The sequence below is a fragment of the Lagenorhynchus albirostris genome, chromosome 9 (genome assembly GCF_949774975.1).
Source record: "Lagenorhynchus albirostris chromosome 9, mLagAlb1.1, whole genome shotgun sequence".
NCBI classification, from domain to species: Eukaryota; Metazoa; Chordata; class Mammalia; order Artiodactyla; family Delphinidae; genus Lagenorhynchus; species Lagenorhynchus albirostris.
This window is the reverse complement of record NC_083103.1, coordinates 60,280,527-61,433,959: the sequence shown is the minus strand read 5'-3', so window position 1 is coordinate 61,433,959 and position 1,153,433 is coordinate 60,280,527. Positions and strand designations below refer to the sequence as shown.

General features: G+C 38.8%; 2 protein-coding genes, 1 non-coding gene and 2 pseudogenes across 5 annotated transcripts in view; all 5 read left to right on the top strand.

Moving 5' to 3' along the window:
- LOC132526515 (disks large homolog 1-like) overlaps nucleotides 1–118,979 on the top strand; it is a 1,013,093-nt gene extending 894,114 nt beyond the window's left edge. Inside the window, exons 5-6 of the mRNA XM_060160866.1 lie at nucleotides 102,567–102,728; nucleotides 118,920–118,979. Coding sequence (XP_060016849.1) covers nucleotides 102,567–102,728; nucleotides 118,920–118,979 — 222 coding nt within the window. The remainder of the gene's footprint in view (nucleotides 1–102,566; nucleotides 102,729–118,919) is intronic.
- A 194,359-nt stretch (nucleotides 118,980–313,338) lies between these two features.
- DLG2 (discs large MAGUK scaffold protein 2) lies at nucleotides 313,339–1,125,542 on the top strand. Of its 3 annotated transcripts, XM_060157866.1 has the most exons (22): nucleotides 313,339–313,647; nucleotides 368,683–368,736; nucleotides 447,478–447,528; nucleotides 501,034–501,158; nucleotides 537,859–538,028; nucleotides 590,627–590,763; nucleotides 605,357–605,501; nucleotides 608,233–608,371; nucleotides 640,113–640,268; nucleotides 706,306–706,374; nucleotides 757,025–757,181; nucleotides 815,683–815,785; nucleotides 979,309–979,423; nucleotides 1,052,473–1,052,649; nucleotides 1,063,721–1,063,796; nucleotides 1,098,765–1,098,864; nucleotides 1,110,337–1,110,387; nucleotides 1,111,487–1,111,588; nucleotides 1,115,608–1,115,780; nucleotides 1,117,846–1,117,955; nucleotides 1,122,951–1,123,042; nucleotides 1,124,752–1,125,542. In XM_060157866.1, the coding sequence occupies exons 1-22, from the start codon at nucleotides 313,339–313,341 to the stop codon at nucleotides 1,124,856–1,124,858; spliced, it is 2,718 nt and encodes a 905-aa protein (XP_060013849.1). In that variant the 3' UTR covers nucleotides 1,124,859–1,125,542. The 3 variants fall into 3 exon arrangements, with proteins under 3 accessions (XP_060013849.1, XP_060013851.1, XP_060013852.1); XM_060157868.1 differs by lacking the exons at nucleotides 313,339–313,647; nucleotides 368,683–368,736; nucleotides 447,478–447,528; ... (7 more) ...; nucleotides 757,025–757,181; nucleotides 815,683–815,785 and adding an exon at nucleotides 876,478–876,618; XM_060157869.1 differs by lacking the exons at nucleotides 313,339–313,647; nucleotides 368,683–368,736; nucleotides 447,478–447,528; ... (7 more) ...; nucleotides 757,025–757,181; nucleotides 815,683–815,785 and adding an exon at nucleotides 880,149–880,261.
- Nucleotides 532,659–533,352, top strand: LOC132525324 (charged multivesicular body protein 5-like; annotated as a pseudogene).
- Nucleotides 758,976–759,047, top strand: TRNAW-CCA (transfer RNA tryptophan (anticodon CCA)). Its single transcript has one exon. It is a non-coding gene; the product is annotated as a tRNA-Trp (tRNA).
- A 1,065-nt stretch (nucleotides 1,125,543–1,126,607) lies between the features above and the next one.
- On the top strand, nucleotides 1,126,608–1,129,565 carry LOC132525323 (uncharacterized; annotated as a pseudogene).
- The last annotated feature ends 23,868 nt before the right edge of the window (nucleotides 1,129,566–1,153,433 follow it).

Sequence of the window (1,153,433 nt, the reverse complement as noted above, 5' to 3'; positions counted from 1 at the left end):
GATCTATTTCCAAATACTTTAGGAGGATTGGACTGGTTGTACACATGGAAGAGATTCTTTGCTACTGACAGATGCATTGGAACTGAATGTATCATGATTCTAACCCATCTACGCGTGCCATATGGACCAACAATCGGCTCTTTGTATGGTGTTTCTCTCCACGCAGAGGTTGTATGCCAGAGTGAGATTTGTTAACTGTGTCTGTAGGTCTCCTTGCCTTTCTTGTGCCTGGTGAAAATTGACCTGAGGTAACAAGTTTTCTCTTTTTCTGTTATCAAGTCATGAATAAATTAGTCTTGCTTTCTACTCTGGGGCCCAGATCAATATTCTGCTGTTGACTGTTGAATGTTGATTGTTTTAGTGAATGGAAATGAACTGGCAAAATGCCATCCAGAAGATTTGAGCCCTGGCAAATGAAACATGTGCATGGGTGGATGAACAGGCCCCCTGAGAGAAATGAAGAGGAGCATTTGCATAGCTTCTTGCCATTTGTAAACATTTGCACATACATCTAATTCTTGCAACCACCTTATAAAGAAAACAAAGTAGATTTTTGTCATCATTTTACAGATGAGGACGAAGAGGATAGAGAGATTGTGACTTGCCCAAGGTCACAAAATAAAGTGACAGAAACACAACTCACACCCAGATCTCCTGGCTCTAAACTCTGCTACTCTGTCTTCTGGGAATCTCTTTCTCTCCAAACCTGGGCCTTTGCCTCTGAATACTTCTTTTCTCTGTGACTTGGTAGTTTTCGCTTAATCAGTAGCATTCAGTGACCCGTGAACTTTATTTTCTGCTCTGTCCCCTAGTAAAACATTCAAGATAACAGAACATTTCAATTCTTGGCTAAAAGGAAGTTGAGGATTATTTATGCCATTGGATTAATAGTCTTTTCCCCACTTAGAACCCCCAAGTAGGCTACTCAGCATTAAAATGTGTGGAGTCAAATATGCTTGCGTTGTCCTGAGGCTTTTGGCCCTCAGAAACTGAATAACTGTGGGTCAGTCAATGTTCTGCTTCTGTTTCCTTTTTTTTTATAAGATATGAGATGAAAGGCAGTGGGGTAGGAGGCAATAGAATGGGTAATGTCACCTTGCAAATCTCTCAGTAATGGGTACAGTGCATGGGGCAGATCAGAGCCTTTCTTATATCAGAGATAGATGGCTGGCCAGCATTTCAGTTTTTCAGGGGAGCAAGTCTTTTATGATGCATTCTTGTTTTTAATTTTATTGGAGTATAGTTGATTTACAATGTTGTGTTAGTTTCAGGTATACAGCAAAGTGATTCAGTTAATACATATATGCATTCTTTTTCAGATTCTTTTCTTATATAGGTTATCACAGAATATTGAGTAGAGTTCCCTGTGCTATACAGCAGGTCCTTGTTGGTTATCTATCTTATATATAATAGTGTGTATATGTTAACCCCAAGCTCCTGATTTATCCGCCCCCCCCCCACATTTCTCCTTTGGTAACCATAAGTTTGTTTTTGATATCTGTGAGTCTGTTTCTGTTTTGTAAATAAGTTCATTTAGTATCATTTTTTAAAAATTAGATTCCACATATGAGTGATATCATATGATATTTGTCTTTGTCTGACTTACTTCACTTAGTATGATAATCTCTAGGTCCATCCATGTTGCTGCAAATGGCATTATTTTGTTCTTTTTTATGGCCGAGTAATATTCCATTGTATTTATGTACCACAATGGCTTTATCCATTCCTCTATTGAGGGACATTTAGGTTGCATTCTCTATCTATCTTTATGTTACACATAGAACTTTAATTAAAAGGAACAGAAATTCAGAAAGTGTCTGAAACTTTAGATATGTTTCTCCTTCAAGAAGTATGCTTTTTTAAGGAACCAGGATAAGAAAAATATAGAGCTACTTCAAAGCTCTGTGTGGTAAAGAGACAGGTGATCTGCTGAGGACAGGAAATGGGGAAGAAGAGAGTGCTAGGAAGCCTGCTGGAACTACAGCTACCTGGGAGTCCCAAGAGAAGGGAGGCAGCAAACTTCTCCCTCTGAATTGCATGCCAGAAGACACTCCTGTAGTAAGGGAACAAATGTGATGAAGCAAAAGGTTGATGCGAGGTAGCTTTTGATCCAATAAACATTTCTTTTGTGCCAAGTACAGAAATAAGTAAGACTCAGCCTCTGACCTTGGACTCACCAGCCAGCAAGAAAAGGAAACAAACAAATATCACAAAACAAAACAGCAAGTCTTTTTGTAGAAGTAAGAATAACGGTAAGAATGATAGGATCTATTAAGTGGTGAATATGGGCCAGGTTTATTCTGTACATTTATTATTTGATTAGATTCTCCTAATAACTCTTTAAGGCATATACTGTTTTATTACCAATTACAGGTGAAGAACTAGGAGTCAGAGAGGTTAAATGACTTGGCAAAAATTGCACAGCTAGCAAGTGAAATATAGCCACGTATCACCCCCTGCCCCCGAGGAAAGTGATCTGTGGTAGGCTCTTCTTAATTCTTTAAGCAAACAAATATTTATGCATGTCCAGTTATGCTTTAGATGCTATATGGAATATAAAGATAAGTGATCCGTAGTCCCTGCCCTTGAAGAGTTCATAGTAAATGAGGAGGAATTAGACAGATATGGTAGTCCCCAAGATTTAGTGTGAGGTGAGATGAGGTGGGGTGTCACACAAAACTTAGAGGATTTTGGGGGTTAAAAGGAGGTTCCTTGGGGGAGCTGGTAGACAGTAGTAGAGTAGAAAGCTTTTGAATCTCTACAAGATATGGTCCACGGGCTCATGTTACAGCCTGCGGATGTAGTGTACTATGTTGCTAGACCTACAAGGTACCACTTCATATTCTACAAAGAAATCATTTACGCACACAGCCATCTGCAAACGGAACAGCTGAGTTACAATTAATGCTGTATGTGCATAAGGAAACTAAAGCTAGAGATCCATCTGTCTCAGAATCTTGCAGAGTGATCAGGTACAAAAATGCTTTCCCCCAAGAAATGCTTAGAGAGGCAGTAAGCTACTAATTGCCTCATCCTTTCCCTCAGTTGTGACCTAGCTCCTTATTGCACACAAGAGCCAAGAGAATACCTGACACAGAGAGTAGAAGACAATTTCTTGAGACTCAAGTAGAAACATGCACTATAATGGTCCATGAGTTAGGAGGACTTAAAAATATCCTGCTGGAATTATAACTAAGGGACAAGATAGTCTCTCTTGAAGGTATAATGAGTTTGCTTCTGGCACCATAGTGTAAGAGGAGAACCCACAAAAGGGAGCTGGCCCAAGTGAGGACAGTCCAGTTGGTCATGTAAGAGACAGTCTAAGGTGCTAAGCATGTTTACTTAAATGAGAGAAGATGATGAGGTAATAGGGAAGTCATTGGTGGTGAGAATAAGGAGACTGATTGCTGGCTTCAAATAACTGACCCTAATGAGACTGTGGCTTTGTTCTGTTGATTTCAGAGATTGCAAATGGGCTATGGAAGTTACCATGAGGCTCCTTTCAACATAATATGAGATGAAACTTTTTAAAAGGGCTTCAGTTAAGACTGAAACTTCTTTGTAATTCCTCCTACATGTGTCAGGTCTGGAATCATCTCAGCTTTGGTTATTGAAAGCTTAAGGTTGCCTTCTGTTATAGCTCACCATTATTCTGTACCATCTAGTTAATCACACTGACTCTCAATTCAGACTGCCTGGATTTATATCCAGGTTCTCCTGCTTGCTAACTCTGTGACATTGGATGAGTCACTAAATCTCTTAAACTTCAGTTTTCTCATCTATAAAATATAAAATAGTAATGATAAATATCTTATAGGGTACTTTAAAAGTTTAAATAAAAGAATGCCTATAAGAGTTGAGCCTGGTTCCTTCTGTGAAATGGACCTGGCTCACAAAGCGATTATTATTGTTATTTTTATTAGGATATCTGTTAAAAAAGTACTGCAGCAGTTAAACTGTACTCCATTTTGTCTTAGAAAACCTTTATTTTTCCTCTTGTTAAGTAGTATTTGTGTAATTTTGAATGTATTAGGAGAGGGCTCAAGTGACATTCTTGATGCCAAGTAATTCCGTAAAACCCAGATCCAGAAAACCTTTCTGTGTTCATAGGAAGATGTTATGTGTCATCAGACAAATAAAATTGGAAACCTCCAAAGCCATGCTGAGGGCAAAGGTCAATCCTCATCTGTCTCATGGTAAATCTGGCACTACTTGAGATGGTCACAGATGGTTGGAGTCTAGAGTCAGATGGAGCTGTTGGTTTTCTATAAGAGACTATGACATGTAGATTCTTGTATTGATATGATGAAAACTGTAACTGATAAGTCTTTGGGAGTTTTTTAGAGGGGAAAGCTTTATTTTTTAATTTGCATAACCTGTGGGAAAATATAATCTTGTCAGCTGGTTACAAGACATCTATAACCTTACCACCATGATCCTGAAAAGCACCATGAAAGCTAAAATCTCTGTAAGCTAGTCCAGACTCTCACTTTTTCATAGGTTTTAAGAGCCCAAAGAGTCAGGTGTAAGAATATTTAGGTTTTAATGCCACTAACAATGTAGTGGTCATAATTATTAGAAAGTGGAGGAAATACATTGGGAGATCAAGAATATATGGCAGAAGAATTTTAGAGGGAAGTCAAGAAAACATGGGTTAGCCTAGAAGAATAACGGCCAGACAAATGTGATAGAAGTGATAAAATATTAGTAAGAAGCATAAACTATTTGAATAAATGAGGAAATGCCTCATGTTTCTGGAAGACTAAATATTATAAACATGTCACTTCTTTCCAAAGCAAGTCACAGATTTAATGCAAACCCAAATAAGACATCTGTGTGTTTGCATACTTTTTTTGTTTTATTTCTTGATTTTTATAATAGTTTAATAAGAGATGACATAAGGATGGGAGCTATATGAGAGTTAATGAAGAAATAGATCCAACAACAACTGGTTATTGATTGGCCATGTTGGCTAAGGGAGGGAATGTAGAATAATGCACAAGCTTCTATCTCAGGAGACTAGCTGGGTCATCGTGGCTTTCCCTGGCACAGGCAAAATAGGGGAAGGAACAAGTTTGAAGAGGAAGGTAATGAAATCAGCTTTTGACATCTGAAATCAAATTGTCAATGGAATGTCTAAGAAAATATATTTTATTATTTTTATTTTTTTATTTTTAAAAATATCTTTATTGGGAGTATAATTGCTTTACAATGGTGTGTTAGTTTCTGCTGTATAACAAAGTGATCAGCTATATGTATACATATATCCCTCCCTCTTGTGTCTTCCTCCCACCCTCCCCATCCCACCCCTCTAGGTGGTCACGAAGCACCGAGCTGATCTCCCTGTGCTATGCGGCTGCTTCCCACTAGCTATCTATTTTACATTTGGTAGTATATATATGTCCATGCCACTCTCTCACTTCATCCCAGCTTACCCTTCCCACTCCCTCTGTCCTCAACTCCGTTCTCTACGTCTGTGTCTTTATTCCTGTCCTGCCCCTAGGTTCTTCAGAACCACCTTTTTTTTTGTTTTTTTCTTTAGATGCCATATATATGTGTTAGCATATGGTATTTGTTTTCCTCTTTCTGACTTACTTCACTTTGTATGATAGACTCTAGGTCCATCCACCTCACTACAAATAATTTTGTTTCTAGAAAAGATATTTTAGAACGCTATGGGATACAAAGATCTAGAGCCAAGAAGATGGGTCTGGACTAGATTTATTACACAGCATCAGTACATTAAAGTCATAGTTGAAACAATTGGCATGGATGCCATTACTTGGGGAAAAGTTGTCTATAGACCAAGAGAAACAGACTGAGCCCTTGGGAAAGCCCAGCACTAAAGGAGAGGATGGAGGAAGAGGATGCTCTAAAAGTATGGAGAAACAATAGCCAGAGAGGTAGAAAATCAACTAAAAGAAAATGGTGCCATGAAAATAAAGGCATTGAGAAGGAGAAAGAAGTCAATCAAGTCAAGTTGTTCAGAAATATGGAGTAAAATCATACTTTCATGCACATTGGTACAACCTTTATATTGATAGTATCCATCTCTTATCATAAAGCACAGACCCTTTAACTCAGTCATTTCATTTCTAGGAATTTATCATACAAATATACTTCCAGGAGAACACAAAACATATCTACAAGAAAGTTTAGTACAACTTTTTTTGTTGTTATAGCAAAAGCTGAAAACAACCTAAATACCCCTCGACAGATGACTGAGTAAATATAGTATACCTACACAAAAGAATGTAATGCAGCTATTAAACACTAAGATCAATACGTACTTATGGGGAAAGTCTGACGCACATTGTTAGAAAAAAATACAGGAGACTACAAATAGCAGTTTAGTAAGAGGTTAAAAGCAGAAGCCCTAGCTTCTTGGCTTCAAAGTTCAGATCTGCTACTTACCAGTTATAGAATACTGGGAAGTGTCTTAATTTCTCTGTGCCTCTCCTACTATCCTTTGCTTTAGATAAACTCTCCAGTTGGCCCTTGTTTTTCTGAACCTTTTTCTCAATTCAGTAATTAAAATATCCAGTCTCATGCCAGGACTCCCACATCACCAATAGCTACAACAAGAGGGAGAGAGAAAGTTTTTTGCATTTGGCAACTAGGAAGCTAGTGGAGACCTCTACCAGCTGGTTTCAGTGGAGGAGCGAGGCAGAGCCCAACTACAGTGGGAGAAGGAAGGGGTGAGAGGTGTGGAAGAGATGGAGCAAGTGTAGGCAGAATTTTGGAGCAGCTACAGAGGGAAACATTAAAATAGAGGAAAGAGGTGTATTTAAAGATGTGAGGTTGCTAAGGAGGTAGGAAAGGATGGAGAGGGTTCTCAGTTCAGGTGGTGCATTAGTTTTGGAATGAGCTACTAAAATACACACACCCAGAGCCTCCACATAGGAAAAACTGGAATCTAAGAGGGTTCCTGCTTAATAACTGCTATTTGCTTTCTACAGGAGAGAGGAGATGATGTTAGGGATTCAAAGAGTGTGGTGGTGGTTGGGATGGTCTCTGAAGAAAAATGGGAAAGGAGAGCTTCCTAGAGTCATTCCCTAGGATTTCTGAGTAGCACTAAGACCAGGTCTGATAATGGAAATCGTAGGTTTATGGGATCAGAGTGGCTCTGTGATTTTCCCTGGAAGCCGCAGAAGCAGGGCTGCAGGCATAGAGCATGGCTTTGGGGCCAGGCTGCGGGCTGTCTCAGAGGAACCCCAACACAAAAGGGCCAAAGACAAGATCTGCCCTTCCTAGTTTTGCTTCAGGCTAGCTCCAGGAGGAAACACAGTCTATCAAATAGAGAGGATATTTTGTATAAATTCCTTCTTGAAAAAGCAAGACGTTGATTTCCCTGTTTAAAAACATAACCCAAAACATTGACTAGCTCAACAAATCACAGCCACTGTGAATGGCTTTATGCATTAGCACCTAATTCATCAACACATCAAGTTCAAACACTTGGGTTGCTTTATTTAATACATGAAGTTCTCACCACCCTATTCATTACACTGCCTTTCTCCTTCACTCCTAATATCTACCTATTAGGGCTTTATTCTGTGGGATGTTGAATTGGTCTCATTATCAAAAATGACTATTTTCTGTTGAATATCACAATTCATTTTGATACTTTACTGTAACCTTTTTTGAAAGTAGGATGTACACTGTAACACTCAAAAGAAACATTACTAGGGAATCAGCAGAATATTTCTTTCATGAGAGAATTCTTTTTTTTTTTAACATCTTTATTGGAGTATAATTGCTTTACAATGGTGTATTAGTTTCTGCTTTATAACGAAAATCCTCAACAAAATACTAGCAAACAGAATCCAACAGCACATTAAAAGGATCGTACACCATGATCAAGTGGGGTTTATCCCAGGAATGCAAGGATTCTTCAATATATGCAAATCAATCAATGTGATACACCATATTAACAAATTGAAGGAGAAGAAACATGTGATCATCTGAATAGATGCAGAAAAAGCTTTTGACAAAATTCAACACCCATTTATGATAAAAACTCTCCAGAAAGTAGGCATAGAGGGAACTTACCTCAACATAATAAAGGCCATATATGACAAACCTACGGCCAACATCATTCTCAATGGTGAAAAACTGAAACCTCTAAGATCAGGATCCTCTAAGATCAGGAACAAGACAAGGTTGCCCACTCTCACCGCTATTATTCAACATAGTTTTGGAAGTTTTAGCCACAGCAATCAAAGAAGAAAAAGAAATAAAAGGAATCCAAATCGGAAAAGGAGTAAAGCTGTCACTGTTTGCAGATGACATGATGCTATACATAGAGAATCCTAAAGAAGCTACCAGAAAACTACTGGAGCTAATCAATGAATTTGGTAAAGTAGCAGGATACACAATTAATGCACAGAAATCTCTTGCATTCCTATACACTGATGATGAAGAATCTGAAAGAGAAATTAAGGAAACACCCCCATTTACCGTTGCAACAACAACAACAAAAAATACCTAGGAATAAACCTACCTAAGGAGACAAAAGACCTGTATGCAGAAAACTATAAGACACTGATGAAAGAAATTAAACATGATAAAACAGTTGGAGAGATATACCATGTTCTTGGATTGGAAGAATCAACATTGTGAAAATGACTATACTACCCAAAGCAATCTGCAGATTCAATGCAATCCCTATCAAACTACCAATGGCATTTTTCACAGAACTAGAAATAATATTTCACAATTTGTATGGAAACAAAAAAGACCCTGAATAGCCAAGGCAATCTTGAGAAAGAAAAACAGAGCTGGAGGAATCAGGCTCCCTGACTTCAGACTATACTACAAAGCTACAGTAATCAAGACAGTATGGTACTGGCACAAAAACAGAAACATAAGAGAATTCTTAACAGTCATATTCAAGGGCTCAAAGGTTTGTTGAACTTTGGAACACATGGCAGTACTCAAGATGCAGGGAAGAAAACAAAGAACAAACCCCCCCCCCCAAAAAAAATGGCCTTAGTTGAGTATTTTGAGGCTCTAACACTGAATCATTGGGGAAGAAGTCAAAGAAAACCCTAAGTGTCTTTGGTTAAAATTTTATATTTGATTAACTTTGGTTGCTTTAGAAAATATAATAATTTATTCATAGGAAATTATAATTACCCATAAGTGAGGCAATGTGGTATAACAGAGAAATGAAGTAAAATAAAATGGTAGTCAAATAGCTAGAGTCTTGTGTTTGGATTTCAGTTCCTCATATGCACTTCATCTCCTTGGGCCTCTGTTTTAGACTGGGAAGGACTGGTATTTATTCTGAATCTGTTCATCTATACATGTGCCTTTTGCACTGATAACAAAATAGATTCCTGGTAACCAAGATAACAGAACCAGCCTGTTTCTGCCTCTGTGAAGTAAAGAGTGTGAATAATCCCTCTTTAAGGTCCCTTTTAGTTCTAACATGCTTATCATTCTTTGTGGCCACTTTTCTCATGGTAGTTTTAATCAAAATAGCCAAATAAAATAAAGTAGAAGAGCACAGGTTTTGGCAGCAGTAAGATCTTATTCACAATCTAGTTCATGTTTTTTTAGCTGTGTTACCTTGGGTACATTACCTAAACTTTCTAAGCCTCATTTTCCTTCATCTGTAAAAGAAGTTAGTAACTCCCACTTTATAGAATTGTTATGAGGATGAAATGAAGTAATGTATAAGCATCATAATCATCACAAGGCAGAGGCCCAATAAATGACATGGAAATCACTTTACTGTATATTCACATCCGATTTGGGTAATAAAATGCTAGCAAGTCTAGTGGTTGGTGATTTTTGTTCCCCAGATACTGTTCACACCTCTGCAACAGGGGTTATCATACTGAACAGATGTTATTTATTTGTCTCTGTGACAAACTACCTGTGAGCTCTCCCCTACAAGTCAGCTCAGACAGTTTAATGAGAACATAATGGATCCTCAAGGACCGTATGATCTAATGACTGCTTGACATCCTATAGGTGTTTAATAAAGAACTTTTTGTAATGAAAGAATACAGAAGTAGATGAATAGATGAATGGAATTAGTCTTATCAATTTTCTCTTTACAAAGGACAGAATTCTGGCTATCATACTTAGTTTTCAAAACATTTCTACCCCGTTAGCTATTGCAAATACCTCAATGAGAATAATTGTGGTCTGACACACCTAGGATCTGATTAATGCTTGTCTATATTATTATATATTTTCTTGATTAAATTACAGCCAAATATGTCTTATCACCTATTTCATTGACAGATATTAACTTGGTGATGATAGTAGCTGTAGATCTATAGTAGGCATCATTGTCATCATTTATTTGGGTATAAGTGTAAGGATTGTTATGACCAAACCATTCCCTTTTGCTATTTCTTCAACTGGCAAAGTTGTACTTACCCTTCTAGGTACAGTTAAAATGTATCTCCTATGTGAAGCCTTCTTCAGTTCATTTAGGCAAAATTGTTTCTTTCCTTGGGCTTTTATACCTCTTTTTGTGCCATTCATACATATAACATTTATTATATATGTTTTATATAGTACATACAGATTATATATTAATAACATATTAGATATTATATAGATATCTCTAGAATTTATAAATTTGTATTACATTTGTTTAATATTATCTCATTCTCTCTCTCAGTACCTACATACACAGGTCACACCCAAAGACATACACTGTGAGCCCTTTAATGACAAAGACCGTGCCTTAGTTTTAACTTGCTCTGCTGACGTGTGAAGAGCAAGTTTTCTCATTAGACATCTGCCAGATAATATTTTGCATCTCAGGGCCTAGCATAGTGCTTATCGCATATACAGGCAGTAAAGGTTTGATGATTTTAATTAAACCAAGCCCTCAGTACATAGTATTAAGCAGGGACTGACTAATCCCTTTATTTTTGTTTTTTTTTCCCCCTTTTTTTGAATGTAAAATCATGTACTCTGAGGTTTATGGTTTTTGTTGTTTTTAAACTAAAATTGACCTTCCAGGCCATTGGTTTTCAGCGTAGGGGCTTATATATTATAAAGCATTGGATTCTGGTTGTTTCTGTCAGACTAATGGATCCAAGTGGTTCATGCTGTGCCTGTCTCTTGGGTGATGAGAAGTCTGCAGTAGTCATTCTGGATCCCTGCCTGGTCCTGACAAAGATATCAAGTAAACTTCAAAGAATTAAGGTCCAAAGAATTTGTCAAGAAGCTGCTTTCTGGACTTCCCTGGTGACACAGTGGTTAAGAATCTGTCTGCCGATGCAGGGAACACGGGTTCAATCCCTGGTCTGGGAAGATCCCACATGCCGCGGAGCAACTAAGCCCGTGGACCACAACTACTGAGCCTGCGCTCTAGAGCCCGTGCTCTACAAGAAGAGAAGCCACTGCAATGAGAAGCCCGCGCACAGCAACGAAGAGTAGCCCCTGCTCGCCGCAACTAGAGAAAGCCCGCATACAGCAACGAAGACCCAACGCAGCCAGAAATAAATAAAATAAATAAATTTAAAAAAAAGAAAAAGAAGCTGCTTTCTTTGCTTACCCACAGACACTATTTTAACTGCCAGATTCTATAAACAACTGGCATCCTTTGTTTTTGCCTGGTTCGCATGCTTTTGACAAGACCTTTTTGCATTTACAGCCATGGAGGTGGTCAAACCCTGTAACGCCAAATGATCTATACTGAGTTATTTGTATTTAAAGAACCTGTTTTTTAGGAGGAAGTGGCTATTTTTTTCCCATCTACTATGGGCAGAGATTATCTGAAGCCACATAAGTTCTTGCTAACTCCTGTAAGCCTGTGATGTTTGGAGAAGAGCATCCCCCTGCCCCATCCCGGGAATTTTTAAGGATCTCAGCTTTGTTTTCCACAGAAAGCTAGCAACAAAAATTAAAGCAAACATAAAACTGTAAAGATTTCAAAGCTGACACTCTCCTTGGAAATGTTTAGGAAGATGTCTTGCACCATTGTCTTTGTGGAAGAAATATGGCAAATTGTCATATCATGTATTTTTCAGTGAGTTGGTCTGAATGCTGGGGGCCAGATTTCTTCTGTCCATCCTAGTGGGAGAGATGCCCCCACTGGATACACACACTTCGCAGGAGCACAGGCAATTAATAAATAAAGCATGGGAAATACTCACCTGTGATGTTTACCCCCTTTGCAAAGACGTTACTAAATATAATTGTGGATATTCACTTTCTGACTTACCTTTGTGTAAGAAGGGAATCTTTCTCAAGCTCTCAGATGAAGGGAAGTACAATCTGTTCCCAAGGCTCTGGGTAAAAATGACTAGTTTTTGTTTAGGCCCTATTATGTACCAGGTGTTTTGAAAGTTACTTTACATGTATTATTTCATTTACCCTTAGAAAAACAGTGAGAGGTAGGTCTTATAACCCCCATTTTATTGATAGTCTTTTGAGGTTTAGTGAAGTTCCAAAGTTTTCCAAGAACACATGGCTGGTGGTGGAGGAGCTAGGATATGAACTGTCTGCCTGCAAAGCCAGTTCCCTCTTTCTTATTCCTGACTGCTTTCTCTTTATCCAGTTTTGAAAGTAGAAGGAGGGTAAGCTCATGGTTTTGAAGCTGGTGGGTAAATTTCCGTGCTAGGATATTAACTCTCTTACTGCAGCTCTCTAGGGGTACAGATAATCAAGAATTGGCTGCAATATGGTTTTCCTATAGATGAGAGCTGTGTGTTTCCTTGGCACTGCAGTTTCCACATTCAAGAGACGTTTTGTGTCTTGAAACAGTGGCAAAGTCTGAGGGAGGCCTTTGGTTTAGTGACTCAAATTTCCTGCTTTACCTACACCTTTCTCAGATACCTGCATTACTCTCACTGTTTCGTACGTAGAAGAATGATTCTTTTTCTACCCTCTCCGTTTTCTTTTCTTGGCCTACTTAGAAAATTACTTCATTCCAGTCAGACATCTTACACATATTTTTAGTACTTTTTTACCCTACATTTTCAAGGCACTCTTCTGAAAGAAAACGTTGCCAGACAGAAAAGTAAAGGTAATCTCTTGCTTTTGGAGGAGGTGAAGGAACCTCTTTCACCCATGGATATGCTCACACAGATATGAAGTTGTCTTTCTTCTGAATCAGGTTGAGTTAGGTAAAACAGTGAGATAGGCCTAGAGTGTGCAAATGGGCCTCCTATAAAACACCCTTGGCTCCCAGGTTTTAGAAATTGTCTTCAGAAACTCAGAAATCGTCTTCTGAGATTTAATATAACTGCATCTGTACTTGGAGTAGGCCAGTTGGGGAGGAAGCAAACACTCAGCCTTTAGAAACAGGCAGATTAGGTTAAAATTTCTGATTTATTGATACTATTTACTAGCTTGGTATCTCTGGGCAAGAAACTGACACTTTGAGCTTATTTGCTCATTTATAAAACAGGAATGCTTAGCAACACTTGTGTGAGTGGTTATAAGAATTTGAAGTAACATATATAAACTACGTGGCACAATGTCTGGATAGGGCTTTGAAGTAGGGCTTTAAAACCTGGTTGCTCTTATGGTCTTGGCATATTTAAGAAAAAGCTGACATTGCCTTATAAGAAGCAGCCTTCTATGCCCATTGGCTTTAAAGATAGTTTTTTGCTGTTTTACTGAGTAGTGAAAGATAAGTTGAGAGCTCTGTAAGCCTATTCATCTACAGAGAAGTTTTAACCTAAAAAACAAGCAAAAAACCCAAAGTGACCAGTGCTTTAAATTGGTTCTCAAGGTATAGGCGAGACTGCTACTTTACAAGAGATAAAATTTTTCCGATTCAGAGAACCATTCTTTCAGATTTGAGGGACTAACAACTATAGAAAAAATTTTACAGTGTACAATGTGATTTTACTAACCTACATTATGATTTTTTTTTTTTTTTTTTTTCTGCAAGCAAAATCTATTTTGTCCCTTAGCTTTGCAGGTGAGCAAATCAAGGTAACACACCTGGGAAGTGTAGAGCCAGTTCATCAGACTTTACAGCCTGTGCTTCAGCTGCTTTTATATAATGATTAAAACTGCTCTTTCTGTTTCTGAGGGAAGAAGTTACAGAAGCTGTATTAGTTGTTTTCAGAATTCAGAGGTTTCCTTTAGAAAGTTACAGCTTCAGTGAATTTACTAAAAGAGCCCAGTTCCTGAGCTGGCCTGCCCAGAAAGACTGCTTCTGCAACCCAGCCACCTCCCATCCTGGCCCTCAGGTAACTAACAGAGCCTCAGAAGTGCTAGCTGTGTACCCAGAGATACCCAGAGAATCTACCTTCAGATGTGTTTAATAGATGTATACGTGGTGATGGAAAAGGAATCAATTTAACTGTGGCCAGAGCTTGAAGAGAGTGGAATTAAGTTTAGAATGCAGGATATTTTACTCTCTTTAACTACTAGCTTAGACAGTCTTCCTGGAGAGAAACAATTGCTGTAGCATTATTTTAAATACTCTTCTTCTTCATGAAAGTCATTTCTTTGGATTCTTTTTAAATAGCTAAATCAATCTGCAAGTACTCTCTGGGTTTTTTGATAGAAAATGAAAAGACTGTGTCTTTACTTTTCTTCGTATCATTTCTCAGGTCTATTACAAAGTTGCACACATTTACCAGTAGTTCAGTGTACATTGTGTTTGAAAAAGAAAAGCACCAAGTCTCTCCCTCTCCCTCATTCCAGCAAGACTTCCTGTAGAGTGGGGGCCAGTGACTTTACAGTGAGGGCCAGTCATGGTTTGCAGGTGGCACAGCAAGCAGGTGTGTGGCCTCTCTCCTGCTTTATTGCTGGTGGACCCTATTATTGTTTAACCCTATTGGCCTACCCTTTTGATGGTAAGCAACAGAAAGGCAGGTATTCTCTATTGTTCTCCCATTGTTCACCCAGAACTTAACACACTGTTTGGTACATAGTAGGTACTCAGAATGAAATTTTTAAAATCTCTGAATGATTGCAGAAATTCACTTAAAGTGCATATCTTTCTATCATCTTATAAAAGTTCTCATTATATTGAAACATATTTATTTTGACGTGGTTTATACCCTATATATATATTGGTATAAATATATTCCTATGCAATTTAAGTAGGAAAAGTTTTATGTATACAAAGTTACAGGAGTTGGGTTTAATTTACTATAAGAATTATTTTTCAGGACTTTGCCACATTAATTGATTGAGTGAATATGACTACTGTTAATTTGAAATTCATTGAAGAAAGTTTAGTAGTAAATTAGGAGTAAATCTTTACAGTTCAAGTTCTTATAACAACCTGAAAAGAAATCAATCCTTCTTAACACCCCTACCCCACAATTTCATTCTTTGACAAAAAACGACATTTCTACTTCACCTAATTGGAGTTGGTATTTATTTAACCAACTCACTTAGAATTTGTTATTTGCAAGTAATGCTCTAAGAATTTTATGAATACTGAACAATTTAATCCTCATAATAACCCTATGAGTTTGGTACTTTCATTATGAATAGCAAGATTAATCCCTTGCCCGAGGTCATCCAGGTAAGAAGAAGTAGAATGGAGTTTCCAACCAGGCAATCTGACTCTAGAACCTTTTAAAATATGCTGCCTCACTGAAAAAGCACCCAGGAGGGATAAGTCAAGGTGAGGCTAATGTGCAGGGTACACCAACTCCGGAGCACTTGAGACTTGCTGGCTCCCTTGCAGTTTGGAGCACTTGCAGTTTGCTTCATCATTAGGCTTTGAACAGGTTTAAGGATGGATTCAGAAGATCAAAGTAAAGAGCAGCTGAGAAGAGCATCTCAGAGAGGAATCAATAGTAGCTAATACAAGCTAGCAGTTATTGAGTGCTCACTACGGGTTAGGCACCATTCTAAATGTGTGAATTAACTTATTTCATCTTCAATATAACTCTTTAAAAAAGGTATTATCATTATCTTCATTTTACATATGATGAAGTTGAGGCACAGAGAAGCTCAATAATTTGCTGAAGAATGGGCAGCTGAGAGGCAGAAACTGGTGTTCAAATTCAGGGAGCCCTTAAGACCTCATACAGCTCTGCCAGTTCAACCTGTTTGTTATATCTTGGTTCCCCTACCTGTTTTCCCACAGAGAAGAGTGATCACAAGTAAAAGTCTTGGAATTTTTTTTGAAATTTGTAAACTTTTTCAAATTTTATTTTTTATTGAATTATAATTGATTTACAATGTTGTGTGAGTTTTAGGTGTGCAGCAAAGTGATTCAGATATATATATATATATTCTTTTATTTATATATATATATATATATATTCTTTTTCATTTTTGGATTCTTTTTCTTTTTTAGATTATTTTCCCTTATAGGTTATTACAAGATATTGAGTATAGTTCCCTGTGCTATACAGTGAAACTCTTAGAATTAAAAGAGCTCATAGGCTTATCTTCAGGAAACTAATAGAATGAGAGGTGATGCGGGATGTCAGGCTGGAGGGAAGGGGAAACCCAAGGAGAATGTGTAGTGAGCTCCCTGGGAGAGAGAGTTACACTGATTCCAGGAAGGGAGTGAATGTATCCAGATGAAAGAGCTCAGAAAGCTCTGGTTCTGGGGAAGAACACTGGCATTGAGCAACCAAAGGCCCACCGGCAGCCTCGAGTAGCCGACAGACATTAGCCTACAAGTCCAGGAGCATGGGGTTTGAGTGTTAGTAGTGAGCCCCATGACTTCATTGTTACCTTGGAAGTAGTTTGTCAAATGCTTCCACATACAGTTTAAAACCTTGGGGTCAAGTGAACCTTTATAGTAAATATTAAAATTGTCAATATTGAAAGTTAACAACACCTGTTATTTGCTTATACTTTATTTATAGAAGGCTTAATGATTCCTTGGTTTTACAAAATAAACATAATCAAAAGGTCACTTTTTAGCCAGAAACAGATATTTGGAATATGCCACAATCGTATTGTCATTTTCAAAACATGAAAAAATATGTTCAGCCCAAAAAAATATCAATGAAGCAAAAAACTATGGCTAGTTGAACAATTTCCAAAACTGATATTCTTTCTTAGATTTACTCTAATATCAGAATAAAGTGTCAAAATGAGCAACTTTTTCCAAACACTAGGGTCTGGGATACAGTCATTACAATATTGGTTTATTAAAGGAGGAAGCTCAAAGGAATAAGAAAGGACTTATAACATGCTTGATAGAATAGCTAAATTAAAAGCTCAAAGAGAGCTAAAACCTAAAGCTGACTATATTCATGCAGATGCCATCTAAGATCACACTGGGTTGTTTCAGATTTTATCAGTGGTCCTCAGGTTGGATATGCCTGTGTAGTAATGGAGGTCCTTGAGTTATCATCAATATTTCAATATAAATATGCTGGTGATAACATCCAGCCAAGCTAATGAAGGCATCATGTTTTATCTTGGAATTCCCTTAGTAGAAAGCTGATGACACACTGATCAGAAACTCTTAAGTTGCTGAACACACACAGACACACGTGTACATGCACAAATATGAAAACAAATTATTTCTCAAATATGAAAACAAATTATTTCTCAAGATAATAGAAGTTCTATCTTGTGATAAATTATGAAGTCTCTAGAATTTTTGATTTCCTCTGTCCCTTCTAGTTCATACTATAGTTCTATGATTTAATTTAAGCTAAATTTTGTAATGGGTAAAGTATAGACATTGGAGCCAGATAGACAAAGGGGTATATGTGCCATCATTTTGTTGTTTTTTTACCTTAAGTGATCGCTCATCTTAACTTCTTTGAGTCTGAACTTCTTCCCTTGCAAAAATGAGAATGATGCTTATTTTGTCACGTTGCTGTGGGATAGTGCCTGGCACGTAGTAGATACACTCAAAATACTGATTTCATTTCTTCTTCCCATCCTTTCAGTGGTGCTATTAACCACTGAATTTTAGTGAAAGTAAAATTATCTATGTATATTTCTTTTTCACTTTTCAGCTGGGGCCAAGGACATACCTGGACTATGTAGGAGGTTAAACAAAGGTCACAACTGATGTTCTGTTCATTTTTATTACTCTTGTTGAAATTGCTTATTCGTAATCTGGCAGGATTTCAAGACGATGGATTGAACAAGCACATCTAATACTGAATCAAAATGAAAGTGGAGGTTAAAGCTATTACAGATGAAATCATCCAACCAGGCAAAGAGATTTCCATTCTAGTCCTCTAAGGCAAACATAAGATTGAGAAACTAGGTAGAACACAGTGTAGCTAAGAAAGGCATTGATGTCATTACCAGAGGCTAAAAGAGCTTCATATGGACATGTCTTAAATTTTTAACTTTTTCTAAACCTCACAAAAATTTGGAGTTTTTCTAGGAAATACGATAAGAATAAAATTCGTACCTCTTCCTGTCCATGCTCTGAAGAGCCTGCATTATAAACCAGAAGTTTCACACTAAAGTCATCTTGGGCCATGGACCTCAGATCTAAACCAGAGTAAAATCACTGGCCACAGAGAGAGGTGAGGTGTCTGGAGAGTAGTGTCTCGCACTTTTTCCTTCGGCATTTCTTTCCTTTGAACCCAAATTTCCTTCAACAAGAAGAGATGAAATCATCTTTTTCTGAGTGTTGTCTTCCTTAGATCCCAAGCAGCTGGCCTTACCCCTGCCCCTGCAGTGTCGGGTTTTAGTTTCTCATGCTGTTTAAGCACCTGCACTTTCAGAGATCCATGTGAATTAAGCTCAGTTCCTGTGGGCATTTATCAAGCCCCTTCTCTGTGTTAGACCCTATGGGAGACACTGAAAATTCATTAGTCAGTGTCATAGCCACTGCTCTTAAGTTGCTCACTGTCTAGCATCAGAGCCAGGTAATTAAACAGTCATTCAGTTCAATATGAACCATATTGGGATAGAGCTATAAACCACATACTGGGTTCCAAGGAAAGAATTATCACATAGCCTGGGGATTTGGGGAACTCTTTATAACCTCCTTTGTAATGCTTGTAGGGGAAACTCTTTGAAACCTTCTCCAGGTGGCCTTCTCTGACTCCCCTTGTGGCCTGTCCTTTGACCTTCAAAGCCCACTGGAGCTCTCTCTGTTTGAGCACTTACTATACTTCTGTTAATTTGTCCATTCAAGTGGGCACCCCTTGAGATTAGGAACCCATGCATGTGTCCATGCATGTCTTGGATATCATTTGGAGTACAATTTTGCTAATCCTTGTGGTTGTAATTATTTCTGGGCTACTTTCCCTAAAGGCTCAAAAGTTGTATCTGAATCTTTGATTTTCACACACATACATTGACACAGGCAACTCACTTAGTTGTTCAGCAAATGCCAGCATAGTTCTTCGCATGCCTTTAGTCCCATCTTAGGGGGAGTTACTTACCCCCTCTCAGCTTCAGTTTCCTCATCTGTAAAATGAGGGAGATGATGGAGTTCATAAAGGAATTAAGTGAAATAATGTGGGTGAAGAGTTACTATAATGCCTGGAATATAGTAAGTGCCTTTATCTTTGTTTTTAACTATCAAGTTAAGGTTCTATACAAAAGAATGAGAGAAGTGTATAGTTGGAGAGAAAGAAGAGAAATAGTCTGTCCTTGTATATTTATAATTCAAATCATCTGTGTAACTAACAAATATGTATTGGGTATTGATTGTGAGCAAGGTGCTCAAAGTTCTAAATGCTTCAGTTTTCCATGAATGCTTGTACATTCTTCACATTCCTCTTTAAGCGTTTGCTAGGCAAGAAATGAAGACCACAGTGGATGTGGGGTTTTCAGGTTAAAGGTCAGATGTGGCAAAGTGTATCGCTGTTGACCCCAGAGGAGGGTGGGTGTAGAACAGAGAAGGGCTCGCTGTGCAGCCCTCATGAGAGAGGTTAGCATTGGGCTTTCTGCAAGCAGCTGCCCAATAGTCCTTTTCATACAGGCTACATCCAGGCTGTGGGTTTTGAGACTGAATATGCTGATCTGTGTCTTCAATTTCTGCTTCCTGGGAAGAGCCAGAGAAAAGTTTTTTTGTATTTATTTTCTCTGAAGAACTTATTAAGAAAACTAAAGCTTTGTTTTCTTCAAAGGATCAGCTTCTCGCTCTGTGCAGAGGTCCCCATTCCCATCTTCCCCTCCAGTGGTTCCTTGAATTGTTATGACCCTCCTGTGAGCCTCTGGATGGCTCCTGTAATCTTCATCTATCACCTTTTCATGTCCTTGTTGGTTTTGAGGTTTTTCAGCATTTCTCCATTTTCTACTCTGATGCTGTTTCATTAAAGGGCCTGTGTAAGCGGATTGAGAAAAGAGTGGGTTCTGCTAAAACTCTTAATGCTGGTGAGGCATAACCTTAGCTTGTAGCTCACTCTGCAAAACTCAAAAAGCAGCCAGGGAAGGAGATCGCCATTCATTCATTCATTCATTTGACACATATTTTTAATACTTTCTGTGTGTCAGGTGCTCTCCCAGCAAACGGTATCAAAAGAGAGGAAATTTTTAAACCAAAAAGGATGTCAGAGATCATCCGAGAGGAAGAGAGAACCAGGGAGAGGAAGTGGCTCATCCAGGGCCACGCAGTTGACTAGAAGCAAAGCTAAGTCTCAAACCCAGGTTTCTGAATTCAGATCTCCTGACACACTCTTCATAGGTGTTTTAATGATTAAGCTGCAAAAAAATGCCTTAAGTGCAAATAGGGCAGTTGTGCAGAGCTTTTTTGTTTTATCTATCTATCTATCTTTCTATCTACGTTTCTTTAAGAGAATATGGCTAAACGTGCCAGTGAGCTGGGCCTCCCCACTACACTACTTCAGTTTCTGTGGTGAGGCAGCACACTGCTCTAAGGTGACTTGCTTTCCTTTTTAGAGTTGCTTTTGTTATCCCACTTGATCCAGATCCACTGGGACCACAACAGTTGAGACAAGGCCAGTGTGTGTATGATTTACTCAGCTCCTGTGTACTAAAGGTGGCCCTGAAGTTGTATGTTTCTAGTAAATAAGCCTGATCCAGAACCAAACATCCATCCATCCATCATTCAACAGTAACAATGAAAACGTAATGAGCATCTACTAAGTAACAGTTTCTATGTAAATATATAATGAAGAATAAGATACAGAACCTACCTTTAAGGAACTTATTTCTTAACAGATAATTACAATATAGGGTGAAAAAAATGCTATGATAAACTTTTACGCAATGTTGTAGGAGACTAGAGGACAGGCCCCCCTATTGGTATCTGGGGAGAGAGGAAGAAAAGGTGGACAGGAGTATTTTCTGAAGTAATGAATGAGCTGTATCTTAATAGATGAATAGGAGATACTTAGACTAAAAAAAGAAAAATGTGTAGCTGTGAGTTGGGATGGTGGGAAGAGGAAGAATATCCCGGAGACAGGGAGAAAGATGGAAAAAGGCACACAGCAGAGTCATGGTAATGGCCAGTAGTTAAGTGTGGCTAAAATAAGTGATCCAGGAAAAGAGGAAGCATTGCAGATGTTGTTGGGACCAGATCAAGAAGAGCTTTGTATAATATGCTGAGAACTCTGAATTTTATTCTAAAAACAAAGATGAGCTACTGAAGGATTTCAAACAGGGGAGTAATTCAGTCAATTATACATTTTAGAAAAATTATTCAAGCTGCAGTATGGAGAATTGATTGGAAGGAGTTCAGAATGATTACTGTTAAGTAGTCCCAGACTTTCTCTAAGTGGATGCACTGTTCATGTATGTGCATCATAAACATTATTTGAATTCTGCACAGCCAGACCGTCTTTCCACCTCAAGAGTAGAGTCCCATTTAAGGCTTAGGAGCTTGCCCAAGGGTGGAGCTGTGGAATTGCTAAAAAATATTTCATAGTTGCTGGTTTTTGAACAAAGTGTACATTTATTCTGCTGTTTTATTTGTAAATCAAGATAGATTTTTATTATCCAGATAGGAATCACCTGAAATAAAACTGAAAGAAGTGAAAATTTGGGAGTGTTGTCTTTTCTGAGCTAGAAGAAACTTTAAAATATGGCCAGATTTCTAGTGGCATCTAAAAAGGTTAAAGGAAAAGCCCAAGCCACAAAGCCTAAAGCTTGAGTTATTAAATAATTTCAACATTTACCTTCAGGGATGGCTTAACTGGGTTAGAAGAATGATCTGAAAATTTGCTTGGATGATCTGTCCTCACTGCTAGACATGATTCACTTAGTAGAAGTGGAGCACTTCATTAACATTTTAAAAAGTTTGTTTTATTCAAATAGAGTTGATTTACAATGTGTTAATTTCTACTGTACAGCAAAGTGATTCGGTTACATATATATATATATATATATGTATATACACACACACATATATATATATGCCTTCTTGTTCATATTCTTTTCTATGATGGTTTATCATAGGATATTGAATATAGTTCCCTGAGCTATACAGTAGGATCTTGCTGTTTATCCATTCTATATATAATGGTTTGTATCTGCTAATCCCAAACTCCTAATCCATCTTTCCACCTCCCAGCCCCTTGGCAGCCACAAGTCTGATCTCTATGTCTGTGAGTCTGTTTTGTAGATAAATTCATGTGTCATATTTTAGATTCCACAAATAAGTGATATCATACGGTATTTGTCTTTGTCTGACTTATTTCACTTAGTATGATAATCTCTAGGTCCATCCATGTTGCTGCAAATAGCATTATTTCATTCTTTTTTATGGCTGAGTAGTATTCCATTGTACATACGTACCACATCTTCTTTATCCACTCATCTGTCAATGGACATTTAAGTTGTTTCCATGTCTTGGCTATTGTGAACAGTGCTGCTATTAATTTAGGGGTGTGTGTATCGTTTTGAATGTTAGTAGTTTTGTCTGAACATATGCCCAGAAGTGGGATTGTTGGATCATATGGCAACTCTATTTTTAGTTTATTGAGTAACCTCCATGCTGTTTTCCATAGTGGCTGCACCAATTTACATTCCCACCGGAAGCTGGAGCACTTCAGATTGAAATCTGGCTTCAGGCCTTATTATTGTAAACGTTCCTCTTAGCAACATTTGTAAAACATATTCCAGGGTATGTCTTCCTTTTCAGAGAGCTTCACCTTACTCTGAAAGGGAGAACTCTTTTTTTCTAGGTCAGTTGACTTCAAAACCAGAAGAGTCCGTTGATGCTCGTATTTCTAATATTTTTTTCCTTCAAACATGATAAAATAACCTGTAATTTTAAAGATATTATTTGAGAGAGTTAGAGCTACCTCTGTGGAATGTCTTGAAAAAGACTTTGATATGGATGTTGGTAGGATTTCCTGAGTCTCTGCTGTTCTCGATGACAAGTGCTAAGCTTTTGATAGACTGAACTCCGAGTTCCTGTATTTGAAGTCTGGTATAAATATTTCAACAGCAAACTTCTGTTTGGCAAGTTGGCATCCAAGTCTGATAGTGGGCAAGGCTTTAGGCAAAATTGTTGAGTATGAATTATATACTCCTGTCACTGGTTCAGATAGGGACTGGGGTATGACATCAAGGAAGGGTAAGTGAAATAATATCTGTTGAACACCTAGTATGCCAGGGCAGTTACCTCTTCTTTTTTTTTTTAATATTTGAATTTTATTTTATTTTTTTTTATATAGCACGTTCTTATTAGTTATCAATTACCCCTTCTTTAATTTAATTGTCATAATAATACTAAGGAGCATAAGTTGTTAAAAAGAATTTTATCAAAGGAAAAAGTGTGTCAGAAAAGCAACTTGTCTAAAATTATACAGCAAAGAAGTGACAGAACCAAACCGTGTGCCCAGGTCAATCTCCCAATCCATCTTCTTTTTACTATTTCATGCTGCCTGAAATAGTACCAGCTGATACCTCATCTTCCTGGCACCCATTTAAAAACTTTCTTTTCAGTGAAGTTATTTTTTTAAATTATAATTGCTGTCTTTTTATGTGTACGTGTTGCGACTGGGAGCAGGGCGGTTGGTAATGAAGCACGTCCTATTGTAACATAAACTTCAAGCTTGCAATTGGTTATGGTCTCCTGAGGCCCTGGGATACCTTGAAGTTCTCGGTTTCTCTCATATACTAAGCTATCACCTCACTTGATCACTGTAACAAACCTATGAGGACACTTAGTTACTGTGACTCTTTCACAGACAAGAAAGGAGGATCAGTAAAGTTGTATTGCTATGGTACATATTAAAGTGGATCTCTGACTAAATCCTACATTGTTTTCTCTATAGTATATTTCATTCTTCCCAAAACTAACGTAACTAGGTCAGAAAATGTTATTATTTTATGTCCCGTCTCCTTAACTGCCTTTTTACGTTCATTCACTTCAGTTTCATTCATTCAACAGGCATTTATTGATGAATTGAATGTCTTTTATAGGCCAATTGCTGGTTTTGGCCTGAGACAAATAAGAATGAAAAAGATAGAGAGAAGATAGAGAGTCCCTACCCTACAATGAACACACACAACTTAGTGGATTATTTGCAGTATGCAACCTGCAGTTACTTTTGGTAGCCTTGATACTCCATGAAGATAACTCATAGGAGAAACAAAACATGTTTTTGTGAGAGGAAAGCACTTGAGAAACACCCAGACTGAGTTCACAGGATTGGCCCCATATTTCCTAAATCCAACAGACAAATCAAATGATAAGGTAGCACTTGTGACTGGCTGTCCCCCTATATCAAGAAAAGAAGGAACAGTGAGTGCAGGTGTTGAAGAGAACAGACAGTGAAGCCAACCGCTGGAGACCCAGAGCTTTCTTCACTCCCTTCCTCCTGACCCAGAAATTGCTAGAACATGGAGAGTTAAGCCAGCAGAGTTATATTGAGGTGCATCTTTAATGAAAGAAAATTTTCATAATATATCATTCAGTTAAAAATAGCAGGTTAGAAACTATGTACATCATCTTATTCTCAAGACAATCAATATATGTCTCAGGGTATATAAGAAAGACTAATATAGTATTAGTGACTATCTTTCAAAGATAAGATTTTGGATTTATTTTTTTTAATTCTCTTTTTTTGTGAAATTTCTATAATAAAGTCATTGCTTTTGTCATATAACAAATGCACTTTATTATAGTTTAAAAATTGTTATAAAAATAAAAGCCATGCAGTTAAAAGCACTGCAGATTCCAAAGTAAAATGTACCTGGATTGAAAATTAGACTGAAAATCATAGTAACAGCAAGAGCTATCCAAAACCTAATCTCTGGGCTTAGAAAGGCAGTGAAGAAACTCTTCCAAACAGTTTTTAAAGGAACCCGCTGCTACTTCGAATTATTTACTCAGACCCTGGTTCTTACAGTCCTTGCCCCTGCTCTGTGGACTGTAAGGATAGTCCTGGGTCTGCCGAGGCTGAATAGATGATGTGAGCATATACCATGGCTATATGGTCATGGTGTGGCACTAAGGATGTCTTGATGGGTCAGTAAGGGAAAGGGTTGAGGGTTATCACTCATTCCCTGAGGCTGATAGCCTTGTCAGATAGGACAAGACACCTTGAATGTGTCACTTTCTATATGACTCCAGTTGCCCCAGGAGACAGCAACGGTCTGAGAGGGAACTTTGTCCTCACAGTAACTGTAAGTGGTTTGAACTTGTTTTTTTTTTTATTTTTAAGACTCTGTGTCTTGTAAGGTTATGGGGAAAAGGTGTGAGGAACTTGATCTCCCTTTACTCCTCCTCTTTGTCTCCCTCCGTTTTTCTTCCGCCTCTCCCTGTCTCCCCCTCAGCAGCTCTCCCTGTAACTTTCTCTCTCTCTCTGTTTTTCCTCCTTTTCCTTTCTCTTTCTCAACCATGCCCTTCCCTCCTTCTTTCCACATGCCTTTTTTTCTTTCTTTTTTTTATTTTTGTGAGCACCTACTTTGTCAAGTTCTGTTAGGTACCAGGGACACCAGTGAATAATAAGACAGGCCCAGTATCTCTCCATAAAAAATAGAGAATGACTAAAGGGTTGTCAGAACACTTGCAAAATTTTAAAACCCGAGAAAGAATTTGAAATCTTCAAAATTTTTTGCATGAAGAACAGAAACTTTTCCCAGGCACTTCTGCCAGTGTGATCAAATGAAGTCAGCTGTTGAATCTCTCAGTTGGCTTCTAGGAGCTGTCGGCTTTAAGAGCTTGAAGATGCTTCTTCTCCCCAGTGACAGCTCCTAGCATTCTCACAGCTGCTCCCCAAAGCAGGCCGGTTTTTACCATCCCATGTGAATAAGGAACAAAGGGGAGTATTTTTTTACTCTGAAATAATTTTTTAATAATGTTATAGTACCTTTGAACTCTAGTCAGACTCCTCTGGTTTTTTAAATAGTTTTTACAAAAGGGTTGGGGCAGAGGGACTTGCTTTTAAAGGTCAGAATATCCTGTGTCTCAGGAATTAGGAGATTCAGGAAAAGACAGAGGAAAGGTGACACTATAATTAACAGGCAGTTGCAGGAAAGGAAGGATTCATGCTGTGCAGTATGTAATTTGGAAACCAAATGTTCTTGTCAGAGAAACCTGGCCTTGTGCAGAAAGCCAGGAGGGCTGTTCCAGACAAATGGACTGAGAAAACCTGCTTTGTGTGCTGGCGAACCCCAGTCACCGGTTCTCTTTTCTGGACCACAGCCAGGCCATTCGTTATTAAATTCAACTCTTCATTTAATAATTATCGATCACGATCTATTCACCAGACACACTGCTGAGTATAGAAACACAAAGATAAATCATAAAAAAATCCTTGCCATCAAGTAGGTCTTTATTTTATAGAAGGGACTGACAAGCAAACTGACGTCCTCCTCTCCCACCACCAATCAAGTGACTTCTGAGACAGAAACTTATACAGGTAACCACAAAAGCAGGGAGGTAGAGCTCTTCAAATTGCCCAAGAGTTTGGAGAAAGCTCCTGAGAAAGACTTGAAGTATATCCAGGAAGACTTCCCCAGGTGAACCTGGAGGGGAGAAACATTCTAAGCAAAAGATGTAGCATATGCAAAGTCAGGAAGATGAGCAAGTACTCATAAAATTCAAGGAAATCTACACAGTTTGTACAATAAGAGTGCATGATAGAGCCAAGAATGGTAGAAGATGGAGCAAGAGATATTTCAGGACAAACTGGAATACAGCCAAGTTAATTAACTTCTATATTGAAAGACTTTTAAATCAACAATTTGTTCACAGGTCAATTTTGTTAAGAAGGGTATAGTCGAAATCCCTCAAGGGCAGAGATTATATAATATTTTCTTTGCATAGCCAGCATGTAATGTAGTGCTTGACATATAGGCACTCAGTAAATGAAGACCTTGGGATAATCAGAGAGTAATCCTTGGCAATGTTGAATTATTGATTCTAAAGGAGAGAGGGAGAGAGAAAGAGGGATATTGAGTTCTTAGTGTAGGCCAGGCCCTGTGTTAGGAGATTTACATATATTATGCTAATTAATATTCACGATAGTCTCATGAGGTTTTTCTCATATATATATGCATATATATGTATATACATATATACACACATATATCTCGCCATTTTTCAGAATAGGCATTTGAAGCTTTGGGAAGTCAAGTAATTTACCATGGTGCCATAGCTAATGTATAACTAGAGGCACGATTCAAACTTAGGTCTGTCTTTCTCTACAGCCTACATTTCTACTTTGAGGTGCAAACCTTTACTGAAATTTCTACTACCATGCTTTGGGGAGAGTGCTGCAAAACGTGCTCATTTATAATAATGAATAATGCAAACTTACACAACCAGTTGATAATTTAATTTTTCTAGTAAATGTAAATTCTGTAAAAGTTCAGAGAAATGGAGTTGAAAATTAGCTTTTTTCCCCTGTATTTTGTAGGTTCGAGAAGCTTTATATTTAACGTACTACTGGTAAATGATACATGAAACAAAATAAATGAATAACAAATGAGACTGTTGAATAAATGATCGTGCATAGCCCTGTGTTTCAAGCAAACGCTTCCGAAGTTGCCAATGTTAGATTGCTTGATGTACTGTGTTCTGGATATGTTAACTGTGTAGTTGATGACTCATTTGGCCTCCAAAGAGAGTGAGAGCATAAATATAACAAATGTGGAGGAGAGAGTGCTTCTAGAACACTGCTTGGAAAACCTTGGGTAGTACTAGCTTGGGCTTGCTGCCCTGGTAGCTGCCCCCCTCCCATAGCTCCTTTCCTGCCAGTGTAGTGCTGGCCTCCTATTTCCACACCCTGCAGCTTGTTGCTGGTTTTCTAAGCAGCATCTTTTTCAATTTTTAGGGTTTATAAGGATGTGATCTTTTTTTCCTTCCTTTTGCTCTCAGTTCTGGCCAAACGATTTTTTTCAGCCTTACCTGTCACAAAGCTCTGCTGCCTTCAGACCTCTGACTCGTGGGCAGGGACTGACTCCACCAGCTTTCCGCCCCAGGTCCCACATGCTTCCAAAAGTGCACATTTGCTGGATGAATCAATGGTGTGGAGGAGGATTCCAGATAGAGTGGACCTTCCCACTGCTGCGCGGACTGCCCACGGCTTCTCTCCCACCCCAGTCTTCAAGGTCCTGAAGTGTGGTATTTCGAAGTGAAGGGAAATCCTGCCCAGGACTTTGTTGCCAGCAGTGCCAGAGAGAAGGGCTCCCCACAGAAAATAATCTGCCTGCTACTCCCCACCATGTAAATTTGGAAACCAGTGATGAATTATACATGTGTTCTTTTAAGACCTCCTGGTATAGTTGAAAGAGGGACAATATTTAATATGGGGGCAACACACCTGCTTTCTATATTCATAGTCCTAAAATTAATGCATCTAAATCACCCAAACTAGTCCCCAAATAATTCATCCCCAATAAGCAATAGCACTTACCATTGTAATTATTCTAAAACGGATGATGGTAATGAAGACAAAGTAGAGTATATTCTGTGTTTGACATCTAATTCTTTATCCCTGCCCTAAAGCTTTTACTAAATTTCACATTTAAAATGGAAGGGAAAAGAGAATATATTGATATGATTAGTAGATTTTGCGGTAACGCAGCTGTGATTATTCTCTTATAATCTAAATCAGTATGTAGCCTTTCCAAATTGCATGATTTTCTTCCACATGTTAAGCTATGGTCTGGCCCATCATGGGAAAAACACAAGGTGTAATGAATTAAGAAAAATAGTCAAAACTTTGGATCGTCTCAGACTTCAAATTGTCTATGTACTGATATTTTTAGGCAAATGTCTGCCATTTGAGCCTTAAGTGAAGGTAACCTAGGCCAAATGTGTTTCTGTCTGAAGTTTTAGTACTTTTATAATTTCCTTCCAAAAGAAATGGGGTCTGGCTTTCAGCTGGAAGATCTATTTTGTGGATTATAAGATTGTATTCTCACAGTACCTGGAAGTTATGAGCAGATGTTCTGAGAAGAAACCCCAGGCTTGATTTGACTTCTAGGTGACACTTACAGAGTAACCTTGAGTAGGGAAACTACATAATTAGCCCAGTCTTGATGGGAAGTAGGCATAAGTAATACAGAAACAGCTTGTACAGAAAAATTGGAGCAGACAGTTTTGTAATTCAGCCCAGTTGCTGCTTCCTGTTTCTAGTGCAGTTGCCAGGAATGAATAAAGTAGACTCTGGTAAAGAGTGAGTTGTGTGGAGTGGTGTCTTGGCGACATGTAGTGGCTTTGGGGGTGTGGGGGTGATATTAAACTTTAGATTTATAATTCTCAAAATTGTTAAGGGCTTTTGACTTGGATGAAACATGGATCCCTTCTGGGGGGTAACTACATTGCTTGAGGATTTTATTATGATATTCTTAAGATGGGGCAGTGGTGTGAGTCAGAGGGGAGTACATGTACTATTTGAACTATGACGGTCCTTGGAAATGCTTACGATGAATAAGAGGCAGGATGCCACAGGGAGGATCTTGATGAGCAAATCTTGAGTCCTTACTTTCTGTCTCTGTTAAATGGGAATGGCAATGAGAACCTTGTGGGATTATTGTGAGGAATAACAATAATGGATATGATAGATCTCATACAATGTCTGAGCAATACGTGTTCAATACACGGCAACTCATGGTAGGAGTGATAGCTACAGTGGTCACATTCTGATAGTTGTTCTAATAGTGATAATAAAAATAATAGAAATAAAAGAATAGCAATCGATTGTTCTGTGTTTGCTAAGTTGGAGGCAGTGTGTTAAAGCTTTATATCCATTATTTTAATTATGGAAATAGCCCTTTGAAGTACGATGCTGTTATCATCCCATTTTAGAACTACTTGTAGACATAGTGGTGGTAGGGATGGTGGTAGTAGTAATAATAAGAATGTCCTAATAGAATTTCTATCACCTCGGTGGTATAGACATAGGCACAGTATAAATAACAAGACTATATGCACACCAAACTTTCCCAAGCTCTTTCAAAAGCAGTACAGTTCTTAGAACCTCGATGTTGTCTCCTGATCTCTTTCCCAAATCTTTGACCCAAGTAGAAGAACTGCACATGTGAATATCTGGTCATAGTCACATTTTTCAAAGGTTATCTATCAGACTTCACCATTCTAGTAAGCATCTCAACTAATACTCCTTAAGTGTCTACTGTGTGCAAGCACTCAGTATACTGTGGTGGTTGGGAAAAAGCCAGAATTTATTTCAGATTAGTCTAATCATTTGAAATAGGTATATTAGCAGGACATTTGTTTATTAAATACTATGTGTGTGCATTGCGTTAAAAACAGATAATCAAGATAATAATCATCAGAACAATGTATGTAGGGAAAATTCCTAAGGATTTTCTGGATGAGAATTACGTATGGGGTTTAGAACGTGATATTTGGAGTCCAAAGTTCCATGATTAACACTAAGTCACTAAAACTCTGATTTTCTATTTCCTCATCTGTCAAAATGTAATAATATTCCTACTCTACCTTTGCCATACTCTCACAGATTTAAGTGCTACATAAATTATAAAATGCTATGTTAACTTGCAAGTACTATACAAACACTAGTTGTTTTTATTATATGTATCTGGAAAGATCAGGGAAGATTTCATGGAAAGATTTTTCCTTAAACTGAGCTTTAATGATAGGATTTGGATATGGAGAGGAAGAGCTTATGTTGGGGAGATAAGAAAGCATTCCAATTCCTTCTCTTGCAAAGGGATAGGGTCGTCACAGTGATTCTTCTCCACATGGTGAAGGGAACGGCATAAGTAAATACAGGTAAATAGGAAAGCTTAGGATTAAGTTAGTTGGGATATGTCTAGTCATCAGTAGGAAGCCATTCAACAGCAGGCAAAAGAGTAACATAACCAAAGAGCTGTGTTTTGGAGAATATTCTGTCTGTAGTTGATAGGATGCTCTGAAAATCAGAGAAACAAAAATACAGAGTGAGTTAGAAGGCTGGAGTTAATAAGAGCCTGAACTTGGTTAGAGGCTGTAGGAGTAGAAAGGAGGAAGTGGTTATAAGAGATAGTACAGTGATTGACCATCAGGGATTGTTTTATCGCTCAGACTCCTCTGATAGACCACCGTGGCCAACACTGATTTGAAAGAGCTTTTGAGGAAGTATCATAGTGGCTGATATCCTCCATTTCCTGCAAAATAGAGCTAGAGCATGACATTCAAATCTTTCCAAGTTCAGGCCTTGGTGTGCCATTTTGACCTTTTAATTAATTGTACGCTATTGCCGTAGTAAATTGTCCGTTCCTCATTCGATGACCCAGTCTGATATCTTTCTTATGCTATCTCCTCTGCCTGTAACACCAATTCCAACACACGTAGAATGCTCTCATCCTTCAGTTGAAAGCTAAATAGTCATCTTCCCTGGTATATGCTCCCCGCCTCCACCCCCAGCAGTTAGAATTCCTGTCTCCCTCCTTGAAGCAGCGAACATGTTGCTACCTTCACTGGCCAGAATCAATGTATGCAAAAGTTAGGTTTTACTCTGTAATCAGTACTGATGTTTAAAGTTTTCAGTCCATTGTGGGATCAGATTCTTATGAAGGAATCTGATAGCTTTTGGGTTCCATATTCAAGAACCCTTGTGATCAGACCGATCCCACTTATGATACCTAATATCAGTGAGCCAGTGCTGTTGTCGGAGCATGCTGTTCAATCACACAGTCCTGTCAAGAAAAACTATTTCTGGTGACAGACTGAAAATTATACCAAATTATCTATCAAAGTTGTTAGACAAGAAAAAAGTCATTCAGAATAAAGTTACCTTCAAAATACCAATGTTTTTCTCTGACACAAAGGAAGGCACTTCTCTGCCCTCAATCATGCTGGCTTTTCCAAAGGTTGCTTTTGTAGCAAAGTCCCTAAATACAAAGCAGCCCATTCTCTGGAGATAAACCAGTAAGTGGTAAATTATATCAAACAATGCCCTCTGATGTATAACAGGGGAAAGAGGGGTCCCTACCTTTTCACTTACTGTTGGACTTTTAAGAGTCTAATAACAGCTTTAAAAAATCGTTCTATTAATGCAAAATTTCAACAAGCAACTTCCTATGTTATAGGCTCCTCATGCTTCCTGGTAGGTAATTAGGATTGTTTTCTACCACTATATGTTGATAGCTTTTGGCTTGGCAGTTTTCTAAGCAGACACCCCCTTCCCCTCCCAATTATCCCACATGCACGCACTGTCACTCCTTCACTGTTCCTAGGATACAGTTACCACCCGTACTGGTGAGTGTAAGGTCTGCAGCTGCCCACTTAGACTGACTTTCACTTTTGTCCAGCTAATTGCAAATGCTTATTAGTAGGAACTGACCAACTGGGCAGTGAATCAGCCAGCAGCCCCTGCTTTTAGTGCTCTTCCAAATTTCTTGTGTACTTATTTCCCATTTAGCAGGTGTGAAATGTCATTGAGCATTTTGCTTTACTTACTTTGTGTTTTCTGGATGAAGAGTAGTATTGAGGATCTTTTAATATGTTTATTTAACATTCATGTTTCTGTTTCTGGGAAATGACCGTTCAATGCTGTTTGCCTATATTTTATTACATTGCCTTTTGTCTTATTGATTTATAGGAGTATTTGATACCTTGTACTGATTCACTATTGATATAAGTGTTGTGGATAGCTTCTCCCACCTTGTAGATTAAGCCCTTGATTTTAATGTAGTCCGATATATCAATTCTTTCTTTATAGTTGGCACTTTCTCTGTCTTGTTTTAAAAACATCTTCCTACCCCAAGATCATAAGGTTATCAAGCTATAACTTTTGTCTTTTATATACTTAAGTATTTCATCAATCTGGTTTTGATTCTTGTGTATTCTTTTTCACAGATAAATAAATAGTTGTCAAAGCGCTATTTATTAAATAGTCTTCCTTCCTTTTCCCTCTAGTTATCTGCACTACTCACTCTGACCTATATTATATTTCTATACTATGTGGGCCTCTTTCTGTGTTATCTATTCTGATTCATTGGTCAATTTGTGTATCCCTGTGCAAAATCCACATTATCTTAATTAAGATGCTTTATAATTAATCGTGACGTCTAATAGATCAAATTCTTCTACCTTGTTTTGCTTCAGGAGTGTCTTGGCTTTGTTTAGGTTTTACTCTTTCATGTGAATTTTAGAATGAACTTGGAAAGTCCCACAGAAATCTTTTTTGAGGTTACCACTGGAATTGCCTGAACCTCTAAGTCAATTTAGGAAGATTGATCTTTGTCTGATATTGAGTCTTCCTTCTATAAATTTGGACTATTTTGCATTTATTTGGATCTTTTGTGTCTTTCAATAAAGTGTTATAATTTTCTCCATAAATATCTTACATTAAAAAAATATCATTAACTTTGAAAAACTTTCGTAAGATTTTTCATCAGGTTCCTTTATTGTTACTGATAGTATCTCTCCCCCACCCCTTATCTATTGAAAGGAGCATATAATTTTTCTCCCTTACCCTGTTCAAGTGACTAATTACATTGACTGAGTTATAAGAGTTCAACCAACTTTGTATCCCTGGTGTAAGATGTTTTCCTTTTCTTTCTCCCTTCCTTCCTCCTTTCCTTTTTTCTTTCTTCCTCTTTTTCTATTTTTGCTTTAATTTCATAATTCTGCTCTTATTATTATCATTTTTCTTCTGCCTTATTTTAGGTTTACTCTGTTCTTATCTTTGTGAATGCCTAAGATGGATGATTAGCTCACTGAATCAGTCCTTTTCTTTCATATTAGCATTAAATACATTTTCCTCAAAATATTTTAGGTACATTGGCATCCCATCACATTTGATATGCAGTATTTTTATTAACATTCAAATAAAACTTCTTATAAAAATTTATTTTATGATTTCTTTGAGCCAAGAGTTATTTAGAAGTTTTTTTTTTTCCTTTAATTTTCAAAAATATGGGGATTTTTTTCCTTTCTGTTATTGATTTCTAATTTGATAAAATAATGTCCAGGAAAAATTGTATAAATAAATAAATATTCTTTTAAATTTATTTTAGCCTAAAATGTGGCCAACATTTTGCCAGTGTTCTCTCTTTACCTGGAAAAATGTGTTTTCTAATTGTTGGATGTAGGTTTCTAACTATATTCAGTAGGTCAAGTTTGCTAGTTATGTTTTTCAAATCTTCTATACCTTTGCTAAATGTTTCCGTATTTACCCTATCAATAAGTCAATGTGATCAGCTTATAATCTCCCTCTTGGATAGTGGATTTGTGAATGTTCTACAATATCTTCTTGTGTTTCTTTAAACTTTTCACATAGTCATTTTAAGTTATGTATCTGATAATCTTAATATCTGAAGTCCTTGTAAGTCTAAATCTGTTCTTGTTTCTCATGGTGGTCTGTTTCATTATGTCTCCTTAATTGTGACTTTATATTTTTGCTGAACTTAAATAATGGGAATTCTGAGGGTCAAAACTGGGGGGTATTTTCTTCCAGAAAGGATTAGACTTTGCTTTTCAGTAGAGCCAAAGAATTCTTTGGAATTGGGAGTACTTTGGTTTCTTTTGAGGGTTCTTTTAATTTTAGATTTCCATGTTCTGTGATCTCAGACCTGAAAACATTATTTTTCCTCAGGCATCCCTGGCTTTCATTTTCCTACAGCCCACGTTTCTGGTTTTGGTTGACAGGATTTTACTTGATGCTTTGTTATTTGTTTTGGTCTTGCTGATTATTCTCACATTCTTGTGTGTCTGTGATTCATTTAACGTGTGATGGTTAGAATTTATTAGACACAAATGCATTGCAGCAGGAGGCCCACTAGAGTGAGTGCCTTGTGTACAATACTGATGGAAGTGGGAACATTGTAATGCAGATTTTGATCGCATTGATTTCCTGCTTAAAATCCTCCAGTAACCTTCAGGTTTAAGTACAGTCTCTTTAGCAAAAGCATTAAGGCCCCAAGATCATCTCTCTCCCCACCTCTCCTATCTTCTTTCCTTTTACTTACCCATATGAACCTGTACTCTTCTATACCAACATCTTCATAATTTCCTGAATATGACACACTTTTTAAAGACTCTTTCTGCTGCTTCAGAGGCTTTTTACTATTTATCTATCAGGATACTTCAGCTTTTGAGTTTCAGTGCACAGATCACATCCTTTTTTAAGTGTTTTCTAAACCCAAAGACTAGTTGAAGTGTCCCTCTTCCAAATTCCCATAACCTTTATTTTAGCTTTTCACACTTTTTTTTTTTTTTTTTTTTTTTTTTTGCGGTACGCGGGCCTCTCACTGCTGTGGCCTCTCCCGTTGCGGAGCACAGGCTCCGGACGCGCAGGCTCAGCGTCCATGGCTCATGGGCTTAGCCGCTCCGCAGCGTGTGGGATCTTCCCGGACCGGGGCACGGACCCGCGTCCCCTGCATCGGCAGGCAGACTCTCAACCACTGTGCCACCAGGGAAGCCCCTATTTTAGCTTTTATAGCACTACATTACTTTCATTGCTTATTTTTTCTATTTTTTCCATTAAGCTCTGAGAGAAAAGGCTGTTTCTTGTTTATTCCTCTATTTCCAGTACGTAATATTTAGGGTGATCAAATACGCTAATCTCTTAGTTCTGACAGCTATTACAGATATCATAGACTGGGTGGCTTATAAACAAAAGAAATTTATTTCTCACAGTTCTGGAGTCTGGAAAGTCCAACGTCAAGGCACCAACAGATTCACTGCCTGGTGAGAGTCTGCTTCCTCTTTTATAGATAGCAGTCTTTTTATTGTGTCCTCACATGGCAGAAGGGGCAGGGGATCTCTTCGAGGGTTCTTTTATAAAGGCACTAAACCTATTCATAAGGGCTCCACCCTCATGACCTAATCACCTCCCCAAATCCTCACCTCCAAATACCATTACATTGGGGATTCAGTTTCAACATACGAATTTTGGAGGAATGTAAATATTCCATCTGTGGCAGCTAGGTTACCCAAAAAAGTCCTGGCTTTTATCTCTGGTTTTCCCAGGGTAATGATCAATAGTACTCACTTTGGTTTTTGAAAGTGCCCACTTTGGGTGTGGAATTATATTTTTATCCTAATAATATCATTGTAGTTGTTGAATGAATGAAAATATAAAAGAAAGGGAAGGAAGGAGGGATACTTAGAACTGGGCAATGAGATCTGACTCACGTTTCTAGCTACATTTCTTTGTAAAATTTCTTTAACTCCTTTGTGCTTTCATTTACTCATCTGCAAAAAAAGGGAAAATATTCCCCATCAACTTCAAAGTGAAGCTAACAATAATAAAAACTCTAATGTCTTAAACTTATGTAGTTATTTAAGATTTACTAAGTACCTTCACAAATGTAATTTCATTTTTCTTCTAATGATAGTGCTAGGTAGTGAACATTTCCATACTTTTTGAACTAACACTTAAGGTGACCAAGAGCAGTAGTTAGTGGGTGTTCGACGGTTCTGATGACTCCATTTGCTTTCAATCTGCATTTATTGAGAGTCTACTATGTGTAAGGTGCCTGTGTTAGGTACAGAGCTATTGAACTCATCTAAGGAAACTAAAGCTACACTTATTTTTCATTGGTCTCTCCACCCCAGAATTACAATCATGACGCCTAACACCTTCCATGTTATGTAACTCTCACTCAGAGCAATTAGAAGTGACAGAACAAATCAATGGGGAAATATTCCATTGAACTGTATCATCCTTATGAGTTGGGTGCTTGCTCGAGTGCTTGGTTGAGTAATTAAGTGTGGCTTTCACTTAAGAGTTCAATCAGTTATGTTTATTTTCTTCTTATTGGATTAACTCATGAAAAATTCAGAATCATGGCAGGGCCCATATGACTACTTTGAAAGTCCTGTAAAACAGCAAATGTAGATTATAGCACAATTGATTTAACCCCTGTAGCCGAACTGATTGTCCAGAAGGTGAAAATCACAAGACAGAATAACAGTGATCATTATACATCTTGCATTATGTGGTGTTCTTCATCTTATAAAACTTCCACTCACATACTCTCAAGATGATTAAACTTGTTAAGTAGACAGGAAGGTATTTTAGAGATAAGGAAAGAAAAAAATTATTAGTTAGCACTTGTCTGACTCCAAGCTAAATGGTCTCCCTGACGACAGTTTACTGACACGAGATTATTCTAAATGCAAATTTAACCTGCTTTCTCTATTATATAAAACCAATTTTTCTACATTGTTATGAGTTAAAATTCAAACACTGTAACATTTGTCTACAGGCATCTCATGATCTAGCTCCTCCTTGCCTCGCCAGCCTTAATTTTAATCTAATTTAATTTTTTCTTTCACCCTTTATTCCTTTTTACCCCCCACGAGTGTGTCTGTCAGGCTTCCACACCTTCCGTCTTTACTCACACTGTTTCTACTGCTTGCTTATGTTCAGTGTCAGCTCAAAACATTACCTGCTTTTTTAAAGCATCTGCTGACTTTCCTTGCTTTTCCCCAAAGAACATTTTTCCTGTGGTCTCCGCAGTCTCTATAGTTCTCTATCAAAAGATAGCACTTACCTTTTTATAAATCTGCTTCTCTTAGCTGGACTCAGTGCCCATTTGTTTCTGTTTTTCTAGCATCTGGCAGAGTTTCAGGCATATAATAGGCACTCAACACATATTTATTGAAAAAATTAATACATGAATGAATAATATATAACGCTATTTACCCTACCTCACTTTATCTGAAACCACTGTTACATAGTCATAGTTCTTCACAGTTGATCAAAAGTGTTCATGCCTCTCATTCCATCACAGAAATAACATGAGATGCATAGGCAGGCGAGGGCCTAATTTACAGCTGTGAATGGGGAGGCTCAGGAAAGATAAATGTCTGCCTCCCACTTGGTGACCATATGATGTCACTTCAACCTGAGAATGTATTCTTGCTGCGAGTGCTCTAAATCTGACCATTTTAGCTGTTCTTGGGCAAGGGATTTCCACCATTGATTTAAATGACCAGAGGTAGGAAAGCTTAGAATAGCAGGTTCTAAAAAATCTTGAAGAATTCCAGAGAAGGATTAAAAGCTTTTATTCTGTACTCTTCTCAGCTCATCATTTTATCTTGGCATTTAGGTATTGAGTCTATGGCATTGACGAAAAGCATCAAAAACAATTGCAGAAGCAATAAGAGCAGTGGTTATTCACTTACTTTCTGCAGGGCATCATGCCGACTGTTACATGCCTTTTCTCAACTCTCAAAACCAATTCTTTTCATAGGTACCCTTTTCCTCACTTTACAGTTGAAGAAGTCGAATCTCAGAGTGAATCCAATACCTTGCCCAAGCCAAATAGCTGGTGAATGGCAGAGCCAGAACTCTCCCCTCTGAAGGGAGCTGGCTAACATCATTAGCCTAGTATGAAATTTTAGAGGTTACTTGCCAAGAACTGAGCTTCTCTTTGATGACTTAGATCACAGAGAGTCTTTTCCTAGCCTGACTTTGATGAACTGCTATCCGGTGTTTGTAAGCTGCCTAATAGTATATATCAGATATAAAATACCAATATTTCCTTCCTGATTTGGTTACCCTGAACATTGTGTGAAGTCTTGGTACCTCCAGAGAGATCAGTTGTCCTGATAGTATTGCTTGGAGGAATTCAAATTAGATCAAGCCAGTCCCCAGCGTGTTGCACTGCTCCTATTCAGCCTGGCTGCCCCACAGAACACTGCAGTGCAAACGTGTTCAACAGAATCTTCATCACCTTGTACTTGCATTCAGGAATTCATAATGTTCCACCTGTGTCCTCCGTTTTATAAAGATATATGATCTGGTATACATGATTAAGGCTTTGAAAGGACAAGACTTTGTAGCCAGATAGTTTTGGGCTCAAATCACAGTCCTGCCACTTACCAGCTGTGGAGTATTAGGCAAATAACTTAATCTTTCTAAGGCTCAGTTGATTCATCTGTGAAACTGAGCCAATATAATTATCTCATGAAGTCACTGTAAAGACAAAGTAGTATAGATACAGATATAGATCTATCTCTCTCTATATATATATTCCCACATATAGTGGGTGTTTAACAAATATTATTACTCCTCCCCTTTATTTAAAAATATTTTAAATAATATGAAAATATTACAGAACTTTTACAAATGAGAAAAGAAAATATATTACCTATAGTCCCACCACACAAATTAAAAAGCCACTCTAAGTTTTAGTGTATTTTGTCATTACACTAAATTTTCTTGTCTTTTTTCATATGGCTATGTTTAAATCCTGCCTTTTCACTTAGTATTACATTATACGCACTTTCACAGACATCATCTACTAAGCAACTCAGTCATTCCACTCCTACGTATTTACTGAAGAGAAATGAAGCCATATGTTATATAAGTCCATAAAGACTTGTACTCTAATGTTTATAGCAGCTTTATTTTTAATAGCAAAATTGTGCAGATACCCAAATATCCATCAACAGGAAAATGGATAAAGACATTATGGCATATCCATACAATGTTATACTACGCAGCAACAGAAAGGAATAAACTATTGATACATGCAGTAATGTGTGTAAATCTCAAAATAAGTACTGTATGCTAAATGAAAGAAATCAGACAAATAAGAGTGCTTACTAGGCAATCCCATTGATAGGAAATTCTAGAAAACTCAAATCAGTCTTCGATGAAAGAAAGCAGAAAAGTGGTTGCTTAGGAATAAGAAGAGGTGGAAGGGAAAGATTACAAAGGTGCACCAGGAAACTTTTTGGAGTGATGGATATGTTCAATATCTTAACCGAGCTGATAGTTTCACAGGAATTTATATAGCTCAAAAGTTATAAAATTGTATACTTTAAATATGTGTAGTTTAGGGGCTTCCCTGGTGGCACAGTGGTTGAGAGTCCGCCTGCCAATGCAGGGGACACGGGTTCATGCCCCGGTCTGGGAAGATCCCACATGCCACGGAGCGGCTGGGCCCGTGAGCCATGGCCGTTGAGCCTGCATGTCCGGAGCCTGTGCTCCGCAATGGGAGAGGCCACAACAGTGAGAGGCCCGCATACCGCCAGAAAACAAATAAATAAATAAAAATAATAAATATGTGTAGTTTATTATAAGTCCGTTCATACTTTAAAAAAACTGTAAAAATAAAAATTATATATCTTGGGGGAAATCACACTATAATAGTGAGACTGTCCCCACTCATTTATGTTCAGATGGCTTGCAGGATTTTGCTGTTAAAAACAAAATTGCAATGAAAATCTTTGGCATAAAGCTATTATACATTATTTGCTTTCTCTTAGAATCAACTAATGGCAAAATCATCTTTCATTGGGTGAGAATGACACATAAAAATCTTTGTAGTTCACTCCTCATTAGTGTAGGTGTTCTCATGAGGGAGTTATGTGTACAGTAGATTCACTAGCTACTTTGTTTTTTAGTGATTGTTATCACTGGTTTCCAGGTACCACCATCTGGGCCACTGATAAAAAAAGAAGCATAAGGGCACACAGGTTACAATTAGAGTTGTAAAATGAGGAGTCTCAGTCAGGAGACCAGTTGTGATGGAATTTTGAGTTTCTCTAAGCATCTGAGCCCCTCAGGATTTCAGGGGCCTCATCAACTATCCCTATTGATCTGTATATACTACCAACCATTCTGTTCAATAGTCAACTACTCTGATCTCATCCAGTCACTTCTAGGTGCTTACTTTCCTTGTTAGTCAGTGGTGTTTTCTCTATAGGGAATGTATAAAGGTGCTGCAAGGACCTTTTACTTCAACATTGACCATTCATTTATTCATACAAAAAAAATTACTGAGCTTGAACTATTTACCAAACATTGGATTCATACTGAGGAAAAAGCTGAATAATACATAATTCCTGGCTTCAAAAGCTTATAGTAATTTTTGAGAAACCAGTAAGTAAATAATAAATTAGAATACGGGGTGATTGGCCCAACCCGGGGCATAAGCCATTGGGGAACATCTAGCAGATACGTGTATCCCAGCCTAAAGCATTAGCATAGACTTTCTAGAAGAAGTGACACCTTGGCTGGTAACTGGAAAAGGAAGAGTCAGGCAGAGAAACTTAGAGAGAGAGGGAGGAGGATGTTTTAGGCAGAATAAACAGCATGTAGAAGATACTAGAGGGAGAGGAGGTTTGACAGTACTCTGTGGGTATGTCTATGACTCTGATGCTGGTGTGGTAGTGAATGACCAGGACTACATACTCAAGCTGCTGCCCTTGACCTAGGCTGCCCTTTTCAGAAGAGATTGGCAGGCTGACACTATAAAGGCAAGATTGGCAAGATTAGGGAAGTTAGAGTAAGGATGGCAAGGGCATTGTCATCAGGCCTGGGGCCAGGCCAGAAAAGAGTTTGCCACTGACCCTGTGGCTCAGGCCGCCCACCACCAGCTGACCTCTTCCTCCCTTCCCTTCTTCATCAATAGTGGAGTGGATTTCATGTCTTTTAGTTCAGAGCCTAACAAGCCACCTGACTTTTCCCCCAGGTTAGTTCTGGTTTGGGTCACTATCTGGGACCTGTCATGAACTTATGATGATGACCATATTGGTAAAAGGTTTTGGTTTTTGCTTTTTGTTTTTTTAATGTGTGCTTCCTATGAAGGACTTGTAAGAAGTATCAGGGGTAAAAAAATACTACTAAAATATTCTGTAAAGCATTTGTTTTCTGATTACAAAGGTAATAGATGCTCATTATAGGATAATTATTATTATCAATTATGACTTTTAATATGTGTATTATAGAAAAGTTGGAAATCACAAAAGCATAAGGAAGAAAACAAACATTACTGAAATATTCAGAGGTGGCATAGTTTAAAATTTTTCCTTTTAGTACTATCTATCTGCACATCTCATTGTATCTAAACCCTTATGTATTTAAAATACGTAAATACTGATAAGTAATGGGGCTGATAAATAATGGGTAAATAATGGGTCACTACTGATAAATAATCGGTCACTCCAGCTTTTTCCCTTTACAATTACGACATGATAAATCATATATATTAGCATATAAGATTTAGTGACATAAAATAAATTTATAAAGGTGTAATTGTTGGGATATAAGGCAAATGTCATAATTTTAAAGGAGTGCATAAAATAACATATAGTTGATGCATTTAACTACCCTGCCTCCTATTACTGGACATTTTGATAGTCTCCAAATTTTATTCTCATAAATAAGTTAAAAAATATCCTTAAGCCCTTAGGTGTCTTTGGGCCTGTCAATTAAATGCTGCCAGTCATGACACGTTTCAGGTTGGTAAGAAGCTGGAGTCTGGTAAAATCACTCAGTGTCCTCCAGTAGTATAGCCCGTCATACATATAAAGGGAAGGCAGGGAATCTGGTAATTTTATTTGCGTATTGGCCAGGTTTCGGTTTCCATAGTTTTATACACATTATCTCACTTAATTTTCCCCTCAACTGTGTCAGGTGTGTGTTAACCCATTCTACAGATGAAGAAACTAAGGCTCAGGGTGATTAAGTGACTCTCCCAAGTTTTGGGGCTGAGTTGGAGGTGAGACTTTAACCAGAGTCTATCACATTACCAAAGATCATATTCTTCCATCTATACGTGTCTTCTCACAAAAATCAATGAGAATTATGGTGTTTCTTTTGTAACCCAGAAGCAAGAGAGTACCTCTTTTTTTTTTTTGATAAACGATAATAGTTAATCCTTGATCGTTACTATGTGCCAAATACTGTTCTGAGTGCTTTATAGGTATTAACTTATTTAATCCTCCAAACTGAATGACATAGGGTCTATTATTATACCCAATATACAGATGAGGAAACTGAGGCACAGAGAGATTAACTACGTTGCCCAGAATACTTGGTTTATGGGCATATAATTCAGGATTCAAGCCAAGCAGTCTTCTCTGGAGTCAGCATTCTGAACCTCCACTGCATTGCCTCTCAGAAACAATTGTCAGTTTCTGCCAGAAACCAAACAATAGCTGTCGTCTTACTATATGTAGTAACATTACATCACATTAAAAGGCAGTGTAAGGATCAAGAGCACAGATTTTTGGAACCAAACTACCTCTGTTTGCATCCAGGATCTGCCACTTACTAGCTTCATTGCCTTGTGGCAAGATACGTAAACTCTCTATTTCTGAGTTCTTCGTCCATAAAATGGAGACAATAATAGTCAGCATCTTATAAGGTTGTTATGGGAATAAACATTTGTACTATACTTTACATAGTGCTTGGCATATACTTACCACTATTTGAGTGTTGTTAAATAGGTTGTAGTTTATGAGTTCTTCCCTTCTGATTCCTCTCTCACAAACCACACTCTAGTAAACGGTGATCTCAATAGCAAGGTGAGGTGACCAGACACAACCACGACGTATGGCTTTTTCAAAGGCCTTTCCCACTATTGATGGCCCAGCAAAGATCTGGGCCCCGAGGCTGCATAGTATCTTATGTTTCTGTGAGATCTGTTTTAAAGGGAAGAATCAGCCTTGCCAACTTTCCAAATTTAGCCATAACTGGGTCACCTAAAAAAGTAGTGCACTGTTCCCTCGAGTAACCTTTTGCTTATGTTAATTTTATATGAAGCGTTTCTCACCAAATCTTAGCACGTTCTCAATTTCATGAGTCACTGCTTTGGCAGATAAGTGTGTGAAGAATGCCTTTTCAGGACTGTTAGCAGATGTGGTAAAGCTTGCTTCTGCCCTTGGTCATGTCTGTATCTCTAGGGACTGCTACTGTAGGTGAAAACAAGCAAACAAACAGACAGGATCAGGTATGATTATTTTATTTTGGTCTTTCATACTGTAAATTCTCCAAGAAGGAATTTTGCTTTGAATGCGTTAAACTGAATCCCTAATATTGCTCCCTGGCTGGTGCTGGGCTCTGTGCTAGGCTCTGAGTACAAACAAGAATTTGATCCTGGTCCTGCCTTTAAAGACAGCACAGTCTCCTGTTGATCAGTCTCTAGAGAAATGCTTCTGAGGAACTGTCTTCAGTTTGAGGTAAGAGGTTGATTTTCCCAAGCCTAACTTGACATAATCACACGAATCATTATCTGACAGAGGGCCCTCTCCTTATACCTGCTGACTGGGGAAAAAAAAAAAAAGGTGTTCAGAGAGCTCAGCGCTTTGAGTCACATGAAAAGTCTGCAGTGAAGAACTATTCTCTTCCCAGTGGACAAAGGATGTGTGAGAGGAAGTCCACTAACACTTTGAGACAGCTTATCATAGACCAGGACCCATGTTAGAGATACGGTTATCTTAAACCTTGAATCAACCCTGTGGGGCGATTGTGTCTTTCAGCAGATGTGGGAACTGATGCTTATTAATAAACTCAGGTTAGAATAACCTGATAGGTCCAGAGCTAGGAAGAAGTAGAGCCCAGAATTTGACCTCAGATCTGTCTGGCTCTAGAGTCCATGTATTTCCCACTCTAGGCATTATTTCCTTAGAGGGATCATTTTAAAGAAAAAACTTGAATTCAGTATCTTAGAAATCCTAACCAGATTCTTTCTTTAATAGAGACAGTGCCAGAGTGAGGGATTTTAAAAGTCCACTGGCATCACCTTCCTGAAGAAATGGCCTCTCTTCTTTTATCATCAAATAATCTTACTCACACCTTTCCTTCTGAGTGCATTGCTATAGCCTATTTAGTTCAGCGAGGTTATGCATCAAGAAGTTGAGACTTTTATTTGCCTCTCTCAATGGGACAGGGTGGAAGAAAGAAGCTTTGGAGCCTTACTGAGCTGAATTCTATCTGTATACCTGCTGCTGGCTCTCAAATGGAGAGCATGATTTGTTTGTGAGGTTTGTGAGGTTGGCATGACATATAAAATCATTATTGTTAATCAGCTAGACTACAGTCATGGCTTAATAAATTCTAGTCCCCTTCATAATGAGACATTTTGATTACTCACTGTCTGGGTGAAAGAAGCTCTTCTGAAGATATTTGCTATGCACCCACAGTGTCTTACTGTTTTAGGTGATTGGAGAACTAAAAGTCTAAATGTCCTACCCTTGATGCCCTTGGGTCCTGGATATAAAGAAAGGATAAAAAGTAGAAATAATTTAGAGACAAATTAAATGCTTTCTAATGTGACATTTGCAGTAAATAAAATAGAATCCAGAGAAAGTGGAGATTGGTACTAGTGAGGCTTTAGGGAAGGGCTTCTGGCAGGGAGGGGTTTGAATAGATCTTGGGGCAGAAGGTGGGGGTCAGGGATAGAAGCTACACAGGCAAAAGGGAGAACTTAAACCATCAATTTTTCCTATGACTTTCCCCTTTCCTTTTTATTTCCTTGTTTCCACGGCAAGAACGTAGAAGTCATTTTCCTTTTCATCCCCATTCCCCTTCCCTTGTACCTATGCAACTGTTTTACTTGATTATAGAAACATCATATTTTTAATTATTTCTTTAAAGTGGAGTCTTGGATGTGGAATAAATAGAATTAATTTTTTGGTGGAATTAATTATTTCTTTTAGAGGTATTTGAGCAGCTGCTGTCTTCCAGGTACTATGTGAAAGGTGGCTTTGGATAGCCAACAATCTAGTAGGAAAATTAAGACAAATAGAAAATAATCAATATTTTAAGGAGAGAACAGGAACAGCACTGAAGAATTTTAGAGAATTTATGATTGGAGTGATGAGAGAGTTCTCATGAAGAGAAGCAGAACTTGATGCTCAATATCACTAATAACGAAGGAATGAAGATTAAAGCAATGCAAGATCATTTTCACCTATCAGATTAACAAAGATTTTAAAAGATTAATAGTGGTTAGTACTAGCCACTAACAAGTAAAAAATAGGTACTGTCATCACAGATGTAAATTGTGCATAATTATGAGACTGGAAATTGGCATAAATTTGCTGGAAAACAATATGGTAGAATGCACCAATATTTAATACATGCATACTTTTATACTTGGCCGTCCTACTTTTACTAATATATCTATCCTAAGGTCACAACTGAGCAATACTTAATATATTGTACATGACATCAACAGTAGTATGTTATCTAACATTATAACATTAGTAGCAACTGAAATGTCCATTAATTGGGGTATCTTAAATAAATTATGGCATAAACTTTGGACAATATGCTTGTAATGGTGCTTTTCCAAAAGGATGAATTAGTTCTGTACTAACTTGGAATGATGTTCATCATATGCTAAAAAACAAACCAAACAGATATCAAATAGTAACTCTGATCTCATTTATGTGAAAGCAGAAACTTCATATGGAAATAATTATCAAGAAGGATGTATACCAAATAGCTAATAATGGTTATCACTTTAGAGTAGAAATAAAAAGTAATTTCACTTTCACTTTAAATCCATCTATGTTTCTTAAATGGATGTGTAATTTATAAATAAAAATTTAAAGTATTTTGATAAGTGGTTAAGAAGAGATTATTAAAAACCTTGTTTTAGCTACAGGTTTGAGTATAAACCAGAATGAATATCAGGGCAAAGATGAAAGTCCGTGTCCTCTGAGACACCTTTCCATATCATCCAGTGTTGACCTCGTCATTTCCTATCACATTATTCTGTTTTCAGTCCATTATATTGATAGTAGTTAGCAATGTATCTTACCTTCTGGTTTATTTTTAAAATTATTTTGCTGAGATTAAGGACCTTCTTATCTTGTTCCTTGCTGTATCTCCAGCACTTAGAACATCACCCGAATGAAAGTTGTTTCACGTAAATGAGTTGAATGAAATCAATGCCTGTTGAACAGCTATTGCAATAGTTGGCTTTTAAAATAAAATCTAAACACCTTAATTACAATTATAAGTCCCTACATAATTTGGCTCCTGACACCCTCTCTAACTTCATTATCTTATCCCCACCTCCATCCCCTCCAGGATCTGTACACATTGAACTTTCTTCAGTTATCTTAATATACCCTTCTCTTTCATCTCCAGACCTTTGTACATGTTATTCTTGCTTCTTGAAAAATTAACTGAGTTCTTCTCGTGCTTACCCCTGTTCATTCCTCTGGTATCAGAATAATTTAAGCAGTATTTTGGCTTAAGGTCACGGGCTCTGGATTTAAACGTCAGATTAGTTAAGAAAACCTTAGTCAAGGTTTGTTGTTGTTTAAATATCCTCATGTGTAAAGTAAAAATAATAGTACCTCTCTCATAAGGTTGTTGTGAGAATAAATGAGATAATACATGAAAAGCACTTAGGACAGCTGATGCACAGTAGCAATCTATTACATGTTAAGATGATGATGGTGATGATGATGACAGTGGCTTGTGGTGTGGTAGTTGTAGTGATACTGATGTCACCTTTTGGGGAAAACTTCCTACCCCAGGATGAGTTAGGTGCCATTATTCTTTAGTGAAAAACGAATTATTGTGTCCATTTATCCATTTATTTGTGTCCATGTAATTTGTGTCCATGTATTTGTGTCCATGTAATTATTGTGTCCATGTATCCATTTATTTGGATCTTGCTAGAGTATAAGCTCCATGGGATCGAAGACGGAGGTCATTGTGTTCACCAGAGTACCCACAACACCGTGTCTGGCCTATAGTAGGTGCTTAGAAAATGTTTGTAATAAAATGACTGAATTGGATAATCTTTGCATAAAGCAATACAGTTAAGCTAAGATATAGTGTAGGAACCTAGAAGACAGATCTTGGCAATGGAGTAGAGTGAGAAAGAGTGAGAGTCAAGGATGACTCAGGTTCAGGTACTGGAGACTAGAAAAATGGCAAAAGCATTAAGAGAGGGGAATAAAATGAATGACTAGTCTTGGCCCTTCCTGTTGACACCTAAGAATTATTTTTTGTCTTTATGCTTTCACAGCTAACCTAAAGGGCTCTTAGATTTATCATATTCTTTGACATCTAAAACTTTATGTTGTAGGCAAAACAGATGTATATCCCCTTCTACCAATAAGCAAATTGAAGTTCAGAGGTAAATGGTTTGCTTGAAGTCATGTTTGAATAGAAGGAAAGTCCTATTCCACATAGAAAAAATGTAATTTTATTTAAATTAGTCATTTGCGTATTTAGAAATATATATGGAAGGTCTACAATGCACAGAGCATCATGATCTGGGTATACAGAGATTTCAATGAATTGACCACTGCCCTTAACAGTTCAGTACTTATTGGTAAAGACAGTTAACAAGTTCAAGACAGACTGATAGGCCTTCTTAAGGATTCAGATAATATCCTTTGGGAGTACCATGAACAGAGCAATTAGTTTTCAGTAGCAGACTTAAAGAAGGTTCTTGGATGATGTTACATTTGACCTAGGTTTTTATGCTGTTCACTTTTCAGAATTTTACTCCAATATATTTCTTTCAAAGATAAGGTATACTTTGGTTCTAAACTAGAATTGTCTAATTTTCTCAATGTATTCATAAAAGAGCATTATCTAATGCATGTCCATCATTTAGCTTTGGATTTTAGGTTTCTGTAAATTGTTTTGCACTTTTTCTTTTAATTTAACTCAGCAACAGTAGCTCTCTGTTGTGAAGAAACACCGAATGCATTAATGTTTGAGGTGACAATTTTCAGCATACTTTTAAGATAGTCTGCAGAGCTGATAACATGTTGAGGAAGCGACTTCTTAAAGCAAAATAAAAGGTAGAATCCAAATGAGAATATCAAAGAGCCTCAGCTTGATCACTTTATTTCCCCACTGCATCCTCAAAGGTACATGAAACCAAAACTAAATTACACCTGAATCTTGGTGATAATAGGACAATAGACTTTTAATATATGAAGAAGAGATGTCACCGGTATATGATCTAAGGAACTAAATTTAGATTGAGAATAGAATCATAAGGTTTATGAACTGAAAAGGAACGGATGGTAATCTAGTACAACCTTTTATTTGTCTCTACCTTATTTAGAAACTGATAGAAAGATTGAATTGAATTCATTTCAGTTCAATTCACTGAGGCAATTGCTTGATATTACTAGGTTATCAAATTGCTTAGTATTGCAAGGTTTCCATTACTTAATATTTTTCCATTACTTAATACCTTTATGAAATTGGGCAAGTCATTCAAGATCACTGTCTTCTTTTTTAACCAATAAAATGGGGAAATGTAGAAAATAATAGGTATCTCATACAGATATTGAGAGAAATAAATGAGATAATGCATGTAAAATACTGATCTGGACACTCTATTGTGGCCCACCCTACTCCCCCACCTCTAGGAAGGTATTAAGATTGAATTCGTTGCGATACAAGCAGCTGGCCACATGTGTTTCTCCCACCACAGTAATTCCAGTGCCCTGTACCATGCCTGACATCTAGTAGGCACTCAATAATTCTTTCTTGAATGAATGTATGAAGTTGACCTTCTTCACGTCTTTATATTAACTGATGGACTCCTGAAGGTGTTTAAATTCTAGACCTGTTAAATCTAAGCCACTTTTTAAACAAAAGGGTAACTTGAGACCCTCAGTGTTAAAGAGTTGGCTTACAGTGACAAAGATGAATAACTACAGTGGCAGATCCACTTGGGACTCAGGCTTTCTAACCTCTAGTCTAGTCTATTCTACCACAGACTTTAAAAATATTAATAAACACTGTGTTTTCCCAACATTCTAACTGTAGTTAAGTGTACTCAAGACAGTTTGGAGAATACACTTGTGTAGAGAACAAAATATAGTTTTATTATTTACTTATATAAACAATGTCCCACGCACATATGGTCACCTTATCTTTGATAAAGGAGGGAAGAATACACAGTGGAGAAAAGACAGCCTCTTCAATAAGTGGTGCTGGGAAAACTGGACAGGTACATGTAAAAGTATGAAATTAGAACACTCCCTAACACCATACACAAAAATAAACTCAAAATGTATTAAAGTCCTAAATGTAAGGTCAGGCACTATCAAACTCTTGGAGGAAAACATAGGCAGGACACTCTATGACATACATCACAGCAAGATCCTTTTTGACCCACCTCCTAGAGAAATAGAAATAAAAACAAAAATAAACAAATGGGACCTAATGAAACTTCAAAGCTTTTGCACAGCAAAGGAAAGATAAGATAACCCTCAGAATGGGAGAAAAGATTTGCAAATGAAGCAACTGACAAAGGATTAATCTCCAAAATTTACAAGCAGCTCATGCAGCTCTATAACAAAAAAACAAACAACCCAATCCAAAAACAGGCAGAAGACCTAAATAGACATTTCTCCAAAGAAGATATACTGATTGCCAACAAACACATGAAAGAATGGTCAACATCATTAATCATTAGAGAAATGCAAATCAAAACTACAATGAGATATCATCTCACACCAGTCAGAATGGCCATCATCAAAAAATCTACAAACAATAAATGCTGGAGAGGGTGTGGAGAAAAGGGAACCCTCTTGCACTGCTGGTGGGAATGTAAATTGCTACAGTCACTATGGAGAACAGTACGGAGGTTCCTTAAAAAACTAAAAATAGAACTACCATACGACCCAGCAATCCCACTACTGGGCGTATACCTTGAGAAAACCATAATTAAAAAAGAGTCATGTACCAAAATGTTTATTGCAGCTCTATTTACAATAGCCCGGAGATGGAAACAACCTAAGTGTCCATCATTGGATGAATGGATAAAGAAGATGTGGCACATGTATACAATGGAATATTACTCAGCCATAAAAAGAAACGAAATTGAGTTATTTGTAGTGAGGTGGATGGACCTAGAGTCTGTCATACAGAGTGAAATAAGTCAGAAAGCGAAAAACAAATACCGTATGCTAACACATATATATGGAACCTAAGGAAAAAAAAAAAAGGTTATGAAGAACCTAGGGGCAAGACGGGAATAAAGACACAGACCTACTAGAGCATGGACTTGAGGATATGGGGAGGGGGAAGGATAAGCTGTGACAAAGTGAGAGAGTGGCATGGACATATATGCACTACCAAACATAAAATAGATAGCTAGTGGGAAGCAGCCTCATAGCACAGGGAGATCAGCTCGGTGCTTTGTGACCACCTAGAGGGGTGGGATAGGAAGGGTGGGAGGGAGGGAGATGCAAGAGGGAAGAGATATGGGAACATATGTATATGTATAGCTGTTCCACTTTGTTATAAAGTAGAAACTAACACACCATTGTAAAGCAATTATACTCCCATAAAGATGTTAAAAAATGTCAAAATTTAGGCATACTTCTTTGGCTCTCTTTCATTTAACATTAACCTGAGTAATTATTTTGTGACTAAATATTCTTTAAAAACATTTTAATGGTTTATTAGGGTTCAATTTGACAGAGATACCCAGTCTTGTCATTTCTTTTTGCTGTATATTTAATTTCCAGTTTTTCACTGTCATAAATAATTCTCTCAGACACCTTTTTGCAAAATCGTCTGTCTTGTTTTCTGATTATTTACTTAGAATAAATTATTGGATGTGAAATAATAGCTGGATCAAAAGTTAGGTCCATTTTTAAAGCACTTAAATAATGAATATTAGCACTATATTTCTTTCCAGAAGACTTTACCAATTTCTTTCTCAAAAGCAGTATCTGTGGGTATTTTTCTTGATGCCTCTATTACCAGAAAAATATGTTAATATTAAAGGATAATTTATTCCCTTTTTTCTTTTTTCCAAAATAATTCTTTCAGGGGCCTATGCATCACTACAGCTTCTAGAATAACATGTCAACACCAACCATCATTCCTCATTATCTTTTCTTGATAATACATGCTAATTACCAGTGTACAATCTCCATAAAAATAACGGAGCAGAGACAGCTTCAGCAAAGCTGAGTCACTACCTTTGTACACACATTCCAAGCATAATGAAGTGAGCAAAGGTCATATTTTAAATAGTCAAATATAAAGATTCTCTGTGATAAGAATAGTTTTCTTCTGTTAAGCCAATTATTATTTGGATATTTGAGCTTTGAGCATTTATAGCAACCATTTGAACATTTCTTGAACACCTATCACATACCAGATGTGGAGGATAAATGATAAAAGGCTATGCTTTCCAATTTTTTTTTTCTCTCATTCTTTAATGAATGATGGTAAGACCTGGTTTTATTTGACAGATTTCTGTGTTTCCTGTTGTTATTTGAGAAACACCCAAGAATACTAGACTAAGCTAGGAATAAAGATACTCAAAAGTTCTGACTAACTTTTATCAACTGTGAGATGCTGACATTGAACACCTCCTATGGTACTTGTACATGATAAATTCCCTTTTCACCTTCGTGAAGAACGGGTTTCACAAAATAACAAACAAGGTGCTTGTTCAAGTTATGGCCTATTCACCAACTTGTATTATAGAACAAGTTCCTTAACCTCAATAATCCTGAATAATCTATAGAAAATAACAATTCTGCTGACCCCACAGGATTATTGAGAGTATGGGTGGGGGAGTCTAGCAGGTAAATGATAAAGAAGACACTAGAAATGTACAAAGTAATAACAGATACTTAGGGTTTAGGTTGTAATTTTTTCCTAAGGATGGCATGATAGCCAGGGACCAAGAAATTCCCTATGCTTGCTCTGCACCTCAAACCCCTTTTCATGAGATTTCTGATTAAGGTACCTATACATTAGGCATAGAAGCTAACCTAGCTTCTGAGTACCACTTCATAACTGAAGATTAACTCTTCAGTGGATTTTTACCAATGCACAGATCTGGTAAAAAGTAAGAAACCATTGTGGCTTAAACCTGAAGGTATAAGATGGGTATCCTGCTCTTTCCTTTATGAAACTGAGATGTCTGAATGTGCCACTCAAATTCAGATATAGAGCATCTAAAATAGAAAGAGTGAGACCTAAATGGGTCTGCCCACAGGGCCACTGCTCAGTTTTGCACAGACAGGAAGCACAACAGCAAGAAAAAGGAGGATGGCCCAATATGCCTGGAGAAAGCTGACTCTACCTAGGTGAGCCTAGAGCATGGAAGCAGAAGTAGAAGATGGAGCTCCACTTACAGGTGTTATCCTGTGAGGCAGTTTTCCTAGGCCCTACCAAGCCATGGCTTAATCCATGTCCTAAGCTCTGACCTATCAGATTATTAAAAATACATACAGGTACAGTAGTGGAAATGTGGGTAGAACAGGTAGAAAATTCCTCCTGTACACTCGTGCTTTGGTTAGGTCTTGTACCTGGGAAAGATTCTCAAAATTCAGTGATGAATGAGATCAGATAAAATGGGAAAAAGTGGAATGGGATTAGATGAGTAACTATCACAACACCAGTGTCTCAACCTTGGCTGCAAAATGGAACCAGGTTGGGGGCCTTAGAAAATATTAATTTCTGGGCCACTCCCAGGGAGTCTGACTGAATTGATCTGTAATGCAGTTTGAAGTCTAGGATTCTTTCTAAAGCTCCCCAGGTGATTCTAATGTGAAGATAAGATTAAGAAACACTGATGTAGGAGATGCTTAAATATTCCTCACCTAAACAAGAATGAAACTTAGAAAATGGATAAATTTGGTCCCAGTTCCTTACATTTTAGGATCATCTTTTGCCTTCAAACTGATTTTTCCACAAAGTTCCCTTCAATTTCTATTTTCTTTAACGCATTTGGAGCAAAGTTACATTTATACCCAATTATTCAGAGATTTATCCATAAGCTTATTTACTTGAGTACATCTATTGCCACAATCCATTGATTGCACAGAGACTTTCAATCCATTGAATCCCATCACTTTCTAACTACCATCATACATTCTTGAATTCATTCTTCTTGTCCTGCCAAGATTCCATCATCCATTACTATCATCACTTCCTTTGCTCTCAGCCAAAGACTTTGCCCCCTACTTCACGAAGAACGACATCTCCTTTGAGCTCCCTCATCTTCTCCTACCAATCCCACCAATGCCTTTTCTTCTTTGCCTGCCCTTTGCTTTCCTCCTATCATTGAAAGAGGTTCACCTCCTCTACTCATGATCTTGTTCACTTATGCTTGGAGTACCAGCTCTTCTTCCCCTCTCAAAAATGTTGTTTTCTTATATGTATGTTTACAACTTTGACCATGACTGAAATAATTTTTAAAATCAAGGTAAAATGAATCAAAATATAAAATAGGTCTTGTACTGAGAGTCTTTTGAATTATCTGACACATTCAGACATCAGGCATTCCATATCACTGTTATTTTCATCTCTCAGAAGGTGCCTCTACACGCCATTATCAACACTCCATCAAAAACAAGTCTCTAAAACCTCACATTGGTTTTGGTTTTTATTTTCAATCACTTGTTGAAACTTGGTCTTGTGCTCCATGTTCCAACTTGTTTTTGAATCTCTCAGCTTTTTGGAATTATGAAGAGTCTTCATATTTACAGCTAAAGATTTTCTCTGGTGGTTTCCTATCACCAAGGGAAAGTGTTCTTTAAAAACTTTTATTATGGAAAATTTCAAACATACCCAAAAGTAGAGAGAATAGAATAATCAACCCCCATTTTCACATTCATGTTTCATCTACCTGCTCTTCCCACTTATGTGAATATGCTTGCTAGGATAATTTAAGTCATATAATTTTACCCATAAACAGCCCAGCATGTTTTTCTAAAAGATAAGTATTATTTTAATATAACCAAAATATAATTATCAAACTAAGCACAATTAACAATGGTTCAGTAATAATGTCTAATATTTAGTCCATGTTCAGTATTTCCCAATGTCTTAAAACTGTTTTCTTTTCCAGCTTTATTGAGATATAATTGACATATAACATTTGGTGTACAATGTGATGATTTGATAGACATGTGTTACAGAATGATTACCACAAAAAAAGCTGTGTTTTTAACAGTCAGTTTATTCTAATCAGGATTCAGTCAAGATCTGCAAATTGTATGTGATTAAAAAGCTCTTGATTAAATATCTCTTAATCTATCAGTTTCCCCTCTCTTTTCATCCCATGCATGTTAAAGAAGTCAGGATACATACCCTGGGTAATACTCTGGAGCTATCTAGCACTATTCTTGTGTTTTCTTTTAATTTATTCCTTTTCTCCTACCCCTTTTCCTGTAATTTGCTAATTTGGGTAGAGGCCTGACTAGATTGAAGATTTTTTGTGTTTTGGTTTTGTTTTCTGTTTTCAAATGGCAGGAATACTTTATGGGCAGTACTGGCCACTTCCTTTTGCCTCACATCAGGAGGTGCATCATGCCTTGTCCCTGTTTTATTGATGCCATAATTGATAAATGGGTTCAGATGGTGTCAGCCTAATTCATCCATTATAAAACATAAAATTCAAGGTTTTAGAGATAGGTTTTCTTTATTTACACCACAATAACTGACTGCTGCTCTAACGGTTCATGGTTGCCATGGTCGTATCATCTAGCCTTCCTCTTGAAAATCATCTGCACTTTACTAATAAATTAATACCAAAACTAGAGTGTACAAGAATGTGTATATCCATTCATCTCCTTTCTCACTGTAATCTCCATCACCACTGGCCTCATTGTTCTCATTAAGACAACATTTTGATATAATTTGTGGACTCCAGCATTTGTAAAGCTCAGTTGGAGAAAAATGGAGTGCTTCAAAAACAGTATCAATTTTTCAGGAAAAAAAAAATGTTCCTGTAGCAATAACGATAATAGTTATAAGGAAGAGAAATACATGTGCTTCCCCTGTCGTCAACCTTCCTTATAATTAATGTGTGTCTGTCTTCCGAGTTGGACTCCAAGCTCCACAAGCACAAGACATTCAGTCTGTTACTGTCACCGCCTTGCATGGAGCCTGATACATAGTAAGCCTTCCAGAAATCGTATTTTTACTTAATGATTAGGAAAGTGATGGATTTCTTGCAATAGGTTTGAGTTCAGTCCTCAGTTTGATTTTCTTTGAGAATATATCATCTCAAAATCAAAAAAGGTCATCTGGTTCATATATAATGCTTTCTGAGGCAGCACACACTGGCCCCTTCAGCAATGAAGGACCCCACACTCCCTCTCAGTTGCTGCATATTTCATCTAGCAATGCTAGAAGTGTCTTCCTGAAGTTGAGCTGATATTTGGCACCCAAATTTCATCCTTCCTTTAGGAATTTCAGCAGAGTAAGGCTGATCATTTTTCCATTTGATTAGAAACATTTGTAGTTCACTTAATAAATGTCTTCACCCTAAAATTAGCCAATGATAGGTGTTCATGTAGAAAATTTTTAAAAATTCTTTTTTTCCTTATAATATCTCATTTAAATTCCTCAGACATTGGCCATTTTTTTCTATATTAACATTTCTTGAACTCTTACCCTTAAGATGCCGTATATTTGTTTTTGTTGATTTCTCTATACTGTACTATCTGGTTATTTAAAAAAGTGATTGTTTTTTTTAAAGTAAGCTTAAAAAATCAGACCAGAGAATGGTTATACCTCCCTGCTTCAAAACCAGTCTTTCATATATTACCCAAAAAACAAGAAAGTATCAGGAACATTTGCATGATTTTGTGCCATTTCTTCTTTTGTTCTTTCATTTATGGTTAAAAAACACATTAAGCTTTCATCAACAATCTGAATAAAGCTTGAAATCACTTCAGGAAGAATTAAAACAGGAATAACCTGTGAAGTCATTACTACCTTGAGTGGAAAGCCAAACAATGTTTCCTCTTTGCAGAACTAGTCTGTGCAGATCTGGGAAACTCCTCGTGCCTGCATGGCTCTCCCAAGGGGCTGGGCATGGTAAGGTTCAGCTGCTTGTGTACTGGTTCCATTCAAATAAGCAGAGAACATGTTCCCTTTCTACAAAGGGGCTTTACCTCTTCATGAGGTAGCTCTGATAATTGCTAAACCTTTCATTAAGATGCAGTTTGTGGTGTCTCAAAATAAAACCCAGAAATAGAAATTTTTCCATCTTAGCTATACTTTCAAGTAAAGTATGAGACCCAAAGAATAAATCTAAAACGAGTATCATTTTAAATCTCCATTTTGCAAAGCGCTGTTGTGATTTTTTTTGAACGACCTACATTTTGTGATCTACTTTTTGCCTGAAGGGTGATCTCATGATTCCAAAGAACTTTCATAGCAGCAGTTAACTGAAATGCTGAGTTTATATTTTGGAAACATGCCCAAGAGTCCTGAGGTAGGAGGTTTGCTTTAAACCAGTAAAGATCACATGATGTTCCATACTCTGTTACTAATTCTCTATTCATAGTTGTATCCATGGAAACCTGCAATGGTCCCATAATTGCAATCGGCTCAGAACTGCCTGCTTTGCTGCAGGTCTCTCCACCTCCAGTCTATCACTCACACTGCTGTCAAAGTGTTTTTCTGTAAGACAAATATAGCACGGCATTCCCTATTTTATGTCTTATATATGCCAAACTTGGCCGTGCATGTCCTTTAAAGCACTATATATGGCCCAGTCTAATTTTCCAGCCCCATGTCCTGTCAGTGCACCCCATATTTTAGCCACAATCTCCTTTATGGTCCTACCTTGCTCTATCATGCTCTTTTCTCATGCTTTCTTATGTCTGCCATCTTCTCTCTTTTACTCCTGGTAACTTCTCTGCGAGCCTTTGAAAAACCAACTCAAATGAAACTTCTTGGTTGAGGTCTTTGCTGGACCCCAGATGGGGAGTTACCTCTTCTCTGTGTCTCCAGAGTATTGAGACAGTTTATTTATTTAGCAGTTGCTAAATAAATGTTATGGCATCTTCCATTTCTCCCTCTCCAGAGTCTCCTTCCTTTCATTTTGCAAATATGACTGGAGTCTTCCCTTTTTCAAAGATATAAAACCTTCTCTCAACTCTTCCTTCCTTTCTCCAAGCTATATCATTACTTGCACTTCCATTATCACCTAATTTCTTGAAAGAAAAAACAAGTATTGTCATCTCTCTGTAAAATTATAAGTGTTAGACAGGAAAACATAGTGTTTTGAAGTCACGTAAATTTAGAGAATATTGAATTAAACAACTGTAAACAGGGTTCTTTGTTGAATGATTGCTCAGTCTTTAATATGCTAATGCCACCAAAGGGATATGTTTCCTAACTTAATTGGCTATAGGGAGAATCTCAAGAGACTAGCCTTCTACTTGTGTATACTTGCTTCCTTGCACTTTCTCACACTTATACTTTAACTCAGTGAGCTCTAGTTTATGCCTACATCACATACCTTAAACCAGAAAGGTTACGGTAACTCACTGAACCCGAAAGTCAGTGGGTTTCAATCCTGACCACCCTTTGCAGCTTCTGGGGACCTTTAAAATTATTGTTGCCTGGGCCCCACCCCTCAGAGATTCTGATTTAATTGATTGTGGATGCAGCCTGGGCATGGGGATTTATAAACCCATCCCAGGTCATTCTAAATGCAGCCGAGGTTGAGAACGATTGCCCTTTGTCTCAAGATGTTAGTTCATTCTTTCATTCATCCTAAGTACTCAGCGCTGAGGATGAAGAAATAAAGAAGACATGGTCTTCTCCCTGATGAATCTTATGGAATACTAGAAAAGGACAAATATACATGTGATACAGGAACAAAGTGTAGCAGAGTTTACATTAAACATCTTAGAGGATAAGAGGAGCACAAACAAAATTGTAGTGAGTTCTATTTAGGGAATTGGGATGGATAAGAAAAGTTTTGTGGAGAAATGCCTATATGTGGTAGGCATTTGTCAGGAAGCTGGAGTGCCATTTGGGGAAGGTCATTTTAGGTTGAGGGAGGTGTCAGCATGACAAAGACATAGAGTATGACAGTGTGGTTTTCAGGGTAATTGCAGCAATGCATCAGAGCTGCTGACAAGATGGAGGGGGAATGAAAGAAAACAGTAGAAATATAGATCAGGCCTTCAACCTGGAGAGTTTTGTATGACACTAATAAATGGTGAACTTTATTGTGAGAGAAATGAGAAGGGTTTCGGTGTCTGAATCAGAGAGTGGCATGATCCAATTTGCATCTTTGATTTGTCATGTCAATTTCTTACTAATTTGTACTCCTCAGGAGGGGGCCCATGTCTTAATTATCGCTCTGCCCCCATCACCCATCATAGGCTTTAAGTCTCTGTGCTTATTTGGTTGATCGATGTATATCTTCCTCTCAAAAGATTTATTGTGTGCTCTATGAGAGAAGGACTCTGGCATTATTCACAGCTGTACAGTCCTTAGGAGATGCTGGGTAGAGATGCAGCATCTGTTGAATGAATGCAACAGCAATGTAAAGATAATGAATGCCTTCACCTTCTAAAGTACAAAATTTTGCCAGTGGCTTAAATCACAAAATTTGTAATTAGATCTTTATTTTCTATTTTTCCCCTCCATGCCGTCTCCTCCCATCCAGCAAATAGACAGCAAATATTTACAAGAGATTGTTTTAAATTTTGTTATTCTGGGCGCTGTCAGATTAATCAGTATGTGTTTACTGAGTGCCTACCTATTCTATTCCAAAGCATGACAGCCTGTGCTGTCAGGAATTTTTAAAAAGTTCAAGATATGTCTCCTAACCTCAGAGCTTATCTAACTGGGAGAAGAGAGGTACCAAGCATAAACGATAGCTTAAGAAGACAAAGAAAGAATTGTGCTAAGTATCGTAAGATTTTTGAGAACAATGGGCTCTCTTGGGACTTGCTGGGCAGCAATAATCACGGTAGATTTTCTGCCATCACCGCGTTTAGACGGTAATTCAGAAGCTGATCCCAACTGGACAGTGTTCATTACACACTAATTATTATTTGCCCTGCAGTGATTGTTATGTGTGACAGTGAGTATAAACTCAAACCTACATGCTTACCATTGCCCTTCCAACAGGGAGAAAAAGGGCTGATTATAAAAGTTGCCATACCTAAGTTTTTCCCCTTTTTCTCAGATAATATTTAGAGGTGAATGTTTCTAAAGTGCGCGTCCGTGCTTGGGAAACATTTGACTCTGTATACATATTACAGATGGTAGAAAATCATATGCTTCAGCAAGAAAACACTGCGATATTTGGCTTATATACGTGTGGAAGTATGGGGAAAGACCTCCAATGAAATGTATTCTAGGAGATGAGATTTTAAAATAAATTACATTTCTGCAGTTTATTTCCACGTACATTTGGTCATTTTAAGAGTCGTTTGATAAAGATTATTGAGCTCTTATGGTATGCAAAACCCTGTTCCATGACCTAAGGTGACGTAGATAATTAAGATGACCCTTGTCCTCAAAGAGTTCAGAATTCAGAGGGGCGAGGTAAATAGATAATTATAGAACAAATCGATATGTGTTATGATAGAAAAATGTGTAACTTGTAAGGATATTACCACACAAAATCCGGTGTGCATTAAATATCATATTTCTTTATTTTTATTTCTGACTCTTAGCCTTCAATAGTGTTGAGGAGAATTCTAGACTTCTAGCCCATCTGGGAGAATTGTTATTCTCCTCCCACCCTCAGTATTATGCAGAAGTTTTGAGGACCTTCACAAGACTGACTTTTCACAGGATGGAACCCTCTAGGGTGATTAGTAAACAGTGCACATTGGTTTCCCTGAAGACATGAGTACTTTGCGTGAACCTCCACCGTCTCTTTGGTTCTCCTGCCTTTCTGCTTCCCTGACACACATGGGGCATGGGCAGCATTGGTGAAGACTTGGCTTCAAGTCTTGGCTTCACTCTCCAAGACTTGGCTTGTCTACAAGCACCTCGCAGACCTGTTTCCATAGACCTCACAAACCAGAGCCACAGACTTCTATTTCCTTCTCAAACTCCTGCAATCTCCCCTACTCACTTCCCAGAATCTCAAAGACACTCCCTTTCTTCTTTACCTTCTACTCATAGCCCATAATCTTTCCACTCCCTCTCCAAAGCCAGGACACCTAGAATAGTTCTTTCAAGGAGCCTATAACTTCAGGGTGATTCTGCTGCCAGCATTGTCAGAATCTAGAGGCAAAGAATAAAACACCTGTTAAGAGTTAGGGAGAAAGTAAAAGCCTAATATTCTAATTATCCCGCCATCATCAAAGAGATACTAGGAGTACAGCAGAATGAGTGATTCATTCTGAAAGTAGGTGGTTAGAGAGAGCTACAAAAATGAAAGTGGTGTTTGAGTGGGTTTTGGAGGATTATTAGGAGTTGCTAGAGGGTTATTCTAGGCAAGGGGAAACAACATGGATTGGGGGATGGAATTCCATCTTCATATTGTCTGAGCCCCCAGTGTTTGGTACATAGTAGGTCCTCAATAAATGTAAGGAGAACTGGAATGGTGAGACGTGTTAAGGAAATGACAATAGGTTTGGTGAGCCTGGAACAGCATGTATGCAAGGAATGAGGGAAATGAAACTGGGATTAGGGGTTCCCTTAAGCAGCCTAGCTATGTAGGTCATCCTTAAATATTTGGACTTCATTTTGTACGCAGTGGGGAATGCATGGGCTTGTTAAATAGAGGAGGGCTGTTATCAGAATGGAAAGTGCACTGGAGAAGGAAGTACCTGAAAGCCAAGTCCAGTTATGAAATGGTTGCCATGGATTGGGTAAGCTGTGAAGAAGGTACGAGGTGCTGGGCTCCAGAGGAAAAGAATCCCAATTTCTTTACAGCAAGGTCATTGATTTTTCCACCAGTTAGAAGAGAGCTAAATAGCAAGGACTGGATAACATGATGGACTAGGTTTTCATGGAGTTCCTTAGACTCATGGGAGTGGGAGCCAAATCTTTAGAGTATTTTGCCAAACGCTGCAGGAGTGAATCTGACCTGGGAATGAACCTGCCCACTCAGTGAAGTTTGGAGCTCAGAGCAAGTCAGCTATCAGATGTGCTGGGGTCATTCAAATGCCAGAACTGCATTTTTAAAGACCAGGAAAAGACATCTGTTAAAACCCCCGTCTAGAATAAATACATTATTTTGTCTCTGAAACAATACTTTATGAGAAAAAATAAAAGTCATGAGAGAAAAGCATCTCTGTATTAGGCTACACATGCCATTAAGCTTAATTTACTGTTTTAATACAAAATTAAATTAATAGTAAATTTAATAAAATTTACCCACTTTTTTGTTATTTTTCAGACTTTATTATACATATGTTGTTAAACATCATATATAAAATGACTTCTACAGGACGTGTTCATATAAATGTTGGCTCAGGGAGCATGATAATGTGAAACAAAGGTATCAGGGTATAATGATGGAATGAGAGAAATATTGGGTACCTTCTTTTCATCAGAGGTTCTCCCATAAAATACCTACAAGGTAGAGAAATGAACATAATCAGTGACAGAAAGACTCAGCTCAGTTAAAGCCAGAACACATAAGCCAAAGAAAATAAACCCAGGATTTTCTTACCTTGCAACTCTACTGCCTTTTACTATATTCCAATCACAATAGCTGAAAGTGTTTTTCATTTCAAACTGAACAGAAAAAACCTATCACCTGGATATGTGCTTCCAGCAGTATAGCAGAACAGTGACTTGAACTAGAACAGGGAGCGTGAACCATAATATATTGGGAGGTCAAAGTTACCCTGAGGAAAATGACTCAAATTTCTTTACAAAAAGGTGATTTATTTTTCTGATTTTACTGATAAGACTTGGAGCCCCAAGGTGGAAAGTCAAATATGAGATTCCTATATAAACCTGAGAGTAATTGGATTTTGAGTCTTTGTATTGTGTGTGTGTGTGTGTCTGTGAGTGTGTGTATGGGGGGTGCAGCGTTGTTGGTTTAGATGCCAATAAACTTTACATTTTAAGTTATGAATGCATGGCCAATTTTAATAAGTAACTATCAGAAGATCACTAATAGTATATGAATGTCAAACTACTAGAGGGATAAAATGTAATAAAAGAAAAATAAATTTTAATCAATCAAAAAAGTCAATAAAGGTTGAAAAGCAAAAAATAAAATAAGAGAAACACAAAATAATATAGAAAACAGTTTCAAATATAACAATAATCACAAAGATAAATAGATTAAATTTGCCAATTAAAATAGGAAAATTAGCATTTGAATAATAAAAAAATCCACCTAACATGCCATTTGATAAGAGACACTCCTAAAATATAAGGACACAGAAAGTTTGAAAGTAAATGAAAAAAGTATGTACTATGCAGATGCTAAAAACAAGAAAACTGGAGTAGTTTACAAATAGACAAAATTGACTTTGAAATCAAATGGACTATTAGAGCTAAAGAAGATCATTATATGATGATAAAAATGCTTATTTCATGAAAAAATATTCTAAACTTATGTGTACTTAATAAAAATATTCTTAACATATGGCAAGCAAAACAAGGTATAGAGTAAATTAATAAATACATCATCATAATAAGAGATTATAAGATACCTCTGAATTATTATATCAAGAGGTTAACAATTACTATTTCTAGTAGTACGGTATACCACCTCCAGCAAAAATACAAATAAAACCATTAAAAAATTAGGTGCTTAAGAGCTAATTAAACAACATATATGCAAAACTTTTATAGAAAAAATTGTGTATTGACTTTTATTGAGATGTATTAAACGAGACTTAAATGCAGTGCACGCCATGGCATGGATCTAAAGATTCAGTAAAGATGCCATTTCTTCCAAATTGACCTGTATAGAGTCAATACAAGTCCTATAAAAATCCCAACAGGATTTTTTAACAAGCTTGACAACCTAATTTAAAATATCAATGAGAAGAATAAAGGATAAGGAATAGCCAAGGCACTCCTGAAAAGAAGAGCTAGGTGGGGTTCTTGGTCTACCAGAAAACAAATACTGTATACTAAACCAATTCCAACGAAGACAGTGTGGAATTGGATAAGCATAGTAACTAATTAAATAAACAGAGGGCCTTGAAACAGAAGTTAAGGGTACCAATTCTTGACCCAAGTTACTAACTCATCCATGCCTCAGTTTTCTTATTATTAAAAAAGGAATGAAAATAGTACCTACTTGATAAGGTTATTATGTAGATTTAATGATTTAATTGCATACTTAAAAGTTTTACTTTGTGTTAAAACTCTTAAAAGACTACCTGGGACATTGTATAAGTATTTGTTAACTACATGGAAATGGCACTGCGGAACATTGAAGAAATGAGGACCAATTAATAAATAGTGAAAAACAAGACTGGTTAAATACGTAAAAAAAAAAACAAGGTTTTCAACATTTTAGAAGAAATATAAGTGAATATCATTACGATCTTGTCATTAGGAAGTATTTCTTAAACAAAACACAAACCCATAAATGAAAAGATCGTTGGACTCATTTACATTAAAGTAATTCTGTTTATCAAAAGATACCACAAGGAAAAGGAAAAGCCAGATCCCCAAATGAGAGAGTATTTGCAACAGAAGTAGCCAACAAAGAATTTTATCGAGAATGTATAAAGACCTCTTACAAGTCAATAAAAATAAAAACAACCAGTATAGCGGAAAAAATGGTCAAGAGACATCATCAAACATTTGAAAAAGGAAAGTAAACAAAAATGAATAAACATGTAACAAGATACCAAATCGCCCAAGTAATGAATTAATATAAATTAAGCCCAGTTCCATATTATATACATTTATATGAGCATAAAATTAGGAAGCCTGACACCGCCAAATGCTGTTACGATTGTTTCTTTTACACTACTGGACAATTTTAGAAAACAAATTGACATTGTTTTATGAAACTGAACATTATGACTTAGCACTTCCACTCCTGGTTATATATGATAAACTCTTGTAAATATTCATTGACCATGGCAACTTTGTTCCTAAAAAGAAAAATAAATAAATAAAACTTGGAAAAACACAAATGTATATCAACAAGAGGATACAAATATAATTAATTTATGGTATATTAACACAGTGGAATAATATAGAGCAATACAAATGAATGAATGTAGATGAATCTTTGGAACAATACCAAGTGGAAAAACTAAGTTAAAGAAAACTGATATAATATTTGCATGAAGCTCAAAAACAAGCAAACCTGAACAATATCTTTTTGGGTAGATTCATATAAAATGATAAAAGAAGTGCTAAAAATATTTAGGACAGTTGTTAGAGCATAAGGGATATAAAAATATAGGATTCGTAACAGAGAGTATAGTACAAAGCTATCAAATTCTAGTTTCAAAGTTGGTCTTTATTTTATTACTATACTTCAAAACTTTCCTTTATATTACATATATTCTTTTGCATATAAAAGCACAGTATAGTCAAAAATTTTAAGTTACGTACCCTTAGGGTACATTAAGGTGGAAAGTTTTCCTTTTAGACTCAACCCTTAAAATAAAGATGGACCTGTAAGGATTTCTGTGTTCATTGCACTGGTGTTGCCTGAAAGTGGATTTGAATTTTACTTTGAAGAGATGACAGAAATGAAATGCAGCTCTTCCAAACAAAGCAGTTGTTCATAGTGACATATCTTCTGCATCTGTGATAGCAGATGCTTTTAAAAGCAACAGAAAGAGGGAGCAGTAGTGGGTGGAATTAGAAGCAAATGCTTATTCATATGCTGCATTTGAAGCAGATTGGCCATGCTTCTTTCAGATACACTTGAGAACAATCTAATCTTAGCTGAAATTGAAATGTCTGGGACTGTTGAATTGTCATTGATAGGAGTTGGCTATTTTCTGAGTTTTTCAATGATGAAATGAAGCATAAAACCACAGAATCATCAGGCTAGAATAGACCTTTCAAGGAAGCTTGCAGTTCTTTTTTTTTTCATTGGGTCAATGTAAGCAAAACCATGAAACTGGCATTCTTTATTCTTGACAACCACTGATATTGGGCAGCTCTTTTAGAAATAGAATCAGGAGGATACCTAGTCCTTAGCTGAGCTGCTTATAGCAAATGTACTTGCACACCTGTCCTAACCCACAAGGATTTCTAGAAAGGGATATACTATCATCACTCCAGGTCAAAATCATTCCCCTTTCTTATAAACCTTGTATCCAATCTAAATCCCTGTTTCTGCCATTCAAGACTCTTTTCTTTCATCTTGACCTTACAGAGGAGAACAGCTAGTTTCATAATTTAATAAACATTCTTTCACTATAGTTGGAAGATTATAAAATTACTCTTCAGATTTTTACTACCATGATTCACTGATAGATATGTAGATATAGTTATAGATCTAGATCTAGATACAAATATATACAATTCAGACTTGGTCCATCATTCACTGCCACTATATAATTATATAGTTCCTTAATTCTAATTATTAGTATTTGGGATAACACTGACTCCTCCAACTTTTTTTTTTAATGTCTTATCTTTGCCCCCTCCAAACTTAGTATAATTTTTATTCCTGCAATCCAAGTCCCTGATAATGAGTCCTCCTAAAATGTAATTTTCATTACACTGCCTTTTTTACTTAATGGAACTACGTTGATTTCCGAATGTTTGTCCAATCAAGTTCAGCTTCTCAGGCTAGAATTTAAAGCTGCATTTCATCCCACCTAACTTTATCTTGCCAGCCTTTTCTTTCTCATCAGACCTGAGTTTGAAGCTTGGTCCTACCACTTTCTAAATGAGTACCAGTTACTTCAACTCAGAGCTCCAGTTCCTTTACTTGTGAACATGAGCAATAAATAAATGTTGATTTTTAAAAAAAAACTGTCTCCACTTGAAAAAATAGATAAATCACTTTTTAAAAATGGTTAATAGAATTCCTTGTAACTATTATAGATTTGGCATGAGATACACGATAAAATTGGAATTGTAATGCCTATCATGTCTTAAAGATTAAATTAGATTTCAGCAAAGCTTAGCAGAGTTGTCCTGTAAGAGGTACTCAGTAAAGTTAAAAAAAAAAAAGCTCCCTCTTTCTCCCTTTAGGAAAAAAAATATTGGTTTAATGCTGGAGGAATGATCATGATAAGAGTGACTCATAGAGGAAATAAATATAGTACATGGTGATGAGATTTTTCCTTTACTAAGAAAGGCCTGGCTGGATGAGGAGAATGCGAGAGAGAAAAACCGACTGTCAGACTTCCGAAGATGGAAAGTCCTTTGCATTCATGTCACAACTTACATCATGGGTCTCAGATGTGAAGGTTTCTTATTGAAAAAAGACCCCAAACTTCTCATAATTGGTGTTTGCTGCAGTGCTCCTTCTGTTCATTAAATATTTGTAAAAGAAAATAAAATGATGAGTTCTACCATCAGGAAGGAACGAAGCAGCTGTTTTAACCACATATACTGCAGTCGTGTATAAAGACAGGATGACCTTCCCATGCTTCTCAAAAACAGAAGAGCTTCACTACCTGATTTTAGAACTTTTAAAGATAACTTTTCTTTTTTGTACTGAAACTTTATTAGTTTTGGATGAGTAAATGCTGCGTATTCTTTACATTGAGGCTACCTGCTAGTGAAAGGAATTTTTTTACACTTGGTATGATGTATTTTGGAAGGCAGCAGGTAACAACTAAATATGAAAGAAGCATCTGACCTCTTAGCAGGTAATGTGTAAAGTGAATTCAAGATCTGTGAATGAGTTGCCTTGCGTAGAGTATGAATAAAATTGCAACCCTAAAACTGCAACCCCAATACTATATTCACTCCAAAGGAACTATAAAGTCCAAATAGCTTGCCGTTTCTTTCCACGTGTCAGCGTTCAAGGATTCTTTCCGTCTTTTCAAAACACGAGGAGACGGAGCTGAGTGAGAGCACAGCAGCAGATTGCTGCCTTTAACTCGCAGCTAGAAGGTGTGTCGGGTTCTTCCAGGCTGACCTCTTGAATGGGCTGCTCACTGGGACCCGAATCACACAGGGCCTGTGAACTGCTTTAGTGCGGTCTTATTTAAGTTTCCACCAGAGGACCAGACAAGGGGGGGGGTGAACACACGGCTCAGGGGTCTATGGATGTAGTATGAGATTGTATGTGCAAGTCACAGAGCCAGCAATTCATTTGAAGACCCGGGTTTGATCCTAAAAAATCCTTGCAAATTTTACACTCCAGACCTTAATATATTCATATTTGTTTTAATATGCATTTTTCTTCATATCTATAAGTATATTTATAACCCAGGAAGATCTCTGTGGTTTCATGAAGGCCCTGGCGTATTACAGCAGATCCCGTGTACACTGCAGAAGGACATAAGCAATTAATGGGTTACTGAGGCTCTCAGGTGCCCATAGCACCTCTACATTTGCATCTCTAGCGCACTTCCTCTCCCTGAGTTCCAAAAGTCCGCCAATAAGACGTATTCACCTTACTACGACAGGACCTTGAACGTCACATGCATAAAACTTGCTTGGCATCTTCCCCTCCTCTTGTACTCATTCTTATGGTGAGTGGCACCTTCCAGGCACTCAGCTGCTTAAGCCAGAAACTTGGGAGTCATCCCAGACATCTCATTCTCCATCAGCCCCCACCAAGTCCTGTCAAGTACGCCTCCATCTGTTATTCTCTCTCTGGACTGACATTGCTTTAATTTAGCCCTTTCTCATCACTGGCCTGAATTACTATTATAGGGATCACTGACTGGTCTGTCTGCTTCCCTGCCTACTCACCTACTATATCCCTAGTTTATGGCTGCCATTACTTTAAGATCCAGTCCAAATTCCTCAGTCTATCCAGCTTTTTATGATTTTGACCTATTCTTGCATTCTTAGCATCATGTCCATATTCCACAGATTCACTTTGCCAACTTCCCCGTATTCCTGCCACACTAGCAACATATTCTTAGGATCTTCACACTGGCCATTCTGCCTATGCTTTTGGGCCTTTCCACATATATTCTATTCTTAGAGTGTCCTTCCTCCCTTCTCTTTTCCATGTGGTTAAGTATTACTCATCTTCAATTACAGTTTAATGATGGAACTGCTGAGAATTTTCCCCCCTTTAACAAAATCCCAGTACTATTTTTTCTGCCTTTTCTCATAGGAAACCACAAGCTTTTGGGCATTGTATATTATTGATTTTTGAATGAAAGAGGAGTTGGTTAAGGTCTTATCAGAAAACTATATTTCTCCTTTAATATGTGATTTAAGCAGGGTAGTTTCTTTTTAATGGTATCATAATTATCTCTATGAGAGTACATCTCTAAAAATATAATTTAAATCTACATAAAATGTCAGACATGTACATCATTTTCAGGACAAAAAAAAAAAAAAAAAGCCAAGAATAACATTGTCCAGAAAGTTTCCCCTGGTTCTTGCCTCCATTAGATTAACTGTACCTATTTGTGCTCATAAAGTACTCCAGGATTACCCACAGTATAGCACCTAATCCCTGAGCTGTGATTGTTTCTTTCTATCTGCCACTGGACTTGATAGCAGGTGTTGAATTTCATGTCTGTGTCTCTAGTCCTTAATACAGTGTCTGGCACATAGTAGGTATAGAAGTAAAATAAGCATATGTCTGAATGAATAAAAACATGAATGAATTTCTAGAAGAGCTATTATTTGCTAATAGTCTTTATGGACAATACTATGGGCATACTACTAGGGCATACTACTAGTATATATATGCCCTACACACTGCTAGGGCATACTACTACGATGAACACAAAAGAAAGATTATGAGGCCCTTTGTATTACTGGAGGTTAGCTATAGGAGGGTGGAAAATACACACACAGACACACAGTTGAATAATAATGGAAGACACATATGAAAACTAACAAGTATATCAATGACAGTAGCTCAAATAGATTTTAATATCATAAGCATATTATGATATTGTAATCATAATATCATACAATGATATAATATCATATGATGAGATATATATATATATATAAGGATGAGATGCTAAAAATATATGTTGATTCTCCATAACATTGCAGAAATGAGTTAATTTTCTAATAATAAACAAATTATTGAATTTAGTCAAAATTCATCAATCAGTCTTTTTACTTATGACTTGCCCACTACACCCATTCAAAATGGTCCATGTGCTTACTCTTCTTAGTGTTCGTGCCATTCCCTCTGCCTGAATTATCTTTCAGTGTTAATGAGACCTTATAGAGTGACTACAATGTGTTGGACTGTGAGCTTGGTCCTTACCAAGACACTATTTATTTTAATAACTTACTCTCGGGGCTTCCCTGGTGGTGCAGTGGTTGAGAGTCCGCCTGCCGATGCAGGGGACACGGGTCCGTGCCCCGGTCCGGGAAGATCCCACGTGCCGCGGAGCCGCTAGGCCCGTGAGCCATGGCCGCTGAGCCTGCGCGTCCGGAGCCTGTGGTCCGCAACGGGAGAGGCCACAGCAGTGAGAGGCCCGCGTACCGCAAACAAACAAACAAACAAAAAAAAAAACGTACTCTCTTTCTCTGCCTAGAAAGTCCTTGAAGGCTCAGCTTAATTATCTCCTCCTACATGAAGCATTTCTTGATTCCTAGGGGCAGAATTCATCAGTTCCACTTCTACAGGCTTTCATAACTTTTATAAACATCTCTTTCCATTAAACCAGAGATGGCAAATAGAATACACTCATTTATCTATTTAAAGATAGGTAGATAGATACTAAACATCTACTATGTGCCAGCCACTAATGCTACATTAGTGAAGAAAATAAGTGATTCTTGCACTTGGGGAAGCAGGCAATAAACAATAACCATAATTAAAAGTGAGCTATATATATGCACCACATCTTCTTTATCCATTCATCTGTCGATGGACACTTAGGTTGCTTCCATGTCCTGGCTATTGTAAATAGTGTGCAGTGACCACTGTGGTACAGGACATGGTGGGGGAGGGAGAAGCTGGGGCGAAGTGAGAGTAGCAGCAACATATATACACTACCGAATGTAAAATAGAGAGTGAGTGGGAAGCAGCCGTGCTTTGTGTCCGCATAGAGGGGTGGGATAGGGAGGGTGGGAGGGAGGCTCTAGAGGGAGGGAATATGGGGATATATGTATACATAAGACTGATTCCCTTTGTTGTACAACAGAAACTCACACAGTATTGTGAAGCAATTATACTCCAATCAAGATCTATTAAAAAAAAGTGAACTGTATAACATGGAAGAACGATATGTGCTATTTTAAAGGGAGAGTATGCGGGAAAGGTGTTACCAAGTTTAAATAGATCAGAGTAAGCCCCATTGAGAAAGTGATGTCTGAGAAAGACTTGCAGAAGGAGGGGGAGTGAGCATGTGAGAACGGCTTTCCAGGCGGAGGGAACAGCCAGTGTAAAGGTCCTGAGAAGTGTGTCTTGTCTGCCCCTGAGATTCTAATTGGTCTAGAGTGGGACCTGGCCATAGGTATTTTTAAAAGTTTTCCCAGGTGATCCTGCTTTTAGCCAAAGCTGAAAAACCCTATGCAGGATGTAGGATAACATAAATCATCTCAGGTCTCAAGAAACCTATAGTCTGTAGGAGATAGGCATGTGAACACGTATACTTGGCAGTTTAACGTGAAAATTGCTGAAAGGAACTTGTGCACAGAGTCTTGTGGGAGGACCTACTTCTCTTTATCCATCCTGGGAGTTTTAAAGCTTTCTGGAGGAGTCTGTCTGAACTGAGTCTTGATGTATAGGAGGTAACTAAGAAAGGAGTGGTTGGGGGAGAGGTAGAGTGTGTGACTGCCCCCTGGGGGGGGTATGCACATGAATTCCATGTGTCAGAAGGAGCGAACTGTAAGTAATTCAATAAATATTGACAAATGGAGATTTACAGGAGATGAAGCTAGAAACGTGGAGAGGACTAAGATCTCAGAGAAGATTGTGTACACTGCTAAGGCACTCTGATTTTATCCTGAGTGCAGTGACACACTAATGGTGTCTCAGAAGCCAGTGACAGGATTTGGTTAGCTCAAAATGGCAAATCGCTTCAGTGACATGACAAGAAATTTTTGGGAAAGGACCCAGCTTAAAATAGGGCAGCCAATCACAACGGTGTTAAAGTAGTCCAGAAGAGAGCTGATGGTGGTCCTACACAGGGAAGTTTTGTAGAGATGGGGAAAATCTCAGAGACATATTAACAAGGTGTAGTTGGGCAGAGTTATGATCGATTGGCTGGGTGGAGGCTTGTTGCGGGTGGAAAAGCAGCAATGGAAAGAGTAAGACAGTGCCCAAGTTTTTGACTTGGGCACGTGGGGGATGGTTATTCCAGTCACCAGGATAGGAAACCCAGGAGCAAGAGCATATTTCAGGGAAGGAAGGGGCTTCCTGGTTGGAACATGCCACAGTTGAGGTGCCAAGAGCAGCGGGCATGAGGTGATGACCAGCAGACCGAGAGTGTAGAGTGTCTTGGGATTCCACATCTTTTACTATGGTACCAGGCACAGGAAAGCCTGTGCTCACTTGAATTTTCTTCTAGGTGGATTCATGAGTGTTAACATGTTCCTAAGATCATTATAGACAATGTTCAAAGCTCAAGAAGATATTTAAAAGAGCTTTAGCTTGGTTCCAATTTTTTTTTTTTTTTCGGTACGCGGGCCTCTCACTGCTGCGGCCTCTCCCGTTGCGGAGCACAGGCTCCGGACGCGCAGGCTCAGCGGCCATGGCTCACGGGCCCAGCCGCTCCGCGTCATGTGGGTTCTTCCCGGACAGAGGCACGAACCCATGACTCCTGCATCGGCAGGCGGACTCTCAACCACTGCACCACCAGGGAAGCCCCTTGGCTCCAATTTTTTTAAATAAAATAACAAAAGTCTAATTGGTATCAGGCTCCCAAGTAGTAAAATTTAGAACATATTGAGATAAAGCCTGGTCCAAAAAAGAAGAGACCAAGCAGGCGGACATGACACCAATTTGTTAATTTGACATTTCTGTTTAAGAAGTTTAAGGTGTTTTGTTTTTGTTTTACTACTTAAGGGAAACATTAGCTTAGTGGAGTAATATGTGCCCCGTAACATTATCTGCAAGATAGGAACTCTGCAGCAGTAAGCATGTAGATACCTTTCTCTCCCCCTTGCTGAGGAAAATCAGTTTTTGGAATGATACCTGCACTTTCCTAAATCCCAGTCTCTGCATCACAGTCAGTTAGGCTCCTTCATTCAGTGAACAACACAGAGGGAACGGGAGCGCTGAGTCACAGAAGAGAGCTGAGACGAGAGACAAGAGACCTGGAGCCTCCATGCTGTCACTACTGACTTGCTGTGTGACTGAACAAGTGATGCCCCTCCCTGGTCCTCACTTCCTTTTCTGTGAAATAAAGGAGTCGGTTGAGTAGTTGATGAAGTCCCTTCCCCACTCTCACTGTCTGTGATTCTCTCATCACAGCTGCCTTTCAGAAATCTTCATATTCTTCTCAGTCGTTTATAAGGAGCTTTGAGAGTGACTCAGAGCTTGACAACTTGGCAGCATGAAGATGAACCATTATTGCAAGCCAACATCTTCACTCTGAGGAAATGCCTGGAGAGGGGCAGTGCCGTTATAACACCCGGGTTCATGGGCTGCTTTTCCTCCCTGCGGTCTCTGCTTTTCCTTGGATGTAATAGAAACTGAACGTTTGCTTTTATGTTAAAGATCCTTCTCCTGTTCCAACAGAATGTTTGTAGTTCCAACCTAGGTGCCTATGGCATTTGATTCTTTGCCTGGCTGCCTTTATTTGAGGGAAAGACTCCCTTAAGTATATATGATTCAAGGCAGAATAACTTTTCTTCTCAGTAGTATTTGAAGTGTAACATCATTCACAATCTACCAGCCCACCTTAGCGATATGGTGCATCCCTTTTTGGGATCCCATCTCTTTCAATAAGAAGCAATATGGATTTGTATAGTGGTTCCTAAAAGTAAGTCATTTAGGTTCTGTCATGATGGTTTTTTCATATCTAAATACCACCTTTATTTATTGTTAACGATTTTCTTTAGATCAGTTCACTTTTTAATTTAATTGTATACATGTACTAGAAATGGAAACTGGCAAAACTTGCTCATCAGTAGGTAGCTGTAAATATAGTTAAACATTTTTAAAATAGCTAAAATTAAAGGAAAAATTTTTATTTAACTCCTAAAATTATCTCAGTCCATTTGTGGATCATTTACCCCATAAGTGATACTGGCAACACTGGCTTTTTGTCCCAGAGGGAAACGTTACCTCATCCTTCAAGTTTGCTCACTGCAAATACAACCCTGAAAAATGGCCCAAGTGGAGAGTGGCCAGGGTATTTTATTCTTTGCATACCCAGCAAGAACACGCAGGAGCTTTCAAGGCTCACGGTGAATTTCTGCTTGCAATATTCTGAAGGCCAGCAATCTGGGCTGGGCTCAGCTGGATGGGTTCTGCTGATCTAGGCCAGGCTTGGCTGATCTCACTTGGGGACTGCTGGGCCTGAAGTGTTTCAGTTGCAATGGATCGTCTCCTCTCCGCATAGTCTCTTTTTCTCCAGGAGGCTAGCTCAGGCTTGTTCATGTGGCTCTGGTGGCAGGTGTCACAAGAAGGAGAGAAGTGAGGCCTCGTGAGGCCTCTTGAGGTCTGGGCCCAAACTGCCACACCATCGCTTTTGTTGCATTCCATTGGCCAAAGCAAGTCATGAGCCACCCCATTTTCAAAGGGTAGATAATAGACCCCACCTCCTACTACAAAGATTTGTGGCTAATTTTGCAATCTGCTATAACATCAAATCCAAAAAGGTGTAGATTTAAATCTAGACTCCGCTTAATCTCTCAGAGTCTCAGTTTCCTCTGTGTGAAATGAGGCTAGAACATGTTTACCTCATAGTGACGTAAATATAAACTGAGAAGAAGTAGAGGAAGAACCCAGAGGAGTGCCTGATACATAGTAAGTGTGCAATCCATAAAAGTAGTTGTTATTAAACCCCAAATGTCCACATGTTCATTTAACCAGCTGTGGTTTACTGTACCTTCCATGATTGTTTTCTGTTCCCTGAAATGATGAACGCATTTGGAAACCCAGGCATTCCCTCCCTCCACACCCCCACCGCTCATTCATTCATTCTAGATCTATACTATTAACTGTAACTGGAATTCTGAGGCTTCTTGCATCTACATGTCACCTCTCCCGAAGCTCTGTGGGAGAAGAATGTGCTGTTGGTCCATGAGTGGGGAAAAGGCATTGAGAAGAAGGATGTACACATGGGCACTTGACATTGGTGAACAGAGGGAGGGGAGGGGGCCATGCTGAGCCACCAAGAGGAAGATATGGTAGAGACCAAACTGGCCTCTGCATAAGCAGTTCATTGTAAGAGTTCTGTTGGTACACATCCCTCTGAAATGGGCATGATATAGGTTTCTTCTGATTGCAAGAGGAAGAAGAAAAAGAAAAAGAAAGAGGAGGAGAAGAAGGAGTAGACAGAGGCAGAGATGTTGAAGGAGAAAGAGAAGAAGAAGGAGAAAGGGAAGAAGAATAAAGGAGTAAGGGGAGGAGGGAGAGGAGAAAGGTATCCCAAGTAAGAAATAACTAACCCATCAGCCGAAAACTTGTATTCATGACAAAACAGGATTTCTCCTTTCTTTCCATGTACTCTCCTTTATAGTGTAGGCCTGTGTGGCCCGGAGGAACACAGAGTTGGGCTATTTTGAACGTTCATAAATGTGAGTGGCCTCATCTCACTATTAACTAGAAGTGCTAACTGTTCTCTAATTTTAGCACATATCTTTTAAATGTCAAAAGACAGATTTTCCTCCAACCCCCTTTCCTAGTCCTCAAGCTTCGAGTCACGAGGATAACTTCACTCTGTGAAGAAATTGGCAGAAAAGAATAAAATGCAGAGGAAATTTTGGGACAAATTGATTTTAAAACATATTTCTAGTCCAGTATCTGGCCAAGTAGACACCAAAAATATATTTTCTGAAAACTAAATTGATAAGGGGGAGGAGAAAGGAGAAAGAAAGATGTCCTCAGAGACAAGGGTAATGAAAATCAAGGAGCTGTCCATCACAGGATTCAGGGAAGATCCAGGCTCTAGGAATTGACCAGCAGTAGATTTTAGAGCTTTCATATTATTGAAAGCAAAGCTGATAATGGGATGGGGTACCTATGCAGTACTTATTATTTTCCAGGTGACACCTACTATGTGATAGACATTGAAAAACATACCTGTTTGAAATACAAAGCTATTCTGTCTTTCAAGAATCTTAGAGTTTATAGAGGAGAGATAGACAAAAGAGCAAATGATTACAGTTGTGCAAGATTAGTCAAAAATATGCCCTGGGGACTATAAGTGAGCACAGGTGAGGTACCTAACCCCAGGAAGGGAGTGAGGAGAGCCTTCTTGTAGGAGATAATACCTGAGCTGTGTCATATAAAGTCAGTCATATAAAGAAGTGAGCAGAGGGCAACATAATCAGTGACAAGATGGCATGAAACTGCAAGGTGACTGTTGTGGGTGATTATCAGTAATTGGGTGGACTTGGAAGCTGGGAAGTGAGGTAGTTCTAGAAGACCTATGGGCCATGACATAGAATCCATCTTTGTTTTACAAATATAGATTTAAAGTCCTTAATGAATTTTTCAGTCATTACTTATTTGAAGGTCCATCCTTCCATACATTCATACATCCCACCATCTAACCACCAACTCCCACCTCATCCATAACTGAGTTGAGAACCCAAATGTTAACAGAGGTGTTTAGTTGGGATTAGGCACTGCTTCCAGTTGACGGGAAACCAAACTAGCAGTAGCTTAACTGGAGCGGAAGTTTGTTTCTATCTCATAGCACAGCCCAGGTATTCAGTGCAGGGATAGGTCACTACTGTGTCAGTGACCCAGTCTTTTCCCCTGTTGCTGATCCACCCCAGATGGCCTCAATCTTAAGTCAAAATGGCAAGACAAAGAGGAATTGGGAAAGGGAGCATGAATACCCTATCTTTAGGAATATTTCCAGAAACTGCCACAAAATACTTCTGCTTACATTCTATTGGTCAACGTTTATCACATGACCACATGTAGCTGCAAGGGAGGCTGTGAAATATAACCTTACTTTGTAACAGTAATGAGTAACGAGCATTATTCTGTAGCAGTTATGAAAGATAGGTAGAAATTCATGAAAGAGTCATCACTCATATATAAGCAGCTTTTTAAAAACATAACACAACACACAAGACTTATTTTAAATCCAAATTGAGCAATATGGCCTCGTTTCTCAAGAAACCTCATTTCATACCATACTGGAATGCTGAACAGGGTTAGCAGTCCTTGGAAGCTTATTTTCCTACTTTCTAGGATTGTCTGAGCTCTCTTAGAAGAAATTTCCTCTTACCTATTTATATTCAACTAAAAAGTTGAAGTTTTGTTACTATAGTGGAAGAGGAAAATAGATATTGTGAGATAACTCTGGCCAAAGTCAGGCGATGTATCCATTTTATACAACAGGTCAGTTGTGTGGCCATTGGTGGCTATGGAAGCCTGGAACTCAGGGCTTCAGTCCTGAAGCAGTCCAGCATCAGTGTTTAATTCCAGATTTCCAGATTTAGCAGATACCCTTTCTTGTAACAGTATCAAGCACAGCACCTGACACACAGTAAGCACATGATGAAGGTGTGTTGAATTGTATTTATTTGCACACTCTAGCAATGAGGTTGAACACATAAAGACATCTATATTTTTATCAACCATATGTTTATTCAGATTGATTAGCTCATTCAATTAACATTTATTGAGCTCTTAAGGTCTTGCATGATGCTAATTGCTGGGATAGTTAGAAAAATGATCAAGTTATACCCTCTACTTTTAAGGAACTCCTAATATAGCAGAAAGGCAGATGTATACACAACTAATTTTGATAGTTTGGTAAGTGCTACACAACACCAAGGAAATGCAATGAAGGTGTGTTATTTCAGCCTGATTGTTGGAAAAAGACATTACACAGGAGGTAGTACTTGAACTCAGCCTTGAAAGATGAGTAGCAATCCACCAAGGAGTCATCAAATGTATGAATAGTTCCTTTAATGTCACGTTGAACCAAGTGTCTGTTCCAAATCCTGGTTAATCAATACAGCCTCTCTTCCCCAGGAAGCCTCATTCCATGCCATGCTCAACAACTGTCTAGTTATCTACCAGTATGCTTTGCAGCTTCTTTTCTCACTGCCTAGGGTAGTTTGAGTTTTCATATATACCAAAGAAATCCCTTGTCGCCCTCTAGGTATCAAAATCATAATCACCCATAAACCAGTTATTCAATACTCTCCCTCATCCCTTTTTTCCATTCTTCTTTTCTGTTCTTCAGTAACATGCATGTGTCTAAGTTAAACGCTACCATTTACACCCCACAGCAAATAAGACATTCACCTTGTCTTATTTTCTGAGGTGAAATCAGTTTTTCAGCTACAGTGAGTGTGCCTCTGGAAGTGTGTCACTGCTGCTCTCTCCTCACCAGCAAGTATTTTCTGTTTTTCATCACAGAGTAGTTATGTGTTTCAGGCTTTGAGCAACATCTGAGTTTCCACCAGCTGTGTTTTGCGTTGTCCTCATTTTGTATAATTAAGAAAAACAGGAAGCCAATCACTTAAGTAAAGCTGACCCTCTTCATTCTGCAGACCCGAGAAAGGACTGCATCAGGCCTTTTTATAGTACAGTTTTCACAAAATTTATCCTGCAATCTGCTTGAAAGTGGAATGAGGCTAGAGGAACTGTGGCAGTGTGGTGGCCTTGCTCTTGACAACAAACAGCTGTGCTTTTCTGAAACCACACGGTCTGGTTTAACACTCATATAGTTGTCGATTGTCAACTCAGTTTGTCACATCGTGACAGAGGATTTCCCCTGCCATTTTTTACACCAGTGAAATCTTGGGGGACGGGGGGCCTTTTCACTTAGCCCTTAAATTCTCTGTGCCTCCAACTTTAACCGTTTTTTGACCTTGATGTCTATAGATACTTGTGAGTGAGTTTCTAAGGAAGCCCTAGGCTGTTATTTGGTTTATACTAAAGATTAAAACTAATAATGTGTATATGAGAAAGCACTTCTGCTTTTATTTGATTAGAGTTTCATTTTCTTATATAGAAGAGAAATACAATTATATCATCATGTGAAATTTCATCTAGAAACAGTGGTTATGTTAGGGGCCAGCATTACTCAATTAGATTAAATATTTACTGAGTAGGTCATATTTGATGATCATTATGGTCAGTATGGAGGATGTTAAGATACTTAAAATGTAGACCCTGCCTTCAAGGAATTCATAGGCTCATAGGGGAAGCTGGCATCAGGACAACTAAACGTAATTTGTAGCAATATGTTACATGATCTTGGTCCTATTCTCATAGGAGAGAGATCACTGTTTTGTGATCAGTTTCATCTCCTACCTACATAAATCTGAACTAGCGCATCAATGCCTATCAAGTGACCCTTCCCAGCTAGTATTTGAATGTGAGTAACAATCATTCATTCATTGAACAGATGTGTTGAGCACATGCTGTGCTGTAGGCATTGTGCTGTATTTCTCAGGGTTGGAAATCTTCCTTCAGTGGCGTTCACAGTGCTTTGTGTGCCTTACAGAGCTGGCTAACATTTATTAGACACTGCTCTGTTCTAGTCAGTTTATTCATCAAATAAGCTTTATAAGGTGGGAACTTTTATCCCTTCATACAAGTGGAAACTGATCATGAAATTAATCTCCCCAGTGTTGTACAGCAAGTGATGAGTAGATTTACACCAAATTCCTACAACCGTGCTGATTTCCCCTTCTGCTACTTTTGACGGCCCATGCTTTCAGCTAATGGAGACATTTTATGGGTATTTTAAGTGCATGGTACTGGTTGAGAGAGGACTATTTTATATGTCAGGAACCTCTACTGGAAACAGTGTTAATACCTATGTATATGGACAGCTGGCTACTTAGATATTCTTTTAATTTTATCTAACAAAGATGGAAAAATTTTAGGTTTGCTTTGGAGTTTAGAAGAAGATGCTTTAAACATATACATCAGTAATACATCAGGAACCATTAATACCAGGAAGAACTTCAGACATGGTTAAACAGAAATGGTGACACAAGAGAAGTTGGAGAATCTATCTCTAGAGGTCTTTAAAATTAGAATGCAATTTTTTATGTCTCACAAAATCATGTAGACTAGATTATCTCGTGAGGCCATTTCAATTTAAAAATTCATCACATCACGTTGCACTGTGATGTTATCACTGAACAGGATTGAAACTGCAAGCACAACTAGAAAACAGGAATGACTTCCTGCTTTAATAAATATAGTTCAGGTAGCTGCCACAAGGTGGCAGTAGTCATACACTCACATCTCTGCTATTTAAGAAAATCACGGAATCAGAGGCAAGGGGGCCTTAGTCCAAACCATTTGAAAATTTGACACCTATAACCATGAGTCAACATAATTCTGTGAGGATTGCTTTTTATTAAAGAAAAATCTATATAAATATTAATTAAAGCACATTATATGCAGAATAAAAAAGAATTGGTGGAGCTATTTATGGTAATATTTAAAGTGGGATGTATTTTAAGCTTTTTTGAGTTCTTTATCTTACTATTCTTTTCCAACCAGCCCTCCTCCAGTCTCACCAAATTATGAAAGAGTACAGTACCCTCTTGGGTAAGGTTCTTTTAGGAGGCAGATGTCTTCCTTTAGGGACATTTGTGGTATCCCCAGTGACTCTGCAGAGCCAGTCCCCTGAGGTCCACTCTGTTCCAAATTGCTGCAGCTCAGGGCTAGCAAGGATTTAGCCAGCCTCTTGCCCACTGTTCTCAGCAGTTTTTCTTCTATGGCAGGCAACTCATTCCTATCAACATACCCAAGTTTTGATTAAATCCCTCAAAACATTGCAGAGAAAGAGAACACTGCAGCCATATCTTATTGTCAAAGCATCAGTTAGGGTCCCTTACAATAGTTCTAACCTAGATAAAATAGCTGTGCTTTCTTCTAGTTGAATTTACTGTAATCTGGCTCCCTTCTCTTCCTTGAAAGCAAAAACACCAGAAAGCAAGTGAGTGAGATCTGATGTTATAGCCTCTGAAATCTACTCTCCCTTTTCTCAGGTAAATGATTTACAATCACTCCATTAATAATATCAGAATACCTGCAGTGCTTCTCACATGTGACCACGACACATCAGTGTAACTCCCCAGCACAACAGAGAACCGCTGTTCTAACCTAGTTCCCTAAAAAATTTTGTATGAGGCATCTGTCTACCAGAGAAGGAAAGAGAAGACTTTGCTAAAGTCACATGTCTACTTAGAGGCAGAGCCAGGACCAAGGCTTCAGAGTCATTGTAGTCATGCTGTGTTCATTTAGCTGCTTTACAGAAACTTTCTGGAGCTAAGAGCTCTGGAGTTACAAGGAGTTGTAAGAACAAAATTGATTTTAGGGTCTGCCTTTTAACTGCCTCTACAGGGATAGCATCTGAACCCCATCTGTCAGCTATGTCACCTTGCCGTGTGCTAGGACACATTTTGACCCTTCCAGTGAGCCTCCAGAGCTGCTGCCCACAGCAGAAACGCCAGGTTCTGGACAAAAGCATAATTTCTTCCAGCTCTGGGGATTGTTGTCAAAAGGTCATCCAGTCTTTACTTCTCACTAATTATGTTAGGAAAAGGCCTCAAAAAATGTCAGGCTTTTAAAAAATGTATCAACATTTATATCAAATATAATTAAAAAAACAGATCACAATAGTATTATGTGTAGTGTTCCCTGAATGCATGGACATGTGAATGTGGATTCATTCACTCATTTACTCGTGGTAGTCTTTGGGGACAGCCCACTGTTAGATGTAGCTAGAAAGGCCACAGTTGTCAGTGGAGTCTTCCTTCATTCACTCACTCAACATATATTTATTCAGAGACTGTTATAGTCTAGTCACTATGCTAGGCACAAGGAATGCGGCCTGACAGTGAGTGGATTTTTATAGAAATGTTACCCAAGATCAACTTATTTATATGGAATTGAATTGTTAAAAAAAGTTGGATTTTTTCTTCTAAGAAATACATTTTAAAGTTTTTTGCATCCTTATTATAATAGTTCAAAGTGCAGAGATTATTCTAGTTGCTTGGAGGGATATCGAGAAATGTAAGACAAGAGTACTGCTAAAATTAATTTAGTTGTAAGGTGGAATGCATACATCTCTGAGATTCTTACCTAAATAAATGATGAAAACAATTCCAAAATACTGTAGTTTGATTTCAAGCTAACTATTATAAGTGTTGAGTGATAAAACATAGAGGGAGAGAGCACTTTCAGAGGAAGCAAACCTGGAAGGCTTCACATAGGCCTTGGGAATTTGAATTGAGTCGGACTCTCCCTCAGAAACAAGTGATTTGTCTCGATTCAGAGAAGGAAATAGGAAGTGACTTTTTTTTCTCTTTCTTTTTTTTTCTTTTACATTTAATAGTGCTTTAGAGGGCTTCCCTGGTGGCGCAGTGGTTGAGAGTCCACCTGCCGATGCAGGGGACACGGGTTCGTGCCCCGGTCCGGGAAGATCCCACATGCCGCGGAGCGGCTGGGCCAGGGAGCCATGGCCGCTGAGCCTGCGCGTCCGGAGCCTGTGCTCCGCAACGGGAGAGGCCACAACAGTGAGAGGCCTGCGTACCGCAAAAAAACAAAAACAAAACAAAAAATAGTGTTTTAGAGCCTAGTATTCAGCAGAGTATAGAAAGGAAGTCATAGGAAGAGCTCACATTGGGCTGGAGTCAGGAGACCTGGGTGTGGTAGTCATTGTTCAGCCTGTGAAAATCATCAGGCCTGAGCAGGTCAGTCCTCCCTTAGGCAGGACACTGAACCAAAGGATGTGTCAGAGTCCCTCCAGCTCCAGGGTCATTGATTCTAGTAGACCTTGCTTGATATTGTAAAAGTGTGCTTTTTCAAAGCACGTTTTGTCCCATTACAATTAGCACAAGTCAAGATTGCAAACCAAGTGCCAGGCTAAATTATCTAAGTGGATTCTCTTTGGTTGAAACCTAGTTACTATTTTATTTGACATTTATCATGTTCATCAACACAGGAAATAAAGAAATTGCCTGTTTTAAATCTTCAAATTAATATGTATTGTGTACCAGGTGCATGGTCTATTCTAGATACTAATATTCTAGATGTTAATGAACAATTTGCCCTTCAAATACTTTCTCAGTAATTCAAATGAAATGCTATCTGTATTTTCCAATTTGTGTTGCAGTCTTGCTATAGACTATAAAAACAAATTTTATTTCACTCAACAATGATTCAATAAATATTTATTGAGTATCTATAAATATCAAGCACTGAGCTTACAAGATGCAAGGGATATAAAAATAAATTAAAACAGTTAAAACTTAGTCTCCTTCCTCAAGAAGATTATAACCTATATAAATAGACTAATTACATATTGGAGTTTAAACCAAGAGTATTGAAAAGCACAAAAGAGAAAACATTGGCTTCCTGGATAGACTTCATAGACAAGAAAACATTTAAACTGAGTCTTAAAAGAGAGATGGCAAAATGACAGCCCTTGGGCTATTACCAGCCCCTTGTTGAGATAAGTTTGGTAGCGTCTGGCATCATGAAGTCCACAGGGCAGAGTCTCATCTGTGACAGGAGGTTATCTGATTCTTATTCACACAGTCGTTGTGAAAATAAGAAGTCATGCAAAGTATTTAGCATAGTGCCAAGAACAGAGTAGGTGATCAGTAAAGGGAAACTATCATTTGTATTATTATCCAGACCTGTATGCATTGCTGGTTACTGGTACATACTCCAAATGTCCAGTATGCTTTTTCTTCATGGCTTTATTATGGCTATAATGAAGCAGTCATCTGTACATTTAATACCCACCTTCCCTACTAGACTGTGAACTCCATGGGGACAGAGGATCAAATTGTTTTGTTGATTATTATATTCCTAATATCTAGGAATAGCTAACAGAGTGCCTGGCTCAATAGAGATGCCTAATAAATATGTGTTAAAATAATATGTAGTGATCGGAAGATACTAGTAAGGAATGGATTATTATTAAGAAGATGTAGGATCAAGTCATATAAAAAATGTGAGTACTCTAACTGCAGAATATCAATTTATTGATTTCTTTCACAGCAAGGAAAGGCACCCAGAACTCTTAGAGGAAATAGGTGCTCCATCTGGAACTCAAGTTCAGCATGGGCCTCATTTTCTTCTTTCAACCCTCCATTACTCTCATCCATAAATTGGCCTCAAAGTAAACAGTCCATGGACGGCCAGGGAAAATAATGCGATTTCTCTGGTACTTTTGGCACCAAGCTGTAGATTTAATTCATTTTAACCTCCCCACAGCCCTTAAAACTATAAGAAGACCCCTCTCCTCCTTCAGCCAATCTGCCGTGTGTCATGGAAAGTTTAGAGGAGCCCTTTCAGATCCCCTGAGGCTTCATTACTTTCCAAAGCCATGATGAAGCATTATTCTGAATAGAATTAAGTTCTACTTCTTGCAATTAACAGCAGATGATGAAACTGCCTGCCAGTTCTGTTGCCTTTCAGCTGGGTGTTTTTCTCTTGCTTGGTCATTTGTAAAATGTGAGCCCTCCTAATGGGAACCTAGTTATTCACTTGAATTAATGAGTTTCAGCTGAATTAATAGTGCCTAGCACACTGTGGGTATTCAGTAATAGTCAACAGCAATTTATATGCTGACTTAACTTGCTCCATTTGAGAATGTTGGCTAAAATCAATATAATGTGGTTTTCCTACTAGATTTGACTTAAGGAAAAAAGATCAAGTTTCCAGATTTGGGACCCAGAATATATATAATCTTTAGCAGCTATTTCCTTTAAAGAATCTGAAAATTTTAGGCAAAAACTTTTAGGATGAACTTCTTTCTGTGTATTCCCAACAAATAGACAAGCTCCTCAAGCATACTAATATAAATCTTTGATACTTAGATTCTTACTCCTAGAAGAATATCTGGCACAGAGTAGGCCTTTATCAAAATAATAGCTAAAAATAAATAGGAGTGTGTCAGTGTGTCACAAGCAATACGTTAGGACACAGCCTATTTCCTTCTATTCAGTCAGTGTTCCATCACTGTCGATATAATTAATTTTCATTTAAAATTGAATAAAAATTCTAGTATAAGTTAATACAGAGAGGAAATCTTCTAGGTCTAAACACAAGAAGATTAAATGCAAAATACCATTGATCAGGAAAGAGTTTATATTCACAGGACCAAAGAGATGAAGTTATTAGGTTTGGATTGCAGTGCAGCATATGGTACCTAGTGCCTTATGGTACATATTTCCATGTTGAAGCTTTTAATTAGAAGGAATTACAGTTCCGCTGAGATCCTTATAGCAGCTCTGGACTGAGACCCTTAAGAAAATCAATATTATGTGTTTGTTAAATTGTAACCTTTGTGGAAAATCAATAATATGTTTGCTGAGAAAAATATTTGACATGTCAACTGAATTAATGGAAACTTCTTATGCCAGTGGCTAAACCCAATAATTTAATCACATTTATTAAGTGAACTACTTTACTATATCAGTATTCAAAACTGATTCACATGTGTACTCATTGCCTGGGTCTCTGCTTTCTGAGCTATGCCATCTCCCCAAGTCCTCCTGGCATAGCTCCTCATGGGCAGAAGCAGCATCTTGTTCACACCAGCTCAGTGTTTGTTTACTTTTAAATCATTTTAGTTTAATAAAATAAAAATAATAATAGGTAGAAGTTCTAACAATGTAAACACTGTGTTAAGTACTAGACATACTGATGGAAAATATAAATCACTCAAAATTACAATATTCACCTTCATACAATGTTCATTCAGCAAGCTACTCAACATTCATTGAGACCTATCAGCTAGGTAGACATAGTGTAAGGCCCTAGAACAGAGTCAGAGAAAAATCTATCATTGTCTCCCTGTAGGTAAGTAACAAACATTTGGGGAGCGGTAGACAAAAAGGTAAAAATGTCAGAACACAGCAAGACAGCTTTAATGGTCATATAGAAAAACGTTTTAAGGGGCTTAGAGGAGTGATGGATCACTGCTGGAGGAGACCTTGACCCCTCCAGAAGGTGGTGTTGCAACTGAGACTCATATTTGAGTTTCAATTGAATAGGTGGAAAAGAAATAGGAAAGTAGTCAAAGTCAACAGCCCTCACCATGCCATGGAAGTGTGAACAGCATGGTACAGATCTAGGAGGAATCTGGTGTAGCTAGGTCATGCCCTGAGGCTGGAATGTGCAGAGACAGAGAAAATAGTGTGGAGTGCGTTTGGAGTAAGGGAAATGAGAAATGCAAGTTCCAGACAGGTTATAGAAGGTCTTACATGTCAGTCAAGGAGTCTACAATGCACGCTGTAATTAAAGGGAATCAAATACGGATGTTAGCAGAGCAGCAACAGGTTCAGAGTTAAATTAAAAAAAAAAAAATAGTAAAAGAAAAAAGACTTCTGATCACTCCTTTATAGAAGAAAGAAAGTGGTGAATACGAAAACATTACAATATGCAAGAATCATATGTAGTATATCCATACAGAATCTACTGAGGAAAGAATTCTTGCTTTATAAACTTTCTGAGTCAAGTTCACTCAGATCTCAGCATTGTGCTTTAAATTTGAAGATGCTTAGCTTGCCACCTTGTGGCTGAAGGAAGATCCTGCACATAGGGGACGTTTAATCTAAGACATAGACCAACCCCAAACCAGTTAGCGAACTAAACAAGTGTATGTTCAAGTTTATCACAAGCACTTGAGATAAAGAGGAAGGAAAAAAAAAAAAGAAAGAAACTCAGAGAAAATATTAATTATTACAAAAGCCAAAAATCTGAAAATGATCCTTGACTCCTTTTCTCTTTCACTCTCATATATAATGCCTCCTTAAACCCTGTTGATTCAGTTTCCGAATAGGTCTGATATCTGTCCTTGTTAGAAGTGTTTTTATTGATAATTTCAGGTTTTACTGAGAACACAGAATAATCGTAGCTGTTACATACTAATGGCAGGGTGCAAATTGGTATATTTCTGATGATAGATACAACCATTTTGGAACAATTTAGTTATCTAGGAAAGCTGAAGATGCATATACTCTATCCAGAAATTCTCCTCCTAGCCATATGCCCTAATGAGATTCTTACATATGTATACCAAAAAAGTGTACATGAATGTTATAGCCATGTTGTTATAATTGTGTTATTATTCCAGAAAGAAAAAAAAAATAGTCTGAATGCACTTTAGCAAGAAAATGGTGCATGTGGTGTCTCATACAATGACATACTGTACAAAATTTAAAGGAAATGAACTAGACCTATATACACCAACATGAATGAATTTCATAGTATTGCAGAAAAAGCTGCAATATGAAACTGCTTATTTAAAGTTTCAAAAAAGACAAAATCTACACATTTTTTAGGGATTCCATATTAGTCAAGGTCCTACCACAGAAACAAAACCAGTGTGTGTGTGTGTGTGTGTGTGTGTGTGTGTGTGGTGTGTGTCTGTGTGTGTATGTGTGTATTCAAGAATTTTTTTAGGGAATTGGCTCATGTGATTGTGGGGGATGACTAGTCTGAAATCCATAGGGCAGACTGACAGGATGGAAATTCTCAGGCAGGAGCTGCAGCAACAGTCCACAAATGAGATTTCTTCTTCTCAGAAATGTTTTGCTCGTAAATTCCTTCAACTGATTAGACCAGGCCCACCTAGGTTGAGGTTTATCTCTTTTCCTTAGAATCAATTTATTGTAAATGTTAACCATAGTTACAAAATTCCTTTAGAGCAACACCTAGATTAAATAATGGGGTACTATAGTTAGCCAAGTTGACACGTAAAATTAACTTTCACAGACGCATATCTATGTAGTGAAACCACTGAGAAAATCAGGGAATTGTGAACACAGAATTTAACCGTGACTTTTGAGGAGAGGGAGATAGATACAACTGGGGATGGGTACCCAGCAGCTTCCACTGTGTTGAAAATACTCCACTTCTTAAAGCTGAGTGATAGATACAAGGGAGTTTATATTCTTTATAGCTTGTATGGCTGATACAAATTATTGTGTATTCATGAAAGACTTCAGAATGAATTTTCAATATGATTTTTATCAAAATACAAAATAATTATTTTCTAAGAATGTAGCAATTCCCCCTGTATAAGCTGAGGGGTTGGGCTCTCCCCTCTGCCCTTGTGTGCTTTGGCCATTTAGGATTGCTGCTATGACCCAAATCAGAAAGATGAGTCAGGAAGAAGAATGTCTAACCTGGAGTTAGGCCAATGCTCAGGTTTGTTAAAAACAATGAGGTCATTTTTGGTGGGAGACTCTGACACAATATCTAATACCTCAGGCAGAATAGATAACAGTTACTTCAAGTCCATCTGCTACCTTCAAGTCACAAAGAATTCAGAATGGTGGAATGGTAGACTGTGGGGGATGGAGTGGGCAAAGATGGAGAGGTAGGGAAAGGAAGGGTAGGGAAGTGGTAAGAATGCACTTGGAAAGAGAAGTAGGAGGCAAGTGCAATATTCTAGGGAGAGGAAACAGGGCCTGATGGGGCAAAGGGCAACGGAAATGAAAAAAGAGAAAAGAACAAGACTCCCTGCTGAAGTAGAATGCATTTAACCTGTATTAGACTTGTTCACTTGGTAAAATGACTAAATCCCTCCTACACGCTAGAGGGGTCCTGAGATGGCTACAAATATAGCATCACTACCTTCATCAGATTCATTTTGGCCTTGACCTTCATATCAAGTGTCATGTTCTGCCAACTGAATTATATTGATATTACTCTGGAAGTCATGTGAAGAAAAGAAGCTGAAGGATTATCTTCATCTGTGGAGTTTTGTATTTGGGTGACCACAGAAATGGCAGTATCATCAACTAGGTTATTTCTATTTATACTTTCTCTCAATGGTATTCTATGTCTCTGCAAGGATAAAGGGAAACTTCCAGACCTTGACTTTTTTTTAATTAAAAAAAATGTTTTTTTTTGGCCGTGCTGCACTGTTTGTGGGCTATTACTTCCCCCACCAGGAATCGAACCCGGGCCCTCGGCAGTGAAAGTGTAGAGTCTTAACCACTAGACCGCCAGGGAATTCCCCAGACCTTGACTTTTAAAGCAAAGAACCAAAGTATCTACCATACACAGAAGAAATACTTGAGGGCTTCCCTGGTGGCGCAGCGGTTGAGTGTCTGCCTGCCGATACAGGGGACTGGGTTCGTGCCCTGGTCTGGGAGGATCCCACATGCCGCGGAGCGGCTAGGCCCGTGAGCCATGGCCGCTGAGCCTGCGCGTCCGGAGCCTGTGATCCGCAACGGGAGAGGCCACAACAGTGAGAGGCCCGCGTACCGCAAAAAAAAAAAAAAAAAAAGAAATACTTGAGTCAGAGTTCTCTGCTAGTTGTATGAACTAGTTACTTAATACCTAATTTCTCTCTGCCTCTAATTTCTCATCTGTAAAATGAGGGAAATAAAAGAGTAACTAATATAAGTTTGTTGTAAGGATTAAATAAATAAATACCTGTAAAGCATCAATATATACACATGCTATCTTGTAGCCAGTCATCTGAAAGGTGATACTGTCAGTTCCCAGAAGGGCATCAGGACAAGCAAATGAGAAAACTTTCTAGGTTTTCTTGATTTGGGGCTTACATCTTAAGGTTGTAATAAGCACAAAACAACATTCTACAATTGTGTATTCAATTGTATATTTAAATAACCTAGATTAAGTATAGAAATGACTTCCCAAGGGAAGCATATCTTATTTGGAGATTAAACCACCATAACCAAGCATGGATTATGAAACAACTTTATTTGAGGAAATATTAATATTTTTATGACAGTATCTGGTTGCCAAATAATCCTCTTTGACTGGAACCCACTGCCAAAGAGGCCAGAGTCAAGGCCACACCTTTTGTCTTTGATCTTTCACCTGTTCCATGTTCCAGTGTCACTAAGAGCAGCTTGTCATGAGGGGCTTGGGGACAAAGGCAGCTGGATAAGAACAGCTGGATGGATCAATCCCACTTGGGCCACCACCAGAGACAATTTGGACTGGTTGCCCACTTAGACCACCTGGCATCTTTCCATGGAGAACACACCTGTTCATGCTTGCTTTTGGGTAAAGGAAGCATGATGAGGGGCAAAAAGAAAAGAGAGAATTCAGGAAAAGCGCTATATTACTTAATGTAACTAAAATTTAACTCTAAGAGGTCATATATTTTTTTACTACTGTATTCCCAGCACTTAGAATTTAGTGATTAGTTTATAAGGTACTTGATAAATAGTTTGTTGAGTGAATGGGTGATGATGCGTCTTATTAGGAAGGGATTTTACTCTCTCTGGTGTCAAAGAGGAAGCACGTGCAGACAGGCTGTCCAGGAAAACCCAGGAGCAGGCACACGGCCGGCCTGAAAGAATCCAGAAGAAGTTCTAGTTTCAGGTGGGCAAGAGGTCTAGTCTCGGGAAGTCAGATATGGATGGAAGCATTGGGCAGGTGCCAATTCCACAGCAGGTTCTAAGGTCCAGAAGCTCAAATAGGTCAGAAGGGGAGTGAGAGTGGGCAGTGGTAACACGTTCAGCACCTGTGTCTGAGACCGTTTTCTCTCTGCCTGCTGGATGGAGATGATACTCATGGGCAGAGGAGGCCAGGAGCCTTGGCCCAGGTGGAAACATTGATTGAAAGGGTAAGATGTCCTCACATACAGAAGAGAAGCTGAATCTTGGAGCATTGGAGGCAAGGCCTTTGCAATTCAGTCGGCCTCCCTCGGGATTTGTGCTCATCTATAATGCTGCTGGGATGCTTGCGAAAGCATGGAGGAAACCAGTTCCCTATAAAGTAATAAGGTTGAATTGAATAGGTACATGCGTGTGTGTGCGTGTGTGTGTGTCTGTGTGTTGTTACCCTTCTGACGATACTTGAAATGATGAGCATGTGACACATACAGAAATAGGAAGAGGCTTAGATTTCCTGAGCATCAGTCAGGAGTCAGGCCCTATGCCAAGACATTTATGCATATTATCTCATCAATTTCGCATAGCAACACTGTTATGAGTATTATTAGCCCCATTTTACAAATGAGGAATCTGAGTTTCAGAGAGCTTCCTCATTTGCCTGAAGCCGCATTGCCGATTAGTGACAGGAACAGAATTTAAACGCAGGAAACTGAGGTGCAGAGTTGGCGTCACTTGACTAAGCATTCTGCTGAAATAAACATTTCATCTTTTCTGGGCACCAGGCACCCTCAGCGGAACACAGCAGTGAATGACTCTCACAGATGCTGCAGCTGTGGCACAGCTGGTGGATTGAGTCAGACAGTGACAGCCCACAGGATCTTACTGCCACGGCTTGAATCCAGGGGCAATTATCCCTGGAGCATTACTCAGACAGTATTTGAAGTTGTGATTCAAATGGACACACTAATTGTTGAGTTTGTTCCCAAATCATTGCTTTGGTTTCTTGGGAACAAAGCAATTTGACTTCAAGCTTTCTTCCTTCCCAGCTCCTCCTACTTCATTTGTCAGCTGCCAGTCATCCTGGCATCCTTCAGCCAAAGTTAGCTCAACCAAATCTGTATAGACCGTTTCCAGGGCTGGAGAATTTTCCCTCACCATAAAGCTGGAAGTCCACTGGACCTTCTCCATTACAACAAAGCAAATACTTGATCATCTCTTACATATTCTGTTTTGTTCATTGTTTTTATTCTCGAAGTAAGACGTGTAGCTCAAAAAATGAAATTAATGATTACCCAGAGACAACCACTGTCAGCGTAGCGTGCATGCTTCCAGAGTTCTTCCCTGCCTTGCATACACTTTAATATATTCTACTGTGCTTATCAAGGTTGGTACGCTCGTCTTTGTGCCAAGCTGCTGGCCTGGGGTTTAGAGAGTCTCAGGTAAAATTACTTGGGGTGGCCTCATTGATGTGTTGTGCTTCCTTAGTTGCTCTAACTCAGTGCTGGCAGACTAGGGGAGAAGAGAGAGGTCCCTCAGTTCCTGTCTTGCATATTATAATTTTTCCTCCTCTCATCTCCTTGCTCCAGAAAGCCACCAGCCAACACTCCTTCCCACATGTCTCACACCCAAAACTTGAACAATTCAGTTTAACTGAAACCTACCCCACTTCACTACCTGTGCGACACAGTGAACCAGTTTCTCATTTTATTACTCAAAATCTGACAGGGTGATGGTCCATAATCAGATCTCCTATAGCCTCCAGACAGGTTTCTTGAGTACATGCTATTTTTAGAATGTGCTAGGCGTGGTGGAATACACAAGAGTCCTAGGAATTTACATCTCCACAGGGTGGAGTTCAGTTCAGAAACATTTCTTAGGCACCTCAGGGTCCCAGGCAGAATATTTGCTGCCGATGTTACAATAATGAATGAAGAAGTCTTTATGCTCCCATGAGAAAAGCAGATGCATACATGCTTTTTTTCAAAAAAGAGGGATTCTCAGGGTATCAGTTATGTGAGCACAGGAAAAAGGCACAGCCAAACCTGGGTGTCCAGGGAAAGCATCTCTGAAGAAATCATACATGAGCTAAATTTTAAGATTGAGCAATAGCCAGGTGAGAGACAGTTGGGAAGGTTATTAGAGGAAGAGAGGACATCAAGAACAAAGCATAGGGAGGGGATTTGTCTTTCTTGTTCACTGTTGCATCCCTAGCACTTACAATATCTGGCACATAGTAGGTGCTCAAGAAATTCTTTTTTTTAAAAAAACAGTGTTATTGGGCTTCCCTAGTGGCGCAGTGGTTGGGAGTCCGCCTGCCGATGCAGGGGACGCGGGTTCGTGCCCCGGTCCGGGAAGATCCCACATGCCACGGAGCAGCTAGGCCCGTGAGCCATGGCCGCTGGGCCGCGCATGCGCATCCGGAGCCTGTGCTCCGCAACGGGAGGGGCCGCAGCAGTGAGAGACCCGCGTACCAAAAAAACAAAAACAAAAAAAACAGTGTTATTAGCTACAGTCACCATTGCTGTACACTACATCCCCATGGCTTATTTATTTTATAACTAGTAATAAATTCTTGTTAAGTGAGAGGAGAGAGCAGAAATAGGAGTTGGAATGGTCAGAGCAGACTGAGTTGAGTGGAGATGGTTTAGGAAAGCCTGGAAGGTTTTCAAGCTTTCAAGATGACATAAAAGAAGGTTGAAAAGTCCTTCGTGGGGTCAGGAGAGCTGCGAGATTGGAGCACAGGTTAGAGTAGTGTGAAAAGTTGTAATTGTATGCTTTGAAGAAATGGAAAGCAAAAAAATAAATTAAATAAAACTATATTTTTTTCTTTCAGTTAGTTATATTTTGTATTTCTAAAGTCTAACAGACAGCACTAACAGTCTGAAGAGTTCACTCTTAGGCACCAGTTTTTGTGATGCTAGACCCGCAAAGTGCAAAACTTGACAGTTCCAGAAAGGAGAGCATTAGGGTTGATCGAGCAGCTACTATGCGCTAGTGATACAGTGTCTCATCCAATGCTCATATTTCTACGAGGTTGATCCTGTAATTCCCAGTTTATAGCTTCAGTCACCTGAAGATCAGAGATACCAGCAACTTGACAAATGATGCAAGATTTGAGCCCGTATTTCTAATGCCAGAATTCATTCACATTCCACTGTATTGGGCTGCCTTTTGGGCTCAGCTGGCTATGTCGGTTTGAAACCCAGCTTTGCCATTTGTTTAACGCTTTGGAGACTCTCTGATCCTGTTTTCTCATTTGGAAATCAAAGTGATAATACCTTCTTTTTCCAATTCTTAAGAGAATTACTTGAGACAATGTTTCTGACAGTGCTTTGTAAATTGTAAATAGCAACCCGCATGTGTGACATCTTATACAAATTCATTTTACAATTCCACACCCATTATTTTCCCAGATCATAGGTCTGTGGTCCCATTCTGACTTTTCCAGAGACCTTCAGCTGTCTAATCCTACAGTGACCTCTCCTGGGTGAGCCTGGCCTTCCCTGGGTCTCGGGCCTCACTCTGAGTTTTAGGAGGGAAAGCTTGCCAAGCTCCATTTTCTGCAGCTTCAGTTAACAGATGGAGGGCAGCACTGAGCTAAAGTCCCCTCATGATTATTTAAATCATCAGTTCTTTAAAAAGGATCTTAAGATTCATTAAATATTCATGAAAGCATTCTTCCTGGCAGCTCCCTCATTGTAGGTACTTACAGAGGGTTTAAAATATCTGACATTGCTTGGAAGCACACACAGCTCTGTCAGTTGCAAGCAGAGAGCTGATTTGTAATTTAATTAACATCCTGGTTGTCCTGTTCTTTGTGGCAAACAGTGGGAAAGTATTTCCTTTCATTTGTGAGTTTTGTTTGAAAAAAATTCAAATGGAGCACCTGGGAGTGCTTTTCATCCCTCACATCTGTCCTGTTACTTACATCCTGCTGCCTCTTCGAAAAATTCCTATTTCAAATGTCCTTTGGGCCAGCTGTATTGCCGATTGTGGGTCTTTTTTTTTTTTTTTTTTTAAGGATAACTTCACTTGGGGAAGATCTGTGTGCAATCAGCCATCAGTGAGCTTTGACACACTTTTATTAACTGTTTTGAGTAGTGGATTTTGGAGAGAAGTTTGGCCACAGGCTACTGTTTGTTCAATGAATGTTGAGAACCTGCCATGTAGCAGGCACTAGAGGTCAGTAGTGAACCAAGCAGGCAGGGTCCCAGACCCCGGCAGAGGTTTCAATTTAGTGGGGGAGGCAGACATTAAGCAAATGATCACAGAAATAAATGTAAAATAAAAATGCGACGAGTTTTATGAAAAATGAACACACGGTACCCTGAAATCCTGAGAGGCAGGGAGCAGTGAGATACGGGGAGGAGAATCCCCTAATCTGAGAAGCCAGGAGGGTTCCTTGAGGAAGTAAAGGGGGAAATTAGGTATTTCTGTCTGGCCCTTCCTCCTCCCATTTTCCTCCTCTCTAAAGCCCTCTCCTCCAGATTTGCAACGTGCATGCTACTGTTCTGGAGGAATAGATTGGGATAGTGGACAAAAAGGATGGAAAGGGGAAAGAGAACCCTGCGCTAGCCAAAATAGCAGAGAATTTATTTCAAATCAAAGAAATGAATATAAATACTGATCTGATCACTGCATTAACCATTCTTTTATCTTCTCTTGTTTCCTTTATCCATGTTTTCCCTCCAGAAAGGGAGGCAGTGGGTTAGAGAGAGGATGCCGTAGGTGTGGCAGTGGAGGTGGGTCACAGGTCACAGATAGGCTAAGACATCATGCAAAAAGGAAGCAGCTGGAAAAGAGAGCTGGCTGGCTACATACTGCCCGAGTCTCTGGTAAATAAAATTCCGGTAAAGGAATAGCGAAGTATTTAAACAAAATATTTCCCTCAAAATAAGATGGTGGCTGGCAGGGCCTGGATGAGAATAGCCTGTTTTGAAAGTTAAACGTATACAGTCTTGAGAGGAAGTGAAAACCCTTCATTTCCATGTAATTCATTTTTCAAGACTGCTTTCCGGCCTCTTTGGGTTTTTCCTGTTTTCTGAGCTGCATTCACTTCTTTCTTAGGGATCATCACTCTTTGCAGTCTGTTATTTATTTTCAACTTTCTAAGTGACTTCATGCTTCTCCTAAAGTCTGTGCTTGTCTTCTGCCAAAGCACATTTTTAAAACTGAGAGACTTCCTTCCAGCGGCAGCATTGTCAGCCGGCTCCATTGGACACACTCTCTGTGGCCATTGTTCTGACCTGACACTCTGCGGGAGACAGACAGAGATAGCAGGGACTCCTGGCCTCAAAGAACTTAGATTCCAGAGGGGGAGATAAGACTTGACGCAGAAAATGCTATTTGTTGCTATAGTAACAGAAGCCAAGGAACTAAGAGGTTTTGAGCATTTCCTCAATGTCAGGCTTTGTGGAAGAAACTGTAATCCTTCCTTAATTTTGTACCTGCTGTATAGTGTTGCTGTAAGTCTTAAATGGGATACTTTCTATAACACTCTTAGAAAAGCGGACAACATCCACTAACTGTTAGGCATTATAATATTACTTACCTTTCAAGAGCACCAAACATATTCCGGTTCTCAGAGTTTGATTTGTTTCTCTGTCTCATCAGAACAGTGCCAACTCCTGCTGCAAGGGGGAAGCAGAGCACTTTTTATGCAGAAGCAGAGATAGATTCGGGTTTTTATTTATGAGGCCTTGAAAGATTTGTGACTTCTCCCTCAGCTGGTCTACACTGTGCCCATGGTGCAGCACCATCTTCCAGACTGTGCAGAACATCCAGTGGTGGATCAGATGCATGTAGGCGCCTGCGTTTGAATCCTGGGTAACTTAGGACGGTTCTGATTCATACAGGCATCAACAGAATGTGGTGAGCAGAGTCTGGTTGAATTTCCCAGCCTTTGGCCATCCACATGGAGGTCCTGTGGTAGAAAAGCAGTACCAGTATGATTACTTGCAGGTTCAGGTGGGAGGGCTTTTTGGTCAAATTTATTGCTCAAATGATTTAAGTTTAGTTCAGTTAAAGTCACATTCGTTGGTCTCTTACTGTGTATCTTACTATGGGGCACTGGAGATTGAGGTGACTATGACTCCATCTCTGCTCAGAGGCTCTCATGGGCTAGTAGGAGAGATGGGCACACAGATCATTGTGGTATAGAGTTGTTGCTATTCAATAACAGGAATCCATGCAGAACACTCTGGGAGCATAAAGAAAGGACATCCTTTTAACCTTAGCAGTCAGAGAATGCTTCCAAGAGGTGATGACACCAATCTGATTATCAAGGACCTGAAAATGTTTGCCTGATGAAGGAGCCCCAGGGGTAGAGGCTAAACTTCAGAAGGGGGAAAGGGATAGGATTCCAAAGTCAGGGACAAAATGATCTGTGACAGGGGACGTGAATAATAACCAGTCTTCCCTGTCCTGAGCACTTCTGCCTCACTCCTCTTAGAGCCGGGAGAGAAGATATAATCTGTTTACCAAAGTTCTGTTGCTCCAGAGTCCCCTCCAAAGGACCAGGCTGAGGAGAGGAAAAGAAGAAGACACAGGTTTCAAAACAGAGGCCTTCCTCAATGGCCCTCCTTTTACAGGCAATGCAGAAACCCTCAAAGATGCCCAGTATGGCATCAGTACCTAAGAGACAAGCCCTGGAAATGAGAGAGGACTCAGAATTGCCCAGAAAATTAGAGCTGATTCTTAAATCAGGGTATTTATAAACAACTCTGTGGAGTTGTTTAACCTCCCTTGTTAGATGACTCTTGAAGATTTCCTAAGAATTATGTTTCCTGAAGATAAAGTTAGTCTCTTAAGATCTTTGAGTCCTGATTAGTTTAAAAGAATATTTAAGTGCTCTAGCTCTAGAGTCAAACTTGTGTTTGAATCCTGGTTTGCCACTCACCAGGTATGTAAGCTTGGAGAAACCTGCCTAACTAACCAAGCCTCAGGAGAGGATGATGAGAACACCTATCTCACAGGTGTGATGATGTGTATAAAGCATTTAGCATAGTTCCTGGCGCATTAACTGCTATTATTATTGGTTTTAATATTACTATTAGTGTTAGGATTAGTATTTCTGTTAATAGTGTTAATATTAATAGTAGTCTTAGTATTACCAAAAAAATCATTTTTGGTCCAGCCGAAATTGAATCCAAGCAGAGAGATTTTACTAAACCACATCAGGGTGATTCCTCTGGAGGCTCATGTTTCAGTTAAATATGGTACTTCTCACTGGTTCTTGTCGTCTTTTGCTTAGTCATCTCTTGGAGAAAACTGCAAAAATAAAGGAGGAGGAATACCTGGCTGGTACCAGGAAGAGTACTCTTTAGGTCTCTTGGATGGGCCCTATTGCCTACAATAGATAGCAGTCTGCTTTTCAGCCTTGTCTCCTGCCATGCTCCACCTCGCATCCCATTCTTAAACATCAGTTCACCAGAAGCAGACCTAAAATGGGTAGTAGTGTATATATGATTTCTGGAAGGCAGTTCCCAAGAAAGGCCCTTAAAGGAGTAAGGAAAGCTCCAAGGAGTTCTGCAAGAATGTAGACCCAGGGGCGGTCTAGCTTCAGACTGATGCTATCAGGTGCTTTGGAGGGTAATTTGCAGGGCATTTTGTTTCAGTTTGAGGGGTGGGATTTGGGGTTTCTAGTATAACTCCCAGACACATCTAAGTGAGGAGGCTTTAATCACGCAAGGACAATCTTACTGTGAAGTATGCAGATGTGGGCCTTAAATGCATAGAAGGGATTTCCGTGGATTTGGGCGGGGGCAATAGCATCTGCTACAATCTACTTCAAGACCTCCCTATTCCCTCAGAACATGATTCCCCTCTTATTACTTATCTCCTCTGCATATATTGTTGTCTTTGCTTAGAATTTCCCTTACCTCCTTCTGTTATCTTTCTAGATCCTATTGCAAACTTGAAAGCCTCAGACAGAGTTGGTGATGACCCATTTCTGCTCCCACAAAACTCAGTTTATGCTTACAGTCATTACCACTATGCATTGTGACTTACCTGCCCATATGTATACTCACTTAATAATTTATGGTCTTCTTAAGGTCAAGAACTGGTTCATATTCAGTTGGTATTCTTAGCATATATTACTGAAAGGAAAGATGTGGTGAGAGATATATAATACTTAAGAATCTGATGTCCTTTAAGATTGTGTCAAGCCAATGATGCGGTTGTTTTCTTTTGCTTAAACCTGAGTTCATAATGTTTCACGCAATGAAAGAGATTGCATCCAGCAGCCAAGATAACTTTGTAGCTTGAGCAAGTTATATCCATTTCATCCATTTGTTCAACTGTCACTCATAACTTTATTCAATGAATAGTTATTGAGCATATGTGCCAGGCACTTGGCTAAGGACTGGAGGTACAAGGATAAACAAGACCAAATGGCCCCAGTTCTCACAAAACCTTATAGTTCACTGTAAAAACTCAAAATATACACAATCATATAGCATGATAAAAGTTGTGATTTGGGGAGTATATAGGGAGTATGGGAACACCCACAAAACCTCAGATTTGCAGTTCATGAAAGCTTCCCAGAAAAGGTAATGTCAGAGTTGAGGCCAGAGGACCAATGTATGTTAAAATGAACAATTTTTACTAATAAAGCATTAATTGAGCATCAAGGTTGATTTTAGAGTCTAATTGAAGCCTCTATCAGTCTTCAAAATGGGTTATAATTTTATGAAGATAAGTAATTTATGTAAGTTCTTTGAGATACCACGTAAGTTTATTATCTGTGTCCTGATAGTTATTTCTGCAAACAATTCAGTGAGATGTCTGTTTTTTTTTTATTTTATTTTATTTATTTATTTTAAATATTTATTTTGCGGTACGCAGGCCTCTCACTGCTGTGGCCTCTCCCATTGCGGAGCACAGGCTCCGGATGCACAGGCTCAGTGGCCATGGCTCACGGACCCAGCCGCTCTGCGGCATGTGGGATCTTCCCGGACCAGGGCATGAACCCGTGTCCCCTGCATCGGCAGGCGGACTCTCAACCACTGCGCCACCAGGGAAGCCCGAGATGTCTATTTTTAATGAATGAAATCTTTCTCTAAACCAGCTGAATCCTACTGCGGGAATCTTTGAGGAGCTTCCGTAATCATTTTAACTTTGCAAAATTTTACTTTTGGTGCTCTTGGGTCTTTATGTTTTAGAACACAAGCACTTCCTGACTGTTATGAGTGACATGAATATGGCTTTACATATGTTAAATTTTAAAAAGCTTAAAAGAATTCCTCAAAAAACTAAAAATGGAATTACCATATGATCGAGTAATTCCACTTCTGGGTATCGATCCTAAAGAGTTGAAAGCATAGTTCCAAAGACATTTTTGTACGTGCATGTTCATAGCAGCATTATGTACAATAGCCAAGAGGTAGAAGCCATCAACTGCCCATCTACAGATGAATGAATAAGCAAAATGTGGTATATACATAAAATGGGATATTATTCAGCCTTAAAAAGAAGGAAAGCCTGTCACATGCTACAATATGGAGGAACCTTGAAGGCATTATGAAACAAGCCTGTCGTGAGAAGCAAATACTGTATGATTCCAGTGACATAAGGTATCTAGAATAGTCAAATTCATAGAAATAGAAAGTAGAATGGTGGTTGCCAGGGGCTGGAGAAGGGAAAAATGGGCAGTTGTTTAATGGGTATATAGAGTTTCAGTTTTGCAAGATGAAAAGATTCTGACGATTGGTTACACATCAATGTGAATATACTTAATATTACTGAACTGTACACTTAAAAATGGTTCAGATGGTAAATTTTATGTTATGCATATTTAACATTTTAAAAAAACTTTATATTTATTCCATAACCCTGAGGTATATATTTATATTTATATAAATATATATACTTATATTTATATAAATAGGTTTATAGGTTTATATTTATTCCATAACCCTGAGGTAAGAGTGGTGAGATAAAAGAGTTTAGAAGTAGTGGGGACTCAGCTCATGTAGTGGTGTTGGGAGGTGGCTTATGGCAGGATAAGGAAGCTGAAGGTTTGTCACGTGGGCAGTGGGAGCCACTGAAGGGTTTTGAAGAGAAGGACTCTGTCAGTTTGAGATCCAGAACGCCAGCTCCCTGGCATATCGTACAGGATGGATGGGAAAGGGGCAATCTCAGCAGCAGTCTAACCAGTCCAGAGGCTGTTGCTGTGGTCCAGCTGAGAGCTGAAAACCTGAACGTGGGCAGTGGTTAGTGGAGGTGGTGGGGGATGAGGATGGGGTAGACTCAAGAACTATTTAAGATATAAATTAGGCAGACTCAGTGATTTAGTAAATTGACAGATGGTAGGGGGTGGTGAAAGAGAGGATGGAGTCTCACTGACTCCTACTTATCTGGCTCGGGTGATTGCATAGATGGTAGTGCCTCCCTGAGAGAAAATTGAAGAGGGGGAGGAGATGTGGAGGGCAGATGGGCTGAAAGCCAGAGACACTAAAATGGGCATATGTATGACATTAGTCCACTTCCAGTGAACAATACATAACGGATCAAGAATGAATGTTAAACTGGATCCCTGTTTCTGAGGCAGATTACCTTCCCAAATTATTCATAGAGTGAGGAAAATGAAAGTATGGTATTTTGTAATTCACGGAAATGTTCTGACCTCCATGAAGGTTGTTGTGTGTTCTCCATGAAGTGTTTTATACCAAGCTGCTGATTCTGTTATCAGGCTTGGGCTTCATCGCCTTATGTGAGTAGAGGAGGGGATGATGAGAGTAGAAAGAGGATTCAGATTCAAATTATCTGGACAGCATCCCAGCTCTAAGGACCACTAGTTAGGGGGACCCTAGACAAGTCTCTTAACCTCTCTAAATGTTAGTTTTCTCATAAGTAAAATGGAGCATCATAGATAAGAGGAATTGCAGTGAAAGAAATAGATGAGCATCTTTGCAAACTTCAGTCAAGATATTTTTAGCTGAAATTTTTGTTTTGAAACTAATATTAAGCTTGGAACATTGTAGAAAGCCTCCCTGGAAAATACAAGTAATGATAATCAACTTCTGAGTAAGAATGGACATCAGATTGAATTGCCAACCCTGGGTGGTTCTTCTTGTTACTGTCAGTTTATGAGTCAGACAGAGAACCGATGTCCAAGAAGTCATATTTTTCACCTAAAAATGAAAGAAACATAGGCATGATTTTGTTAAGAAGATGTGTTGTTAGTAACCTGATGTGATAAAAATAACTGTTGGTGATGATAATAAATGGGTAGTGGGATGAGGTTAGACATCACAGGTAAGCCCGAGGTAGTGTTATGACAGTGTTTGGACCATTGCCCCTAATATCCCTGTGCCATTCAAAGGGAACAAAGACAAAGCAAGGCAAACTAACATTTTATTAACTGGGTTGGGGGTAGGATATAGAGTATTCCCTTTTTTCTTTCCCAAGTAGACCAGTAGCCTTGAAATAATGAGACTCTAATGGGACAGGTCTGAAGGAAAAGGGGTGAGAAGCAAAGAGAGACAGAAAAGAGGGAAACCCAGGCCAACGCTGAAGATGGAGGTTGGCCCATGGCCATGTCTACTCTCCCACTGACCATGCCTTGTCCTGACCCTTTTCCTTCTCTGCCAGCTTCCTTAGGTCTGCTTGGAAGACTCAAAGCACGGCCTTTGCCAGAGGATGCTCTTACTATTATAGGCATATAGAAGGAAGATGACAAAGAGGAAAAGGGACCAAGAGAGAAGGAACTATTATCTCTTTCCCCTCAGGGAATCATATCAATATAATATAGGCAGACCCTTTGCCTTGATTTTTAAGTCCTTTAAAAGAAAACTCCATCTTTGGAAATTGTGATCTTTTGTCCTGGAGTCCAACTAACCCAAATCAACACTCCTCTTCCTTGGATATGAAAGTAAGAAAGGATTGTCTTCCTTTAAAGCCAATACAAAAAATTCAGGTGGCAAAAATTTTCCCTTATTTCCTAGAGAACTTAAGGCTTAGACATAATCTGAATCAAAATTAGGTTTCCTGAATGATTGTATCAGAATTCTGTCTTCTCGCTCAGTACTTTTTCTTTTCCATCCTTGACCTAGAATTTTTAGCACATATTTAGCTACTCTGGTCATTTGGAGGGTTACCTCCTCACCTACTTAGGTAAATAGTCTCAGTCTTATTTGTTATCACCCTTCTGTATTTTATAAACAGAGATAGTGCATTAGCAGGCAAAAACAAGCATTGGTTGGTATTGATGATTGGTTCAGGATTGCTTCCACTTGACTTGGTTAATGGTGACCACCAAAAGAGACTGCAGCAAAGCCTGTTTGGTGATGTCGGCAATAGGTACACACTGTGTCCCGTAAATGAAATGAGAATGTGACGTTCAGAACTGTACCCTTTGCAAACGCTAATGCTTTTCTCTTTCTTGTCTTTTTTTCCTAGAAGTATCGCTATCAAGATGAGGACACCCCACATGATCATTCCTTACCTCGACTGACCCACGAAGTGAGAGGCCCTGAACTTGTGCATGTATCGGAAAAGAACCTGTCTCAAATAGAAAATGTCCATGGATACGTCTTGCAGTCACACATCTCTCCTCTGAAGGTCAGTTCTTTTGCTCTTAGAGCTGGCAGCAGTGACTGGTTTGCATTGCTAAGGGAGATGTTTGCTGGCCTTAAGTGAGGCTCTTTTAAAACGCTACAGTGAGACATGGTTGCCAAAGGGTCTTTCTGTGGTTTGGAGGCTTACTGGGAATTCCTGACACAGGGAAGTTCTTACAGTTATTTGTTGAAGTATCTGGCAAATCCTTTTAGTTGTTGAGAATGGGCTAAGGAAAGAGCAAACAGTGAAAAACTAAAAGGGAAAATAAGCTGACCATGCATTTACAAAGTCCAGGAGGACATCAAGTTTTGTTCAGATCTCTCTCTCCATCTTATTCTTGGCTCCAGATAAAACAAAGGAAGTAAATATAACACGATGACACCTAGTAATTGCCTTACCATGTAGACTAAAAAGGAAAATGCGTGAGTTCGTTCATCAACAGCTCTATTTTATATTTCTTTCTATGTGGTGTCATACTTTTCCAACGTTTTCTACTTTTTTTCTTTAATTTAAAACAATTTCTTGATAAATGCTATTTTGACAAGAGGGACAATGAAATGAGAGTAAGGATTTTCTGTGTTCCTTGGGTGCAGTTTACTCTGTCTTTTGCTTTGCTGATGCTATGGATTTTGTGTCTTGGATAAAAGCTTATAAATGTTGATTAAAGGCAAAAAAGGAAAAATGGAACTAGAGTCAGTGATGTAATAGAAGACAATTGAAATGTAGAACAAAACAAAACAAAAAACTACCAAATAACCCCTTGATATTGCTAAAAAATTTTTTCTTTTATTTTGTTAGCTACAACATTCACTTCACTAGCACTTTCATATAGCTGTGTTGCAATAAAAAATGTAGCCATGAAGGGTGACCTGATGCCTTCTGGGACCTTATTATACCTTCCAGAACATCAAAGAAAGGCTAAATTATGTTTAATATAGCTCCAAAAGTTGGTATAGTTTAATACCCTGGCATCCTAAAACCGCATTATCAAGTAAACTAGTGCTAGTTACCACAAATTAGTTAGAATATTAGGCTAATTGTCAAATGCCAGTAAATATTTTGTAATATGTAAAAATATGTAAATATTTTGCCTCTGGAATCCATTGTTCAGTTCTTCCCAGAGTCTCTTTGGAAATCATTGACTGATGGATGGAAATAGGTATTTTTAGCCAGGAGAAGAGTAGATTAAAGGTTGGAGAACAGGAATTTACCTTCTTATACTTAGGGCTGTCATGTAGGAAACTCCATATTGGTGGGCAGAAGCAGAACCACTGTGCATAATTAACAGGAATGTATATTTCGGATCATTATAAGACCACAACTTCTGACAGTTAGAACTACCCCCAAAAAGTACTACTTTGCGAAGCAGGAATTCCCTGTCCCTAGAAATCAGGCTTGCATGATGACCTGGCAGTGGTATGGTGGAAAGGACTCCTTTTTCAGCAGGAGAGCACACAAAATTATCTCTTAAGTTCCAGTCTAACTCTAGGAATCAATGATTCTATCCTGTGGTCAGATGAATACCTTCCTGCTTTAAGGACCTTTCATCTTTGCAAACAATTGCTCATCCTTAATCTGTGCTGACCAGTGTACACTGAGAAAGGGCAGAGCTGGGAGACTGGACTGCACAGAGTATATTTACACTTCAGATGTTTTTCTTTCTAACCGGATGAAAGAATCCCTGTAAGAACCTCCACGAAGCCTCCCTTCCTTTTTGGCCTCCCAACTTGTCTTGCCCCGCTTCCTACCACTTCCTTTTTTAATCAGCTCTAGAGCATAGCTCCCAATGGCTTTAAGCTGAGAAGGACAATGGAGACTAGTCTAAAGCTAGCCTGGCAACAGTAAAAAACATGAACAAAATAATAAAAGCACTATCAGATCTTCATGTTGTATATTAAATTTTTAGCATATACTTGATAATATAATTATCTGAACATCTACAGTTTGGTGATTATACCATGTGTTATGCTACTCCGTGCCTCATTTGGAAAATGTCTATTAGAGTTGAAGGAAATTTTGCTTTTTCTGAAGATCGTATCTCAAATATAAAGGGACCTTTCCTATCTCTCCTTTATCCCTTGATTCTAGGAATCTGAGAGTTAAGTGTCTTCCGTTGATGGCTTTTCCTTAGCTTAGGTTTTCTGTTTCTGTTGCTCCCTTCTATCTTATTTCTTACTATGTTCTTTAAAAAAATTTTGGGTTTTTATGTTTTTACTATAGTGATGTCTTTTATCAAAGGTTTCCCACATCTGCTTTAAAAGTAGCCACCTGTGAATAGTAAATCTCTGATATGAAACATCAAGGTTAGAATAGGCTTTCCTTCCTTTTTGGAATCACCAGCTCAGTGGTGTGACCCCCCCCCCCCACACCAGTGTATTGTGAAGAGAATGGAAAGGTGACCTCATCCAGGACTTCTGCACCCAGGCTGTGAGGTAGCTATTTTGGAGCCGGGACTTTTCCCTCATGACCCTCTAGAGGTGTTGTTTGTGCTGAACAAGATACACTCTTAGATCGTCTTAATGGAGAGACTGTGTACCTTTCTTCTACCAGCAACAATAATAGAGATAAATGTGCACAATTTTTCCAGAAAAGAAAACACCCCAATGTGTTGAGTTTGCCAATTTCGTGGTGTAAACACACCCATCATTGCTGATTTCAGGCTACCAACCTGAAGTTACTGAATAGATTTGCAAAGATGGGCACATGAGGCTCTCATGAGATAGGACGAGTTGGCCCAGCACAGCACTGCACTATCAGGCTCAAGCACATGTATTTTTATAGCAACAGGACACATTTCCTAATCAAGTTGTTAAGAAGTTATTATATTATCACAGTTCAAGTGTTTGGCAAACCTGCCATGATTAAAATCTAATGTGTTATTTTCTCATAAAGGAAGCCTATTAAAGTTATAGAAATGCTAAGAGGGTACAAATTCTCCATTAGACCTGGCATATTTTCAACGTTGTTGCTTCTTTGATCTGTCTGGTGCTCTTGGGTCAAGCATTAAAAGGGGGAAGAGTGAGGAGGCAGAACACACAATCATATAGCGCTCCCTGAATCCTACTTAGAAGACAATGGGGTTCTCTAGTATTAATTAGGAACTTACATGTGGCATGCCTGAACAGAGTATGAGATTGCTGGAGAACAGTTTAAATGTCACATTCAGCGGGCTCTGAACCATTAGCTGAGTAATCTCATTGTTGCAGGTTTGACAGTCATTTCTTCCATCACCGCATAGCACCTGAAACCTCAGTTCTAAGATTCATCTGCCTTTGGAGGACAACGGCTGCCTGGCTGATAGATGGGCTTGCTTAGCCTGTTTTCATTAGAGTGGCTTGGCCAGTGTGAAGTATGGGGTTGGAAGGAGAAATGCAATTTAGCGGTTTATTTTCCTTGCCTCCAGATGGGGATGCTTTCTCTTCAGATGCTACCTTAGAATCTTCCACAAAAGAAATTGGCCTGTAATAAAGGCCAGTTTAGATCAATTCAGTAAGTATTAATTGACTCTCTACTAGGCGTATCATGATAGGTGGTGGGGAAACAAAGGGCAGTAAAACATTATTTTAAATATGCACATCATTTGCAAATATTTTCTCCCATTCTGAGGGTTGTCTTTTCCTCTTATTTATGGTTTCCTTTGCTGTGCAGAAGCCTTTAAGTTTCATTAGGTCCCATTTGTTTGTTTTTGTTTTTATTTCCATTGCTCTAGGAGGTGGGTCAAAAGCGATCTTGCTGTGATTTATGTCATAGAGTGTTCTGCCTATGTTTTCCTCTAAGAGTTTGATAGTGTCTGGCCTTACATTTAGGTCTTTAATCCATTTTGAGTTTATTTTTGTGTATGGTGTCAGGGAGTATTCTAATTTCATTCTTTTACATGTAGCTGTCCAGTTTCCCCAGCACCACTTATTGAAGAGGCTGTCTTTTCTCCACTGTATATTCTTGCCTCCTTTCTCAAAAATAAGGTGACCATATGTGTGTGGGTTTATCTCTGGGCTTTCTATCCCGTTCCATTGATCTATATTTCTGTGTTTGTGCCAGTACCATACTGTCTTGATTACTGTAGCTTTGTAGTATAGTCTGAAGTCCAGGAGCCTGATTCCTCCAGCTCTCTTTTTCTTTCTCAAGATTACTTTGGCTATTTGGGGTCTTCTGTGTTTCCATACAAATTGTGAAATTTTTTGTTCTAGTTCTGTGAAAAAATGCTATTGATAGTTTGATAGGGATTGCATTGAATCTGTAGATGGCTTTGGGTAGTATAGCCATTTTCACAATGTTGATTCTTCCAATCCAAGAACATGGTATATGTCTTCATCTGTTTGTATCATCTTTAATTTCTTTCATCAGTGTCTTATAGTTTTCTGCATACAGGTCTTTTGTCCCCTTAGGTAGGTTTATTCCTAGGTATTGTGCAAAGGAAGCAACTGACAAAGGATTTATCTCCAAAATTTACAAGCAGCTCATGCAGCTCAATATCAAAAAAAAAAAAAAAAAACAACCCAATCCAAAAATGGGCAGAAGACCTAAATAGACATTTCTCCAAAGAAGATATACAAATTGCTAACAAACACATAAAAGGATGCTCAACATCACTAATCTTTAGAGAAATACAAATCAAAACTACAATGAGCTATCACCTCACACCAGTCAGAATGGCCATCATCAAAAATCTACAAACAATAAATGCTGGAGAGGGTGTCGAGAAAAGGGAACCCTCTTGCAGTGTTGGTGGGAATGTAAATTGATACAGCCACTATGGAGAACAGTATGGAGGTTCCTCAAAAAGCTAAAAGTAGAACTACCATACGACCCAACCATCCCACTACTGGGCATAAACCCTGAGAAAACCATAATTCAAAAAGAGTCATGTACCAAAATGTTCATTGCAGCTCTATTTACAATAGCCAGGACATGGAAGCAACCTAAGTGTCCATCAACAGATGAATGGATAAAGAAGATGTGGCACATATATACAATGGACTATTACTCAGCCATAAAAAGAAACAAAATTGAGTTATTTGTAGTGAGGTGGATGGACCTAGAGACTGTCATACAGAGTGAAGTAAGTCATAAAGAGAAAAACAAATACTGTATGCTAACATTTATATAAGGAATCTAAAAAAAAAATAGCTCTGAAGAACCTAGGATCAGGACAGGAATAAAGATACAGGCATAGAGAATGGACTTATGGACATGGGGAGGGGGAACTGTAAGCTGGGATGAAGTGAAAGAGTGGCATGGACATATATACTGTACCAAAAGTAAAATAGATAGCTGGTGGGAAGCAGCCACATAGCACAGGGAGATCAGCTCAGTGCTTTGTGAACCCCTAGAGGGGTGGGATGCGGAGGGAGGGAGGGAGACACAAGAGGGAGGTGATGTGAGGATATATGTATATATAGCTGATTCACTTTGTTGTAAAGCAGAAACTAACACACCATTGTAAAAAAAAATATACTCCAATAAAGGTGTTATAAATAAATAAATATGCACATCACTGTCCTAGGGAACCTCAGTTCTAATTATGTATGACTTATCTTCACTCTGCAGTAGGATTTCAAATTTCTGAATCTTAGGTATTGTGAGACCCCAAGCATCTAGCAGAGTACTCTTTACAGAGTATCTGTTAACTCTCTATCTCAGGTTCTTCATCTGTAAAATGAAGGTACCAATAATATTTATCTCGTAGGATTTTATACTAATTGAATGAAATAATACATGTAAACTGTTTAGTAAGTGTCTGGCACATGGTAAGTACAAGCAAATGTCGCTTTTGATCTTGTTATTATCATCAACCTGCTACAATGACAAATACTTCAAAATCATTTATTTTATTTATGTCATTTGACCTCTATGAGATATTATACCTGATGTTAAAATTAAATAGTTCCCTTCAACCACAGAACTAGTGAATAGGAATGCCAATATTTGTGTCTCGGGTCTTTCTGGATACAAAATCTGTATTCATTATCACTCCTGTGTTATATTACCTTCCTCTAAATGGTTCTACTATTTTTAAAGAGATCTTAATGTCAAATTTTCCTTCCTTGGCTCCAGGTGTGTAAAATTTGAAGGTCATTTTTTTTCATATAACCTTATTCTTAAAAGTTAAGCAAATATAAAATGTAAGCAAATGTGTAAGACATTTAGTTTCCTAAATGAGAACCATGAAGTGTGGTGACAGATGGGAGCATGATGAGGAAATAGAAGGAAAATAGGTTCTATCTTTAAAATATTTCAATTCACCAGGTAGTAAACTCCCAAGGATTGTGTTGCTTTCCCATGACAAAAAGTAGTTATTTGGGAGCTAGCTCCCTTTTGAAGAATCCCTTGAGATTGTAAGAATTTGTTTCTCATCAAGGGAGACATACTTTGTTTTGAGCAATTGGAGCGTTTTCCGTATTGAGATACAGTCCTCACACTAGGTGAAGAGAACCCAGGTAAGTCCACACCACAACCCTCATGCTTCTCCTTCCCAGGACCTGGCAAGATCTATTTCTGTCATTTTTATTTGGTTATTCGTCTCTTAAAATGTTCATTCCAAGTGTGTTTAATTTTATAAACTATCTTATAATTTTCAGAAATGAGCAATGTAGAAGTTACACGTTCTAACATTGATCAATAAATGAATAAAGCTACTCTCTATGCTCTGTTTCACATTAACATGATATTTGTTAGACCACAAATCCAACCAGTTGTTTTGATTCTACTTTTATTCATAACCATTAGTTTTGTTTTAATAAATTTACTGTCAGTATATCATCATTATACGAACGCCCTCAAGGTCAGGGTGTATGTTGGTTTTACTCATTATTATATTCTCAGTCCTCCAACACATACTTTGCTAAATTAGTTATTTGTAAATGGCATATGAACAGTTATGAATAATTGCCTTCTGGGGGATTAGTGATATTGATATTAAAATAAGCAAGAAATTAAGGCACAGACTTCTTGTTTTTCTCTATCTGTTGTCCCCTACTCACTGATACAGAATTTCATCAATTTTAAACCTGATATTTCCTCATGTATTACATATCTGAAATCTGGATGTGTCCTAAAATCAATGACATCTTGCAATTAAAATTGGCAGCATCTCCTAGAGTGCATAAAAAATGGTATGTCTTACAGTCAAAGTCAGCAATGATTATTTACAAGGAAGATTAAAGGGTTTTTTTCATAGATTGGTGTGAATTGCTTTAATCAGATAAATATGATTTTCTATCTTCTAATTCTCATTGAGACCAGAATAAACAGTTCTGGGAAGATTTACCAAAAAGTGAGAATATAAGAAGTTAGGATAGACTCTTATTCCCTTGAACAACTGGGCATTTGTTGAATATATATGGAAAAACAATGGAGAATCTGGAGGCAGTGCAAGCTTGGGGAAATTATAGGGGGCGATTTCTCACAAATGAGGAAGCTAATATACAGAACTGCAGGCAGGAAAAATAACGTGTACTTTGTTGCACAACTATTTTCTTAACAGGGTTGCCAGAGCCTGCCTTATAGGAAAGTATGTTTTAGCCAACAGTACAATGAATCTTTCTTCGTGAAGTCTTTCCTATTAACTCTTGACCGACTCCACTTGGTTATAACGTCCTATGACACATGGAGTTTGCATAGTTAGCTTTTTTATATGCACCTTATTCTATCAACCTAAATAATTTTGTGGAACTAGGTATTGTCCTTTCCTTTAGATATTCCATTTATCTTGCTCCTAATAAATGCGTAAGCTCCTGTGAACTGGACCACATCTTATTTTTGTTTTGTTTTATTTTTTTCTTTCTCCCTCATTGACGTCTACAGTGAAACTAAACCAGGGTTTCCCAAAGTGCGTCTGGTGGGATTTTGTCAGCATTATAAAGAAAATAAAGAGATGAATGCTGAAAACATTTGAGAGGTTAAGTCCATTAACTAATTGAATGATTTCTCGGGCTCTAATATGATAATATGAAATATAAACCTCTAAGATGGGGATGTGGTTAACACACAGTATTTTCCAAACGTGTTTGGTCACGAGACCTTTTTTCCCAAATAAAATTGTTTTTTGTTTGGACACATAGACTTCTGAAAATACTATAACAGACACATATATGATGACGATTACAACCAATAGAAAAGTTTAACATAAAAATGTATTCTGGCCTTGGAAGCAGCCTCAGTCAGATTGAGTACCTGGTCCTCTACTTACTGGCTGTGTGAACTTGCTTATGTTTTTTTAACCTCCTTCAGCCTCAGTTTTTTTATTTGTAAAATAATGGCATTCACTCATATGTTTCTATAAAGTCTGAGCTCTGTAAAAAGAGCTCAGTGTTTGACACATAAGAAATACACAAAAATGGCAACTATCCTTATTGCTATTGATGTTTTGATATTAGTATGTATTAGTATTATTTTAATTTTCTAAACTAGAAACATTTATGGATTTTTAAATTTTAATCTCTCCTTTGTTTTCAAATGTCTTAGTGCTCTCATCTTCCTCTCTTTATCCACAGCTATTATCCCTGTTCAGGTTTTCATTACTTTCAGGCAAAAAGTAGTGTGGTTATTGTAAAACCTCATGGACTTTGGAGCCAAAAAAATAAATGTTTGAATCCTGACTCTGTACTTTCTGGCTGGGTAACCTCAGGAAAATCATCTAGCATTTCTGAGATGCAGTTAAGTTTAATATGAACAGAACCTCTTATGTGTATTGATTGATTCATTTATTTATCAGTTCATTCATTTGTACAGTAAAATCTCTTCGACCTTCTCCTGTATGCTGGGCTCTATGTTATTCCCTGAAGATACAAAGAGGAATATGCCTTCAAGTTGCTTACAAGCAATAGTTAGATTCACAAACTTGGAGATGTATACATTATAACATGTCATGTTATGTGCAATAAAGAAAGTAGCAAAGAAGAGGAAAATGCTCCCAAGACCTAGAGAAATGGTTTAATTTTCTCTGAGCTGGAGATCTAGGGACAGGCATGGTCAGAGTAAGCATTATAGAGGAGCTTATTTTGACTTGAAGGAAGTTGGAGATAAAGCAGAAAGGTAAAGTTTGTCCTAGACTCCAGCAGTTGTCTATCAGTATGGAAGAACTCTAGAAATGGCAGGTTATTTTTATTTATAATTGAGTAGGGCAGAGGGATGGAATATAAGGATTAAGAAGGGGTACAGAAGTGGGTCCAAAGCATGCCATCAAGCAAGGGAGATAGATGGGAACAGGTAATGAAGGGCCTTATGTAGAGATTGGACTTCACCTTGTAGGTAATGAGGAATGACTACGCAATTTAAAAAGAGGAGAGACCTAGTCAGATTTGCAAATTAGACCATTAGTCATGTCATGTAGCAGAGTGGAAGAAAAACAAGAAAAGGGTGTATCACAATCAAGGACGTCAGGCAAAATGCAACAGGTGGACAAGCTCTGAGATACAGCAGAGACATTGGGGATGGAGGATGGAATAAACTAGAAAGATTATTGAGGAAAAGATATCATCAGGAACTTGAGAACTATTAAGTATAGAAGATAGAGGAGAGAGAAATAGAGGTTAATCCACACATTTTTTATTTGACCAGTTGTGTAGAGGAGGTATCGTGAAATGTAGTCAAGACTGCTAAAGGAAGAATAGATTTAAGGATGGGGTGAAAAGATTCTGAGGTTAGATCTGGATAACTGAGTTTGAGATATTGATGTTGCACTCAGGTAGAAGGGTTTAACAGGCAGTTTGAAATAAAGATCTGGGAATTTAGAGAGATCTGATCCAGAAATGGAGACTTGGGCATCTTCTGTGTAGTTGAAGCAGTGTGGATGGGATTGCTCAGGAAAGGAAGAGGAGGCTGCTGGGGACTGAAACACAGGGAACAGTACCACCATGTTGGGGGTTTTATGGCCAGAGAGGACCACTGAGGAGACCATGAAGCAGTGAGTAATTTACTACAATGTTAGTAGTAGTAGTAGTAGTAATCCCCTTAGTAGTCTAATGTTTCTATTTTTTAAACTGTTATACATTTCTAGTAAAAGAGGATCATATCTTATACATTAAAAACATGTGGCACCTCTGTAGTGCCTAGAATTGAGTTGACCAAACACTAGATGACTTTTTTAAAAATTTAATTAATTAATTATTTTTTTTGGACTGTGTTGGGTCTTCGTTGCTGCACACAGGCTTTTCTCTCTAGTTGCAGTGACTGGGAGCTACTCTTCATTGCGGTGCATGGGCTTCTCATTGTGGTGGCTTCTCTTGTTGCAGAGCACGGGATCTCGGCACACAGCTTCAGCAGTTGCAGCACGGGGGTCAGTAATTGCGTCACATGGGCCCTAGAGCACACGGGCTTCAGTAGCTGTGGTGCACAGGCTCAGTAGTTGTGGCTCACGGGCCCTAGAGCACAGGCTCAGTAGTTGTGGCACACGGGCTTAGTTGCTCCATGGCGTGTGGGATCTTCCCGGACCAGAGGTCGAACCCACGTCCCCTGCATTGGCAGGCGGATTCTCAACCACTGAGTCACCAGGGAAGTCCCTACGTGCCTTGTTACTTGATCACAAATTTTAGGAAGGAGGGAAGGAGGGAGGGAGGGATGGAAGAAAGAAAGAAGGAAGGAAGGGAAGAAGGAAAGAAGGAAAGAAAGAAAGGAAGGAAAAAAGAGGCAGAGGGTGAGAGGGAGAGAGGGGAAAAGGAAGGAAGAAGGAAAGAAAAAACCTTATGAGATATATTTGACTCCAATAGTCATGGGATCTTGACCATCAACTGAAAAAATGTATTATTTTTTTCCTTTCTAGCCATAGTGCCTTTAGTAATATTACTAATGAGAAAACTAAGCTGATTTTGCTAGTTTAGAAAAAAAGTAATTTTCAAAAATGTAACCTTCATTCATTTCAGTCTCTCACCACTAGATGGTAGAAGCAGCTGACCTGATGGTTCAGGAAGCATCTGGTCTTGCGGGGGGGGGGGGGGGGGGAGGGACAGATTTGTGAGGCTAAATTGAGAAGCTCTTAGTTAATAAAAACCTAAGAAGGGTTTGGCAGAGATTTGCATATTTGTGAATAATGCATTTTGTTCCAGCCCCAGACCTTGGTGAGAGGAAAGTGGTTGAGTGAAATATGGCCTTGACAGACATACTGAATCCAGGCACAAAAGCTCCTGGTCAAAATTAAGCAAATGAAACAATTCTTGCTTCAATTATCATTAATTGGAAAGGGTACCAACAGCATACCTCAAATAATCCTGGATATTTAAGCCAGAAGTTGGAAAAAGGGAAGAAGAAAATGGTGGGCATAGGACCTACCACAGCACCTCACAATTCAAGAATGCTCTCTAGAACTAGCCCACCATGGGTTAATGGGTGCCCACCATGGCTCTGGAAAGATAAGTCAGCGGAATGATATCCAAATCTCCTATTTCTCTCAGCTGTGTAATAAATATAACAACAATAATAATGAATTTTCTCTAAGAAATATTAGATTGTTATGTATATTAAAGGCATAAGTTTTTTTAAAAAATGAAGAGTGTTTAGAACAATCCTAACTGTCATTAATGATTATTTGTAGATTTAAGATATTCCTAAAGAGTTAACCCAAGACTCAACACAGTTCTTCTCAAGACTAGGATTACTGCCAAGGCTTTCTATAAGAATTAGAAATAATATACATAAGGCTCATAAAGGCTGCCCATCAGTAGTTCCCCCATTACCAAAAATCGGAGTCGTAACCTTTTAGCAAGCATGTTTTCAATTCTTTTTTATTAGCAAAGGTATATAGAAATTATTTCAGATCTCACACATTCATTCATAAATAAGTGTTGACATTGATTGGGCTTTAGAATTCTTAACTCTTTCCCAGATAATCCAGAAAAGCAATAGCTTACAGGGGAAAGCAGATGGATTTTAGAATCGGACCTACTTATATTCAAATTCTGGCTTTTTTGCTTTCTAGCTGTGCTCTTCAGCAAATCTGTTGACTTTCCCCTATTATAAATAATAACTCACAGGGTTATTGGAAGAATTACTTAAGATAATACATGGGAAGTCTTTAGGATTAGGCACCTAGTAGGTGCTCAGTAAATAGTAATTATTTATAAAGTAGAAAATGTATGTGTATGCAACAGCAAATCCGAATTTAAAATTAATCAGCTCTGTGAACTCTCAGTAGACATGGGCTCTTGTTATATTTTCACACTTGCTGTCCTTAAGAGAATGGTTTTACACTATGGAATACCCCATCTCAGCTAAGCAAAGTTGGATTATCCAAAATTGTTGTCTTTCATATGAAAGTGAATGTCTCTTTGGCTAGTTCCAATAAAGTATAGCAAGTAAGTTGGGAACACAGCCAGGTTTTGAGTGATCCAAACAAGACTGTGCTGAAGCATAAGGAAATGTACTCTGCTTTGTGCCTGGTTTTGGAGGATGTTAGAACACGTGTACAATCTCTCAAGGTAGCTACTTGGAGGGAAGCATTGATTTAGATATGTAATTTTGTATTACTTTAAAATGTATTAGTTAAAAAATTTAAAAGCATTACTTCATAGTAACAAGTGGATATCCAGTAAATGTTGGGTAATAGAGATATTTAACACACTTATTAAATTCACACATTAACCATTTAAGTCTAGAGAATATTATTAACCCATAAAGATGGAAATAGTTTTTGTTCTACGTCTAGCAGTGTATTTATTATCATACTCCACTAATTCTAAATACAGATCAAATCCCACTGCTTTAAACTCAAAGGGATGACTCTAGCACGATTTTGTATGGTGTAATTTTTTCTTTTTTTTTTTTTTTTTTCTTTTTTTTTGCGGTACACGGGCCTCTCACTGTTGTGGCCTCTCCCGCTGCGGAGCACAGGCTCCGGACGCGCAGGCTCAGCGGCCACGGCTCACGGGCCCAGCCACTCCGCGGCATGTGGGATCTTCCCGGACCGGGGCACGAACCCGTGTCCCCTGCATCGGCAGGCGGACTCTCAACCACTGCACCACCAGGGAAGCCCTGTATGGTGTAATTTTGTTGTTGAAATCAAGTGTATGTTACCTGGGGTTTTCTTTAACAAGGAGATTTTGGTTATATCAGTAGTTTGTATTTGTTCATTTACGTTTGTTCAACAAAATTACTAGGTTCCTTTGGTGGGGGCTGGCAGGGGAGTACTATGAGGCAGCTGCTAAGGTCTAAACTTCAACCTCATGAATTTTTCTTTCTTTGTATTCATATTCACTCACCAAGTTTTCTGTCTAGAGTTTGTTTTAGGAGAAATAATAACAATATAAAATGTAGGGGTTTTTTTTGTTTTTTTGTGGTACGCGGGCCTCTCACTGTTGTGGCCTCTCCCCTTGCGGAGCACAGGCTCCAGACGCGCAGGCTCAGCGGCCATGGCTCACGGGCCCAGCCGCTCCACGGCATGTGGGATCTTCCCAGACCGGGGCACGAACCCGTGTCCCCTGCATCGGCAGGCGGACTCTCAACCACTGCGCCACCAGGGAAGCCCTAAAATGTAGTATTTATTGAATTCCTAATATATGCTGGCATTATTCCAAATGCTTTACATGCATTAGGTTATTCCATTTAACCACTCTGTAAGGTAGGTTTTCTTATGATTCCCACTTTATGGACAAGGAAAATGAGTGCTAAGAAGTTAGAAAAACTTTTCTACGGTTACACATTGAGTCCTTGATAGATGTGGGGTATGAGTTCAGCTAGTCTGACGTCAGACCCCTCACTCTTAGTCACACTGCTGAATTATTCACCAGCAAATGTGAACCATACAGTTTTAAAACTGAAGGGGATGGTAGAAATCATCAAGTTCAGGGTTTTCAAACTGCAACTGACCCATTAGCAGATGTGAAATCAATTTACTTGATAATTTTAGAATAGAATAAAAGAACAGAATAGAAAATATGAGAGTACATCACAAGTAGAAACGTTTGCTTCAGTTAAGTGCGGGTGTATACTGACTCACAATGTAAAGTATATTTCTTTCTGTAATCAAGGTCAAGAAAGTCAGGAAGCCACTGATCTGGTCCAACTTTCCCATAGTACAGAAGGAAGGTAGGTGGGGAAGAAAACCTTAGGCCCAGAGAACTGAAATACTTTCCTAAAAACATATTGTCAGAAATGGCGGAGCTTGAACTCCAACACTTTATCGTATTGACCACTGCTGTTTTCTCCGTCAGTGTCGGTTGTGGCTGCCATTACTACCAACTGAGACACTTAAACAAGTAGTTCTGAAACTAGGTGTGTTTCAGCCCAGCCCCATCCCACTTCACCAATCCTGGAATCTGTATTTTATTTCCTCTCCAGGTGACTTTGTTACTAACATTGGGAACTGCTGTCTTGAACTCCATGATGCCACAGTGTTTATTGAATGACTGCCATGTGTATTACCAGGGCTTTACTAAACACCATGGGAGACAATAAAAGAAATAAGAGATAGAGCCTTTCTCTATGAAAAACTTAAATATATTAAGGAAATCAAGATGTGCACAAATCGTTTAGTGAACAGAACTAACCTTACTAAGTTACGAATGGCGTTCCGGGAGGCAATTTTCAAATTCCTCTATAGGCATGGACAAAAGAAGCCTCATGAGGTTTATTTGAGAGAACGTTCTATGAGAAAATATGGTAGAGAACATTGAATTGATTTTCCCCAACTCTCAGAGGAATTGCCAGAGTCAAGTGAGTGAATTTAACCCCAAAGCAGCACTCCCAGGATGTCTTCCCCCAGGCCAACTGACTCAGCAAAATCACTCTGAAGGCAGATGATTTGTTCCTTATGTAATGGCAGAACACTGAGTGTGTTTGAGCTTGTGGCCGATTTGGAGTCACAGGTAAGTGCATTTAAAATGCACTCTAGAGGCTCTTGTTGGGGCCCCTCTGCCCATAGCACCAGGCAGGACAGCCTACCCCACCCCCACCCGATGGGCCATTAAACCACAGGGCACACGTGGAAGTCATTTCAGAGCTCAGTTTGAAATTCTAGTGATTGAACCTCAGATCGGGTGCTCTGGAGATGTTCCAGTTTTATCTTTTCATGTTATATGTGAGGAAATTTAATAAGTTGTTTTATTGGTGGTTTATTTTCTCAGGGAACAGTAAGACATTTATATAACCAGCTTTTACTTATAAACAAGCAATATAAAACTTAAATATAGAATTTCTTGGGGCTTCCCTGGTGGCGCAGTGGTTAAGAATCCGCCTGCCAATGCAGGGGACACGGGTTCGAGCCCTGGTCCGGGAAGATCCCACATGCCGCGGAGCAACTGAGTCCGTGAGCCACAACTACTGAAGCCCGCGCGCCTAGAGCCTGTGCTCCGCAACAAGAGAAGCCACCCCATTGAGAAGCCCGCGCACCACAACTAGAGAAAGCCCACACGTAGCAACGAAGACCCAACGCAGCCAAAAATAAATAAATAAATTCATTTTTAAAAAAACCAAAACTTAAATATAGAATTTCAAAAACAGGCTTCATTTCTCTATTATGAACAATTAAAGCAGAGCTGCCACTAGACATTCAACATATTTATATGAGTCAGAAAAGGGAGTTCCTACTTAGACGACATGATACCCTGATATAACTTAGAGAATGTGCTGCATGGACCTAGGCAATAAATTCCCTAAAGAGCCAGATGACCTGGTGTTCAATAGTAAGACCATAGAACTATGGAGCTTAGAACTGAGTGGGAACATGTGAAATAACAGTCTAACTCCATTATTTTACACATAAAGAAACTAAGAGTCAGATAGGTTATGAGATTTTCCCCAGGCAGACACACACTTAATGCTAAAGCCGAGACAGGAATCTGGGTCCCAGATTCCCAGATTCCCAGGCCAGAGTTTATTCCTCTATTTCTCAAGAAAAGCAGAGAATCAGGTGTGTCCTACTTAGCAGATCACAGAGGTTTACTTATTCCAATTTCCAGGAAATGTTGCTGGAAATTGTTATCACTAACTTTTTGTTTGTTGATGCCAATTTTCAGCTTTCTCAAAGGGCCAAACTGATGTTGTTGAAAATGGACAAAAACCTCTCTCATCCTCAATCTCTCCAGTGAAATTGCATGTATCAGTTTGATTCAATAAGAATAACATCTGCCTCATCATTAGTTACCTCTGATATGGCTTCGAATATTTGTGTAACCACTGATGAAATAGCTCTTTAAAAACAAATTTTAAAGAATCCATATATAAAAGACCAGTCTACACAGTGGTGATGTTATTGTTTTCTTTTAGCAGGTGCTTTACCAGAGTTGCTGGGTCATGTGGGCTTGGTGTCATTTGGGAAATCACTGAACCTCTCTGAACCCTAGTTTCTACATTTGTATACCGAAGATAATAATAAACACATTTGGGGCAGTTACTGAGATTAAGAATGCTGTCATTGGCCAGCTTGAATTTTATTACATGTGCTCAAAGCTCCGCACCCTAACTCCCTGCCAGATTCCTGTGGCTACCTCCACCTTCCCTTCCTGTTTCTCTAGTCTCTATTTTCCTTTCCCTTCTCTTCTCATTTCTACTTCTTTAGAATGATCAATGGAGAACAAATCAGCAACACATGATAAAGAAAAAGAAGCTTGAGTGGTTCAGCATAAGTCAGTTCAAAGAGTTGTCTATATATGGGGCTCTCAAAAAAGTCAGTGTGATTTTTGGCTACACTATTGCAATTGTTATATCAAGAACAAAGAGGCAATAATTCTGCACTGTTCCAGAGTGGAGCAATAGGGTCTGAGAAGCACATTTCAGGGAGAATGGCAGCAAATTGGAGTGCTTCCAGGGAGGGGCAAATAGGCTGGTGAGGGGATTAAAACCATGTCAAATGGAAACATCAAAGGCATGAATGATGTGGTCCCTGGAGAAGAAACTCAGCTTAGAGGACATGGTCATTCGTGGCTTCAAATTGTTTATAACAAGCAACTATTGTATATAATCTCTCTAGATACTGTGACCTCTAGCGTAAACAATGAGAAGACAGAGTCTATGTGAGCTATTTTTTTTCAGTAGAGCTGTCCAAAGATATAATGGGCTGCCTCATAAGATAGTGAGCTTCCTGTCACTGAAGGTATTCAAACAGAGGCTAGAAAATCCTCAATAAAATATTATGGAGATGATTCACGTATGAGATACGATGTTGAACAACAGTGTTTTTAACCGTTTTGAAGTCATGAGCCCCTTTGAGAAATTGATAAAAACTATGAGTCCCTTTCTCACTAAAAAAAACCCAATAATATATACCCACAAAATTTGGGGGTAAAATTTCAGGGATGATTACTTAGAGGGTGGATCACTTAAAGCCCATCTATGTAATCCCTAAGGACCACAGCCTCAAAGTTAAGAATTTCTGGGTGGAAGGGATTTCAAGCTCCCTTCCATCTCTGAGAATTTATGACTGTCATTTCTCTGCCTCGCAAGGAATGCTTGTTCTTCTCAAGAAGAAATCTTTTGTAAGTGTCAGAAAAAATAGGAGGAGGCGGCCTCTTTTTGATCTGGTCTGTCAGTGAGGCACCCCTGATTCCACAGCAGCTCTCAGCAACAGGGATCAACAGGTTCCCCCAGACAAGGAGGAGGACTGAGGGTCCATTTGATTGAGGAGAGTGCTCGAAATGCAGGACTTCTGCTTATGATCCCATTCCGATTAGTATTTTTGATGTACAGTCCGAAGGCAATTTTCTATGTTCGTTAGTTAGTATCACAAGCTTTTCCCAGTTATGCAAGCCTAGAGCTATAATATCTTGCCTCTCTGAATTTGAGTTTTAACTGTCATAAGATTGTTTTCTTTATGCTTAATGGAAGTTGCATCCTAGCAAAGAACTGATTTTAAATTACCCCATCACCTTGCTAAAAAGATAATGCCTTTTCTATACGATTCAGGCACAGAGGATTTCCGTTACGTGGCTAGACTCTTTATGGAAATGTCAGTCATGAAATGTGCACTGGATATTTATTTTTTCATCAGGGTCACAGAAGTGCACTTGAATTGGATTCTTCCTTTTCTCTATACCATTAAGATATTGATGGGTTCAGAGTTGCTGGGCTTGAAATTTTAAGAATAGCTAGCTCATAACATTTCACTTTCTGCTTTAGGGCAGGGTGAGTTGCTTATAAATCAGGCTGCAAATGTGATGAATTGGATGTCTCCAACTCAATTAGCTTAATGTAGGTAGGAGGATTTCCAGGTTTTGCAGCCTCTGTTTTACTAATCCTCTGAGCCGACTGTTACGTAAAATGTGGCTGTGTATTAATGCCTGAGCCTCAGAGAAACATGGTTGGTATTTTTCATTTCAACATCTAATGTCATCCTGTATTTCATGGTTTTGATTTGGATCTGAAGCCACTGAGTGATGGTTCTTAACATGATATATTGTTGCAAGCCTTACCTTGTTACCTTTCTGCCTTCTGACCGAGTTAAGAAAGTAGCGTAACAGAATTGCTGCTGTCACTGAGTGATTTAATTGGTGTGTGTGTGGGGGGGGAATCTCAGCAATTTAAGGAAAACTGTAGAAGCTGGACCTGTTCCTCTGTCAAATAAATGATCAGATGAGATGGGCCCCAGCAAAGCAGGTGCTGACAGTTTCAAGAGCTTTCAACATACTCATCACACTTTGGTAATGAAATTTGTTGAAGGAATTGATTACAGAGTTTGTTTGCTTTTTGTTTTCTTAAGGAAACTATATTGAGGCCATGAATGTTTGTTTTAAAGAAAATATGTTAGATTTAAATCCATTTTATGCCTAGGAATATTATTTGCTATCTTCTCTATATTGCCTAGACGTTAGCATCCATGAGCTGAGGTATTATCCTCTGTATTTAATTCTCTTTCTGCCTCTTCTTTTTTAGCTCCCCACCCCACCCTGGCAGTTCCAGCTCTGTTCTAGCTCATTAATTGTTAAGGACAGAGACTTTGAAATGATACCCACATGGTTAGTCCAGGCTCTTCCATAACTCTCTGTGTGTGACCTTGAGCAAGTCATTGGTCTCTCTAGGTTTTGCTTTTTCATGTATTACATGATAATATTGTAACCACCTTATGGGGCTGAAGTGAGAATTCAGTGAAATTGAGCACTGTGCTGCTGTGTTCATGGTAAATTAAGGTTCAGGTTAGTTGTCAAACACTGAGTACTTACTCTGGGCTAGGCACCGTGATAAATACTATGCACTGGGTAAGATGATGATGGGACATAATCCATCTGCCTTGTATCTGTATATGATGTTTTACGGTTTACAGGGTGTTCTCACGTGTCTCCGTTCAGTAGTACAACAACCCAGTGAAATAGATGGCCTGTTATTATTACCTACATCTTTCAGAGAAAGAAACTGAGACCAAATGAGATTAGTCTATTTGCTTAAAATCACATAAATTCGTTCACAAATTCATAGTACAAACATATTGTGCATTTATTATGTTCTGCCCTGTGCAAACCCCTAGAAATCCAATGACAAACAACCCCTGTTCTAAAGGAGCTCAAAGTCAAGTGCGGAAGATAAACACATAAATAAGTTAAATAAAGTGGAAGCTCACAGGACAGAGTAGTCCCTTTCCCCCTCATATTCTCTCATACCTGATGTTTTTAAGACACTGCATCCTGACAGTTGGATCTACTTTGCCTACAGTGTTCTCTATGCACCTAGATGTTCTTGGTAAATATTGACATTGTTTACTCAGAAATCTGAGGACAGACAGGAGTTCTCATGCAGAAAAGCTAAAGAAAGGTTAGTATAACACAAAAGGTACAGTGGTGCTCCTACTGGGAGGGTACAGGCAGAGCTGTCTCTATTGCTAAGAAAAGCCTATTACCTTTGGAAGTGCTGCCTGGCACGTTGCCCATATGTGAGAAGGAATAGCAATAATCCTAAAGCCCTTTGCTTGCCTTGGCTGTAAAAGGAGCTTGCCTTTGTACTCAGGGGCAAAGGCATAGACCCTCAAACAGCTGATTTTTTTTCTTGTCAGACTAGAGCAGAGTTTAAACCAAACGAGACCCACTCCATTTCTGACCACAGTTACTCTCTGCATTCTGGTCCCAGTTAAGTCGGTTGGAAACTGGCCTCACTTTATCCAAGGGCCTAGTTCGAGGGCATTCACTTCACACCTTCCTCAAGTTTGAGGAACAGCAATCATCTGAAAGCCTTTTGCTTGCCTTAGCTGAGAATGTCGGACAGTAGACTTGCAGGGTTTGGGGAATGGAGAACTAATTTCGAATCCTAGTTCTGTCATTTGCTAGATGTGTGACCTTGAGGGAGTCTCAATAAATTCACCTCATTTACCTCAAAGGGTTGCTGTGTGGATTAAAATACTGTTTTTGTGTGTGGGGGGGTGTTTTTCTTTTACCAAATATTACCTAATCATAAGAACCATCCTTTAAAAAAATCTACAAACCTGAGTCCGTTTAGACTTACAGAATCAGAATTTCCAGGCAAGGGCCTGAACTGCATTTTAAACATACACCTCAGATGATTTTTATCATTAGGCAGTTTTGGGAATCAAAGTATGTAGGAGCCATCACTGCTGCCTGGCCCTCAGCAGGTACCATACACACTCCTTAACGGTTACTTAACGTTGAAGATTGTTGTTGATGATAGTATTCATATAAGCACTGGGCTGTTTAGGTCCTGACATCCTTGGCTATTAGCATACTAGTTGGCACTTCAGTAGTTGTCAATCTAAGTTATCTAATTAACTCACTTACTAAACACTGGCATTATTCCAGATGCTGTAGGAGAGACAAATTGTATATAAACTCTGATATAATCTGAAGTAATTTTCAACAGTTCCCGGAGGAGGAATTTTTTCAGTCTGGAGTCTAAAGAAAACAGTATGGCAACCATGCCAAAGATTGTGTTCATTTTTATTATTCATACGCTTATTCATTTCACTTGATTATTCCTACATTAGATTGAAGGGACAATGACATTATAGCTTAAAAACTGTTTTAACAACAAATTTAGAAAAAAAAAAAAGTGTTTCCACACTGTACATCAGGAAATTATAAGCTGGGGGTTTTAATCTTCTTTTAATGCATTATCATTTTCCTGGCACACCCATCAAGCCCATGTGATAGATGTTATTACCTTTTTTTTTTTTTAATCCAGAGAACATTTCCTGAGAAACAGACATATTTTTCTCCTTCTGGAGTAGAGTACAGTAAGTGCCTAGCCATTGAATCTTAAACATGAGGGCAGATGTTGTTCCATGTAAAAAGTTTTCCTGAGAACTTAAATTTATTCTTTAAAGTTTTACAAATTACCACTTTTGATGGGAAATTTTCTAAATGGATTACTTGGCTGTTCCAATCTTAGAGAATACCAAAGTCTAACCTTCTTTTATTGTTCCATAGTCAATACTATGAACATAAATTATCATACTTTAATAATTCACTCAATGTTAATAAAATTCCTATTATGTAGGATTACAGAGAACAAAAAATGAATAAAACATGTTGTCTTCCTAGAATGAGTGACTGCCAAATGTCATAATTAACTTTTATCAGTTAGCTATAATGAATTAATTAGCTATAATTAATACAAATAGCTAGCATTTACAAAGTATCCAACATGTGCCAAATTGTATATTACCCACATATGATAACTATTCCTCACAACAATCCTATGAGGTTAGTACTATTTTTACTTCCATTTTACAGATGAGAAAACAGTCTCAAGCTATAGCTTCTCTAAAATTACACGACAAAATAATTAATTAATTAAAATAAAGTTACACAACCAGTTTAGTAGCACAGCTATGTGGTTTTGTTCTGTTCTGTCCTGAGTTCTTGTATCTGTTTAGTGTAATTTGGGGCCAAATCCTCAGGAATTCTGACGCTTTCATGTATCGATAGCATGATTGGGCAAGATACGTATGTCTGAACTCACTTTCACATTTTTTTTTTTTTTTTTTTTTTTTTTTTTTTTTGCGGTGCGCGGGCCTCTCACTGCTGTGGCCTCTCCCGCTGCGGAGCACAGGCTCTAGACGTGCAGGCTCAGCGGCCATGGCTCACGGGCCCAGCCGCTCCGCGGCATGTGGGATCTTCCCGGACCGGGGCACGAACCCGTGTCCCCTGCATCGGCAGGCGGACTGTCAACCACTGCGCCACCAGGGAAGCCCTCACTTTCACTTTTTAAATAAAATGTGGTTAATATGATCTTGAGGATTCTTGGGTATTAAATTAGATAACACGTTTCAAAAAAAAAACTAACTTAGTATCTGGCACATAATAGTTACTCATCAAAGTTAGCTTTTCCTTTCCAATTTTACCAGACTAACAACAACTAACACTTCTTTGGACTTCCAGAATGGCAACTTCACCTTATTTAATTTACTGTTTCTAATTATTGTGTGATAAGCCCAATAAGAGTAAATGGACCCGGATTAAGTTGTGATTGTCTTTAAGGTTTTCTTTTTATCGTTGGCAGTCTGCAGTTTAACTAAAAGCTGCTTAGAACTGAATTTATCTTTCTTTATGTTGCTTAGAATTTGGTATACTTTTTTAAACATGAAGATTCATGTCTTTCCTTGTGTTTTAAAATTTCCAACCATTGAATCTTCCAGTATTGCCTCTTCTTCACTCTACCACCTCCTTCTGAGTAGATGTAAATCGAGCTGCTCATTCTATTCTCCATATCCCAATCTTTTTCATATATTTCATCACGTTTTCTTCATAGTTTGTATTCTGCATAATTTTCAATTCACAAATTCCCTTTTCAGCTATGAAAAATCTGCTGTTCAATTCACCCACCATTTTGTCATTTTAAACACGTAAATTGTGTACTTCCTCCCAAATTATCCAGTTTTTTTTTTTTTCTTTCTTTCAGATTCTTCATATACTAATCCTTCCATTTGTCATGTGTGCTGCCTCTCCCTCCTGGTGGAGCATTTCCTCATGTAGTTTGTCATTTAATGTTGTGAGTTCAACTTTGGTAGAACTGTTTTGTTAGTGGTCATTACTCTTGCCATGAGCTGAAAGCTATCACTAGAGAAAGATTGTGTTGTTACTTCTGCTGAACACTTCACAGGTTTCACTTGTCCAGAACCACCAGAACCAGTTTTTTACATTAATTTCTCAACTCAAGAGCGTCTCATACTACATGGGAACTGTAGGTTTGGAATACACATCCACAGGACAACCTGGCTTGCAGATTCAAATTCTTTCAATAGACATTTTTTTTTTTTTTTAGTTTAAAGCAGAGACCATCTTTCTTGTTGCTTTCTTAAGACAAGATCAGATTAGTTCTCTTTATCTAAGGGGCAGCTTTGCAAGAATTCAGACCTCTGCAAGGGTCACGGTTTTAAATCCATGCCATAACTCCTATCCACAGGTGGGCATTAAAACACCAAACTATTATGGTTTATATAGTCTATATATATATTACTGTTGGATTATAAGCTGACTGTTCTGGTTTCAAGTTTCTGCTCCATTTCTGGTACCTAGGAATTTCCAGTTCTTGAGTTTGAGCTCAGCTCTGTATTTAAAATATTTATTTTACATTTTATCCAGAACTTTTTAAAATTAATTAATTAATTTATTTTTGGCTGTGTTGGGTCTTCGTTTCTGTGCGGGGGCTTTCTCTAGTTGTGGCGAGCAGAGGCCACTCTTCATCGTGGTGCGCGGGCCTCTTACTGTCGCGGCCTCTCTTGTTGCGGAGCACAAGCTCCAGACGCGCAGGCTCAGTAGTTGTGGCTCACGGGCCTAGTTGCTCTGCGGCATGTGGGATCTTCCCAGACCAGGGCTCGAACCCGTGTCCCCTGCATTGGCAGGCAGATTCTCAACCACTGCGCCACCAGGGAAGCCCTATCCAGAATTTTTATACATTTAGTAGGGTCAACCATTTTGTAGGGGTCCATGTAGTCTATATACCTACATTAAGTCAGCAATAAACACTTATTGAGTATCTACTTTATATCAGTCACCAATGAAGGCACTAAAGATAGCACTGGTAAATAAAACAGAAGTTCCTATCCTCACAAACTTAATTATAGTGGAGTAGACAGACAATAAACAAATAAGCATATAAGATAATACCAGATGGTGGTAAATGCTATGAAAAAAAAGCAGAGTAAAAAAATGGTGATATGGGGAAGTGATTATGGGAAGAATGACAATGAGAGACTATTTTAGATAGAAGGATGAGGGAAGAAATTTCTGTTAAGATGACATTTGAGCAAAAGCCTAAGAAAATAAAGTTAGGTATGCATATAATGGAGTAGCCCAGTGAAAGGTAACAGCTAGTGCAAAGGCCGTGAGGCTAGACCATATTTGCTATGTTCAAGGAACAACAAAAAGGCCAGAATGGTGCACTGAACAAGAAGAATGATGGTGGGAAGTGAGGTCAGAGAGGTATTGTGGAAGCTAAAATGAATGAGGCAGGCACCTCACATGTGTCTTATAAACCAAAGTAAGGACTTGTGGTTTCATTCAGAATGAGATAAGAGACCAGTGGAGGGTTTTGAGTAGGAGAATAAAATAATGCAATTTATATTTTGGAATGTATCTTTTTGGCTGCTCTATAGAGAATAGACTATCTATGTCTATATTACAGAAATCAAATATTGTCTCCTTGCTTGCTAAGCATGAGCTAGTATAGAAAAAGAATTACCTAATAAAGTTTAGCTTTCATAGATCTGGGATGATCTTTACAAACCAAACACATTTCTAGTCAAAAATTAAAATACCTTTACCTTCTCCCAACCACATCTTAGGATTTTTATTTGAAGCAGTGGTATGTAGAGATATAGCTGCTTCTAATAAAATGTAGAGCAAGTTTGAATTTGAGAATAGAATTAATGTAAATTCCAAATATAATCATTATACTAATTCATCCTATTTCTTATGATACATTTTTAAGGTTGAATGACTTCTTTTGAAGTCTTCTTTCCTGGCTAGGAAATTATCTGACTCCTAGAATAATACACAGTGTGAGATTCTGTTTGCCTTGAATTGAACTTGAAAGAACTACAGGAAAGCCAAGATCTGATTATCACTAAAAGGTTCTTACATTTTACAGTGTGTGTGTATATATATATATATATATATATATATATATATATATATAGTTACACGTAAAGGTATGTCCAAAATGTCAGAGAGGATGGATGTTCCAACAGAGCATTCTACACTCTATTATTATTTGTTAGCATTTAGTACATCAGCTTTGTAAAAACAGGAGCTCAGTTTTGTCAGTATATCCAGAAGTGATCAGGTTCAAAGTATTGATTCATGTCAACCAAATTAATAAGATTTTTAATCTCAATGTACACATCACTTCTCTGCAGAGCCTTCCCAGATCCCAGGAGTTTAGATTAGCTGTCCTCTTGGTGCTTCTATAATATCTTATATTTACCCCTGCCTTTACACTTACAACACTGCATTGTAATTATTAGTTTATAGATCTTCAGGCTCTTTCCCTTATCAGACTGTGAACTCTGTGAGGGTAGGAATTGTATTTGATTTATTTCTATATCTGGAACAGTATCGTGTCTGACAAATAAGGAGGCTTAATGAATATTTGTTGAATATATGAGTGAGTGAGTGAATAGAAATCTGATGCCCACTAATCGGTCTGCAGTGAGGGATAAACCTGCCAAGTGAGGAGAAAACTTTATCGGCAGTTCAGTCAGTCTTTCCAGTAGAAATGTCTACTTGGGAAGCCAAATTATAATAAAAAGTTCATAGAATGAACCCAGAATTAGAGCAAGGGAATAAAACGAATGACTTGGACCACTGGTACCTTTTTTTCCCTGATTTTATTATTTTCTTATAGTTTATATTAGTTTCATTTTGTAAAGATAATATATGCATTTTATAGAAAATTAGAAATTTAGAGAAACATAGACATAAACAAAAGTCACCCATAATTCCACCACCCAGAAGCAATTTGTGTTAACATACCAGTGTATTTCATTTAATCCTTCTGTAATGCATTTGTTCTCTCTGAGATGTCACTGGGGGTATAATTTTTCAGGCTGTTTTTTCCCCTTCTCATCATAGAATCAATATTTTCCATGCAACTAAAACCACTTCCTGAACATCCTTTTGCATGGTTGTGTAGGCTTCCACTGTATACTCACCTGACTCTCTTAACTGTAAAACAAAGATTTCTCTAGAACAACAAAAAAGCTTCCATTCTTTTCCTGGGGAGAGAAGAGGCTGGGAGTCACCTGCATTGCACGAGCTGTGTGTGCTGGCTACACGCTTCAGACAACGACAGTAGCACAGGTTTTAAGGCATAAAAGCATTGTTAAAATATAGCCCTAGATCTGCCCCCTTAAGGCAGCGGTCCCCAGCCTTTCTGGCACCAGGGACCGGTTTTGTGGAAGACAGTTTTCCACGGGCAGTGGGTGGGGGGATAGTTTAGACGGTAATGCGAGTGGTGGGGAGCCATGGGGAGCGATGGCGAGCAGCAGATGAAGCTTCGCTCTCTTGTCTGCAGCTCACCTCCTGCTGTGCGGCCTGGTCCCCAACAGTCTGGGGACCGATAGCAGTCCACAGGCTGGGGTTTGGGGACCCCTGCCTTAAGGAATGGACCACTGATACCCTTAATCCATGGTTAGTTACCCCATGTCGTCATCTCCACTAAGGATAGACTAGCTGAAGGAGAAGAATAATCGTCAGTAGTCTGCTGGTGTATCATTTCCTCTGGGAAGTTTTTGAGGTTGCAGTAGATTCTCATTATTTTTCTCTCCTTCTTCAGATTTCAGTTAGATCAACATCATTCATATTATACTACCCATAACTGCTGTAACTACTTACCACAAAATTTGTAGCTTAAAGCAACATAAATATGTTTTCTTACAGTTCTAGATATCAGGAGTCCAAAATGGGTCTCTCTGGGTAAAATTAAAGTGTCCACAGAGCTCTGTTCCTTCTGAAGACTGTAGGGGGAAATCAGTTTCCTTGCATTTTCCAGCTTCTAGAGGATACCTGTATTCCTTGGCCTGTTCTCCATCTTTAAAGCCACAAGCGTAGCATCCTTAAATTCCTTTCTGACTCTCTTTCTGTCCAAGCATTCTTTTCTGACTTTTTTAAGGGACACTGTGATTATACTGGACCCTCCTAGATAATCAAGGATAATCTTTCCATCTCAAGGTCCTTAATTTAATCATGTCTGCAAAGGTACTTTTGCCATGTAAGGCAACATATTTGTAAATTCCAGGGATTAGAATATGGGCATCTTTGGAAGAACATCATTCTGCCTACCACAACCCTGACAGTCTGTCTTTAGAAAGTTAAGCCAAGATGTAACAGGTTAAACTGTAAAGTATACTGTTCTCCATTTACATTCTATCCTGCAACGATACCCAGCATATGTTTTGTTCCCCAAATCTCTCCTCTTCTCATGATTGCTGGTTTTGATATCATGTTTGTGTGGGGATGATTTCCTACCTTTACTTTATGATTGCCTTTACCGGTGAGCTTCCCCATTTGTAATTTTCTTGATTCTATTTGTGGCCTTTTCTTTTCTACCTAGAGAAGTTCCTTTAGGATTTGTTGTAATGCTGGTTTGGTGGTGCTGATTTCTCTTAGCTGTTGTTCCCCAGATCTCGACAAACATTTACAAGGTGTCTGAAAATAATTCACAGTTTTTTCCACTGTACTCTAAATAATAATAATAATAGTAATAATAATAAACTACAATCTTTATTGCTGAACAAATGGGGAACTAGCCTAGAAATACTTTATCCCATTTAGTACCTACAGCAATTCTGCAAGTTTCCTTATTTTCTGAAGTTGAGGAAAATTTACATGCTTTCTCAAAGCCATTTAACCAATAAATGATGGAGCTGGAATTCAAACTGTCTCTTTCAAAACCTGCAATAATTTTTACAAAGTCTGGAGTCTTAGACATGTTTAGATTTTTATGAGGTTTGGAGTCTTAACCTTTCTAAGTCTCAGATTGCCTAGCTACCAATGGGAATAGTACCTATCCCACAGGAATGTTGTGAGGACAAATGAGATGCTACATGCAATGTATGCAAACGTTTAACACAATGACTGTTCTATAGTACATGCTCATGGAATGTTACTTTTTATTTAAAAACAAAATCTTAAATTTTATCCCCTACATCATGATATTTTTTTAACATCTTTATTGGAGTATAATTGCTTTACAATGTTGTGTTAGTTTCTGCTGTATAACAAAGTGAATCAACTATATGTATACATATATCCCCATATCTCCTCCCTCATCTCATACTAATTATTTTTTATTTTTGTTTTTTTGTTTAATGCCAGCTTTCAAGGAAGGAAGACTATGTCACTTTTACATACTCGTTCTGTTTAAAACCCATCCAGATGTCTCAATGGGCTCTGTCAGGAGTGGGAGGGTCCCAATGGCTGCTCCCCAAAGCCAGCAGATCATTTACCACTGTTCCATTGCTTCATGTTACTCATTATGTGAAATAAATAGGATATGTTTTTTTTGTTTTTGTTTGTTTTTGTTTTTGTTTTTGTTTTTTCCGGTACGCGGGCCTCTCACTGTTGTGGCCTCTCCCGCTGCGGAGCACAGGCTCCGGACGCGCAGGCTCAGCGGCCATGGCTCACAGGCCCAGCCGCTCCGCAGCATGTGGGATCTTCCCGGACCGGGGCACGAACCCGTGTCCCCTGCATCGGCAGGCGGACTCTCAACCACTGCGCCACCAGGGCAGCCCAGGATATGTTTTAATACAATCATTTCACCGTGGTCAAAATTGAGGTATAGAAAGATTGTCATATAGGAAGACACCAACAGGGCCAGTTCTCCTGAATCCAAGTGCAGCGCTTCAACCCACTGGCAATTTCAACTAATGTGACACAGAAGAATATGACACTGAATGGCAAACACACTCTCTATAATATTGCATAGCAATGAGAACTAATATTTCTATTATGTACATTTCTATACATGCATGTTTTGAAGGGAAGGTTACATTTGGAGTCACCTGTAAATAGATAATTCACCCAGTCTAAGAACAGCCAAATTTTAGAATTGACCCATAGATGTTGCTGCTGAAACATAGAATCAACATATTGAATGTTTTTTTGTTTTCAGGTAAAGCTCCTCAAACTGTCAGCCTCCATTATCTATATATGACGCTTTAGGTCATCAATTATATTTCTAACAAGAAGTAGTGCTCTGTGAAGATTTTGGTGTTAAAAATGTCTTTTTAAAAAGGTTGATTTAAATGCCTGGAAAAAGTTATTACACAATTTCTTACTTTACCATCTAATCAAGTTTGGGTTTTAGGGGAAAAAATAAAACCTGAAGATGAAAAAGATTTGTTGGAAATCAGGTCAACAGGATCTCAGAGTTTATCTTTGAAGTAAGGCTTAAGTTGTATCTTTGATAAATAAGTAATGAGGTTCACATACTGGACTAAAATATCTAGTCGTAGCAGTGTTTGTTAATAAAAGGGATGCCATTAATAATTGAGAATCGATAATACTCAGAATGGCTTCTGCTGAACCAAACATTTAGTAGGTAGGATTTGGCCCAGCAAATGCAATGGCTTCTGCTGAACCAAACATTTAGTAGGTAGGATTTGGCCCAGCAAATGCAAACAATTGCGTCTGTGATTTCCCTGATGTAAGTTAGTATCTAAATAGTTGAAACTTTCTAACCTTTCGTAAAGGATAGTGGAAAGACCAGGGGCTTCAGTGTCAAGCAAAGCTGAGTTGAAGCTTGGGCTCTTCCTTATATCTCTGAGCTTCAGTTTTCTTATCTGTAACATGGGTGTGCAATGCTACCACCTCATAGGATTACTAAATGAGATAACACAGGAAAAAGGCCTAGAATAGGGTCTGGTACTTAGTGAGTGCTCAGCAAATGGCAGAAGCTCTTTTTCTTGTGTTGGCCTGAAACAGATAGACTGACAGATATGTCTCCAGCAATGATGGTTTTACTTGGGATCAGCAGAGAATTGCGACTTGGGGTCTGCAACCATGACAAGCCACGTGCAAATCCCTACACAAAAAAAGGAAAGAGAACACTTTTATAGAGGGGAGGGCTAGAGTAAACACAGTTCTTGGCTTTTCATTGGATGAATCCTTGCCAGGAAGTAAGAGGAGTCTTTCTTCTTCCTGTTGGGCTCTGCTATCATCACAAGGTGTGAGGCCTTTCTGGTCTCCCAACTCAATTTAATTGAGGTTTTGTTTATTAATTTTTTAGTTATTATTTTCATCAATAATATTAATAATCATGTTGGGGGAAAATCTGCATCCATATTGCAGTTATGAAGAAATTTTCAAATTCACACTCAAATGCCATCAGAATGCATTATAGGGAAAAATACATAGTGATCTCCTTACAGAGTGCTTGTAAAGTTAAGAAGGAGTAAACATTGAGGAGTCCCAGAATTTAAAGGTACCTTACAAACCTGATATGATGTTAAGAATGATGCAGCTGTGCTTACGGGATAATATTTCAGTTGCTTCACTGAGATCTGTTTCTCGAGTATTTCTGGGTTTTTATTAAAGTCCTAAGATAAATGCCTATACTATTGAACCCGCTGAGTCAGACTTTTCTTAAGGACCATCTATCACTTTAACTTATCAGGCAGTCTAGCCCTGAATCTGGAACACGTGGCAAAGACAGATTGCTTAGTTGGAGATGAGGACGACTTGGCCACAAAGGTCTCTCATCTCATCTGTTCTCATGAAAATATCTGTGACATTCTCTGAGGAAAGCCAAGAGACTCTGTTCTAAGAAGCACACAGGCTGACTGCCCTTCCAACGGAGGACCTAGACATCCCAGAGAGCAGGCTGTGTTAGCGAAAGGTCCAAACTTTGACATTCTATTCCCCTGCTTCAAATAATCATCATCCATTTGTTCCACTCTTTACTCACTAACCTCTCCCCAAAATATAATTCAGAGACATTTATTATGTGTCTACTCTGCCATACTCACTGTTAGACCCTTTGCACATATTAACTCATTGCATTCTAAGACAACCCTGTAAAATTGTATGGGGTGTTCAGAGATGAATAAAGCTGTTTCCTTATCTTTGAGCAGTTCTCTGTCTACAAAAGGAGACCACTGCAAAAGGCCTCTTCCCTAGGCAATTGTGTTTCGTTTGGTCCTAGCTTTTTCAACCAATTACCCCTCTGCTCTATACCACTAACATTTACTCTTATCCTTCAAGTCGTTATTGGAACCACCACTTCCAGGAGGATTTTTAGAATGTATTGTGGGAGACTCTATTCAGTTCCACTTTGCATAGTTCAGTTCTGGTCAGTTCTCTGCCTTTTTCTTTCCTAACCATTCCAATGAGGCACTTATCCCTGACCTTCCTCCCCACAGAGGATTTCTCCTGAGATGTGAGTGATGATACACTACTTTTCTGTCTGGTTTTCTTCGAGTTAAGGTTTTTGTTCTCCTTTTCTCTCCTTTACATGTTTACCTACGTCTGTGTTTTCCATTTTTAAGAGTAAGATCCTTAGAGGACTGGATAGCTTATAGACCTCTATAATAAAGAAATAAACACCCGTAGAAAATGTTCAGAGAATTTTAAGAAAATCGTCTAAAATGGTGTAATTCAGTGCCTTCATTTTACAGATGAGGAAAATTCAAGGTAAGCAGATTGCTTGGGTTTATAACCTTGGTTGGGGGCAAAAGCAGGATCTGAAATAAAATCTCCTGGGAATCAGTATATTTAAACTTTGAAAAGAAGTCCTCCACTCTTATTCTAGTGGTCTTTCCACTGTATCATTTATTTCTTCTTAACAAATGACTCTTATAGTGACTTAATAAGGTAATTGTATCATTGAAGACAATTTTGGAAGTAGAATATAATTTAGAGGACATTAGTTCAATTTTTATCATTACAGAAAATAAAATCCCTAACATATACATTGTGCTAAGAGTTTACAAAAAATTACATACACTTGTTTCTCACAAAATCCACATGCTGTAAGCAAAGTATTTTTATCCCAGTTCCATAGATGAGGAATTAAAGGCAAAAGTACATGCAAAAAAGAGAAAAAATCATATATTGAACTCCTTTTCCCCCCATTACTCAGTTACAACTATTATTCAACTATTATTAGCTCTGTCCGATTTCCCCTACTTGCTCCCTAATCCCATGTGTTTTACCATTTCTTCTGTAAACATGTCAGAATGTTTCCAATTAATAAGTGATTATTTTGTATATATTTTGAAGGTTTCCTAATTTATCACTTTGAAACATAAATTTTACATCTGGGGATTTATGTTTTCCATGTTGGAGTAGTTAGATGGTTAAGAAGTCTGAGAGTTGGAAACATCATGTTTATATCCCAGTATTAGTAACTTCTGTATGAGAACCTACTATGGGGCAAACAAGGAAGGAAACTGGGTTGGGGGAAGGAGGGGAGGGTGCACTTGCCAAAAATCCCATTGTGTAGAGTCAGATGCACTGAATTCAATAGATATCAACAGCATAATTAAGTAAGATTTACTGTAGGGTCTTTTAGAAAGTATTTGTGAATTGCTATCTGTAATTCATCCGAATCATGGAATAAGGACCTTTAAACTACTGTACTTTAGGACAAGCTCCTCTCTGCCTGGAAAAGTTGCTTAGCATGAGAACTGTTCTCAACATTAGTACTATGTTGTGGTGTGGTTCATTGGCTTTTCAATTGTGGAAAACCAGATACATTTTCCAGTTCCAATGTACCCTGGACCTTGAATCTTATTAAAGTATGTGAGAATTGAGGCCTTCAAATGGCCTTTGCATAATATCCCAGGTTCAAATAGACAAGAGTACTTCCTTTGATGCTCTGGGGCTGCAAATGCAGGTGCCCTAACCTGCGTTAGGCAGTGTGCTTAGGTGACCCAAACTAGATCACACTTCCTGGCCAGACTGGAGTGAATGCAAAGATGGGAAATACTCTGAAAAGACATTAAGCAGTTCTTTGTATTCATACCCCCTACAGGCTTTGTTTTTTGTCCATGTGTTAACCTAGTTTTCCAATATTTCATTGATTCTTTAAGCTATCCAATTTTCTAGCAATAAATTCCTTTTTTCCTTAATTTAGCCAAAGCCATTTGTTTGTTTGCTTTTTGTTTTCCCTTGCAACCAAATAACTCTGGCTGAGACATCATCTGTGTGTGAATAGAGTTTATTGCACTCTTGGGTGAAAACTGTCAGTGCCCTCTTCAACCCCAGATTAGGGGGGAGCTGAGACTCGAGCAGAGTGATCTTCCTCTAGTACTCTGACTGGCTCCTTCTCATACTTCACATTTCTACTCAAAAAATCACCTCCACAAAGAGGGTTTATTACAACCACTCAACCTAGTAGTCCCTCTCCAAATCAGTCTATCACATAACCATGTTTGTTTTATTTTCTTTATCACAATTTTATTTTATTGTTTGTTTATTTTTATCTCTGTATTGTGTCTTTACTCCCAAAATGTAAACTCCTTGAGGACAGGGACCTCGTGTATCTTATTCATCTCTGTATCCCTAGAAATAGTGACAATGCTTGGCAAATAGGAGGTCATCAGCTAATTGTTTTAAATGAATGAATGGGTAAATGAATAATCTTGCCCATGATCACACAGCTTTTAAGAGGAAGAGATTGGATTTACACTGAAGTAACCTGATGTCTTCATTCAGCCTTTGTGGGAAGTTTAAAAGCAAGTAGTTGACGTGTACGTGCACACACATAGGTGCATGAAAAAAGGAGAGAGAGAGGTACACAGACACAGTGAGAGAGAAAGAAAGAAAGCATGTTTAAGAAAAGGGAAATATCTGCTTCTATCTGCTAACCTGGCAAATTGTTTGCATTTAGTGCCAACCCAAAGCTCTTAACTAAGGTGAAACTGTGAATCTTTGCTTTCTGTTTAAGCCAGTAAAGCATTTCCATCTAAGATATCCATTAAGGTGGCAAGTGTCTTTTAGTTTAGTACAGCAGTTTTGGTAGTAGCAGGGTTATGAGTCTGTAGATTGCACAGAGCCTCCCACTAGTAATATATAACACAGAGCTTGTGTTTTAGCATCTCTTTGGAATAAAGGTCATGGGATGGGGTTGTGAAAAGTATGGCGTTTCTGAGTCCCCGGATGAATTTGAGCCACTAAATTGTCACTGGCCCTACTGTTTAGTAAGTGGCTATTCCATGTAAAATCTGCCATTATCCAGGATTACATTAGGCACTTAATATACATTATTTCACTTCATCTGTACCACAATTAGCCTGTGAGGCAGACATCACTATCCCATTCTACAGTTGAGGAAACAATTCAGAGAATTTAAGTAAACTACCTAGGCAGTGTCAGTAAGCGTATTCGGCGTCAGGTTTGGGACTCCCTAGTCCAAATTCTTAACCACTCAACTATGTTTAGAAGAAGATATTAAAATCCTTGAAAAGAAGCGTCATTTATATTTAAACAAATTACTAAGGATAAAACAATAAGTAAGATTCACTATCTGCAGTGGAAGCAGCCTGGGATTAGGCATTACTAAATGTAGGTTCTGGGAGTAGTTTTGATACTTACTGTGTGTCTACATGATATTAAGCAGCTCATCCTGTGGAGTATTGGGAAAAAACCTTGTACCTGCCTCTCAGATGCCTGCATCCAACCCCAGCTTTACCATTGCCTGTCTCTGTTACCTTGTACAAATCACTTTATTTCTATCTGCTTCAGCTCCATAACTGTAGGATGAAAAAATAATACCTGACACATGGAGATTAAGAAAGATAAATGTCAGAAAGTGTTTAGAAAATTATAGTGCCAGGGATTAGGAATTTTAGATAATGACTGCCTCAGCATTTAATAGATACTATTTTTTAAAATATGGCTTTCTCTTAGCACAAGAGATTATCGCTTTGGTGTTTCAGCCAAAATTTCCATTTACACCTTTTTGCTTTGTTTTGTTTTATTTTTTTTTTGTTTTTGACCAGTAGCTTTAATAAATTATTTAGGTGATGAACTTTTTCTACTGACATACTCTGACTGTCTCCTTAACAGAGCTTTAGAAAGTTTTAGTTTTGTTTGTTGATGTCTCAGAAGATGGGTTTCATTAGGATGAAGACTGAGGTTTATTCATCTGCCTCCCCTGACCCACACATAATACCTGGCACCCAGTCAGCCCCTTGTCATTGACTGAATTAATGAAGACCTGTTACTTAGCCTCTTTGGATCTTAGTTTCTTAATCATTGCAGAGTAAAATAGAAAAACAGTGTAAGCATTTCAGAGAATTTAAGCCGAGCCTAGGAAATGTTGAATATCATGCCAGGACATTTCATAACTTACTTACTGTTGCCCATCACTAGTTATCACTTTCAGTTTTAGTATCAGAATACACACTAAGCTGATAGGCAGGGAGTGAGTACCCCAGTCTCCACACCACTGAGCACGTCTACCTTTGGAAACAATCTGTGGGAAGCTGTCATGTAGAAAATGATTGTCTTTTCATGTGGGTTTGTAGTCATTCTTTTCTTACCATGAATGCCTTGGTTCTGTCATCTGGTGTAGCGTGCATTTTGATTGCCAGTTGGTTACAAGCCACAGCTCAATCAGTGGATACCTTTTAATATCTCCTTCCTTGAAACCTATGTGGCTGCCTGCTGTCAGATCAAAGCAATATGGATCCATGACAGACCTGAACAGAACTGACATTCAGTGGAGGTGTGATGGCATTTGAACGTCATTGATAAGAGATGATTAGTTGCTTTAATTTCCATGGAGGTTGACATGTTTCATTATGCAAAATAATAAACATGTTTTGTATGAATTCCAAGGTTCTCCAATTCATGACATGAGAATTCTAATTAGTTTTATGTGAGCCATACAGAGGGCAAATGAGCTTATAATTTTGCTTAAATTAAAATTTCAGCGATTTCCTCAGGGGTCTCCTCTGAAGATAGCAATATGCTCCCAGGGGAATCTGAGGAAAACTGGATGTCTAACTCCTTGGTCCCAATCTCTCTTACAAAAATCACTGCCTTTCTGATTGGGTAGTGGGATAGATACTCAGATCTAGGATGTTTTAGGTAGAGCCCCAGCTCTGGGGCTTTAGAGACCAGGGGATATGGTTGTAATAGCAGTAATCTAGGATTTGGGAGAGTTCAGAGCCAGCCCCAGTTCTGCCTCTCATTAGCTGTGTGACTTCAGGCAAGTCATTTAATGTCTTAGGACCCTCAAGTTTCACATATTAAAAAAATGAATATCATAATTCCTCTGAAATCCCATAGCAATTTATTTGTTTCTCTCCTGTGAGAAGAGAAAGGAAGAGATCCTAATATTAATTGAACATCTTCTATCTGCAAACCTTGTGCTTAACACTTTCACATCTGTTATTTAATCTACGTAACAAGTAATAAATGCCATTATTTGTTAGAAGCAGTGGATATAATGACCTTCCTGATCCCTAGTCCCTCTCCTTACTTGAGCCCCACCTGTAGACTCAGCCCTGCTCTGCACCTTGGAAGCCACCATGACCTGGGGGAATATGAGGAACACCAATTCTGTGGCTCAGTGGAATCAGCATCAGGGCATCCTTGTTTCTTTGACATTGTGCCTATTCACTACCCTTCATTCATTCTTCAAACACTCATGGTTGCCTACTGTGCACCACATCTACTTGAGTGAGCAAACCTGAGTCCAGGACCTTACAGAGCTTGGAGAATAGAGGGGGAGACCATGTAAGTAAAGAGGTCATTCTGCCCAGTGTGAATGTGTTTGGTGCTAATATAGAGATAAGCACAGGGTATTGTGGAAGCACGGAGGAGAAACTCAACCAGTTTGAGGGTGGTCAGAGTGTCTCCTTAAAATAGGTGATAATTGATACATTTATTCAAAAAGATTTATTGAGTGTCCAGCAGTCACTATTCAATGAACTAATGACAGAGCAGTAAAGTGAGCACCATTAAGTCCCTTGTCTTATGGAAAGCAGAGATGCTAATTACCATCAGTTTGAAGGTAATGTTGAGAGCTGTGAAGGAAAATAAAGAAAGAGAAGGGGAATGATGGTTCAGGCTTGTGTGCTGAGTGGGGTGGTACATTTGTGTTAGTGCCGTCAGATCAGGCCTTTAGAATTCTGAGGTAACATATTGAGCAGAGCCCTGAAGAAGATGAGAAAGCAAGCCAACAAGATATCTAGACACAGAAAACCAAAAGGCACAAGGACCTTGAGACAGTAACTGCTGTGTCAGAGGAACAGCAAGAGTGACCAAGGGAGAGAATAGTAGGAAGTGAGGTCAGAGATGGCCTGGGGGAAGATTACATAAACCTTCTAGATCACAATGGGACTTAACTGGAAAACTGTTGGGGGATTTTTGACAAAGGGATGTCACAATTTGGTTGTTTTTAAAGGGGAGTGTACGTGTGTGTAAGCATGTGTGAGTATGTGTGTATGTGTGCTTCAGTGGTAGCAGGAACAGAGAAAAGTAATGGGAGAAAAACTTGTGGTGCTAAACAATTTTGGAATTATTCTCAGGGCAATGCAAAGCCACTGAAGGGTTTTAAAAGGAGTGGAAGTTGGAGGCCAGGACACTCCTTTGGAAGCTGTTGCAGGAGGTCAAGGTTGACCTCTCGATATGTTCTGGATAACCCAGCCAGCACTCAGATCCCAGGTCCCATGACTCTGCATGGCTCCTGCTTCTTCCGTCATAGCTGAGGTTTTGTACCCACCGTCCAGTGTGCCTGTAGCTAGTCCTCTGCTGGGATCACTGCTTTTCACCTGGCCCTTGTCCTCGAAACCAAATTTATCTGTCAGTCATCCCCCGGGACTTTGTTGTGGCAGGTCACCTGCCTAGGCTGCAGCCCAATGCCTTGCATAGTCCTAACTCTGAACTCTTCTCTGTTTGCCTGGGTCAATTTCTAAGCCCATGTCCCTCTCTCTGTGGGGTGGCCCAGTGTCTGAGGTCTCAGGCCTTCCTGATGTGGAAGTCCCTGAGCAGCCAGTTTTGGAGAAGAAAGGGTTAGATTTTAGTATTCTACTTGAAGTCAAAGTATGCTGTAGACAAAGGTAGTCTTTATTGTCACTGCCCCTTTCAGAGCGCTTTTTACCTTCTTCCTCTCTCTCCCCCATCACCAAGTGCACAGTGGTCCCAGACAAAGGGCGTGGGCTGCACGTTGTTTCCAGGCAAGTGTTAGAACTCCACGTGTTATCTTCTGTTTTTCCCCTTTCACACACAAGAAACATTTTGCGGAGGGACCCTGGAAAAAAATTGAGGGCAGAGTATATGCAAATGTTGTCAGTCTTCGAAGATGGGTGTTCAAGTATCTAAGAGGAAGATGATTCTGAGCACAGAAGTCTCTGCCTTTTACACACCATGACAGTGGTGCCTACTGCCCACACTATCTGCTTCTAAAGCACCTCACCTGTACCGACTGAATCCATTCATGGATCTAACTACACTAGACTGTGACAAAGCTCTTGAAAACTTCTCATTAATTCTGTTCCAGGCCAAGATGCTCACTCAGAAAAAATGATCCTTTCAGACATCATGCTCCTGATAAAGTCAATGAAGACATGTTAAGCATCAGTAGTCGTTTTATGAAACTTCTATTTTTTGAATGCCTATCGTGTGCTAACCATTGTTATAAGCACTTTGTATACATTATCAGGGACCTAGCAAAGTAGAGCATGTAATCCCCAATTTAGAGTCGAAAGCCCCACCATGTCCTGCATGGGCCTGTGTATTCTTTCCCCCGGACCAATTGTGACCAATTGTGAATGGTTAGAGCTGGGATCTGAACCCAGTTTGAGTGATTCTAATACTCACTCACTGTTTCTTTAGACACCTTTGGCAGGCCATACTTCTGCCTACCCCAGTATCCAAGGACCTGACCAATATGTAATATATAAAAACACATCAAAATAGGAGCCGTTATTTTGACTCAGGCAGGGGTTAGCTGGAGAGGATGGAGACTGGGTGGGCGGGGGAGGCAGTTGATGAGCGAGTAGGGGGAAAGTTGCCTAACATACCAATTCCGAAACCCACCACTACTTAGATTTAGAGAAGGAGGGACTGAGAATTGCCTTTGTTCTTCTTAGAAAAACTGATTTCTCTGCTTGGTGATGGCAAATTACTTTTATCTAGATAGTAAAATGCATCAAAAGTCTGAACTTCTGCCAAAGGTAGAGATTCCCAATGAGCCAGTAGTGATCAACTGGATGATATTTGAGTCTGACCTGATTAATTCACCATCATACCATGTCCCCAGGCTGATGGACATTTCAGGTAGGAAAGGGAATGTGACTAGAAATCATGTCTTATACTTCTTGAATCTAATGAAGATAAGGATGACATCATGATGATGATGATGATGATGATGGTGATGATAATAATGAGAATAGTGATGATGACAGAAACAGCAACTAACAGTTTTGAATTTGCAAGGCATTGCACTAAGCATTTTACATTCATTATCTTACTCTTCACAGTTTTGTGAGTTATGTACTGTTATTTTCCCCATCGTATAGCTGGGGAAACTGAAACTTAAAGGGGTTAATTAAGTATCTTGTACATACAGCATCTAACAGACATTAAATGATGGAACCACTATTCAAACTCAAATCTGTCTACTACAAAGCCTGAGTTCCTAACCAGGCTGCTTGCAATATTCCAGAAAGACTAATCCAGTAAAACATTGGCTCTACAAAAGTCTTGTGTATTCTAAATAAAGAAACTGCTTCCTTTGCTTTAGGCTGGAGTTATATCACCCACTCTGCTAACAATGATTTGTTCAGCCTGATTGGAAGCTTGTTATGATGGTTCCAGACATATTGACTGTAGTTTGTTTTTTTTTTAATAAGGATCAAATCATCACTTATTATATGCAGTTGGCTTGGTAGGAAAATTCTTCAGTGCATGGAATCTATGGGGTAAAAAAATAAATGGAAAAGTTTTATTGATACTGGAACAGTTGGTGCCTCTGTTCTGAAATGTAAGATATTCCAGCCTAAAAAGCCTTAAGTTTATATCTCTGGTGTGTGAAATTAAATTAACACCCTATGTTATAAATTCTGTTGTATCATAATTTTTTACTTCATGTTTACTTAAAATGTCTTTTGACAATCATCCAAAACACCATAAACCTTTTCTTTAGCAACCACCTCTACAATAGAAAAGGAGACTAGTAAACTTCTTGCCATAGCAGATGAAGTCAAAAGATTTAAATGTGGATGTGGTTCTTGGAAAAGGAGCTGAGTCAGGGAACAAGCCAGAGCACCAGGGCAACTGAATGAGGTGAAAACCCTGTTTGACCCTGGCAGTGTGAAAGTTTTAGAGACAGTTATGGCAAGAAAAACATTTCTGTAATTTTTTAAGAACCATGGAACTTCATGCAAGTGGGAGTTGAAAATATTTTTAGAACTTTGAGGTAGGCTCTGCAGGCCATGAGCAAAGCTACCACTTGCTTTGGCCGTCAGAAGTGGTCCAGAAAACACTTCTCAAAGATGGCTGCTTTATGGCAGCTGTGTTAGAGACAAAAGGAAGACTCGATTATGACAAGCAAGGTGTGGTCATACACCTGTCCTCCTTCTCTGTCCTGGACTAGGGCTCCATCTAGTTAGTATCTGCCACTAGCATCAGATTTCCCCTGATATTGGCAATGTGTCCTGACATTCTGTCTCTTCCCACGCTTTTGCTTTTACATTGAGGAGTAGCTCTGGCATCTTAGCCTTGCTGATTTCTCTCTGCTCACTCCTCCGGCAATTGGGAAATAATTACTTTTGTATGTCATTCAAAGTGCTTTAATCATTATTTATTCACTTATTCATCCAGTCAATTAGTCAGCAAACATCTCTGACTGTCTATTAAATTCCAGGCACTGTAATAGGGATGAAGACATAGATCTGTATCCCAAAGAATAAGAGAGAGAGCAAAATAGATTGATCTAATAAGGGAGACAAGGAAGGCATTATCAGTATCCATTATGTACAGATGAGAAAAGGAAGACTCAAAGATTTTAAATCACTTGTCCTATTGTGGTTTACCATTAGCCAACTCCACCTTTAAATCAAGAGTCACAAACCATCAGGTGCTGGGTGAATATTTACTGAATGAACCTAGAATGGAAACCAAGATAGAGTCTTAGTAATGGGTTGGTATAACTCAGAGGATGTCCTCTTCAGGATCTTCTGACTTAGATATGGCAGGGATAAGTCATGGGCAAATGCTTCTTCTCATTTCTTGTGTGTGCATGCCCTGACTGAGAAACATAAAAGATAGAAGTAGAAAAGAAATTATGTATCTCTACTACTGAGGTGAGGCAGGGTGCAAAAGATACCTCTTAATGGTTTAGAGCACAGGACTGGAGCAAGCCTGCTTGGCTTCACAGCATAGCTCTACCACTAACTTTTAGACCACTTGAATAAATATTTTAATCTCTTTGAGTCTCAGTTTCACAATATGCAAAATGAAGATAGTAACAGAACCCATCTTAGAGAGTGGATAAGAATTAAAAGAAGTGATACACACACACACACACACACACACACACACACACACACACACACACACACACACACACACACACACACACACACACACACACACACACACACACACACACACACACACACACACACACACACACACACACACACACACACACACACACACACCCCATTTAGACGATCTAGTGGAATAAGCTGTGTCAGCTGTTATTATCCCTACTCTCCAGACTCCAGAAGATAGAGGATGTCAAAAGAAGAGAACTAGGTTATACTGGGTTTTGAACTACATATAAGTACATATATTTCTTGTCCCTTTCAGGCAATTCTCATGACTTTTTCCAAAGCACCTTTAGATCTGGTCTTTAAATCTGACCTTCTTCTGCTCAGGCCTCTAGGCTTTTTGCCGACTCCTGTTGACCAAAAGGAAGTTGCTCTTCTGCTTGTTTTCTGTCAAGATATCAATAGCCTATTTCTAGGGACCAAAAATTAATATCCACTGAAAGTCATCTAGAGCTATGATTAAGCAGATGCCTGTAGGTTATTAAATCAGGACTCAGTTCTCCACACTTTTCACTTAATAATATTAATCAGCCCTGACTGCTGCCCAGCCCTCATTCAGTTTACAGTAATGGAATTTGGAATATACTCATTTCAGCTCTTCCCCTGATTCCCAGCCACCATCTTCCTACTTTAAAGAGAAATTGTAAAAATCATTTCTCATACTGTGTAATAGCAGTTTCAATTTATAGAACTCAAAATCATATGCCAGATTCTATCTTAAGCACATCACTAATATAATCTTACTTCTTCCTCACAACAATGTTGTGAGATAGCTACTACTGTTATTTCCATTTAACAGATAAGAAAACTGTGCTTGCCTAATATGACAGATCTAGCAAATCAGAGAGCTGGGGCTTGAACCCATTCTCTCTGACTTAAGAGCTCATGTTCTTATTAACCACTGAACATTCTACTTTTCCAAGATTTGCTGAAGGTTGCCTTTTTCATACTCCTTCCTAATAGAATTCCTTCAAACACTTCTGAAGACACCTTCCATCTTCCTCTGTCTTTTCTTTGATTCTTCCTCTTCCTCCTCTTTCTCTTTTGCCAACTTATGTTTTTTTCTCTCCTTCTCCTCCACCTCTTCATCCTCACTTTTCTCTTCTTTCTTCTCTACTTTATCATCCTCTTCCTCCTCAGGCAAAAATAATGCTTATACATGATAGAAAGTATTAAGAGTTATGAAGAAAAGATATTTTGAATGTCAATGGTTAGGAAGCATTTCGTGGAGGAGGTAGTTTTGAGGTGGTGATTAAAGGCTCAGTTGCATTTGGGTGCATGGACAAGTTCATGCAAACCGTTGCAGAAGGAAGGAATGGTATAAGTACAGGCATCCTACTAGCATTAATGTGGAAGGATAGAGTCAGCGTTTTGGTTTGGTTGAAATGAAGGGTGACTGAGGAAAGGTATTAGGAGCTAGATAATAAAGTGAGGCTAGGTTGAGGGGAGCTTGATATTTCAATGTGAGGGATTTGGACTCAACTCTGGGTTATGGGAAGCCACAGGACACTTTTAAGCATGGACATTATATTTTCAGAGAATTGTCCTTTAAGAAAAATGATCTTCTGGCAGCATATAGGATGAATTAGAGGAAAAGGAAATTGTAGGCAAAGTGGTAGCTTGACTATTGTTGTCAAACTTGGTTTCTGTCAAAAACCAAATGAAGGATGACATTGACATCCATACAGACCAAGGATGTAACCTGGGGAATGTACATTCAGCATTTCAATAGCTGGAACTCTACCCCTTTCTCTACTCTCAATAAGGTGTACAGATAGGGATGCAAGTGAGTTAGAATCCTATTATTATGAGGATGGACTTAGATTTTTTTCTAATCTATTTTTTAATAAAATTATGTCCAAATTTTGCTCTTATTAATAGTAACCAATTTCTTGAAATCCATCTCATTACTCTTTGCATCATCCAAGAATGTCAAAGCCTCATGTCAAAATGCCATGATTAAAAGCAACTGGTGTTCATTAGGGTCGTGGTAGTGGGAAAAAAAGAGGAGGTGGATATGAGAGAAATTATAGAAATATAATTGAAAAGAGCTGGAAGCTTATTATGTTTCGGACAAGAAAAGAGGTTTCAGCAGAGCTCTTAGGGATTCAAACTGGGGTAATTGGGCAGATAGTGGTGCTAATGAGGAGTTAGCAAAATAAAAAGAGAAAAATACTACTGTGCAGTTTGTTTTATAGTATCATAAATTTTAAAATATCTTTATCCTCTACGTGTCAAAGATAAAGCAGTGGAGGATGGGTCTGTGGTATTGTGGAAAGGGGCAGAACAACTGATTTGAGCCTTCTCAGCAACTTATCAGGTATATAATTTTGGATGAAGTTATTCAATATTTCTGAGTCTTATGAACTGCTATTATTACCAAACATTTGAGCAATTATGGTGGATCAGGCCTCATCTTTGCATATTCCAGTTAATATACCTTACATGGGTACTCTTGAAGAAGAGGAATCATATCTTTATCCCTTAGGTGATATTTAGTTTATTGGATCACAACTATAAATATTAAGTGTGCATTTAGATGTAAAATCTTAGACCTTTTTGCATCTCAGATAAACTACAGTATCTGTTACTTCCACCAACCTCGTCAGATATCTTGATTATTCTTCTTCACCTTTGTAATAGGTTTCACCATTGTCTAGTCCCTTTAAGATACCTGAAGTGAAAGCCCTCTTTCACACAGTCACCACTCTATTGTATTCCAGCCCACTTTCTGGCTCAGAGGCAGTGAAACAGTGAAGGAGAAGTGGAGTAAGCTGTCTTCCAAGTGTCCTTGACCATGGGAAAATGAGGGGTGCTGGTCACACACGGAAGAGCAGTTAAGACAGAAATCCATCCAAGTCCATGGGCCGAGGGAAGGGATCCTTCTGTGGACAAGTCACAGTCTGGAAAGCCTGTATCCTACAGCAAAGAGACTAAAGACTAACAAGGCTCAGTTGGCACAGCGTCCTGGCTGTGACCACAGCCATCAACAAAGGCTTCCCCCAACTCTGACCAGATCTGGAGGTCATCACCATTCCCACTCCACCTGTAATTACCTCTCAGATCCCAGGACTCTCCTCCAGTAAAGTCACTAGTGAGGCCTCTTTCTGTCTCTAATTCTCTTTCTAATTCCTTTGCCATTGCAGAACTTCCCTTTGTTCCCTGATTTTGACTTTCAATAGCTTGTTTTGTAATTCAGAAGACTAAACCCTGGCTCTATCTGCCTTATTTGTTTTTCCTTTTGGTTTCTGAGATGCAGTGGCAATGCTGGAAGTTCCTTTCATGACAATGAGGGAGAGAGACTACAAGTATAAAGATAGTATTTCTTGATACCTACAGATTTATTTAGCTTTTTATTCTGCGATTCAAATTTATTTCTAATTTGGTTTAATTGTGCCTCTCTAGCCATACCTTCCAACAATCCCTTTTCTCCAGTGAAGTGGGATTATCTTTCTGGAATATATTAGATGCTTTTTGCCTCCATGTTTGTTCATTTGGAATATACTCCCACTTCCCCCAGTTGGTTAAACCTCCTTTGTCTCAGCCTGTTGAAATCCTCCGATCTATTTTTCAATGCCATTTTAGTGGTACCTCCTCGCTGGAGCCTTTCCTCATTTTCCAAGATGTGCCCTTTATTGAATCTCCATGGTTTTCCTTAACTCTCCTCTGGCCCAATCTCATCATAGTTACCTGTGTATTTCTCTTAACATTCTTACTAGTTTGTAAACTCCCTAAGCACTGGAGCAGTATCTTACTGTATTTCACAGTATCTCACAGATTTTATATTATCTTTCACCATACTTCTATTTGGAAAAAGTTTGAATTGAAAAGCTTTCAAAAAATACCCACATTATTAAGCCAGGCTGAAGTGAGTAAGCTTTATATTATTTTAGAAATGTGATAACAAAAATATATGTAACATATTCCACCTGCTGATTGTAAGCTGTATATCCAAAGACATTCTCTGTCCCTCTGTTATTGTTGGGATTGTGATAACAATGCAAATTCTTGTGCAAATATAATCACAGTGGCTAACTTTTATTGAGTATTTTATTTATACCAGGCAATATACTAAGTATTTTAAAATAAACAATAATTTTATAAGCACTGAGTTTGTGGTTTATCTTGAATTACTTAGATGAGTTTTATTGCCATTGGAACCCATATATTATAGAACCAAGAAAACATAATAACTTTCAGACAAATTCAGAATCTGAAAAGGAAAACTATGTTGCTATCGATTAACCATTCAGTGCATTTTCCCAATGTTTCTCTTATGTCTTCTGGTTGCCTAAGCAACTAGATAGATGAAGTCAAGTATGACAGCTAGATATTTTTCCCCAAATCAAAAAGTTTCTGTATAATTTTCCCTAAGACGCTCACTCCCAGTTGGGTGGTGTAGATTTCTTATACTGAATTTTCTTGGCTTTTCCAGGTCAGATTAAAAAGAATCTACATTCTCTCTATGTAGGGACCTCTTAATTGTACTACAAGATGTACTACATCATCAACTTATCAGGAGGCACGTTTTTCATTGCTATGAGCCTACAGAGAGTAGTGTCTTACTTATCTTTGTATGTCCAGTGTTGAACTTAGTGGCTGCCACATAGCATGTACCAAATAACTGTTGAATGAGCTATCGAATAGATAGAAAGATGTTTCTGTACTTTATCTTGAAGCTTCTGATTTTTTTTTTAAGCCAATGGTAATGAGCTTCCTTAGTGGCAGATGTTGCTCTTTCACTCCAAGGATGTTCGTAAGATACTGTTCTGCCTTAGCTGAAAGGACTTTTTACCTTCTTTTCTGTTTCTGGGAATGAAAAATGTTATTTTAGGCAGATCTTCACACCTATTTTTCAATAGATGGAATTCATCTTCTCACTGGCATTGACATATAAATAATTAATCAGCGATTCACACCACCTTGCAATTTGGGGACTTTATTTTGCTGTACTCCTAGGAAGGACCTATCAAAAAGCAGATTCAGCAAGCTCATTTGGCAACCAGCTTGAACAGTCCTCTCTGATTTTGGACAATTTGTTCAGAGGAAACAAAAAGCATCATGTGTTGATTTTGGCCACTCTTAACTGAAACCCACTGACTTTGGGTTAAACCTGAGCTGAGGAAATGATCTAATGAAACAGAGTCTTCAAAATCTAAGTTGTCTGAGCCTTGCCAAAGATCTCTTAGAAGGCCTACTCACAGGTAATATTTGTATCACTAAATATCTTATTGAGATCTACTTCTTATATAGGAATAGAGAAGAAATGGCAAAGAGAGTGGTGTCACCTGACCTGCCACGCTTTATTGCTTACCCCTTTGTAATTAGAATGAGTCACATGAATAGTTCTGGCCAATAGATTGTGCGAAAAGTGATATGTGTCATACCCAGGCCTAAGCAATATCAGTGTATCTCCCCTCCAGTATGTTCTTCTTCTGACACAGAGATGGTGTAGCTACAAAATTTGGAGTCTCTTATTCTAGATCCCTGAGCGGTTATGTAGAGCAGAGTGCCCTGCTGACCTGCAATGATGTAGTGTGAGTGAGAACTAACCCTAGTTTTATTAAGCTACTGAGATTTACTGTATTCTTACAACAAACCTAACCTATACTGACTAACACAGAGGGAGAGAGAGTAAGAATTAACACTGATTGAGCACCCACTATGTGCCTACACTGTACTAGGACATTCATATGGTCTGCTGTTTCTGTTGTTGTTTTATTATTTTCCACAAAACCTCTGGAGGTAGTTATTATAATCTCCATTTTACTGATGAATACATTGAGGCTGTAAGATTTGATGACCTTGTGGATAGCCAAAGGTAGAGATGGTCTGTCAATAAATTTGTTTGAGTCTCAACCAATGGGGTTTCTCCCAACCCCATCCTGTTTCAGTGACACCATGTTGACTTGCATTAGCAGGTACTTGCTAACTTTTAAGGCCAATAGAAGTTTTGAGCAAGCACAATTGAGGCCTACAAAATCTCTTTATTCCTAAGGAGGGAGCCGGGACAGTAGGGTGTAATGTGAGTATAGGGTGTCACCTAAAATGGGGACCAAATGCCCTGCAGGCATGAGCAAGGGATAATTCTCTGGTCCAGACTAAGGTCCTTTGGGTATAGAAACTGCTGTCAAAAGAATCTAGCCCAATGATCCAAGTTAGAATTAAGGTACTAAGACCAGAGCCAAAGCAGTCAAGGTTGGGGGTAACAGAGGACACTGAAAAATACAGAGGCAAAGTGCTATGGACAACTATGTTCACAACTGTTTCTACTCTCCCTCTTCTGTCTTAAAGCAGAAATATTACAGACCTGCCTTCTGACAGCCATACGTATTGCCTACTTATTTAAGAAAAATTAATATTGATTAGGTGAGTGATCAGGGAGTCAGGGTAAGCCACTTTGGAATGAGTTAAGCATATTTGTGTCATAATGCATATTCAATTATCATCCTTTAGAGTTATTTGGGTGTTTCTTGTAAATTATTGCATATGACTCACTTTGGCTCCATAGGGATTATGTTATTTAGTCTCATTATTGGGTATTGTTCATTCTTGCTAACGAATAAAATGAAAAATAGAAGTATTATGTATTCAAAGTATATCAAATTAAGTGCCACAGAGAGAGGGTAAATAGGGACGTGTTCACCAGATCCTTGCATGTAGGAGATAGGAGGCTCTTTTAGCCGAATGATAAACATCCAATAAAATTCTTTACAGTGTATAATGACTTCTGGACTTAGAGCCAGAATAACTGGGTTGAAATTCTGGCTCCATATAAGCTGTACAATCAGATTACTTAACTAAGCCACTCCTCTCTAAAGTGAGTATAGGTCAATTTACCTTACATGGTTGTCATGTAAGAAAATTATAGAGCAGAATACGTATAAAAGCACATGTGATCTGGTGCATTATAGATGCATAATGGTGTTAGAGACTCAGTTTGCCCTTTAAATACATGGAATGTATTACCCCAGTAGGTTATTCAAGTTTAAAACATCAATGACTATTGTTAACGCTTCTAATAAGCAGGCACTGGCATAGCTTAGATGTGCCCAAAGAGCCATCTGGCTTCAAAAAATCTTCAAAAAATCTTCCAAAGGGGAGAATTACCTTGGTGAACTCATCAAGCTCCAGGGTCAGGCTGTTGTTTTGCAAGCCCCAAAACTCTAGCTCAGCAGAATGACAGTCAGTCAAACTCAGGGATACTGATCCATATTAGCAAATCTCATAAGATACTGATGGAGATGAACAGATACTTATTGGAGTTTATTCATTGTAATGAGAAAAAGTTTCTAAGCTGATAAGTGCCCACATACTCGAACCAGGTCATGAATCTGTTGCTACAGGAATTGTAAGGGGGAACCAAATGATAACGGTAACCTTACCTGGGTCTGAATAGGCTAGATTATGTGGGAGAGACAACCACAGAATCTGTGTCTTTAAACACCAAGGCTCACTGATCTCTCAAAGTTCATGTTTTGTGATGGGGGTGGTGGGATATTTGACTTTAACATCCTTACTCAGGAACCCAGGATGACAGATGCTCCACTTCATGAAGCTGCTACAGCAAAAGGGAAGGAATGCTAAGGACCTGGCAGTTGTTTTAAAAATGCAAGAAATGACACATAACCTCGACAAGAAATGACACATAACCTCGACAAGAAATGGCACATTTCATTGGCCAAAGTAAATCACTATGCTATGCTTAAGTTTAGGTCACTCTGGTCAGCTAAGCAGGCCAGAGTACCTTTCTGCACAATCATTCTGACACAGAAGGATGGGAGAGCACATGTTAAGTAGGAAGAGGACCTCATGCCCCCCCCAAATATCCATAACTAGTTTCCAGTAATCTGAAACAGATGTATCACTGTGAAGTTATTCAAAACCTTTTTGAATCTGTAGGAAGTACATTGTGGGAGGGAGAGGGGAGAAAGAGCAGTTAGGTACCCCTGAACTGTGAAATGAAGAAAATAAGATTAACCTCAGAGTTAACTATAAAATCAAACCTTATTAGATCTGGATATGTAGGTTATCTGAGAGAGACTGGAGGGCTCCCAGGTCAGCAAGACCTGAGTGTCATCTAAATGAGGGAATTCATGGGTATAAATAAAATACATCTATGAGAATGAGGTTGGTCAGCCAGCAAAGAGGAAATAGAGAGTCACTGAGGCAAAGCTTGGCAGTTCACATCCTAGTTCTATTCCAGGGAGAAGGTGCTCTGCCAATAGAACTTTATGAGGGTGTAGGCATCTGGCAACTACACCTTTATGTGGCTAGAGGGACAGCAGGCTTATGGGCATTATGGCATTAAGCATTCAAAACTTAGAATGAGGGCTTCCCTGATGGCGCAGTGGTTGAGAGTCCGCCTGCCGATGCAGGGGACGCGGGTTCGTGCCCCAGTCCGGGAAGATCCCACATGCCGCGGAGCGGCTGGGCCTGTGAGCCATGGCCGCTGAGCCTGCGTGTCTGGAGCCTGTGCTCCGCAACAGAAGAGGCCACAACAGTGAGAGGCCCGCGTACCGCAAAAAAAAAAAAAAAAAAAAAAAAATTAAAATGAAACCACCTTTGGTCTACCTACCTCCTTTACCAAGTGTACTCACCAATATCCAGTTCCCCCCTACTTTGGGGTACATGGGATGATTGTACTTTGAACAACAGTTCTACATTTGTCAACCATAGTCAACATTTTTCTTTTCTGCTAAAATCCTTTAACAGGTAGTGTCCTCAAGTCAGAAGAATAATTTATTTATTTAACTTTTTTGTTACTTATTGTTCATTTATTCCATTCTTCGTCATTCTTTCATACATTCAGCAGACTTTAGAATACCTACTATGTTGAAAGCCATATGCTTTGGGAAACAAGATGAGGAATGAGATAATATTGCCTTCAAATGACTTCATTTTGGAGAGACAGAAAAACATAGGCCCCAATTGTCAGAAGTATTAAATGAAAGCAAGAAGAGTACTTTGTGCTGAAATTCAGAACTAGCCAACTTGAGGGCTTTACAATATTTAACCATCCTATTAGATTTATTCTTCCAAGTTTACAAAAAACTTTCTAATAAATGATCTCATGTAATCCTCTCAACAGTTCTGTGGAAGGTAGTGTTACCCTCTTTTACAGATGAGTCAATACAAGTTTATTGAAGTTAAGCAACTTGCTCAAAGTTTCATTATTATTAACTGACATAATCCACATTTTCTAAAATGTTCTCATACTATAGGCTTATTTTAAATCCTGTGCCTACAGCACTTTTGATCCTGGATTCCCAGCCAGTCCTATTGCCTGGATCATTTGGCACTACAAGTTACAGGAATACCAAGATGTCCTGATTTGGTGAAAGTTAACTTTCATGAAGCTATATTATAGGAAATAAGGTCTGCAACAGAGATCAACACTTGTTTGGATGTAGCCACTTAAAAAATTTTTCATATGGGTTACATGCATGTTTATTCTTTTGTTTATTTACCATTTGAAGAACAAGGTTTTGTTCTGAATTCTTTCTAGAAACATAGGTAGCTTTTATTATCTGTATAAATGAATTTCTCCACATTTCATTGCTCATCTTATAGAGAAATTTGGAAGAATGCTAGAAATGAATTTCTTTTGTAAATAAAAGTGAAGAAAAATAAAAATATAATGTGATGGAAGAGAAAATTTTCTTAAGTAAAAAGACTGAAATAAAGATATCAGAGAAGAAGGCTGTTGAATATTCACTTAAAACTTCAGGGACAGAACCTTGATGAGTTTGTCACAGTCTCTGTCTTATCCTAAGTTATGTAGAAACAATTCAGTAAACTTGTTTTAGTGCTTATGTTACCCCACACTGAGTTAGGAAAGGAAGTTACAATAAGACACACTCCTGGCTCTCAAAGATCTTGAAGCTTCATTGGGGGGAAACAGAAAAGTGGAGAATTTCAATACAAGAGAGAAAATGTTTGAACTATAAAGTGTTTTGTGAGTAGAAAGCACAGAGTTGGAGATGGGTGTTGGAAGAATGGACTAAAATCCAAGAACAGTTTGGGGAACAGTGAGATAAGTCTCTCACAGGAAGCTACTTCTGAACTAATACCTGAAGACTGACCAGGAGCTAGCCAGAAAAAAGAACAAAGGACACTGGGTAAAAATAATGTTTACTACCATCAACTGAGTAACTCTATGCCTGGCATCATTGATGACCATTGTGTAAATTACATTTATTTACATTGATTTACCATTAGTGTAAATTACATCCTGAAATTCTCTTAGCTACTCTGAGAGATGGGCAATATTTGCAAAAACAGGACAAGAGAAAAACTTGTGCAATTTCCTTCAGATGACCAAAGAACTCTAGTAAGAAGCCTCTGGGTGAAAGAAGATGTGACAGAATACATATAATGAGGCAGAGTTTAAAAATAATTGGGAATAAGGGAAGAAAAACATGATATAGTGTTTGAAAATAATTGAAATTAAGGAAAGATATAGGAAAAGAAAAAAGGCAATTAGAAATCCAGATATAGTAAAAATCTAAATGACAGTCAAAAAATTAATAATAACTGGTACTGTTTATTGAGTGTTAGCCATATTCCAGGCCTTGTTTTACGTACTTCCATGTATTTTCTTTCTTTTAATCCTCAGAACAATCCTATGAGGGAATTCTTATTATCTTTATTTATGTATAAGGATACTGATGAGCCAAAGAGAATAGGTGAATATTTCTGTCAGTAAGAAGTGGAGCTGAGTTTTGAGCCCAGATATGCTGACTCCAGAGCCTAGGCACTTAATCACTATTTCTTTGACCTGCTGGATACCAATAATGGGATTAGCACAGTCTATAGCTTTCTTTTGTAACATTGTATTTTAGTTATATCTTCCTGAAACTAGACCCTGTTTCCTGTGAGGGAAATATTGCCAGGCCCTTGCACCTCTTATGTGATTTGGGAAGCATATTTTCCCCTCAGTAAAGATGGCTAATCTCATCCACTGACTTTTTCACTGGTGTAAGTCTCAGGAAGTAAACAGCCTTCTGACCAGAACATGGGAGTTTATCACAGTTCCATGTATACTGACAGCTTTCACCAGCTATAGAGCAAACATCACTCACTCTTTTGCTTTTGTAGATAAGACAAAGCATTATAAGGATAGCTAAAGAGTCATGGGTACAGGAAGCAATTTAAAGACTAGGGTGTTGGGCTTCCCTGGTGGCGCAGTGGTTGAGAGTCCGCCTGCCGATGCAGGGGACACGGGTTCGTGCCCTGGTCCGGGAAGATCCCACATGCCGCAGAGCGGCTGGGCCCGTGAGCCACGGCGGCAGAGCCTGCGCGTCAGGAGCCTGTGCTCCACAACGGGAGAGGCCACAGCAGTGAGAGGCCCGCGTACCACAAAAAAAAAAAAAAAAAAAAAAAGAGTAATATGGTCATGCTGCAAAAAGGAAAAATGACCATAAATACATATAAAGACTAGGGTGTTAATGATTTTTTAAAAAGATATTAAAATCATAGATTTCCATATTTCTATGAAGTTGGTAAGGAGTGTAATGAAGACTCATTTAAAATCATTTTCATTCCGTGCATTGTGTCCATGAAATAATATATAAGATGGGAAGAGTGTGAGCAAAACATCTCTTAAGAGTCTGAGCTCTTATTTGAAGTATACATATTTAAGAAAGAAGGGAAACAAGGGAAATGAAGTTCTGAGATTCTCGTAGAGAAATGAGAAAAGGAGGATACATTAAACAGCAAACTGCTATTTTTGTTCCTTAAGTGCCAATAGACTTTTCCCCCCCTTAAGATAAATAATTGCTTCTCTTTATGGCAATTATGATATAGAACTTTCATTTGATTATATTTTTAGTATGTTGAGTGGTCCTAATGTGGATGCACTTAAACTGTGCCTTCCATTCTATTATATGAAAGTCCCACAGTAATTTGTAAAATTTAAATTTGCCATGGCATCAATTAAAAATATTTTTCCTACCACCTCTTTTCGGTTACCATATGTTTTGTGTTTCCTTTGTGTGTGTTCCAGTTTTTCACCACAATATATAGCACCTCTTTAAGCCTAGCTTGAATTTGTAAGGCATTTTATATTTCAGAAAAAATTGAAGGACACATTATCCATCTGTTAGACTAGGAGTTTCTCATAGGAAGAAACTACATTGTCTTCAGGTTTTATTTCCAGGACATAGCAGACCCTCAAAACATTAAGGAATAAAATAATTAGTTGATTGGAAATAAATATGATTGTTTAATTGAACTAAATTGTATATAAACAAGAGTGGGATAGAATAAAGGGAAGAAAATGTTTACATTAGGAAAGATAGACCTGAGAGATCCTTAACGCCACCATCCAAGAACTCATTTTGGCATCTCTTGACTCAAACCTATGAGAAGTAGTCTGTCCTAATTAAGGGCATTTATCTAGTTTTGTTAGTGATGAAACAACTTACTGCAAAAATGAAAGAATTATTTTCCAAAACAAGTTTTGTTGTTTTCTTAAAATATTGATGAAGGGGTTGACCATGTGGTGGTAATGGGTATTTGAATGAGTGATATATGGGGTTTAGAAACATCAGTCTTTATTGAAAAAGATACATTTTCCTCTCTTAGAAGCAAACTTAAATAAGGTTTTCCATCAAGACTGTCCTTTTATGTAGCATGTTTTTTTTTTATTTCTTAGAAGTACAATAAATAAAAAAAGCAGTGCTTCACCGGGATGCAAAGAATTCAATACCTATGTCTATTGAATCTCTTCATCTGAATATGCCAAGGCACCTAAGCCAGTTTTCAGATTATATTATTAAGTAAAGAAGATGCCTTACACACATCACCTTTTATGGGTTAAAGAGTGAAGTTTGGGAATCAAACACATCTGGGTTCAAATTTAGCCTGGCCTTTTACTAGCTGAGGAGGCTTAGTTCCTTTTAAATCTTTGCATTGAGAAAAAGAATGTAATTATGTAACTGTGGTTTTGGAGGCTATTCTTTCTAATTAGGGAACTCACGTTGGTTCTGAAAGATTTTAAATAGGTCATTTAACTCCTCTATACGATTTCCTTCATTATTGTTAAAATTATGTGACTATTAAGTTAGAAGTTTCAGTCTTAGGGATTTAACCTAAGGTAAACTATGCAGAAATTTGTGCATATGGGTGTTCATATGCAATGTTGTTTACACTAGACAAGAAAATTTAAAAGACCTAGATGTCTAACAATAGGAAATTAGTTGAATTATAGTATAGTGATACATTAGAATTATATGCTGCCAATGAAAATGTTGATAGATGTACTTTAATTAAGATATGCTATCATATGGAGAAAAAGCAGGTGACAGAAAAATGTATAGCATGATTTTATTTTTTTAAACTAAGTATATTTGAGCAATATGGGTAAAAAATAATTGTCTATTGTGTGCTATATTCCAAACACTGTTGTAAGTCTTTTACATGTATCATCTCATTTCATTTATAAAATAACTCTTACAGGCCTTACTATTAATATCATTTTTATATTTAAAAAAAAAAAAGCTGAAGCCCTGAAATGTTAAACAACTTGCCCAAAGACACATAGTCAGTGGTTCCAGTACTTGAACCTGAGTCCGTGCTCTTTACCACTGTGATATTCTTAACACTGCTTCCTAAAAAATCCATAATAATGAACAACACAATATTAATAATGCCCATCTATTAACCTCTTTTACTGAGTACATGGAGGCTTACAGATGGCATATTACTCAAGAGCATGAACCTGGATCTTGCTTCTGTCACTTACTAGCGGTGTTGCTTTGAAGTTCCTTAGCTTCTCTGGGCCTCAGGGTCCTCAGGATAAAAACAGGATTAACAATGATTTATAGTTCCTATACGTATTAAACACGTTAATGCATATATATTACTTAAAATGGTGCCTGGGATAGGAAAAATATTTTTTAAGTGTTAACAGCCACTAAATCTGCCACAGGGCTAAGATGGAGTAGAATCAGAATTTGAAACTTGGTTTAACTCCAGTACAAATTCTTTCATCTATATACTGATTCTTCTAGACCGGTATCCCTGGCTGAGCACTGTAATACTCATATTCTCCCAAGAATACAAATGAATTAATTCACCTTTTTTTGGGGGGGAGGGGTATTTTCATATATTTCTTTGTGTGTGTGTGTGTTAGTTTCTTCTTTAGAACAAAGTGAATCAGCTATACATATACATATATCCCCATATCTCCTCCCTCTTGCATCTTCCTCCCACCTTCCCTATCCCACCCCTCTAGGTGGTCACATAATTCACCTTTAAGTTTTCCCCACTGAAGGGCTAGAGAATGTTGTTTGAATGGGATTTCATGTGAAATAAACAAAACAAAACAGCCGTATGTATTTGCACTCTAATCCCTAGAGATTTTACAAGTACTTTACTCTGAGTTATTTGCAGAGCTTTCTCATCCTAGGAATAGTGTTCTCAGTGGTTTTGTGGGGGAGTTTTTATCATTTACAAGAAAAGGACAAAAAATATATTGGTCATGAAAAGTTATGATCCTTACCAGACGATAATTAGAAGTCTATATTATTTTTCTGTTGGGCTTCTTTTCTTCATTCAGCACATATTTGTTGAGTCCCCACTATGTTCCAGGCATTGTTCTAGGTTCTGTCTGCTAGTATTTCCTGTTCTCTACCCAATGATGACTATACTCATTTTCTACTGTGCCTAAGAAATTACCTGCAACCTTAGTGACCTGAAACCTTAGTGACTCGCCACTCATGGTTTTTATCTCATAGTTTCTGTAACCAGAAATTCATATAAGACACAGCAAGGATGACATGTTTCTGGTTCATATGTCTGGGGTCTCAGCCAGGAGACTCACAGGGCCTGGAATCATCCAAAGTTTCAACACTCAAATGTTTGGTAGTAAATGCTGGCTGTCTGCTGCCTTCTTAACTGTGGTTGTAGCCTGGAACATCTACACGTGGCCTCTGCATGTGGCCTGGACTCGCTCACAACATAAAGGATGAGTTCCAAAGGCAAGTGTCCCAAGAGAGAGAGCCAGGCATTATCCTTTTTATGACCTAGCCTCAGAAATCACATAACACACTTTTACTTTGTTTTTCTTTAATATGGTAATGTCTGTAAACTAAAACTCTTTACATATGTTACTTGTTAATGGTGTTCAGTATGGTTGAATGCCAAGACTTTTCAGTGTTTATGGACAATTCTCAACTCTTTAACTTCTCTGATTTGGGGATTTTTTTCCTCCATAAAATGAGGGTGATGATAAGAATTACACCACAGATAATAACTACATTAAAATGATGATTAAAACTTTGTTTTAAAAAGTGAAATGCATTTTGTGTATTCATTTTACATCACAAGTTTTAAAACTTTCCTAGGAACCTGTATTCTAGAGAAATAATTTCCATATGTGCCATAGTTTGGTCAGCATACTATTCGTTTGGGGAGATCTTAGAGACAGATACATGGAGATTTGAACTCCTGTTCTTTTATTAGCTATGCAATTTTGGACAAATTTCTTAACCTCTCTGAAATACAGGATATTCATCTATAAAATAAGAAATGGCTATCCTCAGAGCACTGGTAACCTTAACCAATCAGTAATTTTAGTCCTTGTAATTTGAAATAAAGGGCACAGAAGGAATGACATGACTGACGTAATTTGCAGTTGTGACACTGGAGGTGACTTGCGGAGCATCAGCGTAGGAACGTATGCAATCTGATGTATACAGAGACACTGCTAGCTCATAAAGGAGCTTTTTGCAAAATGGAAACATACATCCTCCTCAGGAAGATCACTGCACCACGCCAAGGCACACAGCTCAGGGACCAGAATGTGGGCTGAATTTCAGTCCTTGCCCAGGTAGGTTCCTTGGGGGCACAGAACGGCTTGCACCATCATATACGGTGGCCCAGTGCCTTCCTATTTCATGATAATTTTAGTTGTTTGTGATAGAGGTCCTCATAACCAGAGTTAAATGCAATGATGTACTATAAGCAGGCTCTTTAAAAAAAGGCTCTGATTTGTAGCATTTGATGATATCCATGGTGTAAATACTCGCACCATGACTGATTTCAAGCTACCAACATTTTGACAACTAGCTCACAAGACAATTATCTCTCACTCGCCTATAGGAGCCAACTCCAGCACACCCATTAGCAAAGAGTGAAATTCAAGCAACTGCCAGAAAATAGCCCTGAGACCTCGTAACTTCCCTTAGATACGAAACATCCTATGAGCAGTTCCCATGGTAAAACAGAAGGGCTTCTAGGGCTAAAAGCAGTTTCATGGGGGGTATGCCTTTCCCTCCCCCACCAGATTATCTCCGTTTGACTGAGAAAAAATATTTCTTCACAAACTCTTATTGATTTCAATCTTATGGAAGACAAGTAGAAACATTTTAGAACATTATGTTTCAATGTACTGTGAAGAGAAAAAAAATGTGCTATAATCATTTTTTTTAAAATGAGATACACTTCCACAAGATGGTTTGGGAGGAGAGGAGACAGGAGATGATGTCACAAGTCTTGTATTGGAAAGAAGCCAAGCTATGCCAGCCAAGAAAAAAATAACCTATTGGTTACATCTTGTCACAGCTCATCGTGCCCTATCGGCTCATAATTCTGTTTTTTGGTCATATCTAGCAGACTTTCTGGTTATAGCAAATGTCATTTTTTTCATTTGTCATCAGAAATGAAGGTTAAACTATAATCAAAGACTTGGTGGTTGGATTGTCTTTAACTTTATTTCTGTTAAGTTGTGTTTAACTTTATTTTGGTTTTGTATCCTAGCACAAAGGAGGTAGAAAGATTTAGACAAAGGCATTCCTCATAGGAGAAAGGCTAGTGTGACCTCCCTTTGATTCCATTTTATTCACTTGAATTCAACAAATATAAATAAGACTTGCTCCCACCCCTCAAGAAGATTATTGTTTAGAAGTTGGACTCATCCAATTTGATCAAAGAAAAGAAAAATACTGGTGCTACTGGTGGTAGTAGTAGTCTTAATAGTAGTAGCAGTAGTAGAATAGTAGCAGCAGCAGCTAATATAAGACCCAGGTTTGTACTTAGAATCTGATACTTATTGGATATGTGAACTTGAACAAGTTACTTGATTCCTCTGAGCCTGTTGCCTCATCTATAGAATGAGAATTCTACCTCACAGGATAAAAGGAATATATGTCAAGTTTTCAGTACCTTATCTGACACAGAGTGGGAGTAAAATAAATAGTATCTACAATTGTTAATAGTATCATCATCAAAGCATTGTTGTGAGGATTAAATTAGGTAGCATCCCTTTAAGAGCATGCAATAATTATTTAATGAACACCTACTGTGTGCTGGGTGCATCTGTAAACTGAGCAGCATATTCACTGCAACAGTGAAGGAACACATAGAGGATCAGAAATAGGGTTTAAAGAAAGGTGATATTGAGAGGAGCACAGAAAAATGGAACAAGAGGTCTTGAGAGTCTTACCCCAGTTGGCAGCTACTAATTCCACAGAAGCATGCCCATTGCCCATCGCCACAGGATATCATAAATATGAGAATGAACTATTTCTACCACCTCATTCAAAGGTAGAGCTGAAAGTCTATAGCTCACCAATGGTGGATCAGCTAGATGAGTTTTACCTAGACATAAAGATCAACATTTTAATCAAACTTTGGAAAAATATTTGCTTTTAAGGTATAAATATCGAGAATGATTAGAGGAGCAATCAAGTTAGAAAACTTCTTTTACCCAGTCTTATGGTATTTGGTACCATTTCTTCAAAATGTAAAGGAGACAGGGAAACAACTTGCTTTTCAGAGAGTTTGTTTTGCAAAGTATCTTCAAAAGCATGCCTCACTGGATATGCTAATTTTTGGGGTTTTTCTTCAATTACCCCTGGAGAAAATGGCTTTAGACTACTTCCAGTAGAGCTAATCCTTACTTTTCTCTGCTCATTTGACATTACCTGGTAAAAATAATATGTCACTTCTCTGTATCTTGCGTATTTACTGTGCAGTTTCTGTGAATGACGTCAAGTAGGCTTTTCAGAGCATATGTTCAGTCTCCTTTAGGGTGATTTGCCTTCCCCAGGCACAGTGTTTTGTAAAAGACAACTGTACACTTTCCTCCAGGAAGCTTCATGCTCATTTCATGGAGCATTTTATATATTTCTTCGATATAAAGATATAGAAATGCTGTTACATTCACCTAGGCTATTTGTGGGTCAGGCGTTAGTGGCCTCAAAATGAGGACACTGTAATACTATCCTAATGGACAGAGCCATGTCCTTAAAGAATGACTTGAAGAGAGGCAGTCCAGTGTTGCAGAACAAGCACTGGACAGGGAATCAAAAGATAGAACTTAAAACTCTAGTTCTGTAAAACTAGTTGTATGAACTTCAGACAAGTCATATGACAACTCTGGATATCTATCTCCCTATTTGTGAAGTAGAGATTAGGCTACATTAACGCTTAGGTCCTTCCAGCCTTTTCACTACTGTCACCCTAGGTCTGGGACATCTCCTGGCTGGCTCGAGGCTCTTAATATTTTGCAAATTTAAGTCTTGAGTGGCAGGAATGAGGTTTTGTGATACTTGATTGAATATTCCTAATGATAAATATTTTAGTTTGTGACAAAATCCAGTGGTGATCTCTGAAGTTAACAGGAATTTGAAGATACATATTAATGGGAAAGTATGAAGAAAATATGTTTTTATTTTTTTTAGTTGCTAGTATAGTCATATTCCCACAACCTGACCTTGATTGAATGTCCCCGAAATACCTCGTCAACACCTATTTTTCTGAGTGCTATTGAGCTGAGTATCTGACCCTTAAACCCACCCAGAAGCACAAAAATGGCAGGTGCTTAGAATGTCCCATCCTTGTCCTAACACTGCATATATTAATGGCTTCTGAATTGTTTATCTGATTGTCCCTTCTTAGAACCTTCACTTACCTAATGATTACCTACGGAATAAAGTCCAGAATCATCAGTATACCATAAAAAGTCCTTTCCAATCTGCCTTCTGCCAAATTGCTCATACGCCTTTTCCATCATCCCTCTGCACATACTCGAACTTTACTACTTCATCTGCAGATATTGACTTGTGCATGTATTTGCTTCTGCCAGGGAGCATGGTCCTAACTATTTATACAAATAAATCCCTTATGTGTAAGCATTGCACATGCAGTCTCTTTTGTGAGAATGCTGTTCTTTGCTTTCTGTGCCCAGCAAACTTTTACTCAGCCTCAGATCTCAATTTCTTGAGTCTTTCCTAACTCCAGATTCCTCCCCCAAGCATTTACCTCACTGAATGGCAATTATCTTTTTTATGCCTTTCTTTTAGACTCTAAACTCCTAGACAATAGGAACAATGGCTTATTTATATCTGCATTTTTTGCACCCAGCATGGCTGACACAGAAAAGATTCTTGTAAACATTTTGGTGAATAAGAAGAGGGAAGTGAAGTCTACTTAAATGAATGTCCACTTTACGCTCACCTCTTCTTTGAAACCCTCCTTGATTTACCCTCACTAATCCCCAGGCACTTCACTTTCCAGTTTTTCTATTTCACTCTTATCTTTATGTATTTGGGTTCAACTATGTTTGCCAACACTTGTGCTTTCTATATTTCATTTCATTTATTTTCATTAGACCATATTTTCTATATACTTTGTCTTTTCATACAGCTCTCCCCATGTGACTGTTTCAATAAAGCTGTAAATATTTCAATCTGAATGTTATTTGCTTTGTGTTCGTGCCTTTTTATATTCATATTATCTATTTTGTCTATAATTAGACAGGAAGAGATGTTAAAAAATCATTTTGCTACAGCAACTTAGCAGAAGTACTGAATAAATATTTAATGATGGCAATGTGGACTCACTACGATATACAGAATGAAAATAAAGCAATTTTCACAATCATGCAATGTAACTCTCCGCTACAAAGATTTGTTGCCACTGAAATAGCCCCCATACAATATCTTACTTTTATGCTAAGGCTTTAAAGGTTTAAATGAGTTCCTGAATTTTAACTTTAATTCCAAGGCCACACAAGTAAGTCACTGGGCTTTGTTGTGCCATCAGCCTAATGTTCTAAGAATAGGAATGGATTGTCCTGATCTTAGGTTCAATCCTCTGCTCTAAAGGAATTTCTGTAGCTTTACATACAAATTATATACAGCTAGTCTTCCTTATTCCTTCAATGTGTTCTTCCTCAAATTTACCCCTCTCCCTGGAAACTCTTGCCAGATTAATTTTCCCAAGACTATCCTTCATCATCTCACTCAACCAAGATAAAAACATTCGATGTTAGATCCATTGAAGGGAGACTGATATGTTGAAATAGTTATACCATAGTATGGTAAACATTGTAGGGATGGATACATTATTCATTCAATAAATATTTAATGAGTCTTTACCAGTCCTTGTAATGTGCTAGTTCTTGGGGTATAGATTGGTTTAGTCCCTGTCTAGGTGTTTGGGAAGACTTGCAAGGGAAATATATCAGCTGGCACTTAAAGGTGAACTAGGAATTTACTACTTCATTCAAATGTCTTAATAATTCCTTACATCTGTGAATTAATCTATGAATTCAAAGTCTTTCTCTTTTTCTCTTTTCTCCAGAGCAAAATATAATAGTACTGGAAAGCAAAATGGCAAGGATTAAAATGTTAAAGGAAAACAAAATAACAAAGGAGAACCCAGAACTTGATCTAATATATGAAACTTTGAGTTATATATATTCTAAATAGTTTAGCACCTTTTGGTAAAAAAAAATTTTTAACATAAGTAAATTTGGGGAACGCAGTACTTTAAAGAAAGAGCTAAACTGCCAAAACATGTCTTGGTCTAATCCTAGGACAAGGACTCAGTGATGGGCAAGATTGAAAGGATTGACAAGGTACTCATCTGAAATACTAACAGCAGTTCTGCCTGCAGTGGAAGTAAGGGAGCTAAAGGCAAAGTTATACGAATATGGTAAATGGAGTCTTTAATCGGTGTGTTAAATTAGTGTATCACCGGTATGTACGTGGGAGGTTTGGTGTGTGGAGGGGATGTGCACAGGGAGGATTATTGTTATTCTTCACTTGGCTGAGTTTAAATGGAAGGACTCGAACAGAGAGTAGGAAAATCAACATTTCTATCTTCCTTTGGGAAATACAGAACTAGCCAACAAGATCCAATTAACACACATGGAAGTCAAGGGACCATTTTATAGTAATTCAGCCTTCTTCATCTCATGTTCACTAAACCCAAAATTGTCCACTCAATCCAATAAGGCATCCCCAATTTCCTTCCTATGTTAATTGCATTCTGTGTTATAAAATACAGGATAGTAGAGGAACAGGGTAAAATAACATTTATTCAGAAGCTGAATCTTAAGATGGCACGACCATGTACACAAATTGTATACTTTATTTATATGTAATGCTATTATAACCCCCCAATACTGTCTTTAATTTTAATTTTTTCAGCATTTTATTAGACACATTTTAAAAGTCAGTACAATGTTGAAAGAATAATATAATGAATACCCATACTTTCTGGATTCAACAGTTGTTAACCATATGCCAAATGTGTATTATCTATCTTTCTATTTATGAAATTATCTTATGTATTAATTTATCTTCCCTGATCTATGCAGATAGCTAGAATTCACAAAACCATTTGAAGGTAACTTGCAGACAGAATGACTTCAATATTTATCTCCTACATAACCATAACAGCATTACCACACAAAAGACAACTAATAATTACTTCTTAATGTTATTAATATCCAGTTCGTATGCAAGTTCCCCAACTATCCTCCTCAATTGTTTATAGTAATTTTTTTTTTTCCAAACCAGGATCCAATCATGATTCATGAATTATATTTGTATCATATCTTTAGTATGTTTTAATCTAATCATCTCCTCAGCTTTTTCCCATAACACTGAGCTTTCTTCCCCCCACTTTTATTTTGAATAATTAAAAACCTACAAAAAAGTTGAAAGAACAGGAAACAAACACCATTATACAACTTTACCTTATTCACCAATTGTTAGCATTTTGCCACATTTGCTCTCTGTAGCTCACTTGCTCTAATTCTATTATTTCTTCTACAGGCCATTTTTCTATAAAAATGTTTCCCTTCATTGTCTTAAGATGTTACTTATGTGAATGCAGGATGACTTAATACATTTCCCTTAGAATAAGGAGTTAGTATAAAAATCAACTCTAAGGATGGCAAATGTTCTCTTTCAATTTTTAAAAAAGTACCAACATTTTCTTTGATGTCCGCATTTGGTCAAGAGGAAACCCTTCAAATTGGCTCTCACGTTCTGGAACTTTTCCTGCCCCAAATATAAAATCAGTCATCTCTCCAAGGAACTCTGTCTCCTTTCAGTAGAAAATGATAACTAGAAAGCAAGATCTTGGTGCTAGTTATGTTCTTGACTACTGGGGTGTTGTTTCTTAGGCCCTTTTAGTGAACAGATAGGGAATATATGTATTTTTTCGAATGTCATGAGTAGATAATGATATTTCCGATTCAAATCTAACATTACATAGTATTTCCTTAAAATTCCTTGACTTTGTAACTCTTTTCTCTTATACTAAAAATGTTTGTTTTCTTAATAATATTTTTACTTATTTGCTTTATTCTACATTATACAGCAAATAGCTTCAAAATTATAACACTAATAATACAAATAAACAATGAAACTATTGAATAAAATGTAGGGTTTTTGCAGTTCAACTTTTTTCCTTAGAATGCAGTCAAAATAAGATAAACTGTATTCAAAAGTCACTTGAAATAATTATTTTCTCTTTGGGATTAAATTAGTAGTCTGATACACAGGCTGGGTTGTTTGAATTTGTTTGCGTTGTTAGAATTTATTGTTTTCTTTCCCTTAAATTTTATTTTGTACATTTACGTGATTCAGAAGTGAAAACTGTGGTAAAAGATATAGCAGAGAGGTATTGCCTCCATTTTTTCCATTTCTCCCATTCCCCTGTAGGTGTAGTAATATATAATTCATTGTCCAAGTGGGATACTTTTGAGAAGGAATTGGATTACTTAAAATAATTATAATTCATAATTTTTGAAATACTTAAGTATTGACTGAAGCCTAATTTTATCTTATCAGAGGACAAGTAAAATAGTCACACACTAAAGCAATTCTTTAAAAGCTTTTAAGAATATCTAAAAGTCTTTATATACTAAAAATAACATACATACATGTGTAATAAAGCAAGTTTAAAAATAAAAGATTCTATCCTGGACAAAATGATTTTCATTGGTGGGCTTACATTGTTACCAATTATTATTATTTTCTGTTTACCACTTGGCATCTCTTACCACAAAAGTAATGAAGTGTGTGTGTGTGTGTGTGTGTGTGTGTGTGTGTGTGTGTGTGTGTTTATTCTTTTCTTCCTTTCTAATGAGATAAAAACATCTTGCTTGCTATTTCACTTATTAAGTGTACTTAAAATTATTCCATAACAGTCTACAGAGATCTTCTTCATTCTTTTTTATAACCACATAGCACCTTATTGGGTAGATGACCATGGCTGATTCAACAAATTCCCTGTTGATTGGATATTTGAAATTCTTCAGTGTCTTGCTGTTGTATACAGTGTTGTCACAAATAACCTTGTGGATATGCTCTTTAGTATTTATAGAGGCATGATTGTAGTGTAGTTTCCTAGAAGTGAGATTTCTGGATTGGAGGGAAAACACATATGTAATTTTGTTAGGTACTGTCAAATGCACTGTCATAGGAGATCTAATGCTTTGTACTCCCACTAGCAATTATATGAGAATCCCTGCTTCTTTTGTCAACTAAGTTGTTATCAAACTTTGGAATTTTTGCCAATAAAATAATAGGAAAGAGTATCTTAGTAGAATTTTACTTCTCTTATAAGTGATGTTAAGCGTCTTTTCATATGTTTGAGGGTCTTTTGTCTTTCTTTTTGGGTGCAGTCTGTTCATGTCTTCTGTCCACTGTTCTCTTGGGCCTTTGGTATTTTTCTTCCAGATTTCTAGAGGTTCTTTCTATGTTAAAGTATTAGATCTTTGTGCCTGTGAACTAAGTTGCAAGTATATTTTTACAGTTTGTTATTCATATTTTGAAAAATGTAAATATATACATGTATATGGTTTTATTGCTCATATTATATATATACACATACATATGTATGTATATATGTTATTGCTTGTGGATTTTGAGTTATATTTACAGAAGCTTTCTCCTCTCTTATGTTTTAAGGAATTAATCATGTTTTCCTCTTTTTTTTTTCTTTTTTACATCCAGCTCTCAGATCCATTTGGAATTCATTCTAGTGTACAGTGTGAGGTACTGATCTAATTTTTTTCTTTTTCCATGTGACTATCCAGTTGTCTCAATACTATTTTAAAATTTATTTTTTTTCTCACTGATTTGAGATGTCACTTTATCATACACCAAATCAATGTATATATTTGGGTCTTTTTCTCAACCTTTTTTTTGTACTTTAAGTAAATGTGCAAATATCATACTGTTTTAATTATGGATAATAATAGTCTCCAAAGGTCAGAAGAGATTATGGTTTTCCCAAGGTCAATTTATTGAAAAAAAAATTAGAGCCAGGATTTGATCCATGGCAACCCTGTGTTTGTATGATTTAAATAAGCTTCTAAGCAGCATCGTTATCTCAGTTAAATAAGTTATCTGATATAGTTATCTTATCGATAATAAGTGGTGGTGTTTGGTAGTTGTAAACTACAAAAATTAGGAGTGCAGAGTAATTTTTGTAGCACAAAATGATTATCTTAAAAGTCTTCTGACCCCTTTCCTAATATATGGGTTATCCCATATATGGGTTATCCTATAGTCTATAGTCTAATTCCAAAAGCTCTTGAAGAACCCTTTACTTCCAGAAGTAGGATTTTATATGCATACATACTATTAGAGTATATATGGCAAACTTTGAGCTGATCTGAGTGGTAATGGACATGGGGGGTAGGGGGAGAGAGTCTCTATTATTTTCTCTTATGACCCACATTCTAATGTCCATGTAATGAGAATCCCTATGATGAATGCATTATTTTATAAATGTGAAGAAAAAACCCACTAGAAAATAGATATGAGGCAAATAAATGCTGTTTCCCTAGTGTTGCACAGTTTAAAACAAAAACAAAAGCCCACTGGCAGAAGCCATCTGGTCCTGGCAACCTTCCCGGTTAAACACTTTTAATTGCTTCTATGATCTTGGTGGGTTGATGTGCCATGGTTTACAGGGATTTGGGAGAACTGACCTTTATGAAGTAATCACAGTTCGTTGTACAAAAGAACTCTGAGTTACCAAAGCAGGCAGCATATCCTGCTGTGGGGCTGTGGTAATAAAAATGGATCGATGTGTGATGGTGTCCTATTTGGAATAACTTCACTGCAATATTCTAGATGTAAGGCCATGCCAACAGCCAAAAACATTCCACCTGGAATGTTCTGTGAGTTTTGGCAGTGATCGTAAATCTAGTAGGGTCTGTAAGTGAGATTTGTATATTGTTAGTCACTCTTATGACACCAAGTCCCTTTTCTGTACGTCATCTTGAATTTTTTATTGAAATACAGTTGATGTACAATATTATGTTAGTACAGGTGTACTACATAGTGATTTGACATTTGCATATGGTATGAAATGATCATCGTGCTAAGTCTAGTAATCATCTGTCCCCATGCAAAGTTATTAAAATATTATTGACCATATTCCTTATGCTGTATATTATATCCCCATGGTTTATTTATTTTATAACTGGAGAATTATACCTCTTAATCCCCTTCACCTATTTCCCCCAACTTTCTACCCGCTCCTCTATGGCAACAACTTGTTTGTTCTCTGTATCTATGAGTCTGTTTTCCTTTTTCCATTTTAATTTTGTTTATTTTTGTGTTTGTTCTGCTTTTTAGTTTCCACATATAAGTGAGATCTTATGGTATTTGTCTTTCTCTGACTTATTTCACTTAGCATAATATCCTCTAGATTCATCCATGTTGTTGCAAATGGCAAAATTCTTTTAATGGCTGAGTAATATTCCATTTTGTGTGTGTGTGTGTGTGTGTGTACGTGTGTGTGTGTATCTCACATCTTATCCATTCATCTATTTTGGGAGAAGACATTTTCTGATACAGCATTATTTTCCCTATCTATTTTTAATTTCATTCAGAATAAGTTTAGCTCAAGCTCTTGAATTATCACCTCTTTCTCTTATACCCTTCCTCCTCCTCTTCAAACTTCTCTGAAATTTCTGAAGAGAATGGGCCATACCCTGACCCCTTGTTCCTGAGCTGTCCTTATTCAGAGCAGCTGTGTTCTCAGAGGATGCATCCAATGAGGAATGCTGTAATAAAGTGATTCTGTCCGAGGAACAGACACTGTGTGGTAATAGAGAAAAGAAAATTACACTGGGAAGTAGAGAGCAAAGTCTGTGACCTGGCTTGGCTCCTGGGTGTGACCTTGGACAAGACCTGAACCTCTCTGAGACCTAGATCTTTCATCTCTAAGGCAAGTGGGCTGGCTCAGAGATCTCTGGTCTTTTTCCTCTTCTGACATTCTATCTCTTTGAAGGTTTGTAACCAATAAAAGTAAATTGGGACATTATATAACAAATACCTACCCCCATTTATGCATCTGACAGTTCCCAGAGTTAGCCCTTATGTTGCTGGGATTTGGTACAATATTCTTTCTTCGTAGCAAAAACGATCACGTGTGTGATTTTTATGGGTGGGGCTGCTGAACTCTGTAGATTCTGTGACTGTTCCTACAAAGATAGGGGCCAGTTGTTAAGCAGGACAGTACAGTAACAGTTCTGCTCAGCTGAAGTTAAAGTAAAGACACTTTATTGAAAATTTGCATTTCTAGTCCCTAGTGGGTGATGATGTAGTCATTTCCACTTTAGCATTAAAGAAAAGAAAAAGTATTACATAGTTAAGCCATTTGTAATTCTTATTTCTGTGGAACCAAACTGACATCCCTCTAAATACAAATAAATATTTTGCCCTAAGCGTAGAAAAATGATTAATCATGACTTTATAGCTTGTGCAAGAAGGATGACTGTATTCGCTTGTTAACATTGGGTCATTTCTCCGTTGTTGGACAAGTAGTACATTGGAGAGGCTGAATAATGTTTCTGCTTTCTAGAAAATTAGATTTATATGTATGTCTAAAAACACAGCTGTCATTATATCTGTCAGTTAATTCTGCATATATTTATTTGCACTATTAAATAATCATGGGAAAAATTTTTTTTAATATTATTTTATAGTTATTAAAGAGAGTATCTGAGGAAAACAGGGATATAGGACCTCTTGCAATCACTTCCAGGAAGGCTGTAAGTGGTTCAATTTGTGGTTAGAGTTCCTGACTGCTTGGGAGTCATTTTGATAAGTGGGAGCTTCACCTCTCTGATGGGTAAGAAGTCTGTAAGAAAATGCTGATATTATTAATTGGAGATCATAGAATTTTAGAGGTAATAAAGACCTGTGGGATCATTCAGCTCAGTCTGTTTACTTCACTGATGAAGAAACTGAGGCATAAAGAAGTTAAAACTCTGTTCAACATTGGTGACTATTTTGAGGGGAACTAATTTGAGAGCTATATGATACCTAAGTTGATTCTGTGTATTGTATAAATATTAAGTTTTCGTTCTTGGAATGCTTATCTAGTACATCCTCCAAGTATAATTTGTCATTTGTTAATTTATTTGTTCAGTTTATAAATGTAATATTATCTGGATGTCAAAACAGACAAGCATAAAAATAATATTATGACCTATTCTCATTAATAAGTAAGAATGATTAGATTTTAAATAAAATACACCCAGCAAAAATTAATATCAATTGAAGAATCGTCTATGAAGGATAAGTGGAAATGAATCCCTGGAAGGCAAAGGTGGTTTAATTAGAAATCTATTATCATAAATCATAACATCTAAAATTAAATAAACAAAAAAGTATCATTCTAATATATGTTAAAGGCATTTGATAAAATCCAACACTCATCCTGACAAAAACTCTTAGAAAACTAAAAGTAAAAGGCTACATATTTAACTTTGTAAATAACAGCTATCCCAGACTTACAATCTTTTTCATACTTAATGTTGAAAGACTAAAAGAATCCCCATTAAAGTTGGGGGAAAAGAAAGATAATCATGGTTAGTGTTATGCTTTAACATTATTTGAAATTTCTGAGCACTGAAACATAACATGAAACAGAATGAGACATATCCAATAGAAGATTAATTCCTTTTTTCCCCCAAAACTCGAGATGTGCCTAATATAAGACAGGTATTAAAAAAAATCAGTTGCTTCCCTAATTACTCCAATAAAGAAAAAATATAGTTTTAAATATTCCATTTACAATAGCAGCAAAAAGTACAACATACCTAGGAATAACTCTAGTACTATCTATGCAGGATATAGATGAAGAAAACCATACAATTTTATTGATTGATGTCAAAGGGTATTTGAATAAATGATAAGTTAACCCATATTCCTGCATATGAAATGTGAAATTGAAAAAAAATTAAAAATTTTCAATATTTAATACAATTCATCCTAGACCAAATAATAAAGTATTTAAACCTAACAGAAGGATTCTATGTTTGCTTAGACTAATAAATGGATGGTAAGAGTAATGTTAGTTGTCAAAGGGTAGAATAATGAATGCCCTATTTGTCCTACTGCACATATGCATGAATAGCATACATTAATAAGCATTACAAAGCTGTAACAATTTAAAAATGGTGCAGTGCTGACACAAGAACTGGCAGACAGGCCAATTCAATAGAATGGCTAACTGTGAAATAGAGCTTAGTGTAAACAATAATGTCATATAGGATGAAGGAATGAATACAAATCAAAGAAAGAACAGATAGAGTATTCAAAACTTGGTGTTCAGAAAGCTGATAATTTGCTAAGAAACAAAGTTAGAGCCATTCTATATTGGTATAAAGAGTAGTTAAGAGAACAGGCTCTAGGGGCTGACAGAGTTCAAACAAACACCAGCTACATCACTTACTTAGTCATGTAATCTTGGATAAGCAAATCGATCTCTCTGAACTTTAGTTTCCTCACATATAAAAAGGGACAGTAGGAGTTATTCCCAATAACTATTAATATAAGTAATAGTTATAAGGAGGTTATGGGAATTAACTAGGCGATAATTCATATAGTTAATTTAGTATACTGCTTGCAAATACTCTTCACTCAATAAACATGATCAGTTATTTCTATCAGACACCAAGGTGATTACATATGTATTAATAGGCTAATGTAAAAATAAAACCATGAAAAGTCCATATTTAACTGGTCTTAGTTTTGAGAAGGACTTTCTAATAATAAATACAATAGAAGAATTCACAAAGAAAAAAATAGATGTGACTACATAAGAATTTTAAAATACTACGTTTAAAATATAAAAAGCTGCAAAGCCACAAATAAAACAGTTATATATAAACTATAAAGAGCTCTTACAAATCAATATAAAAAATCAGCAACATCCTAGACAATTAACAAACATTAAGATAAATTCAAATAAGTTTTTTAACATTCTAAATCAATATTTGAAACAACGTAAATAAAAAATATGAATGTGCATCAAATTAGGAAAAGAATATGGCAGTGCTCCAGTTGCCAAGAGTGTGGGAAGATGATCACTCCATGATTCTGCTGGACAGGATTTATATCATATAACATTTTGGAAGACAATTTGGCAACACTTTATAGAGTCTCAAAATGCTTTCACCATTTTAGTCTTATTCTAGGAATTCATCCTAGGGAAATAATCAGAAAAGCAAATAAACATTTTTGTATACTTATTTTATCATAACATTGTTTATAATAGTGGTCACATCCATGAAATGGAATAGCATGCAGCCAAAAGAAATCATGTATGTGAAGCATATTGAATGGTGGTCCAATTTCTCACAATAATGGCTAAAACATTATGCAATTTATTATCAGTAATCACACCAGTAGCTACATTTATCACTACATCTGCATCTAAATGTGCACCTATACACAGAAGGAAATATACCAGTTTTCTAGGTAGATACCAGAATTACAGGTAAATTTTACTTTTATTTTATGTTGTGTATTTTTAGGTTTTCTACAATAATTAGCAGCACTTTTACCATCTGAAAAAATAAGACAAATAGTTGAAATATAGATGGCATTCTGTTTGTCTCTACTTTTTTGGAAGGTAATACTTCACATATGATGTGACAACTTGCGTTTATGAGATTTTGTTGTATTTCATCAATTTTGCATGAATTTAAATTTAACCTTTGGAAAATTAATATTAGACTTTCTTTTTAATTTGTTTGTAAAACTTGGGAGTGAAGAACAAAACTGAGGTTATGAAATTGCTCTCAGAAACAGCTGGAAACATCATTCAGTATTGTATTCTGTTTAATGTTCAGTGCCCTTTCACAGGGAGCTAAGAGAAATATGAGTCTTGGCATATGTTATTTTTGCATGAAAGCTTACCAAAATCCCTGGTGTATTTCAGTTGCAGGAGTGATAGGCAATAGCATTTTTTTGTCTCTGCCATACAGTTTGGCATTTGATTACAGTTTAGTGCTTCATAATATACTGTCTTTGGAATTTCTCCATCTTATGAACTCTCAAAGTATTTTATCTTTTTATTCAATTTTAGCACATTTTATTCCAGTTATCAAGTTTTTATTTATTGAGCAAGTTTTATCTTGTAGTAAATCCTACTTCTTCTACCAGATTGTGAACTCCTTGAAGTTGGGAACTTCTTATTCACTTCTTATTCACTTCTATACCTCCTGGACCTCACCCAAAATATCTTGCACATGAAGGTAGTAACTTGTTACATGAGTAAATAGAATCAATGAGAAATAACTATTTAATATATTGCCTTCTAATTGTTTCAGATTCTGTTTTTTCTCTGCCAAGATTGGAAGTTTCAGGAAAGCAAAGCCTAGGATGTCACATACTGTTTTTGCACCTAATACCTGCTAATAAACTCATAAGTATTGCCCACTTAAATTGTTTAACCTTTTGCTTTGCAAAGTAAGTTTAGATGAAATTATCTGAACATGGCTTATTACCACAACTAGTAGTTAACCTTAAACAATGAACAAGGATTTATTTAAAGATTTTGCTTTTGTTTTTAGCCTAGTTTATGATAACAAGTGGTTGTTACTTAAAGCCTCATCATTTCCACTTATCACTTCCAAATATTTGATAAGTACCTATAATGGACCAGGCATCATTCAAGCTAGTAAATAAAAAAAGGTAAAATTCCCTGCCTTCATAGAACTTGCATTCTAATGAGGATGGTGGGAGAGGAAATAAATAAGTGAAAATGATGTTAGGCGCTAATAAATTTAGTTTTGAAAAATAAAAAGGGAACAACTAAAAAAAAGCTTCATTGGAAAAGTGTCATTTTAGCAAAGACTTGAAGGAGGCGAGGGAGTGATCCTATGGCTATCTCAGAATGAGAATTCCAGGCAGAAGCTAGAGCGAGTCATAAGACCTGAGGAGGGTGTGCTCTTGGTATATTTAAAGCACAAGGACTAAAACAGTGACCCATTAGAAAATTTATACCGAAAGGTATAGAAGATCTATACCTGACTTTGCAAAGTTGTGATGAGGTATAAACTGCATGTAAAGCACTTAGCACAGTCTTGTACATATCAAATAATTGATAAGTATTATTTATCATCATTATGTGAATTACATGAGCTAGGCTCTTAGAACATTGCTAGAAAAAAGCACCATACACTGATGTCTTTTTAGGGTGAAAACATGTCTGTGTCAAGCCTACCTGATTCTAATACATTATTTCCTTGCATAACTAACTACTTGCTATGCATTCTTTATTTCTGGTGGATAACTACTTATTCATGTTTCTAAATAAAATTATTTAAAATGTGTCCATGGAGCTTCCGTGAATGAGCTGAGGGAGTTTGAATTTGTACTATCCAAATGCCCAGAGATCTCTGACATGGGATTGCTCAGCAGGCTTTTCATGCAAAGTTACAGAGCTGAGGTAAAGGCCCTGCTGCTCAGAACCCAGTGTTCCATACTCCCTTGGTGATGGTTATGGTCGCTCTCATAGACATTAGGTCTTACAGACATCCTCAACATGAGCCAAGTTCCCTTAATGGATGTGCTGGAAAGAGCTCAGTGTTACTGAGTCAAGAATGTAATTTGAGCTGTGCCAACTGGAAACAAATTGATCATTTTGGCCCACATACCTGAATCTGAAGAAGTCCTTCCCCATCAGGGAAGACTTTCCAACATGATGCAGTTAAATTCCCAAATGTTCCTGGATATGGAGTCCTAATTTAGATTTGCTATTAAGCCCTTGAATATATTTTCAAATATGCCCTTTTAAATGCTCAATGGAAAATGGGATGAGGTTCTAGTATGTATTGTTGCATGCATGATCCTTAGTGACATTTTCTTTTTATTCCTTCCAAATTGGGAAAACAATTGCAAATAATTTCCTTGCATTTGGACAAAGAAAGGGAGCACAAAGTATTCCCAAGATCTCTTGGAGTAGTTCGTCTGTCAAAGATTGCTGAGATTACTAGTTTATAGACTTTGAAAACTTTGTTTCCTAAGCAACAGCGAAAAATAGAGTCAAAATCAATTTCTGAAGTCAAAAGTAAGTACCATGGTTAAGCCTGTTTCTATACCAAAACCAAACTAGATAAAATGGAAAAGGAAAACAGAATTAATTGGGTTTTCTTAAGTTCTTTATTGATCCACTTGCAATGCAGGCCAGACAGAAACATACAGCCAAAATACTTCCACTGTTCCTAAAATGTTAAATGGTGTCAGAAATGGACAGGTGTGAAATTTCATTAAGAAAATTGCTGTAGGTGAGAGGGAAGAGAAGAACAGAAGTTAGGTAGAGATAGAATTAAAAAAAATAGAAGTTTTGGCTAAATTGTCCTAGTTTCTGCTTCTTTTCTTCATTATTTCATACTTCTTTTTTATGAAGTCATTTTGTCTGTTTTAAACCCTTCCCATTTTAAGAAAACCAGATATATTCAAGATTTAGATGACAAGCATCCTTTTATGTCTTGTTTTAACAACTTTACTGAGGTATAATGACATAGGATAAACCACATGTTTAAAGTATATAATTTGATAGATTTTGACATATGTCTCCCTCTGTAGATCATCACCATAATCAAGATAGTGAACACGCCTACCATCCCCTAAAGTTTGCTTGTGTTTTTTCATAAACCTTCCCTCCTCTCACCCTGTCCAGAACCAGTCAACAACTGATATGCTCTGTGTCACTAAAGATTTGTTTACATCTTCTAGCATTTTATATAAATGGAACCATAATGGAATCATATGGTATGTGCTCTTTTAGTCTGGCTTATTTCACTTAGCCTGATTATTCTGGGATTTGTCCACGCTTTTGCTCATACCAATAGCATTCCTTTTTATTGCTGAGTAGTATTTCATTGTATGAATATGATACAGTTTGTTTATCTGTTCATCTGTTGATGGACATTTGGGTTTTTTTCCCCAGTTTTTGGCTATTCCAAATAAAACTGTTGTGAACTCTGTACACTATCTTTAAATGAACATATGCTTTCATTTATGTTGGGTAAATGCCTAGGAGTAGAATGGCTGGGACATGTTGTAGATACACGTTTAACTTTTCAAGAAACTGCCAGACTTTTCCAGAGTGGTTATGCTATTTTCCATCCCCAAAGTGATTATTCCATTCTACATTTGCACACTTATCTCTCTCACTGGCTGGACATTTTCCTGAGTTCAGTTGGCTGTAAGAACATATCTATTTCCTCTATCTTCACCATGAGGATAGCTCCCAAATTTATGCCTCTAGTTATCATCTTCCTCTGGATCTTCAGCTCTGCAATTCCAACTGCTAATTTGCTAATCATCTACTTTACTAGTACTTTTATGAGACTATGAAGATGGGGCACTGGATCCATGCCCTAGCTCAGTTGCCCTGAATTCTCTTTCCTTTGGCAGGACCCAGGGTAGAACTGCTTCCTGGCATGATTTCACCCTATCATGAATAAAACCTCTCTTTAACTCTTTTCAACTCCTGTGAGACAGAATGGAACTTTCACGAAGACTTCATTGAATACTTCACCAAAGACATCAAGGGATATGAACACAGAGAATAAGAAGAGGGTTTTCTGATCCCTCACACAGCTAGCATGCTCATAGGAGCTAAAGTCCCTGCCCCAGGGAAAGAGGACTGGTACCAAAGGACAGGCACCCTGCCCCCATCTGTAGTCAGGAGAGGGGATTCTGAGGCAGACCTTGGCTGGATTCACACAGTGCCACTGTTAGTTGAGCGACTTCCAGAAAGTTCCTTAACTTCTCTGAGTCTACTTATGTGTAGACTGGAGCCACCTCATAGAATTCTTTTAAGATTGAATAAAATAAGTAATTGTTTGACTCATATTAAATACTTGATGTTAAATTTGATAAACATTTTAACCATATAAAATCCAATACAAGCCTTAGATATCTGTATGTACCTTGACTCCAATGATCTTTTGACCCCTACCTTATCTTATATTCATTGATCTTATCTTTTTTCTGGTTATCACCTCTCTCCTAGCTTTACTACTTTTCCTACCCAGTTTAAATCTGGTAGAAATTCATTCTAATCACTTCTATTGCATAAATTCTCAACTTTCTTGTATTACTTTCACTTTGTCCCTTGTTTTCACAGAATTCACCATTCAGTAAGGAAACTATATATTAAATAGACAACTGTAAATGTTGCAGTGCTCAAGGACTTGGTTTTGAGCTTTTTTCAGTAACTCAGCTAGTGATCATGGCTTTATATACCAGCTATATGCCAATATCTTCTTTGAAATGCTAGACCTGTATATCCAGCAGTTCCCTTGATGTCTCCGCTCAGATGTCTAAAAATATCTCAAAATTAACATGTCCAGAACCAAACTTCTTATTTTTCCCTAGAAACCTGCTCTATCCACAAAATTCATTTCAGCTGGTGGTAAATGTAGCCTTCTAGTTGCTCATGTCAATAGGTCTGGAGTCATCCTTGCTCCTCTCTTTCTCTCATACCCATATCCACTATCTTAAAAATATGTCCAGAACCCAACCATTGCTTTTTATTTCCATGTGCATTAGTTTTGTCCAAGCTACCATTACCTTTAAACTTGATCATTGCAATACTTTCTTAATTATTATCTCTGCTTCCAGCCTTGACCCCCTACAGTCAAAATTTTCAGGACAGCAGCAAGAATGACCTTATTAAAACATTATTCATATCGTGTTACTACTCTGAAATTGCTCCCAACCTCATTCACAGCAAAAGCCAATTTGCCCACAATAGCTTATGAGGCTTACAAGTTCTACTTTCCACATTCTCCCTTCACTCACCTCTCTACCTTTCTGATCTTATTTTATACTGTCTTTCTTCTCACTCTGCTTCAGCTACTCTGACCTCCATAATGTCATCAGACAAGCCAGCCATAGTCTTTCGCATAGAATATTCATTTCCCATATATCCTTCTAGCTTACTTTCATTTCCTTAAGATATCTACTCAAGTGACTTTTCCAATGAGGTTTACCTCAATCAGCCTATCAAAAAATTTAACCACTCTAACACTTTATATTCCATTTATCTGTTCTATTTTTTCTTTAGCTTGTATCAATATTTAATAGATGATATATGTTGCTATTTATCTTTCTTATTATTTCCTCCCTACACTAAAATGTAAACATGAGGTAGGGATTGTTGTCTGTTTAGTTCATTGTTACATTCCCATTGCTTAGAAATACGGTGGGTGCATAGTAACCCTCAAAAGTGTTGAATAAATGAATGAATGGAGGAAGGGTTTTTTTTTTCATTACTTTGCTTACTTGACATATATAATCCTATCTTTTCCAGAGCCATCACAACTTGAACAGATCTAAAAATTAACATACCATTACCCCTTTCACTTTTTATATGGATGTAGAAATCCCCAAGGCACAGGTTAAACCTCCTAGAATACAGAAATAGAAAATGTCAACAACACTTCCTTTAAAAAAAAATTGTCTGCTTTAGAGGAGCTTACAAAGAACCCTCACGTGGACACTATTGACCACGAGGAATAATCAACAAATTTTATTAAATCTCTAAGAAATTCATTAGTGAAAATTTCATAAGAGACTATAAAATAAGAATACTTAAAATTATAATGAGGGGCTTCCCTGGTGGTGCAGTGATTAGGAATCTGCCTGCCAATGCAGGGGACATGGGTTCCAGCCCTGGTCCAGGAAGATCCCACATGCCGTGGAGCAACTAAGCCCGTGCGCCACAGCTACTGAGCCTGCGCTCTAGAGCCCGCGACCCACAACTACTGAAGCCCATGTGCCTAGAGCCTGTGCTCCACAACAAGAAAAGCCATGGCAATGAGAAGCCTGCACACCACAAGGAAGAGTAGCCCCTGCTCACCGCAACTAGAGAAAGCCTGCGCACAGCAACAAAGACCCAATGCAGCCAAAAATAAATAAATAAAATAAATTTAAAAAAATTATAATGAGACAAGGGGAGAAATAGAAAGTAAAATGAAAGAAGGGGGTACTCTAAAGCAAATGCTTCCTTTGTCTTAGAGATATCTCCAAGTTCCCTGGGCTCGAATCTCCAGCTACTTTTGACTTCAAGTGCTTAGCCTATAAAGCACCTGTCACATTTTTACAGATTCTGTCTCCTTCGTTATTCCTTTTTTTATTCATGTATTTAGAAAATTTGTTTCAGAGCACTTATTATGCACCAGGCACTTTGTTAGACACAGGAGATACAATGGTGAAAACACAAGCAAGTTCCCTACTTTCCTGGAATGTTCCACAAGGAAAGCAAGGAAAATATATATACTAAATAGATCATCGTCAATGTGACAAATGTTGTGAAAAGTAATGTATTGTGTTAAGGGACTGAGTCAGGGATCCAAATCTCATCTAAGGTGTCAAGAAAGAATGTTTCTTACATTGCTTCTTGCCTTTTTCCTACCATCATCACCCTAACTAAGACCCTCATTATCTCTTCTGCCTCCATCATTCTGCCGACTCTCCAACTCTGACCATATTTGTCATGATTAAGTGTTTATTGGCATTCTCTAATTACAGCATGGCTACAGCCTTTTCTTCCTTCTTTCCCACTATTCCTCAAACACATCTCATGTTTTCCAACCTTTTTACTTTTACTCATGCTGTTTCAAGCAATACATATACTTTTTGTCTTGATCTGTTTTCTCAGCACCAACTCAAATTTCCTTTCTTATTGAAAGTCTGTCTTCTCTACTCCAGCACGTAGGCTAGTGAGTATTATCTGAACTCACAGCAGTTACCCCTTCTTTATTTATTTTTATTTCATCATAAGCTATTGCATGATATTTTTTGTACTGTTACACTCTGTCTTAAAGACAGGAACATTGAAGACCAGACAAGTTTTGAAAATCAAGAATTAAGGGAGGAGCAAACCAGGATTAAGTTACTTAATGTCTTAGAAATATCACTTTCTAATTTATAAAAGGTAGATAATGTTATCTGACTCAGAGATTTCTTGAGATGATCAAATGAGATGAGACTATTTCCTAAAGTGTGGTTTACTGAAGATGGCACATGGCAAACATTTAAAAAATACTTATACTTTAATTTTAATTTAAATTAGAAAAGAAAAATTGGAACTAGAATATAAACCATCAGTTCTCTTTTGAAAGAGAATTGTGGTTTACTTAAGATGGTACATGGCAAACACTTAAAAAATACTTATACTTTAATTTTAATTTAAATTAGAAAAGAAAAATTGGAACTAGAATATAAACCATCAATTCTCTTTTCAACTAGACTTTATAAATTATTTCTGGTTTTTAGTTTACTTTTTAATATTATTAATAAACATGTATTATTTATATGTTACTTATTACTTATGGAGATGTCTTACCTTTGTTTATTCTGGTGAAGACAAGTTTATTTAAAATAAATTTATTTAAATAAAAAGTGAGTCAAATTAAATTTTAAAATAACCTAAACAACAATAGAGGTATTATGTGAACATGCAAAAATGGATGAGGTTAGATAAATACTGAGGTAAGGCAAGTTAAATACTTTTGTGGGCAAAATACTTTGTATACCTTAAAGATGAAATACCTTAATTTCATGTAAAGATGCTTAACGTAAAGTAGCTGACATAGCGGAGGCACCTAGCAAGTTGGTCTCCTTTATATTCTTTAAGCCGGAGAGAGGTTACAATTAATATCAGGAATATTTTCGGTAACACTATCTGCAATTGACATTTGCACTGAGGATTTCAGCAGCTGCTGTTTCTGTTTTTATGTAGGAGGCAGGATGGAAAAGGAATAGATTATGTGTTTTCATTAGTGGGTCTCATTTTTAAGGAAATGAAAAAAGGAGTTATTTATTTATGACTATAGTTTTCTGTATTAAATTTTGCAAAAGATCACCTGTATCTATCTATGGAAAGGGTGGAATTACACAGTGAAAAAATGGCCAGCTGGTAGGCCACGAATCAACAAGTCTCATTGATTTATCTTTTGTAACGTTGGTTTTCAAAGCACTTTGAACCCTTCTAACAGTGACTTTGATTTATCTCTTAATGTATGAAGACGAGTATGAGGTAAAAATACAAATAGAGGGTAATAATAAATGCTTAATGTAGGTCTATATAGTGCCTTCCTTTCTTCTCCCAGGAGTATGAAGGAGTTTAATTCAAGTGATATGCTCATTCATTTGTTTATTCATTCAGCAAATAACTATTAAATTATTCAGATATATTTATTGAGTGGCTACCATGTGCAAAGGACCATGAGGATAGAAAAATAAATAAGGGATTTTCTTGAATTGTTCACAGTCATTTAGGGGGCAACACGTAAGTTCAAAGTAATCACAAATGAATGTCATAAGAGCCAAACCTGAGATGTGTACAAGTGCAATAGGAAATGTTAGTTTTAGTGCATTAGTACAAACTGGCCCTGTCTCAAGGGATCAGGAAAGGTTTCATAGAGAATTACTGAGCCAAGTCTCAAAAAATGTGTAAAGATTTCTCAAACCACAAAGATGAAATGGAGCAGGAAGTAAGGTGAAGAGTTAGGACTGCAGGCAGAGGAAACAGCATGTACAGTGATTCAATCACATAGAATGTGTGTGTCTGGGAAACAGAAAATACTTTGGTGAAGACCCAAAAGATGATATGGCAAGGGGATAACTTCATCAGAAATGGCCATTGGACTTAAAAGAACATTCTCTTATAGATCAATTCTTGGGTCTTATTGTTATGGACTAACAGATTATTTGTTTAAGGTGACTTTAGAAATTGATTATAGAGTCCAATACCCAGAGGTAAGACAACTGGTAAAAGTGAAATTAAAGCTAAAAGCAGTGACTCCAAAATTAGCACCCCACTTCCATGGATGGGAGAAATCCTGCTGTTGAGATAGCTAGAATACTGGACTGTATAACTGAATCATAATTGATAAGAAAGTTCCCATGCCGAAGGGCTCTAATTAGATGGGTGGTGTTTAAATGTCTCTATTTGTGGCAAGCTTTGGCAAAGCATGTAAATTTAAAGGGATTGAGTAGAATTCTCTGTTACAAAATTACTCAACTACCCATCTTTTAGCATTGTGTAGCTTTATCAGGAAAACTGTCTGTGGTCTTGTTTATTGCATTGATTTTTGTACTCACAAGTTAAAGTTCTTGCATGTTCCATGTGATATCCATTCTTTCTTGGCTGCTGGCTTGATATTCTTGAACTTTGCTCCTCACCTATATCCACTCAGTTCTACATTCCTTTGATAGTTATTGCCATATCAATCTATATCCCCAGTTGTAGCAAAATTTAATTGTAAGCATGTGGCAAATCATAACATGTGGATTCAGAACTACTATATAAATTCAGGATGCATTTGAGTTTTTCTTTTTATGAGAAATCTGTAAAATGAAAAGAGGCTCTGAGAAGACTCTCAAAAAAAAAAACTATTTAGAAAGCTTAAGAAAATATTCATTTGGCTCAGAAAAGAGACATTTGTGAAACTGAAAGTCTTTAAATTTATGAAAGATTTTTACAAGGGTTTGGAAACTGATTTGTTTTCTGCACTAATGGAATAAAAAAGAGGAAAGAACTTAAGAAGGTAGACTTCCTAACATTGAGGATGATTAAATACAATCATAAAAAGAGTTTTTAAAAAAATTCTCTGCTTCATAATACTAAGCACGTGTTCTCTGTCTAGACTATCGTTGTTTTTTTTTCTTTTTCTTTTTTTTTGGCCTTCCCTAAAGATTAGAGGATGAATAAAAAATAAACATTTTTATTGCACCCATACTGTGTGTCAGGTACTGCTCTAAACAGTTTACATGTATTATCTCATTTGATTTTTATTATCAACACAATGGCATCGTTTCCATTATTACCCACTTTATAGAATTGACATTACGTGTCCAAGGTCACGAATATGACGGTGGTAGTCTATCTCACATCTAACTTGAGGTAATTAATTATCATATGAGAGTGTCTTTTAAACAGCATTTTAATTAGATGACTTCCTGGCAATCTCTTGCATGAAACATTTCACGATAAATCTTATACATACTATTGTCAGACATGCTTATTAAACACTAAAACCTCACATGTAGGCCAGTTAAATTCTCTAGGTTTTATTTGGAGGGAGGTGGAGGGAGTGTTAAGTTAGAGGCAAGCCAGTTTGACTTATCTGAGTTTGCATAAAGTGATGGCTAGAGCAGTGATTTCTTGAGCTGACTATGGCATCCCAGGATATATGGGACTCAATAGGTGCCCTTGGAGTAAGAGTGTGGGGTTTTGATCAGGGCAAGAAAGTTGACCTTAGGATCACCAAAGGAATAAAAATGAAACTGAGAGCCCTGCGTAAAACTGAAAACTTAAAAGCGTTCTCATTTAATGAGAGGGCTTCTAAAAACTTCACGCGTTAGCCCAGGGAAGCAATAATGAAGAGTATTTCTATTATAAGTAGAAAAATGAAAAAAAAAAAGTAAATTTAACACTTCTGTGTGAACAGAATAACACTAAGCCAAATATACTAAACATGGGACTGCTCCTGAACTAGTGAAATCTCTGGGCAACTAGCAGAAGAATGTGCAAAATTATTCTGTAGCAACAATTACGCAATTAAAGGTCCCTGGGACTCCCACAGGAAGTACGATCTTACTAAAGAAGATCTTAGAATAAAAATGTATAGTGACATGCAGAAGCTACCCACCATGAGTAGAATCAGCATGATTAGTCTTCCAAGAATACTAGATGAAAAGAGTACCAGATAAGGACTACAAATTGAATATGTTTTAAATTAAAAACATGATAGAGGAAGGAATAAATATCATAATAAAAGAATAGAACATCATGATAAGAGGCTGGGAGGATTTTAATATATAGAATGCCTAGAAATTTAAATATATATATAATAATTCACTAAAAATAAACACTCTATAGATAAGTAAGACAATAGATTAAAACTTAAGATAAAAAAGTAAGAATGAGGTCTGAGAATATAACCCTGAAAGAAGCACAAACAAGGGAGGAGAAGAATAATAGGAGGTATAAAAGCAATAGGATGGGTCACATGAAAAGGTCCAGGAAAAATATAACAGGATATTAGGAGGAGAGAATAGAGAGAATGAAGGGGAAGACGTACTAGAAGAAATAATGACTGATACTTGTTTATAACTAATCAGGTTGAAGAAACATAATGAATTCCAAGCAGAATTTTAGAAAAATATTGCATTACAACTGTAGCTCAAAAAGACAAAAAGTCTTCAAACAAATCATGGAAAAGAGACATATTCTTAAAATAGAGCAATTGGATCGACAGCAGACATCTTATCATAAAAATAGATACCAGAAGAAGGTATGAGATAATATCTTCAAAGTGCTGAGGGAAAATCTTGTCAATCTAGAAATCTTTATTTACCTATGTTATCCTTCAAACTCTAAGGTGAATGTAGACAGTTCAGGAAAAATATAAAAAGATTGAACATATTTAACCGTCACAGACTTTTGCAGAAATAACTATTAAACTATATACATCAGTAAGAAGGAAAATTAGGAGGGTTAGGATGCTAAAAATAATGAGAAAATAAGTTAATACATGTGGGAGTTATTTTGACTATTAATTGTAAAGTAATAAATAATGGTGATAATAATGACAGATTTGGTCTGGAATAGAACTACTACAACAAGATGGAACTAAAATACTCTCAAACAATAACATGGAATATTGGGTGTAGTATTAAAATCATCAATTGTACAACTTTATAAAACTTAATTTGAAAAATTAGATCAAATGAAAAGGGTGATTAGCACTTCAAATGTCAATATTTATTATAAAGCATAGTAATCAAGATGATGTGGTATTAGCACAGGTAAATAAAAATAGAACAATCAAAAAAGAACCCAGAAATAATTAAATGCACACTCATGTGATCTAGGCATATGACTTAGGATAAAGATAGACAACTGGCCATAAATATGGGGGGGAATAGATTCCCATCTCACACCATAAAATGTTTTTTAAAAATTTAAGACTTAGAAGAAAATATAAGATGATTTATTTATGAACTTGAGATAGGGAAAATTTTTCTTAAGGTACAAAATGTACACACATAAAGGAAAACATTGATAAATTTCAGTACGTGAGAACTGTATGACAAAACATAAATGAAATTAAAAGACAAGTCAGAGATTGGGAGCAGACATTTTCAGTGCATGTAGTAAAGAATTATGTCCAGAATACATAAAATACTTTTATAAATCAGTAAGATATAACCTAATTTAAAAATGAACAAAGGCTATGAATAGAAGGAAGTTCAAATAGCCAATAAATATATGAAAAAATGCTAAGCCTCACCAGTGATTAAGAAAATGCACATCAAAACTACAAAGAGTTAACAGTATACATTATGTTTGAAAAAATTAATGTCTGATTATAACATGTCATCTAGAATGTAGGACTCACATAAACTACCAATGGACATATCCTATGATCCATCAATTACATTTTGAAGTATCTACTCTAGATAAAGTTGTATATCCTTAAAGAGAGAGGTACAAGAATGTTTCTTGAACATTATTTTGAGATGAATTCAAGGTGGAATGGAGTGAGGTGGGAGATTCTGATTATATTCTGAAGAGTTTATTTCTTTAAAATCAATCTGAATCAAATATGGCAAAATGTTCACATTTAATAAATCTAGGTGGTATGTACATTGGTGAGTGTTATATTACTTTTTTGTATCTCTGGGTGCCTAAATATAATTAAACATTTAAAAGAAAGAACATATGAGATATTGAAAGACTAAAGAATTGATTGTGATGATTTTGAGAGCAGATAAAAGAAGGCGGCCTAGCTCATTATAATTAGAGTCAATAGGCTTGTTATTTGTAGTGACTTAACCATTTTTTCACACTTATCCATGACTGGTTGGTTCTTTGGGGCAGAAAAATAACTATTTGCAACTGGGTCATTGGTTTTAATGTACATATACAACTAGAGTGACCATTTTTCCTATTGTCCATACAGATAAAACATGCAGAAAGTATGAGCTATTCCTTTGCCTTTTTATCTACATCGACACTAATTATTGTGCTTTTTCCAGTTGACATTCATTATTGGGCTTATAGAGAAAGCACAAAAACAGTAATTTTCTTTCTGAGCTCCCACATTATTTTTCACACATCTGTTATTATGCCATTCTGCATTGAAATTTATCATTTTATGCATCTATGTCCCCAACTATATACAACTTCTTGAGAGGAGGGACTGTATCTTATTCAGCTTGCGGTCCCCAGTGCTTGACAATAGTAATAATAATTAATACATTTTTGTGGAAAAGTATTGCTTACCTTTTTAATCATATAAGTAATAACATGAGTATATTCTCATTGTAGAAGACTCAAATATTGCACAACTATATAGACTAAAATGTAACTGTTTCTATCCTCTCTTTTCACTACTCTCTACAGAGGTAACGAACATCAACATTTTGGCATCCCTGTGAATTAAAGTTAAATATTATGTTTACCTTCATTTAGTCATAAATTCTATGTAGTGTCTATTTGACACCTGCTGTTTGATGACAGACTAATATCAGACTTTAAGGGCTATCAACTATGTATATTATATATGCAAACAAAGCAAACAAATATTTAAATGTTTATTGGTTTTGTACATTAACTTTTTATATTTCAAACATGTATTTTCTTTGGTATATACCATACACCTAACCTAGATAGCTTTTCAAGCTACCAGATATTAATTTCTAGGGCTTAATATTTACTCTGTTTTTATAATTATTTATGATATACTTAGATGATTTTTAAAAGAAAATCATGTGTGTGCTAGGCAGAAAATGTAGCTATGTAATTCTTAATGGCTTGATTTAAATATTGCATTTACCTTGAGAATTCAGAGGAGACTCACACTGTGTGTGTTGAGGCATGGACCAAAAGCTGCTTAAAAGGATTAATGTTGCATCTCAAACTCAGCTGCACTGGTAGGCTTCTGTCATATGAGAGGTATTAAAAATGAAATTATAAAGGAAAATGTCTGTCCAGGTACTGATGATGTACAGATGGAAAGCGTCTGAAAAACTTGTTTTCCATACACAGCAGAGCTGCAGAAGTTGTTTCAATCAGCAGAGCAATGGTTAGAGACTATTAGGATTTACTGTAGGCAGCTGCTGCCTACTTTGTAACAGGTACACCTGCCCGGAAAGAGCCCAGCAAAGATGGTTGTATAACTATGGCAATGACTTCATTCCATCGACATGATACCCATCTTTAAATAATCTTTTACAACTGAAAATTGTGGATATGCTTCTATTGCCTCTTCTAGACTTTCCAAGTGTGTGAATTCTCTTATTTTGCCATGGACATATTCAAAAAATATATTTTGAATACCTACATTGTGCTAAGCATTTGCCTTACACGTAGGCACTGACTACAAATGACCTATTCCACACTGCCCTTTCTATCTCCAAATGCCTATTTAAGGAATAATAGTTATTACTGTTATCTTTAAAGTTAAATCTCAGCTGGTAGGCCCAATTTATTTTCTTAAGAACTCCATCCTATAAAAGTTTATAAAGCCTCTAGGTCAGGTGTGTGAAGAAGGTCATTAAGGGTTCAATATAACAGCAAAACCAACCAACAAAATGATCAAGCGTCAAAGATCTTACCAAGCACCAGTTTTAGTGACTTAAGAAACATTAACTTATGAAGAAAGTGCAAAAATTGTTTTATGATCTGGCAGTCTCATCAGAGTAAATTAACATTCTTTGATTTCTTCTATGGTATCAGTGATATGAAAGCTCGGTATTGTTTTCTCACTTCTTTATTGTTGGATTCCATCTTAAAATATTAAAAATGGAAATTTCTACTCATTAATGTAGGGACGATTGCTCCCCCTCCCCTTTTCATCGACTTTATCCTGTTAACTGAACAGTCTTTTAACTAAATCACAGCTTAGACAAACGCATATGCAGGGATAGTGAATTCCTTTAACATCACAGCAATATTGGGATAAGCTGTGGTCCTACCGAGTAGCTCTTTGAAAGCCAAGCAGGTGTTGTCATTTATTTATTTGTTGGATTTCTGTGGCACTTTTTTTTCCCAGAGAGTACAAGGTGTGATGTGGTGAATTTTGCACAAGGGTTGTCTAAGAGTGTCAAAAGGAAATTAAAGGAAAGTAGAGTGCATAGGAAATGAGAACACAGAGCAAAAGTAACAGCTAATGGCAAAACCAAACCCCAGGTGGCAATTAGGCCTGTTGATGAAGGTAGAAGAATCTGGGCTGCCCCAAGGGTACCACTGTTGGCTTTTCAGAACACTGAGTCATTTTACCAGAGCCTGTGCCCCTGGTGAGCACTAGACATTTCTGTTCAGTACTCACATGGAGACCCCTAGACTAGGAATCAGAATCATAGACTCACAGGGCAGGAAGGGCCTACAAAATCTTCTGCCCAATTCTCTTATTTTACAGATGAGGCAAATCAAGCTCAGAGAAAACAAGGAAACAATTTAGAAACAAAGCCAGGGTTTGAACCCAGATTATTCATTTATTCAGCAAACATACATTGAATGCATTGTGTTCAACACTGTTCTAGGCACCAGGGTTACTTTAGTGAGTAACATGGACATGGGTCCTGATCCCACACTGCCTTGTTCTACCTCCGATTGCTTATGAGGATGTTCAGTGTACTTTATAAAATGGCATTCTGTTCAATGGAGACCCAGCACTCTTTGGGGGTAAACCTCAAGTGACGTAGAGAGAAGGGAATTCTTTTCCAATTTTCTGTAAGTGTGTTGACATTCTTTGGTCAACAGATGCTCCCTAGGGCAAGTCTTTCAGATCAGATGGAAAACATTTACTGGATTGAGTCTCATTTGTGAATCAGTGGATGGAAGGTTTTCCTTGCTGAGATGAGCAGTTTATTTTTTGTCCTCTAGTAGGATGGGCAAAGGCTTAGACATTATCTCTCGCTGGAGGAAACACCTGTCTCTTAAAATTGACTTTACCTTTAAAATGCCTCATAATAGTCTAAACCCTAGTAAGGTGATTGAAATTGGAAACACTTGGTGGTAGCATCAAATGTGAGAATTCTACAAAGGAGAATGGTTTAAGAGTTGCCATAAATCTACCTTCTCAAAAGTGATATTACAATCCTCCATTTAACACTGGCTATCACTACAAGAAAACTCCCTTGTTAAAAGAAAAGGGAGTAAATTGTTCTATTTTGATTTGAAGGTAGATTTAAGCCCGTCTCCATTACTCAGTCTTCAGGCAGTAAACCTGTGCTTATAAAAGCAGCCCAGGTTGCTTTAGGGGTGGAACCAATGAGTTTAAAAGCTGAGGACCTTCGCTCCGCCATTAGGCGATAGATTTCATCCTGTTCACTTCGCCCTTTGTCCCGGGCCAGCCTGCAAAGAAATAAAGTGTTATTCTTGCAAACTGTGGGTAAGACTGGCTGATGAGCACAGGTAGGATTTTCCCTGGACCAAATGGAGTTGAGGAGGGGGCAAAGGAAGGACACTTCTGTTTTCCAGCCACCCTGACAGTCCGATCTTCTCGGAGGATCAGAGCGTGCTCTAGGCTCCGGGGACACCTGTTTGTGCCCACAGGGCCAAGTCCGTGGTGACCCTACCTCTCCTCCGTGCCTGGTAGCTCCTGTATTGGCTGATATACCTGCGAGGCTGTGTGTGGATCTGTCTTTCCGCGGCCACTGCCGCCAGCACGTACTGTCAAGGCAGAAGGAAGCCAAGCGAGGAAGGCAACTGCCGGAGCCCAGAGCGGGAGGTGAGCCACCTCCCGGAGGAGTTGACTGCGGCTTCCCTTCCTCCTGACACGCATGGAGTTTGGTGGTGACGGAACCGAAGAACTGCAGGCAGATACTTAGCCGCCTGGATGTGTGTGCGCCGGCTGGGAAGGCAGCGCCCGCCCGCCTGACCCGGACCTCCTGTTGGCAGGATGTAAATATACCTGCGGACTGGCCAAACAGGACTGCCCTTCCCCCCAGCCCATTCCCTCCTCCCACCCTCTCCCTCGGCTAACCAGCATGAGAGGAACTGAGAAAGCAACAGCCTGCAAGTGACAGCTCCAGACCGATTCCGCTCGTCTCTGAGCCGAGGTGGGAAGTTGATTGTGCAGCAGCTTCATTGCGAATTCCTTCCATTGGCATCGCTATGTTTGCCTCTATCTGGTATGCCAAGAAGCTGGGTCGCAGGTTCGTGCACAACGCCAGGAAGGCGAAATCCGAAAAGGTAGGGAATGAGTGGGGATGATTACCTTTTCAATTTGCCAACTGCCTGCTCTGGACTGCCGGTCTGACTGAATACAGACGCAGGCTTTTTTAGCTTGGGATGCAAACTTGCCTCTCGCTGGCAATGTAGTCCATGCCACTTGCAGAAGGGGGAACTCTTGGAGCCTGGCTACTTGGGAGAGAGGCCTGGGGCGGTCAAGCAGAGTCATTAGCTGTTCAAACAAAATATTTGGTGAAATCATCAATTGATAGTGTCTCAACAGAGGCTTAATATTCCTTTAAATGGCACAGGGTGAAAGCAATTGAGCAGCTGAAATCTTTGCTTCTTCAGGGAGCTCTCTAGTAAACTTGTTGCTACACTGGATTATTTTTATTACTAAAATCTTTGGTTCTGAAGGGGGCATTATAAATCCCTGAGCCTTCCTCCAGTACTTATGTCCTAGTGTGTGTCCTAGGAGCACATATTTGGAACTCTCAGTAACATTGACCAGACTCCACAGGGGTGCTTGATATCTTCTCAAATGAACAAAGCCATCACTTCAAAAGTGTTTACAATGAGCAAGAATTCTATTTATAATCGTATAGTCCTGGCCATTTAGAGAATGGCTTTGTATTTCTTTTATTCAGCATGACTGGTTGTTTCCAGAGAGCCTCTATGTAGATTTACCTCATTAGTTTTCTTTCTCTAAGAAATGAAAAAGGCCTGTAAGTCCTAAGCTGCATAACAAGCTTGCGTCTCTAATTTGCCTTATGCTTTCAGAGGCACTGGCCAAACTGTCATATTTAGGATATCGGTATCCAACTTGTTAGGTGATGGGGAAACTTCCCAAGAAAACAACATTTTATGAAACTGAGATTTTCCATATTATTTTGAGGATGTGATCTTTGGTCAAGCATCCTGTCTTAGAGCTTAGACCTACTCTTGAGATCGAACCAGAGGAGGCTTTCCTGGCCTGTGGCACAGTCCTTGCTCTCAACTGCAAAGATTCCTTCACTTTAACTTGCTACTTATTCCTTCAGAGTGGGGATGTTGATAAAATGGACAAGAATCCAGTGATAAACCAAGATGATTGTAGTGTGAAAAGAGAAAAAAACATCACTGGAGTTCTGACATTAGGGTTGTAGCCTTTCAGAATGTCCAGATCTGAGGATTGTAGAATGTTGACAGACTTGTTATTTAATGGCACTTTTGCTGGAGGAGTAGTAGAGGGAGGCAAGGGTGGGGTAGAATGGATTTCTTTCCTTTTCCATATATCGCAGGTAAAACAATTACAAACCTAATTATCATATACCAACACCATATACCGTGAACAGCTGGGTTTTGAGGGTATTGCTTTGTGTTGTTTTGTTCTGCTTTAAGGAAAGAGACTTGAAAGTGGGTCTTTCATTGGAGCAAATATTTTGAAAAGGTGCCTTCTTCCTATGAAAATTATAGGTTGTGTGGATGAGGGGACTGTCGGGGACCACAAATGGTTCTGAAAACCATTGGGAGATAATGCCTTATGCCAAATTAGTATGCAAAGAAAAGTAGAATCTCCCAGTGACACTTAATTCAGGCTTGGGCCTGAATGTGGAGAACACCAGCTCTATGAAATTCAGTGTCCAGAACCTAAAAGGATGTTAATCCAAGGAACTAACACGGGCTTCTGCTTCTTGAGTGTGGGAAGAAGCTAGTAAGGGGCCTTCAGTATCTCCATTTCATTTCTGTAATGGCCATTGCTTGGAACAAGCAAGAAGAAACCAAATGTGGGGTTAAGGGTTTTTAATATTTTATCTTACTCAGAGATACTTTATGTGTGTTATTCAGAGAGTAAGGAAATCAACATTAGAGAACTGAAGTTTTGCTCCCTGAGTGATAAAGACTAAAGGAAAGATTATTAACTCTAATGCCCTTGCGTTAGCCAGTGGAACTAAGGAGTTAATTTTGAACACTAAATGATGATAACTAACATGAAAGTAGCGTCTCGGTTTTTTTTTTTCCATAGAATTTGTATTCACAGCGTTTCTGGAATAAATTAAAAGGTGTGCTGCCTTGAACAATGAACAACAAGGCCCTCGGTCGGTGCTTAGTGAAGGGAAATAGTTTATTTATTCTGAGTACCTCATTTTATCATATGGCTTATTTAAAACCAACTCTGTGAATTTTAATATTTGTCTAATGAGTACAGTAATATACTTCAACTGAGAAGGCAGTTAACAAATGATGCTGCAAGCTGGATAAATTCCTATAATGTATTACTGTAACAGCAGAGATCATATAAGTATAAACAGGAAGGGGGATGTAAGGTGCTGCTGACTATATGTTGTCATGCTTTATTATAAAAAGAAGGAAGATGTATGAAGCAAGATTGTTGTTGAGTTTTATTTAGAAAATGACCGGTATACTTAAGTGTGAAAGAACTATTGATAGCTTCAGAGCAGATTTTAGCATTTGGGGGTATAAATCTGTATCAGAGACAGTGACTGTGATTTTGTTTTAGTACCTTCTATAAATTTGGGCTTCTTTTTGCTATAGGTAACATAGTTTATTTTCTCCTTTTCTAATTAAAAAAACCTACACCCATCATAGCCAATCAGTCCTACTTTAGCATTCAGGTGTGGTTGGGGAAGTATATTCCTCAAGGCTGGGGTTAATTGAAAAGCTAATTGGGAATGTGCAAGCCTAAATGCCATCCCTAAACATGCAGTATACCTTATTCATGGTTGCCTGGCCTACTGTTTTACCTCATCTAATGCCAATAGAATTAAATAGCTGCATGGAATTGTAGTAATAATAATAATGATAAAACAATCGCAACAGTAACAATATTAACGATAGTCCCTGTTCATGCACACATAATGCTTTAGACCATAGGATTTCACTTAATCCTCTAAGGTAGAAATTGTTTTTCTTGAGTCCTAGAGAGAAGAGTAGCCCAAGGTCACAGAGTTAGTAGTAAGTATTAATGCTAGGATTGGAAACTGAGTTTATCCAAGCTATTCTAAAAATGACTCTGAGTCTCTAGCCCTCTCTTCCATCTACCTATCATTCACCTGTCTTAATAAGTCATGAGGCTTACCGAATCAAAGTTACTGATGGTGTAACTCAACCCCCTTATTTCGGATAAGACTGTACCTAAGCTATCTTAAATAGACAGTTGTCTGTCCCGTTATAAAGACTTTACACTCTTTGTTGCCTTTAAATAAGTGTCTCAAGCTATCATCTTGGCACCTGTTATTCCTTTTAACTAGCTAGTAATTGTTACATCATCATAACCTAAACAATGGCATTTGTATTCATTACTTATCCTATAAAAACCAAAGGTGTCTTTCACCAAAAAAAAAAAAAAACCTAAATGCTTGGCAATTGTAGTTGCACTCTCTTTTTAGAGTAAGTCAAAGATGTTAGCTGATTCATGTTGTCATTGTTCTAAAAAAAAGAAAAGGCTCTTAGCTATTCTTTCATTAAAAAGACAGTATGTGCATACTAACAAATTCTGTGAATGAAATTATTTTAAATGTGATGCTATGAAGTCAAGACTGCCTGGCTGCAATAGGATACCTTCATTCAAATAATTTTTTTGACCCTGTGTTCTTAATTCAGAAGTTAGTGTCTTACTTGTTTGCCACATTTCAACTTAAATTGCTCAATTTAATCAGTCTCTAGATTGTATTACTGTAAAAGGGCAGCTTTAAGATAAATTGAACTGCAATTTCTGGTGACATAATCATATGCAAGAGTATAAAACACTTGAAGTTGTGAACCTTCACTTCTGCATCAGCTTCTTTCATTTGTTTTTAATTTTTATATTTATTTATTTTGATTTTAAGCATATACCGTGAAAGTAGATGCATGATGCATTTAGCAAAGACTGGCATCAGTTTCCATCATCTAACAGACACAACTGTGGATGAGCTTGGCTGTGATATATATTCTATGAGTGATGTAACTGAGCACAAATATTCTGACATTAGGCAGTATTCACCTTGGAGAATTCTTTAAGAACCAACACACTGGTTCTACCCTCCTCTCCATATAAACCAAACACATTAATTCAATGTAAACCAACATAAGGGGAAATTTAGTAATGTATTTGCTGGCAGTATGGCCAACAAAAGAGAATACTGTCCTGGGTGATCCTGGTAGAGCATAAAGAGCCTTGGGCTTAAAGTGAGAACTTGGAGGGAATTATAGTCCTGTTCTTTGCTATTTAGCCTGAAGCCAGTCATATGCCTTCTCTAGGCCTCAGTTTTTCTCTTTGTCAAATAGAAGTAACACCTGTACTTCAGTAGAACCCCAGTGTCTCAGGATACACTCCAAACTCCTTACCACGTCTACATGGCCCATCATGATATGGCCTCTGCTTTTCTCTCTGCTCTAAATCAGCATTCTGAACTATTTTCAAATTCCTGAATGTCCCATGCTTTTTCTAGCTTCTAGGATTTCGCTTATCCTGTTTGGCTGACTACTAAACCACAGCCTAGCCGTACCCCTAACTCTAAACTTAGGTGACATTATCATCACTAGGAAAACTTCCCTGGCCCCTACAAGCCCAGGATGGGTCTTCCATCGGCTCCCACAGCAGCTTGTATGTCAGTTGTAATCATCTTTATTTCTCATTTCTCATTAGAATGTGGATTCTGTGAAATGAAGGACCATTCAGTCTTTTCCACCATATCTCTAGGGCCTAAAAGAATGCCTGGAATATGGTTGTCTCTCATATCCTATTTCATCAACTCTAGGTTGTCATCAGTTTCAAGATGCACCATTTTTTCATGTGTTACAAAGAAAAATAAAGATTGTCAACAGAACTATAACATATCATCACCTGTAAGATTGCATTGATTTCAGAGATGTTAAAATGTGAAAAAAAAAAGTTTATTTTTAGAATCAATGAAGTATGGCATAGCTGAAAGAATGAATAATGAATGGGTTTATTTTGAGGATTACATGAGTTAATATCAATAAAATGTTTAAAGGTTACACTTGCTTTCAAATCACTTTTATTTCTTTGCAAATCATAATAATAGTTTGCATAGGAAAATATAATAGGCAACCCTAAAATATATCATACATTTTGTCCTGTGCTGATCAGACTCAACCAGCATTACATATGCTATTCTGGATTTAGGAAGGTAAATAGATAGAGGGAAAATGAAAATGAAGGTTATAGAAGAAATTGCTTAAAAGCCATAATCAAACTGGAGCCATTTAGGTTGCAAAAGAGAAACCTTTAAGAAGGCTCCTGGCTTCTCAGTATATACTTATATGTCTAAATAACAACAACAATGATAGTTAACTTCTGTTGAATTCTTTCTATGAACTGAGAACTGTGCTTATGCAAGGATCTAGTGAGATCATTACTCTTATTATTAATTTTTAGAACAAGAACACATCACTGGTAGGTGACTGGGACTAGACTGGGTGGCTGACTATAGAGCTCAAGCTCTCAATAAGGAATACTCTGTATGTATACACACATGCATACAGAGTACCGCATATTACGTAATATACTGTATACATATGTTTACAGTGACCTAGATATCAAGTTCATTTTTCCCTATGAAAGATAAATGTAAAAAGTGAATTTAAATGTAAAATCTGTAATTGAGCACAGGCATAAGAAGAAATGTCCTGATGTTGAAGATTCTCCAATCCTCGGTGAATGATAGAATCTTCCTCTGTCCATTTTTGCCTCATGGTAGGTTGAAGAGTAGCCTGACCTGGAGAGAGGGATGGACAGATTGTCCTCTCAGGTCTCTTTCTCAGAGCGTCTGAGTCTTTGAGAGCTCATCAGTCGTGAGCAGCAGCATGACTCAGCACCAGTGTCTGTCTAGCTGTGGTGACAGAGAGGACAGGTGTTTGTCCACGCTAAATGCAGCCCTGCAGTTCTCCCCTGTCACCTGGCACATGAATCAAGCAGCAAAATGGACAGTAGCACCTGTTCTGAGGTCCCAACGCAGCTGCCCATCTTGGAAGAGCACAAGGACAGCTGTTAGCAGGACAGAGAGGGAGACAGAAGGAAAGGACAGGGTCAGAGAAATGGCTAAAATGAAGGAGGGGGAGAGCGGGCTGGAGAGAAAGATAGCAGGTCACAAAACCACTGTAAAATTGTTATTGATAATAGTAATGCCTATTTATTGAGCAGTTTACTCAGGCACTATTACATGCACTTTGCATGTATCATCTCATTTAATCTGCACTACAACCATCAAAGATAATCCTGTTATTAGCCCCCATTTTACAGATGAAGAAACTGAGGTGTAAGATGTTACAGATTTTGCCCAAGATCATAAGCAGTGGAACCAGCATTCAGGGCTAGGTCTGGTTGAATCCAGAGCCTGTCACCCTAAACACTCAGACCCTGTGCTTTTTAAACTGATCTTGGATCGGGTGAGATAGTGATGTGGAGAAAGGATCGACCAACACAACAGCCATCTTCTCATCTGCCTGTGCTTCATCTCTGTTGAGTAACTGTGTGGCTAGACAGAAGAGCTCATTTCTTATTGGGGTCCTCCAGGAACCAGATATCCAGATAGTCTACCTTCAGTCTAGTTTACAGAATTTTAGTTGCAAATTGTTTTTGTTTGTTTGTTTTGATTTGTTTTACCCTCAATATACCTTTAGAATGGTCTTCCTCTACCTGGTATTATTCAGTGGTATTTATTACATGAGGGATGGAGATGTAAGGAAAACTCTCCCATCCAGCAATAGTAGCTCAACCATGATGATCATTGTAGAGATAAATTTAATAATCAAATAATGTACACATCTTATTTGCATATGTATTATGTTTATGGAGTTAATGGAGAAACCGTCTCACTTTAAATCATGCCTTGTAGTATTCACTAATAATTTCATTTTAGGTAGTCTTCTTTCCCCAAATAAATTATTAAATTGCTAATTAAATTATTAAATCATTATAATTCTGTCCCACTCAGGATACCTAGTACACAGTAGGCTCTAAATAAACCCTGGTTAAATTATTGACTTGGATGGAGGACTCTGAGCTGCACAGGAACAAGACTGAATTAGGAGTCAGTAGACCTGTATGTTAACTGGCCCTGTCCCAACCATCTGTGCCACCTTGGCTAAAGTCTCTTAATCTCTCGGGGCTTGAGTTCTTCATCTGCAACCAGACTCCTTCCAACTCTAACTTTCTTTGAATTCTAATCCTGATTTGCTGTAAGACTGCAGAGTCCTTAATGGGAAGGATTTGATCTCATTCGTCTTTGTACTCCCAGGACCTAGCACAATGCCCAGCACTAAGCAAAACTAATAAAATTTATGTCAAATGAATGTATACAAGAGGCCTAGGCTGTCTTTAACCATTAGCAATAAGAATATAATGGAGAATCTACCTAATTTCAAGGTGGGAGCCAAGTAAGAGATACTCAGGACTTTTCTTTCTTTACTGCCTTGTAAAGAAAAGGGAATATGAGGCATTTTATAGCACTGGGGCTGAAGGCTCCCATCCCTTCCTTTCCCACTCTCCATGCCACAAACACTGGAGTGAAACCAGCAGAATACCAGAGTCCTCTTCAACCACCAACAATGGTATGTCAAACTGTAAGATTTTCCAGCTGCTTTGTTCCACATGCCAAAAGATTACAGATTTATGTTTGATAATGAAATATTTATTTCTTGTACTTTCTTAATCTGAAAATTCTAGTTATGTAGAGAATCCTGACCTCATTTGCTGTGGACTGAATTGTGCCTTCCCCATTCATATTTTAGAGCCCTAACCCCCAGTGTGATTGTGGAGATGTGGAGAAAAGGCTTTTAGGAGATAATTAAGGTTAAATGAGATTATAATAGTGAGGTCATAATCTAATAGGATTAGTGGCCTTAGAAGAGGAAAGAGATCTCTCTCTCTCTGCCCGCCTCCCTCTCTCTCTCTCTCTCTCTCTCTCTCTGCCATGTGAGGACATAGCAAAAAGTTGGCCATCCACAAGCCAGAAAGAGCTCTCTTACCAGAAATCAAACCCTGCCAGACCTTGATCTTGAATGTCCCATCCTCCAGAATTGTAAGGAGGAAGTGTACTTCTGTTGTTTAAGCCACCCAGTCTATGGTATTTTGTTGTGGCAGCCTGAGCAGACTAATATACCACGATGCCATGATGGCCTTACATGGTGATGTTCAATGATTTTCTAGTGCCCAGGGTCAAGGTCTCACTGCTAGGGAGAAATATGTAACCAATTGAGTGTCCTTTTTAATCCAAAGCATGTAAATTCTAATAAACGCACAGCCTCTGCAGTGTCAGTATCTTCTAGGAAGGGTTATTAAAATTAGTAATATAGTAGGAAAAAGGCGACGATGTAAAAGGTAAAGGGAATGAATGAGCTGCTTTTAGAGGATCACTGTGCTTGTCTTCATGTTCTGTGGTCTAACCAAGAAAGCAACATATTTTATCATATTTGCTAACTGTTCAACCAGCAAATTTGATAAAATATGAAAATAAAGTAAAACTCATCAAATACTATCCTTCCCTTCCACCCCTCCTTGTTGCTCTAGGTTACTCTGACTTATAAACAGAATTGGTTTGCTTTTCATACCATCAACTCCGCAATTCCTCAATATGGGAGAACGTTTCTGCTATGAGGAGGGCTTCTGACTTTTCACCAGAGTTTACAGCAAGGTATGATGAAAGGGACACTCTCCAGGTTAGGAAGTCAGTGTCCATGGTGTTCATGACCGTAGCACTATCGAACTATGTTATTTCACATGAGAAGGTTTGGTGAATCCCTAGCACAGGAAGGGTGGAAACTGATGTACCGTGGGAGAGGAAAAGTTGTGTTGGAGGTGGGAGATTTGGAGGGGGTTGTACTCGGGAAGGTATAAGAGAATGAGAAAAATATATTTCTTCTTCTCTGAACACCATCCTGACCTAGGACTTACTTTCATTGTTTTCTAAGCTCTTTGGATAGGGTCTTTGTCATCTTTATTGACCCCTTTCCTTCATACATTTTGTGAATCCTCTTGTTGGCACATCCACGAACAACGGGATGCAGTGAAAGACTACAGACTCAAGTTTGAGTTTGACTCAACACCTCACTGGTTGGGCGACCTTGAGCAAGTGAATGCATCTTTTTAATTATTAGTGTTCTCATGTATTGAAAATAGTGATAACCATCCTTGCATGGTTTTCTGATTCAATTAAAAACTGCATGTAAAGTATCTGGTCCATTGTGAAACACTTGATGTTTCCTTCCCTCCCTCCTCCCTCCCTTGCTTCCTTCCCTGCTTCCTTCCTTCCTTCCTTTGTTCCTCCTTCCCTTTTCTCCTCCCTCCTTCCCTCCCTCTCTGTCTCCTTTCCTTCCTTCCATTCATTTTAACACTCCGCATAGTTCCAGAAAGGATGCAAAGCAGCTTTTGATAACTTCTTCATTAATGATTCCTTTTACTTTACTACTCCCTTGGGTTTCAGAATGGACTTGCCCTCCCATCCTGGTTTTATAGAGTGAGGAGACTATATCTCTGCTGCTAATTAGAGGGGGAAAATTTACTGAGAACATTTTAAGTAAAAATTGTCAGTATGCTGACTATGAGGAAATTCTAGGTTTTCATTTGCTTTTTAGTACATGAATACTAGGTCAACCTTATAAAAAGCACATTCTCTGTTTGGTGAATGTCAATCAAGGCATATTACTTCTCATTTGAAGTGAAGTGATATGTATGGAATGACTCAAGGTGCTCATTTCCCAGCTGGTGACTGCATCACATCACCTTTATAGCTTGATTTCAGGTCTTGGGGGAAAAGGGGAGAGGAAGAGCTTCATGCAATGTTACACTGAATTTCATAACCTGAATGAACCTTCCTTTCATAAATGATAACTGTAACATTAATGACCACTTAATGAGTCCTTACTATGGGCAAGTTACTCTTCTAAAATTTTACATGTTCTAACTCACCTAACCCCCACAATGACCCTATGGGCTAAGTACTATTATATCCATATTTTTACAGATGAGGCACAGAGAGGTCAATTAATGTGCCCAGAGACACAAAATTAGCATGTTCTGGAACCAGGATATGAACCCAAGCACCCTGGATCTGAGTCTGCATTCTTAAGCATGGTGCTGCGTTATTTCCCATGTCTTTCTGATGAGCAAACTGAGTCTCTAGGCAACATGAGGTTTGGGAAGTTTCTTGCCCAGTGTAAATCGTTGTCAGCCAAACTTTTGAGATTTGAACTCAAATCTTCTGAATGCCAGTCTATCCCTTCTTCTGACAGGAGACCTAGTGACTCCACACACCATTGACATCAGTGCCCTTACGTTTATTTCCCATGATCAAATCTCAAGGAGTTTCAAGCATTACCCTCATAATCCGAGATAAACAGCCGCTGATAGGTTCCTTCCATTTCACCAAAAGTATTATCGGTTGTATTCATAATATTGGATGGTGGTATTAATAACCTATGGTGATATTTTCAGTAAATAACTGATCCAAATTCATCTTGACTTATGATCCCTGCTTCCATTAAAAACAAAAAAAAGTCATCCAACAGGGAGGCATTTGGAAAACAATTCCACACCAGTGGTTGCATTAATTGCTACTTTAGATGTTCCTGCTGTGAATTGAATGGAGACACTTTGGATCTAGTTCTTAGAAATAACCACCTTTATTACCTCAGCTCTAGGATGCACAGTTTTGAGATTTTTAGACGAAAATATCTTCACTAACCTGTTTGTTTTCCATTTTCATTCCATAAGTAATCCTTTTCATTGTTATCACCATTTTTAATGTTCTCCGATTTAATTTATGGAGGGTACAGGATGTTATAGGACATTTTTGCCTCTTGCTCTCTCAGCATACAACATTCTATTAACTCCCCAAGTGTAACATTTTGAATATCATGTTTAATTCAAATATGCTCCATTATTTTATTAAAGTTGTATTTTTCCCCTTGCATATCTCTAGAATTTGCAGGAGCTCTATGGAAATGGCGTATGTGATACACAAGTAGGAATTTCTTTTAGTATCCGTCATTTCTCCAGTATTTTGAGAAAAACAGGATGAAATGTAGCATAATGAAACGGTGCTTGTTGGCAGTTATGAACTACACTATGCCTTTTAGAAAACATTTAAATACATTTCAGATTAATTGATGCTTTTTCTCTCCTGGTTTCCTAAAATTCACCTATCTGGTTGTCCTCAACAGATGCAAAGTCATATTTTTTCATGTCTCCAGATTGACCCCAGGTTGGCCCCAGAAGAATAAAATTCAAGTAAATGAGTTATCTGTGGCCTTTTAAGGCAGTTAACAATTCACAATGCTTATTTGTCTCTTGGTATTGAACAAAGACTTACTTGCACCTTACTACTACTGATACTATGCTGGGATTTATGAAGGTTGCAGAAATGATCAAGCCATGGTCTCTATGCCGAGGAAGTTGAGGTATAGGTTAGGAAAAATGAAATATATACAATTAAAGCAAACTCTTTGGTCTGCTTTAGCGGTATAAATAACACATTTACTTCTTCTGCCTTGTCAAACCCTCGGTGTTTTTTGCTGAATCATAGCATTCTAGAGCTGTGGGATCTAGAATGTGCCTAGATTGTAAATCTATCTGTGCCTGATTGTAAACCACCTGGCATATATCTCATTCACAGAGCCCTGTTTTCCAAGATTAGAATAAAACACAGCTGGTCTGATTATGCTCTTAGGTAGCACATGTGGACATGCATAGTATCCTAGGGAAAAAAAAAATCTTAAAGAAACTCTCCTTATTTTTAATACTTATCTTAAGATATATTGGGACAGAAGAGTGGAGTATTTAAGAACACAATTTCTGGATCCAGACTTCCTGGGTTCAAGTCCCAGCATTGCTACTAGCTGTGGGACTTTGAGCAAGTTATTTAAACTTTCTGTGCTTCAGTTTTCTCATCTATAAAGTGAGAGTAATAGGACCTCTCTCATAGGGTTGTTATGGGGACTGAGGAAATATTTGTGATGTAAAGGCAATTAGGTGCTTTTAAATACATACTATGAGAGAGGTCTTTTTTTTTTTTTTTTTAAAAGAGATTTTGGGTTGAGTGCAGTTCTGTGGAACCTTTCAAATGAGTAGCCAATTCTTCCATCCCATGTTCAGAGTCTGATTTTGACTTGCAGTACAGCCACTTTGAACTGCTTCATAATCATGTGCTCCACAACATAAGCACAGTTGGGCAAGCGAAGCACTGCCCCAGTACAACAACCCTGAGCTTTACTGAGCTTTTGGAAGGTGACTCTTATCTGCAGCCCTAATGTAAGCAGTTGATCTCACCAGAGATGCTAGGATTACTGCCATTTGGTTGTTGAGTCATTAATTTGAAAAACATCTACCCAAGAGTGTCTGCCTTGATATCTACCCAAGAGAACATCCTCTGAGGATGTAGGGCAAAGGCCTCTAATTAGTATAATGAACTTCTGTCTTCCCAAAGCACCAGCTCTGCTTTTGGAAAGGAATCAACATCCGTCATCACTATTTGTTGCTCAGTGATATAGATACTTCAATGTGTTTCCGTGCTCTTAGGAGCTGCTCAATGGATATGAGAACATTCAAATACTGGAGACAGCTTACTTTTTATTTCTAATTAACATTTTATGTTCTAGAATATGTGTTGCCTCTTTCTCCGTATCCTACCTATTTCTAATTTATACAATTTTATCGCTGATTGAGCAATAGCATGTCTTTCTGAAATAGAACTATTTTCTTTAAAGAAACTGAACATTAACTTTGAGTATTTGGCAGAAAAAAATTTTAACAATCCATAAATTCATCTGTTATGTGCCTTACAATATGCCAGGAAGCTGGGGTGTGATGGTGAATACAGCCTATTCAGTACTCAAGGAATACATTGTGTAGTGGATGTGGAAGACAATACTCCAACTTGAGTGTAGTCTATTTTTGATAGTCTATTTGTCTATTGTGACAAAATATACATAACATGAAATTTACCATTTTAACCACTTTTAAGTTTACAATTTGTGCCATTAAGTACCTTTACAATGTTGTGCACCTACCACCACTATCCATTTCCAGAACTCCTATCATCCCAAACAGAAACTCTCTACCCATCCTGATAGTCTAAATGTAAAAACTTTCAGACTTTCCCTATTTGACCTTCCTAAAAATCTACTGATTAATTTACAATAGTTCCATTTACCTGTCAAGGCTATTCTAAGAATGTTTCAGAAATACTTACAAATGTCTGAACTTCCATTATTTCTTTGATAAGATTTTATAACATTTGAAGTAATGATACTAAGCATTTTGTTACAAGTAATGTAATTTAGCTGAGTACCTTTAGCTTTACTAAGATGAGCAATTAAATATTTAGCTGTGTGGTAAATTAGCTATGCCACGTGATCATTGGAAAATGGGTGCTCCATTTACTGCAGCATAAATGTTTTACAAGGTATTGTAATGTAACTAGTAAATTAATAATAACAATTTAGGTTTCAGCTAATTAAAATCTTCCTTAGCATTTATTAACTTGAGAGTCTGAAGTAAAACAACTATGACAGTGATAATAACTGTTGCGATGGTTTAGCTGCACCAACCGAGGATAAAATAGGGAAAATAGAATATGTGTGACTAGTTGTAAAGATAAAAAGTCAGTTTCCAACTGTCTTTATGAATTCTGATTGGCAAATCTAAACCAGGATTAAATATTCATTGGGGAGAGAGACTTTCTCGTCAACTTCATACCCTTATTCAGTCAAAACATTTTTAATGAGAATTGACACAATTGCAATAGCAAACAGTCAATTAAATAAATTTTAAAGAGCATCGTGAATGTGCCCAGAATTGAGCTAAGTTACTGAAACAGCATAATCAGACATGAAGAACCCAGTTCACAATCAGATTATTATGCCTACAAGTTATTATAATACTAATAGCTAATAATAATATTAGTAATATATAACAAGCCTTTTTGCAGATGAAGAAATTGAGGCCCATAAATATTTGGCTTTACATATCCAATATTTGTCTTCATGAATCAGCTCAGTCATAACCTAAGGCTTTATTTCATGTAATGGGAACTATATGTAAGGACAATGTGAAAACATGCCAAGGAAGATACGGCTGTGCATCGTCACTCCATCTTTAGTTTATTTGGGAAAACACTGTGGTTTGGTTGAGGAAGCGACAGCTTTAGAGTCGGAAAGACCTGCCCTTGACTCAGCTTTGCCTTTTACTACTAGCTGGCAAAGTTATTTAACGTCTCTGAGGCTCAGTTTTTCCATCTGTAAAGTAGAGTTAAAAGTGGCAACTCACTAGCATAGCAGTGCTGTCGATAGTAGATGTTCAAAAGTCAATTTATTCACTCAAATAGTAATTGGAATTCTTAATAAATGCCTAATATATTCTCAGTTAAGGATATAAAAATAAAATAGAAATAAACTACCAAAGTATCCTCCCCAAGTTCTCTGAAGGGTTCAGGCAAGTGAGGGAGAGAGTTATGTAAATAGACTACCATATAGCATGACAGCTGAAATTTATTCATCAAATTGTGCAATAAGAGAAATACTGTAGAATCAACTTGATTTGGAGGCATAAAGGGAGGAGCGGAGATGAATGAAGAGACCTCAGAGAGGGGAATGATGCTTAGGAAGAGTCTAACAGGATGAGAAGGATTTTGCCAAGCAGATGGGGTGAGGGAAGTCATTCTGAGCAGAGAAAACAGCTTGAGCAAAGCACAGATTCCTCAAAGAGCATAGCCTTTTCATGGAACAGCAGGAGGTTCATCGTGGCCTGAGCTCAGAGTACACATGGGTGAGTGGGAAGAAGAGACTTTGGAAAGGTCGAATGGGGCCAGATGGCTTGGCTTGCTAAGAAGTTTGTATTTTATTTGATGAGGGATGGATCACCAGTGTCACCGAAGGGTTTTAAGAAATGAGGATGGTAGGAGGGGGGCAGGGTGGGGAGGGGAGCTGTAGTGGGGAACGGAGAGAGAGGAGGGATGGAGAGAGGGAAGGAATCAGATTCAGACTTTAGGAAAACTGATCTAGTGGCAGTATGAAGAATATATTAGAGGTGAGCAAAAGTAGAGGCAAGGTGACACTTCAGGTGACTGTTGCAGTATTCTCAAACTTCAACAGGCATCAGAATCACCTGGAGGTCTTGTTAAACCACAGATTACTGAGCTCTATTCTCAGAGTTTTGGATTCAGTAGGTCTGGAATGAGGAACAAGAATTTGCATTCTTAACAAGACCCTATTCTGAGGATCACGTCCATAAAAATGATAAGGGGCTAACCAGGACCTGTACTGCAGCAGTGAAATAGAAGTTGTGAATGAAATTGTCAGAGGTTGTGAATGAAATTGTCAGGGCCTCATTGATTAGAAGTACCCTTATGATACATTTTTGCATGCTGAGATTTTGCCCGGCTAGTATTTCTTTGCCTGAGGCATTTGATAATGCTGGAGGGTATTAGGGGAAATAAAGTGCACCAGCTGTTGCCTACCAAGGTCAGAGGGTATCAAAGAAACCTGGGGCCCTCAGTGAATGTTAATGCAGGAAACTGACCTTGGGAATTTCTTAACTCAAATTCCTTTCTTGTGGTGGTTGTTAAATGAAGAAGTCAATTCAGATTGCAGAGAAGAAACGTGTCCCCGGTCACAGGGCTGGTTATCTAAGGAGATGGGTCTCTGATGCAAGGCGCTGCTGCAGAAGAGACTTGCATTCTGATCCGTCCACATTCCCTGTGCTTTCAGCTGTATTATGGTCAAAGGGAAACAAATCTGGCTGCTTTTATGTTGTGTGACTATTCCAATTTTTTAAGTAAGCATATACTTTAATAAGGTTTGTATGATCCTTGACTCTTGGTCAGATAAGATTTTTGTTTATTTGGTGCATGTGTTTGTTTTTAATCTGAACATGATCTCTGTAATGATCTTATATTGTAACCACGGTTTCTTTTTCTTATAGTCCCATTGTTGTTCTAGGGAAATGGGCTTCATCTGCTGACGGTAGGAAAAAGGTTTCAACTGACATCTTTAACTCTGGGTGGTTACCTCGGATTTCAAAGAGGCAGTTGATTCTTCCAGAATGTGAGGGTGTGGCCTGAAAGATCCAAGCACACTGTGTGTAATAAGGTGGCTGGGGAAAAATTTTATGCTCTTAATTAGGAATGAGATGAGATAGCCTTCTGTCAGCAGGAGGCTCAGGACACAGGCCTGTAATTGCAATGAGTATAATGGGATTACCTCACATTGAGACTTGTTCTCACTAACAGGAGCTCAGAGCCTTCTCTACAAACCTGCACTAGTGTGGAGTAGAGAGTGTTGTAGTGGGATGTTTTGAAGAGAGAATTGATTGTGTAATTTGGAGGAGTTTTTCCTTCCTCCTTCCTTCTGTGTGCATGTGTGCGTCCATAGTGGAGTAGAGCATACAACTATTTGTGTCTCTCAATTATTGGGCTTCTAATGGAAGGGTTTTTGAGGGTTGTCTTGTATATGAGACAGTATATTCAGGGTGCTCCAAATAATGTCCAGAATAAACATACTGTACTTCTGCAAGCACTTGACGTGATTGCCTAATATTACAGCTCATAAATATTTACTAAGATAAAGTATTATTACATTAGTTAGTGTAAGATTCTCCCAGGTATAGCGATAGATATTGACCAGATATTAAATGCAATGAGTGTTTTGAAAGCATATATAGAACTTTGAATGCATTTTAATTTCAAAATAAGAGCAGGTTTGAGTTAATTAAGCACTAGGGATCTTATATGAGCCACCAATTAAGTAATCTCTCCCTCTCTCTGCCTCTGACTCCCTGCCACTTTTCCTGCTCTCTCTCTTTTCCCTCTTCTCCCCTCCTCCCCCCCCCTTTTTTTTTTTTACTTTATCATCCATTCACAAAACTGTGAGTACGTGTTTACTAGGGAATGTGTAAGGCACCGTGTCTGTACCAAGACTGATAAGACAGAATTTTTGCCTTCAAGGAGTTTACATTTTAATGTCAGAGGTAGGCATGCCACTAATCAACCACAAAGCAGTTTGTATCTCCAGTTAAAAACCAAGAGTTTGGACACACCAAAGAAGAAACAAAGAATACCAGCCAGGCATAGACTATACTTTGCGGAGAATGTTGAAAACAAAGTGATCATAAAGAACAAGGGGGACTTTAATAGGCAGAGGAAGGTAGGACAGCATTCCGGGGTGAGAAAACAGAGCAGAGAGACAGGAGCATTTTAAGGAAACTGAGTATATTTATTCTGGCTGGAGAGCTCAGTATCAGAGAGGGTACTGAGAGTTGCATCTGGAAGGAAGGGTTGGGCCAGATTGGTGAAAGCCTTGCACATGTAATAAGTAGCTAGAATCTAATTCCATGAATAGAAGGAAAACATGGTATGATGAATTCAGAAACCACGTAGACAAAACAATACATAGTTTAATAATGGTTAAAAACACAGGCTGTACCAAAGTTTCAAACCTAGGCTTTTGTTTATTGCTTAAGTTTGAGAAATTTATTTAATGTCTCTGAGCCACAGTTCCCTCATCTTTAAAAATAATGATACCTCCTTCATGTGCTTATTATAGAGACTAAGTTAAATGATGTATATAGAGCCCTTAGTATAGCACCCAGCTATAATTCTTAACCAGTATTGCTGTTTTTTCTTTTTCTCCTCTTTTTCCTTTGTCACGTAAGCTAAAAGAATTGTAAGCCCCTGTGTCTTCATAGAAGTAGACTAGAAAGTAGCAGACATTTTATTCAGGGTCTTTTTGAGCCTTATGATCTGCTGGGGCTTATGGAATACACTGGTAACACAAAGATGAATAAGAGTCCAACAGGTAAATAAGGAATTGTACTACAATATGGTAGTGCTATAATGCAGACTGTTTATAAAGTGTTTAGAGCATGAACAAATTGATACATTCTAAGGGCTTATAGTCAAAAGAACACATTAGCATTATCTTACGATATAGTTATAAGAAACTTGGACATAACCCAACATATTAATGGACAATAAAGAATTTATATTTTGTGTAAACTAAAGGTCTAAATCAGGGTTGAGTGATACCCTAAAAGTACAAGTGGAGTGAGGGCTAGGAAAATAGGAAGTCCATTCCCAAATGATACAGGGTGCAAAAAGAAATTCAATTTTATGAGTTTAATCTAGGAAAACTTCCTGGAGGAGGTGGATTTCTAATGCTGCTTAAAACCTGGCAAATGATATATTGACAGATAAGGTAAGAAAAAAACACGTCATGACTTTATGAATTCTGGCACTGTTTTGAAGAAGGCAGAGGGTCCCAGTGAGAGGTGAAAAGGTGAGGAATATCTGTAAGACTATCTTAAAGAAGACCTGGAAAGACAAAGTTGGAGAGAAAATGGGCATGACTGGAACTGAGGCATGTGTATGGCACCCTAGTGAATGGCTTTATACTCAAAGAAAGTAATACAGAGTCTGGATTTTCAAAGTGTCTTGGAAGGCAAATAAATTATTGTCCTGGAGAAGGGGGGAAATGTTGATGATGGACCATCTATGGTAAGGAGAAGGCTGTGAGAGTTTGGGGAACTGATAGACTTCAGTTCATGGGAAAAAGGCAGGAACACTAGCATGTATTAAGCACTTGCCATGAACCAGGCATGATGCTAGATACTGTTTATATTTTATCTCATTTAATTCTCACATTAATTCTGTGGGGCAGATATATTTATCCCTGTTTTATAGGCAGGAAAACTGAGGATCAGAAGAAACAACTGTATCAAGATCACACAGTCAGTAAGTGAGAATTAAGAAATCCAACTAGAATATTTACAATCAGAAACTTTAAATTCAGTATTAAGACAAAACCACACCAGTATCCTTCATCCATTCATTCATTCAGTAACTAATCATCCAGCCCTTACTGTGGGCAGGACACTGTGTCACTGTGTTTACCTTCTTGGTCTGCTAACTATGTAATCTTGGAAGAGCCACTATTCTGTGACTATTTTCTAAACTGTTAAATAGACTTGTGTGAGGATTAAATTCTGTAATAATCTAATGCAAAGCTCTTTCACACAGTAGCCACTCAGTCTTGTTAGTTGAATCCAAATTTATATGTCAACAATTACCAGGTAATTACAAACCATCCTTATTTATTCCTCAAGGACACACAAAGATCAATATTTGGCATCATTTTATTAGTTTTTTTTTCAGTTATTTCTGTTTATGTGCAGTACTATAATGGTGATGAAGCTGATGATAACAGTAATGTTAATAACAGTCGCAGCAACCTTTTATTGAGCGTGTACTGTGTGCCAGGACCTGTGTTAAGATAATGCTTTATATTATTTTGTTTAATCCTAAGCAGAAGTACATAAGTTAGAACTATTCCCATACATATTTTATATGTGAAAACTCAGGCTTCAAAAGGTTAAGTAACTTTGCTGAGATTGCACAGCCAATAAATGGCAGACCAGGATTTCAAATCCCAGAATGGCTTACCACAAACCACATGCTCTTAATCATTAGGTGATACAACCTTATTTTTTAACAGAATATGTTAGTGAGGCAGACCATCCTTTCTCCTGGTTAATCAGACTTAGTGAACTTTCACTCTAATTCATGCTCTTTGCAGTTGGTTACTGGTGTTCTAAATGCTTTTACTTGCAGGAGACAGTTCCATCCTCTTCCTTAATTAGAAAAAAAAGAAAAAAAATGGTTTTGCTGCACATCCATAGATATGCCACAGCACACATCTACTGAAACACTGATTTTCTTGGACAGAAAATGTGAGATTCAGTTTCTTCTTGGTTGAGGAACACTTTTCTTAACAGCATTTAATGGTAGTCTTTCCTTTTCTCTTGCTAAACTATCCAGGAGTAATGATTGTGGGGTTGATTTTTGACATGTATCTTGGAGAGACTAAAATAGAACAAAGAACAATGAGATGAGATCAAGAAAGAAGGGATATCGGTGTCAAGACTGGGACATAAAGTGGAAAAGGGAGAGTTGTATGAACCTTTGATGTTTTAGGTTCTACACATTTCAAATTTGAGATTCAAAGTGAACAGGGAAAGAAATGGAAGGGGGTCATTTAATTTGCAGGAACCCAGAATGGTAATTAAAATCATTAGAGGAGGAGGAAAAAATAACAACAATAACAGCTAACATTTATTGATGGCTTATAATATGCTACACAAAGCATTCAACATGTTAATCATTCGGTCCTCTCAACACGTGTATGAAATAGGTGCCGTGATCACTGCTTTATAGATGAGAAACTGAGTTTTAGAGCAGTGAAATGACCTGAAAGAGGTCACACAACCGTTGAAGCCAGAATGAAGCCCATCGCTGTCTGGCCTTAGTGTTGTAGCCATTAACTACCATCTCAACCATCAGAGTGAGTCAAACCCGAAGGTCCAGAAACAGGCCCTGTGACTCATGGGCCCTGGTCTCATCTGCTCCAAAACCCCACCTTGAGTTCATGGATCCTGATTTTCCCTCGTGATAACATGATCAATGATAATGAGAGAACTTGGCCTTTGGAGTTTGGCGGTCATTTCGAGTCGCATGATTTTCAGCAAGATGCTTTATTGTCTTCATCTATAAAATGGGAAAACATAATATAAAGATTATCTAAAATGAACGCTGAACTTTTACACGGTGTCTTGTACTTGATTCATGTTCATAACAGTATATGAAATATAATAAAATGTTTTAACGCAATACCTGGCTTCCAGAAGGTACTCAGCAAATGCCATCTATGGATTTGACATCGTGAGCCTTAGCCTCTGACTCTGGAAATATTCACAGGCACGTGCAATGACATCCATACTTCTACCCAAAGAGACAAGCCATCTGTCCTTACTAACACTAATCAACCTTCCAAGACAGGTTTTTGTATGCGACAATGCTACAGTAAATCTTCTTGGCATAACGTCTTTATTAAATAAAAGCTGTATGCCCTTAAGGGGTTAGTAGTGCGCAGTGTATAATCCTCCGCTTTGCATATTGAAATTCAGCTACCAGACCTTGCAAAAGGAATTCAGAGGTATCTTAAAGTGGAGAATGACCTTCACATTTTTCATAAAATAAATGATTAATGTGGAGACCATTAATTCCACCCATACTCTATTCCCCAAACAGCTTTATCCATCCTGAAAAAGGCCTTTCATTTTCAAGGATAAATGATACATATTTTTAATACAATTTTGAAAAATCAGGTATGTCGTTTATGTTTGTTATGTATAATAAAATACATAATTAAACATTGCTCCATAATTAAGGCATTAAAACTTGGAAGTGGCAAGAAGCTACCCGCAAGCAGCATCCTGAGTTAGGGAGATTATATATAAATAGTTTCATAGTCTTAAGCGCTGTTTTTATTCCTGTTTCATTTTCTCCAAGTGTCATTGGAGAGGTCAGTCTTGATTATATACTGCATTTGGATACGTCCTTTAAGCAGAGGGATCAAAGGCCACTCACTTGAGCTTTTCAGATAAAATCTAAGGAGCCAACATTTTAACCCACATATAACGCTGATCCATTTCCCAATAATCAAATAAAATGGATTTTATCATAGATATCAATAAGTTAGTCCAAGTTTGTGCCTCAATTTGTGCATCAAAACCCTATAGTGGATAAAGTAAGGAATAAGCCATTTCCTTTTGTGGTTGTGCGGCAACGGTAAGAGTAGACATTTCCGATTTGCCTACCTGCCTTTTGGATTTTTGTCAGCTGTGATGAACAAGTAGTTAAAACGGACTGTACTGAATACTTTATTAATGACGATGATCCCAATAAAGTAATGAGTAAACTTTTGCCAGATCCTGTGTGAAGCACTTTAGATATACCCACCTATTTAATCCTCACCATAGTCCTGTAAGGTAAGTATTGTTATTCTGTGTTACAGATGAGGAAACAGAGGCACAGAGATAGGTAATCTATCAGAGCATGATCTCTCTTAGAAGTTAAAAAAAAAAAAAAAGGAAAAACAAAGCATAATAGCGATGGCATGTGATGGTTGTTTCCTGCATGTGTAAGACATAGGTGTTCTCTTAGAACTGGCTGGGGTTTGCTTTGAACTTAGTGTTGATACCATGATAAAGAACACTTGCACATAATAGACGTTTTATACCATTGAATGGAATTGAAGGTTCCCAGCAAACTCTCAGCTAGTTTCCTCCTGGAGGGGTCATAATATCTGAGTTGATGATTATTCTGAAGGATAAAAACCTTCTGCATTACCATATCTGTCAGGGAGAACGATGGATAAGTGCAGAGGAAAGGTTCACTGAGATGCCCTCATCAGGGATAATCATATTCCTTCCTGATTTTCAAGTAATGCCTCATTTGATAGCTGATGTCAGCAGGTATTATGTTATGAAAACCTGTGACTGACCCCTGCATGGAGTTTACCAAGTGTGGAGGCTCTGCAAAACACAACAGGCAATCTGAGAACAGTGGATTGCACTTGACCGTGTAATCACATAATCCTCTGAATGCTTCATGTGTCTTGGGGATGAGTGCAATAGTGAGGGTGCATTACATTTCTGGAACTCTTTGCTGTCTATCCTTCTACTACCACAAAACTGTTCTACCTCTTTGTTTTAGTCCCTTTGGGCTGGTGACATTCTTCAAATATACTGTCTATACTTAGAACTTCTGCCTTTGCTTACGTCTCTTTTTCTTCTAGAAGGCTCTTAACTATTCCTTAAGACCCAAGTCAAGTATCACTGTGGACCTAGTAGTTCCATTTACTCCACGCTCTCTGCCGTACTCCTTTCATATCTGCAGACCCAGGCAGTGGCGTGATGGTTACAGGTAAGCAGAGACAGAGGACTGAGCCAGGCCGAAAGGCCTTGCATGGAAGAGCGGACCCAGGGCTGAGGCACCAGACAACAGGAAGTAGATCCAGTTAATGAGGCAGCGACCTCTGAGCCTGATTAGGGCATTCATTCATCATGATTCAGTGTCAGGCACTGTCAGTTAGTGGAGATTAAAAGACTTGTTTCTAGTCTTCAAAGAGCCTAGACTAGGAAGAATCATAGAGTGTGAGTTCCAGAAGTTATTATCTTGGGGATCTTCTGTAGACCTCACATGCTGGGCTGTGCTTCTGGCATAGAACTCCAGTCCTTAGAACAGAGGCCACTAGAGTGAGTCCTGGGAACCAGGGCGTAGGAGAATGGTTGGAAGACTAAAGCTTAAAATCATGGGGCCTTTCCTGGGGCAGGTGCTTCAGCTGGCAGCAGAGCAAACTCAGAGCAGTCAGTTTGGAAGGATGGCTGGTGCCTAGCTCCATCACATGGGGCCGAAGAATGGTAATATCATCATTATCATCATCACTATTACCATCACCATCACAACCATACATATTATAACCATGTGTTATGGGACAGACTTTAGCTAAGTACAGCTATAGGGTGCTAGAGATTACAGATGCAGAAGCAGGAATTCACACACTTCCCCATTATGACACTTACATCTAAACTTTATGTCAGTGCTGTGGAAATTCTATTTGTCTGTCTTATTAGATTATAGGTTCAAGTGCACAGCATCTGACATTTTCAGGTTATGTTGCACAAAAGAATGACTCAGCCAGAAAAAGAAGTCCAGAAATGTCTCCAAAATCTGTAGCAAGAACTAAAACTGGTCTACGGTTTGTTCATTGTTATTTACTGGGGCTTTTAAACTTATATAAAGGAGGTATTAAGGAACAATTGTAGTATAATAATGATATTTGAAATATGATACTAAATGCTTTGTGATACTGTGGACACTTAGTTTAGAGCCATTGGATGTGATCTTATGCTCTCTGAACCCCTCGCCAACCCTAACTCCACCATCCATCCACCTTTTATTTATTTCTTCCACATTAATCTGAGAGAGAATAAGACAGAAATCACATCACTGATGTTTTCTAAATTGTCTTAAATGGTGAGAGAGTCATTGTCTATTTTCTCATTATAATTAATTGAATCAGTGTATGACTAAGATCTCTGTGGTCCATTGATTTCAGTTTCATTTGTCATAAATGTTGCTGTCCATTCTTGGTAGATTTCTAGCTCTAGCAGTCATAAGAAGGCATCTGCTTCCCTTGTTATTTTCTGAAAAGGTAATATATGTCCACAGAGCCAGCAAATTTGTATTCATAAACATCAGCATATAAGGAGCAGTTGTGTTAGGAACACTGAAAATGTGATAAATATTCATTTCTAAATGGGTATTCCGTCAAGGACTTTTAGAATCAGCGTTTCAGGTTTTTGTGTTTGCCCTTGGAGTTTTCTAAATGATAGAAATAAAAGTTGGCGGTTTTTAATAGGGTCTTGTTTCCACCTTCAGAGGTCTGCTGATATTTTATTTTTCTACATGGTATGATTCTACCCTTGATTATTAAAGAACTGTGTTTTCTGCCTTTTTTACTGCCTCACTCTAGTTTTCATAGGTGTATGGAGCAAGGGTGTGTGTTTGCTTGATTTTACTCTTAGAAGTCAGTACTCAGTATTTTTAAGTACAAAGATAAGAAAATGGCTTTCTATAAGTAAAATAAGTTCAATATTCTAAGAACTTTACTATGATATACATAAGGTCTTAAAAAATCCTTAAAGTTTAAGTGTTTAAAAGAAATGATGGTTCGTACAGTGGAGTCATTGTTTGGTGTTCTGTCTTGTTTAGAGTGAGCTGCCAAAGGAACCATCTGAATTGACTGAGCAACTTCAGTCACAGGGCTCTAGCCTCTGGCAAAAAGCCTTCCTTTTGGTCCATGGATATTTGACAATGGAACTTGAAATGTTCATGAGGAGTGGGGGGTTGAAGCCAGAAGCTCCCTGGTGTAGACCTGGGTTTGAATCCCTGATGCACCACCTGTAACCAGCTGTGTGACTTGGGTTGAGTCACTTAACCTCCATTTGTGAGATAGAGGTAACAATACCTACTCTCCAGGTATTTTGTAAGGATTAACAGAAGCAACACGGGAGAGTGCTCAGCCATCGGGGCTCAGGAAGTGAGCTAGTCTCGCCTGGGAGTTTCCAGTCCGGTCTCTGCTGCTCATGTACTGTATGATTTTTGTGGTCCCATTTTTCTGTTCTATAAAAAGATAGCATTTCATTAAATAGCCTCAAGTTACTTTAAGTTCTATAAAGTCACAATTCTAATTATCTTGTCCAGAAAGGAAAAACTGGGACCTGCTTGTATGGGCTGTGCTCTGTCATTGCCTCCGGACTTCCTGGTGGGGGGAGGGAGAAGGTGTAACACATCTGCAATAGGCACATTTTCAGAGAACCAGGGAAAAAAGTTGATTGCACTAAAACTAAGTTCAACATGTTTGCTTCGAATGGTTCAGAAAGCAATTTGGGGGCACGGTTACCATGCTGTGGCCCTGATAAGAAGGTAGAAAGATAAGAGATTAGTGTTGGAATCTTTACTAAGTGATCCTTACCCCTTCCTCACTAAGTGACATTGAAGAAGCGATCAGTTTGTATAAGCCTTATTTTCCTTATCTTTAAAGGAACAAAGATTGCCAATTTGTTATAAGGATTAAATGTGGTACACGTAGCAAATAGAATGTGTAATGCGTGAAGCACATTGTATGTACTTAAGAACTGGTATTTTCCTTTTAATCATCCTGTTCATTTCCCTGTAACTGGCCCTCATGATTTCCCTGCCAACAGTTTCACTCTTACTTGATGTAAAGGTTTCAACCAAAGAGCCACAAACAAGGTTGAGATTCTACACTTGATACTGATTAGGATGGAGTGATGTTGCCAGGAAAATTCTGTGGAGGAGACAGAACCACTGGCATAGAGGGCCCTTCTAAGTCCTGCAGTGAATGTGATTCCTCCCGATTGCCAAATGGCTCGTCTGTTAACCATGCACTTTGGAGGAGGACCCAGGGAAGAATCATGGAGATATAAAGAGCGAAATGCGTTTTTTAGGGGGAGTGTGGGGAATTCAATATTACTGGAACATAATGTGCAAGGAAAGGAATAGAAGGACCTGAGCAGAAAGGGGCCAGATGAGGGAAGGCCTTGCAGAGGGTGAGTCATCGGAGGATTTTAAACTCCAGAGTGATGTGATCAGATTAGCAGTGAGATCATTCTGTCAGCAGTGTGGAGGATGAATTGAAAGAAGGTGAGACTGTAGGCTTAAGATCAGCCAGGGCCTTACTTCAGACACCTACTGAGAAATGACAAGGCCCTGAACTAAGGTAGCGGCACAGGAAAAAAGCTGGTCTGCAAGGTAGTTTAGGTATTGAAATTGACAGACTTGATGACAACCTGGATATAGGAGTTAAAACAAAGGTGGCATCCAGGGTAGCTCTCAGGGCTTCAGTTTGGCCCATTAGGTCAGGCTACCTCTGAGATCCTAGAAGCCCTTGCTTCCATGGTATTCCTGCTAGTCCTTCTTGGTGGGAGAAGTCACTTCTTTTGCAACAGCTCCTTTGCGTTCTTGTTTATACCACACTCGTTGCATGCCTTGCTTTATTCCTGTTTGTGTGCACAGCCATCTCCCCCACTTGATTTTAAACTTGTGATAAAGCTCAGGTTTAATGAATCCAGTAAGGGCTAGTCAGTCGTCTTAATTATGTGCCGCATATCATTTGATTAGACAGATATATTTGGCATAGGTTCCATGTCTTCTTCTAGGCCACAGATTAAATCGTTTTTAAAGGCCTTGGTCTCAGGAATGTCTCCTGTGGAATGCTATAGGACCCACTCGATGATTCATTATTTACCATTTTCTGATTTCTTTCCTTTTCTTAATTGATTAATTGCTCTGGCTCCCTAGACCATCTTCTCTAAGCTTATTGACACCCAGAAGAGAAATTCAAAAATGTTATTCTATTTGGAATAAATGAAAGCTGCTGTCTCTTCCTGGTTCTTTATATACTCCTATGTCCTTGAAGGAGATTAGATTAATCAAATTCGATCTATTTAGTTTGAAAAGGTGCCGGCTGTGGGTTAGTATCAATACCTTCTTCCTAGTGCCTGCATGTGAGTCTGTGATCCTTGTTTCACAGAACTCTGATTTGTGAAAAGCAGGACTGCCAAGGTGAAAGGGTATAGTGAAAAGGACACTTCTTGACAGTGACACCGGGAACTTGGACTTTAGCAGTGGCTCGGCCACAGGCTATCTGTGCAGCCTGGGGAAAGTCACTTCCCCTTTTGGGCTTCAGGGTCCTCATCTGTAAAATGGAAGTGTTGGACTAGAGCTTTAAATATAGCTCTCCAATATTCCAATATTGTTAGATATCTTAAAGTGGGCTTGATACCCCCAAGAGCATCTTTCACTATTAAGTGTTCCTGGTCCTACAGAGCAGAGAAAGAAGCAAGGCAAACGTGGGTGGGTCCAGGATCTAGAAGCAGAAGGGAAAAAAGGAAAAGTAACCAGACCTAGGCCCAGAGGTTTTTGGGAAGCACTCCAGTTGAATAGGCAAGGTACAGAATCCGAAAGGTATAGTCTTAGAGAGCAGGTGGTCACCTAAATAGTCAGATGGCAAGAGGGATAGGGGGGATTGTGGTCACAGCAGGCAGATAGTGAGAGGAAAGGAGGGAACCCAGGAGCATGTAATGCTCAGGAGTCAGAGTCATGGAAGTCTGTCAGGGATTAGCAGGGTCCTGGCCACCTGCCTGGGTTCATGGGCAGGGCAGAGATTAAAAAGGGAGAAAGGCGAGGGAGATAAGAGCAAGACAGAGCTCCAGGCTTGGCCAGCCTGACATATTAGGCAGGTCTCCAAAAGGGAGATTGCAGAGAGAGGCAAGACAGAAGGCGAATTCTCAGAACTGGGCCACCAGGTGGGGACTGAGTTGTAGAAGCCCAGTTATAAGAACTGGGACAAAAGGGCAGGACTAGATTAATAGAAGGAAGGTTACTGCTGAAGCCTCAAGTTTTAGAATTTGGAATACTGTGAGGTCTCTTCTAATCCACAGCTTTTAGGAAGCAGTGATTTCTCCTACCTTTTAGCTGCCCGTCTTCTACGAGTGACTGACAGTCTCCTTTCCCTTCCCTACCCTCTCCTCTCCCCTCAGTATCTCTGCCCTCGTCAGTTTCATTGAGAATTTACTAAATGCAAAGTATGTAGGAGTAAGGAATGCTCTCGGGAAAGAGAGCTAGGAACAGGAAAATGTAAAATCAAAATACAATGTGATAAATGCAGCAGAGAGATATGTGCAAGGTACAGAGAGCACTGAGGAGTTAGAAGCCAATTCCATCCAGAGGAAGTGAGGACCATGTCCCAGAGGAAGCAGGTGGCAGTTTGCCAGGTAGAAAGGTGGGGAATGGGCAGAGGGAACTGGCTTTGTGTGTGGGCATGGAATGGACATGTTCAGAGGATATAAGGGGCTAAGTGTGGTGATAGCAGGCGGGTGGCGGGGTGTTCTTAGAGATCAATGAGGGAAGTAGTTGGGGAATTTTCCAAAAGCAAGTGTACTAGAGTTGATGACAAGGAAGATAACATTCTTAGCAGAAAAGAGAACAAGATGGAGTATGGAGAAGGTGGTAGCAATGAGACCAAGAAGGAGGCCATTACTTATGGTCCTGGCAAGAGACAACAGGGATGGAACCATGACTGTAGCAGTGAAAATGAACAAAAACATCAGATTTAAAGGAAAGAAGCAAGGAGCCCACAAAGCTGCAACTAAGCTATGCAATTGCTAGGAGCCGGGAGCAAACAGCTAGGAAACAGGATTGAGTCTTTCCCTAAAATGTCACTCTCCTAGTGAAACCTTCTCTGGCTACTTGTTCAATACATCCTCACCACATTCCCAGTCTCCCTTTCTGACTTTTTTTCTCCTTAGTACTTCGTAGTACCTATCATACCACATATTTTATTTATCTTGTTTGTTTTGTATCTCCTCCCATTAGAAGGTAGCTCTCTGAGGGCAAAGCTTTTGTCATTGAAGATCACTGTTTTACCCTATATCCCTAGCACTTAGAACACTCCCTGGCATATAGTAGACAGTAAACATTGAATGAAATCAAGGCACCAGCAGCCATGGACCAAAGCTTATAGCACGGAAAGACATACAGCCATAGGATGTTTGACATTAGAGGAACACTAGAGACCAGACTAGACACTTTATTTTAGAAGGCAGAAGTGACTGGCCCAAGGTGGCACACCGAGCGCGTCAAACAGAGAAAATAGGAAGTGAAGGGTCTGCGGGTGTGTGGCGCCTGGTCTCCCAGGGGCTGATTGACATGCAGGAGAGGAAATAAGGATGAAGGTGTCATGGCCTGGCTGGTGAAGAGACACTGCAGCTACAGGTCATTCCTGATGTCAATAAATGGAAACTTACCAACATAAAACAGATAAATCATTAGATTTCCTTTTGTAACTGAAACATACTGAAACAATTGTTTCCTTCTTCCAAGGGCTATTCTTATCCATTTTGTCCTTTGCTGTCCCTATTTGTGAATCCCCCCCACCACACACACACACACACACACACACACACACCAGGCATTGTTACAAGAATAAAGGATCCTCTGAATTTGGGCATCATATATCAATACTGCCTCTTTTCCATAGTATAATAGTGTTTCTGTTTCCTTTCTTTTTTCCTTTTTCCCTCAATAAACATCAGCTCTCAGTAAATACCAAGCCATTTGGCCTGTAAAATGTGAATGGCTTGGTTATTTTTCATATCTAGAAATGTTAAAAGATTCTAAAAGGTGTGAGAATTTGAAAATTTTGTGAAGAGTTAGGTTACTACTTTATTTTTCATCTGTCTGTTCATTTGTCCATTTTTTCCCTTCATTCACTTATTCTCTTGTTCAACATGTATTTCCTTTGCATTTACTAGCTATAAAGGGTTGGGTTGTTGGGAGTACAGAACTAAATCAAGGAGTTTACAGCCTGGTAAGAGAGAGAGGAAATCAGGCAAAACCACACTTTCAATAATTTAACAGATATATCTAATTTGTGTTCTACCTATTTATGTTTAAGTCAGGTAACAAATATTTGCCCAATATCTGTGTATCCAGGCACTGTGTTAGGCAATGCGGATCCAGTAGGAAGTAAGACAAACCCAAGTCCCTGACCTTATAGAAATTACATACTAGCTGAGGGCGCAAACACTAAATGTTTCTGGTATGTACTACAATGAAAAATTACATGTGGGGTGCTTGCTTTGCCTAGGTAGTAAGAGAAGCTTCTTCAGAGAGGTGATATTTGAGTTGAACTCTAAAGACTGAACAAAAATGAACTAGGTAAGGAGCGGTGGAGTTGGGGAGGAGAAGTCTAAGTAGAGGGAACAGCATGTTTGGAGGCCCCGAGACAGGAAGGGCATGTCTCATTAAAAGATTAAAAGAAGGCCAGCGTGGATGAGAGCAGCAAGCGGAAAGTTAGACTAGAACAGTATACAAAGACCACATTGTGTAGAATGCTATAAACCACATCAAGGATTTTGCTCTTCTGCCTCAGAGCGATGGAAAATCAATAAAGCTTATAAACCCAGGAAAGTATGATAAAATTTTGTATTTGGAGGATTGGAGTGAGGCAAAAGTCAGGGAGATGGAAAAAATAAAAAGGATGCATAAATAATACAAAAAAAATTCAGAAGAGTAAGATTACTTCCTCTGAGAACATTGAAGAAGTATTAATGGAAGAGGTGCCTTTGGACGTGAGCTTTGAAGAAGGAATAGGATTAAGGCATATAGGAATGGGAACTGTGAGTCATCAAGGACATTTTCGACAGAAGGCCAACATTGGGAAGGTTAGGGAGATATGAAAGCACAGGTGATGAAATATGGGGAATGGCAAGCCAATAATTCTGGCTGGAGTGTAAGACAAACACCTGAATTACATGAGTGAGAAATAGATCGAAAAGCAGAAATGAGGGTGGAAAGGTTTGAATATCCAGCTATTTAAATTTTATTATGTAAGTAAACAGGAGTCATTGAAGGATTCCAAGCTGACAAGTGCATGATCATATCTGTTTTCAGGGAGATTAATCACACAGCAAAGTGTAAGGGGGATTGGAAAGGATGGAGGTTGGTGGGAATGAGAACGGTTGGGAGTCTGGCACAAAAAAGACTAGGCTGGAGTCAATAAAGGCTTGAATGAGGGTGATGGTAGTGGGCATGGAAAGGATGCAAAAGATATTATGGTGGTAAAATGAACAGGACTAGGCAACTGATCGGCTGCTACAGAACGTGCAAGAGGTTTAAAGACTTCATAGCATTGCCAGCACCTCATTTTATTTGGTCTTCTGTACAAACCTTTGAGGTAGGTTATACATGTGGTGTCCTGGAATACAGACTGATAACCAAAAGATATCTTGCCCACATGCCACAAATAGCTGTGTTATTACTGTAGCAGTTTTTGGGTGACTCCCAAATGAACTGAGTTTTAAATGTTAACCTACTAACAATGATTTCCATGTCCTATTAGCAATCAATTGAACAATCTACTCCTACCAACAGAGGATATCTTCTGGAAAATGAATTTGAGAAATAGTAGATGTCTAAAAAAAACAGACTGAGAACATTGTTTTGCAGCATTGCATGCTCTGGAAAAAAATAGTTGCGGTGGGAAGGAATTTCTCCTTTTCTGTTATATAAAGCTTATGCTAAGACACATAAAATATATAACAAGTTCTGTGACTTATATCGCCAAGTTTTTTTTTTTTAAGTGAAAGACTAATCTTAAAATGATTCAAATGAGAAGGCAGTGCCACTAGTGGAAAAAGCCCTGGACTTGTGATAAAATGAGAAAATTTTGAATTTATCTCTATTATTTATTAGAGATGTAAGCTGTATTTTCACTTAAGGTCTCTAGGTCTTAGATTTCCCATCTATAAAATGAAGATACCATTACCTGCCTTGCCTAAGTCATAGAGTTGTTAGAAGGATCAAGTGAGTTGATGTATGTGAGTGATACAATCCTAATATCATCAGACCTAGCGAGGTACTTCACTGTAAAACTTCAAACTGTCGCGGACCACATCTTTGAATCTCTAAACACATATCTAAACACAGGGAAAGGTGTTAGATAATAAAGGTTGATAGACGAAAAAGCTTGATCACAAATTTGCCAGTTCTTCATTAGAATCCCAAAATAATTGGTCATATTTTGTGTTATTTCACAGAAAGGGTGTCGCATCTGCACTGTGTAAAGTGATGGTTTTTAAAAAGTGGTCCTTGGACTAGCAAAACTAGGGACTTTTTAAAAATGCAAATGATTGGGCTCATCCTAGTCATATACTGAGTCAGAAACTCTGAGGGTGATACTCAGAGTTTTGTGACTTAAAAGGCCCTTCGGGGAATTTTCATGACTGCTAAAACATGAGAACCATGGATACAGAGGAAAAAACCTGGACTCTGTGTTCAAACCCGGAGTCAAATTCAAGCTCTGACCTTTCATCATGCAATGACCTTGGACTTGTTCTTTATCAATAACTGCCCCAGAATTTCCCCACTGTGGCAGAAGATTAAGAGGGATAAGATAGTATAGACACATTTTATCCTTCTTAAAACACTAGCCTACTGGCTAGGCTGACATAATATTTATTAGTTCTTCAGCCTACAAAAAGCTTTTCTTTCTTCTTTGCCTCCTCCTCCTTTTTTTGTAAAATTTCTTTGGGTGGAAATAATGTTCAAAGAATTGAGTTTTTGGTTAAGCTGTTGGACCATAGAGAGAAATGGCTTCTCTGAAAACGCCAATAATCTAGGGAAAAGCAAGGACAATTTTTTTTATTTTTGACCTTTAAAACATAATTTTCAAAGTGTAGAAGCTACTCCTTAGAAAAGTGCAATTTATGCTGTTAAAAATTCATATTAGTGTCTGTACCTTATGAAAGTTCATCTGCTTCAGATATACCGAACATGCAATTGAAAGATAGCTGCTATGAAAATGACTAGTTCTCTTCAAAAGTGTGTCTATAGCTAAAGTATAGTAGTTAAGTTCTTTGGGGTCACCACCTAAAATTACCCTGTTGCTAAGCATAAAGATTAAGACATGAGGCCAGGTCAGGGTCCAGTACACTTTTTTCTTGTGCTAGAAATGAGCTCCATAGATGTTTACATTGAGTCCTAAAATATTAATTAAGAGTACCAAAGAAATCCTCAATGAAGCCACTTGGACACAGAGGCCAGAGGAGATTCATCTATTCAACAGCTATTTATAGAGTACCTACCATGCATGAGGCACTCTGCTAAGCAGAGCTGGGCAAACAGAAGTAAGCTTTTAGAACAGAAGCAGTTCTCCTCATTGAAGGGACAGCATAGCAGGAAGAAGGACATTAAACAAATGATCACAAAAATAAGTACATAATTATAAGCTGTGATAAGTCCTGTGAAAAAAACAGTGCAGGGTGTTTGGAAAGCATATAACAGGAGGATCTGTAAGTCTCTGCCCTTGAAGAGGTTACAGCTATCTTTAATGTGCTTTGCATCTTTTATGCTTGAAGTTGGTCTATGTTGCTTTTTATTGCTACTCATAGGACAGATTGACCAGAGTTTTACCTACCAAATAACTGTCCTGCTGCCTGACCTTAGGAAAATTACTTAATGTCACCAGGGTTCAGTTTTCTCAACCATAAAATGGAACAGAAATACCAACCTGGTACGATTGTTATAAGGATTAAATGAAGGGAAAAACAGAACTGCATGTGCTTGGCATGTAGTTAAGTGCTCAAAGAATATGAAGCATGTTAGACAAGAGGAGAAGGAGGAGGGTGATGGTATGGTGACAACGGTGATGATGATGTAGTAGTTGGGACAGTTAGTAATTTAAAATTCTGTACTCTTGATACTCAGGCTAATACTTGTTCCTTAGAAAAAGTTATATATAAAATAACCAAAATATTAGAGAAAATACTTAAATACACACACAAAAACAATATCTAAAATCCCCTGCCTAGTCTCTTTTTTGACTATATGTTGACAGAGTCCAGAGAGTTTTAGCATGAAAGAGTGAGAGGAAGACACTTAATTTCAAATGCTGGTCTGCTCTTTTGGTGATAAAGCAGTGGTGATCTTCAGGTTTCTAAGATAACTGTCACTGAAGGATTTGGAGAGGAGGGCTTTCTTGTGAGAGTGGACACAGGAGCATAAGAAGGCACATCAGACAAATTCACTACCACTGAGGTCCTGATGCATTCTCAGGATAGTGGCAAAGTGAAAAGAGGACTAAACTGAAGCCTGCAGTCCTTGCTTCCAGTCCTGTCTCTACCTTTCCAATGAGCTGTGCGGTCTAGATCATCTCTGTGAGCCTCAGTTTCTCCTTTTGTAAAATAGCAATGAAACGCAACATATTCAGCCAATGAATTTCATGCTTCCTTTATGAATTACACCTACTTTAGGTAGACCTAGTATCTTGTAAGGGATAGTGAGTATTGAATGAGATGATGTATATGAATGTTTTTTGAAATTTTAAGGTAGTAGTTAAACCTAAAATTATTTTTCATAATATTATTACCATCATTTGGACCTTATATTTTTACACGTAAATTTTCTGTCTTCCCAAAACCATTTATAAGCCCCTGGAGTATCAAGAGGATGCCATATTTGTTTTAGTGTCTCCCAAATAAGTGACCAAAGCAAGATTTCCAAGCACATATTGACTGAGCTGTCGAGGATCTACCACATTTGAAGAAATCAGAAAAGTCGCTTGGAGAGACACAGGAGCACAACATTTCTAGTGGGTGACATGGTAACAAACCAAAGTATGTAGCTTTCTTAGATAAGCATACAGCCAAAGGTAGTGGGTGGGCCAGACCTGTTGAGCAAAGTTTTCGGGTTTGTCAATGAAGCCAAACTTCAAGCAAAGACAAGCACCTTGGACATTTGTGGAATCACAAATCAAAGAATAGTCATTCTCCACTTACTTTTATTCACTAAATAAACTTCTATTGAGTGCAAGAAAGGACAAAAATACTAGCATGGCTCCTACCCTCAAGGAGCCCACCACCTAGTGGGGGAGAAGAGATACATGCATGTAGTACAATTTGAGAAGCTCTGAGATGGAATTATCTATAAGGGACTAGGAAATTAGAAAGGAGACCCCTGGGCAGGCCAGGGAAGGCTTCTCAGGAGGGGTAAGACTTGAGTGTAGGAGAAGGAACACTGTCAGGGCACCGAAGGAGAGAAGGGCATTCCAGGCATTTTCAGTCCCTATTTTCATGTGGTGAACAGCCTAAGGGAGACTCAAGTTCTTGTTTAAGCCAAGAGATGTATATCCCTTATGAGAGACATAATTAAGACCCCAATAAGTTAATTTGTTAGTGGTTCCTCCCTTTTCGTGCATACCAGCCCTAATTTATTCTTTACCTATAATATACATATTAAAAGGTGAAAATGTGAAACTAACTGAGGAAGTGTCATAGAGTTCTGAAAATGAATTCACTCTAGGAGTCTAAGTACAAAATAAATATCAGCTCTTTAAGCTGCTTCTTTACTGAGTGTTTTGAGTCAGCAGTCATTCTGGGTATAGAACACATAATGTGCTTCATAAATTGGGCTGCAGAATATTGCAGCTGATGTTACAGCATAAATCATACAGACTCTTATTTTGCACAGTAAGAATTGTGTAAACCCACTGCCCGCTCTGTCCCTCACTGGGGTGTGAGTAATGTTTGTGGCTTATTTTGTTTGATTTACCTTTGGTCTTACCTAAAACATCTAGGAATATCAGCTACATTGCACTGCTTAACATACCCTTAAAATGAAAATATGAAAAGAAGTTTTAATCAACAAGGATAAGGTTGGGGGCCTTAAATCCTCATTCCTACTGGTACCTGGTTTGAGGGGTGGAAGTAGATACGGAACAGCAGTCCTTCCTGGCTTGCAGGTCATAATTAATCCTCCAATCTAGCATGAGCTCCACTCTCTTTCTTTATAGTACCACTAGTATCTGTCTTCTCTTTCTCCTATTCCTTGACATTTTTGCCCTCTGCTTTCCTCCCTGTTCTCCCATACCTCTGGTCGTGTCCACACGCTCCCTTTTAAGAGCTTTCAAACATACCACCTGGCTGACACTCCCTCTACAGGTGATCTGATGAATCCACTACGATTACCGTGGCACCGTTATATTCCTTTCAATTCTTGTTATACGTCATCAAAGCTCTGTGTATCATCTGGTTAAAAGAACTGTAGCAAAAGTGAAAGGAAAGCTTTCAGATCTGAGACATTTTAAGTAGGAGAATCACTTGGATTCTTATAGTCTGTTTTTTTCTAGATAAAATTCATTGTTATAAAAATAAAGCATCGTGAAGAAAGAATTCATGTATAATTGATTTCTGCATCAAAGCAAATTATGGTTCATTTGTCCCAGATGAAAACAGAACCATTGTTAATTTTCATATACTGACAAAAGCATTTTCTCCTAAACTAGACTAGTAGTTATTACAACTTGCAAAACCTAGTAATAAGCCTGAGTCCTTAGAAGTAGAGAAGAAATTGAAAATGTCAGCATGACATTACTGGCTTTACTGAATATTTTTTCTCATGGTTAAAAGGTAGTATATGCAGCAATGACAGTGGTGACTTAATGCAATGCAATCCTATAGCTCTCACATCAGAGTCCTGTGCAGTTGGTGATAGACCTCTGGACCACAGAGCCCTACTCCTTCCACCTTTGTCACTGCCACTTTCATCACTTGACCTCCAAGATTGTCAAATAATAGAAAAAGAGGGCTTGGAGAATTGTATAAGAGGTTTCATGACAAGGCCTGCATTGGCCCATGTCATCTCTGCCCACATTCTACTGGACAGAACACAATCAATGACACCAATCTCCTATCAAGCAACGCTGGGAAAAGTCATCAGCTTGTGGGTCCAGGAAAAAAGATAGCAATTTGGTGAATACATAGGAGTGTCTATGAAATAATTTTATAATTTATAATGAAGTGATTATTTTATAATTTATCAATATAATTCCCACTCCTTTTTCCTCTTTCAAAAATAAATCTCCCTCAAGAAGCTCTAATAAAGAGAGGCAGTATATATATAAAAGTATATATAAAAGTACAGACTTTGGAGTCATGTCAACTTTGGAGTCATGTCAACTTTAGTACAAATTTTTCTTTTGTTGACCTGTTGCCTTCTCTGAGGTCTTTTTCTTTATTCTTGAATTTTCTCATTCAATCGTTGGGAATCAAGATACCTAACAAGAAGATGCTGTGATGATAAAATGAGATAATGTATGCAAAGTAGGAAGTAGTCAATAAATGATAGTTATTATTATTTGTATGATTAGTAAAAACAATGTGAAGAATATTAATACAGGTGACATTTACAATTAAACCTCTTTCACTCCTTTGCATTTAGGACATTTTCTTTCATTCAAACCACATTTTTGCTCCCAATCCCTTAAGCCACCCTCGGACAAAATGTACTGCAGTCACAAAATAAAGGAATTGGGTGAGGGAAGGAATGTCCCTAGTTGTGGTAGTTCACAGACTTTACAGATTTTTCATTTTGTTGGGGTAGGGGTTGTTAGCTGCCCAGTCCATGGGAATGTGATGACTGTCGTCCCAATGGCATTAGGACGACTCACTAGAGAGCTTGTTTTCACCAACTCTCTCATCTCATCTGTACTGGGGAGGAGTCCCCATTGTACTTCTTAGGCAGAATGGCTTACTGAGGTTTTTCTCTCCCTAATTTCTGTGAAGTGCACTTTCTCCTTGATGTATGCCCGTAAGTCACAGACATTTGCAAAATAAGTAAAATATTAAATCTAAAGCTCAAGTGACTTTATCACAAATAATTTAAGTAGGAGAGTTCTCAGTCAGTGCCCATGCAGGAAAGCAACTGTCATCTGGTACAGGATGTTTCTTGCCTATGGTTAAAAAAAAAAAAAAAAATCAGAGTACAATTCCACCATTTATTGGTCCTAAGCATCTTTTATGAGAACTTTCTCTGAAGAGATACGATTAAAGACTTTTGTTCCTAATGTTTTTTGTTTTGCAATGAAAACCAACTATGAAGATATTTAGCTCATGTAAACTTAGTACGTTGAATTATTCAGTCCCTCCTGGGAACTCTTCACTTAGCTGAGAGAATTTTTATGGGAAAAATGGAACTGTAAGTGAAATATATTTTCATTCTGGTTCACAAGTGGGATAATTAAAGCATTAAGTAAGTTAAATATGTTGCTGACATCACATGGTAGAATGTCAGTGGCCAAGAAAAACTCAGGTCTCTTAATTTCCAGGTGCATATGCTCATATTTAAACAATTTGTCTTTTATTAGCCCTCTTATTGTTTGATATGCCATAATGATTCTATAAACATCATAGGAGAAGAATATGTGAAAGATTATTTAGCCTAGCCCAGTACCCTTGAGCAGCTGAATGATTAAACAATTCAAAACAGGGATTTGTGTTTCTGGTAATATGTTGGATTACGTTATTTGGACCACCTTCCCCCTCTGACCACAACTAAAAATGTTGTGTATAATAAATTAAAAAAACAGGGCTTCCCTGGTGACGCAGTGGTTGAGAGTCTGCCTGCCGATGCAGGGGACACAGGTTCGTGCCCCGGTCCGGGAAGATCCCACATGCTGCGGAGCGGCTGGGCCCGTGAGCCATGGATGCTGAGCCTGTGTGTCCGGAGCCTGTTGCTCTGCAACGGGAGAGGCCACAACAGTGAGAGGCCTGCTTACCGCAAAAAAAAATAAAATAAAAAAACAAACAAACAAAACTTCTTAAAAGTACCAGGCAACTAACAAGATAGTAAAGAATTATCAGGCAGAAACCTAAGTGAAGACAGGAACCCAGAGAGTTGGTGTTGCACTAAAGCTACTTCTGCCCTGAAGGCATTTGCTGAACCAAGTGAACTTGAACTTTGAAACTAATCAACAAAGACTTCAGATTGGAGTTGTAAGATATAAATTTTAAAATACTTATCCTCACTGTTTAAATTAATTAAAGACAAGCTTGAGTGAATAGTACAGAAAACTATAAAAACTGTTCCAGCAGATTTGAAAAAAAAATTAGAGAACTTCAATAAAAGAGACAAAATTGAAATTAAAGACAAAATTGAGAAGTATAACAACAGATTAGTCAAAGCTGGAGAAACAATGAGTGAACTGGAAGATAGCTCAGAAGAAATGATCTAGAATGCAGAGAGACAAAGCATTGGAAAATATGAGAAGCTGAGAGACATTGAAGATAGTTGAGAATGACTGATCAGTATCTAATAAGAGTCGCAGGAGGAGAGGATATATAGAATGTGGCAGAGGCAATATTTGAAAAGAGAAATGGTCAAGAAGTTTCTGGAATTGATAAAATGCACAGATATACATATTTAAGGGGATTCATGAATCCCAAACAGATTTTTAAAGTCCATGCCAGATATTGCATGGTGAAAATGCAGAACACCAAAGATAAAAGCATATCTTAATAATCGCTGGGGAGGAGAGACAGCGTATATCCCAACATATGTTGAGAAAATAAATCTCATTCTGTAATTTTATCTTTAAAAAGCAAAGGCTAAATAAAGATATTTCAGAAAAACAGTACCTGAGTTTGTCACCAGCAGACACTCACTAAAGGATTTTCTAAAAAATCCTAGGAAGAAGAAAAGTGACCCTAGATGGAAAATCTGAGCTGCTAAAAGAAGGGCAAATACAGTACTATATATGTGAGTTAATCTAAATGAATATCCATTTTATAAAAATATATATATATATATGTAGTAGAGTAAAAGTATTGAATAAGTTTAGATTTTGATAAGTATACATGTTATAATTTCAAGGGTCGCCAACAAAAACCCAAAAATAAGTAGAGAGAAAAAATAAATCACATAATGTAAAAAATCAATGCAAAATGGCAAAAAAGTGAGAACTATAGAAATATAAAACAACTGGGACAAATCAAAAGCAAAAATAAGAATGTAGCTAGAAAGCCAAATATGTCACTCATTACGTTAAATATTAATGAAATGACTGCTATATGAACCAGATAGCTGAGTAAATGTCACAATAGAATGGTAAGAGGAATAGATAAGTCACCCAAGGAATACATTTTGTATGCTTCTATGTATTTCAAAATAGGTAAAACTGTATTATATTGTCAAATAATGGAGGGTGGTAAACTCTGTAAAATAAGGAAATAATTATTAGAAGAGCTAGGGTAGTGGTTACCCATAAGCATTCAGAACGGGGAGTATTTGGGGAGTGGCCTTTTTTTTTTTGCAGTACGCAGGCCTCTCACTGTTGTGGCCTCTCCTGTTGCGGAGCACAGGCTCCGGACGTGCAGGCTCAGCGGCCATGGCTCACGGGCCTAGCCGCTCCAGGGCATGTGGGATCTTCCCGGACTGGGGCACAAACCCCCATCCCCTGCATCAGCAGGTGGACTCTCAACCACTGCGCCACCAGGGAAGCCCTGGGGAGTGGTTTTTTATGCTTGTTCCTTAAACTGTATATATATATGTTTTATATACTTTTCTACAAATATATTTTATTTACATGTTTCTTCCAATAAGAATGTTTCTAAAAGGTAGGCAAATAAATACACAAATGACTTTGTATACATCTTTGCTATGTAAGCGTTTCCTTGTGTTTCTTTATTATTTCTTTTGAACAGACTACCAGAAATGGAGATCAGTGGGTCAAACCATTAGCAACAGTGATTCAAAGTCAACCCTGTCTGATTTTTGGCCATTTTCATCGAGTATACATTACATTCCACATACTGTTATTTTACCAAAAATTTTATGTCACCTTCTATTGCAACCAGGAATGCATGAGTACCAAAGCCTTTCTTTTGGCACCAAAACTGACCATTTAAAATATCCATTTCTAAGTTAACTTGGAATTACTTTGTATATTTTCAATGGTGCTTATGCTATGTTAAAAACAGTTTCTCATTATAAGAAGGTATAGTAGAGGAGCTAAGAATGTAGCCTCTGGACCCAAACTGCCTAAATCAATATCCTAGCTCTGCCAACAGAAGCTATGGAAACATGGGCAAGATATTTTACCTGTTTCTCAGTTTCCTCATCTGTAAAATGGGAACAATAACAGGATTGATCCCATGGGATTGTTGAGAGGATTAAATGTAAACTGTCTAAAACAATGTCTAGCACATATTAAGTATTCAATATATGTTTACAAATACTTTATTATTACAAGCATAGAACAAAATGGATTTGACTTTAGCACAAATCACCTTCCTTGTAACATTATACCTATAATTAGTAAAATATGGTATGGCCAACCTAAAAGACAAATATTAACCTGCTCCTTCAGGAATATTGACTAACTAATCTCCTAGACATTCTTCTTCCCTGAGGAGTTCTGGTGGTTAGTGCTGACCATGGGGAAAGAGTATGAATCAGAGGGAGGATCAAGAATTTCTTATGGTCACTCATTTAATTCAATAATGAATAATTGAGCTATATGCCTGTCTCTGCAGTAGACACTTGGCATACTGCATTGTGCAAGGCACTGCATGCTAGCAGGAGAGAGGAGAAACAAACATTGAATCATTGGAGGAAGAGGCACAGGTGCAATGGGAGCAGGTTGACATCAGGTCCTAGTCTTATTTAAGACATCAAAAAGAACTTCCCAGAAAAATAATTGATAATTAGCCCTTCCCAGTGTACAGATCTCTGATAGACTATCTCATCATTGATTCTTCACAAAGACCCTGTTATGAAGATAGCCAACCCCTATTTTACAAGTAGGGAAGCTGAGGTGCAGACAGGATGGCTGGCTAGATGGAGTTGTTTCCCTCATTTCCAGAAATGCGCTGGGATTCTTCTGAAATGAAAAACCTACTTAGATGGCACTTAAGGTTCTCTTAGTTCTCCCTTAGCAGGCAAAGTCTGGAATCCATGGTGAGCCAAATTCTAGCGCACCAAACCGTAAACAGCAAACAGCTGCTTTGACTTTTTTTAAAGCATTGACAGGAAATCCCAAGCTAAATTTAAATTGGGCTTTTAGAAAGACACAATTCAAGGAAAAATAATCAGCATCTAGTTTTGTTTGCCTTCCATTAAGAAGTCTCAGAATACAAACCAGCTATAGTTTCAGTATTAAATGCTCAGAAAGTATCCAAGCAAATCCACATCTCTGGTGGCATTCCACCATTGGTCTGTCTTGGAGTTTGTTACCTTGTAATTATGCTTGAATTCATTCGTTTTTAGGTCATACTGAGACATACATTGTTTGACATTTCTTGTTAAAATATACTGTAAACATGGTTTGTATAATAGAAAAGGTAAAATACCAAACTCATTTGTTTGAATTAGGTTATGGGTAAAAATAAAACCTAGGCTGTCTTTGAAGGGTGTTTTCACTCATTCAACCCCTTCTTTAAATAGGTAACCATTGTCATTGATTTCTTATGTATCCTTTCAGAGTTTGTTTATAATTCAATCAAGTATTTCAGATTTGCTCCTTTTCACTGAAAGGTAACATAGTATAAATGCTTGTCTGCACTTCATTTTTTTTTTCACTTGATGTATCTTCAAGACCTTCCCATATTAGTACTTGTTTTTAGCACTTTCCAATGTGTGCATGTAGCATAATTTATTAACTAGCTCCCGATTGATAAGTATTTGGGTTGTTGTAATCTTTTGCTCTTACAACTAAACCTGCTGACATTAGTGTTCCCTGAATATATAAGCGCTTCTAAATTTCTAGCCTTCTGTGTGGTTAGGATGGGGATATGTGCCTCGGTTATAGCCAATGAGATAAGGGTAAAATTAATATAAGTAATTTCTAGGCCTGAACCTTAAAACTATTCTGTGTAACCCTCCAATGCTCTCTTCTGACGTAAAGACCCCTTGGAAATCATGTGTTCCAGATGGTATAATTATAATATGAAGGAGTGCTGCCCCACTAGCATCTGACTGTGCTGTGACTGAGAGATAAACTGTCATCATGTTAGGTCCCTGAGATGTGGTTACTACAGCATCACCTATTGTTTTTTGTTTTTGTTTTTGTTTTTTTGTGGTACGCGGGCCTCTCACTGTTGTGGCCTCTCCCGTTGTGGAGCACAGGCTCCGGACACACAGGCTCAGCAGTCATGGCCCACGGACCCAGCTGCTCCGCTGCATGTGGGATCTTCCCGGACCAGGGCACGAACCCGCGTCCCCTGCATCGGCAGGCGGACTCTCAACCACTGCACCACCAGGGAAGCCCTCACCTGTTGTTTTTTAATACAAAACTATCTCTTCACATATGTACAAGTATAGTTATGAAATAAAGTCCCCAAAGTGGAATTTCAACTTCAACTTCTCATAATCTCTAAGACTAGGTTTTCATCAGACCCTCTAATTCATGCCAGTGTTTCTCATCTCCAGCCCTGGCCTCACATTCCATTGACACAGCCCTAGTTTAGACCCTTTCTGTTTACCACCTGGCAATCCCCTTGCTGCTAATCTTGAACTTTAACTGTCCATGCACATTGCTGCCAGATTAATCTTTCTCTCTGTTCTTAAAACACATGCATTTTTCCACGACCCTCTAAGAAAAAATCCTTTAAAGGTTATCAACTGCCTACAGGATCAGTTCTAGATTTTTTAGCCTGACATTCAAGCCCGCCCATACCAGCATACAGAAGATAGTTACCAGTACAACGTCTAGAGTAGGTATTCAATAAATGCTGGTAGATATTATATCCTATAGCCTCCAATGAAACATACCATGGATATAGCTGATATTCAATAAATAATTGTTGGCCCGTGGATTCTATTAGGAAGAATTCGTGTAAGTTACACACTATAGGATTCCTTGATATATTCTTTCTCTAACAGCTTGGTTTTAAGGTTCATCTGTGAGGGTGTTGCTTAATCAGAGAATTGGATGGCAAGGCTACAGAAAAGTAGCTCATATCATTTTCAGTTAAACATCCAGGGAATCATTTCTTTGTAACTGGGATGGATTGTGCAACAGTACATATGTCATCCAAGGATGATTGTACCATTTAAGGCAATATTAAAAACAATGTATCGCACTGAATATTCATATCGAACATCTAGACCTAAATGATGCCGCTAACTCATAATCAAGTTGGAATAGCTTTTTTTAGCATTTTTAACCATAACATTCCAAGGCATAATTATTTGCATGTTGTTACCTCATGAATTTGAAGTGAGCCCATACGTAATCTTGTGTTTAAAAATGTTCATGAGTTGAATGTGATATTCGTTCAGAGCTAGCTGCATTTTTATAAAATAGGGATTTTGAAATACAATTTTATTTCTGTTGATAAAGGCTAGATGTTTATTCAAAAGAGAAACAAGTATTCAAAAATGTTGGTTATTTTTCATATTGATTTAACTTGTTTAAGTGAAGAAAATGTGTGAAATTGTTCTGGAGGATAAATCTAGTTGCTTGGAAATTTTGAAGAGCTAAAAAATGAAAATAAGATATTGTCATGCTTAAACTGCAAGGGCTAAGAAAATCAACTCTAAATTTCTTTAAGTTTTGTTTCAGTGTGAACAAACTCATTATTAAGAAAGAAATAATATCAAGGACACAATGGATATAAAATAATACATATTATGTAATATATTTTTATTTATATTACATGTACAAAAAATCTGAATTCAGCGTTTTGTTATTGATTTGGGGCAGGTTTTTTTTGTGGTGGTTCAACTGAATGGGAATAAAACAAAAGTCAGTCTCTCTCTCTCTCTCTCTCTCTCTCTCTCGCTTGCTAGTAATTTTATATTTGTCTCTGCTTTACAAAACTGTGCAAAGTAGCCACGTCCTAAAATCTCATTTAACAACTCGTCAGGTTACAAACTTTAAGTGACACAAAGAAATAATATACAATGAAATACTACTTCTATTGGGCTTTGCGGAGGAAACCTCAAAAATATTAGCAGGTTCTTATCAAATTAATCTTCCAGCAACATTAGTTATAGAGATGACCATGGTGCTCTCTAATACTTTGCAAAAAATAAAGTACAAGTAAGGAGATGATATGTTCTTTCACAAAGGCTTTTAGAAGCAACAACGTAGTCTATGTGAAAGCTGTAGAAATTGTCACCTCGTTTCATGGATGCAAACGCTGTCTCTAAACTAAATATTTCAGAAAAAAAAGTGGAAGCTCCGAGAGTCTAAAAATGGCATCAGGAATTTTTATGTTAGCATAAATAAGGATGCACGTTTAAGCAGAAGCAAGAATGACTTTATTATGATTATTAATAACAATTTCTATAATGATGAAACAAATGGTTTCTACATATTTCTGTTCCCAATCCCTGACATCCTCTTTTATTTTCACCTGCTTGCTCCTTTCCTTTCTTTCTTATCTCACATCACACACTCCTCTATTGTGAGGTTTTCTTTCCTTTTCCGCTTTTTCTAGTAGCCACGAATGGGTTCCTCTAAACGGTGACATATCCGGAAACATAGCATATTGAAATAATTGCAATCTACAATGTATAGATTTTACATTTTAATAAATTAGGTAGCTATAAATTAAAAAGAAAAAGCTACCCTCTTTTCCATTACCTACCTCTTCTGAAAACAGCCCTCCTACTCACCCTTTCTACTTCACCAAAACACACACACACACACACACACACACACACACACACACACATAGCAAACCAAAGAACAGTGGAGGCATCCTGCTATTAGAACAGACTTTTAGATTTCCCCCTGAAGGCAACTTGGACTTTCTGACTGTGTTGAGGCTTCACCAGAGTATAGAAGAGCAGACTGAAGAACCATGACTGTAGCTTGAGCTGGTTTTAGGTAATACATATCCTTTGGCCTTATGAGTAAAATTAAACAGGGGAAAGATACTTGAATTGTAAGCAAGGCAAAAGGATACTGTAGAGACAGGACCTTCAAGATAGCGGAGGAGTAAGACGTGGAGATCACCTTCCTCCCCACAAGTACATCAAAAATACATTTACGTGTGGAACAGCTCCTACAGAACACCTACTGAACGCTGGCAGAAAACTTCAGACTTCCCAAAAGGCAAGGAACTCACCACATACCTGGGTAGGGCAAAAGAGAAAAGAAAAAACAGAGACAAAAGAATAAGGATGGGACCTGAACCTCTGAGTGGGAGCTGTGAAGGAGGAAAAGTTTCCACACGCTAGGAAGCCCCTTCACTGGTGGAGACAGGAGGTGGCAGGGGGGAAGATTCGGAGCCACGGAGGAGAGAGCGCAGCAAGAAGGGTGCAGAGGGCAAAGCAGAGAGATTCCCGCATAGAGGATCGGTGCCGACCAGCACTCACCAGCCTGAGAGGCTTCTCTGCTCACCCTCCGGGGCAGGTGGGGGATGGGAGCTGAGGCTTGGGCTTCGGAGGTCAGATCCCAGGGAGAGGACTGGGGTTGGCTGCATGAACACAGCCTGAAGGGGGCTAGTGTGCCATAGCTAACCGCGAGGGAGTCCAGGAAAATGTCTGGAACTACCTAAGAGGCAAGAGACCGTTGTTTCAGCGTGCACAAGGACACGGGATTCAGAGCACCGCCTAAACGAGCTCCAGAGACTGGTGTGAGCCGTGACTATCAGCACAGACCAGAGACGGGCATGAAATGCTAACACTGCTGCTGCAGCCAGCAAGAATCCTGTGTGCAAACACAGGTCACTATCCACACCTCCCCTCCTGGGGAGCCTGTGCAGCCCACCACTGCCAGGGTCCCGGGATCCAGGGACAGCTTCCCCAGGAGAACACACGGCATGCCTCAGGTTGTTGCAACATCATGCCAGCCTGTGCCGCCACAGGCTCGCCCTGCATTCCGTACCCCTCCCTCCCCCCAGCCTGAGTGAGCCAGAGCCCCCTAATCAGCCGCTCCTTTAATCCCCTCCTGTCTGGGTAAAGAACAGTCGCCACAGGGTGACCTAAATGCAGAGGCGGGGCCAGATCCAAAGCTGAACCCCAGGAGCTGTGAGAACAAAGGAAAGAAAGAAATCTCTCCATGCAGCCTCAGGAGCAGCGGATTAAATCTCCACAGTCAACTTGATGTACCCTGCATCTCTGGAATAGCTGAATAGACAACGAATCATCCCAAAATTGAGGCAGTAGACTTTGGGAGCAACTGTAGCCTTGGAGTTTGCTGTATGCGACTGACTAGTTTCTGATTTTTAAGTTTATGTTAGTATAGTTTTTAGCGCTTCTTATCATTGGTGGATTTCTTTATTGGTTTGGTTGCTCTCTTCATTTTTTTAATTACATTTTTAATTTTAATATTTTTTAAATTTTAATAACTATATATTTTATATTATTTTATTTTATTTTTTCTTTCCTTTCTTTCTCCCTTTTCTTCTGAGCTGTGTGGCAGACAGGGTCTTGGTGCTCTGGCCAGGTGTCAGGCCTGAGTCTCTGAGGGGGGAGAGCCGAGTTCAGGACATTGGACCATCAGAGACCTCCCAGCCCCACGTAATATCAACCAGTGAGAGCTCTCCCAGAGATCTCCGTCTCAACACTAAGACCCAGCTCCACTCAATGACAAGCAAGCTACAGTGCTGGACACCCCATGCCAAACAACTAGCAAGACAAGAACACAACCCCACCCATTAGCAGGGAGGCTGCCTAAAATCATACTAAGTTCACAGACACCCCAAAACACACCACTGGACGCAGTCCTGCCCACCAGAAAGACAATAACCAGCCTCATCCACCAGAACACAGGCACTAGTCCCCTCCACCAGGAAGCCTACACAACCCACTGCACCAACCGTACCCACTGGGGGCAGACACCAAACAAAACAGGAACTATGAACCTGCAGCCTGTGAAAAGGAGACCCCAAACATAGTAAGTTAAGGAAAATGAGAAGACAGAGAAATATGCAGCAAATGAAGGAGCAAAGTAAAGACCCACCACACCAAACAAATGAAGAGGAAATAGGCAGCCTACCTGAAAAAGAACTCAGAGTAATGATAGTAAAGATGACCCAAATTCTTGGATATAGAATGGAGAAAATATAAGAAGTGTTTAACAAAGACTAAATAGCAAACAAACAATGATGAACAACACAATAAATGAAATTAAAAATTCTCTAGAAGGAATCAATAGCAGAATAACTGAGGCAGAAGAACGGATAAGTGACCTGGAAGATAAAATAGTGGAAATAACTACTGCAGAGCAGAATAAAAAAAAAAAGAATGAAAAGAATTGAGGACAGTCTCAGAGACCTCTGGGACAACATTAAACACATCAACATTCAAATTATAGGGGTCCCAAAAGAAGAAGAGAAAAAAGCAAGGGACTGAGAAAATATTTGAAGAGATTATAGTTGAAAACTTCCCTAACATGGGAAAGGAAACAGTCAACTCCAAGAAGTGAAGAGAGTCCCATACAGGATAAATCCAAGGAGAAACACGCCAAGACACATATTAATCAAATTATCAAAAATTAAATACAAAGAAAAAATAATAAAAGCAGCAAGGGAAAAGCAAAAAATAAAATACAAGGGAATCCCCATAAGGTTAATAGCTAATCTTTCAGCAGAAGCTCTGCAAGTGAGAAAGAAGTGGCAGGACATATTTAAAGTGATGAAAGGGAAAAACCTACAATCAAGATTACTCTACCCAGCAAGGATCTCATTCAGGTTTGACAGAGAAATTAAAAACTTTACAGACAAGCAAAAGCTAAGAGAGTTCAGCACCACCAAACCAGCTTTACAACAAATGCTAAAGGAACTTCTCTAGGCAAGAAACACAAGAGAAGGAAAAGACCTACAAAAACAAACCCAAAACAATTAAGAAAATGGTAATAGGAGCATACATATCGATAATTACCTTAAATGTGAATGGATTAAATGCTCCCACCAAAAGACATAGACTGGCCGAATGGATACAAAAACAAGACCCATACATATGCTGTCTACAAGAGACCCAGTTCAGACCTGTGAACACATACAGACTGAAAGTGAGAGAATGGATAAAGATATTCCATACAAATGGAAATGAAAAGAAAGCTGGAGTAGCAATTCTCCTATCAGAAAAATCGACTTTAAAATAAAGACTATTACAAGAGACAAAGAAGGACACTACATAATGATCAAGGGATCAATCCAAGAAGAAGATATAACAGTTATAAATATTTATGCACCCAACATAGGAGCACCTCAATACATAAGGCAAATGCTAACAGCCATAAAAGGGGAAATCGACAGTAACACAATCATAGCCGGGGACTTTAACACCCCACTTTCATCAATGGACAGATCATCCAATATGAAAATAAATAAGGAAACTCAAGCTTTAAATGACACATTAAACAAGATGGACTTAATTGATATTTATAGGACATTCCATCCAAAAATAACAGAATACACTTTCTTCTCAAGTGCTCGTTGAACATTCTCTACAATAGATCATATCTTGGGCCACAAATCAAGCCTTGGTAAATTTAAGAAAATTGAGATGGTATCAAGTATCTTTTCTGACCACAGCACTATGAGACTAGATATCAATTACAGGAAAAAAACTGTAAAAATTAAAAACACATGGAGGCTAAATAATACACTACTAAATAACCATGAGATCACTGAAGAACTCAAAGAGAAAATCAAAAAATACTCAGAAACATATGACAATGAAAACACAATGACCCAAAACCTATAGAATGAAACAAAAGCAGTTCTAAGAAGGAAGTTTATAGCAATGCAATCCTACCTCAAGAAACAAGAAGCATCTCGAATAAACAACCTAACCTTACACCTACAGCAATTAGAGAAAGAAGAACAAAAAAACTCAAAAGTTAGCAAAAGGAAAGAAGTCATAAAATCAGATCAGAAATAAATGAAAAAGAAATGAAGGAAACAATAGCAAAGATAAATAAAACTAAAAGCTGGTTCTTTTAGAAGATAAACAAAATTGATAAATCATTAGACTCATCAAGAAAAAAGGGAAAAGACTCAAATCAACAGAATCAGAAAAGAAAAAGAAGTAACAACTAACACTACAGAAATACAAAGGATTGTGAGAGATTACTACAAGCAACTATATGCCAATAAAATGAACAACCTGGAAGAAATGGACAAAATTCTTAGAAAAGCACCATCTTCTGGGATTGAACCGGAAGAAATAGAAAATATAAACAGACCAATCACAAGCACTGAAATTGAGACTGTGATTAAAAATCTTCCAACAAACAAAAGCCCAGGACCAGATGGCTTCACAGGCGAATTCTATCAAATATTTAGAGAAGAGCAAGCACCTATCCTCAAACTCTTGCAAAATATAGCAGAGGGAGGAACACTCCCAAACTCATTCTACGAGGCCACCGTCACCCTGATACCAAAACCAGATAAAAATGTCACAAAGAAAGAAAACTACAGGCCAATATCACTGACAAACACAGATGCAAAAATCCTCAACAAAATACTAGAAACAGAATCCAACAGCTCTTTAAAAGTATCATACACTATTATCAAGGGGGGTTTATCCCAGGAATGCAAGGATTCTTCAAGATATGCAAATCAATCAATGTGATACACCATATTAACAAATTGAAGGAAAAAACCCATATGATCATCTCAATAGATGCAGAAAAAGCTTTCAACGAAATTCAACACCCATTTATGATAAAAACCCTCCAGAAAGTAGGCATAGAGGGAACTTACCTCAACATAATAAAGGCCATATATGACAAACCCACAGCCAACATCATTCTCAATGGTGAAAAACTGAAAGCATTTCCTCTAAGATCAGGAACAAGATAAAGTTGCCCACTCTCACCACTATTATTCAACATAGATTTGGGAGTTTTAGCCCCAGCAATCCGAGAAGAAAAAGAAGTAAAAGGAATCCAAATCAGAAAAGAAGTAAAGCTGTCACTGTTTGCAGATGACATGGTACTATACACAGAGACTCCTAAAGATGTTACCAGAAAACTACTAAAGCTAATCAATAAATGTGGTAAAGTAGCAGGATACAAAATTAATACACAGAAATCTCTTGCATTCCTATACATTAATGATGAAAAATCTGAAAGATAAGGAAACACTCCCATTTACTATTGCAACAAAAAGAATAAAATGCATAGGAATAAACCTACCTAAGGAGACAGAAGACCTGTTTGCAGAAACTATAAGACACTGATGAAAGAAATTAAGGATGATACGAACAGATGAAGAGATGTACCATGTTCTTGGATTGGAAGAATCAATCAAGAATCAATTCAATCAATTCAAGAATCAATCAATCCAATTCAAGTCATTGTGGAAATGACTATGCTACCCAAAGCAGTATCCAGATTCGATGCAATCCCTGTCAAATGGCCAATGGCGTTTTTCATGGAACTGGAACAAAAAATTTCACAATTTGTATGGAGAAACAGAGGACCCTGAATGACCAGGGCAGTCTTGGGAGGGAAGAACGGAGCTGGAGGAATCAGGCTCGCTAACTACAGACTGTACTACAAAGCTACAGTAAGCAAGACAGTATGGTACTGGCACAGAATCAGAAATATGGATCAATAGAACAGGATAGAGAGCCCAGAGGTAAACCCACGCACATGTGGTCACCTTATCTTTGATAAAGGAGGCAGAAGTTTACAGTGGAGAGTAGATGACCTCTTCAATAAGTGGTGCTGGTAAAACTGGACAGCTACATGTAAAAGAATGAAATTGGAACACTCCCTAGCACCATGCACAAAAATAAACTTAAAATGGATTAGAGACCTAAATGTAAGGCCAGACACTATAAAACTCTTAGAGGAAAACAGGCAGAACACTCTATGACATAAATCACAGCAAGATCCTTTTTGACCCACCTCCTAGAGAAATGGAAATAAAGACAAAATAAACAAATGGGACCTAGTGAAACTTGGGAGCTTTTGCACAGCAAAGAAAACCTTAAACAAGATGAAAAGACAACCCTCAGAACGGGAGAAAATATTTGCAAATGAAGCTACTGACAAAGGATTAATCTCCAAAATATACAAGCAGCTCATGCAACTCAATATCAAAAAAACAAATAATCCAATCCAAAAATGGAAGAAGACCTAAACAGACATTTCTCCAAAGAAGATATACAGATTGCCAAGAAACACATGAAAGGATGCTCAACATCACTAATCATTAGAGAAATGCAAATCGAAACTGCAATGAGGTATCACCTCACACCAGGCAGAATAGCTATCGTCAAAAAATCTACAAACAATAAATGCTGGAGAGGGTATAGAGAAAAGGAAACCCTCTTGCACTGTTGGTGGGAATGTAAATTGATATAGCCAATATGGAGAACAGTATGGAGGTTTCCTAAAAAACTAAAAATAGAACTACCATACGACCCAGCCATCCCACTACTGGGCATATACCCTGAGAAAAACCATAATTCAAAAAGAGTCATGTACCACATGTTCATTGCAACACTGTTTACAATAGCCAGGACAGGAAGCAACCAAAGTGTCCACTGACAGATGAATGGATAAAGAAGATGTGGCACATATATACAATGGAATATTACTCAGCCATAAAAAGAAATGAAATTGAGTTATTTGTAGTGAGGTGGATGGACCTAGAGTCTGTCATACAGAGTGAAGTAAGTCAGAAAGAGAAAATCCAATACCGTATGCTAACACATATATATGGAATCTAAAAAAAAAAAAAAAAGTTCTTAGGAACCTAGGGACAGGACAGGAATAAAGATGTAGACGTATAAAATGGGCTTGAGGACACAGGGAAGGGTAAGGGTAAGCTGGGACAAAGAGAGTGGCATTGATATATATACACTACCAAATTTAGAACAGATAGCTAGTGGTAAGCAGCCACATAGCACAGGGAGATCAGCTCGGTGCTTTGTGACCACCTAGAGGGGTGGGATAAGGAGGGTGGGAGGGAGACACAAGAGTAAGGGGATATGGGGATATATGTATACGTATAGCTGATTCACTTCGTTACACAGCAGAAATGAACACAACATTGTAAAGCAATTATACTCCAATAAAGATGTTTTTTTTAAAAAAAGGACATTGTAGACATAAATTCATAATATGGTATACAAATGTAATTCTGACACTTGATATTTATGGCACTTGTGGACTTTCTTGGGACAGGATGGGGGTCTTTTATTTATCTTTTGCATGTTCCACCACACCTAACCATGTCTTAGACATGGGCTTGCTATGTCTTAGTTGTGGTTCTTTGTCAAAGTAGCTTAAGGGGTTAGTCAACAAAGCAAATCATTGAACATAGCTGGTTATTTATTTTCTTATGGGGGAATTGGAGTATTTTTCTTTTTCTATATAACTAATTTTTTTGTTGCATTTTTGCACTTTTTGGTGTAAATGAGAAGTATCTCAAAAAGGGGGGTTCATGCACAACCTGGAATAATCACTCATACAATCTAAAAATGAGTCATAGCATCATACCACTTTAGCATCACTTGGACTCAAAACTTATAGCACATAGAAGCTTACAGGTAATACCTTGTATTTCCCATATTACACATACTTTTCAATATTCAGGTGTTTCCCATATTGAATGGATATAGGAAGTATATTCTTCTAAGAATACACTTAATTTTATGTTGACAATGAAATATTAGACTAAGAAGGATACTCAGCATTTCTTGACTGGATTGAGGAAAGTTGCTACTCAAGTATTGTCAGGATTAAGATGTTCTTAATGATATTTTAATTGTAGTTCTAGTAATTTTTCTTTTGCTACTTAAAACACAATTATTTGGAAATGTTCCCATTTTATGGTTATGCTAAGTGCTTTGCAAGGTACTGGAGGTTTGTAGGCAAAGATGTTCATTAGGTTCATAGTTAAATTAACAAAATGCCATTATTTTTAAGAAAGGAAGCTCAGCAAAGGTTAGAACTTGAGAAAGTAGGCACTGTACTCTCAAAAACTTACTGATTTTCATATTTAGCTTCCTTATCTGAAGAAATTAACCTAAATTCTAATGGTATTTAAAATGAAAGAGTCTAAAAAAAATGAAAGTCTAAGTCAAATGAAAGGAAATGCTTTGTATTAAGCCTATATATGATTTCAACCTTGGTTGAATTCTTAAAAAAAAAAATACATTCCAGACTCAAAACTGTGGGCATGTATTGTAGGGAAAAAAAAAAAAAAAGAGATGGGAAAATGCAAATGAAAAAACAGTTGAGAAAGAGATTAGCAATCTATAGCCAGGAATGAAATTGTTACAATAGCTTTTAACTTGAAGGAAATTCCAGGAGGTAATAGTGATGTGATAATTGATAACATTTTTTTTAAATATCTTTCCCCACACTTTTTATATTATGGTTATATTATTTAAATGATTAAAAATTTTCAACTCTATATTAGAGTTAGTATTTATAATGTTAAATTGAGATTATAGAATCTATTAATTTGTAACATTTATTTAATTCGCTTTCAGTTCTTAAAGTTAAAAAACAACATCAACAGTAGTAGACCTCATATTATGATCTTAAAACAAACTAAAACTGTTTTCACTGATATACCTGTGTTAAGTTCTTTTTTAAATTTTTTTAACTTTTTATTTTATATTGGGGTATTAAGTTCTTACCTTTACTAGTGAGTGCTTGTATTACGTTGCTTAAAGCCACCTAACTTCTCTGTATCTCAGTTGACTTGAATGTCCTGTGACTAGTTTGGTATTTTTCAGTCTTAGAAGTTGATTATTGTTTGGGCAGCTTGGTTCCACATAACCATGATGAATGAAATTATTATATGGATATATTTATTCTATTTAATCATGCTCTGATGAGTTCAGTTATCTGAATATAAAATAGATGGACTGTGTAATATAATCATTCTCATATAAGAAATCCAAAGAAATTACAGCTATACTTGTAACACAGAGGCAGCAATAATACCTGCTTTGTAAGATAGTTGAGGGGATTAAATGTGTCAGTACATGTACGCCATTAGTGCAGTGCCTGTCATAGAATAAGCTTTCAGTACATATTGTATTTTTCAAATTATTGAGTTTATTATTATTATTTTCCTTTTTTATCTAGGCAAGACTGGCAATTCTCAATTTTGATTGGAGATCATCATAGTATTTGAACTGATAAAGATGTTATGAGGAGAATTTTAATCATATATTCGAAGTGATTTGGCTTCCCTGGAAGAGAAAAGAGCTAGAAATTTAAGATTTCATTATAGAAGTATATTTCACAAACCTGTGGGTGTTGATATGGGATGGCATAAAGTTAAAGGCAGTGTGATAAGTGCATAAAACACGGAACCTACAGCAGGAAGGTGTGGAGGCCTAACTCTTATTCACTACCTGTGTGACTCTAGACACATAGATGTTTCAGAGTCAAGCCTTAGTTTCCATGTTTGTAAAATACAGATCATTTTGCAGTCCACACACTCCTTCTGAGGTTCTAATAAAGGCAGTATGTGAACATTTCAAGTACATTGTCTGGCATGCAGTAGTGGCTCACAAAGTAATTCATAATTTGTTTTTGTTAAATTAAACTTGTAATAGCTTAGTATTCTAATTGAAAGATAATGTAGTGCCAAGTTTTTAAAATAAAATATATAATGGTGATGGCCCTAAATACAACCATTTCCCTATAATTATATTTTCCCTGTTGAGCACATTAAAATTAATCATTGATGTTTTGTAAAATTTTTAGTTTTCATTGTAGATGATTTGTTGGCTTTATATTTTGTGTAGTTTATTTTCCTTCAAAGTTACTGCAGTTTAAAAAGCATGTGGGTCTCCAGTCCTCCATTCTCATTCCCTTCTCCCCTCAAATGAAAGCTCTATCTAGACCTTGTCTATACTTACATTAGAGAGAATAAATTGTTTTAAGGAACTTATTAAAAAGCTAATCAATTTGGGCAAAGTGATTGGTGTTCTTGTTGTTAACAACTTAAATTCACTTGTGAAAGGTCCACTCATGATTACCTAGCCCCCTTTTTACTTGCAGATGTGAAATAATAACCAGACAAATCTGCCCTGGTGGCATAGTCAGCTGAACTTAGATATAGTTACAGTGCCGTCCTCCATGCCCTACACCACTCAAATTGATTATGCTGATGTTCAAGTTTAATGTCTAGATTTTAAGAGACACGCGACCACCACAGGTTGATCAAATGTCAGAAATTAAAATTAACGTGTAAAAGAGCAAGAAAACTTCTGGGTTGTTAATTCACCTAATATTTAATGAGCTCCGCTATGTAGAGGATGATAGAGCAATGCTTTCACAATCTGAGGGAAACTTTTCTTAATCTAGAATTCCATGACTAGCCAAAGTACCATAACTAGCCCAAGTACCAATCGAGTATAAGAATAAAGATATTTGTAATGGTATGAGCACTTGGAAGGTCTGCATCACATACACTCTTGCACTGGAAGTTTCATGAGCTTGTACTCAGTAAGGGAGTACACCCAGAGAGAGGAAGCCACAGGTGTAACGAACAGTGGCGTAAACTCAGAAGAGCAAGGAAGAGATAGTGGTGGGAAGTCTCAAAATGACGGGGGTACAAATGACCTGGACAGCAGTTTAGATAAAGGTCAGAAGCTTCTAGAAGAAGCTCAGAGAAACAATTTCTTGATAGAATAAATGATATAATCAAGAGTCTGCAGATAACTGAAAGTATGATGGTAAAGGCAAATAATGTAAGAAAAAGACAAAGGCAGTTAGAAACTGTGGGGTGAGGGCTAAGGGAAGGATTATATTTTACAGGCCAACTACAAAGCAAACTATATAAGAAAGTAATAATTTTTTTAAAAAGTAATATTTTCTTTTTTTTTTTTGGCGGGGGTACGCGGGCCTCTCACTGCTGTGGCCTCTCCCGTCGCGGAGCACAGGCTCCGGAGGTGCAGGCTCAGTGGCCATGGCTCACGGGCCCAGCCGCTCCGCGGGAAGCCCTAAAAAAGCACCAGGGAAGCCCTAAAAAATGTAATACACTTTTAAATGCATGATTTGCGGAAGGCATTGTTATAGTCATATGACAAAAAAATAAATATCAACAATCTTGAAAATATAAACGTTCAGCTCTGACAGAAGAGAGAAAGAATAATAAAGTTGAAGGAAGAATAATGGGCAAATTGACACCTTAAAAATTGTGGAGTTGAGAAAGCCTACTAGAGTGATGAAATAAGATATCAATTTTTAAGAAATTATTTCCAGTTACAGAGATAACTGTTAAAATGACTAAAATAATATTACAAATACCAAACATCTGAAGAGAAATTAGGAGTAGGAGAGTAGTGTGACTTAAATCCTCATCTTTCGTAAGAGGAAGTCAATAGATGTTAAAATGGACAAATCAAAAATTAGAGGGCTTCCCTGGTGGCGCAGTGGTTGAGAGTCCGCCCGCCGATGCAGGGGACACGGGTTCGTGCCCCGGTCTGGGAAGATCCCACACGCCGCGGAGCGGCTGGGCCCGTGAGCCATGGCCAATGAGCTTGCGCGTCCAGAGCCTGTGCTCCACAACGGGAGAGGCCACAACGGTGAGAAGCCCGCGTACGGCAAAAAAAAAAAAAAAAAAAAAAAATTAAAGGTATATTCACATTGTATAGTAGTTCAGAGATAACCTAGGAAAGAATATAAAGTGGAAACAGTTTAAATTCCTAGAAGAATGTCAGGAGTTGAAGAATGTGTTGGTGTGGGAGATTCTAAGCTTTTCTAGACAGTTTGTATGAAAATATAAATAGGTGTATTTACATGTGTTACTTTAAAAGCAATAAGGATAAATGAAAAATAACACCTCAATTGTTTAAAGCAGAATGCTGCTCTTACTTAATTGCTTATTACCGCCTATGTTTCATCTCTGCCACAGTTAAATCCCCGGGGTTAGGCATTGAATTTCTTGTGAGTTACTCATAGAGTGACACACAAGGATTACTCAAGCAAAACATACATCTTGACTACTGGAGCTTTTATATCAATTTTTTAATAACGAACGCAAATTTCTGGGAGTATACAGGTCTGTTCCTTGTTAATTCAACTAACATTTATTAAGAAACTACTATTTGCATGGCTCTCCGTGGACTCAAGTTACGAAAGTACTTCAATTTGTTAAGTGTACATGTAAAGTTTATTATTTTGTCAGTATTCTTTGAGTGTTTATTATGTGTCAGGCACTATCTAGGCCTTGTAGATACAATGGCTACTATGAAAGAGTCCTCGTTCTCTTAAAGTCTACTAGTTCCCCCTGAAAGGCACCGTGTACCTACTGCGTACTATGTGGTTGACTTATTATGCTGTGACAGTACTCTAAGTATCTGTAGAATGAAGGAACTTGTAGAATATTCCGGTTCAAGTACTATCAAAGAGTTCATGAACCCTGGAATAGACTCTACCTTTCAGAAGAAAAGAAATGAGTTTTATGGAAGTGTGTCATGCAATAGAGGTCTCTAAGGCCTGATCTTGAAGAATGAGAAAAAGCTTCCCACCCTTGTTCATAGCACTGAAATAATATTCATTTGTGGTTGTGAGCTGTGGGAAGGTACAGGAATAAACATAAGGGTATTCATTTTTTATTACTAAAGCCCTATTAAGAGATCAAACAATTTTTGTTCCGTTAGATTTGGGGGATCTAAATGAGAGTTATGTATTTGTAAATTTGCACCAGTTTGTGTGGGAGGGTGAATGTTACAGGAATAACTGGAGAAGGCAGTGATCAGGATAGATAGTGGCAATTTTGGGGTCACATGCAAATTAGGAGTAGTATCCGTAAATAGTTTTTCTTTAAATATACATGATTTTATATCCTGCCGTCTCCGTTTTCTAGAGCCTCCAGATAGACATCTCAGTTCCTCCATCCAATCCCTGCATCTGGCACAATGGAAACAGATGGAAGAATCCAAAGTCTCAATTAAAGCTGCCTTTGAATGTATAAAGAATTGCTGTTATGAAGTCTTGTGAATTAGAAACACTGTGCCGGCACTCTGCCACCATGTGGCTTCTGGAGTCATTGCAGCACATACAGAACTCAAAATCAGCACCTGTTCCTTAAACTTTCATTGGGGCTATGTGTATTAGGTTAGGTTTTATGGGCAGACACTTTACTTAAAGGGATATAGTTATTCAAGATTCATGAGAATACATTAAGAATTAGCTTTCCAATATATATTTTGTGCAATGTAGATACCATATCATTGGCTGCAGTTCTCTAGCTACCACAAAATAATGATTTCCAAATTGCAATTTTAAGTATCATGGAATCTTAGAACTGGAATAGTCCTCAGAGATTATCCAATCCAACGTTAGAATGCCTCTTATTATCCTTCTAATAGGAGAGGCTGCTGTCTCAGCTTAACCATCTCTAGAAGAGCTTGTTTAATTTTGCAAAGTTGACTATCCTAATCACCTTTGACAATGTTTATCCAAAGAGTTACAAATCCAACTAACGCTGCTTGCATACAGCTCATATTTTTACATATAAACCACAAAAAGAATTATAAAAGGGTCTTATTTCAACTGCATTTTCCAAATCTATTAGGTCAGCACCAAGTATATAATAGGCACTTAGTAAATAATAGCCCTATTCAGTTTTCCCATATTCAGTTTTTTAAGATGCAGGCTCAGAGTTTACAACTGTAAAGAAACTATATGCCCAATGACAAAATGCTTTCAATAGTTTATTTAATATTCTTCCAGTTTTACACTTTTACTTTAGTCCTTTATTTTATTTGTTGCAACAAAGAGTCATGGAGTACATCCTGTGTTAGATGCTGGAGATGCAAAATTAAAAATATATAATAAGTGCTCTTACATTTTTATCTATTGGAAAACAATTTATTTGAATATAAAAATTTAAGTTGCTTGATGGAGATATGTGAAAAGTTCAGTCGGACCCCAATGAAAAGTATCTTGAGTTGCTAATGTATTCATTTTCTATGCTGTGTAATAAATTACAAGTTTAATAACTTAAAACACTACACCTTTATTACTTCACAGTTTCCATTGGTTGAGAGTCCAAACACAGCTTATCAGGATTCTCTGCTTCCAGGTCTCATTGGCTGCAGTCCAGGTGTCATTTAGGGCTGTAGCCTCATCAGAAGCTCAACTGGGAAAAGATCCACTTTCAAGATTACTCGGGTTGTTGGCAGAATTTATTTCCTTGTTGTATGAATGAGGGCCCTGCCTTTTCATTGCCTGTTAGTTGGAGGCCACTTCGGGTATTAGAAGCCACCCATAGTTCGCTGCCATGTAACCCTCTCCAGCGGCAGTTTATAAAATTGCTGTTTGCTTCTTCAAGGCCAGCGTGAGAATCTCTCTGCAGTCTTCTAAGACAGAGTCTTCTATAATGTAAGGTAATCATGAGCAAAATATTCCATCATCTTTGTTATTTAATGTAACCTAACAAAGAGAATGACATCCTATCATCTTCACTGTATTCTTTTAGTTAGATACCAGTCACCACTGCTTCTACCTGAACTCAAAGGGAGGAAGGTATTACACAAAGGCCTGAACACCAGGAGACAGGAATTATTGGAGGCCATCTTAGCACGAGTCTGTCAGAGCTGAAAAAATTTATCTGGAGAGTCAGGGAAGACTTCTCAGTTAAGGAAGACTTCATGTCAAAGTGGACATTGTGGTGAGATGTGTGATGTTTTCCATGTAGATTTAAAAAAACAGGAAAACAAACCACGCTGAGAGAATAGCTTTGCTGACATATGGAAGCGTGAAGGAAGATTGGACAGGTGGGCCAGGGTCAAATCACAAAGGGCCTCACTTTGTGAGTTAAGGAGTATACCAAAAGAAATGGGGAAAATGGGTGAGTACCAGACAGGAAGTACAGTGGTCAGAGGTCCATGGTATACATGATACATGCCATTCTGGCAGCAATATAGAGGACAGGTGGGAGGAGCATAAGAGGCAGGGAAATAAATTAGATGCTATATTCATTGTCACATGGCAGACAGCTGAAGCAGTAGAGTAGCATCTGGATACAGAAAATATTTAGGAAGTACAGTCACAGTATATGATATCAATAGTGTAGAGTTAGTGGTAAGAGAGAATTTAAGGGTATTTTTGTGTGTATTTAAAGCCAGTAGACTTCTTTCAGGTGAAATATGACTTTTAATGTTTAATGGTTTCATAACTGAAGGGCACTGATGTGTCTGTAAATGTGCTGAATCCATTATATAAAACCAGACTGGTGTTTTAAAGACAAGTGGCTATGATTAAACAAAATCTGTAGGATGAATTCTCTCACCTATAACCAGGTGCAGGGTCTACAATAGATAACCAGTCCCTACCTTGAGTGAGTAAAGGAAGACTGGAAGCTTCGTAATACTTCATCATAATGTCCTATTTGAGAGGAGCCGCTCGGTTACTTTCACTTGAGTCCGATTTTAAAATGAAGGTATAATCTTGGGTCATTTTATCATCAGCAATAAGCAAACATTATATTCTGGCGTAGGACTGGGGAGGCAGCTGGAAAAGTATTCCCATTAGCAGAGATTGGCTTGATACCTTTTTCACTGTCTCTAGAGGAGTTTGATGAGAGCTACCTGGTGGTTTTACCTATATCTCTAAGCACTGAGAAAGGATCAGTTTGAGGGAAGAGATCTGGCACCCTTGTAGACATCTATATAGTGAGAAGGAGCTAAATGAGAGAGGCTTAAACTCATTTCTAGCAGAAAAGCGGATTTGTGGAAGCTGTTTCTTCTGCTCCATGTCAGGCTGCTCCTAGCTGAACATGGGAGTGGATATTTTTTGTCTTTTTGTCTGGCCAACATTCATTTTTTCTCTTTCTAATTGCACTCCACTTTCTTCTGCGGAATCACCTCTCTACCGCTGAGGGCAATTTTGTTGTGCCTCTAAGTCAAGCTACATGTCCCCATACTCCAGAAGCGGAAGCTAACCCCATACCCAGAGGCTGTAATCTGCCCCTTCTGCCAGATGGTGCCCTCTCTCAGGAGGCAGATAGACAATCTAAAATTCTGTTGGAATTTAATCATTCCAGCAGCTGCCTTTTCCATATCTTGTTCTTTTATCCTTTAGCTTTCCCACATCCTTCCAATTTCCTTTCCGATTAAGTTTGTCAGAGTTAGTTGTTTATAACCAAAGAAACCGATACAGTAGCTCATTAGCATTTCAGAAAGGAGGAGAAAATAGTGTTTATGAGCTTCTGTCAGCTGTCAGACACTCTGTTAGATATTTTACATACCTTATTTTATCATCACCAAAGTGTCATGAAGTATAAACTTATCTTAATGGGTTGAATCACATTAATAAATTCTCTAATATTTAACTCAACTTGCATTTCTGGAAGAGTCAGTTTGGTCATGATGAATTTATATATTAAAATGTAGACATATATATATATATATATAGCTAGATTCAGTATGGCAAGATTTGGGTAAGGGTTTTTGTGTCTATGATTATAGTGAGATTGCCTAATTTTAGTATCTATTAGTCTCAAAATTGAGTCGGTGAGTGTATCTCTTTATTCTGTAAAAAGAGTTCCTATAAGTTTGAAATGTTCTCCCTCTTGATTGGTTGATAGAGCTTATCTGTCTAAGCCTAATGTTTTCCTCATAGAAATATTTAGATTTTTTATTTGCTATCTTTAATAGTTTTAAGATTATTCGGGCTTTCTGTTTCTCTTTGAGTCAAGTTTAGTAATGATTTTCCATTTCTTTCAGATTTTTAATTTTATCGGGGAAAAGTTTTTCTTATCCTTTTAAATGTTCTGCTGCATCTATAGTTGTCTCTTTTCATTCCTAAATTGTTTGTTTGTACGTTTTGTAATACCTTTTGCGTAACTTTAAGGGACATGATTAATATTGTATTATTCTATTTAAGTCACATTCCCCTGATCATAATCCCAGGATGCATCATTTATGTAGAGTATAACATACATGTGGCCCCTGGAGTTATGCAAAGTGTTGTTCTGGTCTTTTCTTTCTTTTTTTTGAGAGATCTTTGCAAAATTTTGTCAGTTTTATTGGCTTTGTTGATTCTCCTTATTGTATTTATTTTCTATTTTTAGTAATTCGTTCTTTTTTTAACTGTCTTCTTCCTAAATGTATGTTGGATTTATTATTTTTTCTAACTTCTTAATTTGGATACTTTGCTTATTGGTTTCCAGAGTTTCTTCTTTACTACTATGAACACCCAAGGCTCTAAATTTTTCTCTTTCAATCGTTTTAGCAGCATCCCACACATTTTGGTATGTAGTATTATTATTGCTGTTTAGTTGTCTTAACTCCTAAGTTATTTAGAAATGAACTTTTAAAATTTCCAAATATATGTGTTTTCAAAGCTATTTATTCTTGACTTCTAGTTATTTAATGGTCAACAACATTGTCTTTGTGGTACAGATTATTGGACATTTGTTGATACTTGATCTGTGGCCCAGTGAGGGATAAATATTTGTAAATGTTTCATGTTTTGAAGAATGTGTAGTCTCCTAACATATATTTACCTGGTAAATTTGAGTTAGTTTTTTCTGTGAACTCTGAAGATATAATTCTACTCTCTTACAACTTCCATTTTACTCCCTATCAAGTTGTGTTACTTTGTAGGTAATCCACCTCTTCTTTCTAGCTGATTTTAAGACCTATTCTATATCTTTGGTGTTCTTTACTATGGTGAGTCTAGGTTTTTTGTTTACTTTTGTTTTGTTGAAAATAAATACTGGTGGGGCTTATTATACTACCTAAATCTAGGGACTTGTATATTTCAATTCCAGAAAATTCACAGCCAACCTTTTTCGGAGCAATGCCTCTCTCTCCCTTCCTCACTATTGGAACTCTCATTAGAAGCATAATGGCAAGAGGCTTTGAATGCTCATACAAGTTCTGCTCTATACAAGGTGCCCAGGTGAGGGAAAAATTAAGGCCTGAATGTCATCCCATGCTCTCCTGGCCAATTTGTGTGCCTGAGGATCTGTGTTTGTCCAACTGTGCTGCCTCTTTTCTAATTTTCTCCAAGGTATTTTATGAGCTACCTGTGGTACTATATGCTGGGCCATTTTGTTCTATACTCCACTTTCTTAATTTTTCCGTCTCATTTCTCATCGTATAATCCTTAGTGATGTCTTCTAGGGAAACTTTCCCCAATCTATTTTCTAATTCTCTATTCAGTTGAGTCTAATCTGTTGTTTAGTCTTTAAAGATTTATTTTAAATGGCTGTTTTTTCATTTCTGGAAACTTTATTGGACTCTTTGGATCTGCTTGTTATTTTTAGTAGTCTTTAGTGATTAACTCATACCTTTGACTTTCTCTTTTATGTCTTTGAACATATTAACGCATAGTTATTGTTTATTATTTATCCTGTGGTTTAAAGTGTTTGTATTTTAATCTGTTGTTTTCTTATGCTGACTGTCAGTCATGATGATTTTCTTAAAATTTTTATTATTGTTTAATTTTGAGCTCACGTTTTCTGGAGATTTATCTGTGCTAATTCTCTGAGGCCTAGGTTGAGGGTGATTTTGTAAAGAAAAAGCATGTATGTTTTTCTTCCAGACATCTGGGGGACAATTTTTCAGTTACACACTTACGTTGGTGCTTTTTTGTACACAGGTAGTAGGAAATTGAGCCCCAAATCTGAAAAAAGGGCAAGGTTGTGATTACAGATTCTCAGGGGAGATTTTTCCCCCTTCCATTCACTGTCAATGCCAAGATTGATAAACATTCCTCACCATCTTTTTTTGTGGATATATTGGTATGCTTGTGTTGCTGTAACAAAATACGACAGAATGGAAATTTATTTTCTCATAGCTCTGGAGGCTGAGAAGTCCAAATCAAAGTGTCAGCAAATTTGGTTTCTGGTGAAAGCATTCCTCCTAGCTTGTAAATGGCTGACTTCTTGCTATGCTCTCACATGACCTTTCCTTGGTGATGTACATGGAGAGAGAGCTAGCCCTCTGGTGTCTCTTCTTATAAGGACACTAATTCTGTCAGATCAAGTTCCCACCCTTATGAGCTCATTTAACCTTAGTTACCTACTTAAAAGGGCTATTTCCAAATTTAGCCACACTGGGGGTTAGGGATTCAACACATAAATTTTGAGAGAACATAAACATTCGATCCGTAACAGCTGGATAGATACTTTCTTAGTAAACTCTTTCATTGAGGATATGAGCATCTGGGCTCCTAGTTTTATACAGGGATTTTTGCTCTGACCCCTCACCTGTGTGTGCCCTAGGGTAAGTCTTCTGTTCTATGAGTTCATTAGAAGTGACTATTTAGGCAATTGGGAATGACAAATGTCTCTAGGGAAGCTAGCTGGTGGTTTCAGTACTTAGTTCTACCTCTGGATTCATTTGTGGCTTCTGAGAATTTCCTGTGGTTTCTGTTCAGATTAGTTATACAATCAGTCAATCAATGTATGTGTGTGTTTATATTTCATCCTATATTTTAAAACATTTTATCATAGAAGTTTTTGGACTTATGTGATGCACAAAAGTAGATAAAATAGTAGAGAAGGTATAACAAGCTCTCGTATACCTATCCCCTAGTTACAGTAAGCATCAACATTTTATCAAACTTACTATAGTATTTTTAAGCTACAATATCACACTATTTGACTAGACAATACTAATGTAACTCGACAAATAAAGATAATTTCTACATAATTAACTAAAAAGTTACCAGTAAGTCTTTAATATTATCCAATACTTAGTCTATATTCAAATGACTCTTATTATTTAAAAATATTATTCTATAGTTGCTTTGTTTAAATCTGGATCCAAACAAGGTGTACATCTTATCTTTTTTTTTTGTTGTTTCTTTAACTTCCCTTTAATCTAGAATGGTTACCCCCACTCCCACTTTTTAAAAAAAATTCCAAAGACTCATTGAAAATTAAGTCAGTAAAATTGCTTCTTATGGTGTATATAATGTTTCTCTATTTATAATTCCTATAAACTAGAAAATAGATATGAAGACTGGATTACATTTGGATTCAATTTCTTTAGCATACTTCATAGGTAGTGCTGTGTACTTTATATTGCATTAAATCAGACGGTACTGTCTGGTAATCATAATTTTAGTGTTATTGAGATGTAATTGGTGGTGTAGTTTTTGTCACTCTGACCGTTTCATTGTGAAGATTCTCATTAACATTTCATCTAATACTTTTACCATCTGTTGATGATTGTTACCATCTTCAGTTTTTTCAAGAGGTTGCCAATTGGTGATTTTCTAATTCTATAATTTTCTCTATATTTATTAGATGGAAATTTTCCAAAAAGAATTTTTGCTCACAAACTAGAGTTGTTAGTGGACTCTAAACTTAAGTTTGTATAGAAAAGAGAGGATAAATGTTTAATCTGTCTTCTTTACTTACCAATGATCACAGTAAATGGTTGCTACCCTACTGCCTCCAGTGCTGACCAGTGATTTTGTAAATTTTGTTTAGTCTTATGTCTTCTATAATGAGGTACTTCAAGCTGCTTTTACAAGAGGGAATATAAATAGAAAATAAAAAAGCAAGAACACTTAACTACGAAATTACTACAATTTGGATTAGTGTTTCTTGGGTTCATGAAAAATTGTTGGACCTGCCATTTCTGAGATATAAGCAAAAAACTTTATATTGACAAAAAAATAGTTCTTACTTTGATAAGCATTCAATATTAAATTTCCCAGTCCTTTAAGTCTTTTTTTTCTAACACCTTTATTAGAGTATAATTGCTTTACAATGGTGTGTTAGTTTCTGCTTTATAACAAAGTGAATCAGCTATACATATGCATATATCCCCATATCTCCTCCCTCTTGCGTCTCCCTCCCAACCTCCCTATCCCACCCTTCTAGGTGGTCACAAAGCACCGAGCTGATCTCCCTGTGCTATGTGACTGCTTCCCACTAGCTATCTATTTTGCATTTGGTAGTGTATATATGTCCATAACACTCTCACTTCGTCCCAGCTTACCCTTCCCCCTCCCCATGTCCTCAAGTCCATTCTCTATGTCTGCATCTTTATTCCTGTCCTGCCCCTAGGTTCTTCAGAACCACTTTTTTTTTTTAGATTCCATATATATGTGTTAGCATATGGTATTTCACTCTGTCTGACAGACTCTAGGGCCATCCACCTCACTACAAATAACTCAATTTTCTTTTTATGGCTGAGTAATATTCCATTGTATATATGTGCCACATCTTTATCCATTCATCTGTTGATGGACACTTAGGTTGCTTCCATGTCCTGGCTATTGTAAATAGAGCTGCAATGAACATTGTGGTACATGTCTCTTTTTGAATTATGGTTTTCTCAGGGTATATGCCCAGTAGTGGGATTGCTGGGTCATATGGTAGTTCTATTTTTAGTTTTTTAAGGAACCTCCATACTGTTCTCCATAGTGGCTGTATCAATTTACATTCCCACCAACAGTGCAAGGCACTGTTCCCTAATGTCTGTTTAGGTCTTCTGCCCATTTTTGGATTGGGTTGTTTGTTTTTTTGATATTGAGCTGCATGAGCTGCTTGTAAATGTTGGAGATTAATCCTTTGTCAGTTGCTTCATTTGCAAGTATTTTCTCCCATTCTGAGGGTTGTCTTTTCGCGTTGTTTATGGTCTCCTTTGCTGTGCAAAAGCTTTTAAGTTTCATTAGGTCCCATTTGTTTATTTTTGTTTTTATTCTCATTTCTCTAGGAGGTGGGTCAACAAGGATTTTGCTGTCATTTACATCATTGAGTGCTCTGCCTATGTTTTTCTCTAAGAGTTTTACAGTATCTGGCTTTACATTTAGGTCTTTAATTCATTTTGAGTTTATTTTTGTGTATGGTGTTAGGGAGTGTTCTAATTTCATTCTTTTACATGTAGCTGTCCAGTTTTACCAGCACCACATATTGAAGAGGTTGTCTTTTCTCCATTGTATATTCTTGCCTCCTTTATCAAAAATAAGGTGACCATATGTGCGTGGGTTGATCTCTGGGCTTTCTATCCTGTTCCATGATCTATATTTCTATTTTTGTGCCAGTACCATACTGTCTTGATTACTGTAGCTTTGTAGTATAATCTGAAGTCCAGGAGCCTGATTCCTCCAGCTCTGTTTTTCTTTCTCAAGATTGCTTTGGCTATTCGGGGTCTTATGTGTTTCCATACAAACTGTGAAATTTTTTCTTCTAGTTTTGTAAAAAATGCCATTGGTAGTTTGATAGGGATTGCATTGAATCTGTAGATTGCTTTGGGTAGTATAGTCATTATCACAATGTTGATTCTTCCAACGCAAGAGCATGGTATATCTCTCCATCTGTTTGTATCTTTTTTTTTTTTTTTTGTGGTACGTGGGCCTCTCACTGCTGCAGCCTCTCCCACTGTGGAGCACAGGCTCCAGACGCGCAGGCCCAGCGGCCATGGCTCACAGACCCAGCCACTCCGCGGCATGTGGGATCCTCCCGGATCGGGGCACGAACCCGCGCCCCCCGCATCGGCAGGCAGACCCCCAACCACTGCGCCACCAGGGAAGCCCTGTATCATCTTTAATTTCTTTTATCAGTGTCTTATAGTTTTTTGCATATAGGTCTTTTGTCTCCTTAGGTAGGTTTATTCCTAGGTATTTTTTTTCTTTTTGTTGCAATGTAAATGGGAGTGTTTCCCTAATTTCTCTTTCAGATTTTTCATCATTAGTGTACAAGAATGCAAGAGATTTCTGTGCATTAATTTTGTATCCTGCTACTTTACAAAATTCATTGATTAGCTCTAGTAGTTTTCTGGTATCTTCTTTAGGTTTCTCCATGTATAGTATCATGTCATCTGCAAAAGTGACAGCCCTACTTCTTCTTTTCCGATTTGGATTCCTTTTATTTCTTTTTCTTCTCTGATTGCTGTAGCTAAAACTTCAAAAACTATGTTGAATAAGAGTGGTGAGAGTGGACAACCTTGTCTTGTTCCTGATCTTAGAGGAAATTGTTTCAGTTTTTCACCATTGAGTACGATGTTTGCTGTGGGTTGTTCACATATGCCCTTTATTACGTTGAGGTAAGTTCCCTCTATGCCTAATTTCTTGAGGGTTTTTATCATACATGGTGCTGAATTTTGTTAAAGCTTTTTCTGCATCTATTGAGATGATCATATGGATTTTCTCCTTCGTTTGCTAATATGGTGTATCACATTGATTTTTTTGCATATATTGAAGAAACCTTGCATTCCTGGGATAAACCCCACTTGATCATGGTGTATGATCCTTTTAACGTGCTGTTGGATTCTGTTTGCTAGTATTTTGTTGAGGATTTTTGCATCTATGTGCATCAGTGATATTGGCCTGTACTTTTCTTTCATTGTGACATCTTTGTCTGGTTTTGGTATCAGGGTGATGGTGGCCTCATAGAATGAGTTGGGGAGTGTTCCTCCCTCTATATTTTGGAAAAGTTTGAGAAGGATAGGTGTTAGCTCTTCTCTAAATGTTTGATAGAGTTCACCTGTGAAGTAATCTGATCCTGGGCTTTGGTTTGTTGGAAGACTTTTCATCACAGTCTCAATTTCAGTGCTTGTGATTGGTCTGTTTATATTTTCTGTTTCTTCCTGGTTCAGTCTTGGAAGGTGGTGCTTTTCTAAGAATTTGTCCATTTTCCTGGCATATAATCACTTGTAGTAATCTCTCATGATCCTTTGTATTTCTTCAGTGTCAGTTGTTACTTCTCCTTTTTCATTTCTAATTCTATTGATTTGAGTCTTCTCCCTTTTTTTCTTGATGAGTCTGGCTAATGGTTTGTCAATTTTGTTTATTTTCTCAAAGAACCAGTTTTTAGTTTTATTGATCTTTGCTATTGTTTCCATCATATATTTTTCATTTATTTCTGATCTGATCTTTATGATTTCTTTCCTTCTGCTAACTTTGGGTTTTTTCTGTTTTTCTTTCGCTAATTGCTTTAGGTGTAAGTTTAGGTTGTTTACTTGAGATGTTTCTTGTTTCTTGAAGTAGGATTGTATTGCTATAAACTTCCCTCTTGGAACTGCTTTTGCTGCATCCCACAGGTTTTGGGTCGTCGTGTTTTCATTTTCATTTGTTTCTAGGTATTTTTTGACTTCCTCTCTGATTTCTTCAGTGATCTCTTTGTTATTAAGTAGTGTATTGTTTAGTGTCCATGTGCTTGTATTTTTTACAGATTTTTTTTCCTATAGTTGATATCTAGTCTCATAGCGTTGTGGTTGGAAAAGATACTTGATATGATTTCAATTTTCATAAATTTACCAAGGCTTGATTTGTGACCCAAGATATGATCTATCCTGTGGAATATTCAATAGCACTTGAGAAGGAAGTGTATTTTGTTCTTTTTGGATGGAATGTCCTATAAATATCAATTAAGTCCATCTTGTTTAATGTATCATTTAAAGCTTGTGTTTCCTTATTTGTTTTCATTTTGGTTGATCTGTCCATTGGTGAAAGTGTGGTGTAAAGTCCCCTACTATGTTTGTGTAACTGTCGATTTCCCCTTTTATGGCTGTTAGCATTTGCCTTATGTATTGAGGTGCTCCTATGTTGGGTGCATAAATATTTACAATTGTTATATCTTCTTCTTGGATTGATCCCTTGATCATTATGTAGCGTCCTTCTTTATCTCTTGTAATAGTCTTTATTTTAAAATCGATTTTGTCTGATATGAGAATTGCTACTCCATCTTTCTTTTGATATTCCATGGAATATCTTTTTCCATCCCCTCACTTTCAGTCTGTATGTGTCCCTAGATCTGAAATGGGTCTCTTGTAGACAGCATATATGCGGGTCTTGTTTTTGTATCCATTCAGCCAGTCTGTGTCTTTTGGTGGGAGCATTTAATCCATTTACATTTAAGGTAATTATCAATATGTATGTTCCTGTTACCATTTTCTTAGTTGTTTTGGGTTTATTATTTTAGGTCTTTTCCTTCTCTTGTGTTTCCTGCCTAGAGAAGTTCCTTTAGCATTTGCTGTAAAGCTGGTTGGTGGTGCTTATCCTTAGTATTTTCATTGTTTTTGAACTTCTTGTTTATCCTTTAAGGTCAATGTGATCCTACATTTCAATGATTATTTTTCTAATATTTTTTCTAGTATTTCATTCCCCCCAACCCCCCTGCCCTCATCCATAGGATTTGGGTTGAGATAAATAACAAGCCTATTCCTAATCTCCTTTACTCAACAAAGAATTAATATGTGTAATAAAGCAGTCAAATAGTGATTTGTTTTTTAAGTTATGCTAATAAGAATTAAAAAGAGAGAGAGAATTAAAGCTTCTAGAAGTGAATTTCTTAGCCTCCAAAGAAAAGATTGATGGTACTTTAAGCAAACTTAGAAAGAATACTTTATGAAAAAATTCATTAACATGCCTATTTCTCTTCCTGACCTTCATTTTATCAATATCTTATTATGTGGACAAAATGAAGATATCATCATAGTACAAAAAGCTTATTTAAAAGGTAAATGGGTCAAGTTTGTATGAAATAGCAATTATGGAAATAATCACAAACAAGTCACTGAACAAGATTTTGCTAATTAGGTTATACCCAAAGAAAGGCTCTGCATTAATGTATTTAACAACCAAGAAGGACACATTCTGACTGGTCACAAACCATGTATGATAATCTATAATGAATATGGGTAGTCTAATGAAAAGGTAAATGTATTATGTAAATGACAAACTTGGGGCAGATATGTTGTTTTAGGTAGAAAGGATCTGACCTCAATAATTATTAGTATTAAAATATGGGTAGCTAAGTCTATAATTAAAAAAAAAATTCCATTAGTTCTTCCAAAGGTAACCTGTAGTTTAATATTAAACAAGATGAAGCTGTGTGACAAAGTTGTAATATTCAGTATATAGACAGAAAGACATGTACATAAAGTCTAATTTTAAATGCTTTATTAATAAAGTCTTGTATATCTACATAAAAGATGTAAAAATGCAATGTGTTTTTTGTAAAATGAGATTAACACAGCATATCATGTCATCAGACAAAACAGCATTGTCACTTGGTAAGTTTTATGTATGCTGTTTCAAAGAACCAATTGGTAAAGAAAAACTGCCTGATAATTATGTCAGTCATTCACTCATTCATTCACTCAGCAAACATATGTCAAATATTATGTGCCAGATATAGTTTCAAGCTCTAAGAAAATAAATATTAATAAGACAAGGACCCTTCGTTTATGAGCTCACAGTCTCTTTGGAGAATTATGCACAGAAACAGTAGTAGTTGACTATGAAAAATGTTACATTGGAAATATAGAGGATGTACTTTGGATGACTTGAAAAGAATGAGGGTTCTTCTGCTGGGTAAGCTAGAAAGAGCTTTTCCAAGGAGGTAACTTTAGATTTGGATGTTGAAGGTTGAATACTAGTCCACCAACTGGAGAAATGGGGAAAATCAATTCAAAAGTAGGGAATCAATTACATTTGTAGAAATAGGAAAGTATAGAACAGCATGTGGGGTTCACAAGGAATATATAGTTCTGTGTGATTGGAGTAGAGAGTGCATGAGAGAGAATGGCAGGAGATGATACTCCATAGTATTGGGTAAAGATGGGGAAGATCGGGTGCCATGAGAAGAAGCTTGGGCTTATAAACTCCAGTGTTTATAGACATCCAGCAAAGGTTTTGATGCAGTTTTATGTAGTCATCACTTCTGTGGTTTGTGAGGGATAGGATGAAGGTGGGGAAAGCCTGTAGGCAGAAAAATGAGTTTGGAGAGTATTGCCAGAGTTGAACCCAGGTAGTGGTAGTTAGAATACCCAAAAAGGTGACAATTTCAGGAGTGCTTTACAACATAGAATCATTTAGACTAGAAGAACAGTTGAGCATCATGGGTTACAGAGAGAAATAATGAGGAATTATTCTAAAGTAGCCAAATGGGGTAGATTACAATGATATTGAATCAAGAACAGTTGGAGGAACAGATTTTAGGGAAAAGCTACCTGAGCCTCGTTTGGGGCATGTTGAGGTTTAGGGAGCTGAAGAATACCCAGGAAGGGCTGTGATGGATGGGGACTTAGAGATATCCTTGTCCTCATTAAACAAATAATTTTAGAAGGGAAGCATCAAACCATCTATTTGGGATTTGATTCAGCTTGGTGAACTTGTGTTGAAACAAAGGATACTTTCTCTGCCTGTAAAAAAAAAAAAAAAAAAAAAAAAAAAAAGAAAACAGTAGTCAAACCTTATGAATATGGAACAAATGTGTTTTTCTAAAGCATCAAGAAGCTCAAAGGACCTTTTGATGTAAATTTTCACAATGTTGGTATGTAAAAATTATCATCCTTGGGTTTCCATTTTGAATCCATGTTGTGAGATTAGGCCCAGGGTTACCTTTGATCTTGATTCATAGAGATTTAATGGAAGGTACACATATTTTGTTCAAACTTTAGAGAAAGACAGAAAGTTGTAAGGAGTTTTTGGGGATTTGGAGATTTTAAAGGCTTTTTAAAAACAAAAACCTCTTGAAAACAAAAACCTCCCCAAAATAAGTTTTTTTTTTTTAAATTTAGTGACAATGTGACAATCAACTATCGTTTACTTCTTGACAGTATGACAAACAGTTTTCCTCCATTATTGTTTCAGAATTTTTCCTCACAAGCACTTTAATAGGTATTTTTAAAATTTCCCTCTTTCTTATTTGGGATAAACAAAATTCAGAGAAATTAAGTGACATTATTGAGAACATTCAGAGTCAGTGAGACAGAATTTAAGCATTGGTCTTGCATGAGTCTCCTCCACAACTGATAAAAGTTCAGTTTGAGGCCTCAGTTGCTTCAATCTCTCTCTCTCCCTGTCTCTGTCTGTCTGTCTGTCTCTCTCTCTCTCTCTCTCTGTGTGTGTCTTCCCTTCAGCTATTTTTCTGAAGTGTCCGCCAAAGTGGAATATGTAGTTATTAGCTCAGGTCATTGTTCAAATATGCTAGCAACTCTGTGGTTTCATCTTTTGCTACATTTTTGAGTACTCAGTAAGATTACTGATTATTTTGTAAAAGGCCAGAGTGTCTCTTCAATGAGCATTTGATAAGTGAATGTGAATGACTTAGTGCTATCAAAAGTATTCGATCAGAAACATAGTTGGAAACTAGGGAAATAAATTCTGCAGATAAATAACTGTAATAGCACAGGTCATTCAGCATAACTTTGCCTTTAGTAAAGCCTATGGAAGCTGAACACAGAAAAGGCTTTTTTATATGTGAATAAGGAATAGATTCCAAAGACGCACCACTAACAGAACTTGATTTGTACGTTTGTGACTTTTTAGAGAAACATGTATTTATAACACTATTAAACAGAATAGCCTTAAATCAAAAGCATAAAGTGTGGTTAGACTAGTAGCATCTGGAAAGAATCAATCCTTTTGCCTATAATGTTTCTAAGCAACCACAAATTGAAGCAATGCAAGGATAGTTCATGGGAAGTTAAAGCTATAATTTTCAGATTTCTACAATTTTGAATCTGCTGTAAGGCAAAGACAGTGAAAGCTAATGTACACATTCTGCTTTTATTAAATACAAATTTCATTTATTTAAATACAAAAATCACAGCTTTTTATAAGCAAAGGGACCTTTTCAGGAAGTCCTATTTAAGCCATTCTTTGTTATGAATAGTTAAAATCTGCATATGTAGTCCAGCATAATTACTTTGTGAAATATAAAGCAACACTGAAATTATGGTATTATTATTATAAAGCTATGAATTTGCTAAACATACTTCAGATACTTTCTGAACTTTTGAAATTCTAATTGGATTGAATCCAATCGTTATCAAACAATACTTCAATGCACCTTTTTATAATATGAATCTAAATGTAAGTCATTAATTTTCCCCTGTCCCCATTTGCATTTTATCAGATTAATTTAAATGTAAATATACTTTACACAAATTACCTCTTAAAATCCTTGAAGGTAAATCTCAAAGTTCTGCCACCTAAGAAGAGAGGAAAATACAGACTTTTCTATAGCATTCTCAAATAAAGCCATTTTAGAACACTGATTTCTCAAAAGGTCTTCCTTTTTTCTATGCAATAGGGTTTCTTTGTAACAGTGCAAAATGAGAGTCTAGCTGGTAGGAAATGAAATAAATCTTCCCCATATATCATGCGGGAAAGATGATTTTCTAATATGTAAATTTATGGTACATTTACAAAAAATTTCCATATAATAGTACAAAATTTTAATATAGGCTATCAGGACTTTTATATTAGATAACTAGGTGAGTTGACCATAAGAAGTATAGGAATATTATTTACTCTTTTTTTTTGGAGAGAGATACTGGCAAAACATGTTCAACCATAAATTAAAAAGTAGTAATTGATCTTAGTAGTATATTGACTTTCACCAATAAATTAAGCAAAGTTTCTATGCTAGTATAAAAGATTGTGTGTGTTGCATGCAAATACATAGATATAGGTATGAATATAGATAGAATAGTTTCTTGACTAGGAGAAACATATTTTCTGATTTTTTTTATCTATGAATAATAAAGTAGTGCCATATTATAAAAGTAATGTGATGTTTTTCTTTTTAATGATGTGAACCAAGGGCTGAAAGAGACCAGTAGAAATTAATTAGCCCCACATCATTAACCTCCTTAAAGCTAAAGCCATAGACTTTGGTTCTTTGGGCATAAGGGGGCAAATGGATTTGTGAAACAGCCAGGATGGAAAATGTGAAGATTGACTGAGGATGCAGTGGGCACATTTCTCCATCGGCTGGTCTTCCATAAAATAGACTCCCAGATATCCTCTTTCTACCACCTGCCTACACATATGATTACAGCAGCCTTCATTAGCACTTACTAGCTAGGTCAAAGTCCAATATTCTGTTTTGTGTCTTGGTTCCCTTATTCTGCTACAGGAGCCTACTTCCTATAATTTCAATTCACCAATAGTTTCTTGAACACTTATAGAGACCTAATAGTTGATTAAGGTTTAGTCACTGCATTCCAGAAACTGATACTCTTGTAGGGGAGAGTGGATATATATATATTATTCATGCTAATAGAAAAGAACCCTGTCACCAAAGCAATCTTGAGAAAGAAGACCCCCTGATTTCAAACTATATTACAAAGCTATAGTAATTAAAACATCATAGTTTTGGCATAAAAACAGACATATAGATCAATGGACCAGGGTAGAGAGCCCAGAAATAAACCCATGCATATATGGTCAATTAATTTACGACAAAGGAGCCAAGAATATACAATGGGGAAAGGACAGTCTCTTCAATAAATGGTGTCGGGAAAATCAGATAGCCACATGAAAAAGAATGAAACTGGACCATTATCTTAAACCATATACAAAACTTAATATGAATTAAAAACTTGACTGTAAGACCTGAAGTCATACAACTCCTCGAAGAAAACGTAAGCAGTAAGCTCCATAACTAGGTCTTGCTGATGATATTTTGGATCGGACTCCAAAAGCAAAAGCAAAACTGAACAAGACTACATCAAAATAAAAATGTACTGCACAGAAAAGGAAACCATCACTGGAATGAAAAGGCAACCTACTGAATAGGAGAAAATATTTGTAAAGCACTTATCTTATAAGGGGCTAGTATTCAAAACATATAAAGAACTCATACAACCAACTCAATAGCAAAAAAAAAAAAAAAGAAAAGAAAAGAAAAGAAACAATCCAATTAAAAAATAGGCAGACTATCTGAATAGGCATTTTTCCAAAGAAGGCATATAGGTGATCAGCAGACACATGAAAAGATGCTCTACATAATTAATTATCAGGGAAATGCAAATCAAAACCACAATGAAATATCAACTCACACCTCTTAGGATGGCTATTATCAAAAAGACTAGAAACAGCAAGTGTTGGCAAGGAGAAAAGAACCCTTGCACACTGTTGGTGGGATTGGAAATTGGTGCAGCCACTATGGAAAACAGTATGGAGGTTCCTCAAAAAATTAAAAATAGAGCTACCATATGATCCAGCAATTCAACCTCTAATATTTATTCAAAGAGCACAAAGACACTAATTCAAAAAGACATATGCACCCTCATGTTCATTGCAGCATTATTCACAATAGCCAAGATAATGAAAACAACCTAAGTGTCCATGAACAGATGAATGGATAAAAAAGTGATACACACACACACACACACACACACACACACACACACACACACACACACACACACACACACACACACACACACTAGAATATTTAGCCATAAGAAAGAAAGAAATCTTGCCATTTTTGACAATGTGGATAGACCTGGAAGACATTATGCTTAGTGAAATAAGTCAGACAGAAAAACAAATTAGCATACAATCTCTCTCATATGTAGAATCTAAAAATTAAAAAACAAAACAGAACTAAGCTTAATAAGTAACAGAGAGCAGACTGGTGGTTGCCAGAGGCAGGGGACTGGGGTTAAGAGAAATGGGTGAACTATTTTTGAAATTAATTAATTTAATTTAATGCACATGTTAAACTATTTTGACAAATTTACTCAAATTTTATTCAAATGTTATGCATATTTAATGCAAAGATACATGTGGTTCTCTTAACTATTTCCTATGCACCCCTTAGTAAAACACTAATGGCTCAAAAAAAAGTAGTACAGAGGAGAAGAGGTTGTCTTCCAGGACCCCACAGCGTACCACACAATGGAGTAGGTATTCTGCCTTCTTTGTCACATCCAGTTTTCCCAAAAATCTTATGTGGATAAGGGATTTCAGTAGTGTGCCAAAAGTTAGACCCAGGTATGCCTGTCTGTCAATCTGACTCCACAAACACTGTACTATTACCTTGCTACTTTATTTCCCATCAGGAGAAACTGGGAAGGTTTCTCAGAGAGGGTGGATTATAAAGATGTAATTACATAGGGTTTTTTTTTTTCTTCTTTTAAATGAATAACAATTCAAGTTTTCATTGGGATTCTAAGTACCTAATAAAGTTGAAAAAATACACCTCTCACCATGTGAGAGGCAACTCAGATCTATGAAATTGTTAAAAATTAAGTCTTTGAATGGATTGTGTATTTCAAGCAGCTTCAACATGCATAAGAGGAAGTGCATGCTCACCAGGAAAGAGGAGTTTCTTCTTCCCAGTAAGAGTTTAGGTTCTTTTCTTGAAGGGAATAGACAAAACTCTCCCTTCAGCATTATCATAGTTATTTATATTGTCCATTTGAAATTTTGTTTATAGTGTTTTAGCAAAAGAATGAAAAAAATTGGCCCTATCATTTACCAGTGAGAAACTTAGAGCAAGTTAGTTTCTCTGAATTTCAGTTCCCTTATAAGTAAGGTGAGGGGATAAAGTTTGCCTCACATGTTGTTGTGAAGCTCATATGTACCTGCATGTATCTGGCACGTGGTAAAGAATACATGTTCTGTTTCGTTTTATATGATTCTTAGCCTGGTAGATTGGCCCTGTGATGTCTTGGTACAGGGCTGTATACGGCTGTCCCATCCAGCGGTCTTTATGTGACATTATCAAATTTTGGAAAGGCGGGCTTCCCTGGTGGCGCAGTGGTTGAGAGTCCGCCTGCTGATGCAGGGGACACGGGTTCGTGCTCCGGTCCGCGAAGGTCCCACATGCCGCGGAGCGGCTGGGCCCGTGAGCCATGGCCGCTGAGCCTGCGCGTACGGAGCCTGTGCTCCGCGACGGGAGAGGCAACAACAGTGAGAGGCCCGCGTAACGGCAAAAAAAAAAAAAAAAAAATTGGGAAAGGCATGTTTCTAATGCTTCAACCATGTCTGTGGCATGAAGCCCTTTATTGACTTGGCTAAATGCCTAATGGAAGAGAGAGACACTTTCCATAAAACAGTTAAAGTAAATGAAGCTGTTCTTTGTATTTTCTTTTTTTAATTCCCTGAAGAAAAGCAATGTATTACCTTAGGCAAGTTCCTTTGCTTAGTTAAGCCTCAGTTTTCTCATCTGAAAAATAGAATTATCATATCTGCCTTGAAATGTCATGACTCCTTAATAAGTGAGATGTTTTAGATGCATGAGAAATAGGAACTTTTTCTTCCCCTTGTTGTTGAAAACATTAGCAATTTGTAGGAACTTGTACTTATGAGAGATACAACAGCACAGTGGTTTAAAAAATGAAGTCCCAAACGTGTCAAACCTAAGTTTCAACCTAATTTTCCTACATGGTGGCTGGGATAACTTTTCTGGAACTTATTTTTTCTCATTTCTAAGTTAGAAAAATAGTACCTAAGTTCAAGGGTTGAATAGTTAACTACACTTATATAAGTTATATGATATATATACAAAACATCTAACATATTACAGTATAAAAATATAAATTTAAGTGGAATCAAGTTGGAGATTTCAAATGACCCTCTTAGGTAATGGAAGTGATAAATTGTTTAACAAGTCAAAGCCATTATAATGTGAGAAAAAGTATCCCATATGCAGAGACTTCATTCATTTCAATTTCAACAAACAATATTTGAGTGCCTAGTAGTTATCAGACAGAATACTAGACTCTGGAGGTTATAGAAAAAAAATTGGTAAGGCATGAGTTCTAGGTTATGTACAAGTATATTTTTCTCACTTACTTGCTGAACACTTACCGTGTTTCAAGCACACAAAATAAAAATAATACTAAACATGAATTGAATGCTCATGAATAAGCTTCATTATGAAACTCTGTTCTAAGCTTTTCATGCATTACTTCATTAAATCTCCTATCACTCCTGATGAAGTATACCTTGTTTTTACCTTTAATAGATGAGAAAACAGAATCTTAAAGGCTAAATAATTTGTCTAGGCTTATACTGCAGCTAATAAAACACAGAATCAGAAATCTAAATCCTGAATTCCTAATCTGTACCTTAGACAGGCATGTTGACACCAAATGTATAATTTTCCTTTATGAATGGTACCATTTTTCCTAAATGAATAATTTGCCTTAAATAGAATTCATGTAATTTATTTGATACAGTGACAGTTTTGACAACGTGCTTATTTTATTGACCAAATGGTCATTAATGGAACATTAAGTCTTTATTTTGTAAGAATGTTTACATAGAACACCACGAAGAGTAGGCAAACATAAAATACCTCATTATTAGTAATTGTAAGATGATGAGAAAATTATCAAAAGGTAAGAAAGGAAGTTGTGACATGCTGAGCAAAAGGCCAATGCGAGGTATTTGGAAAAAACAAATTGAGCAGATTATTGCCATGTGTATTACATATCCTGAATACAATTGACCAAACCTTCAACCTCACTGAAAATACAAATTGACAGTGGTGACTTTGGACACTTTTAACAGTTTAGGATTATTTTCAAAGTTACTAGCTGTATAGGCTGTGACAATACAATGAAAGCACAAAACAGCTTTGAAGAGCTTGGTTATAGGAAGTAAATTACCTGTCAGTGTCTGAGATCTTGTCTTTTCTATTTGCATTAACCAAGAAAAGTAGATACAGGGTAAGTAGAAGGAGATATGTGCATGTCCTACTGGCACTGATCAAAGTTTTCTAGAGTAGTGATAAGTGCCTCATTCCAGGAATAGATAACCATAGCCACAGAGACTTTGAGCAATCATCCTGTGCTTAGAATGAGACTTAGCAATCTACAGTTCATAGGCCAGATCTGGCCTACGACTGGTTTTTGTAAATAAAGTTCTATCGGAACATGGCCACATCATTCGTTTAGGTAGTGTCTATGGCTGCTTTCTTTCTACAATGTCAGAGTTGAGTAGTTGCTACAGAGAATGTATGGTTCTCAAAGCCTGAAATATTTACCATCAGGCCCTTTACAGAAAAATTTTGCTGACACCTGACTTAGAAGGTTAACCAAATTCTAGAGTTTTCAGATGAAATAGATAAATTAACCATAAAACAATCAGAAATCATGCAATATCCTCTTAAAATAAGTGTGTTTTTTTTTTTAAGTAGTTGTCATAAAACCCGTTTTTAAGAATCTGTTAATATGGAGAAAGTGAATATTTCACCAAGGCTTTCTGGAATTATCCTTGCATGTCTTATGAAATAAGAAGTTTTAAATACAAGCACTCTTTGAACAAATATTGTTGAGTAGATTTTGAGTACTAGTACCGAACTGGGCACTAGAAACACAAATAGAGTTAGATATAACCCATGTCCTTAAAGAGTTCACAGTTAATGGGGAGTTAATATTGTATCTTTTATTTAATTTCAGTTTCTTATAGATATCATATAGTTGGATCTTGCTTTAGTCAGTCCATTAATCTCTGCCTTTTAATTGAAGAGTTTAAACTATTTACCTTTGATGTAATTATTTCTACAAGCTAGAGCTTCAATCTGCCATTTTGCTGTTTGCTTTCTATATTTACCCTCTGTTCTTTGCTCCTTTTTTCTCTTTCTCCTGCTGTTTTTTGGATTAGTTTTGATCATGAGGTTAATTGGTATTTTCTCTTATGTTCATTCTGCTTGGGGTTTGTTGAGCTTCTTAGATCTGAGGATTTATAGTTATCATTAAATTTGGAAAATTATTGGTCACTGTTTTTTCAAATAATTTTTCTTCCCTCTCCCACTTTCTAGACTCCATTTGCACATGTGTTAGAGCAAACTTGATATTATTCAGCATACCATTGATGCTCTGTTCATTTTTTTTTCAGTCCTTTTAAATCTCTGTGTTTCACTTTGAATAGTTTCCACACTATTTCTTCATGTTCACTGGTTTTCTTCTTCTGTAGCATCTTAATTTATGGTTACTCTAATCCAGTGCATTTTCACTTCAGGTATTTAATTTTTATTTTTATATATTCTGTTTCCTCCCTCATCCTCCTCATCCTGTTCATGTGTTTCTGTACATTTTTAAGTATATGGAGCATATTTTTGTGTTAGCTTTTCAAACATTCCTCTAACTTCATAACCTCTATAATTCTGGCTCTGTATCTATTAATTTTTTATCCTGATTATGGATCATCTTTTCCTGCTTCTTTGCATGCTTGGTAATTTTTTTTTTTTTTTGGATGCTAGACATTTTGTACTTAATGCTGTTGGTTTCTGAGGTTGCTGTATCCTTCAGCCTATTGGATTTTCTCTGACAACTCTTAAGTTACATGGAATCGGTTTAGGGCTTTTGAGGCTTGCTTTTAATCTTTTTTTTTTTTAAGGTAAGGCTTTCCTAAATCTATGGATAATTAGTGTTAATTTACCCTATAACTAGAGCAATATCCTTCTTTTTCCTTTACCTGCTGCCCTAATAATATAAGGTCTCTCTACTCTGGCTGCTGGAAATGTGAAATATGTGAGCTCTATGTGAGCCCTGGGAATTGTTCAGTCTATTACTTTTCAGTGATTCTTTCTCTGGTCTCATGGACCCTCAGCCTATGCATGCCTAGATTATTATACAATCAGAGAATTGGCCAGAACAAGGAGGGTGCTTTTCAGATCTCTGGGGTGTTCTTTCTGTCTCTCTCTCTGGTATCCTGCCGGCAGATTCTACCTGCCTAGGTCACCCTAAACTCCATTTTCTGTCTTCTCAATGCATGAAAGAAACTGAGCTCTGTTTGGGTTCCATATTTCTTCTCTCCTAGAAACTGCCTCCAAGCAATAAGCTGGGGACGTTGTTGAGCTCACCTCATTTATTTCCTTCCTTTTGGAGATCACAGGGATAGCTATTACCAAATGACTGAAAATTGGTAGTTTATATATTTTGTCTGATTTTCTAGTTATCTATGGTTGGAGGTAATTTCCCTAGTAACTAATTCTTCCTGGGTAGAGGTGGAAGTCACAATTATTGTAAATGAGTTGTGAGATATAATAGATAATTGTACAATATATTCTTTAGGTCTCCAGAGGCACAAACTACTAATTCCCTAGAGAAGGTAGGGAAGAATTTATAAGGAAGATGTGATATTTGAGTTGACATTTGAGCCTGAAAGTATAGTTAGGAATTTGGCCCTTGAGCCTAATTTTTTTCATTTATTTGTATTTAGCCAAATTAATTCTCCATTCCTTTCATTGATTGATTATTGCAAACCTTTACTTTCCAAGCCTTCTACCAAAATAGTAACACCTTACTCTTAAGAATTGGCCTTCCTTAAAATGAGATAATTTGTCTTAGAAGGCATTTTCTCCCTCATTTTCTTACCTTCCCTTAATAAGTTATCACCCTTCACAAGCATATTTACCCTCTTTCCTCCTGCTGAAAGTTCACCTGTTCACCAGTACTGTTGATTCCATCCCATTAATTGTTTTGGGTGTCAGGGAGTGGATTATATTCCTAGGTCACCAATTATATTTTCTTTGAATATGAGTTTAGAAACCCTGATTTTTTTTCTCAGTCTTAAGAATTAACTTATCAAATATAGCAGGAAATTTACTGTGAAATATAAATTAACCAGGGCTTCCCTGGTGGCGCAGTGGCTGAGAGTCCGCCTGCCGATGCAGGGGACACAGGTTCGTGCCCTGGTCCGGGAAGATCCCACATGCCGCGGAGCGGCTGGGCCCGTGAGCCATGGCTGCTGAGCCTGTGCGTCCGGAGCCTGTGCTCCACAACGGGAGAGGCCACAACAGTGAGAGGCCTGCGTACCGCAAAAAAAAAATAGTAATAGATAAATTAATTAACCAAATTTGATGGACCAAAATGCACAGATTTAAAATCAAATGTTTAATGTGGAAGAAGTGGAATAGGGTCTGTAATCTTGATGTATGGGGAGCCATGAAAAGCCCTAATAGCCCTAAGAAAAAAGGATGCCATTTTATTCCTCATTCAACCTTAGGGAAGGCTAGAGAAATTAGAGTAGGAGGCCAAAGTGTAATAAGCATTCCTTTTAACATCTTTTTAAAAAGAATCATTTGCAAGCGTCCTTGAGGATTTCATGTAAGATGAAATTTCTTTTTCCTTAGTTCCATATACTCTCCAGAAACCAGTGGACTTTCTCTAATTTAAAATATAAATTCCAGATGCCCTAGACAATCATTTTCAGGCAGCATAACCTTTATTAATAAAAATAAGTATGTCTAGAAATGTATTAACTCTTTCAGATCTCCAGGACAACCTTAATGAAGTTTAAGTCAATAAATTCCTCAATAATCACTAGTAGCCTAAAAGAGTTAACACATCTAACAGAGATAGGGTATTTAGACCTTGTTCTTGAGTCTGCATCGAGATTTACTAAGCAGGAGGTTAACAGATTAGAACAATGCATAGTCGTTCATTTCTGAGTTTTGCCACTGTTTTAGAATATATATGTACCTCAGATCAACTTGGGAAAAGTTTTTAATTCTCCAAAAGAGAGTATTTTTAAAGGTTTATTCACCCTAAGGAAACATGTCACTGATTGGAGAGGGGATCATTTTGTTGGCAGTGGAAGGAACCTACAATTTCGAGTAAGCTATACCTGAGCTTAAATTATAATTCTTCTACTTATTATCATATAAACTCAGATACCTATGTCTCCTAACAAAACCCCATATGTTCTATCTCTCCTTCATGAAACTGACAAAGCAAAAAGAACAATGTAAGAGAAATTACCTGGGTTCAAATCCCAGCTCTACTATCTTCCAGTTGTGTGGACTTGAATAAGTTACCTGATTTACCTGGTCTTCAGTCTTTTCTTTTTTTTAATGTACATAGAAGTGAGATTTAGGAGATAATAATATACATCTTATGGATTGTTCTTAGGATTAAATGAGTTATTACTGTATAGCAAAAGCAAAGGCATGTGTTTGGTGTATAGTAGTTGCCTAGTAAGTGACATTTTTAAAAAGTATTATTAAACATAAATCATCCAGTTGTAAAATTGAGTATGTCCTAGTTGTCAGAGCTGGAATGGCACATTTGCTGACACTGTGCCTCGTCTCTTCACCATGTCCTAGCAGCCACTGCTGTGCTGTAATGTGATAATAGCCAAGTCTTGTTGCTGGAGGGTTGGTAGAGTTATTTTTCCAAACAACCTAGAGAGAAGTTACAACTTCAGAGTTATCACTAGCTTCCCCCAGGCTTAATTTCAGAGGTGTTAGAGTTAAGAACAGCGAATCATTTTCATCTACTTAGTATCTGGCCCCCAAGAAAGAAAATGAAAGCATGGAAATTGGTATCACATACCAATGAAAAGAGAAGCTAGTTTCTAGTTCCATCTCCCAAAAAGAAAGACTGGAACATTGTTTGAAGATAGAAGGTATAAGAACAAGTGCCCTTACTGAACTCAGCATCATCTGATAGTGCTTCAAACAATGCCAAGTCTTAATGGGGGCTGAATTTAATAAAATGTCACAGTCAGCTTTTATCAAGGCCACTGTAAAGGAGATCTCTGCAGAAATGATCCAGAAAGTGTGTGTGTGTGTGTGTAAGTGGTGGATGAAACGTTGAGTACCTGCTGAATGAGCAATGAGATAATGTATGCAGCAGTTCTTTGGAGATTGGAAGGCACTATGCAAACATAGCAATTGCCTTTGCTAATATTATAGTAGTAATATTTTGAATTCTTTTCATTTCATTTATTGTCTGTTTCCAGCACTGTAGATATACCATGGTCTTAATTCTTTGGCATGGCCAACTTTTAGAAAGTCATTAAAATAATGCTCCTGTACTTTAAGAAGTTTGGGGAAAGATCTGTGTTTTGTTTAATGCCCTGATTTTTTAAAAAATGATTTAAAAATAATTTTCAGAGTTTATATATATTTGCCTTGATTAATAAATACTTTTTAAATTTACTACTAATCATTTGAAAACTAATGCCTAGATTTTAAAAAAATGGCAGATACTCAGGTATAGTGGGTCTTTGTTGTTACTGTGTTAAATTTAATTTCTCATTTATTCATGTTGTTACCATATTTATTCGCATGCTTCTCATTGTAGTACAATTTATTCATTCATTTAACAAATAATTCTTGAGCACCTGTTCTAGGTACTAAATAGACCCTGAGGACGAACTGGTATACACTGCCACTGCTCTTAGACATGAAACAAGTATAAAATCAGACTGTGATAGGTGCTAGAAAGGTGGGGAACATGCTGCCATGAGAAAATGTAGTGGACAATCTGACCGAGTCAGGGAGGCCCAGGAAGACTTTTCTGCAGAGTGAAAAACACACATGGGTTTAGAGTCAACATACCTGTGTGCCTTTTGATAAACTATTTCTGAACCTCATGTTGTTTACCATAAAATAGGAACATTGATGTTTATCTTGCATTCTTGATGTATGGATTAAATGTACAGCAGGAATTGCCTGCTACCACCCTCACCCCTCTGCAGTCCATTCTTTTTTTTTTTTTTTTTTTTTTTTTTTGCGGTACGCGGGCCTCTCACTGTTGTGGCCTCTCCCGTTGCGGAGCACAGGCTCCGGACGCGTAGGCTCAACGGCCATGGCTAACGGGCCCAGCCGCTCCACGGCATGTGGGATCTTCCCGGACTGGGGCATGAACCCGTGTCCCCTGCATCGGCAGGCGGACTCTCAACCACTGCGCCACCAGGGAAGCCCTGCAGTCCATTCTTTATACATAGTCAGTGAGATCTTTTTTAAAATGACATCCAGATATGTGGTGTCTCTGCTCACAGCAGAGTGGCTTTAAATCTCAGTAAAAATCTCAGATCTTTCCAGTGGCCCATAAGGCCCCAAATGAATTCGCCATTTCTCCCTTCTTCTGCCTCACCTCCTACCATATCACCTTTGTTCCCTGCCTTGCTCACCACCTATTTCTAGTCACAGCAGTTTTCTTGCTACTCCTTAATCCCATCAAGCCAAACTGGTTTCTGCCCAATAGCACTTGCTCATTCTGTAGTTGCCCTTCTCTCTTTGAAATGCTCCCTCCAAATATTCACATTTCTTTCAGGTCTCTTGCTGAAATGTTATCTCCTCAGAATTACTTTTCCTGATCTCTTTATTTCAATTATTTCCTCCTAGTCTCGTTCCTACCCTTGCATTATCTGGTTCTCTTTTCCTTTACCCTGCTTTGAGTTTTCTTCATAGAACTTATTGATAAGGCTAATTGTTATAAGAAAACCACAATAATAATCTTTTCTACTGACGATATTTACTATTTGCCAGGCTGTCTTCTAAATTCTTTATACCTGTTAACTCATTTACTACTCTGCATAATATAAAGACATACATAATTACTATTAACCTTATTTTACAGGTAAGGGAATAAGACAGAGCAGTTATGTAACTTACCTAAGGTCACACAGCCACAGCCAAAGTGGTCAAGCAAGAATTTAGGGCCAGAGAGTCTTAATTCCAAATATCATGCTCTTAACAATTATGCTCTGCCGTCTCTCAGCTTGGAAGTATGCTAAATAGTTATTGTTTCCCTTGTGTGTTCTCTGTCTTCTTGTTGGCACCTAAGCTCCGTGACGGGGACTGTATCTGTGGGGCCTCAACACTGCCATACGTACAATGAACGTTTGTGCCTGAAAGCACTTCGGGTGGTGCCTAGCTACAGCTAGTCTTTATTATGTACATTTATGGTCATTACATTTACCATAACTGTACATAATGAAAATTGACATGCGGAGTTGGGAGTTATTGCCCCTAGAAAACTTATTGAGTCTGAAACATCTCAGGTGCCCTCATCCTCCCATTTCAACATTCTTCACCCTCTGCTTTTGCCTCCGCTGTCAGGTCTTCAGTGCCTAACGCCGTCTCCTCCTTCCCCTGTTAACTTTCTCTTTATACATGACCTGAAATCTTTTACTTGTGGTATATAGACAGCTGAGTTATGACTTAGTGGTACCTCAGTGAAACAAGCTTTTAAATGATTTCATTCAGAAAAAACATTCAATAAATATTTATCAAACACTGACTTATATTTGGCTGTGCAAGATGCTGGGGGAATAGGGTGAAAGTCCTGTTCTTCCCTTCAGGGTATCCTAACTCTTCTAGTCCATCCTCCAGCATAATTTTCATAAAGTGTCCCATTTGCTTCAAAATTTTAGAGGCTTCAGGAAAAAGACGCTTTGTGATCTTTTTTTTCTGTTTCTTTATCCAACCCCTCCCATATTCTAAATATACTACTGAGCCTCTAAAGCTATCACCACAGTGGATGCATTTTGTGCCTTCACACCATCTCTTCTCTCCCTTTTGTGCTCCTGCATCACCTGACTCACTCACTTGCCCTTGAGGTCCTAGCTCAATCATTACCACCTCCAAGAAGACTTTGCAGGTCAAGCTTCTCTGCTGCCAGAACATCCTGCTCATGCTTGTATCATCCTTATCCTTTTTGCCAGGAGGCCCTATAGATTATGAACTAAAGCAGAGTCTATGTATTTATCACTCGTTGCCATGAAACATCACCTTGCACAGGGCAGAATTACCGCTTGCTCTATAATAGGTGCCCAAAACTTGTTTGTCAAAAGAAGGAAAAGAAAGTAAAGCCCCATTTAAATCAAATTGATGTAGTAAACCTAATGGTATAATCACCAGCTTCAGTGAAACTGGTGGGAGTAGAACTTTTAAGAGGAGTCCAGAATCTTCCCCACTGCTGGTAGGTACTGCTAGTTCCTGGGGCTGACCCTGGGTTGCAGAAGTGGGTGACAGGTCATGATGTGATAAACCTGGGGTGCTGACAGTTGGTTTTAAGGTCTGGAACTTAAATATCTGCTCCTGTTCTTCTAAAGACAACACTTCTAAGGTGTCAGTGAGAGTAATTTTCCACAGTTTATTCACTGTAATAAGAAATCTTTCTTTGCATTTCCAGCAGATAGCTTTTTTCTGATCTCTGAGAGCAAAGTTATTCTGCCAGAAAGAAACTGTTTTGAGAGAAAAAGAAAAACTGTATTTCCTTCTCAAAATTAGGGAAATAAAAATAAACGTAGGAGGAGAAAAGGAGACCAATATGCCAGCAAGTATGATTTGTTTGAGTTTAATGCAATTTCATTGCCTAAAAGATTATAAGTAAGCAGGCTAATACACCTTTATAATTCACATAGTTAACAAATATTTATTGAATATCTATAATGCATTGGGAACTTTATTTTAGTGCAAAGACTTGGCTGCTAAAATCTTCCACTTTGAAACATTTTTGTATGTTTAATTTTATTTGGTATTATACTATTTTACTTGGATATTAAAGAGGAAAGTGTTTATATTTAAATACTTTATGGAGGAATTAGAATAATGATTGAATCAGAAAGTTCATCAATTCAAAAACTTATTGAGAACTTATATTGTGCTAGTTGCTAATAATATAGTAGAGAATAAACTGTATACAGCCTCTAACATCCTGGAAGTTATATTTGAGCTATATTTGAGAGATATATATAGCCCAAATATATATGTATATATATTTGAGCTACATATATATATATATATATATTTGGTTACTGTATCTCCTTTGTGATGTGCAGTGAGTGTAAGGGATCTTCTATCAGAGAAGTCTGACCTATGAGGGAGGTTGCAGAAGACAGCAAAACTTAAATGTGAGAGCTAAAGGATTAGTGGGAAATGGTTTGTAAACTGAATAATAAAATTATGGAAGAAAGCTGTTACAAACAGGGGAATCAGCCTTTACAAGCATTCTGAGGTGGGAAAGAGCAAGGCTGTAGTGGCAGGAGAGCAGAGAGCCAAGCAGAGAGGAGAAAAATGAAGACAGAAACATATCGTATACATTTTGAGGTCCGCAATAAGGATTTGAGATTTACTCAAAGAGCAATGTTTGCCATTTGAAATTTATTTTAAAAATTGTGTTTAACGAAACTATGGCTGGAAAAGTAAGCCCCATGATCTGGAGAGGAAGTAATATGGCCCATAGATGAGGAGCCTTTTGATTTTGACTAGAAGCCATCGTAGAAGCTAAGAAATGGAAACAACCAATTTCTTTCTTCTGCCCTCCCTCAGATTTCTGGGTTTTGCAGCTGGGTGAATAGTAGTACTAGTCACCAACAGAAGAAACACTGGGGAAAGACCAAATTTTTAGGGGGAAGAATGTGAATTTGGTTTGGGATATTTGAAGAGTGAGATATCTCTAAGGCTTTCAAATTGTATTGCTAAATAGATCCTAAAACTGTCCATTGAATTTGGTGCCATGGAAATCTTCAATAGCCATAAGGCAAGTATTGATAGTAGAAACCAGTTTGGAGTTAGTTGAGAAGCAAGTGGGAGATGACAAAATGGACAGAGTAGAGATAACTATTTTTGAGAAGTTTGGTTGTAAATAGAAGGAGGGAGACAGTGATAGCTGGAGAAAGAATGTTTTTAGAAATGGGACAGAGCTTTGAATACATTTAAATGCCCATGAAAAATATCTGGTATAATGGGAGAACTTGAATGTTCTGAAGCTAGAAAGAGGAACGATGCATATTATAAGGAAGAGGATAGAATCCAGAGTACAGGAGAAAGGAGTAAAACTCTTCTGTTTTCTCTTTAGTCATTCCTGAAATTAAAAATATTTTTTGAGAACCTACTACCTACCAATCATTTTTATAAATACTTTGCTTTCCTCTTTCATAAAGTTCCATAAAATATGTTTTAAGGAACAGTTGCCAGGTGGAATATTACCCCTTCCCAGCATTTCAGGGAATATCTGAAATACTATTACCACAAAGTTATTTTGAGACATTAAAAATATCTTAATGCCTTGGTCTAGCTGATGCCTATACCAGCCAGTGAGGTGAGCCAGCAGATTTGTGTGTTACAAAATGGCTGCTGCTTCGCTTGCACACTAAGTCTCCCACAGACTCTCTCCTGTGGTTCAGTCAACTGGAAATGTAAAAGAAATGGAATTCCGGGAAGTCTATTCAGTCTTTCCACATTAATACATTACCAAATCACTAAAACAACTTTATTGTATAACTTGTTCTCACTATGTGATTTATTTTTCTATCATTTCCCCCTTTTACACATAGGCACTTGAGCACTGTATGCCAAACAATTTGCCACATGCTTGACGTACATTTCCTCATTTAATCTTCACAGCTACCCTGTGGGGTGTGTTTATCATTACCCCTATTTATAAACAAGGAAACATCCTGTCTTTCCCAAGGTCCATGGTCTAGACTATGGTAGAGCTGTAATAGAAATCAAGGTTTCAGGACTTCTAGTTTGGTGCTTTTTAACGTAGTGGAAGAAAAACACATGTACTTCATGCTATAGAGGAAAAAAAAAAAAAAGGTCTTCATTTGGTTTGGTGGAACCCTAACCTCCATATTTTCTCAGATTGCATTGCCTCATTTGTTTAAAAAGATTCTATGAGTCAATACACCTTTCCAAAGGTAAAGTTCAGAGAGAGATGTTGTGTGGTTTAAGCACAAAGATATGCACTATCTGCCTCAAGCAATTTGTTTGATAAAACTTCATCTGAATTCAACAATCCTAATATTTTGGCCCTAAAATCTTCTTGCCTAAGAGCTGTCATTATTGAGAACTATGACTACATTTTAATTACTATATGAATTTAGATATGAAGCACAGTGTGTCTGTTCTACTCCTCCCCCATCGTTACAGTCTGTTCTAATTAGCATTTCAACCTAAATCTGCTGAGGCAAGGTCCTTTTAAGTCTTCACCTCATGCCAAGAACCAGAATCACCACTTTCCTAGGATTACTGGCAAATTAATATTTCTGCTGACTACCAATTTGTCAAAATTGCAAGTTCTTTAGAAGGACAGTAAAAGAACAAATACTGATGGAGTGCCCACTCTGTTCCAGACTCCTAATTAAAATATATCAATAAATCAAATGTTATTATATATATTACAGTCCTATGAAGTATCTATCATTAATATTTTTAAATTTAAAAGCAATGAAATTTAGAGAGGTTAATTACTTTGCCACAGTAGATAAGTTCCATGCATTATTTATTTATTTGTATATTCTTTATGTATTTATATATGTGTACATGTATGTATATCCTCTCTTAAGGAGTTTAACTTGTATTATAAATATGAATATAAAACACTAAGTAAAGTACAAATAAAATTAGGGAAACAGAAATAGGATATAATAAGTGTTTAAAATAGATGATGTCATCAGTAGCATTATATGTAGCATGTATACCAAAGGGATCCTCTATATTTGTTAAAAGTAAATAAAAAACCTGACTCTGGGTCTTTTAGCAGCCAGTGAAAAGGAGAACAGATGATAAGAGTTATTATTTACAATGCCCTAAGATTTGAAATAAACTTTTTTTTTTTTCCTGGAGAAACATAATTTTTCCTGGAACTGAAAGCAAAGAGATATTTCCTGTTGTTCCTCACAAAAAGAGCTCTGTATAATAGAGTTTACAGTACCCTCAAAAATATCTTTATAACAAATACAATAATGAAATCTCTCGGGCTTAAAAAAATAAAATTCTTTAATAGATGTAGATGGGCTGATGCCAAAGCATGACTCTCTAAAAGCAATTCCTTGTCTTGAAAAGGGAGTGGGATGGGAATAGGAAAACATTGATTTCCAGATATGTTGCTCACTGATGGCCTAGAATTATCTCAAAGATAGATTTTAGAGTGTCTAGAAGACCAGATGAAGGACAAATTATTCAGTAAATATTCCACAAAAACTGTTTTGTTTAATCAAATTTTGATAAATACGAAATGTACTGAGTAAGAGATTATGCCTGCAGTATGAGTATTTTGCATGGTGGTAAAAGCAAAGCTATGTGGCATCAGCCAAACTAGGAATAATAATACTAGAGAACATTTATTCAATGATTACTGTATGCTAGACTCTGTATTAAGTGTTCTACATGCATCATCTCATTCAATACTCCCCAGTCTTTTTGGAAGGTTTAGGGACCCAGTATTGACAAGGGCCTCTACCTCTGCATGGAGGTTGGCTGAAGGTGCTTCTGTGGTCAGAGGCAGGTTCTCAAGAAGTCCTAGATTCACTCTCCCACATAGATATAGGTGAGTAAGGCCTCAAGGCTGTATACTATAGAGCCATGGTTTTTAACCCATTTTGTGACACATACCCCTTTGCATATCTGATGAAAGTTATGGAGTCATCCCTGGAAAAACACAAATGATTTATGAAGCCCCTGGAACACACCCATGAACTTTTTCAGGTTAAAAGCTATTGAAGAGCATAGCCCTAGTAATTTTAGCCTGGGGTTGTTTTTTTTTAAAGCCTGAATAATCAAAGATCTATCTTGGCTATATATATTTTTTAGTAAACCACCCATAGAATTTAATGTTACTTTAATAAAGCAACTACCTGGTATACTCATTGAGACAAACTGACTAGAAAAATCATACCTAGTTAAATAAATGAGAAGATATTGTGTATAGCTCCCAATAAATTACATGTTGGGGGAATCTCTGCCAAAGGTAACCACATTGGCTTATATTTTATCATTGTGAATCCCTTCTGCAGCAATTACATAATAGGGCTTTTTGTTAATTAAGTCTGATCAGAATTAATGAAGATAAAACCAAATCAACTACCTGTGGAGGATATCTATATTTGTGGTCACTATAGCATTTGTGGTCACTCTAACACTATGGCCATGTTAGAGCTGCCATGCATGCTTGTTCAGGTTGTACACTGCACAAGAGCTCCCCAGCTAAGGGAGTATTACTCACAATATAGAGATCATAAATTTTTATATTTTTTATGATAGCTTTTCAATAGCAACATTTCTTTTTCTAACAAAATATGAGTATTCAGATAATTTTTTAAAAGATAGAAATAAAATGTAAAAGAAAGGATACATTTTTCAAATTTCATAAAAAATACTTTATGGGAGGTAAATGCCCCTATACCTTAAATATCCAGAACTTTATCTGGTCATTCAAGTTTGAATCAAAAAGAGGGGACTTATAATACACCTGCTTTATACACCACCCCCTTGGAAACTATTTTTTGATCCATCAATATTCTGTCTTCAATATCCCTATTCTGGCTTTATTAATAAGGTAAAGACCCTGTTTATATATTAGTAACTTGAGGTTTATAGTGAGCTCATGCATTTAGCTCATACTGCATGAGAAATGGCTATAGGAACTTGGGTTGATCAACCCGAAGAAGAAAAATTCAGAGGTAATATAATCAAAAACCTTTTCCAAAAAGTTTTTTTTCCATGTATATTAATTTGCTAGTGCTGCCATAACAAAGCATCACAAACCAAGTAGCTTAAGCAACAGCAATTTATTGTCTCACAGTTCTGGAGGCTAGAAGTCCAAGATCAAGATGTCTGCAGGGCTAGTTCCTTCTGAGGCCTGTGAGAGAGAATCTGTTCCATGTTTCTTTCCAAGCTTCTAGTGATTTGCTGACAATCTGGCATTCCTTGGGTTGTAGATACATCACTTCAATCTCTGTCTTTATCTTTACATGGCATCATCACTGTGTGTGTGTCTGTCTCTGTGTCCAAATTTCCCCTTTTTATACGGATACTAGTCATATTTGATTACAGCCTTTATTAATGACCTCTACTTTTACAAAGACACTATTTCTAAATAAGTATGTTCTACAGTACTGGGTATTAGGATTTCAACACATCTTTTTAAAGGGGCAAGATTCAACTCATAACACCATGCATACCATAAAAATTGGAAACACTCATTATTATGACCCCCCTTGAAGATTCACCACATGTGTTAGTATATTAAAGGTTCTGAGAAATTCTACATTAAATCTGAGTTAATTTTACCCCAGAGTTCTGTAAATCTTACTCTCTTCAGCATACCTATGAACATCCTGTGGAATATCTTGGATGGAAGGAAAACACAGACATGGGAGAAAAATATAAGATTTAGAGTAAGGTATAGATAAAATTCCAATTCTGTCATTTCCTAGCTGTCTGATCTTTGGCAAATTACTTAACCTCTTTGAGATTCAGTTTTCTAACCCATTAAATGGATGCAATTACTCCTACATAATAGCCATTTACCACAGTTGTTTCTTTTACTAGTCTCTGTGATGATTTAGTAAAATGACTATCCTAGAACACATCAGATGCTAGAGAAGAGGTCTTGAAAGGTATAACATAACATCCTTATTTTAGAGATAAAGTCACTAGAATCCATATTCTCAATGGCAGAACCAAAATGAAAACTCCAGTCTCCTGATTAGATGCAGCTAAATAAATGGAAAAAATACTTGACTTACTTGCAGATCTGGGTTCAAATCCTAGCTTCATTACATGCTGGCTGTGTGACCTTAAGGAAGTTAATTTCTCAAGACTTCTGCTTACCTCTTTTTCTTCTTCAGCTAACTTCAACAAACATTCACTGAGCATCTACTATACAACAGGCAGTATGTAAGAGATGGATACAAAGCTTATTAAGACACTGTGCTTAATTGGGAGGAGCTTACAGGTTAGAAGGAAGGGTAGACTGTGAATAAATAAGTGAAATACTCTCTAATATTGGAATAAATGTGAGTACAGATAGAAAAGAGTAGTTAGATCCATTTGTGAGTATTGAAGAAGGCTTTGCAGAATTGGATATGACTGAGCTGAGAATCTTGAAGGACAACATGACAGAATTCATCTTGGTGATTAGTTTCAAAAACAATACTCCAGCTGAGAAATAATATATAAACTCATGCAAATTTTTATAAAAAGAGATCCTATAGACATCCAATGATTGCAGTGGTAAATCAATAACACCTTCAGAAATGTCATTTTCTTACCTACTTCTTAACCCACTGCTTTTTCATCTACAGCAAAGGTCAACGCATTTTTTCTATAAAGTTTCACGTGGTGCATATGTTTGGCTTTATAGACCAAACTGTCTCTGATACAAATACTCAACTCCGCTGTTGGAGCACAAAAGCAGTCATTGACAAACAAATAGCATGGCTATATTTCAGTAAATATTTACAACCCCCCCCCCGCAAAAAAAACAGGGGCTGAGCACGATTTGGCCCGTAAGTTGCAGTTTGCCATCTCTTATTCTGTACCATGAAGCCTCGTGGCTAATCCAGCTCTGCTAGCTCTACGGATGAATGTCTTATCACAAAGTATCAGAGAAGGACTATGAAACCTAAGGGGAAAAAGACAACAGAAATATAGATTGTGACACCATCTTTCAACATGTGATTCTCACTCTAAGAGGTAAAGTCTTCATGTGACTCTCCTGGGACATTACACAATCATGATCAAAAAATTTGATTTTTGTGTCCAAAAAAATTTTTTAAAGGTTTTTATTACAATTCTGTGGACTGTTGCAAAATCTAAAAGAATGGAAAATTATTAATAGTTTAGAAACAGGGTCAATGGCCTAAAAAGCTTAAACATCACAACTTGTATAAGAGTAAGATTTCAATGTGCTTTGTTGAGACTTAGTATTCACCTATGTATAGAACTGTTGTTTTATTCCAAAATGCTATTTTCACATTCTCCAACTATGCTTGTTTCAAAATTTCCAAATCCACGTTTCACATACAATTTCCTGCAGTAGTTTTCCAAAGTCAGCATAAAAATTGTTCCTGCTTGTCCACATTTGGAAAGATAATCTATGGGAAAACAAATGATCTGGCTGACATTTCTTTTCTTTTCCTCTCCCTTAATTGCCTAACGTTGCATTTACAGCACCTCCTTCAAGGCACTTGCTAATGCAACTGGATGCTTCAGCCAAAGTGCACTTTGGTTAGGGATCTCAAATATATACATAGCATTAGGATTGCTTTGCAAAGGATTGAAAAATAATATGATGAGGCTTGACTCTTTTTTTCCACTTTGACTTTTATTAAATTTGCAAGATTGGAATATCATATATTTCCAAATATACAAAATCTATGCATACTGTATAATCCAAATAAAAAGCTGTATGTCCCATCCTAACCTTCCAGGAAGTGAAAGAAATAATGAATAGAAATGAAAAATATGGCAAAATGTGATATTGTCTTTCAGCCATCAAGTCATCTTTGGCTCTGAAATTTTGCTAACCTGAGTACTAATCTGGGTACCTCTCTTCTTCAGACAGACCACCTCAGGTGGAATAGAATCATTGGGAACGACTGGGAAGCCCTTTGGACAGATAAGTTACTGTGGTTAAATTAGAAGATGGAGATTTTTTTTCAGGTAGAAAGGAGTTTGAAATTGAACGTGTTCCCTTCAATAGATGAAAAAGACAAGTTTGTCAATGTCTGATTGCACTTCACTCAGCACTATCAATTCTTCAAATCCCTAAATGAGTTACCTTCTCTGCAAAGCTTTCTCCTCTCCAGACAGTTTGTTCCTCTTTATCTCAGCTCCCACAATACTTTCCATTCACTTTTCTCACTGTTGTGTAGCACTCTATTGCCATTATTTCTAGGTATGTCTTTCTCATTAGATTAAAAGGTGCTACAGGGTAGAGCATTACATTTACCCAGGTGCCTGGCATGCTGCATGTATTATCAGGAAGGGATCTAAAGCATAACATTATTCTGAATGAGTACAAATTCTAATTCACAGGAAAGACCCAGGTTAAGCTTTTTGCGTGGCTCTGTTATTAACATGTGGCATTGTCAGTATTGGTGCCAAGTCCTATTATACTATTTTATACCAAATGAATATAGTGTTGGTGCCCCCAAATTCCTTCTTTTCCTTGAGTCTGTTATCTGTAGGTGAATTGTTTTAGCAGTAAGATCTTTGTATTTACTTAAAAAGTAATCATGAACTAATGATAATAGCTATGGTTTGGAGTCATGTATTGTGCTAAGTGTTTTATATACACCTTCCTGGTTACTCTTCATTATAAAGTAGTAAATATTATCTACCCCAAGGCAGCTATGAAAGTCTTCACCTTGGACTAAACGATTAATGTGCCATTGGCCATTTCAACAAACAGTTACTCAAAAGGCAATCCATTTAGTAGTTCTTCTACCCTCTACCCTGCCTCTGATTCACAAATTCTTAAAAATCTAACACAGAGACTCTGTAAAAGAGTGGAAATAAATAACAGTAGTTAAAAAATAAGCCCAGCTTCAAATCATAGCTTCTTTCAACAGGAGCCCTAGATCACACCTCTGCTGTATTATTACTTAATTTTAAAAGTGAAATGGACAATCCCATTCTGGCTGTGGTAAAACTGGAGCAACAAGTGAACAGAATCTGCATTCATCCCTGGTCGGGGTCTGGAGCTTGATCATTAGTGATACTCAGGGCACTGCCTTCAGAGTTAACAGTTTGCTTGGTGTGCCCCCAGTAACAGAACACACAGCCAGCCCCTTGTGATGCACCAGGATTCTGGGCTCCAGGTGCTGGTAAGAAAGTTCAGGCTGAGACATCTGTATATGTTAGAATTGGGTAGAATGGAGGTGAACTAAGTAACTGAATGAGTAAACATGAATCCAGGTCTTTGGACTCCAAATGTCACATTTCCTCCACTAAAATGTTGTTTCTTTCAAAATCATGGCATGTTACTTTAGAAACATTGCTAATCTGCTATGATTCTTTACGCTAGTGAATCTCAACATAGATTAATAAGACAATCACTAGCCATTTTTAAAAAGGGACACAGAGATTCTGTGGCTGTATGATTCCAGATTCTGCCTGATTGACACTCTACTATCACTCGCTGCCCAAAGGCAAAACACAAGGCCGTATGGAAATGGATTTTTTTCTTCAACCCTTACCTGTAGCAAGTGGGTTCACCGAGGGCTAAGATGCCTTGAGGTAGAGTCACCCTTGGACAGAGCTTTATTGTTCAACAGTGATTCTCAATCCTTTTCGCATATTGGACTTACTGAGGAGTTAAAAAAAAAAACAAAAAAACAACGGATGCCTGGGTACCTCCTGAGAATAATTAAATCAGAGTCACTGGAGAGGTGGGTGGAGAAGAAGCATTTTATATATATATTTTTTTTTTATACAAAAAAATATACTTTTTTTTTTAATACAAGTTTTCTGATTCTCATGTGCAGCCAGGGTTGAGTTCCACTTTACTTACAGGAACTGAATGCCAACAAAAAGAGGCATACTTACTTATTTCAGTTTATTACCTATTTCCTCTCGCCATTTTTCTCTTTTATTAGAGTAATAGCCGTTTATATTCCAAAACCACAACTAGCACCACCACAATCATCGTCATGCACCTGTGATGCAACCAGGTTTTAATATATATCTCAGGAACTAACAAGTCTTCAAGAATGGTATTATGGGGCTTCCCTGGTGGCGCAGTGGTTGGGAGTCCACCTGCCGATGCAGGGGACGCGGGTTCATGCCCCAGTCCAGAGTGGCTGGGCCCGTGAGCCATGGCCACTGAGCCTACGCGTCCGGAGCCTGTGCTCCGCAATGGGAGGGGCCACAGCAGTGAGAGGCCCGCGTAGCGCAAAAAAAAAAAAAAAGAATGGTATTATGATATCCAGCTTATAATGAGGAGATTGAAGCTCAGAGCAGTTTGGTAATAATCTCACAGCTACTGTGCAATGGATGGGGACCCCAAAGTCTGAGCTCCACTCTGTACTCTCCTTGCCAACTGTATGCTCCTTGAAGTTGGAGACCTGGCTTAGCAGTTGATGGATTTCCCTTTGCCTTCCTATCCTGCTGAAAAATGTTCCTAATCGAAGATACTCTTCTTTTACCCATTTATCTGGATTGGATGCACTGTTCCTCCAGCCAGCTCGCCTTCAATCACGTGGACCCCACTACTCCCATTCCCAAGCCTCCCCTACCTCCCATCTCCCTCAAGCAGCTGTGAAGCTTTCCACCCCATTCCAAGAGTGGTCCCTCTGATACCAGCCCCACACCTTTGATTTTCCATCTGCATCTTTTTGTCTTACACCTACCTCCTAATGTATGACTATTACCCAAAAGCTACCTCATAGCCAGGCTTCCCTGGAGGGAACAGGAAGAGTGACAGATATGAGAGTCAAGAGATGCTGTTCAGGTCCCTGTTCCACTATTTACCAGCTGAGTGTCCTTGTGATATTACTTAGTTTCTCTGAACCTGTGTCCTTGTTGGTAAAATGGATCATACTACCTGCTTTTCCAGAGATCTATGTGCAAGTTTCCTGGCACATGGTCTGATTCATAGTAGGCTCTAGGCAAGTAGTTATTTCCTTTTTTCTCTCCTTTCTACCTTTACATCCCTGTCTTAATAGTCATAATTAATGACCACAACAAATATTACTGAGGTGTTGCAGATCTACTAACATTTGTCTAGTGTTCCACTTATTTCCCTGGAGGATCTTTGAATTTAATGTAAATATACAGTGCATGCAGACCTAGGCTTTATGTATCTGTCCAGCAGAAGACTGTTCTTCTCCTGAGGCAGTGTCAACAATGGAATTCTCGGAGATTAAGGCAACTGGTGGGACTTTGTGTTAAAAGCAATTTTAGATTATTGGCTGAGAAAATACTGCTAGTGTGGCTGCATTTTCAGTATTGCCTTCTTTTGTTACTACTAATTAGCAAATAAACCATACCCTCCTGAGAGATACCTCATTGTTTTCTTTACTTTTTCTCTGTGACCATATATCTGGCTGTGCTTACTGGGGGGCTTTCTATAGTTGGGTTCAAGCAGCTCAGTGAGTATACTAGTCCCCATGCATGCACAGACCTAATCTCTAAGTGACCAGTGTAGCTCTTAGATGAATGTATGGCCAGGAGATTTACTGATACTGAAGAAATTAAATTCCCCATAATTATTTTTCTATACTTCATTCTCTGGAGAGCAAAAGCAAAGCTACTCACACGTTGATAAAATGTAGCTTATAATCTTCAGCTTCACGTATACCAACAATGCCATATTCATAAAAGTAAGGCCCTTCTCTAAAGGAGATTGTTTTAATGAGGGCTTCTTCCTTGAGAAGATGCTGGAACTCCAGGGTGCAGAGTTCAGCTCTGCTTTGTATAGGGTGATCTTGATGGAGAGACTGATCAAAGAACATCACACTGAAGTCCAGCATTGGAAAAACTGCATATCGTTGCATCACATGGAGGTGGGAGAGATGATGGCATAAGACATGTGCAGTCAGCTGAAAGCAGAAGGGATCATCTTTTAAAATTCTTTGCCACAGGATTTCCTTAAAAATAAAGAGACAAGCAAAGAGAGGAACAAATATCAACATGAATTTATTGGATGTCTGCTGTGTCCACTATAGAGGATAAAAAATGGCAGGTAGTTAACCTTTCTAGGTCTCAGCTTGGACTATAAAATGGAAATGATGAACAAGGTCCACTTCAAAAAGTTTCTTGAGGATTTAATGAAGTCATGGTTCTAATAGCAGTTGGCACATTAATACTTCATAAACACAGGTTCATTTCACGCTTTTATTTTTGCTTTTAACACAGTCCTAAGAAGTTTTATCATCTGGTTGATTATCCCATAACCCTCCTTCCTCTCAGATTGATTGAAGTAGAGATAGAGAGTTAGGGAATTCAATGCCAGCTGAAATGGTGCTGTGATATAGAGGGGGAAAGAAACACTAAAACCCTCTGTAATATGTGGACATGGATACTTAAGGTGTCATAGCAGCTTTTGGATATTAAACATAAGGGGAAATAAGCCACTATCGTCTGTGTAGATGACACTGTAATGTAATCCATTATAATAATAGATATTTGTAATTTATGATCCTAGTTAGCAAATCCATATTAATAACTAATAAAACAATACTTCTATACATGAAGGAATATGATAGCTGCCATATATATATATAAAATGTTATTTCTCACATGAACATTTCAAAGTATGTATTACTGACGCTTTATATGTAAGGAAACCAAGGCTCATAGTTGTTAAGGAACTTGTTCAAGACTACAGTACAAAGAAAGTCACTAGGAAAATTTTAAACTATCTGGAAAATCCACTTACTGTAAATGCCTCTTTTTTGATACTCCAGAAAAAAGTGCGTTACAAAATATTAAACCAAGTGTTTAAACCCAATTACATATAAAAGGTTTCAGAGAAGAGAATGATCAGGTTGCTTTCTCATATTGGAATTCATTAAGGAAATAAGGCTTGGACTGACAATCCGAGTAGATGATGAAGAGAAAGGGCACATCAGATAGAAAAACAGTCATAGACAGTTGCACCAAGGTGGGCGATTAAGATTCATGTGGGTGGAGCTTTGACCTGTACAAATTTGATACCTGGCTCAAACTTTGTTTTTGAAAAAATTACTCATGAATGAATGAATAAATGAATGAATGACCGTCCCTCTTATTTACATTTTGGTTCTCAGATGCATGCTGCATATTGTGGTACTTCAGTAGACGTATGCATCCAGTGAGTTGTCCTTTTGACTTTCTATTTTCATATTTCTAAGTATGCTGATAAAGTTTCTTCCCTTCCTGCTTGGTCTGTTGATATTTGTCTTCCATCCCTGAGGAGGTCCTATGTGGGTTTCGTACCAGATGCTGATTAAATTACCAGCTCTTAGTGAAACCCATGGTCACTGTGCTGTAATAATATTTTACGAAGTGCTTTTTCTTTCTTGATATTTATGTAATGGAGAGAAAATCCCTTCGTTTCTGAGGTCTTAATGTGTGCTGTGGCTTCCGTCAAGTAAGTTCTTTCATGGGTCAGTGAACTGGGGAACTTGCCCATAAGCCTCAGAGGCTATTTGTAAGGCTAAAACAATACAAGGAATATGGGTTTCAAGACCACTATCAGAGATGAGAGACGTAGTCAGAGATACCAGATCATCCAGTCACTTACACCAAATTTTTCTTAGTCTATAAAATCTACTGAAAAGATATTTACTGATGTGAAACAAATATCAACAATATATTAAACATAAAAGCAGATTAAAAACAGCAAGCATAGTATGATCCTACTTTTGGAGAAAAAAATTATATCGAAAAAAGAATGGGAGGATAGTACCAAAATATTAAAAACTGTTATCTCTAAGAAAGGGACTGTGGGTAATTTTTCTTTTTGCTCATCTGAATTTTCACATTTTTCCACAGTGAATGCAATAGTTACAATAACAGTAGTAAGGATAGCCAACTTTTATTGAGTTCTCATGATAGTGAGCTCACCATGGGCTCTGTCTGCTCTGAGGTCAGACCACATGGGTTTGGATCCTGGGTTCCCCTTTTATTAGGTGTGTTAAGGAATAGGCTAGGCTAGGTGTCTCACGTGTATTGTCTCACAATATCTTTCTGGGTTAGATACTGCTATAAAGCCCAATTTTATACGTAAGAAACTAAGGCTTATGGAGTTTAATACACTTGCCCGTGTTCACATAAAATGTGAACATATGAAAGCAATAGAAGAAAGGTGAAAGAAAATTATCCTAATAAATATTGTCAGACTCAATCATGTTAATTACAGTGAAATCTCACAAATGGATTTTTATCAAGATCACAAAAAGTTTAAAATGTCTGTGTGTGTGTGTGTGTGTGTGTGTGTGTGTGTGTGTGTGTGTGTGTGTGTTTGTGTGTAGAGAGGTAGTGAGAGGGCGGTGGGGGGGATATGCTTTTGGAAATGAGAGGTACAAGGATAAGGACAAGAATATTCAGTTGGTATATACTCAGTTACATCTCCACTCAGCAAATTTATCTAGTCTGTCTTCTCCTCCTCCCCTCTTGCTACAGTCATCCATGCTCTGCATCTCTCCAGCCCAGAAGAGCTGCACAGCCATAGGCTTGCTCCGGGGTGGGAAGACTGGCTATCTTCCCAGACTTGGCTCCTGGTGAGCCATGCTGGTCATTTAATACGGTTGCTGACTCAGGGCTTAGCACTAGAGATGATAACCCGCCAGAGGGAGGGGAGTGATGAGAGCCAAGAAAATGGTTCAAAAATCAGAAGCCAGGAGACCAAGTCGATCCATGTGACTATCCTGGGCCTCAATGGTCTTGATAAGATCAAACTGTCTGTGAACATAAGGGAGCAAACTTTATGAGTCGTTGGTCACTCCATCGGTAGGTAGTCTTTTCTGGCATGACAAGCATGGTGTTAGGTGAGGGTTGAAAATGGTTAGAAGGAACTGAATTGAATCAAGTACAAAAGACACTGGACTTGCAGTAGAAGATTGGGGAACAGGGAGAGATGGGGCTAAAGAAGTCAAATAGTTCTTCAGCAAGAGGCTGTAACAGCTATCCTCTGATTGCAGTAGCATTTAATCAGGGAAATCACCTTCTTTGATTCTCTTTTTTAATGTCTCCCAATCGTCGTGATGTGCAATGTTGAATGAACAGACAGGCAAACTCAGGATGTGCTTAGGGAACTAGCAAAGCATGGGCATTAAAAATTGAGAAAAGGCCCTATTGGTAAATGCACCCCAAATTTTTCAATCAGAAAAATCTGGAAAGAAGCTATTTTAATTGCAGCATAAATATGAGTAACATTAATTAAAAGAGTTAAAATTTATTTTTAATTATATTAATGAGTCTGGTAACCTTTCCAGGGCCCAGAGTTATTAAACGTCTGAATCGAGCCCTGTCATTGCAGTGGGCTTCTTCATCCTCATCTGTATCGTTATCATCATCACCACCATCACCACAAAGAATCCTAAAATTTAAGCTCTTGCAATGTATCAGATAGTCAGAGCGCTCAGCGCATTACAAGCTTTCCCTCATTTAATCCTCACAACAATTCTAAAAGGTAAACATCACCCTCATATCACAGAGGAGAGGACTGAGGCTGAGAGAGAGGTTAAGTGACTTGTCTGAGGTCCCACAGCTGATAGATGGTGGAGCTGAGATTCAAACCCATTTTTCTCTCCTCCAGGAGCTTTTAAGTATTCTGTGAGTCAAAGGTACATTATTAGCAACGTAAGGAATTAGAAATGACATACAAACTCCAGGTTTAAAGAGTGTGAAATGGTTGGAAAACCTAAATTTTCAGCATATCTATTTTGCTCTCAAAGGGGTGTCTCAGCTTGGATGTTTGGTACAGAATTCCTCAGATCTGTCAGTAGTGCCACCCTCTTAGCAGATATTTCAGTAATTCCCACCTGGGCATGCCCTTATTATCATAATAAGAGAAGTCTTAGTTTTGTGGCTTTTTTTGTTTTTTGGTTCTTTTTGAGTTTATCCAAGCAGTACAGTGTTGCTACCAATGCAGTGGCCAACAATGGTATCAACTTCTTTGTACTGTTTTTGAACTGTTTTGAAAATTGTTGTCCACCTTTTCCTCCCTCCCTTTCTTCCTCCTTCCCCTTCCTTCCTCTCTTCCTCCGTTCCTTCCTCCTTCCTTCCTTTCTTCTCTTTCTTGCTTGCTTTTTTTTTTTTGCAGTACGCAGGCCTCTCACTGTTGTGGCCTCTCCCGTTGCGGAGCACAGGCTCCGGACGCGCAGGCTCAGCGGCCATGGCTCACGGGCCCAGCCGCTCCACGGCATGTGGGATCTTCCTGGACCGGGGCACGAACCCATGTCCCCTGAATTGGCAGGCAGACTCTCAACCACTGCGCCACCAGGGAAGCCCTCTTGCTTGCTTTTTTGCTTTATTCTTTTTTTTTTTTGTAGTAGAGGACTTTACTTAAAATATAAGGTTATGACTTGGTTCTGGCTAGCATCAGTTTTAAGTAATAAGGAAACATTTTGGGGGCTGTGAATTTTAGCTATTTGCATTTTGGAATGAATTTTTTTTTTTCATGTGGAGCTGTGTTCATTTCAGATTGTAAATTAACTTAATGCATCCTGATTTGATTTGCCAAGCTGACCAAGAGCGGAACAGATTTTACTCTCATATACACCAGCTTTCTTGGTTGAGATGTTATTTCCTCAGGAAAGCTGCCCCTAAGGCCTCTCTTGCATACTCTCATAGTCTCTGAACTTCTCCTTTATCACCATTATCAAAGTTGTAGTTAAAGGATCTATCTAGTTATTTATTCAAAGTCTCCCCCCTTAGTATGAAATCAACATGAGGGCAGGGACAATATCTACCTTATCCCCTGCTGTAAACTAAATGTCAAGCACAGTGTTGGGTTATAGTAGGCATGCAATTAATATTTATTGAGTGAATGAACAAAATTCTCCATCCCTAATTATTTCCTTATTTGATTTTTAATCTTGTGGACAAATAGGTTTCAGCTATGTCAATAGTTTGCTGCCTTTGAGAATTGAAAAGGTCAACAGGCAACGGTGGCTTGAAAGTGAACAGAGCCTGAGAAAACTATGTCATGTGTCCCTTCTCTCTGGTAAATTAACACCACTGTATCTGCTAGTGGGTGAGCATAGCAATTAAGTCATGTGGAAGAAGTAGCAGAATGCACAGAAGCATCCCCTCAGACTTCTATAATGTGTATGGTCACTAATGCAGGTCAGACCTCAGCAGTCCTAGGGTTTATCTCTGGAAAAATATGAGCGTTGTTTACATAAAAGCCAAACATTTCAGGATTTCGACAGCTTTCCTCTATCCTGACTTTGTGTGAGATTCCAGGAGACTGAAACATAAGCTTAACATTATCTTAAGGAAGGAGATTTTGAGAATAATTTCCAATTCAAATATTGATTTTGTGAAGGTCCCAGAGTCTGTTGCTCTGGGAAACTGTGTTTAACAAATATTTCAGTATTGTGGGAGCTGCCAGCCTGCAAGGCATGTGGAAGTATCCCGTGCAAAAGTGTGATAGAAGATACCTCTGGGCATCACCTCTTTCTTCACCCCGGACCCCATCCTCACCCCCAACATACTCACACTCACACAACTCAGCTTATTTTCTCTGAACCCCACCATTCTTCTTAAAAGTGTCATTGTATTTGTGACAGTAACATCCTCAGGTACTTGTAAGCTTTAAATTATTTGTCTAAGACCTTATATGCTTAGACTAAGGTAATTCCCAGTATGTGTGATTATTAGGAGGATTAGAGATCTAAAGGCTCACAGAACTGACTTTCAGAGAATTGAAATGTAAAATTAAGTATTATGGATTTTAACGTTAAGATAACGGTGGTATCGTTACTATCATCCTCTTTTGTTTAGAGACAGATTTATTTTATCGTGAATGCTGTTCGCATGTGGCTTTCTTCATTCTCAAAGAGCTTGGCTTTAAGAGAAAAGTGTAAATAGCCTTTTACTTTCCTGTAACTGAATTGTACACATTAACTGCCAAAGTTACTAGGAAACAGAGGTGATTGCTTTAGATTACCTTTGAAAGGGGGCCAGCTCCTTTCTGGTCCGGTGGAAGGATATAGCAAAGATCAGCAATGTCACAAAGAAGAAACTGTCAACTGAATGCCAAGTCAGTCATGGACCAAACCCAAGTGTTGACACGGCCCTAGATCATAAAAGAACATATTTTAATCTGAGCCTAATTTAAAGCAAAAGCAGTTGCATTTTTCGCTAGTTGGGGAACCATTTGGAATGCAGATGCTTAACAGCACAGTTTAATTTTCAGAGACCCTTTGGGCAATTTTCAGAAGACATTTTCTTGGACCAGGGCAACAGAGGAATATCAGTCCTTCCCATTTATCCTTATAGAATTCTTTGTAAAGAAACAGGGGCTTTGATGTGAATAGCCAAAAGACAGTGGATAGGAAAAGTCATGGGGATATCTGAAAAGTGGGCAAGGATGCACATGGCATATGTAAATGATGTTCAAGTGTGCAAAACCCCTACTTAGCCACTCACGTGGATACTACTGGGTCTCATCAAGAGCCTGCACTGAAACTTTATAATCGAGACTTCCTGTTGGATCCTCCAACCTGGAACGATTTATTTTACTGCTTTTAATCCATTTTCTTTTCTACCTTAAATGAGATTGATTTCTATCCTGAATAGTCTTGTGCTTTCTGGAGCTAAAAGGGGGCCTTCCCACCATGGCACAGTAACCGTATCAGTGGAGAGGAGATGACCATTCATATGAAGGTCCTCCTTAGGTTGACTAGTAATTTGGTCCAGGTGGAATGAGGTGCTCTTTCTGATGTGCTGCCTGCCTAGTTGAAAAAGGCCACCTAGCAGATTGGATACAGGCAGTAAGTTCCCTGTTGCCCTCCAGACAGATTACACATTACCTACTTAAAGGAGGGCAAGCAATACTGTTGTCTTCAATGGGGAATTGTAAAAATATGGAAGGAGAAATATCAGATAATTGGTTTTATATTTTTCTTTAGAAACAGATGATTATTTAGGAAATTGCAAAGAAAGTGATATACAATCTTTGCTGCACAAATTACACCAAAAGAACATATTCCAAGAATGAAATCAGTGACCTTTCTGCAGAAAAGAAAATATTTTATCGTTAACTGCATGCTAATAAATTTGTACCAGATGAATCCTCCCACATGTATTTTCAGTGTTGGTGCCTGGGCTCCAAGTGGGGTGTCTTAAGCCCAACACCAATTCTGCAGAACCCAACCCACAAATACTTTGCATATCGTGTTTCCTTTGTTGGCTCATGAGTGAGATCTAGAATAAAGATTTGCTCAAAAGGTCTCACAGTGGGCACTTTGGCACCAAGTGTACAAAACTACATTTCATTTAGCCCAGCAGACCTAAATGAATACTCACTGGCAGGTGTCAAAGAACTCCACCCCAAAGAAGCTGATCACTCATTTCTGCTTGGACTTCTCACCAACATGGGTTTTATATAATCAGAGTTTGCATTGTTTTCCCAAAGCCCCCCACAGCTTAATTCAGAGTTTAACCTTTAAAGTACTTATATTAGCTAAAGTAAGGTAGAAGACTCCTATCACTTTTATTCACCTTTTTTGTATGCTTTTGTGGTTTTTGTTTGTTGTTTTCGGAGAAAAGCAACATGGTGGAACAGAAAGCATCAAGATTTACAATCACACTAACTTGGGTTTGAATCATGACTTTACTATTTAATAGCTGTATGACCTTGAGCAATTACTTATCTTCTCTGAACCTCAATTTTTTCATCTATTAAAGGGAATAATATTTGCCTCTCAGGGCTGTTGAAAGAATTAGCTCTAGTTCTGTATATTTCTTGGCACATTCAGAGCAGATGATCAATAAATGGTAGCTGCAGCTGCTATGATTAAAGCTGTTCTACAGCCAGAAAGACAGGGGGTTTACATCAACTCAAGCCTCTTTCTCATGGCTGCAAGAAACCGCAGACACTCCTGGACTTGTATGAGAAAATGTAATTAAGACAAAAACTTTATTTTCATTTCAGCCATTCTTCAGATCTCTCAAAATCCTGATGAATCCTCTCCTTAGGATTATAAATAGGAATCGAAAATGCAAACACACATTTTATGCTAACACCAAACTTAAAACCTTAAATTCTAGGTTCACGAAATGTTCCTTATCTTTTACCCAATTTTTGATGTCAAAGGGAGTGACAAGATGCTATGTGTACATCCTTAAAAAGGAAGTGTTGTGTGGGAAAAGAGGATGGAATAGTGGACAGATTTTGGACAGAACACTGAGTTTTGAATTGTGGTTCCAACAATATCACTTAACAGCTGTCTGACCCTTGACACACTGTTTCACAGCAATGAGCTTCTGTTTTTCTCCTGCCCTGCCTACCATATGGAGCTATTTTGAAAATTAAGAGAAATAAAGGATATAATGGTACTTCTGGAAACTGAAGTCCAACAGAAAAATGAGATGCTATTTTGCACAATTTTTTTATTCACAGGCTCCAGTGCTGTGTGAACCTTGATTTTACTCCTGGTTCCATTCCTTACTAATACTGTGACCATGGGAACATTATAGAATCTGTCTAAGCCGATTTCTGTATTTAAATTGACATCTCAGTGTTTACCATATAGGATTGTTAGGATCAAATGAAATACTTATGCTTGGGACACATTGTAAGTACTCAATAAATGGTAGATATGTTGCTGTTATCAATGGTGTTATTTAGCACCTGGCCCAAGGGCAGAATGCCCTGACCAAAAATAGGAGTTGGAAAGAAGTTTAGGACCAATATGGGATCCTGACATTCAGTTGAAATCAGTTGACCTTTTTTGAGTGTCTCTATGTAGGCACTGCAGAATTTTTAAATGTCAGTATCTGCTACTTCTTATAATTGGAGTAGGGAGGGGGACGATGATAATGATGATTAGGAGGAAGAGGATAGATAAAGCTTGCTGGATATTATTATGTGCCGGGCACTGTACTAAGTACTTTACAGAAATTAATCCATCTTATTCTCACATCAATCCTATGAGATAGGAACTATTGATATTATCAATCTTATTCTTCAGATGAGGAGACTGGGACACAGAGAGGTTAAGTAACTTAATCAAGTCCTAAGCTAATAATGATCAGAGTTGGGATGTTTACTCAGAAGTCTGATTCTGGAACTCATGCTTTGTCTACTATGAATGAGAGAAAAGAAGTACATAAATGTTGTACAAAACTTTATCACATTATGTAAAAATATAGAAAAAAATGTTCAAAATCCAGGGGAGAGTTCCAGCAGACTTCAGATATTTATGCAGCAATGAAAATGTGCTCAGCTGTGACTTCAAAGGCCATGCTTCTAGCCACTATAGCATGCCATCTCCCTATTTGGCAAAATCTTATTGAAAGGGTGTGAAATTGAGAAAATAAGCCAAAAAATTCACCATGCCATACCCTTTAATCATCTAGCTATGTGTTAAAAATAATAATAAACCTACATGTTTACAATAATAATATATTAAATCTGTATTTCTATAGTCAATTGGGAGGCATTATGATTAAACCTAGAGTTGTCGACAGGTCATCACTCACCAGCTCTGCTTGTCTTTCAGCAACCACTAAATATTGATGCATAGACACTTTAGTCCACCCCCTTAATTTCACAAATGGGGTCATTAAAACTTAACTCAATAAATTGTCCAAGATGAGATAGCTAGTTAGTGGCAGAGCTGGAACTAGAGCACATTTCCTAAACCCAAGTCCCATATTTTCCAAGTTTAATTCAACAAATATTTACTCAGCAATAATAATTATATTGTGAGGCAATGACAAGGAGGGTGTGAGTTTACAAATAAAAGATGGTCCTTGCTCTTCAGAAGCTTGTAATCTAGTAGGAAAGGCAAACATGCCCACATATAATTATAAAACTCACCATAATGGAATGACTTCAATAGCAGGGAAGATCCCACATGCTGTCACTGTATGTCTCCCTTTCATCACTCAGCACACTTGTTTATTCAAGGAGTTCTGCCCTGCTAAATTGTTAGCTATAGTTCGCTAATTTATCCCTAGCATAGTTCCCGGTACAGCATAGGAACTCAATAAATATTTATTGAACAAAGTGAAAAGACACAAGAGCAAAATAATGTGTAATCACAGAGGAGGGAATGATTAATTAAATGTGAATTTGAAATGTACAGGCCAGAGCAAAGCCAATTAGGTAAAACTTTACTGAAATGTCAAGTCTCTAAGGAGAGGAGATCATTGAGCTGGAAGAGGGCCTGTCATTTCTATTAATCCATACCCCTGCCTTTAGGCCAATCCACAGATAAATTACCTCTGACAAGTCAGAATCTGGTTTATTTTTAACTGAGAAGTTTTGTGTATTTTTTTAACCTTTTGATAAATTTAGAAAATATCTATTACAAATCATTCATCAGAAAAATAAGAGCATGTAAAACTTAGACCAAAGAAAGGCTGATTCCAGTTTATCATTCTTTCTCAGTGTCACAGCCCCCAAAATCTAGGTAGATTGCTTCAAGGGGATCTCAGTGGTATGTGTCAGACTGTCCCACAGTCAGAGGAAGGTCCATTTTATATTTGTTCCAGTTTGATTCTGTGCATAGCATCATTCAACCTGACTCTTGTGTCTTATCTTTTCTGAGATTTATTTCCTCAGTTTGTGACTGCTTCCTCCCTCCTTTGCTTTCTTCTTTTTGCCCTTCCTTCGTTCCTTCCTTCCTTCCTCCATCCCTTCCTTCTTCCTCCCCTTCCTCTCTCTCTCTCTTTTCCAGTCATGAATCAATACCATAATATTAGTTTTGCACATTTTATTTTTCATACATTTCCTCTCTCATGAAACTCAGCACAGGGGATGGCACATGCCTGTGCCCTGCCTAGGAACTCCACACTCTCCCACACTACTTTGCCTGCTCCTAGAAACCAGGAAAGAGTCAGTAGAGCATCTAGCATTGGAAGAATGAGACCAGCACTTGGAAATAACACAGTCAGAATGTTACACATGTTAGACTCCCAAGAGTCTGATCAAAAGCCAAGATTTCCCCCCACCCATTTAAATCAATATACTTTATTTAAATTGACTTTCAAGTTTATTAAGGCTTGGACAAGAGCACATTGTTGTCTTATATGCAATAAGCTCAGTGATAAGTGCTGTAGTTACTGTATTAAGAACTAAAGAAGGTAAAGACAAGAGTATAAAAAATAACTATGAGTACAAAAATATGTTAATGGATACACACTACAAAAAGATGTAATTTGTGACATTGATGACAAAGTGTGGGAGAGAAGTAAAAATGTAGAGTATTTATATACACTTGAAGTTAAATTGTTATCAGCTTATCAGGTTAAAATAGATTGTTATAACTGTAAGATATTTTATGTAAGCCACATGGTAACCACAGGGAAAATGCCTATAGAAGATACACAAAAGAAAATGAGAAAGGAATCAACTCATGTCACTACAAAAAGAAAAAAAAGTCAATGAAACACAAAGGAAGATAGCAAGAGTAGAAAAGAGGTACAAGAAAGCTACAAGACAGACAGAAAACAATGAACAAAATGACAATAGTTAGTCCTTCCCTATCAATAATTACTTTAAATGTAAATGGGTTAAACTTCACAGTCCAAAGACATAGAGTGGCTGGAAAAAAAAGATTAAACTATGCACTGTCTATAAGAGAGTCACTTTAGACTTAAGAACACATATGGGCTGAAAGTAAAAGGATGGAAAAAGATATTCCAGGCAAATGGTAACCAAAAGCAAGCAGGGGTAACCATACTTATATCAGACAAAATAGACTAAGTCAGAAACTGTCAAGAGAGATATATATATTATATATTCATAAAAGGGTCAATTCACCAAGAAGATATAACAATTATAAATATATATGCAACATCAGAGCATCCTAATACAAATCTTCCTTGACTTACAGTGGAATTAAGATATGTTGAAAATGTCATCAGCCAAAAATGCATTTAATATACCTGACCTACCAAACATCACGGCTTAGCCTAGCCTACCTTAAACATGCTGAGAACATTTACATTAGCCTACAGTTGGACAGAATCCTCTAACACAAAGCCTATTTTATAACAAAGTGTTGAATATTTCATGTGATTTATTGAATACTGTACTGAACGTGAAAAACAGAATGGTTGTATGGGTACAGAATGTTTGTAAGTGTATTAGTTATTTACCCTTGTGATCACACGACTGACTGGGAGGTGTGGATTGCTCCTGTTGCCAAGTATCATACTGCATATCACTAGCCTGTGAAAAGATCAAAAATCAAAATTTGGGGTACAGTTCCTACTAATGTGTATCACTTTCACATCATAGTAAAGTAGAAAAATTATAAATTGAACCATTGCAAGTCAGAGATAGTCTGTATATGAAACAAACATTGACAGAACTGAAGGGAGAAAGGAACAGCAACACAGTACTAGATGATTTCAACACCCCACTTTCAACAACAGATAGAACACCCAGACGGAAGATCAATAAGGAAACAGAGGAGTCAAACAATAGTACAGTTCAAAAGAACCTAACAAACATATACAGAGCATTCCACCCAACAGCAGCAGGATACACATTCTTCTCAAGTGTTAAAGGAACATTCTACAGGATAGATCACATGCTAGGTTACAAAATAAGGCTTAGCAGTTTTAAGAAGATGGAAATCATACCAAGTATATTTCCAAACACATGGAATGAAACTAAAAATCAGTGGCAGAAGGAAAACTAGAAAATTCACAAATATTTGGAAATTAAACAATACATTCTTGAACAATCAGTGGGTCAAAGAACAAAGCAAATGAGAAATTTAAAAATATCTTGAGAAACAAAAACAAAACACAACATACCAAAACTTGTGGAATGAGGCAAATGCAGTACTAAGAGGGTAGTTTATAGTGGTAAATGACTATATTTAAATAAGAGAAAAGGTCTGACATAAACAACCTAACTTTACACCTCAAGGAACTAGAAAAAGAAGAACAAACTAAATCCAAAGTTAGCAGAAGGAAGAAAATAGTTAAGATTAGGACAGAAGTAAATGAAGTAGAGAATAGAGAAACAATAGAAAAAACGAACAAAATTAAGACCTATTTTTAAAAAGATAAACAAAATTGACAAACTTTAGCTACATTAACTAAGGAAAAAAGAAAAGACTCAAATGAATAAAATAAAGAATGAAAGAGGAGAGTTACATTTGATGCCACAGAAATTAAAAGGATTGAGACTACTATGTACAATTATATACCAACAAATTGGATGACTTAGAAGAAATGGGTAAATTCTTAGAATTTACCTACAAAGACCTACAACCTACAAAGACTGAATCATGAAGAAATAAAAAATCGGAACAGACCTATAAATAGTAAGGAGATTAAATCAATAATCAAAAACCTTCCAAAATGAAAAAGCTCAGGACCAGATGGCTTCACTGGTGATATCTACCAAACATTTAACAGGAAAAAATGCCAATCCTTCTCAAACTCTTCCAAAAAATTGAGAATTCAGAAATACTTCTCATAAGCCCACATTAATATGATACCAAAGCCAGGAAAAGACACAACAAAAACACTTTGGGCCAATATTCCTAATGAATGAATGCAAAATCCTTCACAAAATAGCAAACTGAATTCAACAACACATTAAAAAGATCACACACCATGGCCAAGTGTGATTTATCCTTGGGATGCAAAGATGGTTCAACCTATGAAAAACAATCAATGTGATCACATCAGCAGAACAAAGGATAAACATCAGTGATCATCTCAACAGATGCAGAGACACACTGACAGATCTCAACATTCTTTCATGATAAAAATACTCAACAAACTAGGAGCAGAGGGAAATGACTTTAACCTAATAAAGGTCATAGATGAAAGGCCTATAGCTAACATCATACTCAATGGTGAAAAACTGAAAGCTTTTCTCTAGGATCAGGAACAAGATAAAGATGCCCACTGTCACCATTTCTATTCAATGTTGTATTGCAAGTTCTAACCAGAGCAATTAGTCAAGGAAAACAAATAAACCTCTTACAAATCAGAAAGGGAGAAGTAAAATTATCTCTGTTCACAGAAAACATTATTTCATGTTTAAAAAGCCCTAAAGATTCCACACATACATGCACACACACACACACGAAAATACTGTTAGAACTAATAAATGAATTCAGCAAAGTTGCAGTATGCAAAATCAATATACAAAAGTTAGTTGTCTTTCTACATACTAACAATGAACAATTTCAATAGAAAATTAAGAAAACAAACTCGTTTACAATAACAACAAAAAGAATAAAATAGGAATAAACTTAACCAAGGGAGTGAAAGACCTGTACACTGTAAGCTACAAAACATTGATGAAAGACATGAAAAAGAGACACCAGTGTTCACAGATTGGAAGACAGCATTTTAAAATAGACGACTCAAAGCAATCTACAGATTCAGTGTGATCCCTGCAAATGTCCCAATGGCATTCTTTACAGAAATAGAAAAAAAAAATCCTAAAATTGTTGTGGAAACACAAAACACTCCGGATAGATAAAACGATTTTGAGAAGGGAAGATGAAGCTCACATCTGTTAGTATGACCAATATCAAAAACAATGACAGCAACAACAACAAAACCTAGAAAATGTATTAGTGAGAATGTGGAGAAAATGGGAAACCTGTGCACTGTTGGTGGTAAGTGGGAATGTAAAATGGCTCAGCTGCTGAGGAAAACAGTATGGAGGTTCCTGAAAAAATTAAAAATAAAAGTACCATATGATCCAGCAAACCTACTTCTGGGTATTTATCCAGATGAATTGAAATTGGGATCTTAAGGAGATATTTGCACTCCTGTGTTCACTGAGGCATTATTCACGTTAGCCAAGAGGTGGAAGCAGCCTAATTCTCCACTGACGGATTAACAGATAAAGAAAATGTGGTATATACATACAGTGGAATATTATTCAGCCGTAGAAAGAGGAAATCCAGTCATGTGCTATAATATGGATGAACCTTGAGGACATTATATGAAATGAAATAAGCTAGTCACAGAAAGACAAATACTTCATGATTCCATTTATACTATATGAGGTATGCAGAAGTAGTGAAATTCATAAAAGCAGGAAGTAGAGTGGTGGTTGGCAGGAGCTGGGAGGAGGGAAATGAAGAGTCACTGTGCATGGGAATAGAATTCTAGAATAGAATTTTAGTCATGCAAGATGGAACAGTTCTGGAGATCTGCTATGCAACATTGTGCTTTATAGTCAACAATATTGTACTGTACACTCAAACCTTCGTTTAGAGGGTAGATCTAATATTATGTATTTTTTCACCACAGTTTTTTAAAAGGAACTAAAGGGGATGACTATTATGGATAATAATGCTGTTTAATATTTTAACTTTCTAACTTGGTGGAGAGGAAGAGGAGATGTCATCGTGCCTTTCTGCTCCCTAATACATGCTTGTAATATACTGTGAAATCAGTATACCTTTTGGACTATATCATTTTAAGAGGAACGTGACTTTGGTGGCTGAAGTTTGGGATTCTCTCCCTGCTTTACCACTGACTGGCCTCTGACTTGGGGAACCACTCCCCATTTTGTCCCATCTAGCCATAAAGGGAGAACAGTCTGAAAACACTTGAGAGAAAAACACAGCTGTCAGGAAGAGCAGCTTTTATGAATGAAGATCTGGCTAAAATAAACAACAGCCATTTCTATGTTTTAGTATTATAAGACCACTAGCAAATTTCTTCAAAAAGATAAATTCATACACTTACACCACTCAGCCACTGAAATGTTTCACATAATGACCTTAAGAACACATTGCTATTTTGTGTTTAAATTCAAAATGCTTATTTGTTCATTTTACACTAAGATGTAGAACATAGACCCAGACACCTATGTTGGAAAAACCACTGAAGAACAATTTTATCTTCTTTCTTGCTTATTTTATTTTAATAAACACTAAACGCCTTTTGTGCTTGGTTCAGAGGATGCAACTGCAAAAAAAGAGCCATCTCCCTTCCCTAATGGCTGTTACTTACATTCTGTTTGAGGAGAATGGCACAAAACAAGTAATAGTGCAATTCTTGTTTTAATTGCAGTTGTCGTAAATTATAATAGAGGAGCACAGGTGCTAAATGAGTGTTTAATGGGAGGATGACTTAATCTGTTCTGGAAGGGGGTGGGGCAGTGTCCAGGGAATGCTCTCTTAAAAGGTGACATTTGAGTTGAGCTCTGGAATGCAGGGAGAACTCCAGAATTTCTGAATAGAAGAGGCTTTGGGTTGGCAATCTGGTAGGAAGTAAGCTCTGGTAGACTTGTTTTGGAGCTGTGTTTCATAATGAGCCCACTCTTTTTAGATTGTATTCTGGGTTTCCTTGAGATGGCTTCTTGGAGGTTGTATCTTGATGCACCCTACAGAAGGGTGAGTAGAAATGAATTATGTGGAGGTGTGAAGAGGGAAAGAGAACACGATAGTTGGAGGATAGTGAGGGATGGGTGAGACTGGGGAAAGCAGTAGAGGCTGGGTCGCACAGGGCAGGATTAAGGACCATGCAAGCCACTTTAAAGATTGTATTCTCTGTAGGGATAAAGATTCCCAGAAAACGAGACTTTATTCACAGTTATCAAGCAGGGTAGAACCTAATCAGATCCTCACTTTAGAAGAAGTCACTCTGGCCACTACATGAGCATGAATTGGAGTAAAGGTGGTGCCAGAGGCCAGTTACGAAGCTGTTTCACAAGTTTTACAGAGAAGTGAACGGTAGCTTAGACTAGGATGGTCATCATGGTGATTGAGAGGAATAGACAAAAATAGAAGATACTTAACAGACAAATACTGTAGAGTATAACTGAATATGCCAGGTGGATCTGGAAAGAGTCACAGGAGACGTGACATTACTTTAATCTGGAAGGCTGAGAACAACTTCCTTGTAATACTGTGGTTCATCATTTAGGTTAAATTGTTAAAATATGTAAATTATAAATGATTATTACCTTTTATCAATATTCCTTTCAGATTCTCTAAGAAATGTCATATAACCTGTGTTCTTATTTCTCTAATAGTGTTACAAAGTTGGTTAGAATAGAATAAATATGCATTTCCTGAAAACCATTTGACAATGGCCTTTTCAATTCAGATTAATCCCCTCCCCACCAGCATCCACCCAAATCCAAGTATATTAGTGAGAATTTGGGACCTTTAAAAATTTTTTTCTACTCCCTATTAAATCCTCTGTCCAAGTTAAATCTCTATAGCAGTAGGGATGTGTCCTTGCACACTGTTAATTCATGCTTACTTTTGCCTCATAAGATTAATGATTAAACTGATATAAGTATTTTGGAAATAATTTTAGAACCTAAATTACCTTAACTATTCTGGGTTCTCTCTTATTTTAGAAGGTAATTGTGCTTAGTTCTGGAGATTGCCTAGGCTGAAGGTTTTAGATGTAGAAGAATATTAATTTGTTAGCATTTGTAACATCTCTAGTCTTTGCGGTCACAGGAATTCACTGTACATACTTTTCAAATCAAGAGAAATTGTGTCTAATACTTTATACCATTTTATGATTATTTAACACATTACTTGGGGCTGCTAAAGGGCTTTTCTGCTACCCAGCCATCCTTTAGCAAGCACTTAGCTCTTCTTTCGTAATTAATATTTTCATTTCTCATATGCATAGAGTGCCTGCAGGAAATTTTATCTGGAAAAGAATCTGCATAGTGTTTTAGTGCAGTACAATTTATTTAGCAATTCATCTTTGATATTTATTTTTTATTAAACAAATTAAGCCAGGATTTTAGTTTTAAGCCCTTGCTTCAAAATGGGATTATATGAAATCATGTGTGTGAAACTTTTGAAAATGGTAAAGCACTATAGAATTTAAAGAATCTTTCATTCAATAAAAACAAATTTTAAATAAAATAAAATAAACAAAAACCTTCTAGTGGTTGTTCTGTGGAGGCACTACCAGGTCAAAGAGAGGTCAATAAGATGTATCTCATCTAGGCATTGCTCTGTGCGCCATATGCCCATGTTAAATCACAATGATAAGTAAGATGTGGACTTGTGCACCACTAATTCTCGTTTTGCCAGACTTTCATGTCATCCTATGGTCATTACAGTTGACCAATTACAGTTGATCGAATTGAATTATCTTTAATTAGCAGGTCTGTTTCATAGTACAGTGGGCTAGCTGGACATATTTATCTGTTTTAAGTGGTCTGTCCACAGACTTGGAAAGCCAAACGTCATTTTTGAAAAGGAAAAAAATAACTGGGGGGGAGGGGGAGAGAGGAGGCTAGGATTATTTTATACGTGTTAAAGGGAAAGTACAATTTCAATAGTTTTGAAGCACGTTTAACGAAAGTTTGCTGTGGTCTTTAAGACCCTTGGAGGAAAGTCACATTAGTTAGGCAATATGTAATATTTATGTTTCTATATAGAAATGACATGCAAAGGTTATTAAAACAGCAATTCTCTTGTCTTTGTGATGGGAAGAAATAGCTGATTCCAAAGAACTCATTCATAACAGATTTAGGTCCCTATGAAGATTTATAATACCTTTGAGTAGTGCCCAGCCAGGAACTTTTCTGTCTTGCTGCAAGCTGCACACGCCATTACAAAATTATAACAAATTCACACTGACTCCTGCACAGATTGATTCTTATACTTGAGAGGCAAATGGATGAGAACAGGGCGTGTATTCCCTGAAGATTCAATGGGCCTCTGAGCAATGAAATCTGCCTGAAAAACTGGAGAAGCATCTCTGGTTAGATAAGATTGGAGAGAGCCAAACTTATTACTTCCTTACATTCTCATTTGGAGGGTGGTGGATTGCCATCTCACATCAAGTCCTACTGTACAGCCATGCATCATGGCGACACCAGATAAATATGAAGTTCTCTAGGGCTTTATTTGACCCAGAAGGTCATTCAGCCATTAGCCCTTGATTCAGCATAAAAAAATGAAGCGGGGCAAGGGAGGGAGGAAGAAGAAGAGAAAAAGAAAGGGAGGGAATTTTCTGCTCCTTTTCTCACTGCGTATCACATGATGATCTATTTGCCTCAATTTTATGTTTGTAAGTATTGATAGTGATTCCTTGTTCCTCTTTCAGAAAGAAATACCATTAATGCCATTGTTATACCTACCCAACAGTTCAAGTCTTCACGTTTTTGTGGCAAATTTCCTTAATATCTCAAAATCAACAGTAAAGCCAACCTTAGAAAAATAGTTTGTTTCTGGAGCACTGCTGAATCAAATATTATTTTCTAAAAATGTTAGTCAACTCCGTCATTCTTCTACTCTTTCCTTCTATTAGACATCCACCCAAATATCTATTCATCTGTCCAAAAATGTATTTATCATAAGCCTGCTATGATGTGCTGGGCAGGCAGTGGGCTAGGAGCTTGGGAAAAAATAGTCAATAACAGACCCAGGCCTGCCCTCTGAACTGACACATATGGGTCATTATTATTTAGCAAAGGTGTTTTGAATGCTTACCGTGCCAGGCAAGGTACTTATACCAACCCCTTGCACAGAATTTGGGAAACGTCTCTTTCATGCAGATACACGAAAAGAGAAATTCCTGCCCCTTCCTTTCAGGACTTTTATATATAACAATGATTTATCCAGGGAGTCCTAGTGTTGAATTGTAGGATATGTTGTAATCATGGCTTTTGAAACAAGAACCTTGTCGACTCAGATAGAAATGAGGTCTACACTGCCCCAGCACCTGGTTAGTCCACTGCGAAAGTGGGTCTGATAGCACCTGATGGTCTATAACTAGAATAACTATATCGTGGGATTATATCACACTTGTTTGGTGCTGCATAGGTGGCGCTGTGCTCCCCAATCAAACCAAAATTATTTCCTTAGGGATATGTGATAGGGATAGGCATTTTGGCAAGAGATATGGAAAGTTTCAAACAGAATAAAAATTCTAAGTGCTGTAGTAATTAGCCTTTCCCTTTCCTGAAAATACTATGCATGGCTTCTGCAAACATACTAAAATTTAAAACAATCATGTCCTCTTTGGAAGGCAATTGCTTTAAATTGGATAGATTTCACTCATTTTTTAGTGAAAGAATTTGAAAATTCTGTCTTTGGAAACCAAAATACTGGATGGCAGAATTAGATGTCTTTCACTTTAAAATGCAGACTCTCTCTGTGGTGAATGTATTTGTTGTGGTAAAGTATTTGAAAGGAAATCCTCAGAATAATTTGGGGTAAGGAAAAACACCGTGTCAAAATAAGCCAGCCCATCAGTTTGGAACTTTGGGAATTGCTTTACTTTTGAATCAGAAAGAATTAATAATTGTTCATAGCATAAATAATTTATGTTTCGACTATAATATATAATCATGTTCTAAAACACACTTCCAAATTTGAAAGCACTCTGGTATAATGCTGTGATCTAAGTGATTTTTCTGAATGAATCAATGTTCTTTAGAGTTAATACTGATCCTCTTATTTCGTTACCTCATGATTTGGTCTGTGTCTTGGCAAACCTCTCTCTAAATAAGTGATTCCTGTAAATGTTGGAAATTGTTTCACAGGTTAACCTCCCCATCGTTTTACATTGCTTACGCTATATGGTTTCAGCCTAGATATATTCTTTCTGGAAAGAAGGGTCCTGCTAGTCTGATAAGAAGCTCTCTTTCCTGAGGTCTGTATTTTGCGTGGGGATCAGCTAGAGAGGGAAAAGCCAGAATGCCAAATTGCGAAGAGTATGCTTTACTGTGGGGCTTCATCCAAAAAGGGTTTGTAACAGTGTACAGTCCTGTAGCCCAGCTGTGTGGAGCATTGATTGCTTCTGCCTAGAGCAGGGATACTGTCAAGTTGCTCTGTGAGTTGAGTCATCTATTGACAAAGAGCTACCAGCCCGCAGATAATGCTGTGCGGAGCTGCTCCCACGATGCGCTGCTATAGCAGCTGTCAAAGATACTGAGGGAACCACGGGAGAAAAAAAAAAAAAAAAAGACTTTTACAACTGCCTGGAAGAAAGGGGTGTGAGGGAGGAGACATTCCTGTGCAGAGCTGACCAAAGGCAAGAGTAGGCATCAGTGCAGTATGAATGCATACCTCACCAAGCAACACAGCTGCAGCCGGGGGTCCGATGGGATGGATGCCGGCAGGAGCGCACCCACACTGCTCAGGGATGCCCACTGCGCTTGTGGCTGGCAGAGGAGTCCTCAGGGGCTCGGGTACAGTTCTCAGACTATGCCCTCCTCGGGACCTGGGGGCCCAGCTTCAAACAGGACCAAGCTGGTCACTTTGTGGGACAGTGTGCGGAAAAGCTCCCACAAGACGAGCACCAAGGGCAAAGGGACTTGTGGGGAGCATTGTGCCTGCCCACATGGCTGGTTCAGCCCAGCACAGGTGAGCCTTTTCCTTGTGACTTTCCCGTGAGTATTGGAAGAAACTGAGAGCGCGCTGGGGAAGGCTAGCAGTTTGGAAACTTTTCTGGGTGCTCCTTGCTGACTGGGTACGCATGTTTGGTAAATGGTAGGCCAAGAAATCCTGTAATTTTCACAGGTGTTTGTGGGCTCACACCTCTGTGTGGCCTGTGAAAGTCAAGGGATGCTGTGCTCAGTTTCTTTCAGTGACTTTTCCCCAAATTCAACTTCTCTAGTCCTCAGATGATTTTACTATTCTGCATCATAGACTTTAGCAGCACTATTACTTCTAATCATTGTTAACTTTTTCTATTCTGCCTAGCCTAGGGTTTTGTCTTGTTTTAAGGAAGAAAGAGAAAATGAACTTTAATCAGATACTTTCCATCTCTTTAAAGATAAAAAAACATTCATTTCTTCAGCTATGGAAAGCAGCGATTTAAAGTATCCTATTCTAATTTTACTCTTATAATGCTGTATACCTTTTCAGTGATGGAGAAGAAAATGTGTTTGTACTAAATAATTCATTTTATAAACAAAAGGAATACAATTGGAAGCAAGCTAGACAATTACACTCAGAATAAAATAATGAAACATTTCATTTATTCATAGAAGCAATAAGGTTATTTATATTAAAAAGTATAACTCGTATTCCCCTGTAACATATTTCTGAAGCAGATGTGCAGAGTCCCTTAATTTGATTCCTAGCTTATTCTTGCCCCAAACTACTAGCATTGTACCAGAAACGAAATTGGCTCATTTTTTCCTGTCTCCATCCAGAAGAGGGAAAACAACTTCCTGTAAATGCTATAAAATATAAATAAAAGGCACCTGTAATCATTGTCATAAATATAGAACTCTGTTCATAAAAATTCACTGAAAAGAGAAAAATCTGTGTTTGCAGAAAAAAATCCTCTCTTGATTTTAATATGATTTTAGCATAATTAAGAAGTGGGTATTGATCATGAGTAAAACGTTATGATCTGAGAGGTGTAGAGAACACTCCAATTTTAATATTAGTTTTTTTTTAAGTACTTGTAAGTATATATCACTAGATCTTAATGCTACATATGTGGCCTTATATGTGGCTTCTGATGCATTAATATCATGCATTTCAGCATCTTGATTTAAATCAAGAATATATTGTCATTTTAGAATTAAACTAGTTCACCTTGAAATGGAGCCTGATGTTTGGAAACTCAGTTATTTTTTAAAGTTAACATGAATTCCAAACTGAATAAACAGTCAACAATTATGAAGTCCCTGTTCTTTAACAAACAGATGTGTTTAAATGTCTTTAGCCTATATCTCTTTATTGATTATGTTAAATTCTCAAGGCTTACATAGGCAGAGAAGGCAAACACATCTAGCTTATGGATTTTGCACAGAGTAGAATATGCAAACATGCTTTATTTTTACAATTCTTTTTATCTAAGATGTAATAAACTTTTCATCATTGCTCAAACCAAAATCTCTAATACTATATTATAATAACTATGCTCAAAAAATCTTGGTACATTTTTCATCAACCAAGGGAAACTTTTCCCTTCCTTGGTTTTTAACAAAGTCAGCCTCCTACTTGCTTAAATTTATAGCCATTTAATGCTTTAAAGATTGAAATAGACTCTGCACTGATAATTAAAGATCCATTGACATATGAGAAGGCAATAAAATGAGGCAGCCACCATCTCCCATTATTCTTTTGTATACAGATTTCTCTACATTTTTCTCTCTTATTCACATGTACTTTATTACTTGCTAAGAACAGTTACTCCCCAAATAATGGAGAACCGATACCATATCTTTTAGGATCTTCAGTGTTGTGACACTCTTCTATCAACTGACTCTTCTACCCTTTTACCATCTTAGTCCTAAAAATGTGCTATACTAGATTGATCAATCTCTCTTCATTCCACTCCCGTGCCCTTTCAAATATATTATGTCGAATAATTTTTAATATGTCTGTATATGCACATGTGCATATATATATTTAAATATCTCTATATTAATATAGAGATATATATTTAAATATCTCTATAATATCTACTTTCATGTATTAACACATTTTCATGTGTATATAATTATACATATATATACATGCATATACATATACACATATAAAAATTAAAGTTCTATATTATTCTTTTCTCTCCTAGAAATTTCTAGCTGTTCTTATAATGTTTTTTCTCTATATAAAGTATATTGCCTTTACTTCTGATAGGTACTCGAAAATGCTGCTCTATGTATATATATATATGTATTCATTTACATATACATCTATAAAATATGTCTAATGTTTGAAATATACAGATGTGTATGTATTATATGGCCATGTAAACTATCACAGAAACAAGAGTGTGTGTGTATCAATATGTGTCCATTAACACTAAGTCTGTTTTGAGAATTTTTGGATACCATTTTTATCCCTTAAATTAACTAAAGATATCCTGTGAATATTGTAAAATAAAAGATAGAGGCTAATGATAGTAAACATTAGACTCCTTGATAAAGCAGAAAGAAGGAAAGTGCATGTTTTAGAGTTGCCTAGGGACCCATATGTGGTACAGAACGTGCCTGAGGGCTATTAAGTGTCTGGGAGCTGGGATCTTGCCCTTGGAGATAGTTGCTGTGTTACGTGGAAATCAGCAGTGTGATTTCCGGCTGCTATAATACAGGGCCATGGTAATGACTTGAGTTCCTCCCAAGGCTCTTTGCCAAACTCCTGTTATTTGGGGGTGCTGTGTACTAACAGGACTTTGTCATTATGTTATTCCTCAGCAGGAATAAAAAACAGCTCCTGTCCCTTCTCAAATAAGTTTTCGTTCCATTTGGATCTGTAGAATTAATATAACCATAATAATAGGTAAGAAAATGGAAAATTATAGTGTCCAGAAGTGAGTTCTAGAATGCACATCCAAGATAATAGTATCGGCCTTGGGGAAAAAAAAAACAAAAAAAAACATGTCCATCGCTGCTTATGCGGCATTTCTGCCCAGTGCAGACTGGTCTGGGGAGGCAGCACAGACAGTGAAGACTCAGAGACCAGGGTTCTATGCATTTGTTCTTCATTCATTCATTCATTCTTCATTTCTTTATTCAACTATCATTTCCTGAGTACCTACTATGTGCCACTCTGTCAGGCCCTGTGGATATAATAGGAAACAAAGTAGATACCACCTCTACCATTATGGAGCTTACGACCTACAATAGTATACAATACTTAGAAAATATATCACTATATACACAGAATAATAGCGTCATAAATCAAAATTTGGAAGTGAAACAAAGTTCCACGGAGTGCTGCAAATTCCATAGTAAATGTGTATTCAGGATACAAAGGGACTACAAAGGAGAAAGACAAAAATACCCTTTTTTTTTTTTTTAAGAAAAGATACTGTATCTCTTTATGCCTACATTTCCTGTTTTGTAAAATTAGGATAAAAATAGTACTTAACTCATAGGATTATGGTGAGGAGTGATTAACATAATACATACAAAGCAGTTAGCACAGTGCTTACATATAGTAGAGACTCAATAAATATTTGTGGAATGAATGAATCATAAATCCACAATAAAAGTTGGCTTCTATTAACCTATTCCTTAATTCACTATAACTGTTTTTTCTGGGAAGAGAAGAGAGGTGAATTAGTGAAGACTTCGTAGAGGTCGTGATACTTGGATGGAACTGAATTGAATCTTGAAAAAATGTGTGTTTATCAAGTCGGCAGAGAGAGATAGACTTTGGGGGCAAAAATAACAAAAACAGAAACAGTTGTAACACCCTGGTGTCTGTGTAGAACTGCTCTTAGTTCCGTCTGCCCACGGAGAGATGGGAAGGGGATGGGTCACAGAAAGCCTGGTGGGCCTTGGTGAGGACTCTGCTGAGTCAGCAGCATTGAGCCATCGTAGGATTCAAGAGTTCTGCCACACCCTGTGTTAGGCTTCATGGTTAAGGAACCGTTCTAGGCCTCAGTTTCTCTGTTTCTAAGAAAACTGATTTTCCTAAATGAACCTCTGTATCCCTTCCAAAACTAATATTCTGTGGCTCTGTCACCTGACATCCATTAATGAATGAGACACACTTTGGAAAGGATTTATGCTTTAGAGCCAGATAATCCAAAGTTTGAACTTACTAGCTCTGTGTGATCTCACTTGCTTAACCTCTTTAAGACTCATCTGCCCCTCTGTAAAACTTAGAATGTTATAATCATGTTGCAGAAAAGTGTAATAAGAATTGAAAGTACTCCATCTAAAGAGCCAAGCGTGGCGCTTAGAACACAGGAATTGTCCAATTTAAAAAATGGTATTTATGATGACTAGTGATATCCAAATTATGTTTTTTAACCTGAAGAACATATCATCCATCGAATTAATTATCAGTATTGTGGTCCTTTATTAGAGTTTCTAATCTGTCCACTGAATTTTTTGATGCCTCGCTTATAGTGATGAAGGTTAGGCCAGGCAACTGTTCAGAAACACTTGACACAGTACCACGTTATGATGGGGTGTCATTTTGTCCTTCAGGGTTCTCAGAGGTTTACAATGGTGTACACTAAGAAAAAAAATCATGTAAAATAGACTTGTTTTGATAAACTAGCATTTTCATAAGCTTGCATTCAGAGGTGGGTGATGTTAGATTTTCTCAGTACCTACTGCTAGAAAAACTACATTTGAAGTATTTAGCCAAACTGTGTAAATCTTCCCTAACAGTCCCTCTACAGCTCCTCCAGAAATAGCAGTTTACAGGAACTTGAGTGCAGAGGATTTTTTAGTCCAAGAAGTAGGGTTGCCCTAGGCTGAAATCTCAGGCTCAGCTTTTGTCTGGTTAGAAAGATCTGACAGTTTGTTTTAACTCTGTGGCTGCTTCTACTGATTCCTTCCATAGAGTGTCCCTTACTAAGGAAGAATAAGACTTTTTAGTCTCTGGGAAAACACCAGCAGCCTCCAGGCAAGGGAAAAAACATAAGAGAATAAGAGGTATCACAGAAGGAATAAAAGCACTGAGCATGCCTTGGGCAGATCTGAAGCCAGTCAGCCAGCAGCACTCCTGGCACCCCTGCTACTGGATGCTGACATCAGCAGAGCCTTCTTCCTAGGGCAGGGCAGGAGAGACAAAGTACAGAGGGTGGAAAAGAAAAGACCAAAGGTGACGGTATTTATCGAATACTCTCAACACCCACAATGTGTAAAGCCCTGTGCTAGGGTCTTTACATTAATCATCACTTGGAATTCTTCCAACAACAGTAAAAGAGGGATTATATGATTCCCATTTTTCAGATATGGCAACTGAGGCTAAGAGTAACTTGCTCACGAGGGCAAAACTGATAAAGGCAGAACTAGTTTCAAATAAAGTTCTATCGGACTCAACCTTTCCACCTCATCTTACAGAAAGGCCTGTTTGAGGTACACTGGAAAGGAGAATACCCTCAGAGACCTCTTTAATTCTTTAATTTAACAGGAAATTTCCTTAAGGAATTGGAGTGTTTTACATGGTTGGGAGGACTGACACCTCCTAGCAGAATCCCAGATTTCCCCATTCTACTTTGTTTTCTGGTCTCAGGAACCCTGAGTTGGTTGAGCCCTTAAAGAGCCCTTTACTCTGTGATCGAGGTTAAGAACTACGCTGATCTGAAGCAGTGGAGTAGATTGCCACAGCACTGATACCAGAATAAGATACCTGCTCTTAGAAAGACCCCATCATCTGTAGTTATTTGCCAAATGGATTTAATCTTGGCAATATTTATGGTAAGGAATCAGGGACCATGTATTTTAAACTTAATATAAGTACAAAATAAAAGTACATGTAGAGTTTGTCTTTCATAAGTCCGACAACATCATCTCACATTGCTGAACGAATGTGAATCTCATATGCATTGTCTACCTACCTATGCATCTATTATGCCAAGAATCAAATACCTCCCTTTAATACCACCATCTCCATTGGCCATCTTCTTAGTTTTGGGGTTTTCTTTTTGATATTGTTTGATCTGTTACAAATGTAGCATCACCTGATTTTATTCTCCATTCTCTACTTTCATTCCTTTAATTTCCCAAAGGCATAGATAGGTAGATAGATAGATAGATATTTTATAATTATGTCAGAGGTGGATGGGAATTTAGAGGTCATTAGTGTATTTTTCCAAAGGAGAACGTGAAGCCTAGAAAAGTTAAAAAGACTTGCTCAAGGTCATTCAGTTTGTGGCAGAATTGGCCAGTGTCATTGAACTCAGAATTCTTTTTACTGTTTCAGGCAGCTTTCCCTCTCTTACCTTTATGTGCTCCGCTTCACGAAGCGTAATTACTGACAAGAAAATTATTAAGCATGCAATTTGTTGATAATGCAGTGTTGGGCATTATACAAAGAATTACATAAACCTAATTTCTACATTCTTATAATTCAGACCAGCAGTCCCCAAGAAGATAAGGAGAGAGACGAGCCATTAGAAATCATTTTACAAACGCATGGAGGGACTTATGTATTGATAATGCCTGGGAGGTGATACTGGCATTAGGAGAAGGGGGCCAGGGATGCTAAATGCACTATAATGTGCAGAGCAGTCCTGAAGAATAAAGAATGACTCCATTAATGCACAATTTTTAACATTTCACTTCATATTCATGAAGTGTTTTTTTTTTCTAAACCTAAAATCAAATTCAGTTTTATAAACAAAGTATTTTCTGCAAGGATTTAATAATCATTTAATATTCAGAAATGTAACTCCTGTGTAAATCAAGGGATCATTGTACTTTGTTCTGTTAGGAATTTTATCAGGAGTTGGTTCCCAGTTTGGAAAATCCCTATCTTGAGCAATATTGCTGATCCTGGTATTTACGTCATCGATACACCTCTCCTGTATCAGTTTACATTTGTAAATGTCACCTGCAAATACGTAATTGAAGAGACTTGAGGTCCTTTTAATAGACATAGAACCAAACATTTTAAATTGGTAACAGCACTTGAAATACAAATAGTTCACCAAATTTCAATAAGATTGTTTTAAAAAATATTTTCTTTGATTGCCATACCTTATATTTATTTTTAAAATGTTATCACACTATAAGAAATCTATTTTGTGAAAATTATGTGAAATTATTTATTTTAGAGTTTTCTGTTGTTTTCAGTATTACTCTGATATTTCTCCAAAGGTCATCTATACTCAGTTTCCCTGTAGGCTCTTAGGTGGCTGGGGTTCTCTAGTCCTCATTTTTTATCAAAGGACAGAGTCCCAAGATCTATTGAAGCACTAGAAGTCAAATCAAGTGTCTATCTTTACATGAGGGGTAATTCCAAATAGGGATAGAGAGGTGATGATGATGATGATAGATAGATAGATAGATAGATAGATAGATAGATAGATAGATAGATAGATAAAGTTCCTCACCGGTCTGCACCATATAAAGCAGAGAATTATTTTGACACTAAGTTATAAGTAATTATTTTGGCACTAAGTTATAAGTTTATTTGCAAAAATATGACACTTTTACTTTCTCCACTTTATCAGCAATCTTGTTAGATTATATTTCAACTAAAGTATTTCCTTTGCTCTCTTATTGTATACAAATGAACCATTATTACTTCTTCCAACACTAATTTTCATATGTGTCTACTCTTCATATGTCTACTCTTTCACTTCTCCTGTGTTTCTTGCAGATGTGATATCTGGTCTCTTTATTCCATTTAAATCTAAATTTATTCATTATAAGTACACGTAAACATGTGACTACTTTATTACATTTTCTAGTATAGTTGGGCTCACAGATTGCCGTATTGAAAACATACTATCTTAACATAAAGTACTTTCTTTTTATTTCTTCTTTTACTTCAGTTAAGGCATTATTTAAAAATGTGTAGGCAGTTGTATTATCCATGAATTTCATTTCAGATGGAGAAAAGAGGGTATTACAAAACATGTATTATAAAATGGAAAGGCTGGGTAAAATTGAGAACACTGGTTAGATGTTTGAAATTGTTATATGTATTGTTATGTGTGTGTATTTAGCTTGCCTTCTAACTAGACCAGGAGTCAGCGAAGTATATAGCCTACAGGTCAAATCCAACTTGCTACCTGTTTTGGTATAGCCTCAGAGCCAAGAATTTTTAAAAATATTTTTGATCGTTGAAGAAAATAAGAATAATAATATTTAATATAATTTTGTGAAAAATTATATGAAATCCCAATTATACTATTTATAAAGAAAGCTTTATTGGAGCACAGCCATGCTCATTTGTTTACACATTATCTATGGCTATTTTGGTACTGCAATTGCAAAGTTGAGCAGTTGTAATACAGACAGTAGGGCCAGAGAGTCCTAAAATATTTTCTATCTGGCTCTTTATAGAAAAAGTTTGCCAACCTCTGCACTAGACTCTCAGCTTTCTATTTCCTTCTGATGGAATGTCCCATTCTGCGTAACAAAGCCTATATGTTACTTAAAAGTCTGGTTTAAGCACCCTCCTCTCTAATCCTTTCCAGTCCGTTTTAGCTCCTAAAACCTCTACTTAATGTGGTATCCTGCACAATTAGCACATTACCTGGCATTGTGGTTAGTTGTTTCCTTCTCGGTCTCCTGATTAGAGAGTGAAAGATTCCTCATATGCCTAACTCATAGTCACCAGCTGTCCATTCATCTCTCTGTGACAATTTTGTAGTATCACTATTCTGTTTTTGGACCCTGACTTGTCAGCTGCATTGGTGGCTGTGGAGAAGAAAGACCATGTCTTGTCTACCTTTATGTCTAGCTGGGCACCATGCACAATTCACCTATCACATTGTATCACAGTTATGAGTAAGTATCTATCTGCTTCTCTAAGCCGAATTCAATTAGAGCACAATCTGTTTATTTACCTTTGTTCTCCCAGTAACCCAGCATGTAGCAATCAGTCAACTAGGCGTTGTTGATTTCTGAATGAATATTAGCACGGAATCTTGTACGTAAAGGTACTTAAGTTTCGAATTTGATTTATTATTATTATTACTCATTATACAAGTGCCATAAGATCAAGAGTGACATCTTCTGTCCTTAAAGTAGCTCTATTTAATAACAAAGAGATTGTAGTAAAAAGTTGTTAACACAGATTTATTGCTTTGCATATTTGTCTTGTTTTTAGTTTGACTCAGATTCTTCTTTTTGGTGGTGCTGTTAAAATATAGGAATCACTGTTCAGAAATTATATTCTGCATTCAAGTGGGTCATGCTGTTCAGTGATGGAAGGTACTGAACTGCACTTTGAGCGGACAATCAGAAAAAGAAAATCTGATTCTACACAGTTTCTTTGCCTAATTTAGGAGTCACTTGCTCTCTAGAAGGTTGAAATAATGTCGTGAACTATTACTTTATAATTAGTTTCTGTACAGTCTATTGTAGATTACATGACCTTTTTTCTCCATCATTTTCGTCATTAAATATAAGTGCTCAGAGTATAGTAGTTGGCAGCACCACATTAAAAATCCATAACTGAACACATTTGCACTTTATTCTGATAGGCTGTGCTATTTAGTTAGTGGTCAACATTGTTATAGTTCTTCAATAAGTAGTTTAAAAATGTACTAAGTTTAAAATTATATAAAAATTCCTAGATTTATATTACATTTTAGAGTGATTAGCAAATATATCTGCCTTTGCCAGACTGGGAAGGCAATCTTAGAAAATGCTTTTTGATTCTGTTTGTATACTGATCATTCATTTCTCTGATCTATGTTCTTTGTTCTCCATCACACATATTATTGCAATTCATTACAATGTTTTAGTTATTTTTTAAGACTTTATGTTTTTAGAGCACTTTCACAGCAAAATTAAGAGGAAGATACTTGCAGTGTATATATTTTTCTCTGTTTTCAACTTGAAGTTTTTTAAAATAAAAATAAAGTCTAAGTGGATAATCATAAACTCTCTTAGTTTAAAAGTGAGCGTTTATATTACTCTTTTAAAATAATTTTATTATTTGGTTTTGATGTAGAAATAATACAAGTTTATGGTAAAAAATATTATTATAAGCTAAAGATATGTTTGAAAAATATTAAAATAGCTATAATTCCACCTAGAAGTAACCACAGTTAGTATTTTGATACCTTTTTAGTTTCTTCAATTGACTCTGCATGTGTATCTTCAGAAAAAAAATGTAATATATTATAGTAACATGAGCTCACAGATGTACCTAAATATAAAGTATTGGTTATATGTGTCTGCTAGTGGGGAGTTAAGAATATAAAACTGTATTGCTTCTTTTACATTAACATTAATTATGAACATTTTTCTGTTAGTAAAATATTTTTCTTTTTGACATAATTTTAATGACTGCCAAATATTACTGTTTCTACAAAAACTCATCTTGTTGGACGTCTAGGTTATATTATTATTATTAATATAAACAGTACTGAAGTAAGTTTTGGCGTACATTAACCTCTAACCAGTTTTCTCATTAAGATATATTTTCAGGAAAGGAATCAGTGAGTGAAGGGTGTAAATTTTTTTAGGCTTATAACGTTGTTGTTCAGTCGATTTTTATTCAACAATTAATTATTGAACAGTTCCCAGATGCCAAAGCACTGTGTTAATCAATGGGGACATAATGGAAAACAAGAGAGATTGATTCCTGCCCCGTAGAGCTTAGAGTTAATTGCCAAATTGCTTCTAAAAGGACTTTACAAATTTATAGTCCTCCCATTCCAGGAGTGTGTGAACATGTCTTTCCTCCTGTACTCTTGATGGTTCTTTCTTTATAAAAAGCATTTATAAATTTGGTAAGCTAAAAATTGCATGCTGTTGCTTTTTTAATTTGCTTTTATTAGTTAATGAAGATGAATACTTTTCGTGTGATTGCAGCCAACTTTGGACACTATTATGGCATCTTCTATAACACGTAGCATAATGATAATACCCAGTTGGTAATTTAATACATGCTTAATTTGTTGACTGGATGGATGATAGGATGGATGGAAGGAAGGAAGGAAAGAAGGAAGGAAGGATATATATACAAATAGGCGAGTAGTTTCTGTTTAAAAGTTCTGATAAGGGACTTCCCTGGTGGCGCAGTGGTTAAGAATCCGCCTGCCAATGCAGGGGACACAGGTTCGATCCCTGGTCTGGGAAGATCCCACGTACTGCAGAGCAGCTAAGCCCGTGTGCCACAACTACTGACCCTGTGCTCTAGAGCCCGCAAGCCACAACTACTGAGCCCGTGTGCCACAACTACTGAAGTCTGCATGCCTAGAGCCCATGCTCCGCAACAAGACAAGCCACCGTCATGAGAAGCCCCTGCACCACAACGAAGAGTACCCTCGCTCACGGCAGCTAGAGAAAGCCTGTGCACAGCAACGAAGACCCAATGCAGCCAAAAATAAAATTAAATTAATAAAAGTCCTGGTAAGAGAAATTTCCACCTACCCTAAATATAGCAGGGTAGTTCTTAATCATCTTCATGAGTGATTTACGCCCCTTGTTCTCCTGTCACTGTAACTCTTCCTTGTGTCTGTTCTCTAGAAGGAAAAGAGCTGAATGCTCTCGTTTTCACGTTGCTGTAGGTGAGCAAGATTGAATTGAATGACAGATGAAAAGGTAATTAGTACAACAGATAGAAGTAGGCAGACCATCTGACTGTGTAAACAGAGAATTTGCTGAGGAGTGTAGTATGGTCATTAAATTGACAGGAAGAGATGTTGAAGAGGAAGAGTGATCTAACTGATCAGATGGGGAAGGGAAATATTCTGGAAATTTCCTCTCTATTTTATAGTATGTTTATATACGGTTAAGAATTTTATGAAATCTGTATGTAGACATATTCAAGGTTGAGTTGGATCCACATGTCTTAAAATGCAGGCAGTCTGTCCCTGAAAGTCAACCATAATATCTTAGAATGATTGTATGAAATTGTATCCTTTGAAACCACACCATTATTACATTGCTTATACCAATATTTAGAATTAAACTTCCATATGCAACAACTCTATGGACTCCCTTATCAAAACTAAGCACCTTCTGGCCATTCTTAAAAAAAAAAAAGATGTGAAGCTAACGTATCAGTAATGTGAGGGCAGCTGTTTTCTGGTATAAGAGAGCACATCATTTTCAAAGGACTGAATGGAAAGGTGACAGAAAAATTGGTTGAGGACTGTAGGTAGATTAAGGACAGACACTCTTGAGTTTATGAAAGAGCCTAGCGTAACTGGAAGTTCCTTGTAGGCTTATAGTTATTATTTTTCCAATAAATGAGTCAAAAACAGGTAACAGTTGACATGATGATCCTGGTCCCTTTTTGTGCAGAAGCTTCAGCCGATTTTTCATTACGCTTCTTCTTTCCTACCCCGCACTGCTCTCAAACCTGTTTTACAGTTCACTCAGTTTACCATGTTAGAATATCAGGAAGTCTTCGTTAGCTTCATCACCTTCTACACCCAGGGCGATCACTAATTAATTGATGACTAGTTGATACAGAATTCTATCTTAGAGTGTCTCAAATATTTTCCCATTTTACATTCACACTCTCAGTGCTTGAGTATAGATGTGCGTTATCATTCGCATAAGATATTTGCAAGCATCAGTGGCCTCCCAGATTCCTTCCATCCATTCTAAGTGCTTTTGTCGCCAAATTTATCTCTACACTCAGTTCCGTTCGTAACATTCATTAATTTAAATAATTGAACAACTCCAGATCACTTAAAGGTAGTGCTTCACTTTAAATGTACTCTAACTTCTGGAGAAGGCTAGTATGTCTGGAAATGTTAATGGGTCGTTTATATGGGATAACGTGTTAAGCAGTTGTTTATTTTTTATTATAGGATTTTTCAAAGCCTTTGGGGTTTTATATCTCCTAAAGGCAAGTAGAGTGTGCAGAGCATTTCTTAAGTGTGTGTGATGATGAAATCTCTTTTTCATGGATACATGTTTACCACTATCTCCCGAAACATAGTTAGCCAAACACTAGTTTATAAAATAAAACTTGTTTCCCTAGCAAAGCATTAGAAGTTGTCTTCAGTTTGGCCCCAACCTGCATTACCAACCCTATCTCCAGCCACTCCTATTGTATTCTGGTCACACCCCACCATTCACTGTTCCCTGATTCCCTGAAGCCACCATGCAGTCTCCTGCCAAATCTTTTCTATGTATCACTCTGTCTATAATGACTCTCCCTGTTTCTGTGTTTGGTAAAATTTCATTCATCATTCAAGGATCATCTCAAATGTTATCTTCTTTAAGCTTTTCTTTCTCTGTGGTCCTACTTTTCACTTAACAGTGTGCTTGCTTACATTTCTGCTTCATTTACCATATTGGAAGCTTTGGGAGAACACAAACCATGCCTTATTTATTTCTGCATCTTTACTGCTAGGATAGGGCCTGACATATTTTTTGAATGATTGAAAGAATGGTATCTTTAAAAATTGGTAAAGAGGAAATAGAGTGGTGTTAGACAAGGCATTCTAGAGGGGTACTTCTTTAGGTAATACTGTGATCAGGTCCCTCTATCCTATTTTTGTCTCTCTTAAATCCCAGATAGCCATTCTGATAAGTATCCAGAGGGAATTGGGACTAAGAAGCTGACTCAGATTGGCTAAAATATACATGACATCACATTATGACAAAATCATTTATTTCAGTGTTGTCAGATGAATTGAAACACCCATGTTCATAAAATTCATCTGGTTATTCATTCACAAAGATATATTGATCATCTGTTGATGTTCAGACCTATTCTAGAAAGTTGAAAATATAGCAGTAACTACAGTTGGCAAGATTTGGAGCTTCTATTGAGAAATACATAAAATTAACACACAAATAAGACTACTTCAGATGGTGACATACTATAAAAAAATAAACTAGAGCAATGCGATATGGCGGATAGGTTGGTGGAAGTGGGACTTCTTTGGGTAAGACAGTAAAGTAAGAGAAGGCCTTAGTAAGGAGGAGACACTTGAATTGATATTTAAAAGGTGAAGGTGGAAAGGGGACAATCTTATGACAATCTTCAGGTGATGTCACAAATAAAATACAACATGTCAAGGACCCTAGGGTAGGAACAACTTTGATATGTTCCTGCAACAGAAGAAGCCTAGTGTGGAAAAAGAATATGGGGAAGAAGGACAGGAATGGAGGGTGGAGAGTGAGGTAAGGCCAGGTCACGTAGACTTTGGAGACTGTGGAAGTGAGTCTGAATTTTATTCAAAGTTCAACAAGAAGCCATTGGGTTATTTTAAATAAGGACATGACATGATCTAATGTACATAGTGAGATGAGCTATGGAAGGAGGGGAAACTAGTTAGAATGTTATACAGCAGTACTTTCAAGGGAGAGATTATGATGACTTGACTGAGTAGCAGTGGTTGTGAAGATCCACTGTGTGAATTGAGGATATATTTTGGATATAGAGCAAGAAGATGGATCAACTAGCGTGGGTTTATTTGAGCCAGAATATAACAAAATGAGACAGATAAGAAGTCAAGGGTAACTTCCACGTATTGGACTTCTTTCTTTGGGGGTCAAACCATCTTCAAAATTTGTTAATTATTTTAACTCAGATGTCCAGATTCCTTCCCACCAGTAAGGTCCTAGATTGATGGACAAAAGCTTAACCATCTGACTTCCCTTTTACTTTGCTTCCCTTCTTGACCCCAAACCTCCTCCCAAACTTCTGGTTGATACAGTTTTTTCTTTAGAGAGGATAATGTAGTCATTAGTTCTGCTGGCCTGGGTGTTCTTTCATTCCTTTAAGGTGGCCTTGTGTGGCTGAGTTTTGATCTTATTAGGGAGATCATAATTTACCTCGTGTTTAAGTTGGAATTGGAAGGGTATCTTAATAAAGTCCCCAGATATTTACCACAAGGCAATAGATCATGGCTCACCAAATATCCGATGTTGTCCCTCCTCTTCCTCTTCAGCTCTGGCCTTGACCCCTCTGTCTAATGCTTTCATGAGAAAGATATTTGAAATTTAACACAATTTAATATGTTACATGATGAATATCATTTACCTAGGAAAGTCACCAGGTAAAGAGAGTCTGGATGGGATGTCGAGGAGGACATAAAGTAATCATTTGACCCTAAAGAAAACTATTTTAATTTCTTAGAGTATATGGTTGAAGCCTATGGTCTCCTTGCCCCCTTTTATTCCTTACTTTTCAGTTGAGCTATGAGATCATGAGTATATCCCTGGAATGCCATTTATTGGATTTATTAGAAATTGCCCCAAATATGAAGGAGAATTGATATAGGAAATTGAGACCATTTAAAATGGAATCCTCTCTCAGTTTCCTACCATTAAACTTCAAGTAACAAAATGATGCCATAGGTATGTGTCCATTGTTCATTCTGAATCTTTTATTTTAAGAGTTGATGCTGGTTATTTTGCTGCATAAATTTCAAGAGTGTTTTTGGAAAACAAACAAACATTTTTCTAAGAGTTACTCTTTCTTTAAGCTTCAGTTTTATTTCAAGACAGTAATGAATGAGTTGTATTTTGGGGAATAAACTTCAGCCAGTGGGAACAGATAGTCCCTTCATATATTCCAGACCAATTGACTAAATTGATGTAGAAATTGATAAATCATATTTTGTAGTATCTGAAAGTATCCTCCTATTATGAACTGCCTGTAGCTATCATGGCAGCAGCCTGTCATAATGTCCATTATCCCATCACTAAAATTACTGTATTGTCGACCCCATGATAGCACTGGCCTTGACAGAGTGAATGAAGAGTCTGCTAAACAGTTCCTTGTTTCATATCAGTCTGTAACTGTATATTGCAAGGGCCGAGGTTTAATTCATACCTCAGCAGAAATCACATAGTGACAGGCTATGCTAAGTGATCTGTCTCTTCCAATTTGGACTCATGCTTGAATTTCATAACTCAGAGGAGAGTGAGTGAGTGAGTGTGCTGCAGTGGAAAAATACAGAACTGGAGGTCAGGAAACTTGGGTACTTGTAGCTGGGCTACTCTGGACTCTTTGAATCACCCTAGTCAAGGTTCAGAATGTTAGGGTCTACCTCTCAACTGGAGGAAGTTAGAATAGTTAAAAAAAAAAAAAACGAACACAAAAACCATGATTTATACATTTGACTGTCAACTCAGATTGATTCATGATGGCGCTATGGACCATGGTGCTAAGAAGGATGGTGAGGCTACATCAGGCGCCTCAGGAAAGAAGACAGTAAAAATTAGCACCGTCAGCCATGAATTAGAAAGAAAACAGTGTGACCCTGGATCTCTAATTTCTTTGATAGCCCTGGCATTCAATGTTACCATGTGCTCCATGGGAATGACATAATTATAATAAATTATGATAGTAGCTACCATTTGTGAAGTTTTTCTTATATACCATTATCTTAATTTAATTTAACCTTTAAAATAATGCAGGAAGGTAGGTCATCTCATCCCCATTTTATAGATGAATAAATGAACTTTTAGAAGCAAAGTAACTTGCCTTAGTTCATACCTCTAACAAGGACCAGATTTATGGTTGGAACTCAGGTCTGACCCCAAAGGGCCACTCCTTTCATTGTTCTCTACAGGTTCATATGTAAGCCTGCATTTGTTGATGTTGACTTGACTTATGAGAGGCTGATAAGCATGAAGTTGTCAGAGAACTAAACTTATTTAGGTCACTACACAGTTGAAAATATAATCATTATGGATCTCTGCAAATTGAATAGGTTTGAGAATGAAGTAGGAACAATGTAGTTTTTAAAATAATTTACTTACAGATATTCTGGAAGCTCTGTTTAATTTTTTTGAACTTCTTAAGACTTCATAATTTCTTAATGGGAGTAAAGATGTCAAATTCTGGGATGAGTAAAACTTTTTAGCCTCCTTTGAAATTTGGAAGACAATTGAAGATGATTTAAGGATAACCCTCACTCCCAAGCTCAGGGTCCAGTGTGTCTGGTGTAGTTGTTCTCTCCAACAGAATGGAGGACGGACCTGTCACTTATCCCACACGATAGGTGACATTCAGTAAGTCCTTCATAAATAATTGCTGAATAAAGAAATAGGATATTGCATTCCTAAGTTTCATCTCTTATTTCTACGGTAGAGAACAAGAGATGTTCTTCAAAAACCTAGCTCAAGTTACCCACTTTTACTTATGCATAATGACTTTAAGATATAAACACATACGACTCAATAAATTAAAAACAGAGTGCTTGTTTAGCAAGATGAACCTGGACCAGAGTTAGGCAGGCAGCTGTGATTTTTCAGTGCTGCTTTCTATCCACTAGAACTTGCCTCCTATCTGGTTACAGGATTACATCACTAGATGAATCATGTCACTAGATGAATCATGTCATGTGGTATCTTTCTTGAACCCTTTATGTCCTAGTCTGTTATATAGGCGCTATTATGTGCGTATTCTTTTTCTGGTGGTGATGATGTCGGCACAGGGAAGGAGGGAGAAGCTGGTATTTTACAGGAGGTTTGTATCTTTTTTTTCTGCAGAACATCTAACTATTGCATGACTGGGAAAATTTGGCTTGTCTCTTAGACAATGCTTTTTAAATTAGGTGTGATTATTTCTGATGAGTTCTAGATTGGTCACATGGTCATCTCTTCATCTCAGCAACAGCTGAGCTTTAGCGTATCCCTCTTACTGGAACTCTCATTGTGCACCGCTTCCCCCCCAGCCTCCGGCCCTGGGCCTTTATGATGTTTTAAAGTTGTGATTTCAAAGTAAGGTATGTTGGCCTTCTGTCTTATATTTCTTAGATTATAAGGGAATTTAGAAATCAATAGTGAATCAAGGACTACATCTATTCACAAGGATCTTACCAGGAGTATTGGAACAGTCTTTAAACTGGCCTTTTGCCTCCAATGCACCACAAAACCCATCCGTTTCAAGCTGTCAGAATATTTCTAATACCCCCTCCTCCCACAAAATGTCTTGTCATTCCGCTTAAAATCCTTCAGTGGCGTCACACTGCACATGGGATACAGTCCAAATTCCTTAAAGTGACAGAGAAGCCCCATAACCCACTGACTGACCAACTTTAAACCTTAAAACCAGTTTCTCCTCCATTTTCCTTCCTAAGTACATTACTCTCCTGAAAAAATAGCGTCACATTTTGAATACACTATGTGCACTCTCTTGTTTCCAAATTTCGTTCTCTGTCAAGTTTGAGGAGGCTTAGTAATTAGCACCTTTTAAAAATTTTAAGATTAAAACCAGATAAGACAGAGGTGCCAGATTCTGATAGAGATTTTTTTAAAATCAAATGTATTATTGCTAAAAGCTAGGTTGGAGGAAGTGGCTATGGCAGGCTGTAAAATGGGTTTACCCAAATCCTCTGAACTCTTGATTTACCCCCATACCCCAAACTGCCAAATTCTGCAGAGCCACAGTCTGCCTTGCTAAGCTTACCTTATAGCAAGAGAGAATGCAAGGCTCATGCAGCTTGGCCGGCTCCCAAGAGGAATAAGTGAGCTGAGCATCCCCAGTTCCTGTTTACAAACTTAGCCAGCATAAAACTTCCTTCTCCTTGTGGGGATGGAGAAGGAGATCCAGAGCATTACACTGGGGAAGTCTTTCTACTTGAAACCAATACTCTGAGCCTGGGAAACCCTTTATTCCCCTGTCTTTCTGTGGCATTCTGGCTACCCCTGCCCATCCAGCCTCAACGATATTTCTTTTTGTCTGTAGCTTTTCCTGGTCTGCGTATTCTCCATCTCCCCTAGACTCCTAACCAACTTAACTATGTTATTTTCCATTACACTCCATGTTCACTCCATTATAGTATGTGATGTCAATTTAGTGAAATGATTAGCTGGTCTGTGAAATCCTGAAGGTCAGGGGCTGTGTTATGCTTCACCAATACCTAAGAGTTAGTTTAGAACCTTGTGGGCACTTAATAAATAGAGATGTTTTCTAAACTACGTAGAAGGAAACTAAGTGAAAATTACTTACTTCGATGACCGCTTACTAGGTGCTAGCTGGGATGGAAAGTTGTTCCTGTTAACTCACCTAATCTACACATCAACTCTGAGAAACTGAAGGTATTACTCTCATTTTTCAGATGAAGAGAGAGGTTCACAGAACTTTGCCTAACTATCAGTGGAGCCGATATTCAAACCCAAGTTGGCCTGTTGTTCTTAGACGAACCCTTATACCTCCCTGATCCCTTGGGTTATCTGTAAACTGAGATTGTTTTTCAGAATATAAATTAAACAGATATAAAAGTCATAACATAAGGGCAAAAATCTCACACTCGTGTTTTTTAGCCTTTTAATATAAGTTTTTAAATAGATAAGGGGGAGTATATATTTAGAAGTTAGCATTTCAATATTGACTTTTTAATGCTTTCACTGCGGAGACCTTATGTCTCATATCATTGAGAAGTTATTAATGTAAGTTATACAACATATGAATGGGTAACCCAGGTAGACTATAGGTTAGCTGTCAGTCAACATATTTAATTTTAAGATTTATGCATCGCCCATTTAGTCTTATTTGGCAGTATTCCTTCTTTTTTCCTGACCTCATTCATTCTGTATTATCTCTATCTTTTCCCCATATATCTTATTGGATTTATGTCTTTAATCTGATATATCTGAGCTCACCCAGCTGACCTCCAGTCATTTTAGTCAATGTTTAGTTGTATGTGATAAAATCTACCTCATCTTCAAAATACTCGGAGTAAATTATAAGGAACTATGAGATTTTCCTGGATCATTTACTGAGCTGGTTGCTAACAAATTTTTCTTAAATGATAGAACAATAATAACTGATGTGTATTGAATGCTAACCCTGCGACAAGTATCCTGCTAAGTGCTACGTATGCATTTTTTTCTAGAAATCTTCACAACAACTGTGTGGGTTAGTCACTAGTCTTCCCCATTTTCAGATGAGACAACAAAACTTCAGAGAGAATTTAAGCAACTTACCCATGGCAACACTGACTGAGTGGCAGCGTTAGAGTTCAAGCTTTTGCTGACTCACTCTCGATTCCTGCATTTTTACACTGTGTTACCAAAAGCATAATTCTCACTTTCTGGAAGCTGAGCATTGCCTTTAGAGAGAGACAGAATTGAACTGAATTCTGTCTTTACAAATAACAAGCTCTGCGACCCTAGCTCTGTTACTCAATCTCTCTACCTCCTTTATTTGCCTGTGGAATGGGCGCAATGCCTATATCATGGGATTACTTTATTAAAAGCCCTAGTACAGAAGGAGCTTAGTGTTGTACCTGGTATTTGGTGGATGTTCAGTAAATGCTAAATCCCTTTTTCTTTCCCTCACAGAGAAAAATAATACTCCCTATGTTTCCAAAGCTTTTCCATATTTTTTTATTTGAGCCCCTAAGATCCCTGGTTTAACAAGGATTATTATTTCTGTTTTACAGTAGAGAAAATAAGGGCTCAGAAAAGTCAAAAGGCTTAGTTTTGGTCATACACATCTTGTCAGAAACAGAGCAAGGGCTTTATGTTTCTCACTCCTTTTCAGTACACAGTATTTACCTCTCGAAAAACAAGTACACTGAAGGCAGAAGGAAGGACATCGATAAAATCTAAAAGGTTCCTATATGAAAAAATGTTCTGCAAAAAGATATTTGCTCAATCTTCTAACCCTCCTTTCCGAGACACAAAAATCTAGAAAGAACTCAGGAAGGAAGGGTAAGATCCATTAGGAAGATTGTTCCCTTTGCTCAGCGAAGGCCATAATTGAGTTGACATTTAATAGTATTTGCTTATTTCAGAGCTGCAGATACTCAGCTTTTAGTGAGGACTGTTTTGTAATAGGTTAGAGGCTACATTGCATATTATCAGAATGAGTAAACTTAGTTGCCAAGAGTGATCTTGCTGATCCTTGTTAATGAAAAGCAGGGAAGTCCCCTTATAAAACGCATTGCTAAATGATGGATCTGTTTACCATTGCCTGTTGACCATCCAGCAAATGGCACTTTGAAACAGACTTTCTTCCTTTGATCACCACGTAGCACCCTAAAATTCTTAAAACATATAAACTGGAAGTAGAAACGGTTAATGCAATCTGCTCAGAGTCCTGCAGTTTGCATTCAGGCTTTCCGAACCATTCCCATCCTCTTACTCATCATGCAAGTGAGACAGTCATGTGTGGATGGATCATCTCCCATAATTATCTAGGATTCTCTCCTTGCTTCTCCACTCGGCTCCGGAAAGTTGAAGGGTGATAGTAAAAGATTGCTTGTGAATCTGGACCTTAGAGTAAAGGCTCACTTATTTAGAATGATAATTTGCTCTTAGCTCTGGACCTCGAAAGATTACTTTTATTCATATTAAGATAGTGAGTCACATCCCATTCCCCATGAGCTGGGATGCAGAGCCCATTTTTCTCTCTCCATTGTATAGAAGACTTAAATCACAGTTTCTTTTTCAATCCCCCACTGATGGTACAATATGGGATTTTTCTGTATTAAGAAACATAGGTCAATAAAGGCCAAGGTTTGGTTGATTCTTGTAATTTTCCTAATTCCATCACAATAGCTTGGGCCAATATTCTTTAATTCCAGTTCTGTGACTTTACCGTAGAAGTAGTGTTACCTAATGGCTGTGCTTTTGTCTCCTGTCTTTGAAAGAGCAATTCTTTTGTTACATTTGAAAGGACTTAAAAATGAGAAACCTAAGGATTAACTTTTTAATTAGATATAATGATTAGAAACTCTTCATCACAGCAGTTTTCCTTTCGTTATGAAAGGAAAGTTGACAGTTTCTGTTCAATTAATGTTCATTGAAATGTTTTTTAAATGAAATTATTGCTGAGTAGAAGGACATCGAAAAGCATATGACATGATTAAGGGCCTTGCTTTTTGACTTTTTTATGGGGAAAGACTGCTGATTTAAAAAGAATCCTGAAGACAACAAAACATTATATTTCTGCACAGGAGTAATATTTAAGTCTCAGTGCTTGTAAAACTGAATATCACAAAAGCTTCACCCCACTCTGTTTGCAATCCCCATGCTAAGTGACCTTTGATCACATCAGCATAGTTCAGTGAAATCAAATTTGCAAGGCTTATTTTGGTGAAACCCATTATTTGTGATGATGGTGCTGGACTTTCGACTTTGGAATAGTTTACCTGTTACTGTCTTGACTTCATAGTATAATTTCAAATGATTTAGTTCATTTAATTGGGGGTTTTGCCATTGATGTATTAGCATTCCATATGCAGCTTCATTTTGGGATGAATAGGCCAGAACCTCATGAGCGCTGAGATTAAATGCTTTCCATGACTCTGAGACTTGGATTTATCTCTTGTTCTAGCAGAAAATCACCTGGTTCTTATAAATAAATCCTACCTGAACTCCCTGCATCTGCAGTACTTACCTCTCTAGTCTCTTAACAAATAGCTGTAAATATTCTTTCAATAAAAATTATTCTCTCCTTGTAGATTTTTATTGCCTAAAGTATCAAACAGATATTTATCATCCTTACCCTGGAAGCCTTCTGTACTTTCTCCTTCCTGATAGCATTCATGGTATTAATGATAACGATAATAATATTGATGACACCCAACATATTATTATTACTTGTTCTAAGAAGTGTTATGTATAAGTAATTCATTCAATCCTCACAATAATCCCAAGAGATTGATAACATTATTGTTCATTATTATGATTCCCAATTTACAAGAGGGGAAACTGAGGCTTGGCAAGGTTAACTAATTTTCCCAAATTTACTCAGTAAATAATTAATGCAGTAGACACAGACCCATTTATTGTCCCCCAGCAAGATTTTTTATTAATTGCTGTTGTTCCCTGCCTATAAGTTTTACTAGAATCAAGGACTGTCTCCTTCTTTATACTAGTTTTTCTTAATCCAAACTCTATTCCTTTGCTTTTTATTTTTTATTTTTTTTGCGGTACGCGGGCCTCTCACTGCTGTGGCCTCTCCCGTTGCGGAGCACAGGCTCCGGACGCGCAGGCCCAGCGGCCATGGCTCACGGGCCCAGCCGCTCCGCGGCATGTGGGATCTTCCCAGACCATGGCACGAACCCGTGTCGCCTGCATTGGCAGGCGGACTCTCAACCACTGCGCCACCGGAGAAGCCCTCCTTTGCTTTTTCATCTCATCCTTGCCCCTTGCCTGCCCTAGTAATCCAGGCTTACCTCTTATTGGCTCTCACCTGACCCCAGTTGTCTCACATAAGTTAGAAACCTCAAAGTCATTATTAATACTACCCTCTCCTTCCATGTGAAATAGACCAATAAGATATTTCTGAGTGTTTGTGCTTGTGCGCGTGTGTGTGGGAGAGGGAACGGGAGAGAAAGAGAGATGAGGGGGAGGAAAGGAGAGAGGTGGAGATAAGGGAGAAAGAAAAAAGAAAAAAGGGAGTGGGGGAGGTAGGGAAGGAGAGAGAGGCTGAGACAGAGAGACACGTATGCAAACAGACTAAAAGATGTTGCTACCCAGTGATGTATCGATTAGAGGAAGGAAATGAGAGGGCAAACTTCCAGGGAGCTTTACTTTAGGGCCATTTTGATATCTTAAAAGAGTTGAGACAAGAAGTGAATCTGTAAAAAAAATTCTTTGGTGTTAACAGAGCAAAAGAATATTCCTAAGAAGACCAATGCTTTAGTCCTGGCCCTGCCACTATCTAATTGCATAATCATAGGCACATCAGTCTGAGTCTCAGTTTTCTATCTGTAAAATGGGCACAACCATCCCAGCCTCATGGGATTGTTTTAAGAATCAAATGAAATACTTATATGATGAAGAAAAGGTAATGGAGATCAGATTCTTGAAGTGCTTATGAACTAGTGAAATGATAAATATCTGACATATGGACAGAGCTTAGCATTACACAGAAATAAAAATATGTTTAGGTAAAGAAGAAAGTTAATAGCTAATGATTATTTATTGGGTGCTTATTTTGTTAGTCACATAAGCCGACTCATTTAATCTTCACAACAACCACACGGCATAAATACCATTCTCAAACCCGTTTTACAGAAGAGAAAACTGAGGTCCAGCATGTAGAGTCAGACAGTTAGTTAAAAAGCAGTCTAGCTAGGATTCTAGCCCAGGAAATCTGACTCCAGATCTTATACTCTTAACTATCTATCCTCTCTGCCTCTTCCATGAGCTGGGAAAGAATAGGCATTGCTTGCAGAGGAGAAGCCCTTTGCTGCCAGTAAGGAGATTCTACCACCACAAAGCCCACCAACACAGTTCCTCTCCATGGCTGAAGGGCACCTCTGTGTCAGGTTTACCTCTCAACAGTGTACCCTCCCCTCCCTCAGCTACTTCCATATTGGCTATCAAAGCACTTAGGCCATTAAAAAACGTTTGGAAAAAAAAATTGAGTAACTGTGCTGTATAAATCCTGCTTTTCAAAACCTTGGGAAATAGAAGTGTATTAGGCATGTTGAAAGTGCAATTTAAAAGACTTTCTATTTCCAGCTGAGATTTTTCTGCTTGGGTATGCTTAAGCAACATGGAAATAAAAGATTTCAATCAGGTATCCTTAGAAGTTCTTTCACGTTCTAGTTAATTCGGCAATGCCTACGTTAAGATCAGAGTATCTTAACCTGTCATGTGATTATTTTTCTCTAGGCCGTTTACTAGAGTGGACCACAAGGCTAAGAGTACCATAAAAGCAAATTCATTCCCGAGAGTTATTGATTTTTTTTTTCCCCTCTTGCATTCCTATTACAACACGAGAAGCCCTAACCACCTCCCTCTTATATTTAATATGCCGTGATTTTTAAAAAGCATCATAGTGAGGCATCACCGTAAGCCACTGTGAGGCCCTGAGCATTTCAGCCTTTGAGACAGTGCTAGGTCTATATTACTACTGCACATACTGCAAGGACAAAATGCAGTGGAGAACTTGGAAGGGAGAGAGGTTAAGTAATCTGAGAAGGTTAAAAAATGGTAATGGTAGTAAACTGATCTATGCTGATAAGAACTGAGAGTGTTAAAACCTAAGTTCAAGTCCCGTATCAGCCATTTATTGATAGTGTGATTTGCATGCCTGTCATTTAACCATTCAGTGTATCTGTTATCTCAGTTTAAAGTGGCTGTGTTAATTCTGTCTATACGTACACCATAAGGTTTTTGCAATAACCAAATTCATTCATTTATTCAACATACATTCATTAAACACCTATCTCATCGCTAGACACTGTACGTACAGGTGTAAAATGATAAACAAAAGAACCCTTCTCTATTCATAATAGGGTAGTCCAACAATAATCTAGAAGTCACAGAAAAGATTTATAAACTAGCTTCTATGAAAATCTATGATGGAATATCCTGATCAAGGTCTAGGGCAGAGGTTATTAACTGGGTATGATTTTGTCCCCCCAGGGGACATTTGGCAATGTTTGGAGACCTATTCGGTTGTCACAACTCGGGGAGGGGAGTGCTACTGGCATCTAGTGGGTATAGGACAGGGATACTGCTAAGCCTCCTACAATGCACAGTAGAACTGAGATTTGAAGGATAAGTGGGAGATAATTCTGGAGAAGAGGTGGGAGAAGATTTGAGGCAGGGTAACTAGCACTGACATGAGAATGCACTTCATCATAGCCTAAGTGCTAGGAGCAGGCCTGTGGGGCTGGGGAAAGGAGTGGGGGGAGGTAGCACAAGATGACATTGGTGAAAGACCAAGGGGTGGGACCATGCAGGGCCGGGAGGGTCATGCTGAAGTAGATATTGTGGGTTCCTGTGCATCTGCCTTGAGCAACTGAGTGGAAGAAGCTGGGATTTACCGGATGAGGAAATGAAAGAGAAGCAGATTTGAGGGGGAGGAAGGAGGATAAGAGCTCAGAGTTTGAAGGCGTTTCCGTCTGAGATGTCTGTGAGATATTTGAGTGCAGATGACCAGCAGGCAGCAGGATATCCAATTCAGGAAAGAAATCTGGGCCAAGAATATAAATGAGGTATCCACTGGCATACTAATATTTAAATGAGTAAAAAGAGAGAGGGTAAAAAGTAAAAGGAAAGAGAATTCCTAGCTGTGAAAGTGCTTTGTCTTTCGAAATATGCTTTACACATATAAAGAATTCCTGTTATTATAAACATCAAGTACAATGCTTTTAACATCCATCCATTTATTTAACAAACCTTTGCTCTCCTTCGTTATATGCTAGGTAATGTGCTAGGGCCTGGGGTAAAAAGATGAATAAGATTGACCTTGCTCTCAGAAGGAGTCAAGAAAGCAAGTGGGTGGAGGGGAGACAGAAAATTCTTTTCTTTTTTTTAACCTTTTATTTTATATTAGAGTATAGGTGAAAAACAATGTTGTGTTAGTTTCAGGTGTACAGCAAAGTGACTCAGTTATACATACACATGTATCTATTCTTTTTCAAATTCTTTTCCTATTTATGTTGTTACATAATATTGAGCAGAGTTCCCTGTGCCTATACAGTAGGTCCTTGTTGGTTAGACAGTAAATTCTTAATACTGTCCTGTAAATGAGTTTGTGTAGCTTTCCTTCTGTCAGGAGAGTCCAGAGGAGAAGGGCTGAGGTCTCTTGAAGTGGGCAAAGATGAGGAAGACAGATTTGATCTGCCCCGTAGTTCTATCCCGGGTTGGCCCTAGCTTTAACTCTGGCCTGAGGTTTACATGCTGTGACCTGGCATTCGGTAGAACTACATTCAAAGAAGACCTGTTGCCCTGCCTGCTTCAGTCAGCTTCTCTGGGATCCTCTGCTTTCTCTCCCTTATAGAACTGAGCTTATGATTCCAGACTGCAGAGTATATGGAATAGCACTTTACCACAATGACTTGCATCTCTTAAGCACATATGAAATATACTGACTGATTGATCAAATATATAGCACACTTCTCTATTGTAAGAATTCTGGTATCCCACAGGTCATATCATGCCCTCTGGAAGACTATTGCATACAGTAAAAGTTCATGCTCTCTTTTATTTTGGTAAAGTCGCATGAGTCTTACCCCATCAAAAAAAACAAGTGTCACTCTTCTTAAATAGGAGAAAATGGGTCAGATATGAGCTTTTGATAAGAGCCATGGCCAAACTCACCAGAGATCTTTGGAAATACAGAAGATTTGGGTAAATATACTAACATATGTTTTTGAAGTTTTAATATGCTTTTATCTATTTTAGGCCCTATTAATAAAAATAATATCAAGTGAACACTGAAAGAGTCTATGATGTTCCAGGCTCTGTGCTGGCGCTGACTGTACACTGGCTTCGCTTTTCTGATCCTACAGTTTACTTGGAGAGACTAGAGATTAAAAGTAAATAAATAAATATATTCCAAATTAAGATAGGAACCGTGAAGGAAAGAAACAGGGTTCAGGGAGAAAGAACATTAGGAGGATACACACTTAGACTGGGGTGTGGTTGTCAGGAAAGGTGAATCTGCAAGTACCTAAGTATTTTCCGATCAGTGGTCAAATGTGTGTTGAACAAAGAGCCAAAAAATATGAATTTATCTTAGGTCTTCTTTCTTTATTACTTACTATTTAATTCTTATTAAATAAGTTAAAATAAAGTTAATTTCACAAAGAATAACAGTGATAACTGTATGCTAGGCCCTGCTCTACAGTTTTATAAATATTAACTCATTTAATCCTCAACAGTCCTATGAGATAAGTACTGTTATCATCTCTATTTTATACATGAGCAACAAGAGCAAAGGAGAAACTAAGGAACTTGTCCAAGGTCACATGGCTGGTACATGGTGAAGCAAGTTACATTAGCCTCTGTGGACCTATTTATCTGTAAATTGAGAATAATACTTTCATGGGAATAAGATGGGTGCTGCATGGGAAAGTAATTTTTTAAGAAGTACAATGGTAGATTTCTATCTTTATAATTTTAATACCAATTACAGTGTCACTATTACAATGATGTAGGCTCTGAATGTGAAATATTATGAGGAAACCAGAAATGTTAAGATGAAGGAGCCTACCCTCAAGAGTTTACTGTCTTACTAGAGAGATTATCAGCATACACGATAATGTACAATTCAAAATTGCATGGGATATTTTTGCTAAATTTAAGGCCATAGTTGTAAATGCTTAGTTGAGAGAAAAATGGGATTGTTGAGGATTAAAATCTATCCATAGATCACTGAATTATAGCTCTGAAAGACACTTGAGAGATGATTGAATCTAACTTCTGTATTTTGTAGATGAGTAATTGAAGCTTGTCAAAGCAAAATGACTGAACCAAGATCTTACTGCTAATTAGGGCAAGAATCATAACAAAGAGTAAGGCCCCTGGATATGAAATCTCAGCCCTTTCCTCTAGTTAAACTTTTTTGTATTCTTTGCTTCCCTTCCTGCGGGAAGGTCAGTGCTTTCTAACCCCCTCTCCACCTTGGGCAGATGGATCAAACTACAAGATTAAAACATTAAATGATAACAGAAATTGTCACTTTGGATCAAGTCCAGGAGATTGAGACTTTCTGATGGTTTTTCTAGGAACTTTTTAAGGAAATTTAAAAAATGGCTTCAGTGAAGTCTATTGATATTCCTTCCATGAACTGCACATATTTAAGATGTACAAATTGATGTTTTGACATATGAAACCATCCATTCACGATAATGAACATATCCTTCACCCTCAAAAGTTTCTTCATGCCTCTTTGTAATCACTTCATCCAACTCCCTCCCCCTGCCCATTGTACCTCCCCATTCCCAGTTTCTCCTTTCTATCCCTATAGGTTAGCCTGCACTTTCTATAATTTTATATAAATGGGACCATACAGTGTATATTATTTCTCTTCTTTCATTCAGCATAATTATTTTTAGATTCATCCATGTGTTATGTGTATCAATAAGTCATTCCTTTTTAGTGCTGAATAGTATTCCATTATTTGGATATATCACAATTCACTTATCCACTCACCTGTGGTTTCCAGTTTTTTGCTATTACAAATAAAACTGCTATAAATATTTGCATATAAGTCTTTGAATAAACATATGCTTTCATTTCTCTCGGATAAATATCTAGGAGTAGAATGGCTAAATCATGCTAGGTACATGTTTAAATTTTCAAGAACCACTGAACTGTTTCCAAAGGGAAAGTAGCATTTATATTCCCACGAGCAGTGTATGAGAAGTCCAGTCTTCCACATCTTTACCAATTCTTGGTATGGTCAGTCTTTTTTAATATCATTCATTCTAATAATTAGTGTATTTTAATTTTTATTTCTCTAATAAATCACAGTGTTGATACTCTTCCACATGCTTGTTTGATACATATATATCTTCATTGATGGTGTCTGTTAAAATGTTTTGCTCATTTTTAATTGGATTGTTTTATTATTGAGTTTTGAGAGTTCTTTATATACTTTAGAAACAAATCCTATGTTAAATATATAGTTTATAAGTTTTGCTTGCATTCTATGACTTGTCTTTTCATTCTCTTAACAGTATTTCAAGAAACAAAATTTCCCATTTGTTGATGTCCAATTTTTCAATTTTTTTCTCTTATGGTTGTGCTTTTGGTGTTGTATCTAACCCTTAGATCAGAAAGATTTTCTATGTTTTCTTTTAGAAGTTTTATTTAGGCTTTACATGTAGGTCTATAATCTATTTCGAGTTTATATGTAGTAAGAGGTATACATCAAAGTTTGTTATTTTGCATATGGATAGCTAATTGTTCCAACATCATTTGTTGAAAAGATTACCTTTTCTTTATTGAACTGCCCTTGCTCCTTTGTTGAATATCAGTTTGCTGTCCGATGTGTGGGTTGATTCCTGGAGTGTCTATTCTGTTCCATTTTTTCCGTGCTATTCCAAGTTGTTTTGGCTACTCTAAATTCTTTGAATTTCCATATGATTTTAGAATTGGCTTGTCAGTTTCTCTAAAACAAACAAATAAGCAAACAAACAAATAACTTTGTTGGGGTTTTGACTGGGTATGCATTGCACTGAACCTATAAATTAATTTTCAGTGTATGACATCTTACAAATAGTGAGTCTTATTACCCAAGAACTTCATATCTCTCCATTTATATGTCTTTAATTTCACTGAGGAAGGGTTTGTGGTTTTATAAATTTATCCCTAAGTATTTTATATTTTTTATAAATTTATTTTTTTTCACCTTCCATTTATTTATTGCTAGTAAAGAGAAATACAGTTGGTTCTTGTATACTGATCTTGTATTCTGCAGCCTTGCTGAACTCATTTATAAATTCTAAAGTTTACTTTAGATTCTATGAGATTTTCTACATAGACAGTTATGTCAAATATAAAGAAAGATACTTTTATTTTTTCCTTTCCAATATTTATGTCTTTTTCTTGACTTGTTAACTGTCTAGAACCTTCTAGACAATGCTGAACAGAAGTGGTGAAAAGGGACATCCTTATCTTGTCCTGAGATTTTTGTTTTTCTTATCCAGGAATTGATACTGGATATTGCAAAATGTTTTCTCTGTGCCTATTGACCATATGGTTGGTTAGTTGTTTGGTTATTTTCTTTAAATGTTTGTAATATGATGAATTATATTAAGTCATTTTCAGAGGTTAAACCTACTTGATTATGATGCGTTACCCCCTTTATATATTGGTGGATTCAATTTGCTAAAATTTGTTTAGAACTTTTTTCATATATACTAATGAGGGCATATGAATATTTCCTTTTCTTGTAATATCTTCATCTGGCTTGGTACCAGGGTAATGCTGTCCTCAAAAAACAAGTTGTGAAGTATTTTTTCCTCTTCAGTTCTCAGAAAGAATTCGTATAGAATTATTTTTTTTTTCCTTAAATAAAATTCATGAGAAGGCATCTAGGCCTGGAGTTTCCTGGTGGTTAGGTTTTTAATTAAAAATTCCATATCTTTAATAGATATATGGTATGGCTATTCAGGGTACTTATTTTTCTTGAGTGACCTTTGGTAGTTTACATTTCTCAAGGAATTTGTCTGTTCCATATACGGTGTCAAATTTATTGGCATAAAGTGGTTTCTGAGATTTCCTTACTAGTCCGTTAATGGCTGCAGAATCCGTAGTGACGCAACCTCTCTTATTTCTGATTTTGATAATTTATTTCTTCTCTCTTTCCTCACTAGTCTTGCTAGAGGGTTATAAATTTTATTGATATTCTCAAAAAAACTAGCTGTTAGTTTTATTTATTTTCTCTATTTTCCCTTCTAATCTTTTAACTTTTCTCCTTTGTGATTTTAATTTGCTATATTTTTTTATTTTAATAAGGTACAAGCTGAGATCATTAATTTGAGACCTTCTTTCTTTTCAAATATAGGTGTTTAGTGATATATATGTTCCCTTAACTACTGCTTTAAAGACATCTAACAAATGTTGATATGTTGTGGCTTTATTTCATTCAGTTCAAAATGCATTCTAACTTACTTTTGATTTCTTCTTTGACCAATGGGTTATTTAAAAGTGTGTCATTTAGTTGTAAAATATTTTGGGAATTTTCAGAAATTGTTCTATTGTTGATTTCTAACTTAATTTTACTATGATCAGAGAATATGTTTTCTTTGACTTGAATCCTTTTAAATGTATTAAAATTTGACTTATGGCTCAGAATATGTTCTACCTTGGTAAATGTTCCATGAGCACTTGAAAAGAATGCTGTTGTAGGGTGAAATGTTTTTTAAAGGTATATTAGCCTAATTTGATGGATGGTTTTGTAAAGGTTTGCTTTATCCTGATAGATTTTGCCTGCTTATTCTATTAATTATTCAGAGTAGGATAATAAAATCACCAACTATAATCATGAATATCTCTATTTCTCCTTGTTGCTTTGGTTTCTCCAGAAAACCAATTTCATATCCTCAATTCATCAAGTCCACTGGGTTCCAACTGGATCCACTCTCCTGCAATGTGGCCTAGACATTCAAGGTTGTAAAAGGGGCAATCATAAGACTTACCTTGTTTGTTTCCTGTCTCTTAGAGTTCACTACTTTTTGTTCTCTGATGTCCATTTTTGAAACTCATTGTTTCATATATTTTGTTCAGTTTTTTTTTTCCAGATAGGAATGTAAATCTAAGCCCTGTTACTCCATTTTTATTGTTGTGAAGTTATATTTAAACCAATCACTAGCAGAAAGCATTCAAATGCAGACCTTTTGAGCATGACAATAGTACCAACCATATAAAAGGTACTTTCAGACACTCTGAGGCCTGTAATCTAATTTAGAGCATGGCAGTATATTTAGATATGATGGACATATGGCCTAGTGACTAAGGGTTTAACAGAAAAATGGCAGCCATTACATATCAGACATTGTGCTGGCAGGAAAAAAAATACGTACAACATTCTACTTTGTGGGCAGAGGCAAATGCACACTGAGTGGTTCTTGAAAAGAAGCAGAGAATTGAAATTATATAATATTTATCTTTGTACTGTGTGTTTCTAGCACAGTGCTTAGCACATAGTAGAGCTCAATAAATGTTTGTTAAACTGAGCAAAATTGAATTATGTCAAATATTAGATCAGGTAAGACTCGTGGTGGACTCTATTTGAATACCAAAGGTAATAGACTTTAGAACTTATAGAAGTGATGGGACATGAGTGCAAAACACGCTATGTGCACCTAATAAAAACTAAATAGTTAAGCAATATGGCCTAAATGATTAAGCCACCTGAAGCCTCCAAAAGTATATCAATGTTCCTATTTTAAAGAGTGAGGAATAAATATATGAAATTTACTATCTCATGAGGTTTAGTTTCCCCGAATTTATGCACACTGATGCTCTAAGAATTAGTTAAAGCTAAGATTGATTAGCATTAGGAATAGGAAGCTACTGACTTTTTATTCAAGAGTAATAATTTTATTCAATAATTGTTACTTGGCTCCAGTAACAGTCTTGAGTATTAAGCTTTCTTGGTGTCATGTTCTTTCCAAAACACCAGTAATGATCTTTCCCACTCTGTGCCTTTGTTCTACCTTTTCTTACTCAGGAATGTCCCCTATCTATCTCTGCATGTCCAAATTTTACCCTAACTTCAAGCTCTAGCTAAGTGCTAAATCTTCTGGAAGCTGCCCTGATTTTCCCAGTTAATGTAACTTTTCTTTTTCATTGTTTTGTGAATAGTTTATACTACCTCTTTTATGGCACGTATCCTTTTTTAACTTGTCTTTTTGTTATTTGTGCCCATGTATCATCCCTTCAGTTAAACTCTAAGTTCCTTAAAGACAAAATCAACATCTGATATCCATTTGCCCGTAATACAATGAAAAAGTATAGCACATGGGAGATGCTTGATATGCTTGTTGGACCAATAAATAAATGAATGAATGCATGACTCCAGGGGCATTTTTTATGTAGAGGTCCTACATGCAGAGACTGTGGATTCTCTACCCTTTTGTGAAAGAGTAGGAAAGAAGGACCTTTTAAAAGATGCTGCTTAAATGAAAAGCACAAGGGATCTGTTGAACAAGAGATAGAAGTAGTCCAAGGCATGACAGAAGACCCAGAGGTTGGGGTCTGGAATAATGATGAACATTTGCTCAAGGAATTCAGAAAAAATAGATTAGAATTTTGGAGGATAACTTAGAAAACAACTTTTATTTTCCTGTTGTTTGATAAATATGGAACATCTACTAGCGAAGGAATATTTTCTGGGAGTTGTGGGCTGGCTGGTTGACAGTGCATGAGGGAGAAGCATGTGGCTGGGGCAGATGGAAGAGTATAAGGGCAGGAATGAAGGCAGAGGAGGGACTGTGGGTGTGAGTTGAACAGAACACCATGAATGAGAAAAAGAGAAGGTTGGTTGAATTGATATGGAAAAATAAACTGTCTAATGGCAATAACCTTATGGTGTGTACTCATGAAATATTAAGGAAAAACAATCTCCTTACAAATTAGCCCAGGTAGAAATTTTGAAAGATCAATTCTACTTGCAATTCCTTCAATTCCAAATTGAAAAGTAATTGAGACAAGGGGAAAACTTTGCCTTTGAGACTTTCACACCACCAAGTCATTAGTTTGAACTAATCCACCATCACCAGGGTACAAATGCAGAAAAACTAGGTAACCCAAATCATGAAGCTCTTCTAAAAATAATACAGCAAAAATCCTTCATTTATGTTATCACACTGTTTCCTACAGTTTGTACCTTGTTTTACACTCCTTGGATTTTCTAGGTCAATTAAAAGCACAATTTATTCATTATGCTGTGTGTTGCCCTCAGTTTACCCCTGACCTCTAGAAATACTTGAATAAATATCCCCATTGCTGGCTGTGTAACTAGCCCTGAGAGCATAGATTCCTTTGGAACTTCAAAGTGCTCAGCACCTTACAAGGTGCATTACCACCTGCCTCAAGGATGCCACAGAGTCTGTGGGGCGGGGGGAGGGAGGAGGTTAGTAGAGCCTTACCTTGTAGGCTTAAGTTAAGGAACACTCAGAATGTGTTGCTATATTCTGTTGTTCAGATTTTATTTAGTGCTTATACCTTTTTTGTTAAAGTGTGCAAGCAATTTCTCTGGGATTAACACGTTCCAGTTATGTGTAGCCCACTCTCAGGTCCCAAGAATATGTGAAGGTTCAATTCTCCTGGCATTATTTATGTAAATTCTACCTGGAAGAAGAAATAAATGTGACTCTTACCTAATATAGAAGACAAGAGAAAGACCTTCTAATTACTCTTAAATTTTAATATAAATATTTGACTGCATTTTATGCTCACGAACTTTCTGGCTACTCTTTAGAAATAATCTCAGGTAAATAACTGTAGTTAATGAAGGCAGTAATACTCTCTAGATGGAAAATATATCACGTCTAGATCATAACTAAACTGAGAGGAGAGTTGGATATATTAAATGACACTGTGAGAACGCATGTGTTTCACACAGAGCCGACAAGTGTACACACCTGCCTATGTACATATATGTGCATATGTAACCCACTCCTTCAATTTTACTACTTTTCACAAGCTGCTCAAATTCTACCTCCATGGCCTGCCACCCAGATCTTCTGGTGGAAATACTTTTTTACATCTCTCTCCCTCCTACTTCTTTCCCCCCACACACTTATGGTATGTGCAGTTTCGCCAGACCCATGTAAAGACAGGGGAACACTGATGGGATTGCTTTTCACAAGTGTGGGAACGAAAATCCTTCCCAATGAAAACATCTGTCTCTGTTCAAGTCATGCCCAGTTATCCCCCAAAAGAAATGTTCTGATTAACATTTTTTTTTAAGTCTTAAGATAGCAGTTTGTGTAGCAGATCTAATTAAGAAGTTTATGTAACAGATCTGCAGGGGTTTTTTTTCCTCCTTCAACTGGGTTCTTTGAGCTCAGTTTGAGTGTTACTAGCTTTCGCCATGCAGCGGCAAAGTGCTTCCCGGGCTGAAAATTATCAGCTTCTGTGGGATACTATTGCTTCCTTAAAACAATGTGAACAAGCTATGCAACATGCATTTATACCGGTAAGGAAAATTTCCTTTTATTTTCCTAGGGATTCTTTTCTTTTTCTCCTATTTTTTCTTTATAGCTATAGATAAATGGCATGTATTCTATGGATTTAAAGATGTGGTATCTTCTCTGTAGTTCTTGTTTGGGATAAACATGTCTCTTTTTGCTCTGTGTGAAATCTGAATTATTAATATGGTCAAATATTGATCAGTGAGAAAGAGTAAACAGTGGTCCAAGCAAACTTATCCCACTGAAGATAGTAGGTTCTAATAGTAACATGTACTAAAGAAAGGGCACAAGATTGATATTCTTCATATTAATATTTGAAACAGCTTACAGTGTATGTTTCCTGGTTGGTTCCCCCAAAGTACTTAGAATGGCTTGAATATCTTTTGCAGTGGGTTTGATACATAGATCAGGAAGCCAAAAGTTAGTTCTTATGTTTCGATTCTTTGCTTATCCAAGTAAAATCTACCATAAAACCTCTTCTGAAAAGCGATTGTTCCTTTAGTAGTAACATACCACTTAGAGATTTGTAAAAATGGCTTAGAAATTTGTTAAAAAAAAAAAAAAAAAGCATAGATATATAAAATCAATTAATTGAGTCAGTGTCATTGTGTTTTCCATTGCAGATATAATATTTGTGCTTACAATTATACAACTAGAAGAACCAGGCTGGCTACATTTGATAGGCTGAGGTGGGGTAAATGGGACTTGGAAGAAGAATATAAAAATATTTGCTTCTTTAAATAGATCTATTTTGAAGGATTGAGCTAATCTATTCGAAATAAGAGAACACTCTTAAAAATTAAGACCTGCAAAAAATTATTTGGAATTCCTTAAGAAAAACATTATTTCTGACATAGAAATAGTTGGATTCAATCTTCTTTGAAATTCAAGTTATTTTCAAGTGGCTCAAGTCAGATGCCATATTTTTCTCTGTAACTGGGGAATCACCTGTTTCAAAGACTGTACTATGTTTAAAGTTCTTCTCATTGAATACTATTCTCTAATTGGATCTCTGTAAGTTGATCTTAATTGTTAAAGACATCAAACATATAATTTTTGCAAGGATTTAAAACACTAATGGTGGGAAGCTTTCTAAATCAGATTAAGTTATAATTATTCTGCTCTGAACTGGAATCTGCTGTGTATAGTTTGCTTCTCCTATCTTTATTAAACTCTTCCTCCTTTGTTTTAACAAGAAGGTTATGATACCCCTTGTGAAGCTCTTGTGTCTCCTCCTTCGGAGAGCTTTCTCTGGCTAGGCAGAATTATTTTCTTCTATCTCGGTTCCTTGCATGCACCACTGATTTATCACCCAACATATTTTATTGTAAGTATTTTCTTTTCTGTCTCTCTAATTATATTGTAACTTCTTGGAGCTAAGGAGGAAAGGAAAGTAAGTTGGAGAAAGGAACTGATATTTGTTTCTTTTCTTATTTTCCTGTCTCGAACTCTTTGAATATAGGCAGCATCTATTCCTAGGGTCTAACACAGTGTTTGGCAAAACAAAGAGTGCTTGGTGAACATGTGAGGAATGAATGAAATCAACTAATGAGAGTCTCCAGTTCCAGCATTTCTAGTTACTACCTGGCAGTTTTCATAACCAGCTTTGTCTATACTGACCTCATAAAATTATTTCTATTCAGATACATCTGGAGATAACAATAAACCTTGACTAAAGCATTGCCATGGGGTGATGGTGGGAGTGGTAGTGTGTTAGTGCAGGAGATAGACCTTTATGGGAAAAAGTAGCCTTGGATTCAATTCCCATAGTCCATGGACTACTTTTCTTCTATTCTCGTGTCTGTTTCCCCATACTACAGGCATTCACATAGACGTATTCAAGTTTTATTCAGGTTTGCTTCATTTTGACTGCTCTAAATCTTTTTCCAGCAGGTATTAGGAACTTGCCAGTCTCTCAACTCTTCTCAAATTTCTTCCAAGTCTTGCATTAAATGTATCATTATGTCATCATAATTTTACAAGGACTGCTTTTAGAAAACATAGACATTATTAAAATATTACTATCAGTTGAGAATAATTCTGTTTAAATTGAGCCTCAGTTTATTTCATTGTTAGAATATATAATTTAGATCTCAGGAAAAGGACTTCATTTATTCCATATTTTATGTACTTTTTAAGCCCAGTGATATGTACTTCATACACACACACACATATACATACATGAATATGTGGCATTCTTGGCTAATGATGCCCTTCATTATTTAGGATATCCAAATAAATCCTTAAAACACACATCTTTACAATGATGCATTAAGCATGTTAAAGAAGTGAAAAACTATATTGACTCAATCAGTTGCCTCCTTTAGAATAGACCTGGTTATCTTTTAAAATAAAGTACTTGGAAATGAATAGTATGTAGGAAGTGTAGACATACATTGATGTAGCTGATCTTAGAAACACTGACCTGAAAACTTCACAAGCTGTCTGTGCATCTCCTGTGAGTGTGGATTACTAACACATCATTAGAATACAGAGCCACCTAGATGGTCTGGACCATCTCTCACGTGTGCAATAAGCCATAGATCACAAGTGGTTTTTCAGTCAGTGCAGATCTGTGTACTAATAATAAACCTGACATAAAATCTCAAGCTATAATACAGTCTTCCCCAGAGAACCTCCACATACAGCCTAAAATATACACTGGAGAGGGGAAACTTAAAGCAGCTGTTACCTGGATAGTGTACTGCCCAAAACACTCTGTAGAAAGAAGGAGGACAAATTATAGACTCTCGAAGTTTCAGTATTTGATTTCACATAACAGATCATCCCCTGTAATGATGAGGTGGAGATCAAATCTGGATTCTCAGGGAGGTTCATCTTCTTGACCCAAGAGCCTTGAGTATAAAACAGCAATGCAGAATTTCCCACATCTTTAGCATAAGTGCCAGCCAATGTAACCTAAATATTTATTGAATGAATGACTAAGAAAAAGCTCTCTCATGAAGTCCTAAAAATTAGTTCCATCAATGGAGCTGTAAGAGCATCCTTCTAGATAGTCAGTATCTTTGTATATCAGCAAATCAAAGGCTTTGCTGTTTTATCACTCAAATGAGCGGATATGCTTGTAAAAAACTGTCCCATATTTAGTAGTTATTTTCGTAGAGACTTGCCTGTGTTTCTATTCACTTATTAGTTCGTTCACTTCACTCAGATTTTATTGAGCCCCTACTATGTTTTAGGCATGGTCCTAGGCACAGGATAAGGACCTGAAGGTACACTTCAACTTCTTTGTGACACCATCACTTTGGAATAGAGACTGCATTACCCCTTGCCCAAATGGTACCTTACTGTCTTTTGTTGCCATGAACAAAGTTGATTTTCCCTGCGCTGGTAGTCATCATGTTTGGATTTGGTCTAATGTGAGGTTCATGCATCTTGCCAAGTGTTGGTTCAAATACTAAAATGAATAAATCAGGAGAATCCCTGAGGATACTTACGTGGAATTCTGCCCACCGGGAATTTTCAAATGGACACACAAATCACTCTAACACCAGATAAAAAGTGTTGAGTCCCTTAAGTACCCATGAATTACCGTAAGAGTTAAGAAAAGGGGTGCCGGCCTTCGTGGAAGGGTATCTCAGCTGAGTTGTGAAGATCAAATAGAATTTTGATATGTAGTCATGATGGTGGAAGAGGGCATTCCAAGTAGAAGGGAATAGTAAAGGTACTTACTAATGGTGTAATCGTGGTTCGTTTTCCATCTGATCATTCACTTAACCAATATTTATCAGATACTTTTTATGTATCAGAAACTGTGTAATATGCCTAGGCATATAGCAATAAATAGCACAGGTTCAAACCCTACCCTGAGGGCATTTACATTCAAATGGATGAGACAAACATTAAATGAATAGTTACATATACATCTGTACTGCACACTTGAATCCTATCCTGTGAAAGTTCTTCATAGCATTTCTCAAAATTGTAACTTAATATTGCACATATACATACACATATATATATCTATGATCAGAATAGTACAGCAACTGTAGATATTTTGCAAAGCCACTACAAACAAAACAAATAAATCATTCTTTCCCAAATATTTTGTAGTCTTAAAGCACATGTTAATTTCTTTAGCAAACAGTTAGTACATCCTGTCTGACACATGCTGGACTTGATACTTCAGTATAAAAGTGATAGTATTTATTGAGCACCTATTGTGTGTCACATACTGTTCTAAACCCTTCACATATTATTTCACTCAGTTCTGTCAACAGCTCTCTGATGTAGGCACTATCATTTCCATTTTACAAAGTTTACAGAGGTTAAGTAACTTCCTCATGATCACATAGCTAATAAATGGAAAGGCCAGGCCTTGAAACTAGTTATCTGGCTCCAGAGCCCATCTTCTTAATAGGTTCACTAGAATAAGGAGGAAACCACTGAAACCAAAACAACTGCAGCACAGCATGTTAAAAGCAGTAATCAAGGGATATACAAACCACAGTAAATGCAGCAAGGTGGGAGTGATCCATCTGCTTGGAATGGAGAGGAAAGATGACCAAGGAAGACTGAAAAGAGGAGAGAAGTCTTTGGATGGTTTTAAAATAGTGGTTTATCAGATGAAGGAGGAGAGTGAGGCTGCAACAGTAGGTGCAAAGGCACTTAGGCCTGAAAGAACAGTATGGAGTGAGGGATATTTATCAACTTTCCTCAAGTCCTGATCTTCCTCTTTGAGCATTCGGAAGGAATGTCGGGAACAACAAGGATGAGAGTGGGGTCATTTATTTAAGGTAAAGATCCTGTAGGTCAATCAGAAAGGAAGAACTGAATACTTATGGAGCCTTAGAAGAAAATCTCCGCCCACAGGTTAACACCTATCTATGCCTGGAACTGAGGAAATATACGTGGAGAAGCAGAAAAAGCTTGTGCACAAATATGAAAGAATGAAACAAATGTAGAAAGAGAAAAGCAAATAAGAAACCAAGTGGTCCCAAAGAAGGATAATGAGAGAGATGAGTCTGCCAGAAATGGTGAGAGGTTGGGAGAGGCTGGACTGTGGCTTCCTGGGTCCCTCAGAACTCCCAGTTCTTAGTTCCTGTCTATCAAGTGCCTAACTGCTGAGCTTCTTCCCCTTTTAACCAGATATGTTCACATTTTGCCTAAGCTAGTGCAAGTGGCTTTCTGTTCCCTGCAACCAGAGAACCTTCATTACAGCAGGGACTGGTTAGTGGCTAGTGGTCCAGGGACAGGATCCATCCCTACACGAAAGGGCAGAACAACAGCTGGAGAAAAGGTGAGCAAATCGACAGAGTACATTAAGCTTCAAGGTGAAGTTCCATCCTTCAAGACTTAACTCACGTCCCCTTCCGTGAGACTTACCTCATACTGTGTAACCAAATGATATGCCTTCTCCCTCATTATTTCAACCCTGATTAACACTCCTTGAAGAAAACTGAGAGTAGGAAACGTACTTCCACATGGCTTTAGTCTATACTTTCTCCTTTAATCATCGCAGTACCAATGTGAAATGGCCCCAATATTATTGTCTCCATTTTAGAGGATCAGTACCTTGTTGAAAATCATATAGATGCTAAGACCAGGAGAGAAACCAGACCTTCTGACCCTAATCCCACCTGCCTTTCTCCTTCACACCCACCGTGGTACTTTGCCCTATTTCTCTTGTGATGTTTCTCTGCTTTGTATTAGACGCATTCGGGGGATTTCTCTTGTTTCCACAGGACACTGTAAACTCTTTGCAGAGCAAAACCATGTGTTTCCTCTTCCTAGATTCTGCAGCCCCGAGTACAGTGCCTTAAATATGATGTTTCCTAAACCAATCTGTATGGGCTGATTAATACTTAAAATGTAAGAACTTAGGCAGCAGTGAGATGATAATGAGGAAATAATTCTTCTTGTCTCAAATACATCCTTGAAACCTGTCTCCTCAGCTCAACCATCCCTTCCACAGACCCTGCCTCCAGCCCCTGAATGTCAAATTTGAACCATCATAAGCTCAGGTCAGCTCTAAATAGGATTTGTTCAATGATGAGTTTCAGTCCTAGTTCATGGTGTTCCAAGTGTGTTTTGTCCTTTCTGGATTCTAAATATTACTTGACTCATCATCCTCAATCATGCCAGATGCCTTTTTCTATTTCATTCCTCTTAGCCTCACTTTGCACTTCTGTCTAGTAATACCCCAGTTTTTAGTCTATTTCCTTCCAAAGAATATGAACAAGGCTATTAATGGAATTTCTATTAGTAAAGGAATAAAGGTGACACATAATCTATAGAGATGTTCAACCTAAAGGGGAAGGAAAGAACCGTATCTGAAGTGACCTGGATAATTGCAACAGCCTGGATCTGAATGAACATTTGCAGATTTGTGGTAAAATGGAATGAAATTGTCACTTTTGTTTTTGAACAAAAGGCAAAACTTGCCATCTTCTTATCTTCCTCTCTTGTGCAGTTTGCATTTCTTTGACTGCTGGTCTTGTGGTTTCTGTGCATAGGTATCTGGAGTCCGTGAAAAATTAACGCCCAGTGCAGGATGGCTTCTTTTTGTATCAGTATCGCTCATTGTAAAATGTTTGTGTTGACTCATCAAAATGGGGTATTAGTGCAGATATATGTTATGGTACAACAGAGTAAGCCCATCCTCTGCTTCTCTCACTTTCCTCACCTACTCCAGAAATTACAAACATAAGGCCCCAAACATATTTGTTACAGGACAGAAAAATAGACAGTTGCTCGGGGTTAATAATAGCAGTCCTCCTACAAGTAACAAAACAAAATTAAAACACACACATATCAAACCCTCAAAACCTTTAATAAGCTAATACTAGAAAAATAGTACTCTTTTAAGCTTCGTTTAGATATTTTTGTTTAGCAGGAACATGCCTAAGAACAATGGAGTTTCTAATGTTTATCTTGTGTAGACACCAGAAAATATACTGTACTAACGTTTTTACTATTGCTGCTGCTGAGACCCCCCCACTACACTATTACTACTACCTTATATTTTCCTTATCTTTTTTTATCTTATTGCAATTTTCAAAGCAGTGTAAAGTAGATTCTCTCTCATTACAACTTTGTAAGGTAAGCAAGACAGGTTTTAATATCCCATATTGTTCGTAAGAAAATTGAAGTTGAAAAAATTGAAGTGGCTGGGATCAGAAGTGGTTAAGTAGTAAAACATAATGTACTAGGGCTAGAGTCTCAATCTACTGCACTTTTGCTCAGATTCAGAGTTTTAGCTTAAAAAAATCTAGGTCTGAATCCTGGCTCTACCACTTGCTATCTTGGGTAAATGCTTAACTTCTCTGTACCTCACTTTCATCCTCTGTAAAATTAGATATTATACAGATATTTTTAGGTTTGTTTGTGGTTTAAATGATATAATGTGAGTTAAACCCTTAGCAAAACAGCTAAGCGAAGAAAGTGGCCAGTAAGGATTGCCACTATTAATGTTGCTGATTTTTAATAATTAGCCCAAATGTATCCTTTTACAAATTGTACAGGGTGTTTTGTTTGTTTGTTTTGCATAGGGTTTTTATATATTATCCCATCTGCTTCTTGAAGAAGCACATTAGGTTGACCAAATAATAATTTATAATCTCCATTTGTACATGAACAGAAATTTCAGAAAGGCTACATTATTTGACTAAGACCATCATAAAAGTAAGAAGAAATGTCTTAAATCTTAGATGACCCAAATCCTAAACTCTTTTTATTACTGCTTTTATGATATTAAAAATTAGGTTAGTATTAAAATCAGGAATCATCCAATTCTTATTAGTAGTTGAATGTAGCCTTAGAAATAATTTAGGGAGTTAAGTGACCTGATCAAGTTCTGCAATGGTTCAGCCGTCCCTAGATGCCTCATCTGCTGACTCCAGGTATAGGGCTGGGAGGTGCTCTTCCTATAACATAAAAGCATAACATGCAAATGATGTTTGTCAAGTTAAAATGGGCAAGGAGGGGGTCATGAGATGTAAGGTTACAAGCATTATATTCATAAGGAAGTCATCATCTCCTTTCCATTTGTTTGGGGAAATCCTTTATAAAACAAATGAAGGTTCCTAAGTATCTGAGTTTATAATTCCAGTGGACAAAGTGGTCTGAGAGAACAGAGGAGAGTCAGCCTGGGAGCCATCATTTCACTCTCCAACTTGTGACAAGAGTCCCCATGTACCAGAGAACAACCTCCTCTCTGCCTTCTTTCTCTTCATTTCATTCTCTCTCACTGCTACCCTCTTTCCTCTAGCCCACTGCAACAGATAATATCCCTTCATCTTTCCTCTGATAGGCACAATTGTAGCATTATCCTAGGCTCAGGAGGAGGTAAACTGGCGAACAGAACCCTTGCTTGCAGAATAACAAAGGGTAAAAAAGCCACTGGAAAACTGAGAAACCCAAAGTAACATAGATATTGCCACTCTGGGAAGCTAAGGCAGCTGCAGAGCTAGGAACTGGGTGGCATTTTTGGACCTAGAGATTTGTAGGCTTTTGGCTGTGAAACAAAGAGTTCATTGCCTAGTCAATGACAGTATACAAACACATCTGCAAAATATATTCTTTGGCACCAGCAATTGCTGGCAGTATTTAGCCAACCTCTATTCTTCTAGTCCACATTCACTTCTCCTTTTTATCTATTCTCTCCCCCATGTTTTTCCTCATTGAAAATGATTTCAAATAAGACATTAATTTTGAAGAAAAAGTGGATAGGGGGGAGATTAATAGACGTATAGATGTTTTCAGCATTTAAAATAAGGGAAATTGATCTAAAATGTTGTCTACTCTGTTTTTTCCACAACCCAGTCCAAGTGCCATCGTTTAAAAGCAGGTATTGAAACATCTTCCAGGCCTAACATGAACATAAGAACATTATCTCTTACTAATGATGAAATAGTAAACCAAACTCACACCTCCTTTTCATCTCTCTCCCTTACATTTCCTCTCATACACACCCCAGAAAAACATTCTAGATATGAAATATTTTAAGACTTTCTCCATGGCTGTTATGTTTTAAACTTTAAGCATATTATCTAGTATCAAATTATGATTGGTAGGGGAAAAAAATCAAGCAGACCTTAGGTGTTAAGAAACTTTTCCTGCAGTTAAGGCTAATCGAACATGGAGAAAGGCAAGAATGGAAAAAAGAGCTTGGTGATAATTCTCTGTTTCACTTCAAATCTTTTTGTCTCTTTAATATGGAAGAGAATATTTTGCCACTAATTGCATGGTCTTATGGCCAGAAAAGTAACTTATTCACAAGAAAAACAGCATACAGGCTCTAAACATGATCATACAAAATACAGATTATAAAAATGATCATAAGTGGATTTTTGAGGTGCCTTGTCTAAGACAGCAGAACCTCATCCTTTATCCAGTTCATTAGAAGCCACTTTATATTATTGATCTTTTCCCAACTCGACTTTTGTCTTTTTTCTGCATGCCTGTCTTAATGTCATGTCTTCTGACTTTCTGTATCTGAATGATAAAAGCAGAGATCATCACCATCCAGAAAGAAGACTTGTATAGCATCCCTGCCTTCTTTCCAGTATTTCCCAGCAGGTCCAAATTTATGATGAGTGAAATCAGATCCTTGATGAGACATAGACTCTTAGAGGTCATCCATTTCACTCTTCATTTCTCAAATATAAAAATAAATTGGGAGGTTCAGTGAACTGCCTTTTCACTGTGAGTTACTGAACGTTATGGGTCTAAAACTAAGATCTCCTGATTCCCAGTCAGCCATCTTTATGCCAGATTGTGGTTATTGCCAGGGAGATAGAGTACCTGATATTTGATAGCCATGCAGCACCTACCTAAGACGTCAGGTTGACTCCATTATAAATTACTTGAAACATGTTTATATTAAAAAATAGATGGTATGGAGTAAAATCTTTTTAAAACTACACAATTTTTTTAAAGATAAAACATGAAATGTCAAGTAAATGTCCAGTTTGCGGTGGATCTTTTGGGATATATCTTCACGCTCGTCTGAGAAGTTTAAGAAATTCTGAGGATGTCATTTTACTTTTTTGACAATCTTTGAGTCCTTAGCTTTTTCACCAGATCCCAGGCTTCCTCTCACCTCTCCAACTTCTGAAATGTACAGCAGGGTAGTAAATTAGAGCAAGGAACATCTCCTCGCTCCATACAGGGTGGTGATACCACAGAAATATGGATTTGGAGTCAAAAAGAGTGAGCCTTGGCTCCTCTAACTTTTAGTCTAGTGCCCTTGGGCAAGTTTTGTTACAGGTTCATGCCTCACTCTCCTTATCTGTTTAATGAGCATAATTATAGCATGCAACTCATAGGCTTGTAATGAGAAGTAGAAAAGAATGAGTGTAAAGGAGCAGCATATGGTAGACACTGAAGAATCTTTCTGTTTATAACTTTCCCTAACTTACATGCCATGGTTCCGAGTAGCATGGTCTGTAGCGCATGGTAGCTCCAGATGCTATCAATAGCACCAGGCAGTGTGATACAACAGCTTGTCACCAAGGGGCAGCGTGCAATTGCCCCTTTCTACCCATTTCATCTAATCGGTTGCCTCACAGGTTTCTCGTGAATCTTCTCTCGTTGCTGTGGTTCTAGTTCCAAAGGTTTAAAAACTCATTAACAAACATCTTTTGAGTATACTGTATGCCAAGCACGATTAGGAGTGTTGGTGGAAGTGGCTGGTGAAGAAATGAAGTAGGATGAGGGCCCTGCCCTCACAATGACTACAGTTTCATCAAGGAGATGCAAATGTCACACATGAACCACTTAGCCATCAACATACGTGTAAGAACAGAAAGAAACGTTCATTAAGAATGGCAGAACTTGGTGCTTTCACGTAATTTCTTTTCCTTTATATTTATAATTTAATGTGAACTGAAGTAGTACAAATAATGAATGTTTTAAAATTTGAGAGGGGCAGGTTGGACAGATTGAGGCCTGCAGTGAGGATTGAGGAAGCATTCATGGAGAGTCTGGGACTTTAGATTGTCCTTGCAGGACGGAGGGAGCTTGGTTAGGAAGATAAGAGAGGGGACCATGATTGGTTCAGGATGTGGGAGAAGGAAGAAATGTAAACAGTGACCTTATAGTAGGCATAAGCAAGGCGTATGCTTGGAGTAGTGAGAGTCCTGGCCTGATGGAAGTAAAGGAGATGAGAGAAGGAAACTAAACAGCAATCACTGATCACCCACTGTGTGCAAGGCCCTGATCCAGGTACCACAGAAGAAACAGGCCCCACCTCAGCCTGATGAACTGGCTTTGAGCAAGATTTGACAGCTTGCTCAGAATTCTGGTACCCTAAATCTGGAAAATACAACGGGACTGCTAAGATTATAGCTCTTCAGTGGCTTTGCAAAATGGAGCAGATGGTATCCACATGGCTCTTTCCAGGAATAGCACCACGTGGAGTGAAACAGTGAATTAAGTAGGTATGGTTGTTGTGGCATGGGGCACATTGACTAAACCACATCTGAGATTTGAGCTAATGACTCCATTCTTCGTGCAAACTTCAGAGAGCATTTGCACAAATGAAGCAGTTAGATCTGTAAATGCTCAGTGTGAATCAGTGGGATTTGTGGCATCATGGACTAATAATGGGAAAAAGCAAGGGGCTCACAGTCAGAAGACCTAGGTTTGAATCTCAGCTTTGCTTTTCTCTAGATGTTTGGGAAATACACTGGATCACTCTGGGGTTCTGTTTACTTACCTATAGACAAGGGAAAGTTCCACCAGTCCCTCTGGGGTTCTGTGAAGAGCAGATAAGAAAGCAGAGGTGAAGAGCTTAGCATATTTCCTGACACACAGCGGGTATTGGTCAATGAATGTTAGTTCCCTTTCCTCTGCCTGTGGGAATGAAATGATCTAATGTGTGTGGACACACATCATAAATTATGAAGCATGATATAGGTGGCCAATCTAATATAATTATCTATTTGAGTTTGAGTGATGATCTACAGACCTAGTTTTGGTGAGTCTTTTATTTTAGCCTTTTACACTAACTGCAAAGAGGTATGTGGAGAGGGTGTAGGATGGAGGTCTGAAGAGTCTTCATAACAGCTCAAGCAATTTATATCTGTTTCTCCAAGTGGGATTGATTCTAGAGAAATATAGTAAGAAAAACTCTGTTTAGTTCTGGGTCTTTACTTTCTGTGCCTCATTCTCCAGGCTGCCCCATCTTTTCTGTGCTAGGGATAAAGAGGTGCCCAACTCAGCCTAACTGAGGCCCTTAGGATATCATTCATATTTTGCAAAATATTACAGTACCTTGTATTTTAAGGGAGGATCAAACAGACATGTTATCACTTTAATCCAAAGGGAAGAAATACTAATGGTGTATTTTCAAAGATCAGTGAAAGAATTTGTGTTGACTAAAACAGACTTCTGGATACGTATCAAATATTAATAGGGAGCAGAAGCAAATATTTTGTATGTAAGTGTTACCCACTTTGGAACTAGGCTGATAGGTTTGACTCTTGACCTTGCCGTTACCAGCTGGATGACCTTGAACAAATTGCTTAACATCTCTGTGCCTCAGTTTTCTGTAGAGTGAGGATATTATTATTTTTTTATTATTAAGAGAGTTCAGGCAAGCAGAGATGAATCGAGTTCAAGCCAAACATAAATCTGACATTCTTTCTTCCCATTTTCTGAGCCAGTCTGGTGGTAAGCTAGGTAGGTAATGATCCCTGCGTTTTATTAAGTGCTAGGGAGAGGAACCAGGGTATTAGCTTCCTCCAAAATTGCTCCCTTGAGATATCCTGCCATGACCATTAACCTGCAGTTATGCCTTGGCTAGCCAAGCCTTGGGCGCTCACATTGATCACTCACCCACTCACCTGGTATTGCCTCAGTGTCCTCACCTGTGAGGGGGGTTCCCCTATGTCACTGCAGGGTAAGGGCAAACCAGGTGACAGGCCAGAACCACTTGGCGCTGCTATTGGTGATGACTCAGATCAAATTGCACCCACCTGGCCGGTCTTGCGGAGAGGGAATATGAAAAGGGAGAGGAAATCCAGGAAAGCAAGAAATAACCACAGTAATAAATAATATAACCTTACATCTATAGAACACCTCGCTTTCTCACTTCACATGCATTATTTCCCTAGCTAACTTCTTGGGAAATAGGTTAACTGGAAAATAGCATTGTCCCATTTTTTAAGCAGGGTTTTGAAAGAGATTAAGGGACCTAGAAACCCTCTGAGAATTGGGAATTGAATCTGAGTCAGTACAGTGAGAAATTTCTCTTCAGACTGGCAAAGAGAAACTAGCAACTTTCGGGGCAGAAAATAACTGCATTTTTCGGCCTTAACTGGAAAAACTCAGGAGAGGGAAGCAGGAGATGGTGGTGGTTACCAGCATGGGTTCTGGGTCTGGAAAGGCCTGGGTTTGACACCTGGTTGTGATACCTCTTAGATTTGTGACCTTAGGCAAGTGATTTAGCCACTTTGAGCCTCCCCTTCTTTCTTTCTTTCTTTCTTTCTTCTTTTTTTAAATGAGAGTGATAATGTTTTCCTTAGAACATCTTGGGAAGTAAATGCATTGATGTATCTTAAGTATTTATCACAACCCTGGAACATAATATTCATTCAGTAAATGCTTAATATTTTATTATTGTTATTCTTGTTGCTATTATCCTGTCTTCTGTTTTGATACTAAATAATTGTGAGCTCTGAGGCATGCCTCTTCCTTTCTCTGTCTCCATTTCATACTTGTAAAATGAAAGGTAGAATTAAATGATTCTTAAGGCCTCAGCTTCAAGTTTTATGATTCTCGAGTAGATTTGTTCTTCCTGTTTTGTTTCCTCGTCTCTCATATAACCATCAATATGTCTTTAATCAGTAATTTACCAAAGAGTTTCTTTGGAGCTTACTCAAAGAAATCCTGATTGAGTCAGCCTGCGTGTGCCTGTGCTTCGCCTTCTCCTAAGTCGTGGCAACTTCAGGCTTGTTCATACAATGCACTAGGGCCAGAGGGAGGAGGGGCGGGTTTTGGAACCATCCTGGATCAAGGTAGATGTCTAATTTGGCTTTCAGCTGGCCTCTGAGTTGTTGGTGAACAGTCAAAATTAGAATCTAAAGAGTTCTGGTAAAGTGTGATTCCATTCTGAAAGGCAGTAGAGCATGATTGTCAAGAGCATGGACTCGGGGTTGGGAGGAGGATAAATTAGGAGTTTGGATTAACAGATACACACTACTATATATAAAATAGATAAACAACAAGGACCTACTGTATAGCACAGGGAACTATATTTATTATCTTGTAATAACCTATAATGGAAAAGAATCTGAAAAAAATACATAAAAATGAATACATATATGTATGTGTAACTAAATCACTTTGCTGTATACCTAAAACTAACACAACATTGTAAATGAACTATACTTCAATTTAAAATATGGTAAAAAAATAAATAACATAAAAGTATATAGCTTAAAAAAGAAAAGAGCATGGGCTCTGAGCCAGACTGTCAGATTGTTTGGGTTTGAAGACAATCTATTTACCAGATGTCTGACTTTGGGAAAGTTACCTAACCTCTATTTTCTCACCTGTAAATTGAGAATAACAGTGTCTCATTGGGTTATGTGAGGATTAACTAAGTTAATTGATATAAATAAGTGTCGCATAAGTATTTGCCTTTATTATTATCCATCCCAGTGTTAACATATCAGGAGATCTGTGTATGGTGGGTCATGGTACCGTGAGATTCCAGGTAGTCATGATGCTCGGCCAGTGATGATCAACCAGGCAACTACGGATCCTTCAAGTAGGTAGATCCTGGTATCTCCTTCAAGTAAGAGTAGGACCTTACCTGCGGACAACCAGGGGTGTGTGGCTCCACCCAACAGATTGTGGGAAAGAAGGAGAAGGAAGAAAGGGTTTCAGTCCAGAAGAGAACTACAGGCAGTCAATTGAGGCAGAAGTCCCCCCAACCACATCACAGTTTTTAATTTCCAGAATGGGCCAACATGATGGAGGATTAGGGAGAAAACCTAATAAAAATAACGTTGTCCTGAGTTCAGTCTTTAGCATACCAAATCAGTACTTAATGGGAGATATCTCATTTCAGAGCTGATTGGGTATGTGGGTAGTAACCCCCATGTTCTACTCCCCTGGTTAGGATCGGGACATGGTCTGATTGGGGCTCACCCTGATGACAGCCCTCTGTGGGAATTGTGAAGCTAAAAGACTGTTAATATGGTATCTTGTAGCATCCAATCTAAACCAGCTAATATTTATCTTGAGGTTCTGGGATCTCCACCTCTCTCAGTGAAATCATATTCCCACACAAATGGACTCATTTTAAAACTCAGTGAGTTCCATTTTGTTTTAAGTTGTCATGCCACACCGTAGATAGAGCCTGTGTTACTTCTTGCATATTCAGGAGCCTTGTCCTTTAAGAAGATAAGCCAAAGATTCTAGGCCCCCAGAACAGCTCACAAGTTATTCTTGCCATATTTACCTCCTGTTAATTTGGCCTCCTGTCAACTACCTGCCTTCTACTTGCATGTTCCAGGTCAGCTGAAATCCCTGCACAATTCCTAGCCGCATCAACGTTACTATTCAGTTCGTGCTGTATCTGGGTCACTTGGCTGTGTGGGTTTCTCTTCTTCTCTACTTCGCTTCTTAAAAGTTTAGGTATAGGCCTGGATTCGGTCTTTTGACCCTCCCGCTGGTTAGCCTGTACTTGTCGGACCTAAGCCTCGCAGAGTATGTTCTTTGACTGACTGGCTGCTCTACCACCCCTGCCAATACCTTGCTTGAAGGGTCTTCCTCTGGCTGGGTGACCACCTGCCCATTTATGTCAGAGGTATTTCACAGATCTGGCACTTAACAAATATCACATCAGTTGGAATTAATGAACTTCTTTGAAAATTTGCATTCACTATATAAGAGTCTTTATTAGTTACATTCTCTTAGTGGCAAGCAACAGAAATTTAGTTTCTCTTTTACTATCATAAGCAAAGTTATTGATGTAATATTTGGGTATCCCATGGAACCCAAGGACAGGAAGGTGGCAGGAATTTATGAATAACTTGATCTAATAATCTAAATTGTATCAGTATTTTCTCTGCTTGCATCTGGCTTCTCTATGATTATCTTTATTCTTCCCTCTTGCTATAAACTATTTTTTTTTCCCACATGGAAGAGAATGTAATATAAGAGTCAAACCATTTACATCTTATAGCTGGGTCGTGCAAGAGAGATGAATTTTCTTAAGCCTTTATATTTACATGAAGACAAGCCTTTAAGCTTCTGGTTTAAAGGAGAGTGTTTTTTGGGGGGGGGTTGTATTTGATACTGAAATCTCTTTCCAGTTAATGGAAATAAGCATATTGAAGGGGGATGCTGGAATCTGCTAAGTCATCCATTTGATTTAGGGGTTCATTTAAAGAGAATATCCAATATGGAGAGAGAAGGTGTGTATGGCGAGGCAGTGTGAAGTGTGGAGATGAAGCTTAGAGGGAATTATCAAAGTAACTGGGGAACTGGTTTTCAGACTCAGAAACCAAACTTGATCAAACTAGGCATGGACTCACATGATCTCAAAAGAGAGAAAAGAAACAGGAGTCAGGCTGAGCCGAGAGAAAAATCTGACATTAACAGCTGGAGAGAAAAGCACATTCATGGGCCATACCTAGAACTCTACTGCACTCTGTGCTACTACAACTTGGGGCTTTTATTCTCTGCTATTATGTGCCATTGAGTACCTAAAAGATTCCAGGAAGCTTCTGGGAAAATGGTCTGGGGAGGGCTGTGGGGGTCCTGGAGCAGAGCAATGGGGAATCTTCAGAAAGTCTGATGTAGTGGGATATTGTGTTATTCAGAATAGCCCACCCTGGCATCTCCTTGGCACTCACATCAGGGAGTTGCCAATGTCAGATGTATGTGATGTATGTTTGTTCACCCAATCCACACACGTTTGTTCATGCATTTTTAGCGACTTTTCTAGATGTAGGAATTAACTGTGCTTCTGGATCTTTTTAACACCAAGAAGGAGCAATGAACTTTCCACATTACATAGATTGTATTTCAATGCATAAATGCATAAATGCTTTTACATCCTGCATTTATGAAATAATTAATTATTATTTCAAAAAACTGGATAATTAAGTGTTGGTGCCTGGTTAAAGAAAGAAGGTGATAGTGGATATTGGAAAAGTCATCACAGTTTTGTTGGTAACATAAGATATTTTGAGGTTATCTCAGAAATGCTCTCCAAAGCTTTCAGTGAGATATTACTTTCCTTTGTACTATACTTTATAGCTACATTTAGTCAGTAATCCTACGTATTTCCTGAGCTCCTTCTGTGTACCCAGATGCTGTGAAAAAATCTAGGAAAGTATACAATCCTTGTCATTGAGAGAGTCTCATTGGAAAGACCAAATTTACATACATGAAATGGAAAATAGCAATAGAAACATACAAAAGTGATAAATGTCATTGTATAGGAACTGGGCCTATGCATAATATTTATTTCCAGACTACATTAATGCAATTTATAGAAGGAAAACAAGAGTAAGATGAGTTGAAAGTCCCAAATCAAATCAATGCATACTTATTGATCAAAGTGTAGTAGATAATAAGGGGAAATACAAGTATTGCATATGATACTCAGAAAGTTTGAAGTCTAGTCAAGAAGACAAGACACAAATCTTTTGAGAGTCCTGGGAACCAATTAGAAAGCACAGAAGAAACATCATCAAAACTAAAAAACAAACAACAAAAACCATTAAGGAATTACCAGTTTGCTTTCAACATCTAATATGCAAGATCCTGTGGCACCTCTTACCTTCAGGGTGGTCTTTGCTTTGCCTGGGTCTTACTTGCTGCTCTTGCTAGAGATCTCAAATCACTGCAGGCCTCTTGTGATGGAGACTCCTAGATAATGGAACCATAGAACAACTCAGTGTGGAAAACATGGATCAGAAAGGCTGGTGTGAAATCTCAGCTGTCATTTTCTCTGAGCCTCAGTTTTCTCATCTATAACATAGAGATAGTGACAATAATGCCTCATCAGTATGGTTTTGTGGAGATTAAATTAGGATATATGTACATATATATATTCTTATAAATGGACAAGTAATATGTGTTTAATAAATGGTAATTTTCATGATCTAATCAGTTCTTTTTAGTGCAACTGTGCCACTAACCTAGTATTGAGATCTCTGGGGCATAAACAATTCACAGACCATCCAATGGTATTTTATCCTTATGATAGTCCATCTTTAGGGGCATTAACTAATGATAGCATTTAACATTGATTCTGAAATTTATGTTTACAAAGCACATTTAAATATATCACCTCATTTATTCTTCAGACAACCTTTTTAGAAGGTGATTATTTCTATTTCCATTCTACAGAGAAGGAAAATGAGGCAAAGAGAGTTAGTGGGCTTGACCCCAGATCAAATTACCAAGAAGTTGCTGAGTCCCCAAATCATATAATCAGGAAGTTGCTAAACCAAACTTGAGCTCAGGTCTTCAGACTCCAAACCTCATGTTCTTCTCCCTATACTACAGGCCTCTTAACAAACACTGTTTTTTGGTGAGGTCCAGTGGAAACTGTCTTTCTCCAGAGCCCCTATTTATCCACAAGGTACTTGATATTAGGAGTTAACAAATAAACCATGAATATTTAGTTGACCCACTATGCAGATATGTAGAACAGGGTCGTGTTTTCACTGACCAGTGATTTTAGTTAAAACCTGGAATTTTGTTCTGTAAAATCTGCTGGATTGCCATTGGTTTTGCCATTAGATTAGGATTCCATAGGCACAGATTGACATTAAAAAGCTGTTAACTCTGTTAACTCCAGAGGGCATAGCTAATGAAATGTCCCAAAGTTGGGTACTTGCGCAAACTACCGTGTCGTATAGGACAGCTCTCGATTAATCATGATGAGACTATTTCCTCTATCTAAATGAAATCTGCAGTTTGGGAAGGAGATTAAAGATCCTTCAGGGCATGAAGGAAAAGTTGCTGTGAATATTCTAGAAACAGAAAATAAAGATAGATCTACTTAATATTCATGAAGTCAGATTGGTTGATGCAAATAGATTGCAATCTCTTATTTTCTAAGACTTGGCTTGTAACACTCCTGTATCAGTTTTACACAGATTCCTATTCAACTTTAAAAGGAATGGCTGTATTTTGGACAATTTTTTTAAAGAAACTTTAGCATATATAATATGATTTTCTGTCACCTTTGACTAATTTTTAATTTTCTGAGGATATCTAAAGTATATCCTCAAAGGTGCATAAACGACAAAGAAAAGGTATGACACAGCATGAAAAATAAGTAAATATATGTAAGATGTCAATAAGTGAACCCTTCTATTTTGTTTTGTATACAACATACTCTCAAAAGCCAGTTTAAAGAAAAGAGTTACATTGTTTTAGGTTTAATTTTGCTTCCATGAGAGAGAAATCAAAATTCTTTAGCACAGCCGTTTCATAAAGAAATTTTTAACTCCTCGCCAAGTTTATTGGAAGTCCTTGCCTCTTACACTGTACGAATCCTCACTTCCTCACCTTTGAGTTCTGTTGCTTACTTCATTTCATTATGTGGTCAATGTTGCAAACATATATTTGAAGGGAGGAGGGTGAAGGGGACTCTGAGCCACTTCATTTATCCCCCCCGCAACACCTGACATAGTGCCTATACAGGTTCTCAAGAAATACTGTTGAGCTCTTGGTTAAATAAGTTAACAGATCCTATCTCAGAATAGACAACTTGTTATTTAAAACTTTTTTCTATTTCTCTTTTTTAGGCCAGCCCTGCTCCTATAATTGTCAACACAGATACTTTGGACACGATTCCTTATGTAAGTAACATTTTTATTAAGACTATCTTTAAAAACCGATAGAACTCAATCAGCTGAATTTAAAATTTTGTACATATTCCGTTTTACCCAATCCAGATAATCTCGTGAAATGATGTGTAGCATGAGTTCTGTGAGTTTTCTTTTGATATTTGCTAACTCACAGCTTAGGCATGCTGACATTTTCCTCTTTGATTCATTGTTTTGTAAAGCACAAGGGCCTATCATGAGAAAAATAAACCGCAGCCAATTGTGATCAAATAATGTTAGTTTCTTAAGTGGTTCCCTGAAAAGAAATTGAACAAACTTCTCTGGGTTTCTTAATAAAGGAATACTCAAATCAATTTATATGATAGAGTCTAGAACATAATAAGTGATCATTAAATATTTAATGGATTTTGCTAGGCTTCTAACAAGAATTGGAACAAAATTTTGGGAGGATGAATTCTATCTATATATAATAAGATGTATGGTTTTATAGAAGCGTGGGGCATGAGATAAAAAGCACAGGCAGATCAGTAAAGCCCCAAATTCTGTATCTGAAATATAACCACTAGGATGGCCAAAATTCTTGACGACAGTCTGGCTGGGCAGGGGTGATGGGAAAGTGGTGCTGGGCCACAGTGGTATGAGTGGTTGACTTCATGGAGGTCCATAAAGTCGTAAAGCTTTGTGAGTCGCCCTAGCTGATGGATAGAGGAGAGTGATTTAGGAAGATGGGACACAGATGCATGCAGACAGAAGGTTTGAAGCAAAGAGAAGGGCTGCAGGCATAATGCACAAGAACAAACAGATCCCTGGTCTTTGATTAAATGAGTACAAAGTGCTTGGTAAGTACTGGCTATTCTCAGTCGTAGACCCCAACCTCAAATGCCTACAAGAACCAAGCAAGTCACAGAAACAGATGGAGCAGGAGGCATGGGGAGAGAGGGGAATAGAGAGCATGTGATCTTCCAAAGTGAGAGCACCTGCCACTTGGCTCCAGTGGGGGGGACCAAAGGGAAATGGGATCAAGAGTTGCCTGAACATTCCATTTCTCAAGAGAAATCAGAAATTTGAATTTTTATACAATTTTACAGGCAACTAATTCTCAAAAGTTCAAACACTCTTTGCCAAAGTGTGTCTAGTCTAAAGGCTGCCCTTTGGGAGATACCTGCCTCAGAGGAACTGGAGGTCCTGAGCAGGTTCTGCAAGCCGGGACTCGGCCACAGGGGAGCAGAATGCCAGAACTGGAGTGCAAGTTGGGACTTGATTACGGGGACAAGTGATTAAAACTGGGACGCAGGGTCAGGACAGGAATAACAGCGAGCTTGACTTTAATGCTGAATCACCTGAACTACTGAACTAGGGCTTCTTAAATCTTTCTGAGCAAGAGTCATTTGGGGTCAGACTGGAAATGGGGTTAAGCTTACCGGTAGGAATCAAGTGGCCCCACCTGTGGAAAGTAAACGACTCTGTTGGAAGGAAGCAAAGCAAATATTAAAAACACATAGTATTCCCTATTCTATCTCTCACTCTTCCTACCCTTCTTTGTTTTTCAAACGTTTATATTAGGATTATTGTATGCCTGAAGCTGCTTTAAGCACTTATCAAATATTAACTCATTTAATCCTCGTAACAACCCTATGAGATAGGTACTGTTAATTTCTCCATTTTACAGATGAGGAAACTGAGTCATAAAGAAGTTAAGTAACTTTCTCAAAATTGCACAGTAAGAGGCAGAGCCAAGAATGAATCTAGGTATCCTGGCTGTAGAGTTTGAGATCTTACTTGACTCTGATCTTTCTGCTGCTTGTGTTTCCTCCTTCCCTCCCTCCTTTTCTGCCTCTCAGCTTGAGAACAAAGTTTTGTTACTTACTCCCCAGCAATGTGTAGCTTTGGGTGGATGACAAGTTGTCACAGAAGCTTAAATACCCTTGAGGCAGGGATCCATATATATATTAAGGAATTCTGTGTCTTTAATATAATGAATCTCTTTACTATACCCATTGGCATCATCTAAAGCAGATGAGCAGTGCTTTGAAGTAGACATGGAGCAGAGAGACTTGACCGTGTTAAGTAGGACTGCTTTCTTGTGATAGACCTATATTTATTCAAAGCCTTCTATTAGGGTTTTCATGACTAACTTCCAGATGCCATCATGTACAAATAATTTATGAATAAGAATCTGAGGATTTTGAATAGACATGCTCAATTGGTAGCCCAACTGATTAGCTAGTAAAATCAGCCATGTATAACAAATTAATCAAATTGCTCTCATTCTCCTAAATATCAATTCTGTATCTGCTTTTGAGTTCTTCAAAGGAATTTTTTTTAATTATCTTCAACTTTGTTGTACTTAATGCAAACCCTCTTTGAGCTTCCTTAAGGGTAGGATCTTTAGACATGTTTGCTAGGTATGATGAAACTGTCCCAATTCTCATGGCAGTATGTTGTTGAGCTATTCATTTACTCCTTCTGGACGTAAATTGATGTATAAGATAGGAATTATAATATCTACCTCAGAGGTGTTAGTGAGGATCTCATAAGGTTATGTGTATGAAATCATGCTTCATTAACTTCCAGTTAATGGGGGTTTATTTATTTATTATTTTATTCAGTAAATACATATGCAGTAACATGTGCTAGACCCTGAGAATATTAAATATTAATATCTTCCCCCATGTTTGAGAAACATAACTATAATATATATTGAAAAATGGCAGATTTAGCACACAAGCATTAATGTAGATCAATGTGCTTTGTGTCTGGACATAGGCCTAACCCTCCCTTTTGTTCCTCCCTTTTGTTGACCTTGAACAAATCACTGTTCCTTTTGCAGTCTATTTTCTCATTCCTTGGTGTTCTATACTTTGTTTTCCTCTTTTCTGTCACATGTTCTAGTTCACATAATTTCAGTTCTATTTAATGAAAAAACAAATTCAGAGTTCCCCAGAGCATTTCAGTCATGTTGCATAAGAACATTTCCTTCCTTAAAATATTACCTAAATGACAAATTTTAACTTATGCATTAAAGTCCTCCCCCAAAATAATTTCATTACAAGTAAATGTATTAATTTTGCCAAATAGCAAATTTGGTTTTAGAAATATATAGTCCTCTGTGAAGCCATCTGTTCCTGGACTTCTGTTTGTTGGAAGATTATACTTTTTTTTTTTTTTTTTGCGGTACGCGGGCCTCTCACTGTTGGGGCCTCTCCCGTTGCGGAGCACAGGCTCCGGACACGCAGGCTCAGTGGCCATGGCTCACGGGCCCAGCTGCTCCGCGGCATGTGGGATCTTCCCAGACCGGGGCACGAACCCATGTCCCCTGCATTGGCAGGCGGACTCTCAACCACTGCGCCACCAGGGAAGCCCCCTGTTGGAAGATTTTAAATCACAGTTTCAATTTCAGTGCTTGTGATTGGTCTGTTCATATTTTCTATTTCTTCCTGATTTAGTCTCAGATGGTTGTACATTTCTAAGAATTTGTCCATTTCTTCCAGGTTGTCCATTTTATTGGCATATAGTTTCTTGTAGTAATTTCTCATGATCCTTTGTATTTTCGCAGTGTCAGTTGTTACTTCTCTTTTTTCATTTCTAATTCTATTGATTTGAGTCTTCTCCCTTTTTTTCTTGATAAGCCTGGCTAATGGTTTCTCAATTTTGTTTATCTTCTCAAAGAACCAGCTTTCAGTTTTATTGATCTTTGCTATCATTTCCTTAATTTCTTTTTCATTTATTTCTGATCTGATCTTTATGATTTCTTTCCTTCTGCTAACTTTGGGGTTCTTTTGTTCTTCTTTCTCTATTTTAGGTGTAAGATTAGGTTGTTTATTTGAGATATTTCTTGTTTCTTAAGGTAGGATTGTATTGCTATAAACTTCACTCTTAGAACTGCTTTTGCTGCATCCCATAGATTTTGGGTCGTCGTGTTTTCATTGACATTTGTTTCTAGGTATCTTTTGATTTCCTCTTTGATTTCTTCAGTGATCTCTTTGTTATTAAGTAGTGTGTTGTTTAGCCTCCATGTGTTTGTATTTTTTACAGATTTTTTCCTGTAATTGATATCTAGTCTCATAGTGTTGTGGTCAGAAAAGATACTTGATACAATTACAATTTTCTTAAATTTACCAAGGCTTGATTTGTGACCCAAGATATGATCTATCCTGGAGAATGTTCCATGAGCACTTGAGAAGAAAGTGTATTCTGTTTTTTTCGGATGGAATGTCCTATAAATATCAGTTAAGTCCATCTTGTTGAATGTATCATTTAAAGCTTTTGTTTCCTTATTTATTTTCATTTTGGATGATCTGTCCATTGGTGAAAGTGGGGTGTTAAAGTCCCCTGCTATGATTGTGTTACTGTCAATTTCCCCTTTTATGGCTGTTAGTATTTGCCTTATTTATTGAGGTGTTCCTATGTTGGGTGCATAAATATTTACAATTGTTATATCTTCTTCTTGGATTGATCCCTTGATCATTATGTAGTGTCCTTCTTTGTCTCTTGTCATAGTCTTTGTTTTAAAAACCTTTACAGACAAGTAAAAGCTAAGAGAATTCAGCACCACCAAGCCAGCTTTACAGCAAATGCTAAAGGAACTTCTCTAGGCCGGAAACACAAGAGAAGGAAAAGACCTACAATAAAAACCCCAAAACAATTAAGAAAATGGTAATAGAACATACATACTGATAACTACCTTGAATGTAAATGGATTAAATGCTCCAACCAAAAGACATAGATTGGCTGAATGGATACAAAAACAAGACCTGTATATATGCTGTCTACAAGAGACCCACTTCAAACCTAGGGACAATACAGACTGAAAGTGAGGGGATGGAAAAAGATATTCCATGCAAATGGAAATCAAAAGAATGCTGGAGTAGCAATTCTCATATCAGACAAAATAGACTTTAATATAAAGACTATTACAAGAGACAAAGAAGGACACTACATAATGATCAAGGGATCAATCCAAGAAGGTGTAACAGTTGTAAATATTTATGCACGCAACATAGGAGTACCTCAATACATAAGGAGAATTATAACAGCCATAAAATGGGAAATCGACAGTAACACAGTCATAGTAGGGGATGTTAACACCCCACTTTCACGAATGGACAGATCAACCAAAATGAAAATAAATAAGGAAACACAAGCTTTAAATGTTACATTAATCAAGATGGGCTTGATTGATATTTATAGGACATACCATCCAAAAACAACAGAAAACACTTTCTTCTCAAGTGCTCAGGGAACATAGATCATGTCTTGGGTCACAAATCAAGCCTTGGTAAATTTAAGAAAATTGATATTGTATCAGGTATCTTTTCTGACCATAATGCTATGAGACTAGATATCAATTACAGGAAAAAAATCTGTAAAAAATACAAACACATGGAGGCTAAACAATACTCTACTAAATAGCTAAGAGATCACTAACGAAATCAAAGAGGAAGTAAAAAAATACCTAGAAACAAATGACAGTGAAAACATGATGACCCAAAACCTATGGAATGCAGCAAAAACAGTTCTAAGAGGGAAGTTTATAACAATACAATCCTACCTCAAGAAACGAGAAACATCTCAAATAAACAACCTAATCTTACACCTAAAACAATTAGAGAAAGAAGAACAAAAGAACCCCAAAGTTAGCAGAAGGAAAGAAATCATAAAGATCAGACCAGAAATAAATGAAAAAGAAATGAAGGAAACAATAGAAAAGACCAGTAAAAGTAAAAGCTCGTTCTTTGAAAAGATAAACAAAATTGATAAACCGTTAACCAGATTCATGAAGAAAAAAAGGAAGAAGATTCAAATCAATAGAATTAGAAATGAAACAGGAGAAGTAACAACTGACACTGCAGAAATACAAAGGATTATGAGAGATTACTACAAGCAACTATATGTCAATAAAATGGACAACCTGGACGAAATGGACAAATTCTTAGAAAAGCACAACCTTCCAAGACTGAACCAGGAAGAAATAGAAAATATAAGCAGACCAATCACAAGCACTAGAATTGAAACTGTGCTTAAAAATCTTCCAACAAACAAACGCCAAGAACCAGATGGCTTCACAGGCGAAGTCTATCAAACATTTAGAGAAGAGATAACATCTATCCTCAAACTCTTCCAAAATATAGCAGAGAGAGGAATACTCCCTAACTCAGGAATACTCCTAATGAGGCCACCATCACCCTGATACCAAATCCAAAGATGTCACAAAAAAGAAAACTACAGGCCAGTATCAGTGATGAACATAGGTGCAGAAATCCTCAACAAAATACTAGCAAGCAGAATCCAACTGTATATTAAAGGGTCATACACCATGATCAAGTGGGGTTTATCCCAGGAATACAAGGATTCTTCAATATACGCAAATCAATCAATGTGATACACCATATTAACAAATTGAAGGAGAAAAACCATATGCTCATCTCAATAGATGGAGAAAAAGCTTTCAACAAAATTCAACACCCATTTTTGAAAACCTCCCCCCAGAAAGTAGGCATAGAGGGGACTTACCTCAACATAATAAAGGCCATATATGACAAACCCACAGCCAACATCATTCTCAATGGTGAAAAACTGAAAGCATTTCCTCTAAGATCAGGAACAAGACAAGGTTGTCCACTCTCACCACTGTTATTCAACATAGTTTTGGAAGTTTTAGCCACGGCAATCAGAGAAGAAAAAGAAATAAAAGGAATCCAAATCGGAAAAGAAGAAGTAAAGCTGTCACTGTTTGCAGGTGACATGATACTAAACATAGATAATCCTAAGGATGCTACCAGAAAACTACTAGAGCTAATCAATGAATTTGGTAAAGTAGCAGGGCACAAAATTAGTACACAGTAATCTCTTACATTCCTATACACTAATGATGAAAAATCTGAAAGAGAAATTAAAGAAACACTCCCATTCACCATTGCAAGAAAAAGAATAAAATACCTAGGCATAAACCTACCTAAGGAGACAAAAGACCTGTATGCAGAAAACTATAAGATACTGATGAAAGTAATTAAAGATGTTACAAACTGATGGAGAGATATACCATGTTCTTGGATCGGTAGAATCAACATTGTGAAAATCTACAGATTCAATGCAATCCCTATCAAACTACCAATGGCAATGTTCTAGTTCACAGAACTAGAACAAAAAATTTCAGAATGTGTATGGAAACACAAAAGACCCCGAATGGCCAAAGCAATCTTGAGAAAGAAAAATGGAGCTGGAGGAATCAAACTCCCAGACTTCAGACTATACTACAAACCTATAGTAATCAAGACACTATGGTACTGGAACAAAAACTGAAATACAGATCAATGGAACAGTATAGAAAGCCCAGACGTAAACCCACGCACATATGGTGACCTTATTTTCAATAAAGGAGGCAAGAATATACAAGCCCAAGACACAAGTTGAGTTACAGCCTCTGCTCATATCCCATCTACTAACACCCCAGTGGCCAAAGTAAGTCATATTGCCAAATTCAAGGTGGAGGATGGAGTGAATATTTTCTAAACAAGAAACTAATTTACCCCACCAAAGCCTTAAATAAAAGGGCTAAGAATCTGTATATGTCCCATTGTAAGAAAAAATAGGTACAAAAGAAGGAATCTTACACTTTAAAAATATTGGTAGAAATAAACAAAGTGCCAAGGGGAACTGATTCAACTGGTATGGAGAGTGATTGTCTACATTATCAAGGATGTCTAAGCGAAAATATTGAAAATAAAAGGAACATCTAGCTAGTATTAGCAGTATAATGATTTTGCTTTCCTGTGAGACATTTTGTTGTCTGCCACTTTATTTCCGGAGGTAGAAATAACAGTGGAGACAAGGAACTTTGTTCCAGAAATTCCAGGATTGTGTCTTTGAAAACCTCCCAAGAAAGTGAGAGAGAGAGAAAAGAGAGGAGAGTAGATGAGAGAAAAGAAGAAGGAAGAGCTAGGTTACAAAAATGTTGAGAGTCCTTAGTAGTAACACCCATTGTATTTGACTGCCAAGATCATTTATGTAAAAGCAATTTGAAAGCCACCATAATATTCTTACAATATTATCAGTGAGATTTTTATGGAGAGCTTTAAATGTGAAAGGTCACTGGATGAAAATAGAACTGTGATTCTGGGGCGGAGGACAAGAGAGTGATTTAAAGGGAATAAAACGACCCTAGGAAAGGCTGACAGTGTGAGTGAAAGATTGGTGAGAAGAGTTGGGGATGAGAGAAAATAAAAGATAATGTGGATTCAGGGACACAGAGAAACAATCAGATTAGCAGTGAGTTTCATTTGGGAGCCAAAGAATGAGCTTGAGACCAAGAGGTGTTGTTAAACAAGATTTAAAATGCATTTCTGATTGATCCCAGTGGCAAGAAGCTGAGAATAAGAACTCTCTGAGGAGGAAGTTGCCGTATTGCAGAAATGGGATGACCAAGCACTTGGTCATAGAGCTGGAGAGTTAGGCATTAATTTCTTTGAGTCACTTTGTACAAAAACAGAGCCTTGTGATTTAGGCTACTATTCACTTTTAATTGGATGGTTTTCCAGAATTATCCATGAAGGGAGAGAAAGCAGAATTGTTTGTTTCTTTGAACCGTTCTGGCAGTGATTAATAATGGAGATAGTTTCGAAGAATTTGCTGATTTTAGTACATTTATTTTTCAGCAAACAAGTTTGTTTCTTTTGGTGGTGTTTCCCGTGAACACTGTTAAAACTATGTTGTTGATATTTTTATCTGTTGGATTTGTAGTATTATCCAGAAATGAAATATACTTACACGCCAGAAAACAGCTTAATATTGGCTTAACTATGCCCATGAGGCAATAGGAATTTAGCAATAGAGGCAGTGCTATCAATATTTGTTCCACAGTCAGTCAAACCTAGCCAACCTAAATCCATTTCTCAACTGCCACAGTCAGCAGATCCCTTTCCATTTGTTACTTTGCTCTAAAAGGCAAAAAGTGGAACATCTTTTAGTATTTCTCAAATATTAATGTACATAAGAATCACCTGGAGATCGTAAATGAAGATTCTGATTTAGTAGGTATAGGAAGGCTCCTGACAGTATGCATTTCTAATAAGTTTCCAGGTGAAGCTGCGGCTCAGTTGTGCATCACACATTGTGTAACAGGAGTCTAATGAGAGAGACTAGCCTTTGAATTCAGGAGCAACTGGGTTCTGAGCCCACCTCTGCCAGTTAGTACTTGCCTGAGTTAAGTCAGGCAAGTCAGGTTAAGTCAAATTATCCATCTAAGCCTCTGTTTTATTATTTGTAAAACAAGAGTAATAATATTTGCCTTTCAGGGGTTATTATAAATATTCTTCCCAGTATGTAGAAGATGCTTAATAAATGTTCATCATAAGATTGGGGGGTACCTTTGATAAAACAGAGCATGCCTTTGACTTAATCGTCTTGAACTGTTGAGACAAGAATGCGGAAGTCATAGCTAGTTCAGTGGTAGGGCCGATAGCAGTTATGTAGGTTTGTGGGCTGCCCTACATCTAGATCTTTACTTCTTAAAATGTGGCCCATTGACTAGCAGCATCATTATTACCTGGAAGCTTGTGAGCATAGAATCTAAGTTCTCACTCAAGGCCTACTAAATCAGAATCTGTGTTCTTAAGAAGAACCCCAGTGATTAGTATGCATATTAAATTTTGAGAAGCTTGGTCAATATGGCAGAAGCTTCTTTTTTCGGTTTGGATCCTGCCGTCTTTGTCCTTTCACCACACCTTTTGGTCTGCCCCTGGGGCAGCTGTCCTTTTCACTCGTTCACCTTAAATATATGCATACCTGTAGGAAAAAGGATCAGTTCAGTTCAGCAAACAGACACATGTAGTGGCCAACTAGCATGTTGTATAAGCTTTTAGACCTGTGCTCTCCAAGGCAGTAGCTTCAAGCCTCATGTGGTTATTTAAATTTAATTAAAATAATATAAAATTTAAAATTCAGTTCCTCAGTTGTACTAGCCACATTTGAAGTGCCCAGTAGCCAGGATGGTTAGTGGGTGCCACATCCAACAATGCAGATATAGAATATGTTCATCATTCCAGGAAGTTCTATCGGACAGAGCTGTCCTAGGTAATCATAAGAGAGAAACAGAAGGGGAAGGGAGCTAATATTTATTGAAGGACCACTTTATTCTAGGTGTTTTATATATATTACCTAATTAATGATAAAATTACCCTCCCAACTTTTGTGAGTTGGTTTCATTTCCTTCTTAGAATTAAATATTTTCAATCTTCTAAATAGTCATCACTGTCCTAGGAAATTGTTGGGTATGTTCATGTGGAAGACATGGTCCCTGTCCTCATGGCCCTTAAGTGTTTGTCAAATTTAAAGGCTCTTATACATGACACACACGGAAGCAAATGCAAGCAATTACTAAAAGCTTTCTTAAAAGTTCACTGATTCTCCCATCAGTTTCTTTCCGTGAAATTATAAAACTCCTATTTAGACTGGAATAATTATTTTAATTATTCCAGTAGAAGACCTGATCTACTTATTCATTCACAAACCTACCTCAATCTTTTTTCCCTGTGGTTCCCTTATAGAGGGCACTTTGCTGCCTACTCTACTCATCACTCCTCATCTGCTGGGAAGCCTGTATGTAGGCTTGTCGTATTGGACCTAAGGTGGGAAGCAATGAGAAAATATAACAGTTGTCCAAGTGAAGAATGTGATTGATGGATGAGAGTCACACACGGGCCCTTCTTTCTGTAATGGCTCCTTTGAAGGCACGTGCCCCATATACCTAGGCAAAGAAGCCACTGTTGCTCTAAGGAGCTCAGCCTGGCAGAGCAGGTTAAGAACAAGGGTAAATAATCCTGGGAAGGATTTATATAGTTTCTCTACAGCATTGCTACTCAAGATGCAGTCTCTGAACTGGTAGCAGCAGATTTTACCAGGCAGATTACTAGAATTTCTGAATCTCCAGCTCCACCAGAGACGTGAAGAATCACAATCTCTGAGGGTAGGGCCAAGGAATCTGTTTTTACAAGCATCCCAGGTGATTCTTATGCACACTAAAATTTGAGAGATGCTAGTGGACACCCAAAGAAGCTTCTGGATGCTAGACTGAAGAAGGGGTGAAGGGTAGGGTAGGAAACACTGCATACAGGAAGAATGAAATAAAGCTATAGGGACTCACTAAAGTACAATGTAACACAGAATTAATCTGAGCCAGCATTTAATCCTGGTGGTGGTGTTGTTTAATCATGTGGGATGCTTTTAAAAAGCATTGACTCTCATAGTCTAGTGGAATCTAGCAGATAATGCAGAGTGATAGCCTGGCTCGCTCTTACTCATCCAAAAGGATTCAGCTTAGATAATGCTCCTTCTGGGAAGCTAAGGTTAGGCGTAGTACTCCCTGTTGCATGCTTCCACTTCAGACGCTGATTTCCCTTCATAGAATTTATCACACTACCTTATAACTGTTTCTTTAATGGTTGATACTTCTTCCTAGAGTATAAACATCATAAGCACAGAGAAAAATTGCTTCATCTTTCCCACCATTGTACCTTTATAACCTGGAACATTTTTGCTGGACTGGCTGGCTGAATAAATGAATGAATGGAGATGTGTAGAAACTGCTTTAAAGGAATATGCTGTAAGGAACCATCCCATTGGAGGAAGTCAGAGAAAGGCAGAATTTTAGCTGGCTCTTGAAGGATAAGTAAGACGTATCCAGGCAAAGTACGGAAAAACATTTCAGGGACAGGGAACTGTTTGGGCAATGATCAGACCCCTGGAAACTCATATGTCCTGAGTTCTGTGTGGCTGAAGCATAGAGCAGTAGTATAACATGAGGCTGGAAAGGTAGGGCTGAGTCTGATTATGAAGACCTTGTTTGCTTGCTATGAGTTTTGGACTTTATCTCGTCCATTAGTATCATCTAGCCATATATTTGGGAATTTGCAGACATCTTTTTTCACTACTCTACCTCTTGGACCCTGTCTGTGCCTGCTATGTGGTTGGTACTCTGAAATATATGTTGAATAAATAAAGCCAAAAAGCAATAGTGATCATTTAACAACAACGAGGGACAAGGTTTTCTTGAGCCTTTGCTATACTTCCTTATCTCCCTGCCGTTGTTCACTTTGTTGCATTAGCCCAGAAAGCCGTCTTCCTCCATACCCATATATTAAGATCCCATTAAATTGCCACCTCTATCAGCAAGCCCTCATCAGTCCCTCTAGGCACAAATAATGTCTCCTTCCTCCTTGATTTTATAGTATTTTACTCACAGAAGGTTGCCTGCTTTAGTGGAAAGAGGATGAACTCTGGGCTCTTTTGATCCTACCATATACTAGCTGGCTAACCTTGGAAAATTAACTTTTCTGATACTTTTCCCTCAAGTAGAGAGTAGTAACTGTCTTTCATGGTGTGTTATTTAATATATATTTTCATTTACATTTAACAGAGACCAAAATAACAGTGCTTTTGCAAGACAGAAATGTATTTCTCTCACATATAACAGTCCATGAGTGAGTTGTCCAGAACCGAAATGTCTATTCTGCTCTGCAGGGTCTTATGTAGACTAAAGCACATTATCTCCTTGCTCTACCACCCTTGCACATCACCTTTGTGCACATAGGCACCATGATGACCTACCAAGAAGCAGGTGAGAAGAATTACAGAGAGGTATGCACGGTTCCTCCCTTTCAAAGCACCTCTAGGAAGTTGTAAACACAATTTCCCATTGTATCCCAAGGGTTAGAACTTAGGCACAAAGGACACCTACCTGCAATGGAAGATGAAACATGTAATCTTTATTCTGAGCTGACTTGGGCCCAGGTAAAAACTGGGGATCCAATCACTATGGAAGGAAAAGATATTGAATATTTGGGGACTACCAGTGGTCTCTGCCACACAGCATAGTTAGCTGTATTCTCCAGTGTGAGAGCTTTCTCCCAGGAAATGCTAAAGATGATCTATGAAGTACTGGATGCTTTTTCTTTATATTTTCTCATCATTTCTAATCTCAACATTTGAATATATTTTATAATAAATATAACATAGTATCACAGTTGTACAAATATATAGTTACTCTACAGATTAGCACATATAGGGGATGCATGCTCACAAACATTTTACAGATAGAAACAATCAATAAAAAACTATAGCAATCACTGGTTGGAAGCATTAGAGACAACAGTTAGATATTGCCTGACTCATAATAAATGTTCAACAGTGATGACCATTGTTACTGTGCAGAATTAGTATTTATGACATTCTTCCTTGTTTAATGATCATCATCATTCAATATTCGCCAAAATATTTAGCTTATCTTTAAATTTCAGGGATTATCTAAACTCAAGTCCATGCATAGAGTAGGATTTCAATAAAACTTGAGTTTGTCACTGTTACATTCTGTTGTATTGTTCAAATTTAGTTGTTTTAATAAAGAATACATTTTTATTTCACAGTGTAATTTGTCAGGTAAAATTGTGTTTTAGTTTAAGCCACATGATCACATGGATTGAGATACAGGCTTCCATCCAAGAGTGGGGTGCCCAATTTATTGGCTTAATTTGCAAATGTTTAACATGTTCATTCGTAACAACTCCTTTCAAAGTAAAATGCTTTTAAAATGCTTTTTTTCTCACGTGCATTTTTGAAAGGAAATATAGGCAGTCATATATCATAAAGGAGAGCATGGTTAGTTAGGTGAGCTCAGATAGAAGAAAGAGAAAAGAATGATAGTTGAGTAAAAAGCAAAATCAGTAAAGGAAATGATAGCAGAGTAATAAAGAGAAATGGCTTAAAATCTTTACATTATCTTCCTTCAAATTTCAGAACATTATCATTGGAATGAAGTTAGAAACCCCTACTTCAAGCTTTTTAAAAAAAAATAAAGTAGAAATACTAAAAGATTATTTCCTAGCACCTCAGGAGTTTTATGTGATGCTTAGAGTAGTTTATAATCATGCCTCTCCCTTGTTAAATTTTGTTGGACTTTTAAATGGACTTTTCTGCACTGATATTGTTCAGGAATCAGTTCTTGGAGGGTGACTACAGTTACTTATTCTCTGGAAAATTAGGCAAACCCCATGTTTCTTTTGTGACTATTTTAATATAAATCATTCTTTTGGTGCCCACACATCACTATTTGAATTTATGAAAATCTTCTTTCCATTGACATTCATCTCCCTTTGGTTCATCCCCAGGACACAGGCCCTTTTTAAAAAAGAACTGTCTTTTTCTTAGTGGCTAGCTGTCTTTCTGAGAACTCTATAGTATTGGCCATGGAGTTACTTTGGTTTTCTTTTCTGGCAGGCATAAATTCATATCTTTTTGGTTTACCTACTAGACCTATAACACTGAGCAAGTTACCTAAAAGTTCTGCACCTCAGTTTCCTCACCTATAAAATGGGATAATATCACCTACCTCATAGATTCATTCATTAAATGAAGTAATGAATACGAACCACCTAATATTGAACCTGGCACAGAGCAGTCTATTACCTCAGATCTATGATTTTTTTGTAGAAAAAATCCATCTTTAAAATAAGTAACATTTTGACCAAAAATATTTTTTTGAAGATTTGGTTTTTAAAAGATGCAAGTGATTCAGTCTCCTATGTCTATAACAACAGGATCTAAGTCAAAGCGGCATTGTCACACATGGATATATGCTGGAAGTCTTCTACCACACAGCTTTCAACGGTTGACTTCCCCAACTGTCTTCTCTCTTCTCAGTGTATTATATCTCAGCCTAAATTATTTCTCCTCAATTGTCGCTTAGAAGTTCCAGGTTTGTTTGAATATTTGATTAGCAAGATGAACTTTCATGAGCTTTTCCTTTGGTGAAAAAGCATAGTTGCTGCTTCACAAGCAGCTTTAATAGCAATATGTTTTGATTATCCTGATTTCCACCAAGTGATCCAAATGATGTTTTGCCCAGAGGTGGTTGTTTTTGGAAACTCAGGAGCATAAAGCTCAAAGAATAGCATTCTAATCAGGTATTACGTGAAGGAAATGTAGTCAGGAAATAAAAAAGCCAGATCATTCAAGCAGCGTGCTGAGAGGAGCAGATAAACAATAGCCCATCATAATCAGTATCTCTTTAAAAACAATCTCAGGGAATTTTTGTTTGTTTGGTGCTCTTAAACAAATTGCTAATACGTTTTCTGATCCCCTGAAGCAGTGATTCTCAACTTTAGCTGCACATTTTATCTGTTTGTGTGCTTTAAATATACTGATGCCTGGATTCCAGTCACAGAGAGTCCTTATTGGGCCTGAGTGTAGCTGGGTATGAACACTGGGATATTGAAAACCTCTCCACGTGATTCCTTTGTGCAGCCAAGGTTGAGAACCACTGACTTAGAGTTGTTAAATGGAGAGTGTTGGAGGAGGGTGGAGACAAGATGGCGGAGTAGAAGGACTTGGGCTCAACTCCTCTCATGAAAACACTAAAATCACAACTAACTGCTGAACAACCATCAACAAAACAGACTGGAACCTACCAAACAAGATATTCTACATCCAACGATTCTACATCTAAAGGTATTCTACATCCAGTGATATGGTAGGAGGCATGCTTTCACGATACAATCAAATCCCATACCTGCCAGATAGGCAACCCACAAACTGGAAAATAATTATATCGCAGAGGTTCTCCCATAGGGGTGAGAGTTTTGAGCCCCACGTCAGGCTCCCCAGCCTGAGGGTCTGTCATCAGGAGGCGGAGCCCCCAGAACATTTGGCTTTGAAGGCCAGTGAGGCTTGAGTACAGGAGCTTCACAGAGACTTCACTCTTGGAAGGCACACACAAGATTTCACATGCACTGGGACCCAGGGCAAAGCAGTGACTCCATAGGAGCCTGGGGAAAACCCACCTGCAGTTCTTGGAAGGTCCCCTGGGGAGATGGGGGTCAGCTCTGGCTCACTGTGGGGACATGGGGACAAGGACACTGCTGGCAGAGGCCCCATGGAATATTCATCAGTGTGAGCTCTGCTGGAGGTCACCATTTTGGCACCAAGGCCTGGCCCCACCCTACAGCCTGCAGGCTCCAGTGCTGGGACACCTCAGGCCAAACAACCAACAGGGTGAGAGCACAGCCCCGTCCATCATCAGACAGGCTGCCTAAAGTCATCCTGAGTGTACAGCCTCCTCTAAACACACCCCTTGACACGACCCTGACCACCAGAGAGATAAGACCCAGCTCCACCCACAAGAGGGCAGGCACCAGTCCCTCCCACCAGGAAGCCTGCACAAGCCCCTGGACCTCACCCCCCAGGGGGTAAACACCAGAAGCAAGAGGAACTACAAACCTGGAGCCTGAGAAACAGAGACCACAACACAGAAATTTAGACAAAATGAGATGGCAGAAAAATATGTTTCAGACTAAGGAACAAGATAAAACCCAGAAGAACAACTAAGTGAGGTGGAGACAGGCAATCCGCTTGAAAAAGAATTCAGAATAATGAAAGTAAAGATGATCCAAGGTCTCAGAAAAAGGATGGAGGCCCAGACCAGGAAGATATAAGAAATGTTTAACAAAGAGCTAGAAGATTTAAAGAACAAACAAACAAAGATGAGCAATACAATAACTGACATAAAGAATACAGTAGAAGGAATCAGTAGCAGAATAAGTGAGGCAGAAGAACAAAAAACTGAGCTGGAGACAGATTGGTGGAAATCACTGCTGTGAAACAGAATAAAGAATGAAAAGAAATGAGGAGAGTCTAAGAGACCTCTGGGACAACATTAAATGCACCAATATTCACATTATAGGGGTCCCAGAAGGAGAAGAGAGAAAGAAAGGGCCTGAGAAAACACTTGAAGAGATAATAGCCCATAACTTCCATAACATGGGAAAGGAAACACTCACATCCAGGAAGTGCAGAGTCCCATCCAGGATAAACCCATAGAGGAACACACCAAGACATATTTTAACTAAATTGACAAAAATTAAAGACGAAGAGGGGACTTCCCTGGTGGCGCAGTGGTTAAGAATCTGCCTGCCAATGCAGGGGACACAGGTTCGATCCCTGTTCTGGGAAGATCCCGCATGCTGTGGAGTGGCTAGGCCCGTGCGCCGCAACCACTGTGCCCACACGCCACAACTACTGAAGCCCACACACCTAGAACCCATGCTCTGCAACAAGGGGGGCCACCACAATGAGAGGCCCGCACACTGCCTCTAAGAGTAGCCCTCACTCGCTGCAACTAGAGAGAGCCTGCACGCAGCAAGGAAGACCCAATGCAGCCAAAAAATTTAAAAAAAGAAAGATGAAGAGAAATATTAAAAGCAAAAAGGGAAAAGCAACAAATATCATACAAGGGAATCCCCATATGGTTATCGGCTGATTTTTCAGCAGAAACTCTGCAAGCTAGAAGGGAGTGGCAGGACGTATTTACAGTGATGAAAGGGAAGAAGCTACAACCAAGAATACTCTACCCAACAAGGGTCTCATGCAGATTCAACAGAGAAATCAAAAGTTTTACAGACAATAAAAGTTAAGAGAATTCAGCACCACCAAACCAGCATTACAATAAATGCTAAAGAAATTTCTCTAGGTGGAAAATAAAAGGCCACAACTAGAAACAAGAAAATTGCAAACGAAAAAGCTTACCAGTAAAGACAAACATACAGTAAAGGTAGGAAATCATCCCTACACAAATATGATATCAAAACCAACAATCATGAGAAAAAGGGAGTGCAAATGCAAGATATTGGAAATGCATTTGAAATTAAGAGACCAGCAAGTTAAAACAATCTTGTATATATAGAGACTGCTATATCAAAACCTCATGGTAACCACAAACCAAAAATCTACAATAGATACACACACACAAAAGAAAAAGTAATCCAAACTCAACTCTAAAGATAGTCATCAAATCACAAGAGAAGAGTACAAAAGGGGAAGGGAAGAAAAAAGACCTACAAAAGCAATTCAGAACAATTAACAGGATAGCAATAAGAATGTACATATAAATAATTACCTTAAATGTAAATGGATGAAATGCTCCAACCAAAAGACATAGACTAGCTGAATGGATACGAAAACAAGACCCGTATATATGCTGTCTACAAGAGACCCAATTCAGATCTAGGGATACATACAGACTGCAAGTGAGGGGATGGAAAAAGATATTCCATGGAAATGGAAATCAAAAGAAAGCTGGAGTAACAATACTCATATCAGATAAAATAGTCTCTAAAATAAAAACTGTTACAAGAGACAAATAAGGACACTACATTAGGATCAAGGGATCAATCCAAGAGGAAGATATAACAATCGTAAATATATATGCACCCAACATAGGAGCACCTCAATATATAAGGCAAATTCTAACAGCCAAAAAAAGAGAAATCAACAGTAACAGAATAGTGGGGGACTTTAACACCTTACTTACATCAAGGGACAGATCATCCATACAGAAAATCAATAAGGAAACACAGGCCTTAAATAACACATTAGACCAGATGAACTTAATTGATATTTATAGAACATTTGATCCAAAAGCAGCAGAATATACATTCTTTTCATGTGCACATGGAACATCTCCAGCATAGATCACATGCTGGGCCACAAAGTGAACTTCAGTAAATTGAAGAAAATTGAAAATATCAAGCATCTTTTCTGACCACAATGCTGTGAGATTAGAAATCAACTACAAGAAAAACTAAAAAATACAAACACATGGAAGCTAAAGTCAGAGCAGAAATAAATGAAATAGAGACACAGAAAAAAAAAATAGAAAAGATCAATGAAACTAAAAGCCGGGTCTTTGAAAAGATAAACAAATGATAAACCTTTAGCCAGACTCATCAAGAAAAAAGGGAAAGGGCTCAAATCAATAAAATTAGAAATGAAAAAGGAAAAGTTACAGTGGACACCACAGAAATACAAAGAATCATAAGAGACTACTACAAGCAACTATATGCCAATAAAATGGACAACCTAGAAGAAGTAGACAAATTCTTAGAAAGGTACAATCTTCTAAGGCTGAACCAGGAAGAAATAGAAAATATGAACAGACCAATCACAAGTACTGACATTGAAACCATGATTTAAAAACTTCCAAGAAACAAAAGTCCAAGACCAGATAGCTTACAAGGGAATGCTATCAAACATTTAAAGGAGAGTTCACACCTATCCTTATGAAACTATTCCAAAAAATTGCAGAGGTAGGAACACTACCAAACTCATCCTATGAAACCACCATCACCCTGATACCAAAACCAAAGATACCACAGAAAAAGAAAATTGCAGGCCAATATCACTGATGAAAATAGATGCAAAAATCCTCAGCAAAATACTAGCAGATCAAATCTGACAATACATTAAAAGGATCATACACCATGATCAAGTGGGATTTATCCCAGGTGTGGAAGGATTTTTCAATATCTGCAAATCAGTCTGTGATACACCATGTTAACAAATTGAAGAATAAAAACCATATGATCATCTCAGTAGATGCAGAAAAAGGTTTTGACAAAATTCAACACCGATTTGTGATAAAAACTCTCCAGAAAGTGGGCATAGATGGAATCTACCTCAACATAATAAAGGCCAGATTTGACAAACCCCTGCTAAACTCAACAGTGAACAGCTAAAAGCATTTCCTCTAAGATCAGGAACAAGACAAGGATGTCTACTCTCACCACTTTTATTCAACATGTTTTAGAAGTCCTAGCAATGGCAATCAGAGAAGAAAAAGAAATAAAAGGAATCCAAATTGGAAAAGAAGTAAAACTGTCACTGTTTGCAGATGACATGATACTATACATAGAAAATCCTAAAGAGGCCACCAGAAAACTACTAGAGCTAATCAATGAATTTGGTAAAGTTGCAGGATACAAAATTAATACACAGAGAGACTTCCCTGGTGGTTCAGTGGTTAAGACTCCATACTCCCAATGCAGGGGGCCCAGGTTCAATCCCTGGTCAAGGAACTAGATCCCACGTGCTGCAACTAAAGATCCTGCACATGGCAATGAAGATCCTGTGTGCCACAATTAACACCCAGCGCAGCCAAATAAATAAATATTTTTTCAAAAATTAATACACAGAAATCTCTTGCACTCCTATACACTAACAACGAAAGATCACAAAGAGAAATTAAGGAAACAATCCCATTCACCATCATATCAAAAAGAATAAAATAACTAGGAATAAACCTGCCTAAGGAGACAAAAGACCTGTACTCTGAAACCTGTAAGATGCTGATGAAATAAATCAAAGATGACACAAACAGATGGAAAGATATACCATGTTCTTGGATTGGAAGAATCAATATTGTCAAAATGACTATTACTACCCAAGGCAATCTACAGGTTCAGTGTGATCCTTATCAAATTACCAATGGCATTTTTCACAGAACTAGAACAAAAAAATTTTAAATTTGTATGGAAATACAAAAGACCCCGAATAGCCAAAGTAATCCTGAGAAAGAAAACGATACTGGAGGAATCAGGCTCCCTGACTTCAGACTATACTTCATAGCTACAGTAATCAAAACACAAACAGAAATATAGGTCAGTGGAACAGGATAGAAAGCTCAGAAATAAATCCATGCACCTATAGTCAATTAATCTATGATGAAGGAGGCAAGAGTGTACAATGGAGAGAAGACAGTCTCTTCAATAAATGGTGCTGGGAAAACTGGACAACTACATGTAAAAGAATGAAATTAGAACATTCTCTAACACCATACAGAAAAATAAACTCAAAATGGATTAAAGACCTAAATGTAAGACTGGATACTATAAAACTCTTAGCAGAAAACATAGGCAGAACACTCTTTGACATAAATTGCAGCAAGATCTTTTTTGATCCACCTCCTAGAGTAATGGAAATAAAAACAAAAATAAACAAATGGGACCTAATGAAACTTAAAAGCTTTTGCACAGCAAAGGAAATCATAAAGAAAACGAAAAGACAACCCTCAGAATGGGAGAAAATGTTTGCAAATGAAGCAACTGATAAGGCATTAATCTCCAAAATATACAAACAGCTCATGCAGCTCAATATCAAAAAAAAAAAAACCTAATCAAAAAATTGGCAGATCTAAATAGACATTTCTGCAAAGAAGACATACAAATGGCCAGAGATCACATGAAAAGATGTTCAACATCACTAATTATTAGAGAAATTCAAATTAAAACTACAATGAGGTATCGCCTCGCACCAGTCAGAATGGCCATCATCAAAAAGTCTACAAACAATAAATGCTGGAGAGGGTGTGGAGAAAAGAGAACCCTCTTGCACTGTTGGTGGGAATGTAAATTGGTACAACCACTGTGGAGAATAGTATGTGGGTTCCTTAAAAAAAACTAAAAATAGAACTACCATATGATCCAGTCATCCCACTCCTGGGCATAAATCTGGAGAAAAACCATGATTCGAAAAGATATATGCTCCCCAGTGTTCACTGCAGCACTATTTACAATAGCCAAGACATGGAATCAACCTAAATGTCAATCAACAGATGAATGGATAAAGAAGATGTGGGGGCGTCCCTGGTGGCGCAGTGGTTGAGAATCTGCCTGCCAATTCAGGGGACATGGGTTCGAGCCCTGGTCTGGGAAGATCCCACATGCCGTGGAGCAACTAGGCCTGTGAGCCACAAGTACTGAGCCTGCATGTCTGGAGCTTGTGCTCCACAACAAGAGAGGCCACGACAGTGAAAGGCCCGCGCACCACGATGAAGAGTGGCCCCCGCTCGCTGCAACTAGAGAAAGCCCACGCACGGAAACGAAGACCCAACACAGCCATAAATAAATAAATAAAAATTAAAAAAAATAAAAGAAGATGAGGTACATATATACAATGTAATAGTACTCAGCCATAAAGAAGAATGAAATAATGCCATCTACAGAAACATGGATGGACCTAGAGATTATCATACTAAGTGAAGTAAGCCAGAGAGAGAAAGACAAATGTCATATAATATCACTTATACGTGCAATCTAAAAAGATGATACAAGCGAACTTATTTACAAAACAGAAACAGACTCACAGAGTTTGAAAACAAACTTATGGTTACCAAAGGGAAAAGGTGGGGGGCAGGGATAAATCAAGAGTTTGGGATTAACATATACACAGTAATATATATAAAATAGATAATCAACAAGAACCTACTGTATAGCACAGGGAACTCTGCTCAGTATTCTGTAATAACCTATATGGGAAAAGAATCTGAAAAAGAAGATATAAGTAAATATATGTAAAACTAAACCACTTTGCTGTACACCTGAAACTAACACAACATTGTAAATCAACTGTACCCCAATATAAAATAAAAATTAAATTTAAAAAAAAGAAGATACCAAAAAAAAAAAAGGAAAGCGACCTATATCGAAATGATAAAATTTGATGCCAGCACTCAACACTACTTATTATTTTGAAGGGGAAAAAAACAGTAACCACAGTGTGGACTATGTCATAAATCATCAGCCATATTAAAGCATCTGGTCTGTCTAATCCATTGTGATTCTGGAAAGGCCTTCCAGTGGGAATCACTAGTTGAGTGGGCTCATTATCGGTAATAAACTCAGCTTGCCCCCTGTTAACTTGGTAACAGGCACAGCTACAGCTAACAAAGCTGTCCTTGCCAGACACATGCCTCTAGGTTCAGACATGATCACATTAAGGAAATGCCCCTCCAGGGGTTGTTCTGATGACACATGTCATCATTTTCAGTTAATTAAAAAGAGAGACATGGCCTGTGGTTATTAAGCATTTTGACCTAAGGGCCCCCAGCAAAACTGAGAAAAGAAATTTGCAGGCCAGGTTACTGATGAAAGCTGGTCTGGGGTTGACCTTTAGGTAGGTCATTGTAGTAACCTGGGGCTAATTAGAAAGAGTCAAATATCTAGACTCTTCTCAAGTCCTCCAGAAGCTTTCCCATCTCACTGACAACCCATCTCACTGAACCTTCCTCTTATCTTAATGGCTGTTGCTCTTAGTTGAAGAAGTATACTGGTCAAAAGTTTATTTAATTCAAGTTTATTTGATGGCAACTTGGGTTAATAAATGTCTGCTTTGATGGGGAAATGATCTGGTTCCTTTAAAGTGGAGCATTTTGTTGACACGGCCAAGAGCATAGACTTGGGGTTCAACAGAAGTGGCTTTTGAATTTGATTATCAACACTGTCACTTCACTACCTATGTGAACTTGAGGAAGTTACTTAAACACTCAGAGCCTTGGTATTGTATGTGGTAAAATGGGGAAAATTGGAAATAATTTCACGGTACTGGTGAGAGAATTGTCTGAGCAATTTCATACGTGGTTTAATAAATGGGAAGAATAATAAACACTAATAATTTTTGAACCATATGCTGGGCACTATTAAAATTTTTTTCATGTGTTAATTTATGCAGTCCCCACAATAACCCTGTGAAGTGTATTGTTATCTCCACTTTACAGGTGAGGAATCTTAGGCAAGAGATAGATTCTTAACTTGTCCAAGGTCACACAGCATGTACTGAGGGGCCTGCAATAAGAATTACGTTATGCTCCCTGCATCTCAGTAGTTGTAATAAAATTTAATTTGCTGAGTTACTCACTTAAGAGACTGAGAAAGACACAAAAGCAGCGAAGGTCAAACAGAGTATAGTTTTACACCTCATTGATAAAAGGTCAAAGAGCTACAAAGAGAGGAAAGTTGTTCTATCAATACAATGTGGTAAATAGGGAAAATTTGCACATATATAAAATATGTTGTGAAAGTTAAAACAAGCTGGGAAGAGATCATAGAAGAGGTATTAGTGATGTCATTATATGTAACAAATAATAAATAGGAATTGAGAATGAGAGATTGGGTGAAAATCCTGAACAACACACTTTCATGTATTTTTTTTCATGTATTATATTTTATTTAATTCTCAAAACATTCATGAAGGAAGCAATATTTTTTAAAGCTAAGGAAACAAAGATGCTTTGAGATCATGAAGTTCGTAAAGCTTGTGTCATTAGTAAATGGCAAATTGGACTTGAACTCAGGTCTTCTACCTTCTCCCACATAACTGGCTGTGTCATTTGGGGAAGGTCTTTATGGACACTGCTGGAGCTCACCTTCCTTGTCCTCCATCAGATGAGGGAGCTCGCCTATGTGATGGCTTTGGTCCCTTCAATTTTGTAATTTGTATTTATGATCTCAGGGGTCCACACTGCTGTTAGGTACTGTGATAAATTCATATAACAAAATTTTTTGAGTGCCTCCTGTATGTCAGGCACTCTTGAATTCAATCATTAGGAGCAAACAAATTTCTACTCTCATGGAGTTTATATTCTAATCGAAGTACGCAATAAACAAAAAGGAGGGCCTCCCTGATGGTGCAGTGGTTAAGAATCCACCTGCTAATGCAGGGGCACGGGTTCGAGCCCTGGTCTGGGAAGATCCCACGTGCCGTGCAGCAACTAAGCCCATGGGCCACAACTACTGAGCATGTGCTCTAGAGCCTGCGAGCCACAACTACTGAAGCCCACGTGCCACAACTACTGAGCCTACGTGCTGCAACTACTGAAGCCCACGTGCTGCCACTACTGAAGCCCCTGCGCCTAGAGCCTGTGCTCTGCAACAAGAGAAGCCACTGCAATGAGAAGCCCGCGCACTGCAATGAAGAGTAGCCCCCGCTCGCCACAACTAGAAAAGCCCGCGTGCAGCAACGAAGACCCAACACATCCAAAAATAAAATAAATAAAAATTTTTTTAAAAAAACAAGAAAACCATAACCACACATGGTGATTATGCCTAAAACAATTTTTAAAAAAAAGGATGTTGGGCTTCCCTGGTGGCGCAGTGGTTGAGAGTCCACCTGCCGATGCAGGGGACATGGGTTCATGCCCCAGTCTGGGAAGATCCCACATGCCGCTGAGTGGCTGGGCCCGTGAGCCATGGCCGCTGAGCCTGCACATCCGGAGCCTGTGCTCCGTAACAGGAGAGGCCACAACAGTGAGAGGCCCGCATACCGCAAAAAAAAAAAAAAAAAAAAAAAAAAAAAAGGATGTTATAAAGTAATAGTGCTCTGAAGAAAATAAAGTGATGTGATAGTGGGACTGGAGAGGGCAGTGGCTTCTTTAGAAAGAGGATTTGGAGACGGCTTCTTGGAGGAAGTGATGTTTAAGTTGTAACCTAACTACAAGAAAAAGCCAGAAATGCTTTCATTATTCCTGTTTTTCTTTTCTATTTTTCCCTCTACCTAGTCCCCAAAACCTGACTTTCATTTGCATTTTTTATTTCTCTTGCTTGCTCCTTCATTCCCTGTCTTAGTGAACATCACCTTTAACTCAACTAACCAAGCCATTTTACATTTCTAGGAGTCATCCTGACTTCCTTCTGCTTCATAGCACTTCCCTTATATGGTTACTAATTCTTACATAGTATGTTTGCTAAATATCTTGTCTCTGTCCCATATTCTTCATTGTCAAGGCCCTTAGTCCAGACCTCTTTACTGTCCAGGATTCCTGCAGTTGCCTCGGAACTTGTCTCTCGTTTCTTGCTTTTACTTCTTCTAGTCCACGTAGCTCTCTGCGTTATCATAAAAGCCAGTTATGGTCCCATCATTTAACTACCTGAAAACCTTTAATGGCACTTAATTGCTTCATAAAATCTAAACTTTTTAGTATGATATTTAAGGCTTTTTACTGGTACCTGTCATCCCTTCCCAGTTCTCCCCACCTTCTTTCCCACAATATAGTCTGTGTTTCCACCTCACAGAAGTTCTCTCAGTTTCCTGAACACACTGTGTTCTTGATGATTTCCATGCACATGTTGGTCCTTCTCTGACGCCCTGTTTCCTAGTAATCTCCTTCCTTTCCTTCAGTAACTACTTCACATCTTTATTGAAGCCCTTCCATATTCCTGTACGTGTGACACTGAGAATAAGAATAAGTGGCATAATAAGAGCAGCAAAATCAGTGGGGAAAAAAATCATTTTTCTCTCACATAAATGAAGTTGAAAGCTAGACAACCCATAGTTGATATGGGTTCAAGAGACCTAGAGTCATTCCATCTTAACTTTTCTAGCATTCGAACACAAGGATCCCTGTTTCTTGAGCACCTCTTGGCTCAAATGGCTACTCTAGTTCCAACCATTACATCACATTTCAGGCAGCAGGAAGGAACATTAAGAAGAGTGTGCTCCGGGCTTCCCTGGTGGTGCAGTGGTTGAGAGTCCGCCTGCCAATGCAGGGGACACGGGTTTGTGCCCCGGTCCGGGAAGATCCCACATGCCGCGGAGCGGCTGGGCCCATGAGCCATGGCCGCTGAACCTGCGCGTCCGGAGCCTGTGCTCCGCAACGGGAGAGGTCACAACAGTGAGAGGCCCGCGTACCGCAAAAAAAAAAAAAAAAAAAAGAGTATGCTCCCTATTTTTAAGGACACTTCCAGAAATTACACACAAGAGTCAACTCATTCACTGACCAAAGATGGTTACACAGCTACATCTAACTTAGAGAAGTTAACATTTAATTCTTTAGTGTGGTGACAGTTTCTAAGGAGAAGAGAATAGATATTCATAAGCAGCTAGCAGGCTCTGCTACAGTCACTCTGTATAGTAGTGTTGCTTATGAGGTTTATTGTTTTAGGGTTTATCTTTTAAGTTTTCATTCTCCTAACATAACCCATGCCTGCTATAGAATAGAAGACACCTGTTGTCATCTATTATCTGGACCTTGCCTTTGTCTCTACCATTAATTTCCAGGACTATTCATCCTCCTCAGTACCCATTCTAAGGTTTCTGTTTGTCTGCTTCACACTTTTGTAAAATTGCATGATTTTTCCTTTAATTGGAATGCTCTATCCCACTCCTACCTCTAGTCTATGAGCACTCTCTGTATCCATCCCCTATCCATCTTCAGTTGATCTTATTTTCAATTATTTGTTCACCTACCTGCCCCCAACTAGACCCTGAGCTCCTTGATAATACAGACTATGCCTTATTTATTTCTAAATCCTCAGCACCTAGAACGTGACCAGAAAAAAAAAAAAAGTCACACTCAATGCATTCTTGAATAAATGAATGAAATGTGCAATGGAGGTATATATTCAGCCACTTGTTTCATATTTTTTTGCAAACATTTGTTTATTAATGGTATGTCTAATTTCAATCAGCAAGCTGGATACTGAGATACAGCAGTATGTAAAACAATGACTGTCCCTCCCTTAAGGAGTTTAAATTCACGATGAGGGAGATAGGCCATAAACAAATAGCATAATTCTAGTTGTGAAAGAGATTAATACAAAGGAGAAGAAAACAAGTACCTATAATGCTGTGGGGCTACAAGCAGGATACATTTCAGTTATTCATAAACATGTTTAGTTCTTATTTTTGTTGCATTCTTCATGGAAAAAAGTAGATTAAGAAGTTTGTGTTCTGTCATGACAGATTCGTGCCTCTGAGTACGGTTATCACCAAGAGAATTGTTAATTAGCTTCTTTTTTGAGTTCAGTGACTTGAAAAATTATAACGTGCCAAGCTTTGGATATGGAGATTAATGTGACTGCTGACATTAATGGCTTAAAATAAATTATTGTGGTAAATTAAACTCAATTAAAATTTGTGGGATGTTCATTTCTGTTGACCGGCTAAATGTTTATAATGAGGAACCCTTACTTATTCATAAATTATATTTATTGAATGCTCAGTACTGGGTGCTGTTTTAAATGCTTTACATTCATTCATTCATTGAGTCCTTACATCAACCATTTTAGATAATGATCTAATTGTCATCTTACAGATTAAAAAAAAAAAACTGACACAAAGGTAGGTTTGTGGCCATACAAAGGTATGGCCAAGGTCATGTAGCTGGTAAGTGAAGGAGCCACAACCCAAGCCCAAGCAGAGTCTGTGCTTTACACCCTCACTGCTCAAAAGAAGAGCCCCCCAGACAGGCAGCATCAGCACCACTGGGCAGCTTGTTAAAATGCAGATTCTCAGGCCCAGTCCAGAACTACTGAATCTGAATCTGTATTTTTTAATAAGATCCTCAGATTATCCAAATTCATATCAAAATTGGAGAAGTGCTGGTCTAAACCACTATTCTATACTACCTTAGACCAGCTTAAGTTTGGGTATACTCTCAAATGCCAAGTGTTTATTTAGTTCCCTTTGTATCTTCTTGTAGCCCCCGGCCACATAAGTGCTTGCTCAGAGAATATGCACTTTCCATCTCTTTCATTCTATATCAGAATGCTACATCCTCTCTGGGAATCTGACTGCTTGTTGAGATTTAATTAAAATATTTGTCAAAAATACTGACACCATTGACCTCTGTTTTGCGAACCCCTTGGGTCATGTGGATTAAGAGAAATGCGGTATCATCTCATCATTAAAAGTGGTTATACTATTACATTGGAAAAATTTGGAAGCAGGAGGTAACATGTCAACGTGAAAAGAATATTTTAAATCCTCCATTGATTTTCTCTCTGTGTGTTTGCTCTTTTTTATTACAGGGATACCTGCCAGCATCATTTTCTTCTTTCTCTGGTTTGTAACTTTTCCATTAAAAAGTAATTTGAAAGACAGTATGACCAGAGAGTTTTATCTGTACCTTTCTTATAGTACTTTATCATTTTGTCTCAGAGTTATTTGAGTGCATACCGGAGTACAGTTACAATCTCCAGCTTCTGTAGAGTATACGTGAGAAACCATGAACTGTGCGAAGTGGTTTTCTTCCTTAGGTAATTCATTTGATCCTCACCACAATTTTCTCATGGAGATATGATTATGGTCCTCATTTAAGACGTGAGGAAACTGAGGCCCAGAGAGTTTAAAAGCATACCCAAGGCTCACGACTTGTAAACAATGGAACTGGAGTTGAACTCAGGCAGTCTGACTCCAGAGCCCCCCAGCTTTACCAGTGTACCAGCCAGCCAGGATTTCATCACAAGCAGCAAGTGTAGAAATGGGCATAACAGTAGTAGGATTTACACATTGTTTTTTGCTAGATCCTGAAAGGCAGTTGTTAACTTCCTTGTGTTTCTAAATTATAATTTTGGTCTCACAAAATTATACTTTTTAAATGATAAATGTTTCAAACATCTTATTGTTCAAACAACCCCCTTTTCTTTCATGCATCATATTGGATGAGAATGTGTAGCGTTGAATTAGAATAACATGGGTGTTCGTTTTGAAGAACACTTAGCCGAAACTCTGAGAACCACTTGGAATTTTTTTCCCCCAGAATTGGCTGGCATGGGCCACATATGAATTTGCAATACATAGTTAAGAGTAAAACTCTGATTGAAATCTGATTCCCTATTGGTAATAACTAACAATTGAGCAGTTGCCGAGAAGCATCAATTGAATAAGTGCCAATGAGATTCAAGATAAAGGTGTCAAGGGCTAGCGTGCCAAAAACAATTAGTCTCTAAATTCTTTTGAATCATAGTAAGTTTATGACCAGCGCAATTAAAAGAGGCATGATTGGATCTGACTAAAAAAGCAATAGAAGAATTCTGGAAACTGTCCCCAAATAGTCAAGTTCAATGGAAGCTGGAGGAGGAGTAAGAGACTGAGTCAAAAAAAAAAAAAAGGTATTAGAGGAATACGGAAGTCCATCCTATCAATGAGGCAACCAGAAGAAGATGTCAGATACTTAGAAAAAAGCATTCATGAAATAGTTTGTCATCTTAGTTTTAATTAAAATGAACATAAGATTTTACAGTGTTCCCATATAGCACCATAGAGTCAAGCCTTTGAGTCCGGATTTTGTGGTATGAGAAGGTGTAATTTACTCATTCAACATACTTTTTGTTGTTGTTGTTTTAATTTTTTATTGAAGTATAGTTAATTTGCAATGTTGTATTAGTTTCTTATACACAGCAAAGTGATTCAGTTATATATATATAACTTTTTCATATTCTTTTCCATTATAGCTTATTACGAGATATTGAATATAGTTCCCTGTGCAATACAGTAGGACCTTATTGTTTATCTCTTTTATGTGTAGTAGTCTGTACCTGCTAATCCCAAATTCTGAATTTATCCACCACCCCCCTTTTCCCTTTGGTAATCATAAGTTTGTTTTCCATGTCTATGAGTCTGTTTAGTAAATAAGTTCATTTGTATCATATTTTAGATTCCGCATATTAGTGATATAGTATGATATTTGTCTTTCTCTGTGTGACTTACTTAGTATGATAATCTCTAGGTCCATCCATGTTGCTGCAAATGGCATTATTGCATTCTTTTTTATGGCTGAGTAGTATTCCATTGTATACACATAGCACTTCTTCTTTATCCATTCATCAGTTGATAGACATTTAGGTTGCTTCCATGTCTTGCCTATTGTAAATAGTGCTGCTATGAACATTGGGGTGCAAGTATCTTTTCAAATTAGAGTTTTCTCCAAATAAATCCTCAGGAGTGGGATTACTGGATCATATGGAAACTCTATTTTTAGTTTTTTAAGGAACCTCCATAGTGTTCTCCATAGTGGCTGCACCAATTTACATTCCTGCCAACAGTGTAAGAGGGTTCTCTCTTCTCTACACCCTCTCCAACATTTATTATTTGTAGACTTTTTGATGATGACCATTCTGACTGGTGTGAGGTCATACCTCATTGTAGTTTTGATTTGTATTTGCTTAATAATTAGCAGTGTTGAACATCTTTTCATGTGCTTAGTGGCCAGCAGTATGTCTTGGCTTCTGCCCTCAAGATGTTTATAGTTTAATACGAGAAAATTAAACTGTGGTGGACAAATAACTGTAACTCGTTATAGGTGCCATGACAGAAGCAGATAAGTGGCTCACTGGGGACCCAAATATGGGGGTGCTCAGTTCTCTTTGCAGTTTTCCATGATCTTCATGACCTGAGCGAATCTCATCCAATGCCTGGCTTCCTTTATATCCATATCGACTGTATGTTTCTCTCCCTAGGCCTCAGTCCCTCTGGTCACACAGAATTTGTTTTCCGAGTCATTCCATGATCTTTCCTAACCTGCATGCTTTTGCATATGTTCTCCTCTATGCCTGGAGTATCTTTTTTTATCTCCATCTGACAAAATCTTGTTCCTCTTTAGGGCAGAGCCTCCTGAAATGCCACCTTCTCTGTGAAGCCTTCCCCCTTCTCCTGTTAATTGCACCCTCCTCTGTGTTCCAGTGAAGTTTAAACTTAGCTCTGTTGTAGCACATGTCACATTATATTTGGTTATGCATCTGTAACTCCCAGAGGCAAAGATTCTGTCTTTATATCTGCCCCAAGATTTATCAGAGTGCCTGACGTGTATTGGGCTTCCAGGAAGTGATTTTGGTTTGGTTTGGTTTGGTTTTTGACACACAGAGGGATGAAATAAGTTGATTTAAGTCTTTCTGTAACCTATTTCCTTTTTTGGCCCATGATACAGATAGTCAGTTGATACATATTATGGTACATGTGCTCTTGGCAGTAGTACTTCTAGTTGATTCTACACTGACCTATTTGAGGTTTAAAAGCGTGTTTGACTAAGGAGTCTGTGTTTGACCTATCTTCACATTGTTAGGGATTTATATGGCTTTTCCATTTCTGAATTAGAATGAAGGGTATCAGGCTGGTCCTGTATGAGTGAATTAACTTTCTTAAACATTATGCCTGATTTCAGGAGGTGCCTGTTTAAGCTAGGCAGCTCTGAAAAGCTAGAGAATTTGTAATCTGCTGTTCCAAATGAATCAAAACCCATAAGCATAAGTTAAATAAATACCATCCTTAATAAGTAATAACACAAAAATATTTCTGTTAAAATGTGCTTAAAACATGTTAGTATCCTAGTTGGAAGATTGCTTATAGGTCTAACAAAATTTTGAATAAAAATTGAGCAATAGGGCTTTCCTGGTGGCGCAGTGGTTAAGAATCCGCCTGCCAATGCAGGAGACATGGGTTCGAACCCTGGTCCGGGAAGATCCCACATGCCGCAGAGCAGCTAGGCCTGTGCACCACAACTACTGAGCCTGTGCTCTAGAGCCCACAAGCCACAACTACTGAGCCCACGTGCCACAGCTACTGAAGCCCATGTGCCTAGGGCCCATGCTCTGCAACAAGAGAAGCCACCGCAATGAGAAGCCCACGCACCACAGTGAAGAGTAGCCCCCACTCGCCACAACTAGAGAAAAGCCCATGCAATGAAGACCCAACACAGCCAAAAATAAATAAATAAATTTATTTTTTTTTAAAATTGAGCAATAAATTTACATAGACTTATCATGGTGATCACTTTGAAATGTATAGAAATACCAAATCACTATGTTGTCTAATAGGAACTAACATAATGTTGTAGGTCAGTTATACTTCAAAATCAAACAAACAAACTCATAGGAAAAGAGATCAGATTCGTGGTTATCAGAGGCAGGGATTGGTGGTAGGACACACTGGATAAAGGCAGTCAAACAGTACAAACTTCCAGTTATAGGGTAAAGAAGTACTAGGGATCTAGCGTACAACATGATACATATAATTAAGACTGCTGCGTGTTATGTGTGAAAGTTGTTAAGAGAGTAAATCCTGAGTTCTCATCACAAATATTTTTTCTATTTAATTTTCTATCTATATGAGCTGATGGATGCTCACTAAACTTAGTGTTATAATCATTTTATGACATATGTAAGTCAAATCCTTATACTATGCACCTTAAGCTTATACAGTGCTGTATGTCAATTGTATCTCAATAAAACTGGAAGAAGAAAGCAAACAAACATGTAGTTTGCAATATAAATATGAGCAATAAGCTGACTATGCAAAGGTAGTGTTTAAGTTTACATATTGATTTTATAAATATATTTTGGAGCAACTTCTCTAGGTAAAAGAGTGTGATTAATGCTATGGGAAACATAAAGGTGAGAAATATAGAAACTTCATCCTCCAAGGAATCTACATTGGGGGAAAGGACAAGGTTTGGAGGGAAGTGCACCTCCATGCCCCATTGCTGTGTGTGTCCCATCATGGTGGCACAGAGCTGGTGGCAAAAAATGCGCAATGAAAGACAAAACTGCCTTGAATCATATTCTAGTGGAATGATCATAGTAGAATATCCTTGGGAAAGGGGGGGAGGGATAACTTAGGAGTTTGGGGTTAACATATACACACTACTATATATAAAATAGATAACCAACAAGGACCTACTGTATAGCACAGGGAACTATGCTTAACATTTTGGAATAACCTATAGGGGAAAAGAATCTGAAAAAAATATATATGTATAACTGAATCACTTTGCTGTCCACCTGAAATTAACACAAGAATGTAAATCAGCTATACTTCAATTAAAATAAAATAATAGAATATCCTGCATAAAAACGAATAAGTCAATTTGGGATGATTAAAAACCCTGACACAAGACCTTCCTGGTGTTGGGGAAAGAATTGTCATCTCCAGATCCCCAGAGCAGGGTTTAAAATTGGAGGAACTGATGCTAATCTCTCTGAACATAGCTTTCTCAGTTGTCAGTGAGGCTAATGATCCCTGCCGTACAGTTTGCATGAGTGTTTGTCATATGTATGTGTGTGTCTATGTAGAAAAATAAGGGAATGCATAAAAATCATACCATAAGCTCTTAAATGCTATCCATATATTGTTGTTAATAAGTCATTCATTCATTCATTTATTACAGAAATATTTATTAAATACATTTACTATGTGCGAGACCTTATGTGATGTACCACTGCAGCAAAGAGGAATAAGATACAGAGCCCATGTCTTCGTGGAGGTCTCAGGCTTGTAGATGATAAAGATATGTAAAAAAACAAATGAAACGTGATATGATAACTATGAAGAGAGAGTAAGAAGTACTGTGGGACACAAGCAAGGGCGTAATTAATATTGAGTTCAGTAGAGGCAAATGTTTTAATAAATAAATCTTTCTTTTAAAAAAAGATTTTATAAAAATCTTACTTACGTAAGAAATTTTTCAAATCTTAATGTATAGAAAGGAGTCCTCAAGGGAGATAAGGTTTAGGGAAGGGCAATCCATTGGGAAAGGAAAATATAAAGAAAAACTCAGGGAGATTGGGATTTACATGTATACACTAATATGTATAAAATAGATAACTAATAAGAAACTGCTGTATAAAAAAATAAATTTAAAAAATAATAATAATAAAATAAAAAGAAAGACTCAGAGAAAGCTTAGCAAATGCAGTAAGCTGTTTCTAGTTTGGTATAGTAGGAATAAGGTCTGCAAGCTGAGGAGTGGGGAGAGATGACAGAACAGGTGGTTGTTACTATAGCGGTATAGCATGATACAGTGGTTAAGAGCATTGGCTCATCCAGACTGCTGGGGTTTGAATTCCTGCTCTGTGGCCCACATGACCTTGAGCAGTGACCTTAGCTTCCTCCTCCATGAGATGGGGGTAACAATAGTACCTATCATAAGGTTGTTTGAGGACTACATCAGGTAATATATGTAAGGTCCTGAGAAAAGTGCCTAGAACATCATATAGAGTATATGTCTTAGCTGTTACTATTATCATGATTTCCCCCAGCCTATTCCTAGGAAATAATGTATACTGCCATTGGTCCTTTATTCTGACTTTCCCATGTATTATTTTATTGAAGGATTCCCAACATAAAAGTGAGGCAGACAGTGAAAGAGCTTTGTCAGGCTTGGTCATTGAGATAGAGGCAACCCAGGATGGGGTTGCCTGACTCTTAACTGGCTGCTCCAACCTTCCTCCTGGCAACACCATTCTTCCTGGCTAAATTCCTGCACTCAGGAAATGACTACTCTTAACTTCCTCTAGCCTAGGTTAGAGCTCTCTGTTGCACCCTTCTCTGTCTTTATAACCTTTCTGTTGAAATAAAGTCAGTGATGTCTGGGCAGCAGTGGGGATGGACATGTGGGAGGAGATGGGGAGATGAGTATTGTGTGGATGGAGAAGCTCTCTGTCTTCCATTCTCTACTTCTTCCTGCCAAGGACCTGGACTCCTAGACCCTGACCCTTGACTAGAAAGGCAGGCCTCTATAAAGGTGGGAAGAGACCACTCTTCTCTCACCTGGCCTTCTTGGTGGGTTGATATTAGAGTGTGTGTCAAAAAGAGGGTAGAAGGGTAGAAAAGATGATGTGACCTTTATATCCATGTATGATGAAAATTGTTGTATTTTTTTTCCAATTAATGGCCTTAAGAGAGAGACCTATGTACCTCCAAAGCCTGGGGCAGGAGCAAGAGGCTCTGTGGTGGGCTGGCTATAACATGGCCCACTGAATGCTGCACACAGGATAATAAAATGTGTGGATATCGGTGTATAGAAAAATACAGGGAAGTATCTTAAGAGAAGTTAAATTTCTAGAAATCTGTTGTTTAGACTTATCCACCCAGAAAAGCACGTCTTCCACACTATTTTCTGTCTCAGGCAATTTCTTATCCAGAACAATAACATTTTGTTCAATTCTGTGGTGCTTCCTGGTCTGACCACCACTGAATCTCTCCTCATTGTTGGGTCATGTGTCCTATTTTTACAATACAACCTGATGTTTTCTATAGCCAACCCATCTTAGTATTGAATTAGTCCTTATAAGCTCTAATCATGCTCATCTTAATATTATTTGGGAGCTGAACAATAACAGATTCTAGAACATTTTGGCCTGTTCAGGAATCTGACCCTGCTGTACTCCTGCCACATTGGAGAAAGGTTTAATAGCAGAGAGATATGCTCAGGTTTCCCATTACACAGACCTGATGAGTTTCATAAAATATACCCAAGTATTAAACTCATTAACATCTTCATTATGCCATGCATTAGCCAAGGATTTTATTACCTTGTTTGTTCATTTGCAATCTCACCAAATTAGTCATCTGATCTTAGTATCTTTCCCATTAATAGGAATTAGAGAGGGTTTTTAGTAGTCATTTAATTAGTTTTAAACATATGTTTCTACATCCATCATTAAGCTCTAGACTGGATTTCTATAAATTGATGAGAGTGGAGTAGGTAGAAGCTACAGCGTGTGACTTTGTACATGCCTACTGATCTCTCTGGGTGAGTGTCGGGCTCTCAGGCTGTACGACCAGAATACTGATACCCATCTCCTAAAGTTGTGGTGAGATGAGATTAGATGATATATGTGAAAATATTTTATAAACTTTAATGGACATAAGGAAAATTGGATATTGTTATTAAATAACCAAGGAAGAGAAGCCTGCTTTACAGACCTTTCTTCTCATTTGTGTCTTTCTTGCAATATGAACTGTAATTGAATTCTGAATTATACTCGTAAGTGTATTAAAACTTAAAAAAGATGTTATAGTTTGACATCTCTGTGAAATGTCATCAGAAATTAATGTATTATAAACACCAGCACTTAAAAATATTGAAATACACTGATTGCTATATTAAGACTAACATTGTATCAATGTGCTAACAGTATGTACTACTAGTTCTTTAGCCATTTATTTAACATTAATAGAATAATAACTGTAAATGTTAAGAGAAATAGAAAAATGGATATGGTTTTTTTTATGTATTTAGAATTGAAATGTCATAGGAAGATCAAATTCATTCATTCATTCATTCACTCAGCAAACATTTGCTAAGTTTCTAACATGAGGCAAATGTCGCACTAGTTACTAGTGATAAGCAAATGAAAAGAGAGAGAGTTTCAGCTTCAAATGCCTAAGCTAACCCCAACTCCCAGTTCTCTTAAGAGAAAGCATTCTCTGATATTTCTTAGAAAAGTTGAAAGGAATCTTCTTGGCAAAAACAGGGCGTGTAAAAGGAGTTTTCTTTAAATGTAGCATGTGAGCATCAAACTGAACAGGTATACGTAAGAAAACTTTTGATAGAAAAATATCCTGGAGGAAACTTAAAAAATTCTTTGCTATTCAGCACTTTACATAAACAGCATTAATTGGGAAGATTTGCTTCCTAATATTAAATTTTAATGGTTGTACAAATACAGGCCTTTTTTTATTTCACATAATCAGGCTGCTTCAGAGACTGCATGTGATACTATTTCAGCTAATATAAATTCTTCGTAATATAAATAGTATGCTCAATCCCCTTAACTCATTTGGTTAAGGGAATTGAGCATACATTAAAAATAATGTAATTTTTATACAGTATTGGGCTTTTATTCCTCGTTCATTAGCAACACTTCTTAAGTGTGTAATTGTTATACATGTGTTAGAAGATTGATATTATTCCCTGAGTATACTAATTTATAGATCAGCATTGCCCAAGTTATAGTTTTGTTTTATGCAACTCTATCTTAATTTTCAGTTGAGTTTGTTAACACCACAGGTGAAACATAGGAACCAATGGAATTAAGTTTTTGTGTATGTTTTGTGAATTCTCTCCTTGGGGTCACTGGGATATTTGAAAAACATATGGTTAAAAAATAGTAATAATCTCTAGCTTTTGTGTGAAGCACTGAGTATTAGAGAGATATATTAAGCACTAACTATGTGCAGGTTTACATACTGTGTATAAATCAGTAATCTGTGGGCTACTCCCTTAAGGAGTCTAGTAGAAGAGATAAGAGAAGATATTACCAAAGTTCAGGGCCCAAGGTGATGAGTCTCTGCACAGGGCTTGGTACTTAATGAATATTTGCGGAATGAATAAATCAATGAAGTGAAAGAACACACAAAGAGAGATACTGACTAAGGAGATTATTTTTAACAGATGTCTCAGGGAAATTTTCAGGGTGAAAGTGAGACATTTGGTAGAGTGGTAGAATTTGGACATGAAGGAATTCCAGAAAGGAGGAGCAACATAAGGTTTTACCTAGATTTTTTTTGTTTATTTTTCTAATTGTTCTTCAGAATCTGAATTTATTATAAATAAACAGCTAAAAATGAGAACCCAGTTACAGTACATACAAAGGGGCAACTTTCAAACCAATACACTAAAAAGATTGAATGACTACCAAAAGAAACCCAGATGTGAGCTGACTGCAGGTCCTGAGTATTACAAAAACAAAACGTTAGCCATAAGTCTGAATATTCCATGCAGGCCCATGTATGTATCTCTGGGTGGAAGGAGAATACTTGAACAATCTTAGGGATTTCTCACCGCCCTGAAGAAACTCATTGAAGGGTAAGCAAACATTTGCCTCAAGAGAGAGGAATAGCAAATAGTTCAGGGATCCTGGTACAATGTTTCTTTTTCCCTAATGATTTTTTATGATTTAATAAATACCATGTTCCAAGTACTATATTCATTCTAAATAATAAACCCTAAACTTAAAGTTTTCTTTATTTCTATTTTACAAATGAGGTAAAACTCAAAGATATATACTTAGTGATTTTTCAAAAATTATAATTTTAGTATCAAAACTAGGATATAAATATGTCTTTTCAATCCTCAAGTCCAAGCTCTCTCTACATTAGGCTATCTCCTACTCCAGAGAAAAAGTACAAAGGATTTAGAGGCAAAACCTTGAGTTCAAGTTCGGTTTCAGCCACTACTTAATGTTGTGACAATATCTAAGCCAACTAGAGACAAAGAACCCATTTAAGAAACTGTTATAACAGATCAGGACAGAGAAGATGTGTATGTGTAAGATATTACCAGTGAAAATAGAGATTGGAATAGATTTCAGAAATTCTCTGAGGGTAGAGTCAGCGTGTTTTGGCAACCAGTGTAATGTATTATCTTGGTATTTACAGTATTCGTTATATGGTCTGTTTTTCCTGAAGTATGGTCTTTGGAACATTAGCTCTGGGAGAAACTACATAGGAGTTAAGGTAACAGTAGCTGCTGTACCAAACCCTGAGAGTTCAGGCTCTTAATACAACAGAAATACTTCTTTTTCACCTAACCGTCTAATGAAGGGTTTCTCAACCTTGGACTAGATAATTCTTTGTTGTTGGGGGCTGTTCTGTGCATCATGGAATAATAGCAGCATTCCCTGCCTATACCCAGTAATGTCATACCACCCCCTTCTCAAATGTGATAACCAAAAATATTTCCGGATATTGCCAAATGTCTCCTCAGAGACAAAAATCACTGGTCTAATATATATTCTGGCTACTGAGAACTTTCCTCCACACAGTGATACAAAAGCCCAAGTTTCTTTCATCTTGAGGACCTGCCATTGTCCTCAGTACCAGCTGACAGAGGAGTAAGAGATCATAGGGAAGGAATACCCATTTCTCAAAAGCCTTGTTTCAGGAAGTTACTCACATGATTTTCCCTTAAATTCCATTGGCATGAATCAGTCACATGGTCATACTTAGTAGCAAAAGGAGCCAGGAAATATACTCCTTAGCTGGAAGTTTTTTCCCATTCCGCTTTCTACTATGGAAAAGAAAGCACAACTTTGAATAGCTAGCCATCTCTGCCATAGTCTGAACTAAAAGAAATTTCCCTAGTCATAGATGTTCGGAAAATCTTCAAATTATATTCCTCCATTAAAGACTCACAAAACACATTAGCACTTTAAAGTCTCTGAACAGTTCAGCATGAAATATATTTGTTCAACTTTGTGTAACTTAATATGCCTTGAATATATGTGATTTATAGAATCTCTTCCTTGCTTTTTGAGGTTATTTTGAGGTAATATCAGTGTTCTGCTGAACGCTGAAAAATGGTCATCATGTCTCTTACTTTTCCTCTTTTTCCTGCCAGTTTATTTCTGGTTCCTTTCAGAGGTATTAGAACCTTGACTAGACAATGGGCAGGAGGAAACTCAAACGGGTAATGGACAGTTTGACTATATTCATTGATTTGTTAGTTTAGGAGACATTCTGCCTAGCCCCATCTATTGATTTGATATTGGCTAATAATGATCAGGCTTTTTTAGTAATTGAACTTCTTTCTACCGTTAACTCATTTTTTTAGGAGCTGAATATGAGCTAACCACTCATATACATACTGTCTCCTCCAGTTGTTACTTTATTTTGATGATTGCATAATGTCAGTTATTGAATGCAGAAATACAAAACCACTTTATTCATTATAATTCATTTATGTAGTGGGGAATCATAAAATTTTCACCATATTTAAGCTTCTTAATACCTGAACTACCACAGGCAATATAATGTTCTCTATGCTGTTAATAACCCACTATAAAATCTCTCCACTGATTCCCTGTATCAACCTTATTATATCCTTCATGCTTCCAGTTGCACATCCCCTGCTTCTTTTATTCTCCTTACTTATGTCTACACTTTGCAACATGTCATAGTTTGCTCTGTTCCCTCTTCTTTGTCTTCATTTTCCCCCATCACCAAATTAGACAAGTTTATTCTTTTACATCTTTCTCTTTCTTAACTCATCACTCATTTGAACCCAAATACATTGCAATTATGTCCGTTTTATGATAACCTATTAGACAAACTAAATGCTTACATATAAAACAGAAATATTAGAGATACAGATTTCTATTACAGTGTGGTAGGCAGAGTTTTGGTCCCCATGATCTCTGCCAATTGGTGTCATTCCATGGCAAAAGGAAATATGCAGATGCAGCTAAGATTCCTAATAAGCTGACCTTAAGACAGATTATCTTGGATTTTCTGGATGGGTCCAATAGAATTACAGGATCCCTTAAAATCAGGAGAGGAAGTCAGAGAGGTCTGAAGCAGGCAAAGTACTGGCCTGTCGTTGCTGCTTGAAGCGTTAAAAGACCACATGAAAAGTGTGAGAAAGAAATCAGTTCAACCAGTGAACCTGAACCCTAAGCTTCAGATGAAAACCACAACCCTGGATAATACCTTGATTTATCCCAGTGAGACTCTGAGTGTGGAATCTAGTCATGCCATGTCAGACTTCTGACCTAGAGAGATAGGAGGTAATAAATAACTATTGTTTTAAGCCACTAAATTTGTGGCAACTTGTTATGTAACAATAGAAAACTAAAACATAGGGAACAAGTCCGTTCTTCGCTTTCCAGAACAGCCATACTGGAATTTTTTAAGCAGTGAGCAATTGTAATACACTAAAATTATATGCTGGTTCAAAGAAATTGCCCAATACATTACTTTTCTAGATATTTCTACACTAAAAATGAGGTAATCCTGTTCATGACCAGTGATGGTGCGTCTTCTCTTTTCATGCCATACTATTCCTCTATTTATTCCCCTTCATCAGTGATTTTTTGTTTCTACTGATGCTAGACCCTCTGTTGATATCATCAAACTTATCATGCTCACTAGTAACATTATTAGTGCTCCCCAGTATCCGGTTCTCCTCTCCTTCGTGGGCACATAGAACACTACATTTCCTAGCCTCTCGGAGTTTAGGCAGGGTCTTGTGATGAATTCTAGCCAATGGGCTATGAACTGAGGTGGTGAAAAGCCCCCTCTTGACCTTCGGCTTTTAAGGAATGGCCTGGAGAACTGCTCAACTTTCAGATTTGTGTAAGAAACAAAATTTGTAGCATTAAGGTACTGAAGTTCAGGGGTTAATTTTGTTCAACAGTGTAACCTAACCTATCCTGACCAATACAGGTAGAGCAAGGATAAGTTCTACCCAGTGACAATATTTTGCTAGGTTTCTGGATTATTCTCGATTATATAGAAATCAAACCAAGACACTATGCCTAAAATCACGTGAAAGTTTTCTAATTTGTGTTGAATGAAAATTCAGAATGTGATTTTTGAAAAGCAAAACTAAGTTTTGACAAGTGTTGGACTTGTGTATTGATTAAAACAGGCACATGCTTAATTCCCCCAAGCAAAGTCTCTACTGTGATCCATACTCTTTTTCCTGTGATTTTCTTTGAAGCTGCTTCATTCATTTGAATCTCACCTTGAAGAACAGAGCATCTCCAAGACAGTCATTATTTCTTCACTGTGACGTGACTAATAGCTTCTGCCATAGGTGACAGTTCTTTGCAGTCTTTCTATTTCTTTTCTTTTTTAAGATTTGCATTGAAATGTATCTTCTTCAAATGGATATGTTTATACCTATCCAAAATTAATCACATTTATATTATGTGATAACTCTTTTCAATAGATTACCTAACTGCCTGAAAAGATAGCCACTCTTAAGATAGAACCAAGATGATTTTCTCTCACAGTCAAGTTGGAAAACATCCAGACAGTTGGTGATCTGTTCAACAAGGGGGATGAGGAGGAGAGCTGTAAATTGAATGTACTAGTTATGGTTCTCTTGTGAAATTAAAACTAGCTGAGCTTTAATTTCCAACCTGAGAATTCATAGGCACATACATTTTAAAAGCTGAGCTGAGAATGCACTCTGGCTAAATTTGATTTTATCTAACTTCCAGCATTAGTTCTCCATCTTGAGCTCCCAGAGCAGAGAAACAATGATCTACAAAGTTTGCAGTGATCAGGCTTGGGCTTTTGAAGGATTTATTTATTTAAAAAATAGGACAAGACACCAGGTTTGGATCTGAATTTATAGCTCAGCATTCATGTCAGTATTTGTAATATTCATCATCATCTCCTTTCCACCAATTCTACTATGTTTGTGCTTTTTCTCACTAAATATTAAATTTCTTTTATTTCTTGTTTGTTTTTTAAATTAGTATTTTATTTTGTTACTGACAAGAAAGTAGATAATAAGTAGATAATACTTAAAAGTAGATAATAAGTAGATATAGTAGATAATAAGTAGATAAGTAGATAATATAAGTAGATAATATAAATAAGATAATAAGTAGAAAGTAGATAATAAGTAGATAAGATAATAAGATAATAAGTAGAATAATAGTCCATTGGGTCATCTGACCTTTGTGTGACTAACGTAGCCAAACATATTAAGAACAAATGAAGAAATGATTGTAGTGAAATTTAAGGCTATATTATTTTTGGTATGGTCTCCTCCTTTAAAGCTAGTGGAATAAAAACCACAATATTTCTCAAATTTTAATGTGCCCAGGAATCACCCAAATATCTTGTTAAAATTCACATTTTGATTCAGTAGGTCTGGGATAGTTCTGGAAATTTTGCATTTTTAAGAAGCTCTCTGATGATGCTGATGCTACTGATCTATGCTTTGGTCCTTACTTTAAGTAGCTTACCTCTAAAGCATTCATTCAGTCAGTCAGTCAATGGATATTGATTAAGTCCCCAATATGAGCTAGGCCTTTTAGATTTAAAGATAGGACATTTCCTTGCTCTTAAGGAGCTTCCATTCTAGCAAAGTTAAGCTCAAACGCAAATAACTAATGAAAAATTTAAAAAGTAATGTAATTGAGATGACTACAAAGGCTGTAGGTCAGATGGGGAGTGACTAATTCTTCTTGCAGTGCAGCAAGAAGGTGGGAGCAGGCAATGGAAGACTTCCTCTGACCTAAGACTTAAGCTAGGAGTTCTTTCATTTTGAGGATTTATCTTTGCTGGAACAAGGCCTAAGGAATTCGTAAACTATGTGAGCAGCTACTCTTACAAGTGAAGAATACTAAGAATGTGGCTCACAACCTGGCAGCAATTTCAGATGGGAACTATCCTCATCTCCCCACCGACCCGAAAAACTAAAAATAAAAAAGTGAAAGCAAGTACAATAGTTGAATTCAGTTAAATGAGCAATTAGAAATGAGTCATTAACCGCTTATTTTCAATTCAGATTAAGAAAATTCAAATGCTTACTTGATGGTTTCTATATAGGTTTTAAGTAGACAAATCCTTTGACCTCTTGTCATCACCTCCGAAAAAAAATTATTTGCAAAGGTAGATTTATCTTTAAGTTAATATGCTTAAAGTTCATATGCTCCAGGTCATTTATTTTAACAGCCCTTTCTAAGACCCTAGGAAAAATTTTAGCAAACTTGTTCTTATAATTTTGTGTCTTTAAAAAAAAAAGCTCCACGAAACCTGGCTCCATCCCTGAAAGCATACCTTCTATTGTAAGAATGATTACAGTTTTCGTGTTTGCTTTGAGGAATGTGTTCTGGCATCATATAATTGGTAAATGATATTTAATCAGTTTTCATACAGTTGAGCTCTGCAGGTAATAAACAACCCAAAGAAAGGAACTCTCCAGGGATGATAAAAATTATCTCTTGCTCATGAATATTCCATTTACTCATTTTCTACAGATGGATGATTTCATTTGAAAGTAACAGAAAAACACAGAACAACCTGCATGAAGTGAACAGTGCTTACTGTAGATGGATCATAATGAAATCAGCATGTTGCCATAACTGTTGATGTGCAATGTAGTGAGCCCCTCTCCTTGAGGATCTATACAAATCCATCCTCTTTCCCTTATATTAGAATGGAAGTATAGCATATATTCTAAGTTTGGAAATATTGAAGCCATGTACTCTATTTAATTTTGAGGAATGTGTCTTATCTCCACAACAAACAAATGTCCGAATATAATTAGTCCTTTTCTTCCCTACACAGTTAAATTTGATTCTTATAGCCTAAGTTTCTTGTAGGTGATAAAACTGGATAACATCTTTTTTAAACATAGTCATAATATAATCCTAAGGAAGGTCTACTTGCTCTTGGTTAAAAATTTTGTTTTCTTTTTTTTAGTGTTATTTTTTGTCTAAAGCAATAGGGAAAATTTGGATAGTGGGCGTGCTCATGTAATATATACCTGTAGGCTTATGTTTTTTTCCTTTTTTAACCTTTTAAAATTAAATTATTCAAAATAATTTTTGAAAGCTTCTCTTGCACAAGATGTGCCCTCCCAGAAGCAGCCAGTACTCTGATTTCTTTCTCCATAAATGAGTTTTGCCTGTCCTTAAACTCATATAAGTGGAATTATGTGCATATGTGCTTTGTTCTGGTTTCTTTCACTCAACATGTTTTAAAGATTTATCCATATTGCAGTGTGTATCAGGAACTTGTCCCTTTTATTTCTAAGTAGTATTCCATTGTATGAATATATCACAACTTGTTTATCCATTTACCTATTAATAGGCATTTCAGTTTCCTATATTTTGCTATTGTAAATAAAGTTTCAGTGAAGATCCTTGTACAAGTCTTTCTGTGGACCTATGTTTTATTTTGGGTAAATATCTGAAAGTAGAGTTTCTAGATCATTAAGTAGACATGTGTTTGACTCTAACAAGAAACCGCAAGTGTTTAGTAAGGACCTGCCAGACAAATTTCTATATTGGTTGTTCCATTTTACACTCATACCAGCAATGTATGAGAGAGCAAGTAGCTCTGCATCCTCTCCAACATTTGGTATTGTTAGTCATTTTAATTTTAGCCATTCCAGTGAGTATAGAGTGGCATCTCTATAGTTTTGATTTGCATTTCCCATATGACTAACAATTTTGAGCATCCTTTTATACATTTATTGCTCATTCACATATCCTCTCCTGCAAAGTGTCAGTCTAAGTCTCTGCCCATTTTTTAAAATAGACTTCTTATTTTGGAATAATTATAGATTTACAAAATATTTGAAATGATTGCTCAGAGAGTTCCTTTATACCTCTCACCCAGCTTTTCCCATTGATAACACTTTATATTACCATGGTATATTTGTCAATATTAAGAACCCAACATTGGTACACTACTATTAGCTAATTCCAGACTTTATTTAGATTTCATCAGTGTTTCCATGACTGTACACTTTCTCCTCCAAGATTCAGTCCAAGGTTCCACAGTGCATTTCTTTGTCATGTGATTCCGTGTCCTCTAGTCTGTGACAATTTCTCAGTCTTTCTTTCCTTGTTTCTTGTGACCTTGATGATCTTGAGGAATATTGACCAGGTATCCTATAGAATGACCCCAATCTGGATTTGTCTGATTTTTTTCTCTTTCATGATTAAAGTTATGAATTGTTGAAAGAATACCACAGAAATCAAGTGTTCTCATCACATTATATGAGGGGATATATGATATCTACGTGTCATTCCTGGCAATGTTAACCTTTATCACTTGGTTAAAGTAATGTTTCTAGGTTCTTTCAAGGGAGAGTACTAGGTAGTATTTGTATGTATATTATCGCATGTAACCATTATAATCTGTAATTTGTATATCTTTTCGTTTGTGTGCTGAGTCTATATAAACAGTTCTTATTGATGTCTCTGACTCTAATCCAGTTTGATAGGATTTATTCTAGACTTCCTCTTTTTCTTATCTGTAACTTCCCACCCCCCTACCCTCTGACAGTGAGAAGCCTGCCTTCCACCATCTACCATCCTTTTGCTTACTTGTTTAATACCAGTGCACATGTACAGTAGTCTCAAACTTTTTTGCTTGAATTCTTGTGAGAAATAAATGTATTAGAGTACAGTGTTTATGTACAGTATATGGGCCCTTTTCTTTTTAACCATATAGTTTCTGGTCAAAACAACATTTTCCAAAGTTACTTAGGTCTCCTTTTTTCCCATTTAAAAAATAATTGTGTTGTTTACTTTTTTATTATCCATTTGTAAGGATTTTTTTATATATTCAGGATGCAGTTTGTTTGGGGATGTTTACTTTGCAAATATTCTTTCCCAGACTGTTACTTACATTTTTATTTTCTTTACAGTGACTTTTGACAAGAAGAAGTTGAAATTTTTGTGAAGTCCAGTTTATCAAATTTTCTTTTATGGTTAGTGCCTTTTGCATTCTAAAATACCTTTGCCTATCTCCAGGTCACAAAATTCTTCTTTTAAAATGATTTTTTACATGTTTTCTTCTATGAATTATATAGTTCTAGCTTTTACATATAGACCTTTAATCCATCACAAATTAGTTTTTGTGTATGATGTGAGATAGATGTTGAGGTTCAATTTTGCCTATACAGACATCTAGTTGATCTAGCATGATTTATCTACCCTTTTTCACATCCGAAAGCACATGCAGAATTTTCCTACCTGACTTTCCTCTACTCTGTTTATGTAAGTTCCAGTTTCCCTAATACTGATAAAGGGTTAGCACTCCTTTCATACTGTTCAATCTTACCCCTAATTCTGATGTACCATTTATTTGACTCTTTTTACATAGTTGTCTTGGTTTTATGTCTGTTTTTGAAGAAGCTGTGCAATTTATTTACAAAAACATTCACGTTTTTTCATATATTTCGATGTTACATTATCTATAAAATAATACTGTTGTGCCGGTTATTTGTTCCCTTGTGCTCTCTTAAAACTGGAGTAAACTGTCAGTTGTAGGCCCGTTCAGTACATTTCAGTTTCTTTAAAAATAAAATCAAGAAAAAAATCTGTTTACCTTTTCTCAAATACATTCTCTAAAACTCTTGCTTCTTCTGAGAATTCCTAATAGACAAAAAATTTCAGTAAGGGTAGGCTCTAACTTTACTTCCTGCATTTTGCATTGAAAGCATTATGATATCATAGAAAGAGCATCACAGGCTTTAGTTTCTGAAGAATGGGGATTAATATACACTTGCTACCATTTTGTCCTGCATGACCTTGGGCTAGACATGTCCTCATGTATAAAATGGGAGTAATAGTATTTACTTCATACAGTGGGTGTGAAGCTTAAATTAGTTATTAAGCCAGACTATCTATACCTTTGGGTAAACAGAAGTGGTCCAGGAAGGTACTCAAACCAAAGGAAAAATATGGCTCATTTTCTTAAATCATTATGCAGAGGTTTTAGGGAGAAGTATATTAGTATCATATATATATTGTTTTAATTTTAAAGATGAAGTATGAGATAATAATTAACTTTGGATAGGGGCTAGGGTAGCTGTATGTAAGCTATACCACCAAATATTTTGTCTCCCAATTCAATCGTTTTGTAGCCATTACACAATTTAGTGAAAATATTTGGAAACCTCTAGGTTGACCCATAAACAGTGTCCAGAATTGCTTGGCACACAGCAGGGGCTAACTAAACCTTGGCTGTTATTTTAGTTACTTGAGTATATATCTGGGACATAATTTAGCTTTAGAAATTTTTTTAGTCAATAATGTGCCACACTTTTATTGTTGACATTTAGGTTGTTTTATTTTACCTTTGATATAGGAAATGTTATTAAATTTTTTTTTAAATCTTTTTAAGTCCCATAGTGTTGAAATATTCCCCACTTAGTGTATACATTTTTTTAAAATGTTAATAGTTTCTTGACACTTTGGAGGCTTTTTAGTGATTTACATTTCACATGACATGGGTGACATGGGAATCATTGCCCTGGTCCTGAGTTGAGCAATAGGTTATCCTTAATTTTTTTGGAGAACAAATAAAAAATGATAATGTAAATTCATTGCAGTTTAACTATAATATCATAATTTTATGCATGGGAGATTTTTTGTTATGTTTTGATTATACATATAGACCAACTCACACATCTTGGATCCTTCCTTTTCAAAAATAACATGATATAAGTCATTAGGGACCTATTCAAAGGGAAATGAGTGTATTAGGCATGTGGACCTAGAGATAATTTGGAAATCAACTTTCATTTTTCCTGTATATTTAATATACCTTAGATCACACTTAGTATCAAATTATTCAACATATGGTCCAAATCCTTCTATTTAAAAATAGATATTCATTTGAACTTCATTTTGATTTCTAACCTAGAAAACACACCATATACAGAAATAAATTTAAGTGACAGGATCAACTCCTTCCCTTTAATTTATGATAAACTACACTGGCAAATTAACTGGAAGTCAGTCTTCCTGAAACATCACTTGACTATATTATTTTAAATTCTTCACTAGTTTCCTGTTAACATCAGGATAAAATTCTGTTTCCCCAAACGGACTTAATACTTTGCAACTTATCCCCACTGTTATACTTCATAATTCCTCAATAGAATCTTTTTTTTTACACCTCAAACTGGCCTCATAATTATCATTCGTAGTCTTTGAGAGTCATTCTGACATCTTAACACTTTTTCATGCAGCTTTCCTTGCCTAGAATTTCCTGTCTTCTCCTTTCAAATGGAGGCACAATGGAACAAAGGAGGATATTTCATAAGAAATATCTATAATATTGTAGTTCTTACCATAATTTCAACTAAGTCAGTCAGAGTCGTCTAATTTGACCTGTAAGATACGGTACACAATTCCCTATAGAGCATAGGACCCAGAGCAAACTATGATATGTGTCTTTCCAAGATGAAATTCAAATAAAATGAAATATATGGGTTTAATCCAAAAAGGAAAAATTTCCCAAAATATTCCATAGAAGACCGAGAGAATTAGTGGCCATTTTGCTCTGAGGATGGATGGTTCACTATATAAAAACATTTCACATTTATTCATTATTTATTATATGCCAGCCACTGTTCTAAGTGCTCTTTTCATATGTTGACTCATTTTACACTCACAGTCTGGTCCCGAGTTCCTCTTTTAATCACCAACATTCACTTCCTGTCCAGGTGTCTTTTCTCTGGGCTGCCTATATGTTAGTTTAGTATCTACGAATCCCAGGTCAGTCTACCGCTAGGAGATGGGGCTGGTTGTTTTTTCCTAAAATTAGTCTCCCTGAGTCACTGTTTAGATCCATGGTTGTATCAAGTGTTCCCCTCCTAAGTTCCTGCCAAATTTGGGGGCCTTGGATATTGTCTTAATTTATTATTCTCCAGGGGTGACTTTTTAACTAGATTGCATTAATTATGCTGTCATGTAGATGCCCCTCTATACCACCCATACCATAGGTGCTTAATAAATTCTTGTCAGTTAACCAATCAACTGCATTCATTGTCCACCACTTAAGAAATAGATACAAAAATCATTCTTCAGTGGATTAAAAATGATTATTTTAAAGCAAACATTCAATAAAGTAATTTATAACGTAGAATCAATTCTGATTTAATATGAGAATATTTGCTTCTTTCCCCCAAACATTTTCTGAAGAGTTGACATCACCTAAATAGCAATGTGTATTGCATTTGTCATGATTAGGAATGTTTACATTGGGGGCCTCTCAGATGTCAATACAGTTTCATTTATAAGGAATTTTTTATTAAAATTGTCTTTCTTTCCCAATTTCTTCTGATCAAAAGAGAATGTCTCTTTGGAGAAGGCCCATGTGTTCTTTATATGTGTGTCTTTTTTTAACTTATTAAACTGTTAACTTTATTCAGAAAGTATTTTAGATCTCTCTCACTTGGCAAGCCCCTAAATTATCTTACCATTACATGCAGGCCAGATTTTAAAACTTATGCAGAAGACAATGTCATATTTATAATACTCATCCACTCTTGCTGACTTAAAATATCTCCTATTGTTTTTAACATATTAAAAACAAACTTCCTTTTTTACCCAGAGCTGGGAGGTATATGTCTCCTCTTCCCTGTTTTCTGAATCATACAGTTTCTCTACTGGTAAAGTACTAGTAAAAAGGAGTCCAAACTCCTGAACTCAGGCTCCCATGGGCAGCAATAGTACCTTAATGGCACACTTTGAACTAACCTAACCTTTTTATGTCCTTTTAAATTTTCATTTATGTTCTAGCAAATCTTCATGGTGTTATTAGAATGCCCCGTTTCTATAACAGGAACGGGCTAGTTGATAATAGTAGCTCAGGGAAATTCCAAGATGCTACTCCATGCTTGGGTTTCTTTATCCTCAGCTTGTTGGGGTTTTCTAAACTTTCAGTGGCAGATTTAACAGAAGGTTCTATGTACAAATTACAATTTGTTCTTGAGTTGGCTGCCAGAATGGGAAGCTGAACTAAATGTCCACAGTCCTTATCCCCACTACCACCACTCTCCCTACCCACTTTGTAGATTCAAGTAAGACTATTCAGTTGTCAGTGATGATTTATTAACTGATAATAACCATCTGTTCCAGGATCCTTGCAAAAATTATTTAATATAAGCTACTTCTTCTAGCTAAGGATTTTCTTTAAGAAAATGCCATGAAAAGTGTGATCAAATATTTCAGAAGTTCTAACTTTGGATATTTGTAACAGCATTAACAACCAGCCTTTTTCAGTTCCCATTTATATGGCCCTTTAAAAAAAAATTTCAGCCAAAGTTTTCTTAAGAAATGGGATATGTGTTATGGGGTATACATTCTATGCAGTTTCTATTGTAATTTTTGAAAGGGGAGTAAGCCATCTTGTCCAAAGATTTGGTGGTCTTTCCTTTTATGGGGTAACCATATCCAAATTATTTTTTGCTCTTTGTTTTCCAGCTAAAATCACATACAATAAGACTAGGAATGAAAGACTAAGACAGTCCATTTGAATAATTCTGTCTGGAGTCCTGGAGCCCTATCTTGCAAAGCTCACAAGACCGATCATTTTCCTTTCGTCTTAAAATTGAAATTTCTGATAATCGTGAATGTTTTGGATATTAAAAAACAAAAACAAAATGAAACCTTAGAGATCATTACTCAACTACCTAACATTATAGATTCAGAAACAGGCCAAGTAGAAGATTCAGCTTTCTCCAGATCGTACATTTGGTTGGCAGTAGAGTCGGGGCTAGACTCCAGGTCTCCTGATTCCCAGACCACAAACCAGGCTGCAGTTTAAATGAACAAACTTTTAATGTTTTTACCCTCTTTTTTGCGTCTGATGTTCTTTGCCCTTCTCTTAAAATTGTTTCAAAGACTGCTCAGTAAATATTTAATTGAGCATTATCATTATTTTAATATACATAATACTAATTGACCAGTATTTATTTTTCTCTTTATCAATAAGCCAGCGTCTCCCAACTATTTTTTGTAGGAGAGCTATTTCCTAATTGCGTGAAGTCTTGAAAGGAATTTACCAATTGACAAAGAAGTGAGGGAAATCATTTTGGATGGCAAGAAATTTTTGAGTGTGAAGAAAGGCCACCTGACTGCCCTTTCCTTTTAGCCCTAGAATATTGCAGATCATCGCAAATCTCCCAGCAAGGAATCCCTGGTAGGCTTCCAAAAAGCCCAGGCCGTTGCTATTTCATAGAATATACTAGCCCATTTTCTTTTCTGAAAGAGGAACTTTCATGTTCTAAAAACTAATTTAAAGTGTCTGAAAATTAAAACCCTGAATTATTTTAACAAAATTATGTGCCTTACATGCATAGTTTGAGTCGGCTTCTGGTTCCAAATCCAACTGTGTAACAATACGGTATATTAAATCAGATCTATTTTTGAAACTACAAACTTAAACTTTGCTACATTTTCTAATCATGGTAAACTCCTTGTAGTCCAGAGAGTTCATAAGATACTTTCTCTTTATTTCCTCTTGGTGTTTAGGTGCCTGGAGCCATTTATCTGGGCCTCTAGAGAATACTTCCCATCTCCTCAATTCTCCATTGTATTGTCTATTCATCCTTCAAGACTGTTTAAGCATTGCTACCTCTGCAAAAACTTTTCCTAGATACCTCTTGTGCTCCAGTCAGGATATGTGTATCTTCTATAGACTCCCACAGCACCATCTCATCACCTTTATCATGACACTTACCTTACTGTGCTGCCTGTCCTTCACACTAGTCTCTAAGATTTTAATAAAGTTCCTTAAGTCATAATACTTTAGCATTGATGATTCATTGGTCCTAACGTTAGCACTGACCCTCTTTAAACCTACATTGTTCAACATTTCCAGAACATGGTAGGCACCTAAGACATATATGAATGAATGAATGAATGAGCAAATTTTATTAATGGGCTTCATTGCACACCCTACTACATCTTGGTTCAACTTTGAACCTAGTGAAACAGATAATTCAGTGACACAGAAAATCTTTTAAGTTGGGCACTAAGGATTTTTACTGCAAGCACACTCAAGGCCTTGTTACAGTCTGTCTTTTTTTGTTTTTTTCCCCTAATAATTCTGCTTTTTGGCTTAGTGGGCTGCTCCTTTAAGGGTGTTTTTTGGCAAAAAAATAAGCAACTCTTTGCCAACACCTCCCTAATGGAGAAGTAGGAGGAGCAGAAGGGAATATTTAGGGAGAGCTGTGGCTTTGGGGTTGCAATTTTGAAGCCAGTTTTTTTTTATAAGGAATGATTCTTGTTTTAAGTTTTTACTCCAATATTAGCTCAGTGGGAAAACATTTTCTTGCAAAGCTTACGAAAATTTGTTGAAGTTCCCAAGCTTTCAGTGGGAATCCTGAACCAAGAATCAAAAAATATAAATGCTCACCCCAACTTCATAACTTGTTCACTGAACTTGGTCAAGGTACTTAACCTCTCTAAGCTTCAGTTTATTCATATGTAAAGTAGGGATAAAATCATTGCTTAACTCATAGTAAGATAATGTATGTGAGAACACCTTGAGATATTATTATGAAACAAGGATTTATTACTTAAAATGTGTCTGTAATTGAGGGATTGAAAATTTTAAAAGAATATAACTGCTTTGTTTTTCAGTCTAAGTGGCTCCCTCAAGATTCCAAAAGCTTTTTCCTGCTCTAGTAACTGAATCGTTGGTCCAAAAATTTGTTCTCACAAGACCGTTTGAATATTTGGATACTGGCAAGTTTATAGGATGCTGCATTTAAAATGAATCTGAATGTTGACCATAAACCAGCAAAGTAATTGTATCCTATTTGATATTGGGAAAGCCAAATGCTGTGGGCATTCTGCTAAGATTTTAGGCAGTAGTGGTTACACTTTAGAGTCTGTCTAAAGATCTCTTCTAAAGAACACATGCCACGTTGCCAAGGCAATTTGCTTTATGTTGAGTACTTTCTGTTTTTTAACCCTATGTTTAAAGTGATCATATATATTACTAAAAGAATATTTCTGTTCTATCAGCTGATAGTTTTAAGTAGTCTGAAGGCCTTTACTGTGAACCCTCCATAAAGATATCCTACATCAACTCTAACAGATCAGAGGTATAAAGCAATCACTATTCTTTTTACCTAGAATAATGCTCATATGGGCAGATTCTGCTGATGACATACCAAGAATACTTAGCAAAAACAAGGGGAAAATTCACTTAAGGCTAGACATAGAAAAAATGGGTTCTTGGTTTAAAATGTATTTTCTCTTTTGGTTTTAAGATGCCCAAATTCCAAAACAGCAATTGTGTGAAATAATCCTTGGTCCAGTTTGATTCGTAGCTCAAACAAGACAGAGGCATCTTTTATTCCTTGTGATGACAAGGGATAAAATCCATACGAGTACACTTCCTCTGAATCTTTATAGGCCCGTTGATTTCAAAGGAAATTGACAGACCACCCTCAAGAGGCCTTTAAAACAAAACTCGTGCTCTGAAAATGGGAACTGCATTTTATCTGTCTTCTTTTGTAAGCCTAGATCTCTGGAAAAGTATTATAAAGATAATGAATATAGTAGAAATATACCAGCTCTGTTCTTATCAATTTTTACTAAGAAAGAATGCTATCGTTTTATCACATTTTTTCAGTTGAAACATCGACATCTTAAGTATGTATTCTGTGTGTGTGTGTGTGTGTGTGTGTATACACACATATATATAATTTTATATGGGTATATGCATGTATACGCATATATATGTATAAATCTCCAAGGATAGATTTTGCGTAAACATCAGTGTCAAGTGAGGTAAATGCCCATAGCACTCACCATATTTCACTCCAGTTACAAGGATAAAAGCAAGTTGAAATAAACAACTGAGTGGTACTTAATTCTTTTCAGAAAGATATTTCTTAATAATTACTATTCATAATTACGGCTTTGCTACTAGCAGGTAATTTTAGCTTCCATTCACTTACTTAAGTCTTAGTTATTTCTGCTTCAAAAATAATTTTCCAGCCTTAATGCAATTCAGCATAACACTGCTATTTTAATGAAGCTGATGATGTTGGCAAATTTATTATATAAATATACTTTTAAAAAATTCATTCTCTATCATTTTAAATTTTATTTGGAGCCTGTAACTGCAACTGTGTATCTAGGTAGAAACAGTGTCCTTAGGCAGCATATATTCACTTACCTAGTATATGTACAACTCTGTGAGCCCCTGAAGCAGATTTTAAGAACCCCTAGGTTTGGATCTGATGAAGTTCAATTTAAAATATATTTATTGAATATCTACTGTGCACCAGATACTCTGCTAGGTACAATGTATAGAAAGATGAATAAGAAATGATTCCTGCCCTTGGGGAGCTGGAAGTCTAATGGAATAGGGAAATAGACAATTGCAGTATAGTATAATTACAATAAGTGCTGCAAAGATGACAATGATGAAGATACAAATAATAGTGGAGGATTTTTACATCCATGTTCATGAGCAATATTGGTCTGTAGTTTTCTTTTTTATAATGTCTTTGTCTGGTTTCCTGGTTAGGAAATATGTATGTTCAGATTGTCTTTTTCTTCTTTTCTGAGTTTCGGCAGATTGCCTTTCAGGAAATGGTTCATTTCATTTAGCTTATCAAAGTTGGGGGCATAGAGTTTTTCATAATATTCCTCTATTATCCTTCTAATGTCCATGGGATCCGTACTGATGTCCCCTCTCTCCTTTCTGATATTAATAATTTGTATCACCTCACATTTTTTTCTTATTTAGCCTGGCTAGAGGTTCATTGATTTTATTGATCTTTTCAGGGAACTATCTTTTGCTTTTGTTGATTTTCTCTATTGATTTCCTTTCAATTCAATTTCATTGATTTCTGCTGGGTTTTTTTTTTCTCTTTCTTTCCTTTTTTTTTTTTTTTTTTTGCTTGCTTTGTGTTTAACTTACTCTTCTTTATCTAGTTTTCTGAGGTGGAAGCTTATATTATTGATTTTACATCATTTTTCTTTCTTTATATGCATTCAGTGCTATAGATTTCCCTCTAGTTACTGCCTTTAATGAATCCCACTAATTTTGTTAAGTTGTATTTTCATTTTCAATTAGTTCCAAATATTTTTAAATTTCTCTTGAGATTTCTTCTTTGCTCCCTGTGTTATTTAGAAGTGTGTTGTTTGATGTCCAAATATTTTAGAATTTTTCCAATTATCCTTCTGGTTTTGATTTCTAGTTTAATTCCACTGTGGTCTGAGAGCAGACATTGTATGATTTCTTTTTTTTTTTTTAATTTGTTAAGGTGTGATTTATGGCCCAGAAAGTGGTCTATCTTGGTAAATGTTCCACGTGAGCTTGAGAAGAATGTGTAATCTGCTATTGTTGTGTGAAGTAGTCTACAGACGTTAATTGTATCCAGTTGATTAATGGTGCTATTGAGTTCAACTATGTCCTTGGTGATTTTCTGCATGGTGCTGAATAGAGCATTTCTGATAGAGGGGTGTGAAAGTCTCCAACTGTAATAGTGGATTCATTTGTTTCTCCTTGAATTCTTATCATTTTTTGCCTCACTGTTGCTAGGAGCATACATAATAAAGATTGTTAGGACTTCTTGGTGTACTGACTTCTTTATAATTATATAATGCACCTCATTATCCCTAATAATTTTCCTTGCTCTGAAGTCTTTCTGAAATCAATATAGCTACTCTCAGTTTCCTGTGATTAGTGTTAGCATGGTATATTTTATCCATCTCTTTACTTTTAATCTCTCTATATATCTCTATATTTAAAGTAGGTTTCATGTAGAAAATATGTAGTTGGGCCTTGTTTTTTTGATCCACTCTGACAGTCTCTGTATTTTAATTGTTGTATTTAGATCATTGACATTTATAGTGACTATTTATATTGTTCAATTAATATCCACCACCTTTCCTAGTTTTTATTTGTTGCCCTTGTTATTTGTTTCTATTTTTTCCCAAACTTTTCATGCCTTTTTTGGTTTTAATGGAGCATTTTATATAATTACACTTTTTCTCATTTCTTAGCATATCAATTATTCTAATTCTTTTACTTTTTTTTTGTGGTTGTCCTAGAGTTTGCTCTATACATTTGCTAATTCAAGCTACTTTCAGATAATACTATGCTGATTCATAGGTAGTGCAAGCACCTAATAATAACAAAATATTCCTAATTACTCCATACCATCCCTTGTATTATTTCTGTCATTCATTCCATGCATACTTAAATATATACATACATATATGTGTATATATGTATATGTATGTACACACACACATAAAAACACATAATTGAATATACTGTTGATGTTACTATTTTGACAAATCTGTTAGGTCAGTTAAGAATAAGAAAAATAAAGTGGTGTTTTTTGTTTGTTTTACTTATTTATTCTCTGATACTCTTTCTTTATGTAGATCTATTTTTCTGACCTATATAATTTTCTTTCATTCTGAAGAAATTCTTTCAGCATTTCTTGCAAAGCAGGTCTGGCAATACATTTCATCAGTTTTTCTTTTTTGTCTTAGAAAGTCTTTATTTCTCTTTCACTTTTGAAGGATAATTTTTCAGAGTACAGAATTCTGGGGTTTTTTTGTTGTTGTTGTTTTCCTCTCAACGTTTAAAATATTTCATTCTATTCTCTTCTTGTTTGCATTGTTTCTGAGGATAAGTCGAATGTAATTCTTATTTTTGCTCTTCTATAGATAAGGTGCTTTTTTCCTCTGGCTTCTTTCAAAATTTTTTCTTTATCTTTGATTTTCTGAAGTTTGTATATAATATGCCTAGGTGTTTCTGTTACTCACAGAGCTACCTGGATCTGTGGTTTGATGTCTGACATTAATTTGGAAAAACTTCCCAGTCATTATTGCTTTTAATATTGTTTTCATTCCTTTCCCTGTTTCTTCTCCTTCTGGTATTACATGTATATTACATCTTTTGTAGGTGCTCCACAGTTTTTGGATATTCTGTTTGGTTGGGGTTATTTTTCAGTCCTTTTTTTTTCTTTGCTTTTTCAGTTTTGGAAGTTTCTATTATCATATTTTCAAAGTTAGAGATTCTTTCCCCAATCATGCCCTGTCTACTAATGAGCCCACCAAAAACATTCTTCATTTCTTTTACAGTGGGTTTTGGGTTTTTTTTTTAATCTCTAGCATTTCTTTTTGGACATTTCCAAGATTTTCCATCTCTCTACTTACACTATTTACCTGTTCTTGCATGTTGTCTACTCTGTCCATTAAACCTTTTAGAATATCAATTATTTTTTTTAAACTCCTGTTCTGATAATTCTGACATTCCTGCCATATCTGACTCTGGTTGATACTTGCCCAATCTCTTCAAACTGAGTGTTTTGCCTTTTATTATGCTTTGTAATTTTTTGTTGAAAGGACATCATGTGCTGGGTAAAAGGAACTGCAGTAAATAGCCCTTTAGTAATGTAGTGGTAAAGTAGCAGAGGAGGGGTTAGTGTTCTATACTCATATGACTTGGTTTCAGTCTTTTAGTGAGCTTGTGTTTCTGGACTGTGAATGTCACCAGTGCTTTTCAGTTTTTCCGCCTTTCAGGTGGTACTGAATGGCTAAAGGGTGCTGAAGTTGGTATTTCCCTTCCCCAGGTAGATTAGGCTCTGGTAAAACTGCAGCAGGTTAGGCTCTGATAAAATAGTTTCTCCTGAGGATAGACCTTGTTAAGAAGAACAGAATGCTTCTACATGTTTCAAAATAGTTCCTTTTTCCCTCACCTGCTGGAAGCATGAGGAATTTTTCTCCACTCTTCACTTTGAGAACCTGATAGATTTACTAGAGGTAAAACTCACTTAAATATGGCTGTGACCCCAAAAATTGAACCTCTCTGGATCGAACCCCTGTTTAATCCTCAGATTTGTCCACACTGAGCCTCCACAATTCATCAATTACAGTTTAAGTTTTTCCTACCCTGGCACTGGTTCCTGTGGTGATTTCTGCCCCAGTAATAGTGATTCTCTCTATCTGCCCACCTATCTTTCCAATTTGGGGGGGCAGCAGTTTACTCTGTGACCTCACTTCTCTGACAGAGTTGATTTTTCAGTTTGTTTAGCTTTCTATTTGTTGTTAGGACAAAGTGGTGACTTGTGATTCTTACATGCTAGACAAAAACTGGAACCTCTAGTGGATTTTTCATGTCAGTTGTCATGCTTTTCAACTCCAGAATTTTTACATAATTTTATTTTATAATTTATGCCTCTTTATTGATAGTCTCTATCTGATTATTCATTGTTGTCATACTTTCTTTTACTTTTTTAAAGAGGATTCCTTTAGTTCTTTGCACATATTTATAGCTGCTTTGATGTTTTTCCTGTCAATTCCAACATCTAAGATGTCTCAGAAACAGTTTATTTTTGCTAATTATTTTCTTATGTATGGGTCATATTTTGCTTTCTTTGAATGTCTCATAATTTCTTTTTGAAAACAGGCCATCGAGATAATGTTATAGTAACTCTTAATTCTTATTTGCCATTTGCTGTTTCTTTGTGTTTGCTTGTTTGCATGTTTAGTCACAGTTCCTGTTTCTTTGTGTTTGCTTGTTTGTATATTTAGTCACATATCTGGGCTAGATCTGTAGAGTCTATCTTTCTTGAAGTGTATAGCTACTGATATCTCTTTTGAGTTTTCTTTCTTTTTTTTTTTCTTTTTAAATTCTGGCATCCTAGTGTTGCCTCTAAATCAGCATAGCTTAGTGGTGAGCCAATGATTGGTCAGAGATGACACTTAGACACTTTGAGCCAGTAAGTCTTCCATCCTTTGCCAGTGGATTTGTGTACGGACAGGGAAATGTGTTTAAATTCAAATGGCTTACAAATATGCCTGAGATTTTATTTTATAATAGACCTATTATGTCTCCCCTGCATATATGCAAGGCCTCACATTCAGCTAGGGATGTGTAGATGGCCAGGACCTTCTCCAGTCTCTACTGAGTCTATGAATGACCTTGCACATGCACTCAGTCTTCCAGCCTGGCAGAGATCATTTGGAGCTATCAAGGCCTGCCATGATTCAACAGATTTTCCAGATATATTTCTAGCTAGTCTGGACAGCCTGTAGCTTTCGCCAACCAGTATTGCTAACTTAAGTTACTGCAGTGTTTACTTGTTCTAATATTTACCACCAAAATCACTATTGTTTCTAACAACATCCCTGATTATGAGGTTTGCCCACATGCTGCTCCAAGTGAAGCTGGTCCCCTGTGTCAGCAAAGCTTCTGTTTCATAGCCTTTCCTGCCCTCGTAGAATTATTGCATGCACAGAATTTGAGGGAGGGGATGTGTAAGAGCAGTCGCAGGCCTAGAACACCAGATTCCCACTGCTGTTAACTGAGGTTCTTGAATCAAAGTTTTTCAATTTTCTATATGCCCTTAGTCAGTTTTCAGAGTCCAGAAATGGCTATTTTTGGCATTTCTGTTTTAAAGTTGTTCTTTGGGGAGAGGATTTTCTGAGTACCTTACTCCACCATTCTGTAATAATAATGGACAGTGTAGTAACAGGTACACCTAGCACGTCCCAGGCTATTGTTCCAAGTATTTTACTTATTCTTTTCATTTATACTAATTCACCAATTCATCCAGTCTTCACAATCCTATGAGATTATGAACTCTCTTTTACAGATGAGAGAACTGAGGCAGATATCTCACAGCTAGTAACTGGCAGAGTCAAACTCAGGCAATCTGGCTCTAGTGTATAAGTAACCTTACAATCTCTATATTTTATCAACTGGAGTATCTAGTGTATGTACTCTTGAGCACTGTGCTATACTTCTTATTTAATTTAAAATTCCTAACAACTTTATTGGAGTAAATAAGATTTTACTGAGGAGGAACTGAAGCCATGTAACTTCTTTAAAGTCACAACTCTTGTAAGTGGCCAATTTAGGATTAGCATCCCTGTCTGATTGAACCTAAAGCCAGAAGCTGGTAGCCAACACATTATACAATCAGGACAAAAGATCTACACAAGTACTCTGTAAACACAGAGAAATGACATTGGCACAACCTGGCCTTTGTATAGGAGGGCTAGAGAAAGAAAGGCAGGGTTTATGGTAGCATTAGATAGCTGGAAAGGGAGAAGAATCGTGGAAGGTTTTTTGTGAAGCGTAAATAAGAATTACACAGAGAAAACGTGGCAAACAAGATCATCCTAAGGTCATTAAGAAAAATGATAGTGGGGTGAAAATAGGATTTTTAATTTCCCTTCATATCTTCTCCCTTCCTACAAACTGCCTTCAATCCTTGTGCTTCCCACCCAAGATTTACTGTCTGATTAATATTTGTTTACTATGCTTAAGCTATTTATGGAATTTATTTAATTTAATGTAACTGGGGATTTATGTTGGTACCCTTTTGAGTATTCCTGTTCCAAGAAGATATTAAAAAAAAAAAAGGAGCAATGACTTATGGTTAATCATGATGCACTGTTTAGAGCTTATACTATCATCTTACCAGTTAACACTGTGCCGGAACACTTAAAAGCCCTGGGGGGTGGGCAGACAAGAGTCCAGAGAGAGAAAGATCTGGTGCATCCAGTTTGCAGCCCAGAGGTCCCTGTTGTAACAAGCTGTTGTCAGCCACAACTTCAGTATGCATAACCACTTCTAAACGCCCGGATCCAGTTTAGGAAGCACTGATACAAATGTAGAAACTTGAGCTTTTAAATTTTTCTTTGAAAAATATATTATACTTTTTTTGTCACTATAGGTTTCTATTTGATCTAAGTTAATTGAATCTCACAGGGGAAAGAGGGGTAACTCGAGTCCTCTGTGGGAATATTGTGCACAACTTAACAAATATATGTTAAGTTTTCTAAAATTTCCTACAAACAATAGGTATTCATCTCTATACCTGCCATTCTCCCTCTGCCCCAACACTCACATGTGCCTACACTGGTTTCTGTTTAGAAGAGTGAATAGGCAGGACTTAAAATATGCCAATGGCAGACCTAGGAAAAACTTTAAAATAATTGCAGTTAATATTTTTGAGGGTTCACTAGGTGCTAAACACTAAAGCGTTACAAAATTGTATCATTCAGTCCTTATACAACCCAATAAGATAATTACCATCCATTTTGTAAATAAGGACACCAAGGCTCAGAGAGGTTAAGTAACTCACCCAAAGTTTTATAGCTAGAGAGTGAGAGAATCATGCTATGAACCCAGGCAATCTGACTCCAGAATTCTAGCTCCTAACCACCATGCTAAGTTGTTGAACCATGCAGAACTTACCATTTTGTAAGTCAGAAACAGTTAAACATCAGCAACTTCAAACGATTCAATCAGATTCTCTCTCACTTGTAGAGGATAAGCTATGTGTGTAGCATAAGGTAGTGGGATCAGCTCTAGATTCAGAGTCCAGAAAACCTAGATTTGTATCAAAACTCCAACATTACTAGGTGAGCAGTGTTGAGCAACTTATCATCTCTTAGCTATTTATTCATCTATAAAATAGAGATATCAACCCTCATAGGACTGTTATGAGGAGCAAATAATAATGTATGTGAAAATAGTATGTTAATGATTAATGCTGCTGTTAGCATAATCTGAAAAAGATTACATATAAACAACTTGAAACCTTACAATTTCCATATTTTATCAACAGGCTAGGCGGCTGGGGACAGAAACAGCATTAATACTAGCTCCCCGTCATGATCCTAAGGGGATTCAAGAAAGGTGAAATAACATAAAGCAGCAGAATGATCTCCCTTAGCATCTGATCCAGAAAGATTGATCTGACCTTTTTTTTTTATAACAAGCGTACCAACGCATTTTTCCAGAATCACAGAACTTAAAAAACTTCTTCATGTGATCTTGATGAAAGAGCAGATGAATTAGTGGAGTGATACGGCTCTCTAGCTCTTTTCCAAGGTTGTGAAGATACTGATGTACTTTTAAAATCCGGTGAAAAGAGATCATATGAGGTGGCAAAGAAGGTGGGGAAAGTCACTCAATAAATATTTGTTGATGGATGGATTGGTGTTGAAGGCTGCTGAAAGGGTGAGCTGTATCCAGATGAAAAGGGAGACAGCTTATTGTTAGCAAGTTGTGAAGTAAAATGATTAGAGAGAAATTAAGACAGTTTACTCCTTTGGAAACTGACAATGGTGAGTAGGACTTTCGAGTACAAAGGGATTTTAAAAGATTCATGACAAATAAGAATCCCTTCCCATAAGGTTCAATTGATTTATTTCTTCAATAACTATTTATGAAATGGCTGCTATGGGCAAGTCATTATGATAGGTGCCGCAAAAGACAGTGCCTCATCTGTACAGTAGGACAGTATATCAGGAAAGATAAAGCACGATGTAAGGAGCTGGACCGTGAGGAAGACCACAAGTACAGTGAGAGGGGGACTGTGCTATGTATGACCAGGGAGAAAGGTTAGTGTTTTAACATTAGACTTCCCTTGATTCAAACAATAGATGCTTCCATTCTTTCCTCACTCCTTATGCCACTCCTTCTTTAATTTTCTTCCACAAATCTGGATTGAGCATATACTTCCCATCACTAAGTGATGAAAAAGATGAACAAGATAGTCCTAGTTTCATGTTACTTACAACTAGATAAACTCGGAGAAGTTGCTTAACTTAGAAACCTGGCTTTCTCAGTAGTAAAATTAAAGTTAAAATGTCTAGCTCTGAGGATTATTTTAATGTTTAGATCAACTGATCATAGTGCCTGGCATATAGTAGATACTTAAAACAAAAGAAAAGCAACAGTAGTAATAGTCGCAGTAGTAGTACTATCATTATTGTTACTATCACGGAGGGGTAATTTAGAGAATAGAGTGATGATTTTCAGAGGATTGTTAAGAAAAATCTTTTTGACTTTATAGAAGAGGCAGCCTTTGGCTGACAGAAATGGAAGCTTCCCATATCCCCAAATAGAATCTAGCTCTATGAGGGTAGGGACTGTGTTTTGTTTACTACTGTATCCCTAGGACCTAACATAGTACCTGGGAAATTCTCAGCATTCAAATATAGTTTTCTAAATTAATTAGTATTTTAATAAGCATAAATTAAATATATTTAGGGTGGGGTATATGACATTAATAAAGATACCAAAGAGGATATGCTTTATTTAATTTCAGTTACTTGGCTAGAAAATGTCTTTGAAGATAAGAAGTAGGGTCTGTAGCTAGACAGGTAGACTGGGGACAGCTGGTGGATATTCTGGAATGTTCTTTAAGGATAAAGAATAGTTACTTAAAGCTACTTGTGCAGCAAAATTATACAATGAAAATGTTGCTTTTTAGAAAGATAAATCTCAAAGGATATGAAGAATAGATTGATATTGAAAAATTAGAGAGGCAGAGATATTTTTAGGAAATTATATTGATGGTCCTAAGAAAGTGATAGTTTAGGTCTTAAAATAGGATAGTGGGTATGGATAACAAATATAAAGGATATATATGAAAAAGAGGATTCCCTTAACAGGTATATAGAGTAGCCTGGAGGAAATGATAGTTATAATTAGGCAAGATGATTAGTTCTATTTTAGACTTACTGAGACTGGGGTGATACTAGGGCATTTACTTAGAAAACAAAAGTTAGGTGAGATGAAAACTCAGGTAAAGATTGTATAACAATAAGGGCTGACTTTGTGAATGCCCATATCTGGCAAGAGGAAAGGAAATGGATATAAATGCATTGGATAGATCAGTAGGGAGGAGACCAGCAAGAAATCAACCATGTGACAAAAGAAAAGGGGATTTTTAAGTTATGCTCCAGATTGTCAAATACTGCGTGAAAACTAGGGAGTATGAAGGCTGGGGAAAAAAATCATTATATGGATACACACGGATCTTTGTTGATCCTTAAGAGCTCAGCTTTTGTGTGGTGGTGAAACAAAAACAAGATTGCAGGGGGTTAAGGAAAGAAGTCAAAGATGAAGAAATGTATGACAGTGATGTTCTGCCTCACACTATAGTTGTATTATACCCAAGTGTAAGAGAAAATATTCTTGGCTCGCTGCTGACACCATCATAATATTTGTGAAATCTTATCTTGTGGTTCAACACACACTTTGTTTCTGTTTCTCTAAATCTTTTGGGTATGTGCTTTGAGCTCTTGATTCTCTTGGACACTTTACTTGCAACTGACCAGGTGGTTTGTATATGAGGGTGGTCAAGTGAGGGAGGGGCCTTGATGGGATAAAAACCTGTATCATGATGCTTTCTTAGTTATTCGATTGTACTCTTTAACACCATTTATTGCCCTCAGAGAGCATGTTCAAATTTTTGGAATATTTAACCCAAAGAATAAAACAGCCTGCAACAGGCTGGAGCCAAATGAAAGCATTCAAGCCAGCTGTTATTACACCATCCAGCAAATGGTGCAAGGTAAGGAAGCAAAGCTGGGAAGAAATGTGCCATTTCCAAACCAGAGGCAAATCCAGTTCTGAACTTAAGTGACTATATTTTTCCTTCTTTACAGAAGCCTTTAATCAAGACAACTTTGTATATATAAAATGACTTTCTTTTTATACATGTAAGAACCCTAAGCTATCTTCCTTGATTTCTCTTGACAGAAATACCAGGGAAAATTATCACAATTTTACAAGTAAGAAGCTACTTAATTTTTAAAAATCTGTGGTTTATAATTAAAATTAAAAAGATACATAGTAATATTAAGTCAATGATCACTTTTCTAGCCCCAAATTTCTATGTGTTATGAAGTCTTAATGAAAAAGGCAGAGGAAATAAAACCAAAAGAAAATTGTTTAAGAATGGAACAGATCATAGGATACTGATTTTTTTTTTCTATATTTGCTGGAAGCTATGATTTAGCAGTTCACTGAACTCAGAAGTTTGTCTAACTAAGATTATAAGTTTAACTGAAATCAGGGTTTACTGGTAAGAACACATTCAGGTGAACAATAAGAATAGTGCTCTTACCAAAATTAGAATCTTAACTAAGAATATCAACAGTTATTTCTGTAGTTTGTGTTTTTTAAAAACAAGAAATTCTAACTATGATTAGCTTCTTATAAAACTGTACATTTATAAACCAGTCTCATTATAATTGAATAGTATTCCTAAAATAACCAGATGCATACCTCAGATTAAAATAGGTGCTCACTAAAGCTTAAACAGAAAATCTTTTGCTTACTACAGTTTAAATAAACAATATTGACACACAAATGTGTATAATACTTAACAAAGATGAATTCTAACAGCTTGTAAGTGACAAAACTGCTATTGGAATTCAGGCCTTTTAGATTCCAGAGTCTGAGCTTTTAATTTCTCTGTGATAATTCCTCTTAACATGAAGAGAGGACACAATTTTAGCCAGTGGAGATAGTCTAGGAGAAGGGACATTATTAAAGAAAGTGATGGACAGCTTAGTTGTGTGCTACGAACCTCCACGCTTCGTCTAATGATGCTCTCATCCCGATTAGAGCCTCCATGCTTGTAGATTAACTTTCACTTTTTTCAGTACTTGATTGTTTTGCATCCATTCAGCAGAGACATGTAAAGTTAAATGTGATTTAAAAGATGGAGATAATGAACATCAGCCTTCAGTTCTTTCTTTTGGATTAGAGTAGAGCAAAACTCCCTTTTTGTCCCCTTTTTCAAAAAGAAAGAGCTACCTTTTATTTCTACCCAAAGATTTGAGATCTTTAAGAAGAAATAGGGAAGGTGCTGAAGGTGATGTCCTTGAGTGGAGCTAAGGAGAGCAGGTGATACTGCCCTCTAGTCTCTTCCCTGATCCTTTCAGATCAAGGAGAAGGGCCATGGCAGAGGTACATGGAGGTTAGGGAGATGCTAGCTGGTAGGATTATGGGTTGCTGATTGGGACCTTTGGAATAAAGAATAATAGAAAAGTCCTTAGTTAAGTTTGGTCGGGTGCACCTTGACCAAAGCGACAGGCAAAGTAAATATGATTTAAACAGTAGATGGGGAGAAAAACCCTGATGTGAGGAGGTCAGAGCATGGAGCGACCTCAGAGATCATCTGTCTGCATGAGAAAATTGAAGCACCATGACCTACCCAGGGTTACCCAGTCTGTTAAACCACAGAATTAAGACTACAATACAGGTCTTCTGACTCTAATGCCAGTGTTCTCTCTAGCAGAGCACTCTGAAGAAGTGGTTCGTGCTGTTCCCTCTGCCTTGATAAGCTCGTCCCTTTCCTACTCATTCTGATGAACACCTGCCCATGAACACATTCAGTTCATACCATCTCCTCTATGAAGCCTTTTTTGACAACCTCCACGTGCAATCACCTATCCCTTTCTTTGTGTCATCTCTGCAGCTGCTGTAATCCCAGGCATCTACCACAGCAGTCATATCACTTTGTTGCATGTTTTCATTAGTCTCCCTCCGCTAGAGTGAGTTCTTTGAGGGCAGAAGCCATATCACATTCATCCCTGTATCTCCAGGGCTTATCACCATACCTAGCACATGGTAGGTTCTAAATAAGTGTTAGATTATGTTTTAATTCATGTATTCAGTATTTAAATTAGAAATTACCAATGCATGTGCATAAAAATTTGCCGAGATGGAAAGATAAATTCAAGTCATATATCCTAGGAAAAGACCACAGTTATTAGGGGAGGCCTAATACTTACTTGAAGTTGGAGAAGAATTCAATGACAGTGCAAATTTTGGCGTTCTCACGTGACCTGGTTCTAAAGATTCTTCTGAAGACATACTATGAACAAGGCATGGCACCAGAAGTTACAGGCGTACAAAAAATGAGTAAAGTGTGTATCCTTATGAGCATGGGATATAAGGGATGCGATGAGAGCAACCTTAGGAAACTGAGTACCAGTAGCAGAGAAACATGATAGTCAAACTGGGAAAGAGAATATTAAAAAGAAAATACAAGAGCGAGTGGACAAAAGATTGGGAGAAAATCCAGTTGCAGTTATATTCTGAGTGAAAGCCACACTGACCTGATTTGGGAGAGACTGCGAAGACAATTGCTGCCCATAAGGGAGTACGTCTTAGATGGGTTCATGAAAGAAGTCTTTGTGTTAAAAAAGGTTTTTAGTGGATTTTGTAGAAGAAAGCAAGTTTGTTTGCTTCTTAAGTGATATTTTGTACTACTGGAGAAATTAGCAAGCATTCAACATTTGATCAAATAAATCTGTGACCCTTGCAGATTTCTAATCCAGAACTCAATAGAATAGCTGTCACTATTGGATACCTACTATGTGTAAGGCAGTGAAGGCGTGTAATCTCATTTATTCTTCCCAACAATTTCATGAAGAGAATTGTGTGCTATTATAGCTAAAATTTCTATTTTTATTTTTATTTATTTAACATCTTTATTGGAGTATAATTGCTTTACAATGTTGTGTTAGTTTCTGCTGTATAACAAAGTGAATCAGCTATATGTATACATATATCCCCATATCCCCTCCCTCTTGCTCCTACCCTCCCTATCCCACCCCTCTAAGTGGCCACAAAGCACTGAGCTGGTCTCCCTGTGCTATGCAGCTGCTTCCCACTAGCTATCTAACTTACATTGGGTACTGTATATATGTCAGTGCTACTCTCTCACTTCGTCCCAGCTTACCCTTACCCTTACCCTTGTCCTCAAGTCCATTCTCTACATCTGTGTCTTTATTCCTGTCCTGCCCCTAGGTTCATCAGAACCTTTTTTTTGTTTGTTTTAGATTCCATATAAATGTGTTAGCATATGGTATATGTTTTTCTCTTTCTGACCTACTTCACTCTGACAGACTCTAGGTCCATCCAACTCACTACAAAAAACTCAATTTCATTTCTTTTTATGGCTGAGTAATATTGCATTGTATATATGTGCCACATCTTCTTTATCCATTCATCTGTCAATGGACACCTAGGTTGCTTCCATGTCCTGTCTATTGTAAATAGAGCTGCAATGAACATTTTGGTACATGACTCTTTTTAATTTATGCCTTTCTCAGGGTATATGCCCAGTAGTGGGATTGCTCGGTCGTATGGTAGTTCTATTCTTAGTTTTTTAAGGAACCTCCATACTGTTGTCCACAGTGGCTGTATCAATTTACATTCCCACCAACAGTGCAAGAGGGTTCCCTTTTCTCCACACCCTCTCCAGCATTTATTGTTTCTAGATTTTTTGATGATGGCCATTCTGACTGGTGTGAGGTGATACCTCATTGTGGTTTTGGTTTGCATTTCTCTAATGATTAGTGATGTTGAGCATCCTTTCATGTGTTTGTTGGCAACCTGTATATCTTCTTTGAAGAAATGTCTATTTAGGTCTTCTGTGCATTTTTGCATTGGACTCTTTGATTCTTGACATTGAGCTGCATGAGCTGCTTATATATTTTGGATATTAATCCTTTGTCAGTTGCTTCATTGGCAAATATTTTCTCCCATTCTGAGGGCTGTCTTTCCATCTTGTTTCTGGTTTCCTTTGCTGTGCAAAAGCTTTTAAGTTTCATTAGGTCCCATTTGTTTATTTTTGTTTTTATTTCCATTTCTCTAGGAGGTGGGTCGAAAAGGATCTTGCTGTGATTTATGTCATAGAGTGTTCTGCCTATGTTTTCCTCTAAGAGTTTTATAGTGTCTGGCCTTACATTTAGGTCTTTAATCCATTTTGAGTTTATTTTTGTGTATGGTGTTAGGAATTGTTCTAATTTCATTCTTTTATATGCAGCTGTCCAGTTTTCCCAGCACCACTTATTGAAGAGGCTGTCTTTTCTCCATTGTATGTTCTTGCCTCCTTTATCAAAGATAAGGTGACCATATGTGCGTGGGTTTATCTCTGGGGTTTCCAACCTATTCCATTGATCTATATTTCTGTTTTTGTGCCAGTACCATACTGTCTTGATTACTGTAGCTTTGTAGTATAGTCTGCCATCAGGGAGCCTGATTCCTCCAACTCCGTTTTTCTTTCTCAAGATTGCTTTGGCCATTCGGGGTCTTTTGTGTTTCCATACAAATTGTGAAATGTTTTTTTCTAGTTCTGTGAAACATGCCATTGGTAGTTTGATAGGGATTGCATTGAATCTGTAGATTGCTTTGCGTAGTAGAGTCATTTTCACAATGTTGATTCTTCCAGTCCAAGAACATGGTATATCTCTCCGTCTGTTTGTATCATCTTTAATTTCTTTCATCAGTGTCCTATAGTTTTCTGCATACAGGTCTTTTGTCTCCTTAGGTAGGTTTATTCCTAGGTATTTTATTCTTTTTCTTGCAATGGTAAATGGGAGTGTTTCCTTAATTTCTCTTTCAGATTTTTCACCATTAGTTTATAGGAATGGAAGAGATTTCTGTGCATTAATTTTGTATCCTGCTACTTTACCAAATTCACTGATTGCCTCTAGTAGTTTTCTGATAGCATCTTTAGGATTCTCTATGTATAGTATCATGCCATCTGCAAACAATGACAGTTTTACTGCTTCTTTCCTGATTTGGATTCCTTTTATTTCTTTTTCTTCTCTGATTGCTGTGGCTAAAACTTCCAAAACTATGTTGAATAATAGTGGTGAAAGTGGGCAAGCTTGTCTTCTTCCTGATTTTAGAGGAAAAGACTTCAGTTTTTCACCATTGAGAATGATGTTGGCCGTGGGTTTGTCATATGTGGCCTTTATTATGTTGAGGTAAGTTCCCTCTGTGCCTACTTTCTGGAGGGTTTTTATCATAAATGGGTATTGAATTTTGTTGAAAGCTTTTTCTGCATCTATTGAGATGATCATATGATTTTTATCCTTCATTTTGTTAATATGGTGTATCACATTGATTGATTTGCATATACTGAAGAATCCTTGCGTTCCTGGGATAAACCCCACTTGATGGTGTATGATCCTTTTAATGTGCTGTTGGATTCTGTTTGCTAGTATTTTGTTGAGGATTTTTGCATCTATGTTCATCAGTGATATTGGCCTGTAGTTTTCTTTCTTTGTGACATCCTTGTCTGGTTTTGGTATCAGGGTGATGGTGGTCTTGTAGAATGAGTTTGAGAGTGTTCCTCCCTCTGCTATATTTTGGAAGAGTTTGAGAAGGATAGGTGTTAGCTCTTCTCTAAATGTTTGATAGAATTCGCCTGTGAAGCCATCTGGTCCTGGGCTTTTGTTTGTTGGAAGATTTTTAATCACAGTTTCAATTACAGTGTGTGTGATTGGTCTGTTTATATTTTCTATTTCTTCCTGGTTCAGTCTCAGAAGGTGATGGCTTTCTAAGAATTTGTCCATTTCTTCCAGGTTGTCCACTTTATTGGCATATAGTTGCTTGTAGTAATCTCTCATGATACTTTATATTTCTGAAGTGTCAGTTGTTTCTTCTCATTTTTCATTTCTAATTCTGTTTGTTTGAGTGTTCTCCCTTTTTTTCTTGATGAGTCTGGCTAGTGGTTTATCAATTTTGTTTATGTCTCAAAGAACCAGCTTTTAGTTTTATTGATGTTTGCTATGGTTTCCTTAATTTCTTTTTCATTTATTTCTGATCTGATCTTTATGATTTCTTTCCTTCTGCTAACTTTGGGGTTTTTTGTTCTTCTTTCTCTAATTGCTTTATGTGTAAAGTTAGGTTGTTTATTTGAGATGTTTCTTGTTTCTTAAGGTAGGATTGTATTGCTATAAACTTCCCTCTTAGAACTGCTTTTGCTGCATCCCATAGGTTTTGGGTCATCGTGTTTTCATTGTCATTTATTTCTAGGTATTTTTTGATTTCCTCTTTGATTTCTTTAGTGATCTCGGTTACTTAGCAGGGTACTGTTTAAGCTCCATGTGTTTGTGTTTTTTACAGTCTTTTTCCTCTAATTGATATCTAGTCTCATAGTGTTGTGGTGAGAAAAGATACTTGATACAATTACAATTTTCTTAAATTTACCAAGGCTTGATTTGTGACCCAAGATATGATCTATCCTGGAGAATGTTCCATGAGCACTTGAGAAGAAAGTGTATTCTGTTTTTTTCGGATGGAATGTCCTATAAACATCAGTTAAGTCCATCTTGTTGAATGTATCATTTAAAGCTTTTGTTTCCTTATTTATTTTCATTTTGGATGATCTGTCCATTGGTGAAAGTGGGGTGTTAAAGTCCCCTACTATTCTTGTGTTACTGTCAATTTCCCCTTTTATGTCTGTTAGCATTTGCCTTATGCATTGAGGTGCTCCTTTGTTGGGTGCATAAATATTTACCATTTTTATATCTTCTTCTTGGATTGATCCCTTGATCATTATGTAGTGTCCTTCTTTGTCTCTTGTAATAGTCTTTATTTTAAAGTCTATTTTATCTGATATGAGAATTGCTACTCCAGCTTTCTTTTGATTTCCATTTGCATCTAATATTTTCTTCCATCTCCTCACTTTCAGTATGTATGTGTTCCCGGGTCTGAGGAGGGTCTCTTGTAGACAGCATATATACGGGTCTTGTTCCTGTATCTATTCAGACAGTCTATGTCTTTGGTTGGAGCATTTAATCCATTTACATTTGAGGTAATTATTGATATGTATGTTCCTATTACCATTTTCTTAATTGTTTTGGATTTGTTTTTGTAGGTCTTTTCTTTCTCTTGTGTTTCTAGCCTAGAGAAGTTCCTTTAGCATTTGTTTTTAGGCTGATTTGGTGGTGCTGAATTCTTTTAACTTTTGCTTGTCTGTAAAGGTTTTAATTTCTCCATCAAATCTGAATGAGATCCTTGCTGGGTAGAGTAATCTTGGTTGTAGGCTTTCCCGTTTCGTCACTTTAAATATGTCCTGCCACTCCCTTCTGGCCTGCAGAGCTTCTCCTGAAAGATTGGCTGTTAACCTTATGGGGATTCCCTTGTATGTTATTTGTTGTTTCTCCCGTGCTGCTTTTAATATTTTTTCTTTGTATTTAATTTTTGATAATTTGATTAATATGTGTCTTGGCAAGTTTCTCCTTGGATTTATCCTGTACGGGACTCTCTGCACTTCCTGGACTTGATTGACTTTCCTTTCCCATGTTAGGGAAGTTTTCAACTATAATCTCTTCAAATATTGTCTCAGACCCTTTCTTTTTCTCTTCTTCTTCTGGGCCCCCTATAATTCTGAAGTTGGTGCATTTAATGTTGTCACAGAAGTCTCTGAGACTGTCCTCAATTCTTTTCATTCTTTTTTCTTTATTCTGCTCTGCAGTAGTTATTTCCACTATTTTTTCTTCCAGGTCACCTATCCATTCTTCTGCCTCAGTTATTCTGCTACTGATTCCTTCTAGAGAATTTTTAATTTCATTTATTGTGTTGTTCATTTTTTGTTTGCTCGTTAGTTCTTCTAGGTCCCTGTTCAACGTTTCTTGTATTTTCTCCGTTCTGTTTCCAAGATTTTACATCATCTTTACTATCATTATTCTGAATCCTTTTTCAGGTAGACTACCTATTTCCTCTTCATTTGTTTGGTTTGGTGGGTTTTTACCTTGCTTCTTCATCTGCTGCATATTTCTCTGTCTTCTCCTTTTGCTTAACTTACTGTGTTTGGGGTCTCCTTTTCACAGGCTGCAGGTTTGTAGTTCCTGTTGTTTTGGGTGTCTGCCTACAGTGGGTAAGGTTGGTTCAGTGGCTTTTGTAGGCTTCCTGATGGAGAGGACTGGTGCCTGTGTTCTGTGTTCTTGTCTTTCTGGTGGGCAGGGCTGAGTCTGGTGGTGTGTTTTGGGGTGTCTCGGAACTTATGATTTTAGGCAGCCTCTCTGCTAATGTGTGGGGTTGTGTTCCTGTCTTGCTAGTTGTTTGGCGTGATGTGTCCAGCACTGGAGCTTTCTGGCCATTGGGTGGAGCTGGGTCTTAGTGCTGAGACAGAGATCTCTGGGAGAGCTCTCCCTCATTGATATTATGTGGGGCTGGGAGGTCTCTGGTGTTCCAATGTCCTGAACTCAGCTTTCCCACCTCAGAGGCACAGGCCTGACACCCAGCCGGAGCACCAAGACCCTGTCAGCCCCACGGCTCAGAAGAAAATGGAGGAAAAAAGAAAAAAAACCTGATAAATAAATAAATAAATAATGAACATAAAAATTTTTTCTTAATTAGTAAAATAAAAATTATTTTAAAGTAATAATAAAAAGAAAAAAAAGAGAGCAACTAAACCAATAAAGAAATCCACCTATGATAACAAGTGCTAAAAACTATACGAAGATAAACATAAAAATCAGAAACAATCAGTCACAGACAGCAAACCGCAAATCTGCGGTTGCTCCCAAGGTCCACCGCCTCAATTTTGGGTTGATTTGTTGTCTGTTCAGGTATTCCACAGATGCAGGGTACATCAAGTTGATTGTGGGGATTTAGTCCTCTGTTCCTGAGACTGCTGGGAGAAATTTCCCTTTCTCTTCTTTGTTCACATAGCTCCTGGGGTTCAGCTTTGGTTTTGGCCCTGCCTCTTCGTGTAGGTCACCCTCAGGCATCTGTTCACGTGCAGACAGGGCAGTGTTAAAGCAGCAGCTGATTAGGGGGCTCTTGCTCATTCAGGCCGGGGGAAGGAGGAGTATGGTAGTTATAATTGGAATGCAGGGTGAGCCTGCGGCGGCAGAGGCTGGTGTGAGGTTGCAACAGGCTGAGGTGTCCGGTGTGTTCTCCCGGGGAAGTTGTCCCTTGATCACGGGACCCGGGCAATGGCGGGCTGCACAGGCCCCCTTTGGGATTTAGATAGTGACCTGTGCTCTCACACAGGGTTCTTGATGGCTGCAGCAGCAGCGTTAGCATTTCATGCCCGTCTCTGGGGTTCAAGCTGATAGACTCAGCTCATGCCTACTTCTGGAGCTCATTTAAGCAGTGCTCTTTCTTCTGTGGGCAGGCAGGGAAGGCATCCCCTCTCCTCGCGCACCCCGAAACAATGGTCTCTTGCCTCTTAGGCAGGTCCAGACTTTTTCCTGGACTCCCTACCGGCTAGCTGTGGTGCACTAGCGCCCTTCAGGCTGTGTTCACACAGCCAACCCCAGTCCTCTCCCTAGGGTCTCACCTCCAAACCTGGAGCCTCAGCTCCCAGCCCCCGCCTACCCCAGTGGGTGAGCAGACAAGCCTCTCAGGCTGTTGAGTGTTGATCGGCACTGATCCTCTGTGCAGGAATCTCACTGCTTTGCCCTCTGCACCCCTGTTGCTGAACTCTCCTCCGTGGCTCTGAAGCTTCCCCTGCACCAACACCCTGTCTCCGCCAGTGAAGGGGCTTCCTAGTCTGTGGACACTTTTCCTCCTTCACAGCTCCCTCCCAGAGGTGCAGGTCCCATCCCTATTCTTTTGTCTCTGTTTTTTCTTTTTTCTTTTGCCCTACCCATGTACATGGGGATTTTTCTAGCCTTTTGGGAAGTCTGAAGTCTTCTGCAAGCGTTCAGTAGGTGTTCTGTAGGAGTTGTTCCACACGTAGTTGTATTTTTGATGTATTTGTGGGGAGGAAGGTGATCTCCACGTTTTACTCCTCTGCCATCTTGAAGGTCCTCCCCCATTTTTTATTTTAAGACACTTGTCGCAGATACCTTTAAATATTGTTCACGTTCATCACTCTGCTTTATATGCTAAAACCATAAGATTCAGAGATAAGTCTTATTTACTATATCATAATCACTTATAATAAAGGGCAGAATTAGTACATTATCTGTCATATTCTATACTACTAAGGAATCAAATACATATAGTAAAATAGTAAATAGTAAATAGTAAATAGATCTGTACAGATCTTGCATGTGGCAACAGTGGGGCTGTGGCTCGAGTCCACTTCTATATTTTGTGTATTGGATATCACACTTCTGTGAGGTTTTAATATGTCTGTGTTTGGTACCTCTTTAAGGACTGTATGTTTCTTGAGAATAGGGATAATGTCGTAAAATCTTTATTTTCTCACTACCTGTCACATCACTTGGTACACTATGCATGCTCAATACTTGTTCATTGGGTGGAATTGTGTTTAGTCCTAAGAAGCCAACACTTTGATATTCATGTTTTAGCATTTGTTTTCATCTGTGATATGGGAATGTATAAAAATCATCTTACATTTTAGTATGCTGTTAATTTTAATGAAATTACAAATGTGGAAAAGAACAAAAGAAATCATTACTTAAGATTCCAATTAAAGAGCATTAAAACATGGACTAGTTCACATGTGTTATTCATGAAAAACCTCTTTTCAGGACGTAAAAGTAGGTCTCAAATCAAATTATATTATCACCCAGGCAGGTGGTACTATAGCACTGAAGGGAAAAAAAAGAAAATCAGGGAAATTAACCTAAACACTGTCAGAGAGAGAAAAATATATGAAAAATATTCAAAGTTTATGAAATTAGAACCTTAAATACCAAGTTTGAATTTGAGTAAGTTATGCTCTTGTTTTAACTTCCATATGAGGCCAGGAAGGCTACATGCCCAGAACTATGCAGGACAATGTGTGGCATCAATTTGATTTTCTAGCCACCATGGAAACCTACCAGCTGTCACTACATAACCATTAGGTTCAGAAAAATCAAGTATCTGAAGAAAAACATATTTCAAAATGGGGAAATTCCATCTACTTTAGTGACCCTCCATGTCTAAAATACTGCCAATCGTCTCACTTTTCCAGGTGGAGGGGAGACTGTCAGTGATGGTCAGAGCCAGATCTGAAATAATGAGAGCCCTCACCATGCCGCTGTACAGGCTCCAAACTATCAGGACCATAAAACATTACCAGGGTGCTTAAATATCACAGGAAGTATTACTGCTCAAGAAAAAAAAAAATATATATATATATATATAATTGGCAGTATTTTTCAGGAAGAGACTCCTTTGTGAATTAAAAGGCATATATTGTCAAACTAATTGGGAGTAGAGTGAGGCCACTGAGACAAGTTCAAACAATAGACTGTAAACCACGCCCCCCCAGCAGATGATGGGAGCCATTCACAACAGTTTTTCTTGGTTTTTCTGAATAATAATACACGAAATTATGGCTAGGAGGGAATTACTGTTCATGCCTTTTGTCTCCTTACCACTCAGTAAGCAACCATTCTTCTAAGCAAATGTGAACAAAAAATATTTAAAGACTGGTGAATTGGTGTACTCCTCTGAAAAGTTAACTAAATTTTCACAAATGTCACAGCGTACTCTTATATACCTCTGTTTAGAATGGAGGTATTCTTAGTTCTTTCTATTTCATTCTTTTCCCCCAAGGTCTTTGCCAAGGGACCTTGTAGGATTTCTTATCTTAGAGGTCCTTAGGCAGAACACAGATCATGCTCTCCTAGTGACGAAACAATAAACACTGGAACCTCTTAAATGTCTTTCCTAAATTCCCACTCTGGCTCTTATTATTCCATGTTTTAAATGCTCCTCAATTAAAGGTTGAAATATTACTTCACCTATGCTAAAATCCTTTCACTTCTTTATAATTTCACTAAATCCTGTTGTAGTCATGGAATATTTTCTTTTAAAGGTAAGGTTACATCCTAACCTGGATGTCATCTTCCCCTCTTACAAAGAGATCCTGGATACTACTGAATTAGGCAAACGACATAATTTTCTTGGGTTGAAAACTAAAGACCCATGGAGTAAATGTAAGCCATCAATGGTTCACCTAGCTGACTGGGGAACTTCTGAATACAGATTAGGTTGCGTATAAATAATGCTTCTAGGATCTAAAAGTCAACATATATGATCATACAAATGTTCAGCAAAGATTTTGGTAGTCCCCAGCTATGCAATGTGTGTCACTAAAATATTCTTGTCTTTTAAGCACTTCCTAACAGAATTTTCACCACTGATATTTATTATCAGAGGCTTGTTTTCTTCTCTTTGAAGTTGTCTTTTTCTCTGCAGTTTGCAACACTTTAATAACGTGAAGGGCTCCACTCTAGAGAAGCACTGAAGCAAAGAAGAGCTTCATGGAGCCATACAGCGAGAATTAAAACACATCACATTGACTCAGCCTTCCCCCTCTGCCTTCTCTCTGTCAACTAAAAAAAGTTATGAATAAAAAGGATTAATATGGAAACACACATATACAGGGAGTTTTGAGTTTCCTTTTGTACTTTTACGTGTGAAGAACAAAAATATGTCTATAAAGTTGCTAAAGCTTAGTTCTAACATCATCAAGTTCTCTTCTCTGAGTCATTAAGTTGCTGAAGCCCAGAAAATCAAATTTGGTTTAGGGCTGCTTGATAATATAGTAACACAGTAAAATGTGATTCCCCAATTAGCTCATGTAATTAGAAAATCAAAAACATGCTCTAAGTGGCTGGTGGACACACATAAGTAAAGTCTATTGTCATTCTTTATTATTTGCTGATGATAGTGTCATGCCTTCAATTAATGATACCATATACAAATTCCTTATGGAAGAGAACCCACAAGCGTCTGTGTTTATAAATCAGATAAATAATTTAATTACTTAGTTCAGTCATTCATTCATTCACTTTTTTTCCCCTCCATCATTTTTTTTTTGCCAGCCTCTATTAGGTAATGGGGCTATCTGATCCTTGCCTTCTATAGAGCTCTCAGTATGCAAGAACTATACTTAAATTCTTCTAAGGAAGGGACAGTAAACTGAAGGTAGAACATTACAAAAATTATGGCTTTTTGGTTGAAAATTAGATTTTTCTGGCTGATTTCTAAATGTGAATGATTTTGCCAAGACATATATAAGAAAAAAGAAACCGCCTATTCAAGAATTTTCTTGCTCAGAGGTTTTGTCTGGCTGAGAAGGGCTCTGTGATAGATAAAAGTGGGAATTGAATATTTGTTAGATTATTTTAAAGTAGCTCTTCATATATTCTGTATTCATGTCTGTTGAAATCTAAGGCATATGTTATATGTTGCCTGGCTATATTTAAAATGTTTCTCTCTGTAAGTTTAAATAAATTTAAGGGTTGGTTGGATGGTGAAAATGCTTTCTCACTAGGAATTTCAAAATGTCCTGGTTTGTTCTTTTCTCATTGCTGCTGAAGGCATGGTTACATGGTCCAGGGCTTCCCAACAAATATAACAAGAGGATACTGGGGATAAATTACCTGAGCTTGAACCAATAAAGAAAAGGCATTTCTTATCTGACATGGTCATTCTTAATGCTGTTTAACAGCCAGAAATGTCATATGGTTGTGCTGCCCTTGCCACTGATTTCTTAAGGTCATATTTTAGTGTCTATTGATGGAAAATTTTAAAGATATTAGGAAATTTCTTCCCCTTGTAACTGTAACATTGCCCCTAGTTGGTTTATTCTTTGTAAACTCAGAGTGCACATTTTGTATTGTTTCCTCTTCCCCAAACATCACAAAATTCTAAGGGATGCAGTAAGCATTTTTTTTCTAGAGTCTCACTCACATTTTAGAATAGCTTGGATTATATTTCATTTGGATGAAAACATACAATCACAAACGTCAATAAAGTGCAGTTTATTCATAGCCAGGATGAAATTTAACCCCCTAATGTTATTTAAAATGCAGCTCTCTCCTCCTCAAAATGTATTTAATATGTCTCTCTATTTTTTTTTCCTATTTACAGGTCAATGGAACAGAAATTGAATATGAGTTTGAAGAAATTACACTGGAGAGGGTAAGTAAAAAACCCAATAATCCAAAACCCTAATCTTGCATTCCACATTCTGCATCCTAATGGGTTGTCTTGTGAAAATGTGCGATTGTGTCTTATACCCTGGAAATTTCTAACAGCACTCACAATGAGAATATTAATGAAATGCTTGCAGTGGAGGGCATGGAGACAAGCAGACCGAATCACCAGAATGTTCAGTATGTAAACTACATTGCCAGGATTTGGAGAAATGAATAGGAAAGACAAATATTCAGTGAGCTTGTATGATACTCTTTTCCTGTTGTTTTCACTATACATGTTTTTCTGTACATTTTAAGATATATTATAAAATATTTTCATTTATGTGATATTAATACTATCTTCATAACTACCATTACCATGCATTTTTTAGCTTAAAAAAACAAGTGATGGATTTTAAAACCTCCCCCATAGAGAAAAACAGCAACCCTGCAGAGCTCTGCCAGTGTGTTGTTAAGACCTTGGCATGGGTTTGACAAATTAGGGAAATTCTGTGTACCATAACCCTAATATATAAAGATATTTTACAGAAGAACAAAAGAAAGGCCAAAGACCGCCTAGAAAAAAAAAAATGACTGAAAGGTATTAACAGGACATTCATCAAAAAAGAAAAGGCTCGTAACATCCAAAAACCTGCTCAACCTTATTATTAAACAAAGAAAACAATGGTACTAAACAGTTTTTGTCAACCCCATTGACAAAACATTTAAAAGAAATGTTAATGTTCACTGCCATTGAGTGGGCCTGGAATTGGAGTAGCCATGAAAGAGCAGTTTAGAAACATGGATCAAAAGCTTTAAAATGGACACTTTTTGACCCAAGAGTTATAGAAATACACAAGTCTACAAAGAATGTTCACATTGGTATTGTTTATAATAGTGAAGACTGAAAAAGCCAAGTATTTAATAATACATTATTATATGTCCACATAACAGAAAATTGAGTTATATTAATAGTATTTTAGAAAAATATTTAATTACAAGGATAGGCGGTCCAACCAGACACTATTATTAAATTAAAAATCAAGTTTAAAAATGACATTTAAATATAATCCAATAAACACAAATAAAGCTATATATGAATAATACACATTCACAACTATTTACATAAAGCCTGGAAGAATATACACCAAAATGTTAGAAGTGTTTAACTCTTCTTAAGGATTTTTGGGTAGTTTTTAGTTACTTCTTTTTGTTTATATTTATTTCCTACACTTTCCATAATAAACATGTAATACACATATATTAAAAAATAAAAATGTAAGTATTTTTCCTAAGCTATCATTCAAGCATGAAGTCAGACTCTAGATCTACATTTACATGTATTTTTCCTTTTCAATTTACTGATAATTCACTTTCCTGAGTCAGGGAATTTCTCACTTCCAGCGTAAATTTTATTGAGTGGCTTTAAAAGGAAATTTACATTAAAAGTTAAGAGTTTGACAGATGGGTTCTTTAAAACTTCCATTATGAACTTTGATAAAATTTTAAAGGCAGGTTAAATGGAGAAAAGTGAGGTTTGTGGAAAATTAGCTTCACTGAGAAAAGAGAAGACATGTCTCCTTCTAAATTACTAATCTTCTCTCTGGAATTAGCTACATAACTTGTGGGATGCAGTGCAAAATGAAAACGTGAGGCCCTTGTTTAAAAACTAGTAAGAAATAAAAGATGGCAACAGCAGGAGCCTTCCAAATGTAAGACCTTGTTCAACTACACAGATCTCATTCTTATGGGGCCAACCTCTCTGTCTCTGAACTAAAACGCCATTTAGTTACCCTGGCTTTACAGGTCAGAAATAGTTAGAAGCTAACATAGGTGTGAGGTAGAACATTCTCTAGGAGTCAGACAATTGTGGGTTCTAGTATGTGTTCTGATGCTTCCTTGCTTCATGAGACAGCTTGCCATCTCACTGCCTTTACTTCCTGCCCTAGGGTTCCTGATCACACTCTGAACCTTGTGGTGCCCATTAGCTGTACCCCCTCCAGGACCTCTGTGTCAAGCATCATCTTCTCAGAACACCACCTCCTCTCTGCCCTTAACATTTATTCTACTGCCCCCACTCCAAAAATTCTTCACCCCCATTGGGACCTCGAATTATTGATTTCACCATTTACCTCCTGTTTTCACCCTTCTTTATGCCCTCCCCTTCCTCCTCCCCTATAGCATATGTTTCCTGGTCCCATCACTCTAATTCTCCTCGCACGCTCAACATTTTTTTTTTCCTCTCTCTTTTTTCGTGTTCATCCAGCAAACTCTCAGCCCTTGTTAATCTACCCTGGTTAGACCTACACCTTCCTACTTACTCCATGCCAGCACCTGTGTAACTGAACATAGCTAGAGAAGCACCTAGTCATCTCACTTTAAATTTATAGCCATTGGTTTCAAATGAACGCTCAAAACACCCAAGCAATTCTTATACATTTCTTTAGAAGAATCACTTTCTCTTTCTCTGGGACAAAAGTTTCATATCTCATTTGCTTCCCTCAAATCTCAAACACTCCCTCCCTCATCCTCACTCTTAATTATTGATCTCTCTTCATATGGCCTTGAGAAAATCCAAGCGATCAAATGAACACCACACTAGTTTCCTACCACCAGGTCCACTAGTATGCTCTCCCCGTTACGATGAAAGAATTTTCCCTGCTGCTTTCCAAGGCCAGCTCTTCACCTGTGACCTGGTCTCCATAACCTCTTATCCATTTAAGGACTTTACTTCTGGAGTTTTCTCCTCTCTCTCCTGCAATATCAGTTTCTCTCTTCCTTTTTCCCAGATAAATTTAATTTAGACATGATGTAATATCTCTTATCTTAAAGAAAAAGTATGTCCCTGGACCCAATGTTCCCCACCCCCATTATTGCCTCATTACTCTATTTTGCTTAACCAAAAATCTAGGGAAATTGTCTATTTGCCTCAACTCCACTTTAGTACCTCCTTTTCTTATTTTAACCTATTTCATGTTTTCATCCTCACAGTAGTCCTAAAACAGTCCCTATCAAAGTCACAGCAGGTTCCGTCTTGCTAAATACAAGCATCAGTTCTCAGTCCTAACTGACTTCTCAGTAGCATTTGATGCAGCTGTCATTGCCTCCGTCCTCAAAGATGTTAATTTCTTAGCTTTCAGAACAAAACACTCTCCTGTTTATTTACCATGTCTTCAGTGCCCTTTCTCAGTCTCCTCACCAGCTCTTCCTCTAATCGTTGGAACACTCCAGAAACCCAGTGCACAGACCTCTTCGTAATCTCTCCTCATTCCCTTGGTGATTTCGTCCAGACCCATGGCTTTAAATACCAACTATCAACTTCAGATTCCCAAATCTGAAGTCATGACCTCTTTCTCACATTCCAAATGTGTACAGCTAGCTGTCCAGCTGGCATCCCTCCTGAACATTAAGAAGATCTTCTAAACTTGATATATTCCTAACAGAATTCATGATTTCCCTGCACTCACTATCCTTAGGGCCAAAACTGCTTCTACCCTAATATTCATCATCTTAACTAATTGACTCTATTATTTTCCTTGTAATTCAGGCCCCCCAAAACAATAATAATATCTAAGAGTCTTGTATAATTACTCTTTTCCCTCCGTATCCAGAACAAGTCCTACTGGTGCTACCGTAAAAATATATTTCAAAATCAGTTGCATCTTACCACCTGCTCTGCTGAATCCTGGTCCAAGTCAATATCATCCCATGCCTGAACCACTGCAATAACCTCTACTTTTGCCCATTCTTCTCCACAAAGTAGCCAGAGTAACCTTTTTCAAAATATAAACCAGATCCTACCACTTTTCATTCCTAAAACCCTCCAAGAGGTGATAATTACACTCGTTATCATCACCTGCAAGGCTTTATACAATCTGACCTCTGCTTCTGTCTCCAATATTATGCCCTAACCATCGACATCTAGAACATTTCACTTCAGCCATACTGACTTTCTCATCAGTCCTCAAATGCCAAGCTTTTCTCAACTCGAGGCCTTTATATATGGTATTCTATATGCCTGGGAAAGTCTCCTGTCAGCTCTTTATAAGGTTTGCTCATTTCATCGTTTAAATGTCAACTCAAATGTCTCCTTCTCAGAAAAAATGTTTCCTCTGTACCCCATTTAAAGTAGTGCCAGCTTCCCTATCACACTTTTTTCCTTTTCATAGCTTTATTCTTTTATAATTATACTTACTAATATCTGAAATTTATAGTACTTATTATTGTCTACTTTGTTAACATCTATGCCCCCCCCTAAATGTATACTATATATAAATATATAGTCAACTCTGTATCCAATTTGCCTAGAACAGTATCTGGAACGTAGTATGCATTCGGTGACTATTTGGTGGATGATTGGATTATGCCTGTGCTCTGCCTCTAAGTACAGTGAAGTAGAGACACATGGCCTATGTTTGACTCCTGTCTCTATCACTTGCTGGTCAAGTTACTGTGAGATGAATCCTTAACCTTTCTGTGCCTCAGTTTCTACATCTGAAAATGAGGCTAAGGTATTTGTAATCACCTCCCAGGACTCTTGTGAGTATTCCATGCGTTACGATAAAGGTTTAGAATAGCATGCATCATAATTATTCTTAACATTTCCGTTATGCTAATGTGGTAGTTCTCACAAGTGTTATTTATCAGGATCAATGTGGAGTTTAAAACCTAGCTTCCCAGTGTCAGTGAACAATTTACATTAATCTAACAAGAACTCCTTTCATACCAGCTTTCCCTTTTTTTTTCCTTTTTTCTTCCCCAGTTACTTGGTTAGATGTCAGACATCCAATGATGAAGTTATGGTCTTTGCTATATGTGTTTGCAGCTTACACGTTTTCTACATTCCATCTCCATAACATTTAATTTAGTAATAAACTAACCCCCTTTAGTAACATCCCTGTGAGGTGGATATTGCTAACTTCATTTAACACATTAGGACACTCATAATTTAAATGAGTTTAAATTAAACTCAGAAATTAACTCACTTGTCAAAAGTCCCAATCTTAGTAAAAATGGAAGTAGGATTCAGCCCCATACCCAACAGACATGAAAACCTAAGCTCATTGCCACTAAGTTAAACTGCACCAAATTAAGCTCAAGTGTTTTTTCTCCAAGAAACTTTTCTTGACTTCCCCTCTTAGGAAAGGTGCCCCTTCATAAATTAACACAAGGAGAGAATTTCTCACACTAAGTGATGAATAAAATGTCTTTCCACTGATCTGTGAGTTCTCTGATGGAAGGAATTTTATTCTAGTGTTCTTTATATTACTATGATGATATAAAAAGAAAAGGGAAAGCCACTGGACAATTTGAGGACAAGCTGATGACTCCTCTCCTAGAGCATCACTGGTCAATGCATTGACCACTTGCCACACATGGTGAATCCCACACATGTCCTCTGTACGTTTAGGTGTTGAACACTTTCTGAACAAGGGCATTGGGCACAGTCCTTGTTTCATAAAATTTCACCACCTGGGGGAGGACACAGAGAAGTAACTAGGCAGAAACCATAAAGAAGAACAGAATGCTGTGGCTACCTGGCCCAGAATGGAGTACGCCCCTGAGGCATTATACCTGAGCTTGGGTTAAGAAAGGTGAGAGGAAGCTAGCCATGGAGAAGGGAGTAGAAGAAGAGGGCCTCTCAGGAAACGGCAAGTGCAAATGTTCAAGGGTCCATGGAAGAGTAACATGCTGAAGGAACTGCAAGTAGTTCAAGATGACTGACTGCATTTCAAGGTATGAAGTAGGACTCGGAGAGAGACCAGGCTGGAGAGATGGAGAGGACTTAGAATATAGATGCCTTGGATAACATTTAAACTTAAATTTTAAATTTTATCTTGAAGGCAGTAGAGAGCCTTTGGAGAATTTTAAGCAGAAAAAGTGACATAATCATACTTGTGGTTTCAAAAGTGTTAGCTGCAATATTGGGTGTACATTTCATGGGATTCAGGAGATGATGCAGGTATGCCATTTAAGACATATAATTAATGGCTAAATTCTGTCAATGGTGGTGAAAGAGGAGATGATTCAAAATATGTTAAGAATGTTAGAAGAACAGATTCTGATGTTTTGTAGGATGGGAAAATGCTAGAGAGAGCAAGGAACTCAAAGATGCCTAGACAGTAATCCAAGAAATTCATTAACACAATCTGGGCCTCTCAGCGATGGACACCTGTGATATTTCAAGCCTTTCTGACACCCTCAGCTCTTGTGACATTAATAAAGGTAGCTGAGTATAAAGTTCATGCCTCTGAGTGACTTATCCATTATCCATATATGAAGTTAATAGGTTACGTACCCCTAACATGATTTGTATCAAGAGAAGCTAGTTGACCCAGCATGGATAATAGATTCATCATGCCTTCATAACCCTGACCAGCATGCATGTCTACAATTTAGCAGAGATGTTGAAGTGACTATCTGACCATCTGCCAACCCCTACCCCCAGCCTCTAAAAAAAAAAGAACATTTGCAGTGCTTTCCTGACAGCTGCACAATTTATGACCATGTGACACTATACGAATGTTCTGTCTGACAAGTCAGGGATATTCTTTTGCAATTTAAAAAAAAATCAAAGAGCTGAGCCATCTTCCCAAATATAAATCATTGACTTTTGTTACTTATTATTTGACCCGTGATAAAATAAACAGATTTATAGGGTAGAGAAAAGTGACTGATTTATTGCACCCTGCAAATTCCTACAGGTGAACCGAGTTTGGGGTATAAGGTGGGTAATATGGGAATTTTTTAAACAGTATTTGTGAACCGCAGGTAAGAAGTGACCCATTAAAGTTGTCTACTGATGGACTTTCCAGACTCATCCAGGTATCAAATTGGTTAGAAATTCATTGGATGTCTGAATCACTTAGGGCAAATTTATTTATCTCACACTATTGAGTTTTCATGAAGATGAAAATTCCTAAATTCAAATGGAATTAAGGGTCTGTTGCTTCAAGCAATGTAGAGGCTTTAGGGTTTCTAAATGTCTGGTTTTTTTCTGGGTCTCTTTAGCGATTTCAAATTAGTAGTAACAGGAACAACAAGCCAGAGTCCTGAAGATATTTGAGGGGGTTTCATATAGTCAGCTAGAGCACAGTCTTGTTCTATTTTAGTTAAATAATTTTTAATGCTAGATAATTTTCTTAAATTTTATGTATTTCCAATTATCAGTGTATATTTTAGTGTGTTTGAAATATATGCACACATATGTCTATTTAAGGACATAGATACCATCCAAACCTAAGTGTGTATTTAGATATAAAAACATTTAATATGTATGAATTTTGATCAAAGTTCTATTGGCTTTGTGGAAGGTATTGCAAGATTTGTAGAACAAAAGTAGATTCACATAAGCAGTAAAAAGAAGCACAGTGTTTGAACTCAGACCTTATTTTGAATCCAGAATCAGACACTTTCTATGTGATCTTGAACAAGTGACAGCCTGTGAAGCCTCAGTTTTCTTCATGATGAATGCAACACTGATATCTATTTTATTACAGCATTGCTGTGAAAAATAGAAACAACATATGTAAAATGCCTAAAATAGTTCATAGAACGGCATAGATTCTCAGTATTATTAGTTTTTATAAAGTGAATACTCACACCTTTATCTAAGCCTCATTATTTTTAAAGATGTCACTGTTGGTATAACTTCAGGCTATGATTCTAGGGCTAAGTCAAGTGGCAAATGTATGCTTTTCTTTCGTGTGGACGTGTGTGTGTGTGTGTGTGTGTGTGTGTGTGTGTGTGTGTGTGTGTGTGTGAGAGAGAGAGAGAGAGAGAGACTGTATTTATGGTAAATGATAAGCTTCTTAAGTAATCTCCAAAATGTATGTGTGCCCAATTATCAATGTGTTTTTTAAGCATGTTAAGTATATAAAAGGAGTCTGCCCTGAGTTTGCAGCCATAGCTTCCTCTAGAATAACTCCACACTATTCGTAGCTCTAGCTTCCCTTCTTTGTTAGCTCACAAAAATTTAGTTCCCAGCTAGACAAGCAGTCACAGTGTTTTCTTTTGTTTTCAATAGCTTCAGGCTATGATATTTGCTTCAGATGCTCTAATACCTCCTTAAAATATTTTGTAGAGATATAGTGAGCCACTCTTCTTTTTGTTTGCACAGTACAACTTGCAAGAAGAACATCCTCCTTTGGGGGAACTGCTCCTTGCCCCGTTCCAACCACATCATTCCGGGACCACCTGCCAGTTACAGTACCCATGGTCATACAGTTGATTGGTCTAGTGCTACTTATTGGAATTACCAGGCAAGCTAGTAAAAACTTAATAGAGATACCTGAGCCGTGCCCTAGACTACATAAATCAGAGCCTCAGGAGTGTGGAACATGAGAAATCTTGACTTTTAAAACTTTTCTTAGGGATTTGATGTACAGTTTACAGACTGATACCTGAGCCAAACTGAGCCAATAAGAGTGCTCCTCAGGATTTTTCACCCTGGAGTTTGGGGGATGAGAGGTGCTGCATTCCACCTGGGCAGTATAGCTGTGAGATGTGAGGTGTAAGAGTGGCTGCCGTATGAATTTCCTGCCTCGTGGAGTAAGCTCATCTGAGAAAATGAGGCTTCCTGCTGAGAGAGCCAGAGACAGAAGATAACAAAGAGGGAGAGAAAGAGAGAGAAAGAACTGGCAGCATCCAGTTTCTACGTTATATCTGTCCTAAAGACCCAACCAGACAGCCACTCTGTTTCCAGTGGCAAGATGAGCCCTTCTCTTAAATTCTTCTTAGCCAGACTAGTTCAAATCCATCAACCATAACTTGCCAACAAGTGGACTTATACAAATGTATCTTGGTGTTGTATTTTAGTTATCACTGTGTGGAAGTTGTTGAATAGGTCCTGCCCTAGGCTCATGCTGCCATAGCCTGTCCTCAAAATAAATGTCACCTTGCTTAGATGTATCTTCTCTAAATTCTAATTGGGCCTCTTACCACTGAGGTAAGTTCATAAAGCAAAGCTCTCCGGTAGAGAATGTTTTTGGCAGGTTGCAATAAACCTTAATACCCCAAAGCTTACACATACCATCCCCTTTAATGTAACCCATTACTGTGTTTCAACTCCCAGAATTAAAGAACAATTTTTAAAAAGTGGCAAGTAAAGAGAATGCCTAGTGACAGGTCTATGAACTTAGGTCTCTACTGTCTAGAAACTTTTCTGGTTTGGAAACTAGCAAGTTTGCAGTGTTAACCATTGGCCTCAGATTTCAGAAAAAAAATTGACTGTTAGAAATATGATTTACAGACATTTGGGTGGGTCATTAATCTAACTTTTCTTTAGATGTAAGCATCAAAGTCTCAGGATTGAAGATCACCTGGTAAACATACTTCAAAGGTCTGATATAGATGAATTGGCACAAAATGCATTTAGCTGAAATTCAGCTGCTGTCTCCAGCCTTCTCCATTTTCTTTATACCTCCCAACTGATTTATCTCCCTTCTTTCACCCCACACACTGTCACCAGAGTATTAACAAGTGCTCTCTCCAGTTCCTTAGTCTGAGCCGTAGTGCCCTCACATCATCTAAACTGACCAGTATATTTTCTTCTGCAAGCCACTTGTTGTACTATCACCCCTATCTTTTTTCAACATGGCTCTTGATTATTACAAGCACATCTGATGCTAGTATAATGGTACTTCTAAAACTAACAGCTTTAAGATGAAATCTACAATGGAAAGACTTGCACGGAAATGGCAAAGCTCCATTGTTCCCAATTGAGTTTTCTAATCAGAGTAGATCTATTTTCCTGACTTGTATCAACGAGGTGTGGATAGTTAAGGAGGTTTGGCAAGGAAAGCTCTAACTCAGGGATGCCCTGAGACTTCAGAATCCTGATGGAGGTACTAGATCCTGAGACTACTGGAAAGCAAAGACCCAAGAGGCAGTACAGGACGGGGGCCCAGCAATCACACCTGAGTCACTAAACACTAGATCTTGAGAGCCGAAAAGCTGGGGATTTTATTACTTGCAACTGAACAAACTCTGAGTGATCTAGCTCTATTTTTCTGTAGGTCAACTATCAGGCTAGTAGCAAATATAAACTGAGTCACTCTTAGTGCTTTTTTTCTCAAACACTTCAACCCCTTCCGGAATTATCCCATAGTTCTATGGCCTTATACAGTGACAAGACAAGCTACACATTGTTTGGCCATGTTTCCTCAGAGGTGACTGCTGCAACACCCATAGTTCCTGTCTGAGTTGTCCCTTTCAGTCTGTCAGTTTCTGCTACACCTTTCCAGTATAGTAGACATTTGTCAGTTATCTACCCATTTCATTCTTTTCACCCCTTCCCTTTTGCTAACTGTGCCCGGATTTTAGTTCAGATGTCTGCCTTCTCCCACACAACCCATGCACTGTGATGGAAGCTAAAGTGACTCTGAACTCAAGGGGTAGGTCCTTATTGATTTAAGCCAGTGAGCACTGATAGAGGCCCTTAGCCTCCATCAGTGGTGACTGTGCAACCTAATCCAGTACAATCACAGTGAATTCTGTGACTCTTGCTTAGAATTCTGAGACAGAAACCCACTCTTCTCCACGGTCATGAAGTGATGGAGCCTATAGCTCAGGTAGTAGCTTGGAGCCATTTTATGACCAGAAGAGGATTCCAGCTTTAGAATGAAGTACCATTTTAGATGGCAGAGTAGGTAAACGGGGTAGAAAACAGTCTTGGTGACATCTTGAGACCATGAAGCAAACCATCTCTGAAGCACTCCTTCTGAATTTTTGTTAATCTCCTTTATTGTGTTAGCCAGTTTAAATTGTGAGTCTTGTTACTCGCAACTAAACAAATCCTGAATTATATAAATGGGTCATGAGACTCTTTAGCAAACTGTTTAGGGCCCCATCTTCTTAGACATGCCTCAAAATCATTTATCTTTGAAAATGATTCTTTCTCCCTTCTTATTCCAGTTCAGTGAATCTGTCCCCACCCTGCCCCCCTCCCCATTGGGGAAGCCTCACGCTAATTCCCTCTGCAGAGGACTCCTCTCCCCCCTTTTACTTCCTCCAAAAACCCTTTAATTTCTTCAAAGGGCTTAGGTTTTTGGAAACAAAAGCAGGGAGATCTTTGCAGGCTGCTTCTGATGTCAACTCCCTCTTACCTCCCCCTACAATGAATAACTGCTGTAATGGGGAGAAAGGAAAAGGAAAAATACAGGGAGAAGAAAAAAACACTAGTATCTCAAAATAGAGATACATAGTAGGAAAACTGAAAGTTATTTCAAGCATTTGAGAAATGATTAGAACTAGTTGATTTAAAAGCTTATATTTTATCTACTTAGCTTGATGCATTTTTATACTTTCAAATCATCTATCCTTTGGAGAAACAAGATGTACATAATATGAAAATTTTCATAGACACCAGAACCTCCAAGATGTATTACCTAGTTTTATAGTTTAAAAATGTTTGGTGTGTATAGACTCAGCATAAATTAAACACAGCACATTTAGTCATTGAGAAGAATGTCACCTTGCATTTAATTCAGGATCACCAACTAGGTTCTATTCCTATTATTGCTCTTCACACCCTTACTACTTTTGCCTGAGAAGCTCTTACTCAAAACCCAGCTTATGTGTTACCTCCTCTGAAAAGTGTTGTCAAGTTCCCCAGTCAGAGTTAGCTTATCCATCCTTTTCATCACCTCAGGGCTTTCTCATCGTCCCCTGTGTTCATATCCTGTCTACCTTTTATATAAATTTTGAGGCCCTTAGAAGCTAAAATCCTTTTAATTTGGCATTTTACATCTGGCTGTTTTTAATCACTGGAATAACAAAGTATATCACTAACAGAATCACTAGAAGAATATTTAAGTCTTTTGACAAGATGTAGAGATTTGATTCTCATCCTGATTGTGTGTGTGTACACACATACCTATATATATATATACACACAGGCACATACATGTATAAATTTTATGTACATTTTGTGATATATACATTTCTTTCACGTATTTGTATTTACATGTGTTTGTAGATGGATGAATGGATAGACAGATAGACAGATAGACAGATAGGATCTTCTTTTAAGCCAGAGCCGATGTTCATGCTCTTACTAATGCTGGCGCCACACTAAGTGTATCAACATCTTGTATTGAAATTTTAGCTTTGTATGTTACTTACTCTTCTTTGGTTATCTCAAATCTTAGCAATTAGTCTATTACGTAAGTTGTAGGGCCTCTCTTTTACAGAGAAGCAAACTGTAGGTCAACGAAGTTAAGGCATGTGTCCATGGTCACAAAGCTAGTATACGGCAGAGCTGGTTGATTGGTCTTCAGTCACTATGAGGTGCCATTAGTAAGCATGAAAAATATGGAAGACTTTTTGGAGTAAAATATTCTCAGACCAGCCATGATATATTCAGATTACCTTTAAGGTTTATACATTTATCAAAAGGAAACACTAAGCCGAATGGCAAAATGGCTTAGGCTAGCATCGGAAGGCTGAAAGCAGCTTCTAGCAAAAGACAAAGACAGTACTAGGTGGATGGAGATGCCTTTATTTCTCTGTAGGATTATTTCTTAATGTTGGAGAAATAAGCCACACCTATCTCCCCCGATTTACTTAAACTTGTACTCAAAGCTCAGTAATGCTACCCTAACTTGGGAAAAACAGCAACAAAAATAATACCACCTCTTGCAAATTTAGCACTCTTCTGCTTCAAGAAATCCAATTCAAGCAGCGTTCCAATTGTGCTTTTAAAACTTTCCTCTTGAAAATATATCCTGGTTTTACGAAGCTAAAATTGGTGAGGTTGGTAGTTCTACTATGCATACAGTATTATTATTTCATGCAATTGATATACACATTCTGATACATCTCATACTTTAAGATTACTTCATTATTTCCAATGTTTTTTTCAGATATGTCTTTTCATCCTTCAAACTACCCTGTGAATTAGGAAAAGAAAACTTGCCGCTCCTCATTTTGCAAATGAGGATGCGAAGGCTCAGAAAATGTTGGCATAGGTTTCCCAAGGTCACTCAATACAGAGCAAAGGCTGGTCTAAATCACATCTTTAACTTCCAGCCTTGCTCTTTTGTCTCCATCTCTTGCTGTTTGGGTTTTGTTTTAACAGCAAACAAATCCAAATAATTGGCATATTCAGGTAGAACAGACTAAAAATATCAAATTGTGGTCATTAATTTCTGAAACTAAGAGATCAGAAGAAAAGTTTCTCTCGTGTCAAATTGGATTTTAAATCACCCCAAATCACTTAAACTTGCTTTTCTTAAAGCAACTATCATAAATGTTTAGACTGATGAGAAGCACTTCCGAATACCAAGTTTTTATCTTCCACTGCCAGTAAGTAGGAAAAACCCTTTAACCCTCTAAAGTTTGAACATCACTGTTTAATATTTCTTATATTGATTTGAATTCTCTTTTAGTAATTTCTTCCAAACTATTTTAACAACATAACAAAGTATTTCAAATGTGGGCTTTACGGCCGTTTAGCCTAAGATCAAACTGTGGCTTTACCACTTACCAACTTTGTGAATGGGACCAAGTCACTGAGCCTGTCTGTACCTCAGTATACTCATCTGTAAAATAGGGATGATAATGATACCTCTCTCATAGGGTTGTTGTGAAGACTAAATGTGTTCATAAATATAAAATGAGGTACTTAAAACAGTGCCTGGCCCTAATACATACTATATAAGAGCTAGTTATTATTATTATTACTGGTCTAGTTCTCTTCGTGTGAGAGGCCTTGAATTTTAACAAAAAAGAAATCAACATCTACTTCGTCCCTGGACTCTTTCTTCTGCAGAATCACCACTACTCCCCTATTTCTTTAATTATTTCCTCCACAGTCTTCTTCCTCTGCCAATGCTCCTGATTATTACCTTCCTTCCTAAAATTTTCTTTCTTTCTACAGATATGCATCGATTGTGATGCCTGGAATTCATGCTTTGTTCACTCAACAAGCATTAATTGAGCATCTCTTCTGTGACAGGTGTATTAGAGGCTGTGAATAAGTGAGAGGTGAGATAGTCTCTGCCCTCAGAGAGCTTAAGAGGCAGTAATGGAGACAGACAGGTGAATGAGAGTCATTACTTCAGGGAGATCTATTTACTACTGTGGAGTGTTGACCAGGCTTGTCATCTTCTTGTTTTATACAACTATCTATGACGTAAGCCTGAAAAAAAGAAAAGTGCTTTTCATACTTTCCTGTGGTAAAATGAAAACCCAGGCCTTTGCACTGACTGCTTATTACAGTGAGTGTTTCTTAGTTCGTGGTATGTTTCTCTGTGTCTGCGTTCAACGATAAAATATACAAGTGACAAAGTATTTTGTGAGGGCTGTTTATTACTGCTTCAAAATTTAACTCATGTCAGTGTTATTTAACCACCTTCTCTGCAAACATGTTACTTTAGGGACACGCTGTTTTCAGCCTGGGCTGTTCCAACTGAAATTGCAACACATGCTTTTCAGAGCAGTCTATCATTTTGGCAGTGCCTACAAGGCTGCCCTTAGGTGAATGGACCGACTCCTGTGCCAACACTTGAGGATATAATTGAAACTCAGTACACTGCTTTGCGTGGACCACCTGTGCATCACTCAGATGTGGCTATTCTTCTGAATAAGCAGGGGATTTCCTTTTCAAATATATAGGAAAATATTCTGGAAATCTGAGCTATGTGATTCAATTTATTTGTGTTACTTTATGTAATCTTACTTGCAGCAACTCTATGAAGTAATTATCATCATACTATCTTGCAAACTGAGGCACTGAGTGATAGATTGATGTGTCCAAGGTTGCACAGCTCAAAAGGGGATACAGCAGAAATCTGAACTGAGATGGGTTCAATGCTAAAGTTTCCCAAAGAACCTCTTGCTCTATAATTTCAGTGTCTCTCCACCCATGATCCAGGCTGCCTGTGCTGTTGTTTCACATGGCATGGTGATTGTCCCTTTGGAAAGCTTGGCATTTGAACAGCTGATGTGAGGATTCTTGCCTCTGGTTTCCAAAGTGATGTTTCTCAACTTGAACATAGTGTCTGCATTTGTGCTCAGTGGGGAAGGAAGAGTAATGACATTAAGTGAAGGCAGCACTGACTGTGAAATCAGTTACCTTTTAAATCTCAGGGTTCTTGAATTAATGAATTAGTCTTAGAAGGCTGTGTATCATTCTTGGAATTCTGAGAAGAGAAATTGAGTATTAACCCAGTTCAAATCCATAATGCACAATTTATAGTCACATGGAGACTCAGCCATATGGTGGAAACATTCTTTCAGATTATTTTATGTTGGTTGCCCCACATACGGCAGGTCTTCTAACTGACTTGTCTTCTGTGATCAAAATAATTAAACATCTGTTGATAATAACCTTGAGAACAAATTGGTGTTTCCCAATCTTGCTTGAGCTATAAAATGTCTACTGTAATAATGAATACAGGATGTGGAGACAACGTTTTAAATGCACGCGTGCATGCGCACACACACACCCACACACACACACAAGTTGATCATGTCACCTCAGAAAAAGGTTGCCCACCAGCATTGCTGAAACCTCATTCACAGAAACAGCTTCACTGTGAATACGTGGGGCTGTTTTTTTAATGGTAGAAATATGGTTGTGAGTTCTTAAAAAGTCTACGAAAGGAGATTAAATAACCATACTTAGGCAGTTTCCTATGAAGCATGTCAAAACTGCATAGTTTAAAAACCTCAAGAGAAAGTTGAGCCTTCTGAACATTTATAGGCCACCAAAGAATTACCAGGGCCCCAAACCATCACAGAATTTCCTGGCTGTCTGGTAAGTTGCCACAGCCGACGTAGTTGCAGCCAAAAACATACTCTGTGCTGGAAAATCTGCGATTCTCATCACAAGCTCCCCCTTGCACGCACTGGGCCCACAGTCTGGTTAGAATGAGAACGTGGAACATTTTGTAGTGTTTTTATTTCTATTGTGTCCCTCTCCGTTCGGTTCTGTCCTTGGGATGAAGTTTCTTTGGGCAGACCAGAATCCTTCGTAGAAATTCCAAAAGAAAAATTCAGTGAAACATTTCCACCTTCTGCTTTGGATGAGGGTAGTCAGTACAATAGACCTTTCAGCTCCCAGCAACTTTGAATCTCCTGTTTTATTGGGCCTGAGTGGAAGTGCACTAAGTTTTAACAAGTGCTGTTACCCACTTGCCTTGCCACATAGAGCCCTCCAGAGACTTCGCCTTGACCGTAAACACAAATGAACTGTTAGCCAACTGCAGAGTTCCTGACCCAGTGTTTCCTGCCATGCGTTAGCTGAAAAATCTCGGTTCGAACCAATTGTTTCCTGTTCATTATTCTGCCTCTTGAGTTCACTGTTAAAATTTTGCTCATTGCCCTTTCCCAAGTATACCAAGCCATATCCTTCACTTCTTTAGAAACTGGCCCACTAAATGAACAGAATAGTTTCTAATATGCCATTTACTTTTAACATACATGTGATGATTATACTAATAATAGCTCCTAAGTATTTGAGATATACTATTGAGGCCTCCATTATTTTATTTGAGCTCTACAACAAATAACCATTTAGCTTTTTTATCCTCATTGGGAAGATAGGACAACTGAAGATGATAGTAGTTAAGTAACTTGGATTTAAAATCATTGCTATTCTGGGGCCAGAATTTAGTCCCAGCTCATTTGATTATATCTGTGCAAGTCCTGCTTCTTGCTATAAACCTATGTGGTAGCTGTTATTAAAAACCTTATACAGATGAAGAAACTGAGTTAAGGGATTTACCCAATGTTCAGGGTTTATTTGAAAAAGTCAGGGATAGAGAAAAATCATGCACTGTGTATCTCTAGAGCATTCTAGTATTATCCTTCTCTAGTATTCTCATCTTGGGATTACCATCTGTTTAGCCAGAAAGCAGCTCTTACTGTTCACACCTAAGCAGCCACTGAGTCAATGCCACCTCTTTAATCCCTTTCAAATCCACCTATTTTTCCCCAGACACACTACCTACTTCAGGCCACTATCGTCTCTCACCAGGATTACAGCAGCCTCCAAACTGGTGGTTATGTCCCAGTCTTTAGCCCCCTTCAGTACATTATCCACACTGTAGCCAGTGTGATCTTTCTTACCCTAAAGCATGACTGTGGTACTCAGTACTCCACATTGACTTTTAGGTAAAATCCAACCTTCTTGGCTCGGCCTCCAAGGCCTTACATCTTCTTTCTACCTCTCACTTAAGCTCCAGTTTATCCCTTATCATTCTTTCCTTGCGTCTGTATTCCACCCACACGGTATGACTTCAAATTTCCCAAACACATAGGATTCTCTTTTTCTCACCTCCGCTTTCCTACGAATGCTCTTCTCCACGCCCCACCCCATTTGCCTCACTAATGCCTGCTCAAACTTCCTGTGGGAGTTTAGGTATTATCTCCTTCTAGGAGCCTTCGCCAGCACATCCCTTAATTCTCAAGTACCTTCTTCTATTGGTTGTTTGAATGTCCTCTAACAAGAAGACTTACAGCCCCTTTTCCAGAACTTATGAGTTGATGTCCCTTGGTAGCTGCTGAAATTAATATTAACAGCCCCAATTTTTTTATCCTTCAAAAGAGAGTACATTTAATTAAAGAGAAAAAAATAGAGTGACCTAGTTGCCTTCTCTGCCACAATTGTGCAGCCATTCATTGGTACAAATTTTCCATCCTACCAGAATCCACCTAGAGATGGAATCAGATGTTGAGTCTCTGCTGGTTTAGTGACATTCATTCAGTCAGTCAGCCTATAAATGTTTGTTGATCAACTGTCATATATTATGTACTATTTAAGTCTCAGGCCATATAACAGTAGGCAAAACAAATAAAAATTCTTACGCTTAGAGAGCTTATATTCTAGTGGTGGAGACATTAAATACATTAAATAAATAAGTAAAATGAATATTATGTTAGATGTCAATGAGTGCTCTGGAGAAAAAACAGTGCAAATTTATATTGACCTCAGTTGCCATAAGAGATAAAAGCCATTTAATGTTTCCCCCTGAAATGGGAATTGTCATTTAAAATGGTCATTGTTCTTCATCCCTTGACTAGTACGGATGAGTGATGTGATAATTACTCCCTACTGTATGGACCCCAGGCACCTCCAGAAAGGTGGAAGTATGAAATTAGCAAGTGTTGCTCTTGCATACGCATCAGGGTCATTGTACAAATATATCAGTAATACAGACTTAAAAACAGTCCCAGTCTCAGATTATGTTACTTCACACAGACACACACACACAGACACACATGTACACACCCTAACAAAGGAGGTTCTTTGAGACAGGATTACATGTGATAGAACTCTACTTTTATCTCAGAAGATGGCAACTTCAAATATTTGGTACTGGAAACCAGACCTATTTCACTGGTAACTGGGTGACTGGGAATTGACTAGGTCAAAAGGCACTGTGTGTGCCCTGATGGATGTTCAGAAGATAAGAAGTTAAGCTTTGAATATGAATGGGCTTCTGAGCATTGTCAAGGCCTGAAATAAGATGTAGACCACTGGTACTTGTCCTCAGAGTCCCCATGTTTCATAAACTTTGAGAAGTAGCACTTCTCAACCCATATTAAAATTACCTCTTTTCGGTGGAACCAAGAAAATAATTCAAGAGAGCAAAGTTTAGTTGCTGTAAAGCTATATTTGCTAAATAATTGTTTGTTCCTTCCTCCTCAGGAAAACTCTACTTCCTTAGTTGGAGCAGGCATTCCTCCTAGATGACACCGTAACACCCAGGCACATATCACACTATATCACGATTGCCTGTTTCCTGGTCAGTCACCCCATTCTATCCCTCTGCCAAACTGGGCTTCCTTGAGGGCAGTATCATTTTTGCTGAATTCCAAGCATCTACCTAGTAAGAAATACTTGAAGGAAGGAAAATGGGTTTCTTCTAAAGTAGGGAATTAATATTATGGAATCAGAAAATATTGGAGCTGGAGAAGGTTAACAGCTAATTCAAACCTATAATTTGATTTTGATAGATAAGGAAAATAGAGTGTCACAGAGGCTGCAAGGGCTTACCCAGAGTCAACACAGGAACCTAATATTAGGACCAAAAATATACACCGCATATCATTTCTTCCTCTGGTAGGAAATTTCTGATAATTATATATACGAATAAAACATATCCTCTTTCAAGCAATCAAAAATAAAATGATTTCTTTTATTGTAAGGTATTTTTTAAATGAGAATGAACTACTTCAGTTTAGCTATATACATTTTGCAACACAGTATTTTTCATATGTGGTTTGGCTGCAACTCCAACCTAAAACAGAATGCTTAAAATAAAAAAATCCTATAAATATTTAGCAGGTACAACCTCCTCTGGCCAAAAGTGTTCATTCTGAGATGATATTTCTACCAGTTTCTTTTTTTCTACCTGAAGAAATCATGTGACATCAGTTATGCCTCCAGAACTGAAAACATCCAAAATAGGAATAGAATATATTTCCTCCTTTATTTGCCTTGAAATGTTCATTCTGTTCCCTTGAGGATACTAGACTTTTGAATTTTTGAATTTCTTTTTTAGTGTATGTATATATATATTCTGATTCTTATGACTTCATCTTATCACTATTTCAGAGGAGAAAGATTTGAGGGAAAAATATTCCTTCAAACTTCCTGCCTGGTTGTCTGTGTCACAGAATGCCAGCCTCAGCTTAACTGTTTAAACTTCTAATTTTTTTTTTTTTTTTTTTACAGCTTTTCAATATATTTGCAGTGACCTTTGGTCAAGGGCAATAATCTTCTGACCTAACTTCTGTAAACATAGCTTTCCTTTAAAGATATTCTAGTTGTTTGCTCCTGATAATTTTGTTTTATTTTTCCTGTTTCCTATTTAAGGCTTAGACACTTTCATGCCATGAAAAGCCAAGATTTAAAAAATGCTAATTCTTCAGCCAAAATGCTGTTTCATCTCCCTTTTCCTAGCAACTTTCAGCCATCCTTCAGGTCTTAGTTTAACTGTTATTTCCTCAAGGAAGCTGTCTCTGACCTTTGAATCTAAATTAGCCATCCCCTGTTATTATTCACTCCCATAGTACTTGTGATTTTGTGTTTGCTTATTTCTCTTTTTAACATCTGCCTCTACCATTAGATATTAAAACTCTACAAAAGAAGATACCATCCTTGTTTTTTTCACCAGTGACTATGTAGCATCCAGCATAGTGCCTTGCACACAGTAGGCTCTCAATAAATTAAGGGGTACATTAAAAGCAATTTTTTCCAAGTATCGGGTGGTAAAAATTCTGGGTTCTGATTTTTTTTTTTTTTTAATGTACCATTGTCCTGGTGCTCACTTTTATAAGCAATGTGTGTGTTTAGGAATTATTGCCAACTGGGAGAGTGAGAAGAGTACAGTAGTGTGTCAAATAATTTTATCATGCTTCCTGTGTTCTTTTCTAAGCACCTCTCCATCACCACCCCATCACATGGCAGAATTCTGCAAGCACAAACCCAAAGCCACTACGTAGCAGGTATCCTGATAACACCGTGGTGAATCTGCTCTGCTTACATCAGTATTTCAGTGCAAAACTTTTTAAAACAAACACTTAGACTAGGCTGTGCATATGCTAAGTTCTTTTATAACCACCTCCATTCAGCTGAAAGCCTTGACCTAAGCTCAAGCCAGGAAAGACTCAGTTCATATCCTGCTTTCAATATACATAAGCATCTGGGAAGCAGAAAGGATTAGAAAGCTCCATGTGAGACATCATAATTAAAGAAGTAATCCTGATATACGTCAGAAGAATTTTCTTCTGTCTTTTTGTTTCTTCATTCTTTACACCTCAGTCCTAATTCTTCATAGCCCAGTGTGGTCATGCCTGAGTCACCTTTCCATGTGCACGCATGACCATATTTTACCTTCCAAGGATACCTCACCCCTGCTGTACTACGTGTGGATACCGTTCATCATTATAATCCTAGTGCCCTAGTACTTAACTGAGAGTAGACTCTTGACAAATAATAGGCGAATGAATGAAATTTTATGTAGTCCAAGAGAAGAAGGTACCAAAACCTCAGTGCTTAGAGTAAGCAGGTGAACAAATAGACCCCATTTATGTATGTATGTGTGTGTGCATGTGTATGTATCTGCATATATGCAGACACACACACATACACAAATCTGCAAGGGATCAGATCTACTTTAGAGGATACGAGGGCATATTTATCCTTAAAACACTGGAATTTTATCATAGGCTGTGATCATCTAAGCTGGCTCATCTCCCTCTTCACTCAACTCTCTCTTCCCTGCTTCCCTGCTTTGGACAACTGGTCCTCAATTCCTCACTATACCTATGTTTCCTAAGTTGCCTCCTTCTCTCTGTAGAGGAACCTCATCCCTTTCTACTTTCAAAACCAGCTTTACCTCTTATCTTCTCCACAATGCCTTTCCAGCCTGTGTCACGGAGGACATGCCCAGGCTCTGGCTGTCATAATCAGGGACACAGGTTGTGCCATGCATACACTTGCCCACCTACAAAGTACATGTAAATGCTGGGTTTTCTGATTTCAACATCTGGATTACACTGTCTTCATCCCAGTGTTTTCTGATATGTTTGTCTTCTGAATGATGACCCCCCCCCCTTAGTTTTTCTGTTCTCTGTGTGATTTTGTTTCTCAGAGCAGGTAGTTCCACTTGAAATCTGAGATACTTCCCTAAAAGCATTTTGAAGAGGAGAGTCAATCCGGCCCATTTACTTCTAAGTTTACAAATATAAATTTCATGCATTTTATCCTCTACTTGGATTTTTATCCATTTTGAGAAAAGTGGTTTACTTCTGCTCTTGTGACCATTTGGACACAAATGGGATACTGAAGAAGCAGTGCTATATGATTATTTTACCCTAGTAGTTGCTTAGGAATGATGATTCTTGTAGATATATACTGCTACTTTTCTACTTGTGCATATTTGATAAGTTCTTATAGAGATTGCCCTATATAACGTCTATGCCCTGTATTTCTTTGTATCCTTGACAGTGCCCAAAATAAATTTTTGCCTGTTGTAGGTGTTAGTGAAGGTGTGATTTTTCTCTTGATTCCAGGGGAATTAGCAAATATTTAACTTGTCTTCCTATGTAGAACAAAAATGTTATAATGGTATTTTTAACACTATCATAGGTTGATTCATTTTGAAATAGTTTATTAAAAAATTTTTAACTTATGTGTAGAAGATAGTTTCAGATTCATACTCCCCCTTTTCGAGGTTGTGATAGGTCAGTCTAGGCCTTCTATTTTATGTGTCATGGGATATATTCATTATGTGCTATTGCAAGAATACATATACATGTATATATATATATAACTTATAATTGGTAAAGCTAAGGAATAGCTTTATAAGCTAGAACTTATGTGAAATTACTAAGTACTTAGTATAGTACTAAATACTTCAGTACTTGTATTATTATCTGTGAAAGTATTAAGTATTTAATATAGTACTAAATACTATGTTACTCTATGTTAATAATATTATGAAAGTTCTAAGCTTGAGAATAAAGAAACAGTAAGTTTCTGGAATTATAGTCACTTGTAGTTTTGTTTTGTTTTTTGAGATTTAAAGCACAGATAACTCACTTTTTTTTGAATTTTTGAATTTTATTTTATTTATTTTTTATACAGCAGGTTCTTATTAGTCATCCATTTTATATACATCAGTGTATACATGTCAATCCCGATCTCCCAATTCATCACACCACCACCACCATCCCCCGCCACTTTCCCCCCTTGACGTCCATACGTTTGTTCTCTACAACTGTGTCTCTATTTCTGCCCTGCAAACCAGTTCATCTGTGCCACTTTTCTAGGTCCCATATATATGCGTTAATGTATGATATTTGTTTTTCTCTTTCTGACTTACTTCACTCTGTATGACAGTCTCTAGATCCATCCACGTCTCTACAAATGACCCAGTTTCATTCCTTTTTATGGATGAGTAATATACTCCACTGTATATATGTCCCACATCTTCTTTATCCATTCATCTGTCGACGGGCATTTAGGTTACTTCCATGACCTGGCTATTGTAAATAGTGCTGCAGTGAACATTGGGGTGCATATGTCTTTTTGAATTATGGCTTTCTCTGGGTATATGCCCAGTAGTGGGATTGCTGGGTCATATGGTAATTCTATTTTTAGTTTTTTAAGGAACCTCCATACTGTTCTCCATAGTGGCTGTATCAATTTACATTTCCATCTAACGGGTGTGAGGTGATAGCGCATTGTCGTTTTGATTTGCATTTCTCTAATCATGAGTGATGTTGAGCAGCTTTTCATGTGCTTCTTGGCCACAGATAACTCACTTTTAAGAAATTTCTTTGAGGGCGCTAAGGGGAGGTGCAGGGTGAATGCCTAAAATGCATATTGAAGACTTCATGATCACAGAATATAGATCTTGTTCACTGTAAGCTTTATGATTAAGGTTCAGATTATCCCCTCAGTTTTTCCTCTAGCAGAATATTTGCAGAGTAAATGAACTTAGGGATGCATATTTTACCTTCTAAGGAAAAACAGTTATAAACTCCTTGCCCTTCCACGTGCTATGGCTGTTCTGAATCAAGATGGCAGGTGTCCCCATCAATAACTCATTCTTAGTAATATATCATTTGACGGTAAAATTGTGCGCAGCATTCCAATTTGAAAATTATTGGCACATGTAGCCTAGGTATTAAAATTGGGGGGATAATTGGACAGTTTACTGCATAATTAAAATTGGGATCATCATGGAAAATTCAGATTACAGGCTAAGGTTTTCACAAGTGCTCTCCCAGGCACCAGACCTTCCTGCTGCCATCCTCTTAAAGCCAAAGGTCGTTAGAGAAATCACTTTACTCTTTGGGCCTATACCTTCTGCTCTGTAACTATATAGAGGTTCAGTTAGATAACCTCTGGGTCCTTCCCAAATTTAAAAGTTTCCTTCTAGGCCTGAAGGACTGAGCATGTTATATTACATCTAAGTATTTTCTCTTCAGTCATTCTGGAAAAAAAGAAACCTGTAAAAGAAAACCTGTGCAGGTCCCTGAAACACTTTTTCCTCGACCCAGCTGGTGTACTGTTTCACTTCATTTTCATCTGCCAGAGATTGAATGACTTTGCTTGCGTTCAGGGTCATTAAGCTAAAATAAAGAGACTGCTTTTAAGAATGCTAATTGACAGCTTAGAAGTCCCTAGCAGAAAATGCCCAAAAAAGGGGAATTATTTTATAAATTGTAGGGTGAACTCTGAAGTGAGAAGAAGTATTTTTAAAACTCACACATTTGTTCAACGTAAACTGCTGCTGCATGTGTTGTTTCCCCTTATTTTTCCTGGTTTACCAGGTGCACAGCCTCAGTTGATTATATCAATCAAGTGGGTATGGCCCCCTAAATGCCTTATTGATCCAATTAACCAAAGATTAAAATTTCTTACTCATGGTGCAACAGAGGGGTGGGAGGGTTTTGAATATTTATATATATATATATATTATATATATATATATATATATCCAATGCAGGCTGACAAAATTGAGAAAGAATCTGATAGAGGGGAAAAAAAGAACAGTAAGATGTATCTGGTCATATATGTATTATCCACATCTCTATCAGGAAGAATTATTCTTGTTATAACTAAGGCCCTAAATGATGAAGGGCTGTTTTGAAATTTGTAAGTGATAGTAAATGTATAGACTATTGGTAAAATATAGAACTGCATGAGAAATCAATAATGTAAAAGTGTTTAATCACTAAAATGCAATTTAATTATTAAGCAAAATAATCCCTTAAAGTATATATTGATAGCATTTAGCACAGCAAAGCAGGCCAATTTTTTATAAGCAGACATGGGATATAACTAACTACACAGATTCGTAAGTGTATCAAGAACACAAGGCCATCTTGATCTGGGTCTCAACTACTGGTCTAACGTCATCTTACATCCTCCTCCTACCTTTCCAGCTCCCTGCTCCACCAAATGGCTACAGTTCATTCATTCCACACATATTTATTAAAGCACCTACTGTATGCTGGTCCAGTTTTATGCCCTGGACATATAACAGTGAACTAGCAAACTAATATGCCAAGAAATAAACATTCTTAAGGGAGAATACTTTCAATAAACAAGCAAACAGAAGTTTTACAGTATGTTAGAAGGTGTCAGGGTTATGATGCCTTGAATTGTTCCCACCAAAAGGACGATGAAGTCCTAACCCTCAGTGCCTGTAAATGTGACCTCATTTGAAAACAGTGTCTTTGTAGATGTTCATATTAAGATGAGGTCATTAGAGTGGGCCCTAATCCAATATGACTGGCATCCTTGGCAAAATGGAAATTTAGAAACATACACACACACACACACACACACACACACACACACACACATACACAGGAAGGACACCATGTGAAGATGAAGACAGGATGGACGTTCCTACAAGCCAAGGAACGTCAAAGGTTTCCGGCAAACCACCAGAAGCTAGAAGAAAAGCATGGAACAGATTTTTCCTCACAGTCCTCAGAAGGAATCAACCTTGCCAACACCTTGATCTCAAACTTCATATCAATCAAGTAGGTATTGCCCCCTAAATGCCTTATTGATCCAATTAGCCGAAGACCTCATGGTACAACAAAGGGGGAAATTTTGAATATATTAGAGGCAATTCCAATGCAGGCTGACAAAATTAAGAAGGAATCTGATAGAAGGGGGAAGCAATGAACAATTAGATGTATCTAGGCATATGTTATATTATCCACATCTCTAGCAGGAAGAATTGTTTTCGTTATAAGTAAGCCCTTAAATGGTAATGAGCTGTTTTGAAATCTAGCCTCCAGAACTGTGAGATAATCAGTTTCTCTTAAGCCACCCAATTTGTGGTGCTTTGTTATGGCAGCCCTAGCAAACTAATACAAGGGTTAAGGAAAAAAAATAAGTAGGGAAAGGCAGTAGGGAGTGTCAGGAGTTGAAATTTTAAGTGATGTGGTCAGATTGCACTGAAAAGATGGCATTTGAACTTGGACTTGACGGTGAAGGAGCAAGTCCTGCAAATAATAAGAGGCAACAGCAAGTACAAAATGAGAGACAAATGAGGCTGTCATGTTCTAATAACAGAGAGACTGAGCAAGGTGGGAAATGGTAAGAAATGAGATGAGAGAGGAATTAGGAGGTCAGCTTTTCTCAGGCAAGTCATGCTTCTCAAATGTTTGGGTCACAGGACTACTTTATACTCTTAAAATTATTGAGGACACTACAGAGCTTTTGCTTATGTGACTTATATCTACTGACACTTACTATGAAACTAACAAATTTTAAAACTGTTCATTAATTCATTTAAAATTGATGATAAAAACCTATTGTTAACATGATGGCACTTTTATGAAAAAACAAGCTATATTTTCTGAAACAAAATAGTGAGAAGAGTAAGCACTCTAAGATGCTTGGGCAAGTTAATTATCCTTTCTGGGTCTTAGTTTCCTCATCTGTTACTAGCTCATAGGATGGTTGGGAAGAGTGAATGAGATAAAGCACATAAAATGCTAAGTGTGGTACATAGTACATATGAATGCCCTGTGGGCAATGCCTACTACTTTGTGGCTTTTATGACTGTTATTTATAATTACATCAGTGTCAACAGTGAGGACACTGGACACATACTACGTGCAGGCGACTCTCCTGAGTTGTTGGGAGGAGAGGACAAAGGTAATTGAGCCCCTGCTTTCCAGGTGCCCAGGATCTAATTCAAAAGGAGGGAATATGTAAAATCGTATTTTATATTAATTCTCTGTACTATTTGTAGTGTTTCTCTAAATTTTATCATATATATGTATGTATTTTATATTTTCTTCAAGATCATACAAGATGATGTATGTCAATTGCAAAATAAGTAGCAGGTAGAGAATTCTAGGTGTTCAGAAAAGGGAATTGTTCCACAGGATTAGGGAATTATAAGAAGGCTTTGCAGTGGTTATGGGATTTTGCTCTCTTGTATAAATAGGATAAGTAGTCAGAGAGAACAAAGGAAGGCATTCCAGGCCCTGAAATGAGGAATAATATCATCAAGACTGGTCAGTTCTGGTATACTCAAGTAGTAGTAAATAAAACAATTATTTAGAGGACCAAAAGATCACATAGAGCTTTAGCAGAAGCAGAATTGGAAAGGCTGATGGTTCAGAGCTAAGTGTGAGTGGGAACCTTACGATCACTAAGGAATATTGGAATCTGTATCAGAATTGGGTACCTGCTGAGTTTAACCCTCGACTTAAACAACTGGCTTCATCACTTGGGTTCTTCAGCAAGCTATCTGTGTAGTGATTTGAGATACTCCTGGGAATCGGGCAGTCTAGGTTCAAATTCTGGTGCAGCCATCCACTCATTCTCTGCCTCAGTTTCACCATCTCTAGAATAGGGAGAATCATACTGCTTCATAGAGTTATTCTGAAAAGCAAATGAAATCACGCGTGTAAAATTCTTAACACTGAACTATTCTAACATGGGCCTGGTGTAGCCCTGTTGAGACCCAGGGAAAATTATGAGAATCTTCAGGAACTTCCACCCCATCCTTTTTCCATTACATACTGTAATTTCCCACTCCCCAAGACACATTTACTGCTATCCACCTACTTTTTTTTTTTTTTTTTTTTTTGCGGTACGCGGGCCTCTCACTGTCATGGCCTCTCCCGTCGCGGAGCACAGGCTCCGGACGCGCAGGCTCAGCGGCCATGGCTCCCGGGCCCAGCCGCTCCGCGGCATGTGGGATCTTCCCGGACCAGGCACAAACCTGTGTCCCCTGCATCGGCAGGCGGACTCTCAACCACTGCGCCACCAGGGAAGCCCCCACCTACTTTTAATCATCCATGAGCTAAACAAATATTTACTGTTTCCTCTATTTGTGCCATATAACGCGAGGTGTTCAGACTAGATAGTTCCAGTACCTTCAATGATTAAACTGCAGGCTATGTGCCCTATTATTGTCCGATCCACAATATGCACGTTTTTACTTTGTTCCATAGCCTTCCAGAGCTTATTTCTCATCTTATCACCACAGTCAGATCTAGGCCAAGAATGAGATGATGACTTGAACTAATCCCACTGCTCTCATGAATCAGACAAAGTGAGAAGAGTTGTGAGCTTTATGGAGGAAACAATGTCAGAATTAAAGGAGCCGTAGACAAATGCAACCTGTCATACATTTATTGGGGAAGTGACATTTTCTAAACAAAATATCCTAGCCCTGCCTACGAATGCTATTGCCCCTGAAAGCAGCACTATCAATGCCGAGCTAGAAATATGCATCAGAAACACCTGTGCATATAAATTAGGGCATTTGTTCTAGAAAAGAACAGGAAACAGAAATAAAAGTGGTTTATCTTCTGAACAGGGAAACTTTGTAAAGAAAGAGGCTTTATTCTAATGCAAATAGCACAAATGAGTTACTAAAAAACCAGAATTACTCTATTAGCTAATAAAGGCCACAGGAGTCAGAAAATATACACAATTCTATTTAGAGATTGCAGTTAAATTCTATAATTAATGAGGTCATTAAATTTTCACATCTGCCTTAAATCCTTCGGATGAAGATTCTAATCTAAGTTTGGCTTAAATATGTTGTTAGACTTAAGTATTTAAGATGATTCTAAAAACAGAATTTTTTTAAAGGACAGATAAAAAAATATAGTGCTCTAAAAATAAGAAAACTCTGTGCGTGCAAATGTTTTTAAAGGTTGGAGTTAAAATTAGAGTAATTAGGAATGATTTGAAATTTATAAAAATAGGTCATCAGTTTTCTCTCTTCCAAACGTTGGAAGACATTTAGATTTTTCTAAGTTCTAAAGAGTCCTGGAAGAAATTCTTAAGCTATGTTTAAAATACTTTTCATGTCCTATGTAGAAATTTTGGAAGACAGAAAAAAAGCTCAAAGAAAATAAATTCTGTGTATTTTTTGTGTTTATACATCCCAAGTTGTTTTTTAGACAAAACTGAGGTTGTATCATACGTATTGCTTTAAAATGTAAGTTTCTCATTTAACAATATAATTGAGCATTTTTCTGTGCCATAAAAATAATTCTAAAATCTTAATTCTAATGGTTGTTTAGTTAGTATATAATTAAACTTATGTACCATAATTTATTTAATTGGATATTTATTAATGGACATTTAAATTATTTATAAATTATAATCAGAGTATAGATAACCTTTGATGAACATCCTTATCCTACATTATACAAATACTATTTATTTTGAATAAATTCCTAAAAATGTATTTGCTAGCTTGAAAAATATAACACTGACCTTTGATAGATATTTTCAAGCTTCTCTCCAAGTGGGTTGTACCACTTCATGCTCCTTCAACATAATATGCAAGGGCCTCGCTCCCTCACCAACGTTCATTCATGCATTTATTCATTCAGTACGTGTCTATTGAGGACCTATCATGGGCCAGACATTGCACAAGGAATTGAAAATACAAAAGTTATCTCGACAGGCATTTTATTACCTTCTCAAAATGTCCAGTTTAGTGGGCAAGTAAGAGATTAAAGTAAATGAGCAGACCAGTATATAAAATAGTTACTAAAATATTTCAAGTATTACAAAGGAAATAGACAGATGGTCTAATTTTTATCTATACCAGTTGGATAGACAAGATTGTTTCTTACTGTTTTAATTTGCATTTTATTACTAGTGAGGTTGGACGTAGTTTTATAAGCCTACTGATTGAATTGCACTTTTTTCTTTTCTGAATTATCAGTATATGCCCCTTGTCCATTTTCTAATTCATATGCTTACACATTACCTTATTGGGTCTTTAAATCTTATTATATATTAAAGCCATCTATATTTTGTCTTTTAAATTTTTATCAGATGATTTCTGATGCATGCAAATGGTCAACTCTGTTAGTATTTCTTGTAGAATTTTCTTTCTTTGGTATTTTGTTTAAAAAGATCATCCTCTCCTTCAGGTTTGACATGCCCCTGTATTTTTTTCCTACTGTACTTCTACATTCTCCATCACCTTTCTTCTTTTTCTTGAATTTTCAATCTCTCTCTTTTGATCTCTCCCATTAACATTTAAATTTCTTCAATTATTTATCAACATAAATGGAATCCTTTCTTCCATACCCCAGGTAACCATCCTAACTGTACCAGCTCTTCACAGGCACATTTCTCTTGCTCCTCTATTTCCTCATCATCTTCTCATTCCTCAGATTACCCTACTACTGTTTCTATGACCACCGAGTCCCACTACAACTCTTGCTAATGTCTCTAGTGACCTCCACATCAGTTCGTCAAATGGATTTGCAGATACTCAGAGATGGAAAAGTTAAACCATTCTTTATTTCAACAGATGATTCCATCCTCTTTATTTAAAAAAGAAAATCTTGATCTGTCCATTAAAGGTATCTCAGTTCTGTTTTGTTTTTTAATTTAAAGCAGTTTTTTATAGGTAAACTTGGTATAGAAGAAATCTCTTGCTCTCATGGTGATAGGAACTTGTAGCTGGTTTGCATGAGGTTCCTCAGGCTGTCCTCTGAGTCCTTGCTGAATGATGTGCCTCTTTCCATCATTCCTGGCCATTGGGCATCTTGCTGGCATCTGCCTGCAGCCTACAGCCGGAGAACTTGTGGTCTATGCTTTAGACATTGTGAGAGCCCAGTTATCCCCTTGGTGTATTTGCCCCCATCTCAGATCTTGCTGGCTCTAGAGATCCTCAGCATCATAACCACATCTTCTAAATGATCTTCACGTAGGTTGTTTATCTAGAGATGCCTGCTTAGGGGTCACCTTATTCTTCAGCATGACAGTACTATGGGAAGGTCCACTGGTTGCTTTCCTTTGAAATTCTACAAGAAGCACGTGGGAACTTCTGGTTATCCTCCATATCATATAAAAGCCATGGAGAACTAGGAAACTGTGAGTGGGAGGTTGGATATATAGTATGACAAATACTGTCTCAGCTTTATTCTCCCTCTGCCTCTAAACAACCACTTCCACTTTTACTGTATTACAGACTCCAAGGAGCACTTTTCCTCAGAGTACCAAAAGGCTAGTGAGACACAATCCCCACTTTCCTGGAAGTTTGCCCCCAAATCTACACAGTCGTTTCCAACATGCCTCCACTCACTCCTACCTCCAGCATGTGGGATTTTGACCTAGAGGAAGGATCAGGGTAGTACACTTTTGATCCTTTGCCCTTGCCTTCTCCCTTTTGGAGGACTCTTTGTACTTCCTTTTCCTGCTTGGTAGGATCTTCCCTTCTATTGAATCCTAAGTTCTTCCTTCCTTTAAGGACTTCTTGTTCAAGGCCTTTCCTTCCCCTGGACTATTGTTTCAATGGACAACAAGCCCCAGGGCAGCATTCTTTAAGAAAAATTAAAAACACATCTGTTGGGCTTCCCTGGTGGCGCAGTGGTTGAGAGTCCGCCTGCCGATGCAGGGAACACGGGTTCGTGCCCTGGTCTGGGAAGATCCCACATGCCGCGGAGCGGCTGGGCCCGTGAGCCATGGCCGCTGAGCCTGCGTGTCCCGAGCCTGTGCTCTGCAACGGGAGAGGCCACAACAGTGAGAGGCCTGTGTACAGCAAAAAAAAAATTACATCTGCTGATATATAGCACAGGGAACTATTTTCAATATCCTGTGATAAACCATAATGGAAAATAATATGAAAAAGAATTATATATAGGTATAACTGAATCAATTTGCTATACAGCAGAAATTAATACAACATTGTAAGTCAACTATACTTGAATAAAGTAAATTTTTAAAAATATATCAGTTTAATATTTTAAAAATATTATGCCTCACTTAGGCATTTTTTGTCTCTTTCTGACCTCTCAGCGGTGTTTAACACTGTTGATCACTCCCTTATCTTGAGATAATGTCTTTTGTCTTTCTTGATAGTAGCAGCTCTTGATTTACATGTCTCTCTCTGGTCAGTCTTTCTTAGTCAGCCTTATCAGTTTCTCTTCCACCCAACTTCTAATGACTGGGAGGCTCCAGCCTCAGTCCTGAGTCTTTTTATTCTCCACTCTCTCCTTGGATGACCTCACACATTCTGATGGTGTCAAGCCCACCTATCTGTAATTAATTTGCAAATATATACGTTCAAACCAAACATTTCCTTTGTGCTCCAGACCTGGATACCTAATTGACTACTCTGCACTTCCAATACCATGTCATATAGGCACTCAAATTCAACATGTCAAAATTAATCTAGTAATCTGATTCTCCAAACTCACCTCTCTCAGAATTCTCTATCTTAATGCACAGGGCATCTAGTCTTATAAGCCAGAGACTTAACAATTGGAATTTCTCTTTGCTTCATTGCCATTTCCAAACAGTAACCTAATCCTATCTTTTTACCTTCTAGCATCTCTCTAATATATTCACTTCGTTTGTCTTCACTGTCAGCAAACAAGTTTAAGCTACTTAAGCTCATTTTCCATTAGGCATTGGCATAGTAGACTCTCAATCAATCTTGCTACTTTCTTTTTCTGTCCTATCTACCTCTCCTCCACATTGTAGCCAGGGTCACTGCAATCCCTTGAGTTACTTAATCTTTCTGTGTTTCACTTTTCTCATATGTAAGATAGAGATATTAATAGTTCCTATCTCATAGAGTGATATAAGAATTAACTGGTTTAACACATGCAAAATAGAATATTGCCTGGCATGTAGAATAGAGTTCAGAATTCTTAACATGGCTTATAAGGCCCAGCATGATCTGGCATCTATGTACTTCTCCAGTCTTAGCCAGTGCCAAAGTGTACTCCTCTCCCTGTGCTTAAGACACTAGGCTATTCTTTTGTTTCATCCATTATGCTATGCTTCGTTCTACCTCAAAGACCTCACACACACTGTTTTCTCTCCTCAGAATGCTCTCCCTTGCACTCAATTAATTTAGTTGATTTCTGCTAATTCAAATACTCAATACTCTGCTAATTCATTTACTCAAAGAAACCTTCCTTAACTACCCAGAGCTGGGCAGGTCTTCTTGCTATATTTTCCCATATGCTCTCTTCTCCTTTGTAGCACCTAGAGCCATCATAAATCAAATAATTTACAATATAATTAGTTGCCTAATATCTGCCCCTGATTTCTACCACTGAAAGATATGCGTGGAGGGACCAGCTCTATTTTATCATTATATTCCCAGAATTTAGTATAATGCCTTGCGCATGACAGGTAGTCAATAAATATTTATTGAATGATCATATGTACTAGTGTCTTAGTAAATTTTATAGCTTTTTATTTTCATGTAAATTCTGCATATCTTTAGGCTCATGTTGTGGATGGTGCTTTATAAGTGGTTACAATTAGTATACAGGAAAGCTTTTAAAATATATTTTGTAACTGGTGAATTTACTCAGCTCTGTCATCGGTTCCTTTTTTTTTTTTAGTTCAGTTGCTTCTGTTTCCAGACTCAAAGATATATTATCCACAGATTATATTGTTTCCTCAATGATAACTATACCGCTTATTTGTTTTGCCTTATTGTGTTTGCTAGAATATTTTGAATAATTGTAAATAATTGTAATGATGGAGTTACGGTCTGTGTTAGTTCTAGACTCAGAAAGGTATTATGTACAATGTTTATGAAATGTGGGGTTTTTTAGATTAGGAATGGCTGCTGAATTTTATTAAATGTGTTTATATGATCTTCTGAGATGGTCATGTAGTTGATATGATGAAATATATTAATATTGACATAACTTTATATTCTTTGAATAAATTCTACTTGCTTATGGTATATTATTCTTTTAGGATACTATCCTCAAGCATACATAATAATATATATATATACACACATATACACTGCAAGTACATGTATATGTGTATGTATGCCTATGTATGTGTGTATATATATGTGTGTGTGTAGGTGTGTATTTAGAAATATACGTATTTCTAAAAGCCTAACAGAAATTGAAATTGTACTGGAGATAAGACCACACACAACAACTAACTGAAACATCAATTGCCTTTGCTTTTGCCTCTAGTTCTGCCAACCCATTGTCGTCACACTGGTTATCTTAGGCTAACCAGGAGCTGCGACTGGCAATTATATACATATTTCATTAATTAAAGTGAAAAAAATTATTTCTCAATAAATAAGATTTCCTAGGAGGAACAACAAAAACATGTTGGCAGTATTCCTGTACCATCTCTAGACACAATCAATTAAGTTTGTTTGGCACATTAAATCTTTCAAAATAGGATGTCCGTGGTAGGCTAGATAATCAGAGTTCCTTGGTCATGAAAGACTTAAATGACTTCAGTACATATTGCTTGGGGCTGCTACTATCAGGTTTATGGTAAAGCTAGGGATAAGATGACAGCAGAGAGATCTGTCACTAAATATTTGTTAAGCACCTACCATGAGCAGAAACCTTTGTTCCACAATAAAAATCTATAGATGAATATAAATTATTTCCCACCCTACTAGAGAGCATAATGAGGTAAACACATTCAACAAATAATTTCTTCCCTTAATTTATATGATAGAACTTGAAGAATGAGGTTCTGTAGACTCACAGTGGAGGTGATCTTATAACCTGGGAGTTAAGGGGAACCTTCTTGGAGATAACACCATTGAGGACTTTCCCTAGGCTGCTCTTTTCCATTGTCAGGTAGAAATAACAACTCACAGGCAGATTCGTTTTATCAGAGAACATGGAGATTATATTTTATGTCATCTCTCTAGACCAGTCTTAGATGATATAGCTTTTAAAAAGTGCCTACACTTTAGAACCATAATTCTTTCTCTCTCCTTAGGTAAAATAAATAGTTTTCCCCTTCTTACTAATTAACATGTGAGTGTGCACATGGTGCTGGGTGTTTGGTCTCTGTCTCTCCCACAAGATTATGAGATATGCTTAATTAAATTTAGGGCTAATGCCGCCTCATTTTAAGCAGTACATCTAAGAACTGCTTTGGTGAAAAGAACAGTAGTTTATTTATGTTCATAGATGCTTTTTAAGCCCTTAATACATGTTTAAAATGAGTTAACATCTCCCAAAATACGGCACTGACACCTTTTCTTATTTGCCCTAGTATGATGAAAGTTCAAAGTTAAGCCTCTCGTATGCAGTGGATTTAGAGTTGTGAGCTCATAGGCCACGTGACCCCAGGGACAAAATTAAGAACAAAAAAATGCAGTGAGGAGAGGCATCCCTGGTCATCACTTGATTTATGAGTCTCCAGCTTTATGGGATATTGCAATATCCTTTCCTGAGATGTTCTGCGTGCCCTGAATTCCCAGTGAGAAAATCTGGATTCTCTGGATTCAGTTCAATCCAATTCTTTGGATTCAACAATTATATTTACCACTGATTGGCTGTTTTATTTTGGATAAGTCAATCTCTCTGAGTGTCTACATCTTCAGTGGGAAAATGGGGCTAACAAGCCCTGAGCTGACTATGTCACAACATTATTTAAAGATATAACATGGAAATTTGTACAAATTATCTTTAAAATTAAGCAAGGGGCAAAAAGTGAGCAGCTAGACAAATATAAATTGTCACAGTTACTGCTGTTATCTTCTACAACAGTGGCTACAAAGAGGAAGGAGAAACAATATTATTCATAAATATTAGCTACAATTTAATGTACACCCGCTGTTTAACTGATCTATATATTCACTGTTTAATGCATTCCTTGACTCTGTCATGAACGTATAGTTCCCACTATATGCCAAGTAATCAGGGATACGCAGCTGTGAACAACACAGGAACACAAAAGCCCAGCAAGGAAGATATTATTAACCCCATTTTACAGAGGAGGAAACTGAGACTCAGAGAGATTAAGTAACTTGCATACAATTATAGCTGTGAATCCTGTTCATTCATAAAACTTCTTCGGTTAATGAGGGATCCATGAAGTTAGGACTGTGCCTTTTTAGTTCACCCTGTACATCCAGCATGTCACTCATTACCAAGCAAAGAGTAGATGTTCAATAAATAAATAAATGAGTGAATAAATGGATAAACGAATGAATTAATTAACAAGAGTTTGTATGGAGTAGAAGAAAGATATAAGAAACTAGAGGAATGTTTGTGACTTGGAATTCATTGTTTTGCTGTGTGCATTTATAGATACACATTTCCCAGCCAACCACCTGCACCAACACACAGTGACCAAATGTGGGAGTGTAGTTATTTGGAAGACTAGGCACTACATACTAATATAAGGTTATATATTTACTATGCTTTTAAACACAGCTCAGAAATTTTACATTGGCACCTCCATAAATGACTATCTTAGCTTCCTTCTTATGCTTTTAGTTCTATTTTGATGACTGGGCACAATAAAAATTTGCTGAGTGGGTACAAACTGCTGAGCTACTGCAAGCCACTCAGTCTAAATTCTTAGATTAATTTTTAATGAAAGAAGCATATTTTATCTTTGCAGCCCAAGCAGTTTAAGGCTCAGTGTCTACCATACAGCATCCTTACCCTCTTCTATTGAAGACCTGTCATGTGAATCTGTCTAGACCACCACTTAATTTAACTGGGCCTTTTTTTTCCTTATCTTTGATGTAGAGATACTGATACAAACCTTTCTCAGAGCCACAATGAGGAACAGTTTTAAAAGAATAGATGTTAAATTATTATCTGTATATCACCAGTCACATAATCAAATAATTTCTGTCTTTTCCTTAGGGTTAAGAGAAATGAATGGGGTATCCAAAATTAGCAGCTTTCTTGAGTGATTGAAGTGCTCACTCTATTTCATCATCTGGGGATACTGTTTACCCATACTGACGTGTGAAATCTTTAACATAGCGAAATTCCTGGCCAGTGGGTAAGGTTTCATAGTTTACAAACAGAAGACAGAATATTAAATAAGCCTGTAGACGTTAGGCACATTTGAGAATTAGTTACTTTTTCAAGGAGTAAAAACGAATGCACCTTACCCAAAGCCTGGACAATTCTTGCTTTTGTCTTTAGATGAATTGAAATTATCTAAGGACAAAAGCAAGTTCAGGCATCAAGCCAGTTGCCTTCCTACTCCTCTCCTCCCAGCCAAAAAAAAAAAAAAAAACATAGCAGTTAGTAGAAATTTTGCTGCCTCTATACTACTCACAAAAGGAAACAAATGTTCCAGTACAAAGTCAGTAGGATGCATTTGATACCAGATTCATTCTCTTTTCTTTCATTGCACTTGGATTTATTCATAAACACACCCACACTTTTCAAGAAATGGTCCTTTAGGTTCTAAGTAAGGCCTTGTCAATAGGTAACCTAATAAGATGTTTTAAGCAAAATACAGAAAGATTCGTGTACTGTTCCTGAGCACCTTAAGAAGTAAAATGCTTAGAGGTTTGCTCTGTTTTATAAACTTGATATATGTGCTTTTAAGAGCTAGGTAAAAATGGGGCACATTTGTTTTAAAAAAAGACTTTTTTCTGCTTAACTTTTTTAATATCTCCTGATTTAATCTAGATATGGCTATCAGCTAAGCAAATACAATCCTGATTTATAGTACAAGTTCAGTATTTTTAAATGAATAAGTGATTGAACAAATGGAAGAATGAATGACTGTTCTAGCCTGCGATTAGGAATCTCTTCTTCATCCAAATGCTGTCCTGTACAATCTGGCTTAAAAAATGGGAACTGTTCACTCTTCAGGCCTGCCATGAGAAGTGGTTATGGGAATTCTTTCACCTGTGCAAGAAATTCTGCTAGTGCTTTTAGGGGAAGACTTCTAAGATGTCTCGAAGTGGCCTTTCAATGGGATATGTATAAATATAAATTCATGAAATTGTATTTCATTGTGGTTTGTGTCTATGTGTTTGCGTGTGTAGGTATATAATACATATTTATGCATATATGAGCATATTTATGTGTTTATATGATGTATAAGTGAAATTTATGTACACGTATATGAATTCATATATACTTATGTGAATTTGGTGGTAGCATCCTAAAACCCTCATCTGCATAGTCTTATCGGCCCCTACTTTGCCATGTAGTTAAAATCTTTGGCCTTATCCTAGGATGAGAGAGCAATAGACCCTTACACAGACATACTACCCACCCAACATTAAGTGCTGTGAAATGGCCATATTTGGTTAATAAGGTTTTGTCTCTAAAATGCTGTGCCATGCTTTGCTACCAGAGATTTGTTCCCTGACCTTCTAAAGAAGCTTCTGTTTTCAAACCAGCTTTCATTTTTTCTGAGATTGTCACTTTTGCCATCTGGTGGATGTATCTTCTGGGAGAGAAGGAGCTGCATGCACAAAAACTTTCAAGGAAGCATTATTGCATAATTTGCTTGAGGTCCGAGCCAATATTCTGGAAGCTGGTTCATCATTTATTGTGATGTGGCAGATATTAGAGGACTTTATAAACACATTGTGCTTTTGAAGTGTATTCCCAAAAGATTGAAAGTGGCAGAATGTGGCAATTCATGTTTATGCCTCAAGGAGAATTATTAACTTGCCTAAAGTACAATGATAGACCAACGCTTTTTTGTCAGCTCTACTTACCCTTGGACTTCAGTGTCTGAAAGATATTTTAGGGAATCACAGAAGTAAACAGAAAATATCTTTTTGTTACCTGAATCATAAAAATAAAATTTATTTCCATTGAAAAATAGAAGAAAGTAAATACCCCATATTTCTGCTTCTACTTCTAAAAGGCTAAGTACAGAACCAAAGAGATTTTTTATATTCTACTTAAGTACCTTCTAAAAGAAATATATACCTCTCTGTTGCACTCCAATTTAGTTTATTTACTTTACCTTCAGATGTAGAAATAGTCTAGAGTTGATGCTGAGAATTAAATGCTTTATATTGTATTCTTAAATCCTTTGTCAAATATGTTCTCTTTAAAGAAAAATGATATAGGCAGAATTTCACTCCAGTAGATGAGCGAAGACTCTAAGAGGAATATAAAGTAGATTTCAAGCCTCATTTTCTTTTAAAGTCTGATTGGATTCTGCCTGTGATTAGGGAATTAAGGGGAAACCATAGAGGTGAATTAGTTCCTTCAGGCTTCTATTGGGCAAACTATTATTCTATTGTACCTCTTGATACAGCAGGAGACTGAACGAGTTTCTTTTTTTTTTCCTCTTCAAAAGGTAAACTGCTTAGTTTTTGGTAACTGGTAGAAGCAAAAATAAATAGAAAGAAACAGATATTTAAATATACTATTTTAAGGAATAACTAAGATAAAGCCCATAAAGTGCTTAACATAGTAATAATCAAGAAAAGTAAAGTTCTCATTCATTCATTTATTCAACAGATACTTATTACAGATTTTTGATGTGCCCAAAAGTAAAATTAACATGGTTTCTTCCCTATGAATACAACTTTTATAATGTAATCTGATAACTGTTGGCAGCAGAAGCAAGATCAGTGTACACTGGGAGCACAAAAGAAAGCCTATTTAAGCCCAACTAGTGAGTCACATAAGATTCGCAGGACAGATGTTGCTTGAGCTGAGTTTAGATAAATGGGAGCGGGGGGAGTTGGCATGGAAATGGAAATGTCATGATTGTATTCAAGAGACTATAAGTAGGAGTGGAGAGGAGGAATGGAGGGAGATGGGATGGGACAGAATATGAAGGGCTTTTGTGGGCTGAGCAAAGGTTAAACAGTATCCAAAAGCTAAGAAGAGACGTGTTTAGCACACTGTGAGACAGGATCATGAAAGAAGAGTTAATTAAACATGGTCTTGATTCTCAAAAAGCTCTGATAGATTCCGTATATATGTGTTAGCATATGGTATTTGTTTTTCTCTTTCTGACTTACTTCACTCTGTATGACAGAGTCTAGGTGCATCCACCTCACTACAAATAACTCAATTTCGTTTCTTTTTATGGCTGAGTAATATTCCATTGTATATATGTGCCACATCTTCTTTATCCATTCATCTGTCAATGGATACTTGGGTTGATTCCATGTCCTGGTTATTGTAAATAGTGCTGCAATGAACATTGTGGTACATGACACTTTTTGAATTATGGTTTTCTTAGGGTATATGCCTGGTAGTGGGATTGCTGGGTCGTATGGTAGTTCTATTTGTAGTTTTTTAAGGAACCTCCATACTGTTCTCCATAGTGGCTGTATCAATTTACATTCCCACCAGCAGTGCAAGAGGGTTCCCTTTTCTCCACACCCTCTCCAGCATTTAATGTTTGTAGATTTTTTGATGATGGCCATTCTGACTGGTGTGAGGTGATACCTCATTGCAGTTTTTATCTGCATTTGTGTAATGATTAGTGATGTTGAGCATCCTTTCATGTGTTTGTTGGCAATCTGTATATCTTCTTTGGAGAAATGTCTATCTAGGTCTTCTGCCCATTTTTGGATTACTCCACGTTAAGTGCTTTGTAAGAATTATCTCATAGACTATTTATGACTGCATTTCTTAAACATTTTGGCCTCAGGACCCCTTTTCACTCAAAATTATTGAGAACTCCTATATTGTTTATATGTGTTTTATCTGTCAGTATATATTGTATTAAAGATTAAAACTGAGCACTTAAAAGTATTTATTCATTAATTTATAAGTAACAATAATAAATTCATTACATGCTAACATAAGTAACTTTTTATTAAAAATAACAATATTTTTCAAAGCAAAAAAAGATTAGCAAGAAGACTGGCATTATTTTATATTTTTCAAATCTCTTAACTCTGGCTTAATATAATAAATCTGAATTCTCTTATCTTCATCTATATTTAATCTGTTGTGCAAGTTGTTTTAGTCAAAGTTAATGAGGAAAATGTGATTACTTCACCGATATGAATGCAGAAAGGTGAAATGTTTCTATAACCTTTTCAGGTAACTGTGGGTGTTCTTCTTTGATACTACATCAAAACTTGACAAATCGTAGTTTTTTAAAGATTAGTTTCAAGGTAGAATCTGAAACCATATCAATGAACTTTTTGTACTATGTTATAAAAAAATTATCTATCTTAAGCTTTAAATGGACCTTTTACTCATGTGTGTGTGGGCTTGTAAAATCATGTATTAGTTAAATGGAAAATAATGGTTCACTGAATTATAGAGATCACTCAAATGTTGACTTATTTCATTATACAATACCAAAAAGTCCTATTTGTCAGTATTATGACCCATCCCATCAGAAAAGTCTTCTGTGTCTTGGGAAGCTGTCATGCTCATGGTGGTGGATACTTGAAAACTCAAACTTTACAATTGACAAATACTATCAGCTGTTTCCTTGAAAAAACAAACTCACTTCATCAATTTTCCGGAAAGTTTTTGCCAAATACCCAAGACTGAATAATTGAAGTTTGTATTTCAGTCATTTTTTCTCAAGTAAAAATGACAATCAATGAAAATGTGGTTAGTTTAGCTTGCAACTCAAATGATTGCACTTTTTTTTCCTTGGGAAAACCATATGCAATATACAAAAGTACTTTAGGCATACCTCTCATTTCATCAAACAGAATACTATAATGTTATGGACTCGAAAGTAATGATTTTATAAAATTAATAATCTTCACTGCTTCATCAAAGATAATTCTTAAGTAAAACTGACATTTCTTTGTTTTTGTTGTGAATATATGTTTAGTAAAGAATCCAATGATAACCAGTCCACTTTGGTACCACTGCCTTGTTTTATTCTAAGGCATCATCAGTGCAAAGGTAAACATGGTAAGAAAGACAAATAATATCTTGTTATTATGAAAACACTTTTGATCTTGAAGACATTTTGAGTACTGCTAGTTTATAACCAACACAAAAGCTGTTATTATTCCTTTTTTTCAGATGAGGAAGCTATACTTCAGAGAACTTAAAAGAACTGTTGAGAATCACAAGCCAAGAAGTGGTAGAGCTAGGATCTGAACACAGCAGGAATGACTCTGGAGCTTGGTTTCTTAATCCGTTCCAAGAGAGTGGTGCCTAATAGGTTATAGCAAGTGCCCATCTCCATCCCTCTTGGCCTAGTCAAGATTGATAGAGATAGGGGTATGGGTTGAAGGCTTGTTAAATCAGAGCCACAGTTAGTTATTCCCAAGTTACCACTTCAAAGGAAAGTTACTTTTAAGGGACATAAGTTTTTAGTTGTAGGTTGTAACAAATAAGCACCTAGGGTACTGCCAAGGAGTAGTAAAAAGAAAGAACAAGTGTACACTGCCAGAAAAAGAGAAAAAAAACAAAAACTCTAGGAATCAGCCTTTTTAAAAAATCCTCATGGTTCAGCAGAGAGTGAAAAGATTGTTTTGTTCAAAGGTTGGTGGTTTTCAAAGATTTGGGATAGAATACAGAAGAAGATCTAAATTGTTGATATGAGAGAAATTGGGAAAAATTATACTTTTGAAATACAGTAAATCAAAAGAAATGGTGTATAAAGTGACCATTCCCAGACACTGGGATTTTGCAGTATCCTGGGCAATAGGAAATGAGGAAATTAGCTAGGCTAGAGGAAGTGGGAATAGAAATAAGAGGATGAAAACAAGAGGTACTCAATAGATAGAATGAACAAAACTTAGCAAATGATGGAGGAGAAGGCCTAGGGAGAGGAAGAGCCAAAGATAAATTTGAACTGTCGTGCCACCCCCCACCCTGTTGCCATGTATATGGCACATCTCCCCAACTAGATTTAAGCTCCTTCAGAAATAGAACGACGTCTTTTATTTTCTTTTGTTCACAGAATTTGATACAATGTTGAGCACATAGTAGGTACTCAAATACATAAATAGAGAATTAATTAGGTGATTTAACCTTTAGCCCTCTTATACTAAAATCAAGTAACTCCCCTTTAACTCCTTCACCTGACCTTTCCTTATTAGCTCATTCATACAAATTATTTAGAGTATTCTTCAGGGTTTTTAAAAAATTTTTATTGAAATACAGTTGATTTACAATGTTGTTTCAGGTGTACAGCAAAGTGATTCAGTTTTATATATATATATATATATATATATATATATATTCTTTTTTCACATTCTCTTCCATTATAGGTTATTACAAGATATTTAGTATAGTTCCCTGTGCTATACAGTAGGTCCTTGTTGGTTATCTATTTTATATATAGTACCTTCAGTTTATTTTAACTCAGCAAACATTTACTGAACATTTGCTCTTACCAGGAATTGGATGGCAAATATAGTGTATCCCCTGTCCTCCAGATGCTAAGAATCTAGAGGAAGAGGGACACATATACAAATAACTTTGTGGTCTTAATCACATTATGAATGAAATTGTGTGGAATCACAGAAGAAAGGGCAATCATGTATGCCTGAGCAGTTGGAGAAAACATCGCAGATAGCATTTGAGGTAAATTTTGGTGTCTGAACAGGAATTCAACAAGAGAAGAAGTATTTCAGGCAGAAGAAGCCCTTCAATTTAGTTCATGCAAGAATGCATTCAGTTCTTTTCATGCATAGGTACTACATGATTCGGGCACAGAAAATGTATAACTCAGGTTTGATGCTTTGGATTGATGCTCACAATAGAATAGGGAAGATAAGCAAGTAAACAATACAATACAATGTGCTGCGTGTAATAGTAAAGTTGTGAACCAAGCACAAAATAATATAGAGAAGAAAATGAAGGAGAAAGTGAGGATCTCCTCTGGGTCAGGCATTTTTTCTTTACGTGCTACCAAGGGGCATATAAAGCTACACAGAAGAAAATACAACTTAGTCAAATAGTGAGCAAGTTACAAAATACTGATGCTTAGATCATATCTCTGGCTTGGGGACATATTTTCTTTGGTCTTCACAATGTTGCACAATGTTGCAGTCATGGAATGTGCCTCTCATACTGCCAGTTTCAGGGAGCATAGTTGACTAAGAACATATATATATTTCAATTTAATAATTTTCTAACATTTAAAATTGGTATTTTACTTAAGAAAATTTGATTCCTAGCTTCCCTCAGCAGAGAAAAACAATCTCCCAACACTAGGCCCACATTCTAGAGTGCCCACCATCCATAAGAGCTGAATAGTACCTCTTCCCTTTAGATGCGATATATGCTCGATCCCCCCTCTTCCCTATTTTATTCCCAACACGAAGACCAGTTGCCATTTAACCACACTCTTGCTGTGTTGTTTTACCTCTCCTGGGTCCATTTTGCCATCCTATATGTCTTGTCTGCCTTCATTGTCATTTGAGTTTGATATCCGTTATTTTGATCACATTCTGCCATGAGAAGGATAGAGTGAAGTGACACAGGCCCGGAAGCCACAGGATCAATGAGGAGAACTAATGAAGTTCTAAGCCGGGCAGTGATAATTGAAATTGAGAGGAGCTGGTTGGATTTGAGGGATCTTTCAAAGAGAGAATTGACAAGTCATGATGTTTAATAAAATGCGGGGACTGGTAGGCAGGTAGGAGTCAAGGATGGCTATCAGATTCCTTGATGTGGTAACTGAGTATTTCATATGCTTCCCCATTTCTTTCTTATTTTCTATCTATAAACTGTCCTAAACAGATATATGCTTTAATCCTTCATATGCCAGGAAGTTTTCAGAAAACACAAGAAGAGATGTCATTGGAAATAGAAGGCTTAATGGGCATGCAAGAGAGGGACTCCACTGTTAACAGCTTACATTGAAAAAATGATCAAGACGTTAAGAGACTATGGAGGTAGCTGTTGAGAAGTATATATTAGCTTCTAGTGGCATTCAGTTAAATACTATGGCAGGGTACAAGATAGATGTTCCTTAAACGTTTTGCAGTTGGAGTGTCATTGACAATGTCCTAAATCAGATCTTAAGAACTCACAGCTCAAACACTATATTGGATCCCAAATTACTCTCCTTGCTTTCTGACTCAATCCATCAAGCCTATTCTTAATTCTTCCTGTACAAAGTCTTTGAATTAATTGTAGTAAAATGCCACATTTATCATGTCATGCCTTATGAAGAAAATCTAGTTTCTCCAGGAACCTATACTCCTAGGTCTGGTATTAGAAAACTTTCACGTACACCCTCAAGGAGATGTTATGGGGGCTTGGCACATCTTGTTCCTCTGCTTGGAACCCTTTCAACTGCCACACTGCCTCACATCCTAGTCCTTTTCTCATCTTTACCCTGGGTCTTTCCTCACTCTCACCAAACAATTTTGGCCCTTTTTTTTTCTTTTGTCTATTTTGTCTCTTTCTTTCTTCCAAGGAAACTTCAGTGTCGGCTACAACTGTGACTTGCCCATCACTTTAACACATTCACATGATTTGACATTTATGCACTCCCATGACTATCAATGAGTGTTGCTCCGTCTCTGAAATCTTGAACCCTAAAATCCCATCGTGTCCACAGCTTGCCACCCTCTCTTCTGTTCCCAGTTCCCCATAAATCCATCATTTGACCTTGCTATGACCTCAGTCTATCTATCCAGTCTCTGAGCATCCTCCTTGCTTCTCTTCCTTTCCTATCCTTTGTGATTTATATACTCATTCCTTTGAGAGTCAACCACATTTGCTTTTCAAACCTCAGCCCTAAGGCAATCAAACCTTCCCTTTTTGCTGTTCAAGATTACTAAACTCTGTGGGAGAAAATCTCATAATCACGCTGACGATGTCCCACCTCAGTGCTGCTCACCAGACCCCTACCGATCCCAACATGTCTCTCTTGCCTCACAGCTGCAATTCCAACCCTTTACTGCTTTACTTAAGTCTCCACATTCATTCTAGACTTTTCCCTCTAATGTCCTGACATCTAAATATATAGAGCAAAGACATGTCATCAGTCAAGAACTCCTTCAGTTTCCTTCTCCTCTATCTTAAAAGGACCCTATCACTTCTTCCCCCTTAAAATAACACTATAATTTTATCTAAAGGGTGAGACAAAATGGACTTGGTAAAGAAGAAAAGGTATCCCTCTCCCAAGCCAACGCTGAGTTATGCTATCTTAAAGCAAAGTTTCCTTTGTTCTTTTGCTAGACAAGTTTTACAAATATAATGTGTGTGTGTTTATAATTTATAAGGAAAAATTAATGATGGACTTGTTCAAAATGACAAAAGAAAAAAAGGTCTATAATTCTGATATCTATGAGCAATATTAACATGTCGGTGAACATACTTCCAAATTTTTTCTATGCATATATATTACAAAGCGAGAGCAAAGTTTAAATCCTATACTGTTTTCTGTTTTCTTTATCTGAAGATGTACTGTAAAGATCTTTTCATCTCATGATACCATTGTATTCCTTGGTATGGCTATAGCACATGTATTTAACCAGTGCCTATGGTAGGACTCAGAGAATCTGTACTCTAGACCCTCTTCTCACTCCTCCTTTGTCAGGATTTGTTTCCCACGCGCTCTCCTTGTCGCCTGTACCTTCAGTCTCCCTTTCCATGGGCTTCTTCCCCCTACGCCACAGACATGCTGAGTCCCCTCCCTGCCATCCTCTAAAATCTTTCTACTACCCTGCCCCCTTCTCATCAGATACTACCATGTATCCCCCCTAAGAACAGAACTCTTTCACAGAAGCAGGAATCTGCCTTCACTATGTCACCCATTTCCTTCTCATAAATTTTTTGGTCTACTGTAATCTGGCATTCTCTGTCCACCTGTTTTTGAAACTGCTTCCTCTCCGCCATCCCCTTAAAACACTTTCCCCTAAGCAGTTACCAGTCCCCGAATGCAGATCTCCTGATGGCTCCTCTACTCAGCAGCTTCCAGAAAAACACAGTTTAATAAAGCAAACTTTGGGACATCCTAAATGCAACTCCTAGAAGTTGTAACTGAGTGAAAACAGGCATCTCTTATTCCTGGGCTAAGACCTTTAGTCAAAGATACATGGATTGTTAGCATGTTAAGAAGAAAAAAAAAAAAGGAAAATTTGAGGGGGAAATTTTTTTGTTGTTGTTAATCGTAAGCAATAGTAGTGAGGAACGTCTGTGTTACATTCATATGTTTATACCCTAATAGGGGGCCTGGGGCCATTCATCTTTTAATATTGCAGTATGTTGTAGAAAATGGATGAGAGAAAGACTTTGAATGATTTTCAACAGGTAATAACTATGAAAAAGATATCTTTTTATTCTCTGTGACATTCTAGATTTACTGTCTAAAATAAAATTACTTTCAGGAAAATTTAGAAGATTATTTGCCAGCTAATAGACCTTCCTATCAAGTGATGTTTTTATCCTGGCCTGTAGCCTACAGAATTCTTTAATATGCTATTATCTGTTTTAACTTTTTAAAAAATATCTTTGTTCTACCTACTTATATTGGTCACCTTTCTATAGTATTTGTTGATCAGTTGTCAAGTTGTGCACTAATAATTTTCAATCTCAGTGCATGTCAGAAATTTACAGATGGGAGGCTAAGGTATAATTATATACTTGAAAATAACATATATATTATTTTGTAGTATAAATTATAGTAAATAAAAATAAATGTCTTGCTGGAGCAGATATGCAGACAAGAGGCTTGTTTGACAGTCTTGGCAGGGAGTGAAAAGAAAATATAGATCCTGCTGAAATGAGGGGAATGCACCAGAATCTTGGGGTTGGTAACAGGATATACAAAAATTCAGTGTATCAAAACAGGCCATAGGTGTTGAAAGTTTAAAAAATAGTGTTTGAGTCTTCCCTTATCTAGCTTTTATTTACCTAACAATTCTCAATACTACCTACCTAACCATCCCTTCTCCCATATTTAGAATGTGTAATTAAATTATCTTTACCAAGTGAAATAACATATAGTAAAATTGTAGGTTAAAATTCATCAACAAATACTTGTTGAAGGTATGAATGAAAGAATACATTGTCTAACTTCTATTTGCCTTTATTGTCCTCCTATTTGTAAGGACCCTTTTAACAGTGCTGTGTCAAACCAAAGGAAGTGAACTAACATTGACTGATCATCACCCATGTGCCAGGATCTATGCTCTGCTAGCACATATGTCATTTACTTTAATCTTTCTAACAATTCTGTGAAGTAGTTACTATTACGTACATTTTACAGACAAGGAAACTAGACTCAAAGTTAAGAAAGGTACCTAGGGCTTCCCTGGTGGCGCAGTGGTTGAGAGTCCGCCTGCCGATGCAGGGGACACAGGTTCGTGCCCCGGTCCGGGAAGATCCCACATGCCGCGGAGCGGCTGAGCCCGTGAGCCATGGCCGCTGAGCCTGCGTGTCCGAAGCCTGTGCTCCGCAACAGGAGAGGCCACAACAGTGAGACGCCCGTGTACCGCAAAAAAAAAAAAAGAGAAAGAAAGAAAGGTACCTAATGTCAAACATCCAGCAAGGGCAAAGCTGGCACTCAAACCCAGGTCTGAATGGTCCCAGTACCTGCTTTTCCATTACAAATTTTTTGAATATTTTTATGATACTGATAGCGGTTTAGACTCTTTTCAAAAACAAAGTTTAATGGTTTATTATTGCTATTGTTTTTATTATTTCCTTACCATCAAATTATTTGTTTAACCCAGAAGAGGCAGTATGATGTAACAGGGAAAAAATTAGTATTTGGAGCCTAAAAAATCCTGTTTGAATCTGAATTCCACTATTTACTTACTTTCTGTCTTTATGTAAGTTACTTCACTCTTCTCAGCCTCAGGGTTTTTCTTTTCTTTTTATTTGTTTTTGTGTTTTGTTTTTTAATATATAAAAAGGGGAAAATACTGTCTACCAGACAGAGGATTGTAAGAAGCCTAGCTCAGTGTTTAGCATAAAAAGAAAAATGCAGTAAACGTTAGTTCCCTTGAGGACATTTTTAGTATTTTACTAAGAACTTTATAACTTAAAAAAAGTCTCCCTTTTAGGTAGTTTGAATTATTTCTTAATATTATAATAATAGTAATTATTATAGTTTTACTATTACTAATTAGTAAGTAATAATGTTCTTACTAAAAACAAGTCATTTTTAATATTTTAGTGGTGATCATACTTTAATTAAAATTTCATACACTTTTTATTCCTCTCACATTTGTATAATGAACATTTTCTATTGTCATTAAATACCACTACAGTTTTAATGGCTCCAAAATGTTCCCACATTCAAATAGACATACCACAGTATTTTTAACCATTTCTCCATTGTTTGGATATTTCCGTTTATGAGTTGTTTTCTGTTTTGTTTTGTTTTTAGAAGAAGCATGATACTGCCATAAAGCTTTGAACATAAATCATTGTACACATCTTTGGTTATTTCTTTAGGATAAATTCCTAGAATTGAATTACCAGATTAAATAGTATTTTAAAGTAGGAATTTCTGACAGTTAAAGAAATTCTTTGTCAGTAGGACATTCTATAAATATATATGATTATGATATCACTTTATTTTCCTCTTCTTTTCTGCAACCCCATTTTGGGGGTAATTTTCTGTTAGAGAATAATTTTTTAATGAAAGAGGAGTTTCTGAGGATATTGTATATATATTTGCAACCATCAGTTAAATGGTAAATTGTCTTTTCTTTTTGCTAATTATTTTTTTCTTTCTGAGAGGAGATAGAGTGTAGTACATGAAGGAGAAAGTACAACTTGGCTAGACAATAGGCTTGTGCTCCTGGGGGAGAGTCAGCCAATGTGGAGGACTGGGAACCAGGAGAAAGAATGGTCCCTGCCAGCCACATTCTCAGGCATGGAATCTGCCCAACAACGAAACAGCATCCTACCTGGAACTCTATACAGAGGCTGCCCTCACCAGCATGGCACCTTGCAGTTTCCATTGACTGTGTCAGGTACCAACACTCAGTTAATTAGTCACAATTTTCAGGATCTAAGGGTGTCAGCCAGGGGTCTGCCTGTTCACATGGAAAGATGGGTGCTCAGAGAGAGAGGTTCTGGGGTCTGCCCTTGCGGCTGGCTGGCTCTGGGATAGTTGTCAGGGGACTGGAGAGATTCAGCCATGGAGAAGAGCAGGCAGTAATTTCACTGCTGCTTTTTATCTCTCCCTCTCCACTGAATGCTGCTGCTGGTAGCAAAGGCCTGAAAGGGACGGCTGGGAGAGAATAATAAGGGGAAGAAGGGAAAGCACTTTAAATAATTTCCTTAGCTGAATTCAGATGAGCCTCTTCTAAGGAACCATGGCGACTGGATAGGCCCAACTTGCAGACTGGTTTTAACTGAAATATAAAAGCTTTTGGGAATCTATGGGACTGGAAACACAGGTCCAGTTATACTCTGTCTCTACCTACCTCTTTTTTCTTTTTTTTTTTTTTTGGCCGTGCTGCCTGGCTTGCAGGATCTTAGTTCCGCAACCAGGGTTTGAACCTTGGCCCCTGGCAGTGAAAGCACCAAGTCCTAACCACTGGGCTGCCAGAGAATTCTACCTACCTCTTTTTATTGTGGATTCTCTGATTTATCCATTCCTTTTTCATTCATTCCTTTCCTCAGAGTGGATTTGAGGGCAGGGGCATGTATGTTAGTAAATACCAGAGCCACCATATTCTCCATATGAGAGTCAATTCTAAAAACGATGGTTACATACTGCTAGGTTGTCATCAAAGCTGTTCAGAGGTCTGTGAATTCATACAATAAGTTTTAAAAAATACAGCAGTGACTTACATCCCCCTCTAAAGTTTCCTCTAGCATTCCCTTTTTTTCCTGCTGGCAAGAACCGTTTTCCTGCAAATCTAGCCAGAGATCCAGAAGAATCCTTTGAAGTCATCCAGTATAACCTCTCAGTAGATGTTTGGATCCCTCATGTTCAGTGTCTAGCCAGCTGCCCACTGAGTAAAGGATCCTCCCTCCCTTGCAAAGCAGCCTATTCCCAATTTGAACAGCTCTTGTCTCATCATTCATCCTTCAGCTAAGGCACAATTTGAATTTCTGGGCTTTCCATTTTTATTCTTGGAGCCACAAAGAACAAAATGGCTTCTACTTCTGTATTATATTCCTTAACACATTGTGGACTTTTGTTGTGTCCTTTCTGAGTCTTCCCTTTATAACTTGAATATTCTTAATAAATTGGTCTGTTCATTCATTCATCAAATATTTAATGAACAATACTATGTGCCACACAGGGCACCAAGAAACAAAGATGAATATTGTATAGTTCCTGCCTACTGTAAGGTCAGTTTGAAGGAAAGATAGACTCATAAATATATAATGTCAAAATACCACAGTATATGACATAGCTAGGCAGAGAAATTTACAAAAACTCAAAAGAGGAGTGACTTATCCAATGAAGAGGAATTGTGGTGGTCATTTAATATTTCCTGGAGCAGATGCTATCTAAACCATCAAGGGGGAGGTGGGAGATTTCTTGTAGAGAATGCAGAATGGGTAAAGGCCAAGAGATGAGCTATCATGTGTACTGTGCAGGAAAGAGACAGCAGTTCAGTTCAGTGTTCCTGGGGGCTAAAGTATGAAGGTAGAAATAAAGGAGACAGGGTTAAGAGCTAGATCATGAATATTTTTCTCAAATGACAAAGTATTCAGTGCCCTCTCCAAAAATTTTGATATTATCAGGAGAAATCATTGGGATATCTCCCAATCTCTGCTTGCCTCTTTCCCTACCCCTATGAATGAAGAAATTGTTATCCCTGAGGTGTCAGCTCTGGTAAGACCAATATACTCTAGTTGATGTTTTTGGAGCTAACCCAAATTACATTGAAAATACTCACCTTCCCCTCATTTCCTTCTAAAACCCAAGATCTTATTCTATAATTTTCTACTGCCTCATAAGTCACCTGAATACTGCCTTGCTGGCTATAGACCTGACACTGTGGTTGAGGTTATACAGTGAAAATGTACTGATCACCAAACACCTAACTATCACTGTCTTTTCTGCTCTGCCTTGAATTCCATGAAGGCAGAAATCACCCGGTCTTAATCACCTGGCCTTAGCTTCAAGGCAGTCATGTAGAAGATATTCATATAACACCAATGCAGTCATCTGGTGTCAATAGGTAATTAAAACCAAAAATGGATTCACATACATTCTGCTCTGAAGAACCTAATGATCAAGGCACATCTCATCCAATTTGCCTTCTTGCTTTCTTCATTCTAGCCTCATCGTCTGTTTCTTGGACCTGGCATACCCGTTCTTACTTCAAGGGATTTTACATATGTTCTTCCCTCTGCCTGGAACATTCTGTCCTCCTCTCCAACTCCCACCTTGACCCACTTAAAAGTAACTAAGTGCTCGTCACCTTCAGGAAGAGTCCCTATGTGTGGCTTTCCTGTTAGCCACTCTTACACTCTGCACTTGCCTTTCATATGACTCATAAACTGAAAGGTTCACCGCTGTAGCTCCAGGGCTTAGTCCAGTGCCAGGCACAAAGCTGGTGTTTAATAAATATTAAATAAATTCATTATTTGACTACTGCTAAGTAATATCTCTGTTCAAAGAACACTGGAATTTTTCAAAGAAAACAATTGGAGAGAAGTCAGAAGTACAAAGACGAGATTTTAGTGGCTGTGGTTGAATTATTAACTTCAGTCTTTCAACGTATAATTGTGAAACCAACCCTCTGAAATTCAGTTTTATTAATTCAGTCAATAAAAATTGCTAAGCATTACCTTGACATTTGCAGTGGTGGTATAACTGTCAAGTTATACTTGATCTTATCTTAACATTGAACTTTTCTCACTGAGTGCCCTAATTAATTTTTCTGGATTAACTACTAAATTCTTATTCCTCATCTCTTTTTACCCAAGAGCAAAATTTAATCAAATGATCATAAATTTAGTAAGCTATATTTGTTGTAAGAGTATATAGAGAAATTAAATATCCAGTGACAAGGGACTGGTTAAACAAATGACCTGAGTGAAATATTATTTAGTCATTTAAATGGATAATTATAAAGACTATCTAGCTGTATGGAAATGGCTTAAAATATACTGTGAATTAGAAAAAAAATAGAATATAGTATGGAAACATAATGTAGCCATGGAGATGGAGATTTTAAAAGCATATGAAAATAAAAAATAAGACGGTTTGTGAATTTGGGAGAGATGTTTAATTATGTATTACATACAAATTTTAGAGGGCTATATGTACATTGGATGTCAATTACTATAGTCTACAGGAGTAAGTATGAAAGCTATATTAGAGTATAAACTATTCAAATTTACATGCTGCAACAATAATGCATTCCTTGTCTGTATCTACAGCAAATTAAAACCTGTTTATTACTGAAAAGTGTCTCACATTTGCTATGACTCTAGAAGAGGTCCCTGCCTTCTGAAGTCAAAGTTCCTTATTAATAGGAAAACACGTTTCTTTGCTGGATAAATAGTATTAGAGCAACAATACCAGAAATAGCAGAATGAAAACACCTAAATTTCACTACTCTATCAAATCAAATGTTTTTCACGTGACTCATTTCCTTCCATTCTTTTTCGTATGTGTGTATAATTTTTACAATGAACACTAATGATTTTTTACATTTTCTCATATTACACAGTTTGTAAGCATTTATTTCCTCCTTCATAATGATCATTTTAATTGCTAATAAAGGAAGCATTTCTTAGAAGCAAAAATATAAGGCCCTTGAATTGTTGCAATGCAGGGACAAACCTGAGTATTGTTCCTGACCTTCCTTTGTCTGCTGACAGTGCACTTTATAGCTTTGCATACAAGGCTGTTATCACCTGATTTCCATTTGAGTAGTAAGATGATAACGCAGAGTACAAGGGGAACTAGGTTTAGGTGACAGCCACATCATTTAATGTCTGCTTATTGTTTCTACAGGGGAATTCTGGCCTGGGATTCAGTATTGCTGGAGGGACAGATAATCCCCACATTGGAGATGACCCTGGCATATTTATTACGAAGATTATACCTGGAGGTGCTGCAGCAGAGGATGGCAGACTCAGGTAAAGATCTGAAATGTTAGAATTATTTGGAAAGTAAATCTGCCACATCAATAAGACGTACTTGTGCCTTTGGAGAGTAATAATTCTCCAAAAGTTCTGTACTTGAAAGAGAAGACTGTCAAAGCAAGCTTTCTGTCATGACTTTCCCGATCTCTTATTACTTATTGAATTTCAGCTAGTATTTAATTTGTGTTTGTTGATGGCTACCACATTCAACATTGAGCCAGGCAGTGTGAGGAAGGGATACAGATGTATCTTCTGTTCCGTGAGGCCTTCAGTCTGATTGGAAAGAAGAATGCTATGAGCTGATGAGCAAATAATAAAATGTGTAGAGAACAATATATTGTAACTATTGTAGTCTTAGCAGAGAAATTCCATGTCATGCACCTTGTGTGTGTTCATGGATTTGGCAACCATTTCTAAGGGCTTTCTGTAGGAGTTTGGATGGAAAGAGTCTGAAAAGCTATTCTGTAAGAAGATTCCAGTCTGAGTCTTAAAAAAATAATTTATTAACCCCACAAACCTGAATGAGAACACAGAGGGAGAAGAAGCAAGTGGTCTCAGGAAAGAAGGAAATCACGTGTCTTGGATGAAAAACACCAGGTGAGGTTCTGTAGCTGGAGTGGAGCCAGATCTTGCTCAGGATAGAATAGTGGTGGCTTGAGCCAGGGACCCTCTCTTTAAAGAACTAAAGATTATTTGACAAAATAAAAGAGTCACCCACATGGGGCTCTTGGTAAATAATATAAAATTCTATCAGAGATCAAAACAGTAGCTAGGGGCTTCCCTGGTGGCACAGTGGTTGAGAATCTGCCTGCCAACGCAGGGGACACAGAGTTGGGCCCTCGACCGGGAAGATCCCACATGCCGAGGAGCAACTAAGCCCATGCGCCACAACTACTGAGCCTGTGCTCTAGAGCCTGCAAGCCACAACTACTGAGCCCACGTGCCACAACTAGTGAAGCCCGTGCACCTAGAGTCTGTGCTCCACAACAAGAGAAGCCACCGCAGTAAGTCCATGCACCACAGTGGAGAGTAGCCCCCACTCGCCGCAACTAGAGAAAGCCCGCGCGCAGCAACAAAGACCCAACACAGCCAAAAATAAATAAATAAAACACTAGCTAAAGGAACTGTAGATTGAACAATTAGGAGAGATTTCCTTGGGGAGAAAAGCATGTCCCAATGTTATTTTAACACCTGTACTAGATTGTAAATCTCCTCAGGCCAAGCAGTTATATTATAGATGTGAATCCATAAATTCTTGCTGAATGAATGAGAGAGTTTTTGAATGAATGAATGAGTGAATAAAATGAGAAGAGAAAGGAAGGTAAATTAATGAGTGGGGAGAGAGGGTAGCACAGGCCAAGGCCTGTAGGTAAGAATGGTTTTAGCTTGCATGGAGCCGCACTGAAAACTGTGACCTAAGTGGCAGAAATGTAAGCTTTGTAGCCCTTCCTCAGTCTGCTTTTTTAAGCATAAAGAAGCTAGCTTACTGGTTTTTTATAAAGCAGCCAAGGACACTTCTTCCCTATCCAACTGTTCTGATGCAGTGATTACTTTGGACAGCTGCATCATTGCAGCTTGTGGAGGAAAATCACGCTTTTTTTTCAGGTACATCGGCATCCCCTATCAACAAGAAAAGAAATAAGTGATGTTCCCGCAGGAAACACATGCTTTTTGAATAGAATTTTCAGGCTGAATTGACTAAATTAATTTCTGGGTGAGGGAATGTCCATGCTGCAGAGTGAGAGATTAGAACTAGATGCTGTGTAATTCTAGGACTCATGGTGGGGATAGTGATTGCTAATACTGGACCCTGGAGAAGCTCCATTTTAAAAGTTTAGAAATAAAGTTGTTAAAGGAAACTTCAGAAAAGTGGGCCACAATCATTATTTCATCCCACTCTTTACCTAGAAGTAGGGGAACTTTCGCCTCAGCCAAACTTTGGCCCTAAGCTTCAGATAAAATAAACTTCATGTTATGTGCTTATTCTACAATTAAGAATGAAAAATGGCATCTCTTAGAGTACCACCACTCTTTGCTCATGCCTACGGAGATAAAAGGAAGTTCTGCTGTGTTGGGAGTGTCATTCAATAGTTGTAAAGAGAATAATCATAATGACAGCTAACATTTTTTGAGCTTTCATCATGTGTGGAGCATTGGGCTAAGATAGATAGGTAGGTAGGTAGGTTGGTAGGTGGGTGGATGGTTGGATGGATGGATACATAGATTGATTGACAGATAGGTTGATAATATAAATAGAGATGTAGGTACACACAGACACACAATCTTCTATACACTTACCACAGCCATATGAGGCAGGTACAGTTATTATGGCCATAATAATACGGACTCAGGAAATTAAGAATTAAACATTTTAAGAAGATCACCCATCTAACTTTGAATACATTCCAAAATCGAGTCCTGTATATCGCTTAAGTACTCTCAAAACTCTAATTCAATGGGAGAATCCCCTACCTCATGTGGTCCTGGCCTGAAAAGTCCCAAAGATAAAGTTTTTCACAATGGTAATGCACAACTCTGAACAATTACAAAGTTTGCTATTTTTCTACTGAGCCATTATGACTCTACTGAGTTATTATGAACTCTACCCTCTGGTCTTCGTTCTGGCTTCCTGGAGCTAGGGCCGTGGCCTATGACTGTATATGTGAATTTTGCCTGGTGAGGTTGTGCAGTGAATGACCTGAAAAGCTCTGAACAGTGGTCCTAACAGGAGCAACCCTATACCAACTCCCCAATCCGCATCACAGCCTTGTGCCTCTGTGAAGACAGCTCTGGTGTGGGTCTCCAGTTCTTTGTGATAGATCCTTGCTACTACCACTGAGACTGTTTCCCACCCTACTCCTTCCTGCCATGAACTTGAATGGTTTGGGGACATCTAAGAGTTCAGGAATAACACTCAGTTGAAAATCTGGCAGCGTGACATTAAGACAGATTTCAGAATTTAGCAATTTATCTGGTTCAAAGCCTACTTTTTACAGATGGGAAAGCTGAGGCTCAGACGAGTGATTTATCCTGAGGCATAAGTCATTTGGGAGGTCTGTTTTAACTAGACTCCAAATGTCTTTTTTTTTAACTTTTTATTTTATATTGGAGTATAGTTGACTAGCAATGCTGTGATAGTTTCAGGTGGACCTCAAAGTGATTCAGTTATAGATGTACATGTATTTATTCTTTTTCAAATTCTTTCCCATTTAGGTTGTTACAAAATATTGAGCAGAGTTCCCTGTGCCATACAGTAGGTCCTTGTTGGTTATCCACTTTAAACATAGCAGTGTATACCTGTCAATCCCAAACTCCCTAAATATCCGTTCTCCTGACCCTTCCCACCTGGTAACCATAAGTTCGTTCTCTAAGTCTGTGAGTCTGTTTCTGTTTTGTAAATAAGTTCATTTGTATCATTTCTTTTTCGATTCCACATATAAGCGATACCATACAATACCATACGATATTTCTCTTTCTCTGTCTGACTTGCATCACTCAGTATGACAATCTCTAGGTCCGTCCATGTTGCTGCAAGCATTATTTCATTCCTTTTAGTGTCTGAGTAATATTGCACTGTATATATGTGCCACATCTTCTTTATCCATTCCTCTGTCGATGGACATTTAGGTTGCTTCCATGTCTTGGCTATTGTAAACAGTGCTGCAGTGAACATTGGGGTGCATGTATCCTTTCGGACCCTTAGACTCCAAATGTCTTGACTCAAGTAATTAATGATCTAAGGTAGTGTTAAGTGGCAGTAACACCTAAGCCCACCTAAGTCTTTTCTCAGTGTAACGGGAACACTCTTTGAAGCTGGACTAACAATGTGTGAGGAGTGCTTTCTATTTCACCATTAGTCCTTGTGAACATGGAATCAGCAAATAACAATGAACTCTGGAAAGATGGAGGTTCTGATGCCTGTATACTAACATAGTTGATTTTGGAAAGATTAAACTCTTTTGGTTGCTGTTTTCTTATCTATAAAGTGATGACAATTATACCTTTTCTGAGGATTCAGTGAGATAACATAAGTCCCTAGCTATGCCAAGAATATAGTACATGCTCAGTAAATTTTAGTAATGTTTCCCCCTTTTCTTTACCAGCCCTCTCTACCTCTCAGTGGTCTTTCCTCTTCTATTGCTTCCATTCCTTCTTCTTTTTCTCTCCTCTCATCCCTTCCACCTTTCTTTCAGTTCCCGTTCATCCTCTAGGGCCTTCCCTAAGCTTCCTGTTCCTATCTTTTCACATGCCCTATTCTCTTGATCATAACATGAAATTAAAACCCATTTAGAAACAGGTATGGTACTAAAAAAGGTTCTGTGTTTCTATTCTCAAGTTTATAATACAGTCAACTGAATCTGCTGTGTTTCTCTTACTTAAAAACTAAGCCCACAAACTAAACATAGTTTTGTTTTTTTTTAACTTGACAAATTCTTTGGTGCTGTGAGTTAGGAACTTGTAAAAATTTTTCTGATGTATCCGTCACATTATAAATTATACCTTTGACAGTTAAATAATACTAAAATTGAAAAGTGAGGTGTTGGGTCTGCTCCAAGGAGAGTAGTAATCTGGACTTTTCAGTGGATATATAATAATCAGGTCAATAATAATAATAGCAAGGACAACATAGTACTTCAGTGTGCCAAGTACTTTTCTGACACATTAACTCATTTAAAGTGTATAACAACTTGACGAGACCTATACTTTTATTACTCCCTCTTTTCAGGTAAGAAAATCAAGGAACTGAGATAAGAGGTTAAGTAACTTAGCAAGATTGTACGGCTAGTAAATGTTAGAGCAGACTTTGAACATAGGCAGTCTGCGTCTAATGTCCATGTATTTATGTTCTAAGTTACACTGCAGGGGGAAAAAGAATGACATTTCAAAGACACATTGTGGTAAGCAGTATTCTAAAAATGCCACACCTCATGATTCCACACCCTAACCCATAGAACCTGTGACTTTAATGAGCTATCACTCCTGTGATTTTGTTCCAGTGCATGGCATAGTTGACCTAAGATAGGGAGAATATTCAGGTGAGCCTGATCTAATCACATGAGCCCTAAAAGTAGAGCGCTTTCTCTGGCTGGTGGCAGAAGAGGAAGTCAAAGAGATTCAAAATCTGTGAAGTACTCGGCACTGTTCCTGGTTTGAAGATGGAGGAGGCCATGTGAGAAAGTACAAGGTTGGACTCTAGGAGCACACAGAGGCCTCTGGCTGATAGCTAACAAGGAAGCAGGGACCTCCATCTCACAACTGCAAGGACCTGTGTCTTACCACAACCTTATAAGCTGGGAAGAAGACCGACAGCTCCAGATGAGAATGTAGTTGGTTGACACTTGGATTTCAGCCTTGTGAGAACCTGAGCAGAGATTCCAGCCACACTGTGTCAGACTTCTGACTTATACAGATAGTGAGCTAATAAATAGGTCTTGTTTTTGGTTTTGGGGTTTTTTTTAAATTTATTTATTTTATTTATTTTTGGCTGTTTTTTAATTTATTTATTTTATTTATTATTTATTTTTGGCTGTGTTGGGTCTTCATTGCTGCGCGCGAGCTCTCTCTAGTTGCGGTGAGCAGGGGCCACTCTTCGTTGCGGTGCGTGGGCTTCAGTAGTTGTGGCTCGCAGGCTCCAGAGCACAGGCTCGGTAGTTGTGGTGCACGGGCTTAGTTGCTCCACGGCATGTGGGATCCTCCCGGACCAGGACTCGAACCTGTGTCCCCTGCATTGGCAGGCGGACTCTCAACTACTGCACCACCAGGGGAGTCCCTAGGTCTTGTTTTAAGCTGCTAAATTTGTGGTAATTTTGTAAGGAGCAACAAAACATTAATATCTACATTATTCGAGGAGTTCTGAGTTCATTATGAAAAGTCTTCCTGTATGTGCTCCATCACACCCAATATAAAGCAAGTGTGTAGGTTTAAGGCACAGATAAGGTGAGAGGTGACTTTCTCCTTAATTAGATCAGACTCCAAACTGAACTCAAGTCCCAGTGTTTGCCCCAGAAGAGAGATATAGGAGAAAGAACATACTATTTGGAGTAGAGGACCTGGGTTTCAAGTTCTCCTTTCTAGCTAAGTGACCTTGGACCTCTTTTTTTTTTTTTTTCCTTGGACCTCCTTTTAAGCTCTCTGTGCTCCAGTTCCCTTACTGGTAAATTGTAAGTAGGAGCATATATATCAGGAAGCTGTAATGCGTTGCTTTAAACTGCAACTGCTGTGGTAACTTGTCAGGGAGCAATAAAAAGCTAATATGGACTCTATGGCATTTTGGACCCTAATATTCACTTAGGCTGAGGTGCAGACTGGCTTGTCTCTGCCAGCACTACCACACTCTGATCTTCAGAAACACTGATCAGGCCTCATGGCTGGGCTCAGGCCCTTCACACACCTGGAGGCAAGATGTGAAAAGCAATCAGAAACAAGGGGTGGATCAAGGTCAGAAATAGGGAAGAAACCAGTCCCTCAAGGTGAGGGACAGCAGATACAGAGATTAGCTGAAATACACTGTTACATCTGACGGCTGGGGATGTTAGTCTGGGCTGGAGGGAGGGTGAGAGCCCGAAGCTATAAGGAAAATGTGAGATGAAGGCTAAGTTAAAAGGCAAGGCAAGGGCTTCCCTGGTGGCGCAGCGGTTGAGGGTCCGCCTGCCGATGCAGGGGACACGGGTTCGTGCCCTAGTCCGGGAAGATCCCACATGCCGTGGAGCGGCTGGGCCCGTCAGCCATGACCGCTGAGCCTGTGCGTCTGGAGCCTGTGCTCCGCAACGGGAGAGGCCACAACAGTGAGAAGCCCGCGTACCGCGCAAAAAAAAAAAAAAAAAAAAAAAAGGCAAGAGAGCATATGAGGGTTTAAATGAATTCCTTTGGATAGTGATCCTTTTCCTGTGCAACTTCTTTTTCTTGTGCATATATTTTTATAGATACGATCATTGTCCTTTGCGGAATGTATATAAAATTCAGAAAAGTAGATAAAAATTAAACAAAACGCAACACATTCATGTTTACACTAAATAGAGTCAATAAGTATTAACATTTTTGTACACTTATTTCTGGAAATTTTTTTGCTATTTTACTTATTTTTATTTAGTTTAGATCACACTGTATATAATATTTAGCATTTGTTTAATTTCACATAACTTTATTTCATAAACCTTTCCCCATATCATTTTTTTAAAAGCCTTATACATATTTTAATTGCTGTTTAATAATACATTTACTGTTTACATTGTTAGGAGTTTACGTTGTTTTCAGTTTTTCCACATTTTAAATAACTGGCAGTCTATTGGAAGACATTGCTGACTCTCTCATAAATTCCTTAGGATATATTTGTAGCAGTAGAACTTCTGCACCAAAAGGTATGAACATTCTAAACAATTCTGATACATATTGCTAAATTTCCTTCCAGAAGGACTGCACCAAATTTCACTTCTACCACTGATGTTAGGGAGGGACTATTTTACAATATGTCATCAGCATTTCATGTGCCTGAATGCATATGATTTTAGGCTGTTTACCAAGGCGAACAATGGTATATTTCCTTGCTTTGCTTTGCATTTATTTGATTAACAGAAAGATTGAACTTTTAAAAAAATGTAACAAGTCATTTGTATTATTTCTTCTAGAAGCTGTCATTAAAATTTGATAACATTACCTATCTTTAAAGTTAGAACATTTTTAAAAGAACATTAGGTTTTCTTCCAGAACAAAATAGGTATATGTCCATGCTTTGAAGAATGGTTTCTATTTCGACTTTTGTATCTGAACCATAAAAATGCCCTCTGTGTGGCTTCAAGTCTCAGGATTGCTGAGGACCAATATTGATCTGTCATCCTGGGGAAGAGCTATCCCATGACAGCCTCCGTTTGGCAAAGTAGCAATGACATTTTACACAACAGTGCGTTTATTAAACCCATCCACAGCACAAAAGCAGCATGTAGTGGCAGGCAGAAGAGATGGCTACTTGCCAATTTCCTGACAAGTGACACAATTTAATCTCTTAGCCCTCAGCACAATCATTTCTACTCCCAGACAAGATGGAAAAAAATCCCAAAAAACAAGTTTTCTTTAAGTTCATTACTTCATTTGTTCCTTCTGTGTCTGTTTACAAGTAAGGTTGGCTTCGTCCTTATAAAAGCCATATATGTTGATTTCAAATAAGAATGCTATTGTTCATACTGAGGCTTGACTATACTGACTGAAGTCGAGAGGTAAAGGACCAATGTTTCAAGAACACAACCTCTGTGTATAAATTACAACATCATCCTTTGGCTGTCATATGGCAATTCATCCTTTTGATTTTTCATTAATTCATACCCATTAACTCACTAGTAATTTTTAAATAATAACATGAGGAAAAGAGAGGCAAAGGGGAAGAACAGAGGGAGAAAAAGGAAAAGGAAGAAGAAGAAGAAGAAGAAACACTGGTGATCATCAGAAGGTGAAGACATCATATAACTTAGAAATGGAGAAGGCAAACCTAAATTAAATTTTTTTCTGTGCCGATGAGAAGCACTGAGCAGTGGAAGGGGAGCAACTTTCAAGCATCACAGTCTGAAACTTACTCCCAAGACTCACTTTCAGACTGTTTAAGGAAATAAAAGATTTCCAGTAAGTGAAACAGCATAAGAGATTGCTAATTCCATAGAATACCTCTCCACATTGAACTTGCATTAGTTTGGATGGTGGGAAACAAAAACCTTGAGTTACCAAGTCCAACATGTCAACTTCCACCAAATGTGTGACTCTTGCACCAAATGACTACAATAATGCTAAATTTTTCATTCAAAGGCAAAGACTCTCAATGTCTTCAAAGCCCTGTGAACTTTTCTCTCATTATCATTTTGAGGCAAAAGCAGCACAAAAGCCCAACCGTTGCCCTGAACAAGAACATTTTCATGAGAAGGGAGATTTCATTATGCAGTGCAAATTATACCAGCACTCTCCTTAGAAAAAAAGTATGATTGGGATCTCAGTGGACTCATAGATTACTTCCTTCCATCTCTGCCCACAGAATGAAAAGGGGTACGATGGAACAGTCCTCTGTCCTTTGATTTCCTCTATCAATATTATCAGCCCAAAAGAAAAAAAAGAAAAAAAATTATCAGCCCTAAATATGCTGACAACCTGTTTAGACAAGAAAAAAAATCAATTAGCAAGTAGTTCCATAGTGACTGGTAATAACAAGTCCTCGACAATTTAGAACTACACAGGAAAATTTCTAAACAAGAATAATAATTTCAGCTACATATCTGGTAGTATGCCAAGTATACAGGTGCAGTCTTTCACAGCTAGAAAGGCATATCCAACAGTTTTCTGATTTTCGTCAACTGTTACATAATCTAATAAAATAAATCTCTCTATGGGTTAAATGAAATAGCTTTTTAGCAAACATGCCCCCTCTTTTTTAACAAATTGTGCCAAGACTCCTGAATATCCACACTCAAAAGAATTAAGTTGGGCTTTACCTCATACCATACACAAAAATTAACTAAATATGAATCATAGACCTAAATGTAAGAGCTAAACTTATAAACTCTTAGAAGAAAATATAGGAGTAATTCTTCATGACCTTGGATTAAGCAGTGCTTTCTTATCATAACATTAAAAGCAACAACAGGGGGCTTTCCTGGTGGCGCAGTGGTTGAGAGTCCGCCTGCCAATGCAGGGGACACGGGTTCGTGCCCCGGTCCGGGAAGGTACCACATGCCGTGGAGCGGCTGGGCCCGTGAGCCATGGCCGCTGAGCCTGCGCGTCCGGAGCCCATGCTCCGCAACGGGAGAGGCCACAACAGTGAGAGGCCCGCGTACTGCAAAAAAAAAAACAACAGATAAATTAGACCTCATCAAAATTAAAAGCTTTTCTGCTTCAAAGGCCACCATTAAGGAAGTTAGAAAACAACCCACAGAATGGGAGAAAATATTTGCAATAATATATCTGATAAGGGACTTGTATTCAGAATATGTAAAGAACTTCTACAGCTCAACAATAAAAAGACAACCTAATTAAAAAATTGACAAAGGACTTGCAGTCATTTCCTGTTGATACTATAACACATTGTAAAAAGCTTGGTGGCTTAAAATAACACAAATTTATTATCTTGTAGTTCTGGACGTCAGGAATCCAAAATCAGACTCATTGAAATAAACTCAAGATGTTCATAGGGCAGCTCCAGAGAATCTATGGGACAATCTATTTCCTTGCCTTTTCCCAGCTTCTTGAGGCCACCTGAATTCCTTGACTCATAACCTTCTTTTCCATCTTCAAAGAGCATCAGTTCAACCTTTGCTTCTGTCAAATCTCTCCTCTGACTATAACTCGACTGCCTCCTTCTTTAAACTCCTGTGATTATATTTAACTCATCCACATAATTTAGGATAATCTCCCTATCGCAAAATTCTTAATTTAACCACATCTGTGAAGTCTCTTTGGCTTATAACATATTCACAGGTCAGAAATGAGGACTTGGACTTTTTAAAAGGACATTATTCAGCCTACCACATATTTGAATAAATATTTCTTTAAAGAAGATATAGAAATGGCCAGTAGCGCATAAAAAGATGTTCAATATTATTTATTAGGGAACTGTAAATCGAAACTACAAAATGATACTACTTCACACCCAGTAGGATGGCTATAATCAAAAAGATAGATAATAAATGTTAGCCAGGATGTGGAGAAATCATCACCTGCCGTGCACTGCTGGTGAGAAGGTAAAATGGTGCAGCCACTTTGGAAAACAGTCTGGCAGTTTCTCAAAAGTTAAAAGAGTTATTGCATGAACAATACTGCTCCTAAGTATATACCCAAAGAGAATTGAAAACATGTATTCGTATAAAAAACTTGTACATGAACTTCATAGTAACATTATTTATAATAGCCATAAAGTAGAACCAATCCAAATGTCCATCAACAGATGAATGGTTAAATTGTGATGTATTCATACAATGGAATATTATTCTGCCATGAAAAGGAATGAACTTCTTATGCGTGCTACATCATCAGTAAACCTTGAAACAATATTCTAAATGAAAGAAGACAGATACAAAAGGCTACATATTGTACAATTTTTTTTCTATGAGATTCCAGAATAGGGAAAACCATAGAGATAAAAAAGTAAATTTATGGTTGAAAGGGGCTGGTAATGAGTATGGAATTTCTTTTGGACACAGTGAAAGTGTTCTAAAATTAGATAGAGCTAATAATTGCACAAGCCTGTGAATACACTAAAAATCACTAAATTGTACACTTTGAAAGGGCACATTTTAAAGTACATGAATTATATCTCAATACATCCGCTATAAAAAATATCCAGTCATTCTTGCGTAAAATATTCACTCTTATTTACAAATCTTTCTAGTTTCAGAAAGCTCATGACTTCTTCATATTGCTGTCAAGTTATAGATTTAATTCATCTGAAGTTCCGTTATTTAGGAAAGTTCTTGAATCTGTTCACCAAGTAGAGAATACCTTTGGTTTGGGCTCCATGCCTATATGGTCTAAGTAATCTTTAAAGTAGGCAAATATCATACAGTGCTCCTATTTCCTAGATAAACTAGCAGAGATTTGACCTTGTGTGCTAGCTGCTAAAGTATCAATAATTTGCAAAAATGATCTGATAAGTAAAGTTTATATTTTCAAAAGCCAAAAACAAATCAGTGAAGTGCATTAAAATTTAGGAGAATTAATTCAGAGTTTTTGAAGGTCCAGTTATCCAAATATACTTAAGGAAGAAAAGAACATATCGATTTTTCACAAAGGAACCATAGGATTATTGAAACATAGATGTGGTGATTCATAGCCCTTAAGATTTATTCCATGAGGCTCTAAATATTCTGATGTAATTCTAGTCCCTGCTTTGTGTATAGGGAGCAATTTCTGACATTGTTTGTAGGTCTAGACCCAAACTTCTAGTTCACACTGAAAGTTAACAAGATGCACTGCTCTAGTGAAGGTAAGAGAGATACCTGAGCACCTCTGCCGCTAACTAGCTCTGAGACCTTGAGAAGGTTCCACAGCCTTCTTAACCTTAGCATCTTTCTCCATAAAATGAGTATAATAGATGAGCTTTGGGAATTTTCAGTTTCAAAATCAAATTTTGATCATTTATTTGACTTTCGTTGACAGTCTGAGACATTCAGAATACTATTATCATGGCCAGGAGATCAGTCCTTTGTTTTGATTAAACCTGTAACTCTGAGAAGATGTAATCTTTATCACATTCCTATAGCAAAGAGCTGATCACAACTTGAAGTGCTGAGAAGACATTTGTTATTATTTATTTCTAATAGTTTCCCAGAAGGAATGTTGTTATTCTAATATTCTAAAACTGTATTTGATATTGATTTTAGGAAATAGCTCCTTGGGATCTTTACCAAAAACGAAATGGTTTGGGGGAAGGAGGGAAAGGCACGCAAATTATCTCCTGGTTTCTAGTTCAATGGTAATCCCAGTTATTTTCAAGAATGGTTTTTCTGAACGGTTATAAATTATGTCATTATTTAGAAAGGCCCAATAATGTGGTAAGCTTTGTGCAAGCATCGTGTCATTGCAAATTGGCTTAACAGATGCCAGAATCATAAATGTATTATATATATATTAGAGCTACTTTCTATTCATTCAGTTTCTACACAGCGGGTGTTTACAGCAAAATGGAGACTTACATACCATCTTCCACCTCCCAAGTGAGGTTTCTCTTCACACTGCCCAGTCCAAGCCAGGCAACCTTTGCTCACAAGATATCCCTCCACCCTCCCACATCCCCTTCCCACCCACCTCTGTACATTGCACTTTAGTTTCCTAGAGGAAGCTGAGACTGGAAAACCTGGTTAGAACTTAGAATTGTGAGAGCCATGCACTGGAAATTTCAGCACAGGGAGAGCAGGCCTCAGTCCCCAGCTCGCAGTCCCTCCCTCCACTTCCCTTCCTAGTTCCAGCTCCTCCCAGCACTGTGAGGGCCCTGGGGGCATGCCTGTGACTCTCAAGGTTGCACACCCAAGCTTCATCCACATCCTCCATGAATAGCTGTTCTTTGACCTCTTTGAGCCTCTGGCTGTGCCTAAAGCCTGCACCATCAACCCTTAGGAACTTGAACTTGGGAAAGAGGTCCATACAGCCACTAAAGTGGGCTGCAGTCAGGGAATTCCACAATATGTCTGTAGTGGGAGAGGGGAGGTAGACCCCGTATATTTGCCTCCCCTGGGCTTTGTAGATTCCTATGAAGTGATCATTAGTGAACATTAATCCCTTAAAGGCTAATTGGCAGGTACAATCAGGGATATTACATCAACTAGTTTTAGGGCCTAGTAAAAATAAAATGAGCAGGATATGTATGTTATTGGTAGAGTTCTTGGCTTTTAGGATTTCTCATATTAAGTTTTGTTGCCTTCATCCCAATTTATAGAGAATAAGTCTTCCTTTGCCTTCGTGATAACTTATTTATTTGCTTTAGATGACTTATTTTCTTGACTACTATATCTGAAGAGAGGGAACATGGGAATCTCTAAGCCCTCTTAATATGCCACCATTCTGTGGGTCTGAAATCTCATGTTATTTATTCTTTATTCTATTTCCTATGACATCCCTGTCCCTTACTAGCACTGTCCCTTACAATACACACTTGGAAAACACGAGCTGCCACCTATTAAGCTTACTTCCATAAGCTTATGGAGGCTCAAAGAGGTTAAGCTATAAGCAGCTGAGCCAAAATTCTAATCGAGTCTGTTTGATTCCAAAATCCATGTTCTTCCCACCACAGCACATGGCTGCAATTAACTGCAGATGAATAACTGAACATATATTTAAGAATCTATAAACACAGATCCCTGCCAACCTCCCATGTCATAGTGTTAAAAATTGAAAACACAGACACACCTAAGTGACACCCAAATTTTTGGTTCTTCAGGAAATGACTGATTGGCATGATCTGGAGGTCTAGGCAACTTTATATGAAAGGAAGATAATAAAGATCAAATAATATTGGTTTTGAAGATGATGTAGTTCTCTGATGAGAAAGTAATGAATGTTCATTATATAAAATATGGGAAATATAGATATTTATAAAGTAAATTAGAATTGCTCACAATCCCATCACCAAAATGATCTGTTTATTATGTTCCTTCATATTCAGTGCATGGTTTTATATAGTTGAACTCTTCATTCTATCTTTTTCTTTTAATATCACAACATAGGCATTTTCTTACCTTAAAAAAGTACGGGGCTTCCCTGGTGGCACAGTGGTTTAGAGTCCACCTGCCGATGCAGGTGACACAGGTTCGTGCCGCGGTCCGGGAAGATCCCACATGCCGCGGAGCGGCTAGGCCCGTGAGCCATGGCCGCTGAGCCTGTGCATCCGGAGCCTGTGCTCCGCAACGGGAGAGGCCACAACAGTGAGAGGCCCGCATACCGCCAAAAAAAAAAGTACGTTTTTCTTACATTAAACTGTAAACAGTTTAAATAGCTGCATAATTTCATGTTATATGAGTATAACGTTATTTAACTTTTACCCTACTTTGTTTATTACATTACAATGAATATCTTTGTGGAAGGGATTTAAAAGTTTGATAGCTATTAGAGAAAACCAGGTTAACTTATCCCTAGATCAGTTGTTACACATTTCTTGGTTTAAAATGCTTGAAAATGGGCTCCAGTGCTCCTTATTACAAACTTTTTTCTTTTTTTTAAATTATAGATCAGAAGTTTTCTTTTACATTCCAGTGGACTGAATTAAGAACCACAGTTTTTACCAAGCACCTGGAGAGGTGTTAACATTCAGTATCATTGTTACTCCACACCCTGAGTTAAGATAATTTACAAGTCAGCCTCAGGCAAGTGACCTAGAATTTGTCTATAAAGACCCAGGTGTTATCTGAATTCAGCCCAAATCATTTTTAGTTATGCAGGTTAGTCCTGTATTTCAGGACCACAATTTAAATTACCATCCCCTGCTACTAATTAAAATGTTGGTCTAATTTCCCTTCTACTCCTACCCTCCATTAACTCCTTTGAATATTACAGTCTAATTTTCTAGTAAATTACTAAAGAGAAAAGCAGAAGATTAAGGGGAAAGAAAGCAATGCTTCCTTTCAGAAAACAATGAATTAAAGAATGAATTAGTAGCTGCTTTCTTTGTTCATGTCTGTATTAAAGCATGAATGAACTCTTTAATATTCATTATCCCAGATATATATTATTGTAAAAATACTTTTATTTTAGAGCTTCATTTAAAGGCATTCTACTGCCTAACAATTGTGCTGGGTGTGAGAGCGCCAGAGCTGCCTTATGTACCATGAACTCATCTCCCCTGTATTTCCCCTTCTCTGACATTCAGACTGGGGCATCAAACATGCAAATCTGAGTTAGAAAAAGGAATGGGCAGAGCCACTTTTGTATGAGTGTGGGGAGTGAGAGGAGGAGTTTCAGAGTTTTCAATGTAGTGGGGTAAAAAATCTCGAGTGGGCTGAGGTCACTGTCATATCTGCTCCTGTGGCAAGTCACTGAAGTTGAGAAATCTAGTGAAGTGACAAGCAAGAAGTAATGCAAGTATTTATTAAACTGACACTGAGTCTTCCATTTTACTCCCAGACTTTTGTTACCCATTAGTCCTATAAATATTTACTGAGTGTTCCGCTATTGATCAGACAGTTGGAGCTGGGAATAGAGCAGGAAACAAACAAACAAAAAAAAACAGAATCTGTGCTCTGGCGGAGCAGTTCAGTCCAGTGTAGTAATAAACAAATTTAGAGTTGAAATGAAAGGAAAGTACATAAGCTGTGAAAAGCTGTAATAGCATGACCTGATCTCATCTGGGGATCCAAGGCAAGCCTTGTAGGGAGGAGGTATTTAAGCTGAAACGTAAAGGGTAAGCATTAGCCAGGTGTCAAGGGCTGGAGGAATCTTCAGACAGAGAAAACATGTCCAAAGGCCAGAGGAGAAATAAGGAAGAGGTCCCCGGGACTAGAATTAGTGAGAAAGGGATAACAGGGACAAGATGAGGATGCAGAGGTGGACGTGAGAAATCAGGCAGAGTCTTAGATGTCATAGTGAGTAATTTGTTCTTTATCCTTCTAAAAGCAACATGAAACTTTGGATTTTCAATGAAAAAATGGCTGAACCAAATTGTTATCTATAAAGATCACTCTGATGGCTGTGGGAGTCTGGCTTGGCTGACAAGAATACATGCGGGGAGAGCAGCTTAAGAAGCTATTGCGATAATTCAGGTGATAAATGATGGAAGCTGGGACTAAGATGCTAATGCAAAGACTGAGAGAAGTGGATACATTTTGAAATATACTTAAGGGGTAAACTTGAGGAGGCTTAATGACTAATTGGAGTGGGGTGTGAGAAGTAGTATTCCTTCAAATAAAGCATCAGTGCCTTCTCTGCCCTGGGCCCCATAACAGGTGCTAAGTATACAATATCCTTGACTTCATAGAGTTTGCCATCTAGTAGAATTATCAGAGGATGACTTTGAGCTATGGATCAGAACAATTGACAAAGATTGGTGGAGAGGCAGTTGGAAGATAAGTTCCAATTTGGACAATGTTAAGTTTAAGGTCCTGATGAGGAATTCAAGTGGAGATATCAAATAGGCAATTGAACATACAGATTCGGAACTCTGAGAGATCTGTCTAGGGACAAAATTGTGAATGTTTAAAGCCAAGAAAGTTAAGAGATTGCTTTGAAAATGTATACAATAAAAAGAGAAAAGGACCTAGGACTGTCTTGAATTATTCTAAACTTTTTGATGTAAATTAGACCAGAGGTTTTTAATCTGAAAAATGCATACCCCTAGGAGTATCTTTATGTGACTCAATTTCCGGATCTTTAATTTGATCTGCCCACGAAGTAGGCTGCAGCTTCATACTGGTTCTTTTTTCTCCCTTTTCCATTTATCATTGCTCTTCTCGCATTTTACAAATGAAAGCTATATGACCTACCCATCCCAAATCCTGCTGAGGCTCTGTTTACCACTTACTATTATTTACTATTTAGGACTATTTTACTACTTATTTAACAGTACAATTTTACCACTAGGTGAAAATAACAATCTGAAACATTGTTGCCCAGGATGAGCTAGTCAGTGTCTCTAGTGATTGAGTAGTTAATCCTTTTCTAAAGTCATGTGGTTTCCCATTCTTTGCTTTAGCAAAATTAGAAAGCAATTGTCATCTGATAGATAATTAAAATAATTTTTTATGATAGGTCACAGGATTTGGGGCATTTAACTTGGAAGGAATTCAAAGTTCTCTTCCCATTCCCATCTCCTTGTTTATGTGAACAAAGTTATCTTAGCACTTAAACATTTGTAGAAATGAAAAATAGGAATTCTGGATCTTGTCTTACTATACCCTTAATTCATATTCATCCATGGAAACGTGAGCTAATTTTAAAAAGCTCTACTTTCCCCACTGAGAAACAAATCCCCAATACAATTACATTTTCATTGTTTTAGATTTATACATTGAAATTCATAGTTTATTTAGGTTATTTTGATCAATGTATAATATTAATAATCATCATGATAACTCAGTCCAGAATAACTTTTTTTTTTAACATTGGAGTCTTATATTGCAGGAATTTTTCTTTTAATTCATAGGATTTATATTTGTACATACATTTCTGATTCAAATAAGTATATTACAGTGATCCATGTAAGATGTTCTAACATAAAATATATTAGGATAAAACTCTGGAAGTAAAATGAAAACATAAATTCAAGGAGAAAAAAAAATGTAAAATGTCCAACTGCTCAAAAATATCTTAATTTATATCTTAAACTGGTGATCATGGATTTCAAATTGGTATACACTTGCATTGCGCTATATACGTTTGAAATAATGATGTGACAGTTAAAAAATAAAAGTTTAGAATTCACAACAGGCCAGAAATTATATCCTTTGTTACTATTTAAACCTATGAGGAAAACATTAGATGTCAACTTAAAGCATACAAAACAAAGGGTAGTTTTGTTTTGCTTTGTTTTTTCTTGTTTCTGTTTTGTAAGCATGAAGATCAATAAATTGGAGAACAACTAAAATGAGAATTTCAAAAGGAGTGACCAGAGTGGTAGGAAGAAAAGCAGAAGGGTCACAGAAGCCAAGAGAAGAGTGCTTCACGGAGGAAGTGAGCAATTGGCCTTAACATTATTGTGAGATCAACTAAGATGAGGACTAAATAGATGGCATTAGATTTGGCCAAACCTAGATTTGTGGTGAATTTATTTATTTATTATTTTTTTTAAGTCTTTATTGAATTTGTTACAATATCGCTCCTGTTTTATGTTTTGGTTTTTTGGCCACAAGGCATGTGGGATCATAGCTCCCTGACCAGGGATGGAACCTGCACTCCCTGCATTGGAAGGCGAAGTCTTAACCACTGGACTGCCAGGGAAGTCCCTAGTGGTGAATTTAGAAGGAACATTTTCTGTGTTTTTCTTGGTAGGGGCATTGTGAGGGGGACTCTGATTACAATGGGATAAAGAGAGATTAGGGAGGAAGAAATGAAAGTTATGTGTAAACAGCTCTTTATAACTTGGTCTGTAAAAAGGAAAAAGATAGGACAAGGGGAGATACCAGGTCAATGGAAGGCTTTTCAAGTGATGGGAGATACCAGAGTATGTTTGAACGTTCAGAGAATGAGTTAACTAGAGAGACTGAGTTTGAAGATGCAGGATGTTAAGAGATTAAATGATTAAGTGAGGTCTTTAAGAAAATGTGAATGGATGGACCTTGGTGTCAGAAGAGACACTTCCTCCACTGTAATAGGAAGAGAGAGAACAACGTGGCTTTGCACGTAGTCAGGTAGGTATGTGCTGGAAGTGATGTAGGAAAGGGGTTTGGAGACTGTCATTGCAGAAGAAAGGATAGCAAACTGACCAGGGTGTTTGGAGATCATGAATTTACAGGGACACCCACTATTCGTGGGTCTTCTCCAGCCCTTCAGTGTTCAGCTGCTCTGGAAGAAGCAATGAGGAAGATGGAGAGCTGGGTTCAATCAGGATTGAAGTTTTGCAGACAATTGTAACAGAAGGACTAAGTGACAACAGCATAAACAGGAGTGATAAATGGCAAGGAGACAGGACCAGGAGCTGTTAAGACTAATGTATAATTTTTATTTCTCTCTCTTCCCTGCTGTGTGAATTTGAGTAAGTTATTTAACTTGTCTAATCCTCAGTTTTTCCATTTAAAAAGGTAGAGTATCTGCCCAGCATATTTTTAGGCTTTAAGAACGAAACAAAATATTGTTGGGGTGTTATATAAACACTTACTGTTCCCAAAGGTTACTACCTTTGCTGTGACAGGAGTCCTAGGAAATGTGTGGTCTTACTTTGGGGTCTCTTTCTGATCTCCTTTATCTTCTGAAAGCTTCTTTCCTCTCTCCCCTGGTGCCTATGGCTTCTTCTAATAAGTTCTTCAATGAAATTGCCCCTCGAAGAGTCCCCTGATCTACCCATGCTGTAAAATGAAGTCCCATAGCCCATATGGACAATTATGTATAACATGTGGGTGGTTGACACCAATGGATTTCTCTGTATTTTGAAAGAGAAATTTATTAATTCAAATAAAAGCGATTTATTGAAAGCAAGAAGGTATTTTTGAGCAAAGGTGCCCTTCATGGTGCCTAATCCTCCTGGCTACCATCCCCAGGCCTCTGAAATTTATCTCCACAGCTGAGAACAACTGTAAGGGACTGAGCCTACCACTGCAAACACCAGTTCAACCACTAAATCAGGGAGCTCCAGTTCTGGTTTTATGAAATCACAAAATATCCCCAGTAATTTCAAAATATGTCATGAGTTTTCAACACAAAATTTATTTGAATTTATTTTATGAAATGTGATTTAACTTAGGAAAAAATAAGGAGTGTAGATATTATGAAATCACATAAACAATAACAGCTGATTATGGTAGCTCAGAAAAAGGTCAGGAAACAGCATCACTAATCATCTACCCTCGAAAATTAGTATCTCCAGGCAATTTAGCATTTTCTGCTATATAGAGAATTGTTCACAGTTTTTGTCAATGCTAAGTAATTCCAATAATTATGGGTTTGGATTTAAGAAGGTCTTCAAGCTAGAGCTATCAGAATTCAAATTTGGGCAGCAAGACTGTATATACTTTGTAGTTGACAAACCCACTTCAAATTAGGTAGAACTACAATTCATTCATCCCTTCATTCATTCATTAATTTGATATTCAACTATTTATTGAGCTTCTGCTATGGACTTGGCACTGTCCGAGGCACTAAGCATAAAATGGTCAACAGGACAGGCAGGTTTCCTGCTCTAAGGAAATTACATTTTTGTCTACTGGGCAGAAGATAAACAAACATACAAAATATCATCAGTAATAAAAGCTATGGAGAAAATGAAGCAGAGAGATGTAGATGAGTGGCTGGTTCTACTCTTATACTGAGTGATCAAGGAAGGCTTCTCTAATGAAGTGGCATTTAAGGCAAGATCTCAATGACTAAAAGAAGCTGGCCAAACAAAGGAAAGGGAAAAGACTTACAAAGCTGAGGGAACAGTAAGTACAAGTGCCCTAAAGCAGGAGTGAGCTAGGCACATACTAGAATTAAAAGTAGGGCCAATGCAGCTGGCATGAAGGGGACAAAGGGAAGAGTGGTAGAAGATGACAGCATGGGAAGAAGTGGGAGCCAGAGCTTTGTGAGGTGGGGGGAGGGGCTTGGGTTTTATTTTACATAATGTAGGAAGAGCTTGGACGGCTTAAGCAAGGGGTAAGTGACGGCATCTGATTTAAATTTTAAAATTATGTACTCTGGCTTAGAGTAGAGAATATAGAGAATGTATTGTAGAGAACAGGAGAAGAACCAGTGAGCCAATGTGTCCAGGTAGAAGTGGTGGTGACTTGGACTGCATGGTGGTACCAGAAATGGAATGAAATTGATGGATTGGGATTCATTATGGAGTTAGAAGTAATTGATGTGGCTAATGGAATGGATATGGAGGGTGAGGAAAGTAAAGGAATATGGAAAATTGGGTGGATGGTGGTACTTTATTGCGTGAAGAGCTATGCTAACCACTGGTGATAAAACAGAGAAAATTAGAGGTAAGATTTCTTCATTCGCAGAGCTCCATTCTTGTGGGGAGAGATGTAATAAATAAGAAAACAAATAAATCAAGTTATACTGGTATCTTATTTGTTATTGAACTGTACAAATGTTGAAAATTGTTTCCCTGTAACAACCAATGAATTTACTCACCATGAGATTAAACATTTATAATTTTAAGAATTTTAAAGGTGTTGAAAATTTTCTCTTAAATATTTTATACATCTCATAAACTGTTGAAATCACTTACCATCAAATAATCTGTATTTGCTCTGCATAAGTAAAAGCACACAGAATATCAGTTGGCTCATAAGATAGTGCACACTTCCCATGGTGGGGGGCACTGAGGCAAACCTCTTATATCAATACATGATAAGTGAAGAGCAATTCAAAATAAGGGAAAGGATTACAAGCATCTTGCCACATGGTATACTTGAATTCTTGCTTATGGTTCAGTTCTCTCTTTCTATGAAAATTGAGCTCCAAGAATTAAAATAATCATACGACTAATAAAAACTTGAAATTAATACCTAAACTCTTAAGGTTAAAAGGTGTGCTTAAACTAGAATTAGTCTTGTATGTAAGTAATAAAGGCTGCTGTCCTTGTGATGTGATTTGGGATCTTCTTGTAAATCTCTTCCTCCCCACGTCTCGCATCTGGGGCCATCAGTATCTTTCTCATTCACCACTGTGGCCTCAGTGCCTACACAATACCTGGCACTATATAGTACATGCTCAATAAATATTGGTTGATTATGTGTGTGTGTAATTATATCTTTCAACTAATATTTGATATCTTATCATTGGTGATCAATTTTGTTTAGACCTTGCCTTCTTACTGGTGTTCTGTTTTTTTTTTTTTTAATACAAATATGCCTGTGAATGACAGGCTGTTTCTTAGGTTGATTAAATTTGAATTGATTATATTTATTGCAGGAGAAATGAGAGGACATGGGAAGACACAGAATTCTCATGGGACAAGATCACTGGAAAGGATGAGGGAAAAGTATGGATACTGACAGCAGAGGTGTCATTATCAACTTCCCCACTTCTAAAATTCATTGGTTTATTTATCAAACATATATTAAGTGCCAACTCTTCCTGGCACCATAGTAGGCAGTAAAGATACAAAAATGAGTAAGATAGGATTTCTCCCCTCAAGTGATTCATGATTTGTAGATAGAAATAAACATGTAAACAAAATATTTCCTCCTTTTCCTCACTTTCCACAACCAATCCATCAGTATATCTAGTAGATTCTAATTAGCCCTTTCATCTGTCCCTTCCTCTTATCCTGATTGCCACTGCCACTAGTCTAATCCAGGCCACCATGCCTTTTATCAAGATTATGTAATAGCCTCTAACAATAATCCTTGCTTGCTTTTTTCCAGACTCCCCTGCACCCCAAATCTATCCATGTCTGCACATCTCTACACTGTACCTTGAGAACTCTTTCTAAAACATTATTCTAGTTTTGAATACTACAATGGCTTTCCATTGTCTTTAGGTTCAAGTCCAATTCCTTAACATGCCTTGCAAGGGCCTTCAATCAAGGCTTGATCTCCACTCCTCGCCTCACCAGCAGTTAAACTGTTCCTGGAACACTTCTCCCTCTCTTTATTCATCTGGCTAACTTCTATTTGACCTTCAGATCTCAGCTACCTCAGTTGCTCCAAGTTTTCCTCAGCCTCCCTAGCCCCAACATGATTCTCCCATTATATGCTGCTGCAACACCCTATATTTCACTTGCCATAGGACTTATTATACTGACTTTTACTAGTTTGTTTTACTATCTCCCCCCGTTAAACTGTAAAGCTACCTCAGAATGGACATTAGTCTTAAAAAATGGGTAAGGCACTCAGACAAATGTGACATCTGGAGGTGGCTATTGCAGTCAGGGAGAGAGGCCTGAGTCATGAACTTGCATGGGGTTTGAAGAAACTATAATGTTATAGCAAGAGACACGGCTGGAGAGGTGAATAACAACCAGTTGTGGAAAGACTTATATGTTATGTGAAAGTCTTTGAGCTTTATCATAAAAGGCAAGTGGACTCAATCTGTGTTCCATAGAACCCTGTGAATAGTGCTACCACTAGACCACAGAAGCCTTTATGTGATTTTAATGTGATTTAGAAAAAGATACTTCAGCAGACACTGGTCAATGCCAGGGCACTTGGCCTGGAGAAAGGGCATGCCCTGGATTTCTTTCAGTAATCACTGGCCCCTGCTCAGTCATATACGATGCCCTGACTCTGGATTCCTCAGAGCCCTCTGTGGAGTCACAAACAAGGGCCTTCCAACAGGCTCTGCTGTGATTCCCTTCCCTCCCCACTGCAGAAATCACAGAAAGTCTGCCTTTGTTATATACAGACAATTATAAATGTACATTATGTAGCTTCTGAGTAAGATTTCCCTCCCCACCACAGAAATTACAGAAAGTCTGCCTTTGTTATATACAGACAATTATAAATGTACATTATGTAGCTTCTGAGTAAGATTTCATTTGAAGAAAGGGTTTCTTCGCTTATACTTTTTTTTTATTTTTTAACATCTTTATTAGAGTATAACTGCTTTACAATGGTGTGTCAGTTTCTGCTTCATAACAAAGTGAATCAGTTGTACATATACATATGTCCCCATATCTCTTCCCTCTTGCATCTCCCTCCCACCTTCCCTATCCCATCCCTCTAGGTGGTCACAAAGCACCAAGCTGATCTCCCTGTGCTATGTGGCTGCTTCCCACTAGCTATCAATTTTACGTTTAGTAGTGTATATATGTCCATGCCACTTTCTCACTTTGTCCCAGCTTACCCTTCCCCCTCCCCGTATCCTCAAGTCCATTTTCTACATCTGCATCTTTATTCCTGTCCTGCCCCTAGGTTCTCCAGAACCTTTTTTTTTTTAGATTCCATATATATGTGTTAGCATATGGTATTTGTTTTCCTCTTTCTGACTTACTTCACTCTGTATGACAGTCTCCAGGTCCATCCACTGCACTGCAAATAACTCAGTTTCATTCCTTTCTATGGCTGAGTAATATTCCATTGTATATATATGCCACATCTTCTTTATCCAATCATCTGTTGATGGACACTTAGATTGCTTCCATGTCCTGGCTATTGTAAGTAGAACTGCAATGAACATTTTGGTGCATGACTCTTTGAATTATGGTTTTCTCAGGGTATATGCCCAGTAGTGGGATTGCTGGGTCATGTGGTAGCTCTATTTGTAGTTTTTTAAGGAACCTCCATACTGTTCTCCATAGTGGCTGTATCAATTTACATTCCCACCAACAGTGCAAGAGGGTTCCCTTTTCTCCACACCCTCTCCAGCATTTATTGTTTCTAGATTTTTGGATGATGGCCATTCTGACTGGTGTGAGGTGATACCTCATTGTGGTTTTGATTTGCATTTCTCTAATAATTAGTGATGTTGAGCATCCTTTCATGTGTTTGTTGGCAATCTGTATATCTTCTTTGGAGAAATGTCTATTTAGGACTTCTGCCCATTTTTGGATTGGGTTGTTTGGTTTTCTTGATATTGAGCTGTGTGAGTTGCTTGTATGTTTTGGAGATTATTCCTTTGTCAGTTGCTTCTTTGGCAAATATTTTCTCCCATTCTGAGGGTTGTCTTTTCATCTTGTTTATGGTTTCCTTTGCTGTGCAAAACCTTTTAAGTTTCATTAGGTCCCATTTGTTTATTTTTGGTTTTATTTCCATTTCTCTAGGAGGTGGGTCAAAAAGGATCTTGCTATGATTTATGTCATAGAGTGTTCTGCCTATGTTTTCCTCTAAGAGTTTGATGGTGTCTGGCCTTACATTTAGGTCTTTAGTCCATTTTGAGTTTATTTTTGTGTATGGTGGTAGGGAGTGTTCTAATTTCATTATTTTACATGTAGCTGTCCAGTTTTCCCAGCACCACTTATTGAAGAGGCTGTCTTTTCTCCACTGTACATTCCTGCCTCCTTTATCAAAGATAAGGTGACCATATGTGCGTAGGTTTATCTCTGGGCTTTCTGTCCTGTTCCATTGATCTATGTTTGTTTTTGTGCCAGTACCATACTGTCTTGATTACTGTAGCTTTGTAGTATAGTCTGAAGTCAGGGAGCCTGATTCCTCCATCTCCATTTTTCGTTCTCAAGATTGCTTTGGCTATTCGGGGTCTTTTGCTTTTCCATACAAATTGTGAGATTTTTTGTTCTACTTCTGTGAAAAATGCCAGTGGTAGTTTGATAGGGATTGCATTGAATCTGTCGATTGCTTTGGGTAGTACAGTCATTTTCACAATGTTGATTATTCCAATCCAAGAACATGGTATATCTCTCCATCTATTTGTATCATCTTTAATTTCTTTCATCAGTGTCTTATAATTTTCTACATACAGGTCTTTTTTCTCCTTAGGTAGCTTTATTCCTAGATATTTTATTCTTTTTGTTACAATGGTAAATGGGAGTGTTTTCTTAATTTCACTTTCAGATTTTTCATCAGTAGTGTATAGGAATGCAGGAGATTTCTGTGCATTAATTTTGTATCCTGCTACTTTACCAAATTCATTGATTAGCTCTAGTAGTTTTCTGGTAGCATCTTTAGGATTCTCTATGTAGAGTATCATGTCATCTGGAAGCAGTGACTGCTTTACTTCTTCTTTTCCAGTTTGGGTTCCTTTTATTTCTTTTTCTTCTCTGATTGCTGTGGCTAAAACTTCCAAAACTATATTGAATAAGAGTGGTGAGAGTGGGCAACCTTGTCTTGTTCCTGATCTTAGTGGAAATGGTTTCAGTTTTTCACTGTTGAGGATGATGTTGGCTGTGGGTTTGTCATATATGGACTTTATTATGTTGAGGTAGTTTCCCTCTATGCCCACTTTCTGGAGAAATTTTATCATAAATGTGTGTTGAATTTCGTCGAAAGCTTTCTCTGCATCTATTGAGATGACCATATGGTTTTTCTCCCTCAGTTTGTTAATATGGTTTATCACATTGATTGATTTGCAAATATTGAAGGATCCTGGCATTCCTGGGATAAACCCCACTTGATCATACTGTATGATCCTTTTAATGTACTGTTGGATTGGCTAGTATTTTGTTGAGGATTTTTGCATCTATGTTCATCAGTGATATTGGCCTGTAGTTTTCTTTCTTTGTGACATATTTGTCTGGCTTTGGTATCAGAGTGATGGCTTATGTTTTTTAAATGTTTGAAAATCTGCTGTAGGCAGTGAAAAGCAGTCAAAGACTATTAAATAGGGGAATAAAGCAATCAGGTGGGTTTTCAATAACCCCATTCTGGCAATAAATTGGAAGATGGATTGTAAAAGACAAAACTAGAAACAAGGAGACTGGTTACAAATTTTTTTTCCAGAATCTGGGTGATTGACAATAAGAGCCACAGTAGGGTAAATGAGTATAAAGAAAAGTTTAAATCTAAAAAACTGTGTGACAGATTGGACGTGTGTCTGAGAGAGAAGGAGAACTCCCCATTTTTGGAGATGGAATGATTTACTTTGATAGAGAATAAAAAGTAAAGTACATAGTTGTCCATGGAGAGAAAATAAGCATAATTTGGCATTCTGCTGCATTTGAAGTACATTCCAGACTTCCAAGTGGAGCTAGGTGGCAGGCTGAGTTAGCCTTGAATTTAGATTTATAGAACACCAGAGTTAGAAAAGAATTGTAAAATCATCGAACTCAATTTAAACAGAGACAAGAAAAAAAATGCCTTACTTAAGTGGAAAGTGTGAGGATTAGAATTCCAGTCTGGTTTATAACTCACTATTCTTCCCACCATACCATGCTCCTTGTGCTTCTCAACTTTTCACTAAAATGTTCACGGATATCACATTGTCAAATCAAATTAGAATCAGAAAATGTAAAATTATCGATTTCACATATGCTGATCCATATCAATTTCTGGGATTGGAGTAACTCTTAGTAGAGGAAAATAGAAAATCAAATCCAACATTTGAAAATGCATTTCTTAATGTATAGTACTTAATTATAGGTTCTGCAGGGGTACCAGATCAATCTGTAGCTTTTTCATGAGAATCTACCATGCATTTGCATTTCAGGCATCATAGGCAATGAGGACTTGTGTGATTAGGAAACATTTCATGAGGCTGGAGAGTGTGAGCTTGCCTTTAAATGAGGCTGGTTTGAACTAGGCATTTGGGAGGCAGAAAGCACCATGAAATAAAATGTAGAGACAGGAATGAGCTTGTTATATTTTCAGGACAATGAGGATGTGGATTGACTGAAGCAGGAGTTTGAGAGGTATAAGAAGAGGCTAGATTTAGAGACCCTTCAATGACATTCATTCTTAAGTGACAGCTGTATAGCAGACACTAGGAATACAAGGATAAATTAACCACAGCTTTGATTTTATATAGGTTAAGTGACTCGACGAATTTTGAGGGAGAGGAAATAATGATAGGGTTGCTTTAGGAAATTGTAGCTGAGTTGGGCTTGCCTGTGGGATGACGTAAAGAGGGACTAGGTAACCTGGCATCAGGAAAACTAGCTAGAAAGCTACTTCCTTAATCCAGATGGGAGGTACCGGGACCTCGTTTCTTGAAAGTTGGTATGTAGTCCTGTCTGTGGACAGAGTATTGGACTGAGTGGACTAAGTAATCTCCAGTCCTATGATCCTTTCCCTTTGAAGTCCCTAGTTAGTGCCTCTTTTCCATGTTGCATTCACCGAGTTACCTGGCCTGAGATTTGTTACTGGACTCTCTCCTTTTCCGGGAAAGTGCCGAAAGACCAATCACTGACTCTAAAATAGCGATTTCTTCCCCCATCGTGGGAAAGCTGTGATTTTTCCCAGATGACAGCTGCAGAGAATCCTGGAAGGGTTTTATATATGGGAAATGAAGTGGCAAATGGAGAGAGAAAAACAATATATTCACTGTAGGAGACGGCTTCTATGGATCATAAACTCCAGTTACTCTCACCCAGAGTCAGAGACGAGAGCAGGAGCCCTATTTTTAAAATGTAGAATGGAGTGGCTATCTGTTGGCCTTTGCTGTGGGAAAACAGTAGGGAAAAGAGTCTCATATAAAATGAGTGCTGGAAAATGGCTCTCACACACGATTTCACGTGGTATGGCAGCTGTGGTCTCCTGGTCCATATTCCCTTAGAGACTTCATTCCAAAGAATGAAGAGCTGCAACATTGAAGGGATTGGGTTCAGAGTCAGAGCTCAGAAATTCCAGCACAGTCACCTGGGTCTACATAAGACTGAGTAGTCCTGTTCATTTTAGAATGAACCACACACTAGCCAAGTAGAGTGACCCTTCAGAACCTTGAGCAGTGGTTTTCAGAGTATGTCCCAGACCAACAACACCAGCATTATCTAGAAACTTGTTAGAGAAGTGAATCCTCTTTCCTGCTCCAGACGTACTGAATCAGAAACTCTATGGCAGTGGAGCCCAGCAATCTATGACTTAAATCCTTCAAGTAACTCTAATGCACGCTGAAGTTTGAGAACCCTTTCTAAACCTAGTTTTAAAGTATAGAAATCTGATTCCAAAGTTGAGAACTAGATTTTCTTTAAGAAAAAAATTTAGGTTTTGCTATTTGGCTCGGCTTTACCACTTTCTAGTATGATCCTTAATCCTACTGATGGTTAGCAGTTGAGATTGGTCCTTAATTATGTCCCCAAATTATTTTTAACAAACTAGAGATATGGATGGTGCAGTGCGTAAGCTTTGAGATTACCTAGACAACACTTACTGTCATTATAGACTTCTTTTAGCTTCAGTTTTTGTTGTAAAATGAAAGAAGCAATATCTACCTTTCAAGGTTTCTGTTTAGGTTAAACAGATTAAAGAATATATACATAGTACATAGTGTAAATATCTCCCATTATGTACCAAGGATTATACCGTTTGAATAAACCAGAGACCACAGTTCAGTATAATAAGCACAGTTTAGTGCTTTTATAAATACTGTACTTTTATAAACACAGTATGTACGCCTAATTAAATTTGAATAGCAGATAAACACAAGTAATTTTTGAGTATGTCCCAAACATGGTACAGAACATACTTACACTAAAAAGTGTTTATCTGAATAATAATTAGTATTGTTTTTATCTGAAATCCAAATTTAACTGAATGTCCTATACTTTGATTTGCTAGGTCTGGTAACTTCATTAATATTTTGTACTGACTACCTAGTAGAGGGACACTGGACCAGCCAGTTGAGCCAAGGATGACTTCCCAGAAGACAAGATAAACTTGAATTAAGTATTAAAAGGAAAATAGGAATGAGGTAAGGGATATAGTGCATGCAAAGTGCTGGTCACAAAGTCTGACTGTATTAGTTAGAAATTTTTGTTGATGAGTAACAAAGATCCACCTGAGCTTACTTAATCAAAAAGGGGAATGAATTAGAAGGACACTTGGAATATCTTCTGAAATTCAAGGCTGGATTGGACAACCATGGACTGAAGCCCTTACTTCTTTCCAAAAATTTGCTTTATTCCCATCTTCTTGCAAATAAGCTTTTGCTACTTTTCAGTCAGTGTGGAAGAAAAAGGCCCCGATATGAAGCTTTCAAACTTCTATTTCTTCTGTTTAGATAGAACCTCTGAATCTCATCGTTTCGATTCCAGATTCCCCAAAACAGGGACTGTCAAACTTGACAAGTGATCCATGATAAGCTGTATGAACTGTCACTCTTCCTGCAACCCTGTGAATGTTTGGTAGAGAAAAAGTCCTAGTAGATATTACTACATCAACTCATATCTGATGCTTCCAAAACATCAGTCCTTTACCTTTCCTAGAAAACTGTTAAATTGTGCTGATTTTTATTATTTTATTCTCAATTTTAATGGACTAATAGCACCTAGTGAGGTCAGTGAAATAAATGGTTTTTTAAGGTGAGAAGTTTCGATAAGGAGGAACCTTAGCTGATGGAACTTTAAATATACCCAGTGAACCCACATGTGCTTCATGAGAGGATACTGGAAGACAGCAGACAGACACAATTAAGTAGATTTAGAGAAGGTCATAATGATTTGAAGCCATTTGGGTCAATCTGTGTGTGTGTGTGTGTGTGTGTGTGTGTGTGTGTGTGTGTGTGTGTGTGTGTTTTTTCCTTTTCTCTGGTAACGTAAAGCATCTGTCTTTTCTTAAATAAACTTTTGAGTGTCTATTATTTGTTCTTAACCTACCTTTAGTGACTCTAAGAATAAAAGAAAAGTAAGGCATTTTTGCAACCTTAACCTTGAGAGCCTTTCTGGTATCCTTATAGTTCACATAAAATCTATGCAATTATTCTTTTTAAACAGATTCTGATTGCTATAAATCATTGATCTCTTTAAGCACAGACAGTGTAAATCCCAGCCAGTGTTTTCCATTTGATAATGTAGTATTGCATTTCATCCAGCACATTAAACATTGATCAGCTTTCTCCGTGATGTGGCCCTTTGGTCTGTAATTAATTCATCTATTTGACCAAAGAGAGTAGGACTGAGTGGAGACAATAAAGAACAAGCCAATCAAGACACCAACCCACCCCATCTTAATAACCATTAAGTTTCAAAATTAAGCTTCAGACCTGTGACCTAAAGCCTCCTTTTGGATCAAGACTTGAGCAGTCTGAGTGGCTGGATGTGTTTACAGGTGTGGAGTGGGGCAAGGACAGAGTAGTCACGAGCTGGTGGGAATTCTGCCAAGTGTGCTGATCTTTAGAAGCTTTCTTTACGGCTACCATAAAGCTATAGTTTATATTAGAACTGACTATTTTCTTGATGGTAGTGGAGAGGGAAGATGAAAGGGGAATAAAGCTATACTCCACAAAACAAGACTTACTTAAAAGCCTTATTTTTACATTTTTCTTCCCCCAAGTCCCATTCATTGCATCTCTTTCTCTCTTCTCCATATAAAATTTCAAAAATACTTTCAGTACCTGATGGTAGCCCTCTCTTCCTTTCTGTCCCTTTAGAATTTTTTTCCCTTCCACTATAGTCTTTTCACATCCTTTCTCATGCAAAATTGTTCTTGTTTTTTTCATGACTATAATAGCTTACCATTTTTCAGGCACTGTGCTAAATATTTCACATATATTATTTAATCCGTACAGCAATCTTATTATCCCTATTTTCACATGCAAAAGCTGAAGCTTTGAGATGTCAAAGGACTTGCCCAAAGTCACACAGCTCCTGAGTTCTAGAGCTGGGACAAGATCCCAGTCGTGTCTAGGTGTGGCCAAGGCTCCCAGGCCCATGTTCTTAGGTTCTCTGTGATGATGTATGTCCATTATAGAACTTTTGGAAGAAACAAATATAGAAATATGCTTTTTAAAACATCCGAATAGGCACATTGCGCTTGTGCATGGAGGGCCGGAAGTCAAGTCGGAGGCGGAGGTGACTCTGCTTCCGTTTCTGGTTTTGCTCAAACGTTTTGGTTTTCTTCGTGGCCACCCAAGATGAACCGATTCTTCGGGAAAGCGAAACCCAAGGCTCCGCCGCCCAGCTTGACTGACTGACTGCATTGGCACGGAGGACAGCAGGGCAGAATCCATTGACAAGAAGATTTCTCGGCTGGATGCTGAACTAGTGAAGTATAAGGATCAGATCAAGACGATGAGAGAGGGTCCTGGAAAGGTATGAGCAGCAGCGGGACAGTCTTGCCCAACAGTCATTTAACATGGAACAAGCCAATTACATCATCCAGTCACTGAAGGACACCAAGACCACGGTTGATGCTATGACACTGGGTGTAAAGGAAATGAAGAAAGCATACAAGCAAGTAAAAATTGACCAGACTGAGGATGTACAAGACCAGCTAGAGGATATGATGGAAGATGCAAATGAAATCCAAGAAGCACTGAGTCGTAGTTACGGCACCCCAGAATTAGATGAAGATGACCTAGAAGCAGAGTTGGATGCACTGGGCGATGAGCTTCTGGCTGATAAAAGACAGTTCTTATTTGGATGAAGCAGCAGCTGCCCTGCAATTCCAGAAGGTGTTCCCACTGACACAAAGAATAAGGATGGAGTCCTGGTGGGTGAATTTGGATTGCCACAGATCCCTGCTTCATAGACTTGCATCATTCAAGTACATCATGTAAAATAAACACATATTCTGGGACTAGGAAATATTTATCTTTCCAAGTTTGCCATAACAGATTTAGGTTTCTTTCCTTTCTGTGGAGGAAAAGTTAATTACATTGCTTTCATTTTTTTTCCGTTAAGAGATTCATTGCTTGAAGGAAGCTTTCTTCATACTAAATTTTTATTCCTTTTCTTTTATCAAAGACTAACTTACTTAAAATTATCATTGGGTTTGTATAACTTCATTCCTTAATAGTAATTTTGAAATAAAACCAAGGAAATGGGAATCTTTAAGTTCTATGACAGCATATCTCCACAATCTCAAATTGACCTGATAAATTGATGACAAAGACGAGATTAGTGGGACTGTCCATATTATGATTCAAAACCGTTTTCTCTTGTGGTATTATAGGTTGGTTAAAGTGATGGCCTTTTTTGGTGAGTTTTCTTGTGTCTTGTGAGTAAATCATTACTGTGTCCAATACTGGAATGGAATTATCACTACTGTATCATGGGTGGCTATTTTGATTCTGTGGTTCCTTCAGTGTTACAGCGGACTTGTAATCAATAATGAATATTTCTTGATATTTAATGTATAGGACATTTCTTTATACTCAGTAAATATTTTTCAAAAGGAAAAAAAGGAAATCCATAATCTCCACATCCACAAAGAACCAGAGCTGAAACTTTATCTTTCCCCCCACTATTTTTTAATACATAATAAACAGGTTTTTTTAAAAAAATTAATACAAGCATTTAGTGATTATTTTTAATGAATTAACATCCTTACAAATGTATAAAATCACAAACCTTGTTTTACAATAGAACATACTTTAATACCTATGAATGAGAGTAGACATTACATGTTCTTTTAGATATCTTCAGAGTAGAACAAATAATTTTTAAGTATTAGTTGACTTTTCAGTGATACTATATCATATTCCAGAATATTTGTTTAGTGCAAATTTTTTCTTTTGGCCGCATCACACGGCTTGCAGAATCTTAATTCCCTGACCAGGTGTTGAACCCGTGCCTTCAGCAGTGAACATGCTGAGTCCTAACCACTGGACAGCCAGGGAATTCCCTGCTTAGTGCAAATTTTAGATGTGATTCTGTGGACATGTTAGTGATGAAATGTACTTTTTGTTTCAAAGATATTTTCTGCAAGGAAATGTACCAAAATGTCCAAAGGAACTGAGACTAGGAAGATTAAAATTAACCTTTTAATTTCATGGGCAATACTGGTCCACAAAAAGGATATTGTAGACTTATATCCAAAACAGCAAGCCCTGAAAGAGTGAAACCATCAACTTAATTATGTGGGTACAGTAGGGAGAAAGTTTGTATGTAAATGGCTTTCTAATACAATGTCTCAGAAATACGATAAAGACTTCACTTTTCACTGAAACAGTGTTATTTGAGTTTGAAGCTAGTGGTATATTTATATGTTTCAGAATGAATTCCAGTGCTGCCTTTACTCATGGAGATTATCTACTGGTAGAGAAAGCAAATTAATTCTAAATAGCCATGACCCTCTCGCCAAATGCTATTTCAAGTGATTGGGAGGAAGGAAAGTTGAGTTCCCTAGTTTGGCTTGATATCCTTTCTTTTCTGTTTTAAGAATTTGAATATAAACTTCTCCCCTCACATTCCTTTTTTTTTTTTTTTTTAAACAATCGACTCTGAGTAACTTTGTATCGGCATAGGCTCCACAAAAGGACAAAACTAGATTGGAATCCTGTTGCTGCCCTCACCAACACGGTGACCTTGTCAGTAAAATTTCATTGTCTGTAAAATAAGAATCTGTGTTTTATAAATGGTTTGATTTAAACACGAGCAAATAAATGAAGTCACCAAAATGATATCTGGCACATAGTAGACCCTTTAGAAATTTCAATTTCCATCCTATTTACCTTTCAACAAATTCTGAGCACAGCATCTTTGATTCACCTATCAATAGCTGCAACTCTCTCATATACGGTACGTTACAGTTTACGCATACCTTCATATATTTATCTGTCTGGTTACTCCTGTCATTAACTCTAGGCATGCTTACTCTCTTTTCATGGGAAACTGAAGTTCAAAAAGATGAAGTGACTCGACCATGGTCGCACAGCTGATACACAGCTGGGACTCAAATCCAAACCTCCTGACTGCTAGTCCGGTGGGGTTTTTTTAGTGCACTAAAGCTGCCTACTTTGTCCACATGTTCAGAAAAAAACATCTGATTTAGGCTGTGATTTCCTCACCCCAGCATTTGACAATTAAGGATTCCAGTGTATACAAAAGGAAAAAATTTAGTAGAGTTTGAATAGATAGAGCATCCAGAATTTTCTCTTTAATGTCAGCCACTCCCTTCTATGGAAAGCAGTGTTTTAATATACGATTAGTATGCTGAGCATAGGGTGATGGTAAACATTATGTTTTTGCATTATCATGAGATGACAAAATTACCCACTCTCAAAGGACCAGCTGCTGCAGGGTGGCTGGCACCCGTGATGCCTACATTCTCAAAACTATTTTAATTGGTAGTTTTCCATGATTTTTTTTAGTCAGTCAGAGAGGAAATGTCTGTATAAACCTATTAAAGCCATAGCATCTGTTATGATGAAATGACACCACTGAATCTTTGTAAGTGAAATTGTTCTAGCTCAAGAATTTGAAGCTAATCAGGGTTCTCATTGAGCCAAGAGTTCCTATCACGCAGTTCCGCAAATACATATAGAAAAGTTATGAACAAAAAAGATAGGAAAATTCTTCCCATACTTTTTATATATTTCCACTACCGTGTTACAATTTTAAATTGATGCGCACAACATACATGAAACTATTCATCACATTAGACGTATGTGTCCTAAGAGGAAAGAACAAATTTTGAAATAAGACCTAGGATCATATCCAATCTCTAATCAAATTGCTGACAGCTTTAGACAAAGAACTTAACCACTTGGAACAACTCTTATCTGTGTAATATGGGTAATAGATCCTATTCCACAAGACTATGGAAGGAATCCAATAGTTAAGAATATTGCAAATCAACAAATTGTGCACTGCTACCAATAACAACCATTTATTAGGTGCTTATTACATACTGAGGTCTGTGCTAAGGACTTATATGGACATTACCACATTTAATCTTCCCCAAAGTCTTTATCGTAGGCATTACTATTATATCTATTTTATAGATGAGACTGTGGAGGCTTAGAGAAGTTAAAAAAAATTATCAATGTTTACAAACTTAGGAAATAGAGGGCCCAATAATTGAACTTAGACTTGCTCTTTCATTCATTTAACAAAAATTTGCTGAAGAATAGATCACCTGAACAAAATCAGGCACTGTTTGGAAGAAGGAAGTGGGGAATGGAATGGAAGGGGGTTAAGCAACCAACCATGTCCACTTTATCCTGGGCACTGTGGAGAATGAGTTGGAAGGTGACAAGAGAGGATCGGAGAGACTAGGTAGGAGGCTGTGGAAGTAGTTCAGGTGAGAGATGATGTTGACTTCAGCCAACAGGGTAGCACTGGAGATGAGGAACCTGGATGGACTGTAGATGTACTTTGCAGGTGGAGCCGAATGGGTGGTGGGAGGAGGGGTGAAGCAGGGGTAGCCCCTTATTTCTTACTCCGAGCAACACAGCGAACTGGGATGGGGAACACGAGAATGGATCTGTGGAGTGAGGGGAAGAACTCCTTCTAATCTCAAGTCTGACACCCTTAACCATTATTAATATTCTCACTAATTATTATTGTGAATATAAAAGAGATTTACAGTTCATGGCCACTATGAACTATAAAGTATCTAGAAAGCTTAATGGAAAATTCAGCTTGTTCCTTCCCATGAAAAAAATGGCAAAAAGGAAAAGTCTAATGTAGGCCGTGTCATAATTCTTAGTTTTTAAAGAAAGTACCTAGGGCAAGGATTGAGATTTTATTTGAATTTTGTGAGATCTGGACTTTAATCCCTATAATATCGTGAAATGAATTTGAGGGGGAAAAAAAAACACTGGAAGATAATTTGCCAGAAAGCTAACATTATTTCAGATGATTGAATCCTGTATATATTTTTTTCTTTCTGCATGTTATATTTTTCAGATTTTCTAAAATGATTATATATTACTTTTATAGCTAGTAAATTAAAAATTCAAGAAAAACTAATTTATAAAGTTACATTTGCTATGTCTATATAGTCTGTGGGAGTAAGTTCTGAGAACCACTCAAATTGTAACCCTCAGTCAAGGCAATTAAAACCAATCAAAATGCTGATGTGACTGACAGAGACCTTAAAATATGTGTCCTTCTAACTGCCCCCTATGTGATGCAGTCCCAGTCAGAGTGGACTGGAGTTCAGTATGGGACCTGACCAGTAGGGTGGTCAATGTTGGGAAAACTGTGAAGGCTGAGGAGTTCAAGGTTTTCTCGATTTCCTTCATTTGAAGTATTTCTTCCAAGTATAAATATTTTTAAATTGCCTATACCTTTTGCCTCCCCACATCTTAAGGTTAGATACTCATAAGATTCTTTCAGAAATTCTCTTAGCCACTCCTGACCTTTGCCTCTTTTCCTTTCTTTCAGGGTCAATGATTGTATCTTACGGGTGAACGAGGTGGATGTGTCAGAGGTTTCCCACAGTAAAGCAGTGGAAGCGCTCAAAGAAGCAGGGTCTATTGTTCGGCTGTACGTGCGTAGAAGACGACCCATTTTGGAGACTGTTGTGGAAATCAAGCTGTTCAAAGGGCCTAAAGGTAATAGACACATAAATAACTCACAATAGAACACCAGTGACAACCTATTTGGCTAAAGATTATGCCATAACACATCTATGTAGTCCATTCTTTTATTGTCTGATAGTCAGCACTTACCATGAGTTTTGAAATCCTATGATAATGGTAGGTTTTTACGTAGAGTAAGAAACCACTACTGTAAATATGAACTTAGAGAAGGAAAGGATAGATTTCTGAGGAAATTTTCTTATAAACAATAACAACAACAACCATCTACATTTTTCTATAAATTTTTAATCTTACCGGATCATCATGACTTAGCCGGCATGTTAATACTTTTCTAACTTTTCAAATGTAAATGGTAACCTCCCTCCTTTAGTAAAATAGTAATGTGAAAAATAATAATTGAAATAGCCTATCCTGAAATAACAATTATTATATTTTTATGACACTTGTGATTCGTTTTGATTTTATAATACTCTTATCTGTTGTATTCAAGTACTACATAGCATTTTATACTTGCAAGAGTCAAAATAAGTTAAAATTTATTTTTCTGAAATGTTCACAAATCTCTTGAGGTAATTGCAGTTACCCTGGGGAATCACATAAACAGTAAGATGAATCATTATATTAATTTTTAAGAATAGTCCTTTGAGCTCTGCTCTTCAGAATGATGACAGTTAATATTAACAGTATTTCAAATGTTTTAGAAAAATCAAATAATTGGCTTGAGTATTTTAAATATTTTAAAAGATTTTGAATACAGAGTCACTATACTCTTTTAGTAAATTATTTCTCTTTCCCTTAAAATCTATGTAATCTCTAATACTATATGTGATTTACAAATAAGCACACCACCTTCTCTGCAAGGTAGTGGTGGGTGGTATTTAAGATCTCAGACCCAAGACTCAGGCGGGACTGAGTTTAAAAGCCTGGTTCAGCCACTTACAAGCAGAGTGACGTTGGTTAGACCAACCCCCTTATTAAATGGGGATCATAATGGTAGCATCCCATTGGGCTTATGAGAATTAAACATTTAACTAATAGCTGGCAAGTGGTGAGCAGAAAAGCTTTCTGGTTGAGTGCAGACTCCAGAGCCAAAGTGCCTAAGTTGGAATCCTAGCTCTGCAGCTCACTAGCTGTTTGACCTTGGGCAAATTGCTTAACCTCTCTGAGCCTTAATTTTCTTATCTACAAAATGCAGGTAATAATAGCACTTGCCCCTAGAAATCTTGTGAGGATCAGACGAGTCAATATACATAAGGTGATTAGAATAATGGCTGGCACAAATTGACAACAAGTATTAACTATATAGTATATACATGTTATTTGTAGTTTGCTCCATATACTTTGAGCCTCTGCTACAGTTGTTTGGTAATCTAATAAAGTTATCAAGGATCCCTCGTGAGTTAAATTCAAATGCATTAAAATCACATAATTAATTCTGGGGGAGGTAGGTGGAAAGAAAAGAAGGTAAAGCATTTCCATACCACAATGTCTGGTGATATGAAAGAAAAGACCTTCTATCCTACACATGTACTAAAATCATATTTGCCATGTGCTTTAAAGTTAAACCAAATGAGCATCCCACTACTTTGATTAAAAAGATATACTATATATAAATAACGTAGATATTTCTACAATTCAATTAACAGCAATTATTCAGCACAGCCTTAAGGCACGTACTAGTTGAAAGCACTCAGCAAAGCATTACCATCCATTAGGAGGTCATCGAGTGCTGAGTCACTCGATGACCTCCAGCTGCTCAGCAGAGCACTTAAAGGTTCTAGGGAATCGAGAGCCAAAACTCCTTAATTTTATCAGGAACACATTTTTTGGGGATCTCTATCTTTGGTATTAGGGCCCTAGCTGGTTTACTTCTGTCTGAACTATATTCTCCTTGGAGCCAGGAGTGGGGCAGGAATTTCCCTGGGACAAAGAGAGTGAGACGTGGGGACCGGTGAGCATTAATCGACCAGGAATACCCAGACAATAACCCAATGAAAGTATGCAGCATATGGGTGACGGGCTTTTCTTTTGGTTTATTTATTTATTTATTTATTAACATCTTTATTGGAGTATAATTGCTTTACAATGGTGTGTTAGTTTCTGCTTTATAACAAAGTGAGTCAGTTATACGTACACATATGTTCCCATATCTCTTCCCTCTTGCGTCTCCCTCCCTCCCACCCTCCCTATACCACCCTTCTAGGTGGTCACAAAGCACCGAGCTGATGGGTGATGGGCTTTTTCTACTGGGGAAAGGAGAACCAGGAAACTGGTAGAGCTAATTTTACATCCCTGAAAGCAGGCTCCTGCCAAATTCCTGTAGAGGGCTGTGGGCCTGTTGGTCCTGTTGGGTTTATGTTGAATCAGTCATACTTTTTTGTACTGTCACCATACAAAGATCACTGATGGGGATTTGTTTCTCTATATAGAGCTTATTGATTTACAGAGAAAGAAACTGTTTTAGTCATTGTTTAAATCCTTGATGCCTTTCCCTGTGCCTTGAACGCAGGATGTGATGAATCAGAGTAAATTGGATTCTACACTAAATCTGTTGATACCTTGCAGTCTTAACCTCCCTTGGCACCTTTATTCTTTATTTTTGAATGATGATATATATATTTTTTAATTTCTGTCAATGTTTAACTCATGCCATGGAAACTGTTATGCAGTGGAGACAATGAAGATGAATCAGATGTGCTTCTAATGGGAGAATCAGAAAGTTCTAATGGGAGAGAGAGACATAAAGCCAACTCACTTTAATGCTAGACAGAATGAAATCAGCTCTGTGGTTGAACTTGAGCCATGATTCCAATTGAACAAAGAGGAAGATGTGATTCATCTTGATCAGGAGATCCAAAATGCTCCAGAGAATTTAAAATTTAATATGTGCTTTCAGACCCTTATCTTCCCTTCACTGAGCATGTGGGCATTCTCAATAGTAAATATCAACACTCTTGCCAACTGGGCTAACTAGCCTCAATTATGAGTATATAATACAGAGCTAACTGAATGTGGTCATTAATTTAGTTCTTCAGTGATTCAGCAAATATTTATGAAGTATTTATTGTGGACTTGACACAGACCCAGACAATGAGGATTCACAAAGAAAACAGAGAGAATTCTCGCTCAAGAAGATTATGGTCTGATGTAGAAAACACCTATAATCTAAATTGGGAAACATGATATCAATGAGCATAAATGATTAAGGAGGCACGAATTAAATAGTGGGTCAAAGAAGACTTCCCTGAGGAAGTGCCACTTAAGCTAAACTTTGAAATACAAATAAAATTAGAAGTTAGCTGGACAAAGGGTGGAGGAGAGTATCCAGACAGAAGTAAAAAGCATGTGAATATGAAGGCCCCAGTGTAGGAAAGATCTTCGTACCTTCCAGGAACTGAAAGAAGTCAGTTGTGATTGAAGTTTAATGACAAGATAGTGAATGACACGAAATGATATTGTCAAGGTGAGCAGGGGCCAGATCATGTACAGCTTCGTTGACCGTATTTACAGATTTGTTATTTTATTTCAAATGCAATGGGAAGTTCTTGAAACATGTTCAGCATGTGATATGGTCAAATTTGTTGTTTTTAGAAGATCACTCAGCTGCTGTAAAGAAAATGCATTGAAGGGGGGCAAGAGTGGGAACAGAGATCAGTTAGGGGACACTTGGAGAAGGTAGAGAAAAATGGATGGTGAAGATGTAAGTGATGCCACTTATTGGTAATCTAGATGTGGGGTATGTCCAAGGTTGAGGCCCTTGGACATACTCTAATTGGTCCTTCTAATAGAGCAATCTAATGGATTGGGGTGCCATTTGTGAGATGGGGAAGGCTGTGGAGGAACCCGTATGGGGACTCTACTGGACATGTTGAGAAGACTGTGCAGATTCTGAAAAGGAGGCAGAACTGGAAAACATCTGTCTGAAAACCCTGTTAATACTCTGAATTTTTCCCATTTTTTATCAAATATCTGGAGTTGGGGAAATACCTGAATGATTGACTTTCTCACTTTTACCAATAGTCTTTAATATAAAAATCATGAATATGGCTACTTTAGCTATTTTGAACAGTTATAAACATTTAGTAGATCTATTTGATAGACATTCTTAATGCCCCAGGCCATTTTTGTTTGGGGATTATTTTTGGTTTTGTTTATTTGTTTTTACATGGGACAGAAGGTAAACAGTGTTATTCCTTTTTGTTATACAGATGCAATGTTAAGGGATTCCTTGAAAAAATCATTTGTGGTAGAATTAAATTTACAGTTTTCCAATTTACACCCTTATGTTTATTCCACCTATTGTACAAATCACGAATTCTGAGATGATCTTTGATGTATGTGATTCGTCTGTATAGCAGTACTAGCCTTCCCAATATTCAATTAGAATCATCTGGCTAATGGTTTATAGCCATGTATTTCAGTAAGGGATATTTGGGTAATATGCACTACTGATTTAAAATGTCTCTTCTTAACAATATATAAAAATTTCCCTAACCTCACAGTTACAGATTTGGTCATTGCAAGCAGCTGGGGTGTCTGTGTGCAGGCAGTCAGTTGAGAAAAAAATGGCTAATCATGTATAGGAAGTTGTGATTAGGCAAATCCATTTAGACTTGCCAAACAACCAAAAATATGCGAGGAAGAGAATCTGAAGTGTGCATGTGGTTTCCCAGGAAATAGGTTTATAATAAAAGTCTTTCTAGTGACTTTCCCAAGGACACTCTAAGTCATAATTTCTCAGGAACTAGATAAGTAAACACTTGTAGACTGTTGGTTTCTGTGGCCTAAGCCAAAGAAGCCTAAACCTATATAAGAAATGAGATGCCTTCTAAGATGTTCTTGCTGCTTACAGATAATATAGCTAGTTGAAGGCCAGGTTCTAGAATGGAAATATTAAGGCCATAACATTGTTAAATCCAAAGGTAGACTTTATTTAACCACCTTATTTTTTATTTTATTTTATTTATTTATTTATTTATTTATTTATGTTTGCGGTACGCGGGCCTCTCCCGTTGTGGAGCACAGGCTCCGGACACGCAGGCTCAGCGGCCATGGCTCACGGGCCCAGCCGCTCCGCGGCATGTGGGATCTTCCCGGACCGGGGCACGAACCCGTGTCCCCTGCGTCAGCAGGTGGACCCTCAACCACTGCACCCTAACCACCTTATTTTTTAATAAAAACTCAAAGAGTGATAAATTTTGTCTAGCAAAACATTTCACCAATTCTACATTATTTTTGAAAATGTTTTTAAACATCTTCAGTTTTAATTTCTTCATAGTTATATACATTTTTTCAGTTATAAAAGTCTGTAACAGTGCGAACTGCAAATGCAGTGAAGAATGCTCTCAGCTTTGCACAAGAAGTAAAAATAAGTATAAAACACACTGACTGTAAAAGTCACTATACTAATGGCCATTTATAATGTGTATAATTCAACCACTAGAGAAGCCACATATGTAGTGATGAAGTTCCTGGACGTCTCTCTAAGTAGGTATGAAAACTAGAGTAAGTGTCTTAACCTCTTTGTGCCTCACCTTCCTTGTCTGCAAAATAGATGTAATTTGAGTATCTAATTCATAAGGTTATTTTCAGGATAATAATTGTAAATTCTCAATACGTATTTAATTATTTTTACTCTTTTTATTATCATAATTGACTAAAAGTTGAATAAAGAAAAGCAGCAAAGCACATACTCATTCTGGTGCTTTAAAGTGCTTCCCATAGTATTTTACACAATCTAGTCCTTTAGTAAGTATTCATATTTCTTGGATTAAAGACTCGAAAGTTAATTAAAAGTTTTTACTATTAAGCAATTTCAGATGAAGCCAATATATATTTTCATGCATTGACTCAGATTTCGGCATGTATATACACACACACATATATTTTTAATATATTGGTGCTGGCATCTGTATGTGCACATATATAGTATGTTCAGCTGTGTTGTTCTCTCTAGCTCTATATAAATTTGTTTCTAACAGGTCTGAGTTATGATGTGGTATATGAATCTATGTTTTATGAAAATGTGCATATATGTCTGTTTGTATTTTTCCTTAGTTTTCCTAGTTTGGGCATAGATTTCAGTAGCCTCCATGTGCAGAAGTATCTCCAAGCATGTTGAAAACTGACCTCATGATGTCTCCTCAGGGTCAGCGTCCACCGCCTGTCCTCCACCAGTACAATCTGCTCTTCCTTCTGTCCTCTCCATTTATGTTAAAGATTGTCCCACTCATCCAAATTAAAAAGTTCAAAGTCCTTTTCTTTTGATTCTTCTTTCTTCTTTGCCACCTTTATTAAATCAGGCATCATGTCCTTTGGAAACTACCTCCAACATAACTAGTCTTCTCTTTAAAATCTCCACCGCCATTACTATGGTGTTCATATCTTCATTATGTCTTGTCTGATCTACTGTAATAGAATCCATTGCCAATCCCTCCCTTCCATTCCCACACACTTCTAGATCAATCTTCCAAAAATCGCAGCTCTGTTAATTGTTCTGCCCTGCTCAAAAGTCTCTAGTGGTTCTTCCCTGGCGCTAGGTAAAAATCTAAATTTCTTGTTACTGTATTTCACACCCTCTATGATCTCCCTCTGCAGCAACAAAATTTGATTTCAGCCTTTTCTTCTCTCTTCTCTCATTCATCTGTCTTCTTATCCAGGTAAGCTGGACTATGCACAATTTCTTAAACACATGCCATACTTTCCTGCCTCTAAGCCTTTGTTTGTCCTGTTCCCACCTTTGGAATGCGTTTCCTTACCACTGTGATCACTACCTTTTGGCATCATATCCATCCCCAAGAGCCAAGCCAGTTCAATTCTATCTCCTCCACAAAGCTATTACTAATCAATCCAATCAGAAGCAGCCTTTCACTTCTAAGAGCTTCTAAAACACTTCATTTCTTCCTCTTCTGTTCATTTTCTTGTTACCGGACCATCCAAGTAACCTTAGCACATAGAAAAGATAGATATCAACAGCCCAAATTAAGGAGATAAACAAGCTGCAAAGTCTAACACTTAAGACACTGAGTTTATGATCTCTACCCTGGCCTGTGCTAAATTTGAAGCATTTAATGAACACTTAAAAGGGAAGTACAAGCCCTAGGTTTAGTCTGCAACCAAACTCTGTGTCGCAAGTGGGAGGAATTGGGGTGGAGAGATGGAGTAGAGTCCAAGACAGATCATGCTCATCACTCATCAGCTCATACTCATCAGTATGGCAGGAGGAAAAAACAAGGGCCAAGATGGAAGCTGAATGATTTTACTGCCAAGAGGAGTTCCTTATGAGGCAAACCCTTGCATGGACCCCTTACAGAAACTATCCATTCAAAAGATTGGGATAAACAGTATTTGAAGCATCTAGCACTTTGCTTAACAGGCCAAGTAATCAAAAACCAACTTCTAGATTATTGAGGATTTTTATTTTATTTTTTCTTAATAGCCTACATAACAGATTTATTGTCCAGCCTGGTTAAATATCAACTTAGCATGCCTCTGATATTACAGACAATTTCTCAAATATCTAACTGGAATGAAGTTTACGACTTGTCTCGATATCTGCATACTCAACTCTTTTCTCTCATCTGTCCTTCTTCTTCCATCTGTTCTGGTCTTTTTTCTCTCTGACACTAACGTGGCCAGAGTAAACTTTCTCAGAGTTGATATGAGAAACTCAACTGGCAGTTTTCAGAGATGGTCATTTGGTAAATTAACCATTTCACAACTTGATTTTTGGTATATAGACCTAGAGCTACAGGTATTGAGTATATAACAAGTGCTCGATCAACATTTGAATGAGCTAAGATTTTAATTGAAAATTGAGTGTACCATCCTTACAGCATAGTACAGAGACTGCCTGCACTGAAATTCTTCTTTTTATCCCATCTGTCCATGGATAATTTTGCTGACGGCATTCTATAACAGGTTGTACAACTACCACCTGACCATGATAACTTGGGAATGTTTAGGTTAGCAAAGTTTTCAGTTGTCCAGAATTCAGCTCTTCATACCCAAATGGATCACCAGACCACTGGGTAAAAACTGAACACAGCAGTTATGCAGTGATTTTGATTGCTGGCATCCAACCATTTACTGCATCAAGGGACGCCATACGTTTCCCCTTTCTTGCCATGGGGTAAATTATAATGTATATTCATTTTTCAATGCACATATAAATGTGTCTCTGAATGCAAGGCACTGTTTACTCTTTATTCAGTCCCCTGTCCCAGGCTCTGAGTTCTACGTGGTAGGTAGACCTCTTTGTGGTGAAGGGCCTTTCTGAATAATGGTTTGACACTTTTTCTTTTCTTTTTTAAACCAGAGGGAGTTTTATTTTTTTTTATTTATTTATTTTTGGCTGCATTGGGTCGTCACTGCTGTGCGCGGGGCTTTCTCTAGTTGCCGCAAGTGGGGACTACTCTTCCTTGCAGTGCATGGCCGTCTCATTGCGGTGGCTTCTCTCATTGCGGAGCACAGGCTCTAGGCGCGCGGGCTTCAGTGGTTGTGGCTCACGGGCTCAGTTGTTGTGGCGCACGGGCCCAGTTGCTCTGCAGCATGTGGGATCCTCCTGGACCAGGGATTGAACCCGTGTGCCCTGCATCAGCAGGCGGATTCTTAACCACTGTGCCACCAGGGAAGTCCCAATGATTCTTAATAAGCACAAATAGCAATTCAGCTGTTTGGCATGAGATCTCAAAATACTACATTTTCCTTTTAGTGATAAATTTTTTTCAGTCCTTTTGAATTACCCAAATTGTTCTCTTGGAGGAAACAGGGATATGCTTGAGTGCATGTGTAGTGCAACGTTTTACTGAAATATAATATTCAGAGTCTAAAAGAAAATGCCTAACTACATGTTAAGCCAGGGAAATAGTCTTCTTGGAAATAAATTGTAATTAAATCACCACTCTCTGATCTCCCAAAGAACAAATACTTTTTTTTTAAATAATTGGACAAAGGACAACATATTTGATGAGCTCACCTTGTTCCCAGGCACTTTCTGTAGAATTTCTTTAATATGTACATGGTTAGTTTCTGATCATTTCTGGATAAATGATATGTACTTGTGGGTTGGGAGGCTCTTTCTCTAAGCTGATATTTAGTCCGTCTTTGTAATGACATCCGTAAAAAAAAAAACCTCTCTCCTGAGCCTTGTAGCAAGTGCTTTATTCATGAAGAAACAAACTACAAATATTTCTACTATCCTCCCCACTGTTCTGTACATTATAACATCATAGGAGTGTAAAAACAACTAATTATATTTACTAAATCATTTTGGAAATTAAGGAACGATGCCCCACCTCTCATTTGCCCTTTGAGGTTAACACTTGGCCATTGTTTCTTTTCTTACTTCTTTTTTGTTTAAAGCTAGTTCAGGAATTTTAACAGAATTTATGATCAATGGCTTTTTGAAAGTCAAAATTATTTTTTACCATGAAAACTTCAGATATAAAAAAATGCCTTGTACTAGATGTAGTTTGGTTTATTGACATTCAAAAGTTTTATAATTCACATAGAAAACACTGTTTACCTAGCTGTGAATATTTGCTCAGGTAAATACTTGTATAGCATTTTTTTCAATTTTTTTTATTAAACTTATAATATTTTGTTAGATTCAGGTATACAGCAAAGTGATTCAGTTACTTTTTTCTGATTATATTCCATTATAAGTTATTACACAATATTGAATATAATTCCCAGGGCTATACAGTAAATCTTTGTTGCTTGTCTATTTTATGATATCTGTTTATCCCATACTCCTAATTTATCCCCCTTCCGCCTCCCCTTTGGAAACCATAAATTTGTTTTCTATGTCTGTGAGACTGTTTCTGTTTTGTATGTAGATGCATTTGTATGTATACTATTTTTAAAAGTTTTAAAAGTAAATGTGTTGCTGTGGTAAATACTATGAATATAAATCTTTCCAATTTAGGATCAGCAACAAAGCAATTCCATGAAAAGATCTTAGGATATGGACAGCATCTAAGTGTTTCAACCCTTGTTTTACCTAACTGTTAAATGGGCATATTAAGTAGCCTTGGTTATTGTGAGCATTTAATGAGATACCTGGTACATCTCAGTGCCCAATAATTTTAAAGTGTTCTCCTTCCTTGTTTATATTTTTAAGAAGCAAATATGTGCAGAAAATAATCCTCCATTCACTCAAGAAATATTTTATTTCAAAAACATTTATTAAACCAGGCATTCTAAGTGCTAAATCAAAGGAGTGACAATAAATAAAGATTTTTGGCTTTTCTCTCAAGTACCTTCCTAGAAAACTGTCATTCACCTAGACTGAAATAATGCAGTCCTTTTCTGCTAGCTGGCCCTGACTTCATGCTAAATTCATCACGGTCCCCTAACTAAATCCATTTTGGTTCCCAAGCTCATCAACCAGTGTACATTAAATTCTTCTTCTTCTCTGGAACATTGAGATCCAATAAAATTAAAGATTGCAGTATTTTTTATTCATGGACCATGACTCTGAATGCCATTACCTGTCAGTCAGAAGTCTTGTACTACTACATGGACTTTGTCCCTGAGCGTAATTCAATTGCAGCGAGATAGACACATCATCCCTTACAGAAAAGTTAATAGGAAAGATTAAAAAAAAAATCTCTGCTTTTAATACCCATAGAGAAAGCCAACTTAGGAATTTTTAAACATGGAATATGCTATGGGCTAGCCAATTATGAGATCCCACCAAAAATCCACTGTAAGTAGGAAATTTTCATAATAAAGATGATATTAGGAAAGGTTGAGAATTTTCAGTCAAGGCTAAACAGAGAGCAGATGAAAAGACAATGCTCAGAATGGGAGAAAATATTTGCAAATGAAGCAACTGACAAAGGAATAATCTCCAAAATTTACAAGCAGCTCAATATCAAAAAACCAAACAACCCAATCCAAAAATGCGCAGAAGACCTAAATAGACATTTCTCCAAAGAATATATACAGATTGCCAACAAACACATGAAAGGATGATCAACGTCACTAATTATTAGAGAAATGCAAATCAAAATTACAATGAGGTATCACCTCATACCAGTCAGAATGGCCATCATCAAAAAAATCTTTAAACAATAAATGCTGGAGAGGGTGTGGAGAAACGGGAACCCTCTTGCACTGTTGGTGGGAATGTAAATTGATACAGCCACTATGGAGAACAGTATGGAAGTTCCTTAAAAAACTAAAAATAGAACTACCATATGACCCAGCAATCCCACTACTGGCCATATACCCTGAGAAAACCATAATTCAAAAAGAGTCATGTACCACAATGTTCATTGCAGCTCTATTTGCAATAGCCAGGACATGGAAGCAGCCTAAGTGTCCATCAACAGATGAATGGATAAAGAAGATGTGACACATATATACAATGGAATATTACTCAGCCACAAAAAGAAACAGAATTGAGTTATTTGTAGTGAGGTGGATGGACCTGGAGACTGTCATACAGAGTGAAGTAAGTCAGAAAGAGGAAAACAAATACCGTATGCTAACACATATATATGGAATCTAAAAAAAAAATAAAAGGTTCTGATGAACCTAGGGGCAGGACAGGAATAAAGATGCAGACGTAGAGAATGGACTTGAGGACATTGGGGGAGGGGGAAGGGTAAGCTGGGATGAAGTGAGAGAGTGGCATGGACATATATACACTACCAAATGTAAAATAGATAGCTAGTGGGAAGCAGCCACATAGCACAGGGAGATCAGTTCGGTGCTTTGTGACCACCTAGAGGGGTGGGATAGGGAAGGTGGGAGGGAGACGCAAGAGGGAGGAGATATGGGGATGTATGTATATGTATAGCTGATTCACTTTGTTATACAGCAGAAACTGACACACCATTGTAAAGCAATTATACTCCAATAAAGATGTTAAATAATAATAATAAATAAATAAAAAGAGCAGTTACGAAGAGGGAAGAGTAAAAATAACAAAGGAAACAAACGAGGCACATTTTTCTAGGCGAGTCAGTGCCTTACAGTCCTGAATGAAGACATACATAGTTTGTTCAGTCTAGCACATTAGTCTTAGGAAGAAAGAGTTCAACAGTTGCTTCCCAGGAACCTAAAATATTCATTGAATATTCATGAGTAGTTGAATCATATGGGAAAATTTAGCCTTCACAGATCAATTCATTTGAATAAACTGTGGTACCAGTTTTTAAAAATCATGATAATTTTGATGTCCAAGCATTCCTATTTATCAAATATTCTAATCTCTCAAAATACACACATTCACTCATGTGTTTAGTAAAATATTAATTGACTACCTCCTGACTGTGGGACTAAAAGTTGGAGATAGAGACCCAGTGTGCCCTTGAGGGAGAGAGTGGTCCCAGCCTAGTGTGTGAAATGTACATATACATAGATAATAACAAATACCATCTGATACTTATATATATAGGCTTTTGTGAGGAAGTCTTGACCAAGACTTCAACTTCTACTTTAATGCTCTGGGAAGAAATAGCTTTTTAGCACTGGTGATAGCTGTTCACTTGGGAGACTGCCCCAATCATTGGATTTTTTTCCCTATAATTGAGCTGAAAGTTGGAGTTTTTTGAAAGTGTCCATCAGTTTTATTTCTGCCCTTTCCAGCTATGATGACAACTCTTCATAGAAGAGCCCTTCATACATTTGTAGGCTACTGTCAATTCTCCTTTTAGGCCTCTCTCCTTTAGACTAAGGAATCCCAGTTTATTAACCATTCTGGATACAGTGTGATTTTCAGACCCTTTATTTTACTGTTTCCATACTATTATTTTTTTCAAGTTTGGCAATATCCTACCCAAATAACAATACACAGAGTTACGTAGAGAGATCCATTGATATGCTTGTAAGTGCAGACCATGGTGAATAGAGTTCTTTATGTGAACTCCATACTCTGATTATTTAATGTAATATAAAATTGTGTTAACGTTGCTTTTAAGACTCTTTTTGTCGGTTCATATCAAGATTATAGACAGTTAAATACTTCCTATGAATCACTGGCTATCAGATATATTACACTCTATTTTAGAATAACTGACTTTTAATGTAAATTTATAAATTGATATTTATCTCTGTTAAATATAATATTGTTAAACTGAGCTTAACATCCAGAGCTATTGATATCATTCTTTTTTTTTTATTAAGAACATTCACATTGTGTTTTTTTTTATTTTTCTTTTTTTAATTTATTTTTGGCTGTGTTGGGTCTTTGTTGCTGCACGCAGGCTTTCTCTAGTTGCGGCAAGGGGGGTTACTCTTCATTGCGGTGCACGGGCTTCTCATTGTGGTGGCTTCTCTTCTTGTGGAGCATGGGCTTCTAGGCACACAGGCTTCAGTAGTTGTGGCACATGGGCTCCGTAGTTGTGGCTCGCAGGCTGTAGAGCGCAGTCTCAGTAGTTGTGGCGCACGGGCCTAGTTGCTCCATGGCATGTGGGATCTTCCCGGACCAGGACTCGAACCCGTGTACCCTGCATTGGCAGACAGATTCCTAACCACTGTGCCACCAGGGAAGTCCCAATATCATTCTTAATAGTAATTCAACCGTTCCTCATATTAGCCACCCTTTCCTCATTTGTGTCGATTACAGATGACCTGAAGGTAAACAGATGGAATTCTTAGAAACAGGATTTGACAGGGATGCATGTTGCCCAGCACACATAGATATGAAATGAATCCCACAGTTATAAGGAAAGACTAAATACTGAACCAATAGAAAGATGAAGATAAAAATAATGCTTATAGGCAAAGTTTTCCACCAAGCAGACTATATGCTACTAAAGAACTGGTTTCCAGGTTATGAGAGCAGATTAATCTTATCTGCTTATAGGAATTCTCTCCTTCGATAACTCACAAAATAAACATAAGGAAAATCAGGAACAACAACAAAAGTATGCTAACAGTGATGAAAGAAGGCATGAAGCACAACTCAATGCAATATACTCAAAAACTGTGATGAAGGAAAGAAACAGTAGCAGAGAGGTTTAGAAAGGCTCAGGTGCTACCCCACTCCCATTCCCCTCCTGAAACTGTGTTGGTAATTGGCAAAATCCTGAGACTTCTTTCTCACTGATACCGCTAAATCTTGGAAAAGAGGACACTGAGCTGGTAGTCTTATCTTTTTCAGAGTAGTTGAACTCGCTGTTGGGAGAATCCAACAGGGAGAAAGTAAGCAGCAGTGTTGATCTTCTCTAATGGAAATTAAGGCTCTGTAGCTGCATCTTGAATTAGAGAAATTACCCAACTAGATGCATCTTGATTTAGGACATTAAACAAGATTCTCAAAAGACAGCAGAATTGGGGTGTTCTAAGAAAAATGGCACACTTGACTACAGCCTCTACTGACCTCTCCCCCAACTCATTCGTCAGCTATTGCCTCAGGTGCAGAAAGTCATTAGAATACAAAATACCCAGACCCCCATACTATAACTTAAAGGAAAAGCAAAATGAGTATATGTACAAAGGAAAAGAGTAAACTAGTCATGGGTACTATATCAGAGCAAAGTGTCTGATTGAGCTGCCCAAGATGAGCAGGATGAAAAAACTTCAGTAACCTCTAAACATACCACAATCAAATAGTTTTAAATCATATAGTTTTAAGCCAAAGGAAGTCATCCAAAAATTATTTCAAGCAATAAAAGAATTGAGAAAGGTAGCTAGGTATAAAATTAATATATAGAAATCAATAGCATAATGAATATATATGCACGTATATGAACACAGTAACCAATTAAAATATATAATAAAAGAAGGTATATCATTTATAGTAGCAATAAAAATTATAAACACTTAAGAATAAATGAGTGAGATTTATATAAAAGTAACTAAAAGACCATTAAAGGGCATACAAGAAGGGAACTCTATAATATGTCATTGGAAGGAAAGATGTGGCATCAAAAATTGTCAATTTTCACTTTTTCACTAAAGATTTAAAACAAAACTACCACTGAAAAAAAATTTAAGCAAGAAAAGTTTATTCTAAAGTTTATATGGAAAAAATTAATAAGCGAGAATAGCCAAGAAAATTCAGAAAAATAATGTAAATGAGATAGGTCTTAGCCTATCAGACATTAAAATATTAGGAAGCTATAATGAAAACGTGAAAAGATATATCAAAGTAAAGGACTAAAAAAATCATAAATAGACAAGAAACATAGAGAAATTTAGTATATGATAAAGATGGCATTTTGAATAAATGGGAAAAGATAAATGGTTTAATAAGTCATATGTGGAAATTTGTGCATCTATCTATCTTAAAAAAGACTCTACATAACCTAAACCCAAATAAGTTAACAATCAAATTTGTATTTTATTTTGTTTAAGAAATAAAAATACACAGCTATAAAGATAGAGATGGGTAAATTGAACTATATTAAAATTCAGAACTTTTGTTCATTAAAAGAGAATAGAAAAGGAAGCCATAGAGTGGAGATGTTCCCAATAAATCTATCAGACAGTTGTATAATGCTTTACCTTACTCATAATGAAAGACTGCAAATTGAAAGTACAAGATACATTTTTCACCTATCAGATTGTCCACATTCAAAAAATGTGACAATGCACTGTGTTGGCAAGTGTGGTTAAAAAGGCTTCCTCATATATTGCTCCTTTATATTGGAGAGCAGTGTTAAAATACCTCTAACTTTTTAAATGCTCAAACTATATAGATTCTAGTTCAAGTGCCACTATCGTGATTCTACTTCTAGGAATTCAACCTGTAAATGAACTTGCATAGGTGTGAAATAAAGTTAATTGCATAAATGTGTCTAGAATTTTTAAAAAATGACAAAGGAAGAATGGCTTCAAAAATTTCAGTATATCCATGTAATACTATTCCACTGTTAAAAAAAATAATAATAAGGAGTTCTATATGTACTAATAGGGAACAAAATCTCATATATGTTGTAAAACCATATACATGATGCAGACAATGTACATAATGTTTTATCATTTGTTTAAAGGAGAGATGAATATAAATAATATGCTTGTATACACAAAAATCATTTCTAGAAAAATAACTGGTAACAGTGGTTGCTCCAGAGAGAAAAACTGTGTGAGAGGAAAACTTATCTTTTTACTGTGTATTCTTTGTACCTTTCGGATTTCCTGTCATATACATATAGCATATTTTTAAATAACCAAAAAAAAAGTTTTTTAAGAAAACACAGAAAGTTGAGAAATGGAAGGATGAGCAAAAATACAAAAAGGAAAATAGGTTTGGCAATATTAATACCAGCAAAACAGAATTCACACTTTAGAAAGTGCACATTTTTCTGGTTATAAAAAGTAAATAATACTCTGTACAATGAAATGATAACCAGTCATAAAAATAACTTAATATTAACATTTATAAATCCAGAAGTGTTAAAATGCATCAAGAAATGGAAAGAAACACCACTTGATATATACCGTGAAAGATGCTTGACTAGGAAGAGAAATGCTGAGTAGATTTAGCTCAATTCATTCAACGAACATCTAATTTAATATCTCTCACCATGGACCATGGAATGTAGAAAGGTGTAAGACTTTCCTCTCTTCTTCAATTTCCATGATATATTTATTAGAGCCTTTAAAAGTACAATCCTTCAGTCAGAACTGTCTTGAACTGAGTTTTTCCACATTTAAATCAGTATGCCAAATAAACAATCTGAACATCTCACTTGAACCAGGGTGGATCAAAACTATTGTTTTCCCTGTCTGTCAAACCTACTCTTTTCTCATAAAAAGAAAGTAGGCTTTTTTTTTTTATGGAACTTGTCTTCAGAAGCTTCAACTTTTTTTTCTTTGATATTCTATTTTTTCCCAGGTGTTTGCACTTTGATTTTCTAATGAATTGAAGCAGCGTGCGGCTCTTTGTTTAAGGAGAGAGATGTTAGAACAAAAGGTGCATCATTTTCAGAAGTTTCTTTCCCCTATGCCTAAATTTAAAATCAAATTGGTATTTTTCTTTTTTGCTGAAGAGGAAGCTAACCCTTTGAGACTCTGCACTGACATTAACTAATAAAAGAATCTTTTAGGTCTACTATCACATGGATTTCCTCACTGCTCTAAATAGCACAGCAGTGTATTCATTTGCTTGATTATCTGTCACATACATTTCCATCCTAGATTGTCACTGGCAGCAAGCATTTTAGATGGCCCCAGCAAGAGTGGTAGTGATCATTTCCTCATGGTTCCATTAGATCTGGCTTCAGAAGGGTTATACTTTGGATGAGTGCTTGCAAAACAATATATGACAGTTGAGTGTTTGGCAACTCACCAACTGGTTGATGAAATTGAATTGCTCCCTTCTACATTTTTCCTTCGGCACTTGGAAATTTGTCTCTATTCATTCACAGGAGGAGCTGTGACCTTCACAATGAGGAATCATGCCTGGTTGCTTTGCTCATTGACTTAGTTGATACAGTTCCTCATTGTTGTAATTCACAACTTTTAAAAATTAGCTGGGACTTTCTTTTGGAACTTTTCTCAAGAAAACTCTTGCAATTTAAGAAAACTTAAGAAAAAACAAAAAATATTCTAGACATTAATTATAAATTCAATATAATTTCTCAGGAATAAAACCCAACTGTTAAGAAGAGTACCAGGGAAGATGGAATAGTAAATTGTGAAAGCTCCAACTTTACTCCTGCCATTTGTATTCATAATGGCTTTGAGTTAATATCAGTAACAGGATTAGATGGGACGTCTGTTAGAGTGGAACATTTGAGCCATTAGACAATGTTTTAAAAAATAATTTGAGGTTTCTGGCTTATTTTTTCTACCTTGGTTCTCAAATCCTAGCAATAATATTTCATTTTCATGAGGGATATCAGATATTCTCCCAGGAAAAAGCTACTTTGGTTTTCCAATAATATCTTCTCAAAATGTATCTGTGAAGATATATAAGTTTAGGGAAAGAAATTATAGAGGTTTTCAAACCTTTTCTTTCTTTAACCTCTAAAGCCTAAAATTCCCTATGACTCAGTGCTGACACCTCCTTGGTGGTCCAGCAACCTGTCCTCCTAGGTTTTCTCATCTGGTCTTATGACTTTAAGTTTCATCCCTATACTATATATGTAATATAGTTATCCTCATGCTATACATCTAATAGGTATTTCAAGATTGACATATATAAAACACAACTCTTTATTTTCAAAGCTAGCTCTTCCTAGAGTCTTCCCTAGCTTATTAAATGGCACTCAGTTGCTTACAAAAATGTAGGAGTTATCCTTGATTTCTCTTTCTTCCTCATACCCTACACCTCATTCATTAGCAAATCCTGTACTCTCAAAATAAATCTTAAATTAAGTCACTTTTCACCAACTCTGCTCTTGCTGCTATCATCTGAACCACCATCACCTCTTGCCCAGATTACTCTAATAGTATTGAAACTAGTCTCCGTTTCTACTTTGCCTCTTCTACAATCTATTCTCCATACAACAGATAGAGTGATTTTTTTTAATTAACCAGATTATATCCATTCATCCTTCTGCTTCAAACTATCCACTAGCTTCTTCTTCCACTTAATCAAAATTAAGGGCCTTACCATGGTCTACAAGTCCCTGGCTACCTCTTAGACTTCATCGCCTGTGAATCTCCCTTTGCCCATGAGGCTTCAGTCAGTCTGGCTTTCTTGCTATTGCTCCAAAGTTCTAAGCATGTTTCTGCCCAGGGCTTTGTACCTGCTATTCTTTCTGCCTAAAACACTCTTCCCCTTGATGTTCACATGGCTTTTCCCCTCACTTTACTGAGAGCTTTATTTTTCCTCATAGCATGATCACCAGAAGGTATTATATTAAAAATTTATTCACTTGTTTATGCTAGGATATAAGCCCAGGAGGGCAAAGAACTCTGTTTTGTTCATTGCTGTATCCCTAAGTAACCTATAACAGGAGCTCTCGCAGGGCAAGTGCTCAATATATGTTTGTCGAATAAATGAGACAAATATTAAAGAGTTGTAATACAAAAGAATTTTGTCCATCTAGAGGGCAGAACTAGGAAAAGTAGGTGTTATTGGGTAGCAGACCTTGGCTTTGGGAGAAGAAAAGCATGAGAACTATCTGACGCTAGAGCACAGAGCCTTGCAACACACATGGTGAGCTCTTTGTTGCCACAAGGGTTCAGGCAGAAGCTGTAAGCGTCCTTTTACGGGGGAGATCCAACTGTGTCATCTCTTAAGCCCTGTTCATCTATGAAAATCTATGTCCAAGGGTGGTAAGCAGAGAAGGAAAAGCTTGCATTTGATTACTTGGAGAATATGAGCGTGAGGCAGTTATTCACAGATGCAACCACTTTAGGTCACTGCAGAAAGTTCCCCAGAAAAGACATAAGGTGGTCTCCCACCTCATCCACACTCTGTTCCAGGATGCCAGATAGGCTGTCACTGCATCTGTGAGGAGCCTTTCTGATTTGTGGAGGGCAACAAGCCTCTAACGCTCTTGCTGCTCTCTGGCTACTTGCTTTCTCCTGTTGGATTGTGGATATAGCCCACCAAGTACAAATTCACAGGCTCTTGCATTTTAACTTTTAGATGAAGAAGCTTCCCAGAACCTCATTGCTCTTTCATCCTAAATCATATTGAGGAAAGACTGACCCGCCTTTCAGTAACTTTCACTAAGTCCTTTACAGAATAGAAAAACCCAGACCGGGGGTTGGGGGGTGGTCTGAGTTTTTATTCTGTAAAGGACTTAGTGAAAGTTATTATGGTGTGAAATAGTGAAATATTCAAGGAACAGCTTCCAACGTATTCAAAAGTTTATGCTCTATTTTGGGGAGAATTTGTCATTGGAAAGAGGGAACAGAGAAATAATATATATCAAGCACCTACTGTGTACCAAATGTTTAGATCCTCGCCATTCATTGAACTTCAATGCTGTGTGAAGTATTTTGTATACAGTCATGCCTAGTTTGTTGAATGAACTAGATTTAGTAAGGTAAAAGCAGAAACCAACTTTATTTTTTCTCTCTGACCTGCCACAAAACCCTCTGAGGATAAATGTACCCCTGCTTTGATACAATCTCAGGTCATTTACAATAATAATTAAAAGTTCCTTTGGTCTGATGATCCCATAAGTTTAACACAGTTAAATGTAAAAACCTCTGAGCTCTTATCTGATTTTAAATGTCTTTACCTCCCCAGCTCCATCTTGCTTCAGACCAAAAAAATCTGCAATGATGAGCCTTTTTGCTCAACATGGGAAGCAGGAGATCATGGGAAAAGGACATAGTTTTACAGGGTGAGATCATTGTAATCTGGTTTCAGTACCCTTAGAATGGCACATGTATAATCTTTGATGCTTTCTCCTTCCTGGGGCTTCTGTGGATTCCTCTGAGTTTCTCCTGATGGCAGACTCAAAACTGTGGTTCTCTGAATGGAAGTAAAACTTCCTTTGATGGCTGTATTTAACTCTTTCTCAGCCCTGGGTGTACAGTGGTCCACCCCTCTATTGAGCCGCAGGCAGTCCCCTTAATGAGGAAACCTGACCAGCTTCCCACCTCTGGACCCACATCTAGTCCGTGGGAAATAGGCACTTTTTCCTTTTGTCTGAGGAATTTCAGCTCTCTCCCACTGTAGCACCCAAGCTTCACTCTGCTCCCAGTTGAAGTAACTCTAGCTACAGTCTCTCACTTTACATTCTTCTGGTGGAGGCAACATCCAGATTTTTGACTCTTACAATCTCGGAGACATATGTCAAGAGCTCTAAGTCAATCCAGAGAGAGTCTGTCTTTCTAAACTTAAGTTAAAGGGAAAGCATCGCTAAGACTGACAAAACCAGTTTAGGATCACCTCCTTTTCAAGTCACGAGTGGTACTCTAGCACCTTAATTCTGAATGTGAGGTTATTTTAGAGTTCTTCCAAAATAATAGGAAGAGTTGTACTTAAGATTCTATTTCATGTTAATTTTTTCCAAATAATCCTGTAAGTTAGATACTATTATTCCCTATTTTATAATTTAAGAAACTAAATCTTCAGAAAGTTTAAATTAGTTACCCAAGAACACACAGCCAGCATTGGTGAGTATAAAGGACATTGTCTCTGTTCTCAAAGCACTTATTTCTTTGAGGGAGACAGAATATAAGCTAATATACAGGGAAATAAATGCATGCCTGTTCATATATACATGCATACAAATTACGAAGTGCTGTGAAGGATAAGAACAGTGTGCAATGATGGAAATTGACAGGGAGGTCAGAGAAGACCTTTTCAAGAGGTGAATCATTAAGTATAAGGTTTCCTTAAAAATATAGTTTCCTTATGAAGCATAAGAAAAGAACACTCCAGGCAGAAAGACTAGCAGATGCAAAAGGTAGAAAAGAGCTTAGCAGGTAAAGAACAGAACACTGGCTGGAACACAGCGAGTGTGGGAGAAGTTGCATAGGGCATGGTTGGACAGGTAGGTGTGGCTCAGAAGACTTAGGTGAGAGTCCTGGGAGGTAAAAGCCTTTGCTCCCTTCCCCTTTATTGTACTATAATAGAAGTTGTAAGATCAGTGTCAGCAGGGCTCAATTCTTATACTTTGTGACACCCTTGCTTTTTGTCCCTACCATTTCCCTCCCTCTGAATTGTGTCTTCTCTTTTTAGTTCTCTCCATGCCAGCATATCTTCATATATTCATGTAGCTCACCCCTCAAACCAGCTCCCATTTCAATTTCCTCTGGAAATCCTTTGGTTAAATTTAAGAAATAGAAAAAACAAAAAAAATCTGGTCTTGACTACATTGTTTCGTTTTGTTTATGTCTCCTCCCCTATTCAACCCTCTCCTCCCCTCTCTTCCCTTTGAAACATGCTGTCAAAATGAGACGGCTCACCCAGAGAAGCTTAATTTGCAACCACCAACCAATCCACCAACGAAGCTACAACTGAATGTTCATGTGAATGACAGACCAGTTGAATACTCTTTACCTACTTGCTTCTGATGCTGCTAGGTTGGAAGCAGCTTCTGATGCCGCTAGGCTCTACCTTTTCTGTTGCCCCTCAGTCTGAGCTAAAGTTGAATAAGGGCCTTTAGTTAGATGTGCATTTCTACAAATTTCTACAGTTCAGAGATTTTGCTTCATTTTTAGCATTTGTGTTGGAAATACAAATCTTTCTCACGACTTAAGATCTCTAGAATTTTTCCCTCTGTCGTAAAGGATACGCTATCACATAGAAGTTGAAAACCTTGGTTTTCTTTTATAAACAGAGAAAATAGAATCTACCTTATTTAGTGGTTTATTATGAGGACTCAATGAAGCAATTGTTGCTCAATATTTGTCTTTCTTACTATTATTGCCAAATAATACCATAATGATTTAGGAAGACCTTTCCATATGATGGCTAAGAAAGGGTTAACAGTTAATCTCCTTTAGAAAAATGTTCAGGCAGTAACTGATTGACCATAAATTTAGAAAGCCATCCTCTTTCTTGGTGGTCCAGTATCTTGAAGCATTTTACTTAGTTTTCAGCAGACTCTTGACAATTTTACTAGTCATAAAGTATCCCATTGAACCTTCTAGTTTTTACCCCCTAAAGACCATAGATACCTGCAGATTGCATTTGTAGTAGTGTAAAGAAAGAGAAAGAGAAACAACATTTTTATTGTGTTCACGCTGCTTATATACATTCACTCCTTTAATTCTCAAAACAACTTTAAAGATGAAGATTCCTCTTCAAGTAACAGCTGTTGCTTCCACATCATTTCCCTTAATTGCATCTTGGATTGCACCAACAAAAAGCAAAAAGAGAGTTATTTACTATTGCCCCATGGAGACTTGCATTAACATTTTGTTCACCACCTTTGAAAGCTGTTTGTCCAATAAACTATCTTTAACTCCCAGATGTGTTTTTTAAAAGCACGTTGGGCAACCTACTTCCCATCACGCACCAGCCCCCCCCAAAAAAAACATGTTTCTGATGTTTCCTCTTCAACTTGTTATTCTCCTTTTTCATTTTCTAAAATATTATTTCAACAAGGACCATCATTTCAGTATTAAAAAGATACTTCTGCTTTTGCTCAGAAGTCAGACTATAAGGCAAAATGATTTCTGCTTCACTTAGCTTTCTTTGTTTCCTTTGGAGAAAAGGAGGATGAAGAAGAGGTTTTAAAAAAAAATCCTCTCCTGCTAAGCAGCTGAGTCCTTTTATTTGCCTGGCCCAGCGAGACTTTTGTTTCTCTCGTAAAGAGCCCTGTTATTTTTTCAAAGGCTTCTGTGTACAACAATCCGTCCTGTGGTTCTGTTCACCCAGCACATTTTACAGGAGTTAATGTCAAAAAGACTAAGTGCTGTTGAGTTTGGGTGTGTTTTAAGATGTTATTGTTCTCCCTCCGAATCTTTCGTGAACGGGGACTTTATTCTGTTGCTAAAGAGTGGATGTGTTGGCCATTTTGGTTGCCTGTTTGATTTGGTGGTTTGGGGTGAGGGAAAAGGATGCCCTGAATATTTTTAACAAGCTTCACCTGTGAGTATTGCTGTTTCTTCAGATACTATCTGTAATCTGACAGAAGAGCATCCCTGGGTATGATAGTGGTGAATCTTGAAAGTATATCTCACCTGAAATTTTGCCTATATTCAAGGTTACCTCTACACTGATGTGTTTGGTAAGAAGTAGATGTGAACATAGTTAAGAGCAAACAATAATGAAAAGAAAGTGAAATTACATATTAATAGTTAGAAAGCTTTTCTCTAAGTATTTAACTTATGCCAACAAATTGATGTTACCAGATATCTGGATGGCAGAGATTTCTCTACCTGGAATTCCACCCACAGGTACTGTCAGGAACTCATGCTTCCTAAGCCGTTGCTGCTGACAGACTTAGGGAAGACTATCCTCCCATTAGCAGTGGCTTAAGGATCAGACGGGTGGAAGTTCCAAACCTGTCAGCTCTTTCTTTTGAGACCTACTGCAGCAGAACAACCAGGGTCAGCTCTTATGTCAAGAATAAGTAGAAACATGAGCTCTTGGACAGAAAAGATTCTATCTCATAGCAGACTGTAGTCCCTTTTTGCTTTGTCAGCATGGCAACTTGGAAAGAGCACAGGCTTGGATGTCAGACTAAGTTCAGTTCCTGTATATGATTCTTGTTAGTAGATGTCCATAAACACAGTGATTTTCTGAGTCTCAGCCACCTTTGCTGTAAGTTGAGAATAATAATACCAACGTCAGAGGGTGGTTTTCCACTTTAAGTCAGGGAATAGCAGATGTAAAGGGGCTAGCACACAGTAGACGTTCCACAAATGGCAGCTCTTATAATTTGTGTTCTAGAATTAAATAAATACTCATCTCTTTTAGTCCCTCTCTCTGTTGGTCAAGTGATTCTCAGTACCCATTTGCTGATTCATAACAACAAGCTACCCAGAGCCTACTGATTTCCAAAGAAAGCGCGGAGGTTCCATTCTTGACGTTAGGGACCCTGGAAGTGGTACCCATTGTGAGAAGTCACCCTCTAATTGCCCTTGTAATTGGCTCTAGTACATTAAAGCTTTGAAAATGTAACCAGCAGAGCTGCCCACACAGTCACTTAATGACAACAGTTATAATTTATTGTCTTTATATGCAGAGAAGCTGTCCAGAGGGGGTTGAAATGGGAGACGTTTGGGGGGGGAGGGGTGGTGCTATGCAGATAGCGATACAAACGTCCTTGCCCACAAGGCATGAAAGACAAACACTAGAAATGAAAAAAAGGAAAATAGCCAAGAAGTACAGTGGCAGAAATAACTCTCGTGACTTCAAAACATTAAAAATAAAACCGCTTTCCTTGTGTGCCTGTCCTTGACAGTGATTTCATCTTTTTAGTTGCCTTTCAGCTTGTTTTATTTCCGGCTGTGAGGGATAGAAGCCTCTGAATGAAGAGGACTTTTTCTCTTTCTCACACTGAGACATGTACATCTTCATGTGCTCTCTGTATACATGTTAATATACAAAGAGATAAGCAAATAAAAAATAGGTTTATTATAGGTTTAATATATGTAGATATATACTTCTTCGGTAACACACACACATACCTTATCTGTATAAACGCAGTTGTTCCTCATGTATATATTAATAAATATACATAGCACCTAAGCACGTGCTAACCTCAATATATGTCTAGATTTATAACCTTTATGTCACAAACTTCTCTGCCCGCTGGAAGCACCCTTTCCTTTGGTATCTCAGTCAGCCTTCAAGCCCTCAGCCTGTGTGTTGTAGGCTGCAAATTGTTTCCTGGCCACCTCTAGTCTCAAAGTTCTTCAACAATCTCACCACAGGGAATTTCTCCATGGTACCTTTCCCTTAAGTCCAGAATTTGCCCTCATTTTGCCCTAGCCTGTTCTTTCCCTGTATTTGTTTACCAGGGCTGCTGTAACAAAGTACCGCAAACTGGGAGACTTAACCGAAGTTTATTGTTTCTCAGTCCTGGAGGCTAGTTTAAGACCAAGGTGTCACTCAGCGGGGTTGATTACTTCTGAGGGCTGTGAGGGAGAATCTGGTCCATGCCTCTCTCTTAGATTCTAGTAGTTTGCTGGCAATCTTTGGCATTCCTTGGCTTAGAGATATATCACCCCACCCCACCTTCATCTTCACACGCTGTTTTCCCTGTGTATGTGACTGTTTCCATGTTCAAATTTCCCCTTTTTATAATTACACAGTTATATTGGATTCGGGTCCACTCTAATGGCCCCATATTAACCCAGTCACATACAAAGTCCCTATTTCCAAACAAGGTCACAGATACTGGGGTTAGAGCTTAAACATCTTCTTGGGGACACAATTCAACCCACGACACACCCTCTCTCAAGAAAAAAAATCCTCCTTACATCTTTCTCTCTACACCTGCAAGGGAAACATTCTAAAATTCCTGATCTTTTATTTTGTAGAAAATGTAGCTCTCTTTTGGTTTCATCCTCTCCCAACCAGTTCATTCTTGAGACCAATTTTGACAAAATTAAAAGTCCACCCAGGAATTTTCTCTAACCAGAAAGCTATTATTGGCCGAACAGGAAATTTTATATTCTCCTAAAACAACCAGTTCAAACTAAAGTCAGCTTTTAAAGCACTTCTTTTTTCTTCCTCCTTCCTAACCTGTATATAATCTCTACAAATACATACACACATAGAGGATAGTGAACAATGTTTTGTGTGTGTCTGTTTTACCATATTTTTGTGAAACAAAACACAGATACAGAAAAACCCCACACAAAATAAATGTGTAGCTTACTGAATTATTTCTATATAATTATTATAAGGCAGACATCCTGTAACCACCACCTGGAACAAGGCAGGAACTTTGCCAGACAACAGAAACCTTTCTATGGGCCCCATTGTAATCACGACTCCCTTCCTCCTTGCTAACGTAACCACTAATCTGACTTTTATAGTAATCACTTCCTTCCCTTTCTTTATATCATCCATTTCTTTGTTTTTATGTACCCCTGGATACTCTATTTTAGTCTTGTCCAATTTTTTTTTTTTTTAGCTTTATGTGTCTTTTAAGTCTGGGGTTTACAGAATCCCACTCCACCACTTTATTTTCCTTATAGTTTATCTGCTGAAGAACCCAAGCCGTTTGACCTGTAGAGTTTCCCAGTCTACATATCTTGAATAACTCATGATATAGTTCAACATGTCTCTCTCTCCTCTATATTTCCCACAAATCGGCAGCTGGATCCAGAGGTATAATCAGACTCATGTGTGATCCTTTTGACAAGACTGTAAGTGGTGGTATGCTCTTTTATAAAGAAACAAGTAGTACTAATTTTCACTCTTTTTTAATGTTAGCCAATACTGGTGTTTAATTCTTAATTGTATTATTTCATTAAGAGGTGAAAATGGCACTATTGTAGTTCTACCAGTATGTTTTCATTTATTATCTGGAATTTTTTATTAAGGATTACTTCCCCTCATCTATTATAGTTATAGAGTTAATATAGGAAAGTCAAGATAAGTGATTAATTCTTTCCTATTATTTCCCAAGTTCATAAGGTTATGAATTAGTTCCCTGTCACCCTCAAAAGGTGACCAATTAGTTGTATTATTATCATTTTTATTATTATCGATACTAGTAGTATTGTGAACTTACGGATTTAAACATGGCTGAAACAAAGAGAAAAAAGACTGAAAAAAAAAGGAAAAGAGGCTCAGTGGCCTGTAGATCACTTGAGTATTAAGCAGTTTAACATATGTGCAACTGGAGTTCCATAAAACAAGAGGGGAAATGAGTAAGAAAAGAAAAATATTGGCTAGAATTTTTGCAAATTTAATAAAAGACATCAACACAGAAATCCAAGAAGTTCAGTAAACTCCAAACAGGAAATACAAACAAATAAAATAGACTACTGTAATAACAGATCACAGACACTGCAGAAAACCAAAGATAAGGCAATAAAATCAGCCAGAGAAATCAAATACTTGACATATAGGAGAATCATGACAAGAATTATTAATGACTTCTCATCAGAAACAATAGAAGTCAGAGGCCAATGAATGACATGTTTAAAGTGCTGAAATATAGTATGTAAAGTGCTTAGACCAGTGCTTGACACATAGTAAGCACTAAATAAATTGTTGCTATTGTTATTACCTTAATTGTCCATTTTCTCCTTTAAGGTGGTGGTGACCACTGAATGAACGTGGAATTCTTTTTTCAGTACCTAAAGGGACAATTTAAAGGCTTACTTTCTGGTACAAAAGGTAACCTTCCTGTGAACTACTAGGCCACCTGGGGCTATGGTAGTCATTCCATTGATATTATTCAAAAGTAGCTAGTTGGATAAATGAAATAAAAAGATCTGCATGAGAATTGCTGCTCTTTTTATTTACAGCTTGGATTTAGAACCTCCACTTTGGTTAGGTACATAATATAGAAGACATTCTTCAAATATTTGACCTTAGAGTGATAATTAGAAAAGGGGAAAAATAAATGGACTTTCACTTTAAAATGTAGTAGAGAACCTCTTTCTAATTGTGACTGGTTTCATTTATATGTAATGTGGCTTTAAAATTCCCTGTGAATTTATCCTTGCTCATTTCCTTTATTTGTTTATAATCTTCTGTGAACTTATAGGAGAGACTATGCTTTATTAAATGAATGCATTATTCAAATAGACTAATATTTGAGAAAGCTATGCTTATTTACAAATTTTTTTAAATGCCTCTCTTTAAAATCTGTTGGTTCGGGGCTTCCCTGGTGGCGCAGTGGTTGAGGGTCCACCTGCCGATGCAGGGGACGCGGGTTCGTGCCCCGGTCCGGGAGGATCCCACGTGCCGCGGAGCGGCTGGGCCCGTGGGCCATGGCCAGGGCCACGTGCGGCGCCTGTGCTCCGCGGCGGAAGAGGCCACAGCAGTGAGAGGCCCGCGTACCGCAAAAAAAAAAAATCTGTTGGTTCGATGTTCTCACTGCTTCTCCCAGTTTGAAATTATAATTCTCTACAATGATGAATTGACATACTTGTTTCCCCAAAGTGCCATTCTCTCTCTTTTTTCTCTCCTTGGGACGGTACCCTTACCTGGTTAACTTCTAATCTTCCTTCAAAATCCAGTAGAAAAAGTTACTTCCATTGGGGAATATCCTCCTAGATGTTTTCTGAGCACAGAATACTTCTATGAATCTCTCTGCTTATATAGGCAGTAGAGTGTATTGATTAAGACTCCAAGCACTGGATTCAGATTATATGAGTATGAATCTGGCTCCACTACATTCTAGCTACATGACCTTGGGAAGGTTTCACTTGATCTCTTGTGCCTCTGTTTCCTCATCAACAAAATGAGGATAATAATCGCATCTATCTCAGAGAGTAATGTGACAATTTTAAAAAGATTAATACATACAAAGTTCTTAGAACAGTGCCTGACACATGGTAAATGCTAAATTAATAAGCACTAATAGAGCTGTCACATTTAATAATCATTCTACTTGGCCCATGCCTCACGTACTAGGTGATCGTGAATAATTGTAATATGAATGAATGGAACCATAGTAGCCTCTGCTTCTGAATTTTTGTCTTGTAAAATCAATCTATTTAGTATTTATTGAGTACCTAGAGCATGGCTTGACACTTCGATATTTATTGAATGGATGAATAGGTAGGTGAATGATTGAATAGATAAGATTCCATGTTGGATGCTATTCTATAAAAGTTAAAAGTAGAAGGAAATCAATGTGAATTGGTTTCCTTTGTAACAACTTCTCGCAAAAATTAATGAGGAGCTAGATCTGAGAGTATATGTATTCAAATAGGTAAAGAGAGGAAGGGGGTCCTTCCAGAATGGGAAATAAAAACTGTGAAGGTGGAAATAGATGGTGCAGAAAATGTCAGCCTTTCTCCCCTCAAAATTAAATGAAGAGAAAGAAGCCTGTGTCAGGATTAGGGTGCACATATGCCAAAAAATATGGTTGCTTTACATCGGATGGCGAAAGAAAAAGTGTATTTTGTAATTGCGTATTTTGCAAGACCTGATTAGAAAGCCATCTTTCCCATTTATCAGCTGTGAGATTGTGAGCACTTTATCAAACATCTCTAAGACTCCCAATCTGTTAAATTAGAGTAATAGTTGGTCTAAGGATTAAGTAAAATAATGCATGCAAAGCTTTCAGAACTGTGCCTAGCACATGGTACACAGTCAACAAGAACCCACATATCTAATAGGAACAAGATCATTGGCTGGTCAGTTATTGAAAAAACTCTTTAGACATTTTATTTTCATTTAAAATATGAATATATATTAAACGGCCAATTTTTCTTTTAAGTGGTCCCCATTTTTAGAGGTCCCCATCATTTTGTGTGTGTGTGGTGGTCAATTTCTATGCCACTGCTGCCAATCACATCTGATAAAAGGACAATAAATATGATGCAAACTACGCAACAGAAGTATTATGTTTTAAGAAATTATTAAAGAAAATAATTCTCTGAAATACAGGCTCTTCTGTCATCAGTTCAATTATTCACATAGCAGAGGACTTAGAATAGTCAAAACAATTTTGTAGAAGGGAAACAACCCACCTTTCTTCATGTATAAAATATACCAATAATCAAAGACATTGGGATATAATCTAAGTGTCAAAATACTTCTAGACTTTGTGGGGGGTTTTCTCAATCTTTTACAGTTGCCTTGCCCACATTAATTTGATAGCATTTGTAAAAACAACCTGCTTTTAAGTTTTCCAAAACAATCACCTTACATTTTATAGAAACAACTCTTGCAGACTGGTATTTCATCAATTCACAGAATAGTTAATCAAATTACATAATTACAGCAACAAGTGACGTGATTAACAAGTAAAAGGGAGGTAAATGAGCTTGGTAACAAACTCAGATGAATCTCGGTAAGTAAGTCCCCTACATACGAACCTTCAAGTTGCGAACTTTCAAAGATGCCAACGGGCGTTCGCATGTCCGATCACGTAAGTTAGTTTGCGTGTCTGACATACATTGTCACGTGTGTGCATCCTCTGCAAGTGGTTGTGTTTTTGTGTACTTTACAGTACTGTATAGAGTACAGTAGTACAGTGTTTTTATTTCAAGCCCAGGATGTTTGGGAGCAAGTGTAAAAGCAGCAGTGATGTAGCTGGTTCTACCGTACTTTTCAAGGTACTGTACTGTAAGATTAAAAATGTGTTTTTTATTTTTTGTGTTTGTTTGTTCTTTATGTATTATTTGTGTGAAAAGTATTATAAACCTATTACAGTACAGTGCTATATAGCCGATTGCATTAGTTGGGTACCTAGGCTAACTTTGTTGGCCTTATGAACAAATTGGACTTATGAACGAGCTCTCAGAACAGAACTCATTTGTATGTAGGGGACTTACTGTAGACAACTCTACTAGGTCGGTATACAACTCTACTTGGTAAGCGTACAGCTCTACTTTGTGAGGAACACTGTGAAGGTACGTTCAAGAGTAGCTTCCTAACCATAAACATCTAGCATGCCCTGGTCCAGTCAATAGAATGATGGGTTTTGGTTAATTCGTCAAGTCCTTAACTAAAGTAAGGAGACCTCTACTATACTATTGCTGCTGTTGAAGAGATTACATTAGCTCTTTTCGCTGAAATAGCACTTCAGTAACAGTCTGCAATCATTCTGACATCCATGTTCCCAATAGAAATTTAGATGTGCTACTTAGACATATTACTTCATACCTTGTGTCACAGTTAATTTTTTTATTATCTTCCACTCTAGAATCATTTGATTATCTATCAGTTCCTCAATATTAGGTACTTGTCCTCATTGTGAAGCGCAGTCTCTAGCCCATAGTAGGAACTGGAAGATATCCAGAATACTCTGTAGTCTAGAAGCCATGTCTCAAGATAAAAAGTAGAAGAAACTGGTTTGCTTAGCTCAGAACAAAGAAGACAAGGGTGGCTGTGACAGCTGGCTTCAAAACTCCTGCTTTTGGAGTAACCCAGCCTGGCTTCTATTTCAGGTTTTATAATTAAACAGTTTTGTGACTCTGAAAATCACTTCATTTTTAGAAGTCTTGGTTTACCTAATTGTAAAATTAAGGAGAAAGAACAGATGACTTGGAGAATCCCTTCTAAGTTAGTTCCACTCTTTGAAGGGCCATTATCCATATTCATGGGTGATCCAACTTTTACTCTCTTTTCCTTCAGAAGACAGAACTGGAATGAGTAGGTAGAAGCTGTAGTATTACAGCTATTTGATTCACATAGCAAAAAGTTTTAATGGTTCCATCTTGGTTACAGAGTATTCAAGGAAAGGCTTAGACCATGGGTCCCCAACCCCTGGGCCACAGACTGGCAGCAGTCCACAGCTTGTTAGGAACCAGGTCGCACAGCAGGAGGTGAGTGGCAGGCGAGCAAGCAAAGCTTCATCTGCCGCTCCCCATTGCTCCCCATCACTCACATTATCGCCTGAGCCGTCTCCCTCCCGACCCCCCGTCCATGGAAAAATTGTCTTCCATGAAACCAGTCCCTGGTGCCAAAAGGGTTGGGGACCACTGGCTTACACAACCACATGCGTAAACCCAAAGCGGAGGTTGGATTAATTTAACTCCAAGGTCCCTTTCAATGATAAGATTCTTTGATTATATAGGTCAATGGGCCAAATGAAGCAAGACACTCAACGTCTTTTCTGTCTAACTTTTCTGGCTGATGCTGCTTTCCTACCCTTTGTTCCTATGTAGTGTTTTACTGAGAGTAATTTTAAATTTACTATTCTCCCCTTCAACCTAACCACAGGCCCTGTTTTGAGACACTTACTATTTTGACAGAAACTGAGACAAACCACAGCTACATAATCTCCTTGATAGGCCGGGGGTGAATCTCAAGTGCGTTGGCCAACTGTATTCCAAAGCTTCCAGTAGTCATGCCTCCATGCAGTATATAAATGCCACAAAGTGCAGCCATTGAATGAATCAGTGGCAGTCAAGGTTAGTGATATTGGAAGTCTCACAAAGTTTTCCAGAGAAAACAGGAACCTAAGATTAGTTTGACTCCCTGTTTTTCTCCTACTCTGTACATTTCTTGGGAAAAAATGAGTCTATATTTCTGCTCTTTTACAACTATTGCGCAATGGCCTGGACTACATGAGGATATTTGCGAATGGCTGAGAACAGAGCAACAATAACTAAGTTGTTTGATGGCAGCTACTATATTGGGGAAATTATTTATTCTTAGATGCAAGTTAATCACCTTCAAAAAATACCCTTAGCAGATTTTGTTAGCCCTGAAAAGCAAGTGAACTGTCCATTTAAAAGCTAAACAATATGTTTTATTGTTTTTTTATAAGTCTTACAGAAAATATCTTATCGTTAGACTTTAATCAGCATAAGGAATAAGTTCCATCCAGCAAATTACTGCTTCAAAATCCAATTAATTGAAACATTTGGTGAAAATACAATCCATGTTATATTTTACTTGTTTTCAATTAAACCATATGTGCTATGGACATGCACTTTATTTGACAAACAGAAAACATTAATGCTAATGGTTGGCAGTATTTTTTAGTGTCAAGGTTTTAATAACTATTTCTTGCATTCATAGAGCACATCCAAATGTATTTGACCACATTCATCGCCTCATTTGGTAATGCGCTCTGCTGTCACTGAAGGACTGAGGTTTTTTTCTGACTCTCTCAACAGTTTAGAATCAAATTGTTTTTATTCCTAGATACAAAGCCTTGTCCTAGCCCTGGAAAATATCCTGAGATATCACTGATACAAATGACTGAAAATGCTAAATGACAGTAAAGAATCTTCTCAAAGAGGGAGAAGAGAAAAATTGTTTTCATTGGCTTACTGTATTCTCTAAATGCATATTTAAATGAATATTACCAAAATCAAACAACATTTTTTAGGTTCACTCACCTTGTTTTATTTTTTGTTACAGTGGCCATAAATATTCTTCATGCTTTTCAAAGTAAATAAAATAGTGAAAGAATATAAGACAGGAACAAGAAAAAGATTACACAGTTTTATGATTAGCAATAATTTGAAAGTAATTACTTGGAATTTAAAGTCAATTTTTAATGTGATCAAGTACACGACTTGATAATGTAAGAACTGTATACCCAGTTACACATTAAAATTAATTGATTGAATCAAGACTTCCGTAACCACTAAGTACAAAGACACAGTATATAATTAACAATAACATTCAAGTGTTTATACTGAGTCAATAGGTATTTTGATTTCTCTCATTTTAGTATTCATGCCAAATGAAAAATACATTATTTTGAAATTTATGTCGGCATATTTCACTTGGTGCAGTATTTAAGAAAGGAGTTAGGACTTTTCCTAGCACATCAACTTTCAGTTCTATTGAAATGCATGTCACAGATTGCTTCACACGAAATAAATGTCAGTGGTCGTAATCATTGATGTCATTGCCTGAAATCTTTAAATAAGTTAAAAATTTAACAACGAACGTTACAGTTAAAACTGAGCTTCAGCTAATGTCCAGTGTGAGAAAGATGGGTATTTTCATACCTTTCTCTTTAGATTTATCGCTACACTTGCTAAGAGTGGTGAGTATATGTAGAACGTTTTAGAGTTTGCCAAAGTGGAACACGATGCACAGGCTGGGAGGCAGACTAGAACAGTAGTTAAGAGCAAAGGCTTTGCTGCCACAGTCTTGGGTTCATGTCCTGGTCCCCTGGTTATTAAATTTCTGACCTCGAGAAAATTACTTGACCTCTTTAATCTTTATTTTCTCATTTGAAAAAATGGTATAATACCTTCCTCATTCTTTTTTTCTTTTTTTAATGAGGTTAAATGATATATTCATAGCATATGAAATATGCTTACCATAGTGCCTGGCATAAAGTAAATAATAAATACAAATATCATTATCGTTCCTCACAAATTTATCTTATTTAATATTCATTTTCTGAAAGGAGTAGTCTTTTAAGATGCTGCTCTGTTTAGTGTCCAACTGGAGAGCACAGTTGACTTGGTCACCCACCCAAGGACCTTCCACTTTAGCTGCTAACTGCTGACCCCTGTAGGAATCAAATGAAAATGCATTCTTGGTGAAACTAGTAGGCAGCTTAGATTTCATTGCTAAATTAGTCCTTCAAGTTATACAGCCCCAAAACAGAATAGATCAGAAAGAAAAATACACTATATAAATGACAGAATAAGAAGTACCCAGTATGCTCCTTTTAGGATGAGAGACTTGGGAACTTTAGTTAATATTTTTATGGATATACTTTTATGCTGTCACCTCTAGAATCATCGCTTTTGTCTTTTTTTGCCTCTGTAATACCAAAATATCGTGACAAATGTAGAAGGAGATATTGAAATAAAATGGAAAGATCACCATGATGCAGATGGACATACTTCTCACAATCTTAATAAGCAGTGCTTATATCTTAACATTTCTGATCTTCTAGGCATATTTTACCACAAAATTCCCAAATCAGGGCCAATAGGATACAGCATGTGTCCTAGTAACATGAATTAAGATATAAAAAACTATAGTTAAGGGGTAAAAGAATCAGACATCTTTTAAGACAACTTGTTTAATTAGAAATTGACAGTTATGAATGTTTATTCATTTAGTCAAATATATATTAAATATCCAGTATTTTCTGGGCACAGAATATCAAAAAGAGAAGTCATTTGGGTACTGCCTGATTGATTCCCACTTTAGGCAGAAAAACTGTCTATTAGGACAGGACCACTAGATATGGCTGCACAAAAATTAAAAAGGGAGAGAAATATACCCTAATAGTAACCTGTCCATCCTAGGACCTCTTATTTGAATGGATCTCCATTCATCTTAAATCTATATTACTCCTTGCTTGTTTGTTTGTTTTTGTTTTTTTGCGGTACGCGGGCCTCTCACTGTTGTGGCCTCTCTCGTTGCGGGGCACAGGCTCCGGACGCGCAGGCTCAGCGGCCATGGCTCACGGGCCCAGCCTCTCAGCGGCATGTGGGATCTTCCCGGACCGGGTCACAAACCCGTGTCCCCTGCATCGGCAGGCGGACTCTCAACCACTGCGCCATCAGGGAAGCCCTATATTCCCCCTCGTTTTGTCCTACCCAGAGTGTAAACTTCATGCTGGAAGACGGAACCATCATTCAAATTTAATTTTGGTAGTATAGTACGAATTCACCTGACTTCCTTTGTCAAGCTTTTTAAAAAATATTTTTCTTTCTTCTATTTCTCTTAAAACACTTAAAGCTTTTACTGCATTACCTGTTGTGTCGTAGGTATTATTGTGAAGCTGTTTCTTTAATCTTCTCCAATATACTTATAAAAAGTCTTTGGTGATCTTTTGGAGAGTGAGGAATGTTCTAGAGCAGTGATTAAACCAAATCCTCATTAAATCTCCATCTACCCACAGCTGTCTGAAATAGACTCATATCCCAAAATTGCTGAACACATATCTCTGAAAGATATGTGCTAGTTGTGGCAATTATTGATATATATTCATAGTTTCTGAACATTTGGAATCGTGTTGCCAATGCCAGCACAATTGCAAATGTATAGACATCATTAATTAAATTTTATATCATGTACATGTAGAACAAGTTAAGGAACTCACAACTTAAGCAAAGTGTAGAGTAACTGGAGATGATTCACTAAGAAGATGATATGAGGAAGGGATTGAACCCAGATCTGTATTTAATCTCACTGTCTTACACGGGATAAACCAATTGTCATTATGAATAACAGCATTTTAAGAGAGTTTGGGAAATAAATGATCTCACAGTTGTGTGTCTGATAACTCACTTTATATTCTAGTATTTTATCATACTTTATACATTAATAATACCTAAAGTTTATATAAATATAAGCGATTTACAGTTTATAAAGAGTTATTATCACATTTGACTCTCATTACAATCTGGAGAAGGAAGACAAAGGAATGGATATTCTTTGAATACCACTACTTAACACTGTGCGGTTCCTTCTCATACATTATCATAATCAATTCTTGCTGTGATATTATGAGGTAACTATTATCCTCCTGATAAAACTGATGCTGAGAGAAGCTAAACAACTTTTTACAAAGTCACACAGATTCTAAATGACAGAACCAAGGTTAATGCCAGTAGGCACACAGTGGTCATGGCATATATTATTATATCCATCTTATATATTAGGGAATAGACCTATTGAGAGTAAGTGACTTGTTCCAAAGGTCCATTTATTATTTTGTCATGTAAATTATGGCATATCTTTTTTTCCAGTTTTATTGAGATATAATTGATATATACAAGTTTAAGGTATACAGCATAACAGTTTGATTTATATATACTGTGAAATGATTACCTCAATAAGTTTAGTTAGCATCCATCATTTCTTATAGGCACAATAAAAAGAAAAAGAAAAAAATGTTTTCCTTGTGATGAAAACTTTTAGGGTTTACTCTCTTAATAACTTTCCTGGGTATCATAGAGCAATGTTACCTGTAGTTATCATGCTGTACATGATAACTGCTGTACATGATATCATGCTGTACATGATACATGATGTACATGATTACATCCCCAGCACTTACTTATCTAACTGGAAGTTTGTACCTTTTGACCACCTTCTTCCAATTCCTCCTCCCCCTAAGCCCCACCTCTGGTAACCACAAATCTGCTCTGATTTTCTGTGAGTTTGTTGTTGTTTTTGTTGTTCTTAGTTTCCACATTTAAGTAAGATCATACAGTATCTGTCTTTCTCTCTCTGATTTACTTCACTCGGCATAATTCCCTCAAGGTCCATCCATGTTGTCACAAATGGCAGAATTTCCTCATTTTTTTATGGCTGAAAAATATTCCATTGTGTATATATATATCACAACTTCTTTATCTATTCATCTGTCACAGACACTTAGGTTGTTTCTTGGCTCTTGTAAATAATGCTGCTACAAACATGGGGGTGCATGTATCTTTTCCAGTTAGTGTTTTTGTTTTCTTCAGGTATATCCCCAGAAGTGGAATTGCTGGATCATATGATAGTTCTACTTTTAATTTTTTGAGAATCCTTTATGCTGTTTTCCACAGTGGCTATACCAGTTTACAATTCCATCAAGCATGTGCAAAGTTTCCCTTTTCTTCACATCCTCGCCAGCATTTATCTCTTATCTTTTTGTTGGTGGCTTTTCTAAGAGGTACGAGGTGATATCTCATATATCTCATTGTGGTTTTGATTTGCATTTCCCTAATGACTAGTAATATGAGCATCTTTTTTTTTTTTTTTTTTTTTTTGTGGTACGCAGGCCTCTCACTGTTGTGGCCTCTCCCGTTGCGGAGCACGGGCTCCGGACTCACAGGCTCAATGGCCATGGCTCACAGGCCTAGCCGCTCCACGGCATGTGGGATCTTCCCGGACCAGGGCACGAACCCATGTCCCCTGCATCGGCAGGCGGCCTCTCAACCACTGTGCCACCAGGGAAGCCCTGCCTGTTTTTTAATTGGATTAATTTTTGTAGGTTTGTTGTTTGGGGGGGTCTTTTTTTGTTTGTTTTGTCTTTTTGTTTTATTTTATTTTGTTTTTGCTATTGAGTTGTATGAGTTCTTTATATATTTTAGATATTAGCTCCTTATCAGATATATGGTTTGCAAATTTTTTTCTATTCTGTAGGTTATCTTTTCACTTTGCGGATTGTTTCTTTTGCCATGCAGAAGATTTTTAGTTTGATGTAATCCCACTTGTTCATTTTTTATTTTGTTGCATATGCTTTAGGTGTCATATCCAAAATTTAATTGCCAAGACCCATATCAAGGAGGGTTTTTTTCCTAAATTTTTTCTAGGAGTTTCATGGTTTGGGGTCTTACATTTAAATATTTAATCAATTTCAAGTTAATTTTTATGAGTGGTGTAAAATAGCAATCTACTTTTACTCTTTTGCATGTGGATATCCAATTTTCCCAGCACCTTTTATTGAAGAGACTGATTTTTCTCCATCGAGTAGTCTTGGATTCCTTGTCAAATTAGTTAACTATATATGCTTGTGTTTATTTCTGGGCTCTCAGTTCTGTTCCATTGATCTGTTTGTCTCTCTTTATGCCAGTGCCATACTGTTTTAATTACTATACCTTTATAGCTTGCAGTCAGGACATGTGATGCTTCCTGCTTTGTTCTTTCTCAGATTTGTTAAGCAATCCTTAAGGAGATTCAAATCTATACCAGGATTTCTTTGTGAAAAATTAAACCTATTTAGGTGAAAGTATAAAATTAAAGCCAAAGGCGCATGCTGTTTGCTTTGTGCAACTAGATATGCAACATAGAATAATTCGTTGTAAAAATTAACAACCGATAGAAAAGATTTTTAGTCCCAATGAAACAGTTTTTATGGCAAAGCAAAAGTGCTTTAGTTCAATTGTTGTATAATTGAAGATACTAGCACTTGTCATACATAATGTAATAAAGGAGCCTCTGTTACTCAATAGTTTCAAACATCTTCTTTGGCGTATCTGAAATCATACAACAAATACTGGAAATATTGGTTAGCCACTTCATACATCTGAGCCATCGTGTGTAAGTCCTTCATTGTTTCATAGTGAGCAAAATGTCCTTGCAAAATAGGTACTTGTGTAATTATTTCAATTACATAACTCTCACTCTTTCCTAGGACCTAAGATGAATCCAGATTTTCCAATTATCTCTTTTACAAAGAGCCCCCATAAGGATGATTAAGTGAAGTAGTGAAGTCAGACATCTGCTGAAAATGCCCATTTGAAATCTTTGGTGGATTAAAACAAGCTTATAAATGAATTTATGAATTTGGGGTTAGCTGTTTAGATTCTCAGCAGATTACAAATGCCTGTTGATGTTATATTGTATCTTTTGAAGTTTGGTTTTTATGGGTAAGCTATGACAAACAGAACGGGGGAGGGGGAGAAGCCAGGAAAAGCTAATATTTCAAACTAAATCATGAACATGGGATTGAGAGATAAAAAGTTTCCCCAAGTGAGTTTTGTGGGGTTTTTGGGGTTTTTTTGTTTTTTTTTTTTTTTGCGGTATGTGGGCCTCTCACTGTGTGGCCTCTCCCGTTGCAGAGCACAGGCTCCAGACGCGCAGGCCCAGCGGCCATGGCTCACGGGCCCAGCCACTCTGCGGCATGTGGGATCTTCCCGGACCGGGGCACGAACCCGTGTCCCCTGCATCAGCAGGCAGACTCTCAACCACTATGCCACCAGGGAAGCCCCCCAAGTGAGTTTTAATGAGTGATAACTGGATATAGTGAAGAAAAGACAAAAATGTGGGAAGGAAAAAATTATGCTTTATCACAAAATATAGAACATCATCCCTCACAGAATATAATTTCATGTATTTTTAAAACAGCAGCAAACACTAATGAGGAAAACTGGTGTGGACCAAATCTTATCATGTCATGCCCCTGCTTAAAACTCTTCAAAGGCTACCCATTGCCACTAATACAAGATCCAAACTCCTTAACAGAGCACCTCGGGACCTTCACGAGCCTCTGTTTCTCCAGCTTCCATTCTCAGTATTTCCTCCTAACCCCATTCACTCCTTTGACTATAATGATCAAGGCCATATCACCTATCTACAAGCTACTCCCTCACTCTGCTTAGAGTTCCTAACTGTCTTTCTTCTAGCCATTCAACGGGGCTCAGCTCAGTTGTCACTATCTCCAAGAAGTTTTCTCTGACTCTGCTATCTGCCTTTTCTTGAAAGCATTTGCTTGTGTTCTGTTTACTTCTCGTTTCCTTCACTGTGGTCTGTGAGCTCCTCAAGGACAAGAACTGTGTCCTCTTCATAGTAATCTTTCCCAGCGCCAGTGTCATGAGTTGAATTGTGTCCCCCCAAAAGATGTTGAGGTCTTAACTCCCAGTACCTGTGAATGTGATCTTAATTGAAAGTAGGAAATTTGCTGATGATCCAGGTTAAGATGAGATCATTTTGGTGGGCCTTAATCCAATATAACTGGTATCCTTATAAAACGAAGAAAGTTGGATACAGAGACAGACACATACACAGGGAGAATGTCACGTGAAGATGAAAGCAGAGATGGGGGTGTTGCCTCTATAAGCCAAGGAATGCCGAAGATTGTCAGCCAAACACCAGAATCTAGGAGAGAGGCATGGAACAGATTTTCCTCCAGCCCTCAGGCAGAACCAGATGCCTTGGTCTGGACTTCTAGCCTCCAGAATTGTCAGACAATAATTTTCTGTTGTTTAAGTCACCCAGTTTTGTGTAACTTTGTTCCAACAGCCGTAGAAAACTAATATAGCCTGGAACTTAAATGTTTTTTAAAGAATGAATGAAGTAACTCACCACATTATTTTACCAGCCTGAGCCCTTTCCTTCACAGTTCATTAAAGTATACTTATGGAAAAAGGATTCAGTGATTTTTATTTGATTCATTCATTTTAAAAATCAGTTTTGGAGTATCGACTTTGTTCATAATGCTCCTGAGGAACGTAAATAAAAGAGTTATCGGGCTTCCCTGGTGGCGCAGTGGTTAAGAATCCGCCTGCCAATGCAGGGGACACGGGTTCAAGCCTGGTCCGGGAAGATCCCACATGCCACAGAGCAGCTAAGCCCGTGTGCCACAACTACTGAGCCTGCGCTCTGGAGCCCATGAGCCACAACTACTGAGCCCACATGCCGCAACTACTGAAGCCCAGGCGCCTAGAGCCTGTGCTCTGCAAGAAGAGAAGCTAGCGTAATGAGAAGCCTGCGCACGGCAACGAACAGTAGCCCCCGCTCACCGCAACTAGAGAAAGCCCACGCGCAGCAATGAAGACCCAACGCAGGCAAACAGGAAATGAATACATTTTTAAAAAAGAGTTATTATTCCCTCTACATTCAAAGTGCTAACTGCCCAACATGGGGGACATTAAACTTTTCCAGAACAGAGCTGACAGTTAGGTGCTGCATACCACAGTAGTGGTTTATGGCAGGCACCTGTTCTGATTGGTTGGTGTCCATGCTATACAAGTTATTAAATGTTTTCAATATCAACCCTTCCTATAAGTAACTCATTTAATATAGAAAATGATGTCTCATTAAAAGTGAGAGAGAGAAATAGCATTAAATGTGGTCACGGACACATTACTTTTAATTTAAAAGATGGGTGTTAGGGAGGACTTTGCCGAAGAGGTGTTACTGGATAACAGCCTTTGTGGATGGAAATTTATCAAGACCCATCCAATTACCCTTCAGACTTTCTGCTCTGATTTCCCCAGCAGCAACCCTGCCAATTGGAACATTCCTATCAAGACTTCAAACTATGAGTTGATTTTTATCTCTCTCAAATAATCTGTTACTTTTGATAACTTTATGTGTTGGGATCTAGATGCCTCCAAACAGCCTGGACTGCATTCAGAGTCGATATTAATGACTTTGGTTTACATTGGCAACTAGAGTCAACTTAGGAAAAAACATTCAGGCAGACGTGGTTGATAGGTAAAGGCAGCGCCTATCACTTTTAAATGCTGGAAGCTTGGAGGATATTCCATTTCAAGTACAATAAAATAGACGGTAAACCAGTAAGAGAACATCTGATCACACTTTGTCATACTGTCCCGTGAGCAGTCAGCTGTTGTCAGAGCAGGTTACTTCCTTTGTAAGGATACAGGCAAGGAAGTGCTGATCATTCTTAGATTTAATAAAGAGTAAATACATTTCTCATTGGTAATCTCTATTGTTTCTTTAGATACAATAGACACTTCATTAATTCCCAAGCACACGAGGCAGTAGTTGGCACATTAAAATGCTCAGTATGAGTTATTCTGGTCACTTTTTTTCTTGAGCTAAAGCAGTCTGCTAAAGTATACACATCTGTTAATGTGAGATGCTTGACACTTAAAAGTATACCTATGCCATGTGATCATTTGGTCTTTGAACAATTCAGTCATTAATTCATCCTGTAAATATTTATTGAACAATTACCATATGCCAGCAGTGTGCACAAGATGATCTATTTTATGCAACCCCTACTTTCTAGGATCTTATGATTTAGTTGAAGAGAGAAGATCAATGCACACAAAAGGTTAATTTCAAAAGTGATTTAATCTAACTTCTTACACTTTCTGTGCTTATACCTAGACTGCTGAGAATTGCTGAAGGAAAAAAAGTTACTAGAATAGTGCTATCATTAATTCATAGTCACTAAACCCTAACGAGACAATCAACAGTTCCTTGCAATTTTTCTGCGTTTCTCTAATCAATTATTTCTTCCATCTTCCCTAAGAGCTATTTCAAAACTTCTGTACTTTCTCAAATCTCTGACCTCACTACTTCCCTCATCTTGGCCAGTACCACACTTTCTTGTTATCAGAGTAAATTGAAGATGAGAACGACTTTCGTGTACTGCCATTAAGCCAATAATCTTAACCTTTATCTACACCATCCTTCTCTCCTTCCCTCCTAATTCAGTGGAGAAAGAGTCCTCCTGTCTCCATTTATTCCAAACTATTTATTATGCATAGTATCAGGGGCTAAGTGTACATTGGTGAGTATAAGGGGTATGGTTCCTCTCCTCCTGCAGCCTGTATTCTAACTAAGACTACTTGTTGCTTTCACATGAAATATTTCTCAAATAAGTTTCTCAAATAAGCCATGTTATCTCCCAACTCTGGGTCTTCAAGTGCATGTTTCCTTCTACAGGGATGTTCTCTACCCATTCCCTTTCTCCTGGCTCACTTTCATCTTCTAGGTCTCAGATTGGATATCAGGACTTACAGTTAGCACCTGTTCCTCTCCTGTCAACACTTACCACACCGGGTTTTCATTGCCTCTTTACTTGCCTTACTCTCCATTAGAAAAGAACCATAAACACTGATTCACTGATATAACCACAATATATATAGGGCAGTCCTTGGCCCATGAGTAGTTATCAATTAGTGTTTGTTGAATGAGTTAACTCATTCTATTTAAATAGATGTAAAAAAGCTGATACATATAATTGGTTCTACTGGGGTTCAACTTAGAAATGAACTACTTTGAGTTGGCAAAGACTTGAGGGGTCTTGAAAATTAAAGTGGTGAAGGCATTTCAGATGGGAACCAGGAGTAACAGTAGAAAAACAGCACAGCAAGATCATCTTGCTTGGGGGGAAGCTTAGTAGCAGAGAAGTAAGGAATAGTGAGAAGAGGGGATATAGCATTCCTGTAGAAAATGAACAGTGACGAACAATTTCAGGAAACAGAGCAACACAATGGATGTAGAATTTTAGGGAAAGAATAACCTGGAAAATCTTTGCTGAACAGATTGGAGAATCAGGCAGGGAAAGACTGGAATCAGGGAATGTGGTCATGAGCCTTTTACACTAAAGCAAGGATGATTGGATAAGCACTTGATTTAGTGAAGTAGCAATAGAGAAAACATATGTACATATATATAATACATTTACACATTTTGTGCCGTCCTCTCCTATTATGGGAATGAGTGAGGCAACTATAAACTAGCAGTTCCACCAGGCAAGGAGCCCAGCCAGTCATTCAGAATCTTCCTCCAAAAGGACTGGAAATTTCAGTCCTTTGATGGGTTTTTGTTCTTTCTGCATTACATAGAACTCTACTGATTTCTTTTACATTCCTACCCTCATCACGTTATACGGCCCCATTTCTTCTCATATTTCTTTTACTACTTCTCACTTCATTTCATCTTTTTCTACTGCTCTGAAACAGTGGTTCTCAGAATGTGGTCCTCACACCAGTAGCATTAGCATCACGTGGGAGCTTGTTAGAAATGCAAATTTGGGGGCACATGCCAGATATTCTGAATCAGAAACTCTGGGCATACAGGCTAAATTCACTTCTCTCAAATAATAGTTATTCCCCAAGGCACGTACTATAGAATCCTATTTTCTCTGTAATCTCTTTCTTGTTGGAGAATCCATTTTCATAGTTTCAATGACCACTGCTATGTTGATAAGTGCCCAAACTTGTGTGTGTGTGTGTGTGTGTGTATGATTTCATTATAAAGAGATAGATATACATACCACCACTTAGACCATTAGAATTAGATGATGTATTAATCTCCTGCAGCTACCTTAACAAATGACCACAACTTGGGTGGTTTAAAACAATAGAAATGTATTCTCTTGCAGTTCTGGAGCCTGGAGGTCTGAGATCAAGAGGCCAGCATGATTGGTTCCTTCTGGAGAGCTCTGACGGAGTTTGTTCCATGGCATTTCTTGGCTTATACATGTACCATCCTGCTCTCTGCCTCTGTCATCACATGCATTCTTCTCTCTGTGTTTCTGTGTTTCTGGGTCCAAATTTCCTCTTCTTACAAGGACACCAATCATTGGATTGGGGCTCACACGAATCCACTTTAACTTCATCTTAAATTGATTGCATCTGCAAAAACCCTGTTTCCAAATAAGGTCACATTCACAGGTAACAGGGCTTAGGACTTCAGTCTGTCTTTTGAAAGGCGTAATTCAACCTATAACCACTGCCATTTGAGTAGATTGTGGTATACGGAGTCAGATGGAGGAGACTGAGGAAAGTATGTGTGATACGGAAATGCAGTTAGTAACTAGAGATCACTGTTTATAAACTCCAGCTCTTACAGTAAATGAGGCAGCAAGTTCAAGAGAAGATTTTTTTTTATTAATTTATTTTTTTTAATTAATTTATTTACTGGCTGCACTGGGTCTTCGTTGCTGTGTGCGGGCGTTCTCTAGTTGCAGTGAGCGGGGGCTACTCTTCGTTGTGGTGCACGGGCTTCTCATTGTGGTGGCTTCTCTTGTGGAACACGGGTTCTAGGCAGGCGGGCTTCAGTAGTTGTGGCTCACAGGCTCTAGAGCGCAGGCTCAGTAGTTGTGGCACACAGGCTTTATTGCTTTGCAGTATGTGGGATCTTCCCGGACCACGGCTCGAACCTGTGCCCCCTGCATAGGCAGGCGGATTCTTAACCACTGCGCCATCAGGGAAGTCCCGAGAGAAGATCTTTCTAGGATAGGACAGAAGCATGGTCAAAGCCAGAATAGAAGAAAAGCATTGATGGCAAGGGACTGAATATTCTAGAGGGGGAAAAAAAGGAATAATGAGTAAAATTCAATGGTGAAGGGGAAGATTTACGTTTAGAAAAGAGGAATGATACTCATTCCTTTGAGAAAGGGTAGGTATAGACATGGAGACTTTTCACAATAAAATAGGCATTGAGTGATGCCTCTTTTTAGGCAAAAAGTATAAGTGGGTTTTCTGTTGTTGTTGTTGTTGTTGTTTTTGTGGTACGCGGGCCTCTCATTGTGTGGCCTCTCCTGTTGTGGGGCACAGGCTCCGGATGCGCAGGCTCAGCAGCCATGGCTCACGGGCCCAGCCGCTCCGCAGCATGTGGGATCTTCCCGGACCGTGGTACGAACCCGTGTCCCCTGCATCGGCAGGCGGACTCTCAACCACTATGCCACCAGGGAAGCCCCCTAAGTGGGTATTTTGAGGTACATAGTCAGGAGAAAATCTTGGAACATTGACTGTGGTAAGTGAATTAGGTGATCTGTGAGAGATCCTTAAGCAGGATTGAGCCTGCCTGGCCAGCGCCGAAGGCATTTTGAACAGAACCACTTCTTTCAACTCCAACTTTGTCGTTTGAACCCAGGGAGAATCCAGAGAGTAAGAAAATACAGATTTGGTCTTTACTCTCATCGGGCACTGTAGATATGATTAATTAATCATTCTCTCAAATTAAAATGAATGACACATTTTTGGTATTTTTTTAAGCAATGATTTTTTTCTAAAGAAGAGATGTAAAGTAGTCTGTTACCTGTGTAGACCAGACCCACAGGTGAAGTTTTTGTTTTGTTTGTCAAATGAAATGTATGCACATTCAGCAGTTAGGTTGCCTGTATTTCCTAAAACAAAGCCTGCCAGGCTTCAGGATGGATTCCGTGTTTCCTTTAATAAAATAGGATCGTATAGTCAGAACGTACAGAATGCCACTATAGTATTTTTTTTTTGTAAAGCACTAAACACCCTACCTTGGAGATCCTAGATGAACTGTGACAGAAGCAGTCTGCTTAATAATATTAAAATTTTGGAGGCGCCCCAGAGTGCCCTCCTAGTAAAGTCACATAAAATGAAGTTGAACCATGTTGGTGAATGATTGATTGTAAGACATCATGGGGATTAGTTCTTTACACCCATAAAGACTATATGGGTACATTGTAGTCACATGACTCTTTCAGGTACTGGGGGTTTTATTCTAAGCTTCCCACACACAGAAATCAGCCCATTTTCCCAAGACTTCCTCCTTCAGGCCTCCACCTTCCACTGACACCTGCTCCTCAGGCACCCAGGGAAAAGGGTGACCTGGGATCGTTCCTCGTGTTCTTTTTTCACAGGAGAAGGAAAAGATTTTGCATGGGAAAAGGTTAAGTTAAAGGCTTTAAACAACGTTCAGACATTCCTTTCCCTACGCCTGCACCTCCTGTGTTAACATGAGGATATACAATCTGGGGATATGCAGGAAATATGGAAAGAAGAACCCAGCTTTATGCACTAGATGTAATCCTGAAATTGTTTGCACATCAGGTTTGTCAAACAGATCAGTTTTTAATTGTTTGGGAATTAGGTGTTTAAATTTCACTTGCTTTTTTTCCTTTGCCAGAGTCCTGAAATATCCACTGATGTTACTTCCTTTTGTGATTTTAATACTTATATTGTTCTGTGTCAGCTTTGTTTATTACTGACACATGTATAGGCAGGTTTAGTATTATTCTCAATAGCCAAACTTTCCACAGTCGATAGTGTTAGGGTCACGATTTTAGGATGAGACCTACCAACTCTTGTCACTGAGTTTATTTTATAATTGATTAGTCAATTTCTTTATCATGGACACATCTTTTCAATATTGTAACCAATTCTCTAAACTGGTCACTTACCAAAAATCAGTGTTCCTTACTCAAATCGTTATAATACTCATTGTATTTGTCTTGTTAGGGGCCGCTCTAGCTTATCTTACTGTAAATACAGGTTTTGAGTGTTCGCTAGGCATTTTTGTCTCAATTTCCAGCACAGGGGAGCTGGGATTTTATGAGCACTGTATGATCTAAGTCAGGGCAGCTGACTCTTTAGTTACTTAGTCTGATGTATTGGTTTTAAAGATACGTTCTCGGGCTTCCCTGGTGGCGCAGTGGTTGAGAGTCAGGGGACACGGATTCGTGCCCCGGTCCGGGAAGATCCCACATGCGACGGAGCGGCTGGGCCCGTGAGCCATGGCCGCTGAGCCTGCACGCCCGGAGCCTGTGCTCTGCAACGGGAGAGGCCACAACAGTGAGAGGCCCGCCTACCGCAAAATAAAATAAAATAAAGATGCGTTCTCTTTTATCAATTCTGACTTAATACTTTATTCAAGATCCGGCCCAAATGCTAAACCTTTTGTTGATTCTCCTCCTGCTCTTCTAAGAAGTCATGATCCCCTCCATACTCACATATCATAGTACCATTACAGAACTTATCCTAGCCTGTTCAGTTATGTCAAGATCTTTAGGTATCTGTTTTCCAAACAACTTGAGAGCTTATTGAAAGCAGAGAATTTTTATTTATCAAGAATCTATTTTTGTAATAACTGTAAATGGAAAGTAACCTTTCAAAATTATATAAAATTTTTTAAAGAAATTTGAAAAATGAATCTATTATGTGCCAATTACTAAAGAACATAGATACGGTTTTTTGTTTGTTTGTTTTGTGGTGCGCGGGCCTCTCACTGTTGTGGCCTCTCCCGTTGCGGAGCACAGGCTCTGGACGCGCAGGCTCAGCGGCCATGGCTCACGGGCCCAGCCGCTCCAGGGCATGTGGAATCTTACCAGACCGGGGCACGAACCCGTGTCCCCTGCATCGGCAGGCGGACTCTCAACTGCTGCGCCACCAGGGAAGCCCCATAGATACGTTTATTCCCTTATTACACATGAGGAGATTGGGACTCCAGTTTACACAGCTAGTAGATGGAAGAATCAGGATACGAAGCTGGCTCTGCTGTTGTACCACTGCCTGCACAGTGGTTGCCATAAACTCTGTATAGACTAAGATGGAGAGGTAACCAGAGTTCAATGAGGAAATGTAACATATACATTTATCAACTCCAACTAACGGCGCTCACTTTTTCAGCTGTTCCTCTCTCTCTAAAGCCACCAGCTTCATATTAAAGGGGAGTCTTTCTCAGAGACAAGTGATTTTCCTTGTCCTCTTCTATTCATATGTTTATCCATTCTTTCATTTAATGCATATTTATGAGGTAACTATGTATCTGCCCTGGTTCTACTGCATAGCATGAAATAGTTAAAAATCCCTGTCGGGCTTCCCTGGTGGCGCAGTGGTTGAGAGTCCGCCTGCCGATGCAGGGGACGCGGGTTCGTGCCCCCAACCGGGAGGATCCCGCATGCCGCGGAGCGGCTGGGCCCGTGAGCCATGGCCGCTGAGCCTGTGCATCCAGAGCCTGTGCTCCGCAACGGGAGAGGCCACTACAGTGAGAGGCCCACATACCGCAAAAAAATAAAAATAAATTCCCTGTCATCTGGAGTTTATATTTTCACCAAGGAGATAGGCAATAAAAAATTAAATAAAATACATAGATAATTTATATCGTATATCACAAGGTAATAAGTGCTAAGGGACACTGAAAATAGAGTAGGATAAGGAAGTGGGATGGATTGTTAGGGGACAGTATTAAATAGGGAGGTCAGGGTCAGGCTCCCAGAGAAATTGAAATTTTAACAACAGGCTGAAGGCAGGGTGTTCCAGGCAGCAGAAACAGCTAGAGCAAATGCCCTAAGGTGGGAGTGTGTCTGGCATGTTCTAGAAATATCAAGGCAGTAAGTGTGTCTAGAGTGGATTGAAGGAAGGAAGTATGAGCAAATGAGGGTAGAGAATGATCCTATAATGTAGACAGACTACCCCTGCTTTCACGGAGTGTGTGCAAGGAAGCCAGTACCTCCAAACTGATCATTTGGATTTGGTCTTATGGCTTGGTGAACCTAGACCACATTTGTCTTCATAGAGCAGTCCTCCAAAAAGCCAAGACATCATCTGGATTTAGACTATTGCTTCAGCCAGGTTCAGCCACAGTCACTCATATGAACTCATGGATCATTATTTCTGTACTGTTTCTGGTCAATCCATTTCTTTACATTTATGTTGGCTACAGTTGATAGCAGCTGTTATGCAATGCATGGTATGTACTCAGGAGATTCTTGTTGAATGAGTGGATATATGAGTGAGTGAATGAATGAATAAATGAATGAATGGATGGATGGATGGATGGATGGATAGATAGGACCAGATTCGATTTTATAACACAGATGGATACTTCCACCTGTAAATAACCTTGTATTCTGGATGTAGAGATAAGCTATATGTTTACCTATCATGTTGAATTGAATATCTGGAATATGGTTGAATGTTGACCAAATATTGATTATTTTTAAATGTATCCATGTTCCACCAAAGTAAGAGAAATTAAGGGAAATGTTTAGTTCTGTACCTTTAGAGCCATTCTCTGGCTCTTACTAAAAATACTTTAGCTTAAGCAGAGTCACCAGTTAAGAAGTGCTTAAGCCTAATCTTAGTGGAAAAAACGTTGTTTCCTTTTTAGCTGATATATTTATGTCTATGGTATCCACAGTGATTTCATTGTCTTGGTAAAATCTTCAACTTCAAATCTCAACTACATAGTTACTCCCTTTGTTGGACTTAACCTTGTTTATAGTGGTAATTTGTTTCCTTAGCTCTTCTGTAACTCAGACCGGCTGTGGCATGTACTGTTGGCATAGTAGATGTAAATCAGAGTCCCTGAATTTTCTTTAACCTTTTGTCCACAGTTCAGAATGATTTCTGTACTATGTAAATGCAGTAGATTGATCCTAGCATGTGGCTATGAAACTTTTGTAAATATGTTTTTTAGGCTTTCCTATAATCATATATAAATATGAAGTAACAGTTTGAGAAAACATGAGCTGATATGTATTTTTAATTTCATAGGAAAAGCCAGTTGGGGACATTTTACCTACCCTTGGTCATCTTTCACTTGGTAAACAAATTCTTTAAATATGAGGGAAACAAATATGTTTATAGATCTATGCAATGTCAAAGCATCAATAAAGAATAATTACCCACTCTAGTAGGAAATTAAATAACACTTATTTTAATTGCCCTATCAATTTAAATCCATTTTCCATTTATTGTTAACAACTAATTTAACAAAAAAATCATTTCCTTTCAGGTATCATTCCAGAAGTGTTACTTTATAATTTACCATGCCATTATTTTTCCATTAACTAATCACTTATGCTATCTTAAGAGCAGCACATAGCCCTACTCAATATTTATTCAATACAAGGATAGTGAAATGGAGTATTTTTAAAGTGTTTTTCATTGTATAAAGTGCCAAATATTTTTATGATTGTCTTATCATAAAAGAAGTGTGTGGTTTTTTAAAACTAGGCAACTAGGGGTGTGAGTGTGAGGGGGAGTTTAATTTCTTAAGCAAGTTACAGAAATGTTCTGTCTTTAGTTACAGATGTCTTTGACTTATATCTATCTTTCTGAGTAATTTGCATGTTAATTATTATCATTTCAAAATACAATGAAAATATATGCTATAAGTATTGTACCGAATGTGTATTCAATTATATTCTGAGAAAGATTTTTTTTGTTCTTACACTTTTAAAGAGTCTATCAGTCATTCTTTTAAAATGGCCTCATAATGATTTTTAATAACTATTCTTGTTATCATTCCATAGTTTAATATAAATAAAAGTTTATGACAATATGTATAGACCCTGAGGATGTTATGCTAAGTGAAATAAGTCAGACCGAGAAAGGCAAATACTGTATAATTTCACTTATATGTGGAAATCTAAAAAACAAAACAAAAGAACAAACATAAAATGGAAACAGAGTGATAAATACAGAGAACAAGTAAGTGGTTGCCAGAGGAGAGACGGGTGGAGAGGAGAGAAGATATAGGTGAGGAAGATTAAGAAATACAAACTTCCAGTTACAAAATAAATGAGTCAGTGGTTGTGAAATGTGCAATGCGGGGAATATAGTCAATAACCATGTAATATTTTTGTACGGTGACATATTGAAACTAGACTTATCATGGTGATTATTTCGAAATGTGTAGAAATATCTAATCACTGTGTTGTGTAATAGGAACTAACATAGTATTATAGGGCAATTATACTTCAAAAACAAGCTCAGTCACAGAAAAAGAGATCAAATCTGTGATTACCAAGAGGTGGAGGAAGAGGAGAGGGGGAGTTAGATGAAGGCAGTCAAAAGGTACAGACTTCCACTTAGAAGGTAAATAATACGAGGGATATAATATACAACATGAGAAATGTAATTAACACTGCTGTATGTTATACATGAAAGTTAAGAGAGTAAATCCTAAGAGTTCTCATCACAAGGAAAAATTTTTTCTGTTTCTTTAATTTTGTATCTATATGACATGATGGATGTTCACTAAACTTACTGTGATAATCATTTCATGATGTATATAAGTCAAATCATCATGCTGTACACCTTAAACTTATACAGTACTGTGTGCCAATTATATCTCAATAAAACTGAAAGAAAAAAATTATAAGCCATAGCATAGTAAAATTCTTCTCTCAAGATGGAGTATTTCCAAAAGACAAAAATTTTTTTTTAAAAAAGGAAATTTTCCATGTTTAAAATTATTTCATATTTCATGGTTTGTTACAAACATAATACAAAGTATATAATCTATTTGTTTATTCTTTAGACCATGTGCAGGGATGATTCGTTTGTGTTCATTCTTTATTAACTATAAGTTAATAACAGGAAGTGCCAGGAAGTGTGAAAATATGACAAGGTACCCAGAGAAGGAAACATGAAGGGCAAGCATTGAGCTTCTTTTCCTTATCTTCTCTCTGAAATTATTACACCGATATCCAATGTATCTTCCTCATGGCTCTTATCTCAGAATTTGTGGAATGTTCGAATTGCTGTTCTTTTCATTCTAAAATGTCAGAAATATCTAGGTCTCTACCCAAATGACTGGCAGGACTTCTGTTCTCTATGCTAGAGTAACAACAGCAGCAACGAAGTTAAGCCCATAGACTAAACGTGGGCAGGATTGCACTTGTGTTTTGCCTAATTAGCATTAATCAACAAGCTTTCAAATGTTTAAAGGACACAGTTGATTGAAGTAGAATTTATTGTTATTTATACTGTTGTAATAAATTGAGGATTAATTTTTTTTCGACTGTTGAAATGTGACTAATAGCACTTTCTTAAACAAATACAATGCTTTTCTTTTTGTTTCTTTTCCATAGGTTTAGGCTTCAGTATTGCAGGAGGTGTGGGGAACCAACACATTCCTGGAGACAACAGCATTTATGTAACTAAAATTATAGATGGAGGAGCTGCACAGAAAGATGGAAGGTTGCAAGTAGGAGACAGACTACTAATGGTGAGTGTGACTGAAGCAGAACTATGTGTATATTTATAAAGCTCTTGTTTCCCAGTGTATGACTGTCTTAGTCATTTCAGGCTGCCATAACAAAATACCATAGGTTAGGTGACTTAAACAACAGAAATTTTATTTTCTCACAATTCTGGAAGCAGGGAAATTTAAGAGCAAAGTTCTGACCCATTCAGTTTCTAGTGAGGTCTCTCTTCTTGGCTTGCAGACAACTGTCTTGCTGCTGCATCCTCACATGGCCTTTCCTCTGGGCTTGTGCTGAGGGAAAGCTCTCTCTCTCTTTCTCTTTTTATAAAGCCATTAGTCCTATCAGATTAGGACTTAAGTCATGTAATTAATAACCTTAATTGCCTCCTAAAGACCCTATCTCCAAATACAGCCATATTTGGAGTTAGAACTTCAACATAAGAATTTGGGGGGAGGAAGCAGTGACCTTGGGTGGAAATAGAAAAGGGAGAGCAGATTTTGTGGTAAAAGATATCAGAAGTACAGGTATAATTGGAGATGATTTGTTGATATTTTAAAAACAGAAATCTAAATTTTCACCAGTTTTCATAGGCACAGAGATTATGTGTTGCTCTTCCGGTATCTTCCATCTCCTATCAGCCAGAGAGACTGCTAAATCCAGACTGGTAGAGAGATGGGCTTTGCATAGCAAAGTGAAAAACACTATCTGGTTTATTGATCTGTACATTTCTATGCCTGTGTTCTTTGGTTCAACCAGTGTAGACACAGTTCCTGACTTCCAAGAGTTCTGTCACGTGTGCAAATGGATCCCTTCCCCCTCTCCTTTCAGACAGGGTTTCTACTGTTTTATTTGCCAGTTGCTCACATGCTTCAGGAGTCTTGGGCAACGACTGACACCAACATGCAGCCAACCTTTCTGAGCCATGGAGTTATACGATAAACGAAAGCAAAATGTAGGCAATTATAAGCAGTAAAAAATTGGTGATTGCACCTAAAAACTGTTTCATCTCCATTTACTGTTTTATATTAAATCTACAGGATAATAATCAAATACTGAAAATTAATAGAAGATAGTTGTCAAGTAAGAGAAGTATATCTAGTCGTATCGAGTCATATGTCTCCCTTTGTAAAACAGGATCTTGAATCTTTGTCACAAGGAGCCATTATCTCCAATACTTTCATGAGAAGTGTTTGGGAAGGATCAACCTATACAATTTCAACAGAATAGTAATTTCTAGGACATGTGCAAGTTTTGGGGGTTGAACCTCAAAGTTCATTGTACCCATGTCCCTGGACTCTAGAGGCTGTTTGTAGTTGCACTGGCCTAATTTCATAGTTGTAAATGATTTTTGTATTGAATTATCTGGATAAGAGCTTTATAATAATCTTGATAACTAACATTTATTTGGCATTTACTGTGCTCCATGTATTTTTTTAAATGTTTTTCTGTAATGTAGTATGTATTTCTCACAACAGCCTCTTTTATATAAGCAAAGGGAAACTGAGGTATAGAGAGAGGTTTACTAACTTGGCCATGGTCATATAGTTAACAATGGACAGAATTGGATTTCAAATGCTTGTAACCACCAAACATGGTCTTTGCATTTGTTTCCTAAAATCTGTCAGTCAGTTCTTTCCTTCCTTCCTTTAGTTATCATTCAGTCATCATTTAGTTATCATTCAGTTATCATTCATTAATTTCTTTATTTAACAAGTAGTATATTGAGCACCTACCATGTCCCAGGCAATAGGCACTTCTCAGGAAGGAACTCTGTCAGCAGAAAAAGTATGGTCAAACTGAATGGGCAAAAAATGTGGCATTAATGACTTCAGTCAAAGTTGCAACTAAGAGTTTTTGGCTTCTTTACTACTTGAAGTCACTACAATTTTATTTTTATTTTTTTAAAACCATTTTATTGAGGTATGATTGACCTGTAAAAAGCTGTACATATTTAATATATACAACTGCATGACTTTGGGGATAAGTACATACCCATGAAACCATCACCACCATCGAGGCTATAAAGTTATCCATCACTTCCCAAAGTTTCCTCTCACTATCATTATCATCATTATTATTTTGTGTGTGTATGGGGTAAGAACACTTAACATAAGATCTACCTTCTTAGCAAATTTTAAGTATACAGTACAGTGTTGTTAGCTATAGGCACTAGGCTGTATAGTAGAACTACCATTTTCATTCTCAGGACATTCTGAATTTTGTTTGCTTGTTGTTTTTGCCTTTGACGTGAATGTTGGTTCTTTTTTTAAAAAAAACTTAAAGCTCTTTTGTGTGTTTTTTTAATTTTATTTATTTATTTTTGGCTGCATTGGGTGTTCGTTGCTGTGCACAGGCTTTCTCTAGTTGTGGCGAGTGGGGGGCTACTCTTCATTGCACTGAACTGGCTTCTCTTTTTGTGGAGCACAGGCTCTAGGTGCGCGGGCTTCAGTAGTTGTGGCACATGGGCTCAGTAGTTGTGGCTCGCGAGCTCTAGAGAGGTGGCTCAGTAGTTGTGGCGCACGGGCTTAGTTGCTCCGTGGCATGTGGGATCTTCCCAGACCAGGGCTCGAACCCATGTCCCCTGCATTGGCAGGCAGACACTTGATCACTGCGCCACCAGGGAAGTCCTAAAAGTTGGTTCTTATGATGTTGTGTCTTCTGAAACAGAAAAGTGTTATTGGGATATGAGACAACTTCTGTCTAACAACTTCTCTCAAGAAGACAAACTTTATAGTTTGTGGACTTAGGGATAAAATAAACTGTGATATCCATTTTCTACATAGTGCTAAATTGAAAAATGAAGAGGACAGTTTCATTCTAAAGTAGTGCGTCATAGCGACTGATTTGACCTTTGGCTCATTGTTCTGTAAGAGTTTGGATGTAGACAGCTCTTCTGGACTGCTTCTGTTATTTCTTCAACTGCTGCTATTATCATATCATGCTAGATGTCATGTGCTGATTTCTTGAAGTTCTGTTTAAATTTTTAGCGTTATATTCAAATTCTTAAAAAAAAAACCTCAAAGTCTAAATAATTCTGTCAAAGGATTTTCCAGGCTATTTACCGTGCTATTTTTCCATTATCATTTTCTTGATATTCATTGTAGACAAAATGATTTCAGAAATAGCTGTGACATAATCCTTAACATAATCCTTAATCCTCCTTTGAGTTTTAAAGCATAGTTTAAAAAAAAATGAAGCTTCAACAACCATAGGTCTCTCTCCTCTTACGTAAGGAAAACATAATTAGTACTTTCAAGGCAACTGCCAAGCTGAATCTGGAAATGAAAGAAAATGATTCATTTTATAAAATTCTGAAAGAAAAATGAGCCTGAGGGAAAGCATAAATTAAAAATCCCAGAAGCCACCCCAAAAGGTCAGTTATCTTGCTTCAACCAAAAATATTTATTAATGCTCTCCTTCTGTCATTCCTTTCCACCTCCTCTTCCCTTTACTACCCTACATTCATGTCTTCTTCATCTTTCTCCTCTTCTACTCTCCTCCCCCAAAGGAAGTATGAATAATTTAGATTCTGTGATTTACCAGCTGTACCACACTCTATTTTTCTATAAATAGCTTTTTTCTAAAACAATTTGTACCACTCCCTTCGCTCACTTCTTAGGAAAAATTCCTCCATATGTTATTCATTCATAGTTCTGTAAGTAAGTTGATCGAGAATAAAATTCCATTAATTTCTTTAGACTTTTGTGTATAGATCACCATAATTCAGGAAGTCTCCCAGCATCTACCCTGCAGTGAGAGCACAATCTTTTTTTTTTTTTTTTGGGTGGGGGTGGGAGTGGGGGTGGGGAATCTTTAGTAATAAACCTTTCAGTTTCTCAACTGAAATAACTTTACTGTTGGACACCATCTGAATCATACCATATATACTGGGTACTTTTTTTTCCCTAAATACTTCTTATATATCAGAATTGAAAAGTATCTATCTTAGATATTATCTTATTCCAACTCTCATTTAGTACATCAGAATCCCACAGAAAAGCAACCAAGTGAAATAGTCCCTCACCTCTGCTAGGACTCTCTAAGGATGGAGAACGGAATGCCTCGTCGAAGCTATCCATTAGATACTAACCATCAGTAAAAATGTTTTCCTTAAAATTATATGAAAATATACTTCCCTATACAGCTCTCCCTTTAGTAAAGCTCTCTCCGTTGGAAACACAATGATGAATATGAATTCCTCTTCCACATTTGTTTAAAAAGCTATGTCTTGCCAGTTCTCCAGTTCTCAGTCTTTTAAGATGTTTCACATTTTTCCTCTCACTCTTGCACCAAATTTTATCATACATCCATTTATCCTCTGAAAATAGATTACCCTTTTAACAAAACTTCTTTTGATTTTTTAACATGTTATTCCCCAACTTAAAAGAAAAAAAAAAAACAGGCTATATTATTGCATCTGACCTTTACATTTATTCTACTGTAAGAAAACATTATCCTGCCTAAAACCTTTGCGATAACCCCCTTAGTGTTTCAAATAAGATGACTTCAATGTCAGACCTCTCTGATGTTTCATGAGTCACCCAGATGCATGGTATATGTTCTCTTTATCAAAATAACAATTTTTTAAATTTCCCCTGCTACTGGCACTTCTTATCATTCACTAGAATTTTGTTTGTTTTGTTTTGTTTTTTATTTTTTCAAATGACAGTGACATCTGATTTTAATGGATTGTACCAGTAGCTTAGTGTTGCAATCTCAGACTGAATAGATTCTCTCTTGGCCTTGAACTTCATGGAACAGATGGTCAGAGGCTAACAGTATTGATAATTTTCTAATTCTTTCATATATTTTTACACACTCATTTTTATTAAGCCCTACCATGGTGATACATAGAGCCACATATATTACAGAAATGTGATCTTCTTCATCTTTTTTCTACACGATACCAGAAACTTTGAATCTAGGGTCATTAATTGTCTTCTCTAAAGGGACAACATGAACTGTTAATTGGCAAAGGCCCTGTCGCATTGTGATTTAAAGTTTATAATCTTAGTCTCTTTTTTCCATAACCTTTGCTTGACGTTTGAAGAAAAAATTGTCAGTGAGAGACCTTTTACAGAAAATAAGTCTGTGTGTTTTCTTTGCTTAAAGGGAAGCTGAAGACAAGAGGAAAGGTAAATGAGGCATTGAAATAATATGGAAAGACAGTGGACTCAGAGATAGGATATCTGGATTCAAGTCCCAGGCAGCCAGCATTAACTCTACTTAACTGACCTTGGGCAAGTCATGTTCATCTTTGGTCTTTTGCTATGTCCTCAATACCATGACAGCATTGCCTTAGATCAGTGTTTCCCAAGTGTGTTTTAAAATATTAGTCTCATGTCTGTGTCACGTGAAAAGACTCTACAGTCAAATTGAAATTCTACAACCTGTATCTCACCTCTTTTGTAGATTCTCAACAAACTTTAGGATATATAAGGGTCTATGAAGTCCTCCAGTCAAGGAACTAATTTAACTTTGGTACCCTAACTTTCAAATATATTTTACTGTGGAACTTTTTTGCTTAAGTAATGTTTTTGAAATACCTAGAACTAATGTTCACTGGAGTCACTCTGGGATATGCTATGTGTGAGCATCTCCTATTTTTCTTCCAAAATGTGCATCCTATAGTAAGGACATTAGATAGATTTGGGGAAGATGAGTAGAAACAAGATAATTTTCTGAATGAGTATTAGTTGTGAGGACCCACTATCACCTTGTTTCATCCAAATATCAATAAGAAAATCACCTTGAAGACCATGCAAATATGTAGGAATTATCTGAATAATGAAGAGGATTTTAAAACACTTTCATTGTTTAGGCCAACCTTAAATAAGAACCAAAAGCTATAACTGTCCCTGCACATGGCTCTTTCCTACCACCAACACACTGCTTCCTCCTTAAGAAGATCTTTCACCCACAGCACCTCCTCACTCCAACACTTGAGAGATGGATAGGGCAGTCATTACTGCTATTCTTATTTTCCAGAAGAGAAAGTTAGAATTCAAAGATGCAAACACTTTTCCAATATTACATAACTAATAAATTGTGAGATTGGATTCAGACCTAGACATCAATTTTCTAAAGCCACATTCCTTTCAACTGTTTACTCAACCCCCCTGGTTCTCGATCTTGGTTACACATTTGAATCTCATGGTAAGTTCTTGAACGCTATAGATGCCCAGGCCTCAATCAACCCTGAATAATCAATTCAGAATCTCTGGAGTAGGAGCCATGCCTCATTTTCATTTTTTTTTTTAAGTTTTCAAACAATGCTAATGTGCAGCCAGGTTAAGAACTATAATTCTACCTTGACCTAATCACATCCTACCCCACTGTGCTGCCGCTCCACTGCTTCTCCTGAGGGTGACTTCTGAGGTAATGCTCATTCCATCAAGCTGGTATAGCATCATTTAGCAATTTCCAATCATGGGCTAAAAGGCATTAGAAATAGTTCACCCTTCAGACTCTGTCTCCAGTAGTTAGATTACCTTCTGAAACACCAGGGGGAAAATATTTTGGATAATTATTTCTTGAACTCCCTTTTAATTTGTCTCAAATACAATAAAATTACAATATAATGCAAATGCAAAGATATATTTTATTTAAGGGTTTAAGGGCTTTATTTATAAAGGGATTTTATATAAAGGGTTAAAGCCTTCCATTATATTGTTTATTTCTTTTGCTTGTATTCAGTTTAATACCCCTGTTTATAGAACTTACTCTGTAGTCATCATATATCGGTACCTAGTATAAAGCGGTGGTTTTAAAATTCTTTAACAGCACACTCCACCAGTAAAACACAAAAAGTTGTCTTTTTTTTTTTTAACATCTTTATTGGGGTATAATTGCTTTACAATGGTGTGTTAGTTTCTGCTTTATAACAAAGTGAATCAGTTATACATATACATATGTTCCCATATGTCTTCCCTCTTGCGTCTCCCACCCTCCCTATCCCACCCTTCCAGGCTGTCACAAAGCACCGAGCCAATATCCCTGTGCCATGTGGCTGCTTCCCACTACCTATCTACCTTACTACGTTTGTTAGTGTGTATATGTCCATGACTGTCTTTAATATATGTATATTTCTCTACTTTAGATTGCATTCATATATTGTTATGGTAATATATACATTTTATTTTAAACCATACACAAGAAATAGAAAGATGAAGATCGATGTGATAAATATTAATAGAAGTTCAAATATTTCTTCCTGTACCCAGCTGATTGCCCTGGGGTTCCTATCATACGGTCCATTTGGTGACCACTGCTATAGAGGAAGCTAGAGTCAATCAAGACGTCAGTGGCACTTGCACGCGCGCACTCTCTCTCTCTCTCTCTCTCTCTCTATGCAATGAAAGGTGAAGAAATGCATTAATGGGACTTCCCTGATGGCGCAGTGGTTGGGAGTCCGCCTGCCGATGCAGGGGACATGGGTTCGTGCCCTGTTCTGGGAGGATCCCGCGTGCCGCGGAGCGGCTGGGCCCGTGGGCCATGGCCACTGGGCCTGCGCGTCCGGAGCCTGTGCTCCGCGACGGGAGGGGCCGCAGCGGTGATAGGCCGGCGTACCGCAAAAAAAAAAAAGAATCCATCTGCCAATGCAGGGGACATGGGTTCCATCCCTGGTCCTTGAAGGTCCCACATGCCGCGGAGCAACTAAACCCGTGCACCACAACTACTGAGCCTGCCCTCTAGAGCCCACGAGCCACAACTACTGAGCTTGTGTGCCACAACTACTGAAGCCCGCTCACTTAGAGCCCATGCTCTGCAACCAAGAGAAGCCACCACAATGAGGAGCCCATGTACCGCAATGAAGAGTAGCCCCTGCTCGCCGCAACTAGAGAAAGCCCACACGTAGCAACGAAGACCCAACGCAGCCAAAGATAAATTAATTAATTTTAAAAAATAAATGCTACATAAATAGTTTTTTAAAAAAGAAATGCATTAATGATTAATGGAGGAGGAAGAAATTTGCCCTGTTGGAGCTTTGATTATGTCCCTTATAAGCTGATGTGAGCCGGTGTTCACATTTTGTACCAGCCTTTCATTCTTCTATCCCATGCCTGACACAGAGTGAGTGTCCAGTAAATGTGTATTGTTGGTTGAATGACCTTCATTCCTTATCCTTTCCTCTCTGACTCAACACAACTGTAAAATAGAAGCTCAACACAAATGTCTCATTCTTCGTATAACATAGGGAATTTTGGTTGCTTTTCCTTTGATATACCACATTGTTTTTTGTTTGTTTGTTTGTTTTTTTGCGGTACGCGGGCCTCTCACTCTTGCGGCCTCTCCCGTTGCGGAGCACAGGCTCCAGACACGCAGGCCCAGCGGCCATGGCTCACGGGCCCAGCTGCTCTGTGGCACGTGGGATCCTCGCGGACGGGGCACGAACCTGTGTCCCCTGCACCGGCAGGCGGACTCCCAACCACTGCGCCACCAGGGAAGTCCCCACATTGTTTTTTTAACTTATTTAGTGGATTGTTTCAACATTTGTTAAGTGCCTACTGTTTACCCTGTGTCAGCTGGGGGAATACAAAGATGAAAACATCTAATCGTTGCCCTTGAGAAGGTCAGCCTTTGAGATGGAAAGAGGCACTGCAGGAGTAAGTGTTGTACGAGATCAGTTTCACAGGAAGAACCCTGAACAGGAAGAAACTATTTCCAGCATTAGGATCAGCAAAAGCACTATGTCTGATTTTGATGTTTGATCGTTATTCGTACGCTGCTGTATGTTATACAGTGTCTTTTCAGGTTCATGGTATCATTTCTTTCTCATAAACACAAGTAAATCAACAAATAAATCAATATTATCCCCATTTTACATATAAGAAAATTAAAACTCAGTAAATATGTTAACTGGCCAAAATTCATAAAACTAGAAATTGATAGCAGATCTGAGTCTACTTTCAAAATTACTCTCATTGTAAAAATTACTCTCAGGTGGCCTTCATTTCTAAAAAACACCTAGGTTTAAAATATGGCTATTGGGCTTCCCTGGTGGCGCAGTGGTTGAGAGTCCGCCTGCCGATGCAGGGGACACGGGTTTGTGCTCCGGTCCGGGAAGATCCCACATGCCGCGGAGCAGCTGGGCCCGTGAGCCATGGCCGCTGAGCCTGCGCGTCCGGAGCCTGGGCTCCGCAACGGGAGAGGCCACAACAGTGAGAGGCCCGCGTACCACAAAAAATATATATATATATAAAATATGGCTATTATTTCTCATAAATTTAAGTAAAGTCACTGGGCATGAGAAATCAACTTCCTTCTTTCCTATTCCAATTTTCCATTACTCGTGAGGTCTTGCTATGTGTGTCTCATAAAGAGGTCACCACACTTAGTTTCTGTTCTCCCTTACTTAAGGTTTTTGTTCCTATTCATTTGAAAAATAGAGTTAATTTTGTTCTAACCATAACTAATTATGTTCTAACCATAATTAACCATAGTTAATTTTGTTCTAATCATCTCATTGCTGAAAAGATGAAAAATAAAATATTTATTATTCAGAGATAACCATTATTAACATTTCTCATGTATTCATAGTTATTTGTAAAACAACTTTTATTATAGCAGTTCATTGCAGTGGACTGCAGAGATTTCAGTCTTTGGTTTATGCATATTTCTTTTCATACCATTGACGTTACTACATTAGATTGGCCCCCTTTTTAAGTTATTTTACAATATGGTGATCATCTACTTTGTCTTCTCTTTTAAAGTTAACTTTGGAGTTCGTGATTTTTTTTCCAGTGTTTCTAGAGTCTCACATTTCCTTGTACTATGTCTTAGTACAATTTTTATGTCCCTGATACCTCCCAGTTTGTCTCACTACATTGCTATTCCTGAATGAATATGGAAAGGTCAGTATGTTGCCATCTGTACATTGCTCATTTCTCCTTATCACACCCTCTCATGCCCACACACCTCCCACCTTTGTACCATCACATATGTATTTGCTAACACTTATTTGAATTCCCACAACACTTGCCATGTTCCCTTCTTGCAAGTCTCCTGGCACCTCTTTCTTCAACTGGTTTGCCCTCTTCTGTCGGCATCATGCTCCAATTCAGTGCTCCCTCTTCCATTCGAGAGAATGAGTCATCTCACCTCCAACCTCTCTCTCTTGGCCTCGGTCCTCTGTCCTATTGAAATACATGGCCAGGCTGCACACATGTCCTCCGCTCTGTGTAGCACACCCCACAGAAACACTTCATTCAAATGCACATGATTTTTTTTTCTGAAACCAGGCCAGTTGCTCAGTGTTCACCATTATAGGCAGATACTTGATGCAAAAGAAAAAAGGAAAAGGAAAAGACAATGGAAAACAATGACAAGAGCAACCAGCCAATCAGTATAATGTCCCTTCTCTCTGTGTACAATCAGCTCCAGCTGTAGGCCCTTTATCTTGAGAGTTCAGAGGATAATGCACACATATAATTACCCCAAATAAACCCACTTTCGTGAAAAACATTTTGAAGACTTCAGCACAAAAGAGCACTTTTGGGTCCAGATCCTATACTATTCTGAATTTTTAAAAAGACCACACAGAAGCCTCATCAACAGTTCTCTAATTAAACTCATCAGTTCACAGATGTTTACAGGAAAATGCTCAGCGAAAATTTTCACCAAGAATTCCTGTTTCCTGAGAAGAGAGATGGATGATGACAATAGTAATCGTAACAAGAGCTCACGTTAATAAGTAATGAGCCTGCCACTTTACATAGGTCAATACATTTAAATCAATAACCCTTTTGAGGCAGTGATTATTCTCATACCTATTTTACAGAAGCCAAAACTGAGGCTAAGTAGGTTAAATAAGTTTCCCAAAGTCACACAGCTAGGTAGTGCCAGGAACAGGATGAGTCCTGGTTTGCATGACTCAAAAGCATGTGCTCTTAATCACTACATATTGCTGCCACCACGTCTTCCATGACGAAAATCAGTGTAAATTTTCCAACATTTCATAGTCACCAAACAAAAACTGACTGAACTACCACTATTTTAAATTACCAATATTTTCCCCAATATCCTCTCTTTCCTCACTCCTCACCTCCAACTTTTCCTCAACTTCTGTTTTCTGCTCTAAAGATTTTCCTGGTGGTCTGAGAGTCTGTTAAGGCAGTCATTCTCAGAAAACACACTTAAAGATAACATCTTCGGGCTTCCCTGGTGGCGCAGTGGTTGAGAGTCCGCCTGCCGATGCAGGGACGCGGGTTCGTGCCCCGGTCCGGGAAGATCCCACATGCCGCGGAGCGGCTGGGCCCGTGAGCCATGGCCACTGAGCCTGCGCGTCCGGAGCCTGTGCTCCGCAACAGGAGAGGCCACAACAGTAAGAGGCCCGCGCACCGCAAAAAAAAAAAAAAAAAGTTAACATCTTCTAGACTGTTTCAAGGCCCAACTTAAAAATGGAAAAAGTGCAGTTGAATATACACTGGCCACATCTCTTTTTCACTGATAATCTAATGAGCTGTGTGCTTTCTGTACCCTGGAGAGAGAGACAATGAGCCCTGTCAGAAACAGAGCTTTTGTGCCACGTGTAGTCTAATCCAATTGTTTTCTAGCCTTTAGGGTCTTTATATGTTGGCTTCTGATCCTCACTGTTTATGCCAACAAATACCTCCTCTCTTCTCTTTTTTCAATATAGATGTTTCTGGGGTGCATGGTCACAATATTCAGAGCCACCTTAGGCAACCATTGTTTAAGAGAAAACACCGACTTCCATACACATTTTAAACCATTGTATATGAGCATTATTTGTAAATATTCATTATCAAGGTACACGTGGTACCGCCCTTAAAAAAGTGATTAATCGGGCTTCCCTGGTGGCGCAGTGGTTGAGAGTCCGCCTGCCGATGCAGGGGACGCGGGTTGGTGCCCCGGTCCGGGAAGATCCCACATGCCGCGGAGCAGCTGGGCCCGTGAGCCATGGCCGCTGGGCCTGCGCGTCCGGAGCCTGTGCTCCGCAACGGGAGGGGCCGCAACAGTGAGGGGCCTGCGTACCACAAAAAAAAAAAAAAAAAAAAAAAGTGATTAATCAAATATACAAGAAGGTTTTGAAGAAACATATATATATCAAACTACTTTCCATTTTACTTATTTATTTTTTGACTTTGTCAGTGTATTTGGCTGATGCAATATATTGTCACCACTGGATTAAGCGAGAAGGGTAATGATTACTCAGGCTTTTATAACACTTAGGAATTCACATTACTTCTATATGTAAACTTGGAAAGAGACTCTTCTCCTAAAGGGAGAAAGAATAGGTGATGTAAGCCCTAGGTTTCAATGAACCAACACTCAAGGGCCGTCTCATTTTCATCTTTTCAGGAGGACGGTGATCCAACTGATGGCTTTGCCACTTGGGGTCTGTGTGACCTATTTGTTGCAAGTTAACTGCTTCAAATGTCAGTTTTTCTCACCGGTAAAATGGGCCTAATTATTCATGTCTACCTCATGGAGCTATAACCAGGACCAATTATATGACTTATGTCAAAATATATACATAGTACTTCCAAGATATATGACATATAAGTGTTAAATAAATGTTAACTCTTATTATTATTACTGTCATTTTTGTCATTTTTCTGTCTATAACTAAAGGCTGCCATCATCAACTGTGTTCCCCATGCCTGTAGTCCCTCTACATTCCCACTCTATATGGGTCTATTTTTCTATCCATTCATTCTGTAAACAGCTATGTTCTATTAGAATGTGAGTCTCATGGGAGCAGGCACTGTGTCCATCTGGAGGAAGCAGTATAGATGAGTGGTCAAGAGCATGGTCCCTGGAGCCAAACTGCTTGGCTTTGAATTCTGCCTCTACTACAAATTTGATCAATGGCTTTGGGCAAGTTTCTTAACCTCTTGGAGGCATGCTTTTCTCATCTGTAAAATGAAAGTGATTATAATAGCCAGCACATAGGTTATTGTGGGGCTTTATCGTGTTAATATACGTAAAATAATTTAGAGTAGTGCCTGACATGTAATAAGGCTGTATGTGTCTGCTATGATTATGAGTATCATTCTTATTTTTTATCACTATATCTCTAACATGTAGAACAGTGGCTGACACATAATAGGTATGCAATAAATATTTGATCAATGAATAAACAAGTGCTAGACATTGGAAATACAAAAGATTTACAAGAATGTCACTTGTCTAGAAGAGAACGGTAGGAACCAGTAGAGAGGCTTACAGCTTACTGGAGAGCTCATGGTCAGAAGTCAGGTTCAGTTCCCTCCTGATCCAGGGTCCCTAACCTGGGCTACACCACCAAAGGATTAACTGACACATGGAATTTATATAGCAACCTGAAGCAAGAATAAAAAGCAATGCTACGAGGTATTAAATGACTAAAGTGCTGATTAGATAGTACAGAGAATATGTAGGAATCCAATCTATTTTATTTATTTACATTTATATTACATTTATTTGAATTCCACATCATTTCAGCAGGAACTAACTAAAGAATTGCTTCATAAAAAAATAGGAGCCAAATAAGGATAACCTAGGTGTGCAAAATATTTCCTAAATATTTGAAAACCATTTAAGAGAAGTGTTGCAAAGACCCACTGTAAGCCACTGCCATGAAGTAGTAATTGCTCAGGTATCACAGGCTTTTCTGTCCAATAACAAAAGAGGAGTTGCTGTTAAAGCCGATAACATTAAGGTACTCTTGAACTTGTTCACCTGAAAAGTTCTGTGTTCCAACATTAGCACTCTTTCCTTAGAAAATAGACTCATGTTAAATGACATTTTGATGCGAACAGTTTTTAAAGTGAGAAAAGCCAAGTTTGGTGAAGCTGTGGGAAATGGGGGCTCTCGTATAATTGTGGTCTAAAAGTAAACTGGTTCATGTTTCCAAAGGGCACTTTGGACATAGGTATCAGAGCCCTTATAATAGTCATATACTTTGTGCAGTGTTCGTTTGTATGAGTTATCCTGAAGAAGTCATCAAAGTGGTGTACAAATATAGAAAAAAGTTTATTGCAACGTCATTTATAATAGAATAAAATTAGAACCAACATAAACATGCTTTAGTAAGAGATTAGTTAAATCATTATGTTATAGCCATGCAGCACAGTGCTTTGTAGGAAACAAAACTCATGTTGTTGAAGTACATTCATGTTAGAGGCAAACGTTCACTCGAAGTTAAAAAGCAGGTTCTAAAACAGTGTGTGTAATATGGTCACAGTCGTTTAAAGAAATATATCCATATAGGGAGATTAGGAATAATATTTATTTTCTTCTGTTGTTTTTGTTTGTTTTCTTCAATGGATGTGTATTACTTCTGTAATCACAATCACTATAGCATAAGAAGGACATTTGACCCCTTTGTTCCTTTTTCCACAAAGAGTATTCTGATTTCTATTATAAAATATCGTTTCCTCTTAGAAAAAGGCAGAAGCAACCTTGTTTTTTAGCATCAACAACTGTACCTTATCTGCTTTGGCTAATGCCTTTAATCTATCTGTTCTGTCAAAGTGTGATATAGATACTGGACTGGAATGATTGCAATTTAATCTTTACATAAGTCATAATTTTGTATATCTTCTTGCCTGAATAGTTCTCTTCACCTGCATAGATTTGGCTCTAATAATGAATGTTTTCCCCTTTCAGGTAAACAATTACAGTTTAGAAGAAGTAACACATGAAGAGGCAGTAGCAATATTGAAGAACACATCAGATGTAGTTTATCTAAAAGTTGGCAAAGCCACCACCATTTATATGACTGATCCTTACGGCCCACCTGATATTACTCACTGTAAGTACCACGCTCAGTGTCATCTTTGAACAGCATGCCAGGTTTGCAAAATCGGAGTTCTACAAAGCTTGGCAAAGTCCTCCACTTGCACCTTCACTCTTTGTAGCCTGCGGAAATACTTCACGGGGGTCCTGCACTTGACTCCCCAGCTGCCTTGGAGGCCTTACCTGATGAGTTGTCAGATTCACCCTTATGGAAAGGCTTGATGATGTATGTTATGGACAGTGTGATTACAATAGCATAGGGGCAACACATTTTTTAAATTTATTTTATTGAGGTATAGTTGATTTACAATGTTGTGTTAATTGCTGCTGTACAGCAAAGTGATTCAGTTATACATATATATATATATATATACACATTATTTTCATATTCTTTTTTACATGGTTTATCACAGGATATTGAATATAGTTCTCTGTGCTATACAGTAGGACCTCATTGCTTGTGCATTCTATATATAATAGTTTGCATCTGCTAATCCCAAACTCCCAACCCATCCTTCCCCCAACCCCTCCCCCCTTGGCAATCACACGTCTGTTTGCTATGTCTGTGAGTCTGTTTCTGTTTCATAGATAGGTTCATTTGTGTCATATTTTAGATTCCACATATAAGTGATATCATATGGTATTTGTCTTTCTCTTTCTGACTTACTTCACTTAGTATGATGATCTCTAGGTCCATCCATGTTGCTGCAAATGGCATTACTTCATTCTTTTACATGGCTGAGTAGTATTCCAAGGGGCAATGCATTTTTAAAGTCTGTTTCTCAAGCCCCTGAAGGATGATAGCTCTCATGTCCTAATAGTCTCTCTTCCTAGTTCAAATCTATATAGCCGCAGAGTGGAAAAGAGGGACAGGCAAAATAAACCAGAGATAGCACTGTGCTTCTTCCTGGGGGAAAGGATCTTGCCGTCAATTGGTGAAATCATAATCCTTAATAACTATCATTATAGTTACCTTTACCAGAATTTGATATATTGGCAGGGAAGCCAGAGAAAATTGTTGATCACTATGGCAGTGGAGATGGGGTGGAGGTGCGTGCTTCTAGGGCAACAAATAACAATAAGATGCTCTACTGCGTCCTCACAAAGTCCACTCCTGCATAAGCGCCGTGTTTTCCCCTCTTCTTAATAGGTCAGCAAGAAGATTCTGTCCTTGGGGACTAGATTTAGAAGCAATTCATTGCTTTGATGTGAGTTTAAGGGATAGTTTTGTCAGCATGAGTAAATGTGCTCATTCTGAAATTTTGAGAAACCAATTGTGAGGCTGGGAACTCAGAATGTCTTCAGGACCTGTCATTAATTAGTACTACGGTCTTAAGCAAGTTGTTTGACCTCTCTTAGATTTGGACGTTTCTCTTGAAATTTAAATGTTGAATGATTTTGTTATCTGCCCATTACATTAGCTATTGCTTTTCTTAATGGTGATTCTAAAATGACTTGCCCCAAAATATGTCTTTTTGTCAAGCAAGCAGTAAGATGAGATCAGCCTTACCTCAGGATATGAAAGAGTGTTAACTTTCAGAGTTTTTCAAACTGGATAAATTTAGAAAAATCTGTCTTGAGCCTCTGTGAGCCTCTTCTTGAAGGGCATATAAGATCAACGTCAAAGAGAAAAAGGAGAAAACAAAACTTGCTATTCAGTTCAAGAAATGTGTATTGAGTAATTTCAGTACATGCAAGACACCTTGTAAGGTAATATGTGTGATACAAAGGAGATAAAATCATGGCCTTCATTGAAAGGAAGGCTAATGCAGATATATAAATAGTAGCAATATTTGGCAAACTGAGAGGGATGTACATGCTATGAGACAGGTAAAAATATATGTCCTTTGGGCACTCAAAGGAAAGGGATATCACCTGTCTTCGGAAGATCAGAAAAATCTTTATGCAGAGGGTGGCGTTTGAATTTTATCTTGAAAAATTGGATGAGATTTCGGTATCAGAGATGAGATAGGAGAGAGAAGTTGCAGGTAGCTGGTAGAGTGGAGCAAAGGTACAGATACTGGGGAGAACAGGCCTTATTTAAGGACCATAGGAGATTCATAAGGGGGGATATTGAAATGAGTCAATCTTGTAAGCATGGTGAAAGGGAGAATTTATATTCAATACAGTAGCGGCAATGGAGAGTGTGTAAGCAAGAGAACAGCATGATCAGACCTGGATTTCTCAATGTATAAAATGGATTTTGGGAGAGAACAGCAGCAGGAGACCCAGTTAGGAGGCTTTTCAGTCACCCAAAAGGGGGATGAATTAGGGTGCAGGAACAGAAGAGAAAGGCCAGAGTTAGCCTGTCTGGCATGGGAGTAGAGCATATTTAGGGATTAAAGTCTTATACAAGAACTTGCTCCTAAGAGCCTTCTGCTTTTGATGGTTTGATATTAATTACATGAAAAGAATGCGAGCTCTGCAATTAAAAAGCTAACATTTTTATTTCAATAGAAAATTAATCATTGTTCTGAAAATATAAGTGCTGGGTCTCTCCTCCAGTTTTTCTCTTCACCTAATTATATGAACTGGGCTTACAGATATAACTGTTATTACATCTTTCCAATCCTAAAGGTCACCATGTGCTTGTACATATTAAATGCAAACAAACAGCAACTCCCTCCTCTTGAAGGATCAGAAAATTCTTAGCGGGTAGCAAAGCCTTTCTATTTTTAACAGAACTGTAGCATGACACATTGAATCAGCCACATAACAGATTTCTTTTCTTTTCTTTCACCCCTTAGCTTATTCTCCACCAATGGGAAACCATCTTCTCTCTGGCAACAATGGCACTTTAGAATACAAAACCTCCCTGCCGCCCATCTCTCCAGGAAGGTACTCACCAATTCCAAAGCACATGCTTGTTGAAGACGATTATACCAGGTCAGATATGCTTTTGGTTAATTGGGTTTGCGATCATTACAAGGAAGAAATTGCATTTGCCTAACATGGCAGCTGTTGCTTCTCAGCCCCATTCAAACTTATGATAGTCTCACCTCAAGTGGAGATCTGCCAAGACTTATAAACATGTGTCATTGTCATCTGTTGGAAGCAAAAACCACAAATTCTTTGTGGAGAGGTAGTAATAGACACACAACCATCACTTTGCAATCTGTTAGAACTTTCGATATCTAACAACATTTGAGCTTTACAGCTATACTGTAAGATAGGTATCATTACTCAAAGACAGAAGATGGTGCTGAGGTTCAGAAAGAAGGAAGTAGCGTAGCAGTATGTACGAGTCCCCTTGTAACCACATATCTGGTTCGTAGAAGAGTCAGAACTGAAAAACTCTGGGGGTTTTTTTAACTCTAAATTCCATGTTCTTGCCACCAACAGCTACACACAATTCACTGGAACTGAGGCTTCAGTCAGTCCTCCCTCGAGTGCAGTAAATACAGGTGGAAAGGAAAGGAGTGAAATTAACTCCAAATGGTTTGAATTGAATATATCTCAGTCTCAAAGGGGAACAGCACAGGATTTTAGGACACAGCACAGAACCACATGGCTAACCCCACAAAATAAAACTACGTTTAGGGCTTCCCTGGTGGCGCAGTGGTTAAGAATCCGCCTGTCAATGCCGGGGACACGGGTTCGAGCCCTGGTCGGGGGAGATCCCGCATACCGCGAGCAAGTAAGCCTGTGCGCCACAACTACAGAGCCTGTGCTCTAGAGCCCGTGCTCCACAACAAGAGAAGCCACCACGATGAATAGCCCACACACCCCAACGAAGAGTAGCCCCCGCTCACCGCAACTAGAGAAAGCCCGCACGCAGCAACAATGGCCCAATGCAGCCAAAAATAAATAAATAAATAAATTTTTTTAAAAAACTAAATTTAGCTGGCATGCCTCTGAAAAAGTCAGGTCTGACAGTTCAGAGAAGACCAACTTAGTTTACATCATGGTCACTGGTCAGGATTAAGTAACTTTTGGATGATGAACAAATGAATGAATGAAGGGGTGGATGAATAATAGGAAAGGTACATTTTTTTCTTTTTTATCTTTAAATGTTTTTGTTCCAAAGTAATGCGTGCTCACTGCATTTGGTGAGGTAATGCAAAGATTTTCAAGAAACAAATATCTCCCTCAAGCCCGGCAAGGTTCCCAGTGTGGCATTCTGGCTTGAACCGTGCATACCTTTTCTGTGTTCATACAGACGTGTACAAAGCATACTCAGATGTAGGTGGGGCTTGACATTGTTTTTACAAAATAAGTTTGTATTTTACACATTGCTTTGCAACTTGCTTTTCTCATTGAGAAAAACTTTTACCCAAAGTGAGATTGCATACAGATATGTACACTTTTTTTCTGAAAATGTTTGTGTGGAAAAGCGATACAGATGGATCCTTTAGTTTTATATCCTGCCTGTCTACTAAAGTCATTTGTCAGCCTTTAAAAAAATTGAGGAGACTTCCTGCTGCTTAACTTTCCTTGCTGGTGCCCGTGTGTGCTTTGGTCTTTTCATTCCTTTCCTATTTCTTTTTAAATGATTAAGCATTTTCCATTTATTTTGCAATTTCAGGTTTGCTGAAGTGGCTTGTTACATCTTTAGCCAAGGAATGGAATGTTTAGATGCTGCAAATGTGCATCTGTGGTTTAAATCAAATATAAACCTCTTCCTACGCTGATATGTCTAATCTCTCTGCTCTTAATTAAAATGAAGGCTGCAGCAAAGATAATCCTCATGTTTCTCTAAAGATTGTATAAATATAACCACCTTTATTCACCAGAGCAATAATCTATTTGCTCTCATCCTATCACCACTATTTGATAGGATTTTAATTTGAAGATGTCATTTTATCTTACTAGGCCCCATAGTGAATTAAAATTTATTAAACCCCATTCATAATCCAGGCCCTTTGCTAGCTGTTTCACTTACACTATCCTTTTAATCCTCCCCAAAACACAGAAAGAAGGGCTGTCATCCCCATTTTAGAGATGCAGAAATTGAAGCTCAAGGAGGTTAGGGAATTTGCTTGTGGGCACACAGCTTTTAAGTAGGAAAACTGGGTGCCCTGCCAGCTTTAAAATTCTGGCTAGGAAGAAACATGTTAATTTTCTCCTTATTTTTAAAATGAAAACCAAGTCATGTAAAACTGTTCTCATCGTAAAAAAAAAATATGTGGCTAGAAAGGGACCCAAGAGTTTTGATGAGCCCTGAAGACAATTAGATGCAGTCTGAGACATACTTTTACCACTGGCTGACTGTGTGAGCTTGGGCAAATCTTTTTTTTTTTTTTTTTTTTTTTTTTTGCGGTACGCGGGCTTCTCACTGTTGTGGCCTCTCCCACTGCGGAGCACAGTCTCCGGACGCGCAGGCTCAGCGGCCATGGCTCACGGGCCCAGCCTCTCAGCGGCATGTGGGATCTTCCCGGACTGGGTCAGAAACCCGTGTCCCCTGCATCGGCAGGTGGACTCTCAACCACTGCGCCACCAGGGAAGCCCTTGGGCAAATCTTTTAACCACTGCAAGCCTCAGTTTCTTCATCTCTACAAAGGGGAGAGTAATCAAATCTTTCTCAATAGGTTGTTGTAATGATTAAATGAGATAATACCTGCAAAGAACTTATAACAGTGCCTGATACATAATGAATATTAAATGAATGTTATCTGTTTGCTGTAGGTATACTCATTATAATTCTCAATCTACCTATTCACATGGAATATTTCAGATGGTGTCTGGGGAAGAGATTTCATTTCTTCCTACAGTGATATGCCTCAGTGTCTTACTTCTTGCCTGCTTCCTTCCTTGCTCTCTGACAGGACAGTCTCATAACTTTGCATAAAATCTTCTGAATGTCTGGTGCCTGGGAAAGTTGTGAAATAAATTATATCAGTTTACACACACAAACACACAGACACCTCCCTCACATCCTCACCACCGCTGTATCCTCTCACAGGTGCTCTGTGCTATAAGTCATTACCACAGGTCTCAGAGATAAATATTTTCTGAGGCATATTCATCGCATTATTCATGAATATTCACTGAATACATCCTACTAGACAGTGGGTACTGCAGTAGAGATGCAAAATGGAGTAAGAAACAACATCTCTAAGAACTATCAAATTGGGACAAAAATATACGTGGAACCAGTGGACCCCCCAGTACCTATTCCTTGATGATGCAGACCCCGTCCATGAAGTTTCCCATAAAGCCTATATGTATATTTTTAGTCCTGAGATTTTATACTTTGGTGTCAAAATGGCCTTTCTTTTATGGTAGTCAATGGCAGTTACTTATTATATCCTAACCTAGAAGATGAAAAGTTGGCAACTTTATATTAGTCCTCATTTTTTAAATGTAAAAGTACTGTAAAATCCCAAAGTGTGGGAACTACTAACAGAAACAAACAAAATTAGATCAGTTTAGCGAAGTGCTCTCGTGTTGCCCTAGCAGAGTTCCCCAGCACCAGAGAGGCACGTAGTAAATATTTATAAATAATTTTTTTGAGTCTTCCTTGAATGCCACAGGAAAAGCCTATGACATCAAATAAAGTTTTAAAGAGGAGATAACTCTTGTGTTTGAGCTTGAAAAAATGTGTAGGCATTCATCAGGGAGTCAAGAGATCAAGAAGGGGACTCGTGGTAGGGGATAGCACATGCGTACTCAAGGAAGAATGTGAAATAGAATAAAATGAACACAACTGTTATAGTTTGAATACAAGGCTCATAAAGAAAAATGGTACCTACCTTTAAGTTGTCTATTTCTATCCTTTCTCTCATCTGCAACCTCGTCATAAGATTGGAAATACATAGAGTAGTAAAAACAAAAAGATCACTGCTATGCGCTATTACGCTAAGTGCTTTCATATACATTATTGCTCCGATATTATTTATATAATATTCTTAGTGTTGATTTTTACAGGTAACAAAAATGAGTTTAAGTAATTTTCTCATATCATACAGCAAGCAAATAGAAGAATCAAAATTTGAATTCGGGTCTGTCTTCAAAGTCCTCACCCCCATCCCTCCAACCCACCATCTCATACAGTCTCTTTCTATGTAGAGATGTTGGGTAAAGGGGATTGGGCTTGTATCAGGAGGCTGGTACTACCGCTTACCACCCAGATAACCCTGAACAAGTCATTCAATCTCCTGAGTCTTGATTTTCTCATCTGTAAATTTGGGTCCTCAAATTTCCTCATGGAATTGTGAGGTTTTAATGTGATAATATGTGTGAACGTTGTCATCTTTAGAGAGCTATATAAAATTATTATTATCCTAAGGTGCTATAGTAGCTTACCTTTGGGGCCTACTTTATATTTTCCTAAAATAATAAATCAAGGGAATGAATCTTTAATGATGGGACTGGGGCTGACAGGGAAACATTTCTGTGAAATGGGTACCTTCCAACAACCTATAAAATTATATCAAATTGGCAGTCTTTTGTTCCAAATGTTCATAATATTTTCCTATCTTCCTGATTTATATTCATTTTTGTTGGGAAATACAGTAAGAATTTTAAAAAGAGTCTTGATTAGAAGAATGCTACAACGGCTTACCTAGAATTGTTTTAAATCTCTTTTACTATTTAAGGAAATGTGTACCGAGTAAGCTGGGAAATTTTGTTTTTCCTCAATTTAGAGAAAGGAAGCCTAAACAAAAAAGCCTTGGATGAAATTCTCTTAGTAGAAACTCTACTGAGGCCCTTATAAATCAAAATTATTATTATGTAAATACTCTGGTCGTCAATTTTGGGGAAGCAAAGCTGTTACAATGATGCTGAGATGGTTTTTTGGCTCATAGAATTATAGACTATCAAATTTGGAAGGGCCATAAATGACTGTAGAGTCTAATCTTCCTCCATTTGATGGGTAAGAAACACGAGGCCTAACATGATTTGTTGGCTATCCCTAGGTCTCACAACTTGTGAGTAGTAAAATCAGATTTAGAACCCGTGTCTTCAAACACCCAGTCCAGTGCTCTTTCTATTTCTCTAAGCTGATGTTCATTGTTTTATGATGGAGTAAGAAGCTATAATCAGTCAGTGATCACCTGTGAGCAGTGCCCACTTTGTACATTAGCTGCAACTGTGGATCCCCTCTCTACTGAGCCAAGTCTTCCCTGGTCACCTAGAAGAGATGCAAACCACACACCCTCACTATCTGGTTAAGTATTCTCAGGATACACAAACAAATCATTGATACTAAAATGAAACCAAAAACAATTGAGGATGCAAAGTACAATTTCTCTTTCAAGATGTGGGGACTTAATTTCCCAAATTATGAATGCGATAAATGCTGTTATGAAAGCCAAGGGTCTTAACTATCACCGTGAGCAATATATTTCCCAGTTTTAGAAACCAAGTTCACCTGGCCCTGAACTTATCGTACCCAGATGTCTTTCTAACTGGCTCTATATAATGTTCCCTCACATAATTTGGTTGAGCAAAAAGCAAAAGCCGAATAAAGTCTCAAGAAAGATTTCTCGTCTCCAGAAACTTTCAAGGACCACTCTAAACTGTGACTCTGATATTCAGTTTGACTCCCTTATTACTAAATAGATATGAACCCATCAGACTAGAGTCTGCCTCCCCTCTTCTCTCCCCAAATTATAGAACATTAGTTTACTGGACATAGTATCTAAAATATATTCTAGTTCTTTTCTCTTTCTCCCATTCATTCATTCATTTACCCATTCAGTGAATATTCAAGCTTCTACCATGTGTCAAGCACAGTTATTAGCCACAAAATTACAGTGGTGGGCAAACCAGACAAGGCTCTGGCCCTTAGGGACTTTACATTCTAGTGTATTGAATAGAAGATATATAGATAAATGAGTTATAGATAAAAAGTGCTATAAGGAAAATAAAATTGTATGATATGCCAGAGACAGAGTTTGGGGAAGAGAACAGTGTAAAGGAGGACAACCAGGGAATGTCCCTCTGAGGAGATAGAATATGAGCTGAGACCTGAATAAAAAGAATAAAATTGGTGATATAAAGATCAGAGAAAGAACATTCCAGGAAGAGGAAATAGCAAAGCCAAAGTCCCAGAGGCAGAAATAAGTTTTGTGGGTTCCAGGAATATAAGGAAGTCAGGCTTGGCTGGAAGAGATGAGCTAATGGGAGCATGGCAACAAATTAGGTTGGAAGAGTCAGCAGCCAGATGATGTGGGACTTTGTAGGTAATGATGAAGAAGTGTAGGTTGAATTTTAAGTGCATTGAGAATCTATTAAAGGGAAGCAACCAGGAGAATGAAATTATCTGATTTATGTTTTATGAAAACAAAAACCCTCCTGACTGGTATATGGAGCAGGTCAGGGACCATTTGAAGAAACAAAGGAAGAGATCATGACAGCTGGGGCCGGGGGAACAGGTGGCAGTGGAGGAGAAGAGGGGCACAGGAATCTGAGCTAGATTTTAGAGCTAGATTCAACAGCCGTCTTCCACAGGAGGGACAGGCCTGCTTCAGTCAGGCTGATCTACCACTGGCCATTTCTACGCTTTTTATTCGCTGTCGAGTAAGCTTTCAGAAACACCGTAAGTGTTTGCCACTGTTGTTGTTGTTTTCCTTGGTGTTTAACTTTGTGGATCAGAACTGGTTAGAAGCTAAATCACTGTTTCGCAAATATTGCTACCCACATGCCCTTAGGCTTTGAAAAAGGAATTTGTTCTCCTCAGGATCTGGGGTAGAACATGAAGCTTTCTGTGTAAGCATGAAACATACAAAGTCTTATGTTTTGTCATAAAATTTTGGGAGATATCCTTGTTTGCTTTAATGTGGAAATATTTTGATTAGAAATTTAATTGTTTTTATTCGAAGTCTTAATGTAAAGTTAACATACCAGATGGGTTTTCTGGGGATACTAAGTCCCTGGCAAATACCATAAGCCCCAAGTTGCGGGTGAATACCCAACTCTGAGAAGCACTGAGCTAAATGACACAAACATGCCAGTTATTAAATCTGTGCTATAGAAACCACCTCTTAATTGTATCTCAAGTTTTGTGGTCTCTGTTAGGGACAGGTTCTCAAAGGATCAGTCAGCACTTTCCATCAGTGAAGTCTGGTCCTGTTCTAGGCTCTCTTCTTTTTAACTTATATTTAATGACTTAAAACCGTTTCTGGATGAACTGGAAGGTCCTTCTTTTGACACAGGGAAGAAGTCTTTTCTTACCTGCCATTAACCAAGTATAGGAAGAAAGAACTGGGTGTGCCCCAGGCAGACAACTGTGCCTGCTTTAGAATCGGGATCTGGACAGCAGAGTGTTCAGGTGGGTGTGCCCTGGAGCCACCCTGCTCAGGGTCCTGCCTCGACCGCTTCCTGGCTGTGTGACCTTGGGCAAGTTATGTAACTGTGCTTTGCCTCCGTTTTCTCACGTTTAAAAGGAGCAGAGTAATACTTCCCACCTCATAGGCTTATTGTGACAAGAAACTGAGTTAACGCATGTAAAGTTCTTAGAAAAAAAGTAAGCACTTGATAAATGTTACCTCTTGTTAATACCATTTAAAACAAGGATTTAAGATGAACTACTCCACAAATAAAATCATTTTTTGGTGGAATGGAACTGTAGCCAACAAGGGTATGCAGATGCTCAGACAAAATCTACATATAAGTTTTTTTCAACTAATTTATCTCCCAGCACACCTCAGAATATTGTATTACAGGAAGTCTTATAGTCTTAATGCTTTATTAAGGATCTTTATTTTTATTAACACAATGAGTATCTATCACCCTCTTCATTGAAAATACAATATAGGATTCAGTGGAACCAAATATGATAAAAACTAGTCTATCAGTCTGGCTTCTGTGGCCAGATACAATTATCCTCTGGATAATTTCTTGATTTTGCCATATATTATTCATAGTAGCACTCAACAACCAACACCATGTAGCTTTTCCCTCAAAGAAATTCTGCCAAGTATGGCATCAGACTCCTCACAGCGTTTGTAAAGGGCATTATTGAACTTAACCAAGTCAAAGATTCATCAACAGTGTCTCTCAGTTATCTGTTTTGCTCTGTGCTGCATGCCTGATTTCTGCAGTGGGGATCCCGCCTGGCATTATAATACCTGGCTTGAAGCAAAGGATAGTAATGAGAAGGGGTGACTGGGACAAAAGGGGTGAGACAGATGGAGGATAACCCACTTAGTGGAAGCCTCCAGGGGAGTTTTGTCTTTATTGATGGCGGCTCCCCATAACCATTTAGGTTTACTTACATAAACTGTGAGGCTTGATTGATAGAGCTATCCTGCTAGAAACAGAGAGAGTGGGTATGCTAATGGGGATGAATCTTAATCAAAGGAGGATATCCAAATATGTATTGGAAAACATGTTAAGCTGCTGTTTGTTGTCAGGGAAATTAATTTAATGATAGGAAAAATGAAACCGTAATGGGAATTTTAAGACAGCCTTTTATAGGTGTATATCATTTTGTATGTACCTAATAAATTAACCAGACATAAACATACAACACTAGGCCTTATAGTTTTATGGAAGATGGTTATTGCATATCTATGACTATTGTTATTATAGATGTAAAATTCAAATAGATAGTTGTTTAATCAATGCTGTATTACATTTTAATAGAATGAATTTATCCTTGGCCTCCAGGGCTGGTTGAGACCAAAAAAAGGGTTAATGGTGGGCAATGGAAAATTTTGGAGGCATCACGTGTAGAAGCAATCGACTATTAATTGACTCCAGGCCCCTTAAACTGCAAGTTAACTACTACCACAGCACAATGTGTAACTTATTTCTGGCCCTTATCTTGTGACATTGAAACAGGGTGTATATTATGATCCAAAACAAGTAGACAAAGCCTCTTCCTCTAGGAGTTTGTTTTCACATCCAGGTGTCAATAAAGTAATAGTAGACAGAAGACAGCTGGTTCTTAATTGTCCACATGTGGCGTGTGCTTTGAAAATTATCCAGGACAGCACTGCCATCCCTGAGGGACTCCTTCCACCTCCTGTGGCGTTTGCTACTGTGGGGAAGGCTACCATGTTAATGGGAATGTTTGCTTTAAGAAAATGTAAGAAAATCGTGGCACACAATTATTGCATTTCAAAGACATATTCTTATATAATATAGACATAAATTTCATAAGTTTGGGGTTGCATCATTCACTTTTTCTTCTAGTAATTTCTTTAATCTAGATAATGAAGCAAGCTATATCTGAGTAAACACATCTTAAAAATACTGCCTTCATACATTTTCTCCAGACATCCTTTTCAATCTTTAATCTATTTCTTGCCCCTTTTATTGCTTTATACCCCTCTTCAACTGTTTCTCTCCAAAAAGTGTTAATATTTTCCCTAATTGTAAAAGTAATATGTATTTGTAGAAAAGTTACAAAGTAACAAAAATATAAAGAAAAACTCACACCACAGAGGGATAATCATTATTATTATATGATACATTTCCACTAAGTTGTTTTTCTACATATAGTAGGTAGCAAAGTTGAGATCTGAATACAGTTCAGTCTGGCTGCAAAATCCATATCCTTGACCCCTCTAGCAAGGGTCACGCAGTTGGTGTAGAACAGGATCAGGATTCAAACTGACTCCAACGTCTGGCTCTTTTTGCTGTACTGCATGGGTAGCAGTATTAGTTTTAAGATTTCTAGAATCTTCTCTGTGCTTCAAATTAGTCTCTCTCTGGTTTTTCTTTTGTCCATAAAGGTAAAACTAAAGTTTTATGTCATTGCTTCCTCCCAGCAACACTTACAACCTGTTCAGGGGAGGCAATCTGTTTTGCTCAGAAAGAAGGGAGGCCTTCTGCATGGTGCACTACCAGGTGGGGGGTCAGTGAGTCCTTAATGCCTTTCATTCCGGCTGTAACACCAGACCCCCTATGGTTGCTTTAATGAACATTTTAAGTCCTTCCTGAAAGAACTTAGCTGTCCCCGTGAGTATATGTGTCTCTGAGTATAAACATCTAAATATCAACCCTCATCCTAGATCTCGTTTTAAATTAGATTGACCTTGAAGTAGAACCATGTGAGTCCTTTATTATGCAGACTGTGTCCTACATGGAAACTCTGTCCGCTGAGCCAGTATTGCTCGATATTTTGTTTTATGTTTTTTTCCCCCTAATCTTTTTCTAAAGTCTCATTTACCAGGTTCAGACAGGGGAAGAAGGCAGAATGAAAGAGCTGAAATAAACGTGATAGCCAGAGATTTCAAAGCCAATTATGTGAGGCCTTGCTCTGCATGTAGAGCAGAACTGGTAAACCCTGATAGCTGTCCAGTACTGCCCAGATACTTTCCTGTTTCTCATTTAGTTCCTATAACACCATACAAAATGAGCAGAGAGATGTTACTATACTTCTTTAACAGATTGAGAATCTGAGATGATAGAGATGCCAAATTTCCCCTGTAACAATAGAGAGTAAGTGGCAAATCCAAAACCCAGAGTCCAGAAGCAGGGTGGCATCTTGGTTAAGAGCTGAGATTTGGGATTCATAATAACTTTGGGTTCACCACTTACTAGCTGTTTGACATTGGATGAGTTATGTAACTTCTCTGTGCTTGTTTCCCCACCTATGCCTATACCATGGGTTATTATTAGGATTCAATGAAGTAATCTATGTAAAACAATTGGAACAGAGCTTGGCACAAAATAAGCTGCATTCAGGTTAACCGTTATTACTATTATTATTATTATTAGTCTTGACTTCTAGTCCAGGACACCATGGTGATTATAGGACCAGTTGCAGTTATTGATAGCAGTGCTGGTTGGAGATGGGGCAATGAGATTAGGAAGTGAACAAAAGGGAAATATGCTTCCAGCTAGCCTAATAATACTTAGACTTATACTATATTTACACTTGCCTTAAAAGGGCAGATTTTGAGACTTTATGTTGATTTAGTGATGTTTCCTTTATATTTCAATTTCTTTTAAAATATATAGATATAGAGAGAGAGAGATCCTAATTAAGAAGACTTTATTCAAAACCAAGCCTAGGGCTTCCCTGGTGGCGCAGTGGTTGAGAGTTTGCCTGCCGATGCAGGGGACACGGGTTCGTGCCACCGTCTGGGAAGATCCCACATGCCACGGAGCGGCTGGGCCCGTGAGCCATGGCCGCTGAGCCTGCGCGTCCAGAGCCTGGGCTCCGCAACGGGAGAGGCCACAACAGTGAGAGACCCGCGTAAAAAAAAAAAAAAAAAAAAAACAAGCCTAACTATTAAAGTTATATAAAAAGAAAAGTCTGTGTTAAAGAAACTGATTTTTTTTTTTAGGTATTTTTTTTGGCCGTGCCACACGGCTTGTGGGATCTTAGTTCCCCAACCAGGGATTGAACCCGTGCCCCCTGCAGTGGAAGCTCAGTCTTAACCAGTGGACCACCAGGGAAGTCCCTGATTTTTAATTTGAAAACTCTAAAATTAAAAATTCTAGAATGTTAAGTAAACACAAATATATACTTTTCCAAATACTCAGATTTACTATGCAGGCATCCTAAAACTTCTTAAGTAAATGGAGTGATTGCTTTTGCATAGCTTCATGATTTGAGCACAGAAATCAAGTATATGCAGAGCAACACCTATGATGAGACTTCCCACTTCCCAAGGGTAGTGTTAATTCCACGGCTTTACTGTACAACACCAGTCCCCAACTTTTCTGGCACCAGGGACCAGTTTCATGGAAGACCATTTTTCCACACACATGGGGTGGGGGGATGGTTTCGGGATGATTTGAGTGCATTACATTTATTGTGCACTTTATTATTATTACATTGTAATATATAATGAAATAATTATACAACTCACCATAATGCAGAATCAGTGGGAGCCCTGAGCTTGTTTTCCTGAAACTAGATGGTCCCATCTGGGGGTGATGGGAGACAGTGACACCCGAAGTGTGTGGCTTATGTCCAGTCTACTCCGTAAGATGCAGCTTCATTGTCACTTGCCACTCACTGATAGCGTTTTGATATGAGTCTGCAAGCAGTTAATTTATTATGGTCTCTATGTAGTCAAACCTCTCTGCTAATGATAATCTGTATTTGCAGCCACTCCCCAGCACTAGCATCACTGCCTCAGCTCCACCTCAGGTCATCAGGTATTAGATTCTCATAAGTAGCGCACAGCCTAGATCCCTCGCATGTGCAGTTCACAGTAGGGTTCGCGTTCCTGTGAGAGTCTCATGCCACCGCTGATCTGACAGGAGGCGGGGCTCAGGCAGTAGTGCGAGCGATGGGGAGCGGCTGTAAATACAGATGAAGCTTTGCTCGCTCGCCGGCTGCTCACCTCCTGCCGTGCGGCCGGTTCCTACCCCGGGGGTTGGGGACCCCTGCTGTATAACATTAAATTGGACCATAGATGGTTGGATTAAGTTTCACATACAGTATGTATGCAAATCCATGTAATGCTGAGTGTAGCTCTGATGACGTTATGCTGAGTTTAAAATCATGAGGACTAAAGGGAGATAGGAGGAGTTACAAGTGAGGAGGAGCTCATAGGGAGAAGGTGGTCTCCCCAGTTAAATCAAAGTAGGATCTTCCCAAGAACCACTGTGTTCTGTAGCTGAGAGAGAAATATTTGGTTAAATTCTGCTTACAAAAATTAAATTTTATGTATCTCACTGGTGAAATAAAGAAGAGTAGAACTCCTTACCGTCCCTTGGAAAAAGAACTTAATACTTACACTCTACAGATCTAATATTTATCAGCTGAATATTACCAAGTCAAAAAAATTTAAAGCAATACCTGTATTGTATAGTACTGAAAGAGACGATGCAATTCAAAATGTGACTACTTCATAACTCTCTCAGAAAGAAAAGGTCTACCGTCTAAAACTAGTTCCAAACTCCCACAACAAATCAGTCACCTGCGAAACCTTTGTAAACACAGAGTCCTGAGTCCTACTCCGGATTTACCGAATCTGTGTGTCCAGGGATAGAACTGGGATATTAATATTAAAAAAAAAAGAAAAGAGGCCAGAAAGCTAGCTGACTGTTTTTCTGCGTTATGAGGACACAGCAAAAAGACAGCTCTCTGTAAACCGGGAAGAGGTCACTTGCTAAGAATATGACCATGCTGACACCCTGATCTCAAACTTCCAACCTGCAGAACTGTGAGGAAAAAAAAATGTCGGTTGAGGCATCCAGTCTATAGTAGTTTGTTCTAGCAACCCAAAATGACTCAGACATTCACAATGAAATATAGACAAGCATTCTATCTGCAAATTGGAGGCAAAATATCCTTATAGGATCTATATTTTGAAATTCTGTCAGTAACTGGATTTTTTTAAATGCATGTAGCATTGCAAAAATTAAATGTTTCCATAATTTAAAAAATAAAAAGTAAAATAAAAATAGAACAAAAGCTCTCACAGATGATTCTGATGCAGGCAAGTTTGAGAACCACTGACTTGAATTCATTATGTCTTTGACTTCAGAAAAATCATATTACCAAAAATAAAAGCAAAATGGAGCACATTAGAAGAAAACATGGTCAGGCGTTTCTCCCATAGGATGAGTTTTTATAAAAACATTGGGTGACACTAAATCACTGACAATACTAGTGATAATATGCCCAAGAAAGGGCATTGCCCCTGAGCAAGAGTTAACCAATCACAGAATTTGTTCAATGATGCTTAGATTTTACAATTAAAATTTTAGAATTTTTATTTAAATACACCTATAGCAGATATGCATTTTACTTTACAAACACATGTGTTTTAAATGGCACATGACTTTATTTTCTTTAAATCAAATTACACCTGATAGTAGGGCCCTATCTTGCCTACTTCTCCTCTTAAAGTTCTTCCTTGGACATCAATCCTTTAGGACCTCAGACTTTTGAAGAACAAAAACTTGGAAGAGCATTTCTTTGGGAAAATTCTGCTTTCCCTCCTGTATCACAAGTCTCCAGTGAGCCAAGGGAATATAGTCAAATATAAGTTCATTGCACTGACAGAATAGCTGCTTCAAACTTGGGGAAGAAAAAACATAGTAAGTTCCAAACACAAATTAATATTTCAATAAGTTATCCTACCCCTCTCCTTTATTATTTACATTGCTTTAGAAAAAACAGGTTATGTTAGTCAAATTCAGATATGCCACTACCCCCTTTTATTATGAAACAAATGTTATATGTCATAAATGTTAAATGTTATAAAGGAATCTTTGGTACTTCTAGGTCCCTTAAGTACACAGCTACCATCTTACAGCAGACCAGACAATGTCCTTATGGCTAAATGCATATCTGAGTCAGGAGTAGCTGTTGATCATCTCATGGACCTATCACAGATGCCAATGGCAAGAAATTAGAGGCTGTGGGGAGGTGAATTGAGATTTCTAATCCAATTTCCGTACCCCCATTAGGCTGCCACTTAAATACCTTGAGTCTCTTGTGTGTAACTACAAGCTTCTTATAGGAACCCATTGATTTAGATGCTTCAGTAAACACAAGAGATTCAACAATGCAGACAACCACCACATACACTGTTGGCAATTCTTATTTTGCTTTACGTTTTCCCACTTAGTATCCTTCAATGAAATATTGCATAGTGAACACTGGAGTCAGAGAGACCTGCCTTCAAATCACGTTTTGACCACTCCCTCATTGGTACCACCTTATCCTCTCTGAGCCTCAGTTTCCTTATCCAAAAACTATAGGTAATATCCACCGTGAAAGTCTGTTGCTATGAGGATTAAAGGTGGTGATGTATGTGACCAAACAGTGACTGAGAAATAGGGATTCTCTGCTATTCATAATAAACTTATATTCAACCATTTTCCTTCCCTACCCCGCTATCCCCAAAATTCAATTCCAAAGCTCAAAATTCAATTCCAAAGCTCAGGAAAGTCATGTAGATTTATCAAAATATTTCATATGAAGACAAAAGAGAAGATTATGGAATGACTTTTAAGCTCTATATTCTGCATTCCACCTTGCTGGCACTGAGGTGTCCTGAGCTAAACTGAAAACCTATGAAGTCCACTGGCTCTTTGATGCTCTGACCATTACTTTTCACTGTCTCTTTCTTTATTATGACCCTCGTGTAGTTTTGCTGCATGATATCCATCTTAGTTGTGATCGGAATGTATCATTCTAAATTTTCTCCCTTCTGCTGAATCTCTTCCAGATTGGTTAGATATGGTAGATGGAAGCCTTCACTCTATTGATAATCTTAGAAAGAAAAAGAAAAATCTCCTCCATCCGGTTTCACTGCTGTATCTTCATTTCAGTAGTTCATTTAAAAGCAGCTTTTGCTTCCATTGGATGTACTGGTCTAGTTGGGATTTCCCAAAAGAAGCAGTCTTGTCTAGATCCTCCTTATTGACCAGGAGTCCTCTTTGCAGATGGACTTCAGTGCCAATTATCTCATCCCTCTGGGTGTTTTGTGCTCTTACTCAGCCTGCTGGAAATACCTTGGACAACAGCATACAAGGAGAGATCTCTTATTTAAAATTCCTCAGAGCATGAACAAGAGGTCCGTCGGTGTGATTATCCCACAAATGTGTTTGGCAGGGAGGGTGGGGAGGTTTGGGAAATGATGAGAATAGTCTGGTGACTGTGGAGAATACAATTAATATTGGCTGAGTTCTGCCAATGTCAAGCATTCTGATAAGTCATTTGGATACTTTTTTTTCTGTTTATTTTCACAATAGTCCTGTCATGTACTATCTATCACAATTGTGCAGAACTGAAAATCAGAAAGATGAGGTAACTTGACTAAATCTGCACAGCTGATAGGTAGGAGAGTTGGGACTCAAACTTGGTTTGTTTCACTAAAATGTGTTACCACCTAGAATATTAAATATTCATAAAATTCTTCAAATATACCTAATCCCAAGATTTGAGGGAGTTTATTTTGTCTATTAAAATAGAAACTCTGCTATAAATGGGTTCATATGCTGTGCGTTGCCATATTTTCAGACATATCTTCCACTTTTCCCCTTCGTGCCCCCGTGCTCCAACCAGCTTAACCAGATAACTAGCTTTACCAGCCTCCCTGACTACTCTTGCAACCCTCGACCGAACATATGCTTCCCTTAGCCATCGCCATCCTTATTTTCACATGTCCAAATACTATCCATTTTTCTCGTCCCAGCTCCAATGATGCCTCCTCATAAGATTGTTCCTACTTCTTTCTGCAGGATACCATTTCCTCTTCATTTGAATTCCCAATACAGTCTATCCTTCCCCACCATCACACGTAGCTGGTTTTAGCCTTATTTGATTAAACACACACACACACGCACACGCATACGCATACGCACATCATCTCTCTAAGACAAAGTGATGCTTGAGAGAAGAATCTATGTTGGATCGGATTTTTATCTTCCACATCATCTAGATTCATACATAAAAATAGAACACAAATATAGTTATTTATTGAGCCCCTACCATATGGCAGTGATTATTTAAGGCTTTGTATATTGCATCTCATTTAATCTCCTAGCAATCCTATAAGGTAGGGCTTAAGGTAAAGCATTTTCTGGATAAGGCAGCCAAGATTCAATTTAAGTAATTTCCCCAGAGTCACACAGCTAAGTAAGTGGAAGAACAGAATTCAAACCCAGATTTTGTAGTCTGAAAGCTCATGTTCTTTCCACCATGTCCATAGCCTCCCTGTATGGTTTCTAAGTGTGTAAGTAGATGTTAAATGAATGAGTAGGTGCATTAGTAAAAAGACTACAGTTGCTGTAAATGTGTTTTAATTGTCATCATTTCTATAAAAGGATCCTAGTTAACACATAATTTCCCTGAAGTAGACTAAACCTTAACTGTAATCTTTTTTTTTAAGTGTTTTTATTTTTTGTTTTTTCAAATGACCAGAAATTGAGTTTATTCAGGAATAGTGGAGGAACTGCAATTAAGAAACACATGCTGTGAACCAGCTCCAGTGAGTCCCTTGAGGATTAGGGATGGGCTGTATTTATGGACAAGGAGTGCAAAGCAGGGGGAGGTCCAGCCAGAGTCCCAGCAGCAAGTTCATTGGCTTGAGGATGGGGATGGATTCTCGGTGTAATCGTCTTAATATTGAATATATTTGTATAACTCAAGACATATGAGATTCTGACAAATTTAAATAACAAATATGGTGATATCCATTAAGCCATGCTGTTAGTCATAACCAGTTTTCATAATGCTACATTACCACTCTTATAATAACTTGTTAGTACCTATACATCATACAGAAATAAAAGTTACTCATTATTAAATAAAAATTAGCCCTATAATGGGAAAATGTATATTTTCCATTTCTGTTGTTTGAGAATATGTAGATCTTTGGGGCTGAATTGAACAAGACCCAATACAAATCTCTAATAGTCCTCTGGAATAAAAGAAAATTTTTTTAATAATTTTAAAATATGGGAAAATAAGAAAATCAACATTGCCTATAATTCCACCACTCAGAGAAAGCACTGTTAACATTTCAGTGACTTTTCCAAACTTACATATAGGCATAGAGATATACCTCTCACAGAATTGGCCTCATACTACATATGCAGATTTATGGCTTTTTATCTCTCAGCTTATACGATAAACACTTTTTAATATCATTTAAAAGTTATTTAGAAAACATGCCATATTGAGAGAAAATAAAAATTTTATGTAGATGTATTTCCCAGACATGATATTCAGTAAATTCCCTGACATATGCTTCCAGACTCTTCTTTTCTCAGTATCTATTATATAAAATTGAGATCATACTTTGTTTTTTATTATTTACAAAAATTGGATTAAACTGCATATACACTATTTTAACCTGCATTCTTCATTTAATAACATGTTGTGAATATCTTTTCATGTCACCAAATCTGTTTCCATGGCAATGTTTTTAATACTTACATGTCCGTTCAATACTGATGACCATACATGTTTTTTCCAGTGTTTTGCTTTTACGACTTTGCAACCATGACATTCTGTGTATACCTATTGTACTCAATTTTGTAGGACACATTCCTGGAAGTGGGATTTCTGGGTCATAAGTTCAGCAGTTTATACCACTGCCACTGATGTATAAAGAAGGTCTTTGCAGCTATTAGAGAAAAGGTAGATGGTGCTATGTGTACTGACTTGGAAGGATGTCTAATATACAATTTAAAATTTTTAAATAAAAACAGCTGCATAATAATATATATATTATGATCTAGATCAAATTTTTATTTAAATATTATCTGTCTCCAGCTTATGTGTAGATTTGAGTATAGATATGAATTCGGGCATAGGTATAGAGATATAGCATTGAATACTGGGAATACAAAAATGAATTAAGAACATTTGCTGACTTAAAAGAATGCACCAAACCAAAATGGGACTCAGAGTAAACAATTAAATTATGCCACAGTGTGAATGTATATGCTGGAAGGCGGAATACTGGCGACACAGTGGAGAGCTTGCAAGGCAAAGGGCCATCTGGCTGCCAGATAAAATAATGATGCCCATTTAAATTTGAATTTAAACACTGGATTTCAACTATGATAAACAATGAGCAGTTTTCAGTATAAATAGGTCCTATGCAATATTAGCACATTTATATTAAAAATGATTCATTGTTTACCTGAGATTCACATTTAACTGCGCATCCTGTATTTTTATGCGCTAAATCTGGCAATCTTAAGCATGGCCAGAAACATGGTTTTGTCATCATAAGAGGAAATCAACTCTTAAGAATGAATTCACATCCACAAAAGGGACTAAAGATGGATGTATAAAGTGGGTGCCCGACTGCCAGATTTCTTGTTTAAATGTCTGTGGCAGGGCTTCCCTGGTGGCGCAGTGGTTGAGAGTCCGCCTGCCAATGCAGGGGACACGGGTTAGTGCCCCGGTCCGGGAAGATCCCACATGCCGCGGAGCGGCTGGGCCCGTGAGCCATGGCCGCTGAGCCTGTGCATCCAGAGCCTGTGCTCCGCAACGGGAGAGGCCACAACAGTGAGAGGCCCGAGTACCGCTAAAAAAAACAAAAAAAAAAAGTCTGTGGCAGTCATGACATTTACTAAGTGCCAGTTAGGCGCTGTGCTAAGTGCTATTCAAGCATCATTCCGTCTAATACTCATCAGGCCTTAAGAGGTAGGCACTATTCCTGATCACAAGAGAAGAAACTGAGGCACAGAGCTAAACAAATTGCCCAAGATCACATGGTTTCTAAGTAATGAGGCTGGAACTTGAATCTAGACAGTCAGACTCACAGCTTGCTCTCTTTGTTCTATTCTCTACTGCCTTTAAAATAGGAGCTATAATTGCCAGGATGACCGAGAAATATAATTAGACCCTTGAGGGAAAGTATATGCTAGACAGAATTTTTTAAAATAAAACATAATGGTTACATACCCAGGCTTTGCAGCTAGGCGACCTGGATTCAAAGCGCATCCCTACCACTAACAGGTCAGCTCTGTGAGGAGAGGCAAGGTACTGCTAAGTCATGCAGATAATAGTATTATATATGCCTTAGAATTAAAGGGTAAATTACATAATATATGATATATAAAGCATATGTAGCACAATGCCTGCCTCACAGTAAGTTCCCGAGGTATTTGTAAGTAGATGTTGATGATGTTGTTGTTGTTATTATTATTTAAAATACTCAGAGTACAAAACCAAGTGGCAATCATAAAGAATACACTATATAGGAGTTTTGAAGAGAGAAAAATCTGCAATCCGCCTCCATAAACTTCAGAGACTTTATGGAGAAAGTAGAATTGAGACCCTGCTAGAAACCAGGAACAAGTTATACATACATTCACAGGAACTTCCTAAAAGATATGGCTGGAAGAAAGGACCAATCAATGTAAATTTTAGTTGCATGTGAACCATCAACTCAAGATAACTTATGACCTCAGGCTATCTCTTTATCCGATTTTAGAAGTGCAGTCCTCTGGAAAGAGGGCAAGACAGTGTGACAGCAATCTTTTGTTCTTATGGATGTCTTATCCTTCCTTCCTGGCTACCAGACAGTCTTCATAACCTGCCGGCAATAACAGACCCAAAAGAGTAAATGACAACAGCTGCATGAAATAGAGGAAAATGTACCATTTCCTAAAGGACGGAAAAGAAACCCATTTAAGGGATTTGGTTAAAGCCAGTTCATCCTTCCTGTTGATTAGTAGAGCATATATTTGAACATTATCTTTCCTGCAAGGGAGCTGCTCTTATACTCCACTTGAGCTTTCATTCAGTTAAAGGCATAAGGGGTTTTCTCCCCTAGAGTCAGTATTAATAATGTAAACTCGACATACAGAAGTATATAGTTGAATTAACATATTGCATTCTGTTTTAGAAGATATGATTTAGCTAAACATATTCAGAAATTCGTACGTAGGTGTGAATTTTAAAATTCAAGACCTAATCTGATTTAGAAACCTTTAGTTGCAGCGTTACAGATAGAAATCATCTTGGAGCCTCTGAGGAAAGAAAATTATTGTTGTAGAGGTAGAGTTTTCATTTTGCAATATTATGTTTTAATACCATGATAAACATAGAGAAACCCTAGTGAGATATTAAGCTTTGGACCTTATTGGAGGCGGGGGGGATTGTGATTGTTCCCCATATTTTTCTATTGTTCAAACTCTTTTGTTGTTTCCAAATTTTTCTCCCAAAGGAATGGTTTTGCTTTCTTTATACCATCTTTGAACAGACCTGGCTGAGAATATGAAGATGTGGGTAGTTACTCCACAGGCCAAACCTTAGAATACCTGTGGGATGCCCAGCTTACCTCAAATGGTTGTGCCCCGCCTACAGCTCTGCCAAAAGGGCAAACCCAAAAGGATCGGGTGGCTCACCCCCCAGCCAGACCCGAAAGGACTGAGTGTGTACTTGACCCAAAGGAGGCCAATTTAGAAGCTAGCCAGTGACCAATAATGTGCTTTACTCAAAAAAGTGAACTAGGTCTGTCAAATTCTCTCTTAAGAATTTTTCATTAAAAAGTAGGCCAAGTGAGCAACTATAAGTGAAAGGAGAAGCTAATAGTTAATGATGTAAAGGAGGCCAGAGGGTCCATCATGAGTCATGTGCAAGTTGATGTTATTAGGAGGCATAAGCTAAGAGCAAGCAGAAACTGTGAGGTAGAGAGTATCTGATTTCTAAACTGTCAGTTAACAAAAGTGGTGAGTAGAGAGAGAAGAAAGAAATAGCACAGAGAGGAAAGGTGTCCTCTTGAAGGGAAAGCTCTGGAATAAAGATCCAGCTCATCGGATCTCACCCTTCCTCATCTCCGCCAGTTCAGCTTTTTCTGAGTTCCCATGTGCATATGTCCTACTACTTGAAGTAGCTCAAATAAGTCACTGTTCCTTGCAATCAAATTTCCTTGCCAAAAAAAAGTTTGCTCAATGACAGAGGGAACATTTTATCTTATTCACTAATCTATATATATCTAGTACCTCTCTCTGGGCCTGGTACAGAGGAGGCCTTTGGTAAATATTTATGAAATGAATGAATGAATATGCAAATGAACAGTCAAAATGATTAAACTCATTTAATTGCATTCAGTGCCCACTAATCTCCATGGCTTCCCATCGCCTTTGAATATTATAGTTGTACGCAAGACCTGCCCATCTTCTCAAGTCTGTCTCCTACTCAAGCCTTTAAAAAACTCCCTAAATGGGGCTTGTTTTCAGATTCCCCTTTAACTTTGCACGTGCTGTGTATTACCACTTCCTAGAAAGCCCTCTTTCATCCTATCCTCGCCCTGCACCTGAATCCTACTTTCCCCTGTGGTTTCTTTCACATCTTAGTTCAAATCTCTTTCCCAAGTGGTAAGAGAATTAGGTGTTCTCACTTCCCACTCCCCGAAAACCCCATATATAATTTTGTACTCCAATAAAATATTTTCCTGTATCGTTAAAATTTTTCATGAATATTAACTTTAATAACTAAACATGGGGATATATCTTATATTCTGTACCTTTATCTCTTTGTTGGACATTTTGATTGTTTCCTTTTGTTCTGTTTTGCTCTTATAACAGACCACAAAGACTTTCTGTGGAAGCCTTTATTCACTTTTTTTTTTCTCTTCTTAAGATTGCACACAGGAGGTAGAATTGCTGAAACAAAGGGCAGGATTATTTCTAAAACTCCTGAAATATATTGCCAAATTGCTTTCTTGAGATGTGTTAAGGGGGTTTTACACTTCATAGCACCAGCAATATGAGTGTCTGTCTTACCATACCACAACTAAATAATGACTTATCGATTTGAAAATCCTTTGTTATTTTTAAACAGGCAAAGGGCGAGTATCATTTAATTTGTATTATTTTTATTCCTGCTGAGGTTAAACATTTATATGTGTGTGTCTATTTGTCATTTTTATTTCCTCTTTTGTGATGGGGCACTAGCAGCCTCTATTTTCTATTGAAAGTTTGTGTTTTTTCTTATTGAGTTATAGGAACATCTTTAAAATATTGATAAATATATTTGAGTAGATGTTTCCCCAGCTTGTTTCTTGTTCATAAGGTTTTTTTACTTCCGTAGTTTTACATTTTATGTAGTCAGATCTCTCATCTTCTATGTGATTTCTTCTGTTTATCCTATGCTTAATATTTTCTTTTCCATCAAGATGCTGTGTAACTATTAACCTGATTTTTTTCTGTAGATTTATATTTTATCCCATGAGGTCAGTTTAAAAATTTTTTTAATCTTTAAAAGTAGGTTTACAAAGAATAAAAGAGTTTAAACACTACAACAGGACATATTCAACGTTCCTCCAACAATTCAAATCCATGTCTCAAAGGCCTTGGTCTGGCCGTACTGATCTGGTGTCTTAGATTATATTTGTTTCAACATCTTTCAGAATGCCACAAAAATACTATTGGAGCTGGACACATTCACCCAATACCAGTGTAGGAATACTGTGATTCCTACACTCTTTGGAAATATGCCTGTTAATAGTCATCATTGTCAAGGTCATCGACTTTCAACATCTTATTCCAATAAAACACTCATGAACCATTTATAACCCACTGTCATAAAAGGGGCCAATTTTGTTGAAACCCAAACATTCTTTTGAGGAAATAAAACACTTAATAATGCAAAACTTTTAAAATGACTTTAAATGGTCTGCCATTTCTCTCCTCAATAAGCAAACATAGTAAAATATAACTGAGAGTGATGTTTATAGAGAGAAAATGGGGAATCCATCCTAATTTCTGTTTTTAAAAAGTAAATATTTATAGATTATGGTACATGACTATTATTAATAACAAATTACTTATGGCCCAACAGTTTGCTGTGACACCACAGCTGTGAGCCACACAGGAAAGCAAATCATTATGAAGGTGCAGGCATAAATTTGGGGTTAGGGTTGGGGATGATGTCTTGTTAGAGGCAAAGAAAATAATTGAGGAGCTCAGAGAAAGTGAGCATCACCCTCACGTGGCTCTGATACAGGATCAATTGCCTTTAGAATCAGGAGCAAAAGTGAGCCTTTAGAAGGCACCATTAGCCAGTGCCTTTTGTGATACTGAAAAGCACTGATTGTTACTTCCCTCCACATTATAATAAAGTGAGAGCAGCATTCTCAGAGGCTTTGCTTCTCTGCAGTGTGAGTGCCTGAGGGTAATAATCAAGATAACACGGCTGCTGTTTGATGAGGTCGCAGTGAGTGCCATGCACTGAGCTCGGTGCTTTAGGTGCATTCTTCCTCTGTTTCTCACAGCTACCCTCAGGCTGGTATTGCTGTGCCCACTTTACAGATGAGGATGCTGAGGCTGAGAGAAGTGAAGAAACAGCAGTTCACACAGGGTAGAATTTGGAGAACCAGAATCCAAACCTAGCTCTGTTTCTTTGCACTCACCACACTGCTTCATGATAATTTACTTCTGTGTAGAATTTTACAGTTCACAGCTTTGCTGGTCTACAAAGGTTTTTTAGTATCATTAAAATGAGGAAGCTAAGTTTTGTAAAAGTTACGTGAGTGTGGTACCAATAGGCGTCTACTCCAAGGGCCCCAGTGGTAAAAGTCTTTGGGGGCCCAATCTGATGATGCTAGAATTAAGGGGATGAATGGGCTCATCTAGACCAATCTGTTCTCCAGATCTCTCTATATCAGACTTTAAGTTCCTGATAGTACCTTCGCCAAATGGCTAACACTTTTCTGCTTCAAGTGTAAGAGAAATCAGCCTCTTCCTTAATCCTTATCATTATAATGTCAAATTCATGTGTTGAGCTACATAGTTCACTCCTTGATCCGATATTCTCTTTTATCCCCTAATTACTTTTAGGCTTCCCAAAATTCTGTGCTTAAGACCTATTAGCCCAGGCCTGAAATTCAATCCTCTTATGCTTCCTTCTCCAAATCCTTTGCTCAAAAAGCAATGTATTATTTATAAAGAAGAGTCTGAGGCACGCTCTTAAGGTTTAAACATCTTTTTCTCCAAATTACATCAGGCAGTATTCTAGATGCTTAGGCATCCAAGCCCTCGGCCAACCAACTGCCACCATTAAGGCAGTTTGGGTCTATGTCCTGCTGAGGTAGTGCATGGGGCTGGATGCTCCCTGCCCATTTAGGGCAGCCAAGGAAGGTCACAGCAGGATGAGGGTTGGAGAAACTGAATGGAATACAGATTTATCCATCTCAGTCTATATGACAGAGAGATTTATGGTCAAAGGCATACAAATACATAACCCAAATCCTTCCTACTGCAATTTTAGGCTCTTCCTTTTAGTTCTAGGTCAGGAAGAGAGAATTAAAAGTACTGATCATGTTTTTTTTTTATTACAGCTCTAGTCCTTTTCTATGACAGTGCTTCATTCATACCTTCTTATGCTCATGGAAGCTATGGGGAAACAAAGATAAATGAGATTTGGTCCTGATCCTCTATGAGCTAATAGTCTAGAGAAGGAAAGAGCCCAGTGCACCAAATATGACAGTAGAATGAGGTGAGAACCCTGCCTGAGATGGCCTGAGGACTTTGAGAGCAGTACCTTTAATGGAGACATGGAAGACTCAGTAAAGTGAGTCACTCTTCCTGTACCTCTAAGAGAAACGAGTCATATTCCTTTGACCTCCTATCTTCAGGTGCCATACAGATGAGTATTTACAATCACCATCACTGTCATCATCATCACTGTATTTAACTCGTCTCTGGTACAGGGCTGGGAGTTAGGGTGTGGCAAGTGAAACACACAGGTCAAGTGCAACATTTAAGGGGGGTACCAGAAAACTCAGTAATTTAGATAATAATATTTTAATACAGTATTTTAGAAAATAAAAGTAATGCAAAGTGAACAAAATTTTAAAGACAGGATCAGCATGGTATTGGTCTCAGGTTCAAGCATTTGGCTTTTATTTTTGAGTGGCATAGTCTAATTGAGGTGATCTGAAAAGGACAATGAAAACAAAGTACCTGTTTCATTTTCACTCTTTTGATTGCAAACAAAAGATCTGACCTAAGCTCCAGTAAGGAAACACGGTAGGATGTGATAGTTGATTTTCATTATACAACTGATGTCATATGGGAACCAGCAGAGAAGTTCAGTAGCATGAGCCTTAATAGCCCCCTTAAAAAATGAACCCAGACGGTTATTTTGGATTCAAGAAACTGCTAGATACTTTTCACAGCAAAACTTGGTGCTCTATAATTAATGGACACAGCTACAGCTACCCTATACCTGTCTGCATCTTTCCCTTCTGCTACCAGTTTACAATTATTCCCTGCTCCTTTATTCACTTTCCATAATTGGCGTTGACTTTTTTGAGCACTACCGTACAAGCCATGGTTGCAGAGTCAGGGGTCCAGTCCTGGTCCAAGCAGCTTTGGCTAGGGAGGGGACTGAGTTGGGTTGGAGTCAAGTGGAGCAAATGGGAAGGAGCAGTTGCAGGCAAGGTAATTTTCCTTAGAATAGGGTTAGGTGAAGCACCTGCCTCTAATACACCAGCATTGTGGACTAGCAATTGAAACTGCCACCAGAAAGCAGAACAAATAGCAAATGCTAATGGTGTTCCGAGAAAAGAAAGATCACCAAGGGCCAGGGTGTGCTAATTATATGCTATAAGAGCCTGCAATTATAAACCCATAGATATGCAAATAAATGCTGATGGCTCAGCACGGGAGACTACAAAGCCATTTATCCATGGCCCCTGATAAGTGGACAGCAAGATAAATGATTTGTTTATAAATTCACTTAGAGATTACACTAATATCTCTAACTACCTTTCCCCCCTTCTGGGGGCATCCACAAAATGAAGAGAGCCAATAGGTACCTTGGATTGGATTTCCATATTCATTACCTTCTGACCTAGGCTACTCTGGAGGTTTGCAGTGGGATAAACAGGCCCTTTCAATTGTGTCTGGCTTTCCCTGTGACACTTCTTTACTGCATACATTGGAAGTGATGGTGACATCTGTTCTTGCCACCCAGATCCCCGTGACAGCTCATAAGTTGGCGTTTCTTGTCTGTCTGGCAGAGAGGTCACAGAGAATATAACTGCAGGGAAATACTAAGGATGCTGTCTGCTGGCATTAGGCTTTATGGAACTCAAGGCTGAGAAGCCTTTGAGGGGCCCCGAGCTTGTGGGGTGACTCTCACAGGAAGTGAGAGCAGGCATTGCTGTGGCCAGACTTGCACATACATGAAGCCCATCCCTCTGAGAGTTGATAAACTGTGCACACCAAGTATTTAAAGCTGTCAGTTCCTAGTATTGAAATAAAGAAGTAATTTGAGATCATTAAAAAATTTTTTAAAAAGAAAAATACCTGTCAGTTCCTGACAATTTTGGAGTTTCTGTCCTCCTGCCATCTAACCTGTAGTTAATGATGGTCTAAAAATTTTAAACCTAGTTAGGTGATTCAGAATAACTTAGGGCTTCTTGAAAATGCCAGAAGTCTTTCTTCATTTCTCTCAGTGGAGAATGTTTATTAAAAAATCTATATCTATACCTATAGATATACATCTCCATCCATTCATTCCAAGAGACATTTCTAAAGTACCTACTATGTGCCATTTCCTATGTTCAGACAGTAGTAGTAGTTACTGGATATTTTACTGTGGCTGGTATAGTACGTAACACATAATAGAATTCTAGGACTGTAATAAAGCTAGCAGACAGAAACCTTCAAATGTGAACCCCATTTTTATGTCACGTAAAAGGAGATTCTCGCTGATATTTTTAATTTAGTTGTTTGGTTGCATGAGGACTTTGTCAGTGTTTCAAGAAGTCTTTGTCAAGCCTGTCAAGTGTTTTGTCATGTTTTGGTGTTTTTTCATCTACCCATCTTCTGAGATATCAAGTGTTCTCACAATCAAGAAAAGAAACTGGATTTGATATGTCTACTCTTTAGCCAGTGACTGTACAAAATAACATGCAAAAAAACAGAAAAGGAATTGAAGCTGAGTGATAGGTAAAAATAAGCCTGCAATATGAGTAGCTGTATCTCTTTTGATTGACTTTGATAAAACTTTGAATCAAGAGTAATTAAGCTTAGGCAAAGAATCAATCCACTATGAAACAATCTGGAAGTGACTTTCTAAAATCCAAGATATTTAAGCCTGCCCCAAACACCAAATCTTCTAAATATGTGAGTTGTAAAATAATATTATGGTCATAAAATGGTTCCAAAAAATATAGGTAAAAGGCTCACAAGTTCAGCACTGAATAGTGTGCTGGACCTCATTTTTTTTTTTTTTGTCTTGAATTTATTGTAGCGTTCAGAGACTAAAATGTTTTCCCTAATTTAGATGAGTACAATACAGGTAGGATTTTTTTTTTCTTAAGGTATGTATGTATTAGCCAGCTTTGATTCTGATAATTTGTCTCAAACTATAGTGCTACCAAAGTAAGAAGACTAGAAGAAAATTGGTAACATCATTTTCTTGGTCTGTGGAGACAACATCAGACTGAGAAAATTGAATAAGCTCTTTAGGCAGAAAGTGCAACGTTACTGAAATGACATCACCATGACAATGTTCTATGGCCTCAAGGAAGTCATTGATTGCTTTATTCTTAGGCCCTGGGCTGGCAGTTTAGATCAGCTACCATTTTTTTTTTTAACATCTTTATTGGAGTATAATTGCTTTACAGTGGTGTGTTAATTTCTGCTTTATAACAAAGCACATCAGCTATACATATACATATATCCCCATATCTCCTCCCTCTTGTGTCTCCCTCCCACCCTCCCTATCCCACCCCTCTAGGGGGTCACAAAGCACTGAGCTGATCTCCCTGTGCTATGCGGCTGCTTCCCACTAGCTATCTATTTTACATTTGGTAGTGTATATATGTCCACGCCACTCCCTCACTTCGTCCCAGCTTACCCTTCCCCCTCCCCGTGTCCTCAAGTCCATTCTCTATATCTGCATCTTTATTCCTGTCCTGCCCCTAGGTTCTTCAGAACCTTTTTTTTTTTTAGATTCCATATATATGTGTTAGCATACAATATTTGTTTTTCTTTCTGACTTACTTCACTCTGTATGACAGACTCTAGGTCCATCCACCTCACTACAAATAACTCAATTTCATTTCTTTTTATGGCTGAGTAATATTCCACTGATGTAACATATGTGCCACATCTTCTTTATCCATTCATCTGTCGATGGACACTTCAGCTACCATTTATATATGTATTTTTTTAATAAAGATTCAGTGGGGTCTCTAAACAGCCAGGGGTTCTAAATTATATAGTCAGAAAATAACATTCTTTAATTTTTTCTCTGTACAAAGAAAGTGTTGTTTGGACTTCTGATAGAGTTAAATGTATTAGTACCTTATGGTAGGCCCTATCTGTAGTTATTTCTTTGTATTAGATGATCAGTCTTACATTTTGTAGGAGTATATCTGTTAATATTAAGTCCTATTTATATAACAAAAAATTACACTCGCTTAAACAAGATCGTTTATTTTTGTACAAAGAAGATATCCAGAGTAGGTAGTCCAGAGTTGGTATAGTATCACTCCATGTCATCAGTGACACAAGCTGTACCATTATGCTCTACAATCTGTATCGTTTGCCTTCATTCTCAAGGTTGCTTCATGGTCCAGTGTGACTGTTGAAGCTCCAGCCATCATATCTGGGTTCCAGGTCAGCAGAGGGAGGACGTGGGAGAGAATACAATTGCAGGGTCTCAGCTAAAGTAGCTTCCCTTTAAGCAGCCATCTCAGGAATCCCACAACCACATCCATCTACAAGGCTGAGAAATAAAGTCTTTATTACAGGAAAAGTGCCCAATGAAAAAGTTGATATCTATTAATAAGAAAAAAGGATAAGAAATAAGAAATAGGAAAAATTAATGTTTGGGAAGCAATCCAGCCATCTCTGCCACAGTGGCTCTATTTCAGCGTGGAAAAATTGGAGAATAATAGCGGGTCCTCTTGTGATAACCTACCCAGAATCATTCCCATAGAGCTCATGCATGCCTTTTCATTTCTTATTTAATTCATATTTATGCAGCCTATTAATACAGAGCTTTTTCCAAGCTGAATTTTTGTGTAGACAACACATTTTAGGTACAAATAAGATTGTGATCTCCCAAGGCAACTTTAACCGGAATCATGAGTCTTTCTGTCTCTAAAACTATGGGAAATGTACATTAATCTTCATAAAGCTGATTATATCAACAAAGCAAAAACAGACCCCCTCCCCCCAAATCGAACAATAGTCAGTCTGACTATTTTAAAAGATGTGTTTCAGTGGCTGACTAAAAGTATCTTTCTTTTTACATTACTTCCCACAGTGTGAATTACTTATAAAAACTGATTTAAAAACAAAAAACTTTTTAAGAATGATTTTGCAGCTGCCTTTTTTAAGGGCTGGTGTTTACCATTATAAATTATGTGTGTGTATCATTGATAAACAGAAATTTACAAGCTTACTAGATTTTTTAAAAAATGGAGCACTTGTCTTCCCTAAGAATAGATTCCCTAATGTAAGAAAAAAGTCTGGCTCTTTTATTTTAAAAACCTTTAATTCTTCTTGTAAATGTTACAGGGTTAGCCACTGGGATAGAACAAGCCAAAGTACTTCATTTTACCACTGAGATAGTTATTCTGGGGGACAAAATAGGCCTCCAGATTCCTCCTGCCTACTCCTCAGCCCTTCTACTGTGTTATACAAAATAAACAGATCAAGGAATCTCTTTCCATGTGGTAGAAAGCTTTGTGTTAGAGAAGAATCCAAGTCTCTAGACAGTATGTCTAAGCCATGATTGGCCACAGTAATATTATAAACTAGGTAGTTTGTTTTTAATGCTTTGTTTATCCTCCTTTCTTCCCTGTTCTCCATCCTCAGTCAGTTCAGGAAGCATTGACTGAGCACCTGTTATATATTAGAGGCCATGTTGGGGGCTAGGGCTACAGAAACACAGACTGTGCCCTCACTGAGTTCACCGCCTATGCTTCCTGTGCCTTTGTTCAGGCACGTGGCCACCAACATAGCCTCTGGTGTCTTGTGGCCCTTAGGGGCGCTATCTGCCTCCCCTGGGTATGACCTCATGGGTATCGCCCGGTTTCCTGACACGCTCCTTACCTTCCCGGCTAAGCCTACCCTTCCTGGGTCCATGGCCCAGACTGCCAGTAGTACTTCCATTTAAGTTCCGATCTTTCCATTCTTACCTTATTGGAAAGGTATTGGTAGTAATTTCAGACCATGTGTTTAAAAAGGTGGCGAATAGAGTTGTGAAAAAACTGTTTTAATAACCAAGGACTTTGTTTTTACATGGATCTGTGACCAAAAATTGTAGAAAAGTTTACCCAGTCATACTATGCATGTTTGTAAATAGCAGCTATAACAATGTTGCTATTTTAGATAATGTTACAGTATCCCTAGATGAATTCACTTAATAGAAATTTTACTAAAATGATTATCCTCTTTGTAGAAAACTTTCTGAAGTCAATTATTGGGGGACAAACTCTGAATAAATATATGGAGGAACCACTCAGGTCATATAACCTATTAGATTCCTGGGTAAGACCAACCCCCGCAAGGCACCAAAAAAAAAAAAAAAACGCAATATAAATGTGGGAAGTTGTATTCATTTATTTGTTCATACATGCAGTCAACAAATAGTTAATAGAATATGTACTGTGTACCAGACTGTATTTTAAGTGGTTAACAAAATAAACGTAGTCTCTCTCCTCATAGAATTTATGGTGTAGTGAGAGTGACAATAAAAATTTAAAATAAACAAAAAAATTATTTCATGCCGAGAAAAAATATTATGAAGTATGAATAGGTGCTGTGAAAAGTAACAGGGTGTCCCGGCCAAAGTGGTCGGGGAAGGTCTCTGAAGTTCACATTTAAGATGAGATTCAACAAGGGGGAAAAGTGGGGGGGGTGTGTGTGTGTGTGTGTGTGATGAATTGGGAGATTGGGATTGACATGTATACACTCATATGTATAAAACGGATAACTAATAAGAACCTGCTGTATAAAAAATAAATAAAATTAAGAAAAGAAAAAAAAAAAAGATGAGATTCAAGTTTAAGAAGGAGCCGTGCCAGAGAATCCCAAAGTCTGGCATTTCAGACTGGCTTATCCAAAAGGATATAGCATTTAAAGGATGATTATGACTCTACTGAGGTATCTGACACATGGATTTTAGTCCTGCCACATGTCAGCCAAAGTTCTAATTCCTAAGCCGAGAACCTGTTTCCTGAAGAGACTCTTAACTCAGGCCTGATGAAGCCCATGGCATTGTTTGGGTTGTTCACTTTGGAGTATGGTGAAATGCTGCTAGTTGCACAGTTGTTTAGTGTGTGTGCTAACCATGCATCTCTTTGTCTGCCTCTTGTATCACCAGGCCTCCGGAACCTGTTTACAGCACTGTGAACAAACTGTGCGATAAGCCTGCTTCTCCCAGGCACTATTCCCCTGTGGAGTGTGACAAAAGCTTCCTTCTCTCAGCTCCCTACCCCCACTACCACCTAGGCCTGCTCCCTGACTCTGAGATGACCAGGTACTGCATGCACTTCCTCGCTTCATCTTCTCAAATTGCATGTGCTTCCAAAAGGATGAATGGGTAGAATCCACCTCTGCTTACTTCTCTTGCACTCTACATCTTCCTCAGGGCGGAAAGATGTTCTGCTTCCTTGGGGCAATGGGAGAAATTAAGAACATTGACTTTTTTTTTCTAGTGTGATCACAGAGCACTTACACATGATCACATGATGCTCTAAATGTTCTTGATTCCCATGCATTTTTAATAAGGTATTATATTTTTCCAGAAGAATTAATTCTGAAATTTAATTAGCACTATTTTCCTCATACAGAAGGATGAAAGAGAACATTTACTGAATACATTTTTGATTAATACATTTTGAATAATAATACTGTGCTCCATGCATAACAGCCTAAGAAGTAGATACTATTACTGCCGTTTAATATTTTAACTAAATTATTAAATTAATACCACCATTTAACTGACTCCTTGAGGTATTAAACAACTCATCCAAAACTACAGAACTAGTTGGTTCTAACTAACCACAAAGAACATAATCTTCACCTTTACAGTATGTTAACATCTGTTATCTTATTTAGTTACTCCCATTTTATATAAGAAAACTGAAGTTCAGAGAAGTTAAGGCAGTTCCCTCAGTATGATATTGCCAATAGCTGTGGAGTTCAGATTTGATCTTAGAATGTTTTGAGTTTTTCCACAATTTGTAAACAAATTGTTCTAAGTCTGAAGGTTGGACATAATTCTGCATTATAATTCTAAAGCATATGTATGACAGATAATAAAACCCTATCTTCCTGTAGCAGCCAGAGAGAGAGAAAGAAAAAGAGAATACAATGTTCCATAAGGTAGTTCCAATTTAGTTTAAAGTGGGGAGATCTCAACTGTGATGTTTCTACATGTAATGGGGTGCTTATATTGTTATGTTTTCAGACAGAATATCTTCATATGTCTTCATAATATTATTAGGACTGAGAAAATACAGATTTTAGAGTGATTCATAGTGAAGAGGGTCTCCTTAGAACATCATCTCTGTCTTTGGAGATTTTCAAAGAATAAGTTTAGAAGTCAATTATTTGCCTCTCTAGGGGAGTTCAATAACAAATTTTAAGTTATATCTAACATTTCTAGAAATAGATAAGAAACATAGTTTTGGCTATGTAATCAGCTGGGGCATTTTCACTAATTTGCAACAGGTAAAGCCTAATAGCTTTGCTTGTTTTAAAATTCTTTATAAATATTAATTAAATCCTCCTATACTTTTAACAAATTATAAAACCTTTTTCTTGGTACAGTGAACAATACAATTTTGAAGCTAAGAGGGCAAAGTCACCATAGCCATAGGGAAGGGAGAAGGAACACACACACCTACAATAACGACTTTCTAGTAATTATGCATCTATAAATAGTCAGCTACATAAAGGCAGCTAACATTTATTGAGCTCTTCCTGTGTGCCAGGCGTGTTGTTGAGCACTTCTTACAAATTATTTCTCCTAACCCTGACAATCACCTTATGAGGTAGATGTTATCATTATCTTTGCTTTACAAATACAAAAGTCGGGGCTTGAGAAGTTACCTGACATGCCCACGATCAGCCACCACTAAGTGGCAGGGCTGGGATTCAAACCCAGGTGACCACTAGCACCTGCATAGGCATAGGCATGACGGCCCAGACGTCTTGGCTTGCTGGAAAAATTCTCCACCCATTTCTCTTTGTCTTTCCTTTCTCTATTTTTATCCTGCCTGCTCATCTCCCTTCATCTGGCTCAGTGTCCATGAATCTTTTTTTTTTAACCCGTGTTCTTTTCTGATGAACACAAGAATTACATTCCTTGCCTCCCACTGGGGATTGTGATGTATCCCTTCCTAAAAACTCACCAATAAGTGGATGACAGAATCTACCTTTTGTATGGACCCACCAGATATGATTCTTCTCCATTTGCTTTCTGTAATCTGTATTATGAAAACCACAGGGTTTTTTCCCCCAATTTTTTTTTAAAAATTGCAGTATAATGTTGAATATGTGTTTTTCGTATTACACACCCTCAGCAGTCCTGATATGCACTAGTCCCCACCCTCACCCTTCATCTTCCCTTTGGGAATTCTATTTTCTATTTATTCTCATTCTGTCCCTATCCTTTTCCCTATTCTTTCCTTTCCTTTTCCATACTTTTTCATATTCATTTCTAGAAAAATGTCACACACACACAGACACACCCATTTTAGTGGCATTGCCGCCAATACACTGATACTGAAATTCTTGATTTCTCCCCCACTTTGTTCCCCTTCCACACTTGTCCAACTCAGTAAATGGCACATATATTTACTCCACTGCCCAAGCCAAAACTTGAAAATCACACTTCGCACTTTGTTTTCCCTCACACCCATCATTCAGTCTATCTTCAAGTCCTGTTGATTCTACCTCTGAAATATACCTCAAATCTATTAATTCTCCTCTACTTGTTTTTCCACCGCTTTAATCCAAGCCTCCATCATCTTCCACCTATAACAGTCTCCTAATTGGTCTCACCCCTTCCACTTTTGTCCTCCTCTTTTAGTCTCAGTGCAGCCAAAGTGATCTGTTAAAAATACAGATCAGATCGCTCTCTCTCCTTTGCATTAGGATAAAATGCAAAGTCATTAACATGGCATCCAGGCTGTGCATGATCGAGCCGCTGCCTGCCTCTTAAACATCTCATGTCACTCTTCCCTTTGCTGAACACACTGTTCACACCAGCCTTCCTTTTCTTCACAAAATGCACTGAATCTCTTCCTGTCTCAAGCGCTTCACACATGCTCATTCCTCAAACTGAAAAGCCCTCCCTACACTTTGCCTGATTAACTTCTGGTCATCTTAGGTCTAAGTTTAACTTGTACTTCCACAGAGAAGCTCCTTGAAAAAGGAAATCAGGTCCTCTACTCTATTCTCTCTCTCTCTTTTTTCCCATATGACTCAAGCAATTTATAATTGTACATTTATGTGATTTTTAAACCAAATGCCTATATCTCACACTCTGTGCTGCAAGGTCAATGAGTGAAACGCTGTCTATTTTGTTCACTGCTAACACTGAGCCCAGTGCCGGCACAGCAGGAGCTGAGAATTACTGCGTGCCTAATTAACGTGAAATGAGGTCTGAAGACGAGCAAACAGATACCTGTTTCAGGAACAGGTCATGGCTCAAGCTGTGCTTTACCCATTTTTTTTACCTCCATGAATGAATGAATCCATGCATGGAAACAAATAACAGACTAGAACTAATTTTGTGTATTTCACTTTCACCTTCAATTTTCTTGACGGTCAGTGTCTACATTACAGATTGATTAGGTAGCTCTCAGCTCTTCATGAAGACTGGGCAGTTCCTTTCAGAGATTATTTACTTCCTCTCCAATGGGAAATACCTCTCTGAGCAGATGTTTCTTGAAATACAGCCCGTAATTCAGGGGACAAGTTCAAAGATTCTAGTTCCATTTATGACACCATCACTTGCTTTTTCCACTGTGACCTTGAATAACTTAAAGAATATCAGAGGTAGGTGAGAACTGAGAGTTAGATAGACAAGCCCTTATCCAACTCTGTTAATGATGAGGAACCCAATCCATTGTCTTCATGGGTCCACGTCTTACTTCTGCTCATGGTAAAATAAAAGTATTTAGGGATCTTCTGCCCTACAAAGAATATTATAAGAAAATATCAATTCATTCAATCAGGATTTATCAAGCACTGACAAAGTGCAAAATATTATACTAAGGACAACCTTTTACAAATATGGAAATTGAAGAGGACAACCAAAAATTTTGAAGAAATGCCTAATCTTTACGTTGCAATATGTGCTAATATATATTTTTCAGGGCATTTGAGAAATTCCCACAGTCTATTTCAGAAGTATGCCCATATTGATATAGTAATTACAGTCTCAGATGATGATGTAAGCTAGTTCTGTGAAAGTTAGCCCGTGAACCACGCTTCCCTGTGTACCAGTTAATCTCTAATTAGCATTCATAAAAATGGAGGCAAGTCAGCAAAAGCAGGGAGTCAGTCGTCTGTATTCTCTGCCTTTTGAATACCCAAGTTCTCAGCTCTTTGAACTGATAGCAAATATTCAGGGATGAATTAATTGTATACACAATTTACTTCTATAACATCATCTAAAAGAACACAGAGAAGTTATAAGTTTTCCTTAGCAAAGCATTTTAAATTACTTGGCAAAGTGTCAGCTCCTAAGGCTGCAGATTATGTTTAGAGTAATTGACTTTTCAGATCTTGCAAAAGCAAGAAATGGGCAGAGCCTGGAATAAAACTAAAATTTGGAGCTCTATGAAAAACAAATGGGATTGCTGTGAGGCTCCTGCTTATCCAGTATATCTTTTTCTTTAAGAAAAAAAAAAAAAAGATGTAGTTTTTGATGTTGTAATTGGTTTTTCTACTTTGGGAAAATGGTAAGTTATTCAGCTTTTAATATTCCTGGGGCAAGGAAAATCATATTCTTGCCTGTTTTCTCGACATACGGCATATTTTCATTTGTCCTTTTACATAATTGGTCCTAATTATTGTTTTGTCGTTGATAAACAGAGACTGAGATAAACCAGATGAAGGCTAATTAAAATATGTGGGCAGATTTGGGATAGGAAATGGACTCTGAAGTATTAGGTGATCATAAAACATCTTTACTCCTTGAAGAGATGTATTCATGGGACTTCTACTAGGTCACCAGAGATTAACCTGGATGCTAGGGATTTAAAGGTGAATAAGACACGGTCCTTCCCCTTAAGCAGTTCAACATGTAAGTGAAGAATTCATTACTGTGCATTGTGATGTATATCTGCTAAAGGCCCTTGGTTTCTCCAGTGTACTTAGTCTCTAGGTAACTAAAAGAAGACTATTATAAGAGGTACTGATGGGAGCAAACATGCACTCAGACTGTCCCTTCTGCGAAGGTGTGAACTTACACATATATACAGGAATCTTCCCCACTCACACCTTATGTTATTAATTCCTAGTCATTTAGAAGAACCATTCTTCCTGGGAAACTTAACCTTATCTTTTCATAGGTCCATCTGCTAGATTAGTTTCTAACAATTTTCTACAGGGCTCAGAATCCATGTCTGTAATTCACTCCTTGTGTAGAAATCAAAGTTGGCAGCCTCAAGCCATTCCTAGTTTGGGAACACAGAGCAAGATCTTTCTCTTACAAGATTTCAGCCATATGGCAAAGTCATGGTGGCCTGTCTTTGGCAAGCGTTCTCTTCTTATAAAATATTAGAAAATGTATCTATTAATGTTTTAACTGTCTCAAAGTCTATAAACCCAAAATCAAATATAACTTCTAGACATAATAATGCTATCATAAAAGTACACGTGAGTCTCTAAAGGAAACAGAGGAGGAATCCTCTAACTCAGCCTCTGCTTTTCTTAAAGTTTTCTCAAAGACACTGAGCTCATCAGTCAGATGAGGGAAGAAGTATGTTGCAGGTAAAAGGAATAGCGCAGAGTTAAGCCTCATGATGTGTACAAGCACAGGGCACTCTGGAACAACCCGTAGTTCTGTGTGGCTAAGGGTTATTGGGTGGGTGATAAAGTTGGAGCTGCAGGCAGCTACAGTTCATAGAGGGTGTTACTTGCCAAGCTGAAGATTTTGAACTTCATCCTGTAAGCAGCGAGGAGTTTGAATGCTGAGCAAAGACATAATTCAATTTGTGTTTTTAGAAAGATCACTCAGCTGTGTGAGAAGAGTTTGAAGACAGGGAGACTAGTTAGCATATCAAGTAGGGTTGAAATCATGAAGAACTAAACTGAAGCTATGGCGATGGAGAGATATAAATAGATACAGAATTAATTATCAAATAGATTGGGTGGCACTTAGTGATTGACTGATTCAAGGGGAAGACTTTTCTGGCTTGGAGTCTTCATGAGATGGTGATAGCATCATCTCCCCTTGGAGACAGGGGGCACTGTTGTCCACAATAAATATATTTAAACATAAAACTCTGTAGAGGGAAACTCAGTGGAAGGAAAGGGAGGCAAAGTATATGAGGAGGTCTCTTGTTTGAAATGAAGGCAACCTGATGTTGTAGAGGAGCCAGGGATTGTGTCCAGACTGTCTAGGTTTGAGGCCTTCTTCTGGGCATTAACTCACCAGAAAAGGGGGAAATTAATCATAGCTGTGCTATTCTCCTCTTAGGGTTGTTGTGAGGATCCAGGGACATGGAGCAAGTGAATTTTCGTCTAGGCACTACCTACATTAGTCATTATTAATTGTTTTCATATGCTTATTCTGTTTTAAAGCCTTGAGCTCCTGCATATTTATTTTTGGTGTTATCACAAATCAGGTGAAGAATATTTACCAACACAGGTATATCCCCAGGGGCCAAAAGGAAGCTGTGGATGCTAATTTCTTCTGTCATTCTTAGTGGCAGCATCCTTGTCACCACAGGCAAAGTCATATATTTTCCCTTTTATTATTGCATTTATAGTCTCCCCGTAAAAGGTGGCATATCTCTAAAGCCACGTGCCACTTCACGCATGTATAATTTTCTTTTTTTAACCTACTCACATAGCAGTATTTCTAAACCGCACGTACCTTTTTAGGAACGTAGACAAAATGACAGCTAGAGCACAGATTAGTAGCCAGGCACTTTGTTTCTAGCAATCCCAACAACTCTGTAGAGGGTGAGTTTTGATGTAGCAAACGGAAGAGCCAGGACTCCAGCCAGGGCTTTCCCACGGCCAGGCGCCTGCTCTCAGGGAGCCTTAATCCCTCTCGCACTCACCGCAGCTTCTCACTCAGGCCCCCACGTCTTATGTCCACAGTGCCACAAATCTGTGGATCCTGAAAGCAATTCAAGCCTTGTTCACACGATGTAATCTGGGAAATGCACCATTAAAAGAAGAAAGAAGATGCTTAACAAATCATTGACCTTCTTATGCCCTTAAAAGGCTGAGATAATTTGAAAGAGTTCTTAATTTCATTTTTAATTAAAACCAGGAGAGGAAACCCTCCGGACATGGCTCCTAAAGCCCGACTCCTTCCGGAGTTTATGCAGCAGCTTCTTCTTCAAAGGCCTTCGCTGCCTTTTTGAAGTAGGTGATCACTAAACCCAACTGGAATTAAGCAAACTAAGGAGAGATTAATGACTCCCACAGAGGCGGCTCTTGCCACATTCCGTTTTACAGCCTCTTCTCTGTGCAGTGTGATATATGCAAGGATTCACACCGAAAGAAACACCCCTTGCTTTAAAAGTAATGCATTTTCTATGTAGATCCTTTTTAAAAAACATGCCATTTACTGTTTCCCTTCACTTTTGTTCTTATATTAGGGAGGAGGTGTTCTTTCATTAAGATTTCAAGAATTTATTTTAAAGCACATTTCAAATTACATCATATAGTGTAAAGGAGGAAGGAAGGCCAGGGTACTTACCCTCTTCCTAAAACTCTCAATTACTCTTCACAACAACCCTAGTAGGTCCAGAGAGGGAGTCTCAGGAGAGCTGGGAAATGCACCCAGATTGATCTTATTCCAAAATTCCTGTTCTGAGACATTCAAATAACTCTCTGTGATGCAACAATCTAAACTGATTCGACTTGCTGTTTCTAAAAAGCCAGATTACTTATCTACCTGAGACGTTATGAATATTTTCCCTCAGTTTTAGTATATTCTTTTTGTTTTGGGAGCAATCTTTGTATCTACTTTAGTAAATCATTGTATTATTGGGCAGCAATAAGAAACTGAAGAATAAGCATAATTTCAAAAGCATTTCTTTATGGAGGCAAAGTAGCTGTGAGAAAATGCTATGCAAAATCACTATAGCAACAAATTATAGGAACTCAGAAAGAATCAAGACAGTAACATTAAACCATAACACCCACAGCATAGATACAAATTAAAACTGCTAAGTGTACTGAGTGCTTTTATATGCCAGGCACTTTTCCAAACTTTTATATGTACTAACTAATTTTATCCTCATGACAGTCTCTGGGGTAGGTATGATTATTCCAATTTTATAGAAAACTATGGTTACGTATTTAACTAACAAATGGAAACAATGCGGTGAGATTGTTGAAACAATATATCAGGACATACTTAGACTATTAATTTCATTAGAGCGAGGGTTTTGTTGTTTTATTTACTGTTGGATTCCCTGTGCCAAAAATGATTTCTGGCATGTAGTCCTAACAGTAATAGTGGTGATGATGGTGATGAAGCGGAAGGAGGAGAAGAAAACAATCACTGTCACTTATATAATCTTATTACCTGCCAGGCTGCACTTTCTACAAATTAGCTCATTAATCCACACAGCAATCCAAGAAGGCATGTGTTATCATTATCCCCATTTTGCAAGTGAAGAAACTGAGGTCTGGAGAGGTTAAGTGACCTAAGGTCACTTAGGATTAGGATAGGATTTGAATCTAGCAGGCTGGCACCAGAATCTGTTCTTTTCACATGTGCTCAGTAAATATTTATTGAATGTTATTCTCATCACACATAATACTCCTCAAGCATTAAATTCTGAGAAAAAAAAAGGATACATCATTTAACAATAGTCAAATTTTAATAGATAGGTGGATGGATAGATAATGAATATATGGTTAAGAATCTAGACTCTAGAATCAAAGTGTTAGGGTTTGAATCTTGCCTCCACAAATCCCTAATTATGTAAACTTGAGCAGTTGACAGCCACTCTGAGCTTCTGTATCCTCAATCTGTACGATAGCAGTAATCGTGGTATCCATTTCATGGGTTGCTGTAAGGATTTAATGAAGTGATACGTAAAGTGTGAAGAGCAGTGCCTGATAAATATGAACTTCCCTGTTAATGTTAGCTATTTATATGTGTGTGTGTGTGTGTGTGCCTGTGTGTGTGTGTGTGTAAAATGACATATTATGACCCCCTAAGTAGATACCTCAGGCTGAGGTGGGAATGAATTTTTATTAAAGGACAATTACGAGAGGCTGTTTTCATTCCTAGCCTGATGGTGAGTCCAGTGAATTGTAAAGGGAGATGAATGCTAGGGTTGGCAGTATAGGAGGAAGGGCTGTGCAAGACCGCTTATATTTATACAGAGATCTAAATATTTCAGAATGCAGAATTTTGTTTTCATTGAAGGATCAAAATTTACCTCTCAATGCAGAGAAGGTAAGTCTTCCATTTCCACTCTTTAATTCAGTTCTGTAGACCTTAAGCTCATATGAAGTTTAAAGGATCCCTTGAACAAGGTTTTTAAAGTCAGCAGGGATGTGTGTTCCACACTGAATACTAAAACCTAAGATCACTATATTCCAGAGAAAGTGAGTACATTAGAAAGTAAAGAGGAATTTTATGGTTCGCTTTAAGTGGGGGGAGGGTCTACTGGGCTTAGCTAACCCAGCTAGAGCTTTTGTCTAAATTTAAGAAATGCTCCCCTTCTGCGTTGGGTCTTCGTTGCTGCGTGCGGGCTTTCCCTAGTTGTGGTGCGTGGGGGCTACTCTTCGTTGCAGTGTGCGGGCTTCTCATTGTGGTGGCTTCTCTTGTGGAGCATGGACTCTAGGCGCGTGGGCTTCAGTAGTTGTGGCGCACGGGCTTAGTTGCTCCACAGCATGTGGGATCTTCCCGGACCAGAGATCAAACCCGTGTCCCCTGCACTGGCAGGTGGACTCTTAACCACTGTACCACCAGGGAAATCCCGAAATGCTCCCCTTCTGGATGAAGGACAAAATATACCGGGCCCCAGTGTGACATGTAAAAGGAGTTCAGATCAGGTTTCAGCCCTAGCTCATTCCCTTGGTCAAGCGTTCTTGTGAACAACCTGCCTAACAGAATGGATTGGCCCAGACTGAAGACGGGGATGAGGATCTATTTCTCTTTGTTATTTCCATCTCTCTCAAATTTATTCTAATGTTCTGCTTCCTTTCTTATGCCTCTGGCATCATTATGAGGATATCACTCTGTCAACCCTATAGGTTTAAAAATAACTAGAGGCTAATACAAGTTCAGAGATGGAAGACACCCTAGAAACAATTTAGTCAAACTTGATATGCTCCAGATGAGGAAACTGCCACTCAGCCCACAAATATGTATTAAATGCCTATTATACGGCTAGTACTTCTGGGGATACACAGTCCAGGCATGGTCAAACACTAGTCTCAGGAGGTTTAGGGACCACTGGGCCCAGAGGGTTTATTTTGTGCATACAATTGACAGCCATTGGTAATGTAAAAAATAATTATTACAGATTGTATTTTTCAAATATATGTGAATTTTACTTAGCTTCCAGCCTTATTTATTCTGGATCCATTCTGATTTCTCCTAGATACTATATTTATAGGTTTGTGTTCATCGGTTTCTAGGCATTCAGACCTTTTTCATGTGAAATCTGAAGGTCAAGTGACAGACCAGATATCCTTCCAGCTCTCCCCACTCTCATATGATAAGCTACTGGATAAATTCTTACTCTCTTGCTAGCACTGGAATCTATGTTCCTTGTAGGGGGGCCTTAGGCTACACTGGGCATGAGGAAAGGGGCTGTGAGTAAAAACAAAAGTCTCTGACCAGATGTCCACCAGTATAATTGCTGGAATTCTGAGACTCTCCCTTCCTTCTGTGCAGGGCCCTTGGTGACTCATGCGTTGTCCTGAACAACCATTTCCACACTCTTACAAGGCAACCTTTCCCATTGTTTCCCCATAGGATGCCCCTCACTTATGACAAATCACTTAGTCTTCTCACCTTTGTCACTGTCCCAACCCCTTAGAATGATGTCATTTCAGATGTACATCTACTTTTCCACTGCTGTCCGCACTGGCGCTCCACACCGAGGCCAGGCTTCTAGGAGCTGGGCAGTGTCTGGCAGGGGCGAGATGAGAAGCCTTTCATTTCTACCCTGTATCGGTGCTCCACAACTGGGCGACTTCTGTTACGACACTGAGATCCACGCTTCTGCCTCTTGACAGGTAGGACGTGGGACCTCTTGTCACCTGGGGCTTTTGCCCTCAGGCAGGGACTGTTGCCTTCCCTGTTTTTCTTGCCACCTTCCATAGCAGCTCTGTTTCTGTCCCAGCCAGATTCCTTGTCCTGATTTTCACGTTGGAGCCTTTTCCTCTGGGATCCTTGTGACCCATAAAAACAGCTTCTAATCCACACTCTTTCCCAGCAGAGAAACAAAAAAGACAGACAGACTTTTCTTTGTTGAGCAACTTTAATATTCATTTTCCAGAGCATCAACCCTTTCTCAGAAGATGATCTACTTTTTAAAACCCTGAAGTTAAAAGAAATTACAACAGGAGGGATGGGGATAGTGACTGTGGGAAATCAGGTTGGGGTGGGTGGATGTCTTGTCCAATGATGCTTCAGGCAGCCACTGGCATCCAATTGGTCAAGAGTTTCTAGTAATCTTTGGTCAAAGACTTCCTATAAATCACAGCTCGACAATGCAAGTTGCCTTTCCTGAATCCTCATCTGGGCATGTAGTGTTGGTTTCTGCTCTTCCTTCTCTCTAAAAGGCCTCCTAATGTATCCCATGTTCTTGCTGTACCCCTCAATGAGACCTCTCTCACGGAATGTCACGAGACCCCCCTCTGTTTCCTTAGGTCAGCAAGTGGAAATTGACACTTTCTGAATTCACTCAAGATTCAGGCTCTTTCTAACCCCACGTCTGCCATCTTAAGTTGTCACAATATTTAGACCCTTCCTTTTTTCTTTTTAGGTCCAAAGTTAGCTACTGAGGGAGCAGGCAAACAATCTTTAGTTCTTCGTGCACTTCCATCCCATAATACCCAGGGGAATAGTGAACATCAAGAACAAACCAAGTATATTTGCAAATTTTCCACTAGTAATAATTCTGTATAAATGAAAACAGGGTGACTCTCTGTCACCTCTTTATGGGTAGGAACAATGCTGTGTGTTGTCCATGTGACACATGAGCACACAGTGACACTCAGTGGAATGACAAATGGTAGGTGTCCACCTGAAACAGTGACTCACAGCCCAAAGGGTGGGTTTACATTTAGTGGAAGCTCTTCTCCTGGCTGAAGGCAGTGCATGGAAGAGTAGGTATTTGAGAGGAATCCTTCTCTCTGGGCCATAGTTCACCCTTATTATCTTGGGAGAAGGTGATACGTACTGTTTTCCCTGAGATTTCTGAGTTAGGCCACAGAAACAGATTTTCTTCATCCTATCTACTGGGCATTGTAACAGGTGATGTCTACTTTTTGTTAAAGTCTGTTTTATTTGTATTCTACATGTGTCAATGCCAGATGCTCTGGAGAAGTCATGTCATACGTGGATTCCTCCAACATGTCTTAGAGGGTTAGGTCATTGTAATGTGCACTGCTAGGCTTTCAAAGGTGGGATCAAGGTCCAGAGCAAGCAAACCTCTCAGCAACTCTGATTGACACTGTGAAGGGTAATAAAACAAAAATCAATTCAACAAACTTAGAAGATTGAAAAGGAACAGATTAAGACATGCAAAAGGACTTGATTTGCAGCACCAGTCACTCTGTAAGTTTGCTCAGCATGCTAAGTAAATGTCAGTGCTTGGCAAGGTGAGGGTAATTGCCATTCCCTTCCTCTAATGTTCATTCTACAAAGAAAAAGTTCCAACTATAAAGGAAAAGGAACAGAAAGAAATACGTGTTGCAAATAAGCCTAAAGCTAATCGTATATCCAGAGGGCCCTAGTATCATTTAATCAGAAAGGGTTAGAGAAGATTGCATCCCAACACTTTTTTTAAAAATTGAGAAAATAAGTCCAGCAAAATTAAGAAACTTAACCAAGATCACACAGTCATAGGACTGTGGCAGATATAAGACTGGGGTCAGAGATGTCAGGTGCCAGAGCATTTCCTCCCATGCCAGTTAGTAATTTAAACTAAACACAATCTTTTAGAATGTTTCATGCTAAGAAAGGTTACATATCATAGACTAAGCCTGGAAGGAAACAGAAATGTTACTTCAGCATAGCAGTGTTTACCTCAGATGAGTATGATTTGATGAGGGAAAGAAATTATCTTTTATTTTATACAATTTTTAATTATTTTAATTGTTCATAATAAGTATGTTTAAGTTTTGTTAGTAAAAACTAAATTTAAGAATCCCCCATTTAGGGGCTTCCCTGGTGGCGCAGTGGTTGAGAGTCCGCCTGCCAATGCAGGGGACACAGGTTCGTGCCCAGGTCCGGGAAGATCCCACATGCCGCGGAGTGGCTGGGCCTATGAGCCATGGCCGCTGAGCCTGCGCGTCCGGAGCCTGTGCTCCGTAATGGGAGAGGCCACAACAGTGAGAGGCCCACGTACCGCAAAAAAAAAAAAAAAAAAAATCCCCCATTTAGACTCAGCAATTCCTCTGGTAGACCTAAACCCAAGAAAAATGAAAACATATCTCCATACAAGACGTATACAAATGTTCATAGTAGCATTATTCATAATAGCCAAAAGGTGGAAATAATCCAAGTATCCATCAACTGATAAATGGATAAATAGCATGTGGTATATCCATACTATGTAATATTACTCAGCCAGGAAAAGGAATGAAGTACTAATATATGCTACAGCATGTAAGAACCTTGAAAAACATGCTGAGTGAAAAAAGCCAGTCACCAAGGACCACATATTATATGATTCCATTTATATGAAGTGTCCACAATAGGCAAATCTATAGAGCCAGAAAGTAAATTAGTGAATGCCTAGGGCTAAATAGGGAGGTGGCGGGAATTCAGAGTGATTGATGATGGGTATGGGATTCCTTCGGGGGTTTTTGAAAATCTTTTAAAATGAGATTTTAATGATGATTGCACAACTCTGTTAATATACTAAAAGCCACTGAATGATATACTTTAAATGAGTGAATTTATGGTATATGAATTATAACTCAGTAATGCTGTAAAAATTTTCCATTTAAAAGTTAAATAATTCATATAGCAACAAAGCTAAGATTATATCCTTATGACATAAAATATTCAGATAAAAATAATTTTAAAAACTGATTTAAAAACCTAGATGATTTTTCTACTCTGACAGATTATTCAAATAGTTAATTATTCAGAGGATTTAGAGGTCTTCAGATTTTCCTATTTTTAATAAGACTATAGCTCTCATTCACTAAGTACCAACTTTTTGTTAGGTGTTCTACAAACATAATCACTACTCCTCATAATACATCTATAAAGTAGATATATTTATCCTTACTTTACTGAGAAAACTAATAGCTGGCAGAGCTGAGCTTTATATCCAGTTCCATTTGCTTTTATTATACAACAATCGCCATCCCATTATATAAAAATAATCCTTAAAACTCTCCTTCCCAACTAGAAAAATTGTCTACACTCTCTCCCTTCCTTTTCTCCTGTTCACTCTTCAGAGCCACCCCGAGCTCTCCACTGAAATTGTTTTCACCAAAGTCATCAAGAGTCTTTGCTCCTAAATTCAGTGGAAACTTCTTAGTCTTTATCAAATTTTACCTTTCTGTACACTTGCCTCTGTTGCTTGCACCTTCCTGAAACCTTTTTTTTTTTAACTTCCATAATCCCTCTTCTAGGCTCATGATTCTCCTTGCAACTTCGACTTTCTCTTCCCCGTCTCCTTAGACATCTCCTCTTCTCCTCATCCCTTTTGTCCATTTCACTCAGTGATGCCTTCTCTTTCTCCTCTGCACACCCTCCCTAGTAGAAGGCATCCATGTCCACGGATTTGGTTCCCAGCTATGTGCTTATGTCTCCCATCTCTATATCTGCAACCAGATCTTTCCTTGACTCCGGACTCATACATGTAGATTCCTACTGGACATCTTTCCTCAAATGCCCGAAGACACATCAGAAAGCACACTCATCATCTTACCTTTCAGACTGTTGTCTCCGGTTATATCCACTGTCTTAATGACCAATAATAGTATGGTTTAGTATTTGTGCTTGGGTTCAAATTCCAGCTCTACTTCTTAAGCACCTGTGTGATCTCTCTGTGCCTTCATTTCCTTATCCATAATATGGAAATAATAAAAGTATCCCTCTCACAGAGTCTTTATGAGGATTGAATTTATATGTGAAAAATGCCTGCCACACAGTAAGCTTAGCATTTCCATGTACTGGTTATGTACAGGTTATGACACTAAGACGTTTTCCCGGATTCCTTCTACTGGTTCACCTTAAGTTGATATCTAAGTGTCCTACCAATCCATATGTCTTTAACATCTCTGGAATAATTCCTCTGCAGTCTTTCCACATTATATCCACCCTAGATTCGGCTAGAATCATTGCCCATCTGAAACACCAACTGCTCTCTACCAAAAGCTCTACGTACCTTCAATTCATTCTTCACATTATAGCACACATAGAGCCTTCTAAAATACGCATCAGATTTTGTCTCTGCCCTAACTAATCCTCTGCCCTCCCGCCGTCACCTGCCTTTCATTCAAAGCAGTTCTTGTAGTTCCCAGGGAAAAACACTGTGTCCCTTACTTACAAGTTTTTGCTCCTGCGTCTCCCTTTTTTTTTTTTTTTTTTTTTTTTTTTTTGCGGTACGCGGGCCTGTCACTGCCATGGACTCCCCCGTCGCGGAGCACAGGCTCCAGACGCGCAGGCCCAGCGGCCATGGCCCACGGGCCCAGCCGCTCTGCGGCACGCGGGATCCTCCCGGACCGGGGCACGAACCCGCATCCCCTGCACCGGTAGGCGGACGCCCAACCACTGCGCCACCAGGGAAGCCCCCATTCTTAAATGCCTCCTGTCTAAACAAGTAGACATAGAATCTACTCGTCCGTCTCAGTGCCAGCCCCCACTCGCAGATCTCTTCACCTAGGTAACTGCTAGTAAGCCCAGGTAGTGCGACTTCTGGGGTACCAATAGAAACCCCTCCCTGATGCTTTCAGCCTGGGAGGGGGGCCCTCATCCATCCTTCTAAAGTTATAGAACTTAGCCTACTGTATTATTATTGTTATTTGATTGCCGTATCTATCTCATCAACTACACTGAACCTCTTGAGCTTGGGAACTGTGTTGTAATCATTTCCTCTATCCCTGGTGCCCAGCAATGTACCTGACAAATATTAATGATTTTTTTAAAGACAATAAGAATTATTTAAATTATTATAAATTTATTTATTCCAATAAATATGTAGTGACCTCTATACTTAGTGAGCCTGTGACAGACACTGTGCTCTGCATTGGGAATACAAAGACAAATTAGATGTAGCCCTTTCCCAAAGGGACTCATTCTAATAGAAGAGACCACAGCAGAAGGAAAACAATTAGAATCCCATAGAATAGGTGCTGTAATAGAGGGCATATGCTCAGAGGATATCAAGAAGGAATTTATTAGCATGATTAAAATGGGAGAGAAGGGCTTCCCTGGTGGCGCAGTGGTTGAGAGTCCGCCTGCCGATGCAGGGGATACGAGTTCGTGCCCCGGTCTGGGAAGATCCCACATGCCGCGGAGCCGCTGGGCCCATGAGCCATGGCCGCTGAGCCTGCGCGTCCGGAGCCTGTGCTCCGCAGCGGGAGAAGCCACAACAGAGAGAGGCCCGCGTACCGCAAAAAGGAAAAAAAAAAAAAAAAGGGAGAGAAGTTACGGAATGTACACACACACACACACACACACACACATATACACATAGTGATGCTCAGAAGTCCGCAAGATATTAACTAATGGGGGGTCAGTGATTACACTTAATTTGAAATGAAATAGAGAGGTCTTTCTTGAATATAACCATAGCCCTCCCTATCTTATTCTTTCCACTATTTAAATTGCCTTGTTAAGCTATACCCCAACCATTGACAAAGCCACAGACATACTATAAAACATTCTGTTCTACATAATTCCAGCACTTCTGGGTGTGCTTTAAGTCAGTGTTTTCCCAAATTCAAGTTCATAGACTGGTGATGGTTCATGGCCTAACTTCTACTGGTCTGGGGCAAAATGAAGGAAAAGAAGGACTTTGCAAGATACATATACATACATCAATGTTACATTGCCCTCTGTCCTTCCTTAGGAAGAATCCTTCCTGAGATTATGATCTCCTTCTAACTTCGGTGTCAAATATATTTTATTTTATGAAATTATGGTGATAATAGATAGTAGCTATTGTATTCATAGCCTTAATTTGAAAAATTAAGAGGTGGGTTTGTCTCCAGAATTGTGTATTTATTTAAATTGCTCTTGTCACTGTGTGCTGTTGACACAGCTCCCAAACACCCACCGTCTTAAATCAGGGAGCACTCTCTTTGTTGTGCCTTTGTTCGGTACTCCCGTCCACAGCCTCTGGTAAGCACTGTGTTTGGATATCTGGTTGGTTCTGGCCTACAGTTTTGACTGTGGATTCTCCCATTCCAAAAGCCCTTAGAGCTAGGCTTTGTAGTCCATAAGCCAGACACATTGAATGCCTAAATAAGATAGATCTTAAATACAACGACTCAGTCATAAATCTGGTAATTGCCGTACATGTAAGTCATCATCAATAAGGTTACTTTAATATACCTTTTTGGGTTTTGTGATGTGTCATTGACAACTTTTCACATCTCTCAGTTTAACAAAGTAAAATTCACATAGTTAGGGACTTCCTTGGTGGTCCAGTGGTTAAGACTCTACGCTTCCACTGCAGGGAGTGCAGGTTCGATCCCTGGTCAGGGAGCTATGATCCCACATGCCATGTGGCATGGCCGAAAAGAAAAAAGAAAAACAAATTCACATAGTTAAATGACGGTTTTCATTTTTCCAATTTTTTTTTTTTTAGTATAGCTGTGATACATAATTGCCTTGATCTGTGGTCAGCCCCCCAGCAAGTGACATTATATGAATGCAAAATATGATTGTCATTTTTGCTTTTGTGCTTTATTTGTTGCTATTTTTATAATTCTTTCCAGTGCTCTAAACTGCTCATATTATAACCTTTGGGGTAGAAATTAACAAGTTCTCTATAAAACTTTTAAAGCCCAAAATAAGGAAACACATATTATAATTGTACAGCCCAAAGAAACCTTTTGCTTTTCCCTTTTATTCTCTAAGATGTTTTGCTCTAAGTTCATCCTTTGGTATTTTAGTTGATTCATTACACAATGCTGGCCTTATGAGAGAACATTTTTTTTGTGGCTTTATCCTTCTAGATAGAAAAGTAAAGTGATTTAATAGCTCTATATTATTAAACATTATGAGGTTCACATGTTGGAAAGTAGACTTGAGAATTACAGTGGCAACAGAGGCCAGCAGTAACACATGGAGTGGATAATTGTGCTGTAAAACCAGCATTCTTAAATGTCACCCATTAATACTGTGTATACAGAGGAGCTGGTCTGAAATACAAAGGAAAAATCCCACATATTAAAAAAAAATGAAAGAGAAAAACCTTAGTTCACAAAAACATTCAATCTAAGACAAGGTGCTGAGGGTAGAAAATTATAGGTTTAGCCTCTGAATTCTGCTAGTAGGAAGCTGTATCCTGGAGAAAAAGTAACCATGGTAAAATCAATATAGAATTATAAGAGAATTCTTTTTTTTTTAACACTAAGCCTGCATATTTGTTTTGAATTATCATTAATCAACTCTCAATTCAGGCAGGTTTCTCTGGTGTCACTTTCATTCCCCTGCTCCTTTTTTCTGTACCTCTGCCCATCCTAAACTGGGCCTTCTCCACCCTTCTCTGATTTTCCAGATTCTACTCTTATACCAAAATCTAGCTCAGATATTTACCACTTCCATGAATCCTTCCCTGAAAACTCCCACCTATATGCCTTCTCTCAAGTTATATCATGTTTTCCCCACTGTAGGTCAAATTACCATCACTTGATTAAAGATTGTCTTGTGTTATTCACAAATCATTCATTCTGTAGTCTTGTCTCACTAACTATATTGTATACTTCTTGAATATAGAGGCCCTTGATATTAATATTTTAATATTTCCCAAACCCTAGAATAGTGGTAAGCACATAGTAGGGACTCAAATATTCAATGTTTTGTCAGTAATCACTGCTGCAGTGATAGCCAGCCAGCAGATCAACAGCAACTGAAGTGTATTATCTAAGTATCTGTATGAAAACCAGATTTTGCTTTAAGTTAAAATCATTGTACTTTTCTCCTGAACGATTTTTTGGTAGCACAAATTGAAACAACAAAGAAAACAAGTTCCCCATGATGTTTCCAGGACCTGTTGACTTGATGTTAATATCTCATAGGACTTTAACCCCTTCAGTAGTAGAAAAGTTAAACCTTAGTGAAAACACTGGCTAACTATTAACCAAACATTTTCTTAGTTCCAGAGTTGTCAGCTTTGAGGTGGTGGTGTGTCACTTTGACAACTCTAAAATTCTTCTGCCTTAGAACCAGACTCCTCTTCTTGTGTGACAGCATAGCGTGTGTGCCCTTTTGCAATGCACATTAAGTTCTCAAACGTCCATTGCAATGCTCAACAGCTGCAATTCTGTAGGTTCGACACCTTTTCAATCCAACTTCTCAATGTAGCCTGCATTCCACTTCACTCAGTTGACTTACTCTGTTGGGTTTATTACTAAACTGTTCATTTAATTTAATGACTAACAAAGGACTCAGAAAAATTTCTTTGTCCTGCTTTTAGAGCCTAGCATAATTAGTCATATCTCCCTCATCTTCAGATAGCAAATTTAATTAGAATCTCCAGTGGATCACTTTCTAGGGCACAAACAGTACATGGAGACATTGAGTGAGGTTGCTTCCCTGGAACAGAGGAAGAGTCTTCCCAGGTTTTCATGGTATTGACCTGTATCACATGTTTCAGAGGAAGGTTAGACTAAAAGATAAACCTGTGATATATTAAAAAGCTTGGGCAATATTATCCCCAGGGATCAAAGTCCTTTTCGCTTAACTAGGAATCTTTTGATGAAACATAACAATTAACGATCCTTGTAATTTCTGAGTTGGCCCAGCCTAAGTCTCTCCTTGCTGAAATATTTATTTCCTTGTTTCTGTTCATCTTAAATTTGAAACTGACATTAGTAAATTTGACAAGCTAGTTAAACTTTTCTTTGTTTTACAGCCAACAATTTAGGGAAATTCTCTTCTCACTTTTTACTTCCCCATAATGTGATCTCGTAGCTTTCCCCAAAAGGACTGTGCTTTCTTCCTCTTCACCATAATGAATGTAAGCAAGGCCTTGGGTAGTTGCTCACACTGTCAATCTCAGTACTGCAGTCTGGGTTGGGATGGTACTCAGCTGACTGCCAGGAGTTATTATCCTCATTCCTCTGATTAATTACTATTCTTGAGCACCTTGCAGCTGAATAGAATCATAGAGGTTTAGCACTGAAAGGAGTCCCAGAAATTGGGTTTCAGGACTCCTCACTGTATAAATGGGAAAACAGTCCCAGAAAAGGGAAAATGGCTTGCCCAAGGTTGTGTAACAACGCAGTAATAGATGTCCTGCTGGAAAAAAGATCTTATTTTTACTCCAATTGTCATTCTAGTAGTCTACTCTGGAATCTCTTGAATATTGTATGACATAAAACCCTATATTTCCGTTAGTTCCTTTATGTTGATAACTCAGGTGAGGCAAGAAAGCAAAGTCTGCAAAGGCTGAGAAGCTGCATGTTGGGTTCCTTCCTCCGGCTAATGGCCAACTCCCAACGGTCAGTCATGTGCAGTAATCTTCAACGAATGTTTGTTGAGCAAATCTGTATTTAGAATGCTAGGAATGGCTCAGTTGGATGATTATGGAACCTTGAAGAAGGACACTATCTTTGACCTCCAGGACAAATTCTGAGTATGAAGTGGTGTGTGTGTTCATATGAGCATGTGTGGAGAGAGAGAGAGAGAGAGAGAGAAGGGACAGAAATATAATCAAGAGACAGTGCTATGGGAGGCTCTGAGGAGAGAGAGAGCTCACAAGTGGTTAGGAGATCGGAGAAGTTCGCGTGGAAGGGTTAACTTAGTAGGAAGACAAAGGTGTGGTGTCCAAGGCTGATGGAAAAAATCAAAAGGGTGAAATGACTTCAATAAAAGGAGTGGAGATAAGAAAGCATGTTTGAACTCATTCACTTAGTCATACATTCACTAAATGATAATTTAGGAAATGCTACTCTGCCAGATGTTAATAGAATTTCAGATATATAGATGAAAACATATGTTTCCTGACCTCAGAGAATTCATGCTCTAGACCAAACTTCTCAAGCTTTAATGCTTCTCAAACTTTAACAGGCGTAAGAATCACCATTTCCAACAAGCTCCAGGAAGATGCTGGTGCAGCTGCTACTTGAGCCATGCTTTAAGTATCAGTAAACTTGCTTCTAAAGAGATCATTATAATCTAATATGACAGTTGCCATCATGCAGGCAAGTCCAGGTGCCCTGGGAACATAAGATTGGAGATGCTAGCAGCAGTTGTGTAGGTGGGCTTAGAGATTAGGGTATGTGAACGGAAGTAGCAGACAAGTCTGAAGCCACAGGCTGGAACTGTGTATATATGGAGGACCTTAAAAGTCAGGAAAGGGCTTCCCTGGTGGCGCAGTGGTTGAGAGTCTGCCTGCCGATGCAGGGAACACGGGTTCGTGCCCTGGTCCGGGAAGATCCCACATGCCGCGGAGCGGCTGGGCCCGTGAGCCATGGCCGCTGAGCCTGCGCGTCCGGAGCCTGTGCTCCGCAACGGGAGAGGCCACAGCAGTGAGAGGCCCGCGTACCGCAAAAAAAAAAAAAAGTCAGGAAGGAATTCAAAACTTGCTTGTGATTTTCTTATCACTGCTCTGGAGCATGACTTTCTTCCTTTTATCAGTAGTTGCGGGCAATGAAGTTAATATTAAAAACTGATCATTATCAAGCACTTGTAATGGGCCAGCACTATACTAAGTATGTTTTATGTGTTTGCCCATTTGATCCTCACAAGCATCCTATGAAATAGGTGCTTTTATTTATTTATTTTTTCATTTTGAGAATTAAAAAACAAGAATACTGAAGCTTAGAGAGGGTATCTGAGTATTTAGAAGTCATTCTTATCCACTTCAGGGCTGCTATCATCTTAATTCAGTGTGAACCAAAGAGAGACCCCATGATCACACGTTCTCTGTTCTATCCCCCATTACTTCTGCATCTTGTATACACTTCCGTTATCTCACTAAATTATAATATGCTTGCTCCCCTTTATCCCTCAGTACGTTATGTTTTATTCATATTTTATTCCCAAGTGTCTAGGATGTAGTAGGTGTTTGGTGAATGACTATATTTTCTACTTCTCTTCTAGAATAATCCTCCCACTATCTTTCATGCCTTGTTTCTCCCACACTAAATGTTCTCTCACAATCTCTGCATCTAAAATCTCAGTCCAAGATCTTTAAATGCCATCTCCTCTATGTAGCTTTTTCTGCTTCTTCCTCTGCAGACCTTGAGGGGAACAAGCTCTTCGTTCCTGGCAATTTCATAGCTTTTTTTTTCTGTACCTCTGCTATCTCACTTTTAATTCTCTACCTCATATATGCAGTTATTTGCTCACCTTATGTCTCCACTGGACTCTAAAACCCCTGGTAGGAGTGATGAGCCCCTATTGTGTGGTTAAATTTCGCAGCCAGATTGAACGGGGATTTTTTTTGTGGGTGTGGAGGTGGCTAGTTTGAGTTTGGTTTAGTTGGTTTGGGTTTGTTTGTTACAGCATCTCTGCTCATTGACCCAATGATGTTGGACTTAACCTCCATGGGTTTCGTGGGCAAAATGGGGAAAGCAACATCTAAAACTCTAAACACCTCTAAAACTATCTGGAGGATTAAGTGGCTACATGTAAAGGTTTCGTTTTGCCTACACGGTAAGCATCTACTACCAGGCCGCCATTGTTGTTATCATCTGTGTTCTACCCACACCACACTACCCTCTCCAAAAGTAAATGCCAATAGTATTTTTGAATGAATGAAAAAATGTTCAACTTTTTTTTTTTTACAAACTCACCCCCTCTACAATACAGTAAGCAGTTCTATTGTATTTTTCCTCTACTCCTCTCTCTCCCAAATTGTGCACATGAGACGCGACTTGATCAAATATTGTCATCTTATATGGCACCCTTCCCATTAGCAACCTGGAAACTTTAACTGACTTCTAACAAAATACAGCTATTCCTGAAACTATTTCCAATTCCTATTTTGTGTGCTCTCAAAGTGCAAAACAATATAATTTTATTAAAATTGCTTCATGGAGAGGGAAATTTGCATATCGGAATTTATTGGGCCCACTCTATCTATCATACAGATGAATAACAATGTTGATAAGGTACAAATGGCTTCTGGCAAAGATGAATTAAACCATTAAAATGTAAAAAGCAACAACACTTCAAAAGATGATAATGAAAGCTCAATAGGGCATTTGGGACATTTAGTGAGTATTAACAATCAATTAGGATAAAATATTTCAAATGATGCAGTTCTGAATAAGTGGTCCATAAAAAAATGTATGTGATCAGGAACGTCCATGATCAACATGTCTCCCTGCCTACTACATTCTTTTTTTTTTAATATCTTTATTGGAGTATAATTGCTTTACAATGGTGTGTTAGATTCTGCTTTATAACAGAGTGAATCAGTTATACATATACATATGTTCCCATATCTCTTCCCTCTTGTGTCTTCCTCCCTATCCCACCCCTCTAGGTGGTCACAAACCACCTATCTCATCTCCCTGTGCTATGCGGCGACTTCCCACTAGCTATCTATTTTATGTTTGGTAGTGTATATATATGTCCATGCCACTCTCTCACTTTGTCACAGCTTACCCTTCCCCCCTCCCCATATCCTCAAGTCCATGCTGTAGTAGGTCTGTGTCTTTGTTCCTGTCTTACCCCTAGGTTCTTCATGACATTTTTTTTCTTAAATACCATATATATGTCTTAGCATATGGTATTTGTCTTTCTCTTTCTGACTTACTTCACTCTGTGTGACAGACTCTAGGTCCATCCACCTCACTGCAAATAACTCAATTTCGTTTCGTTTTATGGCTGAGTAATATCCCATTGTATATATGTACCACATCTTCTTTATCCATTCATCTGTCGATGGACACTTAGGTTGCTTCCATGTCCTGGCTATTCTAAATAGAACTGCAATGAACATTGTGGTACATGACTCTTTTTGAATTATGGTTTTCTCAGGTATATGCCCAGTAGTGGGATTGCTGGGTTGTATGGTAGTTCTATTTTTAGTGTTTTAAGGAACCTCCATACTGTTCTCCATAGTGGCTGTGTCAATTTACATTCCCACCAACAGTGCAAGAGGGTTCCCTTTTCTCGACACCCTCTCCAGCATTTATTGTTTCTAGATTTTTTGATGATGGCCATTCTGACTGGTGTGAGATGATATCTCATTGTAGTTTTGATTTGCATTTCTCTAATGATTAATGATGTTGAGCATCCTTTCATGTGTTTGTTGGCAATCTGTATATCTTCTTTGGAGAAATGTCTATTTAGGTCTTCTGCCCATTTTTGGATTGGGTTGTGTGTTTTTTTGTTATTGAGCTGCATGAGCTGCTTGTAAATTTTGGAGATTAATCCTTTGTCAGTTGCTTCATTTGCAAATATTTTCCCCCATTCTGAGGGTTGTCTTTTGGTCTTGTTTATGCTTTCCTTTGCTGTGCAAAAGCTTTTAAGTTTCATTAGGTCCCATTTGTTTAGTTTTGTTTTTATTTCCATTTCTGTAGGAGGTGGGTCTAAAAGGATCTTGCTGTGATTTATGTCATAGAGTGTTCTGCCTATGTTTTCCTCTAAGAGTTTGATAGTGTCTGCCCTTACATTTAGGTCTTTAATCTGAGTTTATTTTTGTGTATGGTGTTAGGGAGTGTTCTAATTTCATCCTTTTACATGTACCTGTCCAGTTTTCCCAGCACCACTTATTGAAGAGGCTGTCTTTTCTCCACTGTATATTCTTGCCTCCTTTATCAAAGATAAGGTGACCATATGTGCATGGGTTTATCTCTGGGCTTTCTATCCTGTTCCATTGATCTATATTTCTGTTTTTGTGCCAGTACCATACTGTCTTGATTACTGTAGCTTTGTAGTATAGTCTGAAGTCAGGGAGCCCGATTCCTCCAGCTCCATTTTTTGTTCTCAAGATTGCTTTGGCTATTCGGGGTCTTTTGTGTTTCCATACAAATTGTGAAATTTTTTGTTCTACTTCTGTGAAAAATGCCAGTGGTAGTTTGATAGGGATTGCATTGAATCTGTAGATTGCTTTGGGGAGTAGAGTCATTTTCACAATGTTGATTCTTCCAATCCAAGAACTTGGTATATCTCTCCATCTATTTGTATCATCTATAATTTCTTTCATCAGTGTCTTATAATTTTCAGCATACAGGTCTTTTGTCTACTTAGGTAGGTTTATTCCTACATATTTTATTATTTTTGTTGCAATGGTAAATGGGAGTGTTTTCTTAATTTCACTTTCAGATTTTTCATCATTAGTGTATAAGAATGCCAGAGATTTCTGTGCATTAATTTTGTTTCCTGCTACTTTACCAAATTCATTGATTAGCTCTAGTAGTATTCTGGTAGCATCTTTAGGATTCTCTATGTAGAGTATCATGTCATCTGCAAACAGTGACAGCTTTACTTCTTCTTTTCCAATTTGTATTCCTTTCATTTCTTTTTCTTCTCTGATTGCCACGGCTAGGACTTCCAAAACTATGTTGAATAAGAGTGGTGAGAGTGGCAACCTCGTCTTGTTCCTGATCTTAGTGGGAATGGTTTCAGTTTTTCACCATTGAGGACGATGTTGGCTGTGCGTTTGTCATATATGGCCTTTATTATGTTGAGGAAAGTTCCCTCTATGCCTCCTTTCTGCAGGGTTTTTATCATAAACGGGTGTTGGATTTTGTAGAAAGCTTTCTCTGCATCTATTGAGATGATCATATGGTTTTTCTCCTTCAATTTGTTAATATGGTATATCATGTTGATTGATTTGTGTATATTGAAGAATTCTTGTATTCCTGTAACAAACCCCACTTGATCATGGTGTATGATCCTTTTAATGTGCTGTTGCATTCTGTTTGCTAGTATTTTGTTGAGGATTTTTGCATCTATGTTCATCAGTGATATTGGCCTGTAGTTTTCTTTCTTTGTGACATCTTTGTCTCATTTTGTTATCAGGGTGATGGTGGCCTCATAGAATTGAGGTTGGGAGTGTTCCTCCCTCTGCTATATTTTGGAAAAGTTTGAGAAGGATAGATGTTAGCTCTTCTCTAAGTGATAGAATTCGGCTGGGAAGCCATCTGGTCCTGGGGGTTTTTTTGTTGGAAGATTTTTAATCACAGTTTCAATTTCGGTGCTTGTGATTGGTCTGTTCATATTTTCTATTTCTTCCTGGTTCAGTCTCAGCAGGTTGTGCATTTCTAAGAATTTGTCCATTTCTTCCAGGTTGTCCATTTTATTGGCATAGAGTTGCTTGCAGTAATCTCTCATGATCCTTTGTATTTCTGCAGTGTCAGTTATTACTTCTCCTTTTTCATTTCTAACTATTGATTTGAGTCTTCTCCCTATTTTTCTTGATGAGTCTGGCTAATGATTTATCAATTTTATCTTCTCAAAGAACCAGCTTTTAGTTTTATTGCTCTTTGCTATCGTTTTCTTCATTTCTTTTTCATTTATTTCTGATCTGATCTTTATGATTTCTTTCCTTCTGCTAACTTTGGGGTTTTTTTGTTCTTCTTTCTCTAATTGCTTTAGGTACAAGGTTAGGTTGTTTATTTGAGATGTTTCCTGTTTCTAAGATAGGATTGTATTGCTGTAAACTTCCCTCTTAGAACTGCTTTTGCTGCATCCATAGGTTTTGGGTCGTCATGTCTCCATTGTCATTTGTTTCAAGGTATTTTTTGATGTCCTCTTTGATTTCTTCAGTGATCACTTCGTTATTAAGTAGTGTATTGTTTAGCCTCCATGTGTTTGTATTTTTTACAGATCTTTTCCTGTAATTGATATCTAGTCTCATAGCATTGTGGTTGGAAAGATACTTGATACGATTTCAATTTTCTTAAATTTACCAAGGCTAGATTTGTGACCCAAGATATGATCTCTCCTGGACAATGTTCCATGAGCATTTGAGAAAAATTTGTATTCCGTTGTTTCTGGATGGAATGTCCTATAAATATCAATTAAGTCCATCTTGTTTAATGTATCATTTAAAGCTTGTGTTTCCTTATTTATTTTCATTTTGGATGATCTGTCCATTGATGAAAGTGGGGTGTTATAGTCCCCTACTATGATTGTGTTACTGTCGATTTCCCCTTTTATGGCTGTTAATATTTGCCTTATGTATTGAGGTGCTCCTATGTTGGGTGCATAAATATTTACAATTGTTATATCTTCTTCTTGGATTGATCCCTTGATCATTATGTAGTGTCCTTCTTTGTCTCTTGTAATAGTCTTTCTTTTAAAGTCTATTTTGTCTGATATGAGAATTGCTATTCCAGCTTTCTTCTGATTTCCACTTGCATGGAATATCTTTTTCCATCCCCTCACTTTCAGTCTGTATGTGTCCCTAGGTATGAAGTGGGTCTCTTGTAGACAGCATATATACAGGTCTTGTTTTTGTATCCATTCAGCCAGTCTATGTCTTTTGGTGGGAGCATTTAATCCATTTACACTTAAGGTAATTATCGATATGTATGTTCCTATTCCCATTTTCTTAATTGTTTTGGGTTTGTTATTGTAGGTCTTTTCCTTCTCTTGTGTTTCTTGCCTAGAGAAGTTCCTTTAGCATTTGTTGTAAAGCTGGTTTGGTGGTGCTGAACTCTCTCAGCTTTTGCTTGTCTGTAAAGGTTTTAATTTCTCCATCAAATCTGAATGAGATCCTTGCTGGGTAGAGTAATCTTGGTTGTAGGTTCTTCTCCTTCATCACTTCAAGTATGTCCTGCCACTCCCTTCTGGCTTGCAGAGTGGCTGCTGAAAGATCAGCTGTTAACCTTATGGGGATTCCCTTGTGTGTTATTTGTTGTTTGTCCCTTGCTGCTATTTTTTTTTTCTTGCTATACGCGGGCCTCTCACTGTTGTGGCCTCTCCCGTTGCAGAGCACAGGCTCCGGACATGCAGGCCCAGTGACCATGGCTCACGGGCCCAGCCGCTCCGCAGCATGTGGGATCCTCCCGGACCGGGGCACGAACCCTTGTCCCCTGCATCGGCAGGCGGACTCCCAACCACTGCGCCACCAGGGAAGCCCCCCTTGCTGCTTTTAATATGTGTTCTTTGTATTTAATTTTTGATAGTTTGATTAATATGTGTCTTGGCGTGTTTCTCCTTGGATTTATCCTGTATGGGACTCTCTGTGCTTCCTGGACTTGATTAACTATTTCCTTTCCCATATTAGGGAAGTTTTCAACTATAATCTCTTCAAATATTTTCTCAGTCCCTTTCTTTTTCTCTTCTTCTTCTGTGACCACTATAATTTGAATTTTGGTGCGTTTAATGTTGCCCCTGAGGTCTCTGAGACTGTCCTCAGTTCTTTTCATTCTTTATTCTGCTCTGCAGTAGTTATTTCCACTATTTTATGTTCCAGGTCACTTATCCGTTCTTCTGCCTCAGTTATTCTACTATTGATCCCTTCTAGAGTATTTTTAATTTCATTTATTGTGTTGTTCATCATTGCTTGTTTCCTCTTTAGTTTTTCTAGGTCCTTGTTAAATGTTTCTTGCATTTTCTCTATTCTATTTCCAAGATTTTGGATCATCTTTACCATCATTATTCTGAATTCTTTTTCAGGTAGACTGCCTATTTCCTCTTCATTTGTTAGGTCTGGTGGGTTTTTACCTTGCTCCTTCATCTGCTGTGTGTTTTTCTGTCTTTTCATTTTGCTTATCTTACTGTGTTTGGGGTCTCCTTTTCGCAGGCTGCAGGTTCGTAGTTCCCGTTGTCTTTGGTGTCTGTCCCCAGTGGCTAAGGTTGGTTCAGTGGGTTGTGTAGGTTTCCTGGTGGAGGGGACTAGTGCCTGTGTTCTGGTGGATGAGGCTGGATCTTGTCTTTCTGGTGGGCAGGTCCACGTCTGGTGGTGTGTTTTGGGGTGCCTGTGGCCTTATTATGATTTTAGGCAGCCTCTGTGCTAATGCTTGGGGCTGTGTTCCTGTCTTGCTAGTTGTTTGGCATAGGGTGTCCAGCACTGTAGCGTGCTGGTCGTTGAGTGAAGCTGGGTATTGGTGTTGAGATGGAGATCTCTGGGAGATTTTCCCCGTTTGATATTACGTGGAGCTGGGAGGTCTCTTGTGGACCAGTGTCCTGAAGTTGGCTCTCCCACCTCAAAGGCACAGCCCTGATGCCTGGCTGAAGCACCAAGAGACTGTCCTCCACACGGCTCATAATAAAAGCGAGAAAAAATAGAAAGAAAGAGAGAGAATAAAATAAAATAAAGTTATTAAAATAAAAAATTATTAAGAAAAAAAATTTTTTAAGTAAAAACAAAAAAATGGATGTACAGAACCCTAGGACAAATGGTGAAAGCAAAGCTATACAGACAAAATCTCACACAGAAGCATACACATACACACTCACAAAAAGAGGAAAAGGGAAAAAAATAATCTATCTTGCTCCCAAAGTCCACCTCCTCAATTTGGGATGATTCATTGTCTATTCAGGTATTCCACAGATGCAGGTACATCAAGTTGATTGTGGAGATTTAATCCACTGCTCCTGAGGCTGCTGGGAGAGATTTCCCTTTCTCTTCTTTGTTCTCACAGCTCCCAGGGGCTCAGCTTTGGATTTGGCCCCACCTCTGTGTGTAGGTCGCCGGAGGGCGTCTGTTCTTCGCTCAGACAAGACGGGGTTAAAGGAGCCGCTGATTCGCGGGCTCTGGCTCACTCAGGCCGGGGGGGAGGGAGGGGTATGGGGCGAGCCTGTGGAGGCAGAGGCCAGCAGGACGTTGCACTAGCCTGAGGCGCGCCGTGCGTTCTCCCGGGGGAGTTGTCTCTGGATCCCGGGACCCTGGCAGTGGCGGGCTGCACAGGCTCCCCAGAAGGGGGTGTGGAGAGTGACCTGTGCTCGCACACAGGCTTCTTGGTGGCGGCAGCAGCAGCCTTAGCGTCTCATGCCCGTCTCTGGGGTCCGCGCTTTTAGCCGCGGCTCGCGCCCGTCTCTGGAGCTCCTTTAAGCAGCGCTCTTAATCCCCTCTTCTCGCGCACCAGGAAACAAAGAGGGAAGAAAAAGTCTCTTGCCTCTTCGGTAGCTCCAAACTTTTCCCGGACTCCCTCCCGGCTAGCCGTGGCGCACTAGCCCCCTCAGGCTGTGTTCACGCCACCAGTCCTCTCCCTGGGATCTGACCCCGGAAGCCCGAGCCTCAGCTCCCAGCCCCCGCCCGCCCCGGCAGGTGAGCAGACAAGCCTCTCGGGCTGGTGAGTGCTGGTCGGCACCGATCCTCTGTGCGGGAATCTCTCTGCTTTGCCCTCCACACCCCTGTGGCTGTGCTCTCCTCCCTGGCTCCGAAGCTTCTCCCCTCCGCCACCCCCCTCTCCGCCAGCAAAGGGGCTTCCTAGTGTGTGGAAACCTTTCCTCCTTCACAGCTCCCTCCCACTGGTGCAGGTCCCATCCCTATCTTGTGTCTCTGTATTTTCTTTTTTCTTTTGCCCTACCCAGGTACGTGGGGAGTTTCTTGCCTTTTGGGAGGGCTGAGGTCTTCTGCCAGCGTTCAGTGGGTGTTCTATAGGAGCAGTTCCACGTGTAGATGTATTTCTGATGCATCTGTGGGGAGGAAGGTGATCTCCGTGTCCTACTCTTCCACCATCTTCTCCTGTCTCCCCTACTACATTCTTTATTCCCCACTCCACATTTCTGTTTTCTGCAATTCTACCTGCAGTCCACAGACTCTGAAAATGCCTCTGAAATTTCTCACGAGGACAAGGCCTTTGGGTTTTATTTATTTGAATAATATAAATATACTGTTTTCACATTAATGGCAAAATAGCTATTTTGCAGACTATGGAAATAATAAAATTTGTGCCATACAAGTAGAATTTGAGGTTATCTGCAGGCCCTTATCATTTACAACTCACTGATCCATTTATTCATTCAGCATATACGTTGAGCACTTGTCATGCTCAAAACTTTGGAAGACAAGGTAAACTCATCCCTACACCCAGGGGTCTGTGTAGGGTGGAAGACAGAGGGTATATAAGCAATATATATAAGCAATTACAGGGTCCCCCAATTAATCAATAAACTGTAGAAAGTGCTACAAAGGAAAAGAGCAGAATTCCATGAGATAAGACTAAAGTGTAGACCAAGGGAAGGCTTTTCTAAGGAAGTTCTGGTTAAGCGGAGACCCAAAGGATGGGTAAGAATGAGATCCAGAATGAGGGAAATTGCTTAACAGACGGACTAGGCTGTGTGGTGACCCGGGGTTCTTGTGAAAAACTGAGCCTCTGCCTCAGCTTCCTTACCTCTTAAGTGGTGATACCAATTGTATTTCCCCCTTAGGGTGGTTGTGAGGATTATATAACAAGTAACACGCTTAGCACAATGTTTAGTACTCATTCCACGTTAGCCATTATTGTTTCTGATGTTGTTCTTAGCAATTTTACCCTAAATGCACGTGGGATGTCACTGAAAGCAGGTGAGGCAGGTTTAAGCAAGGGAACCAATGTTGAGAACTGTGAAGCATCTGAGATTTTGTTTCTTACCTGCAAGCTAGCAAGTTATCCTGCTGTGCTGTCAGGGATACTGGCAGAGGATCTGAGATTCCTGGATAAGAAACTTCATAGCCTCATACTAATAGTTGTAGCCAGAGAATCAGCATTTTCACTGGTTCCCTGAGTCTCAGTTTCCACAGAGCAAAACAAGGGAGGCCATGTGATGCCTACACACACGGTGGGTTCCATTACAGGAGAGAAATCCCAAGCCAGGGGAAACTGACTCTTTTACAGTGAGCCTAAGCCTGCCTGGGCTGGGCCTCAGAGAAGAACATTATTATGCTGGGCAGTAAACAAACTTACTGATTGCTCCCGAGAGAGACACTGTATCTTTCAAGGCTGTTCACTATACGAATATCCCTGAAAATACAGTCCAGAACAAAGGAAATCAGTATTTCTGTTTGCAAGATTTATAGAAATGCAGGGGACTCAGAGAATTGTCTCCCAAGAATTTTATGATCACATCTGATTTTTTATAAAACCATTCTGGCAGCTGCTGAACTCATAAGTATTCATACAATTTTATATCCCGTACTTCGTTTTTTACATCAATAAGCATTTTTTTCAAACTGCCACATCATGTATGTAACACTAATTTTTAATGATTGCATAATATATCAATAATGCAATCCATAGTAATGTGCTTAGCTGTTCTCTTAATACAGGAGATTTAGCTTGCTTCTAATTTTTGGCCATTATCAAGGAACGTTTCTTTTAAGACGTGGATTGGTTGCAAATGTAAAGCTCAACACTCTGAAGTAACAATATAGATGACTTAGGAAGTATTATAAGAAGGCTAGATGCCGATGTTGCCAGTTTGCCCAAGCCGGCACTTTCTAATAAGGAGTGGCGCTAGTAACAGAACCTCTTCAGCCTAATTGCACGGGTTTACAATCTATTTCAATGAAATGGTCAATATATGCATAAAATGGACTTTACTTCCACCAGAAACATTTTCTGAGACTGAGAATCAATGAATACTATTGATAAAACCATAAGAACTTTCTTCTATGAAATTCTTACCCAGAGAGGGAGTGAGGAACAACAGAGTATTTAACATCGGGTGAAGCCGTATGCATCTCCACCTCCAAATATTCTCCATGTAAAAAGGATCCAATGGGCTCTTTCCAACTCATTTCAAGAGTCAATTTTTAGACTGGTTTTCATATTTTTTAATTATTAGAAAGTACTCATATTTTTTAATTATTAGAAAGTTTACTATAGAGATCATCAAATTTAAAACTCTTGTTTCCTGCTAGATCATCAAATTTAAAACTTTTGTTTACTACTAAGGAAACTCATTAAAAGGATGAATGAGTTGCCCATGGGCATAAAATTAAATCAGTCCCCCTTACTGAGTATCTTCTGTGTGAAAGGAGCAGTGGTTGGTACTATGAGAAACAAGAAGCATATGACACATTTCCCATCCAGAAATAGCTTGCATTCTAGTGGGTGAAGCAGAGATGCAATTTGTTATGCGGAAAGTGCTCTGATAATGGTCACAAGTGCAAAGGAACATAAGAAATGTACATGAATCACCCTGACTGACAAGGCAAGAAAAAGTCTCATGGAAGATGAGGCTCTTGAGTCATAGCAGCTAAGAGCACAGTTCATCTCATGAAACTAGCTATTTGGAGCTGTAAGACCTTCTTCAATGTCTCTTCTAGTCCCCCAGACCCTGCTTTCTTATCATCGGAGGCCAGAAACTCAATCTCTTCACACAGTCCAGTCTGCCTTCCAAACTCCTGATGATTAAAAAGGGCTTCTTTGGGATGAGTTCCTGTTTGACTCTACAACTTTACCTGTTGGTTTCAGCGCTACCCACTGAGGCCACACAGTGGAAGTACGCTGCCCATTCCATATGAGGGGACTGCACATGTTTATAATTTGTTTAGAGCCTTCTCTGCTCCAAGTTAAATGTTGCCAGTGCCTTCCATAGCCCCTCCTGTTGCATGATTTAAAACCAGTCATCGTCCTTGGATCGAGCACTTCACTCTGTCTCTGTCTTTTTTAAATGTGGTTTCCAAATTCAAAATGGTACTCCTAGTGTGGCCTGATTGATAGTGGAGTAAAAAACTAGAGTGACTGTTCCCTTCCCTGCTCTTGATGCTGCTATTATCAATGTAGCCCAAGACTAGTTTTTATATCCGCATGACATTCTTGATTTATTTCAAGCTTATTATGAAATGAACCCTCCAAACATTTATTTTCCAGTGAAGGCTGGTAATTCATGGTGGGTACTGCAGAATGAAGATTATACCTATGACAAGAAATAGGAGATGGGAGGAAGGCATTCTAGGATGAAGAGAACCATATGTAAATGCCTAGTGAAATAACATAACATGACATGATTGAGAAAGGCTGAGTAACCCAGAATGAATATATCATGGAGTATGTATGCAGAGGCAGAGGGGGCTAAAAAAGTGGGTCATGTAAGACTTTTGAATCGTATCATTGAGTTAGTGTTTTGCAAGATTACCTTGATAGAAGTCTAAGGAATGAATTGGAGAAAAAAAGACCTCGAGGAGTAAGAAGTTACTTAATAATCTTGAAATAATAGTAGTATTTAGAAATTAATTGAGTACCTACTATACCTTACATAAAATATTCTATATACATCATCTCTGATATCACAAAAATCCTGAGAAGTACTATTATTCCCATTTTATGAATGAGGAAATTGAGGCTTAGTTAAATGGACTTACCAAGGCACCCAGTTATATGGTGATGGGGCCTGAATTTAATCCAGGTCTTCTGACATTGTCCTTTGCTACATTGTGGTGATAGCAGGGGTACTGTGAGATAGAGACCAATGTGAAAATATTCTAGAAGTAGAACCAATATGACTTTACAACAAGGGAAATGAAGGGGAGAGAGTAATCCAGCACAACTGAGTTTTCCAGCCTAGGAGGCCAAGAGGGTAGGACAGTGGTCGGAGACAAGCTCAAAGTACACTACTCAGCACCAGAAAAATCCTTTTTAGGAACTGAGACTGGCGACTCCAGCCAGGAGTACAAAGTTATTGAGAAAGTCTAAGGCATGATGAATATGCCCTTGCTGACAATTTTCCCTGGCCCTAAGTTGGCAATAAGAGTCAGCCAAGTATTCTAAGACTGTTACCTTTGGCACTACTTTATCAAATGTTCAACCTGAAAATACCCTCATTTATTGTATATTAAAAATACTCCACTCAGTGTAGAAATTCAACTATCCGACAATTGGCAATGGAAGCTGTGCTTTTTAATCCTCACCTATCAGAACAGAAATGTTCTCTCATGTATTTATGAGACTTGGTAAGGTTGTTAAAATAAAAAGTTAGACCATATTATCCATAATATACTATGTTCATATTTCTTCTGACTTACACAGGGATATGAAAAGAAGTACGTAAGTACAGCTTGATGAAATAGCAAAATTGATAGGCACTCGTCATTAGTCTATAAAGATTTAAAAGGTGTTAGCATCAGGGAAGACAAGATTTCTTCAACCAAGATAGAAGTGGATAAGTCATGTTACAAGAATGTAGAAGTAATTGGAGAAAATCAGGTCAGACAAAATTGAAGTTGATTTTTGGAAAAAATACTCCTGCCTATGAGATTTATTTTTTTAAATAATATCTTATGGAAAGTGGTGATTTAAAAAAATGAAAAGAGAAAAGAAGAAACATGTTCTTCAATTCATTTGATCAATATTAGCACAAGCTCCTGAAAGGTTTTTAAAGGAAAATCCTCCATCATCTATAGGCATAAAACAAATAACACAAATTATTATGACCTTTTTATCTTATGAGTGTGTATAAAACAAAATCACAACTTACCATCTTAGACACAAAATATTAACTGAAACCTCTGTAGCCTGAGGAAATCACTCATTTTTAGCTTTCTTAAGTATTTATATTAATCTAAATGTAAGAGATACATTTTATATTTATACATACAGTATATATTTATACATATATATCCATATATAGATGTATATGTGTATATATATCAATACATACAAATATATTTATAAATATATATTTATGTATAATGTACAATTTGTGATTATGATTCAATCAAAAATTCTCAAATGTAAGCACAGATCTCCATTATTTCTTATAATATCTAAAGAGTACTTTCATCTGCAAATTCTGAAGGCAGTCATTATTCAACTACTGATAGTTTGCAAGGCCCTTTGTATAAGGCAGTATTTGTATCCAAAAATACAAAGGCACAGACTTTGAACTTTGAGAGACTGGAGGAGGATCCTATCTCTTACTTGTTTTTGTGTCTGGAGACAAAGAATTTTACCTCTCTGAGCCTCAGTGTCTTCATCTGCAAAATGGAGATAATACAGCCTTCAAGAGGAAGAAATGAGATAATACACACAAAGCAGTTAGCAAAGTGCCTTGGACACAGTAAATTCTAAATAAGTAGTAGCTGTTTTCAGTACAGTTTTGGTTTTGACTCCCTACCCACTCCTACCATGAGAGTGTTAAGCTGAATGAGGGAGGGGATTTTTTTTTCACTTTATTCAGTGCTTTTGCTCTAGGTCCTAGAGTATACTTGGCACATGTTAGGCACAGAGTCAAAGCTTGTGGAAGAAATCAATAAGTGAATAATTATTTTTTTATAAATTTATTTATTTATTTTTCGCTTCATTGGGTCATCGTTGTTGCTTGCAGGCTTTCTCTAGGTGCGGTGAGCAGGGGCCACTCTTCGTTGCGGCGCGTGGGCTTCTCATTGCGGTGGCTTTTCTTGTTGCGGAGCACGGGCTCTAGGCACGTGGGCTTCAGTAGTTGTGGGACGCAGGTTCAGTAGTTTTGGTTCACAGGCTTAGTTGCTCTGCGGCATGTGGCATCTTCCTGGACCAGGGCTTGAACCTGTGTACCCTGCATTGGCAGGTGGATTCTTAACCACTGCACCACCAGAGAAGTCCAATAAATGAATAATTTAATGAATAATTCAGCCTCTCCTTCATCCTGGATGGCCTGGAGAAACAGGTTACTCCTTTTGCTCTCTATAATGACAAATAGTATTTTAATATTCAAGTAAATTTTAAAGACTGATTTGAAGAGTAGAGACTCAAAGAAATAGAAGTTCAAAAAGAAATCAGCATTTTAGATATGAGCATTTTTATTGAAGACACAACTTGGGGCCTGGTAGTTTTACTTAAATATCAGTTTATATTCAAAGAGGTAGTTAAAGGAGTTAAATATCTCCTTAGGGACAGTTTATGACCTTCGCTTTGAATCTATGCTTTTCAATTTTGTTTTCTCCTTTGCTTGTTTGTTAATAGTTTCCCATGCCACAAAGCTTCAAATACATCTGTGGCCCAAATATAAGGAATTTACCAAAGGCCAGTCAGCAGCTAAAATCACTACATGTTGGTAGATGCCCCATTGTAGTGAACTCGGTCCTATTAACCTGCAGTTTGTGAATCCTCTGAACAATCACTCCTCTGATTTTAAGGCCAGAGAGGAAAGTGTGACTAAACATGAATGTCATTGTCAGGTGGCCAGCCGTCTGTAAAAGGTAATGCTTTCTGCTTATGTGGGATCAGATGAAAAGTTTGGTAAAGAGCCTAGAAATTTACAATTTAAAATAACAAGTGCTTAATGACACATCATTTTTTAAAATCTTCTGCTATATTTTTCAAGCTTTATAGTTTGCCCTAAACTTTTTTTTAACAATTTCATGAGGCATATTTTACATATCATAAACTTCACCTCTTTCAAGTATATAATTCAGCGATTTTTGGTGACTTTGTCCAGTGGTGTAACCACCCCCATAACTCAGTTTTAGAACGTTTTCATGTCCCTAATGAGATCCCTTGTGCCTGTTTACAATTAATTTCTCTTTTGACCTTAGCCCCAACAACCACTAATCTATTTTCTGCCTATAAATTTGCCTTTTCTGGAACAACTTTTGTATTTTTAAATGTTCATTAATCCATTTTAAAAATACCAGTAGTTAGAGGTTGTTGTTTATGGGGTCACATTATTTTCTTTATGTTTCTTCTTTGTTTAACCAAAGCACATATGGCCATTCCATCTTTTGCAAAGCTAACTTCAAAATGACATTTAACTGGAATCACAGTGAGCATCTCCACGTGGGCAGATGAGGATTCTGTAATTTCATGCCCAGCTGCATTGATGACTTTCAGCCCGTTTAAGCAGCACTGACCACAGACAGCAGTAAACCCGGCAACGCCCTGCCACGGCTGATTACTTCGGTCTTATATCTCTGTAATTTTTATAGCTGACATTTCAACTCGATGTTTCCAATAAGACACAAGTTTATTGGAGCAGAGCAGAATTCATTTACTGTCATTTTCATATATTAAACTTCATCACATATTTTATTCCAAAATTAAGATTCACCACTGTGTTCTTTAAGTGGCAGTAGACAGATTCCTCCCTTATTTGCATCATCCTTTTTCATGAATTTGAGATGAAATATACGAGAAAGTATATTTTCATTTTCCACTAAATTAGTCAAGGGTGTTCTATACATCGAAGGTTCCTGGTATATTTATTTGGTTTCATTAAATGCAAGCATAAATATTTTTGCTTGACAAAATTGAATATTTTTGCCTTGGAATCCCAGTGGAAATGGCATAAAAAGCATCCCACTGCTCAGTTCAACACGTGGGAACTGTGTTGGCGTGGAGTGAGGGGGTACAGTGGTTAATTCGCCATGGTTGCTGCCTTCAAGGAGCCTATGGTCTAGCTGGGGAAACAGCCATTTTTAAAACAGTGCTTTACAACAGTGTGGGAAATGCCTTGATAAATGTATGCCCTGGTGCAGGGAGAACAAAGCTGAGAGGTTAGAGAGTCATGGACATATACACACTAACAAACGTAAGGTAGATAGCTAGTGGGAAGCAGCCGCATGGCACAGGGATATTGGCTCGGTGCTTTGTGACAGCCTGGAGGGGTGGGATAGGGAGGGTGGGAGGGAGGGAGACGCAAGAGGGAAGACATATGGGAACATATGTATATGTATAACTGATTCACTTTGTTATAAAGCAGAAACTAACACACCATTGTAAAGCAATTATACCCCAATAAAGATGTTTAAAAAAATAAAAATTAAAAAAAAAAAGCTGAGAGGTTAGAAAAGGTATCCAATCTGGGTATGCATGAGATGAGCCCTGAGAATAAATAGCAGCGGACTAGGCAAAGAACTTTTCTCAAAATAAAAGACATTTGGTTTATCACATTGACTGATTTGCGTATACTGAAGAATCCTTGCGTTCCTGGGATAAACCCCACTTGATCATGGTGTATACTCCTTTTAATGTGCTGTTGGATTCTGTTTGCTAGTATTTTGTTGAGGATTTTTGCATCTATGTTCATCAGTGATATTGGCCTGTAGTTTTCTTTCTCTGTGACATCTTTGTCTGGTTTTGGAATCAGGGTGATGGTGGCCTCATAGAATGAGTTAGGGAGTGTTCCTCCCTCTGCTATATTTTGGAAGAGTTTGAGAAGGATAGGTGTTAACTTTTCTCTAAGTGTTTGATAGAATTCGCCTATGAAGCCATCTGGTCCTGGGCTTTTGTTTGTTGGAAGATTTTTAATCACAGTCTCAATTTCAGTGCTTGTGATTGGTCTGTTCATATTTTCTATTTCTTCCTGGTTCAGTCTCGAAAGGTTGTGCTTTTCTAAGAATTTGTCCATTTCTTCCAGGTTGTCCATTTTATTGGCATAGAGTTGCTTGCAGTAATCTCTCATGATCCTTTGTATTTCTGCAGTGTCAGTTGTAACTTCTCCTTTTTCATTTCTAACTATTGATTTGAGTCTTCTCCCTTTATTTCTTGACGAGTCTGGCTAATCGTTTATTAATTTTGTTTATCTTCTCAAAGAACCAGCTTTTAGTTTTATTGATCTTTGCTATTGTTTCCTTCATTTATTTCTGATCTGATCTTTATGATTTCTTTCCTTCTGCTAACTTTGGGGTTCTTTTGTTCATCTTTCTCTAATTGCTTTAGGTGTAAGGTTAGCCTGTTTATTTGAGTTGTTTCTTGTTTCTTGAGGTACGCTTGTATTGCTATAAACTTTCCTCTTAGAACTGCTTTTGCTGCATCCCGTAGGTTTTGGGTCGTCGTGTTTTCATTGTCCTTTGTTTCTAGGTATTTTTTGATTTCCTCTTTGATTTCTTCAGTGATCTCTTGGTTATTTAGTAGTGTATTGTTTAGCCTCCATGTGTTTGTATTTTTTACAAATTGTTTCCTGTAATTGATATCTAGTCTCATAGTGTTGTGGTCAGAAAAGATACTTGTATGATTTCAATTTTCTTAAATTTACCAAGGCTTGAACAAATGGGACTTAATGAAACTTAAAAGCTTTTGCACAGCAAAGGAAACCATAAACAAGACGAAAAGACAACCCTCAGAATGGCAGAAAATATTTGCAAATGAAGCAACTGACAAAGGATTAATCTCCATAATTTACAAGCAGCTCATGCAGCTCAATATCTAAAAAACAAACAAGCCAATCCAAAAATGGGCAGAAGACCTAAATAGACATTTCTCCAAAGAAGATATTACAGATTGCCAACAAACACATGAAAGGATGCTCAACATCACTAATCATTAGAGAAATGCAAATCAAAACTACAATGAGGTATCACCTCATACCAGTCAGAATAGCTGTCATCAAAAAATCTAGAAACAATAAATGCTGGAGAGGGTGTGGAGAAAAGGGAACCCTCTTGCACTGTTGGTGGGAATGTAAATTGATACAGCCACTATGGAGAACAGTATGGAGGTTCCTTTAAAAAACTAAAAATAGAACTACCATATGACCCAACAATCCCACTGGGTATATACCCTGAGTAAACCATAATTCAGAAAAAGTCATGTACCACAATGTTCATTGCATCACTATTAACAATAGCCAACACATGGAAGCAACCTAAGTGTCTGTCTATCGACAGATGAATGGATAAAGAAGATGTGGCACATATGTAAGATGGAATATTACTCAGCCATAAAAAGAAACGAAATTGAGTTATTTGTAGTGAGGTGGACAGACCTAGAGTCTGTCATACAGAGTGAAGTAAGTCAGAAAGAGAAAAACAAATACCGTATGCTAACACATGTATATGGAATCTAAAAAAAAAAAAAATGGTTCTGAAGAACCTAGGGGCAGGACAGGAATAAAGACGCAGATGTAGAGAATGGACTTGAGGACACAGGGAAGGGAAGGGTAAGCTGGGACAAAGTGAGAGAGTGGCATGGACATATATACACTACCAAATGTAAAATAGATAGCTAGTGGGAAGCAGCTGCATAGCACAGGGAGATCAGCTCGGTGCTTTGTGACCACCTAGAGGGGTGGGATAGGGAGGGTGAGAGGGAGACGTAAGAGGGAGGAGATATGGGGATATATGTATATGTATAGCTGATGTGCTTTGTTATAAAGCAGAAACTAATACACCATTGTAAAGCAATTATACTCCAATGAAGATGTTTAAAAAAATTTAAAAATAAGAAGACATTTGGAAAAGACTCCTGGTTCTAAAGTTCCATTTACTTAATGAATATTTCCACTACTGTGATAGACAGTAACTCTTAGTAGCGTGATGTTTCATAATACAGGTGTGTATGCATTATTTATAATTTATTTTATTCCTAAAATAACCCTATTGGGATATTTGGAAATTTACAACCCCAGAAGAAAAATACCAAAAATTCAAAGGAAATGCTTTCTCAAAATGTTAAGGTAAACAAACAAAAATCCTTTTAAAAAAGTGTCATTTACTATTTTTCTTCCTGGACCTCTATAAACTTCTAGGCTAGCATGAGATCTCCTCTGTTATGGTAATCAGTTTATTTTTGCATCTCCCCCCACCCCTTTTTTTTTTTTGGTTAGTTGATCCCTTACTTATCTCTCTATATAGACTATGAGATCCTTTATAGAAGGAATTGAGCTTGTTTCCTATTTGTATCTCTCATCTCATAGTGCCTAGCACAGTACTGACTTTTAGTAGACACGGAAATGTTTGATGACTGAATGTGGGATGTTACCAGAAAGCAATAAAGGGAAAATTTTGTAAATATAAGGTGGTGGGTTAAGTAAATTGCGGGACAGGTTGTTGCCAGGCACATACACAATACTCCATAAATGTTGGCTGAATGCGTGTGCGGATGATTGAGGATATGCCTTGATAAAATTGGGAGGTGGATTTGGAGCATTTACAAGCCAATGGCATGTTCAGTACAAGATGTGATATGAATTTGGGGAACACAGTAATCCCCAAAAGGGTTTGGCTGGGTGCTCCCTCTAAAATTAAGTCAAAAAATTGTTCTTAGGTATTTCAAAACGCCAAGGTAGGGAAAAAATGGAGTCTAAGAAAGCATTACTTCAGCAAAATCTACAGTGTACATTAGGTGATGTTAAAATAATGACCTTTGATTTAAATTGTGGCATTAAAGACCCTGAATGAATTTACCCTGTCCCAATAGAGCTGGGCTAAGTGTGATTTCACAGGCCTTTCTTGCTCTTTCATTCAGTATTATAGAGATGGGGGGTGGTGACAGGAGAGAGAGAGAGATTTTATATGTATTTCTTGTTCCTGCTCATGGAAGCAATACTCTGGAAGGGAAGGGAAGTCCGTGAACACAAAAACAAATCAATAAACAGGTAATTTAAGTGAATAATAAGTGCAAGTGCTATGGAAGAAATAAAACAGTGTTAAGAGACGGTGTAATACCTGGGATGGGAGTGGAGTGCCTTTAGCTGGAAAAGCAGGGAAGGCCTCTCTAGAGAGGTAGCGTTTTAGTTCAGACCTGACTGAGAGGGAGGTGTCCAGGAGAAGACCTAGACACAAAGCAAGCAGTTAATGAAGGTGCCCTTAGAGAGGAGCTAGTGAGAATATCTGAGAGTCAGGAAGAAGGCCAGGGTGGCTGAGTCTTGGGGAGTGATTGACAGAGTGGTGAGCCATGGACACCAAAAGGCAGACAGCGACCACAGGATATTACAGCCCTGGAAGTGACTGTGAATTTTATTCTAACTGTGATGGGAAGTCTTTGCAAAGTTTTCTTTAAGCAGAGGACAAGATGATCTGATTTCATGCTTTAAAACAAGCTGTTCTCGGGCCATTGTGAGAAGTGACTAGAAAGACAGGAAGAAAACTAGTTGCGAAGCTGCTGTGAAAGTGTACCAGGAAAGGTGTTTCTCCATTAGGGTGGTAGCACTGGAGAAGCAAAAGAGCTTGTTAATAAATTGTTTGTGGAATAAGATGGGAAGTGAAGAATCAGTGAAAATGCCTAGATTTTTGGATTTAACAACCGGCAATGCTGTTGTTTACCAAAAGGAAGAATGAAAGGGAATGAACTGGAATGATCAAGTGAGTGCATAGAGGTCCTTTCTCCCGAATTACATTGTAAATGCCTGAAGATCATAGCCCTTGTTTTAGCCTTTATTGTTTTCTTCATTACATCAGCCACAGTACGTTGCATATTGTGGGTGTTAATGACTGGGTACCGGCAGATAAGGCGACTGGGAAATCAAAGTATGGAGAGTCGATGTCTGAGCCTTCTAATATGTTAATGAACTATACTAAAATTTTTGGCATCTTAAAAAGAGATGATTTTTAAAATTCGTTGTAAACCTTAAGAAATGTGAAGAAGAAAGCTATCAGAGATTCACAATTTTTACCCTTATGCCCTTTCAAATCCTTTCACTTGCATCTTCATGGAGTTGTAACTTACATCTGATTTAGTGGCTAAGGGGTAATCATTTTTCATTAATGAGGAAATTCAGTCTTCTTTATTTGCAAGCTTGTCGTTAGGATACAAAGACAAAGCATTTTAGTGTTTTGATACTTTCCTAACATTGATATTTTACATTTGACATTTTTCTTACATTGATTGTCAAATGGCTATGAATACTAAATATTATCAAGCTGTTCATAGCCCCAAAAACTTTTTTAAAAGAGGTGCTTTGTGTTGGAAAATTAATCCCCAAGGAAACCAAGAATTTATTTAAAAAGAAAGGGTTTGCTGCTGGGGTCTAGTTTCACTTCACTGGACTGAATTAAAAATCTACATTAAGGGATTTAGAAAGCATTGTATTTCATCATGTTGGGTTTTATGTCCCAATTTTCATCTCTTCAATACTAGAATTCTGGTAATATGTAGAAGTTTAGGTGAACAAATAACCTCATGGCTACCTTGAACATAGTCAACCAAGGGAAAATACCAGAGGAGGAAACAATTCCTACTTTGGGGGTGTGAATAGTGAAGAGCGGAGGGAAATGAACTGGCCTTTTCCACATGTCACTTGTTACTGCAGTGATGGTGATGACTCCTCTATGGTAACCATTGTGTGGAAGACTCGACTCAGACTACAGATGTCAAGTGAAACAATTTCCCTTTCACTAAACATGTGGAGCTTTTCCACAACACTACTACATACAAACTAATATCTTCTACCAACCAAGTGGCCCACATTTATTTGGATGTTCCAGCTGTCTGCATGAAAATCAATATAGAAAATAAATGATAAAATAAGAACAATTCTTCATTGAAAATAGAACCCAACAGTATGATAGGAGGCAAGAGTTTCCATTCGTTGCCTTGGTGCCTACACTGGTTTGCCAGGGGAAAGGTGATTATTCCATTTGCGCTACAGAAAGAGTTTCTGAGGACTGGCCCCTGGTAATGCTATGACAGAAAGCTTTGGTATTCATACCTAGTCTTCTTAAGACAAGCTTCCTCTTACAGCTACTTGGCTTTCTCTATCTCTTCTCTAGCTGTTTTATTTAGCTGGGGATCACAGAAGGCTCTCTCTAAACTGCAGAAGTGGCTGTGTTTTAAAATTGCTTAAAATTGTTCATGACCTCCTCTTTGCCTACAGAATACAATTCAAACTCCAATGATCAGTTTTCCCTCTGCTGTAAACTCTCTAAAGTCTTTGGAAATTGTTGACCAAACTCTCTTTCTTGAAACTATCTCTCTGCTCCCATTGTTAGCTGACATTACCTCATATTCTCTTGGTTTTCCTCCTATTTCTCCACTCATTTTTTTCTTAGTCTTTTTTCTAGGTTTGTCTTCTTCTACACATCTTATAATGTTGGTTATCTCCAGGTCTCCATCTCAGCTTTCAGTTCTTTTCATCACAATCGCTTTAGGAATACTCATGCTTTCCAATGTACTTATATATACTATGTTGACTCCAAAATGGATTTTTTCATAATAGTCTACTGAGATCAGGCTACAAAATCTATCTTATAAGATATCTATACCTTAATGTCATAAGGGTTCCCCAAACTCACCATGTATATCAAGATAATTATATTCTCCCCAAATCTATTATTATTCTCACACTCTTTTCTCAGTATGAAGTACCAGCATTGACCCAATCACTTCAACCAGAAACATGGAAGTTGTCCTAGACTCCTCACTCACCCACCACATGAAATCACCAAATCCTGTAATTCTATTTCCTGATGCTTCTTAGCTCAAGCCCTATTTTCCTTCCTTGTGCCCATTGGTTAGCTCGGGTCTCTATGTTCAGACATCTTGTGACCAAATTGCACTACCTCCCTAGAAAGTAATTTCCACTTACTATTTCCCATACTTCACACTTTACAAAATTTCTTTCTCATACATAGCTTTATTTTCCCCCTCAGAGCAGTCTGTGAGAAGGCACTATTATCTACATTATACTGATGACAGGATTGGAGATGAGAGTGTTCCGTCTGAGGTTGACGAGTACCTAATTAAGAAGAGTAAGAAATCCCTAATTCAAGGCCATTGACTCCCAAGCCCATGCTCCTTTCCCTTCACAGTACTGTTTCCCATCTATACCCACTAGATGGGGAGGGTGGGAACAATTGTTTCCTATTCAAACTGAAGAAAAAATCAAAACAAGGCAAGTGAAGTGACCTATCTAAGGCTATTGAGCTCGTAAGAGAACCCACATTCCTCACTTCTAGAATTCTGCCATTTTTTTCACACAACTTTCCTTCCCAGATATTGTCAAAGACTAAAATCCAGACAGTGTTATCCTGAAAAATTTGCTTCCTGTGTGAAATAAAGGGATATCCAGGGTCGTATTAATTAAATGCCTAAAATCCCAACTGGTATACAAAAACCTTCCCATTTCTAATTCTCTGATTGTTGGTGCATTCTGTAGTAGTCGTCAATATTTTATGTAAAATTCCTAACTAAACTCGGTTTTCCTTTTTGAAGTAGCTGCATTCATGGAGCTATCTGACACTTGATTTAAGCTATTGTAAATTCAATGTTTCACTTTCCTTGTGAAAAATAACCTGCACGGAAAGGAGCTTTTTGATACATGTTCATACATTACCTCCTGAGATGCAGCTTGTATACTACAAAAGCAAAGAAAAATGATGTATGGTCAGTCAGCCATCTAAAAAAAAAAAATGAATAAAGGCAGGAATATGCCTGCTGTATTGAAACACTACATTTTGCTCCTGACGTTTTACGTTTTGAGACCAGTCATACACCATTTGGTTCAGTCCAGAGGGCAAAATACTGGGATTTCTCATTCTTGCTTTAAGCAAAGAATTTGTCATGGAGATTGAATCAGCATTTGAAGTGCACCTTCAGAGTCTTCCAGCTACTTAACAGTGATGAGCAGGATTTGTTTAAATGGCCAATATTTTGGCCACCATGTTCATCACTGAACTGTTGCCACAGAGAAGAATATGAAGAAATCCCAGTGGCACAGGACAGAGAAAACCATGGGCTAGGAGTTGACTCTGTGTTCTAATTTCACCTTAACCACATTCTGACCATGGAATGTAGTCTATGTCTCCTCTTTAAGAAGACTCTAAGGTCTCCCGTGGTACTCTTTAAGGATAAGGAGAGAACAAATATCTGGGTGATAATCTGCTAGACATTCATACAGTAGAACTTCTTGTAACCCACAAAACCAGAACCAGGTTTTATTTGTTAGTCAAAATATTGAATACAATAGTCATCATTTAGTGGAAAAAAATACTTGCATGCACTAATTATTTCAACTTAACTTTTAAAAATATAACTGTATGGTGGCAAAATAAAACTAGTGGTTTGACGGTATTTAAAAAAAGAAATGGAATATCTCCAGTAAGGCCCCTCCAATTTTTCTGAGTCACCATGTTATTACTGACTGTTGATTGAATCTGTTCAGCATAAAGTAAAACCACATTTCTAGCTTCTCTGGCTATGGCATGAGAAATTTAGGGCCCTGAACTTAATCCAGTATTTTTCTTCATATTTAGATCCATCCGTTTGTCCTGGAATGCATGATTTCTTTTTGCCCACAATTTCAATTTTCAACAAATCATCGTCATTAATCCAATGTCATACATTGTTTTGCTATAAATTATCAGAACTTTTGATTTGTCTGAGATGAGTTAACAAATTTTGTTCTTCATCATTTTTTTATATGTGAGGGTCAAGATTTTCTTTAGCATTGTCAGTCCCTGGCCAGAGTTTTTATGATGTTACTTCCCAACATCTGAATTGTCTGTTAATTGCTTTAAAATGTTTGGCACACCAAATTGATTCAAAAGACCTGAAACCTGAGGCCCATTTTTTTATGAAGTCCTACTTTATTTTTCTTGCATACCTTAATCCATCATCCGTGCCTTCCAGTTTGGATTTCTTTAAATTAGCATGAGAATCAAAAGTAAACTATGTGAAAAATTCTCAATTTATAATTATTTTCTGACCTTTACCGTTTTTTCTCTCACACCTAATTTGGCAGCAAAGTTTTTAACTACATGTGAGTATTAAGTCTTTCTAGATCAATACAACTTACTCTTGATAGAAACAATTCTTTTTCACCTACTCGTATTTTATTTTTGTAACATTTAATTAAACTGCATGAATATAAAAATGAGTACGAATAAACAGATTTGAGAACAATTACAACTGATCCTTAGTAAGAATACAAGTACATGGAAGGCATGGAAATATAAGGGTCATGAGCATTCCACCTGCTATGGACATTGGTCAGCTTGAGGACTGGTTAATTTCCAGAAAGATGCTCATTAAAAGAGCTCAAACATGAAACTTGTGGACTAACTATTAAGCTGGAGGAAGATCTGTGATGACTTGCCACAATGCACAGTCCTTGTCTCTATTTGTAATTAATAGTTTGCACGAAAATATAAAAGTCATGTTCAAAGATGATATGAAACTAGATGAAAGAGTGAAGTCCTATAATGGCTGGCACATCTTAGATGCTTAATAAATATTAACTGAGTTAAATTGATCATCTAATGCTAGCTTAACAAACCATAAAAATATATCATGATCAATACCATTCAATTTGACAAGGGTGGGATGGATATTAATAACTATATTGAGTTTCCCAAAACCCAATATACAAGTACATGATAGATTTGATTTTGAATCAAATCTATCGTGTTACAAATATATGAGAAGTTAACCCTAAATTTATCAATACAATTTAGCAAATTTTTTTCATGTTTATTTACATGTTTACTTATAAAATTTTATCAGCAAGTTAATTTTTGAGAATCAAAAATTTAATCAAAATCAAATTTTGAGAATCAAAAAGTTAATTTTTGAGAATCAGTCTATCTACAATTAACACCACTGTTTGTAGAATGTGATTTTATCCTCTTCATGCCTTTTATTTAATTTTTTTTTAATTTTTATGTACTGTTACTGTCAGTCCCAGAATACACGTGAACTCCTAGAAGATAGATAGGAACTAAGCCTTATATTCCTTTTTCCATTCAGTTTAGCACATTTTTAAAGTCCATGGTATCTTAGCCAGCTCTGGCAGGCGTATGGAATCCAGGTGGAGGAAAGTCAGCATCTAGTGGCACTTAGCCCTGGCCTAAACACATCTGGAACTCTGAATTCATTTCTAGGTTCTGCAGTTTAAGTAGAAATCAAAAGGAAAAATTAAGAGTATTACAGGCAAAGATGGCTAGGAATCTTGAAACTATCTCATAAAAAACCAAAAATGTTTATTTGAAGGAGCAGAAGACGCAAAGAATATCTCAGTAATTCAGTGCCAATTATGGGTAAGTAGGTGTTACACCAAGAGAAGGAAGAACTTTCCAGTAATTTTGGTTGTTCCATTGCAAATCTTATCTCCCACACGTGTAAATAGGCACATCAAGCTAATCTTGTACAAAACCAAACTCAATTATATTTTCCCATCCACAAATGTACTTTCTCATACACACAATACTATTTGATTCTGTTAACTGTGTGCTCATCCTCTCAACCAATGGCAGAACTCAATTCATTCTCACCGCCACCCTCCTTCTAACACCAAAGTCAATCTACTTTTGAAGGTTCATTTGGAAGTTCATGAAGAGGGCACAACTACTCCTATACCCTGGGAAGGGCAAGCCCCTTCTCTCTAGGAGATGTTAACTTTCAGGAGAAATGCCCGCCCATCCAGATCACTAGGATCAATTCTAGAGATCAATGTGCCCTCTCTATAACCTCCTCTTATTCATTCCTGGATATTTTACTTCCACATGTGTTCAGTGTATCCCCGTTTCTTTATTCCAATTGCCATCATCAAAGTTTAGGCATTTATTAGTTTTCTCTACTGTGATGATTTCCCTTTAGTCGCCCTACCTGTAGATTTCCTCCTCTTTCTTCCACTTTTCAGAGTATTTTCAACCTTACCCTTCTGAGTCATAGATTATTCTGACCCCTTCATACCCCTGCTTAATAACCTTGGAGAGCTCACCACTACCATCAGAATAAAGTCCAGACCTCACTGCCCCTCATGATCCACCCCCAGCCAGGTTCCAGGCCTCATCCATGGCCACTCTGCTCTGGTTAAGCCAAACCACTCCAGGTTCCCAGAGCACAACACATACTTTTGGCCCTCCATGACCTTGAACATGCTCTCCTAGCTTCTCAGAAAGTCTTTCCCTTCTCCAACATTTAAAATACTTATACACCTGTTCAGTTCCAGCTTATATGGTTTGTCTATCAACTATACCTGGAGATGTATTGTAAAATGTTACCCGTATGAAAAGAAGCCAAGTGGTTTATTTGATTTCACCATCTTCTTTATTATCAGTATTTATTGAGGACTACAGTATTAAGGAATCCAAAAATCATCCCAAGCACCTAACACAATCCTTGGTGTGGAGTAAGTGCCCAATTAATATTTGTTAGATGTAAACAGAACATATAAATAATGATAAAACTACCTCATGTTAAGTATCAATGAAGCAACAGGAGGAATAATAGAGCTTTATGGAGGAAGGTGCTGGTGCTTTGCTTATGTTGCTTTTGAGACAGCGGTAGGATAACCAAGAAGATATATTCTTATTTTTAAGAATAGTGGCAACTTAATGCAAGTAAATGAAGGGAGGGAAAGTAGACTAAAAACAAGAGAAGAAAATAATATTAAGAAAGCAGAAAATGATAGATACAGGTATATAAGAGAAAGGTGGAGAGTTAAATATGACAAGGAGAGATGTGAGTTCTTCAGAAAAGTGAGTGAAGAATGAAATAGAATATTGAAAATACATCAGGAGGTATTTCAGTTGATGGATGGGACCTTACAAGTCACATTAAATAAGTTTACCGGTTTGTTAATTAAAGACACAAAAAACTTTGTACTCTCCATTAAAATAACATAGTTTTAATATTACAACATTTTGGAAAGACCACTTATCTTGCCTCTCATTGCTTCAGAGAAGGAGAAAATTAAAAAGCCATTTATCACCACCAGCTAGGTCCTTGGTGTTCCATGTGTTACAAAACAATTTCAATTCAGATGCTCAAATTGTTTTTAATTTTACGCAGCAATAGGAATGCATTTTTCAGCTCCATTCAAATGCCATTTTCTTAGGGAACAGCTAAGGAGTCTTTCACTGGAAAATCATACAGTTCTCAGAAAAGAGACCCTACTATTTTCTGGCTCAATTTTATTCAATGACAGCATGATTTAGAAAGGCAATAGAACTATTATCGTTTTCTAAGTCTTAAAAACTTTTGGTAAGAGTTACCTCCACAGTCTCCTTATTTGGCACCTCAGGCAAGCCACCTAAGTACAGTGCCACAGGTTTCCTACCAGGTGACAGGGACTTCTTCCCCCAGCATCAGTGCTGTGACATGATATTAAGCCTTCCTCATTCTCACCCTACTCACCCACCATGTGTTATCACTTAAATGCTCATAAATGTCCTGGGCTCACTAATGAGGTGGTGTGGATAGGGCAGAGAAGTCCCTCTGTTAAATGATCGTCATCTTTAAAATGATCTTCAAAAGCCACTGGCATGCAAGTTGGGTATACATGGTGAAAATAATGGGTAGTATTTTATGCAAAAAAATGCTATCAGTGATCTTTAGTATGAGTTTAGTATAATGGTTCCTATCACAATGTGTTGGGTCATCTGCACATGGACTAATCACAGAGCTTTGATTTCACTTTTCTGAAAGGTAACATGGTTTGTCTTAGAGGAGACTATGGAGCTGACAAACCTGTCTTCTACTTTTGCTACCTACTACCTGTGAGACCTTGAGACTTGATTTACTTTCTCTCAAAAATGGGCATAATATCTAGTTCTCAATGTTGTTAGATAGTTCAAATGAGATAAAGCATCAGCCTTACAGATAGATGGAACTCAATCCTTGGTATTCCTCATTCAAAAAGATATTTATGAAGCATCTTCTATGGGCCAGCCCTGGGCTGAGAATGTACAGATGAATAAGCCCTACTCCTTCCTCTGAAAGCACACGCAATATAATAGGAAAAACAGGCATGTATAATAAGTGGTGGTGATTCTCAGCCATGGGTGCTATTCTGGATGTGTGGGAAGCTTGGGTGGGGCACAGAGAGCATGGCAGCTGCACTGGGGAGGTAGGCAGGCATATCATAGAAAGCTTCACAGAAGAGGTGTTTGACACTGTATAGAAAAATGATAGATACAATGAGGAGAATGGCCATTGTGGGTAGGTCTGTGTTTTTTTTCAGACAAAGAACATTCCAAGCACTTATCCCTCCAATGCTGAAAGCTTTAAGGGTTTTTTTGTTGTTGTTTTTTGTTTTAATTTAAAAATATATATATTATATACTATTTTTAATTGAAGTATAGTTGATTTACAATGTTGTGTTAGTTTGGGGTCTACAACAGAGTAATTTAGTTACATATGTGTGTGTGTGTGTGTGTGTGTGTGTGTGTGTGTGTGTATGTATATATATAAATACACTTTTTCACACTCTTTTCCATTATAGTTTATTACACAATATTGAATATACTTCCCTGTGCAATACAGTAGGACCTTGTTGTTTATCTATTTTATGTATAGTAGTTTATATCTGCCTATCCCAAACTTCCAATTTATCCCTCTCCACCCTGTTTTCCCTTTGGTAACCATAAGTTTGTTTTCTATGTCTGTGAATCTGTTTCTGTTTTGTAAATAAGTTCATTTGTATCATTTTTTAGATTCCACATCTAAGTGATATCATATGATATTTGTCTTTCTCTGTCCAACTTACTTCGCTTAGTATGAAAATCTCTAGGTCCATCCTTGTTGCTGCAAATGACATATTTCATCCTTTTCTATGGATGAGTAATATTCCATTATGTATACATACCACATCTTCTTTATCCATTCATCTGTTGATGGACATTTAGGTTGCTTCCATGTCTTGGCTATTGTAAATAGTGCTGCTGTGAACACTGGGGTGTGTGTATCTTTTCAAATTAGAGTTTTGGCTTTTCCAGATATAGGACCAGGAGTGGGATTGATGGGTCATATGGCAACTCTATTTTTAGTTTTTAAGGAACCTCCATACTGTTTTCCATAGTGGCTGCACCAGTTTATATTCTCACCAACAGTGTAAGAGTGTTCCCTTCTCTCCACACCCTCTCCAGCATTTATCGTTTATAGACTTTTTCATGACCAACGTGACGTTGGTACCTCATTGTAGTTTTGATTTGCATTTCTGTAATAATTAGCCATGTTGAGCATCTTTTCATGTGCCTGTTGGACGTCTACGTGTCTTCTTTGGAGAAATGTCTATTTAGATCTTCTGCCCATTTTTTTAAATTTTTTTTTATATATTCAGCTGTATGAGCTATTCGTATATTTTGGAGATTAATCCCTTGTCAGTCTCAGTGTTTGCAAATATTTTCTCCCATTCTGTAGGTTGTCTTTTCATTTTGCTGATGGTTTCCTTTGCTATGGAAAAGCTTTTCAGTTTAATTAGGTCCCATTTGTTTATTTTTGCTTTTGTTTCCATTACTCTAGGAGACAAATCCAAAAAACAATGTCACTGCAATTTAAGTCAAAGAGTGTTCTGCCTATATTTTCCTCTAGAAGTTTTATAGTATCTGGTCTTTCATTTAGATCTTTAATCCATTTTGAGTTTATTTTTGTATATGGAATTAGAAAATGTTCTCATATCATTATTTTTTACACGTAGCTGTCCAGTTTTCCCAGCACCACCTATTAAAGAAGACTGTCTTTTCTCCACTGTATATTCTTGCCTCCTTTGTTGTAGAGTAATTGACCATTAAGTGTGTGGGTTTATTTCTGGGCTTTTGATCCTATTCCATTGATCTTTGTGTCTGCATTTGTGCCAGTACCATGTGGTTTTGGTTGCTGTAGCTTTGTAGAATAGTCTGAAGTGAGGCAGCATGAATCTTCAAGCTCTGTTCTTCTTTCTCAAGATTATTTTGGCTATTAGAGGTCTTTTATATTTCCATACATATTTTAAAATTTTTTGGTTTTTGGTGAAAAATGCCATTGGTAATTTGATAGGGATGGCACTGAATCTGTAGATTGCCTTGGGTAGTGTGGTCATTTTCACAATACATATTCTTCCAATCCAAGAACACAGTATATCTTTCTGTTTGTGTTGTCTTCAATTTCTTTCATCAGTGTCATAGTTTTCTGAGTACAGGTCTGTTGCCTCCTTAGGTAGGTTTATTGCTAGGTATTTTATTCTTTTTGCTGCAATGCTAAATGAGATTGCTTCCTTAATTTCTCTCTCTTATCTTTCGTTCTTAGTGTATAGAATTGCAACAGATTTCTATATATTAATTTTGTATCCTGCAACTTTGCTGAATTCATTGATGCCCTCTAGTAGTTTTCTGTTGGCATCTTTAGGATTTTCTCTGTATAGTTTCATGTCATCTACAAACAATCACAGTTTTACTTCTTCCTTTCCAATTTGGATTCCTCTTATTTCTTTTTCCTCCCTGATTGCTATGGCTAGCACTTCCAAAACTGTGTTGAATAAAATGGTGAGAGTAGGCATCCTTGTCTTGTTCCGGATCATAGAGAGTATTCTTTCACCTTTTCACCATTGAGTATGATGTTAGCTGTGCGTCTGTCATATATAGCCTTTATTATGTTGAGATATGGTCCATCTATGCCCACTTTCGGAAGAGTTTTTATCATAAATGGGTGTTGAATTTTGTCCAAAGCTTTTTCTGCATCTACTGAGATGACCATATTGTTTCTATTCTTTAATTTGTTAATGTGGTGTATCACACTGATTGATTTGAGGATACTGAATTATCCTTGCATCCCTAGGATAAATCCCACTTGGTCATGGTGTATGCTCCTATTAGTGTATTGTTGGATTCAGTTTGCTAGTACTTTGTCGACAATTTCTGCATCTATTTTCATCAGTGATATTGGCCTATAACTTTCTTTTTTGTGGTGTCTTTTCTGGTTTTGATATCAGGGTGACAGTGACCTCGTAGAATGAGTTTGGGAGTGTTCATTCCTCTGCAATTTTTTGGAAGAGTTTCGGAAGGATAAGTGTTAACTCTTCTCTAAATGTTTGATAGAACTGACCTGTGAAGCCATCTGGTTCTGGACTTTTGTGTGTTGGGAACTTTTTAATTATTGATTCAGTATCATTTTTGGTAATTGGTCTGTTCATATTTTCTATTTCTTCCTGGTTCAGTCTTGGAAGATTGTACCTTTCTAAGAATTTCTTCATTTCTTCTAGGTTGTCCATATTATTGGTGTATAGTTGCTTGTAGTAGTCTCTTATGATCCTTTTTATTCTGTGGTGTCAGTTGTAATTTCTCCTTTTTCACTTCTGAATTTATTGACTTGGACCCTCTCCCCTTTTTCCTTGATGAGTCTGGCTAAAGGTTTATCAATTTCGTTTATGTTTTCAAAGAACCAGCTTTTAGTCTCATTGATCTTTTCTAATTTTCTTTTTAGTCTCTACTTTTTTAATTTTAGAATTTTATTTTTTTATACAGCACGTTCTTATTAGTTATCCATTTTGTACATATTAGTGTATATATGTCAATCCCAACCTCCCAATTCATCCCATCACCACCCCCCGCCACTATCCCCCCTTGGTGTCCATATGTTTGTTCTCTATATCTGTGTCTCTATTTCTGCCCTGCAAACTGGTACATCTGTACCATTTTCTTAGGTTCCACGTATATGCATTAATATACGATATTTGTTTTTCTCTTTCTGACTTACTTCACTCTGTATGACAGTCTCTAGATCCGTCCACGTCTCTACAAATGACCCAATTTCATTCCCTTTTATGGCTGAGTAATATTCCAATGTGTATATGTACCACATCTTCTTTATCCATTCATCTGTTGATGGGCATTTAGGTTGCTTCCATGACCTGGCTATTGTAAATAGTGCTGCAATGAGTATTGGGGTGCATGTGTCTTTTTGATTTATGGTTTCCTCTAGGTATATGCCCAGTAGTGGGATTGCTGGATCATATGGTAATTCTATTTTTAGTTTTTTAAGGAACCTCCATGCTGTTCTCCAAGTGGCTGTATCAATTTACATTCCCACCAACAGTGCAAGAGGGATCCTTTACTCCACACCCTTTCCAGCATTTGTTGTTTGTAGATTTTCTGATGATGCCCATTCTACCTGGTGTGAGGTGATACCTCACTGTAGTTTTGATTTGCATTTCTCTTATCATTAGTGATGTTGAGCAGCTTTTCATATGCTTCTTGGCCATCTGTATGTCTTTGGAGAAATGTCTATTTAGGTCTTCTGCCCATTTTTTGATTGGGTTGTTTGTTTCTTTCAGGTGGAGCTGCATGAGCTGTTTATATATTTTGGAGATTAATCCTTTGTCCATTGGTTCATTTGCAAATATTTTCTCCCATTCTCTGCGTTGTCTTTTCATCTTGTTTATGGTTTCCTTTGCTGTGAAAAAGCTTTGAAGTTTCATTAGGTCCCATTAGTTGATTTTTGTTTTTATTTCCATTATTCTAGGAGGTGGATCAAAAAAGATCTTGCTGTGATTTATGGCAAAGAGTGTTCTTCCTATGTTTTCCTCTAAGAGTTTTATAGTGTCCAGTCTTACATTTAGGGCTCTAATCCATTTTGAGTTTATTTTTGTGTGTGGTGTTAGGGAGTTTTCTAAATTCATTCTTTTACATGTAACTGTCCAGTTTTCCCAGCAACACCTATTGAAGAGGCTGTCTTTTCCCCATTATATATCCTTGCCTCCTTTGTCATAGATTAGTTGACCATAGGTGCATGGGTTTATCTCTGTGCTTTCTATCCTGTTCCATTGATCTATATTTCTGTTTTTGTGCCATTACCATATTGTCTTGATTACTGTAGCTTTGTAGTATAGTCTGAAGTCAGGGAGTCTGATCCCTCCAGCTCCATTTTTTTCCCTCAAGACTGCTTTGGCTATTCGGGCTCTTTTGTGTCTCCATACAAATTTTAAGATTTTTTGTTCTAGTTCTGTAAAAAATGCCATTAGTAATTTGATAGGGATTGCAATGAATCTTTAGATTGCTTTGGGTAGTATAGTCATTTTCACAATATTGATTCTTCCAATCCAAGAACATGGTACCTCTCTCCGTCTGTATCATCTTTAATTTCTTTCATCAGTGTCTTATAGTTTTCTGCATACAGGTCTTTTGTCTCCCAGGTAGGTTTATTCCTAGGTATTTTATTCTTTTTGTTGCAGTGATAAATGGGAGTGTTTCCTTAATTTCTCTTTCAGATTTTTCATCATTAGTGTATAGGAATGCAAGAGATTTCTGTGCATTAATTAAATACACTGCAGCTTTACCAAATTCATTGATTAGCTCTAGTAGTTTTCTGGTGGCATATTTAGGATTCTCTATGTATAGTATCATGTCATCTGCAGTGACAATTTTACTTCTTCTTTTCCAATTTGTATTCCTTTCATTTCTTTTTCTTCTCTGATTGCCACGGCTAGGACTTCCAAAACTATGTTGAATAATAGTGGCAAGAGTGGACATCCTTGTTTTGTTCCTAATCTTAGAGGAAATATTTTCAGCTTTTCACCATTGAGAATGATGTTTGCTGTGGGTTTGTTGTATATGGCCTTTATTATGTTGAGGTAGGTTCCCTCTATGCCCACTTTCTGGAGAGTTTTTATCATAAATGGGCGTTGAATTTTGTCAAAAGTTTTTTCTGCATCTATTGAGATGATCATATGGTTTTTCTTCTTCAGTTTGTTAATCTGGTATATCACATTGATTTATTTGCGTATATTAAAGAATCCTTGCACCCCTGGGATAAATCCCACTTGAACATGGTGCATGATCCTTTTAATGTATTGTTGGATTCTGTTTGCTAGTATTTTGTTGAGGATTTTTGCATCTATATTCATCAGTGATATTGGTATGTAATTTTCTTTTTTTGTAGTATCTTTGTCTGGTTTTGGTATCAGGGTGATGGTGGCCTTGTAGAATGAGTTTGGGAGTGTTCCTTCCTCTGCAGTTGTTTGGAAGAGTTTGAGAAGGATGGGTGGTAACTCTCTTCTAAATGTTTGATAGAATTCACCTGTGAAGCCATCTGGTCCTGGACTTTTGTTTGTTGGAAGATTTTTAATCACAGTTTCAATTTCATTACTTGTGATTGGTCTGTTCATATTTTCTATTTCTTCCTGGTTCAATCTTGGAAGGTTACTCCTTTCTAAGAATTTGTCTATATCTTCCAGGTTGTCCATTTTATTGGCATAGAGTTGCTGGTAGTAGTCTCTTAGGATGCTTCGTACTTCTGCAGCATCTGTTGTAACTTCTCCTTTTTCATTTCTAATTTTATTGATTTGAGTCCTCTCCCTCTTTTTCTTGATGAGTCTGGCTAATGGTTTATCAATTTTGTTCATCTTCTCAAAGAACCAGCTTTTAGTTTTATTGATCTTTGCTCATTTTGTTTCTATTTCATTTCTTTCTGCGCTGATCTCTATGATTTCTTTCCTTCTACTAACTTGGGACTTTGTTTCTTCTTCTTTCTGCAGTTGCTTTAGGTGTAAAGTTAAGCTATTTGAGATTTTTCTTGTTTCCTGAGGTAAGCTTGTATTGCTCTAAACATCCCTCTTAGAACTGGTTTTGCTATGTCCATAGGTTTTGGATCACAGTGCTTTTGTTGTCATTTGTCTCTAGGTATTTTTTGATTTCCTCTTTGATTTCTTCAGTGATCCATTGGTTGTTTAGTAACATATTGTTTAGCCTCCATGTGTTTGTGTTTTTTGCAGTTATTTTCTTGTAGTTGATTTCTCGTCTCATAGCATGTGGTTGGAAAAGATGCTTGACATGACTTCAGTGTTCTTAAATTTATTGAGCCTTGTTTGTGGTCTAGCATGTGATCTATCCTGGAGAATATTCCATGTGCACTTGAAAAGAATGTGTATTCAGCTGCTTTCAGGTTGAATGCTCTATAAATATCAATTAAGTCCTCATAGTCTAGTGTTAGTTAAGGCCTATGTTTTCTTATTGATTTTCTATCTGAATGATCCATCCATTGATGTAAGTGGGGTGTTAAAGTCCCCCACTATTATTGTGTTACTGTCAATTTTCTCTTTTATAGCTGTTAGCATTCGCCTTATGTATTGAGGTGCTCCTATGTTGGGTGCACATATATTTTCAATTGTTATATCTTCTTGGATTGATGCCTTGATCATTATGTAGTGTCCTTGTCTCTTGTAACAGTCTTTAAAGTCTATTTTGTCTGATATAAAAGTATTACTACTCCAGCCTTCTTTTATTTCCATTTGCATGGAATATCTTTTCCCATCCCCTCACTTTCAGTCTGTATGTCTCTCTAGATCTAAGGTGAATCTCTAAATAAATAAATAAAGTGAATCTCTTGTAGTTGGCATATATACGGGTCTTGTTTTTGTAGCCATTCAGCCAGTCTGTGTCTTTTGGTTGGAACATTTAGTCCATTTACATTTAAGGTAATCAGTAATATGTGTGTTCTTATTGCCATTTTATTAATTGTTTTGTATTTCTTTTTGTACACCTTTTTTTTTTCTTTTGTTCTCTTATGGTTTGATGACTATCTTTAGTGTTATCCTTGGATTCCTTTTTCTTTTTTGTTTGTATCTATTATAGATTTCTGGTTTGCCGTTACCATGAGTTTTTTTTTTTACAGTGGTCTGTATATATATGCAGCTGTTTTCAATTGCTGATCTCTTCATTTCAAATGCATTTTAAACACCCTTGATTTGTACTCTCCTCCCCTCATGATGTTTTTGATACCATACTTTACATCTAGTTGTTTTGTATATCCTTTAACCACTTATTGTAGATACAGATGACTGTACTACTTTTCTCTTTTAACCTCCCTACTAGCTTTGTGTGTGGATGATTTCCTATGTTTACTGTATGTTTGCCTTGACAAGTGAGCTCTTTCCTTCTGTACTTTTCTTGTTTCTAGTTGTGGCCTTTTCTTTCTTGCCCAGAGAATTTCCTTTAACATTTGCTGTAAAGCTGGTTTGCTTTACAACAATTCTTTTAGCTTTTGAAAGCTTTAAGTTTTAGCTGTGCTTTCTTTCCTTGGTTCTTTCCACTACACTTCTCAGAATTCCATCTGGCTGGCCTCTCTGCCTCAAGAAGTGAAAGAGCCAGGCAGTTGTCACCTATAATTTCTTAGTCATGGTAGAACTAGCAGCATGCTATGTATGTAGCCAATGATACAGAAAGGATGAAACCTACTTGGTCCCAAGGGGAAGATATTTGATTTTTTTTTTTAAATACCACTTAGAAGCTATCAGGTAGCTTCTAATACCGACTGCAATTACTGCTTAAATGTTAGTATCAGGGTATAACAAAAATTCCCGTGCATCTGTAGGTCTTGACTGTCTGGCAGGTAATTCACCATATATGTCTTAGTAGAGTAAAAGGGTAATTAAATGTTGTAAAAAGCTCTGTTTGTTCCAGATTTACATGCTAGGAGAAATTGGCTGACTTTGTGTAACACAAAAGGAGTCAATTTCTGTGAGCACTTCATTGGTACCTTTTGCACTTAATCTAAGTGTCACTAAAACTTTTAAAGGGACATTTTTGGAATAATTTGGGGCAGAATATTAAAGTAATTAGTTTAAGGTAGTGATAAGTGAGATTACTGAATATTTCTTTGTTTTCATTATATGGGCCAGGTTATTGGTGAGGAAGCCATCAGTGATTCCAGTTACTCATTAATCTTGCTTAGTAAGCATCACTGATCTTTACCCAAGAAATGTTGGTACTCTCTAAACCAGTGGAAGATAAATGGTAAAGGAAAAGCCTGAACAGTTTAAACAAAAAAATACAATTCGCAAATAAGCACATAGAAAACAAAAGGTCATTCTCATAAATAAATACTCATAAATCTGAGGCATCATTTTGTACCTAGTATCATTTTTTTTTAATTATAATAGCTGGGCTTATAAGATTGTGGTGAAACTGGCACATATACGTATGTTTTTAGAAGCAATAAAATGGTAGAAACTTTTGAAAAGTAATTAATAACATAAGTCATAAAACATAACCAAATAAATATTTCCATTTGGGGGAATACATTCAAAGGAAATTGTCAAGTAAAAAAAAGTAATTAATATCACTATGTTCATTGCAGCATTGTTTATAATATTAAAACAACAGAAATAACCCAAATATCCATTTGTAAAAGGATGATTAAATAAATTACATCTTCAGAGTAAGTAACATTATATAACACCAAAATAATAATTATGGAAACCTTGCCAGGAGTGATTAAATTATAATGTAAGGGGGGGAGGAGGAATGCAGATATGAAGTTATATATGGTCTGTGTATATTTAAAATGATATGAAACACATGTGGAAATACAGAGAATCAGTAGCATAGAGTTTAAAGTACATACACTTGGCAACAAGAGGGGCTTTAGTTTGAATTCTGGCTCCATGTTTGCAAGCTGTTGTTTTCTGACATGTTAAGTTCTTTGTGTTTTCTTAAATATAAAATGGGGATTCTCATACCTTCCTTATAGGACAGCTCTGAGAATTAAATTAGATGATTCTGTAAAGTCTGAGACAAGGCAGTGGAATTATATGTGAATTTTTTTTACTCTCTTATTTTGATTTCCATTAATTTAATTTTTTTAATTGAAGTATAGTTGATTTACAATGTTGTGTTAGTTTTGGGTCTACAACAAAGTGATTCAGTTACGTATATGTATATGTGAATATATATATATATTCTTTTTCATATTCTTTTCCATTATAGTTTATTACACAATATTGAATATACTTCCCTGTGCAATATAGGGACATTGTTGTCTACCTATTTTATGTATAGTAGTTTATATCTGCTAATCCCAAAGTCCTAATTTATCCCTCTCTGCCCCCTTTTCCCTTTGGTAGCCATAAGTTTGTTTTCTATGTCTGTGAATCTGTTTCTGTTTTGTAAATAAGTTCATTTGTATTTTTTAGATTCCACAGCTAAGTGATATCATATGATATTTGTCTTTCCCTGTCTGACTTACTTCACTTAGTATGATAATCTCTAGGTCCATGTGGCAAATGGCATTATTTCATCCTTTTTTATGGATGAGTAATATTCCATTATGTATACATACCACACGTTCTTTATCCATTCATCTGTTGATGGACATTTAGGTTGCTTCCGTGTCTTGGCTATTGTAAATAGTGCTGCTGTGAACACTGGGGTGTGTGTATCTTTTCGAATTAGAGTTTTCTCCAGATATACGCCTGGGAGTGGGATTGCTGGATCATATGGTAACTCTATTTTCAGGTTCTTAAGGAACTCCATACTGTTTACCATAGGGGCTGCACCAGTTTACATTCTCACCAACAGTGTAGGGGGGTTCCTTTTTCCCCACACCCTTTCCAGCATTTATTATTTGTAGACTTTTTGATGATGGTCATTCTGACTGGTGTGAGGTGATACCTCATTGTAGTTTTGATTTGCATTTCTGTAATAATTAGTAATGTTGAGCATCTTTTCATGTGCCTGTTAGCCAACCCAATGTGTGTCTTCTTCGGAGACATCTATTTAGGTCTTCTGCTCACTTTTTGATGGATTGTTTTGTTTTTTTGTTATTGAATTTTATGAGCTGTTTGTATATTTTGGGAATTAACCCTTGTCGGTCACATCATTTGCAATATTTTCTCCTGTTCCCTAGGTTGTCTTTTTGTTTCCTTTGCTATGCAAAAGCTTGTAAATTTGATTAGGTCCCATTTGTTTGTTTTTGCTTTTATTTCTATTGCCTGTGGGGAGTGACCTAAGAAAACATTGCTACGATTTATGTCAGAGAATTTTTTTTATTGAAGTATAGTTGATTTACAATGTTGTGTTAATTTCTGCAGTACAGCAAAGTGATTCAGTTATACATATATACATTTTTTATATTCTTTTCCATATGGTTTATCACAGGATATTGAATATAGCTCCATGTGCTATACAGTAGGACCTTGTTGTTTATCCATTCTATATATAATAGTTTGCATCTGCTAACCCCAAACTCCCACTCCATCCCTCCCCCACCCCCCTCCCCCTCGGCAACCACCAGTCTGTTCTTTGTTAATCTATTTCTGTTTTGTAAATAAGTAAGTCCATTTGTATCATTTTAGATTCCACATCTAAGTGATATCATATTACTTGTCTGTCTCTGTCTGATTTACTTCACTTAGTATGATAATCTCTGTCCATCCATGTTGCTGGAAATGGAATTATTTCATTCTTTTTATGATTGATTAATATTCCAGTGTTGTGTATATATATATATATGTGTGTGTGTATATATACACCACATCTTTATCCATTCATCTGCCTTTGGACATTGGTTGCTTCCATGTCTTGGCTATTGTGAATAGTGCTGCTATAAACACTGGGGTACATGTATCTTTTCAAGTTACAGTTTTCGTCTTTTCCAGGTATATGACCAGGAGTGGGATTGCTGTATCATATTGCCAACTCTATTTTTAGATTTTAGTTTTTGAGGAACCTCCATACTGTTTTCCATAATGGCTGTACCCATTTACATTCTCACCAACAGTATAGGAGTGTTCCCTTTTCTCCACACCCTCTCCAACATTTGTTATTTCTAGACTTTTTAATGATAGCCATTCTAACCAGCATGAGATGATACCTCACTGTAGTTTTAATTTGCATTTCTCTAGTAATTAGCCATGTAGAGCAACTTTTTATGTGCCTGTTGGCCGTCTATGTGTCTTCTTTGGAGATATGTCTATTTAGGTCTCCTGCTCATTTTCTGATTGGGTCTTTTTTTTTTTTATATTGAGCTACGTAATTGTATATTTTGGAGATTAATCCCTTGTCGGTTGCATCATATGCAAATATATTCTCCCATTCCATAGGTTGTCTTTTCATTTTGTTTCCTTTGCTATGCAAAAGCTTGTAAGTTTGACTGGGTCCCATTTGTTTATTTTTGCTTTTATTTATATTGCTTTGGGAGACTGACCTAAGAAAACATTGCTACAATTTATGTCAGAGAATGTTTTGCGTGTGTTCTCTTCCAGGAGTTTTACAGATCCAGTCTTAAATATTTAGGTCTTTGATCCGTTTGGGGTTTATTTTTGTGTATGGTGTTTGTTAGAGAGAGAGTGTTCTAATTTCATTTTTTTTACATGTAGCTGTCCAGTTTACCCAGCACCACTTATTGAAGAGACTGTCTTTTCTCCATTGTATATTCTTGCCTTCTTGTTGTAGATTAATTTTGACCATAAGTGCATGGGTTAATTTCTGGGTTTTCTGTCCTGTTCCATTGATCCATATGTCTGTTTTTGTGCCAGCACCATACTGTTTTTATTACTGTAACTTTGTAGTATTTTCTGAGAGGGTTATACCTCCAGCTTTTTTCTTTTTCCTCAGGATTGCTTTGGCAATTCTGGGTCTTCTGTGGTTCCATATAAATTTTAGAGTTATTTGTTCAAGTTCTGTGGAAAATGTCATGGGCAATTTGATAGGGATCACATTAAATCTGTAGATTGCTTTGGATAGTATGGTCATTTAAACAATATGAATTCTTCCAATCCAAGAGCATGGGTTATCTTTCCATTTCTTTGCCTCATCTTCAGTTTCCTTTATCAGTGTTTTATAGTTCTCAGCATATGTCTCATCTCCTTGGTCAGGCTTATTCCTAAGTATTTTTTTATGCAATTTTAAAGGGGATTTTTTTTTTTTACTTTCCCTTTTTGATATTTCATTGCTAGTGTAAAGAAATGCAACAGATTTCTGTATATTAATTTTGTATCCTGCAACACTACCAATTGATGAGCTCTAGTAGTTTTCTGGTGGTGCCTTTAGGATTTTCTCTGTATAGTATCATGTCATCTGCATATAATGACAATTTTTCCTCTTCCCTTCCAATCTGGATACATTTTATTTCTTCTTTCTTGATTGCTATGGCTGATTTCTATTAATTTTATAATGTTGTTTTTACAACAGAAAACATTTTAATAATTTGATATTGACCACCAAAGTTATAATATACTCACAAATCTACACCTTGTGGCATTGACTATATGGCTAATTGAAGTGATCTAAATAATTATGCTTATTTACAAAAGAAAGATCTCAAAGTGCACACTCTGCTAAATCATATGTTTATTTAACACTTATGTAGCTTTTACGATGTAAGACAGACAGACACTGTTCTAAACACTGTATTCATTGAATACCCTATGAGGAAGGTACTGTTACAGAGAACTTTAGGAAACTCAATCAAGGTCACATTGGTCTATGTGGCAGAGCTGAAATTTGAACTCAGGCAGCCTGGCTACATGGTCCAGCTCCTCAATGCTATGCTGCCTTTCAGCTGGCCAATCAAAACACGCTTAGTGGACATAAGTGATGATCGGCACTATGAGGGATGCCAGGAAACAAAGGATACAATCCTTAATTTGAAGAAGATGACCATTCTCTAGGCCTTAGCCACAGTCCCCAAATTCTGCTCTCTCAACCTCAGATAAATGTCATCCATGTCACAGCTAAATGCTAGTCACAGAGAAACACCTCCTCTCACCCATAAAAACAAAAGTTCTGAATGAAAATCTGCAGCCTATTTGCTTGGCTCTCTATGGCAGTGTCAGTGTTTTCAAAGTATGTGCTGAGAAGTCTTAGAATTGTGTGAAGTTGCCTCATGTTCTGCAAATATTTTACTCAAGTTTCTCTCTATACATATATTTGTATATACACACCTTTACACACTACATGTATATGTAACTAATGTTACAAATAAGTTTTTAAACTAATACTGCAAACTAAAATTACACACTGAAATACCATTTATTGTATACTTTAATACATAGGAAACTCACAATTCATTACAATATGCTTTTGGATTGTCATTGTGCATATCTCAGATGAAAGAGTCTCCCTCTATCTCTAATTGAAGAGTATTCTGAGATTGCAAGACAAATTCTTTCAAAGCCAAAAAAACTGTTACCATTTGGAAGGTGATATGATGGTTAAGAAGAATGGCACGTCTAGATACCATTTCGAGCACAGGTATTTACCACATGAATTTGGGCAAGTTTTAAACCATCCTTACCTTAATTTCCTCATCTGTCAAATGGGACAGTACATACCTCATAGAGTTGTAAGAAATAATATACCTAGAAAAGTAACTCAGGCAATAAGTACTCAATAAGTATTAGATACTACTATACATACAATTTCTAGTGCAAAGATACAATATAATTTCTAGTGCAAATACTTATCTATAAAATCAGTCTTGCCTTGTTATCATGCAACCAAATATGGAATAAGCTTAAGTTCTAACTAATGTTGATATACAACTGGAAATCCCATTTTTCAAGTTTTTGTGTTCATTCAACAGTTGAATTATTGTTATTTTTACAAGTATGCAAATATAAACTAATAAAGTTATACTAATTACATACTACTACAATTTTCAAATTTGCTGTTTAAAATTTTGTTAGAAAAAAATGTTCTGCCTTAAAAAAATAATATATTGCATCATAGTGAAATTTGGTTTTATGTTACCTTATTCCAAGGGGAAAATAATTACCTCTTCCAAATATATGTATTTCTTTTCATGGCTACCCTTCATTTAAAGCTTGCTTTTGAGTAATACATGTTGAAATCAAATTATAACGAAATATTAGCCCCTTATCTGGTAGAGTGTTACACTATGGTGGACGATTCTGCTTATCACCAAAGAACAGTCAGTTAATGTCTCCTGTATTTCTTCCAAGATTGATTCTTTTCATGACAATAAGACTATTAGAATGTGCAAAGATATTTTAAATAAATGATTGTGTTTGTTTTTTCTTTCTTTTCTTGCAGTCATTCCCAACACAGCACTACAACCCGCCAGCCTTCAGTGACTCTCCAACGGGCCATCTCCCTGGAAGGGTAAGATGATAAGAATAATATGGAGCCTTCTCTTAAACCAGACCGAGCACCCTTGTCACTTTGAGCATAAATTCTTTCCTTCCTTCCTTCCTCCCTCCCTCCCCACATTACCCCTTTTTTTTCTTTCTGTTAGCAAATCTCTATGAAGCTTATGTTATATATATGCCAAGCACCGTGCGAGGTACTACACTGAACAAGTCAAATCAGATCTCTTCCTTCAGAGGACTCATTATCTATTCAGAGTGACACACACTCTCAATAATATAAACACACACCTGCACATAACAGTGTAAGCGTCACAGAGGAAATACGTCTGAGGGATTAATGAAGGATCCAGAAAGGATATCTGACCGAGAATGGGTAACAAAGAGGGAGGGGGGAACAGGTCAGGATGGTTTCAGAGAAGATATAACTCTCAAGCTGAGAACTGAAGCATCTGTGAATATTTCCCTGACTGACAGATATTGGAAGGAAGGGTACTCCCTGCAGGAGAAAGAGCACATGCAAAAACATGGACATCTAAGCAGATTTCAGATGTCAAAAGGCCACTGAGTGATTTGGCGCAAGGTGTGCAAGGCAGGAAACGAGAATGGTGATGTTGGCTGGCCAGGCTTACGTGTAGAGGACTTAGTATTTTGTATTTCTAAATTCCCCAATCAGATAGAAGCTGAAGTGGCTGAGAAGAAGGAGTTAATATTTCCATCCACTTGCTTTATAATCGCAACTGATTTAATTGACAACACTTAATTGGTTACTGTATAAAAATTAAATCACTATTTTTCCAATATCTGTTACCAACTATGCTTTGTTCAACCCTGTTTCTCAATGACAAGTAGACTTCCTTAATGGCATTTCAGTTAAAATCTCTATTATTTAGTCTATTTTAAAATCTTGTGTTTTCAGTCAAACCTCTGTCTCTCTTTCCAACATAATTAAGACTCGGGGTCCACCAAAGTGCTCTGGAGATGATAGAGGACTGATCTGCTCTCTCTCTCATACCACCCTCTAGATCTTCCTTTCTCTTAGATTTCTTCTCTAGTAGAAATGAAGTTGTTAAAAAAAAAAAATGGGAAATGGCATTCCTCACATTCTCCTGTGGCAGTCCTCCTTTCTGTTGGCTATCACGGGTGATGTAGCCTGGATGGGTAGAGAACCAAACACGCACCAATGCTAAGAAACTCAACTCCCCCAGCACGTGGTCCCCTGGGAGCATCAGCGATCTTTTCTACAAAACCCCCTGGCAGTAGCACACTGTAGTCCTCTGATGCACTCACCCACTTTGCCCCAGCTGCGTCAGTCCCTCCTCACAAGCACGAAGTCACCCTTTCTCATGTGTCCTCAGCAGCTTCAAATGTGAGGCTTGCAGACATGAGCAGCATGCATCTTTCCTACCCCTCAGGTGGAACTTACTAGGGCTAGTCCTTGCCTCCTTTCTTTCTCCCTGCCTGACATTCTCATCTTCTCTCCCCAGGGCAAGTCAGCAAACTCCATGACCTAGTGGACATCCACTTGGGAGGGAGATGTTAGCCTTTCCTTCCTGGAACAGCATAAATCTTATAAACACTTCATGGGGTGCCCTTTCTTGCCTTTAGCGAAGGAAATCCACTGCATGTCCGCAAACCCATGGGAATGTGAGTGAAAGGAATGTGACCTCTGCATGAACACTGCCCTCCCCTCAAAAGGATACCTCCTTCTCTTCCTAGTCCTACTCTCCTGTTTTTGGCAGTAAAGAACATCAAACAATTTTAGCTCCTCTATTAAAAAAGAAAACAAAAACTGAGATAGGAGTGGGGGAGGAGTCAAGATGGCAGAATAGGAGGACATGGAGGTCACCTCTCCCCCTAAGTACATCAAGAACGGAACAATTCTGACAGAGCACCTGCTGAACACTAGCAGAGGACCTCGGACACCTAAAAGGACGAGAACAATCCCCATGCAACTGGGTAGGACAAAAGAAATTTTAAAAAGACCAGAGGAAACAGGACACGACCTGCACCCCTGGGGGGGAACTGAAAGAGGAGAGGTTCCCACACCCAGGGAAGCCCCCTCGCTAGTAGGGAGACCAGCTGTGGAGCTTCAGGGGCTCAGAGGATAGCACAGCGACCAGCCTGTGGCAGGCAGGACAGAGTAAGACCTACATGAATGTTTGGTGCCACAGCCTGGCACGTCCCAGCCTGAGACATGCGTCTGCTGGTGCGGACAGAGGCTGGGTGCTAGAACCTGGGGTTTGGAGAGCAGACTCAGGGAGGGGACTGCTGTTAGCTGCAAAGAAAGAGCCTGAAGGTATGGGAGTACAGAGCTCTGCAAGCGGGAATGTTTGTGGAAGAAGCCCTGGCCGCCATTGCAGCCCCCTTCCCCACGTGCCAGCCCCTGCCTCCCTGGGCACTAGAAGGGGCTCCTGCCTGAGCAGGCTTGCAGGCCTCACCCTCCTTGGCCACGGCCTGCAAGAGCAGGCTCACTCACCCCCGCCCCCTCCTCCACCCCCACAGCCCAAGCAGGCTCACGTGCCCCACCCACTGCGGCTGCCTCCTTCACCCCTGCCCACCCCAGCAGGCTGGCATTTGCCCCACCTGTTGCTGCCTCTGACCCCACCCACCTAGGCAGCCTCTGAGGCAGCCTCGGGAACAGACACTGGTGGAAGGCCCACATGCAGAGGTGGGGCTGAAACCACAGCTGAGCCTCATGGGCCATGCAACTAAGGAAGAAGAGCTAAAATCTCTCCTCACAGCTGTGGGAACTGCGGATTTACACCCCAGCTGCCAGCTTTGTAAACTCAGCACCTGCAGAATATCCAAATGAATGAGTGCTCCCCCAGCTGAGATGGGTCTAGCTTCAGCACTGTGGGTTTGTGGGCATATACACATGGGGACTAGACCGGGCCAGAATCTGAGCTGCCTCCATAGCTCCCACAGCAGGTCCTGGTGCACAATTACTGCAGTCCTGGGACCTGACTGCAGTGGATCTGTGCTGGTAGTCTGGTGAAAACAACGCCTGAAAGACACCAGGGCGAATTGCCGGCACACCCGTTGTTAAGGTGGGTCTGAGAGCAGTTCCAGCAATAGTATAATTTATGAGCCAGCCCAACAGGTGAAAAGTGATGCAACAGAGCACACTCACAGTTGAACAGCTCTGGAGGAGGAAAACCCAGTGGTTTCTCTCCCAGAGAGAGTGCTCCAATCCTGCCTATGTCACACTGCAGGTCAGAAACACAGCTCAGAAACAGATCTCGGGGCCTCTACTCCAACTGGAGAGCAGACCCTGCCCCTGACAGGGCAGTGACAACCTCAGAGCAAGGGGAAGCCCCCATTCAATATCCAGTGCAGGCTCAGGTCACCACAACATCAGTCACTCCTCTTACCAAGGGGATAATGGCCAGCATACACTGAGGAAAGAGGTGGCAGACAAGCATATTAAAAACAGCTCTAGCACCAAAAAATACTAAACCCACTTAGGCTATACAGGGCCGTTCCCACATAAAAATAGCCCTACAAGACAGTCTGAGGGTCAGGCATCGGGAGAAAGAACCGCCCCCCCAGAGCATTTGGCTTTGAAAGCCAGTGGGTCCTGAGTGCAGGAGCTCCACAGGACTGGGAGAAACAGAGACTCCACTCTTGGAGGGCGCACACAAGGTCTCACATGCACTGGGACCCAGCACAAAGCAATACCTCCATAGGAACCATGGCTAGACCTAACTAGGGGTCTTGGAGGGTCTCCTGAGGAGGCAGAGGTCAGCGGTAGCTCACTCTGGGGGCAAGGAAACTGGTGGCAGAGGCCCCAGGGAACACTGATCAGCATGATCTCTCCCAGAGGTCCCATTTTTGGCACCAAGACCTGGCCCCACCCAAAAGCCTACAAGTTCCAGAGCTGGAATGCCTCAGACCAGACAACCAGCAAAACAGGAATACAGCTCCACCCATCAGCAGACAGGCTGCCTAAAGTCATACTGAGCTCACAGCTACCTCAAAACGCACCCCTTGGCACAGCCCTGCCCACCAGAGAGACAAGACCCAGCTCCACCCACCAGCAGGCAGGCACCAGTCCCTTCCACCAGGAAGCCTGCACAAACCCCAGGACCAACCTCACCCACAGGGGGCAGACAACAGAACTAAGAGAAACTATGATCCTGCAGCCTGTGGAAAGGAGACCACAAACACAGAAAGGTAGACAAAAGGAGATGACAGAGAAATATGCTGCAAATGAAGGAACAAGATAAAAACTCACAAGAACAACTAAATCAAGAGGAGATAGGCCATCTACCTGAAGAATAATTCAGAGTAATGATAGTAAAGATGATCCAAAAGTTCAGAAAAAGAATGGAGGCACAGACTGAGAAGATACAAAAAAAATGTTTAACAAGGAGCTAGAAGATTTAAAGAACAAACAGAGATGAACAACACATTAACTAGAAGGAATCAATAGCAGAATAACTGAGGCAGAAGTGAGCTAGAAGACAGAGTGGTGGAAATCACTGCCACAGAACAAAATAAAGAACAAAAAATGAAAAGAAATGAGGACAGTCTCAGAGACATCTGGGACAACATTAAACGCACCAACATTCACATTACAGGTGTCAACAAAGGAGAAGAGAAAGAGAAAGGGCCTGAGAAAATATTTGAAGATATTATAGCCAAAAACTTCCCTAATATGAGAAAGGAAACACTCACTCAAGTCCAGGGAGTGCAGAGAGTCCCATACAGGATGAACCCAAGGAGGAACACAGACATATATTAATCAAACTGGAAAAGATTAAAGAGAAAAAATATTAAAGACAACAAGGGAAAAGCAACAAATAACATACAAGGGAATCTCCATAAAGTTTTCAGCAGAAACTCTGCAGGCCAGAAGGGAGCGGTAAAATATATTTAAAGTGATGAAATGGAAAAAGCTACAACCAAGAATACTCTACCCAGCAAGGCTTTAATTCAGATTTGACAGAGAAATCAAAAGCTTTACAGACAAGCAAAGGCTAAGAGAATTCACCACCAAACCACGTTTACAACAAATGCTAAAGGAACTTCTTTAGGTGGAAAGAGACCAGCAACTTAATACAACCTTGTGTATATATAGACTGCTATATCAAAACCTCATGGGGGGACTTCCCTGGTGGCACAGTGGTTAAGAATCCACCTGCCGGGCTTCCCTGGTGGCACAATGGTTGGGAGTCCACCTGCTGACGCAGGGGATGCGGGTTCGTGCCCCGGTTCGGGAAGATCCCCACATGCTGCGGAGTGGCTGGGCCCATGAGCCACGGCCACTGGGCCTGCACGTCTGGAGCCTGTGCTCCACAACAGGAGAGGCCACAGCAGTGAGAGGCCCGCATACCACCAAAAAAAAAAAAAAAAAAAAAAAAAAAGTATCCACCTGCCAATGCAGGGGACATGGGTTCGAGCCCTGGTCTGGGAAGATCCCACCTGTGGCAGAGCAACTAAGCCTGTGTGCCACAACTACTGAGCCTGCGAGCCACAAGTACTGAGTCCACGTGCTGCAACTACTGAAGCCTGCGTGCCTAGAGCCCATGCTCCACAACAAGAAGCCACCGCAATGAGAAGCCCGCACACTGCAACAAAGAGTAGCCCCCACTTGCCGCAACTAGAGAAAGCCCATGCGCAGCAATGAAGACCCAGCACAGCCATAAACAAACAAACAAGCAAACAAACAAATAATTTTTTAAAAAAAGAATAAAATTTTAAAAACCTCATGGGAACTGCAAACCAAAAAACTACAATAGATACACACACATACACACACACACACAAGCAACCCAAACACACACTAAAGATAGTTATCAAATCACAAGAGAACAAAAGAGGAAGGGAAGGAAAAAAAGCTACAAAAACAAATTCAAAACAATTTTTTTAAATGTCAATAGGAACATACATATTGATAATTACCTTAAATGTAATAGGAACATACATATTGACAATTACCTTAAATGTAGTTGGATTAAACGCTCCAACAAAAAGACATAGACTGGCTGAGTGGATACAAAAACAAGACCCGTATATATACTGTCTACAAGAGACCCACTAGGGACACATACAGATTGAAAGTAAGAGGATGGAAAAAGGTATTCCATGCAAAAGGAAACCAAAAGAACGATGGAGTAGCAATACTCATATCAGATGAAACAGACTTTGAAATAAAGACTGTTACAAGAGACAAGGAAGAACACTACATGATCAATCCAAGAAGAAGATATAACAATTGTAAATATGTATGCACCCAACATAGTAGCACCTCAATATATAAGCCAAATGCTAACAGCCATAAAAGGGGAAATCGAGAGTAACACAATAATAGTGGGGGACTTTAACACCCCACTTACACCAATGGACAGATCATCCAGACAGAAAATCAGTAAGTAAACACAGGCCTTAAATGACACATTAGACCAGATGGACTTAATTTTTCCATCCAAAAGCAGAAGAATATACTTTCTTCTCAAATGCACATGGAACATTCTCCAGGATAGATCATATATTGGGCCATAAATCAAGCCTCAGTAAATTTAAGAAAAATGAAATCATATCAAGCATCTTTTCATACCACAAGGCTATGAAATTAGAAATCAATTATAGGAAAAAAAAACTGTTAAAAAACACAAACACGTAGAGATTAAACAATATGTTACTAAACAACCAGTGGATCACCAAAGAAATCAAAGAGGAAATCAAAAAATACCTAGAGACAAATGACAACAAAAACACTATGATCCAAAACCTATGGGACACAGCAAAAGCAGTTCTAAGAGGTAAGTTTTTAGCAATACAATCTTACCTCAGGAAACAAAATCTCAAATAAACAACCTAACATTACAACTAAAGCAACTAGAGAAAGAAGAAGAAACAAAACCCAAAGTTAGTAGAAGGAAAGAAATCATAAAGGTCAGGGCAGAAATAAATGAAATAGAGACTAAAAAATAAAAAAGGTCAGTGAAACTGAAAGCTGGTTCTTTTTCCTTTTTCTCTGAAAAGATAAACAAAATTGATAAGCCATTAGCCAGACTCATCAAGAAAAAAAGGGAGAGGGCCCAAGTCAATAAAATCAGAAATGAAAAAGGAGAAATTACAACTGACACCACAGAAATAAAAAGGATCATAAGAGACTACTACAAGCAACTATACACCAATAATATGGACAACCTAGGAGAAAAGGACAAATTCTTAGAAAGGTACAATGTTCCAAGACTGAACCAGGAAGAAATAGAAAATATGAACAGACCAATCACAAGTACTGAAATTGAAACTCTGTTTAAAAAACTTCCAACAAACAGAAGTCCAAGACCAGATGGCTTCACAGGTGAATTCTATCAAACATTTAGAGAAGAGTTAACACCTATCCTTATGAAACTATTCCCAAAAAACTGAGACGAATTAACACTCCCAAACTCATTCTATGAGGCCGCCATCACCCTGATACCAACCAGGCAAAGATACCACAAAAAAAAAAATTACAGGCCAATATCACTGAAGAACATAGTTGCAAGCATCCTCAACAAAATACCAGCAAACTGAATCCAACAACACATTGAAAGAGTCATACACCATGATCAAGTGGGATTTATCCCAGGGATGCAAGGATTTTTCAATATCCACAAATCAATCACTGTGATACACCACATCAACAAATTGAAGAATAAAAACCATGTGATCATCTCAATAGATGGAGAAAAAGCTTTGGACAAAATTCAACAGCCATTTATGATAAAAAGAAAGTGGGCATAGAGGGAACCTACGTCAATATAATAAAGGCCATATATGACAAACCCACAGCTAACATCATTTTTTTTTTTTTTTTTTTTTGCTGTATGCAGGCCTCTCACTGTTGTGGCCTCTCCCGTTGCAGAGCACAGGCTCTGGACACACAGGCTCAGCGGCCATGGCTCACGGGCCCAGCCGCTCTGCGGCATGTGGGCTCTTCCCGGACCAGGGCACGAACCCATGTCCCCTGCATTGGCAGGCAGACTCTCAACCACTGCGCCACAAGGGAAGCCCTAACATCATTCTTAATGGTGAAAAACTGAAAGCATTTCATCCAAGATCAGGAAAAAGACTTTCATTCAACATAGTATTGGAAGTCCTAGCCATGGCAATCAGAGAAGAAATAAAAGGAATCCAGATTTGAAAAGAAGAAGTAAAACTGTCACTATTTGCAGATGTCATGATACTATACATAGAAAATCCTAAAGACAACACTAGAAAACTACTAGAGCTCATCAATGAATTTGGTATAGTTGCAGGATGCAAAATTAATGCACAGAAATCTCTGGCATACTTATACACTAACAACAAAAGATCAGAAAGAGAAATTAAGGAAACAATCCCATTTACCATCATATCAGAAAGAATAAAACACCTGGGAATAAACCTACATAAGGAGGCAAAAGACCTGTATGCAGAAAACTATAGGATGCTGATAAAAGAAATCAAAGATGGGGCTTCCCTGGTGGCGCAGTGGTTGAGAGTCCGCCTGCCGACGCAGGGGACACAGGTTCGTGTCCCCGTTCGGGAAGATCCCACATGCCGTGGAGCGGCTGGGCCCGTGAGCCATGGCTGCTGAGCCTGCGCGTCCGGAGCCTGTGCTCCGCAACGGGAGAGGCCACAACAGTGAGAGGCCCATGTACCGCAAAAAAAAAAAAAAGAAAGAAAAAAGAAATCAAAGATGACACAAAGAGATGGAGAGATACACCATGTTCTTGGATTGGAAGAATCAACATTGTCAAAATGACTATACTGCGCAAAGCAATCTACAGATTCAACGCAATCCCTATCAAATTACCAATGGCATTTTTCACAGAAGTAGAACAAAAAATTTCACAATTTGTTTGGAAACACCAAAGACCCCGAATAGCCAAAGCAATGTTGAGAGAAAAAAACAGAGCTGGAGGAATCAGGCTCCCTGAGTTCAGACTATACTACAAAGCTACAGTCATCAAAACAGTATGGTACTGGCACAAAAACAGAAATATAGATCAATGGAACAAAATAGAAAGTCCAGAGATAAACCCACGCACTTATGGTCAACTAATCTATGACAAAGGAGGCAAGAATATACAGTGGAGGACAGTCTTTTCAATAACTGGTGCTGGGAAAACTGCACAACTACATGTAAAAGAATGAAATTAGAACACTCCCTTACACCATACACAAAAATACTCAAAATGGATTAAAGACCTAAATGTAAAACTGGATACTATAAAACTTTTAGGGGAAAACATAGGCAGAACACTCTCTGACATAAATATCTTTTTTGATCTTCTCCTAGAGTAATGAAAATTAAAAAAAAAATAAATAAACAGATTAAATTAAACGTAAAAGCTTTTTCACAGCAAAGGAAACCATAAACAAGATGAAAAGACAACCCACAGGATAGGAGAAAATATTTGCAAATGATGCGACCAACAAGGGATTAATCTCCAAACTATACCAACAGCTCATGCAGCTCAATGTCAAAAAAAAAAAAAAAAAAATCCCAAAATGGGCAGAAGACCTAAATAGACATTTCTCCAAAGAAGACATACAGATGGCCAAAAAGCACATGAAAAGATGCTCAACGTCACTAATTATTAGAGAAATGCAAAATCAAAACTATGAGGTACCACCTCACACCAGTCAGAACGACCATGATCAAAAAGAAAAAAACACTACAAACAATAAATGCTGGAGAGGGTGTGGAGAAAAGGGAACCCTCCTACACTGTGGGTGGTCATGTAAATTGGTACAACCATTAAGGAGAATAGTATGGAGGTTCCTTAAAAAACTAACTATAGAACTACCATATGATTCTGCAATCCCACAGCTGTGCATATATTTGGAGAAAACCATGATTCAAAAAGATACATGCACCCCTGTGTTCACTGCAGCACTATTTACAATAGCCAAGACATGGAAGCAACCTAAATGTCCATCGACAGATGAATGGATAAAGAAGATGTGGTACATATATACAGTGGAATATTACTCAGCCATTAAAAGGAATGAAATTGAGTCATTTGTAGACACATGGATAAATGAGATGTGGTACATATATACAATGGAATACTACTCAGCCATAAAAAAGAACGAAATAATGCCATTTGCAGCAACATGGGAGGACCTAGAGATTATCATACTAAGTGAAGTAAGCCAGGCAGAGAAAGACAAATGTCGTATGATATCACTTACATGCGGAATCTAGTAAAAAAGAAATGATACAAATAAACTTATTTACAAAACAGAAACTCACAGATCTTGAAATCAAACTTATGGTTACCAAAGGGGAAATATGGGGGGAAGTGATAAATTAGGAGATTGGGATTAGCATATACACACAGCTATATATAAAATAGATAACTAATAAGGACCTACTGTATAGCATAGGCAACTCTACTCAACATTCTGTAATAACCTATATGGGAGGTGAATCTGAAAAAGGATGGAGACACATATATATATAACTGATTCACTTTGCTGTACACCTGAAACTAACACAACACTGTAAATCAACTATACTCCAATAAAAGAAAACAGAGATAGGAGTGGATGACTAAACAGAAACTTTGCTCTGGAAGAATTAAGTAACTCTTTTCTCAACAGTAAGTAACTCATTTCTCAACAGTAAACTACTATCTCCATCGCGACATTTGTTATTTTCCATTAAAAAAAAAAAAAAAGACACAGAAGTTCTCAGTCAATACTTCAGACCATTTGGTTCTGTAATAATGTACAAGATGGTCTAGATCATGGATCCTCACCAGACTCCCAGAATTTAAACCAGGGCTAAGGAAGTTGTTAGCTATGTGATAGCAAGTTACTTGATTTCGTTGTGCCTCAGTTTCCTAATTAATGTAAAATGGAAATACTGATGATGATTCCTTGTAGAGTTCTTTCAAGAATTAAAATTATATATACATATAATTTAATTTTTTATAATAGTACTGGCATTATATGTGTGTGACAGTAGTTGCTGTTGTTGTTATACATAATATATACTTAATAAGGCATGAGAGTTTCTAATATATATTAAATAAGGATTTGTTAAAAGTCAGGGACGGGTATCTTTGCTATATTCTGGAGAGGCATTTTCCTATATATATGGGTAATAATCGTTTGTGGAAGCAATTCAAATCATTGTTTGAGTTTGCCTCATTGCTGAGTTCATATTTATATTAAAAATACTTTAATTACCAAGATTATATTTAAGTGCTTATTAAACAAGGAAAGAATAACCTAAGCTGTTTTCTACACATCAGCTTATCCTCAGTGCCAAAAGAAGAATTTAGGACTAGAGTAAGAAATGTTCTTACATTTCTAGTATATATATCTTAAAAAGTTAAAGTAAAGAGACCACTTCAAAACATGAGAGGAAATAATCTTTGCCACCTGTGAGCATTCTCCAGTTGGACTTGAGAACATCCACCAGTCATCACCTGCAGTGCAAGTTCGTGCCGGCTTGTGACTGTACCCTCCATACTACCCTCCTTGGTTTTCTCCTTCTAGAAAGTGCCATAGTTTAGACAAAACTCTTCCACAAAACACAGTTGCTTGTCATATCCTCCAAAGGATGTGACTGGTTTTGAATTCTGCATGTAAAATTGGATATGTGGAAAGGACCAAGGAACAGACATCCAGAGTTAACAAAGGGGTGAGACAGCATTTTATCAAGAAAACACTAACAGGATTAGGATGCTTTGATTTCAAGAAGAGAGCTTCATTAGACGCTTAATGAGATCATATTCAAAATGTGCAATTTACTGGGAACAAAAATAGTACAAATTCATGGCTATTTCTTCGAGGGAAGAGAAAAGAAACTAACATTTATCGGGTGCTTATTAGATGCCAGGCCATCTATCTATCCATCCATTCATCCATCCATCCATCTATGTATCTTATCTGATTTTATTTCCAAAATAGTCTTGTAAAATAGGCATCTTTTTTTTCTAAAAATGGAGTCTCAGACACATTAAGTAATTTTCCCAAAGACCTTTACATAGAAAATAGCAAGCCTAGATTGGAAATCAAATTTGACTTCACTGTCCAACTCCATCCCCTATACTGTGGCATGAAAAATCTTTATTGAGGGCTTCCCTGGTGGCGCAGTGGTTGAGAGTCCACCTGCCAAAGCAGGGGACACGGGTTCGTGCCCCGGTCCGGGAAGATCCCACATGCCGCGGAGCGGCTGGGCCCGTGAGCCATGGCCGCTGAGCCTGTGCGTCCGGAGCCTGTGCTCCGCAACGGGAGAGGCCACAACAGTGAGAGGCCCACGTACCGCAAAAAAAAAAAGTCTTTATTGAGTGGGAAAGCACTGGTCCCACCATTTATAAGCCACATTCAGGCTAAGTTAGACATAGTGAAGAAGTTCCTAGGATAAGAAATGATAAAGAAGTAGAACTGACTCTCAGCCTAGAAATCACTAAGTAGAATGACTAGCCCAGCATCTGGCGAGGCACTGGAGGCCCACACGCACACTAAGTGCCTAAGGTGTTAGTTGTGGTAGAGACGAGGGTGTGGAGGCTGAGCTTACCACTGGTCTCCAGCTCACCTTCCTAGTTCTTTATAAAGACCTCCTTTGGCAGCGTGCAGGGTGGCTATCATCCCACAGTTCAGTCATTACACAAAGAAGCCTTCCTTCAGCTATGCTAAATAATGGCATTTCCTTCTAGAGCTATTTCCAAACCTTTTCCTTCTTTCTTCTTATTCACAAAAGCTTATTAGCAGTTTGCCAATAGGCAGTCTTTCAGCATTTTGCACTGTTTTCCACTTGAGTGACATGACCTCTGTGATACATGCAGTCACTAACTCTAATTCTCTGTTAAGATGAAAACAAAAATGTGAAGGCCTTACCCTGATGTCATAACACAGAGTGATCCCATTTCTAAAAAACAGGAAACGGTATTCTCAGCTATGGCCCATCGTTCCAACTGGTATAAAGCAGTTTGCCTCATATCTAGTTAATAATGAACTATGAAAAATATTCTGTTCCCTGCAATCATGGAAGAAAACTGACTCTGGAATCAAAGAATTCGTTTTGGATCCTGACCTCTCTGCTGTCTGTTGTTAATCTTAAACAGGACCCGTCCCCTCCCTAAGCATGAGCTGCCTCCCCAAAAGGGAGAAAAGCATAGCACTCACCAACTTCCTGTAAAAGCAGCGGGTACCTGTAGGGCCCTCAATAAGTACTAGCTGAATATATGCTTCGTCCAAGTATTGTGAGAAAACAAACAAAACTTTCATTTTTAAAGCTTAGGTTAGTTTGAAGACCCACGTTGAAACTTGTTATTAAATACATATATATGTACCTATGTATGTAAACCATTTCTTGATATAAAATAAAATATTTGAGGTAGAATTAATCTTGCATTGCTGGAATATTTAGAAGGAGAAACCTCAGTAATCCTCTACAAAGCCCAGAGCACTAAAGTTTATGCTATATATCCCAGCTGGCCATCAAATACATAGATAACGTGGCATACAGTCACTGTCACTGAATGCATAGTGGGAGAGGTATTCTTCATTTTGCATAGGCCAATGGGTCTTTAGCAGGCTTCCCATTAAGGTGTTATACTGCTGAACGTGGGCAATCAGCTGAAATTGGAAATTTCATTATTTCAAAATTCTCCTTGCTAATGCTTTCGTGAAAAGCAGCTACTTAGGATATTTATTAAAATGAAGGTGCTTTAAAAGGCCATAGGTTTATATATTTTTCACTGAAGTTGCTATTTACTTGACATAAAATAAGTGGAAATATTTCAGATTTCCAGTTAATTCGATCCATAGAGACAATAAAACTGTCTGAACCTCTACCTAGTTACTGCTGTTTTTTAAATTGATATCTGAATCGTCTATAACTATGCCAGACATAACGAGGCAGAATAACATTCCCATTAACAGTATGAGCTCCTTGCTTCAGGTTCAAGTTGACAGATGCAGCCCATATCTTAATCTCCTCTTCCTCCTGAGACCCCATTAAAAAGAAGCTAATGGAATAAAAAAAAAAAAGGGACAGTCCCATAACAGTAAAGGAGAAGGGAGCGTCAAAGGCCAAAAGATTTCAGCATACTTCTGCATGACAGAAAGCAGATGGAAGGGTAATAATTGAAGAAACAGAACAAAGCAGTCCCTGCCTTAGATCACCTACAGAGGAAAGGCATGTGCTGTACCTTACACAGCTCCGGGGGCACCTTACACATGGTATTCTATGTGACTGCCATCTCCTGGAGATGTGTTTCCAGGGATGCCACCCACAAAACAGCCCACCACAGTGAAGCTGCAAAGTATAGAGGAGCCCACAGCTCAGGAGGAAGCAGATCCGCCTAACAGAACCCAGGAAACTCGGAGACTTCAGAATAGTGACAACAGATGGAATTGAGAGCAGAGCCTGAGAATAGAAGATGCCCCCACTCAGCGTGCACACCCCTACACGCAGAACAGCTGCCAGGCGAGCACTCAGCACCAGTCAGAAAATGAACTTTCCGCTCTGAAGAAATAGGATGACTTCTGAGGAACCCAGATAAGCTCATTTGAATAGTGCCCCACACCAAAACCTTGCACTATGTGCTAGTTAGGGGGACAGTTTCGGGTTTGCTCCCCTAACCTGAAGCCTTTCAGTGGAAAAGTTTTGCCCTTATATGCAATACTTCCTGAGACCTTTCTACTACCTCATTCTTAAATAGGAACAGACAACCACGGGTTACCGAATATCTTAACAAACCTACCAAGTGACAGAAACAAGATTAAAACACACGTAACAAAAACTATCCTCAGGAAGCCAGAGGGATTTCGTTTGTTCTGGGAACAAAATAGAATTTAATGAAATGAAGTTGACCTTTGAACCACGTGATTTGAACTGTGCAAGTCCACTTATATGCTGATATTTTTCAATAATAAATACTGTAGTACTGCACTACCTGCAGCTGGTTGAATTCACGGATGTGGAGGAAACTCAGATTCGGAGGGCTGACGATAAATTATACTCAGGTTAACCCCCGCCCTTTGTTCAAGCGTCAAGGGCTCTAGTATAAGCATATGTTTAGCAATAGGGAAGTAGCCACTAGAATTAAAACCGAAGTGGTTAAAAGTGATTGCCTCTGGGAAGGTAGGTAGGATTCTCAGGAGAGGTGACGCAAATTACATTTTGCAGAATGTATTTGGAACTAGGCAGGGGTTTAAAAAAAAAGAAGAAGAAGAAGAAAATCATGTGCAAAAAAATCTAGAAGTACTTTGCTAATACTGCATAGACTAAGAAGTACCTTCAGCTACTCAAATATCTTCCTTTTGTCCAGTAGAGGACATATACTGTTTTATCTTACCTTAGAAGATCATTTTGGCAACAATACAGAGGCAGAATTTTCTAGAAACTAGCATTTTCCCGTCCATAAAATACCTGCCCTGAAAGATGTTAACCACCCTCTATGAATAGAAGGAATTCATATGGAGTGGATATTCTGTCTAATTGACCCCAAGCAAAAATTTCTCCCAAATCCAGATGTCGGTAAATATCCCAAGGAGAACCAATAAGTGGTCTTGCCTATAAACAAATGCATCTAAGGGAACCCACCCTCTCAGGTTGACTGGTCTGTGGTGGTATCACTGTCATCCTTGCTCAGTGGAACAGTCCTGTTGCTGTAGCGATAGCCATGTACTACCTCTGTTTGGCACAAGAGACTCCCTCTCCACGCTCTAAGACCACGACAGGCCCTTGAGACCATGCATTGGTGGAGCCAGGGAGCCTCTGGTGTTCCCATATTGGGCCTGAACAGCTGTCCTTTCCAATGACAGTCTGGGAACAGGACCTCAACTGGAATCATTTGCTCTTTTGCTCTCTATCCAACTCCTTTTGCCTTAATAGAGAAGCTTTTTTACAGCTAACATACTTCCAATTCCCCAGAACGATGCTGATTTAAAGTACTCAGTCAGGGCTTCCCTGGTGGTGCAGTGGTTGGGAGTCTGCCTGCCGATGCAGGGGACACGGGTTCGTACCCCGGTCCAATTCCGCGTGCCGCGGAGCGGCTGGGCCTGTGGGCCATGGCCACTGGGCCTGCACGTCCGGAGCCTGTGCTCTGCAACGGGAGAGGCCACAACAGTGAGAGGCCCGCGTACCACAAAAAAAAAAACAAAAATAAAGTACTCAGTCAGTCTTCTTAGTCTAAGTGCCTACATATTTAGTTCCAAAATATACGGTCACTGTAGAAAGTGGAAGTATTATTGACCTGAGAATCAGAAGACCTGGATTCTGCGTTCAAGTCAGCCACCTCTTACTCTGTGATTTTGAGTGCATCTCAGTTACCTCATATACAAAGTGATGAGGTTGAGTTAAACAGTGTGTTAGATTCCTTCCCACTCTTAACATTTCATAATTTCATGAGTTTTGAAGGATATAAAAGTTTGGCTTCCAGACTTATAGAACTATTTCCAGAAATGAAACCTTAGGGACCACTGGACTCTAAACAGCTGGCCCTCAGGGGTAGTTGGCTTGAGTTATCTCTACCCACCCACTCGCAGACCCAGCCACCTTTCCCGAATCTAATCGGCGTGAATGCTCAACTTCCTCCAACACGTTTCTGCACCCTGACCCTCAAAAGCAGTGCTAAGCAGTTGTTTCCCAAAGTAACTAAGGAGGCCGGATGTGCTGAGAAATACACTGAATTACTTGCAGATCTAAAGGAGAAACTTCATTCAGGTTGTATAGTTGCTGGGGTCAGTGGTCAAAAATCGTTATTTGCCACAGAAGTATAACTGACCTCACCAAAACAGAGGGGTAAGTTAGGTTACTGAAGAGGATTTTTGTGTGTGTACGTGTGTGTGTATATATATATATATATATATTTTTTTTTTTTTTTTGCAGTACGCAGGCCTCTCACTGTTATGGCCTCTCCCATTACGGAGCACAGGCTCCGGACGCGCAGGCTCAGCGGCCATGGCTCACGGGCCCAGCCGCTCCGCGGCATGTGGGATCCTCCCGGACCAGGGCACGAACCCGTGGTCCCCTGCATCGGCAGGCGGACTCTCAACCACTGCACCACCAGGGAAGCCCTGTATATTTTTAGAATATACAAAAATATATATAGTTGTTACCTCCTTTATTTTGCCCTCCGGCCCGCTGAAGAGTTTATTTAGGGAGAATATAGGAAAATTAAAGAGACAAACAGCTAGTTGATTTTTATAAGTGCCTGAAAGAAATCAAACTCCCTCCACCAAAAAAAAAATTTTTTTTTTTTCTTCTGATTTATAGTCCAATAAAGACAGACCATCTTCTTGGGTGAGATTCCCACCTTTACTTTTGCCTCCAGGTCACCTGCAGAAGGACCTTAGCTGCATGAAAAGACTAAGAAAGTTTATGGCCCCCTCCTTCCATCCCAGAAGGGGAGAGTGAACTTCGGAGCTTAAACCTCAGGGGATTTATTAGGAATTAATCAGAGGAGCGGATAACCCCTGATCATCTGTTTCCCCCAATTCACAATCACATGTTTTCTTTTCATTTCTCCTCGTGTCCCTGCAGTTTCCACCTCTGCTCCTATTTGAGTTGTCAGCTCATTTTTCTTAGCCCCGTTTCTACTGGCCTACTGCTTCTTTTTTCCATTTTTTACTCCAAAAGACATCCTTTCCTAGGCCTTATAATCTTTCTTCCTTACATGTGTAGAGCTGAAATATAAAAGGTGTCATCACAGCAAACTTTAAGGATTGCCAAAAATTTATCAGTGTTGAAAAAATGCTGAGGCTGCAGAGAACTGGGAAATATTTAAGGGCTACCAGTACATGGGATTCTAATTCTCTCACAAGGCTTGGATTTCTATCGCCAACTGCTGTTGAAATAACAACTGTGTTTCAAAAAAAAAAAAAAAATTGTCCAATTCTTTATATAGGACAGACAGAAGGTTCCAAATTTGGAATTTTGAGTAAAATATCAAAAAAGGTTTTTGAAGATGACATTGAGAATCTAGATTTATATTTTCCCAGGTAAAGACTTTTATAAACAGTAACCATTGTCATCATTATTCCACTGAGGAAAGCCTTCCTTAAAACCATGAAAACAGGAAAGATGTAAAATAAGGAATGTAGAACACTCCATCATAAAAGCAGGCAGTTCAGAAACATAGACAGGAAAGTTCAAAAAGGATATTTTCTATATTCAAATGCTAAAAATATAACATTAAATACTACATATTTAATACTAGCTGATATGTTGTAAGTGCTTTATGTGGATCTCATTTGGTTCCAATGACCATTATTATCATTATGTATGAGAATACTAACCCACTTTATGGATGGGGACACTGAGGCTTAGAGAAGTTAAGGGCGGTGCCCAAGGTCACAGCCAGTAAGAGGCAGAATTGAGACTGAAACCCACGTTTCTAAGTCACCACCCTCTCTTGCCTCTTCAGAATTACATGTGTTTTGTTATTCCAAGTTGGCCAATTTGGAGGCCTAAGTAAGACACTGAAATACGATGTGGAGCTCAATATGATTTCCGGGGTTTTGGAAGTTTTTAGTCATTGTCAAAAATCCAGTTTCATATAAGAACATTAACAAAAGTAGAATGGCCACCTAACGTGATTTCGCTAGCTTGAAACGTGCTGAATTAGAAGAAATGGAGGAATAATATTTCCCCACTGTTGGCATATGTTTTACCCTGCAGAACTAGGAAGAAACCTGGAAGTGACAGATTAGGAGTCTGGTTATGCAGAGCTGCTGGGCTATCCTGTTCAGTGGCCTTGCACACGGAGGGTGCTCAATGCCAAGCAGCTGGAATTTATCTTAGAGGGATGCCACAGAGTCCACTGGGGAGTTTGGTTTAGGGGTTTTCTATAAATAGTCCTTATTTTCTGTGCATAGTTCAATGCCAACATGATTACTTAACCCTGCATATATTCCTTGGAAAGCTTTTTATTTTTAATAAATTGGTTTTATAAAGGACTCAAAGTAAATTGTAAATAAACTTCCTCCTCGTTATTATATAATTAAACATTTGAAAGAGTGTGCTGCAGAACATTCAACTAGAAAATTGCTGCTCTTAATCAGTACTCATAATAATTAATGCTAATAATAATATGATCACCCATGACACTGACTGATATGGCATTGGAAAGCTAGTTAATACACTGAAGGAACCAAGGAGGAATCAAGAAAACACCCAGTTGTATGTTTGTTAGACCAGTAAAAATGAATACAGGAAACATTATTCCATGACAGGATTTAGCTGCCCAAACTGTCAGAAAGTTATATCAATCACAAGACTCCTAACTGTTGTTCTGGCTCCAACCTGCTCTTTATATTTGCACTATTATCCCTCTTTGAATACTGTCCTTTTCTTAGCATCTTTCCAGTATTAAGGCTGTCCTTGCTGACTTGAGTCTGTTATAACCAATCAATAAATTCAATTGGGATTATAATGATGAGCCATGCAGACACTAACTCTGGCCCTCAGTCTGGTGGGAAGAAGCAGACATTAATCAAATAATTGCACAAACAAATGCAAACCTATACGTGGGCCAAGTGCTATGAAAAAGTGACCTGTGCTGCTCTGAGTGTCTGGAATAGGGGATCTGACCTCCTCAGGAAGGTCAGGGAGGTCTTGGAAGCCTCTGAACAACGAGTAGGCATTAACTAGGCAAAGAGAAAGAAAGGGCTATCATCAACGGCTGCACAAGCAATGATTAAGAATGTGTCTGAGTGTATTTCTGAGCTGAGCACAGACTAGAACATGAATTCAGTAGAGCTTGCTATTTAGAAGTTTATAATGAGGAGGCTGACTCATGGTTGACTGTCTCCTCCAGAGAGGCCATTTGATGGAGATTTCCAGTGCCTATCAGAAATGTGTGATCTGTGCAAAGATGTAAGTCTCTAAATTCCGTCTCTGAGCCGTTCTGCTGCTCCACTGTTTGTTTGATGTATTTGTTTGCTCGTTTATCTGTGTGCCAGAAGGTAGAGATCCTTCCTCGCTGCTGCTGCGCGCTACTCTCCTACTCTCCCGACGCTTTTTCCTGGCCCCTATTTTCTGTCTTTTCTCCCTCGCCCCTCCCTTTTCCCTAGAAACTTTCTCCTCCTCCTCTTCTTTCACTTTTTATTCTCCATTCATTTCTTTCTTTTTCCTTTTATTCTTCTCTTTTGCTGTTCACCCTGAAGGTACTAGGCTTATGTTTGTATAGTGCAATGCAATTTACAAAGGCATCTCAAGGACATCACTCCATTTGGCCCCAGTAACAAATTTATTTAAAGGGAGGCTGAGTAAGAATCACTCATCCTGTTTACAGATGTGTCAGAAGGTAAGTGGCTTTTTCAAGATCGTGTATCTGTGAAGGGGAAAAGCCTTGACTGTAACCCATATGCCTATCTCCCAGCCCCAGACTCTCACCACTAGACCATCTTGTCTTAACAGAAATGTCAAAGACATACAACCACATCTTTTAGTCTGATGGACAGAGTAGGTCCTTCTCTGTCCCGTTATTCACAAACATGTGTCTAATCAGAAGTCATGGTCAGAGGGTTTATGGTTGTTCATCACGTGAGTAGAAACATCCTCATTCTCATCTGATGAATATTTACTGGACATCACATGTGACCTTGACCTGAACCACTTATAAAGAATGATTTTCGTTATATTTTTACCTTGCCCGCCTATGACCCAGGAGGTGGCATGGCTGTGGAGAGCAGGAAATGAAGAGGATTGCTTTGAGTATCATTTGTCAGCCTTCATTAGATTACTCCTCTTGAAACATCCATCTTTATATATCCAAACTGAATCTGGTGTTTTTCTCTGCATGTATTGCTAATCCCTCAGACACCCTCAAATTTCATTAGGATTTCTGTTTACTTCCTTCTCCTGGCCAGTTACAAAAGAGTTTAAAGAAAGAGCACATCCATATCCTATGCCATAAGCCAGATGTCCCTCTATTACAGGAAAACAGTCAGTAGTCTTTATCCTTTATTTAATCTCTCTGCTTTACTTAATCTCTCTGATTTCCAGTCCTGGTAAATGTTTACTCCACTGAAGTATGCTTTTACGATGTGGGTCAGCAATCTTTGACTGATGGATCACAGTCAGTTAAAGGTTCCTGCTTGTTACATGGAAAAATTAGACTGCTCAAGAAGACTTGTATAGGAGACAAGCACTATCCATCCATTCATGCGATCAGTGATCTGACTGATGAATCTCTCATTCATTCTTTCATTCAACTAGTGTTTTCTGGGTGCCCAGTATATGCCAGACACTCTAGTGAGGCATTTGAGAAAATCAAGAAGAAAAAGGCCCAATTCCTGCCTTTGAGGGGCACACAGTCTAGTGAGAGTGACAGAATGTTGAAAACTGCAAAAATTCACTGAGCTTACATCTATGTAATTTCAGGATAAAAGAAAACACAGCTCATTTGGAGGAAACTAGTAGCACTATTCAGATGTGGGTTCAGTGATTTTTATTAAGTGACAACCAAACCCAAAGGGAAGAGAGCACCCTCTTCAGACTGAGGAATTTTCATGCTCACATGGGCTGGTATCAAGAGTTGGGAATTTTCCCTTCTCCAGGTCTATAAAAGCTACATGGAAGTGTAGAATAAAGCCATGCTTTTCACAGCCTATTCAATTTTTGCAAATAGAGAATTCTCCTGTGGTGGAGCATTAATTATGCACATTAATGGGAAAAGTGCATTTCAGTATCAACGTTGCATATTAAAATATGTAAACAACTCTCCCCTTACAGTGCTCTTCCTGCACCTCTGAAATTCTTGCTTGTCCTCAAGTCCCTCTCCTCAGTAGAGCAGCCTGGTATAATTTAAAGAACACAGCCTTTTGATTTATCTCTACCTTCATTTAAAAACTGGCTCTTACTAGCTGCATCACCTTGAGCTGTTACTGAAACTTCTCTGTTTCTTTCATCTATAGAGAAGGGATTAATATCTACTTCATAAGATTGTTTTGAGAATTTAGTTTTTAAAAATATGTAAATATCCTAGCACAGTAGGTTCACAGTAGGAATTAGCTCTCTCTCTCCTCTCTCCCTATATTTCATCTGCTCCTTTCCTTTCTGATGTGCTAGAACCTCATCCCTCTTCCTCCATACCAGGAATCCATTAACAAGCAAATGAAACCTCCATTCATTGTTCATTTAACAGACATTTCCTGTGCACCTCTCATGTGCCCTTGGGGAGATATACTCAAGAGTGTGGAAGACAGAACACAGCACACAGTAGAGAAGCAAAGGAAGAAGAGAGAGTATGCCCATTTAGAAAGTGACACCAAGGGTTCAAACGCCCTTCTAGACCCAAAGAAATGCAATGGCAGACTTTCAGAGAGAGTCGCAGATGTGAAAAGGATATTTTTGGGTAAAGTGTCACCTCAGATCACCTCCTTATTTTACACATGACAGAATAAGTCCAGAGCCCGTGCAGCTGTGCGCTAGCTCACATACATGCACACACAGATGCTCTTTCCACACCCCTGGGTCTCCACTGATTACCATTATATTAAAAGGGTTTATAAGAAACTTGTACATATGTATCCCTAGGAGCCTTTCTGATTGCCGAAATAACAGATTAAATTTCTGCCACACAACTTAATGCTTGTAGTTTCTATCTTGTTTCGTGTACAGGAGTTTCTCCCCGCTTCAGGTGCAGAACTCCTAAGGGTGGCTCCTAGGTTTTATCCTATCATGTAGTTATGAAGCGATCTCCCAAGCATGGACTATGTTTAACAAATTACGATTTGTTAAAGTTCCTTCCCCTATTAAGACCTAAGGAATCAGGGATTCACTTTCCCTGAGTGACTGATTTTCTCCACTTCCAGTCATTTTTTTTTTTTTTTTTTTTTTTTACTAGAGGAGATAAGCCAATTGATCATACAAGGTATAAGGTAGTGGAGGCAGCAAAGGCTTCTATAGGCAATTAGGAGCATGAATGCTGCTGCTACCACTTTTAACTGGTCAACCTTGAACAAGAACCCTAAACTTTCTTTTCTCATCTTTAAATGAGAAAAATAATACCTAACCTATAAGGACAATATAAGGATTAAATATTCATAGCTCTTAATAAACACTGGTGATTATAATTAAAACTAAAGCTCGGGCTTCCCTGGTGGCACAGTGGTTGAGAGTCCGCCTGCTGATGCAGGGGACGCGGGTTCGTGCCCCGGTCCGGGAAGATCCCACATGCCGCGGAGCGGCTGGGCCCGTGAGCCATGGCCACTGAGCCTGCGCGTCCGGAGCCTGTGCTCCGCAACGGGAGAGGCCACAACAGTGAGGGGCCCGCGTACCGCAAAAAAAAAAAAAAAAAAAAAAAAAAAAAAAAACTAAAGCTCTTCTCACTAACCAAAAAATAAATTTGTATTATGTTCAGTAATGAAAAAGACTAGGGTTGATGGTAGTAGTTTTATTCCCTTACCAGTCCTGTTGTACAATTCCTGGAATAGTTAAGTGGGTTGAGAGTGCTACAGTTTACAAAAGCATAGGAGTGCCAGATCACTATACGTATATATCTATCTCTCTATGTATCTCTACGTATAGATACGTACATATGCTAACAAATGATGATTGGGCCACAAGGAAATACTAAAAGCTACATCAACACCTTTCATCTTTGGCATGGAATAGAGCCACAGCTATCAAAGGTCAAGCCTTGTATTTAGTAATACATGTGATTTTTGCAGAAGGAGATATCATTATGATTACCTGGGCTTGCCTGTCAAGAAAGCACACATCTCTGTGAGGAGCTGCCTTGTAATATTCTCCTAATTTTAACTTATTTAGTTTCCATCCATAATTTGCAAAAAGGGGGTTAATATGAGAATTAGATATCTAAAATATTGTCATGTCCAATCATCTACTTTCTATATGGAGAAACTATTCTGAGGCCAGAGACAGGCAGAAGATTTTTTTCAAGGCCACACCGAAGTTAAGACCAAAATTCAGCTCCTAATATCCTAGCCAAGGACTCATCTCTTTCCAGAGAAGGATGAGGATGAACAAGAGTCTTCATTCCTGTGGTTATTCTTTTTTCCCTTTCTCATGTCTTATCTGCTTTTATCCTCCACCTAAGACTTAGATGAGGTACATTGGCTCTTCTAGAAATATATGACTTTAGCACTAAGCGGTAAGGATTATGGCTTAAGTGACACATCCAAGCACCAGGAAACCCAGATCAAATTGAGCTACAGTGTGGCACCATAGTGAGTCATACACAGGGTTTGTGAGTTAAGCTCCTGTAATACCCTACTGTAGATGTAGATGTACCAAGATGAAAGAGACAAATTCTTAGAGCTTTTACGTGGCTGTTGTTTTCTGTTTGTTTGAGTAGGACTTCTTTCGCCTGTAGAAGGAACGATAATGGGGAAACAGGGCTTATTTTAGGGGAAAGATGGTGGGAAGAGATGTAAAATACCAGAAAGCATCTTGCCCTCTATTGGGCTTACCCTGTGACACACCCATGAAGCCATTTCTTGTCTGACAACTAGAATTTCTTACACATAATCTCCAGTAGCAATTCAGGCTTGGGAAGACTCCTAGGTTAGCCTTCATAGAACAGAAATCAAATTCAGCAAATGGACATGTGGCGTGTTTTGGGTGCCTCATCTCCACTCCTCCTAGACCAAATCCTCTCATCCCTTAGCCACCTTCCCTTTGTTTTTTGTTCCCAGTGTTGCAATCTGCCTTTCATCGCTACCAGCTCTCAGGATCAGCTTATTCACGTGGAGACATGGGTGTCTGCTAGATTTTTACTCCATCGTCATTCATTGAGCATGTTCTTTGTGCCAGGTATTTTACCAGATATTGGGGACACAAGAGCAGAGAAAAGAGAGCCTGCACTTTTTAGATGTCAGACACTGAATCACAAAGTGACTATGACACTCAAGAATCTCAGAGTCAGGTGGAAAACACAAACATACAAGGAAATTATCATCATTGTAGAAGATTACAATCTTAGCTTACTGATTTATAACTGCCAGTTTACCCTTCTGATCTACCACTATATTGTAAACTCCTGGGAGGTAGAGTCTGTCTGCTTTATGGTTGTAGCCCTAGCCCCAGAAGAGCCTTCCTGAAGTATAGTGGACTCTCAGCAGATACTCGTTAAATGGATAAAGAGAGAAAGTAGGAAGATTATGATAGTCCGTATGAGTCTGGTGCAATGGAATCCTACGAGAGCTAGTGTCAGACAGAGCTAAGGAGAGCAAATATTCAAACAGTCATGAAGAAAGGGGGGGATCTTCCCGATCTTCAGATTGGGTGGCTTAAAACAACAGAAATGTATTGTCTCACAATCCTGGAGGCTAGAAGCCTGAAATTAAGGTGGTGGCAGAGCCATGTTCCCTCTGAAACCTGTATGGGAATTCTTCCTAGTTCCTGGTGGTTAACTGACAAGCTGGGGCATTCCTTGGCTTGCAGTTCACACACAACTCTCCTCTCTTCCTTCACCTTTAAATGACATTCTTCCTGTGTGTCTCTGTGTCTTCACATGGCTATTTACTTCTCAGAAGACCAGTCAGGCTGGAGAAGTGGCCCACCCTACTCCAGTATTAACCTAATCTTAATCTAACCAATACATCCACAATGACCCTCTTTCCGAATAATGTCACATTCTGAGGTACTGACAGTTAGGACTTCAGCATATCTTTTGGGGGGGACATATTCAACCCATAACACAGAGTGTAAACCTCTCAGAGACAGAGACTGTGTCTTGCATAGCTTTGTACGTCCAAGGCCCAGTGGCTGCTGGGTAAGTTTTTGTTACATGAATGAAAGTATATGCAAATACTCTGCCCTGCTCTCCTGAGAACTGAGAATTGAGTCTCTTTACCTAACAAAGAACATCTTCCAGGTCTGTCCTCTGCTTCCAGGTCTCCACTGCAGCCCTACTAGGACCCTATATTCCTGTCAAGCAAGAATACTTGCTTTTCTCCAAAAACCACGTATTCTCTCACTTCCCTCATTCATGCTTTTCCTTATGCACTAAACATCCTCCTAATCCCCACATCTCTGTATCAGATCAGTGCTCTCCTACCGGTTATAAAACTTATCCCAAGTGTTTGTGGATGTATGAATATTATTATAATTAATTATTTCTACATACTTCCTGTCCCACTAAGATGAGAGCTCCATGAAGTCAGGAACTAAGTTGTGTTCATAATTATATTCCCAGCACCAAGCATGACACCAGAAGTGAATTTGCCTTGAAACTCTAGGGCCCCTCAATTACATGGGCCACTTCAAGGTCCTACACCTTGTGCCATGCACTTTGCTGGGTATTGGGCACACAGAAGCCAGGAGAAAGGGAGCTCTTCTTTATTAAGCACTTTTTAGATGTCAGGTACTAGCACTCTGGGTGAATAAGAAACTCAAGGTGTATAACGTTATACACGTGATTTTATATTCTTTTTTTAAAAAAGGGCCCAAATTGTAAAACCATCAGACCCCCACAAAACCTGCGTCTGCCCCTGCCCAGCCCCTATCATGCTGAGTGATGTGATTCTAGCCATATCTTTATGTATAATTTAAATGGAATGTCCTTCATCAAACCTTCCCTAGACCACATCCAGAAATTATTTTTCTCCATTCTAGAACTTCATAGCACTTTTTATGTATCTGTTATTACCTACTGTATTTTGTATCAAAGTATAGGTTTATGTATTTGTCATATTTCCTCCACTAGATATAAATTCTCTGAGGACCAGGTCTATATGATAATAGTTTTCAACTATACCACAGTACTCTGAAAATAGTGTGTGCTCAATAAATATTTGTTGAGTGAAAAGTAAGAGCTACCAGCAACTTATTTATTAGTATGGTCTGGGCATTTACATTCATTATTCCATTTGATCTCATTTAATACTTAAAAAAGCTACATGGTTTAAGTACCACACTATTCCCATTTTAAGGATAAGAAAACCGAGGCTCAGCAAGATGAAGTGAATTGACAGATCTCATAGTTAATAAGTGGAAATCCGGGTTTCAAATGTAGGTGTGTGTCTGAAGCCAAAGCCAGGCTTTTAACCACTGCAGAGAAATAAATCATTCTTCAAGAAGTTGAACAAGAAATACTTCTTGTGCTTAAAGAATTTCTACTTGGTGGAAGAGTCAGACAAATCATATATATTTTAAGTGATGAATGCTGTAATGCCCCCAAAACAAAATGCTTTGGGAAAACTACCCAGAAGATGGATAAGTTTGTCTGGGAGAATTGTTGAAGGATAAGCCATTCAGCTGGAGATGGGTATTCCAAACAGAGGAAGAACATTTGAAAAAGGCCTGAAGAAGGACCTGGCTATCAGGCACACAGGAAGTTCTGTGTGATAGGAAGGTATGGGCCATAATTAATGTGCCAAGGGTTGAGGGTGAAAGAATCCACAGAACCCTCACGTGCAAAAAAAGCTAAGGAGGATCTTATCCCTTAGGTAGTGAAGAAGTAATGGGAGCTTTCAAAAGAAGGGGGATGGAATGATTATATTTGTTTTTTAAGAAAATTTCTCTGAAAGCCGTATGAAGGAGAAAGTGCAGGGGTGAGTGACCGTCAGGAAGAGCCTAGTTAGGAATTCCTGGCAGGTTCAAGTGTGCAACTCTGCAGGCCTAAACCAAAGCAACATGCTAGGATGATTTGAGAGACATTTCTGAAGTAAAACTGACTGCATCTGTTACATGATTAGAAGTGCTACATGAGCAGTAGAGAGGCAATGCAGAAGTTTCTGATTGCAAAATTGGGCAGATAGCATTAACCATGATAAGGAATTAAAAAAAAAAGTCTAGGGAAGATAATGAGTTCATTCTTAGGCAGTGAAATAAAAATTTGGAGTAGAGACTGCAATCTGGTCTGGAGATATGGATTAGTGAATCATCAATAAGGGAAAGGATAAGACCACCCATTTACTAATTTATTCAACAAATATCCAGTCCTTAATATGTGTCAGGCACTATGCTAGGTGCTAGGGGCACAAGATTACATTCTAGTGGAAGACAAGCAACAACAAAACAAAAAATATATATAATTTCATTGTAAGATAAGTATAATGAAGAAGAGATACAAGGGTTGTGATAGAAAATAATGGGGGGGGACTTAGTTTGGACGGAGTGATCAGACAGTAACATTTAAACTGAAACCTAAATGTAGAAAAGTTGCCCCGTAGGGAAGAGCTAGAGGGAAATAGTGAGAATCAAAGGCAGCCAGGGATACGATTTTTAGAAACACCATTTATGAACATCAAGCAGATATGGGGAGCCCTTCAAGAAGACTAAGAAGGAACAGAGAGAGAGGTAAGAGAAAAAAAAGAATTATCTTTAATGAGAGAAAGAGATTCCAGAACCATGCTGTCCACTACAGTAGCCACTAGACTCATGTGACTATTTAAATATGAATTACTTAGAATTAAATAAAATGAAAAATTAGGTTTCTCAGTCTCACTATCCACATTGCAAGTGCTTAATAACACATATGGCTAAGGGCTGCCATACTGGACAACACAAACAAGGAGCACTTCCTTCTCACTGAAAGTTCTGTTGGCAGTGCTAATCTAGAGAAAAGTGTATAAAGCTGAAGAGAGGTCAACTTGGAGAGGAACTAAAAATAAAGCTATTCCTGTCCTCTCTACTCTCCTCAAGGTGACTACTAAATATGTATTAAATAATCAAATGGCATTGTGCTTTTAGAAATGTGAAACTCCATTTCTGATTTTCATTAACCAAATATATGTAGTGCTAGAGTTGGAAGGGGTCACTGCAGTTCTGGTTTGCTGTCCTCACCGCTCACTCTATCACACAAGATGGAAAATGGAAAGAGGCTATTTTCAAAGACAATGGGGGTTAATGTTGGAGTCAGGACTTAGGAAACAGGTTTCAAATTCTTCTACAGTAAAATGGATGCATCCAAATTAGAGTCAACATAAGACCTATAAAACTTGAATCCAAATATTTTTGTTTAATTAACCCAAACCACTCACCCCATATCATTCTAACTGCTGAGGGTTTGAGCATTTGGTAATTAATTGGAATTTCATAATACCATAGAGTACTAGCTCAAAAGACAATTGTAAAAATCTTTCCTGAGGGGCTTCCCTGGTGGCGCAGTGGTTGAGAGTCCGCCTGACGATGCAGGGGACATGGGGTCATGCCCCAGTCTGGGAAGATCCCACATGCCGCGGAGCAGCTGGGCCCGTGAGCCATGGCCGCTGAGCCTGCGCATCCGGAGCCTGTGCTCCGCAACAGTGAGAGGCCCGCGTACCACAAAAAAAAAAAATCTTTCATGAGAAACACGCCAAGACACATATTAATCAAACTATCAAAAATTAAATACAAATTAAATACAAAAATATATATACTAAAAGCAGCAAGGGAAAAGCAAAAAATAATATACAAGGGAATCCCTATAAGGTTAACAGCTGATATTTCAGCAGAAACTCTGCAAGCCAGAAGGGAGTGGCAGGATATATTTAAAGCAATGAAAGGGAAAAACCTACAACCAAGATTACTCTAACCAGCAAGGATCTCATTCAGACTTGATGGACAAATTAAAACTTTACAGACAAGCAAAAGCTAAAAGAAGTCAGCACAACCAAATAGCTTTACAACAAATGCTAAAGGAACTTCTCTAAGCCGGAAACACAAGAGAAGGAAAAGACCTACAATAACAAACCCAAAACAATTAAGAAAATGGGAATAGGAACATACATATCAATAATTCCCTTAAATGTAAATGGATTAAATGTTCCAACCAAAACACAGACTAGTTGAATGGATACAAAAACAAGACCCAGGCTTCCCAGGTGATGCAGTGGTTGAGAGTCCGCCTGCTGATGCAGGGGACGCGGGTTCGTGCCCCGGTCTGGGAAGATCCCACATGCCGTGGAGCAGCTAGGCCCGTGAGCCATGGCCGCTGAGCCTGCGTGTCCAGAGCCTGTGCTCCGCAATGGGAGAGGCCACAACAGTGAGAGGCCCGCGTACCACCAAAAAAACAAACAAACAAACAAGACCTGTATATATGCTGTCTACAAGTGACCCACTTCATATCTAAGGACACATACAAACTGAAAGTTAGGAGATAGAAAAAGATATTCAATGCAAGTGGAAATCAAAAGAAAGCTGGAGTAGCAACTCTCATATCAGACAAAATGGACTTTAAAATAAAGACTATTACAAGAGACAAAAAAGGACACTATATAATGATCAAGGGATCAATCCAAGAAGAAGATAATAACAATTGTAAATATTTATGCACCCAACACAGGAGCACCTCAATACATAAGGCAGATGCTAACAGCCATAAGAGGGGAAATCAACAGTTACAAAATGATGATAGGGGACTTTAACACCCTGCTTTCACCAATGGACACATCATCCAAAATGAAAATAAATAAGAAAACACAAGCTTTAAATGACACATTAGACAAGATGGACTTAATGGATTTTTATATGACATTCCATCCAAAAACAACAGAATACACTTTCTTCTCAAGTGCTCATGGAACATTCTCCAGGACAGACCATAACTTGGGTCAGAAATCAAGCCTTGGTAAATTCAAGAAAACTAAAAACATATCAACTATCTTTTCCAACCACAGCACAATGAGACTAGATATCAATTACAGGAAAAAAAACTGTAAAAAATACAAACACATGGAGGCTAAACAATACACTACAAAATAATCAAGAGATCACTGAAGAAATCAAAGAGGAAATCAAAAAATAAAGTACAAACAAATGACAATGAAAACATGACGACCCAAAAGCTATGGGATGCAGCAAAAGCAGTTCTAAGAGGGATGTTTCTAGCAATACAGTCCTACCTTAAGAAACAAGAAACATCTCAAATAAACAACCTAACCTTACACCTAAAGCAATTAGAGAAAGAGAACAACAACAAAAAAAAAAACCCCAAAGTTAGCAGAAGAAAAGAAATCATAAAGATCAGATCAGAAATCAATGAAAAAGAAATGAAGGAAACAATAGCAAAGACCAATAAAAATAAAAGCTGGTTCTCTGAGAAGATAAACAAAATTGATAAACCACTAGCCAGACTCATCAAGAAAAAAATGGAGAACACTCAAGTGAACAGAATTAGAAATGAAAAAGGAGAAGTAACAACTGACACTGCAGAAATACAAAGGACCATGAGAGATTACTACAAGCAACTATATGCCAATAAAATGGATAACCTGGAAGAAATGGACAAATTCTTAGAAAAGCACAACCTTCCGAGACTGAACCAGGAAGAATAGAAAATATAAACAGACTAATCACAAACACTGAAATTGAAACAGTGATTTAAAATCTTCCAACAAATAAAAGCCCAGGACCAGATGGCTTCACAGGTGAATTCTGTCAAACATTTGGAGAAGAGCTAACACCTATCCTTGTCAAACTCTTCCAAAATATAGCAGAGGGAGGAATACTCCCAAATTCATTCTACAAGGACACCATCACCCTGATACCAAAACGAGACAAAGATGTCACAAAGAAAGAAAACTACAGGCCAATATCACTGATGTACATAGACGCAAAAATCCTCAACGAAATACTAGCAAACAGAATCCAATAGCACATTAAAAGGATAATACACCATGATCAAGTGGGGTTTATCCCAGGAATGCAAGGATTCTTCAATATATGCAAATCAATCAATGTGATACACCATATTAACAAACTGAAGGAGAAAAACCATATGATCATCTCAATAGATGCAGAAAAAACTTTCGACAAAATTCAACACTGATTTATGATCAAAACTCTCCAGAAAGTAGGCATAGAGGGAACCTACCTCAACATAATATAGGCCATATATGACAGACCCACAGCCAACATCGTTCTCAGTGGTGAAAAACTAAAAGCATTTCCTCTACGATCAGGAAGAAGACAAGGTTACCCACTCTCACCACTATTATTCAACATAATTTTAGAAGTTTTAGCCATGGCAATCAGAGAAGAAAAAGAAATAAAAGGAATCCAAATTGGAAAAGAAGAAGTCAAACTGTCACTATTTGCAAATGACATGATACTATACATAGAGAATCCTAAAGATGCCACCAAAAAACTACTAGAGCTAATCAATGAATCTGGTAAAGTTGCAGGATACAAAATTAAGGCACAGAAATCTCTTCCATTCCTGTACACTAACAACAAAAAGTCTGAAAGAGAAATTAAGGAAGCACTCCCATTTACCAATGCAACGCAAAGAATAAAAAACCTAGGAATAAACCTACCTAAGGAGACAAAAAACCTGTATGCAGAAAACTATAAGACACTGATGAAAGAAATTAAAGATGATACAAACAGATGGAGAGATATACCATATTCTTGGACTGGAAGAATCAACATTATGAAAATGACTATACTACCCAAAGCAATCTACAGATTCAATGTAATCCCTGTCAAACTACCAATGGCAGGGCTTCCCTGGTGGCACAGTGGTTAAGAATCTGTCTGCCAATGCAGGGGACACAGGTTCGAGCCCTAGTCTAGGAAGATCCCACGTGCCGTGGAACAAGTAAACCCGTGCGCCACAATTACTGAGCCTGCACTCTAGAGTCCAAGTGCCACAACTACTGAAGCCCGCACGCCTAGAGCCCGTGCTCCACAACAAGCGAAGCCACTGCAATGAGAAGCCTGTGCACCACAACAAAGAGTAGCCCCTGCTCTCTGCAACTAGAGAAAGCCAGAGCGCAGCAAAGAAGACCCAACACAGTCAAGAAAAAAAAAAAAAAAACTACCAATGGCATTTTTCACAGAGCTAGAGCAAAAAATTTCCCAATTTGTATGGAAATAAAGAAGATCCCGAATACCCAAAGCAGTCTGGAGGGAAAAAAACAGAGCTGGAGGAATCAGACTCCCTGACTTCAGACTACACTACAAAGCTACAGTAATCAAGACAGTATGATACTGGCACAAAAACAGAAATATAGATCAATGGAAGAGGACAGAAAGTCCAGAGGTAAACCCACACACCTATGGTCAACTAATCTTTGATAAAGGAGGCAAGAATATACGGTGGAGAAAAGACAGCCTCTTCAATAAGTGGTGCTGGGAAAACTGGACAGCTACATGTAAAAGAATGAAATTAGAACACTCCCTAACACCATACACAAAAATAAACTCAAAATGGATTAAAGACCTAAATGTAAGGCCAGACACTATAAAACTCTTAGAGGAAAATGTAGACAGAACACTCTGTGACATAAATCACAGAAAGATCTTTTATGACCCACCTCGCAGAGAAATGGAAATAAAAACAAAAATCAACTAATGGGACCTAATGAAACTTCAAAGCTTTTGCACAGCAAAGAAAACCATAAGCAAGACGAAAAGACAACCCACAGAATGGGAGAAAATATTTGCAAATGAATCAGCAGACAAAGGATTAATCTCCAAAATATATAAACAGCTCATGCAGCTCAATATTAAAAAAATAAACACCCAATCCAAAAATGGGCAGAAGACCTAAATAGACATTTCTCCAAAGAAGACATACAGATAGCCAAGAAGCATATGAAAAGCTGCTCAAAATCACTAATTATTAGAGAAATGCAAATCAAAACTACAGCGAGGGGCTTCCCTGGTGGCGCAGTGGTTGAGAGTCCACCTGCCGATGCAGGGGATATGGGTTTGTGCCCCAGTCCAGGAGGATCCCACATGCTGCGGAGCGGCTGGGCCCGTGAGCCATGGCCGCTGATCCTGTGCTCCGCAACGGGAGAGGCCCGCATACAGCAAAAAAAAAAAAAAAAAGACAGTGAAAAAAAAAAAAGACACCTCACACCTGTCAGAATGGGCATCATCAGAAAATTTACAAGCAACAAATGCTGGAGAGGGTGTGGAGAAAAGGGAACCCTCTTGCACTGTTGATGGGAATGTAAATTGATACAGCCACTATGGAGAAGAGTATGGAGGTTCCTTAAAAAACTAAAAATAGAATTACCATATGCCCCAGCAATCCCACTACTGAGCATATACCCAGAGAAAACCATAATTCAAAAAGACACATGCACCCCAATGTTCATTGCAGCACTATTTACAATAGCCAGGTCATGGAAGCAACCTAAATGCCCATTGACAGACAAATGGATAAGGAAGATGTGGTACATATATACAATGGAATATTACTCAGCCATAAAAAGGAATGAAATTGGGTCATTTGTAGAGACTGTCATACAGAGTGAAGTAAGTCAGAAAGAGAAAAACAAATATTGTATATTATCACATAGATGTGGAATCCAGAAAAATGGTACAGATGAACTGGTTTGCAGGGCAGAAATTGAGACACAGAAGTAGAGAACAAACGTATGGACACCAAGGGGGGAAAGCAGGGGTGGGGGGTGGGGTGGGATGAACTGGGAGACTGAGATTGACATGTATACACTGATGTGTATAAAATGGATAACAAGAACCTGTTGTATAAAAAAATACATTAAATTTTTTTAAAAAGATGTTAAAAAAAATAAAAATCTTTCCTAAAATGTGCTTTGCCTTTAAGGAAAATATGCAGAATGATTTTTCTAATCTGTTTATAAAATATTACTTTTGCTTATACCCCAGCTTTCAAAATGTTTTTAAACAATATTTCACCAGTCATGAAAGCTTATGGGCAAATGGTGCAACTATAAAAATTAACTCTGTACAATGGTTATGGTTTTCTTTTATTGAACAGAATTGCTAAAAGTATTCCTTTTGTAAGTAACTGCTCTTTAAAAATCAAAGTGCAACAGGAAGCAGAAGCAAATACCTGTCATCATGGATGGTATATACAACTTAACAGGAAAGTTTTCTGCAAAAATATTATGAAATAAAGGAAAACAAGAGGAGTAATTTATTTTCTTTTACTTTGGAGATGAGATGATGATTAGAAGGTATGAATATGAAAAGTGAGAGCATATGTGAGAGCAAAATTTGCTTCCTTGTTTGTCTTTTTGAGAAATTCAGACAAAAGCAAATTGAGTAACATGGTTATTACATTATTATATTTGATATATGAATAAGGAGCAACTCCAAATATTTCAAACTAACCAAGATTAGAGGCCTTCCCTGGTGGCGCAGTGGTTGAGAATCTGCCTGCCAATGCAGGGGACACAGGTTCGAGCCCTGGTCTGGGAAGATCCCATATGCCGCGGAGCAACTAGGCCCGTGAGCCACAACTACTGAGCCTGTGCTCTGCAACAAGAGAGGCCACGATAGTGAGAGGCCCGCACACCGCGATGAAGAGTGGCCGCTGCTTGCCGCAACTGGAGAGAGCCCTTGCGCAGAAACGAAGACCCAACACAGCCAAAAATAAATAAATAAATAGAAATTCATAAAAATACATTAATATTTTTAAAAAAAAAGATTAGATTGAAACTAACCTATAGCTGATTTATGTCTGTGGGAAGAAAATTATTTCATTGGTCTGTTTGATTCCTTTTATCAAGGATATTAATATTATATAGGGATCTCAGATGTGTAACTAATTCCACGATTTTTTCTCCAGAGAAGAGAGCTAAGAGAGAGTTTTACAAAGAATACACACTAGATGCTGGCAATTAAATCCAAGGCCGTATGTTACAGCCTCAAACAAAGTCCCTCACTTTGCAAGCCAGATTATTTTTAGAGACCTTTAGAATGTTCAGTTAAGCTCCTTGCAGGCAATCTTGGGAGGTTGTAGACACAGCGTAACATAACATAAACATTTGAGGCTTACCAAGAGCAGTTACTGCGTCCACAGAGTCTCTGCTGAGTAAAGAAATATTCAATGCCTTCGCTTATCCTGTATAAAATCTGAATTCCTTAGCCTGGCATCCATGTTCCTTCACAATCTGCCTCAGTCTTCTAGTCTTCCTTGACACAGATCCTACACTCCATTCAAGCTGTGTCCTCCCTGTTCTCCAAGCACGTCTTGCATATGCTCCCCTCTGGCCCCGGGCTCATGCCATGTACTGAAATACCATCTACTTTCCTTTCCACTTAATTAGTTTCTACCCATCCATCAAGGTCTAGTGCAGAGTCTATCTTCTCCATGACTTAATCATTTTTTCTTTAATGAGGAGATTTCTCATTATCCACAATACTCAGTTGATACTTAACATATGTGGCCTTGCATTGTTGATTTATTATTTTATGTATATCTGCTTCCAGAAATGGTAACTCCCTGGGAAAAGAAGTGAGTTAGCATTTACTGAGCACTTGCTGTGTGATCCTAATATATATTTAAATTCATCCTTAAACTGCCATAAAATAGATATTACTGTTCAAAATTTACAGCTGAGAAAATAAGACAACAAAAAATTCCACCAAGGTGATCAGCTGTTAATTGATAGGACTGCCTTCAACCCTCCATCTATCTAACCCCAAGCCCATATAGTTTTTTCCAGTATCACAGCATACCATACTATCCCCATCCAATAAAATTCTTTTTATCTCACACAGTACCAACCACAGTATATTTATTTAGTATATACTCAATATCCGTGTGGTAACTATTTTGCTGAAGTCAGCCTACCCTCTGCTGCAGAAAGTCTAGAGCATAGATCCTTCTCTTTAATGCCAGAATTCTTGTGTGTTATCTTAATATCATGTCCTCATAATAGCAGTTCAACAAAACCCCTTTATCTTTGTGTATCTATATGATGTCCAGTAATCTGCTTAACTGATTGACTAGTTAACCAAATTAACTAATTACTTGAATGAGGCATACACTGCACTACAGTCTTCTGAGGAGCTAGATCATTTATATATAAGACATCAGTCCTAATCAGCCAGCAGCTTTGAAGCCTTGTGTGGTTGACCTCCAAGCCGTCACCTTCACTATGCCCCCCTCTTCACACTTAGGCTAATACACTTCTTCCCATGCTGCTGAAAAGTCTCTTTCATCCTCATCACTATTTTTTCCTTAACAACATTGCTCACATGAATACAGTTGCATTTATAGAGAAATAAAGAAGAGAGGGCTTGGGGAGACTAGCTGGCTCTTTACGCATGACCTCAGAGGGTAACAGTCCCTTACTGGATTATCACGATAGTAAATCTGAGACTTAACGTCTACGTGCTCGGAAACTCAATTTTTGTCAGTGTATCCAGGGGTGATCAAGCTTATACGCCATAATGCCAAGTTATGAATGTACAATAAGAAATGGATCTGCTCAAGATACCAGAACGTGCTGTTTAGCACATTCACTCCTATTAGGAAAAACACTATGGAAAGACATATTTTAATGAGCATGTGGCTTGGTGAGCCTGAACTCTTAGAGAAGGAAATCAGCCAGCCAGATGACCTTAACGGCTGCTGATGAGCTAGATGGCCAGATGAGCCCATCTTGTGGGTTACCCCCACCAGCCAGGGGGTAACCTGGCTGCACCATCCCAGCACATTTACATCAGCAACCTGGAGCCAGAGCTGGAGGGTGCCTCTGCCCCATAACGCTGGGGCTACATTGCCGAGTCCTTCTCCTAGCACACAGGAAGACTCTCCCTCACCTCTTCTCCCAATTTATTCAGTTTTGTGAATTCTATTCCTAAAGTACAACTTCTTCCACATTCAAACATGCCTTGATTAACATGCCTTGAAAAAACAGGCCCTTTGAGCCAAGGTGAGGTCAGATATGTATCCCTGACATCGTTGAGGAGCTAATATTTTGTGCCTCATCCTTTTGTTTAGGGTATAGCCTTTCAGGGTTCTGATTCTATGCAAGGGTCTCTGATCTAACACCCACCTCAGGGCCCACACAGTCCTACCCTCCAGGCAGCAATCAACTCTGGACACTGGAAACCTGCAAAAGCTGTTCAGTCCACTGCTCGTCTCAGTACTTGCCTTCTTCTCTGAACTTGTACCCCTTTGTTTTTGGCCTTTAAGGATTTCTCTTACTTGCAAGCTTTGTCAGTCATTTAAAACTATTTTATAAGCATTCTATTCAGAATTTTTAGCTGCTTTGTAATGAGAGGCATTTTTAGGACATCCAATCTGCCAAATGGCTGGAAATAGGATCTCAATGTATACTTTTCTTTAATACTTTTCTCCTTTCTAGATGTTTCTAGTGCATTGCCTACTCTGAATTTTATCACTCCTCCTTGACACAAACATTATTTCCTGCCAGGTTATTACTCAAGCAAGGAACCTGCCCCACAGAAGGCATGCCCAAGTTCTCCCACATCCCTAGAGAGGTGAAACTGGAATTCAATGTCATTTCATCCTACCCCTCCCTTGTTTTTTCTTTGTTCATGCAATATATTTTGTGTGTGTGTGTGTGTGTGTGTGTGTGTGTGTGTGTGTGTGTGTGTGTGTCTATCTTACAGGCTCAGTCCATACTAGTTCCCAACATTACAAAAACAAATAAACCATGGTCTTTATCCTTTAGGACTATACACATTCACAGAATAGATAAGAAAGCAAAGTAGTTTCATGACAGTAAAGGTAACAATAGTGGTACGATCAATGAAAAATAATGTGGTTTCAGAAAAGGAGAAGTGGTCAGTTTTTCTAGAGGCAAGGGGGGATAAGGAAACAGAGAGGAGACAGCACTAGGCCTCAGTCTTGAAGGCCAAGTGGAAGTAGAAGTTCATTATACAGATGAGGATGCAGGAGAAGGCATCTCTCTAGCCAAAGAGAACAGCCCAGTGCTGGAGAACAGTCTGGACACAGACAATAAGACATGGAACAACCTGAGGTGAGGAACAACTCTCACCTGGAGAGTTGGAACTGGGGTGCAAGGCTTGAGCACGGGGTGCAAGGAAGCATGGTGGAGTTAAGCATTAGAGAGGGAGTTGAAGGTCAAATGATGGGGAACTTTGGATATCATGCTTAGAAGTTTAGGCTTTATCCTGAAGGCATACGGATCCCGGGAAGGCTTTTGAGCAAAGGAGTAATATGGTCAGATACGTATTTTATTAGAAAGATGACTGGAAACATTTTCACAGCTTACTTCCCACCGCACCACACAGCCTCTCACTATGGTGGATATTTTGGGAGTTGACTGGAGTGACTTCACACACCTCAGATGTTCAAAGCTCAAGGAACATCCTACTAGTGGCCATGAGAAAGCCTTCAGGTTTAAGGAGTCACCTCTTTTTTTTTTTTTTAATCCTGTACCCTCTTAAGCCATCTGGTTTAAGGAGAAGAAATTAGCCCATAGCACCCTGCTTCCCTCTGCATGAAAACATCCCAGCTGGCTGAGAGCATCCTCTGAGACTCGAGCTACACAAGACGATGCCGCTACTGCTCAGCCACAGCTGGGAGCAAGTCAGGCGGGCATCTCCCCAGCTGTTCCGCATCCAAAGGTGTTTATAATTAAAAGGCTTTTTATATCACATTACAAGAAAAATAAAACTGCACAAGTGAATGTAGCACATCTCATCCAGGTGATGATAAAAAGACAAAACCTTTTTAGAAGAAGACTGGTCCCTCTTTGCTCTTGGCTACTTTAGCTTACTGTGCACATGTTTCTGACCAAGCACTTGTCCCGTTCCTGGGCTCTTATAACTGTTTGTTTACATGTGGCTCCTCCCACCCCAGGCTCTTTCATGTTTGTATTCACAGTACCTGACACAATGTCGGTACTCCACAGATGTTTGTTTATTGAAAGTTTAGATACATAAATAAAATAAATACTTTTAAGTGGATAGGTAAGTTTTTTTTTAATATGGATATAGCTATTATGAGTAACCAGGTTCCATCTTTACTATAGATTCCAATTTAAAATCTAATATGGGGCTTCCCTGGTGGCGCAGTGGTTGAGAGTCCGCCTGCCGATGCAGGGGACGTGGGTTCGTGTCCTGGTCCGGGAAGATCCCACATGCCGCGGAGCGGCTGGGCCCGTGAGCCATGGCCACTGAGCCTGTGCTCCGCAACGGGAGAGGCCACAGCAGTGAGAGGCCCGCGTACCGTATAAAAAAAAAAAAAAGTAAAATCTAATATGAAAGCTGAAATTAGTAGACAGCACCTAGTATGTACCAGGTATTGGGGACAAAAATCAAATGACATGTTCCCTGCTCTCAAGCTGATCATTCTAGCTGGACAGGGAGACAGTCTGCCAACTCAGTGTCATAAGCATTATGATAGATACATGGAGGAAATGCTAGGGGAGGCGCCCATCACAGCCTTGAATGCGGAGGCTGAAGAGAGTGTCAGGGACAGCTCCTAGAAGATCATGATTCTTGAGCTCAATCCCGAATGAGGAACAAGAGTCAGAATTGTGTTCCACTGTTCACATTTAATAATGTAGAATAATGACTACTAATGGGTTCCTAGGCCATCCGAACTCTAGATGATGAATGACAAGAAAATTAGAGCTCCAATCACTTTAGTATGAAAAGTATTCACTTCTTTATAAATTGGCGGTGTGTGCTCATTTATTCAATCATCAGGTGTTTATTGAGCATTCTTCTAGGTATACCGGGGATACCTAGAAATATAAACCACGACACCACACCTTCAATAGATTATAATGTCTCTGGAGGCCACAATGCCCTCATGCACAGAGAAGCTCATGGAAATACAAGGCGTTATGTTCATCAGACCCGAAGTCATTGGCCTAGGCAATAAATATGCAGAAATGAGAGCTGTGGCTCCACATCTGGGGGAATGGGCCATCATGACGAAGGGAGACCGTGAGCAAGTCTAATATAAAAGGAAAAGTTAAGACAAAAGGGAAATATAAGATACACATACATAGGATATTTCAGCATGAGACAACTTGGAAGGACAGAGATGGGACTGAGTGTGGAATATTAAATCAGCTTAAAGTTACAGAGAATTACTATGAGCCAAGTGCCACGCTGAGCATCGTGGAGAAGACAAACATGGAGCAGACACTGAATGTGCCACCAAACTGCGAACGGTACAGAGTCTCGCTGGCAGCCCGTAGCTGATCCGCAACAGAGACATGTGGGTGTGACCTGCACCGTACTTTTATTTATGTTTTATCACTGGCAGCTTAAAATTCTGGAAATTCACATAAAATCTAGATTCTTGTCTTTAGAAACTGGAGAATCTGGCCATGCCAGTCGGTGTTCCTGCTTGGAACACCTGTCCAGAGCTGAGCAGAAGCTACCCTTAGAGGGAACATACCCTCAGTCTGTTACAGTCCCTGCTCAGCCTGCTTCACTCATTTATGTATAGATTTTTCCATCCCAATTAAAATCTAGCACAAAAGAAAGATATTTGCAAAAAAATTATAACTTGAAGTAGAAGGTAAAGTGAGGTCTAAATCACTGTGGGAGTTGAGTCATTCATTCAGTAACTATTTCCTGAGTTCCTGCTACTGCTGGAGAATTGCTGGTGCCTGAACTCCTGGAGTTCACAGTCTATTGAGGAAGAAGGATATATGAGCAAACAATCACTGCACAATGTAATAAATGCTACAATGTTATGTGTACAAGACACAGTGTGGACCCACGGAGCAAGTGATCGCCTGTGTCTGGAGGGTCAGAGAGTTTGAACTGGGTTTTGAGATGGCCTGAGCCAAGAAATGGAGATATGAAGCAACATGTCAAACTCAAGGAAGCACAGGAGTTTGTTATGACTGGAGCATAGGATGGCTGGAGCCAATTAAGCAGGGAACTAAGAGAATCAGGTGTCATTCTAGTGGAAAGAATGTGTTTGGAACATTGAAACTAGAATCAAAGAATCTTCAAATTAGGAGACTATCCTAAAAGTCCAAGCCTGAACTAGAGAGAATGGAGAGGTTGCATGGAAACCATGACATTCAGAGAGAGCAGAGTGCAAGGCAATGTATAATGAAGGACTGAAGTTTGTGGTTCAAATGATAGAAGCCAAGGGCAGTTAAAGTGAATCTTTGAGTGTCAATAATTCTGGAAACTATATTCTGTAAATATACTGTGATACCTTTTTAAAATTCAGGTCCTCCTCTGGCTTATACAAAGTATATTTTAGTTTAGTGTTTTAAATTTCCATTGTGTACGTTCTCTCTCCATTTAATGGACAAAACACTTAACTTGTAGTAAACTGACTGGCTCTATCAAAACAATGAGATACCAATACATACCCATTATTTAGCAAAAATCTACAACACCATCAACACCAAATGCTGGTGAAGAATTCTCATTCATTGCTGCCGAGAATGCAAAATAGTGCAGCCACTTTGGAAGACAGTTTAGCAGTTTCTCACAAAATTAAACATACTCTTACTGTATGATCCAGCCATCATGCTTCTAGTATTTACCCAAATGAACTGAAAATGTATGTCCACGCAAAAACTTGCACATGGATGTTTATAGCAGCTGTATTTATAATTGCCAAAACTTGGAAGAAACCAAGATGCCCTTCAGTAGGTGAGTGAATCAATAAACTGTGGTATAGCCTGACCATGGACTATTATTCAGCACTCAAAAGAAATGAGCTATCAAGCCGTGAAAAGACATGGAGGAATCTTAAATGCCTATTACCAAGTGAAAGAAGCCAATCTGAAAAGGCTACATACTGTAGGATTCCAACCATGTGACATTCTAGAAAAGGCAAAACTATGGAGACAGTACAGAGATCAATATTGCCAGAGGTTGTGTGGAGAGTGGGATGACTGGGTGGAACACAGGGGATTTTAAGGTCAGTGAAACTACTTTGTATGATACTATAATGATGGATACATGTCATTATACATTTGTGCAAAGCCACAGAACAGACACCACCAAGAGTGAAGCCTAATGTAAACCATGGACTTTGAGTGATAAGGATGTGTCAGTGTAGGTTCATCAACTGTAACAAACGTAGCCCTCTGGTGGGGGATATTGAGAGTGAGGAAGGCTATGAATGTGTGGCGGCAGGATGCTTATGGGAAATCTCTGTACCTTCCTCCTAATTTCGTTTGAACCTAAACTGCGCTTAAAAAACTGTCTCAGGAAAAGAGAACTACAATACGACCCAGCAGTCCCACTACTGGGCATATACCCTGAGAAAACCATAATTCAAAAAGAGTCATGTACCACAATGTTCATTGCAGCTGTATTTACAATAGCCAGGACATGAAAGCAACCTAAGTGTCCATCAACAGATGAATGGATAAAGAAGAGGTGGTACATATATACAATGGAATATTACTCAGCCATAAAAAGAAACGAAATTGAGTTATTTGTAGTGAGGTGGATGGACCTAGAGTCTGTCATACAGCGTGAAGTAAGTCAGAAAGAGAAAAACAAATACCGTATGCTAACACATACATATGGAATCTAAAAAAAGAAAAAAAAAGATTCTGAAGAACCTTAGGGCAGGACAGGAATAAAGACTCAGACGTAGAGAATGGACTTGAGGACACGGGGAAAGGGAAGGGGAAGCAGGGATGAAGTGAGAGAGTGGCATTGATATATATACACTACCAAACGTAAAACAGATAGCTAGTGGGAAGCAGCCGCATAGCACAGGGAGATCAGCTCGGTGCTTTGTGACCACCTAGAGGGGTGGGATAGGGAGGGTGGGAGGGAGACGCAAGAGGGAGGAGATATGGGGATGTATGTATACGTATAGCTGATTCACTTTGTTATGAAGCACAGACTAACACACCATTGTAAAGCAATTATACTCCAATAAAGATGTTTAAAAAAAAAGTCTCAGTCATAGAAAAAGAGATCAGATTTGTGGTTATCAGAGGTGAAGGGTGGGAAGGAGGGGGAACTGGATGAAAACAGTCAAAAGGTACAAACTTCCAGTTATAAGATAAATAAGTACTAGGGATCTAATGTTCAACATGATAATTAACACTGCTGTATGTTATATATGAAAGTTGTTAAGAGACTGAATCCTAAGAGTTCTTATTGCAAGGAAAAAATATTTTTTATTTCTTTAATTTGGTATCTATATAAGATGATGGATGTTTACTAAACTTATTGTGATAATCACTTCATGAGGTATGCGAGTCAAATCATTGTGGTGCACACCTTAAACTTATACAGTATTGTATGCCAATTATACCACAATTACAATGGAAGAAAAAAATTTGTCTTGAAAAAGAAGACTAGCTCTGATGTTTACTAGCTGTGTGAACAATAAGCTAGCTTAACAACTACCTTAAACAAGTTGACTTACCTAAGCATCAGAAAAACAGAACTTCTCACGCTACTATACATAAAACAGATAATCAGCAAGGACCTACTGTATAGCACAGGGAACTCTACTCAATATTCTGTAATAATCTATATGGGAAAAGAATCTGAAAAAGAATGGATTATATGTATAACTGAATCCTTTAGCTGTACACCTATAACTAACAAAACAATGTAAATCAACTATACTCCAATATAAAATAAAAATTAAAATAAAAGAAGTAGAACTTCTAATTTTCCACAGGGTTTTGATCCTCTGACAAGAAAAATATACACTAAAACAGTTTTTTTTATTTTTTTATTGAAGTATAGTTGATTTACAGTATTATATTAGTTTCAGGTATACAACATAGTTATCCAATGTTTTTATAGATTATACTCTCCATTTAAGTTTTTATAAAATATTGGCTGTATTCCCTGTGCTGTACAATATATCCTCGTAGCTTGTTTATTTTATACATAGTAGTTTGTATCTCTTAATCCCATATTCCTATTTTCCACCACCCCCACCCCCCGCTTCCCTCTCCCCACTGGTAACCACTAGTTTGCTCTCTATATCTGTGAGTCTGTTTCTGTTTTGTTATCTTCATTTGTTTGTTTCATCTTTACATGAAAACTCTTTAAAATCTTCCATATAATGTAATGGGTTATTAGTATAAGAAGTTTAAATTAGAAAAAGTACATCATTTGGAGTGTGCTTCGGACATTTTATTTGCATACCATCTTACAGATTTATTTCTTTGCATTTCTCCCTTTTATTAAACATCCTAATTTACTTTGATATAAAATTCTATTTTTAAAAAGACATTTAAATCTCAAGAGTTGAGAAGTTTCCAAGTAATTTGGTTTAAAAGACTTGTCCAAGGAAAATAAATAAAAACTACCATCACTTAAGAATGATGTGCTTTATGCAAAGGGTCACTAACAAAATGCCCCTGCATGGGTTACATAGATATGTAATGGGGTCTGATGTTTCATAATAATCTTTAAAGCTGTATTCTTTCTGCAGAGAGCATTCTGCATATTAAACATGTAAGGATAATCCTTACTTCCAAAGAAATTTTGTTCTCTCCCATTTTTCTATTAAAATATCAGGCTCCCTCCGTAAAGTTTTCATTTTCTCATTTTTGATAGAACCTTGAGTACAATACTTTCCTCTTAACTTTGCAAGAAGTGCAAACATGATGCAACTTATAGATTTTTGTCTGAGAAACGTGAGGGAAAGGTGAGACTAGAGAATGCAAGGCAAGCTAGAGAATGAATGCCCCATCTAAAGAGGGCCATGTTCTAGACAACTGTTGCTATGCAATGAGATTAAGAGCCAGTATTCACAGAATGTCTGGGTTTTTTTCATGTAAAGCCATAAATCCACATTTTATGCAAATTTTCCTAATTTTAAATATGAGCAACTAATTCAAACATTTGTAAACACTGTGGGTCAAATTAAGCCTCCAACTTATCAATTGACAATCTCTGGAATATATCGTACTTTGGACTCTGAGATTTTGAAACAGAAAATGTGTCTTAATTCTGCCTTTGCTACTTACTAAACTCAGTAGAAACTTGGGCAGGCAGTCTTATTTCACTAATCTAAAAAGTTGTCAAAATAATTTCTTCATCAGGTTGTTTACTTTTCCCAATATTTTGTTATAAAATTTTTCACATATAAAGAAATTTAAAGAATGTTATAATGGACATCCATATACTTGCCATCTAGATTCTGCTTTTAACATTTTACTATACTTGGTCTATTCAATCTATCCAGTCATCAATCCACCTTCCCTTTAGGATCGGTTTCAAAGTAGTTGCAGACATCAGTATACATCCTTCATTAGACTGTTTTGAGGAATAGATGGAATGATGCACACAAAGCATCAAGCACAATATTTAACGTATAGATAAAGAGTCATAATAGCCCCCTTCCTTCCCTCTGTTTATTATCTGTAGCTTGAATGTCATTGGTCCCACTAAGAGTGTGTGTTTTATATTGGGGGAAGAAGGATATTTTTATAATAACTTTTTTTGTCAAAAATCCTCTTGGCCCCTACCTTCACAAATGTATCTAGAACCTGGACTTCCAGTATCAGCCAAAATAGAGTATCCCCATTCCTCTCTAATCCTCCCTCTTGTTATAAAAGCAAAACCAACTTTAGACATGATAAACATAGCAACACTCTAACAAGTTGGAAAGAAGTCAGACTGGCTTGGAGAGGAATGACGCTGATGTGAGTTATCTGGATTTCCTTTCTGCTTCCCATATATCCTGGATGGGGCAGTAGAGAAGCCTATACCCTGAAACCACCAACAGGCACAGATAAAGGAGCCTCAAGAAAAGCCTGCTCCCTGTAACCAAAGGACTGGGTAAAGGGTAGACGAATAGAACTGGGAACATTTTAGTAATACTGGCCCTACTTCTAGCCAAATACCAAAGAAAAAACTGTCCACTCACCATCGTGGTACCAGTAGACCATGCAGATAGCTCGATTTCTGACCCCACCAGAGACAGTTAGGAGAAGCAATTATGAGATGGCCCTTCATTTCCTCCACTGGGCTGGTGTCAGTGGTCCAAACAAGAGCTGAACTTCCCTCCCCACTCTGCAGCAAAAAGGCAGAAAAAGATGGTATGAGGTGTAGCTGGTTGAGACTCCACTTTCAGTGGAAAGCTGAAGTTACATCTTTACCCAGCAGCAACAAGCTGGAATGAGGTTAGCATTCTATTCCCCTACTCCTGGTATTGGCAGGGACCAGCTGGAAGCTGGACTTCCACCCCCTGGCAGTGGCAACAGATAGAAGGAGGGAGAAGGAAGCAGCACTCAGTGGCAAACCACTTTACCTACCAGGGTAGTGTCAGTGGGACTCAGTGGGGGGCTGAACTTCTAGCCCCACCCAGAGGCAAAGAGGCAAAACAAAGTGGTTCAAGGTGGTGCTAGTCAACATGCTACTTTCTCTCCACCACTGGTGTCAGTGGGTCCAATGGGACCTGAGCCTCTACCCCCACCAAGTGACAGGCAGGTAGAATAAGGCAAATGTTAGCTGGTACCCCACTTTCTCTCCTCCCTGGTGTCACCAGGGCCAAATAGGGAGCTGAATATCCATCTCACTTGGATCTACATGCTGCACCTAAACCAATCCACTATGCAGAAAAGACTAAAATTAGATAGGATCCAGTGCCTCACAACATAACACCCAAAATGTCCAGTATACAATAAAAAAAATTGCTTCTCATACCAAAAACTAGGAAAATCTCAACTTGGATGAGAAAAGACAATCAACAGATACAAACACTGCGATAACACAGATGTTGGAATTATCTGTCAAGGATTTTAAAGTAGCCAGCATGCTTCAGTGAGCAATTGCAAACACACTTGAAATAAATTTTTTTAAAAAAAGAAAGCCTCAGCAAAGGGATAAAAGATATAAAGAAAAACCAAATAGAATGTTAAAGCTTTAAAATAAACAAAATTTTAAAACTCACTGAATGGGCTCAATAGCAGAATAAATATGACAGAAGAAAGAATCAGTGAATCTGAAGATAGAAAAATGGGAATTACTCAGTCTGAACAGAAAAAGAAAACAGATGGAAATGTATCCACTGTTCTCCACTTCCTCTAATACCACCCTGGTCCAAGGGACTATTATATTTTGCCTAAATATAGCAATAGCCACCTAACTGGTCTCACTTCTTTAAACTTTGCCCCTCAAATCTATTTTATACCAAAGTAATCATTTAAAAATGTAAATCAAAAAAAAAAGGTAAATCAGATCAAGTAATTCTTCTCAGTGGATCCCCATTTCTCTCAGAGTAAAAGTTAAAGTTTTAAAATGGTCTACAAGGCCCTTCAGGATTTATCCCCTGTTGCCTCTCTGCCTGTTGTAGGCAAAATTATGAAATGGCCCCATGATCTCCACCTCCTGGTGTTACTCCTACAGTTAAGTTACCTTACATGGAAAAGGGATTTTGCAAATGTAATTAATATTACTAATCAGTTGATCTTAAGGTAAAGAATTATCTGGGTGGGCCTAACCTAATCACATGACCCTTTGAAAAGCAGAGAGTTAAATCCAGCTAATTGCAGAAGAACAAGACAGAGAGATTCCAGATATGAAAAGGATTAAATGTACCATTTCTGGCTTGAAGATAGAGAGGGCCACATGGGAAGGAAAATGCGTGGCCTCTAGAAGATGAGAGAGACTTCCAACTGGCAGCCAGCAAGAAAACAGGGACCTCAGTCTTTGTTAAGACTAATGGTTAATTTTATATGTCAACTTGACTGGGCCACAGGGTGCCCAGATATTTAGTTAAACATTATTCTAGGTATGTCTGTGAGGAACTTTCTGGATGAGACTAACATTTGAATTAGTGTACTGAGTAAAGCTGATTGTCCTCTCTCGTATGGGTAGCCCCATCCAACCCATCCAAGGCCTGAATAAAACCAAAGGTTGGGTAAGAGAGAATCTGCTCTTTCTTTCTTTCTTTGAGCTGGGTCATTGGTCTTCTGCTAACTTTGGACTCAAACTTTAGCTAGAAGTTATACCATTGGCCCTCCTGCGTCTCCAGTTTGCCAGCTATAGATCCTGGAACTTCTCAGCATTCATGACTGCATGAGCCAATTCCTTATGATAAAATATATGTAATACAGTCCTACAAACACAAGAAACTGAATTCTGCCAACAACCTAACTAAATATGGACCTGGATTTTTCCCCAGAGCTTCCCAATAAAGTTTGGCCTGGCTGACACCTTGATATCAACCTTAAGAAATCCTAGGCAGACAACCTAGACAAGCCCACCCAGACTTCTGACCTACAGAACTGTGACATAATAGTGGGTGTTGTAGTTTAAACTACTAAGTTTGTGGCAATTTGCTACTCATTAATAGAAAACGAGTACACTGAGTTCATCTTTTACCATTCTCATTCCCTTGTTCACTCATTCAGCCACACTGGCCTCTTAGCTCTTCCTTGACGACACCAGGCACCCTCCCACCTTAGGGCCTCTATTCTTTCTGGCTGGAATGTTTCCGTCAGATATCATATGACTAGTTTTCTCACCCCTTCAGTCTTTCCTCAACTGTCGCCTTCTCAATAAATCCTGCCCAGGCCCATCCCTGAAAGCACCAATCCTTTTTACACTGCTCTGCTTTTTCTTTTTCTTAAAATATTTATTGCTTTCTAACACGCTATATAACAAACTTATTTATTGCATCTATTTCTTTTTAGTGGTCTACCCCCATCAGAATGTATGCTTATAATAGTAGGGATTTTTGTTTTGCTTACAAACTTTCCGAGTAGCTGGAACAGTTCCTGACATAGTAGGTGCTTACAAAGTATTTGCAGAAGAAAATGAATTAACTCTTAATACATAGCATTATTACATATTACTTATAGTCCAAGCTCTGATGTGCATTGTAAATCCTTCCTCATAATAAGGTTAAATATAGATACAATGCATCTCTTTGTGCAAGGAAATGTGATAGCAAATAACAAAATCTGTGTAATCATTAGTATAAAAATATATTGGATGGCTCTTTGCCATTCTTACATCATTAAGAGCAGGAAAATAGAAGAGGAAGCTTTAATGATTGGAACTGAGATATCTGGGAGAGGAGGGTAGGTGATACAAAAAGCACCTTGGTCAAACCTAAGGCTGGCAGAATACATTTTTTGAAACTACAGCTAGAGAAAATTCAACTAGATGACTTCTAAGATCCTTTACAATTCTACATTCCATATTTCTCCAGCTTCTACACAAACTCAATGAACTGTTGCCTTAAGATTTCATCTCTCAGCCTTTTATTGATGACCGTCAAATCTGAATTTGCAGTCCTGAGAACCTAAATTCCTATCCTTTGTCTCTAACTGCTTCTGCACATCTCCACAAGGATGTCCCACTAGTACCTGGAACTGAGCATTTCAAAATCATACTCATCCTCATGACCCACCTACCCCTCTTTTGCCAATTACTTAGATGTTCTTCCTTCCTCCTCCAATACCTGAATCAATCTCTGGACCCTCTGTTCCTCCCTTCATATTACCTCTCTCATGTTACCCTTTCTTTTCATTATCACTGCCATCACTTTTGGGCAGGCTGTCACTTCCTCAAACGTGGATTACTTGGACAACATCCTCACTGGTTTTCCTGTCTCCCATCATATCTGCGCTTCCAACTCCATCAGTCCTATTATGGTCATTTGTTAATCTTCCTAAAATGGATTTAAATATTCTTCGTGCCTCAAAATCTTCCAGTGAGTCCCCACTGCCTACAGAGTAAATTTTAATTAACAATCAAACAGACAACAAAACCCACAGGCTGGCATGTAAGATCTTTCATGGTCTGACCTATTCAGTCTAGTCTCTTGTCCCCCAAATTCTCTCCCTCTTTTTGGATACATCCATCCTACTGAATACTACTCTAGTGCTCATTACAAGAACAGATGTTTTAAACAAAGGAAACTTGTAAGTCTAGTTTAAGTAAATGTTTTGGAATTAAGGAATAAATTTGCATGGTATTTTGGCATTTGTTACAGTAAGGAGTTCAGACATCTGCCCTGATATTAGCATCTTTTTGATATGCAAATTTATCATAATTGGGGAAGCCATTTTCACAGGTAATGAATTGCTGGTGTCATATATCCTGGTGAAAGTAAAAGCAATGTAAATCTTGAGTGGGCCACCCTATGAACTGTGCTCTCCACTTGTTTCTACAGGGAGCCGCGCAAGGTGGTCCTGCACAAAGGCTCCACTGGCCTGGGCTTCAACATCGTGGGTGGAGAAGATGGAGAAGGTATTTTTGTATCCTTCATTCTGGCTGGTGGACCAGCAGACCTCAGTGGGGAGCTCCAGAGAGGAGACCAGATCCTATCTGTGAGTATTTCTTCTTAATCTTTATTCCCTCCATGTCTGACACCATTTGAGAGAAAGTCACTCCCAGTTATAACTCCAAAAGCACCTTAATTACAAAGGAAAAGTGGAGGAGAGCATTATGGCTTCAGGTGCATGTTGTAATTTAAATGGTGTTCAGGTGTTTGAAGCATGTTACTTCCCTCAGATACAGGTAAAGGTGTTAGTGTTTTCATTTAGATTTTCTGAGACATATTTGCATCCAATAGAACACTGAGAAGCATGCATTCTTTAGGTATATTACTTATTTTTCAAAATGCCAAATTTCTTTCAAAATCCATCACTATACTCTAAAAACCGTATCTTTAGGATGTATATAGTTTGTTGCACATAACTATGTAAGAATAATGTATAAAATAGTGCTATATACAATTTGGTGACACTGATAAGTGGTCGCAGCATGACCATTTACCTAAATACAAAAACTACTAGAAATGAGTTAATAAGCACTTATTTACCAGGCATTTTATAAAAGTAATTTTTAATTCCCACAATCACCCTGAAACGTACTGCCCCATGTCCAGATGAAAAGAATAAGGTTCAGAGAGGTTAAATAACTTGTCAGAGTTAACCTAACTAAAGAGTCAGAGCTGGGATTTAAATATTCAGTTTTAATGCCCCCCACCTACCTCCCCTCATCCCTCCCTCCTTCCTTCCTGCCATCCATCCTTCCTTCCATCTTGCTTTCCCTCCTCCTTTCTTCTCCAAGTCCTTTCTTCTATTTGAATATCTACTGAGTGCTTCTTTCTACTACATCAAGCTACCTCCCTGGGATAAACTCTGTGATAAGTAGTTAAATCCATTGTGAGTGTTCATGCCCATACTGCAATTTTGGCAATCATGCAAATAATAATAGAGAATTACATAAGGAGCCCAGTTCTATGGCTGAGGTTATCGTTCACAACTCAATGAAGCATTTAGTTTGTGGTTTTCATTGTATACTTAGAAAAATTTGCTTTTGCTTTATAGCTATGGTTTGTAGCTAGAATTTTCCAAGTGACCTTATGTTTGTTAACCATCACTCCAACTCCTACCCATGCACACATGATTTACCTGTATAATGTAGTCAGTGGACCTAAGCAAAGTGTCCAGTGGTCTGCATGCATGGCCCTGCCTTATGTGTTTCTGTGGTTCTCCCACACATGCAGGTTCCTTCTCACTCATCAACTAGCAGATGTCTGGAAAGACTGAGTATAGGATAAATAGGGTAAGGTCCCATGCCAGGCCTTTGTTCTGTCACCCAATGTCATGTCTTCAACTACTTCGCCCCACCTACTTCTTCTATACTTAAATCATATATATAAGATATAACTTTAGGGCTTCCCTGGTGGCGCAGTGGTTGAGAGTCCGCCTGCCGATGCAGGGGACACGGGTTTGTGCCCCGGTCCGGGAAGATCCCACATGCTGCGGAGCGGCTGGGCCCGTGAGCCATGGCCGCTGAGCCTGCGCGTCCAGAGCCTGTGCTCCACAATGGGAGAGGTCACAACAGTGAGAGGCCCGCATACCGCAAAAAAAAAAAGATATAACTTAAAAGGTTTAATAAGCTATTAAACCTCATCACCCATATTTATTTACACACCTGTGTTCCCCTACAAAGTTACAAAAAACTCCCTGAAAGCAAATTCTGTATCGTTTTAATGATTTTGTATCCTCAACATTTAGCACAGTGCCTGACACATAGCAGTCTCTCAAAAATGTTTACTGATGAAAAAGTACTGAATTAAAAATAGTGATGCCTTAAAAAGTCACTATAGGGACTTCCTGGTGGTCCAGTGGTTAAGACTTCGGCTTCCAACGCAGGGGGTGCAGGTTCAATCCCTGCTCAGGAAGCTAAGATCCCACATGCCTCGAGGCCAAAAACCAAAACATAAAGCAGAAGCAATATTGTAACAAATTCAATAAAAAACTTTAAAAATGGTCCACATCAAAAGAAAAAAAAAACTTTAAAAAAAAAGAAAGTCACTATAACCTGGGAAACTGACTCTAAAATACTTTCTAGAACATACTTCCTCCTCCTGGCTCAAAATCTGTAGACTGGGGACATCCCTGGCCGTCCAGCGGTTAAGACTCCACACTTCCACAGCAGGGGGTGCAGATTCGATACCTGGTCCAGGAACGAAGATCCCGCACACCGCACCGTGCAGCCAAAAAAAAAAATGTAGACTGGGGGACCACTCTGTCATTTCATCACAATCAGCATTCACATTGTCATAGCACTTTCCCAGACACAAAGCACTTTCACATGCATTGATTCTGGGAATCTTCAAAGAAATCTTAAGTGTCAGGATATGTTATTATTACTCCCACTTTTCCTATCAGTGGAAGGGGATTCAGAATGGCTAAATGATTTGTCCAAAGCTCCACATCTACTGACTATGACTTTGGGCTCAAAAGCAGGTCTCTTGGGGCTTCCCTGGTGGCGCAGTGGTTGAGAGTCCACCTGCCGATGCAGGGGACACAGGTTCGTGCCCCGGTCTGGGAAGATCCCACATGCCGCAGAGCGGCTGGGCCCGTGAGCCATGGCCGCTGAGCCTGCGCGTTCGGAGCCTGTGCTCCACAACGGGAGAGGCCACAACAGTGAGAGGCCCGCGTACCACCAAAAAAAAAAAAGCAGGTCTCTTGACCCAAAATAAGTGTTCTTTCTCCTCACAGCACAATCTCTCTTCCAAACCTTGACAACGGTCTCATTCAGCACCGTCTTTGTACACATTGCTCTGTGCGCACACCACACTCTGGAACACACAGAACTGTAACAAGCTAATATTTACATGGTGCTTTGAGTCAGACACAATTATAGCTAATTTAATCTTATAACAACCCTGTGCCTTATTATGCTCATTTGAAGGATGCATAAACTGAGGCACAGAGAGGATATTAGACTTGTTAACTCTGTTTAAATGAGAAATCCACTAAGTCATGGGTTTTATTTGTTTTAACCTCTCTGTGTGTGGTAGAAAAAGAGATGAGCCGATAACCTTCTTATGGCTCAACAAAGAAAACTCCCAAGTATTTCTGCTTTTAGAAGTAGATGTATCCATTTAAATATTATTGCCAGGACCACAGAGTAAGCAAGGCAAACAATCAGAATTACAGTCTTCTTAGAGATTACAATTCATAGAACATAAAAATCTCTGAAGTTCAAATATCATATCCGTCTTTTATGTAAAACATTTGCAAAAACTGTTCAACAATGAAAATATCATCTGCTTTTTGCAACTCAAAAGAAAAAGGGAACATTTCTCCTCTTTAGCTTGTAAAAATTTATAAAAACTGAGGCTAGAAAGTGTCTAGCTTAAAGGCTCAGTATTGGAATTTCATTGGTTTAACACTGCAGGGAAATAATAAACAGGCTTGAGAAGCTCAAACATTATTACAATATGGAAAGAAAAATGACAGAATAGAATTATTAACAATGGAATATGGAGGATAATATTTTGCACCTACAGCCTGCACTGGACATGTAAGGACAAGTTATAACTTCCTGGAAAACACAAGAAAACTCTAAACAAAAATTGAATACAGGGACTTCCCTGGCAGCACAGTGGTTAAGAATCTGCCTGCCAATGCAGGGGACACGGGTTCAAGTCCTGGTCTGGGAAGATCCCACATGCCGCGGAGCAACTAAGCCCATGCACCACAACTACTGAGCCTGCGCTTTAGAGCCCGCAAGCCACAACAACTGAGCCCACGTGCCAAAACTACTGAAGCCCACATGCCTAGAGCCCGTGCTCCACAGCAAGAGAAGCCACCACAATAAGAAGCCCGTACACCGCAACAAAGAGTAGCCCTCACTCGCCACAACTAGAGAACGCCCATGTGCAGCAACGAAGACCCAATGCAACCAAAATAAATTTTAAAATACCTTTAAAAAAAAAATTCAATACATAGGGCTTCCCTGGTGGCACAGTGGTTAGGAATCTGCCTGCCAATGCAGGGGACACGGGTTCGAGCCCTGGTCCAGGAAGATCCCACATGCCACAGAGCAACTAAGCCCGTGCGCCACAACTACTGATGCTCATACACTGTAGGGGCCGCACGCCGCAACTGCTGAGCCCACGTGCTGCAACTACTGAAGCCCATGCACCTAGAGCCCGTGCTCCGCAACAAGAGAAGCCACCACAATGAGAAGCCCACGCACCACAACGCAGAGTAGCCCCCTCTCGCAGCAACTAAAAAAAAAAACGAAAGCCCGTGCACAGCAACGAAGACCCAACATAACCATAAATAAGTAAATTAATTTAAATAAATAAATAAGTTCAATACATAGATTTCTAAGTCATGTAAGATTAATTTGCAAATAAGTTATGCTATGCTAACAATAACATAGTAAGTTTAGAGAAGAGAAATAGAATCCCCAGGAAAGAGAGCTGGAGGGTAGATCGCTGCTCTCAATTGGTCTCCATAAAGAAGGAAATTGTATAATAGACAGTTACCTTTCTAATTAGGGATATAATGTTCATCCCTATTTCCCAGAATTTTTCTCCCAAATAGATTATAGAACCTTTTTAGATATTTTATTAATGGCTTACTATGTGCCAGGTTCTGTACTAGGAATTGAAATCTCAAAGATGAATGAGATAAATAGACTAATCTCAAAATGCTTACTGCCTAAAAGCAGATCCACTTGTCCTTCGGTATCCACGAGGGATTGGTTCCAGGACACCCCACTGATAACAAAATCCACTCTGCTCAAGTCCCTTATATAAAATGGCATAGCACAATGTATACAGTCGGCCCTCCGTATCAACAGGTTTTGCATCCGTGCATTCAACCAACCGCAAATCCACGCCAACTGTATATCAATGCATCTAACATAGGTAGAGATAGAGATGGCAAACTGAGGGAAGAGAAGAAAGCACTTAGAACAGAGCATGTCACACTCTAAGTACTCAATCAATACTACTACTACTAACTACTCTGCCTTAAGAATGTGTGTGATGTTTTTTAAAGTGTGTCAGATAACCATGTCTAAGGAAAGCCTCTTTTAGATAGTTTGAGCCATTCCTTCTTTGGGGCAGGGCTTGGACTAGATGAGCATTTCCCAAAGTGAGTTCACAGGATATTGGAACAGCAGGATTGCATTAGGTTGCTACTGAGAGAAAGGGTTCCCTAGTGAGCAGGTTTCTTCCCTGAAGAGCTTTTCAAAAACATCTGTTTACCAGTGTACACTGGGAATCTCCTTAGAGGCAGATAAAGTATATGGTTTTTCCCAAACGTATTTGACCACGAAACCATTACATAAGGAGCACCTCATAGGACCCCAGTAGTGGGAAATGCTTGAGTAGATATGTTTATAGTTCCCATAATTGACTGTTTTCCGACAAGATAGTCACACTCGCCTATACAGAAAAGGCAACTAGCCTTTTACTATGTTTTAAGATTATGGGCGCCATCTAGTGTTCATATATTGCCTAAACACTTTGCATGGCAACCTGAAGACGGAGGATTCCCAGGCGCCATTGCAAGGATTTATCCTGCACTTCCCCCTCCCCACCAGAGCTACAGAACTAAAGTAGTTAAGATGCTGAAAAAAATCGTCACCTGAGGCCACATTCCATACACGTATTGTGAGTGATCTTTTCTCTCCAGTTTCTCCTTTATGTATTCTCTCTCTCAGGGATTTATTATAGAAAGTCTTATCCAATCATTGAACCATCTCCTTGAGGTATTTGTGGAGAAGAATTTAGGGCATTCAGCATGCAATCACGTTAACTAGTACAGTAGCCTCCTCAGGCATTCTTTCTGCAGAGGGAAAGATAGAAATGCTTCTGTTATTATTTGTTTCAGTGCTTTGTTCTGAAAAAATGTATATATATGGAGCAGAGCATGCAGAAGCAATACCACTATAAAGAGATCCTTTTCTGTCTCACCAAGCAATTTTAGTCTGTTCAATCCTCAGGAGTCTAAATAAAAAAGATCACCCTAGCTGACCCTGCAAACTCCAAAACTCACTCTTGATGGACTTTAAGTATTTAACTCACTCTGTTCCAAGATACGTAGTTGGGAATATGTGTGGCCAGAAGTGAAATGTTGCAGCCGTTGCAATGAAGGTAGAATAGGTAACTGGGAATTTTCAAACTGAAATTGAAATTGCATTGTGATTTTGAAGGAGTGAAAATGAGTCACAGTTCATCTGGGTGTTTCACTAATTCGCAGGTTTCCTTCCTATCTTCATGTTTAGAGCCATGCAGAAGGGAAGGGCTTTCTTTGTTAGATCCTTACTGTCAAGTTACTCAACTGGAATTCGAGCATTATATACACTCTTCACCATCTTGGGGTACTGGTGAAGTCACCCTTATATTGTTACCTCAAATGACAACTCTTAATCCCTTCCAGTGAAATCCAGCCCTCCTCCTGCCCACCCCGCCCCACAAAGTCCCAAATTCTTTCTTTTTTTTTTTTAATTTATTTTTATTTTTGGCTGTGTTGGGTCTTTGTTTCTGTGCGAGGGGTTTCTCTAGTTGCGGCGAGAGGGGGCCACTCTTCACTGCGGTGTGCGGGCCACTGTCGCGGCCTCTCTTGGTGCAGAGCACAGGCTCCAGACGTGCAGGCTCAGTAGTTGTGGCTCACGGGCCCAGTTGCTCCGCGGCATGTGGGATCCTCCCAGACCAGGGCTCGAACCCGTGTCCCCTGCATTAGCAGGCAGATTCTCAACCACTGAGCCACCGGGGAAGCCCCCAAAATTATTTCTTTAATTCCCTGAAGTGGTCCTCTTAAAAGCTTACCAACCCCATCCCTTCCAGTGACCATGCCATATGAGCCATGTCCTTCCTCTCCAGCTCTGTCCCCAGCCCCATGGAGGATTCTTGTTTTCATTGTTTTCAGTGCTCAAGGGTTTCTGTTTAAGGGATTGTTTCTCAGTGTTCCTGAAACCTGCCTTCCAGAGAGGCTCTGAGGACTGTGCAGAGGTGAGGACAAGAGCCATCTCCCCACTCTGTGTTGCTTTGTCACCTTGTTTCCAAAAGCACAACAGCTTAAACTAGAAATCTTACAAAGTCTCTTAGCTAATCAGCACATTTAGTTTCTCTCCTCTCATCCTCAACACTTGGAGTCACTCAAACCCCAGCAAAACCTCCACCCTTCCCCCAGGGACAAGCGTCAGTCCCAGCTCTGGTTATCCTGGCCGGAGAGTGGTTTTTTTGTTCTTTTGTTGTTGTTGTTTTTCTGGTTGAGCTCCACCTACTCCACCTCTCCCAACAAAAGAAGGGCAACAAGACTCACAGACCAACACAAGTTTAAACACAACACTACATATTTCCAAACTGAGATGACTTAACATCTGCATGTGGGTCAACGGGGATTCTACAGCTTCCCCCAAGAAAATGGGTAGACCTGTCCTTTGTAACCAAGGGCCTGTCTTATAATTTTGCTCAAAGAAACAGTATTTGCTGAAGGGAATACTGAACACCTTTAGCTTAAAAGACATTAGACAGGTCAGGGGTGGGGGGGGTAATAAATTGGGAATTTGGAATTAACAGATACACACTACTCAATATAAAATAGATAAACAAAGACCTATTGTAGAGCACAGGGAACTATATTCAATATCTTGTAATAACCTATAACAGAAAAGAATCTGAAAAATATATATATGTATACATAAAATTGAATCACTGCTGTACACCTGAAACATTGTAAATCAACTATAGTTCAATTAAAAAAAAAGACATTAGACAATATACAGTTTTTGTGTGTCCCCACATTGCCCCCTGCTTCTCATCAAGGTTTCGGAAAATTCAGAGTCCTGTATCAGCCAGGGCACCCTATTAAACAACTTGTAAGTGAAATCTAACCAAGTGGAATTGATGATGTTTTTGAAAAGACGAAGACTTCTTGCCTTAACCCTGACCAGTTAAATTCAGGTTGCTGGCCCAGAAACCACGCGGAGGCTGCCTCCCCAAACCTCTGCGCCTGGTCCAGGCATTGCTCTCTCCGCTGACGCCCATTCTGTCTAGATTCGCTGACTCTCTGACTCTGGCACTCGCCTCTCAATTTTGAAGCCCACTCAGACGTCTCCCCACCTTACTGGATTTGTCTTCCCGCCAAACTCAGAGCCCACACCTCAGATAAACTCAGGGAAGTATGGCCAGTGAAGAGACTTTTCCTCAGCCTCAGCTTCAGAGCCCCACCATCGAGGCTGACCCCTGGCCCGCTCACCAGAGGGCAGGGATTCAGCAGGGCCTACTGCAGCCCTATAAATCCTTTCTTCATATAGACTGTCCAGGATACACACACACATCCCCCATCACATACAAACTTCCAGACTTTGGGAAGAGTGAGCCTTTCAGAAAGCATATGTGATCATGTTGTTTCTCCCCTTAAACTTTCAGTGGCTTTCTGTTGTTGTGAAGATAAAATCCAAAATTCTTGATATGGCCTACAAAATTTCACAGGGTCTGGCCCTTGCTTACCTCGCTGGCCTCTTCCCTACTCTCACTTTCACCCCGACCACCCTGGCTTTTTCCTTCCCTCCTGTCATGTTCAAAATATTTAGCCACTTGGCACATACAACTTCACAGCAGCCCATACGATGAAGGACCACAGTGCCCCAGCTGCCGGATTGCGGGGAGATGGGGTCCTCCAGGCATCACAGTTGTGGGTCACCCAAGAGGACTCAGGATAGCACTTCTCTACAGACAATCCACACAGAAGTGTTTCCTTGTTTTAACAAAAGGAATGGACAGGTTGATACATGTGGGACTTCTTCCACGGGCCTGTGCATGTACTGAATTTTCTCTGCAGAGGAACTTAGAGGGAACCCAAGGCCTTCTAGTACCTAAAAGGGACCAGAGAACTCATGGAGTGCCCCAGGCTACACTTAAGAAGCATCCCTATTTTCTGACATAGAATCTGGCTGGTAATACCTGTCAAATGAATAAATTCAATAAACTTTATGGAAATAGAAGGGAAGCAAATGTAACATGCTATTTTCTGGTACATTCCTTAAGTACTGCTTATTCAATGTCATTAGCACTATATATTTATTTATTTATTTATTTATTTCACAACTTGTAGACATGCTGCAAAAATAGTACATCGGGAAACGTAAAGTCAGACCTCTAATAGATAACCCACAGGACAACTACTCAAGGACTCAGCTTTAAGCAGCCTTCAAAAGTCTGAAATTCAGTTCAGTGATACCAATTCCAGCTTTTCTCAAAGTGATATTTCTATATAATACCAGATCTGTGAAATGCTCTATGAAAAAAGAAAGGTTCATGATCAAATAAAGGATCTGAGAATCTCTACAGCAATAAAGAAATGCTGTCAAAGCATTTTCTAACCTTACTTAACAATCTTTTTCCCCCTGGAATATGAGTTACTACCTAACTGGACATACTTTTAGAAATTCTGCCTTAAACTAAACTCCGGAAAAACGCACGCGGGTGTTTTATTTGGGAGAAGTAACATTTTCACATTAAAATATCACTGGCAGAGCTCAGGGGATGGGGTAGGAAGAGCACGAACCAAAAACCTAAGACAGAGGAACTATCCTCCTCAATCTAGAAGGATCTTCCTCAAACAGTAGTGCAAATCAGAGGGGGCACGTGGAACATTAGATAAGGAGTATTCTGTACATACAATTTATTAACCTATTTGCATAAAACCAATCCACAGACATTTCCTAAGCATCCACTAAGCAGCAAAAACTACTAGGCAAAAAAAAATAATTGTGTCCTTAGCGAACATATAGCCTCACAAGGGGAGACAGGCACATAAATAGGTTATTTCCACAATAATATGGAAAGTGTTAATGGTAAATTCAGGGGATCACATGGGCACCAAGGAAAGGCTGTCATTAGCCCAGCCTGGGAAATGTGGGAAGGCTTCTGGAGGAAAAGCTTCCCAAAAAAGACTCCAAGGAAGCAGGAACAGTGGAGAATTAGGAAAAAATGCTTCATGTTTTTGAGTATCTGCTTAGCACCAAGTATTATGATTTCACTGAATCCTAACAATAACCTTGTTGGGTTGAAGGCTCAGAGAAATTCAGTAATTTGCCCAAAATCACACAGATAATCAGCAATGACAGTGGCATCTGAACGACCATTGCTTCTGATTTCAAAGCTATGCTCTTTCTGCAATGCCAGCCTTCAGAAAGAAAATTTAACTTGGCAGTTTGCTTATGTCTAAGGCTGTCCGCACTCTGTAAGTCCAGTTAGTGAGAAAAATATAAATGCCTGAAATAATAAACTGTTTACAAGGAGAAATGTGAGCCACCATAGGAAGCCATCATACACAGAGATTCTAAAATTGAGGAGACTTAAAAGCAACATCTAGATCCTCCAAAGCTTCCCCTGAGGGCAGGGACCGTGTTTTAGCATCTCTGCATCCCATTGATTAATACGGAACCCAGCTACCGGGCAAATGTTAATGAATGAATGAAAGAAGACATTCATTCATTAACTTCTCTGAAGGCAGCTAGGAATCCTAGGGCTCCTCCCAGTTGTATTCATCTGAACTCTTGGCCTAAAGAACCGCTCTCTCCTGAAGACTCAGAATATCTTAGTGCTTTTAGCTTTCCGGCCAACAGAACGTATTTTCCAAATCAGACAGATTCTTTCCTAATTGACTAGTAGGAACTCCCACAGGTCAGACAAATATTAAATATTCTATTACATACTAAATGCTAAATACATGATGTTTGCTTAAAACTCTGTTTATAATATATACTCTTCTTCCCAAAAGATGTTTAGGTGATAAAGAGTCCCTACACAAGTCTCAAAGGATGAACTAAAACGCGATCCTGAGTCTTTTCCACATAAACATTGAAAATGCTCTATCACAGGTGACCCCTGACAAAGGGGAATCCTTGCAGAGACATCTCAGGTTGTGAGGAAGGAGTGATCCTCGTCTGCAAGTAGACTGATTTTTTAACTCCTATTTGGTTTTGCCTCTAACCTATTTTGCTAGCTAAGCCCTGATAACCCTTGCATTTGCATCACCATTTCTATGTATCAAGTCCCTTCCTATGAACGTTATCTCATTTGATTCTCATAGCATCCAGGATAGGTAGGAAGATGACCACCTTGCCATTTTATACAGGAGGAAACTGAAGAGATCAGTGATTTTCTAACTTAAAGCCTGTTAGCCACCAGGCATAGGTCTCCTTCTGTCACTATCAGCTTCCTTGCTTGTCATGCTGACTGTTCTAGCGATGTGCCTGATGGGAGCTCCGATGCTGGATTTACCTGCCAGAGCTCTGAACTCCAGACGACAGATATCTGGGTGACTTAAATGAAAAGGAATTTATTAGAGAAATAACAGATAGCTCACTGAATCCCAGGAAGGCTGGGGGTCCCAGCTCAGAAGCCAGGAAGGAAATTCTGCTGACGTCAGTCTTTTAAGGATGCTGCTCTCGAGGTCATTACCACAGGCCACTTACAACCAGGCCACACTGCTGGAGGTGCTGTGAAAAAACCTCTCTCTCCATGTATCTTACACTTTAATGTGGTGATTCTAAGTTCCCAGCAGGAATATCTGCTTGGCCTGCCGTCACTCTCGCTGTGCCCTTCCACCTTGCTGATGGGGGATAAGGCTGTGCCTCCCGCCTGTCTTGGATTGCCCCCCAAAAAAGAAGGCTATTTGGGCACTGAGCAGCTAAATGATAAACGTCCATTAGAGAACGTTTGGCTCACTGAATTCTATACGAGGAATTGTTTAGATCTAAGATCTTGAGACTCATAATAGTTGCTTAAACAGTAGAAATGACTTCCGGAGAGAGGCCTCCTTTGGGAAGGGCCTCAGCCTGCATTTGTGCAGCTGGCAGTGCCTTCCCTAACTGTGCTCATCTAAGCACGCCAACAAGAGATTCAGGCAAGGACAGGATATCATGAAGACTTCTTTCTAATGGTGACTTTCTGTTTCCAGCACATTGTGTCCCAAAGTAATTAAAAATGTCTTCCTGAGATTAAGGGATTTACAGACCAATGTACTTTGTCTTAAAAAGTCCCTATTGCTCTATTAAAGAGCTACAGACACCTTCCAATAAATGAAGAAATAAATCATCAGTTCTTTTGTAGTGAATCCACATTTTGGTCTTTGAGAAAAATGAGGATCAAATCAAATGGAGCATGGTGCCCAGTTCGATGATTCTTACTTTGGTTGGGAAAGAAAAAACAGAGAAAATTATAGAGAAAATATATAAGGAAAATATATGTAGTCCTACCCTGGACAAGACACAGCGCCATGGGTTAGAGGTACAGTGGTGAATATGATAGGCCCCATTCTTACCCTCGTGGAGTTTGCAAATTTGAGTTCTAAATGTGCTACCGAAGGGGAGCCACAGGTGCTGGGGAGCACACACGGGGGACCTCACCTAGACCAGGGGACCAGAAAGATGTCTCTGAAGACGTGATATCTTACCTCAGCCTTGAAAGATGTAGAAAGGATAGCCAGGCCAGGCGGGCTGGGCGAGGAAGGAAAAGTGAAGCCGGAGATCAGCCTGTCCACTGGCCCAGAAGCCAGGGAAAGCGCACTGTGTGTAAGGTGGGTCGGATATAGAGAGTGAGAGGGAATTTAAAGAGAGGTGAGATTAGAGAGGAAGGAGGCCCCTCATACACCTTCTAAAGACTTAAAAGGGAATGAAGATTAAAGGGCAGCAGAAAACTGTGGAAAGGTTTTAAGCAGGGTCAAGGTTCTGGTCACCGATTTCCACCTGCAGATATGTGTATGGGTGGGAGCGGGCGTTCCCCACCCCACAAGCAATTTTTTTACACCAACCCCACTCTATTACTTCAGAAGCAAGTTGCAAGTCCAGGTCGTCACCTGTGTTTCTGACCATCTGATGGCTCACCTGTAGATTGAAGATTCCAACGACCCCTTCCTTGGGTTCAATTAATTTGCTAGAACAGCTCACAGAACTCAGAGAAACATTGTACTGACTAGATCGCCAGTTTATTATAAAAGGCTATAGCGCAGGGAAAGCCAGATGGAAGAGATGCACAGGGCAAGGCTTGGGGAAACATGCAGAGCTTCCATGACCTCTCCAGGCACAGCACTCCCCACATGTTCAACCACCCTGAACTCTCCAAACCCTCTCTTTTTAACTTTTCACGGAGGCCCCATTACGTAGGCATAATTGACTGTATCTCCAGCCGTGGGTGATTAACTCATCCTCTAGTTCCTCTCCTCTCCCAGGAGGACTTGGGGGGTAGGACTGAAAGTTCCAACAGGGTTGGTTCTCCTGGCAACCAGCCCCCACCCTTAGGTGGACTCCTAAAGTCACCTCATTAACATAACAAAAGACACCGTTGTCTCTCTGCCCTCACTTTGGGAAATTCCAAGGGTTTTAGGAGCTCTGTGCCAGAAACAGGAACAAAGACCAAATGTATATTTCTTATAATAAATCACAGTATCACACAGGGAAATAGCACGATTAGAGTTGACAGAATTTGTAAGGCTGGTGTGGAAGATGAAAAAAAATAACTAACTTGGAAGTCAGGCAGACCTAGGGTCCAGCCCTAGTGTCACCTTTTACTGTGGCCTTGATCAAGTTATTTTAATTGTCTGAGTCTCAGAATTTTACCCTGTAGGATAATAGAAATCAGAACGGGTGAAGTACTTCCCACCTAGGAAGTGCACAATACATCTCTCTTACCCCTTCTCCCTTCTCACACTAAATTCAAAGTCATTTCTCCAGGACTGACCACAAGAGGCCTGCTGAATTAGTCTCTTGGGAAAATCCAGGAAAGATTTCCAGGAAAATTAATAGTGGGTTGTATTTTGAAGACAAAGAGGAATTAGTCATTTGAAGAGAAAACCATCTATTCCCAATTACAAGCAAACCTAGCTGTAGTTAAGCTGAGGGTTTCCACTGCAATGCCCAGACCACATTCTTCCTACCCCGACTTGCTCTACTTAATATCATCTCATCATAATTTTCTATGTTGAAAAGCTCTAAAGGCACAAGGGAGAGAATTCTATTTACTTTTCTGCCAATTAAGATGCACTTATGAAAAAAAAAAAAAGATGCACTTATGCATGGCCTTCTGTGGGCCTAGGGTTGTACAGAACATACATGAGCATGAGTACACACATGCATGCACACACACATACACATGCGTCCCTACTTCACAGCTTTAGAAAGTGGTTATGTAACGATTCGTGTGATCCACTCTAAAAGAAGTGCAGAATCAGCTCTACAAAGAGGACGCTCATGGAGGACTATGGCAGAGGGGCCTGCAGTTAGGCAGATGGGAAGGGATTCAAGGACAGGATTTCCTGGGCGAGCTCCTCCTTTCAGAGCTTTCCCTCTCTCTCCTTCCTCTACCATAAACAGGCATAGGTCCTAAAGGTGTTGGTGCCCCACTGTACTGTGGTTCTTCCGCTAATGAAGTCCCTGGCACAGAGTAGGTAAATTATTTATTCTCATGTCGATTTCTTCCAATCAAATCCCAAGAACTTCTTCAGGGCAGGGACTATGGCCCCAGTGCCCCAAACCCCAGGCTGCTCAAGAACGTTTGTTACCATGAATTAAGGAAGCAGGCATTTCCGTTGGAAGGAACAGTATAGGCAAAGGCACAGAGGCTGGGTGTGAGCTCTTCCAGTGGGTGTTTGGAAGGGGGCTGGGCATGGAAAAACAGGAAAAGCCTTTCCTTCTCATTGTTTTGGGGTGTGAGCAGCTATGCATGGTTCTTAAACAGGTAACCACGGCTTGGAAGTGGCAGGCTGTAGATGGGAGAACAGGGTACAATTAAGACCAAAGTAAACACATAAAAATGAGAACAGGCACATATTTACTGACGTACAGCCGTTTGCACAAGATGGAGTTGAGAAAGGATGACCTTGAAAATCAGGCAGGCTTGAATTCAAATCTCAAATCCACTACTTCCCAGCTTTGGGAGTTTGATAAGGTTAATCTCTTAGGACACTAATTTCCTTATCTGTTAACTGGGGATGATGACACCTATCAGCCTTATTGTGAGCATTAAATAAAATAGTATATATAAGCCACTGGCACAGTGCCTAATGAGGACTAACCATTCATTTATTCATTCATGCAACAACAGTTTTTACAGCAGCCATGACACGCAAGGCACTAGGAATATAAGAGCGAAAAAGGAAAGAAAAAGAACTGCTGCTTCATGGTGCTTACATTCTAGTGGGAAAAACAAACAATATATATTTTTTTAAGTAATGGATAATGAAATTATATAATTTATTAGGAGGTGACAGTGTGATGAAAAACCAATAGAGTAATGCAATGTAAATTTGAGGTGCTAGGAGAGGAGTTGAATATTTAAATAAGGTGGTCAGTGTAGATCTCACTGAGAAGGTGACATTTTAGCAAAGAGTAAAGGAAAGGAAAGTGGGCCATGCAGAGCTCTGAGGTAGTTCCAGAGGGAAGAGCTCTGAGTCAGGTGCGTGCCTTGTGTATTTGAGGGAGAGGAGGGAAGTGGGAGGTGAGGACAGAGCAGTGATGGGTGGGTCACAGACAGCACAGCCTCGAGGGCCTCTGTCAGAGCTTTGCTTTCCTCTGAGAGAAGGAAGAGCCAAGGGAGGATTATAAGCAGAGTGATAGGACATGATTTCACTTACATTGTAAGAGGATCACTCTGGCCGCAGTGTTGACAAGACACTATCAAGGGACAAAGCTGAAAGCAGGAGGCAAGCTAGGAATCTACCTGGATAATCTGCATTAGAGAATATGAAGGATGGGACAGCTGTGGTGGAAATGGAGGGAGCGAGGGATGGTTCTGGATATGTTTAGAAGGGGCAGATTTCCTAAAAGATTGGATGTGGGGTAAAAGAGAAAGGAAGAGGTGAAGGATGACTCCAAGGTTTTCTACCTGAAAATCAGATAAGCAGAGACAGTATTAGTTGAGACAGGGATGTTCCTACAGGTGAAGCAGGCAACAAAGGCAGACAGACTGAGTCCTGGAGTACGTTAAGGTCCTCCTCAGGGAGAAGAGGAAGAACCAACAAAGGGAACTAAGAGAAGCAACCAGTAAGGTAAGAGGAAAGCAAGTAGGACCCCGGGAGCTAGAAAGAGAAAGTATTTCCAGAGAGTGGCATCAAGTGCTTTAAATGTTGGTAAGTCCTGTAAGATGGGAACTGAAAATTAACTGCTGAATTTAATAACATGGAACTTACTGATCAAATGAAAAAGCAGTTCCTGTAGTGTAATGGGGTGAGATCTGTATAAAGTGGATTTCTAAGATAATGAAAGGAGAGAAATTAACGACAATGAGTACAGATATCTCCTTTGAGTTTTGCTAAAAAGGGGAATGAGATAGGATGGCCACTAGAGGGTAGAGTTTGGTTTTATCAATAGAACAATGTTTATATGTTGGTGGAAATGATCTACTAGAGGGGGAAAACTAGTGTTTTATTTATCAATTTTTATTTATTTATTTAGAGAAAGACGGAGGGAGGGGAAGAGGTGGAAAATACTTCACGTACATGACTGCAATTCTTATTTTTTAATTCTTTGATTTATTAAATATCTCCTATGATCCATTTTATTTATTGCTACGTTCCCAGAGCATGAACAGGGCCTGGCACGTCGTAGGTGCTCAATAATGACAGCATGACTATCAAGTAGTATGCTAGGTGCTCTAGGGAAGAGAGAGACGAATAAGACATTGATCCCACCCTCACGGGGTTATAACCTAGTGGAGAAATAGGACATGAACATGGTTATAATGCATGACCAATGTGATAGAAAAGATCACATTATTTTAGTCTTCTCACCCTGCTATTTTGTTATTTTATATCAATAATAATAAGTTCTGGGGCTTCCCTGGTGGCACAGTGGTTGAGAGTCCGCCTGCCGATGCAGGGGACGCGGGTTCGTGCCCCGGTCCGGGAAGATCCCACATGCCGCGGAGCGGCTGGGCCCGTGAGCCATGGCCGCTGAGCCTGCGCGTCCAGAGCCTGTGCTCCGCAACGAGAGAGGCCACAACAGTGAGAGGCCCGCGTACCGCAAATAATAATAATAAGTTCCTTGATATCAGGTATCACCTTGTCTTATTTCCAATCATCATGAGCACCACTCCCACGACCACCACAATTCACTTCACCACATACAATGACCATCCTCAATGACTGACAAATGAAAAGAGTCAGTGAGCACCCCATCAGCCGCATTCTGCCCGGGTATAAGCTACTTCTCTCTTTCTACCACCCCAAATTCCCAAGGGAGGCTTTGGCCCTTGTTCTTCCTCCTAACTTCTGCCCAGGTTCAGAGCAACTACACTACTTGAAGCAGAAGAAATCATAGGTCAAATCACTAACCCCCAAGCTACTGTGTAGATCAGGGGACCCACCTGACTCATGCAGGGTGCTGGAAGGGAGAGGAGAGGCACATGCAGCACAGGGATAGGACCCCTCTGAGACCCATATAAAGATCATGACATGCCCAGCTTTAGGAATAAAGAGTTAAATAGCAGGATCTTCGCCCTCCAGGGAGATCAGAGCAAGGAAGATGAAGACAGATCCTTAAATAAGACCATATTAAGGGGCATAAGGAACTTGGATAAGTATACAGGGGAAATGAAGAGACTCTTGGGCTGGAGAAAGGAATAAAACCAGACAGATGCGACAACAGCTCCACATGATAAAAACTGTTTACCTGCAGAAAATCCTATCTCACATTATCCCCATGAAAATTCCCATTTTGGAAGCGGGGGAACCCCTTCAGAGTATTCATCCTCTGAAATTATGTCTAAAGACTGAATGCTGGGCTTCCCTGGTGGCGCAGTGGTTGAGAGTCCGCCTGCTGATGCAGGGGACACGGGTTCGTGGCCCGGTCTGGGAAGATCCCACAGGCCGCGGGGCGGGTAGGCCCGTGAGCCATGGCCGCTGAGCCTGCGCGTCCGGAGCCTGTGCTCCGCAACGGGAGAGGCCAGAACAGTGAGAGGCCCGTGTACCACAAAAAAATTTTAAAAATTAAAAAATTAAAAAACTGAATGCTGAGAATTGCTAAAACCAAAATTTCTAACATATATAGTAGATGCTTAGAGCATGCTTTTAATTATATATATAAATATTATATATTCTGATATATATATACATCAGAAAGGAAAGAATGAGGATTATATTTGAAGCCATAGCCTGATTATCCTTTCTAAATGACATTTTAATTATTAAGATCAAATTGCAAGCAGAGAAGTGGGATAGAGACTGGTCTGGTAAAACTAACCGGGCAAGGTGCCTGAGATGATCACCAGGTGAACTAGTTATTCCAATTAAGAGCTTCAAGAGTTCAGAGGAGGGAGAAATTTATTGAATATGGAGGAAGCTGAATGAAAGGGCCTACAGAAGGCCCTTAGGTAGGACTCAGATACAGGGAGAGCAGGCCTCCCACCTCCTCCCAACCCTTGTATCTCCACAGCTCTTCAATGACATCCTGTGTTCTCCTTTTGATCTTGGATTGTTTTCATGAATATTTTCCCCAACAGATTGTGAGTTCCTTGAGGACAGAGCTGTGGCTGGATTATAACTGCCTCCCAGGGCCTAACCCAGTGCTAGGCACTCGGAGGTGTTTGTAAGTGGTGAATAAATTAGCAAATGAAAGAACTTGAAGAAGTCTTCCCTAAGCGGAAGGGAAAGTCTTTAAAGGTTTATTCCAAAATTTTCCCTGAAAGGCTCAGATGATTTTGTTTAAGTTGCCTATGCTATCCATGATCCAACATATTACCTCAGTTTTCCAGTTGAAGTGTTTTTTGAGAACGAGAAAGCCAAGATGCAAAGCTTACAAGAGAATGACTGAAGTGTGGATCGGCGGATGGTATCCCAGGAGTAGTATTTTTTTTTTTTTTCTGGAAGAAGCTCTTCCTATACTGTATATTTGCTGTGCTTTTGGAATGTCAGGACCCACCTGCACATCAGCAAGCCAATAAAAAAAGAAAATACCCCCTTCTTCAGTCCCCAGGTTTACATAAGTATCTGCTCCTGGAGAAATGACCTCCAGGGATTCCTCTCATTGGGAACATCCACTCTCTTGTCCTGAGAGCCTCAAAAGACAAGACAAATCACTCTGAAAGCCAGAGAAGTTAAATACTGCCTTCAAAGTGATAAAGTTAAATGGAAAATTGGGTATTTAGCTGCTCTTTTCTTATACATTCTCCCAGTTATTTTCATATACTGTGCCATACGAACTTAGTACTCCAAGACAGAGTAAACAGAACATTGCAACTGGCGTTATTCCCTGAGAATCCACAAGATGGCAGTAATAGATTTTGCACAGAACTAACTGTATACAGTGGTGTCTGGCCTGTTTGCCGACTTTTCGTACTGTGGATTGTATTTGGATTAAAACTGGTTGTCATCCTAATGCTAGGCTTTTAAAATATAATTCAGAAAATAAACAGTAAATTAAGATCTGAAAGAAAAATTTTTTGCTTCGTTGCCTTTTTTTTTCTATTTTTTTATATTATGAGAGTCCCATTTTTTTTTAAGTTACAGAGCTAAGAATCAGCCAGGAGCCCTAAGAGCTAAGACTGCTTGAGAAAAGCTCAAAATGAAAAATGTTGCTCCTTCCTGAACACAGACTGATCGATGATTCTCTTGCTTGAAGGAAAGAAAAAGAGGGGTCAGTGAAGGGCCTAGTTAATCTTCCATATAATTTAATTGCTTGTTATTTCTCTGTTCAAAATCTACCCTGGAGGGAACAGTGCCTGATGGACCATGCAGAAAATGATGTTGTGATCCAAACTACAAAACCATTTATTGCCTATATCTCTTGTGTTTTGTGTGCAACAGAAACTGCACTAAACTATGACCTTTTTTTTCATGTATTTTTATTATTCTACTCACAGATTTGTGATAGAATTCAGGAGAGTGGAAACTACATTTTTCTTTCATTTCTTTAATCTGCCTCCATGTTTAGCATATATGGACATGAGGTAGTTGTCCCAGAATTGCAAACCTCACAGGAAAGCACACCTTCTGTATCAAGCATAAATGACATGCTGTAGCGTAAACAACATCTCCTTTGTGTAGTAGACAGTACCACTAAGTTCAAAAAGATGGCAGTGAGTTCACATCAAACATGAAGCATTTTTAAATGGGCATCAGATATCTCTGGTTTAAAGTCCTTTGGGCATTCTCCCATGCTGCCCAGATTTCTCTTTTTCCCCCCTTCCTGACCTCTCTTCTCTAATCTCTTATTACCTTCTGATTCATGGTCACTTCTCATTAAAAATACACCTACTATTTTTCCTTGCTTGTAAGAGACTCTCATTTCACCTCAGGTAGCTCATCATTGCATTTTCTAAACTTCTTTTTTTCCCTGAGAAAAAAATCTGCTAACGAGCTATTAAGGTAATATATTTTTCATTCCCTTACCAACATTTACTTAAATCTTCTGTTAGGAAATAGGATATCCCACTCTGTTCATTTATATACCCATCCCTGTCTACAACAAACTTGATAGAGGTTTTCAGGGCCTGCATTCTCTTGCTATGCAGGATGTAATGATGACTAAGCCATGTGTCATGTCCTCAAGATGCATGTAGTCTAGAAGAAGTGAGTAGGTCCACACAGAGTTATGCCATAAGAAAAGTACAGAGAGACAATGGAGTTCAAGAGAAGAGGCTAAACCTGACCCAGTGATCTGAGGAGGATTCGTGCTCTCCTCAGAAATGAGAAGACCGCCCAGGTCCTCCCCACAAGTCAAAGATAAACCATCTTTTCATTAGGCCACAAACGAAGAGCATGAAGTCTGATGCAGAAGTGAAAAGCTAGGGGTGCTCAGGAATTCTGAACAATCCGAGTCAACAAGACAGGAGATAACAGGAGACTCGTCAGGTCTCTGATCCGGGCTAAGGAATTTGAACACTGGACTATGGTGGGAAAAGCAAACAGTTCCCAGGGGTAGCCACACGATGCAACCTGACCAATTCCTGACCTGACCACCCACTCCCTGAAAGCTCTGTGAAGTGAAAGGAGGGAAATTCGTGATGTCTGAAGTCCCTTCCAGCTCCAACATTTTAGGAACATATGTGTTTGAGAAACTTTGGATGATAAAAAGAGGCACTGAAAGTTTCAAACAATTTATGACTAATAACTAAAGATTTCCCTTTAAATAATAAAGTGTTTCTTAAAACTAAAATAAAAATTGAAGGCATGGATCAGGAAACTTGCACAAGCCTCTTAAATAGCCTCATCCACCAGAGGTCAGACAGCAGAAGCAAGAAGAACTGCAACCCTGCAGCCTGTGGAACAAAAACCACATTCACAGAAAGATAGACAAGATGAAAAGGCAGAGGGCTATGTACCAGATGAAGGAACAAGATAAAACCCCAGAAAAACAACTAAGTGAAGTGGCGATAGGCAACCTTCCAGAAAAAGAATTTAGAAAAATGAGAGTGAAGATGATCCAGGACCTCGGAAAAACAATGAAGGTAAAGATCAAGAAGATGCAAGAAATGTTTAACAAAGACCTAGAAGAATTAAAGAACAAACAAACAGAGATGAACAATACAATAACTGAATTGAAAAATACACTAGAAGGAATCAATAGCAGAATAACTAAGGCAGAAGAACGGATAAGTGACCCGGAAGACAGAATGGTGGAATGCACTGCTGCGGAACAGAATAAAGAAAAAAGAATGAAAAGAAATGAAGACAGCCTAAGAGACCTCTGAGACAACATTAAACACAACAACATTCGGACTGTAGGAGTCCCAGAAGGAGGAGAAAGAGAGAAAGGACCCAAGAAAATATGTGAAGAGATTATAGTCAAAAACTTCCCTAACATGGGAAAAGAAATAGCCACCCAAGTCCAGGAAGCACAGAGAGTCCCATACAGGATAAACCCAAGGAGAAACACACCGAGACACATAGGAATCAAATTGGCAAAAATTAAAGACAAAGAAAAATTATTGAAAGCAGCAAGGGAAAAACGACAAATAACATACAAGGGAACTCCCATAAGGTTAACAGCTGATTTCTCAGGAGAAACTCTACAAGCCAGAAGGGAGTGGCATGATATACTTAAAGTGATGAAAGGGAAGAAACGACAACCAAGATTACTCTACCCTGCAAGGATCTCATTCAGATTTGACGGAGAAATCAAACACTTTACAGACAAGCAAAAGCTAAGAGAATTCAGCACCATCAAACCAGCTCTAAAACAAATGTTAAAGGAACTTCTCTAAGTGGGAAACACAAGAGAAGAAAAGGACCTACAAAAGCAAATCCAAAACAATTAAGAAAATGGTAATAAGAACATATGTATCAGTAATTACCTTAAACGTGAATGGATTAAATGCTCCAACCAAAAGACACAGGCTTGCTGAATGGACACAAAAACAAGACCCATATATATGTTGTCTACAAGAGACCCACTTCAGACCTAGGGACACATACAGTCTGAAAGTGAGGGAATGGAAAAAGATATTCCATGCAAGTGGAAATCAAAAGAAAGCTGGAGTAGCAATACTCATATCAGATAAAACAGACTTTAAAATAAGGAATGTTACAAGAGACAAGGAAGGACACGACATAATGATCAAGGGATCAATCCAAGAAGAAGATATAACAATTATAAATATATATGCACCCAACACAGGAGCACCTCAATACATAAGGCAACTGCTAACAGCTATAAAAGAGGAAATCTACAGTAACACAATAATAGTGGGGGACTTTAACACCTCATATACACCAATGGACAGATCATCCAAACAGAAAATTAATAAGGAAACACAAGCTTTAAATGGCACAACAGACCAGATAGATTTAATTGATATTTATAGGACATTCCATCCAAAAACAGATTACACTTGCTTCTCAAGTGCGCACAGAACATTCTCCAGGATAGATCACAATTTGGGCCACAAATCAAGCCTCAGTAAATTTAAGAAAACTGAAATCTTATCAGGCATCATTTCTGACCACAACACTATGAGATCAGAAATGAATTACAGGGAAAAACACGTAAAAAACACAAACACATGGAGGCTAAACAATATGTTACTGAACAACCAAGAGATCACTGAAGAAATCAAAGAGGAAATCAAAAAATACCTAGAGACAAATGACAATGGAAACATGACGATCCAAAACCTATGAGATGCAGCAAAAGCAGTTCTAAGAGGGAACCTTATAGCTACACAAGCCTACCTCCAGAAACAAGAAAAATCTCAAATAAACAATCTAACGTTACACCTAAAGGAACTAGAGAAAGAAGAACAAACAAAACCCAAAGTTAGTAGAAGGAAAGAAACCATAAAGATCAGAGCAGAAAGAAATGAAATAGAAACAAAGAAAACAATAGCAAAAATCAATAAAACTAAAACTAGTTCTTTTTGAAGATAAACAAAATTGATAAACCATTAGCCAGACTCATCAAGAAAAAGAGGAAGAGGACTCAAATCAATAAAATTAGAAATGAAAAAGGAGAAGTTACAACAGACACCGCAGAAATACAAAGCATCCTAAGAGAATAATACAAGCAACTCTATGCCAATAAAATGGACAACCTGGGAGAAATGGACAAATTCTTAGAAAGGTATACCTTCCAAGACTGAACTAGGAAGAAATAGAATATATGAACAGACCAATCACAAACACTGAAATTGAAACTGTGATTTAAAATCTTCCAACAAACAAAAGTCCAGGACCAGATGGCTTCACAGGTGAATTCTATCAAACATTTAGAGAAGAGCTACCACCCATCCTTCTCAAACAGTTCCAAACAATTGCAAAGGAAGGAGCACTCCCAAACTCATTGTATGAGGCCACCATCACCCTGATACCAAAACCAGACAAAGATGTCACAAAAAAAGAAAATTACAGACCAATATCACTAATGAATAATAGATGCAAAAATCCTCAACAAAACACTAGCAAGCAGAATCCAACAACATATTAAAAGAATCATACACCATGATCAAGTGGGATTTATCCCAGGGATGCAAGGATTCTTCAATATATGCAAATCAATCGATGTGATACACCATATTAACAAATTGAAGAATAAAAACCATATGATCATCTCAATAGATGCAGAAAAAGCTTTTGACAAAATTCAACACCCATTTATGATAAAAACTCTCCAGAAAGTGGGCATAGAGGGAACCTACCTCAACATAATAAAGGCCATATACAACAAACCCACAGCAAACATCATTCTTAATGGTGAAAAATTGAAAGCATTCCCTCTAAGATCAGGAACAAGACAAGAATGTCCACTCTCACCACTATTATTCAACATAGTTTTGGAAGTCCTAGTCAGGGCAATCAGAGAAGAAAAAGAAATAAAAGGAATACAAATTGGAAAAGAAGAAGTAAAACTGTCACTGTTTGCAGATGACAGGATACTATATATAGAGAATCCTAAAGATGCCACCAGAAAACTACTAGAGCTAATTAATGAATTTGGTAAAGTTACAGGATACAAAATTAATGCACAGAAATCTCTTGCATTCCTATACACTAATGATGAAAAATCCGAAAGAGAAATTAAGGAAACATTCCCATTTACCATTGCAACAAAAAGAATAAAATACCTAGGAATAAACCTACCTAGGGAGACAAAAGACCTGTATGCAGAAAACTATAAGACACTGATGAAAGAAATTAAAGATACAACAGATGGAGAGATATACTATGTTCTTGGATTGGAAGAATCAATATTGTGAAAATGACTATACTACCCAAAGCAATCTACAGATTCAATGCAATCCCTATCAAATTACGAATGGCATTTTTTACAGAACTAGAACAAAAAATGTTAAAATTTGTATGGAGACACAAAAGACCCCAAATAGCCAAAGCAGTCTTGAGGGAAAAAAGTGGAGCTGGAGGGATCAGACTCCCTGACTTCAGACTATACTACAAAGCTACAGTAATCAAGACAGTATGATACTGGCACAAAAACAGAAATATAGAACAGGATAGAAAGCCCAGAGATAAACCCACACACCTATGGTCAACTAATCTATGACAAAGGAGGCAACAATATACAATGGAGAAAAGACAGTCTCTTCAATAAGTGGTGCTGGGAAAACTGGACAGCTACATGTAAAAGAATGAAATTAGAACACTCCCTAACATCATACACAAAAATAAACTCAAAATGGATTAGAGACCTAAATGTAAGGCCAGACACTATAAAACTCTTAGAGGAAAACAGGAAGAACACTCTTTGACATAAATCACAGCAAGATCTTTTTTGATCCACCTCCTAGAGTAATGGAAATAAAAACAAAAATCAACTAATGGGACCTAATAAAACTTAAAAGCTTTTGCACAGCAAAGGAAACCATAAACAAGATGAAAAGACAACGCAGAGAATGGGAGAAAATATTTGCAAATGAATCAACGGACAAAGGATTAATCCCCAAAATATACAAGCAGCTTATGCAGCTCAATATTAAAAAAAATAAACAACCCAATCCAAAAATGGGCCGAAGACCTAAATAGACATTTCTCCAAAGAAGACATACAGATGGTCAAGAAGCACATGAAAAGCTGCTCAACATCACTAATTATTAGAGAAATGCAAATCAAAACTACAATGAGGTATCACCTCACACCTGTTAGAATGGGCATCATCAGAAAATCTACAAACAACAAATGCTGGAGAGGGTGTGGAGAAAAGGGAACCCTCTTGCACTGTTGATGAGAATGTAAATTGATACAGCCACTATGGATAACAGTATGGAGGTTCCTTAAAAAACTAAAAATAGAATTACCATATGATCGAGCAATCCCACTACTGAGCATATACCCAGAGAAAACCATAATTCAAAAAGACACATGCACCCCAATGTTCATTGCAGCACTATGTACAATAGCCAGGTCATGGAAGCAACCTATATGCCCATCGACAGACGAATGGATAAAGAAGATGTGGTACACCGCGCACCGTGATGAAGAGTGGCCCCTTCTCTCCGCAACTAGAGAAAACCCATGCACAGGAACGAACACCCAACACAGCCAAAAATAAATAAATAAATAAGAATATGTGGTACATATATACAATGGAATATTACTCAGCCATAAAAAGGAATGAAATTGGGTCATTTGTAGAGACATGGACGGATCTACAGACTGTCATGCAGAGTGAAGTAAGTCAGAAAGAGAAAAACAAATGTCGTATATTTATGCATACATGTGGAACCTAGAAAAATGGTACAGATGAACCAGTTTGCAGGACAGAAATTGAGACACAGATGTAGAGAACAAACATACGGACACCAAGGGGGGAAGTGGCAGCGGGGTGAGGGTGGTGGAGTGATGAATCGGGCGATTGGGATTGACATGTATACCCTGCTGTGCATAAAATGGATAACTAATAAGAACCTGCTGTATAAAAAATAAATAAAATTCAAAACAAAATCAAAAAATAGCAGGTTAAAAAAAAAGAAATCGAAGGCATGCACTCATGCTTTTTCAGTCTGTTGGTTATAATTTAATCACCAGAAAAAAGTTAAAATTCCTTAATACAGCTTTTTTTACCTTGTCCGGCCTCATCTCTAAAGCTCCCTTCTTCCCATTATCTACCTACATTTAATCCGTCAAACACTCTCCCCTCCCCAGCCCCTTCTCCTGAATAAGTCTCTTCTATTCATCCTTTAGATCTCAGGCCACTTGTTACACTCTCTAAACATCCTCTTTCATGAATCCCACCCCACCCTCTCAACACACACAGAGATGCCCCCAGGTTAGGTACCCCTTTTAATAGACTCATATACCCAGTACTTTCCCTATCACATCATTTACCACACTAATTTGTACCGACATATTTAATACTCCATTTTCTCACTAGATTGTAAGCCAGGACAACGTCTATCTTGTTTGCCTGACACATAATAGATATCCTACAAATATTTAATGAATGAATAAATAAAGTTAATTATTTTAAGTCAGTAGATCCTAAGTGAAGACCTAGTAAAATAATACATGATACTGTATACCTATATTGTGCTGGGCAAGATGTTAGAAACTGTGCCTATAGGTTGACTCTTTAAGGATTACAACTGACAGGAATGTATGTAACCTAAAAGTATTTGAAGCATGTTTTACGACTGCCTGACATCTTAAAAAATAAAAATGTAAAAATGAGTTATGTCTTCCATATAACAACCACTAGAGGGCAATGAAAGCCAACTTGGAACATCTTTAAATGGGGAAAAAAAGAATAGTAAAAATGTTTTCCTTGTTAAAATCTGGATAGATGATCTTATGTTTGGGATAGTTAAAGGACCTGTGGGCTACAGTTTCTGTGATTATGGGTTTAGCGGTTACAATTACCTTTCTGGTGTGGTATTAAAACCTAGATTATCTGTGATAATAACATCACCTTACATTTTGTGCATTATCTCATTTGAACCTCCCACGACATTAGCAGGGAATATATTCTTTTCCCATTTTCCAATTAAAAAAAAAAAACAACTGAGGTTCAAGAGGTATTAATCTAATAAGTAGCCATAAGAAACCAAACTACTGGCACAGACCCTATAAATACCTGTTGGCTGCTTAGGTTTACCACACATACAAAATCCCTTACTAAGGAAGACAGTCTGGGAGAATACAGTTCCCAAGATTAATTGCACCAATTTAGAATGGAGACATATGGCAGCATCTCCTTAGCAAAAGATCTTGTGGTTTTAGGTGACCCCAAGGTAGCCATCTGATGATGATGTCAAAATATTTACCTGGAACCTATTTACAGAAATACGGTACTGGTGCCTAGAAAGGGGACAAGCTTCTGGCCTTCACACTGGTTAGACCCTTCCTAGGGTTATATGTTCCATTCTAGTTGCTGCATTTTTATAAAGGAATCAAGAAGCAACAGACTAGGATTAGTGTACAAGATATATTAGAGGGTGAAAGAGTAATTAGGATGTCCTGAAGAGGGTGAGATCAAGGGAGATGGGATTAGCTATAGTGATGCTTAAGCTTGTTAGCTCTGGAGTCAGAAAGTGTGGGTTTGACTTGGTATCCACACTAAAAAATAGAAAATAAATAATTCCAGGGACCTGGGTTAGGTTTATTATGCATGTCAAATATGGAAGCCAATACGAGTTTGTAAAAGGGTCACTCCAGGATCCACATGCTAGAGAAGAAGCTCCTTGACTGCCTTAGTCTGAGCACATGGGGGAAGTCCTTTCTGGAGGCCTGGGCAAAGCCCTGGGGAGGCCCCTGCGTGATGGTTGTGACCTTGCTCAGTAACAAGATGAGGGGGATGGTAAACCTTCAGAGGCTTCCTCCAATCTCTTCCTCCACCTCGTGCATGAGCAGACATGAACTGGGCCCAGGGAGCCCCAAGGGTCAGCTGGAGAGCAGGCAGTGAGGGAGTTTTTCTTCACCTGGGGGTGGCTTAGTGTCCCCTGCAGGCGACAGGCATTCTGCTGGCCCTTCACCCCTGTCGCCCGTGAATTTATGATGAATTTCACTTCCAAGAAGGTCATTCTTCACAATGAGGTCTCCACTACAGGAAGTGGATCAGTTGGCATGGCCCGTGCTATCACCATTTTTTAGAAGGCTTGAATGATGAACTTGCCTTTGTGGATGCTGATGAAGGCAAATTGAAGGGTAAGACACTAGATCTTGAACTTGGCAGTCCTTTTATGAAAATGCCAAATATTGTTTCCAGCAAAGATTATCTTGTCACTGCAATCTCCAATTTAGTGATTATCACAGCAGATGCATACCAGGAAAAAGGAGAAATACACCTTAATTTAATCCACTGGAATGTGACTATCTTTAATGATTTCCCATATTATCCCATCCAGTCCCTGTGGCAAAATGATTATTGTTTCTAATCCAGTGGCTATCTTATGTGGCTTGGAAGTTGAATGAATTTCCCAAACTGTGTTATTGGAAGTGGCTATAATCTGGACACTCCCCATTTCCCTCCCTTGATGGGCAGAAGCTTGATATCCACCCTGAAAGCTGTCATGGGTGGATCCTTGGAAGCTTGGAGACTCAAGTGTTTCTGTGTGGAGTTAACATTGCTGATTGCTTTGGAGAATCTGAACCCAGATTTAGGAGCTGATAAAGATCATGTGCAGTGGAAAAATATCTGCAAAGAGGTGATAGCTAATGCCTGTGAGGCTACTGAAACGAAAGGCAATACAGGTGACGCTTGAACAACACAGGTTTAAACTTTTTTTTTTTAATTTTCTATGTCCTCTCTTCACCTACCATTCTTGACTCAAGCTATTGCAATGCATCTTCTATATTCACAACTCCAGTTAAACTGTTCTCATTAAGATCATTCGTGACTTTCTTAATGAATAAATCTAATGAATGTTTTTAGCCTCCAATTTTTTGTCTTCTCCCCTTAGAAGTAACTGACATCGTTGACTACACTCTCTTTAAAACAGTCACTTTTTTTTTTTTTTTGGCTGCTTTGGGTCTTCATTGCTGCGCGCCCGCTTTCTCTAGTTGTGGCGAGCGGGAGCGACTCTTCGTTGTGGTGAGCAGGCTTCTCATTGCGGTGGCTTCTCTTGTTGCAGAGCACGAATTCTAAGCACATGGGCTTCAGTAGTTGTGGCACGTGGACTCAGTAGTTGTGGCCCACGGGCTCAGTAGTTGCAGCTCGCAGGCTCTAGAGCACAGGCTCAGTAGTTGTGGCGCATGGGCTTAGTTGCTCCATGGCATGTGGGATCTTCCCGGGCCAGGGCTCAAACCCCTGTCCCCTGCGTTGGCAGGCAGATTCTTAACCACTGTGCCACCAGGGAAGCCCCCAGGTTTGAACTTTGCCAGTCTACTTATATGTGGATTTTTTTCTACAGTAAATACTACGGTACTACGCTATCTACACAGGATTGGTTGAATTCCTGGATACAAAACCATGGACGCGGTGGAACCACATATATGGAGGGCCCGACTGTTGGTTGTAGGTGGATTTTAAACGTCACAGAGTGTTAGGGCCCCTAACTCCTCCCTCACCCCATGTTGTTCAAGGGTTAACTGCTTCTTGGGCCACTGGCCTATCTGTAGCTGATTTAGCACAAGGTATTTTAACGCAGAGTATTTTGAGACCCATCCAGTTTCTACCAATTGTGGACCTCTATGGAATAAATGAAGAAGTATTCCTTAGTGTTCCTTGTACCATGGGAGAGAATAGTATTATAGAACTTATAAAAGTAAAGATGAACCCTGACAAGGAGGCCCATTTGAAAAAAAAGTGCAGAAACACTTGGGAAATTCAGAAGGAGATCAAGCTTTCAAGTTTTTTTAACGCTACCATCCAGAAGTTCTTGAAGAAGAAATAGTAGGTATGGGACTGTATATGTTAAACCTACAAATAAACTTGCAACCCTAAAAGCTGGAAACAGGAAAGTGGGTAGAGTGACTCCCCCATTTATTTAGCCCTCCAGCTCTTTTATTGAACATCCAGATGTTGGATGATACTTATTTTTTTACAATCCTAAGTGATTTCATCAAAGGAGGTGTTTTCGGTACCTCTAATGCATCGGTATTTGTCTTCTATATATATATGTAGTTGCCATTTGGTTCGAAAGAATCTATGATGTAGGTGATTATTGTGTTATAGAAATTCTTATTCTAAGCTGGAAAAGAAGAAAAAAATCTAATTCCTTTAAATACATACTAATTATTTTGTTCTGGCTGGCTTATACCTATGTTCATTTATATACTACTTAAAAAGTTATAACTACCTCTACAAGATAAAAAATAAAAGTACTGATATATACACAAAGGAAAAAAAGTGGATCTGAATTCTGACTCTGGACTTATAATTGTGAACTTGGGCAATTTACTTCTCCTTCTCAGTTTCCTCATCGACAAAATGGTGACTGTGCCTACTTATAGAGCTGTTAGGGAAAAGAACCAAAATAATGCATGTATGTTTAGTGTCACATTTGGCACATGGAAGGATTTGATAAATGCTGGCTCCTTGTTGTTGTTGTGTTGTTAAAGCATTTGCAAGGCCTTTCTGTAGAAATGAATGTAGACTTATTTGTGTTGCCCCAGAAAATGTATCAGAACTCAAAGAGGCACTAGCTAAAAGCAAGAGTTTGTGAACTTAACAGGTTTGTTTTTCAAATCCTGTTTCTACCACATAACACCTAAGTAATCTTGAACAAATCACTCAGTCTCATCGAGTCTCCATTTTCTCATGTTACGAAACATTTACTGCAGGTCTTCACTGTGCTAAGTAGGTGGGCAGAGTGATAGGGTGTCATTTCACTCCATTGTAGTTAGTCATAGTTAGTCAGCAGGAGGTCAGCTGACCACCCACAGGGCTTGGGAGAGAGTATCCCTGCAGAGGATATCCGATTGAGAGTATTTGTTTCTACTCTTGAAAATGTTGGAAATAAAATTGGTTCTCACATTCAAGTTGTCTTCATCTGGTGTGTCATAAGCTGGTCCTCAAGTGGTCATTCGTTCAAAACTATTTCCCTTGGAATAGCATTTGGCCTTTAAAGTTGACTAGATGCCTTTATTTCCCAAAGAGCAAACTGAAGGAAAAATGTTGGCTTTGGAACCTGAGAGATAGTTGAACCTTGCTTTACTGCTAACTGGGTCTGAGACCTTTGGACAATTACTTAGCCTCCCTGAACTAAATCTTCTCATCTACAAAACAGGGCAGATTCGTACATCAAAGAATTGTTATGGGGCTTAAATTGTGCCAGGGATAGAACACCCACCATGCTGCCTGACACAGAGGCGGGTAGTAGGTGGTCCTGCCTTCTTTGACAGTGCCATCAGCAGTCCTAGTGTTCACAGCTCTGTGAGCCAGCCTTGAACACTGGCTTTCTGGTGATCATCCCATCTCAGCCCAGTGACATTGCTCCGGCCAGGCGGAAGCTAACCTCTGGTCCATTTCCCAGACTTCTGGTCCATGAACTCTCCCTGCTCACACTCTGTGTGTACCTAGGATTCTAGTGTCCTCATGCTCTTTCTGTCACCCCCTCAGTGAAAACCTACTTCTATTTCTTGAAAGAAATCAGATGCAGCAGTTCACATTGAAGTTGAATGTCAGGAATAACGGTGAAGTGTTATTGCAACTATATTGAGATTTTAATAGTATAACAAGCTTAAAGCTAGAGCAATGACTCTTACATGGTAGAATTAAAGGATTCCCAATACTCCCTATGAGGAAGGAATTTCAGAAACATGGTAGAGTCCTTCATAGCATGAGTACATTTTTACATTTCAAAGGTGTAGATCACAGCATAAGGCTGTGATCTCTCTGGTAGCAAATCCAAATCTTATTTTTATTGATTCCAGTAGAGGGCACAGCCTCTGGCAAGTTATAGACATTCTATAAATGTAGACTAGATGGTCTTAAGGCCATGTCAGATGTATAAATATATTTCCTAGCCCACACATTGCTACTAGACACAAGCATAAACCATTTACAGAACACTTGGGAAGAGAGAGTTAGAAGAAATAGAAGTACTTTTCTTTGCTTTAGTTTTGATGATAGAGGATGTAAATTCCCTTTACTTGCTAGGGAGAATTTCTTAGAAGAAGAAGGATTTGAATTGGGCTTCCCAAGGCCAGGGTGACAGGATCACCTGTGACTGTCGAGCAGACAGAGTACTCCCAGCCCAGCAGACAGCACAGATGGAAGTTCAAAAGCTACTAGTGCTGATGAAAGTACTGGAAGCACTTGTCTGAGTAGCTGCTCTTGGAAACCCGTACCCCAGCGTACATTTTCCTATCTTCATTTTAGTTCCCTATGAACATTTTAAACAATTCTTCTCCCACATATCCTCTCAACACTTCTCCTACACACTCCCAATCCTCCGTCTCTCCCACATATATAGCAAAAGAAAAAAAAAAGGATCTCTCTTTCTCTGTTATACTAATTTCCTCTAATTTTGCTTAGTAATGTATCACAGTCAGAACAAGTTTCAGCTCATTAGCTGACAATCTTAATGTTGTTCTCTTAAAATAGTCAAAGATTTGCTCTTTTCCTTAACATCCAACAATACATATGGATTTTCATGTCCCTTCCCCCAATGCCTGAGGCTGAAATTTTCACAAACTCAAAATTTGAACCTTCTAAAACTTCTCTGGAAAAGAGAACCAAGCAGACTTATTCTACCATTTCTTCCTTAATCTAAAAAGCAAATGACATGAATTTTACTCATTAAATATTTTTAACCAGGAAATAACCCAATTTAACAATTTTATATGACATTCACATTAAAAAGTACAAAACTGAAATGTGCTTTTAATGGTATCAGTAGTGGTATTAGGTTGAACCATACGAAATTGCCATTTTTGTAGGTCATGTCAATATTGGCAGTTTTGTATGGTTCAGCCTATGTGGATTCGTATTTCTCTAGTACCCATAGAATCCTCACAGATGTCTTGGTCCTACAACTCTTGAGTAGAGGTTACAGCCATAGATAATATTATGTAAAGAGTCTTCAGAAGGTTCAGACCAAAAAAGCTACCTCTGTTGGTTTATTCTTTAAAAGGATGTTAAACAAAGCAGGTATACTTTCCAGGTTTCCATATTATTATTCCATATTATATTATATTATTCCATAACATATTATTCCATATTTCACCATCCACTGAGTAGGTTTTTATATGTATCATCTTATTCAACCAATATGATTCTACAACTCTTTTGAAGTAGATATTCCTATCATCACTTTGTAGATGTGAAAATGGAGTCTCAGAGCAGGTCACTTGCCCAGGATGACACAGTGGTAAGGCACAGTGCCAAAATTCCAAACCTAAATCTGCTGGACAAAACCCATACTCTTTCCCCTCTATTACACTGCCCCCATTGATATGGGAAGGAAGGAAGGAAAGGAGGGAGGGAGGGGGGAGAAAGGAAAACAATTCCTCAAAATGAAATACCAGGACTTCCCTGGTGGTCCAGTGGTAAAGAATCGCCTTACAACGCAGGGGATGCGGGTTCAATCCCTGGTCAGGGAGCTAAGATCCCACATGCCGCGGGGCAACTAAGTCTGCGTGCCACAACTACTGAGCTCGTGCACCTCAGCTAGAGCCTGTGTGCCGCAAACTACAGAGCCCACACACTCTGGAGCCCACGCACCACTACTACAGAGCCCACAGGCCCTGGAGCCCACACGCCACAACTAGAGAGAAGCCTGTGCAGCAAAACGAAGAGCCTGGGCGCCGCAACTAAGACCCGACGCAGCCAAAAATAAAAATAAAATAAATAAACGATAAAGACAATTTAAGAAAAACACTCATGGTTTAAAAACAAATGAAATACCAGTTATTATCAGCACTTAATAGTATAGATACATGTTGAGTTCTTTGCATGAAAACTTTAACTTTCTACAATTAGGCCTTTGAGATGAAATCCTATAAAGCAGGAAATCTTCTTATAGACCCTGAGCTCCTCAAGAACAGAGGTTGTATCTAAATAATCTTGGTATCTGTGGGACATGGGATGGGACCTGAAACGTACTAAGTCCCAAACAAGTGCTTCTAGAATGAATGTTTGAGTGAGTAAATAAATGAATGACTTTTACAATGGAGGGAGGCAGAATAGGTACACAGTTCTTTGCAGAATCAAACATCTTACTATATATATATATATATATATTTTTTTAACCACATGATTGAGTCAGAGTCATAACTCTGAATGGGACTTCATGGACTCCCTTGAACAATGTTTGTTCATTTGTTTGTTTAATAAATGAAGGAAGATGTTCCCTTTGAACATTTGAACAATTGTAAATAAATGAAGCTACAGCCACATCCACTGAGTATTCTTGAAAATATACTATCCCTGGATTTTGCCACCTATCAGAACGTAAAAGCACTAATCTGAAATAGTGAATTATCCTAACCTATCTATATTTTGATACATAGTATATATATGTGAATATACATACATTATGTGAATATATACATATACACACATATAAATAAGTGCAGAACAATTTAAGGAAATATGAAAGTTAACTGGATTTGTTTTTGTGTTTTTTGTTTTTTTGCACACAGCAATGAATAAAAATCAAGATTAGGCAGGAATTTCTAGGTGGCAGAAAGCCAAATACAAGCTTTTTGCTTTGCGAACCCCACCCATTCACTAATCCTAAAGTGGATTAGTGCTGCAGAAAGGAAGTTTACATGGCCAGACACCCACAAGCCAGCAGAAAACAAAAAGGTCACTTTTCATACATACAGCAGATACTTTTACATGCATTATCCTGAAAGCACATTGTACAATTCCACATACTTTTTCTTAGTGATATATGCTTTTATGCACATTTATTTTGTCTCCTATTCATCAAAAAAGGAAAAAACCACACCTTTTTCCTAGTTTACCTGACTTTCTCATTATACCTGACTTTGAGGACAAGCAATATTTAGAACAGATACATTCCCTGCAAATGGGTGGCGTGCAAGCATAATCTAATCTAATTTTCATAGTTTTCGATCCGTCATTTCACGTCTCCAGTGTGACTTTTCCCCAAGTGCTTTTCAACCCTGTATTTTGTATCTGAGGTTCATACTAAAATTATATCGACGCAGTGATGTTTTCATGCTTGTTGACAAAGGATGGGTAAGAAATGAAGGTTACCATGGAGGTGATGTAAACCTTGAGCTATGCACATGCTCAAAAGCTCAAAGTTGGGCTTCCCTGGTGGCACAGTGGTTGAGAGTCCGCCTGCCGATGCAGGGGACACGGGTTCGTGCCCCGGTCCGGGAGGATCCCGCGTGCCGCGGAGCGGCTGGGCCCGTGAGCCATGGCCGCTGAGCCTGCGTGTCCAGAGCCTGTGCTCCGCAACGGGAGAGGCCGCAACGGTGAGAGGCCCGCGTACCGCAAAAAAAGAAAAAAAAAAAAAGCTCAAAGTTAAGCTGTTGACTGGCTGGTACCACGTAAGGAACAAGGGGCAAATGAGGAGGCAAACTTGGAATCTAGAACATTCAGCTTATAACAACAATTTTAAAAAGGAGTGTGAGCATTCAATCAGTTCCTTGATATATAGCAGGGCTCTACACTAAACAAGAACAAATAGGTTTAAAAAATATATATTTTACAGCAGTTCCATGGCCCTATAAATCCTAGGGAGCTTCCCCAGAAGCCCAATGTAGAAAAACCCTAACTTAAGCTTTGTCTTTGACTTAGAGTCACAGAGCATTAAACATAAACAAGACAGCCTGAGATGGCATTTCAAAATGGGAGCAAAGAATTTTATTTCAGTTGAAGAGCAAGTTCCTCTGGCTCGCCTGCATTTGACAGCTAACTCAATGTTTCAGTTTATTAATGTTGGAATGAGAAAAATTTTTTTAATAGCGTAATTATAGGCTCTTGAAGCAAGTTAGTTTGGACTTCAAAGGGGCAACCAATTCCGGCAACTCTGCATTAGGTGGTAGACACAATAAGTTGTAGGCTGTCCTCCCAAAGGAGCAGGAGAAATCAACCAGAGAAGCAAGCGAAAGAAGGATGTAGTAACAAAGCAGATCAGTCAGGGGGAGGGGGTAGGAGAAAGGCGAGAGGGATCATCAGCAGGAGGGACTAGAGACAGCCACCGAGGAAAGGTAAGGAGGCGGGAAGCAAAGGGAATGTAGTCACAGATGCAGCTGCAGAGCGATCAGGAGAGGATCACGGAGGTGAGACCCTGATGGGGGAGGAAGGAAAAGGAAGAGGGGGGAGAGCGAGAAACGGAGAATCAAGGGATTCCACCTCTGCAGGGCAGTGGATGTGGTAACGTTTCCAGGTGGCTAGGTATTTGGCCAAAGAGAAAACTGCAGTAGAAAACTGCATGCAATACTAAATGGTGAAGGAAAAAGATAGAGGAAGGAGACTTTAAAGAATCTGGAATTACATGTCTGGGTTCTACGGAACTCCCAGTGCCAAGAACAGCAAAGGCTAGTTTTGTACATGTTACTCGGATGCTGGCAACTTCTAGGGCAGGGGATGGAGTTTGAGAGTTCGGGTCTCAGACAGCTCCATTGCCGCTTCCCCTTCCCCCACCCTCCCACACCCCTTACGGAGTTAATGCTGGTCGTCCTCTCAAGCTGTGGCTGAGCCTGAAGCGGGCAGCCTGCAGCCAGCCTTTCATGGAACCAGCCCAAATGTAGAGTTCAGTTCAAGGAGTGAACTGGGTGGGGAGGTGCTCAACTTGGCCGCAGGAACATAAAAGGCTCTGACATTGATTGAGATGCTGGGGGGGGGGGGCAGTGGGAGGAGTCGAGCGCTCCTTAATGCCCAAAGTGGGGGAGCTTCTAAGGGGGGCTGGCCCCTGCACTGACCCATGGGAGATGAAGGAGCGACCCCTAGAAAGCAGGCCTGTGACAACATGCCTAGAGGGGGCAGTTTAAGGAGATGGAAAGGCAAAGTGGCCCACAGGTATTTGCCGGAGCTGGGGCGGCTGTTAGAAGGCATCCTTTTGTGGTACGTGGTGTAGGGGAGGGCGGGGGAGGCATCCACTGAGCAGTGCTCTGGCATGGGTGCCTTGTCAGAGAGTGTCGCCTGCAGCCTGAGGCTAGAGTCAGCCAGTATGTATTATAGGAGGAGAAGGCAGCTCAAGTGTAGGGGAGAAAGCATGCAGTTAGTATATCACAGACTGGAGCTCTTATCCCAGCTCTGCTGGCTTGGAAGCTTTTAACCTCTCTGTGCCTCAGTTTCCTCCTGTAAAAGTTAAGCTCAGCAAAGTTCTTGGGAGAATTTGCAATAACAATCCCAGCACAGTACCCAGTACCCTCCTGCTCAATATTCCAGTACTACTATTATCTTTATTAGTAAGCTCCTTCCACATTTAAATTTCTGGTCACAGTTTAAGGAAAGCCGATTTCACTGGATTTCTTCCCTCTTTAGTCCCTCCCTCTTTTCTGTCTCATCTCCTGATTCTTTCTCCCTCCTTCCCATTATTTACTGAGCATTTACATTGTGCTAGGAGCTGCACCATGGCAGTGAAAACTGATTTCTTGGTGATTTTTCTCTAACTATGGGAGTGTGGCTTTTCGGCTCTGTTCACATCCAGAGCTCTGGCAACTAACCATGGAAACTTAGACTTTGCTGGGGAGTTGTTTTCTGTAGGGAGCTGGGTTCTGTGCGCTAAATTGGGAGGGCTGGAAGGAGGGAATTGGTTAGTAATTAGAAAAGATTTAAATGACTGAAAATACCTCCCTGACTGTGTAAATGGAAAATTTTCTGATGCTTACAATATTCACTTGGGATTGATGGTAAAAGACTGCACACAGCCTTGGCTAATTTATGAAGCCCTGATATATGCTTAAAGGAACAAAGGAAGTGAGGAAGGAGAGGTAATTACAGAAGAAGCCATTCTTCCTCACTCCTTTGATTTTATGCAGTTTGTCTTTTCAGAAGAGTTTGGAACTGATTCTGTTGCTTCTTCCAGTTCTCCAAATGACCAGAAAGAAACTTTTTAAGAAAATCACTGACTCAGAGTTAAGGCTATATTTTGTGTGGTCCAGCTACCACTTCCCAAAAGAGGGCACATTCAAGATGGCAGCTCCAGCATAGAAAAACCCCACCCTACAAGGAAAGCTGATTGCCTCCTTGTCAGGGTCCTGTGTATCTCCTCCACTCATTCTCATCACTTTCTTTTCTAGTTTGTCTTCTTTTCATTATTAGCCACTGGAATTGGCCACCAATTTTTTGGTAAGCTGGTTAATAATGCTTTTTTTAGAGGAATAGGACTCTCAAGTCCTCTTCAGAGAAAAGGAAGAAATTCATCAGGCACATGTAATTGCAATCACCCTCCATAATAGTTTGTGAGGAAGGGAATTTGTGCCACATCCTAGGAATACATGTGGACTAAAACAATGGCTGGAACTGCCCTCATGAGGCTTAGAGTCTAGTTGGTGACATTTATTCATAAAAAGGTAATTTAAATGGAAAAAGAAAGCAAATTATACAATACAGTATCAGTTGATTTATTTTTAAAAATAATAACTATATTTGGAGATAAATATATGTGCTTGTGTACCTATATACAGTCGACCCTTGAACAACATGGATTTGGACTACACAGGTCCACTTATACACAGATTTTTTTCCAATAAATACAGTATATTCCATCATTTGGATGTGCCAGCTACTATTCTAGACATCAGGAATATAGCTGGGGATATTATTTATATATGTATGGAAAAAAATGTGTAGAAGTCATATATTTAATTTATTATCAGTGGTTACCTAAAAGTTAGAGTAGAAAGGAGATACTTATTTGTTTTTCTTCTGTGTTGTTTTAATTATTTGAAATGAGCCTGAGTTATTTCTATGCCTTAAAAAATAATAATAAAACATTAAAGGACGATGAAAATTAAAACAACACACAAGAGTAAGTAAATTGAATTATCTCCTTCTTTTTATTTAGATAATCTTTCTACTGGTAATCATTAGATTACCAGCTAATGATTCTAGAAAAAACAGAGAATTAGAAAATTACCATTTTCCAACCCTCAATAAAATAATTGTTTCAGGCAAGCATAGTCAGTAGATGCTAAAAAAAAAATTGAGATGAAAGTTTATTGGAAAAAGGATATTCACATGGTTTCAAAAATCACCCCACAGATTTGTGTTTACAAAGGTGCCTTTAGAATGGAGAGATCTGGTGGTCCTTAACCAAGGGGCCAAATTTTGTATCACCAATAGTGAGACAATCTCACATTTTGTCCTCGGAATGTGATACAGTGAGAAGTAGACAATATTACTCACAAGATTTTGTGACAAAATATTTGACCTGATTCTGATCAGGAAGAAACAATTAGATAAATCTAGAATGTGAAACAGTCTATAAGCATCTGGCCTGAACTTAAAAAAAAAAAAGAAAAGGAAGGAAAGAAGGAAGCGAGGGAGGAAGGGAGGAAGGGAAGGAAGGGAGAAAGAAAAGAAGAAAAAAGGAAGAAAGAGAGGGAGGGAAGAAGAGAGAAAGAAAAAGAGAGAGAAGAAAAGGAGAGACAGAGAAAGGAAGGAAGGAAGGAAGGAAGAAAACCTTGCTTTGATCTTCAGTTGAAGAGAAAAAAACTATAGAAGACATTTTGAGGACAGTTAAGGAAATTTGAATAGGTACAGTATATTGGATCATATAGAATTATCATTAGCTTTCTTAGGTGTAACAATGGTAATGTGGTTATATAGCAAATATCTTTACATTGAGGAGTTGTTTTGCTGTATGTTAGGTTGGAAGTGGCCTGATGTCTGCCACATGTTTCAAATGGCTCAGGAAAAAAGGTGTGTGTGTTTATGTGTGTGTCTCCTTCTCTCTTCTGAGCCAGATAGATAGATAGATAGATAGATATCAATCGAGAGAGACAGAGAGGTAGGCAGAGAAAGAGAGAGAGAAGGAGGGAGAGAGAGTAAACATACCAAAATATTAGCAACTGTTAAATCTTGATGAAAATACGGAGTTTCATTGTTCTGTTCTTTCAATTTTTCTGTAGTTTGAATTTTTCAAAACAAATAGTTGGGAGGGAGTTTGCTGCAATAGTCTAGATCAAGACTTAGGGCTAAGGTAGTAAATTAGAAAAGAAAGAACAAAAGTAAAAGATATTTTGAAGGGAAAATAGATTAATAAATATCATTTCTCAGTGAAAGTGGTAAATACAGTTCAATTTTCAATATTTTTGTCTGTGCAGATCTCCTCCTTTTGATTTGGCTGGTGAAACAATTGGAAAGAGAAGATTTAAGAGCCCTTGACACAGTTTGCTTGAACTCAGAAAATCTGTTTTTGGGAGGTTTTAGACAGTGACATGATGAGCTTATTTTTAGGTGAGGAATAAGTAAGATAAACGCTAAGATGTAATTATGGACAACAGTCAGATGCCAAGATACACATAAGCCAAAACACAAAAGAATATCATTATCCTGAGGAGCTACAGTGAAACACACATTAGAGGAGTCCTGCCTGCAGCAGCCAGAATTTGAGTTCTGTGTTAATGGATTTTGACCAAGATAATTCCATTAGCACCTTATTCCCACTCAAGCCTTTCAGATGCTTTAGAAATGTACCATTTGACAGGGGTGTCTCTGGAGACAGTTTTTTCCTTCCTTTAAAACTGATTTTAGTGCTTATTAATGAGGTCGACAGAGCGGGGGCGGGGGGGGGGGAGACCAAGAACCCCTTTCACATACCCTATAATCTCATTAAGGTTCATTTGGAATTAGCATATCTATGTGAAAAATGGTGTTGATCCAGTATTTCTTATTGCAGGTGCTATTGCATGTTTGGAAGGAGTTTTTCACTGTGTATGACGGTGCCAGAGTTTGCAGGACTTAGCACGCCTGAGCCTTGCATGATTAACACCAAAGCTGATCCCAAACTCTGACATTTTAAGAACAAAAAATACCTCACTCTTCCCCACATTTCCATACCCAGTTGAGAATTTCTGGTAGATTCTAGGTCACTGAGGGCAGAAGCATTGCTTTTTCCCCCAATGCATCCCCAAAACTTAGTACAATGAAGACACTCAGTAAATACCGAATGGATTTATATAATGTTTGAAAATTTGATTATTCAAATTTATTCGGTTTTCCTATAAACATTACTATATTTTTACTCTTCCTTAGTAGCTCTTTTTGTTTTTTATTGTCGAAGTAACACACACCTCAAATTCCATAGTTAAAACTTCTTCAATAACTTTAAAATTGTTCTTACAATACGTGTTCACTTAAAAATTATTCAGATTCTACCTTAAAAAATGAAAAATAGAACTACCACATGACCCAGCAATCCCACTACTGGGGATATACCCTGAGAAAACCATAATTCAAAAAGATACATGTGGGGCTTCCCTGGTGGCGCAGTGGTTGAGAGTCCACCTGCCGATGCAGGGGACACAGGTTCATGCCCCGGTCCAGGAAGATCCCACATGCCACGGAGCAGCTAGGCCCATGAGCCATGGCCACTGAGCCTGCGCGTCCGGAGCCGGAGCCTGTGCTCCGCAACGGGAGAGGCCACAACAGTGAGAGGTCTGCATACCACAAAAAAAAAAAAAAAAGATACATGCACCCCAATGTTCACTGCAGCACTGTTTACAATAGCCAGGACATGGAAGCAACCTTAATGTCCATCGGCAGATGAATGGAGAAAGATGTCATATATATATACAATGGAATATTACTCAGCCATAAAAAGGAATGAAATTGGGTCATTTGTAGAGATGTGGATGGACCTCGAGTCTGTCAGACAGAGTGAAGTCAGAAAGAGAAAAACAAATATCGTATATTAATGCATACGTGTGGAATCTAGAAAATGGTACAGATAAACCTATTTGCAGGGCAGGAATACAGACGCAGACATAAAGAACGGATGTGTGGACTCGGAGTGGGGGAAGGGAGGGTGGGATGAACTGGGAGACTGGGACTGACATATATACACTACCATGTGTAAAACAGATAGCTAGTGGGAACTTTCTGTATAGCACAAGGAGCTCAGCTTGGTGCTCTTTGGTGACCTAGATGGGTGGGATGGGTTGGGGGAGGTCCAAGAGGGAGGGGACATGTGTATACATACAGCTGATTCACTTCACTCTACAGCAGAAACTAACACAGCATTGTAAAGCAACTATATCCCAATAAAGAAAAAAAAGAGACCCAGAAAACTAAGTTTTTTTAAAATAATTGAATACTTGCAATCAGTGCACTGATTTCAAAGGGGAGGATATGCTGAGCAAACTATTACCACCATTCATCAGAGAAAGACCTCAGCTTCAAATCTGACCCCAGCCTGAGGGAATCTGTCAGTCTGGAATCACACACACATCTATCTCAGAACAGAGAGCTTAGAGCGTGAGGTGAGAAGCAGATCTTGAGGGCAAGAATTTAGCCTCGTGCCCCAGAGTTTGACCCTTTGCCTGAGCACTTTTGGCACTTGTGGGATGTGGAGGTGAGTGATTCTTCAGCAACAATGTTTTCAAGGGCATTGAGACAGGGGGTGCGGGCTTCAAAGACACCTCCAGCGTGATACCTACAGCCCAACACGGTTCTGAGACACTAGTATCGACAGAGACCTGTGCATAAAGTGCAGTATGGTGGACAGAGCCCTGGACTGAAGAGAATGGGTCAGTAGGAAGTAGGCTTCCAGCCTATCTTTAACATCCTGTTTTAATTTCTTATAGAACGTAGGCCCACCTGATATTTTCCTCGTTTATCATCTCACCCACTCTAAGAAAAGCTTCCTGTGAGTAGGGACTTTGTCTCTTTTACATCCATACCTCTAATACCTGGAGCACTACATAGATACCTAATGATGCTTCTTGAATTACTAAATGATTATAACTATTAGAACACATCGATTTTTATTTAAATCATTAAAATTTATTTGACAACCATTTATAACATAATTATTATAAGCCAGGTTATCATCAGAGTCCTTTTCAGAAGGAATTTGTCATCTAGGGTGAGAATGGATGATTAAACTGGACTCACTGAATCAGAATCTTCGAGAGTGAGACCCAAGAATTTTTATTTTAAAAAAAGCTGTGTATACCTAGAGGGGTGGGATAGGGAGGGTGGGAGGGAGACACAAGAGGGAGGAGATATGGGGATATATATATATATATATATATATGTATAGCTGATTCACTTTGTTATAAAGCAGAAACTAACACACCATTGTAAAGCAATTATACTCCAATAAAGATATTAAAAAAAAAAAGCTGTCTAATGACAGATGATCAGTCAGATGTGGGCACCTCTCATGGAAATGTAGCTCTTAGTAGTCAGCAAAGAGCTCTCTGAGGAATTGCGCTTTAAGCTGAGAATTGTGAAAATGAGGGATCAAATATGAGAAGAGCTAGGGAAAAGCACCACAGTCAGAAAGACAGCACCACAGTCAGAAAGACAAGGGCCGGAAGGCTGGAGGGAACTGGCTTTAACTGAAGTAGAATGAAGGTCCTTGTGCCTGTAGGGCAGAGAAGAAGGCAAAGAGTGGAATGAGATGGAATCAGAAGGATGGGTGGAAGCCATGGCTAGGCATTTGGATTTTACTCAAAGTACAGCAAGAAGCCAATGGAAAAAAATTAGCAGGAGAGAGCCATGATCTAAAATACCTTTTGAAAAGATCATTTTGTTTGTTGGGTTGAAAATGGATAGAGAAGAATGGGGGAGCCAGAGTGAGAGCAGGGAGTCCAATCAAGAGACTACTGTAGTATCCCCAGGAGAAATGGTGGCTTGGCCAGGGGGATAGGGGTGGAGTTAGAGAAAAGTGAGTGAAATTGAAATACTGCTTGGAGCTAGAAACAGACATGCTGATGGACTATATGCAGGAGGTGGGAGGGAAAGAGAATTAAGGTTGGTTGGCACATAGGTTCTTGGTTGAGTGGTTTGATTGCTGGATGGTGGTATTACTATTTACTGAAAGTGGAAAAACTCCCCAGAAACAGGTTTTGAGGAAAAAATTAAGAGTTTGATTTTGAGCCTGATGAGTTAGAAAAATCTTGGACATTCAACTGGAGATATCAGGTAAGCAAATAGATTTATAAGTGTAGGCTTAAGGGAAAAGCCAGAGCTGGAGATACTAATATCATATATAATATAAGGTTTCAACCATTTTTGCTTACATATTCATATAAAGATAGTTACTTTGTTACTCAAAACACATGAATCCTAAGTTATTTATTGTGTTTTGGCCTGTAGTAAGTTGGGTTTGGATGGCCAAATTACACCTTATCATTCTCAGTTAAAGACTCCAAGATGATCCGTCCTCTACAAATGTCCTGGTAAACCAAAACATATTTAAAGGTTTCTTTTTTTTTTTTAATAGATGCCTACTTTTGCATCAGCAAGCCAAATTTAAAAGGGATGTTAATTTTAACTGCTAAGACATGTAAATATCCAATATCAGTTTTTCATTTTGCCTCTGCTCCAGGAGGATTCCGGTCTTGAGCTTTTATGCAACAACTGTCAGAAATGTTTTCCCTCGAAACCAAGTACAACAGCCTCCAGGAGGAGAAGGGGACTTAACTAGAAATTTCCACTTCAAATACAATGTATAAGTTCATTCACTCTGGGACGTGCTGGAGGGTGTTTGAAAAGTTTAATGCTGAATGAATGTTTTTCTCAAGCTGTCAACAAAATACATATTAAGCATAGAATATATTTATTAATCACTAGAAGGGACCTCAGGTTCTTAGCGTGAGGCTCTCTTTCTAGATGAAGAAACTGAGTCCCAGTGAGGAAAAGGGACTTCCCAAAGTGAAATAAGCTAACAGCAGGATGGGACAAACACTCGGGTCTTTAACTCCTAGGACTGTGCTTTCCAGAGTACCATGCTTCCGCTTTCAATGTCTATAATCTTAGCACTTCTCCTTGGCCTGCTAAGTCTTTATTGATATAATTTTACACTAGTCCAGGTCAGCCTCTTACTTTGTGAGTGTCAGGGGAAGGGGTCAGTAATAGTTGATAATTATACGTCCTTACTACATACCAGACACTGCCGTAAGTATTTTATATGTATTAACTAATCTATCCTATACCAACTCTGTGAAGTGGGTACTCTTTTTTTGCGGTACGCGGGCCTCTCACTGTTGCGGCCTCTCCCGCTGCGGAGCACAGGCTCCGGACGCGCAGGCTCAGCGGCCATGGCTCACGGGCCCAGCCGCTCCGCGGCATGTGGGATCTTCCCGGACCGGGGCACGAACCCGTATCCCTTGCATTGTCAGGCGGACTCTCAACCACTGCGCCACCAGGGAAGCCCAAAGCGGGTACTCTTATTAGCCATATTTTGTACAGCAAGCCTCTTCTATATCTGGGTCTAGTCAGATCAGGGTACTGACCTTAGAAATACCAAGAATAAAATGATTATTAAAATTAACTATTTCTCGGGACTTCCCTGGTGGTCCAGTGGTTAAGACTCCGCACTTCCAATGCAGGGCGCACGGTTCGGTCCCGCGTCAGGGAAAAAGGATCCCACATGCTGCACCACGTGGCCAAAAAAAAAAAAGAGCAAAATTAACTATTTCTCTAAGTTTCAGATAGATATTTCCCAACGGCCTGTAAAATTGTAGACGCCCAATAGACACAGCAAACTCTACATGTCCAAAACAAAATGCACTATCCTCGCGTCCAGACCCATTTTCCACCCTGTGTTCCCATTTTGATTAACAGTATCATCACCCCTCTAACCACCTTCTCATCTCCCATTTCTCATCCACTCAACACTATAAATACTATTTAAATTCTATTTGGTTCCCAGAAGTATTTGAGAAGAATAGCTGTATAGAACCTCCCTCTGTGTCCTCTCTCAAGTCTACACTTATTTCCCACCCTCAATTCCATTCTTATTTTTCTAATTCAGGCCTTTATCATCTACTATGTTTAATATTGCAACAGTCTCCCATCTTGTTATCCTATTTTTGATTACTTAGTTCTCCAACCCCAACTTTTCACTGTTGCCATAGTTATCCTTCCCCAAACACAAATCAAACTGTGTTAAATTCCTTTGTAAAACCCTCCCCCGGCCACTTATTGACAAAACTTCTTAAACTCAAAGAGGCACTCTGCGGGCACCATTTTCCCCTTCTCTCTCTCATGCTCCATGCCAGCCACGCCAGCCTGCTCACGGGATAGTTATAGTTTCCTTGCTTCCTTCACAAGTATGTGATAAAGATCACTTAATACATGTAAATGCTTTTATTGCATTTGTTTGTTTATATCTCACCTTGTTCAGTTAAAAAAAAAGCGAGGTGAGAAAACAGTTTACTAACTGTAAGATACTTTGAGATGTTATTTTTAAGCCATGGAAATCATTGAATTTTGAACTACCAGGGACCCTAGAAATGGTGGGGTCCAGCACCTTCTATTTTCTTCAGCGGCTCATTAGCTGGCCTGAGTTAAGTTAGTGACAGAGTTAGCAACAGAACCCAAATTTCCATCTCACTATATCGCATCACTTCAGGAAATTAAAAAATAGATTTTTTTTTCCCTCTTGAGAAAAGATGGAGCCTTCTACATTGATTTAATTCACTGGTAATGTATCTGGTCACTTTACTATCCCTGTTCTCTCTAAATAAAGTGGAAATTGTTTGGATTCTGCACCAGTTTCTTCCCAGCTGCCCCCTGCTACATACCAGCAAGACCCCCAACTGTGAAGTAATTTGCTTGAAACAGTCCCCAGGGTTCTGCACCTGACTCATTTTAATTGAAATCCGGTGCCAATTATCTAGCCCTTTCCCACTGGGTCAGCCCTTTGTATATTTCTCACAATTAACAATTCAGTTAAACGTGTAGTACTTAGCTACTCTTATTCCAAGACAATCTTATACCAAATCTATCCTTTGGTTTTATTATTGCTGATAAAAGCCATTTGGAAGTCCTCATTTAATAGATAATGGATATGTACCTACCCAACGTGCCAGGTGTGTTGAGTACTTTATTTGCATTACCTTAATCATCCTTACAGCAACCCAGCAAAATAAGGGTTACTATCTTAGTTGCATAATGAGGAGACTGAAGCTCAAAGGGGTCAAGTAATTTACCCAAGGTCACAGAGTTGATAAATCATGGCACCAAGATTTGAATTGTGGCCTTCTCAAGTCTAAACCCAGTGTTCGTCCCATGACAGTTTTCAGAGCAGGTGGATGACATGAGCTGGGATGGAAAACTTCAGCAACCATGAGCAGTGTGCTGCCTTCTGAGAAGCATCTCCAAAGGGATCGATTCAACTTGGGAGGCTGTTAGTGAGGCTGGCGATAGCACATGCGTCTTGCATATTATCTGTATTCTCTCTAGCTGTACGCACTCCCGGGGTACAGGAGTGATGGTGAAACAATATTCCTCAATTCAGAGCTGAGGAATGGCTCCCCATTTCAGTGAAGATAAACCGTAAATTCACTTAATATGTCATGGTTAGGAATGCTGACCCTTAAACCAGATTGTCTGGGTTTAATTCCTGGCTTTGCCATATATTAGCAGTGGAACCTTGGACAAGTATTGAATCTGCCTTTGCCCCAGTGTTCTCTATAAAATGGGCATGTATGTGTTCTTACCTCATAGAGCTGTTGTGAGGGTTAAGGAAATTGATATGTAGGAAATGCTTAGAACAGTGCCTGCCACAGAGTAAATATGTACATGTGAGTTATCACCACTACCATCATCTTCATCATTATCACCATCATCACCTTCATTTCTCCTGCCTCACCTCTCATCTCTTTCCCACTCTCTTCTCCCCTTTCTGCCCTTTAGTAACAACTACTTTCTTTTCTTCACGTGTGCCAGACCCCCTCTCACCTCCAGACCTTCATATCTGCCTCCCTCTCTGCCTGGAATACTCTTGCTACTCCTCTTGCCCACAGCCCTGCATGGACACCCCGCACCCATCCTCACCTGGATGACTCATTCAGATGTCATTTCTGATGTCACTTCCTCCAGAAAACCTTCTGATACCTCCTCATACCTAGTATGGGCCCTGCCTTTGGGTCTCAGAGCACTCTGACCTTATCCTGTCATAGCACTTAACCACTAGGTGCTTAATTGTGTGTTTACCTGTCACTGTCCTCCACGGAATGGTAAACTGCTTGACAATGGCTATGTGTCACTCTAGTTCACTCCTTCCCTTAAGTTGGAAAAGGAAATGACGAAAATGGATATTTTAAAGAAATGGATTTTTTTTGTCAGCACTGCATTTAGCTCTAGATACTACACCAGGTGCGCATTAAAGAATAATTGCGTAAGAGAGCTTCCAATTTGCCGTAACTGACCTCACATGCACTCAGCTGAGTCTCTGATGAGGCATTAAATAATAACAAGATGCTAGAAATAACGCTCATAAGAGCCATCCCAAAATGAAACAGACTAGAAAAAGAGAGAGTTCCCTGTCACTGGAGGTATGCAAGTAGAAACAAATGGTCACTTGGTGGGAATGATAGGGAGGGAAAGGGAAGGGAATGAGGTCGTTTAACCTAGAAAAGGGAAAACCATCTTCAAATGTTAGATAGAGGACCATAGAAAAGAAGCAGTCCTAGAAAAGAAAAAATATTCTGTCAGCCCTAAGAGGGCAGAACTAGAACCAGGAAGTGGAAAGCACCAGGAAGATTATTTAGATTCTACACAAAGAACTTTTTTTTGGATCACTAGAGCTGACCCCAAGTGGATTTTCCTGAAAGACAGTGAGTTCTTCATCAGGTGAAGCCAGTGTCAAATCAGCTTGGATGACCATTTGCCTGGGATAATGTAGTGAGATTATTCACTCACTCACTCACTTATTCGGTCACTCGCCTCTTCAGTTATTACACACCTACAATCTACCAGGCACTATGCTAGAGACTCAAGCTCCAATAAAACAAGCTCCTATCTTTAGGAGCTCACAAGTAAGCACATTCCACAAGTCCATTCAGCCGCAACCTCTAGAGGAGAGCGGCCAAGGGGATGGAGTAGAAAAGCCCCCAAGCTCACCTCCTTTCATGAGCACACCAAAGTCACAGCTATCTGCAGAACAACCATCAGTGAAAAAGACTGAAACCTACCAGAAAAGACCTTCTACAGCTACAGATATGAAGAAACCACAACGAGACGGGTAGGAGCGCGGGGTGGGGGTGGGGGTGGGGGTGGCGGAAATTGGTGATATAATCAAATCCCCTACCCCCCGGGGTAGGCAACCCAAAAGCTGGAGAATAATTATATTGCAGTTGTCCTTTCACAGGAGTGATAGTTCTGAGCCCCCCGTCAGGCTCCCCAGCCCAAGGGTCTGGCACCAGGAGGGTGAGCTCCCAGAGCATTTGGCTTTGAAGACCAGCGGGGCTTAATTTCAGGAGCCCCACAAGACTGGGGGAAACAGAGACTTCACTCTCAAAGGACGCACACAAAATCTCCCACGCGCCACGAACAAGGGCAAAAGCAGTCATCTGATAGGAACTTGGGTCAGACCTACCTGCTGGTCTTGGAGAGTCTCCCGGAGAATCAGAAGGGCGACTGCCGGGGCCCCCGGGCAGCCATATTTGAGAGCGCATTCTCCCGCAGCGTCAGCCGGCGCCAGGTGGGACCCTCCCACTACCTCGTTAGCCCAAGATCTGGCCCCGCCCAACAGCCTGCAGGTGTCGGTGCTGGGACGCCTCAGGCCAAACAACTTATCAGATAGGGGACACAGCCCCACCCATCAGCAGACAGGCTGCTAAAGACTCAAAGAGTCCACAGTTGCCTCTGGACGTGCCTCTAGACACAGCCCAGCCCACCAGAGAGTCAAGACCCAGTTCCAGCCAGCAGTGGACAGGCACCGGCCCCTCCTGCCAGGAAGCCTGCACAAGCCTCTAGACCCACCAGGGGGCAGACATCAGAAGCAGGAAAACCTCCACCTCACAACGCAGGCCAGATCCTACCTTGGGTCCAGCTGGGCCCTGGCCCTGCCCACTAGCAGGCCTACACAACCTTCCAGACACCTGGACCCCATACCCAACTGTGTCAGGAACCAGCCCCCCTCAACCAATGATCTGAAACGAGTTTGGGGATCCCTGGGCCCTGCAGCCGGACTCCAGGAACCAGCTCTGCCTGCCAGCAGTCCAGCACTAACCCCAGGATCTGGCGTCACTTGTGGGTGGGCAACAGCCCCAGAGTCTTTAGGACCCTGACTCCACCGCCAGTGAGGCAGCACTAGCCCCAAGGCCCCCTGAGTTTCTGCAACCAGCCACCTTGTGACCAGGCCCCACTAAACGGCAGCCAGCAGCGTACATACAAGGCAGTTCCTGGCAGCCAACCAGGCCTACCAGACCACCCACATAGCCTGCTGCAACAGAAGGACCCATGAGCCTTCTTAGGGCTAGAGCATATAGCTCGGGTGACAAGAGGGGAGTGCACTGCTAGGATGCATAGGGTGCCTCCTACAGAGGGCCACTTCTCCAACCTACCACAGACATAAAAATACCAACAGCAACTTAGACAAAATGAGGCAAGAGAGGACTATTCCAGACGAAAGGACAAGATAAAACCCCAGAAGAACTAAGTGAAGTGGAGATGGGCAATCAAGATGATCAAAGAACTCGGTAGGAAAGTGGATGCACAGAGCAAGAAGTTAGTTTTTAACAGAGTTAGAAAATACAGAGAACAACCAAAGAGAGATGAAGAATACAATAACTGAAATGAAAAATATACTAGAAGGAATCAATAGTAGACTAAATGATTCAGAAGAATGGATCAGTGAGCTGGAAGACAGAGTAGTCGAAATCATGGCCACTGAACAGAAAAAAGAAAGAAAGAAAGAAAAAGGAATGAAAAGAAGTGAAGACAGTTGAAGAGACCTCTGGGACAACATTAAGTACACTAATATTCACATTATAGGGGTTCCGAAAGGAGAAGAAACAGAGAAAGTGCCTGAGAAAATATCTGAAGAGATAACAGCTGAAAACCTCCCTAACCTGGGAAAGGAAACAGTCACCCAAGTCCAGGAAGCACAGAATGTCCCATACAGGATTAATCCAAAGACGAACACACCAAGACACACTGTAATCAAAATGACAAATATTAAAGATAAAAGAGAGAATACTAAAAGCAACAAGGGAAAAGCAACAAATAACATACAAGGGAATCCCCATAAGGTTATCAGCAGATTTTTCAGCAAACTCTGCAGGTCAGAAGGGAGTGGCATGATATATTTAAAGTGATGAAAGGGAAAAACCTACAACCAAGAATACCCAGCAAGGCTCTATTCAGATTTGATGGAGAAATCAAAAGCTCTACAGACTGAATCTTTGAGGACTAGAAGTTTTCCAGGTGAGGAAGAGATGAAAAATTATGTTCTAAGTAGGGAAAATAGCATGTGCAGAGATGCAGAAATGCCTGAATCAGAGAAATGAAGAAGGTCAATGTGGTGGGAGAACAATGTGGTTGAATCAGCTTAAAGGTACACATCATACATACAAAAGTATACATCTTACATCGGGAGTTGAAGAGGGTCACAAAGGCTCTCTCCATTTCCAAAATTCTGATTCTGATATCATCCTTTCTATAATACTAAGAAATAGTCAAATATTTATGGAGAACATTGAATCATTTATTCAGGGACTCCCTGGAGCCCCAGGCCAGGGGCCTTAGTGGCTGAAGTAGCAAATAGTTCTCATCTTTTAAAAACAAAAAGAAAATGTGTTGACTCTGGACATGGTCCTCCATTCACATTAGCATCTGAAAAAACCCTACAACTGATTGAATCAACTAGAAGTGCTAAATTTCTATCTATCAGCAACATGGTTGTGAAAAGGATGTTATAACAAATAGAATTTAATTTTTTCTATGATCTAATGACAGTTGTATATATAAGGAGATAGCAATAGATGGAATTTTCTAGCCTACTCAAAGCCTTTCACTTCAGCCCTATACCATCTGATCACCATAGGCTGGGCCATAATGTCTAAACCAGGTTGTTTGGGCTGTGGTAGAGTGGACCAGCCGCACCCAATTGTGTGCTGCAGTCTCAGGGAGCTTGAAAGTCAAGTTTCTCCTCAGAACTGGGTAGGTTATTAAAGGGAGAACAGTGGGAATTGGTAGTTAAGAGCTCAAGCGTTTTAGTTAGACTGTTTCAAATCCTTAACCTCTTCCAACTACTTAACTTTGAACAAGTTAGTAATTCTCTCTGAGCTCTGTTTTCTTTTTTTTTTTATAATGATACCTTTCTTTTTTATTATTTATTATTATTTTTGGCTGCGTTGGGTCTTCGTTGCTGCACGCGGGCTCTCTCTAGTTGCGGCGAGCGGGGGCTACTCTTCATTGCAGTGCATGGGCTTCTCATTGCGGTGGCTTCTCTTGTTGCGGAGCACAGGCTCTAGGCGGGCGGGCTTCAGTAGTTGTGGCTCATGGGCTCAGTAGTTGTGGCTCGTGGGCTCTAGAGCGCAGGCTCACTAGTTGTGGCACACAGGCTTAATTGCTCCGTGGCATGTGGGATCTTCCCAGCCCAGGGATAGAACCCGTGTCCCCTGCATTGGCAGGCGGATTCCCTGCACCACCAGGGAAGTCCTGAGCTCTGTTTTCTTATTTGTAAAGTCAGAAAAATAATCCCAGCCTCCTGAGAATTAAACAAGATAATGTATAAAAATCCCCTATATATATGAGCATGCCTCATGCTGTTATCAATGATTATCATTGTTAATCTCAACAGTAACGAATGGCGTCCAATCTCCCAGTCCATGCTTTAAGAAGAGAAAATTAAAGCTGAAGTAGAAAAATAGAAATAATAAATATGTGAGGCTGTGTCATACTTGGTATTTTAAAATATCATATTAATAATGTAAACTGTTTTTGAATGCCTCTGAAATGTTATTTGAGCAAAGATTACTGATAAAAACTCAAACCTCAGATAGAAATAAGAATCAAAGTGACCTTGAAAAGTTTGAAAGACTGGAGAAAAGTATGTTTGCTAAAACCTGGAGGAAAATCAACAGGGCCACAGACAATGTAGTATTGTTCAGGATAACAGCAGCATCAAATGTGGAGACCCATGTAGAATTGGGTCCAAGATGAGCAAGATTTGATTAATACTGGCCCAGTGGAAAACAAACACACATAATAGGGCACATCTGCTACAGTGGAAAGAAGCCTGGGCTGGGCAAAAGAAACTCTGGGCTGGTGCTAACCCTGATATTACTTTGGGCAGGTCCATTCCCCTATGGAAACCATCTCTAATGTGTAAGCACTGGATGAACAGCTCTTCCAGTGCTGAAATTGTTCCTAAAAAGGAAAAAAAAAAAAAAGAAGGAAGAAAAGAAAACCATGAAGTAACGCATACATTATATTCGGTATTCGTTAATTTCCATTAGATTTTATTTCATCAGTTATAATCACAGCTCTTTGAAGAAATACTCACAGCATAATAGATATGATTTCCTGAATGCCTATTTGCACCAGGCTCCGTGTTAAGGGCTTTACAGTTATTGCAACAGCCCTGATAGGCAGGTAGATACTATACCCATTTTACAGGTAAGGAAGCTGAGGTTTGAAGAAGTTAAATGACTTTCCCAAGTTACTTAGGTATAACTGGTGGACTCAGGGTTCAAACCTAGTTCTCTCTGACTCCAAATCTTTTGTTCCTTCCCACTTTTTCATGGCCCCTTAGTGCACTGAGAAAAATTCAGAGGATGGTTAAAATATTGAAAGACTTAGAAGTCTGACACTATAAAGGAAAGGTCCACGAAAGGGTGTGTTTACCTGGTTCTCACATCAAACACCAAAATATATTCCAGTACAACAAAGATTAAATGGCTAAAAATTAAACCAGGGTTGTACTAGAAGAAAGCATGGGTAATTTCTTTAGTATGTATCAGAGAAGGGAATATATAATACAAAACTCAAAAGCTAAAAAGAAAAAAGAAATGTGACTATATAAAATATTTTAAACTTCTGTATGGCAAGAAATAACATACAAAGGAAAAGTTTAAATACTTTAAATACAATAATAAAAAATACAAATACCAAACTAGTAAGAATATTTGCAATAGTTATCTGAGATGAAGAACCAATATTCTTAATATGCAGATAAATTTTTAAAAGAGCAAACTACCCAAACCAAAAAAAAAAAAAAAAAAGGCAAAATAAGTGAACAGGCATTTTATATAAAAACAAATTTAAATATCCAACAAACATATAAAAAGCTGTTTAACCTCATAATTGAAGAAATGCAAAATTTAAAAATATAATTGTCTACCTATCAGAACGGCCAAGGTCAAATATTAGGATATGAGCAATTTTTACAAGAGTGTGAGGAAGTAGCCTATCATATTATTTGTGGGAGTATAAATTAATGCTACATTTTTGGAAGCAACTTGGCAATAGCTACCAAAATTTAACACTCATACCCTTTATCCAACAACTTACTGTTAGATGATATTTATTATAAAATTGTTTGTAATAGCAAAATACCAACATAAGCTAAGCGCCCATCAACTGTGCCCTGGTAAAATAGCTTTACATTGACTAATAGAACCTTCCATGGCTATTAAAAAGAATAAGATAATGTATAAGAATATGTGAATGAAGAATGCTCTCGGGATTAAGAGAAAGAAACTACTATGTATAAAATAGATAAGCAGCAAGGATATATTGTGCAGCACAGGCAAATATAGTCATTATTTTATGATAACTTTAAATGGAGTATGATCTATGAAAATATTGAATCTCTGTGCAGTACACTGAAACTAATATAATATTGTAAGTCAACTATACTTCAATAAAAAAAGAAGGCGCTCTAAGATGTGTTAGTAAATGAAAGAAAATCAAAGTATAAAGCAATATTTAAAATATCTTTCTGTGTAAAATTTTTAAATTATTTATAATTTTATAAACCTGCTTATATTCATAACAGAAATAATTGGTAGTATATACAAGAAGCCATTAACACGGTTACCTTTGGAGAGAATAATTAGAGGTAGGGGAAGCCTTTTCTTTTTATACCTTTTTGTATGGCTTTAATTTTCACATATGTGCATTATGTACATTCAGTTGTCCCTCAGTTGTCCCCAGGGACACACACACACACACACACACACACACACACACACACACACACACACACACACACAGATATCAAAATCCACAGATACTCATGTCCCTTATATAAAATGGTGTAGTATTTGCAAATAATCTATTCATATGCTTCCATATACTTTAAATCATCTCTAGATTACTTATAATACTTAATACATTGTAAATGCTATGTAAATAGTTGCCAGGTATGTAGCAAATTCAAGTTGTGCTTTTTGGAACTTCCTGGAAATTTTTTTGAATATTTTCAATCCGAGGTTGGCTGAATTTGCCAATACAGAACCTGCAGATATAAAGGGCTGACTGTATATTAATTATATTTTTTATATCAATACATTATCTGGGCAATGAGATTATGGCCTGTTTTTGTTCTCTTCATTATTAGTTTCTGTTTGTTCAGGAAATAAATATTTTTTAAATGTACAATAGCAAACTAAAAGAAACATAATGCAGGGGCTTCCCTGGTGGCGCAGTGGTTGAGAGTCCGCCTGCCAATGCACGGGACACGGGTTCATGCCCCTGTCCGGGAAAATCCCACATGCCGCGGAGCGGCTAGGCCCGTGAGCCATGGCCGCTGAGCCTACACGTCCGGAGCCTGTGCTCCACAACGGGAGAGGTCACAACAGTGAGAGGCCCGCGTACCACAAAAAAAAAAAAAAGAAAAAAGAAACATAATGCATATACTTTTTAACTTAAGAAGTGTATGTCCAGGGAACTTATCCTTCAGAAACACCTTCATAAGAATTTTTTTTTTAATAAATTTATTTATTTATTTATTTTTGGCTGCATTAGGTCTTTGCTGCTGTGCACGGGCTTTCTCTACTTGCGGTGAGCGGGGGTTACTCTTTGTTGGGGTGCGCAGGCTTCTCATCGTGGTGACTTCTCTTGTTGCGGAACACGGCGGGCTCTAGGCACGCGGGCTTCAGTAGTTGCAGCATGCAGCCTCAGTAGTTGTGGCACACAGGCTTAGTTGCTCCGTGGTATGTGGTATCTTCCTGGACCAGGGCTCGAACCTGTGTCCCCTGCATTGGCAGGTGGATTCTTAACCACTGCGCCACCAGGGAAGTCCCCATAAGTATTTTTAATAGTAAGAAGCTAGACACAGCCTCGACCTCATCAGAAGGGATCCTACAGAAAAAGTACTGGTACATCCATACCATGGGATACTAGGCTCCTGTTAAATGTTTGAATGATATGAGCTGAATTGGATGATGACCACAATAGACTGTTAAATGAAAAGCTAAACAAAAACAAGTTATACAACTATATATATGATATGATCTTATCTGTTTAAAGAAAAAGTCAATAATATATTAAAATATAAAATAGAAAGAAACCAATCGCAATAAAGCGACCTGCTTGCACCTGCATATAGCAGATTTCTAAAAAGCATACACTAGAAACTGCTAATGGTGGTTACTTCTGGGAGTGAAGATGGTGAGGGGACTTTTTACTTTTCTTTTTACACCTTTCTGAAACATAAGAATTAATTACCATGATCACATATTTTTTTTTCACATATTGTTTTTTAATAAAAAGTTAAGTCTAATTGTTTGACAAAAGAAGAGGTCTTTCGGCCCATGACGTTTGTGCATTCAGCTTCCTGTAGGCAGAAACATAGATCAAATTACTTTTCCTGTGTCTTCTGGCTCTCTGAGTCATACTTCTGACTCATCGACACCTAGACAGTCTCTGAAATGACTGTCATTTAATAAGGATTAAATCTGGGATTTTATAGTTCAAAGAGGTTTTAGACTCAAAGAGCCTAACAGTCCCTTCTAACTGAGGCAGGAGAGAACTGAGGCTCAGAGAGGTGATATGACCATCACACAGCTAGTAAGGAGTGGCCCAGCCAGACCCAGGTTCACTCAGTGAACTTCCCAGTGTTACCGTGTAATCAAAGCTCTCAGTAAACATAGAAAGCCAATCAATGCTTTCACCAGAATAGAAAGCCATGAAATTAGTAAAAGTGAATAAGGAGACTTTAACAAAGTTATTATAAGAGGACCAGCTTGTGGGATTAAAGATTACAGATGTTCCAGGCCTGACAGGGAAAACTCAGTAGCAACCCCCATCCACCACTCAATATCGTTGTCAAAGAAGACTGATGAGAAGTGAAATAAGATTCTATATATTGTGTGTAGATAAGCTGATCAGTTCTTTTATTCTTTTTCATGTTCCATAGCCATCTTCCCTGGAAGTGAAAGGAAACAGAATTCAGATATCAGCTGTGTCGTTTGGAAAACTGGACTCTGTGTTCAGTTGAAACTGAAACAAAGCTTCTTAGAGGCTTGTCTTGTTCACCTTTGTTCCCCATCCACCATCCCTCTCCTGGGCACGCACAGAGCCCTGTCATTGGAAAGCACTTAGTAATTACATTGTGTTGGTTTAGACTGAATTGATTTGAGAAAGATTTTAGCTTTTGTGTCTCATTAAATTTGACTTCAGGGTGATTTTTCCCTCTCGGCAGAGTTTTGTGCTTATTTTTTAGATGCTCTGTTTCTCTTTTGGCAAGGGCCCCAAAATGGGTGTTAGCAAGAGCAACATAAACTCCTGGCATTCTCTATTTCATTTTGTCACAATTCATTCTGGAATTGTACGTAAGAAATGAGGCAGTCAAATTAATTTTGGTAACAAGGCTCAGGGCTGTCTAACCAAGCTCAGGATGACAGGACCAGGCATATGACCAAAGAGAGGGATTTGGCGGGCAGCCAGCCCCATTCCATACAGTCTCCCCAGAATCTCATATGAATATATTATTCTGTCAGCACATACTTGTCTACATACATTACATGTGTCTTTCTTTATTATCCTGTTTTCCTTCTAATTTTGAAGGCTCCTATCTAACCCAGAAATCTAGGAAACTCATAGAAGCATATTAAATGCACACACACTAAAATCTTACTGGACATGGGTAGACAAAACTTTCAACCCATTCAGACCATGGCACAAACGTCCGAGGTGAAATTTCATCTTTCTGCTAACTAAAGTTATCAAGAGCATGAAATCTGATAGGTTAACACTCAAATGCCTGGGTAGGACATGAAGGGTTTTGAGGCAGGTAACATAATCTTAGCCTTTCAGTTTGGGGAAACTTTTCCCCTCTGTCTATCAGAATAATATGCCTTATGAAATACCAAAATTCTCCGGCTTCCTCTCTTTCAGGTGAATGGCATTGACCTTCGAGGAGCATCCCATGAACAGGCTGCTGCAGCGCTAAAGGGGGCTGGACAGACCGTGACGATTATAGCACAATACCAACCTGAAGGTCAGTGAGAACTGAAACTTACAATGTTCTGATGTGTTTCTGTGTGAATGGGTGCCTGTATTTCTGATCACCGGGATTAACCAGTCACCACCAACAAGATTTTTTAAAACAATCTATGGTGAAAAATTTGTGGTTTATGTCCAAAGAACATGAGACTTTGTTACCCTTAATTCCAAGGAAAACATCCAATAGTTAGAAAGGCCTGTTTGAAAATATGAATTTAAACAAATAACAAGTTGCATCAGCTTTATTTCATTTATATTCTTGTCTGGTATACACTTTTGGTCAGCAATGGATACTATAAAAGCAATTAAGATTTAGGAAGCAAGGGGGAGAGATCTCATCTACAGAAATAGACCATGATCAGTAGACCATAGTCTCTCCTTATGGCATTGACTTACTCTTATTAACACTAAAGTGGTTTTTGGATGTCCTTGACGTGGAATTTTTATTTTATTTTATTTTACTTTATTTTATTTTATTTTTGCCTCTTCTGCCACACTATCCCTTGTTTGGAATACATCACTGTAAACCCTGAGACTTGGTGAGATGTCATAAGTTGAATTAGCCAATTGAGATTTGATGAGATATTCTAAATTAGATTAGCCAAACCTGCATTTTGATTGGTTTCAACATCTGTTTCTGTGATCAGAATGAGGATCAGTGAGACAACTGGGCTGTTACCTACTGTGGAATTGAGTTCTTAGCAAATTTATATATATAAATTGCTCTTTTGTTAAAGAAATGTAGTTATGTATATCACTGTGGACTAGGCTTTACAAAAAAATAAAGAGGAATATGGTTCTGTCTTCAAGAAATGTAGTTAATTGTTTTTGGTCTACATGGCTAGCAGAGGGGAGAATTTAACAGATGAATATGAAAGTACAAGGGACCTTCAAGGAAGAGCCTTTGTGCATCCACATGCATAAAGAGCTGCTTTGGCCTTTTCAAATGATTCTTTCTTAGCAACATTTGGTCTATTGATGTTTGGAAAATTGAGGTTTGTGTCTTTCCTGTGACATCTTAGGTTTTACCATTAACGGTGGCCAACCACATGTTTTATGAGAGAATAAAGAAAACATTCTGCCATTATGTGTTTTGGTATGTCACTTTCACTTTGCCTGACTTTAGAATTAGAATTTGCAATTAAGTTATACCAAAAAAAAAGTATTAATTGCTTTCTTCTATTGACCTAGCCCAGATATGGCCAGAGAGCCATCTGGGAAGAGGGGATTTGTGTTTGTCAAAGATGGACGATGACAGCACCAAGGAACCATGCTCTTCCCAGACAGTTTTGACAAGTCTTTCTACTTCTTAAAAATTAGTAGATATGTCTTCTAATAGGAATAAACAGCTCCAAAGTACCCATTGTAAAACAGAAAATGAAAAAGATCTGGGTTAACACCATTTGATGAACAAATTCTACTTCATATAGAGTAAGAACTTGTTCATGGGATTCTTCCATTTTATTGATAGCTGTTATCTTTGGATCTCAAACTCTATGCCCTACACCATAATCTGATGCAAGGCATAAATATCGCTGACTGTTTTCCCATTTCTGAAAACTTTCATCTCAAACAATTCTGGAGACTGATAAGATGGTCAGAACCATAGTTACACCAGCTAGAAGCTCTTGATAGTGAAGACAGTCATTCAAATAACCTTGAACAGAATGATTACAAGCTTTAAAAGTTACAATAAAGGACAAGCATGTCCTAGTTCTATCAGCATAAATCTTCATCTTAAGCTTCCTTACAGCTTCGTTTCCTTTAAGCAATGTACTCACTTTGGATACTATGCTGTAATTTATCAAGATGCCTGTTCAAAGCATGTCTTATAAATCAAATAAATTGATGTTTAAAGTGCTTCTAAAGATACCTGCAAATAACAACAAGCAGCTTAGTATTTCAAAATGCCAAAGTACAAATCAGACTCACGGAATGACTTCCCCATTTTAATAGCCTAACTGCATTCTAATTTGTCATGGCTTTAAATCAGTTGGAAATGTGGTAATGCAACATCAAGCAATCATTCTTCTCCCTTTGCAAAGGGAGAAGAATTTAACTCTTCTTAATTTAACTTAATTTAGCTTAATATAGCTTAATTTAACTATTGTTTGAAATGGAAAACTGATTGGATTGTTGTTTAGGTCATTTAGGGACATGTAAATTATATGACATATTTAAGAAATAATGATCAATTTGCCTTTAAAATAACAAGTTAAAAGAAGAGTATACCATAAGATTCCATTAGGAAATTCTCACCAAGTCCCCTTAATTTGCACCAGTATTGTGAGGTATCCATGGTAAGACAAATTTTATTGACATCTCTTGTAACATGGTCAAGAACCAGGCTTTCTGCAAAAATGTTTTTCACTTACATTCAAATACTTTTATCAGGAATATTCTAGATGCCTTGCTCAATATTACTAGATATTAAGAAAATTCCACTTTTACCCTATCCCGGGTCTTTGTCTTTAAGGAATTTTTTATCTCCTTCAGGAAAAGAGACTTAGATACATTTAATAGAGATCAGTTCCTGATGACATATAACCAAAATTGTATGATAATGGCACCATCTCTAAGAATTATGGAATGTCAGAGAAGGAATAAACCTGCAGGAGGCAGAACAGTACAAGAGTACTTCATGGAAATGGGAAAATGCAACCAGACTTTGAAAAATGGGTGAGAATTCTATTCCAGGGAGCAGGGAGAAAGAATATCTTGATAAGCTACGTAAGATCGTGAGTTCCAAGCGTGCAGACACCAAAACCTATGTTTTGTTCACTGATAAATTTATCTTCAGTGTTGTACATATAACTGGTATTTCTTAAAAAGTTGTTGAACTAATGAGGAAAAGTTTACCATTCTTCAGTACTTGATTTTCCACTTGACAGTAATTGAAGGCTGAAGGGATTCATTTTTACTACTTGCACTTTTTCATTTTTGCTTCAAAGCAGAAAATAAGTGGTAAATAAGTGTATATTGCAAAATACAAAACTGTTTCCAACTGTATTTTTCATAGTACTTAGCACATTTTTTGAAATAATGATAAATAATTTATAATTATCATAATATAACAATAAGTGTCTTCCTTGGCAAGTTTCACTGCACAGGGTAAGGCCAAAGTTGTTATACTCACTTCTGCCTAAAATGAACTTGGCCCCAGTTGTCTGAATTACTCTATCCATCATCAGTCTTATTCAATGCCTAGTTCTAGGTGGCAGAATTGAAGCCAAATTTAGAGTCACACACAAACAAATGTTTCTTTCTCCTGGTGTGATTGTGATTCATTTTTACCATCATTTTTTATCCAATGTGCGTCACATGCTTACTTTGAAGTTAACATGTATTACATTAATAATAGAAAGAAAATAATAATGTTATTTTCTTTCTTTTTTTAAAAAAGGATCATGTACCTGATACTACAGAATAAATTCTACTTAAGCAATATGAGAAATTAATTCTTGTAAAAATTTCAATTACCTATATTCAATTAGTGAAATTACTCCAACATTACTTGGAAAAAAGGAAACATAATGCCCACCCACCTCTGCTACACACACACACATATATATACCCATTTCCTTACCCCTCCCAGTCATCTTCCTCATTGCTTTCAGAATTACCATTCTAGAAGATATCACCCCAAGATGCCTGTACACAAACTCCTTGCTTTTCACAGTATGGTCCCAGCCAAACTTCATGCCCCCTCCTGCAGCCACCACCCACCAGCATCATCCTTTTTCACTGTGGCTCTGCTTCACAGGACTGCTCCCTGCCCCTGCCCTTCGTCCTGAACTGCCATGTTTCTGGGGCCTTCGCTTATGTGGGTTCCTCTGCCTGGAATTCCCTTCTCTCCCTTTCCACCAGTAGTATTCCTGCTCATCTTGAAGGCCCTCAGATGCCAATTCCACTACAAAGTCATCTTTAATCTGCTGAATCAATGTTGATTGATTCTTTCTCTGAGCTCCCTAGACCTATATTCAGACACTTGGTGTGTCCCTTGTCGTGATTTGCACATTCCTCCACTTAAGTAAGCTTCTAGAGGGCAAGGACCCTTCTACCACTCATTTTATCTCCCATGTTAATGTGCTCAATATGAATTTGACTATGCTTTATTAAAGAGTTATCAAATGTGTCTCACCTTGTATTAGAAGTGCAATATAATATATTTAGTGTGTTGGCAAATATTAATAGTAGATGTTTAAGAAATATTTGCTGAGTGAATATTAAATGAGTGCCCTGATGTTTTGATATTAGATGCAGAAATGGTAAATGAATCCTTATATTGGACATTTGGTGTTGATGCTCTTTTTAGGTGGTGCCTTTTTTGCTGTTGTTGTTACAAAACCTTTAGCAACCCTAATAGGTAAACTCCCTTTCTCCTGCATTGCAGAAAATCTACAGCTCTTGCTCTGTAATATAGAACAAAGAAAAGACTATTAAAGGTCTCACATTTCATTTTTTAAATCTCTGTAACTCAACTTTAACATCATTGATGAATAAAAAAGGCATTGATTACAACCTAATTATACATTTGTCAAAAAGAGTCTAACACAGCATTCCCCTGGGTCAGATTGGGGCAAATCTTTACAGCATTTGTTGCCTTCTCACTAATACAATAGCACCTATATTTAGTGTGAGGTTACTGCCTGAGGTTGAAATAACAAACCGTCAGATATTCACTAGGAGAATCAAGTGAACAGTATAAGTTTTTGGATAGAGCACAAAATGGAGACAATCAATTGCCAAGTTGTCCCCATGAAAGCCACCAATATCCCCTGGCTTTTAATCTGGCTACTCAGGGCACTGCTGGGGACATTGCAAGGGCTTCAGAAGGGCCTGCAAGTAGGAAGGAGAAAGTCGCTGTTGGTCCCCATCAGCAAGCAGGGACTTGAGTAGACCGTGGAGGGGCCTGATTTCCTTCACCTTTTATTCTTTCAAAGAATGCTTGAGTTCCTAAAGGAAAATCCCAAAGGACAGAGTTGATTACTGCCTGGAGACTCATAAGTGTGGTCTGTTTATGGAATGGAATTGTGGCAGAGTGGCCATGTTCATTCAATTAATAGTTTTTTTGCTGAACATTTACTATGCCTCAGTCAACATTCTAGGAAAATGATAAAGCAGCAAACTAACGAGCTGTCAACACCATTGTCAAATGGTGATAAGTAGTATAATTAAATAGGAAGAAGAATAAAGATGATAGTGACAGAGAAATATATGGTGTGTAGGGAAGGTCTTGCTAATAAGGTGGTATTTCAGCAGCGACTTAAAAGAAGTGATGGAATGAGCCATGTAGGAAACTGGGGGAAGAGATGACTTATTCTACAGTCTTGGTCTGCCAAGGGTGGTCGGTGAACCAGCAGCATAGATAGCAACTGAGAACTTGTTAGAAAGGCACAATCTTGAACCCCAACCCAGGCTAACTAAATCAGAATCTGCATTTTATCAAGATCCACAGGTTATTTGTACGTACATTAAAGTTTGAGAAGCACTGCTCTAGAATCCTTAGGGACCCTGCAAAAATTGCCATTTGACACTATTGGGTGGGACTTCCTCTACCTGGAGTACTGGGCAAAGTCACATGAGGCTATATCACAAGGTTTGATTTCTGACATGTGTCACTCAGTGGTTAGTCATAGCTCAGTGGTTTTACTAGGAACAGATCAAGCTGCAGGGGATCTAAGAAGTTCACGTGTCATTCACCTCTACTTTGCCTATGCCTCCCCTCTAAATACAGATTATCAAGCTAATTCATAAATCTTGCTAGAACTCCTCAGCTAGTGACACAGTGAACCTATTCAGGCTTCATTCTCTTTCATTATGGCCTCTCCTGCAAGTGAGTTAAAGAAACTAGAGTCTGTCATACAGAGTGAAGTAAGTCAGAAAGAGAAAGACAAATACCGTATGCTAACACATATATATGGAATTTAAGGAAAAAAAATGTCATGAAGAACCTAGGGGTAAGACAGGAATAAAGACACAGACCTACTAGAGAATGGACTTGAGGATATGGGGAGGGAGAAGGGTAAGCTGTGACAAAGTGAGAGAGTGGCATGGACATATATACACTACCAAACGTAAAATAGATAGCTAGTGGGAAGCAGCCGCATAGCACAGGGAAATCAGCTCGGTGCTTTGTGACCACCTAGAGGGGTGGGATAGGTAGGGTGCGAGGGAGGGAGATGCGAGAGGGAAGAGATATGGGAACATATGTATATGTATAACTGATTCACTGTTATAAAGCAGAAAATAACACACCATTGTAAAGCAATTATACTCCAATAAAGATGTAAAAAAAAGAAGCAGTGAGTTGGGATGAAGTAAGATTGAACCCCATCCTAATGGATGGCTCTGTGAATCAAAAAAAAGTCATTCAGCCATCACTATAAATTTTATTTGAGTAACTTACTATATTTTAAAGCAGAAATTAATTTAAATAATCTTTTTTACTTCTTTTAAATTGTGTAGCTAATTCAGGGGGGAAAGAGTATATATTCTTTTTAGCGTGAAGTGAAACTCTGATCTTCAGAGTAACCACTCTGAATTAAGTTATCGAGCTTAAACCAGAGCTGGAGACCAAGGTGCATTTCTCTATAGAGTAAAAGATACAATAAAAGCTTGAAATTAATATGAAACTTAACCTTGGAAGAATATTGACACCTTCTGAAAGTTCTCGGAAAGGAGAGTATTTACAACATCCAAGAAACCTACTTGCAATGCAAGCTATATTTCTTTATTTAAATCAATGTCTACATAGATTTATGCATACGAATGAGCAGCTGTGGCACGTTGAAATATTTTCTCAGTACAAATAACTGCATCTCAAATGCCCAGGCAAGATTCATAAAGTCCAGCTGTGGGTCTTGATCGGAAATTGCATCAGCATCATCAGGAAACATTTAAGATGAGCACTGGAGTGGAAAGTACTGGGCAGGACTCTGGACTTCCACGAGACCAGTATTTTAATGCCAACTCTAGCTGTGTGACCTTGTGGTAGTTATTCATCTTTATGAGTCTCAGTTTTCTTACCTACAAAAAGGAAAGGTTAGAATGGGTAAGGTATTATCAGAATAACCCTTCAGTTATTAAATTCTAGATAAAAAACATGACCCCTGACCTCAGGTGGTATAGAAGCATAAATTCCATTACTTGAAAGTTTTGTCACTAACATAACATCCTTTTTCTTTGCATTTTTTTGCATGATTTAAGAAGAAGTGAATGAACAATCTAGTTAACTTGATGCATTCTGTGTGGTTTAACCAGAATCATTGAGAAATAGAAATTAAGAGTTGGAGGAATCCTTTTAATACCATCTTGTCCAGCTTCTTCATTTCACAGGTGGGGGAGCTGAAGCTCAGTCAGCCTCTAGATAGGAAAGCAGTTCAATATCTTAAAAGTTGTCATAGCTACTAAAGTTGAGCAGCTAATAAATTTCTTAATCCTTTTAATTCGCTATAATAGCTCATGAGAGCAGATGGCTTAAATAGCCCAAGGAATCATCCAATAATATTGTTCTGATCAAAAGGACATTAAGGAGTTAAAAAGAAATTCTCATGGCATCTCAGGGCTTTCTCATGTACAAAACTTCACTTTCCTTTCTAGCTTACTGTTGTTAATTGCTGTTGTTCATGTATCAGAGTTAAATGATATATATGAGAGCTCTAAAAGTATAAACAATTATTGTTAATTTAAAAAACCTACCAATCTGGATATATTGATAGTTCAATAAACAGTTCAAATATATTATGATTTTCCTCTTCCTAATCCTAAATTCTTTCTATAGAACCCTTTATTCATCCATCCATCCACTCATCCATCCATCATCAATCAGTTCATCCTCAGTGATAGTCTATATTGCCACGTATCAGATTTCTCCAAATATGTTGCATTAAATCTGTTTTAATTAATCTAGTTGGTATATTCTAATTTTTACCAAAATATTAGGAAGGAAACAAATAAAACTTCATATGACTCTAGAATTTGTACTGCTTAGCCATGTCTTTCTCTACACCTCTCTCTCTCACATACATACACCTCCACCAGCAGATACTGCTGCCTCCTGCAACTAGAAATCTCCCAGGATGTCTCCTCAGTGCTTCCTTTTCCTAGCCTTCTCCCAGTTGCTTTTGTTTTCTCCTCAGCCTCCATCTAACACATAGCACTATAAAATATGACCAAAAGGATGATTCCTGCAAATAGAGTGTACAGATTCATTGGGAGGTTCCTTCCAGATACTTTAATGATGAATGATGCTGCATCCCTCTCTCCATGCCCACACCCCATTTTGGACCTAGAAAAATGTAATGACTACAAAGGGAGGTACCATTTCCTGACTCTTAGAAAACTCTCTTGACCTCATTATCTATCCTGGGAATACAACAGCCCAAGCTCATATCAAAGGGATTAAAAATATTTACAAAGGTAATTATAAGTCATACCTCCTCCCACTGTATCATCCCTCTTCCCATCTCCATAGCAACTCTCATTCCATAATTAAATATATTGATCTTTGTGTATTTCATCTATATATTAAGTTTATATTATTTGGGAGATCTCTTGGTATCCGGTAACATAAAGCATTCACTCCTTAGTACTGAAAGAGGCTAAGTAAATCCTCGTGCTAGAGATATTTTGGTAACCAAGAACATTTCTTGGATCCTTACTTGTCTTTAGCAACATCCAGATCAACTACATGGAAATAAAGAGTCTTAATTCTATTCTTGAGTATACAAGGATCGCAAAGTGAACACAAATCCTTGTTAGATAACCCTCCCATTTGATACGAAATTTCAGGATGTTAGATAACTGCCTCTACAGAGACAAAAAGAAGAATATAAACCAAGACAGATTTAAATACCTACTAACTTAACACCATATTCTGGGTTCCCATCTAGTTTATCCCTGCATCTGTTTGCTTATCCCCCTATTTAAGCCAATCCTCAAATGTAAAAATACATCTTCTCCTTTCCCTGACTCTGCAGCCAATGCTTTATTGACCGTGTTTTAAGCCACATCACTTTTCTGAACATTGATTCCCTTGTTTGTTAATTAAGATAGTTAGATTTATTTATTTGTTTGTTTGTTTGTTTATTTTTGGCTGCGTTGGGTCTTCGTTGCTGCGTGAGGGCTTTCTCTAGTTGTGGCCAGCGGGGGCTACTCTTCGTTGTGGTGCGCAGGCTTCTCAGTGCGGTGGCTTCTCTTTGCAGAGCACAGGCTCTAGGTGCGCAGGCTCAGTAGTTGTGGCGCACGGGCTCAGTTGCTACACGGGTTCAGTTGCTCTGCGGCATGTGGGATCTTCCCGGACCAGGGATCGAATCTGTATCCCCTGCACTGGCAAGTGGATTCTTAACCACTGAGCCACCAGGGAAGTCCCTAGAGAGATTATTTTTAAGGCTCTTTCCAGCTGACATTCTGTGAAATTTAGTTTACTGTGTCTTCTAATTAAAGCTTGTCATCAAACTATAATAATCACAAGCAGGTAATTTCTAAATGTTCTCTTTTTATTCCATACATTTTAAAACATGGAAATTCTGCTTTCACCCACTTGTGGGAAGGGGAAAGCTCTATATCTGTGGAAATTTTCTCTTTCTGTGTTTAATAGGATTTGAACCCTGCAATAATAGTTTTAAATGTAATTCAAGTGGAAGCACTTATTGCTTGTGAGGGCTTTCAAGATTAACAACTTACTGTACATGGTCTCTTTGTTTGTAGACCCACTGTAACCTAAATCTTATCCATTTAATAAATTAAATTGTAATTACCATGCTTACAACTAGATTTATTGAGGTTGAAAGAAAGCAATATGAAAAAATCAATTTCAAGAAATCAAGTGCACAGAAAACTGAAATAGGACAATATCTTAAATTCTCAGAATCACAAGTAGTAGCAATTTCAGGATGGAAAAACCGAGCCTAGGAAATATAAAGTATACATCTTTAATGTGCTTTATAATACGGTTCCTGGTAGACTCTTTGACTAAGTCTATAAAAAGCAAAAGTATCCAAATTGTACTTTGGTTCAAGATAGTCTACTCTTATTCCCTCTTTCCATTTCCTCATATTCATGTTCCCACTGCCAAGGATAATTTGCTTTCTTAGTAAAGAGCCACTGATGCATTACAAAAATTAAGGAGTAACAGAACAGATAAGAGGAAGGAAATTTGGACGGAGAGACACAGACACACACAGAGAGAACACTATGTGACTAAGGCAGAGACTGAAGTGATGTATCTACAAGCCAAAGAATGCCAAGGACCGCTGGCAACCACCAGAATCTAGGAGAGGGGCATGGAACAAATTTTCCCTCTGAAACTTCAGAAGGAACCAACCTTTCTAACACCTTGATTTTGGATTTCTGGACTCCAGAACTACGACTGAGTCAAAGACCAACACCAGAAGAGCTAGAACAATGAAACATACTACAACCTAAAAATGAAGCTGATCATCAAACAGAAAAACGAGAGATTAAACGTCAGCTCACGAGAAAGCTCAGTCAAAGGCCAACTGTGGCTGAACTACTTGCCAGGAATATTCCGAGGTTTAATGAATACGTGGGGGTAACAGAGGCTCATGATTATGACCAGCAAGCTGACAAACCTTGGGCCAAACTGACCCCTGCTGACAAGGCCGCCGTAAGAAAAGAGTTAAATGAATTGAAAAGCTCAGAGATGGAAGTTCATGAGGGGAGCAAACATTTTACACACTACCGCCGTCCATGATGCTGAAGTTTGAGAGAGGATCTAAACAACCCCCTAAGACAGGGCTGCTTCGCTGCTTCAGTCTCCAGAGCGACATGGAGGGAACTTCAGCGCTTCTCAGCGCAGCCAGAATTGAGTCCTCTGGGATACAGTTCTGGGGTGAACAGCACTTCTAGGAATGTAGCATTTCACTGGAATGGATTCTCATGTGCTGCCTTGGGCAAAACTGAATACTTTTTGTCAGTGCTTTTGAACCTTTTAATGTTGCAGCATACCTGAGGGCTCTTCCCTCACCAGCCACCAATGTTCTGAGTGACTTGCAGGTTCCAAGTTTTATGGGTTGCACCTCACCCTCACCCAAGATGACTGCCTGTGCTGAGGCACGGTTTGCACCGTTAGCCTTACCTGCCCTGTCCTGTTGTGAGACCCACCTGTGTAGGCGTTAAATTCTAACCATCACATCCAGTTGGTGATGGGGGAAACCTTCTGGAGGCCCCCAACCTTCTGGAAAAAAGGGGCCCCCACCTCCAGGGGAAGCCTTCATACCACATCGGCATGTCAGCTGAAAGCATTGAACTATACCTCTGGTAACACAGCAGGACAGTCCTCTTCCGGCAGTCCAGCCCAAGAGAAGCTCAGAATCTGACATGTTCTTCCTTTTGGCACAAGGCATTCTGACGTTTATTTATATAAAAAAAGAAAGAAATCTTGAAGAAATGTTGGGAACATATGTTTTTCCTATCTGTTCAACAATCTGAGCTGCAACCAGATTCCAAGTTGGGAAAATGAGAAAGCATATATATTTTCTATATATAAAAACAAAACCAAAAAAAGGCCTTTACATTGAGGCCAACTTGGCAGAAAACTGACTCATGGCTTAACTTGTATAGGCTATTGTACTTTTGTTGTACCAAATGTACTCTAAGTCATTCTAACCAAGAGATGTATTCTCCCCCATAAAGCAGAGTTGCAGCAACTCTGTGGGAGCACTTGTATGCTGTCAGCCCCCCCACTTCCAGCCAGAGTCACAGCAACGTCCTGTGGATGTGGAGTGCTAGATAGAAAAAGGTCTTTGGAGAAGCAGTTATGACCCACTGCTCCTCTCTTTTCCTCAGTACCGTTTGCCTTCTCCTGCCGCGCTCTTTGCCTTAACTACCAACACTGATCTTCCTGCTGACCCTCTCTGGGAGCTTCCACCTCACTCACCCCTCCTCTTTCAAGATGTAGCCAGTGCAGCTGGTGCCTGGGCATTGACTCAGGCCCCACTCCTTTTTGTATGTGTAATATATATTAATATGATTTCCTAAAACAGAAGATTCAGTCGCTTTCTTTGAATTTTTATTGAAAACCATACAGCCTTACTATTTCCCTCTAATTCCTATACATTCTAAATGGAAGGGAAAAAATAGTTTCTACTTAACTGATGAATGTGGCTTTTTCCCTTTAATGTTCAGAAAATTGTGGCTATTTTATATATTTCTTCTGATTTCCTCTGCAGTCCCTGTTGTTCTGTATGTGATCTTTGAGAAGATTTTTCTCTTTTCCTCCTTTCATGCCCATGTAAGGTTTGCTGAACAATCAGGTTAAAGCAAAGCTAAAGTGACTTTAAAAGGTAGTGTCTTCCCTCCATATGGGGAATAGGGAGGTATTTGGATTTCTCAGTAATTGTCAAGTGCTTTATGACTGTGGAGATACACTGGGCCCACATCTCCTTCAAGATCATTAACATTTAATATGACCGAGGGAATATAAGTGACAATTCTACAAATTTGTTAGAAGTTTGTATATAAGGTGGCCACACATTAAGGGTTAACTTCTTCGAACTTTTCTATCTTGTTGGTTTGGAAATTATTTGGCTTATGCCAGCATCCTCTGTGGCTTCAGATGACATTTTTCAAGCCCCTTTAACCCTTTCCCTTAATGTGCCAAGCTTGAAACAGGATTTGATTTCCCGAGCTACTTGTCTGCTTTCTATGTGCCACCAAGGAATCTAGTTCATCTTTCATCTCATTCATGTTCTTCTGAAACAAGATACTTTGGGAGTCAAGTCTTTTCAGGTGTTTATATAAATGTATATATAAAGTGGATTTTGTGTTCTCTTTCCATGTAAGTAACAATTCACAATCATAATGTAAAGAAGAAGTAAAAGCCCGTTGTATTGTACTTCAAGATGCTTCCCTGATGTACAGAATCTCCTTGTAAAATAAATAATTGCATAGTCTATCAGTCTTCCTATCAATATTAATTATTAATGTATTTTAGAATTTAAAAAAACAAATTATACTAAACAACAACAAAAAAGGAATATGGGCTTCCCTGGTGGCACGGTGGTTGAGAGTCTGCCTGCCGATGCAGGGATGCGGGTTCGTGCCTTGGTCCAGGAAGATCCCACATGCCGTGGAGCGGCTGGGCCCGTGAGCCATGGCTGCTGAGCCTGCGCGTCCGGAGCCTGTGCTCTGCAACGGGAGAGGCCACAACAGTAAGAGGCCCGTGTACCGCAAAAAAAAAAAAAAAAAAGGAATAACAACAAAAATTCATTCATTCAATTTTTATTCAGCTAATGTTTATTAAATGCTTCTGATGAGTGACGCAGTGCCCTGGACATTAGAGCTAGAAAGATGAGCAAAAGAGATATGGACATTTCCCTAATGTACCTACAGTCAGCCAAGTAAAATCACACTATACAAGCTAAGGTGAGTACTCTAGAAAAAGAAACTTGGATCTAGACTCTTAGAGTCTAGAAACTCAAGTATACCCTTAGAGTACACTAAACCAGATCAAACCCAAGCAAACAAAAAACTCGACAGAGGGTTAAGAAGACATCCCCCCAAATAATATTTTCTTTACTCTGAAGGGTGAGTAGGCATTAATTTGTCAAGACAGAGCAGAGAAAGGAGTTGTAAGGAAGAGGAGGGAAAGGTGTGCAAAGTCACCTCTGGAGGAGAGAGGATGGTACTATGGAAGGACTGAAAGCAAACAGGAAAAGGTGGGAGAAACACTGCACCTAGGATGTTGGAATCGGGAAGCAGAGGCAGATCGCCCAGGACTGTGTTAAGTATTTGGTTCTTTCTCCTGAAAGCAACAGTTTTGAAAGGTTTCAAGCTGTAGGCTGGCAGAATCAGATTTGCTTTTCAAAAAGGTGGGTCTGGGGCTTCCCTGATGGCGCAGTGGTTGAGAGTCTGCCTAACGATGCAGGGGACACGGGTTCGTGCCCCGGTCCGGGAAGATCCCACATGCCGCGGAGCGGCTGGGCCCGTGAGCCATGGCCGCTGAGCCTGCGCGTCCGGAGCCTGTGCTCCGCAACGGGAGAGGCCACAGCAGTGAGAAGCCCGCGTACCGCAAAAAAAAAAAAAAAAAAAAAAAAAAAAAAAGACGGATCTGGCTGCTGAATAGAAACAGGCTAGAGAGCTCCGAAGGGGCTAGGGAAGGACTGGCTGAAAAGCATTCATCAAGGGGGTGGGATCAGTGTAGTGGCAGAATAGGAGTAGACAGACTCAGGGGGGAAAGTAGGTGACAAAACCAATTGACATACATGTGGGCTTATTAAAATGCATAAATTCATCCATTTCATTAAAGTATGGCAAAGAATTTTGACTAGTTACAAAACAAATATACGCCTCAAGGAAAAGCATATTTTATTCACTGTTGTATCGCTGGTCTCTAGCACAGTGCCTAGCTCATAGTAGGCATTTAATAAATGTAGACCAAATGAAAAAATAAATGAATGATGCCAATGAATTACTGTATCTATTTTACAGAAACTCTCTGTTCACTTTTTAATTTTAACTAAAACATAAGGAACTATTGATGAGAAAAAATGGAAGAGAGAGAGAAAGGGAGATGATTGCAAGAAAGAATAATTAAGACTAGCCTATATGGAGCACTCACTATGTGCATGATGACATTCTGAAAGCTTCTAAATACTTTAACAATTCTAACTATGTTAACTTATTTACACTTCTCAAGAACCTATGATATAGTTTCTATTGCTTTGCCCATTTGCTCATTTACAACTGAGGAAACTGAGTCTCAGAAAGCATAAGTGGTTCTCCCAAGGTCAGACAACTAACGAGTAGAGTAAAACCAGAACTCAGTCTTAGAAAGACTCCAGCACAACCAGCACAACCACTGCACTAGACTGCTTCTCATAGAAGAGAGGAAAAGGAACCAGATTCACATGGTGATAAGAGGGTTGGAGAGAAAAATGGGAAGGGATGTAAAGGATATGGAGAATACGAAGAAGGAAAGATGCCAAATTCCCAGAGAGAGAAAGGAGAGAGGAAGAGAGGGGACAAAAATGAGCCGGATGGGGAAACAGAGATGGCAATGTTCTGGTTAGGGAGGGCCAGAGGCAGGTGGGATCGTGGAGTCTAGAACTAGACGTGACTGAGAACAGAGACAGGCAGGACTGGCTTGGAGTAGACCCTGGGCCAGAGAACAGATCCAGGCTGAAAAAAAAAGGGTTCTCTTTTTTAATTTATTTTTGTTGTTTTCAGGATATTGGAGTTTGGGGCCTGTGGTTCAGCTCTGAGAATAGCTGTGGCCCCAAACTGGCATAAAGGCAGGCAGAGGGCTCATCACGTACTACCTGTGAGGCCTTACGTGATTGACAACCTCTCTGAACCTGAAATTCTTCACCTATTACAAAGGGGTGATCATATTCACCTTCCAAATTTGCTGGAAGAAATGGAGGAAGTGGATATAGAATGTCTGGAATGTAGAAGGCCATCATAAATGATAGCTAAGATCATAGCCCTCAACAACAGGCTTGTTATAGTAGACACTGTACCCCTCTGCTTTAATCAGAGCTTGGCACGATTCTTAGAATTATCCCTGAGAGGGCCAGAGGCTCCCAGAATATGGGAAGCATTAGTGGTTAAGAGTTTCTACTGTGAAATAGATATGGTTCAAATTCCAACTCTACCATTAGCTGCTGCGTGATCTGGAACAAATTACTTCACCTCTCAGAATATCATTCTTTATCTGTAAAATGGGGATTCACATCCATGACATAAGATGATTTAGAGAATAAAGAGAACCAATGCATGTAAAATGCTAAGCACAGTTCCTGACAAATAGCACATCTCCATTAAGTAATAACTCTCATTATTATGGCAGTTATCAGAAAGACTAGAAAGCCTATAATGTGATTATTATGTGGAAAGAGAGAGAGATGTAGACCCAGAGAGGGAGAGGAACTTGGAAGACTGTGGAGACAGGCTTTTGAGGGATTTCTTCAGGTAATAGAATTGATGTGGAAATAACCCTGTGTGGGAGTGTCAAACTGCTCTCTGAAGACTCCTAGAGTCCACTGAAGGAATTGCAGGAGCAAAGGTCAGGGAGTATGGGTGGACACAGCCTGGGTCCTGGCCTCACTCCCACTCCAACCAGAGCTGACTTTATTTGTTGTTCATGTTTGGTCTTGGACACATGAAGGATTATGCCACCAAAAAACAGTTTTAAGCTGTTTTAGCAGAAGGCAAGAAAAACCGTTCAAATTAAGGTGTGTGTGTGTGGTTAGGATAAAAAAAAAAAAGCTAAAGGCTCAGTTATTTTTCCACCAGAATGTAAACTCCATGAAAGCATCAAGTTTTGAATATTTTAATCACTGCTGTGTCCTCAAGGCCTAGAACAGTGCCTGGCACACAATGGGAGGTCAATAAATATTTGTAGAATGAATGAATCAGCTAAACAAATGTTCATGCCTTGCAGTTTCTGTTGAACCATAAGTGTCAGAGCAAATTCATCCTGTTGAAAAGCCAGTTAAGAGTCATTTTAGTTAACAAGAGCTCAAAACACTGATTTTCCTTGCTGAAAAAAAACAGTCGATCTATGAGAGTAGGTTATGTGTGGTCCCCAGATTGATTGTGGCATCGCTGCTGACCAGGCTGCCAAAAACAAAGACACTCTTAGTTTTACTTTCATTGTTTGGTGTGTGAAAACAAAAAATTAAGCAAACCAAACAGACTTTTATCCCAGTGAACCAAATAGTGGCTTTGTACATTTCTGTAAGTCTTAGACACATTAAATGAAATATAAAATGTTAACTATCACAAGTATAAGACTTTGCAATTTTTCACATGATGTACAAAACAACTCCAAGAGGTAAATAGACAGGTGATATCATCATCAATCTAATTCATAGATAAGGAAAGTGAAGCTTAGTGAAGTTATGTGACTTGCCCAAGGTCATGCTAGTAAGTGCTGTGAACTGAACTTGCCCCCAGATCCTCTGATTCTATTTCTTTGCTTCATACTGTTCTTCAAATGTTCTTTAGCATTATATTGTTTTATAATTCTTTTATTGACATAAGGATAGCTGAATCAGTCTAGAATGATCAGGCTTTCCATAAATTTGCTAAATAAATATATTCTGAGAAAACGTATTTATGTATTTTTAGTGGGTGAATGTTTGATGATGAATGGTATATCATTTTAACCTTATTTTTTAATGATAGTATAATTACATGCTTTCAAAAATCAAAATAATATTAAAACTTGTATACTGAGAAGTCTCATTTCTACTTCATCTCCATCAACCTCATTTCCTTTTGCCCTTATAGGCAGCCATGTAATAAATGAGTAACTTATTTAAGTGAAAACTGAAACTAAGACCATAGAGGAATATCAGTGAGTTTTATGTGCAGTGTTTTAGAGGGGAAAAAAAATGTTTAATAGGAGAATGCTTAATAGCCTGGAGAATTAAGGAATAAAAAATTGTTGTTTCTTAGTTGGGTTACCATTTACATATGCTCCTCATATATTAAGATATTTTTCTCAAATCAGAAATAATTAGTATTATATTTTCTTTCAATGTGACTGTCATAATATCCAATATACTGTGTAAATTGCCAAGGGATCACAATTTCTAAAAGAATCCTTCATGCAATTGTTCTTCATTAAGTAGTATGGTTTTTTTTCTAGACAAATTTGGAATACTTAATATCCCCTAAAGAGGTCACTGGAGACTAAAGGGATCTTAAATCAGGGTTAAAGCCAATCCATTCCCTTGGAAATATGTGCAAGAGTTACCTAGTTTCATATAATAGATATCTTCATATAAAGATATTTAATAATCTTTATTATGGGATAGTGAATATATAAATTCCTCTTTGTTTAAGGTCACGCAAAAGAGTCTTGATAGGTGATTAACTTCTTTGTAATATAATCACACCCTATCTTATCCAAATTTTTAATATTTTCATTTTCTTTTAAATATTTAAATTTCCTAAAAATAGGTATCATTCACTGTGGGAGACTTTTCCAGGAAGCAAAAGGAGGAATGTTAGAGTTTTAGTGATAACTCTTAGCTATGGTGGTTTAGCAATGAGCAGCAAAAACACAAAGCCTATTTTTGTAAAGAAACACAATGACCCATAAAATTGCAGATGAATAGTTGCTTTGGGTCACTATTAGCGAGAAATAATGAAAGTAGAGTGTCTACACAATCATCAAAACACAGCTGACACAGTCCAAAGAAATGAAGATGTGAAGATTGTTGGGGTTGGGAAGAGGGTAGCAGGGAGGACATGCTGAGAAAACTGCTGAGGAGAGGCTTCCCTGATGGCACAGTGGTTAAGAATCCGCCTGCCAATGCAGGGGACACGGGTTCGAGCGCTGGTCCGGGAAGATCCCACATGCCACGGAGCAACTAAGCCCGTGCACCACAACTACTGAGCCTGCGCTCTAGAGCCTGCAAGCCATAACTACTGAGCCCACGTGCCACAACTACTGAAGCCCATTCGCCTAGAGCCCGTGCTTCACAACAAGAGAAGCCACTGCAATGAGAAGCCCGCGCATTGCAACGAAGAGTAGCCCCACTCGCCGCAACTAGAGAAAGCCCGCACGCAGCAACGAAGACCCAACGCAGCCTAAATAAATAAATAAATATTGTTTTTTAAAAAAAGAAAGAAAACTGCTGAGGAAATTCACAGTTAGGAACACATTTTCCCCTCATTCTAGGAGATTTATGCATATTTAATTGTCTTATTGGAAGCAAAGAAAGCGGATTTTCTTGTTGATCTTTTATTTGATCATTGTGTGGTTGTTGATGATATTGAAATATTATTTATGCATTATCATAAGGTTTTACCCCTGAGCTGTTAAATTTCTCTCACAATTTGTGTTTCCTCATTGCAATTCTATCTTTGCCTTTCCTAATTATAAACCCCTCAAAAAAATTTACAGAGAGTTTGAGACTGTAGAACAAGCTATAAAGAAGATGCAAATATAATATCTGAATATAAAATATAATCTATTTATTTTATAAAATGAGAGTTGGTCTTTCGAATAAAATTTAAATGCACTTATTGAGCCTTATATGCTTTCATCTTCTGTGACTTAGCAGTTATTAGTCTCTCTGCCCAGAATTCCCTTCTTCCTTTGTCCACTTGACAAATTCTTTTTCTTTTGAAAAACAAGCTAGAAATCATCTCCTCCAGGAAGTCTTCCTGGCTTTCACTCTACCGCCAGTAGAGTAACTCTGCTTCCTACATGCTACCTCACTTTCTTGTATTGCTGCATTTCTCTCTCAGTCTTGCAATTCATACAAAGAACTGTCCAGTCTCTCTACAGACTATGAGCTTCATGGGGAAAGAGAGATACCACAGTAGGTAGTCAGTAAATGTTTAATGAATGACTCAATCAATCAACCAATGAAGATTTGAGTGCTGGTGATTTTTTTAAGCCTAAGCATCTTGAAAATGGGTTGGACCATGTGGAGAAACTGATACTGGCTCTAAAGATAATAATAAAAATAAATGGTTGTGAGTTTCTGCTTTATACGACCATGAATTGTCCACATATTAAGAAGTGAACCAGGTTCAAGAACTCAAAAAAATCACAAATGAACGAGGAGAGATTAGGTAACAACTAATAATGTTAATTGTTATCATTATGGCTAGTGCGTCTCAATATTTACATGTTATGCCATTTAATCTTCACAAACACTGTTACATTATTATCTCTGTTTTTCATATGAGGGAATAAAATCCCAGAGAATTTACATAATTAAGTGGCAGAAGCAAAATTCCAACAGTGGTCTCCCTGATTCAGGAGTCCATTTGGAACACCATGTTTCCAAGAGGGGCCAACAGTCAGATTTCAACTACCACACTTTGTGTCCTCACCTATTCCTCACTTCTTTAGAAAGGAGAAAAGGTCCATGGTCACATAACTAGTATAGGACAGGTTCATAGATTTGGTAGCACTTCTCTTCAAAGCCTCATTAAACATGTTGTATGCATGGTCTTAAAATCTGCAAAGCTACGTTGTACTGCTGAGCCCTGGGGCTTTAGAACTCCCTTTTGCTCTAAGAGAGCACTTTTCTTAAATCTGGCAAGACGTTGCTTAATAAAATACACACCAAGCATCTGAGCAATTGAAGGAAGAGAGTAGTGATTATGGTTTAGAACTGGATATAAAAAGACAGCAGATTACCACTGAAGTGAGGATTTCTGCATATCATTTGGTTTAAATGGCACTGTGATTAGGAAAAGAAAAAAGACATCTGAAAGGTCATGAAAAGAAAAATAGTAGCAATATTGAATTTCAACTAAGTGGATAAAATCTGGGGCATTACAAATGGAAATACTTTCTAAAGCTCTCTACACTAAAGCATTTAATCTAAAAAGTACAAATGCCATAGGAAACTATATCTAACCTCTAAGGGACAACATATTTTGTTGATAATTAATGAATTCTATTTGAATAAAATGACATCAAATGTATATAAATATATTGCTATGATAATAAACAGCTGAACTTTAGGCAGCAGCAAAACAAAGACGTATAAAAGGGAGAAAAAATCAGAGTCAGAAAAGAAAAAACCTGAGAAGGATGACAAGCAGGATGAATTTTATGGTCAGAAAATATGTATTATCTTTCTAGCCACAAACATGAGATTAGAGATATAATGGGTTTAATTACTGAGCTGCTAGAAAGTAAATATTTGGAAAAAAACCCAAAACTTCTATAAAGAGAGACAGAAAGATGTTTGAGGACAGAACAGAAGTCAAAGACAGTACTTCTGCTACTTTCTAGCTGCGTGAACTTGGGAAAATTATTGAGCCTCTCTAACTCTCTCATCTGTGAAAAAGTGTTGATAACACCTTCGGTACGTGGGCCTCTCACTGTTGTGGCCTCTCCCGTTGCAGAGCACAGGCTCCAGACGCGCAGGCTCAGCGGCCATGGCTCGCGGGCCCAGCCGCTCCACGGCATGTGGGATCTTCCCGGACCAGGGCACGAACCCGTGTCCCCTGCATCGGCAGGTGGACTCTTAACCACTGAGCCACCAGGGAAGTTCCATAAGGTTATTTTGATGAGCAAGTCATAATTAGAACTCCTGGCTCGAAGAAAGTGCTCAGTAACTGCTAAGATAATGAAAGCCAATACTGCGAAGGGCCTATAATGCCAGAGACTGTTCTGAGTGCTTTCCATATATAACCATGTAACCCTTAAAGCAAGTCCCTGAGATAGAGGCTATGGTTGTCCCCATTTTAGAGATGAAGAAACTAAGGCACAGAAAACCTAAATAACTTGTCCAAGATCACACAGCAGGGTAGTGGTGGGGCTCCAGTGTCCTTGACCATCATAGCATGCTACCTATTCATACTAAGATGATAGCCTGTTTCAATTTCTCCATAGCAGTTATCACTACATATAATTATCTTCTTTATTTGCTTACGGTCTTCCTTCTATTTGAAAGTAAGCTCTGTGAGAGCAAGAATTTAGACTACTTTATTTATTAGTTTATCTTCAGCAACTAAAATACTGTTAAGCGCAAAGTAGGTATTCGATAAAATTATTTATGATATGTTGAACTATAATTGTATTTACTAAGAAGAATGTTGAAAAATCATAAAAGATGAGAGAATTGCGTAAAAAATTTAAATAGATATGTATATTTTATATATAGATATATAAATTAAAATCCTAAGAGATAATAATATGCAAAATCATTGTTAGTAATGAATCAGAAACACTCCCCAGAATTAACAATGACAGTTTATTTACAAAAGATAGCCTTGGCAAAATACAAGGCACATATGTTTTCCCTCAACTGTTGGTAACAGAATTAAAGACAGGCACACAGTCTCATTTTTCCTCATTTTCCAAACTGATAAGAAGAAGGAACACAGTAGAATCCAGCATTGCCAGGGAGCACAAAGAAGAAATACCAGTCTCAAATAGTCTGACCTCTTAACATTGTGAAAGAAAGCATTCAGTGAAATACCCCCAAATTAATTCTACCCACATTGTTTACAAGAAGAAAATATGATAATAGCATTTACCAACATCCAAGTTGCCCAGCAAAGCACAATGTCAAGGAAGTAAAGTGGACATTATACGTTGCCAGTACTCTCAGGATTACACATGGGCCTGCTTTTCTTGTATTATCCACGTCTACAGCCCAGGCGAGCGTACCCAGTCGCTTCATCGTATGTATTTGAGTCGTGAGTCTGATGCCTTTGCTTTCCATGTTAGGATCAGGCAACACTTTCCTACAGTAATACATGTATTATGCCTCCTTCATCCCAGCCCTTTGCTAGACACTGGGAACAAAGACTTCCCACTCTCAAAGGCTGAAAAAGCGAGTTCTATTTGACTACCATATTTGCCTGAGGTATCTGTCTACATAATGGATCCTAATCCTATATTTGGGAAACTTCTTCTAACCTCTCTGTTAGAACTGAAAGCATGTTGGTAGTGGCAGATACCAGGGCCCAGATTCAGGCTCCTGTGCACAGACAGTTTTGTGATTTCTGTTCAAAGCCAAGCCCAAATTCAAGGACTTTTTCCTCTCTGGATATAAAATAACAATGCAGGACCCAGCACTTTAAATCAATGTAATGTAGTAATAGTATGGAATTTAAAAAGAGAAATCACCTTTTCAAGACAGAAACTAAGCTATCAGGAGAATTAACAAAGCAAATCTGCTACCTCTAAGTGTTTCAATTAATTCCTCTGACAGTAATTTAAAAGAAAAAGAATTTGCTGTTGATTCTGTGTCCTGTTAAGATGTTTAATTTCAATCCCAGAAGTTTGAGGGAAGATGGAGACAGTTTAAAAATTGTCTTAAACACTGATAAAAGAAATAGGTTGACACGTAACTATGAAAATTTCCCTAGAGCTTTCTTTTTTTCTTTTTTTTTTTTTTGCGGTACGCGGGCCTCTCACTGCTGTGGCCTCTCCCGTTGCGGAGCACAGGCTCCAGACGCTCAGGCTCAGAGGCCATGGCTCACAGGCTCAGCCGCTCCACGGCATGTGGGATCTTCCCGGACCGGGGCACGAACCCGTGTCCCCTGCATCGGCAAGCAGACTCTCAACCGCTGAGCCACCAGGGAAGCCCCCTAGGGCTTTCTTTAGGCTACATTTTTACAACACCAGAGACCAAAAAAAGAGGAAAAAAGGAACAAAGAAAGTCAACTCATTTTCCCCAATATTAGCCTAGAAAAGGGACAACAGGAGAGGGAAATGTCATTTTAATACTATAATGGAGCATGCAGTTTGAGGTAAAGTTTTGAATGGTCTTCCCAGAAACCTGGATCATCTCCAGGTCAAATCCAGGATGTGTGCTTTCCTATCTGCCAACACCTACAGGGCAGGCTTACTGGCCTAACTTCTGCAGCCTGAGAGCTGACTTTTCCTCTTCCTGAGACTGGGACAGACTGCAGACATCTGGCCTCAAAGGAGCTATGATTATAGTGGCTAAAATATTTCGAGAACACCTGCTGGGTGAATGAAGAGGCATTGTAGTGAAGGGATCAAAGCAGAGATTCTGGGGCCAGACCTCCTGTGTTCCAATCCTAAATCTGTCACTTTTTAGCTATAAGAGGACCTTGGGCAAAAGGTCCCTAACCTCTTGGTGCGTCAGTATCCTCATTAGTAAAATAGGGTTAATAATAGTAGATATTTTATAATATTATTACGAAGATGAAATGAGTTCGTATTTGGAAAGCTCTTAGAATGGTGCCTTGCAGATCGTAAGTCCTAAGTATTGATAGAGAGATAGAGTGACCCCCATCTAACATCCAGATCAAAGCAAGGTCCATGACGTTAGGCTTCTACCTGCCCCACACACTCTTCTAGGGCCACTGGCATTTGTGATTTCCGCTTCTCTTAGCACCACTCATTCAAATTGCTCTAATCTGATTTTGTCTGCCCAGATGTGGTCATTGATGCCACAACCATATATTGAACATCTGTTACACATCAGCACTCTCTAGGTCCAGGAGCTGGGGGTGGTAGGGCCGCAAAGGGCTCCCCCAGCCATCACCCCCACCACCATGACCCCCACTCTGATTTTCCCAGCTCTGTCTGGTAGCCAGTGCCTCTATATGCTTCTGGCCATGTGATAGTGTTACTAGGATTTTGGATAAACTCGTGTGAGGCACTCTCCTATTCATTTAGAAATGGCCTCTCATTCCTAAACAACTCCTCTACAGTTAGGAATCCACCAAAACAGACCCTTGGCCAAGTTGGCTTTTACCTCCTGTTCTGAATCCCCAGACTAGATGCAATGCCTGTTTCATAAATGGAAATACTTTACAAGAATTTGAGATCTGGCACAAAATAGACACTCAATATTTTTTAAATGAGTTGTTAATATGAAAGAACTAGAGAGAGAGGGAGAGTATAACTCTGAGGGCGGTACTGGAGGGACCAATGAGCCTGTCTAGAGAGAAATTTCAAAGTAAGGAGTGGGATGTGGGTCCTGGAGTAATGAACCTTGAATCCAAAATGCAACTAATGTAAGATGTCTTGTTATTTTTTGCTCCATTAAAAAAGAAAAGAAATAACCCCACTATTACAACAAGACACCATTGACTCTAAGATGCCTTCCTTATTCAGAGACGTTAAAATGTGAAAAAATTTGCATTTTTCGGTTGATAAAATATGGTGATCATTCACATTTTCCCTGCAACTCACACAGTGAACAGTCACTTGACAGACCCTGGACTTTGGCATAAGTGAGATGGATTGTGATTCTGTGGGCCTCTCTAAATACTCATGATAACTTTACTCTGTGCATTCCTAATCAAGGAAGCAATTTGAATGCAAGTAATTGAAAGAATGAAGTTACTACAAAAACAATCTTAATTCACACTAATTTAAAAATCAGACCCAAATTTCAGTTGTTTAAGTAAATTACTAAAATGTTACTTTTGATACATCTCACTACCAATGGTGACATATCAGTATGTAACCATACCATGAAGGAGAGCTGATGTCCCAAACTAGTAAGAGGGTATTATTGGAAGCCCTTTATAGGGGGCTTTGCCTTCAGGATTAGACAGGAAGTTTGCTTCTCAAAAGCCTTGATGTATGGGAAGAGAAAAAATAAAACCTACTTGTTCTAAACCACATCACAACCCTGACCCAGATTTTCAAAGTCTCTAAGAAGCTGCCCCATGACAATACTTAATCTCTGTACTTAAGTTCACCATCATCATTATCATGAAAAGTACTACTGAACTCCTGAACTTATGGCACAGTCTAGCATGTATAGTCAATGAAATCTTCTGAACAAAATGTTAGGTAATGTAACTGGGGTGCCACATCCTCCATAATTTTGCTGGAAAGCTATTGAAATTTGAGTAGTATGACCCAACTGCAGCATGGTCTTCCCTGTTCTGCTGGGTATTGTCAGACAACTACCCTCAAGGACCAGAGGCTTATTAAGAACGTCTTAAAATTGCTTTTTGAGTCAGCAATAGCTAACAGATTTTTGGTAATGGGCAGGAATAAAGGATCAGACATTTGATTCGCCAGGGAAATCTTAAGATAAAGGAGTCCATCTTCCTCAAAATAATAACTCATATTTGGATCTGTCTCTGATCTTACTCGAGCCCTTAAATAGTCTGTGAGTTAGACTGTGGACTGTGAACTTCTCAAAGATTAAAGTACTATCCTTTTCACAGGTTTTTGATACTTGCTCAGTGCCCAGCACCTGTAGTTACAATAACTCCCTGGTGGATTCCAAGAAAAGTTTCAAGCCAAAGGAAAAAGCTCCACATGCAAATAAAAATAATTTTATTGAAACAGGATTGTTGAGCAGCTGCCATGTCCTAAGCTCTGTGCTAGGTGGTAAGTTTACAAGGATGAATGAAACATAGCTCCTGGACTTCAAAGGCCATGTCCAGTAGGGATCATACATCAATGCATTGTTAGGGATGGTTCAATAGGAGTCAGCACAGGGGGCTAAGAGACCTTTAGCACAGTCGTTTGCATTCAACTGGAAGGAGTCTGGGAGCAGTCAGTAATTGAAGTTGAAACCTGAAGGTTGACGCTGGGAGCAACAGGAACGTGGGGAGAAGGAATGCAATTTAGACAGATAGCACAACATGTATAAAGCCTCAGAAAAGAGTGAGCAGGGCACATCTGTTCCAGAGACTACCACTATTCAATATAATTATAATCTCAGGTGTAAGCTGAGGATTGGCCAAATATCACTTGAGGTCCTGGCAGGAAATATCTGGTAGACTCAAAGTGAATCATTTGAAGAGAGTTTAACACAGGGATGACTTACAAAGGAGTAGACAAGATATATTAAAACCTAAGAGAGACTCCAGGACTATTAACTGCAGGGAACTGTTACCCTTACTAGTCTAGAAGGGACAAGAGTTACCTGAACTCTTGGGGAAGCAGTTACCTGAACCCACAGAGAAAGGTTCACCTGATAGAACTGGAACCCGGAAGTGAGAAACCCAGCAGAATAAATGCCCACTCTCGCTGTCTTCCCTCCCTCTGATTTCCTGTTAGTGTTTTCCACTTGCCAAAGCTAAGCAGAAGCCATGTGTGGTCCATGTTTATCAGCTTCCAGGCACAACGCAGAGTGAAGAAGGGTGAAGATTTGAGAGAGCAACAAACAAAATGTATACAGCCTAAGTCTGAATTGGAAAAAATTGGCTAAACCTTGAAGGGTCTTATACCCATGTTAAGAAGTTTATCCTTTATTCTTATAAGACAATGAGGAATATTCCAAAGGTGTTAAAAGACTACAGTGCATTTTACATGAACAGAGATTTGGGGGGACACTAGAGATAGGTAGAGCAGTTAGTAAGCTGCTACAGTTGTCTAACAAAGAGATTGTGGCCGTGGAAATGGAGAGAAGGACTGGATTTGTAACTGATTTATTTGGATAGGATAGATAGATGGAGAGAGTGAATTAGAGAAGAGAGTAAGCAGGCATTGAACTGGAAGTCTAGATAAAAGAAAGAGCATGGGTTTGGAATTTGGGTCTCAGCTTTTGCACTTATGCACCTAAAAGACCCAGGCCACTCAACCTCTTTGAGCCTCAGTTTTGTCATCTGTTGCTAATGAGAATTATAGCTGGGCTTCTCAAATTTGGCATTCTGTTCTTCTTCATTCACCTTAAACCTGGAGACAGTTTCTGCCCGCCAGGTACAGAGATTTTAGTGAACTGAGCGTGTCCACAAGCTCACATCAACATGTGAACTTCAGGAACTGGCAAGAAAGTCCCAATGATATTGGCCAGGCAAGAGGTTTGGGGGTATTGACTTTGTTTATTAAGCAATTCAAAACAAACAAACAAAAAAGCAATTCCACTGTCAATGTGTTAGTGTTTATGGCAGTGAATAGAAACGTCCTAAGCAGGGAGAGTGAGTAGGTCCTCTCTGCCCTCAAAAATCACAGACCAAGCTTGATATCATCCATGCTGGGATGATTTAATAGAACATCTTCAGGAACTTCAAGACCCTCTTTCTGATGCCCTACTTGTGAGTTCTGGGATCTGGGAGCTGGACTGAGTTGGTAATTATTATCAGTGTTGTAATTACTAATTTGGGTTCCTGGGTGTTCTTTACAGAACCTTCCCTAGTGAAGAACAACAGGTTGGCTGGTCCACTTCAACTGCTGGTATAAATCTTATTGCTGAGATACGCATTTTAAACAACTATAAACACAAAACCCTCCAAAGTCCTCTCTAATATTCTATAATATGGGAGCAAGAGGACCCTCTCTAAGAGAGGGGAGTCACTTCTCAAAGAAACATGTGGTGTGGCAGTACAGCAGCATGAGTGTAACTAGTTGAACAATGAATTCAGGGAGGACCCACTGAAAATTGAAGTCCTATGACCAAAAATCAATAAAACAGCTGGAAAGCAAAGGCATTTACTCAAGTCTCCAAGGTCACAGTTGTGTTAATTAAAAGAAAGCCTAGGGGGTCGACTGAATTTTGAAAAGAGCTTTTAGATGCCCCCATCTGATTGATGTTCCCTTGCTGTTCACCATGGGTGTTGGCACTCTCCAATCCCAAGCCTGTGCTGATGCATGTACCTCGATTGGAATGTGCCCTCTGCCACTCAGCCACCCCCTTCTCACCAATTAGTTTCTAATCACCTCCTACAACCTGTCCTCCAAAAGCAGCTCTTCCTCAGTAAAACTTCCCAGTTGCCATCTTTCTATCCAAATATATTTGGAACCATCACTGTGCTTTATCCATACAGATAGACACTTGTGACTTTTTACTTTGCGTCATAGTAATATATGCAACTTCTTTTTCTCTCCTTTAAGGCAGAATCTTTCTGATTCATCTCTATGAATCAATCATTAAATACTCAAAGCATGTCTATTGAATAAATGAATGAAGCAATCAATTAACCACTTAATCAATCAATGGAAATAATGGACACATCTTTTGAAGTGTACTTTCTCTGTGGCCATTGAAAGCATCTATTTTATGGTTTCTTCTCCACCAAAAGGTCAGCGCCCATATCCATAAAGATATCATGTTGCAAAATGATAAACAGCGTAAGACATTATATAAATGGAATGGTACAATTGCAGGCAGTATTACGAGTAAAGAAGAGGGAGATATAATCAAACCCAGAGTGATCAGCATGGGAAGTAGGATTGAAACTGTGATACTTAATTTTTTTAAGTTACTTTTATTAAGCCTTTACTATATGCCAAGCACTGGACTAGGCAGATTCAGGGAATTGTTTTATATAATCTTCAAAGCAAGCCTATGAGGTACATACTTGTATTCTCTCCATTCTATGGATTAGGAAACTGAGACTTGAAGAGACCAAGTAATCTGCCCCAGATCACCAGCTATTAAGTGGCAGAGGTGGGCTTCATGTGTGACTCATGTATGACTTCATCTGTGCTGTCCTGGAGTCCAATAGGATTAGGTTAAATATGACTAGAGACAGTAGGAGAGAGCAGCCTAAGCCCAAATCTGCAAAGCTGTGAAATGGGAACATATCTGGTAAACTTAAGGATCAAGGACTCCAGGCCACCAGTGGACTGGCCGGGGTGGGGAACATATATCTGTGGGGGTAGTAAAATATGATGTATGTGATATTGCGGTTTATAATAAGAAATATAAATTTTGTCTTCGTCCCCGTTTCTGGTGTAGGGCTCCTAAAACCCTTGGAATTCCCTCTTTCGTTAGTTAATGAAGTGGCTTTTGGACTGGATGGAAGAACGGGGCGGGGGAAGTATAAGTAACAACCCGGACTTACGATTGGCATTTGAAGTGGAGGGCAACCTTGTGGGACTGAGCTCTTTAACCTGTGGAATCTGATCCTATCTCCAGGTATAGTTGAATTGTAGGACACCCACTTGGTATTTGAGAATTGTTTGGTGGTGTGGGAAAAAAGCCCACACATTGGAATTGGTGACCAGAATCTTCACGTAGAAAGGAGTATGGGCCTTGAAAGTGAACAGCATTAAATGATAAACTAAGAAGCCTGGACTAGATGCTGATGAAAATGAGTGGGAAACTAACAAACAGAAGGGGCAGGTTTGGAAGATTAGTCTGGCAGCTGTAGGCAGAGTTGATGAGAAGCAAAGAGATCAACATGAGGCATAGAAGCCCTGGTTCTGATACCCACAAATTACGTAAAGGGTCTGCACCCTCGTCCCCAGTGTCTGAAAGGCTCCACCTACTCATCTCAGCCTCTATTTAAGGACACTTTGCTTTCAAACACAGTAGGTCGTCCCTACCATTATGCTTTCAGTGGCTATCTTGGATCCCACTGAGTCCCTAGCTCACCTCTGTAACAATTCTAGGGCCACTCTGAGCCATAAAGTAGTCATTTGTTCAGTGATGACGTTCTAGCTTTAAAAAGTTTCAGAATGTGAAAACATTTATATTCAATCCAAATTGTTTGAAATATGTAAATTCATTGGAATTCAGTCAGGAAGAACCAAGAAAATATCAGGAAGTTTAAGAGCCCCCAGCTTTGGAATCAGACTGGCCTGGGTTTGAATTTCAGCTCCACCACCTACTGTACAGACCTTGGGAAAATTGCTTAACCTTTCTGAGTCTCAGATTCCTCAAGATGAAAATGGGGATCATATAAGTACCACAAAAGTAAGCTATGTAAGTGAAACAATGCAGACAGAACCTCCTGATAGATAACCAAGCACAAAATAAGCACTCGGTGAATGGGAGAGATGATAACTATTATCATTTGGCACACGTGCACTTTATATAGAGATAGTTAATACAAAAGCTATGACATATTTCCATATTAATTCTTTATATATCTGTAGTGCCTAAAACATAGTCTGACACATAGTATATGCTCAATAAATATTTGCTGAACAAGACTGAAAGGCTAAATATAATGGTTACTTTGTCATACAAATGTTATATTTTATGGTTAAGAATAAAGTCTAAGACTCCCTAAGGATGCTCTTTATGATGGTCCCCAGTATTAGATTATAAAGATAGAAACTTTTTGTGTTTGTTTATATATTTCTTCAAAGCTATTTTGGATTACATTTAGTGAGAGTCATACACTTCTATGGTGTCAGACACTGTTCTAATGCTTTGCATGTATTAGCTCATTTAATCCTCACAAGAACCTGGAGAGGTTATTATCTCCTTTCGCAAATGAGGAATCTAAGACATCAAGATTTAAAGCAATACGCTCAGGCTTACAACTTTAAAGAGGGAGATCCAGGACTCAAACCAGGAAGTCTAGCTTCAGGTCCTGGACTTGAAACTACTGTAGTATCTCTCCATATGGTTTATTGTTGTTTTGATTGTTCATTTTTTTTTAACATAAAAACTCTCAAAGTTGGCAACATATCTTAGTCTTCCAAAGTATGGTAAAAATAAATGCATTGGCAGTATTATGTACTTAGCTACTATATAATTACTCTGGGTGAATAGCTATTTGCCCACTTCAGCTCAGGAAACATTGTAAGTTCACACTTGAGAAAGAAACTTGTGGCCCACAAGGCAGTGACAGCCCCCAGTGAGTCATGGTTCTGAAGCAAGTCGTGCTTTCTGGATTTCACTCTGGGCACTTGAAGTGAGGGTTGTCTCAGCTAACTGTAGGTGGATGGTGCCCCTCCATAATGACACTTGGAGATATTCCTTCGGCTCTAGGGTTTATATAGTTAACCAAAGAATTTGTTGAAAAGAACTAAACATGCTGAGGAATGAATAACACATAGTTTAATCTTTTACTGAAGCAAAACTATATACAGTAGAACTTTGATATTTTCAAAATTCATTTTCAGCTCTTTAAGTGTGACTCTGAAGGTCCATGGCTTGTAGTAATTTGTAATTTTGTTATAAGGATATGGAGGTACTCTTAATTAAGGGTAAGTCTACTTACTTCTTACTAAGAGTAAGTCTACAGTAAGAGAGTCTACTGACCACCCAAATCCACTTTAAAAAAAAATGTTCATTGCAGTAGAGTTGACTTATAATGTGTTAGTTTCAGGTGTACAGCAAAATGAATGAGTTATACATGTACATATATCCACTCTTTTTTAGATTCTTTCCCCATATAGGCCATTACAGAGTATTGAATAGAGTTCCCTGTGCTATACAGTAGGTCCTTATTAGCTATCTACTTTACATATAGTAGTGTGTATATGTCAGTCCCAATCTTCCAATTTATCCCTCCCCCACCCTTACCCACTGTTAACCATAGGTTTGTTTTCTACATCTGTAACTCTATTTCTGTTTTGTAGATAAGTTCATTTGTATCATTTTTTTAGATTCCAGATATAAGTGATATCATATGATATTTGTCTTTTCTGTCTAATTTACTTCACTTAGTATGATAATTTCTAGGTCCATCTATGTTGCTGCAAAAGGCATTATTTCATTCCTTTTTGTGGCTAACATTTCATTGTATATTTGTACCACATCTCCTTTATTCATTCATCTGTCTATGGACATTTAGGTTGCTTCCACGTCCTGGCTATTGTAAATAGTGCTGCAATGAACATTGGGGTGCATCCACTTTTTAGAATCATCTTGTTCTCTTCTCATCCTAATTACTTGGTGACTCCCATACTTCTTTGTGAAACAACACCACCACCAAAAAAAAATAATAATAAAGGCTTAGGAAAGAAATTCAGGGAAGAGAACAGAAAGAGACAGAAAATTCTTTTCCTTTGTCAGAAAGTAGAACTCCTATGGTGAGAAGAGTGGGCAGGACAACTGTTATGGGCTAAAAATGTTATCTGCTCATTTGGAGATCGTGGATGATCTGGGGATGGCTGGCTGAGGAATGCCAAAGGTCCACTCTAGCAAAATGCAAAATCTGTGCCTCCTCTAGAACTGTAACCGCAGTGCAGTTCTGGTGTTCACTACTATACCCTCTTCTGCTGATGGCTGACACGACTTGCCATTATGATCTAGGAGTCAGTCATCTTTGTCTTGGTCCTGGTCCGGGGCTGCGTCTCCATTATCTGCCTACTTCTCTTCTGTCTCTGCACTGGTCTGTTTCCCAGACACACGCACTATGGAGAATTCTCAGCCTTCATGTATAAGATCAGAGGATACGCTGACTGAGTTGGCTTTCACTGCCATGTTTGCACAGTACTGACCGTTTGTGTTTCTATTTGCTATCCCACAAACGGTGCAATCTAGAGAACTGAGTAGTTGTGGCCTTCTCTGCTCTAGTTCGGCTGATATTTCTGTTGTAGCTGTTCACAGCAAAACACTTTTTTTTTTCTCTGCTGAGACTATGGGAGCAAATGCTGTGTAGATAATCCCAACTTCAACTAGGAAGACAGTCATTTCCCATCCGTCACCAGAAAAGTCTCTCCTCTACAGCTCTTCCTCACCTGGAAGACTTTTCTCTATAGTCATTTCCCGTGCCTCACTGCTCTCTCTTTTCCCTTCCTCTCAGAAGCAGAGTTGTATTTTAAATGGTCTAATAACTGACCCCTGGGGTTGTGTGGTTAACCAGTCATGTCACTTACACATTTATTGCAATAGCTCAGGTTCCTGGCCAGTAAAAATGTGTGCCCTTTAATCTGTTTAATCAGTGACCATTGAATTTGGGGACTTAGAAATCAAAGCAATATTTGTTGAGTCTGGAGAAGTAATAGAATATCCTTACATTTACCCTTTGTTAATAAGTCTAACTATATTTTCTAGATGTTTAGAGTCTATTATATTTAAAATGCTGTATATATATCTGTGTATGCACATTTATATTTATATAATGAGAATATTCAGTTGAAAGCACAGTTGTCATCAAAATCATGCCTACTGTTCACCGTTTGCTTATAGACATCATCTACAATCATATCGCATATTCTCAGCATCAGATTGGACTTGATTTTGAGTAGTTTAAAACAGTTTTACAGTCACTCATCCAATGCATAATTTATGTTGTATATGTAAAAAATAATTAATTGGTAAAAAATATTAGCTTGTATTCTTTTTTAGTTTTTTATTGTATTTATTTTAGCAATCTATATTAAATAAAATATTGCTTTATTTACATAATCTTCTTTGAAATAAGGTAAAAGTAGATAATACCTTGCAACACACAATTTACCTTTTGAATATTAACCATAGGCAATATTCATTTAAATTTTCTCATAAGCAAATGGATCTGACATTTAAACTCTCCTGGTATTTAGCAGCTAGAAATATGTTCCAAAGCTCACCTAAAGTAATATTCATTTTTCCGGAAGCAAGTTAACTTTTTTCCCTTTTTTAATTGAAAACCATTACAGCAATTAGAAGAGAATATAATTATAGATTAAATTATCATTGATGTTAATTATATCTTTTCCATCCTGGATCTTATGTTTGTAAACATTGTTCCTATAACTACCTTTCATCATTCTCTATGGTTTCTCATTAGTACTTCTTTTTCACATGGCAAATTATTTTCCTGTATCTTGTGTTTCAGTGAAATGCTCCTGTCTCTTGCTTGACATATTTTAGCAGTCACAGATAAGGACCTTAATCATTGGTTCCCCCCCAGGATTCTCTAATCATCAGGTCAGAGGCCAGGAAAGCAGGCACTGAAGTGAGGAATATGAAGTGATCATGAGCAATAGATCCTTAGTTCATTTAACATCAGTGAGGACAAGAGCCCACTACCTTCTCAATGCAAATGATAAATGTTCTTGCAATTAACCCACTTTAATTAGTAGGTGCACTGCTTCTCCATAAGGCATGTCCTGAACATGGGCAATTTCAACACAATAAATTGAACACAACTAGGCAAGACAGAAATCAAATTCATTATTTGTAATCCCAATCCTCTTATTGAATATATTTGACACTTAATGTAAAGTAGGAACTCCAATGAGTATTTGTAAATGAGTATTTATAACATAGTAGATACTCTGAACCGATTTACAAAACAGAAATAGAGTCACAGACATAGAAAACAAACTTATGGTTACCACGGGGGAAAGTGGGGAGGGAGGGATAAACTGGGAGATTGGAACTGACATATACACACTACTATATATAAAATAGATAACTGTAGGATAGATAGATAATAAGGACCTACTGTATAGCACAGGGAACTCTACTCAATACTCTGTAATGACCTATATGGGAATAGAATCTAAAAATGAGTGAATATATGTATATGTATAACTGATACACTTTGCTGTACAGCAGAAACTAATAGAACATTGTAAATCAATTAAACTCCAATAAAAATTAATTTTAAAAAGAGTTAATGTTAGAAACTCTACCCCCCTCCATGCAAAGTAAGTCAGCATTGATTTTAATAAATATTTTTTCTACCAGAAGATAATCTACTAGTAGAGAATTAATATAGTTATTTGAATAATTCAGGATAAATTTCCCCTAATTATAAACCCAACATTTTTTTTAACATCTTTATTGGAGTATAATTTCTTTACAATGGTGTGTCAGTTTCTGCTGTATAACAAAGTGAATCAGGTATACATATACATATAGCCCCATATCTCCTCCCTCTTGCGTCTCCCTCCCACCCTCCCTGTCCCACCCCTCTAGGTGGTCACAAAGCACGGAGCTGATCTCCCTGTGCTATGCGGCTGCTTGTATTTTACATTTGGTAGTGTATATATGTCCATGCCACTCTCTCACTTCGTCCCAGCTTACCCTTCCCCTCCCCGTGTCCTCAAGTGCATTCTCTACATCTGCATCTTTATTCCTGTCCTGCCCCTAGGTTCTTCAGAACCACTTTTTTTTTTTTTTTAGATTCCATATATCTGTGTTAGCATAAGGTATTTGTTTTTCTCTCTGACTTACTTCACTCTGTATGACAGGCTCTAGGTCCACCCATATCACTACAAATAACTCAATTTCATTTCTTTTTATGACTGAGTAATATTCCATTGTATATATGTGCCACATCTTCTTTATCCATTCATCTGTCGATGGACATTTAGGTTGCTTCCATGTCCTGGCTGTTGTAAATAGAGCTGCAATGAATAAACCCAACATTTTTAACTAAGCCACTTCCATGTTTAGGACAAAGACGTCTTCAGTAAGGAGAGGGGAGAAAGGGGAAGAAAGGGGTAGAGGCAGGATTCAGTTGAATTTTCTGTTATTGTCTTCTTTCTCTATTTCACTTTGCACATAGCTCCATAACTTAAAGCTGAGAAACAGGCTCTAGATTTATAAAAAACATTGATGACTGTCCCCTAGATGACTCTTTTATCTTTCTCCACTTACTTCAAACCTTTAAGAACTCCTTTCTCACTCTCACTCTCAGCTGTTGAGCTTGTTTTCTGTTTTCTTGAAAAAAAAAACTTGGTTTAATCAAAAGAGAATTTCCACAAGCTGCCACCACCTTATCTGCCTACTTACCCGCATCTGTGACTTCTCTCCTGGAACTGTGGATGGACTCCCTATGTTTCTGGCCAAGGCTTTTTCCTTTCTCTTAATCAATGAGGCATTGATTCAGTAATTCTGTCTCTCTTTTGCATTATCAAAATTTCCCTCTTCATTGGATCAATCCCTCCAGAGAAAAATCACACTGTTTCTCCCATCTTAAAACAACCAAACGAACTTGCTTTACAGCAGGGCTTGTTGGAAAAGTTCTCTTTGTGTGTCCCATTTCTCTTCTTCCACTCTTTTGAATCCATTCCATCAGGTTTTCACCCCCACCACTCCCCAAAGCTGCTTTGTCTTCTCAATGTCACAAATGACCTCTACTGTCACTTCTGTGTGTCACCTTCTCTATCAGCAGCATTTGATATAGTTATCCACTCTTTTCTCCTAGAGATACTTGTATCACTTGGCTTATATGACCCACACTTGTATGATTTTTCTTTCTGATTTTCAATTCCCCATCTTGTTTGTGGATTTGCCCTCATTTCCAAGACCTATGATTTGGAGTGCTCCCACGCTTTGTTCTCTCTTTAATATCTATACCTCGTCCCACATTGATCTCATCCTGTCTCATGATTTTAAACTCCATGTCTATGCTAAGTCTCACTGCTGGCTGAAGTCTGGACACTGGAACTCCCCTAAGAGCTCCAGATCCATGTTCAACTTCCCATTTAACTTCTCTACTTTGTTGCTAATAGGATCTCAAATGTAACATGTCCAAAATGAGGCTCTTAATCTTTCATATCCTACTACCAGCAACTCCTACAATCTTTCCCACTGCCATGGAAAAACTTCATTTTTTTTGGTTGCTCAGGTCAAAAAACTTGGTGTCATCCTTGACTTCTCTCCATCTCTCATACTTCACATCTGGTCCATAAGCAAATTCTCTCAGCCACAGGTTAAATCTATATCCAGACCGTGACCACTTCTTAGCGTCCTCTTCTTTTCCTCCTAGTCCCTAGGATGATCATTGCCTGAATTATTGCAATTGACTCCTAAGGGTCTCCTTAACTATGTCCTTCCCCCCTTCAATCTATTTTCAGCACAAATGTAAGTTAGATCATGCCACTGATCTGCTCTAAACCCCTCTTATTCCACTCAGAGTAAAAGCCAAATTCTTACTCTTGACCTCTGAGATGCTGCATGTTAACGCTCTTTGTTTCTAGCTACTCTCCCTCTGATCTCTCTGGTCTTGTCTGACTGGCCTCCTTGCTGTTCCTCTAACACACCAGGCACATGTCCATATCAGATCCTTGCTGGTCCCAGCAAAGAGGGTTAGCTAGGAAGATTCTTTCCCAAAGTATCTGCATGGCCCCCTTTCCTCAACTCTTTATTAAAAAGTTAGCTTCTCGACATACAGATGGCCAAGAAAAGCACAAGAAAAGCTGCTCAACATCACTAATTATTAGAGAAATACAAATCAAAACTACAGTGAGGTATCACCTCACACCAGTCAGAAGGGGCGTCATCAGAAAATCTATAAACAACTAATGTTGGAGAGGGTGTGGAGAAAAGGGAACCCTCTTGCACTGTTGGTGGGAATGTAAATTGATACAGCCACTATGGAGAACAGTATGGAGGTTCCTTAAAAAACTAAAAATAGAATTACCATATGACCCAGCAATCCCACTACTGGGGACATACCCAGAGAAAACCATAATTCAAAAAGACACATGCACCCCAATGTTCATTGCAGCACTATTTACAATAGCCAGGTCATGGAGGCAACCTAAATGCCCATCGACAGATGAATGGATAAAGAAGATGTGGTACATATGTACAATGGAATATTAGCCATAAAAAGGAACGAAATTGGGTCATTTGTAGAGACATGGATGGAACTAGAGACTGTCATACAGAGTGAAGTAAGTCAGAAAGAGAAAAACAAATATCGTATATTAACGCATATATGTGGAACCTATAAAAATGGTACAGATGAACCGGTTTGCAGGGCAGAAATTGAGACACAGATGTAGAGAATAAACGTATGGACACCAAGGGGGAAAGTGGCGGAGGGGTGGGGTGGGATGAATTGGGAGATTGGGATTGACATGTATCCATTAATATGTATAAAATAGATAACTAATAAGAACCTACTGTATAAAAAAATAAATTAAATTCAAAATAAATAAAAAGTTATCATCTCACTGAGAATTTTCCTCCCTCCACAGTATACAGACACTTTATATTCCACTTTTTGTTATTTTCCTTTACATTTATTATCCTTTTTTTTGTTATTATCCTTTACATTTATCACTATCAAACATATATTTTATTTATCTAAATGTTTTTCTGCCTCCTCATTAGAATATAAGTTCATTGGGGGCAGAGAGTTTATCTGTTTTCCTCATTGTTAAATCTCTAGTAAAGTACCTGGTATATGAGGAAGGGAGTAATCAATTAAGCTTATTAAATGCATAAAGAAATACATGAACTCTTTCCACTTCATACCTGGACTATAAGCTAGAAGTTATATGACGCCAGGATACAATAAGTCCCAAAGTACCTTTTGAATCATTATTGAAAAAATAAAGCATATTTAGTATATTCTCTAGTTTTAATGTTATTTTTTAAGGTCAATGTTGGAAATCTCACTTTTATGGGACCCTCAGTTTTCTCCTGAGGAGACAGCACAGTGTATATATAGATGTCATAAAATTATTTGTTCAAATGAAAATTTTTTGACAACCATATGATGTAAAACAGATGAAAATAGAGATGATTGTAGGGTACAGGAGGGAATGGAGCCTCTCTCAATTGCTTCTATGACACCTCAGACCAGATTTTACAAGTAAGGGAGTCTATGATCATTTATTCAGAAAGACCTATTATTCTACAGATAACAATTCTTATTGGTCTGAATAATTGATTAACCAGATGAAGCCATTCTTTAACTGTCCTAGATGTCACTGTTACTAGGAATGTTAAGGAAAGACTGCTCATAACTGTTAATAAAATTATAAGTGGTCAGTGGTACCAGCTGCAGAATACCTACTAGATTTCCAGAGGGACTTCCCATAGGGAACAGTAGGCAAAGTCACATTCTTTATTCCTAAATGAGTTTTAGCCTTAAATCCTAGGGATAGTGAGCTGGGTAATATGAAAATCTTAGAGGTCTGTCTTGATGCTTTGACTTAAAAACCAGAGCAAACACAAGCCTGAGCATTTCTTCTGGTGACCTCTTTTGGACTTTGCCCATGATTTTTCCTTAGCACAAATCAGACTTCTCCCTTCCTGAGAGTGAAAGGGAACATGGGTCTAATTAGTTTGTGACAATCTGATCCCAGAGAATCGTGTTTATTCTGTAACACACGTGGTTATAAGTAGGGCGGTCTTTGTGATTGATAGCAACATAAATCTTACTAGGAAGCAAAGAAATCCTTCACTTATTTCATCTCATGAGGTCAGGCTTTATGGCCATTCTCTCTCTGGAATAAAACTGCAATATTTACAAGACATGCCTGTATTAGACAATTTAAAAGTGTCTGCCAGTTTCCTCCATATATGTCCCTACATACACATTGATAAGAAATAATCCTGTTTCACTATGCACAGCTAGATATGAACCAAAATTAAAGTATCAGCATCCTTCCTGGGATTTGAAATTGGGTCTTAGAGGTATTCATCTCTCTCTGTTATGCTCGTGCTTAAACTCAAAGATGACATAAAGCTGAGACAGGGACCAGAGCTGGAGCTGTTGTGTCGGGCCATGTGTGTGGAGAATGTGGGTCCTCAGAGGGAAAGAAGAATGGAACTGACACAGGAGAGAAACAAGAGGAGACCATACAGCAGGAGAGAGAGACAAATGGTGGAGACGATAACTGAAAACTCCATTTCTAGACTCTTTCAAGGTCAGATTCCACATCTTTCCCTTGGGTTCTTAGAGCTGACACCTATATCCTGACAGTAAAATTCCCACTTTAGCTTAAGTAGTTTGAATGAGTATCTGTTTTCGGATACTTAGGAGCAATAAAATTGTTCCTAAAACAGATACTATCATGACTACACCTTCAAGAAGAAAGGCAAAATTTTTACCTTTCTGGCAGCTATGACTTGATCCTATGCCTTCCAGCCTAATCATCACTGCTACCTCTCATCATAGTTGTGCTACTAGAATTTCAATGTGGTAGCCACACATGTCTGAAAGGATCTCTCTCCTGTGATGGCCAGCCCCACAAAAGCCATATATGGAGCCATGACCAGTGATGAACTGGTCTACAGCTGCTGCAGAGTCAGGCAAAACTTCACGATTGACCAAAATCTATGTTATATCTTTTCCATAAAACGTTAGAGTTAGAAAATATTGTAGGACTTCTCTGGTGGCGCAGTGGTTAAGAATCCACCTGCCAATGCAGGGGACACGGGTTCGAGCCCTGGTCCGGGAAGGTCCCACCTGCCGTGGAGCAACTAAGCCCGCGTGCCACAACTACTGAAGCCTGCGCATCTAGAGTCCGTGCTCTGCAGCAAAGAGAAGCCACCGCAGTGAGAAGCTCTCACACGGCAACGAAGAGTAGCCCCCGCCTGCCGCAACTAGAAAAAGCCCGCGTGCAGCAACGAAGACCCAACCCAGCCCATAAATAAATAAGTAAATAAATTTATATATTAAAAAAGACAAAATTTTAAAGAAAAAAGAAAATGCTTTAAAGATAAATACATCTGATGTTTTCAAAGCATAAAGTTAACATTTTCTTTCATTTCAAATGAAAAACAAAATCCAAAAACTCTGCACAATTGCTAGTTCTTATTTGGGTTGGGGGTGGGGGGCAATGAAGAGGGAACAAAGTTGTAGAAATTATATTTTGGAAGTAAAATGAAGAATTAACATATATTGTCTAACGCCAATATAAATAGTACACCTAAAAGTTACCCTTAAACTATATGCAAAAAGAAGGAGAAATATGCAAGCAGTCATTCTGCGAGATTTAAACATCACCTTCTTGTTATAAACTTTTAAGAAAGAAAATACTTGAACACATTTAATTGTTGAAAACTAAATTAATCTAGGAGAGAGGGAGAGGTTAAAGATAAAGTGAGTGAATAATAGGGAGAGTAAGATCTTGGAAGAGACAGGAGGTTTTGGAATCAAAAGCAGAAGCGGAAGGATTGGGGTAGAACAGGAAAGCTAAATCCAATGCAAGTTTGTAAATTTGGTTTAGAGATAGTGTTACACACCTTTCTCCCCCATCCCCCAAATCTGAACACTTCTTGCTATGTAAAGAATGCAACCAATAGAATCTATTTTGACAGCATCTAGCCAGGCTTTTGTTCTACAGTATGCCTCACGAGCACTGAGAATATATGTAGCATTAAATCCTGTAAAAAGAGCCTGAGGATTAGTAGATGAGTTGATCAAGATACATGGGAAGCAGATTCGAATGTTGATATCCAGAGAGTTTGGGAACTGATTAGTATTTTCTGTTGTTTTTGCTAATTGCTAATGACAGGTGTGTATATTATAGCACCCTAAGAAGACTAGCTGGCATGGAGCCAGCCTGGATTAAAATTCTCAGCAAGGAAAGTGAGTTATTCTTTCCCTCAACATAAAAGATTCTGGAAATTAATCATTTTACTTCAGAATGAAATCTGATGGCTACAGGGCAGGCCTGGGCAGCTAACTTAACATAGTTCTAGCTGCTGTGTAGGTGGAATAAAAAACTTCCTGAAACCCTTGTTTATAACCAAAGCCTGGTGCCAAACAGTTGTCCCAGACTCCCAGAGGTGCTGAATCATAAACATTCATGAGGCATTTTCTGTGTCAGTATTTTCAGCTATCAAATTATAGTGGTAATGGATCCAGAGACGGAAAGGCTGCTTAGGATTTTCAGAATTCTAAAAGCAGATGATCTCTGGGTCAGGCTTAAACCATCTGGGTCTAGAACACGCTGTAACATCACTCTCTGCTATGTGAGAATGACTGTGCCTAGGGGAAATGTATACATGTGAGTCGGTCATTTCTTGATACAGAGGGTGGTGAGGTTGACTTCCACATTCAACATCAGAAATGAGTTCACATATTTGCCAAAAAGTGATCCCTTACAAGTCGAATTCCTTATAAAGCACAGTGCTTGAATTGTATGCCAGCCCTGTACTCATGTGTAGAACCGCAGGTCGCCATGCGATTCAGTCAGAGTTCATACGGAAAATAAAAACCATCCTGTGACGTTTAAAAGGGAAGAAATGTAATGCAGGGAATTAAATGTAGTATCACTGAAGAATTGGAAGAGTAGGAATTAGGAGGCTGTAGATGGATTGAAGTCAAGAACATACCACTATACTTGTGACCTAGAGACAAGGGAAAAAGGATTAGGAAGCAGTTGCTGTATTCTCCACCACCACAAAACTGCCTCTTAACACTCAATTCTGGATGACCTTGCTGACAGCAGAAAGACAACAGAAAGGCCTCTTTCTTACTTCAGCCTTCTAAAAAAATACAAGAGAAGAGCATCTAACAGTGGGAACTCAATTTGCATCATGAACCCTAGCTGGAAGGGAGTCTAGAAAACGTTGTATTTAGCTTTCCAGCCTCTGTAGTAACAAAAATCCATAGAAAGAAGTAAGAATAGATGCTAAGGGCCGACTGATCCTACCCACTACCTCATAATAAAAATAGCCAACCTTTACTGAACATCCACTATTTCCTGAATACTCTACCTATTTTCTCTCATGTAATCCCCATAGCAACATTATGAGGTACATGCTGTTTTTATCTCCAATTTACAGATAAGGAAACAAGCATTGAGAACATAAGCTAGCTTGTCCAGGGTCATATACCTTGTAAGTGGAAGTTCCAGGATTCAAGCCAGGCAATCTAGCTCCATTAACACCTAACCCTCCATGGAATTGCCATTTATATAATAGCTGACATTTTGCCTTTCATGTAACATCTAACACTTTTCTACTCTTTTATAGACTTAAAAGCACAAAACAATGTAAGTCCCCTACATACGAACGGGTTCCATTCCAAGGTCGTGTTCATAAGTCCAATTTGTTTGCAAGTCCAACAAAGTTAGCCTAGGTACCCAATACAATTGGCTATATAGTACTGTACTGTAATAGGTTTATAATACTTTTCACACAAATAATACATAAAAAGCAAACACAAAAAATAAAGAAAACATTTTTAATCTTACAGTACAGTACCTTGAAAACTACAGTAGTGCAGTACAACAGCTGGCATACAGGGGCTGGCATCGAGTGAACAGGCAAGAAGAGTTACTGACTGGAGGAGGGAGAGGAGATGGGAGATGGTAGAGCTGAAGGATCGTCAGCAACAGGAGACGGAGGGCAAGCTGCAATTTCACTCACGCCTGATGTGGATGGCACAGGTTCTGGTTCCTTTCTGGATTCAATTCTGTCTAGCCTCTTGGAAAAACGATCCAGTGATGTCTGGGTAGTGGCTCTTCTTTCCTCGTCATAGATGACACGGTAGCACTGGATTGCATCCTGAACGGCTGCTGCAACCTTCGTGTACTGTTCTACGTTCGGGTCCTGTGCTTCAAAAAACTAACAGTGCCTCCTCAAATAAAGAAAATCCCCTTGCCATTTCCTGCATCGTGAATTTCTTTGGTTCTTCAGTTACTTCTTCCTCTTGTCACTCCACTCTCTCAATTATTTTCACTTTTGTTTCCATCATTATCGCTTGGTGCTTCTTAGCAGTAGCAGCTTACATCACTGCTGCTTTTATGCTTGCTTGCAGACATCCTGGGCTTGAAATAAAGATACCATACTACTCTACTCTATACAGTACTGTACAGTAAAGTACACAAAAGCACAACCACTTGTAGAGGATGCATGCGCCTGACAATGTACGCCAGACATGTAAACTAGCTTATGTGATCTGACATGCGAACACACGTTCTCATCTTTGAAAGTTCGCAACTTGAAAGTTTGTATGTAGGGAATTTACTGTACAAAAAAATCTTATCTCCCAAGTAGATGGGAAATCTTCATAGGAAACTAAGATATTGTCAGAAAAATTTAGGGTGAGCATGGAGTTAATATAGTAGGGTTTATAGGGACCTAATGAAACCTAAAAACTTTTGCACAGCAAAGGAAACTATAAACAAGATGAAAAGACAACCGTCAGAATGGGAGAAAATATTTGCAAATGAATCAATGGACAAAAGATTAATCTCCAAAATATATAAACAGCTCATGCAGCTCAATATTAAAAAAACAAGCAACCCGGGCTTCCCTGGTGGTGCAGTGGTTGGGAGTCCACCTGCCGATGAAAGGGACGTGGGTTCATGCCCCGGTCTGGGAAGATCCCACATGCCGCGGAGCAGCTGGGCCCGTGAGCCATGGCCGCTGAGCCTGCGCATCCAGAGCCTGTGCTCTGCAATGGGAGAGGCAACAACAGTGAGAGGCCCACGTACCGCAAAAAAAAAAAAAAAGCAACCCAATCCAAAAATGAACGGGCAGAAGACCTAAATAGACATTTCTCCAAAGAAGACATACAGATGGCCAAGAGGCACATGAAAAGCTGCTCAACATAACTAATTATTAGAGAAATGCAAATCAAAACTACAGTGAGGTATCACCTCACACCTGTTAGAATGGGCATCATCAGAAAATCTACAAACAACAAATGCTATAGAGGGTGTGGAGAAAAGGGAACCCTCTTGCACTGTTGGTGGGAATGTAAATTGATACAGCCACTATGGAGAACAGTATGGAGGTTCCTTAAAAAACTAAAAATAGAATTACCATATGACCCAGCAATCCCACTACTGGGGACATACCCAGAGAAAACCATAATTCAAAAAGACACATGCACCCCAATGTTCATTGCAGCACTATTTACAATGGCCAGGTCATGGAAGCGACAAAAAATGCCCATCGACAGATGAATGGATAAAGAACTTGTGGTACATATATGTGATGGAATATTACGCAGCCATGAAAAGGAATGAAATTGGGTCATTTGTAGAGACATGAATGGATCTGGAGACTGTCATACAGAGTGAAGTAAGTCAGAAAGAGAAAAACAAATATCGTATATTATCGCATAGATGTGGAGTCTAGAAAAATAGTACAGATGAACTGGTTTGCAGGGCAAAAATAGAGACACAGATGTAGAGGAAAAACGTACAGACACCAAGGGGGGAAAGCAGGGGGTGGGGGAGGTGGGGGTGTGGTGGTGAGATGAATGGGGAGATTGGGATTGACATATATTCACTAATTTGTATAAAATAGATAACTAATAAGAACCTACTGTATTTTAAAAAAAGAGGAAAGCTTTAGGGTGAGCATGGAGTTAATATAGGAGGATTTAATCAGATTATCTTATGAGCTTGCATCATTCATTTGTAATAACTTGATAGATAACCTCATCTTTACTAGAGAGCTGGACGTACCATGAGGTCATAAATGGGTGTGGGTTGGCCAGGCAGGGAATGTAGAACTATTAACAGTAACAAATTTTTATTATCCAGGGTTACTTCTTATGTACAACTTGTGAATCATAGTTCTTTTACTAGGGCTTCAGACTGTCAGGTTGTAATGCAATCAACTGGGTTACAGTTTGGAATAGAGATCTGGGGTTTCTTGATTGAAATTGCATGTAAAAGGGATGGATCTCCCTTGATTATAAAAGAGCAGAACCCCATGATCTTGGCAAGGAAATACTCTTAAGATCAGCTCCTGCATCAAGAGAAAGCAACAAATTAAAACAAAACAAAAATTTCAAGGGCTCTTTAACTGAGAATCTAACACCAGTCCTAGGGTGTATATATTTTCAAAGCATTCTACCAATTTCTCCACCACTACCAAATACCACTCTAACCTTCTTGGTCTCCTTAACACACATACACTCACTCTCTTACTTGCTGCATCCCCCTCCCTCACCTCATTCATTCTCTCTCACTCTCTCTCTCTCTCTCTCTCACACACACACACACACACACACACACACACACACGAAGGTGCATTCACTACTGGGACAATAATTGGGAAGTAAAAACTGATGTGAGTAAAAGGGTAGAAGTTTGGTGGAGAAGCTTGGGGGTGGGGGCATCCCAGGCAGAAGAAAGGGCATGATAAAACATGCCAGAGTCCTAAAGGAGCATGACATCTTCAAGGCATGGCATAGGACTCCAGGTGACTATAGGATTAAGGACAAGAGAGGCAAGCAAGGGGAAATGAGGAGGAAGACGGTGGTCAATTTAACGAAGAACACTACCACATAAAGGGGTCTCAACTTAATCACGAAGGCAACTAGAAGCCAGTGAATAGCTTTATGCAGGGGACAAACCTGTCCTGATATGAGTTAGAAAAAATAAAACTGGATGCTCTTTCTATAGCTCAGGAGAGAGAGAGATTGAGACCTGATATAAAATAGGATACTTAAGGTAGAGAAAAGGCAATGGATTGGAGAGAGATTTCTGAAATGGAACTGAAAGAATTTGAGGACCTATTGAATGCAGCAGTTATGAAAAGAGAAAAGAGTATTAGAGACTTCTAAGTTAGAAGATTGTGGATGGCAGTTCCATCAGCAGAGACAGATAAAACCACATCATCTTTTGATACAGTAAAAAGGAGAGACAGTGTGTGTGTGTGAGAGACAGTTTATAGAATTGATATTTAATTTCTTGTTTGCAAATAGGTTATAAAACAAAATTAGTTTGAGACATCCATATTGAACCTAATCATCTTGATTATTAAAAATACCCATATCTACTTAAATGTTTTTTCATTATTTGCTTTGTTTTTATTTTATAGCTTTAAACACATCAATATAAAATTAAGAAAAAGACAGTTTTGAATAAAATCACAATCTGCTTTACTCAACTAGATATAAAATTTTAGCATTTTATAAATTGTTTTGGCATTTAAGAGCAAGCGTTCTTCACAAAATGCTATTCATTTAAAGAATAATAGCCAATGGGAAAAATCTGTAAAGCCTGCTTCTTCTCATTTTTTACATATGGGGCTGCATTTTATTTATGTCGTTTATTTTGTTTTCTGTTTCATGCTTTTGTTTCTTTCTGGTTTTCATTTCTCTGTTTACTTTCTCCTGCCTTCCTGTGGTTACCTGAACATGTTTTAGAATTCCATTTTGATTTATCTGTAGTGTTTTGGAGTGTATCACTTTGTATAGCTTTTCATTGTTTGCCCTAGGTATTATACTTGATATATAACCCATATGTATACATATATATCATCAAAGTCTACTAGTGTTGACACATTTCTAGTTTGAGAAGTGGAGGAACTTTACCTCCCTTTATAACCCTTCCAATTTATAGTATAGTTGTCTTAGCTTTATTCCACGTACATTGAGAGCTACATTAAGAATTGTTATAATTTTTCTTCAAATGTCAAACTGAAGTTGGGAAACTCAGGAGAAGGAAAGTGTATCATATTTATCCATAATTTGTTCTTATCATGTTCAGGATTACTTCTTTTATCATTACCTCCTATTTGTAGAACTTTGTCATTCTTTTAGGGTAGATCTACGGGACTTTTTTCATCTCCACTCTCTTTCTCTTCTTCTGGCACTCAGATGCCATGAATGTTAGGTCTTTTGTTATAGGCCACATATCTCCAAGGCTCTGTTTTTCGTTTTTTATTTTGTTTTGTTTTTCTGGTCTATTTATCTCTGTTGTTCAGATTGGATAGTTTCTATTGTTTTTTTTAAAACACTTTATTGGGTTATGATTGACATACAAAAAGCTGTAGATAGTTAATATATACAACGTGATGTGAATTTCTATTGTATTCTCTTCCAGTTTACCTTGAGTCTCTCCATTCTGTGGTTGAGCTCATCTATTGAGTTTTTTAATTTCAGTCACTGTGTTTTTTAGTTCTAAAATTTTCACTTAGTTTTTCTATCTTCTGTTTCTTTGCTGAGACTTCCTATTTTTTCATTTGTTTCAAGCATGTTTATAATTGCTTAATGAAACAATGCAGCTCAGTGAAGTTCAGTGGCTACTTTAAATCCTGGCCAGAAACTTCCAACACCTGTATCATCTCAACCTCAGTGTGTGTTAATGATCTTTTCTCATTCATTTCAAGATCTTCCTGGTTCTTGGTAAGAGGAGTGATTTTGTCTTCATGTGATTGAAACTTGGTTATCTGGGGATATTATAAGACTCTGGATCTTATTTAAATCTTGTGTTTCAGTAAGCCTCCTCTGACACTGCTCTGGTAGGTGAAGGGGGACCTTTGAACTTCCAGAAGAGGATGGAGTCTAGCTGTACGTGGGCCTCCCAGAGGGTGGGCATGTGGAAGGGCTTCTTGTTACTCCTGGGTGGGAATGGGATCTCAGGACTCTCCAGTAGGCCTCTTCTGTTACCCCCCCCTCCACAGTCAGGGGTAGGGGTACCTCATTACTGCCTGGTGAGGGTGAAAGTCCAGTCGACCCACATGGTCCCCACGGACACCATGGTTTCCACTTAAACACCAGTGGGGATGAAAAGCCTGGCTTCCCATTCAGCCTTTGTTGCTGATGGTGGAGATGGGGCTGCAGGTTTTTCTGCAGTGTTTGGCTGGAGTAGAGCTGTTATTGCTAGACTGCTCCTTTCCTGGTCCTCTGATGAGGGAGGGCAAGCTTTTGAGGGGGGCTTTGGTTTGTTTGTTTGTTTGCTTTTGTTGGCATTCCTGGGTTGCTGGCTTTTCCAGCACCCAGTTCTGGAATATACAAGGCAGTAACAGAACCCAGGGAATTCAGCTCTGTGCTGAGTCCCGAGGTCCCTAGCCAGTCTGCTGCTTTCTCTCTACCTTTCAGAGTCTTCTTATATTTTCTTTATATATAACATCCAGAGTTATTAGTTATAATTAGAGGGAAGAATAAGAAAAAAATGTCTACTCCACCTTCCTGGAGAAACCTCATTTTTGTTTAAAATGCAATTTCCCTAATGAGTTATGAGGTTGAGGCTGAACCTTTTTCACATGTTTATCAGCTATTGAATATCCTTGATTGTTTCTATTGAGTTCTCTCTCTTTTTCCTTATTGATTTGTAAGTGTAGGTTATAAATTCTGGATCAGCTCTTTGTTGGTTATATGTTGCTATGGCTTTCCCTTTAACTCTCCTGGTGATGTATTTTGAGAAACAGAAATTCCTAATTTTAATATAATCAAATTTACCAATCTTTTTATTTATGGTTAGTGGTTTTATATCTCATTTTATAAGTATCTACATTAACATTATGAAGCTATTATATTATCTTCTACAAGCTAACCCTAAACCCGAGTGTTTTTATACTAAGTTTGATGAAAAGTGGAAGTTGGGGAATGGATAAGACAAAGGGTATGAGCTAACTGTAGTAAATTAGGGGAAACTTGACAATGCTTGTTCATTCACATTCCTCTTGGCATCCGTCTGTCTTCAGAGATAAGGGTGCTCCAGGTACAGGGAAGGCACCTCTCACATGAGGGTCTCTAGACCTGCCTCAAGGAAAGGTCAGAGTCCTTCCTGCCCCTGCCATTTCCTAAACCCCATCATTTGGTATGTGGCATATTTCTGATAACAACTTATCATACACAGAAAATAAAAGCAAAATTTGGATGCTAATTAAAGAATTAAAATGTATAATTTATTAGGTTTAACACCTCATAAGTACTTTGAGCAATATAACCAGTGAATCTCTGTCTAGTACACAAGATTCTTATGCCTACTTTCTAGCTTTTTGCAAAATACTATAAAGATTCTCTAATTCAGATCCTTTTGACTCGGCATACAATAACCAATGCGGCACACTCTGGCCCTTCTACTTTGTGAAACTCCCTCTCTTTCTTCAAGTTTCCTTCAGTCCTTAAACATAAGAGAGATGCACTGACAGAAGGACTGAGTGAAAGCACCAGCAGCAATCCATATATTGAATATAACACAGCTGGATTTCTGATTTTTAAGAGAAAACATTAATATGAATAGAAGCGCTGCTACTTCTTCCCTGACAAGTACATTATCTTATGTACTCCCTGAGCTGTGCTCACCTCCAACACTTTGGAACTTACACTTCAAACAGTAGGCAACTTTTAAAGGATTTTGAGCAAGACTTTTATATTAAGAGTCTACCCCGAGCTTCCCTGGTGGCGCAGTGGTTGAGAGTCCGCCTGCCGATGCAGGGGACACGGGTTCGTGCCCCGGTCCGGGAAGATCCCACATGCTGCAGAGCGGCTGGGCCCGTGATCCATGGCCGCTGAGCCTGCGCGTCCGGAGCCTGTGCTCTGCAATGGGAGAGTCCACAACAGTGAGAGGCCCGCGTACTGCAAAAAATAAATAAATAAATAAAAGTCTACCCCAAGAGCGATAAGGAGAATGGATAGAGTAAAGCAAGGAAGTTACTATCATGGTCCAGTTGAGAGACAATGAAGACACATTATAGTGCAGCTAGACACATTCCCAGGAAGTAGGCTTGACAGGACTTGGTAAATAAGATGGAATGTTCAGGCATTTGGGTGGATGAAGAACCTCTGAGCAGAGCAGATTTCATAGGGATGAGAAAAGTGATGACAACTTTAGTGATAGCTGATGACTTAGAATTCTGTCCTTCTTTGTACAAAGCATAGCTTCCCAGTCTGACTGTATCTCTTTCTGCTTTGAGACAGGGGGAAATTTCAAAGCTTTTCTGCCTAATGCATTTAAGAAAACACAGCCAACCCTGCTGGACTGTCCTACACAGGTACACTTTGTGTGGACAATAATGCCAGTGGCCCACATGTGACTAATGTGTGCCTTTAGGGAACAACCCCCAAAGATAAGCCTGCCCTCCTTTAAAATGTAACAACTAGGAAAAAGAAGTCTTAGCTTTATACTGCCTACCACATCATTCCCAGGCAGCCTAAATCGCTAAATTATAGCATTAATGTTGGCATTAAATAGTTTGCTAATGTAGGTTTTGGTAAACATTGTAATGGGAGCTGGCTGGGGTTATAGCTCAGTAGTATATAATTTGTGATGGTGTATGTTTAAACCCCCCAGAAAACACAGACTCTCCGGAATCTGAACTTGATATGAACCTCCTTTTCTCACAGAAAAATCAGAAGGAAGAGAATTGGTATTATCACTAACTTCTTCATAAGTTATTCAATGCCATCCACTCACTCCCTTTACTATCAACTCCTGGGGGCCCTTAATATGGAGCCGGGAACGGAGGGAATAGAGCAAATGGGGACAGACATGGAAGTGAAGAAGAAAAAAGGAAGGTTTTGTAGGACAGCATCACTGGAAGAATAAGAGAAGATGGGAAAATTGTAAGTCAACAAGAATACCTCAAGAAGTAGTTCAGTTCACTTAGACCTTTTAAGAGATTTACTATGTGTCCAACAGCGTAATACAGAAGATAAATTTAGGACCAGTGTGTAGGCATTATGGAAGTAGATGTCAACTCAAAATAAAGAAGAATTTTCTGTCTATGGAATTGTTCAAAAACAGAAAGAACTGTCCTGTATCATAGTGAGGCTCCCATAACTTAAGTATGAAAACAGAACTGGGACTTCCCCGGTGGTCCAGTGGTTAAGACTCCGCGCTTCCATTGCAGCGGGCAGGGGTTCCATCCCTGGTCAGGGATGTTCCACATGACACGTGCTGCAATCAAAAAAAAGAAAAGAAAACAGTTTCAGAGGAGACCGTTGTATTGGCTGCAGGTTGACTATTTGACCTCTAGGTAGGAAACCATTTCAAATAGAAGACGCTGAGCATAGTTTTTGTTTAAAATAGAGCTTCTATCAATAACCGTGGCCTTCGGTGGTTAAGGAGCTGAGGTTAGAGACACTAGCCTCACCATTTCTCCTACTCTCCTCTGCTCAAACCATCAACACAGAAAGTGGAACAAAGACGGAAGAGGTGCAGAATGTTCCAGAGACGGGAGAAGCTTTCATAGATGAGCCAGCTGGAGTCCTGAAAAGACAACTGTGAAAAGTTAAGGGACAAAAAAGAAGGAAAGACCTCTCCAAGGTCCCTTGACTTATTGCTTAATCAGTTGTGTGGATGTATTTGAGAATGCCCTTATATAGAATACCCAGAGCTTAAAGATCACTGAGTTTGGTCTCTAGATATCTTCTATAAACAGTATTATTAAACAATCTGCTTTGTAAATTAAATGGCTGCCCTCTTTATTCACTTGGCTCCAGAAATAACAACAGCAAACATTTATTGAGAATTCACCAAGTGAATCTGTTTGAAGTGCTTCAAACAGATTAATATACATAATTCTCATAATAACCCTATGACGTCAAGCCAAGGAGTGAACTGTGTCCTCCCGAAATCCATATATTGTAGCCCTAACCCCTAATGTGACAGTGGTTGGAGACGGGGCCTTTGGGAGGTGATTAAGTTTAGATGAGGTCATGAGGATAGAGGCCTCATCATGGGATTAGTGCCTTTATAAAATGAGACACCAGAGAGTTTTCTCTCTCTCTGTACACACACACTGAGGAAAAGGCTGGTGAGCACAGAGTAAGAAGGCGGCTGACTGTCTACAAGCCAGGAAGAGAACTCTCAGCAGAAACCAACCATGCCGGCACCCTGATCTCAAACCTCTAGCCTCCAGAACCGTGAGAAAATACATATCTGTTGTTTAAGCACCCAGTTTACGGCATTTTGTATGGCAGCCTGAGCTGACAAATACAGGTCAGTGCTATTACTATTCCCTTTTCGCAGGAGGAAACTGAGGGATGGAGAGGTATCTTGCCCAAGACAGCATGCTAGTGACAGGAAGAACTAAGATCCAAATCCAAGCAGGCTGCACGCAGAGCCTTTGCGCTTTACCGCAGGGATCTACTACCAACCTGTAATACACGTATACTTACTACCTTTAGTTTCCCTAGTGTTTCCCAAGTTATTTCATGAACTAGTTTGTTTTTTGTTTTTTGTTTTTTTTGCGGTACGCGGGCCTCTTACTGTTGTGGCCTCTCCTGTTGCGGAGCACAGGCTCCAGACACGCAGGCTCAGCGGCCATGGGTCACGGGCCCAGCCTCTCAGCGGCATGTGGGATCTTCCCGGACCGGGCCACAAACCTGTGTCCCCTGCATCGGCAGGCGGAATCTCAACCACTGCGCCACCAGGGAAGCCCTCATGAACTAGTTAAATCGTTCTTCACAACACTGTCCTAATTTTGTAGATGAGAAAATTGACAGATTAAGTGAAATGGCCAAGGAGAAAACTCCAGGGATCAAGAAAACGAAGAGTAGATTAAAGGCAGCTAGTAGTTTTCTGAACTGAGATTGCATGAATGTCATGAGATCATGTATATCCACCACCTAGAATGATGCCTGATATAAAGAAGGTACTAAATCCATTATTGAATGTCAAATAAATGGATCAAAATGTGATTTGAAACCCCAAAGTCATAGCAGGGCTAAGTAAAAGAAACTCTTTTCCTAATCATGAGTTTATTAATTTATTCATTGTTTTATAAATCATTTATTTAACAATTATGTAGAGGGGTTGACTATGGACCAAGCATACAGTTCTATTTGTTTTCCTTTTACAATCAGTGTTCTCTGAGACAGTGCACTTTGAAATACCTTGCCACTGAATATGTTGGTACTTGAAATGCATCTTAAGTAGGTAATACATCTTTTAGATTCAAGAGAATGGGAGAGAAAAGCATAGATCCAAGAGAGGAGAAAGACTTATACCATTAATAAAAGCATGGTTTAAAATAACAGAATCAATCAATATGAACGTTCATTTCTCAACAAACCCTCTCATCTTTTTTTGTCTGATTATTTTCTTCTGCTCCATCCACTTTTTCTTCATGAGAATTAGTATTTTCGTAGGAAATTGTAGGAGTACAGTGAAAGTAGTTCCATATATAATTCTTCTCATAAAAGTGTTGTATTAACGTTATTCCATCCCCAGACCTAAATCTGGGAAGTAATGAATCATTCCCAGCATCACTGTAGCATCTCTCTTCTAAATCTTGTTCTAAATCCCATTCTGAAGAGGCATTGCTTCCACGGCCTGATCTGTTTACTTATACTTTTATCCAAGCAGGACTGGTTTCGGGGACCCTACAACGTGGTCTACCACTTAACTGCAAAATGAGATTTTGCACTTGTATTTTATTTCACTTAATAAAATGATGCTTGTAGATGGACTATTTTGCTTTTTGAGTTATGTAGATATCATGGACTCGTACCACCCACAGTGTCCCAAATTCCGACATGCACAGATGCTTAGTAAATTGAACACCACCATCTACAGAGAAGTAATTAGTCAGCATCAGGTCTCATTGGAATCACTTTACTGCACTCTGATCTACCCTTAAATTGTTGTCTTTTCTCTACATCATGAGCTAACCAAAGCCGTTTTTCAAATTTGGATACTTCTTTTTTCTTCTTCTTCTTTAGAGCAATACTTCAGCTTAACTGCCTGGAGAAGAAATGGGCACTTAAAAGAGCAACCATATTTTCAAAAATAGATGAAGTAAAAACAGAGCAACAAATCATACACACAGTTGATTTCTGTTGCTAGGATGTTTCAGCCTCTCTGTTTTACTTATTAACCAATGCTGTCTGCAGAGAGAAATAGGACCTTTGAGAGAAACGTTGGAAACTATAATGCCAAATGCCAGTCAAACAAATAAATAGCCAACCTTGCCAAGTAAAGAGGGTCCAAAACCTCTGTCTCTAGAAAAGATTTCGTGTCTGAAAACACCTTTCAGAACAGGTGCATAAAGCTGCCCAAACTTGGTCAGACCATTTGGCTAACTAGCGAGTATGTTGAGTTTTAGGAATAATAATAAAAACAACAATATAATAATAATAGCATCATATAGTATTCTGTTCCTCTTTGAGGACACTGAGAGGCAGAAAATCTGTCATCTGGCTCAGGGCACGTGGCCAGGCAGTGGAAGATCTGAGTCTTGAACTAGGGCAGTTTGGCTCAAGTCTTTGATCTTAACAAATGCACTATGCTGCTGCTTCTGTGAAAATCAAGATATCAGAGTGGCAGAGGCTGGAGTTATTAAAATAACACTGTTTAGCTTGAACCATATGAAAGTGCCAATATCTGACAGTTTTTGACCTAACAAATCTGTAATTTTATATTGTTCAACCTCACAGTAAGTAAAACAAGTGACTAAGCACATACTTTGTAAAACTTTTGCTCTGGATCAGGCTCTGTGTTCTGGGTTGTACCTGGAGTCTGAGTGATTTGAAGGCAGAGGGAGAGAATCTGGAGAGCTGAGTTGTTGTCCAAGTATCTTTGCTAACATTGATTAGTCAATTCATATGCCTAGACCTCAGTCTTTTCATCTGTAAAATGGGTGAAACTCACATTTTTAGACTTCAGGCCACTTAGTCCAAAAACAGTGTATGTCTCATTTATCCCCATCACTCTCAATTTCCAGTGGCAAACAAACCTGCTGGCAATGAAGAATGTGACTGTGAAAACAAATCGTGGGTGTGGGGAGGATTATGTTTACATAGGCTTTAGTAATAGGGATATGTTTATCCCTATGTAGAGATGATTTATCTTTGAGTATATATATATATCCTGCAGCCTAATTATTAGAAAATGTTAAGACAAAATATATTTAATGTAAATTATGTATTTGCATTAAATATGTTTTGTATATGCAAAGGGTTGACAACATTATTAATAGCAAATAGAAGAGTTAATGATAAAACTAAATTTATAATTAAAAGCAAGAATAGACAGTGATGACAAACTCAAGAAAAACATGGAAGATGCAGTGGATTTTTAAAAAACAACTTGCCCTCAAATTTCAGAATTTCCACCTCTCTGCCTGTACAGTAGAAGATGTGTAACATAGCCAAGCACCATATGGCAGCTAGCTCCCCTGGAGGAATGCCAAATTAAAGTGCTTAATAAATTCTCGTAATGCACTAATTTGAGTACCAAATTAATGATCCTTCATAATTCACTCAGCAGTTACTGGTCAGCAGCTCTTGGTTGAATGTGAAAATGAGTACGTATGAAATTGCAAAAGAGCCTGTGCTTATGTGGCATGATTGTGATACCCTCACCTTCCGTTCCTAATTCTCTCCGGTCGGCCAATGTCAATATTCAACTTTTGTTGTTGTTGTAAGCCCCAGCTTACAACAAGAAATACATTTACTCTAAAACTCAAGGACGCACGTACACAAAGTTGCCTCTTATACTGGTGCAGTTCAAGCCCTACACAAAGGTACTAGGACAAACAGGGGAAAAGGGGCTAATACCTAGTCCAAATTCTGTGTACCTTGTAGGATGCCCTAGTGTGTATGTATGACAAATATGCATAGATATATTAATATATATACATAACTGCACACAGGCACCCACAATTAGAAAACTGAAATTTAGATTTTCTAACACTCTTACTATGTGCAATACCCTCTGATACTTTCTACTCTATTTTTTTATAAAGAAAATATGGATCATGATATACTAAGTTGATTTCACAACTCTCTTATGGGTTGTGATTTGTAATTTGAAAACCACTGCCCTTAAAGAATGCTGTCCAGATATGAGTTCACCATGACCTCCACAGAGAGCGTAGGAGCTTCTTCTTTTCTGTCTTAGAGACCCAGAAGTGAGATCTTCCCTCTTTAAAAACTAACAAACAAAAGCACATTTGGAATTTCCTTGGATGACTGGGTTTGAAATTGTGGACTGTAAGAAGAGATGGTGGGTACTGGGATAGCCTGGAGGAAAGAAGTGATGGCAGTGGACGAGGAGGAAGGAGCTGAGAGAGTAAGTGGCAGTCCTCCAATGTCTGAGTAGCTACCAGGGTAACCAGATGTTGGAGGGACTAGACATTTATCTATGACCCTTAGGGACAGATAGTCATTCAATCAGCCTGAGTATTTATTGAATAGCAGCTACTTGCCAGCTTCTGTGCTAAAGACTGCAAAGTAGAAAAATAATAGCAACTGCAGTCAGGTAATCTTCATGCAAAGAAACTCTGCTTTTCTAATAACGTGACAGTTAAGCATGCCTGATGGCTAAAACAGATCTGTAGAGATACGGTCCACAGTATCGAGAGATGATGAATTTTGTTAAGTTCTGTTGAGTGGCTTTTGTGACTCATATAGCCCCTTGTTTACCAAGGTTGTCATTTGATATCCATTTCTAAATACTTCTAAGCATTCACTTCTGTGTAGAAAGTGGTTCAGTTATGGAGAAGCAGATGCCATCAGAAGGTGAGTGGCAAGCTTACCAACCCAGCCAAAACTTGTCCCAAGGCTGACCTTCCCCCATTCTGCTCCCCAGATGAAACATGAAACTTATACAGGAGCTTCCATATGAACTTTTTTTTCATATGAACTTTTAAAAAGCCTTTTTAGAATTCTAGCTTTAGAAATTTCTTTCCCAAGAAAAATCATTAAGCTTTCCTTTTATTTTAGATTATTCAATTTGCAGGAAAGCACACATGATAATGAACACATAAATCTTCTGTTTTTCACTAAGTCTGAGTAATGCAGTCTTGGTTTTACTACATTTGGGCTCTCACCAATCTCTTTCAAACACCAAAATAAATCCATTAGAAGTTGTGATCCCCATCAATTCACTATATTGAAAATTCAATGTTAAAGCTTGTTGGAGGTGATCTGTGGGTTTATTATTAATATGTTGAAGCTACAGAGAAACATATTTTGGCTCAATATAAAATGAATTTTCTAAGTGTAAGAGCTACCTTGGTAGGTAAGAAGTTCTCCAGTGTATGAGATGTTCAAGAATAGTTGAAGGTCACCTGGTTTAGTTGGAGTGAGGGGAGAGATGTGACACCAAATTATCTTTGAACTCTTTACCAATCTTGAGATAGAATGTTTCAATTAAACAATGACTTCACCAAGCCTTAACTGGGTTCTTTTCCAGAAAAGAGCTTTCTGTACCTGCCTTCTGAAATCACATCCCAAAATGCAAAATGACTTTCTCCTTAAACGGTGTATTTTAAAAGAATTGTTTAGATCTAAATCTAATCTAATTTAGATCTAATCTAAGTTAATCAGTAAGTGCCATTTGGTCTCTTCTGACAACATTCCTGCAGCCCAGCAAAATCGAATGATTAGCAATAAGTTACTAATCATAGAAATAATTACTGCTAATAATATCAAATAATGTACTAATAACATCAATAATTGTTCTTAAATAGTTAACATCCATTGACTATTGTGTGGCAAACACTGCACTAAGTGCTTTAATGACACTAATTTAGTGATAACCTATCAGGTGGTACAACTCTTATTCTCATTTAGGGGATAAGAAAACTTCGTATGTTAGGAAGATTACATAACTCAGAGGGTCACTCGGTTGAGGCAGAACCAGAATGTGAAGCCAGTGAGTATGCTAACTCCAGAGAATAAACTCATAACCACTAGTCGACATATAATGACTATTATTTAGGTGTTTCTGACCCTTGCTAATATGTTTAGTCCTCTAAATTACTTGGGAATATCATATACATTGTTAAATATCCAATCTTAAAATCTGAAATATTGTATCACACATTTTCTACAATGTGGCAATGTTAAGGAATTTACAATACATCTACTAATTTTTTTTCTTTTTCTTTTTTCTTGGCCACCCCACATGGCTTGTGGGATCTTAGTTCCCTGACCAGAGATCGAACCCACATCCCCTGCATTGGAAACACAGAGACCTAACCACTGGATCACCAGGGAATTCACTCAGTAAGATTTTAAAGAATCATTAAGGAATTTCCCTGGCAGTCCAGTGGTTAAGACTCCAAGGTTCCACTGCAGGGGGCGCAGGTTCAATCCCTGGTGTTGGGAACTAAGATTCCACATGCTCTGCAGCATGCCCCCCCCCGCCAAAAAAAGAACCATTAAAATGTTCTGGACAAGGAGCTGTTAAAACACAGGAAAATGTGTACAGTATACAGCATATGAAATAGTAAAGTGCAAATTTTTTTGTGCAGTGTGATCTCAACTTTGTTAAAAAAAAAATTCACAGAAGGAACTAAACAAAGCGCTCTCAATGATTGACCTGGGTGTTAATATCTATTTTGTCCTAATATTTTTTCTTTAAATAAAACTCATGTTTTTTTCCATCATGAATTTGTATTGTTTCTGCAATTAAAAAAAGTTTTGTTTTTTTTATAGTTTATTTATTTTTGGCTGCGTTTGGGTCTTCGTTATTGCGCATGAGCTTTCTCTAGTTGCGGTAGCAGGGGCTGCTCTTCGTTGCAGTGCGTGGGCTTCTCACTACAGTGGCTTCTCTTGTTGCGGAGCACGAGCTCTAGGCACACGGGCTCCAGTAGTTGTGGCATGTGGGCTCAGTAGTTGTGGCTCGCAGGCTAGTCCAGGCTTAGTAGTTGTGGCACATGGGCTTTGTTTCTCCACAGCAAATGGGATCCTCCCAGACCAGGGATCGAACCCGTGTCCCCTTCATTGGCAGGCGGATTCTTAACCACTGCGCCACAAGGGAAGCCCTGTTTTGTTTTACTTTTGGTTTTAAAAAGCAATTTAATTCTCAGATACAAGTTGCATGGTTTCTGATCTGACATTATGGTATATAAAGTATCATGCTCTCTCTTCTTAAATGAAGACATATTTAAATGGTCATATGTTCATTTAGCAGTAAGTGAATAGGTATAGAAATGGACAACTCAGCTTCACTGTAAAACATCCAATTATTAAGGTACATAAATATTTTTTTAAATTAATTAATTTATTTATTTTTGGCTGTGTTGAGTCTTCGTTTCTGTGCGAGGGCTTTCTCCAGTTGCAGCAAGCGGGGGCCCCTCTTCATCGTGGTGCGCGGGCCTCTCACTGTCGCGGCCTCTCTTGTTGTGGAGCACAGGCTCAAGACGCACAGGCTCAGTAGTTGTGGCTCACGGGCCTAGTTGCTCCGTGGCATGTGGGATCTTCCCAGACCAGGGCTCGAACCTGTGTCCCCTGCATTGGCAGGCAGATCCTCAACCACTGCGCCACCAGGGAAGCCCAAGGTGCGTAAAATTTGCTGATTCTCCTTTGCCCAGAATGTAGTCCAAAGGCTCCGAAGCTGCACTGAATTGACTATTGCTGAGTTCCTTATCAGTAGCACTGAAAAGGATGATCCTGTGTTTTTCAGCTCAAGACTGGTCAGGCTGGTTTGGAGGACTTAATGCAAAGTTACGTACTGTGTAGTCAATTTTGGCAAGTCCTTCTAAGTGTAAACTGTCCCCAGGCCCCAGGGTGTCATGCCCAGCTTCAGGGGCTAAGGAAATGTAATTCCTGTATGAGTAAGCATAATTAACCTGGGGAGGATTGGGGTGTTTCTTTTTCAGGAAGGCTTGGGCTGTCCCACACAGACGTTATCGTTTGACGTATGATTTTGGAAAACTCTACCTTCCTTGGAGTTTTCATTAATTGTCACTTAAGTGCCTCCCGAAACTTATGCCTAGTAAGTCACCTTTCCTTTTCTGGCTTTGGATTTGAATGGAAGTTACCCAGCATTAGACTTTGTATTTAGAGACATTTTCAGAATAACTGTTAATACTACCCTTTATAGCAATGAGTGAATAAGACTAGGGCAAAACATCAGGAGAATTCAAGCCTTCTACCTTTGCCTGCTAAACAGCTGATGCACAGGAAAGATATGCTTGTACACCCCTCTCCTGGGTGGAACTGTTTCTAACCTAGCATTGTCTAGAATAATTTATTAAGAGATCTTCACAGTACAGTAACCTGGAAGCTACCTAACTAGAAGTTACGATTATCCTTACATTGTAGAAGGAAAGAACCAAAACCAGGGCAACAGTGTTCTACTGACCTTAACTTACGTCTGGGCAAAGTAACTATGTGGTACTACTTTGCCACCACTGATATACACACTCTGAAGTTCCTGTTCAGTTCAGTTTTAAAGTGGAGGAACCAGACGTGTTCCCCGAAACTAAATCTGTTTCGTGGAGGAGGAGTCTGTGATTCAGGCTTAAGCCAAGGGTGTTGCCATTATGACATAGGCCATTACCGAAAGTAAGGTAGGGATGGTTCCTTGCCCCAGAGCTGTCAGATGCGTCCAGGGATCTGTGCTGAGTTTTTCATGATTCAGTAAAACCAGGCCATCGGAAATGCTACACTGGGTATTACCAGTTGTACCTTCAGCAAAGCAACGATCCAAAACATTTCAGGATCATGTGAGAAATACTGGAATACGAGGTATGTAGAAGGTGCTGTGGGAATAGCAGGGTGGTCATTAACCCAGTCTGAGAAGGTCAGGAGGATTCCCAGTGGCAGCAGTGTCTGAACGTGTGTTAGAAGAATGAACAGAGTCAATGGACAAAAAGGAAGAAAGAGCTATCTGTGCAAAGCCACCAGTTCTCCAGGAAGAAGACAGTGAGAAGAGAGGTTATCAATCAGGCGAGCAAGTTTGTGGAAGGAGTAATGTGCTTCACTGAGAACGTAGGCTTTATGCTGTAGTTGATGAGGTGTCAGCAAAAGATTTTAATGGAGGAGAGACAACATCAGTTGACCATTTTAGAAAGAGATTTCTGACTGCTGCTGTGGCTAATGCATTGAGAGAAGGTAAGATTAGAGGGAGGGAACCAATTTTGAGAGAGCCTCATTCATGGCAATGACAGTGGTAACAAAGAGGGACTACATACAGACTAGAGAGACGGTTTGGAGGTAGAATTGATGGGATTGATTAATACCTCGCTAGATGTGGAATCAAGGCTTGAGGCTGCAGTTTCTAACTTAGATCACTAGGAGGATTGTGATGGCATGAAGTAAAGGCTATATGCCTTCTGAAATCCATGATTTTGTCTGAAATCTTCTCGAAACTATAGTATGAGTTCTACTGTATAATAGTTCTGTTGCATCTGACATTTGTACCAAATTTTTAACTTTCCAGAGCACTTCCTCTTGTTTGATCTCATTAAATATGCATTTTGACAGATGAGAAAACTAAGTGTAAGTGATTTGACTGAAAGCATCCAGTTGGATTTGGCTGAGGTGGGACTAGAATCAAGTCTCCAGACCCCGTAGCCTTAAGCTTTATATCAAATCCCAAATCTGTTAGTCTTACATTCTGTGCCCCTCACCCTTTTTTCTATTTTGCACAGAAGATACTAGAATTGGAAAGACTTTTGAATAGAAGAGGAAGCTGGAAGCTTTTGGAAAAGCCACAAAGAAACCTTGGGAGCTTTTGGGGAGGATGAGACAGCCAGCAGATGGGCAAAGGGAAGCAAATGACAATGAGCATTCCAGGCCTTCCTGATGTCAGAGCTTGGCATCACTCACAGTACAAAGGCGTCCTGTTGTACTAGTTTCCCTATAAACCTCATTCCTGCAAACCATATGAGCCCTGGGAGGTGGGGAATGGAAGGTGGGTGGGACCAGCTGGTCATGGCTGTGAATGACAATTACAGTGGTCTCTACTCGGGATGGTCCCTGGGTCCCTGAAGTCTGTTCAGAGGGTCCAGTGCGGCTTACTAATCAGCATTACACTCAAAATTTGTCCCCAGGCAGTCTCAACCAGGGAATAAGTAGATTTGTTGATCACGTTGGGTGAGATTTTCTATGCAGAGGCTCTAAAATAAACCCGTTCAGTTTGAAAGTGAAATCGCAACCTCAGTGAGCAGAGGAAATGGAGAGCCATGGTCCCTGCAAACCAGAATTTCTCTGTTAGAAATAATAATTTGGTGATGGTGGGAGAGTCGTTTTGCAATGATCTCCCGTCCATGTTGGTGATTGGGAAGGTGCAAAACACCTGTCTTAGACAAGGTAGACATTTGTGGGCAGGAAGAGAGTTTTCATCTGTAGGGGTCTTACTGTCTGTTTCTAGGAGCCAAAAGGGGCAACGTTTCAGGATGCCTGGAGAGAGAAAGAAAGAGAAAGAGAGGATTCTTGATGAAAACTCCTCAATGCACTGTGTTTTTAGGCGGATGTGTTCTCCCACAGGATGTGCAACAACTGACTTGCCTCAGTGATAGACTCCCACTTGTGGGTGACTGCCTTGGAAATGGTGGTCAAATAGTGGTGCTTAATAGAGACACGCTCTGTGGTTGAACAGCCCCCATCCTTCTGGGGGTTTCATTGATTATCTGTCTCCCTGCCCAGACTCCTAGCTCCAGCCTCAGGGACTCATCTGATTTCAGCCTGCTCCCTTGCATCTAGAACTATGATCGACAGTCAATATTAATTGTTTACAAATGAGCAAAGTACTGCTTTTAAGGAAAAATTTTTTTACTTTTTCTCTAATGTTTTTGTGTGGGGAGGGAGAGAAATTTATACAGAAAAATACACTTTTACACCCATAGGTGTGGTTTAAACAGACCTTGTTTCATTTTATGACCCAACCTACAACCTCTGAGACTCCCACAGCTTTCAAGCCCATCAAGGCAGCCTTTCCATCAAGACCAGTTAGAAGTGTCAGTGATAATCCCACTTTATCCCTGAAAACCACTTTGAACATTTAAAAAAATCTCCAAGCAATTGAGACAATTCAACCCCTCAGTTCTGTTTTCCTAGTGATGATTTGTTTCTGATGAACATGTTTTCAACTGACTTTTTAAATAAAACATTTACACTGAAATGACTCCCTGTCTCAGGTGAGCTTGATTGATTCCTATTAGAGTTTTTTTTTTTTTAAATCATAATATTTTCTAGCCTGTGCACTTTAAGTTTAATGAATGAAATAACAGGGAGAAAGAGTAGGTGGTTACCATGGTGACCATAACATCTGATTTGAGTAGCAACAGAGAGGGCAGGGAAACAGTGCCCTATTCAACTGAATTGTAATGATGATCAACAGTTGAGAGAGGAAATTTAAATGTCTGGGCTCCACTTAGCAACTGATCGATCAATCAACACATGAATAGCAGTATCTGCACCTTAGCTTCACATGCATATATCGTACAGATCAAAACAGAAAGAAAATTGCAGTCTACATGAAAATTAAGAATCCTTAAGCATATTTGGAAAATGCTTTTAGGTAAGAATAAAAATCATCCTAATTTCCAAATTTTAGCTATTCATCCTCGGATTATCAAGATGAGTTTAAACTACAAGGTCTTGATGTTGACGGTAGGGGATTTCCAAGTTTAATAGAAATGAAACCAGGGGTTGATTTCTCAGACTTAGGGAACATAGTTTCTCGACACTTGGTGTTGCCACCCAAAAGGTGAAATTAAAAGTTCTACATCCCTAAACTATCCTTTTTTGAATACTCTTCCTGCCTGAAGGCTGATGTAAGCAGGCATTTCCTGGCCTGGGGGAACCGGCAGATTCCAGCCAGCCAGCTGAAGAATTAACTCTACAGTGTGAATAACTTTGTTTACTCTTTTCTACATTTTAAAAGAAGATACAGGACTAACACTTCAGTGTTGGAATTTCAAACACCCGGGGCTAAGCTGGAGGGTGGGATGGGACTTGGGGGGAAGAAGTCTTCCTGGATCCTTTCAGCAGACTCCCCAGGCAGGCGTCCAGGTCCACCACCTTTCCAGTGCTAAGGCGTTTTTAGCTGAGAAGAGAAAGAGAGAGAGGTGAGTGAAACAGTCATCTGGAAAGTGATTTGTTCCTGCTTTTAAAAGGGTGGAATGGAGAAAGTAATCCCGTCTCTTAAATTGGCCCTTTTGTGTGGCAAAGCATCTCAAACTAGCTCTGCCACTAGCCTGAGAAGGTGGCCCCACCTGCTTCACTCCTCGGAGACTTTGGCCCCAACTCAAGAGCACTGGGACTGTGTGCTGGCAGGCGGAGTTGATACACTGTAAACTCAACCAGGAAGAGGGGAGCAGAGCTGAATTTGGGAAGCAGCTGCCTGCTATGCTGAAAACCTCTGTAAACTGGCTAAGGAGCTGTGGTGAGAATCATGCTGCTTTTCTCAGACCCATTTCTCTTGACAGACCAGTGGGGAATTGTGGCCAAGAAAATGGAAAGAGGACGGCAGAGTCCCCTCCCCTTCCCTCCCTAGAACTGCAATGCCGGCCTTTTCTTAGCGCCCACAGCTTGCAGGCATCTTCTTAAGGCGGCTCTGTTTTCTTGTCTCTTGCTGTCTATGCTCTGGGGGAATAAGAATCGGTGAATTTTTCTCTTCCGCCGCCTCAGTTCCGCCCTCAAACCACACTCCAAGAGTTCGATTCACCATTAGCCTCTTCATAATAAACCTGCCTCATGTGAGCTGCTGGACTGTTGCTGCTGTATATCACAGAGAGAAATTTAAGAATGTGAAATTCTTGCCGCTGACTTAAATGGGTTCTGGAAATGCCTGGATCCATATTGATTTCAGATCAGATATTTGATGTATGCAGGTTCTGTTCAAATAGCCAGAGCCTGCTGAGGGACAGGATAGTTCTATGCAGGGAGGCAGGTTTATGGGTCTGAAAGAACCGATAGACTGTCCCACTCTCACCAATTATAAGCTATGTAACTTTGGGAAGCCACTGAACTTTGTGCCTTTAGTTTCCTCATTTGCAAAATGGAAATTATTTCACTTACCTAGTAAGATTGTTTACAAATTAGTAGTTGTATATGGAAAGCTGGACTCTAAAGTCCTCTAGGGGATGGGGACCATGATTACCTTATTTGGGGGCATATGATTAATTATCCAGAAAAGGTCATTTATTAACAGTCTTAGCTTAGTGGTTAAGAATGTCAGCTCAGATCATTCTACCTGATTTCAGATCGCAGCTCCCTTATGGTTAGCTTAAGTTAGCTGAATAACATAAGCCTGTTTCCACATTATAAAATGGTAATACTAACAGCAACTATTTCACGGATCTGTGAGGATTTAAAGAGGCAACGCTTCCTCTATAAGGCTCTCAGCACTGTGCCTAGTACACAGTACTCAGTAAATGTTGGCTGTTGTTATTGTGAGGCAGAAATCTGACTGTGGAGCTAGACAGCTGGCCTCTCTAGACTAAATTCACTCCATTTAAAAAAATTTAACTGCAGAGGTTGGACGAGATGAATCCCAAGGAGCCGTCCACCTCTTATCAGCTGTGTTCCTGGGAGCATCCACGTGCCTATCACATAGCTGTAATCTTCCTCGGCAGCAGCAATAAATTGAAAGTTCAAACATTTTATGATGGACAAAACAACCCAACATAATATACATTGTGGACTTAAAAATCACAGCCACTGCCTAAAACCAGATGTGTCATTTCATACACTCCCGTGACTTGATTTCCTGAAGAGCATATTTTCGCAGCCCCAGATGCTACTTTGCATGTCCATAGCTTTGGAGATCTGCATCCAAACACTTTGTACTAGTTTTAAGAAACTTTATTCACACAAGTTGGCTGAGAGTGGCATTTGGTAGCATTTTCAGTTTCTGGATTATTTTGAGAAGGAACCTTAACCTGTATCTCTGTATTCTGATGTCAGTTAACATGTGTCTGACATTACCAGTTGAACTGTTGGCAGCCAGTTTAAAAACCAGCTCAGAGTCACTCCTCACTGGGCCTGTGGGACAGGAAGTAGACTTGCTGGGCTGGGGGATTTGCATTCTCCTCAGACTGGGAGCACCCCCTCCCAACATTTCCTTTGCTATTTTATTCTCTCCATAGCCAACCCCCTACTAATTACCTTCCCACAATTCCTCTCTAAATCCCTTATGGATAGTCTGAGCTAAGCTAACACTCCCATTAAACAGAACAATTGATCACAGATTTATAGAATTAATCTGTTTGATGTAAGACCAGCAAAGGGCAGGGACTGTGTTTTTTTGTTTGTGTTTTTCTTTTTATTCTTGTCTATTATTATTTTTTTAACATCTTTATTAGAGTATAATTGCTTTACAATGGTGTGTTAGTTTCTGCTTTATAACAAAGTGAATCAGTTATACATATATATATATCCCGATGTCTCTTCCCTCTTGCATCTCCCTCCCTCACACCCTCCCTATCCCACCCCTCTAGGTGGTCACAAAGCACTGAGCTGATCTCCCTGTGCTATGCGGCTGCTTCGCACTAGCTATCTATTTTAATGTTTGGTACTGTATATATGTTCATGCCACTCTCTCACTTTGTCACAGCTTAGCCTTCCCCCTCCCTGTATCCTCAAGTCCATTCTCTAGTAGGTCTTTGTCTTTATTCCCCTCTTGCCCCTAGGTTCTTCAAGACCATTTTTTTTTTTTTTTTAGATTCCATATATATGTGTTAGCATACGGTATTTGTTTTTCTCTTTCTGACTTACATCACTCTGTATGACAGACTCTAGGTCCATCCACCTCACTACAAATAACTCAATTTAGTTTCTTTTTATGGCTGAGTGATATTCCATTGTATATATGTGCCACATCTTCTTTATCCATTCATCTGTCAATGGACACATAGGTTGCTTCCATGTCCTGGTTATTGTAAATAGAGCTGCAATGAACATGGTGGTACTACGTGACGCTTTGTGAATTATGGTTTTCTCAGGGTGTATGCCCAGTAGTGGGATTGCTGGGTTGATGGTAGCTCTATGTTTAGTTTTTTAAGGAACCTCCATACTGTTCTCCGTAGTGGCTGTATCAATTTACACCCCCACCAACAGTGCAAGAGTGTTCCCTTTTCTCCACACCCTCTCCAGCATTTATTGTTTGTAGATTTTTTCATGATGGCCATTCTGACCGGTGTGAGATGATATCTCATTGTAGTATTGATTTGCATTTCTCTAATGATTAATGATGTTGAGCGTTATTTCATGTGTTTCTTGGCAATCGGTATATCTTCTTTGGAGAAACGTCTATCTAGGTGTTCTGCCCATTTTTGGATTGGGTTTTTTGTTTTTTTGATATTGAGCTACATGAGCTGCTTATAAATTTTGGAGATTAATCCTCTGACAGTTTCTTCATTTGCAAATATTTTCTCCCAGTCTGAGGGCTGTCTTTTCATCTTGTTTATGGTTTCCTTTGCTGTGCAAAAGCTTTGAAGTTTCATTAGGTCCCATTTGTTTATTTTTGTTTTTATTTCCATTTCTCTAAGAGGTAGGTCAAAATGGATCTTGCTGTGATTTATGTCATAGAGTGTTCTGCCTATGTTTTCCTCTAAGAGTTTGATAGTGTCTGGCCTTACATTTAGGTCTTTAATCGATTTTGAGTTTATTTTTCTGTACGGTGTTAGGGAGTGTTCTAATTTCATTATTTTACATGTAGCTGTCCCGTTTCCCCAGCACCACTTATTGAAGAGGCTGTCTTTTCTCCACTGTATATTCTGGCCTCCTTTATCAAAGATAAGGTGCACATATATGCGTGGGTTTATCTCTGGGCTTTCTATCCTGTTCCATTGAGCTATATTTCTGTTTTTGTGCCAGTACCATACTGTCTTGATTACTGTAGCTTTGTAGTATAGTCTGAAGTCAGGGAGCCTGATTCCTCCAGCTCCGGTTTTCTTTCTCAAGATTGCTTTGGCTATTTGGGGTCTTTTGTGTTTTCATACAAATTGTGAAATTTTTTGTTCTAGTTCTGTGAAAAATGCCAGTGGTAGTTTGATAGGGATTGCATTGAATCTGTAGATTGCTTTGGGGAGTAGAGTCATTTTCACAATGTTGATTCTTCCAATCCAAGAACATAGTATATAGTTCCACCTATTTGTATCATCTTTAATTTCTTTCATCAGTGTCTTATAATTTTCTGCATACATGTCTTTTATCTCCTTAGGTAGGGTTATTCCTACATATTTTATTCTTTTTGTTGCAATGGTAAATGGGAGTGTTTTCTTAATTTTACTTTCAGATTTTCCATCATTAGTGTATAGGCATGCCAGAGATTTCTGTGCATTAATTTTGTATCCTGCTACTTTACCAGATTCATTGATTAGCTCTAGTAGTTTTCTAGTAGCATCTTTAGGATTCTCTATTTAGAGTATCATGTCATCTGCAAACAGTGACAGCTTTACTTTTTCTTTTCCGATTTGGATTCCTTTTATTTCTTTTTCTTCTCTGATTGCCATGGCTAGGACTTCCAAAACTATGTTGAATAATAGTGGTGAGAGTGGGCAACCTTGTCTTGCTCCTGATCTTAGTGGAAATGTTTTCAGTTTTTCACCACTGAGGATGATGTTGGCTGTGGGTTTGCCATATATGGCCTTTATTATGTTGAGGAAAATTCCCTCTGTGCCTACTTTCTGGAGGGTTTTTATCATAAATGGGTGTTGAATTTTGTTGAAAGCTTTCTCTGCATCTATTGAGACGATCACGTGGTTTTTCTCCTTCAATTTGTTAATATGGTGTATCACATTGATTGCTTTGCGTGTACTGAAGTATCCTTGCCTTCCTGGGATAAACCCCACTTGATCATGGTGTATGATCCTTTTAATGTGCCGTTGGATTCTGTTTGCTAGTATTTTGTTGAGGATTTTTGCATCTATGTTCATCAGTGATATTGGTCTGCAGTTTCTTTTCTTCTGACATGTTTGTCTCATTTTGGTACCAGGGTGATGGTGGCCTCGTAGAGTGAGTTTGGGAGTGTTCCTCCCTCTGGTATATTTTGAAAGAGTTTGAGAAGGATAGGTGTTAGCTCTTCTCTAAATGTTTGATAGAATTCACCTGTGAAGCCATCTGGTCCTGGGCTTTTGTTTGTTGGAAGATTTTTAAAAATTATTTATTTATTTATGGCTGCATTGGGTCTTTGTTGTTGCTTGCAGTCTTTCTCTAGTTGCAGAGAGGGGAGGCTACTCTTCATTGTGGTACGCAGGCTTCTCATTGTGGTAGCTTCTCTTGTTGCAGAGCATGGGCTCTAGTAGTTGTGGCCCACGGGCTTAGTTGCTCTGCAGCATGTGGAATCTTCCTGGACCAGGGATCGAACCTGTGTCCCCTGCATTGGCAGGCGGATTCTTAACCACTGCACCACCAGGGAAGCCCTGCTGGAATATCTTTAATCACAGTTTCAATTTCAGTTCTTGTGATTGGTCTGTTCATATTTTCTATTTCTTCCTGGTTCATTCTCAGAAGGTTGTGCATTTCTAAGAATTTGTCCATTTCTTCCAGGTTGTCCATTTTATTGGCGTATAGTTGCTTGTAGTAATCTCTTATGATCCTTTGTATTTCTGCAGTGTCAGTTGTTACTTCTTTTTCATTTCTAATGCTATTGATTTGAGTCTTCTCCCTTTTTTTCTTTTGAGTCTGGCTAATGGTTTATCAATTTTGTTTATCTTCTCAAAGAACCAGCTTTTAGTTTTATTGATCTTTGCTATTGTTTCCTTCATTTCTTTTTCATTGATTTCTGATCTGATCTTTATGATTCCTTTCCTTCTGCTAATTTTGGGGTATTTTTGTTCTTCTTTCTCTAATTGCTTTAGTTGTAAGGTTAGGTTGTTTATTTGAAATGTTTCTTGTTTCTTAAGGTAGGATTGTATTGCTATAAACTTCCCTCTTAGAACTGCTTTTGCTGAATCCCATAGGTTTGGGGTCATCTTGTTTTCACTGTCATTTGTTTCTAGGTATTTTTTGATTTCCTCTTTGATTTCTTCAGTGATCTCTTGCTTATAAAGTAGTGTATTGTTTAGCCTCCATGTGTTTGTATTTTTTACAGATCTTTTCCTGTAATTGATATCTAGTCTCATAGAGTTTTGGCTGGAAAAGATACTTGATACAATTTCAATTTTCTTAAATTTACCAAGGCTTGATTTGTGACCCAAGGTATGATCTATTCTGGAGAATGTTCCATGAGCACTTGAGAAGAGTGTGTATTCTGTTGTATTTGGATGGAATGTCCTATAAATATCAATTAAGTCCATCTTGTTTAATGTGTCATTTAAAGCTTGTGTTTCCTTATTTATTTTCATTTTGGATGATTTGTCCATTGGTGAAAGTGGGGTGTTAAAGTCCCCTACTATGATTGTGTTACTGTCGATTTCCCCTTTTATGGCTGTTAGTATTTGCCTTCTGTATTGACGTGCTCCTATGTTGGGTGCATAAATATTTACAATTGTTATATCTTCTTCTTGGATTGATCCCTTGATCATTATGTAGTGTCCTTCTTTGTCTCTTGTAATAGTCTTTCTTTTAAAGTCTATTTTGTCTGATATGAGAATTGCTACTCCAGCTTTCTTTTGATATCCATTTGCATGGAATATCTTTTTCCATCCCTTCACATTCAGTCTGTATGTGTCCCTAGATCTGAAGTGGGTCTCCTGTAGACGGCATATATATGGGTCTTGTTTTTGTATCCATTCAGCCCATCTATGTCTTTTGGTTGGAGCATTTTATCCATTTACATTCAAGGTAATTATATGTATGTTCCTATTACCATTTTCTTAATTGTTTTGGGTTTGTTATTGTAGGTCTTTTCCTTATCTTGTGTTTCCTGCCTAAAGAAGTTCCTTTCCCATTTGTTGTAAAGCTGGTTTGGTGGTGCTGAATTCTCTTAGCTTTTGCTTCTCTGTAAAGGTTTTAATTTCTCTGTCAAATCTTAATGAGATCCTTGCTGGTAGAGTAATCTTGGTTGTAGGTTTTTCCCTTTCATCACTTTAAATATGTCCTGCCACTACCTTCTAACTTGCAGAGTTTCTGCTGAAAGATCAGCTGTTAACCTTATAAGGATTCCCTTGTATGTTATTTGTTGTTTTTCCCTTGCTGTTTTTGTATTTTTCTTTGCATTTAATTTTTGATAGTTAGATTAATATGTGTCTTGGTGTGTTTCTCCTTGGTTTATCCTGTATGGGACTCTGTGCTTCCTGGACTTGATTAACTATTTCCTTTCCCATATTAGGGAAGTTTTCAACTATAATCTCTTCAAATATTTTCTCAGTCCCTTTCTTTTTCTCTTCTTCTCTGGGACCCCAATAATTTGAATGTTGTTGTGTTTAATGTTGTCCCAGAGGTCTCTGAGACTGTCCTCAATTCTTTCCATTCTTTTTTCTTTATTCTGCTCTGCAGTAGCTATTTCCACTATATTATCTTCCAGGTCACTTATCCGTTCTTCTGCTCAGTTATTCTGCTATTTATCCCTTCTAGAGAATTTTTAATTTCATTTATTGTGTTGTTCATTACTGTTTGTTTGCTCTTTACTTCTTCTAGGTCCTTGTTAAACGTTTCTTGTATTTTCTCCATTCTATTTCCAAGATTTTGGATCATCTTTACTATCATTTCTCTGAATTCTTTTTCAGGTAGACTGCCTATTTCGTCTTCATTTGTGAGGTCTGGTGGGATTTTGCTTTGCTCCTTCATCTGCTGTGTGTTTCTCTGTCTTCTCATTTTGCTTAACTTACTGTGTTTGGGGTCTCCTTTTCACAGGCTGCAGGTTCGTAGTTCCCATTGTTTTTCGTGTCTGTCCCCAGTGGTTATGGTTGGTTCAGTGGGTTGTGTAGGCCTCCTGGTGGAGGGGTCTAGTGCCTGTGTTCTGGTGGATTAGGCTGGATCTTGTCTTTTTTGTGGGCAGGTCCACGTCTGGTGGTGTGTTTTGGGGTGTCTGTGGCCTTATTATGATTTTAGGCAGCCTCTCTGCTAATGGGTGGGGTTGTGTTCCTGTTTTGCTAGTTTGCCATAGGGTGTCCAGCACTGTAGCTTGCTGGTCGTTGAGTGGAGCTGGGTCTTGGCGTTGAGATGGAGATCTCTGGGAGATTTTCGCCATTTGATATTACGTGGAGCTGGGAGGTCTCTTGTGGACCAGTGTCCTGAACTTGGCTTTCCCACCTCAGAGGCACAGCCCTGATGCCTGGCTGGAGCACCAAGAGCCTGTCATCCACACGGCTCAGCATAAAAGGGAGAAAAGAAAGAGAGAAAGAGAGAGAGAGAGAGGAAGAAAGAAAGAAAGAAAGAAAGGAAGGAAGGAAGGAGATAAAATAAAGTAAAATAAAGTTATTAAAATAAAAAAGAATTTTAGAAAAATAATAAAAAAAAAGAAAGAGGAGACTAACCAAACCTAAAATCAAATCCATCAATGATAACAAGTGCTAAAAACTATACTAAAAAAAGAAAAGAAGAAAAATAAAATGGACAGACAGAACCCTAGGACAAATGGTAAAAGCAAAGTTATACAGACAAAATCACACACAGAAGCATACACATACACACTCACATAAGGAGAAAAAGGGGAAAAAATAATATATCTTTGCTCCCTAAGTCCACCTCCTCAATTTGGGATGATTCGTTGTCTATTCAGGTACTCCAGAGATGCAGGGTACATCAAGTTGTTTTGTAGATTTAATGTGCTGCTCCTGAGCTGCTGGGAGAAATTTCCCTTTCTCTTTTCTGTTCGCACAGCTCCTGGGGCTCAGCTTTGGATTTGGCCCCGCCTCTGCGTGTAGGTTGCCTGAGGGCATCTGTTGTTCACTCAGACAGGATGGGATTAAAGGAGCCACTGATTCGGGGGCTCTGGCTCGCTCAGACCGGGGGGAGGGAGGGGTACAGATGCGGGGCGAGCCTGCGGCGGCAGAGACCGGCATGACGTTGCAGCAGCCTGAGGCGCGCCGTGCGTTCTCCCGGGGAAGTTGTCCCTGAATCACGGGACCCTGGTAGTGGCGGCCTGCACAGGCTCCCGGGAGGGGAGGTGTGGATAGTGACCTGTGCTCGCACACAGGCTTCTTGGTGGCGGCAGCAGCAGCCTTAGCGTCTCATGCCCGCCTCTGGGGTCCGCACTGATAGCCGCGGCTCGCGCCCGTCTCTGGAGCTCATCTAGGTGGTGCTCTGAATCCCCTCTCCTCGCGCACCTGAAACAATGGTCTCTTGCCTCTTCGCCAGCTCCAGACTTGTTCCCGGACTCCCTCCTGGCTAGCTGTGGCGCACTAGCCCCCTTCAGGCTGTGTTCACGCCGCCAACCCCAGTCCTCTCCCTGCATCTGACCGAAGCTCGAGCCTCAGCTGCCAACCTCCGCCCGCCTGGGCGCGTGAGCAGACAAGCCTCTCGGGCTGGTGAGTGCTGGTCAGCACCGATCCTCTGTGCGGGAACCTCTCCACATTGCCCTCCACACCCCTGTTGCTGTGCTCTCCTCCGTGGCTCTGAAGCTCCCCGCATCCACTACCCGCCGTCTCCGCCCGCGAAGGGGCTTCATAGTTTGTGGAAGCCTTTCCTCCTTCACAGCTCCCTCCCACTGGTGCAGGTCCCGTCCCTATTCTTTTGTCTCTGTTTTTCCTTTTTTTCTTTTGCCCTACCACGTGGGGATAGTCTTGCCTTTTGGGAAGTCTGAGGTCTTCTGCCAGCGTTCAGTAAGTGTTCTGTAGGGATTGTTCCACATGTAGATGTATTTTTGATGTATTTGTGGGGAGGAAGGTGATCTGCATGTCTTACTCTTCCACCATCTTGAAGCTCCTCAGGGACTGTGTTTTCTGATGCCTGGCACTTAATACAAGCAGTCCTTGCTTTTGCATCATAGGGAGAGGTCGTAAAGATGACATCTGAATAATCAGTGGGGAAAAAATACCATTGTCTAAGATATTGAACTTTCCTATGCCTTAGTGAATTGTCACTCCTTTCTAGGTTTGGATCAGCTTCCAACCTTTTATCCATTTCAGTGTTATGAAATATGTCAGAGTTCTTTTAATGTGCACTTTTTTGCCAGTGTGATTTCCTCTGGGACATCTTCATCCTTTTCATCCCAACCTCTTTCTTCATTTATGTTCCTACTTTTGCCTTTAGTAAGTTCCCCTGGCTGCATATCTGGTCTTTCTCAAAGGGTGACAGTGTCAACATTCCCCCGATCAGCTATGTCTTCTAAAATTCCACTGTTCCATTTGAATTTCACTTACAGCATTGTCACTTTTTGTTTCTGTGCTGCACTTTCATCGTTGTTGGCAAATTCCTTCTTTGGATTATCCGTTTCTGTAAAATGGCATGTGGGCTTACCACTAGGAGGTGAGGCGGCAAAAGAACTACATGCTTTGCTGTCTGTGTGTGAACTGAACAACAGGTCTGCAGTGACCCGTTCCCAGCAGACTTTGAAAGAAGTGACCGTGATGAGCTGCTGATCAAGATGTGCATCTGTTACTATGTAGTGATTTGTGGAACAAAGAGCTAAGAGCAAGTTTATGATGTACTCACTCACTCACAGTTAATATATTGTGGTCGCCAAAATTTGAATCGTATTGTCAGGGAGCTGGTGTTCCTTAATTAAACCATAGCAGTGGAAATTCATGCATGTTGGAACCACACAAATAAAAAACTGCCCACAGTTAGTTGCTCAGTCATAAATATCTGTTGAATGAATGAACTCATGCGTTGACACGGATCTCAGTTTTGCAGTCTCAGTGTCTTTATAGCCTTGCCCATAACTATTCCCTTTCTCTTCCTTCCTGGACATAATAAAATATCCAAAATAGTAGGTAAAAACATGTCTACTAAAAGCTGGCTTTGAACAAGTCATTGAAGTCTGAGTCTCATGTGCTAAAGGCCCGGCTACTCCTTTCTTATCAAAATTCTCCCTGAGTGTCCAGCTTCACTTCTAAAAGTAACTAATATGCTCAATAGATTTATACACTAAATGCAGAAAGGACTCTCAGGCTCCCAGTGTAGTTTGTTTTCTCCCCTGAGAGAACAGGATCTGCACTTGGCAGAGGTAGCCTCTTGAATGCTGCCTCCACTGAGGATGCTCAGACCCAGTGGGCAGCAGGAGGGAGGGGGCCTGATATTGACAGAATTTCCCTGACCTTATTCTCTCAAAAAATCCAGTAATTCAAAAAACAAAAGTAGAGGAGGTCTAAGGGGGAGACTCAAAGATAATCCTAAATTTTACTTAGCCTTTGGTCTCAAGGAGGTTACATTCCAAAATGGGCTACGAATCCTGGAGACATGTAAGCAGTAAGAGTGGTGTTTACCATACGGGTTTGATCTGATCTGGGTTCAGGGTTGGATCTGTCACTTCCTAGCTCGGTAAGCTTTCCCAAGTTACTTGGGCTTTCAGAATCTCATTTCTCCATCTGTAGAATCTAAGAATTCTCTCCTAGGGTTGTTTTTTTTTTTTTGCAGTACGCGGGCCTCTCACTGTTGTGGCCTCTCCCGCTGCGGAGCACAGGCTCCGGACACGCAGGCTCAGCGGCCATGGCTCACGGGCCCAGCCGCTCCACAGCATGTGGGATCTTCCCGGACCGGGGCACGAACCCGTGTCCCCTGCATCGGCAGGCGGACTCTCAACCACTGCGCCACCAGGGAAGCCCTAGGGTTTTGAATCTGAGAATTCTCTCCTAGGGTTTTGGAGAGTCTTGAACAGGATAAGGAATGCAATGTACTTAGCGTAGTATCTTCTGTAGATTAAGAGCTTGGGAAACTGAAACGATTTTATTTACTGAGACATAATTCAGATGGATGTCATTCTTTTCACTATGATTGTCTTGTCTCCAGTGTGCAGAGTTCTGGTTGCAGAGTCAGAGTGTACCATACAGGTGAAACTTATGGAAGTTACCCAGTCCGATCATGGGGGACCAAGGCTAAGATCTTTGTTTTCTCCTGCATCATTATTGATGGTCACTGGGTAACTGAGAATCTATATTCTATTCTGCCTTTGTGGAGTCAGCCCCCTAAATTCTTTTGGAACCCCTCATTTGGGTGTGTTCACAGGCATTTTCAAAGCTTTCAAGAGCGAGACACTCAAGTCACATAGTGGTAGGGCCTCGCTTCCTTCCTAGAATGATCAGCTGGATGGCATACCCATCCAGTTACCATGTGTCCCCACAGCCAGGCACACACAAGTGGAGACTTTTTGAGAAAGGCACTGAATAAGAGTCACTGTTGTGCCTGACTGCTGAGCCGTGGTTCTCAGTTCTGGCTGTGTGGGGCACTTAATAAGTGGAGATCTGCCCAGGGATTGATTCAGTAGGTCTGGAGTGGAGCTGAGGCACCTACATTATAAAAGTGGTTCCCAGGTGAGGTGCAGGCAGAGCTGAGAACTGCTGCTCTAGCATCTATAGGTGCCAGAGACTAAGAACTAAACCAGCCCTGGTTGCAGGTGTCTGGACATGAATGTGACGGAGACTGGCCTGGCCCGGGAGGCGCAAGCTGGCCTTGCAATGTGTTAGAACCTGGTTGCTGCTGATTCTTCTTACCCCAGGGCAACGTTTCCTCATACTGTCCCCTCAGAGGGTAGTCCCATTCATCCTGACTGAACTTTTTGTAGCAGCTGCCTAATTGGTCTCCTGACTCCATCTCCCTCTCTTAACCTATCAATCCACTCTCCACTCTGCCAACAAAGTCATCTCGCTAAACCGAGAATTCCATTGTCACTCCCCTCCTCTTCTAGCCACAAAGAACTGTTCCTTGTTTCCAGCATGGGATGTTTCTTTTTTTTTTTTAATTAAAAAAAAGTATTTATTTTATTTATTTATTTTTATTTATTGTTTTTTGGCTGCGTTGGGTCTTCATTGCTGTGTGCGGGCTTTTCTCTAGTTGAGGCAAGCGGGAGCTACTCTTCATTGCAGTGCATGGGCTTCTCATCGTGGTGGCTTCTCTCGTTGCAGAGCATGGGCCCTAGGTGCGCAGGCTTCAGTAGGTGTGGCACGTGGGCTCAGTAGTTGTGGCGCACGGGCTTAGTTGCTCCGCGGCATGTGGGATCTTCCCGGACCAGGGCTTGAACCCGTGTCCCCTGCATTGGCAGGTGGATTCTTAACCACTGCACCACCAGGGAAGTCCGTATCCAGCATGGGATGTTTCTTATTGCCTTCATGCGTGTTGTTTCCCTGCCAAAACACTCTCTCTCCCAATTAATAGTAATACTTTCATAAATAACAAAATATTTCTTTATTTGAAAATTTAATCTTTGTTAGATCCAGTGCTATGTGTTTTACATATGTCTGAAAAACTCTTAACTGACTTTAGAAGCCCAGTTCTAGACCTGCTCTGAGAAGTGTTCTCTACCCCCAATTGCCCAACAGCAAAAGTGTGTGCCTCCTTTGGGCCCCAAGAGCACCATCAAAGAATTCAGCGCACTGCGTTGTAATTTGCTGTAATTGTAATTTATGATCTATCTTTCCTCCCAAGGGCATGTGCTACATTTGTCTTTGTAATTGCTTGAGCAGAATGGGCCAGTAGCAGTCATGGGCCATCAGGGGGAGTGGAGAGCAGGCTTGAGGGCAAATTATCTTCAATCCTAAGGAAACACCTAGATGCAGATGGTTTGCCTGACAGTGGATCTTTAGCCCTAATAGTGTCATCGCTTTTAAGTCACTTCGGCACAGAAAAGAAGTATCCCAGAGGTCTGCCTTTATACACAGAAGTGTGACTGATGTAGCACTTAGCTCCCAAGACAATCCAAGCCGCAGTCGGCAAGGCTGCTCAGCTGACAAGACCTCCCACCATGAAACATCATTGGGTTCACTTTATTACCCAAGAAGGGCTGGTTTGCACTGCATCATCTGTTTGGAGGGAATTTTACCATTGAACCAATGAAAGGCAGCCAAATGGAGCTGTGCATTTTTGTGTGTGCATTTTTTTTTTTTTTGGCCCTGTGTTTTTACAGGCAGACACTGTAATCAGCTGTCATGATAGCTATAATCAATTAGCTTATGGGCTGTTTTTCTCCATCTGGACTAATTGAATGGTTGCTTTTGTTTTTATTTTTGTTTTTCTTCTCTACTCATTCCCTTCTGTTACTATTGAACCATGTGACTAAGCCCCTACAAAACCTTCAGCTGCTCCTCTCTCTCTGGCAGCCTCCTTTAAGATGTGGCAGGAACCCATTAATCTCCAGAGAGATTTGCATCTATCTGCATTAATATCTAGGAGTTACGTATTTGAAAAATATATTTAAGTAGGTCCTCTATTGTTAAAGTGAAAATCAAAAAATCAGGAAATACTTGTTTCTTTTGAAACTAAGGTTTTTCTTTGATAAAGACAGAGTTGCTTACCTGACAGCCTAAGAACACAGTTAGCAGAGAACTTTTAAGAGTTGGGGAAACATTTCAGCAAACATTGTTTGCATGTCTGCACAAGTCTGGAACCTAAGCTAGGGACAAAAAGAAAAGTAGGGACAAAAAGAAAAGTAACACCTAGCGTCTGCCTGCAAGGAGCTTAAAGTTTAGAAGAAGAAAGATTTATAAAACAAACAAAAACAAACAAAAATCCAAACACAATAAAGCATTAAAGATGGTATGAGAGGGACTTCCCTGGTGGCACAGTGGTTAAGAATCCACCTGCCAATGCAGGGGACACGGGTTTGATTCCTGGTCCGGGAAGATCCCACATGCCACAGAACAACTAAGCCCGTGCACCACAACTACTGAGCCTGCGCTCTAGAGCCTGTGAGCAACAACTACTGAGCCTCAACTACGTGCCTCAATGACTGAAGCCGGCGCGCCTAGAGCCCGTGCTCCGCAACTAGAGAAGCCACCACAGTGAGAAGCCTGCCCACCACAATGAAGAGTAGCCCCTGCTCGCCGCAACTAGAGAAAGCCCGTGCGCAGTAACAAAGGCCCAACGCAGCCGAAGAAATAAATAAATTAATTAAATAAAATTTTTAAAAAATTATAAAAAAAACATGGTATGAGAGAAGTCTGTATGATGGCAAAAGGGAAGAAGTGGGATTAGAGAAAGAAAATATCCCTTTTTCAAAACCTTCTTTTATGTGTTCAAAAGAAAACTATCCCTGACCTCTCTGTCTTCTGGTTTCCACCTGCAAAATGGCTATAATCCATGCCATAACCTAATTCTTTTTGGAATGCATTTTGAAGAGACGTTGAAAGGGTTTTGAAAGTTTGTATACCCTTAGGGATAGGTATTATACAGATTCCACGTTAAAATCATAGTACATTTAAAGCAATGCCCATTGAACTATTAATTAATTTTTGTCACCTGCTCCATACAAAGCTTACTGAGGGACCTTGAAGTTCTTACAGGAATGAAAAATTGAGCAACTAGAATTAATTCCACTGGTTAGGTAGGGAAAGCCCGGAGGTGAGGGTAAGAGACCTGGCCAAGGACCCTGGAACTTGCCGGGGCTATTGACTCTTTGAGGTCACTTTTAATGACCCTACTCTCTTCACTTCCTTGTCTGTGGCTTGGGGCTCTGACTATAGATTTGTTGATGTGTGGTTTTCTTCAACAGGGAATTAAAATTTAACAAAAGCAAAAAATCAGAACAAATAACAACAACCAAAAACTGTGCTTTGAGCACAGAAAAATAGGATATTTTTCATGGAGTTTTAAAATGTATTCAGCGGATGTTTATTCAGTGCTTGCTATGTGCCGTGTATGGTAGTAAGCACTGGAGGACAAATCAAAAATGTTCTCCATCCTCGTGGAGCTTAGAATCTAATTATGGGGCAATTGTGATACAATGTAAGCAATGCTATGGGGGTCTTATAGGCTGCCCAGGGAGGAACCTTTAATGCACCTTCATAAGAGATTCAGAGATGCCTCCACGCAGAAAAAAATATCAAAGCCAGGATGTGAAATTCTGAGAAATTAGCCCTGAAGAGTGGAAAGGAGGAAGAACAGGAAGTAGAAAAGTAGGAAAGCAAGAAGGAGCTCTTGTCCTTGGAAGTGAAAGCAGTTCAATAGGTTGGAGTTTAGACCCGTGTCTGGTGGAGCCTGGATGGCTAAGGAGGGCCCAGATCATACAAGGATCTTTATGCCCAACTGGAGTTTGATCTTTGGTCTGAAGGCAATGGGGCCAGTTAAATGGTTTTAAGTAGGAAAGTGACAGGATCAATATTGCCATTAGGAAAAAATCTCTTATCTCTGCTGTGAAAAGAATGGATAGGAGGGAGGATAATCATTAAGGAGACGGAGGTGAGGATCCTTAGTCTAAGGGGTAGAAAGGTCACATGTAGGTCTCACTGGCTGCTCTCACTCCCTTCCTCTGTGTGGAATACTGTAAGGATTACACTCCTGGTCCTTCCCAGGCTTTTTGAATACAAAGACTCCCTTTGTGGTTTTTAGGATTTGTTGATAGAGATAATACTTACTGATACAATGATACATGAAATTAAACTTGATGTATATTTAATTAGTCACAGTGTAACCTATGTACATTTAACATTTAGTAGGACGTATATGTAGGAGACATTGTTGATTCAGTCTAGGGAATATTTGGTGCCTGGTAGATTTGAGGATTCTTTGCCAAAACATCTAGGATTCCCGAGAGAGAGTTTTTTTTTGTTTTCTGTTTTTGTTTTTTTGCGGTACGTGGGCCTCTCACTGTTGTGGCCTCCTCCGCTGTGGAGCACAGGCTTCGGAGGCCATGGCTCACAGCCCAGCCGCTCCGCGGCATGTGGGATCCTGCTGGACCGGGGCACGAACCTGCGTCCCCTGCATCGGCAGGCGGACTCTCAACCACTGTGCCACCAGGGAAGCCCGAGAGTTTTTGATTCTCAAACTTGGACCCGGAGGCAAGGAGGCTTTAGAACTGTAGTTATCAGTAGTCTGTTAACTAATCCTTTTCAAACGGTTGATAGCTATTATTTGTTGAGCTTACTGTATCCAGTAGCTTTACAGGTACTAGCTCATTTTACAGATGAGGAAACAGATGTTAGAGAAGTCAGTAACATGGTTTGGCTTCAGTGCCTCCTAGGGGTTAAGTGGATTCAATGTTTGAATTTCAGTTCTACCACTTACCATCAATGTAATTTTGGGCAAATTACTCAATCTCTAGTAGTATCAGTTTCTTTTTCTGTGAAATGGGTATAATATCTACCACATGGAGTTAGAATATTATTATAGTAGATAGTGGATATTAAAAACCTAAATAACTTTCAATAAATCATCTTCCCATTGTACCATCTCCTCCTCTTATTCCTTCTTTATCTTTTCTCCCCATTTCCTTGGCATCTATTTACATTTTAGTCCCTTCTCTTCTTTCTCAATTTTCCTTCTTAATCTTCACATTTTATTAAACTACTTTTTTTTTAGTGTATATACAGTTAACTTATGTGTTTCCTGTTCTTAATTTAAACAGCAACCATCTATGTTTTGTTAAATTGCTCAAGAACCAACTTGCTCTGTATATGTGACCCTTCATAGAAAAACATTCTCACTTGCACATCATCGACCTAATAGTATATTTTCAGGTCCACTCTGACAACATTACTTACTCCACATTCTTTTGATATGCTAGAGATGAATCATCCACGCAGTGCCCTACTTAAAAGACATCTGTGTTCCTAGCCAATGCTCTCTTCATCCTCACACATTCTCAAGTGCTCTGGCAAATCCTCTGTGCCCCTGTCAGAAAACAGTGATGTCAGGTCTCTTGGGATATAGCCAACAGTTGATGAAGCAGGTGCAGAATTACAGAAGGTGCAATTGTCATGTGCAGTAGTGTAGAGTTTTCCAATGTGTTTCTTGGAATGTATCCATCTCATTTTTAAAGTATATTTACCATTGCATACTAAAATCTACAAGAAAAGCCTAATGGATAAAACTGGAATAACTTATCTTCTGAAATTTCATTCCTTATGTTGAGTTACCAAATAGCCACACCCTTTGGCCTAGCTTTTAAGGCCCTCCATGGTCTGGTTTCTCTCATTTCATTCTTTCTTCCTCTTTCTCTTGTGGGGACATGACCCCTACATTTAAATATTTTCTACAGCCTTCTCCTTTCACATGCCAGTCTCCAAGTGCTCATGTGCTTGCTGTTTCTCTGCTCTGGAAATCCTTCTTTTCTGCAAACCTCACCCATTCTTCAAGTATCAGTTCAAGTCCTACTTTTTCTGACCATTCTGAGTGATCTTCTGAATTCATTGACTGAGGTAGTGTGATTTACAGGGAAAGTTTGGGGATCTAGAGCCAGAGTGCCAGGTTCAAATCCTGCCCTAGAGATGTGGATCTTTTTACCTTCTTTGGACCATACCTCTATCAGTAAGAAGATAGGGGAGATAAAGGTTGTTAAAGGGATTAAAGTAGAAAAACCATGTGAAAGCATTGTGAAACTAGTATGATAATCTTGCCTAGTATATTCAATTATCGTTTCCTTTTTATGCAGTAATTTAGTTTGCAATTAAACATTTAGTAAACACTAAATTCTTAAAAGTAAGAATGTGCATGTTTTTAACATCAGAGCTTCTGAAATATTAATGTGCATATGAATCACCAGGGGATCATTTCAAAATGCAGATTCCTATTCTGTAGCTCTGGGAGGGGGCTTGAGTTTTCTGTTGCTAACAAGCTCCCAGGTGATTTGCTGCTGCTGCTTGCCCATGGAGCATACTTTCATTAGCAAGGCTCCCTGTAAACCCAAATACAAAGGCGGCAATGGAAACACCCGAAGCTCATAGTTTGCCTTCTCTGCCTGAAGTTGAGACATGGTATTTGTACAGTGACCTTCTTTTCATTGTCCAGTTGTGTTTTTCTGCCTTCACAACTGCAAAAGCTGGCTAGCTCGGTACTTAACTTGGTCACACACTGATATTAGTCAGCCTGGGGTGTTAAACACAATTACTTCAGAAGAAATAGAAAATTCATCAGGAAACTTTCAGGGCTCCCACAGGGTGAACTTGATCTATACTGAGGTGCCTGCTACATGATGACAGTAAAGTGACTCATTTGATGTCAGGTCACAGACAGACATCATCTCGTTACCTGGGAAGACCTCCTTCTGAAGCAAATGTTGCAACAGGGGTATCTAAATGAGAAGAAGGAACACTGGGAGGCTGGTTATCTGACTAACCCTCAGCAGTGCAGAGCCTCTACCAACCAGAGTGGTCACAGCATCTATATCCCTGTCCTTTAAACAGTTTATCAGTGACTTCATGTTGACCTTTGGCGAGTTGTCATCTTTATCTAGTTCTCCATGTGTGCATGAGACAAGAAGGAATGTGTATCTGATTTTGAATTGCATACTTCGATTGCACAGTTCAGTACAGGAGAGTTGGTGTGGGAAGTGACTGTTGAGGCCATGGTTTTACAGTCAGGCCAGCTCACACTCTAGCTGTGTGGGACCTTAGGCATGTTACCTAATCTAAACTTTGGATTTGTCAAAAAGAGCTGTTAGAATAAGTGAGATAGTCCACGTTAAATGTTTAACACAGCTCCTGGCATGCAGTTAGGGCTCTATACATATCAGTTATATTTATTATATTATCGATGACAGTTATTGGCGTACTTATGTTATTATAACACTTTATTAATGTTATAATTAGTGTTATAATTATTAGTATAATATTACATTTTAGGGGTTTTTTTTGTTTTGGTTTGGTTTTTTTTGTTTTTTTTTGCGGTACGCGGGCCTCTCACTGTTGTGACCTCTCCCGTTGCGGAGCACAGGCTCTGGACGCGCAGGCCCAGCGGTCATGGCCCACGGGCCCAGCCGCTCCGCGGCATGTGGGATCTTCCCGGACCGGGGCACGAACCCGTGTCCCCTGCATTGGCAGGCGGACTCTCAACCACTGCGCCACCAGGGAAGCCCTTAGGGGTTTTTTATTGTGGTGAAAACACATAACATTAATTTAGCACCTTAGCTATTTTTTAAATGTACAGTTCAGTAATGTTAAGTATACTTACATTGTTGTGCAACAGATTTCTAGAACTTTTTCATCTTGTAACATAGAAATTCATATACTCACTAAAAACAAATTCCCCCATCCTCCTCCTGCCAGCCCTTTACATTTTAGTTCCATTTCTGTAGCATATTGATATGAAACCACTCTGCATGCCCTTGGCTTCCTGTCACTACTGGGAAAACACACAGGATTTGAAGTCAGAAAATTTAGATACAAGACTAAGCCCTGAATTATACTAACTATATGAACATCCTTGTACCAGCTTCAGGCTTTGATTATATCATCCGTATCTGCAAATAGGCCCATATTATATGAACTGTATATTATTGTTAATTAGTCTCTGATTACCCCCTTCTTCCAATATTCCTCCTCTATGTTCCTAAAAATTGTTCATCTTAGCACTTTGCATGTCACAATGAAATGTGCTGTCCCCTTGAGTAGATGGAAAGCACCTTGTGGGCTGGGGTTAGGTGTTAATTCAAACCTGATTTCGCATGTGTTAAACAGAACAGTGTATTCACTTTGTATTCCTCTCTCATTTGCTTCCATGTGCTCCCAGGGGCCCCATTTTCATCATGTTACATTTCTCTTTGGTTAACACCCTTCTCTAAAACCCTTGGCAAAATGCCTACCCACAACAGTGACTGGTAACAGGGAGCAGATCAGTCCAGTGGGGTGTGGACAGCATCACGGTAAAGTTAGAAAGAGTTTGAAAAAAGAAAGCCTAGCCTGATTTCTAGGCTGTACCTCTCCTTTTAATGACTACCTAGTTATGCTTAGAATGTTCTTTCTCCTGCTTCTTCTGCCAAGCATCTAAAGAGGTCAAGAGCCATCTTGTTACCTTCCAAGTGATTTGGGGGGAAACTGCTTCCAGGTACAACAAGCTCTGCTCCTGAGGATCTGTATCGACAGTTAATTTAGAGAGTCAAGTTTCACCTTCTGAAGCAGAAGCCAAGACAGTTATGTAACCTGAAGTTCTCTGTTGAAAACAAAACCTGCAGATGCTCAGAAAGCTAAATTAAACTCTTGACTTGCAGCTTAGCCACCAAGCATCATGGGCAGTCCAAAGAATATTACCAGCACCAGGGTGGTATTTGTAATGATGCCGAATGAAACACTATATTCATCTTCCAGCCAACATGACTTAAAAGTCTGCCCAGATTAGCTAGCCAGAAAGCACGGTGAGGTTGAGCTGAACTTTACACTGTGGTTTGTTGCCTAATGAGCTGTCTTGTTAAAAAAATTTTTTTTTGTAAAATTTGGTCATACGCACTTCTGATTTGAGAAAAAGGTTTCCTCCTCTCAGGAAGACTCTTTCTTGATGAAGGATTGCATACCCTAGATTGAGAGGGGAGCCTAAGAGAATGAATATTATTGGCAGCTACCACAGGTGTCATGCTCATCTCTTACCTTTAAAAGAGGATGGGAACTGGCAGTGATTGAATACGTGCAACACGCCAGGAACTCTGCATATGTCCTTCCAATAAATTATCAGGTGAAGTCAGGGAAATGGGCAACAGCCCCCTCATATTAGAAATTGCAAAAAACAGACCCAGAGATAGGAAATAATTTGTCCAAGGTCACTCAAGTAATATGTGGAAAAGCCAGGATGCGAACTGGGTCTTTCTGTCATGACCTGGAGAGAGTGTCTACTATCACCATACCACCTTGGGCATTGACCTTCGATCATCTAATTTCTCCCGCAGAATCTGAGGTCCAAATCCCATCAAATAACGTCTCTAAAATAGATCCCAAAGTCTTCAGAATCTAAACTCAAATTATAATTAACTAAGCAGTACTTTAAAAAAAATATATAGTTCTGTAATAAAAACATGACAGGAAATATTGCAAAGTTAGCAATTTTTGACCATAAAATACAAGTGATATTTAATTTGGAGGGATATACAAGGCCAAATATTAAAAGAAATTTGTGATCATATTGTCTTGAGAATAAGTCCCCAGTTTTTGGCCTTGTTTTATGGCTTCATACCTTCTGTAGGTTATATAGCTGTTCCTCCTCTATGTTTATAGTCAGAACTTGGAACACTTGACATTTTCTCCCTGTTGGATGTTAGTTAGTTAGCAACCTTTAATGCTTTTACTCATTTTCAGTGTGTGGGCTGATGATTATCGCCAAAAGCATATGTGGCTCACTCTTTTATTTAATATTCAACAAATATTTCTTGAACACCACCTATGTGCCAGATATTGTCCATCTACTAGGTTCTTTGTGTTCTAGAACTTTTCCCATATATGCCATAATGGATATTCCAAAGGTCCTTAAATCTAATAGTTTAGGAACTCCAAATGTAGTGTAAACACTAACAGTATAGAATTTATAGTAATGATGATAATAGTTAATGTTTATTGCATGTTGGCCGTTTGCCAGGCTCTACTGATGAATGTTTTTGTATGCATCTCATGTAATCATCACAATAACCCTGTGATGAGAATGCAATTTAGTATCATGCCTTTTTACAGATGAGAGCACTGTCCTAGAGAGATTATTACATAGTTTGTTCAAGATCGTAAGCTATTAAGTATCAAAGGTGGGGCTCTAATCCAGGCCCATCTGACAGAAAGTCTACATATTCTTAACCACAATGTGTTCTGCCTTTCAGTTAATTCCTTTCTGTTAGAGTCAACAAACATGCGCTGGGTGCCGGGAAATAAAGATGAATAAGACAATGGTTTCTGCTCTCAAGAAGCACCAGTCCACTGTAGGGAACAGACACTCAACTAGGCTCAACAAGCATTGGGACTTGTTATATTTCATGCACTGCTGGGTACTGGAGATAAGCATAAGTCAGGCACAATCTCTGCCCTCAAGGAACTCGCAGTGGTCAGAGACAGATATAGAAACAGGAACTGTGAAGGGCAACTGATTCCTACTTCCGCTTTCCAGTCTTGGAGCCGTTTGGATGCTCACAGGCACGGAGAGGCAGTATTATACTGGGGCTCTGCAGCAGGTGCTTCGGCCTCATCTTCAGTCCACCATTTATTGGATGACTTCAGGCAGACTGCTTAGCTTCTTCTCGAAACCTGTTTCCTCCGTGTTTAAAAAACAGGTGAGGTTCTTCTGTTTTAAATCGCTGGTGGTTGCTAGGGGTGCTCGGAACGGAAGGCCTGTGGTGAGAGTTAGCTCTTTAGAGAAGATGTGAACCCGTCCCAAGATTGGCAGCTGCGGAACTTGAACGGAGAGTTGGGCTGTCTGAACCCTGATTTGCTAGGTACCTCGCCAGCTCCACTACGCGCGCCTGAGCATTTTCGATGGTCGCGGTCTCTCCTCGCGCTCCCCGCGCCCAGCTTCTCGCGGGATTCCGCGCTCTTCCGGCTCCGGCGCGGACTTCCTCCGGGGGTTCGGTGCGCGGGCTTCCAGACTCGACCTGGAAGGTGCCGGAGATGGGTGCTTCTGATTCGTCGCCGCGGGCAAGTCCGTTCGCTTCAGCCCACGCCTCCCATGGCTCGTTTGTTGAGAAAAGTTGGTGGGTTTTAGTCGGTAGAAAAGTCTTCAAGTTTCTGCGCTGTCAAGGTAATTTTACTAGCATTTACTTCCACTCCTCTTCCACCCCCCCACCCCCCCCACCCCCCGTCTCCGCTACAAGTTTTCGACCTGGTGACCTACAGCTCTGGATCCGGGATTCAGATTGTTCGGTGCTCTTTCTGTTATTCATGAAAAATTAAATGACGGTGCCGTTTTGTGGGTGTGCTTCTTGCTTCCCTTCCCCGAGTCATGGTAGGAGAGCAGCTTCACAGTTTCATAGCAAGACTATAAATGAATTGTGTGTTCGAGAAAGATGGCCGGTTAAGAAGTCATTTGGTGGAAAGGGAAATGCCAGGGTTCCCTTTCCGGTTAATGATAAACTGCTGGCCAAGGCCTTAACCTCTCCAGGCCTGTCTCTCTCAAATCAGGTTCGTAACTTGGCCCCAGATTAGGTTTGTAAATGACCAAGGCATGCCAGTGGTAGAGGAAATGTATAAATAAAGAACCCTTTTGCATATTGATATTTGTTTTTCCCATCGTTTATTTCTTGCCTTCACGAATTCAACAGGAACTTCGTTTTGTGGTCCCTAGCCAGTAAGAAGTTTAACACATAAAAGTGAGAAATTTCAAGTGGCAGCCCTCAGGGATCTGTTAGATTTCTGAGTGAAGAATGGTATCCTTTAGGTTTCTGGTCAGCTAATGTGGCCTTTCTATTGAAAAATGTTAAATTCACTATGCTAGATGTTTTGAAGATATTTTGGAATTAATATATAGTAACTGCCTATATATCTACATAGGTAGAATATTACCTGTGTGCCTATATAGGTACTGAAGCATAATATTTCCTGAACACCTAGGGATGCAAGGTTCTCTGCAGCCCCTACTAATATCAGATATGGTGGTAAAATTACTTGAATGTAGAATCCTCTGGGTAAATGTGTTTGTGTCCTATATATCATAAATGAAAGAGTGCGCAGGTACCTCTGATTCTGGATAAGAAGGGAAGGCTTGTTTTCTCCCAAGATAGTGGGCCATTATGGCATAAATATCCAGCACCTGCTACTGTTGCTTGCCCGTAATCAATTCAGTTCAGTAAATAATTGTTTCATTAAAAGTTGAACCAGATGTCCCTCTGAAAAAAATAATAAGTGAGCCATAGAAGACAGAAAGGAAAGGAGTGTAGTAAAACATGAGAGAATGAACCAGATTCAGAAGCTGAAAAAGATGTATATAAACATCTTGGAGAACTAGGCACATGGGTCCAGGAACAAAATTAAGTGCGGTGGAATAGTCAGGGTGGACTGGAGACACTTCCCAAAGAAACCGGTAAGAACTGATCCCCAACCTGAATTCTTTATGTACCTGTAATTGTCTGACTTATCACTGACTGCACATGGCAGGAGTACTAATGCATCTTCATTGCCGCAGTGTTTGGGACTCCTCTGATGGGCAGCTTTGGCTGAAGGATTACCATCAGCCTAACTTGAACTTTTCAAACTGTGCTGCAGGCTGAAATGCTGTCTACTTAGTCTTCTCCCTCTCCTTCATAGGTGTCGGGTCCTGTGTCACCGTTTTCAGACTAACTATCCCACCTTCCCTTGCTCCCTTTTATCTTTCACAGATATTTCCCCTAGTAAATCTCTTGCATGTTGTTATGGGCTGAATTGTGTCCTCCCCAAAATTTGTATGTTGAAGCCCTAAAGTCCCAGTACCTCAGAATGTGACTGTATTTGGGGATGAGTCCTTTAAAGATGTGGCTGAGGTAAAATGAAGCTGTGTGAACCCTAATCCAGTCTGACTCGTGTGCTAATAAGAAGATGAAATTCTGACACACAAAGAGACCCCAGGGGTGTGTGTGCAGAGGAAGGTCCTTGTGAGGACACTGAGCAGGTGGCCATCTGCAAGGCAAAGACAGAGGCCACAGAAGAAGCCAAACCTGTTGACACCTTGATCTTGGACCTCTAGTCCCCAGAACTGTGAGAAATAAATTTCTATTGTTTAAGCCAAAAAAAAAAAAAAGAGATGAAAGTAGAATTTACTTTTTGGAGGAGTTTATTTGGAGGATTAAGTGATAACATATAGGCAAAATGTCTATATGTTCAGTGTATGTTAGTCACTATTATTATTATCATGCCCTCGTATGGCTTATAGGAACATTACAGGTGGTGCCTTCTGTATGCTCAGCCTCATGTCTGTTTGGCTGCAGCCACCACCTTCACACACGTGTAACCTGACACCACCTTGCCTCAGCTGCCGCACCTATCTGCTTTCTGCCCAGGAGTTCACTCACCACTCTAGCATGCACAAAACTGGAAGTGCAAGGGAGTTGACACCCCATGTGGCAACTCTTGGCAGTTGGAGGTATGCGGGTGGGAGGAACTGGTGGATAGAGGCTCCCCTCCTCACCCCTTGGAGAGAGAGTTCTGCATGGCATGATGGATGCTCCTCAAAAGGTCCCAGAGGATTGAATCCCAGTTACCCACAACAGTGAATAGCCCGATGCCACATCCTGGTATTGCCTTTCCCTCCTTCTCTCTTCACTCTCCCTGATTCCTCCTCTTCCCTGAGATCACTGCTCAAAATGAACTATTACATGCCAACCTTTGAATCGGGCTCTGCTTTCTAAGGGATTATAGAAATGGGCAGAGGGAGGGAGGGAGAATGGGTAGTGGGAATGAGAGGTTTCCAGACTAAAAAATGGGTCATCTAGATCATTGCCACCTCACACAATTGGATCCCCTGTATGACATGACATGTTTGCCAACTGGTCATCTGGCCATTGCTTTAATATGTCCTGTGAAAGGAATGCATCGTCTCTAATCTCATTTGTAGACATTCTTATATCCCTGGCACCTAGAACAATACCTAACATGGAATAAGAGCTTAATAAAAATTACTGAAGGAATTTTTAAGGGAAGAAAATTTTGTTGGTTTGTATAATGACTGCAAATCTACTTTCCTTTGCCTTTAAAGCATTAGATATAGTTTTCCATATAAAATAAGCTTTTATATGCTTTTGAGTCTGTTTTTGTTATTGTTTTTTTTTTCGCAAAGAGAATTAATTACCAGGGGATTTGTAGGTCTTTTAATGACGCACTTTTTTTTTTTTTTTGCGGTACGCGGGCCTCTCACTGCTGCGGCTTCTCCCGTTGCGGAGCACAGGCTCCGGACGTGCAGGCTGCGGACGTGCAGGCTCCGGACGTGCAGGCTCAGCGGCCATGGCTCACGGGCCCAGCCGCTCCGCGGCACGTGGGATCCTCCCGGACCGGGTCAGGAACCCGTGTCCCCTGCATGGGCAGGCGGACTCTCAACCACTGCGCCACCAGGGAAGCCCTAATGACGCACTTTAAAAAATAACAATGGAGTTAAGTAGAGACTGAATGTTTCTACCTTATTTAATTGATGTAGGCATTGTTTTTCTTAGATTTACATAGTTTTTTTTTTATATGTTAGCAGTATGGAAAGTAAAATAGATTTGGAGTCAGGGTCAGAAGTTTATTCTATATAACTTAATATTTTAGTGACTTTAAGGTTAGGTTAATTTTTTTTCCTGCTAAGTTATAACTTTTTTTAAAAAGTAACTTTTCTGATTATAATGGCATTACATGTTCATGGTTAAAAATTTGGAAGAGACAGAAAGAAGCATGTTAAAAAAAGAAAGAAAGGACAAAAGAAATTATAATTTTTACTCCTCAGAGACACCACTGTTTGACATTTTGGCTCATTTTATTTCAGTCCTGTTTCTGTCCATGAAATGTGTAGGGTGGGTTGTATTATATGTAAACCTTCCTATCCTGGTTCATTTTAGTTACATTATAGATAAGTACTTAACAATGTTATTTGACATGTGTTACAAACATTTTTAATGTCAGCAAAATTTTTCATGTTTTCAGATGCATTCTTTTCCAGACCTCCACCTCCCACCAAAGTTTTACTTAGAAGATTAAATATGTTAAAAGAATTTTAATTGGGCTTTTCTAATTATAACAATAAATAATAAAAAAACAGAAAATAATACCTATTGACTTTGTTGTGGTCTTTACAATTTTTTTCTATATTCTATGAAATTGGATTCATACGTATATAGTAAGATGATAACCTCTTTTCTTTTTTTTTAATAAATTCATTGTAGGCTGTGTTGGGTCTTCCTTGCTGCACGAGGGCTTTCTCTAGTTGTGGCGGGCGAGCGGGGGCTACTCTTGGTTGTGGTGCACGTGCTTCTTATTGCGGTGGTTTCTCTTGTTGCAGAGCACTGGCTGTAGGCACGCTGGCTCGTGGGCTTTAGCGCAGGCTCAGTAGTTGTGGCGCACGGGCTTAGTTGCTCTGCGGCATGTGGGATGTTCCCGGCCGAGGGCTCAAACCCTTGTTCCCTGCCTTGGCAGGCGGATTCCTAACCACTGTGCCACTAGGGTAGTCCCCCTCTTTTTTCTTTTAACAGTGTTTTGTGATCATTTCTTCATGTCCTTACTTTTTAATTTTTTTGGTAAAAGTGAATTTTAAAGAAATCTAGGATTCCATTGTGTGGAATTGACACTATTGGTTTAGCCAATTTGCCATTATTAAACTTTCCGGTTGTTTCTGATTTTTTTTTTCACTATAATATTGTCAGGATGAGTATTAGATGTTATGGGTCATTTATGTGGGATGATAACATTTGTCACTCCTCTAAAAATCAAGTCTTTTCAAGATAGTTGGCATGGAAATGATAGATTATTTGGAATCTAATTTTTTTCTGAGATTTTCATGTGTATTATTTCATTAAATATTGCAGTTCAAGTACCTAGGTTAAAAAAGTACCATTTTGTTTTTTGGTTACTATTTGTTTTCATCAGTGGGTTTACAGGATCCAGATTATGGGATTTCTATGATGTGTTGTTTTTGTTTTTTGTTTTTAGGAAGCTCCCTGTTAGCTAAGTCACTTTTTAAAGTCTTTTTTGAATTTGTTACAGTATTGCTTCTGTTTTACGTTTTGATTTTTTTGGCCACGAGGCATGTGGGATCTTAGCTCCCAGACCAGGGATTGAACCCACACCCCTGCATCGGAAGGCGAAGTCTTAACCGCTCGACTGCCAGGGAAGTCACTGTGATGTGTTGTTAGGGGAGATTCCCTTTATAGTCCATCATAAGTGACCTTCATTAAAAACACATTTATAGGCTACAGAGGTAATAAGTTTTACCAGTTAAAGATACTGGATTAAAGGTTAGAGCATGTGATTTTCCTAGGGCTTGATGAGAGTTCAGTCATGTCTGTGAAACGCTTGAACAGCACAAATGTACTATAGAAGATAATGTATTTTCCCCACTGGGGTCTGGATTGGTGCATCATTATGTTATCATTTATAGTGCATTTGGGAAGAACTGCAATTTCTTACCAACAGAGTGCATTTGCTCTCTTTCCATCACATACTCTCCTAAGTACATTTGTATGGACTACAGAAAAATTGCTTGTATTTAACAAGCCTCATCTGTTAACTCTTCCTACTGCTTCAGCTCTGGAGACCTGAAGTAACTTGAAAACTTCTGAAAGAAAATACTTTGGTTAACCTTTATTGGTCCGTGAAGCTTCATTGTACGGAGAGAGAGAGAGAGATCAGAGTGTGTCCAACCTGTGTTCAACACACAGGAAGTAGAGCTTTCACTGGGTCCTGCCCAGCCAGAGCATGGTACAGTTTAGAGGTGCAAGTTGACCTGGCTTCTCCACCTCCACCCACATCTTCTGCCTTAACAGACTCAGATTTCTGTCTTGCAAGGCTGCTGTCCAAATCACCTACTTTACTTTTATAGGCAGTAATGATAGCCACCAGCTGCAGAGCTGTGTCAGGCTTGGTAGTAGATACTTGGCATTAATTATTCCACTTCATGAGATGGGTTGAATTCTACCTCTTTATAGATAAAGAAATTGAGATTCCCAAAGGTTAAAAAAATTCCCAACTTTACATCATTGTTAAGTAGCGGAAGATATTTGAAATTTTCTGTGTCTCCATCCCTTCCATTTCACAACATCCCCTTTCAAAAAAAATATATTTTTAACCAATACTGACACTTAAATTCTTTTATACTGAAGTAAACTACCTATTTAAGAGAAGATTTGTAAGCAAAATAAAAGTGGGTGGAGGGGCGATTTGCTGACAAGTTCTTATCTCAAGCCAACACTGAGTTTGCAAAGAAGGATAAGTTCCTGGCAAGATCAGGCAAGCTGCTCTTTCAGCAGATAAATTCTAAGGTTGGCAAAGGTAGTACAAAATTATCGTCTCACCATAATAATATGGAGCACTCCTGAGATACTCCCCTGACAGGACAGTGCTGACTACCTCTCGACTTCTAATTAAAGAAGAGTTGTCAAACACACCAAATTACAGAAACTTTTTTATATACTCAGCCCTGTGTGATGGTGATGAACCTTCTGGCCCTCTCTGACCTTACCTCAGCCTGGCTTATTCATTCCCTGGGACCTGTTCACACCTTTCTTCTTGCCCCTCCCTACCAGTGTCTGTGCCTTTCTGTTGCCTTTGTCCCAAAGGGCTTGTATGTATACATGCTTGAAGCCCTATATCAAGCATCAACTCCTCCTTGAAGCCCCTTCCTCATCCTTGTAGTGCTTACTCTTTATGCCTCAGTTGCCTAGTGCTGACTTCTATCATAAAATTCCCTAGGCCTTAGTGCCTTCTTTTGTTCCTCTCCCCATGCTGCGCTGAGAACTTCCTGTGTTCAGGGACTTTGTCTTATTCTTCATGGATTTCCTTTGCCTAACCCAAAGCTTGACCTGAAATGGCAGTTTAGTGGATGGATGAATGAATGAAAAGATAATGATAAGGGCTAACATTTACTGATCATCTGCTGTCTAGTAAATGCCAGGCACTGTGCTAAGCGTCTTAAATACTTTATCTCTTTTGATCCCCAGAACATCCCTGTAAGGTAGAAGTTGTATTTATCTCTATATTACTGATGGGAAAATTGAACTTCAGCAAGGTTAAGTAACTTGCCTGAAGTTATTCAACTAATGATTGATAGAATTAGGATTTGTGCTCAAATCTGTCTACTTTCTGAGCTGGAATTCTTAACTACCATAGCTAACAATATGGCAGCTTCACAAGGGGTGCCTCATCACCATCTCCTGGACCCCTGCCTTCTTGCTCCTTTTATAGAACCTACTTAAAGGAAGCATCTAACAAAATCAAGACATCCTGTTGTGTGCTATTTCCCCAACAAGTGCTTAAAATGGTACTTTTTTATGTTCCAAATACTATGTGTTTTAATCCTAAAGGAAGTAAGATTTAGAGTCTTTATTTTGTCAGCCACTTAGCATAACCCTAGGTAAAACAGGCAACACTAGAACAATTGTTTAGGTTACGATACCTGAGTACTTGTGATTCATGGTAATTTCTTATGTTTTGTATCTGATGATTAAATCTTTTTTCAGTGCAGATGGGAATAAAAGAAATGTAGATTATTAATTTTGTGACTGTATAAAGGACCTATTCAGAGTCAGTTTTTTACTTTTATTCTCTTTCCATTGTGGCATTTCCAATTAATCCACTGAGATTTATGACTTAAGGACATAGAAACCTTTTTTAGCAGCACAGTGGAAGAAAGTGACATTTCATTGACATCTGTTCATCTTTTCTCATGTTTTGTTCTGAGGCATGCCTGTTTTTAAATAATTTCTAACCCTTGGAGTCATGCACAGATCTGGTCTGTGTTGGAATTGTAGTTCTTTCTTTCCATACTTTAGTCTACTGTGTTATAGTTCCTGGGTAAGAGCTCCATCTTTATTTCTGGGTGAGCCTTTTCCCCTGAACCCCAGGGAACAGGGCTGGATGACCAGGGAGGAAGCCAGGTCATTGGAGCCTTTCTGCTCCTTAAGCCCCAGTGAGAGCCCCAGTAACCAGGCTCCTGCAACTTGTCTCCAACTCTTTTGACCTTTGAGCTGAAAGCAGAGGCCAAGGAAGAGCTCCCTCCTCCTTTCTCAAAAAGAGATGATAATCCCCACTAATGTGTATTTAATGCTTCCTATGTGTTAGGCGTCACGCTGAGCTCTTTAAATACATGAGTTCATCTACTTTTTAAAACAGTGTTATGATATATATACTAATTGCTATCTTCAATTTATTATTTAAAATAATTTAAATTTTTGATTTTTCTAAAGTACTTGTTGAAAAGTTTTTTCCTCCCCTTTTCTCATCCACATACTTAACCACTATTTTTAGTTTTTTGTGTATTTTTTTTGAGCTTCCTTTACAAATACAGCAAATTATATACACACACACACTTTTTTTTTAAAGAATCTCAGGATTTTCCCTCCTGTGTGTTTTTTTTAAAATTTTAATTAATTAATTTTATTTTTATTTATTTTTGGCTGTGTTGGGTCTTCATTGCTGTGCACGGGCTTTCTCTAGTTGCGGCGAGCGGGGGGTACTCTTCACTGCAGTGCACGTGCTTCATTGTGGTGGCTTCTTTTGTTGCGGAGCGCGGGCTCTAGGCATGTGGCTTCAGTAATTGTGGCACGCAGGCTCAGTAGTTGCGGGCTCAGTAGTTGTTGCTCACAGGCTCTAGAGCGCAGGCTCAGTAGTTATGGCACACGGGCTTAGTTGCTCCGCGGCATGTGGGATCTTCCCAGACCAGGGCTCGAACCAGTGTCCCCTGCATTGGCAGGCAGATTCTTAACCACTGTGCCACCAGGGAAGCCCACATATTTTTTTTTCTTTTACCTCCTTTCTTTCACACCAAAGGAAGCATCCTATACACTCTCTTCTGCACTATTTTTTTTTTTTTTTTTTACTTATTGATGTGTCTTGGAGAGCTTTTTATGTCAGTACATAGAAAGCTTCTATATTTTTTACAAGTACATAATAACCCAATGTAAATTGTACCATAATTTTATTATACCAATTTTCAAGATGAAACCAGAGCCCAGAAGGTTAAATAACTTTCTTAAAGTGAAGAGAAAGATAGAATTCCCCTGTGCCACCTGCCTCTGACCGCAAGGGTCACAGAAATCTGAAGATCATTTGACAAAGAAATAAAGGCCACAGTGCTTCCCCAGTTCATCAGCCCCCTACTTCTGCTCCCTTTCATACTTCCTCCCTAATGCCCTGCTCTGAGTCTTGTGAGTACTGTTTAGAGTGGAGCAAGTTGATGTGCTTTGTTTTTTTCTCTTCAGCCTTTTCATCCTGTTTGACATATTTGGGGTCGTATCCCTCTGCTCATGTCTGCCTTTATTGGGACCCCTTTAGATGTCTGCTCTAGACATCTTTGGGAGTAGTTATTTGTGATAAGCCTTGGAAACTTGAGGTTTGACTGCAGATCCCAAAGTGTCTGATGTTTGTGTACATTCAGAACTATTTTCCCTGCCCAACTTGACCTCTGTCTGCAGCCCACTACCTACCTGTCAAAGACCTGGCTATCCTCTAAAGCAGCGAGAGCTACTGATATTTTTGGTCATCATTTACCTGCCTCTCTGCCTGTCAACTGAACTGATCCCATCTGGCTGGTTCTGAACTCTTGGCTGCAGACCCTGACTTTACAATCACACTTCTGGAAGGCAACATGAGTGAGGGTGAGATAATTTAGTAAAGGCTGCCAGAACTTGGCGCATAGCAAAAACTCAGTAAAGATGATCAGATGATGATGATGATGGTGGCGGTGATGATGGTGGTTTGGTGATGATGATCTCATGTAATTCTTTAAAAGGCGTGCAAACTATGATTATCTTTATTTTATAGATGTGGTAACTTAGAAAGGTTTTTGTTTGGCTAGAGCTCACATAGTCATTGAGTGACAGAGGTGAGATTCAAATCAAGGTCCTTCTAGGCTGTTCTTTGTATTATATCATTAAATAGCATTCAGAGGAGACCCGTGTTACCAAATGGCACATTTAAGTACATAGTTAATAAGACACTGTGCATACATCCAGGTTCATGCATGAAGTAATGTTACTATGATAAAGGGTTTGTGATTGGCACAAGATTCTGCTGTGTTCTTCAGTACATTACAATTACATTAAAATGAAATGCCTACTCTCATTTCTGCAAATTCATCACCCATATATTTTATTTCAGTCTCAGAAATGTTTGAAACACATTTTTTAGCCAATTTTGGAAAGAAAATTTCCCTTTCAGTAATTCTAATACTAATAGTTAACTATAATATAAAATTATAATGCTAATAGAAGTTACCATTCTTGTTATATACCAGCCACTGTACTAAGCTGTTTACATCTGTTATCTCATGTACTCTCCATAACAGCCCTATGTGATAGGCATTATTGTTTTCATTTACAGATGGGGATTGAGGCTTAAGTGAAGTTAAGTGACTTGTCCAAGGTCTTTATTTATTTATTTTTATTATTTGCTTGTGCCGGGTCTTAGTTGTAGCAGGTGGGTTCCTTAGTTGCGGCTCGCCAGCTCCTTAGTTGTGGCCAGCAGGCTCCTTAGTTGTAGCTCGCAGGCTCCTTAGTTTTGGTATGTGAACTCTTAGTTGCAGCATGCATGTGGGGTCTAGTTCCCTCACCAGGGATCGAATCCGGGCCCCCTGCATTGGGAGTGCGGAGTCTTAACCACTGCGCCACCAGGGAAGTCCCTTGTCCAAGGTCTTAACAGCTTAGTAAGTGGCAGAAGCCAGATGTCAACCCAAGCGAAAAGTGACCAAAAGCCCTTAGGTGAAATCACTGTACTTCACCATAGCTTTCTCTCCCCAATGGTAAGCAACAGGGTGGCCACCTCTGCACCTATAGGAGAGTGCAGAGTCCATGAGCCAAGCCTATTGTGAGTCCTTTAGAATCATTTCTTACTGGTCAGAGATTTTAAATTACATGTCGTAATTTTCTCCAGATGGATCTCAGTGTTCTGCGTCTCTCTGTTTAGGAAAAAATATCACAGTGTGGTGCATGTTCTTTTTTAATCCCACCTGCACTGTTAGCACCTTTACTTTTTTTCAAAGCTCTTTACATATGTTATCTCATTTGTCAAGTCACCAACTATTCTTAGCCAGGCTACTGGTGGAATTCTCCTTCCATACCCCTAATACACACCATTTCTTTCTAAACAAGACCATTCCCAAGTATGGTCTTTCCAGATTAGATATTTAGAAACCACTTATTTTATTTAAGGGCTTAGGAGTTAATTTCTCTCTTAATTTTTTGAGAGCTTCAGAAACTGAACTCATCCTGGCTGAAAGCACCAAGTGTGGTCAAAGGCTCTTAAAACAAATTAGATGCCATCTGCTTCCCAACACTTTGAGAATGTAGACCTGTTTGAATTAGTATTACAACAAGCCAGTTGCGTGTGGTTTGATAATTACTCGTGAGTTCTTACATAAAAGTAATTTTTCCTAAGTGAATTCTTTAGATAATTAAATGTCAAGTATGTGTTATTTTAGAGTCAACTTCATTTTCTTTCTTTAAGTAGCAAATTTGATATTGTTCACTTTAGTTGAACCTTTACTGAGCACCTACTGTATGCTAGGTGCTATTCAAGGCATTTTGGATTACTTGAAAGAGTAGAATCCAACCTTCTGCTTCCTCCTCCTACAATACAAAATGTTACGTACACTGATCTGTAATTTCTTTGAGGGCAAAGAGCGTGTCTTATTGCTCTCATATGGAACACCTCACATAGGACCTCACCTGTGGAAAGATCTTCTTTATTTAAAGCGAATGACTTTTTGTTTCATCTGCTTTCATGAAGGGAGCTATTAGCAGTCTTGGATCATAGAAAGGGGCATTCGTACTTCTGTTTTCTGTGACAAAGATCAAAGATGGACTTAGTACAGATTCTCTTCTCTGGGCTCCCACAGTGCTTTGCAACTGTCTAATAGCAATAGCACTTCTTCCACTTGTGACTGTGAGTTCCATGTCAGGTACTGTGTCTTATTCCTCTATATATAGGCATAATCCTCTGCACATAGGCATTCAGTCAGTATTTGTTGAATTGAATTAATCACAGGCTGCTTCATTTCCCTCCCAAAGAGCAGAGACCATGTCTTCATCATTTCCATTTACATCTTATCTATAGCACATGGTGATGCACATTTTGCACGTAATTCGCGATCAGCAAGTGCTTACGGATTTCAAGTCTCATCTTTCCCTTGTTTGAGTTCATTGTGCTACCACTTTTCTTTTTCATAGCAAGACCCCAAATTTGAATCAAGGAATGAGTATCTTCCCTGACTGACTTTACCCAATGAATAAGTTATAACCAAACACACGAATAAGGTGACTTCTCCTACAGCCACAAAAATGTCTCCCTCTCACCTGACAGGTTGGTAAACAGGATCCTGAAAAGGAAGGACTTGTGTAAGGTCCCTAGAGAGATTGTAGTGACACTGCAACTAGAATCCAGATTTCATTATTTCCAGCCCAGATTTCTACCTTCTTGGCATCTGCCCTCTTTCCCTTTCTTTACATCCCCACTGCTGCTGCCTGAGATCAGGCCCTATCCCTCCCACCTGGACTGCTGCTCTAGGCTCCTGACTGTTCTCTCCACTGCCATCCTCTACATCTCCAGCCTGTCTTTCACGTGGTTGCCACGGTGATCTTCTAAAGTGCAAATCGGATCATGCTTACTCTGTTGTTTAAGTCTAGAGTCTACACTCCTTCACATGACCCACAGGGCAGCAAAGGCTCTGCCCCCAACCCCCAGGCCTGCCTCTCATTTCTCTCCCTCAAAGCCCATTTCCCAGCCAGGTTCAAGTGTCTCCAGTGACCCCTAATCTTTAATTGTTTCATGACACTGTGCACGGCTGCCCTTATTTTTCCTGCTTTCTCTACCACTGTTTCACCTTGTCTCCTTCGTAGACAGCAGCTTCTAGGGTCTTCTTGGTGGACAGATGGGTCTCTCTTTTATCGAATCATAATCCCTGTCCTCTGCACCTCCCCACACATACTTCTTCCCTCATTAGAGCTGATGACTAAACACTTCATACACTTTTTTCTACCTTAATACCTGTAACACTTCTTTCGCTTACTTTTTGAACACTTCTGTCTCTGAGGAGGCCATGAACTTTTTAAGGGCAGAGACTGGATCCTATTCATATTTGTGTTCCAGAACCTGGCAGTAGGTTAGGCATATATTAGACACCCTGTTACACAGCTGCTGACTCTCTGAAATAAATATAACTTCCATAACCCTTCACAGTGAATTAACTCAACGTATGGTTTCCTTTAAATTAAGCCTCACATGGGATGATAGTTGGATTATGTAAGACTTGAAGGAGAGTGTATTTAAAGAAAAGCAGCACTTGAAAATGTCTTGCTTTTATAGGCGGTGAATGAATATTTCACAGCAACCGTGGGATACTGTGTCAGCATGTTGGTAACGCAGAGTGGCCAGAGGCTCACTGGATGTTTTTGTGGAGCCCTCTGTAACTGCCTCCCCACTGCTGCGTGCTCTCTAGCCCCTGATTCACTGAAAGAAGGCAGTGTAGTTACCTGTTGAGTGGAGAGGACTTGGGGCACATTCAGATCTTTCATCAAGGAGTAGATTTTCAGCTACTTTTCCAGTTCCAGTTGTTAAACTCATTCCTGCCTGACCTACCAATTGCTGAATTGTTCATTTGTTTATTTATTTATGATGCGTGTCCCCTGGGCTTCAGAACTAGCTTCAAAATGCTACTGCTCCATCTGGTTTAAATAGAGCATGCTAAGAAGAAATGAGAGAAACAATGGGACCTTGCAGTTGAAGGGAAAAAGAAACCTCCTGGCAAACAGGAAGCAGAGAGGAATTCAGATTCTTTTCTCTTTCTTTATGAGTTTGTCCTGGGGGAGGGAAGCGATTTTTAGCAAGAAGACATGCTTTATAACTGGAAGTTCACATTTCTACCTGCAGTGATCTGATATTCAACATCTGTGAGGTCTGAGTTCATGGAAAACTTTTTGACTTATGTTTAGGCAGGCTAGTCTCTGGGGCCCAGGACAATGGCTTTTGTTCTTCCTTTTCCCATCTGTTTCATTATTCTCTTAGGCACTTCATACGCCTGAATGCAAGCAGCCTTATGAACATTTTGCCTATGCAATAAGCAGGGGTCGGCCTCTTGGCTTTGGGCATCCTGGATTCTCCAGTAAAAGAGCCATTCACCTTGATAATCCATTTGTTCAGAGTCAGGAAAGGTATGGTGATTAGAGATGTGGGCTCTCGGTGTCTATCAGGTCCCTGTTAGAGTCCGGGCTCTGCTGCTCACCACATGGGTGATCATGGGAATGCTATGTTAACCTCTCTGAGCCTCAGTTTCCTTATCTCATAAGTGGAGCTTATTACTCATGTAACAAGCTTGTTGAGAAGATTAAACAAGCTATGTAAAAGGACTTCACGGTAAATACTTGGGAATCATCACCTGGTTTTATAAGATCTGAATGCGCTTTCACTTTCATTGCCACTGGTCCTCACTGTGTGCCTGGAAAGGCATTGTTGGCCCCATCTGACAGAGGGAAGGGGCTCGTAAACCTGAGAGCCCCTTGCCCCAGTGAGTGTCCTCTCTTCACCCTGCCACCTTTGGTTGTGGATGCATATCCTCTGTTCACCTTTTCTAAGGCATGACTCAGAGCTCTTCCTTCTGACAGCGAATCTTCTGAATGAGAGACAATAACAATCAAATATTTTGGCGTTATTCACCAGGAGAGCCAAAAGCTCTCTGCCTTCCACATTTAAAGCATGAAGAATACTGCTTTAAAAAGCACTGTGGGGCTTCCCTGGTGGCCCAGTGGTTGAGAGTCTGCCTGACGATGCAGGGGACACGGGTTCGTGCCCTGGTCTAGGAAGATCCCACATGCCGCGGAGCGGCTGGGCCCGTGAGCCATGGCCGCTGGGCCTGCGCGTCCGGAGCCTGTGCTCCACAACGGGAGAGGCCACAACAGTGAGAGGCCTGCGTACCGCAAAAAAAAAAAAAAAAAAAAAAAAAGCAGTGTGCAAGGGTGGTACATGATCTGCTTTGGGTCACATCTTTGATTTGTATTGTTTTTCCCTTCTATTAAAGTAGAAGAGGGTGGGATACATGTCCTCCATGAAGGAGAGCAGGAGAGCAGTGCAGAGTGCAGAGTGGCAGGCTCACCTGCCCTCCTGCCGCTCCTGCCCTCCTGCCGCTCATGGTCTGATCGCATGTTGCCTGCTGTTCACGAAGGGACTGGAGGGCAGAGCAAGGACTCAGCTTCCCCAAGTTGGAAAAGCTAATTAGAAGCTATGTACCCTTCTCCAGACTGTCCAGTGATTGTTTGACAGTATTAAAGGCATGGATGTTTTTGCCAGACAGCCTTTCCTGTGTGCCCTCAGGACCCCAGACCCAACACGGTCAGCCAATCCATAGTCAATTTATTTCAGACAATTTGGAAGAATACATGTAACAATAATGCACTGGTTACAATAATACAAGCTCTTGTTACAGTCAACTCTTAAAATGAATAATGGTTTAAACACAATAGAAGTTTATTTTCTTTCTCATGAAGTTCAAAACTTGTCTTAAGTCTCCTCTAGGCAGTGATTCAGGGACTTTTTCCGTGCTGTGGCCCCTCCATTTTCAACGTGTGGCTTCCAGGGTCAAAGGATTCATTTGCATCAAGCTGGTGGGAGGGAAAGAGAAGTTGAAGGCTTGCTGGGGAAATGTTGTTATAGGCCAGGCCCATTCCATTTCATTGGCCAGAACTCACATTCCCTTGGCCAGAGCTCAGACAGATGGCCGCACCTAATTTCTAGGGTGGAGTCTAGTTTTGTGCTCCAGAAGAGGAAATGAGTTGGGTGAACCAACCAGTTTCTGCCTCGGAACAATTATGACCAACTAACATTTATAAAGCATTTACTTTGTGTCAGGCCTTGTGCTAATAAGCTCTTTATCTACATTATTTTTAAATTCATATACTATGTTTTTCACCCATTTAAAGTATACAATTCATTGGTTTTCGGTATATTCACAGAATCGTGACACCATCACCACCATCAATTTTAGAACATTTTCATTATCGCCTCCCAAACCCCATACCCATTAACAATCACTCCCCATTTCCTCGCATCTCCCTGCCCCCACTGCAACCCTACGCAACCACCAATCTCTTTTCTGTATGGATGGATTTGCCTATTCTGAACATTTCATGTATAATAGAATGCTTATATTCTTTTATATAATCCTCACAACAACCGTACAAGGTAGACAGGTTGTTATTCCCATTTTACAGATTTACAGAGGATCCGGTTGCTTAAATGACTTGCCAGTAAATTTAAACCGTGCCTCTCACTGAACTCTATCATACTGTTCTGTGTCCCAATTATAAAGAATAATCACACCATGATTTGGGAAAGAGATTTGGGGAAAGAGGTGGAAGGGGTATTTGTTTGCTTGCTTTTAAATGAATATCATGGCAAAAAACCTAACTTTTTCATGGAGGGCTCCTTTACTAAAGTGACATGCACTTAGAAGTCAGAGATATCAAGGTTTAAAGCCCAAACCTACCACTTACCAGGTGCATACAAAGTATGCACTGCTTAATCCCTCTTGAGTCTTAGTGTCTTTATCTATAAAATGGGAATAATGAATCTGTTTGCTGGGATGATTGAATGAGATTAGCCTATGTGAAAGCTGTTCCCACAGCTTTACATAGTTGATGCCTTGCCAGTGTTAGTTGTTCTTGCTTGAAAGTGAAATTCTGGCTGTAATTGGGCAGCCACAGAAATTATGTTAATGTATCTGGCTCTCCGGGATACTGTCCGGGAAGAAATTATTGTGACTTGGTGTTTTACAGTATCCAGATTATAACCCAGGAGTGGCTGAGATCCTAGGAGGATTTCCAACAATGAGGGTTAGGAAAAAGGGACATAGGCTCCAGGATAGAAAAGTATATGCAGATTCTGGTCTGTTGACTTCTGATCTCATCTGGGCAGAACAGTTTGTTAAAGGCACCTGAAAAGAACCAGCTGAGCCAGTGTAAGTTTGAAGTTCCTTGGGAAAGAAGATAAGCTGGCTGAGTTTCTGTAGGCAAAGAGCCAGTAATGAGGTTTCCAGCATTCCATCACATGTCCTTTTCATCACTTTCAGCTCAGCCAGAGACGGCAAAGTCTCAAGACTCAGAGGCCAAGAGTGCCTTTGAGAGACTCATGAAGGTAGCTATGAAGGAGTGAATTGTGCTTTTGTTCCATTGACCCATTCCCCACTCTACCCTGTCGTTAGCCATAAAGATATTGAAATCTGGGCATGAGAGCACAGAGAAGACCGAGGAGACAGTGGGGAAGTTGTATTGGCAGTGGCTCATAATCATATAGCCAGAAGAGACCATCAGAAAAAAAGGGTCTGAACTCTATGTAGAATCAGGGGCTCATTTCAGCCTTAAAAATCTGCCCTAAAAGCCTCTGGTTCTGCCATTTCCTAATAGCGTGGACAAATGACTTAATCTCTCTGAGCCTCCATTTCCATATAGGATTGTTACCTGGACCGTGACTTACAATCCTGCACTCCCAACCTGCATAATTCCAGGGGGCTCCATTCACATACACTGGGGGTCAGCATACTGTAAACCTGTAATGGGTCAGACACTAAATATATTAGGTTTTATGGGCCATTTGTTCTCTACTGCAACTAATCGAGTCTGCTATTGTCGTGCAAAAGCAGCTATAGATAATACATAAATGAATGGGTATAGCTGTGTTCCAATAAAACTTCATTTATGGGCACTGAAATTTGAATATTATATAATTTTCATGTGCTACAAAGCATTTTTCTTCCTTTGATTTTTTTTCTACCAATTATAAATGTAAAAATCATTGTTGGCTTACAGACTCTACAGAATCAGACAGTGGGCCAGATGTGATCTGCAGGCCATGATTTATAGGCCCCTAACGTACACTAAAATATGTTCAGTGTCCTCTAGAGAGATGCAGTGCAGTGCCATGATTACTGCAAGGACCAAATAAGAAAAAACATGTAAAGTGATTAGCATAGTGTCTGCCTGTTATTAAGTACTCGGCAAATGGTTGTTATTACTATTTGCTCAGTAAAAAAGAAATATATTATCAACTATACTTCAGTAAAAAAATATTAAAACTAAAAAAAATATATTAGCTACTTGCCACAAACATCTGGAAAGGGAGACAGTTACATTTTGGTTACTTAACATTTCTACTATATTAAGCTTTTATTATTATTAAAATATATATTAAAATTAAAACTATAAAACCTGGTTTGGACAGGTAGTGACATTTTGAGGCCACCAGTTTTGTAATTTTTTTCCTAATATCCCAGTATTGTCTCTTCAATTTGTAGACATTTTTTAGTATAGTTGTTGGTTGGTTGGGGGATTGGGTTCAGGAATCCTGTGGATACCAAAATTCGAGTATGCTCAAGTCACTTATATAAAGTGACATCTTATAAAAACTATATAAAATAACATCTTACGGAAGAACCTGAACGAACCTTTTGGCCAACCCAATACTTGCATATAACCTATGCACATTCTCCCATATACTTTAAACCATCTCTAGATTACTTATAATACCTAATACAATGTAAATGCTATGTAAATAGTTGTAAATACAAGGTAAATGCTATGTAAATAGTTGCTGGTGTGGTAATTTCTAGTCTTGCTTTTTGGAACTTTTCTGGAACTTTTTTTTTCAAATATTTTCGATCCACTGTTGGTTGAATCATGGATGTGGAACCCACAGATACAAAGGGCTGACTGTACTTGGTCTGTGCTGCTAGGTGCTACATGTATAAATGAGTTTAGGTCTTTTCTGTCTAGGAGCTCATGTTCTTCTCCAAAGTGGGTATATGCATCCTAAGGGTATGCAAGATGATAGTCTTTCTCTCTATAGTAACGTTTCATCTCAGCCTTTAAATTTCTGTTTTGGTATAGGATTTATAAGGTACATACTGTGCCATAGTAATATGGTTGTACATCCTACAATTTATAAATATATAAATATTCAGATAATGGAAGGTATGCTTACATTTTCTTTAAATGATGTTGACAAAGTTTTGAGAAAACTGGTTGAGAAGGATTTGGTATGAGTGATGTAGGTTCTTATTCAGAACGAGGCAACTGTTTTTAGAACATGAATTAACAGTTACTCTGGTGTCTATTTTGTGGCAGGTGGGAAGCAAGATATTTCACATTTTAAATTTCAGAATAACACTTATAACAGCTGTATGTTAAGTACAATTATCTCCATTTTATAGATGAGGAACCAAGTTCAATTCAGAGGAGATAAACAACTTGTAAAGGTCAGCTTGAATGAATCAGGACTGTCTAACTATAAAGCATGACATTTACCACTTCAACCTTCATTGAATTGAAGAAGTCCATGAGAAAGGAATGATTATTCTCTGGTATTCCTAAACTCTGAAATTAGTCTTTTTTCCATCACGTGTACTTAGTTTATTGAGTGGTAAATGGATAAAATTCCACTCCCCCAGAGATCCATGATCAACCCCTTACCCGCTGACCTCTGCACATCACATGCTTCTCACTCTGATTAGAAATCTTCTTAATTAGATATCTCCTAGTCAGTCATCCATCAAGACTCAGCTTAGACCTCACCTCCTCCAGGAAGCCTTCTTGACTTCACCTCCCAGACTAGGTGAGATGCCCTTCCTCTAGGTATCTATAGCACCCTAATGAGTCCTTATAAAATATGCTAGCTGTGTAGTTAGTTGTTATCTGCTTGTTACTCCCTGGACTGAAAGCCCCTTAGGGGACAGAAAATCTGACCTTGATTGTATTGACCTCCTGCCATCCAACATGGTAATAAGGTGCCTGAGACATAACAGACCCTCCATGAATATTTATGGAATGAAGAAATTCCTCCATCATTGATTTGCAGTCTGAGATAACTTCGGCAAAGAGATGGGTTGAAGTTTGTCTTTATTAAGGTTTCCCAGGATAGGGCAAATTGGTGGACATGAATTAGATTATAGGGGACCAGATAATGGTAAAACAAAGGAAGTAAACTTTTATATGTATGAAGGCTTTTTCTTCCTGGGTTTCTCCTTCTGAAGAGGGTACCTACTCTCACACCAATCAAATTTATATTAGTGATGTATATGATTTATCAGTATATTCCAGTTTCTCTCTATGTTTATATGAGCATATATATAAGCCCACACCTAGTCATGAACATGAGTTCATAAAAATAGATGGCCACAATTTCTGTAAACTATCTCATGATCACTGAAAGCTCAACAAAAGGATAGAGTTCATTAACACTCTTCATGTTGGCCCATCTTGCCAAGTCATTCAGTTGCTCTAAATCTCCTTTGGTCCTAAAGCTATTTCCCTCCTGGATGCATAAAGCTTTACCTCTTTCTTTAAAGGGAACTAGCATTTACTGAAAGCTTTTGCAATATTCCAGATATTTAACCGAGGTGATCTCATTTAATCCTCAGACATTTGCACAAATCCACAGGTCCTGAACCCAAAAGAAAATGGATCAAGTCAAAAGCAAGTCAAGAATTTAGTGAAATAGAAAATCTTCACTAAGAAGGAAGAAGGAGAGGGCAAGACTAAGAAAAAGTCTGAATTTTGTTGAATTCAGTTATGAATGAATATTGTTAAATTCTTACACAAATTTGTTGCATAGCATTATACCAAATTAATATGTTGGTAATAGATGAGAGTTTATGACCATTAGCACAGACAGTTTATATATGAGCAGGGAGGGACCTTTTCAGCTGATTGGGAGAAAAGCTTTCTTCTTCCTATCACCAAATATGGCTACATATGAAGGGTTTTCTTGCTTGCTGAAAAAGGACAGCATTTGAACAGTTGTTCCCAGATTTTTACATTTCATAGACCAGAAACGCTTCAGAACAAACTTTTATAGGCCAACAGAGTTGCCAGATTTTTATCTTGCCAATAAAATGAAGGACATTAAAAAAAAGACAAAAAACCCACGATCTATTTTCATCATCATTTCAGAAATAAAAAGACAACTTTTAACAGCAAAAACAATAAGAAAAAACAAGAGTAGAAAAGACATAATCTCATAATAAAGAAAGGTCATTTTATCTTGATGAAGAATCACTGCATTCTATTTACTTTTCTCATTCTTTCTAGACCAACAAGGGCTGGGGACCAGCCTCTAAGAACCAGTGCTACTGCTATGAGCAAGCTTTAAAGTCACACGGCTCTCAATTTAAATCCAGGCCCTACTTGATTACTAGCTGTGAAACTTGGGGCAAGTTATTCAACTTTTCTGAGCTGCAATTTCTTCATGTGTCAGATGAGGATAATATCTGACCGTATTAATCTCCTAGGGTTGCCATAACAAAGTACCACAAACTAGGTTGCTTAGAACACCAGAAATTTTTTGTCTCACAGTTATGGAGCCCAGAAGTCTGAAATCCAAGTGTCTGCAGGGCCATGCTACACCTGATGGTGCTAGGGAATGATCTGTTTCAGACCTCTGTCCTAGCTTCTGGTAGTTCCTTGGCTTTTGGCAGCATATCTCCAGTCTTTTCATGCCTTTCTCCCTGTTGCATGTCTGTGTCCCAATGACCCCCTTTTATAAGGACACCAGTCAGTCACATTGGATTAGGGACCCACCATACTCCAGTATGACTTCTTAACTAATGACACCTGAGACAATTCTGTTTCCAAATAAGGTCACATTCTGAGGTATTGGGGGGTTAAGACTTCAACATATGAGTTTGTGGGGGGGGAAATACAGGTTAACCCATAACACTAACCAAACTCATGGAATTCTTGTATCAGAGTCATTCAGGAGAGGTTGAATACATTAAAAATACAGTAAAGGGCTTCCCTGGTGGCCCTTTGAGGAATTTATGACTTAGGGACAGTAAGTAATTTATGCAAGGATATATAACTAAGAAGTAGTGAAGGACTTCCCTGGTGGCGCAGTGGTTAAGAATCCGCCTGCCAGTGCAGGGGACCACGGGTTCAAGCCCTGGTCCGGGAAGATCCCACATGTCGTGGAGCAACTAAGCCTGTGCACCACAACTACTGAGCCTGTGCTCTAGAACCCGTGAGCCGCAACTACTGAAGCCCGTGTGCTACAACTACTGAAGCCCGCGCACCTAGAGCCCATGCTCTGCAACAAGAGAAGCCACCGCGATGTGAAGCCCACACACTGCAACGAAGAGTAGCCCCCGCTCGCTGCAACTAGAGAAAGCCCGTGTGCAGCAATAAAGACCCAACGCAGCAATAATAAAATATAAAATGAATAAATCTTAAAAAAAAAGTAGTGAAGATGTGACTTTGAACACATTTACTTAATAAATATTTAAAATATGTGTTATGTGGCTGACTCTGTTCTAGTGCTGGAGACTCAGCCATGAATGAACTAGACAAGGCCCCTGGTTTTACATTCCAGTGGAGGGAAGCAAAAGTTAATAAAATAAACAAATAAATATATAATATAAATTTAAGTAGAGATAAGTATTATAAATAAAAACAAAGTCCATTAAGAGAGTAGAGAATAATGGAGGGATAGAAGATGATGTTCTACACAGGATGTCAGGGGGTTATATCTTGCATGAGGAGACATGTGAGCAGAATCCTGACTGTAGTGAAGGAGTAAATCCTAAGTGAAAGGGGAGCCACAGAATGGAACTGAGTAGGGAGTGATGGGGTCTGATTTTTGTTTTAAGAGAACCTGCTTGCTATGTAGTCAGTGATTTGTAGCAAGGCAATAGTCAAAGGAAGGAAACGAATTAGGTGAGGGCAGAAATCCATGTGAGAAATTATTGTGATATAGAGTGGGGAGCGGAGGTGGAGATGGAGAAAAGATTGGGGATATATTTTGAAGACAGAATTAACAGCAGTTGCTGATGAATAAGATGTGGGATATAAGATTTTTTTTAAAAGAGCCAAGAACGACTCCCAGGTTTTTGACCAGAGCAACTTGGTGAACAATTATGCCATTTTTTGAAATGGTATATATTAGGAGTACAGTAAATATGGGAAGGGTGTGGGGACCACAGGTTTAGTTTTGATGGTCAAATGGAGATGCTCAGATGTGGGATGCAGCTGGATATGAAAGTCTGGCATTCAGGGCACAGGCTAGGACTAGAGATCTACATGTGGTAGTCTTTAATCCATAGATGGCATGTAAGCCTTGATACTGGTTGTTGTGGCCTAGGGAGTGAGTATAATGAGAAAGGTCTAATGATGAGCCCTGGGACACAAGAAACTTGAAAGATCAGGAAGTGGAGAAGGACTCAGCAAAGGAGACTGAGAAGGATGAATTAGTGAGGTAGGAGGGAAACCAGGGGGGGTCTCAGGAACCAAGTTTAAAAAGTGGTTGACTTGGGCTTCCCTGGTGGCGCAGTGGTTAAAAGTCTGCCTGCCGATGCAGGGGACACGGGTTCGTGCCCCGGTCCGGGAAGATCCCACATGCCGTGAAGCGGCTAGGCCCATGAGCCATGGGCGCTGAGCCTGTGCTCCCGGAGCCTGTGCTCCGCAACGGGAGAGGCCACAACAGTGAGAGGCCCAGTTACCGCAAAAAAAAAAAAAAAAAAAAAAAAAAAAAAGGTGGTTGACTCAAGGAAGATATAAGTCATTGTGTCAAAGAGCTGTGGAGAGATTGAGTAAACTGAGGACTCCACTCTGGCCATTGCTTTTGTTGGTGAACATGTCATTATTTACCTTAATAAAAGCAACTCTAGTGGAATGGTGAAGGTGAAACCTGACTGAAGTCAGTTAAGGCGAGAATGGGATGTGAAGAGGTAAAAACACCGAGAGTGGACACTTACATTTTTTGTTCTCTGTTATCTCAATTTCTTAGAAGCAGTGAATATAATAGTTAAGAGAGTGGGCTCTGCAGTCTTAGAACTTCAGTCATTTTTCTGATTGTGCCAGTCAGCTAACCTCTCTAGTCACCGAGTCCTCATCTACAAAGTAGAGATATAGTACAGCTCACTTCAAAATGTCATGAGGGTTGAGGGCTTCCCTGGTGGCACAGTGGTTAAGAACCTGCCTGCCAGTGCAGGGGACACGGTGCAGAGTTTGAGCCTTGGTCCGGGAAGATCCCACATGCCGCAGAGCAGCCAAGCCCGTGCGCCACAACTACTGAGCCTGTGCTCTACAGCCCGCGAGCCACAACTACTGAAGCGCATGCGCCTAGAGCCCATGCTCCGCAACAAGAGAAGCCACCGCAATGAGAAGCCTGCACACCGCAACGAAGAGTAGCCCTGCTTGCCGCAACTAGAGACAGTCCACAAATAAATAAATAAATAAATCTATTTAAAAAAATGTGAGGGTTGAATGAGAGATGCAAGTAAAGTTTTAACACATTGCCAGCCCATAATAAGTGTCAGTAAATACCAGCACTGTCACTAATATAAGCAAAGTACTGGTGCAGCTTCCAGGCTCCACATAGTTCATTACGTCTGGGAGCAATTGGTGGCGTGAGGTGGTAATTATGACAGAATATGTGTTATGATGATCCTTGATGGGGACAGAACAGTGTGTTATAATACAAAAACTATATGAAGACTCATCCACAATAATTTTTCATGGGGTGTTTCATAATGGTGGAATAGCCAGGCAGCAGGGGGAGAATGGCTCTGAAGGGGATTTTGGGGGATCATGGTAGATCAAGAAGCTGGAAGTCATGGAAGGACTTAGAGTAGACCAAGCCACATCAAGCCATACGTGGATAACCCACATACTGATATTGGAAGTAACCCTTTATCTTGTAATCAGTTATTTATTATTTACTCTTTGCTACACAGTGTTTACACCTGGCTTTTCTTACCAGTTTAGAAACCCAAGTCCCTCTTCCCCTGACCCTCTAATTATGTTGCATACCTCTGCTTCTACAGTGTCTAGTGTTACGGTCATGAAAGAGGGGGCACCTCATCTACATATATTCCATATCCCCTAGTAAGATGCTTAGAGGAAAAAATAAACAAGGAGAAAGTAGTCCATATGTGAGCAAATTAAGTTGCCCACTCGGTCATTCTCTAGAAACACAGAGCTAAGAAAGTCTCTCATACTTAATCCTGCATAGCCTGGAAAATTATAGCATCACCTTGTCCCACAGAGGGCTACTGCTGATGTCTCTCAAGGAACATTGATTGCATACCTTGGAGATAGCAGTCTCGTATATGGATGAACTCACCTGGTTGGAACCTGTCAGGTGGCCAAATCCTGGTTTATATTGAGTTAGGACAGGAGTTTGCGGTGGAACTTTTGAGACAGAGTACCTGTTTCCTTGCTTGGCACACCTTGACTTAGTGGCAGTAGGCAGCTGTGTGCAAAATTTCATTGTTGTTATGTGGCGGGCGCTTGTTTGAAACAGGTGAAGGAAGCCAAGTTAGTCTCACTGTAGATAGCCAACAAGCTGTTAAGTATGCTTTCCTGGGCTGGTGAGTTCATTTGACTAACAGCAGAAGTGGAGAGCTGGGGACCTGAACAGGCAGCCTCGAGCAGAGCCCCCGGGCCTGCCATTCTCTGGCAGAAAGTCCCCATATTCCTGGTGATGTTCTTCAGTCTGGGTGATAGACCTCTCTGGGGTTGTTTCCCTTTTTCCACCGGCTGGCAGATTCACAGTCTTAGCAGAATCCTTGGCAAATAGTAGTTGACATGGAAAAAGACGCTTTAAGGAGAAGGTGAGGCAGAAATCCATTTTCCAGAAAGAAGCGTGGTAAGAATAATAGCCAATAGTTTTGGGAGTATGCATTATAAACCAGGCACTACATTTTCTTGATGTACTTAATCTTGCAAGGTAAAAATTATCATGCCCATTTTATAGATAAAGCAACCCATGTTACTGTAAATCAGTGACAAGGCTAGGGTTTAAACACAAGGCTGTTTGGTTCCTAAACCTGTGCTCTTCCTGTAATTTCTACTAAAGGCCATAGTAAATAAATCTGTGTGCATCGCTCATCTGCCCCTACAGTTGAATGTAAACACTGCTTGGGATAGGATGATACGTTTAAGAGTGTGGGCTCTGAAACCAGGTTGCCTGGAGTTGATTCCAGCCCTGCCACTTAGCTGGGATCCTATTTGGATGTGTTAACCTCTATGAATCTCAGTTTTTTCATCTGCAATATGTTGTTTATGCTAATACCTACCTCGTAGGAATGTTTTGAAGATTAAATAAAGACTAAATGAGGCTGAGCACCTAAAACACTGCCTGGCATATGAGAAGTGCCCAATAATAGCTATTATCATCAAAAACATGATTTCTAGTGTTGATATTCAGTGAACCTAAAGAGGTTATATTGACCTTGTCAGAGAGGAAACAAAAAGCTCAGGCACTGCTCCTCCATGCTACCTGCCTGTTAATGATTTCTGGCCAATCAATGGTACTGTTCCTGATATCTGCATGTCTCTTGATTTTCAGGGCTTCCTTGCTCTAGAGGTAGCACAGTAGGATAGGATAGAAAGACACTGTTTTGACATCAGAAGACCTGGGGTTTGGGGTCAAGCTCAAATCGTATTTGGAAACTGTGACCTGTGCAGGTCATTTTGTCTCTCTTGCTACGGGTTCCTCATCTGCACAGCTAGCGGGTTGAACTCCCGAACCTCTAGGGCTCCTTGCATCCTCCATTTCTGTGAACATTGGACAAAGTCACTTAACTTCTCGGGTGGCTCATTTATACTGTAGCACTGCTGAACCTTTCCTGGTTGCTGAGGGGCTCAGGGAGGGTGAAGTGTTTGGTACACTGTGACAGGCTATGCAAATATGAGGGCTGATCTTTACAGAATTATTAATGAGAATTAAACCTGAGTAGTATGCCTCGCTATGTGTGCGTTGGAGACTCAGGGGCTTTCATCCACGTTTTGCCATCTTTGCCTACCCCCCACTGGGTTGGGTGGATCCACCTTAACAAGGTGTGGGGGAACACAAGTGGAGGATGGGGTGCGGTACTGATGGTGGGAAAGCGTCTTATTGGTTAATGCTGGTACATCCCAAACACCGATTACTGTCACTGCTTCTCAGGCTGATATATTTATCAGGATGAGTTACAAGGAAATATATGTACCCAGGGAGAGAAGACGCTGCATGGTCACCCCCTGTGATGTAAAGTATGAGAGCCTAGGAGGGGCTGTTTTATAATTCATCAGGTTTTGCTAGTGAGTTCTGCCGGAGTCTTAGTTATAAAGGCAAGTGTGAACTGGACGGCAGACAGGAGAACCTGGCACCAAGGAGACGGAGAAGCTGCCTTTGGTGCCTCCTGCCTCCTCCCTGCTTTGTTCCAATAATTTTGTGCTCGGTAAGTTCCCTGGCTTTGCAGCTAATCGTTGTTGAATAAGCTTGGCAAATGAATCTGTAGTTTGGAATATGCACTTGCTGTCAGAAGTGTGTGTCAGTGTTTGGGCTTCTGACAAATTCCACAATTCTATTAAATGAGCAAAATAGCTTAAAAGATGAAACAAAAGCCGACAAATCAATTATTCACCTTGATCCTTGGAAGGCTGCTTTCTTTGGTTGCTAAAGTTTCTCTGGTTTCATTCTGTCAGTTTCATCTGTTGGGTGAGCTTTGAAAAGAACAAGTCTCTTTGTCACGAAATTGTTTTTCCTAGCTGCCAAAAGGAGGTATGTACAGGGCGGTTTGTCCATCCCCACCCCCCAGCTTACCCTCCCCAGCAATCGGTAAATTCTAAAACAGACTGTTTGCCTGGTAACCAGCTCCGACAGAGCTGAACCTATGCAAGGCAAGATTCAAATTGTAATCTTTTGTGTGAACAGAACTGAGGGACTCTGAATAATTGTCATTGTGGAGATTATTGTGAGACTCGGTATGGTGGTAGTCCCTGCGTTTTGCCGGAATGGGATCAGAATGTGAGCAGATTTGCATTTGGCATGCCTGTTGGTGGTGTGGGAGAAGGAGGAAAAGAAAAGACTGGATCGTTATGGAAAGAGCTGTACATCCCACCCGCAGGACAGACAAATGCAGAAAGCATGGCAGTTGTATTTGCGTAACTTGGGGCTGTTTTCTCTAGTTTCCTATTCCTGTTAATAATTACCTGAAGCTGTGTTTTGGTCCACATCTGGGTATGCTCCAGGTCCTGGCTCCAAGCAGAGTGAGCGCTAACTCCTGATCAGCTAGCTGTAGGAAGTCATTTCCTCCTCAGAAGGAAAGAAGCGAAAGCTGTACCTTCCTGGACTCCTTTCTGCCGTGTTGTTTGCCTCTGTCCAAATCTCATGGAAACCAACAGATTGACGTACTTTTTTTTTTTTTTTTTTTGCAGTAGCAGATTTAACTGTGGTGTCATATGGCATATTATGTATGGAAAGGAATAGCAAGACATTTTTCTGAATGTTTCAAGTGTGTCTGGCTTGTTGACATTTGCTTTATTTCACTGGCAAGGAGCTGCTGTCTTCTGAACCCATAACTGTCTGTCCAAAGCGTTTACTTTATGCATAATTGCACTTTTTCTTTAGATGTGCAGTCTGTAGATCTGACAAGAACATCCTCTTTATCCTCAAGGAAAGCAACTCGTTTTAACATCTCCTTGAAAAAAATATGCATTTTTTCCCCCCACCAGCTTGCTCTTTGCTTTTTCTTGATAAATATTTTGGTCATCAGTACCACTATACTTCCAATAAAGTTGTTTTTTCTTTCCTAGTACACTTTCTGATTGCACCAAAACTTGGCAAATTTGGAATATGGAATGTATCTTTTTTTTCAGGAACACATTTTCCAGGCATTCTTCTTTTGTCCATAAATAGCTTTTCCATATTTTCCATTTCTCTGAATAAGTTCTGCTTAAAGAGCAGAGGAGTGATGTATTATGGTTGGCACTTAGGGGTGTGTAACCTGAGACTTGGTTTCTGATCTACAAACTGGCTGCCCCACAAGGGGTCTGTAAAATGTCTTTTTGTCTTGCCGTTCAGCTCAAAGCCTCCGGGCTACAGCAGTAATTATTAAGATAGGAAATTCAGCAAACCATTGCAGGTATAAACCAACATCTGCGTTTGATGGTCTGGTCAGCACGTGATGCTTGTAAAGCTCAGGACACACAGCTGAAGGTTCCTAAAAGTGTTAATATATCTTAATGCCAAGAACAATACAGTTGTAAAGTACCTTTGCGATGTATTGCACGTTGAATTTTACTGTACTACATTTAAAAAAATCTCCTGCTAGAGCCCCTGGTTTATTTTGCAGCAGTACCTGGGTCTTGATTCAGTGTGGTTTTATGGAGAAATAAGCCTAATTTCCATAAACTGAGTTTCTTCTCATTTGGTGGTGGTTTTTCCATCTTCCATCTTCTCCACCCACCAAGAATAAGCTCTTTCAATAGCAACAAAAGAAAATTTAGCATGAGTTATTCTCAGTTAAATTTACAGCAAGACAAATACGAACTGTGACAAGAGAACACGTACACACCAAAAAGCATGTCTCTTAAAAAAGGGTTATAAGCCAAAGAGGCATGAACATTTTACCTACATGACACATATGATTTTCTTTGAGAGAGGTTGGCGGGGGTAGAAGGGGGCGAGGTTTACAGGAGCTGTTCTAAGACCTGGCTTCAGCAGTCAGCAGATGGAAAGGGCAGGGCCTTTGTGTCTCCATGGTCCCCACCTCACTCTCCTTATCTGTAAAATTGGGGAGGGGAAGTTAGGAAGATTACACCAGATAGATGATGTATGTATGTATAACCAATGGTGCACTGATTGGCACAAAGGGGACCCAGTAAAAGGTAGTCATTATGGTTAGAAGTTGAATTTTGTAAAATATATTAGCTCATTTTGATGTTGGTTTTGAAAGAAATACGCACATTAAATAGGAAGATTATAAAAAATTTTCTTGTTAGCAAGATACACTTCTGTCAGATGATTTTGTTTTTGTTTTTATTTTGGAAACCTAGTAAACACAGAATGATTACCTTTCAGTTCACATTTCACTAATTCTTAGAATGGTATCTGATGTCTACATAATTATTTAAAGAATAAACTTGATGTCAAATGGGGAGCATGGAGATAAACTGATACCAAATAATATTTCATAGCCTTCTGAGTTATTTGCTAAACAATGAATAGGCCATAATTCCAGCCCTGACATTGCATTAAAGTACCTAATTATAAATATCATTTATTACGCCCCAGGCACTGTACTGTCTGTTTTACCCACATTTTCTCATTTACTCCTCATTACAACCCTACCCGGTAGGTGCTATTTTGCTTCTCATTATCAAATTAGGAAACGAGATTAGAGAGAAGTTTATTTAAATACTACTAATTTAAATTGGCATATGGCAGTGCTAGAATCTGAACTCAAACCTGTTTGATTCTAGAATCTATACTGTAACCACCATGGTGGAATGATTCAATAGGATTTGCCCAGCTCTACATGGCTCCATTTTGGAATCTTGGCCCTATAGTTGCCTTGATTCTTCTCCCCACATATTTAACCTCTATCAGAGTTTAGGGAGTATAAAAAAATGAAGTAGGAGACTTTCATTGCTCTCATTTTTGGTCTGTGCCAATCAAGATCACTTTTTCCTGAGTTATCTTTACAATTCTCACCGAAGTATAAAATTTAGTATTAAAAAGCATGAAATTTTAAAAGGTCATAAATCTACCAAATTCAAGATAAGATCTAAACGTTACCCTGAATTAGCATTGTCCTTTCACCTGGGCAGCATTCCTCTGGCTTTAGAGGAGTCTCTGGGCCAAGAGGATGGGCCCATTTGGAGCTTGCTTTCTAGACCACATTCAGGGTAAACAGGATCCCAGAATTTCTTCCCCAGACAATCCTGAGCCCACCTGTACAAGCCCACAGGGTTGTACTCTGTGCCCACCCCGGGGCATGAGGAAATCCAAGGGGTTGCTATTTGCATGGGGTTAGGGGTGAGGCCAGGGAATGGGACTTTGTTGATCATAGCTTGGACTTGTGAGTTGGAATATCCACACATCTGCATGAAAGGCCTTTTGCGGTGCAGGAAGGAACTATGGAGGAGAAGAGGGGCTGGCCCAGGTCTGGGGGCCTCTATTTGTGTTCTTACCTTGGGCCCCCAAAATGTTAGGCACAGCCCTACTCTGCACTGAAGAATGTTTACCTGTACTTCAGAGTAATGAAGCTAAAATTCCAGTGGGTTGGTTTTGTGGGGCTTTTGTTTGTTTTTGCTTTTGACCTTTTCCCCATTAAACCAAAGGAAATCACTTGAACAAGAAGGTGGTCAAAGCTATGAAGATCTCGGACTAAAAGCTTTTTAAGTTCCATTTTGGAATTGACAGCAACCTGATCCATCAGGGCTAGATACTGGTCTTGTTTCTAGTTCAGAGGCATAGACTGACTTTGGAAGGTGACTTTAGGGTCAATTGGATTAAAACGCTGTCATTTGTCCTTTATGCCATTTGAAAATGTAGTTGCTCAGAGAGTCCAATGGTAATTTAAGGTGCCCTTTTCTTATCTCTAGTTTTAAATTGCTGTTGTAACCCTTGGTGCTGGGGCTGATGAAGGCTGCCTGAAGGAACTCTGCGGAACCCTGCCCTACAGGCTGGTATGAAAAGCAGAGGTGATGATCAATGGCTTTGTGTGGGCTTCTATCACTATTACAGCCCTTTCTTCTGCCCAGCGTCTTATTCTCCCAGAAGGTGGCTTCTTTCCATCTTCTGTTGTATTGGAGACAAAGACCCACGTGAGGAGAACTAGCAGTCCAGGAGTTCCAGGCAGCAAAATCCCTGTAATTATTAAGAATCTTGAGGGCTTTTTTTTTTTTTTTTTGGCGGTACGCGGGCCTCTCACCGCTGTGGCCTCTCCCACTGCGGAGCACAGGCTCCGGACGCGCAGGCTCAGCGGCCATGGCTCACGGGCCCAGCCGCTCCGCGGCATGTGGGATCTTCCCAGACCGGGGCACGAACCCGTGTCCCCTGCATCAGCAGGCAGACTCTCAACCACTGCGCCACCAGGGAAGCCCTGTTTCGTTTTGTTCTTAATGCAATGAAAGCTATTATGCAGTTACCAGAGTGATTTTTTTGTCTGTTTGTTTTGTTTTTGTTTCTTTTACTCTCGCCTTCATAAAGTAGTTTTCTAGATGAAAAGGTAGAATGCATCTTGGGACATATTTTCTACTACCAAATCTTGCAACCTTGCTTTCCTTAGCTATAAAGCAAGTAAAGTAATTCCTGTCTCAAGGCTGTTGGGAAAACATAAATGCGGTAACTCATGTCCCAGTAAATAGCTATTCCCTCATCCACATGAAAGCATCTGGCACAGTTAAAACTTAGCACATAGTGTGCCTATATCAAACGTTCCCCCAGTCTGAAAATACAGCAGTTAAACTGATGACTCTGTGATGACTAAGGTGTGTGCCACACTTGGCAAGCAGAAACAGGACAAAACAAAATTTATCATTTAACCTCTGAATTGAAAACTTTTCATAGTGTATGCCTTGGCTGGTGGTAGTCCCATCGACTTTTACTTTCTTTTTTATGTTTTATGTATCATTTGAACTTTTATAATGTGCATGCATTATTTATGTAATTAAGAGGAAAAAGGAGAAGAAACATTTTTAGAGAATTGAATTAGAATAGGAAATGGTTATGGATATGTTATGGATATCTAACTCGATAGGAGGACTCCTGTCAAAATTTTTTTAAATATAAAATACTTGGGAAAGATATTTTCTGGCTGGAATAATTCCGATTAGCTTATTACTTCATATGCTTGTTTGCTTGTTTATTTGTCTATTATGAATCATTTATTAAGCATAGACTAGTGCCAGATGTTCTGCTAGGTGCTGAGATTTAAAAAATGAACACTCATAATCCTTGAATCAACGCATTTGATTCAACGCATTTGAAATCCAAGAGAAATGGACACGTGAGCCCACAGTTCTAACACAGAGTGATCCCCACTGTGCCCTAACAGGGGCAGGTGAGATTGCTTTCTATTGCAAGGAACTGGCTTGATCAATAAAGAAAATGTATTGGTGATTGTAACTTAAAAGTACGGCAGTGAAGCCAGCTTCAGAGGTCTGATCCTGTGGCACACCGATTTCTTTTGTCAAGAAATCTGTTTCTTTTAGTTTTGGCATGCTGCCTGTTTTGGTATTAGCTGTATCCTAACACTAACTGCCCTCATGGTCCCAGAATGATTGTCAGTCGCTCATGGACAACTTATTTTCTTAGTCATATCCAGCCAGAAAGCAATGGCTTTGAGAATGGTCCTTAAAATTCACTTTTAAACGTACTGGCTTACCCTTGAACATAAAGCCAAATCACCAGCCCATTCTGAAGCTTAGACAGGATAAAGACAGCCTCCCCATAACCTTATGAGCCCGTAAACAAAGTCTGGCAGCTGTTACTGTTAGGAAGAGATAGTGGGGAATTCTATGGCGGTCCACTGGTTAGGACTCTGCGCTTTCACTGCGGGAGCCCGGGGTTCAATCACTGGTTGGAGAACTAAGATCCTGAAAGCCTCGCAGAGTGGCCAAAAAAAAAAAAGGAAAGGGTGGTGGTGGTGATGGAATGGATGCTGTGGTCTTCAACTTGCTATATGTACAACGCACAGTGTACAAATGTCCACTAGAATTAGTACATAACAGAATGGAAAGAAGGCCAAGCATACTATGGTGCATGCCTTTAAATACTGACTCACCCTCCAATGAGTAGGAGTTTGCCAAAAGATAAGAAAGAGGGAAAGGCTTTGAGGCAGAGAAAAAAAGCTTTTTGCAGTCACAAAAACTAACCAGGTAATTGTTTAACTCTCTGTTTATCTTCACATTGGCACTATTGCAGAAGTTACCAGCCAGAAGCCACCTGACTAGTGGTTTAATTAACAGAAAACCTAATGTATGTTTCACCAAAACCTGCTATTGGATGATAGCATTTGGGTTTTAAGCTAAACCAGTCATGTCTTTATCTTTTTATTTTACAGTGTGAGTACAGATATGGAGTCAATTCAATATGAACCTTAAAATTTCTGTCCCCTGGTTCAAAATTATAGAATTTTAGTGCTAGACAATACCATTGTCATCCTTTTTTGCTTCTGTGAAACCTATTCAAGAAGTTTAATGATTCACTCAATGCCTCAAATGTATTTAGATTGTGATGTCATGAAATTTCTGATGCTAAAAAATAGTAAAAGAAAAACAAAAACAAAACCAAAAAAGGTATAAGACAAATGAGGCTACCTTGAATAGATGTGCTTACTTGCTAATTGTGTAGTATATATCACATTGAGAATGAGATAGACTAGAATAAAATATTTGTTAGCCAAATATCAATGCTCTATAGCAAAATTAGATTAAACTTTGGTGTCTGTGTGATTCACAGTTTATATAATTTATCTGTTCTTTAGTTCTTCAGCCTTAGGCAGTACTCACTTTTTCTTTCCATTGAAAAAGTAAAATACTTCCTGGATAAAATTGTACTGGGTGGGCTTGGTAACAGTTTCTATTAAAACTCTTGACTCCAAATTTAATTAGCTGTGTTTTGGATTGTTTTTCCAGTTTTGCAGCATAGAAGAAGTGACAAGACTATTATTTACTTTCCGTAGGAAGTCTGCTCATACTGTTCACAATTTTGTGGCATCTAAATGCAATCATAGCATATTATTTTTTTATTCATGAAGGTCATTAAATGCTGTCAACCTACCTGCCTAATGAGTGTGGTGCTAGATACGCATTCATCTACCTTCTTCCCAAAGAACACTCAATAATGTCAACAAATGGAAGCAAAGTATATTTTCTCTTGCCATTTGCTTCTGGTGCAACAAATCCGTTCAGAAAACATGAAGCCAAGCATGGCACTGGTCACAGCCCAGCTGTGTCAGTGAGGAACCAAAGACTTACTCAGAAAACATGCTTGAGTGAGAGAAGGCAGCAGTGATCATGTAGGAAATGCTCCCCAGGGCACTGGTTTCTTCTTCAAATTAGACAGCTCTTCAGTGCAGAGATAGAAGCAACTAAAAATAGTGGAAGGGTGATGGATAATGTTGATTTAAAAGCACATATGTCATCCCAGAATTAAAAGGTGCCATTATCCCGTGACACAACTTTACTTCCTATAGCACAAACCAGATAAACTCTTCTTTGTTTAGTTTTGAGGTTTCCTTTCACAGGTTTCCTTTGCCCTCCCCCTTCCCAACTGCTTTATATCACCCCCAACTCCAGTTGCTTTCCCAGGCCTTTCACAGAGCTAATTGGTTAACTAAAGATTAACTAAAGAGTTAACGCCTGGCACAGCCAGTTGTTAAATATTGTGACATCGCTTCTGTATAAGACCCATCTTATTTTTAAAAAACTTGTGGCTACAATGGAGGAGAATAATATTCAGATGCAGAAACAATGTATAATTAAGACCTAAAATGTTTAGAAACAGCCCTGTGTAATTTTTTTAAAGAGTGATAAAGGAGATATTATTTGAGATTGTCTGGAAAGATTGGCCAGGAATTTGGATAGGACAGGAATGAAGGACAGGGCAGAATATGCACTTTTTTTTCTTTCATTTATTTAACAAATAATAACTAAATCTCCCATGTGTTTATTGCCACTTTGTACACATTACCTCTTTACCTTTACCTCTCATAACAGCACTGTGAGAAGAGAGGAGAATATAAGTCTTGATCACACAGCTAGAAAGCGGCAGGAAAGCCCATGTGTTATCCAGTCTTGACCATTATATGCAAGGCTCTGTATTAGGTTCTGGCATGGTGAATATGAAGATGCATTTTTTTTTTTTTACTTGTAAAGGCCAAAATTTGCAAACCCAAGGAAATATTGATAGCCTTTACGTGAATGAAAAAGTGTTCTTGGGCCTTCCATCATCAAGAGCATCATTTAAAAATATGATTGGGTAATACATTTTTATATTGCTTGTTGCTTCAGTTGCTTCAACAGCAATATAAAAAGTGGAAATGTGAGCCATAGGGAACAAGCTAAACTCATTATAATTTGATTATCTAATCTTCCAGTATTAGTCTTCTTACAACCTTTCCATAACATAGGAACATTAGAAAAAAGCAAGAAAGCACACATTCTAAGCATTTAGCCTGTTGACAAAGTCAAACTTTCTATCTTTAAATGGAAACTGAAAGAGCAAGACTATTTATTAATAATTTTATAGCAAATCTAACTTTTTCTGACTGCTTTCCAGATTATGCCTTACACAACGAGTGTATACTTGCTATGACTAAATTATATGGGGAAATGTACATTTATGGGCCAGAGTATCGCATCACCTCTGTTCTTGCCAAAAATACCCCCCAGTGAGTTTCTTGAGGGCAGGGGTTTGATTTCATTTATCCTTGCATGCCTGGCATCTAACATGGTTAATTGATAGACACCAGATAATACATCCTTTTAGGCAGGGTGGAGACAATGTAAGATTGAGAAGTTGGGGAATTATTTCTGGAGTTAACCCTGAAGGTGATGTAGGAATTTACTAGCTACACGGAGAAGGGCATTGTAAGGAGATAGCTTATACTGGGCAATGTTTTTGAAATAAAAATGATCACAGAATTTGTATTTTTAAGGAAAGCAAGGAAGACCTCAATGCCTTTGCAGTATTTTTTGTTCCTGGCAACCCATTTTTCTAAACTTCTTTCCCTACTCCCTTCTCCTTTATCTTATCCCCCACTCATTCTTTAAAATTCAGACTTCTTCAACAAATAAGTAACAAGGAGAAAAGAAACATAGGGGAAGCACTTAAAAGGCAAATCAACTAATTGTAATCAGTGAACCTATTGGGTCCAGGTAAACTTCAAAAAAAAATTAATCACATTTATGAGACAATTGGAAATTTGAATACCAACTGGATATTTATTTGGTGATGTTGTTGGTAATATTTTAGATGTGATAATGGTATTGTGGTAATGTTAAAAATAGGTCCTTATCTTTTAGAGATACACATTGATGTATTCACAGATGAAATGATTTACATCAAAATAATACAAGAGAGGGAAAATGAGTAGGGATATAGATAAACAATAAATAAAATAATAATTAAACAAATAAGCATGAGTTTGTTTGTCTGTATCTTCCCAGAAGATGTCCCTCCCACCCCACCCGCCCACCAGTGGGTTCCATCTCCTCGTTATATCCCAAATGTTCTGGGCATGTTTCATAATTATCTGTTTACGTGGGTCGCCATCACCAGAGGGAGCTCATTAGGAAGGACAGATTTTTCTTTGTCCTCCCATTGACTGGCTCATAGGAGGCACTCAATAATGTCAGATAGAAGGATGAAAAGGTAAATGAGTGGGTACAGACCTCTAAGTTCTGCATCAGGGTGTGTGATTCAAGCAGTGGGCTCCCTTTCATTTCCCTTAGTTTTATCTAATTCCTAAAAAACAAATCTCAATTCATGTTCTATATACAAAACAGTGTTTGCTCATAACTGAAAGCCAGGAATGCAGCCGCCTAATTGAAACTAGATAATTCACACATTTGCATTTAATATTCATAGAAGGCCAAGTTGTGAGGCCATGTTCTTAATTAGTGTAAGATAGCATTTTTCCAAACCTATTTGGTTGTCATAGAGATAAAATATGAAGAAAAATAGTTCCTTCTATTTAAAAAAAATTAAATTATGGTTATCGGAACCTAATTTTTGCATGTAAATCTACAAAACTTTCACATTTCAGCCCTATGAACACTCTTTTGGTCCTTTGCAGGGGCTTATTTTATATCAATAGAAATTACACCTCTAAAAAGTATGGAACAGAAAGACTGAAGGGGGCTTTGGCAGGTGATCTAGTCAACACTCTTGCCTTTGATCCACATTATACTGAAGCAGCCAAGACAAACGGAAATCTGCTTCCTTTTTATTGTATTAAGGAGAAGATTTTAATCAAATCACTCCTTGGTAGTATACTATTATTGGAAATATTAATTTGCTTATAGTGCTGATTTTTTTCTCATAAATTTTTGGGAATATATGTGTTAACAATAGAAAGGAATCCATCTGTCCCTCAGAATTCTTAGATAATTAGTTATCCACCCAGGAGCAAACCAATGAGTTGAATTTGTAAAAAACATGCATGATATCCCCTAGAGAACCTGTTTCACAGACCAGGTGGAATTTGCTGGGTTTTTTAATGAAATTTCTTCATCAGCACGAACTTAGGATTTCATGAATATGTGCATGTAAGAGAGCCCAAAGGGATTTGTTTCCTTCTGTGGTGTAGATACACTTTCTGATACTAAATTACAAATAAGGAATATGTATTCCCAAACCATTATGGTTCCAATAGTAAGTATTGAGTATTCAGTTACAGAACCTTCAGTGGAGTGTTTTACTTTTCTTTCTGTGTGTTCAGAACCTAGCACAGGATCTGAAAAAAGTAAAAGCACAGTACAAATTAATAATTGGGTGTTTCTGTGCGTGAGTCAGAAGGCCCTCCATCCACTCTTTCTGTGAAAATTCTACCCTGCTTCAATGCCCACCACGTCTGTGATGCCAGAGCTGACCAGTGCTGTCCATTTAAATCTCTTCTTCAATGGACTTCAGCTTGAGCTTCATCATTCTGTTTTTTTACTTCATTTCCTTAGGAGATTGTAAAGTGAGTAGGAGGCAGGGACCATGCTTCCTCCTCTTTTTTTAATTTCTGCACATGCTTAGCAGACCCTGAAGCAAGTAGAAGGAAGTTAGCTACTTCTGGAGAAAGTAGCACTAATTTCTCCAGCATAGACCCTACAAATTTTGGACAAGTTGGTTGCAGTTTTGGACCAACTGCCATGTGGTCAACTTCATATTCGGGATAAGTATTTGTAAAGATCACTTAGATATGCCCCTTTGTGTCCTGGGGACTAGGAAACAAATTCAGTCCAAATCTCAGGACTGACAGAAATGAAAACAGAATCCTGTTTACAAGTGAATTAGAGAATGTATTAACATTATACCAGCTCCATGTCCACCGTCCTCCAGCAATGTACGTCTGACTGATTGTCATATACTTAGATAGCTGTAATAAGAGGAGGGATGACAGAGTTTGCATATCACCTTTAAATGGCAATAATTCCATTTCAAAGGGCAAATAAGTGAAAAATGCACTTGAAAATTCATTGGATGCACTGAGAAGAGGTTATCTCATCTTTAATGTAGAAAAAAGACAAAAGCTTATTTTAAGAAATCTTTTCTTAAAATAAGTCTCCTTTATTTGTTTTGTTTATATTTTATTCTCTTGATTTATTCCTATAAATACATGCAGCTTTAATTATTAAAAGGCAACTGTGCCTAAGGAATTATAGAAGGGTGACCATACAACCCAGGTTGCCCTGGTCAGTTCCAGTGTATGTCTGGATTTGGAAGAAGATTATTGAAAGTGAGGCAAATGGGGCTGGAATGAGATTATTGTGTTAAGATCCAGTTGGAGAGGGAATGAAAGGGACTTTATTCTTCATTGATACTTATAGATTGGAAAGACTGAAGCCCTGGCTTTGAATTGTGCCCATTCCACTTAACTGGCAGTGTGACTTTGGGAAAGTCATGATCCTCTCTTGGGTATCGGTTCTTCTCAGCCCATGGGAGAGTTTTGTGCTGTGTACAGGGGTCACTTTTTAGATAGTTATAATTAAGTTGTTCCTAGAGGTAACCACTTGGAGAACAGAAGTCTGGAAACCTTACCTGATAAAGATTACTTAAAGAAACCAGGGATGCTTAGGTTCACAAATTAAAACAGCAAATACACTGATAACATTATTCAAACAAGAGAGCCTTTTGAAGAGATGAGAGACTATAAACTTATATAATTGCAGAGGGCAGAAGTAGGTCTCATGGGGTGGGGGAGAATTAAAAGCAAGAGATTTCGGTTCTCTATAAAGAACTTTTTGATAATGACATAGGTCTAGCAATGATCTAAAAGGCAGTGCTAGTGAAAGCATGAAGCAGAGAATATGACACATAAATGTTTATAAAAATCATGGGGGAAGTGGTGGGTCAAGCTGGCAGAAGCCTGAGAAAAATCGCAGTGGAATGCAGTTGTACTTGACTTGTCTCCCAACACATGCACCCCTGTGTATGCCCCATCCTTGTCTTTTTCACTCCGAAGATCTACACAGCTGTAAGAGAACTCCAACCCATGTTTCTATGGCAATGCACTCTTCATTCTCTAAAAAATATCCAGAGAACTGCCAAAAGGGCAATAGAGAGTACTCATTTTCTTTTAGGCAAGTTACCTAATGGTTGAACAAAGGCACTCCAGGTCTGGGTTTCTTTTGTCTAGGACACAAGGTGGTTTGAATTTTTATTATTGTAGTTTAACCAACACATGCATTAAAAAAGATAAAAGAAAATGGTAAACTCTTTAGTCTTGAAATTCTCTCTTATCTCTCTTTCTTCAAGCTTATTTAACCCCCAAATCATGATGTCTGTCACATCTCTCAGGTCATCCTTGGCAGAGACAGAGCACCCAAGAGCTATTCTGATCTTTAACAAGTGTACCCCTTTTGGTACCCTCCTTTGCTCCAAGCTGTGTGTTATGTTGTAGCTGTATCCTTGTTTTATTCCTGCACCATAAAGTCCGGAAGACCTGATACTGTGCTTTATTTATTGTTGTATCTGGACTGCCGAGCACAGTACTTGACATAAGAAGGTAACCCAGGAACAGTTGAGGAATGAAGAGGAGCCCATCTCTTCTCTTTTAGAACTAACTCTGCCGGCCTCTTCCATGCAAGATTCTCCCTCGCACGCCAGTTCTACTTTTACCGGTAGCTCAGTGCCCTCTTTCTGGTTCCTTAGGTCTTTTATTCTCCAAGCTGAACATCATTTATGTGCACACATTTTATTTTTCAACAGTTCTAAGGTTCCAAAGAAATCCATTTATTTCTTCCTTCTCTGACAGTACTTTAAAAACTAGTTGATTGATCAAGCACTAAGTCCCTATTTATTGAGAGCTTGGTGGCCAAACACCCTGCTGGACACAGAGGAATTTCAAGTTATGTTAAATAAAAGAAATGTTTTCTGTCCTCAGTCTAGTTGGAGCTTAGACTATGTAAGTAGGATGGGAAAACTCATGGTGCCTGCCAGGTCTCGGTAAAGTAAGAAATACGTATCAGTGCTGATTGATGGGCTTTCAGACGACATTTTCAAACTGAGAGACTCGGAATATTCAGGAAGTACACATTCTCAGTTAGCTTTTCAAAGATAAGTTGAATCTAGATCATACAAGAAGTGAGGGACACAGGCATTTTAAGGAAGATTGATATACTTTCCAATCTGATAGTTATTTACTAATTCAACAGATATTCACTGAGAATCTGCTGTGTGCCAAGCACCAGGCTAGAGACTGCTACTGTGAGTTTTCTGAGATCAAGTGTGGTTTGGTCTTCCCTCATTTAATCCCAAACTATCCATGACCTCATTCATTCCTACAGTTTTAACTACTACCTCGAGGCATGCAAAAGGCACCCAATTCTACCTGTCCACCCCCAGAATCTTCTAGCAAGTCTAATCTTGGGTCTCACTTTAAGGGAAAGTGAGGTGTGACGATTCTGCTCCACCCACTCTGTGCCAGCCGTTCCCACTCTCCCCCACCCAAAGTCACCAGACACCATGATACCTACAAAAGTTATAATATACAGACACTCAATTCTTCGCAATTATATAACCTTTCTAGGTAGTACAGTTGTAAATGTGAAAAACATGTTTTTAAGTGTTCCTTCACATCACTGCTGCCAGTTTGGAACTGGAGAGCCTTGTGGACTAATATGGACCAGCCTGCCTATGTATCAACAGACCCTTCCTCAGTATTGATGATGGCAATACTATATTCACTCCCTGAATCATTATCATGGGCCAGATGCTGTGCTAGGTGCTTTCTGTCTGTAATAGATCTTCCTTCCAGTAGCTCTAGAGATAGCACGACTGCTATTATGTAAATGAGAATATTGAGGTCACAGAAACATCTTGCCCAAGATTTCAGGTCTAGTAAGTGACAGGGGTCAATATGAGAACCCAGATCTGTTTGGTTCTAAATGCAATGCAGTTTTCTATTACATTACAACAGAAGTAGGTTAATAGTTTGCAGTGCCTCAGTCTTTCATTTGGATGTTTTATTTGGAAAGTAGATATAGATTCTGATCTCCATCTGCCTCAGAATTACAATGCTCTTGACAACTGAGGTTTCTCAAGGAAAACCAACAGCCTAGGAGGTATTGTTCCCTGTTCTGAACAGTGGGAGGGATCCAGGCATTAAGGTTAATGGAATTACCAGCCCTCAAGTGGTTTATGACCCAAGCGACACCAGAGCATACAATCTGCAAAGGAACTTCTGGCTAAGCAAAACCAGTGAACCTTCATTCATTTATTCACTCAATTAATACTTTACAGGCTTCTTCTGTGTGCCACACACACACATGGTATCTGCACTGATAAGGCAGATACAATGTACACTTTTAACAGGGTATCCTACTGGGTCTCATATATATTTAATAGACAGCTTGCCTTGGGAATTAATGTACCCTTCCAATTTATAGTGAGCTTTCTAGCCACAGTAGTGCACTAGCCGTAGGAGCAGTGAAAACAGCAGCTCTTAACCTCTGAAATAAGATTTTGGTGGCAACATGGTACGTTATACGTATTGAGGGCAGCGTCTGAATGGAAAAAGCAAAAGCACTTTGGCATCAGACAGTCTAGGGCTCAGCTCTCAGCTCTGACATTTAATAGTTGCTGTGTAATCTTAAGTTATTTCATCTCTAGTAGCTTCAATTCTACAACTGCACGTAGGGATACTACCCATTGAGTTGGTGGTTTTTTCACTCAGTTGTTTAATTTTTATGGAACATTAAGTTGGTCAGGAAAACAGACAGCACCTTATGTATTTTAAGCAAAAAAGAGTTGTAATTTAGGGTATTAATGTGATTAGAAATTGTTGGAAGGGCTGGAGGAGTGATAGTCAGGGGTAAGGGCAGATACACCCAAACTGGGATATTTCAGGAAGCCATTGCCTGAGCCATAGATTTTTTGCAGCCCTGAAGCTGGAGACCAACAGTGCACTGTGGAATCTGAGGAAACTGTAAGAAGCCATAGCACCACAGACTTCTGTGCCATCCTGCCACCACCTTTCCACGTCCCCAAACTCATGAAAGTTACTCTGATTGAAACAATATTGACTGTAATCCTGCTAACAAGAGATTCTGGGAATAGGGTTCTCAGGCTTCTAGCCCCTGTGATATAGTGGAGAGCATTGGGGTAGGGGTTTAAGGATTGGTGCTGAGGACCAATATATGATAGCCAAAACAAGCATGTCCTATGTGCAGGAATTGTTCTGCAGGTACAGGGGTGAGTGAATAAAGAGACAAAATATGCCCCTCATGTGGCTCACATTTAATGGTGGGAGATTAAATTAGTAAATGTGTTGATACATTTAATAGAGCCAGGCACAGAATAGGTATCTTAGAAATAATCATTCCCTTCTTTTAATTCCCACACTGGCCCAGTCTGTCTCCTTTCCATGAAATTCCTGACAAGGTAGATAATTCAAAGATTAGAAAGGGAAGAGCTGAGGGTGTGCCTTTAGTGAGCTTTTAATTGACAGTGCTTGCCTTTTTTTAAAAATAAATTTATTTATTTGTTTGTTTTTATTTTTGGCTGTGTTGAGTCTTCGTTGCTGCGTGTGGGCTTTCTCTAGTTGCGGTGAGTGGGGACTACTCTTTGTTGTGGTGTGTGGGCTTCTCATTGCTGTGGCATCTCTTGTAGCGGAGCATGGGCTCTAGGCACAAAGGCTTTAGGAGCTGTGGTGCGTGGACTCAGTAGTTGTGGCTTGCGGGCTCTTGAGCGCAGGCTCAGTAGTTGTGGCGCACGGGCTTGGTTGTTCCATGGCATGTGGGATCTTCCCGGACCAGGGCTCGAACCCGTGTCCCCTGTATTGGCAGGCGGATTCTTAACCACTGCACCACCAGGGAAGCCCCAACAGTGCTTGCCTTTTGCATATAGAGCCTCATTTTTAGTTTGTATTGACTTTGAAGGCCACTTAGACATGCTTCACAGCAAATATTCTCTCCATAGACAATATAGGCCATCTTCAAAGACATTTATCAGTGCGGTTTAAATTAACTCAGTCCAGATATATTGAAATACAGATGTCCCGTAGGCATGTAAACATTGCCTCCTCACAGTAGGCTTGAGAATGAGAGATGAACATGTCAGGGCATGCACTGATGTGTTCATTTACATGAAAGATTCATTTACTCTGTCTTGAGGATTTGCCAGTCTCCTTCATATCTGCCCCCTGCTGGAGGTCACTATGCTTTGTACCCTGTCTTGATGCAGGAAAGTAAGGTAGAGTTGATTCACTTAACCCCCCATTGAGGCAGCCCTGCAGTGCCCTGCGCAGTCTGGGGTGGGAGCTGTCTCAAGTACTTGCAGTTGCCTTTGTTCTTAATCCAAGGTGTGAACCACAGGGGGAAGGACATGCTCTCTGGAGAAGTCCTGAGGAGTGTATGCATAGGGAGAGATGGAGGGAGGGAGGTCAAATAGTATAATTTTATCACCATTCTCTCTGTCTTCCCATCATTGCTCTCCATCTGCACCCCCCCACACACAATTAACGTACCCCAGTCCTTTCTCTTCCTGTCAATACTGCCTTGATAATTTTTATGTATGCCGCCTTAAATGTCAGTGGGTGACTTTATCTAGGGTCACATGAGCAGTGTTACCAAGGTGAAATATTACAGCAAATGTGCTCCTGGTAGAAAATGTCTATAGGTAACTCTCCTGTAAATTGTTAAAGAAACATGAGTCCTTATATACAAATAATATGTGCACACCACCCTTAGAGGTAGCAGCTACTGGGCTCAAGTTGATGGTGCACAAACAGGAATCAGAACTCAGTGTCATTAGACTTTTCACTTTTTGGGTAGCCACAGATGTGAAATTTCTCAATTTTTAACTGTTAACCCTTGATTCGTATTTCTGAAAACATCACAGAGTCAAAGAAGACATGATTGTGGGTCACACATGGTTTGCGTGGTGCTGATTTGTGACCTGCTTCATAACATCTTCTGTCATAGAACCTGAACAATGTTCTTACACATTATTATTTTTGTGTGTTCTCTCCACTGGGCTAAGAGCTCCTTAAGGGCTAGGTTGTGTCTTATTTCTCCAAGACTGTTGACTACCATGGTTCCCAGAACATAGCAAGTGTTCAAAAGACAAAACAAAACTCTATGCGTTTGCAGGGATTTTGGGAGTTTTTTGTTGTTGTTTTTTACAAGTGTTAGCCTCTATTCACTTCTAGATATAATAATCTTTTTGTGTCTTAGTTTTCTCAGATATACAGTATCTATTTTGTAAAGTCCCAATATGAGTCATCTTAAGTTATAATAGTAATAACTAATACTTGCGTAAGTAGTTTAGTTTGGAAACTTGATAGTTAACACTTTTAAGGAACTTATAGTCTACCTGATGTAAGAAAAATAAAACTCATTATCATATTTTTTTGGTCCTGCTTTCAGATTTGGTTTATTTGGAGACAGTATGGTGTAAAAAGAGTGCTTTTAGGCTCTGGGGGCAAATGTAGGTTTAAATACTGTCATTGTCATTTGTCAGACACATGAACTTGAGCAACTCATTTCATTTGTCTGGGCCTCGCTTTGGTAATAATAATACCCACCTCATAGGATAGTTGTAAGGATTACATTAAGTAATACACATGTGACCTTATACACAGTAGAAATTAAATAAATGTTTATTCTTTGGGGGGAAAAGGGCATCTCACTTTCTCACGTCTTTGACTCATTAAAGCCTATATGCACATAGGAAGGAGGGCTGTATATTATTTTTGTTTGTTTTTGTTTTCATAATATTGTGTAAGTTTTTTTTAAAATTAATTTATTTGTTTTTAATTTTGGCTGTGTTGGGTATTCGTTGCTGTGCGGGCTTTCTCTAGTTGCAGTGAGCTGGGGCTATTCTTCGTTGCAGTGCGCGGGTTTCTCATTGTCGTGGCTTCTCGTTGCAGAGCATGGGCTCTAGGCACGCAGGCTTTAGTAGTTGGTGGCACGCGGGCTCGGTAGTTGTGGCGCACAGACTTAGTTGCTCCGCGGCATGTGGGATCTTCCTGGACCAGGGATCAAACCCATGTCCCCTGTATTGGCAGGTGGATTCTTTTTTTTTTTTTCCTCGGTACACAGGCCTCTCACTGTTGTGGCCTCTCCTGTTGCGGAGCGTAGGCTCAGCGGCCATGGCTCACGGGCCCAGCCGCTCTGCAGCATGTGGGATCTTCCCTGACCGGGGCATTTTAAAAAAAAAAAAAAGAAAGAAAAAGAAAAATTAATCCCTGTGAACCTCAGTTTCATCATCTGTAAAATGAGCCTCAGAGACTTGTTAAGATTAAACGCGTTTACACATTGTAAAGCTCTTAGAATGTGGTGTAGCACAAGTAAATACTACATGTTGACTGTCATTGTAACTATTATCCCATAATTTATTGTGTTCCTAATATGTACCATGAACTGTGACAGGCACTGAGATGAGGCAGTGAAGAAAGTTATGGGCAGCCAAGGCAATGTAGGGTGGCAGTTGAGATTGTAGCTTCTGGACACATGGACCTGGTTTCAAATCCGAGATCCATCATTTAGTTTCCACTGTGTCACCTGGAGCAAGTGTCTACTTCTGTAAACTATGGGTGATGCTAACACCTACCACAGGGCTGTTGGGGTAAGAAATTAGATTGATCTGTGTAGAAAGCATTCATTATAGTTCCTGGCATGTAGTAAATTCTCAGTCCTGGAAGGATTGATGAAAACATCAGAGAGAAGTTGAGCGGAACTCAAACGTGCACAAAATGTGGAGAGCTGGAGAAGGTAGGCAATACCAGGGCTTGCCAAGGGAGAAGATATTTTTCAACGTCCTTTGTTACATTTGTTAATGTTCTCAAGCCTTAGGGCAAATTGTAAATGAGAAGGTGGCTCACAATGGGCAAAGGTGAATTTCACTAGCTAAAGGATCTATTGTTTCAAACAAGAATATATATTGCAAGTCATTTAGCTTACCAGAAATGAAAGTCAGATGGTTTCAGTTACAGTGGCAATATATACTTTGGCTACTAAGAATAGGTATGTTTATTATCATTATCATCCTGTGAAGCCGAGAACAGACTTAACCTTTGATCTCCTTGCTGTCAGTTGGATAGAATTAACATAATTATGGTTGGTTGGACCGATCATTTTTAGCAAGAACTTTCTGCTTATCTCATGTGTCTATAGGAAATTTAGATTATCATAGTACAGCTGCATTTTTCAGAAATAATAAGATATCTCTATGTGTTTGTCCCCACCCTTCTCAAGAAAACAGGAACCATAAAAATAATCTTTGAAAAAAGCCCTTTAGACACGGAAAGTGTCCAGTTTAAAATCTGTTGGGGATTCACTATCAACAAACAAGAATAAGGAAACACGATGCAGCTGGATTATAATCATACAGAATTACTAGAAATAGGTAACATTTGGAGGCTACTTCCTGCTACATGTTTTCCAGACCTTAGCTCTGGTAGCCTGTGATCATGCAATCCTGGCAGGTATGGCTGTTAGGCTTATTTCACAAGCTTTAGGAACTTGCCCGAGGTTATACGGCATAGCCACATCTTCTTTCCTCTGCAGCCATGACTTCACAGGTATGTGTGTTCATGAAAGAAATCTGAGTTTATTTTCTGTAGGCAGCTGGGGGTGTTCTCTTGGCTTAATGTCTTTGGTAGTGAGAAAAAAATTGTAAGGGTAGACTATTTATGAAAACATGGATACTATTGGTAAACAACAGTATAACAAAGGCAAAGTTTACTGATAAGATTTACCAAGTAAATGATGAACCAAAGGTTAAACATGGTGTGAGCTTGGGGAAAAGTGTTAATGGCAGAGTGAAATTAGAACCCAGATCTCTTAGATCCCAGGCTAAAATCCAACTAATGGATTTCAGCCTTTCATCTGTACAGGGTCAGGTGTCTCGCTCATGTGATATCTCACTTCACCTGTGATAATGGGTTAGTGAATTAAGGAAATCAGTTCAAGAGTTCTGTTCTTTTGTTAAGCCATCTAATTCACTTACCATGCCAAGCACTAACTATAATGTTTAATTCCTTTTCATTGGAGTTGTAGCAGCAAGAAATCACAGACAGAATGCGACAAATCCCAATCTAAATGTTGTAACAAAGAGCCATGGGAACACAGGTGAAAGAGCAACTCTTGCTGACTTCATGAAATGTTGAGGCTTCATAAAATGTTGACGAGAAGAGCTGACATTTTTACTGGGTCTTGGAGCATGAGTAGGAAGAACTTCAGGAGGTGCTTATGGGAGAGTGGAAGAGGCCTTGTAGAAAGGAGACTTGGAGGTATGAAAATCCGTGAATATTGGGGGTTCTGCATCTTGGGGCAGGGACAAGTGCTGAAGGGAACATTCTGGCTTCTATGTCAGTGAGTGCACAACAGTCTGGAATTGGCCACCTAAGAATCATTATCCAGGGTTGAGGTTGTGTTCATCTGACCTTAGTTTCATGTGTCAATATTTTAATTCACTGATGGCATCTGAAGTACAAGTAGATGTAGTTTTACAGCCTGCATTGGGGTCATTGTATTCCACTGGAAAGGAGGAGAGGGAGGAAGGGAATGATTTTCCTTGAGAAACAAATTAGGAGTATACTTGAAAAAATTTCCTCTGGGGAACAAATTCTGACCTGCAGAATAACAAGTTCCTCCATGCATTCTTCTCTACCTTCTCCTCCCAACCCTTTCTGCTGGGGAGGGAAAGTAAGGCAGGGTGATGAGTGTCAGGGTAGGGAGGGAAATTCCGAGTGCTAAGTGGCTTCCGGTCCCATCTACAGAGGCAAAGAAGGCTAGAGGGAAGATGTGATCAGGACCTATCCCGGAGGAAATGGTGGATGGAAAATCCCTGAAGCTTGGAGAGAGTCTTCGTTGTCTGCAGAGCTTCATTCAGGCCAGGCATTATAGTACCCTGTAGTCACTGTTGTTCAAGCAGATTGATGGTTTTGGGAAAGTGGTATTTCATTGTAATGGGATTTTACTGGAAGTGGACTCAGTGGTGACTCTTAATGAGTGTCACCCTGCTGACTGTTCAGGGTTGTGTTTTTCATGCCATCTGTTAACATTTCTGAGTTCTCTGCACAGCCAGCAAGTGCTGCAAGTTGTTCCCTGATGTGTACAGTCTCTAGAAGGTTCTAACCAGATGAGCTGGGTGCTGACCAGGATGCCTTTGTGGCAGAACCTCTCCTAGAAGACTCAGATCTCATCTGCAGAATTCCTATGGCACTATTTAGGCATCTGTGAGGAGATGCCAGGACTTGGATGAGCACAGCTTCCCCAGAGCACTACGATGCCAGAAGCTCACTGCTGGGACAGTAAAATCGTATGTGGTGGCCATTTAGGAAAAATATATATATTGAAGCAATGGACTAGATCCTTTTGGATCTGAATTTAGGCAATGAAACTTGGACCATCTATGTTGGGGACGAGTGGTAGGCAAGAGTATAGAGATGTGGGGAGCTGCTGCGTGGTCTTAATTAACCTAGGCCTTCTCAGTTTTCTCTTTTAACGGATTGAATGTGAATTACAGAATCAAATCTCTCAAGACTGTTTTTGAGAATTTATATTTTTGCTTCTTTTAAATCTGCACACACGTGCATGCTCTCTAGGCAGACTGTGGGGTTCATCATCTGCTCCCAAAGCATGTCCCAGTTGACCCAATAGGAGCACTCTGGCAAAGCCCCTCAGGGGCAGTTTAGCATTTTCTGAACAGGAAATGCTGGGCGCGTTGTGGTGAAGCCAGGAACACTGTCCCACCAAGTTCATGATTTCTACCACTTTTCCTGAAAAACTGAATTGAAAACGTCCATGTGCATGTCTATTGTCTTTCCCTCTTTTCTTCTTACATTTTTTCCTTCATTTATTCAACAGACTTTTATCTATTTATCTAGGACTCGTTATGGGCTAAGCCCTGAACTAGGTGCTGAGGCCTGTTTGTAGATGGTCATGTCCTACCTAGGTCCCTAGTGGTGAAGAACAGAGTAGCCACCCATTACAATGCAGTTTGGTGGCGAGTTCCGAGATGAAGAAGCACTGGGTGGCTGTGTGGGAGCACAGAGGGCACCTTATTTATTAAGCAGCTACTCTATGCCAGGCCACCTAGGCATGATGACACCGTCCACGGTCACGTGGACTGGGATCTCCCAACAGCTTGCTACAAAATGCAGGTGCACTTGTCTGGGTTAATTCTTCCCCTTGTTCTGAGCCTAGATCTCACCCATGCCTCCTGTCTCTCGGTGCTCCCAAGCTGACCACACAAACCAGATTCTGGTACTGGGTTCTTATCCCCTTATGTATGTATTAAGTAGCCACCAGCAATATCCTGAGGAAATGCTGCCATACATTAAAATAAAATGACTTCTCTCATTTCAGTTTCTGCAGATATTTTAAGGTATCCATTAGATACAAAGCTCTGCTGGGTAGGGGCATTAATTGTTAGAGGGGTAGCTGGGGCACCTCTCCTATTCTTGTGAAGTGTGTCCTCCAGGAGGGAAGAGAACAGACATATAACTGTTGCAGGAAGGGGGACCCCTTCCAGGGCCCGAGAGTGGGCTCTTGTCTAACACTCAGAAATGAATTGTCCGAGGAGACACACATGCTGACAAAGCAAGAGACTTTATTGGGAAGGGGCACCTGGGTGAAGAGCAGGAGGGTAAGGGAGCCCAGGTGGACTGCTCTGCCACGTGGCTCGCAGTCTCGGGTTTTATGGGAATCGGGTTAGTTTCTGGGTTGTCTCTGGCCAATCGTTCTGACACAGGGCCCTTCCTGGGGGCACACGCATCACTCAGCCAAGATGTATTCCAGAGGGAAGGATTCTAGGAGGTTGGTAGGACATATGGACCGGCAGCTCCTCTCTCCTTTTGACCCTTCCCGAATTCTTCCTGTTGGTGGTAGTTTGTTAGCTCCTTGTTCCTTACCAGGACCCCCTGTTGTAAGATAACTCATGCAAGTGGCTACTGTCTTGCCTAGCCAGGGCGGGCGGCTTCAGTCAGTGTTTCCCCTAACATAATCAGCAGAATACAAAGCCAGGGCATGGATATCATGATGGTGTGTTCTGTGAGTAAAGCAGTTTCATTTTGACCAGGAGAGTTATGAAATATTTAGATGAGGAAGTGGTAATTTTTCTGGATCACGAAGATTGGTAAGAATGTCAGCAAAGAGAGAAGCAGCATCATTTTAAAGAATTAAAAGAAATAAGAATGAGAAAGTACAAAGTATGTTCTGAAAACACTGGGGCACTTGGAATCTTGTAACAGAGGGTTGTCATTAAGAAAAAAGGGAGGCCGAGGGCAGATCACAAGAGCCTTGAGTGCCAGGCTAAAGCATTTGAGGTCCATTCTCTGCTAGTCTAATTCTCATCTACAGACAGAGCCCCAAACTCAGTTGGTAAAAATTGCGTCACATAAGGGTGAGAGGTGGCAGTAAGGATGGAAAACCCTCAATCGCTGCTTTAGGGACTCCCAGTCTGATGGACACCCAGCCTTATCCACAGAACAGTATAAATTCAGCCTTCTAAAATTTAATATTCACCAATTAAAAAAAGTTTCTCAGCCTCCCCCCTCAGTGTGGTTTATTTTCCTACTCCTTGAATGTGCATGGTCACTTTCACTAACAGGTAAAATATATTTATTTCTTTGTGAAAATGGCCCCCCAGAGAAATTCCTCCTGTGATGGAGGAATGAAAAGAAGTGACTAATATTTTACTGGGTTTCATGAGTGGATAGGACACGTATAGTGATAGTCACAAATCTGGGAATTTTCAGGTGGCCCAAGGTGTAGCCTTCCTGGATTTATGGGCAAAATATATTTAATTCAGGACAAGGAAAAAGTAGTGGTAACATGCATAGGAAAGATTTATGCTTATTAAGGGAATTGTGCATGGACACTTGGGAGACGGGAGGAGAGGCTGCCACTGGCACTGAAAGATGGTTCATTTGTGAGTTGTGTCTTCTTTCTCTGGAGAAGATGAGAGCAAGGGAGATTGACTGCAAACCCACTGATGTTATCGGCCCCGTTTCAGGTTTGTTCAGTTTGTGGTTACTGCTTTGGAATATGATGTAGCCCACAACGAATGTTAAATCATTATAACTGGGCTTGTGATAGAAAAGTTATTGTCTTCTCTTTGTTCAGCTGTTTCCTCATATTGACAATTATTCCGTGTCCACAACTAAAGCAACATACGCAGCTGGGAAGTTACTTGATTGGGGTTCCACTTCTGCCACTACTGCTTTCAAGTTGTGTGACTTTGGGCACATTCCAGGACTTCTCTGAGCCTCAGTTTTCACATATGTACATTGCTATAAGAATATCTTTCACACAGAGCTTCTGGAAGGATTAAAAGAAAGCAAATATAAAAGCTCACAGGTGTTGGGCTAGTCATGCACAACTTTGGTGGGCTATGAAACTCAAAAAGAAGGGTCTGAAGAAGGAAAACTAAAATATAGTTTATTAATTCTTATCAAAGAGAGGTCACCCTGGAAGAAAGTGACAACTCACCCATGATAGGATACGACACACACAAGGGCTGCGGTCGGGTGGCATTAATCTTTACTCAGACCACGATAATATTAAGACAACACACTTAAAAAGCACACAGCCAAATTTCAAGTGTGCACTTGAGCACTCTTCATCTTAATAATCATGTTTCAAAATGAATAATTAGCTTTTAAATCTTGGTCCTCTCCCTCTTTTCCATAGCAGGTGGAGAAATGAAACAAGTGCAGGCTGTTGCCAGATAGATACCCTCCTACATCATCTGCAATCACTGCTTTGTGGCTCTAAGCCTAGGGAGCAATAGCACTGCAAAGATTTGAAAAAGAACATAACACCATCTCTCTGATGAGTCTGCATTTCATTTGAGGAGAAACTATGCTCTTCTACCATGAAGAATTCAGTTCTGTAAAAGGGCCAGATTTGATTGGGCCAACACAGGCTGGCTTTACTAATACGTGTAGATTTCAGGTGGTTGGTTTCCTGCTTTCTGCAAAGGTGCCATACCCCCATGATAGTTCACTACAGCTTTCTCCAGCCAGAAGCCATGTCTTTAGACTGTCAGTGTGACCTTGGTAACTCTGAGCCAGGTGGGGAGCGAGGTTTGGTCATTAGACCAAACATGACCTAATCCTTGAAGTGTGTTTTGGAAACAGGATTTACATGTCTCCCTGTTAGGTGCTCTTTATTTAGAACCAAACAGCATTATAAATTAGACTTCCTGGGGCATTCTCCTTCTGGTTAGTAATTTAATTAGAATAAATTGAGTACACTGGGTGCTTTCCTTTTTCTCCTCCTCCTCCAGCTCCTTATCTTTCTTTTTCTTCATCATCACCTCCATTAACAGATATTAGTAACAAAGAAACTCTACAAAAGGGTTACTCCAGATACTATGTTGTCCCGAATTAGCTTAGAAGGCTGTGTTAAGCCCTTGAGTACATAAAAAGCATGAACAATTTGGTCACAAATGAATTGTCAGTTTAATATGAGGAGAATGGGCATTTCCTGGGCCCCACTTTGTGCAGCTCTTTCACATGTGTCATCTTTTTTATCCTCACCATAGTCTTGTAATTGTAGTTGGCATTATTTCCAACTCAGAGAGGTTAAGTAATTTGTTCCTGGTCATCCTGGCAATAAGTATGTATATCTGGGGTTCCTTCTGAGACTTTTTTTTTTTTTTTGCAGTACGCGGACCTCTCACTGTTGTGGCCTCTCCCGTTGCGGAGCACAGGCTCTGGACGCGCAGGCTCAGCGGCCATGGCTCAAGGGCCCAGCCGCTCCGCGGCATGTGGGATCTTCCCGGACCGGGGCATGAACCCGTGTCCCCTGCATCGGCAGGCTGGCTCTCAACCACTGCGCCACCAGGGAAGCCCCTTCTGAGACTTTTTTTGACCTCAAACTCTGTTCTTAGTTCAGTGGGCACTTGTTGGGCCCCTATTATATGTTAAGTACTCTAGTAAGAGCTGAGTGCACAGAGTTAAAGTAAGACATAATGCCTTCCTCCATGGAGGGCTACCCTAGCAGGGGAGGCCACTACAACAATCATACAAGCAATTACAAAGGTGTCATAAATACAGTAATGAATATATGTGTGAGATATATAGAGCAAGTTGAGAAGGGGCATGATTAATTCCATTTAAGGGAGCAAGATTAGAGAAGACTTGCTATTAAAAGGAGCACAGAATTTGAATTTTAAAGAAAGAGGAGTTGGCCATGCAGATAAGGATAAAAGATGTATGTTGCAGGCAGGCCATTTACCTATTAAAAGAAATAGAAGGGGCTTCCCTGGTGGCACAGTGGTTGAGAGTCCGCCTGCCGATGCAGGGGACACGGGTTCGTGCCCCGGTCCGGGAAGATTCCACATGCCATGGAGCGGCTGGGCCCGTGAGCCATGGCCGCTGGGCCTGTGCTCCGCAACGGGAGAGGCCACAACCGTGAGAGGCCCACGTACCGCAAAAAAAAAAAAGAAATAGAAATGTGAAGAACTGAGTGTTTCTAGAGAACTTTAAGCAATAAATACATATTATGACAAATAATTTTATGCTGTTTTGGGGAGGTTCAACTGTTTCTTAGTCAACTCTCCTTCAGGTTTCAGTTCAGTGTGGAAATTTTGATTCATTCATAAGTAACTACAATACTGGGGATCTGATGTGATAACCCTCAGAGAAGTAATAGAGATACTAAATACTATAGACATTTGGAGGCAGGAGACACGGTTTCTGTTTGGGGCGATCAAAGAAGGCTCAAAGGAGACAGCGTTTCAGCTGGACCTGGAAGGAAAGGTGGAACAGGAAGAAAGCATTCCAGGTGGAGGGCAAAAGCACTGAGGTGGGAAAGCTCCTCACAGAATCCAGAAAAGAGAAAGCCCAGGAGAGTGTTAGCATGCCTGAGGGAGAAGATCAAGTGCTGCCCGAGTTCCTGGGAATTGGAGGGTTGGTTCCTCCTGTGTGTTCAGCAGCAGCATATCCTCACCTGCACAGACCTCCCCCAGGGATCTTCTTCAGCAGGTAATAGAGAAACACTCCTTATACTATCTCCCTTACCTCTGTCAGAACAATTCTTACTCCTGATAGCAGGGAAAGACATGGTCACTGTATTCAAACAATGCTGCACTCAATTCTGGGCTCAACTCTTCTCCAGCTGTATTAGTTAACCTCTTTGAGCCCCAGATTCCCCACTTGTAAAACTGAGGTAACATCTGTCTCAGAGGGCCATAGTGAGAACGAAACATTAGCACATCCCTCATCCTTATATAACTCCTTAATAAGTGTCAGTGCTTGACATGCCAGTCTTCATCCCTTTCCTGCTGCTTTCTTCCATCCTCACTCCCTAACACACTGCACCTAAGGCCTCAGCTGAGGGAGATTTGTAAATGGTCATATTCTTTTGTGAGAGTCTTGCATTCTTTTAAGTTATTTTTTTTAGTTTGATGTATTATAGGAGAGTGGGTTGATAATTATCATCAAATATAAAGAGAAATTAACTAAGTAGGTAGTGCTTTTGACTAAATATAGATAAATCAATTTTCCTGGTTGGGTCCCTGGGAGAGCTCCACTCAGGTGGAAATTGGCAGATGGCAAATTTATTGGGAGTGCTTCAGAATCAAAATGCAGAGGAAGGGAGTAGGATTGGGCAGAAGGAAAAGTTGGATGTTGATGTAATTTCAACAGAGACTCGTGAAGGTATGGCCCTGTAGAGTTGTCCTGAGTTGGGATAAAGGGGCTGGGCCTTGTCACCCCTTCATTGACCAGGAACTCCATGTAGGCTGCCCCAGAAAGGAGGAGTTACTGAGGGTGATGCCGCTTTCTTCATCTAGGGACAGCTGGGGGAGTAAGTGCTTCAATCTTGAAGGGACATCTGAGTGGCACATCATGACATCTACTGCGATATCTGAAGCAAAGAAGTTTTATATACCTCTCAAGGATTTTTATAGCAGGCTAGAATTCATGTATGGTTGGAATTATTTTGCTGATAGCCAAGATGTGGCATTTTTAAAGCAATATATAAATCTGTATATATTCAGAGCATTGTATTAGTTTCCCATTGGCGCTATAACAAATTGCCACAAATTTAGTGGCTTAAAACAACACAAATATATTGTCTTACAGTTCTGGAGGCCAGAAATCGGGAATGTTTCACTAAGCTGAAGTCAAGGTGTTGGCAGGGCCGGTTCCCTCTGTAGGCTCTACAGGGAATCCTTGCCTTTTCCAGCTTCTGAAAGCCACCTGCACTCTTTGACTTGTGATCCCTTCCTCACATCACTCCAGCCTCTTGCTTCTGTTGTCTCATCTACTTCCTCCTTTGATGTTCTTGCCTACCTCTTAATCACCCTTGTGATTGCATTTAGGGCTCCCCAGATAATCCAGGATAATCTCCCCATCTCAAGTTCCTTAACACAATCACACACCTTCAAAGTCCTTTTTGCCATAGACAGTAACATTCACAGGTTCTGCAGATTAGTATATGGATATTTGGAGAGGGGGCCATTATTCAGCCTACTACAAGCATTATAATTAAAATTTGGTGCACTGGTGCTACCAACTGAGTGTGTTTTCTAGTGGGTTTTTTTTTTTTTTTTTTTTTTGCAGTATGCGGGCCTCTCACTGTTGTGGCCTCTCCCGTTGCTGAGCAACAGGCTCCAGACTTGCAGGCTCAGCGGCCATGGCTCACGGGCCCAGCCACTCCGCGGCATGTGGGATCTTCCTGGACCGGGGCATGAACCCGTGTCCCCTGTATCGGCAGGCGGACACTCTCAACCACTGCGCCACCAGGGAAGCCCTCTAGTGGTTTTAGGATGGCAGTGTTAACAGTCTTGTCTGGGTCTGCTTCCTTAACAGACAATCAAGATCACTGGAGCCAAATAATATATTCTCTAGCAAACCACTAACATGTTTAAATGAAGTCAGAAAACTCTTCTCTGTTCTGATGAAAGATAGCCAGAGCAAGATCACACTGAGAAACCTTCAAGTCTGTGCTAACAGAGCCCTGAAATAACATCTGTAGAAATCATGGAGGAAAAATAGACATTCTTGAAATGCCCCCTGAAACGGAGAGAAGAGAGAGACACCCTGGCTTCTCCCTTCCTCCAGCCCTCCAGTCTTCCGTCAGTGTCTCCCATTGGCCTAGGAAGGGAGCCTAGGCAATGTAACTTGCATGGAGTCAACCCTTTTGATATATAAAACAGAGCAGGAAAAGTGTGGGAATCAAATACAAGAGAAAATGACCAGCATACAAATTGAATCTCTGAAAAATGAGGACTGAAGTTCTTGCCAAATAAGTTTGTACTGGTTATTCCTGCCTCCTCACTTTAGTTTTGTCCAAATATCCAGATAATCTTTTGCATAAAAACAGTTTCTCACTCCACAGGTTCTTTATGCCCTGAGTCATTAATGATGGCATTATTCATTGTGTATGATTTCAAGACTGCGTTCCCAACCATGCCTTAGGATTTTTTTACCATCTACCTTCCAGCACCAAGGACGCATAGGAGCTGGGAGAAGCTGGGGGCTGGTGGAACATGTTTACCTGCTAGTGATTGAGCCAGGTAGCAGAACTAGAAATAGAATGTCCAGCAGGGAAGACACCTTGCCTCACAGTGGATTTTGATTAAATGCTAACTATCCAAAGTACATTTAAAAATTGTTACTGTGGTTTCTATGCTTAGAGGCTGATGCTTTACATTCCCCAATCAGCCTCCTGCCACTGAGCCCCAGGGTTGTGCCAGTGCTCTAATCTACCCTTTTGCCAGGCCCATGGCACTGTCCTAATTGGATTCTAAGTTTCTAGTAATCTGCAGCAGTACAGTGAGTTCAGTTTATTGCAGCCCTGAATAGAGATGCAGAGAAAATGCTCTCCATCTTTGGTCTTAAAAAGCTGCTGTTCTCCTTCTTCCTCTTTTCCTCTCCTTCTTCTCCTCCTTCTTTCTCTTTCTTTAACTTTTAAAAGTTGCAGGGCTTCCCTGGTGGCGCAGTGGTTGGGAGTCCGCCTGCCAATGCAGGGGACACAGATTCGTGCCCCGGTCCGGGAAGATCCCACATGCCGCGGAGCGGCTGCGCCCATGAGCCATGGCCGCTGAGTCTGCGTTCCGCGACGGGAGGGGCCACAGCAGTGAGAGGCCCGCGTACCGCAAAAAAAAAAAAAAAAAAAAAAAAAAAAAAAAAGTTGCAAATGAAGCTGCAAAGAAATGTACAGGGAAGTCCTGTTCAGCCATCACCCTGCTGACATCTTACATGACTGTAGTGTAATCTCGAAAACAGGAGGTTGCCATTGCTCCAAACCACAGAGAAGATGCTTCACTTTATAAGTTGTAGAGGACGCCTCAAGCCTGGCGATGGTGGTGGTTGGCAATGTGGTAGTAATAAGAATAATGTCGTGTATTCACACGGTGCTTTTATACTTATCAAAGCTCTTTTAATCCCTTCCCACTAATGCAGGGGTTCTGTTAGCAAGCTTCTTACTCAGCCAAGAGTTGCTGATACCTCAGTTTTACTTGGTAATTCAAGAGCCAAAGAGCTCATTATAAATGGGCTGCTTTTCATTTTCTCCTGGAAGGACACGGACATCAAGTTAGCTCATCAAAAGGTGACTCAGTCCCCTTTGTCCTGCACTTTCTGTTGATTGAGAGAAATTTCTCCTCTTTAGCGGCAAAAGAGGCATGAGCCTTTGCCTTTACACAGCTGCTCCCTTTGCTTTCATCTGCCTTCTGCCACCCCTACATCTAGTCTTCTCTGCCTACCCAGTGCTTCCTCATCCTCTAAGATTAAGTCTTGATGTTACCATCTCTCAAACACCATCCTCTTTGTACTTCCTCTCAAGCTGGGTTAGGAACCTCTCCTCTGTACTGATACAGTTCCTTGTTTATGCCTTAACAAGCTTATTAGTATTATCTATTTTCTTGCCTATATCCCATAATAAATAGTGAGTTCTTTGAAGTCAGGGATTAGATTGTTTAATCCTTTATTTCTATCCCCAGCACATTTTTTAAATGGGTGGATAGGTGGATTCATGCAATAATTCTATGTCAATCTGGAAAGATAGAAAAACTTTAATAACAGCTGAATGAAAGATATGAAAATAAATGAATCCTAGCTTATCTCCTCTTGAGGTCTTCTGTACTTTTTGCAGATGTCGCAAGGTTCAGAAATACAGAACATGTAATAATGACAGAGCTGGGGTCTGTGTGATCTTGGGACGATAGACTGATGGCAAGAAAACACTAAGATTATATTTAATAGAGTTGGGCTTCCCTGGTGCCACAGTGGTTAAGCATCTGCCTGCCAGTGCAGGGGACACAGATTTGAGCCCTGGTCCGGGAAGATCCCACATGCCGCGGAGCAACTAAGCCCGCCACAACTACTGAGCCTGCGCTCTAGAGCCTGCGAGCCACAACTACTGAGCCTGCATGCCACAACTACTGAAGCCTGCGTGCCTAGAGCCCGTGCTCCTCAACAAGAGAAGCCACCGCAGTGAGAAGCCTGTGCACCACAATGAAGAGTAGCCCCTGCTCGCTGCAAGTAGAGAATGCCTGCCGCATGCAGCAACAAAGACCCAACACAGCCAAAAATAAATAAATAAATAAATTTATTAAAAATATTTAATAGAGTTGAACATAAATTTTGAGCTTCCTTTTAAACCTGGCAGTTTGAATACCTGCGTATATTTCTGTTCCTTTCCAAAATTCCATCAAAGTAACAAGTAATTTAAACAGGTATAAATCTATGAGATAAAAAAAGAAGTAAGTCTTGACAACACATGTAAGAAATATGAACAAGATTTTGGAAGCTGGAAAGATGGGTTAGTGAAAAATGACTTAGCAGAGCTAGAAAAGCATGAATTCAAGTCCCTACAGGAGTGTGAGATAACAGAAAAAAACGTGTACTGGTCTCTGCTCCCAGTTCCTGGCACAGAGCTCCTAAACCCTTATAATTTCCTAAGTGCTAAGAATACTGGGAGCATCTCTTGTTCTAATATTGGTCTTTGACCTCTGTTCCTGACCTAGAGCTCCTTGAAACCCTTATAATTTCCTGGGTAAAAGGAGTCTCTTTTGTTCTAATGAGGTGACTCTGGGTGGGCTCCTAGATGGCTCCTGGATGAAGGCTGGTTACCAGGAAGAACCAGCCATGAGTAGAAGCTTGGAATTTTCAGCCCCACCCACCTTTCTTTTGAGAAAAGGTAAGGGCTGAAAATGGAGTTAATGATCCATCATGCTTTTGTGATGAAGCTTCCATAAAATCCCAAAAGAACGGGGTTTGGAGAGCTTCCGGGTTGGTGAACACATAGAGGTGCTAGGAGAGTGGTTCGTCTAGAGAAAGTATGGAAGCCCCACACCCCTTCCCACGTAGCTTTCTGTACTCATCTCTTCCATCTAGATGTTCAGCTATATCTTTTATCATATCCTTTTATAATAAATGGTAAAAATTGGGAAAATGTTTCTCTGAGTTCTCTGAGTCACTCTAGCAAATTAATTGAACCCGAGGAAGGAGTCGTTGGACCCTCCAATCATAGCCAATCGGTCAAAACCAGCTTCTGTGTAAAAGGTGTTCTATTCACACCTTCTTGTGTCCTGGTGGATCCGGAAGGGGCCAGCTAGGACCTGCTGGCCTGTTGCAGTTCTCTGTGGGCCAGAGTGGGCTTGCGAGTTTCCGTAGATCTGTTAATTCATTCTAAAGTAGCGCGAGCATAACTAGATTGTATTAAAAAGGGCAGTTTCTTGGATTGATCCATAGAGACCAGCTCTGTTTGAGTTTACATAGAAAGGAAAGTTGTTGGAGTGCATTGATTTCTGTTTCTTGAATTGGAAGCATAAAAATTCCACCCCAAAGCAAGTCCCACAGATATTTTCCGGGCCCAGACTAAAGGAGATAGAGAATAAATTTGCCACTAAATACTAATTGAAAGAAATTTGCCAGTAAATACTTATCATGTGACTGCGCTGAAGTCCAGAATTGGACTTCAGTCATCCTACATCTTCCAAATTTTTAGCCTTTCACTGTGCAAGCTGCAAATAATTGACACCGGGCTGAGTCAGCTTTCTGATCCTCACCCTCACGGTTCAGATGAGAGTCTAATTATAAGCGTTACTCCTACATCTCCAGAGGCAGCAGCCTTGGGATTTCTTTTTAAATTATTAATCAAGAGGAAGATAAATTTGCCTGATTCAGTTCTACAGGGATCAGTTTTCCCATAGCGTATTTTTATTTATTTGTGCATAAAAGTCACTTTTAATGGTTACTTACTTTTATTATTTTCTCATTTTTCCATAGGTCTAGAGGATAGAATGATCAGCTTAGTATGTGTTTCACACAACTGTCTCACTGTAGTTGCAGCACAGTCTTCATCTATAACAGTTCCATAGACCCAGGAAAGTTATCTAATTTATATAAAATTACTTCACTTGTTAAAGATGTTACCTCCCTGTACTCCCAGTCAGTGGCATTAAGAAAGTCTGGCACGAGAACACTGAGCTGTAATGATGCCCCCTCAAAATTAGTGTGCCAATATGAACTCTGTGTCATTTTCTTTGCCTCTCTCAAGGGCATCTCCTCTTCTGTTCTCAGTCAGTTGCTCCAGCTAAAACCCTGGACACTTCCACTTTCTTTCTTTCTTTCTTTTTTTTTTTTTGCGGTACACGGGCCTCTCACCACCGCGGCCTCTCCCGCTGCAGAGCACAGGCTCTGGACGCACAGGCCCAGCGGCCATGGCTCACGGGCCCCAGCCGCTCTGCAGCATGCGGGATCCTCCCGGTTTGGGGCACGAACCCACGTCCCCTGCATCGGCAGGCGGACTCTCAACCACTGTGCCACCAGGGAAGCCCTCTTTCTTATATGCCACACTGAGTTAAGCAGCCAAGCCTCTTCTTTACACCTCCCAAATGTCTGTCCCCTCTTCTCCACTCCCACTATCCTCACCATCTCTCACCTGGACCATTGAAATAGGCCCCTAAATGACCGCCAGGATTCTGATCTCTCTACTGTCACTGTCCCATCTCTTCATCAGAATGCTGCTGGCTAAGTGACAAATATAATATATCCCTTAAGCCACCCAGTGGTTCCATATTGTCTTTGTTTTAGAGTTCCCATTTCTTAGCAAACAATATTGTGCAAAGGGCAGTTTAGGGTAACACTTTGTCCTTTCTTAAGTGACAATTTCAATTTCCTATACACCCAGGGAGACCTTCACTTTCTCATAGATATTTTGCCAAAAATCAGGGGAACAATTTTATAGGAAAAAAATAGTGAAATAAGCAAAATAATTTTTTTCTGCACCGTAAAAATAACTAAACTGAGGATGAAATTGTTACCATAAATTGGTAACAATTAAAGTTCTGGTCAGCTCCTGTTTGTGTGTTTGGGGGCTGTGGGTAATTTCCCATTATGTGATTTTTCTGGTTGCATGCCATAAAATACTTATAATAAATAGAAACACACATAGCATCTCAAGAAGTTAAAGGTAATCAGGATTGGAGATGAATCTAGCTAGGTGGTTTTAGGATTCAGAAATAGATAATTATGATGAGAAAGGAGTGGAGGATAAATAGTTCTCTCAATCCATATCTTTGGCGATTCTTCCTTTTACCTCAGTTGGAAAATGAAAATTCTTTTAGTGGGAGAGTCATGGAGGGATAGAACATATTTATCAAAGTTTCAACATTTTCAAAATGGCTAGATCACTTTTTTTGCCAGGATGAAGGAGGAATAGTCACACCAGCAGCTCCACTCTGTCAGTTATCAAACATTTCTCAGGCATCTACCGTGTGCCTCACAAATAATAAGCAAGTCTTTACAGATAATTAGTTTCATGTATGTGAAGTACTGCAAAGGAGTAATATCAGTTGCATGTGAAGGACCTATCATAGGTCAGCGAGCTGTCTGAGGACATGATGTTGAAGACAGGTGAGAAAGACAAGAAGCCAGATGGAGACCGATAGGAAAGGTGTTCCAGGCAGAAGGAACAGCATGGAAGAGAATGGAACTGAGGAAATCTCGAAAGCTAGAATCTGAAGAAACCAAAAGAGAGGGGACGTTAAGAAAAAGATGAGCTGGGGAGTTAAGCAGGGACCTTCTTGCCTTTATTAAGAATTGTAGACAGTATTCAAACTAGAAGCTAGAGCTAGTTGTGGAATTGCCGTCACTGTGGAAATCAATGTAGACATTAGATAGCAGTAATGAAAAGTCTTTGTGTGCAGAGACCACATTTTAATCATCTTATCACTGGTGTCTAGCACAGAGCCTCGCCATGGTTGATGATAAGGAAATGTTTGCTGACCGAACAGTAGCATTTGAGCAGCCTAGCACTTTCATGCCTATTACCTCAGTGAAGTTTCAAATTGCTGCTAGGTCTAGGTGTACTATACCTGTTGTACTATGAGCAAACCAGGGCTCAGAGCGACACATGCAGGGGTGCCCAGGGGCAGGAGCCGGAGGAACCAGGCCCTATCATTCCCTGTCCACTATACTAGTGAGGAGGACTGATGTGATGTTGCCAGCTTTTTAACTTTATTCAATTAGGATGTTTAATCTTTTTACATAATCAATTTAAATGTTTCTGTTATGAACAGTTTTAAGCATATGCAAAATTAGAATTTTACAAAGAATGCTCATGTACTTGTCACCCATATTCAATAATGGTCAAGTTTGCCAATTTGCATCATATAGCACCTAAAGTATTTTCTTTGCTGATGTATTTTAAAACAAATCCAACATTTATCTCTTTTCATCCCTACAGTATTCAGAAACTATAAAGAAAAAAGAGAGAACATGTTCTTATATTACCACAATGCTATTATCACACCCAACAGAATTTACAATAATTCTTGGTATGATCTAATACGCAGTTTATAATGACTTAAATTTTTCTTTTTCCTAATCAGGAGCCAAACAAGCACTATACATTACATTTGGTGGTTATGCCTCTTAAGTATAAAAAGGACATTTTAACAACAAAAAAGTAAGAAAGAAATACTTTTAAAGACAAAAAACCCCACAGTCTATTATGTAAGTTTAGATTTATGAAGTGCTCCTACTCTCAGCCTTATTTTTCATGCAGTGACATGGCCCTGCTCTCTGCAGCCGCTCCTGGGAATCCATGCCCGAAATCGCTGCAGATTCTGCAGTATCGGAGGCAGGGCTGATTGCTGTCTCTCCTGAGCATCTCCTGCCTCCCCACAACCCTGTAAGTGCTCCTTAGACAGAGGGCAGCAAGTGAATCTGGCAGTCAGCCCCAAGTCTGGTGAACCTGCACCAACAGGAGCCATGGTTTGCAGTTGACTTCGAATCTTAAACCCAGAATCACAGTAATGACATATTGAGAAACTTTCATTTGGGAAGTGTATCGGAGAGCAAACAAAGCCTTTTCGTTTTGATCTTACCAGCCTGCCTTATAGAATTCACTATAGGTATGAATGTATAGCTGTATCAGAAATTGGTTATTAACTGTTACTTAGGGTGACCAAGCCAGATAGCCTGTACATGTCAGGAGCAAAAGAGGGAATAGCACTGTCGCTTGCAGGGCAAAGTGTAGTATCAGTGTAGTGAAAAAAGCTGGTTGAGGCTGGAACTAGACTTGGATTCAAATCCCAGCTCTGCTGTGTGACCTTGGGTGAATTGTCTAGCCTCTCGAAGCCTCCATGTTCTCTTAGTGTTCTTCCTGTTGTGCTTCTATTTATCTAGGAATGGTGGGTTATCCTCCAAGATAATATGTATATGTATTTCTCAAGATGCTATTAAAGGATAAATCTGATAGGAATGTTGTGGAAGCAAGACAGATATTTGTACTCCTTATGTCATATCCAGGGGGTCTGCCAACCTGCCTACCTCTAGAGCCAGACTGCTTTATCTTCTTTCTCTGCCCTGGTCTATAATTAGGCAAGAATATCATCCTTTTCACTGGGCAAGATCTAACTGATTATTACTGCAGAAGAATACAGGAAGCTTGAACATTATTATGTTAGCTTCTAGCTCCATGATTTTAATACAAAAGAAGGAACAGGACAAATCCAGCAAAGATTTAACATTTGTATTTGCCAAGGAAGCCTTTCTTATCTGGTTGGATGTAGTCTTAAGCATTTTGCCTTAAATTAGAAGGCACAGCTCCTTGATCCTTCTTCTGAGGTACCATTAGCTATGAATCACATCAATTAAACTACAGCCTGTGCATCCCAGCTCTGAGCCTTTCACCCAACCTGCCAGCAAAACCTTCAGGGAGAATTGCCATTGTCAGCTAGGCCCTAATGATACCAGAAGTTTCCATTTTCCCCTCAGAGTTTCACATCTCCTCTCTTAAGCATGATGCCCTATGTGGCTTTATTTCCATGGCCAAGACAGAAATCAAATTTCACAGCTTTGGGGACAAATTTCAGATACTGAGGAAATACTCCAGGCAGAATGGAAATTTTTAAAAGGCTATATTGTTATGAATTGTTATCATCACTTTATATGGTATTCAGTTTATCAAACATCTTTATATCTGTTTCTTCATTTGATCCTACAACAACCTTGTGATGTAAGCAGGGTGTGAACATTATCCCCATTTTATAAATTAGGAATATAAAGCTTCAAGAGACCTTAGTCTTTTTTCTTTTCCATTTACAAATGCTATCACATTTAATTTTCAAGCAATCTGATGAGGCTGGTGGTGTTTTTCTGTTGTACATATGAGAAAACCAGGTATTTTCTGGGTTGAATAACTTGCACAAAATCCACCCTGTGAAACTTAAGATTTAAAGTTGAAACCTGTTTATTTCAGAGCTTTAAAAAGAAAAAAATTACACCAGGCTACTCCCAGTTGCCTGAAGACACAGGCTTTGCCAAATTCAAAAAGTTTCTGTGCTGACTCCACTTTGCAATAATCCTGATAATCAAAGAAAATCTGCCTTTATGAATCCATAAAACAAAGCTGGCATGAAGCCAAATTGAAATTTGATGTATCTGATTTTCAGAGTTACACACATATGGTACGAAATAGCTGGTTGGGGATTCAGACTGTTTTTTGTCTATAAAACTTACTTCATCTCACACGTTAAAGAATTCCTGAGCATTTCCTGAAACCTCTTTAAAGGGTCTCCAGCCAGGATGTGCAAAAACTTGTTCTAGTCAAAACAAATGACCCCAATTCTACTGAGAAAGAGAGAGAGAAACAACATGTCTTAATTCAGTATATTATTAAAAATTATTCTAAAAGGTCTGATCTACATTGTAGTAGATTTAGCAAACAAAAGGATCATTTTTTTCCCCAGAAGTCTTTATTTAGCTTGCCCAATTTAGCAAACATTTATATTAGCATTTACTAATTGTTAACTATGTGTCACACTCTGTTCCAAACATTGGGGATACAGAAAAAGCATGACAATGTCTTGCCCTCATGGCATCTATAACTAAGTTCTTAATGCTCAGTGCTGGAGATCTCTTACTTTGTGGAGTTCAGAAAAGATAACAGACTCACCCTATTGTCTAGGTTTCCCAGTTATAGTTGGATTCTAGGGAATTTAGTTTTGAATCTGTTTATCTCTTTCTCTTCGTCTCTCTGTCTCCCTGTCTCTCTCTGTGTGTCGCACACAGCGCGCGCATGCACACACACACGTACACACACACAGTAGTTTGGATAAGAAGTAAGCCAAACATCTGTAAATCTTCGGTAGTGGAAAATTCCATGTCACCACTTTAACACAGAAGCAGGATGGCAACCTGAGAGATAAGTCAGGAGTTGGGGTAAAAGGCTAATTAAATCCTTAGGCAGAATTGTGGAGATCCACAGGCTGAAAATCCTTCCAGTGGCCAGAGGTTAGCTCTCTTGATGGCAGTTGGGCATGCCAATACACATATGGGAGGGAAGCTAGTCTTCTATAGCAGTCTATAAAAACAGCAGCCCTTCCCAGCATGACTACCTGAAAAACAGCTGGAGTCTGAAAGCTCTAAAGCTGTCTCTAAAGTTTGATGTAACATGGTGGGGCCTCTTTTTTTTTTTTAATTTATTTATTTTATTTTATTTATTTTTTTGGCTGCGTTGGGTCTTCGTTGCTGCGCACGGGCTTTCTCTAATTGCGGCAAGTGCGGGCTACTCTTCACTGTGGTGCGCAGGCTTCTCATAAAGGTGGCTTCTCTTGTTGCAGAGCACGGGCTCTAGCCATGCACGCTTCGGTAGTTGTGGCACACGGGCTCAGTAGTTGTGGCTTATGGGCCCTAGAGTGCAGGCTCAGTAGTTGTGGCACACGGGCTTAGTTGCTCCACGGCATGTGGGTCTTCCCAGGCCAGGGCTTGAACTTGTGTCCCCTGCATTGGCAGGCGGATTCTTAACTACTGCGCCAGCAGGGAAGTCTGCATGGTGGGGCCTCTTCTGTGCCTGTCTGACTCTGAAGTTTCAGGGCAAAGAAAAAAGAAGAGGTGGTGAAATGGTAACTTTTGATTCTTTTCTGAGCTCCAAGTAAATAGAATTATTTTTGTATCATTCATTATACAAAAGAATTTTGACACAGTATTGCTTCTTGGGCTTGAGACATAACCAGTATTCTATGGCCATCCTCCTATACATGCCTATTTGGTTAAGAGTCTAGTGGAGAATAACATGTCTCATATTTTTCTGAAGAATGTACTTTTCAGTATGGTCTCACAGTTTTTAATTTTTAAAGTACAATTGTCTATAGTCTTTTGCAAAAACAAAGAGTAGTGGAGAAAGAGCAGTAATATATATGTTTGGAATTTTCTAGTTTTAAGCACTTTTATTTATCATATTACATTGATTATAAGGCTAACATTTTCCCCCTTTTACACCCATACATGTCAGCTTGTGAAATCTGAGTGAGTCTTGAGTCCACCCTCTCCAAAAACAGGACTATTATTATTATTTTTTTTTTTTTGCGGTACACGAGCCTCTCACTGTTGTGGCCTCTCCCACCGCGGAGCACAGGCTCCGGACGCGCAGGCTCAGCGGCCATGGCTCATGGGCCCAGCTGCTCCGCGGCATGTGGGATCTTCCTGGGCCAGGGCATGAACCCGTGTCCCCTGCATCGGCAGGCGGACTCCCATCCACTGCGCCACCAGGGAAGCCCAGGACTATTATTAATTGGCACTGCTTTTTGAAATCAATACTGCTTAAAAAGATGAAAATGAAGTACATTGTATTAGATATTCAGAACAACTTTGTATAGGTGCAGAAAAGATTTCCCCATTTTACAAAGGAGTAAACAGCATCTCTGAGAGGTTGAGGAATTTTCCCAACATCACTCAGTGCCAAGACTCAAATCCAGAACATTGATTCCAGGGTACGGCTTTGAGACCCTAGTTGCTCTTCTCACTCTACCAGTAACCGTACAGTCTTTCACAAAGATTTAACCTGCCTCAGTTTCTCCATTGTAACATGTATTTGACTGTATTGGCTTCTTCGAAGGTATCTCATTACTGTTTAGAAAGTGCTTGATTCACATATAGGAGCGGAAATCTAAGTGGCAGATGCTCTTTTTATACTCACCCCAAAGAACCAGAAAATTAAAGGCTATGTACGAGCCTGTGTATGAGCTCCTTAAGGCAAAGAACTGCCCAGTGGATTCAGTATCCCTAGCAATTAGCATTGTGCCTGGCATGTAATAAACCCTGAAGAAATGTTTGCTGAATAAATGAAGGAAGGTATTTCCCCCAAAGAAATGGAAGCATTTACAATTGCTCACCTGTATCTCATTGCTGGAACAGTGAGCAGGTGCTATGCTAATAATAGGTATAAACTATTCTACCTGGCCCTGGTGACAACAGCGGTCATGTCCAGGTAAACAATATTGTGATTCCAATAGACTGCACACCATTGATATTTGCCCCAACCCTATTGGAAGGTGCCCCAAAGCTCAGGCTTCCTTAGCTTATAAGCCACCAAGGACTTCTAGCTCAGGTTTGTATAGTAAAAGCATCACTTCTTGGGTGAGCAGCAGGTGATCTCTTCAGACTGCTTCCCCTGGAGTGTGGAAGTGGATAACTTGGCAGGAAAGCAGCCTGTTCTGCTTGGATGTACAGAATCCTGCTTACAGCCCAGTGATTTACCAGTTGTTGTTAAAGCTGCACACATATCCGTAATGAGCAAATAGGAATAGGATGCTACTGTCCCCATTAGTGTGACTAAGGACTGGATATGCATTTGTCTTAAGAGGGGCCATCACAGTAACAACAGAAACAACTATCTTACATTTACAAAATGCTTCATGTCAAATCTCATTTTGATTCTCACACCACTTTGTGAGAGGAATCTCACAATTTACAGATGAGCAAACTGAAGCTCAGAAACTTTCCATGGCCGTGTTGGTAGTAAACGACAGAATTAAGGTTTAAAGCTGGCCTCCCAGCCTAAAGTTCCCTGTCCTACTCTGCTCACTGCTTCCTCTGGTAGCTGACAATCATGAGACAGTTGGATGAGGTCACAACTGTGGAGGGTATGCCACTCACCAGCTCACTTCGAGGATGACATGCCCATGGCTTCATGCTGTAGTCTAACGCAGTGAGCTTATTATTTTCTTCTCTCAGGCACAAGGCTGGCATCCGAGCCTTGAAGATGTGAGCAGTTGTTCAGCTTTAATCTATGCAGATTAATCCTATTGCATTAAACAACCCCAGTCTCCTCACAGGAGGCAGTGCCTCCTTTCCTGTGTGGATGATGGGGTGAATTTGCTTCTGGGTCTCCTTGTTCACACTTGACAAATTGTGTAGGAAGCAAGTATATGGCAGAGACCCCTCTCATGTGTAGCACATGGCATTCACACCCTTGCCCTTGCTCCATCCAAGTGTCCATCAGTAGCTAAAGCCTTAAGATGATACCGATGGATGAGGTTACTAATATTCCTGAAAAAGGCAGCAGCTTTGGTATTGGGCATCATTCTCCTGACCTCCAGATCACTGTGGATTTGTGAGAGGTCCCTGAGGAGCCATTTAGTGGTTGCCCAGTAGGTGAGTAGTTCCACACTGGTGCCAGGTGTCCCCAAGTACGGCCATCATTGCTCTTTGGCCTGGTAGAGATATCAGTTCATAACAGGCAGAGTAAGGCTGTATTAGAGGGTACTGGGAGCAGACACAGCTTTCCATTTTACCTGGTACAGAAAGGGGTTATGACTTCTGCAAGCAGTGAACAAGAATAGGTGTTGAATTACATGTGAAAATTAACAGGAGGAATTGTCAGTAATTACCAAGAGCCAACCCTTTAGGTCCATCAGCTCTCTGTTGTAACCTTCCCAGCATGTCTTGAAGTAGGTACAGTTATAATTCCTGTTCTACTTATGAGGAAATTGAGCCCAACTTTCACAGTAATGCACAGCTAATAAATGGCAGAGCCAGGATTCTGACCATATCTACATAATCCAAATTTTCTACCCTGTCTACTATCATTACTCATCATGTCTAAGTGAAAGCAAATGATATAATTCTAATATGAATATGTCTAGTCAGGAACAACTAGATTTCGATGCCCAAGAATGTGACATTTAAAAAAATATGGCTTATCATTTATAGAGGGGAAAAAAGAACTAACCAGAGGTAATATTTCTTTTTTTTTCCAGTGGGTTTGTACTTTTAAAAATTGAAGTATAGTTGATTTACAGTGTTGGGTTAATTTCTGCTGTACAGCAAACTGATTCAATTATACATATATGCATTCTTTTTTTATATTCTTTTCCATTATGGTTTAGCGCAAGATATTGAATATAGTTCCCCATGCTGTATGTTAGTACCTTGTTGTTTATCCCTTCTATCCCTATATAAAAGCTTATGTCTGCTAACCTCAACCTCCCACCCCATTCCTCCCCTAACCTTCTCCCCCTTGGCAACCACAAGTCTGTTCTCTGTCTGTGAGTCAGTTTTTGTTTCATTTGTGTTATATTTTAGATTCCACATATAAGTGATATATGGTATTTGTCTTTCTCTTTCTGACTTACTTAGTATGATAATCTCTAGTTGCATCCATGTTGCTGCAAACGGCATTATTTCATTCTTTTTATGGCTGAGTAGTATTCCATTGTATATATGTACCACATCTTCTTTATCCATTCATCTGTTGATGGACATTTAGGTTGTTTCCATGTCTTGGCTATTGTGAATAGTGCTGCTATGAACATACAGGTGCATGTATCTTTTTGAATTAGAGTTTTGTCCAGATATATGCCCAGGAGTGAGATTGCTGGATCATATGGCAATCCTTTTTCTAATTAATTAATTAATTAACTTATTTATTTATTTTTGGCTGTGCTAGGTCTTCGTTGCTGTGCATGGGCTTTCTTTAGTTGCGGTGAGCGGGGGCTACTCTTTGTTGTGGTGTGTGGGCTTCTCACTGCAGTGGCTTCTCTTGTGGAGCACAGGCTCTAGGCACGCGGGCTTCAGTATTTGTGGTGCGCAGGCTCAGTAGTTGTGGCTTGCGGGCTCTAGAGTGCAGGCTCAGTAGTTGTGGTGCACGGGCTTAGTTGCTTCACAGCATGTGGGATCTTCCTGGACCAGAGCTCGAACCCTTGTCCCCTGCATTGGCAGGCGGATTCTTAACCACTGCGCCACGAGGGAAGTCCCGGCAATTCTATTTTTAATTTTTTTGAGGAACCTCCATACTGTTTTCCATAGTGGCTTAAGGTCCTGCTTCTTTAATGCAGTTTCCCACCTCAGCATTATCCTGCTTAATTTCCTTGTCAGTGTCCCATTCAAGAAGTAAACTCCTTTAGGTTCTTTTTCAAAACTATATGCCATGCACCTAGTACAATCCCATGTGTAGGGAAGGAGGAATGATAGATCTTGAGGTTGGAGAAACAGAGATGAGTGAGGCATACCCACTCTCTAAGGAGTTTATGGGACAATAAAGGAGAGGACCAGCATGTACATAATACAGTAGGTGAAAGGAAGGAGAGTGAGATTTTAGGAGGGAGGGGTAGAGAATTGAGGAGACCTTAGGTTCTAAGGGAAGATTGTGGTGTTTTAATAGGTACTAAGATGTGATGGAGACAGACTGACCTCACAGAGATCCAGGGTTGAATGCTAGCTCCATGTCCAAGGAGCTCTGTTACCTAGAAGCTTTGTGACTTTGGTGAAGTTAGTTAACCTCTCTGAACCTGTTTCCTCATCTCTAAAATAATATGCTTACCTCAGAGCTTTGTTAGGAGAAATAACATAATTTTTAAGTATGTAGCACAGAAAGTAGTCTATTGCAGGTGCACAGTTCAGTAAACATGAATTTTCCTTCAGAATATATAAAGATTGAGCACTTTAAAATCTCATTAGAATGTTCTCCTGAGTGTTAGGATTTTATTGGAAAATATCCCAAAGGGGAGGGCATGGATGTGAATGAAACATTTGGGGAAAGAAGAGGGAATTAAGATTAAATGGACGTGGTAGTGTTAGATTTTTAACTTGTTGAAAATGTAGTTTTCAATACTATTGTAAAGCATAAAGAAGACATACTTCACAATTTATGTATCTACTTTCTTGTTTATTTCTAGAGCATTTCTAACTTTAAACTTGTTTAACTATGAGAGGCTGGAGACATAGCCCCTCTCCTCTCTGTCTCTGTCTCTCTCTCACACATGCATACACACACACCATTTATATTTGTAAACTCAGATCTTATTGTTTTTGCTTTGATGAAATTACTTGTAAAACTTTATTTTTCAAAAAGGAGCAAAGAGGGATAAACACTTTTGAATACAGGATTTGTATTTAACATGATTGTCAAAGTGGAGAAGTTGAGAACAAGATGGATTCCAGTTAAGACAAATACAATACAATACAATACAACACACAATATAATACCTCCCCATCCACAGTGGAGAATGTAAACACCATAGAATACGATGCAGAATAAACATTTCAAAAGGATGGTAGAAAACATTTTGGGGATCTAATGAGCCATACAGTAAGGAGAACACAGGAAGAGCCTAATAAAGTGCTGATGGCATACAAGTTAAGTATCAGAGAACTGTTTCCAAAATGTATGACATGGCTGAGATGGGGAGAGCATAGAGACTGCCAAGAGAATAGTAAAAACAACAGTGGGATTTGGGAGTGGCCATAATTAGACAGGAGTAAAGCCTTGAAATTAGGCAGAATAATTAGCCTTGAAACCAAAGTCCTAGAGGAGAAGCATCTTGTCTTTCTACATTTAAAAAAAAACCTTAATATTGAAAACAGGCAATTTCAGTCCTACAGGCATTTTAGAACTGAATTCATTTCAGTTCCTCTCACTTCCTCGTTCATTATTTATTCATTCATTCAGAAAATGTTTATTGAGCACCTGTTATTAAATGCCTCCTGCATACCAGACACTAGGTTAGGAACAGGGAAAGGCTTGCTGAACTCAATCTAATGGGGAAGGTGAGCAATGGCGCAAATGACTGCAGTTTGGTGTGATGAGTACAGTAAAGTGGCAAAGTGTCGGTATGTAGTCGAGGACTGGCACTGAATTAGGTGTTTCGGTGGGCGGGGGGAGATGGTTGGAGGTGGGAGTTCAGGTTTTTGTCATGATAATAAAGTCATCAAATGGTAGAGGGGCTGTCCTGGGAACAGATGGCAGATTGAGTGATTCTTAGGGGCGATGCATGGTGTTTAGCTAGTGACAGTGTGGAGCATGGCTCAGAAGGAACAGAGAGTTCCAGCTCTGTGTTCCAGGCTAGATTATTTTCTCCAAAAAATGCTGATGGGGGCTGTGTGACTCTGTGCAAAGCTTTGATACTCATGCTGTGGTGCTGTACAGACCTGCCATGGATGTGCTCACGTACACCAAGATCCCTGTCTGACACCAAAGGCTGTCATATGGGAATTGTTAAATAAATTATAGTCTAAACTGTGGAATGTAATTAAGGGTATTAAGAAACATGATACTTATTATTTGAGAGAGGGTAGGAAAAGATCCAAGTTACACTGTTAAAAAGGGAGGAAAAAACATGAGCATAATATATAATTAAGATCTCATATGTGTGTGGGAGTATGTATATATTCAAATGAATTGAGAAATGTCTGCGGAAGTCCAGCACCCGCCAGCTATGTACCTATAGGCTACGCTATAGGGAAGGACTGCAGTGAGAGAGTAGAAGGGGGGATGGGGACCTCTCATTTTTTGTTCTGTGTTTTTCTGTATGGTTCACATTTTTACAACATCCATGGACTTCGTTTTGTAATTTAAATAAGAAATGAAATAATGCTTATGAAGCCCTGAGCACAGCATCTGCCATGTGGCTGGCAGTAATATTCATTGGATATTAATAGGATGGCAAGAAAATATGACTTGCTCAGAATGATTTAAATCTGCATATAGCATCATATTTATGGCTGTAAATAAGTGTTTTCTCTCTCTGCTAAAATGAAATGAAATAAATATCTTAAATTATGGTTAATAGATTTTAGGTTAAATAGGTATTCGGCTTATTTAAACATTTAGGATTTAATTATTCAAAGAGAAGTTGTGAACAGGAAGTCTTCCAAATCTAGGTAATATCAGACTTCGCCTAAACACCAGAAATTTCCTGTCAGTTAGGGTTGTCTGTAGAGCACTAAACTTTAAAAATATTTAACATTCAGAATTCATTGTTGTCTATCATTGAAAACTAAGGTCAAATCATTTTCTTTATGAAATTCCACGCCACAACACCAACAGATATTCAGTAAATTGAATTTAAATTTAATGGAACTTTTTATTATAAAAAATTTGAAGTACACTGTAAGTAGATCATCTTGTATTATATTCATTTAGTCATTCCTGTTTTTGTGAAAAGTTACGGATAAATTGAATTGAAAATCACATTGTTTTCTGAAATGTACTGAGGACCTCTGTGAAAATTCTTCATGCTTTAAATTCTCCGAAAGCAAGACACAGTTGTGCCAGGGAGGTGACAGACCAAGTTGGGATCAAGAACATGGAAACTTCAAAAGCCATTTCCTTTTCTATGCTCATTGTTTTACGGAGTGTCTTAAAACCTATTTTTCTTTCTTTCTTTTTATTGGATTGATATGGTGAAAAAATTTTTCCTGTGATGAAATAGCATCTTTTAATAATTATATTTCCTTGATTTTTTTAGACCCATATGTTTTTTCTTTGAATATTTCTAAAATAGATTTACTATTTTCGAACCCTGATCTCCTGAGAAGCTGATTTAAATATATTGTATGTATTAGAATTGATGAAGTTTGGCATGTGATGTTTTATATTAAAGCTATAAGGCAAAGTTGAGGTATGATCCCAAGTAATCAGCTTCTAGGAGCCCCCCAGGGGGGGAAAAACTTAGCAAAATTAAATGGCGTTTTTTTGTTTGTTTGTTTTGTTTTTTTTGTGGTACGCGGGCCTCTCACCACTGCGGCCTCTCCCGTCGCAGAGCACAGGCTCTGGACGCGCAGGCCCAGTGGCCATGGCCCACGGGCCCAGCCGCTCTGTGGCATGTGGGATCCCCCCGGACCGGGGCACGAACCCATGTCCCTCGCATCGGCAGGCGGACTCCCAACCACTGCGCCACCAGGGAAGCCCTAAATGGCGTTTTTTACACAGTTCATCACCAAACACTTGATACTCTGGTCTATCTGGCTGGAGGTAACTAGAGACTCACCTCAGCCCCTATACTATTGGTAATCCTATGAACTTTTGGGGTTTTTTACCCTCTCATTTCTAAATCAATCCTATTATTTAGAGATAATTATAGATTCACATGCAGTTGTAAGAAGCAATACAGGGAAATCCTATGTACTTTTACTCTGTTTTTCCCAGTGGTAACATTTTAGAAATCTGTAGCATGCTATGACAAGCAGGATGTTGACATAGACATAATCCATCAAATTTATTCCAGTTTTCCCAGCTTTACTTGTAATCATGTGTGTGTGTGTGTGTGTGTGTGTGTGTGTGTGTGTGTGTAGTGAGTTCTGTGTCATTTTATCACATGTGCAAGTACCTGTATCCACGACCACAGTCAAGACAGGAAACATTTCCATCACCAACAAGGATACCTTGTATAGCCCATTTATAAAAACACCCACCTCCTCCCCATGGACTTTTCACATATTGGGGATTTGGTGGTGGTATGTTTTTGAGTTACGTTTTGGGAAGTAACTGGTTTGTTCTTTCCCTCTGGTGAATGTCTTCAAATAAATAATATGAAAGTAAACCTTCTGTGTTCCTCCATTCTTGCATTGTGCATCTCCCCGTGGCTTGGCAAAGGGACCAACAGCAGGGACGAAGGGTTGCCTTGAGTGTGCAGTATTTCTAACTTGCTGAAGGCACAGAACCAAATTTGCCACCTCCGTTTCCATTCCCAGATTACGCTCGATTTGAGGCCAAAATCCATGACCTACGAGAGCAGATGATGAACCACAGCATGAGCTCCGGGTCCGGGTCCCTGCGAACCAATCAGAAACGCTCTCTCTATGTCAGGTAGGCAACAGTGTATTTCTTACTGTGATCTGTACTTGTGAGCCATCAGCTTGGGGAGACAAAGGCGACGCCTTATAGCAACGGGACACGTGTTCTTGACTAACCTACACTTGTCAATACACCACTGTAAGACCTTAAGTTTAACCATTTTGAAGAAATTTTTGAAATGTTATTAATTATGTTAAATTAGTTAAAGGCCCCTGCTTTTAACAAGTTCTTTGACCATGTTGTGATCCAGGGTAAAGTTCTTAGCATAGGTTGTAGTAAAAATAATAAGAAATATTTTCAGTTCTGATACATCTTAAATTGAATATGTGGGCCAAAGCCCTGGACATTGGCTTACCATCAGTATGGGAAGAAAATATTCTCATATTGCTTCCTGGCCTGCTTGACATCTATGCATTAACTTTGGTGTATTGATTGGAAATCAGAAGTACTCTCTCAAAGAGCTATGTGGTTTTTTTCTTAAAGTCTTGGTAGAATGACTTTCTTCTGTGGCATCTCATTACCAGTTGATTCTCAAACCACAAAAGTTACTTGTTCCTTGCCTGTCAAAACTCATTAATTTACCAGAAAAAAAGATGATTGATTGAACTTGAAATGCCCTGTGGTCTTTCATCCCCATAGTTAACTCTTGAGTAAGATCCATCATCACTCAACTATAACATTCACCTCTTAGCATAAGCCTTCTATATTCTTCCCAAAATGTACTTCATCAGTGCTGACTCCACTTGAAAAAAACCCCAGAAAACTGTACACTTGCAAACTGTAAAAACTCAGTGAATTTGAAGTATCCAGTTGTTTCTTAAAAATAATTCATCATATTTCTTTAAGGATTTTATGTCATATTAAAGGATTAATTCCTAGTTTTTCATAAAATCTAGGAAAATCTTCCTAATTCCAATTGGAAACTATTCTTCATTCCACTATCATTCAATTAAAAAGAATGATGACTTACAATAATAATAATGTAAGTATTAACAGCCAGAGGGGGAGAGTGATGTCCAGTTAATGGTGCAGATGAATCCAGGTATCAGTGGAGGAACCATGCCCATCCTCACTGTATTCTCTCTCCCTCAGGATCTGGTCTGATTCCCACCTAGGGCCATATCCTCCTGATCTGAAATATCACTGTCTTTTCTTGACATGAGGTGCATGTTATAGACATTAATTGATGTACTTGGATTGACTTGTCCTGTTGGTTCCTCTTTGGCTATAAAGTTATCTTTTGTGTGTATTAGGTAGGCACAGCAGGGCCAAGAAGGGAGCAGGATTCCAGAAGGCGGCAGGTTCTCGAAGGCCTTGATTTGCTGGCCTCTCTGACAAGCATAGAGTCCCTTCTTATTCCAGGGAGTTCCAGTACCTCAGAAGTCCTGAGATTTAAAATAAAAAAAACCCAGAATATCAATGTCCCAAATTTGTTCAACTGCGTTTTGGAAGATTATTTTGATACATTTCTGTGTAATCTGTGAAAGGAACTGTTGAGGACCACCCTAGAACATGTCTTGTAGTGACATCACAAATATGATGGAAAGTAGCTGTTTCTGTTCTCCTTACTTGTGTTGTATTGCTATTCTTTGTGATATAAAATATTTTCTAATCTTGAAATGTTTTAGTCTTGGGTAGCAAATTAGGAAAAGCCAATTAGGTTAGTAGGTTAGAGATAAATCAGCTAATAAAAATGGAATGGTTATATAGAATAAAACTGGAAGGAAACATTACCATATTGTTGGTATCTTGTTAAAAAATAGAATGCATAAACATGTCAATGTACTAGAAGGAGTTTGCCAAAAATATACTGGTAATAGCTTACTCCTGTTAATTAAGTTGTGGAGGATTAGGAAAATTAAATGAAGTGCTATGATGCTATTATGTAAGACTAATAGACTTATTTGAAATAATAGTGTTACTCAGAATCAGACCTTTATTCTCTAAAATGGTAAATAAAACTATAACATACAAGAGATGAAGACTTAAGGTAATAAAGAATGTTACCTTGTTAACATTCTAATAGTTGGAGGTCATATTGAAAGGAGGAACTACTTTTACATGAGGCTCAAAAATAGCTGACACTAAATGGGAAGTTTCCCAAATTATTTCTTCACAAGATACGAAAAGTGTGTTGTAGAGGGCTGACCTCAGTATCTAAATGACTTTTAGAGGCATAGAATTGGAAAAAGATATGAACCATGAATAGAGTAAAATCAGAGGGAAAGAACTTACAAGATCCCCTGGCCTTGTTCTCATGCAATGTGATAAATTAATTTAAATTAATTAATTTCATTAATTAATAAAATGAAATGAAATGGCAAGGCCTAAAGGGGATTCTTACTAAAAATGATTAAGTATGTTTGTTTGTTTGTTTGTTTTACACCAGTTTTAGCTATAGGATTTTCATAGATATGCTTGTTTCATCCAGATCGCTTGAATAGAACTAGTGCCAGTTGATTGTGCTTATTTTAGAAAGTCAACTAGTTGCTGTCTCAGAATAAGTCAGTAACAGAATTTCTCTGATTATATAAACATCAGATGATGAGCATGTCTCTTTAATCTGAGAATGACACCCTGGAGTATTATTCTCTTTATTCTGCTCAGCTTTATGTAATTCTAGGGCTGGAACCTTAGCTATCACCAGGCCCACTGTTTAATTTGCAGAAGGGGAAACTGAGGCCCCAGGAGGGAAGGGATTTGCCCGGGACCCCACAGCCATTTGGTGGCAGAGTTAGATGTCCTGCCTCCTAGTGCCACCTCACTCCACCTGCTCAGGGGACAGCTTGTGCGTCTCAGCTGTTGAACGCGCTTTGGCCATGAATCCCAGTGTGCTTCCATCAGCACAGTGGCCGACTCTTGGATTAAGGAGTAGATTAGCTGAGAGGAGAAATTCAAACAGAAACCTCTTTGGGGTTTTTACACAGGATAAACTGTACTATAGGGATTTCATAGGGGATTTCTTTAGTACTATTCGTATTTTTCCATGAAGCCGAAACCTAAACCAGAAAGCAAGCAGCTTCTTGTTCTGTAATAAACAATTTAGCTGACTTAGTAGAACATTTGTTTGCACCACAAAACCACCCTTCCCCTTGGAGTCACCTCCTCTTCCCTATATGCACAACACATACACACGCACACACTCTCTCACACCTCACACTCCCAGCATTAGCCCTGCGCTGACCATGTCCAAGATAGTGCATCTCCTCAGGATATTGCAGAAGTTGGCCTCATTCCCCTACTAGAAATGGTCCTCCCTGGTGGTGGCGATTTATTTGCCCGACAGTGTGGAAGAGAGAGGGAGGGAACTAGCACATCTGAGCCAGGCGGTGTTGTAAACTTGAGCCAGCCCTCTCTATTTTCCAATCTAGTTGTAATCATTTTCCTTCTTTTAATCTTTTTTGTAAGGTGCTTGAAGTGCTTTGGTAGTGCCATGCAAATGGAGTTGATTGTCGCTAATGATAATACTGTACGTGTTGTATGCCAGTGATTTGCATCTATTTGATTTAATGGGCTATGCGTATTGTGTATTTCCTGCATTGTGAAACATGTAGTTGTAGAACCTTAAAAGTAAATAAAATATTAAAAATTTGAATAAAGTATTTTTCAAAATGCTCCACAAGTACATTATCAGTTCTTCAGCCATAGATTCACTTGGGCTCCTGAACCACTGGAATACGGGGTTTCGGGTTTCATTGCATGTACTTTGGGGCTCTCCATATGGGCAGGTTGAGGTCTCCCTAGCTCTAAAATATGCACTCCCCATCTTCTTATCAGTTGTTAAATGCATCCCTATAGCAGAACAAGGCTTTTCCTGCTACTAATAGGAATGCACCTTTATATCTAAAAGCTATGAAGAAAGGTCAGAGATACAGGGGATTAAATTCACACAGAAGTGCAAATGGCTAAGGAGAGATCCTTTCTTCTGATAAAAGAGAGCAAGAGCACCCAGGACACTGGGAGAATGGAGAGGGGAAGAAAGAAAAGCAGGTAAGTCCACCAATGGGGAGTGAAAGGTCACAGGAAAGAATATAAAAGAGAAACTTGGCCCATGTTCGTTTGTTAATAAAAGGTACCGATTTTGAGAGTTCAAGTGAATAAGCTTTCTGTTGTGAATTTAGGTTTTGTTTGTTTGTTTGTTTGCTTCATATTTGGAGCATTTTGTGAATTTATGTTTAGTCAGTTACTATAATTTATTTATGCATTCATCAAGCATTTTTTGAGTGTATATTCTGTGCCAGGACCTATAATGGACATTGAGGACCCAGCAGTAGAAGTCATGTTTCCTGTCCCCAAGGAACTCACATCTAGTGGGGGGGACAGCTGAGGGGAAGACAATCACAATGCAGTGTGGTGTGAAAAGTTACCTCTAGAGAGGCCGAGAATCTTTACTGCTGCCTTATATAAGGATATCTGAATTGATTCTTGAAGATTTTGTATGAGTTAATCCAGAGGCCTTCAAACCTTTTTACTCAAAGTAAGAAATACATTATTCATCATGGCCCAGTAAATACATACGCACATAAAGCTGAAAGAAGAATTTCATCAAAGTGTACCTTTAATGTACAGTAAACTTTGCTATTTTCCGTTCTATTTGTCTTCCTCTTTTTTTAAAAAAAGTGAAGGTCACAACTCATTAACTTGGTTTAATAACTCACTAATGGGTTGTGATCTACAGCTTGCAGATGGAGTAAACAAGGAGGAGCATTCCAGGCAGATGACACAGTACATAGGCAGGAGAACACATCTTCACTACGTTACAGTTAGCATCTCTGGAATCCCCAGACCCTTGGTGTCCTAGCCAGCTTGGAAGGCGGTTCTCCCTGGCATAGATGAGGAAGTAGAAATGGAGGGAAACGTTTGTCAGGCATCTTCTGTGGGTCACCCATTATGTTAGTGTTTGGCATATATTTCCCCGTATGATTCTCGCAACACCTCAAAGAATCAGGGGATATTTCCTCTATTTTACAGGTGAAGAAAGTGAGACTCGGAGAAGGTAAATATTTGCCCCCAAGCTCACAGAATGGGACTGGATGTGAGCCAGACATTCAGGTCCTGTGTGTGAGGCAGTAGAAAACAATGCTTATTTAAGAGCACGGTTGCTGCATTGTGCCAGACAGACAAACATTTGAATCTTGGTTCTGCCACTTACTAGCTCAGTGATCTTGGACAAGTCAGTCTCTCTGTCCTTAGCGTCTTTATCCGTGAAATTAGTAACAAGATACCACAAAGTGGTTGTGAGGATAAAGTAAAATGGTGAATTTAAATACCTGGCACATGCGAAGCAATTGATTAATGTCAGTGGTGTTTATCATTTATTAGAAAGGCAGCCTGTCCCCTGCAGGACAGAGAGACTGTAGAATTGTTTGTGAACGGAGACACTTTTCTCAGCAGCGGTGAGTCTCCCTGTGCCTTGGCTTTCCTTCATCAAGGGAAGGAGGATAGACTTCCTGGAGACCTTTTATGTTTTCAGTCCTCTAGACCCCATGAAAGCCAACGGGAAAGGCCAGGATTCTATGGCTCCAGAGTGCCCAGCTGTGCCAACTCATCAGGCATTTCTCATCCCCCACAAGGGTCTGTCCAGAGACAGAATCTAAAAAGAATTCAGTTGGAGACACAGCTAAGAAGAAAGGGTTGCTTTGCTTACACCTGGCCCTTCCAGTTCCTCATGGGTGTTATCAGCGTCCCTATCCTCACAATTTCTTCCATTTTTCCTCTGCATTCTTCAGCTACTCTAAGCCCTATGCTCATGGTTTTCTGTTCTGAATTTGAAGGATTTTCTTCTTTTTACAGTGGTTCGAAGTCCACATTTTAAACTGGTAACTCAAACTTTCTACTTTCCTTGACAGTTTTTGCTTCAAAGGCTATATAATATAACAAATGCTGAGGTCTGCCTCCTGCCCCATTGTTTAACATAATGTTTTTACACATAGATTCATTAGGGCATCGATTCTTTCATTCAACAAACATGGTTTCACGTACTTACCTACAATATACCAGTCTGCCGTAGATGCTAAGGATACAGAGATGAGTAAGAGCACAGACCTCTTTCCCTCAGGATTCTCATTGTACATATCTGCAGGCAATTCAAGTAGTATGTAGATCATTACTGTAACTGTCCTTTTATGATACCTCATGTGTTATATGCCTTGCAGTTATTAACCTATTTTAATCTTTACATTATGCCTATAAGGCTTCCTACAATGAAATCTACCCAGAAGACCACTGGTATTTAAAACTCAGCTATGAAAATAGTGATCACTCTGGTCTTTATTAAAGCTTCATGGGAAAGCTCCTTGAAATGGCAATACCATCAATACTGGACCTGCAAATCCCAGTTAATGTCTTAATTTTACTATATCCTTAGTGCCTTATGCCACAGTGCTTGGCATAAGAAAGTCTCCTTAGTAAATATTTGTTGGATGAATTAATTCCTAGACTCTCTTTCCTATACATATGTGAAAGAAAAAAAATTAGAAGATAAGCCAGGACCTTTGAGCAGTCAGTCCTACGGAAACCCAATACCAAGTGTGTGGAGTCTGGCTGTGTCCTGAGGACGCAGGAACTACCTACTGGTACTGGGATTTCCAGGACACATCGGGCTCTGCAGGGCCTTTCAGGCTGCTTCATTTGCCTGCTGAACTCTGTGACCCTCTTTCAACTGAGGCCTAATTCAATAATACATTTAGACCATGACACACAGCCTGTACCCTCTTAGCAAGAGGACTTGGGGTAGGGGCTGGGTTCAGGGTGAACTTCATCCATTTTCTCGTTCTCGGCACCCTTAATCTTCCTGTTCTAGGGACATAGGGCTGGGAGTTACATTGAAGCAAGTCTTGAGCAAACATATCTCACCCAGGATTCTTTATCCTGATGGGTTTTCATTCTAGAGGAAAGATGTTCTTACCTGATTGATTTTGGTGGGAGGGGAAAGCAACCTCATCATATAAGTAAGAGACCCTGGTATTTTTTCTTCTTCTTCTTTAAACAATAACATATCCTTCCACTCTACTTCCTTCCCCCACTGTACTGCTGGTCAGTAACCTGGGGATGCAAAGGAAGAATGTGGAATGAAGCCAGTCAGGGGACTTGGCTCCAGTGCAAAGCTGCTTCCAACTTCACCTGGCTGTGGATTTCTCCAGGTCGTTTAAGGCAAAGCCATGAAATCTGTGAACTTCTTCCCTTCCAACCTTGGACCAACATACTGTCAGCAGCCATCCCCATAGGACATGTCTCAATCCTGTGTGCATCCCCTGCCCAGTGCTTGGCACAGCGCTGGCCTACAATGGCATTTTTACTGCCTGTCATTCATTCAGTCACTCATATATTCTTATTTGGCAAAATTATCATTTATTTTTTCAGAAATACAATGTATTATAGCACCTTGGATTCAGAGTTTCTTATCTCTCTTAAAATCTTATTGGAGGAGACATGACCAGGTACCTGAAACAGTTTAACAAAATGAGGCAGAGAGTCTGGAGATAGTCTAGACTTGGGAAGCCAGAGAGATCTGGAGAGGGCATTGCAAAGTCAGGGTAGGCAGCTGGGACCACACTGAGAGGCCAGAGCTTGTGTACCAGTGCTTTACTCCTGACTTCGTTTAAGCCTTAAAACAGTGCTCTGACATAATTATGATTATTATCCCCATTCTACAGAGGAGGAACCTTGTAGAAGGAAAAATAACCTATACATGGTGCTACGTGGCCAAGCCATATTCTCTACCCGGGTGTGTCTCTCACTGGAGCCCATGCCCACTGTACTGCAGTACAGTGAGGAGGAAGTTAATCCTGTAGGGGCAGAGGTTACATTCATATTGATAGACCTTCTGTTTGGTTTATGCTTTATACTGACTTCCTCAGGGTAGACCTGGCATCTGATCCAGACTTCACAGTTGCTCAGTTGCTGAAATTTGAGTTTCTCATTTGTAAAATGGACATAATACCTGGTTCACAGACTTGTTGTTAGGATTAAGTTAAACTAAGTCTATGAAAGAGCCTGCCAGATGGGCCTGTTAAGTAAAGGGGAGGACCTTTACCCCTTCCATTATTCAGAGCTTGCCTCCTAAGCTGGTGCCTCCTTTAAAGCGGAATAGATTTTGATTCTTCATGTATACTTTGAGACTCATTAGCACTATGTGCACTCTTTCAGGCATTAGCATTTTTAATTGCATCCTTAATTGTGGAACAAAAGGCTTTGTCTTCAGGCAGCTAATTTTGTGCCAGAAATAGAATGGAGGAGGGGTCATTGGGGATCTGGAGGAGGTTTCTCCTTCACCTAAAATCATAGGCTGGCCCCGACTTTAGAAGGTTTTTAATTTTTAGATTTCTGTAGAAAGAGGGACAATAGTACCATGGATGACCCTACCATTGACCATCACATTTTTTTAATCTATCCCTCTATCCCAAGATCTAGAATCAGATATCATTTTTATTAATGGCAGACCCTCATTCATTCACTTGCTCACTCATTCATCCAGAAAACTGTTTCAGAGCCACAACCATCTACCTTATGCTATTACTATGCCCTGGGGAATAAAAAGATTAATAGGGCGTCTTTTCTGCCCTGAAGGCACTGAAGAATCACTCTACCAGCCTGGGTTCTGATCCTCACCCCCGCCCCATGGTAATCATACTTCCAGACATTTCACATCTCCAGAGGAGGTACTGTAGCCTGTTAGCCCAAAATTACTACTTCCAAGAACAATCTGAACAGCTCTAGCTACAAAAGAGGGCAGAACAATAAAAGGCACAACAGAGAATGTTCACAGGAGAGAACAGGTGAGAGATGAGGGCATGGAACAATTGAGGGAATCTCCACCCTAAATCATGTGATTCGGTTAGGAACAAGGGAATAAACTCAGGACATTGGTCCTTTCATCTCAGCATTTGAAACAGAGCCAGACACATTATAGGAAATCTTTAAGTACTTATTGAACAAACTTTTTGAATATCAATTCAAATTGATATTTGAATTGCTATCAATTGAACATGAAGGTTAAACATGATGGTACTGGGAGAATCACCAGTGACTCATAGATGCTGGTTGAGTTAAGCACGTTCTCCTCTGTGTTCCTCTGCCCCATGTAAACTCTCTTCTAACCTTCACACCCTTTCCACTGCCCGCCTCTTAACTCACCTGTCCCCTCCACCGATGGTGAGCACCTCTCAAATGGAGATTTGCCCAGTTACAGTCTGTATCTGCACGGTCTGGCCTACGGTAACTGCTGAATCCATCAAGTGAATGAATTATGGATGTTGCTAGATTGGAGAGCATTTAACTTTTAATTAAAATTTTACTTAATTACCTCATGGCTTGCAAATGGTTCCCTGCCTAACAGAGGTCCTTGTCTCTTCTTGATCGGATGAATAAACCGTCCTGTTCAGTAGCGATAATTGTCTCAAACTGTTTTTTTAAAAAACTCATTTAGCCAGACAAATGCCATATTTAGTATAGGTTAAGACTTGAAACCCATTTTCCTTTTTATTGGGAATCAATAAGAACAGAAACAATAATAAACATCCACAAGTTCTTCTAAGATACTTCCTAGTAATAAACAGCTAATTATAATTGCATCCTATTCTATGCCAGGCAGTTTGCTAAGCACCTTATACGGATTATCTTATATAATTCTCACAGCCCCTGCCCCCCTAAGAGATAGGTGCTAGTTTTAGCCCCACTGTAAAGAAGAGAAAATGGAGACCAGGTCTGAAGTTTACCCATAAGAGGCTAAGCTGGGCTTAGAACCTAAGCCAGCTGTCCTCTGCCCCTACCTATGGTGCCATGTGGCTTTATTGAAAGGCTTTCATAAATTTGATTTGATTTGATTTAAAATATCTGTTAAGTAGGTATTGTTTTCCCACAGTTTTCAGATAAGAAATCTGTGGCTCAAAGTATTGAACTATCTACTCTTTTCTCCACGCATAGAGTAGTACCAAGCCCTTGCCTCAGTCCAGTCTCTTTAAAGGTGTGTGAACCCACAGCTCACATGTATCTTTGTCTAACGTTTGCCTCCTGTTTCATTTACTGCCACGTAACACACCGCATGATTTCTATAGAACTACTTATGCATTGTTAGATGTCGAATGGGCAGCTGAATGAATATCATAGTCACCTTAGATCCTGTACTCTAGTTTGAAGATGCCCAGAGCATGCGGATTTGTGGTTAAATTGAGCGAGACCCCCTGAGCTGTGGCCATGACAACAGTGTGAACAAATTCTCTGCCCCTTTTCTGCCAGCAGATTCTGCAGGCTGCGTAGCCCTAGCCAGGTAAAGCCCCACATCAAAGAACACAATTGAAGTGCCTGTCATACGTTGTGCCCCGAACATGGGGGAACATGCAGCCTGAGACCCACAGTCAGCTATACAATTTGTGGGGCCCAGTGCAAAGTGAAAATGGGGCTCCACATTCAAAAATTAGAATGTAAAGACAGTGAGAGCAGAGCATAATGCTAAGTGCGGGACTCTGCAGCCATGCAGGCCCACACCCGTGATGCCAGTCCTGCTAACACCTGGCTTAGGACAGTTTGCTCAAAGCTGAAGGCATGTGTGTTTCCCTTAGTAAATAGTGCAGCAAGTGTAAGAAACACGATATCAGCATTGGGAACATTTTCAAGGAGCCAAGCTTTGTCTTTTACCTAAAAGAATACTTTGTATAAAGTATCCATACCTCTGCTTTTGGGATCTGTGGAAAAGCTATCTTTCATCCCTCTTAGTGCTTGAGGACCTTGAAATTCCACTTGCTCTGAACTTTCAACGGCCTGCTTTCAGTCATCACTCTCCACTGTAGGAAATCTTTCAAAAGTTAAGTGGTGTCATTTTTTTCACATTTAGTTAGCACCTGCAGTACACTGTTCTGCAAAACAGTCTTCCTGTTCTGCAAAAGTTACTACTCCTTCTCCTTGCTCCTCAGGTCTAAATTCTTAAGAAAATGTATAAAAGTGCCTCAGAACTTCCCTGGTGGTGCAGTGGTTGAGAGTCCGCCTCCCGATGCAGGGGACAAGGGTTTGTGCCCCGGTCCGTGAGGATCCCACATGCCACGGACCGGCTGGGCCTGTGAGCCATGGCCGCTGAGCCTTCGCGTCCGGAGCCTGTGCTCCGCAACGGGAGAGGCCACAACAGTGAGAGGCCCGCATACCGCAAAAAAACAAAAACAAAAACAAAAGTGCCTCAGAGGACTTTGGAAATCACTGGAACCTTTTGGGTGTTGGTGTCCTTTCCATGTGTGATTTCCTACATGCAGAGGCTGCAAGACTTATAGATTTCCCTGACCAACAGCATTAAAATTTAAAAAATCAGGACTTCCCTGGTGGCGCAGTGGTTGAGAGTCCGCCTGCCGATGCAGGGGATGCGGGTTCGTGTCCCGGTCCGGGAAGATCCCACATGCCGCCGAGCGGCTAGGCCTGTGAGCCATGGCTGCTGAGCCTGCGCGTCCGGAGCCTGTGCTCCACAACAGGAGAGGCCGTAACAGTGAGAGGCCCGCGTACCGCAAAAAAAAAAAAAAAAAAAGAATTTAAAAAATCAGGGGCCTGACATGGGTTTGACAACTTAATTTCACCAAGTAAGAAGTCTAAAAATAATAAACCCACATACAAATTATATTTTAAATTGATCGCTCTTTATTATTGCCATCATTTTATATAAGAAAGGCCATTTTAAGGTCAGAAAAATAGGAACAAAATATAAGCATCAGGAAAAGTACTCCAAATTTTAAAATTTATAATTTTATAAACCCCATTAGATGCATCTCCATCTTTCTACTATCCACATAATCCTACCTTGTAGCTAAGAAAATTAAGGCAAACATTGTGACAGCTAACTTGTTTAAATTCTTAATCCTGAATTTTCTGGTTTTAAATGATTATAAAATGCCTGAGATGGCTTTTTACTTTTGTCCGTTCTTGATGAAGAAAGCCGTCTTTTAGATTTTCTTATTCCTCATGTATTTTCTTCATTTTTTATACCATTTTCTCAATAAGTAGGAAGCCCAGACTATTGCTGGTGAACATCCTCTTTGGTAAACTGATGCTTTTTGGTGATGCTTGTTAAGAGGTAAGAAGGAATTTCCATTATCAAAGTAGGATTTTTATTATTTTTTAAATTGTACTTTCATATATTTTACATTATGGCATCCTTTATTTTATTTTATTTATTTATTTATTATTATTATTTTTTGCGGTACACGGGCCTCTCCCTGTCATGGCCTCTCCCATTGAGGAGCACAGGCTCTGGACATGCAGGCTCAGTGGCCATGGCTCACGAGCCTAGCCACTCTGCAGCATGTGGGATCTTCCCGGGCCGGGGCACGATCCCGTGTCCCCTGCATCAGCAGGCGGACTCTCAACCACTGTGCCACCAGGGAAGCCGTGGCATCCTTTATTTTAAAAACGAACTCTTAAAAGGTATCATCACATTCTGGTGTCTTCCACTGTATTTTAAAACATTGTATAACTGTATTGTTACAGAACAGATGGGTTACTTGATATACTTTTCCCCCTTAAGTTTCTTCAGATTACATCTTGTACATGCTTCTATTTTTATTGGCCATGCGGTGTGGCTTGTGGGATGGGATCTCAGTTCCCCAACCAGGGATTGAACCCGGGCCACGGCAGTGAAAGCGCCGAATCCTACCTGGTAGACCACCAGGGAACTCCCCCTTAATTTTCTTAAAAACGTGGATTTGGCCTTTCAGATGATGGCGCCCACACTTAAAAAAAAAAAAGTCTGATTCATGGGTAAAATAATGAGAAAATGCAATGTGAACTGAATAGAACTTTACAACAAACAGGATATTTGGTAGCTTCTAGTGACCTCTGTCACATAAATATATATTCTCAGGTAAATTAACTTTGTAGTTCTTACTCTCCAGACAAAGCTCTTAACCCGTTCCTGTGGCTTCTCAACTGTTTCATCGCTCTCTTCCTGTTAAAGAGGGCTCTGAGTTAGTCATCAGGAAGGGGTTTCTGTGTTTCTGGTTGCTGTGAATCCAGGTCAGCAGAGAGTTTCCCTATCTCTAAAAGGCCTGTGTTGAATGAACCCCAGTGTTGGCCCTTTATAAGATTATAACACTTTTCTCTTTTCCTAAAATTCCCTATTTCTGCCCCTTCTCTCATAAATGGATGCCCCCATCCTATGCCCACCTCCACAACACACTCAGATCTTCTTATGAGTCCTTGATTATATAATGCATTCAGGTATCCTGAGGACAAGAAGATGGTGATGAGAATTTAGATCTCATAATATCTATGAGGGAGTATCATTATTACCCCCATTTCACAGTTATTGAAACCAAGGTTAGATAGTTCATGTTATTGCCCAAAGTTGGACAGCAAAGAAGGAGAACAAATATAAATTAGTTCTGTCTGTTGCCAAATCCCTGGTCTTAACCTTAATGTCCAGGGTTTCTGGAAATACCACATTTTCTTGGATATGCTTGATTTCCTCTATGCTCCCTCACTCCCGTTGGTACTTATAATTGTTACAGGAAGTCATATAAGTTTTACTCTAGAAAATAGTAATTTAATGTATAGTACATCTCCCTCAATAATAAATGAGTACCTTGAAGACGGTTGGTGAGTGGATCTTTGACATGGAGTTATGATGGCTCAAATTTAAACCATAGGGTCATACCCTTCGTCGACCAAGCGTCCTCATCAAAGAGGCATGAACTTTCCTGCTGCATATAGGATGAGAAGATTGCAAGACCTTTTGATTAACCTACAGCAAATATGGTATAGTGGAAAGGATATGGGTTTAAGTTTTTCTTGGGTGACTGCTATTTACAAAAAACTATGTAGAATGCTGTCAAGGAGTGAAAAGGTGGATCAGATATGCCTCAGGATGCAGTTAAAGCTAGTTAGTATTATTTTCATCTGTTTTTTTCTATGTTATTCTTAATCCAGACTCTGCTTCGGGGTCTCACAGTGTGTGTGTTGGTGGGGGTGAGGGGGCACTAGGAAATAGATATTTGAAAGGTCAGATATGAGAGGTTCCAAAAGCAAAGCTGTATTTTTTTGGGGGGGGTCATCTTTGGCAGTGTGTTTCCTCTCTGCAGGAAGTAATTAGGAACTGTCATAGAATGAAACACTAACTCCTTAGAATACCAACTCACTCAGCCATTCATGCATGAGTCCACAGCGGAACGGAATGGGCAAAAAGCCTGAGTTTTAGAGTCACAAGGACCTGGATTTGAATCCTGGCTTTGCCACCTATTTCTTGTGTCATGACCCTGGCAGTTCATTTCCTCTCCCTCTGGGCCTCAGCTTCTTCTATGAAATGAGGATAATAAGTACACAACTCAAAAGGTTTTATGAAGAATAATGTCTGTAAATCACCTAGCATCTTACACAAACCCTTCCAGAAATTAGGAAAGAGAGAAGACTTCTTAGCTTTTACAATATTAACATCTCCTTGATAGCAAAACATGATATGGTAACTATAAGAAGAGAAATTTATAGTCCAGTCTCTCTTATAAAACACAAGATCAAAAATCCAAAATAAAATATTTATTACCAAAGTGAATCCAGTGATACATAGGGAGGATACTATATAAGATGCCCTAATCCTAAAGGACATTTATCATATTGATAAATTGAACTACATTAAAATAAAAACTGTTCAACAAAAGATACCATGAATAAAAAAAAGTGTAAACAGAGCATGGGAAAACATTTGTAAGGCAGAGATCTGGAAAAGCATTTATAATCAGAGTATGTGAATAACTGCCACAAGTTATTAAGAAAAAGAGACCAAATTGTTTTAAATGGTCAAAAGACTTGAATAGGTATCTCATGAAAGAGGATATGTAAATGGTGAGTTCACATGTGAAATGGTGTTCAGTTCATTGGTCATCAGGAAAATGCAAATTCAAGCCCTAATGCCACTATCTACCCACCAGGATTATTGAAAAGATATGTTGGTAAATGTTTGAGACTCTCATGGCAGTGTCTCATACATTGCTCATGGGAGGTAAGTTGGTATGACCACACTGGAAGACTGTCTGTCAATGTTTACTATTGTTGAACATATTATACCCTATGGTTCATTCTGAGGTATATACACAATAGAAATATTTATGTATTTTCAACAAAAATACATACAACAATGTTCATAGTAGCGTTGTTTGTGATAGCCTTAATCTGGAAATAGCCCAAATGTCTATCAGCAATAGAATAGGTAAATAAATTGTAGTATATTTACACAAGGGGATATTAAACAGCAATGAGAATGAGTGGCTGCTACAAGTAACAGCAGGTAGGAGTATTATAAATATAATATTGAGTGAAAGAAGCCAGCCACACACATAAACTACAGGCGTATTAGTTTTCTGTGCTGTCATAACAAATTACCACACAAATTCATTTTCTTACCGTTCTGTAGGTTAGAAGTCCATCAGTCTCACCAGACTAACATCAGTGTATGAGCAGGCTGCGTTGCTTTCTGGAGGTGCTAAGTGAAGATCTAATTCTTGCTTATTTGGATTGTTGGCAAAATTCATTTTCTTACAGTTGTAGGACCTAAGTTCTTGCTTTCTTGCTGGCTGTCATCTGAGAGGCATTCCCATCTTCTAGAGGCTGCCACATTCCATGGCTAGTGGCCTTTTCCTTCACATTAAAAGCTGAGTACTGCGAGTTCTCTCCTCACTTGCGTCTCTCTCATCTACCCAGGAAAGGTTCTGTACTTATAAAGACTCATGGGATTAGATTAGGTCCACCCAGCTAATCCAAGATAGTTTCTTGGCACTTTAGTGTCCTTAACCTTCATCACATCTACAGGGTCTCTTTTGCCATGTAAATAACATATTCACAGATTTTAGGGATTAGGGCTTGGACATCTTTGGGTGAGCCATTATTCTGTCTACCACGGTATGATTCCATTTGTATAACATTCAAAAACAGGCAAAATTAACCTATAGAAGAGAGTACCTTTGGGATCACATTTCTAATGTAGAAAGGAATAATAATATCCACTTAAAGGGTTGTTATAAGTATTAAATCCAACAAAAGTATCAGTTGTTTCAGAAAGTGTCTGCCATGAAACAGACACAGTATTTGTTATGTCCTAGTTCCTTTTCTTTCCCCTCCCCCAACTTTATCATTTCACCTGTAAAAATGCTGCAGTCAGCACTTTGCAGGATAAGGTATTCTGAAGATTTACAGACCCTCTGTGACAGTGTTTGCCTATCCCCTAGAAATCAGGATTTAAGCAAGAATTCCATGTGCTACTTGGGATAAAGCAAATTTGGGAAATAATGCTCTTTGGAATTTATTTGAAACACTGCTGAAAACATAGGAAGTGCTGGATGATCTGCTTCAGCCCCATCCAAAATACTACTCGCTGCACTTTTTAAGCCACACAAACCCGAATCAGCCATATTATACCAATGAAAACGTCATTAAAGTAAAGAATTCTTAAAATAGTGAACCCACAGATCGATGTAGAACCAGCAGTCATTGCTTCTAGAACTTACTCTTTTGCTAGAAGGCTCAGTCTGTGGCTCTTAGAGTGTAGCACAGAATCCAAGTAGAAAAAAGTTCCGTAAATATTCATTAAATTCAACGGAAATTACAAAGGGTGTCCAGTTGTTTATTTTCTGTATTATTTTGTTTTTCATTAAAGCTGCTCTTGCCCATGCCCATGACTTATTGAACGTGCTAAGAAGGAAGTCTGGTGAGAATTAGGTCTAACATTCATTTCGTTCACTTGTGCCTCCTCCTGCTTTCCATTCATTTTATAAACAACTGTTGATAGTCCATGTGCCAGACACGAAGGTGGGTTCAAGGAGTACAAGGATAAATACTCTCAGTCCTTGCTGTAGGGTACTCCTGATCTAGTGGCGAGACCAGCAATAAAAGCATGTCCAAATCTGATGGCCAAACCCACCTCCCCCTCCTACATGGAATTTAGATTGGTCTGTCTTGAGCGCCTGCCAGGATAGGTCATGTCCCAATGTGACCAGTTCACACCGGCTTTCTCTCCTGGGAAGGGCCAAGAAGAGTCTCTAAAGTAGGTTTGTTTTACTAGTTGGTTCTTCGTGCTTCATCTCAGTGTTTGCCAACCTTGGCTGCGTGTTAGAATCACCTGGGGAGCTGAAAGAAATAACTTTTGTTTTCCTTTATACTACTCACTGAATACTTCACTTCCGACACCAGATGTCTGGGTTTTTCCCCACACCGACCAGTTCTCCAGCACCAGCTGGGTGTCCTACAATTTAAGTCAATTCTGGCACTGTCTGCGTGGAGACAGCGTCAGATCCTACAGGTTAAGGGTTCAGCCCTACAAGACTGCCCCCACTTCAGATGCCAGTCACAAGTCCAGATTGTTAACCTGTGTTTCTGACCAGCTGGCTGTAAATCAGAGGGTCGGACAGTCCTCTCTTCGGATTCAGTAATTTCCTAGAGCAGCTCATCGAACTGAGGAAAATAGTTTACTTTGTACGTTACTGTTTTATTATAAAAGAATAAGACTCAGGACCAACCAGGTGAAAGAGATACCTAGGGCAAGATATGGGGGCAGAGGTACCGAGCTTCCATGCTCTCTCCAGGAGTGCCACCCTCCCAGTGAGGGCCACGCTGTCAGCATCTCCATGTTTTCAGCAACCCAGAAAGCTCCCTCAACTCCATGGTTTAGGATTTTTATAGAAGCTTCATTACTAGGTATTATTGATTAAATCACTGACCATTGACGATTAATTCAACCTGCAGCCTCTCTTCCTTTTTCAGAGGTTAGGAGTGCAGCTGAAAGCTCCAGCCCTCTAGTTGCATGGTTCCCTGGGTAAGCAGCTTCCATCCTTAGGGACTTTCTAAAAGCTCATTAACAGAAACTGAGGTGTGGTAGAAAGGGGCTTGTTATGAATAACAGGAGACACCTTTATGGCTCTTAGCACTTAGGACATTCCAAGCGTTTTAGGAGCTCTGTGCCAGGAATGGGACAAAGACCAAATCTCACTGTAAATCACAATATCACAAGTGCTTTTAAAAACCCTGATGCCCAAGGCCGCAGCCCAAACCTATTGAGTCAGAATTTCTGAGAATGTGTCCTGGGCATCATTATTTTTTTTAAAGGTCCTCTAGTGATTCCAGTATGCAATAGCATTAAGAACCATTATTTAATCTTTTTCTTTTTCTTTTCTTTCTTTCTTTCTTTCTTTCTTTCTTTTCTTTCTTTCTTTCTTTCTTTCTTTCTTTCTTTCTTTCTTTCTTTCTTTCTTTCTTTCTTTCTTTCTTTTTTTTAACTTTATTTACTTCCTCCTCAACCTGAGAACAATAGCTTAAAAAGTCTTAGATTGCTTGCATAGAAGTCTCATTAATGCCAACCTGCAGCTAATGGGAGGGCCAGTTCCTGGGATTGCTTTCAATTTTGATCACATCCAGATTCAGAATTTGGAAACCATCCTTGAACCTGATGCTATAATTTGCTAACACTTAGCAAAAATAAGATTTCCTAGTTCAAAGCTAAGTAACTTTGGAAAGCAGGTTGAAAAGATTGGTGAGATTTCTTGAGAATCAGAGTTCTAACATTCCTATTTTGATTTCCAGTGAATAAGAAATGAACTAGTTAGAATTTCGTAAGTTGCATGAGGTTCCTTTGAAAATGTTCAGAGTATAGGTAAGCTCAAGAAAACCCTGGTTTGAATGCTGCATCTGTGTGTGGAGGGGGTGGGGCAGGTAATGACCAGGCTTTGCAATAAATTTAAGTACGACTAGGTTTACCAAATCCTCGTTTCTGGTGCTTACTGATCCCCCCTTCCTCCTCTGTAGTGCACTGCCCCCCCCATTCTTTTTACAGCCCACCCCCACAGTTTGAGCCTGGCCTCTCCCCTGCTCTCTCTTCTTTCTCTGTCTTCTTTCCCTGCACCACTCCCTGCCTTAGGGCTTAGCCTATCTGCAATCGGTTGGCATGGAAACACTAGATGAGCCTGCCTGGTGGGAGAGATGTTCTGTTTCCAAGTGAAAATGGAAAAGATTCAAGTGTGATTCACTTCCAGCCATTTTAACTCTTAATTTCATCCATCTATTTAAACTGTATCTGTGGCTCCTGATCACACCTACAAGGTAAAGGAGATTATCTTGGTCTGGACTCTGCCCCCAGCTCCCCCACTGGTTCCCCTAACAGACCCTGGGCTACAGCCTCAGAGAGCACCCTGCTCTTTCATTTCTCCCTGCCTCTGCACAGGCCCTTTCTTCAATCTGAGTATAGTCTCCTCCTTAGGAGACTATACTGTCTAAGAGATGCTCAAAGGCCTTTCAAAAACCAGTGCAGGCACATCTTCCTGGGAGTTTTCCTGGCCCACACCTCTCTGCCCCCTCTATCATAGCACTTCAGTTACAGGGATTGTGGGACACTCCAAGTTTAGGTGACTGTTTTCCTCCCCAGACCGTGAGCTCATTAAAAGAGAAGCATGGTGCTGTGAGGAGCCTGTGTTTTTCACACGCCTAGCCTGCAGTCCTGGCTCCATCACTACTAGATCTGAGATCTTGTACAAGCCGCTTACCTCTTCTGAGCTTCACTTTTCTCACACCTAAACTGGGAATGATGCTACCTAATAAGTCTCCTGTTTATCAGATGCTGGTTATGTGTCAGGTACTTTATCTTATTTAATCACCACACTAATTCAATGAGAGATAAGGCAATATCATTGAGTCCCTTTTACAGTTAGGAAACTAAGACTCAGGAGTCAAGAACCCTGCCCTAAATCTACACAGCTCCTACATGGTGGAGCCAATATTCAAGCCCAGGTCTGACTCTTTACTACTCTGCTCTAGTGCCTGTGTATGTACCTAAAGCACCTAGCCCGGTGCTTGCTCTTGGGAGTAGGTAGGGGATGGGTGGACAGATGGATGGGTCGATGATAAACTGCCTTGGAAAAAGCACAATCCTATGCTCTCTTTGGGGATCCAAATGGAAAATTAAACCTTCTGTTGTTTTCTAATGTGCACAGTTTCTACAAACTTGTGGCTAAAGTCAAGAATATAAAGGCATCTATCACCTTTGTTTATACCTGTGTACTACTACAAAAACATGCTTCCTACCCATTTGAACCACTGCCCCGCAAAAGAAGCTGAAGGTAAATTAGATCCTTGAGAACTGGAAAGCAAAAAATGGCCTTTGAATAGGTATCAAATCACCTTGACAGCTGCCACTGCCACTGGGAAAGAAGCCCTTCAGTGTCCCATGTTGCCGTCCTTCAGCAGAGTCATAGCACCTTACTGCTTGGGGGGAATGGGGGGCTGGCAAAGAAAAAGATGGTCAAGTGATTGCTGCTCAAGGAGACATAGTTAAGTTTTAGTGTAGATCATTCGGTACCATTCAGAGAATTTCTGTGGTTTTCTTTTCTCACCAGTAATTTAGCACAAGAAGAAAATATGTGGTCTTATTCAACTATTTTTATTTTTACATACAGATAAGTAAAAATCTCTTTCAGTGAAGGGATTCTGTGTTACAGCGGAGTGTATGTAAATAATGCCTTTGGTTTCAAAAAGATAGAACAAAGCTTGTCAGTTTGTCTAGGACCAGCCACCACACAATGTTTCTTTTTTTATAGCATGCTTCAGTCATAGACTTCATAGACTTCGTTACCAGAGCTACTGACTTTTAAAATTATAGTGCTGAAATTATTAAACAGCATGGTCTCCTACAGAATCCTAGAAGCAGTGAATAAATAGTACCTCCTTCCATCATATTCCCCTCTCCCTTCTCTCTCTCTCCCCTCTCGTCTTGATAGAAATGCATTAAACCCAACTCTCTTTACACTCAAAAGGGCTATGAAATTGTTTCCCATGTTAAAACACAGGATTTTTTGAATGACCACAGCCAGTAGTAGTTCTAGATATAATGCCAAAATTGTGATTCACTATAGTTTGCAACATAAATAGATTAGACAATTAGAATATTCTTTGTAAAATAATGGCTTTTACTTTGGATCTGGTTTATTCTTGAGGAAAATTAAAAAGACCAGCAGTGTTGATACAGGAAGGGTTTTGTGTTAATTTTTAACCAACCTGTTTTTGAGAATCAGAATAGGGGTGCGCTTAGAAGCTTAAGTTCTTTGATCAGACGACCTGGATTTTACTGTGGTTCCTACATTTACTGGTTGTATGACCTTGGACATGTGATTTATATGCTCTAAGTCTCAGCTTGTTCATTTTTATGCTGTGGAGAACAAGCTCATTATCATGTTGTATAAATAAAATCAGATACTGTCTATAAAATGCTTAACACAGTGTTCAGCCCATATGAAGAGATGCTTAATAAATGGTAGCCACTGTTATTATTATTATCATCATCATCATCATCATTATCATCACTGGATTGTTGTAAGTAGTAAATAATGCATTACTTCTAGGAAGATGGGATGTACTTAATAAACACTAGATATCATTACGGTTACCCTTGGTTTGTTATCCTGTCACTGTTCCATAGATGGTAGCTATACTGCTATTCCCCAAGTTCTCTTCTTTTCTCTCCTTGCTTTATTTGCTTCCGTGCCAAGAAAATAGCAGGGCTCCATAAATGCCTAATTACCTTCCCATTTTTCTTTTGCTCTGTTTCCAGTCATACCCATAGATAGGGACATTCCTTTTCCCACCTTGAGATCCATGAAGCCTGGGGAAAATTGGAGGACCTAGGTTCAAGTTGTTGTATGACCTTGTACAAAGAGCTCTCATGTCTGGTCCTCAGATTTTTAGATGTAAAACAAGGTCATCTCTGAGATCTCTTCCTGTCTGATATCCATTGGCTCTCAGATTCTGTTTTAATCAGAGTCTTTGGGGGAGCTACATAGTATAGATGTTCAGATCTTGGAGAACTGCTATTTGCAGTGAATTTAAGGATTGGACATGAAAAGAGGAGACTCTGAACAATGTTATTTCAGTTCTTTAACCTAGTATGATATTTGAGGAGTATAACCCTGGGGTTACACTCAAAATTTGATGGCATGAAAATAATCCCCATTTTTGCCATAAGTACAAGCATGTGAGTTCAAGAACCAAGCATTTAAAACTTGACCAAATTTCCTACAGAGTGGTGTCCAACCTGTGCTCATTTGACAGTCTTTGCCCCCAAAAGGTTAATTCTATTGCACATAAAGAGGTAATTCTGGATTAATAGAGAAAATTGAATAGAAAACCATAGGGCTTCAACATGGCTACTTTAGAAACAAACTTTTCCAATAGGATTTTCTTTGCTTGGGCATAGAAAGAGACTGCATTTTAAAAATTTCAGTTTTTAGCTTATTTCAACTTCAGGGTGGGAGTAGGGAGGTAGGGTGTGGGGAGAAGGGAGTGTTCATGCAAAAACCTACATGTGCTTTTATACACAACCTATGTTATCAGTAGTGGGAAAAAATAGTTTTTTATTTTGGGGTTTAAAATCAGTTGTTAGATAATTTCCTGAAATCTGATTCTTCTAATTTTTTTTTTAATATGGCATAAAAATCAAGCCAGCTTAATGGGAAATTTCAAAATTCTGCCACTTCTATCTCCCAGGGCCCCTCCATCTGTCCTAGTTGTGCTTGGAGCCAGAAAAGAGCGCAGAGCCAGATTTCTCATTGGCAGTAAACGTGTTGGACTCTGAGGATGAGGGCACACGGAGCCCTGCTGGGGCATGTTGGGTGCACGGCTGGCCGTGGTTCTCTCAGGGCTCTGAAGCCCATGAAGTCTTCGCAAAGACTGGGTGTTGAGGTAGCAGGGCATGTCTGAGGTTAAGGGATTGCCTGGCTTAGGGTATTTTCTGAGTTCATCACCATGTAGGCACTTTGTGCCCCTGGTGGAAGAACTTGGCCTAGAAGAAATACTCCTACTCTTACCAGCTCCTTTTTGGTCATTTTCACCTCTGATTTAACTCATCCTATGATTTGATGTAAATATTAGATTGAACCATATGAAATTGTCAATGTTTCGTATGGTTTCACCTAATATTTTACTTTAAAAGGGGACTTCTGTTTGAATATGCTGGCTGCTTGTTGTCACTTTGCTGGCAGGAAGGAAGGTTCCTGGACAGCAGGGGATTCAAAGTGGGAACGTGTACATAATTCCTATCTGTGATTCTGTGAACAGTCTGTTGTGTTGAAGGCCTTGATTGTGGAACAGAACACCGCCACGGTTTGTTGGATTTTAAATCTTAATAATGGAGTTATAAATAAAGGAGAAACACTTCCTCCATTAGCCTGGCACCTAACAAACAGCATAACCAACTCTGCTTTTATCTTATGTTAGAATCAGCTGTGGTGTCTGAAAGATTCTGTGACGTCAGGTTGACCCAAAGACTACTAAATCAATTCTATTGCTCAGAGAGATAGAAGCCAAGTGCACTGTTTTAAAAAATGCTATAAAATCTATGCGAGGAGGTGCTTGCATGTAAATGCATGGGAAGGAGAAAGGAGAGAGATAGCCTCCTTGTGTACCCACCTTTCCTGGGAGGGGTTGGCAGCGGCTGCTCGCCTGTCACGTGTTCTCTCTTGCCTTCTGAATTGAAGGTATCAGAGGTACTGTGAATTAAAGAGTAATTTTATTTAGTAATAAATATATTGTAGGTACTTTGAACTTTTTGTGTACAGGGCAAGATACAACTAAATGAATTAAATGCTAAAGTCAAACTTGTACACACTGAATCACTTTCTTGAAATACAGATCTCATCTTCCTAGGAGAATAATAGTTGCTAGAACTTGTTGAGTGTGTATTACATTCTAAAGCCTCTTCATGCATCTGCTCGGCCAATATTCTTAACAACACTATGAGTCAAGCATTATAACCCCGTTCTTCAGATGAGGAAACAGTCTCAGAGTCCATGAACTTGGCCAAGTTCACACAGAGGCAGAGTCAAGAATTAAACAGGAGTAATTCTGACTCCCAAGTTTGTACCATTCTGGTGAGTGCACAGACTCTCCTTCCAAATTATTAGAGAATTTCGAGGTTATTGTTGACATCTGGTTATACCCAGACAGATTAACCACTCATTTTAACCCTCGATTGACTTTTTTTTGTTTTCCAGCTGACATCCAGCTGGTATATGCCAGACACAAATAAATAATTTAAATGAGAAACATATCGTAACTAGGGAGGAAGCACACATCCCACCTTTTAGCCTTGGTAATTTAAGAACTGGTTGCCTTGAAAGTGTAACATATTTGGTATTGGTTTCAAATACTACAGGGAGGGTTTCAGGTTGTGCCATGGATTGGCACTCCCAGGGTGTCTGTCTGTCTGTCTGTCTGTCTCCTCTTTCTCTCTCCCTCCCTCTCCCCCTCCTGGTCTACCTATCTGAAATATAATTATACACAATAAAAGGCACAGATCAATGAATTTTAATGACAGTATACATCTTTGTAGCCATCACCCATTCCAAGATATGGAACTTTCCAGCACCCTAGGTTTCCTTATGCTCCATTCCAGTCAGTACTGGGCTTCAACCCCCACCCTTAGAGATACCTGCTATTCTGAATTCTATCTGAATCTAATCTCATCTAGATTAGATTAGCATATTCTTGAACTTCGTATAAATGTAACTGTGTAGTCTGTGGTCTTTCATGTCTGGCTTCTTTGGCTCAACATAATGTTTTTAAGAGTCATCCATATTGTTCTGTGTTTCAGTAGTCTGCTACTTTTTATTGCTTTATGCATTATTCTATTGTATGAATATAATACAATTTGTTTATCCATTCTTCTGTTGAGGATGTTCGGGTTGTTTCTAATTTGGGGATGTTATGAATAAAGCTGCTATAAACATTCTTTTACAAGTCTTTTAAAGAAAATAGGCACTCGTTTCTCTTGGATTTATATACAGGAGTGAAACTGCAAGGTCTTAGGTAGGCAAATACTTCAAAATAAATTGTTAAAAGTTTTCTAAAGTGATTGTAGGAAATATAGTCTTTACCTGGGTATGCCTTCCTAAAACTCCATTGTGGGTGGGAGGGAGGTGTTGTATTCCTTAAAAGGAAGAGGGGGAAAAAAAAAAAAAGGAAGAGGGGAAAAATAGATACTGAAGAGTAATTTAGTAGTCTCTGCCATAGAACCCATTACTATATTTCATGAATACATTAGCCGAGATGGTTCCTTCTGTGAATTTTGAGAGTATGAGATTCAAAACACTTCAGTTTTCAAGTGACAGTACCTCTCTTTCTTAAAATGGAGGTACAGTCAATTCCATGGAGACACTAACAACTGTGGTGGGCTAATGCTTCTAAAGGACAGCTAAAGTGGATTCTTTGATTTCAAAAATGATGAGAGGACTTCCCTGGTGGCGCAGTGGTTAAGAATCTGCCTGCCAATGCAGGGGACATTGGTTTGATCTCTGGTCTGGGAAGATCCCACATGCTGCGGGTGCCACAACTACTAAGCCCGTGTGCCACAACTACTGAGCCCACGCGCCGCAACTACTGAAACCACACACCTAGAGCCCAAGCTCCAAAACAAGAGAAGCCACTGCAATGAGAAGCCCACGCACCACAACGAAGAGAAACCCCCGCTCCATGCAACTAGAGAAAGCCCACGCGCAGCAACAAGGACCCAACACAGCCAAAATTAAATAAGTAAATTTTTTTTAAAAAAAGGATGAGAAATGCTAGTGGAGATGTTAAAGGATTTCTCAGTAAAATAGAAAATGCCGACAGATTTAGATAGGTGGATATGGATTAGCTTTTTCCTGTTCATTATATTGTCTTTAAATTTCTCTCCTGACTATGAATTATCTGGTTCTTAACAAAGAGGTTAATTCCTTTGTGGATACCAAGTTGGAGTAATTCTCTTAGTACACGAAGGTAACTAAGTTATGTTTTCATATGGCAGCATCTCTGTTTCTTGAAATGAAGTTAAACACCACAGAGATACTGATGACTGGAGAATGACATTTCCAAAGGGCTGCATAAAATCTAGCATAGAAAAGACACACGACAAATGTGTGCCCCCTTCCCCAAGAATCTCCAGTCAAGCGATGTGCACAGATAAGTAGGTCATAATGACAGTCTACGGTGGGAAATGCTATGCATAACACAGATGCAAGTGTTTTTATTACTACCTTGCATGGCTTGGTATCAGAAAAATGCCGACAGCCATGTGTTGACCTAAAACAAATAGCCTGCCAGATATTTCTCCAGCCAAGATGGGTTTATTAGGGATCAGCAGAGCATTACAATTCAGGGTCTGCAACCACGGTGAGCCACATGCAATTCCCTCCACAGCAAGGGAAGGAGAACTCTTTTATAGAAGGAAAAAGGAAGTTGGGAGGGCTAGAGTAAACATTGGGTCCATGGCTTTTCATTAGCTGAGTCCTTGCCAGGAAAGAAGAGTCTCTGTCTTCCTGTTGGGCTCTGCTGTTGTCCAAGGGCATGAGCACCCCCCCATTCTGGTCTCCCGACTCTATTTAATCAAGGTTTGTTTATTACTTTTTACACGTGAAATGCAAGAAACATGAAGTTCTCACATTAATGGACCATAGTGGAACCCTGAACTTTAAATTATGTTATAACATTCAATACCTGCCTGCATACAGCTCTGTGGAAGTAACCTTGGGTGTATTGTTCTGTGATCCATTCACTAGCCTGGTTCTGCACTCCTCTTGAAGGTGAGTGGTGATCTGCGAGGTGATTGTGCTCTCAGTAGAGCAGCCCAATGAAATCTCCCAACGCTTAGAGCTGCTCCACCTTTAATTGGTTAAGTGATGTTGAAATTATTCTTAAACTCTGATTTTCAGTTACTTCATCTTTAAAAGGAGTGTAGTAACAGTTCTTATCCGATAGGGTTTTTGTGAAGATTAACTGAGTTTATTGGGGTAAAACTCTTTAGATGATTGCCTGGCACTCAGTAAACATTTGTTGTTGCTGTTACCATCGTTGTCTTCTCTGCAGTCATTATTTCCCTGGTGCCATTGCTTTAGAAACTAGTTGGGACATTTATGTTTGTTTGCTTGCTTTTTTTCCCCCCTTGAATTATCCAATACTACTTCTTAGTAGTCTTAAAAAGCTCATTTCTCCCTGCATTAAAAATTTTTTTAATTATTTAATTTTTAATGGACTTTATTTTTAGAGCAGTTCTAAGTTCACAGCAAAATTGAGCAGGAGGTACAGAAATTTCCCATGTGTATGCAATCTCCCCCACTATCAAACTCCTGCATCAAAGTTGTACATTTGTTAGAATCGATGAATTTATACTGACACAAAGTCCATAGTTTACATTACAGCTCACTCTTGGTGTTGTACATTCTATGGGTTTTGACAAATATATAATGACATATCCATCACTGTAGTATCATACAGAGTGTTTCACTATCCTAAAAATACTTGGATTTTTGATAGAGTGTATTCTTAAGTTCCTCATAAACCCAAAGATGAGTTGACTAAAGATATGACTCCAAGACAATTGTATCAAAGGAAAAAATTACTCTTAGAAGTTTTACACTAAGACCTACTTGAAATTCAGTGGTCAACTTGGTAAAGTTTGTCTGTGCTGGCTGGGTTATAAATATATTAGTAATAGACAGAATGCCTTATGAATAAAAGAAGCCATTTGAAGTATTGTCATTGTGAATATATAAACCACTGTCACTGTGAATATATAAAATTTTAGTGTATTTGGAGTCTTGACATGACAGCCTTCTTCATCACAGTGCTGCCTTGTAGTTTTTAAATTAGTTTGGTATATTTTAATAAGCTCTTCAAGCACCTTCTGCAAGCTTGAGCAAAGATATTCATGAATGTATTTCTTTTAAACCATACTAATGAATTATTTATCTTGAAATCTGTCTATATTTGTAGCTATCGATATCAGCAGTTTTAGAGAAATGACAACCTTTGGATCCTATATCTGATTTTTCTGAGGTGAAATGTGATATGAATTGAAAATTGAAGGAACATGTCTTTGCAACATGTATAGCTGATAAAAAAAGATCACTATCTAGAATACCATATATGGAGAACTATAACGCAATGAGAAAGGTGCAAACAGCCCTATAGAAAATGGGTAAGGACTTAAAACACACACAAATGACTTATTAACATATGAAAAGTTACTTAAAATCATTAGTAGTCAAGGAATTGCAAATTAAAGTATATTAAGGCACCACTTCATATTCGCCAAGTTGGCAAAAATTAAGTCTAGTCAATCCCAAGTGTTGGAGGGAATCTAGAACTACTGGAACTCTCATCCACTGTGTCAGCAGGAACACCTGCTTTGGAAAACAATTTAACATTATATAGTAAAGTTGAAAATATAACCTGACAGCTCATTTGTTCGGTATGTACCTTAGGGAGAATTTGCACGTATACATAGGAGACATGTATAATATATATTTATACTAATACTATTAATAAAATCTAAAGATAATCCAATGTCTAGCAGTCAGGTGGATATGTGAATTATGTTATAATCATACAGTGAATATAATATGGGCTCTAAGGGGCAAGTCATAGGAAAACATATACAATGTGATTACATATCTATATCCATATTCCATATATTATTTAGGGATACATATATGTGATAACACTATAAAGATAGTTAGGGGATGGTTTGCTGTAAATTCAGGAGAGTTACCTATGGGCAGAGAGTGTTTAGGAGGGACATGCTGTTGTTAAGAAGGGCAACCGGAGGGAGTCTAAGTTATTGTTAATGTTCTTTGCCTTGGTGGATTATACATAATAGCCATTTTATTTCTTTTTAAATTCTCTAGAGAGATTTTATAAAATTTCTTGAATGTGTGATCTCTCTCTCTCTCTCTCTCTCTCTCTCTCTCGCACACACACACACACACACACACACACACACACACACACAGTTTTTTTCCACTAAAAAACAGAGTATGGGCCTAAATAGACTGTATGGTCGTAGAAAATAGAAGCGTGAAAGGAATAATAAGAACGTTCTTTAAAATGTGATCATATTGCCTTAATTTTTTCTTTAAATATACAAGATTACATTATATATGTCAACAAAATTGGAAACAAAAAGTGGCAAACTAATTTTGTGACTTGGTTAGCAACATTGCATCCTTGCCAGTATTCACTGAGCACTTAATAATATATTTCAGGCACTCTCTTCACTTTTGCTCTTCCTCAGGGTAGCACTGTGGGGTAGGTAATAATGTGCCCAAATTTATAGACAAGTACACTATGAATGAAAAAGGTTGAGGAATTTGCCCAGTCCTAAGGCTGGAAAGTGGCAATTCACTTTCAGTCTCCCAGGCTCAGGTCCTGCTCTCTCCACTCTGCCCTGCTCCCTCTCTTAGTTTAGCTTTTTCCCCTGCAGAAGGGCAGTGTTGGATATAAATAGATTCTTAGTCCAAGTCTTAGGACAAATGATATCCTTATTGGACTTCCATCTACCCTTTCCATGCTGTAACTTTCCACAGAAATAAGGAGCTCATATTTTCGTGATATTACTGCATTGTCCACTGCCAACGTGGTTCTCTGCTTTACTGAAAAATAATAGCCCAGCAGGACTAATCAATATGAAGGCACATGCATTTTGCAAAGTGTTGTGTCAGAGCACGGATCAAATCAATTATGTTTTTGGTAATGACCAGATTTTCATACTGGAACACGTTAGATAATTGGCTGCAATGAAGAATGCTAGGGAGAGTTCATAAGAAAACTAATTGAACTGGGAAAGGAGAACGACTCTTTCGTTTCCAGAAATGCTATTTGAAATCCAGAAACATGCTATTCATTCATTTCCTCATCCATGATTTATTCCCACTACGGTATATGAATCTCTCCGCTGTTCTGCAAAACTTGTGCTCAGTCCTCATCTTCCTTAGAAAGAGGGCACTGTGGCAAAGCTCTTTGGGATTGGAAACTGACTCACCAGGACAAGGTCTGGCAGGTCCAGGATCTCAGCAAAGGCAGGGACAGGCCTGGTCTCGATGGGCAGACAGGAATCAGAGTTGAGGGAACTGGAAACAAAGATATCTGATGGGAGTAAGTCGTTCCTGTCCTTAAGAACTTCAGTGGTACCATATTACCTTGCAGCTGTAGTCCCCAAATTTGGCTATCATACAAACTGCCTGGGAAGCTAGCAAATAGTTAAAACAAACAGACAAAAACAAGAGAATCCTTGACTTCACCCTAAACTTATCCAATCAGAACATCACAAGGGATTCTGTTTATACATAGCATCTTGGAGAATTCAGCTAAGTTTGGGAACTACTGGCTCGTATAGTATAGTGCCCTCAACTCTCAGCATTCAGGACTCTGCAAAGTGACCTCGGTGTGCCCACTTCCCTCGATTATTGGGGGCAGGGGGAAGAACTGTATCCTTCTGCTAACATAAAGCCGTAGAATTTTGCATTCATTCCTTCAGTAAACATTTATTGACCACCTATGATGTGCCGGACCTGACTGACAGATTGTATCTCACTCTGTCTGTATGCTTTCTGCTGAGTTCAGGAACTAGAACGGACTTCTAAATTAAGTAGCATCACAAGCTGGCTTATGCTAAATGACAGTTGAAACTTCTACCAATGATGGTAAATACAGGATATGCTTCTCTTGATCTCAGAACAGACATTGTTGTTTGTTCCCAGCATTCTTCCCTCTGAGTCTGGAAACAACTTCAGAATCCTTCTCAGTGGCCACTGTAATGCTCTCTGCTTTGGCACATGAGACAAAGCCTGTTTGCAGTCTCACCACATTTGAGAAGCCCAGTTCCCCCATCTCCATCCTCCAAGGTGATTGAACTTGTGCTCAGACTTTAAGAAAGGTAGGATTTTCCAAAGGTAGCAATTACTTCTGGGTTGGGTCAGTGGGCAGTACTGAGCCCCAGGACAAATGCCCCAGTCCACTTCCATTCCTTTACTAGTAGAAGGCCATATACTTGCTGAACTGAGAACGTGAATGGCTTTTGACATTCAGACTCTACTTTCTCTCCCCTGTCTGCAGCTACCATAATAAGTCATAACATCAGAACAAGTTTTCTGAAAGTCCCATTAACTTCAGGTTATCTAACTTTGTGATTTGATTTTATACATTCAGGAATGAAAAGTTGAGTTGTGATAGGAGGAAAGGCGATGTAGAAAATTTCCCAAGAGGAACATTGCATTCTTGTAACCAGAGGTTAGTTCCAATAGGAACGGGAGATAGTGAAATGACAGCACAGCCGAAGTCAGACAGACCTGGGTTTGAGTACCGACCCCCTCCCCCACCATAGCTAGTTGCGCACTCATCTTTTCAAAAAATAGAGTGTGTTTGTTAATAATATCTATGTCATAAGCTTGTTTTAAATGATGTAAATAATCCATGAGTCTCTTTTTTTAAATTTTATTTATTATTTTTGGCTGCGTTGGGTCTTCGTTGCTGCGTGCAGGCTTTCTCTAGTTGCGGTGAGTGGGGGCTACTCTTCGTTGCGGTGCACAGGCTTCATTACGGTTGCTTCTCTTGTTGAGGAGCACGGGCTCTAGAGCGCGAGGGCTTCAGTAGATGAGGTGCTTGGGCTCAGTAGTTGTGGCTCACGGGCTCTAGAGCTCAGGCTCAGCAGTTGTGGCACACGGGCTTAGTTGCTCCGCGGCATGTGGGATCTTCCCGGACCAGGGTTCGAACCTGTGTCCCCTGCATTGGCAGGCGGATTCTTAACCACTGTGCCACCAGGGAAGCCCCACGTGAGCCTCTTAAATGCCTTGCTGACCAGGACTTTCTATCCTCAGTTTCTGACTCAGAACCTGGCATATTAGGAAAGGTTTCAATAAGTGGCTGTCACCATATTACACTCCATTTCTCTGTGGACAATTTGTCTGTCAACCTCAAAAATCCAGAACACCACTAAGAACTAGCTAATAGCCAAAATAAAGGTCGGTAGGAGCATGAACTTCCCAAGCTCATAGATTTGCCTTAAAAAAAATCTCTACAGGCCCTCATGCAAACCTATGTAGCAATAGATTAGTTCTGACTGTAGATTACAAGTAGAATAATGTGAGGAACTGATGGGGATATCAGCTAAAAATTAACCTGATATAAGGAGAGACAGAAAACTAAAGACTCAAAAAGATACTCACCCAGTGATTGTAGAGTACTTAACCCTGTGCCTGGGGAGACAGCACAAAGTCTAATGGGGGTGGGAGGTACACAGGTAATCCCACAACATTGTGGTGTGATGAGTATCTGCCCAGGGCTCCATGCTATCACAAAGGAAGGGGGTAAGTGGTCACTTTTTCCAGTCAGAGAATTGGGGAAGGAAGGGCAAGACAGGTTGCCTAAAACCTAAGATGCTTTAGGTACCTTTTGAAAGATTTATAAGTGTTTATCAGAAAACCAGGGTTAGTTTTCCAATCAGAGAGAGCAACAGGATCAAGAGCAAGAAGGTGTGAAAAGGGCCAGGAATTTGCCCTCAGGAATCTGCTGCACAAGGCCCAGCTCAGCATGACTGGAGCTGAGGTTGTGAGGGGTTAGGTACGGGAGGCAGGAGGCGAGAGGCGAGGTGAGGTAAGGCTAGAGAGGTGATAGATAGGTCAGCTCACAGAGGTATCCGTGTACACACCATGCTAATGTGGACCTTTTAGGCTATAGTCCAGGGAGAGCCATTGGAGCTTTTGTGGTTGGGGGGGGGGGTTGTTTGTTTTGTTTTGTTTTTTAAACAAGCAAGTGAAGTAGTCGGGTTTAGTTTTCAAATTCTTGTTGAGTGCAGAGGAAGGACTTGGGGATAATGAGACTGGAAATAGGGAAACTGGTTACGCTGTGGTAGTAAATCCAAGCTAGAAATTGTGAGGCCCTAAGAGAAGGCCAAAGCAGTGGAGAAAACGGGGCAGATACAAACCAGTCCAAGGAGGTAACACAACAGGACTTAAATGTGTGGCAGATTCAGGGCAAAGGCAGCTGTATACAACTCAGTAGCAGCCTTGAAGACATCACTGCATTATGCACAGTGCCATAAAGGATGTGTTGAATGAAAGTCATGAGTCTAAAGGGGAGTTTAAATTATGTTTATTGTATTTTATTTGCTAAGCAAGGAAGTATAACATCTATTTTAGAAAGAGTTCTATTTGAATAATTCATTTATTTTTAATGTTTGCTTCCCCAGTGATTCTAATAAATGAGTTTTACTGTACATAAAGAGCTAACATTTATTATGTAACCAGTATTTGAGCGTCTCTATAGGTATATTGCTTCATTTAAATCTCAAAGTTACCCTGTTGGGAAAGTATTCAATCCAAATGCCGATGAACAGTCTAAAGCTCATACAGAGGAAGTAAATGTTGGAGGGTTACACAGCTAGAATTGTTAGGGTCATTTTGATTCCGAAGCCCAGGCTTTTTCTACTCCACTGTCGCTAGCCTGATCTAATTCAATAAGCAGTCATATTCTGATTGAAATGAGAAGCTATTACATATCATACGAACTCAGATATGTGTTTGGAGTTTGCTGTCCCATCTTTCACTATAAGATGATGCTCAAGAGTTTCTGAGATGTTTTTCATGGGACTAAGTAGAAGATGATAACTTCTCTGAAAGAACAGCCAAGGAAAACAGATAGTACATGTATGGAGCTGAGAAAATCATGGCAGTAACAGTTGATCTAATTTTTTCCCCTTCTCAGAAATGCGGAATTAAACATGCACCATCTTGCCCGTGTAACAAACATATCCTCTGAAATGATTTTGAGATGTAAATTAATTCCCACCCTGGAGCAAATATCAAATCATTACAGACAACCTACTCTTCTAGGCTCAAATAAAGAGCATCAGACTGTAGCTCCAGTCTCTCTCAAGCTCTGGGCTAACTTTATGAGCCTAGTCAAGCCATTTAATTGTTCTGTGCCTCAGTCTCTTTAGGTGGAAAAGGAAAATGACAATATTTGCCTTTTCCAGGATGTTATAAAGACAAGCCTAAGAAATGTCAGTACTTTTAAAGGTCAAATATTCTGTACAAGTGCAGAGTTTATTTTTATTCTGTCAGTCTCCTGGATAAAAGTGGAAATTTTATCATGTTCCTTTTATTTTCTTCAGCAAACATTCAATGAACACATACTGTGTGCTGGTAGAGGGGAGGCACAGAGGTAAATTAGGCGTGTTTCCACTCTCAGAGAGCTCGTGATCCTGCTGCCCAATACGTGACAAGCCTATAATGCTCTCATTTATGTTATCTAATTTAATCTTATTTAATCTTTATATGTCCATCCACATTTTCGAGATGTGACTGTTGAGCTTAGGAAGTGACCAAAATGGAACTAACCCCAGGTATTCTGACTCCTCAAACTCAGCTCTCTCTCCATCATCACAGAATTGCTTCACTATCTCAGCAGAGAAAACAGGTATAGTCATAATAAGTTTCTGTATAAATCTGATTAGTACAAACTAAGAGTTATGGGAGTTAGAGAGGAGAGCAGTTCATTTTAGATTAGGTCCATTCTCAGAAGAAGAAACATTGGAAATAGACTTGAGAGAATAACCAGAACAAGTAGGAAAAGAGGTCATTCTCGATAGCAGGATGAACATGAACAAAAATGTGGAGTTGGGCAAGTACGTGGTATATTTGGAACAATGAATATACTGTGATTAAAATATGGAAACCATAGATTGAAAAAAATTTTAAAGGCAGGTTGGGCTCAGGTGGGAAGGATAACATGTTAAATAATTTGGGACTCACTCTAAACAGTGAGGGCCGGGTTAAAGATGGGCCAGATTTTGAGCAGAGGGCCAGGTTAAAGATGGGCCAGGTTTCGGGAAAGAAATTAAGTGGGCTCCATGCAGCTGAGGTGAATTTAAATTGAAAGGTAGATCTGCCCCTTCCTGAACCATAGTAACTGATAAAATTCATAATGCCTTTATATAGCAATGGTATTGAGTTTCTCAGCATTTCATGCTATGTAGGTATTTAGGCAAATTCTTTTATTGAGGTATATTGGATAAGGGCTCCTTGCTGCTATAGAAGATGTAATCATATCAGTGATTTAGAAATTACCCTAATGCAATGGGGAGGATGGATTATAGGTGGCTGAGATCAAAGGTTGGGAAAACAACTGGGGACTATTCAGTAGCATAGGCAAAAATTTAAAAGAACCTGTATAAGGGAAAGACGACGGGTGAGGAAGATTGGAACAACATTTTAAATTAGAATCAACACTAGTAGCATGTTAGATTTGAAGGAAAGGGAGAGATCAAAGATGAGCCTGAGGTTTCTGGCTTGGGCAACTGGCTAAATGGTGGTGCCATTAACTGGGAAAAAGAATACAGGAAGGGAAACTGGTGCAATGGAAGGAAAATTATTTTTTATTATGTTGACTTTAAGGGAGAGATTGAGGGAGAAAGGGACATCTCCACTAATATCAGATCATCAGAGACAACTTTGGTGATTTATATGGTAACCAAAGAACCATAGTCACACTCCCTAAATCTTTATTGTTCGGCATATTTTTTTAAACTTTTTTTTATAGCTTAAGCTTATTTTAGGGTTAACATAAGAGAGCTGTTGGGCTGCTAGACTTCTGTGTATTAGATCATGTTCTTGTCAATATGCAAAACAAAGGAATAAATGCATTTAAAGAGTGTCGTAAAATTCCTACCTTGATACCTGCAAATTTCTTTCCACCTGAATAACATTTTGATATATTCTCTTACAATGTGCCTATTACAGCATTATCTCCACCCCATCAAAGGCATAACTGTGAGATTAAGGGCCAGCAAATTGATAATGGCAGACTTCATTTTTTGGAACTTCTGTCATTCATTTTTTTTCATTAAGTTCTTCTCAACAGCATTTTATGTGCTGATGGGACTTGCATTTCAGTTAGATAGTGAAGAAGTGGAGAAGAAGCAAGCAATCAGATAAAGGCTGGGAAAATGTGAGTAATTCAACTGGCTGTAGATCGGCCTTCGATCACATTAGTAATAGCTCTTCCTAGTTCCCTGCAAAGTAACTTGGTTGTGGAAAAGAGCCACAGCAAATCGGAGTGAAGAGTTCAATTTTAATTATAGTCACAGAGCCACCTGTGCAGTAACATTAATTAAAATGCATGTCTTACAGATATAGAGAGCAGACTTGTGGTTGCCAAGGGGGAAGGAGGGTGGGGGAGGGAAGGATTGGGAGTTGGGGATTAGCAGATGCAAACTATTACATATAGGATGGATAAACAACAAGGTCCTGCTGTATAGCACAGGGAACTATATTCCATATCCTGTAATAAACCATAATGGAAAGGAATATGAAAAAGAATACATATATATGTATAACATATATGTATAACTGGATCACTTTGCTGTACAGAAGAAATTAACACATTATAAATCAACTATACTTCAATACAATCTTTTAAAAAATGCATGTCTTATGGCCGCTGAGCCTGCGCGTCCGGAGCCGGTGCTCCGCAATGGGAGAGGCCACAACAGTGAGAGGCCAGCGTACCGCAAAAAAAAAAAGCATGTCTTAGCCATGTGTTTGAATCCTTAGATGGATTCTTAAAGAGAAGAAAAATGAGGAAGACATCCAGTTCATGTCACTTAGTGCTCAGAACTTAGTAAGTTATCAACAACTGTCCTCAGTTTCCTCATCTGAAAAACGTGAATGATGATAGTCCTTACACAGTAGGATTTAGAGAATTGTAAGAGAAAAGCACAAAAAATACAGTGTTTAGCACAAAAGCACTTAATACTTTGACTAATAGTTGAAAACCAAGCTCAACAATGCTTTACTTCTTTTAGTACACCAGAGCTGAGAGGAAACTTACTGCCATTTACACTTGAGAAATCAGAGAACCTAAAGAAAAGTGATTGTTTCCATAGGTAATTAGATTTATTGCTTCTCAAGTTTTCTTGCTCTGAGGGAATTGTTAATATATTAAGTAATTTATTGATATTCGAAAACTTCGTAGTCCAAAGGAGCCCTTATCCAATATACCTCAGTAAAAGAATACTCCTAAATACCTGTGTAGTATGAAAAGCTAAGACAATACTATCACTTTATAAAGGCACTGTGCATTTCCTCAGTTACCATGGCTCAGGAAGCAGCTCTACCTTATAATTTAAAAGCAGATCAGCTGTGTGGAGCCCACCTAAAATTTCTTTGCTGAACTCTGGCCCATCTTTAAAGTAGGAACAACTTATGAAAAATCACACTAGAAGCCCACATGCTTTGACTGAGAAACCCCATACAAACCTTCTGAGACCAAGTATTGCAATTTTTCCAGGAATGGATATCCCACAATTCCCTCAATAGCAGCTCAAGAGTTAGAAGCAATCCAAAGACCATCTCTTCTTGTGCGAGCCTTCCTTCCCATCCAGTTCATAAATACTTCCCTAAGTGTCCTTTACAGTTGGCTTCTCTTTAACAACCCCTTTTCTTAGGGAGTTTTCACCATATCTAATATAAACCTTGATTGCTTCAATCTAAGACAATATAGCCTCTAATTTTATGCTCTTTGGACTAACAAAATGTTTTTAGGCATTTTTTCAGCTTAAACGAGATCATGCATTTGAAATGCCTATGTAAATTGTAGAGAGCTATATAAAATTACTTATTTGAGACTGTATTAACCAGGCTAAGACTATGTTGCCATAATAAATAATCCTTAAATTGACTTAGGACAACAAAAGTTTATTTCTCACTCACACTGCACATCAAATGGGGCCTGAGGCACAGCTCTGCTCCATGTAAGTCACTCAGTACCCAGGATGATAGAGATGCCACCATCCTGTAGCTGCACCATTGGGAATAAATTCCTTAATAGCCATGGCTGAAGAAGAGAGAGAATTGCATACTGTCACATTCACTCATAGACCATGGACCAGAAGAGGCCACAGGGCCCTGCCTAACTGCAAGGGACCTGGGAAATAGGAGGAGCATGTGAATATTTTGTGAGCTGTGAATGTCTTTTTTGTAGTATTGCATTCAGACTAATGGGATCAAAGAGCCTTAAATTTTTTCACTTCCTTCTTAATCCTTTAATTACTGTTACACTTATCTAGGTTTTCTTTTGATTTATAATATATGTATCATATTTTATTTGTCTTTTTTAATGGAAAGTATCTAATTTTATTTCTAATGTGTATACCTCTTTTCTGTCTTTCCCCAGCTTTATTGGGATATAATTGACGTATAACATTGTGTGAGTTTAAGGTGTACAGTATGATGATTTGATACACATATATTGTGAAATGATAACCACAATAAGGTTAGTTAACACCACCATCACATCACATAATTACCTTTGTTGGTGTGTGTGGTGAGAACTTTAAAGATGTACTCTCTTAGCAATACACTATTACTATTACAATACACTATTATTAACTATAGTCACCATGCTGTACATTAGGTCCCCAGAACTTATACGTCTTATAACTGGAAGTTTATGTTCTTTGACCACCTTCACCCATTTTCCTCACCCCACGCCCCTGGGCAACCACTAATCTACTCTCTGTTTCTATGAGTTCACACAGAAGTGAACTGAATCCACATGGTACCACATATGAGTCCACAAATAAGTGAGATTGTACAGTATTTGTCTTTCTCTATCTGACTTATTTTACTTAGCATAATGCCCTCGAGATTCATTCATGTTGTCACAAATGGCAGGATTTCCATTTTTTATGGCTGAATAATATTCCATTGTATGTATATACCACATTTTCTTTAACCATTCATCTGTTGATGGACACTTAGGTTGTTTCCATATCTTGCCTATTATAAATAGTGCTGCGGTGAACATGAGGATGCAGGTATCTATCTCCTATTAAAGGCAGCAAATTTAACTTAGAGGATGAGAGACTATTAGAGCTTAAGTGGCTGCTTACAGCCAAACAGAGAACTTTTTTTAAACTATAAGCAACAGATTTTTTAAAAATCCAAAGCATAACAATAATAGCAACTACGTTCTGGAATGGCCGCTATGTGTCAGCCTTTTTAGAGATGATTTTGTGTAATCTTCACAACATCTTTGGTGAATAGGTGTAATTGTTCAGAGCCCTATAGCTATAATAGAAGTAGAGGAGAAGTAGAGGAATTTGAAATCAGGCCATTCTTCTAAAGTCTAATTTACTAGGGGCAAGGAAAATAGCTCCTGTGGGCATTGCTATGTTGCCACCTTTGATATTCACAGCCCTGGTGTGAATTCAGGATAACAACACTGACTGTGGGTTAGAGAGGCATCACAGGGCAGCGGTTAAGAGCACCAGTTTTGGAGCTAGATTGCCTGAGCTTGTGGATTTGAGTCCTAGCTCTGCAATTTCCTAGCGATGAGAGCTTTGGCAAGTTGCTTTTTAGCCTCTGCCTCAGCTTCCTCCTGAAAAATGTGACTAAAAATAGTATCTGCCCTATAGGGCTGTAGTGCAAATTAAGTAGCTACTACAAGTAAAGCACTTAGAACAGTATCTGAAAGTCAATAAATATTGGCTGCTAATTTTGAATTACGGTCAGGCACTTTGAGGATATAGGTGAAATGAAGGAAAGAAATAATATTTTTAGAGAACCTAATATGCCAACATTATATACATACAATTATCTCATTTAGTCCACACAACAACCCTATTGAAGTGGGTTGTCCTCATTGCATAGAAGAGCAAAACCTGAGGCTCAGAGAAGTAAAATAATTTATCCCAGTGACCCAGCTGGTAAGTGGCAAAACAAGGACAGGTCTGTCTGTGCTGCAGCAGGAAGAAAATATTGAAGTATATTTATTGTTCTGTTTTTAATACAACGTGAAAATATTTCCCTTAAATTGGCAAGCATAATGGACACAGAGTTAAACTTAAGTTTAATCAACACAAATACTAAGAGGCTGGCAAAACCCTTTTTGCTGGCTCCTGACCCTGCTGTGTCCCTGGCCCAGTCAATGCCAGTGTCCCACTCTTGACTGAAGCAGAAGGGCTTTGCATCCATCCCCCAGGCTCTCCAGCTGCCCTGGGGTCCCTGTTCTGATCTGCTCCTCCACCTAATGCTGAGCACTAACAGGTCACCTTGGACTGAACAGCATGCCCACTCTCGAACTCTTATTTCTTTTTTTTTTTTGCGGTACGCGGGCCTCTCACTGTTGTGGCCTCTCCCGTTGGCAGAGCACAGGCTCCGGACGCGCAGGCTCAGCGGTCATGGCTCACGGGCCCAGCCGCTCCGCAGCATGTGGGATCTTCCTGGACCGGGGCACGAACCCGTGTCCCCTGCATCGGCAGGCGGACTCTCAACCACTGCACCACCAGGGAAGCCCTCGAACTCTTATTTCTTAAAGAGCCCCTTCTCTGGCCTCTCTAGGGGGAGGTTGGTCTTAATTTATCTCAGTTTCTTTCTTTACCTCTTGACATTTTCTCATTTCTTCTCTCTCCTCCCTTTTCTCTTCAGGTACTGCCAGGCTTCCAAAGCCCCGCTTCCATGGTACATAACTATACCATGGTCACGAGCTACCTTATTCTCTTGAATTTTCAAGCCTTGAATGTTGACTTTCTGTTTCTTTTAGTTTGATTTGATAGCAGTATTTGAAGCTTCAGAATTCTTAAAACATAGCTAATAATCAATGATTAGAAATTCTCCTTGGGGAGTGGGCATCACCACTTTCCTTTGCAGAATTCAGTAGAAAAATACTGTCCAAGTAATGTTTTCAATCAGAAAAATAACCAAATGTTGTTTCTTAAGTCAACTCAACTTGTATTTCTTTGGCCTTGAGTCCCAGCTCCATGTCACAAGAGAAGCTTGATAAGTAAAATAGGCAATAAGTAAATAGAAACTAGTTCATATTAAACCACAGGGTAACAGCAATATACCCAGCTGAGATGTGGAGAGAGAGAAGTCACAAAAAGTGCAAGTATGTGGCTGCATCTAGGTACAATTATAGTTAAACTGATACAGCTATCTGTAAACAGGCCAAAAATAGAAAGGATTATGGGTTGTTCCAGTGGTACCTCCTCTGGTCTTGGCGGGTGGTGGTGGGGGGTTGTTAGTTACACCCAGATCAATGCCTTCATCCTGTTAGGAAACCAATTTTAGTCATTACTCTTTTTAAGACAGGTTTCAACTGTTATATTTTCTTTTAAAATGCTTGCTTTATTCTTTACTACTGCTGTTGTCATCATATGGTAGTTGAAGGAGAATCCACTATTTCCATATAATGTTTTATGGTTATAAAGCGTCTTTACAATAATGTGACCATTTTATCTCCAAACTCTACTTAGGTGGGTTGGTCAGAGAGTAGTATCTTCACATTACAAATGAAAAATTTGAAGCAGGTACATGATGTTCTTGTTATTTCAGTCCTGAAAAGTAGAGAAGCCACTTCACTATAAACTACTTAAAGGCAAGAATCATATCTAACTTGCATTTATTTTACTTCTTATAACATCCAGTTCTGTGCCCAGCACCTATTTTGACTGAATAAAGGAACAAAGTATTGTAACTTGACATTGCCTGAATTAGTGGTTTTGACACTATCCCTTGCCCTCCACCTCCATTCTCAAACTCAACTTTCTATCAGCGGTTAGTCTAAGACAGGACATATTCTCTGGGATGGCTCAGACTGAGGACTGTCCCATCCTGCTATTTCATTTCCACACAGCATATTCCTCAAAAATCCTGTCTTCAGAGTTTCATTTCCACTGTATAACATTTGCTTCCATTTGCAACTGGGATCTATTTATTTTGTATGATATTCTCTTATTCATCACACAAGCCTCATTTCTCCATGAATGTTATTCCAGTTTGATGGCTCCTCTTCAACTGAGGAAACTTCCAGTATGTATATAACCTGATTTTTGATCTACTTCAGTAACTCTTTGCATCCTCAGAGTTGCTACTTGAGCCTTAAGGTATTCACTGAGGAAAATGCCAAATAAGTATATACGTTGATGCAAATGAAATTTTGCAGAAATGATAACTCAAAAATAACAACAAACATTGAGAAGTTCTATATATTGTCATTTTAAAAGTATGTAAGTTGTATCTTTCTCCTTCAGTAGTACGTGCTGGCCATATTTATTTTCTTTTAAATTATTTTATTGTTTCTTATAAAATGACCATTTTTCAAACCTCTAAATGTCTGCTTTTACTTTACATAGGCTTATAAGATGTTTTCATATCTAATACAAATAAAAAGTACAGAAAATCTGCAAAATAATAATAAGTTGTATTATTTGTGTCTTTTTTCTTTTTGGTCAAAATCTGGGTACAGCCACGGGAATGTGGCATATTTCTGAACATCATCCATTATATTAGTTTTGTCAGGAGGAAAATTGCCATAACTACATAGTGTAAGGAAAGGATTATGTCAGAAAGAGGTAGTTTTAGAAAGATCAAATGGCAAGTGAGAAAAGCTGAACAAATAGTGCAGAAATATGATATAATCGCAGCAGCTTTATAAGTGGAGTCATTCTAGACTTGAAATTAATGTATAGAAAAAGTATGACTTTTTTTTTCTAAGATATCTACTGGCATACCTCATTTTATTGAGCTTCACAGATATTGTAGTTTTTACAAATTGAAGGTTTGTGGCAAGCCTACGTTGTCAGATGATGGTTAGCATTTTTTAGCAATAAAGTGTTTTAATTAAGTATGTACATTTTTTAGACATAATGCTATTGCACACTAAATAGACTACAGTATAGTGTAAATATAACTTTTATATGCACTGGGAAAACAAAAAATTCTTGTGACTCACTTTATTGCGATATTTGATTTATTGAGATGGTCTGGAACTGAACCTGGAGTATTTTTGAATTATGCTTGTACTGTCCTAAAGTCCAAATGTGTTACATGAAGAATTTTGCTTGCCGCACCACATTACTTCATTAACTCATCATTAAGAAAGTACTTATTCTTGAAGTTTTGTGAAAGAGAGGCATGAAAGCCTCTTCCCTATCAGGTCGTTGTTATAGTTGAGGCAGGAAAAGAAGCCCATAGCCATGTTGGTCAGAGAAAAATCAAAACGCACAGGAGGCAGCAGGAAGGAACACACAGAGATTTTGGGTGCCAGGCAGGCCTCCTTGACGAATGCTAACTGTACTGCTAACTGCTTGCATGGTCCAACAATGTTCTTTGTATAACCCGAATCCTTTAGACTTGTTTTATGACCAGATTGTGATCTTTCTTGGCAATGTTTCATACGCACTTGAAAAGAACGTATAGGTGCCCCTTGAACAACATGGGTTGAACTGCACAGTCCATTTATACATGGATTTTTTTCAATGAATATAGTACCTGTATTTTCATTTTTCAGATCTTTAAATTAACTAAGTGAGGGGAAAGTTTGTGTTCAATTAGAGATAACAATATGTGGAATCGAAAGAACTAGGGTTTGAGTCCTGATTCTATGCAGACTGCTTCAGTTTCCTGTCCATTGGAGAGTCATTTATCAGTTCCTTTGTTTTTGAGGCAGAGATAGCAGTACGTGGATTTTTGACTGCACAGGGGGTCAGCACCACAACCCGCGCATTGTTCAAAGGTCAACAGTATTATGCTGTTGTTGGATGGAGTATTCTATAAATGTATATTAAATCAAGTTGATCGTGTTCTAGTTCTGTTTTATGTGTTTTAAAGCTCTGTTATTATATGCATATTTAGGATTGCTATGTCTTCTTTATGAATCTGAATCACGATCATTATAAAATTACATTCTTTATTGCTGGTTATATTCTTTGCTCTGAAATCTACTTTTTCTGATATTAATATAGCCACTCCAGTTTTTTTTTTGTCTTGTGTTAGCATGGTATACCTTTTCTTATCCATTTAATTTTAACCTATTTATGTCTTTAGATTTAAAATATGTTCCTTATAAATGACATATAGCTGGATTTTGCTTTTGTATCCACTCTGATAATCTCTGTCTTTTAACTGAGATATTTAGAACTTAACTTTTAATGTAATTATTAATATGGTTAGGTTTTTCTAATCATCTTGGTACTGTTTTTTTGTTTTCTTTTTCTGCCTGTTTATGTATATACATTATATATAGAATTTTAAACTCCATGATACATTGTTAGTATTTTGGTTTAACCAGAGGTTTAAATAATAAGAAAAGAACTTACATGTCTATCCACACAGTTACCCTTCCCAATGCACTTCTTTTGTGAAGTCACAGACTTCCATTTCATTTTCCTTCTGCCTGAAGGACTTCCTTTTACCATTTCTTATAGTGTGCATCTGCTGCTAATGAATTCTTTCAGCTTTCTTATATTTGAAAACATCTTTATTTTGCCTTTTTTTTTAAAGGCACTGCTTAAACGTTTTGTTTTCATTTTTAATTTATTTATTTTTGGCTATGTTGGGTCTTCGTTGCTGTGTGTGGGCTTTCTCTAGTTGTGGTTAGCGGGGGCTACTCTTTGTTGCCGTGTGCAGGCTTCTCATTGTGGTGGCTTCTCTTGTTGCGGAGCACGAGCTCTAGGTGCGCAGGCTTCAGTAGTTGTGGCTCACGGGCTCAGTAGCTGTGGCTCGTGGGCTCTAGAGCGCAGGCTCAGTAGTTGTGGTGCCCGGGCTTAGTTGCTCTGCGGCATGTGGGATCTTCCTGGACCAGGGCTTGAACCCGTGTCCCCTGCATTGGCAGGTGGATTCTTAACCACTGCACCACCAGGGAAGCCCTTGCCTTTATTTTTGAAAGATATTTTCTCTGCTTACAGAATTCTAAGTTGACTCTTTCTTGTACTTTGAAGATGTTATTCCACTGTTTCCCTACTTGTATTATTTTCGTTGAGAGGTCCATTGTCATCCTTATTTTCTTTGCTCTCTCTAAATAAATGTCTCTTTTTTTCTGACACAAAGATTTTCTCTTTATTACTGGTTTTGAGCTATTTGATTATGATGTATCTTCGTGTATTTCTTTTCCTGATTCTGATGCTTATATGGTATTGAGCTTCTTAGATCTGTGGGTTTATAGTTTTAAAAGAAATTTGGAAAATTATTGGCCATGATTTCTGCAAATATATTTTTTTCCCTCTCTCTCTCCTGTCTTTCACAGATTCCAATCACACATGTATTAGGCCTCTTGGAATTGTCCCATTGCTCACTGATACTCTTTTCACTTTTTAAAATCCTTTTTCTCTCTGTTTCCTTTGGATAGCTTCTTTTGCTATATATTTATATTCATTGATCTTTTCTTCTGCAGTGTTTAAGTTGCTGTTAATAATATCCAGTGTATTTTTTATCCACGCATTGTTGTTTTTAGCTTTAGAAATTCAATTTGGGTCTTTTTAAAAATATCTTTCATGTCTCTTTAACTTTTTGACCATCTGGAACATAGTTATAGTAACTGCTTTCATGTTCTTTTCTGTAAATCCTGACATTTATGTCAGTTCTGGTTTGGTTTTGATTCGTTAATTTTCCTCCTCGGTGTGGGTTATATTTTCCTACTTCTTTGCATGCTTGGCAGTCTTTGATCAGATGCCAGACATTGTGAATTTTACCTTTTGGGGGCCAGATATTTTTGTATTCCTGTAAATATTGAGCTGTGTTCTGGGATGCAGTTCAACTATCTGATCCTTTTAAGTCTTGTCTTTAAGATTTTCAGGAGCAACATTTGGTCTAGGGCTAATTACATCCCACTACTGAGGCAGGACCCTTCTGAGTATGCTGCTCAATGCCCCATGAATTGTGAGATTTTCTAGTTTGGCTGGTGACCACTGGCACTGTTTCCAGACCTTTGTGATTGCCGAGTACACATCACTCCAGTTCTTTCAGATGGTTCTCTCCATGGCCTCTGGTCACTTCCTCACACTCAATACTCTGGTGAATACTCAAGGGTGACTCTCTATTTCCAGAATTTTCTTTTTGTGTAGCTTTCTTCTCTCTGGTACCCTGTCCAGCAAACTCTAGCCATGTTGTTCTCCACAGATTCTCAGTTCCATCTCGTCAACTGATAGTGTCTGCCAGGCTCCTCCTGGATTCTTTTCTCCTTGCTTGGTGGCCTGGAAGCTCTCTCAGGGCAGCAAGCTGGGGCAATTATAGGGCTTACCTTATTTGTTTCCCATGTCTTAAGGATCACTGTCCTTCATTGCCTGATCTAGTGTCTGGGAAAACTGTATTTCATATAGTTGGTCTGATTTTATTTCCTTTTGGTTATTTGAGGCAGGAGGTAAAATCTGATTTCTCTTATTCTATTCATCTTTCATGGAAATGAAAGTCCCTTCTTATATCTCTAGAGCTGAAAGCTGCACACTGTTTATCGCATATGCCCTTGCAGATGCCGTGTGTCTCTAGGCTATCAGATGTAATTTAGGCTCAGCCAGTTATGTGCACTCAGTCAAGTCTTGGAATATGGAAATGAGTTGGAAGCTTTACTTTCTTTTGCGTATGATTTTTTTTTTTTTCTGGCAGGCACAGTTTTTATAGAGATAATTTGGGTTTTGTGAACTATGTTACCAGAATTTCCATGGTTTTGTCCATAACTTAACAAGTATCAAGTGGCTAGGTTCAGGGCATCCACTTTTCACTTGTGCTGATCTAGGAGCTATATCATGTCCCTGCAGCCAAGAGCTTCAGTGGTGATCTGATTCCTGGAGTATAGCCAAAATAGTGTGTTCTTGGCGACAACAGTTCTGGTGGTGGGTTCTTATGGCAGAGGTAGCAACTTGTCCATCAGCTTTGGAATCACGACAGTTTGACTCAGTTCAGGGTAAACTGAATCTATAATATCTTGATTTTTCTGCTGTTCAGGGCAACATGAAAACGTATAGGCACTTATAAACGTGACTGGAGAAACTGTCAGACCATAGCAAATAAAAATCAGCCAATACCGTTATATTGTGTGATCATTTCTCCAAATTATCACATATATTTTAGAAATATGACCTTTTAACATGGGTACTTGATACCAATAAAAACTGAACAAGATATATGAATATGTTAAGATCAACACGTCAGGCAATCATTTTGATGACATTAGTCATTAAAATCCTCCTATGATCCCGTACCAGTCTCTATCATCCTTCTGACTGCAGTCAGCTTTTCACTTAGAATTTTCTACAGAAAAAGGATGCAACAAAGAGCCTCAGTCCACTCATGAGTAATACTTCTCACTATATATAATAAACCACCATTCTAGTTTATTAATGCACATTTCTGCCAAAGAATAGTACCTTACATCAGTATGGTCTATTATTTTATTGAATCCTCACAAATTCCCTTGAGTAGGCAGAGTGGGTAGTTCAATTTCTGTTTCAAAAATGAAGAAAAGGAGACTCAGAAGGATACATACATTGTTCAGGGTCATCTTTTAACAGGGATGGACAACCATTGCTGGAGATGGGGGTTTGAAAGTTCCTAAGTAGAAGAGGTAGAATTCAGACCAGATTTTTTGTTTTCAAATTCCAATGCTTTTAATATGTTACTCTGTGGCCTTGTACATGCTAACTTGGTTTAATAAATATTTATTGACGAAATTACTTGAATTAAATAAAATAATTGAATAAACAAAAACAAGTTTGATTTACTTAAAAAGTAAAACCAACAAATATTTATTTAAATATAATTCATCTGTCATTTAATCTAAGCATAGATTCCTCCATTGTCTCCATTACTATTTACCTATTGGTAGAAGTTTCTTAGAATAAAATGATAAAAAAAAATTGACCTAAACCATTTCAGAAGTGTTTTAGTGAGAATATGTGTTTTCCTGAATATTCTAAAAATAGCAATAAAGCAGTATTACTAATAACAGTATTGATATTCCTTCACATTTGGATAGCCATTTGTAGTTTGCAGAGTGTTTATATTATCTTATTAGATCCATCACAGGCATCCTGGGAATTAATAGGAATTTCTATCCTCATTTTGTAGGTTAATAAACAGTGTGTCTGTGGGTTTTACTTGTGCACTTCTCATGCTCCCAGATTTTTGTAATTGGCATATGAGTTTGGGGTGGTGCAGGTTAAGGTGTTAGACTGGTGGGACCCATGTGCAGTGTGCTTGACAGTTACAGGTCTTTAGAACAATAGTAGCAAGTAGGTATTAAGCAATTACCATGTTACAGACACTGTGCTAAGTGCTTGAACAACAACAACAAAAAGCCACAGGTAGTAAGCGTCCATAGATTTAACTTCTTTTTTACAGATAAGGGAAAATAAGCTCAGGTCAGTTTCATCTTTCACAGAGGAACATGGCTTGAAAGTCTGGATCTTATTTAACATATCCTCATGAAGCTGTTCCCACAGAGCTGTCCTGTTTAAACAGATGGCCCTGCTCTCCTGCAGCTTGAAGAATTTTTCAGACAGGATGAATTCCCCTGACTGGCTTCGCCGAGTCCTTCCATGTAAGCAGAGATCTTCCTAACATCCCACTTTGTTAAGCCAGCCCCTTCTCTAGGCAGTGTTTTCTCCTTTTGGGGTGATGTGCCCTCCATTCACCCCAAATCTCCATTTTCCCCTCTCTTTCTGCCTGGCTCGTAAGGATGAAAGGAAGTATCCCTGGATTTGACCCTCTCTGCCCTCTACATTGCATTGTATCCTGGGGGAAAAATCATTATATAACGGAGTTTGCATCCCCGATCAGCATCTCATCCAGTCTCATCCAGAGTTGTATGACCTAGTCAAGTCACTTCACCACTCTGACCCTCAACTTCTTCATTTGTAAAATAGGGATAAAAACATTGAAGGGATAAAATAAGGTGGTAATATATGTAAAGGACCTCACATATAGCAGACACACAATAAGGTAGCCATTATTGTTTAGATTTTTATTCTGATACTTAATCCATACTCTTTCTACTTTTCTGTACTCTTCCACCTGCCGTATACCCCCTCATTTAAGATTTCTGACATAAATGTCAGAAAAATCACATTATGATTTATAATGGTTTTCAGAGACTGTATTAAGAATTTAGATGTACCTCATTCTTTAAACTAATCAAATTCACAACAATAAGTAGGGAATAGAAATCTTTCAATAGCAACCTGTTTTACTGTACTTAAAATAGATTTTTTAAAAAGAATTTGGCAATGACTTTTCAGGAATATTACTGCTCAAAGATAGAAAAAGCTGTATTTCAGATCTTTGAATGAGTCTGATGATCACACTTGAAACTAGGATATTGTGAAAACCAGCATAACTCTTTTGTGACAATGGCAAGTAATTTCTAACTTTTTCTGTTTTTTCTCATGAATAAAGGAAACATGAAAGGAAAATGATGATAGAAGCAGGGCTTCTGCTTAAATCTCTCAAGTCCTCCAATCATCAGTTTACTTTTTTGTCTTCCCCATTGAACTCTACCTTACTTATCCTCTTATCCTCAGGACCCCAGCACCTAGAACAGTGAATACTTAGAACATAGAAGATACTTAATGTTCTTTAGATGAAATAACATTTATAGTTGAGAAAATCTTCCCATTAATACATGGTAGAGACTAAAGCAGGTTCCCAGTCTTCCAGCTCTTCCTCTAACATTTTTTTCACTCTGTTGCGGCTTCTAAAAGAGTTAAAGAATGGTCTCAGATGGAAGGTTAAAAAGGACTTCTGTAAAAACTTTAGCTTTAAGTCTCTGGGGCCACTGCAAGGAAAACCAATGACTTGGTGAAGTCGAGTTACTAAATATTCTACTCTGGAATCCACTTAGATGTGACTCATCCTTGTGCGTCCCTTCTGAGGTTGTACATATGGAGTTTTGTCATACGTGTTTACTCCAGGCTGACAATGAGTCACCCAAGACTTAAGAATCAGATGGCTTCTTCCGGTTTATGTTGCCCTGTTTCCATCTCTAGGAGGTAATAGTTTTTCAACTGGATTTACTGTTCCTGGGTAAAAATCACTAGCCCTTGAGATAGAGTCAAGATAAATAACTCTTCCTAAGTTTTAGCGCAGCACTAAAACAGATGTTCTTACTTTAGAGTGGTGCTAATAATGGCACTTACTAGTTGCCTAGGCACTGTTTTCAGGAGTCTGCATACTCATTTGACTTACTCTTACATAAGCTGCACTGTATTATTATAGAATAAGTTGTCAACACCTACTGTGAGATGTTCATCAGTTACTAGGAGGCATTGTTTTTTGATGAAAGAATTCCTAGCATTGTGGAGAGTAAAAGAAAAAGAGAAAAAATGTAGGATATACCCTCTGCCCTTAACAGTTAGTCTCCTTTGGCAGATTGGTCTAATATACAAGCAATTAGAAAGAAAGAGAATTATTAACATTTTTGTGGCAGGCACTATGTTAAGCATCATATTTAAGTGTGTGTGTGAATGTGTGTGTGTAGCTTCTCACTATGTGTGTAGCTTCTCACTAACCTCACTATGAGGTTCTTTAGATCAGGGGTCCCCAACCCCTGGGCCTGTTAGGAACTGGGCCGCACAGCAGGAGGTGAGCGGCAGGTGAGCAGGCGAAGCTTCATCTGTATTTACAGCCGCTCCCCATCACTCACATTACCACCTGAACCATTCCCCACCTCCCCCATCTGTGGAAAAACTTTGTCTTCCACAAAACCGATCCCTGGTGCCAAAAAGGTTGGGGACCGCTGGTACAGTGTAGGCAGAGCTAGGATTTAAGAAGAACTTAGCTCTTCCGATTCCATCACATGGTAGTTCAGCCAACTGAGATCAGTAAAGACTATGGAGGACGGAGGGGTGGGGTGGGGGTGGGGGTGAAATTATCAGAAAACACTCAGTAGAAAAAAATGTGAGTTTTTTCTAAAAAACAGTAGATCAAACATGAGTTGGACCTTGAAAAATGCGATTGGGATTAGATGGGCAGAAAGAAAAGGATTCTGGACAGGTCATCTGGGGCCTAGGCTTCCGGACAGGCACCCATAGACAGGACAGAACCTGTTGACTGTTTTGAAAATGACCTCTATCCTCTGTGCCCAGCACTCTATGTTTTTTTGTTTTTTGTTTTCTACCAGGTATTTCTGTTCAACAGCTAAGCAGGTAGCTCTAGATTATTATAGAACACCCAAAAGGTGAATTTTAAGCCATACTTCTCTTGTGTACTCTTCCTCTGCAAAATTATATTTCTAGGAAAGTCATTTTGTACTAAAAATCAAAAGTATCTTAGAGATTGCAACCTACGCTAAAAATGCCATTAATTATTGGGCAACAAACGGGGCTTCGTGAGACAGAAGAGACAGTGTTGCTACTGCAGAAAGTTCTCTCATTGGCTAGTAGAGGCTCGCAGCATGGCCTGATGGAAACAGGTATACTCTTCTGGACTGGAAACCAGACTACCCTGAAATCCACTCCTGCTTTACGCTAAGGAAATAGAATACTCTCGAATAAGTCTTCTTACTTGGTAAACCATTTGATGGTACTCCTATCTATGAAATGTTCAAGTTGAACTAAACCAGCGTTTTCTAAGATGTGCTTTTCCAAATCATTTATTACAAGTGTATATGAAACAGTTGCATATTATATATTCTTCTTGTAGATTCACAATGTAAATGATTACATTAACGGCTCTGAAGGACTCTGTAGTAAGCAAACATTGTTTAATCCAGCATTTAAATAGTTATTCAGTGACAGAATACACTCTGTGAACTGCTCCACTGTGTACTCTGCATTGAGCAGAGATTCCTACCACTTGTGAGAAAATTCGGTTTGCTTTAAATCTGATTTATAGGTTGTATCTATCATATTCTCAACCTAAATTGCTGAATATTTAAAATTGCACAAGGACTTTATAAAGACTCTGTTGTATTATACTGTCTGTCTTTTTCTCCTTCTCAATTTTCTGGATGCAAATCAAAGTGTTTTATATAACTCCAAAGGCAGTGAAGTAGGGAGAAGAGGAGGTATAATGTTTTGGTTCACTTGCTGAGTAACCAATTTGAGAGGTGAGTTAAGGATGCAGCTATCAATGCTTCTGAAGGCTTCAGATTACAATCTGAACTGATTCCTCAGTACAGTCGTAGTAATATAACCTCTGATGTAACCGAATGCTGAAGATGACCTCTGGGTTTGTAGTCTCAAGATCAAATAATAGTTAGAAATGGTTAATTTAATTATTCTATAACGAGGGGTCTGTGTCAGAGACTGTGTTAGTCAATGGTGATACCATAGTCATTAAGATGGGTCTCTGCCCTCAAGGAGCTCCTAGGCCAATGGGGGAGATCGATAACTGTACAGTTATGACACAGTTATGTTAGCTCCTTGGATTAGAGTATGTATGAAGAACAATGGCAGCTTGAAGTGAAATTCCTTGTGGACTGTGACTAAAAGATATTGAGTCAAGTCCCTTTCCTTGATACAGTCAGTTCAAAAGCAAATTAATTGTTCTTGTGTTTGTGGCCAAATACCTTTCTGTCTTGGCTACATAATGATGATGATGGTATGGAAAGGGAGGCATTATTAGTCATTATGAGAGATGGAGCTGTTTTATTTAATCCCTATGGACAGAAAAACAGTCCTCTCAAAACAGGTAGATAACCCACTAGTAATTAATGTAAACAACCTTTCACTTACATCACTTAAAAAAATTTTTTTTATCAGTGGATGAGAGGTTAGGTGCCTCAGTAAGGTCCAGGTACTAGGTACCAAGCACAGATACCAGGCTTCTTTCCTTTCTAGCCCTAACATTACCTGCCAAATAGCAGAATTTCCATTCTGGTTTATTATGTCAGGCTAAAGAAAAAAGGGAACTTAGCTACCAGAATACAGTGTCCTCTATTTACAAGTGACGACCTTGAGAAGCAACTAGGGGAGGAGTGGCTTGAGCAAGGCCACCCAGGTGATCAGGGAGAGAGTTGTGACTGAGGTTAAGGGCTTCTGAACCCCATTCCAGGGCACTCTGTCTTACTCCTGCCTATAGCATCTCAGGACATTTTTGCCTGTTTACAGTTTTCAGTTATTGAATTTCATATTTTGCTGAAATAAATGGTTGGGTGGAAGTTAAAAAGAGAATCACAAACTAACACCTCATCTTGTCAGTAGTGGACAGTCATACATTTTAAGATTACGCTACCTAACATGGATATATCTGCTGATGATTTTAGCATAGAAAACCCCCAAGCATACACATAATTACTATCATCTTGCGAATTTCCAAGCAGTTTCCAAAAATATGCTAGAACTGGTCCATGGTGAGCAACCAGCAAATTATGGCCAGCAGACCAAATATCTTCTGTTTGATAAATTAAATCAAAACAGTGAATCATGTCACTGTCATTTTCTCTCAGACAGAAGTATTTCAAGAACTCAAATGCTAAGGAGACAGTGCAATGCTTGAGACTAATATTGAAAAGGGGTATCAAGATAAGATGAGTATTGATTTAAACAGCAACTCTGCACTGTGTCAAGCACTATCTCATTTAATCCTCACAATGGCTCTGTAAGATAAGCTCTCATTTTTGATCAGATGAATCTTGACTGAAGATGGACAACCTCTCTAGACTTTAATTTCCTCATCTACAAAACAAGGGTAAAAATAAAAAAACTACTTCCTTGTAGGGTTCTTATGAGAATTCAAATAATGGCTATGAACTGCTTAGCAGAGAGCCCATCACACAGTAGTTGCTAAAAAAAACGTAGCTCTTAATATGATTGTTACCCGCCAGTCCCCTCATCAAGTTTTACAAAAGGTTTTATTTTAGAATTCCTTCTGCAACTCTTAGAATACAGAGAGCAGGTAAGATGAAGCAAGAACTTTCAAAATCCTCACTTAATGCTATGTTAACACTTTAAATGGCTTTTCTTTATTAAGAAACTGTGTCAGAAGCATCGTAAACTCCTTTTGGTTTTACTTAAAAGACTTTTCACCGCTTCAGTGTGGGGCATGATCGAAGACCATTTAATTTAAAAGTTTCAAAGTTAAACCCAGGAGTAAAGAATTGGGGAAAAATATTACTGCCAACTCCCCACGTGCAGGGAACAACCCATTAATGGGATCCTACAGACCGAATGTGGATTAATAAGATGCACAAGAAGTGTGAAGAACTAGAGTTTGCTGTACACATTTGGTCCATGTTAGTTCACCTTTGATTTCTAATTAGAGTAAAAAGAAACATGAAAGAAAATCAGTTTTTGGAAAAAAGGAAAAACCTACTTAAACCTTACCAAATGGTTCTCTTGTTATCCTTATTTATTCTTTCAATACACAGAAAGCACAGATTGAACTAAATTGTGCACCCATTTGCATAGAAACGATGTAAAATAATTCTGTTGGCATAATAATAATGAAATAAACTAATTAAATCCCATCATTTGCCCATCATTTACTCTTTAAACATTCTTCTCATTATTCAAATAAAAGCCTTAATAGTGATTGCCAGTTATAGCCTTGTGTTTCTAGCTCAGGCTTCTTTCAGTGATCTCAATGAACTGAGTTCTAATTAGTATCTTCATCCCCTAACAATTCCCCAAGGCGGAGAAGGGTAAATGACAGCTTCCTGGGGCATCACAGGGTCAGCTACGATGTTTATGTGAAGAAAAATCCTGGCAAGGGGTACGTCTCAGTGTACCATGAATGCTCGCTCCTTAGTGCCACGTTCACTGTGGTGTAGGGGAGAGACCCAAGGATTTGCAGCCAGAAGATGTTAGAGTATTGACTCAACCAGTTACTAGTGTGTGAACTTTAAGTCACTTCAACTCTTAGAATCTCAATTTTATTATCTATAGAATGGATCTACTAAATCCAGCTTTGCTGAATTGCTGTGAATGTTAAAAAAATTTATGTTCCTAACACTCTGCATTGTACTTGGTAGTAATTCAGTAAACAATAGCTATTTATATTATTATTATCATCTTCATCATCTACCTTCTCTTCATCATCTTCTCTGGGTCTCATTATAAATCAAAGAGAATAAAATAGCTTATTCCATGGGGTTACCATGAGGACTGAATAACATATGTGAAGGTGCTTTGTCAACAACTTGTCAGCACTCTGAAAATAATAATTAACAAACAGACTTGAGCATCAGGGAAACCCTTACTCCTAAGCTACAGTACAAATAATAGGGCTTTTAATCTTTGAGGAAAATTGGAATTACCTTTTTTTTTTTTCCGGTACACGGGCCTCTCACTGTTCTGGCCTCTCCCGTTGCAGAGCACAGGCTCCGGACGCACAGCCTCAGCAGCCATGGCCCACAGGCCCAGCAGCTCCGTGGCATGTGGGATCTTCCCGGACCAGGGCACGAACCTGTGTCCCCTTCATCGGCAGGTGGACTCTCAACCACTGCGCCACCAGGGAAACCCTGGAATTACCTTTTATCTGCAGAACCTGGCGAAGTCTCCTTACAAATGGCTGCCAGTGCTTGGATCTGAAGGTCTGCGGGATGCAGAGCCATAGATAGAGCGCAGGGGAGAGGGGGCAGGGGCCACTTCTTCACCACTCACCCCTTGCAATCACCAATAGGCAGGTTTGGGACTTCATATAGCCTTTAGTAGAACAGAGAAGGGGCATTCATTTATGGTACCAAATGCAGGGCAAAAGAATGATTTAAGGTATTCTTATTCTCAAGTATAGCTGTAATCAAAGGCCCTGTTTTATTTGTGGTGGAATGCTTTCCCCCACTTGACCTTCTGGAAATTCCTTAGACATTCCTGTCCTTCCTTGATCATTCTACCCCAGGGGAGATGGAGTGAATTAAATGATTGGAAAGTTAAGAGCAGAAATTGGCCTTGCATAATCCAGCCCTCTGTCGTGGAAGTAGCCTGGATCACCCTAGTTTTTAGTGGCTCCACCATCAGCCCTTTGTTTTTTATTTCTGGAAACAGACTTTTAGACTGGGTAGAAACTTCCACCACCATCTCTCACCCACCACCCCACACAAACTCACATACACTTTCCACCTTTAACCTGGCTTTGACTGTGAACTCTCCAGGTTCTTGAACTTCTTCAAATGTAGATGCTCTCCAAGGTTCAGTCCTCAGGCTTCTCCTCTCTCCCATTACACTCTCACTTGGCAATTTCTTCTAATTTCGTTATATATCAGAAATGATGAAGTTTGACTACATATAAAAAACAAAAAAACAGTGACTTAAACAGGAAGCTGCTATCTATCTCATGTATATATGAAGCATCACAGTAGGCTGTTGAGGGCTCATATGGCAGTCCACAGATTTTTCAGGAACCTCCAGACTCCTTCCGGTATACTGATCTGCCATTCCTAGGGTAAGATCCTTGTCCTCAATGTCCAATGTGGCAGCAAGAGCACCAGCTATCACATGTGCTTTGCTAAAAGCAGGAAGGGCAGAAGAATATGATCTCTTCCTTTTAAGTAGATTTTCCGGAAGTACCATATACCACTACTGGTTACATTTTGTTTGTTGGAGCATAGTTTCATGGATTAGCAAGGAAATATGAGAAATGTTGTCTTTTAGCTACATAGCAATGTATTTGGCTAAAACTTGGGGTTCTCTATTAATTTGAGAGAGAAGGGTAGAGGGCCAAACATGACTTCAGTGATCAACTCTGGGCTAATAACTTAAATCTGTCTCTAGAGTTGACTTCCTCATAAGTGTAAATTCTCATTTCCAACCATCTGCTTCATTTCTCAAAATTCACTCATTGGGGCTTCCCTGGTGGCGCAGTGGTTGAGAGTCCGCCTGCTGATGTAGGGGACACGGGTTTGTGCCCTGGTCCGGGAAGATCCCACATGCCGCGGAGCGGCTGGGCCCGTGAGCCATGGCCGCTGAGCCTGCGCGTCCGGAGACTGTGCTCCGCAACAGGAGAGGCCACAACAGTGAGAGGCCCGCGTACTGCAAAAAAAAAAAAAAAAAAAAAAAAAAAATTCACTCATTGAATCCATGCATAAAAGAATAAATGGCTACTATTGCCCTCGAGTCTAACCATATGCACGATAGGATTATGAGATTACAGGAGTAGGGTTCTCTACATACAGAATGGCACTTAACCTCCTCATCAGGGCTTTCAAATTCCTCCATACACTGTCCTCCATCTACTTTTCCAACCTAATTTCCCACCACACACCCAAGCAAACTCAGTAATCTCCAGGGGTTCTGGACAATAGATAATTCTCTACACCCAAACCATTCTTTTGTAACTTGATGCTTTTGTTTATTCTTTTTCCTCAGCCTCTAATACTCTTTATTTTCATCTTTCTTTGGCCAAGTCATATGCATTCCTCAATGCATATGCAAAACACCACCTTTTCCTTGAAACCTTGTCTGGTCATTGGAACTAATGTTAATCTTTCTTCAATTTATTCAGTAGCATGTTGTCATCCTTTCATGCACGCTTGACATTATGCCTTGTCTTATAATTATTTGTGCACATAACTATTTCCCACTCTAGTCGAGACTCTCACTGAGGGAAAGGACCATGTTTTACACACACACACACACACACACACACACACACACACACACACACACAGCATCCAGCACTGGTTTTTTGCATGTAGTATGTGGTTAATGCATGTAAGTTGAATAAATGGATGTTAATATGAAAGTAGGTGTTTTAATTAATCAATCATGTCCTGAGCTCTAAGGACGTGATCCTTTTCTCTGGGAGAGAAGATGCCGTACAGAGGCAGATGTACAGTGGACAGTCCAGACACAAGAGACAGACAGATCTGGGTTCAATTCCTAGGTCTGCCACTTGCCTACTAGGTAACCATGGTCAAATTACTTAATATCTCTGAACCTCATTTTTTTCAGTTTGTAAAATGGAGAGATTAATAACAAATACATAATGCTCTTAGTATTTAATGCCAACATATGTAAAGTGCCTACTCTAATGTCTAGCCAATGGCAGGTGCTCAGTAACCATTAGTTTCCTTCCTCATTTCCTCCTCCTCTTGAACCCCATGCTATCAGATAATAGATAGACTAAGACATCTTTTACTTGGAAAAAGGATGCATAACTGGTATTTTCATGTCATATGTCAAAAAAGACTGACAGAAGACACCAATAAAATTTAAAAAATTTTAAACTTCTAACAGTTTTATCAAGACAACATTATATGGCTTAAAGCCACAAAAGAGTTATTTATCAGATGTATCAGATTTTGAAATCAACAAAAGGAGAGAGAGAGCAGTGAAACATAAGAAATACCAGTGGGAGACGTTGGACTAAGTAAGGGACTACCTCTAGAGCCAATTTAGAGAAATCATGAACTTTGTGACTTTACTATGAAATTACATAAGCCCACATCTCTGTGGATTTCAGACAAATTACTTCACTCGAATACACATTTCTTTCCCTACTTTATAGATTTCATATCCTTCTCCCACTTGATGCCGGTAACTCCATCTTTCCTAACTGGTTAAATGAAATTGAAAACAGCCTCTTGTGGATATTCCTTCCTGCCAGAATTGATCTAAATCTGTCCTAGGCAATGAGCCTCTTTCTTGCCAAACAGTCTGCCTTGATTAACTTCACAACAAGCTGGTCCCCTTAGGATGCTCACCCATCTGTCAAACAGGAAATCTTGCTCCCTACTACCCCAAATTACCGGTCTGCACGGCATTTCTTTAAAACCCAATACCTTCTTTCTGTTGGCAATTCTGATGCGTATCGAGCATTCATCTTGCCTAATTATTCCACTGCCAGTTGCTGTTATGCCTAAAACTCAGTGATGAAATACCTATGAGCAACGTAAGCCTGTTTATGGGTTTCGTTTATCATTTCCAACCTTTCATTCAAGGCAAAAAGCACACCAGCCAAATGTATGGCCATGATGCAGAGCCTAGACATTACTATTTCTTTGACGCTTGTATCAAATATCCCTGCTGAAATCAGAGGTGATGGGGAAGTTCCTAAAGACAGATGAAATTCCAGCCTTAAAAGTTATTGCCAAGAGCTTAGGTTACAAAACGTTTCCTTTTGCTCTGTGGCTCAAACCCTGGCACCATCAAAAATAGCTTGCGTTCCTACAGAGCGTGAGATCCAGCCAGTCCATTACAAGTGGGTGACTGCAGGAGAGTCACACTCATCATTCAGCATGGGCAGCGCTTGGTTTCCTCCACAAATTGTACTGCTTCTACTGTTGCATTTAGTAAACTAAATATAATTGATTTGCTGACAGTATTGTTTAACCTACTAGACTCATACATTGTGTGAGGGCAAGGGTACCATCTTACTCACTTTTCACCTTCGGCACTGAGCACAGTATTGGGGACATCTAAGAAGCACTTAATAAATAACGGGACCCAGGTGAGAAGAGAGAGCAGACAGAGAACAAGTAAAGGAACAGGGGGCTGTTTCCAGGGTGGTCCGCAGGCAATGTAATAATCACCGAAAATGGGACTGTGGGATGGGAAAGGGCAGTCATGGCTTCACATTACGGGCTGATGATTAGAGCTGTGGATCTCGCTAGCTCAAAGGGCCACTCTCCAAGGCTCAGCCTGGCAGCCTGAATGGTTCTCCCCTCTGGCTTCTCATCCAGACATCTTCCCCATGCTTACCTTAAGCATCATCCCAGCTTACCTTCCACTGGGTGCTGACTATTCTAGGAATAACTATCGTGGCCGAGTTCCCCTCATGCTTTCCTGCCCAATTACACACTTCGATCAGACCTGATTGGCCAACTTCAGGGTTTCCCGTTGGCTTCTTTATCAAAGCCCGGCCTTGGCTAACATGCAAAATGGTATTAAGCAGCAGTTTCTCATTCCTTCCTCCTCTCATTAGAAGAAATGTTTCTCTACCTGTCAGATTCCTCTCAGTCCATACACACGCTCCGCTGAACGTGCCCCACAGCTTTCTCTTGTTCGCTTAGAAAGTGTTGACATTCTAACAAGAAGACTTTCTTCTTCTAAGGAACTGTCTGTAGCTTGTCAATATAAACAACCTCTGAGAACAGAAAAGGGTCTTCTCAAAACACATGCAATAAATATCTGTTGAAATGCATTCTGAGTGATGCTCTTTACTCTTTGAGAGAAAACTAATCACAATTCCGTCCTGCAGAGTTCTGTAATTAGAGTTTGAAACACCCTGGTGTATCTCTAGTTATTTCAAGGAGGCCTTGCTAACCTGTCCCAAAATGCTCCAAGGAGAATTTTCATCGAGCTTCCGCTTTGAAAGCAAACAGGCATTGTAGGAATTGGAGGTGGGTTTGGAGGTGTCATAACATCAATAAAAGAAGAGAGAGGTTTCTTCATTTTAAAGTGCTTGGGAGTAATGTACTAGGTTGGAGATTTTCACGCTCTGATTTAAGGAGTCCCAGCATTCTTCTCAGGGGCCTTTGGGCTGCTGTGCAGTTGGAGTGGAAGAGAGGCCAAAAGTTCTCTTTTGCCTCCCTGTTTTCTTTCTTTCTTTTTGTTTTTTAATTAATTTATTTTATTTTATTATTTATTTTTGGCTGTGTTGGGTCTTCATTGCTGCGTGTGGGCTTTCTCTAGTTGTGGAGAGCAGAGGCTACTCTTCGTTGCAGTGCACGGGCTTCTCATTGCTATGGCTTATCTTTGTTGTGGAGAACAGGCTCTAGGCGATGGGCTTCAGTAGTTGTGGCACATGGGCTCAATAGTTGCGGCTCACGGGCTCTAGAGCACAGGCTCAGTAGTTGTGGTGCACGGGCTTAGTTGCTCTGCGGCATGTGGGATCTTCCCGGACCGGGGCTCGAACCCGTGTCCCCTGCATTGGCAGGCGGATTCTTAACCACTGCGCCACCAGAGAAGTCACACCTCCCTGTTTTCAATCAGTTATGTTTCCAGAAGCCTTCTTTTAAAGAAAAAAAAAACACGTTTATTCTGGTAATAAAACTTTGAAAACATTGCCCTTAGATTATGGTGGGAGAGAGGGACAGAGACAGATAGATACTGGCCAAAGTAAATATCTGGAACCTCTGTCCACCCTGTTGCCACCACCCTGGTCAAGCCATCATCATTTGTATTACTACCTCAGCCTGCTACCTGAGGTCTCGGCATCAGCTCTCGGCATCAGAAGTGCCCAGTGCACTTCTGTCCAATCCATTTTACACTTTCCATCCAGAAAGATGTTTTCAATGCAGATCTGATCAACTCACTATCCTGTTTAAAATTCTCTAATGGCCTCCCAACACTGTGAGGAGTGTATCACCAGGTCCCTCTGGGATCCGGCCTCTCCTTTGTTCTCTGGTCTCATCTTGGGCCATCCAGGACATTGGTCTTCCTTCAAGTTCACTGCCTGCTATTTCTTCCTTCAGAGCCTCTGAATGCATATTGCCTCTGCCTACATCTACTCATCCTGCAGATCTCAAATTAAATAGCTCCTCCTCCTGGAAGCCTCCCTAACGCATTCTTCCCAGAGTAGGTTCTGTTTCTCTCCACTGAATATTCTCATGGGTTATTTCCCCATCTGCTTTTTAAGATATATTGTACTGGTAATTATTTCTTCTACATCTGTCTTTCCTCAGTTCCAAAAGTGGCGTCTTGCTTTTCTTGTTCACCACTAAAACTCCAATATTTAGCATAATGCCTGGCATATAATAGGTGTTCATTAACTACGGCTGAAAGAATGAATGCATGGCGTCAGGCACCTAAAAGTTATGTGTATTGGCTGTTTTAGAGCAGTCCCACAGGACTATCTGATCGCTTCACCAAATGGAATGAGAACAGCATTAGGGAAAGCGAGCCATTGCCCAGCACTCCAGCCCACAGGAAACATCTCTACTCCAACCTCTCCTTCCATTTACTGCCAATAGAGTCACTAGCCCCAAGCCTGGCACTTAGGAAGAGCCAGCCAGATAAATGTTAAATAGATTGATACTAAAAATGAAAATTGGGACTAAGTCATTCCTACACCCCATAAAGGTTGAGTTGTAACATAGTTTTCTGTGCCAGTGCATGTTATTCCAAGTGTCTATACACCAGACACTGTGCCGTAGGAGTTTTACATGTGTTCCCTCATTTCATCCCAGCAACAGCTATTAGACAGTGTCTTTAGTCAGTTCAAGCTGCTGCAACAAAGAACCATAGACTGGGTGGCTTATTAACATCAGAAATTTACTTCTCGCAGTTCCAGAGGCTGGAGGTGTGAGGTCAGGGTGCCAGCACGGTTGGGTGCCAGTGAAGGCCTCTTCCGGGTTGCAGACTGCCAACTTGTCGTTTTGTCTTCACATGGTAGAGAGAGAAGGAAAAAGCAAGCTCTCTGATGACGTTTAAGAGGGCTAATCCACCCTCATGACCACATCTAATTCTAATTACCCCCAAAGGACCCACATTGGAGGGTAGAGTTTCAACATATGAATTTTGTGGGGGATACAGGCCTTTAGTACACAGCAGGCAGAAATTAGTCTTTACACATTGAGAAACAGAATTTAAGGACCGTGCCTACAGCCGCAGAGCAAGTAGATGGCACAGCTGAGGAGTCTCCCAGGTCTGGCTGACACTTTCCATTATCCTGGTGCCTGGCATGTAGTAGGTGTTCAATAGGTGAATGAATGAATGACTTAACACTAGGTGTATGGAAAATGCTCTGGCATGAAAACTTTAGTGCTAAAGTTAAAAGATTGTGCTGATGGAATAAGATACTAACAAGATTCACAGAATCCATAAACACTGATATTCCGGATATTATTAGTTCCTTTTTTTTTCCCTAAATTCCTGAACTACTGGCCAAACCTGGGACATTCCCTACAGGCACTTCATTCAATTAAGCAAAACTGCTAAACAGAACTCTTCCTGAACAAGTCAGGCTATGTAGCACAGCGTTTGGCCTGTGAGCACTTTCTGAACAGTCATTGAGCAGAGAGTACCACAGGGGTTTGCAAATGTGTACAGAAGAAGGAGAGAAAGATAGCGTGACCCTACATGACCCACAATAAATAACAGCACAAGAGCAGCTATACACACACACACACACACACACACACACACACACACACACACATGCATATACTGATCTGAGGGCCTTTCATCCATAATTAATCAATCTTCACAACAACTGTGAGATGGTTCCTAACATGTTTCAGTGAATCTAGGTTGTCATTGACTATAAGATGCACTTTGTGTGTCACCAAGAAAGGAAAAATGCTGTCCATTGAATTACAAGATGGCGTTGATGGTAAGATGCATCCTAACTTTCAAAATATGAGGATGAAAAAAGGGTGATAAAATGTAGTATTTTAAATTCCATTTTACACATGAGGCAACCGCAAGAGACCCAAAGAGGTGAAGTCATGTTCCAAAGTCACAGAGCATGGGTTTTGATTCGATTCAGTTCAGTTTAGCCTTGTGTTGTGTGCGCCTCCTCTGTGCCCTGCGGGAGAGACGCAGAGACGAACGAGACACTACCCTAACCCCAAGGAGCTGAGCTGTTGATCAAGGAAGTAGACCCATAGGCAAATCAACTAAAATGCCACCTGCTAAGTGCAAGAATAAGGCCAGATACAAGGTTGCAGCCTGGCACGGAGAGGGGAATGGATAGGCTCTCTGGATAGGCTCAGAGGGTTCCCAGAGAATGTCACGAGTTTCAAAGAATGGCTTGAAATTTGCTGAATGATTTTATGCTTACTTTTTAATATCCAGTCAGTGCGTCAGCTTGTTCAACAATGTTAAGAAAAATTCTTGGCTGAAAAATTCCACCTACACTGTGTGAGTTGTGGTAGAGAATGTCCAAGAGAAGAGGGGAAGGTCTTCCATGGCTCAGCTCATGTGCATGCTTCCAAGGTGAGGTAGGAAGGGGGAGAGGCTGAGGGAAGAAAGCTGAGTCCTCAGGATGTGAGATCACTATTATTACAGAAGGGGTTCCCTTTAGGACAAAGCCTGAAGGACATGTCTAGTCAGTTGGGTGGGGTGGGAGGGGTGCTACCACCTCTCAGCTACTGGAGCTGGGAGAATTGTCCCTTCATTCGTCAACTCCTTTCTGAGCACCTAATGGGGGATCCTGCTGTGCCATCCTGTGGCACCCCACACTAATTCTTAGTATATTACACGTCATGCCCGATTTTAACTATATTTAGGGCCTTTGCACTGGCTGTTGTTCCCTCTTCTTAGAACACTTTCCTCAGATGCCAGCATGACTAATTCTCTTGCCTCCTTCAAGCCTCGGCTCAGATGTCTTTCTCAGTGAGCCCTACTTTGACCAGCCTATTTACAAATGCAACCTTCACCACCACCACAACTCTACCCCATCTCAAAATCCTGATGCCTCTTATTCTGCTCTATTTTTAACTTGTTCTATACCAACTAGCTACTCCTAACCTAATATACTGTTTGCTTATTTATTAGGTTTATTGTTTTTTGCCCATCTTTTCTCACTAGAACATAAGCTCCATGAAGGCATGAAATTTTGTCTGTTTTCATTCACTGATAAGCTCCAGAATCATCATTGGTATGTGCTCAATAAATATTTGATGAATGAATAATTGAGTAGCTGAACGAATATATCCCTTACCAGTATCCTCAACCAAATATTAAGCTCCATGAGGACAAGAAGCAAGCCTCTTGTGTATTTCTGAGCCCTCAGCACATAATAATGATTGGCACATAATAGGCACTCTGTAAATAATGTTGCATTTAATATTTAAATAACTGTTATCTCATTTCCGTGCATGTAAGTTAAATCACATCCTGAACTCAGTGTTTTACCTGGGTGAGTAAGGAACCATCTCTTGTCTTCTCTGTCTGCCCTCATTCAACAGGTGATAATGGGAGCCTTTATGGACATATATGAGATTTTGAGGTGAAGTTTTCCCTAATTCCAGATTTTCTCTTGCCTCAGTCTAGTCCTGTAGTTTCCACCCAGTTTTCTGAAATTCATAAACAAACAGACAAACAAAACAAACTCAATATTGAGAGAGCTGAAGTGATTATCCAATAGTCAGGTTTTGTGGTATGTGAATTTCATCACCAACCCTGATAAACTACCACTGAGGATTTGGGGTAGTTGTGTGGACTATTCTTGGATGTCTTTCTCCCCTTTTTTATTTGTTCATGAGAGCAATGAACTTTCTCCAACACCTTCTAGGCCTGGCACATGTCAGCTGATATCACTAGTCATTCAGTAAATACTTAAAGGAAAGTGTTATTGGAAAGCAGAGGTAGGGTTGCTTTGTTTATGCTCCAGTGAGCAACACTAGAAAAAAGGGATGGAATTTACAGGGAAGAAATTTAGATTCTAGACTCAATGAACAAACACTGAGGACTTACTGGGTTTTAAAAGCTCTGGTATATGTAATTCTTATAAGGACTCTGTTGGACAGGGATTCTTGCCCCTCATTTTATCCCTTGGGAGGCCTAGGTACAGAGATGAAAATCACACAGCTGCTTAAATGGCAGAGCAGCTGTTTGAACCCAGGACTATCTAATGTTCATGTCTCATGATCTTGACCTGAGTCTTCTGTGTATAAATTTAAATATTTAGATGGTAATTGTGTATCAGCAATAATGAAATTCCAAATCAGGATATTCTTTTTCTCCACTGCAAGCTTACTAATTTGTGACAGTAAGACCCTAAAAAGTAGATACCAAAGTTTGCTGTACATTTTTAGCTCAGATCAGAAATAAAAGGCTACGGTCAGGGCTTTGTCAGCCTTTCTGAAATATCTTGATTAATATATCTTGATTGTCTGACAAACAAGGCCAGAACATAAGCGCTTTTAGAACTGTCATAAAACCTGGGCTATTCATCCTGGCCAAGTTCCTCTTTCCCATATTTCATTTTCTGAGTAGCCAGCTGATGGCATCTGGGGGAAAAGACAATGATTTTTTTTTTTTTTTTTTTTTTTTTTTTGCGGTACGCGGGCCTCTCACTGTTGTGGCCTCTCCCAATGCGGAGCACAGGCTCCGCACGCGCAGGCTCAGCGGCCATGGCTCACGGGCCTAGCCGCTCCATGGCATGTGGGATCTTCCTGGACCGGGGCATGAACCCGTGTCTCTTGCATCGGCAGGTGGACTCTCAACCACTGCACCACCAGGGAAGCCCAAAAGACAATGATTTTAAGATTAATCTTTACAGCCTTACCCAGCCCTGAAACCTGTAGTACCATTCATTGTGGTCTGTCAAGCCTGCCTTTGGGCAGGTTCAGATTTGCCTCTCCTTCCCTCAGATGGGGGGCCTGTCAGTCGGCGCTGCAGTGTAAACCAACCTGACAGATGCTAGGACACCCCGGGAGAGAGGGAGGGCAGCCTGGAATGGGCCCCATCCCTGGAGACCCTGATGATGAGTTGTCTGAAATGATCAACACGCAGACCTCTAGACATGTGAAGTCGGCTCATGCCATGTCCCTCGGGGAATTGTCCCTAGAGACTCAGGAGAGACTGAGAGAGACAGGGAGTTGTTGCCCCCAGAAATGATGCTTCTTCCCTGATTATAATCAAAATGCCACTGCTGTGCAGAGGCCTAGGCTGTGAGGATCTCTGGTCAGTGCCTGATTAGTTCCACCTTCAGTCATGATAGTGACTGCCTGGTTCCTTGCGTCCAGTAGAAATTGACATTTTCCCAATAACCTTGTAACATAAAAGGGAACACTTGTGTGCTGAGAAGGGTGTCTTTAAAGAGCACAAACCTGCCTTATTAGGTTACTAATGATTACAAGGTATAACCCATGGGATACCACAGTCCATGGCATATAGTGTATTTACCCTTCTGTAAAATGGGAACGATGCCTGCATTATAAGGGCTATCTTTTTTTTTTTTTTTTGCGGTACGCAGGCCTTTTACTGCTGCAGCCTCTCCCGCTGCAGAGCACAGGCTCCGGACGCGCAGGCCCAGCGGCCATGGCCCACGGGCCCAGCAGCTCCGCGGCACGCGGGATCCTCCCGGACCGGGGCACGAACCCGCGTCCCCTGCATCGGCAGGCGGACCCCCAACCACTGCACCACCAGGGAAGCCCCTAAGGGCTATCTTTTGAATCACAGATAATAAATACCCAGAACAGTGCCTGACATGTATGTTGTAGGCCTACCACGTGCTCAGCAGTCACTCAGTAAACAATGGCATCGTGGTCAATGACCTCTTACAAGGACTGACAGAGGCTAACATGTTCCCATCCACTAAGACTGATTTGGTGACGGCTTTAGCCACGACTCTCACCGAAGGCAATTCATTATTGACGTGAGTGGGGAAATAAGTGGCCTTGATAGAGCTCAGTAAGTTTGGACACGATGACTCATCCACAGGGGTGTGGGTGGCTCCTCAGAGAGATGTGAGGAGTAATCCGTACAGAGCTGCGTGTATCCCTCTACCTGGGATGGATATGTTCTGACTTGAGAGACACAATCACACATATGGCACATATGTTCATCATTTCCTAAGAAAGACAGGAAGGCCTATGCTGGGTGTCACTCAGGCCTTCCTTACCTATTTCCAACTGCCCAGGCCTTATAGGAAAGAAAACAAACTGTTGAATTCCAGGGATTGCCCTGTGACAAGCATAGGTGATAGACTGAATAACAGAAAATCACTTTTATTGGGCATCTGTTATGGGGTAGATTCTGGGGATAGGAGGAATATGAACCTTCCCCACCCTCCATACTCATGCAAACTAGAATTTGCAAATGTTAAAAAACACAATACAGGATGAGATAAGAGTATATGAGAGGGGCACTTAACTCCCAGTGAATGAGTTTTTGGATTGATGAGGGAGATGACACAGAATGACCTTCACAACACAAACAGTCCTATGAGGCACATAAATGTCAGCCACATGGAAAGTTACCTCATTTCCCCAAAGTGTCTTAAAGAACAAAGGCATAGAACATGACAGCTGAAACACACCTTGATAGCTGGTGTGACACTGGACATGTTGCTTAATTTATCCAAGTTTGTGTTTCCTCATCTGCAACACAAGGCTAAAATATGCACTGCAGGGCAGTGTGAGAACTGAATGTGGGCTCAGTAAAGTACATGTGCCTCTCTCCTGAAGTCTTAGTCCACGGTGTCATCATCAGTGCAACCATCCAATCATGAAATCTTTGGGGACGAGATCTAAGTACAACATTCTTTATCGGGAGTTCCAAGCTGGGTTCTTACAGTCAGGAGCACGGGCTTCTTGATTCAAACACATCTGTCTGTTTGAATTCTGGTTCTGCCACTTACTAGCTTTTTTCATTTCGGCTCTCATTTCCTTTATGAGATCAAAAATGCTTACGTGGCAGGGGCTTCCCTGGTGGCGCAGTGGTTGAGAGTCCGCCTGCTGATGCAGAGGACACGGGTTCGTGCCCCGGTCCAGAAAGATCCCACCCACATGCCGCAGAGCGGCTAGGCCCGTGAGCCATGGCCACAGGCTCTCAGCCTGCACGTCCAGAGCCTGTGCTCCGCAACGGGAGAGGCCACAACAGTGAGAGGCTCGCGTACCGCAAAAAAAAAAAAAAAAAAAAATTGCTTACGTGGCAGGATCGTAATCTGACAAAGTGGAATTCATCCTGTGCTGGTCTTGTGTACTTTACAGGCCCCATCCCGTTGTTGTATCTCCATAACAATCTTGTGAGTCAATGCCATTGTTACCTGAGCTTCACTGATGAGGGAGTAGTCATCTATGGTTAAGAGGTCAGCTAAGAGGTTAAGTCACAGGCCCCAGATTCACAACTAGTGATGACAGAGTTGGGAATTAAATCCAGAACTTTTCTCTCTCCAAAGCTTGGCATATAACCCGTATGCTGGCTTGCCTACCCAGTAAATTGAGGGAGACAATGAATATAAGGTCTAGCATATTGTGGGACACTTAAAAAGCACAATTTTGGTCTGGTACCTAGGTCTCCACAGCCAGGTTGCACAGCCATGAGGATAAGCAGCTGCTTCACCCCCCCCACTTCCTTTCCTAGACTTCCCCTGTTGGCAAGGGGCCACCACACGTTGAAATGCAGGAGGGGCAGGAGGGATGGGAGAGTCGTTGCATTATTCATGTCTAATTCTACTTGTCTAATGGACTTGTTAAAGCACCCTGGGTGAAAAGTGTGAGTCTTAATGGCATTTTATAAAAGTTGCTGTGATGAATTAGCACATAAAGCAAATTAAAAACAGCTTATCGCTTTTTAAAATAGGTGATGGGACACTGTAGCGTTTTTCCCAGATGTGACGATCCATTAATATCCAAAGGAGCTAAAAGCTGCTGAAATGTGTCGGCTGCTTGCTTTTAGGGACCTGACAAGTCTGAATCAGTGTAATCCTAGAGGGGCAGATTGTCCAAGATTGTCCAAGAGAAATAGAACTCATGGAAAGAGCATGTTGCTGATCCCAAGGGTGGGAAATCTCCCCTCAAGAATACTTGGGACTAGAATGAAGCCCAGTAGAATTAATGTCTGACCTGATGGGGACCTTCAGGATTGGTCTCTATTCCCCTCCCCTTGCACACAGGGTCGCTGAGGCTTGAAAGAAGTGGGGCTTTCAAAGGTCATCTGAAATATTTCCACAGACCTTCCTGAGGGTCTGCTTTGTGCCCAGCACTGTACTGGGTCCTGAGGATAGTAAGGTGTTTTAGACGTCTTTGTACACGGTCCATAAGACAGCTACTAAGTGGCACAGTTGGGACCCAGATCCCCTGATTCAAATCCCAGTGCGTTTTTCAGAATAATAATTATCATAGTAATAATAGCTAGCATTTACTGAGCACTTGCTACTGCCAGGCTGGTGTTACAACACTTTACATATCTTATTTCATTTAATCCTCACTGCAACTCTTTGAGGTGGCTGGTGTTATTACTATGCCAGTTTTACAGTTAAGAAAACTTGAGGGACTTCCCTGGGGGTGCAGTGGTTAAGAATCCGCCTGCTAATGCAGGGGACACAGGTTCAATCCCTGGTCCAGGAAGATCCCACATGCCGCGGAGCACATAAGCCTGTGCATCACAACTACAGAGCCTGCACTCTAGAGCCCGCGAGCCACAACTACTGAACCCGCATGCCACAACTACTGAAGCCCACGCACCTAGAGCCTGCGCTCCGCAACAAGAGAAGCCTCCGCAATGAGAAGCCCACACAACGAAGAGTAGCCTCCACTGGCCGCAGCTAGAGAAAGCCCGCGCGCAGCAACAGAGACCCAGTGCAGCCAAAAATAAATAAATAAATAAATTTGCTTTTAAAAAAAGAAAAGAAAAGAAAGCTTGAAACCCAGAGAGGTTAAGTAACTTGTTCAAGATCACACACGTTAAAAAGTTGCAAACCCAGGCAGTCTGACCCTATAGCCTGCCTTCTTGGCCACCATCTGCCAGCTTTCCTGATGGCTTTTCTACCTCCACTCCCCACGCTTTACAATCCAGAAGGAGCCTGGAGCCACACTAGAGGTTTGGGGACCTTAGGATAGGAATACTGGGACAAGAACTGAGCAGTAAGGGAACTGCAGGGATTTGGGGGAGAAGAGGTGGTCAGCTCTGAAGGGAAGATTAAAAGTTCCTGGTACTGCTAAGTCGTGAGCACAGCCAGAGGGCGACAGGCTGGGAAATTGAGCCTGATAATGAAATGGCCACGAATGTGGGTTTTGGAGTCAGACAAACCTTATTCTAGATTCAGTGTCTACCATGTGTGTACTTGTGACCTAAGGCAGGTTCCTTAACTTCCTGAACCTCCTCCGCCATCTGTAAAACAGGGGTACTAATTTTTACCTTTCAGGTTGTTACGATGTCAAGTAAGACAATGAATACAAAGTGCCAGACCCCTAATATGGGCATAAGTAGTGGTTGTCATCATGATTATCATCCTTGCCATCCTGTCACCACCTTCACCACCTCCCAGATTGAGGCGGGGGGGGGGGGGAACAAGGTGAAGAGCACCAAACTAGGACTTAGCGTCGGGAGACACACGCTCCAGCCCCAGCTTGCTGCCTCTAAGCCATGTGTCCTGGGGTTAGTTAGGGGTCCTTGCTAGGTTTGCCCCTCATCTGTAAAAAGGGGATAGGAAGTACTATATCCATTGTGCCTTCTTTGTAGGAATGTATTGAGTCACAAATGAGGAAGTGTATATGAATATGCCTTCCAATCTATAGAGCGAGTGTTGGGGGTCCCAAAGACAACTCTCAAGGTCGATGATGTACTAGGAGGGCTCATCGGACTCAGCATAGTCATCCTCATGACTGTGATTTATTATAGGAAATGGATCCAAAGCAAACTCAGTGAAGGGAAAGGTGCATGGGACAAAGTCCAGAGGAAACTAGGTGAAGCTTCCAGGAGTCTCCTCCCAGTGGAGTCACACAGGATATGCCTGATTCCTCCAGCAACAAATCGTGACAATGGGTGTAAAACCCTGTCTACCAGGGAAGCTCCTTACAGACTCAGTGTCCAGAGATTTTATTGCAGGCTGGTCACGTAGGCACCCTCACTGCCTGGCACCTGCTGCAATTCCAGACTCCCAAGGGAAAAGCAGGTATTCAGCTTAAATGGTATTGTTTATATAAACAGCTTAGGCACAGTGAGCCGTTCTTAATAGGAAATGGTAAGAACCCTCCTCAAAACTAAGTTCCCAGATGTCAGCCAAGGGCTGTCCTTGTAAGCAGGCCTTTTTAAGGATGTAATCTCAGGATTGCTGTGTTAACTCTTTTTTGCACAGAATAGAATCCATGGAAAGGATTTTTATAAGTATACACTCAAAGGGGGAAAAGGAGGTAATAATTAAAATAATAACAGTTCATACTTCAAGATTGTCACTATGTGTAGGCACTTTTTTGTATGCGTTACATATATTACCTTAGGTAGCATTTCATCCATACAACAATTCCATGATAGGGGTACCGTTATCATCATTGTTGTTGTCATCACTGTGTTATATATGAGGGAACTGAGGCCTAAGAGGGGCTAGAGCGCTTTCCTGGGTTACCAGCTATGTGACTAGTAAGAAGAGAAGTAGTAGGACCAGGACATGGCCCCTAACAGTGTGGCCCCTGAGTCGTTTCTTAGCCGCTATTATACCGCACTATGCTACACAGCACCTACCATGGGCCGGGTGCATCCGATGTGTTATGTCATTAATGCTCACCGCAGCTCCACGTGAATATAGTTATTGGACTAATTTTACATTTAAAAACCTGTGGTTCAGGAATGTTAATTTGTGTCACATCAGCCAGCCAGAGAAGTGACAGAGTCAGGAGTGGGTCTCTGCCTTCTCTCAGTCCCCTTTTCCTGGCTGGGGTTTTGTGAAGTCTTTGGTAGAGAAGATGCAGATGGTCGGGTGGAAATGAGTCATTCTAGGAGCTGAGACCTCGCCCCCACCCAGCCCGTATTCCTTCACCTGGGGACATAATTAATGGAAAAAGGGGCTGTGTTGCAAGTAATTCAACTTTCCCTGCAGTATTTGAGAGCTGTAGATGCTGCCTTCAGCTCTTTTGGGTTGCCATGACAGCAGATGTGACATTTCTTTCATGAGGAAAAAAAAGAAAGAAAGAAAAAGAATCATACTTGGTCCTCAGTGATTTTAGACAGACCTGTTCATCAGATCTAGCTAGTTTTGCTTGCATAGTGGCTACACTCTAAGGAAATTCTTAGAATCGAATCAAAGGGGAATAAACAGGGATGTGGCAAAATCTGCTTCTCCGGGGAAATCTCATGTTGTATGTGTGTGGTGATGGTTTGTGGGAGATACAGGACTAGGCGGACAATGTAAAACTTGAGACAGATTGTCAGCTGCTTGGGACAACAGCTCGTCACTGAGGTCTCAATCATCGTAATTCTGCTTCCAACTCCCTCACCCCATCAGTCATATATATTACAGCGTGTTGGGCTCAGCAAAGGCTCAGCAAAGACTCTTTAGTGGGGAAAATATGCTGCATAAAGGAAGAATTACAATTCAGCGTGATAAATGCAATGATGAGATAGGCTTGGTATACTATGGAAGCAATTTATCTTGTTCATATCATTTTTTGTTCTTTGCCCGCACCGTGCGGCATGTGGGATCTTAGTTCCCCAACCAGGGATCAAAGCCTCCCCTCCTGCATTGGAAGCATGGAGTCTTAACCACTGGACAGACAGGGAAGTCCCTTGTTCATATTTTGATCTATGTGTCTATATACATACACATAAACATAGGTGTATTTTCATTATTGCTTTGTGAGCATTTAGTAATGTCATTAAATTAACCTCTACAACCATCCAATTTTAGTGATAGTCCAATACTCCAGTGAGTGGAAGGGTCCCAGTCCCCTGTGGGAGGACATGGAAGTTGTTACCATGCTGCATTCAGAAAGATGCCATGGTTCTCTTCATTCTTCCTTTCTAGTGATTTGTAAAATTTGATTGTAGTGAGAGAGTACTAACCTGCCTCGCAACCTCCTGGGAGAAGTAAGAACTAATCGTGATTTGTGACCAAAGCAGTAAGAATGTTGACTGCGATTCCAGGGGTTAGTCCTGGGAGTTGGTATCCAATGGGCAATGGGTTCTCAGGGCAGGAATGAACAGTCAGAATGGTGAATCCTAGATCTGTGCTGCCAGAGATTCCTAACAATGTTCTCTCTCTTGTCATTTCCTCCAGAGCCATGTTTGACTACGACAAGAGCAAGGACAGTGGGCTGCCAAGTCAAGGACTTAGTTTTAAATATGGAGACATTCTCCACGTTATCAACGCCTCTGATGATGAGTGGTGGCAAGCCAGGAGAGTCACGCTGGAGGGCGACAGTGAGGAGATGGGGGTCATCCCCAGCAAGCGGAGGTAAGAATGCCTTTTTTGTTTCAGAGGATTTGCTGCTCAGCTCTCCAGGGAGTGGAGGTGAGGGAAGATGAAGATGTGGCAGACTGTTCACAAAATATCTCTTTGAGTAGGATAGTCAGTCCGCGGGGAAATTGTCAGTGATGGCAGGTGACACAAATGAAATGCTGTCACGCTGCTCATGTTAGGGTTTTACCAAAACTGCCAACTGTGATAAAGGAAGAAAGAGGATCTGCTTATTCTGCCTTCCTAAAACTTAGCAGCTTTCGTGTGTTCAAGATTACGCTTATCAGCTTGTATACTGACAAACTCAGAGGGGTTACTTCAGAGGTTCATAGTTTACTGGATAAGTTTATAGAAAGGCCAGGTGAAAGCCAAGTAAAGTAGACTGTTTACAAAGCTCATGTCTGGCTGTGTAGTACTTCCAGATATTGATGGGAAAAGACTAAAAACCTCCATTCCAAAATCAGATACTTGGGGATAAACAACAAGGTCCTGCTGCATAGCACAGAGAACTTTATTCAGTATCCTATGATAAACCATAATGGAAAAGAATATAAAAAAAGAATGTATGTATGTATAACTGAATTACTTTGCTGTACGGCAGAAATTAACACAACATTGTAAATCAGGTATGCTTGAATTAAAAAAAATAAAATGACAGTTCCATTGGGGAAATAAACAAAATCAGATACTCAGGATAAGAGCTGTCAAACATCTGGTGAGGTCCAAAGAGTGGGTTTACAGCTGTGTTTTATAGCGTTAGTTACTCTTGTCCCCCACCCCACCTAGCACTCCCTCCTTTCACTCAGATAATTAGTTCTGTATGTAATTCCCAAGTAAAGACTATTATGTTCTTTCTCTTCTAAGCATTTCTTCGACTCTGCTTTTGAAAGGCGGGAATAGGCTTCAGAACAGCCACGTCCTTCATCTGTCCCAGCGGTTTCTGACCATTACCACTAGAAAGGAACTTTCCTTCCCATGACTGTCCTTCTGGCACTAAGATATTGTCTGAGAAACAAATTATCTGCACCCTAGAAAAGAGATATGGTATGAAGTCTAAGTCAGGAATAATGCTTATTCAAAGCAGTCACTAACTTTTCTCGAGCTACAAAGGGCTCCCCTCCTCATATGCAAACACCCCAAATACCTATGTAAAAAATCCTCATGGGGCTTCCCTGGTGGCACAGTGGTTGAGAGTCTGCCTGCCGATGCAGGGGACACGGGTTCGTGCCCCGGTCCGGGAAGATCCCACATGCCGCGGAGCGGCTGGGCCCGTGAGCCACGACCGCTGAGCCTGCGCGTCCGGCGCCTGTGCTCCGCAACGGAAGAGGCCACAACAGTGAGAGGCCCGCGTACTGGGGGAAAAAAAAAAATCCTCATGAAGCTGAGTATTCAAGTGCTGCCACATGCACAGTGACCCAGTGACTGAGCTAGCACCAGCCATAGTGGGAAGATGAAATTAGCCAGAAATAACTCTGTGGGGCATTTGCACCCCAGAGAAGACCGGTCCCCCATTTTTCTCTGCCTGGGGCCACATAGCCTAGGGTGAATGTAGGGAGAGGGCAGCAGGCCGACTCTTCTGCAGCTGCTCTCTCCCACCCTCTAAGCCTATGCCTATGAATCTCCCAGCAGCAGACAGTTCTTTAAACCTCTGGGCTCCTGCATAGTTGCCTGACATTGCTTTGAGAGGATGTTCTGAGTTTGTAGTTTGCAGTGTTTTCTGAATTCAAAGCAGTAACTCTCAGGACTAGTATATATTCTGTGTTTCTCCATTTCCATTTATTTAAAAAGAAAATGTCAAGGCAATATGCATTTCGGTTTGCTTTGATGTGATTAATCAGAGCTGTCTGAGGAGCTGTTCTGTAGAAGAAGGTTCCATCTTATCGAATATGGCCCCAAGGGTAGAAATGTGCTGGAGAAGGAAAGCTGTGTGGGAATAGATTTCAACTCACTTTTTAAAAAATCCTTTTAGTAGTTGGAGCTGACTAGAGATGATATGGATTACCTGGGAAGACAGTGACCTAGAACAATGGTTTTCATACCAAAGGTACATTGTGAAGACTTAGATATGCCCCTCCCCCACACACACAGTGATTCTGATTCAGTCCATCTGGAGTGGGTCCTGGAGATCTGTATTGGTATGTAAGTTCCTCCAGGTGATTCTGATAATAGAAGATTCAGTGGCAGGAAGTATTATAAAAGGGAATCAAACGTTGGGTGGGACAGTTGAACTATAGGATTTACAGCCACTTTCCAACCCTGAGGTTCTGTGATTCTAGTCAGTCTTGTCAATTGTCCTTCATTTGTTCAATTGCACATCATTTCCCCGCTAAGGAACATTCTCAGTGCTAGTCCTCCTGGGATAATTTTCTGCCTGCTGGTGGTCATTCTTGAACTGGCTCTCTCTCCTATTTTGGATGAAGGCCATCCTAACAGCCATGCTACAGCTGGCCTGGAGAAGAAGTTTGTCTAGTGACTCTAATGTTGATATTTGTATTCTCTCTCATGAAGGGTACAGTAGCCCACCCGCCATCTCGTGTGTGTGTGTGTGTATGGCTGTAAATCAATCTCTGTCAGATTTTCTCCTCAGGATTTTAACTCTTTCCAAAAATGTTACTATTATTGTTTTATGTGTTTATAAAAGTAACACATTTCATTGAAAAAAAAGGAAACATTTAGAAAAGAAGAAATAAAAATCACTAATAGGGCTTCCCTGGTGGCACAGTGGTTGAGAGTCCGCCTGCCGATGCAGGGGACACGGGTTCGTGCCCCGGTCCGGGAAGATCCCACATGCCGCGGAGCGGCTGGGCCCGTGAGCCATGGCCGCTGAGCCTGCACGTCTAGAGCCTGTGCTCCGCAACGGGAGAGGCCACAATAGTGAGAGGCCTGCGTACCGCAAAAAAAAAAAAAAAAAAAAATCACTTATAATCATACCCCACAAAGCGTTCTTCTGTGCTTATTTTAGTGCAGTTTAAAATCTGTCATGAGGGCTTCCCTGGTGGCGCAGTGGTTAAGAATACACATGCCAATATAGGGGACATGGGTTTGAGCCCTGGTCCGGGAAGATCCCACATGCTACGGAGCAACTAAGGCCATGTGCCACAACTACTGAGCCTGCGCTCTAGAGCCCGCGAGCCACAGCTACTGAGCCTGCGTGCCACAGCTACTGAAGCCTGTGTGCCTAGAGCCTGTGCTCTGCAACAAGAGAAGCCACTGCAATGAGAAGCCCGCGCACCACAATGAAGAGTAGCCCCCGCTCACCACAACTAGAGAAAAGCCCGCGCACAGCAACAAAGACCCAAGGCAGCCAAAAATTAATTAATTAATTTAAAAAAAAGAATCTGCCTGCCAGAGCAGGGGACACGGGTTCAATCCCTTGTCTGGGAAACTCCCACATGCCGCAGAACAACTAAGCCCGTGCACCACAACTACTGAGCCTGCGCTCTAGAGCACACGAGCCGACGTGCCACAAATACTGAAGCCCATGCACCTAGAGCCTGTGCTCCACAAGAGAAGCCACAGCAGTGTGAAGCCCGCGCACCACAACAAAGAGTAGCCCCTGCTCTCCACAACTGGAGAAAGAGTGCAGCAATGAAGACCCAAAAACAAAGACCCAATGCAGCCAAAAATAAATAAATATTAAAAAAGAAAAAATTCCTTTAAAGAAATTACAAAAAATAAAATAAAATATATCATGAGCCTTCCCTAGGGCTGCTCTTTAATGTTTAACTTCTAAAGGAGGCACTCTTATTTTATACTGCATTCAGCATCTTATAACTATAGCTCAGAATAAATGGTTACTGGTATCAATATGATTTATTATTAGATTAGGGTTATGCTTAATTCCTCTCTACCCCCTTTTATAAGTATAGTTCAGCTCGTAGAGCTGGTCTGGAAAAATCTCATAATGGATAACATCCCTTATGACTTCACCCTTTACAAAAATGTTTCTCTCTTGATGATTCTATTTAAACATCCTATGAAGTCGTAAGATGAGTATGAAAGTCATTGCCTTTTCCCTCCTTCTTTTTAGAAGCTGGTAAATAAATTCTACTTAAATAAATGCTCCTAGAGCATGCTAGACACTGATCTAAGCACTTTACAATTAACTTATTTAAACCTCATTACAACCCTATGGGGAAGGTAATATAATTAGCCTCATTTTACAAACCAGGAGTTTGAAGCAGAGAGAGATTAATTTACTTGCCTATACTGCCCAGCTAATAAATGGCATAACTGGGATTTTATTCCAGGCTATAACGCTCTTAACTCATATGCAATCCTGCCTCCCACCATTATAAAAATAAGAATTGACAAAATTCAATTCATCAAGCACTGCTTGAGCAGCTTCTGTGTGCCAGGTGCTATCATCCAGTCACTGCCTGGAGCCCAATATTTGTAGGACCAACATGTAACTATGGCACAGCTACACTGTGGTGAGGGCTATATTGTAAATAAACGTGCTGTCTTAGTTCGGGCAGCTATTACAGAATACCATTCACTGGGTGACTTATACAACAGACATTTATTTTTTGCAGTTCTGGAGTCCAAAATCAAGGCACTGGCTGATCGAGTTCTCAGAGAGGGCCCTCTTCCTGGTTTGCAGATGGCCTTATTGCTGTTTCCTCATATGGCAGAGAGAGAAAGATCTTTTCTCTCATATTTCTTCATTTTGGACACTAATTTGATTGATGAGGACTCCACCCTCATAACCTAATTACCTCCCAATACCTCACCACCAGAGACCACCACACTAGGGATTAGGGCTTCAACATATGAATTTTATGTGGACACAAACATTCAGTCCATAGCAGGTATCAAGGGAAGTGAAAGGGCAGCAGAGGAATGAATTCCATCTGATGATAGAGTATATATTGTGCCAGTTGCTTTCAAATACAAGATTTTCTTTAATCTTTACAAAAGCTTCATAAGGAAACTGAAGATCAGAGAAGTAACTTGCCCAAGGATGCACAGTCAGCCACTGGCTGAACCCAGTTCTGTCTGTAGCCAGACCAGATGGCTTTTCACTACCCCATTGTCAAGGGAGGAAGCCCTTGATAATTAAGGAGTTCTTACTACATTTTAAATACTATGCTAACCAATTTTTTGTATTATTTAATATTCACCATAGGGACTTCCCTGGTGACGCAGTGGTTAAGAATCCGCCTGCCAATGCAGGGGACACGGGTTCGATCCCTGGTCCCAGGAAGATCCCACATGCTGCGGAGCAACTAAGCCCGTGTGCCACAACTACTGAGCCTGTGTGCCACAAATACTGAAGCCCACGCACCTAGAGCCCATGCTCTGCAACAAGAAAAGCCACCACAATGAGAAGTCTGCACACCGCAACAAAGAGTAGCACCCACACACAGCAACGAAGACCCAACACAGCCAAAAATAAATTAATTAAATTAAAAAAAAAAAGAATCTTTAAAAATAAATTCACCATAATTTTTCAAGTCTGTGTTAATATCCTAATTTCACCAACATGAAACCTGAGATCCTAAGAGGTTGAGTGACCTGCCCTAAGTCATAGAGCTAATAAGTGGCAGATGCAGAATTCCAACCCAGACTCATGAGACTTCAAAACCTGGGCTTTTAGCACAGAATCTCTCTTTTCTGAGATTACATAGTTTCTGAGGGGCCAAACTAGGATTTGTTCCACTGTCTCTTAATCCAAGTCTCTATTCATTACCCCACAGTGACTGTCACCTGGGCTGTCAGATGACAGCTTGCACCTAGCATTGCATAAGGGTTTACTCACTTAGCTTCCCTGCAAGCCTGTGGCCGGTAACCTATATGGCATTTCAATTCTCCTTGCAACAGGGCCTTATGGAGCACAGGCAAAGGGATACCCAGCACCAAATGATGTTCCCACCATCTATTGCTCCAAGCCTGCCCTCATTGTTTGTTTGGCGGGAACCTGAAAACGCCAGATGGGAGATGGGTGAGAAGGCAGAGGAAGACAGTTGGGCTCATTAAAGCATGACCATGTGGTATTCTCTGGAGACGCTAGGTGTCAGAATTGATTGCTCAAGTTTTGCCATCCAGTTTATGTTTTCAGTATTTTGGTCAGTGACCAAACCAGGGCGGAGAGGATTATTTCTGCTTAAATAATCTAATTAATTGCTTGCCTCTTGAGCGTGAGAGAAGTGTGTCAGTCCTTTCATCGCAATTCAGTCTTTCTACACAGGTGACCCACCATTCCCTTAGGTAAAGATCTATGGGTCTTAACATCATGTATTTCTGCTAAAGGAGTCTCAGTAAAATAACTAGATAAGGTGATGCTAAACTTTTACATAGATTCCTACCAAGTACAATAAAAAAGTCGTAAAATGGTCAAAAACTTTTTAATCAGAAACACTGGTTGTTTGGGCAAGTCACTTCAACTCTCTGAGCCTTGGTTTTCACACCCAGGTCAAGAACCAGTAGCCTCCTTGATGATTCATTCATTCATTTACCAACAAAGATTAAGCACCTACTATATGCCCAGCTCCATCTTAAGCCCTGGATCACTGTACAGATTATAGATAATACAGGTAAAGTTTAGCATAGCTTCTAATACTTCTGTGCTTACACAAATGATATATGTTTTCCTTTCTTCAGAGTTTGAGCTTTTGATGCTCAAAACAACGTAGCATTATGTAGGGCCCTATTTCTCCACCCTAACCGATCTTGACAATAAACTATCCACATGTATCCCAAGAAGCACTAGGAGAAAGGACAGGGTTGAGGCAAGTGAAGAAAAAAGATAAGCCACATCCCCTGCTACCCGTGAGAAGGGTTTGCAGAGATCCCCAAGAGGCAATCGACATGAGCCTCTGGGATAGAAAAACACAACTATTGTTGGGGATGCAGTGAATGTAAAGACTGTTGAGGAGAGAGATCAGTCCAATGTTTCTGATGTAACATTGCAAATAGACATCTAGCTAACCTGAATTTCAGTGTTAAAAGCAAATTTATTCTGAGTTTTGAGGCGAGCCTGTCATAACAGGTATTATCTCAGTGACCCTTTGCTTGAGTTTGGTTTTGGTTTATTTAATTCAGGACATTTGGGATTTGGGATGCAAGGAAGGGGGATGGCTGTCATTTGTGAGAAACTCAGCCCAGACGTCTAAGGAACTATATTGGTCTTAAAATTGTGGGTGACCATCTAAAATCTCACGTTTGTTGTAACCCATTGGATATGGGAGGCATGGAAGGTCCTTAAGTATTGCTTCCCAAACAGAGTGAATGTGGCCTGACACTGAAGTTAGCTGTTAAAAGATGTGTGCTCAGGCCCTATTTCTACCACTTTCTAATTTGGCAAGCTTCAAGTCTTAGCTTTCCCAGCCATAAAATGGGGTTGAGAATACCACACTTGCTTATGTCGGGGCCAAATGAGATGATGTAAATGTGAAGGAATTTTTCATTAATAATTATATGTTAAAACTTCAGCTACCACTATATCATCATCATCATTATCATTCAAGAAACTTTCAACCCAAGTAGAAGTCACAACTTTCTGACTTCCTTTTTTTTTTATATACATCTTTATTGGAGTATAATTGCTTTACAATGTTGTGTTAGTTTCGCTGTACAACAAAGTGAATCAGCCATATGCATACATATATCCCCATATCCCCTCTCTTTTGAGCCTCCCTCCCACCCTCCCTATCCCACCCCTCTAGGTCGTCACAAAGCACCAAGCTGATCTCCCTGTGCTATGCGGCTGCTTCCCACTAGCTATCTATTTTACGTTTGGTAGTGTATATATGTCAGTGCTACTCTCTCACTACATCCCAGCCTCGCCTTCCCCTGTTGTGTCCTCAAGTCCATTCTCAGCATCTGCATCTTTATTCCTGCCCTACTACTAGGTTCATCAGTACCAGTTTTCTAGGTTCCATATATATGCGTTAGCATACGGTATTTATTTTTCTCTTTCTGACTTGCTTCACTCTGTATGACAGACTCTAGGTCCTTCCACCTCACTACAAATAACTCAGTTTCGTTCCTTTTTAGAGCTGAGTAATATTCCATTGTATATATGTGCTACATCTTCTTTATCCATTCATCTGTCAGTGGACATTTAGGTTGTTTCCATATCCTGGCTATTGTAAATAGTGCTGCAGTGAACATTGTGGTACATATATCTTTTTGAATTAAGGTTTTCTCAGGGTATATGCCCAGTAGTGGGATTGCTGGGTCATATGGTAGTTCTATTTTTAGTTTTCTAAGGAACTTCCATGCTGTTCTCCATAGTGGCTATATCAATTTACATTCCCACCAACAGTGCAAGAGGGTTCCCTTTTCTTCACACACTCTCGAGCATTTATTGCTTGTAGATTTTTTGATGATGGCCATTCTGACCGGTGTGAAGTGATACCTCATTGTGGGTTTGATTTGCATTTCTCTAATCATTAGTGATATTGAGCATCTTTTCATGTGTTTGTTGGCCATCTGTATGTCTTCTTTGGAGAAATGTCTATTTAGGTCTTCTGCACATTTTTGGATTGGGTTGTTTATTCTTTTGGTATTGAGCTGCATGAGCTGCTTGTATATTTTGGAGATTAATCCTTTGTCTGACTTCCTTCTTGAGTGAACCAAAATCTGTCACCTATACAATAAGACTTAATTTTTTTTTTTTACTTTTTTTATTGCTTGTTTGAAGATTAGTAATAAACCATAGCAAATATTAGGTTTGTTTGTGTCTGTCTGTCTGTCCATCTGACTTAGTCTTTGCAACCCGTTTGAGATTTAAGTGATGAACCACTAAAATGGCCTAATAGAAACATTTCTTAAGAAATATGAAAGGGATGAACTTAGAAACCAGGGGGGAAAAGTTAGAATGCTCTAAGCAATTCTTAGAATAGAATATTGAGTTCAGCCTAATATTATTTATGTTTGGGGCCCATGTGAGTTCTGTCACTTTATGCAGAATTTATTTGCATAGCCTAATCAAATAACCATATATTCTCTGCATGTTACAGTCATTTTGGCGTCATCTGATGTACTAGTGTTCCCATAATTAGGCTGGTTAATGCAAAGAAGCCAGGATAAAGTCAGGGCAGAGATGAATATGAATTAGCATTTGCACTTGGATTAAAACTGAGAAAAGCTGAAGTAGCTCGGAGTAGGCATTTTCTCAGTGAGTATCTTTCCACTTGGCAGTCTACGTTATCTGAAGTCTTCCTTGATCTCCTCCCAACTGTTGTATGTTGGGTGCAAGTAGAAACTCTTAGTGGAGCATATTGCTTTCATATCTGAGGTTAGATTTGAAGAATTTTCTTCATCTGTTTCCACTCAAGTATTCTACTCTCACACTGAAATAAATATATTCTGAAACTCCATTCTGTAACTATAGAAACCCTGATCTTCAGTGCATTTCAGCTGGAAACACAAAAGAACGCTAAGTTAAAGAGGAGTATGTTGTTCATTATTGACCTATGAACAGCTTAGATTTCATAAGCCATTAAGTTTCTGTAGATTCAGGGTTTTTGCCTCTCCTTTTTCTTTCCCCATTTTTGAAATTAGAGCTAGCCATATTTAAACAATAAAATGATGCTAAAACAATGCAATGAATATGATTTTAGTTGAACTGTTATTTATTGAGGACTTGCTATAATACACTGAGTGATATGTGGACTTGCCCTCAAGGAACATACAGCCTTGTATGCGCAACTCAAAAATAAACAAGACACAAGGAAACGAGATAACACCAATATAGACATACAAATAAATGTCGTGGGGCTTAGAGGAAAGAATGGTCATGTCTAATTAGAGAGGCTCAAAAAAGAATCAGAAGTATTTAACTTCTCTTACCTCTTTTCAGCCCCATCCTTCAAATAGGCACAAGTCCTGCCAACTTTATGTTATTAATATTTCTCCAAACCTTCCCTGTCCTCCACCTCATTATCACTTCTCATCATTTCTTGCCTGGATTATGGCAGTAGCTTCTAAATAGGCCTCCTGCTTCCCACTGTTCTTTCCCTCCTCCAATCTATCTTCCTCCTCCCGCAGAATCATGTATTTAAAATGCTAATGTCTATCACTTCTCAGATTTATAGCCTCTAGTAAATCATGAGGATTCCCCAAAGGAGAACCCCATGTCCTCAGAGTAGACAGATACTCTTTATAAGGAGGTCTCACCACCTCTTCAGCCTCATGTCCCTGTGCTGTATGTACCCTGTACCAGAATCTTCCTGCAGTCTTTAGCTTGATCATATCCTCAGGTCATGGTACATGTTGTTCCTCCTGTCTGGGAGATTCTCCCTAAACTTTTCCCACTGACAAGCTCTTTCTCACCATTTAAGTCTCACATAAATTGACACCTCCTCCAGGAAGCCCACCCCATTGCTTTCCACCCCCTCTTTATCTTCCTCCAATGAGATAAATGTGCCCATATTGCTCTCAGCAATCTTTTGTGCAGCAATATCTGTCATTTTATCCCTCTGTCCCTGCCAAGAACACATTACTGTGTGTTCATTAAAGTCGTGCTTTTTAATTTTTTTTTCTTTGTTCCCCAGCACCTTACTTGATACAGTGTAGGCATTCAATAAGTGTTTGGTGAATGAATGAAGGTGAAATAATGAAAACTGCAGAGATGGCAGTGGAAGGACATTGGGGCAAAGGAAAAGTTCAAGATTATCTGTAACATGTTTGGTTTTGAGGTGAAGGTAAATAAATACCCCAGTATTCCTAAAGGGAAGGGAACAAAAAGGAAACAAAAAGAGAGGAGATATTAGGAGATGAGAGCTTACTTAGCTTCCTAGGTATTCATCTATGTGGACTGTGATTTCTTGAAATAGATTTTGATTGATTCAGGCATTTAAATAACAAATATTGGGGTTTTGTTGCTTCCAAATACGTGACTCTCAGTACATGTAACACAAAAATTGCAAGGAATGTGTTAGCAGCTTAGAGATATCATACCAAGACTTTTTATACTGAACAAAGAAGAGAAATATTTTAAATATTTTAAAACACATTTTATTTGAGCTGTAGGATAAGAAGAGGTGTTCTTCATTTGATAAGAAACTTAATCATAAATGCCTTGCCATGTGATAGACTCTTTATTTTCCATTTTCTTTAGGGTGGAAAGAAAGGAACGTGCCCGATTGAAGACAGTGAAGTTTAATGCAAAACCTGGAGTGATTGATTCAAAAGGGGTAGGTACAAAATAATCGAAACATTAAATTCTCTCGTTTGCCATGGATTTAACTATAATTGACATTTAAGCTGTTGCTAACAAACAGATCATGGAGCTACTGGACAGTAGAGCACTGTTATAAATGTATTGCTATGCAGTGATGTAATTTCTGATGAAGTAGATTTATGATAAATAAATTTTGGGAGTAAAGCTGCTAGTGGTCAGGAGAAATGATGGGTTATGAAGGTGATGTAATGACTATAGTGAGGAAGAAAAAAATAGTTTCGATGTTATTTAATTTTTTTCTTTTAAATTAAATATTCTAAAAGGATAGATTCCATAAAAGATACCTGCTCATCATAAAATATGTCTAGTCTTTTACGTATTATAAAGTCAGGATAGTCATGGAAATATACATATGGATCACCTAAGTGAATACATGGATTGTTGTGACAGACATAGAAAAGAAGAAAGTAAACAAATGAAATTTAGAGTTATGCAACCATCACCACAGTCAATTTTAGAACATTTCATCACCCCATAAAGAAATCTGTAGCTGTCACTTCCCTCTCCCTCAACCCCAGCCCCTCCCCACCCAGCCTAGGCAACTACTAATCTACTTTGTCTCTATATATTTGCCCATTCTGGATAGTTCATATAAATGGAATTGTACACTATGTGGTCTTTTGTGACTGTTTTTTTCACTTTACATAATGTTCTCGAAGTGCCTCTGTGCCTTATGTGTGTAGCATAAATAAATACTTTTTTTCTTTTCGTTGCCAAACAATATTCCATTGCATGGATATACCTCATCTAATTTATCCACTCATCAGGTGATGGACATTTGCATTGTTTTCACTTTGGGACTGTTATGGATAATGTTGCTATAAATATTTGTGCACAAATTTTTGTGTAGACATATACTCTTATTTCCATTGGGAATATACCTAGGAGTGGAATTTCTGGGTCATAATGATAGCTCTATATTTAACATTTTGGGGAACTGCCAGACTGTTTCCCAAGGTGGCTATAACATTCTACATTCCCACCATCAGTGTATGAGGGTTCCAGTTTCTCTACATCCTCACCAACACTTGTTATTATATGTCTTTCTGCTTATAGTCATCCTGTTTGGTCTGATGTGGTATCTCATTGTGGTTATGATTTTTATTTCCCTAATGACCATTGGTATAGAACATCTTTTCATGTGCTTATTGACCATTTGTATATCTTCCTTGGAGAAATGTCTATTCAGATCCTTTGCCCATTTTTAAAATTGGGTTCCTTTGTTGTTGTTGAGTTGTAGAAGTTCTTTGTATATTCCAGATATTAATCTCTTATCAAATATATGCTTTCCAAATATTTTCTCCCATTCTATGAGTTGTCTCTCTTGATAGTGTCATTTGATTCACAAAAGTTTTTAATTTTGACAAAGACCAAATTTATCTTATTTTTTCTTTTGTTACTTGTGTTTTTGTTATTATATCTAAAAAACCAAGGCCATGAAGATTTATGCCCGTATTTTCTTCTAAGAATTTTGTAGTTTTAGCTCTTACATTTAGGTGGTTGATCCATTTTGAATTAGTTTTTGTATACGATATGAAGTAGGGTTGCAATTTCATTCTTTTGCACATGAATTGTTTTCTGTTCATTTTTGGATTGTTCACTGCGAGTGTATAGAAATACAGTTATTGTGTATATCAGTCTTTTATCCTGCTACCTTGCTGAATCCATTTATTAATTGTAGTAGCTTTTTGGTAGATTCCTCAGGATTTTCTATCTACAAGATCATGTCATATGTAAAAAGAGAGAGTTTTACTTCTTTCTTTCCAATCTGGATGACTTTTATTTCTTTATCATAACTGATTGCCTTGTCTAGAACTTCCAGTGTTGGATGGAAGTCGCAAAAACATTCATCCTTGTCTTGTTCCTGACCTTAAGGGGAAAGCATTTAATCTTTCCTATTAAGTATGATGTTAGCTGTGGGTTGTAAAGCTTTTTAAATTTAGTATTTTTAAGTCATAGTACTAGTATCTTATTGCTATATCGTAAAATACCTTTCCCCACCTTCTGCCTTCCTGTTCTCTTTCTCTTCATCTCCTTTCCTTTACTTTTCTGTTCTAATAATTTTGGCTGTGAACATCACACTGAACCACAAGTTTAGGTCAATAGATGTCACCATGAAAAACGAGAAGAAAAGCTCACAAGTTTTGAGCCCTAAACCACAACACTGCCCTTTGTATTTTGAAGTAGAAGTGTCACTGGGCAGCCCAGTCATTGACGTAATAATTTACTTTCCCCTAAAACATTCAGGTGAAATGGGAATTTATTTAAACATGGTGTCACTCTTAAAAAAAAAAAAGTGAGGCTGTATGTCATCATGCATGGAGTCCTTTCAGACAAATACTGCTTCCGTACAAAGGGGTAGGATTTTTCATTGATTCTTGGTGAGAATTTAAGGATAGATTTCCTGTTTGTTTCATATATATATAGTTGGATATACATCAGAGAATTTTTGTTGAATACCTACCATGTGCCAGACTCAGGATTAGAACTTGTAAAAGATACAAAGTGTAACATAGGCCCTTCCCCTCAAGAGCTCCTAACATCAGTTAGAGCCCAGATGTCTTTTTGTTAAGGCCAAAACTTGTGTTGTGTTTTTTTTAAATCATATTGCTAAATACAGTTAGGTATGATCCAATGAATAGAATATAAATTCAAGGACTTGAATGACTGTTGAAGGAGAGGCAGTGATCATGTGAAAAGGGAAACCCTGGACTGAAAGTCATGAGAGTCAGGTAGCCTGGGTTCTGGTTTCAGTTCATTACTAAGTCACCACTGCTCTTTGGACCTCATTAGCAAAATAGCAGCTTTGAACTACATCAGGGATGTCCAACAAGTTTCCGATGAATTGATGGTTTCTAACTAGAATGTTGTGTTGAAAATGACTCTGAGGCCATATGTAACTTCAGCAGGAAAAGTGTTATGATTGATTAGTCATGCCTAGCGCAACATTGGGAATTGTTCTCTATTTGAGGTCCCCGGATTCAATGATTTTTTAAGGTGCCTTCCAGCAATAATTCTCCATGAGCCTGTGAATTAAGAAATAATAAACCAAAGTTTTCTAAGTCCCCATGAGAACAATACATCAATGAGAAGACTCTTGCCCTGAAGTAGAAAGCAAAGGACAATTAAGAGAAAGTGCACTGAAGAAAGGCCAACTCTGTGGAGAGTTGGGAAAGTCAGGAGATGCCACTCACTCTGAGCCTTGGACAAGGACTACAGAAATAAGTCATTGTTACAAAGGCCTCAGTCTCTGGGACCCTGGGGTAAATTCAGCATAATCTGAAGAGGAAAGCTGTTTGGAATGAGAAAGAGACTGGGATATTTTAAGTAACTTTATCATTAGATGGCATTCACAGAGCATTGTGAGATGTTGGGGATTCAGAGTGAAAGCCATGGTTACTACCCTGGAGGATCTTAGAATCAATTAGTATGTATAAAGCAGGCTGTGACAAAAGCCTTATTAGTAGTGTGTACAGAGCTATGGGGATTCAGATGAATGGATGTGGGAATGACCAGAGAGCACTTCATAGAAGGACTTGGGCTTTAATTAGCCTATCAGTGCTTGAGTTACTTTTCCAGAACTATTCATTAATTTTTAAAAATTGAGTGCTGCACAACACCGGGTACCGTGCTAGGTGCCTTGTAGGGCAGCAAAGTGATTAAAAAGGCAAAGACTTTTTATACTTTTGTAAAAAGTATACTTTTTATACTTTCATACCATGGAGCTCACAAAGAGAAATATAAGCAGACAAACAATGGTGATACAATATCACTGATGATCCCCATAGATTTAGGGAATTAGTCTCTATTTTAAATATCATGAGATTGCACCTCAGGAAGATTAACTAATTTACCTAAGAGCACACAGCTAGTATGTACAAAAGTCAGTTTTAAATTCAAATCCTTTTGACAGTAGAACATTTGCCCTTTTCATTCCTTCACACTATCCCTTATTCTGTTGGAGGTCAGAAGAAGAAGAGAGTTACTAATTATGCCTTGGAAAAGAGAGAAGACTTCAAAGAGAAGGTGATACTTCAGCAAGATCTTGAAGTTTGAGTAAGAGTTTGCCACACATAAGAAATAGCATGTACGTGAAGGTGGAAACTGTAGGCATATTGGAGTAAGGCCAAGCAGGTCAGGGACACCAGATGGAAGGTGTGGATGTGTGGTGGGAGTTGTAGCTAATGGGGCTGACTGGGAAGATCTGGAAGGTTGGGAAGCTTGTATGGAAAGCCTGACTATGAGCTTTGATGCTTCCTGGGTTTGGAGAGTATCTATGAGGAAATCTGAGGCTCTCCATTACAAAGTGCCCATTTGCTACAAATGAAATGCCCAGGCTTTCTGTCCACCTCATGTGCCTTCACAAAGTCTGTGTCTACACATGCAAAGACAAGTGGACAGTTGTGTCAGTAACCCAGATAATTCCAGCCTACCCAGACCCAAGTGGCCATCCGTTTGGATGGATCTCCTTGAGAACTGTCTCAGTGCCCCAGATCTCAATGCACCCAAGCTTTCCTGAGAATGTCAGCTAAATTTCTAATGAATCTCCATTCAAACTAGCTTCTGGTGAAAACTTAATCACCACCTTAATTTCTTTCATTGTTCTTCTACCTTTTTTATCAGTTTTCTAATCAGCCATTCTATTTTATTTATTGAGACATTTAAGAATTTGTATAATCTTCAGAATCAACCTGTTTTCCATTGAAAAATCAGTGGTATTTAGTGATTTATGCTAAATTTTGTTTTATTTTTATTTAAAAGTCCCTATAATTTAAGGAAGGGAAATATATGTCTGAAAGAGTATGAGAGAATTATTACTATTCTTACTAAATGTCAGCAATGTGCAGTGTATAAGGGCTCCCTTTGCATTGTAAATCCTTTCTAAAGTAAGGTAGGCTATAAATAACTAGTCCTATTTAGCCACAGGCTGGTACAAAACAGAAGTGATAGGTGTTACTCAAAGTAGTAGGAGTATGCATTGTAGAAACCTAGACAGCTTACACACTTCTCTTAATCACCACAACAAAACTTGAAGGGAAATCATTTGTTCCCTCTTTATAGATTTAAAGAAACTGAGGCTTGGAGAGGTGAAGAAATCTGAACCCATGTCTGATTGATTCCAAAACCCATAATCTGTTTACTATAGCATGCTCTCTCCCTTATTAAAACCATGTCGCATTTGTGAATTTTAAGAAAAATGAAGAAATAAATTGAATTGGGTTTAGCTTTGTCAAAAACTAACTTCGGCTTAAACTTAAATTCTAAAAGGGGGAAGCTGGTTTTCTCGATGATGTGCATCTTTCTGTATTGAGAACATTTCTGAAGGGAGCTTGGGGGCCGCACACTTTCTCTGTTGTGGTATGCCAGAGTAAAATGAAGTCTTGGAAAACATGTTTCAGTCATTTAATAAACTTTTATTAGGTGCCAATACAAGGCAGCTTGCTGCGCAATGTGGACCAAGATGAGTAAGTCATGGTCACTGCCCTGAAGGAGCAGGGATACTAGGGGAGAAAATGGGTCTCCACAGGGAGGAAGCGATTCACACTAAATAAGAGGGACAGGAAGCTTGCTCTGAAGTTCAGGCTCCCCTAAACTTGATTCTAGCTTGGAAGCTGGGGGGATTTGAATTGGGGAGCCTTGAAAGATTAGTAAATCTTGCAAGGAATGGGCAGTGGCATAGGAATAAGATACGGGACACATAGGAAGTAAAACACGGTTTGCTTTCACTTCAAGCAACAGTTGATGAAGAATGGAAACTCAGAACTGGAAAGTAATACTCAAGTCAGTTCTGGTGCTTTAAATTTTCCAAGAAACTTGTACTTAATCCTGTAGACAGTGAAGAATTTTAACAGTTGTGACCAAACCCAACCTAGTGATTTCCTCTGGGCTCCACCCTTAATGTATCTGGATTGCTGCCCAAATGTCACTCCCAGGCAGAGCTCCAAACTTACTCATCTTTGTGCCCCTAGCACTTAGCACAGTGTCTACCGGACACATATTGGCTACTCAGTCCACCCTTTTTAGAGGAAAGGTGAGTGAATGATCAAAAGTAGGTTTCCAAGAGGTCAATCTGGCAACCATGGGAAAGACAGATTGGAGGGGAGAGAGACCGACATTAGGGGATGTTGGGATAGCTAAAACAGTATTGTGGGTACAAGATTCTGAAAATCTGAATTTCAAACAGTGGCAACGGAAAGGAAAATAGGAAGCTGTCGCTAAAGAGATCAGAGAGGACCATCATCCTTGGACATCTGACCTCATATTCTGTTTCCTTTTCTAAAGCCTTGAGCTCCCTTTCAGAGGGCATGTTGACTGGGAGAAGGGGACATGGGGCAGATGCAGGTATTGGTGATAGGATCATGGCAGTCTCCCTGAATCAAACTGGAGCTAGCATTAAGAAGCCTCAGTTCTGTTTCATATACTCTTGGGAATTCCCATATGGTCATTGGATCCTACTATGTCATTTACAGATGAAGAAACTGAGAATCATTTTTCTGGAACACACGGAGAGTTAGTAGCAGAGCCTGCCATTGAATCATTTATCAAAAACGTGACTTGACAGTCAGTGTTTTGTTAGCAAGATAGGAATTATGTTTGCTTCACCAGGGTGAGTTATGAGGATTGCTTTTGTAGCAGCTTCAAAGTGACATTTTGAGTTTCAAAGGAAAGTTCATTACTGCCCTCAAAAAAAGGGAAACCTTCTTAATAGAGCTAGTTTTTGGGTGGCCAGAGCCCAGTGAAGAGCTCAGATGTCCAGAGTGACCTAGAGATTCAGGAAGGATGGGGTGAAAGGAGAGCCATACTGCCTCAGTCCACAGCCATCAGGAAGGCAGCATTTCTGCTCAAAGTTCATAAACTCAGGAAAGGCTACCCCTCAGGTTCTTTATTATCACTTTCCTGTTCCAGGCCTTCTACGAGTTTCCCAATTGTTCTTCCTGGCTCTAGGCTTTCTCCTCTGATTCTTTCCCCATACTGCATGCAGGGTGGTTTTAACCAGTCTAACATTTTTACATAAAGAGCCAAGACAGCGTTGTGTCCGGGGAATTCTGCAGTGTCACCAGTGCAGCATGGGAAGAGCTGCTAACTCACTATATTTTCTTTTGAAAGTGATAATCACATTTTTCCAAACCTCGAGCTCCCACGTCCACTGAGAGCCATGTGAGCAGCACACAGATAATTCTCTGGTTAAAGAAATGCTAGTGGCTTCTCTGCAGATGGTTCTCAAAGGGGCCTACAGTTGAGTTTCCTTCTCTGATACATGTAAGGAGGGGTCCCTATCTCAACCTTGAAAGCCAGCTGAACTCAACGAACATTTTTTACTGAATAAATACATGTGATTTTACTTACTCCTCATAGGGTATTTGTCAAGTTACTAATGAGGGAACTGCTAGTCTGCGGAATGGAATGGAGAATAAATCATGTTCCTTGTGTGTTTCCATGCATATTTATTTCTTGGGTCACTTCCCTTGTAGGTCCAAAAACTACCATTGTTGAAACAACCAAGTTAATCTGCAGCCTTATATACTAAATTTAGTATAATTAATAACTGACAAAATCTGTCCACTACACACATACACATTCGTTTTTACAGTATGTTTTAGTTGGTTCAGTTCTTCCACCTTAATAATATTGTTAAAACACTTTTTTGTTGTTGTTTTGTACATTTTGACTCGAATGTGTTTGAATAACCTCATCCCCAGGAGGAAAAAAGTACAAAAGTTGTAAATTTTTTAAAATACCTTTGAAATTCAGTGTTATCTTCATTCCCTAATTAGGCTAAAGCTTTCACTTCATGAATGTTAGAAAGAATATGGTAAATTGAAACATAATAGATTCACTTGCTCATAGTGTTTCCTCCCCTCTAATGTTTTCAGCTTTTTAACAGACATTTGTTGAGGCCATACTATGTGCCACATACCAATTTAAGCAATGGGAAGTACACCATGAATAAGACAGGGTTCCAGCCTGTACGAATCATAAAATGTTCTGTGGAGATAAACATATCAGCAAATGACAAATAGAATCCGCTAAGCGCTGAGTGGGAAGTGAGGCCAAAATACTATTTGAGCTCAGACCTGGAATACTTAAGCCTCTCTTGAAGTTCATAGGCAAGTTCCTAGAAGATACAATGTCCCAAATGAGCCTTGAAGGATCAGTAGAATCTAGTGTGAAAGGCTGGAAAGACCTCTGTATTTTGTAGGCAGAGGGGAGGGCATGTAAAGACAGGAAGCAGCCCAGTGTGTGCAGGGAAGCCAAAGAAGCCTCGTGTTACTTAAATACAAGAGCTTAAGTACAAAGCTGCAAGTGTCAGCCAGGAAGGCAGAGGGGAAGTCAGGACCCAGATATCGAGGGCAGTGGGGAGGCTTTGGAGGATTTTAGCAAGATTAGATTAAAACTTTAGCAGATCGCTCTCCGGCTGTGTGGAATAAATTTCCAAAAGGAGGCAACCCTAGAAAGCTGGAGTCCATTTTAACAATGCAGGTGAGACATGGAGTTAGCCTAACCTAGGACGACAGAGTAGCGACAGAGAGGAAAGAAGAGACCAGAAAATATTTAGCCTGAGGCACCTGTATCAGCATCAGCTGAGGCTCTTTATTAAAAATGGAGATGCCCAGGCTCAGACCCAGCCCTGTGGAATCAGAATCTCTGGGGATGGAGATAGGAAAGTTGCATTTTAATAAGCTCCCAGGAAAACTCTATAGGCTTGCTAAAATTCGAGATACACAGGTGTAGCAGAAAGGTTTGATATCACACAGAATGACCAGTTTCTATCAGAATTATCATAATATATCTAAGCCTTAATCACCTGATATGTAAAAATGGAAATCATATTAAAAGAGCTAATATATGTAAAGTACCTAGAAATATTAGTCCCCTACCTGCCCCCCGTGCGCGCGCGCGCACACACACACACACACACACACACACACACACACACACACACACACACACACACACACACACACACTGTGCTATGGGCGGAGAGGGAGGGAGAGTTGGCCCTACAGCCTTGCCGTACACCTACTGGCACAGGGGTGTTCCTGACTATGTCTTGCTGACTTCATGACTAGGCAGGAAGGTAGAGGTGGCAGCAGACTAATCTCAGTCTTCCACTCCTGTCCCTGCTGTTGGCTGCTATCAGGATTGTTTCTGAGTTCTCTACCATGTTGTGTAATTACCTGTGGAAAATTCCAGAACAGACTTGATCAGTGCTTACTGCATTGGAGAACTGCTGCCTTCTCTTCAGTATGCCGGTTACTCTGAACATCCATAGACTGCCTTATGTTCTACAGGTTATTTTTATAGGCATTGCTCATTTGCGTCTTATGAAAATTCTTAATACGCCCATTTTATGGATGAGAAAACTGAAGCTTAGAAAGGATGAATAACTTACCCAAGTTCACAGAGCTAATAAGTGACAGAGCTGGGCCCTGCATGATGACGTATTGTGTGAGCAGAGTAGAATAATTGATTCTTTAAGGCATTTTATATATGAACTCATTCTAGATGTTATTAGCATAGCTAATTCTATCTATTTAATTAGTGATGCTAAGGCTAAAGTAATATAAATAGGAGATGTATAATTTGTGGGTATATGAATGACAAGTATAGTTTCATCAGATGAGAACACTGACTTTTTGTTCAATTTTCTTCCCGCTATTAATTCAGGGTGTTAAGTATTATGCAGAAAATTTGGCTCAAACCCATTTCTACTTTGGGAGTTATTCATGAATCAATTCTGACTCACTACAGGGCTTCCTTTAACCTGACTCTTTAAGGTAAAAGAGCCAGAGTCACACCTCAGAGCTTGCATGTTTCACTTTGCAAAAGTTTTTTTTTTTTTTTAATGTATTTATTTGGCTGCGTTGGGTCTTCATTGCTGCACGCGGGCTCTCTCTAGTTAACAGCGAGTGGGGGCTACTCTGTTACGGTGCACGGGCTTCTTATTGCAGTGGCTTCTCTTGTTGCGGAGCATGGGCTCTAGGCGCGTGAGCTTCAGTAGTTATGGCACACAGGCTCAGTAGTTATGGCTCGCGGGCTCTTGAGCGCAGGCTCAGTAGTTGTGGTGCACGGGCTTAGTTGCTCCGTGGCATGTGGGATCTTCCTGGACCAGGGTTCGAACCCATGTCCCCTGCTTTGGCAGGCGGATTCTTAACTACTGCGCCACCAGGGAAGCCCCTGCAAAAGTTTTTAACTCCTTAAAAGCTCAAACATCAGTACTGAAAGATAAAGATGCAGAAGCTACTGTCCAGTCGTCTGACTTCCTCACTATAGTAATTATAGGCAGAGTCTCAACAAGCCAAAACAGTATATCTTGCCTCTTTTCAACTGTACACTGTGTCTATATGTGGGTAGAAAGTCTTTTTTTTAATGACAGATCATGTAATATCTGAAAAACTTTCAGCAATAGCTTCCAGTATGTTCCTAATACTCATTAAAAAATACCTAATTACTTTGCCCTTTTATTTTAAAAAATAGCCTCTGAAATTAGACTGCCTTGGGTTCTATTCTTAGCTATTTGATCTGGAACTAGTAGCTTCTCTTTCTGAGACTCTGATTTTTCAACTGTAATAAAATCTAGAAAGTAGGTTGCAAGTTCCTTGAAGGCAGGGAATGTGATTTATTTAAGGCCTAAAATAGTTCATGGCACTGAACCGATAATTACTGAATTAAATAATGTGAGAGTAAAGAAGGTGATATATTAGGATAAAAGGTATATAAATTAGAGTGTACAGTCTACATGTTTTTTGCTGTAGTTTGTGAATGGAGAACTAGACAATTTACTGTTGGCATTAAAGGAAGTTTCTCTTAATCTGAGTGTTATTTCCTTTCATTTCAATAAATAGGTTTTGAGTATCCCTTATGTGCAGGAAACTGCTCTGACCACTGAGTGGGGACATGGATAAGTAAGGCCCCGCCTCTGCCATTCCAGAGCTTACCTTCTAGTACACACACACACACACACACACACACACACACACACACACACACACACACACACCAATATAGCATAAGGTGAAAAAGTTTAGTGAGGGATGTACAGAGTCTTAATGGAGATTCAAAGGAGAGAAGAGAAGGCCAGTCTGAGTGAGAGGAATTAAGAAATGATTCCAAGAAGAGGTAGCATTTTAGCTAAGTCTGTGAGGATTGAGTAAGATTTCAACAACTGTAGAATAATTGAAATTTTCACATTTAGAAAATAATAGAAGCAAAAGTAAAGGAGTAGAGGGTATGTGATAACCAGCAAGTACTATATTTGACTGGAACAAAGAACACACACACACACACAGAGGTATTGGGGGAAGGAAGGTTGGAAATGTAGCTTGAGGTCCAGTGATGGAGGTATTGAGTATTCCATTGAAAAGTTCAAGGAGGCTGTTCTTTGGCTCTGGGACAGAGTAGTGACAGGATTTGTTTGTGAATAAAGACATTGACTCTTGTTGCTGGGAGGATGGGTGGTGGGTACCTGGGAGAGACTGGAGTAGTGGGGCACCTTGGGGGAAGGTGCTGGAAGGACTCAGGTCACAGAGGCCTCAGAGATTGAAAGGTCACAAATAGCAATGGTGGTTAGCAGAGAATGTTGAAAATGTTATCCATGAACAAATGGAGGATCCCGAATGAGTTACTAATTGGTAGAGAAAGGGGTAAAGGCAAATCATGCAAAGTAACTGCGCCCACGAGGCTGACAATGGAAGGGAGCATGAACCTGATAGAACCCAGACTAGAAATTAAAATTGTACACATGCTTTTAGGCCTAGCCTCAAGCAGATATCTTCCTAACACCCCACCTCAAGATGATTGCCTTACCTTCCAGTGCAAGTCTCCAGCACTAAATAGTTGCTGTGTGCTATTAAAAATAGGCACAGTTTATGATACCGAAATAACCACTGAATTGAACTGAAAACTAACCAGGGCAGATTCAATAAAACTGTCACTAAAGTACTTTTTTTTAAAAAATGAAACCAATTTTAGACTGATTGCCAGGTTAAAAGCAGAAATGTGTTGTAATGGATCCACTCCAGTGGGATTAAGAAATTCTTCATGGATACTAGTAGTAATAAGTCTTCATATTTACAGAACTCTTTGGTATATTATCCATGTCATAGATGAAGAGGCAGGGACCGAGGATTAAGTGACCTGTCCATAGTCACACAGCCAAGCGCTATCCTTTGGAGGCACATGAAGATCATTTCAGTTATTTAGCAAAAGTTTACAAGGTGTCTTTCATGCCCAGCACTGTGCTAGGGCTTGGGGGAAACAAAGATGCATTAGCCTTTGCTTGCTCTTGGCAAACATTGGATGGTCTGGGAAGGACTGGGATTTCCTTGGAAGTTGGCACTCTTAGTATATAATATTCCTCTGTAAAATGGGCTAGTAAGAGGGGTGCAGTAAACTTGCTTCATTAAGATGTGAGACAAACTAACAAAAAGAGACATAGTATGAAGGATATTTAGTCAAATCAAAATTACACTTTTCAAGAAAAACATCTGTGTGTAGCCCACTTGTTATCTATCTATCATAATGTAATAAGCGCCATGAATCTCCCACCTAACATGAAGGTATGAAACAATGAAAAGCATTTCATGGCCAAGGATTATGATTTATCAGATTGTGTGCACTTGGGGATTATGATTTATCAGATTGTGTGCACTTGGGGTCCATTTAGAGAAGAGGGGGAAAAATAACTCTTTCCATGAAGCAAGTGCAATTGGTATACATAAGTACCAGTGACAAAGCTCAGGGAAACATCCTTTATTTGTTAGTAGTGACAAGGTGTAATGCAAAGAGTTGCCATTCATTTACAGAGTTCTGGGCAATTTGGGTGACACAATTACCAGGTGAGAGTTTTCCCAGTCTCAAATTTATCGCAGGCACTTGTCAGTCTGAGTTAGAGCCTTCCTCACTTGAAAAGAAGCAAAAAGCTTGCAGAGTGCTATTTGCCTTTCATGTTTTGACAACTTCACGAATATTTGTAAAGATTTTGTTACCACTTGTTGAAACTGGTATTTGGACATTCTTGATGTGAATGGTTGTTTTTCCTGGAAGGCCCCAAGAAGCCACCGTTTCTCTCTGTAATTGGCTTGTACTCACCTGTCACGAAGAATTAACACCTTAATGAATTTAGAGCACGTGTTCAATGTGAATGACAGAGCTTGTCATTCTTCGTTTATGGAGAAAGCGTTCTGTGAACACCTCCCATGGCTGCAGGCCGTAGTGGAGGTGGTGTGCTGAGACACAAGCCCAGATTACAGTCAGAAAATAAATACATGAATTCATGATTGCTACTCAGTGCTATTTATGATTGCTTTCATTACTTTGTTAAAAGTAAGGAGTTCTTTCCCCCAGCGGACCCCCAAGAGTGGATAGAACTTTTGTGTTTACCCCCTTCTCAGTAATAGGCAGAGTTCACATTTGGTAAATAAAGGATTTGGCTTTGATCAGTAAATGTGATAACTATATAGCTAACATTTACTGAAGGTTATTTATGAGCCAAAAGTTTTGCTAAATAGATTATAAGAATTTTTTTCATTAAATCTTCACAAAAACCCTATGAGGTGAAAACTACATAGTGGCATTTTTTAAAGAAAATAATCCTTCTTGTCCCTGCCCAACCCCAAAGTGTTGACTAAATCCTCCATGATGATGTTCCCTAAATATATAAGCATAAAATTAAGTGCAAATTTCTTACACTTATAGCTCTTATCATCTATAAAGTTAAAATAAAATTACAAATTAAATGCCATATATATTTAGCATTTATTTATATATTATAGCAACAAAATTCAAAATCACAACATAAATGTGATTGATGTTGTTTTAGTACTACTAAATCTTCACCTACAATGTAAACATGGTAGTTAGTGGCTGCTGTGTGGAAGTTTCTTTTGAGTTGTACCTGCTACGTGTTAGGTGAAGACTCAATTCTCTCACCACTACATTCACCGAAAAACCACTGCGGAGGTCCCAGGCTGGCTGTCACCCCTCCCCGTTTACCCAGCCCCTAGCTCTGACCCCTTGGGAGTTGTTGAATGAATTATTATGGACCTCATTTATCATAATACAGATGCCTTCCGTGGCTGAATGCAAACTTGACAGTTTTACTTGCCTGCCTTTTTGCAGAACTCAGCTGTACTCCCTTGGCACTGTCTGCACGTGTGTGTCCGGGGCAGCACCTCTGCCCAGCCCCCATCCAAGCTGAGCTATGCTATTTTTAATCTACTGTGGGCTGAGAAACCCAAGGAATATGCTTTTTTTTTTTTCTTTCATTTAATAGAAGTAGGCTCTTGTCTGTGATGAAAGTGCATAAGACTTTGTTGGGTAGATTTTGTGACTTCTCTGTCAGCCGCAAAATTCTCCTCCTGCAGAATTTATAATCCAAGTACTTGAAGTGGTTGATTAAATGACAAAAGAATGGTTTCTTGACTCTATTTGTGATTTCTGCAGAAAAATGTGTACTGTGCATTTAGTGCTCAATTATTCCTTCAATAGAAGTAAACGTTCAGTAGTATCATGTGTAACAGAGAGGTGCACAGTGCAGGTGAACTGTCTCTTTGTCTTTCCTGCCACTTCTCTGAGTTCCATCCTCCATGGAGTAGAGTAAATCCTCTACTCCATCCACAAAGCTTCTTACCATTCCTTAGTCCCACAGAACTGGGGAAGGGTGAAGGGGAGAAGAGGTGGCCTTGCCTCCCCTGTTGCGGCCTTTCATCTGCGCAAACCGACTTTTGCTACTTCCCCACTGGACAATCTCCTACTCATTAAAACCCCTAAAACAGTGCCCCAGAGCCTTCTCCAGCCTCCCCAGTGGGCTTGCTCCCTCTATGGTGCCCCCACAGCTTGTTGTAAGTAACTCCATCATAACGATTATAACAGTGTAGTAATGATTTGCTTAAACTGTGAGCTCCTCGTTTTGTGTTCCCAATGTTTATTATAGCCACATTATTGCCGAGGGGACACACATGGTGGGTGAAACATCCCACATAACATTGAGCAAGAGCCAGCCTGAGAGTGTGAGCTTTTGCAATTCCTTTTCCCAGAGCGGGGTGCCATTTTCTAATTTGCCCCCAGGCACTTTTTGCCATTGGAGCCCTGGATATAAAGTTTGGCAAAAACAATAAATGCTTATGGCATAAAAATAATTACGATTTATTGAGCACTTACCATGGCTAAGCTCATACCTGCCTGGTTGCATTTACCACTGCAATAGCCTGTGATGGAGGCATTAGTTATGCCACTCCTTTGGAATCTTCAAGTAATGGATATTGCTGTCAAATGTAGTATCTTCTACTAGAGTGTGCAGTCTTCAGCCCCTGAAATGAGGATTGAGAATGGGGGAAAAGTAATAATGTTGTTTATTAGATGCTAGCTATTTCCTAGGCACTGTGCTAAGTGATGCAAGTATATTTTCTCACAAGTGAAACACAATTGTTACATGAACAGTATGTCCAGACAAGGTGCAAAGATGCCTCCCCTCGAACCAGGTTAGTGGCAGGACGGAAGGAGAAAAAAAATGACAGAAATGCACAAGGAAGGGATTAAGGATGATGGCAAAGTTTCTGGTGGATACTTGGGGAAAAAATTCCTCCCCATGCTCAAGAAACATTCTCTTTGGCTTTAAAGTGACAATCAGTTATAGTGACAGACTCACTCAGTGATCCCTGGTGTCTAACACAGAAATAACAATAAACTTGCTGGGATGTGACATGAACATGAATAGGAAAGGGGTGTGTGTATGTGTAAGAGAGAGAGAAAAAGAGAGAAAAGGATGGAGGGAGGGAGGGAGAGGGAGAGAGAGAAAGAGATTGTTCTTAAAAGGAAGTGCTGGGGGTTTTGAAGGTGTTTTTATTCCCTTGAGGTGTGTATATATGTTTTCATGGTTTTTATCTCTGCACTCTAAAATCTTAGAGGATTTCAAATCTTAGTCAAGTGAAAAATCTGTACTTTTATCAGCTGCCGTTCAAAGTTTAGCAAGCAGTGTTCGATTTTTCTCTCCCCAAAGAATGAACCATTGAGAAACCCTTAAGCCACTCACATCCTCTCACATTAGAACTACAATCTGCTCTCTTGACAAGCTCTGCTTGTCTTAGAAAACACAGTCTGCTAGCATATAGCATATGAAATGCACCTTAAAGGAAATATGTAGATGGAAGGCACAGTGTGGGCTAGACAGAAATGCCCAAGATACAGACCACCTCTCCACTCTCCTGCCACAAGACTGAACTCCCAGTGAGAGTCCTAATCCCTGTGGCTCATCCTGCTAAAATGAGGCTACAGGCCTAGGGCCCAGCAGTCTCAGCTATAATGGACTTGCCTTCATTTGTAAGGTGTACCCCTTCTTCCATTCAAGCATGAAGTAAGAATTGTTCAATCAGGCACAACCTTACAAAAAATACTATTTATTATTTGTACTTATTGGTTTGCCTGCAGTTACTCCTGAGACATGAATGCTGCAAGTGACCTTGTGCTCTGGGTCTGGAGGTGACATCAGATTGTGGGAGACAAAGAGCAAACCATCAGTTCCTGAAACTCAGTCATCGTCCAAGAGAATGAAGCTGAGTACCTCTCCTAGTTGAAGGAGGGAAGAAAAGGAGGGAACAGGCAAGGGGAGGAAGAGGAAAAATCCTCATTGCATAAAGGACCTTCGAGGTCATCTCATTTATCTCCCTGATTGACAGAAGAGGAAGGTGCTCAGGGAGGGAAAGTGACTTTCCTAAGCTCATATGGACAGGAGGGGCCGAGGCCAGGAGTCTCTCCTTGGAGTTTCCGTAGTGAATATAGCCTGAATATTTGCCTGTTGTCTGCCACTAGACAGTAAGCCCCACAAGCAAAGCAAGTTACCTCTCTGAGCCTCATATGTTACCATTGGTGATAATGATGATGGTGATGGTGGGAAGTAGGGATGGTACAGATGAGGAAAATAAATCTTAGAAAGGTTCAATAACTTGCCCCAAGGCCACACAGCTAGTGAGTTGGATCAAACATATTAACAAAGAAGACTCTTGAAAAGAAAATGTGTCTAGCAGAGAAGTGGTGTGCCTGGGCCCATCTGATGCCAGGACTGGGCTCTTCTTTTTTTTTTTTTTTTTAACATATTTATTAGAGTATAATTGCTTTACAATGTTGTGTTAGTTTCTGCTGTATAACAAAGTGAATCAGCTATATGTATACATATATCCCCTTATCCCCTCCCTCTTGCGTCTCCCTCGCACCCTCCCTATCCCACCCCTCTAGGTGGTCACAAAGCACCAAGCTGATCTCCCTGTGCTATGCGGCTGCTTCCCACTAGCTGTTTTACATTTGATAGTGTATATATATCAATGCCACTCTCTCACTTTGTCCCAGCTTACCCTTCCCCCTCTCCGTTTCCTCAAGTCCATTCTCTACGTCTGTATCTTTATTCCTGTCCTGCCCCTAGGTTCATCAGAACCTTTTTTTTTTTTTAGATTCCATATATATGTGTTAGCATACAGTATTTGTTTTTCTCTTTCTGACTTACTTCACTGTGTATGACGGACTCTAGGTCCATCCACCTCACTACAAATAACTCAATTTCGTTTCTTTTTATGGCTGAGTAATATTCCATTGTATATGTGTGCCACATCTTCTTTATCCATTCATCTGTTGATGGACACTTAGGTTGCTTCCATTTCCTGGCTATTGTAAATAGTGCTGCAATAAACATTGTGGTACATGACTCTTTTTGAATTATGGTTTTCTCAGGGTATATGCCCAGTAGTGGGATTGCTGGGTCGTATGGTAGTTCTATTTTTAGTGTTTTAAGGAACCCCCATTCTGTTCATAGTGGCTGTATCAATTTACATTCCCACCAGCAGTGCAAGAGGGTTCCCTTTTCTCCACACCCTCTCCAGCATTTATTGTTTGTAGATTTTTTGATGATGGCCATTCTGACTGGTGTGAGATGATACCTCATTGTAGTTTTGATTTGCATTTCTCTAATGATTAATGATGTTGAGCACCCTTTCATGTGTGTGTTGGCAATCTGTATATCTTCTTTGGAGAAATGTCTATTTAGGTCTTCTGCCCATTTTTGGATTGGGCTGTTCGTTTTTTTGATATTGAGCTGCTTGTAAATTTTGGAGATTAATCCTTTGTCAGTTGCAAATATTTTCTCCCATTCTGAGGGTTGTCTTTAGGACTGGGCTCTTATCTCTTCCCCTTGCACACTCCTCACTGAACAAATACCTGGGAGTCTCTAGTGATGTTGGCCTCGCCCTGTAGCATCACACGCCTCCAAACAACAAACAAGGTTGTGAAACAAACCAGACTGTGAAATGAAGTAATTGGTCCCTCCCTTCCTGCCTTCAGTAGGACATAGTACGGATCCCCCTGCCGTGGACAACTAGCTCTCAACCAACTCTTCCCTCAACCAGCACTGCTTGGGCAACTAATGTACTCAGCCCTAGAAAAGTGCAAACAGGAAACAAGCTAGTAGTGAAATTTTGGCTCTGGAGTCCGAGAGCTGAGTTTGAATACAGTTCTGCCACTTACCAGCTGGGCAAATGATGTTACCTCTCTAAGCCTCAGTTCTCTCATTTGTATATGTGTAATAGTATAGACAGAGGGGTGTGTGTGTGCGCACGCGCGTGAGTGTGTGATGGAATTGTGGGGAGGATTCAATGAGGTAATTAGTACAGAATATTTGACAAGATTATACTGACAAGGGCACAGAGAAAGAGCTCAATAAATCTTGGTTGCTATTATTGTTATCGATGAGTTTATTTGGAGAAAAGACGCACTTTGAGTGAGCGGAGAACAGTCAAGAACTCTGCCTAACTCCTTTTGCTGGTGGAATAACCTCCCCACCTGCTCTGTTCCACATGGTGAATGATGATCATTCTTCAATATCTAGTTCACAGTTCACCTCTTGCTCCCTTCCAGAGCAGAACTTACTCTGCCTTCCCGATGCCTCTTCAGTACCGTGCACACACTGTCACACTGTATTAGTAACTTAGGAATCTCTCTCTGTCACTGAATTGTGAGGTCCTTGAGAGTTTATTGCAGCTCCAGTTCCTGACTCAGCACCTGGCTTATACATGTGCTCAGCATATATTTGGTGCATGAATAAGTGGATGTAACTAAGGTAAAGGAACCTGGAGTAGTTAGGAAAGCCTTCTCTCAGGAAAGGTTCATGAGAGATGAATAACTTCAGAAGTGCTTGGACAGACAGCAGTGGAAACAGGAGGAAAGACAGTGTTCTATTACTTTCTATTAGTGTAAATCAATATATTGATTTGAATGAGGGTCTTCTCCTCACACAGTTAACGGTAAATCAGCTTACAGCTTCCCTGCTGGTCTCATGGTGTTACATCACCTCCAGGGTAGGTGTGTAGAATCAGCCAGTGAGGACTGGCCTGAGGGATTACAAAAAGAAGAGGAGCCCTTGGGAAAGTTTCAGAACTGGCATTCGTAGGAATGAAGAAATGAAATTGAGGAGTGGCCGTCCTCCCTGCAAATGAGCATATTATTTTCATAATAGTAGAAAACATTCAGTGTTATCACTGACCCTAGGGGACCCATCACAGAAATCTCATTGCATAAAACATATGAAAAGAATAAAGTACCAGAGATTATGTTTCAGAGATAAAGTATAAAATTCTGCAGAAAGTAATTTGCCTGGAGAAGTTCTCAGCAATGGCTAAAGTGCCTATATGCTAAAAGCAGGGTGGAATGCGTACTTGGAATCTTGGCAAGCAATCACAGAAAGGCAGTATTGCATAGTGGTTAAGGGCGCAACTCTGGAACCAACTGCTTGGGTATGAAACCTGGCTGATGACTCACAGTCGTGTAAACCTTGAGCAAGTGACCAACTGCTCTGTACCTCGGTTTCCTGTATGTAAAATGTGGACACAAAATAGTTGATAATTAGTGAAAAGCACTTAGAATAGTTAACCCATGTAAATCACTTAGAAAAGTACTTCCCCTGTGGGTAAGCATTTAACAAATATTAGGGAGGAAAATGCTATTATGATTAGCAAGTCCCTGTTACCGATTTTGTTCCACATGTTGTTCTGGGGCACTGGGGGAAGTGCAAAAGAAAACTTTAAGACAAGATCCTCATCCTTACAGAGTTAGACTAAAGATGAAACATAAAACTAACTTCAATAAGGCAGTTAGAGAACTCAGATTGCAAACCGGATGAATCTGTGTGACGAGGAGGGAGAAGAGTATAATAGAGAATAAGCCGAACAACCTTGTGGGTGCTCAGGTAAGGTTCATTGAATATAATTAAATGGGATTTCATTCAGGTTAGGACGTTATCAGCTATTTTGTAAAACTCCAGATTTTGGAGAACAAAAAAATCATAGGAATAGAAGAACCCTCTCAATTATCAGTGTATTTAGAGAATGCTAAAACAGAAAGAAGAAAAACGGAATTTCTTTAACTTGACCTTGAATGAGGTTTCAGATTCTGTGAATGATCGAGATGAAAGAAACCTCAGCGATCAGCTGGTCCGAGCACCTTGTTCTTCAGATGGAGAAACAGGCCCAGAGATATGAGGTGACTTACCCAAGTCACAGTGGAAACCCAGGTCTCCTCCTGCTTCTCAGTCTGATTCTCAACTCCGCATGGATGCTTGTTGGCTTCTCTGGCTCCTGAAGGGCATTCTTCCCATCCAACACCAGTCAGCTGAGTGGACCCCCGTCTGACTCCTAGAGCTTTTCCAGTGGGCACCTGCTTGTGGTCAGTTACGTCCTGACAGCCACATCTTGTAGGCTTAACCCTCTAGGCTTTGACTAGAACCTTTGGGTTGTAGCAAATAGCAATCAAAGGAAAGGAAGGGAAGGAGGGAGGAAAGGAGGAAGGAAAGAAAGAGCAAAAAACCGTTAATGGAGAAATCAAGAAATTAACAGTGTGACCAACATATCTGATCCATTCAACTCTGTTCCCCATTTTTCTGTCTAACACATGAGATTTAAAAATCATTCCAATGTGTCCCATTGATGAGAACATCTTGAAAATGAGTAAAGTTGGAAATGCAAGTTTTGGAGTTTTTTGCTTAGTTTTGCTTTGGTTTCAGATCCTGTGGGTTGTTGCATAAGCCATTAGTATTGTGTGGCTTAATGCCAAAATGCTGGACAATTCTAGAATTCTGAAGCAACTAATCGGAATCACATAGCTTGGCAATTTCCTATGGAGTCTACTACACAAAATGATGCACGAATTGACAAAGAAAATGCCACATTGTCAGAATGCATTACTGAATGTTATCATCCTTTGCACTAGTCACAAATATCAATATCTATTTAAGTGAAGACCAAATTGCTAAGGGCTCAGCAGAGGGCTTGGCACATAAAAGGACATAGTAGCCATTCACTAAATAAATTTATTAATGAATAAAGTGAATAGTGAAAATCAGAAATGTATTAATAAATAAAGTGAATAAATAAATGAATGAGTGACCCCCTAACAGCAGCATGAAGGTTCCATCAGCTACAATGAACTTGAAGAAAGCCATTTTTACTTTTTCCAACAACTGTAGCTATGGCCCAGTGACCACACAAAGTTTCAAGTTTGCAAGATGGGATGGACTGTGGAAGAAGCTCCGTTGTAGACAACTCAGTACAACAGCACCGTCTCTGATGTTTGATTCTCTGATACTTTGATTCTCCCAGTTTGAGGTCATGTCCACATCCATGCTGGAATACTTTGAATCTTAACAAATAGATTTATACTAAAACTAGCACCAGAGCTCTATATCCAGAATGATAACCTGCTTACCCCAACCTCGCAAAAAAAAAAATCAGGAGCAAGTTTGAAAGAGTCTTCAGGTCATTTAGAGAATACTGTCTACAGTAATAGATCAAAGTCTTACTTTTCGTTTGATTGTAGTAGTACTGGTACAATACTCATGAACTACTCAAGAATAATAGTTTGACCAATTATTTCAGTATGTCTCTGGGTATGATGCCCTGAATTGTAAATATATTATTTTCATAGTAATTTTTATTGTCTGGTAGCTTCAGATTTTAATGTAAAGTTTACACTTCTGTGACAAATAATTTCTCTTAGAAAAGCTACTCTTCAAGCAGAGAATTTGATAATTAAAAAAACAGAGCTTAATTTCCCAGTTGTATCAGTGTTCTCTTTCAACTTGATTAAATAAATCTTGCCCTTGGCTAACAGACTTAAAATGTACCTTTCTCATAGAAGCTTTACATTGCAATGGGGTAATTAGGATTGTGTAGGGGGTGTTAGAAGGGGAGAAAAAAAAGCAGACAGGACACATCATTGGGACCAATTATAAATTAAGAATAAATGGTTGCTAGAGGAGATGTCAGTTAGTACAGATCATTTTGAAAGTAGTTTGGCACGTGTCGGATTTTTTTAGCTATCCATAATTTTTAACTCAATAATTCAACTTCTAGAAATCTATCCCAAGGAAATAATTTGAAATACAGAAAATGTTGTATTCATTGCAACATAGAGTACTTAAAAATGGGAAACTACAGAAGTATCCAATAATACAGGAATGTTTAAGCCAATTGTGGTAAATCCATTTGATGAAATATTAAGTTGTTATTATGCTTATAAGATGTATTGGTTTATAGTTTTTATTTATTGTGATATATTTTCTAATTTTGGTGTCTGGTAATGGTGCCGTATAGAATGAGTTCTGTCTTTTGGAAGTTTGAGAAGAATTGATATTTATTCTTTTTTAAATGTTTAGTAGAATTCACCAGTGAAGCCAGCTAGGCCTGGGCTTTTCTTTGTGGCTAGTTTTTCAAATTACTAATTTAATCTATTTATTTGTTATAAGTCTGTTCAGAGTTATTTTTCTTCTTGAGTCAGTTTTGGTAATTTGTGTCTTTCTAGGAATTTGTTCATTTCATTTGTCCATCTAAATTGTCTAATTTACTGGTATACAACTGATCATGGTATTTCTTTATAATTCTTTTTATTTCTATAGGGTCAGTAATGATATCTCCTCTTTTATTCCTTATTTTAGTAATGAGTCTTCTCTCTTTTTTTCTTAGCCAATCTAACAGTTATCAATTTGTTAACCTTTTCAAAGAACTAACTTTTGGTTTTGTTGATTTCTCTCTGTTGTTTTTCTCTTCTCTATAGTTCATTAATTTCTGCTCTAATCTTTATTATTTGCCTTTTTCTGCTTGCTTTAGGCTTAGCTTGGTCTTTTTTCCAGTGCCTTAAGGTGGAAGGTTAGACTTTTGATTTGAGATCTTTTTTAATATTATAGCTATAATATTTAATATTATAGCTATAAGTTTTCCTCTAAATATTGCTTTAGCTGCCATAAGTTTTGGTATCTGTGTCTTTATTCTTATTCATATCAAAGTCTTTTCTAGTTCCCTTATAATTTCTTCTTCGACCCATTGGTTAGTTAGGATAGTGTTTTCATTTCTTTTAATGTCCACATATTTGGGGATTTTCTAAATTTCTGTTTCATTATAGATTTCTAATTTCATTCCATTGTTAAGCATTCATTAAAGCTGATGCTTCCAAATACTCTCTAATGATATGTCACCATTAAAATAATTGGCTCCTATTTATTGAGCTTTAATAAATGCCAGGCACTATGATAATAGCTTTTTATACATTATCACATTTAAATATTCAGAACCGAGGCTCAGAGATTAAACAAGCAAATAGCTGAGCCAGCACATTTTTATTACTAATAATAAACAGCAACTAGATCAGATCATTGAGCATAGAATTATGAGAAAAACAGCTTCTGAGAGATAACTGCCAAGAAATGCAATTGAAAAAGACAAACATTATTCATTTGGCCATGGTTCTTTTTCTTCCATTACTTCTCCCCCTTTTCTCCAGATGTTTGTTATATTCCTTCTCTTCCTTCTTTTTCTTCTCCTTTTTTGCCAAAAGTTTCTCCCCATATTCCCAGTGGGAATCATCCCTTAGCATTTCAGTTCATGCATTCATTTGATGAATATTTGAGTACCTACCTTCTCTAGATCCTACATACAGAAATGAAAGGGATGTGGTGCCTGCTCTGAGATCATCATGTAGTAGGAGAGAGCTATGTAAAAAGGAGTAGATTCACTGTGACAGCCTTGGGTAGAACATCTGAGCATATAACCTTAAAAATGAGTCAGTGTTCATGAGATGGACAAAGGGGGAAGGGTTTCTATAACCAGCACCCAAGTCAAGATATAGAATATATACCTATAAGTCAACTATACTTCAATTAAAAAAGAAGAAGATATACCTATATATATTTAGGAGAGTAGCCTAGACTAGAAATATATTTTGGGGAAGTGTCGTGGTTCTAGCCATGATAAAGGCACAGTTTCTCACTTTTCAACCATGAATTTGATTTCTACCACCATATCTTAGTTTTGCCTGTTCTAGAACTTCTTATAATTGAAATCATACATACATACTCTTTTGTGTCTGCCTTTTATGACTCAGCATAATGCTTTTGAGATTCATCCATGTTGTTGCTTATATTGGTAGTTCAATGCTTTTTATTGCTGAGTAGCAATAGCAATATATTGTGTGTATCAGTGTATCACAGTTTATCAATTTACCTGTTGATGGACATCAGAATTCCCATTTGGGGAATTATGAACATTCTTATACACACCTTTTTGTGGACATATTTTTCTCTTGAGTAAACATCTAAGGGTGAATTGCTGAATCATAGGTTAGCTGTATGATAAACTTTACAAGAAACTGTCAAAGTGTTTTCAAAGTGGCTATACCATTTTGCATTCCCACTAACAATTCATATGAGAGTTCCAATTGCTTCACATCCTTACCAACACCTAATATTGTAAGTCTTTTTACTTTCAGCCACTCTAGTGGGTGTGGAGTGGTATCTTGCTTTGGCTTTAATTTCTCTGATGATTAATGATGTTTTTCACATGCTTACTGACCATTTGCATATCTTATGTTAAATATCCAGTTGAGTCTTTTGCCCATTTTTTATTATATGTTTTTGCTTTTTATTGTTCAGTTGTAGGAGTTTTTAAATATTCTGAATAAAACTCCTTTATCAGATATATGTATTTTAAACATTGTTTCCCAGTTTGTGGCTTGGTTTTTTATTTTCTTAATGACCTCTTTTGAAAAGCAAAAGTTTTTAATGATGAAATCCAGTTTACCATTTTTTTAAATTTACCATTAGTGCTTTTATGTTTTATCCACAAAATCTTTGCCTTCCTCAGATTACAAGTATATTCTGTTTTCTTCTAGAAATTGTATACTTCAAGCTTTTAGAATTAGGTCTGCAATCTATCTCTAGAAAATTTTGGTATATGGTATAAGTTAAGAGACGAAGTTCATTATTATGAAAATTTTCAAGCTTACAAAAATGTAGAAAGAATAGAATTATGAACCTCTGTACCTATTAGCTTCAACAGTTACCAACTCATGGTCAATCTTGTTTTGTATATTCTGAAATATATGAGATATTTATAGATAGATAGATAGATAATCTCCCCTGAACTATTTCGAGAGGACATTGTAGAAATTATGGCCTGTTGTTGTTGTTGTTCTAATTCAGAATTCAATCCAGGATCGCACATTGCAATTCATTTGTCCTATTTCCTTAATCTCCTTTAATCTAGAATGGCTCTTTAGCCTTTTCTGTTTTTTATGACAGTGACATAAGAGGATTAAGAGGATGTTTCTTAATTTTAATTTGTTGATTATCTCTTCATGGTTAGCTTCATCTAATGCATTGTTGGCAAGGACATTATATCAGTGATATTGTATACTTCTCAGTGCTTTCCATCAGGAGGCACATGGTTTCAGGTTATCCCACTATATTGTGATGCTAAGTTTGATCACTTGGTTAAGGTGGTATCTGCCAGATTACTCCACCATAAAGGCACTTTTACCCACTTTTTTTTTTTTTTTTTGGCTGTGTTGGGTCTTCGTTGCTCCACGCGCGCTTTCTCCAGCTGCAGCGGGTGGGGGCTCCTCCTCACTGCAGTGCGCAGGCTTCTCATTGCGGTGGCTTCTCTTGTTGCTGAGCACAGGCTCTAGGTGCACAGGCTTTGGTAGTTGTGGCGTGCAGGCTTGGTAGTTGTGGCACATGGGCTTAGTTGCTCCGTGACATGTGGGATCTTCCTGGACCAGGGCTCGAACCCGTGTCCCCTGCATTGGCAGGTGGATTCTTAACCACTGCACCACCAGGGAAGCCCCTACCCACCTTTTTAATGATTAATCTGTTAGAAGATAAGTGTCCCGAGAGGGTGTAGAGCAGAAGCAAGAAGAACTGCAGTCCTGCAGCCTGTGGAATGAAAACCACATTCACAGAAAGATAGACAAAATGAAAAGGTAGAGGACTATGTACCAGATAAAGGAACAAGATAAAACCCCAGAAAGACAACTAAATGAAGTGGAAATAGGCAACCTTCCAGAAAAAGAATTCCGAATAATGATAGTGAAGATGATCCAGGACCTCGGGAAAAGAATGGAGCCAAAGATCGAGAAGATGCAAGAAATGTTTAACAAAGACCTAGAAAAATTAAAGAACAAACAAACAGAGATGAACAATACAATAACTGAAATGAAAACTACACTAGAAGGAATCAATAGCAGAATAACTGAGGCAGAAGAACGGATAAGTGACCTGGAAGACAGAATGGTGGAGTTCACTGCTGCAGAATAGAACAACGAAAAAAGAATGAAAAGAAATGAAGACAGCCTAAGGGATCTCTGGGACAACATTAAAGACACCCACATTCACATTATAGGGGTCCCAGAAGGAGAAGATAGAGAGAAAGGACCTGAGAAAATATTTGAAGAGATTATAGTCGAAAACTTCCCTAACATGGGAAAGGAAATAGCCAGCCAAGTCCAGGAAGCACAGAGAGCCCCAGGCAGGATAAACTCAAGGAGAAACGTGACGCGACATATAGTAGTCAAATTGACAAAAGTTAAAGACAAAGAAAAATTATTAAAAACAACAAGGGAAAAATGACAGATAATATACAAGGAAACTCCCATAAGGTTAACAGCTGATTTCTCAGCAGAAACTCTACAAGCCAGAAGGGAGTGGCACGATATATTTAAAGTGAGGAAAGGGAAGAACCTACAACCAAGATTACTCTACCCAGCAAGGATCTCATTCAGATTCGACAGAGAAATCAAAAGCTTTACAGACAAGCAAAAGCTAAGAGAATTCAGCACCACCAAACCAGCTCTACAACAAATGCTAAAGGAACTTCTCCAAGTGGGAAACACAAGAGAAGGAAAGGACCTACAAAAACAAACCCAAAACAGTTAAGAAAACGCTAATAGGAACATACATATCGATAATTACCTTAAATGTGAATGGATTTAATGCTCCAGCCAAAAGTCACAGGCTCATTGAATGGATACAAAAACAAGACCCGTATATATGCTGTCTACAAGAAACCCACTTCAGACCTAGGGACACATACAGACTGAAAGTGAGGGGATGGAAAAAGATTTTCCATGCAAATGGAAATGAAAAGAAAGCTGGAGTAGCAATACTCATATCAGGTAAAATAGACTTTAAAATAAAGAATGTTACAAGAGACAAGGACGGACACTACATAATGATCAAGGGTTCAGTCCAAGAAGAAGATATAACAATTACAAATACATATGCACCCAACATAGGAGCACCTCAGTACATAAGGCAAATGCTAACAGCTATAAAAGAAGAAATCAACAGTAACACACTAATAGTGGGGGACTTTAACATCTCCCTTTTACCAATGGACAGATCATCCAGACAGAAAATTAATAAGGAAACACAAGCTTCAGATGACACAACAGACCAGATAGATTTAATTGATATTTATAGGACATTCCATACAAAAACAACAGATTACACTTTCTTCTCAAATGCACGTGGAACATTCTCCAGGATAGATCATATCTTGGGTCACAAATCAAGCCTTGGTAAATTTAAGAAAGTTGAAATCATATCAAGCATCTTTTCTGACCACAACACTAATGAGATTAGAAATAAATTACAGGGAAAAAAAATAAAAAACACAAACACATGGAGGCTAAACAATACGTTACTAAATAACCAAGACATCACTGAAGAAATCAAAGAGGCAATCAAAAAATACATAGAGACAAATGACAACAAAAACACGATGACCTAAAACCTATGGGATGCAGCAAAAGCAGTTCTAAGAGGAAAGTTTATAGCAATACAATCCTACCTCAAGAAACAAAAGAAATCTCAAATAAACTATCTAACCTTACACCTAAAGGAACTAGAGAAAGAAAAACAAACAAAACCCAAAGTTAGTAGAAGGAAAGAAATCATAAGGATCAGAGCAGAAATAAATGAAATAGAAACAAAGAAAACAATAGCAAAGATCAGTAAAACTAAAAGCTGGTTCTTTGAGAAAATAAACGAAATTGATAAACCTTTAGCCAGACCCATCAAGAAAAAGAGGGAGAGGACTCAAATCAATAAAATTAGAAATGAAAAAAAAAAGAAGATAATGTATGCTGTTCCCCAACAAATTTTTAATCAATAGTTTTATTAACCACTGATGATTCTTGCCTGAATTAATTATTATTATGGTAGTCAAAAAATGGTGATTTCCTAACTTTATTATTTCTTCTATAGTTATTAGCATTCTACATAAGAGAACTTTCTCTTTTTCCCCATTATTAATTATTTAATTTAGGTATTTTGGATGATCTTTATGGACTTATGATTTTCTTTTTTAATTCAATGTGTTATACTCCATTTCTGTCATTATTCATTTTAGTAATCAACTTGTCTAGATTTGGCTGGTGTGATCACTTTTAAACTGGCTTTGGTGTCCTTTTGACATGCCATCATTAGTTCTAGGTTTTCTAAATTTTGTGTTATTGTTGTGTTTATGTTTAGTACTTTTTACTTTCCAGTCCAACAAAATGTTTCAGACTTACCTTTTACTTTACCTGCTCATGGAATCAGCCATTTCTCAAAAAAAACCCCACAAAAACCTAGCTCTTTTTTGTAGGAAATGGCATTTAGAAAACAAAGTCTGAGCACCAGGTGTGCTTTTTGCTTCTGGGATATCATTACATCTAGCCTCCTTTAATGGGCAGAGAAAGAAAAATAAATTTGTTCAGAAAACATCATAAATTTATATCAGATGCTTCTAATTACTATTTACCATCATAAGATTTTTCCTCTCCTTACCTCATTCCATGATTGTACCCTACCCTTCTTTCACAAGGATAACGTTGTTTCACAACATCAGTGTGTTTTATTCACTTGCCCATTACTCACACACCAAATAGTTTCAGAATTCAACCGACAATAAGCCTCCTAAGTGAAGTTCAAAATTTCTTTACAATTCTATCTTTAGAATATATTCTGAGGGTAAGTAGTCAGAGTACTATGTTTCTCCCATATTTTTTTGAAGCAAATTCAATGCATTAAATCATTTCAACTGTAACGACTTAAATATGGCATGACCACAATGCCATTTATCACACTTAAAAATTAATAATTATTGGATTAATATTCCATCTATTTCAGGTCTTAAATTGACTCATAAATATCATAAATGCTTTTTTGTTTCTTTATTATACAATTTCTTTGCTTGAACCAGAAGTGAAATCTATTGCAATTGGTTGATCCCTCTTAGTTCTCTTCTGATTTATATGTTTTCCCCCATTTTTTTGTTTGTTTTGTTTCCATTTTTATATTTAAGAAACCAGGTCATTTGTCTTATAGAGTTTGCTCCAGATTTTCTTTGTAGTATAATTTAGCAGGTTTCTCTGTCCTCTTTATTTCTGTAAACTGGTAGTTGGATTTAGAGGTTTGGTTAGATTCAGACTCATTGGCAAAGGAGGGTTTTCTTTCCTTTTCTTTTGAGAGTAGAGGTTTACAGAACTACTTTGTGGTAATATTTTGTTTTCCCATCAGGAAGCACATTCATCTGATTGTCTTTTTGTGTGTGTGATGTTACCAGCCATTGATGCTCAATGCCTAGATGCATTAATTCATTAGCCTTGCAAACAGAACCCTGGGACACTGTTACAGACACATTTATAGGGACACTGTTACAGACACACATCCATTCAGACACGTTTCTAAAACAGACATATTTCAGGCCAACTCCTGTCTTTCCTTTAACAACCTCTTCGTTTCATTGTTACTTGTTTTTGGACCTCTTTTGTTTTAAACTTCTCTTTTTTTCTGTATGAAAACATGATGTGTATAATACAAAGTGGTGGTCCAAACTTATAGTAACAACCTTCCAAAGGGAACACAATTATTTTAGAGGAGGAGAGACAAGAATGCAGAGGGAAGAAACATCTATAAGAGATAAAAGAGGTCACAGAAAAAGGTGTATATGAGCTCAGTATACATTTAAATCAAATTCTGCCCAGAGAACATTCATATCTTGAATGTGACTTTTTTTTTTTTTTTGCGGTACGCGGGCCTCTCGCCGTCGCGGCCCCTCCCGCTGTGGAGCACAGGCTCCGGACGCGCAGGCTCAGCGGCCATGGCGGCATGTGGGATCTTCCCGGACCGGGGCACGAACCCACATCCCCTGCACCGGCAAGCGGACTCTCAACCACTGCACCACCAGGGAAGCCCGAATGTGACTTTTTAGAACTATGAAACATTCGAAGCTTGAAAAATTAGAACATGAAGAAGAAAAACTTTAAAATGCCCCTCGTTTTAAAGTTTTCTGAATGAAAAGGATAAAAACACATCAAGATTCCCTCGTGTGTCTTTAAAAACATGGGATTTGAGTGGGAGAAGGAGCAATTTGAGTTTTTTGTTTTGTTTCTTTTCTTCATGAAGCGTGTATTTTAGCTTAAACCAGTTCACCAGTGCCATTACATTGTGGGGTCAGGCTGCACAATTTCGTGCCATTTGACCTAACAACTTGGCGACTTCTGAGTGACAGCAATAATATGCTGACTCCTGGAATGAGTGTTCTAATGTCTGTCACAACATGAAAGGTATTCATTTAACAGAGACACAACAGAATCAGATAAACAAGGCATGTGTATCTGATTGATTGCAAGGGTTGTGGAGGGAGGTTTCCTCTCATTCAATTAAAGATAAAAAATATTTACACCAAGTAAAATTTAAAACATGCTGTGATTGTTTGCTTTCATCCCATAGTGTGGAGGTTAGGGAGAGGGGTATTTTTGTTTTTTAAGACCTTATTGAGATACAGTTCACATAGTATACAATTCACAGACTTAAAGTGTCCAATTCAGTGTTGTTTAGTATATTGGTAGGGTTATGCAACCATCACCACAATCTAATTTTAGAACATTTTCGTCTCTCCTAAAACTAACACTATACCCATTAGCTGTCACTTCCCATTCTCTGTACCCCCTACCCTCACTCAGCCCCAACCAACCACTAATCTACTTTGTCTATAGATTTGCCCCTCATGGGCACTTACCTTTTAAAAGCCATTCATAACCTGTCACACTGAAATTTTTTTACTTTATTTTTGTACATTATTTAAAAACAAGTACAATAGAATAGAACCCTCAAAAACATGAAAGGGTCTCAAAAAATTGTAGCAGGATATCCCACAAAAATATTGTTGAAGCCAATAGCATCTGATGGCTTAAATAAATAATTGCCAAGCAGTGAAGCTGTGGGAAAGAAGACAGATTACAGTGTCACTTAAGAAAGTCAGATGCTAATGATTTTAAATATAAACTTGAAACAGGCTTGAGTTACGGAAGCTTTTCTTGCTCTAAGAACAGCAATATTTGCAACCAGGAATATTTGCAAATTCAGATTCTAACTTCACTGCTCACCAACTGTGTGACTCTGGGCAAGTAACAGAAGATTTGTAAACTTTAGTTTCCTCATCTGTAATATGAGAATAATGATGGTACCAACCTCATGAAGTTAGTGTGGAGATTCGCATATGCAGAGCCTTTAGAACCAAGCCTGGCACATAATAAGTGCTCAGCAAATGTTACTTGTTGTCTTTACCATTTTTGTTCATAAGAACTCAATAATCCAGGTCAAATTCCACAATGGAATTCTTAGATATGCCAACTTTCCACTTGCCACGTGTGATTGGTATTTTCAAAATCTCTGCTCAAAGAAGTTTTCTGCCATGAAGACAATGGATTGGAATTTAAGATACTGTAATGTAGAGGAAAATAGCACTGATCAAGTATGATTAATAGAGCTGTAGGTTAGCCTTCAGTTGCTTTAGAACGATGTGTTCCATGAATAGTAAAAGTGCTGATTTATTATTCTCACCTAACACTCGTGTAACAGATTTTTCTTTTCTAAATTAAAAGAAAAAATCAACAGCAATGAAAACAAAGCTTATATAATGGTATTACACATGTCTAACAAAATAAAGAATAGATTAGAGCACCATAAACCACATATAACCTCTTCTAGTTGAAATGTTTAACTAAGACCTTAAATGTGTGACTTTTAAATCTGTGCGTGTGAAGGGAAGTTGTGATTTGGTTTTGTGTCCATAAATGTAAGGCAATGTGACCACCAACGAATGATTCCATTACCTTTTCTTTAACTCCAGTACAAAGTGGCTTTCGGTAATAGACTGATATGTTAGATAATTTTATTTTTGAGGAATTATTATGCATTTTCTGTTCTTTTAAAAAGTGTGGTGCTAAATATTATGATGTCCCAATCAGATGACTCATGATACACAACATTTTCATACTCGGGAAATGTTAACACATTACAGTCCTTGCTTTGAAAAGATAAAAGAATGAATCACAAACAACACATTTTCATTTTCCTTTGACCCCAAGAGACAATTTAAACGATGTGGTTTGCATGCAGCCCCATATGGCTCTCAAAGGCCTCCACATTGTGCATTCATGTCTACATTTTAACCCCAGGCTTTATTCCTCCTGGCATTGTTTTGTATTTGCATGAAAATATGTAAGTGGTTTTTTTTTGCATGACAAGCCGTCTGTAACGTTGAAGTTAAATGTCTAACATATCTTGCAATATCACGTGTCATTAATTCTTACATGATATTTTTTTTCTTTTATTTTCAGTTACTGAAGTTAAATATGCTTGAAATGTAAAAGTGGCATGAAACTGGAGTGATGCAAGAATATTTAATGTTCCTTTAAGGACTTACCATTTTTTAACTGGGAAAATTTGGGGGGTAGTTCCCAGCCTTGTCTTTGGACACCAATCCCTCAATTACAAATTATGATAAAACTATATTGAACACAAGTGCTGTCAGCAGAGTAATAAATTCTGAAGTGATACTTCTTTTTTTCCCTGAGAATGTGTTTCTAGTTCTTGAATATGAAGTACAAAACGTGTCCCCTAATTTCAGAATTTATTAAATATTTGATTTATTGGTTTTCTTAAAGCCTTCTTAATGGTACATAAAATTAAGCTCAACTGACTTTGGTGAAATTTCCTAGTAACTAAAAAAGTAATGAATTACTGAATGACAGCGCCAATATTTTAATACTTTAATATTTCCTAAATGAACATGACTACCAAAATGGATATTAGATATAGGAGTGCGTGAGTATACAAAGAAAATAAGTTATTTATACCATTTTGTCAAGCATCAAATTCATAAGAGCACATAACTGATTCCCGCCAATGGGCCAAAATATCCAAACAAGTGCTGTTTTTTCCAAGTAGTCAACTTGCTCGCTCTGCATTTATTCCTATCAGCTGTCATTGCTAAAACCGTTTTAGAATACCCCTTGTCAAATTACCTTCAGTCTTTGGCACACTAATACCTGTGTGGTAACAAATCTTGTTTCTTGGAGAGAGACCCTCAGAGCCACGTTAGTCAAGTAAGCTGGCAAAACATGTTTTTAAAATGATACGTCAATATGAAATTACCAAGACTTGCAGGGCTTATAGCCTATAAAATGATTAAGAACGGGTTTCCCAAAGAAGAACCCCAGATAGCATTTACATAACAGCAACAGTGGGAATAAATGATTTTTTCTTAAGAAGTCTTTTAGGCAAGCATCTGATATTCACTTGAATGAATAAGTTCTGATACAGGTATTCTGTTATGTCTGTCTGTATTATTTTAAATTCCACCTCATTTAAGCTAATGGAGTGGTTTACATTTTTAAGGACAGCGCTTCTTCCATTATTTCTTGTCATATCAGAATATAGATAAATGGCCGTTATATCTCCCTTGCTTGAGTGAATATCAAGTTAATACCTCTTTAGCAGCAATTTTAATAGATTTTGGTTGATGGTGCCTTGACTGTCACCAGCTAGCTCTGTGATATTGGCAAGGGACTCAGCCTCTCTGTGCCTCTGGCCCCCTGTCTACAAGTGAGGGCTTAGAGCTCAATTATCTTTAAAATCTCTTTTGAATGAAAATATAATACTGTAATTATCATATATCTGTGTGGGAACTAAATCACCATATATCATAAATCCACACACATCTCTGAGGTTTTAATTAAATTCAAGCTGAAGTAACTCAAATTCCAGTTTTTTAAAAAGACATCTAGACACTGATGTGTCTAGCATCTCTAGTAAAGTCTTTTCTACCTGATGATAATGATGATTATAAAGATGACATTTGTATAGCACTTTATGTTTATACTGCCTTACATGAGTCTCACAACCTAAGAGCTGCTGTCATCATCCTCAGTATGCAGATGAAGTAGATACTGAGGTTCAAAGAGATTCAGTTACCTGTCTAAGGTGATGAACTAGCAAGTTACAGAGCCGGACAGAGGGTCTTCTACTTCCAATTTAATATTCATTTCCCCCGTCATCATTTACCTGCCTTTTAATTAGGAGACAGTTTTTCCAAGGTGTCATTTTTCAGAATTTACACTCCTGGAAACTAAAATCTGCCTTTAGGGACCCTCCCGCACCCCTTTAGACTATCCACTTGCGTCACTACAGCTCTCTCTGCTTTTACAAACTAGTTGTTTTGTCAGCATGAGTGTGACAACAATTAGACGTCCCCTGTTTTTGCCCCATGCCTTTTCTCCTTCACAGTCATTCAATGACAAGCGTAAAAAGAGCTTCATCTTTTCACGAAAATTCCCATTCTACAAGAACAAGGAGCAGAGTGAGCAGGAAACCAGTGATCCTGAACGTAAGTAGATTCTCGAAGAGAATGTCACCTGCAACACAAGAGAAAAAAATCCTTCACGGGCAACACGCATGATGTAGGCTCCCCCACGCCACACGCCTAGGCAAACAAACACGGCAGGCAGGCAGGTCAGGGCTTACTACTGTGACCAGTGTTTGGCTGCAGTCTGGATCCTTCCCTGGATGGAGCTCTTCTTTGCAGAACGCATTGGAGAGGGACCTGAGGAAGCAGGGACTTTGCTTCCAAACAGCATTTATCTGTGACCAGGACTGGGTCTGGTTCGCGTTTTCTATCATGCAACTCTCCAAGGGCTCGAGACAAATTCTTTTCTGGACAGAAATACTAGATTCCATTGCCACGTATATTGTTTTGGAATGCCTGCTAACTGGGAGTGATTAAATTCCCTTTATTGATTACTAGCATTTGTTCACTCTTTCCCTCCCAGCAAACATTAAGCACTTCCTTACTGAGCAGTGAGCTTGTATTGGGTGGATGCTCAGACTAAGAATTGGCCATGAAACTTGGAGGGGATCATCGCTCTCAGTGGTACGTTGCTGTGGCAGTACTGACAGTGGGCCAAAATGACATCTGCTGACTCTTTCTCTTTTTCATAACAATCTTCTGCTTAAACCTTTCGAGTTGCTTTACAAATCCTTGAGTCTCAGTCCAGGGAGTTGGGGATGAAAGTTGTTTCAGAAGAAGAGAGCATGGGATCCAGATTGCTCAGGCAACACGGTCTGTCATGGTAGTATCCATTTCAACTCCACTGACTTCTTCCTTCCTCTTCCGTGGCTGTTCTCCCTCTCTCATTGCTCTCTCTGGGGACTTCCATGCAGGACATCCCCGGATTAGGTGACGACGGTTATGGAACAAAGACTCTGAGTAAGTTCCCAGGAATGGTCACTGTAACTTTTCTTTTCTTTTTCTTTCCTTTTGAGTTTCGCTTTTGTTCCTTTTCTCGAGGGCCTTTCACTCCTAGCATGCACAAGATACTGAGTTTTATTTGTTACCTAGCTGTGAATGCTCCTACAAAGCAATTTTCAGCCGTTTTGTTCTGCATGTCAGCATTTAAAAGCAAAGTGTCTCAGGCACTGTAACTTCCGTTGCAGTTCACACCTTCCCTTTCTGACCGCGTGCTGTGACCAGCATGGTCCTGGTGCCGCCGTGGCATCCCTTGCTCTGCCGCCTGATACCTCCCAGGGAGCAAGAAACCATGTTGAAAGAAAGGGCGAGTTAAATGCTGTAGAACAGGAAAGCAGAAATGTATTTTATATTCTTTCTTCTGGCTTTTCCCCCAGACATACTTAATGACCTTGCCAAATTCCATAATTGGGTTGTACTTTGCTATTGGTAAAGGAGCTGTGTTATAGTCAAAAGGAACATGCATTCTCAAAAAGTAAATATTAAGCTATTTGATCTTCCATGAATAATTCTTTGCTATTAACTTTGACTGATTTTTTTTTCTGACTTGCGGTGATCCTGCTTGAAATGTTTGTATGATAAAGTTTTAGATATGTGTATTAATATGTTTTTCTATCAGTGATTTATTAGCTGCATTGCATAACCAGATCTTCATTTTACGGTTTAGAGTGGAAAGAAAAATATATTAAACTTTAAAATTTTCTAGTTATTAATGCCTTTACTCTGTGTCCCATTGCACTAATAAAAAATAATAATTCTGTGTATTAATATACTATACTATGATTTTTCTTTCTTTAATATTAACTCCATTGTGTAGGCATCAATGAACTAAGAACAGTTTTGTGTCTTTTGCAGCTGTATCACATGTTCATTTTTGTTTGTTTTCTTTTTGTTTTAATTTAACAGCTATGGGCAATATTTTTAGAAGCTGTTCATTTCATTTCTATAAAACAAAATAACATTGAGCTGGACTTTGTTTTCAAGAGCTGGTTATATAACCCTGCGCAATGATACCTGTCATCCTTCAGATTGTTAATTTGGACTCTTTTTTTAGATATGTATGTTTAGAAAACAAAATCTGATCAAGAGTAACTACTGATCTCCTTAAAGATGAAAACTTTATCTTTGAGTCTCTGTATGGAATATGTCATGAAATTTTTCTTGAATTGGTGGCTGAAATTCAAATGTTGATTTCAAAAGTATCTGGATAGCATCAAGTGCCACCCGAGAGAATTTCTTAAATTTTCAGTGGGGGTGGGGAGCATTTTAATATATTGTTAATATGAACATCACTAAAAAGTAGTTGCTATTGGAGAGTCAAAAATATGTTATGCCTTTTTATATCTAGAATGATACCCTTTTAAATCCAAAGGTTTGTTTACTCTTTAAAAATTGAACAGATTTCACTAGGTAAAGTTATTTGCCAGTTAACACTACTGGTAGCCATAATTTGGACTTTAGCTGGAACATATTTTTAATTTCTTTTTACCTGCAAAATAGAAAAATTCTGTTAAACACTATCTTGATGTTAAGAGAGATTGGTCGTTAAATAAAACACTGCATGGTTCTAAATTTCTATAGTGTAGCTTCACTCTAAATTATATTAAAAGTAAAAACAAAACAAAAATAAACCTGTCATCTTCAAGTCAAGGTACTTGTGATAATCACACACGTGAAGATATGCCATTGTTGGGTATGTGCTTAGACTTTCTTTTCGGTAACAAAAAACAAGTATGTACTAATTCATCCACACTTCTTTCCCTAGTGCCTCTTTGCACTTGTAACATATGTACCTAAATTAATAATGCAGTTCTGGTCAAACACCCACACAAAGAGAAATGATTCAGGTGAATTTAACCCATGCTTTGATTTTCATTAGTTTCATGCTCTGAAATTAATCCATCTAGGATGTGTTAACTATAACTAACATGATTGTGGGAGTCCTTTCACAATGTTCACATGTATCACATCATCACACAGTACACTTTAAAATATATTACAATTTTATTTGTTAGTTATATCTTAATAAAGCTAAAAAATGAAAACTAATCTATCCAAGAATCTATACTAGCAAATACATTTTAAAGCACTTTTTTAACTGTTAGAGAATAATGTTCTATATTCTTTTCCTTTTTTCTAAAGACGTACAACAGTTGTCACTTTTTAAAAAGCTGAATTTATTGCTAATGAGCTTCAGAAATCAAATAGTCACATATTCTTCATTCAATTAGCCTGATATACAAAGAAGTAAGTTGATGAATTTATCTTCTATAGCTTAGTAAATAGTACAGATGAAACGAAGTGATTTTGGAAATAAAGCCCTAATTCTGGCACATAACCAATACGTCCCTGTTATGCTAAACTGTGTTTTTATGAAAAAAAGGTTCGAAATATTACCGTATACTTGTGCAGTCATTCAACATGAATTAAAAACATACTTCGTGGCAGAACCTGTGCTTAGTATCAGACCGTTTATCTTCTGCCTGTTCCACTCCTCCAGAACCTAATAGCTATCCAAGCAAGAATATTAAAATAAAAACAAGGAAATATTGAACTGACTCATAAAACATTTTTCAGTGACTCATTTCTTCCTCCAAGATTTCCTACACACTCACTGAAGCAGGAAAGTTCTTCAACAATCCCTTTCATCTTGTGAATTAGTTTAGGAAGTATTTAAATAGAAATAAAATTCAAGGGATTCCAGGGATCAGTTGGCAATTTGAAATGCAATATTCCTGCAAGATACCTAAAGGCAAAATAGAGCAACAAAAAGCCTGCAGAAAACAGTCCCTGCATACCAGAATCTCTTGAATTTATAGTCAAGAACATCCAGTTGAGAGACGTTGACCTTTGTAACAAGAATCTCGAAAATCAGAGCAACATGAATGGGTCAAAGTATTCATAAAAAGAAAAGTGCTTAGATGGACATTATGCATTTTTTATAATTAAACGTAGTTTACTGTTTGCTACAAAAGAAGATACAGCAATCAAGTAGTAGCTTCCTGGAAAAGAGAGATAAAGTTTTCATCTTCATCTTATCTGAGTTTTCTCAATGCGTCTCCTCTACGGCCTCTTACTTGCCTTTCGCTCACATTTCTAGTAGCCTTGCATGGTATTCCTTTAAGTTCTGGCTGCTCTCCAATGCTTGGTATCTCTTTAATTTGCTGTGCTGTTCTTGCAGAACATGTTTCTTCTAATGCCAGCGATAGCGAAAGTAGCTACCGTAAGTTATTGCTTTGGTTTGTGATTCTTTTCTTTGCAGTTGCCCCTTTGCCTGTGGTGTGCATTTCAGATTTTTGCTGTCGTTGTTTTTCAATTGCTGCCCTTTATCATCCTCATCCAAAGCAAATGGCTTGAAATGAAATCATCATCTGATGTGGAAAGATACCAAAGACACTAGGGCGGTGGGTGGACTCATGTGATTTGTGCAAGAGGTAGCAGTCTTGCTAATAAATGACTCCAACCTCAGTTGGCTGTGGCCTGATGATGCAATTTTCCTAGAGAAGGTGGGGGTAAAGTTCAACTTGGTGGATTCTGACATTCTGCCCTCCAAAATAATTTAAACTCCCTGCAGGAAGGTTGAAAAGTTGTCATGGTTTTATTTTCCTTCTCATTTTGCCTTTTCCTTTCTGTTCCTGGCTCCCCTTTACAAGAGAAATCCTGATAAATTACAGTGTTCCTTTTAAATGGAGCATGACCTTATATATCTCTTCTCTCCTTGATTAATATTTTGAGGTAGATACTATGTTATATCTAACTTTAAATTTTGATGGTTGGGAAGAGATGAAAAAGTTTCATCCTCTAATGTTGAAGGAGCTCACATTTTGTTTAAAAGTGAACACATCTTGGATCAGAAAGCTTAAGTGAAAAGGTAGGTAACTATTTAAAACTTATTCCTGGTGTTTGTTTGGTCACCTCAAGCCATTTGCTTAGTGATATAAAAATATTCACCAAATGCCAAGCACATCCTTTTTATCTGTTCTTGTGGTTTCTTACCACTTACAGGTTTTTGGTGACTAACATAGGTACATGTTATTACTGGGATCCTTACAATTTCTGTAATGTTTATTTATACGCCTTAATGAAATGGGTTACTCAAAAAGCAATTGCTGAGGATATTAGAAAACGGCAGGCCCAATACATATGACCCTCAGCTACCAAGATAGAAATTGGTTGGAGGTTTCTGTTTTGGGGTTTTTTAGTTTTGTTTTTGTTTTTTGTCTTTTTGCTTGTATTAATTGAAAACAAGAGAAGAATAGAATAGCTTTCATTTTTGTTTTTTTCCATTACAGCATGGTAATTTACAAAACCATGCCTTTTTTGAGGTGGAACGTCAAATAGTGTTCTTGAAGTGTGACAAATTCAATCTGGATCTTGAGAAAGGCTTTGGATAATCAGATTGGTAGAAAAATAGAAAAAAAAGCACAAAAGAGGAAAGATGACAGATGGAGGAGGAAGATGAAACACACCACAGAACGAAATGAAGAAGAGTTGTAATGAGATGCCTTTGATCAACCAAATAACGTTAGAACCCCCTCATTTCCTTCCTCAACAGAATAAGTCCTGCTGATGAAAGGAATTAAAGTATCCTCGTTCTTAACGTGATCTTTAACATTTGTACATTCTTCCTACTTTTATACTTTTATGATTATCCCAAGTTGGGAAAATATTTGCCTTCCCCCATCTCTTCATTTGGTTTTAAAACAAAGAAACCTGGCTGGTTAAGAAGTGACCAAAGATTATCTTCCCTGCGCCTGAAGTACCCTCAATTTAGTATAAGGAAAATATAACTTATTTGTTGGGATTCATGGAGACCCTTGGCCCTAATTTCTTTGGCATCAGTTTTCAGTTTTTAAGTGTTGTGCTTCCATCCTGTAGATACAGGTAGAGAAAGGAAAAACATCAAATCTTGTTCTTTCAATCCCTTTTATGGAAAGTATATAGGAACTACCTTTTCCTTCAGAAATCTTTTTTTAGAGTATTTCAGAAGCCCCTCTCTTCTCCTTCAGAGATGGGAATGTTCTTCCCAGAATCATTAAGTTATAAAAATTGCACCAGGGCTTTCAGCTGTTTGACAGGTTTTTGATTGCAATGCTCCGAGATGAAATCAATAATTCTTTTCACCCTCAAATAGTAAGTACACATAAATGTTTATTGAGTGAATAAAGGAAACACTTGCAAACAGCTTGAATTATCTATGAGAAGAGAGAAGAGTTGGAACTGGACTCTAGGATATTACTAGAGAAAATGTGGAGTCTAATAATCTATATTGGCTTGGGTCTCATCTGAGAATACAGAAGGTTAGCCATTCAAATTGTTTCCTTTACAAATGAACAAAAGTAGGAAGAGCCTTTGTCATAGCTTAGAAGGGAAAAAAGGATATTTCTTTCTCCAGGATAGAAATATGAGGAATAACACAGGAATATTCTTTAGTTCATTCATCATCCGCTCTATGTCATGCTCTCTCACAGGCACCTTAAGACCCAATATGAATCTCAATGAACTCTGGAACTGAGCACACGTATAGGGAGAGAGAGAGAGAGATCAATACATTAAAAAAGCACAGAGTATGGCTGTTTCTAGAATAAAAGTCTGGCCCAAGAATAGTGGGGCTTCAGAGATGATTTCAAAGATGAAGGGGCCTTTGAGCTGAGCTTTGGAAAGATGAGGCACTTGCCAGCTCAGTAAGTTGAAGAAGAAACGTTCTAGGAAGGGCAGTGGCCTGACAAAAGACAGAGGCTTGGGACAGACACGGTTTCATGAAAGTGCCATTTTGAAATCAAACCAGGCTGGATTTTTCTACTGAATTCCTGGCTTTTGCTGTAATTATGACTAACTTCTATGTTTTGTGGATAGCAGTATAGACAAATACAAAAAAACATTTTCACTAATGTTCAGGTGTTATTTTTTACTCTTAGAACCATTCCATGTCCACTCAGGGACAAAATGGCTAAAATAATAGTCAGTGGTTAGAAAGAAGAGCCCAGGCCCGTGTGTTTCACAGCTCCAGAGGGCACCATTCACACTGCATTCTGGAGTTACAGATTGTGCCAACCTTACTTGAAAGCCTCGTTTATTTTCTGAGATACACACACATACACATGAATTTACACTAACCTCAGTTTCTAATAAGTAGCTCAGACCTTTGCTGCACCATCTCAAGAATTATAGAATAATTATTTTTTCCGAAGTCCAAGTATATTGAGCACCAGCTAAAATGCAGTTAGTTACAATGCACATTGTCTAATTATGCAAGATGCCATCTCAAACCTTGCAAATCTCTACAGGCTGAAGACCTGCCTTCCTTAAAGCCCAATGAAGCTCTTTATGTCATTATGGGTATGGGGGAGCTGATGATTATCCTCCTAACCCATTGGTGCTCATCAGTTAAGTAGGATTTTCAAAACAAGGATCTTGAAGAAATGATCTGAGTGAAATTGAGATACTGAAATGAGGAGACCCCAGACTTTCCCTCTGGAATCAGTCAAAATGGTGCCCGTATTCTTCTCCTTTCTCCACTCTTCTCAAGTTTTGCCCTTATATTTCCTCTAGTTCTTTAGTCCTTACAAAGCAATTTTATTACATCTATTATTATCTCATTTGATTTCTGCAACAAAATTATGAGATATACCTTATATTAATACCCCGTTTTGCAGATGAGGAAGCTGAAGTTCCAAAGCGCTCTACACCTCACTAATACGATGGCACTGCAAGTCCAGTCAGGATAGTTTACTTCTGAAACTTACACATTTTCAGTCTTCCCTATAGTTTGTAATCCAAGCCTCTTCATGTTTTATCTAGTACATTTCAACCATTTCATACTGCCTATCAAGTTAATACAAGCAGCAATATTTATATAGCATTAACTATGTACTAAGCCTGATATTAAGGGCACTGTGTATAGTAACAGATCTTCTGAAGATCCTTTGAAGACACTGAATCACTAATTCACCATGTGACCTTGAAGAAATCCCTGAACGTTTTTGAACCTCAGTTCTCTCCTATGTAAAATGACTAGCTTGGATTAGAACAGAGATATAAGAAACAGATTTTAATCAAGATTGCCCTTTGACCAACTGGTAGTAGCTGCCTGAAGAATTGTATTGAAAAGTATTGAGGCCAAGTGAGGCTCAGCAGTAATTCGGGCAATGATCGATTTGTGATGCATGTCGAGCGTTTGGAAGGGGGAGTGACATCATCATGTGCTGCAGACTTTCCACCTGTAAACCACATGAACTCCAAACCCTTTCTTAGCGCTAACATTCTATGGCTCTAGGAACCCAGTTAATTCCTCATAATTTATCCAGTGCAGACACTAAACACTACATTTAGAACATTTAATGTCCTGCCACTGGTCTTTACTTCCCTCCTCTCTCTTTTCTAGTTTTGAAAAAGTTCTAAAAAAGAACAACTTGTTTTTCCTTATCATGAGGGCATATTTGGGTCTTACTCCAAATCCCTCTTACTGTGACTTGCTTCCAGTTTAAAGATGGTGTTCGTGGAGTTGGTTACAGCGGTGTCTGCCAAGTCTCTGCCCAACCACAGGCGTCCACCCCCAGTACTGTGCCGCTCTCCCCTTTCCAGCCATGCAGTTGCCAAAACAAGACCAAGTAATTGTTCATACCCTTGTGTCGGCTGTTATTTCTGAGTGCCGACACCTCCTGAGCAAAAGATAGAAAAACTACTAAGGATGACTATTTTATGGAGATGACACAGCAGCATTTAAAAAAAAAAAAAGAGTTGGCGTTTGCAGATGGAGCACCTTATGCCCTGTCAGTGACTGTGACCCAGGTTCAGCTCCTTTCTCTGCCACCCACCGTTTGTTCATTTGTAAGTTCTGGCCCTATATCCCAGCCTCCACAGAGAATTCTACATCTCTGGCCTTTTTGAGACAGTGCCATATACTCAACAAGGCGTCAAAAAAGGTGTAGTTTTGAATGTTGACTCTACTACTTACTAACTGAGGAAACAGGCCCCGTCTCTGAGCCTCAGCTTCTTCATCTGTAAGGTGGAGATCATCAGAGCACCTACCTCAAAATAAATGGCTGTGAAAAATAGGAGGCAATGGCTGTGAAAGCCTTTTATAGCCTGTAAAGTGCTATGCAGACATGAATTATCTTTCTTTCATTGCTGTGGCTTTTTTATTTCTCCCCCTCGTAACCTCCCTCCCACTACCCCTAGGGCTTTTCATTCTTGAACATGAAAGTGAAAATTGGTTTCAGGTGCTGAGTTCACAGTTGTTATGTAATACCAGCCGCCATAGCATCCCTGCAGGCTTCCTTACATAGTGCCTGATTGTCACAGGGTCTTCAGAATTGGGATGGGCCTTGACATAAGGGATGCTGTCACTGCTGTCTGCCAGTCTCACTGCTCTGAACAAGAACCAGTGCTTTTTGTAGGTTAGAAGTAAACCAAAAAGCAATGGATAAATGAAGAACTGCAAAACTCTGTTCTAACAAAGTCAGTCAAAGCTATGTTGCTTTGTCCTAGTTTTCTGAATCACACATTGTAGTTACTGACACCAAATATTTTATTTAAGGTTTGCCTTTAGAATGTCCCATCAGAATGATTTGCAAGGCCATTGTAAAGAGATTCCCATGGGAACACGAGGTGTTCTATTTATTTAGAGAAAACCACACTTCCCAAAATGAAAGCATATAGACAGAAACACAAAGCAGAACCTGTCTTTGGCTTCTTTTCTCATCCTGTCTCCTACCACTAGAATCAGAATGCAAATTCATTGTCCTCTTTCTTTATGTTAAGTACTGGGGACACAGTGGTGACTGTGGTATGGGATTCCCAGTCTGGTGCAGAGGCATAAGTATCACCTGATATTTAAAACCTCTGTTATCTATCCCATGGTCAGGATTCTCCTACCACATATTAATCGTTCCATGGAGATTTCTCTGGACGTTAGTCTAACATTGCAGTATTAGTCTACCATGCTTCTGTCTCTAAAGCTGTGCTTTTTTTCCCCAACCATTTTTACACTTATCCTCTGAATTCCTATGACCTCTGCATATCTCAGCCTTTACATAACTAGAGCTTAGCAATCAATCACCTTTATTATTTTTTGGCCCAGCCTCTGTAAATTTTAGTCGTTTCATTTTTTTTTTTAAGGGAATCACTTTTTCCTGAATAAAAAAAAAAAGTCATGAATCTGATTCCTCACATACCAAACCCCTGCCCTGATGTGGGAAGGTCCCCTGAACACTTTTGGAGCAGCCGTGAGTAGGTTCCACTTAGAAGAAGCACCAATGCCTGTTCTCCGTGACTTTAGGAGGTAGCCTAGTGGTGCCATTCTGAGAGTGGGCCCTGCTTGAGGTGAGATGTGGCGCAGGCCCGGGGCCACTTCTCACACTTGAAAAAGTGACACCCTCACTCCCCTCCCACCCCCACCCCAGGGAAGACAGCTGTAATTCACAGCTTTACCCATATATCGCTTAATTTCCCAAAATCAGTTGTCATTATCAAAACTGTCTGTAATACTAACTCCTTTTATGAAATTAACTCACCCGAGGCTGTGACTTCTGAAGCACATGGCTTTGACAGACTGTGAATGTGTTTCAGGGGCTATGAGGAGATAAAGCAGTGAGACTCATTGCCGTTTGGTTTCAGGAAACAGTACCACGTATTACACTCCTCCTCTATAGAAAAGCATACAAAAAGCCCTTTTCAACAGCCCTGAACAATTTCCCCACCAAAAGATAATTGGTCCTGGGCCTATGCAAATAAAAGAATAGAGCCTTCGGGATTTGCAGCTGAATCAGACTAATCTCGTGCCTAGTTCATCAACTGGGCAAAATAGATGATTAAAAAAATAATTGCCTGAAACCAATTTACTTTTCATGGTTATGTGTTGACTTGAGGCTCATCGTGAATCGGAAGGCTTATAGCAAATGACACTGGAGGGGGCCGACCCTTATGCTACATTGTCTTCCTTCCTTCTCTTTTCAAAGTTTCAAGGCTAGATTTAGCAGCAATTAGAACCAGTGATATAGGGTCCTCCTCAATTTTTTTATCTTCTTAATTGACCCAGCGTTTTCTTGATGAATTAACAGAGTAAAATCCTCCGAGCCCTGTAGTGTTTGCTGATGAAGTTTTTGTCTCGTAAATGAAACAAGCAGACATTTGCTTTTGAACGTTCTTCTTTGGGAAATAAAATGGAAGATGAAATAAAAGGTCCAGAAATTCTGGTAATGTAGCAGTAAACTATTGGAAGGACCCTCTCCTTGAACTCAGTGGGTTCCTTTTAAGTAGGAATGCTGGATATGAGGCCATAGTGCTGCATTTCTCAGTGTCAGACGGAAGGCGGTCTCTTAGACGGCCAGCCTCCAGTTGTTCCTTAGACTTATGACCTTCGATCACCTGACACTGTAATACTGCTAAACAGCTTTATGGGGGTGAAGGGATTTGGGGAATAGTTCAAGGAGGGAGAGAGCAGGGAAATTAACCCTGAAGTGGGTCTGTTTCCTGGGTTGCAGAGCAGGACTTGTAGCTGTGGTTTGTGATCGGTTGTTAGTCCACCGTAATTTTCCTTTTTTCTCTTCTCAGGAGGACAGGAAGACTTCATTCTTTCTTATGAGCCTGTCACAAGACAGGAAAGTAAGTTTCCCAGCATGCTTTGGTTCCTGATTGACACCATTACAGAAGGGAAGAGTGAAGGACTAAGGAAAATAAACTCCTTAATAGTCAGCAGTTCCCAGGCCAGACCGTGCTCTCTCTTTGGCCCTGTGACCAAGCAAACAGCTTCCCTGCTGAATGTGGGCAATGACAGCTCCCAAGAGAATGGAACTGCCCTCCAGATGGGAACGAGCACATCCAAATCATAAAGAGCCCCACCTGCAGGATCGATGCATAAAATCTCCATGCAGATTGACATCCACTCAGTATTAAGAAGGGCTTTTTAACAGACCTGTTGTAAGGTATAAGCTACCTTCTAGGCTGCTCCGAAGCCTGGGAGGAATTTATACAGAGGCTAATGGCGTCAGAGGAGGAATTGTACCAAATGAACTTAAGAGTTCCTTGTAACCCCATGATCACAAAGGAATTGGGAAAATCCAAGCAGAGTATAGAGAGTATTTTGAGCTAAGGAAAAGAAATTACAAAAACATAAGGTGTGGGCTTCGCTGGTGGCGCAGTGGTTGAGAGTCGCCTGCCGATGCAGGGGACACCGGATCGTGTGCCCTGGTTCCCACATGCCGCGGAGTGGCTGGGCCCGTGAGCCATGGCCGCTGAGCCTGTGCGTCTGGAGCCTGTGCTCCGCAACGGGAGAGGCCACAACAGTGAGAGGCCCGCATACCGCAAAAAAACCCCAAAAAATCAAAACATAAGGTGTCATTACTGCAGATGATTACTTTTTAAAGTCATTGCCTAAACAATGGTCAAATAGCTACTTTTTCTCCCATTCAATTGACTAAATTCAGTAGTTGTTTTGACATTGTGTAGGCATAACTGTAGAGTAAGCAAAACCTCTCCAAATGTTTCTTTTCATTGACAGACACTGCAGTTGTTTTTCCCTGCAGAAAGTAGACTCAGCCAACACACTGTGTTAAACATCAATTTCCCTATGCAGGGCTGTATGGGCAGTTTATCCACCGAAGTAATACCCTTACCAGTTCTTGGTGTTTGGCAGTTTTGCCTTAAGACCACAGTGGTTTCCAAGTCTTTCTCCTCATCTGCATCTTCCTTTCCATTTCTGCAGTAAACTATACCCGGCCAGTGATTATCCTGGGCCCCATGAAGGATCGGATCAATGATGACTTGATATCAGAATTCCCCGACAAATTTGGCTCCTGTGTGCCTCGTAAGTATCTAAACAAAGCTTGTCTCCTTTTGAGATGATAAAATGTAATTCTCTTCCTCCAGTAGTCTCTCCAGTGATTCAGATACCATCAATTACCTAGTTTCCAGGCATCTCATTTAATTTTCCCCGCCGAACACGTTTCATCTACGCTGCCATGTGTTGTTCTCTATTTAGTGAGTAAATGATGTGGTCCCCTAGAGGGCAGGATGAATCCTTTCTTTGTATCTCCCACAGCATTTAAAATAGCATAGGTTTGTTTGTTTTATTTTTAAAAAGGGACCTCCCTGGTGGTCCAGTGGTAATGAATCCGCCTTATGATGCAGGGGATGCGGGTTCTATCCCTGGTCAGGGAACTAAGATCCCACATACCACGGGGCAACTAAGCCCGCGTGCCACAAACTACAGAGCCCACGCACCCTGGAGCCTGCGCACCACAACCAGAGAAGAGAAAAACCTGCAGGCCACAACTAGAGAGAAGCCCACGCACTACAGCAAAGAGCCCACGCGCTGCAACGAAAGATCCCGCATGCTGCAGCTAAGACCCGATGCAGCCAAAAATAAATAAATAATATATATTTTTTAATAAATAAAATAGCATAGGATTATTGATAGGCATCGGTATGTTCTTATTGATTGATGGAAATGCCACTGAAGCATTTTTTCCCATAGAATAACATTACCGAACCAGGTTCGCTGAGATGCCGAGGTTTGCAACAAAGAAAGGGTTAATTCACGAGGCAGCCAAGTGAAGAGATTGGAGAACGAATCTCAGACTCTCAGACTCGCTGCCTCCTCGAAGGCGAAGGCGAGAAACGGGATATTTGTGGGACGAAGGAGCAGGGCGGTCTGAGGTGTGGGGAGCATGGGGAAGGGTGATTGGAAATAAGAAAAAGGTGAGGTAAATGTCATTCTGTGCAGGTGCAAGTAAGCTACAGGCTTCCTCATGGCAAGCATGTTCAGAAAATCACAGCATTAGCATGTTCTGAGGGTGGAGTTTGGGACCCCCTGATGTCAGGTCACCAAGTGGACATTGGCACTTGCCCAGTTGGAGGGTCGGTGGTCTTAACCAGCTCAAACTCGAACTGGACGCAGCTGACTCTGAGTTCCTGAAAAACAGCTCAGGCAAACACATCGTTTGGGTTGTGTGACGCTTGGAGGACCTGCAAGGTTTTTTTGTAACAACAAAGTGAGCTCAATCAGTGAAGGCAGGTTACAGGTTTAATGGATCTAACTGGTGATCACTCTCAGTTACAAGAAAAGAGATCAGAAACAAAGCCATCTATTAAAATCACCTCAGGATAACTTAGGGCCATGTGTCATTGCAAAACAAAATAGCCTTTCCCAAGTGTTTCACAGCCTCAGGAGTTGGGAAGATGCAGACAAGAAGGATTATAAAATTTTAACCCACCCTCCTGGCCACTGCAAACTTTAATCTGCTTTCTTGTCATTATGGACAATCATCAGGTCTCCTGGTCCCTCTGGTACACTCAGGGCTACATGCCTGTAAGAGGCTATCTGCTCTCCTTCCTCCCATTTGCCACCCACCCACTCACCACTTCCATCTCTACTCCCACTGTGTCACATAAAAATACATAGAGGCCTTCTGTGTACATAGACAAACCCACCAGGGAATTTTAATTTATTAGATCATCAAGCTCTTAAATCTGATCTCAACAGATATTTCTTTCTCACTCTGCGGTTTTTAAGCTTTATGCTCTAAAGTGTCTCTTACATTTCAAGACTGCAAATGTCTCCCGGAATACAGAAGAATAGCAAGAATTGCATGTGTGCAGTACCTGGGCAGGAGGGAACTAGGACGACTGTGCTATCTCATGAAACTGTTCCCAGCAAGGGTTCTGGGAAGAGACCTTGCCACAGAGCATACCCTGAGAGAGACTCCAGATAGAAATGATCAGGTCAAACCCTAGGCCATTCGTCACAGCTCCCAGCTTGTTCCTCCACTTTTGAAAGAAAAAAAAATCCTTTAACACCATTTTTACTTCCCCTCCACCTTGCATAGTCTCCTCTTTCTCTTTTTTTAATTAATAGCACTATTTTATGAAAATCAATACATGTTCATTGTACAAAACATGGAAAATGATAAAAAGTTAAACAAGAAAATAAAAATACAGAATCCCACAAGGTACCCAGAAGTAACATCGCTGCTAATATTTTCATAGATTTCTACCTTCTTTCTTTTCATGCATTTTCTCCCATGATTAGGCACATATTAGATAGATAGATAGATATTTTTTGCTTAATATCATTTAAAATTTTATAACTATTTTAAATGATTATTATATCATAATTAATACTTTCTTATGGGTATTTTGGGTTTTCTCTACTTTTCAATATTATGAATTATAACTCAAATACAATTATAATTATGTGTTATAATTATTTATAATTTATAAATTAATGTAGTGAATATCTTTAAGGATAAAACTTCATCCAAAGTTTTGATTTTTTTTTTTTTTTTTTTTTTGCGGTACACGGGCCTCTCACTGTTGTGGCCTCTCCCGTTGTGGAGCAGAGGCTCCGGCCATGGCTCACGGGCCCAGCCGCTCCGCAACATGTGGGATCTTCCTGGACTGGGGCACAAACCCGCGTCCCCTTCATCGGCAGGCGGACTCTCAACCACTGAGCCACCAGGGAAGCCCCAAAGTTTTGATAATTTTTAAAGATGGATTTCTAGAAAGAATATCTGGGTAAAAGATTAAAAATATTTTAACATTTTTTTAATGTTAAGGATAAATTATATTTAACCCAATATATCCAGAACAATACCATTTCAATTGTAATCAGTATAAAAATTATTGAGGTATTTCATAATTTTTGGTAGTAAGTCTTGGAAATCCAGTGTGTATTGTACATGTATGGACCAGCCCCATTTTAAGTGCTCTGGAATGGGGCTGCTGGTGACCACACTGAGCAATGCAGGTATAGAATGTATCTTACTCCCTCCTGTATTCTTTCTTTTTAATATAATTTTTAAAGATTACTTTCCATTTACAGTTATTACAAAATTATTGGCTATATTCCCAGTGTTGTACAATACATCCTTGAGCCTATCTTACACCCAGTAGTTTGTACCTCCCACCCCCTCGCCCCTAATATTGCCCCTCCCCCCCATAACCACTAGTTTGTTCTCTGTATCTGTGAGTTTGCTTCTTTTTTGTTACATTCACTAGTTTGTTGTATTTCTTAGATTCCACATATAAGTGATATCATGTGACATTTATCTTAACTTTTTTTTTTATTTATAACATTAAATTATTTTCCCTTCTCTTCTTCCCAAAAAGTTTAACCATTTCTATCTATGGTTAGAGTTGATAACTTTTAGTCCCTCCTTAACTGTGACCGTCTCATTTTACATCTTTTAAAATCCCCGGATATATTTATACTGCATGTCCATTTTTTAATATGAGACATTTTTTTACTTCTTTGCTTGTCCCATAATCTTTTATCATGTGCTAGACATAGTGATGCTACATTATTGGGCATCTGGATTTTGTTATCTTCCTTTATAGAATATTAAGTTTTTGTTCTGGCAGGTACTAATTTACTGACAAATCAGCTTCTTCCAGTTTTGACTTGGTTTTAGGGTTTGTGAAGGTGGGTCTAGAGTAAGTCGAGAGTAACCTCATAACATGCGGCCCTTCTGGCGTCTCAGCCAAATGCACAGTCTGGCTGAACTTCAGAGTCTCCTAGCACTACATGACCTCTAGACACTCTCCATTTGGAAATGAAAATGGAGTAAATGCGGAGTCCCTTCGTGTTGCTCTTAAGTATTACAGCCCAACACTGCCTGTTGTCTGATGCCTGAAAATATATTTCCATATATTTTATCTAGTTTTATAGTCTTTACAGTGGGAGGTTAAGCCTGGGACCTGCTACTATGTCATGGTCCTTCATATTACATATTTTTATATATCTATGCTGAGGGTGTAAAAATATATGTATAAAGGAAGTTTATGAGTATAAAGTTACCTTATTTTCATCTTTTTTGTTTTATAAAGATACTACGAGGCCAAAGCGTGACTACGAGGTGGATGGCAGAGACTATCACTTTGTCATTTCCAGAGAACAGATGGAGAAAGACATCCAAGAGCACAAGTTTATAGAAGCCGGCCAGTACAATGACAACTTGTATGGAACCAGTGTGCAGTCTGTGAGATTTGTAGCAGAAAGGGTATGTTCCCCAATCATCTTACGTCTCTCCTGAAGAAGGTTCCCAGGTGGCAAACTGCATTTTTTTGGTCATTACTCTTTCCTGATTTCAGCTGTAAATTTTGATTAAATATTCCTTTTAAGACCTCTAAGCAGAGATTCCCTTTAGAGCAAGATCATTAATCTTTATTCTAATCTCAATAAAGACTGACCTGGTGGGGAGAGGAGGAAAGGGAGCTATAAACCTGAAGGCAATTAACAGCTTGAAGCTTATGGAGATTCACTTTATCCTTGACTCACTTCTCTTTGGCCACAACATTGAATTTACTTTAAAAACTTTGTCACTCTTCGTTGTTTAGATCAGGGTCCTCAGTTCTTTTTGTTAGCAGGAGTTAACTTTTCATCTCCCTGAAAACTCGAGATCCTCCTGGTGGAGGGGTAGATAGATGGGGAGGACTGCCTGGCCTGTTGCTGGCAGACATTTTAACTCAGAGGAGGTGTAGATGCTGTGATTCTCCTCCTCCTGATGATTTCATGGGCGTGGAAATGAGAAGAACGTTCAAGAGAGAATAGGATAGGAAAGCACTTCAGTGTACCTTTAAGATCTGCCTAAGGAAAGATCCTAATCTCCTATGAACACAGAGAACCAATTTCATAGATGAAAAAAAAGAGTTAAGAGGCAATCCTATTTGTTGGATTGATTGGATTTGACACAACCTTTTCCCCCCCTTTTAATGTATTGGTGAAAAAGATTAAACAAGAAATGTTCCTGTCTGTCTGAGAATACAGTAAGAAGGTGGTCTGCTTTCTTCTCTCTGGAAAGCTGGCTTCTTTGAGCTATATCATACTGTTTCGAATCAGCTTCCCGGATAATGGCATCTATTCTCATAGACACAACCTTTGTTACCTCGAACTGTTCTGGCCAGTGAATAATCAAACTGCATTTAGACATTTTATATAACTGCTGCATTTCACACATAGCAAACTTGGAATTTATGTAAGTGGTAAAGGCTTGAGCCACCTTAGTGTGTTTCTCCTATAAAAGCTCAAGTACTCACTGGACTCTCTTCATTTTTACACGGATATTATGGATGAGTTTTTATCCCCTTTTATTGATTTAGGACTATTTCTATTTGCATAGTATGCTTCTTCTCTTCTTTTGTAAAGCTCTTTAGCCTCGGGGTAATGAAGCCATTTCCCTCCAGGAGGCAGAATATGATGTGAGGCAAATGTGTCTGTTTTTCCAGAAATACTTTATAAAGCAGCTCCTTGCTCTGAGCACTCATTGCAGTGGAAAGCAAGTTAAATGAGGTGTGCTATAGTGTAATAGGGTTTTTATTTGTTAAGAAACAAGATATTTAAACACTATGCAAGCCTATCTCTCAACATTTAAGATAAAATATTTAAGGTAACTCTTTGTGTCTGTCCTTGCTTTATACTAGACTGAGCGTATCGAAGGCAGGATACATATAAACGCTCAGCAAATGTTTATGGGATTGTTCTAAACTCACATTACCATTCTTCCAGATTTAACATTGGTCAGGGTGAGACAATAAGGTATCTATTTATTTCAGCCAATAAGACTTGGGTTTGAGACTTTGGGCGAGTTAGTATTTTTAAGCCTTAGTCTTTTCTTCTGTAAAATGCAGTTGATAATATGTACCTCATAGGTAGGGAATTTCTTCTTTGACAATTTGGGAATTTCTTTTTGACAGTTGTTTTCAGATATGGTTTATGAGCGTTTCATGAGGGTGGACTCAGTCATGTTACATATGGCTACACAGCTTCCTTGTGCAGAGCATCAGGTATTTATTTAAGAAAATAAAGTTAACTGAGATAACACAAGTAAAATATCTATCCCAGTGACAGACGCTTAGTAAAGGAGTAAGAAATATAAATTATTGCAAACATTTGGTTATGACCCTCTATATCAACTTTTGTTTATGCTTTGCAGTGATTCTTTTTCAAAATTTGAAATCCAGTATCTTTTACCTCCCTCTAAAACATACTTACTTTTTTTTTCCTTTTGGTTTGATTATGATCATTCTTCCTGGATTAATTCCATATTTTTCTTCTCTTTCTTCCAGGGCAAACACTGTATACTTGACGTATCAGGAAATGCTATCAAGCGGTTACAAGTTGCCCAGCTCTATCCCATTGCCATCTTCATTAAACCCAAGTCTCTGGAACCTCTGATGTAAGTGGAGGACAGCGGTGGCCTTCATCCAGCCCCCTGTTCCGTACGACAGAGCAAATTGTTAACAGCTCTTTGTCATAAATGCTTACAAATGGGAACTGACATTGTTGATTTTTTTTTTTTAAGAATTCCCTTTTTTAATGATAGGTGAAAGTTCTTTTGAACCACTAGAGACATAATGTCAATAATTCCTTAAAATGTCTTCACTAATGTTTCTTGATTTTTGTTTTCATTGCACAAGTTGTTTTTGTGTGTGTGATATTTTCATTTTGTCTTGCAGTTTTGAAGGTAGGTTGGTTTGGTTTGTTTTTGTTTTATCTTGCTTTGCTTTCCAAATGATAGGAAGCAATCATCTTTAAATTATCTCTTACTTTGGAGAGCAGTTCCACTAGCAAATTTTTTTAAATGTGTGGGTTTTCATAGAGGGAGCAAACAATATTTTAGACTCTTGGCATTGGCATTTCACGTTGTTATAGCATAGAATTCTCATGTTTCTTAATTAAAACCTCATGTTATGTAGACCGCTATCCTTAATAGGGCGTTTTCTTAGTGGCCTTTCAGTAAAACATCTACAAGCTTAACCAAAAGCTCCAGACCTGTGTACATTTATAAACAAGGGGAAAATGCATGACTTGGATTTTTTTGTTCTTTTTATCTTTAAGCGAATGTGTAAAATATCTTCCTGCAAAAATCAGTAAACAAAATGGGCAGATATTCATGATCTGGCTGTAAAGTAACAATATTTTTTGTGCCAATTTGATACAAATGGGTGGCATTATTTTGTAGACCACTCTCATGCAAAAGTGACGCTGCAGTAGCCATAAAAGTAGCAGAGCAAAAAGGCTAAGAGCAGGGACTTGAAAATTAATCAGGCTAGGTTTGGTTCTTTCCTTTGCCACTGTTCAGTTATGTGAGCTCAGGCAATTTGCTTAACATCTGTAAGATTTAGTTCCTCACCTCTAAACTAAGCACATTGATGATGCAGACCTCATAGAGCTAGTGTCAAGGTTAAACAGCGTCTTGAATGTAGAGTTCTCCATATGGTCTTTAGCATATAATAAGCACTCACTAAATGGTAGCTATTATTACTATAAAAGATTTCAAGTTACTTTATTGTAAGAGGAATAAGACTATTTTATCATTACAAACCATGTAAACAGTGCCATTTCCAAGAGGCCACAAGAGATGACACCAGTGTGTCCATTGTAAGAGCTTTGCCCAAATATGCCTCCATTTGGGCCTCAAGACATTAGAGCATTTGGCAGGGTTCAGAAGTGAACCACAGAGTACTAGAAAACAGTGTTTATGGAAAGACCAAAGAAAATGAAATCATTCATCCCAGAGGAGAAAGCAGTTACTTGTAGAGGATATCGACCAATTATTTGGCACCTTCTCTAGAAGGAAGAAGCGACAGTAGCTGGAATTGCAGTCTAAGAGAATTAAGTTAAATACATAGTCGATCTCTAGGGAAATTGCCAGAGATATATCTTAAAAGCAGAATAGACTCCCATAAATAAAAGATGGACAAAGTTCTTACCAGGATGAAAAAATAAAGTCAGGAGGTCACTCTTAGTACCTTCTGCCCCATGAATTTAGGTATTTATACCTAAATTAGGTACTAATTAGGTACTAATACCTCTTTATATATCATAAAGAGCTTTGCCCACGGCTAGCACTGTGGAAAAATATGTGTTGAAGATAAAATAATGGTTGTTGATAGTATTATCCCTAATGGTACATATTAAATTCCTCCTCTTGTAAGCTACTGTGTTGGGCATTGAGCAAAGTGAATTAAGCAACCGCAAATTTCCTTGAGTAAAAGTGATTTATAATCTGAGAAGGGCCTCGTAAATGTTATTAGTACTGCTAACATTAATAAGAAGCATAGAAATATGGCCCCCACCTCCTGGGAACTGCATCTTAAAGGCCCGTTTCAGAAATAGAAAAATAAGTTTTCACATCGTAAACATGCAATGGGATAAGTGGCTTCCGGGGAAAGGGAGGCCTGAGGGAGAAACCGCAGCTGCACATTTGGTTCAGGGCAACACTGGGGGATGTTCTCAGTAGGAGAAGGTCTACTGCTTTCCACAACTATGAGATGCCTTGTTTAGTTTTGCCTTAGGGCCCTGTCACGGCCATGTATCATCAAGGAAAATCAAACCTGCTGAAGGCTGGACTCCACAATGAGACAGTGACTCTGACATCATTTGCTGCAGCCATATGTGTAGTGCCGTAACGGTGACATTCAAACCAATGTGATCTTATTAGGAAATGCTAGACGCTTCCTTTCTAGCTCACTCTTTTTCTGAGGGTTTTACTTGAGGAGCAAAGCTGGCATGAATTGCCCATTCCGCAGGGAGGGGTGAAGGCTAGGTCACCTGGAGCAAAAGCATGGCAGCTGCCACATTTAGGCACTGATAGATCATCACACACGTCATTCTCAAGTGCATCATCCGCATCAAACCACAGCACTTATTAGCACATACGTAGCTGACTCTTCAGAGGAGCATAAAATCAAGGGCGTATATGAAACAGGTGTTTTTTTACATTGTACCCGCCATGTGACTTCTATTCCCCACCCCCATCCCATGGCGATAAGAAGCTTTCCTGTGGCTCCCCACACTTCCACCCCAATCTGCTTTTACCTTCTTGCTCCCATGATGGCCTGTGTTTAGTTCTGTCTTCAACTGTATCATAATTATGTTTGTCTAGCTCTCCAGTCATTCATTGTTTCATTTCTTCGTTCACTTATTCATTCAGTAAGTTAAGTGTTGACTCAGCTCCATGCCACATGCTAGTGAAGAAGCCATGGTCTCCGCCCTCAAAGAACTAGCAGATTGGGCAGGGAGACAAAACAAGTTCATGTATTAGAGGATAAAATCCTAAATTCAGTATTGCTACAATAAACGCAAAGGGAATTCAGAGAAGACAGACTAGTATGGACCAGGGAAGTCAAAGAAGAACCAGAACTACATGATTTCGTGACATCTGGAGCAAAACACTTTCTTTCTGTGAGAAGATACCTTGGTTTAGCCCAGCATCTCCTGCCACCCAAGAGTGACAGCCACTCAAAGCTTCTAGGGCTAGTGCTGTTTAGGAAGAGAATTATAGATACCATCCCTCAGTTGAAGATGAGTTTACTTCAACAACAAGACTTCAGGAAACTCCCACTTCTGTATATTGCAGCCATCAACATCAAGTCCAGAACTGTGTTAGTGTCAGACTTCAGTTTTGTTTTGTGTTTTTCTAAATAAGGGCCTCTTTTGAAAGAAAGTCTTGGCATACTGGAAAGTCTATTTCACTAAAAATTGGTTTCAAAAAAAAAAAAAAACCTTTGAGTTCTTACATCAAATTCACTCTTTTACCTTAGGCAAGTTCCTTTACTACTTCTGACCTCAGTTACTTGCTCTGAAAAAGGAATTAACCTGAGACTACATGCTCAAAACCCAGATATCTGGCATCCTAAAGTGACATGCGAAAGCAGCAATGCCTTCAAAATTCTACCTGTACCTGCGATGCCTCCCGATGGACCAACCAAACTGTCTTTGCTCTTAGCTGAACTTTTATCAGTACAGTCACACTGGTATTCTTATGATGATCAGAGGCAATGATTGTCAGTCTTTGATTAAGAAAAATGGGAAGATAAAATAATTCTTACTTAATAAGTACACTTTGGTTGGCAAAAAATGTTAACACCTAGAGGACATGAGAGGATAAAGCTGACACTGGTTGGGAATCAATAGATTAGGTTATTCTCCCTTTTCCTCCCTCCTCAATTTGTCCTTGAGACTAGATTGGATTTAAATAATCTTACGATTGATTAAGCAGCACTAACATACAGTTAATGATACACCAGTGGCTGACAGACTAACAGAAAGAAGGACAGAGAATGCCCAGCGTAATTCCTTTACAGCCCGTTCTTCTGTCCGAACAAAAATAAACAAAATAAGCATCGGAGATTCCTTCTTGCCAAGCTCCTCTCTCTGGCTCACTATCTGATATGACTTGCTTAGAGTCTGTTTGAAAATATTTTGGTCCCAGCGCTTTTGATTGTTCCTTTCTCTCTGTATCTTTAATTCAAGCCATCTTTAGCAGCTCCTTGAAATTCCACTGATTATAAAAACAGAGGAAGTTCAGGGCTCTTGTTGCTATAGACATGCCTCACTGTTTGCAGAAGTTGAGCCGTGCAAGCTACAGAATGCTTTTTCGGCCTGAAAGATACACACGCCTGAGGGGCCTGTCACATTTTCTATAATTCGTTGGAAGCACTGTCTCTTTCTCCACTCCACATGTCTCCTGCCCACACTGAAGATGAACAGCAGCCCTTGGGGAGGATGGGAGAGTCGAGAGATCAAAGCTTTCTGCGAGGTCAGGACCTGAGAACAGTCAAGTCTTGTTCTCTTAGATATAATGAGCTCTGAAAGGCTGTGATGTGTCTTCCCTTCTCTCCATCTCCTCTCCTCTCCTCCCTCTGGCCACCCTAGAAGATTGCGTTCAATTCTACATCCCATGTTTAAAAGAGGTTGAGATAGATGAGAACAAAGTCTAAGGAAAGAAGGGTGGCCAGGAAGTTAGGATTTGGAAATTATATCCAATGAGAGAATAGATGAAGGAAGCAGGACAGTTTTTGCTGGAAGAGCGGAAACCTCGAGAGACACATCAGCACTTGACTTAAAGACCCAAGGGCCTGACATGGAGGAAGGAAGTTCAGTCCTACTCTGTGGGGCTGCAGAGGACAGAACCAGTGACTGGAAATCATGACGGAACAGATCCTGCTTCAGTCCCATGTGGGACCAAGAGACTGCCCTCCGAGAGAGTGAGCCCCCTGGGAGGGAGTCTTAGTGGCTGAAAATATTCCAGCAAAGAGGAATAGGAGACTGCTGCTGCTAAGATTACACTAGGCTTCCTGCAGGACTCATTTTCGCCATGCATTGTAGTGTTTCAGGATTTGGTATGTTCCCTTTGTGTTCTAATAGCAAACTCTCATTTTCCCAGGGAGATGAATAAGCGTTTAACAGAGGAACAAGCCAAGAAAACCTATGACCGTGCAATTAAGCTAGAACAAGAATTTGGAGAATATTTTACAGGTAAAACTTCATTTACATTTGTGCTGTGAGAAAGGAGATAAATTGTCTGACATTTGGTATAGAGAGGGCTCTGGGCCTGGTGTACCTGGGCCCTAAGACCTTCCTGCTAAAAACCCCTTATTTCCTTCTACTTCCATTTGATCCAAAACTCTGGTTTCTTTCTTCTCTGGATTCAGCTTCCAGGTTCCCACTGGCCCTACCCGAAACCGTGAGTGGCAGATGCCACTGAGCTATCTCCTGCTATTAAGGAGATTTTAAGCATTAATACCTCATTCAGCTTCTCTCCCTGAGATCATCAGAAAATTTGAAAAAGAAACTTTTCAGGCTCAAAATGTGTACCATCCAAAGCAGTTACTCTTGGGAAGCAAGCCCAGGGCCTCTGTCCTTTGCTTCAGGGACCTATGGGTCTGTCTCCCCATTAGCAGCACTTGAAGAAAATGTTGAAACACTTTCTGTATTTCAATTAATTCCATGTCAAGTCTCAATGCAAAACTTTTTTTTTCTTTTTAAATATTTCCTTGGAAACATGAATTTGGGGGGATATTTTGTCCTGGGTATCACGTCCTGGGTTCTTTATCCTTAACATGCGTTCATGAAACACTTATGGAATTTGCCTTACCACTGATGGTTTAAAAACAAGGACTTTCCTCCTGAGTTACCTTGCATGAAGTTTGGTGTTTTCTTTTTTCTCTCACTCAGAATATGAAAATGCCATGGGCTTAGCAGTTTGCAAATATGTTGAATTGGGTAAATCTTAAGTAAAATTTTGGTTAATAACGAAGATATGAGTTATGTTTCATCCTAAAAGAACATCCAAGATGTTCTTTTAAATGAAAACAATGTACATTTTGACCAGTGGTTTATATTCAGGAATAAAATATCATAATCAATACATTCTGAGGATTGTTTTTGCAGATCTAAACCATGTATCGGTCACAGTTTATTTTTAAGCCCTAGTGTCATACGGATAGGACTGATGTGTTTGGGGTATCTGTCTACAAGATAGCTGCTGTTCAAAGGAGATAATAAAATGTATTTAAATCTACTGTAAGTGACTTGGTGTTTTAGGTAATACACAGTTTGTTTGTTTCCTCCTATTTTTATGTTTTTTACGAGTAGTTGCCCATAAGGTATTCTCACTACAAACAGCCCTGTGAGGTAAAATCTCGATTTACCAGATTACTTGGAGAATGAATGGGGTTTTCTTTTAAAGGTTTTGGGGGTTGAGGAGATTAACTAAAGATTCTTCTAAAATCTTTATTATTTCCTCTGTGTCTAAAATATTTGAATTTCTGCCCCTTACAAAATAAGTACAGTACGGAGAATATAAGTCTGGCTTTCTTTGATAACAGGGAGCTCTCAATCTGAAAATTGATCAGTGCCTAGCTCAGTGCCTGGCCCAGAGTACACACCCATAAAATTTAAATAAATGAATGATTCATTATGCAGAACTACAGAGCGACATGTAGAAAGTAGGAAGCCCATGGTGCATTTATTACCAATCTAGGACGTGCCTTGTAAGGATTTTTTAAAATCATTGTTGTGACTTTGCTTAAGTGAATTTCTGCTTTTTCTTACTAATAAAAAGTAATATTAAGCTTCCTGATGAGTTTGTCTGTCACTCTCTGAGCTTCTGCTGCGTGATTGATGGTGGTTCTTCACCAGCCAGTGAGTGATTCCTAACTCCAGTGTGTTTGCTTTTGTTCTAGCTATTGTCCAAGGTGACACCTTAGAAGATATCTATAACCAATGCAAGCTTGTTATTGAAGAGCAATCTGGGCCTTTCATCTGGATTCCCTCAAAGGAGAAGTTATAAATTAGCCACTGCACCTCCAACAATGACAGAAGAGCATTTAGAAGAACAAAATATATATAATACACTACTTGGAGGCTTTTATGTTTCTGTTGCATTTATGTTTTTGCAGTCAATGTGAATTCTTATGAATGTACAACACAAACTGTGTGAAGCCATGAAGGAGAAGGAGGGGCCAAAGGGTGGGACAGAAAAGACAGTGCAGTACGCGGGAAGGCTTTGCTTTGCTCAGAGTGCCAGGGGTAGGGATGAACCTCTGACGGGCTTTGTGCCCAAGAGATGGGCAGCCTCCTCACCCAGCAGATGTCCAGAGCTGATTTAGCTGCTGAGCTCCCTGTGTTTTTTGCTTTAAAGAAAAGTTGCCAGCACTTGAACTTCACCAACCTTCCCATTACCCACATCTGTAATTGGTACACTTCGAATTTTATAACTATGCACCTCCTTTGATTTCTTAACAAGCAAAAGAAAGAACGAAGGGAAAAAAAGAAAGGAGTCCCTTTGGAGACGGCATAATATCAGGGAAGGATAAGTGTGTAGTTTCTTTTCCTGGCATCTGCAAAGACAAGCATTTCATAAAATTTGCGAGTGTGTGGAGGACTGACCTCACTGAGAGGAGGGGATTCCACCTGGGGTTAGCTTTATGATTGTTTATCGTCTATTTTGCCATTTATAAACTTAAAGAAGGCACTAAAGATGAGAATAATTTATATAATAAAAATATATTAAATGTATAGAAATGAATTTCTATAGGTTAAAGAAGTTTTGTGAAATATTTTGTAAAGATTAATTCATTGAAAGACTAAATGTATGCACTATCTGCAGATGGTCCAATTCAACACCAGAAAGCTGCACTCTCCCTTTTGTTGCCAATGATCCATTGAGAGCATCTGAGTTCCTTCTGAAGCCTGACAAAGACTTCTCCCTCACTTACCTCCCATGATCTCCCTTCCACGTTAGTGATACACTCCCATGGAGCACATCCCTTAATGAGTTACCCTCATGAATATTTTTGGAGGACATTTGGTTAATGCATTTTTTTAAGCTGATGGCTTTCAGAGACAAACTCATGCAAATGATGTAAAGGGAAGTTTTTGCTTTTGCTTTTCTCTTGTTAAACAACCTGGGCCTGCCATGCAAATAGTTGAATAATGTTGTTCCTAGTTAACTTACATACAGTTCTTAAAGGATCATTTAGTATTTTGGCCATGATGAATAATTAGGACTTTTTTTTTGTCTGTTTCACAAGTAACTGAGGGTTTTGTAATAGCCAGAGAAGGTATAGAGCCATGGAGAGATCTGCCCCAAAATGCACTATTTCTCTGAGGAAGAGAGAGAGAAGGGAAGCATCTGGTTGGGGGGGCGTGAGGGGTACAGACTTTTTTTTCTGTGTACCGGACAAAGAGATAGAACCATCAGGAAAGACCATTAATGACTTTGAGCTCAACCAACTGAACTGCCTTTCTTGGGGGATGCGCCTGGACCAAGTTTATTTTTTAGCAATTATAATAATGATGATTTACAAAAAGAAACCTCCCGAAGCCTATATCCCACTTTAGAGCCATTGGTGACATCAGCATTGCTTGTGCCCAGGGCGTTTAGAGAGAGACTTTTCAGTGATCTCAATAACTACTCAACTCTGGGTTGTATACATGCCCAAACTAAGCCCCATCGCCTTATCTCTGGGGTACATCAGACCTGGCAGGGATTCTGCCACACTGTGCAGCAAACCAGCATGCAGGCTGCGATGGGAGAGCAAGAGACAGCCATCAGCAGTGATGGGGCTTCTTCACAGTAAGAACATCAGAGCTCAGAATGAGGGTCTCTTTCCAAAAGCAAGCATTATTCGTCTTACACTAAACTACCACTGTCTGCCCGGCTGCAGTCACCAAAACAAACACAAAAATGCAAAGTCATGCATCTACCTATAGTCTTGAGGCTACCTTTACCAATGGAAGGGCTAGCAGTGCATTTTTCCCTCTGATGAAAGTTAAATTTCCCAAGACTTCCTTGGAGCACTCAAAATGTCAAAAATGTGTCCATGTCTGCAATTCGCCAGTTTCAGGTCAAGGCCTGCTTTCATCAGTCTTACTCCCAGAAGTTTTCTGCCACCAGAATGCCATTCCTGATCCCAGCTCGACTTTTAGGCCGCCATGATGACTTCTTTGGTTTCTCAACTAAGCATGCAACCATTTATGTAAAGGACTGTCACTAATGAATAGATGTTTCCATGGGTCATGTGATGTGCTTTCCATTTAATCTTAAGTATTGCTGTGGCTGAGTACAATCAGATTGAACCCACCAACCCTTGGTTTTGTAGTAATATAATTATTTATTTTCCTAGTGTAGATGCTTCTGATTAGAATTGGCATTTGCACTGATTTTTTTATGTAGATTTATATAAATATATACATACATATATATTTGCTTGAAGAATCACCAAGCCAATTGGTGAGAGAGGGTCTTTTCCTGTAGAATTTACACCTCCATTTGTTGTGTTGTCTTGCGCTTCCCAATGTTGAGGTCTCTACGGCTCCAGTGAACCAGTGTGTTTTGCAGCAAATCTGACGACTTGTGTGGAAATGGCATGAAAGTTACCCAGATTACAACTGGTGCAAATGCACTTGGAGCCTGGGGCCAGACTGGTGCTAACACTGCAAACTTTGTCGAGAGCTCTCTCCAATCTGAAGGCTTGCTGGGGGCGCGACGTCACCTTCACATGCTGGGCCCTTTCGGAAAAGTGCCAGATCGTCTCACTGGTGCTATTTTTCATGCTCTGGTACAATGTGTAGCACCACGGGGGTCTCAGCTTTACCAAAATCAAAATCCCATTTGTCAGCTGATTGCAGGGGCATTTGTTTTTCTGCTCTCCTCCCACAGAATTTGTTGGCCACTTCTTTGCAGGCTTTTTCTCCCGGCTCCAAGCTTTTGGGTTCGCTCTGTTGAGTGCGCCCATCTTTACGAAGCCTGCACTCAGGTGCCTCTGAGCTGTCTTAGAGCCTACTGCCAGCCCTTCAGGACTCCGAGCCAGGGAAAAGCTCCCCGCTCCTATGGCTCTTGCCTCTTTTTTCTCCTCATTCTTTCCCTCTGCTCTTCCCCTCCTAGTTCTGTCTCATTCCAGCTCTCTTCTGTGTACCTCTCCTTTTATCCTTCCTTCCCGTCTTCTCTGAGTTGTTGGCTTTCTCCCGCATTCCTTCTTTTCTCCCTCCCCTTTGATCCCCAGTCTCTTTGTCTATCTCTCCTTTACTCTCAGTCTCTCCCCTTCCTCTTCCTCTTCCTCCACCTTTCCTGTCCTTTCTCTTCTCACATCTCTGATCATCTCCTCTCCCATAACCCACTCCTTAGTATTTCCGTCCTAAAAGGGCTCATGGCTGATTCAGACAGCAAGTCCATACACTGGACTAACGACACAAATTCTTTGGGTCGCCGTCTCACCCAGGCAGCCCAGAAGGCAAAGCTGAGCCTGAATGAGGTCCTGCACTGGAGCCAGCTCCATCACACCTCACTGAGCCAGCCTGCACCGCTGCCCTGGCAGTGATGATGCACGTGCTCTGGGCCCTGCCGGCACCTGGGTGCCTCTGCCTGAAGCCTGGTCCAAAGTGAGCCAGCTCCCAGCACCATCCCACGGCTCTGAGGACACTTCCTTTCAATAAAGGCAGACTCTGGCCCCAGCAATTATTCTGACACCAAACCTCTTCCTTCTCATGGAAGCCATGCCATCACCTTGGTTTGGAGAGAGACTTTTTCTCCATTCATAAGCTTTCTTTTTCCTATTTTCATGTGAAGCTCCCTCTGCTTTTCAGCTGGTGATTGCTCTGGTGAGATTGAATGGACTTGCTGGTGAAATTACATCTCTTTTTTCCTGTCTTGGTCCTGCCTAAATTCCTACAAAAATATTTAAGTCAAAGACTCAGGCTACTTCCTAAGTTTATCATAGTAATCTGTCGCTCCTAAAGAGGACAAAAGGGGACATTTCCCTTAGAGTATGTGGAGTACCTCCCATGACAACTGATTTGAAAGAGGACTCCCTACAGAATTCTGTGGATATACATTTTACTTCTCTGTACGTATGGTATATGTGGTATGTCTATCATGTATACACATACTACATTGGGTACAAATGAATGTGGATGGAAACCCACACACACACTTTAGTCTGTAAATATCCTTCCTCACTGAAAACTGTGCTTCGGAAATCATTTCTTGTACAGCTGTGCAGTTTCTTGTAGCAGCTGAGGATAAACTAAGGTGAATGATTTAGACAAAGATCATCTAAAAGATAGACTACAGAAGCTCCCTAGCAACTCAGGAGGACAGACTACCAAATGACAAGGTTGACTCCCAATGAGATGGCAAACTTTTCTTCTCTCCTTTTTGAATCTGTGTTTCCTAAATGTGTCTTAACTTCTGAGTGCACCAGGCTGTATGCGTGAGATTTCGATATGACAGTTTTGTGCTTCTCTCTGACAGGATGCTTCTCCATTGAGCTGTAGTGCCGGATGGGAGGGAGGGAAACATACTCCTTGCCTGGGCTGGAGTTTACAGAGACACTGCACAGCTTACACTCCTGTTAAGTGTAAATATTCGACACTTCCATTCCATTTGTGTAAAAAATAAAGCACACACGATTATAAAATCAAGATGTATATTTCATACTCAGTGTGTCTTTGCATATTTATTGCGTTTCCAGTTGTCAGCGGTGGCCCCATTGTAAAAATGCTTGATAGAGTGTTTATAAACATGTCATGGTTTTATTATAAGATATAAATATTAAAACATTTTATACTTTATAGCAAATTATTTTCTCCCAAAGCATAATTTGTCTTATTTCACGAAGAATAGAATCATTCATTTCTATTTTTATCAGACTTGTCTGATTTTAGAACTAAAGTGTAGTTAGAGTAGATTCGCTCTGAGAAATATTGGCACTGCCTAGAGCAGCTGAAAGTGCTGCTTTTGAATATTTTTGAATATTCGATTGCCATCTTGCCTGCTTTTAATCAGGATTTTGCCAAGGGTGAACAAGGTATTAAATGATAGGTTTGGGGGGGGTAATTTATTTTATTTATTTATTTTTGGCTCCGTTGGGTCTTCGTTGCTGCGCGCGGGCTTTCTCTAGTTGCAGCAAGTGAGGGCTATTCTTCACTGCAGTGCTCGGGCTTCTCATTGCGGTGGCTTCCGTTGTTGTGGAGCACAGGCTCTAGGCGTGCGGGCTCAGTAGTTGTGGCACGCGGGCTCAGTAGCTGTGGTTCGTGGGCTCTAGAGCCCAGGCTCAGTAGTTGTGGTGCACGGGCTTAGTTGCTCCACGGCATGTGGGATCATCCCGGACCAGGGATCGAACCCATATCCCCTGCATTGGCAGGCAGATTCTTAACCACTGCACCACCAGGGAAGCCCCAATGATAGGTTTTTTAAAGACCCTCACATCTACCTCAAAAAAAAATCAATTCTCCAGTTTCAAAATTGTGAGATTCCAGAAGGTCCTAAGAATAGAGAGAAATAATTTTTTCTTGTCTGATACTAATGATGCCAAGAAAGGCATAAATGGGAAAGAAGGTGTCAATTTTCCATATGTAGTGGGGCCAAAAAACATACCAGCTCCAAAGAGCTGAGCATACCAAAAATGTCAGGCTTGAGAACCTGAATCTGCCAGATGATTCTTCCCTCCAGGTTAAACATATTCCTTGGCATGTAGACATTCGGACAGCACAGGTCTGACAGCTGGGGGGCCAAAACAAATTCCTCCCCTGGAAGGGTTGAAATTTCACCATTGAAGTGATCACTTTGAAGTACATTTTGCTTCACGATAAACTATCACATAACTGGATTAGCCACTGGGGAAGCCAGACTTGGTCATATGGCCCTGGCCAGCACAGTGTGCCGGCAGGAGTCTCCACCAGGTGCCCCGCCTCTGTCCATGGTCCTTGGCGGCAGTGAGCCGAGCAGATCAGAGGCAGCAGAAGACATTGACTGAGGCTGCAAGCCCAATGCAGGCCTCACATTCCAACAATTACTCAATTTTTAACATTTGCACAGTCTCATCAGGTGTAATATTAGTGGTAACACTACACAAAAAGCCAGTTTCTCTCAATAATGGGTGTGTTTATTCAAGGGGGAAAAAGGCTAGAAGAGCTTTTCACTTTTCTTTGGGTCCTATTTCGTTCCTTTGTAACTATTTTTAAAACACGATCATTCTGGAAGTCTCAAAAGTTAGAAAAGACTGCACATCTTTGAACCTAAGAGGGCCTAGCTATGCAACCATGGACGTTTTGTAGATACTCTGAGACTAAACATCCAGCGACAGAATTTCAAAGCCTCAGTGGGGCACAAACATAAGGAACATTTTAGAGGGGTCACCAGCTTTCTCGGCACAAACCAGACCCAGAGTCTCTGAAGTTGTCAGGGGACAATGTCTTCTACGCCCCAGGGCCGCTGGGTCTCATAACCCCAGTCGTGGTCCTCTGTGACTCACCTTTCCCTTAGGGACATCTCAGGAGGCACTACTGCAGTCATGAAACTGATCCTTTCCCCCTTCCAATGTTACAGCCAATTGTCAAGTCCAGACCTTGTCCCTAATCCCCCTTGGCACAGTTGGGACAAAGCTGGAATACTTAGGCAAACTTTGCTAAAGATTGGCTATAACAAAAGGGAAATAACAGATAACTTGATTTATGGGATGGGCTTAGTGCCCAGCCCCTGGCCACCTGCCATGTGACACAGGGCCGTTTTCTCTCACCTCCCAGGGGTCCCTCAGGCACAGCTGGACCTGAGGTCAAAACGTTTACTCTACTGTAGCCCGCTTGAGAGACACGGAATCCATGCCTGACTCAGCACTGCTTTCCCACGATGTCAGCTACCGGTGAAAAGTGCCTGCACTCTCCATCCCCTTTACTCCCGCGTGCTGGAATACAAATAGGGTTGAATCACGGTGGTTACCTTTGATTCCTCTTTCACTGTAAGATCGCCTTAGATGCAGATTCTAACAAGCTCCCAGGTGATATTGACACTGGAGTCACCAGGCTCTAATTCAGTCTCATTTTTCACACTGCTACTGACCACCCACCAGTGGGTCATAAACCAGCACTTTTTTTCAATGAAATAGAAACTCTATAGAGTGCCACACGTGTAGTAAGGATGAATATTGTTTCATGTTGTGTCAGGTGTAAAATGTATTCCTTCCTGTCAGTCACAGTCACACTTTGAGAAACAGTGCCATGACCCACACTCAGCCAGCTCCCAGGGGCCTCCTCTCCTGCTGAAGATGGGGTGCCACCGCGGAGAACGCAAACCACTAAGTCCTTTTCTCTGCCACCTCCTAGCTTTTCCTCACTGGTCCTACTTTCAGAGCCACACAAACCAATGCATAGACCCTCTTCACCCAACTGAGACAGGGAATGAAATTGGAAACATCCACCTAAACCTACTAAAAAATGACCACTATCTAAGTCAAGGCCTAAATCAGAGTAAAGAAACTGAAGAACTGATGGCTTTTTCCAAATGTGAACATACACCTTTTCCGTGTCCAAAACCCTGGTCCACATCCTTCATGAGAGAAATCTAAATCTTGAATTTAATTTTTCAGTCTTTTATTGGATTATTTTCAAGATTCTAGGTAAAACAACTATCCTCCAATAAAAATTAATTTAAAAAATTTTAAAACAACATTGTATGGGCTTCCCTTTGAAGTCCCAGACTCCTATATCCTTCTCCTTAAGTCCAAAATGACATATATGCTTTGTCTTGCCTTACTGTCTTTGGTATCCTTCATGCTTATGTGAATTCCCCATGTGTAGGTGATACAATTTGATTTTATCCTGTTAATCTGCCTTATGTCCTTTTAATTATTCAATTCAACAAGCCAAAAGGCACCAGAGGGCTTGGTGGGGGAGGGAGGAAGAGTCCCCTTCCCCACAGATGCTAATTGGATTGTTTGATTTTTCATGGGCCACTCCTGTTTCTTTACTAGTCTTAGTAGTAAGCTTTCAGCAGAAATACTGTGTGCGACGTGCTCCCTCATCTAGCAGCTCTGGTATGAATAACCCCCCAGTGAAGGAAATCTCTCCCTTTGGTCTTTCCAAGCCAATTTCTTTTTATAATATTACTCATTCTAATTGACTACAGCCACCAAATCTGGCTTCAAATCCACAGTCCTTTTCCTTAACAACTGGTGGTTTGATTCTGACTACCTGAAATTCTTCAGGGTATAAAGTAATAAGAATATAGGCCATGTTTTAAACCTAGGGTCAGTCAACATTAAAATTTGGAGTATTTAAGTGAACATTTCAGGCAAGGAAGAGCTAGCAGTTGCTTAATTTAAAATGCCCCACAAGAAAAATGTTTGCAAAGAAGCTGGCATTTTTTATTAGTTATTTATCTTGCCGTCATTCCTTACACATTTGGTCAGCAAACAGTAACCACCTGCTTGGAGCCAGGCTCTAGACAATGAAATAAAAAACAAATGCACAGGGCACAACCTGTCTTCTAAAGGAATGCAGGCCTGGGAGCAGAGGCATTTTTAAAAAGAGAAGGAGAGAGAATTAAAACACAGAAGCTCTAAAACAGACCAGTGAGTGCATAAAGACTTTGGGAGAGGGACCTTGACATCTAGGAGTCAAACGTACACCTGCTCACGATTTGCCCTTGTTGCTCACACCCTGGGAAGAACCTTTATGTCAAAATTGAGTCTCTTCGGGCTTCCCTGGTGGCACAGTGGTTGAGAGTCCGCCTGCCGATGCAGGGGACACGGGTTCGTGCCCCGGTCCGGGAGGATCCCACATGCCGCGGAGCAGCTGGGCCCGTGAGCCATGGCCGCTGAGCCTGCACGTCCAGAGCCTTTGCTCCGCAACGGGAGAGGCCACAACAGTGAGAAGCCTGCATACTGCAAAAAAAAAAAAAAAAAACTGAGTCTCTTCACTAGCATTCCTGAATCTGTCAACCCCCAGATATTTCATCCTGTGGTGTAAACCCTGAGAGTTTTTTTTTTAATTGTAATGCAAGTGCCTAACATTAAGCTTTTGATTACCCAGGCATCCAGCTATCTCCAATAAACACACTGCCAGCGACTCAACTAGAGGAAGAGCCAGGCCGCCTACCCCTGAAGTTTCCTTCGTTTTAGACTTCTCTGGCTGACTCTGATAACTAACCCTTTGACTGCTTGTTTTTCTCTTTCCTCACTTTAATTCGGGCTCTTAGGTATTAAATTTCACCAATAAAGAGTGAACCTGTGGAACACTAGCTCTCCCACCCTCGACTCCAATAAAAGCAGAACGCCAGGTTCTCACTCTCTGCCCCCCTCCCCCACCCCCCCCCGCCGGCTCTCTCCCTCTCCCCATCGCCACACCCCACATCCACAGCCTCTCTGTGTGGCCCCAGGCATGCCACGTGTTTTCCAGGATCTGTAAGAAATCTTGTCCTTTCAAAGGGGTTATTGCTAAGGGTGTTTTCCAATCACAGTAAAAGCCACAAGGGCCAGTCCAATCGCAGCATTGGCTCTGGAAAGGAAGACATCTGTAGGGGCTCCCTGTGAGCCCAGGTGAGTGCCCAGAGGCATTTCGAGCTAACAGTATCACTATCCACAGGCTGAGATGCACACAAAACACCTCCCCATCCAATCACATTGGCCACCTGATTGGCTTACCTATATCCAGTTAAGATGACAATTAGCACAGGCTAGCTGGCCAGGTGGGAGACGAGGGGCAGGTAAGATTAGTGTGAGATATGGAGGTTGGTATTCCAGAACTGGTATACCTAATAGGTGGCAAAAATTTCGGGAAGCAAGAAACAACTTGGACAAGTAGTCAAGACATAGGACAATCCCCGCGCTCATTAGGAAAATCTGTAGAGCTGGAGAGCTTCCGTTTTCTTTGTAACACTGAGTATTTGAGGCATCAAAGACCTGCTGCAAAGTAAAATGGTGCAATGAGGCCTTCTTTTCTGTTACTACAACTTGGGGCATTAAAACACTTTCCTTAGAACCACATGCAAGGTTTTATTCCCTTGGAAGTGGTAGTTTCCTGACCTGGAGACTTAAATCAAAAATATTCTAAAAAAAAAGAAAAATATTCTATAAAAACTAAAAGCAAGTTAAACTCAACTTTTTTTAAAAAAAAAAAGAGTAAATATGCAGCCTAAACCTATGAGATAAATAAGTCCTGTTTCTGCTATTACCTTCTTTTTTTTTTCAGATTTGCATGATTATTTTAATGTTACCACAGGATACAAACACCCAGAAATTCGAATCAGAATGCTTGTTTCTCATAGCTGCAAGTGAAACCAAGCAGCACCTTTTGGGGCCCTCCTGGGCACAAAAGCCTTTCCAGGTTCTCCATTTCTTACTTGCAGGATGAAGCCTTCAGCCTCCTAGACCTTCCCTGAGTTCCAAAGGGCAGATCCAGACAGCTACTAATCAGGGCAATAGGGAATGCAGAAACCAAGGAGGAATGGTCAAGAAACCATAGTGCAGCAATTAAAGCAGGATCCTGGTGCCTCCTCAAGGGATATATGTAACAATATCTTTGAGTTCTTCTGGAAGAACGAAGACCCCCAACCAGGTAGAGGATGGTAACTTCAGGCTGAGCACAAGATTCCTGGAGCACCACCTTATTACCTCACCACTGACCAATCAGAAGAAAGTCACACATCCTGCAGCCCCCACCCCAAATTTTGCCTATAAAAATTTCTCCCTGAAAACCATCAGGGAGTTCTGGGGGTTTTGAGCAGGAGCCACCTGTTCTCTTTGCTTTGCCATCCCATAAACACTTCTCTGCTCCAAACTCCGACGTTGCAGTTTGTTTGGCCTCACTGTTCATTGCTGAATCTCCCTTATGATGTTGCAGGAAGGGTGACCCCTTCCAGGGCCTGAGAGTGGGCTCTTGTCTAACACTCAGAAATGAATTGTCCGAGGAGACAAACATGCTGACAAAGCAAGAGACTTTATTGAGAAGGGGCAGCTGGGTGAAGAGCAGGAGAGTAAGGGAGCCCAGGTGAACTGCTCTGCCACGTGGCTCGCAATCTCGGGTTTTATGGGAATCGGGTTAGTTTCCGGGTTGTCGGGTTAGTTTCCGGGTTGTCTCTGGCCAATCGTTCTGACTCAGGGCCCTTCCTGGTGGCACACGCATCACTCAGCTAAGATGTATTCCAGAGAGAAGGATTCTGGGAGGTTGGTAGAACATATGGACTGGCATCTCCTCTCTCCTTGTTTTTTTTTTTTTTTTTTTTTGCGGTACGCGGGCCTCTCACTGTTGTGGCCTCTCCCGTTGCGGAGCACAGGCTCCGGACGGGCAGGCTCAGCGGCCATGGCTCACGGGCCCAGCCGCCCCGCGGCATGCGGGATTCCCCCGGACTGGAGCGCGAACCCGCGTCCCCTGCATCAGCAGGCGGACTCTCAACCACTGCGCCACCAGGGAAGCCCTCCTCTCTCCTTTTGACCTTTCCCTCATTCTTCCGGTCGGTGGTTACTTGTTAGTTCCGCGTTCCTTACCAGGACCCCCTGTTGTAACATAACTCATGCAAGTGGTTACCATCTTGCCTGGCTAGTGGGGGGCGGTTTCAGTCAGTGGTTCCCCCAACAATGATGTGGCCAAGTATCACCCTGTGCTATCGGCAAATCCTACTGATAGAAATTTGACGCTGTTAGACGTTTGAGAGTCTGTTTATTCATTAGTCCTCATACCCTGTGAAAGAGACAAGGCCATTTGCTTCTCCATCTTAGAGGCGAATAAATCAGGGTTGCAGGAAGAAGAGACTCCCCCACCAGTCGCACGGCTGGTGGCAGAGCTGGGTCTCGAGCTCAGGCTTTAGCCTCCCTCATTCAGTGTCCTTTACTGCTACACCAGACAAGCTTCATTAATGTTAATTAAGGATCTGCTTTGAAGCAGTGATTACCAAGTAAAGGCCCAGAAGGCTGGCCTGATGGACAAGCAGACAGCCATCTGCTTCCTACCTGGGTCACCGGCCCCTGAGCTCCAAGCTCGGAATGAGTCACTGTCAAAAGGCAAAGAAACATCCTTGGTTATCACATGAGAAAGACAAAAAGTTATTCCAGTTTAGCAGTAATTTTTTCCCACCCTGCCACATGTTGCAATGCCAGTCACTTTAAAATAAACTCTTTATTTTAGAATAGTTTTAGATTTACAGGAAAATTCCAAATATAGTACAGAGAATTCCCATATACTCTCCAGCCAATTCCCTCTATTAACTACTCTATGGTCAGGCCACTCAGGATGGCTGTTTGCTTGCTCTCTGTCCATTCCCTGCTTCACCAGTCCCTGCTTCACCTACAGCCTATGCACCTGACTCACCTTGCTACAAGCTTGCCCCTGCCTCAGCTGATGCTTGTTCTTATCAAAGGGGAGGTGAGGGGCATGCCCCTCTGCTAGTTTCCCTGGTAACTAATGAGCCAACCTATAACTGGCAACCTCCCCTTCCCCCACCCCCAGGAGCAAAGCCTGCCGCCATGTCCTCCCCGCTGATAGCTGCACACAGTTGGGTGTCACTCCAGGGCCTTTCTCCGGGCAGGTAAGCACCCTATCCATTAACCATTGATATCTCTGTTGCTGACTCTGGGCTCTTTCTTTGGTCTTAAAGCTGGGCAAGTGCAGGCCGTGTAGGCCTGCAGGGTGCAGCCCATAACTACTTGTCACAATCAATGGGCTGATGTTGATATGTTGTTAACTGAAGACCGTACTGTATTCAGATTGCCTTAGTTTTTACCTTTTTCTCTTCCTGGATTCCATCCAGGACACCATATTAACATTTCATCATCGTGTCTCCTGTCTTCTTGGCTGTGACAGTTCCTCAGACTTATCTTGTTTTTGTGACCATTTTGAGGAGTGATCAGGTATTTTATAGAATGTCCCTCACTTGGGATTCATCTGATGTTTTCTCATGATTCGACTGGGATTATGAGTTTTTGGAAGGATGCTCACAGAGCTGAAGAGCCATTCTCATTACAGCGGATTAAGGGTGCATGACTTAATCACTGTTGATGTTGACCTTGTCCACCTGGCTGAGGTAGGCTTTTTCAAGTTTTTCTGCTGTGAAGTTACTTTCATCCCCCTTTTCATGCTGCATTCTTTGGAAGGAAGTCACTGGACACAGCCTGCCCTTAATTAGAAGGGAGTTATGCTTCAAGTCCTTGAGGGCTAAGGAGCACAGGAGATTTGTCTATTCTCCCCCGTTTATTTATTCAATAATTTGTTTCTATCAGCAGGGACTAGTAGATATTCTAAATTTTGGGTTATAATCCAATAACACTTGGTTTTGTTACTCAGATTGCTTCAGGTTCGGCCCTTGGGAGCGTGTTCATTTGGCTCCTGCGTTCCTCTGGCATACCCACGTCATTGTGGATGTTTTTTGAGCACTTTCTTACTTTCTGGCTCTACAAGAGATTCAGGCTCATTTTGTAGATTTCCTGCCTGAATCCTAGAAGGAGCCATTTCTCCAAGGCACCCTGGTTCCTTTCACCGGAGAATGGTATTAGGAACTGAGATCTCGCCAGGAGGTGTTGCCGGCGCCTGGTGAGGATCCGAGAGTGGCAGGGGGTGGTTTCTAGGCCTAAGCTCAAGGTACTGGCGAGAAAGGCGTCAGGAGTGAAAGGTGAGAGAAGCGCTGAGCCATCGGAGAGAGGAAGCCTCAGGGAGCCTCGGGGGCATCACCAGGGTCTGCCAAAGCCCCCAGGCCACTGGCTGGGACCTGGAGAGGTGAGGAAACACTGTGAGGCCTAGTACCGGCTTTGTGTCTGAGGCAGTGTTGGTGGGGGGAGGGGGGAGCCGGAGCCAGGGCAGCCTGGGGAAGGCCTCTCCTCTGCCCCCGCCTTTGGGCCTCGCGGCGGCTCTGCTCGTGGCCTCTGTGGAGTATTCCGCGTGCCTGCTGCACAATCAGATCAAAGAAACCGAAACGTCAGAGTTTGGAGCAGACTCTGGTTTATTGCAGAGCCAAGCAAGGATACAGGATGGCTCGTGCTCAGAAACCCCAAACTCCCTGATGGTTTTTTGGGGAAAATTTTTATAGGAAAAGTTTGGGGTGAATGCTGCAAGGGGTGTGGCTTTCTTCTGCCCGTTGGCGGATTCTCGCCTTCCCTCTTCCCTGCCCTCATCTGCCTTCTCCCGCGTGAATCAGTTCTGAATATGGGAGGGGGAGGGCGTCTGGCTTACTGTTTTTATGAACCCCTGCTTGCGGTTGGGGGTGTATTTAATCTGAGGCCTTAGGGTCCTTTGGTGTCTCTGAGTGTTTTGTGTGTGTACATATTTTGCTCTTAATTTCATAAATAAGCATATATTGAAGGTGGGGGAAAGAAACCTGAGATCTAGGGGTTAGATGCTCTCATGGCTACTGAGGTGTCATTTCCCAGGCTGCCAGAACAAGGACATAAATGTATATGTATTAACTTGTATAATATACATACCTAAAATGTTTCTAAATGTAATCACCTCTATATTAAGCTAAACATGAGTTCATACTGATGTCTCCACTCTAATCCATTACCACATAGATCATTCTAGCCTCCTCCCCTTGCTTGTCTGTAACCTCCTACCCCCACAGTGGGAAACCCAATGCCAGTCATTTTTCCTATCTTTATTTCATTTGGACTAACTGATCCAGGGTGGGACCCTCTGCTTGGGGGAAGTCCTAAAGAACCTTCAGATCTTTCACATTTTGGCTTTTAATAGTCTCTTAATTACCTTAGGCTCCTACTTCTTCCCAAACTTGATGATAAACATCTTCATTATAATTCTTCCAGTATTTCACACATCCAAAGCATGGAAACATAGTGAGTAACTGATTGAAAGGGCAACAAATCCAACCTCATATGAGAGATATAATTTTCACAGTCAAAAATGTGAGGATTCAGATTGTTTCTTTCTTTGCTTATCTATTACCATTTTAATGTATTAACTCTGAGCCCTCAACTTGCCTCACATCCTAATCATGTTTAAGCTCAGTCAAATGCAGTGATTTATCCAGTTGTTTAGAATTGTCAGATCTCTTGCCCCTGCTTCCCACAGTCTCCACAGTTGGCATCTGGGTTCCAGGGTGTTTTGCATCACTTCATGGAATCAGAAGGGATTAGCTTCTGCTCACCAAACCTGACTTGAGTCTCCTGCTCCCAGTGTGATGGTCCCATCTGTTTCTCATACTCTTGATCAACTCTCTTTGGGGTAATTCTTGGAAAGGCCTTAGCAAAAAGGAAAGATTAAATTATCCACAGGCAAATTGTGAATGGTGTATCACGCTGCTTATATCAGCTAGGATTCTTTAGTCAAAGGTATAAAGGAAATAATCTGAGAAATACAAACATAGATTTACATGCACATGACCCGATTTTCTCCACAGTCAGCCAAGTTACTCACCTTTCTTGGCAGCTGGTGAGGGGTGGGGTAGACAGAGGGAAAATTGAATCCTTAAAGAAGGAATGCAGAGAAAGGTAACAGTCAGCTGCTGACATTATAAGGCAAGGCAATAAAGTCTAAATTTATTTTGTTCCCTTTCTTTTATATAAATTTCTTTTATGTATTTATTTTTGGCTGCATTGGGTCTTCGTTGCTACACGCAGGCTTTCTCTAGTTGCAGTGAGCGGGAGCTACTCTTCGTTGAGGTGTGCAGGCTTCTCGCTGCGGTGGCTTCTCTTGTTGCGGAGCACGGGCTCTAGACACGCAGGCTTCAGTAGTTGTGGCATGCAGGCTAAATAGTTGTGGGCTCTAGAGCATAGGCTCAGTAGTTGTGGCACATGGGCTTAGTTGCTCTGCAGCATGTGAGATCTTCCCGGGCCAGGGCTCAAACCTGTGTCCCCTGCGTTAGCAGGCAATTCTTAACCACTATACCACCAGGGAAGCCCCTGTCCCCATTTCACATGTCAGCTTGATATAGAATTTTTCCCATGGTGTAAATAAGATAGCCATAAAACTACAAGCAGAAAAGACAGGATATAAGATAGAAGCAAAAGTGAAGCCCATCCTTTATAATCCAAGGTTATACTGAAGACAGAGGGTGGGCTGAAGGCAGAAGAGAAGAAACAGAGTTGGAGAGGTAGACAAACTGTGCTCCATTCCTCTGCCCGGGCTGCAACCCTGACAAGTTGAAGAGAATAATTAGGGCAGAGGGTTCCTGGCCCACTCCCTATTTGGGACCCTGGGAGGAGGTTGCCTGGTGGGCCAGGTTCCCTGACATGTCCATAAGAATTTGGGGATTGGCCACGTGAAAGAAGCTCAATGCTACAGCCTCTCTCTAGCTGCTCTCTCTTCCCATGGGATTTGTTGGAACACAGGAGCTTCCACTGAACCCTGAAATGGGGAAGCAGGAGGTAGCTGAGTCTGAGAGCCTGCTTTCCAACCAACTGTGGTCAGGGGTGATTCAGCAGAGAAAGATGAACCCCACCCCACATCCGATCTCACCCCAACCAGAAGCCAATGGAGGATATGCGAAGGTTTTAGAGCCATCAGTGATGAGGTGAGTGTGGCAACTAGGAAGTACTGCAGCCTCTGCCAAGCCTTGCAAAACCAGATTACAAGCAATGCCAGCTTTGGCTTCAGACACAGATGCCAGCAGGGCAAGCATCCCTCTAGTGGGCAAGGAACACTGTCATGGAAACAAGAGATGCTGCTGTGGAGACCAGGGAGGCCAGAGAATATCACGTGAACCCAAAGAACCCTTTCCTTCTACCTGCAAAGAGGACAGAGTAAGCCACAACCCACTCACCTGAGAGCCATCTTGGAGCGGAGCAGGACTGTGGTCAGAAGTCTGAGCAACAGATTTTTTTACCTAAGAAGAGTAAGCCTTATTTAAAGGGAATTGTTGAAAGTATTGCAAGGGACTAACTCTTCAATATTGTCCTAAAATAAAGTTATATTTCATGTGGTCTCTCTGACCCATAAATTCCAGCCAACTTAGTCAAGAAAAGAAGTGTTAATGGAAGACCCCTGGGCAGCTCACAGAGGAGCCGCAGCAGGAGCCTGGGGTGGGGGTGGGGAGAGGACTCCAGCTGGTGGGAATGGAAGAGCTGCAGGCTCTCAAGGAAGGAAGGATACTGTTAATAGAAAGAGGGAAGGGATGCTCAACAGGCAACACAACAGATGTTCACAGCTTTCCTCTTAGTAAACAGGGAGGCTTGGTCCAGAAAGCAATCATTCATTCAACAAATATTTATTGAGCAGAATGGAGAGGAGCAAGACTACAAAGATGAATCAGGAGGAGGAGCTTCAAGATGGCGGAAGAGTAAGACGCGGAGATCACCTTCCTCCCCACAGATACATCAGAAATACATCTACATGTGGAACAACCTACAGAACGCTACTACAGGTGTTCTGTAGGTGTCCTACAGAACACCTACTGAACGCTGGCAGAAGACCTCAGACCTCCCAAAAGGCAAGAAACCCCCCACGTACCTGGGTAGGGCAAAAGAAAAAAGAAAAAACAGAAACAAAAGAATAGGGACAGGGGCTTCCCTGGTGGCGCAGTGGTTGAGAGTCGGCCTGCTGATGCAGGGGATGCGGGTTCGTGCCCCGGTCCGGGAGGATCCCACATGCCGTGGAGCGGCTGGGCCCGTGAGCCATGGCCGCTGAGCCTGCGCATCCGGAGCCTGTGCTCCGCAATGGGAGAGGCCACAACAGTGAGAGGCCCGCGTACTGCAAAAAAAAAAAAAAAAAGAATAGGGACGGGACCTGCACCAGTGGGACGGAGCTGTGAAGCCCCCGAATCAGTGGCTCCTTTAACCCCGTCCTGTCTGAGCAAAGAACAGACGCCCTCAGGCGACCTACACGCAGAGGCGGGTCCAAATCCCAAGCTGAACCCTGGGAGGTGTGCGAACAAAGGAGAGAAAGGGAAATCTCTCCCAGCAGCCTCAGGAGCAGCGGATTAAATCTCCACAATCAACTTAATGTACCCTGCATCTGTGGAGTACCTGAATAGATGACGAATCATCCCAAATTGAGGAGATGGACTTTGGGAGCAACGACATATATATATTTTTTTCCCTTTTTCTCTTTTTGTGAGTGTGTATGTGTATCCTTCTCTGTGTGATTTTGTCTATATAGCTTTGCTTTTACCATTTGTCCTAGGGTTCTGTCTGTCCGGTTTTTTTTTTTTTTGGTATAGTTTTCAGTGCTTGTTATCATTGGTGAATTTGTTTTTTGGTTTGGTTGTTCTTTCTTTCTTTCTTTTTAAATTACTTTAAAAAATTTTTAATAATGATTTTTTGTTTTTTATTTTAATAACTTTAAAAAAAATTTAGTACTATTTTATTTTTCTTCCTTCCTTCCTTCCTTCCTTCCTTCCTTTTCTTCCTTTCATTCTGAGCCATGTGGATGACAGGCTCTTGGTGCTCCAGCCAGGCATAAGGGCTGTTCCTCTGAGGTGGGAGAGCCAAGTTCAGGACGTTGGTCCACCAGAGACCTCCCAGCTCCACGTAATATCAAAAAGGCGAAAATCTCCCAGTGATCTCCATCTCAATGCCAAGACCCAGCTCCACTCAACGACCAGCAAGCTACAGTGCTGGACATCCTATGCCAAACAACTAGCAAGACAGGAACACAATCCCACCCATTAGCAGAGAGGCTGCCTAAAATCATAATAAAGTCACAGAAACGCCAAAACACACCACCGGACGTGGGCCTGCCCATCAGAAAGACAAGATCCAGCCTCATCCACCAGAACACAGGCACTAGTCCCCTCCACCAAAAGCCTACACAATCCACTGAACCAACCTTAGCCACTGGGAGCAGACACCAAAAACAATGGGAACTACGAACCTGCAGCCTGTGAAAAGGAGACCCCAAACACAGTAAGTTAAGCAAAATGAGAAGACAAAGAAACACACAGCAGATAAAGGAGCAAGGTAAAAACCCACCAGACCTAACAAATGAATAAGAAATACGCAGTCTACCTAAAAAAGAATTCAGAAAAATGATAGTAAAGATGATCCAAATTCTTGGAAATAGAATGGAGAAAATACAAGAAACATTTAACAAGGACCTAGAAGAAGAAAAGAGCGAACAAACAGTCATGAACATCACAATAAATGAAATTAAAAATTCTCTAGAAGCGATCAATAGCAGACTAACTGAGGCAGAAGAACAGATAAGTGACCTGGAAGATAAAATAGTGGAAATAACTACTGCAGAGCAGAATAAAGAAAAAAGAATGGAAAGAATTGAGGACAGTCTCAGAGACCTCTGGGATAATATTAAACACACCAACATTTGAATTATAGGGGTCCGAGAAGAAGAAGAGAAAAAGAAAGGGACTGAGAAAATATTTGAAGAGATTATAGTTGAAAACTTCCCTAATATGGGAAAGGAAATAGTTAATCAAGTCCAGGAAGAATGGAGAGTCCCATACAGGACAAATCCAAGGAGAAACATGCCAAGACACATATTAATCAAACTATCAAAAGTTAAATACAAAGAAAACATATTAAAAGCAGCAAGGGAAAAACAACAAATAACATATAAGAGAATCTCAATAACATTAACAGCTGATCTTTCAGAAGAAACTCTGCAAACCAGAAGGAACTGGCAGGACATATTTAAAGTGATGAAAGGGAAAAACCAAGATTACTCTATCCAGCAAGGCTCTCATTCAGATTTGACAGAGAAATTAAAACCTTTACAGACAAGCAAAAGCCAAGAAAATTCAGCACCACCAAACCAGCTTTGCAACAAATGCTAAAGGAACTTCTTTAGGCAGGAAACACAAGAGAAGGAAAAGACCTACAGTAACAAACCCAAAACAGTTAAGAAAATGATAATAGGAACATACATATCGATAATTACCTTAAATGTAAATGGATTAAATGCTCCAACCAAAAGACATACACTGGCTGAAAGGATACAAAAACAAGACCTGTATATATGCTGTCTACAAGAGACCCACTTCAGACCTAAGGACACATACAGACTGAAAGTGAGAGGATAGAAAAAGATATTCCATGCAAATGGAAATCAAAAGAAAGCTGGAGTAGCAATTCTTATATCAGACAAAATAGACTTTAAAGACTATTACAAGAGACAAAGAAGGACACTACATAATGATCAAGGGATCAATCCAAGAAGAAGATATAACAACTGTAAATATTTATGCACCCAACATAGGAGCACCTCAATACATAAGACAAATACTAACAGCCATAAAAGGGGAAATTTACAGTAACACAATCATAGTAGGGGACTTTTAGGGGACTTTAACATCCCACTTTCACCAATGGACAAATCATCCAAAATGAAAATAAATAAGGAAACACAAGCTTTAAATGATACATTAAACAAGATGGACTTAATTTATATTTAAAGGACATTCCGTCCAAAAACAACAGAATACACACTCTTCTCAAGTGCTCATGGAACATTCTCCAGGATAAATCATATCTTGGGTCACAAATCAAGCCTTGGTAAATTTAAGAAAATTGAAACCATATCAGATAGCTTTCTGACCACAACGCTATGAGACTAGATATCAATTACAGGAAAAAAATCTGTAAAAATTACAAACACATGGAACCTAAACAATACACTACTTAATAACCAAGAGATTACTGAAAAATTCAAAGGGGAAATCAAAAAATACCTAGAAACAAATGACAATGAAAACACGATGACGCAAAACTTATGGGATGCAGCAAAAGCAGTTCTAAGAGGGAAGTTTATAGCAATACAATCCTACCTTAAGAAACAAGAAACATCTCAAATAAACAACCTAACCTTACACCTAAAGCAATTAGAGAAAGAAGAACAAAAAAATCCCAAAGTTAGCAGAAGAAAAGAAATCATAAAGATCAGATCAGAAATAAATGAAAAAGAAATGAAGGAAATGAGAGCAAAGATCATCAAAATTAAAAGCTGGTTCTTTGAGAAGATATACATAATTGATAAACCATTAGCCAGGCTAATCATGAAGAAAATGGAGAAGACTCAAATCAAGAGAATTAGAAATGAAAAAGGGGAAGTAACAACTGACACTGCAGAAATACAAAGGATCATGAGAAATTACTACAAGCAACTATATGCCAATAAAACGGACAACCTGGAAGAAATGGACAAATTGTTAGAAATTCATAACCTTCCGAGACTGGACCAGGAAGAAATAGAAAATATGAACGGACCAATCACAAGTACTGAAATTGAAACTGTGATTAAAAATCTTCCAACAAACAGAAGCCCAGGACCAGATGGCTTCACAGGCAAATTCTTTCAAACATTTAGAGAAGAGCTAACAACTATCCTTCTCAAACTCTTCCAAAATATAGCAGAGGGAGGAACACTCCAAAACTCATTCTACAAGGCCACCATCACCCTGATACCAAAACGAGACAAAGATGTCACAAATAAAGACAACTGCAGACCAATATCACTGATGAACATAGATTCAAAAATCCTCAACAAAATACTAGCAAACAGAATCTAACAGCACATTAAAGGATCATACACCATGATCAAGTGGGGTTTATCCCAGGAATGCAAGGATTCTTCAATATATGCAAATCAATCAATGTGATACACCATATTAACAAATTGAAGGATATAAACCATATGATCATCTCAATAGATGCAGAGAAAGCTTTTGACAAAATTCAACACTGATTTATGGTAAAAACCCTCCAGAAAGTAGGCAGAGAGGGAACTTTCCTCGACATGATAAAGGCCGTATATGACAAACCCACAGCCAACATCATCCTCAGTGGTGAAAAACTGAAACCATTTCCACTAAGATCAGGAAGAAGACAAGGTTACCCACTCTCACCACTATTATTCAACATAGTTTTGGAAGTTTTAGCCACAGCAATCAGAGAAGAAAAAGAAATAAAAGAATACAAATCAGAAAAGAAGAAGTAAAGCTGTCATTGTTTGCAAATGACATGATACTATACATAGAGAATCCTAAAGACTCCACCAGGAAAGTACTAGAGCTAATCAATGAATTTGGTAAAGTAGCAGGATACAAGATTAATGCACAAAAATCTCTTGCATTCTTATACACTAATGATGAAAAATCTGAAAGAGAAATTAAGGAAACACTCCCTTTTATCACTGCAAGAAAAAGAATAAAATACCTAGGAATAAACCTACCTAAGGAGACAAAAGACCTGTATGCAGAAAACTGTAAGACACTGATCAAAGAAATTAAAGAGGTACGAACAGATGTAGAGATATACCATGTTCTTGGATTGGAAGAATGAATATTGTGAAAATGACTGTACTACCCAAAGTAAACTACAGATTCAATGCAATCCCTATGAAACTACCAATGACATTTTTCACAGAGCTAGAACAAAAAATTTCACAATTTGTATGGAAACACAAAAAAACCCTGAATAGCCAAAGCAATCTTGAGAAAGAAACACAGAGCTAGAGGAATGAGGCTCCCGGACTTCAGACTATACTACAAAACTACAGTAATCCAGACAGTGTGGTACTGGCACAAAAACAGAAATATAGATCAATGGAACAAGACAGAAGCCCAGAGATAAACCCACGCACATATGGTCACCCTATCTTTGATAAAGGAGGCAAGAATATACAGTGGAGAATGGACAGCCTTTTCAGTAAGTGGTGCTGAGAAAACTGGACAGCTACATGTAAAAGAATGAAATTACAACACTCCCTAACCCCATACGCAAAAATAAACTCAAAATGGATAAAAGATCTAAATGTAAGGCAAGACACTGTAAAACTCTTAGAGGAAAACATAGAACACTCTATGACATAAATCATAGCAAGATCCTTTTTGAGCCACCTCCTAGAGAAATGGAAGTAAAAATGAAAATAAACGGGACCTAATGAAACTTAAAAGCTTTTGCACAGCAAAGGAAACCATAAACAAGACGAAAAGACAACCCTCAGAATGGGAGACAATATTTGCAAAGGAAGCAACTGACAAAATATACAAGCAGCTCAACATCAAAAAAACAAACAACCCAATCAAAAAATGGGCAGAAGACCTAAATAGACATTTCTCCAAAGAAGATATACAGATTGCCAACAAACACATGAAAGAATGCTCAACATCACTAATCATTAGAGAAATGCAGATCAAAACTACAATGAGGTATCACCTCGCACCAGTCAGAATGGCCATCATCAAAAAATCTACAAGCAATAAATGCTGGAGAGGGTGTGGAGAAAAGGGAACCCTCTTGCACTCTTGGTGGGAATGTAAATTGATAACAGCCACTATGGAGAACAGTATGGAGGTTCCTCAAAAAACTAAAAATAGAACTACCATGTGACCCAGCAATCCCACTATTGGGCATATACCCTGAGAAAACCATAATTCAAAAAGAGTCATGTACCACAATGTTCATTGCAGCACATGGAAGCAACCTAAGTGTTCGTCGACAGATGAATGGATAAAGATGTGGCACACATATACAATGGAATATTACTCAGCCAAAAAAAGAAATGAAATTGAGTTATTTGTAGTGAGGTGGATGGACCTAGAGTCTGTCCTACAGAGTGAAGTAAGTCAGAAAGAAAAGCAAATCCAGTATGCTAACGCAGATATATGGAACAACAACAACTATGTATATATATATATATATATATATATATATATATATATATGGTTCTGAAGAATGTAGGAGCAGGACAGGAATAAAGATGCAGATGTAGAGAATGGACTTGAGGACACAGGGAGGGGGAAGGGTAAGCTGGGACGAAGTGAGAGAGTGGCATGGACATATATACACTACCAAACGTAAGGTAGATAGCTAGTGGGAAGCAGCTGCATAGCACAGGGAGATCAGCTCGGTGCTTTGTGACCACCTAGAGGGGTGGGATAGGGAGGTAGACGCAAAAGCGAAGAGATATGGGGATATTTGTGTATGTATAACTGATTCACTTTGTTATAAAGCAGAAACTAACACATCATTGTAAAGCAATTTTACTCCAATAAAAATGTTAAAAAAAAAAAAAGATGACTCAGTCAGGGCCTCTAGCCTCAAGAGCTTACAATCCAGTGGGAGGGGGCCAACAGGAAAAGCTATATCACCAGTCTGAAGGGCAGAGGAGGACAGCTGCTCTTGCAAGAATGAGAGGAAAGAACAACTAATTCCCTCTGGACACATCACAGCTGGCATTTGAGCTGTGCCTTGAAACTACGTAAGTGAAAGAGAAAGGAAGAAGGATATCAGTAAAGGGAGAAAGCATGAAGAAAGGTATAGATGTGGGAAAGATAATGCACCGTTAGGGAAATGCCAATAACCAGGCATTGTTGGTACTCAGAGTGGTTAATGAAATGTTGAAGATAGGAAGCTGGAAAGAAGAGCCAGAAAGAGAATGACTTTTTTTTTTTAATTGAAGTATAGTGGATTTACAATGTTGTGTTAATTTCTGCTGTATATCTGTGGCTCAGTTATACATATATATATACATTCTTTTTTATATTCTTTTCCATTATGGTATATCACAGGATATTGAATGTAGTTCCCTGTGCTATACGGTAGGACCTTGTTGTTTAACCATTCTATATATAATCTTTTGCCTCTGCTAATCCCAAACTCCCAATCCATCCCTCCCCTACATTCCTCCCCCCTTGGCAACCACAAGTCTGTTCCCTATGTCTGCGAGTCTGTTTCTCTTTCGTAGATACGTTCATTTGTGTCATATTTTAGATCCCACATGTAAATGAAATCATATGGTATTTGTCTTAGAAAGAGAATGTCTTAAATGTGAGGCAAGTGAGTACAGCTTCATCCTGTGGATGACAAGGAGCTACACAGTCTTCTAAAGTCATATTTGCAGTTTGGAATATTCACTCTGGCAGCAGCATGGGGAATGAATTTAGGAAGGAAGAGACAGGTGACTCTAGTCCATAGGGAAAAGGATGAAGGATGGAAAGAGCAATGGAATGTCAGAGTTGCTGGAGAAAGTTTCCTCAGGAAAGAACGTTGGGAGGTGTCCTAAACCCTCTGCAGAAGCCTATCAAAGGCCAATTCATCAACAGACACCCACACTCACTCTATGCATGCCTTTTTAAGAGCTGCAGTCCTGTCATTATCCCCTGGGCTCTTCTCCACCCATCTCTCTCCTCGATGGCTCATACCAGCATGCAAGCATACTCTGGTATCTCTCAGATCCGAAAATATTCTTGATGCCGCAGTCTGCTGCCCCATCTAGCTGTTCCACTTCCTTAACAGGGGTTTCTATTTTCAGGTTCTTCTCATGGTTGCAAAATGGCCAGTGTAGTTCCCACCCTCTTATCTGCCACCTAAGGAGAAGAAGGGGGAAAGGTAGCTGAGTCAGTCCCTTATGTTTCTTGGCTCCCCACATAGCAAGGGAGGAAACACTGTTAACTAAAGAGTTTGCTGCCCCAAGAAAAAGTTAACAAGGAGGGAGAGAATGGGTGTGAGGTAGACAAGAAGAAAACTCTGCTATGCTTCCTTTGATGTCTTTCTAGAACACCTTCATTTGTGTTTTTTAACATAATTTCACAAAAGAGATATCAACATACACCATCTCCACTCCCACCCTTCGTGTTCTTTCTTCCATCAATCTGGGTTCTATCCACATTACGCCATGTTACTAAATCCAATGGACAGAACTCTCTTTCTCATACTCAGCTTCCCAGTAGCATTCAAATATTTCTCCATGAAACACTAACCTTTCTCTCTTAGCTTCCTCAGCATCATACTACTGTTTGTTCTCCCACTCCACTCGCCTTTCTCCATTCTCTCACTGACTCCTTCTTCCTTATTAAATCGTATTCAATTCAAGGCTTCCCCCTGCCTTTCTTCTTGTCTCTAGCTACAATTTCCTCACAGGGGATCGCATCCAGTCCCATGGCTTTAAATTCTATCTGTATGCTGATGACTCCCAAATTCATACCTCCAACCAAGACCTCATCTCTGATCTCGTCTCATACATTTAGTTACCTACCTGGCATCTCAAACTGGTTCTCTCAGAAACCTAGCATGTCCAAACTGAAAGTCTTAAGATCCTCCGATCCCCTCTCCAAACCTGTTCCTCCTCCAGTTTCCCCTTTCTCAGTAAATGGAATCTCTGCCCATCTAGTTTCTATACCAAAACCCAGAAAAATCCATTTTGACCCCTTTGTCTCTCTCACCTTCCACATCCCATCTATCACCAAGTCCTGCCAGTTCCACTACAAATATTTTGTCAATTTATTTTTATTGCCAGTGCCACCAGCCCAGCACGTACCACCATTATCTCTCTTCTGGACTACCATAATGTCTTAATTGTTTCTCTTTTCTCCACTCTTGCCCCCTTCAATCCAATCTACAGAGGGACCCAGAGTGATCTTTTAGTATTTTAAACTGGATCATGTTTCCTCTCTTCAGAATTCCACAATGCTCCCCTACTGCAATTAGAATAAAGTCTAAACTCCTTACTGACATCCTACATGATGCTTCCTTTGCTGAGCTCTCCAGCCTTCCCCTCCCTTTATGCTCTAGCCAAACTGGTCTTCTGTCAGTTCACATAAATTCAAACTCATTAAATTCTTTTTTTTTTTTTTTTTTTTGCGGTACGCAGGCCTCTCACTGTTGTGGCCTCTCCCATTGCGTAGCACAGGCTCCGATGCGCAGGCTCAGCGGCCATGGCTCATGGGCCCAGCCGCTCCCCGGCATGTGGGATCTTCCCGGACCGGGGCATGAACCCGTGTCCCCTGCATCGGCAGACGGACTCTCAACCACTGCGCCACCAGGGAAGCCCCCCATTAAATTCTCGATCATGTTAGAAATTTGCCATTTGCGGTTTCTTCTGCCTGGAATGTTCCTCTCTCTGCTGCTCACATCGCTGACCCTTCTCATCCCAACCTTATCAATTCAGAGAGACATTCCTTTGTAACCGTATCTAAGATAAGACACTGCTTCCCACCTTAAACAATCACAGCATCCTGCTCATTTCTGATTATGGCATTGACCTGACTATGCAATACTTGGCAAAAATCTTTAGTTGCAAATTTATTATTTATTAATTTACTTGCATATGGTTTACTTCCCTTCCAAGCTATATATTTTGTGCATGGTATACTGCCTGCCACTTATTAAGTACAATAACTAAATATTTGTTGAATGAGTGGAAGGAACAAATAGATAAGCAAACAATATCACATTTAATCTCTCCAAAAACCTTATAATTTAGGTTTTATAGATGAGTAAACTGAGATCAGAGGACTTACACAACTTCCTTAAGGATGTCCAAGGAGTAACAGGAATAGGAGTAGAGAAGCAGAAATTCAAAGCCAGATCAGTTTCCAGAGTTTCTTCTCTTCTTCCACACCAAGCTACTTTCACAAATACCATGTGCAAGGCATCACTCACCCCAATGGGTCATTTCTGTGCTTTGCAGTTGACCAGATAGCCAAGAAAACAACACCAGTTGCTTATGAGACAAAGAATTGAAAAGTCACCCCTGACTTTTATTATCTTCCCAGAATTAATTGGAACTCATTAAAAGACCTGATTCTAAAGGCAGGAAGAGGGGCTTCCCTGGTGGTGCAGTGATTAAGAATCCGCCTGCCAATGCAGGGGACACAGACTCCAGCCCTGGTCTGGGAAGATCCCACATGCCGTAGAGCAACTGAGCTCCTGTGCCACAACTGCTGAGCCTGCACTCTAGAGCCCACGAGCCACCACTACTGAGCCCACGTGCCGCAACTACTGAATCCCGCATGCCTTGAGCCCGTGCTCCTCAACAAAAGAGGCCACCGCAATGAGAAGCCCACGCACCGCAACCAAGAGTAGACCCTGCTCGCAACAACTAGAGAAAGCCTGCGCACAGCAACGAAGACCCAACCAGCCAAAAATAAATAAATAAATTTTAAAAATGAAAGGCAGGAAGAAATCATTTTAATGAGCAATAGGACTGACTTTTTCTCAGCAACTAGAAGTCCAGAATCTCAATTTATGCTGAAGGAGGCTTTACTTAGCAAGAAAAGTGGCTGATTCCACAAAGGATGGAGAAAATACTGAAGTTGAGCCAGGTCCTTTGCAACTTCCTGAAGACATTCTTTATCTTTCAAAGACTGTGACTGTCTGTGGTAGCCAGTTTAACTGTAAATATTTCCTGTTAGATTGGTTACATTTTTATCCTCTTCTTTCATATTGATCTGTGTAAGAAGGTCAGGAAGGACAAAGTTAGGCTAGAAAGCAATAATTAAACTTTACTTCTTTTTATACTTGCTACTTTATATCATTCTTGGCACTTCAATTAGTGTTTTAACAAGTCTAAGAAGTCTTGCTGTTAAGAAACCTTTTTAATTGTGTTTAGTCCAGATTTCCCAAACTTATTTGACCATGGACATCTGTTCATAATATGTGTAGTAGACAGTCTCCATAGGTGGCCACCAACAATTCCTTCCATCCCTGTATGCACCTGCTGCTCTTCCCATCAACAGATGGTTTGTCTCCTCTCTCCTTGAATCTAAGCTGGTCTTGTGATTTACTTTGTTGAATAGAATGTGGCTAGAGTATGCTGTGCCCATTCTGGATTTAGCCCTTAAGAGTCCAGGGTGGGGGGGACTTCCCTGGTGGTCCAGTGGGTAAGACTCCACACTCCCAATGCAGGGGACCTGGGTTCGATCCCTGGTCAGGGAACTAGATCCCACATGCATGCCACAACTAAGAAGCCTACA

Coding starts and splice junctions, on each gene's coding strand:
- DLG2 (XM_060157866.1), top strand. CDS start 313,339: ATGAATGCATACCTCACCAAGCAACACAGCTGCAGCCGGGGGTCCGAT. Junction 368,737..447,477: donor CTTTGGACACGATTCCTTAT/GTAAGTAACATT, acceptor TCCTATTTACAG/GTCAATGGAACAGAAATTGA. Junction 590,764..605,356: donor TAGGAGACAGACTACTAATG/GTGAGTGTGACT, acceptor TTCCCCTTTCAG/GTAAACAATTACAGTTTAGA.